The sequence below is a fragment of the Malaya genurostris genome, chromosome 2 (genome assembly GCF_030247185.1).
Source record: "Malaya genurostris strain Urasoe2022 chromosome 2, Malgen_1.1, whole genome shotgun sequence".
Taxonomy (NCBI): Eukaryota; Metazoa; Arthropoda; class Insecta; order Diptera; family Culicidae; genus Malaya; species Malaya genurostris.
Genome location: NC_080571.1, coordinates 13,072,325 through 14,165,061, shown reverse-complemented (window position 1 = coordinate 14,165,061; position 1,092,737 = coordinate 13,072,325). Strand labels below are relative to the sequence as shown.

Genomic DNA, 1,092,737 nt, shown 5'->3' with positions numbered 1-1,092,737 from the left:
TAGTTTTCTTTATAGCTGGACAAAATTTATTCGGCAATTAGGTTCTAACCTTGTTTGGAAATAATAAATAATCAAGTAAAACATACAACATAAATTTCAACATCATGCGAAGCTCATGCACAGAAAAGTGAACATCAGACGGAGAAGAAAAAAAAAACAACACAAACCACCACCAGAGCGATCGAAGCATGCAGTGCGTTCTGAAACCAAAATCCCCCAAAAACACTTACTGCTTTTTGAGCGCAGTCATCGGACAGAAGTTGTTTGCTTTGCCATTATGGGTAATTTTTCGCAACCCATCCACCCAAATCTGTATGGAATGAGAAAAAAAAAACAAATATTTAGCGAAAAAATGCATTGAAGTATGATGGTTGAAGTTCAGTTTTTTCCAATCGCGAAATATTTCTGCGTTTTGTCTTCCATTAAGTTTCGCGATTTCCACCAACAGATTTACACCATTGCACAGTGGTTCAAAAGCTCAATTTCACGCTCTTAATTGATAACTCATTAAAACGTGGTTTCCGAGGTACAGTATCTTCAGCAAAGTTGCTCAGAATGATAGACGCCATCTTTTGACAAATTTTATTTATGTGATTAATCACCCTAAAAGTGAGATAAAAATTTTATTTCAGCTCAGGGCCAACATAGGGGCTAAGTTACTTCGACAAAGTTGTGCAAAAAGTTATTTCAAACAAGTTTGCTAAGAGTACTATTCCCGTTACTTGAGTATAATTCATGATATAATGTATTTTCTGAAAAGAATGTCCAAAAATAAGTTTTTGTGAGATAACATATATACTTTCAATTTATATGAGTTTTTCATGTTATACAAAGTTGTTCATCTTTAAAAACTACACAACTTTCTCAAACATACTATGCTGCTATCATTTCAGTTTAATGAAATAGAGCAATTTTTCATATTTTTTTAAATAAAATTCTAACTTGTCTATTATCAAAAGGCGCAGGAGGGTGCAGATGAGACTACTTATATATTAAACTACTTCCGAGGAACTTTCATACCGTGGTTGAATTACTTGTCTACGATCGTCTGCAGACGAGATATGTTTTTTTCAAATATCCTTGTCCTTGACATTTGCAATGATAAGGTTCATTGTATATCAGATCAGATTTCAGTATATATTCATTACTATGGTACTTGTCACAAAATATGATTTTTTTTTTGTACATTGAACTATATAAATTGATTAGTTTAGTTACTGTTTTGACACGATTTCTAAAAAAGCCATCATCAAATCGAATTAAGTTAAGTCATCTTCCGGTAGAGAAAAGTATTATCAAAACTCATTTTTTAATTATTTGTATTTATTTTATGATAGCTGATAATGTTCCTAACCATCTAAAAGACTCTTAGCATCGTTCGACAGATTCTTCTTGGACTGTTTTGGCCATTCACGAATATTTGTAACCAAAGGATCCAATGAAACTAATTACCAATTCATGGGATCCCGATTTGTAAATGATCTAGATTGCTCGCGTGTATAATACTCCCGACATTTGTATAAAGGAAACTTCTTAATTATTATGAACAGTACAATATAGCAAGCGTTTATCGATCTCCACTTTAATTGATGAATAGAGGACAATCATCCGCAGAGCTTTTTTTTATAGAAAAAAACTTACCAAAAAATGACATAACGTAATTCGACATGATGATTGCCATTTTTCAAAAATCGTCGGACAGTTACTTTCCAAAACCGTCTGTAATTATTACTAAACTTTTCTATTTGTAGACTTCGATGTCCATAAAAATCTTTTATTGTGAGAGTTTCCATGGTAGCGAATATATACTGAAATCTGATCTGATATACAATGAACCTTATCATTGCAAATGTCAAGGACAAGGATATTTAAAAAAAACATATCTCGCCTGCAGACGATCGTAAACGAGTAATTCAACTACGGTATGAAAGTTCCTCGGAAGTAGTTTAATATATAAGTAGTCTCATCTGCACCTTCCTGCGCCTTTTGATAATAGACAAGTTAGAATTTTATTTAAAAATACATGAAAAATTGCTCTATTTCATTCAACTGAAATGATAGCAGCATAGTATATTCGAGAAAGTTGTATAGTTTTTAAAGATGAACAACTTTGTATAACATGTAAAACTCATATAAATTGAAAGTATATGTGTTTTCGTACAAAAACTGGTTTCAGGACACCCTTCTCAGAAAATACATTATATCATGAATTACACTCAAGTTACGGGAATAGTACTTTCAGCAAACTTGTTTGAAATAACTTTCTGCACAACTTTGTCGAAGTAACTTAGCCCCTATGTTGGCCCTGAGCTGAAATAAAATTTTTATCTCTTTTTAGGGGGATCAATCACATAAATAAAATTTGTCAAAAGATGGCGTCTATCATTCTGAGCAACTTTGCTGAAGATACTGTACCTCAAAAACCACGATCCTATGAGTTATCAATTAAGAGCGTGAAATTGCGCTTTTGAACCACTGTGCATTGGAAAACGGTTAAACGTTCTAAAAATCCCCATCACTTTCGTCACTGACGCAATGTCACAAGCTACTTCAGAAGTGCCGAAGCAGTGGAAAAAACAACGTCTCTTCAATTGAATCTGATAGCAATCCATAAAATTAGTCAGACTCTCGATTGTGAGCAAAAATGCATCATCAGTGATGAAGCATTCGGAATTGGATATCGCAGCAGGCGATGCGATGTTTGGATTAGAATCACATTGAAAGTAAAAGTTGATGGTTTGCTTGTGGCACTGCCAGACTGAACGCGATCTGCGAAGCGTCAACACGCGCGTGTGAGATTGCTCTATTCAATCAAAGCCTAAAAGCTGTGCAACCTCATCGCATCGAAACGCTTCGCATCACTTCGCAAATCGCGTCCTCTCTGACCGTAGACAAATGAAATCTGTACGAAATGTTCATTACGAACTAAGTAACAAAAGCACTATCCGTACACAATAATTGCTCATTAATTTTATCGACAATTATGAAGTCTAGCTTGTGTTTATTATGCTTTCAGATCTAATATTAGTACCAAGCAGAAGTATAACACAGAAAAAATATGAATTTTACATGTGGCATAAACCTTTAAACGATATAATTCATAACTACTTGATTTTTCAAATGACGCAATATTCCACGCGCACAAAATTCTACACGCTCCGACTGGAATTTGCACTCGGCTACCAATTACCGCAGTATGCATTTATGTGTATCAATTATTCAACAAGCACATATGTGCCTCTGTGGTTCAGTCGAGTAATCAATGTGCTTTGTGATCTAATCCTAGAAGGTTCAAGTCCCGCTGTTGTTATCGATCTTTTGTTTTTTTTTCATTCGAGTTCAAGCCATGTATTTTTCAAATCACACAATTTTACATGTTCTTGAATATAAATTTGTGTGAAATACGACACTCCAGTTATAAGATGTAAAATCACAAGATTATTTCGAACTGTGAATTTATAAGCAAATGTACCATTTACTGAATTTACTAAATGGCTCTAGGAAACCAACCCTCAATAACTTATTTGCAATTGGTATTACGCGAATTCTTTGCACTAAAAATACGAAACTGAAACACAATTCAATTTTGTTTTTTGCCTTTCTCATACAGAAAGGTTATGCAATCATTTGAAAAACCTACTAGTGAAAATTGTGTCATACCATTCGACTCAGTTCATCGAGCTGAGCAATGTCTGTGTGTGTGTGTGTGTGTGTGTGTGTGTGTGTGTGTGTGTGTGTGTGTGTGTGTGTGTGTGTGTGTGTGTGTGTGTGTGTGTGTGTGTGTGTGTGTGTGTGTGTGTGTGTGTGTGTGTGTGTGTGTGTGTGTGTGTGTGTGTGTGTGTGTGTGTGTGTGTCGCTAGGTTTTCTCGGAGATGGTTGAACCGATTTTGACAAACTTAGAATCAAATGAAAGGTCTCGTGGTCCCATACGGAATTTCTGAATTTCATCCGGATCCGACTTCCGGTTCCGGAATTATAGGGTAAAGTGTGTTCAATATTGTACACCGTCACCTAAAATATTTTCGGATGCAACAAACATGTTATACACAAACAATCTCTTGGTTTCTTTCAAAAATCGAAGAGAAAAATTTTGAATAGAATACCACAATATTATATGTACATGAGAATGGCTAAGGCACTAAGTGGATTAAAACAGGTTTTTTTCTACAGTGGAGTTCAAAAGCCAAACCTCTAGATTGTGCTCCAGCACATCAATGTTTTAAAAATGGGTTAACGAAATCACATCTTGAACTAGTAGTTCCAGCTGAATGCATTCCTTAAAGGGAACAATGTTTACGTCAGTTTAGCTGCTCCGGAGAAAGGATCAGGTCATACATTTAGAACAATGCGATCTGTATTTCTGATATTTTTCACCAGTTTTTTTTTAAATTTTCAGAATATTTGCGTGCGAGCGAAATTTATCGTCATTTTATATCCAATAGACTATGTAATTTATTAGTTTTCAGTACCAAAATACATTATTAAGATTCTTCATAGAACTTAGTAACAATTACATGAAAAAACCTGTTTTAATCCATCTAGTAATGCAATGATGCCTTTCTCATATCAATCATACTATCATATATAATACTGCGATTCTTGAAAGAATAACCGAAATCGGTTTGTTTGACCGTCTACTGATAAAAACTATCAATTGGAAAAGATTTGAGGTCAATTTAGAAAATTATTTAAGGTTTTTCCCCATTTTCAGTGATGGTATACAATTTTAACCCACTTTAGTCTATATTTCCGGATCCGGAAGTCGGATCCAAATAATATTCAGGAATTTTGTATGGGACCACAGGACCTTTCATTTGAACCTAAGTTTGTGAAAATCGGTCGCGTCATCTATGAGAAAAGTTAGAACACATATTTTATTTTTTTGCACATTTTACCCCATAACTCCCGAACCGGAAGTCGGATCCAAATAATATTCAGGAATTTTTTATGGGACCTCAAGACCTTTCATTTGAATCTAAGTTTATGAAAATCGATTCAGCCATCTCTGAGAAAAGTTAGTGCACTTATTTTCACAATTTTTTGCACATTTTACCCCATAATTCCGGAACCGGAAGTCGGATCCAAATAATATTCAGGAATTTTGTATGGGACCACGAGACCTTTCATTTGTGGAAATCGGTTCAGCCATCTTCGAGAAAAGTTAGTGCAAAAAAACGTTACATACACACACACACACACACAAACACACACACACACACACACACACAGACATTTTGCGTACTCGACGAACTGAGTCGAATGGTATATGACACTCGGCCCTCCGAGCCTCGGTTCAAAAGTCGGTTTTCACAGTGATTGCATAACCTTTCTATATGAGAAAGGCAAAAATGTGACTATTAAGTAAAATTCTGGTAAAAAGTAAGTTCAGAGGAAATTAATTTTACAGTACAATTTAAATGAACTTCGTATAAATTTCACAAAACTATTCTATAGAATCTCCGAAAAAAGTCACGTAGATATTACGTGATACAAATGTGGACTAAGAGTTCATGAGTTCATTCTGTGCTATCTATACTTCACATAAGTACTACAAGAAAAGTTCGCTGGATAAAAATCACATACGTTTTCACGTAGCATTGAAGTGAGGATTTTTCTGAGTGTAGTTATCACTAACCTTTTCGAGCAAAACTGGCTTGCACACAAGTGCGAGTAACAAAACGGCAAATGGACACTGAGACTTTCGCAAAATGACTTATCAGAGGTAAAACTACTGATGTGTCAAGTCAACCACAAAAAAACGACCTATCACACTGTTCAATGTATACAGTCAAATAACAAAACGACTTAAGTATCGTTTTTGCCTAAAAGTTATTTTTGTGCCTTAAAATCGTGAATTAGTCACTATGATACGTTGCGCGCAAACAAATTGAAAGATATAGTGAAGAGAAGTTGTTTCAACTACTAATTTTCAAATAGGATTTAAAATTGCACTGAACTCTTACAGTAAGTAGTCGCTTCACTCATACAACTCATTATCTTGTCGCTACAGCACTAATCTGCAATTCACTGGACAGTCCAGCGCAGCGAAGATTCCGAGCGATGTCAGTTGAAGTGTCATTTTCTATTCATCAATTAATAGAACCATGTTACATCATACATTTTTTGTTGTCTTTATTATGAACCAGGTGCTTTTACAGAAATGAATAAATTGTCTTGCCTCCACTATTGGAGGTAAGCTCATAACAAAAAAATATTTCGTTCTGTACGCGCTTTAAGTTGATAATGCACGTATAGAAATCAATGGATTTGTGTTTAAATGTTTCAAGGTAGTGAAATTTCGTATAAATATCGCATGGCAGTCTACATAACATTTATGTACAGTGAACTGAATGCTGGAGAAACATAACCAGGCGAGCGAGACGTCGCTGCGGATTTTGTTCTGCAAGCACAATATTTTGCTGGAAAACAAATCAGTTGTTTTTCGAAGAAGGGCGACTCTAACATTGACAGCAAAAGGGGAAAAATTGTCGTTTTGCGTAACACTTGCCCTCTGGCAGCAATCCTAGAATACAGGACATTTGTAAGATCAGTTCTATGATCTTATTGAATACTAAATTCTAATAGTACCTTATTTTCCGTGCTAATGACCCAGGCTTACCTAAAGCATTATTTAGTTTTAAAGGTAAAGAAAACATCAAGAAAACAAGGTATTGAAATATTTACAAACTATGGAACAAGGTGCGCTTTTATGTCATAAAGATACAATACGAATAATACTCATGGATTTTTTTGTCAAATCCATGCGAAACGAATGTTACATTAATCAAAAGAATTTCAGGCATTTTACGATAACGATATTCTGTGTTTTTTTTCAAATATTATTAGGATCGCTGTTCAAAGTGATATTTAACGCAGAGGTGAAAATAAGCCCATTTTGCGCATGAAAATGTGAATCAAGATTTCCGATTGTGAATCAAAAAACCGAACACCGTGAATTAAAAAATTGGGTAACAAAACTAAAATTGCGATTATGTTTTTACATTGTGGGAAATGAAATTGAAGACCTTTTAAAATTCTAAGTAAAACCAAAATTTATCTTATCAAAAATTATTCATTTCAAAATTCATTATAATATATACAATAAATTTGTGACATGAATAAATAATACTGACTATTTTTATTTACTGCACAGTTCGAAAAAACCTTGTAATTTTACATCTTATAAAATGCACATAAATGAAGCGTCGTATTTCACACAAATTTCTATTCAAGAACATGTAAAATTGTGTGATTTGAAAATTACATGACTTGATTTCGATCGAAATAAAAAACAAAAGATCGTAAGCAGCACCGCGGCTTGAACCGAGAAACATTAGATCACAACGCACTTCGATTACTCGGCTGAACCGCAGAGCTCATATCATAAGCGTCAACACGCGCGTTTGAGATTGTTCCATTTAAGCATCGCATAAAACGTTCCGCATCGCTTCGCAAATCGCGTTCTCTCTGACAGCAGAAAAATAAAGTCTATGTTAGGTTGCTGCCAGAGTGCAAGCGTCAGGTAAAGCGTCAAGATGCGCGTGTGAACTAACAGCTGTCGTGGTTGACAGCTTTGCTTCGCCCAGCCGGCCGGTGAGCGTTCAGCGCTCACTCTGGCTGCACCCATACAGTAAATAGTCGCTTCGCAACGCATCGTGTTTATTCTGATATACAAGTCATTACTTTTTGCAGGAATCAAATGAACCGTGCGATCTGTCAATATTTGCTTCGCGTCGCGTGTCGTTATTACTCTGGTTTCGCCCTTATGTTACTTTAAGAATACAAGCGCTAGATACGGATAAAAAACCGAAAACAAGTCCAAGACGGCTCTATAGTATGCGTCAGAAAATTTTGAGACTCTCACTAATACTACCCTACAGCTCAAGTCACTTAACCTAGTTTTACAAAATTTGGCTCCAGGTGGCAGTTATTGTTTAGAAACAGATTAGTATTTTTTTTAAGGTACGACAAGGATGCCATCCTTAGATTACTCCACGCTCAGAAGTCAGTTTCATATATCATGCTCTTGTAAAATGTTCAAGGGCTACTGTATTTCGTGTCAAAGCGTCAGTTAGACTCACAACAGTACCAAGAAAACCTGGAAGTGGTCGGAAGCGATTTGTGAGAACGCCTGGGTTGACACAATTCATTAAGATGAAAGTTACTCGTAATCCCGTTCGGAGTATGAAAAAAATGGCAAAGCAGGCTAATGTATCAGAAGCAACGGTAAGAAGGGTTGTGAAATATGACTTAAAAGGAAAATCTTCCGGCGAACGACCGCAACTTGGTTAAAGCCGGGTATAAATAAACGATATAAAAAAAAGGAAAATCTAGAGCTCGAGTAATAAAAAAAATATGATTACTGACAGAATTAAAGCAGCTAGAGCGAAGCAAGAAACTGCTTAGTAATCCAAAGAAGAGCATGCAAGCTGTTTACTGATACGGATGAGAAGCTGTTTACTGTCGACAGCGTGTCCAACAGTCGCACCAACCGGTGTATAAGTTCAAAAAAAGCATCTGATGTACCTAATAACATCAAATTCACGTTTCGAACCAAGCATCCATCAGGGGTGATGGTGTTTGGATTGGTTGCTTTCGATGACAAAAAAATGGAAGCCGTTTTTATCCTAAGCTTAATCTTTTACAAACATTTTATGTTAATACTGGTTATGTTTGAAATTGATAATAAAGATACTAAGCACCAATGAAATTGAAAATGTTTGAGTGTCATTATTTTCTTTAGCTGATAGTATACAAACAAATTACACAGAAGTTATTTTACCAAAATATCGTATACTGTTAATTATATAAAAATGGTTTATTTGTTTCATTAGCTATTTTAACCATATTATCATTGATCACAAATTACGTCCGAATCGATAGAGTCACAGAAGCACACATTTGCTTGGCATGTAAATAGTACATAGAAGTTTATACAGTTCCACTTCCTAACCGATTGCTAGATAAGGGAAAACTACATTGGCAATGTTATGAAATTCAATAAATTCAAATATATTAAAGTTCGTCGACAGAAAAATTAGTTTAATTTGCTGCTTGGCGAATTATTGGGATATAACTATTGAACGGGGAATTATGTTCAATAGAGATTACGTCCGTCATAATTGATATTCAATTATTTTTACTGTGTAGAATATGGTTTGACCATATCGACCTTACTTTTAGACGCAGCCGTTCTCGCCATATTTGGACATGAAATTAAAAGAACTCAGATTTTTGTAGAATTGTACAGTTTTATGGGTCATTTCGTCGAAAACCATATCGTCGAAAGCCATTTCACCAGAAGGATCATTTAATAGAAAGGGAAATTCACCGAACGCCAGTTCGCCGATAGGGTGAAAGAATCGTACAATTGTTTTAATATCGTAATTGGAATTGATTTACAATAAAGACAAATGAAAGATGATAGTGTTTACATCCGTTTTGTTGACCTACAATCGTACTTCTGAAATATATTTATATATCTGAATATACGGATCGATTCATTTCCCCTCGTTTACACTCTTGAATATATTTTTAGAATTTTTGCGGTATTTTCGGTGCAAATGAAAAAATATCTAATGCAAATTCACCATATCGTTTATGTTCATGTGCTGTCCGACGTCGCTTCCGCTCCTAACTAACCTAACTAAAGCAAAACAAAAAAAACTAGCTTTGAGTAGACCGGGAAAATGAGGCGATTACAGGTTCAGGTTCATATTTGGAGGAATATCCGGAACTTGTAGTTTTTCAATTTAGAATGTGATATATTCGAAGTTTCCCTTTCTCCGAAATGACCCTTTCGGCGAAATGGCATTCGGTGAAACTACTTTCGGCAAAATGATCCGCAGAGATTGTCCAATCAAATTCCTACAACCTCTTTTTTGACACCATTTTTATACAATTAATAGTTTCCGAGTTGCAACTTTATATAGAAAATGCATGCAAAAATTAATCCGCCCATGTAAAAATCAGTCTAACTGGGATTGATCTCTCCATTGCACAATGGGAAAAAAATCTATGAAAACCCGCAAAGAATTCTGTAGCTCATGAACTAATTGAGATAGGTCAACAAACTAAAGCGTTTCTTATGTAAAAAGGTCCAAGGAATTCAATAGAATGGTTTACAATGGCTGTACGAATCGCAATCCTGCTCGTTTTACCCTAAATATACAGCAGGTTTAGGGTTTCCTATAGCATTCGCTCTGTAACTTGAAAAGAAGTCGAGTGCGGTATTCTGGACTAGTCTACTTTCATGTAAAAAGTCTGGAGAATCAAATAGAAAAACCCACACTGGCCGCTCGAAAATTTTTGGTGGCTATTTTACCCCAAATCTTACCCCAATCTTATTGTAAATCTTCCTTAAATCTTGGTAAAACTCAAGTTTACTAAATCTAGCTTATCTTATGTAAAAAAGTCTGTAGAACCGAATGGAAGAATCTACACTGGCCGCATGAAACGCTTTGATGACTATTTTACCCCATTTCCTCCATTTTATGGTATTATATTGTAAAATCGGTCTTAAATCATGGAAAAACTTTTTGGAAGTTTACTAAATCCAGCTCATCTTATGTAAAAAACTCTGTTGAACCGAATGGAAGAACCTACAACCTATTTTACCGAGATTTAAGGACGATTTACAATAAGATATCATGAAATGGAGAAATGGGGTAAAATAGTCACCAGAACGTTTCGTGCGGCCAGTGTAGATTCTTTCATTCGGTTCTACAGACTTTTTTCTATAAAATATGCTAGATTTAGTAAACTTTCAATAAGTTTTACCGAGATTTAAGGACGATTTACGGCAAGGATCTCATGAAATGGAGGAATTGGGGTAAAATAGCCACCAAAACGTTTCACGCGGCCAGTTTACACTCTTCCATTCGATTCTCCAGACATTTTTACATAAAAATCAAGCTATTTCAGTAGACCGAACTGGATTTCTTTTCAAGTTACAGAACAAATACTACAGAAAACCCTGTAACTGTTGGGCATTTGGGGTAAAACGAGCAGGATGGCGATTCGTGCGGCCATTAAAAATCATTCCATTGAATTTCTTGGATTTTTTTACATAAGAAGCACTCTTGTTTGTTGCCTTTTCTCATGGTTCCCGCTTCTTTGCGGGTTTCCTGTTTTTTTTTCCCGCACATTGGTGCAAAACAAATGGTTTACCATACTGAAAACATGAGAAAAGTTTGAGTAGGAGGATGTGAAGTTTATTGTTTTTTGCTTACCATTTCTGGATTTGCTCAATTGTTTAAACTTCTAGTTAAAATTTGAAAGTTCAGTAAATACTACATCGCTAAAATTGAGGTCTCCTTCGAAAGCATGGTTATTTTTGACAAATCTATAGTTATATTCACAGCACACTTGAAAAACAATTAAACAATATGTTTAAGAGATATAGTAATTTTTGTGTGATGATAATAACGTAATAAATGTAATCTTAGAGGAGTATGACACGAAATTAAAAGTAAATGTATATTCATTTAGGGGTTAGCCAAATTTTGTGCTAGGGCACATAACCGTTTTTATTATTTTTACGTTTCGTCTTTGACTCATCAGTGCAGAGCAATTCAAATTGAACTGGTTAGTGCTAAACTCTAACCTCTAAAGTTTATCACTAAGCAGTTCAATTTGAACTGCTCTGCACTGATGAGTCAAAGACGAAACGTAAAAATAATAAATGTATATTGCTCAAAGAATCAAACATTTATCGAGATTTTGCTTTAATGCAACTGTCTCATTTCTTGGCGATTTAGACCAATTTAGTCCAATCCAAATAATTATTCATTTGTCATATTTTAGAATGGTCCGCTATCAAAAGGTAAATTTTAACTACAAGTTGCAATAATTTGCGAAATGGTTCCCTGCTTTAGGGTGATGTCATCGTTATCGATATTTGTTAAAGATTACGATGCAATGTACTTTTAGTGCGTTACGTTCACTCTGACATGCTTCTTGAGTAGAAGTGATTTGCAAACCAATAGCAAATTTTATTATCAAAACCGAACATCTTAATGGTGGAAATTAACATTATTTAGCTTGAAATAAGAGTTAAAAAATCAAAATTCATAACTAAGTCTGCATGAGAAAAATATTCTGTCATTGTAATATCAAAGTAAGAGCAAAATATTGATGAATTTTTCGGTTTTATGGTACTGTAGCACTCAGAATAGAATAATATCATAGGCATTTATCTCTTCTTATTATGATGCAGTTTATTCAATAGTATTTTTTTTTGAAGATAGAACTACTGGATCAATTGAACTTGATGAAACTGGAATAACTCATCAATAACGAAATAAGCTATAATAACAAATTTTAAAGCAAAACAGATATTGTACAACTTCTTGATTCCTTCGATAAAGTATCAAGGAATATCTAGCATCGGTATTACAGCACAGAAACATCAAGACAAGATATGATGGTAACATTTGTTATTATTTTAATCTTTGTTTGTTATTTCTATCTACCCGGGTTGCTTGGATGAAATGTCACAAACTTACAGGCGCGTGTTGTCGTTTTGCGTGACACTTGCCCTCTGGCAGCAACCTTAGAATACAGGACATTTGTAAGATGAGTTCTACGATCTTGTTGACTCTAACAATTCTACCAGTACCTTATCTTCCGTACTAATGACCACGGATTTCCTAAAGCATTATTTAGTTTTAAAGGTAAAGAAAGCATCAAGAAAACAAGGCATTGAAAGATTTACAAACTACGGAACAAGGTGCGCTTTTATGTCATAAAGATACAATATGAATAACAGTCTTGGAATGTTTTGTCAAAATCCATGCGAACCGAATGTTACATTAATCGAAAGAATTTCAGGCATTTTACGATAACGATATTCTGTGTTTTGTTTCAAATATGATTAGGATTGCTGTTCAAAGTGGTGTTTAACGCAGAGGTGGAAATTTTGCGCATGAAAATGTGAATCAAGATTTCTGATTGTGAATCAAAAAACCGAATACCGTGAATTAAAAAATTGGGCAACAAAACTAAAATTGCGATTATGTTTTTAAATTGTGGGAAATGAAATTGAAGACCTTTTTAAATTCTAAGTAAAACCAAAATTTATCTTATCAAAAATTATTCATTTCGAAAATTCCTTTTAATATCTACAATAAATTTGTTATATGAAAAAATAATACTGACTATTTTTATTTACTGCACAGTTCGAAAAAATCTTGTAATTTTACATCTTTTAAGATGCACATAAATGGAGCGTCGTATTTCACACAAATTTTTATTCAAGAACATGTAAAATTGTGTGATTTGAAAATTACATGGCTTGATTTCGAACGAAATAAAAAACAAAATATCGTAAGCAGCACCGCGGCTTGAACCGAGAAACATTAGATCGCAACGCACATCGATTACTCGGCTGAATCGCAGAGCTCATATCTATTCATTGAAGAATCGATACGTATAAAACCATAAAGCGGGACTTGGTAGCCGAGTGCAAATTACATTCGGAGCGTGTAAAATTCTGTGCGAGTATTGCGTCATTTGAAAAATTAAGTAGTTGTGAATTGTATCGTGTGTAGAATTCTGTCACCTGTAAAATTCATATTTTTTTCTGTGTGTGAATCTTATTTCCACCCCTGGTTTAACGATCAAATGTCACCAATTCTTTTTTTTTAGCTTGAATACTGAGCACTTGCACTGAGATTACTTCATACTAAATCACGTGGGGATTTCTCAATTATTGTAGCGCATCATGTTTTAGCGTGTTCTTTCTAGCACATATGTTGAAAAATACACGTCATTCATCAATTTGAACTCCGTAGAATTCATTGCAAGTCAAATTAGAACACACCTTTATCGAAAATCATCGTCCGACATATCAATTTAAAGATGAATTTTCAACCAATGGAAAATGAACGCAGCTTAAAGGCTTCAAAAATAAGAACACATCTTTAGTAAATGGAGACTTAGTAAATAAGCTTTCCTGTTATTTTTTTAAATTTTTCTCTACACACAGAAATTATCTATCAATCATAGAAAATGCAAATATGTTACATTCTAATCTAGTTATTATTTTCGATTCTACACACATTATTTCATATGAAAGAAACAGTATTCCGGCCTTCTTTCAAAAGACATATAAAACTTTGATACACTGATGATGACTGTAAATGCAAACAGTCGGGAAACGTATATATCTTGTAATCTTTGTTATACTTAGATTTGTAGCGACGTGACACAGTGAAATAGTTAAAATAAATGGTGACTAAAAAGTGTAATGGTGAATTTCCAAATGCTATTTTTTTAAACAAAAATCGAAGAGTTAAATTAATTGGGTATGATATCATTCGAAGGGAATCGATTCTACTAAATATTATGAAATTTTAAAAGAATTCTACACACTTCGAAAAAAAACCCTGTGATTTTACATCTTATTAGATGCACTTAAATGGAGCGTCGCAGTTAACTCGAATTTACGTGGAAGAACATTTAATATGGTGTCTAAAATTCCATGACTTGAAATAAAAAAAAAAATGAATAATGATAGCAACCGCCGGGACTTGATCCGAAAATCATTGGATTGCGGAGAGTATGTCTTTTAATCGCCTGAGCCACAGAAGCACACAACTGCTTGGCTGGTAAAAGGTGCATTTAAATTCAGTCGCTTCTGCTAGCAGAATGCAATTTACAGTCGAAACTAGTGAAATGTGAAAGTAATTGCCTTGAGACAGGATTTCTTCAACTTATAAAATTTCAAATATTTCTATACCAAAGCTGTTTGGACTAATTTACACATATGTATAAAGTAAAATAGTAATGCGCAACTGTTAATGGTTAATAAATAAAATAAAAATATTCTTACTTGCTTATAAAATAGATAAAAAGGGTATCAATCACTCTCAATGGCTCCAATCAAGCCTTTGTTTGGGACATGGCACCACACTTAGTACAGTTGCGGTTAATGATTCAAAAATAAATTTATGTTTATTGAAATGAAATTTAAACTAAACAAATTTCCGTCTCAGTGACAGTTTTCCTGTGTGTGTTCTACAAATCACAACATGACATCATCGCTTACTGAGATCTGTTCTGAAAGAACTGTGAGAACTGGGCGGCATAAGAACTCTAAACTACCGTGTCGGAAGTGAAAACAATAAAACTATAAAGTGTATCATGATAGCAATGGCATACTGTTCAACAGATAACCGAACAGATAATAACGATGTTTGTTTTTTTTTTAAAGGATACTTATCTGGAAATGTGTTTCTCAGAATCAAGCAGAACATCAGAGTTTTGCCAAGCCAAAGCAGCAAATGATAGACCATGTTATTTGATGACAATGCAAATAATTTTCTATTATATAATGTGATCTTAGCAAGCGACGACGATAATCTTCGTCACATGCAAAGTCGTTGCTTCAATCGTTGGGTATTGTCTTCAAAATGCCACTCACACACTTTGTTAGTTTTTTTGTATGGGAATTCTATAGGTAACAATTATGTACATTTAAAATTTTTCAAACCTATCAAAGATTTGTTACACATTTGAAAATCCGAAGATTCTATTAAACCCATAACATAATCAAACCAAATAATTTACAGTCTTTATGAAAATAAAACCACCAACAGCAAAAAAAAACGCTCCACCTTCTCGGTAAAGTAATAAAAATGGTGCTCTTATACCGGCAACAAGGGTTTGCAATTAAATTACTTGATATATTGGATCCAGTGATTCACCAAGAGCAAAAAAAAACTCTATAAGTGGTCTCGTTGTACGGTTTTTGTTCCTTCACCGGAAATCCGATTATCATCTTCCCCAGACCGGTGGTTGCCATTTTCTTCGTCGCTGAAACAGTTTTGCAATGTTAAAAGTTAAAACCTACCTTCGCTGTGGCAGCATCCGGACAGACCACGTGCTGCATGTTGATGTTGATGTAGTCTGTGCCGGAGCAGATGGTCAGTGATTTTTCCTCCACCGCGTCTCCGTGTTTGTTGATTAACTGATTGCATAGCTTCGTGTCCTGCCGAAGTAAGGTTGAATAAATGAGAAACAAGAAACAAAAGAAATATATTTTATACAATAGCTCTTTACTTGTTTAATTTTGTTTTATTTTTTTCTTGTGGCATTGAGTAACAATTGCCGATTCGTTCTTCTTTCTTTTCTCGTGCTGAACTATGCCTAGCCTTCTAGAATAGCAGAACAATAAACAGTTTGTTCCAAATTTAACTCGTTGAGATTGCCATGAGAATGTTTTATTTTTGTTGCAAGCCTCGCCATCATGAGGCTGGGCCTAAACCTTTAGAGCAGTTTTTACAATTATGTTCTATCAGTGGAACACCGCACCACGTTTGAACTTTGTCGTTGCAGGCGAACAATGGAACGGGAAATAAGTCGGATGAGGAATGAACAATTAAGCTGCTTTTTGCTGGGAAAAAGTTTGCATACCTTCAATTCTCGAGAACAATTCCTCCATGAAAAAGGTTCCGATTGCGGCTCAGTAAAGCATAATAGGAACGTGGTTCAAGTGATATACTTAGCTGGATCGGAAAGGAAGCGAGTTTTTCTTTCATTTGTTTTCTCACACAACAACAAGCGGAAGGCAAACTCGAATCTATTTCGGGTTCCCTGGATGAATTTAAGAATAGGTCTGAAGTTGGAACAGCATTGTCTTCATAGTTGATTTCATCAGGGAATGAGACTAGCAACATTGTATTGTATATTGGTTTTCACGATAGAGGTTGAAAAATGCTGATACGACTGGACGCATCGCGGCTGGTTATGATTTATTGTCTATGGAATACCGGAGAAGCTGTTTCCAGGTTTCCAACATTCAATAGTATTAGCAGTAAACAAGCATTTTATTGGTACTACAAGTTTTTAGCGCTGCATTCTGATGAAAAATTTGATTCAGTGCCTTATCCTCTGAGTCATTCTTATTAAGAAATCTTTAAAAAAAACAGTTTTGCTTCCTCCACTTGACAATAGATGTCTCTAGGAGTAAGAACAGATCTGGACTTCTGTTAATATTATCACATCAAGCAATCTAGGGTCAAGACTGTTCGCACTGGTTCACGATATGTCAATTTTTATGGCTGCGTTTTGTTGTTTACACTCTTCTCTAACCACTTGTGCAGTTGTTTATTCGTTTTCATTAGTTTGTTTCGGAATGTGAAAGCAGAACAACGCCGAAAAATTGTGTACAAATGGTGCACAGAACGCGGACTGTCACTGATAGCAAAATTGGAAGGGGTAAGTGAAAAAGCCGTGCGAAATGCAATCAGGAAGTTCGGTGAGGATAACACCTTTGAGGATAAACCGAAAACGGGTCGAAAAAAGGTCCTGCTAATCCTCAGTTGGATAAACGTATACTGAAGGCGTTGTCCCGGGTTGGCGGTTCAACGCATAGGACGCTGGTCTTACAAGCCAGTTGTCGTATGTTCGAGCCCCGACCTGGAAGGGTTCTTAGTGTCAGTAGGATCCATAGTACTAGCCATGCAATGATTCTGTACACTATAAGAATCGGCTGCGAAGTCTGTTGAAACAGAAAGGCCAAATTCCACAAAAGGAATGTAATGCCAAGACTTTGACTTGATACTGAAGGCGTTCGAGCAAAAGAAGGATGTGTCAGTTCGGGATGTGGCCAAAAAAGTGGGCACTTCGAAGTCAAATGTTCTTCGTGCTAAAGAACGTTTGAATCTTCGAACCTAGAGGAAGTAGAAACAACCAAAACGTAGTCCGAAACAAGAAGCATCGATCAGGCCGAGGGTTCGAAAGCTGTACAATACGATTCTTGCTGGAAATTTGAACTGCACTAAAGACTAAAGCTACGTGAACCTCGATTACAAATCCTTGCCGGGACCACAATATTATACGGTGCGAAAAGGGCAAATGTTAAACCAGTCCGAGACTTCGATTGAAGCCGAAAAATTTGGTAAGAAAGCTATGGTCTGGCAAGCAATTTGTAGCTGCGGTAAGATTTCGAAACCCTTCATCACCACTGCTTCAATGAACAGCGAAATATACATCAAGGAATGTTTACAGAAACGACTTCTACCCATGATTCGAAGCCACAAGGATCCTGTTGTCTTCTGGTCAGATCTTGCTTCTTGCCACTACTCGAAATCAACGGTAGAACGGTATACTACCAAAAATGTCACTTTCGTCCCAAATAACATGAATCCATCAAATTGCCCACAACTTTGACCAATTGAGGAATTTTGGGCATTAACGAAGGCACATCTTAGGAAACATGTCTCGGCAGCCGAAACCATTCAACAGTTCGGAAAAGATTGGAAAAAAGTGTCAAAACTTGTCGCCAAGAAGTCTGTCCGGAATTTAATGAGGAACGTTCGCAAGAAGGTGCGCCAGCTAGTCCACAATGGCTAAGTAGCAAATGTTGAGAATAATATTCTGTTGTAGTCTAATATTATTGAATATCTAACACTTGGGAATTATTTACAACGAAATCAAAGTGCGTCCATACTTTCTGGGACAGTCTTTATCTGATTGCATTATAGATTTACTCTCGGTTTTCGACTGTAGGGAGTTTTACTATACTTTTTTTAAATTGAAACGAATGGTAAATTTAACATCGAAAAACGGCACCTATGGAAAAAAATAAAATTTGTTTCATACGACTTGAAAGCGACTCATATCAAAAGGCAAAGGCACCATGGCAAACTCCATACATGAAGTTCATTGAAATAAAAAAAAAGAATACTGAGAGCAACCGTCGCTACTTGAACCGAGAATCATTGGATCGCAAGTACGCCTGTTAATCGAATGAGCTACAGAAGCATGCATCTGCTTGGCTGGTAAAAGGTGCATTTCTGTATAAAATGTTCAAAACGACGTATGTAACAATGAGTGATTCTCTTTATTTACTTTCTCTTTCGATTATTGCGAAATATTCCTGCTTTTTTCGGTAATTTCTCCAGAGCAGATTAAAAGATGATAGCTTTAGTTATTATTATCGGTAAATAATTGGAGAGAAGGATTGCTAAGAGTGCCGTAATAATCAAAAGAGAAAGTAAACAAAGAGAATCTCTCATTATTACATACGTCGTTTTGAACATTTTATACAGATTTAAATTCATACATCTAACATTAAGTGATTACAAATGAGATTTTCCGTCATTTGACAAATTAGGTCTTTATGAATTACATCGTATGAGGGATTAAGTCACCAGTAAAATTCAAATTTTTTTGGTGTGTGGAATTTGGCCTTTCTGCTTCAACAGACTTCGAAGCCGATTCTTAGCGTACAGAATCATTGCATGGCTAGTACTATGGATCCTATTGACACTAAGAATCCTTCCAGGTCGGGACTCGATCATACGACAACTGGTTTGTAAGACCAGTGCCCTTTACTTTGAACCGCCAACCGGCTTTTTGAATACCACTCATCATATTTTGGACACTCTTCATTTCTGTCATATCCAGAGTCTCTTGGTCAACTTCTGTTTGAAAACTGCACAATATTGCATAATTGGGCTGAATTGAGAATCGCTTGCTTAATCAAGCAGTAGACGCTTGTCACGAAAACCTGTTTTTTTGTCCGCTACTGCAAATGCCTTGCCAGATCATAAGCTTAACTTGTTACTTTTTCTACCAATAAGAATTTTAACGTACTATGGACATCACGTGCGTTTAATCGTTCATCAGGACGCCTTCTTCGTATTTCGTAAGAATATTACGCCGTTCAATGTCCTTCGGTTGAGTAGCTTACCAGCCCGAAAAAAAAGGAAAAACCTTCTCGCAGACAAATTCATCTGACGATTTATTGTCCAGTAATAAGTTTCTGGGTGAAGTCATGATAACACCATCAAATACAGTTTCCGATTCATAGTTTCGCAACGACGCACAGTGGTTCGAATCAATAAAAACGTGGACATAAATCAGTAGCTGCCAAACCGTTCTTTTAATGCATATAGTTGCTTTTAAGAAATTCATGTTCATGGCCTACTTTGACAAAAAATATAACCATAACATTTTTTTTGAAGAGATAGAAATTTTTTTTCTTCTACAAAGTTTTAGAGCTATTGAAAATAATTTACTTTGTCAAATGTACCGAAAGTGTAGGTCGCACCGTTTCGGATATACGAAGCGTTTTTATGGCAACCCCCTTAAAATCAGTTTTTTTTATTTATAACTTGTTTCGAGTTATTTTTTATGCATACTTTGTTCGGAATAATTGAAGATAATAAAAAATCCCATATTTTTGTTGAAGGTAGTGCATAGGTTTGTTGTTTCCTGGCAAAGTTATACAACATTTTACCTTTTTTACCTATGATAAAACCTCACACCAAAGCGAAATATGCAATTTTATGCAGCTGATTTTTACAAAAAATTTATAGGAAAAGATATGCCCGATACTAAAAAAAAATCTAAGTGGAACTCGATGGAACTTTTTTTTAATGCCATTCCAAAGTTAGTTTTAGTTATTGAATTATGACAACCCCCTTAAAACTAGTTTTCTAATCATAACTAGTTTCAAGTTATTTTTTTATACATACTTTGTTTGGAATAATTGTAGAAAATATAAAATCCTATAATTTTGTAGAAGGTAATGCATAGGTTTATTCTTTTCTGGAAAAGTTATACATCATTTTACTTATTTTTACCTAAAAAACCTTGTACCGAAGCGAAATATGCAACTTAATGCAGCAAACTTTTTTAATACTTATAGGAAAATATATTCCTAATCCAATTTATTTTCAAATGAGAATATCCTGAGTACTATTCGTGTGATTCATTTTCACTATGGCCATGCTGAAACCATGAATGGGTTAAGAAACGGAGGACGTCACGCGTCTGCTATTTCTGTAACTCACTTTTGCAGTGAGCGTAGAGATGGGCAATTCGCTACTGAGCTATTCCAGTGAATCGAATCTTTAAAGTGAGCTGATATTAATCTTCTGTGTTTTACAGATTTTATGTGTTTTACAGATTTTCAACCTTTTGCACAGATTTAAAAAATGGCACAGATTTTCACAGATTTCTGAAATCGATCACAGATTTTTGAAATTGATCACAGTTTAGCATCAAAAATTACAGAGCGGTAGGAAATAGTGAGACCTTTTTTTTGCTTACTAAAATGATTCAAATCAGCTATTATGGAAACGAGGAAACGTGCACAGATTTTGCACAGACAGGTTTTTGGCTTGATCACAAATTTTTGAAAAAATGACCTGGCATCCCTCCTGGTAAGGTGGAAACAAGCTACAAGCTGAACGGATTTTCGGCTCTTGAAGAGCGAGTTATAAATGAGAAGAATGTGTGTGCATGAGCTTTTATTCGTTTTTCCAAATGTGTATTTATCCTTCTTTAACAGATTGAATGAGCCATTGTCAATAAGAAATCTTATCTCTCACTCAGTAGGCTAAGGTACATTCAGGGATGCCGCTTTTGCAGATATTCTCAAATGTGACATAATAATAATTCGCAGACAAGTTAGTTCGCATAGCATTGTTCTTTGCGCATCAATGATTTCGATCATGGATATGAAAGAAAAACGGAGTAAGAAAAACGGCACTCAAAACAAACCTTCAGTTCAATCTAAATGAGCTGATACATTGAATCGATACCCCTCAGTGAGCTGATCGGTTCGGGAACTGCTCACCGGTATGAGCTGTTTCGCACATCTCTAAGTGAGCGTCGCACGATCAACATATCGTCTTAAAAAAACGTGTTGCTTTACAATAACTCAATTTATTTACACGTTTAAGAATGAAATCTCTTCGTAAGGGTATATTCAGTACTGTTCTAGTTCTAGATGCATAATTTATGTCAGTTAGAAAATTTAAATCTGAATTTTATAACAAGAGGCAGCCCCAGCAGTGTTTTACTCCTGTTTCAAATATACAAAAAATAGAACGGCATCGTAGACCAGTTTTAAATTTGACAGAAGAACTGGTGGAATAAATAAAACTAGAACGGCTTGCTGGGGATACGTTTGTTCCAGTTTCTGCTCTATTATATATATCTTCCATTTAGAACTTCTAGCTGCTGAATTTGCTCTAAAGGTTTGTACGTTTACAATACTTTTTCATATTTTGTTTGAAAAACATATGTGTTGAACTTTTGATAATTTTTCGGATTTTCAATATTTAAAACTAACTTTGGAAAGGCCTAAAAAATGCATCGAGTTCCGCTTAGATTTTTTCTAATATTGTTAATTGTCAAAAAGTAAACAAAACAAAAATTTACTTAAGTTGCGCGTGCAAGCATGAGCTTGCTTGTTTTTGCGTGTTTACGCGCACTTTGTAGTAGATCTTTAGGTAATAGAGTAATAATAAATAAATAAAAAAAATGTTTTTAAAATAAAGTGAATATATCTTAAAAAAATAATTTTTTTACATTATTTATATCTTCAGCAAAAATATTTCAAATGTTTTTTTCTTCCAAATGAGACATAAAACAACCATTTTTTTGTGAAAAAAAAATTATTTTTATTCGAAATTGGTACTACCCCCTTAACAAAAATTAAGGTGCCACTTTCAAAAGAAGCGTAATATAATCTTGTGAAACTTCTTCGAAGACACGTTAGCTCTTAAAAATCAAGGAAAGTCAGTACAGACTTTTGACCGTCTTTTTCCAGTTTTGGACCACTGTGCGACGACCTGGTCACGAGGTATTACGCTAACGCCACTGTTGAGTCGTAGCAAGATGCTAAATCGTGCCAAAACAGGGTGTTTGGTGAAGAAGTGGCAATAAACGGCGTTGAACGTACTCTTTTATGTAGTTTTCACTGTTAGTATTCCTGGTTGAGGTGAGTGAAAAGCTGATTTTACCGCACGTACAAATATCTTCCCAAATGAGATATTATTTCGCTAATTCTTATATCTTCTGCTCTGTAAATTTAATTTAGATGCGATTAGTCCATAAAAACATATATGTTGTCGCGATAAAAATGAAGTGAATGTTATTTTTGTGAAGGTAAGTCGATTTCTAAACACGCGCCATTGTTTCTGCTCCAGTTTCCTGGTAGCGTAACGAAAAAATAGTGAGAAATAAAATCAGCTCAGAAAGGCTTGTATGGCAACAAGCGGTAGCTTTATTGAATTTTATGTGATGTAGTCAAACTAGTAACCGAAAATATCAAAACTTTCTTGACCACCCGGCCCATCGAGAGTTATTTTGCACATTTGCGAGCATGGAGAGCATGGAGAGAAATGTAATACGCAGAGCAAGCCACGTGGGTATACGCGACCTACTGTCCTCAGTCCTTGATGTTCTGCGTAAGGCTTATTCGTGGCAAAATCTGAACATCCTTAATTTCGTACATCGTATATAGATTGATGTATGTATATTTGTTTATTGTGAAAAAACAATTTTTTTATAGTGCTACAAGCTTTTTTTAGATCGAAGATGGCGTTGAATAAAGAGCACATGCGAAATGCGATGAAAATGTCTGGATCTGTCAGTAAGAAAACTTGCAAAAAAGTTTGGTTTTCTGCAAGCAATTTCCATAACGTTCTTGAATCGTTCGATACACATTTGGCAACTGCCAGGAAGGCTGGGAGCGGAACATAAACGGAACCACCAGAAGGACGCGAAGGTTAGTGAATATTGTAAAAAAAGAGCAGGTCTTTCGGTGCGAACTGTGGCTAGAAAAATAAAAAATGTCTCCAACTTTCGTGCATAGTCTCAAGCACCGGCAAGGCATAAAGTCGTTCAAGGTGAAAATTGTACCGAATGGTAGTGAAAAAAAAAATGTGACAGCTAAAACTCGGACTCGCAAGCTTTATCGCGAATATTTGACGAAGTTTTCCTGCGTGATAATTGACGATAAAGCTTAAGTGCTGGAAGACTTTAAACAGCTTCCAACGAAAGACGAAGAAAAAGGCCTAGTTCCCAAAAAAAAAATGGTTTGCCAGGCAATATGCAGCTGTGGTCGAGCCAACCAAAGCTTCATCGCTAAACAGCTAAACTACTACTTAAATGCCCTTTGAAGGTTACTTTACTGTCAGTAATAATGTTCAATTCCACGCAGATAGGATGCAAAAAGCCATGCAGCCAAGAATAGAGTCCCCAATATCTATAGACAAACAGTCGATGGGCGATTTGCTTCCCAGCAACTGAGTGGAACTATAACTGTATAACACATTTCAATGAAACGTTTGCTTCCTATTATCCTGGAAGGATAATATATCAGAGCTATAACAGTAGCAGTTGTTGATTTTGATGAACAAACTAGATTCTGTTAGCTTCGATACTAATCGAGTAATGGATGTTCTATTCATTATGCTAGATCAATGTTAGAAACCACACATTAAATGTTGCTTTCGGACTAATTCATAATCAAATACATTCAAACGAAACCCGAACTGACTGCCAGGGACGATACGAGGATGATTTTTGCGGCTGTTCAAAAGGTGCACTTCATCGTCAGCTAATCGGCTTCCTTTGAATTGATACAGAAATAATAAACCACCGACGAGGAAGTTGTTTTCAACAATTCAAATTGTGGGATTTTGCGGGGGAACGTCGCGGAAGGTGTTGAAAGTGACGTTCAGTTGTGCATCACAGTGATGCTACGACCTGCTTCTGGATATGTCATTAGCATATCACTTTTCACCGTTTATGAGTTTGAATTTGTATTCCCATTTAGCATTGTTTCCTTCGAAAGTAACGATATCTGTCAGTGACAGCCTGGCTTCCGCACCGCAGGCAGCATTTATCTCACCCAATTGCTCATAGCCATTCATTCAGTCTGGAATGGATATCTTTCACGCAGATGAACGAATAGGGTTGGGAATCATTTCTCCTGGCGAAGCCTCCTGGTGAAGTGAAATATTCAACCCTATTTCGATTGACATAGTTGCAACCAAAGAGATTCAATTTCAAAAGAATTATGAACAATGTCCTTTTATTCCTCCTTCTGACGTGGATCTTCGGACGACGACGAGAGCCGTTGTGCACAAAAAAAAAAACACCGCAGAAGTGAAGTTCTCAGTAGGGATTTTCCTTATTCAAGCGATTGTTTGAGTAGGCAGGCTATCGTCATATCGCTATGTCGGCCGTCAATAGGAAAGTTCCTGCCAGGTCCTGCGGCAACCGCAATGCTAAGTGCTTTCGAGATAGCTGTTGATTTACTTAGTATCATAAATGTACGGGTCTATTCGAGAAAAGTGTCTAAAAAGTATTCAATGCTCGCACGAGTTTGTCACGCGCTGTTTACTGCCGAGAAACTAAAGTAAATAAATATCTATTTTAGGAAATGTTTAAAACTATCTGTGGTTTACAAATGCGGAAAAAACGTCTCCGCTCTCCTCAGGCATTCGATTATTGGCATTCGATTCGGGTAGTGTCGGTTTGATTAGCAGGTAAAAATCGTTTTCTACTGTCTTTAAATAGACAAAATAAAATCATTCAATCGAAAGAAGAACGAACCACTGTCTGATGATCAAGTTCGACGAGACAAATCTCACTTACCTTTGGCATTCCGCCGGCTCGGATGTCGCTGACTTGACAAAGTTCGATGACGTCCCCTTCCTGCAAGAAGTAAACATTGTTCATCCGGACATACGCGAGAAGAAAGAGAAGAAATTGGTGTTATCGACTCACCTTGCCTTCACTTTTCCAGTACACAAAGAACCCATACTCGTCAACTTTGAAGGTGCACGCCGGTTCGAACTCATTGTTGTCCTTTTCCTCGGTCCAGCGATCGAAGACGCATCCGGTTTGTAGCGCCTCTGGGACCGGGATTTGCCAGTTGAATTCAAACTTTTTGGTCATGGCTTATATTAATACTATGTGAGATCTGTGAAAGAGAATAACAACAACAGAAAACTAATTAATAATCAAGAGAAAGAGAGAGAGACAGACAGACAGTTGAATCTGAGGATACACGTGCGTTTGTTGCTAGTCATTTTCCAGTCCTATCACATATCCAAACCAAACCACAGAATTTCCGCTTCCATCGTTCGTCTGTTTTTTTTTTCGAATACGATCCCCGCTTAGTATGTGCAATAGCGAAACAAGGTCAACCGACAGCCAGGTGAGCTCGTACAAGTGCTAGTGTTTCACTTGTTTGAAGATACGTAATTAAATAAATCAAACATCGACACGAGCTTATTAAATTAAGCGTTGCAGTGAACGGTTGTCACGTTTCGTACTAGTAGTTTGTTGTGCATGAAAATGTGCGCTTCGCAACGATTATAGGCAACGGGTGGACAAAAACTGTTAACGAGCTCAGCGAAACGAGTCTCTGATATTACCCATCCATTTTATTTTTCATTATCGTCTCAAAAATATTTCGTGAAATACGTGTTCGTCTTTATTCACGAACAAGACGAGGTAAGTAGGTAAAGATATGCAAATGGAAATTGTTCTGAGACGATAAGATAAAAGGCGGGTGGGTAATATCAAAGACATAGCATGGTATAAAGGAGTATTAATAAAACTGGTTTCATACTTCCGAATATGGAATCTTATACACTGAGGTTTTTTTAAACGCGTTTTTTTTCCCAGACAGAACTTTAAATGGTGTTCTTATATAAAACTTACAATCACAAATTACAATCGGGGCCCCTGATGTCTATTTTCAGACTGACCTATACTGCTCATACTTGCATATAAGTCCGGTTTAGCGAGAAAAAAACGATCAAAATTTTATTTCCGAATTTTTTTGATTTATTGTGTAACCTAATGCTAAATTATGGTATTATTACATGAAATATCGGTAATACACTTTTGCTATTTCAATATTGCAAAAAATGAAATTATTGAAATTTACTCTGACAATGCGGGTACTTTGCACACACATGAGTTGATATTTTTTTCACATTTTCACCTCTTATTGCAATTTCTGAGAGTATATTGACGATAGATTTCATTCCTCAAGCTAACTCAAAATTGGCGAAAATCGATATGGGACTGATATGAGAGTATGGACAGTATAGCGATTGTGAATCATCTATTTTCAGACAGACGTATTCTACTTAATAGAGCAAATTCTAAGCCCACAGAATGATCTAAGATAGAATAAAAATTATTGTGATTATTTTTTCCTTTCTCATATAAAAAGGTTATGCAATCACTTGAAAACCGACTAGTAAAAATTGTTCATCGAGCTGAGTAATGTGTGTGTGTGTGTTCCTGAATTTCATCCGTTTCCAACTTTTGGTTCGGGAGTTATAGGGTAAAGTGTGTTAAAAATTGTACACCGGCAAAACAAAACCCGTCAAAAAATTTTTAAACTGGACTCAAAACCGTCCTAATCTTAGGGTCAAACGAAAGGTCCTACCAAAAATTACTGCATATTTTCGGATACAACAAAAATTTGAATCGTCGTTCAGAGTACAATGGCGAAATAGTAGAAAATCTTCAAAATTTGAATGAAAACTAGTAGAGTTGTTACGTCATGTTAGTTGATAGCTATACGAAAGGACATCGATTATACCGGTTCTTGGGTTCCGGTGCTGGAAGTACATGTGATAGTTCGTTTTCTATTGGATGGCTTAACCGATCAGAGAACTATTTTATTCTCTATGTTATACTAGTTAATACACAAACAATCCCTTGATTTCTTTCAAAAATCGAAGAGAAACATTTTGAATAGAATACCACAGTATTGTATATGAGAAAGGCATCATTACACCACTAGGTGGATTAAAACAGGTCTTTTTAAAATCAATTTACTGATAATTTGAAGGAGGAAAATATTTTTTTGCCCCAAAATTTTCGCTTGGTTGTTGCACATAACCATTTTTTGTTAATAAAAAAATCAGTTTATATAATATAGGGGAAGATGTTCGGTTGCCGGCAGCAAACCGTAAATTTTGACAGAAAACAGATAGCATTATTCCGACAAATATCATGTGTGTGTAATAGCAGCACGTTCTTTTTGTACCGAATACCGAAGCAAACAGACGCTTGTACTTTTTGCTGCGCTCAAAACAAATTTTAATTGCGTGAAAATCAACACAAAAGTTTTTTATAGTATTATAAATTGAAAAGCATCAATCGAAAAGGTGAGTGGATTGAATATTTATGATGTGAAATCGATTTACTTCGTGATTTAATACCGGATGCTATCAAAATTTTCGCAACCAATGTTTTTTTTAGTAAATTTCAAATTTCACAAAATTCATATTGCCATTGTGACAGAAACTTTTCTTAAACCAAATGTAAAATTGAAAAGTAATCCACATTATGTGGTTCATCGATTTGACAGGTTTACTGGAATGGGTGGTGGAGTTGCCTTTTTTGTCCAACGGCAAATTAAACATCGAATTTTACCTTCTTTCAATACTAAAGTTATTGAAAGCTTGGGAATCGAAGTTGAAACCATGCATGGAATTTATTTCATCGCTGGAGCATATTTGCCATTCCAATGCACCGGCGAACAATTAAATTTCTTTAAAGGCGATTTGCAAAAACTCACAAGATATCGACCGAAATTTTTCGTAATAGGGGACTTAAATGCTAAGCATGTCCAGTGGAATTGTAGGCAAAATAACAGTAATGGTAAAATACTTCATAATCAACTCTCAGCTGGTTACTTCACAGTTCTTCATCCCCGTAATCCGACTTGTTTCTCTTCCGTGAAAACCCGTCTACAATTGATCTGGTTCTAACGGATCAAAGTCACATTTGTAGTGAACCGATTACACATGCTGACTTTGACTCAGATCATCTTCCAGTAACATTCAGACTTTCCAACGGAGCTATAATTAATCCAATTAGTTCTATATTCAACTATCATAGAGCTAATTGGTTGGATTACAGATCTCACATTGAAAATCATGTGGATCATGAAACTATTTTAGAAAATTCTGCGGACATCGACACAGCAATTGATATTTTGAATCATTATATTATCGAAGCTAGAAACTTTCAGTTCCCAAAGCTCAAACTAAATTAAATTCTCCTATCATCGATGACAATCTTCAACGGCTCATTCGGTTGAAGAATGTTCGTCGACGACAATATCAACGTTCTCGTGATCCTGCTATGAAAAACATACTTAAGGAATTACAAAAAGAAATTAAACATAGATTTACTCTTTTGCGAAATTAAAATTTCGCTAAAGAAGTTGAACAAATTAAGCCATATTCTAAACCTTTCTGGAAACTTTCTAAGGTTTTTAAGAAACCTCAGAAACCAATTCCTGCTCTCAAGGAAGGAAATCAAATACTTCTTACATATGGCGAAAAAGCTCATAAACTTGCTCAGCAGTTCGAGAGTGTACACAATTTTAATTTGAACGTTGTGAGTCCTTTTGAAAATGAAGTCTCACTGAAATATGATCATATTTCAACCCAAGTGCTATCACAAGATGATATTATTGAGACGAATTTTGATGAAATTAAATCAATTATTAGGAAACTTAAAAACATGAAGGCTCCTGGTAATGATGCAATTTTTAATATTCTTATTAACAACACACATCTCACACTCTTAGTTAGAAGGTGACATATGTGTCCAAGTTGGAGAAATTTAAGTACATTCAAACCTTTCCCGATTTGAGAGTTTATTTACACCCGATCAATCAGCCTCGCTGTCATTGCAACTTGTAAACATTACCGACACCGAACCGGATCGGAAAGGGTTAAAAGTTGCTAAACGGTTCATAAGATATCAATTTACTCCTATTCCTGATAACAATAGTCCTCCTTTTTGAATTAAATTCACCAGTCCAGGACGATTATTATATATTAATATTCATCCCAACTAGATCAAGATAATTCAAATTGGTGACCAACTCCAGGCATAAGAATGCTCGAAACCACCTAATGACCTATTGTCAATTTCAAGCAGTATTAGTCCTGTCCACTCCGAGATCGATCCAGATAACATAACAATTTTCTTTTTACTTTTATAAGCGAACGATCGATCGATCTCGGTATGGTCCGACTTTGTCAATACGAAGTATAAATTGACTCCCACCCCCATCCGCCAAAGGGGGGTACGCACCCTGTAGCTCATCATCCAAAGCCTAGGGAAGTTTTGATAATCGTTATGGATGAACACAAAATCAAAGTCCGATTGAACTGGAAGTGCTTTTATGATCGTATGCGAAAATCTGGGCATGAAAAAAATCTTTTCCAAATAGGTGCCTCGTTCGCTCACAATCTATCAAAAGCAACAACGCATCAACAATCCAGAGAGCTGGTCGGCACTGTTTAGTCGCAATAAAAAGGATTTCTTGCGTTGGTATGAAACAGTGGACGAAACATGGATCTATCTTTATTCTCCGGACTTGCTTCAACATTTAGACGGGGAAAACGCAACAGGTAGCTGCAACAAGTATGGCGTCCGTTTTTAGATGCTCGAGGTATAATTAACGTCGACTATCTTGAAAAGGAAGTACCAACAAAAGTTTTTAGTTATTAATGCGTTAGGAGTTATTAATGCGTTTGAAGTATGGAATCGTAAAAAACGGCCTTATATGAAGCAGAAAAAATCATTTTTAACCAAGACAATGCACCGTGCCACAAGTCAATAAAAATAATGGCCAAATTGAACGTATTGGGCACCGATCTGTTTCTTCACCCACCATATTCTCAATAACCTAGCCCCCAGCAAATACTTGTCATTCGATGATCTGAGAGACTGAAGCCTATTTCAAGGCCATGTACAAATCATTCTATAAGTATGATATAAAAAATTTAGATAATAAATAAAGAAATTTTGCTCAAGAAATGTTGTTTTCCTAGTTAGTTCCTGAGCTTTTTGGACGATGTGAAAGCAACCTTCTCTACGGCAGTATCGAACCGCACAGAGTGCAAGGCGATTCGACACTGAACTTGGTTTTCTGTGAGTAATTTTTTCAAATGCGAACGCACTCATTGAAGAGCAGAAATCATATGGAAACCGTGAACTTATGTATACGAAACCGTCATATCAATTAGAGGAATGACAATGGTTTGAAAAACAGGGAGAGTTACACATTGTTCGTGTTTGAGTTGTAGATGTTCAAAACCTAACCACTGTCCAGAGATGGCATTTCACCAGAGTGATACACGCTAGAGTCAGATTTTTGCCACACCGAGGATGAAAAAAACGAAGCACCGCACAAAGAGGAAAGCGCACTTCTTCTCAGTGTCGAATAGACAGCATTTGAGTGTGTGCTTGTGGTTAAAGCAGCTGGCGCGAGTGAAACACATTCTCTTCGCATGAATCGCTCACACGCGCTCTCGTCTAAATACACCCAGGTGACCACTGGCGCGTGATGGTGAGCGAACACTTCTGTGAACTTCAATTAATAGAGAGTAGATCTGGCCTTGCTATGAAAAATTTGCAAGGAAAACCGAAAATTTTACGATAAATTGTTTTATTTTGCTGATTTTGCGTGTCCACGCTTCATCTACGAAAACCATACAGCAGAGTGCTCACCGGCGTGTACACCTCTGTGAAAGTATCTGCATCCACCTCGGAGAATTTATTAGCTAATGCTCTAGCACTTTGGTGCGATTCAGTGGAAGAGGTAAAAGGAAATAAACAAACGCACTCATGATGCGTGCACACTTTATACAACAGTGGTGTATAAATGTGAAAGAGAAGAGCTCTCGTTGAAGTTGTCAGTGCGAGGGGAGAAATTTTGCTTGCTCTTCGTCACACAGAGGAGATAGACATCTCTGCCACTGTCTATATGGTTTTACTTCTATGTTATTTTTTTTCAAAGATATATTTTATTAAGGCACAATCTGTTAAAGTTTATGATGCCAAGGGCTTGTCCCTGTGGATCCTCAGGAAACACTCTCGAGTCTTTGAAGATCCGGCGTGTGTCCCTCATCGATGGGAGTGATTCTTCGTGGCGGTGGTGATGAAAACATGGGAATAATTCTCGTGACATGGAAACATTTCAAAGGCTGCCGCATTCTTTTGTGGGTCCGCGGGAAACACCCCCGAGTTACGAGAACCCGGCGGATGGCCCGCATGTTGACTGGGGCGGCTTTCCGTGGGCGATGATAATGATGTTGCCGAAGAGAATGAAAAAAAAACATGGAAATGTTGTGGAAAACGGAGTGGAAAAGAGGGTATGAGAACGAATGACTAAAAACGACAAAGATCTAATTAGTTTACATCGAGATGGTGAAGAGACGGGGGAAGGGGTATGCGAAAAAGTTAGTGACAGCAAGAAGATCTTGTTAGTTTAGATAGAGATGGTAGACAGGCAGGGGATCGGGAGAATCGGGCGGATGTTAGTGCCGAACCTGTAGGTGAAGATTATTCTTAACCTCGCCAAGGAAAGGAGAACTTTCTATGCCAGATGCAACGGATCACACTTGTATATTTATGTGTTTAAGGTACTTGTATATGAGCATCATATATGAAATATCCCGATTTGCCAACACATCTCGAACAGGTACATCAGGTGGTCTACCTCGGGCCCTGAGGGAGTCCTTCAATAAAGACCTTGCGTCAGTATACTCCACGCACGTCCACACGATATGCTCGATGTCCTGATAATCGTTACCACAAGCGCAGAGACCGCTCTCTGCGAGCCCAATACGCCGGAGATGCGCGTTGAATGTGTAGTGATTGGACATGAGCCGAGACATCACGTGAATGAAATCGCGACTCACGTTCATCCCCCTGAACCATGGTTTCGTCGATACCCTAGGGATATACTTCTATGTTATGAATTTGTACCCCGGTATAGAAAACAAATCCTACGTCAAAAGATTTTGAGTGATTTCATTTATGTGAAGATAAAGAATGGAAAGGCGAGATGAGACAAGGTTGATTTTAGTAAACTGAAATCTTTTACTAACTTAACTTTCGCAAGAGGAGTTGAACTTACACAATTAATTCTTCACTATCTCTGATAGTGAAAAAGTAAAAATAGCATGATGGGTTTCCATCAGGTAGCGGTGAGTGCAGCGCTACTGAATACCGCTTACAACCTAGGCTAAACAGCCAGCACGCTGTGACTCTGGGGGCATAAGCAGTAGTTCGAACAAACCTTTCATTCTGATGTTCAACTAGCTGTATAGCGATTGAGAAGAATATCCATACAGTGAAGAACTCAATGTGTATAAGAATGCTGTCGCAAGTAGAAACTGACAGCTTCTGGTAACTTTTCTTTTACCGGTTCGTATAGTAAATGGTAGACCTTTTTCGGTACTTTCCGGCATACCAGAGACTCGAGTGATTTGCACGAATGAGATGCTTAATCTCGACCCCTTTGGTTAGAGGTAAAAGTTAAGTCACTAAAAAAATTCTTCTTGCTCAAATGACCATTGCCACGCTTCACCTTTTTGTTGTATATCTTCACATCCTTGCTCTGCCTTGAGGACTAGCATTTTATAATTCTGATTTTATTTATTATTCTCAGTTACAATAAAACTATTTTTATTGTTATAAATGATACTAATATTACTATTATTTTTCGTTAGAAATTTCAGGTGGTTAATTACCCACCTTTGGAATTTTCGGGTGGGTAGTACTACCCACCGTACCCACCTCTTTCACCGGCCCTGGCATGCAGAGCAAGCCTCCAGCTAGGATGGTGGCTACCTACATACATACATACAAACATACATACATACGAAGATAAAAATATTTTGTATACGATTTCTTCACAGTTCTTTTTTTATATATTTTGGAAGCAGAACTAAGCGTTACTTTCAAAATATTCATCACATTCATTTAAAATTTAAAAGTCGATGCATTCCATATTATTTTACATCGATGTTTGTTTTCAATGAAATTTTCGACTTAACTGATATCTATGTCATATTATTGGGAGTACAAATTGATTTCAAATTGCTCTAGCTGTTATGAATATTGAACAATAACAACCAATGCCGATAGTTTCAAGAGGTTAGATATCTGTCCCTAATATTCAGTTCATATTGCTTCGAATTTTTTTTCAAACCATGTTTTTCACTGTATTTATTATGAGCAATTTTGTGTTAACCGAGCAGTATTTGCGGGAAGTTTAAGTTTTCTGTTTCAATTGGAGGAAAGGTGCAACTGATGCGCATCAAATGCTTGTGAATTTTTATGGTGATAATGCTTCAACTGATAAATCATGTAGGGCATGGTTTCGACGTTTTAAGAATGGAGATTTCAGTTTTGAAGACAGGCCTCGCTCTGGAAAAATCGAAGACAACAGTTGGAGGCATTATTTAATGAAGATCAGAGTCAAACTCAAGATAAGCTTGCAAAATCATTGCAAGTGGCTTTACAAGTAGTTTCTGCACGATGAAAAACCATGGGAATTGTTCCAAAGTAAGTCAGCTAGGTGCTTTATGAACTGAAACCGAGAGACATTGAAGGGCGACTTTTCACTTGCGAGCAGCTCATTCAACGGCAACAAAGAAAGGGTTTCGAATTGTTACTGGGGATGAAAAATGGATATTCTATGATAACCTTACGAATAAAAAATAGTACGCTATACCCTGTCAATTATTGCAATCGACCTCAACATAAACACCAAAGCCCAATATTCATGGTTCGAAGGTCATGTTGTGCATCTGGGGGGACCAACATAATATACTACTATAACGGGCGATCAGTATGATAAAGTTGTTATCCTGTATGACAACGCTCGGCCTCATGTCGCAAAAGTAAGACATTTTGCCGCACCCACCCCATTCTCCTGACATTGCTCCTTCTGATTATTGATTGTTCCGACGGATGCGACACGATATGGCAGATCATCGGTTTAATTCTTTCACAGCAATCGAAAATTGGGTTCAAACTGGGATCCCCTCAAAAGCAGAGACATTTTCACGAGACGGAATTCTAAAATTGTCTGAGAAGTGGGAAAAAGTAGTGACTACTGATGGACGAAACTTTGATTAATCTTTAAATTCTTTTCATTTTGAAATAAATGCATTTGTGACCCCAAAAAAAAAAACGGACCGAATGCATTTGTACTCCCAATATTATACGAAGCATTGCATACCTATATCTGATGATGAGCTGTCTGGAGTTCTACAGGTTTCAAAAATCACAATTAGTCCTAATCAATAACGTAGTAGCAACCCATATACTAAGGCTAATGCTAATTTCAATAATTGTAGGGGTAGTAGGTTGACTCCCGATGCAAAACGTAAATATTGAAAAGATTGTTGCGTCATAATCATAGTTGGAGAAACAAATTATTTCTACAGAATTTTAATACTATTATTACCGTTCAACCAATGAATAATAAAAACCCCTTCAAAATCGAACCAAAAGATGTCAAACTAGTTGACGAGCAGATTCATTTCCACTTGGATGTTTCCAATTACAGCATAACATAGTTAGTCTATTGTAGTGTAACTTGTCATTGCCATTATAGCGAGTACCGATCGGGAACCGATTTGTCTCCTGATAGGTTTCTGCTGTATAAACCAGTAAAATAATCCGATGATAACTTATTCTACGAACTGCACGAGCAACCCCTCCATTGAAGTTTAATGTTTTGCCAGGATCCGGTGATACCGATCCTACAGCAAATAAGTTGGGTCTTGTATGTTGCTGCAACGTGTCGAGACTCGTAGGAAGCTACCGCATGTAAATCTCACATCCGCCGTTAATAAACTTTGTATATGCATGAACGGCGGACCGGAGCTTTGAATATGCCGGGAACCGTCATGACATGCTTACGCTTCCTCGGAAAATGAGAAAAGTTTCAACAATTTTCCTTAACGCTGATTTCCTGCCTGTGGCGTTTGTCTTCGAGATGAAAGCCGACAGGTTCGTCTTCTGCCGTCGACTCAAATCTCACTCAAAATATGAATTTGCACTGTCATGCGAGCGTTCGCTTCGGATATGGGAAAGTGCAATAACGGAAGATTTGTAAATTTGTATAGCTAGGAGCCAACTGGTCGGATGGATTTCAAGTGACTGCCGAAGTTTTCGCCATTCAGCACGTGGAAAACATTTCGAACGGTTTTTGCTGATTCGGTAGTATTTTTCTCTCTTGGCTTTTATTTTGCTTGCAGTGAAAATCATGATATATGTAGTTGCGAACGCAGGACTGCAATTACTTCATCGTTGCAATCGTCTGCTGCTCGACTGAAAGTCCTCGTAAGGTATTACAGAATGATATACGAGCGCCAGATTGGCACTTTCAAGTGCGATTTTCGGATTTAATTAGTCTGCAGTCTGGTCACAATGTTATTGCTGTACTTACCGGCTCATGATGAACGGGCTTCGCCATATTGGCACAAAACAAGTCGCCGGTGCCTAAGGCGATTTGATTAATTACCAGATGTACCGCATAAACAAATAGTGCTTTAATTAGCTGTTTCTAAAATAGGAAGTACTGTATCGGAGTCGGGCATCGATGTGCTGTCGGACTGTGGAAGGTATTCCGGTGCCCTCTCGTTTATGACGTAAATCGTTCATAATAGAGCCAACCGTCAATCAAACCCCACATACAGGAAAGCTCATTTTATAACACATAAGCGATAAGGAATGATGAAAAAGGTATTAAGCCCAGATAACGCCATTGATTTTGCTATTTTGCTGTTTGTGTTCGGTACATATTCGTACTATTTCTAATTGTCCAATAGCCGACCGGGCTAGCCAACACGTGGCAGCATCAGTGATGGAAAATAATAAAACTTCTGAAAACAACCCTCATCAAGTGATCGGACAGCTGTTACTGCATCTAACAGCAGCATATGTGAAGGATGAAAAAAATCTCTGTCCGTCAGATATGGGACATTGGTGCTAGTTTCTGGCAGGTTGATTTTTTCCCCTCTGCTTCATTTAGTTCCATCGAATAAAATTAGCACCATCGTGTATCGTCATTAGTTTTGTTTTCATCAGACTTTGAGGCTGGGTTGCCCTCGGCACTCGTTCCATTGTCCAGTTGTCCGATATGAATAGTGACTATTTTCGGAGCCCTTTTCTGACTGAATGTCAATGAGCTTTAATACTAGAAGTTATAGAATAGTTTGAATTTTTGGGAAAATTTTTATAGAATAGCATTTGGAATAAATTTCTGGTTATCACTTTACTATAAGAATTTTGATCCCAATTCTAGTCAGTTTAGACTTTTCATTGAAAAAATGATTTAATGAGCTAAATTTTGTTTGTTTTCGGGGACAGAGATCATTATTCGCACCGGTCTAATGCTGCTGTTTGTGACGTCATTCATAGTTCAGAAAAGGTATTCTATTATGCAACAGTGTGCCTAACTATTCGCTCTGTTTCCAAGTGCTATTGGCGTGTGTGTGTGCGTTAAATTACTTCTTCTTGTTGTTTCCAATGCCATAGCTTCTGATATTCTTGCAAGTTTAATCATCGGATACTACCATTAAAGCTTGCTTCATTTAGAATTGGAACAAACTTTTGCTCATATTGTGGCGCTCCTGGTGGACGGATTTGGAAGTTCTTGACGCCCACGTGTCGGGAGTTTTGTCAGCTTCACGTATGATTTTGGACATTCCGCAAATCGACTGTACTTTGTAAACAATCAACATAGAAGCCGAAATAAAGGAAAAAATTGTGCACAGTTATTTGGAAAATTTAATTTTCGAGCACCGAACAGAACCCTGCGGAATGGCACTCTACTTCAGCAAAGATTTCATAGAACTAGTTTTGGATGTAATGAACCGATAACCGCTGCCATTCGATCATTCACTGCTGTAGAAGATCTTTTTGAGTTTGGCGAATCATCCAGCCGCTTCGCTAGTAAAGTCAAACGGTCTTCTGTGTTTTGATATTTTTTCTAGTCTTTAATTTTTGTTTTTAATTAAATTTATGTGTATTTTGTTTTCAATAATGTTATGTGACTATTAGTTTTAGATGTATTGTGATAATTATTATGTGTTGTTTTTTAAATAATGGTGGTTTTTGCGCCCGTTTGAGAATGACATATTTTATGTTCAACTCAAATGGGTTTTTCTCCACCCATATCCATGTAGATTTCGTATCCGATGGATATTACAATAATAAATAAATAAATAAATAAATAAATAAAATCCATTGTGCTCTGCATCTAGGCTAGCTAAGCAGCTGAAATTGCCCAGAAATACCGTATCGCGAGTTATCAAACGGTATAAGGAAACATTGACGACGATTCGGAAGCCTTAAGTCAGTCGTCGGAGTGGAACTGTCGACCGGAAACTGCGTGGTAAGATTTTGAAGACGATTAAGAGGAATCCTAATCTGTCGGACCGTGATTTGGCCAGAAAATTCGATGCTGCCCATAGTACCGTGAGGAGAACTCGACTCCGGGAAAGAATCAAGTCGTATCGAACTAGCAAACAGCCAAATCGGACCATAAAACAGAATTTTGCCGTTCATTCGATCTAACGACCATCCCGTAATGTTTTGACCAGATTTGGCAAGCTGTCATTACAGCCAAGTCGTTCAAGAATGGTATGCAGAGAAAGGGGTCCAGTTTATTCCGAAAAACCTTAACCCACCCAACTACCCCCAGTTCCGCCCTATTCAGAAATACTGGGCAATCATGAAGAGGAGACTCAAGGCAAAGGGAAAGGTTGTCAAAGACATCAATCAGATGACGAACTGGTGGAATAAGATAGCTAAAACGATGGATGCAGAAGGTGTGCGCCGCCTACTGAGCCGTGTTACAGGAAAAATTCGAGAATTCCTTCGAAACCGTGACGAATAATTTTATCCGTATTTTTTCTTAAGAGTATGAAGAAAACGCTACATTTGTATAAAAAAAGATCTTGAATTCAATAATAAATAACTGAAATACAGGCAATTGTCTTTGTTCCAATTCTATCTGAAGCAAGCTTTAGTGTAACAGAGGTATTTTGGTCCACTTTAGGGTTGATTTTATTTTGGCCACTTTGTAAAAATATCCACCAAATGTTGTGATATCTTTGAAACCCCCTTCCGCAATAGGCAATTTAATGTGATTAGCTTCAAACTGATGCAACATGGGGTACTTAACATCGAAAGAATCCGATTAAATCGATGAAGCTTGTTAGGTGGACCAAAATATATATAGATTCCCAAAATACCTCTGTTACCCTATATGTATCGAAATACAGAAATAATTGATTCAAATAAAGCTGGTTTGGTCTTATACAGTTTGTCCTTTGCATTCCTGATGAATGCCAAACGGACAAATAGAGCTTTTTGGAGCAGTGAATGTTACCGGTAATGATTTTTTTGGTCGAATCATTCATTCATATAGTCTGCGTTGCACAAGAATAGAAGCGTTATTTTCATAGCAGAGTTGGAAATATTTCAGCTTATTTTTCTTTGTGAAGTCACATGCTCTGTACATGCGAAGCGCTTTTAGGTTGTCTTTCTGTGCATCGCATTCTGTGGCAGCTAAACTTCTCAGAAACACGAAAATATGATTCCGAAAATTTTTGGTTTTATTGCAGGCGCAAAACCTGTGAAAAAATGCCAAAAAGCTGGAAACCGCTGCTTAGTACAATCCAGATGTGAAAAATCCTTTCTCATCCACCTAGTGGTGTAATGATGCCTTTCTCACATTACTTATATTTTCAAAAACATCATTAGAAGATTCTGTCAAGTTTCTTTTTTTGAAACTTGAATACAATCAAAAACTTTCTTCGATATAAACTACCATCACCTTTTCAATTTGTAAACAGTTATGTCATGTTAATAAAGATTTAAATGTGGCAACCCTGCACGCTATACAAAATTGAACAAAGCACGCTGTGTGCTAGGCGGGGGCGTTTTTTTCTTCTTCCGTACCAGCACGTACCGATTTTGCATCATTTTGTATGACAGTTTGAAAGTTTTGATACTTATTGCCCTATAATTTCGGAACCGGAAGTCGGATCTGGATGGAATTGCACAGTATCTTTTAAGACAATGAGAGCTTTAATTTGAATCATGATTTGTGAAAATCGGTTTAGCGGAAACCGGACACTAATAGTCCCAAAGTAGATTTATATATCCACCAACTAACAAGGTCTGTTAACTAGATGAATTTACCAGTAAATTTTATAAAAAATGCGCATCTCATTTCGCCATCGCTTATGAAAAAATCCTCATGAAATTGAAAATTTTTACTAATCTCACTGTGATACCGAAACCGGAAATCGGATCTGGATCAACTTTTCGAGAACTTTCTGAAGAATCTCAAGACATTTCATTTGCAACTTAGTTTGTAACAATCGGTTCAGAAATTTTCGAGAAAATTGAATGAGCATTTTCTCATAGATTTGCATATATTGCCTCGTAATTCCGGAACCGGAAATCGGATAAAGATAGAATTCATTCGTTTGAATCTAAGTTTGTGAAAATCGGTTGAGCCATCTCTGAGAAAAGTGAGTGACATTTATTTTCATTTTTTTAATGCATATCACCCTGTAATTCCGGAACCGGAAGTCGGATCGGAATAAAATTCAATAGCGATCTATGGAACCATAAGACCTTTCATTTGAATCTGAGATTGTAAAAATCGGTTCAGCCATCTCTGAGAAAATCGAGTGACATTATTTGTCACATACACACATACACACACAGACATTTTGCGATCTCGACGAACTGAGTCGAATGGTATATGACACTCTGCCCTCCGGGCCTCGGTTCAAAAGTCGGTTTTCACAGTGATTGTATAGTCTTTCTATATGAGAAAGGCAAAAAACCTTTCTCATCCACCTAGTGGTGCGATAATGGCTTTCTCTTTCCATTTAAATAGTACCATTAAAACATTTGTAAGATTCTATCCTCGGTCAATAGCAAATATGGCTTTTATCCTATCAAAGAACGCTCACTAACAACTCTTCACACGATTCAATCAGTGCCATCAAAGAGAGACGGATATCATCGCAGCAAAAAAGCCGGCATTTAACATAAAATGGACACCAGTGCGAGATCGAATTTCTCTCGATGACCTTTCTGAGAATCAAAGGTTAGCTCGCTTCTGTGGGGATTCTCTCTGAAGCAACAAATGGTCGCTTATTCTCGTTTCGCGATCTTATTCTGTATGGGAAGTGGATAATTGCGATAGAATCATTTTCCTATTGCCGCTTATTCTAACTATGTGCATATAATCTTTCTATAAGTTGTGTCTATAAGCTCCACACAAGGGTTTTGAAATATTGCAACCTAGTATGAGAATCATCAAGTCGAATCATCGATTCGATTTTCTGCGATAATTGTCAACTTGCGATTGTTTCTTGGTAAATTCCACACAGCGCCGATCATTATCAAACTGTAAATTTTTTTAAGGGCCGTGGAGCGAAGAAATGTAGAAAAACCGTGAGAGACACGGTTCATGCATTGAGAGACTCGAGTTCTTCTACCGGATTGAAAATTTTGTATACAATATTGATAAATATCGAGCGGCTTCTGTCAAATTTTCGGCAATCACCAACACTGGTCAGAAGTATTGTGAGCTTATCAAATAACCGAAATTGATTCTTTCATTTCCAAGAAGTTTTGTTGTATTGTAAAACACTGGGATTTGTCGGTTACGTCACTTATATCACTATATCTCCAGAACCGGATGTGACAGCCATTTGATCTTCGACCAATAGTCCAATAGTAGATTTCAAACGAGCTTAAGAATGAATGAAAGGTCTTCTAATCCCATACAAAGTTCCATAATTCTATTTGGATCCAACTTCCGGTTCCGGAACTACACGGTGATATGCACAAAAAATAATGAAATAATGCATTAAAAATGTGAAAAAAAAAGGTCACTCACTTTTCTCGGAGATGGCTTAACCAATTTTCACAAGCTTAGATTCAAGTGAAAAGCCTCTTCCTGAATTTCATTTGGAGCCCACTTCCGGCTCCGGGACTACATGGTGATATGCACCAAAATTGTGAAAGAATGTCATTCGCTTTTCTCGGAGATGGCTAAACCGATTTTCACAAACTTAGATTCAAATTAATGGTCTTATGATCTCATACAAAGTTCCACAATTTCATTTGGATCCAACTTCCGGTTCCGGAATTACAGGGTGATATGCACCAAAAATGTGAAAATTGTGCATTAAAAATGTGAAAAGATTCGTCACTCACTTTCCTCGGAGATGGCTTAACCGATTTTCACAATCTCAGATTCAAATAAAAGGTCTTATGGTCCCATAGATCGCTATTGAATTTTATCCCGACCCGACTTCCGGTTCCGGAACTACAGGGTGACATGCATTAAAAAAATGAAAATAAATGTCACTCACTTTTCTCAGAGATGGCTCAATGCAGCAAGCCCTGCGATCTGTTGAACAATGGTGTTGTCAGGTTGGAATATCTGTAAATCCGGGCAAAACATCAATGGTGCTTTTCACTCATCGTAGGATAATCACAGGAGCTCGTCCGTTACGGTTCTTCGGTTCAGAGGTTACTGTGGTCGATCAAGTTAAATACGTCGGGGTTATTCTTGACTCAAAACTGAATTGGTCTGCTCACATTGACTTCAGGATTGAAAGAGCTTGCATGGCTTTCGGCCAATGCAGACGAGCTTTTGGAAAATCATGGGGACTCAAACCCAGATATATTCATTGGATCTACACAACTATTGTTAGACCAATTTTAGCATATGGATGTCTTGTATGGTGGCAGAAAGGAGAAGTCACGACAGTTCAGTCAAAGCTAAATCATCTCCAAAGGATGGTCCTAATGGCGATGACAGGAGCATTCACGACAACTTCTACTGCTGCTGTAGAGGCGCTACTGTGCATTAAACCATTACATGCCGTCTTAAGGTTACAGGGCTTTGGAACAGTAACCCATTAGATTATGCTACCAGCCATACTCGCTTGTGGTCTCAAATGGTTACGTGGGATGAGTATTTACTCGCTCCTAGTGACCTAACTCTCACATGCAGTTTTCCTTTTAAAACATTCAATGTGAGCTATCCTCTTCGTTAGGAATGGTTGTCTGGTTGTCTGGAACGACAACTTGATGAACACATAGTTTGTTTTACGGACGGTTCTCTGTTGAATGGTCGTGCTGGTGCTGGTGTCTACTGTCGTGAAATGAGGCTGGAGCAGTCTCATTCACTTGGTAGATACTGTACTGTGTTCCAAGCAGAAATCTACGCAATTCTGTGTGGAGTACAATCGGCACTTCAGCAGAGGATCTGTGGTAAACGAATTTATTTTTGTTCCGACAGTCAGGCAGCCTTAAAAGCACTCAGTTCGAATGACTCACGGTCGAATCTAGTGATCGCATGTCGAACTCAAATTGAAGACCTCAGCATTTCAAATGCTGTTTACTTCTTATGGGTACCCGGCCATTCTGGTATTACTGGAAATGAATGGGCTGATGAGTTGGCTAGAGCTGGTGCAACGAATGATTTCGTTGGTCCTGAACCAGCTTTACCACTTTCAACTAGTTGGATAAAGCACAAGATACGTTCTTGGGCTGCCTCCAAACATGCCAGCTACTGGCGCAGCTTGCAAACTTGCGCTCAGACAAAAGCATTTCTACCAGATTTAAATCTGAAAATGTCAAAGTGTCTACATCATTTCTCCAAGTATCATTGAAGTATTTTGGTCAGAGCTCTGACTGGACATTGCAAACTCAATTATCACATGGCTACTATTCAACGTGCTGAGTATTATTCGTGTGATTTGTGTAAATGCGATTATGGTACTTCATATCATCTGATATGTAACTGTCCCGCATTGACGCAGCTACGTATACGGGTTTTTGGTTCTCCATACATGGTTGTGTCTGTGTATGCGAAGCTAAAATTGAAGGATATTCTCTCGTTTCTCACCCAATGTGGTAAGGAGCTATAGTCAGAAGGGTTCATCGTTCTTCCTGGAGTGAATGAATCCCTTCTGTATTCACCTTAAATAGGGTTTAGCAGATTGTTTGGCATCCTTTGGGGGGTACCGAATTTACTTCTGCTCGTACATACTGCGAGTCGTTCTGCATTCTTCCGGAAGTGCAGAATGGTGTCGCTTTTGTAAGATCTCTAAATCCTCTCGGGGGTTGGAGGTTTTATTAACAGCAGACTGTTCGGGACCTCGTAGAGGTTCAGAATTTCCTTCTGCTTCCACTAAATGTGATCCTCAGCAAATTGTTCAGCATCCCTTAGGGGTACAGAATTTACTTCTGCTTTTATGTGTTTTTGTGTCGTCAATTTTTCCCATCCTCCTAGTCCAACCCTTACCATTTCCTTTCAATCCTTCCCTCCTATATATCCGGAAAACGATGCTAAAAACAAATTGATGGCAAGGCACAAATCTCCAAATATCAAGGGGAACGTGCCATTTGAGCCAATTTGTTCTGATTCCTGATTCCCATAGATCGCTATTGAATTTTATCCTGACCCGACTTCCGGTTCCGGAACTACAGGGTGACATGCATTAAAAAAATGAAAATTAATGTCACTCACTTTTCTCAGAGATGGCTCAACCGATTTTCACAAAATTAGATTCAAACGAATGAATTCTATCTTTATCCGATTTCCGGTTCCGGAATTACGAGGCAATATATGCAAATCTATGAGGAAATGCTCATTCAATTTTCTCGAAAATTTCTGAACCGATTGTTACAAACTAAGATGCGAATGAAATGTCTTGAGATTCTTCAAAAAGTCCTCGAAAAGTTGATCCATATCTGATTTCCGGTTTCGGTATTACAGTGAGATTAGTAAAAAAATTCAATTTCATGAGGATTTTTTCACAAGCGATGGCGAAATGGCGCATTTTTTATAAAATTTACTGGTAAGTTCATCTAATTGACAGACCTTGTTAGTTGGTGGATATATAAATCTACTTTGGGACTATTAGTGTCCGGTTTCCGCTAAACCGATTTTCGCAAATCATGTCTTAAAAGATACTGTGCAATTCCATCTAGATCCGACTTTCGGTTCCGAAATTATAGGGCAATAAGTATCAAAACTTTCAAACTGTCATACAAAATGATGCAAAATCGGTACGTGCTGGTACGGAAGAAGAAAAAAACGCCCCCGCCTAGCACACAGCGTGCTTTGTTCAATTTTGTATAGCGTGCAGGGTTGCCACATTTAAATCTTTATTAACATGACATAACTGTTTACAAATTGAAAAGGTGATGGTAGTTTATATCGAAGAAAGTTTTTGATTGTATTCAAGTTTCAAAAAAAGAAACTTGACAGAATCTTCTAATGATGTTTTTGAAAATATAAGTAATGTGAGAAAGGCATCATTACACCACTAGGTGGATGAGAAAGGATTTTTCACATCTGGATTGTACTAAGCAGCGGTTTCCAGCTTTTTGGCATTTTTTCACAGGTTTTGCGCCTGCGATAAAACCAAAAATTTTCGGAATCATATTTTCGTGTTTCTGAGAAGTTTAGCTGCCACAGAATGCGATGCACAGAAAGACAACCTAAAAGCGCTTCGCATGTACAGAGCATGTGACTTCACAAAGAAAAATAAGCTGAAATATTTCCAACTCTGCTATGAAAATAACGCTTCTATTCTTGTGCAACGCAGACTATATGAATGAATGATTCGATCAAAAAAAATCATTACCGGTAACATTCACTGCTCCAAAAAGCTCTATTTGTCCGTTTGGCATTCATCAGGAATGCAAAGGACAAACTGTATAAGACCAAACCAGCTTTATTTGAATCAATTATTTCTGTATTTCGATACATATAGGGTAACAGAGGTATTTTGGGAATCTATATATTTTGGTCCACCTAACAAGCTTCATCGATTCAATCGGATTTTATCGATGTTAAGTACCCCATGTTGCATCAGTTTGAAGCTAATCACATTAAATTGCCTATTGCGGAAGGGGTTTTCAAAGATATCACAACATTTGGTGGATATTTTTACAAAGTGGGCTAAAATAAAATCAATCCAAAAGTAGGCCAAAATACCTCTGTTACCCTATCGGTAGTATCCGATGATTAAAATTCCAAGAATATCAGAAGCTATGGCATTGGGAACAACAAGAAAAAGTAATTTAATGCACAAACACTCGCCAATTCAGCTCATTACTCACTTTTTTTTCTCGGAGATGGTTGAACCGATTTTCACAAACTCAGATTCAAATTAAAGGTCTTATGATCTCGAACAAAGTTCCACAATTTCATTTGGATCCAACTTCCGGTTCCGGAATTACAGGGTGATATGCACCGAAAATGTGAAAATTGTGCATTAAAAATGTGAAAAGATTCGTCACTCACTTTTCTCGGAGATGGCTGAACCGAATTTAAAAAATTGATATTCAAATGAAGATCCTTACTTACCCATACAAAGTTACGGACTTTCATTTTAATCCGATTTCTGATTACAGAATTACAGGGTGATATGCACCGAAACTGTGAAAATAATTTCACTCATTTTGCTCGGAGAAGGCATTACCGAATTTCACAAACTTATATTCAATTGAAACGTCCAATGGTTCCATACAAAGTTCCTGAATTTTATTTGGATCCGACTTCCGGCTCCGGAATTACAGAGTGATATGCATCAAATATGTGAAAATAATATCATTCACTTTTTTCGAAAATGACTGAACCGAATCTGACAAACTTAGATTCAAATGAAAGGTCCTAAGATACCGTAAGAATATTCCAATTTTCATTCGGCTTAAACCTCTGCTTCCGGAGGTGTAAAAATGTCAGTTTCAAGAATTTTTGATTTCATAAGCTACCTCTTTATATTTGCTAGTTAATTTTTCTAGTTTGCCGACCATGAGAGTCTGATAATTTGATAATCCCATAAAAGATCTGCTGAATTTTATTCAAGTCCGACTACCGGTACATTTTTTTTCAAATCTTCATAGAGAATCGTAAATAAATTTGTAGGTCATATTAGTGTATGGTTGAATGAACCGAATGTCACTATGCCGATATCCAGCTTTTGGTTGCGGAAGTACCAACAATAGTAATAAAATGTAATAGAGTAACAGGTATTTTGACCACTTCATATATTTTGGCCCACCTAACAAACTTTATGGATTTAATCGATGTTAGGTAACCCATGTTGCATCAATTTGAAGCTAATCACATTAAATCACCTATTGCGAAAGGGTTTTTCGAACAATATTTGATAGATATTTTACAAAGTGGGCCAAATACCTCTGTTACTCTAAAATGTAGCTCACTTCATTTTCTCAAATATGATTGAATCGTTTTTCACTAACTTAAATTCAAAAGAAGTATATTAATGTAGCTGTATTATGCAACAGAAATGGATCAGAACGATATGCGGAGGTTTTATGCAACTGTCAATGGCGCGCGGCACAAGACTGCACCAGTGCCCGCCATGTGCAACGACCGCGAGGGAAATTTGCGGACAGACAAGACAATGGTGGCAGCTAGGTGGAATGAGCACTACAAAGATTTGTTGAACGGTGAAGATGTAGGCGTATCAAGAAGCAGAATAGATGTAAAGACTGTTCCAGAAAGTATGGACGCAACCAAAAACCGCTGCCATTTCGCAATGGTTCAGAATCTGTCAATTTTTTTGTGCTGCATCAATTCGGCCGAGGGTTCGAAAGCTTGCTGGAAATTTGAACTGCATAATCATGGACGACGAAACCTACGTGAAACTCGATTACAAATCCTTGTCGGGACCACAATATTATACGGTGCGAGAAGGGCAAGTATTAAACCAGGCCGAGACATCGATTGAAGTCGAAAAATTTGGTTAGAAAGCTATGGTCTGGCAAGCAATTTGTAGCTGCGGTAAGATTTCGAAACACTTCATAACAAAAAAAATTCGTTTACAAAAACGACTTCTACCCATGATTCGAAGCCACAAGGATCCTGTTGTCTTCTGGCCAGATCTTGCTTTTTGCCACTACTCGAAATCAACGGTAGAATGGTATACTACCAAAAATGTCACTTTCGTCCCAAAAGACATGAATCCACCAAATTGCCCACAACTTCGACCAATTGAGGGGGGAAGGATGAGATCCCGGTCGAACTTCTCAAACACGGAAGTGAGCAGCTGCACCAATCGATTCACCATATCCTCATAAGAATATGGGAGGATGAAGAATGAAGAATTACTGTCGCGCATCCTGTTTAACAGACTGAGACCGCTTGAGGAGTCCTTTGTCGGTGAATACCAAGCTGGTTTCGCGAGGGCCGATCAACGACGGATCAGATGTTTAGCCTGCGGACGATCCTAGATAAGTTCCGGGAGTACAACTTGCAGACTCACCATCTGTTTATTGATTTCAAGGCAGCGTACGACTCAGTAAAAAGAAATGAACTGTGGCAGATAATGCTCGAACATGGTTTTCCGGAGAAACTAATTAGGCTGATACGTGCAACGCTGGACGGCTCGAAATCAAGTGTACGGATACGGATTGTGACCTTAGATGGATTAAAGCAGGATGATGCGCTGTCAAATTTACTGTGGCGTGCAGAGGAATGGCACTATCATCACACGGTCGCATATGCTTCTTGGCTTTGCGGACGATATTGATATCATCGGCATCGATCGTAGAGCAGTGGAGGAGGCTTTTGTTCCTCTGAAGAAGGATACGGTAAAGATAGGCTTGACCATTAACTCTACCAACACGAAGTACATGATGGGGGGTAAAGACAGAGGTAGGTCTAATGGTGTTGGTGCTGAGGTAGTGATTGATGGGGATATATTTGAAGCTGTCGAAGAATTCGTTTACCTTGGAACACTTGTGACATGTGACAATGATGTTTCCCGTGAAGTGAAAAGACGTCTTGCTGCGAATAGGGCCTTTTATGGACTTTTTATGGACACTGCTCCTTCCGGTGGCTCTATACGGACACGAAGCGTGGACGTTACGAGAGATAGACCGGAACGCTTTCGGAGTTTTCGAGCGCAAAGTGCTGCGGACAATACTCGGTGGGAAACAAGAAAATGGTGTGTGGCGCAGACGCATGAATCACGAGTTGTATCAAGTATATAGAGAAGCGAATATTAAATATTAAATTAAATGCGGCAGACTTCAGTGGGCTGGTCACTTAGAGCGAACGCCGGAAGAAAGACTTGCGAAAATAGTATTCAGTACAGAACCAGGTAGAGGTCGGCGACTTCGTGGAAGGCCACGAACGCGCTGGTTGTATGCAGTGGAAGAGGACATGGGATCCCTAAACGTTCGGACGAACTGGAGAAACATCGCCCAAGATCGACGAAGATGGAGCTCTACAATACGCCCGGCACTGGCGTGAAGGCACGCTGTAGCCATCCAGGTATCCAGGTAGGTATTAGCAAGATTTCGATAAGAAACATATTATAAATAAAAATGATTCAGATTATTTTATTTAAATTATTATTTTGACGAAATTGATTTTGTGCTATTCTTTTTATTTGTTATTTGAAAATATTTAAAACATTAGATAAAGTTAAAAAATTCCAAAATTCAAGGAATCACACGCAAATTACGTGCATTAATCATAAAATTACATTTTAGTTTTTGCCTTTCTCGTATAGAAAGGTTATGCAAACACTGTGAAAACCGACTTTTGAACCGAGTCCCAAAGGGCCGAGTGTTATATACCATTCGACTCAGTTCGTCGAGTACGCAAAATGTCTGTGTGTATATGTGCATATGTGTGTATGTAACGTTTTTAACGTTTTAACTTTTCTCAGAGATTGCTGAACCGATTTTCACAAACTTAGATTCAAATGAAAGGTCTTGAGGTCCCATAAAAAATTCCTGAATATTATTTGGATCCGACTTCCGGTTCGGGAGTTATGGGGTAAAATGTGCAAAAAAAATGAAAAAATGTGTTCTAACCTTCCTCATAGATGGCGCGACCGATTTTCACAAATTTAGGTTCAAATGAAAGGTCCTGTGGTCCCATGCGTAATTCCTGAATTTCATGCGGATCCGACTTCCGGATCCGAAAATATAGGGTAAAGTGTGTTAAAAATTGTATACCATCACTGAAAATGAGGAAAAACCTTAAAAAAATTCTAAATCGACCTCAAATCTTTTCCAATTAATAGTTTATATCAGTAGACGGTCAAACAAACCGATTTCGGTTATTCTTTTTAGGAATCGAAGAAAATTATTTTGAAGAATACCACAGTATTATATATGATAGTATGATTGATATGAGAAAGGCATCATTACACCACTAGGTGGATTAAAACAGGTTTTTTAATATCTTTTCAGATTCTAAGACATAACGCTCGAACGTATGCTGCAAAGATGCAGAAATACGTCTGAAGTCGAAATAAGTCTATATAGTTCATGATCCGAGTCCATATAGTTCATGATCATAACATGAAATTACTATCTTTTTGAAAAATCATGACTCATTTTTCTATGTAGGATCCGAGTATTTCCCGTGTACTAGAGATCTATCAAGCAGATAATCTTCAGATGAACTAGGCATGCGCTTGAAGAAGGCTATACCTTCTTATGTGACTTTCGGCCAGGATACAAGAATCCCGTGCAAATCACTTGTTACCTATGACAATCAGATGGCCACATGTCAATATTGCCAAAAAGCTGTTCACTACCGTAAACCATGTGATAAACTGGACAAGGAGACAACTACACCAAAGGACAACGGTGCTTCCTTCACACCAACCCCAAGCAACCCCAGTACATCTGTGACAGCCACCAACAACAGTGAAGTATCCCCTTCAACAAAACCATCCAACGTAACTCCTATAGAACAAAGTACACCAGCTGCAGTTAACAACTTACCCTCCAACCAACCAACAACTGCAAACAATGTACAACAAGGCACATCTACAGCAACTAGCAACGAAATCAACAGCAATACGACGACAGTGGATGACGAGACGAACCACGAACAAACTGCCACTCAATCCTCGCAGGAGGGAAATGGAAGCTCCTCTCCCCCTAGAAAAAGGGTGACAACGAGATCCAATGCAAAAAATTTTTTAGCTAAAAACTCAGCTCAATCGGCCACGTAAAGCTTGTACGCAAATAGACCTGAATAAAAATATCATTTATAAAAAAAAACAGATAATCTATCTGTATTGGGTAATATATTTTTGACCATATATCTCAGTAGCGTTACAAGGAACGTCATATACTGAAGCAAATCGTACAGCATTGTGCTAATGCTGGAACTGTATAAACATCGAGCAAATAGGTTTGTTTAATGGAATTGCGCCTTCATGTGCACAGCTAGATGCACTCACTGTTTAAATGAAACTTCAATTTTATTCACCGTAGGTCTAAAATAAAAGTTCTAGATGCAATGAATGATTGAATTTGATCCCGAAACCACTGATGACTTTTGCCAGATAGTCCATATGGTTTGGTTGTCCAAATACTGTCTTGTCTTCTGGGCTTAAAGACTGTCCCAGAAAGTATGGACGCACTTTGATTTCGCTGTAAATAATTCACAAGTGTTAGATATTCAAATTTTATTCGATATACTGATAATATTAGACAACAACAACAGAATATTATTCTCAACATTTGCTACTTAGCCATTGTAGACTAGCTGGCGCACCTTCTTGCGAACGTTCCTCATTAAATTCCGTACAGACTTCTTGGCGACAAGTTTTGACACTTTTTTCCAATCTTTTTCGAACTGTTGAATGATTTCGGCTGCCGAGATATGTTTCCTAAGATGTGCCTTCGTTAATGCCCAAAATTCCTCAATTGGTCGAAGTTGTGGGCAATTTGGTGGATTAATGTCGTTTGGGACGAAAGTGACATTTTTGGTAGTATACCATTCTACTGTTGATTTCGAGTAGTGGCAAGAAGCAAGATCCAGCCAGAAGACAACAGGATCCTTGGTTTATCCTCAAAGGTGTTATCCTCACCGAACTTCCTGATTGCATTTCGCACGGCCTTTTCACTTACTCCTTCCATTTTAGCTATCTTTCTCAGTGACAGTCCGCGTTCTGTGCACCATTTGTACACAATTTTTCTACGTTGTTCTGCTGAAAGTCCACACATTTCGAAACAAACTAATGGAAACGAAAAAACAACTGCACAAGTGGTTAGAGAAGAGTGTAAACAACAGGGCGCAGCCATAAAAATTGACAGATTCTGAATCATTGCGAAATGGCAGCGGTTTTTGGTTGCGTCAATACTTTCTGGGACAGTCTTTAAGATGACTAATGATTGTATTGTACAATATACGAAAGCGAACTGATATGATCTCAGTTTCCATCATATTCTGTTCTCAAACACTACATATGAGACATTGTACAATCTACCTCGTAGCTAAGGTAACATTTATCTTGAACTAGATACAGTAAATAATTACAGAGATTTCCGTTTAAGCTATCATAGAGATTAATTCTACGTTCACAGCCCAAAATTAAAGGGACAGGATACCTTTCATCCATTTTTTTACTCTTGATACTGCATTTGAAATCGAACACCTCACTCAAATAGATATCCAAAAATCAGTTCGAACTTCACACCAGTGGATTCAGTTTTCACTTTAAATTACGATGCTCTTTGGTTCAAAGTTCCACTATAGTTTGCTCGTTGATATCTAGAAAATCACCGTAGAACCACAGTCTAAATATAATTATCCATTCTATTGTACCGAGAGCAAACGTTGAGATTCCCCAAGAGAACGGTCATCTAGCTCAAGTTTTGCTTAGAATAGACTATGTAACATTATTATGCAAACTTTCCTAGCACATTACGATGGCAATCGGTCCCGTCGGGCAGAGGCAGCAGCACCACCTCCCGGCAGCCGTTCGACAGGACAAAGTTCACAAAGGACCAATAAATGAAACTAATGATCGATTCATGTCTCGGTTGGCTAATAAATTTTCATCAAGCTCGGTGTTCGGTCAACTATGAAACTCTAGTTATGTGAATTAGAGTTGTGACATTGGAACACAATTACATTTACCTTTGGCTTTACCACGAATGACACCGGTCGTAATCCAGCTCGGAATTTATGATCTCCGCTGACGTCTTACAGAGCCGACACAATCCAATCGATGGACGACGGTATTTCCGACGGCTCGGGAAGTACTCAAAATCACGCAAAGTTTTTTCACCGCACACACCGGATACCGTAAATTGCTGAAGAAAAGCCCAAGGGGTTTCTCCTGGGTCTTCGATTGCCGAATAAACAGTAGCAGTAATAACGATAATAATAATAATAATAATAATAATAAGAGTAACAATAATACGCACACTGCTTTGGTCCCTTTTTCTTTTCGCGACACCACCACAAATACGACAAACGAAGGACTACTCTGCAAAGGGCGTCCACGGTAGGCCACGGTCTGCCACGGAATGAGGGACTGTCACTTACTTTTGTCAATAAAATTCACCCCACTGTTTTTCCGCTCCACCTTTTTCCGACAGCCTGGAGCGACGTAACGAACATTACGTTAGTTGTTTTGGGCTAGTTTTGTTTCTGAAGCGTCGTTTTTCCCCGGAATTCGAATTTGCCTTTTCGACCTCGACCGGTGAATGTTCGGCATTAGGGAAATCATGGAACCGCATGGTAGATCGTAGGTGGCACATCTTGCCGGTCTTTTTTACCGACTACCGATCCGTTAACATAAGGCTTCATCATAGTCCTACGCGAATGCTTTTCAATGTGAGGTAGCTGCAGCTTTAAAATCCTGTGCACTGTTTCCTCCATGTGTTTTGTGACTTTTTCCAGCTGTGTTGAAAGGTTTCCCTCTCACATGGCCGGCTCTCGGGTTGACCAGCGAAAAGTTCAACTTTAAGTCATCTGACACCCACATGTCACAGCCTTAAGCGGTTGTTTGTTGGATTGTATAATTGCCTTGCGATTCGAACAACGTGTTTCACGTGGTGGATTTGGATTGGATTGTCAAGGGGTGAAGTCTAGGCTTTTATTTGCGCACTGTGTTGGAATCTATGGACACATGAAAAACAGAACGGAAGTCTAAAAATGCAAAGCTTTGACGGTTATTTTTAGCCGAAAATAACCTAGTAATGCTTAATGAGCGTAAATAATTTGGAGGCAATGGGATAAAAAACAACCAAACAGTATGTTTTTACTTCCTCAAAACAGACATGGCCAAATATAGGTCGGCAAAAAAATAAAAAACACACCCAAGTAATTTAAGCAGAAAGTGTAATCTCGATAAATTAGTCAATTGTCAGCAGTTCATTTGGAAAAGTGATATCCATCGTAGTTAGTCCCGCGTCCGGGTCTATGCGTGTAGCGACAATTCAACTAAATTGAATATATCAATGGTTAATTTCCCTGTGGAATTCTGAGTTGGTTTTATTGCTGGTACGATTATACAAGACTTTGCGATTGCGTCGATGTTTGTTCCATTTTTCGTGAACCGATGCGAAGTCATTTCATAATTACAGTTAGGAAAAGGAAAGAGATGAAATCCGGTGAATTGAAGATTAAATATAGGCGTAATAAGAAAAACGTACGATAGCTTGTGAACGGAAAGTTTGCTGGGAAGGACGGAATCTTGAATAAACGTAAAAAAAGTCCACGTAATCGGAAAGAGACTTTGGACTGTCCGGAATCATTCTCATATGCCCTATTTACAAACACTTATTTGTGAAAATTATCGAGGCGTAACACTTCTGAATACTACTTACAAAGTACTGTACAGACTGCAACGTGCCACTTGAGCCTATTAGTTCTGATTCCTGAACATAACCTAAGAAATACAACGGTTTTGCATCGTTACTCTATATGACGATTTGAAACTTTTAACATACTTTACTCTGTAATTTCAGAACCGGAAGTTTTTTCCGAATGAAATTCAAAAACAGCAAAGACCATTCATTTGAGGCTAAGTTTGTGAAAATCGGTTCAACTATCTATGAGAATGTGAAGTGAGTTCCATTTCAATATTTTTGGTCACTAATTCCAGAACTTCCGGAACCGGAAACTAGGACCATAAACAACCGAGGTCGATTCGTTTGGCCGGCAGATACCATAACCTAAAAAAACGAAACAGTTATGGACTGAGGAATATTCATCGGAATTTTAAACACACTTTACCCTGTAATCCCGGAATCGGAAGATAAAATGGTAACCTATGAAACCAGGACCTTTCATTTGATTCTAAGCTTGTGAAAATTGGTTAATCCATTTCTGGAAAATGGAAGTGAGTTCCATTTGAGAGTTTTTCCAATATTATATCCGGTGCTTTCGGAACCGGGAACTAAGATCCGAATTAAATTTGTTGGTCATCAACTAGCCAGACCTGATCAATTCTAGAATTATATTGTTAGATGAAAGGATTTTGCTCGTTTTGTCAGAGCCATGTATCAGTTCGGCTGAAAAGTTCGTATCGTTTAATAGAAACACACATTTTTTTGCCAAAATTCGTTTGTATTATTCAACATAATTGCCATCAGAGGCGATACAGCGATTATAGCGATCTTCCAACTTTTCGATACCATTTTTGTAGTACGATTTGTCCTTTGCCTCAAAATAGGCCTCAGTTTCAGCGGTTACCTCTTCATTGCTTCTTAATTTTTTTTTATCAGCGAGCATTTTCTTGAGGTCTGAGAACAGAAAAAAGTCACTGGGGGCCAAATCTGGAGAATACGGTGGATGAGGGAGCAATTCGAAGCCCAATTCGTTCAATTTCAGCATGGTTTTCAATCATCAATTCGTTGTTGTTTTTGATCGATTGTGAGCTCACGCGGCACCCATTTTGCACAAAGCTTTCTCATATCCAAATATTGGTGAATAATATGTCCAACACGTTCCTTTGATATCTTTAGGGTGTCAGCTATCTCGATCAACTTCACTTTACGGTCATTGAAAATCATTTTGTGGATTTTTTCACGTTTTCATCGGTAACAGCCTCTTTTGGACGTCCACTGCGTTCATCGTCTTGGGTGCTCATATGACCAGTACGAAATTTTGCAAACCACTTACGAATTGTTGCTTCGCCCGGTGCAGAGTCTGGATAACACTCATCAAACCATTTTTTGGTATCGGCGGCACTTTTTTTCATCAAACACACGAAATTCCTTTTTTCCATTTTTTTCACAATAACAAAAGTAGCTTCACTCAAAATGCAATATCTCACAAACTAATAATCAGACAGCTGTCAAATTTATACACGTATCTTTTGAAGGTTGGTACTAACTGAAAATGGTATGGATTTATTTTTGGGGGCGCCCTCTCATAGAAACGATACGAACTTTTCAACCGATCTGTTATATACTGAGATCTCTTTTTACGCGGGGGATACGTACCGCGTAACTATGTAGATCCGCGTGAGAAAAACCTCAGAATGGAAGATTTTTTTGTGTGATGCCAAATGTCTTAGGAATGCATGAAACGTCCAGATCTGTTGTAATTTCAAAGAAACTTTTTTTGTCAAAACCGATTTAGGAACTTAGAAAAAATTTGAGATTTCCGAAATCGAACATTTTTTTAAGCCAATTTTCTTAAAAATGCATGAAAAGTCGAGATCTGGTGTAATCAGAAATTTTCTTTTACATCGAAAATTTTCTAAGTGTCGAGATAACACCAGATCTCGACGTTTCATGCATTTCTAAGACAAAGTAAGAAAACCGCGTTACTTCGGAAATCCGCTCAAAAAACGCGTAACTTTGAAAATCCGCGCAAAAAAGCATAGTAAAAAACCATTTGCTGTTACCTCTGAAATTCCTCGAGGAAGTCACCTTGGATCGTTTATATATTTATTGTATCGCAACGATCCAAATTTTTCTATCAATTGTTCTAGTGACTCAGAGTTCCTATAAAAACAGTTGGATAATTTAACTAATTGGTGTAACATCTACAACATGGGTTTTAAGGGATTACCGCATTTGGCTTAAAGTCGTTTGGCATAATACCGTCTGGCATAACGCCGTTTTACATAATGGTTATTTGGCATGATGGTTATTTGGCATAATGGTCATTTGGCATAACAGACATTTGGCATAACAGATGAACAAGCTGTTTAATAGAAATTGTTCTAATTTACTGCAATTTTGAAAAGTCTAATGCGGCTCGCTGCCGCTCGTTCGGACTTAACTGAGGGATAGCACTTAGCTTTGGGTAATCCGGGCAAACGCCCGCAACTAAACAGAGGTGATTCCGACGGCGGGTCGCCGGCGCACCTCGACCTGAATCATCTATGACGAACAGAATATTGTGCTAGCACTAAGTGAGTTGCTTATATGAAATGATAGTGTACTATTTTATACTGAATTTTAAAAATAAAAAATAATGATGCTATTTCACTTAATATTCTCGAAATATTTGGCCGAATATAAAATTCATATATTTCGTTCGAGTTTTCTTAGCACAACATCACTCGATCGAAACACAAACGAAAATTTACATTAGATTAAAATATTGCAAATCTACACACTTAAATTTTTTAGCTGAGTCTCGGCAAAAAAATGCCGAGATTCGCACAGCCGAGTAATCAGCAATCATCTCGGCAAAAATAAAATTACTGAGCGTCTCGGCACCCTCAAATTTGACAAACGTCAAATATTGCCGAAATTGTCAGCACAAGATTTACTGTTTGCTCAGTGAAACGTTCACTGAATATTCGGCAATCCAATAAAACGAAAAATGAAAAAATAAATTACCGAATCATCAGTAATTAAAAATCTAGTCAATTAATTTTGTTTGTAATTTCTCAACATTATAAACACGCCATTCAGGATCAAAAATTCATTTTAATAACACTTAAAGGAGGCTTACAAATTTGTTGCCAGTTGTGTTTAAAGCCTTTACCTGAAAACATGTAGCATAAAAAAGCGGCGTTTCCAGATGCGACCACCTTGAGTCGAGCTGGAAATATGAAAATAAAAATATATATTGATTTTTGCCTTACAAAAATGTTCAATATTTAATTATGCATATACGGTATTGTTCAAAAAATAAACTTACTTTGATCTATTGAATTATTCCATGCATTGGGTTATTTTTTCGCATATCCTCCAAAGTTTTGTCTCGAGGACGCTTTGAGCCCCGTGTTGGGTGTTTTTCCCTTATAATCGCGAGTGCTCTGATAAAGCGAAACATATCACTATATTTATTCAATATTTTTACTTGTAAGTGGTTCCACGCTTCTTCGACGATTATCCATTTTTTCACTCGAGAATTTCATCAAAAAATAATCGCACAATGCGAAGCGAAAATGTAACGCGGCAATAAATGACAGCTGTCGTGCTGAATCTCGGCAACAGCTAGCGCATATTCCGAAATCTCGGCAAACGTCTCTGCTGATGTCGGCATATCTGTTGTTTACTGATAAATTCAGCAAGCAATTATGCCAAATTTCGGCAAAGTGAAGCATTTTACCGAAATATCAGTGAACGCATTTAACGAAGTTCAGAAACATGCGTATTGATTACTGAGCAATCAGCAAATTTACGTGTTGCTGATCAGTTTCGGCATTTTATTATGCCGAGCTCAAGAAATGGTTTTAAGTGTGTAATTATTATTATGACAAATGGCATTATGCTTAATGACCATTATGCCAAACAGCGTTATACCAAATGGTATTATGCCAAAAGACCTTATGCCAAACGGACCGCCCCTGGTTTTGAATGCCACTAAATGCTTCGTCATCTCTTTTAGTCGCAAAAATTCTGTATTCAAGTTCGACTATAATATCCCACAAACTGCTCTCGAACGCGCATCCTCTGTTAAGGACCTGGGTGTTCTTCTGGATTCCAAGTTAAATTTTACGGAGCACATAGAATTTACTATCTTCGAGGCCTCGAAGCTATTAGGATTTATTTTCCGCGTTAATAAAAAATTCTTTGATGTACATTGCTTGAAGGCTCTATATTGCGCTTTAGTTAGCTCAACTCTCGAATATGCTGCTGTCATCTGGTCACCTTATTACCAAAACGATATCCAAAGCATTGAAGCGATTCATGGCAAATTTGTCCGATTCGCTCTTCGACGTCTTCCATTAAAATATCCTTTAAACTTACCGAGTTACCATGACCGCTGAAAACTGATTGGTCTCGATTCTGTCCTTCGCGATGTTTGTAAGGCTAGTTTTGTGGCAGACCTACTTCAGTCGCGAATCGATTGCTCCGAGCTATTGTTACAATAAGACATTTGACGTCATAATCCTCGATCCTATTTTTTCTTCGGATTTCCTATGCTAGAACTAATTTTAGATAGAACGAGTCCATTATTAGCATGTATCGCATATTTAACAAATGTTTCAGTTATTTCGGCTTTCATTTATCACGTAATGTTTTCGAAAAATCGTTCCACATGTTATTGTCTCATTAGATTTCTTTTTTATAGAAGCACTAGATTAAGGAAATGTATAATTTGGATAATTGTAATATGTTGATGCAAAAGATGAAGGGGTTTTATGCCTACTGGAGAGCAAGTTTGACGGAAACCAACTCCAGTGGGTTTTTCCTAGCTCCAAATAGAAAAATCTAAGAAATTATAAAGATTAAATCAGATCATTTTGATGTGGTCTACCTTAAAATTCTTCTTACCGAGAAGGAAAAGTTAGACGAGCAAAAAGATCTTGAAACAAAAAAAAATGAAATCTCGTTAACTTCTTTTAAAAAAACTTATGCAGAGTTTTAGATTATATTCAAGTGGATTTTTAAGTTCTGCGGAACATAACAACTGTATTTTTATGGTGTAAATGCTTCGCTCGAATATCGCGCGTTTTAGTTTACAACTTTGCGCGGATTTCACGCGTTTTAGTAGTCGACTTCGCGCGGATCTCGCGCGTTTTGATTTCGAAATTTTTCGTAACAACCCTGAATTTAGTAACTAGTTTTAGTCCGAGACACCAGTATAAAACCCTCCGAAAGGTCAATAAAGACTGTCCCATGAAGTATGGACGCAACCAAAAACCGCTGCCATTTCGCAATACAACGTATACTGAAGGCATTCGAGCAAAAGAAAAAGGTTTCAGTTCGGGATGTGGCCAAAAAGTGGGCATTTCGAAGTCAAATGGTCTTTGTGCTAAAGATCGTTTGAATCTTCGAACCTATAAGAAGCAGAAACAACCAAAACGTAGTCCGAAACAAGAAGCATCGATCAGGCCGAGGGTTCGAAAGCTGTACAATACGATTCTTGCTGGAAATTAGAACTGCATAATCATGGACGACGAAACCTACGTGAAACTCGGTTACAAATCCTTGCCGGGACCACAATATTATACGGTTCGGGAAGGGCAAGTGTTAAACCAGTCCGAGACAACGATCGAAGTCGAAAAATTTGGTATGAAAACTATGGTCTGGCAAGCAATTTGTAGTTGCGGTAAGATTTCGAAACCCTTCATCACCACTGCTTCAATGAACAGCGAAATATACATCAAGGAATGTTTACAAAAACGACTTCTACCCATGATTCGAAGCCACAAGGATCCTGTTGTCTTCTGGCCAGATCTTGCATCTTGCCACTACTCGAAATCAACGGTAGAATGGTATACTACCAAAAATGTCACTTTCGTCCCAGAATTTTGTGCCAAGAACCAAGAGCCAAAGCCCTGTGGTCATAATGGACAAAATCAACTTAGAAAACTTCTGGAACCTACAAGAAAGCAAACTGGGTTCGAAAAAAACTGAAGTTTTTGGAATTGCAGAAGCAATTTAGCCGACCCGCAAGTTGTTACTCGCTTTTCGTCTACTCGAGCCATCGGAAGTATTATAATGAAAACGGTCCTTATAAAAAACTAAAATGTGTGAAGAAGTAAGTTCAAGCTTCAGTATAAAAATGTGGTTATTTGATTATTTAGGAAAGACTCAATCTCCTGGAAAACAAGGAAAAACTGTGCAATCACTGTGAAAGGCGACTTTTGAACCAAGGCCCGGAGAGCCGAATGCCATATACCATTCGACTCAGCTTGACGAAATGAGCACATGTCTGGGTGTATGTGTGTATATGTATGCATGTATGTGTGCACGGAACGACCGAAATTAGCTCTGCGCCTAATTCGTATTACTGTTTTTGAATTAGTTGATTTTAACAACAAAATTTCAAAATAACTATAAAATTAGTTAAAATTGAGAATTTACTTTGCTGAAAAAAACTCTTATTTTTAGAGAATGTGTTTAGTTGGTGAATATTTTGGACACAAACCAGCAATATTTAAATCCAACACGAAATTCTCATTGACAACTAATTTTGTTATTAAAATCAGAATTGTTTCTATTTATCTATCACCATCATTACTGAAGGACAGCACAAAAAAAAAAACAAAAATGAAATTGGTTTTATTAACAAGTTTATTAGTCAAAAACTCATGAGAAGTGTCAAAGCAAAACAATCCATTAAAAAGCTAAAAGGGACAGTCTTGTTGAAACTGCTTGCAAATTGTTTAGATGTTTTTCGCATGTGTTACGATATATCCATATATAAATTTCTAAACCGATATGTAAAAATGACGTAAACTGTTAGTGGAAAGAGTGCTCAAAGTTTTCAGTGCGAGTGTCGATTTGTCTCGATAATAATCTAGAACATTGCCGACGATACCTATACAGTCGGACCAATCGTTTATGAGACATATAATTTGGAAAATTTTCCTGAAATTTCTACTCATTCGCTTCTCAAATGTCATGCTACGATCAAAATGGTGTATTGATTATGCAAAATGTCTTTATGGCCACAAAATCAATCTTATGGTAAATATGAGCCAAATCAGAAATTTATTATAAAGAAATCGTCATTTTTTTATGGAATCGTTGTATTCCGAAAGTGGAAGGCAGAGCCAGATAAATTACCCACAATAAAATAGGATTGTTTATGTAATCATATGTATGTATGTATGTATGTAATAAATTTATGTTGCAGTAGTCGCATCGTTTGCTTAGAACGAGTCCAAGATGTTATACCAATCATAGGTTTCTATGTTCGGCTCTGGTGAGTCATCAGCCTTCTGTTAAGTAAATGAGGTGTCAACATTTTCTTTGTAACTAATCTTGCATCCTTCGCTGTCAACGACAAACGTGCTGTTGAAAACGTTCACTTTGAGTTAGAACGGTATCGATTCGAGAATATTTTCCTCTAGGCTACTATTATAAACTAATTGACAGGAAACATGATGGAATCAATAAGCATTCCGGTAAGACCACCGTTCCGACGCATCGCAACGCACTGCTGATAAAAGGCACCGGATGACATATGCCACAACCATCATTGATATGACCTAATTGAAAACTCATTTCATTGCGTTTCACTTAACATGTCACCTACACTAAACGTTTGGATGTCGGAGGTGATTTCCTATTCATAATGCAATAGTCTCTCTCTTCTCGTACGGTTTGAACAGTGTGTTACAGCGGTTCACCGGATGCACCACCCGCAAGGAGTCTGTGCATCTATCCCCATTTCCTGTTCCCGTCCAAAGATAATGGCAGGCTCCTGCTAGCTGCTAAAGGCAAGTATGTGAAGGTGGATGTTTTTCCATTCTTTTTTTTTCGTCTTCTGCACTACTTATACTCTTACATTCCGTCACTTGCACAGAATGCAAACGAGTTTTTTGCCCGAAAGGGTCTTACCATGGCACTGAACCGTACACCTGACGAAGTAACGACGTGGACGCATAGTCAACCTTGGCATCGTTTTTTTTTAAATCATCTGATATGGAGGAAGCATGAAACTTGCGCAGATAAACGACGGAAGTTGGTCTCAGGATATGGCCTACATCGGAAGCTGACAGTGTAGGGATGAAAGCTGGGGTGGTTCCATTTATTCGATGGCAAGAAACGTATATAAACCGAATATGAGCTGCCATGTTTGGGAGCAAAGATTTCGAGATGTTCGCTAATAGGTTCGGCAGCAGTGGCATTAAGGTTGATGCTCCCGTTTTGACTGACATGAGGCAAACATAATGGCTAGGCGGATCCAGCATTGGAAAATGTTATGACAAAACATGCTAGCACTGTACTTCGGGATGGAAGGCGGGAGGAACCGAAGCTGGCGATATTTGTCTCGTATCCCTGTGTTCAACCCTGCCCATCTATTAGCAGTAAGACGCACCTTCTAGCACAGTAGGGGGGGGGGATTTCAAAAATACAACGTTGCTTACAAATATGGCGTTTCCTTTCGCCTAAATCCACGCCACGTGGCAGTCAATCCACTCAATCATCTTGTCCTCCTGGCAAACAGCCGTTCAGTTCAGTTCGCTTCTGAGGCATTTGATTTTCCACTTCCATCAGGAAGCCAGGGTTCTGGTAGTGAGTTGATTGATGATAACGATTGGGATGCGCTCGATCAAGATAGCTCGAATAGGGGGAAAGATTCCGATACTTCATGAGTTCATGGTTTGTTCATCGAGCTTGACGTTAAGTTTTCAACTACCGCTAGACTCTTTTACTCTTTCAGCAAAATAGTAAGCTTTTTCCGACACTTTACAACTTTGATCGAAAACCGGTACACATCATTAACGGCATTCTCACATCTTATGCCAAATTTAATAGCGATGATAGCTCTTCTATGACGCGGACGTTTCCACTATACCCTTCGGAAGTCCTAAATTCCGATAAAGTTCAGAGAAGTGAAACATCAAGACAGAAGCAATTACGACGTGATAGGATATTCCTGCTAACTTTTTCATGGGACGTCATAGGATACAAAAAAAGTAGAAGCAAAATTGCTCCCATCCCTTGCCGCTCGGTAGCAGCTGGTAGCAGCTCGTGCTGATGGTGGTAAAATTACGCTATACTAAATTTAGCTTTTAAAGTGTAATTATCACAAAAGGTCCTGCAGGCAGCCGGGCTAGTTTCCCACTGATTTCGCTCAGTTCTCTGTGCAGGTTCTCCATAAAATGTACAAGCACAGTTCGATACCGACGTTCGGTTAGCAGGTAGAGCATAAGTTTTTACACGGATCGTGTGCCACTAACGCGTGTGCCAATGGCAAGCTTCAAAAAAAAGTTGTACCACCGTAAAGTGATTAATTTCGTTTGTTGTTTGTCTTCTTCTGTTGGTTTGATTTTACGAGCAATGAACGGATGCCTATCTATTCGATAAATGAATTTCTTCTGGCTGCGAAATTTTCATTTGATCTTTTCGCATTTAAAGTAGGTCAGACAGCTAAATTTGTTTGCGTTCTCACAACGAGCCTCCAAGTTTTGTTCAAGTAGATTAATTGGTAAACCACATGCATTAAACGATGTGATGCAGAGTGTTAGGCTCAAACGCATCAGTTGAAGTTTGTAGTGACACACCTGGGAACAGATCATGATGATGATGATGAAATAAATGATGATAGTTCACAAATATTAACTCTTGGTCAATAGAACGGCGACGACTGAATGCTATCGGCTTCTACGATAGTAGCAGAATGAGAGGGTGCGAATTAGTGTATATGAAATTGGTTCTAATTTATCCATACTATTCATCAATTTTGATTTGTTTTTATAAAAACCGTCGATAAATTTCATAGTATTTTCAATGAAGTTCCGACAAGTGAACATTTAGAGGATTTTTTAATACAAAGTAACCGGTTTGTGCGAAAAGAACATATTTATTTTAATTTTCTTCGCGTGTCGCCTTCGGTTCATCAATGCTTATAGCAGTTCAAATTGAATTGCTAAGCAAAGATGGCAGTTCATTTTGAACTGCTTTCAACACTGAAGGCGAAACGTGAAGAAAAAAATTCCGACAAGTGTTTTTGATCTAATCCTTACAGAGTTCAACATCTGTTGAAACTATAAAATGCGTCTTATCCCTAAATACGCATGGAAATACTTCAAGCAACTGTGTCTGGCGTACATGCGTATAAACAGATGACACATACATCTGTTTTATACGCATGTACGCGGTTGAAATTCTACGTTTTCAAAATGTCGCGTATTGAAAAGGAAGTGAAAATTAACGTTCTGGACACCTGGCTAAGTGAGAAGGGTATTACTATGCGAAAATTGGCCAAGCGGTTTGGAATTCATCATGCCAGTGTTAAAACCATCATTATAAGGTCGGAATGATCCAGCGTATCAAGAGGCGAAATCACTTGAAGACCTAAAAGAAGCAGAAAATCTCGAAACAAAGTGTAGAACAGAAGAAGCGAGCAGCAACAAGGACCCGGAAATTGTATTCGCGTCTTTTGAAGTGTCCGGATGCATGCGTTTTGAAGGACGATGAGACTTATGAAAAGGAGGACTCAAAAAACCCTTCCAGGTCCACAATACTTTATGTCTCCAGAAGAGATTGCTGCCTTTATATAAGAAGCATAGTACACCTCCACTATTTTGGCCGGATTTAGCGTCGGCTCACTATGCCAAAACCACTCTCAATTGGCTTGCGGAAAAGGGTATAAATTTCATTGAGAAAAATATCAATCCACCAAATTTCCCTCAGCTTCGACCCATTGAACGTTACTGGGCAATCGTGAAAAGGGTCTTAAAGAAGACTGGTAAGGCAGCTGGGAACATGCAGAAGTTCAAAACAATTTGGGCTCAAGCGTCGATCAAAAGTTCGAACATTTATGAAGAAATAACTTAAATTTCATTCGGTTTTCTTATGCTCAAGATTAACCTCGTACAATTCTTGGTTTGAATAAAATATCGTTTTTTATCATAATTTGAAAGAAAACTTTGTGGATAGCTTATTTTCGATACACTCCTTATCCGGATCTGTCAGTAAGAAAACTTGAAAAAAAGTACGGGTGTGTAATGTCAGAGACATAACTGGATGTCGTGAATACGAATAAAACTGACACAATTTCTTTCTACTTTCGAATTCGATTATTATGGTTCTAAAAAGAACCGATTTAAAGAATTCTGAAATTAGGAACTGGATCTGAGTTCAAGAACTAAATTCAGAACTTAGAACAGACTCAGAACTCAGTTGGATTTTAGTTCTAGAACTACAATTTCGAAACTGAAATCAGTTCCGGAATCATTTTCCAGAATCCAGTTCAGTACGCAGACTCTGAATTCTAAACCCACATTCCGGAACTAAGCTCTGAAAGTTGAAAACGATTGCATAGAGTACAGTAACGTAAATTCCGCATAATTCTTTAGGATTATTATTATGGTTCTAAAAAGAACCGAATAGAAGAAGTCTGGAATAAAGAACAGGACCCTGAGTTCCAGAACTAAATTTAGAACCAATAACACTCAGAATCCAGTTTCAATTCTAGAACTGCAATTTCTTTTTTTTTCCCTTTATAGGCTGCTCTGGCCGAGGGGGGTGATTACAACGATCCACACTTTCCATACCAGACGAACTAGGCTATGGTGCCCAAATGAACACTAGTAACGAAGGAGGAAATCCTCCAGCATGTAACCCAAGCGACAGATTCCTTTTCGGTTATCAATTTGCAATGAAAGATACGAATATCTTCTATTGCAAGTTCACCAGAGAATTTGTCACTTGGGAAGGAAGTATGTGCTTCACCCTGTAACCAGTCAATCATTGAGTCGTGCGTCTGTATCGTATTGGTATTTTGTCATCCTACCAGCTGCTTCTGTGTCTTAAATGTCCTCGTCGATGAAGCTTTGCAAAATTTCGCACTGTATCCGCTTCGGTCTTGGCCCTGCTTTCCTATATAGTCTTTTATGTCTGAAGCGGTACAAACGATTATTACTTTAAAGTTCCTAAATCAATGTAGATATGTTTGGTCTACTAACACTATCCATTCTCATCTGCTCTGATTATTTCTATCTTTGTCGAAGTTACGTTACATTACCTTTTCCCATTGCATCGCTTTTTTGACTATGCTGACTATGAAACCTGTTAATATCTCAATGTGATAATTTATCAAGAATAAAGAAATAATAATAATTACTATAACAATAATAATTTCAATAAGAAATAATTTGGTGTACTATTGAAGCGAATATACAGTGATCATCTCCAGGTATTTTTTAATTAACATTACTCCTCATAATAATAATAATAATAATAATAATAATAATAATTATAATAATAATAATAAAAATGATTAAAAAAAAAGTGTTGCACTCACCTTTCTCCTTCATCACACCACTACTTACCAAGAGTTAGGTTGTTACCTAACATATTCATCCTTCATCACTATCGTGCTACATTCTGGGGGTTTTCCTTCTCACATCTTCCTGGTCTTGAATCCTCGATGATAATCCTCTGCTTCATCAATCTCATTTAATTTATTTTTTCATGATGCACATAGAATAAAATAAAATCAGATGTTAGTGCTTTCGTTAAATTATAAAATGTAAGGGTGCGCATTTAACACTAGATTGCCCATGAAAGTCACAATATGTAAACAATGGAAGGATTGCTTAGAATTTTGTGATCTTTATTTAACTCTTAATTTAACGTTATAAGCACTCAGGCACTCTGCACTAGCTTTTAGTTAGTCTGTCAGTGACTTTCTTTCTTTCAATCATTTTGACTGCTTTTGATCAATTTAGGTCCATACTAAGTTTTGGGCCTTCTAGTGTTGAGCACGCATCCAGGAAACAAGAACTACATGTATTTCGTGAAGAAATACTAGGTGTGACTGTATGAAATGGTCCACGTGAACCGTTCTCTTCCAGAAACACAGATCTCACACTCTTAGTCAGAAGGTGACATCTGTGTCCAAGTTGGAGAAATCTAAGTACATTCAAACCTTTCCCGATTTGAGAGTGTATTTACACCTGATCAATTAGTTTCGCCGTCATTGCAATTTGTAAACATTACCGATACCGAACCGGATCGGAAAGGTTTGAAAGTTCCTAAACGGTTCATAAGATGTCAATTTACTCCTATTCCTGATAACACTAGTCCTCCTTTTCGAATTAAATTCACCAAGTTCAGGACGAATATGATATATTAACATTAATCCCAACTGGATCAAGATAATTCAAATTGGTGACCAAATCCAGGCATAAGAATGCTCGAAACCACCTAATGACCTATTGTCAATTTCAAGCACTATTAGTCCTGTCCACTCCGTGATCGATCCAGACAACATAATAATTTTCATTTTTTTTACATTTATAAGCGAACGATAGATCTCGGTATGGGCCGACTTTGTCAATACGCGAAGTGTAAATTGACTCCCACCCCCATCCGCCAAGCGGGGGTACGCACCCTGTAGCTCATCATCCAAAGCCCAGGGAGTTTCAATTCTAGAACTGCAATTTCGAAACTTAAATCAGTTCCGGAATACAGTTCCAGAATCCAGTTTCAGCACGCAGGTTCTGAATTCTAAACCTATACTAAACTCAGAAATTTAAACTTCTTGTTAGGACTACCGATAAGCAAATGAGAGTTGCGATCTGATGGCCAGCAAGCGAATGAGAGTTGCGACCTGAGCGTTTGAGGTTTTAACCACGCAGAAGGTGCATTCTCTGTCGCTGCTGGTTGAAGGTTTAACTTCTCTCGCCTTGACGGCCAGCAAGCGAATGAGAGATGCGACCTGAGCGTTTGAGGTTTTAACCACGCAGAAGGTGCATTCTCTGTCGCTGCTGGTTGAAGGTTTAACTCCTCTCGCCTTGACGGCCAGCAAGCGAATGAGAGATGCGACCTGAGCGTTTGAGGTTTTAACCACGCAGAAGGTGCATTCTCTGTCGCTGCTGGTTGAAGGTTTAACTTCTCTCGCCTTGACGGCCAGCAAGCGAATGAGAGATGCGACCTGAGCGTTTGAGGTTTTAACCACGCAGAAGGTGCATTCTCTGTCGCTGCTGGTTGAAGGTTTAACTCCTCTCGCCTTGACGGCCAGCAAGCGAATGAGAGATGCGACCTGAGCGTTTGAGGTTTTAACCACGCAGAAGGTGCATTCTCTGTCGCTGCTGGTTAACTCCCGCTGCTGCTGCTGATTAAGTCCTCTCGCCTGGATGGCCAGCAAGCGAATGAGAGATGCGATCTGAGCGTTTGAGGTTTTAACCACGCAGAAGGTGCATTCTCCGTCGCTGCTGGTTAACTCCCGCTGGTTGAAGGTTTAACTCCTCTCGCCTCGATGGCCAGCAAGCGAATGAGAGATGCGACCTGAGCGTTTGAGGTTTTAACCACGCAGAAGGTGCATTCTCTGTCGCTGCTGGTTGAAGGTTTAACTCCTCTCGCCTTGACGGCCAGCAAGCGAATGAGAGATGCGATCTGAGCGTTTGAGGTTTTAACCACGCAGAAGGTGCATTCTCCGTCGCTGCTGGTTAACTCCCGCTGGTTGAAGGTTTAACTCCTCTCGCTTCGATGGCCAGCAAGCGAATGAGAGTTGCGACCTGAGCGTTTGAGGTTTTAACCACGCAGAAGGTGCACTCTCCGTCGCTGCTGGTGGATAATTATTTCGGACCCTCGACGACAGTCTTCTTGCTCAGATGGCCAGCAAGCGAATGAGAGATGCGACCTGAGCGTTTGAGGTTTTAACCACGCAGAAGGTGCATTCTCTGTCGCTGCTGGTTGAAGGTTTAACTCCTCTCGCCTTGACGGCCAGCAAGCGAATGAGAGATGCGACCTGAGCGTTTGAGGTTTCAACCACGCAGAAGGTGCATTCTCTGTCGCTGCTGGTTAACTCCCGCTGCTGCTGCTGATTAAGTCCTCTCGCCTGGATGGCCAGCAAGCGAATGAGAGATACGATCTGAGCGTTTGAGGTTTTAACCACGCAGAAGGTGTATTCTCCGTCGCTGATGGTTGATGATTCCACTTCCACGACGTCTGCTTCCACTGAACGCACGAAAAGAAATGATCGATTTTCGACCACGGTTCCCCTTTTATACGCATTCAGTTGAAGATATGTGCCTGACTACCTCAAAATCGTCTTCCTTGCGCGAAAAACCCAAGCGAAAGTGAAGAGTTTTCCGGGTTGTTTTCAAATTTTAAGAAAACCTAATTTTTGAGTTGTTTGTGGTTATCGCACACTGTTGAAAATATTATCCTGAATTCCTGATCATATTTTTGATGAAATGGTGAAAGAATTATGTTGCTACCATTAATACAAGTCGAGATATTTACGATTAAGTTCTGCCCATTCTTCCATATGGCTAATTTTGAAAAGGCGCCCCATAGTAAAGTAAGTCGTATTCACGACAAAAGTTTGGTTTTCCTGCAAGCACTGTCCAATCCATCTTTTAATATACGTTTGACAACGAATGCTAAGAGTTGATGAAAATGTATGTCATGCACCACCAAAAGGAGATGAAGGCGAAGCAGACATTTCAGGAAATACCAAATCTTTCGGTACGTACTGTGGCTAAGAATAAACCAGTTTTAATCCACCTAGATTACATCACTAGGATGCCTTTCTCATATCAATCATACTGTGTTATTCTTCAAAATAATTATCTTCAATTCTTGGAGGAATAATCGGAATCGCTTTGTTTGACCGTCTGCTGATAATGACTACCGATTGAAGCAGTTTTGATGTTGATTTAGTTTTTTTTTAAGTTTTTTGTTTCGCCCCTTTGAAGCGATGGTATAAAATTTTAAACACACTGCACCGTATAATTCCGGAACCGGAAGTCGGATCCGGATAAAATTCAGGAATTCCGTATGGGACCACAGGACCTTTCATTTGAATCTAAGTTTGTCGGTTCAAATCGGTCAAACCATCGCTGAGAAAAGTGAGTGAGATCCACTTGGGAAAATATGACCACTATTCCCGGTGCCTCCGGAATCGCAAACCGGGATCCATAATAGCCGGAATGAGTTTTGATACCAGTTTAGACCATTTTTCAAGGTTTTGTTTTGCCCATTTAAGTGATGGTATGAAATTTTTAACAAACTTTACCCTATTATACCGGGTCCTCGTAGCCTGGGGGTGTTTTCTGCGGACCCACAGAAGAATGCGGCAACCTTTGAAACGTTTCCACGCCATTAATATTATTATTATTATTATTATTATTATTACTAGCTGAATTACCCGGCGTTGCTCGGAAATGTTTCGTGAAGGGAAGGTCGAAAAAAAAACTCTCGAAGTTGTCCTGCTTAGTGAAATACTCCGACTGTAGTGAAACATAACTTAGACGGCAACCCGATTCAACAATACTCCGTTCATGTTCAAAATACCTTCTTAGTAACCTCCGAGTTTCATATGTATATGTGCTTGTAACGTACTTCCGTACTTCCTCATCACATTAGAGCTACAATACCTTTGGCTTCCATGGCTAGAAACACTTGCTACTGCCTCCTCTTTATAAAAAATTCATGACATCATGAATTGTTCAAAATTTTCCATCTGATAATGATTATTTTATAACGAAAGGTTGTTTAACATCATAACTACATTCGTACTATAGAATGACGTTTTTATATAATTTATTTTACCAAGGTTTTAACCATTTTGGTAGTTCATCGGAGAGGAAAACCTATAGAATAATGATTCAGTTAATACAAATGTTGTTGAAATCCTATTTCCATCACCTTGAGTCGACAGTTTTCTCAATTTACATAATAAAATGCACATTGATTGTATGATTTCGTCAATTCAGATCAATGTTGAGAATACTTTCCCCTTCCTCTTGAGAATATTTTTGTGAACCTCACTCAGTTGCTAGAAATATACTGTACTCGTAAAGAAGTACCAATTTTTCTTAAAACCCGATCAATTTTCCCTTACACTTTCCATGTTCGGGGCACTTGCTACTCTCGCTCACCCTCAAAATAACCTTATAATCTATTTTGATTTAACTTCCTTTTTGTCAGTGAACTTACTACAGATCTTCTCCATGATTACCCTGTGTAGTGTATCTATCGATTCCCACCTTTGGTACATGAGCCAAACTTGGTGGCGATTCGTTTAGTTGTTTCGTAGTTATGCTGAAACTTAAATACACTCGCGTTCATAGACAGATAAAGATTATTTTCCCTTGGCTCTTTGAATTCCCCGGCAAAATGGAACCAGATCCTTTGAAATTATTAAAAGAAAAATACGACCTTGAAATTCTAGTCTAAATGTCGATTCTATTCAAATTTCGTCATTGACTCTCTCCCTCCTATGTTAAGGACACTTTCTACACACTTTTCCCCCTGAAAATGTCCTAATGATCATTTCTGAAGAGCAAGAAGTATCTGTGCCAAATTTGATAGCAATCCGTTCAGTATTTCCGGAGTTGCGCCGTTACAAACATTACATCCCCTTTTTAGAGGGACGTACTACATCCACCCCACACGAATACCCTAAGTTGCACAAAAAGTGCAACAGCTCCGGAGTTATGCCGTTACAAACATTGCACTCCTTTTTTAGAGGCACTTAATACACCCTCTCCTAACAGAATATCCTTATAATCTTATCTAAGTTTAGCATTAGCATTAGCATTAGAGACCGCCCGTGTGTTGCTACTCCGTTATTGATCTGGACCAATTGAGATTGCAAAATGATTTTTTGAAGCAACATGTTTGGGAATAACACATTGTTTCACACTGTGCAAACTGTATTGAACCATGCATGCTGATCAATACCGACGCCGGCCACGTCCGAATGCAGATCTACTTGGGAGGGAAAGGATTGTTAGTTCGATGCATGTTGGTACTAGGAACCGAGGAATCCTCTGCATTCCCACATGCATCACAGGAGAGGATACTTTGTTAGTAAATGTTTTAATAATGTTATCATGTGTTTATTGCTCTGGGTAGCCGGCTACCAAGAATGTTTTAAAGTATTATGGTTTTATGTGTTACTTTGTGCTGGCAATATAATGCACGAAACAGTCAATCTCCGAAATTGACAAAACTCCGGACAGCCGACTGTCGAGTATGCAGTCACTCGTTTATGCATCTACCTTTCGCGTTTTTTTTAGTCATGCAAAAAAAAACACATGCGGATTGATAAAAAAAGGTATCATCTCACTGCTAGGTGGATTAAGCACGTTTTTATAAATGAAACTACGTGATACAAAACAAACGAGCGAATAGGATTTAGACAAAAAAGCCGATTCACTACATTGAAATATTCTAAACAGTTATCATAAAATCATTTCAAATCACCAAACAAAGGTCAACAGATTTCACACGCGTCTTGATTCTTTATTATTTCCGCTTTATTATTTAATTATTTATTAAAATTATTAATTGGTTATATTAGTTGATCTGGGCAGCCGGCTACCGAGAAAAATATTAATTTACTGTTTGAAATATTAATATCAAGTGTTTTTTACTATGTATTCAATATACCGATATATGTTATCTCTGTTATTAACTTTGTAATATAAACGGATTTGCGCAATGGTTTATTTTTATCATTCATTTTATAATCCTGAAAGACAATCAATAACATGGAAGAAGAAATCATTCCTAATGAAACTTTTCTCCGAAGCTAGACGGAAATTGATAGATTGAATAAAGAGATGATTTAGTAAAATAGAGTAATCAGAAGTAAAACATTGAAAATATCTGATAACTGAAAGGAAAAAGAAACTCCTGCAATTGTCGCCTTTTACGACATGGAAGCAGGAACCCAGTGGATCTATTCTTGGTTCATTTTTTTCCGCCGGATTCCACACGGCATCTAGGCTGGTACAGTCCGGAGAGAGCTAATAGGTACTATCAATCTCCTAGTGGACCCCAGCCCCTTATCCTTATAATCTTATCTAAGTTGTGCAAAAAGTGTCTTCAAAAAGTACCGATTCTCGTCAAATTAGATAATAATTTTAATGACCACCTTTGTTAAGAACACTTGCTACGCTCCCTCCCCCCTCCCTTTAATCATATCTAATATATGCAAAATGTTTCTATGGTCTTAAAAAAGTATCGATTCTCGTCAAATTAGACAAATTATTTCATGAGCTCCCCCTGTTAAGAACACTTACTACGCTCCCTCCCCCCATAGAAATACGCGTATGATTATCTCAGAAGAGCAAGAAGTATCTGTGCCAAGTTTGGTGGCAATCTGTTCAGTCGTTTCGGAATTATGGCGTTTTAAACATTACACCCCCCTATTTAAAGGCACTTGCTACATCCACCCCCCATATAGTCATATCTAAGGTATGCAAAATGGTTCTACGGTCTTCAAATCGTATCGATTCTTGTCAAGTTATATGAACTTTTCCTTAACCCCCCCTTGTTTATGGCACTTGCTACGCTCCCTCCCATATAAATATACTCCCTAAACCATCTCTGCAATATAAGAAGTACCTGTGCCAAGTTTGGTGGCAATCCGTTCAGTAGTTTCGAAGTTATCGCGTTACAAACATACAAACTTACATCCATTTTTATATATATAGATTATTATTATTATTATTATTATTACTATTATTATTAATATTATTACTATTATTATAATTATTATTATTATTATTTAAAATGAAATATCATATTTCCTGCAATACTGCGACGAAAGAAGAGCATAACTTACACTGCAGTAACTGTTATACATTGTATCATATCATATTATTTCATAGTTTATCTTCCGTTATGTTATATTATGTTGTATGGTATTATACTGCATTGCATTATAACATATTATATTGTATTATATTATATTATATTGTATTATGCTCAAGTATATCGACAAAGGGGAAGGGGCAGGGAGTAGATCAGGGTATCTTACAATGACTTTATTATGACTGGATGATGGAGTGGATTGCCAACCTGAGCCACGCGGGGGAAGCTTTGTATTTCTCCCTGAAGGTCTGAAATGAGTAAGACGCACCCTTCTAACAAACAAACCATCTTTATTATATGACCGGATGTTCTTGCTGGAGGGCGCCGGGTCCTCAAAACCCATTTTGGTCTTCTTAACAACAATTATATGAAAGCTGAACTGAATGGTGGCTTCACACATACATACATACATACATACATACATACATCTGGCATGTGTTGAGTATTTAAATTGGTAGATTGATTAGTTTTCGATGAACAAAACGATCAGATCGTTTGAATGGTAGCTAATATTGAAAACATTTGTAGAGCAAAATTGCGCGCAATAATTCACTCGATAAATCTTCGGAAGACGATCGCTCGTAAAACTGTTCAAAAAGATGATGTTTTGAGAGCCACCATAATTTTACTCCGAAAAATTTATGTAATTAGATCAAATGAAGAGGTAGGAAGATGGCTTCTTCAGCAAAATGGGCGGTGAACTCAATTCATCTGCGTCCCTAATCATAAACTTTTTATTAGGCAATTCTGATTTGTTTACGTGACTTTTGATCACGGGTACCAACTGATTGCTATTAATATGGTAAACCCTGCGCTAAAACTGCGAGAAAGTTGGCTTTAACCCAACACAAGGACAACTGCTCGTTCTTTACTTGTATGGAAGTTTTACATACTGTCGCCCTCATTAACGTGTAACGCTCCCATCGGAACTTGGATTCGACTGAAATACTATAACAGTAATTGCATATCACACACGTAGGAACGGACTTAGAGTGATGATCGAGTTGATGTCTTTCATGCAGGCTGTCTGAGTTAGATTCGCTCAAAGTGTCAGAAAGTTTCTTCAGAAAGTCGAGTGGCGAACGACCGCAGGCCTAAAATTTCTATAACAAAAAAAACAGAAATTCGAAACTAACCACACTTCAAGCAAAATAATTGACAAATTATTTTCTGTTCACACATCTAATGAGTTTTCTATACATATAGCTTAACTTAAACTTCTAAAACAATTTTTAATCATCGACTTGGCAGTGAAAGAACTCGGCTGGTATCAAACACAATCAACATGAAAATTGTTACCAATCAGTTTGCCTTTTCCCCTTGATTTTGCGGTGGCTACTGCTGCTGTTGACGTTGGTAAAGTCATAAATCTATTTTGAGGTTTATTTCCAGTGGCTTGGACGTCCTTGTCAGCAAACAGAAAATGCGTGTAGACACAAGCCTAGAGCTAACCCAGTGCAGCCGTATCACCCGAATCAAGGTGCCAAGGTGAAAAAGATGGTCAGAAGGGCAATTGGTGTGGACCATCACCAGAGTGTCATCTCGGCCAAAACGCTCATCACACTTTACAGTGCAAACAGCCCAGTGAAAAGCCACACGAAACCACACGAAAAAGCTGTACATACGTCACTTACTGTCAGGGTTGAGCGTCGCGACGCGCTGCACTAAACCATACAGGTGCTACTGGTCTTTGTTGTGGCGTATGCAAAAAGTGCTATGTTTGCTTCCGTAATTTTTTTGCTCCCGCCCCCACAACGACGCTGTTTGAAATCGAAAAAAAAAAATAAACCAAAGAAGGTGGTTGAGATAGGAGACTCCGCCATTGCACTAGATATCCGTTTGCCTCCAGCCAGAATGGAAACTGAAGCTTTACGTGAGGAAAACTACACAAATGGATTTCAAAAATAGCACCTTTTTCAGTACACATAATGGAAGACAAACAAAGAGACGATAACAACTAAACTGCGGTCCTGCACGGGAAGGCCTCCTGTGCACTTGGGAAAACTCGAACTGAAGCCTCTGGTAAACAATGAGATAAGCTGGCGTTGCGAAGATATATCGCATATCGTACCGCATATATATGTTGAACTTTTTTTTATTTCTACCCGGACAGGGAGAAGGCAGGTGCGAACGACGGTGGTTTGTCCGTATTCACTCTGGTTGGTGGTCAAATGAAACTTTTGGCTTGCTGCCACCAGTTGCACATTCTCCATTGTATGCTAGATAGCGATAGTTTGGACAAGGCCCAAATTCAACAATTGTGACACAATTGTGCTTGTTGATTGGCCGGAGGTGTCGCGAGTACACGACGGCATACACAATGTTGCTTTCGGTGGGGGGAGGGGGCAGAGTTTGGCAACTGCACTTTAAACGGATATCCAGTTGTAGCACGAAAGCCATATGAAAACAGAATGTATGGCTCGATATCTCGGGAACTTTTTGTTTTGGTAAGCTTTGCATGAAGTACATGGAATCTTTTCATCAAATAAATAATATAAGGCCACAACATTTTTTTCATTACCTCTGATATATAATAGAGCAACAGAAGAGCCAACTTAGAAATGCGGACAGTAAAATCTGTCATAAAAAAACCTCGTAGTATACCATTATTTATTTGGATTTTTGAAATCTGAAAAATATCGTCCTCAATGAACTGTTTGCAAGCCCTTCTCCACTTCTCAGCGAAATGTGTCTCATCATATGCATGTCCTTTCGATTTCAATAACTTTCTATTAGACGAAGTTTCGGGGGGTGTACAGACAGTGTTTTACTGTTTTTGAATTAGTTGTTTTTAACAACAAAATTGGCAAAATAACTAATAAATCAGTTAAAATTCAAAGTTTACTTTGGTAAAAAAATCTTTTGTTTTTAACATAGTGAATGTGATTAGTTGCAAATATTCTGGATACAAACCACCAAACTTTCAATCCAACAGAAAATTTTCATTAACAGCTAATTTAGTGGGTGAAATCATAAAAATTGATGCTGTCTAACTGTTAAACTGTCATAACTGTTTAAAGATAGCACGAAGAAAACAAAAATGAAATTGGTTTTATTAAAAAGTTTATTAGTCAAAAACTCATGAGAAGTGTCAAAGTATCACAATTCATTGAAAAGCTAAAAAGTATAGTCTAGCTGAAACTGCTTGCAAATTGTGTTGATGTTTTTTACATGTGCTAAGATATATTCATATTTAAATTTTTAAACCGATATTTAAAAATGACGTGAACTTTTAGTGGAAAGTGTTGTTTGTGCCGAATTTGTGCACAATTGATATGATTGTAAATAACAATGTTTCTCACGTGGAACAGCAGAATGCGGCATCGAAACAAGAAGAAATGTATGTTTTCTTCTGTTCACAACATAGTTTTGGATCTAGATAATAAGATCCATGAAGAAAATGATGATTTTGAATAAAAATAGTTACGCTGATAGCAGAATGCCTGGTTTTCATTTTTGTTTATGTTTTTTCCCAGGGTGGCAATTAGCGATTAGCGAAACATATCTGGCCAACGGTTATGAAAGTGATCAGTTTTGCATTTCACTAAGGAATGAAGCATCAAAATTCTTGCAATTTTCTCAAAACATCAACACATTTTATTTAAACTTCTTGTTTTTTCCAATAATGCTCTTAATTGCAATTTTCTCAAAACATCAACACATTTTATTTAAACTTCTTGCTTTTTCCAATAATGCTCTTAATTGCAGCTTTCACATCATATTCGATTAATGGTGGTGTTTTGTAGTTTTCCAGAATTATCATCAGTCATTTTAAAGCCTAATGATGAAGAATTAAAGTCTTACAATTAAAATTAAAATACTTATTTTTCGAACTATTCAATCTGAATCAGTCTTTTTAAGGCTATCTGGAAAATCAGTCCTTCCTAAAACTTATGCAAGTTAGGGGTGTATTCTAGAAATGGGCAAAACCGTTCATTTCAAAGAACTGTTGAAAACTAAATAGTTGTACCGAAAGAATTAGTTCTACTGAACCGTTCTTTCGTTTTTCTGAAACTTTGCATGTTTCTTCGAAAATAATAATGAGTGCTTTTTGCATGTGTTCTACCAATAATAATTTTCTATATGTATATTCTAATGTATATTCAAATTCGCGAACTTCTACCAGATTTCTCAAGATAGCAAACGTTCCGAAAGAAGTAACGTATTTGTATACATACTCGCAGAACTCGATCACTTTCCTTTCTATTGAGAAGAGTAGAGAGCTATCATTCTTCAATAAAGAACTCCAGTTCACTCAATCTTCGAGGAGAACTAGTTCTTTTGGACCGTTCGCGGACTGATCATCTCTAGTGTGTTCCAATACTATTTTAGCCTTGTATAGTCTGGAAAAAAATTAAAAATTAAAATTTAAAAATTAAAAATGAATGAACTAAAGAACAACACTCCTCCCCGATTCCTTCTAACAACCAGTCGCGTGTCGTGACAAAATTTACGGGTTGTGCACTGCTTATATGGTATGATATCAGAACCGTTTCGACGTTGCAACTGAGACAGCAATTTGTTTTCAACTGCTATAAGCATAAGCCATCGAAGCCTCTCCCGAATGTGTGCATACAAGTTCTCATAGAGCCTATTTGTCCAGTTGTGCAGTGCACGAGGTGCACATGAGGACGAGACATCACTGCTAACAACATATACGATATTCTTTCAGAGTTGGGTTTTGGCGAGAGAACAAAATTCTTCTAGAATTCTTGAAATGTACGCTTGTCACTTTGGAAAAACAACAACAATCTATGCCTCTAGTGACTAAGATGATCTAAATTTGATTCGCCTATCACCGACAATCTTCGACTGCTCCTTCGTCGACATAAGTATCCTCATCATAGCTGATAATATTCGAAAACAATTAAACAGAGATTCACTGAACAGGCTCTTACGAACTCTGAAAAACTCGTTAAAGAAGGAAATCAAATACTCCTTGCAAACGTGAAAGTCGACAGCTTTGTCGATTTTGTGAATCCTACTGAAGTCAATACTAAGATTACTAAACAAGTATTGTCACAATTGGACATTACTGAGACAAATTTTGGTGAAATTAAGGGAATCATTAGCTGGCAACTAAAAACACGGCTCCTAAGAATTCTCAAAAAAATTATCAAACATGTTACCTGATGTTACTTTTACCATTATGCATACTTATTCTGAAATTTGAAGACAAACACTACTCTTTACTCCTTCTTCTGATTATTACGGTCCTGTCGGCAATTCTTCTATCCTACACTTTGCATAGAATAACGACTGAAACTATCAACTTTCGATCTGCTGTTGAAAATATATTGGAAAATACAGGAATAAACCGTAATAATTGAAAGAGAAAATAAACAAAGAGAAACTGTCATTCGCATTTGGAACCTTTTCTAATATTTGTCGAGATTTAATAGAAATCCAGCAGAAGCATCCAAATTATCCTTATTTTTTCATTATGAGCATTCATTGTGCTGTAATTGATGACAACTAAGAAAGCCCTTATTGATTTAAAATTACTGTCCCATACAAAAACCCTCGAGACATGAGGTGTTGGCCCCATTTCCAATGGATTGTGCACCGTTGAACCTGTGTGGGACAATAAAATGTTTCAAAACTTGTACTGAAGTTCAAACACAAAATTGCCTCCATCTTTTCATTTATTATATCAGGAAAATCATGATTCTGAAAATCGTTACTATGTTTAGGACTAGTAAATTTTTTCCCGGATTTGCACTAAAATTCCCGACTTTTTCCCGATTTTGCCTGGTAAAAGCAAATTCCCATTTTTTTCTCGGTTTTCCCGATTTTACCGGTCACTTGCCACCCTGTTTCCGTAAATACAGCACGGGAAGTCGCTATTGTATTTATACCTGTAATTTTTTTTTCAGAAATAGTGTGCCTTCTAGTGGTTAGTAGTCATTACAGTATGAACAATGTTTCGGTGACAACAGCAGATGGCAGAATCTAATGTTGGCTGTTATAACCGAATAAAAATTGGACAGTTCTCCAATTTCACCATCCACCGATAAAACCGGTAGTCTGCAAGTATAATATATTATACTTCATTATATTATTAACAAAAAAAACAAAGTTATATAAAAATAACCAAGTGATAATCCCTTGTACAATATATGGCTATGGATAAGTGTTTTCATTTAAACATGTTTTTTTTGTAATTTGGAGATATACTGAGAAATTTTGTCAGCGTTGCTAGAAATTATAATTGATTTCTAATACCTAGTGGAAATAGAGCAAAATTACACGAATTATTAAATGTGGTGTCTAAGATCAATATTTGAATTTAGCTAATATCAGTTTTAATCAGTTGCAATCACTGAAACTAACACTAAAATCAACAAATATTATTGCCAAAATCAACTAATAATATCAATTGAAATCTACAGAATATTATTGAAATTACCTTCTGTTAAATTCAACCATTCATATTTGTTAAAAACATTGTTTTTTGTTAAGTCAAGTACAAAATTAGTTGAATGAAAATGGAGTGTGTCTTAGCAAAGAAATGACAGCCCGTTGAATTGGTGAATTTAACTAAAAAATTTGCCATTTCAGCTATGGTTCTAGCATTTTTAAAGGAATAAGAGTTAACAATTCCAAATTATCAACATTAAGAGATTTTTAGTTGTCCTAAAAAATAATTAACTAAAATCAGTAAATCAACTAATTTTTTCGCCAAGTGCAGACTTCGGTCTTTGCGTGCAGTATACAGATTTTGCTCTTCAAACCCCATCTTCAAATAGCTGGTTAAACCATGTGATACTTTTTAGGAAACTTCGAAAAAGGTTTTGTATTTTTTAAATTGATTTAGTGAAGCAGTATGCGGGACCTATAATTGGAATGTGAATAAAAGTAAAAATAAGTTGTTTGCAAATTTCGTTAAATTTCAAACTGAAAAAGACATAATGCGATGAATTTTTCTGCGTGTTGGAAAAAGTAGTTAGGAAAAGTTGTAAAAAAGTGCTGTGACATACTTTTGCGTAAGCTATGAGTAATTTTTGATATATATTTGATATCTCTATTAAAACTTATCCTGATGAATCGTTTTCGCAACGAAATACCATTAATTTGTGCTGTTGTATTTCGTTGATGACAGGAGCAATAAATTTCAATTACTGGTTAAAGTGGCTGATTCCATTCAAAACGGTCTCATATAATAATAGACAATCAATTGGTTATTGATCAAACATCATTACGAAAAGTGTTGCTGTCCATCGAGGATGGTCAGCACCAATTTTGTTGCAGTTTCACTGTTGTACCAAGACAAATGCCAACTCCGGTCTCGCTTGGAAAACGTAATACTGCTAAAAGGCATCTCCCCAGGCCAGGGTCAATTCCAACATCTGTTACAATTCTGATTCCAACCACGTAGCAATCAACAACATTTAATGGGCAATAGCCATCTGCATACAGATCTGCATACCGTGCAATAGCCATCTGCATACAGATTGCCTCTGCTAATCGTGGTTTCGATTGCGATGGAATGGAACCAAGTTTGATTTTTAAGAGAGTGACACATTGCATCTGCACTGAGCTTTCAAAATGAACTAGAATGTTGTATTACTTACGAGAATTTGCGTTTATTTAATTGCAGATGGAAAACGTCCACCTCCTTTCCAGCTAACGACAAACTGAGGATTGTTATAGAATTTCCCCCTTCCCTCAAGCCTAGCTTTGTGTTTGTTATTTGATACAATAATAAAGCAATATTTTTTCTACGCATAATTACGGATGACTCGGCAAATATTTATTCATTCTGTCGAACTAACAGTAAATATTTTGATTACTGTTTCGCCAATAATTGAGCATTAGAATTTCCGAGATTCTTCGAAATGATACAATTTTCCGAAACGGTTACTGAGCATTAGGGTGGGACAAGGTTGTATGGAATGGGAAAAAGATGAAAAGGTTTATTGTCTCGCTTTACCAAACATCTCGTGTTGCTTTTAGGTCCCATAAGAACTATGCAAAATTTTAGCTCAATCGGTGAAACTATATTTAGTATGGAGAAATGGACTTTTTACAAAAAAATTGACAGGAGGTTCTCCCTAAAAATCAGTGCATGTGTTATTCAACGAGGAAGAAAGACCGCAAAACAATCCGACATGTGTAGAAAATGCTATTAAAAGAAAACCGACACAAGGTCCGAACAATGGCTGATTCCATAATATATCTGGCACCACTGCTGCTAGCAGACGAGATTTGACATACTTTTATTATGCTCTAATGGTTGATCTGAGTTGTTTGATGTCTTCACGATAGTTTAAAAAAAAATATTCAGGCCTATTTGGTTAAAAGCTTCACGTAGCCGATTGAGCCGATTTTTTAATAGAACTGTTATTTTTAATACTGGATCTCGTAGTAACCTTTTTTCTCGGGGGAGAGGAGTTTCCATTTTCATCCAACGAGGATTGAGGAGAACTTTTTTCGTGGCTCGTCTTTTCGTTACATAGTCGCATCGTCGGTATTGGTGTTGTCAAACGTGTTTTCCGTTTTTTTCTCGCTGTTTTTCGTAGTCTTATGCTCGTTGCTAGTTGCTGTAGATGCGCCTTGTACATTGATTGCAGTTGATTGCTGGTTTGATGCTGGAAGCGATTTTGAAGTAGAAGTACTTCGCTCACTAGTTTCCGTTGTTGAGCGGTTGACCTTGTTTCTGTTTGAAGATGTCCTTTTCGCAGTTTCAGTGCAAGATTTACCATAGTGTGCAGGTTGTTCACAAAACTGACATGTAACCAGCTGATTTTCATAGGTAATCAGTGTTTTACACGGATATGTCCCACCTTGACCACAAGTGATGTAAGATGGAATTGCCTTACCTACTCGCACGCCATTCCGGATGCCAGGGAAAAAAATCCGCCATACTTCCCTTTCGATGGAAAGGATTTCACCGAACTGCGACATATTCCCCCGAGCGAACTTATCGCTGGCCTGCGGGGGAAGGTCATTCACGCGTACTTCTATGGCATTGCCCACCATATACACAGGGATTTTGTATTTAATGTTGTCGCACTCAACGCTGTGTACCTCATTGTTAACCGAAGCGAATACAACTGCATCTCTTTCACGTTTAAACATAATGTACAAATAGTTACATTATTAGCGTCTAGATGCATTTGTTCTTTAAGTAAGATTTCCATTTCGTTTGTTGCTGGTCTAACTTTGCAGCGCTTGAAATCAATACAAATGGAATTTGATCTTATAGGTCAAGTTTCAGGCTTTGTTAAATCGTATTTGCCTATTTCGTACACTATATTATTCACTACACTGTGTTGTCTTCTCGATAATTACTCAGCTTAGTATGAAGATTTTTTTAAGTGACAAACCGTGTTTCAAACCTCACTGTAAAGGCGCAAAAAAGTATAATTTTTTAATTTGAATAAACAGGTTTTTGATGTGTTCGACAATTTTTTAGATAAACTGAAATCCAATAACTTTGTCGAAGACATAAATTTTTTTATATAGTTTAGAAGATATGGACAATGCTATTTTATGCAAACATAAAAGTAATTCACATGACTATTTTGTGTCTTTACAGTAAATTTGACATTTCTAGTAGATTTTACAAATAAGTGACTCTTCAATATGTTGAAATTGGGATGCCAAAACTCTTGTAACGCTTTTAAACACCTATAACTCACAAAAAATAACACATAAAACGCTTCCTAACAAACAAAACTTACTAAAGAGTAACGGATGTAACACCTCGTAACTCTTGTACCTTCTGAAAAAGTAACACATGTAACGTTTTGTAATACCTAAAACTTATGAAAAAAAAGTTACGCATGTAACGATTTGTAGCGCCTATAACTTACAAAAGAGTAACGCATGTAATGCTTCGTATCGCCTAAAATTTATTAAAAGTAACGAATGTAACGCTTCGTAACACCTCTAACTTACAAAAAAGTAACGCGTGTAACACTTCGTTACGTCTGTAATTTATAGAAAAGTAACACACGCAACGCCTACAACTCTAAAAAACTAACGCATGTCACGCTTCGTAATACCTATAACTTACTAAAAAATAACGCATATAACGCTTCGAAACGTTTATAAGTTACTAAAAAGAAACGCATGTAACGCTTCGTAACACCTATAAGTTACAAAAAAGCGACATATATAACACTTCGTAAAACTTCGTTTACCGCAAGAATCTAACTCTTATAACGCACACTAATGTCGTTTTCGCTTGATGCCAAACCTATCCCAGGTTCCACCCTAACTGGTGTCAAACCGTTTGTTTGAAGCTAGTTTCGAACCTAGTTTTAACGTTGTTGAACTGAAAATCGAGTCAGTTTCGAACCTGGTTGTTATATCAGGTTTCCTCAAACCCCCGTTGCTAAGTGCGAAATCAACACAGTTTCGTGAAAAGTGTTTGTTTGATGAAACTACTCTGGGTCAGTTTCAGTTTTCTCAAGCGAAAACGACATAAGATTCGATTCCGTTGTTCGGTAATTTTTTTTGACGAAAACTCTCGGTAATCAATACAAATTACCGATATTTCAGTACATGAACTTCATTTTACAACAATTATGCAAATTTTTATCGGACGATCAGTTTTACGTAAGTTTTCATTTCAGAATTCTGAATATTCGCCGGTAAAAACCATACCGTCCGTACGGTAAAATAATCTTCCAACCGAATCGAACTTCTGTAAATACTGATTGTCGTGAAAACTAACTGTCAAACAGTTATTAAAATGTTCAGTAAGTGTCTTTTTACTAACCAAAGGAAAAAAATATCTTGAAGGGTCGTCGAATGGAATGAGGTACAAGTGCACAAGTTTTTTAAAAATTAGAACTACTTAAAACTTTTTGTTTACTTGCAGACAATACATTTCGTTCGAGAGTTATTTCTGGTGGATTGACGGGTTGTTCAATGCTCCGAAAGACGCTCATAATTCCGGTCAACCGGGAAATGAAGTTACATTTTTTTAATACATTTTTTATGTTTTTTTCGTGGATATATAATGCACCGTAGTCCCGACTGGTGCGAATTTTCTTCACTCGTTTCTGAGAAAATTCCATCATTGGTGGTAGGCTACGGGTTTCATCAGGAAAGCCACTTGGGACCTTTTATATTTTATTTCATATTAAATTATTCAAATTTCTCGTTCCCATGTGTGGAACCTACAATTGTTCGATTATTTTGAGCTATTCCATCTCATCAAGGATCCTAAAGCTTTCTTACAGTTACAGGTAGGTGTTTTGTATAACTGGTGCCTCAAAATGCTATCCTTTTCTTGTAAATCAATAACGTATGATTACATTTTTTCTCAAACGGTACTAAAACGGGAATCATCAATCGAGGATTTCGCAGCGGTATTGGATTCAAAACCTAATTTCGTAGAACTCAAAGAATATACGCATTCTACGCACTTTCGACAACATATATTGCTTTGAAAGTGTTGTATTGAGCTCTAGTTCGCTCAAACCTATAGATGTTGTTGGAGTAAGCTGCGCAGTTTTTACGTTTTGCTTGACGTCGCCTACCATGCAGAGAAGCAACGAATCTTCCAAGCTACGAAGATCGATGTAGCCTCATCCTCCTCGATTTGCTATCTGTTCGCCGAGATACATTCAAAGCTGTTTTCGTTGCGGATTTCATCCAATCTCGAATTCATTGTGTAGATCTTCTACAACAGCCAAATTTTTATACCCATCGAAGTAATTTGCGACGCAGTCTTTTTCTTAGACTTCTTCGTACAAGAATTAACTACGGAATCAATGAACCTTCGTCCAGTATGTGTCGCGTATTAAATATTTACTCTAACGAGTTCGATATCCATTTATCTCGTAATACTATTAATTACCTTTTTATCAGATTATTTTCCCGCTGGTTTAATTAATTCGAATTAGTCTATATAACTCGTAGATAGATAGCATTATAATCGCTTTAAGATGTGGTTATGTATTTTTCGAACATACGTAATCTGTTGATACTAAAGATGGGAAGGTTTCATGGCTATTAGAGGAGAAGAATGGAAAACCTGAGTTCCAGTGGGCTTTTTATTTGCTTCTAAATTAACGAATGAATAAATAAATAATTTTAGCAAAAGTCTACCGAAAGATCAATATCTTTAATAGAAAAGGAAAAAACGTAGCATGTAATTTCAAGTTCATTTCTTGACACCAGTTTTTTTTCCCTAATATAACTATTCGTTACAAATCAATAGGACGGGAGGAGCTAAGTTGAACATTCTACCGCAAGCATGTAGACGTTTTTGTCTGTGAATAGCCCTATTCTAGTGAGCCAGGATACACGATACGATAAACATCGCATCTCCATTAATATTCATGACAGTTCATATCGTACTGCCACAATATGTCAAACACGAAGACTTTTTTTGTCGATCTCTCATTAGAACACAACCAAACAGAAACTGAGGCGTTAGGCATTCAAATCGACATTCAGCCGGCAGTGCAGTGTACTTTTATTCTGTACCTACTTGCTAGCGAATCACTGTTTCGGTGTGTATCCGAACCGAGTTGTTTATAAATTAATTACCCATCGGAAACCTTCCTTCCAGCGGCCGCTTTATCTCATGTATCACTCGAGCTCATTTTACTGCACCGTCTACCGTCTAAGTAAGTGACAGAAACCGAACCGAGAATTAACGAGTAGATACAGAAACTATACACTCTGAATGCGAATAAATACTTTACAGTGCTGGGAAAGGGGTGGTGGTGGTGGTGGTGATGGAGATTGTGGTGAGGTTAGAAGGCACCGTTGAAATAAATACCCAACTCACCCGTTAACGATGTACAACCAAAAAAGTGAGTGCAAACAGGGGCGCCAAAAGTTGCGCTCCGTAGGTGGGGGCATCCCAGTTCTAGTCCCAGTGTTTCGACACTTTCGAGTAGAAATCTTCTCACATTTGCATGCTGGAGCCAAGTCGCACCTCGAAACCCCCCTTACCTTATACAACCACCCATCCCCCCAACCACACTTTATTCGATACCCATGTCAACATTAGCAGAACGACTTTCTGTATTTTTCACCCACCCTCGAGGTCGTCAGAACACTCAAGCCAGTGGGAAAATTCGATAAACGAGAACGTGTTACTTTTAATGCATTTTCCGAAACGAGAGAAGCGTTAAAAAATTAAATACCACGAATGTGGCGAAAAACATATGATTGATGGAAGATCGATTTACAAGAATTTCGACTCGGAAAACAGCTCTTCGCACCTTAAGCTCTTAGGCACGCTCGGATGGAAAATAAACTGATGAGTCTACTTTCCGCTTCATGCGGTACGTACTTTGCTAACATGACGGGCTTAATTTCGTCGAAGACAGGCAAACTCAAAATAACCACCAACAAAAGATTTGCGCTTATAGGTATATAAACTGAGGGAACATACTTTTCCATGGTTTCCAGGATGATGTGAATAAACCAAATTACAGCCACCGCCTACTGAGAAGAACATAATGCCTAAGCGCGATGAAACGCGATGCCCGACGGTTGAAGAAACTGATTCTTACGGTTACCATCAATGGAGCCAACAACAGCAAAAAAAGTTCTGAACGAAGTGAAATGATTTATTTATTCTGTTCTTTTCCACCCGATGTAGGACATCTTTCACGAAAATAGCCCTTTAATTCACGCGATCCCCAAGAAGGTATTTTGTTTAGTCGGCTGCTGTCCGATAGTCGCTGGAATAATATGATTTATTCCCACATCACAGTACCGTATCGCGATATCAGCTCGACGGGGAGAGTGTAGTTGTTTTTCCCTCCAATCGGATTACAGGGAACTGAGGAGCCCTTCTTGTTTTGACAGTTCAATGTTCGATGGAACTGGGAAAATCCAATTTTACTGTTGACCTCGGTATTTTTAGGTTAGCACTGGAGGTTGTATTGTCGTATTCTCCTCGTTGGAAACCATAATTAACGGTCTTTATTAGAGTCTTGGATGTTGTACAATATTTCATCGATGATATTCGAATTTTTAACAATTTTTTTTGCACCGAAACTAGCATTCAATTAGCTTGTACGTAGAAGCTTTTTTTCAAAGACTGATTTTTTTTTGTCATTTGAGATACATATGAGAGATACAACGGGAGTGGGTCATTTCGCCGAATACTATTTCACCGAAAGTCGTTTCGCCGAATAGGTCATTTCGCCGAAAGGGTCATTTCTCTTGTATGTTATGTCTCCTGTATAACTAATGTGGCGCAGCCACATAACCGAAGCTAAGGTGGCTCGGCGGCACAACCGACCCGCCGTCGGAAGCGGCGGTCTCTTGCATTCAAACCTGTAACCGCCTCGATTGCCCGTTCTACTCAAAGCTAGTTTTTTTTGTTGCTTTAGTTAGGTCCAAACGAGCGGTAGCGAGGTCGGACAGCGTATGATCCAAAACGATGTGGCGTATCCGCATTAGATATTTTATTCATTTTCGCCTAATAAACGGAAAATATCACATACATTTGCCTGGTAGAAACAAATATGCAATTGCTTTGATAGCTAATAGTTAACAAATTTTCTTGGGAACTCCGTTCTGAAGTTCATGAATCAATCTTTATTTAAGAGTACAAGAATTAATATTTATTCAAGAAGTACAATTGTAGGCCAACAAAACGGGTGTTAACGCTATCATCTTCCATTTGTCTTCATTTTAAATCAATTCCAATTACGATTTTAGGACGATTTCAGAATTCGGCGAAATGATCCTTTCGGCGAAATGACCCTGATCCGGTACAACGCCCCTTGAAAATTGCTTTAAATTCTGATTCAGATCTGAGTTTGGGTTAATCTGAATCGACATGAACTAAAATTTGGTACACGTAAAAACCGCAAATCGAAAACAACTTCAGGGTGGTAACTCAATTACTGTTTACAATAACCCTGTTTTTTCGTGTTTCGAGGAAAAAAAATCGGGTTTTTAGAACAAATTAACATTTGAATATAAAGAACATATCACTTGACTTTTTTTTACTTTAATGGTGCACATCCCGTCTTCGGAACATGACCGAACGAATTGTAGATTTCCAAGATACTCGATCTTGAGCCATCGTTTTCCAGTCGCTCTGTACTCCCGCTGCGCGTGCACCCTCTTCGATTGCGCACAACCAGCGAGTGCGAGGTCTACCCCGTAGTCGACTACCTCTCCCAGGTTCTCTGCTGAACATCACGTAGGCCAGTCTCTCTTCTGGCAGTCTTGCTAATTGTCCAGCCCACTGTAGTCTGCCGTGTTTTATAAGCCTTCCAATGTCCGCATCTTTGTATACTTGGTACAGCTCATGGTTCATGCGTATCTCCATTCTCTTCTTTGCCGCCGAGTATTGAGCACAGGATTTTTCTTTCAAAGACGCCGAATACTCTAACTTCAAAAGCCTCTAACCTCAAAAGCCTCTTCCACAGCTCTATGATCCACACCAAAAATATTAATGTTGTCCGCAAAATCAAGCAGCATGTGAGACTTATTGATGATGGTACCGTTTCTTTGCACGCCGGATCTTCGTATGGCACCTTCGAACGCTATATTGAACAACAGATTTGAGAGCGCGTCGCCCTGCTTCAATCCATCTAACGTCACGAAAGCATCGGGTGTCGCACCAGCTATCTTGACGCTTGATTACGATCCATCGTACTCCACAAACCCAAATCAAATGAAACGTCTTATGGTCTCACAGACTTTAATTGAATTTTAACCTGATCCGAATTCCGGTTCCGGAATTATAGGGTGATATGCACCGATATTTATCTATATTGTATACAACATTTTCAATCCGGTAGAAAATGCTACAAGAACTCGAGTCTCTCAATGCATGAAGCACGAGAGAATTTTTCTTCGCTCCACTTCATACTCTGAGTATTTCACGGCCCTTAAAAAAATTATAGTTTGAAAATGATTGGTGCTGTGTGGAATTATCGCAGAAAATCGAATCGATGGTTCGACTTGATGATTCTCATACTAGGTTGCAATATTTCAAAACCCTTGTGTGGAGCATTTACATACATTTCCATAGACACAACTTATACAATGGTTATATGCACATAGTTAGAATAAGCGGCAACTTATAACATTGATTCTATCGTAATTATCCACTGCCCGTATAGAATCGGATTGCGAAATGAGAATAAGCTACCGTTTGTTGCTTCAGAGAGAATCCCCACAGCAGCGTGCTAACTCGTGATGCTCAGACAGGTCATCAAGAGAAGTTCACTCTCGCACTGGTGTCTATTGTATGTTAAGGGGCGGGTAGGGTCTAACACTTTTGAAAAATCATTTATTATTTTCTTTATATTTTCTTATAGTAAAACATTCTAAGAATATTCTGTGAAATTTTCAAGCCTAGTGGAACGAAACTCTGGAAGTTATGGACCTTTATCTATGGCTATCTTATTCTGCGAAGAAGCAAGAGCTCGGCGCACAGACAATAGATTTCTACTTCGATTGACTTCAAAACATTCTGGAAATGTGTCATTAAAATAAATTATAAAAGAAAAACTATGATTTTTTGAAAGTGTTAGGTCCTACGGGCTCTCTGGAGTAATAAATTGTTTCCATTGATTTTATAGACAAAAAACTTTAAACGCGTTTTTCTCGAAAGCAGGTTTTGGAAGTCCGTGTCCATCGTCATTAAAAAACTACTGCACCAATTTTGTTTCAAATTTTGCACACACTTTTTACATATAAAAAACCAGACCCCATCGTTTCCCTTTTCGTTTTTTGTTACATTGGGGAGGTTTTACAGCTAGAAAATGGCGGATATTTTCGTGAAAAATCGTAGTTTTCACTTTGAACGTCCACCAAAAATTTAGAATATTAAAAAAAAAATAAAACAGAAACTTTGGGGTCTAGAAAAACTTCTGCTCTAACTATGCTGCGTTCATTTGTTCACTTCTGATTAGTTTGTGCTGAGATACAGTGGACACTGCAAATCATGATTTTTAAGAAGCGTCTTCCTCTCCACTGATTTGTACAACAACTCTAGTTAAATGTTTATTTTGGATAGCGAACGCGTTATTATGAAGAATCATTTCTATTGTTTCCTATAGTTTCGTTGTGTGTTTTAATATTTGATATTGGACTTATTATATATCTTTTATTTAATCTTAATTTTAACTTGTGCACAGTTTGAGGTTCAGTGAGCCAATGTTATTCGTATTCACGTCAATCGGGTTATGTCACTGATATTACCCACTTGCCTTTTTTAGATTCAGATAATGACGAGATTATTTAAGTCTTGATAAAACCTGAAATAATACAATTTTTGAATTAAATTTATACTAATAAAAATAGATACAGATATTAATCGGAAAGAAATAATCTCATTCTTGAAATCAAAAAGAGCTATAATTTTGTTTGATAAAATAAGCATAAGTGGAAATAGCAATCATTATCAATTGTTATATTATCATTCGTTTCAATAATCAAATTCAAAAATTCAAAGCACTACAAATATCGGCTTTATCCAAGGTTCGTTCATTTTAGACTGATTTATCAAGTTGAATTTACCATGAAATTGTTTTTTCAAATTTAAACAAGAACACACAAGCAAGATATTTGTTATTTTTTCCAAAATGCATTGGTACAAAGTCGTATTCGTACACTTCTATATTTTTGGATAAACAATGTTTGTCGTCTACATATTTTAGATGACCATGTACATTTCGTTCTTGTGATCTTTGCAATGTGAAACGCCCACTAATTCAAACAAATGTCAATTTTTTGCCAATCACATGATAATATATCTCGTAAACGAACAGTTTCAGCGGTAAAATCGTATTCGTACATCGAGTTGAAGACCTAGTTTTTGCAAGTTTAGCTAAAATTAAAGTAAACGAGTATGTCTGGTATTTAAGATGATTTATATATTACTCCACCTGTTGTAGCATCGAAAGCTTCAAAATCGTTGAGAGGCAAAGAAGCAAACTTACTCACTATAAACATGGAAAATCATTAGGAGAGATTTCAGATGTTTTGCAAAAACCGTGATCCACTGCACAGTACGTGATCAAAAGGTTTGTTGTAGAAAGGCGAATTGCAAATGCCCCAAGAAACAAACAAACAACCGCAAAATACTAACAACACCGCATGATGAATATGAACTTAGCGAGGCACCTCTCGCCGATGATAACGCAAATAGGTGAATAATTTGTTGCTTATTAGTTACGGTAATTTTGAATTTGTTGCTCAATTTTTTTTAATAAATTTCTAGTACTTCGCTAAGTTCATATGAAGTTAACGAAGCACCCTTCAAAATAAGCTTGAGAACAAATCGAAACCCAGTGGATAGTTTGTTGCTAATTAGCTGCTAATTAGTTACAGTAATTTTTAATTTGTTGTTCAATTTTTTTTCGGGTACCTCACCTGGGTATAAGTAAAAAAAATGGACCAACAAATTTTAACTACCGTAACCAACTAGCAACTAATAAGCAACAAATTATCCACTGGGTTTCGATTTGTTTTCAAGCTTATTTAGGAGAAGGAGGACTGCTTCGTTCATTTCAAATAAACTTTGCGAAGCACTAAAAAAATTTCAAAAAATGATCAAAAATTCAAAACTGCTCTAACTAATTAGCAACTAAATAGCAACAAATTATTCACCTATTTTCGTTATTTTCGGCGAAAGGTGCCTCGCTAAGTTCAAGTTCATCACCGCATGATAATTTGTTTTTAGAAAAAAAATGGAGAAATTCTTCAAACTAGTACAGTGGAGATAACTAAAGAACAGAAAAACCGAAATAAAATAAATAACCTTTTTAGCCGAAACGATAAGAAATGTATTGAGAAAGAACAACTTCAATGATTGTACTCAAAGGAACAAGCCGTTTAACAGTGCAAAGAACAAAGCGACATGGAAAAATTTTGCTACACAGTTTTTAATCTTCCAGCAAATGAATGGTACGATGTTATTCTTGTAGTACAACCTGTTCTAATCCACCTAGTGGTGTAATGATGCCTTTCTCATATTACTTATATTTCCAAAAATACCACTAGAAGATTCTGTGGAGAATTTTATTTTCAATCTTGAATAAAATAAGAACCTTTCTTTGGGTATAAACTAACATAACCTTTTCAATTTGTAAACAGTTATGTCAAAGTTGATAAGAATTCTTTTATTTTGCATTGTGGCAATAAATGATTGAACACACTTTACCCTATAGTTCTGGAACCGGAAGTCGGATTCGGATGAAGTTAAACAGCAGCCTAGGAGACTATAGAAACTGTTATTTGAGCCTGTTTGTGGAAATCGATCAAATTATTTCTGAGAAAATTGAGTGAGTCTCGTTTTAAACTTTTTGACTAATATTTCTGCTACTTCTGGAACCGAGAACTTTAAACCAGTATAGCAGAAGTCGGTTCGTTTAGTAAGTAACTAATACAACCTACAAATTGAATCAGTTTCAAGCAAAATATAGAAGAATTTTACCCTTGTTTGCATCGTCCCTCTAAATGACGGTGCAAAATTCAATTGCAACCTATGGGACTTCGAGATTTTTTATTTTATGAGTGACATTATTTGACACATACTCACACACATACACACACGGACACATACATTGCTCAGCTCGATGAACTGTGTCGAATGATATAGAACACTTAGCCCTCTGGGCCAATTCTCTAGTCAATTTTTCAAGTGATAAATTAAAAGCACAAACTTTCTATATGAGAAAAGTAATAAGTGTACTCTTATAAAAAAGCATCGTTATCATGATCTTGTAATAACACTAACAAGTAGATACAAATTGAATGAAAGAATTAGAAATTTACATTTTGTTCATCTGAGAAATATCAATTTTAATTTAAGCACGCTGCGAACGGAGCAAAGCCGCACGTACTAACGCGTACCAGTTTTGCACTGTCATTTTGAATGACGATTTGAATGTTTTGACACTCATCGCCCTATAACTTCGGAACCGGAAGTCGGGTCAGGATGAAATTGCACAGAATATTTAAAGACAATGAGAGGTTTAATTTGAATCATGATTCGTGAAAATCGGCTTAACCGTAGTAGTTTTATATATTCACTAATTAACAAGATCTGCCAACTAGATGAATTTAGCAGTAAGTTCAGGGACTTTTTAAAGAATCTTAAAAACTTTTATTTGCTTCTTAGTTTGTGAAAATCGGTTGAGAAATTTCCAAGAAAATTGAGTGCGCATTTTTCAATAAATTTGCACATATATCCTTGTAACTCCGGAACCGGAAGTCGGATCCCAATGAAATTCAAGATAATTGTATGAGGCCACAAGACCTTACATTTGAATCTAAGTTTGTGAAAATCAGTCACGCCATCTCTGAGAAACGTGTGTGAATATTTTTTGCATTTTTTGGTACATATCACCCTGTAATTCCGGAACCGGAAGTCGGATCCAAATGAATATCAGGAACTTTTCATTTGAATCTAAGTTTGTGAAAATCGGTTCAGCCATATCTGAGAAAATATGACATTATTTGTCACATACACACATACATACATACACACACTGACATTTTGTGATCTCGACGAACTGAGTCGAATGGTATATGACACTCGGCCCTCCGGACCTCGGTTGTAAAGTCGGTTTTTACATCGATTGCATAGCCTTTCTATATGAGAAAGGCAAAAATGTTCATACTATTACAAATTGATTACGAAGTTAACACATGGATCAATAAGTCCCGAGACTAAAGCAGAGATGGCGCTCGTAGTAAACCAGTAACCACGTCTTTCTAGAGTACTAACCTTTGCTTGAAACGGGTCAAAATTTTAAGTCGATCCGACCAGAAACAGCTGAGTTATCGAGGTTGGAGTAAAGTCGTTTTGTAGTTTGTTTAAAAAATGTAAAAAAAACCGAGTTTCGTGTTTTGATAAAACATTGTTTTTTAATGGGTAAAAACACCGTGCAAGCGAAACAATGGATTGAAAAATGTTATCCGGACTTTTGTCCATCAAAAGCAACGATTTATCGGTGGTTCGCCGAGTTTAAACGTGGTCGTGCCGACACAAATGACGCGGAACGCTCGGGTAGACCTATGGAAGCCGTTACACCGGAAAATGTGAGTGAAGTGACAAAAATTATAATGAAAGATCGTAAAGTGAAGCTCCGTGAGATTGCTGAGATGACACAGATATCATATGGAAGTGTATTTACTATCCTTCATGAAAAATTGAGCATGAATAAGGTTTTTTCCAAGTGGGTGCCGCGATTGCTGCAATGCACCCTGCCACAAGTCGATGAAAACAATGGCGAAATTGAACGAATTGGGCTTTGATCTGCTTCCCCACCCCCCATACTCGCCAGATTTAGCCCCCAGTGACTACTGGCTCTTTGTTGATCTTAAAAAAATGCTCCAGGGAAAAGATTTGGTTCAAATGAGGAGGTCATCGCTGAAACTGAAGCTTATTTTGAAGCGAAAGAAATTTTTTTTATAAACATGGTATTGAAAAATTGGAAAAACGTTGGAACCATTGTATCACCCTAAAAGGTGATTATGTTGATGAATAAAAAAAGAATTGCAAAAAAAAGTTTTTTCCATTGTTAGTCTCGGGACTTATTGATCCATGTGTTATACACGCAAGGTACCACTGTATTTATTGAAAGAAACCAATCCACTAAGAAAGAATAATTCTGTATAAAATGTTCAAAACGATGAATGTAACAATAGGAGATTCCTTTTGTTTACTTTCTCTTTCGATTATTACGGTACTATTAGCAATCCTTCACTCCAATTATTTACCGATAATAATAACTAAAGCTATTATCTTTTAATCTGCACTGAAGAAATTATCGAGAAAAGCAGTAATATTTCGCAATAATCGAAAGAGAGAGTAAACAAAGAGAATCTCTAATTGTTACATTCGTTGTTTTGAACATTTTATACAGAAATATCTAGGTTCTTAGTTTCAAGCAAATATTCACAATATCAAATCAGATTTTCTGTTGTCACTATTTCAATCAAATAAATCGTGGTGTGAAACTAAAATTTAATTATATATATACAATTTTGTTCTCTGCGTGTACAAGTGTCAAAAAATACAGTGCTGCCAAAATATTAAAACTAGCTTTACTCATATGATATTATCGAGAAATCCTATTCACGAAGTGAGTGAAGAAATAGTATCGATTTTTAGATAACTAATCTGACCATAAGTACTAACTTTTCATGATTTACGTCTTGGCCATTGTAGTTAGCTCAATGAAATTCCTTGAATGCCCAGAGATATCCGTCAAAATGAAAATAATACAACATATAATGCGTTTCCCCGGTCCAATGTATGATTTATTCTGTCCAGTACTGCAAGCTTCTTCACAAGTATACAAATACCTACGAAGAGTGCATTCGTCATGAACATCAATCGGCATTTCAAACAAAAAAGTTTTCGTTGATCTGATCTTGTTTCGTTTCTTCATTGAAATGTAAGATTATTATCATCACTGTCATTGTTACATTTACAAGCACTGATGTTTGTTGTTCATCAATTTCAATATACTATTTTGTGTAATCTCCGGCCCTTTCAAATCATTCTAACCAGTTCTCTAGAGCCCAAATCAATTGTTCAAAATAAAGCAAGGAAATACAACAAAAAAAAACCCTTTCGCGGAGATGTTTGCGCTAACTTCACGAGGCTGCTAAAAATAAATTGATACGCATGGCTTAAGCCCATCGCACATGCAATCACGTTCGAAGTTCTACTAATCTTGCATTGCAATCGCTTTCGAGGAAAGCTACCTTTTAATCAGCGCTCGCTCGCATTCCTCTGTTTGCTTCGTTTGTTTGTCCCAAAGAATCCCCGCGATCCAGTGCTGGTTGTTGGTGGCGCACGCGGCGGTGTCCGGAGATAGTCCTCGCGGTTTATCGAGAAAAACAGACAGAGGAAACCGGCACATTTGTTTACTTTCCTCTTTTTTCTGCTTGGCTTGGTTTGGCAGTTTGTTGTTTTTTATTATTATTATTTTGCTCCGTTCAGCTGCACCAGCTTACTTGGATGAAATTGTCGGGGGAACGGAACTGACGAGAGTAAATATTTGTAAACTTACCTTGAAATAGCTCGACTAGTGCGCGCGAGAGAGGTTACTCTAGATTCAGCAGAACCGGCTGATCGAACGACGATGTTGGAAGGCTATCGAATCTTCTGAATGTGAGTTTTCACACGTTGATCTTTCCACTGATGTGATGGTGGGTGGTGGGTTGGTGTTCCCAGTTTTGACTAGCAATAATAACAATAATGAATCACTTTTCAATTAACTTCAACCCCCAAATTGTATCCTCTTCTCGCGAGATTTCTCCCTCTCACACTCTGGCTGTTGGGGGAATTTTCACTTCCACTTGCATACGCTACTGCTGTGAAAACGAACACCGAGAAAAAAAACACACTTCTTTATATTGAATTTTCCTCCGATTTCCCGCACGCACTTGGAAGAATGTCACACTTACACAGACACACACTTGTTTGGGGCAAGTTTGGAGCTCCTCTTACTTCTGGCGCTGACAGACTAAGGAATACTCACACTCCCTGAAACGAATTTTCGCGATTTGGAAAATACACCCCCTTTCTCTCTTTTTCCTACTGCTTGCTAGGATTGCAAAATTTTCCTTTCCAGATATTGATAATAAATATTGCCCACTGTACACTTTCGGGCAAGTAGTTGGCCCCTTGGAATTCCAGCAACTTCAAGCTCGGTCCGAACAAAATTGGCTGGAAGTTTGCTTGCTTTGCAGCACAAACATTTTCTTCCTTTGGCCTAGCTGAACGGGTAACTAACCTTTTCTGATATGATCGAAAAACTTGCCCACACTTTCGTACAGTTCAGTCACTTCTGGGTGGGTTGGCCCCACGAAGCACAACTGGAACCGAAGAAGAGCACTATTCTAGAAATGGATCACCGGACGGTCGCAGTTTAGTTGGTTTCTGACAAGGCTTTTTCCACTCCACTTCAGCAGCAATCGCTAGAGCCCTGGACCAGGCTGGCTTGATTTTGCTTAGACGGACACTAACCGACCGATAGCTGCTTCAACGAAGCTCAACCAAATAGAGTAGACCGAGAAGACACACTGAACTCCTCTCAGACGGCAACCGTGACTACTACAACGACTGGCTTGAAAACATCTGTCAAGTTTTCGCACATCGGTGAGCGCGCTGAGAACGACGTCGGAACCGCGTCGATATGCTGACGACCACCCATGGCCGAGAGAAATAGCGAGATGGAGAGAGATAGAGAGAGCGAATCGACTACCAGCACTTCAGTGGCGGCGTGTTGTCACGGGAGCTGCTTGTTTCGTGGTAAAATCATTTGATATCCTGCATGGCAATGTGTGTGCCGATGCCGCCGATGCCGATCCCATCCGGTTGATATGGGAGAGAAAGAGTAACGCATTTTTTTCCAGGAGAGTTTTTTACTCGTCAATGCAGTTCGCCCTGATGTATCCACTTAGTTGGGTGGGTTACTAAAAATAGTGTATTTCGTTATCAAATAATAATAAACTATGCACCTTCTCCTTGAGGTGAAATATTTTCTGAAAATTACACCACTTTCTCGTATTAGCAGCAAGAAACATAAAAGTTGGCAAAACTCACACTCCATAATATGGGGCCTAGGCTCTCGACCTTTATGACACGCGTTAGCATTTTGCGGTGGAGAGCACCAGTGTATTTTATCTACTGGTTCTGAGCAAGGTGAGTGTAACGATTAGCGCCCGTCGTACAGGTAATGTCTTGAATTATGACGCATCGGATGATCGGTAAACCTTGCTGGTAATGCTGTTTCCCGAGTACAAAGTTTCCGTAACGAATGCGCTATTTTCAGTTTTATGAGACAGTAAGTTAAGGGTAATCTAAAGGGTGCTACTATTGAAAATTGGCAATGAAGAATACTACCTCCCATGTACTGTGTACTGTTTTTTACTCTGAGTACTGTAAGGCTTGTTCACAACAACATCGGGTCAGATTCAATTTGGAATAAAACAAATTGGCAGTTAGTTCAATCTAAGATGCATGCGCTGATTTAGCTGGTTTTGTCCAAGATTTTCGAAATTGTTCTATACTTGTAGCTTCACGAGAGCCCAATACCGCTCGATAGGTCGATAGGACTTCATTTGTTTTATACTATTTCAAAACATCTTTGGCGTAATGACAAGACGCCAAATCAGACCAGATTAGCGATGGTTGCGTAGGAATGCCTTTCTTTAGGCATTCTTCACGATATATTTCCTTGTTTAGCGTTCCGGTGGTGAAACAAGCTTTGGGTTGCTCGACCAAATATTTTTTTGAGAAACTTTCTTTGTTCTGAAATGCTCCTCGTGCCGTTCCGTTTCATGGCAGTATAAAAAGACATTCCAGGAAGCTGCTTAAAGTCTTACAGCACATAAGTTTCATTATCCATTATCACGCAGGAAACTGCGCGGTAGTATTCGCGTGTGACCTAGTATGTTCTGGTTTCAAGATGCTCGGATGCACCACTAAACTCTTATACGTGGAAACTGAAGGAAAATTTGAAATACTATCGCGTAACGAATAAAAACTTCCCTATTTACCTTTTTTTATATACATAAAAAATAGGTATAGAACTCGCTCAAACTTTAGAAAATTTTTCCGAGGCCCAGAGGGCCGAATGACATATACCAATCGATTCAGTTCGACGAACTGAACAAATGTGTGTGTGTGTGTGTATGTGTGTGTCTGTATGTGTGTTGTCAACTAAGAGGTCGAGATCTCAGAGATGGCTGGACCGATTTTGATCAAACTAGTCGCAAATGAAAGGTCTCTTCGTCACCCAGAACGCTATTCAATGGTTTTGAGATCGGATGTTTACTTTTTGAGTTATACGAAGTTTTATGTCAAAATTTTCAGTTTTTTGACAGTATCTGTCACAATTGACCTTGACCAATTGACAGAATATGTTTGCAGACTTAGATTCCGCACGATAATAGCAATCCAACAAGCCGGCCATTTTTAACGGAGATATCGAAATTTTTGTGTAAACGACTTTTCCCCCTATTCCAGTAGTAGAAGTTTTGAGCGCTATATGATAAAGAAATGCTTGGGAGCAACGAAAAGCACGATTTTTCATACTGTTACATACAATTGTTTCTAAGTACCAAAAAGACCGTGTACAGCATCCTTTTTCATGACATTTAGCCTCGGACCGATTTTAGCACGGCTCGTTTTTGGCCACATAATCGTTCGAATATGACATATATAAACCAGATAACGGCAGAATTTTTTTAATTTTATTGTTTTAAACTACTTACAGCACTAAATGCTGGAAAAACATAACATCCATAAACCATTCGAATCAGTTCGTCGAGATCAGCAAATGCATGTGTGACAAATAATTTCACTCATTTTTTTGGAGATGACTCAACCGTTTTCTACAAACTCAGATTCATATGAAAAGTCGTATACTCCCAAACAAAGTTCCTGAATTATGTTTGGTTCCGACCTCTGGTTCCGGAACTACAGGATGATATGTGAAACGAAATCAAAATTGTGTAACTCGTTTTTCTCGTAGATGACTGAACCAATCTAAGATTCAAATGAAATCTAAGAATCATCTTAGATTCAAATGAAAAGTTTTAAGATTCTATAAAACATCTTGTTTTCCAGTCAGATCCAACTTCCGGTTTCGGAGATACAGGGTGATTAGTATAAAAATGTCTATTTCACATAAATAAATCACGTTTATCGGGGTTTTTTTTCTTCATAAATACGTTTATTTCTTAAGGCAGTTTACATAAGTTTTTCTTCGCCGTAGCATCACTTTTACATAATATTCTTATCCTAATTTAATTCTAACATAGTCACAACGTTTTGAATTTATTAAAACATATTCTCTTATAGCTTAAATATCATCTTAGGTAACTCGTCATTAATTATGATTATTATTATTATTATTAATTATTATTTGAACCAAACGATTACCTTCTATAAATTATAAAATAAGCTGTTTTTTTTTTGACATTTTGTTGATAATTTCATAAACTGTTTCGAGTTTGTTTGTATCATTACATAATTTTTATTCTAATTTAGCTATTGGTTGAACTCATGGACGCAGCTGGGATCAGAGCTAAGTCTTAAAAGGGGCCTTTATTAAATTGAAACTCCAATTTTCTTTATGAAATGATAAATAAGTTTCATGTATGAAAGGTCACGACAAGCAAGAATGTCTCGAACTGGGATATTGGATAGTCTACCTTGGGTACGCAAAGAATTTATTAGTTGAGATCTGACATCACGATACTCCACGCATGTCCAAACGACATGATCAATATCCCGATAACCTTCTCCGCAAGCACAATGATTAGTCTCGGAGAGCCCAATTCGAAGGAGATGTGCATCTAACGTGTAGTGATTGGACATGAGTCTGGACATCACACGAATGAAATCCCTACTCACATCCAGTCCCCTGAACCATGCCTTTGTCGATATTTTCGGAATAATTGAGTGCATCCACCGATACAGATCATCTCTATCCCAAGAAGCTTGCCAGCTGGCAAGTGTTCTTTGGCGAGATGAGCTATAGAATTCGTTGAAAGCAATCGGTCGCTCATAAATTTCACCCTCAATAGCACCACGTTTGGCTAAAATATCGGCTCTTTCATTGCCAGGAATGGAGCAATGAGCCGGGACCCAGACTATAGTGATTAGATAATTATTGTTCAATATGTCGTTCAGGCACTGTTCTATTTTGCCCAGGAAAAACGGTTCAGTCTTGCCAGTCATGTTTGAGCGAATGGCTTCAATTGCACTCAGACTATCTGTGAAGAGGAAATAATGGTTTGGAGATAATGTGACGATTACACTCAAACTATAATGAACTGCTGCTAGCTCTGCTATATAAACAGATGCAGGTTCTTGAAGCCTAAATGAGGCCGAAACACTATTGTTGAACATACCAAACCCTGTCGCTTCTTCAATTCGCGATCCGTCCGTGTAAAACATTTTCTCAGAGTCAATATGCCTGAACTTACTTGAAAATATTTTTGGGATTCCCGTCGAGCGTAGGTGATCCGGGATTCCACGCACTTCGCGCTGCATGGATGTGTCGAAAAATAAAGTTGAGTCAGGGACATTTAGGAGGCTGACATGGATAGGAATATATCTTGAAGGGTTGATTTCCTGTGACATATGGTTAAAATATACTGTCATGAATTTTGTTTGAGATCGAAGCTCGACTAGTCGTTCGAAATTATTAATTACCATGGGATTCAGCACCTCACATCTTATTAGCAGGCGTGATGAAAGCTCCCAAAATCGATCTTTTAATGGAAGAACTCCCGCCAGAACTTCAAGACTCATTGTATGTGATGAATGCATGCAGCCTAAGGCAATTCGCAAACAACGGTACTGAATTCGCTCAAGTTTGATAAAATGAGAGTTTGCAGCGGAACGAAAACAAACGCATCCATATTCCATCACTGAAAGTATCGTTGTTTGATACAATTTTATTAGATCTTGCGGATGAGCACCCCACCAAGATCCTGTTATTGTTCGAAGAAAATTTACTCTTTGTTGGCATTTCGTTATCAGATACCTAATGTGTATCTGATTGCATTTGGAATCGAACCACACCCCGAGGTATTTAAAAGTTAAAACCTGTTGGATCATTCTTCCCGTCATATGGAGCTGAAGCTGCGCGGGATCATGCTTTCTTGAAAAGACGACTAACTCTGTTTTCTCCGCAGAGAATTCGATACCAAGATGAACAGCCCAAACGGACAAGTTATCTAAGGTATCTTGCAATGGTTTATGCAGATCAATAGCTTTGGGTCCAGTAACTGAAACCACGCCATCATCTGCCAATTGTCTTAGTGTACATGGGGTTACAAGACAGCTGTCAATGTCATTCACGTAAAAATTATAAAGGAGCGGACTGAGGCATGAGCCTTGCGGTAGACCCATGTAGCTAATTCTGAATGTTGTCAAATCGCCATATGAAAAATGCATGTGTTTCTCTGACAAAAGGTTGTGCAAATAATTATTTATAACCGCTGGGAGTCCATGTTGGTGGAGCTTGTAAGTTTATCGGGTTAGCAGATTTGGACCAAATAATTTTTTTTCCAGTTTTAGTGGTATTCAGTTTTCGATTCAGAAGGCACCTAAAATTTAATTCGTGCTATGATTTCTTAAAGATGGCTATTCAGGTGAATTTATCTGACTTCGGTCATACCAATTTTAGAATTCCGGTTCCAGTATCAAATAGTTTCTCAAAGCTCAATCGTTTTCTCAAAAAAGCCAAATCGAATTTCAGAAACAAAAATTCAAATTAAAATAAACTTATAGTCCCATACAAAATTAATTAATTTTATCCAATTATGGCTTCCGATTCTCGAATTACATGATGATGAATTTTTAAAATTCAAACCGATATAGAAGATGACAATCCCGTTAAGCTTCGAAGTTGGACTCAAAACTGTTGTAATTTATTGGTCATATGGCCATACGAATCGGTTTGGGGTATGCTGGTTCCTGAATACCGGCTCTGGAAGTACCTTAAATAACCGTAAACTCTAAAGTGGAACTTACTTCGACATATCAAGGCATGTTTAATCGATTATCACACTATTAGATTCAAATTCGATCCGATTTGCAGTTTCGACATTACACAGTAATGAGTGATTAAAATCTCAAATTGTCGCTTAAAACTACGGTCATTAAAATAATGTCATGAAAACTTAAACACCGAAGAATATTCATGCAAAAACACACGGATTGATAAAAAAAGGTATCATCTCACTGCTAGGTGGATTAAACGCGTTTTTTTTTAAATGGAAATACCTGCCACAAAATAAACGAATGAATAGGATTGAGACAAAACAGTTGATTCATTGTAGTGACATATTCTAAAAATTGTTATAAAATCATTTTAAATCACCAAACAAAGATCAACAGATTTCACGCGCGACTCGATTACTTATTATTTCCGCTTTATTATTTTAAATATTTATTAAAATTATTAATTGGTTACATTGGTTGATCTGGGCAGCCGGCTACCGAGAGAGAATTATTAATTTATCAAACAAACAAGTATTTTTTTCTAATCATTCTATATACCGATATACGTTATCTCTGTTATTAGCTTTGTAATATTAACGAATTTGCGCAATAGTCGATTTTCATCATTCAATTTATAATCTTGAAAGACAAGCAATAACATAGAAAAAGAAAACATATCAAATGAAACTTCTATCCAAAGCTAGTCGCAAATTGATAAGTTGATTGAAGAGATAATTTAGTAAAATAGAGTAATCAGAAGTGAAACGTTGAAAATATCTAATAACTGAAAGAAAAACGGAACTCCTGCAATTGCCGCCTATTACGACATGGAAGCAGGAACCCAGTGGATCTATTATTGACTCATTTTTTTTCCTCCGGATTCCACACGGCATCTAGGCTGGTACTGTCCGGAGAAAGATAATAGGTGCTATCAATCTCCTTGTTTGTTTGCGAATGTTCGCGATATCTAATCGATCGAAAATAAAACGACATTAATTCTTCGTTAAACAAGCGTGAGACAAACTATAACAGTGAGGATTTATTTTCTTATTAAAAACGGAAGTGAGTTGTTACTGGTAACAATGAATTCATTTGATTTTTTTCTTGACTGTAGAATTATCTTGTAGATGACGACAAAATTCGCCACGTAGACGAGGAACAGTTCACATATTACGATCCGTAAACACGCTCCCGACCTTGAGGCGCTAGCCTCAATTTCTTGGCAAAACCACTAGCTTGTGTATGGGTCGCTGGTACTCCGTTTGGCCTTTGCTGAGAGTGACATTGCGAACGATGCCATTTCGATCGGGATGGACTGCTATAACTCTGGCGAGCTCCCAATACGCTGGAGGAGTGTTGTCATTTTTAACTATAACCAAATCACCAATCTTCAAGTTTGCTTGCACACCTCTCCATTTACTTCTTGGTTGAAGTGTCGCTAGAAACTCGCCTTTCCATCGATCCCAAAATTCTTCGACATATCGACAAAGCCTTTGATAACGATCAAGACGATTTTCAGTTATATTCAATACGGTAGGTTCAGGTATTAGATTCAGGGCCTGACCAATGGTGAAATGCTCAGGAGTTAATGCTTCACAAGCATCAACCGATGTTGATAGGGCGCAAAGCGGACGTGAATTAAGGCATGCTTCGATTTGAGCCAGAATAGTTGATAAAGCTTCGTTCGTGAGTATCTCATTTCCAAGGACGACTCGAAGATGTTTCTTCATACTTTTTACAGCTGCTTCCCACAGCCCTCCCATGTGAGGTGCATTGGGTGTGATAAATGTCCATTTGATTCCTAAGTTGTTGAGATACTGGCTAACACTAGCGTCAAAACTCTCAGATTTCAAACTCTCACGAAGTTGCCGATCTGCACCAACAAAATTAGTACCGTTGTCAGAATATATTTGACATGGCACACCACGACGAGCACAAAAACGCTTCAAGGCACAAATAAATGCATTTGTTGAGAGCTCCGTAACAGCCTCTAAATGGATAGCTTTAGAAGCTAAACATATGAAAACTGCAATATAACCTTTAATAGTTTTAGACGACCTCAAGGAGCTGGCACGAAGAATAAGTGGCCCGGCGTAGTCAATTCCAACATGTTGAAATGCTCTTCCTTCACACGTTCGGACCGAGGGCAAGCTTCCCATGAGTTGTTTAGCTGTTTTAGCTTTCCACCGAATACATTTAACGCAATTATTAACTACAGTAGTAACTGCTGCGTGACAGCCCAAAATCCAAAATCGTTGATTAAGGGATGCGATTAACAATGTAGGGCCTGCGTGAAGATTTTGCACATGTAAATATGAAATCAACAAATGTGTATATCGGTGGGACTTGGGTAAAATTATTGGATGACGCCTATCGTAAGATAATTGCGAATTCTGCAACCGTCCCAGAACTCGGGCTATGCCGTTGCCATCTAAAAATGGGTTAATTGATTTTAGTTGCTTGTCTAAGAGTTCCAATCCCTTATGTATACGATCGAGGTCACCATTGAATTGGTCATGTTGTGCACAACGTATTAACTGGGTGTCCGCTTCCTGAATTTCTACCAACTTCAAATTTCCATTTGATACAGACAATCCTGTCAGCTTCGCTGACGCATTATTCTTGAATCGATTTATCCAAGCCAGGACTCGCTTTATGAACAGCAAAGATGAAGAACGATTCAGGAGGTACTTTTCTACGTTGAAGTTCGACACCTTTAGGGTGGTTGTTGATGAACAAATGACTGTACTATCTTGTTTACATACATTGAACGCTGTAATAACGGATTCTTGATTCCACATTTCATTTTTGTTGTACAAAACTGTTGGGCCGGTCCACCACAGCACATGATCAATTAGATCTGCGGGAAGTAGGCCACGCGAAGCACAATCCGCCGGATTATCTGCAGATGGTATGTGATTCCACGAGCTACGAGGTAACAGATCCAATATCATTGATGTTCGGTTGGCGATGTATGTTTTCCATTTCCTAGGATGGGATGACAACCACTCGAGTACGATCATAGAATCAGTCCAGGCATAAACACGAATCTCCAGATGATCGAAAGCCTCAAGTATTCGTTTTAAAAGCTCAGTTAATAAAACTGCTGCATTTAGTTCTAATCTCGGCAATGATACTTGCTGAATTGGGGCAACCTTAGTTTTGCTTGCTATTAGTGACACGTTTACTATTCCGTTGCTATCAATCGATCTAGCATAAACAACTGCTGCGTACGCAACCTCCGACGCATCTGCAAAACCGTGTAGCTCAATTCGACCATCATGGTTTGCTATCCACCGTGGAATATGTATGCCTTCAATCAGATGGAGGGTAGATTTAATTCTATTCCATTCGTCGTCAATGGCTACTGGTAGAGGATCGTCCCATGACAAGTCAGTGAGCCATAGTGATTGGAATAATATTTTGATTCGAACGATGACGGGTGATATCCATCCTAGAGGATCAAATAATCGGGCTGAGTCCGATAACAACTTACGCTTGGTATTTTGGTTATGGATGTTTAGTTTTAAACGGTAACTAAATGAATCGTCCAATGGAGACCAATGAATACCCAGTGCTTTAACATATTCTGTTTCTGGTGACAATTTAAGAGGTATGGACTGTTCTGGAATTGTATTCGGTTGTGAAATGTTTGATGACCATTTCCGGAGGTTGAAACCTGCAGCCGATGTGATTTTAATGATTTCATTTTGTAACCTAATCGCCTCCTCGAGTGTATTAGCCCCTGACAAAAGGTCATCAACATAGAAGTTTTTCCTTATTCTCTCTGACGCGATGGGCGATTCATTCTGACTGTCTTTAGCTGCTTGTCGTAATGATTCCATAGCAAGGTACGCAGCACAGGAAGTCCCGTAGGTGACGGTTAATAGTCGATAATGCTCGATTGGTTGAGTTGGATCGAATCTCCATACGATTCGCTGGAAATCAGTATCGTCTTTATGTACGTTCACTTGACGATACATTTTTTCTGCATCTGCGGTGAATGCGACGGCATAACTCCGAAACCGAGTGAGTACGACAAAAAGTTCTTCGTTTACGTTAGGTCCGACCAGCAGCTTCTCATTTAGGGAAACACCCGTTGAGGTCCTACATGAGCCGTCGAAAACAACGCGTAGTTTAGATGTGGAGCTATCCTCCTTTAAAACGGCATGATGGGGGAGATAGTATCGTTTGTCTGGCGCGATATTGATTTCATCTGTCGGTACACGTTCCATATGACCGAGCCTCAGGTATTCGGTCATAAATTCACTATATAGGTTTTTGAAGTTTGGATCCGAACTAAACCTTCTCTCCATTGCCTTCAAGCGTTGAATTGCCGCTGGCAATGACTCTCCAAGCGTTAATGAAGAATCATTCATTGGTAAGCGAACTGTAAACCTTCCTGCATCATCACGTTGATGTGTTGATTGAAATATTTCGACAGTCTTTTTTTCTTCCACAGTGAGATGCTTAGGTTTCACGATTTCTTCGATCTCCCAAAACTGACGTAAAGTGCGGTCAACATCGATGTCGGTGTAAAGATTCATGACAGCAGTACTGCATTGAATAGTAAACGAATTACCGATTTGACCGGCAACCAACCAGCCGAACAGTGAGTTTACCGCTACTGGCATTCCGAAATCATCTTTAACCTTTCCTTCGTCTAGAATTGAAAGAAACACATCAACGCTAAGAATAAGATCGATCTTACTTGGTGTATCATATCCAGGATCAGCTAACGGCAATGATTCCAAGCACTTCAAACTGGTAGTATCGATTTTCTGCTGTGGTAAATTACGAGTGAGCTTGTTCAATACGTAAGCTCTTGTGTTGATAATAGGGTTGAAGTTGAAACGCGAAGAGATTTCTAAGTTCACCACACCTCTTGTGGTTTCCGATGCACAGTTAGTAACGCCAGTGATTAAAATGTTGCCATTGGCTCGATGTAATCCAAGACGTGTAACACAACTTTCTGTAATTAACGAAGCTTGCGAACCGCAATCGATCATGGCGCGCATCTCGTAGTATTTATCCTTTCCTTTAATTCGTACAATAGCTGTGGGTAATGTTCCTACAACATACTTTGGACTATTGGTTTTAAGACTGGTCGAGTATGAGTGCATTTGCTGAATATTATTATCTTCTGTTTTTATTTCCATCAGGGACTTTTCACTTTGATTGGATGTTGCGTTTGATTCCATTTGACACAGTAGTGTGTGGTGCCTTTGTTTACAGTCCGGATTTCGACACACTGACTTTGATTGACACGTTTTTGCAAAATGATTCGATCTTAAACAATTGAAGCACAATTTTGCCTTTTGAACTAAATCTCGTCGTTCTTGAACACTTGCTTCCTTGAAGTTATTGCACTGATAAATTGTGTGATCCTCAGTACACATCGGGCATGGAACATTTTGAACCACTGTTAAGCTTCGAACTTCCTTCTTTGGAATCTGACTTACCCGCTCGTCTTTCCATATATCACGCTTCATGTAATCAATACTCTTTGTACCAAAAGCAGCGCAAGTCTCCAATGCATCACATTTTCGCTTGAGGAACCGCAACAATTCGTTGAACGTCGGATAATCATTGTCTACAATGTGCTGAGCCCACTGGGATCGCAGGCTATCGTCAAGTTTCTTGAGTAATAGATGGATGAGCCAAGGGTCTCGTGTTTCGTATTGTTCCCCCATTGCGTGTAACTGGCGTATTACCTCGTCTGATGTAGATACGAGTCTTCGAAGGTTAGCAAGGGTTGGAGTTTTGATCAAAGGTTGATCGCAGAATTCTTGCACAAGTGACGATACGGCGAATTTAGGCTTGTCGTAGTTTTCAACTAGAGTATCCCAAACTTGCTTGTAATTTGCATCAGTAATAGCGTAGTTACTTACAAGGCTCTTCGCTTCACCTTCCAAGTGTGTAATTAAAATTTGCAATTTTAGCGCGTTTGTAAGATTTTTACGGTCGACACTGGTGGAAAACAAATCTTTGAATGAAGCCCATTGCTTCCTATCACCTCTAAATATCGGTAGAGTATATGACGGCAATTGAGTATCCATTGGTTCGGTTGCGTTTCCTCGGAGCTGGACAGCTAACTCCTCTATGGACGTTGAAGCTGCAGCTTGTCTGGTGAGCAAAGCTGTTTGCGTTTCAAGAAGTACACGGATTGCTTGTTTTAAATCATTACCGGGATCAGCAATTGTTACGTCACTGGCTGCGTCATCTCTTCCCGTCGTCAATAATGCATTGTAAAAATTTTTTGTTGCATAAAATAGCCTTTCGAAATCTGTCCTAATATTCAAAGCCGATGACAAATCGTCTGGCAATGATGCTTCTTCGATTTCTGTTTGGATCCTTTCGAAATGTTCCTCCAGGTCTGATAATTTCCGAAGCCGATCATGAATTTCAAACCCGGGTGGTTCCTGTTCACAAAGTTGTTTCGCGCTAGCGTGTTCTCTTCGAAGCCTCTCGAAAGTGATGTTTCTTTTATTTAACAGTACATCCATGATGACGGTTCTTTAGTATCCGGATCAGAAGGACCAATGTTTGTTTGCGAATGTTCGCGATATCTAATCGATCGAAAATAAAACGACATTAATTCTTCGTTAAACAAGCGTGAGACAAACTATAACAGTGAGGATTTTTTTTCTTATTAAAAACGGAAGTGAGTTGTTACTGGTAACAATGAATTCATTTGATTTTTTTCTTGACTGTAGAATTATCTTGTAGATGACGACAAAATTCGCCACGTAGACGAGGAACAGTTCACATATTACGATCCGTAAACACTCCTAGTGGACTAAAATAGTATGTACACCCAGAGAAAAAAAAAAGTGAAATTTACCACAATTTTTTCATTGAAATTGGAAAGAAAAACTTGTTTGATATAGCAAACATTTCTGCTTGAAACTTCAAAACATGATGATTAATTTTTCTCAGTGGATTAATTTCTTCCAAACGATATTTTAATAAAAATAACAAATATTTTTCTTAATTTCACAGTAAATACAATTTGAAAAATTAGTTTTAAATGAACGAACTTTAGATAAAGTCAATAATTGTAGCGCTTTAAATACACAATCTTACTGGTTGAAATAAACGAACTTATATCCAGTTATTTCGACTAACGGTTTTGTTTGTTGAAATCGTTCATTTTTTTTTTGTTTTTAGGAATAAAATGATTTCTTAAATTTTTTTCGAAAGGTAATATTTGATCATTTTATTTCGATAAATATTCGTTTTCAAATGCCTAAAAATCAAGTTTTTGTTTGAATTTTGGAAATCATTAAAACATTTAGCATTTTTGTCGCGAGCTGATCGAACTTACATACCACAATCAAGTCCTGGCATTTGGATGCTATAATCCAAAGGTTCCCCATCAGTCCGGACAATGTAGAGATCCAGCATCAATTATTTTTTCTTAAAGAAAATGTGTTACGTAATGTAATTATTGATAATATTCAAAATTATGAACACATACGCTTGAATTGTTGAAAACCCTCTGGCAAATGAAAGAAACAGATAAAACTTTGCATGTAAAACCCGTACAAACTTTATCCTTGGAAGAAAAATTGGTCTGGTTTATTAGAGGGAAAAAATTGCTCTGATACATATGAAATAAAACTAATACGGTTCATTTAAACAGTAAATTTAGTTGTATCATTACACAAATAAGATCATTGATAAATTTTACCTTTTTTTCTTGAAATAAAGGTATAGCAGGATAGAATTCTCAAAAATATTTCCGATAACATTATCTTAACTTCGGTTGATATGTAATATATAATTAGTTTATTTCAACAAATATATTGTTTTTTTAGCCGACATTTCAGTCAAACGTGGTGCTATTGAGGGTGAAATTTATGAGAGATCGATTGCTTTCAACGAATTCTATAGCGCGTCTCACCAAAGAACACTTGTCAGCTGGCAAGCTTCTTGGGATAAAGATGACCTGGGTCGGTGGATGCACTCAATTATTCCTAAAATATCGACAAAGGCATGGTTCAGGGGACTGGATGTGAGTAGGGACTTCATTTGTGTGATGTCCAGACTCATGTCCAATCACTACACGTTAGATGCACATCTCCTTCGAATTGGACTTTCCGAGACTAATCATTGTGCGTGTGGCGAAGATTATCGCGATATTGATCATGTCGTTTGGACATGCGTGGAGTATCGTAATGTCAGATCTCAACTGTTAAATTCCTTGCGTTCTTAAGGTAGACTATCCAATGTTCTAGTTCGCAACATTCTTGCTTGTCGTAGCCTTCCTTACATGAAATTTCTTTATCATTTCATTAAGTCCATAGGAGTTCTAGTTTAAATTTTATTTTATGTTAGACCCCTTTCTCTTCCATGAGTTCAACCAATAGCCAGCTATCTTATATTGGATAAAAGTGATGAAATGATACAAACAAACTTGAAATATTTATAAGATCATGTACAAAATAAATGTATTTTATTTAATGTAATTTATAATAGCAAATCGCTTGATGAAAACAGTGTTTAGATTAACTAATGAATACCAACATACTAATATGATATTCGAAATGTATTAGGTTTAAGGTACTATGTATTGTGGATGCCACGGCGAAGAAAAACTTATGTATATTGCCTATGAAATAAACGTATTTATGAAAAAAAAACTTTTTTTTCGTTTGGTTTAACCAAATTTTTACTTGAAATCATACAGAGATTATTGTTGATGTTGAAAAGAGAAATTGGTTAGAAACAATCTAATTGATAGTTCCACGACAAAAGGACCGAACTGCAAATGAGAGACTCTCTTTGTTTGCTTTTTTCTTTCACAAATGTATGCATCTCCTAGCTTAAGGACTGAGGCCAGTGTGTTTTAGGCTTCAAATCTGATTTTCTCATAAACGGTGACGAATATCAAAAAACCCAACTGACAATCTCTTAGAAAATTAGTTTAGATTATGCTGTGAAAATTTCAGAATGATTCATTGACTTTAGCGGTCAGGAAAGTCTTTTTTCTGAAGGAAGAATTGCATAGCTGAAAACGCCGTCTTTCAACTTGTTCATTGTAGATCTCACCTTCAAAGGCATGCATCAAAAATCTATCCTGACAATGTCTAGATAATTTAATTTAGATGCGATTAGTGCATAAAAACATATATGTAGTCGCGATAAAAATTAAGTGAATGTTATTTTTGTGTGAGGGTAAGTCGATTTCTAAGCACACGCCATAGTTTCTGCTCCAGTTTCCTGGTAACGTAACGAAAAATGAGAGAGGAATAAAATCGGCTCAGAATGACTGCCAAACAAGCGGTAGCTTTATTGGATTTTATGTGATGTAGTCAAACTTGTAGCCGAAAATATCAAAACTTTCTTGGCCACTCGGCCCATCGAGAGTCATTTTGCACATATGCGAGAGAGTATGGAGAGAAATATAATACGCAGAGCAAGCCACGTGGTTATAAGCGACCTACTGGCCTCAGCGCCTAATCGAATGTACACGGAGAACTCGCAGATCACAAAATTATTTCTTTTTTTTGCGATATTCTTCTAACCAGAGATCATTTTTTTGTAGAAACAGACAACGAAAATTATAGAATGATAGTACTCAAGGGAGAGCAAGGATGTGAAAATATAGACGTGACAGAGGGTCATTTAAGCAAGCAGAAATCTTCTATTAACTTAACTTTTACCTTCTACCAGAGTAGTTGGGCTTAGGCATCTGAACAATGCGAATCACCCAAGTCTCTGGTATGTCGGAAAGTAGTGATAAAGGTCTTTTACCATTTACTATCCGAACCGGCAAAAGAAAAGTTACCAGAAGTTGTCCTTTTCTACTTGCGACGGCATTCTCACACACAATGAGTTCTTCACTGCATGGATATTTTTTCCTTTTATCTCTATACGGCTAGTTGAATATCGGAATGGAAGGTTTGTGCGAACTATTGCTTATCACAGCGTGTTGGCTGTTTAGCCTAGGTTGTAAGCGGCGTTCAGTAGCGCTCCATTCATCGCTACCCCGATGGAAACCCATCATGTTTGTAGCAATCGACCATTAGACGTTTTACACGGTTAAAATGTTTGTTTAGTTGAAGCAAAACCTTACATCAAAAAGCTGTTTAATGGTATTTTCTTTTTTTCATACTTTCCAGCAAACGACAACTGCCAAACTTGCATATCAGAAAGATCTTACGAAAAGGTAGTATTAGTGATAAAACTTTTGTTTAGAAAAGTCTTGAATACTTAAAAAAGGCAAAGCAAAGCCTTGGTATTTGGTATAGTGGAATTTGACGTTCTGTTTCAACAGACTTCGCAGCCGATTCAGAGTGTACAGAACCATTGCATGGCTGGAGCTACGATTCTACGACACTACGAATCCTTCCAGGTCGGGGGTCGAACATACGACAACTGGTTTGTAAGACCAGCGCCCTATGCATTGAACCGCCAACCCAGGCCCAACTTAAAAAAGGAAGAGGGACATTTTGACCAGTAGGGGCTAGCTTTATAATACTTTCCCATATATAACCAAATTAATCTAATAAAATTGTAATTATCGCTGTCCATAATCCATGTCGAGTACTACTACAACTAAAAGTATGCAAATAAATCGTGTGTTGCGAAATATCTTGTCATAGCAAAGTACATAATTTACGTCTAACGTTAAAAGAATGTTACTCGACGCATCGCTACACACTTAATTTTCTTTACCGAACTCAGTAATATTTTTACTGACTTTTACTCAGCTGAACGTATCGCAATCAGTTCAGTGATTTATTTATTGACGAACGTTTCGTAAAACAGAAGTTTTTTCGAGCTGTCATTTTTCACTATACTGATCAGTAATTTGTGATGAGGGTTCGGTAATATTATACTGTTTAGTCAGCACGGGAAATATTCTCAAAAACAACCAATTAGTTCAGTTATTCGAACAGATCAGTACAGTATGAAATCAATATTGAATATTTACTTTAATGTTTGCAATTTCGGAAAACACACACCAAAACAATTGAAATTCAAATGGATTTTATTATTTATTTAATATATAAATATTTTCCTATTAAATTAAATTAAAATTTCGTCGAAAACTCTCAACATTTGTTTTAAGCGTTCCGATTCCAAACAGTTTATCTGCAGGGTTGCTTTTACAGTTACACACTACAAAGCACTGGCACAACAATCCGAAGTAATACAGAATGTCGTCCTTTACTGGAATTAGGCGATCGCACCAACAAATAGCTCCACCATCAGTTTTATAAATTACATTTAAAATTCTGGATTTATCTCGGTAAACGGATCATCAACCTGAAATAACACAGATTTAATATAAATTAAAATATAATTTATATGTTTAAATTAATAGTGATTGCGGATGTGTACAGAGACATGTCGTCCAAGCATTTCTACATAACCGAAAAGTGCCTTCCGACAACTGTGAAATGTTGTAGAAAGAATTATATTACTTACTGAATAATTCGAATAACGAAGCATCCAGACATTGAACTTCGTTCAAAATTGGCTCCAGTTTACTCACTTTGCTAAAATTCAACTAAAATACAAAATTGGATTCGGAAATTTTTACCGAACGATTCGTTAAAAGTTGATCAGCAGGATCGTTCCGTACTATTTCTGTCAAATTTACCGAATTATTTTAAAGTGCAAACTGTTTGGTACAAAATTACTAAGTTTTCGGTACATGTATTTTAGACAACCAAATTTCGGGAAAAAATAATGTGGTATACGTCGGTTATTTAGATGAAAGTGATGATTTATTCCTCAAAACCAATACGTTTAATTGCATACCTTCTTATCTAAAATTAAAACAAAATTTGATGAGTATTGACTTGTTTCAACTAACACGTTTTAACCCATTATAACCTAAATTTGAACCAAATGAGCAGATACCATCAAATTTTATGTTGAAGATGTTGGGAAATACCAAATCACTATTAAAAATCTTTTCCAAACGTAATTATCCTATGTATGACATATCATACGCTGGGACAATACAGTAGCAAAAAAATATGAGATACGTCTAAATTTTGAAAGTGGTATTTATATATCAGGTGTACAACTTTGCTTCCGCCTTTTTCCGATAGGTGACTGTATCGGCTGAGGCTGGTTAAAATACATAGATGATAGTGCCTTTAAAGTGAGTGTGTACAGTGCCTAACGAATTGTCATCGCCGTTTCAGTGACAGTTGTTCCTAATTTCGTATTATTCACGCTCGAAAATGTCTGTTTATGTGCCCAATTCTCGCCATTTGCGGGAAGTTTTACGTTTCTGTTACAATTCGAAAAAAAATGCAACTGAAGCGCATCGAATGCTTTCAGAAACTTACGGTGATGCTGCTCTGAGTGAAAGAACGTGTCGGGAGTGGTTTCAACGTTTTAAAAATGGTGATTTCGATGTCGAAGACAAACATGATGATGGAAGAGAAAAAACCTTCAAAGATGAATAACAATTTACTACGAGCTCTTAAAACCATTACAGGAGATCGCTACAAAGATGAATAACAATTTACTACGAGCTCTTAAAACCATCACAGGAGATCGCTACCGAACGCAACTGATGCGCTTTAGTCGCGCGCTAAAAAAAAGCGGCCACAGTATCAAGAGCAAAATGGCAAAGTCATTCTCCAACACGATAATACTCGGCCTCACGTTGCAAAAGTGGTCAAAAAGTACCTGGGAACGCTGAAATGGGAAGTCTTGCCCCACCCGCCGTATTCCCCAGAGGTCGCCCCTTCTGACTTCCACCTATTCCGTTCGTCGGCACACGGCCTGGCAGATCAACATTTTCAATCCTTCTAAGAGTTGGAAAAATGGATTGCTTCATGGATAGCGTCAAAAAAGGACTCCTTTTTTCGAGCCGGGATCCGAAAATTTCCGGAAAAAATGGGACGGACGGACAATACTTTGAATAATACATCTGTAAGCACTTTTTCGCAATAAAGCTTTAAATTTTGGAGAAAAACGGCGGAAGCAAAGTTGTACACCTAATATACGATTCAATGTCTTTCAAATAGTACTGGTAGAAGTACTATCCGAGATAAAGACACAAAATAAAACGAAATATTTGGTGCATTTCGTCCAAAATATACCTTCGCTTCGTGTTATATTATGTATGGAGTAGGCCCCTCGATCGCCGTACGCAGTGATGTCGGAGTAATCGTGTCGGAGAAATCGTGTCGGAGAAATCGTGTCGGAGAAATCGTGTCACTAGTGGACTGACAGCAGGACATCCAACGTCATAACCGGAGATATATTCACGTGCGAAGATCGGATAAGTTAACCTTATTGGATAAGTTAACTTGATTTATCACCGTTGAGATTCATTACCGTTATCATCGTACACAATTCATTTTTCTATTTATAAATTACGTTTACCGTAGAAGTAGGCCCGAGCTAAATGAAGTAACTTTACCAGGTATGAAGAGAATTGTCATTAACAGTGAACTTAACTTATACAGGTAACCTTAACTATAGCTCGATAGGAATACCAGTAACCGTACAAATTGCCAAGTTGAGAACTCAGTAGCCAACGAGCACTCGGTTAGATACTAATTGTAAGTAAGCTAAAATTATGTGAAATCCCGAAATAACATTCCAATAAATTTTAGTTCGAGTTCTTGCCATTTAAACAAAACTGCGAAATTTCTAACACTTCGGTTGTTAGCGGATTGATATTGATAATATAATTATTTGTATATATTGTATTGTAAGCTGCAATAAATAACTGAATTTGCCGAAACCTTTTATTAAGCCTACCTGGGTTCGATTCCCACCCCCGCACACAGGGTTAGAATGTTTTTCTGGTCCGAAGTAGTGAATGACTTTAAGGTTAAAACCTGTGTAATCGAAAATAAAAAAATAATTTCATTTGTTTCCATTTCTTCATTTTTAGAAAAATGGATTGCCTATTTGTATTTGTATGATATTTGAGATATATGTACGATTTGTTGGGAGTATCGTAAGCTCATTTGATAGTTTTTCCAATGTTTAATAGGTTTTAGAGGTATTCATACTTCCTTTTCCAAGTTGGCGCTCTACTCCATGTTCACGTGTTTGCCAAATCCTAAAGGGTCTCTATCCTTATCACTATTTTTTGCAGCCATGTTTTTGAATATTCCACATTTCGAAGACATAACAAAATGGATTTGATTTGCTGAACTAATCAGAAAATTTTTATCCTCGAGTTTATCGGCTAACGATATGCTTTGGAAAAATATACTGCTGTACTATCCCACCGTATGATATATCATACGTACAAACAACAACAATTTTTTATCGTTAAACATACAGTTTTGGAATTTCGCTGCAGAAATAACTAATTTGAATCTTTGGCAATGGTTTAATGAAAGATGGAAGTATTACCTTTTGGTTTCAAACATAAGATTCACACGAATATGTTGCTTAGTTTTCTGTGGTGATTTGTGTGTACTTTGGAAGGTTGTAATACAAATAAAACGTTGACACATGAAAACAATTTTAATATACAAAGAAATTAGAAGTGTAAACTATCAACTATTGCTATAGTAATGCTGTTTGTTATTAAACTTCTAAAGTAAACATGTATTAAAATGTAGGAAGTTTTGCGTATGATATATCATACGCTTGGACATAATGGGTTAATACGTGTTGGCTACGATGTTGCACGACATAAAAATGCGCTTCAGCTTGTTGCGCAACATTTTATGTTTGGTTTGTTGGAGCAATCAGATGTTTTTGACGTTTCTCGTAGTACGTTCTGTTCACATTGTTCAGCGTCGCAGTGAATTCATTTTCACTTCCGGTGAAACTCTCAACGGGTGAGCACGTTGCATCGTGTTAGTCCGGGGAAAATTCGAGTATTTCGCAAGAAAGAAAGGATTTTCAGCCGTACTTTGACGATTCGACGCAGCCACACAGCGAGATTTTCGCTTGTAGTCAAGTGAAAAGAAAGTCCACTGGACTATAAACGAAAATTAACTGGCAATATAGCCTTAGTTGCTGTGCCATCAATTCGGCGTCATCTCAAATGAGTTGACGCCAACCAGAAAGGAAGAAGAAGAAGAAGAAGTGAATTCATTTTTAGTATAAGTTTAGTGATAATAGTCATGAACACACGAATAGCAAATGTTTTATTTCAACAACTTCGCAGCTATAGTTATAAAACAGTGAAGCGCGTTACGCTACCGCCAGCCAGCAAGTTAGAAATACCGGAATCAAATGGCACGAAAAATTTCTCGCTCCAGAATGAACTGAAGGCCCGTATTGTGGCGAGTGGCCCTATTCCGGTGGCATCCTATATGAGACATGTGTTGACCAATCCTTCGGCAGGGTACTACATGACCAACGATGATGTGTTTGGCAGTAAGGGTGATTTTATTACCTCCCCGGAGATTGGACAAATCTTTGGCGAAATGGTGGCTGTCTGGTGCCTTAACGAGTTGTACAAATTCGGTGGCCCCGTTCCTTTTCAGCTGGTTGAATTAGGACCGGGTAGAGGAACAATGATGAGTGATATCTTGAGAGTGTTCGGCAGTCTAAAGGCCACTGCTGGATTGACGGTTCATCTGGTGGAGATTAGTGACCATTTGAGCAAAGTTCAAGCGGATCTGCTGTGTCGAAGCTCTACGGAACATAATGACAAACCCTTCTATCGGTCGGGCTTTACTGGGAACGGCATTAAAGTGCACTGGTATCGCCACTTGGAGGATGTCCCACAAGTATTTTCTATCGTGTTGGCTCACGAATTCTTCGATGCTTTGCCGATCCACAAATTTCAAAAAGAAGGTGACTGCTGGAAAGAGGTTTTGATTGACATCGATCCTCACGACAAGAAAAAATTTCGATTCGTTGTTTCTAAATCTGAAACACCGATGTTACGGTTGTTCCTGAACAATTATCCCGAAATAGCAACCGATCGAAATCACGTGGAAATTTCGTTCGAATCCGAAGCACTGATTCGACAGATCGCCGAACGGTTCCACGCGAATGGTGGTCTTGGGTTAATCGTTGACTATGGCCACCTAGGTGAGAAGAACGATACGTTTCGAGCGTTCAAGAACCACAAACTACATGATCCTTTGGTCGATCCGGGTTGTGCCGATCTAACGGCGGATGTGGATTTCTCAATTCTGAATCACTTTTGCGAACGGACGTCGCAAGTTTTCACGATAGGGCCAACCACGCAACGGAGTTTTCTGGAGATGGCAGGAGCTAAGGATCGGCTGGAAGTATTGCTCACCCGAGCCAAAAGCGAAGAAGAGAAGCATCGGTTGACCGAAGGGTTCCGGATGCTAACGGAGGAAAATCAGATGGGCAGTAGGTTTAAGTTTTTGGGACTGTATCCGAGTGAGCTGAGGCAGTTCTTTACGAAGCAAGATTAATAGACTGAAGTCGGTTTTAGACCTGTACAGTAGATTGAAGTTTGGATTTTAAATGGAATATCACACTCCGATAAGACTTTCTTTCAAATCAGTGAATAGTGCGCGGCCGATAAACAATTATCAATGTCTGCCTTTATTTTCTCACTTGTTTTGTTGTAATAATTTCCGACCTGTTTTACTCTTTATTGAATACACGGTATTTCAATACGTTTGCGTATTTTGGTTTTGGTATCAACACACTAGAGGCGGTTATACAGAATTAAGAATACCTACTACACACACACAGCTTCACTTCATCCCCCCTGTTACTAGCTTTCTCTTATTATACGTGTCACGATTACATGTTTTTAACACAAGAGAAATGAATTTGGTTATAGGTTTTCTTCGTTAATCAGATTCGAGTAAATGTTTTCAGATTTTTGCAATAATTTTCCGGTTTTAGTTGTTTTTTTTTCTATTCTAGTACAATCGTATCTGGTTCGTCAGTTTCTTGCAATGTTGTTTAACTATAGATTGCGTAAAAATCACATTAGTTTCCTAATTATTTCCGCTTGAGTTCGTTTTGTCTACTCATTGATGCTAGTACCTGTCATTGTTTATTTTATTTTTTCACACAAACACGATACTACTCGCTCTCTCGGTTTAACTTAGTTGGGCTTGCAATGCAATGATCATCATTAAAAAAAAATAAAACAAAAGTATTAGAATAGTTGCCCCTAATTTCTATGACAAAATCTAAATGTTCATTAGTTTTGGTTAAAGCTCATACAAACTAATTTTGTAAGCCTAAATACTAAATCAAATATTAGCAAAAAAAATATCAATAAAATATGCACTGATCGATTAGCGCATGTTCACACGAAAAAGTACGGAGTATGAGTACCGAAATCTGGTAATCGCTTATTTACAGAAATTAAAACTCAAACAAAAAAAAATCAATAACTTAAAGTCTAAACAATTTGGTTATATTTACGAACTTAAATCTAGAAGTTTCTTCCCAAACTTTTTTGCGGTCGTCAAATAAATGCTTAATAAAACTTGTTCAGATCGATTTGAAATATCCCGAGATTAAATCGCACTTAAACGAAAACAAAAAAAAACTTTTCAATGCAATAGAAAAATTGAAATCTCAAGCAAACATTTTTGTTTTTCCTTTTAGTCGTCCTAGTGTTGTTATTGTTTGTGCGCTATTTGCGGATGGCCCCATGTCACGCGTAGTTCGGCCCCCTTTAGCGCCGTTGATGATCCGGTGTGCTCTTAAGGATGTCGGGCTGTCCGTGCGAGCTGAGCGTGTGACTGACGTGCGAATTGAGCGTATGCGAGTGGGACGTGAGTGTGTTGTGGGCGTGGGTGGTGTTGGCATGCGACGAATTCAGCGTGTTGTGGGCGGGCGTTCCGGTGGCCGAGCCGGGATGGGCACGGGATCTGCTTGCCGATCAGCGTGGATGGTTGATGGAGAAGATATGAAAAGGAAAGAAGCAAAGCAAAACTAACAATTAGCTCTCAATTAAATTAGCAATGCGATGCAAGTATTTTAGCAAACGTGCTTCGATGGGGCAATAGTAGGCCATGTAATGTACTGTCAAAAACGGGACGACGGTGCAATCTTATGGCGTTTTCGCTTGACGCTATATCCAACACAGTTTCGACCCTAACTACAGTCACAAATGTATGGTTTTTACAGCAGTTCGTGTCAAAAGTGGGTTAGTTTCGTGTTTGAGCGCAAACGACTTAAGTCCATTGTATAAGGGCGTACTCCCAGTACTGTTTTTAAACATAAGAGAACTTTATGCTTTTCTACTTGTTCGAAGAATTTTCGAGTAAGTCGCCATCGATGTAGTTGGGACATGTATCTTTCTACTCGAATGATCAAAATCGATTAATTGAAAAATAAATCGAGTACTTTTATGTAATTAGTGCCAGAAATTTCACGGTAGTCAAAAAGATTTTGTTCTAACTAATTCTGAGTATATTGAAGCATTTCTCTGTTTTATTTTTTAATTAATTGTTGTAATAGACAATGAGTCCTTTTCTATGATGGCATTATTTCCTTAGAAATGAGTCGTAGTCCTTCCGTAAAGTAGGAGAATCGTCATCATTTCTTCTCCTCCTTATTCTTTATCGTTTAGTGTTGGAATGGAGTCTTTTTCATAAAACCAAACCCTAAGAAACTCTTATTACTGATTTAGATTTGTATTGTTGAAAACACAAATATAATAGAGTTTGTATATGGAATGGAAGCTACGCGTTCATTCATTAAACTTTTTCCAGTCTTTTCTATTGCTGTGTACCAATAAACGTTAATTCTTATTAGTCAGTCAACAGAAAAATTTGCAGATTATTGATACTAATTTCGGAAATAGGAGACCGGTATACTGCCCATACTTGCATATCAGTCCCATATTGAAAACTGACAAGTTGAGAAAAAGATAGATACATATTTCGGTGAAAATTCGCTTTTTTTCGCTACTGTGATGATTCACCCGTGATACTATTGAATCACATACATGGATTACATTATAAACTTTTCATCTGGAATGGAATATTGCATTTTTTGCGAGTACTTTTGGTAATGAACGAATAGATACTCGCTCACCGGTCTCATCTTAGCGTGCTATGCTTCTCTGGCACGTGGAAAAATTGCATGTTTGATTTTCCGTTCGTTTGAAACCTTCAATCGTCCGATATAATTAAGTTTGAAATATCATGTCAGGTCCATGATGCAATTAAATTGTATGGTGGAGACTCTTCCACGAAAGACAACTCAAACAGTGACTTTGTAGGTTTCAATGCCACCAACATCCGAGAGAAATATTCTGAAATCTCTCGTTCAGTTCGCATATGCCTACATCTGATTTTGATCAAAGTTATGGCAAAAGAGCTGAATCTTTTCCTAAAGTTGTTGCTTCGGAGGATGAAATTGTGAGTATAAATGGAAGCAATACGTTTGATTCTGAAGGAAACTTTTTTAGCGATGAACTGAGATCGAAACACAAAATACATAGGAAGAATTATCGTACGCGCCTATATTCAAAGATCGGTTCAAAATATAGTTTATCTTCTTATATTATCTAAACTTTTGCATGCAATGTCAGCGTTAATTACAATGAAGTCTTTTTTATGCGAATTTACGTACCGCATAAAAAACCGCATAACTCTGAAGCTTCGTATAAAAAAAACCGCATAACTCTGGAACTTCGTATAAAAAAAAACCGCATAACTCTAAAAATTCGCATAAAAAAAGTCGCGAAAAATAAAACCGCATAAAAAAAGACCTAGTAAAAAGTATATTGGCAAAGTTGCCAGAAAAAAAATTAATGCAACCTGTACATTTTTTAGTTATGCAAAACGTGATTTTTAATGCGTAATATAGATATGCGAGTACTTTTCATATGAGACAGAGCCGACTTGATAAGAAAAAACCCTTCTTAATCCACCTAGTGGTGTGATAATGCCTTTCTCTCCTTTCTTAACAGTCTCATGAAAATATGTTTCATACTTTTATTAAATAATTTTGGATACTAATTTTGACACCAATTGATTCAGATTGATTCGAGTAGTTCACTAAAATTTTTTTTTTGAGATGACACTAAATTTGGATGTTTCATGCAGTTTTAAGAGTTTCGGCATTAAAAAAAATTTTCGATTTTGGAAATTTCATGTACTCCCCCCTATGGTGCTTTTTCAAGATCGAAAATTGTCAAACCTTTACCACCGGGCAGCACCCCTTAAGCATGTCCGATTTAGCTCAAATTTAGCATGAAGGCTTTTTTCGAGGTGCTTAAACTTTAGAGCACTAGAGCTTAACAAAAATAGAGGTGATCCCAAAATTTTGGCACCCTTATATTTATAAGAGCGGTAAAAATCAACGTGTTTTGTCGGTTACGTCACTTATACCATCATATATCTGAAACCAAAAGTCACAATCATTTGATCTTCGAACTTGATCAATGGCCCGACAGTAGCTTTCAAACGAGCCCAAGTTTGTTAAAATCGGTTCAGCCATCTCTGAGAAAATTGAGCTCGTTCAAATATATTCAAAAAGTGCACACACACACACATACACACACACAGACATTTTCCGATCTCGTCGAACTGAGTCGAATGGTATATAACATATATGGGTCTCCGAGGCTCCGTTCGAAAGTCGGTTTTTCCAGCAATTCTAATACCTTTCTATAGAGTAAGGCAAAAAAATTTCCTGAAAGTAACGTAAAAATAGACGTTATTCGTATGGATAACTCAAAAGTGGCCATATTCCATATGGGACTGATATGCGAGTATTGGCAGTATAGCCGAAATAAGATTTTTTTGTGTTTCGAGTATAGAAGTTTTAACTTTAAGATCATTCGCCTCTTCAGACCAGAAGAACTTTCTTACCCTATGTGCGAGTGGGTAATGCCAGGAGACATCACCGGATTGACGAGAATACGAATAATTTCCTTTAATACAAAGCAGATCTACTGACCATTGAAGTATTTGATCCTACTTGCATATCCTGAAGTCAACAAAACGCAAAAAAATTATGGCACATAATGATTTTTTCTTGAACGCAAAGCAGTTGTATGTACGATTTATTAATTTTTAGTTTGACGTAAAGCCGCCATGACTAAGTTCAGTTTTTACAATGACTGAGCGAAAATATATATTGGACAAGCCAAGTGAAAGAAAAACTAACAGAAGAAAAGAATTTTTGGAAAAAGATACGCTCAGAGACAGGATTCGAACCTGCGTTCTTATGCATTCCGTGCATACGCGCTACCATTTCGCCACTCTGATCTTGTTTTAGCCACTCTAAAACTCGAAACAGACATAGTAGCAACGTACATCGAACATGGTCTACATTCTGGCCGTCACCCGACCGATACCTTACATCCAAACATCCTCTCTGTCCATCAAACACTAGTCCTCTCGCATTATACCTATTTCTCCGATCAAGTATTGAGTAGGAGAGTGTATTTATAATCGACATAGTCAGCGACAGACCCCTATGAAGGTTGTATTGATTGTCTGCGCTTTCCTACCAGAAGCAGATTGTTACGGAAAATCAAACCACAATTGTTTTTAACGATTTATTAATTTTTAGTTTGACGTAAAGCCGCCATGACTAAGTTCAGTTTTTGCAATGACTGAGCGGAAATATACATTGGAGATGCCAAGTGAAAGAAAAACTAACAGAAAAGATGAATTTTTGGGAAAAGATACGCTCAGAGACAGGACTTGTATGTAGGTTTTATTCGCAATCGTTTGATGCGAAACTCGCACTGCGAACGGTTCACCAAACTGATTGTTTCCACTTCCGATTTGCATATTTCAACAGTTGAATAATTTTTATAGCTCGTTCGCAAACTTTACAGCTTAAAAAGGCTGATTTGAAGATTTTTTTCCGTCGTTGTTCACTTTTAGGTGTATTTTGCTCCAATTCAAATCACCACCAGATGTAATTGCCTTTGGCTGTGAACAGCGAACGGCGTATAAATCCAATATGCAAAATGTCTATTTGCTAACACCAAAGGAAAAAAAATCGTAATAATTAGTGGAGACTCTGAAAAGAACCGATATTCAAGAATATTCTGTAAAATTTTCAAGCCTATCGGAGAAAAACTCGGCAAGTTATGGGCCTTTATCTTTGCTTACCTCATACTGCGAAGAAGTAAAAGCTCGGCACCCAGGTCCAAGATTTCTGCTTCGATCGACTTAAAAACTGGACAAAACATTCTTGAAATGTTTCATTATAAAAGAATACAAAAGAAAAAATATGATTTTGTGAAAATGTTAGACCCTTGAGTAATAAATTGTATCCATTGATTTTATAGACAAAAAACTTTGAACGCGTTTTTCTCGAAAGAAGGTTTTGAAAGTCCGTGTCCATCGTCATTCAAAAACTACTGAGCCATTTTTTTTTCAAATTTTGAGCACACTTTTTACATATAAAAAACCAGACCCCAACGTTTTTCTTTTCCTTGTTTGTTATTTTGGGGAGGTTTTACAGCTACAAAATGGCGAATTTTTTCGTGAAAAATCGTAGTTTTCACTTTGAACAACCACCAAAAATTTAAAAAAAAAATTAAAAAATCAAACAGAAACGTTGGGGTCTAGAAAAACATCTACTCTAACTATGCTGCGTTCATTGATTCACTTCTGATTAGTCTGCGCTGAGATACAGTGGACACCGCAAATCATGATTTTTAAGAAGCGTTCTCAAAAATACCTCTGCACCGACTTATTTCTCAATATTTTTCCACGAAAAAATTACAAAATGTTGTACGAATGAATGTTCTTTATCATGCAAAAAAATTGAATTTATTTTGTTGCACGATAACTCTAAAAAAATTCTCAAAAATGATGATATTTTTCATCATTTAGACCCTACCCGCCTTAAGTTACTTCGATGCTCCACAATATTTATTAATTTATTTAGGAGCAAGGGAAAAGCCCTTTGGAGCTAAGATTCTACCATCCTCCTTCTCCAACAGGCATAAAATCTTCTCATCTTATCTTATCATTATCTAAAACTTTAATGCTAACGCTAGTCATCTCTATTAATCAAGCTACTAAAATAGTAAAATTGATAAAGTAACAATATTGATGTTATTGCCCTCAAAGGCAGAACGCAGGAACAGCAAAATACTTCTCCTCTATTTGTAAATGTAACCATATTTAAGAACTGAATTTTTAATACTGAAACTATCATTCAAGAGGAAAATATTCAATTCGCTTTCACATCTCATCCAAGTCAGTCGATAAAACAAAACCGCTTACGTTCGGTACGGAAGAAACCAAGTACAGTATTGTGTAGTGAACAATAGAACGATCTCGAAATGAGTGAACCAAACGAACAAAAGCTACCGCCGCCACTACGAAAGAATACAATTATTGTTGAATTCAGGCAGTGCAAAATTCGACCATCGATACTAGAACTTGAAGGTTTGCTTAAGGAGCAAATGCATCTGGATATTAAAGGGGGGGCATTTACTTCAAGGCAATAAGACAAATAATGTTGTTTACATCCAGTTTTTTAAAGAGTGGGATGCAATTTATTTCGCTAAAGACAATAACAATGTGCACTACGTGGAGCATGAATACATCAAGTACAACATACCAGTATATATGGAAGATAGTGCTATAGAAACTATGTCCCAATACGGAGAGATTCTCTCTACCGGAAAATAAAATCAATCCCAACAAGAGAAAACAATATAGAACAAATTTCTTCTATTGCACAGTCACGCACATTTCTCCCCTAGGAGACTCACTCTCCTGGTCAATGCCAGGTTGTTGAAAGAATGGTCCAGAAAAAAATTACCATTGTTGTTCTGTGTCAATTTAAGCCGAATGTCATTTTTATTTAAGTAAGTAATGTTTTCGTGATGTTTACATCCCTTTACTATAAACCAGTTATTATTTTCATTTCAAAAAAATACAATTTACCAATAAATCAATACCTCCTCGGTTAAGTCATAATGTAAGTACTTCATCCTTTTGTTATAATTTTATTTTATACAGCTAGTACATAGATACTATTAGGGTAACAGAGGTATTTTGGCCACTTCATATATTTTGGCCCACCTAACAAACTTTATCGATTTCATCGGATTTTATCGATGTTAAGTAACTCATTTTGCATCAATTTGAAGCTAATCACATTAAATTTCCTATTGCGGAAGGGGTTTTTAAAGATATTACAACATTTGGTGGATATTTTTATAAAGTGGGCCAAAATAAAATCAATCCTAAAGTGGGCCAAAATACCTCTGTTACCCTAGTAGTAAATTGAATAAATTCATAAATTTCATCATATTACCCAGTCGAGTGCCAATCGAATCTCGTTACACTCTTTTATTTGCCTAATATGAACATTAATTGAAATTAATTTTTGCGTCAGTTCAATAGGTTATTTTAGAATGTGAATGAAATGGTATAAAAGAGAAATCCATTGTTTTCAGCAGCTATTTTTCAAAACGCACTTTAAATATTGATACGATAACTGTAGCCGCTTTTTTAATAGCAACATATTTAGGTAACTATTTGAGTAAAAACTTTACTCGTGTTAATAGATTTTTATTGAGATTGATTTAAATATTTTGACTATATCAAATACAGGGTTGTTACGAAAAATTTTAAAATCAAAACGCGCGAAAACCGCGCGAAGTCGAAAACTAAAACGCGCGAAGCTTCGACATCTTTTTGCTCAGCAAACATTTCCTTCTTGGTAAGAAGAATTTTAAGGTAGACCATATCAGGATGATCTGATTCACTCTTTTTAATTTCAGTTTCAATTATAATAACGCCTTCATTTGTTGTCAGATTTTACTCTGAATGTCATTCTTTTCCTCCTCATCTTTTATTCTTTTATTTTGATCAGGGAAAAGCCCACTGGAATTAGTTTCTGTCAAACTTGTTCTCCAGCAGGCATAAAACCTTCTCATCTTTTGCATCAATACATCAAAATCATCCAAATGATACGTTTCCTTAAATCTAGTGCTTCTATAAAGACTGTCCCAGAAAGTATGGACGCAACCGAAAACCGCTGCCATTTCACAATGGTTCAGAATCTGTCAATTTTTATGGCTGCGTCCTGTTGTTTACACTCTTCTCTAACCACTTGTGCAGTTGTTTATTCGTTTTCATTAGTTTGTTCCGAAATGCGTGGACTTTCAGCAGAACAACGTCGAAAAATTGTGTACAAATGATGCACAGAATGCGGACTGTCACTGAGAAAGATAGCAAAAATGGAAGGAGTAAGTGAAAAAGCCGTGTGAAATGCAATCAAGAAGTTCGGTGAGGATAACACCTTTGAGGATAAACCGAAAACGGGTCGAAAAAAAGGTCCTGCTATCCCTCAGTTGTGTAAACGTATACTGAAGGCGTTCGAGCAAAAGAAGGAGGTTTCAGTTCGGGATGTGGCCAAAAAAGTGGGCACTTCGAAGTCAAATGTTCTTCGTGCTAAAGAACGTTTGAATCTTCGAACCTATGAGAAGCAGAAACAACCAAAACGTAGTCCGAAACAAGAAGCATCGATCAGGCCGAGGGTTCGAAAGCTGTACAATACGATTCTTGCTGGAAATTTGAACTGCATAATCATGGACGACGAAACATACGTGAAACTCGATTACAAATCTTTGCCGGGACCACAATATTACACGGTGCGAGAAGAGCAAGTGTTAAACCAGTCCGAGACATCGATTGAAGTCGAAAAATTTGGTAAGAAAGCTATGGTCTGGCAAGCAATTTGTAGCTGCGGTTAGATTTCGATACCCTTCATCACCAATGCTTCAATGAACAGCGAAATATACATCAAGGAATGTTTACAAAAACGACTTCTACCCATGATTCGAAGCCACAAGAATCCTGTTGTCTTCTGGCAAGATCTTGCTTCTTGCCACTACTCGAAATCAACGGTAGAATGGTATACTACCAAAAATGTCACTTTCGTCCCAAAAGAAAAATTGGAAAAAGTGTCAAAACTTGTCGCCAAGAAGTCTGTACTGAATTTAATGAGGAACGTTCGCAAGAAGGTGCTCCAGCTAGTCTACAATGGCCTACAAAGTCTAATATTATCAGTATATCCAATAAAATTTGAATATCTAACACTTGTGAATTATTTACAGCGAAATCAAAGTGCGTCCATACTTTCTGAGACAGTCTTTAGTCACTAAATCCAATGAGACAGTTACATAAGAAACGATTTCTTGATAACATTATGAGATAAATGAAAGTCGAAAGAATTGAAACATTTGTTAAATATGCGGCACATGCTAGCAATGGGCTCGTTATATCCATAATTAGTTCTAACATAGGGAATCCGAAGAAAAAAATAGGAAAACTACGACGTCGAATGTCAACAATTGGAAGCTCTATGTGCTCTTTAAAAAATTAACTTGGTTTCCAGAACACTCAGGTCCTTAACAGACGATGCGCGTTCGAGAACAGTTTGTGGCATATTATAGTCGAACTTGAATACAGACTTTTTGCTACTAAAAGAGATGAAGGAGCATTTAGTGGCATTTAAACCATTTTGAAATATGAAAGTTATCGGCGAACGATAGTTTTATACACTTGATCGAAAAATTTAGATCGTTGAGATACAATAAAATTATGAACGGTCCAAGGTGACTTCCTTGAGGAACTCCAGATGTAACAGCACATGGTGAGGTTGTACTATTTTCACATCATTTCATTACCAGTTAGATATGATCGAAGCCAAATAAAAAATTATCCGTTTAATCCCAGACTCTTTAACTTGGAGATCGTTATGTGATGATTGATTTCGTCGAACGCAGCAGGGGAAGTTGAAAGCTTTGACATGGATCCATGCTGAGTCTCTGATATGTAGTCAGAGCAACTATGTGTTATTAAATCCAGTACTATAATTTCAAACAGCTTCGATGCAGCGCACAAAGCAACAATTCTACGGTAGTGTAGAAGAATTGAAAATGTTGGATAGTGGAACCAACTAACTATTAGAACACTTTCTTATCACCACGGATGGAATCCCAGAACTTCTTCGTTTCTTTTATTGTCAGACTTCGCTTCGCAAGCATATCGTGTAAATTTTGCTTTAAGAATGCGATCTTTACCATACACAAAATTTCTTACCATATTATTGAAGAATCGCATTCCATTTATTACGTTCTTAGCAATATTGAATGTATTATCACTGAGACGATATCTTCCACCTCACATCAATATCCTTGAGTGCAAAATCTTGAAATAGCAACTTGTATCACTCGAGATCGAAAAGCATAAAATCGAAATTTTGTCCACTGAAGAAAACATTGGCTAGAACCGCCTGCTAGTAAATTTTAGTTTTATAAGGTGAAAATTCGGCCCTCTCGACCAATTGCTGAAACGTTCGCCCATTATTAATTTTTTAGGGTTTCATAAAACTCACAAGCATCAAAAATTGGAAAGAATTTTGTGGAATGATGTTTTTTGAAATTCGCGCGAAATCCGCGCCATAGCATCAAAATATTAGCAGAAACCGCGCCAAATCCGCGAAAACCGCGAAATCCGCGCGACCGTAACAACCCTGCTATATCAAATATGGAATGTAGAGGTTTATAACAAATTAGCATTAGTATTATTCGATTGATGTTTGTTACGCATGCGCTTGAAGAAGGCTATACCTTCTTATGTGACTTTCGGCCAGGACACAAGAATCCCGTGCAAATCACTTGTTACCTATGACAATCAGATGGCCACATGTCAATATTGCCAAAAAGCTGTTCACTACGGTAAACCATGTGATAAACTGGACAAGGAGACAACTACACAAAAGGACAACGGTGCTTCCTTCACACCAACCCCAAGCCACCCCAGTTCAACGAAACCATCAGTATTCCCTATAGAACAAAGTACACCAGCTGCAGTTAACAACTTACCCTCCAACATCCAAGCAACTGCAACCAATGTACAACAAGGCGCATCTACAGCAACTAGCAACGAACTCAAGACGGAAATCAACAACAATACCACCGATGCGGCGATGGATGACGAGACGAGTCATGAACAAAGTGCCCCTCAATCCTCGCAGGAGGGAAATGGAAGCTCCTCTCCCCCTAGAAAAAGGGTGACAACGAGATCCAACACAAAGAAAAAATTTTTATTTAAAAAATCGGCTCAATCGGTCACGTAAAGCTTGTACGCAAATAGGCCTGAATAATCTAAAATCTATGCCTCCAGTGATTGAGATGATCTTTAATTTCAAAGCGTTTCACACTGAAGCTTTTATCGCTCCATCCAAAAGTGAAAGTAGAAATTTTAGCTCGATGGGAAAATTATAAACGGCATGATGGCACTGCGAAACTTACACACAAGTTACCAATATTTTCTAAAATGCCTGTTAAATAACAAACGACAGGTGCATCCATCATGTCATCCCATTTTTAAAATGCAGCTGATGAGTAAATAAATCTTTTCAAATGTGATTTGCAAAAACGCACAGTTCTAAATGCTAAGCAGCTCTCAAGGAGTAACCAGAAATATACTCAGAAAGTACGACTTTTCCAAAAGCTCAAACTAAATTGAATTCAGCTATCATCGACAATCATCGACTGCTACTTCGTCTTCGAGTAGTTCAATATTCACATTCCAGCGATCCTACCATGAAATCCATATTTGAGGACATTCAAAAGGAAATTAAACATAGATTCACTGAACAAATCAAACCATCTTCTAAACCTTTCTAAGGTTCTTTACAACCCCTCATAAATCAATTTCAGCTATCAAAGAAGGAAACCAAATATTTCTTGCAAATGATGAATACGGTCAAAGTCGACAACTTTCTCAATTTGGTTGGGTATTGCTTTCTACTTACTGAATATAAAAAAAAAATATGATGCTGAAAACCATTACTAAGATTTGGGTTAGTAATATTTTTACGGGGTTTGCCAATTGTCTACTTTTTACCGGTTTTCCTGATTTTCCCGGTCACTTGCTACCCTGTACGACGGAGCGTAGAGACGACGTATGAATCACGAATTGCAACAGCTGCGAAAGTCCAGTGAACATTGTTCTTGATTCTAATCCGACTGGGACAAGAAGAAGAGGAGCGCAGAGAGAGTGGTTGGTGACGAGCAGCCATGGACCGAGTTATGTGGAGACGTATACTTGAAACAGCAAAGGACTCCCCAGGACCATAGCTGCTAGGTAAGGTGAGTAAGACTTGAGTGGTGTCATACTAGATTTTCATTAAACGTGGGAGTGGAGACTTGATATCGAATCGATTATTATTCAAATGTGAGCTTTCTGTCTGCTTTGATGACAAATTCAGTTGAATTAGTTATGGAATAACTGACATGAGCTATTTTTACATCTGTTGGGATGTAAGTTTAGATCACTTGTGACGTTCCTTTTATGTCCATCTATCGAGACGTAAATTTACATGATTTTTTCGTATCGTGTACAATTGAGAATCCTAGCGAGATGAGTTGCAGAACAATTACTGACCATAGTTGCAGAATCATGAGCTTGTTGTACAACATACAAGAAAAAGTGAGCTTTTCCAATGACAATATTACTCGGTTTCTTCTTTCTGGACCAATAAATCGATTCAAAAGAATTAGGGGTAGGATTATAAATTCGGGTAAGCAAAGAAATTAAAGCTAATATAATTTACAAACGCAATAATCTTATAAAATTATCAATATTTGGAAGTGTGAAGAAAATTATACAGCTTCATTCGTATTCACGTCAACTCGGTTATGTCTCTGACATTATACAATCGAAGTTTTTTATGAAAAAATACCAGATATATTAAATCAAACGAAGTTTTCCGGTTAATTGATCTATACAAAATCGTTAAGACAAATAAATAAACAACCAAGAGGAATCGAGTCAAAGTAGTCTAGAAATCCACATTCAAAATGTTCGCTTCCGGAAAATAGAAGAGATCTTTAGCATAGAATCCTTACAAAGTTCCAGTTCTGTCTGTAATTGATGTTTAATGTCTAATATAGAATAATCTTGATGTCACGTTTATACTGCGACTAATAGAAGAATATTGTGAATATTGGAATTATTAATTTTGTGGTAACTAAGAGGACTGAAAATCCAGATCATGTTCGGTATTATTATGTTCTGTCCATTACAAAATATTCAGTTACGCATTGTATCTAGTGTAGGATTCAAAAAACTTATTCTAGGTTCGATGGCTTGGTACAGAACCGACTGTTGCTGACGTTTCCCAAAATGTTCAATTACCTGATGCTCCGGTGACTCCCGTTCCGTGTCAGCGTATTCATCTGTGGCGTTCCGGGCAGTGTGTGACCCAAAGCATTCATGTAGTCCGCAATTAGCAATGTGATTTCTAGAATCTTCGGTTTACTCATGGCAAACAGCAGTTTCTGTTCGGGACTACCGGCCAGAGTATCCTCGGCGCTGACCACCAGCATAAAATCATCCTGACAGCCACCGAAGGTCATCACCGAGCTGTAGGGATAGCGAGCGATTGAAGCCATCGAAGATAGCTCCAAAACACTGAGGGCATCTTCGGAAACGGCTAACCAGGCCATGGCTTGATCGGAATGTCTGGGTTTTGCTTGGAACAGGGCCGCACCGAAGAAGGGCCATTTTCGAGCACAGGTCAAATAGATCCGCACGCAGTCCACAACGGAGCGACCTTTCAGCAGAGACCACTTGCCCGCCAGCAGTTCCTGCAGTTCTTTCAAGCCGTCTGTACTAAGAGCGTCCCGATAGCGATAAGGATAGAATTTATCCAATGCCTGCAGTGAACTGGTTTTGGATTTGTCAATCGCAAAATCACCCATGTCGATCTGAGCCATCAGAGAGGCCAGCTCGAGAGCCAAATCGCGTGACAAAGGAAAACGTCCTTGGACCACTGAAAAAATAAAACGAAAATTATAGGAGTGATCGATTGATAAATGTTCAACCTTTTCCTACCTTGCTGATTTATTTGATAGCAGAGAAGAAGTCGCTCCTTCTCGGTTTCCAACTTGGCCGCGTGTTTCCAGTAGAGTCGATTTTTGTACGTCAACTGAATGACACGAGAGTTTTCAAATTTACCGGATCCCTTTTCGCGAAGTGCCGTTTCCCATTTTGAAATGACGTCACAAAGCTGAAAACAAACATATACTGTTATCATTCTAGCAGTGGAATACGACCGAAACTAACCTTCGCTTGAGGATCCAAATAATGCTCCAAATCCTTCTCGATCGGATCATCACTGAACAGCGTAAATCCGTTGGTGCCATCGCGACATCCGATCTCCTGTGCCAGCGTGGAATGGAACTCCTCGATTGTGGAGGATCCATCGAAGGACACCACCTGATAGGTACCGTTCATCATGTGCACGGGAATCGCATGCGGCAACGAATGGTGATATGGATTCTTCAGCAGAATCGACAGCACCTCCATGCGGGAAGGTTTCGTTTCGCGACCGCCATTTTGCATGGTTCGTTCCAATGCTCGTTCGCAGTAGGCCGCATATTTACCGCAATCGGTTTTGGAGTCTGCATTCCGCGACAGGTGCAGCTTGAGATACCACAGCAGGCTGTGATTGTTGAGAATGTTTAGTGTTTAGTGAAAACTGTCAAACCCTGGACGGGAGAAATCAAACTTACCGGCTATTTTTTGGCACAAACAGTGAAACGGCCAGCGACAGAAGCTGCCAACCCTGGATGAATGTGTAGGCCGGCGGATTCGATTTGCAATCGATGATCGGAGCAACTGAGGGGGCCTGGGAGGCGTATTTATCGGGAAAAATGTTTAATTATAGCATTTCACAGGTGTTCAAAAAAAAAATGGAATGAAGCCTTTCAAAAAGTAAATGAATGGATAGCGTAGGTTATTGTTTTTACAGCAGGTAATTCCAATCAAACAAACCAAACACGTGTTAGTTGAAAAAAATCCACGACGCTACGATGTTAAGCGGTAATTCAAGCAAAAACAGTTAAAATGTAAATAGAAAACTCGAAATTTTTCGGTTAGCAGCAGTTGCCCTAACTAAATACAAACCAAAAAATATATTAAAAATAAAACCTATATCCGATTGTACCAAACGATCGAAAACGGGGAAATCAAAATTCAAAACAACAAGAAAAAAAAACTCAAAACAGATACAAATTAGATAATAATTATCCTACCTGAATGGAAGTTGGTGAGCTCCCATTCGCTTGAGTTGTATTGCCTTGTTGCGTATCGCAAGTGAACAAACTCTGGGTGGCACATAGCAGCAATTGCTGCATTACGAGGGGAGGCATTTGCGTTTTGCAATTGGAGATGTTTAAATGGTTTTTTGTTTTTTTTGTGTGTTGGTTCGGGATTAGTCGACGAGGGATGAAGAGAAAAAAGAGAGAGAGAGAAAGAAACAAAAAGACGGTTCGAAAAAATGGGACGCATTAATGAAAAAAATCATTGACTGTCTGTCTGTCGGCTCCGGTTGCAGCAAAATTAGTTCGCCTACTGCAATCAGGACTACTACTCTAGAGTAACAACAATTGCTATGGAAACGAACTGCGACTGATCTATTGAATGGTTTTTGTGTGGTTTTTGGATTGCTTTGGTTTTTCTAGCTTGACATGACTCTATTGCATATAGAAATGATAGGTTTGCTTGATACACGGCATCTACAACTAGTTGTAAGGAAACAACAACCGATAAAGTGTAAAGAAGAAGAAATCATGGTACTAAAGGAACCTAAGGTATACATAATCATGCTTACAATTTATAAAATAATAAAAAAAAACAAAACTGAGTAGGTTTCAAAACTTGAAGAAAGATGTATATGAACAAACTTTTAAAGAAAAAAATATTGGGACATCTTCTTTGGAAAATGCTTATTAACCAATCATGAAACATATCATTCCGAAATCATGACTACGATTTATGATCTCATAGTGAAAGTTATGTTTGTTATGAGCAGTAACTCACTGCACATGAATATTTGTTTTGATCGTTGCGGAATTTACTTCTTGGTTGTCACTTTCAACTATCGGATATAGAAAATGAAAAGTGGACAACGATGGGGAACATTATACAAAATCAACCGTTCTAATGACTGTAAATGCTATTCAAAGAATCGTTAAGAGCTGAGGCCAGTAGGTCGCTTATTACCACGTGGCTAGCTGTGCGTATTACATTTCTCTCCATGCTCTCTTGCAAATGTGCAAAATGACTCTCGATGTGGTCGGGTGACCAAGAAAGTTTTGATATTTTCGGTTACAAGTTTGAATACAATAAAGCTACCGCTTGTTTGGCAGCCTTGCTGAACCGATTTTATTTCTCTCTCATGTTTCGTTACGTTACCAGGAAACAAGAGCAGAAAACAATGGCGCCGCCATAGAAATCGACTTACCTTCAGGAAAATAACATTCACTTCATGTTTATCGCGACAACACCTTTGTTTTTAAGCACTAATCGCATCTAAATTAAATTACCTAGACATTGTAAGGATAGATTTTTGATCCATGCTTTTGAAGGCGAGATATTCAATGAACAAGTTGAAAGACGGCGTTTATCAGCTATGCAATTCTTCCTTCAGAAAAAAGACGTTCCCGACCGCTAAAGTCAATGAATCATTCTGAAATTTTCACAGAATAATCTTAACTAATGTTCTAAGAGATTGTCAGTTGGGGTTTTTTTTATATTCGTCACCGTTTCTGAGAAAATCAGATTTGAAGCGGAAAAATAGCCCTCTGAAACGCCCTAAAACACACTGGCCTCCGCCCTTAAGATTACTTTTTTGCAAATTAAAGGTAAAAATCATCAGCTTAGTGCAAATCTGAAATAATTTGATTAGCTTTGTGCACTTTTCGCTGTAGAAATCGCACCAAACGTGCGGAAATAAAGCTAGCATTTGGCTGCATCGCCTTCGAGAAAAATGTTCCGAACAGTGTTTAATATTGTAGAGAATTCCACAATTTTACTCAAATATTGAGCTGTTTTGAAATATTGATATATATGAACGACTGTACGACTTGTGTTACGATTATATTTACGTAATGATTTTTCGAGGTCAAGACTCAAACTTACAAATGACTTGGAATGGCGGCGCCATACTTCCATGGATTAAAAACGTAATCATCCGTAACCCAATAGTCTTTTCCAGAGCTTCAAAGCCACTAACGGTCCTTTTCAGGGGCCCAAAAGTAACGTAGATTCACTTCAAATAAATATTTTTTAAAATTTTTACTTGCATGATATTATACATCATATTTTAAGATATAACATTTATTAAAACTATGAATTTGTGATCGAATTCTACCCTATTCTTTTTTTCTTTTCACGGAACAGTTTTGTCAATTGGAACAATTATACATTCGATTATGATAGTTGATGATAGTTGTGACCGCCTTGGAGTGTGCCTTTGGCCAAATGTCAAAAAGTTTTCTAGTTCAATTAGTATTTAGAAATTATAAAAGGTATCTATCTGTTCACAAAAAATTCTAATAAAGGGAAGGAGGTATACTGCAATGCCAGAGTGCGAAATGTTTGAATACCTTTCATTTACAGTTATAGTGACTGGCAATTTCTTTCTGGCAAAATTGGAAAAAATGATTAAAAACAATGAAACATGTCTATTAAATATTTAAATCATCATTTCTAGTTTTAATATTGAACGTCTTCATACGAACGAATGCTTTCAACTGAGAAAAACATGAAATACGTACGTGATGTTAAATATTTTCATTCCGTCACCATTTTGAATTTCTTCACCAGCATCGCTTGCCAGCATGAAATTTAGAACGTTCAGAAATGTTCATGCTGGCAACAACCAGCAGCTGGCAAGCGTTTACATTATGCTGGTAGCATGCTGGCAGCCAGCAGAAGTGTAAACGGGGCATTAACCTACACTCAAATAAAAATTCACGTTCCATTTACTTGAAAAATCACGTAACAGATCGGTTGAAAAGTTCGTATCGTTTCTATGAGAGGGCACCACTAGAATTAAATCCATACCATTTTCAGTTAGTACCAACCTTCAAAAGATACGTGTATAAATTTGACAGCTGTCTGATTATTAGTTTGTGAGATATTGCATTTTGAGTGAAGCTACTTTTGTTATTGTGAAAAAAATGGAAAAAAAAGGAATTTCGTGTGTTGATGAAACACTACTTTTTGATAAAAAAAAGTGCCGCCGATACCAAAAAATGGCTTGATGAGTGTTATCCAGACTCTGCACCGGGCGAAGCAACATTTCGTAAGTGGTTTGCAAAATTTCGTACTGGTCATATGAGCACCGAAGATGATGAACGCAGTGGACGTCCAAAAGAGGCTGTTACCGATGAAAACGTGAAAAAAATCCACAAAATGATTTTCAATGACCGTAAAGTGAAGTTGATCGAGATAGCTGACACCCTAAAGATATCAAAGGAACGTGTTGGACATATTATTCACGAATATTTGGATATGAGAAAGCTTTGTGCCAAATGGGTGCCGCGTGAGCTCACAATCGATCAAAAACGACAACGAATTGATGATTCTGAGCAGTGTTTGGAGCAGTTATATCGAAATAAAAACCGATTTTTTTCGTCGATATATAACAATGGACGAAACATGGCTCCATCACTTCACTCCGGAGTCCAATCGACAGTCAGCTGAGTGGACTGCACGCGATGAACCGAACCCAAAGCGTGGAAAGACTCAACAATCGGCCGGTAAGGTTATGGCGTCTGTATTTTGGGATTCGCATGGTATAATTTCCATCGACTACCTTGAAAAGGGAAAAACCATCAACAGTGACTATGATATAGCGTTATTAGAGCGTTTGAAGGACGAAATTTAAAAAAAACGGCCTCATTTGAAAAAGAAAAAAATTTTGTTTCATCAAGACAATGCACCGTGTCACAAGTCGATAAAAACCATGCTGAAATTGAACGAATTGGGCTTCGAATTGCTCCCTCATCCACCGTATTCTCCAGATTTGGCCCCCAGTGACTTTTTCCTGTTCTCAGACCTCAAGAGAATGCTCGCTGGTAAAAAATTTAGAAGCAATGAAGAGGTAATCGCTGAAACTGAGGCCTATTTTGAGGCAAAGGACAAATCGTACTACAAAAATGGTATCGAAAAGTTGGAAGATCGCTATAATCGCTGTATCGCCTCTGATGGCAATTATGTTGAATAATAAAAACGAATTTTGGCAAAAAAATGTGTGTTTTTTTAAACAAAACGAACTTTTCAGCCGAACTGTTAGAATGATTTCAAATTTCAATTTGAATATTTTACGTGACGAAAATGAATGTTATACGAACATCCCATAAAATTAATAGAGTCACCACAACAGGTTTACGTGAATTGACCAAACGTCAAACAATCTAAAGACAGTCCCAGAAAGTATGGACGTAACCGAAAACCGCTGACATTTCGCAATGGTTCAGAATCTGTCAATTTTTATGGCTGCGTCCTGTTGTTTACACTCTTCTCTAACCACTTGTGCAGTTTTTTATTCGTTTTCATTAGTTTGTTTCGAAATGCGTGGACTTTCAGCAGAACAAAGTCGAAAAATTGTGTACAAATGGTGCACAAAACGCGGACTGTCACTGAGAAAGATAGCAAAAATGGAAGGAGTAAGTGAAAAAGCCGTGCGAAATGCAATCAGGAAGTTCGGTGAGGATAACACCTTTGAGGATAAACCGAGAACGAGTCGAAAAAAGTTTCTGCTAACCCTCAGTTGGATAAACGTATACTGAAGGCGTTCGAGCAAAAGAAAGAGGTTTCAGTTCGCGATGTGGCCAAAAAAGTGGGCACTTCGAAGTCAAATGTTCTTCGTGCTAAAGAACGTTTGAATCTTCGAGCCTATAAGAAGCAGAAACAACCAAAACGTAGTCCGAAACAAGAAGCATCGATGAGGCTGAGGGTTCGAAAGCTGTACAATACGATTCTTGCTGGAAATTTGAACTGCATAATCATGGACGACGAAACCTACGTGAAACTCGATTATAAACCCTTGCTGGGACCACAATATTATACGGTGCGAGAAGGGCAAGTGTTATACCAGTCCGAGACATCGATTGAAGTCGAAAATTTAGTAAGAAAGCTATGGTCTGGCAAGCAATTTGTAGCTGCGGTAAGATTTCGAAACCCTTCATCACCACTGTTTCAATGAACAGCTAAATATACATACAATGTTTACTAAAACGACTTCTACCCATGATTCGAAGCCACAAGGATCCTGTTGTCTTCTGGCCAGATCTTGCTTCTTGCCACTACTCGAAATCAACGGTAGAATGGTATACTACCAAAAATGTCAGTTTCGTCCCAAAAGACATGAATCCACCAAATTGACCACAACTTCGACCAATTGAGGAATTTTGGGCATTAACGAAGGCACATTATAGGATACATGTCTCGGCAGCCGAAACCATTCAACAGTTCGAAAAAGATTGGAAAAAAGTGTCAAAACTTGTCGCCAAGAAGTCTGTACGGAATTTAATGAGGAACGTTCGCAAGAAGGTGCGCCAGCTAGTCTACAAAGGCTAAGTAGCAAATGTTGAGAATAATATTCTGTTGTTGTAGTCTAATATTATCAATATATCGAATAAAATTTGAATATCTAACACTTGAGAATTATTTACAGCGAAATCAAAGTGCGTTCATACTTTCTGGGACAGTCTCTATGTATGAATCTAGAGACACTGGACCCATGTAGTGCGACCTCAATCTGCATTGGTTGTGTAGTGGGAGTTCTCGGATCTCGACTTCTGCTTCGGTTGGATGGCAGTGACGCATCCAGGGAAATGTCAAATTTGTTTGTGCCAAAATGCCCAAAATGCTCACCCATACATTTGACATGATATGTTCAATGTGGCGCAGCTGAACTGAATACTGATTCCTTTCTAAGCTGACAGGGTTTGATTTGTGCCAACTTTTACAATTTTTTTTTGAAATTGAGAAAAATAATAAAACTAATTTTTCTTCTTATTTGAAGCAAAATTTACATACAGAATAGGAGATTTATTTCGCTTTTAGCAGTACATGGTTGGCAAAGAGAACATTTCAATGTTACATCGACTCTTTCCGGCAGTTTTTTACAACACAATAAACTAATAAAATATTGATTTTGAGCTTTCTTGAAAGGATTGGTGGTATATTTCTCAAACAACATTGTCAAGCTTCCCACGAAACAATTGTTTGCTCACTAACTGACTGACGGGAGCAGTTTTATCCGAAAAAAAAGTAATAAAAACCCAAAAACGAAATTAGACATTCAAATCGAAATCGAACTTGTAAATTGTCAAAGCGTTGAAAGCGGGACAGACACAGATAAAAGAAGAAAAACAAAATGAATCGTCAAACATGTGCCGGATGTTAAGTTTTGCTAGGTTAGAATCTAGAATCATGCAGGTGCGATGTGTTAAAGTCGGACTCAAGCAAAACGCCTTCTTGGATCAAACGGTTGGACACCTTCTCGTGTAGTCTTGGTCTAGAATCGTTCACTTTTTTTGTTTTTTTTTATTTCGATTCGTTTGCTTTGGTTGCAGGAGGGGAATCGCAACATTTTGTTTTCAATCTTGCGGTTGAAATAATTAACAAACTAAACTTACAAATAATTTACTGGGAAGCTTTGCGGTTTAGGGGAAGGGAAGTGATTTTGACTAGACTGATCCGTCCGATCGATGATGTCCTATGCATCATAGACCGTTTTTTCGGGCGTTATTATTTTTTATAGTAACTATTCTATTTTGGATAAAATGTGAGTTTGAAAACTATTGCCAATGGAAAACAGTTCTAGGGTTCATGCCAATCGTTTGCTAACTTAAGGATGAGGTTGATTAAACAAACTAATGAACAAAATAATCACTAGAATTGAAAAAAAAAAAAGAAACTTATTAGTTATGACAATCCGATGGTTAAACTATAACGGGGGACTAAGTCACTAATGTGATTGTACTAATTAGTAAAAACCAAATGTTAAGATAATTTTAAATAAGAAGAAGCACGTAGAGAAGCGCGCGTTCCCCTCTTCTTCTTCTTTTGCTACAACTTACACGAGCCGGTATGCCCAGTTTCTTGTTTACCTGGACACCTACACCTAGCTTCTGGCCAGTATGACGGGACGTTTGCTTGATCAGGGTGCAGATCAGTTCGGATTGTAGCTCCGGCATGTCCAGACATTGCTGGAGGGCATTCTGCGCCAGAACCACGTGGTAGTCAATACCGGGTTGATTGACAGCCACCGAAAGGAACAACTGGCAACTCTGGTGATGGAACAAATATTAAACGTTTTTTTTTCGTTTCACTGCACTCGAGCATCACTTACCTTAAATAATTTGACGGCTTCCGCTTGTAGCGTTTCGGAATGTAGTGAAGTTAGGGGTGAGGTTATGTTGTCCTTGGTATGTAAAAGTATCGGATGTCGCCACAGGACACAATCTGGAAAAAGGGCAAGTTTGGTTTTTTAGTAATAGATACGATGAATACGATCGAACGAAACTTACTAGGATCTCCGTCGGTTTCCATCAACTTTTGAATCAGTTGTTCGTACTGAGTGCCAGCATTTGGACCGCCGCCGGAAACTACGGTCAGATGGTACAGCCAGTTGTCCCGTTCTTGTTTGCCCGGTAAGATGAGGTATGTGGGGCCCTAAGGGAAAAGAAACAAATATGTATTAGAAATGTATTCATATTATATTCCGAGATTTTCATTCATGAAACAAGCATCCATAAAACTTTGAACCTCGAAGTTCATAAGTGATTTTTTGTGTCAACGAAACTTGATGACGAATTTTCACTCAAAGAAATATCGCTAAAGATCGCTAATCCAAAAAGGGAAAAGAGTCTCCGATGATATTTCGATGCTAAATTTCCACTACGCTTCAAGTCGACACCGAAGTGATTCGTGCAAGATTTAATGTATATTCCAAATAGTGATTATAGTAACGAAAGGCTGTTTTAATTCCAGCTGGCTGATTTAGATTAAACCCAATAAAATGCTAAATGCTATTTAGCATGAATTCGATTCATCAAAGTAACAGGAGCGCAGCATTGTCAGCAAGTCTCGAACACACAGTAGGTGCAGTGTTTGAATGGCGTACTTCTGCGTACGTTATTCAATCTAGAATGTAGAATGTTCGCTGGTAATTTTTCCACAACTGTTTTTTTGCCATGCGAAATCAGTTTTCTGATCGATGATTTTTTTTTGTCTAAAAAGCACTTGTGAAAAATTTTCCAAAAAAATCATTTTTTGGCTTCTTCAATTTTGCGGCGGCAAGTAGTCAGTCGTCACTCGTTTTTGGCCGAGACGTCAGATAGGATATGACACTTAGTGTAATATACTTAAAGGACCACATAAATTGTGTGAAGCTGGCGGTTCAATTTGAACTGCTTTAAGCACTGATGAACCGAATGTGACACGCGTAGAAATCGAAACGAAATATGTACTTTTGGTACAAAAAAAACCAATCAAACCAACCCTGAATTCTCAAATCGAGCACAGTTATGGCACTTAATGGACGAGTATGGTTCCACTGGGTATTAGTCATACTAAGTTGGTAGTTTTTGAATACAAATTAATTGACTCGAATTAATGAATTGAATTGAATAATCAATAAAAAACCAAACAAGCAATAGATTAAATCTGTTTAATATTTTCATTGCCTGTGCTCAAATGAAGGGCAGCTAAGAATTTTCCTGCCATCATTGATCCTTAATTCCATATTTATCTTTCGGCAGACGGTTGCCTAGACAATCGACTGCCATTATAAGATAAAGGATTTTTCGTTATCAATTCACAGATGAGTTTTCCATTTTGATTAAAGTATTTTATTGGACAGTATGCTGTAATTCTTCTTGACATTGCGGATTGAGGTTTGATAGGAGATTCTAATATTTTGAACTTCGTCATAAATTGATGATTTACTTTTGATGCGGGTGCCACCAATTAATGTTGTTTCAAATTAAAAGATGGCTTTTTTTGGTGAATTTGTTTCTCGTCAAAACATTTCATTTTTTTCGTTAACGGCCAACGTTCCGAAGGTTATACCTTCATCTTCAGAGTAAAACGACTACTTGACGAACCAGTCGTTTTGCCCTGATGAAGAAGGTATAACCTTCGAAACGTTGGCCGTTAACGAAAAATAAATGTTTTCACTAGAGACCAATTTACCAAAAAGCCATCTTCTGATTTGATGGTTTGCTGATTTGACGGGTTGTCAACTAAGTTTGGCTATTGTTCACTCAATTATGACATTTGACGGTCTTCGCAGCTTGCGTAGCTTGAATACAGTCGATTTCATGATAATGTTTCAAAACAGAGGAATTATCATAACTTGCAATGGACATATGGTAAGATTTGGAATTTCCATGAACGCACCTTTAAGAATCAAGAGTGAACCAAGTTAACTTGTGTTGGTAATTTGTGTTGTGTTGAGTTTCAAGCAATCTTTTTTAGCAATAATTTATTCTCAAATGAATGGTAAGCATGACTTTTTGGATAAAATATCAGTTTTGATCAATTTTTCACCAACGTTTGATGAAAAATTGCTTACATTTTATGAATGTAGATTTATATTCCCTAATAAAAAAGTTAGCAACACTGATTCAATGCATTTATATTAGATTGCGCCACGCAAAATAAACAAAACTAAATGTTTTCTGTTACAAAAGCAGTTTTCTGGAAAAATAAATAGTTCTACGAAAACCTTCCATATACATTGACTTTTGCGTGTTAAATTAAAGGTTCCTATTTTGCGGGATAGCTAAAAGAAGGTACGTAAATCTTTATACCGCAATATTCTCTGCAAGAGGAAATCCATATGAAAATTTGTGCATTGCTAATCAAATGTGTTAGTGGAAGTAAGCTGAAACTGAAATCATTTTTCTCGAGCAGTTTTGAGGAAAACGGAAGAGTTTTAAGCTAAGATTTTCGCTTCTCTTGAATTGCAATTTTAAGCAGAATGAACTGATTGGTTTATTTTTCAACTATATGTAGGGTTTATTGATTAAAATCAGAAAAAGAAACGCCGGAGTTTGTTTTTAACACACACATTGTTGACATTACTCATACGCTTGCAAAGAGTCTTGCTCCTTAACGCAATGAAAAAATGAACTATAACAAAACAATTTTCAAAGGGGCACCATGAAAAGCTACCTATCGCATGTATATTGATATTTTGCAACAGTAGATTTACCAAGGGTTTCCAACAGCTTGAATTACTTACCAGTCTCGAAATGGATTACTTCGATTATTTACATTATTTCCCTGATTACTTCTGGATTACTCGATTACCTTAAAAATTATCTAATTACTCTGAATTGATCCGAATTACTCTGGATTACTCGTGATTACTTCTTGTTTATGGTATTATTTCTTCTGAATTACTGGATTACTTTCAATATACAATATTTCAGAAAAGAATTTTTCCAAGAAGCTCATCAAACAAAATTTATCATTTTCGTATGGCCCGATTGTTTCTATTTTGTCCGGCGTTACAACCCAGTGAGAACCACAAAAAAAATTACTGTTAGAATCGCCCAACATCGGTTCCGTCCAGGTGCCATACAGAACGATTTATTCAATATAGGGTCGAAACAATCCAACATGAACGAGTTTGCAAACCTTGAGAGAGGCCATGTGTTCAGCATTACAGATTTACATACATATTTCATTTAAACGTTTCGACATTCTTCAGTCTTTTGAATTTCACAAACTATTCCAATAATTCTTATATAGAATGGCTTAGTAATCACTGTGAAAATCTACGCGTCACATATACCATTCGAGTCAATTCGTCGATTACGCAAAATGTCTGTCTGTGTACTCGTATGTATGTAACGTTTTATTGCACTAACTTGTTTCGGAGATAACCGATTTTCATAAACTTAGATTTCTGGTCCCATACAAAGTTCTTGAATTTTATCCAGATCCTGCTTCCGTAATAATTGTGATAAGTGAAAATAAATTCAATTTCGAATTATTTATTCACTTTCCTCAGAGCAATTTGAAACAATTCGTGGACTAAATTTCATTCTCTCACGTATCCTGATCCGATTGCTGGTTGCAGAATTACTGGATGAAGAGAAACTTCAAACAGTTATATGGAGCGGAGATGCAAAACACGGAATAAATTTTGAATTATTTTCGTTTCTCTTATCTTTTCTATTTTATTTGGACCAGAACTCAAATCAATTCTAATCAATAGCCCCCCGACTCCGGCTATATTGGACCACCGGTTTCCGCTTCCGAAAGCATTGCAAATAGTGGTCAAAACTTTAAAACAATATATGTATACTTTCCTCAACCATAGCTTGAACTATTTTCACAAACTTAGGTTTAAATGAAAGATTTCATGGTCTCATACGAAATTCCTCAATTTCATCCAAATAAGAGCTCCGGCAGCGGAATTACGAGGTGATGAGTCAAACCATCATATAAAGCGCACATGTACGAACATGTTTTCGTGTGGATGAAGAGAACACAACACCGCTTTTTCGAACAATGCACCCAGCAAGCCGTGATCGATTTTGTGAACGCGGTAAAACGAAACCGAAGCTCGGATTCGAAACCACAACCGAGTTCATTGGCATCGAGCATGCATGTACATGTGTTTCCAACCGTATTAATAAAAACCCTTCTTAATCCACCTAGTGGTGTGATAATGCCTTTCTCTTCTTTCATAACAGTCTCATGAAAATGTATTTCATAATTTTATTAAATAATTTCGGATACTAATTTCGAAACTAATTGATTCAGATTGATTCGAGTACTTCACAAAAGCATGCTTCAGTGTTTATGTCACACAGTCAGCATCATTTTTCCAAATTAGTGCTTGACATTTGCGTTGCCTATTTGTAATCAGTGATGCTAATCTAAAATATCTTCGAAAAGTGCACACACATACACACACACACACACACACACACACACACACACAGACATTTTCCGATCTCGACGAACTGAGTCGAATGGTATATAACACTATGGGTCTCCGAGGCTCCGTTCGAAAGTCGGTTTTTCCAGCAATTCTAATACCTTTAGAGAAAGGCAAAAAGCCTTCTTAGTCCACTTAGTGAAATTTTCATATATCTTGAAAAACTCCCCCCTATGGTGATTTGAAATTTTCGAAATCGAAAAAAAATTTTTGATGCCAAAAGGCTTAGAATTGCATGAAACGTCGAGATTTAGTGTCATCTCGAAAAAAAAATTTTTTGAAAAAATCGACTTTTTGGGACTTAGAAAAAATATGAAAATTTTTCCCAGAAAGTTGATTTTTTCAAAAAAATTGTTTTTTGAGATGACACTAAATTTCGATGTTTTATGCAGTTTTAAGAGTTTTGGCATCAAAAAAAAAAATTCGATTTTGGAGATTTCATGTACTCCCCCCTATGGTGCTTTTTCAAGATCGAAAATTGTCAAACCTTTACCACCGGGCAGCACCCCTTAAGCATGTCCGATTTAGGTCAAATTTTGCATGAAGGCTTTTTTCGAGGTGTTTAAACTTTTGAGCACTAGAACTTTACGAAAATAGAGTTGATCCCAAAATTTTGGCACCCTTATATATATAAGAGCGGTAAAAATCAACGTGTTTTGTCGGTTACGTCACTTATACCATCATATATCTGGAACCAAAAGTCACAACCATTTGATCTTCGAACCTGATCAACGGCCCGACAGTAGCTTTCGAACGAGCCCAAGTTTGTTAAAATCGGATCAGCCATCTCTGAGAAAATTGAGCGCGTTCAAATACAACGCTTTTTGTCGGTTACGTCACTTATACCATCATATATCTGGAACCAAAAGTCACAACCATTTGATCTTCGAACATGATCAATGGTCCGACAGTAGCTTTCAAACGAGCCCGAGTTTGTTAAAATCGGTTCAGCCATCTCTGAGAAAATTGAGCGCGTTCAAATACAACGCTTTTTGTCGGTTACGTCACTTATACAATCATATCTCCGGAACCAAAAGTCACAGCCATTTGATCTTTGAACTTGATCAATGGCCCGACAGTAGCTTTCAAACGAGCCCAAGTTTGTTAAAATCGGTTCAGCCATCTCTGAGAAAATTGAGCGCGTTCAAATACAACGCTTTTTGTCGGTTACGTCACTTATACAATCATATCTCCGGAACCAAAAGTCACAGCCATTTGATCTTTGAACTTGATCAATGGCCCGACAGTAGCTTTCAAACGAGCCCAAGTTTGTTAAAATCGGTTCAGCCATCTCTGAGAAAATTGAGCGCGTTCAAATATCTTCGAAAAGTGCACATACATACACACACACACATACACACACACACACACACACACACACACACACAGACATTTTCCGATCTCGACGAACTGAGTCGAATGGTGTTTAACACTATGGGTCTCCGAGGCTCCGTTCGAAAGTTGGTTTTTCCAGCAATTCTAATACCTTTCTATAGAGAAAGGCAAAACAGATTTACGGTGCAAGTACGAATGATTGTTACCGGTGAGTAATTTTGGTTGAACACGGTATTGTGGATAAGAAAAATCCGGGAATTACGAGAGGTGAGTCCGAAAAGGATTTCAATGGATTGGAATTTATATAAAATGACGTGCATCGGGATTTCATGCATCGCGATGTAGGGGAATGGTGGGTCACTAGTCTCCCGTAGTTTTTCATAAAATAGCTTTTTTTGTAGTACGTTGTAATTGTACATTATTCTAATATTTCTGATTTTCAACACTTCGCACTGTCACTTTCAAATGTCAAGTTGAAAAACTCACTTCATATTCTACGAAACGTCTGAACTGATTTTCATAAACTTTTACTCAAATGAAAGGTCTCACGGTCTCTCAATCTGCTGCTAAATTTTGTTTAGGGTTAAGCGTGTTTGAGAATGTTTAAATTAGAAGATAATCAGTTGGTACACTCTATCGTATAAAAACCAGTGGTCATCGAAAAATATGCGGATCACATTAGGCCACCAGTAAAAACATCCGGTAAAATTTATATTAACAACTTTTCACAAACTTTCATTAAAGACATGTTGAATCAAAACTTTAATAACACTTCTTAATCCATCTAGTGTGTTCTCTTGTAATTCAAAGTATCATTATTCTGAGATTATATCTCCGGAATCGGAAGTGACAGCAATTTACTTTCCAAATTTGAGCAATGAGTTGAAATCTGCTCTGCCATCTCCGAGAAAAGTGAGGGTATAGAAAATCGATGAAAAGAAGCACATACGTACACACACACATGCATGTTCTGAAAAAGGCAAAACGGATTACTTTATGATTACTGGATTATTTTGAGATTTTTCCTGATTACTAGGATTTTTATTTAATAAGCGACTACCTGGATTACTTAGAATTACTAATGATTACTTTTGGATTTTCAATGTAATACAGCGATTACTGGATTACTTACAAAAAAAAACTACAAGGATCAGCCCCATGGGGTTGTTCGAGCCATTGATGTGGAACAAGGCAACCAAAATTTCTAATGATCTACAATCAAACAGTTCAATCAATCGTCACACTTTTGAATCCGCAATTGCACGAGAGTTTGCTTAGATTGATCTTGATTAGGAATCAACACCGAACATTGTTTGTTTTATAGTCGACGAAATTACACCAATATCCCAAATGTATGCAATTATATCTTTGTACATACTTGCGATACGATTTTGATATGTAAGCTTCTCTTCGCCAAGCTTGTGTTCAAGTTTTGTATGCAAGCAATTATTGTTATAGCGTTAAGTTTCTCTACCATTCTGCGATTAACTTTTTCTCATTATCAATCGAGTTCATCTTATAAAAATTAGTAATTAATTTTAAGCACTCAAAATTTACCCTGGAAAGTTGTCAATTTCTCAGGTGAAACGACATAACATGGAATTTCATCCGAGCTTGCATGACACAAGATCAGAGCATACCAATTAAGGGCTGAGGACAGAGGGTCGCGTGTAGAGTTTTAAATCGACTACGTGGCTCACTCAATTCCCTTTGCGCATCGTATTCCTCTTGTACTCTCTCGTATATGAGCAAACTGTACCGAGTTGCCAACATACATTTTATTATTTTGATGAGAAGTTTTATCACATTAATTTATCGTATGACATTACATGGATTCCAATGAACAATGAAAACATATTCAACTTTCACAAAGATTGAATGTCTGTGTGTTTGGCAGCCTTATCGAGCCAATTTTATTTCTCTCTCCTTTTTCAGAATGCTATTAGAAAACCAAAACGCAAAAAATGGCGGATGCATTGAAACTGACTTTGTTTCACAGAAAAATACAAGACTTCATTTTTATCGCGATAACATATATGTTTTTATGTACTAATCGCATCTAAACTAAATTATCTAGACTTTGTCACGGTAGATTTATGAAACAAGCATTCGAAGCCGAGATATTCGATGAACAAGTAGAGGTATGCATTTCCGAGCGTTCCAATTTTCAGCAGTTCTTCAGTCAGAAGAAAAAAACAACACGACCGCTAAACTCAATGAATCATTCTGAAAATTTCACAGAATATTCTCAACTAAATTTCGAAGACATTGTCAGGTGGGTTTTTCTATATTCTGCACCGTTTCCAAGAAAATTTAATTTGAAACGGGAAAATAGCAAAAACATACCACTTCACGGTACTGTCCTCAGCCCTTAAAGCTTGAAATCGTTTTATGGCACTTTTTGTCTTGCTGTCTAGCAATAACCTACCTCTAGCATGCTACGCGTAGGACTGAAACGTTAGCTATAAATTTGCTACTATTTATAGATGCGCGTGCTTCCAACAGCTTCGCTTTTGCATCGATTGACCAATCAGAGCGATGCTTTCCCTTCGATATATCGCTTACCCCTTCAAAACCGTCGTCTATGGCAGGGAAATCCGATATGCCGGAGATTTTTAACAGACAAAATAGAGCACTGCTCGCTACTAATCAAAATTTCAATCATTTATAATTGAAAATACGTAGCTTGATACATTCAAATCGAATCTTAGAAATATTTCCAATCAAATAATGAAATAATATTAATAATTGGTACAAAATATACTGAGCTGTAAGTGTTTAAAACCTGACCACATTTGTTCCACATCAAAATGTAATTCTTGATTGCTTGGCACCTTTGTGGCTTGTTGGAAACCATTGGAATTTACGTTTAGATAAATACGGAATTGTTCAAATATTTTATGGGGTGTTTTATGAGAGTAGGGCTCTTTATACTGCTCTCCCATAATGTTCTATATTTTTAACCGCTTTCATTAATGTTTTGTTTACGACTTCAAGCTTTGCAACTTTTGCAACGAAATCTTGAAAAAAATTTACTGCGCCGATCGTAAGGCTCATAACTGTTCAGCAAAGAAAAATGGCTGTAAAATTGCGCTCTACTCACCACTCCTTGATGCTGCGGATAAATGGCCACCGTCAGTCGGGCTTGGCTTTGGGCAGGATCCTCTCGTTCTTCCGAGTCGGAATCGGACACGTGTTCAACTTCTTCCACGCGAGCATCGCGCATGTTGATCTGTCCCAACGTGTTCTGAAATCGAAGACCGGAAATCAAAATCAGAAATCCCTAATCAAAATAATTCTAAGATATTGCTTACCGTTTCTCCCGGTGCCTTGAAGTACAGAAACATCTTGCCCAGCAGCACACACCAGCACTTCTTGGCGTGACCATTTTTGACCTTGGTAACCCAACCCTGCACCGTTGGCTTCTGATCATCCCGACTGAGTAGCAATTTCGTAGCATTCCTTCGCTGGACATTTTGCAACACCCGAATCCAGTCGTCCATCGTCGCGTTAGAATCCGCCGTCAGGTAGTACACCTTTTTCCCGGTATCAATCTCGAACGTGGACGCCCCTTCGGCCCGGTTAATCCGGCACGCTTCGTCCAGCGCTATCATTCCCTGGGGTTTCCGGGCCACATCGTGCTGACTCTTCCAGTAGGTGAGTTGACCGTTCTTTAGCACAAACCATCGTTTGCGCCATGTTTTCAGCTTTCCGCCGAGCTTGGCCAGATGACCGACCTGTCATGGAATCGAGTTGGTTTATTCAATGCTAACTACGAGCTAGAATCCGGCTTACCTTTTCCAGTGTTTCGATCTTCTTGGGCGAATCTGCGTAGGAGGTCCGCATCAACAGCGACGGCATTGATGCATCCATGCAGGAAGTGTCCACCGTCGACACGGCATCCGGTGGTATCGCGTAGTCATCGGACAGCCCTGATTCAAAGGACATTTCTGAAATTACTACATTGGTGGGCGACGGTGACGATAAACAGCAGAGCAGGTGTTGTTGATCGTGTGCGGGTGTACGGGAAATTTTTGCGGTGCATTTCGCAGAGCGGAATGGTGGGACGATGTTTTAGTGTTCCGGGAAGCGGATTGGATTTGGATGACGAGGAATTTCATAGAGAAAAATACAAATATAAATTAATCGTTTGGCATCGGAGGATTTGCGGTATGATTTCGCAAATGAAAAACTAGTGGATCCCAGCGGCAAACCAAGTTTGTTAGAAAATCAGAAGGAAATGTTATGTTAGCAGATAGCATTCATTCAGCGGTTTTGATGCGAGCCCATGCATACTAGAACCAAATTACCTTTGTGAGGGTTGGTCGGAAGGCGAATTTAGAGTGTGTGTGTATTGGACAAAAATGTATGTGTTTTTATTTTTTTGAAAGCTTACGAAGCGAACCGAACCGAACCGAACCGTCGTGCAACGGTCAACTTACCTCGTGTTTTGTTCTTTGGACTTTCGGACCCGCTTCGTTTGGCCGGGCTTAGACTAGAGGAAGTTTTGAGGCTTTTCGAAGGACTAGAGGCACTACCCGAGGTGCTCGTTTCGGTATTGTCCGTGCTGGTTGAGTTGTGCGAGTTGTGTGTGGACGTGGCACAGGTCATGATGGCACCATGTTCTTCACCGTCGCTACTGTCATCACTGGAATCGCCGGTAAATGGCATCGACCGGATCTGGGAGGCACGCTGGAAAACAAAGTTACGTTTGTTAGTAACAATTCTACTGCATTTATTGAATGAGATGGTGAAGGATTTACCCCTTTAACGGTGGCGTAAACCGGTACACTAATATCACAGTATCCTCCGGAAACGGTCTGCGAACGGGAGTTCATTCCGACGCTTGACGTCATCCCGGACCCGGATTCTTGGTCCTGGGATTCATTCTCATCTCCGGCTAGGCCATCGTTGGCCACCTATTGAAGATTAACGATGGTAAAAACTCGATGCTAGATTGCCGTTTCGGTTTACTTACCTGGTAAATTTTAGCTTCCCAGCTAGGAAAGCGATGGAGTGGAGGGGTCGGTGGCCTCGGTGGTCCCAACTCAGCAACCGAATCGGAAGTGGTTGTGCTCGAACCTCCACTCGGTAGGCCCTTCAACCACGTGGGAGCTTTTTCCCGGGACGGTGTGTAGATTTCTGCGTAGTCATGGGCCGCTTCCATGTCGGAGTTGGGACTGGGCTGTTGACCAGGATTTAGGGGTATCAAATGCAGACCATCAACGGCGGCCGCTAAGTCTCTAGCTAGTTCCTGAGGTTCCATCGAAAGGTTACGCCGATGATGGTGAACCGTGGAGGACGTCAGCAGGGAGCGATGTTCCGGCGGATCCAACGATTCGCTTCGCCGTCGACCGCTCCGACGTTTAAAATCCTGCACGTCTAAGCTTAAACTAGATCTAACAGGTTGCTGTATACTATGTCTACTGCTTTGGGTGGCAATGTGGTTTCTTAATAGTTCTAACTGTTGATTGCACTTGATGTTCTGCTCGCGCAGCAGCTGATTCTGCTCTTCCAGCTCACGGAGTTTGTTCGTGACCCACTCCTTGATTTTGGCCGCTTTCGCACCGACCTGACGGGCGTCCTGGAGGCGCAACTGTTTCTGCTCTTCGACGGCTGTTTCGAGCTGCGAGATTTTCACCGGATCGGTCGACGAACCGCCGGACGGTTTGGCGTTGTTTTTCGCTGCTCCGCCGCTGCTGTTACTGCTTCCGGCTGGCCCAGTTATGCTCTGAGACTTGGGCCAGTCACACAGCCGCTGCTCCATGGCCCGGACCTGGAATGGAACGCAAAACATAAAGAGTGATCATTAGTGAATGCGAGTAGGCAGCGATATCAAATACACTATTTTAATTCAGTATTCCAGAAAAGATCAACCCGTTTTGCGGTAAAAGTCGACGAAATAGCTCTCTTCAGTGGAAAAAGTTACTTCCGCGGGCGTAGAAACTTTCTGCCCGTCCATGTTCAAGCTCATCCCGAGTACGTACATTGGTTTGAGTTTCCGTGCGCGTACATCGTGTTCGTACACCGGGCATTTGTTCAAAAAGTCTACTATTTTGAGCATCCCAAGAGTAGAATATTTTTCTACATGCATTAATGACACCTGGTCGAAAAAACTAAACGAAAGATTGAACAACATCTTAACTAATGGAAGTTTGAAATTTTAGCATTATTTGTTTATTTATTTATTTATTTGGAGCAGGGAAAAGCCCACTGGAGTTAATACTTATTAAGAATCTCTCTCCAGTAGGCATAAAACCTCCTCATCTTTTGTACCAACAGATAATCACATCCAAATGATACATTAATTAGTTATAATAAAATACAAGGTACACTTACAAACTAACATAATATACTTAGAACTCACAAACTTGAATACAAATATACGAATTATAAGTAATGTCATACTTAGGTAAAGTTCTTAAAAAATACTATAAATGAGCGTATGAGAGTAGTACGAGACAGATTAGAATCGAAAATAGTATAACAACGATTAAATATACGAATCATGGTTGATACAGGTTCGTTCTTCGCATAATTCATTCTACCAAACTGGGGGAGAGTTCTACGTCTGATATTTATATCGAGTTGTCCGATAAGGCTAGAGCAGTCGATGTTTCCCAGAATTAAATCGGTAACAAACATTGCTTTCGAAACATTGCGACGATCACTAAGCAACTCAAGTCCAATGAGATTACATCTAAGATCGTATCTGGGAAGGTTGTGGGGGTCTCTCCAAGGCAGCTGACGTAAGGCAAAGCGGACGAATTTATGCTGCACAGCTTCAATGCGTTGTACCCCGTTGTGGTAATAAGGTGATCACACAACTGCAAAAAACTCGAGAACAGAGCGAACCAGGGCAATATATAATGCTTTCAAGCAGTGTATGTTACTGAATGATTTCGTCATTCGGAAGATGAATCCGAGTTGTTTGGATGCCTTAGAAACGATATATGACATATGATCGCAAAAAGTTAATTTGCTATCAAGTAGGACTCCTAGATCTTTATTGCAAGTTACTCTATTTAGCTTGGTCCCAAGAAGCGAATAGTTGAAAATGATCGGTTTTCTTTTGCGACTGAACGTTAGGATAGAATACTTTGAAGCATTTAGTACCATCCTGTTGACCTGACACCAATTACCGAAAATATCAAGTTGTTGTTGGAGAAATTTAGCATCGCTTTGGCTATCAATTTTTAAAAACAGTTTAAAGTCGTCTGCATACGAAAGCTTCAAGCACTTCAGGGAAAGATAAACGTCGTTGATGTAAAGCAGGAACAGAAGAGGACCAAGGTGACTACCTTGTGGCACACCAGAGGTAATGGAAAACGAATTAGAAACAGTGTCACCAATTTTTACAGACATTTGGCGGTAATCGAAATAGCAGCTGATAAATCGGTATAGATAGAGTCAGTTTGATTACCCTTCTCCATCTCAGTAATGATGTGCAATGTATAACAAACGAGACTTGTATTTATTGAACGCTTGGGAACGAATCCATGTTGGTCGGTAGATATGTACTGTGAGCTACAACGGTGCATGAAATCCATGACAATCAGATCAAATAATTTAGAAGGTGCACTTAATGACGCAATACCACGATAGTTAGAGATTATATGTTTATCACCTTTCTTGTGAACGGGGAATAATAGCGAGGTTTTTCAGATGTCTGGAAATATGCCTGACGACAGCGAGCTATTGAAAACGCTGGCCAATGGAGTTGCGATACTGGGAGCACATTTTTTAGCACAATTGACGGGATACCATCAGGGCCAGGATTCGATGAGCATTTAAAACGTTTGCACGCCTCGATCACATCACCAATCGATATAGTGTTCGGAGAGCCGACAGATGGAAAGCAAGGTACATTATTAGCGGCTTCAGCAATGGTATCGATGTCGAGTTTCTCGTCGCAGAAAACGCTGCTGAAGTGATCGCGGAAAATACTACAAATACTATCAGTCGATTTTGCTTCAATATCACCGTTTACCATAGTTTTCGGCAGCCCACTTTCTTTGGATAACACAAATGTTTGACAAATTGTTTCAAATTTTGTATAAAATCCATACAAATATGTATCAAATGTGTATCAATTTCCCGAAGAATTTGTATAAAGCTTGTAGAAGATTTGGCGCGATTTTTTTTTAAATTTGTGTAAAATGTGAGTACAAGTTGTATAAAGTTTGTATCAATTTATACTAGACTTTGATGAAATTTATTTAAAGCTCGAATTAAATTTATATTCATGTCGAATTTTAATAATATTTGTTTTGCATAATTTCGAACAAAATTTGAGTAATTTTTTTTTTAAATTATTTAAAGTTTGTACAAATCTAAACAAAATGTACATAAAATCATTTTAAATGTATAAAATTTCTAAAATAATTGCATAAAGTGTAATAAAATTATATTTATACCAAATTTTAATCAATTTTGTTTCAAGTTAAACAAATAGTATAAGATGTGTGTAGTTGAATAAAGTTGTAATAAATTTTGTATAAATTAGTTATAAATTATATTGAATTTTACATAAAACTAGCATATTTCAATTTTTACCAAAATTCATAAAATTAAAGTTTTCTTTTTAAATTTGTGTGAAATTTATGAAAACTTGAAATGAAATTGGTATAATTGGTTGAATTGTTTACAGAATCCATGAACAAAAAAGTGTAAAACGTAAATTGAATTACAAATGTTTATAAAGTACAAAATTAGTTAAAAATTCTCACAAAACTTATAAAAAAAAACAATCCGAATTAAAATTTGTATAAAATTGAACTAAATTTTTAAAAAAATTTCATCAAATTGAAATTGTACAAAATTTGAATTAAATTTGAATTTTGGGCAAAATGTTTATAAAATATGCATATTTCTTCTGAAAATAATGTACAAAGTTTGCATTAAATAGATACCAAATGTGTACCAAATTTCTAAACAATTTGTATAACATTACCATAAAATTTGTTCAAAAGTTAGAATAAAAATGTATAGAATTTGTATAAATTTTGTGTGAAATTTGTATTTAATTTTGATAAAATTTGTAAAGAAATTCGAACAAAACTTTTGGAAAATTTTCATCAAATTGCAATTGTACTGAATTTGAATAAAATTTGAATTTTGTGCAAAATTTTTATAAAATATGAATATTTTTTATGAAAATAATGTTCAAAGTTCACATTCAGTAGATACAAAATGTGTAAACAATTTTTAAACAATTTGTATAAAATTACCATAAAATTTGTTCAAAAGTTAGAAAAAAAATGTATAGAATTTATATTAAGTTTGTGTGAAATTTGCTGAAAATTTACAACCTGTATAAATTTTACTAAGTATTTTAATAAAATCTGTACAAAATTTTGAAAAAATTTTCATGAAAATTTGAATCAAATTGTCATAGCATTTGTATAAAATTTGTATAAAATTTCATAATTTTTTGACTGTTTAAAACTTATAAGTAGTCCATATAAAAAGCAAATAAATATCTCTTCTGAGTCCCAAAAGCACTTGTATGAAGTTTGTATGAATTCGTATAAAATTTGTTCATTTTTTTTAAATTGTGTATTTTAAATTTTAATGAAAATTTTGTATAATTTGTTTAAATTTATAAAAAATTTAATAAATATTTAATTTGTGCATAATTTAACTTAATTTGTTATAAAAATTCGAATAAAATTTGTACAACATTGGTATAAAATAAAATAAATTTGCATGGGTATAAGATTTGTATAGAACATGGGACAAATTTATTCTATAAAATTTGCGTATTTTTTGACAAACTGCTCAAATTCTATTCACAATTCTCAAAGGATTTTTTATAAAGATTATATAAAATTCATTTGAAATTTATTCAAACATTGTTTTGAATTTTGTGTAGTAGTTGTATTAAATTTTTATAAAATTTCTATACAATTTGTATAAAGTATTTCAATAAAATTTGTACAGAATATTAATGAAATTTGTTGGAATTTTTTTGTAAGATTTGTATAAAATTTGCATAAGTTCTTAATAAACTGTTCAAAACTTGAAAAAATCTATATAAAATACAAATAAAAATATGTTCAAAATTAAAAAAAATGTATTAAATTTATTTGAAATTTGCTCAAATTTGTTTAAATTTTGTGTAGAAAGTGTATTGAAGTTTAATAAAAAATTCTATACAATTTGTATAAAATTTACTATATTATAGTTTTTCTATAAAATTTTGTACAAAATATAAACAAAATTACACAAATTCGAACAAAATTACACAAATTCGAATAAAACATTGTTTTTTAATGGGTAAAAACACCGTGCAAGCGAAACAATGGATTGAAGAATGTTATCCGGACTCTTGTCCATCAAAAGCAACGATTTGTCGGTGGTTCGCCGAGTTTAAACGTGGTCGTACCGACACAAATGACGCGGAACGCTCGGGTAGATCTGTGGAAGCTGTTACACCGGAAAATGTGAGTGAAGTGACAAAAATTATAATGAAAGATCGTAAAGTGAAGCTCCGTGAGATTGCTGAGATGACACAGATATCATATGGAAGCGTATTTACTATCCTTCATGAAGAATTGAGCATAAAAAAATGTTTTTTCCAAGTGAGTGCCGCGATTGCTTTCGATGGAACAAAAACAGCAACAATGCACCCTGCCACAAGTCGATGAAAACAACAGCGAAATTGAACGAATTGGGCTTTGATCTGCTTCCCCACCCCCCATACTCACCAGATTTAGCCCCCAGTGACTACTGGCTCTTTGCTGATCTTAAAAAAATGCTCCAGGGAAAAAGATTTGGCTCAAATGAGGAGGTCATCGCTGAAACTGAAGCTTATTTTGAAGCGAAAGATAATTTTTTTTATAAACATGGTATTGAAAAATTGGAAAAACGTTGGAACTATTGTATCACTCTAAAAGGTGATTATTTTTTTTTTTTTTCCTAAATACGTTTATTTCATAGGCAATATACATAAGTTTTTCTTCGCCGTGGCATCTACAATACATAGTACTTTAAACCTAATACATTTCGAATATCCTATTAGTATGTTGGTATTCATTAGTTAATCTAAACACTGTTTTTATCAAGCGAGTTGCTATTATAAATTACATTAAATGAAATACATTTATTTTGTACATGATCTTATAACTATTTCAGGTTTGTTTGTATCAGTTCATCACTTTTATTTAATATAAGATAGCTGGCTATTGGTTGAACTCATGGAAGAGAAAACAATCTAACATAAAATAAAATTTAAATTGGAACTCCAATGGACTTAATGAAATAATAAAGAAGTTTCATGTAAGGAACGTCACGACAAGCAAGAATGTCGCGAACTGGGACATTGGATAGTCTACCTTGGGTACGCAAGGAATTTATTAGTTGAGATCTGACATCACGATACTCCACGCATGTCCAAACAACATGGTCAATATCGCGGTAACCTTCGCCACAAGCACAATGATTAGTCTCGGAAAGTCCAATTCGAAGGAGATGTGCATCTAACGTGTAGTGATTGGACATGAGTCTGGACATCACACGAATGAAATCTCTACTCACATCCAGAAAAGGTGATTATGTTGACGAATAAAAAAAAAAAATTTGCAAAAAAAATGTTTTGTTTCCATTGTTAGTCTCGGGACTTATTGATCCATGTGTTAGACTCTGGAACTGAAGTTCAAAAATTGAATTCTGAATCTAGATTGTTGAACTGATCACTGAAGCTAAGATCTGTAACTGAATTCGAGACAATTTTCAAAATCGGATCTAGAATTTAGCTTCGAAACTGAGTTCTATAATCCGGATCCGGATTTGACGAGAAACCAATTGACCAAAAAAACATCTCTTTATTTGAAACAACATTAATTGGGCGCTCCCGTATCAAATAAGTTGATTGCATAGTTGGATAAGATGGGGAATCCGCGAGGTGGCATTGACAGTCCATCGGAAGCTGCTAATGCACTGATGAGCCGAAGGCGAAACGTTAAACAATTAAACACCGTCATGCGCTCTGTACCAAAACCTAAATGATTTTTTAAATGTTTTTCGATCAGATTTTATGAAAGAACGCAACATAATAAATAGAAAAATTGTTGAACAAAACTTTACTTTCCGAGATGGACGATTTACTAGAAAGTCTTCTTTCGGCCGTTTTCAAATGTTTAAAACTGAATACTCTTATTTCAGAATAGTTATTCAGAGCCTTAAAAGGTTTTTTGATACGATGTAGTTTATTACACTCTAAGAATAAGATAGAAATAGTAGTATTCGCTTAAAATCTTCGCACCTCAAACAAAAAAGTAGTATGACACATTTTTCACACTAATTTTGCTGACAGAAGGTTTTTCTGGGGTCGAAGCAATTGGTACAAGAGCAAAATACCCGGCTGTTGGAAAAAAGCCATCCAAAATATTGAAATATTTCGTTAGTGCAACTCATTAGATGTCATTGAAATACAGAAAGAATATCAATAATCACAAGTAACTTCTTGGAGGTTCCGTCTATAAGAAGCTAAATTCGGGTGCTTGGCAACGTCAATTTGACACAAGTATAGTTCGGTTTATTATTAAATCAAGATTTTTGGGATAGTTTGTAAAATGAATATAAAATTATTTTGAATACTTTGTTTCGTTGCACATCTGGCCATGCAACCCAAAAACGTGCTCGACTGCAGCTCGCGAAAAAAAAATCATAATTTGATTACACTACATTGCATAACCAAAATACGGCCTTGTGCCGACAGAATGTGATTGATAGATGTTGCTTTGCCTAGGTCACGATGCTGCAGTCGGAATGAAATTACATCTACAATCTTCACACACACACATACGCCAAACAAATCTGCAGCATCAACCTGTCAGCTTTCGCATCCTCGAACGACCCTTCCGTGATGCATTCTATTGAATTGCCCTTCTCTTCCGGTCCCCGGAGGACTAATCTGTGCGCTTTTTACTAAAGTGAAAAACCCATTCGCAACAATATTGTACACTGATCTGACACAGAGCAGACAGAGCACATGGACCGGAAAGCGATGGCCATTCGGTTGCTGCCGAGGGTATCCGCATTTTCCACTGCACGGAAGCCAAACACCGGTGAAATGCGGTGCGGTCGAGTCGGGTCTGATGGGGCACTAGAATGTAAAATGTTTTTCGACTGCATCCGATCAGTAGCGGAGCGGCTTCCGGGAACCCGGTTGTCTGACAATCGCTTATGTGTGTGTGTGTGTGTGGCGTGATATCATATCTCATACGGGTACCGTTTTGCGGCACTGGCCGGAGATAAAAGACCGGGTAATGGAAGGTACTGATAAAAGTGGTTATTTCCGCGTGAATTGATGTGCAATCGTCACACTGGGAGTTGAATCCAAGAGAAGGACTCGCTTTAATGTGAATGTTCATTTCATAGCAGAGTTGCTATTTCCGCCGGGCATATTTAAATATGATTGCGGGAAATAATGCACGGAAACAAAGAGAATCAAACCTGATGGCTGGTCAGCAACCTGCACTCCAATTAACGTGAAAGTGCCCCCAAGAGGAACGGTTAGTCTCAAACTAAGCTAATTAAATTAAACATTCAGGAGCTTCTCACCTTTGTTCTAAAGTTTGAATGGGCAAAAAAAAACGAAAGCACCTCCAATTTCAATTACCATTGGGGCGAATGCAGCCAGTGTTTGGACTTTCCCGCAGCTCAGAACAAAACCATTAATGGGTGGACCTCATCAGCATTTTACTCACCCTCCGCCGTTCTAAGATTTTCAAGTTTTCTTCTTAGTGTGACCAGACCAGACCAGACAACTGGCACCACCAGCAGCTTGGCGCCATCAGCAAAATGAACACAGCTGCGGTGATGACGACAGACGTCCAACAGCCACTATCTTGGAAAAAACATTTAATTGAATCAGATATAATTTCCAGTTTGCTGAATTCCTCACGAGAAAGGATAATTTCCGCGTCGGAAACAAGAAGAAACTGCTTTCTGTTGGGTGGTTTATTATGCAACAGTTTTAGCATAATTTGATTTGTTTGCTTATCACTTCTAAAGAAACTATTTAACTCAATATAAATGACACTGAAGTTGTTTTAACGAAGCGTTGTTGAGAAGACTACAGTATAGTGTTTTCGTAATACGGAAAGATTTTTTTCGTCGAAAAATATACATGCGCTAGATTTTATGAGCAGTCAGATGCGTACGTGCCTAACAAACGTTGTTCCTTCATACGTCGTTCTGAGTTGAGCCCCCTTGTAAATCGCTGACAACGTACGAAGAATAGCTGAATATATGATATTTCTATCATACAATTGTTCTCACGTAGTAAGTACTAAACCCCATCAAAGAAAGTCAACGGAAAGGAAGCATTAATAATTGTTCTACAAATAGCATTAACGTGTATTTATTATTAAACTGCTAATGTTTTGATGAGTCAAAGACGAAACATAAAAATTTGAAAACAATTGAATCGTGACAAAATTTTCAGCACTGAAAGAGGATCCTTTTCAAAACAAACCGCTGTCAAAACATTCCAGATCTGGCATCAAGGAGCGCTACGGTAAAAAAAACAGTGTGTTCCGATATTAAATGACTCAAAATTTACCAAACGAGTGCAATATTTATAGAAAAATCCGTTGTATTTTAGGTAATATTTGTATTTTAGGTAATATTCATAGATAAATTCGATGCAGTTTTGTTAACTTGAAGAAGGAATGAAAATGGTTATTCGACCAAGCTTCTCTACAGATAGTTTTCTAGCTTTATCTTGTAGTAGAAAGGCAAAAGAAGTTTTCCTTAATTTTATTTCTGTTACACTAATAAACTGTTTGCTGATGGTCGTCAAAAGGTGAGATAACTGAGTGCTCACAAGTTCCTATGTCATGTCTCCTCGTGTGTCTTTGATGACATTTGGTCAATAGAACGATGTCGACTGGGTGATATTGCCTTCTGCGTCAGTAGCAGAATGAGAGGGTGCGAATTTGTTTGTGTGTAATACTTCATTTGAAACGCGAAAAATATTGAAAATCCTTCAAATAGGTCAAGTATTACGCCTTGACGGCTAAGGCCAGTAGTTTGCATATAAGCTTCAATCGACCACGTGTCTCGCTTTGCGTATTACAATTCTCTCCATGCTCTCTCGCATATGTGCAAAATGACTCTCGATGGGCCGGGTGGCCAGAAAAGTTCCGATATTTTTGGTTACAAGTTTGGCTATATCACATAAAATCCAATAAAGCTACCGTTTGTTTTGGCGGCCTTTCTGAGCCGATTTAATTTCTCTCTCATTTTTCGTAACGTTACCAGGAAACTGACGCGCAAAGCAAAATACGTCTTATAAGTAAGAGCAACTTTTTGGGTATAAATAATAATTCTATTTTTATTAGTAGTGCTTTATGCAGGAGCGTCTATAGAAAAAATATTCCGAAGTATGTCTTGGTAAGATTAGAAAATTTTAATTATTCATACAAAACCGAGGGACATAAACTATGGAACGGTGACCCCGGAACATGATCAGCTCTGTATACGAAATAGGTCATCTGACTTCGATTGAGTCATTACATCTTGGAGTCCTGGACTAGAGCTATTTGCATGTATAAACAAAACTCATGGAAAAATCTTTTTTCTGTAAACCGCTGTCAGACAGTGAGACTTGGAATAAGTTAAACACACACCCACACACACACTATTCAACTGATTCTTGAAATCGGTCAAAACATCCATGGATCGCTTGTCAAATATGAAACTTTTCGTACAGTTTCTCCTTCCGGACACTCGTAGGATCGGCTGTGTTTTGGTACACGAAAACGCAAAACAACATAATTTCAAGTACATTACACCCATTTTAGGAGCTCAGTAACCTAATTTTAGGTAAAGTGGCTCTAAGTAGTTTCTATAAGGTGCACGTGCCTATACTTAAAAATGAGTTATATTTACTCAATGGTAAGTTATATTTAATCTACAGTTAAGTCGTATTGACTCAATTTCAGGTTGATACGGTTTACTTAATTTCAGCTTATTTAACGAAACTCTCGCTGGTGGGTGGTTTTGATCTTTGTATTTTGACAACAATGGAAGGAGCGAATGAAAGAAAAGATTCAAAAGAACTCAAAATTAAGTAAAAAGAAGTCAAATAATAAGTAGTTTTTATTTTCCGTGTAGCTTTGTTATACTTCTCTTCGTCCATAACTGTTAATTTGGGATATGTGATCCAGTGTCGGTATTTTTTTTGTTTGGTGCTAGTTTTGACCACCTTGTTCTGTTTTTCACTTCGGTTTGGTGCCAGACATACAGACATCTATCGCGTTCCGAACCAAAAATTGAGAAATCGTTCAACAACAATTTACGATTTGTTGTTAAAAAAATAATTGGTTTTAATTTACAGACTAAATCAGGGCTTATGATTTGTTTCACGGATAATTCAGTTTATGACATCGGCAACCATTCTGATTCGCAAAATTTCTTAGTGTTTTTACTAGAAAACGGAAACTTGCTTTGGAGTTCATATTCTTACATTATATTTTTAGTTGATTCTTTTTCCCTTTCTATGAACACATTCCTTTGTGAAGAATTATTGATTGAAATCCATTTAAGAGGGTACTCAAGGTTTACTTTAACTAATGAAGTGTGTTATAAGTACTTTAAAAGACGAATCTGGTTGTTTAACATGTTAGGCAGGAAAAAAATGGGAAGCTAATGTAAGAGACATAACTGGATGATCATAGGTTAATATATTATCTGAATAGTTTGACATATTATGTAAATTGTTCACGGTTTCATTTTTTTACTTCCAGAATTGTTACGGTGCACCTATACTAAAGTGCGACGCAGTCACGGACCACTTATTCTAACACAAAAAATATTATAAGACAGGGGAACAAGAGAATAAAAACTGTTCGCCTGCAGAAGTACACACGGCACAAATTACAATAATTCGAAAATAAAATATCGAAAAGTCTTTCAATGATTAATTTATTGATATTAGCAATCAACTGCGCAGGCTAGATTGAATAAAACTGGTCAATTTTTACATTTAATACCTACCCAGTTGGTAACGCGAGACTGCATCAAAAGCGTCGTCCGAGTAAGGGAAAGACAAAGAAGCGTCATGAGTTTTTTTTCTTTAATACTCATTGAAACCAAACGTTTTAGAAAATTATAATTTTGAGTTATTTGTGGTTGTTTTACATTACTGACAATTTTATCATGAATTGCTGATCATATTTTCTACAGTATGGAGAAAAAAATATCTTGTTGGGTTAAGTACAGCAAAAGATATTCACAGGGTAAATTTTTAAATGGCACCCCTTAGTAAAGTAAGTGGTATTCATGACAAAAAAAAAATCTTACAATAGAATTTCGCATTTCATGATCTGTCAGATAGAGGAGAAATTTGATTGGTGATCAACTATGACTCGGTCGGTGCTTGCGTTCAACAAAAGATCATAAAAGGTAAAATTGAATTTATAGCCATGCCCCGACTGTGCAAAGTCTGAACACGAGTGTTCAAGCGGGTTGCCTTCTGAGTGGGAATTCATCACATCTAGCGTTTACGTCCAAGACGTCAGAAATGATATTACACCTCGGTACAATATTCATCAATTGTGACATGAACAATGCTAACTTTTCTTCTGCTTAGTAGTTTAAATTGAACTGCTAGGGGAAGATGGCATTTCAATTTGCATCGAAATCGAGATAAAATATGTGATTTTTGCACGATTTCTCTGGATTTGAAGAAAATTTCGGGTTCGAGTCATTTCGGTAGAGTGGATTGTCACCCAAAGTTTCCATTTTCGCTATTTTTTCATCTATCATTTTCCAAGGTTTTTTTCTGATAAAGGGTGTTAAAATTCGCACACAAAAAACTCATTCTCAAAATTCGAGTTTTTATCTGATTATCAACGAGTTTTCCGGGAGCAAAAAGAAAGAATTACATTCAGGGGTTTTTGGTTTGTACAAAAAGTACACCCAAACATCCATTTACGTAATAATCGGGGGGGTGTAAATCGAATTATGACGTAAAAAATTTGGAGTTTTCAACATAAACGAATTTTACGTTACTTGGAATTTTCAACGTAAAAAAAGTTTTTCTTATGTATATGTATTATTGAATACGTATAAAATATTGGATAGTTATGGAACGAATATTATCAATATTTGCAGGAAAAAATGTTCTAAGTAGCATCAATTTCCAAGATGGCAACTTGAGGTTCATCGATATTCGTTACGAACCATCAGAATATAAGTATTTTCGGATCGATGTTTAAGGTTCCAAATTCCAAGATGGCGACTTCCGGTTTATTGATATTCCTTGAAAACCCTTACAATATTGGTATTTCTAGAACGGGTTTGATGTCGAAAAACGATGTTTGAGGTGGTTCTGAATTCCAAGATGGCGACTTCCGGTTTATTAATTTTTCTTGAAACCCCTTACAATATGGGTATTTTCGGATCGGGTTTGATGAGCGCATGTCGGAAAACGTTGTTTGAAGTGGCTCTGAATTCCAAGAATACGACTTCCGGTTTATTGATATTCTTTGAAAACCCTTACAATATTGGAATTTTTGGAACAGGTTTGATGAGCACATGTCGGAAAACCATGTTTAGGTGGTTCTGAATTCCAAGATGGCGACTTGCGGTATACTGATATTCCTTGAAAACCCTATACAATATGGGTATTTTCGGATCGGGTTTGATGAGTAGATGTCGGAAAACGATGTTTGAGGTTCTGAATTCCAAGATGGCGACTTCCGGTTTATTGATATTCCTTGAAAACCCTTACAATATTGGTATTTTTGGAAAGGGTTTGATGAGCACATGTCGGAAAACGATGTTTGGGGTCGTTCCGAAACCCAAAATGGTGGCTTTCGGCTATTCCTTGAAAACCCTCACAATTTGTTTCAATATTACTCGAATTTCTCGAATACCTTCACAGTATGCATATTTTCGGAACAGTTTTTTAGTTAGTAAGCCGTAATTATAGCCGGATTTAGTAAAAAAAAACTAAAATACAAGTCAAATCAGTTTCAGATTATCAAGACTGTTGAAGTTGCTGAAACCTGAAAATAGGGGAATCCTGTATAAAAAGAGCTGGAGCAGATGGTAATGCCATCTTGGAATTTAGAACCACCTCGAACATTGTGTTTTGACATCAAACCAGTTATTGTAGGGAATTCTACTCATCAAACCAGTTATTGTAGGGAATTCGAGGAATATCAATAAACCGGAAGTCGCCATCTTGGAACTCAGAACCACCTCAAACATCGTATTCCAACATGTACTCATTAAACCCGTTTCGAAAATACCCATATTGTAGTAATTTCCATGGAATGAACCGGACATGATTTTCATTGTATGCAAAAACCTCTTTTTACGAAGTAGACTCGTAAAAAAAGATTACGTTTATTGGGATTTTGTTCGTAAGAAGAGGTAACGTAAAAACAGTTTACGTAAACGGAGGTTTGGATGTACATATTTCGATTCCTTTTTTTCGCATTTCGCCTTCGGCTCATCAGTGCTTAAAGCAGTTCAAATTGAACCGCCATCTCCGCTTAACAGTTCAATTCGAACCGCTAAGGAAACGTAAAGTTCACACAATTTATGTGACCCTTCAACGATATTACATTAAGTGTCCTATCCTATCTATTGACAGCAAATTGGAAAATTTAGGAGTTTTTGGTTTGCACAAAAAGTACATATTTAATTTGAATTGTTTTAAGTACTGATGATCCGAAGGCGAAACGCAAAGAAATCGAATTGAAGTTAGTTTTGGAATCGTTTATTCAATTTATTTTGCCACCACAGCCATGCTTTCTTTATTTTTTCTACATTCTTCACCATTTTAGATAGTTTCAGAAGGTACTTCTTCATAATGGCCCAGTATTTTTCTAGTGAGTGCAGTTCCGGGGTTTTTGTTAGGTTCAGATCTTTCGGTAGGTAATCGACGCCATTCAGGCTTGTAACATTCTAGCACGTCCTCCGTTCAGTGGCATGATGCCAAATTCGACAAGACGGAAGATCGTCGGACCGTCGTAAGCCTTCAGGAGAGGAAGAAGCCGCATTTTGAAAAAATCGCCCTTTTTCTGAATAATGTTGTATTTCATTTGTATTCGCTGTATTAGCTAGGATTCGATCGAACCACATTCGATCGAAAAATCAATACGTTCAATGACTCTTCAAAATAACACTGCTTATTATTGATGCTTGCGGCAACGAAAGATACACTCCACTGTCCGCAAGTACAAATCGCTTGCCATAATAAGAACTTATTGGCGAACTTCAACATATTCTGTGTTCGGAGGTTCTCGGGAACAGGTTTCCTGGAAACTGGTTGAAGTCCACCATTCGTTTCGCAGCAGTTAGTTTCTGGTTAGCTTCTGGTCGTACAACTTCCGGACTCGGTTTTCTCGACCGTACGAGGGCATTTTTGCCACTGTGAAGATGGTACCTCAAAAACATGGTTTTCAAATGCTTTAATAGTAAAAAAAATCATTGGGTGCCAAGTCAGGACTGTATGGTGGATGACCCATCAATTCGACGTTCTGGCCGGTCAAAAAGGCACTGGTTTGAGCTGATGTGTGAGAGGTAATGCATAGTCATGATGATTTGTCTTCTCTTGTTAGTTTTGCGGATTTCTACAAAGACTTCAGGCAAACAAATGGTTGTGTACCATTCATAATTGACCGTCTTACGTTACTCCAGCGGCACAGTTGCCACATGACAAACAGGTGAACATTTAATTCGAAGTGCTTCGTGCGAGAGCAATTTTTGTTGGATTTGGCTCGTCTTGGAACACCCACACAGTCGATTGCTGTTTTGTTTCCGACTCATACGTATATTCTATATTCTTATCAAAATACTCGTGCAATACTTTTTTCGCATACGCCCTGTTCGTTCGTGGTCATTTTGCGAATTTTAAACGGTAGATCCATTAAAAAAAAGTTCACGATCATTTTACGTCATAACAAAAACAAAAAAACTCGAATTAAATTCGGATAAACGAATTCACCTACATCCTGCAAGCAGCAAATGTCATGAAAAGTCGAAACACTGCATAATTTGACATTTTTCGACCCATCGACTCGGATACCAGCTGATGGGAGAACAAACGCCAATACAAAAAAAAAACAAAATTTCGACGTCATTTAGTCGACAAACAGCGACTGGAAGCAAAAATTGACGATCCGAAACCTTCTGAACGCATCTGAGAGAGCATGTAGCAGATGAAAAATTGCAGAATGCAAACAGTGAGTTATAACTGTTTTGGGTTGGGACACTCCTCTTTTCATTCCGCGGGGTTGTGTTGGATGGAATTGAAATTGAGCTTATTGAATTTCATTGTTTGTTTCACTGTGAACTCTTTGTTTGCATACCATTTACGTGTCATTGCAATCGGTCCGTCATAGTGTTTCGACCTTTCTGCAGCACTCACTCTGTGATCAATTCGTTTTGGTGAAAATTATCGTCGTGATAAATATCAAATGATAGGATATTTTACATACAAATGGCTCGGACAGAGGTCACGCTAGCACTTAAATCACCGAAAATTTCGCATGTTTATATCTCTCGTGCAAACACGAAATCGTTTGGCAAAAAACGATAATTTCGTTTAGGATTAAATACCTTCTTTTAGTTGGCCAAAAATTCCTATGAATATTCATTGCACGGCATGTGACCTCTGAGGATTTATTGTCGAAATATCAACGGAGTACGGCAAACTAACTAACTGTGGACCTTGGAAACCCTTTTGCCAAAATGAAACGACAAAAAAAAACAGAAAACAGCAATACCGAGTATAATTTGCATACCACTGTAACCAAATGGCGCCACCAGTGTCGAATGGAAAGGAGACAAACATCGATGGCATGTCGCCCGCGTTGTTTCCGGTCGTCACAGCCTGCTGTGTTTTTCCCATATCAAAGTTCAAACCGGCCAGCATGTCATGACGAAAACAAGCTTTCAGCACGTTTCTCATCCTCATCAGGTTGGCATTGGCAGCACCCGGGCGGGCGGTGGGTGGTTCGGTGCTCCGATGGTTCGTACAAAATCATCAAACTGTCGAGCAAACTATGAGGGAGTTTTTGTTTGGTTTCTTCTGCCACCAGAAGAACGCGGAGTGTCGGGTTTGATAACATTCCGAGCAAAGTAAAGAGCAACGAACGACTCTGTGTTTTGAAGTTTTTCAGTTGAATGTCAGCGAAACATGATTACTATTTTTTTTTGTGTGAAAATAATCAGTAATAGAAACGCCTAGATATGTCGTTTCTAAAACTACTCATCCAAGTCAGCTGACCAATGTTCCAATGGCAAACGACTAGAATGATATCTGATCCCGAAACCTGTCAAATCCAAGACGTTGAAATAAGAAATAAGCTGCCGAAACCTTATAAACAATGCCGGAATGTGCTGTAGTCAATAATAATAATAATAAAATAAACAATCATTCGTAACTTATATTTACTGCATGTTGTCTGTCTGGTAGATTTTCATTCGTTCGTTTGAAGTATTCTCTTACACAGACGGCGTGTTCTATCATTCTGTCAGATCTGTCCCTGCTACCCACTTGAGACAGTAGAACAAAACCGCATCAACGCACACGCATCGTATCTTTCGAAAGAGAAATTGCTGGATCCTTTTTAATGCTTGGTTTCTGTTGGACTTTTTTTTTCTCATTAGATTAGGTTGTTTAATTAGTTAACTGCTAATTTAATATATTTAATGAAAATTTAAAATTCATCAACCATCGAATTCAGAGCAATCGGTTCATCGATCAGCCTCGGTTCAATGCGACATTTGCATCAAATGGTTTCAAGCGGCGTTTGATTCAATAGAGGCAGCATAGAAAAAATCAACATATTAGGTGTATAACTTTGCTTTCGCCGTTTTTCTTTTTCAAAATTTAAAGCTTTATTGCGAAATAGTGCTTACAGATGTATTATTCAAAGTATTGTCCGTCGCTAGCGACAACTTTCTCCCATCTTTCCGAAAATTTTCAGATCCCGGCTCGAAAAAAGGAGTTCTTTTTTTACGCTATCCATGAAGCAATTCATTTTTCCAACTCTTCGAAGGATTGAAAATGTTGATCTGCCAGGCCGTGTGCCATCGAACGGAATAGGTGGAAGTCAGAAGGGGCGACGTCTGGGAAATACGGCGGGTGGGGCAAGACTTCCCATTTCAGCGTTTCCAGGTGCTTTTTGACCACTTTTGCAACGTGAGGCCGAGCATTGTCGTGTTGGAAGATGACTTTGTCATGTCGCTCTTGATACTGTGGCCGCTTTTCTTTTAGCGCGCGACTAAGGCGCATCTGTTGCGTTCGGTAGCGATCTCCTGTGATGGTTTCACCCGGTTTTAAGAGCTCGTAGTAAATTGTTATTCATTTTTGAAGGTTTTTTCTCTTCCACCATCATGTTTATCTTCGACATCGAAATCGCCATTTTTAAAACGTTCAAACCACTCCCGACACGTTCTTTTACTCAGAGCAGCATCACCGTAAGTTTCTGAAAGCATTCGATGCACTTCAGTTGCAGTTTTTCGAATTGTAACAGAAAAGCAAAACTTCCCGCAAATGGCGAGAATTGGGCACATAGACAGACATTTTCGAGCGTGAATAATACGAAAACAAGAACAACTGTCACTGAAACGGCGATGACAATTCGTTAGGCACTGTACACACTCACTTTAGAGGCATTATCATCTATGTATTTTAACCAGCCTCAGCCGGTACAGCCACCTATCGGAAAACGGCGGTAGCAAAGTTGTACACCCGATATTTTCGGTTGATTTATATTAAAAAAAACCAGCAGCGCAAAAACGATGGATCACCTGTTCAAATTTACAAGTATAAAAAGCCTGTCCGCGTTAAATTTCTAACACCAAAATTATAGCGTTACCGACAAACTTTGGACACCCCTAAATACGTATATCTCTGGAAATACTTCATCAACGCGTGAAACATTTCGAAGACGTCTTATCATTGTGTGAAATCATTGCGTGAAATAAATTTTTCGTGATACTACAAGATCGAAGATGGCATCGAAAGAAGAGCAAAGTGCGAAAAGCAATTGTGTGTGGTCGCAATGAAAATCCGTATCTGTCAGTAAGGAAACTTGCAGAAAAACTTTTAACCAATAGCGTTCTTGAACCTTAATTTTATTCGATACACGTTTGACAACAGCCAAGAAGGCTGGGAGTGGAACAAAAACGGATCTCAGAAACCACTAGAAGATCGCAAAGGTGAAGTAAATATGACAAAAGAAACCAGATTTCGGAAAAATAAAAACGTCTCCAACTTTCGTGCATACTTGCAAGCACCGGCAAGGTACGGATTCGTTCAAGGTGAAAACTGTACCGAACCGTAATGATAAATAGAATGTGACGGCTAAAACCAGGGCTCGCAAGTTCTTTCCGCGAAGCTTCTCGGAATGTGTTTCTTTACTGTCATGCAACGGAACGGCGGAGACGTGTCGGGGATTTTGTCAGCTTCACGTATGATTTTTGACATTTCACAAATCGACTGTACACTGAAGTCTTTTTTTATGCGAGTGGTACGTAAAATTTGCATAAAAAAGCCGCAAAAAAACCGCATAACTCTGAAACTTCGCATAAAAAAACCGCATAACTTTGAAAATTCGCATAAAAAAGTCACATAAAAAACCGCATAAAAAGACCGCATAAAAAAGACCTTAGTGTACTTTGTAAACAATCAGCATGGAAGCCGAAAGAAGGGAATAATTGTGCACAGTTATTTGGAAAATCCATCCAGGCTAGCTAAACAGCTGAAATTGCCCAGAAATACCGTATGGCGCGTTATCAAACGGTATAAGGAAACATTGACGACGATTCGGAAGCTTCAAGCCAATCCACAGTGGTCCAAAACGGCAATTTCATGCCTTTAATTATTTTTCAGCAAAACCGTAGACTTTTCATCATTGGTGTCTTATGAAAAGTTGCACGGGTTGTTACTGCGGTTTTATGTACATGGACGGCCATGTTCCAGTACACGTGTAAAGACAGATAAAAAAATTTACTTTTTACTGGAAGCAGCTAGAGAATTTCCGTCTTCGACAATATTGTAGAAAATTAAATTTCGAGTAACTTTACTTAAGAAAATTTTTTTTCTAACTCTAGCCGTTAATTAATTTTAGGTGGTTTAAATAATAAAGTTTTAAAAATCAGTTTTTTTGTTCTAACAAGTTTTATATTCTTCTGAGAGTAATGAATTTTTCTACAAAACTAGATTTTGTGCAAATACTTACCAGTCTATAACATTTCAAAGTGCTATGATAAATTTCAAAAGAGTTATGAATATTTTTATGTAAAATACAGTCGAAATTCAAACTTATATATCGCAGAAGAGTGCGAAAAGTAGCAGATCAAACAGTTTAGGTTGGATAATAATTTCGATTTAGAACAAAACCGCGAAGGAATGGTTTGTATCCGATTGTACCCAAGGATTTCATCAATAAATATAACTGAAAAATTGGAAGCCGCTGTAATATGAATCGAATATAATAATAGTAATAATAATAAAAATAATAACAATAAGAATAATAATAACGATAATAATAATAATAATAAGAATAATAATAATAAGAATAATAAGAATAATAACAATAAGAATAATAATAACGATAATAATAATCTTGAATTTCTCCCCCAGCATCGTTTGCCAGCATGAAATTTAGAACGATCAAAAATTTTCATGCTGGATCTTAGGCGTTATCGTAGAGATCATACCAGAAAATCAGCGAGAGTGTTAACCAACAAAGATCTATTCATGCGGCTTCTTTTATCTTCTGATCCCGTAGTAACAAGTCTACGGAAATTACCTCAAAAATTCATGAAATCTCTTTCATCAGAAGCGAGAAGCTTGTTAAATTTTAACGAAGAGGATCAGCAATCAGCATACACCTCTTCAGAAGATGAAATGTAATATCAGAACTATTTCATTATGTTGATTTTGTTTTTATTATTCTTGCGCATAAAAATATATAAAAAATTTATAAAAACCTCACGCCAGACATATATTCGCCCATATAATCCTTGGATACAATCGGATACAAACCATTCCTTCGAGGTTTTGTTCTAAATCGAAATTATTATCCAACCTAAACTGTTTGATCTGCTACTTTTTGCACTCTTCTGCGATATATAAGTTTGATTTTCGACTGTATTTTACATAAAAATATTCATAACTCTTTTGAAATTTATCATAGCACTTTGAAATGTTATAGACTGTTAAGTATTTGCACAAAATCTAGTTTTGTAGAAAAATTCATTACTCTCAGAAGAATATAAAACTTGTTAGAACAAAAAAACTGATTTTTAAAACTTTATTATTTAAACCACCTAAAATTAATTAACGGCTAGAGTTAGAAAAAAAATTTTCTTAAGTAAAGTTACTCGAAATTTAATTTTCTACAATATTGTCGAAGACGGAAATTCTCTAGCTGCTTCCAGTAAAAAGTAAATTTTTTTATCTGTCTTTACACGTGTACTGGAACATGGCCGTCCATGTACATAAAACCGCAGTAACAACCCGTGCAACTTTTCATAAGACACCAATGATGAAAAGTCTACGGTTTTGCTGAAAAACAATTAAAGGCATGCAATTGCCGTTTTGGACCACTGTGCAATCGTCGGACTGGAACTGTCGACCGGAAACTGCGTGGAAGACGATTAAGAGGAATCCTAATCTGTCGGACCATGATTTGGCCAGAAAATTCGGTGCTGCCCATAGTACCGTGAGGAGAACTCGACTTCGGGAAGGAATCAAGTCGTATCGAGCTAGCACACAGCCAAATCGGACCATAAAACAGAGTAGTGTGGTCAAAATTCGTGCTCGGAAACTATATGACCAGGTGCTGACCAAGTTCGACGGGTGTCTTCTGATGGAAGATGAAACCTATGTCAAGGCTGGCTTTATTTATTTAAATACTTTATTTATTTAAATACTTTATTTGAATTTATGATTTGGCTATGAAGGCATCCAGAGATGTGACTGAGAATACTGCATATGCAGATTAGGAGCCCGAATAGTAATATTTTGATTCTTTTCTTTACGTTTCGTCTCAGACTCGTCAGTGCAGAGTAGTTCAAATTGAACTGCTAATTGCAAACTTAAACAGTTCAACTTGAACCGCTAAGCAGACGTAAAGTTAATGCTATTTGCAAAACACTTATATATTTGGTACCGAAGTACCACGTCTTTCCTGACGTGCCGAACGAAAACGTTGTTTTCGGCTTTGCACTGCTCTGCACTGACGAGTCTAAGACGAAACGTAAAGAAAAGTAAAAACGGTTATGTGCCCTAAGCACAAACATAGGCTAACCCCTAAATGAATATTTTGTCAATGCGTTGTCATATAACTTTTTGTGACGATAATTTTTTTTCGGATTGAGAAACAAATAGAAATGTTACACTGAGAGTTTTATTTTCGTTCAGAAAAACTTTCTGACCCCATGTACGTGGTTCGGAATCGAACCCAGCTGGGCTGCGTGAAAGGCATTGCATTACCCATGAAGCTATCTATATTCGTCCCCCATACAGCGAATTTTTTTTCTATATTGTTTATTTATAAACGGCTTCAACCGATTGTGGTGGTTTGCCGGGTTACTGTGAGTTTTCTTTGGTTAGATTTTTGTGTGTGCATACCTTACAAAAGGCTCTTTTCTGCTTGTCAGATTAAAATTAGATTTTAACACATTGGCCCAGATTTGATTAAAAAAAATTAAAAATTGCCCCAAAATAAGGAGTGTATCGAAAATAAACTTTTTTCACAAATTTTTCTTTCAAATTTTGATAAAAAACGATATTTTATTCAAACTAAAAATTGATCCTTTATTGTACGAGGGTTAATTTGAGCATAATGAAAACCGGATGATATTTAATTATTCCTTCACGAATTTTCGAACTATTGATCGAACGCTCTTCATCAAGTTCCGGACAAGTTTCGCATTTTTTGGACGCTTGAGTCCAAATGTTTTTAGGCTTCTGCATGTTCCCAGCTACCTTACAGCCTTCTTGAAGACCCTCTTCGCGACTGCCCAGTAACGTTCGATGGGTCGAAGCTGAGGGCAATTTGGTGGATTGATATTTTTCTCAACGAAATTTATACTAAATTTCTGTTTGAGCTGTTAGTAGACTGTTCTCACTAATAGTACTGTTGTTATACCGTTGAATTCCACTATGTCACGTCATTACAGTCAAAAGGCATGTTCTGCTACTTTTGACTTGAAGTGATGTGGTAGTCCCTTTTCCAATTCTTTGGATGCTTTCGCTATTTCTGAAATATGTTCCTTGAAACGAATGTCTAGTGTTCTCTTTGTTTGTCCGATGTATATTTTATCGCAATGTGGACACGAGATTTTGTATACTTTTTCAAATTCTCTGTAGGATCTTTTGTATAACCTAGTAAAGTTTTCAATTGGTAGTTCATACTGCTGAACACTAAATCTAAACCAATTTTTTTTAGTTTTGATTTTAATGGGTGTGAAATATTTCACCGATATTCTTTTAAAATTTTCAGAAGGGGCGGTCAAAGTTGTAAGTGATTGTTTTTTCAACAGGCCTAATTTTTTATCGAAGATGGTTGAATTGTATTGTCCATTGAACTTTCCAATTTTGAAAATAAAGTTTTTCTCTTTTATCGCAGCATCTTTCCTAAGGAGTAAGGATAGCATTCTGTGAATCATATGGTGGAGTGCTGCCATTTTGTGTTGATGGGAATGATTAGAAGTTAAGGATTTTGCCTCCCGGGCAATAAGAATATCCAAGAAAGGTAAACTGTTGTCTTCCTCTTCCTCATAGGTAAATTTGATATTTTTATGTAAATTATTAATTATTTCTAAGAAGTTTGATAAATCGTTTCGTTTGATGATGCAAAATACATCATCTACGTATCTCCACCAGCGATTAGGTAATAATCCCTGCTTATTTATAAGTTCTTCAAGGTTTGCCATGAATAATTCACATAAAAACGGGGAGAGTGGATTACCCATTGGTGCCCCTTGTAATTGTTTATAAAATTCCCCTCTGAATTTGAAATAATTTACATCCATGCAAAGCCGGGTTAGAGTAAGATAAGACCGTACTTTGCATTTCCATAAACTACTACTACTTTGTCCTTCACTGGGACACTTGGGAATAAGGCGGTTACATCGAAAGATACCATCATTTCGTCATCTTCGATTTCGCCTGAATTCTGAAGTTGAGTAGCGAATACCTGTGTGTTAGGAACTGATTTACTGAAGAATTTTTTTGGCATAAATCGGAATTCTGTGCATTAAACCACTTCATGTGTTCCCATAACAAGAAGCATTATCTTGTGCATACCGTCTTAAGATTACAGGGCTTTGGAACAGTAACCCATTAGATTATGCTACCAGCCACACTCGCTTGTGGTCTCAAATGGTTACGTGGGATGAGTATTTACTCGCTCCTAGTGACCTCACTCTCACATGCAGTTTTCCTTTCAAAACATTCAATGTGAGCTATCCTCTTCGTGAGGAATGGTTGTCTGGTTGTCTGGAACGACAACTTGATGAACACATCGTTTGTTATACGGACGGTTCTCTGTTGAATGGTCGTGCTGGTGCTGGTGTCTACTGTCGTGAAATGAGGCTGGAGCTGTCTCTTTCACTTGGTAGATACTGTACTGTGTTCCAAGCAGAAATCTACGCAATTCTGTGTGGAGTACAATCGGCACTTCAGTAGAGGATCTGTGGTAAACGTATTTATTTTTGTTCCGACAGTCAGGCAGCCTTAAAAGCACTCAGTTCGAATGACTCACGGTCGAATCTAGTGATCGCATGTCGAACTCAAATTGAAGACCTCAGCATTTCAAATGCTGTTTACTTCTTCTGGGTACCCGGTCATTCTGGTATTACTGGAAATGAATGGGCTGATGAGTTGGCTAGAGCTGGTGCAACGAATGATTTCGTTGGTCCTGAACCAGCTTTACCACTTTCAACTAGTTGGATAAAGAACAAGATTCGTTCTTGGGCTGCATCCAAACATGCCAGCTACTGGTGCAGCTTGCAAACTTGCGCTCAGACAAAAGCATTTCTACCAGATTTAAATCTGAAAATGTCAAAGTGTCTACTGTATTTCTCCAAGCATCATTGCAGTATTCTGGTCAGAGCTCTGACTGGACAATGCAAACTCAATTATCACATGGCTACTATTCAACGTGCTGAGTATTATTCGTGTGATTTGTGTGAATGCGATTATGGTACTTCACGGGTTTTTGGTTCTCCATACATGGTTGAATCTGTGTATGCGGAGCTAAAATTGAAGGATAATCTCTCGTTTCTTACCCAATGTGGTAAGGAGCTATAGTCAGAAGGGTTCATCGTTCTTCTTGGAGTGAATGAATCCCTTCTGTATTCACCTTAAATACGGTTTAGCAGATTGTTTGGCATCTATTAGGGAGTACCGAATTTACTTCTGCTCGTACATACTGCGAATCGTTCTGCATTCTTCCGGGAGTGCAGAATTGTGTCGCTTTTGTAAGATCTCTAAATCCTCTCGGGGGTTGGAGGTTTTATTAATAGCAGACTGTTCGGGACCTCGTAGAGGTCCAGAAATTACTTCTGCTTCCACTAAATGTGATCCTCAGCAGATTGTTCAGCATCCCTTAGGGGTGCAGAATTTACTTCTGCTTTTATGTGTTTTTGTGTCGTCAATTTTTCCCATCCTCCTAGTCCAACCATTACCATTTCCTTTCAATCCTTCCCTCTTATATATCGGTGAAATGATGCTAAAAACAAATTGATGGCAAGGCACAAATCTCCAAATATCAAGGGGAACGTGACATTTGAGCCAATTTGTTCTGATTCCTGATACTAGCCATTTGGAGATTTTTTGAGTTGGGGCCCCTACTGAAGAAATGATTTCCCTTATTTCGTTACCAGGTTTAAGAACCTTTGGTAGTCCTTTTATTTTGGATAAAGAGGGGTTAGAAACTTTGAGACTACTGAGATTGATATCGTTTTATCTACTTTTTTAATAATATCTGATAGGGGGTCGGCTCTTTGTTCCCTATAAGGGCCGTCATTGATTTTTTGGGTTATCGGATTGTCATAATCTTCTTTGTCCATAATTACCACTTTGTTTCCCTTATCAGCCTTAACATAAAATACAGGTTTTTCCCGCAATTGTTCCACTAGTTCTTTATCACCCATATTTTGTTGATTTTTCTATGAAGTATTTTTAATGATATCATCTACAATAGTTCTGGCATCATTAATTTGAGAAAAAGAATGATTACAGTAATTTAGGGCTGTTTCTACGTCTATAATAACTTGTTCGAGGTTTACTTTAGAAGAAATTGCATAATTTAACCCTAGATTGAGAAGTTTTGTTTGTACGTCTTCGTTAGGAAGTCTTCTAAAAACTGTATCGGAGGTTTTGGGGGTCGGCGTGTGGAATTTTTGAAAGATAAATATTCGAATTTTTTGTGAAGAAAAATTCGTTTGCGCTCCAATTCGCAATGTTCTGCAAATTTAATTTTGCTTAGGAAAATTCCGAAACCTTGAGGATATTGTTTCGCTAATTTTAAATGAAGATTATTACATTCCAAAGTTTTCACGTTCAGAATGCTAAACAATTTTTTAGTTTTCTCAGAATCAGAATTTCGTGTTGAATTTTATTTTGAATATATTTAGAAAAAGATCTCCCACCCTTTACCGTGCAGCACGTGGGAGTTAATCCCAATCTACTGCATTTTTTCAAAAATAAACCTATTAGGAGTGTAATGTGTAATGACGTGACATAGTAAAATTCAACGGTACAACAACAGTACTATTAGTGAAATTTATACCCTTTTCCGCAAGCCAATTGAGAGTGGTTTTGGCATAGTGAGCCGACGCTAATTTCGGCCAAAACAGTGGAGGTGTACTGTGCTTCTTATATAAAGGCAGCAATCTCTTCTGGAGACACTCAGATCGATAGATTTCTGCATTTATAGTTCCGGTAGTGTAAAAAATGGTTGACTTCAAACCACAGGAACATATTGCTTGCCATACCAGTACCTTTCGACCGAATTTCTCCACTTGAATCGACCTGTCCGCATCGCTCACATCCTTCCCAACGACGACAGTAAAGTATTGTGGACCTGGAAGGGTTTTTTGAGTCCTCCTTTACATAAGTCTCATCGTCCATCAAAACGCATGGATTCGGACACTGCAAAAGACGCGAATACAATTTCTTCTGTTCTACACTTTGTTTCGAGATTTTCTGCTTCTTGTAGGTCTTCAGGTGATTTCGCCTCTTGGTACACTAGATCATTCCGACAATCGTTCCTGCTTTTTTGGCCAAATCACGTATTGACATTGATTTGTTCTTCATTATTAGAGATACATCTTTCTGGTCCTGTTTCGGGTTGGAAGAACCGGGTTTTCTGCCTCTTTCTGGTAGCTCATCCAAAGAATAGTGTTCCCCAAACTTATTAATGATGGTTTAAACACTGCCATAATGAATTCCAAACCGCTTCGCCAATTTTCGCATAGTAATACCCTTCTCGCTTAGCCATGTTTCCAGAACCTTAATTTTCACTTCCTTTTCAATACGCGACATTTTGAAAATGCAGAATTTTAACCGCTCAAACAAGTAAACAAACGAAAGCTGACAGCCAAACGCACAGTATGCTGGGATCTGAGCATAAAAATCCATCACAAATACATGCGTTCAACACAAATTTTCGATACACTCCTTACATTGTTTCTCATGTGATTCACGTTGAACTAGCGATTCAATTCAGAACAGTCTAGACTATTCAAAGGTATGCGAAGAAAATAAAAATATAGCAGCCAACTTTTTCGACATCGTAGTTCCATAATAAGACAACAATCTACTGATTATTTCATGGAAAAGAATTTCGTACATAAACAGAATTGAATTAGACAACTGAATTTACTATTGTCTGAAAACTATCTCATTGCTGCAGATAAAACATGACTTGAGGGGTAGAGTTTTAAACATAAAAAGGAAAGTTTTTCAGATTCAGTTAAATTTAATATAAGCAGTACTTTAAACTTTCTAATGTGATAGACCGGCGAAAACCGTGTTCAACTTTTCTAGAACAAAAATCGTGCAGTCCGACTGTTTGGATTTGACCCACTTGGGTTGTCTTTCTCTCTCTCTTTCTTCCTATCCATCTACTAGTGAATAACCGGAGATGTATCAAAAAACTTAGTTGGGCATTACTTTTTAATGCCGACAACCGCTCGGAAGTGAAACAAAGACAAAAAACACACGCCAGTGGGACTGGAAGAAGATAAATGACCACCACCAAGCCGATTCCAACCCAGCGACGCGTCAGTGTCACGAGGGAAATGGGAAATGAACGAATCCAGACTCACATGCTCGGGATAAAGCTTTTTCTGCGGCAGACAGATAAATGGGCCGCCGCGAGAAACTTCCATTAGGCAAAGAAAGTTTCGTTAATTCGGCCGCATGGGAAGAAAAAGGCAGACGAAAAGCGCACAAACAAATTGTGGAATTAGATTTTATTGCTTAATTTAGAAAATAATTGCAAGGTGCGTGCCGGGAAAGTTAACCGCAAACTCGGAAACTATCTTGAGCTCAGATGGGGACGACATCGCATCTGTTTTTTTGGCATTAAAAATGCCTTACTCTTCACTATATGGGGTCGGGTGTCAATTAAAAGTTTCGAAAATAGTCGCGTAACCTTTTTGTGTCATAATTTTGAACGTTAATAGCTCGGTCATTTGTTGATGGATTGTTATAATTTAAAAACCAATCGATTCGGAAACTTTTAACTTAAACATGTATGACGACGTCGTTTCAGTATTTCAATAGTAAACTATTGAAAAAATGGTTGGAATCGACCTATGTTTTCATCCACCAATCCCTGTTGTACAAAATGACGTCAACTTTTTGTTCAGCATAGGAGGCTTTGCGTCATGCATAAAAAACACCGTATCGTTATGCGTAGTATGAAGAGAAATCTATAAATATAGGCTGCAAAATATTTCTTTGCCTAGTCGACGATTGACTGTGAATGAAACAAGTAGCTCGTCCAGTGAGCTGATGACTGGATTGTATATGCGTTCACTTGATGGATTGTCGCTTTTGCTTTATGTGTTGGTGAAATTTCCTGTTGTCTGCGCAACACCGTGTTCGCTTGAGTATCTTATATATCATCTAGCTATTGAAGAACCGAATCAGCGTGGTAACCGATTCTTTTGAAATATCCCATGTATTTAGCAAATTTTTGGTCGATTTTGCCATTAAAAATGCCTTACACTTCGCTTCCCGAGGCTGGGTGTCAATTTAAAACATGCAAAACTTATCGCGTAACATTCTTCTGTCATAATTTTGAACGCTTTTAACTCAGTCATTTGTTGATGGATTTATTTAATTAAACAACTAATCGATTTGGAAACATTAAACTTAAACTTATGAGATAACGTCGTTTGAATATTTCAATTGCATACCATTGAAAAATTGGTTTGAATTGAGTATTTTATTTTGGTTCTCTGGTAACTATCAGGCCAAATTAGAATTATTGGCGATAGATTTTTCGGATCTAATTTGCAGCGCTTGTTCCTCGATAATTTGTTAATGGATTTTCCTAATTTAAATGATTCCAAAGCTTCAATACTGTAAGCTTAAAAATGTTTTACTTTGTCAACGGATCGGTTTGCTTACTTAAATCTTCATTCCCATACGAACAAAACGTGACAATGTGACTGAACAAGCTGTTGTCCAACCAGGAACTAAACGCTTTAAAAGATTCAAAATTACATTCTGAAATTTATCTAGAAGCGGCCTCCTCGATTTAGTAGTATAAATGAGTTCCACAGTTGTATTTATTATGTATTTATTATGAAGACACTAGAAACGATCCATTTTTAATGTTATTGTGCTCGGTCGTGTCTTGAATACAACCCTCTAATTTTTTCTTTCTCAGAACCGATTCATTCGAGGTGACATCAGCTGTCAATTGACAATAGTACTAACAAATTAAGCTACCTAGAAAACAGCAGTTCTCGAGCTTAACACGTTCAACAAAGAAGATGACTTTAATCTAATTAAATTAAAAAAAACTTCCATTAGATACATACACATCCTGTCCATGCTGCCGCATATCTTCATTACGCTTCTTCTGGTTCTGTTGTTTTTCACTTAAATCGGCCATATCCTGTGGCTACTGCCGGTACTATTCCTTGATTATCGCACTGTGGACGAAAACGTGAGCTGTTCTGCTGGCTCCTCTTCGTTTTTGTTTTCAAGAACTCACTTTTCCACTTCCACTGACAAAGCACCACTATTTTTCACTAGCGAATTTCTAAAAGAGCAGCAGCAGCAGCAGTGTTTGGTGAATTAATCATAAACTTCACTAGAGCGAACATTAAGGGAAAAAAAGAACTAGAAAGAAAACAAACGACGCACAGTTGACATTAATGTTACTGTTGGTGATGATGACTATGTTCGGGGTCCGCCTGCTTTGTTATGTTGTTTTAATAAAAAAAAATGCACCGCCACTAAACCATTCGCTGTCTCGTTCGTTGTCACAGATAGTCGCCAGGCAGAGTAGAGCAGAGCAGAGCAGCACGCCGGGAAAGGGTGACTTGAAATTTATGATGATCCTGCTTTGCACTTTCTATTCGCACACAGTGCCAACTCGATTGCAGTCAGTTGTGTACCGTTCGAGGGGGTGTCATTGATCTGCGGTCAAAAATTGCATAACCACGAAAGCAAAGAAAATGTTTTGTTTGTAATATTATTTTGCATTTCCGTAAGGTGCTTGACCGTATCAATTCGCCCAAGGGCACCCCACGGCACTGTATCCGGGAATGAGTTGCGTTAGTACATGGGAAATGCGTTTCGGGACTGAATTGCATCGTCCGCTCGCTAGTTTTACACAAAAGAATAAGAATGAAAAAAAGCAACGCTTGCAAACGTGGAGGAGAAATTTATTGCTTTGGTATTAGTTTAAGTCCGTGTGAGCTACGCGTTCGGGAGTTCCGACACGGTAAACTTTGCTGTGGAGTTTTTTGTTTGTTTGCTTGTTCGGATCTGGGAAGTGTGAAGTGCACTCCCGAATGACATCGCGTTAGGTGATTTGTGTTGCGTGCCGCAAAGGGTTAACAAATTCTTGAGTTGTTTTATTTTGTCGCAAAATGAAAAATGTTCACCATTTTTGAACAGATGGGTGTTGTTCTAGCGTCGACGTATCGACTCCGGCAGTTGGTCTTCTTGAAGGGAGGTAAACAAAAATTAAAACAATTGCTTTTGACTTATATCTTTCTCTCGCTTAAGATTCAGACCATCATTCATATCCAAACCGAGGAAATCAGGATGTCAATAGTTGGTGTCCTACAGATGGTCGAATGACCAATTGATAAAAAACCTTTTCAGGCAAATATACAAATTTCAGAGAAGGAATATAATTCCCAAGCCATCCGTTGATTCCCTAAAATAATTGATTGTAAGTTTATGTAACCCCGACTTTAACCATTCCCAAGAATAATTTTAACTTAGTGAATTTACTTTCAAGAGTGCGTAATTACACAAATTACCTCTAAAAGGATTAAAAACATTCAACGCTATTCCGAAAAAAATATGATCTTAATTTTAACTTAGTGAATTTACTTTCAAGAGTGCGTAATTACACAAATTATTTTAGTGCAGATCGAACAAGGACGCTTTACAAAATTTTTATCCATCTATGGTATAATGTTCTAGTTCCCAATTCTCAGTGTTTTGGCCGTATGCTGAGGTTTTATGTGGCGTTTAGCTTCTAACGTGGATGACAGTAGAGAAACATTGGATACACACTTTTAATTTTAAGTACCATTCCTCGAAGACTGGTACTCGTTCCCATTCTGAATGCAGTTTAATCTTAACCAAACAACTGCAAAATTTCGAGTCGATTTCGGATTTCCTCGACTGAAGTGAATACCGAAATATGCATAAACAAATGGAGCTGGATTTCCCATTATTGTCCGAAAAATTACAAACATGAACTTAGCAAAGCGCCTCTTAACGATGATAAGGGGACGGGTATAGCGTGATGGGTAAGTCGATGCCTTTCACGCAGCCCGCCTGGGTTCGATTCCCAACCCCGCACATAGGGTCAGAAAGTTTTTCTGGCCCGAAGAGGCGAATGACATTAATGTTAAAGCCTCTACAATTGAAACAAAAAAAAAAAAAAAAACAACGATGATAACGCAAATAGGTGAATAATTTGTTGCTAATTAGTTACGGTAATTTTGAAATTTTTGCTCAATTTTTTATTATTTTTTTTAGTACTTCGCTAAGTTTATTTGAAGTGAACGTAGCACCTCTCCCAAATAAGCTTGAAAACAAATCGAAACCCAGTGGCAATGTTCATTTTTTGAAATATTTTTCAGTATTTCGCTTAGTTCATATGAAATTAACGAAGCACCTTTCTCAAATAAGCTAACAAATAACAAATCGGTTGCAGCAAAGTATTCGAAAAAATTGAACATCAAAATAAAAACTACCTCAACTGATTGACAAATTTATCCACTGGGTTTCGATTTGTTCCCAAGATTCTGTTAGAAAGTTAACTTAATGAGAACTTAGTTCTTAACTTCATATGAACATTGCGAAGTACTAAAAAAAATTTAGCGACGAATTCAAAATACCTGTAATTAATTGAAAAATTATTCCCTTAATTTCGAGTTGTTTTCGAGCTCGTTCACGAGGGCTGCTTCATCAACTTTATATGAACTTAGCGAAAAATAAGAAAAAATAAAATATATAAATAAAGCAACAAATTCAAAACTACCCTAACCAATTAGACACTAATAAGCAACAAATTATCCACTGGGTTTCGAATTGTTTTCAAGCTAATTTTTTCAACTTTATTTTGAGTACTTTGCTAAGTTCATATGAAGTTAACAAAGCACCAACTTCATATAAACTTTGCATAGTACTCAGAAAAATTGAGCAACAACACTGGGTTTCGATTTGTTTTCAAGCTTATTTTTAGGAGGGTGCTTCGTTAACTTCATATGAACGAAGTACTACAAAAAAATGAGTGGCTCAATTCTAACTAATTAGCAACAAATTATTAATCTATTTGTATTATCATCGGTGATAGATGCTTCGTTAAGCTCATGTTCATCAAACATTTTTTGATCAATGTCAGCGGATATGGCCGAGCGTTGTCGTGACGGAAAAGTATTCAATTCTTGTTTCATATTGAAACCAATTTTTGTTCCAAAACTGGATTTTGATCAATTAGAATTATTTTCAACATAGAAAGAAATACTCATTTGTATTTTTGAATTTTTACGAAACTTTCTTAATTGTAATGTACTCAAAGGAGATACTAATTGGTTCTATACTTTATGTTTCGTCTTCGACTCGTCAGTACATAACATGTTGAACTGTTATGTAACCTAGCAGCTCAACATAAACCGCTAGGCAGACATAGAGTTTCTGCTACTTACAGAACACTTTTTTTAATTTGCACCGAAGTGCAACGTCTTTACTGTCGTGTCGAACGTAAACGAGTTTCGACTTAAACTGGCCGATTCAGGTGATGGTCATTTAGGGGTTATCCTATTTTGTGCATCGGGCACATAACCGATTTACTCTTTGTACAAACCAAAAACCCCTAAATGTACCCTAAATGTACCTACTACCTTCCAAGTGCAATAATTATCTGTACTTAGAAATCTGTTGGATCGATCCTATGTTATGCTGGATCATATGAACGCTTATTTTTGTGGACCAAGAAACGCAAAACACACATTGTATCACATTAGCAAAACATATGTGTAAACGTTTTTCATTAAAAGGGGCCAGAAATCATTCACAATCAAGTTCAAGTGAGGCAATTATTGTAGCGGCTTTTGGTGACGTTAAAGGATTCTGTCGAAAAGTTTTTGTGAAGGAATTGGTGAAAATAGAGTCTAAACCAAAAACGCCAGCCAAAATATTAGTTACTTATTATAAAAAAATAATTTGAAGTAGGGACTTGTATCTATTTGATACAAAGAACCGATTCAATTGGAACCGGCCATTACTTTTCGAATATGTCTCGCTTTAATTAGGTTGAGAAAGAATTTCATTTAGAGAAACTCAATGTCACTTGAACTATAATTTTACTTCGGTTAGTTCGTAGTTTGTTCGACAACATTCTCGAAACCGAAAGTATCAGCAATAATACATTTAGACTTGGTCATTGGTTACTTTTTGAAAAAAAAGTGCGAATAGAAAAAAAAAAGGCGGGTGGGTAATGTCACAGACATAACTGGAGGACGTGAATACGAATAAAACTGACATTCTTCTTTCACACTTCCGAATATGGATAATCGTTCGTATAAGTTGATTGTGTAAATTTTGCAACTTTTAGTGCTTCGCTTCCGGAATTGAAATGGTGCATCTATTGACGACAAACATACGCGACTATACAATTAAAAAATACGGAAAAAACGAGAGTATTTTTATACTTAGTAGGGTTGATTTTCGCATAATCGTTTGGAACTAATTTATCTGATGTTTAGAACATTTGAGCACTTTTTGCCATCATTTATTTATCTACAAGAGAACCAAAATTGTGGAATAGGGATTCAGAAATTTAAACTGAATTCAAGAACTTCGAAATATGGAACAAAATCCAGAATTCCGTTGTAAAATTCTGGCTCGGTATACAAATGAAGAATTTAGTTCTAGATTTATGAAACTGAAATCATTTTTAGACCCTGGTCGGGAATTAAGTTCTAAAACTGAATTCTGAACTTGAATTCCGAACCTGAATAGAGGAACTGAATTCAGATCTAAAATCTTATTCCAGAATTCAAGTTCCAGCATGCACGCTCTGAATTCTGGAAATGAGTTCTGAAACTCAATTTTGGAATGTAGGAATTGAATTCTGGTTCAGTCACTTTCAAATTTTAGGTTTGGAGTTTAGATCTAGTATTTAGTTCCAGAAATCAGATCTTAATTTCGTATCGTGAAATTCTAAGTTAAAATTCCAAATAAAATTTCTGGATTCGAATTCCGAATATAAATTTACGGGACTACATTCATAACAAAGATCTAGTCAAGAAACCAGTTCCAGAATCTAGAAATTTGTTCCAGAGTCATAGTTTCAATTTTGAACCTGTAATCTAGAACTAAAGTCGGAAACTAAATAATAAACCTGAAATTAACCAGATTGTCATAGCAAGGCCATCGTTACCTTTTATAAATTTAAAAATTATCACAGAAGTGTTCGCTCACTAGCACGCACCAGTGATCACTTGGGTGTGTTTAGGCGAGAACGCATGAGAGCGATTCATGCGAAGAGAATGTATTTCACTCGCACCAGCTGCTTCAACCACAAGCACACACTCAAATTTTGTCTATTCGCCACTGAGAAGAAGTGCGCTTTCTTTTTTGTGTGATGTTCGCTTCTTGCATCCTCTGTGTAGACATAAATCTCACACCAGCGTGAAATGTCATCACTGCTTATACCATTATAACTCCTGAACCGAAAGCGACTGCCAATTGATCTTCGAACTCGATCCGCAACCCAATAGTAGCTTTCAAATGAGACTAAGCTTGTTAAGATCGGTTCAACCATCTCCGAGAAAATTGAGCGTATAGAATAAATCTTTGAAAGTGAACACACATACCTTTTCCAATCTCGTCGAGCTGAGTCGAATGGTATATAGTTGTAGGGGTCTCCGGAGCTTCGATCAAAAGACAGTTTCTTCAGTAATTATATTTCCGGTCTATAAAGAATGACGAAACTCAGGCTTTTTGACTATTTCAAAGCAATTCGAAGTAACAGTAGGATCAAAACAAGAAATAATGAAATGTCTGACCAATGGATATGATTTTTGGAATTGGAATTTACCACATCGAGTTGATTCGTGTACTGTCCGACCTCGCTATCGTTCGTTCGGACCTAACTTAAGCGAAGAAACCTAGCTTTGAGTAGACCAGGCAAACGAGGCGGTTACAGATTTGTATGCAAGAGGTCCGTCTTCGACTCATCAGTGCATCAGAAGATTACGTTGAACTGCTGACGCAAACCCACGGATCAACATAATCCGCTAAGCAGACGTCGAAGACGAAACGTAAACAATTAAACATGTAAAATGATTTAGTGCGCCTAGATTAAAATTTGGGGGTAAAAAAAACTTTTACCCCTTCAAATTATCCAAAGCAACCTGAGCGTTTGAAGCGTTTTTACTTCACAGAAGGTCTGTTTTGGCTGCTGCCGATTAAAGTACTACTCACTTCGCCTGAGACGGGAGCGGGGCATTTCGCCGAAAGGGTCATTTCGCTGAAAGGGTCATTTCGCCGAAAGGAACATTTCACCGAAAGGGTCATTTCGCCGAAAGGAACATTTCACCGAAAGGGTCATTTCGCCGAAAGGAACATTTCACCGAAAGGGTCATTTCGCCGAAAGGAACATTTCACCGAAAGGGTCATTTCGAATACATCATATTATTATTTTTTTGTGTTATTATGCCTCCTGTATAACTGCTGTGGCGCAGCCACATAACCGAAGCCAAGATGGCTCGGTGGCAATTGCAGGAATTGGCGAAATGACCCTTTCGGCAAAATGGCTTTCGGCGAAATGACCCATTCCGCGAAACGGCTTTCGGCGAAATGACCCGGATCCGTCTGAGACTACTTCAAAACCGTCGTCCCAGTGCAAAAAAGGCAAGCAAGCGTAATGAATTTTTCTCATTGTTCCCCAAAATTTGAGAAAAACTATGTTTTTGAGTTATCAATGGTTTTCTCACACTGTTGAAAATTTAATCATAAATAACTGATATTATTTCTGATATCATTGAGAAAGGTTTATGTTGGCGTTTGGTTCAACTCGAAATATTTAAGTTCTACCCATTCTTTTAAAGGGCAAATTTTGAAAAGGCACCTCGTACTAAAATAATATGTATTGACGTCAAAAGTGAAAAAGTGACGTGAAATTTCGCATCGTTCTTTGGGAATATTATTAATAGTTCTAGAAAGAACCGATTTGAAGAATTCAGGAATTAGGAACTGGATCGAAGGTCAAAAACTAAATTCACAACTTAGAACAGATACAGAATTTAGTGGCAATTTAGTTATAGAACTATAATTTCAGTTTCGAAATCTAGTTCCAGCATGCAGGCTGTGAATTCTAAACTTGTATTCTGGAACTAAGTTTTGAAACTGAATTTTGGAACTAAATTCTAAACCTGAAATGAAGTTCAGAATTCAATCCAAAATTCAGTTCCCGAATCCAGAATAAGTACTAAGAAACCAAATGTAATTATTAACTATCTGTTGTTTGCTGTGAGTTGAAGACGACTGCTCTTCCTGACGATCGATGTCCAAATGAGAGCACGACCTGAATGTTTCAAGCAATATATCAGGTTTGTTGTTACTGAGATAAATTATGATGAAATTAGGGCAATCATGCTGAAAATTGTTACTCAGATTTGAGCTGGTAATATTTTTCTCGGTTTGGCACGCGAATTTCCGATGTTTCCCGTTTTTGTCGTGAATACGACTTACTTTACTATGGGGCGCCTTTTCAAAATTGTACAAGAATGGGCAGAATTTTAACACGAATATTTCTTGATGTACCTAACCCAACAACATAATTTTGTCTACAAGCTATCGGAAATATGATCTGGGATTTGTGATTAAATTTTTAACAGCGTGAGAAAACCATAAATAATTGAAAAACAAAGTTTTTTAAAACGTTTGGAAATAATGAGGAAAATTCATCACGCTTGCTTGCCTTTTTCGCACCCGGACGAAGGTTTTGAAGTAGTCGAGCACATATCAGTTCTGATTATCTACTGGACTAACTTTGATTGAAAATCGTTCATTTCTTCTAGTGCTTCAGACGGAACTGGATGTCGAGGTGAGGTTCTCCCACCAACATCAGTAAGAATAAAACAAGCATAAAGCGTGAAACGCTCAGGTCGTGCTTTCATTTGGACTTCGATCGTCGGGAGCAGCAGTCGCCAGTAATGAGAGCAGACCTTTAGCGTGGTACAAAACCTCAAACGTTTAGGTCGTTCGGACTTCGATCGTCGGGAGGAGAATTTAGTTTCAAAATTATGCTTCAGGAACTTAGTTCCAAAACACGGGTTTAGAGTTCCGAACCTGCATGTTGGAACTGGATTCCGGAACTGAATTCAGTTTTGAAACTAGTTCAAAAACTAAATTGCAATTGAATTCTGAGCCTTTTCTATGTCCTGAATTTAGTTCTTGAACTTAGGTCCAGTCCCTCATTCCTGAATTCTTCGAGTCGGTTCTCTTTAGAACCATTAACATATTCCCAAAGAACTATGCGAAATTTTACTTTACTGTACTATATACGGTGCTTTTTTCAACCAGTTGAAGTTCGTAGTTGTTGTCGGAACTTTCTATTAATTTGCTATATAAAATGCTTTGCACCGACTCAGTTTAGGTGCCTCGTTTCAAATTCTTGTAGTGAAAAGGAGGAAAGCTGGCATAATTAATACAAATGATCAACTAATTGATATTCGAAAGTAAGAAGAAAGCGTTTCAGTTATATTCGTATTCACGATATCCAGTTATGTCTGTGACATTACACACCCGTACTTTTTTCCCGATGATTTTCCCGGTCATTTGCCACCCAGAACCATCCTTTATTGATCCAGTTTTTGCATTATCCTTACAAGTTAACATCATTACAGGTTTGTTTCCGTTTTGATATACATTCTATACGAAATTGGTGAACTGCCGGATCGATTAAACATCTGACGCAATAGAACCCGTAACGTCGAGTAGATCAAATGGCAACAACTAGGTTGAAGTGCCCGTATATCAAATTTCGAACAGAAACCGTTCGATTTTTACCGGGCAGAACAATAAATGTCCAATTCGTTGGGACTCTGCTCGTTTCGGTGAAAGAAAACGAAATCCGTGAATTTACCGACTTCATTTTCAGCCGTCCATCGTCTGGTGGAACCGTGCTTGTTTGACTATGTTCAGTATGCTAAAACTGTCATTTCCAGTAATCCAAACATAGAATGTTCGCGCTTGTTCTCAACAACGGCAATAATGACGACGACGCTGATGATGTCGAGGGAATTACGAACGAAAATCGGAAGCATAAATATCATTCTGTGTCACCGCATAAAATGGACTGTTATAACGATCGTTTATTTTTTTTATGCATTCTCCTTCCCTCCTTCGTTCCCCACATCGCCGTAGTCACCGCACAATCGTCAACGGTTTTTTTTGCTGTTGGCGTTTGTTGTTATTATTTTTGTGATTATGCTTTCGACGGATCGAATGGTTGTGCGTTTTAATAAATATCAGAAAAAATACATCATTTTGTCGTACTCTCCTCTCATACGTGCGTTCTCTCTTTCTCTCTTTCTCTGTCTGCCTCTGTCCCCGTCTGATTTCTCCCTATCAAATTTGGTTTCTTTTGTTCTTTGTCGGTCACGCAGGAAAGTGCAGAAGCTAAATAAACACAGAGCAATTTGATACACTTCACACAAATACGCGTTTCTCGTGTCGATTTCGGTTTTTCGTTTGTATGAATCATCAGCAGAGGGACGACTGTGAGCGGTGTTCAATTTGTGCATGTGCTATCGCTAGAATATTGAACCACTGAACCTCTTGATCCGAGATTCATAGACCGGCGGTGGAAGCATATCAATTTGTCTATAGATCGACGCGATCCGTGTTCTCAACATTTGTCAACCTAAAAATTAATTTTCATGCGAAGCGACGATTATAACGACACGGCGATTATTCAATTAAATTTTAATCAAACAGCTGCGGCCGTTGCACTTGTACTTCGACCTCCCCCTCCCTTCCCCTTTCCTTTCATCGGTATTAGTACCAAGACATATCTGCTGCTGGTGCTGGTTCTGGTGCTGCTGAATCACACTGTCATCGATTCTTCCTTCCATCGCTGAGTTTCGCACCGTATGGCATTTAATTCAATTTCCTGTTCTGCTCGCGAACGTTGTGCAGAGCACAGCCCTCCTACCGAACGGAAGACTACAATCGTATCATTACAGTGAAACACCCAACCGACTAGACACTTAATTTTCCTCAACGCATCTCCACCATTTCTCCTCTAGGAAGCGGCGTCAGCAACAACTCCCATTTGCACTTCCTTCACTGCGCCCGATGAAGTATGTATGGATTTCCCTAACAACACTCCCAAGTGGGTCGTAGCATGCTGTGCCAAGATGGGATTTCTTTTTTCATTGATTTCACACCACTGCACTTTGATTTTGGAGCGCGGGTTCTTCCGACCCACAAAAAAAATCACTGCATCTTCATCATATTTGCTTGCACAATTTCCACTTCTTGTCCGTGTTATTTTTTTACGACCAGGGATCCCCACGGGATGCAGTTTTTCTCTGTACGATGTTCTTTTGCCTTCTGCTGTATCATACACTGCCGTTTATTGCATCGAAGGGTAAAACAAGCAAACCGACCGGCGGCACAGCTAACTTCCAACGAATCCGAACCGAACCGAACCGAACCGGACGGGAGCGAAACTAGAACTGACGAACGGGAAACGGATCGTCAAATCGAAAACGGAAAAACTTCACCTCGGTTCCGTCGTGCTGCATGCGTCGTCTTCGTTCTACCAGCCTACTCGGTTCTCGGTTGCTCTGTGTTTGTTTGTCGTGCCGGGTGAAGACACTCGGTCACTCACTGCAGCACTGGGTGATAGTTTTTTTTCCCTCCGAACAGAATCTGCCGAATCGAAATGAGTTACTGGTGGGTGAGTGCGATGCGTGCAATATTGCACTGTTTCCTTTCCAACTAATCGACGGTAATGTTCTTGGTGAATTATGATGGGGTAATAATTTCAAGTGGTACAACAGTGTGCCGGTCGGTTTTAGGGAGACGATACGATGTGCCGCTACCTTTGTTCTAGGATATGCTCTGGAAGTACTTCATAACTCGTAAACCTCATTAAACAAGAAACTAAACTAACATTTTGATGTATATTGGCATCCTAGTTTTAGAGACTGAAAAGTTTTGCATATCATCAGCTTTCTACATTTAGCATTGTATTTTATATAGGATAAAGTGGAACAAAATGTGTTACAGAACAAACTCTTGCAAACATTCGCTGAACTGATAGTTTCTGTGCAGCATACAAAACCAAAGAATATTTACATAGACAATTATAATTCAGTGGAAAATTGTTACCAATGTGTGAAATTTTATTACATTTCGGTTAGTCAGAAAAAAGTGATAGAGAAGTTACTTTTATCATTTTCAAAATAATGGAATCAAAACATGTGTTAATTCATTGTTGCTTCTTGATGAAAAAAAACTGTACAAGCAATGGCTGCAAAAGTGTTATCCGGACTCTGCTCCAACTAAAAGAGCCATTTGTTATTGGTTTGTTGAATTTAAACGTGGTCGTACAGTCATCGATGGTTACAAATTTGTTATATACAATAGGAAATAAAATTACGTGATATAGCTTGGATCGTAAAGATATCAGAAGGTAGTGTGTTTACAATTATGGATGAACATTTTATTTGAATTCGCAGACGATCAAAAACAACAACAACGTGTTGATGATTCAGAGCCGTGTTTAGCCTTATTTACAAGTAATGAATCAGATTTTTTTTGCTTCAACATGTAACAATGGATGAAACATGGATATACATGATACAGGTAACATGCAAAATAATTGATTTTTTATGCAAAATAATTGCCTTAAACGTTGAGGTAACACCAGATCTCGACATTTTATGCAATTCTAAGACATTCGGCAGAAAAAAACGAAAAAATTAGAGATACGACCGAGCGCAATAGCATTAAAAATGGAACGTTTCTAGGGTCTTCATAATTAATACAAAAATAAAGATGATAATGATGATGATACACTAAACTGAAAACTTATTCAATTGACTAATTACAAACTTGGTCTAGTTTAGGCGCTTATATTGTTGGCGAATGATAAAATTGACAATTAGATTCTTCTTTGATAATTGATTCTATTCAATTTTAATCCCTTTCCACAAATTTTTACATTGTTAAGTTTTTGAATAACGTCCTTTAACTAGAAGTCAATTATGATGAATTCAAAGTTACTTGAAAGCTCAATTTTAGATACAAACAACCTAAAGATTTAACAATATTGAAGCTTTGGAATCATTTCAATTAGGAAAATCCATTACCAGAGAACCAAAATGAAATACTCAATTCAAACCAATTTTTCAATGGTATGCATTTGAAATATTCAAATGACGTTATCTCATAAGTTTAAGTTAAATGTTTCCGAATCGATTGGTTGAAGAATTATATAAATCCATCAACAAATGACTGAGTTATAAGCGTTCAAAATTATGACAAAAAATGTTACGCGATTAGTTTTGCGTGTTTTACATTGACACCCAGCCTCGGGAAGCGAAGTGTAAGGCATTTTTAATGGCAAAATCGACCAAAAATTTGCTAAATACATGGGATATACCAAAAGAATCGCTATATACCACGCTGATTCGGTTCTTCAATAGCTAGATGATATATAAGATACTCAAGCGAAAACGGTGTTGCGCAGACAACAGGAAATTTCACCAACACATAATGCAAAAGCGACAATCCAGCGAGCGAACGCATATACAATCCAGTCATCAGCTCACTGGACGAGCTACTTGTTTCATACACAGTCAAGCATCGACTAGGTAAAGAAACATTTTGCAACATATACCTATTTATAGATTTCTCTTCATACTACGCATAACGATGCGGTGTTTTTTATGCATGACGCAAAGCCTCCTATGCCGAACAAGTAGTTGACATCATTTTGTACAACAGGGATTGGTGTATGGAAACATAGGTCGATTCCAACCATTTTTTCAATAGTATGCTATTGAATTACTGAAACGACGTCGTCATACATGTTTAAGTTAAAAGTTTCCAAATCGATTGGTTGTTAAATTATAACAATCCATCAACAAATGACCGAGTTATTAACGTTCAAAATTATGACACAAGAAGGTTACGCGACTATTTTTGAAGCTTTTAATTGACACCCGGCCCCATATAGTGAAGAGTAAGGCATTTTTAATGCCAAAAATCGATTTCGGAATTCCAGAATCGATTCTTTCCAAAAATTAATCCACACTTCGTACATGTTCACTGGGCTCAAAACAATCGAAGGGTTTCGTCGAACTTGCAATGTTTTAGTCCTTATAAATATCGAGTGATTTTCATATCTCGACAGCGGGGGCAACGTTTTTGGGAATTGCGTTATTTTACTCTGGTTCGCCTTTCCAGAATAAGTCAAAATTGGTTAATATAATCATTTTAATTCTATACCATCGAAAATATGTTTAGCTTTTTTCGATCAAATTTTCAGTAGTATGAGGATCGTAAATAACAAAATAAATCTAAACTTTTTGGTCCTGGTTCAGATTTCAGCTTCGAAACCCAGAATTTTGGTTTGGAACCTAGATTCCAGATTTCATTCTCAGAACCCATGTTCAGATTCAAGATGCAGAATTCAGGTTCATAATGCACGTCCTAAATTCATATCCAAAATCCTAGTATTGGTCGAAAATCTAGAATTCCTGTCCAAAATCCAGATCTATTATTCAGGTCCAGAACCCAGGTCCCGAATGCTGATCCAGATTCCAGGTTAAAAATCCAAGTCCAGAAATCAGATGCATAATTCAGGTTCTGAATTAAAGTTCATAAGTCTAGTCCAGAACTCCGGATTCTAGAACCAGAATCCAAGTTCACAATCCAGTTCCTAATTCAGAATCCATGTCCAAAATTGGTTTATAAAATCCAATTCTAGAACAGATTTAGAGTTTATGTCCAGAGTTCAGATACAGAATCCAGTTGTAGAATTCTGGTCTAGAATCCAGGTAACGAAACCAGATCCAGATTTATTTTTAAGATCTAGAATTCAAGTTCTGAATTCATAATTCTGGTCCAAAATCCATCTCCAGAGTCCAGGTCCAGAATCAAGATTCAGGATCCAGGATCAGGGTTCTACTCCGAAGTTTAGTTAAGAATATTGGCCCAGTGTACGTGTAGAATTAAGACTCAAAAATCAAACCTAAAGTTAATGTTCAAAATTGAGATCAACAATTCATTTAGGGGCTGGGGTCCACTAGGAAATTGATAGTACCTATTAGCTCTCTCCGGACTGTACCAGGCTAGATGCCGTGTGGAATCCGGCGGAAAAAAATGAACCAAGAATAGATCCACTGGGTTCCTGCTTCCATGTCGTAAAAGGCGACAATTGCAGGAGTTTCTTTTTCCTTTCAGTTATCAGATATTTTCAATGTTTTACTTCTGATTACTCTATTTTACTAAATCATCTCTTTATTCAACCTATCATTTTCCGTCTAGCTTCGGAGAAAAGTTTTATTAGGAATGATTTTTTCTTCCAAGTTATTGATTGTCTTTCAGGATTATAAAATGAACGATAAAAATCAACCATTGCTCAAATCCGTTTATATTACAAAGTTAATAACAGAGATAACATATATCGGTATATTGAATACATAGTAAAAAACACTGGATATTAATATTTCAAACAGTAAATGAATATTTTTCTCGGTAGCCGGTTGCCCAGATCAACTAATATAACCAATTGATAATTTTAATAATTAAAATAATAAAGAATCAAGACGCGTGTGAAATCTATTGACCTTTGTTTGGTGATTTAAAATGATTTTATAACAACTGTTTAGAATATTTCAATGCAATGAATCAACTTTTTTGTCTAAATTCTATTCGCTCGCTTCGCTTCGTTTTGTATCACGTAGTTTCATTTATAAAAACGTGCTTAATCCACCTAGCAGTGAGATGATACCTTTTTTTATCAATCCGCATGTGTTTTTTTTTGCATGACTAAAAAAACGCGAAAGGTAGATGCATAAACGAGTGACTGCATACTCGACATACATTGCATTATATTGCCAGCACAAAGTAACACATAAAACGATAATACTTTAAAACATTCTTGGTAGCCGGCTACCCAGAGCAATAAACACATGATAACATTATTAAAACATTTACTAACAAAGTATCCTCTCCTGTGATGCATGTGGGAATGCAGAGGATTCCTCGGTTCTTAGTAGCAACATGCATCGAACTAACAATCCTTTCCCTCCCAAGTAGATCTGCATTCGGACGTGGCCGGCGTCGGTATTGATCAGCATGCATGGTTCAATACAGTTTGCACAGTGTGAAACAATGTGTTATTCCCAAACATGTTACTTCAAAAAATCATTTTGCAATCTCAATTGGTCCAGATCAATAACGGAGTAGCAACACACGGGCGGTCTCTAATGCTAATGCTAATGCTAATGCTAAAATTGAGATCAACAATTCATTTCTAGAATTCTAGAGCAGAGTCCAATTTCATAATTCAGGTTCAAAATACATTTCCAGAATCCAAGTACTGGTGCAGAATCTAAAATTCGTGTCCAAAATTCAGCACCTGAGTCCTTGTCCAGAATCCAGTTTAACAATATTTTTCCAAAACCCAGGTCTCCATTACAGGTCCCGAAGTCAGATGCAGAACCCAGGTTCTGAATTCATTTCCAGTCGCTAGACCCAGAATAAAAGCTCAGAACAAAGGTTCAGAATTCATTCCCAGAACCAGAATACAAATTTATAATTCAGATACAGAATCAAATTCTGTATTTCTAGTGCGGAATCTAAAATTTAGGTCCAAAACTCATTTCCAGAATCAAGATTCAGAATTCTGTTTCGAAGTTCAGTTTAAAACTCAGATCCAGAATCCAAGCCCCAAATCCAAGTCCAGAATCCAGGAGTAAGTCGAGTGTTCAAAATTAGGGCTCAGGTTCATAATTCATTTCCAGAATTCCGCTTTCAAAATTCAGACCGATAATTCAATTCCAGAATTCATTTCCAGGATCCAGGCCCTAAATCCAAATTAAGAATACGTGTCCATCGTGAAGTATTTTGGGAAGGTTACGCAATCACTGTGAAAACTGACTTTTTAACCGAGATCATAGGGTGCTATTGAATTTTACCCGGATCGGACATCCGGTTTGGGAGAAACAGGTGCACTCGATTTTGCTCAGAGACAGCTCAACCGATTCTCTTCAACAAAGATTCAAATTAAAGGTCTTTTGGTCTCATGGTATGGTTGCTATTGAATTTCATCTGGACCCGACTTTCGGTTCGGGAGTTACGGGGTAAAATGTGCAAAATGAATTAAAAACGGGCAATCGATTTTCCTCGAAATCGTTTATTCAATTTTCACAAACGTAGGTTCAAATGAAAGGTCTTCTAACCCCATATAATCCTACCAAATTTCATCCGAATACTACTTCCGGTTCCGGAATTACAAACTGATAGGTATATAAATTTCATTTTCAGAGGCAGGTTTTGTATACATGACACGGAAACATTCAATCAAATACATTCAAACAGCCGTAGAATTCTTGAATTGGGTTTGATTTTGGGCACACCGAATCTTCATTTCAGATTCCGGAAGCATCGAAAGAAAGTTATCGTGTAATCCAAACCAGAAATCACTCCAATTTCTTAGAAGCGGATGAACCGATTTTTACAAACTCAGATTAAAACGAAAGGTCTTGCAGTCCCATACCAAACTCCTGAATATTATTTGGATCTGACATCCGATTACGGAAATATGGGGTAAAATGTGCAAAAAATTGTTAAAATAAGTGCACCAACTTTTCTCATCTCTGATTTGCAACGCTGCAACGATTTTCACAAAATTAAATTCAAATGAAAAATTTTGTTTGGATAGGTCTTCCGGTTCCGGAGTTTAGGGTGTAATGAGCAAAAAAATGAAAATATGTGTACTAATTTTTCTCTAAGATGGAGTGCCTGAATTTTACAAACTTAGATTTAAATTAGAGGTCTTATGATTGTATACAAAACTTCTGAATTGTATCAGGATCCGACTTCCGATTTCGGAATTATAGGGTAAAGTTTGTTAAAAAAAATTTACCATCGCTTAAATGGGCGAAAAAACAGGCCTCAAATCTACTCTGTTCGATAGGCATTATCAGTAGACGGTCAAAAAAACGGATTTCGGCTATCATTGTTCCCGGTTTCCGATGGTGGAGGCACCAGAAATAGTCGTCATATTTTCCCAAATGGATCTCACTCACTTTTCTCAGCAATAGTTTGACCGATTTTCACAAACTTATGCTCAAATTAAAGGTCCTGAGTCTCATACTAAATTCCTGAAATTCATCCGGATCCGACTTCCGGTTCTGGAATCATAGGGTGAAGTGCGATTAAAAATTTTTACCATCACTTGTAAAAAAAAAATCTAGTCATTACCAGTAGACGGCCAAACAAAGCGATTCCGATTATTCCTTCAAGAATCGAAAATAATCATTTTGAAGAAAACCACAGTATGGTTGATATGAGAAAGGCATCATTACACCACTAGGTGGATTAAAACAGGTTTTTTGCGTGGATTTCCGTACGTATCCCCTGCGTAAAAAGAGTCTTTAGTGTATAAGATGAAAGGAAGTTTTGGAACTACTGGTAGATCCATTGATAGGATGTGTATTAAACACTGTTAAATTTTTCATATATTGGATTGATAGTATCAATTATTTTTCTCCTGACAGGATCTACCTAGATGCCGTGTGGAATCCAGCAGGAAGAAAAATCTACCAAGAATAGTTCCACTGAGTTCCTGCTTCCATGTCGTGAAAGGCGACAATTGCAGGAGTTCCTCTTTTACTTCTTTCAGTTACAGATTGTTTGAATGTTTCACATCACATTTACTAAATTATATCTTCATTCAACAAACAGTTCTTTCAAAAATGTTTGCGCATAATTTTCAACCGAATTATTTATTATCCGATTATATCCAGTATTTGAGAATACTTTTATTTCGTAATAATTTTCTTGTTCCATGTTATTTATTGTCTTTCAAGATAGTTTTGGAAACGAAGATGAATCTTGAGGTTACACATCACACTCCAAATTTAAACTACATAAATTAAAGACTCTTTCTCGGTAGCTGGCTGCCCAGATGAACCATTACTCAGGTAACCAATAAGCACATACTAATGCCGCATTATGACAGCACATAATCGCTAACTGACATTTCAATTGCTCATAAGACTGAATTAGGGCTGAATTAGGCAAAATATACGGCTATTAGACTATAATGTGAATTTATGGCTAGTGTGCATTGAGAAAGTTGAATTTTGATTGATTTACAACAGATTGCGTACGTATCGATATAGAGATATAGAGCTAGAAGAATTTTGGTACTCATTAAATGCTATTTTACAGCCCTTATTAGTACTTTTTGTTTGGCTGCAACCAATCAACCGTTTTTCTTTGGTAAATAGTAAAAATACAGTAGAAAAAAATATACAATCAAGGCGCGCGTAAATTCTGCTGATCTTCGCTCAATGATGCTTAAAATGATTTAATATAATTTAAAAAATTAATACACGTACTTTTTATGTTAAATATATTTTTCGGATGAAAATTTAACATGTCACTATGAAAAACTACACCATACTTGAAAAATATTTGTAGTCGTTTTGCCCTGAAGAAGAAGGCCTTTAACGAAAAATAAATGTTTTGACGAGAAACAAATTGACCAAAAAGCCATCTCTTTATATGAAAAAAAATTAACAATTTTACATAAATTCAATTCACTAGTAGTTTCTACCGTAGAAGTCAATTACATTCAGAAATGTTTCGGGAATTATCAGTTCGTTCCACAATAGCATTTGAAATTCTCCTTTTAATCTTCATTTAGTAATTGTAAATTCAGTTTCGACAAAAAGAGCAGTGAATGAAGACTTTCCCGGATTTCGCATATCCAATATTGTTGAAACGTTCATTCGGGAAGTCCATGAGTTTTTATAAACCCGATCTCTTTCTCTCTCTCTCTCTCTCTCTCTCTCTCTCTCTCTCTCTCTCTCTCTGTGCGTGCGTGCGTGCGTGTGTGAGTGTGTGTCTGTATATATGTGTGTGTGTGTGTGTGTGTGTGTGTGTGTGTGTGTGTGTGTGTGTGTGTGTGTGTGTGTGTGTGTGTGTGTGTGTGTGTGTGTGTGTGTGTGTGTGTGTGTGTGTGTGTGTGTGTGTGTGTGTGTGTGTGGTGTGTGTGTGTGTGTGTGTGTGTGTGTATGTGAGAGTGTGTGTTTGTGTTTGTGTATGTGACAAATAATGTTACTCGATTTTCTCTGAGATTGCTGAACCGATTATCACAAACTCTGATTCAAATGAATGGTCTTACGGTCCCATAGATCGCTATTGAATGTTATTCTGTTCCGACTTCCGGTTCCGGAATTACAAGGCAAAATGTGCAAATATATGAGGAAAAGCGCACTCAATTTTCTCGGAAAGTTTTTAACTGATGTTTACAAACTAAGATTCAAATGAAAGGTCTTGAAATTCTTTGAAAAGTCTCCGAAAAGTTGATCCAGATCCGACTTCCGGTTCCGGTATTACGGTTAGTAAAAATTTTCAATTTCGTGACTATTTTTTCACAAGTGATGGCGATACGAGGTGCAATATATAAAACTACTTTGGGACTACTAGTCCCTGCTTTCCGCTTCAAAAAGCTTCAAAAACTCAACTCACTTCGATTCCCCAGCAACGGGTAAACCGATTTTCACAAATCATGATTCAAATTAAAGCTCTTATTGTCCTATAATGTTTGGTGCAATTTCATCTAGATCCGACATCCGGTTCCGAAGTTATAGGGCAATGAGTATCAAAACTTTCAAACTGTCATTCAAAATGATGCAAAATAGGCGCGCATCGGTACGTGCTGGTACGGAAGAAGAAGTAAACGCACTCGCTTAACACACAGCGTGCTTTGTTCAATTTTGTATAGCGTGCAGGGTTACCATATTTAAATCTGCGTTAACTTGGCATAGCTGTTTACAAATTGAAAAGGTGATGGTAGTTTATACCGAAGAAAGTTTTTGATTTTATTCAAGTTTGAAAAATAAAATCTTGACAGAGTCTTCTATTGATCAAAAACAGAAGTAATATGAGAAAGGCATCATTACACTACTAGGTGGCTTGAAAAAGGTTTTTGTTCTGTATTCCATGTAAACATATTTGACACTTTTTTCGAAAATATTTCTTTGAGAATTGTGGGATGTCCTCGAATGTGAATAAGCAGCGGAGTTTCGATGAAAAGTGAACGGCGCACAAAACAAATCCAATGGATGGACGGTCATGTTCAATTAAACATTTCCATAATTCAGTAGCAATTGTGGATCCGTCCAAGTCTAATATCTTTTTTTTAGAATTTGATTGCAGCTTTGATAAGTTTCACCATTCTTGATAGTTCGCCTCTCGGATAAGGCAAAAACTGCGGCAGTAAGAATCGAATTCAGATCGACTGTGTGAAAAACGATAGCCTTATCCATCCTGCTTTATGTCTTGAAGCAAACGATTCTTCCAAAATATTGAAAAAATATCTGAGTACTTTCATGATGATGACAATCGATAAATTGTCTAATTTATCACTTTTCGCTAGAAGCAGTGAGCGATAAGTTATGCTAGCTAGCAACTATAGCAAATGTATGTCGTGTGTTTTTTTTTTGTCTGTGCCATAACCCGTCTTCCCGGGATGCTGGATTATGTCCCATTCTAGAGATAGCGACGATGAAATAAAGACCGATTCTATCATAAAGCAGTTTTATCGTGCTGCTGACTTGGCTGCTGGTTCGGCCACAACTGGCATATCGATTTCTCGGGAGCTGTCATAATTTTTTCTTCCCGGTTTTTACCATAGCGTAAAAGTTTTTCTTCTTACTCACTCCTTCCAACCCATCGTAGCAGGCTGTGCTGTGCTGTGCTGTGCTGAGCGTTACCATCTATTATCATATTTCCTGTGGATATTCAGCTGCATTATAACCGCCACAGTATGCAAAGCTAACCTCCAAATGAGCTTATTCGAAAGGATTTTCAGTTGGAAGGCGGTACCGGAGTAAACTTACAGCTAGTGGAGTAGAGTTGAAAAAATGAAATAAACTATACCGAAAAGTTTCTCCACTTGGCACTAATCCCGTTGGAAGACAGTCACATTTCGCTATCCGTCGTTGTTCTGTTCCGACGCCAACCGAAAACGGCGTCCTCGCGATTTATTTTCTTCGTCGGTTTTTCCGGTTGAATAAGCGGATGAGTGTGGTTTTTCGTTTTTTTTTTCATTACACATGTGTGAAGAATAACAACCGAAGCGGGACACATGACACAGGAGATTTCCTCCGATTGTGTCCGGCTTTGCTAACAAATGTGAGCTCGTCTGTTCGTTTTTGATTAAACACTTGCTCGTGGTGTTCATTCAAAAGTAAACAAACTCAGCGAATGTCTTGTAGCTGTCATCTGCCAATCAGCCTACTTAATGAGGGTAAAACAAATTGAGATTAATTTCCACCCTGTTTCCGAACTGCCCAGCGACCGACCGAAACATGCTTTCAAATTCGGTTAGTTTGGCCGGCCAGAGAACCCATTTCCACGGTGACCACGTCACGCACATCTACCCGGCAGACACATTTCGGACCGAAAAATTATCGGCTGACTGACGACTGGCAGTGTCGGTAGCGAAAATTCAAACCAAATTAACCGTCTCACGCTTTCGTCCCATCACGTACCGTTTTTGCTCGGACTAATGGGAACGGTTTGCGTTCCTCTGCTCCCTCGGACACACATCTAATCGCTTAATACTTCCACTTGTTTTGGCTACCACATTTCAGGAAGCCGACAAACAAATATGAAAACCGAGCACACGTCATTTGTCTGTGTCTGTCTACTTTTGTATACAAATACCACTAACGCCTATGGTGCAAAAAATAGTACCTACCTCCGACCGGTGGGACGATTTTCCCGGTCAGGCGACAGTGACAGTGACAGTGAAGGGTAGTGCGTTCATGGGCCTACCCGAAGCGAACTGTCTGTAAGTAGAATCGGAGCCATGCAACAAAACAAAACAACAACAAAAAAGTAAAAGAGATCCCGACCGGTTGGAGCCAAAACTGTCATCAGAAAGTTATGAATGAATTCACAATAAGCGACTCGGCGGCTCCATCGAAGCGCATCTCGGCGGAGTTGAGCCGTTTTCCGTTGTCATGACGATTCATGACTACTTTCCACCGAGTCCCAGTTGGTCAAATTTTGGTCACACTTCAACGTAATGAATTCATTCGAATTCCTAACCCAGTAGGCATGTAATCGATTCAATGGAGATTCCTTCGTGTGCTGGCAAACGAATGGGGAGAACTGAAGAACGAACAAGAATTTCAATCGACTGAAGTGAAGTAAAGGCTACCGGAGGCAAGCGGTGAGAAGTAATACTCAATTCAAGAGCATCGTGAATAAATTCAAATTTCAAGTGGCCGACGACCGGAGCACAGGTTTGTTTGCCGAGCGCTTCTCGGATTGCGGTCGAGTGTGATTTTTCCACTTTCGTCATCATCGAAGGAAGCGCACTCGGCGGGATTTTCCTCCGGCTGTCGGTGACGAGAGACGTTTCGAGACGTTTCAGAAGAACAGCAGGGCAGTTTGATAAACACAATTTGTCTGGCAAGCAAGCACTCGGCGTCACGACGAGTCACGACGCCCGGCCGGCTGATGACGACGACGGTGAGTAGTGTTTAATGTTCGATTCGTGCCAAATGCATAAACCAAACATTTTCACCAGGAAACCAACTCCGCCGCCGAATGACCGCCGATTCGAGTGGTTTACTGAAGTGAGGCAAATTGAACTCATTACCGATATATGGGAGTTTTACTTTTCGGTTCGACCGATTTCACTCGATTTGGTTTGGCAGACGGGGGCAGACGATGTTTTACGGTTATGTGGATGGACATAATTTTTCGATCAACTTAATGCCCCGGTTAAATTGAACCATTTTCAGTTGCAGAGTTGGCTGATGTTCAATCACCAGTCATTTGAATTTTTCTTCAGGAATAATTAGTGTCTAATAACTTAAGCTTATTAACATTTTAATAAAACCACTGGCCAAACTATTACTATTAGATAACGTATGTCGAACTTATTTTCGAATAATGCGTAAAATCAGTTCAAAACCAATTTCTAAAGTCATTTCATCAACTTGCAAACAGTAAAAGAACGTTCATACTTTATTAACGATGTTATATCTGCACAGATTTAATCAAAAATATATTTTTCACAGCCATAAATTTATACTCCTAATAAGCGCCAATAAATGTAATTTTCTTGGACGCAAAATAGGCAAAAATGACGAAAAATAAATGTCACTCTCAGCTCCGTTTGCAAATTATGAGAACGCGATCCAGATCCAGTCAAAACGACAAAAGTCGAACAATAATTTCAAAATTGTATTCTTTTTTTACCCCCTGTCATTTATGTTCGGTTTTCAGTGAAGATTGTATGCTAGACTACAAGTTTGCCAGGCCATTTTTTTTTCAAAAATCCGTGCTGTATAAAAAAAACGGTCTATGCCAAATCTGTGTCTACTTCCCATAAAAACATTGCATATCGGGATCATTTTTGTGAGTCAAAAAGGTCTCGGCACTGTCAAACGCTCTGTCGGAAATATATTTTCCCTTACAATTCGAAGACTTTTAGGAGCTCTTTGGTAGTTTGTGATCGATTTCGGAAATCTTAAGTTAGGGTGCTATTTAAAAAAAAAAAGTTTTTTTTCGATAACTTTTTCATTTGAATTTTCTCAATAAGGTTATTTTAATTCAGGAGCCTAAAAAGGCGCAACTTTCAGTGGAAGTTTTTTTATATACTGCCTGGTTCAATAGGAATGAAACATTGTAACAATAAAATAAGCCTTTTTTTAAATTACGGTATATAACTTCGTTTGTACTTTTTTAAATATATTTTGAGAAAAAAATGTTATTTTTCTATCTCATTTAAATCAAAAATTCGTGCAAGTATTTTTCTACGTTATCATAAAACAATAGACAAAGTAGTATATTGTAATTAGTAATATACTAAGGAATGTGAGAGAAAGGAATTGAGAGTGTATTTCCATAACAGATATTTACAATCTATTACTTGGACATTTGTTGAACGTATAGTAAGATGTATATATTTTTTATCTTTCTCATGAAAAAAAGGTTATACAATCACTGTGAAAACCGAACTGAACCGAGGTCCGGAGAACCGAATATCATATACCAATCATAAGCCACATTTTTGTGCACGTATTTTTTGTAGATGATTTAACCGATGTTTTCAAACTCAATTTCAAAGGGAATTCCAGATTCGTTTATACGCAATCACATGATGAAAAGCGCCAACCAATCAATTTTCTAGTATTTCCTATAAGTGTCGTCCCCCTCGGAGAAATCGGTATACCTGGTAACGTTGGTAAGAACTGTTTTAATTGGCGATCTAACGTTGTGTTTCACAACTAGAGCGGTACGTGTACGAGGATGATGATTGCAAGTTTATCTTTCAAAACGCAACAGAAAACAAATTTCCACTTGTAAAATCATTTATACATTATTTACAACGATATTTACTAATGTGAGAAGTTATTTTTTTATGTGGAAAAAATCATTTTTACCTCTGTTATTTTTTCAGAACCGAAGGTTTTTTTTTCAAAAAATTTTCAGTTCTGTTTTCAACATGTGAGATCATTTTCAAATGATTTCATTCGTTCTGTAAATTATGAAATGTCACTTGAAGGACCGTACAGATGCGTAACATATATGATATTATGATGCAAAATTGCATTTTACCGCCTTTCGATTGATTACTCTAGCGTTCAAAAACCCTCAACTGAACCGAAACAAATTCCGGATCTTAAAATTGATCAACATATCTAATAAAATCCAGCATTCCGAATGTAAAGAAAATAGAATTATTTTCAAACGAGATATTGAAATAAATTAGTTGAAATGCCAATTGGAAGAAATCGATGTTTTTTCTCCAATTCCAACAGAATATTCTTCGATTATTCGAAACTCAACCACAAATAAATAACGATCGGCTGAAAAGTTCGTATCGTTTTTATGAGAGGACGCCACTAGAATTAAATCCATACCATTTTCAGTTAGTACCAACCTTCAAAAGATACGTGTATAAATTTGACAGCTGTCTGATTATTAGTTTGTGAGATATTGCATTTTGAGTGAAGCTACTTTTGTTATTGTGAAAAAAAAAATGGAAAAAAAGGAATTTCGTGTGTTGATGAAACACTACTTTTTGATGAAAAAAAGTGCCGCCGATACCAAAAAATGATTGATGAGTGTTATCCAGACTCTGCACCGGGCGAAGCAACAATTCGTAAGTGGTTTGCAAAATTTCGTACTGGTCATATGAGCACCGAAGACGATGAACGCAGAGGACGTCCAAAAGAGGCTGTTACCGATGAAAACGTGAAAAAAATCCACAAAATGATTTTCAATGACCGTAAAGTGAAGTTGATCGAGATAGCTGACACCCTAAAGATATCAAAGGAACGTGTTGGACATATTATTCACGAATATTTGGATATGAGAAAGCTTTGTGCAAAATGGGTGCCGCGTGAGCTCACAATCGATCAAAAACAACAACGAATTGATGATTCTGAGCAGTGTTTGGAGCTGTTATATCGAAATTAAACCGATTTTGTTCGTCGATATATAACAATGGACGAAACATGGCTCCATCACTTCACTCCGGAGTCCAATCGACAGTCAGCTGAGTGGACTGCACGCGATGAACCGAACCCAAAGCGTGGAAAGACTCAACAATCGGCCGGTAAGGTTATGGCGTCTGTATTTTGGGATTCGCATGGTATAATTTTCATCGACTACCTTGAAAAGGGAAAAACCATCAACAGTGACTATTATATAGCGTTATTAGAGCGTTTGAAGGACGAAATTTCAAAAAACGGCCTCATTTGAAGAAGAAAAAAGTTTTGTTTCATCAAGACAATGCACCGTGTCACAAGTCGATGAAAACCATGCTGAAATTGAACATATTAGGCTTCGAATTGCTCCCTCATTCACCGTATTCTCCAGATTTGGCCCCCAGTGACTTTTTTCTGTTCTCAGACCTCAAGAGAATGCTCGCTGGTAAAAATTTTAGAAGCAATGAAGAGGTAATCGCTGAAACTGAGGCCTATTTTGAGGCAAAGGACAAATCGTACTACAAAAATGGTATCGAAAAGTTGGAAGATCGCTATAATCGCTGTATCGCCTCTGATGGCAATTATGTTGAATAATAAAAACGAATTTTGGCAAAAAAATGTGTGTTTCTATTAAACGATACGAACTTTTCAGCCGAACTGTTAAATTCACTGGAGAATATATATTCCTATGTATTTTGACAGCTTCATTAGAAAATATCATCGTTTGAACAACAACGCAATCTACATATCGCCATATGCCGTTAGAAGGCCAATATTTTAATGCTGAGTGACATGGCTTTTGAGAGATGCGGTTCTTTTGACGTAGAGCCGTCTTGAGCTAGTTTTAAATATGAGAGGTATCTAACAGGGAAAACAGATTGGAAAATTTACATGTGAAATTATGTAATTAAAATCGCGAGAATGTTCCCGCAGAGACGGGACTCGAACTCGAAGCTAACTATTAACCAGGGAAATTGTTTTATCAATTAAAATATCCTACATATGAAAACACATGAAGAGAAAGTTCAAGCATGCTTCGCTGTACTTGGTCACTACGGTATTAACTTTATAGTCCTATATCTACGGAAACAAATTCAACAGAAACATGTTTGTGTGTGTGTCAAATTATCTCACTAGGTTTTCTCGGAGAATAATCGAAACATATGAAAATATCTTTTTGCCATTCTCATATAGAAAGGCTATGCAATCACTGTGAAAACCGACCTTTTAACCGAGGACCGGAGGGCAGAATGTCGTATACCATTCGACTCAGTTCGACGAATTGAGCAAATGTCCGTAAAGTATGCACTCACTTTTCTCTGAAATGGCTGAACCTATTTTCACAAACTAAGATTCAATAGAAAGATCTAATGGTCCCATATCCTGCTATTGAATTTCATTTGGATCTGACTTCCGGTTCCTGAGTTACATGGTAATATGTGAAAATTAGACAAAAAGTGTGCATTCAATTTTCTCTGCAACAGCTCAACCGATTTTCACAAACTTACGATTCAAATGAAAGGTCTTATAGTTTCTTAAAAATTTCTAGAACATTTTATCCAGATCCGACTTCCGGTTACGGAACTAAATCGTGATAAGTGGAAATTTACCAACTTCATTAGTCACACAAACGATGGTCAAAAACAGGTACAAATCCCATAAAACTGTCTGATAAATTCTTCTAGTTTGCAGAGCATGTTAGTTTGTGGGCATAACGGCCTAAATCGGCTCTACTGGTGCCCCCTTTTCCTATTCCGGAAGCACCGAAAGTGGCGAAGAAAAACGACAAAAGTAAAACTCACTTCGATTTCTCAGCGATGCTTGAACCGATTTTCACAAATCTTGATTTGAATTAAAGCTCTTTAATATTATCTTTAAAGCTACTGTGAAATGTCATCCGGATCCGAATTCCGGTTCCGCAGTTACAGGGCGATGAGTGTCAAAGTTTTCAGATCGCCACATAGAATGACAATATGTACCACACCGAAAGAAGAAGAAAACACAAAACAAACGAAGCGTGCTTTGTTCTAATTTGTACACGCTATGAAGGAATCGAAACGGTTACGGATGTCTGCTACTGGTGTGTGATATTGGTAACTTCCTGTTCTGGCGATATAATCGTATTAGAGACGTAACCGACAAATCGCGTTTATAATGTTCCCAATGAATTTCAATGTGGGAAATGAAACGTACTTTTTCTAAAGTTTTCAAATTGTTTACATCACTTCGATTGAAGTGTATTAGGTAAAGTTCATGGGAAATTCCAGAGCGTGGTTCAGAAGTACCATTCACTCTTTTTTTTTCATTTACTTGGGAAGGGGCAAAACCAAGCAGTTCTTTTAGTTCATTTTTAATTTCATCAGTACTTTGATCATTTGATAAGCCTTTCAAGACAGCCTTGAAGGGTCTGTCTGATTTTATATCATATGAATAAAATTTATGAAGTTTCTCGGACAAATATCGAATAAGACGTTCGTAATCTTCCAATCCATCAACCAAGACTCGACATTCTCTTCTTCGTCCGATTTGAAATGAGACTTTTACTTCCGGGAGAAAAGTAGAAAGCTCAGTACGGAATGCTTTGAAGTCGGAAATCATCACCGTCACTGGTGGCATAGATTGTTGTTTCTTCCCAGAACGACAAGCGTCCATTTTGGGAATTTTTGAAGAATTGTCTTCTATGTCGCTACAATCGGATTCAGGAAGAATCTCGTAAATATTGTTAGACGGCATAGAACTAACGGAAGGGAAATCCGTCCGTTGTCTTTTATTTTTACATTCAGATTCTATAAGATCGTGAATGTTATTAGAAAAATGTTGAATAACGGATTGTGATTTATTCCGTATTGAATTATTTTTAGCCTTAGGCTTGTTGCCTTTCCGGTTGGACGCAGGCTTTTTGAAATGACTGAAATCTGAAATTAAAATAACTAGGCTACATTAGTCTTCGATTAGACTCCTAGTTTGGAAAATTTTTGATAAAGACTGATTTTGTGGTAGTCTTAATAAAGACTGATTAGTTCGAAGAATAGTTCTTTGAATAGTTAGCCTTAAAAAGGCTGATTAATTTTTTAGTCTCGAGAAAGACTGATTATATTAGAATATTACTCTTTGTAAAGCCTCGAGAAAGGCTGACTAATTGTTAGTCTTTAAAAAGACTGTAATTGATACAGGTAGCCTTGAAAAAGACTGAAGCCTTGAATCAATGAAACTCTAGGTAGCCAGAAAAAATTTCCAGGAGCCAAAAGCTATACGCGGGTGGTGCGAACGACTGTTCAACACCGACTGCCAAACGACCTCTTAATATCGGATTGCCATAGCCAATACGCTGCGCTGGAACTCTGAACTACACCCTTCTCATATACATCTAGTTTGAAATTTCTAGTATTTCTTGTATCAGTGATTCAGTGGCTGATGCTTATGGTAGTTGAAAACAAATTGCTGTCTCAGTTATTGACAAATTCGCTCGACGGGCAGAGTACCAAATTCTTCTATTGTATCGATGATCCGAGATAATTTTAATAATAAATGTCCATACCGATGTCATACCGCACAGGCAGTGCAAAACCCGTAAATTTGGTCACGAGACGCCACTGAACATGTCATTCTATTTTGCAGATTTAGTTATACGTATGAACGAAATTGATTTTATTCATCAAATATACATTCATGTTCTTATAAATTACCTCTTTTACGGATAAAAATATCTACATTTATCGATATTATCAGACTGCGAAATATCAATATTATCGATAACCAATTTTAGTCGATATATTCCATCTCTTCTTATGACTTGCTACCTATTTTCGGAATTGATGTTTTTCTTTTTCTGATATTAATTCAATTAATTACTAGCATTTCAGAATAACGTATTCTATCACCCGCCTGGCCGACATTTGAAAAGTGTCACCTGCTGTAGCTGGGTGGAAATATCCCTACTGAATTTCTCTGAACACAGCCGCCCGTTGCAACGGTAGGATGTATCGCTGCAGCACTGCAAATTCAAGCATAATAGAAGCAAAAGTCTGAAGCGTGGCGCAAGAAAAATTGATTTCCTTCGTAGTAGGCGAGAAGCCAAAGGAAAGATCAAAGTGTGCGTCTTTCCACCTTCCAAACGAGCGTCGTTTGGCAACGGTCCATCAACTTTGGTGTCGTGCGCGGTTGGACGCTGAGTGTTTGTCGAAAACATCAAGTCGTTTAAATCCATTTGGATCGCATCCAATCTTAGCAAGGTGCCACAAACAGAAGCTAATTGACATCAACCGGTTTGAGTTGCAGACTGGCAACCAGACAGTCGAAACTGTCGAAATCCGGTCGATGATTCATTTCAACTTACCCGATACACTTCAAATCGGATATCGACCAGAAAAAAAAAATTCATCCAGATGACATCTTTTCCCAGTAGCATTTCCATTCCAGAATGCATTTAGTACCTATCGTTGTCGTTAAAATTTATGCAATATGTGAAACTATTCCCTGTGAAACTTCTGCCGCACACACAGCTCCGGATCGAAAACCGTGTAGAAAACGCAATCGCAATCTCGATCACCGATTATTGTTTTCTCCTTCACTGCACAACACAGCCGAGCGAGCAGCAATTTTCAATTTTCGCAAAAAGATTATAGCCACATTCATGTAGATCGTCGGTAGAAGCAAACGACAAAAGAAACAACTACCACCGATGCATGACGATGTTTTCCGTCGGCTACGACTGAATTCCGACGCGTCGACCACCCACCGGAAGAAGCATGGCGACACAACCCGGGAATGACACATCGGATTTTCTCAATCCTTGCCGGCGGAATTGCTGCGGAAACACGTGAACCGTGCCGAGCTTCTCATGGCACTACTGGCAAAACCGGCATGGAGCAGATTCTGGCTGCCAGCCAGACCAGACCGTCAGAGACTGTGCGGATCGGTTACGGTCATTCCGTCGCCAATGCCGTCTGCAGTCTGATGGGTTTCGGTCACAGAAGGTGGTGAGATTTGCCACGGTATGATGATGCATGAATCACCTGCCTCTGCGATGTTGACGGTGCTCAGGCGTTTCGGTTTTTTTTTATATATATGTGATTTCAATTTTAATTATCTTCTATTTATCGTGCATGAGATAATTTACAGTGATTTGTCATCAAAACTAAAGCTTTGTTTAGGAAACCTAGTTACATATATACTTTATGTTTCGTCTTCGACTCGTCAGTGCTTAGCAAGTTATGTTGAAATGTTGTGCCACTCAGCAGTTCAGCACAAAAAGTAAGCAGTTAATATTAATATAAAGTATACAAAACGGGTAATTGTATATTAATTTATTCGGACCAACAATTTTTTAAGGGCTCGATCTAACTCATGACTTCCCTAGTTTTAAGTTTATTGTATTCCGATAAGAGCGCTCTGTATCGATCAATCGTGCCAAGGTTAGACTACTAGACGAATGAAGTAGAATATCCCATCAAACCCCAAAAAAGGATGGTGACAGGAAATTAGATGACACATGTCTTCTCACAGATACTCATTTCCTGAAATATCAAGAAAACTGGATATAGAGATTATCCAGTCAAGTGCAAAAATGATAGTAAAAATTTCAGAATAATTCCAAATTTCGTTAACACTATTTTATATTCGAAATCCAAATGAACCTATATTTCTCCTAAATTATACTTTTTCTACATAAAACCTATCCGTAGAAACAAAATATTTGATGCGTCTAGAAGGATTTTGAGTGTCAGTAGTATCGTAATACTAGCCATTCAATAATTCTGTACGCTAAAAATCGGCTGCAAAATCTCTTGAAACAGAAAGGTCAAATTCCACAAAAGGAATGTAATGCCAGATTTGAAGGTGATCAGTTATTCTATGTGCTGGAACACAACACCCTTTAAAGTCATACAAATCATTTAAAGAGTTTCCGAATTCGCATAGAAAATAATTTGAAATTTAAGCAGTGGCGTCAACCGGTCAAATTGAAGAAATGAACATCCCTATTGGCATTCAATATTTTTTTTTTATATGATCTATTTATTCGATGAAAGCATATCGGATGGTACTGAATATGAAATAATGATCAGTTTTGTCCACAACACAATATGTACAAATTTTTCCTAAGCTGCTCGCTTCAGGAGAGGTTTCAGTGGCTTATGCTTATGGCAGTTGCAAACAAATTGCTGTTTCTGTTACAACGTCGAAGCGGTTTTATTGATGAAGTTATCCATAAGGGAATCTTTAGTTTCCACTTACAACGAACTGTTATATCTGATATCATACCACATAATCAGTACACAACCCGTAAATTTCGTCACGAGACGCCACTGAATTTAAGTAAACAGTCATTTACATTTTGGATGGGACAATAAGAAACTAAAACGATAAGTTCTATGTGTCAAAGGTGAGATATCGATTTTTACGGTTTTCATATAGTCTCACATTCCAAATTCGACTTCTGGTTCCGGAATTACTGAGTGATGGCCGTAAAAACTTTAATTTAAAGAGTGTGTTTTCATGAGTGAGGATGTAAGAAGTAGCAAATACTTTGAAACTATTCAGTAAGCTCTTTCATTTGCAAATTTTGTTGACTATTTGTCGAGAAAATTTAATCCAATATAGCGAACAAATTTAATCCAATATACTTTAACAAACTTATACTCAAATTAAGTTTCTTATAATCCCATATGTGTTTGTTGACGATAGTAATTCCAATATACTGTACACTAATGCGATGTAAACATTCAAGAGACAACACACATCGTTGAAATCTTGAGTGCTGCGTTTTCTGACTACATAAATTTTTCCAGTACAAAAAAAACTGTATGCCGTTACGATCACATTTGTACACATGATTGTAAAGGAAAGCATATTTTTTATCTTCCTATAGCCTAGTTTAATATACCTTATGATAAAAAAAGAACCGGAATTTTATTAAAAAACGTAAAATTTCAATTTTTAATAAATTTCTTTGCTATCGCCTTCAAAGTACTCTCCTCCTGCGGCAATACATGCATGCCAACGCTTGATCCAATTTTCCATACAAGTTTTATAGGCCGCCGAAGGTATGGCCTTTAGTTCACGCAGCGAATTCTCTTTTATGGTCTCTATGGTCTCAAAACGCGTTCCCCGCAATGGCAATTTGAGTCTGAGGAAGAGGAAAAAATCACACGGGGCCATATCTGGAGAGTACGGTGCTTGGTTGATGATATTGGTTGAGTTTTTGGCCAAAAACTGCGACACAACCAACGCTGTGTGAGCCGGCGCATTATCGTGAAATTCAGCTTTTTGGCACCAGCCGAGAAGCGACACGTTTCAAACCCAAAACATCAGTTAAAATGTGTTCGGCTGATCCATAAGAGATGCCCAAAAACACATCAATCTCTCTAATCGGTACAGAACGATTTTGCAACACGATTTGCTTCGCCGATTCAATGTTTTCTTCAGTAACAGATGTTGTTGGGCGGCCAGGGATCTCATCATGATCCAAGCTTGTACGACCACCTTTGAAGCGTTTATACCACTCTTATGCCTGTGTTTTTCCTAGACACGATTCACCAAAGGCCTTTTCTAACATTTTCAACGTTTCGGAACACTTAAATCCATTTGCAACACAAAATTTGATGCACGCACGTTGTTCTAAATTTTCATCCATTATAAAAATCGCCACACGAAAATTTTTCAAACTTCTTTGTACAGACGCCAAACAAAAACTAATCGTACGATATGCGTCAAAATTTGACAAAATGCGTATAAAAGTGTTGCCAACGTTGAGAGAATAAAAGTTGACCGATTGGACAAGCGCGGGAATATTAAAATGAAAATTCCGGTTCTTTTTTGATCATAAGGTACCTCTTGCTCATTTAATTATTCACTTGTAGTAGGAATAAGTGAACTGGAAATAGTTTCTCTTTCGAACTTTTTCTCCAACAGGCATAAAATCTAAATAAATTTTTTGACCGTCTCGAGGCCATAGTCAAGGCAAAAGGTGGTCATATCGAGCAAAAGTGAATTGATTCTGAATTTTGTATTATTTTTACACATTTTGTACTTTGAATTAAGTAAAAGTAATTTTCCAAACTGAATTTATGGCCTTTTTAATTGGTTACACTTCGAGTGCCGGACCCTGTAGTTTCTGTTTCGAACTTTTTCTCCAACAGGCATAAAACCTCGTTAACCTTATCCACATATGACTTAATTCATGAGAACGTAATTGTCTGTTGTCGAATGACTGAATTTTACTCGAATGGTAAAATTTTTTTTAAGAATAACTCACTTTTCAACCAGGCGTGTAAACTTACATGTCGCAGCCTTGAAAAAACATGTCAGAATGCATGAAACATGTGTTAGATAAACCATTAAACTTAATTAGTTCTTGATGCTGGATGGCAATGAGTGACAATTTGTAATGTTCTACATTCTCTTCAGTGAACATTCTCTGGATCATGTAATATGTTGTGGATTAAGATTAGTGTTTGCTTATCGCTGATGCCTTGATTGGACAAGATTTTATGAGGGAGATCTGTATAAAGGTGAACTGAAGGAAATAGAAAGGTTAGATTGAATATTACTCTGGTGCATCGGTTTTGCAAGAATTGCAATTTCTTCAGCTTCAACTCACAGGCTATACCCCATGCAATAATTAAACATATCGAGCGAGAATGAATGTGGGCGAAACAGAACATAAATAGGGTCTTCGGTGATGAAAAATGACTCGCACGTTTTAAAATTCCACACGATAATAAGATTATTTTTTTGAATGCGAAGGAACATTTTGAATATCAAAGACAACGTAGAATCCAGATAGATGCTCAAGTTATTAAAAACTTCCACTCTTTCTATAACATTGTCTTCTATAATTAAGTTGGGAAGATTTAGAAGTACTTTACTTGGTGATCGGAACATCACATATTTAGTTATTTTTGGTAGATTCAAAGAAAGCAGGTTTTTAGAGAAATATTTTTGTCGAATTAGCAATTCGTTATTCTTGTTTGTTATAACAGAATTTGTAAGGCATTAGGATAAAATACTACCGTATTATCAGCCAAATAACCTTGAAATACCAGAGAGATGATTCTTGCATATATCGTTAATATATAGCAAGAACAGTACGAGCCCAGTGTTACTTCCCTGTGGCACGCCAAAAAGGTATAAAAATCTAACGTTCCGTTCATTCTAGCCATCGCAGTTGACTGAGCAGGAAGTTAAGCATGTGCATCATTTCGATTGGTTCAGATCCAGAGCTCAGTTTCTGGTTCAGAATTCAGTTCCAGATACAGCATCAAACACTCATTTCTGCTGCGAGCCGGATTTGTTTTGTGCACCGTGAGTTTCGTTTCAAACAAGGGCAATTATATCAGCATTCAGCTGCTACGACCGTGAAGGTTCTACAAATCAGCCCTTTTAAATGTTTACAAAAGAACTATTAGAATTACTTATCTGTTTAAATATGCAAATAGTAAACGAGAATAAACATTTTTACGCCTTACTTCGTTATTGGGGCGTCTTTTCAAAATTTCCTCTGTACATGAATGGATAGAACATAATCGTGATTAAGTTGTGCTTATCGCAGTAACATAATTTTTTCCACATCTTTTCCACCCGCATATAGGGTTAGAAAGTTTTTCTGGCCCAAAGAGACGAATGACCTTAAGGTCAAAAAAATATTTTATATTTTTGAATTCATGTATCTCTGGGATTTGTTGATGGATTCATATAATTCAACTACCGATCTATTTGGGAAAATTTAACTTCACATAAAAAATTAGAATATGACTTCATATCAATGTCCAGCTTCAAATATGTACATGAAATTGAAATTAAATTCACAAAACGTTATCTGTGTGTAAAAAAGCCTTGGTTACAAACAAATATTTTATCAAAAAATGTGATTAATCCACCTAGCAGTGAGATGATACTTTTTTTTTATCAATCCGCATGTGTTTTTTGCATGGATATTCTTCGGTGTTTTAGTTCTCATGACATTATTTCAATTATCGTCGTTTTAAACGGCAATTTGAGATTTTAATCACTCATTACCCCATTATGTCGAAACTGCAAATCGTATCCAATTTCAATATTAACGTGCGACAATCGATTGAACATTCCATGAGATGTCGAAGTAAGTTCCACTTTAGAGTTTTTCGTCCTTATTTATGGTACTTCCAGGGCCGGTATTAGGGAACTGGCAAAACCCAAAATGATTCGTATGGCCATAAATTAGTACGCCAAACAGTTTACATCTTCTATATCTGTATGAGTTTAAAAAACTCATCATCCCGTTATTCCAGAATCGGATAAAATTAGCCAATTTTGTATGGGACTAAAAGTCCTTTAATTTGAATTATTGTGTTTCACAATTTTTCCTGTGGTTTCGCAATCAGAAGTCGAATCCAAACGTAATTCAGGAACCTTGTTTGGGAGTATACTACTTTTCATATGAATCTGAGTTTGTAGAAAACGGTTTAGTCATCTCCGAGGAAATTGAGTGAAATTATTTGTCACACACGCATTTGCTGATCTCGACGAACTGAGCCGAATGGTATATGGGAGTTATGTTCTTCTAGCATTTATTACTGTAAGTAATTCAAATCAAAATAATTATGATATTACTTTCAACTTGAAAATACTGCCATCATCTAGTTTACATGTCATACTCGAACGATTATGTTGCCCTCTTGTAACGGGAAAAGTCCTGGAGCGGATGGAGTACGGATGGAGTACATCAAGTATGCTAATGAGGAGACAAAGGAACAGCTGCATGGTATATGGAGACGAATGTTGATGGAGAACGTAATGCCGAAGGATATGACAGAGTCAATCCAAATTCCAATTCCTAAAGTAAGCAATCCAAGGAAGGTTGATCAGTTCAGAAGAATCAGCCTTTGCAATGTAGGTTATAAACCTTATGCAAAATGGGTGAAGAATAGGTTGAAGGATTTCACTGGAGAGTTGGATCTATACCAGGCAGCATTCACAGAGGGGAGATCTACTGACGATCAAATATTCCTTGCCAAGCGTGTAATGGAAGAATACTGGAATGCAGGGAAGAAGTTGTTTGCCGCTGCGTTGGACATCAGAAAGGCTTTTGACAATATAGACTTGGAACAGCTAAAAGAAGTGTTGTTACGTTTGGAGGTACCTTCACACATAATCGACAGAGTGCTGAGCTGCGTGAACAATGATAGAGCAAGAGTACGTTGGCAAAACCAGTTGTCTGAAGAAATAAGCAGAGGCAAGGGTATAAAACAAGGATGTCCTTTGTCACCATATCTATTCAATCTCATAATGCAGAACGTTCTACGAAAAGTTTCGGCGCTTGTGCCAGAGCTAAAAATGATAAAGGAAGGTTCATTCAAATTACCGTGTATACTAGCGTTTGCGGATGACTTGCTTATACTAGTCGAGAAACTGGAGGATTTGGAGAGGATTATAGCAGCTATCAAGACATGCTTAGCAGAAGTTGGATTGGAAATTAACAATGATAAGAGTCACATTCTCATAAGATCTCCAAACCACTCAGGTACCATGCCAGAAACCATAATTCTGAATGGTAAGGAATTCAATGTGTGCGATGCAATAAAATACTTGGGTATTAATTTGACACAAACACTGAATCGTCCTGCTACGGTGAGGCAAAGATGTAAGAACGCAGTTAGATCAACAAAGTTGATCGTGGAATTTTGTAAAAAATTCCAACCAGCATGGGATATTGGAAGAATGATATACAACACGGTGGTTGCTCCTACCATGCTGTACGGCACGAAAGTATCAACATTAACAAAAAGAAACAGGAGACAACTTGCGAGATTTGAAAAGCTGATCTTGAAAGACATTTGGAACAATTGCAGGAAAGAGGGAAGTAGAAAATTCAACGCACAAAAAGAACTCAATGGCAAAACCATCAATAGGAAAGTGAGAGTTGGAAGACTAAAATATTATGGGCACATTATGAGAAGAGAAAACAAACATCCTCTAAAAATAGCGTACAATATGAAATTCAAGAAAAAAAAGGAAGGACGGCCGAGTTTCACGTGGAAAGACTCACTGGAACAGGATTTCAATAGATTCCAAGATATGGAATTGAGTAGCTGGGAAGAGATAGCAAGGGATAAAATCAAACTGAAGCAAAAAGTAGAGGAAATTTAAAAAAATATAGAAAGCGAGTTCTCGGATAGTGATGAGGAGAGATCGGACACCAATTAGTATGAGTTGGAATGAGTGCGTGTAGGTGTAGGTAGATAAGAAACAAACAGATTGCTACACACAATAGTAAAAACAAGATAGCTAGGTAAGAAGTAAAATTGGTACAGATCTCAGTAAGGAAACTTAATTGACTACACGATATCGCAACGTAAATTAGTAATTCACGTTAGTTTAAGTGACTTGAAGCTGGCCAATCCGATAATTAACAGTTAACATAATAGTAGTGGCAAAAGCAAAAAAGGCATAACTAATTACCACGACAAACAGGATAAAATGTAGTACCGAAATAAATACATTAAACGAACATAATAAAGATAATAATAATAATAATAATAATAATAATAATAATAATAATAATAATAATAATAATAATAATAATAATAATAATAATAATAATAATAATAATAAAAATAATAATAAAAATAATAATAATAATAATAATAATAATAGTAAAAATGGCAGTAGTAGTTGTTGTATCAGTGACATTGGCAAGAAATTTAGTTATTGTTTTTTTTTTAATGTCATTACTATTACTGCATGTAACATGTCGCAAGATAAGAAATTCAACGCCGCTAACTATCCAGTAACAAACAAAAATGTTAATTTCTAATTATTTAATGAAAAATGCAAAAAAAAAAAATAAAACAACCAAACTGAAAAAAAACAACAAAAACAAAAACAAAACATATGTAGAGATGAGACCAAAATACGTCGTGCATAAGTATTCAATATTCAATACTTAACTTCCAACGTAGGTAAGTAATAAGCTGTGACTTCGTTGGCAACCAGGAATGCAAATTATGGAATATATGTGGTAAGTTGGGCCCATTTAGAAGCATAATGTATTGTAGTGTTGTATTACGTTGTATTGTATTATGTCATATTATATTATATTGTGTTATATTATATTATGTTATATTATATTGTATTATATTATATTATATTATATTGTATTATATTATATTATATTATATTATATTGTATTATATTATATTATATTGTATTATATTACATTGTATTATATTATATCATATTCTATTATATTTAGTCAATGGACTGTTGATTTACATTACAATTAAACATGTAGTGGTAGGCAGTGGTATACGGGTTGGTTACGTACGTAATAATATCATTGAACTTCAGGATCTTACACATGTTTTAACTTCAAATTGCATTTGATTACCTTAAACTGCTTCATAAATTATATTACTTTTTGATAGACGCCTTGAATGGTCATACAACAATGATTGCTGACTCATCTATTAATACATTATATTATAATATTTTACATTTAGCATTTGGGCTGCAAGGGGAGGGAGCATCAGGGCATCATACGAATTGAGGACTGGACGAGGGAACGTGGATAGCCAGCCCGAGTCACTCGAAGGAATTTGTTCCTTCTAAAGGTCTGACATGAGTTTGACGCGCCCTTCTAAAACAAACCATCAGGTGGGTTCAAGCACGTATAGCGATATTGTTGATCGATTAGTTGGATGTTATTGTTGGAAGGGAGTCTCGCATTCCCGTGGTACAAACATAAGCTCTTCGGCTTACGAATCCACCCAACCCTTTTTGTTTTCCCTTCAGTAACAACAATAATGTGAAGACTACTCGGTGAATGATATCGGGGCTACGGTAAGTCTACCCGCATTCCTTGGGAAATCCTTGAACTGATGGTGGCTACTCATACATACATACATACACATACTCGAACGATTATGTTGCCAAAAACGAACCGTGCTAAAATCGGTCCGAGGCTAAATGCCATGAAAAAAGATGCTGTACAGTCTTTTTCGTACTTAGAAACAATTGTATGTAACAGTATAAAAAATCGTGTTTCATTTGGCTCCGAAACAGCGCTTTATCATCAAACGCGTAAAACTGCTACTACTGGAATAAGGCGATAAGTCGTTTACACAAAAATATCGATATCTTCGTTAAAAATGGACGGATCTTGACAATCTATGGCTACTACAACATACGTAAGATTATCGATATTCAGAAGTGTTCACTATTCACTTAGGCCAGTTATGTCTCTGACATTATCCATCCACCTTTTTTATCGTTAAACAAAAGAGCTAGTAGACGCTATATGACAACCGCCACAAATAGTGTTGCCAATGTAGTGAAGAAAGAGAACTTAGTTCCTAATCTAGTGTTCATCGAGAATCTGGTTCTGTAAGATCTCCGTATCAGTTATGAATTTGATGACATAAAATAGTTTGAAGTAATCGGCAGAAAATAATTCCATAAACTTATACAAAGAACTAGCGTTGAACTAGGGCAAAACATGAACGGTCCGAGATGACTTCCTTGCGAATGGTGACTGTGTCTCTTATTTCACCTTTGTCTCGTGAGAAATGATTGAAGCCAATTCAAAAAGGATCTGTTAAATCTCAGTCTAGTAGGTATGCAAGGGACATTTTGCCTCGCAATTTGTTTTCAAATTTTAGGTATAAATTTAAAAAAAATAGTGAATCTTATATTTGGAAAGTAAACTGTAATCAACTATAATTTTAATGAATCCACTCAACTAATCAACTCAATTACGTGTGAACCTTTTCTCGTAGCTCCAAAGTACAAGTGGAATTTTTGGCAACTTGAAAGTACAGAATAATGTGTTCCAGAAGCTGCTCCAAAGTTGGTTTGCATTATTCAAAGAAAGCTTTGTAATTAAATGAAACATTAGTGATTGAAGCTAATCATGCATGCATTTTTTGTACGATTATTTTTCTTGTTGAAATATAGCGATGCAGGAACGCATTTACTAGCCCCCATCCCCTCTTCCTTCTTTGCACTACGGACGATGTGACGATTGTTGCAGTTGTCAATTGGGCGATTCTTATATCATTAGCTGGCTCGAGTCTATGATATTATTTCCTAAAATCACACCTGATTTGAATTTCACGAAAAATATTCTATTGACAACAATTTTTCTATCACATTGATAGAACAGTAAACTTATTCATTTCACTGTAGTACCAGCGCCGTATACCCTGGACACAAAATAACAACTATCCGAAGAAACCAACCCAGCTCAACGAGCGTTGTTTACACGTGCTCGAGATTGACATTTCAAAACGAAAAATCTAACCTCACATTTACCTGCTGACGAACGACGATGCAAGTACAGATTCTTGCACCGCCGAAATCAAAGCCGCCGTTCGAAAAACGAGCCAAGCAGAAAAAAATCATAACCAATCAACAACAAAAAGGGGGAAACGACGACGACGACGACGAACACCCGCTTGCTGTGACAGAAAATCGATACTTCCTTCGGTCGGTTTTCTTAAACCTGCCTGTCTGCTAATTGGAATTCGATCTCGTTGCCTGCGCGTGTTCTGCAATCTAGGTTCGGAATCGGAAACCATTGGAGGACGTGTGCTGCCGTGTGTGTGTGTGTGTGGCATTAGGAACCATTAGGACCAATCTGCGTGGTGTTTCGTGTTTCGAAGCAGGGTGGGTCAGCTGATTTCCTTTGTAGTCATTGTTCTCGGAAAGTTACAGAAGGGTAGAAACATCACACATCACGTCCATTAAAAACAGACGACTGCGATTCGAGTCCCTTTTTCCCGTTTTGTGAGGTTATGTAAGAAACTTTTATCGGTCGTTGACAACGCTGGAGTTCCGTAGGATGTGAGACCTGTGAATATGGTTATTGTTATGGTATCTGTCCGGAAAGTTTTGCTTCTGTTGACACTTTCGACTGTCTGCTGCACACCAAAGCGCAGAGGTGTCCGATTTCACCCCGTCCATGGGACATGGGGTTACGAACTATATCGATTTTGCTCGAGTGGTTTGCGTACGCCAGTTTGCAGGAACACTGGCAGGATGAACCCACGAGTGTTTCCTTTTTAGGTCAAGGTTAATGAAGATTTATTAGCATACTCTCCATTGGATGCCCGTTTGGTTAACTATCATATCAGAAAAACTACAAAGCTCTCATATTTTACCTTCGCTATCCTATCAATTATGGGTCATTGTTGACACGGGATTCTCAAATAAAAGTGGATATTCCTTGAAAACACAGTCGTCTCCTATGCTCGGGATACCATCAGCTGGCCGTCACTGATTCTTTGCACATCTTCACACACGATAACACAAGTTTCAGATTGAAAGGAACGAAAAGCACTTCGCAATTAAACACACTTCGGATTATACAATTTCCACAACAAACACTAAAAAAAACCACAAATGTTTCCTATCAAAGCTTAGTTCCGTTCCTTCTTCTGTCACACACGAAAACACCCCCCACACACACTCAGTAGGCTGGTGGGTGGTGCTGGGAGGGTTTTGGGTCCTACGAGTCGCTTGCCCAATATTTGCCACTCGTCAACGAATTACGACTAAAATTTCGCTTATTCCGCAAACAAGAAGCTGAATCCTGAACGAGGTGAAAAAACTATAGAGCCCGAAGGGGGATGATTCGATAATTTACACACCCGTCAACGAGAAAATCTTGTCCTCGCAAATAAAAGGGAAATTGTGCACAGTTCGCGTAACACACCACTGTCTCTCCGTCGTCGATGAGAACGCGTTATTCTCCTTCTTTTTTTTTTTTAGAAAGGAGTTTGTGAGTGTGGTGATCATAGTGCGATTAGCATGAGTCGTATCGCGACTTGTGTGTCACCGCCATCATCACTGTACCCACACAAACGAGGGTTGCACAAGGGAAAAGGATATCACACGCACACACATGCAGACTGCTGAGTCCTCAGACATTGGCTCACACACCGCGAGTGAGTGCGGAGATGAGTAGCCGTATACTTTTCCAAGATGGCGTTCACACGGTGTTTGTAAAGTTTGACACAACGGTGTTTTCCAGCCGCACATGCGTCGTTATTTTCGGTGAGTGCCGGAGTTACGCTCTGTGTCTTGGCAGGTCGAAAGCCAGCGATTTCACTCGGAACAGGGGGTGCTACCAGCAGGCAGGACGATTCAGTCAGACATTCAGGATGGATGTAGAAGGAAATCGATTTTTTAGAAGATGCTTTATGAGATAATACTGACGACATTGTTTACCATGCGGTGTAATCTTCAGGGGTGCGGTGCAACAGTTTTCAGGGATGGGCAAAGCTTCCTCACAGGAAAGTTAACAGATTAAATTAATTTATTTTCAGTCGGAGTTTCATGGCCACATTAGCCTTGCAAAACGGAGTAGACAATTATTGAATTGCTGTTTCTATCTAAATATCTAAAAAAAAACTCTTTTTAACATTGGCAGTTATTTTGTTTATCTCGTATCATACAATTTTTGAGCTGTAATTCAACTGGGACACAGTTCGAACCTGCAGATCTGTTCCAATCAGTGGAATTGTTCTACCAATGTAACTATCGTAGAGATCAAGCACATCTCGAAAAGAAACCCGATTGAACAATGCACAGTGCATGTACACTGTTCACGCTAGAGATGGTCGAGTAAGCATTTTTACTAACCCGAACCCGACCTGTAACCGATCGAAAATATAAAAAAAAACTTTTACCCGAACCCGAGATTAATTTTTCTTCTAAACCCGAAACCGACCCATACTCGATAAAAAAGTAAAAATCTTAACCCGTACCCGACCCGAACCCGAATCCATCAAAAATAAAAAAAACTTTTACCTGTACTCGACCCGAACCCGAGATCAACTTTTCTTCCAAACCGGAACCCGACCCGGTCCCGGAAAAAAGGTAAAAATTTCTATCCGTGCCGGATCCGAACCCGAAATCCGAAGAAGAAAACCCGAAACCCGACCAATTTTTTTAGTCAAGTCTAGTCAAGTCAAAGCCTAGTCAAAGCCTAGTCAAAGCCTAGTCAAAGCCTAGTCAAAGCCTAGTCAAAGCCTAGTCAAAGCCTAGTCAAAGCCTAGTAAAAGCCTAGTCAAAGCCTAGTCAAAGCCTAGTCAAAGCCTAGTCAAAGCCTAGTCAAAGCCTAGTCAAAGCCTAGTCAAAGCCTAGTCAAAGCCTAGTCAAAGCCTAGTCAAAGCCTAGTCAAAGCCTAGTCAAAGCCTAGTCAAAGCCTAGTCAAAGCCTAGTCAAAGCCTAGTCAAAGCCTAGTCAAAGCCTAGTCAAAGCCTAGTCAAAGCCTAGTCAAAGCCTAGTCAAAGCCTAGTCAAAGCCTAGTCAAAGCCTAGTCAAAGCCTAGTCAAAGCCTAGTCAAAGCCTAGTCAAAGCCTAGTCAAAGCCTAGTCAAAGCCTAGTCAAAGCCTAGTCAAAGCCTAGTCAAAGCCTAGTCAAAGCCTAGTCAAAGCCTAGTCAAAGCCTAGTCAAAGCCTAGTCAAAGCCTAGTCAAAGCCTAGTCAAAGCCTAGTCAAAGCCTAGTCAAAGCCTAGTCAAAGCCTAGTCAAAGCCTAGTCAAAGCCTAGTCAAAACCTAGTCAAAGCCTAGTCAAAGCCTAGTCAAAGCCTAGTCAAAGCCTAGTCAAAGCCTAGTCAAAGCCTAGTCAAAGCCTAGTCAAAGCCTAGTCAAAGCCTAGTCAAAGCCTAGTCAAAGCCTAGTCAAAGCCTAGTCAAAGCCTAGTCAAAGCCTAGTCAAAGCCTAGTCAAAGCCTAGTCAAAGCCTAGTCAAAGCCTAGTCAAAGCCTAGTCAAAGCCTAGTCAAAGCCTAGTCAAAGCCTAGTCAAAGCCTAGTCAAAGCCTAGTCAAAGCCTAGTCAAAGCCTAGTCAAAGCCTAGTCAAAGCCTAGTCAAAGCCTAGTCAAAGCCTAGTCAAGTCTAGTCAAGTCTAGTCAAGTCTAGTCAAGTCTAGTCAAGTCTAGTCAAGTCTAGTCAAGTCTAGTCAAGTCTAGTCAAGTCTAGTCAAGTCTAGTCAAGTCTAGTCAAGTCTAGTCAAGTCTAGTCAAGTCTAGTCAAGTCTAGTCAAGTCTAGTCAAGTCTAGTCAAGTCTAGTCAAGTCTAGTCAAGTCTAGTCAAGTCTAGTCAAGTCTAGTCAAGTCTAGTCAAGTCTAGTCAAGTCTAGTCAAGTCTAGTCAAGTCTAGTCAAGTCTAGTCAAGTCTAGTCAAGTCTAGTCAAGTCTAGTCAAGTCTAGTCAAGTCTAGTCAAGTCTAGTCAAGTCTAGTCAAGTCTAGTCAAGTCTAGTCAAGTCTAGTCAAGTCTAGTCAAGTCTAGTCAAGTCTAGTCAAGTCTAGTCAAGTCTAGTCAAGTCTAGTCAAGTCTAGTCAAGTCTAGTCAAGTCTAGTCAAGTCTAGTCAAGTCTAGTCAAGTCTAGTCAAGTCTAGTCAAGTCTAGTCAAGTCTAGTCAAGTCTAGTCAAGTCTAGTCAAGTCTAGTCAAGTCTAGTCAAGTCTAGTCAAGTCTAGTCAAGTCTAGTCAAGTCTAGTCAAGTCTAGTCAAGTCTGGGCAAGTCCGGTCAAGTCAAATACAGTCAAAATTGAATGAACTCCAAGTCCAAGCTAAAATCCAAATTCTAGATCAAGTCCAAGCTAAAATATAAAGGTTCAAGGTCCAAGGTCCAAGGTCCAAGGTCCAAGGTCCAAGGTCCAAGGTCCAAGGTCCAAGGTCCAAGGTCCAAGGTCCAAGGTCCAAGGTCCAAGGTCCAAGGTCCAAGGTCCAAGGTCCAAGGTCCAAGGTCCAAGGTCCAAGGTCCAAGGTCCAAGGTCCAAGATCCAAGGTCCAAGGTCCAAGGTCCAAGGTCCAAGGTCCAAGGTCCAAGGTCCAAGGTCCAAGGTCCAAGGTCCAAGGTCCAAGGTCCAAGGTCCAAGGTCCAAGGTCCAAGGTCCAAGGTCCAAGGTCCAAGGTCCAAGGTCCAAGGTCCAAGGTCCAAGGTCCAAGGTCCAAGGTCCAAGGTCCAAGGTCCAAGGTCCAAGGTCCAAGGTCCAAGGTCCAAGGTCCAAGGTCCAAGGTCCAAGGTCCAAGGTCCAAGGTCCAAGGTCCAAGGTCCAAGGTCCAAGGTCCAAGGTCCAAGGTCCAAGGTCCAAGGTACAAGGTCCAAGGTCCAAGGTCCAAGGTCCAAGGTCCAAGGTCCAAGGTCCAAGGTCCAAGGTCCAAGGTAAAGAAAACCTTTAAAACAATCTTGAAACAATGTTTAATGGATTTTGTCACCATTTTGTAGTTTTTGTGATCATTTCCAGTAAAATTTTTTAAATTGTCCAAATTATGCCGAGTTTAAAATAACTTTTGACAATTTCAAAAACGTTTCGGGCAATTTTGCGATTCGTTTGAGATAATTTTGAGAGATAATTCCGGAACAGTTTTGTAACCGTAGTCAGGAAGTTAAGAAAGAAATTCGATTGTTTTTTGATAGAATTTTCAAACAGTTTTAAGAGAGTTTGAAAATATTTGCTTGCTTATTTTGAGACAACTTTGAAACTGTTCTGAAATAACTATCGTAGAGAAGTGAAATGCAGAGAAGCAAAATGTTTTGGTGTGAATTGAAGCGATAAAGTGAACGACAGTGAAGGGAAATAAAAAGAAGAGATATCCAGTAAAATGAAGTAAAGTATAGAAAAATAATGTGAAATGAAATGAAAAAGTAAAAAATTGATGTGAATGGAATCAAACTAAAGAGAAATGTATTAAAGTGAATCCAAATAAAGTTAAGTAAATGAAATGAAGTTCATTTCACTTCGATATTTTTACAAAGTGAAAAAAATTGAAGTTAACTGAAAAGAAATGAAACGCAATATAGTAAAAAGTTGACGTTAAGTTAAATAGGTTGAAATGAAGTGTAATAATATGGATATACTAGAAGCGAAGCGTCCCGTAGAAAACTGAAGAAAAAATTAGGTGAAATAGAAGTAAAGTGAATAGAAAACAAACGATATCATACGAAATGATTCAAGCTGTGTAGTAGCAGAATAAAGGGAAGTAAACCGTAGTGAAATGTAGTGAAATCAAGCGAATTCAATAAATTAAGAGAAGCAAAATCGGATGTAGTAAAGTGAACAGGAATGAAGTGAAATTAGATGAAGTGAAATAAAACAAAATGATTTGAGACGAAATAAGCTGATGTGAAAACAAATTATGTAAAGTTAAATGATGTGAACTGAAGTGAAATGAAATGAAAAAAAAGTGAAAGCAAGATAAAGTAAAGTAAAATAAGGCAAAAAAATCATATAAAATGACGTGAAATGAAAATAAGTGAATAATCCGAACTGTAAAGTAAAGTGAAAGGAAGCGGAAGAAAAAGTGAAATGAAGGCGAAATAAGCTGATTTGAAATCAAATTGAGTACAGTTAAATAGTGAAATGAATTAAAAAAAGTAAGTAAAACAAAGGGTAAAACAAAGTAAAGGAAAATGAAGTAAAATTTTATAAAAGGATAAAGACTACTAGAAACGAATCCAAGTAAATTAATGAGACGTGAAATAAAACGAACTGTGCTGAAATAAAATAAAGCGAAATAAACTGAAGTGAAATGGAGTCAAACCAAGGGAATTTAATAGAAATGGATTGAATTAAGGTAAAGTGAAGTTTTGTGATGAGAGAATACAGACAGAATGAGTTGATCTGAAACGAAATGGAGTGTTATGTAAAAAATGAAATGAAGTGTGGTAATAAAATGAGAAATTTCTGGAAAATGTCATTTTCGGACTTATACCGATATCAAATTAATCCTATACAATTTTATAAAGGTTTTTGGACAATTCTGCGACATTTTTGAGAGACAATTTCGGAACAATTTCGTTATAATATTTAAACAGTTTGGAAACAAATTCGAAATGATTTAGAAAAATTTACTTACAATAACTATCAAAGAGATGTAAAATGCCGTGGAATGAATCGAAGCAAAGTGAATTGAAGTGAAAGGAAATTAAAAAGAAAATATAAAGTAAAGTAAAGTAAAGTAAAGTAAAGTAAAGTAAAGTAAAGTAAAGTAAAGTAAAGTAAAGTAAAGTAAAGTAAAGTAAAGTAAAGTAAAGTAAAGTAAAGTAAAGTAAAGTAAAGTAAAGTAAAGTAAAGTAAAGTAAAGTAAAGTAAAGTAAAGTAAAGTAAAGTAAAGTAAAGTAAAGTAAAGTAAAGTAAAGTAAAGTAAAGTAAAGTAAAGTAAAGTAAAGTAAAGTAAAGTAAAGTAAAGTAAAGTAAAGTAAAGTAAAGTAAAGTAAAGTAAAGTAAAGTAAAGTAAAGTAAAGTAAAGTAAAGTAAAGTAAAGTAAAGTAAAGTAAAGTAAAGTAAAGTAAAGTAAAGTAAAGTAAAGTAAAGTAAAGTAAAGTAAAGTAAAGTAAAGTAAAGTAAAGTAAAGTAAAGTAAAGTAAAGTAAAGTAAAGTAAAGTAAAGTAAAGTAAAGTAAAGTAAAGTAAAGTAAAGTAAAGTAAAGTAAAGTAAAGTAAAGTAAAGTAAAGTAAAGTAAAGTAAAGTAAAGTAAAGTAAAGTAAAGTAAAGTAAAGTAAAGTAAAGTAAAGTAAAGTAAAGTAAAGTAAAGTAAAGTAAAGTAAAGTAAAGTAAAGTAAAGTAAAGTAAAGTAAAGTAAAGTAAAGTAAAGTAAAGTAAAGTAAAGTAAAGTAAAGTAAAGTAAAGTAAAGTAAAGTAAAGTAAAGTAAAGTAAAGTAAAGTAAAGTAAAGTAAAGTAAAGTAAAGTAAAGTAAAGTAAAGTAAAGTAAAGTAGAGTAAAGTAAAGTAAAGTAAAGTAAAGTAAAGTAAAGTAAAGTAAAGTTTAGTAAAGTAAAGTAAAGTAAAGTAAAGTAATTAATCTGATGTGAAATATAGTAAAGTGAAGTCGAGCAAAGTGAAATTGAATGAAAATGAATAAAGTGAATTCAAATGAAGAGAAACAAAATAAATAAAAGAAAACTGAAGTGTAGTTAAAAAGAGAGAGGAAAAATTTAGTAAAATAAACAAAATTCTGAATTAAATAATGCTCATTTGCAATGCAGTGAAGTAAAACAAAGAGGATTGATAGAAAATAAAATGAAATTATGTCAAGCAAAGGAAAGTGGAACGAAATGAAATGAATTGAAATGAAGTGAAGTGAAATAAAATAAAATGACTTGAAAATAAATTAAGTGAATTTTCATAAAGTGAAATGAAGCAAACTGTTCTTGAGTAAACTGAAGATACGTAAAATTGACTGAGAGCAAGTAAAGTTAGATAAAAAATTGACGTAATATTATGTAATATGAAATGAAACGAAGTGAAACGAGAAGATGTAAGTTGAATTGAAGTAAAAAGGTGATAAGTAACGTTTAGTGAAATTAAATTAAATGAAGTGAATTGAGACATACAGAAAGAACGTGAAGTGAAACTTAATGAAAATAAACGACTTGAAATAAAATGAAATAAAATTGAGTGTGGTGATAAAAAATGAAGTGAAATAAAATAAGGTTAAATCAAATAGTGGCGTTAAATGAAATGTAATAATGCGAAGAGAAGTGAAAGGATAGAAATAAACGAGAATGTGCTGAAGTGAAGTACCATGGACATAAATGATACAAAATTAGCTAATTGAACTCTAGCAGCAAATAAGGCTGCGGTTATCGATTCGGAACAAAAAAATGAATCTTGTTTTTTTGTAAATTGATTTAAAATTAGTAACTACAACATAATTTGTTGCTTGGATATTGTGAAACGAAAAGAATAAAGTTAAATCATATTGATAACAGTAGTGAAGGGTAAAAAGCCAAGTAAAGGTGTTATATTACAATGCAGAATTTGGCCTTCTATTTCAACAGAGGCAGAGTCTAAAAATGCATCCAAGTCGGGGCTTAAATATAAAAATATAAAGCTGACTTGCGAGACCAAGGACTTACAGTATTTTTTTACAATTTTCCCTTAGGTTTAGTTGTATCAGCAATTCAAGAACATACTTAGGCTTGAAATCTCTGATATGCGTGTATTTGAACTGTTTAGAACACTTCAAACACTTTGAAATATTAAAAATCAAAACATTTTTAATTCGATACGGTTTTAAAACTTGTTTTGTAGATACTGTTTGATTGTTCTATTGCCAATAATCAACATTTTTAACATCAATAAATTAATCGAAAACTTTCGTACAAAACCACAACCGTTTCAGTTTTTCTAGAAGATATGTAAATAAACGAAGTGGGAAAATTCCCTAATAATTTATTCGTACTTCAAAACGTGAGCAGTTTGTCATCATGAATAAGCATGAATGACATTTCTCCAGTCACAATGAGCTTCCCACTCATTCCATGTTTGTTCATCACAGCAACCCTTGCCTTTAACAAAAATCAATACCGTCAAGAAAACGGCTAGAAGTGGTTCTCTGCCTTGCTTTCGCAAATTCCCTTCGGGGTTTTAAAGTTTCTGGGACATGAATTTTTGATTGATTACCGCAGCAAACGGTAGTTGAATATTCCGTACCGTAGTAGCACGGAGGGCTACTCAATTATTCCTAATGGTGCTCATTTATTTAAAGCTACTTTCTAGCAAACCAAGGTCCAGTTTACCCCTCGTCAGCCTCGTGTTGGTTTGTTTTTTCATTCAAACCCTGAATGATTGTAGTTTGACTCGCAAACAAATTTATTCCCTTTGAAATGGAAAATCTCTACCCTCATTCAAAAAAAAAAAAATCCCCGATCCCGATCCGAGTGGATGGTTTCGCGTCGTATGTGAAACGATGGAGTACGCAAAAGTATTGTTCTTTTCACCCGAAACGTTGCCAGGTACCGACGACAGGACAGACACTCGACAATCTGTGATGGTAATATGATGGTTTGCCGTTTGCCCTGATCTCATCATCGAGCATCAGCAGCAGCATCGGCAACGGCAGCAACAAGCGCGAGGATATTTTTCATTCAAATCGTAGCAACCCGGCTTACCTTGTCCTCAGCTTCATCGGCCCGTTCCTCAGCTTCGATGACCCTTTGTTCGAGCTCGGATAGCTGGAAAGGAGAAACAAAAACGAAAGGAAGGGAGACACGTGAGAGACTGATTGAAATTGTTATGTTCGTGAGCATATATACGGGGTGGGTGATGTGATTATGTATGAAGGGTGAAATGAATAAAAAAAACATCGCACGACGGATATTCAACATAGGATGCGATGTGAATTTAATTTTGTTAGAACAAAAAGTCATTAAATTCCTATTAGTTAGACAAACATTTCAACAGTTATTCTAGTTCTTTGTTATTTTTAAGAGATTCCGTAAATGTTTTTCACGCGTTGAATAAAAACCTAAACCCACCAACAGCTCGCTAACACCTTTCTGTTTTCGATGTTTTCTATCCGATGCACCAACCCACGATGCTGCTACTGAACACTAGGTGGCGATTGCAAAATGTGTATGATTTTCCCCCACGTATTTTTATACTAACAAAAAGCTATGAAACGGGGCTGTGCGAACACATAAATTCTTCCTTGGTTCTGCTTGGAGGAGCCTTAGCAAGGGGTGAATGAGCGTACTGCTGCGTACTAGCTAGCTTTCGATGATTCTTCAATTCAGAGGATTAGGACATTGAGCTGAGATTCTTTTTTTATCCCTTCGGGGTCATTCAATAAGAATTTTATAGCGCGAGTCTGCGGATGATGGTGAAATTTATTATCCAAACTCTATTTTAGCGATGATAGAAGATCGTCCCAACCGTTGGCTTGTGATCACCGCCGGATCTCGTTGTTTAACCCATAATCAATCAGTGAACTATAGGTGAAATGGTTTATCGATTGAATTCCGCTTCATCGCAGCAACCCGAGGGTTGCCTGCGTCGAAACTGGCGGCCATGGAAACGATTTCACAGCAACAATTTTTTTTGCTCAAAACACACGGACTATGGATTTACGACGAACAAAAATGAGCAAATCCGGGAGGAAATCTGAGAAGCTCCCGTCCACCCTTCTGGTGATGAGTGCAGCAATTAATGCTAATTGAAATTTCGTTCTCATTAGCTTTTGCTGTACGACACGACACCGTCCTGTTCCTGTCCTGTCCAGAGAAGAAGCGGTAGGCGAGGGAATGTGAATCCAGCAATTTAACCTCTTTTGTCCTGTTGTCATCATTGTTGTTGTTGTTGATGTTGGCACAGCTCGCTGCTGTCAACCGGTGCTTGGTTCGGTCTTAATCGGTGACGCCAATAAAGCGCAGTAGGCGTTGGTGGATCCAGTTCCGGTAATCTGAAACCGTTAAGGGTCCGAGATTAGAGCAAATGATTTAATAAAGTTGCGTCCGTACCCGTTGAGAGTTGGCGGCTGCGAGTATTAAGACGGAGTGTGTTTTCTATGGAGGACATTTATTTGATGAAATGACGCCAGCACGGAGAAAATAACTCACGGAGCGGTTACAAATTAAAGTGATGATAGCCGATAGCAGTAGTCAAGCCGGAGACAGTCGATAATCGTAAAAGAAGAGTAATTTTGAGTATGTTTAGCGCAACCTAAAAAAATACTATCTAATAACATTTTAAAACCTTTAAAAGCTACAATTGCTAATATCATCAAATTTAAACTTGTCAGTATTTGATAAGTTTAAATTTAACGATCCTGTGACAATTTTGAGGATCAGGGTCATTTCACCGAAAGCCGTTTCGCCGAAAGGGTCATTCTGCCGAAAGTCATTTTGCCTAATCATTTTGAATTGATTCATGATCATCACAACGACCTTTCAAAGAAAACTTGTTGACTTTATTGGTTACCAAGCATCAAATCATTTGCTTTAAGGAGTGTATCAAAAATAAGCTATCCACAAATTTTTCTTTCAAATTATGATAAAAAACGATATTTTATTCAAACTAAAAATTGATCCTTTATTGTACGAGGTTAAACTTGATCATAAAGAAAACCGGATGTAATTTGAGTTATTCCTTCACGAATTTTCGAACTTTTGATCGAACGCTCTTCATCAAGTTCCGGACAAATGTTGCATCGCATTTTTGGGACGCTTGAGCCCAAATTTTTTTGAACTCCTGCTTGTTACCAGCTGCCTTACCAGTCTTCTTGAAGACCCTCTTCACGATTGCCCAGTAACGTTCGATGGGTCGAAGCTGAAGGCAATTTAATGGATTGGTATTTTTCTCAACGAAATTTCTACCTTTTTCCGCAAGCCAATTGAGAGTGATTTTGACATAGTGAGCCGACGCTAAATCCCGCCAAAACAGTGGAGGTGTATGATGCTTCCAATATAAAGGCAGGAATCTCTTCTGGAGACACTCAAATCTATAGGTTTCTGCATTTATAGATCCAGTAGTGTAAAAAATGGTTGACCTCAAACCACAGGAACATATTGCTTGCCATACCAGTACCTTTCGATCGAATTTCTCCACTTGAATCGACCTGTCCGCATCGCTCACATCCTACCCAACGACGACAATAAAGTATTGTGGACCTGGAAGGGTTTTTGAGTCCTCCTTTACATAAGTCTCATCCTCCATCAAAACGCATGTATCCGGACATTGCAAACGACGCGAATACAATTTCCGGGCCCTTCTTGCTGCTCGCTTCTTCTGTTCTACACTTTGTTTCGAGATTTTCTGCTTCTTGTAGGTCTTCAAGTGATTTCGCCTCATGATATGCTGGATCATTTCGACACTCGTTCCTGCTTTTTTGGCCAAATAACGTATTGACATTGATTTGTTCTTCATGATTAGAGATAACACTTTATGGTCCAGTTACGGGTTGGAAGAACCCGGTTTTCTGCCTCTTCATGGTAGCTCATCCAAAGAATAGTATTCCACAAACTTATTACTGATGGTTTTAACACTGGAATCATGAATTCCAAACCGCTTCGCCAATTTTCGTATAGTAATATCCTTAGCCATGTGTCCAGAACCTTAATTCTCACTTCCTTTTCAATACACAACATTTTGAAAACGCAGAAGTTCAACCGCACAAACAAGTGAACAAACGAAAGCTGACAGCCAAACGCACAGCGTGCTGTGATCTGAGCTTTAAAAAACCATCACAAATACATGTGTACAACACAAATGTATATGGATAGCTTATTTTCGATACACTCCTTAGTTGATCTGCCAGGCAAATGTTTGCGGTATTTTCCGATAACTGAGTGCAAATGACAAAATATCTAATGCGGCTTCTCCACATCATTTTGTTCGTGTGCTGTCCGACCTCGCTACCGCTTGTTCGGACCTAACTGAAGCAAAGAAACCTAGCTTTTGGTAGATCAGGCCAACGAGGCGGTTACAGTTTTGTATGCGAAACGAATTGTAGACGAATCAGCTGTCGTCGCCTCTGCGCCATCTTGGCTTCGGTTATGTGAAAATAGACATAAAATCAATTAGACAGTTTTGAAGAATAGCCAGAATTTAAAGTTTTCTAACTAATTAGAAAAGTGATTTACTTGAAATTACCCTTTCGACGAAATGACCTTTTCGGCGAAATGACCCGCTCCCGTTTTAAAAGCTACAGTTGCTAATATAATTAAATTTAAATTTCGATTTCGAAAATTTTAGAGACAACTATGAGCGAATTGTGAGGACAATTTTAAAAACATTTGAAATCAATTTCGAGACAATGTTGGTCTGTTTTTAGACAGTAGTGAGACAATTAAGAAATAAATTTATATGAATTTGGGACCAACTCAAACAATTTTTGCATTAAGTCATAATGTTGGTAAGTTTGAGAGGTAAAGAGCTTTTACCCCCTAATTTATGCTAGGTGCATATAACCAATTTCACTCGATTTGGAGTCGTATCAATTTAGAGTTAACTAGTTAATTAAGTTAATAAATTAGTTACTAGTTAGTTAAGTTAATAAATTAACTCAGACGCTTCTTAAACATTTTTACGCTATTTAGAAACGGTTTCGAAATGATTTTGAAACAATTTTGAAAAAAAAATCAAAGGGTATTTAAATAATCTTGTAGAATAGTTGGAAAGGGAACATAGGTGCTTGCTTCAGATAAAATTGGAACAAAGACAATTGCCTGTATTTCAGTTATTTATTATTGAATTCAAAATGTTTTTTTTTATACAAATGTAGCGTTTTCTTCATACTTTTAAGAAAAAATACGGATAAAATTTTTCGTCGCGGTTTCGAAGGAATTCTCAAATTTTTCCTGTAACGCGGCTCATTAGGCGGCGCACACCTTCTTCGTACATCGTTTTAGCTATCTTATTCCACCAGGTCATCATCTGATTGATGTCTTTGACAACCTTTGCCTTTGCCTTGAGTCTCCTCTTCATGATTGCCCAGTATTTATCAGTAGGGCGGAACTGAGGGCGGTTGGGTGGGTTAAGATTTTTCGGAACAAACTGGACCCCTTTCTCTCCACACCATTCTTTAACGACTTTGCTGTAATGACAGCTTGCCAAATCTGGCCAAAACATTACGGGATGGTCGTGGGATCGAATGAAGGGCAAAATTCGTTTTTGGAGACACTCTTTTTGGTATAGTTTCGATGTCATGATCTCATTTGTAACGAAAACTTTCGTTTTTTTGCCACAGCTTCAAATGCCCTGTCAAATCATAAATTTTCTAGCAAATTTGTCGGCAAAAACAAATTTAAATTTGGCTCGAACATCTCCCCGAGCCGTTGCCACGTAAAATTTTTGACCTGGGATTTGACCGAAGTCAGCCTTGACATAGGTTTCATCGTCCATCAGAAGACACCCGTCGAACTTGGTCAGCACCAGGTCATATAGTTTCCGAGCACGAATTTTGACCACACTATTCTGTTTCATGGTCCGATTTGGCTGTTTGCTAGTTCGATACGACTTGATTCTTTCCCGGAGTCGAGTTCTCCTCACGGTACTATGAGCAGCACCGAATTTTATGACCATACCACGGTCCGACAGATTAGGATTCCTCTTAAAAGTCTTCAAAATCTTACCACGCAGTTTCCGGTCGACAGTTCCACTCCGACGATTGGCTTGAGGCTTCCGAATCGTCGTCAATGTTTCCTTATACCATTTGATAACGCGCCATACGGTATTTCTGATCAATTTCAGCTGTTTAGCTAGCCTAGATGCAGACCACAATGGATTTTCCAAATAACTGTGCACAATTTTTTCCCTTTTTTTGGATTCCATGTTGATTGTTTACAAAGTACAGTCGATTTGCGGAATGTCAAAAATCATACGTGAAGCTAACAAAACACGTTGGCGCCAAGAACTTCCAAATCCGTCCACCAGGAACACCACAATATGAGCAAAAGTTTGTTCCAATTCTTAATGAAGCAAGCTTAAGAATGAAGCTTAAATAGTTTTGAGACAATTTAAAAGCAATTTTCAATGTTGGAGGGGATTTTAAGATAGCTTCTTTTTAACTTCGAGAAAATTTACGAAATGATTTTCAGGCAATTCTGAGGAAATGTGAGACAACTTTGGGATAACTTCGAGACAATTCTGAAGCAATTTACAGTTGATTTTGTGATAACTTTTAAGCAATACAAATTTGAGAACATTTTTAGCACAGTTCATGAGGTTTTTTTTTTTTTTAAAAAACTTGCTATTTAATCAAGTTTGGTGTTGAAAAGGGGGGTGTTGAAAATTTTAAGACAAATTTGAAAACGAAAAATTGAGATACATTTGTGACAATTTCTAGAAAAATTTGACACAATTTGAAAACGATTTAACAAAGAAGATTTTAAAATGATTTCGAAAATTTTACCAAAAAATGGCTGATGACGACCAGAGTTTCGTCACTCGTTTTCGCTCGGCACGTGAGCGAAGGCATTTTATGTCCCTGCAATATGCAATTGTTTTGCAAATAGTATTAGTTTTATAACTGCTTAGCGGTTTATGTAGAACCACGCGGTGACATTAGTAGCTCAACATAAACTGGTAAAGCACATATGAGTCGAAGACGAAATGTAAAAATAAGGATGTTTCAATCAGTTTTGAAACAATTTTTAAAGAGACATAGACTATTTTAAGTGAATTTCCGAAATCGAAATTATTTTTTCGATGCCAAATTTTTGAGTAAAACATGAAACGCCAAAATCTGGTATTATTTCGAAAAAAAAAGATATTTACCTGATGGTATTAATTTCGAGACAACTCTAGATCTCGACATTTTGTGCATTTCGGAGACGAAACAAGACAGCCCCATGATATTGATAATTCGCATAAAAAACTGAGTAACTTCGAAAGTTCGAATAAAAAAACCGCAAACAAAAAACGTATAACAAACAACATAAAAAATGATTTGAGTTTATTTTGAAAAGAATTTCAAATTTAGATTACTTTTGAGAAATTTTTCTGACTATTTTGACATGAATCAGTTTGGATTTAAATTTTAAAATGTTGAACAACGTCGAGAAAATTGTGAAACAAATTTGAGACCATCTTGAGATTTCAGATTTACATCAAAAGTGTGGAAAAACATCAAGCACTGTTCAGTTGGTGCTTCGCGTTCAAGAAAAAATATCATCAACAGCGTTGGACCACAGAGACTATCTACAAATTGGGCCACCGAGAAGAATATTCCGTAAATCAGCACACTTTTGATGTAGATGGAGGTCTTCACAGGTTATATTTATAGGTTCAATGGGTTTTTATGTTTTGTGTGTGGACCAATTTTTGCACTATTGAAACAACTTTTACGTAATAAACGTGATATTGGCAACAATTTTACTTCTTCTTCCATTCGTTTAGTTAAAGAATCGTAGAAAACACTCAAACAGGGAAACAATTACTCGGAAATCTTATCTTGAAATTTTTTTTTTGAAAATACACCCAAGTGAGTATTAAAAAGAAAGATGTCTCAAAAATGTACCATATCTGTTTAAAAATAACCTTTGAACGGATTAAAAACTGTTTCGGAACTGTTCAAAAATTGTTCAGAAGTTGCTTGTGCATCGTTATTTTTACAGACAAGCTGATTGTTATTTTTACAGACAAGCTGGTCGTTTGCTCTCGAGAAAATTGCACCGAAAAGTGAACAACAGCAACGGAAAAAATTTCACAAATCGGCTCTTTTAAGGGCTATAAATGTTTACTAAAAAACTTTTAAGAGTACTTTGCTGCAAATCGGAAGTAAAAATACTCAGTTTAGTGCAAATTTAAGATAAATTGATTAGTTTTTTCGCAGTGTCAAGTCTGTGTACTATCCAAACGAGTGTCAATAAAACCAACATTCAGTTGCTTCGTGTTCGAGAAAAATGCACCGGACAGTGTTCAACATCGTAGAGAATTCCATAATTCGACCCCTCTGAAAACCTGAAGTGATTTTGACACAGCATTATGATAGTTTCTTTCAATGAAAAATTAATTATTAATTAGATCTACATGCCGATTCTAACACCGTCGTGAGCTCACTTTCGTTTACCACCCCACCCCCTCACCAACCCTTATATAACAATTACCTACCCACATATTTCCTCTCTCTCAGCTTTTATGCAAGACCGCTCTTTCTGCCCTGTAATGCTTGGTGTCATCAACTAGTTATAGGATTATAGATTTAGTTTTAATTGTTAGTGTTAAGTCCAAATGTATCTGTTGGATCATTGTAATCTGTTGATTCAAATGATGAGGAGGTTTTATGCCTGCTGGAGAGAGAGAGATTGCCAAATTTCATCTTCATCGGGCTTTTTGCTGCTCCAAAATAAATAAATAAATAAAAAGGCAAATCCGAAATTAAGTAATCAATCACATCGTTCTAAAAGTTTGCTATTTTTGTGGTCGTTAGGACCGACCATTTTGCAAACAACAATTTTTCACCACGAAAATTGCTTCAGTATTGAATGAATTGACACTGAGAGCAGTTCTGCTGCGGGACGAAAACAAGAACGATTACATCATCATCATCATCATCAAGATGCTAGTCGTTTGCATTCAATGTTCTCCGATGATGACGTGTTCACATGGATCTTTTGATTCATTACAAAACTTTACATTTTTCGCACCAGATTCGTAAACTGAACTCGTTCATTTGGTTTCATAGACTTTGCTGCTGATATTCAGATCCATCGTATGCCTATTGTTACGATCAGTGTTGAGAAAAACTTTGACTGAAACTGATCTCACATGGCAAAAAATCATTTGTTAAAACTCCACTAGCAAACATTTTCCTCGGTGATATTTAGGAAAAAAGTTCGCACATTGAATATATCTGATATGATTCTCGAACAGAAGATTTTTTTTGGGAATGAGTTCATAGTCGTATCATACCCTTTTCAGAATACATGATGAATGAATTCGACGATGAACTCCCAATCATATGCACATAACAAAATCATTACACAAGTGTATCAACAGTTGATATGTATAACAATTTGTGTTATTTTGAGATAATAACCAAATGAAAACAGTTGAAAGCCAAAACTTATGTTTTCAATATAATAAATAAATCAGTTATAATGTTTTATTTTCATTTGTAAGAGTCATAATAATTATTTAATTGACAAAATGAGTTGTTCCGTTACTTTATATCGAGATATAGTTATTAGAACTTCAAAAAAACTAAAAGAAAAAACCAGATCAATAAACAAATTATTCATTTGATAAAAAAAAACATTTAACAATTTATGGTTGGAACAATACTAAAAATTGGCTGTGATATAGTTTTCTAAAACTTATTTCTAATTTATACATTAATTAACAATATCAATCATAAAAATGACATTATTCAGGACTATTCGTTATTCTATCTAATTTATTACAACTATTGTTATAAATTTCTACTTTCGGACTCCTGTATTTATATCAAATTCAAAAATAATTGTGATACAAACGTTTCAAAATCTGTTACGATTTTGTTCCCGCTAGAGTCTTTTTTGTTATGATTTTTGTTATTTTTACTAGCTTTACAGCCAAAAATATTTCAAAATTTGTTACAACATATTTTTGAAATAAATTACTCCAGTTGTTATAATTCAATTATTACCATCTGATCGGGCTGTCGAAAAATTTTCGTTGGGCGTAGGGTGCTTGAAATGAAAAAAAAAAAAAATGCTAAATTTTACCTCTAGCAATTTGATGCTCTTTTGATAAGTTGATCAATAGTGGTATTAAAAATTAATTCAGCAATACCGTGATGGTGGAGTAATATCATCAATAAAATCAGCAAGTACTGTGCTTAGTAATAGTTATAATGATAATAAAAACAATCACAAAGTATGTTATGCAGCTGATAAAAAAATATTACCCAATTTAGTAGTCTGAATATCATAGCAGAAGTAACAGGAGCGCAAGCAATCGCTACGCCAATTCAAACGCTGCACCTGCTGTGTGTTCGAGACAAGCAAAATGCTGCGCTCCTGTTTCTTCAATAAATCAAATTCATGCTAAATAGCGTTTCATTGGATTTAATCTAAAGAGTGCATAAGTGCAAATCAACCAGCTGCAATTAGAACAGTTTTTCGCCGCTATAACCACTATTTAAAACGTGGAAGAATACTGTTGTTCATATTGACCACCCTACGTGCATCGGAAATATCGCAGTCATTATTTCTCGGTTGCGATGCAATTGAGAGTTTATTCAGTACAAATTTTTTAATTGATGAAAATAACATTAAATTTTGCACGAATCACTCGAACTAAAGCGTAATGAAAATTCAGCTTCAAAATATCATTGTAAACTCTTATCTCTGTCGATTATCTCTATAGCGATATTTCTGTGGGTGAAGATTCGTCATCACGTTTTGCTGACACAAAAAATCACTTTTTCAATATGGTGTCTCTTCCTTGGAAACCAATCGTCAGAAAGCGAAAAGCAAACCAGTTTCATTTTTTGTTTTGGAATACAAGTGACACACAGTGGAAAAAACATGGTATTAAGAAAAAGTCGACCAAAGTTTTTATTCGTGACTAATCGTTCCTGGGCGCGCATCATCTCCCTTTTTTATATAAACTTTTCGTGTTCCTTCGCGACTAATTTTATATCATTTCTAAGAGTATTTTCTAGCAATTTATGGACAATTTTATTTTCTTGATATTTTGAAAATTGTTTGGAAGAACCTGGCCTTAATTGGCAAACGGATAAAGGCTGGTGACGGATTCGAGTCCCATCGCTGCGGTAGCTTTTTCGCGGGTTTCATTACATAGTTGTATTCGCATGTCATTTTTCCTATCTCTTTTTCTCGTTAGATACTAATCAAATTTATTGGCTTTTGTTGTTCATTCACTATTTTTAGTCAAAATGCGTACTGCAAAAAGTACTGTTTTTTGTAAAAATAGTATACGAGCGTTACTCATGGATGAAGGTTTTTTTCTCTTAGATTGATAATCAAAGCATTTACATTCTTTTTGTTAAATTTGGCCTTTCTGTTTCAACAGACTTCGTAACGGATACTTATCGTACACTACGATCCTACTGACACTAAAAATCCTTCCAGGTCGGGACTCGAACATACGACGACTGGCTTGTGAGACCAGCACCGTATGGAATAATGAATAATATTTATACAATGGCTTTTTCTACGACAAGGCTCCAACATAACAATCAGAGCTTAAAATTGTCACACATTCTCAATGAAAGAATCCTTTCCAACAGCCTCATTTTCAATATTTTACTGTCTCATTCGTAAATGACCGACACCAGAACAAACGAAGAGAGACGAAGCATTTTCGTTTCTCATTGAAAAAATGAGAGAGAATAATTGCCAACGTCACTCTTTCTTCTATGACAAGACGAAACCAAACTAACGTCTTCAGGGAGCATCAGCAGAATCTCAATTCTTATTCTTTCATCGATGTATTGAAAATCGGTGACGCTTGGCTATAAATAGTGACTAAAATATGACAAATCGAAGTAATTACATCCCAGAACCTCTTTGGAAAACAAAACTACTACAAATTCGAGCACCAACAGGTAAAAGTCATTGTGAAACCATTTTCTGTCATTCTCGATTCTCAAAGTTTCGGTTGAATACCGACACTGCGTACTATGGTATTTTCACTGAAAACAGCAAATGACTGAAAGGGCAAATGAAAGAAAGGACGCAATTTTGAAACTACTGGTCCGCCTATGTCATTGACTGGACATGGATTTCGTTCTCATAGTTTGCAAGCGAAGCTGAGAGTGACAGTAATGTCTCGTCGTCATTTTCGTCTATTTTGAGTCAATGAAAATGACTTTTATTAGCTCTGATAACAATAACTGCAATACAAACGTAATCATCCGTAACTGAATTGCCCTTTTCAGTACTACAAAATCTTAAGTGGTCCTTTTCAGGACCGACAGAGAACTTATTCAGAAAGTCAAAGTTCAGAGTCTCGATTACTATCAAGTCACTTAGTATTTATACACAACTCGAATGCAGTCCTACGTCAATCTCGCGGTTATGTCGATTATGTCTGTGTTGTAAAACATCAAACGATCTGCCACCAATTAAGCGTTAATTTGAATGAACACAATGTTCGAAGGAGATATAGAACCTTTCAATTAGTTCAAAAAACGTCAATGGATTTTATGATGGCATGAACGGTTTTGTTAAGTCGATCAATGCTCGCTCAAATTCCTATGTTAGAAATTCCTGTATTAGAAAAAAAAAACATGTCAAAAAGACTTTCATTCGACAATTTTAATAAATTTGAAGACCATCGCCATAATTTTGGTTACACTCAAATGACGTGCTGTAGTTATTTCACGATGATTCGGGAAATAATCGCACTCGACAGTCGTCTCTCTAGGAGTTAAACACCAAAATAAGAATAACTTTTTTGCTTTCTTTGAAGGTTTTTCTTCGGTACTAGAAGTTTGGAGAAACATTTAACATGTTGTCCTTCTAAAGCATCAACTCCACAACATCTAAAAAAAACCTTCTAATGAGTCGTCGTCTTTCCGTAAAGCAGATGAAGCATCAAAATTTTCTTCCATATCAAATCATGACCGGTAATCGAGGCTATCAAACCGTTGAGATGTTTGATCTGAGTTGAAATGGTATCAAGTTGCAGGATTAAATCAAATGTGTCAGATTTTTCGCGATGATTCTGACGCGTTGAAAATCAAGTTGTCAGAGAAAAAAAAATAGATTCAATTTACTCTCACGTCTAGTGACCATTTGTTAGCGAGATAACCATGGAAACAAGAAACAACAGTAGTTTTTCTCAGTGTACGTGAAAAATAAACAAACCCTACATCGCTTTCCCTCCTTCACCCTGCGGAGGAAAGAGGAAACGGGAAGGATATAATTCCGTTCTAATGTATGCGAAGGTATAAATAAGAAACTTGCTGCGTTCCCAACGCAACAGCAGCACTTGAGCTAGACAATCGTGAAACGGATGGAATAAAGGTTGCGCCATCGTTTGCCTAGCTTACTTTTGTTTCCCTCCCCCCCAACCCCAGGTCACTTTCCGCGCTACCTTTCAAGGAGGACCCCAACAAAAGCACGAAATTGAATGCCGACGAAAAAAATTACTCCCTTATTAATCAGAGCCGTCTTCGGTTTGTTCGTGGTTGCCTCCATTGTTGTGTTCGGTGAGTCCCAGGTTGAAGCTCCAAGGGGTGCACAACCACTTCCGGTGTGAACTGAGCCTGACTGGTGGTGGTGGTGGTGATGATGGAACAGAAAAAGCATAAGCCGCACTCGATTGACGCAATTCAAAAAAATTGGACAAAACTTTTCATCATCCGCCGCTGTTGGACTTGGGGATTTTTTTTGGGTCGAGTGCCTCCTCTTCGATTAGGCATATTTTAAATGCAGCCCCCCGAGTGGGCCAGTTGAAATGAGTACGAAAAATGGCCTCGTTGTGCTTCATAATAGATGTGATGGAGCAGAGCTGGCTGAGTTGTGAATCGACAAATTATTCATTCTGGCTGAGGACGTTCCCCTGGCGGGACGAGAAACAGTGGGATTCCCTTTAATCTAAACAAATGTGTTTTGTTTCGCGCGTGCTTCCGTGTGTTTATTTTTTCTATGCTAGTTTGATGTTTTCCTAGTGGTTCGGACAATTGGAGCAAGGCCTACTGTTCCTGTCGGAGGCATTCGAATTTCGGTGTCAGCGAGTGAGAATCCGAACACTTGTTCGTTCGCATAGTTTTACATATTCAATGAATTTCGATTAAAACATTTATGTATCAATCGTTTACCGAAGAGTTGCTTACTGGTCCGTACAATTGCTATGCCATTGAGCAGCTCAGGAGATGTTGTGATCCAAACCGCTTCTATTAAAGCCACAAAAATTCTCGCTTAAAATGCAAGTAAGAGTAATAACTCTAGTTCACCTTTTTTCTATGATTCGCCGGGTAAAGATATGTCACGTTGGATACGAAAATTCATCAAAACAATTCCAAATATTCAATACTTTTCCAGCAAAAAGATCAATGTGTTTATCCAGTAGGTACTAGCATCTAGCATCTTCAAACAAGCCCCATTGGCTAATCTCTCCGATAATGGGAAGCTGAAGCCGTCACCCAGTTGCTCTTGCGTCGTTCTTTTCCAGTTTTTTTTTCACCCGACGGGCACAGTGCTATCATCATCATCAGTTCATTTTTCCCTTCTGGTGGGGTACACATTTCGGGTACATCATTATTTTGGCCCGTTTTGACGATGACAAACCAAGCCCCGGCGCGGTTTTCTGGGTGGGATCAAAAAAAGGAAACAAGCCCACAGGCAGTGTTTATCTTTTGTTATCTGGAGCAGCGATGCGGTACAATGATATCAATTTGCATATTCTCCGATAGAAAAGAGGTCGAAGCAGAGGCAGCAGCAGCAGCAGCAGCAGCACAGGAACGTTCCTTCCATATCGTGGTGATGCTGCCTATTGTCGTGAAGTTATCCTTCGAGTGGATCAAACAGATACGACTCAACTATGCCGTGGGTGAAAAGCTAAACGGATAGGATATTCTATTAAGGGAAGTTTCGCAACAGGATGGATGGATTGTCGTGTCGGTTCGGTTGGTTTGGCCCAATCAGTCTCGTTACTTCGTCCCGGTGATGGAGCAGGAAAGGGAAGTCATTGATCAGGAATATTTTCGAAATTGAACAAGGGTTGTGGTGTTTATCGAAAAGTCAATATGGAAGAATTTCAATTCCGGATAAGATGATGATTACATTTGTCAGTGGTAAACAGAACAAATTAATTTGATCCTTGGAGACACCCTTGAGGGATGCCAGACAAAGGCTTTAGAAAGTTTCAATGTGCAAGGAGAACCTTCAGAACTAAGCGATTGCCACGAATGACATCATAGTTATATTAGATTTTTTTAATTTTGATTTTCATTTTCATGTTTCGTCTTTCATTTACCAGTGCGTTAGCAGTTCATATGAGCAGTACTGCCAATGCGACTAAGCAGTTAAGCTCGAACGAAAATACAAACATTACATAAATTTTTTTATATTGCTCCAAAGTGCCATTTTCAAACTGATGCCTCCCGCTTCTATTCACATTGGAAATAATTAAGACTAAGAAAAAAGTTTGTAAGCAAATATTCTTACTATATTTTAATTTGTGTGTAGTTCTGGGCAGCCGGCTACCGAAAATTCTTTAGGGTTTTATCGAGCGATGTATTGATTTGAACTTCTGCTGTGATAACGTCTTTACCTTGTTATTCAAACAGTCTCATTGTAGTCGAAATCGCTTAAGAAAAAAAAAAAGAATTCCATTTAATTCCACCGAAAAATCTTTACTATTTCGCCCCATATATTACGAGATAGTAACAGACGCAGATACTAGTATTTCGGTGTGCTATTTGCCACCTTCATCAGTGTATCAGTTCTTATGTTAGTTTGTTGGAAGAGAAGTGCTGTGCTGTCTCTTTTGTACTAGATCAGGTAAATCATCTACTCTTTTATAAGTCATTTTGCTAGGTTACTTATAGGTTAAAACTTGAAGTACCTATATTTCCTATGTTTGTTCGTTATTCGTATTTGAGTCGTAGCTTGAGAAGCAAGGAGAATATTTTCCCTTGGTAAACAATTTAAGTTATTGATCCAGTCACTTGGAAATTTTGTAGATGAGAGCTCCAACTGAAGAAATAATTTCCCTCATTTCATTTTTTTAATATAATAAAATTAAATGCAATTTATTTATGTCTACTAACGGCTCAAAAAATATTTTTGTTGGTATCGCTTCAGCCATCTCCGAGAAAATTGAAAGAGAGAATGTAAACGACGTTTTGACGATTAAATCAGTAATACCTTTATATCTCTGGAACTAGAACTTGATTCATAGTTTAAAGGAAAATTTTCGAAAGAATCGAAGTTTGTAGAAATTAGTACAGCCGTCTTTAATAAAATGGAGTTAAGATAAAAAATGCGTTTTGTCGGTTACGTCACTTATACCATTACATTTCCGGAAACGAAGGTGACAGTCGTTGATTTTTCAAACTTGATGCATAGCTCAAAAATAACTTCTAAACAAGCATAAGTTTGGTCAAATCGATTCAGCTATCTTCGCGAAAATTGAGCGGCGGGACAAGTGTTATTTGGCGTTTACGTCACTTCTACGATTACCTACACACTTAAAAAATGTTACATCTTTATAGATGCACAAAAAACGAGCGTCGCGATTTACTCACATTCACAATACAAAGCACTTAAAGATAAGTCATATCATTAACTTCACAGTTGTTTTAGCTGAAACTCACATCGATACAGACGCAAAATTTATGTTTACATGTTAGTAGATGTAATATTGTGTCATCACCGAAGAAATTACGGCATACTTGAATTTACGTCAAGCGTAAATTTCATTTTTTCTAAGAGTGTATCAAATCGGAAATATCAGCCATATGATCTTCGACTTTGATTCACAGCCCAACAGTAACTTTCTGATATTTAACGCAGAGGTGGAAATGAGCCTATTTTGCGCACGAGAATGTGAATCAAAAAATCGAACACCGCGAATTAAAAAATTGGGTAACAAAACTAAAAATGAGATTATTTTTTTTTCAATTGTGCGCATTGTACACACTTAAAAAAAAACCCTGTGATTTTACATCTTATTGAATGCACATAAATGGAGCGTCGCAGTTCACGCAAATTTACGTCGAAGAACATTTAATATTGTGTCTAAGATTCCATGACATGAAATTCATTGGAATAAAAAAAAAGAATATTGATAGCAACCGCCGCGACTTGAACCGAGAATCATTGAATCGCAAGTACGTCTTTTAATCGACTGAGCCACAGAAGCATACATCTGCTTGGTTGGTAAAAGGTACAATTAAATTCATACAGTCGCACCTGCTAGCAGAATGCAAGTTACAGTCGAAACCAGTCAAATTCAAGCTATTCTAACATTAAGTCATTACAAATAAAATTTGCCGTCATTTGACAAATTAGGTCTTTATGAATTACATCGTATGAGAAATTAAGTCACCTGTAAAATTCAAATTTTTTTAGAGTGTATATTATACAGAGTAGCAGCAGACCTTATGCGCTCTTTTTATTGCGCTGAGACAAATTTGTTCTCATTCTGAGAAGACAACCATGCGCAGGCGAAGAGCTTTAGCTGCTCTCACAAAAACTCGTTCGCGCATTTATGTACCGCGGCAGAAATGAATATAGAACGCTTCGTTCGCTCTTGGCGCATTTAGCCAAGAGCGAGGTACGAGTGGTCCAGTTTAATAACATTTATACAATTTTGTAAGAATATTAAACCCTACATTTTTGGCAGTGTTTTCTGAGACTTGTCTAATTACTTTCCTTGGCGAACGGCACAATTGTTAATTGTTAGGTTTTCAAAAGCGGGTAAAAGTATCTGTGACTATTCAATCATTCTAAAGCTTTTCTATCTACTTCTTGAAAATCCTTGTGCGATCTTGCTCAACATCACCTTGAGATTTATTTAAAGTTGTTTGCGTGGTCATACATAAAAACATGTAGGTTAAATAGTGGGTTGCAAGCTCGTACGTTTCATGAATACAGCAAACAATTTTGAATCTGTTAGATAAAATACATAACATACAAAATGTGGAATGAATCCCGCAGCCGAGGAAAACACGTATAAAGTTTCCTTGCAAAAATCAACACATTTGCTCTGAAAGCACCGGCTAAGATTTGATCCGGTTATTCCAGTCAAATTTTTGTTTACCGGTTGTTGCACTAAAAATGACTTTTAACGAATCTGCTATGTTTCAAGCAGTACCACACACAGGGATTTTTTGATAAAAAGCTTTAGAAATAAACGTTTCATTCATATCTGTTCATGTTAACTTGAATATGTGTATTAGGCCGCAGACAACTTTTTTGTTGTTGTCGCTCATTTGAATCACGACATTTAAAATTATAGTGGTCTATACCTCCAAAATGGAACTAGTATTCGAACGATTTTCACGAACTTAGATTCAAAATTTGAATGGTGCGTTTGAATTGGTGCAGCCAAATCCTGCACTCCTGTTACTTCTGTGTATGATATTCAAGCTAAATAGGGTAATATTAATCAGCTGCACAGCACGTACAAAGGTTGGACATGTTTTTCTTATTATTATAATTATTATTCTTCGCAGCATGTATTAGCTGTTTTTATTGATGATATTACTACGGTATTGCTGAATAAATTCTGGTGTTCTCAAGTGTCTGGAACTCTTTCGAATATCGGTAACAAGAAATGCACTCTCATGTCTATTGTTTAATATTGCTTAGGAAAGTGTGATTCGAAGAGCGAGTATTGATAAAAGTGGTACGATATTTTGAAAGTCTGTACAGCCTCTTTGTTTCGCTGACGATGCTGATATTGTGACACGTAGCTTTGAGATGATGATGGAAACATACATCGGACTGACAGCCCAACCTAAGCGGATCGGATCGGATATAAATGCGTCAAAAACAAATCACGTACATCAAAAATATGCGCTAGGCATATCATTAGAACATCGGAAAACAACCCAGTGAAAGTGGTTCTTGAATTTGATCCAATTGGAACAAAAGCGATGCTTCGGAGCGAAGTAAAACACGATTGTCAATACTGGTTTATGAAATTATTTAGTAGCCCCTAAAGGACTATGCACAGCACCCTTTTTCATGACGTTTCGATTTTAGCAAGGATCGTTTTTAGCAACATAGTCGTTCGAACATGACATATGTATTAGAAAGATGGCAGTGTTTTCAAATTCAAAACAATTTCATATTTATATGGATTTATACTGCTTGCAGGCGCGTACACAGGGGGGGGTTTTAGGGGTTCAAACCCCCCCCCCCCCGAAACAAAAAATTATAACCCATGGGAAACATTGTGATATAAATTGTACATGTGTTGATTTATCACCATGTTCTAAAACCCCCCCCCGAAAATTTTCTCTGGCTACGCGCCTGACTGCTTGCAATAACAATTGCTGGAATAACACAACTTCCTACACCCTTATACAATTCGAAAAAGTTCGTCGAGATAAGCAAATTTGTGTTTGAAGAATAATTACATTAATTTTTCTCGAAGATGGCTTAAATGATTTCTACAAACTTAGACAAATATGAACATTCCTATGCTCCCATAAAAGGTTTCTGAATTTCACTTGGATCGGACTTGTGGTTCCGGGGTTCCAGAATTATATATGTAATGAAATTAAAATAATGTAACTAGTTTTGTTCGTAGATGGCTGAACCGATTTCGTCCATCTAACATTCAAATGAAAGGTCTTAAGGTTCCTTAAAAACTGCTTGTTTTTTAATCAGATCCGACTTCCAATTCAGGAGATACAGGGTAATTAGTGCAAAAATTTAACATAAATTTATCGGGTTTATCGGGTTCACAGATTTTGAGAGTCGACGACCAAATAAACTTTTTTCAGTTTTTCCGGTATTCGCTTTTCGATCCCTGAAGGTATCCAAATTTTTTTTTTGTGAAACGCGTTACGAATTCTCTAAGATGGCTACACTGATTTTCAAAAAAAAATCGAATGGTTAACAATCCATTAGGCGAATTCAATTGACTTCGGCTACACCGATTTCCTGATTCCGTGTCGGAAAGTATCGGGAATAGAGAAGCTAAAAGAAGGCCAAAAACGAATGAATTTTATCCGATTCCGACTTTCAATTTTGAAATTACAGGGTGATGAGTTTTCAAAATTCAAACCGTCATAGAAGATGACTATACCAAAACATGTTCAAAGTTGGGCCCAAAACTATATCAATCTATTCGTTATACTAATTTTTGGACATACGAACTATTTTGGGTTATGCTGGTCTCTGAATACCGTTTCTGAAAGTACCATAAATAATGGCAAAAACTTTAAAGAGAAACTCACTTTTACATCGCATGGAAAGCTGAATCGATTGTCACACTGAAAAGATTAGATTAAAAGGAATAATTTTAAGGTTTCATACAATTTCTATCTTCGATTCGTCTTGCAGTTATAAAATTACAAGGTAATGAGTGATTGAAATTTCAAACTGTCATTTAAAACGAAGGTCATTAAAATAAGAGGCATCTTAGAGCTTAAGCAGTATGCCTTAAAACCTATATTATTATTTAAAAAAAATGAATATTCATGCAAAAAAAACACATGCCGATACTATCTCACTGCTAGATGGATTAAGCACGCTTTTTTGCACATTTTTTTTATAATCTCTGTGGATTATTGTCATATCTCTATGGCAAACCTTTCATATTATCTTTAAAGCTACTGGGAAATTTCATCCGGATCCGACTTCTTGTTCCGCAGTTACAGGGCGATGAGTGTCAAAGTTTTCAAATCGCCATATAGAATGACAATATGTACCACACCGAAAGAAGGAGAAAACACAAAACAAACGATGCGTGCTTTGTACTAATTCGTACACGCTCTAAAGAAAACGAAACGGTTACGGATGTCTGCTACTAGTGTGTGATATTGGTAAAAGACGGTGCTGCGGTTGATGAAAATTATAACTATTGTATGATCAGTGCGACCGAAAGAATACATAAACGAATGTCAATGAATACAAATTTATTTGAAAAAATATGAAATTTTCACATCCGGCAGTGCAGTAATACCGTGCCGGTGGTGTAATATTTTTGATGTTATGAGTAATATAAGAAAAGCATCAATACACCACTAGGTGGATAGAAACATTTACATTCCACAAAAGGAATGTAATGCCAAGACTTTGCTTTGCTTAGAGGCAGAACTCGATCCATCACTTTCTACAAACCTTCTTCAATCCATGAAACTGAAACCAGAAGATGATTCTCGATGTGGCTGGGTGGCCAAGAAAGTTTTGATATTATCGGTTACAAGTTTGACTACATCACATGAAATCCAATAAAGCTGCCGCTTGTTTGGCAGCCTTTTTGAGCCGATTTTATTTCTATCTCATGTTTCGTTACGTAACCAGAGAACTGGAGCAGAAAAAATGGCGCGGCCATAGAAATCGACTTACCTTCACAAAAATAACATTCACTTCATTTTAATCGCGACAACATATATGTTTTTATGCACTAATCGCATCTAAATTAAATTATCTAGACATTGTCAGGATAGATTTTTGACCATGCTTTTGAAGGCGAGATTCAATGAACAAGTTGAAAAACTTTCCTTCAGAAAAAGACTTTCCCGACTGCCAAAGTCAATGAATCATTCTGAAATTTTCACAGAATAATCTCAACTAATTTTCTAAGAGATTATCAGTTGGGTTTTTTTTAAATTCGGCACCCTCTGAAACACCCTAAAACACACTGGTCTCAGACCTTAAATCGACAAACAACAAAATGTTATCGCCCTCCTAAAATGATTTTTTTTGGTCATGAAACAAAATAAAGTTCTACTTGATGAATAATCTTTCTGATCTTGCTAAATACGATTGAAGAAACTATCCTGAACCAATTTTAATAGCCAGTTTATTCTCGATTGATCATTCCTTGATGTACACAGACTCTCTATTTATTTGCTTCGGTTAACTCCTCCATCAGTAGACATTAGAGAAGCTATACATCGTGCGGAAACAGTAATTGTCCGGCTTGATCTTGTTGTTGTTGTTGTCGTCATTTCGAAAGCTTTCTCACTTCACCTTTGTCCGCCCGCTGCCATGTCCCCATCACGTGCCGGTAGCACAAAATTGGCAGCTTTCTTTTGACATATGTCTGTTTCACTTTTTCTCACCCCCCTCACCGGGTTATGTTGGCTGATGTGTATCTTGTCGGATTGTTTACCTTCGGAAAATTGGGTATTTCGCTTCACTTGTCAGCCATGGAAAACTCGGGATTTGTTTTCTTTTGATTGTTGTGTGTTTTTCCAAGTATGTATGTGTGTGTGTTTGTGAGGGACTTCATCCATCATCGTCAGCAGAAACACTTCCTTGGGGAAAAAGGTAGGCTAAAGTGGTTACGTGTACGAAGTAAAGTGACGGAGCAGAATCCGTCGCCGCCTACTACTACTCCTTCTTCACTCGTATGCCACCAAACGAAGGGAGAAAAAGGTTGCGCTTTCTCATCTCATGAGGCCTTTACCCGTTCTACTCGTTCTCCTCTTCCTCAAGCGTGGGTGTTCTTTTCAATTCCAGCCGTCAAAAACATTCATCATAATAGATTTCCTGCTTCTTTGCTTTCGCACAGTTCTGGGAAGCCTTTTTTTCTACTCGGCCCATCGAGAAGAGGAGTAACAACACAGGAACGAACCGAACGCAGACTCTGTAGACACTGTAGCACTTTCAAGAAAATATTCTTCGTTCATATTCATGTAAGATAGAGGGCGTCGAGGAGGGGAGGGAAGGGGAATCCGTAATAATTCCAGCTGATGCTGAACCATGTGGAAAATGACTCTTCCAGATCAGCGTGTCCTCCGATGGGGACCTTTCGGGACCGGTTTGCTTCGGCTTTCAACAGAAGGCTATAAATTGCAGACGTCTTTCCTGCGTCGCCACGGACGCAAAATCAGAAGCCAAATTGTTGTTGTTTACTTGCGGTTATTTCTGCTGTTGTCACCGCCTGGAAAATCTTGTTTCGCTAACTTTTCCGATTCAATTTCTGAGCTGAGCGCGTTTGAGGTTTCTGCTCGAAACTCGAATTGGATTAGAAGCTTATTAAGTTAGTGTCGAAGCGAGGTTAGACCATGATTATCCTTCGGCTAGGGTTCAATTTTTTTTCCTTTCGGTTTCATTCGGTCTAAATTTGCTGAAATTGTGTTGATCATTTTCATTCTAAAGGGGCGAATATAACCTACAGCATCAGTTGTTCTTTGATCGTTCGGAGCTCATTTTCAATTGGTTTTTAAAGTCTCTTGTCAATATTGAAATCAGCGAAACATACGTTAGAAGTTCATGAAAGATCAATATTCCATTCAACGTCAATCTATTCAAAAAAAGAGTTCCACTCGGGGCAAAGTTTTTTTTTTGCGGGGCAAAGTTTCCCCATACAGTGTAGGGTAGTTTGCCCAATTTTTGATAGGAACTGCAATGACGGGGAAAAAATGAGACAAACTCCACCCTAACGAACGTTTTGCCGGAGCCGCCAAACTTTCGCTCGCTTGTCATTCAACCTACTTGAAGGAATTGTCAGCGTTGATACCTGGGCTCTTGGTCTGTTTGTCTACTTCAACTTTGACGGAACAAAAAAAGACGAGAACCTTCCAAATTTGCAAACGACCAACGACGACATCGACGACGACGACGACGACGACGACGATGATGATGGAGATAAAGTCTTGAATGGGGAAAAGTTTAGACTTTCCCCATCGAATTCTGGAGTACGGTAAGGACGTCGTTCGGTTCCGATAGCCGTGAAGTATCGTCGAAGTTGTCATGATGGAAACGAAACGTGCGTAGTGCGGGCATACGACGAGACCTTTTCCTATCGCAAGCGTCGTCGTCGATGTGTGTCACGTGGGGTCCCACACGGGGCGTGAGCACATTCCCGTGCAATATTGGCTGCTGGAATGTCGGGGTTCGCATAATCGGATGGTGCATGAGAAACCAGGGAAAGGGGAACGGTGGGTGGGGTAACTCGATTCCTCGTTGCTGCGCGCCACGTCTGGATCTGGGGATCTGAAGAATGAATGATGTTTGCTTGTTTGATTACTGTTCGGTCGGGCAATGGCTTTACGTGTACCATGGCCGCGGGGGCTGGGGGGCTGAACTCTTTTTCAACGTGAGTAGGTACTATGAAAGTATGACGAAATTGAATTCCCCTTCACAAGAGCGGAGTTGTTGCAGTTTTGTTGTGTGTTAGAATCGAACTGGCTCGGTATTCAGTTTCAACAAAGGACAGGATCTGGTCGATGCGTATGTTTTACTCACTGAGAATAGGATAATGTTTCACGTTGTTTACCTGGAACGGAAGAGAAAGAGGAATACGTTAGTATAGGAATCAAATGCCAGATATGGAAAATTTTAGTATATTTCAAATGGTATGTATTGTTATTTAGAGAGATACGAGGAAAATTTCTTTAAACAAATTCCTAAACACTGAACATATTGTGATTGAGAAAAATTCAAATTCTCCGGACGAATTTCGCACCAAAGCGTATTCGGAGTTGGCATCGCTTTCTCAAATTTGAATGAAACTCTCTGGACGTGAAGACTTTGTCACAAAAAGTCAGTTTACACCCAAATTCATGAATAAAAGACATTCGAATCCTACATTAAAAAAAACGATTCCCAAAATTTGAGATCGATTTGAAAAAAAAAAATTTTAATTTTGAAGAAATCTTGTCCGAAATTACACTAAACTGGAGGTCATAATCGTCCAAGAATCCAATGGAACTCAATTTGTGAGGAGATTTCACAGCATACTCTATCCCTAGTGGCCCGGAATTTTCGAAAAGTACTGATAAGGAAAAAGTCTTAGTTAGAAAATAATTTTTGAAACAGGGTCATTTCGTCGAAAGCCGTTTTGCCGAAAACCGTTTCGTCAAAGGGTCATTTCGCCGAATTCTTCAATAGTCTTCATATCGTGATTGGAATTAATTTGAAATAAAAGTACGTGAAAATGATAATGTTTACTTGATGCGGGTGCGACCAATTAATCTTGTTTCAAATAAAGAGATGGCTTTTGGTCTGTTTTTTTTGGAAGATAGTTTTATTCAGGCCTATATGCGTACAAGCCTTACGTGGGCGATTGAGCCGATTTTTCAAATAAAAGATTTTTTTTTGTATTGGATCTCGTTGTCATTCTTTTTCTAGGGGGAGAGCAGCTTCCATTTTCCTCCTGCGAGGATTGTGGGGCACTTTGTTCGTGGCTCGTCTCGTCATCCATTGCCTCATCGGTGGTATTGTTCGCAGGCTTGAGTGCGTTGCTAGTTGCTGTAGATGCGCCTTGTTGTACATTGGTTGCAGTTGCTGGTTGGTTGGAGGTTAAGTTGTTAAGGGGCGGGTAGGGTCTAACACTTTTGAAAAATCATTTATTATTTTCTTTAAATTTTCAAGCCTATTGGAACGAGACTCTGGAAGTTATAGACCTTTATCTATGGCTATCTCATTCTGTGCAGAAGCAAAAGCTCGGCGCACATGCCCAAGATTTCTTCTTCGATTAACCTCAAAACTAGACAAAACATGCTTGAAATGTTTCAAGCATGATTTTTTGAAAATGTTAGACCCTACGGGCTCCCTGGAGTAATTAATTGTTTCCATTGGTTTTATAGACAAAATACTTTAAACACGTTTTCCTCGAAAGCAGGTTTTGAAAGTCCGTGTTTATCGTCATTCAAAAACTACTGCCCCAATTTTGTTCAAATTTTACACATACTTTTTGCATATAAAAACCATACCCCAACGTATTCCTTTTGGTTGTTTTTGGCATTAAAAATGCCTTACTCTTCACTATACGGGGCCGGGGGTCAATTTAAAGTTTCAAAAATAGCCGCGTAACATTTTTGCGTCATAGTTTTGAACGTTAATAACTCAGTCATTTGTTGATGGATTGACATAATTTAACAACCAATCGATTAGGAAACTTTTAACTTAAACATGTATGACAACGTTGTTTCAGTATTTCAATAGCATACTATTTAAAATAATTGTTAGAATTGACATATGTTTTCATCCACCAATCCCAGCTGACCAAATCGACGTCATTTTCATGTTCGGTATAGGAGGCTTCGCGTCATGCATAAAAATTTAAAACCTAAAATTTAAAAAAATGCAAAACTAACCGCGTAACCTTTTTCTGTCATAATTTAGAACGCTTATAATTCAGTCATTTGTTGATGAATTTATATAATTTAACTACCAATCGATTCGCAAACATTTAACTTAAACTTATGCGGTTGAAATACTCAATTGACATTGTATTTCAATTGCATACCATTGAAAAATTGGATTGCGTTGACCTATGTTTTCACGAGCCAATGACAGTCTCAGTGAATGATGTTAAACTCTCGTCCGATTTGCACAGTATGAACTATAGCACAAAAGGGAATCTATAAAGATATGCCCGAACACATTTCTGCTTTAGTTTACCCATGGCTCATCTTGATTCTCCGGCAACGAGCAGGCCAGCTTAGAACTATCGGCGATAGATTTTTCGAACATAATTTGAAGCGCTTGTATCTCGGCGATTTGTTGATGGATTTTTCTCATTTAACTTGATTTGAAAAAGTTTAAAAATGTTTTAATTTGTCAACGGGTAGTGTGCATACAGAAATCTCCATTTACATACGAACAATGTGGTGGCGCGCAAATAGATTCAGTATAAAGTTGAGTTATGATGATAAACATAGGTACTTGTTTTTCATTAAATATTCCTAAACACAATGAACTATCTCTCAGCATAATTCCATAAACCCTATTATTGAACTAAACAATAATCGTGTAACCTAATTGCATGGTTAGAAATTGTTTTAGAATCTTATAGAAGAGATCCAGACTTAGTGCAAACAATGCAATGCAATGCAAATCATTATGCATCGATTTGAACAAGCTGTTATCCCACCATGAAACGCTTCAAAAGATTTATAACTTAGTACAAATAAGTTGCACAGACTCACATATATAAAATTATCAGATGCAATGAAATGTAGTATTAAAGATAAACTCAAGATAAGCTGATCTGCGATTTTACTTGTATCATTTGAATCCTCACTAAACTCGGGTCACCGCCAGTTTCAGTTAAATTATCATTTACATCAAAACAACAAGTGTCTTATCATAAAATATATAAAATCTTCTCTAATCGCTGTTTATAAAATGAATAACTTTATACGTTCTCTGTATTGAAAATTATTCCGATATAAAATCGTTTCTTTTGTCCAGATTTATATCTTGAGGTTGTTCGTATCCAAAATTGGTCTTTTAAGTAACTTTTTTAAAATGAAAAATTAGAGTAAGTTTGTAATTTGTCGCTGTTTAGTGCATCCACCATCATCTTTATTTATGTATTCATTATTGATACCTTATAATTATTTAATTTTTAATGTAATCGTGCTCGGTCGTGTCTTTCATACAACCCTTTAATTTTTTACTTTGGGGAAGTTCCACTGCTTACAAAAGGCTACTTTTCACTTTGAACAACCACCAAAAATAAAAAAAAAATAAAAAATCAAACGTTGAGGTCTAGAAAACTTCTTCTCTAACTGTGCTGCTTTGATTTGTTCACTTCTGATTAGTCTGAGCTGAGATACAGTGGACCCCGCAAATCATGATTTTTAAGAAGCGTCCTCAAAAATACCTCTTCACTGATTTATTTATCAATATTTTTTCACGAAAAAAATACAAAATGTTGTTGGAATGATGCTTTTTTATACAAAATATTTGAATTTATTATGTTGAACGATAGTTCTGAAAAAAATTCGCAAACATAATTTTTTTTTATTCTTTTCAGGTAAAACTATAATAGAGAATTAAGAAAAAAGAGTTCAAACACTTTTGTCGATCATGTTTTTGACTTTCACTCCGAAAAATGCTATACTTCAATAAAAGGTAGTAACAAACATTTTTTCGAATTTCGCATACCTCAGCTCCAAAATTCGTATCGATTTATCTTTAGTTCTTGCTGTACTTTATACTATGTTGATCTGATGATTTCTTACGTAGTTCTAAATAAAAAAACTTTGTTAATGTTACATTGAAAAATGGTGGCACTGATGATATCATCATGGCCAAAAGCAAACTGAAGTAATATCGAATCATTTTCACAATTTTTGGATCCAAAATCAGTAAAATCGTAGTGAGTTGGTTAGGTCATCAATTAATAAGATCTACAAATTGCAGATATCGCATTTTGCCCGTTGTCATCTATATCATTGCATGAACATTTTTACATTCATGTATCAGACAAAAACGATTTATCGCACCTTCGATTTGAAAAGTTCAATCTGTCCATATCTGATAAGTTTATGATAGTCTCATTTCCTAGTATTTTGATTGCTTTCAATCCGGAACCATGAGCAGCGATTCGAAATTTGCAATGTAGAGTTTAAAGCAAAAAACCCGAATTATGAGACTTTCCATTTGAATCATTTTTCTGTGAGTCAATCTAGGTAGATATCAAACAATCAAACTGAAATATCGCAAACTAATGTGACTAATAGGCAATTGGTTGATCATCAATCATTAAAACTTGCTATTCGAATCGATGTTATGTTATATACACTTCTTCTGATTTTTCACTGTCTTTCAAACGAATTTTTATTCTAATCAAAATTTACGAAAATCGATTCAGCCATCTCCGAGAAAATTAAGTGGACATTTTTATTTGAAATGTCGGGGAAAAAAATTTAAACGCTCGTTCGCTTCGACAACAAGTCAAATCAACGACCTTAAATTTACAGAACATACCTGAAAATCAAAAAACCGTTACAATTGCCACGCCTAATTTTTCTAAGGCCCTTTCTTCGAATTTAAAACAAAAAACAGGTACGCCTTCCAATTCGTCTTCTAACGAAAACAATTTATTGACAGGTAGATCGACCTCGTCATCATCTTCTTCTAATGTCAGTTATGCTAGTATAGCAGGTAGAAATCTACCACCTATTTCTTCTAATGTAAATAATCAAAACACAGGACCGCCTTGCAGTTCATCTTCTAACGAAAACAATTTATTAATAGGTAGATCGGCCATATCATCTTCTTATAATGGCAGTCTACCTACAAATATTCCTTCAATGCCATTCGCTTCTTTAAATGAACTTGATTTAGGCGATATAACTGAAAATAAAATGATCTACCTACAAGATCAACTTTTTCAAATGATCATCCGAATGAATTCGATTTCATCTCTTTTTGAAGCATTTCAAATCGGATGGCAATTTGCAAATAATATTATAATGAATTTAAAATTTAACAGTGATGTTAAATAATTGTTTGAATATTTTAAATTGGAATGCTCGATCTTTGAAATCGAGTGAAGATGAATATTATAATTTTCTCAAAGTTGACAAAATTCATAATGCCATTGTGACAGAAACTTTTTTAAACCAAATGTCAAATTTGGTTTAAAAAAACGCACTTTCCAGGTTCGCTATCAGAATTATAAATCTGAATTGCTACCCGTACGAGCAGGTATTCCTCGAGGTTCAAGCGTAGCTCCAATCTTGTATAATGTTTTCACATCTGATCTTGCAAATCTATAAAACTATTTTAAATTACCAAACAAAGGTCAACAGCTTTCACGCGCGGTTTGATTGTTTATTATTTCTGCTTTATTATTTCAATTATTTATTAAAATTATTAATTTGTTATATTGGTTGATCTGGGCAGCCGGCACCCGAAAATATTAATTTATCAAACAAACAAGTATTTCTTTTACTATTTAATCAATATACTGATATATGTTATCTCTGTTAATAATTTTGTAATATTAATGGATTTGCGCATTAGTTGATTTTTATCAATCAATTTATAATCATAATCATGAAAGACAAGCAATAGCATGGAAGAAGAAATAAACCAATCAGTAATCAGAAGTGAAACGTTGAAAATATCTGAGAACTGAAAGGAAAAAGACTCTCCTGCAATTGTCGCCTTTTACGACATGGAAGCAGGAACTTTGCTTCCGCCGTTTTTTTTCCAAAATTGAAAGCTTTATTGCGGAAAAGTGCTTACAGATGTATTATTCAAAGTATTGTCCGTCGCTAGCGACAACTTTGTCCCATATTTCCGGCAATTTTCGGATCCCGGCTCGAAAAAAGTAGTCCTCTTTTGACGCTATTCATGAAGCAATCCATTTTTCCAACTCTTCGAAGGATTGAAAATGTTGATCTGCTAGGCCGTGTGCCATCGAACGGAATAGGTGGAAGACAGAAGAGGCGACATTTGGGGAATACGGCGGGTGGGGCAAGACTTCCCGTTTCAGCGTTTCCAGGTACTTTTTGACCACTTTTGCGACGTGAGGCCGAGCATTGTCGTGTTGGAGGATGACTTTGTCATGTCCCTCTTGATATTGTGGCCGCTTTTCTTTTATCGCGCGACTAAGACGCATCAGTTGCGTTCAGTAGCGATCTCCTGTGATGGTTTAACCCGGTTTTAAGAGCTCGTAGTAAATCACACCGAGCTGATCCCACTAAATACAAATCATAACCTTGGCGCCGTGAATATTCGGTTTTGCATCCGACGAAGTAGCGTGCCCGGGCTTTCCCCATGATTTTCTGCGTTTAGGATTATCGTATCGAAACCACTTTTCATCACCGGTTACGATTCGATGTAAAAACCCCTTTCGATTTTGTCTTTGAAGCAGTTGCTCACATACAAATAGACGGCGCTCGATGTCCCTCGGTTTCAACTCGTACGGCACCCAGTTTCCTTCTTTCCGAATCATGCCCAGGGCCTTGAGATGTGGCTTGCTGACTCACTCCCAACGATTCAGCAAGCGCGATGACAATTCGTACACACTCACTTTAAAGGCATCATCATCTATGTATTTTGACCAGCCTCAAACGGTACAGCCACCTATCGGAAAACGGCGGAAGCAAAGTTGTACACCTGATAAAGTTTGAGAAAATTTAACTTTTGAGTTATTTATGATTATCTTACACTGTTGAGAAATTAATCATAAATTGCTGACCATATTTCTGATGGTATGGAGAGAGATTTATGTAGATTCGATAAGATATATTGACGATTAAGTTCTACCAATTCTTCCACAGACGAATTTCGAAAAAGAAGCCCCGTAGAAAAGTAAGACGTGTTCACGTCAAAAGAAAAAAAAATCCGTGTTTATACAAACCCAACTAGTAATGAAATAAACGAGCAATAAATGATCTCCCATTTTCAATCAAACCCCCCCATGCTTCCATTGTGTCGACCCAGATTGCGTTTCGAAAGACCATTAGGTAACATTTTAATTAATCTCGTTGTGTGCCACTAAGGAAAGCCGTTTTCTTGACCCCGCCCTTACAACCTCAAACGAACAAGCAAACGAACGAACGAATGGCGAAGCGAAACCGTTCACAATCCATTAAAACCGGGATGAAGTCCTTCTCCGGTTCGGTCCGGGAATGCGTCCATCATCCATCACCATTAACCCCCTCTGACATTCCGGTTCAGAATCTTGGCACCTGCCGGCACCAGGTTGGTCGATTCTGCACGCATTTTTCATAGTCCCTGCCTCGAAACAAAGTTGTGGCCTGTCCACAGTATCGTAGGTGAAGCGTGATTTCCCGCACTTTGATCTTTCGTTTTGTAATAGAATTTTGATTTCGGGGGGGGGGGGGGGGCGGCGAACATTGCATGACACCAACAAACCAGGGTAATAATGCTCCATTCTTGTTCTTTTCTCACCAGGTTCAATTATATTTTAAGGCACAATAAATTTCCCAAGAATTGGGTTAGTTTTCTTATGGATCGCTTTAATAAAATTTCACTCATTTTCCCAAGCACAAAAACCGGAAACCACCTTCTTAAAGACTACCGGTAAATCCCCGTGGCATTCTACGACTAATTATTTACTGGTTGGCGGAAACGACCATCGTCAGTACCGTCATCAAGTCGAGTCTTAGGGAGAAAAAAGAAAACGAAAAGATGCAAGCAGAAAGAAAAGAGCAAATCCACCCACCCTCCTTTGCTGTGCTTACCGCAACCGAGTCAGCCATCGATGGCACCTCGTGATAGTGCGTAAATGAGTTTCCCCCTTTCTTCCCATTTTTTCCGATGCTGGCCGGGGTCGACGGTGAAGAGGAAAATTCATGATCTTTTGATTGTGCACTAAGCGCTTTAGATGCTCGTAAAAAATGGTAGCTAAGCATCGCTGGTTAGGACCAGGAAACAATTTGGTCTCTATTTTCAGGTGAATTCAGCTAGGCTTCTTATGATAGTAGATTGTTCCCGAACGAGTGGGAGGTCATTAGGCGCCGAGTTGGTGGTCTGACGAGAGACGCTTAACCTCGAAGCGGGTGTACTTTATGACATCCTTTAATTCCGCGAATAACACTCGGAATCCGGCGTTGAGCGAAACTACCGAAGCGTGAAGAGTAATTACTTATTTCACTGCGGGTTACAGTCGCAGGTACAGGTTCTTTGTTAGCAATTATTTCTTCATGTAGTGCTTCAACTGCAAATCGCAGAGAATTTTCGTCTTTGTTCCATTTGTCAGAGTGGCAGTTGATTTGCTTTGATGTGAAGTCGTTTTGGTTGAGACTAATTATTACCAGAAATTAATTATTTCTGGAAAAGAGCAGCTACAGTTGAACGCCTGCCGGTGATAGTTCCAAGGAAATCCGTCGAGTTTCACCACTGGTTTCGCATCTAGAAAAGTTTTAATTGGATTGAATCTTTTTTAATGAACCTTTTTTGAAGACGCAAGGCAGCTACTTCTTATTAATTAGGCATTATAGAAAAGCGATCAATTCAATACTAATAAATTCCGCATGGTAGATTGAAATCGCAAGCTGGAATAACACATCATTTGACTAACTAAGAAAACACATTTCTTCGAAAACAATACAATCATTACAACGTTTCCTCGATGCTGTGCTTGTGGAAGAATTTTTCATTTAGCTCAAAATATGCTTCACATTCGGTAATTGCTTCTTTATTCGAGTTGAATTTCTTACCGGCGAGCATTTTTCTGTTGAGATCATCGAATAGCCACTGAGGGCCAGATCTGGACTATACGGTGGATGAGGAAGCAATTCGTTGAATTTAACCATCGTTGTCTTCGACTTGTGAATCGGTGCATTTTCTTGGTGAAACAGTGGTTATTGATCCGACATATATGAGGACGTTTTTATTTACTTTACTTCAATAGCTTTTTATTACTTAAATAATCATGAAAGTAGGTATAACGAAATAAAATTAAACAATAACGAAAATAAAACCGAAAAACGGAGTATAGGATGGATCAATCGGGCAACCGAAACGGCATCGTTTAAAGGAAGCCGATTGGAAATCGGTACTTGGAACGTCAGAACCCTGTTGGATTCGGCAAGAGTTAACCGTTTTGCTTGAGAGCTGCAAAAGTCAAGACCGTAAAGCGCTACAGCTTTCAAAAGGTTTGGTGTTGAAGCATTTTATGTTGGGCTCAAATGAAAGAGATACAGTTTTGAATGAAAAAGCTATTAAACACCGTAGGGTTGTCAAAAGGTGAGATAACTAAGTGCTCACAAGTTTCTATCTCATGCTTCCCCGTGTGTCTATGATGACATTTGGTCAATAGAACGGCGTCGACTGGGTGCCATCACCTTCTGCGTTAGTAGCAGAATGAGAGGGTGCGAATTGGTTTGTGTGTAATAACTCCTATGAAATGCAAAAATTATTTTAAACCCTTCAAATGAATCAACTATTTCGGCTTGACGTCCTGTTGCTGATGTGTATTTGATCACCCTAATGTCGTTTTGGAATGACGTTAATTTATCTAGTCTTTTTGTCGTGAATACGACTTACTTTACTATGGGGTGCCTTTTCAAAATTAGCCATATGGAAGAATGGGCAGAACTTAATCGTGAATATCTCGACTTGTATCAACGGCAGCAACATAATTCTTTCACCATTTCATCAAAAATATGATCAGGAATTTAGGATAATATTTTGAACAGTGTGAGATAACCACAAACAACTCAAATATGAGATTTTCTCAAATTTTGAAAACAACGCGGAAAACTCTTCACTTTTGCTTGGCTTTTTCGCGCAAGGACGACGATTTTGAGGTAGTCAGGCACATATCTTCAACTGACTGCGTATAAAAGGGGAACCGTGGTCGAAATTCGATCATTTCTTCTTGTGCGTTGGATGCAAGCAGACGTTGTGGAACCAGCAGCTTCGGAGAGTGCATCTTCTGCGTGGTTAAAAACCTCAAACGCTCAGGTCGCAACTCTCATTTGGACTTCAGTCATCAGGTGGAGCAGTCGGCAATGAAAGCAGACTTTTTGCGTGGTATAAAGCCTCAAACGCTTAGGTCGTGCTTTCATTTGGACTTCAATCGTCGGGAGCAGCGGTCGTCAATAATGAGAGCAAACCTTTAGCGTGGTGCCAAACCTCAAACGCTCAGGTCGTGCTCTCATTTGGACTTCAATCGTCAGGTGGAGCAGTCGTCAATGAAAGCAGAACTTCTGTTCTTGGTTCTAAATTTAGTTCTTGAACTCAGGTCCAATTCGTTATTCTACAATTCTATTCGGTTCTTTTTAGAACCATAATAATACTCTCAAAGAATTATGCGAAATTTTGCTTTACTGTACTCTATACGGCGCATTTTTATTATAAAGAACTATCTAGTTATTTCATTATATTTAATTGCGTTTCAGAATGATTAATGTAACTAATCTGTAATTTAGTCTAGGCGCATCGTTTGAAATTCTAGTAGTGAGAAAGGGGAAAGTTGCACAATTCACACAATCGATCAACTACCAATTCGAATTCGGAAGTATAAAGAAAGTGTGTCAGTTTTATTCGTATTCACGACATCCAGTTATGTCTCTGACATTACACACCCGTACTTTTTTCAACTTGATTGTATAAAAACCGTGTATTTTATATAATATTTTTCTCAACGAAATTTATACCCTTTTCCGCAAGCCAATTGAGAGTCGTTTTGGCATAGTGAGCCGACGCTAAATCCGGCCAAAACAGTGGAGGTGTACTATGCTTCTTTTATAAAGGCAGCAATCTCTTCTGGAGACACTCAGATCGATAGATTTCTGCATTTATAGTTCCCGTAATGTGAAATAAGGTTGACTTTAAACCGCAGAAACATATTGCTTGCCATACCAATACCTTTCGAACGACTTTCTCCACTTGAATCTACCTATCCGCATCGCTCACATCCTCCCCAACGACGACAGTAAAGTATTTTGAACCTGGAAGGGTTTTTTGAGTATTCCTTTACATAAGTCTCATCGTTCATCAAAACGCATGCATCCGGACGTTGCGACGCGAATACAATTTGATTTTCTGGCCGAATCACGTATTGACATTGATTTGTTCTTCATGATTAGAGATACCGTTTTCTGCCTCTTCCTGGTAGCTCATCCAAAGAATAGTGTTCCCCAAACTTATTAATGATGGTTTCAACACTGGCATGATTAATTCCAAACCGCATAGTAATACCCTTCTAACTTAGCCATGTGTCCAGAACCTTAATTTTCACTTCCTTTTCAATACGCGACATTTTGAAAACGCAGAATTTCAACCGCACAAACAAGTAAACAAACGAAAGCTGACAGCCAAACGCACAGCATGCTGTGACCAGAGCATAAAAAACCATCACAAATACATGCGCACAACACAAATGTATGAGGAATTTTAGAATTGACTTCTGAACCAGAATTTAATTCCTGAATTCTGCGATGGATGCCGCATATGATCAAAATTTGATTTGTTCGCCTACATGTTTTTGACGCGCTAAAAAAAATTGATTGAAATAACTTTGAAAGATCTAAACCGATCCCGAAGAAACAGGACATGAATTAGAAGTACCACTAGGTCCCAGGTTTTGAACGAGTGGGTCGATATTATGACCGGTAAACTAGGACTGCTGTGATATTTCATTTCAATAAAGGGGGGTAGGGTCTAAACGATGATAAAAATCATAATCATCAAAAAATTCAAATATTTTGGATAACAAAAAGCATCATTCGAACAACATTTTGTAATTATTTCGTGGAAAAGTATTGAGAAATAAGTCGGTGAAGAGTTATTTTTGAGAACGCTTCTTAAAAATCATGATTTGCGGTGTCCACTGTATCTCAGCGCAGACTAATCAGAAGCGAACAAATGAAGTTTTTCTAGACCCCAACGTTTCTGTTTGATTTTTTTAATTATATAATTTTTGGTGGTTGTTCAAGTGAAAACTACGATTTTTCTCGAAAAAAACCCGCCATTTTGTAGCTGTTAAACCTCCCCAAAGTAACAAATAACAAAAAGGAAAAATCTGAGGTCCGGCTTTTTATATGTAGAAAGTGTGTGCAAAATTTGAAAAAAAATGTTGAAGTAGTTTTTGAATGACGATGGACACGAACTTTCAGAACCTGCTTTCGAGGAAAACGCTTTTTGTCTATAAAATCTATGGAAACAATTAATTACTCCAGGGAGCCCGAAGGGTCTAAAAATTTCAAAAATTTTATTTTGTCTCTTATAATTTATTATAATGAAACATTTCAAGCATCATTTAGGGGTTAGCCAAATTTTGTGCTAGGGCACATAACCGTTTTTATTATTTTACGTTTCGTATTTGACTCATCAGTGCAGAGCAGTTCAAATTGAACTGCTTAGTGCTAAACTCGGCAGTTCAATTTGAACCGCTAAGCAGACGTGAAGTTTCTGCTTTTTTGTTTGCACTTTTGGTTTTGCAACGGAGTGCAATGTCTTTTCTGACGTGCCGAACGAAAACGTGTTTTCGACTATTTCTGGCCGATGCAGGTTAGGTCATTTAGGGGTTAGCCAAATTTTGTGGTAGGGCAATAACCTGCATCGGCAAGAAATAGTCGAAAACACGTTTTCGTTCGGCACGTCAGAAAAGACATTGCACTCCGTTGCAAAACAAAAAGTGTTCTGTAAGTAGCAGAAATTTTACGTCTGCTTAGCGGTTCAAATTGAACTGCCGAGTTTAGCACTAAGCAGTTCAATTTGAACTGCTCTGCACTGATGAGTCAAAGACGAAACGTAAAACTAATAATTTCAAGCATGTTTTGTCAAGTTTTGAGGTCAATCGAAGTATAAACCTTGGGCATGTGCACCGAGCTCTTGCTTCTTCGCATAATGAGATAGCCATAGATAAAGGTCAATAACTTCCAGAGTTTCGTTCCAATAGGCTTGAAAATTGCACAGAAAATTCTTCAAAGGTTTTACTATAGGAAAACATAAAGAAAATAATAAGTGATTTTTCAAAAGTGTTAGACCCTACCCGCCCCTTAATAATCACGAAACTAGGTATACCAAAAAAAAAAAAGAAAGAATAACGAAAATAAAAACGAAAAACGGAATACACGATGGATCAATCGGCAACGTTTGAACTGCAAGACGAACCAAAAACAGAGATTGTATGAAACCTTAAAATTATTCCTTTTAATCTAATCTTTTTAATGTGGCACTCGCTTAAGCATTCCATGAGATGTAGAAGTGAGTTCCTCTTTGAAGTTTGTGTCATTATTTATGGTACGTCCAAAAACGGTATTCAGAGACCAGCATAATCCAAAATAGTTCGTATATCCATGAATTAGTATGACGGATAAATTGAAATAGTTTTGAGCCCAACTTTGAAGAGGTTTTGGTATCGTCATCTTAAATAACGATCATCAACCAGCGACTGGCACAATAGAGCAGCAGCAGAGATTATAAATATACTCTCCTACCCAGTGCTTGAGCGGAAGAAAAGCTATAGAGCGAGAAGACTAGTGTTTGTTATCTGATGAGCAGAAAAGGATGTTTGGATATATGATACCGGTCGTGAGGCGGCTAGGATTTAGACCATGTTCGATATACGCTTTACGAACCCCAGTAAGGAGTGTATCGAAAAAAAGCTATACACATACATGTGTGTTGTACGCCTGTATTTGTTATGGTTTTTTATGCTCAGATCATAGTATGCGGTGCGTTTGGCTGTCAGCTTTCGTTTGCTTACTTGTTTGTGCGGATGAAATTCTGCATTTTCAAAATGTCGCTTATTGAAAAGGAAGTGAAAATTAAGGTTCTGAACACATGGCTAAGTGAGAAGGGTATTACTATGCGAAAATTGGCGAAGCGGTTTGGAATTCATCATGTCAGTGTTTAAACCTGTATGTGTGTGTATGTGTGTGTGTATGTGTGTATGTGTGTGTGTATGTGTGTATGTGCGTATGTGTGTATGTAAAGTTTTTTGCATTAACTTTTCTCGGAGATGGCTGAACCGATTTTCACAAACTCAGATTCAAATGAAAGGTCTCGTGATCCCATACAAAATTCCTGAATATTATTTGCATCCGACTTTTAAGAATCGAAGAAAAATAATTTTGAAGAATACCACAGTATTATATATGATAGTATGATTGATATGAGAAAGGCATCATTACACCACTAGGTGGATTAAAACAGGTTTTTTGGGTGATTTTTCAAGATCTATGAAAATTCCACTAAGTGGACTGAGAAGGCTTTTTTTTTGATTAGCATCACTCTTCTCATACAAATAGGAAACGCAAATGTCAAGCACTAGTTTGGAAAAATGATGCTGACTGTGTGACATAAACACTGAAGCATGCTTTTGTGAACTACTCGAATCAACCTGAATCAATTGGTGTCAAAATTAGTGTACGAAATTATTTAATAAAAGTATGAAATATATTTTCATGAAACTGTTACGAAAGAAGAGAAAGCCATTATCACACCACTAGGTGGATTGAGAAGGGTTTTATCTTTTGTTTTGAGGTTTTTTTACGCGGATTTCCGAGGTTACGCAGTTATTTTATTGCGCGGTTTTTTACGTGGTGCATATCCCCTGCGTAAAAAGAGACCTCAGTGTATTGCACTTTACCGATCGCGAGTAATCGTGACCACGCTCTTATGTAACAGACTGTATGTTATCTCTGTTATTAATGTTGTCATATTAATGGATCTGCGCAATAGTTGAATTTTATCATTCAAATTATTATCTATAAAGACAAGCAATAAAATGGAAGAAGAAAAAATACAAAATAAAACTTTTTTTTCCGAAGCTATCCCGAAATTGATAAGTTGAGTGAAGTGGAATGAAGAGATAATTTAGTAAAATAGAATAATCAGATGTGAGTGGGTCTATATAATGGTCGCTGAACTAAGCATTTTATTTGTCATAACTAACTATTTTGAAAACATTTTCTAATATCGATTAAATAATATTAAATATCAAGATTATTTTATTACCGTTTCACGAACGGATATGCAATATGTAGTTGTATATTGTATATTTTCTGTAAGGGTTGAATATTTATTGAGCAAATCGTAGAGTCATAACCTCAAAAAAACATCAAATGTACATCCAATAGAAGAATCTAAACTCAGTAATCTGCTCTTAAATAGACTACCGAAATCGTTTCGATGAAATCACGCACCGCTTCATGGTTGTACCGTTTAATGTAATAGCCATTATAGAGACAAAGAAAGCATATTTCCATAAGAAGCAACCGACACCGGTTCTGAGCTCTCCTTCGTTGCACGTCCCCCCACCCCGTCCCTTCCTCTCCCCTTGATCGACTATCACAGCAATCCACTCAACTCAAATACGTCCCCGGAAGAAGTGTGACAATAGAAAACATAATACACCAGCAGAGCACAAAATATTTATCACGAGAAAAACCACGACGACGATGACGGCGGCGATGGTGATGGCGACGTCTGCCACTTTCGTAGCTTTTCCAGCAGAACACAACACAAAACACAACACAGAACAGAACACAGGTCCCACATAAATCGTGTTCCGGTAGCATTTTACTACCCTGTAACAGCACAGCATAACCATCAGCCAGGATGAGAACAGGCAAACATTTCATCTTATATATATTCCACTTGTGAGTGGCAGCAGCATCCCCCTCCTTGCCGACGCTCGACGGTTGTTGTTTTTGTTCCTGGTTTTCCTGAGTTTTCGATAGCGCGCGCGACGGTGGCGGCAAAACGGAAACGGAATCGCCGCTTCGTCGTCATTGCCCCGTCGTCGTTGATGGTTAGTTATTGCTTGTGAAACAATCGAAACGAACTCGTACCCGGGGACTGCCACCGAAACCCACTTCCCCACTCTCCTGGCAACGACGCAACGACCAAGACGATGCTGATCTGTATCCGGACATCCCCAACCGGTGGATGTATCCTTAGTTTCATTTGATAAAATATGCATGAGCTACTCATCGTTTACTGGCTGTTGTTGTTGTTGCTATTGCTGTTGGTATTGTTGTTTGCAGTGAGAACTTGACTGAACGCGAAAACTGGAACACCGTCCAATAGCCGTCGATTTCGGTTCAAAGCAGCGTCCCGACCCTGACCTCGAGTGGGTGGGTGGGGGATGTAAAAAAAAGTACCAAGCAACCAAAGAACTTACGTTCAAACGATACGCTTGGTAAGGTCCAAAATTATTTTATTGTTTCAACAATCTTTGGCCGGCTTTGATCGCATCGGAGGTGCGCTAGGTGGGGAGCAGTAAATCGATAAAAGGTTGTTTCAGGGGTGCTACCGGTTTCTAACTGGTCGATTGTTCATGTATCACCGATTCGAATGGAAATTGATGTGGTTTCCAAATGGACTTTAGAAGCTTGACCTCGTACTGCAGCAGGACTGTGCAGGAATTCATTAGTAGATGCATTCGATTTCGATCGGAATTCTGATGTTGGATTGAGTCGGTTGTGGGTACTGAAATATAAATGCTGTTCACAATTGAATCAAAATGATCGTCCCGATTGCTATTCCATATGTGACCATTCAATTAAATGCTCAACGGAAGTATTGGGCTTAGTTCAAACACGGGTTTTGGTCTTAGAAGAATGCTTAATTGCTAGTTGAACTAAGATTGTGTCCGATTTTGAGTCAAGAATATCAATTGCATTCAGTGGATAAAATGCAAATCCGGATCCGAACTAGAGGTAAGAAAGTAGGATGATTTTGTAAGAGAACAGTAGGACAGTGATGCAATAGCCAACATATGTGTAGCAAGCACTTTTTGACGTAGGACCACGTCTCTTCTGAATAATACTAATTTGGTTGTAATTCTAAATTATCACAGAGTAAATCCGCTGTGCATACTAATAATCACAGTCAATTTCTCTCGATTCTACTAACTGTTGATTCAACAGAAAAAGAAAGCTTAATTTTTAGAAATTTCAAAACACACAAAAAAAAATATTTTACTACCGATCTAAACCATTTCGACCGGTTTTGATGATTCGACTTCGGATGTCGAGAATTCCATTAAAAATCGTAATGAAGCTCGTAATTATTTACAACCGAGCAAACTAAGAGTGGTCATGACGTTCTCACTGCTTCGCTTCCAGAGTTGTAACGGTGCATCTATAATAAAGTACGGCTTTGTCGGTGTTGAACAGTCGTTCGCACCGCACGCGTATAGCTCTTGGCTCCTGGAAAATTTTTCTGGTTACCTATAGTTTCATTGATTCAAGGCTTCAGTCTTGAATCACTAACAGTCTTTTTAAAGACTAACAATTAGTCAGCCTTTCTCAAGGCTATACAATGAGTGATATTCTAATATAATCAGCCTTTTTCAAGACTAAGAAATTAATCAGTCTACCACATAATCAGTCTTTATCAAGACTTTTCCAAACTAGGAGTCTAATCGAAGACTAATTTAGCCTAGTAAATTTAATTTAAAATTTCATTCATTTCAAAAATGCCTGCGTCCAACCGGAAAGGCAATAAGCCTAAGGCTAAAAATAATTCAATACGAAATGAATCACAATCCGTTAGTCCAATCTTATAGAATCTGAATGTAAAAATAAAAGACAACGGACGGATTTCCCTTCCGTTGATTCTATGCCGTCTAACAATATTTACGAGATTCTTCCTGAATCCGATTGTAGCGACATAGAAGAAAATTCTTCAAAAATTCCCAAAATGGACGCTTGTCGTTCTGGGAAGAAACAACACTCTATGCCACCAGTGACGGTGACGATTTACGACTTCAAAGCATTCCGTACTGAGTTTTCTACTTTTCTAATCCGATATTTGTCCGAGAAACTTCATAACTTTTATTCATATGATATAAAATCAGACAGACCCTTCAAGGCTGTCTTGAAAGGCTTATCAAATGATCAAAGTACTGATGAAATTAAAAACGAACTTAAAGAATTGCTTGGTTTTGCCCCTTCCCAAGTAATACTTATGAAAAAAAAGAGCGAATGGTACTTCTAAACCACGCTCTGGAATTTTTCATGAACTTTACCTAATAAACTTCAATCGAAGTGACGTAAACAATTTGAAAGCAATAGAAAAAGTACGTTTCATTTCATTAAAATTCATTGGAAATATTATAAACGGCATAACCGCATTGCAAACTTAACGCAGTTTGAAATGTACTGTCAGGAAAAAAATTGAAACGCTCGTTCGCTTAGACAACAAGTCAAATCAACGACCTTAAATTTACAGAACATATTTGAAAATCGATAAACCGGCACTTATTTCTTCGAATTCAAAACAAAAAAACAGGTACGCCTTCAAATTCGTCTTCTAACGAAAACAATTTATTGACAGGTAGATCGACCTCGTCATCATCTTCTTCTAATGGCAGTTACACTAGTGTAACAGGTAGACATCTACCTACCAACATTCCTTTAATGCCATTCGCTTCTTTAAACGAACTCGATTTAGGCGATATAACGAAAAAAATATGATCTACAAGATCAACTTTTCAAATGATCATCCGAATGGATTCGACGTCATCACTTTTTGAAGCATTTCAAATCGGATGACAATTTGCAAATAATATTGTAATGAATTTAAAATTTAACAGTGATGTTAAATAATTATTTGAATATTGCGAATTGGAATGCTCGATCTTTAAAATCGAGTGAAGATGAATTTTATAATTTTCTCAAAGTTCACAAAATTAATATTGCCATTGTGACAGAAACATTTCTTTAACCAAATGTCAAATTGAAAACAATCCACATTATGTGGTTCGTCGTTTTGACAGGTTTACTGGAATGGGTGGTGAAGTTGCCATTTTTGTCCAACGGCAAATTAAACATCGAATTTTACCTTCTTTCAATACTAAAGTTATTGAAAGCTTGGGAATCGAAGTTGAAACCATTCATGGAATTTATTTCATCGCTGGAGCATATTTGCCATTCCAATGCACCGGCGAACAATTAAATTTCTTTAAAGGCGATTTGCAAAAACTTACAAGATATCGATCGAAATTTTTCGTAATAGGGGACTTAAAAAGCTAAGCATGTCCAGTGGAATTGTAGGCAAAATAACAGTAATGGTAAAATACTTCATAATCAACTCTCAGCTGGTTACTTCTCAGTTCTTCATCCCAGTAATCCGACATGTTTCTCTTCCGTGAAAAACCCGTCTACAATTGATCTGGTTCTAAGTGATCCTGCTATGAAAAACATAGTTAAGGATTTACAAAAAGAAATTAAACATAGAAAATGAAATGAAATGAAAATTTCGCTAAAGAAGTTGAACAAATTAAACCATATTCTAAACTTTTCTGGAAACTTTCTAAGGTTTTTGAGAAACCTCAGAAACCAATTCCTGTTCTCAAGGAAGGAAATCAAATACTTCTTACAAATGGCGAAAAGGCTCAAAAACTTGCTCAGCAGTTCGAGAGTGTACACAATTTTAATTTGAATGTTGTGAGTCCTATTGAAAATGAAGTCTCACTGAAATATGAGCATATTTCAACCCAAGTGTTATCACAAGATGACATTATTAAGACGAATTTTGATGAAATTAAATCAATTATTAGGAAACTTAAAATCATGAAGGCTCCTGGTAATGATGGAATTTTTAATATTCTTATTAAAAATCTTCCCGATGTTGCCTTGAGTCTCCTGGTTAAAAATTTCAACAAGTGTTTTTCATTAGCTTACTTCCCAAAAAGATGAAAAAACGCTAAAGCAATTCCAATCCTCAAACCTGATAAAAATCCAGCAGAAACATCAAGTTATCGACCAATTAGTTTACTTTCTTCTATTAGTAAACTTTTTGCAAAAATTATCTTGTTGAGAATGATATCTCATATAAATGAGAATTCAATTTTTTTATCAGAGCAGTTTGGATTTCGTCATGAACATTCAACTACTCATCAACTTGTAAGAGTTACGAACATAATAAAATCAAATAAATTTTCTGGGTTATCCACTGGATCCACTCTTCTAGACATAGAAAAAGCATTCGACAGTGTTTGGCACAAAGGTTTGATAGCAAAAATGTCTGATTTCCAGTTTCCCATTTATTTGATCAAAATGATTCAAAATTATTTCACTGATCGTACTCTTCAGGTTAGCTATCAGAATTGTAAATCTGAATCTGAAAACCCGTACGAGCCGGTGTTCCGCAGGGTTCGAGCGTAGCTCCAATCTTGTATAATATTTTCACTTCTGATCTTCCAAATCTACCCGTTGGTTGTCAGAAATCGCTATTCTGTGACGACACAAGTCTGTTAGTCCCAGGTAGAAATCTAAGAGTGATCTGCAGTCGCCTACAAAGAAGTTTAAATATTTTCAGTGATTATCTGTCAAAATGGAAAATTAAACCAAATGCAGCAAAAACGCAATTAATTATCTTGTCAGCAAACGAGCAAAACGATGTGGAGAAGCTGCATTCGATATTTTGTTTCATTTGCAAATAATTGCGTGACAGAAACTCTAATAAAGTCAACAAGTTTTCTTGGGAATTCGGGTTCTGAAGATTGTGAAATAAAAAGAAAATAAAAAAATCGTTCTAGGCTTTCTGGATTATTTCCGAAGTATGATTGTTGTTTTACATGACGGGAGTAAACATTATCAATTTTCATTTATCTTTATTTCAAATCAATTCCAATCACGTTTTGAAATTCGGCGAAATGACCCTTCCGGTGAAATGGCTTTCGACGAAATGGCTTTCGGTGAAATGGCTTTCGGTCTTTAGGCGAGTTTTTTTTTTATTAATTTGGAATTGCAAATGTGAAAGTTTATCCATAGCTGACGATCTCTTCCACGGTCTTTACTGTGCACCGCGTAGGCTATCCTCTTTTCCGGTATTCTTGTTACATGTCCAGCCCACTATAATCTGGTGCTTTATATTGCGATGTTGGCGGAGTTTTGTATACGTCCTGATGGCGTTAGCCAGCTCACCCAAAAATGATCAATTCTTCTGACATGGCACATCTTTACCAGTATATGACATTTCCATATTGTGTTCGTAGCGTTTGTTGTGTAGTATCAATCACGTCGTTTTAGCAGGGAGTTCTGTTTTGAAAGTCGTAAAAGCATTCTTGGAAACGATACCCCATCCGCCATATTCATACGACATTGCTCCATGCGATTACCATTTGCTCCGATCCATGGCGCATGGTTTGTCCGAGCAGTGCTTCGAAGACTTCAAAAGGACCAAAAATTGGTTCGATCCATTCTTCGAATCGAATCCACACAAAAAAAAATTTCTAATGCGATATCCGAGTTTTACCAGAAAGAGGACAACTAGTGAATAACGATGGATAATACTTTGAATAACAATAATTCGTGGTGGTGGTAAAAAGTTTCTTTGTTGAAATTTATTTGTCCGTTTAGGCCTTTTTTCACAACAAGCCCTTCCGTAAAAGACAAGTCCGCTCACCGGTCAAAGGATTAAGAAAGTTTCATTGTTCCACTTTTTGTTTCGAACTAGAAAGAAGCATCAGCTGTTATAAAATTGCTCATTAAATTAATTGCTTGAAAGGTGAATTTTGCACTTAAAGCGACAGCTCTCAACTGTAAAGACTCAAATTGTTGCTCAGTGCTAACTTTTAACGTTAATACTGGGATAAAATCTTTCATTCAAACTACTTCTGCAAACAGAAACAAAACAAAGACTACGAGCGAAAATAAATAGTCCAAATTTCAAAGTAAATTGAATAACCGTTTTTTTGCATCGTTTATTCAACCAACCAACCAACCCCCCCCCCCCCCCCCCAGGTAGGCAATGTCCATAATAGAGGCACTTAAGTTGATTTCTCCCGAGTTTGTGCCGGCCGGTAGTCCAGCGTCGGAAAGTTCCTATCCCGTTTGGGCACTTTATTTTCATTAAAGCTCTTTATGCCTTCCGTTTTCCTTGCGAATCCGCCGAACCGAGAAGTGAGAAACAACGAGGCCGACTGACGAAGATTAAGCAGCTCGAAATTCTACGCCGCCGAGAACACGAACACGAACGAACAAGGACGATATGAAAAATGACCACCGGAGCAAAATTGATGATCGGATTCGAGGCGTTCGAGTGGAGTTCCTGCTGAGAACTAAGTAGAATATACCCACAACAATTGCTAGCTAAGACCACGCTCTGCATTCAACCGAAACCAGCAAGCGGACCAATTAGAAACGCACCAACAAAAAAGTGCAAACATGTGCAACCCAGCAGTACAGGCGGTCGGTCGGTGCGGCACGGCGAGGGGTAATTCATTATCCCCGAAGAGTGTGCAGCTCAGGAAAACTGGAAACACATGCTACGAGATGGGTCCCAGAAGCGCCGTGTCGGAAGGGATTTAGAAAACTGACCCCAATCTGTTCGGGAGTCAAGTCAAGCTAGTCGAGAGCAGCAGGAAGGCAGAAAAGAAATATTATCCTGCATCATTCACTTCCGGCTAAACCCTTTTCCGACTGAGAACAAGTGAAAGAATCACGTGCCGCAATTGCGCTTTTTATTCCCCGTGCTCCCCCCGCTCCCCAGCCGAGACCAGGAATGGCAGCGGAGCCGCAGTAAACGACGGCGGCATCGTCGTTGTCGTCGTCGTCGTCGTCGTCGTCGCAGAAAGCATCTCGGTGTGTTTTCCGGAAGCTGAGCAACAATCACGAAATGGTAATTCATTTATTATTTCTGAGCGGGATTCTTCGGCTGGAGGTTTTGGTGTCCGGGAACGGAGGGCTAGGGGAAGAAACAGCTGCGCGGAATGGATAACGGCTGGATTCCGCACTTTCAGGCACGTATCCTTGCACGTACCCCACGGTGCAAGCTAGTCCGGAATGAAGACGAAGAGTGTGAGAGAGCGAGAGATTGAGGCACACGGGCTCACAAACAATTTGTAACGATGCAAAATTGAAATGTGCTCAACGCCAAGAAGGGGGACGGAAGGCAAGGGAAGGAAAGGGAAACAAAATCAGGAAGGTTGAGGAAAAACTTTTCTTTTCGGTTTGTTTGTGCGCCCCTCAACGCGATGACCTGTTTCCCGGTGGAGAGTTTTGCGGCAGCACAAGACACAGGCAGGTACCACTATCCGGGGCGGGGCGCGCAGACGGAGATGGGCGACGCGTGCCGGTCACGCGTCTGGCATCGATGTTACAACGATGTGAATATGAGGTGCTAAGTTTAATAAAAAAACACATTTGTAATGTGGAACGGATGCTGCCGGCTTCGGAAAGGTGACTAATGGTAACCGAACGGTGTTTATTTTCGTTCCAGCAGCCTGGAAGTTTCTGGTACATAAGCTTTGACTCAGATTAAAATTTATTTAAAAATGTGCGTTAATTATTGTTTGTATGTGAATAAACCCAGTACCTTCTAATGTCTCGTTAGATATAAGCAGGTATCTCGAGTTACCTGTGTAGAGTACAGTGCTGAAAGCTTCATTCAATTCAATTGAAATCGAATATGTGCACATACTGACAATCACTGTACTGCAGTGAGCTTCACATTCTAACACACAACCTTCGCTGTCGCACCGAATGGGCATCATCCCGTTCTTCATTCGTTTCTCTTTCTACCGAAGCTCAGTTCAACCACCGTCAACTTATCGCTTGAAGTAACAAAATATCTCTTACAATTAAATGAGGGAGCGGCATTCGAGTAAGGTTCATGTAAACATTCGAATTGGTTCAAGATAATTGATGAAACCAGTCATCTATTAAGACATAAATATAAATTAATTGTTTCCTCTTCCAGTTTTCATTTTTAATATTTCGAAACACATCTCAACACTTTTCGAACAGTCGAAAATGATCGATTTTAACTTGCTGTTGATAAATGAAAATTCAAATGAGAACCGCCAGCCTCTATTTATCATTATGGTCGGACAGAGTTTTGTGTTATCGAGTTAATGTTTATGCCTATTCATTCGCATTTGCTCACTACCCACAGTGAAGATAATGAAACAGGTAGACTACTTGGCAAAGCAAAACTTCTGTTGACTAGGTACGGTTATTCAATTGACGATGAATTCTGGGAGCTTCGACGACAAAAGTAAAATGAATGAGAAGGGATATGCTGACAGTCATAAATTTCATTTTCATCTAATAAAAATAAAGCTTTACCGCACTGCACAGTGGTCCGAAACGGGAAATTAACGTGACAAAAATATGCTATTAAATATTAGTTTTTGTTGACATACTTTACTATGGGGCGCCTTTTCAAAATTAGCCATATGGAAGAATGGACAGACCTTAATCGTGAATATCTCGATTTGTATTAATGGCCACAACATAATTCTTTCACTATTTCATCAAAAATATGATCAGGAATTTAGGATAATATTTTGAACAGTGTGAGATAACCACAAACAACTCAAAAATTAGGTTTTCTGAAATTTTTAAAACAACGAGGAAAACTCTTCACTTTTACTTGGGTTTTTCGCGCAAGGACGACTATTTTGTAGTCAGGCACATATCTTCAACTGAACGTTACTTGGGTTTTTCGCGCAAGGACGACTATTTTGTAGTCAGGCACATATCTTCAACTGAACGTTATAAAAGGGGAACCGTGGTCGAAAATCGATCATTTCTTCTTGTGCTGTATTGGATGGAAGCAGACGTCGGGGCGAGAAGACGCATTCAAACAGCGGCATCGGAGAGCGCACCTTCTGCGTGGTTAAAAACCTCAAACGCTCACGTCGTCATTTGCCTTCCGGTCGTTAAGGCGAGAAGAAGGCGCATTAAACCAGTTTCGCATCATTTGTCACTGCGAGCGGATTTGTTGCGGTTCATTCGCAAAGGCAATTTCAATTCAAACGAGGGCGATTGCATCATGCAACAGAGCTTCTGGTCGTTTGCATTGGAGAGAAAGAAAACAAGAAACGAAAAGTGGACAACATTATATAAAATCAGCCGTTCTAATGGCTCTAAATGTTATCTAAAGAACTATTAAGATTACTTCTTTGCAAATCGAAGATAGAAATCATCAGTTTAGTGAAAATCCAAAATAATTTGATTTGATTCGTGCACTTTTCGTTGTGCGAAAATCGTTCGAGAAAAATGTTCCGAACTGTGCTAAATATCGTAGAGAATTCCACAATTTGGCCCTTCTAAAAGGCAGAAATGAATCCTCTACAGCACCTTGATAGTTTCTTTTAATGAAATATGCAAATCCGAAATGAGATAATCGACGTCAAAAATCGTTTAAAATTTCAGTAGTGAAAAGGGGGAAAGTTTCGCAATTCACACAATCGATCAACTATCAATTCGAATTCGAAAGTGTAAAGAAATCGTGTCAGTTTTATTCGTATTCACGACATCCAGTTATGTCTCTGACATTACACACCCGTACTTCTTGTAGTTGGTGTCTTCACAAAAGTTGTTTGTAATCAAATGGCGTTCCTTTTGATGAAAATGTTGCTAGGGTGGTCCTCATTTAGATTGAAACCTGAAATCTAACTTTCTTAATTGAACTCAAAAATGTTTTTGTTGTACAATAAAGTTGTAGGAAATTTTATTTTGAGCAACTTTGGTGAAAAAGGCGGATGGGTAATGTCAGAGACATAACTGGATGTAGTGAATACGAAAAGAACTGACATGTTCCTTAACACTTCCGAATATCAATTGTATGAATTATGCAAGCATTCCCCTTTTCCACATTTTACGCAAAAACAAAGAAGGCTTCACTTGATCAAAATTACTGTGAATTTCACACAGCGAAAAGTGCAAAAATCTAATCAAACTGTTCTAGATTTGCACTAAACTGAGGATATTTCCTGCGAACAACAAATCCTAATAGTGCTTTAGAAAACTTTTTGAGCCCTTAGAACGGCTGATTTTGTGTGATGCTCTCCACCGTTGTCCCCTTTTCGTTGTTTTTTCACCAATGCAAATGACTGGCAGCTGTGACGTAATCGCTCTTGTCGGAAGCGAAACTAGCTTTGCAAACGACACAAAATACATCTGCTCGCAGTGGCGATAGAATCCAAACTGATCCAATTTTTGTTAAGAGGTTTCTTTTTACGTGATTTCATTTGTAGCTTTCTCACTAATGAGTGGTCCTAACGGCTATAAAATTAGCAGCATATAGAATTTAAATTTCGATTATTTCATTTCGGATTTGCATTTCATTGAAAGAAACTATCACGATGCTGTACGGGATTCATTCCTGCCTTTTAGAAAGACCAAATTGTGGAACTCACTGCGATATTAAGCACTGTTCGGAACATTCTTCTCGAACGATTTGTTGTACAGCAGCAGATATTTTGTTTCTCTTCCTCAGAACGCGTTCTGATTGGCTGATGTTGACATGGGTCAAATGAGACAGGTTAAGTTGAAAAATTTCGATTCTATTGGTAGTTAGATTATATAAATCCTTTCACAAATCACTGAGCTATGAGCTTTAAAAATACGAGAAAGGCAAACGCGCCTTATGAATTATCCTCTTTGATACTCGTTTATATCCAAGATTTCAGAGAAGTTTAATATTGAATTATTTGAGATTATGTCACACAACTGAATATTTTATAATAAAATTGTGATCATATTTCCGATGGCATGTAGCAAAAATTATGTTGATTCGTTAGATACAACAAGAGATATTCACGATCAAAAACTTATCACTCTCTCAGAGGGTAAATTTTGAAAAGGCGCCCTATAGTAAAGTAAGTCGTATTCACGACAAAAAAAGCACCTCTCTAGCTTTTCATTTGATTGAGTTACATTACATTTTCATTTTTTCAATTGTAGAGGGTTTTTTTCACGGAAGAGAAACAAGTCGGATTACTGGATTGAAGAACTGTGAAGTAACCAGCTGAGAGCTGAAGTATTTTTCCATTACGGTTATTTTGCCTACAATTCCACTGGACATGCTTAGCATTTAAGTCCCCTATTACGAAAAATTTCGATCGATATCTTGTGAGTTTTTTGTAAATCGCCTTTAAAGAAATTTAATTGTTCGCCGGTGCATTGGAATGGCAAATATGCTCCAGCGATGAAATAAATTCCATGAACGGTTTCAACTTCGATTCGCAAGCTTTCAATAACTTTAATATTGAAAGAAGGTAAAATTCGATGTTTTATTTGCCGTTGGACAAAAATGGCAACTCCACCACCCATTCCAGTAAACCTGTCAAATCGATGAACCACATAATGTGGATTGCTTTTCAATTTGACATTTGGTTTAAGAAATGCTTCTGTCACAATGGCAATATGAATTTTGTGAACTTCGAGAAAATTTTAAAATTCATCTTCACTCGATTTTAAAGATCGAGCATTCCAATTTAAAATATTCGAATGATTATTTAACATCACTGTTAAATTTTAAATTCATTACAATATTATTTGCAAATTTCCATCCGATTTGAAATGCTTCAAAAAGTGATGAAGTCGAATTCATTCGGATGATCATTTGAAAAAATTGATCTTGTACGTAGACCATTTTATTTTGAGTTATATCGCCTAAATCAACTTCATTTAAAGAAGTGAATGGCATTGAAGGAATATTTGTAGGTAGACTGCCATTAGAAAAAGATGATATGGCCGATCTACCTATTAATAAATTGTTTTCGTTAGAAGATGAACTGCAAGGCGGTCCTGTGTTTTGAAGTGGTAGATTTCTACCTGCTATACTAGCATAACTGACATTAGCTGACGAGGTCGATCTACCTGTCAATGAATTGTTTTCGTTAGAAGACGAATTGGCAGGCGTACCTGTTTTTTGTTAAGGCGTGGCATTTGTAACGGTTTTTTGATTTTCAGGTATGTTCTGTGAATTTAAGATCGTTGATTTGACTTGTTGTCTAAGCAAACGAGAGTTTAAATTTTTTTCCCTGACAGGACATTTCAAATAATTGAATTTATGATTTCCATCGCAATTTGAATATGGAAATTTATCAGTGGTTTCATTCATTGAACAAACGTCTTTCGAATGCGATTTACCACAATTCAAACACCGTATATCCATATGACAATTTTTGGTTCCATGGCCGAAGCCTTGGCAACGACTACATTGCGTTAAGTTTGCAATACGATTATGCCGTTTATAATGTTCCCAATGAATTGTAATGTGGGAAATGAAACGTAATTTTTCTAAAGCTTTCAAATTGTTTACGTCACTTCGATTGAAGTGTATCAGGTGAAGTTCATGGGAAATTCCAGAGCGTGGTTTAGAAGTACCATTCGCTCTTTTTTTCGTAAGTATTACTTGGGAAGGGGCAAAACCAAGCAATTCTTTTAGTTCATTTTTAATTTCATCAGTACTTTGATCATTTGATAAGCCTTTCAAGACAGCCTTGAAGGGTCTGTCTGATTTTTTATCATATGAATAAAATTTATGAAGTTTCTCGAACAAATATCGGATTAGACGTTCGCAATCTTCCAATCCATCAACCAAGGCTCGACATTCTCCTCCTCGTCCGATTCGAAATGAGACTTTTACTTCCGGGAGAAAAGTAGAAAACTCAGTACGGAATGCTTTGAAGTCGGAAATCATCACCGTCACTGGTGGAATGGATTGTTGTTTCTTCCCAGAACGACAAGCGTCCATTTTGGGAATTTTCGAAGAATTTTCTTCTATGTTTAGCGACATTCGGATTCAGGAAGAATCTCGTAAATATTGTTAGACGGCATAGAATCAACGGAAGGGAAATCCGTCCGTTGTCTTTTATTTTTACATTCAGATTCTATAAGATCGTGAATGTTATTAGAAAAATGTTGAATAACGGATTGTGATTTATTCCGTATTGAATTATTTTTAGCCTTAGGCTTATTACCTTTCCGGTTGGACGCAGGCATTTTTGAAAAATATAAATTAACTAGGCTAAATTAACACATGGATCAATAAGTCCCGAGACTAACAATGGAAACATTTTTTTTTATTCATCAACATAATCACCTTTTAGGGTGATACAATGGTTCCAACGTTTTTCCAATTTTTCAACACCATGTTTATAAAAAAAATTTATCTTTCGCTTCAAAATAAGCTTCAGTTTCAGCGATGACCTCCTCATTTGAGCCAAATCATTTTCCCTGGAGCATTTTTCTAAGATCAGCAAAGAGCCAGTAGTCACAGGGGGCTAAATCTGGCGAGTATGGGGGGGTGGGGAAGCAAATCAAAGCCTAATTCGTTCAGTTTCGCCATTGTTTTCATCGACTTGTGGCAGGGTGTTTTTGTTCCATCGAAAGCAATCGCGGCACCCACAAAAACCTTTTTCATGCTCAATTTTTCATGAAGAATAGTAAATACACTTCCATATGATATCTGTGTCATCTCAGCAATCTCACGGAGCTTCACTTTACGATCTTTCATTATAATTTTTGTCACTTTACTCACATTTCCCGGTGTAACGGCTTCCACAGGTCTACCCGAGCGTTCCGCGTCATTTGTGTCGGTACGACCACGTTTAAACTCGGCGAACCACCGACAAATCGTTGCTTTTGATGGACAAGAGTCCGGATAACATTTTTCAATCCATTGTTTCGCTTGCACGGTGTTTTTACCCATTAAAAAACAATGTTTTATCAAAACACGAAACTCGTTTTTTTTTTTTCATTTTTTAATCAAACTACAAAACGACTTTACTCCAACCTCGATAACTCAGCTGTTTCTGGTCGAATCGTCTTAAAATTTTGACCCGTTTCAAGCAAAGGTTAGTACTCTAGAAAGACGTGGTTACTGGTTTACTACGAGCGCCATCTCTGCTTTAGTCTCGGGACTTATTGATCCATGTGTTAGTCTTCGATTAGACTCCAAGTTTGGAAAAGTCTTGATAAAGACTGATTTTGTGGTAGTCTTAATAAAGACTGATTAGTTCGAAGAAAAATTCTTTGAATGGCTAGCCTTAAAAAAGGCTGATTACTTTCTTAGTCTTGAAAAAGACTGATTATATTATAATATCACTCTTTGTATAGCCTTGAGAAAGACTGACTAATTGTTAGTCTTTAAAAAGACTGTTAGTGATTCAGGTAGCCTTGAAAAAGACTGAAGCCTTGAATCAATGAAATTCTAGGTAGCCAGAAAAAATTTCCAAGAAGACTGATAAAATAATACTAAATTGATAACGGATTTTACGTCCTGACGCAAAACGTTAATAAGAATAGTTAAACTTTTTATGCAAACATTATTTGAAGTGTGGGTTTGATTGGCATGATCATTTCGTTATCAGTTTTGCGTTAAGAAAATTTTAACCTTCAAATTGTGTTATCATCAAGAGCCAATCATTATTCACTATTATAATAAACGACAGGCCCGTTAGTGGAGAGCCGTGTATGGTTTGCCCTTGTCATTTCTGGGTTTGACGAAGATCACTTCCGTTTCGTATCAGCTATAATTGAGACTATTATCATTGCCACAGGTGAATTATAAATACAACACTTCCGGTCCATTCATTTGTGGCAGCGTCGTTTCCAGCACCGGATACAAATCCTTAGCCTTACATCCCTGTTTGCAGAACTTACTGATTCACTGATAGCGCTGTGATTTATCTTCCGACCGGGAAAAATGACAAATGGCATTTATCTCCGGCTTAAGCTTCTGCGGGGTTTTCCGGTATTACACAATACTCTCCCGCTGTCGGTTGGTTAGCAAAGCGACCGAAGAAGGACACTTATTTCATTTGCCACACCTGCTGGGACGAACGAGGAATGGGTGGTTTTACCTAGCTGTCTTGTAATTGTCTTTTCATCCTGTTTTACCAGCTCAGAAGAAACTTGCTTGGATGGCAAAAGCCCTCGGTAAGATCAACCGGAAAGTGGTTGCGATTCGGTTTGTTGCTTTCAGTTTGACAAAAAGCAAAAAAGACACAAATCGCATAAAGTTGAACTCACAGAATAATAACTCTAATGGGTTTTAAAGCTTAATCTTCTTAGACATAAACTTCACACAAGTCCGGACCGGGAATTTCAAACGACGAAGAACTTCTTTCGACAAATGCGCCAATAAGAAATAGAATCGAAATCGTGTGTGTTGTGTCAGGCAAAAGAAAAGTAGGCGCTGCGAGGGGAGGAATGAGAATCCAAATTATGAAAAGGCTACTGGCAGTTTGCTGCCAGCATTAAGGGGTTCGAGGAAGATGCTCGCAGCTGCTGACATCTTTTATGCGAGAGCGACCAAAGACGGAACCGGGAAAGCGAAGAAAAAAAAGGAAAAGAGCATTCACTGACTTTTAAGTATGGTATTTTTCGAACATAAATGGATGTGGGGGCGGGAAGGAGTGGAAACACAGACGCAATGGCAAATGGCGAAGGCGAATTTATAATGCATGCACACTCTACTTAAACGCGCCACTCGACGTCGACGAGTTATGGGAAAGTCATCAAACACAAATAAAGGAGTCTCCGGTTGGCAGCCGTGAAGGAACCGCCGACGACGTTTCCTCCCGTGTGCTCGACGGAAGTGCTTTGCGAAGGATTTTGGGAAGCGGTTCCGGTTGACTGGTTTCTAACGGGGGGGAGGCCTGTTTGAGGCCCGGAAAGAGGATTTTGATGGGATCACTGAATTAATGCCAATTTAGGGAAGTTTAAATAAGAAAAGATTTCCCCCGTATGGGCAGCTTTTATACGACGGAAATTCGTTTATAGATTCTATTCAGCTAATTTCACTTTCAAAACTTTGTTAAGAACCGGAAGATGTATTTTGCATATGAAATTTCTATTACCGACTGATTGCGGTAATAAAACTTCTTTAAAACTTTAAAACGGCGGACAAAACAAACAGCCATCTAAGCAATCGGAGTTGAAGTGTGCACGAAAGTAGAACAGCGACAGACGTCAGGTGTTTTTCTGGCTGACACGGTGACATATTTTCATCTGAACAAACGCCACTTCGCCTACTGTGATGGGCGATTCGTTTTACTGTCCCAACCTTCGGCAGGTAACCTTTGTCCACACGTTTTCGGTCCCTGTTTTCTTTTTTTTTGACAAAGTCAGCCGGTATTTCACGACGGATGGTTTATTACATTGTCTTACGCTTTTTACGATTCCATATGTTTCTGTCAAAGGGTCGTTTCCTTAAAGTGATGTCACTTTTAATAAATAGCGAAAATGATACGGAACCCGGTCAGAAGGTGTTTGTGTGCGGGTTGCTTTTGTTCGGACGGTTGTATTATATCATCTCTGTGACACTACCGAAGGAAAATCGGTAACAAAAAAAAACAGCCTACCGACCTATGTTTTAATGGGATTTGGACCCGTTGTGGTTCCAGCGGGGGAAAAGCAAATAATCTGATTTTTCGAACGTAAAAACGAACTCACGTAAACCGTTTCTGTTTTTTTTTGTGGTGAGGGGAATGGGGTTCAGGAGTGGGTTTATTTGCACGGGACACCAAAACAACCAACTGGTCAAACAGTGACTTCGTATCTGCTTCACCGCATCGGGGTCCTTTGTTATTTTGGGAGGTGTAATTTCCCGGGGTTTTATGTTTAAAATTACTGGAAACAATGTGGGACCTGTTCCGGTATGCATGGTTTCACTGTGGGTTGATATGTGATATTGTTAGTTTGCAAAAAAAATCTCATCGTGAACGGGATGAATACGCAAATAAAGATAAATCACAATGCAGTGTGGCAAAATATTGCATCTATGATGGAAATTTTGTTGTGCTCGCATTCAAATTTGGAGAAATTCCAATTCCCCGTATCCTTTGTGGCGGAATTTATTGAGCGGACAGAAAAAGATTTTTAATATAGTCTGACAATACTTGAGAACCATTATAGCTTACTAGTACACGGCATGCTGGTTGATAAGAACTGTTGATCACTTCTTTTTTTCGTCAGTATGCCATGATCCGTAATTAGCTTGCTGCGAACTAATTTCTAAACTGTTACTCATTGGAGTATAGTTTGTAAAAAAGTAAGTAATTTCCCAAATATTTCACTCTTAGATAAAAATGCATAGATTTTTTAATGAACAAGACTGTTTATTTAAAAAAATCGTTTTTAAAGTATACTGAAAAACTTTCCATTCTTTTGCCTGTTCCAAATATATGCATGAAAATTGATGTAAATTTACAAAATATTTTTATCTGCGTAACCTGCCATGAAAACGAGTTATCGTTTTAACAAATGGTTTTAATCTTTACATTTTCGTGGTTTTTTATTACATAGTTGCATTCGCATTCCATCTTCCAGCATGTTTTCCCCGTTCGATACTGATCAAACTAGCTAAAGACGGCTTTACGTCAAACACTCCTAATACCAAGCCTCAAAAAAAGTTGGAACGGTAACTTTGAGCTATCATAGCTCAGTTGTTACTTGACCAATTTCGATAAATTTTTCACCCTCGAATTTTGTGAAGTTTGTAGATTATTTTAAGTATATCATTATTGATGATCTTTTAGAAAAAATTAATGAAAATCTGATTTTTCTCGTTCCAAGTTTTTTTTTTCAAGCTCAAAATATGCCCTATCTGCATTCATGCGGCACCTGCATCGCGAATAGGATATTGAGAACTTCAACTTTGTTGTTAGTCAACCGATCTTCAAAATTTGTTCACCATTGGAAAGGTACTACTTCCAGAAATAAAATGCACTGAAAAAACGAAAAATAGGGTTGTCTACCAAAAGTTATAATGAAAACTGTAGATAGATGACTTCCGAAAAGGTGAGACTTTTTACAATGATCGTAAATATCTCGAAATTCAAAACGATGACCTATATATTTTTACACATCATTCGATTGCTAGTGATACCAGCTACAATTTTCGCCCAACTACCATTCCTGCACTATCAAAAAAAAAACCTTTAAAAATGGATGAATTTATAAATATACATGAATATTTCTTTTTTTTTCACACGTTTGCATATAACTCAAAAATTGAAGCGATGACATGTACATTTTTCTGCTCCGAAATATTGTAATCATTACCAGAAACAATGATGAACAAAATTATATATCCGTTCAAAGAATCTCTAGAAAATGTTTCCAAACAAAATCAAAACAAAACTATTGAAATATATGACTTTTTTTTACATTATTTTAGTTGGAAATTTATTATGAACAAAATTTACAAGAAAGCTGAAACTTGGATTTCACTGACAATCCTAAAAATTTTGGTAAATATACCTAAACTCTGAAAATAATTATTTTTTTGTATTGAAAAAAAAAATTAAACAATCCCAAAGGCAATTGATAACTACTAAAATTCGGATTTTATTTTAGGTTTTCCGTAGAATCTCCAAAAAAAAAAAATCGGTAGAAGATCAGAAATTTTAAAATTTCCTAGTTATATTGCATTGCACAGAGGTCCGGATCCACAATTTAGGGGGACAATAACATTTGTGGCTTAACCTTATACTTTAGAGCTATGATGTCTTCAAAACAAATGATCAGTGAAGATAAGCCATATGTCGATGTACATGGTATTAGGGTGGTTCTTATTATTAAGGTGATCCAAAACTTATTTTCCGGATGTATTGAGATAGAGGACTGCATCCTTCGGCAAAATTGTAGATAAATTTATATCGAGCAGCTTTGCTGAAGACACCATTGTGGTATTTGCAACGATTTTAGTGTTACAGTTGTTTATTTGTTTGTTTATTTGTTTATTTATTTATTTGTTTGGAGCCGGGAAAAGCCCGCTGGAGCTGAGGTTCTTTAAACCTCTTTCTCCAACAGGCATAAAACCTTCTCATCTTTTGCATCTACAGATTATAAATATCCAACAGATACATTTTTTGGCTTAAAAATACTACTATCACTAATCTTTATCTCAACATAACAAATTAAAAAAAAAATAAATAAATAAAGTAACATGAAAACTCTAACTGTGCCTGTCTCTGAGATCGTAGATAGAATTAAAGCTAACTAGAGAGAGTATTCCGGAAACGTTGCGTTGGATAGATTCAATACGCTGGATGCCGTTTTGATAGTACGGTGCTCAAACAACGGCAGCGTACTCGAGAGTAGATCGGACCAAAGTGCAATACAGCGCTTTTAAACAGTATATATCAGTGAAGTGCTTAGTTACGCGGAATACGAATCCAAGCATTTTAGAAGTTTTTGAGATAATGTATTCCATGTGTTCTTTGAAACTTAGTTTACAATCCAAGAGAACGCCTAGGTCTTTGACTACGGATTCCCGCTTAATAACTGTTTGAGCGATGGTATAGTTGGATATAATTGTTGAGCGTTTACGAGAGAATGAGATAACGACGCATTTGGTTGCGTTCAATAACATCCTATTCACGTCACACCACATAGTAAAATTATCCAACTCTCTCTGCAAGAATACAGTGTCTTCAGAATCTCTGATGAGCTGGAACAGTTTAAAATCGTCGGCGAAAGACAGTTTTAGGCACTTCAGCGATAAGTTTAGATCGTTCAAATAAAGTAGAAATATGAAGGGTCCGAGATGACTGCCTTGAGGTACACCGGAGCTCACTTGGAAAGGCGTGGTAATACAGGTACCAATTTTTACTGCCATGTCACGATTTGTTAGGTAAGACTGAAACCAGGCCAAAAGGGCGTCATTGAATTCAAGCCTTGCTAATTTAGCAACGGCTATTTGATGATTTATTTTGTCAAAAGTAGCTGAGAAATCCGTGTATATAGCGTCGACCTGTAGTCGCGCTTGTAATGACTGGATGATAAATGATGTGTAAGACACTAGATTTGAAGATGTAGATCGTTTAGGCATAAAACCGTGCTGAGTTGAAGAAATGTAGTTAGAGCAGTTATAAGTGATGAAGTCGAGAACGATTATTTCGAATAACTTAGAAACTGCACACAGCGCAGCTATGCCTCTGTAGTTGGATATTTGTCGCTTGTCGCCTTTTTTGAGCACAGGAAAGATGAATGATTTTTTCCACGGATCGGGGAATACTCCGCTACGTAGAGAGGCATTGAACATTATTGATAATGGCACGAGAAGGCTCTCGGAGCATTTTTTTAGCACTAGGGAAGCTATACCATCAGGTCCGGCACTATATGATGATTTTAATTGAGCACATGCGGATTTTATGATTGTGGTAGTTATAATAGGATGTGAACCAATAGAAGGACGTATAGGTACGTTGCTTGCTGCTTCAAGAACCTGATGGCTACTCAAAATTTCTGCGGAAAAGACACTGCTGAAGTGTTTGCGAAATAGTTCACAAATGAGTTAGTTGTTCTTAAAAAACAGATATTTTGCTCTAACATTTTTATTTTTCACATTTCGTATTAGGTATCTTTGAACATCTTTTAGAGTTTGTTAAAACCAATTCTTCAATGACTGGCGCATTCAGATAGCGTTTTCTGAACCGTTCAAAAACAGGTTATTTTTGAACTGCTATATCTAACATTGAGGCAAATGAAATTTGACATAAAATATTTTCTAGCATGTTTATAAAAAAAGCGGAGGAGATATTTTTTAAATTTTTTAAATTGTGTTCAAACTTTTGGTTTTTTCATTGAAAAATACTCCATCATGTAAGGCATTTATTAGCTATATATGAAAATAAGGTATTTTTGTCTTCTAGAGTGTTAAAACTAATTCAGGTGCATATTCGGGAAGATGAAGTTGACTCACGTTGGTTGTTACTCTATTTGATAATGCTATCACAGAGATTGTCTGACGTTAAAAGCAATCGTTTGAAAACCTTCTCCAGATTCACTAAACGATTGAATTTCCCTATACTTGTGTGTTTATTAATTTCGACTTTCTACAATTTCCTCACGTTGAAATCATGAGTCGTCTCGAATTTTTTTGAAAAATTTCGACTCTCTGGGAATTGACTTTTGAGATTTTTTATATGCATTGAGATGTATTCCAAAATGTCAGAAATGAAGATTGGAGTAAAACGCAATAAATTTAAGTACATTCTGTGTTTGACCGTGTTTATAATTCAATTATTATCTTGAACCAACTGAATATTCACCAGGAGTTCATTTAATGAAGAGTCTCTCAGTCAATTACATTTTACACGAACATGACATAACCTCACGGAATGAACAGAATTAACTTTTTTCGACAGCCGCCGGTGGTTTGTTTACAGTTTAAAAGTTCAGAGTTTCATCGTTTGAATTTAAAAATTGCAAGGCGCCTCACACTAAACAGATTTATACAAATATCGCTCCTTGATGCTGGAAACGCATACAGGGCAAGTTTTTGATACTTTTCACTGTGGAACACGATTTTAACAGGCCCTTTTCCGTCATTTTTCACTTTTTAATTTGCAGTCGCAAAACAAAACAAACCACCGGCAGCTATCAAAGATGAACTTGATTCATCGGCAGTTCATTTGTGTCGTAATCGTGTAGGACAAGATACGCTCAGAGACAGGACTCTAACCTACGTTCTTATGCATTCCGTGCATACGCGCTACCATTTCGCCACCCTAAGCCTTGTAATAGACACAGTGGAATCTAACACACGACTAGGCATGGTACAGCGTACATCAAACATGGTCTACATCCTAGCCGCCTCACGACGGTATCCCATATCCAAACATCTTCTCTGTTCATCAGACAACAAACACTAGTCTTCTCGCTCTATGCCTATTCTTCCGCTCAAGCACTGGATAGGAAAAAAAAAATTTTTAATGTTAACTTTGCAAGAAAGCTTATGATCTAACAAGGTATTTGCAACTGCGGATAACCGGTGCTTTTTGTAATAAACAAGATAATAGATTCCTGAATGTACAGGCAGGAATGCCTGGAAAAAGCATATTTTCCTGTTATTATAGCTTATTACGAACCTGTGATTTTTTTTATCTTATTTGGAAAAATGACACTTTAGTGCACGGGTAAAAATCTATTGCCGGTGCCATGATTTTTTAATCATGAAATCATGAACCATGTCTTCTCGTGAAATTTCATGAGCAAAATGTTTGATATCATGAAAACTTTCATGAAGCATGCGATAGACATGATTCATGATTTTTAATCATGGTTCCGGCAATAGATTTTTATCCGTGCATAGAAGAGTGCTACTGTGGTATCGAGATAACTCTGTGGATTTTTCCGAACAGGACATCAATCCATCCAACTGCTTTAAATTCTGTACAATTGAGAAATATCGGGTAAATGTCAAACATAAGATTGGAAAAGTGACATAAGATACATAAGATTGCGACAGAGATGAAGAGATAGTGGAACAAAATTGGCACTTAATATAGCCAACAAAGTGTCCTTCAAAGTGAAAGTTAACCCAACTTCATTTCAAGTACTCAACAGTGATACTTCATGAACATGGATCACTGATAAATAAGTTTTCTTTTGTCCAGGATTTAAATGACTCTAGCCGGTTACCATTTTTACGCGGAGTAGTGTGAGCTTTGGTGAGGTCATAACCAAGAGTTAATTTGTAAGTGTAAACTGAAACATAAACTTCCTTAAATTGTTTGTTTACCCGGTATGGAATTCAATTTTATAAAGTTCTTGCAAAACTTGGTGTGAATTTGAAAAGGAGTGTATCGATAAGTAGTTAGCAACATTCAAACAGTTATTACTCTTAAATGGCTTAATTTTTTGCAGCGTGTTTTGCGGTGACATGTTTGTTTACATGTCAATAACAGCTGCACAATCGATTGGTTTCGGTACGGTTTATCGTTTCAATGATGAGTCGAATTGATCCGGAAATGCGAATGAAAATTCCGCACACTTGGTGCTCAGAAAGTCGTGTCACGTACAACGAAATTGCAAAACGGGTGAAAGTGCACCACACCAGTGTCAAAAATACTATCGAGAAGTTCGGTAAGACTCTTTCCATGAAGGATTTGCCCCGATCCGGTAGGAAAACGGGTCCCAGCCAGCCCGGCCGGGACTTAAAAGTGGTTGAGTACATCAGGAAAAACCCATCGGCGTCGACGCGGGATTTGTCCAAGCAGTTCAACACCAGCATCGGGATGATTAAACTAATCAAAGTTCGGAACTCCCTGAAAACGTACACGAAACAGAAGGTGCCGAAAAAGTCCCTGATACAGCAAGTTCAGGCCAAAACAAGATCGCGAAAACTGTATAACCGGATTCTACAGAATAAAGACGGATGCATCCTGATCGACGACGAAACCTACGCCAAGGAAGACTCTCGAGCGCTGCCCGGACCACAATATTATACGAAATCGGTGTACCAGGACCTGAACGACGCTGACACCACGGTGGCGATGGAAAAGTTTGGGCAGAAGGTGTTGGTCTGGCAGGCAATTTGTACCTGTGGTTTGCGGACGTCGATTTTGTTCACGAAGGGCACAATTAACGCCAAGGTGTACGAGAAAGAATGTTTGAAGAAGAGAATGCTGCCACTGTACAGAAAGCATAAGGCTCCTCCTCTCTTCTGGCCGGTTTTGGCTTCAGCCCACTACGCCAACTCCGTTCTACAGTGGTTGTCAAGCGGCACTTTCGGAAGGAAGGTACAGTGTCCCAAAACATGCAGGAGTTAAAAAAAACTGGACAGCTGCCACCAGGAAAGTCACAAAAATAACTGTGCAGAATTTAATGAAGAATGTCAAGTCCAAAGTGCATCAGTGAAATGCATAAAAATGTAATTTTTCTACAATATATCGAAAACTGATGTCAAAATATGTTTTTTTTCGCTGTTTTATTCAATAATCAATTTTGCTAACTACTTTTCGATACACTCCTTAAATCAACAATTCTCATAACAAAAAAAAGATCGAACTGCATGTGGATCTAATTTCTCCTAAACCTACGATCAGTATCATTTCGAGTACAACGTAGAGCATCGCATAAACTAACACGTTGAAACAGATTGTTTATCACTCATTAAAAAGTTCGCAGAGTTATTGCACTCATAATTCAGAAAAGCAACGGCAAAAAGCTTAATTCAATTTGTTTCCAACGGCAAAACACGTAGCTTGCATGAATAACCCAATGTCTGGGACACGGGCAAAGCCCAGTAATGTAACGTCCGGACCTTGCCTGTGTCCCAATAAACACACCATCCCGTGGATTAAACGACTTTACACGCGGTAGTAGTTCGCCGGCAAGAAACCAAATGTTGCACCGAAACCGACCGCACACTGAACTTAACTCGTTGTTTTTCTTTTTTTTGCTATTGTTGTTGTTGTTGTTTCTCCCAAACCCAAAGTTATGCCATAACACCTGGTGTGTCACCTCCTTGTTTCACACGACGAAGCACAACTTTGTCCCGTTAAAAATATAGATCACTATGGTCCTCGAAGTAAACACCACAAACCAAACCACCATCATCCAATCCAACCCACCCACTTCTGCTGCCTCATATACATAAACATAAAACTGTTTTAAAGCGGGGGGGTTGGCGTGGAGCAAGCGCCGAATCGAATTCTTCAAAAAGTGTTGTGGAGGAAAAAAAAACCATAGCCAGCGCAAGAAGAGCCGGTAAACCTCGACGAAGCGGCAGTTTTATTAAAACACAATTTATTTACGAGAGCAGGAAAGAATTAATGTTACCTTGCCAACCACAGACAAATAGACCGACCGTTGGCGACTGGGAAAAGCGCTCCGATTCGCTGCCCGGCAACGGGAAATTTATATTTCCCAACTTTATTTCCACTCTGTTTTCCCAAAATTAACTGATTTTATCCATCTGTTTTTCGCTGAATCTTTGAAAAATACATTTCCCGGACAGCAACAGAGAAGAAAAAAAAACGGAAAAATCACGAGACTACTTTTCGGTTTCTTGAACTGTGCTTAACCCGTTTTTCCATAGGCAGTTCCAGCAGCAGAACACCTGACATACTGACGGGGACCCATTCCAATGCCATAAACGACCCATGTTTACACAGTACTTCCAGGGAAGAGTGCAAAAATGAAAGAGAAATATTTACTCACTAGTGCTTTTCTGCCTCGGTAACGACCCTCACTAACACTAGCAAACGGCACACATGACGCCTGCTTGGACGAGGTACACTTCGGTAGCACCTTTGCGTTAGGGTGTCTCTTAGTGGGTTTCCCGGGGCCTGTCGGTATCGGTGCTCATTTACGGAGTTCTCGGAATGACCCAACCATCATCGGCTGTCTCCGTCAATTCAAAGCCAGCAGCAGGCACAGACGTAATTTGCTTATATCGTTATTAATTTTTCATGCCAACCAAAGGAAACGGAAAACTCAAAGCTCCGAACGACCTCCGGTGTTTGCCGAAAAACGAGAGAGAGAGAAAAAAAAATCCAACCAACCTGACTGTGGTACCGTTGATGATGATGGTGATTACTTCAGCCAGTTTCAAGATCCTGGAGGGCTTTTTATTCCCACGGTCGCGCACTCCCTCTTGGCCTGGGGAACCTGGGCCAGGAAGTGGGGGCCAGCGAACAAATGAATAAAGTTACATCAACAACAGACGTAAAAATTTTAACAAATTGTGTATATCTTTTTTTTTATCTGAATTCGTTTTATTTTGCCTACCCCCGCCCACTCGTTCTTTAGATTGCCTCCCCTCGTCAGGAGCAGGAAGGTGAGCGAATCTTTCGGTTTTCGTTTTCCGTGTGCTTCCGCCCGTTCTTCTGTTATTATTAATTCAAGTACAACTTTACTGCAGTTTTTGTTTATTTTTTTCGACGAGCTCCGATTACGACAGTTCGTTCTGTTGTCGGTTGGTAGTTTTACACAATAAAAGTTAATAAAGGCACATTTAGTACGCATTCAGCGGAAAGTTTTTTTCTTGCGAGATGAACTCGAGCCCAGTCGTAATCACCGTTGAAATTTGGTGGTTGAAGTATTGATAATTGTTTTTCTGACGAGAATTGGTCTTACTTTTAGTATGAGGCGCCTTTTCAAAATTTGCCCTCTAGGAGTGGGATAAGTTTTTTGATCGGAAGTTTTTGCCTCTCTCATATAGAAAGGTTATGCAATCACTTGAAAACAGTAGTGAAATGTACTGATGATATTGATAAGCATGGGTTGAAGGCAATGGAAACAAATCGTGGTTTGAAATATCTGTGCCATGGTTGTCGGAAGCACCAATCAGGTCACAACGAAATTTTGGCAAAATGTAACGACATTTTTGCAAAAATGAATGAGAATTTTGAGTTGTGGAAAAATGTTTTTAATGAGAATATTAAACTACTGGAGCACGATATTGGCATACAAGTAGAGAAAGCAGTAGAAAGTTTAAAACATGAACTGTCCCGAAAATCATCTGGTAATACAAATAAAAAATCGTTTGCTGATGTACTAAAAAATGATAACGGAAAAAATATTACCCCGAGTGGTCCTAGCCGAAATCTTAGATCTAGAAAGCGACCTAGAATTGACGATAATGATACGTTATCCCCGACTAACAATACCAGTGACAACCCGCTCTCATCGGTTAGTGTTCCACAGTCTCACAAAAATGATTGCGTCATCGTTGTTCGCCCAAAAGAAACAAAGCAAAGTGCCAAAAAAACTAAGTGTGACCTAAGCAATCATATTGATCGTGTTTTGCATAAGATTCAAACAGTTCGTGAAGGGAACAGTGGATCAATTATTCTTGGCGTCAAATGTGCTGATGCTGTAGAACCCGCGGTTGCCGATGTTAGAAAAAAGCTTGGTGAAAATTACGAGCTGTCAGTCCCAAAACCAATCAAACCGAGACTGAAGATTGTAGGTGTTGCCGGTATGCTTTCTGAAAGTGAACTTATGGAATGTGTGAAGAATCAGAATGAATCAGTCAACTTGACTGAGTTGAAATTAATCACTTGCTTCAAATCAGTGCGCAACGACATTACGGTATACAATTTTATAGTCAAAGTGAATAATGATGCGAACAAAGCTATGTTAAAGTTGGGTCGTGTGAACATTGGCTGGGATATATGTAGAGTGTTTGTCTCAAGTATGCTCAAAATGTGCTGGTGACCATTCCACGGCTGTTTGTGTCTCAGAAATACTGTGTTGTGCTAATTGTGCTCAGATGAACAGAAACCGAAAATTGAATCTAGACACAAAACACGAAGCGTACAGTTTGGAATGCCCTGTGTATAAAAAGCTCGTTGAGAAGAAACGTCAGCATATTCTTCGTGCTGGATAGCAATTACTTGGATTTGAATCAACTGATGGACTACTGTCGTCTGCCATCGCAGATACTGACGCTGCCAAGCATCTTTCTCCAGATCCTGATGTCGCCATGATTTTTTCTCCAGGTAAAGCTTGGGAGGGTATATATCCTCTCGAAGCTAGACTCGATACTGCACCTCCTCAAAAGAAACTCCTGTTTTCAGCCAATGACTGAGAATGACGTCTGCAATCCCGATTCCGTCACTCGCCTGCTGACTGACATCGCAGATCCGGATCCTGATGCTACTACTGTACAACTAAAAATATACTATCAATACGTGCGAGTTTTGCGCACCAAAATCGACGACTTCTTTGTTACTGTTTATGATGCGGAATTTGATGTGATTGTACTATCGGAGACATGGCTGAACGACGACATCTCCTCGCTGCAGTTGTTTGGTCCTGGTTACACAGTCAACCGGAATGATCGTGACTCAAGTGGACTCGATCCTTCTACTTCTCATCTGCTATTTGGAGATTTCAATCAACCTGGTCTTGTATGGAAGAATACTTCCTACGGTTATGCTACCATCGATCCGTCATCTTCCTCTCTTTCGGGAGCAAATTGCACTCTAATAGACGGGATGTCTCTTTTAAATATGTTCCAAATTAGTATGGTGACAAACAGATTGAATCATACTCTAAATCTTCTGTTCATAAATGAGGAAGCATTAGCGAATTGTCACGTGCGTCAAGCTGTCGAGCCTCTCGTTGGGATTGATCCTCATCATCCACCTCTTCTGACTGAATTGACATGCTACTAAAAAGTTTGCTTCAACAATACTGTCGAAGACTCGAAATTCAACTTCTCGAAAACCGATTTCACCGGATTGAATAGCTCATTAGAATCAATCGATTGGGCATCTCTTTTGGATAATGTAACTGATGTCAATGTAGCGGTAGAAAAGCTTACACATGTGCTGAAATATTTGTTTAATCTACATGTACCAGCGTCACGACCTCGCCCAAAACCACCTTGGTCAAATCGGCACCTTCGTGCACTGAAACGCGTAAGAGCAGCTGCACTTCGGCATTATACAAATCGACGCAACCCTATAACTAAGCACGAATTCACTCTCGCTAGTAACAACTGAGTAAAAATTTCTGAAGTGGCCCCCCCATTTTTCACGAGGTAACCGATTTTATTGTTATTGTTTTGTAGTATTAGTATCTACGAACATGTTCGTGAAATATCTCGTCGATATTCGAATTTTTTATACTATTTTTAGTTACATTAACATTTATATACCTTTTCATTGTAATGCTTCCTGAAACTCAAGTTCTCTTTCGAATTATACGAAACTTTGCAACTGGATAAACAACTATTTTTGGCATAGAATGAAGAAAAAATTGTTTAAAAATGTTCAATTTTACTAAACTTTCTACTTAAATTTTCCAAAGAAATCGATATTAAAGTACCTTCTTCACGCGATTTTTGTCTCTGTTAAATGCTAAAATGTTGCATATGTTATTGGTTTTCATAATCAACAAAAAATTTTTTGTGCTCAAATAGGGTTTTTGAAATATTTGATTTTTTGTATACGCGCGCTGTATGCAAAGTGCACCGCGCGAGCGAATCGGTATGGTGCGGCAGGGTTCGGTAGGGTGCGATGTCGTCGGTGTGATTGAAGCGAGCTGCGACAGGTTTGGACAAGTAGGCATAGAAAATGATTTTTTGCCGTTCTCATCTAAATTTTTTAAATTGTAGTATTTCGATGAATTTTTGCTATAATATATAAGAGAAATTGAATAATATGAAAAGGGCATCATTACAGTACTAGGTACATTCAAACAGGTTCTCCATTAAATGTACGTCAGGTAATTTATTAATTACATCTTATTTCACAAGTTCGACTCTAGATTATTCTAATTTTCTGATGGTTTGAACTGAACATTTACTACAAATTCTTCGTTGTCGGAAACAATCTTACATTCGCGTGTAGTTTTAATCGTCATTACGTTTTTAAATCGATGTTGCTATTGTCTATCCTGAATGTCTGGTTCGTTTATCATGCAAAAATCAAAGTTTATATTTTTGAATGAATCCTTTACTAAATTGAATAGATTATGCGCAGTTGGAATTCGATTGGTTTTGATTTGATGCAAATTAACTTTATACGCGTGTCTTTTCACGGTTCCTTCAAAGATAACTTTTTTCCCATGTGAGGCTGCGAAAGAATTCCACTCGGTCCTAATTTTATAATCTTTCTCGTGAAGTGCAGTAAATGCACTGAACTTGTACCGTTAATCTTTTTTCCGGAATGATCACAAATTTTTGTGTTTTCCTTGACTATTTTCGCATCCAAACCACACGAAAAAATGAAAAAAAATGTAAAATAATATGTGATCAATAAATTACCTGACGTACATTTAATGGAGAAACCTGTTTAAATGTACCTAGTACTGTAATGATGCCCTTTTCATATTATCCATTTTCTCTTATATATTATAGCAAAAATTCATCGAAATACTACAATTTAAAAAAATTTAGATGAGAAAGGCAAAAAATCATTTTCTATGCCTACTTGTCTAAACCTGTCGCAGCTCGCTTCAATCACACCGACGACATCGCACCATACCGATTCGCTCGCGCGGGGCACTTTGCATACAGCGCGCGTATACAAAATATCAAATATTACAAAAACCCTATTTGAGCACAAAATTTTTTGGCAATAAAAATGCCTTACTCTTCACTATATGGGGCCGGGTGTCAATTAAAAGTTTCAAAAATAGTCGCGTAACCTTTTTGTGTCATAATTTTGCACGTTAATAACTCGGTCATTTGTTGATGGATTGTTATAATTTAACAACCAATCGATTCGGAAACTTTTAACTTAAACATGTATGATGACATCGTTTCAGTATTTCAATAGTATACTATTGAAAAAATGGTTGGAATCGACCTATGTTTTCATCCACCAATCCCTGTTGTGCAAAATGACGTCAACTTCTTGTTCGGCATAGGAGGCTTTGCGTCATGCATAAAAAACACCGTATCGTTATGCGTAGTATGAAGAGAAATCTATAAATATAGGCTGCACAATTTTTCTTTGCCTAGTTGATGTTTGACTGTGAATGAAACAAGTAGCTTGTCCAGTGAGCTGATGACTGGATTGTATATGCGTTCACTTGCTGGATTGTCGCTTTTGCATTATTTGTTGGTGAAATTTCCTGTTGTCTGCGCAACACCGTGTTCGCTTGAGTATCTAATATCTAAAATCATCTAGCTATTGAAGAACCGAATCAGCGTGGTTACCGATTCTTTTGAATTATCCCATGTATTTAGCAAATTTTTGGTCGATTCGGAAACATTTAACTTAAACTTATAAGATAACGTCATTTGAATATTTCAATACCATTGAAAAATTGGTTTGAATTGATTATTTTATGTTGGTTCTCTGGTAACTATCAGGCCAATTTAGAATTATCGGCGATAGATTTTTCGGATCTAATTTGCAGCGCTTGTTCCTCGATGATTTGTTAATGGATTTTCCTCATTTAAATGATTCCAAAGCTTCAATATTGCAAGCTTAAAAATGCTTTAGTTTGTCAACGGATCGGTTTGCATACTTAAATCTCCATTCCCATACGAACAAATCCCTTGAAACGTTCCATTTTTAATGTTATTGTGCTCGGTCGTGTCTTGAATACAACCCTCTAATTTTTTTGTTGATTATGAAAACCAATAACATATGCAACATTTTAGCATTTAACAGAGACAAAAATCGCGTGAAGGAGGTACTTTAAAATCGATTTCTTTGGAAAATTTAAGTAGAAAGTTTAGTAAAATTGAACATTTTTAAGCAATTTTTTCTTCATTCTATGCCAAAAATAGTTGTTTATCCAGTTGCAAAGTTTCGTATAATTCGAAAGAGAACTTGAGTTTCAGGAAGCATTACAATGAAAAGGTATATAAATGTTAATGTAACTAAAAATAGTATAAAAAATTCGAATATCGACGAAATATTTCACGAACATGTTCGTAGATACTAATACTACAAAACAATAACACTTATTGTAAAATCGGTTACCTCGTGAAAAATGGGGGGGCCACTTCGGAAATTTTTACTCAACTACAAGGTCTATAACCGCATGCTTTATTCTAGGCATGTTTTACAAACACAAGCCGATCTTAAACAACATCCAAAACGTTTCTGGTCTTTCGTGAATAGTAAACGCAAGGAGGTAGGCCTCCCTTCTACTATGACTCTTGGAAATGAATGTTCAAATTCATCTACTGGAATTTGCAACTTGTTCGCTAAACATTTCTTAAGTGTCTTCGAAACAATTTCATTTGATCCTGCTCAGATGGAATTCGGGCTCAGAGATGTTCCTTGCGATATTATAAGTCTTGGTAATATTCAATTCACATGCGAAGAAATCATTTTTGCGTTGAAAAAACTGAAGTCATCAACATCGACTGGCCCAAATGGCATTCCTGCCATCATACTCAAACGATGCGCGAATGCACTGTGTGTTCCTCTAAAGGTAATCTTCAATAAGTCTCTGTCGCAAGGAATATTTCCACAATGCTGGAAAAAGAGTTTTTTCCCCGGTAGATCAACAGCTACGAATTTAGCTCAGTTTACGTCACATTGCAGATGGAGCACAGGTTGATACAGTTTATACAGCCCCTAAAGCAGCGTTCGATCGTGTTGACCATACTCTGCTACTTGCGAAAATTCGAAAACTAGGTGCATCGGAAACATTCACCGATTGGCTCAAATCGCATCTTGTTGGCCGTTCACTTTCTGTTAAGCTCGGAAATTGTGAATCAAATAGCTTCTCGAATCTGTCGGGTGTGCCTCAAGGTAGCAATCTCGGACCTATGATATTTTCTTTGTTCTACAACGACATCCGTTTTGCCTTGCCACCAGGGTGTAGGCTTGTTTATGCAGACGATCTCAAGCTATTTCATATCATTAGATCTGAAGAAGACTGCGTGGCTTTACAACGACAAGTTGATGTCTTTAGCGACTGGTGTACGCGTAACCGATTGACGCTTAGTATATCGAAATGCTCCGTTATTTCATTCACACACAAGAAAGAACCTATTCTCTGGAGATACACTATTTTTGGAGAATTCCTTGAGAGAGTATCAATTGTAAGGGACTTAGGTGTAGTACTTGACGCTCAGCTGTCGTTCAGAGACCACTACTCCCATATCATTGCACAAGCTAACCGAAATCTTGGATTTATCTTCAAAATAGCAAAAGAATTCAGTGACCCTTACTGTCTCAGATCATTGTATTTCACCCTTGTTCGATCTGTTCTTGAAGCTTCATCGGTAATATGGTGTCTTTACGCGGACGTTTGGATTAACTGAATTGAATCAATACAAGCTAAATTCCTCCGCTACGCCCTCAGATCTTTACCTTGGCGCATCCCGACAGAATTACCACCTTATACTGATCGTTGTCGATTACTGGGTATGGACACACTTTTAAAAAGGAGAAATATTTCCAGAGCTGTATTTATAGCGAAACTATTGATGGGACAAAATGACGCTCCTAATATCCTTTCTCAAGTAAATATCAATGTACCACCTAGAACTTTAAGATCGCGGAACTTTTTAAGACTTGACTATCAACGTACTGACTATGGACAAAACGAACCCATTAGGGGAATGTGTAATAGTTTTAATAGTGCCTATGAATGTTTTGATTTTTCCATTTCATGTGATGTTTTTAAAGATAGACTAAGAAGATTATTGTAATGTATAAGTGTAAGCTCAAAATGTAATATGAAAATGTTTGTATAATTGTATTATTGTCAACCGTCAGAAAAGATGAAGGGGTTTTTACGCCCAATTGGACGATTGAATTATCCTCAATTGGGCATTTCCCCTTCCAATGCTTCATGGAGACTATAACAGTTCTCGGGTTCCGGTGCCGGAAGTGCATATAATAGTGAACCCACTTCGTTTTCCTAAGGATGAACTACGCGAGCAAAGCACTGGTTCATTCTGTATGTTATACTAGTTAATGAACAAACAATCTCTTGGTTTATTTCAAAAATCGAAGAGAAAATTTTTGAATAGAATACCACACTATTATCATTACACCACTAGGTGGATTGAAGCAGGTTTTTCTTATATAACAATACTAATTTTACTTCATGCCGTCCGAAATATGTTCATGACATTTTAAAATCCTTGATACTTTTTTACGTTTCGTCTTGGACTCATCAGTGTAGATCAGTTTAAATTGAACTGCGTAGTGCTAAACTGGGCAGTTCAATTTGAACCGCTAAGCAGACGTAAAGTTTCTGCTATTTGCAGAACACTTATATTTTGCAACAGATAATGTGTCTTGACTGGCGTGCCGAACGAAAACGTGGTTTCGACTTTTTCGGGCCGATGCAGGTTTGGTCATAGCCGTTTTTAACATATTTTACGTTTCGTCTTTGACTTATCAGTGCGCTATTCGGTACTTCGCTAACGCTATATAATATTCAATGTTGTTCACATTCCAAAATACCGAAGCCATAACCTTTCCAGTTGCTGTCCACTCAGATAACGATCGTTTCGATTCCGGAGTGAAGTGATGAATCCATGTTTCATCCATTGTCGCATATCGACGCAAAAATTCCGGTTTGTTACGTTTAAACATTGCCAAACACTGTTCAGAATTATCAACACGTTCTCGTGCAGTATAAATCAAACACGTTCTTTTTTTTAATAACTATTTATTGGAATATGAGTAAAAATTAAATAATTTAGATTTAAATTGGGTGTTCAGCCACAACTGGTGACTTTTCAGCCTTATTGAAAAAAACAACACGTTCTTTTGATATCCATTTCCACCCATGACCATTTTCGTCTCGGTCTCCCCTACTGTAAGATGTTTCATTTGAAAAGTTTGTAGGGTCTAAATGATGAAAAATATCATCATTTTCGAGGGTTTTTTTTTCAGAGTTATCGTGCAACAAAATAAATTCAATTTTATTGCATGATGAAGAGCATCATTCGGACAACATTTTGTAATTTTTTCGTGGAAAAATATTGAGAAATAAGTCGATGAAGAGGTATTTTTGAGAACGCTTCTTAAAAATCATGATTTGCGGTGTCCACTGTCTCTCAGCGCAGACTGATAAGAAGTCAACAAATCATAGCAGCATACCTTATGATAAAAAAAAAGAACCGGAATTTTCATTTTAAAATTCCCGCGCTTGTCCAATCGGTAAACTTTTATTCTCTCAACGTTGGCAACACTTTTATACACATTCTGTCAAATTTTGACGCATATCGTACGATTAGTTTTTGTTTGGCGTCTATACAAAGAAGTTGAAAAATTTTCGTGTGGCGATTTTTATAATGGATGGTTTCGGCTCGCCTTCGAAGCGCCATTCGGTCGATTATTGTGCGGTTTCGACGTCATATTCATAGATCCAGTTCACCAGTTATGATGCATTCGATGAATGTGGGGTCATCATCTGCGTTGGAAATCATCTCTTTGGCCACATCAACACGACGCTGTTTTTGGATGAAATTCAGCTTTTTTGGCACCAGCCGAGAAGCGACGCGTTTCAAACCCAAAACATCTGTTAAAATGTGTTCGGCTGATCCATAAGAGATGCCCAACAACACAGCAATCTCTCTAATCGGTACAGAACGATTTTGCAACACGATTTGCTTCGCAGATTCAATGTTTTCACCAGTAACAGATGTTGTTGGGCGGCCAGGGATCTCATCATGATCCAAGCTTGTACGACCACCCTTGAAGCGTTTTTACCACTCGTATGCCTGTGTTTTTCCTAGACACGATTCACCAAAGGCCTTTTCTAACATTTTCAACGTTTCGGAACACTTAAATCCATTTGCAACACAAAATTTGATGCACGCACGTTGTTCTAAATTTTCATCCATTATAAAAATCGCCACACGAAAATTTTTCAACTTCTTTGTATAGACGCCATACCAAAACTAATCGTACGATATGCGTCAAAATTTGACAGAATGTGTATAAAAGTGTTGCCAACGTTGAGAGAATAAAAGTGTACCAATTGGACAAGCGCGGGAATTTTAAAATGAAAATTCCGGTTCTTTTTTGATCATAAGGTAGATAGAGTAGATATTTTTCTAGACCCCAACGTTTCTGTTTGATCTTTTCTTAATTTTTTTAATTTTTGGTGGTTGTTCAAAGTGAAAGCTACGATTTTTCACGAAAAAATGCGCCATTTTGTAGCTGTAAAACCTCCCCAAAGTAGCAAACAATGAAAAGGAAAACGTTGGGATTCTGGATGTTATATGTCGAAAGTGTGTGCAAAATTTGAAAAAAAATTGGTTCAGTAGTTTTTGAATGACGATGGACACGGACTTTCAAAACCTGCTTTCGAGAAAAACGCGTTCAAAGTTTTTTGTGTATAAAGTCAACGGAAACAATTTGTTACTCAAGGGAGCCCGTAAGGACTAACATTTTCACAAAATCATATTTTTTCTCTTGTATTCTTTTATAATGAAACATTTCAAGAATGTTTTGTAAAGTTTTTAAGTCGATCGAAGCAGAAATCTTGGACCTGTGTGCCGAGCTCCTACTTCTTCGCAGTATGAGATAAGCAAAGATAAAGGCCCATAACTGGCCGAGTTTTTCACCTATAGGCTTGAAAATTTCACAGAATATTCTTGAAATGTTTTACTATGAGAAAATAAAAAGAAAATAATAAATGATTTTTCAAAAGTGTTAGACCCTACCCGCACCTTAATACATAAAAATATTGGTGAAGTAAAAGTGTATAAATATGGGGCATTCCACGCAAAATCAGCCACCCAAAAATTTTTTTTTCATCTAACAATTTTTTTTCGGTAAAGAACTCGAAAATATTCGACACGTATTTTTTATTTCAATGTAGTACGTGGAATATTTGAGATATGATATTTTGAAGTTTCGCGTTTACAAAAATGAGTCTTTTTCCAACAGCCTATACTGTAAAATCTAATAAAGATACAAAAATTCGTCTAAGACATGAAATGTGCGTCTTTTCTTTAACTTTCAAATAAGCGATTCCATTAAACAACCTTTAAAGTTAATTTAATGAGAAAAGTTAAAAATTTATAAACAAATAAAAAAAAATTCAAACTTGGGCCTAATTTTTATTTCTTTTTATAGTTGAAAAAAAAAGCCTTAGGGGCTTAACTCAATCTTGGCAAAGATTCAGAATGGAAAGATTAATACTTTCGGAGCAATGAATTTTTCAATCACGACCCGCGCGTGCGGAGTGTACCGCAGTGCAACTCGCGCCACTGATTGATTCCTAACTTTGACGGATTATTGTTGGCTACGTTTCAGTTTAGATCGCTGTGTAAAAATGAATTCAAAAATCAGAAACAATCGTTGCGTCGAATTTGTTTCTTCCCTTCTTGAGAAAGGGAAAAAAGGAATGTAGTGAAAGCACATTGCTTTTTTTAAATATTTTATTTTAAAAGATGTTTAAAGTACACTTGAGTAAAACTGACGTTTATTTATTATATTAATTTAAAAACTGTTCTAAAATCGTTTAGAAATGATCTCAATAATTTTTAAAAATATTCCCAAATTTGTTTCAAAATGTATTGTATAGGCACAAAATCATTTTGAAAGTGACTCCAAGATGTTTCAACTTTGTTTCCTGATTAGCTCTGATTTTGCTCAAAATTGTTACCACATTCTAATTTTTTTTCTAAATTGTCGTCCAAAATTATTTTGCGGTTTTTCAAATTGTCCGCAAGCTATCACGAAATTGTCTCAAAGTTGTCTTGAAATTGTTTCATAATTGACTAACACATGGATCAATAAGTCCCGAGACTAAAGCAGAGCTGGCGCTCGTAGTAAACCAGTAACCACGTCTTTCTAGAGTACTAACCTTTACTTGAAACGGGTCAAAATTTTAAGTCGATCCGACTAGAAAAACCAAGTTTCGTGTTTTGATAAAACATTGTTTTTTAATGGGTAAAAACACCGTGCAAGCGAAACAATGGATTGAAAAATGTTATCCGGACTCTTGTCCATCAAAAGCAACGATTTGTCGGTGATTCGCCGAGTTTAAACGTGGTCGTACCGACACAAATGACGCGGAACGCTCGGGTAGACCTGTGGAAGCCGTTACACCGAATAAATGTGAGTGAAGTGACAAAAATTATAATGAAAGATCGTAAAGTGAAGCTCCGTGAGATTGCTGAGATGACACAGATATCATATGGAAGTGTATTTACTATCCTTCATGAAAAATTTAGCATGAAAAAGATTTTTTCCAAGTGGGTGTTCCGGGTTCAAGACAATGCACCCTGCCACAAGTCGATGAAAACAATGGCGAAATTGAACGAATTGGGCTTTGATCTGCTTCCCCACCCCCATACTCGCCAGATTTAGCCCCCAGTGACTACTGGCTCTTTGCTGATCTTAAAAAAATGCTCCAGGAAAAAAGATTTGGCTCAAATGAAGAGGTAATCACTGAAACTGAAGCTTATTTTGAAGCGAAAGATAAATTTTTTTATAAACATAGTATTGAAAATTAGGAAAAACGTTGGGACCATTGTATCACCCTAAAAGGTTGATGAATAAAAAAAATTTTGCAAAAAAAATGTTGTTTCCATTGTTAGTCTCGGGACTTATTGATCCATGTGTTAGAAAAGCTTTTAAAATTGTCGCAAAGCTGTCTCGAAATTGTTTGAAAACTTTCTCAAAATTGTTTCGAATTTTTCTAGAAATACTCCCGAAATTGTTTCAAAACTGTATCGGTATTAGTTGAATGTAGTTTAAAAATTAATCTGGAAACGCTTTAGAAAATAATCACTAAACTTTCTCGAAATCGTTTAGGGGTTTGGCTAGAAACCGTTTTGTGCTTTGAGCACATAACCGATTTCACTATTCCTTATGTTTCGTCTTCGACTCGGCAGTGCACAGCTGTTCAAATTGAACTGCTTAGTGCAAAAACTTAGAAAATTCAATTTGAACCGCTAAGCAGCTATTTGCGAAACACTTCTTTATATTGCGCCGAAGCGTAATGTTTTTTCTGACGTCCCGAAGGAAACAAATAAGTGACTGAACTGGCCGACCACAAATTTTGGTTATTTAGGGGCTTGGCTAAAAGCAATTTTGTGTTTTGGGGACGTAAAAAATAGTGCAGTCGGTTATGTTTTTTGCACTAAGTAGTTAAATTTGAACTGCTCTGCACTGACGAGTCGAAGACGACACGTAAAGAATACTTTCTCGAAATTGTTTTAGAATTTTTTCGATAAATTTATTGTTCATGATTGACTGAATGAATAAAATAAAATAGACATGAGTAGAACTGACGATGTGTTACTTCGAAATGGATTCGTGAGTTACACTGTCTGGAAAGATACAAGGCGATCTAAATCTGACGCATAAAAATGATCACGTCTGCTTCGACGCACAGACCAGAGCTTAAAATTGTCACGCATTCTCAATGAAAGAAACCATTCCGACAGTCTCATTTTCAATGTTTTACTGTCTCATTCGTAAATGACCGACACCAGAACAAACAAAGAGAGACGAAGCATTTTCGTTTCTCATCGAAAAAATGAGAGAGCATAATTTCCAATGTCACTCTTTCCTCTGTGATAAGGCGAAACCAAACTAACGTTTTCAGGGAGCATCAGCAGAATTTTAATTTTCATTCTTTCATCGATGTATTGAAAATCTGTGACGCTTGGCTATAAAAAGTGACTAAAATATGGCAAACCGAAGTAATTACATCCCAGAACTTCTTTGGAAACCAAAACTACTACAAATTCGAGCACCAACAGTTAAAACTTATTGTGAAACCTTTTTCTGTTGTTTTCAATTCTCACAGCTTTGGTTGAATATCGACACTGCATACTATGGGATTTTCACTGAAAACTGCAAATGACTGAAAGGGCAAATGAAAGAAAAATCTTAATTTTGAAACTACTGTCCCGCTTATGTCATGGACTGGACATGGATTTCACAGTAATAGACAGTAATTTCTTGTCATTTTCGTCTATTTTTCAGTCAATGAAAATGACTTTTATTAGCTCTGGCACAGACTATTCTTTTCTATTCTGTAAAGAAAATCAAACTAAATTCGTTCTAAATCGTAGGTTACTTTGACTAGCAAATTTTGTGTTGACCGTCAAATCGTTGACGCTCAACTGAAGTCCCATTGGTGACTCAGATTGAAAATCTCAGAGATGGTCAATTGCAATTTGCACAAACTTTAGCTCGAAAATTGCTGCAACCGTGCTGTCGCGGACGAAAAACTGGTTCCGTTATACTTAAAAACTAAATCACTTGCCACATATGCAATGAACACAAACCTCTACAACATGGTAGCAAAATGTCAAACTAGGAAAAAAAAAACGAACCGGAATGGTACCAATTACTGTAACCATCTTCCGGGGAATCCTTCATCCACCCATTCACCGAGCGATAACAATCTGCCACTTGCATGTGGAACCGGGACACGAATCCCGTCATGTTTACGTTGAATGCGCCCAGACACACAACAGGCACACAATAGATAGGAAAAGGATGAGGAGGAGGAAAGAAAAAAGGACCACGCAGCATGTTCTTCCACACTGCGAGAGTGCCGCAGGAAAACGGGAACACACGTGCAACGAAGCCATTTACCGAACGAACGAACGGCACCGGCATGGCCATCGAGACAACTGGCAGTTTACTGCAAAACTCAGTAAAGTAGCAAATTTATTTGCCGAGATTAAAAATGATTTTAGCTCTTATTCCAGCTTTATCATTAACTTACCCCCCCTCCCGCTTCGCTCCCCATCAAGCAATGGCGGCGCCTCTAGCAGCGGATGGTACATTTTCATATTTTCCCTTTTTGCCCTTATATCCCTTGTCTTGTCATGGGGCTGTAGCAGCACAAACGCTATGCGGGATTCTTTTGTTTAGAGGTCAGAGGTGCTGCCACGTGATCCTGATCCGGAAAACTGTGTTTAGTACTTACTGTGCTGGGCAGTATAAGCTTACTAAGCACGTTTCTAATTGATTACATATCCGAATTCGGCTCGTTCAACGGAACAGAGCTAAATGCTAATTAGTCGTGCAAAGTAGAAATTATGAAAGGATTATAAAAATAAACATTTTATCATCATTTCCATTCCTGGCCTCGCCCGATTCAACATTGACTGACCGAGGGACCACCCGACCCCCTGAAACTCGCCTTCTCCGGGAGGGCATTTTCCACTTCATCAGAGTTAGGCAAACTTTTTTTTTCGTTTCTCGCCGTGTACGAACCAAACCAGTTTTGACATATGGTAGGAATTTCAGTGCAGAGTCCAGTCTCTTTTTTTTTGTTACTTTCGACGGACGCATAATTGTTTGGCAGAAAAGAAGAAAAAAATCCATCCTAGTTGGGAAATTAAATTTCCTTGGAGACCACGACCAGGACGACAGAACTGCAACCGGTCCGGTAACGATAGCTCAGAAAGCAAACAAAAATCTTCACCCGTCTGTTGGTTATGGATTTTACAGTTTTTTTTTTGTTCACTTTCTCTCCCTCTCTCAGCTCACAGTTAACGTCCAAACCAAGTGTGCGATAAATGATTCTCATTTCCTATCACTTCTGCGTGGTGAGTTTTTCCAGGCGGCCACGGCCTACTGAGTTTTGACTCACTGAAAAATGGAATCACTTTCAACCGTTCAGCACGGGGGATTCATCAAGTTCCGGTCCGGCCCGAAGTTCATCAATTGTCCGGTTATGGGTTTCGATTAATTTTCCCCGCACGGTCTGCGCTCACAGTGGAGAGAGAGAGGGATGCTATAGTGGAATTGGGAAAATATTGATGATTCCATTCAAATTGGTGAAAAAATAAACAGAATTGATATAGATAGGTTTTTTCCTCTTGGGTGTTCCCATGGAACTATTAGGTTAGTTATTTTTTGTTTTTGTTATGGATGGGCGAATTTATTTGCTAGTGACTAACGAAATCAATGAATCACTGAGGATCGAAAACTTTGTATTCATAGCCAAGATTTTTTTTTGCAAAAAAATCTGTACTGAACTTTTGTCGACTTATTTCACTATGGGGCGCCTTTTCAAAAAGTACCCTCTTAGAGAGTGATAAGTTTTTGATCGTGAATATCTCTTGTTGTATCTAACGAATCAATATAATTTTTGCTACATGCCATCGGAAATATGATCACAATTTTATGATAAAATTTTCAGTTGTGTGACATAATCTCAAACAATTCAAAATTAAACTTTTCTGAAATGTTGGATATAAACGAGTATCAAAGAGGATAATTCAAAAGGCGCGTTTGCCTTTCTCGTATTTTTAAAACTCATAACTCAGTGATCTGTGAAAGGATTTTTATAATCTAACTACCAAATGTAGATTTGTTTATCGGCTATGCAGTCAATAATGGATTAAAACGATTATTTTTGTTTTAACACCCAACGTTTCGACGCTACTGGTTTGCGTCTTCTTCAGGGGAGCTGTATTTAAAAATAGCCGTTACAAACTATGTTCGACTAATCACAATTTTGAAAAGACTTACAAAAACAGGTTATCGTTCCTCGTCAAAAACACTCTTGTAGGTGTCAATAGTCATACGGTAGAGATTCAGCTTCTGGTATAACTACAAAAACACATATAACAAATATTCACAAGAAATGTACAAACAGGGCTATTTACAAGAATTACAATAAAATTTACTTTAGAAATTTGTCTAGAAACACAAATTAAAAACTTTGGCTATGGTCACTATCTTTTGTTTTGGCGGATTTTTTTTCCTCTCTCTGATTTCTATCTATGGCACATAATGAAATATTTCGTTGCTTGGATTATTTCTGGTGAAACAATTCCTAATTGTACGCAATATTGCTGCGTATACCACACTAAGACCATCTGTGTCTGTACGATTGTTAACAGTACGTGATGTATTGGTTATATGACACATTTCTAGATATGGGAGAGCTGAGGAACGAAAAGTGCGATCTACTACTGTGGTCTTATCTATTGCGAATCTGTGTTCGTGATCAATGCAATGTTCTATTAGCGCAGTTTGTGCTCGAAGAGATGTGATCTGGTTATCTGTGTGAGTATGATCTAATGTTCTAATTTGTTTACATTTGATTTATGCCCTGCTAACCTGACTTTTAGAGAATTTTTGGTCATGCCGATATAGCAACTTTCGCAGTTGTTACATGGTATTTTGTATATAACATTATGTTGTTGCATTATAGGTACGGGATCTTTAACTTTAACTTTTATGGTTGTATATGCAGTAAAACAAAAACGGGCAAGAGGTTCATTTTTTCCCGATAAACCTTCGAAACCAACCAGGTAGTTTTGAATAATATTGGATATTCTGCACCTATTTTGATTTTGTATGGTTTTGTCTGAAATTGTGTGTAATATTGATTCAACATCAGCGATGAGGTGGTACACGGGAATTCGGGATACTGAGCATATAGGTAATGCATATTTTGGTCCAAGGCTTAGTAGTGTCATGCTGTCTTTTGGAAGTTGTACTGTCGTTGTGTTTAGAATTGCTTTCTCATTTATGGATGGTTGTGTGTTATTTTCGTGTATAGATAATGCTATTATTTTGCGATATTCTTGATCTGTTTTTCGGTTCCGATTGTTCAATTGGCGTATGCAACTGTTTTCTTGTGTATTTTTAAACCTTAATATTGTTGTTTCGCTAGTTAATTTGGCTATTGTTATTAACAGATTGTTCCGATGTTTCTGTACTGATGGTGTGAAAAGTTTGCCTGATCTCCAAATTCAGAACTGATTTTTTTAACCTAATCAAGGTGTTGTTTGCTTTGTTGAGAATGGGTTCGTTTTCAGTCAACAATTGATATATGCATTTAAACGATTGTATTATATGATTTGGAAACACACCTGATTTTCTACACTTCACTAAGAAAGATTTTCGTGCTAACATATTACCAAGTTTCTTGTTGCACTGAGCATAGTCTTTCATTACTCTGACTGCTCTGGGTCCATAGCTAGCGTCAATATACCGGAAGAAGCTGTTTTGTGCCAAACTCTAGGGTTAATTTGGGACACTTTCGACTGGATTCTATTTGAATGTAGATTTGTTTATCGGCTATGCAGTCAATAAGGGATTAAAACGATTATTTTTGTTTTAACACCCAACGTTTCGACGCTACTGGTTTGCGTCTTCTTCAGGGGAACTGTATTGAATCGAAATTTTTCAACTTAAACGTGTATAGCAACAGCATTAAAGTATTTCAATAGTACACTATTGAAAAACCTGTCTCATTGGACCCATGTCAACACCAGCCAATCAGAACGCGTTCTGAGAAAGAGAACAAAATATCTGCTGCTGTACAACAAATCGAAAAAAATGTCCCGAACAGTGCTTAATATAGTAGTGAGTTCCACAATTTGGTCCTTCTGAAAGGCAGGAATGAATCTCGTACAGCACCCTGGAAGTTTCTTTCAATGAAATGCAAATCCGAAATGAAATAATCGACATTAAAATTCTGTATGCTGCTATTTTTATAGCCGTTAGAACTGCACATTTGTGAAAAAGCTACAAACGAAATCACGTAGAAAGAAACCTCTCAACAAAAATTGGATCAGTTTGGATTCCTTTACTATTGCGAGCAGATGTATTGTGTGTCGTTTGCAAAGCTAGTTTCGCTTCCGACAAGAGCGATTACGTCACAGCTGCTAGTCGTTTGCATTGGTGAAAAAACAACGAAAAGAGGACAACGGTGGGGAGCATCACACAAAATCAGCCGTTCTAATGGCTCAATTTCTGTTTTCTAAAGAACTATTAGGATTTTTTGCTTGCAAATCGAAGGTAAATATCCTCAGTTTAGTGCAAACCTAGGACAGTTTGATTAGATTTGTGCACTTTTCGCTGTGTGAATTTCGCCATTCGAGATCAAGTGAAGCCTTCTTTGTTTTTGCGAAAAATGTAAAATAGGGGTATGCTTGCATAATTCATACAATTAATCAACTAATTGATATTCGGAAGTGTTAAGGAACATGTCAGTTGTTTTCGTATTCACGACATCCAGTTATGTCTCTGACATTACCCACCCGCCTTTTTTGCCGTGGAATTTCTGAAAAATTTCAAATTTTAACTCTCCCTAAACACTGATGTACTAAAAATACTCACATTTCACGAAGAATTATGTTACGTCCTCAACAGAGTAAGTTAGTCGAAGGCGTAACGGGAAACTAATAAACTTTATCGATTGTAACCATTCCAGAATAAATACGAATCGAAAAATAAACGACTGAAACCCTGCAAGTTAGCGTCGTCCCAAGCCGTGTCCCGGGGTTTCGATGTGTCTTTACTCTGGTGCACGTTTGAAATGAGGCAATTTAAAAGTTCCAATTAAAAAGAACATATTACCGTTTCGTTTCATATCGCATTTGTTCCAGTAAAAGTTAACCCGCTGCATATGGCAAAACGACGGTTAACTACCGAATCGAATCCTGGTCATTGCCGGATCTGCTTCAGGGTGTTAATGCTTCTGTTTTACAACCGAACATAAGATTTCTCATTAAAATTGATCCTAAGAGCGAACATTTTATCTCATAACCGTGAAACGGAAAGGTTACAGCACCACCGTCAGGTCATCAATTTTAACACCAAGTGCAGCATTAAACCTGAAACCGTACTGTGCTCATACCGGCCAGAAGAGTAATAATTTTACCGTGTATCGACCGCCAAAGACAAAGGAATCCGGGATTGAAACGATTGAAGGGAGTTGGATTTCAATGAGAATAAAACTTCCGACAAAGTCAGTCCACAGTTTGATTCGATCAAGTTGGTTACTGGTGACGTTGTTGCAAGACGATAAAAATCGCTCGTAAAAACAGAAGACAATGTGGTCGCTTTGTGCTACTAGAACGAATGACCGCGCGTCTCCGTTTTTGCGAACGAAAGAAACCAAACAAAAAAAAAACAGTCCTAATTCGATCGAGGAAATTAAAGTGTGACCATTCAGACGGAAACCGAGAGATTAGAACCGTTGGTTGGCCCATTAATGGTCGATGAATGAGGTCCATAAAATCTATTTGCTTCTCCGGGGGCGGGTGGCAATCATCATTCGGAATCGAGGTTGGGGGGAGTGAAGTCGAAATGAAATTGAAACATTTGCATACTTTTACCCGTGGCAATAAAAATCCCCTGGTGGAACCGGGTGGGAAGAAATTAGAACGATTCTTTGAGGAGCAGTTTTCCAATTAGGATCCGTCCCGGGTTTTTTTTGCGGGTGGTTCGGTGGGGAGAGAAGAACAAAACGATAATGATGATGTCTTTATTTCTTACAAATGAGAATTTTCTTTTGTTTGCATCAAGAGTGAACTTCTTTTTTTTTTGGTACGGAAACCCATATGCAGTTTGTTTCCATTTGGGAAAGAAAAGGCGGGACTCACTTCCGAGAGTCCTTCAAAGGCCGTCGTCGTCGTCGGAAGGAAGGAAGAATGGGGGAGGGCCAAACAAGCGCCAGTGAATAGTGCGCGCGGTACAACACGGTGCCAAAGGTGCAAAAGTAACATAAGGCACTCTGCCGACGTCGTGATGATCCAAGTTTTCTTTTCTTCGCCGCACAATAGCCCTTCTGTGCGTCCTCCGGTTTTATGGGAAGGAAGCCCATATATTTCGTGGAATTCCGCTGCCGGAATAGTTCCTTTTGTACAGGTTGAACGGATGGGGGATGGTGGGTTGGTGACGCGTTCCCCAGCTACTAAACTTTGTAGCAGTCAGTAGTCAGTAGCCTGCGCGTTAATGCACCATAAATATTTGTCTGTTTAAATTCAGGTTAAGTTGTGAGTTATGCTCCTTCGAACTTGTAACCCGGCCAGTTCCTTTGCTTACTGCTGCTGGTGCTTGGATGGGAGGAGAGACTAATCACGTGATAGCGCATTCCTTCCATTCGACTTCCGTTCGTTGGCTCGCTGGTTGGTTGGCTGAATGTCGTGATACTCCTGCTCTACGCGGTACAAGTGATTATTTATTCCCAGAGCGGCCAAAGCGGCAATCAAGTTGAACTTCGAACTCATAAATCTCGGCTCAGTATTTTCGGATTTTACGCTGTAGGAAGGGGGGGGGGGCGTAATTTTTTATATACAATAATGGGACACGATACCGGCAAACAGGAAATCGTTCATTTGCTTGCATTCCCGCCGTGTGGTGGCTGCAACCGGCGAACGACATTATCCCCGTCAGCGAAGGGATGAAATTTACATCTCGCTAAATACATGCTTTTTTCTTTCGAACCGACGCGCGACGTGGGTACTTATAAAACATGCAAATGCTTTTCACAAAGAGCGAGTCCAATGTGGCACATTTCCCACGGTTACCTCACGCTGAATGAATGTCCTCGCACTCGCAATGTATGTAGTTCGAAATACAAAGAGAACCGAAAGTTCAGCCCAGCTTAGCTCGGTTTGCAGCGTTTTGATCACGTCACGTCACTTCACGGTTGGTGTGTTATGTGTTTTGTTTTTGTCTGTTGTTTGTCACATGGCATTCCAATGAAACCCTCCAGTGCATTGTTTGATCGCACGTGAATCTGATCCATTAGTGTGCAATGTGTGTTTGTGCGTTTCGATGCAATAATCCTAGTTCAGGGAGACGAATGGCTTCGACGGGTTGCGAAATTCAATCAGGGATAAAATGTTTCGTCACGGAATGTGTTACACGCAACGGGTTTTTTCTTCATGTTTGCGTCTTTGTGCACTTTACATCGCATTTCGTTCAAGGTTGAACGGAACGGGTGTCATTTCAATGTTACACTTTGTAAATTTGTCTTACTTTAAAATGGAGCGCCTTTTCCAAAATTCACGCTGTAAAAGATTCGCCAATATATTTTGTTGTATTTAACACATCAACAAAATTTTTTCTCCATATCATCGGAAATATGTTCAGCAAATAATGATCAGATTTTCAGTAGTATGAGATAACCACAATTGACTCCAAATTGAAGTTTTCTAAAATGTTTGGTATGCACGAGCATTACGGTGAAATTCAGTCCCAAAATTGGACGCCATTAATCTCAACCGCACGAACTGAACGAATCATCGCACAAAGCGTATCGTGCAAAACTGACACATAGAAATACGGAATGCTTTCAGTGATTGAGTGCAGTGGGTTTACGACTTGTTTTGTTCACTAGTAAAACAGGCACTAACTTTGTACGGTTATAAACCGTGAGTATTTTGTCGTGAATACGACTTATTTTACTATGGGGTCCCTTTTCAAAATTAGCCATATGGAAGAATGGGCAGAACTTAATCGTGAATATCTCGACTCGTATCAACGGCAGCAACATAATTCTTTCACCATTTCATCAAAAATATGATCAGGAATTTAGGATAATATTTTGAACAGTGTGAGATAACCACAAACAACTCAAAAATGAAGTTTTATAAAACTTTGAAAACAACGCGGAAAACTCTTTACTTTTGCTTGGCTTTTTCGCGCAAGGACGACGATTTTGAGGTAGTCAGGCACACATCTTCATCTGAATGCGTATAAAAGGGGAACCGTGGTCGAAAATCGATCACAGTCAGTGAGTACAGAGTCAGTCAGTGGTTTTGCTGTGTGTATAGCAGATCGGACGCGTTTTTTAGTAGTTGTTAGTTTTTCATTCGCTCTATTCCGTCAATGGGTAAACGGAAGAAATCTGGTTCCAGTCCCAAAATGCGACACAGGAAATCTGCTAACGTTTCAGCCAGTACAGTCAAGTCTGCTAATGTTACTGTTAGTACCCCCGGTGTCCCGGCAAAGAAAATTCGAACGAACGATGAAGCTTCGCTGCTGTCTGCAAATAGATTCAGTGTTCTCAGTGAAAATGGTACAGCCATTAATGGCAGTGAATTGGACGGATTCGGTCAAGAGGAAGAAGTAGAAAACCCCCCTGTCGTCGTAGTCACAAAACTACCACCGCTGATAGTGAAGTCGATTCCCCTGATGGAATTGCAGCTGGATCTCCAGTCGAAAGGCATCAATGCGCAGTTTAAACTTACCAGAGTTGGTATAAAAGTGATGCTACAGTCAAAGGGCGAATATGTGAAAACTAAATCATTTCTGAATGAACAAAAAGCACAGTATTTCCGTAAGGGAACAGTAACCCTTGGTGCTTTAAAAGCCATGAAAGTGATCTGCAACGTCGTTATTTCATGGGAACCGTACCGTGGAATGCATCGTGATGTTACGCAACCTGAGGCCAAGGTGTAATATTTGTGCTTCTGATCACGAAACCAGCGCTTGTCCAGCCAAAGAAGCTACTCAGTTTATGTGTGCCAACTGCAGTGAGCAACAGTGTGCTACCGATCGAACGTGCGGGGCACGTGAAACGTACAAACGCATCCGTAAGGAAGCATCCACGAAAAACAAGCCAGGACGTCGACCAAACAAACTTCTAGCGTTTACACAGGAAAATTTTCCAGAGCTACCGCCAGGTAGGCCGGATAATGGCACTCAAGGGCCCGAGTCTCCCAATCCGCTTCCTCCAGGATTCCAAGGAGGTAATGGTTCTCCCTCTGCTTGGCGTATTCCTGGACAAACAAATTCAAACCCTCAAGAAGGTAACCATTCTACCCCCAAATATACCGCTGCAGAGCTCCTGCCTATATTTACCGCTATGTGGACCCAGCTACAGCAATGCAACACGCGTGCTGAGCAAATATTGGTATTGGGAGAATTCGTGCACTTGTTGCTTCCTGGCGATGACAAACACTGCTAGAGGATTTAATTTGTATTTTTCCTCCAGCTCGGCCTTGATGTCGGCTGTTTGCATTATTGGTAAACCTCTCAACACTGCTTTAAACGGTTTTTCCGACGGCTTGTCGTGGGTAAAATACTGTGCTTTTTGTTCATTCAGAAATGATTTAGTTTTCACCTTTGAAAATTCTGCTGTGGAACGCCCATGCCATCAAGCCCAAGTGCATGGAACTGCTCGAATTATGCTCGCGTGAAGATGCTGACATCATTGCGATTACGGAAACATTTCTAAAATCGGATATCAACATTCATCTACCTGGATCTAGTTTGATACGGCTTGATCGCACGCACTCCCAAGGGGGTGGGGTTGCCATCGCGATTAAAAAGCCAATCAAATTTACCGTTCAACCGCATTACAAAACCTCAGTCATCGAAGCACTAGGTGTGGAGATCTCTACAAACAACGGTGCCCTACTGGTGATAGCAGCGTACTGTCCTCATCAATGCTACAATGGCAACGGAATGGCCAGGAAGTTCCGAAACGATATGATTAAATTAACACGTCACCGCAGGAAGTTCATAGTCGCCTGTGACCTCAACGCTCGGCATGATTTGTGGGGCAATCACATCCGCAATCAAAATGGCCGTATGATCTTCGACGAAGCGCAGCTTGAATACTTAATCGTCAACGCTCCCGAACGTCCCACCTACCTATCACCAGCTGGAGTGCCCTCCACTCTTGATGTGTTCCTGACCAACATGGATCTACCGAAGCCTGTAACCTTCCAAGCAGGGTTGCTGAAATTCGCCTCACGCAACTCATTAACGTTCATCGCCTGCGAACGATTCAAGAACGGAGACAGCAAAGCATGTAATGCCGGACGAGGCAAAAGCTATGCTCAATATGTGACTGCCTGAGCGACTCGCAAGAGAGAAGAGATCTTGCTTCTTCATGCTGGTTGCTATTCCGCCGTGAGCCATTCTCTACAATTTCAAGAGCAGGTATCATCAGGCACGAGTAGCGCTTACATTGAGTCAATTTTTGACTCACTGTGAGTCAAAATGCCAGCAATCATGAATGCAAGTGTACGAAAAAAATTGAAGACAAAAATTAGCGATGCGATGGAAGCAATTTTTTATTTTGCTTAGTTTAATTGTCTCGTAGATATTGCCCTGATAAAAAGTGTGCGTTGAACATCACAAATTAGCTTGGAAAACTTTAAACGTAATATCATTACTTATTATTGGAAGATGGCGAAACGATTGGGTTGGATAAAAATTAAACTGATAAATAAAACTAATAGTCCACTTCAAAACGTCGTTTAAAATCGTATACTAATGTACATATAATGTACTTCCTACTGCAATAAAACTAATGAAACAGTTGATTCAGATTTCACCGAATACTATTCTCACGTTCGTACTCCGTGCTGTTGAAATTTTGCGGCAAGTAATGGCAGATAGATTTTAAAAAAGCTGGAGTTGAATCACCTGAGGACAATCACTTTTGTAAAGTGAAAATTTTGCAGTTTATATGGCTTATATAAGAAATAAAATAAAAGGAATTATTTTCCACATATAACTGTAGCAACACTTTTGATTCTCTTTCGGGTTGGTTTGATATTTATTTTATTTATGATTTTGAAAATGGACTGAAATATCTACAGTGATATTTTTTAAAATCACATATGATTATGAATGATCAAGTCCAATACGCAATATCAATATGCAATGCAAATAGAGTGACAAAAATATATTCTGAATATTGATTATAGAGGCAAGTCTAATCTTTTAATTCCAGGGATGATTTATTTTCTCATGTTTTTATTATATTAAACACAATTTAACGCTTCTTCGCATAGATTTGATTTATAGAAGTAATAGGAGTGCAGGGTTTTCCACAACGTTTGAACCTACTGAGACGCCATGTAACTGCTTGCTCTGCAAAAATCAAAGCAATTAAGAAGAATGGCTAACAAAGAAATAGTCATTACTAACTAAATACTCATTCAGCATCTTTTACCATACATCTACACAAATTATCGATTAGAATAACTGTACTACGATCAGGAAATTAAGACTTTTAAATTGAGAATCACGGTTGTGGTTCCGGCCAACTGCCACAGGATGTCGAAGCATTTTGTAAAACGCAACATAAAATTGGAGGAATAGATGTTCCATTGAAATTTACTTTAGCATTTTTGTATCGCCTTATTAACTTAGTCCTATTTTAATGCATTCATTAAATTTTTGCATTTAATATTATCATTTTTGAAGTTTCACAAAACTATTGCCTCGTAAGTTTTTCTTCCAAAAGCAAACAGCAAAATAATAACGTAATGTGATATCAGTTGAGAAATTGATGAGCTGAAATCAAATTAAGATTACAATCTGATATTGCTGTCAAAAATGTATTGAAAATAAAATGTTCTACAATTGACTCCCGAAGTGATCGGTTTAGCTTTTTTTTAAAAAAGAACATCCGCTAGAAGAAATTGTAAATTCAATTTCATAACATTTTACAATATTCATATTACAGAGGAAACGATTTCAATTTGAAAAATAACACAATCCGCGTGGTTTATCGATTTGTCAGATAGTGCGATTTAGAATTTTTGTTACTCATATCACACATTCAGTTTTGAAACTACTCATTGTATTATTTACCTTAAAACTGTGTTGAGCAAAAAAAAATTTACGTGAATACTTCAAGGATCACATACAAAGAGTCCAAATGAAATATAATTCTGTTATCACAGAATCAGGAGATAGTAGGAGAATATAGGATCAAGAAAAAAAATATGCATTTAATTCCACTTTATTTAACGTCACTAATGTCACGAGACAGATAATTTTGTTGTGTTTGATTGTATGATACTTGATTTTTAGATATTTATTTCGTTATTGGAAACTGCGGAAGGTCTTCATTGCACGATTATCCATGGCACAGTTTCCAACAAGTAACTGTAGAGAGTTTGTTTGTTTTTGATAATAATAGAAATATCATTCTTCAGTAAAATCTTATGTTGGCCTCCAAATTAGTGCCTTATATAAAATTATAGAAGTTCTATTTCGGTTTTAGTTTCTATTATATTGTAGCTCTAACGCCCTGTATATTGAATGTGACGGAATTATTTGGTGTTTATGGTTCTTCTAGTATTTGTACGAACTGATGGTGTTTATCATCAAAGTTGGTCTCAACTTTTTTGGTAGTTGACTTGGTTCGACACAACTTGTCTCGAAGTCAATACAAATACTATTAGTTTATTATGAATGAAATTAAAAGCAATTATTAGTGTCATCACATATGTTTATAATTATTAAGTTAACGATCGTCGAATGGCTTTGTAATCGGTATATAAATAGTTTCACGATCATGAGAAACAATAATAATTGACAAAAACTTGGGACTATTACTTCTCAGGCATAATAAACAACCCTACATTCGACCGAATGAAAAATACCAATTTGGCATTTCGAATGAGGTACAATTTGTTTAGAAAAGTCGAACTCGATCGAAACACAAAATGAATTTATTATAGAACTACGGAATAGGAGTGAAAGTTACATATTTACGACACACAAAAACGCTCCATTAATAACCCTTTACAGTTTGATGATTAATCAATAACATATTCTGGCAGGTATCAAAGTTGTCCCTAATGCTACAAATCACGATTGAAGTATAGCAAACACCGAAGAAATGTGCAGTGAAGACAATTCAAAAAGATTCGACATCTTTCTTATAAGCTTTATACAGGAATAAAATTTTATCCTGGGCGGTCATTCAGTTGTACCACCATACGTCGCAGAGAACGAATCACCGTGAGTAGAAAATTCGACTCAACGCGAGTCATCATCACCACCGAATAGCTTTCTACCTAAATGCTTCGAAACGAACTCACTGCGAGCGAACAGAGTGCATATATGATGCTTGCTTGCTTTGCCAAGCGGTTCAATTCTCTGAGTGGAAGGAAAGAATGAATAAAGCAGACACGGAATATATACAAACTGCTCGCCGCACGGAGAGCATCGCCGGTGAAGAGAATAGTTCACGAGTAATGTTTCATTGATAGTTAGCGCTCAATCTCCGAGTCAAGCAGACGCATTTGCTCTCGCTGGTCATCGGAAGTCAAGCACGGGCTTTTTCTAAGTTATATTTGGAAGTTAAATCGCTGGGCATCGTAAGCCCTACCGTCTTAATCTCTCGTCTCCGAGTGTTTCAGTAACAACATGAGACGTCGAGAGAACACGTTTCGAATTGATTACTCGCATCTACCGCGAAAACCATCGTATGATGACCTTCACAGTTTCATCAGCTCAGTTCTCGAACTAGAAAAAAAGCACGTTGTCCGCATGCAAACAAGTCGTAGCCTCGGTTGTGTGTTTGTTAAGGTCGATGAACTTGAAATAGCGCAAAGAATCGTACAAGAGCATGACAATGTGCACGAGACAGAAATCGATGGTAAAACTTATAAAATACGGATTACAATGGAAGATGGTGCAGTGGAGGTGAAGCTGTTCGATCTTTCTGAAGATGTGTCCGATGATAAAATTTACGAATTTCTCCAAGAATACGGGGATGTGTTCGGCATACAAGAACTAGCGTGGGACGCAAAATACGCGTTCGGCGGTATCTCGTCAGGAATACGAGTGGCTAAGATGATCGTAAAAACGAATATTCCATCCTTTGTTACAATAGATGGTGAAACAACAGCTCTGTCGTATTACGGCCAACAACAAACATGCCGTCACTGTAACGAGTCGTCACACAGCGGAATATCTTGTATTCAAACAAAAAGCTGTTAGTCCAAAAGCTCGATGCTGATTACAGCAACACATCGTATGCGAAGGTTCTCAAGCAAAACGTTCACCCGAAGCCGGTTCAGACGAAACCTCATCAGGTAAAGCCAGCTACACTGACCACAATCACGAAAGACGCTCAATTAAAACAATCCGTAAGCGGACTCACTCCTCCCATCGAAAATACGAACAAACCACTTTTACGTTCTAGACTAGATCTAGCTTCCACCCAGCAATCAGCTGCCACCGCAACAAACATATTCAAAATCCCGAGTCAACAATCCGTTAGTGGAGATCCACCTCGCAAACAAACATCTGCCGAACGAAGAAACGACGACGATTCCGATACCTCTTCGGCTTCAACAGCCAGCCGACGTTCCACACGTGTACCACCGAACAAGAAAAAATGCCAGGTTGTTGGCGACGCGTCGCCAGAACATATGTCTACTTAGAGATGGAACATACTAGCTATAACGTAGCCACAATCAATATTAACACAATAACAAGCACAACTAAAATAAATGCCCTACGCTCTTTCGTTCGTACTCTCGAATTAGACATCGTATTCCTACAAGAGATTGAAAACGAGCAACTGTCTCTGGCCGGCTTTAACGTGATTTTTAATGTAGACCACATGAAGAGAGGAACTGCAATAGCTCTAAAAGACCACATCCGTTTCTCAAACGTCGAGAGAAGTCTTGATGGCCGTCTGATCGCTCTCCAAATACAGAACACAACGCTTTGCAATGTTTACGCACCATCTGGATCAGCTGCAAGAGCCGAACGAGAAAGGTTCTTCAACAATACCATCGCCTACTACCTCAGACATAGAACGAAGCACCTAATCATGGCAGGCGACTTCAACTGTGTGATACGACAATGCGACGCTACGGGACAAAATATGAGCCCAGCTCTCCAAGCCACCGTCCAGCAATTGCAGTTACACGATGCATGGGTGAAACTGCACCCTCAAACCATGGGCCACACATACATAACACATAATTCTATGTCGAGGTTGGATCGCTTATACGTCGACACGGAACTTGTTCATCAGCTCAGAACGGCGGACACCCATGTGTGTTCGTTTACAAATCATAAAGCCTTAACAATTCGAATATGTCTTCCTCACCTAGGTCGTCCTCCCGGCCGCGGGTTTTGGTCCCTTCGTCCGCATCTCCTGACAGACGAAAACATCGAAGATCTTAAGTTTCGTTGGCAGTATTGGACTCGCCAATGTAACAATTTTCGGTCGTGGATGTGTTGGTGGTTAAATTATGCTAAATCCAAAATCAAATCATTCTTTCGGTGGAAATCTAAATTGGCATTCGACAGTTTTCACCGGAAATACCAAGGACTATACTCCCAACTTCGTCTTGCGTACGATAATTACTACCGTGACGCTACAATGTTAACATCCATCAACCGTCTCAAAGGAGAAATGCTGAAATTACAACGCGAATTCACGCACATGTTTGTACATATAAACGAAACCTACATCGCCGGTGAACCTTTATCCACGTTTCAGCTAGGTGAGCGAAGACGAAAGCGAACAACCATCACGAAGCTACGGACCGAGAGAAACGAGTTACTCGATCACTCAGATGCTATCGAACAACACATGTTGGAGTACTACCGGGACCTATATGCCGAAAATGAACCAGAACGAGAACGGGACAACGATTTCACCTGCGACAGAGTAATACCCGAGGATGACGAAACGAATAACCAATGCATGGACGAAATAACGACAGCCGAAATCTTAGCAGCGATCAAAACAAGTGCACCAAGAAAATCTCCAGGCTCCGACGGAATCCCGAGAGAATTCTATCTACGAGCATTCGACGTGATACATCGGGAAATCAACCTCGTGTTGAACGAGGCACTACACGCGAACTTCCCCTCCGGTTTCGTAGATAGTGTTTTCGTACTAGTGAAGAAGAAAGATGTTGGAGACACCGCTCACTCGTATAGACCTATCTCATTAATAAACTACGACTATAAACTCCTGTCTCGTATACTAAAGAGCAGACTAGAAAAATTGGTAAGTGCTCATCATATTTTGGGAGACATACAGAAGTGTTCCAATCCCGATCGAAACATTTTTCAAGCCACTCTCACTCTCAAGGATAGAATCGCTCAGTTGAACGCGCACAAACGCAAAGCAAAACTAATTTCTTTCGATCTAGACCATGCGTTCGATCGTGTTAATAGAAAATTTCTATTCGTGACCATGTGCTCCCTCGGCATAAATCCCGAATTGGTTGAGTTACTTTCCAGATTAGCCGAAAGAGCTTCGTCGCGATTACTGGTCAACGGACATTTATCGGCTCCCTTTCCTATACAACGCTCGGTAGCCCAAGGAAATCCTATCAGCAGTCTCTGTTTCGCTATATATCTAACCCCACTCCTGCAACAGCTTAAGAATGTGTGCGGAAACGATTTGATAGTCGCCTATGCAGACGATATCAGTGTAATCGCTACCACGACCGAAACGATTGAACAAATCCGCTGTATATTCTATCGCTTTGGATGTGTGTCAGGGGCGAAGCTCAACCTACTGAAAACGGTAGCCATCAATGTTGGCTTCATTGATGAAAATCCTCTATGCGTGCAGTGGCTGCAGACAGCGGAAACAGTAAAAATTCTCGGAGTAACCTATACAAACTCGATCAGAGCAATGATCAGGTTAAACTGGGAGGCAACAGTGAAAAAATTCACCCAACTTGTATGGTTACATTCAAAGCGATCATTGACGTTGCTGCAAAAAGTTACCCTTATGAACACTTTCATCACATCTAGAATCTGGTATCTGTCATCGATCATACCTCCTTCAAGTGTCCACATAGCAAAGCTAACATCGACTATGGGTACGTTTCTGTGGCGTGGAATACCGGCACGGGTGCCAATGCAACAGTTAGCTCGAAACCTAGAAATGGGGGGCTTAAAATTGCAATTACCTGCACTAAAGTGCAAATCATTACTGCTTCATCGTCACATCAAAGAAATCGACTCTATGCCTTTCTACAAATCATTCTTGGATCAAGATATCCACAATCAACCTGTTTCCCCAGCAGATTGCATCTGCCTCAAACTATTATGTCAGCAAATACCACTCTTACCTCAGTTACAGCAGTCTCCTTCTGCCAGCAGTATACATCGGTCCTACATAGATAACACGGATGAACCAAAAGTTGAACGCGACAATCCGAACGCAAAGTGGAGTCAAATTTGGTCGAACGTACATCGAGCTAAAAAACTATCATCTTCTCAAAAAAGCGACCTGTTTTTGATAGTCAACAGGAAAATAGATCACAGACGGTTATTGTTCATTCAACACCGGGCAGACGGAGAAAACTGTGAACATTGTAACAACGCGGTCGAAACATTAGAACATAAATTTTGTGAGTGTCCTAGGGTACGAGACGCATGGTTTCTATTGCAACGAAAACTTCTGTTACTACTGCACGGATGGCGAAGTCTGAATTTTGCGGATCTTATTCGACCTTCCCTAGATGGAATACCAGAAACAACGAAGGCAAACATCCTCAAGGTTTTCATTCGATACATAAATTACATAAATCAATGTACCACAGTTAATCAAAACGAATTAAAGTTCATTTTAGAAAATGATTTGTAAATAACACCATATTTTATAAATAAACTAATCATACAAAAAAAAAAAAAAAATTGATAGGATCAGCAACCTTGCTTCCAAGAATTAAGTTCCGACCACTACCCGGTCATCCATCAAATCCACGAAACGGCGACTCGTGGCCCCGTTCAAACTCGAAAGGACTACCATCGAGTGAACTGGGTTGAGTTTCGTCGCAGAGTGGATCGCAGGATTGATTTCGACGCTCCACTCAATTCTACGGAAGACATCGACAGATCAATACAACAAATCCAACTCGCCATCCAAACGGCAGAAGAGGAGTGTATTCGCAAAGTTTCTGTTCATGGTAAGCTACTACAATTAGATCAACTTACACAAAGTATTATTAGGGCGAGGAACGTTTTTAGACGTCAATTTCAACGATCCGGTGATTTATCTAAAAAATATGCTTCACAATATCTAACTAAACTTATAGCATTTCATATACAAAAGCTCAAAAATGATAAATTTAGTTCCGATATCTCAAAATTAGATCCTCACTCTAAACCATTTTGGAAAGTGTCCAAAATATTAAAAGCTAAACCTAAGCAGATACCTCCCTTGAAAGTAGGAAATACAGTTCTAGTAACATCCGAGGAAAAAGCTAGCGCCATAGGTTACCACATAATAAGCTCTCACAACTTAGGAAACTCGATCAATAGTCCAATGGAAAATATTGTCCAAGATACAATTGATACACTAGATAGAACTGCTTGCTATGTCCCAGCCAACAAGAAATTAACAACCGAACAAATTATGATTGCCATAAAACGCTGTAAAAACATGAAGGCCCCAGGTTTTGATGGTATATTTAACCTCGTTTTGAAAAAATTAAGCACCGAAGCGTACTCCCATATTACAAAATTATTCAACCGTTGTCTCGATTTTCTGTACTTTCCTACATGCTGGAAGTCAGCAAAAGTTGTGTCGTTACCTAAACCAGGCAAAGATCCCTCGATTCCGACTTCCTACCGGCCAATCAGCTTACTATCTGCTATAAGCAAGCTCTTCGAAAGAATGCTACTCGATAGAATTCTCGATCACACCAACTCGAATAATATAATTCCCCCTGTCCAGTTTGGATTCAGAGCCGGACACTCCACTACTCAACAGCTGTATAGAGTAATGAAAATTATTCGCTCAAATAAGACAGGGTCCAAGTCTACGGCGATGGTCTTATTAGACATCGAGAAAGCTTTTGACAATGTCTGGCACAAAGGACTAATCTACAAGCTCTACCGTTATAACTTTCCCATTTACTTAGTTAAAATGATACAAAATTACCTCTCAGAACGATCATTCAAAATCTCACTAAATGAAACATACTCTGAAGAATTTCGAATTCCAGCAGGCGTCCCTCAGGGGAGCTTACTGGGTCCAGTGTTATACAACATCTACACTGCAGATATCCCTCAGATGCCCAACGACTGCTACCTCTCAGTCTTCGCAGACGACACTGCCATCCTTTGTAAGGGAAGAATTACTCGTTACATTACTAAAAAGCTTCAGAACTGTCTAGATAATTACTGTATCGCCCATCCCCTAGGCTTATTCCCCAAGACAATTGTAAAATCATACTTCACGGCACATCCATCGAATGGTCAAATGAAGCAGTCTATTTAGGTCTAACAACTGATTCAAAACTTTTATTTAGAAGTCACACAGAAAAGATCTTGAATAAATGTTCACTTTTAATTAAAAAATTGTACCCGCTAATAAATAGGCAATCTAAACTGAATGAACAAAACAAGGTAGCTATCTATAAACAAATTATCGCTCAGGTAATATATTATGCTATGTATACCAATCTGGTCCACTTGTGCAAAAAGCCATAAAAATAAATTGCAAATTTTACAAAACAGATGATTGAAGATGATTTTAAATTTAAACTGGCGTACCAGCACAGTGTATGCCCATAGATTAGCAAATGACGAGACAATCGAAGAGAAAATAAGAAACACTTGCGAAAAATTCGTTACAAAATGCCAAAACTCAGAATATGAAACAATTCAAAATTTAATTTAATTAATTAAATTAGGTAAAAATAGGTTAAGTTAGTATTAGGTCATAAAAACAAACCATGCAGTGAAAGCTGAAAACTATCAATTAGTCAATGCGAAAATGTGACCAAAACAAAAAAGTTTGTAAGAAAGATGCAAAAATGTACTATTTGAATCACTTAAATTGTAAACCACACAGCAATGTAACAAAAAGTAACAATAAAACTTGAATGGAAAAAATGAAAATCGATCATTTCTTCTTGTGTGTTGGATGGAAGCAGACGTCAATCCACCAGCAGCGACGGAGAGTGCACCTTCTGCGTGGTTAAAACCTCAAACGCACAGGTAGCAACTCTCATTCGCATCCTGAAACTGGATTCTGGAACTATATTCCGAAACTGATTCCAGTTTCGAAATTGTAGTTCTAGAGTTGCAACTGAACTCTGCGTCTGCTCTTAGTTCTAAATTTAGCTCTTGAACTCAGGTCCAGTTCTTATTCCAGAATCCTTCTGCTCGGTTCTTTTTAGAATCATAATAATACTCCCAAAGAATTATGTGATATTTTACTGTACTCTATGCAACCCATTTTGGTAGTCGTGGCGATAAATCGTCTTCAAACTTCAGAGCTTAGTTCCGGAATATGGGTTTAGAATTCAGAGCCGGCGTGCTGAACTGGATTCTGGAAAAGGATTCCGGAACTGATTTCAGTTTCGAAATTGTAGTCTACTAAAATCCAACTGAATTCTGAGTCTGTTCTAAGTTCTGAATCTAGTTCTTGAGCTCAGGTCCAGTTCCTAATTCCAGAATCCTTCAAATCGGTTCTTTTGTCCTGAATACGACTTACTTTACTATGGGGCGCCTTTTCAAAATTTACCCTGTACAAGAATGGGCAGAATTTGTCTTATTGCTACAGACGAAACTGGACGTCGAGGTGAGGTTCTCCCACAAACATCAGTAAGAACAAACCAAGTAACAGATCGGCTGAAAAGTTCGTATCGTTTCTATGAGAGGGCGCCACTAGAATTAAATCCATACCATTTTCAGTTAGTATCAACCTTCAAAAGATACGTGTATAAATTTGACAGCTGTCTGATTATTAGTTTGTGAGATATTGCATTTTGAGTGAAGCTACTTTTGTTATTGTGAAAAAAATGGAAAAAAGGAATTTCGTGTGTTGATGAAACACTACTTTTTGATGAAAAAAAGTGCCGTCGATACCAAAAAATGGCTTGATGAGTGTTATCCAGACTCTGCACCGGGCGAAGCAACAATTCCTAAGTGGTTTGCAAAATTTCGTACTGGTCATATGAGCACCGAAGACGATGAACGCAGTGGACGTCCAAAAGAGGCTGTTACCGATGAAAACGTGAAAAAAGCCCACAAAATGATTTTCAATGACCGTAAAGTGAAGTTGATCGAGATAGCTGACACCCTAAAGATATCAAAGGAACGTGTTGGACATATTATTCACGAATATTTGGATATGAGAAAGCTTTGTGCAAAATGGGTGCCGCGTGAGCTCACAATCGATCAAAAACAACAACGAAAAACCATGCTGAAATTGAACGAATTGGGCTTCGAATTGCTTCCTCATCCACCGTATTCTCCAGATTTGGCCCCCAGTGACTTTTTCCTGTTCTCAGACCTCAAGAGAATGCTCGCTGGTAAAAAATTTAGAAGCAATGAAGAGGTAATCGCTGAAACTGAGGCCTGTTTTGAGGCAAAGGACAAATCGTACTACAAAAATGGTATCGAAAAGTTGGAAGATCGCTATAATCGCTGTATCGCCTCTGATGGCAATTATGTTGAATAATAAAAACGAATTTTGGCAAAAAAATGTGTGTTTCTATTAAACGATACGAACTTTTCAGCCGAACTGTTATAAAGCGTGAAACACTCAGGTCGTTTTCTCATTTGGACTTCGGTCGTCAGGAGGAGCAGTCGGCAATGAAAGTAGACGTTTTGCGTGGTGTAAAGCCTCAAACGCTCAGGTCACAGAGCCAGTTTCCAGGATAATTTGATTAGCTTTGTGCAATTTTCGCACTGCAAAACTCGCAACAGTGTTTAATATGTTAGAGAATTACACAATTTGGCCCTTTCTGAATGCCAGATATTTATCTCGTGCGGCATTTTGATAACTTTTTTCACTCAAATATTTATATCGGAAACGAAATAATTGACACCAAAATTCCGTATATTTCTATTTAGAACAATAATTGTACACCCAAAGAATTATGCGAAATTTTCTTCACTATACTGTATACGGCCCATTTTTCAACCACTAGTAGTTTGTAAGTAGAACATTCTGCTGATTTGCCATATAAAATGCATAGCACCGACTTAGAAGCCATTAATGAAAGGTTCCTTTCAGAACTACCATTATTTTATCATAAAGAACTATACTGGTTATTTCGTAATATTTAATTGTGTGTCAGAATGTTTAATGTAACTAATCTGTACTTTAGTTCAGGAGTATCGTTTCAAATTCTAGTAGTGAAAAAGAGGAAAGCTTACACAATTCACACAATCGATCAACTAATTGAAAGTATAAAGAAAGAGTGTCAGTTTTATTCGTATTCACGACATCCTGTTATGTCTCTGACATTACACACCCGTACTTTTTTTAATTGACTAATAGAAGGGAGACACATGTGTGCGTGTTGTTTGAAACTGTCAATATAGTGATTAAGGTCTGAGGACAGAGGGTCGCGTGTTGAGTTTTAAATCGACCACGTGGTTCGCTCAATTCCCTTTGCGCATCGTATTTCTCTTGTACTCTCTCGTATATGAGCAAACTGTACCGGGTTGCCAGCATACATTTTAGTATTTTGATGAGAAGTTTTATCACATTTTATTTGGCAGCCTTGTCGAGCCAATTTTATTTCTCTCTCCTTTTTCAGAATGCTATCAGGAAACCAAAGCGAAAAAAATGGCGGATGCATTGAAACTGACTTTGTTTAACAGAAAAATACAAGACTTTATTTTTATCGCGATAACATATATGTTTTCATGTACTAATCGCATCTAAACTAAATTATCTGAACTTTGTCACGGTGGATTTATGATACAAGCCTTCAAAGCCGAGATATTCGATGTACAATGCATACCTCTGCATTTCCGAGCGTTCGAATTTTCAGCAGTTCTTCAGTCAGAAAAAAATACTACACGACCGCTAAACTAAATGAATCATTCTGAAAATTTCACAGAATATTCTTAACTAAATTTCGAAGACATTGTCAGGTGAGTTTTTCTATATTCTGCACCGTTTCCAAGAAAATTTAATTTGAAACGGGAAAATAGCAAAAAACCTACCACTTTACGGTACTGTCCACTTTACGGTACTGTCCTGGCCAGTGTTTTTTAGGGTGTGTTAGATTGCTATTTTCACGCTTCAAATCTGATTTTCTAAGAAACGGTGACGAATATCAAAAAACCCAACTGACAACCTCTTGGAAAATTAGTTTAGAAGTCTTTTTCTGAAGAAAGAATTGCATAGCTGAAAACGGCAACTTTCAACTTGTTCATTGAATATCTCGCTTTCAAAAGCATGGATCAAAAATCTATTCTGACCATGTCTAGATAGTTTAATTTAGATGCGATTAGTGCATAAAAACATAGGTGTTGTCGCGATAAAAATGAAGTGAAAGTTATTTTTGTGAAGGTAAGTCGATTTCTATGACGGCGCCATTTTTTCTTCCCCAGTTTCCTGCTAATGTAACGAAACATGAGAGAGAAATAAAATCGGCTCAGCAAGGCTGCCAAACAAGCGGTAGCTTTATTGGATTTTATGTGATGTAGTCAAACTTGTAACCGAAAATATCAAAACTTTCTTGGCCACCCGGCCACATCGAGAGTCATTTTGCACATTTGCGAGAGAGCATGAAGAGAAATGTAATACGCACAGCGAGTCACGTGGTTTTACGCGACCTACTGGCCTCAGCCCATAAGTCTGCTTCTAAGCGATTTTTTAGCGCATTTTTAACGTTTTACGGTTATTTAACGAATTTTTAAAACTATACTATTTTATGCACATTTTGGAAGTTAGGCGTTTTGAAGGCTATGTAATCAGTGTAAAAATCGACGTTTGAACTTAGGCCCGGAGGGCCGAGTTTCATGTACCATTCAACTCAGTTCGTCGAGTACGCAAACTGTGTGGGTGTATAAGTGTATGTAACAAAGATGTGCACTAGATTTTCTCGGAGGTTTTTGGACCGATTATCACAAACTATGATACAAATGAAAGGTATTATGTTCCCAAAAGTAAGTGTAGAACTTTGTCCGGACCCGACTTCCGGTTCCTGAAATACAGGATAGTAATCCCACCGCAAATGACAGATTTTTGTTTTTGAAATTTCGTATTCGTTTTGTTTTTATTTGGCTCAAATTTTGCAAAAGCGTTATTTATGGCCAAACAAAACAATTTGCATCATCAGTTTGCCATTTTAGCGCTAGTCTTACTTTTGAGAAGGGACTAAAAAAAATCCTTGGAAATTTTCAATACGATGTATCCCAGAAGCGGTGGGTCCGATTGATACCATCTGCAATGTTTTAGATAATTATAAGGACTATGTAAAAAACGTGATTAATCCACCCAGCAGTGCGATGATACCTTTTTTTATCAATCCGCATGTGTTTTTTGCATGAATATTCCTCGGTGTTTTAGTTCTCATGACATTATTTTAATTATCGTCGTTTTAAACGGCAAAGGGGTAATGAGTGATTAAACGGATTTTAATCACTCATTACCCTGTAATGTCGAAACTGCAAATCGTATCGAATTTCAATCTTAACGTGTGACAATCGATTGAACATTCCATGAGATGTCGAAGTAAGTTTCACTTTAGAGTTTTTCATCATTATTTACGGTACTACCAGACCCGGTATTCAGGAACTAGCATAACCCAAACCTATCTTCTATATCGGTATGAATTTTAAAAACACATCACCCTGTAATTCCAAAATCGGATAAAATTCACCAATTTTGTATGGGACCACAAATCCTTTAATTTGAATTTTTGTTTTTAAAGTTCAATTTGGACTTTTTGAGAAAATGATTGAGCTTTGAGAAACGATTCGATACTGGAACCGGAATTCTAAAATCGGTGTAGCCGAAATCAGTTTAATTCACCAGAGGAGTATGTAGACATCTTTGAGAAATTGTAGTGCGAATTAAATTTTTGGGTACCTTCCGAATCGAAAACTGAATACCGCTTAGCACGAAATAAATTTATTTGGTAATAAACCAGATTTTTTTTTCTGTGAAATGGATATTTTTATACTAATCACCCTGTATCTCCTAACCTGGAAGTCGGATTTGACTAAAAGATAAGATTTTTCATAGGGTTCACAAACCTCTCATTTGAATTATGGATGGTTCTTAGATTTCATTTGAATCTTAGATCGGATCAGCCATCAACGAGAAAAGTGAGTTGCATTATTTTAATTTCGTTTCACATATCATCCTGTGGTTCCAGAACCAGAAGTCGAATCCAAACGTAATTCAGGAACCTTGTTTGAGAGTATACTACTTTTCATATGAGTTTGTAGAAAACGGTTTAGCCATCTTCGAGAAAATTGAATGAAATTATTTGTCACTCACGCATTTGCTGATCTCGACGAACTGAATCGAATGGTATATGAGAGTTATGTTCTTCTAGCATTTATTACTGTAAGTAGTTTAAATCAAAATAATTATGAAATTGCATACAACTAGAAAATGCTACCATCAGCTGGTTTACATATGTCATATTCGAACGATTATGTTGCCAAAAACGAACCGTGCTAAAATCGGTCCGAGCAAAATGCCATGAAAAAAGATGCTGTACACAGCCTTTTTGGTACTTAGAAACAATTGTATGAAACAATTTTATTTTACTTCGGCTCATTCGCTCTTCGGCTTTACGTGGCCGTTTAACAAACTGGTGTAGTTTGAGATTGGTGTGGAGAAAGCGCCGTTGTCCTTTGGTGCAGATGTTTTCTTGTTCAGTTTATCACATGGCTTACAGTAGCGAACAGCTTTTTGGCAATATTGGCATGTAGCCATCTGATTGTCATAGGTAACAAGTGATTTGCACGGAATACTTGTATCTTGGCCGAAATTCACATAAGAAGGTATAGCCTTCTACAAGCGCATTCGTAACAAACGTACGCGATTTAGAATATCGGGAAAAAAGTTCTTCCACTTTTTTTTTTTCGATAGAGAGAATCTCTTCGTATTAGGACATAGTTTTGAGAATATATCTTCCATATATACTGGAATGTTGTATTTAATGTTCTCGTGCTCAACAGTGGCCATTGTTATTGTCTTTTGCGAATTGAATTGCATCCAACTCTTTATAAAACTGAATGTAAACAACATTATTCGTCTTAATGCATTGAAGTAAATGCACACGTTTAATGCCAAGATGCATTTGCTCCTTAAGCAAACCTTCAAGTTCTCGTATCGAAGGACGAATTTTGCACTGCCTGAAGTCAAAAACAATTGTATTTTTTCGTGTCGGCGGAAGCTTTTGTTTGTTTGGTTCATTCATTGTGAGATCACTACACAATACTGTACTTGGTTTCTTTTGTCCCGAACGTAAGCGGTTTTGTTTTATCGACTGACTTGGATGAAATGTGAAAGCGAACTGAGTCTACTTAAAAAAAAAATAATTTGCAGGAAAGAGAATTTTTAGCTAACACCTGGATCAATATGTCCCGAGACTAACAATGGAAACAACATTTTTTTTGCAAAATTTTTTTTTATTCATCAACATAATCATCTTTTATGGGTGATACAATGGTTCCAACGTTTTTCCAATTTTTCAATACCATGTTTATAAAAAAATTTATCTTTCGCTTCAAAATAAGCTTCAGTTTCAGCGATGACCTCCTCATTTGAGCCAAATCTTTTTCCCTGGAGCATTTTTTTAAGATCAGCAAAGAGCCAGTAGTCACTGGGGGCTAAATCTGGCGAGTATGGGGGGTGGGGAAGCCAATTCGTTCAATTTCGCGATTGTTTTCATCGACTTGTGGCAGAGTGACTCGTTGCTGTTTTTGTTTCATCGAAAGCAATCGCGGCACCCACTTGGAAAAAACCTTTTTCATGCTCAATTTTTCATGAAGGATAGTAAAAACACTTCCATATGATATCTGTGTCATCTCAGCAATCTTACGAAGCTTCACTTTACGATCTTTCATTATAATTTTTGTCACTTCACTCACATTTTCCGGTGTAACGGCTTCCACAGGTCTACCCGAGCGTTCCGCGTCATTTGTGTCGGTACGACCACGTTTAAACTCGGCGAACCACCGACAAATCGTTGCTTTTGATGGACAAGAGTCCGGATAACATTCTTCAATCCATTGTTTCGCTTGCACGGTGTTTTTACCCATTTAAAAACAATGTTTCATCAAAACACGAAACTCGGTTTTCCATTTTTTAAACAAACTACAAAACGATGAAGTTCAAAGTCACCACTGGAATGCGCAACAAGCCACTATTCCTCCATTTGCGTTTTATTTGAAGCGAAACGACATGCTCAATCATTAAAATTTTGTAGTTATTTCCGAAAATGATTGATATATATTTATTTCATAAAATTTTGTTAAAGAATATAAAATAAAATGTTCTGTCATTGTTCTACTCTGGAGATGCGAGAAATCACTTTCAGAGGTAATTTGATGAAACAGCGTGTCGTACTGGTACACTGTAATATTTTCAATCTAGTTACTCCAAGTTCTTACTTCACACGAACCAATCACGGGTAGAGATAATTGAGATTTGTTTGGTCAAATGATGAAATGATGAAAACCTTCGGAGGTCGTTAACGGATATTGATTTCGTAAGTTTTGGTAGCTATGAATTTCTCATCAACTTACCGAAGAGGAGTGCCGGGTGGCCAAATAACAAGATAACATACCTGAAAAGAAAAAAAAAAAAAGAAGAAAAAGCAATTGTTATTTAGGACATTCCACAATCTCACATCGACAGCACTCGACTTCTTTTTTTGCAAATTGCACAATCGATAACGAATCAAAAATTCTTTCTCTCATTGATTGTGCCGTATCAAAAGAAACCCAATTGAATCCGATTGCGGAGAGATACAATCCACTTAACACCTGACATTTCTCTTCACTTTCTGCCCTTTCAATGAACAACCGCAAGTCTGAACGAAACCGAGCCCGGAAATGGGTGTGAACGACAGAATTTATCTTCAATACATGATGCTTGAATTAGTATTTTGATTAATAAAATGATTTATGCGATTCCGAAACTGCACTCGCCGGTGGGCTGTGGGAGGGAGCGAGGGAGGCAGGAAAGGGAAGGTTGTTGAATTCCGTTTCTTTGCTTGCCTTTCTCTTGCTGGAAAGACACCCAATCGTTTCGATTTGACTGAACGGGCTGCTGCCAGGATGATAACGAAGAAAATCAATTCTCTTCGGTCTGTGTCCGAAAAGGACGTTCCGATGTTCAGTGATGGAGGAATGGGCCTGCCTGGAAACGGGATGCATCTTAAGTTTCGTTCCGTTTCCCTCCGCTGTGCAGTTCCTCTCTTGTTATTTATTACCCAATTTAGATTCAATTATAGTTGTGTTGAAAATCGAGCTCTGGCAACGAAGCCGAGATGAACAAAGTCAATTCTCAATTCACAGACCCTGGGACCTGTGGGTTTGTTTTCCGTTCACTGGACTGCTTCGAACTGCCCTTTCGGACTGGTGGCAATTGGACCCAGCTGTTGTGAAATCATTTTCCATTCCCGTACTGTGGCTGTGGTGATATCTTCCTGAGAACGACAAAAGCTTCAAGATCCGAAGCTGCATCAAAACTATCTCGAGAAAAGGAGACACATGGTGCTTGGTGATTCCTTCCCAGAACCGGCAACCAGACATCATTCGTAACCAGATGCACGCTGAAAAACCACAAATCACAACCGAATGAATCTCAGCGTCCTTAACGAACGGAACGCTGGAAACTACGGCAACGGTAATTAATTACTTTCACCCTCTCGAAAGTACAGAGTTTGTTTACTGGGAAACTGGAGCCCGCAAAAATTCCATCCCCTTTTTCCCCTTTCCCCGGCGAAAATGAGCAAGACTAATTTGATACGGTTTCCAGTTGCAGAATCTAAGCTTAAACGGACCGAACCGCCTGAGCTGGAAAGCTTTCGTAGATTTAAAGCAAGGAACCGTTTTTTTTACGTAGCTAATCTCGTCCCGCCGTTCGCAACTCCTCGCGCGTAATGGATGAAATCCTCGATTCAAATTCCGGAATGCTGGTTTTGCTTTGCTTACGAATGTGACTGGTTTTTCTCGCTGACGCCATTCCGTTCCCAGCTAAACTCATTTTGATTAAACTGATAATCGCATTTCCGGCGCGCCGACAGACGGACGGACGCACGATCGGATCCCGGGACCAGATCTTTTCTCCGGGCTACCATTCACCATTCGGGTCGGTCGGTCGGTCGGTCGTCGAATTAATGAGAAGGAAGATAAGTAAATAGATTTCTAATTGAATTATCGAACCGCTGCTTGCTGGCGTCAACGGAATCGGAAGCTCACCCGGGGAAAGCGTTCCGACCGTTCTCCCGGTTGCTGCCATTCTGTGAAGGAAGATGCTTTTGCTATTGCTGCTGCCACTGATCAATTCAATCAATTAAGCACGGAAACTGACTGGTTCATTGAAACGGAAGACTGACGATGTAAGGATTTGCTAAATGAGCTTCACTATTTGCTTTGTATTGTGCCAGAGCAGACAAACCAATGGAAAAGTGAAATCTACTAAATAGATTAAAAAAAGTGGTTGAAAATGAAAAACTGATGAAACCAGATTCATTACAAAAGGAGAACATTAAAAAAATCATATAAACTGAGAAGATTTTAGAAGTTGAGAACATAAAAATAGAAATGAATTGAAAAAAATTAGAAATATTTAGCTTTTCCAAAGAAAAAACATTCTGATGAAGTGGAAAAATTGTAATTATTCTGAAAACAGGTAGAGAATATAGAATTTAAGCAAAAGTAGAGAACCTAATTAGTTTAAGAATGAAGAAAGAAAGAAAGCAGAAGCCAAAAATAAAAACAAATCTGAAGATTCTTGAGAAGCTAATGGAAGGAAAAGAAGTGAAACTATGATAGCTGAATAAATTAAAACAAAAAAAAAACAAGAGAGTTGAGAAGCCTAAAAATAAAAAAAGAACTGGAGTAACAGCAGCAAAAGAGACAAAAACAAAACCTCAAATCAGTGTCTGGCGGCAAAGCAGAAAGTGAAGATATAGACTTGTGACGTGCTGTGTGTTTTTTTTTTCGTCGGATGTGTTTCCATAGAGATAGAACTATAATTGAACGCTTTGGCGGTCAAGTAAAGCGAAGCATGCTTGGTTCTTCTAGTCAATTAGACTGTCTCTTCAAGTGTTTTCATATGCAAGGTAGTTTAATTGGCAAAGCAATTTCCTCGATTAGAAGCAAGCTACGGGTTCGAGTCCAGTCTCTGCGGTAACATTTTCGCGGTTTTCATTACATAATCGCATTCGTTTGTCATTTTATCAATCTGTTTTCCCTGTTAGATACTGATCAAATTAAAAAAAATTAATTACAACTATGTACAAACTAAACATGCAAAAAAAACCTGAAAATACTAAAGTTGATAACGGAACGTATCAGAAAGGTGAAAAAGATTCTGAGTTTGAAAATGCGAAAGACACGGAAACAGCTAATTCTCGTGCAATGCAAGGAAACTTGGAATTTTCAAGAACGCCAAGATTCAAACGAATTATTCAAAGATTCAAAATTAAATTACTTCTACACTTAAGGGCTGAGGCCAGTAGGTCGCGTGTAACCACGTGTCTCGCTCTGCGTATCACATTTCTCTCCATGCTCTCTCGCAAATGTGCAAAATGACTCTCGATGTGGCCGGGTGGCCAAGAAAGTTTTGATATTTTCGGTTACAAGTTTGACTACATCACATAAAATCCAATAAAGCTACCGCTTGTTTGGCTGCCTTGCTGAGCCGATTTTATTTCTCTCTCATGTTTCGTTACTTTACCAGGATACAAGAGCAGAAACAAATGGTGCCGCCATAGAAATCGACTTACCTTCACAAAACTAACTTTCACTGTCAGGATAGATTTTTGATGCATGCCTTAGAAATCTGATTTTGTCAGAAACTGTGACGAACATAAAAAAAACCCAACTGGCAATCTCTTAGAAAATTAGTTTAGATTATTCTGTCAAAATTTCAGGATGATTCATTGACCTTAGCGGTCAGGAAAGTATTTTTTCTGAAGTAAGAATTCCATAGCTGAAAACGCCGTCTTTCAACTTGTTCATTGAATATCTCGCCTTCAAAACCATGCATCAAAAATCTATCCTGACAATGTCTAGATAATTTGATTTAGATGCGATTAGTGCATAAAAACATATGTGTTGTCACGATAAAAATGAAGTGAATGTTATTTTTGTGAAGGTAAGTCGATTTCAATGCACGCGTTTTTTTTCTGCTTCAGTATCCTGGTAACGTAACGAAAAATGAGAGAGAAATAAAATAGGCTCAGAAAGACTGCCAAACAAGCGGTAGCTTTATTGGATTTTATGTGACGTAGTCAAACTTGTAACCGAAAATATCGAAACTTTCTTGGCCACCCGGCCCACCTAGAGTCATTTTGCACATATGCCAGAGAGCATGGAGAGAAATGTAATACGCAGAGCGAGACACGTGGTTATACGCGACCTACTGGCCTCAGCGCTTAAGGTGAAATTTAGCGGAGTGTGCGCGTTGCGATTTTGATCAATTATTCAAAAACTACACAGAATTTCGAGAAATCTGAAGCAGATTTTGCAATTAGATTTTTCACAACTGAGTGTTCATAGAATTTTGAAATTTTGCTTTGCTACGCCATAATTGGTTTTTGAAATTTATACACGAATACTGTGCCGACAACTCACAATTATAGAGCTTTAGCTGAAACAACCAAAATTTGAAAAAGTTTCAAGTGAATTTCATAAACTTTTCATCATGTTCTATATTGCTTGCGCTCTGCTGTTTCGCATGGTGGTGGTGTGAGAAATGCACAGTGGGCTTGGTGACGTTATTGTATATAAAAAATTATATATAAAAAAATGACACGAATTTATACATTGTTTTGTGTTGAAATACCAACGAGATGAATACAATACCATTGGTATTATGAGAAACCATTATTTTTCTAAGATAACTCGTTGTCTAGTGAATGTCAAGTAATATATTATATCAACAGTTTTTTAATCGATGAAAAATTAATGAAATTCGACCGCGCTATCTCATGGGATGAATTACTTTCTGGTACTGGCAAAGATAACAAAAATACTTGAATATTTTCTAGTTTTCAATCGTTCTTTAGAAAAAGAAGCTATGATTCCTACTAAACTCAGGCATACACATTGTTAACATGTTAGCCAATACATGCACTTATCACATCCTGTTAGTCAATTATAAGAGATTGAATTAGGATATATTCAAATTGTGAAATATTCACAAATCCATTACGAATCGATAAGAGTCTCGTTTTTATAAGCCAACAAAACGTGTGGTAAGCCCACTGCGCCCAATCGCTGAAACTATTCCTGGTTTCTATGTGTCGGTTTTGCCTGTTACGCTTTGTGCGACGATTCGTTCAACTCAAGCGGTTACTTGGGGTTCTTCATGTTTTCTTATTTCCTTAGTAATCATGCACCAGTTATTAAAAAAATTATTGAATTCTTTATTATCGTTAGCTGCATCAGCTGTTGAAACTTCTCATCAAGTTTCATTAATTTCTTTGGTATCCTTTTTATATATTACTATTCATAAGCTTCTTTCGCTTCGACACTCTTTTCAGTGTCTTTGTGGTTTTAGTCTTCCAGTTATGTCTCCGATAAGTTAAAAACAAAAAAAAACAAATAATGTAAACTAATTCAATGCCTACTGAATAAAAAGACGCTAACAGAATAAAAAAAGAAAAATAGAAAAAGGCCATTAAAACCAATGAAACAGAAATAATTAAAGCAGAGATTATAAAACTTAAACTAAGATACAAAAGTATTAAGATAAAACAAACGAAACAAGCGAACATGTCATGACGTCTGATAACACTCACGAAGCGAAAGAAGCTAATGAATCACAATATAAAAAAACCTAAATCAGTTGAAGAAACTTGAGGAATTGCATCAGCCGATGGAGCTAAAGACACTAAAGAAGCTAATAAACGTTGTTTGCAAGATTACTGAGCAAAGCAAAAATCTAAAGAATCTGAAGTAGCAATTGTATGGATTTGAAGTATTAAATAGAGAAAAACAACTAGTTCATAAAGCATAACGCATGGAGAAAAAATTAACGCATGGGGAGCTGATTTTGTTCATTTTTTATTGTTCTTAAAATCAAGAAAAAAATTGATATTGTGAAATTAATAAAGTATTTAATACAAGTTACGCTAAACAAACCACAGATTTTGATTTTATAAAGATAGATAAAAATAAATTAGTTATTAAGTTAACAAATATATAAGTGAAACAATGGAAAAGAGTGACATAAGAGAAGCTAATTAAACGAACTAGCTAGCGAAACCAGTAATGTCATTGAAGCTAAAAAGCAAAGTCTTGGCATTACATTCCTTTTGTGGAATTTAGTCTTTCTCGTTCAACTGACTTCGCATCCGATTCTTAGCGTACAAATCGTTACATGGTTTTTTTTTCCATAAATACGTTTATTTCTTTAGGCAGTTTACATAAGTTTTTCTTCGCCGTAGCATCACTTTTACATAATATTCTTATCCTAATTTAATTCTAACATAGTCACAACGTTTTGAATTTATTAAAACATATTCTCTTATAGCTTAAATATCATCTTAGGTAACTCGTCATTAATTATGAAATCTACTCGGAAATATTATTTGAACCAAACGATTAACTTCTATAAATTATAAAATAGGCTGTTATTTTCAGACATTTTGTTGATAATTTCATAAACTGTTTCGAGTTTGTTTGTATCATTACATAATTTTTATTCTAATTTAGCTATTGGTTGAACTCATGGACGCAGCTGGGATCAGAACTAAGTCTTAAAAGGGGCCTTTATTAAATTGAAACTCCAATTTTCTTTATGAAATGATAAATAAGTTTCATGTATGAAAGGTCACGACAAGCAAGAATGTCTCGAACTGGGATATTGGATAGTTTACTTTGGGTACGCAAAGAATTTATTAGTTGAGATCTGACATCACGATACTCCACGCATGTCCAAACGACATGATCAATATCCCGATAACCTTCTCCGCAAGCACAATGATTAGTCTCGGAGAGCCCAATTCGAAGGAGATGTGCATCTAACGTGTAGTGATTGGACATGAGTCTGGACATCACACGAATGAAATCCCTACTCACATCCAGTCCCCTGAACCATGCCTTTGTCGATATTTTCGGAATAATTGAGTGCATCCACCGACCCAGATCATCTCTATCCCAAGATGCTTGCCAGCTGGCAAGTGTTCTTTGGCGAGACGAACTATAGAATTCGTTGAAAGCAATCGGTCGCTCATAAATTTCACCCTCAATAGCACCACGTTTGGCTAAATTATCGGCTCTTTCATTGCCTGGAATGGAGCAATGAGCCGGGACCCAGACTATAGTGATTAGATAATTATTATTCAATATGTCGTTCAGACACTGTTTTATTTTACCCAAGGAAAACGGTTCATTTTTGCCAGCAGCGATTGAGCGAATGGCTTCAATTGCACTCAGACTATCTGTGAAGAGGAAATAATGGTTTGGAGATAATGTGACGATTACACTCAAACTATAATGAACTGCTGCTAGCTCTGCTATATAAACAGATGCAGGTTCTTGAAGCCTAAATGAGGCCGAAACATTATTGTTGAACATACCAAACCCTGTCGCTTCTTCAATTCGCGATCCGTCCGTGTAAAACATTTTCTCAGAGTCAATATGCCTGAACTTACTTGAAAATATTTTTGGGATTTCCGTCGAGCGTAGATGATCCGGGATTCCACGCACTTCACGCTGCATGGATGTATCGAAAAATAAAGTTGAGTCAGGGGCACTTAGGATGCTGACACGGATAGGAATATATCTTGAAGGGTTGATTTCCTGTGACATATGGTTAAAATATACTGTCATAAATTTTGTTTGAGATCGAAGCTCGACTAGTCGTTCGAAATTATTAATTACCATGGGATTCAGCACCTCACATCTTATTAGCAGGCGTGATGAAAGCTCCCAAAATCGATCTTTTAATGGAAGAACTCCCGCCAGAACTTCAAGACTCATTGTATGTGTCGAGTGCATGCAGCCTAAGGCAATTCGCAAACAACGGTACTGAATTCGCTCAAGTTTGATAAAATGAGAGTTTGCAGCGGAACGAAAACAAACGCATCCATATTCCATCACTGAAAGTATCGTTGTTTGATACAATTTTATTAGATCTTGCGGATGAGAACCCCACCAAGATCCTGTTATTGTTCGAAGAAAATTTACTCTTTGTTGGCATTTCGTTATCAGATACCTAATGTGTCCTCCCCACGTGCATTTGGAATCGAACCACACCCCGAGGTATTTAAAAGTTAAAACCTGTTGGATCATTCTTCCCATCATATGGAGCTGAAGCTGCGCGGAATCATGCTTTCTTGAAAAGACGACTAACTCTGTTTTCTCCGCAGAGAATTCGATACCAAGATGAACAGCCCAAACGGACAAGTTATCTAAGGTATCTTGCAATGGTTTATGCAGATCAATAGCTTTGGGCCCAGTAACTGAAACCACGCCATCATCTGCCAATTGTTTTAGTGTGCATGGGGATACTAGACAGCTATCAATGTCATTCACGTAAAAATTATAGAGAAGTGGACTGAGGTATGAGCCTTGCGGGAGACCCATGTAGCTAGTTCTGAATGTTACCAAATCGCCATGTGAAAAATACATGCACTTCTCTGACAAAAGGTTGTGCAAATAATTATTTATAACCGCTGGAAGTCCATGTTGGTGGAGCTTGTCTGAAAGAACATCAATGGAAACTGAATCAAATGCTCCTTTAATGTCTAAAAATACAGATGCCATTTGTTGCTTTTGAGCGAAGGCAATTTGGATGTCAGACGAAAGTAATGCAAGGCAATCATTCGTCCCTTTATTTCTACGGAAGCCAAACTGAGTATCTGACAACAAACCGTTCGTCTCGACCCAAGTGTCGAGACGTCGTAGAATAATTTTTTCGAACAATTTTCTGATGCAGGACAACATCGCAATGGGTCTATATGAGTTGTGATTGGAAGCTGGTTTCCCCGGCTTTTGAATGGCGATAACTTTCACTTGTCTCCAGTCAGGCGGAACAATATTTTGCTCAAGAAACTTGTTGAACAATTCCAACAAACGTCTTTTTGCGAGGTCGGGCAGATTCTTCACCAAGTTGAATTTAATTCTGTCCAAACCAGGGGCGTTATTGTTACAAGACAAGAGTGCTATAGAAAATTCCATCATTGAAAATGGATTATTAATAAAACCATTATTTGGAGGAGATTCCCGTATAATGCTTTGCGTAGGAACAGAATCTGGGCAAACTTTCCTAGCAAAGTCAAATATCCATCGGTTCGAGTATTCATCACTCTCATTGCCCACGTTACGATTCCTCATTCGTCTGGCCGTATTCCAAAGAGTGCTCATTGAGGTTTCTCTTGACAAACCTTCGACAAAATGTCTCCAATAGCTACATTTTTTGGCTCGAAGTATGCTCTTGTACTTGGTTTCTAAAACCATAAGTTTTTCAAAATTCTGAGGAGTTCCTCCTCCCCGTTTTAGAAACGTCTTGCAAGCATTTTGTTTTGCGAGTTTAGCCTCTGAGCACTCTTTGTCCCACCAGGGGTTGGGAGGCCTTCTGTTAGTCGTTGGCCCAGGAAAGCGTTTAGTTTGGGATTGTTCTGCTGCCTCCAGAATCGAACAAATGAGGAAGTCATATTCTTCAAGTGGAGGGAGCTCTTCCATTGAATTCAAAATACTAGAGATTCTACTTTGGTATTTAATCCAGTCGATATTTTTTGTCAAATCATATGGAATACTAGCTGAATTAGCAATACATTTGTTACAGCTAATTGAGATGATGATTGGTAAATGATCGCTACCGTGTAAATCAGGCAATATTTTCCAGGTGCAATCTAGTCGAATTGATGTTGAGCAAAGAGATAGATCTAATGCACTTGGGCGTGCAGGAGGTCTTGGGATCCGTGTCATGCTACCCATATTTAATACCGTCATGCTAAAATTGTCACAAATGTTTTGTATTAAAGATGATCTGCTATCATTGTAAACGGAACCCCACATCATTCCGTGCGATTTTAAATCCCCCAGAATCAATCGTGGAGCAGGAAGGGCTTCAACCATTTCATTAAGCTGTCGCTGTCCAACTTGTGCTTTTGGAGGAATATAAACCGAAGCTATGCAAATATCTTTGCCTTTAATGTTTATTTGGCAAGCAACAACTTCTATACTAGAAGTTGAAGGGATGTTTAATCTATAAAAGGAACAGCATTTCTTAATTCCCAAAAGCACTCCACCATACGGAGAGTCTCTATCGAGACGTATAATGTTAAAATCATTGAAATTTAAAGCTATGTTTGAAGTAAGCCATGTTTCGCATAAAGCAAATACATCACATTTTTGACTATGCAATAAAATTTTAAATGAATCAAGTTTTGGCATGATGCTTCGACAATTCCACTGCAGGACAGTGATTGTATCATTTGCGGCGGGTGATAAATTATCCATCAAAAGATACAAAACCTGAGACAATTGGCCATTGAGCTGATAACTGCTTCCAAAAATTTCTAGCTATTGGAAGGAATGCCATTATGAGGGTCTTTAAGGGTTCAGATATATTGAATGCTGAGAAAATCCATTCAACAATTTCCGAAAACTTCAGTAATCCTGTTGGTGGCTGTGAAATGGAGCCCACAGGATTATTACCTTTTTCTGTGCTAGATCCTGGATTGGTTTGTGAATTTGACAAACCAGGAGGCACAGTCTTTGGTTTTGACTTTTTTTGTTTAACACGGGGATCTTTTTTTGAAGATTAAACTTTAGGTCTTTAGGGTCTTTTTTGGTAATTTGGAAGAAGACTTCTTTCTCTTAACTGACCCTTGGGTAGTGATAAACGAATTACCTTCACTATTTTCGTCAGAGTCAGAGTCCTCTGTTTCCTCTAGATTTGAAAACCCGTTTTCGGTTTCCAAAGGGGGGACATCAATGACCGTTTTAAGCATTTCTGCATATGTGCGCTTAGACCGTGCTTTTAAAGAAAGCTTAATTTTGTCTTTGTGCACTTTAAATGCAGTGCATACTGAAATATCATCATGAGGACTATTCCCACAATAAATACATTTTTCAATTTCCTTGTTGCAATCATTATCTTTATGAGGCCCTTCACACTAAATACATTTTGGTTTATTACTACAGTAAGTAGCTGTGTGTCCGAATTTTTTGCAGTTCGTACAATTCATTACATTTGGAACAAAAAGCCGAACAGGGAGGCGAATTTTATCGACATAGACATGGGACGGCAACGCAGATCCGGCAAATGTCACTCGAAACGAGTCTGATGGGCGATAAACTTTTTTTTCCTCTTCATAAACTACTGAGTACAGTTGTTTGCACTCCAGTATTTTCACACCCTCAAGCATAGAGTTCTTGAAACGACCAACACCATGCTTGAGTAAATCATCTACCGAAAGACTCGCTTCGGTAACAACACCGTCAATTTCGACATCTTTGGAGGGTATGTAAACTTTATACTCTTTAATGAAATGTTCCGAAGAGACAATATCATTCGCGTGTTTCAAATTATTTACCACAACACGAATTTTATCGTTATTTACTTTTATGATCTCTTTGATTGAAGAGTATCGTGATGTCAAACCTTTAGAAATTTGGTAAATGTTTAATGGCTTTGATATACGTCTAAAAAAGACTATCCAAGGCCCAGAAGAGCTCTCCTGATATTTTTTCGTTCGTGGGGGTATAGGATTCATGCTAGGATTTACGTCCATGGATTCATCCATCACATTAAAATTTTTAATCAAACTTTAAAATAAAAAATGAAACCAACACTACACAGTACTCAATCAAAAGGAAAAGAAAAAACTTCTACCTTGAAATTGTTGTCTATCTCCGTTGCACTGCCGTGTAGATCCTCGTTGCTCTAGATGTTCTTGTTGGATGCTGATTGTTGGATGTGATGCTACTGCTACCTGACATCCAGCACCACTCGATTTCCGATTTACTTTTGTCTTCGCCAGCTGCAACCAGCGCAGGTCACCGGTGTATACCTGCGTGTTGTATGGCAGTGGAAAGACCGAGTTGTCTTGTCTCCTTCTTCCTTGTGCTCCGCACCGATATGCTTCTGCACCGAAGTGCCTTCGCACCGGTGTGCTTTTGCACTCTCCTGCTTCTGTGTGCCTTTGCACTCTCCTTCTTCGATGTGCCTTTGCACTCTCCTGCTCAGTCCTTGTGGCTGTATATTGTGGCCTAGGTAGAGCTTGGGAAACGCCCTTTGTTGTTTCCTTCACCAGCTTGGCCCAGCACTAGGGCTCTCTTATGCAGCACGATTTTACGTTTTAACGGCTGCTGCCAACAGGTCTCTACCTGTAGTTCAACCGTTGTCGTACTTAACGCGTGTAAACCAACCAGCGTTACCAAACTGTACGCTTCTATACACAACCTTCTCGGTTGAACGGCTATTACTGAATCGTTACATGGTTAGTACTACAATCCTACTGACACTGAGAATCTCTCCAGGTCGGGAAATCGAAAATACAACTGAGGCTTCAGTATGGCAAACCATAAGTTTTGAAGCGATGGAGAGGTCAATCCGACTCACGACTGATTTTTAAAAAGGGCGTATGTTTTTTTGCATTTCACCAAAATTGCCTTTTTCAAATCGTTGTAACTCGGAAACCGTTAATTGTACAAAAATGACGTCCAGGAAGAAGTTGTAGGGAATCAATAGGGCACTCTAAAAAAATATACACTGAATCAACGTGTCTCCGATATCAACGAAGAAAACCCGAAATGTTAATTATCCTTCAGAAAAATATTTGGATGTTTCAAGAGGTATAAGAAAGCAAATATTCGGGTTTCCGGCGGATGAAGAAGATCCAGAATTACTCAAAACGAAAGCAGCAGAGTTTAATGAAGTGATTACTAAAATGATAGAGCAGTTTGCTAAGCCTGATTGCACTAGGAATGAAAAAGTGCGTTTGTTTTCAGTCTTGCCAAACTTGTGGTCAAAGGAGAAAATGCCACCCAATTCAAGGCGAACAAATAAATTGTGTCGGAGGCTAGAGAATCAACGGACAAAAAAAAAAGCCAAGAAACAAACCGGACGCAGCGGGAACGAAACAATAGAAAACGAGGTGCTTCAATACTTCAACAGCGATGACGTCAGCAGAGTAATGCCGGGATCAAGAGATTGCGTCACAGTCAAAATGAATGGCAAGTGTGAACGCAAACAAAAACGATTGCATTATTCATCATTGAAAGAAATTTAACTTGAAATTTCGAATATATCTGAAAATTGTTTTAGCTATAACTTCTTCATTTTTCAAAAGTCACGGATGGGATAGCCATCAATCTGTAGGTTTCAATAACAGCTTTAAAATAAAAACCATCAAAAAATAAATTAAAACCCTGATTTTTTTTATTTAATTTTTTTTTGGTTTATTTTGAAATTATTGAGAAAAAAATCAAAAATTTTCTTTCGGAGTATATTTTTTTAGAGTGCCCAATCGATTCCCTACAACTTCTTCCTGAACGCCATTTTTGAACAATTAAATGTTTCCGAGTTACAACGATTTGAAAAAGGCAATTTTTGTGAAATGCAAAAATACATACGCCCTTTTTAAAAATCAGTCGTGAGTCGGATTGACCTCTCCATCGGTTCAAAACTTATGGTTTGCCATACTGAAGCCATGTTCAAAGATTCATCCAAATCGGAGAAGGTCGAGTCTGATGATCTGCTAAGCATTTCTGGAATTGCTCAACTGTCTCGTAAGACCAGCGCCCTATGCATTGAACCGCCAACCCGTGTATTAAAACTAGTGAAGTCAGTGAAGCTGGTGAGGCTGGTGAAGCTACGGAAGTTAGTGAAGCTGGTGAAGCTAAGGAAGGTAAAGAAGTTGGTAAAGCTAGTGAAGCTGATGAAGCTAGTGAAGCTAGGAAAGCTTATAACGACGCTAGTGGAGTATGTACAACAAGCAGAGCAACTAAAACACATAAACGAGTAAAGTGAATAAAGCAAATAGAACAAATAAAAAAAAAATAGAGCGACTAGAGCAAATAGAGCGAGTAAAGTAAGTAGAGCAAATAGAGAAAATATAGCAAATTGAGCTAATAGGGCAAGTAGAGCAAGTAGAGCAAGTACCCGATAACACATGCACATAACAAAATCATAACAGAAGTATATCAACAGTTGATATGTATAACAATTTGTGTTATTTTGAGAAATTTAACAAATGAAAACAGTTGAAAGTTAAAACTTATGATAACAATATAATAACAGAACCAGTTATGATGTTTTATTTTCATTTGCAAGACTCGTGATGAAGTTCATTATTTGAAAAAAAATGAGTTCTTCCGTTGCTTTATATCGAAATATAATGATCAAAATTTCAAAAAACTAGAAGAAGAAATCAGATCACTAAATAAATTATTCAAAAAAGATCATTTAACAATTTTGGATTGAAACGATGCTAAAAGTTAGATGTGATATAGTTTTTCTGTGTTAAGTTTGCTGTCTAATTTTTTACAACTATTGTTATAAATTTCTACTTTCGGACTTCTGTAGTTATATCATATTCAATAATAATTGTGATACAAACGTTCCAAAATTTGTTCCCGCTAGAGTCGTTTTTGTTATGATTTTTGTTATTTTAACAGCTTACCAGCTAAAAATATTTCAGAATTTGTTACAAAATGTTTCTGAAATAAATTACTCCGGTTGTTATAATTCTGTTATTACCATCTGATCGGGTAGAGCAAGTAGAGCAATTAGAGCAAATAGAGCAAATAGAACGAGTAGAGCAAGAAGAGCTGAACGAACTGATGCGAATAGCTGCCGACGTCTAATTTTCTAGTTTATTAGCGTATTTTTATTGCTACCGCTTCTACTGGTTTTCTATTGCTTCACTTGAACGTGAGGTTCCTTGATTGTACTTTCCTGATTTCCATTGTTTTTATATTAAATCTATTTTTCCTACAAAGCTATTATAGTAAAAAAAATCTGCAAGCAAAAAACTATTGTTAAATTGAGCTAAATAAATATTTCTCATCTGAACGTTGAAAGCAGTGCTGCGTAAACTTGCAACAAGAATTCTATTTTATTGTTTCATGTTTTATTACATTTAATACTAGAAGTCATTACAAAAATCACGTAATTGTGAAAATTGAATCGATCATAAACAAATTTGAAGTTTTGAAGTGTTTTTTATTAGCTGCCATATTCATAAATTTGACAAAAGCTAAGGTTGTTGGGTTTGGTTGGGTTTAGGTTCAAGTAAAAACGCCACAAGGGAAAACCAATTAAAACGCCGTATGTCGTGAAATCTTCTCGTGGATGAACTTTTTGCCTTGGTCTCAGAGGCGAGTTGCAAATTGACATTAACAGGCCACTTTCTCACTTTCATTTCGACAACTGTTTTGAAGAGATAATTCAGAGAGTGGTTTGAACGAGAATTCCTCTGGATGTACTGATCAGTGCAGTAAAACTCAATTGAAACCAAATGTGAAACAAACAGACGATCTCTCCATTGCAGTAAGCTTCACACTCTGACACACACACACAACGTTCGCTGACGTATTGGACGAGCAGCATTCGGTTCTTCAATCGATTCTCTTCAAATCAAAGCTCAGTTTAACCACCGTGAAGCAACAAAACATCTCTTTCAATAGTGTGAGAGTGGCCTTCAAATGAGGTTCATGTAAACATTCGAATTGGTTTGAGATAATAGATGAAAGACAAACCAGGTAGCTGAAATATCATTTACAGAATACACATAAATTAATAGTTTCCTCATTTTTAATACTTTATTCCATTTATACATTTCTATTAATTCGAACTTGCTCACTACCAAGCGCGAAAACAATGACGGAGCTAGACTACTTGGCACTTGAAACTGAGCAAATAAAACTTCAAATGACTAGGTACGATTATTCAGCTCGCGATGAATTCTGGGAGCTTCACTTGAAAATGGCAGCTAATGTCAAATGAATTTGTATCGATATACAGACGGTCAGAGACCATCAATTTCATTTTCATCTGATATAATTCGATCGAAAATGAAATTTTACCGCATACTAAAAACGATATAAAACTTACGAATCTGTCAAGATTATATGTTTTGAGTTCTTGTGCAAATATTACGGATGAAATGTCATCACTCTACTTACAGGCACTCTCCCAGTAAATCCGAACATCGGACGCATCGTGCAAGAAAACTTTTGATTGCGTTTCGAGTTTGCATAGTGTATCGGTAGAACAAAAGAGTGAAGATATACCAAAGCAGAGAGCGGATGTCTGATTACTCAGGTGATGAGATATATCGGGGTTGGATTTCCAACCTCGAACATAGGGTCAGAGTTTTTCTGACCCTAAGAGGCGAATGACCTAAAGGTTAAAGCCTCTATGATCGAAACAAAAGAATGTTTAACACTCTTTCACACCCTATCGGGAAGATGTCGGCTCGAAAATGCCTTGTTTGATATTCCTTCGCTCTGTTTCTCTAGCGATGCATAATGTAAACATAAAGCTTTTTTTATGTCGACGCGGTTGATGCAAATGGTGCAGAATTGTCCGATGACGGGCCGATTGAAGCGCTACGATCGGCCCTATATCGTGCTCAATCGGTCCGATAATCGGACCGATGATCGGACTTATGCGGGTCTACAAATTTCACTGGGCTAGTTTGAACTGTTGTCGCTTCAAATTTCGGATGCATTGCCACAGGCCTGCTTTGATTGAATTTCGCTTCTCTATTTTGACGTTTCATATAAAACTAAAGTTTCAGTTTCTGCCGTTGGCACGAACAGATGCGCATTGGCAATGAGTTCACCATCGATATGGGACGAGTTCAACATCGAACCGGCCGCCGATTGTATCGTCGCGGATCTTCGACATGTGCAGTGTCCAACCGTGAAGGAAATCACGCGCAGTATAAATGCACTTCATGACAATGAACCTTACTACAGGGCTTACATTAGAAGGTGAGTGTCGGAATTGTTTGTTGAATTTCCAATATGTCAATCGATAAATGCACTCGGTTTTCAGGGAAATACGAAATAACCAGCTGCGATTAGTCGGGAAAACCGTGCTGTTGGTCGTAGGTTCCATTTTTCTTTATAATATACTTTTTGGATCGTTCACCAGTGGCTGCTGCTTCGAAGAACCGAGTTGGATTGCCGTTGCAATCGGGAAGCTTTTCGGTATCAAGGATCAAATATTCTACTGATGCAGTAGGGCTAAGTATAACCGAATTCGATGTTCGATTTGGGAACGGAAAAACGGGTTTTCAACTTCGATTACTAACTGAAACTAGTCTTAAAGTTAATGTGCAAATAAAAGTACAGCTCTACGATAGAATTAAATCAACAGGAACGAATCCCAAATTGTTTTAGTCGATTCTATCTACAATCTACTGTCGATTTTTTACGCCCAGTGGAAAAATTTTTATCACCGAGCTTCGTTAAAACCATCATCATCATCGGCTGTCATCGGCGTCATTTCTTACACGGATCTGCATTAGCCGAACCGGAAGCGGAATACTACTCCAGTCAATAAACTTTCATTAGGCTGGAAATTTTATGTGGCGCAGGATATTCCTTCTTCTTTCCCTTCCTCATCATCACCATCATCCGGTTTATTCCATTTTATTTCCGAAGGACCATCAGTGATTGCAGGCAGGCAGGTGCAACCAATAGCCAAAACAGCGGTACAAAAATGGCGGCACGCAGTTTCGAGTCAACGAGAAGCGCAAAAGCTCGTAAATAATAAATTTTAATGGAGATTGTGTGTGTGGAACTTTTGCAACCGATTTTTCCATTCACGAAACCCCGTCACAATGGGGACGACGAAACAATGATTAACTGGAAACAATGTCCGATTGAAGCTGAAAATAATTACATGGTTTTCCGAACAAGCCATAAAATATTAAAATTAAGGCACAATGATTGTAATTTTAAACTCGTTTGTGCAGGCAGGACTGTCGGCATCTGCAGTGAGAAGCAAAAAAAAAAAGAGCAGAAACGTAATAAACCTCCACGACAGGCACTTTTCCAGCTGGAGGAACAAAAATAAAATAAAAATGTGCAATGTAACGTTGTGATAAACTGTTCTTTTCCGTATTTTTCTTCTCCGCCACAACCGGATCTGCCGGCCAGGAGAGACTGCCTTTTAGTTTTCGGTACGGAGGCTGCTGTGGATGTTATTACTACAATAGCACTTTGCGCAACCGGAATCCAGTCGATGTGACAGCTTTAAATATGCTGCCATGAGGTAGTAGACTACCACTGTAACCATTGGTAGCAGGTGAGATTGTGGTGGTGCAGGTGGGGAATGTGTTTGTAATTTAAAAAAATGAAATTTTTATTACACCGCAAATCGCACTGCTGTGCATGTTGCCATTTTAAACAACCGAGTGTGCCATGAGTTTTACATTGAGCACAGAAAAACATGTAAATTGACGCACACACACACACAGATAGATGTAACTAAACCACGTGACAGCGGCAATGTAAATTTTTAAAAGTTTGTAGTTTGAAAATGTTTTGGATTCTGCCGGAGTCTAGTTTTGCTATTGAGGATGTTTGTTTTGTAATTTTATGATTACACCGAAACCTCCATTTACGAACTAAACGGGGGTTCGTAAAAAAAGTTTACGTTATTTGGAATTTACTTCGTCAAAAAAGTTTTGTGTAATGAATGTGGAAACCGCCCATCATATGGCTGTTTTCGGAACGGATGTGAAGAGTAAGTGCAAGCAAATGAAGTTTGGTCTCGTTCCAAAATCCAAGATGGCGGCTTCCGGTTTCTTGATATTCCTTGAAAATTCTTAGAATATGGGTATTTTCGAAAAGAATTGGTGGAAAGGTGCCGAAAAACAATGTTCAGGGTCGGCATTACATTTCTGGTGTCACGAAGCATTACATGCGTTATTTTTTGTAAGTTATGTGTTACGAAGCGTTATAAGCGTTACTTTTTAATACGTTATAGGTGTTACGAAGCAATAAATGCGTTACTTTTCAATATGTTATAGGTGTTACGTATCGTTACATGTGTTTTTGTGTGTTATAGGTGTTACGTAGCGTTACTTTTTTATAAGAGGATGTTACGAAGCGTTTCATGTGTTACTTTTGTTTTTTTGTCATAAGTGTTACGTAGCGTTTCATGCGTTCCTTTTTGTAAGTTACGTAGTGTTACATGCATTACTTTTTTGTAAGTTATAAGTGTTACGTAGCGTTACATGCGTTACTTTTTTGTGTGCTGAATTCGCTCAAGTTTAATGATATGAGAGTTTGCAGCGGAACGAAAGCAAACGCTTTCATATTCCAACACTGAAAGTATCGTTGTCTGATACAATTTTATTAGATCTTCCGGATGAGCACCCTACCAAGATCCTGTTATTGTTCGAAGAAAATTTACTCTTTGTTGGCATTTTGTTATCAGATTGTGTCCTCCCCACGAGGATTTGGAATCAAACCACACCCCGAGGTATTTGAAAGTCAAAACCTGTTGGATCATTCTTCCCATCATATGAAGCTGAAGAGAAAAAGACGAACAACTCTGTTTTCTCCGCAGAGAATTCGATTCCCAGATGAACAGCCCAAACGGACAAGTTATCTAAGGTATCTTGCAATGGTTTATGCAGATCAATAGCTTTGGATCCAGTAACTGAAACCACGCCATCATCTGCCAATTGTTTTAGTGTGCATGGGGATACTAGACAGCTATCAATGTCATTCACGTAAAAATTATAGAGAAGTGGACTGAGGTATGAGCCTTGCGGGAGACCCATGTAGCTAGTTCTGAATGTTGCCAAATCGCCATGTGAACAATACAAGCATTTCTTTGACAAAAGGTTGTGCAAATAGTTATTTATAATCGCTGGAAGTCTATGTTGGTGGAGCTTATCTGAAAGAACATCAATGAAAACTGAATCAAATGCTCTTTAATGTCTAACAATACAGATGCCATTTGTTGTTTTTGAGCGAAGGCAATTTGGATGTCAGACGAAAGTAATGCAAGGCCATTCATCCCTTTATTTCTACGGAAGCCAAACTGAGTATCTGACAACAAACCGTTCGTCTCGACCCAAGTGTTGAGACGTCGAAGAATAATTTTTTCGAACAATTTTCTGATGCAGGACAACATTGCAATGGGTCTATATGAGTTGTGATTGGAAGCTGGTTTCCCCGGCTTTTGAATGGCGATAACTTTCACTTGCTTCCAGTCAATATTTTGCTCAAGAAACTTGTTGAACAATTCCAACAAACGTCTTTTCGCAAGGTCGGGCAGATTCTTCACCAAGTTGAATTTAATTCTGTCCAACCCAGGAGCGTTATTGTTACAAGACATGAGTGCTATGGAAAATTTCATCATTGAAAAGGGGCTATCAATGGAGCCATCATTTGGAGAAGACTCCCTAATAATGCTACGCGTAGGAACAGAATCTGGACAAACTTTCCTCGCAAAGTCAAATATCCATCGGTTCGAGTATTCCTTAGTCTCATTTCCTATGTTACGATTCCTCATTCGTCTGGCCGTATTCCAAAGAGTGCTCGTTGAGGTTTCTATTGACAAAACTTCGACAAAATGTCTCCAATAGCTACATTTCTTGGCCCGAAGTATGCTCTTATACTTGGTTTCTAAAGTTAAGAATTTTTCAAAATTCTGAGAAGTTCTTCCTCCTCTTTTTGAAAACGTCTTGAAAGCATTTTGTTTCGCGTGTTTAGCTTCTAAACACTCTTTGTCTTACTAAGGGTTTGGAAGCCTTCTGTTAGACGATGGGCCAATCGTTTGGTTTGGGCTTGTTCTGCGGCCTCCAGAATCGAACAAACGAGGAAATCATATTCTTCAAGTGGGGGAAGCTCTTCCATTGAGTTCAAGGTACTTGAGATACTACTAAATCAGGAAATACTTTCCAGGTGCAATCTAGTCGAATTGAAGTCGAGCAAAGAGATAAATCTTAGGCACTTGGACGATAATCAATTGTCTAAAAGATACAAAGTGTCAGTTTGTAATACTATAATGTACTCACAACTTCCTTCCAGGAAAGCTACCGAAATGTCCAATTTATTTGAAAATGAACTATTTTTCCTCAACGCGTTTCAAAACAAAATTCTTCCTTGTATACAGAGATGCCAGGTAAAAATTTCAAATATCTTCAGACAGGGTTGCAAAAGTCTATTTATCCGAAAAAAAATCTGCAGTTATCCTCACGGGCTGCATACGGAATACTGACAATAAACGAGATATTTTAACGAAAATAATTTCGCCATCAAGCCTCCTGATTTTAACAAAGTTTGTTTTACAGTTACTGTTTCTTTACCGTATTCTTGAGCGCAGTCTTTCAGGTCAACATCAAAATCAGCATAAGGGAGAAGATCTTTGATGTCAACAACCATTTCGTCGGTTATACTTTCTTTACAAGCTGCCTGCATATACGAGGCGTCGTTGTCAGGTTCTAATGTAGTACGTATTCCATCGACTAGTTTCGTTGGTTTGATTTTACATTTTGAATTTGATTTGCAATGTACTCCAACATCATTTAATGGCTTCTAATTTAGCTGATTCGATGTTGTATTACAGGGCATTGATTCAGGAACATACACATTGCTAGGTCTGGCATCTGTATTCTGCGTATCTTTCAGTATAGTTTTAGATTCAGATAGAAAATCCACTTGTTTCACACAGTAAAGAGATTACACCACCGAAAAATTCACTATCGTTGAGTACGTCGAACTCATTGATCTGAGTTTTCTAATAAAGCTCTTGATGCATTGATTGTTTTGAAACGGGGGTAAGAATATCTCGGGACAGTTATTCTGACGACAATACATTATAATTTTAATCATTCCACGTCCATTTGATTCGATGCAGAAATATAAATTGTTTGTGACGAAAAAATCGGTAACGGTCAAACTCATATCTACTAGTCATACCAAAACCTGAGGCAATATATGGAATACCACATACGAAATATTCTTTCATCAGCTGTTGGATGAAAATGGTTGAATGAAGATAAAGTGTATCGTAGTACTTTCAGGAATAAAACAGTGCCCTCACTTTGATAAATATGTTTTTTCAACGCCCCGAACACTTTTGGATGGATTTGCTTGTAAACTATTTTGAAATTCATACGATCCATATCCGTAATTGGGCAGATTAGAGTCAAACTTGGAAGATTTTTTCTGTTTTTTTTTTGTAGCTTCTCTCTAAATGCCGACATGAAGCCAAATATGCCTAACCCTGTAAATCCAGAACAGGAAGTCGGATCCGGACAAAATTCATTAACAGATTAAGAGACTATAAGACTTTTCATTTGAGTAAAAGTTTGTGAAAATTCAGTTGTTTCTTAGAATATGAAGTGAGTTTTTTTTACTAGACATTCGAAAACTTACAGTGAGATCAGCGCATTGCGATGTGTTGGGAATTATAAATGTTTGAATAATGTGTATCGTGAATGTTCTAGAAAAAAGTTTTTTTTTGTGAAAAACTACGGGAGATGTGCATTGCGAAGTATGGAATTCCGATACATGCCATTTCAAATGAAGTTCAATCCGTTGAAATCCTTTCATTTTTCATTCATAATTACACATCGGTAGCAAAAATTCGTATCTGCACCGTGCATTTGGTTGTAAACACGTGCGCATGTGGGCTCTGATACCAATGAACTCGCTTGTAGTTTCAATCTCGAGCTTAAGTTTTCGTTTTTTTTACCCCGTGCACGGCCTTTCATGTACATGTTTTTTTTTATTCATTAATATAATATAATTTTGAGGCACACTGCTTAAGCTCCAAAATGCCAAGGGTATTTTCTAATCTTAATTAACCACTAACTTAAAACTAGAATAATATCATTAGGTAATGGCGTATCGGGGTCGCGGATTCTTGAAAATCCAGCTGGCGATCTGCAGTGGCCGGTTAATTGAATATAGCAAGTCAATCAGATGGTGTTGGAGAATATTTATGTTGTCCGCATCCTTCGGTCCGTGTAGGTCCGCGGGAAACCGAGGGTACGGCGGGTGGCCCGCATGCTGGTCATCGACTGGAGCGGTCTTCCGTGGGCGGTGATGGTTATGTTACGGAAGAAAATGAGAAAAAATAGTAAACATTGTGGAAACGGGGTAAAAAGGGGATGTGGGAACAAAATGTATGAAAACACAGAGATCTAATTAGTTGCCATCGAGATGGTGAAGAGACAGGGAAGGGGGAACGAAAAAGATAGTGACAAAAAATGATCTTGTTAGTTCTAATGAAGACGGGGGACAGGGACGGAGATCGAGAGAATCGGACGGATGTTAGTGTCGAACTTGTAGGTGGAGGTTATACTTTCTGAGCAAGATATAACAGATTATACTTGTATATTAATGTGTTTTAGGTAATGGTAAATAAGAAGCGTATATAAAGTATCCCGACTCGCCAACACACCCCGAACAAGGAACCTCAGGTGGTCTACATCGGGTCCTAAGGGATTCCAATAGCTTCGCCCTGGCGTCGCGATACTCCACGCACGACCACAAGACATGCTCGATGTCCTGATAACCGTCGCCAACACGCCGGAGATGTGCGTTGAAAGTGTAGTGATTTGACATGAGCCGCGACATAACACGAATGAAATCGCGATTCACGTTCATCCCACTGAATCAAGGTTTCGCGAAACCCTAGAGATAATGGAATGTAGCCATCGTCCCAGTTCGCCATTGCTCTATGAAGTTTGCCAATTTTCGAGAGTTTTCTGACGAGAGATACTGAAAAATTCATTGAAGCAGATTGGTCCTTCATAAATACCTCCTTTTAATGCGCTCACCTTAGCCAATGAGTCTGCCTTTTCAATTCCCGGAATGGAACAATGCGAAGAAACCCAGATTAACGATATTGTATAAGACCGTTCAGATAAAGTTCTCAAATGTTCCCGTATTTTCCCCAGGAAGTAAGGAGGATATTTTCCTGGCTTTATTGCCCGGAGAGCTTCTATTGAGCTTGGACTGTCCGTGACAATAAAGTAATGGTCTTTGTGCAAGGCTTCAATGATCTCGAGGGTGTACTGAATAGCATCTAATTCTGCGACGTAAACTGACGACGGATCACTGAGTTTGTAAGAAGCGGTGATGTTCTATGTGCATGTGCTGTGTTTTGTTTATCCGTACGACCACATGTGCATATGCTAGTTCAGTTTGAATATTTTGACACTCATCTCCTTTTAATCCTGCTGCCGGAAGTCTTATTCGGATGAAATAAAGGAATTTGGTATGAACTTCCATTTAAACCTAAATATGTGAAAGTAATTCAAGCTATGGCTGCGAAAAGTTTCCGATGTTTCCCATGCTTCCGGAATCGAAAGCTTGGAAATAATATAGCCGAAGTCGGTTTGTTTGGACTTCAACTGACAAGGCCTGTCGATTAGAATTGATTTAAGCCATGTTTTATTTTTTTCCGTGTTGTGCATCGCTGCTCCACACAACAGTTCACCATTATTCGGGAAGTAGGATCCGGACAACAATTCAGGAGCTTTGTATGGGTTCAGAAGACATTTCATTTGAATCTAAGTTAGTGAAAATCGTCCATCTCCGAGAATAGTCAAACGTTACTTACACATATACAAAAATAGACATTGTACGTACTCGAAGAACTGAGTCGACTCAAATGCAGGTTTTCACAGTGATTACTAAGCCTTTCTCTATGATTGAAATTGTTGGAATAATTTGTGAAATTCAATAAGTCGGTGAATGTTAATACTGTTTCAAAGTTCTGCCAAAGAAGAGCAGGAATCAGAAATCATACGCTCAAGTGTCTCGTTTTCCTGTACAAAGTCCAACCAAAGAGGTTTCAAAATCGTTCAAATTGGATTGTTGCAACGAATAAATGGTTCTACGTGGGACCTGCACGGAACCGATGTTCTGAAACAAGTTTTTTGTTGTTTCCACAGGGTTGTGGGAATTTTTCATACAACAAACAAAAATGGAAATAATCGGAAAATGTGAAAAAGTTATTTTTCGTGTTTTGAGCTTTTTAGAAAAAATGTATATTAGAAGGACGCATATAGCTTGATGGGTTAGTCGACGCCTTTCACGCAACCCTCCTGAGTTCGATTCCCAACCCCACTTTTCTGACCCGGAGAGGTGAATGGCCTTAAGGTTAAAACCACTATAATTGAAACAAAAAAGTATATTGACGTAATCCTCCTTTGAAATATTGTATATTGAAAATAATGCAGTAAGTCCAGAAGAAATATTACCATAAACAAGAAGTAATCACGAGTAATCAGATTTTAAAAGTAATCGAGTAATCCAGAAATAATCAGAGTAATCATGTAAGTAATCGAAGTAATCCACTTCAAGACTGACAAGTAATTCAAGCTGTTGGAAACCCTTGGTTTGATTTAACCAATATTTTATTTTGAACCACCAATATTTGTTTGGTACATTCATGCTCTAGTTTAAGACAAGCGCAACACGGTTAGGGACAATCCTGTTTTTTTGTTGTTGTTATAAAAAACGGGATTTTTTCTGTGTGTCAACAGCTTACAAGCTGCCCAACGAAGATGTCAGGTGAACTAGTTAATCTGTGCTACACAATACGATTTCAATGTGCTGCACAGATCTGAAAAAAATGATACAGATCTCAAAAAACGATCATAGACTTAGTCTTCGAAATTCTTCAATTGGCTAGGGAAAACGGAGTGATGATGCATATTTTAGACTGATTTTTGAGTCGAATACAGATTCTTGAAAAAAAAAGACTGGGCATCCCTGACTACAGAAGTAAACCAGCGGTTTTTCAAAGATGGGCGAAATTTACACAAATAAACAAATCGAATTTCTCTTTCCTACGAATAAATACTGAAAACGGAAAGAAGGAAAACAGAAAAAAAACGACCATACCTTTCAGATATACACTAACAATTAACCGATTTATCAAAAATTGATCTAAAATCTACGATAATTTCTAAACAGAAATTGAAACCAATGTCGGAACATTCATCGATGTTTTTTCTTTATTTACTGTCAATGTTAGTTTCGCCCTCATTTGGAAAACAGCAGAAATGACAAGTTTAATTTGTTTACGCTCTCTCGATTATCTCTGCCTTATGCATAGACGTGTTGAATAATTATGGAGTATTTACTGCAAACTGAACATCTTTTATGTCATCTAACACAAACATTTAGGAAGTTAACGAAAACAGGAATGAGTTATCAACAGAAGAAGAAGTTTTGCCTTTGTGGTGTTCATTCAGACGACTCAGACCTCTCACGGTCCATCTTAACACAGAAGAAGTTAACATAAAGTGTATAGCAAATCGTGGAGCACCAACTAGAACGACAACCAATCGACTCCGTACTGTTGTTTTGTTGCATAATTGGTAATGCATCTAAGCTCTTAACAATGATATCATGTAAAGTTATTGCATATTGGCCTCATGTAATCATGAATCACCAACACTGCTTGCAATACACTTATATTTAGCACCGGAAGTGCTAAGTCCTCTCTGGCGTGCCGAACGAAAACAAACCAAAGTCCAATCATTATTGTTTCCATAGTGTAACGAAGATTTCTTTAAACAAACGTCATTCATTGTCAAGATAGTGCAAGAAATCCTACTTAATAAAGTTAACAGTGCAATATGCATACAATTCTTTGCCCAGCAAGATTTTTAGCAACGGACACCACCGTTATTTTTTCTGAGAGAAGATTTGCAATAGACAGCGTGTTTTTTTTTTCAACAGGAAAAACGGAATCAAATTAAGTAAATTGTTTGTTAACGATGCATGGAAAACAGTTTCACTCCCTTTTTGCTATTAATTCAACGAGATTTATTGCAGTCTTCGAACGCTGCTGAATTGCATTCCGTTTCTGGCTCTGCTCACATATTCCAATCAATCGTCATACAATGTATGGTTGGCTGCTGTTCGGATTCCGTCCGGGTAAAAATTGCTTCGATTCCGATTTGGTTGCCAGAACGAGAAGGTTTACTGACATTCAACATTTTTTTCTTTCGTGGGCAATTCATTCCGACATTCCATCAATCAATAATTAGAAAACAATACAATTGAGTGACAAAAATATCAAAACCAACGGAGATCTGGCAACTGGGATCAAAACAGGAAGCAAACCCCACTCGTAGTATAAAATCCATTCAGAAGTTACTTTCATTCCGAAGCACTGGAATCGTGCAAAATCAATTCCTTCGTTTCGTCGTTCCAAATAGAATGTTGAAGAGTTGAAGAAAAGTACTGAAAAGCGGAGATGAGTCTTCCGGTGTACGGGAGAGAGAGAGAGAGAGAGAGAGAGGAAGGGAAAAAACACCGATCGGAAAGTGTATCGTATGCACCCCCCTCCCCCACAGTACTCCTGTCGGCACATCGGTGATCTTCTTCCCTGTGGCGGAGCCTGCGGTTGGCGGGAGGGGATCGAGGTATTATTGAGATCGATTTAAACTCCGAAATGAACTAGTATCGTGCTACTTTTCAAAATAAAAATGAGGAAAACTTTCCAGTCCTTATTCGCACGCGGATTCGCATGTGCTCTGTTGTTTGGAAGTGCGGTAGGAAGGAAGGAAGGAGTCCGGGACACGATCCTGAAGCATGCAGCGAATCAGCAATGCTTCACAGCTTCACCAAACGGACAATGGCGGGTTAAGCAGCCACATATACTAGTGGGAAGGGAAGGGAAGGGGGCACCAGTGTGTGGGAAAAGTTTTTCCTACTGGCACTGGGTGAGTGTGTTGTTTGTACGTACAAAACACTGCTTTCTATTTTTCGCGCTTCTCCTGCTTTCGTAGATTTTCTTTGATTTTTATGTATTTTATTTATTTTTTTTTACGGTGTAAGCTGCAGCCCAAAGCCTACTTGGATAGACACGAGCGAGTTGATTTTCGGTTCTCCGATAAGCCCTTGGAAACAAACAGGAAAATACATTTCGAACCCCGACTTCTCTCTGGTGCCTAACGATTGTTTGCCGAACCAAGTGGTTCCTTTTATCCTGGCTGCTTACACTTTCGGAATTTGTTCTTCTTTCTCTTTCGCGCTCTGTCTATTTCTTTCTCAGTCTAGTTGTTCTCGATTTCTTTTGAAGAGGATTATTTCATCAAAAAGTTTAAATCACTTGTTCGTTACGTCAGTCCGTTGTGTCGGTCCGGAAAATATAAAGTGGTTGACGCGGAACAGGAAACGCGGCATCGAACGGGTGGCGGCGGCGGAGAACGGTGAACGAACTGTGATGAAAAAGAAGTGAGGAGGGCTTCCGGTGCTGATAAGCTGTAAAATTGATTTTCTACGTGATATTTTGAAAGTTACCGGAAGTTGAATTCAAGCTGTTACAACAATTTACTGCCGCGGGATGCATTCGGGTATGCGAGCGCGAGTGTGTGTGTTAATTTGTCTTTACTGTCGTAATCTGCTGGTGAGTTATTTGTCGATCTGACATATGTCTGCCTACTGCGATTGGTTGACTTCTCAGCTGGCGTCATCTACATTGTAGGAGATACAGTTCTTACTTGCTATTTAAAAAAAAACTTTTTTAATCAACCTAGTGGTGTAATGATGCCTTTCTCATATTACTTATATTATCAAAAATATCACTAGAAGATTCTGTGAAGAATTTTTTTTTCAATCTTGAATACAAACTTGGTATAAACTAACATAACCTTTTCAATTTGTAAACAGTTAAGTCAGGTTTATAAGAATTTTCCTTTATTTGGCATCGTCGCACTAAATAAGTAAACACCTTTTTACTCTAGTTTTGGAACCGGGAGTCGGATTCGGATGAAATTAAACAGCAACCTTTGAGACTACACAGAAAGAAATGATGAAACTTACACGGCATGTAAACCGATAGTACTATGAAATAGACGTCAGTTGAAACGAAAATCTGTTTTAAAACCATGATTGATGTAAAATTACATTAAAATTCATTAGTTTTCCATTGAACAAGACTGTATATTTACAAACCGCTTAGTTTTGTAATGTAATTTTCCATTCAATTGTCTGCTCCAAATATGTGCATGAAAATTTCAATTTTCACTAGTCAATTTTTCAAGAGATTGCATAAACTTTCTATATGGGAAAATCAATAAGTGTACTTTTATAGAAAAGCATGGTTATCATGATCTTGTAAAAATACTAACAAGTAGGTACACATTCAATAAAGTAATTAGAAAGTTACATTTTTTTCACCTGAAAAATATAGATTTAAATATGGCAACCCTGCACGCTATACGAAATTGAACAAAGCACGCTGCGAACAAAGCAAAACTGCACGTACCGATCAGGATGAAATTGCACAGTATTTCTTAAGACAATGAGAACTTTAATTTGAATCATGATTCGTGAAAATCGGCTTAACCGTTGCTGAGCAATCGAAGTGACAAGTGAGTTCCGTTTTTTGAGATTTTCTTCACTATCATCGGTAGTTTTAGGTTGTTTTAAGAATTCACTAAGGAACAAGATCAGATTCGAATGAAATTAACAGTAAGTTCTATAAAAATGTATAATTGGTTGGTAAACGACTGGACAATGCGCAATTCAGGCCCCGATGTGGTTCTTAGCCTCTTATCCAGTAACTCCTATCCCTACCTCCCCGCGATGCCGGCTGGGGTGCGAATAACCATAGGAAAAATCGGGTAACCAACCCCGGTGGGACCTTGGTCGTATGCTGACAGGGAAGGGGGGGCTTGCCTTCTCTTCACAGAGAGCGAGCCTACCCGAGCGTCTGTTCCCCATGTTGGGGCGGCTCGAAACAGCGTCTGTTCTCCATGTTAGGAGCGGCTGATTACCGTCCTTGTGTCAGTGTGGGACTCTAAACAGTGCTGACACGATGGCCCTCCGGCGAGACAGGAGATTGGTGCAGGCCTAACAAGCCGCCCGGAAAACACTTGTTACGAATAATCAGGATATAAGTACGACTCCGAATAATCGGCAAAGACCTACGCGACCATAGGAAAGATCGGGTAACCAACCCCGGTGGGACCTTGGTCGTATGCTGACAGAGGGGGAGTGCGTCTCGCCTTCTCTTTACAGAGAGCGAGTCTCGGAATAATCGGCAAAGACCTACGCGACGAAATAAGGACTACGATTGGAAGCTTGGCACATGGAACTGCAAATCGCTTGGCTTCCCAGGATACGACCGAATGCTGCATGATGAGCTTCAAATCCGCGGCTTCGATGTCGTAGCACTGCAGGAACTTTGGTGGACGGGACAGAAGGTGTGGAAAAGTGGGCATCGAGCGGCTACCTTCTACCAGAGCTGCGGCACAACCAACGTTCTAGGACGGGCCAATCAGTGATAGAATGTGCGTATTGAAGATCAAGGGCCGTTTCTTCAATTACAGCATTATCAACGTGCACTGCCCACATGAGACGGGACCCGATGACGAGAAGGAAGCATTCTACGCGCAGCTGGAACGAACCTACGACAGCTGTCTACGAGTGGATGTAAAACTCGTCATCGGTGACATGAATGCTCAGGTAGGCCGGGAGGCAATGTACAGGCCCGTGATCGGGCTGGAGAGCCTGCACGCGGTAACAAACGACAACGGCCAACGATGCGTAAACTTTGCAGCCTCCCGAGGAATGGTAGTTCGAAGCACCTTCTTCCCCCGCAAAGATATCCACAAAGCCACCTGAAGATCACCTGATCAACATACGGAAAATCAAATCGACCACGTTCTCATCGACGGGTGATTCTTCTCCAACGTCATCAATGTCCGCACTTACCGCAGTGCCAATATTGATTCTGACCACTACCTTGTCGCGGTTTGTATGCGCTCAAAACTATCGACGGTGCACAATACTCGTCGCACAGGAACGCCGGGACTCAATCTCAAGCAGCTACGTAGCATTCGTACTGCAGAGGAATACGCGCATCAACTGGAGCTAGTGCTACCAACGGAAGAGCAGCTTGGCGCGGCGACTCTTGAAGACGGCTGGAGGAACATAAGGTCCGCCGTGAGTAGCACTGCTGCAACCCTTCTAGGTACGAGGTTATCGAATCGAGGAAATGACTGACCATATTCGCGATAAGACAAGTACTCCAGAAGTGTCGTGAATACAACGTACCCACGCATCACCTATTCATTGACTTCAAAGCAGCATACGACACAATAGATCGAGAACAGCTATGGCAGATAATGCACGAATACGGTTTCCCGGATAAACTGACGCGATTGGTAAAAGCAACGATGGATAGAGTGATGTGCTACGTCCGAGTATCTGGGACGCTCTCGAGTCCTTTCGAATCTCTGAGAGAGCTACGGCGAGGTGATGGACTCTCTTGTATCTTGTTCAATATTGCCTTGGAAGGTGTGATTCGAAGAGCGAGGATCGACACGAGTGGTACGATCTTCCGAAAGTCCGTACAACTTTTTGGCTTCGCTGACGATATTGATATTGTGACACGTAACCTTGAGAAGATGACGGAAACCTACATCGGACTGAAAGCTGAAGCTAGGCGTATCGGACTGGCCATAAATGCGTCGAAAACAAAATACATGAGAGGAAGAGGCTCTAGAGAAGAAACACTACGCCTCCCACCACGAATATTGATAGACGGTGACGATATCGAGGTGGTTGACGAATTCGTGTATTTGGGCTCACTGGTAACCGCCGATAATGACACCAGCAGAGAAATTCATAGACGTATTTTGGCAGGGAATCGTGCGTACTTTGGACTTAGAAAAATCCTTCGATCAAGAAAAGTACGCCACCGCGTGAAATTGACCATCTACAAAACGCTCATTAGACAGGTTGTTCTATGGCCACGAGACCTGGACTATGTTGACAGAGGACTAACGCGCCCTTAGTGTTTTCTAAAAAAATGTAATGAGGACCATCTATGGCGGAGTGCAGATGGAAAACGGAACGTGGAGACGGCGTATGAATCATGAATTGCAACAGCTGCTAGGAGAATCACCTATCGTACGGACAGCTAAAATCGGACGTCTACGATGGGCGGGGCATGTCATAAGGATGTCGGACGACAGCCCAGTGAAAATGGTTCTTGAATCTAATCCGACTGGTACAAGAAGAAGAGGAGCGCAGCGATCAAGGTGGAGCGATCAAGTGGAGGGTGATCTCAGAAGCATCCGTGCCTTGAGTGGCTGGCGACGAGCAGCCATCGACCGAGTTACTGTGAAAAGTATAATTTCAAAAAATTGTTTAAACAATGTTTTAAAAATACACGATTTTTGTAGGAACCTCAACACTCAAAATACCAAGCCTAAGAAAAAAGTTGGAACGATAACGACAACGACTTGATCATAGCGGGATGTCGTAGGTCTGAGACCGCAAAACCACCGGTAAGAGCTGTTTCAACCAGAACCTCTAACTCTCCGTCCGAGATTTCGCTAGCAAACGGAAAATGTCATTTACAACGTTTCATCGAACTGAAAATAAACAAGATTATCAAGAATTACAAGAACGCGGTGACTCTGAATCAAAACGATAAGAAAAACAAGGCAACCAAAGCAAAAGATGGTGGCAGCTGTGTTTGAAGATGCCGACAAAGTTTGATTGTGCGATCAAATCTAGGTCAATACAGGCTTTAAACAGACTTTTCGATAGGAATGTTTTACAAACGGTAAGAAACTAGAAAAGGATAACTGGCAGTGTCAGTAGCCTTTCTTCAAGCAACACAAGGATTGTTTCGCTCTTTTTTGGCTGGATTCGGCATATTACCATTGCGGAAAAAAGATCATAGTAACCAATCTAGCGGATTGGTTAGCGGATTTAAAAAAAGAATCATTTATAGTAAAGCAATTGATCGAAAAAATTATTTTGACTGCTAGTGCAGCTGTGGCGAGTGTGTGTTGATAGGTGAAAGGTGTTAAAAGTGTTATTTTTTTTTTAATATTACTGATTCGCGAAACTAAAAAACGTTCCAACCGACGGAAACTGCGAACTTACCGCCCAAAATTTAACGACGTCAACCGATCCAAGCGCCATCCATCTATCCTTGTCGGTGTTATCAAATTTATGTTATCAGATTTATATGGAATGTGTGAAAGTTTACGATTGACTTGTGTGATTCAAGCTGAAAATCTAAAATTGCTCCGCGATCAGATGGTAATAACAGAATTATAACCACTGAAGTAATTTATTTTAGAAATAGTTTGTAACAAATTTTGAAATATTCTTGGCTGGTAAGCTGTTAAAATAACAAAAAACATAACAAAAAGGACTCTAGCGGGAACAAAATCGTAACAGATTTTGAAACGTTTTTATCACAATTACTATTGGATTTGATATAACTACAGAAGTCCAAAAGTAGACATTTATAACAATAGTTGTAAAAATTTAGATAGCAAATTTAACAAAAACTATATCACAGCTAACTTTTAGCATCGATTCAATCCAAAATTGTTGAATGATTTTTTTTTATTAAATTAATAATTTATTTAGTGATCTGATTTTTTCTTTTAGTTTTTTGAAATTCTGATAATGATCGGAATTTCAAAAAACTAAAATTTCGATATTAAGCAACGGAAAAACTCATTTTTTAAATTAATTAACTTCATCATGAGAATTGCAAATGAAAATAATACATCATAACTGATTTTGTTATTATATTGTTATCATAAGTTTTAACTTTCAACTGTTTTCATTTGTGAAACATCTCAAAATAACACAAATTGTTATACATATCAACTGTTGATATACTTGTGTTATGATGTTGTTATGTGCATCTGATCGGGTCTTTAGCAAACCCATCCGCGAGTGTTCATTTTATTCTATTTTCTCGATAGTGGTGTGTCATCTCACGTTGTTCACAGCAATGCGAGTAGGGGAAGCAGAATACTGTTGAGATCGTTCCTTAGTGATATTTCACATTTTTCCTATTTATAATCTTATTATATTTCTCCTTTCAAAAAATCGGGCTTATTATTGTTAATATAATTCATTTTACCCCGGCTAAAAAAAAATCGGGCTGGAATAAATTACGTCGATTATTCAGGGATCCATTTTTGTTCGGGTTGAACGCTGAGTTTAAGACTAGTTTAGACTACGAGGAGGATCCATTTGGTATTTTATTATTTTTTTTTTTGGGAGTAGATATCGACATTACTCCGTTTCCCGTAAGGCGTTGTTGTTCGATTGATTATAATCGAGTGATATCTTGCCAGTATTACGGTAGTTCATTGAACAAAAACAGAACACAATGAATTAAAATTATGAATTGATATCGAACCTCCCGACAGGCGACTGTCCGGAGTTTTACGAATTTCGGAAATAATTTCATATTTTCGTAGGAAGCACATAACAATACAAAACGTGATAAAATTGCAACGTATTCTCGGTAGTCGGCTACCCAGAGCAATAAACACATGATAATATTATTCAAAAATTTACTAACAAAAAACACCTTCCTGTGATGCATTTCCACATGGAGGATTCCTCGGTTTATAGTAGCATTGAACTAACAATCCTTCCTTCCCAAGAAGATCTGCATTAGGACGTGGCCGGCGTCGGTATTGATCGGCATGTAGGGTAGCAACACCCGGGCGGTCTCTAATGCTAATGCTAATGGATAAGTAAACTCGATCGAGGTGTGATTACGACCGGACGGGGCAACATGTCACATGTCTGATGTCTGATGTCTGGCAACATGTCTGATGATAAAAAAATCTCGCCTTTCAGGTTTTGGCCGCCAAGATCATGTAATTCGAAACCATTTTGCTAGTTTTGTTTGTGGGATATATTAAATCTATTGTTTAAAGATTCTAACTTGTCTTCTCTTAGGCGGTTGTATGCATCTTTTCTACAAAAAAACATCTTTGGGTTATCGTCCGGCATCCTGATGACATGTCCAGTCTATCGCAGTGGTTCAACTTTCCCGATCAGATGGTAATAACAGAATTATAACCACTGAAGTAATTTATTTCAGAAATAGTTTGTAACGAATTTTGAAATATTTTTGGCTGGTAAGCTGTTAAAATAACAAAAACGTGTTTAATCCACCTAGCAGTGAGATGATACCTATTTTTATCAATCCGCATGTGTTTTTTGCATGAATATTCTTCGGTGTTTAAGTTTTCATGACATTATTTTAATGACCCTCGTTTTAAGCGACAATTTGAGATTTTAATCACTCATTACTCTGTAATGTCGAAACTGCAAATCGGATCGAATTTGAATCTAGAAGTGTGATAATCGATTAAACATGCCATGATATGTAAGTTCCACTCTAGAGTTTACGGTAATTTAAGGTACTTCCAGAGCCGGTATTCAGGAACCAGCATAACCCAAACCGATTCGTATGGCCATATGACGAATAAATTACAACAGTTTTGAGTTCAACTTTGAAGCTTTTCGGGATTGTCATCTTCTATATCGGTTTGAATTTTAAAAATTCATCATCATGTAATTCGAGAACCGGAAGTCATAATTGGATAAAATAATTAATTTTTGTATATAAGTTTGTTTTAATTAAAATTTTTGTTTCTGAAATTTGATTAGGCTTTTTTTGAGAAAACGATTGAGCTTTGAGAAACGATTTTATACTGGAACCGGAATTCTAAAATCGGTATGGCCGAAGTCAGATAAATTCACCTGAGTAGCTGTACACTTTACATTTGTTTCAAAACATTTGAAAATCAGTTAAGACATCTTTGAGAGATCATAGCACGAATTAAATTTTTAGGTGCCTTCTGATCGACAACTGAATACCACTAAAACTGAAAAAAGTTAATTTTTTTATCGACTATCCAAATCTGCTAACCCGATAAACCTGATTAAATTATGTGGAATAGACATTTTTATACAATCCCCGAAACCGGAAGTTGGATCTGACTGAAAAGCAAGATGTTTTATAGAACTTTGAAACTTTTCATTTGAATCTTAGATGATTCTTAGATTTCATTTGCATCTTAGATCGGTTCAGCCATCTTCAAGAAAAATGAGTTACACAATTTTGATTTCGTTTCACATATCATCCTGTAGTTCCGAAACCAGAGGTCGGAACCAAACATAATGCAGGAACTTTGTTTGGGAGCATACGACTTTTCGTATGAATCTGAATTTGTAGAAAAGAAATTTTCCGAGAAAATTAATTGAAGTTATTTGTCACACACGCATTTGCTGATCTCGACGAACTGATTCGAATGGTATATGGATGTTATGTTGTTCCAGCATTTATTGCTGTAAGTAGTTTAAAACAAAATAATTAAAAAAAATTCTGCCATCATCTGGTTTATATATGTCATATTCGAACGATTATGTTGCCAAAAACGAGCCGTGCCAAAATCGGTCCGAGGCTAAATGTCATGAAAAAGAATGCTGTACACAATCCTTTTGGTTCTTAGAAACAATTGTATGTAACAGTATAAAAAATCGTGTTTTCCGTTGCTCCCAAGCATTTCTTTGTCATACAGCGCTCAAAACTCCTACTGCTGGAATAGGGGGAAAAGTCGCTTACAGAAAAATTTCGATATCTCCGTTAAAAATAGACGGATTTTAACAATCTATGGCTTGTTGGATAGGTATTACCGTGCGGAATCTAAGTCTGAAAACATATTCTGTTTTCAAGGTCAATTGTGACAGATACTGTCAAAAAACTGAAAATTTTGACATAAAACTTTGTATAACTCAAAAAGTAAACATCCGATCTCAAAACCATTCAATAGCGTTTTGGGTGACGGGGAGACCTTTCATTTGCGACTAGTTTGATGAAAATCGGTCCAGCCATCTCTGAGATCTCGACCTCTTAGTTGACAACACACATACGGACACACACACATACACACACACACACACAGACATTTGCTCAGTTCGTCGAGCTGAATCGATTGGTATATGTCATTCGGCCCTCCGGGCCTCGGAAAAATTTTCGAAAGTTTGAGCGAATTCTATACCTATTTTTTATATATATAAAAATAGGTAAAAACATAACAAAAAGGACTCTAGCGGGAACAAAATCGTAACAGATTTTGAAACGTTTTTATCACAATTACTATTGGATTTGATATAACTACAGAAGTCCAAAAGTAGACATTTATAACAATAGTTGTAAAAATTTAGATAGCAAATTTAACAAAAACTATATCACAGCTAACTTTTAGCATCGTTTCAATCCAAAATTGTTGAATGATTTTTTTTTATTAAATTAATAATTTATTTAGTGATCTGATTTTTTCTTTTAGTTTTTTGAAATTCTGATAATGATCAGAATTTCAAAAAACTAAAATTTCGATATTAAGCAACGGAAAAACTCATTTTTTTAATTAATTAACTTCATCATGAGAATTGCAAATGAAAATAATACATCATAACTGATTTTGTTATTATATTGTTATCATAAGTTTTAACTTTCAACTGTTTTCATTTGTTAAATATTTCAGAATAACACAAATTGTCATACATGTCAACTGTTAATATACTTGTGTTATGATTTTGTTATGTGCATCTGATCGGGTTAGCTGTAAGTACGATAGGTGATTTTCCAATCATCCAATGAACACTCCATATATTTCCAAAATTACAGGGTGATGAATGTTAAATATTTCAACCCGTCTTAGGTGCACAGCACGAAAAAAATCGAGTAAATTTACGTCTCGATAGATGCACATATTAGGAGCGTTGTGATTGATCTAAATTTACATCCCAAAAGATGTAAAAATATGTCATGTCAGTAATTCCATAGCTAATTTAACTAAATTTGACATCAAAGCAGACAGAAAGTGCACATTTGAATGTTTATCGATGTGATGTCAAATCTTCAATTCCAGCAATATGGCATGCTTTGTCTTACGTAATGTGCAACTTTCAATTTTTTTAGAGTGTGGCGCTCAAAAAAATACACCACGTGGAACTCATATTAATAACTTATTTATGTTCACGTTAATGAGAATAACATCATTATCAGCCGGTTTCTTATTATAATTTCTGTCGCTACTCGTCGGACAGAAGGTTTTATTAAACGATGTTAAACGTGAAACTTCATCACAACCAATCGATTACAGAATTATAGCTAATTAGAGAAAATAAGATTTCCTTAGTGTTCATGAGTTTTTCTACTCTTGAGATAATTGAATACTTTTGAAGCTAGCGGATCAACTTTTTAAATACCCAGGCAGCTTTGCTTCCTTACAATCTATTCAAAAAAAACTTTCAAACTAGCAAAGCATTTTGAAATCATGCAATTCTAAGCAGAATGGAGTATTTTCAAGCGATCCAATTTGCTAGTGAGCTCGGCAAGGCACGACTTATTCCATTAATTATAAAGATAAAACTAGTTAGCGAAAATTTCGTTAAACGCGAGAAACAAAAACGAGTTAAAACTTAAAAGTTTTTTAGTACTGTTTTTTTCTCTTGCTCTTCGCTTGAGAATCTAATATTGCAAACAACATTTAAAGCGAAGCTTCGACTCAAGCTAAGCCCCCTCCCCCCCCCCTTCCATCTCGGGCGGTTAGTCTCAGTATCCCTACAGTAATGAAGCCAGTGAGACAAACAAAATTAAAAGCACTGACTGACTGCAGCAGCCAACACCCGAAGCCCGACAGTAGCTTGGCCAATGAACGACAAGCCAAAGGAAAAAAATCCCAGTATGCCATGTTAATCGAGTAAGTATGGTACAGTTCTATCGTTTGAGAAGTCCAGCAAAAACAAAATAACAAACCCAAAAAAAAAAACGAGAGAAGCAAACCATTTTTCGGTCGGTTGAAAGGTCACAACACAAAACCTCACATATTAATATGGAAACAACCACATAAAAAAATGAACCAGCTTCTGGCAGAAAGTGTGCACCAAAACATGCATGTCAGCTGCGGTATTCCCTTCCTGCCGAATTTCGGCCCAACCGACGGAACGATCGTGAATGGACCGGCCGTGTTTCGTCGGAACTTAGCCGGGGCCGGACCGCGGTTGCGGCTTATTGCTATCGGATGTCGTGTTTGTAGTAAATGGTCAGCTGGATTCGTTTGTGTGTGGGTGTTTTTTTTTTGGCAGTGTTTGCTGTTGCCGTTACACTCGGCGTGCCTTCTTTCGGGCGCACTATTTCCGGATTCCGATTTTCACTGCACCACAACACCGGGAATGCCGCTGGCATCTACCGTGAATGAAACCGGTGGTTTTTCATAGGCGAGTTTTTCTTCCACTCGCACCGGAAAGTACGGACCAGCACCGTTCTGCCGGTGTATGAATAGTTAAAGAATTAACCACTTGGGATGAAAGAAATTGACCAAGAGTGAAGCCATCGATGCAGGTCGGTTACTAGTGCCTTTTATTTTTTTCTCCACTCGTATGAATATTCACGGATCTCATGGTCAGAATACAGTGATTGGTTGGATGTTGAGCAACTCCGATCAACATGTCATAAGGCTAGTTGTTAGAAAATTTTGTTATCTCAACTGCCAACAAGACCAGACTTATATCAGCACTTGTAACTAAAATTGCTTTTTGTTATAAACTCGTTACTGCTTGCTGATCGGGACAACATAATAATTTTTCGATCAAATCCAAGTTCGCTTTGGTTTTGCTGGTGTTAATAATGGCGTTTTTCATCGAAAAACATTTATGCCGAGGATGGCTTTGATTGCTCCTTACCGTGGAGATGGTAGGGATGGTACTTGGAAGGCAATGTATCGAAGTATCGTAGTCGATACAAGGTATCAAAAGGCAATTAAGTATCGATACCAGTAAAAAAATAAAACAAATGAATGAATTCGCGACTTTTGGTCCATGTCAAAGATTATCCGCACGTCACTTTGTGTTGGAGCCATGATGATTTCACATTTCACATATTTTCTCAAAAATTTTCATGACATAACCTTTATGTCGATACAGGAATACTACACTAAAAGCTAATCCCTATTGCCATTACGACGGTACCGAGGACGGACTGAACGGTAGCACCAGGCTCGCGCATGTATTGGTATGACGTGGACTAGCCGTCGTTGAAATTCGTTCTCGACAATTTCGCGTCACCCCACTGGCGCACTGAAAGAGAGTGCAAGTATGGCCTTTATGTGCGTGTTTTCTCTCATTGCACTACTCTCTTTCAGGGCACCTGTGGGACGAAGCGAGATTGTCGAGAACGAATTTCACCGACGGCTAGTCCACGTCACACCAATACATGCGCGAGTCTGGCGCTTCATCGAAGTCGAAGAAAAAAAAGAGAGGTGGGTTATGTCAGAAACATACCCGGATGACAGATTACGAATAAAATTAATTCTGGACCTAAATTCTGAAACTCAATTTTTATGCTAGACACTGGAACTGAATTCTGAAACTAAGTTCAAGAATTGAATTCTGAATCTAGATTGTTGAAGCTGCGATCAGTAACTGAATTCGAGACAATTTTCAAAATCAGATCCAGAATTTAGCTTCGAAACTGAGTTGTATAATCCAGATCCGGAATATAGTTCAGAAATCTTCAGAATCTAGTCTCTGAATTGTAAAGGTGAGTTTTGGATCCTAATTCTAGACCAGCATTCTCTAACTGAAACCTGGTTCTGGAAAGCATTTCAGAAAAGAATTCTGGAAATAAAGCTGAGTTTTAGAACTGTATTTGATCCAGATTTTTTTTCCAGCTGCAGTTCCAGAACTTAAGGTTCAGAGCTCAATTTCCGAATTCTGAAGTTGAATTATAAGTCTGAATTCCGGGTAGGAGTTTTGCAATTATATTCTGGTCTGAACGTCAATTTCAAATTCAGAATTCTATTTCAAAATTCATATTCATGCCCAAAAATTTCTTTTTCAACTTTTAGCTCCAGAGTCTAGGTCTAGAACCAAGATCCTGATCTTAGTTCCAGATTTCGGGTCCATAAACCAGGCTTAGAATAAAATTCTTAAATTTGGTACAAGTTCCAGAATTCTAGATTTCAATTCTGACCCTGGATTCCGGACGAGGAACTGAATATTAGATCTGGATTATAAAAACGAAAAATAAAATCTGGTCTTGGATTTTGAAACCAAATTTCAGAACTGAAATCTAGAATTGGATTTTTGACCTGGATTCCGATCTGAACTGAATGAAACAAATACGCTGGTTAGAATAAAAGAAGCATCAAATTTTTACCTTTCTCACTTATCAAATATGAAATTTTAATTTCGAGTTATTTGTGGTTATATTACTGAAAATTTTATCACAAATTGCTGATCATATCTCCGATGACGTGTAAAAAAAATTATGATGATACGTTGAATAATACACGGAAATATTCACGATAAAAACCACTCTTCCAGAGGGTACACTTTGAAAAGGCGCCCCATAGTAAAGTAAGACGTATTCACGTAAAAAAATGTTCCATCGGTGACGGGCGTGATGGGTTAGTCGATGCCTTTTACTCAGCCCACCTGGGTTCGGACTTAAATCTGTTGCGACACTGTATGTATCGAGACCTAAAGTATCGATACTAACAGTATGGCTCTGATGTTATATCGATACCAAAAATACCCGATTCTCGAAAGAAAGTATCGATACCTCAAAGTATCGACTCGGTATCGGACATCCCTAGGAGATGGTTTATCAACTAAGCTACTCTGGTATATGCGGTAACACGTTCCAGAAGGTAACATGATTAGGTAGTGCGAAACACCGAGCATGAGACTTCGCACGACCCAGTCAAAGTCTTTCCTGTGTTATTATCTGTAATTTTTTTTTTCTTTGACAGACATTTCTCACACGCTTCATGATTTTTTTTGGTGTTCCTCAGCAGAGAAGTCTCAACGTAATGGTAATATTTGTAAATATCTACTGACAATCTTTAAAGTCTTCGAAATCTTAAAAAATTGCTTCAAGTGTTTTGAAGAGTATAATAAACGGAATCGATTTAGTGTGCAATAAAATACACAAAACTCAAAGTCTACGGCTGTTTGATAAGTTTGAATTTTTTTTTTGAAAGACTGTTAGCAAAACCAACAAAAATTCCCAAAATTGCTGCTCAAATTGTCAAAAATGAACAGAATTGAAAACTTTTTTCAAAATGTTAAGAATCATAGAAATATTATTGAAAGTGAGTGCAATAAAGTGCACAGAGTTTTACATATGACCTAATTCCACGTACGATGCAATTCATAAAAGCCTAACTTGAGACAAATGAAATTCCATTTGTAATGATCTCATGTCGCATCTGAAAAAATTTACAGACTCCGACTGAAACCAGCACTGGGCTAGCAACTATTTGAATATTAATCTGTCAAATATCTGTCAAGTCGATATGTGCTTCTGTGGCTCAGTCGACTAACGGGCGTACTTTGGGATCTAAAGGTTCTCGCTTGAAATCGCGATTGCATCCGAATTTTTGATTTTTATTCAACAAAATTTCAAGCCATATAATTTTCAAATTTACGTATGCTTGCATGTAAATTCTCATGGACTGCGACGCTTCATTTATGTACATCGTTTAAAAAGTAAAATCGTGAGATACTTTCCATCTGTGCCGATCAATCTTGTACGAGGAATCGTAGTGAAACAATTCATTTTGATGGGATAATGAGCATATTTTACTTTCTGAGAAAAGCCAATAAAAAAGGCGGGTGGGTAATGTCAGAGACATAACTGGATGTCGTAATACGAAAACAACTAACATGTTCCTTAACACTTCAGAATATCAATTAGTTGATCAATTGTATGAATTATGCAAGCATTCCTCTTTTTCACATGCGAAAAGTGCACAAATCTAATCACACTGTTCTAGATTTGCACTAAACTGAGGATATTTACCTTCGATTTGCGAAGAAGAAATCCTAATAGTTCTTTAGAAAACTTTTACAGCCATTAGAACGGCTGATTTTGTGTGATGCTCTCCACCGTTGTCCCCTATTCGTTGTTTTTTCACCAATGCAAACGACTAGCAGCTGTAATCGCTCTTGTCGGGAGCGAAACTAGCTTTGCAGACGACACACAATACTTTCACCTTTTCACTAATAGGCCGCCTTTTTCACTAATGGGCGATCCTAACGGCTTTAAAAATAGCATATAGAATTTTATCAGGATGCTCTACGGGATTCATTCCTGCCTTTCAGAAGGACTAAATTATGGGACTCACTACGATATTAAACACTGTTCGGAACATTTTTCTCGTACGATTTGTTGTACAGCAGCCGATATTTTGTTCTCTTCCTCGGAACGCGTTCTGATTGGCTGGTGTTGACATGGGTCAAATGAGACAGGTTTTTCAATAGTGTACTATTGAAATACTTCAATGCTTTTTCTATACACGCTTAAGTTGAAAAATTTCGATTCTATTGGTAGTTAGATTATATAAATCCTTTCACAGATCACTGAGCTATGAGCTTTAAAAATACGAGAAAGGCAAACGCGCCTTATGAATACTCGTTTATACCAAACATTTCAGAAAAGTTTAATTTTGAATTATTTGAGATTATGTCACACAACTGAAAATTTTATCATAAAATTGTGGTCATATTTCTGATGGCATATAGCAAAAATTATGTTGATTCGTTAGATACAACAAGAGATATTCACGATCAAAAAATCTCTACCATAGTAAAGTAAGTCGTATTCACGACAAACATCTTTTTTTTATCCAACCTTGTCGTGTAATGATACCTTTCTCATATTACTTATATTTTCACAAACTTCACTAGAAGATTCTGTTTTTTTTCTTTTCAAACTTGAATAAAGTCAAAAACTTTGTTTGAGGATAAACTACCATAACCTTTTCAAGATGTGAACAGTTATGTCAAATTATTACTTTACAAAATTGAACAAAGCACGCCTTTTTGCTAGGCGGTGGTGTTTTCTCCTTCCGTTCCAGCACGAACCGATGTGTACCAGTTTCGCATCATTTTGTACAGTTTGAAAGTTTTGACACTCATCGCTTTATAATTTCGGAACCGAAAGTTGGATCTGGATAAAATTGCACAGTATCTTTTAAGATAATGAGGGCTTTAATTTGAATCATGATTTGTGAAAAAAGGTTTAACCGTTGTTGATAAATCGAAGTGAGTTCTGTTTTTGGAGCTTTTTGTCACTATTACCGGTGCTTTCGGAAGCGGAAACCGGGGATTAGTAATTCCTATATATTCACTAACTGGCAAGGTCTGCCAATTAGATGAATTAACCAGTGAGTTTTATGGAAATTTGCACATCGTTTCGCCATCACTTTTGAAAAAATACTCATGAAATGAAAATTTGTCACTTATCGCGCTTTAGTACCGGAACCGTAAGTCGGATCCGGATCCATAAATTTCAAGATTTGCAACTTAGTTAGTGAAAATCGGTCAAGAAATTTGCGAGAAAATTGAATGCGCATTTTCTCATAGATTTGCTCATATTACCATATAATTTCGGACCCGGAAGTCGGATCGGGATAAAACTCTATAGCAATCTATCGGACCGTAAGATCCTTTCATTTGAATCTGTGTTTGTGAAAATCGGTTCAGCCATCTCTGAGATAATCGAGTGACATTACGAGTCACATACACACAGACATTTTGTGATCTCGACAAACTGAGTCGGGCCTTCGTTTAAGAGTCGGTTTTCACAGTTATTGCATATTCTTTCTATATGAAAAAGGCAAAAAGTAAGTAATTTGCACTTAAATTAAAGTTAAAGTTTGTTGCGGAATTGAAAAACATATGACTCAATTTTGGGTACTCACAAGCAAGCGTGCATATCACAAAATAGTTGTAATAGAAACACAACTTCTGCCAAAGTTTTTTCGTAAGAAGTTCATAAATCGATGAGTGATGAAATTTTTCTTTGAGAAATTTTATATTTCGAATTAGGAATTTTTGTTCTCTTCGCTTATTCTAGTTACCTTGAACTCGAAGTCTAAATAACCCCTGGATATTGGAATAATATTCTACGGTTGAACGGCTTGCTGCGAAGTAAATTCGAGACTTTAGAATTTTCGAAAACACCAATTACGCGATATCTATGGTATAGTCTGATGGGTCATTGTCCTTCCGTAAAGTAGATGAAGCACCAACCTTTACCACTCTTGCCAAATCCTTTCATGCTTCTTTCCGAAAAATGGAGATAGGATTTACCAACGCCATTTCACTAAATCCTTTAATTAAAAAAGTGGGTGGGTAATGTCAGAGACCGGCTTATGTGAATACGAAAACAAGGTTCGTTCAAATTTTTTCGACGAGAAATACGATTAAGTGCAGGTCCAGGTTAGGCCGAAATTTAGATCCCTGGACTGGACCTATTCTCACCATGTTACGGACAATCTGTAACGACGATACCCCTCGGAGCTAATACCAAAATATTGAGCCAACGTGATGACAAATGAACGTCAGTCGATCGGGAAACGAAACGAACAGTAGTAGCCATGTTAGATACGTATGTGAATTGGAAGTGAGTTTCATCAAGTAAGAGATTTATTGAATTATTGAAATATTATTAATTTAAGTCTGAAATTCATTTATAAAAATATAGATTAGGCTTTCTTTGATCAAGAAGATCATTTTGTTACGCGACAGATATTATAGTAGGAGACTAAAATGTGAGTAAGAAATTTCTTAAGTAGCTGTAAAATTGTTAAGAAAATATAATTTCAGCTTTGAGCTATAACATCTATACAAATAGGGTTTTGCTACAAGAACTCCGAATACCGTCGCTAACAAAAACTCAAAGATTTTACGTTCGACATCATGCACAAGTCGATTATTCGCCAGACTCGTTCTATGACTAAAGCAGCACGTGAGGCACCTAACCTTCAACCTCAGACTACCTCCGATAATGCAGCATCGTCATTCGATATATCTACCATCGAGACCGAGCGAGGCAATAGAAACGATTGCGCAGGATGCGAAAGGCCAAATGATGCAGAGTTGTATATGATTAGTTGCACGAAATGCGAGTTATATTATCATTTTTCTTGTGCGAACGTTACTACTGCAACCGCACACAAAAAGCCTTTTATGTGTCGAACTTGTACGCCCTTAAAACCTAAATCCGTTCATTCTGGTGGATCGCATGTGAGCAGTACCCGTTCAATACGAATCGCCCTTGAATTGCAACAAATGGACGAAGAACACCAGCTACAAGATGAAATCGCACAGGAAAGAATGAAACTCGAACAATTGGAAAGGAAAAGGTTGTATCTTTCTAAAAAGTACGAACTTCTCCATCAGCAGGATGATATCGATGAGAAACTGAGTGTCCGAAGCAGTAACAGCCAACAAACACCCAACATGGTTGAGAACTGGGTCAAGTCGCAAATACAGACTGAGAGTGCCAGTCTAGGCATCCATATAGGTATGGCCGAACGCGCTGATCATGTCCAACCCTTGAGTGAAAATACGGTCGAGCTAGTGAGCACAAATTTTACATCTACTCCCATAGCAAAAGCTAAAATATCATCTATTGTTTCTGAGCAAACGAATCAGGAACCAGTGATAAATTCAACTCCTATACAGACAATATCAACGTCTGAAGCCACAATAAATGAGATTGCCTCTATTGCGACCGTTGTAGAGAACTCCAGTAGTTTCAAAGGCTCTGTTGTTTCACCTGTTTGTGTCGATTCTATTCTCAACATGATGAAGATATCGTTACCAAAGATTGATAACAGCAAACCGAAAATTCATAAAGTATCTGCATCAGCGTTCGATGAATGGCGAAGTAAATTGAAGCGGGGCGAGCTGGAGGTCATTCCGCACGAAGAAAAGGAGAGTAAGAAGCGGGAACTAAACCATCTGGCACTTGTGAAGCAACTCGAAGATCAACACGGTAAGGAGAGACAATTACAACATCAACGCGAAGAGCAGCTAAATCGTCAACTGCAGCAACAACAACGCGAGCAGGCGAAGCGGAATAGTGAATGGCAACGCAAACTTCAGCTGCAGCACGAAATCCAAGAAAAGCAGATGAATGAACTAGAGCGTTTATGGAAGTTGGAGCAGCAGATAGCCAACCGATCTGGCACGACACGGTGTATGAATAAAAATTTAGAAACGCAATCTCGTGCAGAGAATCAATTAGCAGATTACGACAATAATAAAACAAAATTTACAATTTCTTTTGATCGGCATTCGGTAAGTCCATCTGGAGCCAATCAGTTAAGCGATGAGATGAATGATAACCCCTCACAGTACCACGATTTACATTCCTCTACCACCGTTGAAAGTCCGGTAGGAGGTCGTACCCGATTTTCATCCTCTTTGAATTCACCATTAGTTGCTTCTTCGGCAGTGCCGAAATTTGAAAATGTTCATCCATCCGAAGCGTGTCCCCCCGCTGTGATTCTACCGTCGTTAGGTCCCACTTCTCAACAAATAGCATCCCGACACGTCGTGTGCAAGGAATTACCAATATTTGCAGGTGACCCGGCTGATTGGCCACTTTTTATAAGCAGCTACAACCACTCGACATTAACGTGCGGTTATTCCGACTTCGAAAACCTACTGCGACTGCAGCGATCGCTTAAAGGAAGTGCCAAGGAAGCAGTAAGCAGCCTATTACTTCATCCATCCACTGTGCCACAAGTATTGTCGTCATTGAAGTTGTTGTACGGACGACCGGAACAAATAATTCATACGATGATCGCCAAAGTTAGAGCGGCCTCCTCCCCTAAAGCAGATAAGTTAGATTCATTGGTGACTTTTGGTATGGTGGTTCAAAATCTTTGTGGGCACTTAAAAGCAGTAGGAATGGAGAAGCATTTAGCAAACCCTATCCTACTACACGAACTTGTGGATAAACTTCCAGCAAACGTAAAATTCAATTGGGCGCTCTATCAGCAACAATTTACAGAAGTTGACCTTAGTGTGTTCGGTGACTATATGGCGCAAATTGCATCTGCCACCAGTGGTGTAACAATGTTTGCAACACCTAGTTCAAAGGTATCAAAAGAAGACCCCCGAAATAAGCTGAAAGAAAAGGGTTTCGTGAACACGCACTTAACCGTAGATCGAGAAACTTCCAAGAAACAGGATAAGAATAAAAAGAAGAACGTTGATCAATTTAGCAATAATATCAAACCATGTTCGATATGCTCCGTCGATAATCATATAGCCGGTGATTGTCCTAAGTTCAACAGCCTAGGGCTAGACGATCGCTGGAATATTGTGAAGGAGAAAAAATTGTGTAGGCGTTGTTTGATTCCACACACTCGTTGGCCTTGTAAGAGCGAACCTTGCGGAGTGAAGGGATGCCAGAAGAGACATCATCGTTTACTTCATTATGAACTTCCTCAAATGAATCCAACAACAAACGAGTCTACACCAAATGTTGTGTTCAATTTGCATCGTCAACATGCCACCTCGGTGCTATTTCGAATAGTTCCAGTCGTCTTATACGGTAAAAATGGAAAAGTGGATACGTTCGCCTTTCTCGACGATGGGTCGTCGGTGACGCTTATAGAAAGTACGATAGCAATGGCCCTGGGGTTGGAAGGAAAGAAAACGTCTCTCTGTATTCACTGGACGACGGGTGTTACAAAAAATATCGCGGAATCTCTGGAAGTAGGTCTAGAAATCTCTGGTATTAATCGTTCGCAACGTTTTATGGCTTCAAACGTATTCACAGTGGATGGACTTGGATTGCCAAAGCAAACGATGAATATCACGGAAATGATAAACAAATACGATCATCTGAGAAAGCTTCCAATCCAGAGCTTCCAATCGGGAGTACCTGGGATACTAATTGGTTTAAGCAACGTTCATTTACTAGCAACATTGAAGCTGAGAGAAGGACGGGTAGGAGAACCAATTGCTACAAAAACGCGCCTTGGTTGGGCCGTTTACGGTAACATGAAAGAGAGACTACTTTCACTTCCACACAGGCAGTTACATATATCTGAAAGCTCAACTGAAAATGATCTCCATGAGTATGTTAAAACCTTTTTCGCGGTGGAAAGTCTTGGCGTTGTCACTTCACCTAGTAAGGAAAGCATTGACGAACAACGAGCAAACTCTATTCTTTTCGAAACCACCAGACGACTAGAGAATGGAAGGTTTGAAACCGGACTACTCTGGAAACAAGACTATGTTGAATTTCCGGATAGCAGGCCAATGGCAGAAAGAAGGATGAGATGTTTAGAAAAACGCTTAGCGCGAAACCCGCTGCTATATGAGCAAGTTCGGAAACAAATCGTCGATTTTCAGACAAAGGGATACGCGCACAAAGCGACTGCGGAAGAGCTCGATAGATTTGATCCTCGCAGAACTTGGTACTTACCACTCGGTGTGGTCATAAATCCAAAAAAACCAAATAAAATACGGCTTATATGGGACGCTGCGGCTAAGGTCGACGGCATATCTTTGAATACCATGCTGCTGAAAGGACCTGATTTGTTAACACCATTGTTGTCTGTTCTGTTCCAGTTTAGAGAGAGACAAGTGGCAATTTGTGGGGACATCGAAGCCATGTTCCATCAAGTAATGATAAGAGAAGCCGATCGCAGTGCACAATTGTTTTACTGGAGAGATTCACCGGAGAAACCTCTTGATACGATGGTAACTGATGTTGCTATCTTTGGCGCGACATGTTCCCCTGTTCATTCGCAATACGTTAAAAATCTCAACGCAACCCTATTCGAAGCAGATCATCCCAAGGTAGCTAATGCAATCCGTAATAAACATTATGTCGATGACTACCTTGATAGCGTCGATACGGTAAACGAAGCGGTTGAAATGGCCCTAGGAGTAGCAGAAGTCCACGCGAAAGCCGGATTCCACATTCGGAACTGGATTTCGAATGAACGATCGGTGTTAAACAGAATTGGAGCTGTTAAACCTACGACTGTGAAAAATTTCGTTGTGGAAAAAGAAAATGGAATGGAACGATTGCTTGGAATGGTGTGGTTGCCGGAAGAGGACGTGTTCTCATTCTCTTTAACCCTTCGCGAGGACCACATGCCGCTGTTGGCGGGAGAAATAGTCCCGACTAAGAGACAATTATTGAGCGTGGTTATGAGTATATACGATCCAAACGGATTAGTCGCTGCGTTTGTCATCCACGGAAAGATATTAATTCAGGATGTGTGGCGATCAGGTATTGACTGGAACGACTCGATACCCGTCGAGCTCTTATGTCGCTGGAAACGGTGGGTTGCAGTTTTACAGAAGATAGAGAGCGTCAAGGTCCCACGCTGTTATTTCAAGAATTATCATCCGGAAAATTTGAAAAACTTAGAGCTTCATATCTTCGTTGACGCTAGTGAAAAAGCGTACTCTGCTGTGTCTTATTTTCGTATCGTTGAACAGGAACACGTTCGGTGTGCACTGGTAGCATGCAAAACGAAAGTCGCTCCATTACAACCACTTTCTATTCCACGTCTCGAGCTTCAGGCAGCTGTCATTGGATCTCGTTTGCGTGAAACTATCACTAAAGGCCACTCTCTCCCAATTTGGCGAGTCGTATTTTGGACAGATTCTAAAACGACCCTCCAATGGATTAGATCAAAGGACCTTCGCCGGTATCGACCCTATGTTGCTTTCCGTGTAAACGAAATTCTAACATTGTCAAAGGCAGTAGAATGGAGATATTGCCCATCGCGCTTAAACGTTGCAGACGAAGCTACGAAATGGATTAAGAAAGGACCATCATTCGAACCGAACGCTCAGTTCTACATGTGCCATAAGTTTCTGTACCACCATGAAGATAAATGGCCCCAAGATTGCATTGCAATTGTGGATCAAGCTGCCGAAGAGACACGGTCAGCGTTTGTGTTTGGTCACTTTATTATGAAACCAGTGATACATCTAGAACGGTTTTCCAAATGGGAAAGGTTACTACGAGCCACTGCTTATGTTTATCGTTTTATATCTCGCACGTTGCACCGTGAGCAACGACCGTGGCCAGAAAACTTAACACGTGCGGAATTGCAAACAGCGGAACAGGGTTTGTGGCGTAGGGCACAATCAGATGTTTATCCCGACGAGGTTGCTACATTCATAAAGAACTGCCAGCTACCAGTCGAAGATCGAAAGCCCATAGAAAATTCAAGCAGCATATTGAAACTCTGCCCGACACTTGACGAAAGCAAAGTTCTTAGAGCCAGGAGCCGAACAGAATCCGCAGAGTTTGCCACGTTCGATTCCAAATATCCAGTCATTCTACCTAGATACCATCGCGTGACGGAGTTACTTGTGAACTTCTATCATCGTCAGTTCCATCATGCAAATAACGAGACAGTGGTCAATGAAATAAGACAAAGATTCAACATTCCGAGATTACGAGTTTTAGTACGATTAGCTTCAAAGAATTGTCAATGGTGCCGTGTATACAAAGCTGTTCCTGTTGCTCCTATGATGGCTCCTCTGCCCAAGGCTCGCTTATCTCCCTTTGTGCGCCCATTTACGTATACAGGCGTTGATATATTTGGGCCCTATTTGATTCGAATTGGACGCAGTACTGCGAAGCGCTGGGTAGCCCTTTTTACCTGCTTGACCATACGGGCTGTACATTTGGAAATTGTTGCAACTCTTTCAACCGATTCTTGCAAGAAGGCAATTCGCAGGTTCATCGCACGCAGAGGTGCACCGCAAGAAATTTATTCGGACAAAGGAACGAATTTTCAGGGTGCTAGTAGAGAACTGTCACAGGAATCGATAAAAATTATGAACAACGAGCTTAGCAGCACCTTTACAGATGAACACACGCAATGGCGATTCAATCCCCCGGCAACTCCACATATGGGTGGCTGCTGGGAAAGGATGGTTAGATCAGTGAAGACTGCATTGGGTACGATTCCGGTAGAACGCAAGTTAGATGAGGAGTCATTGAACACACTACTGGCTGAGGCTGAGCATATGGTGAATTCACGTCCTCTCACGTTCGTTCCGTTAGACAGTGCAGATAGTGAGGCGTTGACTCCTAACCACTTTTTGATGTTGGGTTCACGCGGTGTGAAGCAGCAGGTGAAAGATCCAGTTGAGGAAAACACTGCGATTAGATGTAGCTGGAACCGCATTCAGCATACGCTAGATGGATTCTGGCGCCGTTGGGTGAAGGAGTATCTACCCACAATTTCCAGAAGAACGAAGTGGTTCCAAGATGTGAGACCAATCAAAGAGGGTGACCTTGTATTGATAGTAGATGAAGGCATTCGTAATCGCTGGCTTCGAGGACTAGTGCTGAAGGCATACCCTGGTAAGGATGGTAGAGTTCGTAGGGTGGATGTGCAAACTAAAAATGGTATCTTGCGTGAACGAGCAGTCGTTAAGCTAGCCCTGTTGGATGTAGTTGATGACACCGTTGCAAGCCATCCGGCGACACGTGGGGGAGAATGTTACGGACAATCTGTAACGACGATACCCCTCGGAGCTAATACCAAAATATTGAGCCAACGTGATGACAAATGAACGTCAGTCGATCGGGAAACGAAACGAACAGTAGTAGCCATGTTAGATACGTATGTGAATTGGAAGTGAGTTTCATCAAGTAAGAGATTTATTGAATTATTGAAATATTATTAATTTAAGTCTGAAATTCATTTATAAAAATATAGATTAGGCTTTCTTTGATCAAGAAGATCATTTTGTTACGCGACAGATATTATAGTAGGAGACTAAAATGTGAGTAAGAAATTTCTTAAGTAGCTGTAAAATTGTTAAGAAAATATAATTTCAGCTTTGAGCTATAACATCTATACAAATAGGGTTTTGCTACAAGAACTCCGAATACCGTCGCTAACACACCATATTACTAGTACAGATCCTGATGCGGGTCAAATCCGAGGTTTATATCCTGGAACTATCAGGCTTCTGAAAGTGGATGATCTGACTGCCAGATCTGGCCCAAAATTCAGGATTCTGGGTCTGCATTCAGGGTCTCAATACTAGACCAGTATTTTGAATCTGGACCAGAACTGAGCCCTGGTTCTATATTGCGGACCTGGACCTGGATTCTGGGTCGGCATTCCAAACCTGAGTTCAAGACCAGTATTTTGGATTTGGATTCTAGAACATAATTATGAACCTGGACTCAAAGGTATTTAAGGCTGGATGTGGCAACTAAGTATTTAACCTGCATTCTGGATTAAAATTCTGAATCACGATTTTGGACCAGGACCATACAAAACAAAATATCCGGAAAAATACCTTACTCCACTAAAAAAAAATATCAAAACCATACTTTTAAAGGTGTTGACGAAAATCAGTTTGTTTACGTCTGCCAAAGCTAACAAGATATCGTTGAAAAATATTGTGAAAAATAAAGATCCCGAATGACTTCTGATTCGATTAAAAGTTTAAAAATGTTTCGGAAAATTTTCCGAGTCTTATTAAAAAATAGCTCTGAAAAATGAGTGTTTTTTGTGATCTGGATCTATCGTATTCACGTAGGCCGGTAACTCATTTTTTCAGAGCTATTTTTGATAAGACTCGAAAAATCCTCCGATTTTTCAGCCATTTTTGCCCTGCAGATAGATAAAAGCTTTTCAAATGTCTGTAGGTTTTTGGTTATAGAAAATTGTTCAAAATTTCCATCGAAAATTTCCTAAAACCACCCGCACGCATGATACTTGGACGATGGCCTTAAAACGAGCCTGACTTGGGTTGTTTTATTTATAATCATCTCACTCGTAAAGTCACCTTACTATTATTTTGCCGAGTAGTCGTGAAAAAAGTCGATTCGAATCGTGAAAAAATCGCATACAATATCTTCGCTTCGGAAATAATTCGAAAATTGTTCAATACTGCTGTTATTACGACGAGGAAACTCGAAGCGAATGCATCTATTTTCATCTTGCCCTTAAGGTTAATATCAATTAGGTCATTTATACCATTTTTTAATATATTCAGAACAGGAATCCATTGATTTGTGTCTGCAATGAGTCTAAGATTCTCCAAATCGGTTGCAATGCAATCTCTTAGCAAATTGTACGGAAAAAATAGCGATTTGTCGGTTACGCCACTTATACGATTATATCTTCAGAATCGAAAGGGCTGACCATGAGTCATTTTAACTTATCGAATATCCGAATAAGAATTATATAACGAGTCCAAACATGATCATAGGTTTCATTCTAGTTTTCAAATAAGTCAGTTTTTCGAAATCTTTTGAGCCATTTCCAAGAAAATTGGGCGAATGCATTTTATCAGTTACGCCACTTATACGATTATTTCTCTGGAACCCGAAGTATTCACCTTGACTCTTCCAAACTTGACCAATGACTTGACAACGAGTTTAAAATCGTCGAGAACGGGTTTTCATCTGCGAAAAAAAAATTTATCAATAGAAGAAAGAGTGCGATTTGTTCATTACATCATTATTTCAGAAGCGGAAGTATCTGTCACTGTTTTTTTTCGAACACGATCAGTGACATAATTTTAGCTTTAAAAATAGTTTAAAAATGTTGAAATCATTACAACCATCTTCGATTAAAAAAAAATAGAAAACACTTGTCACGACCGTAGCTTGGTTAAAGCAGAGTAATTTTTATCAATCATATAATTATTTAGGCACACTGCTTCAGCTCTAAGATGCCGAATAAAAAAAAATCAATATAAACATAACTCTCCCCGGCCGCAACGTTTTTGGGATGGGGAGGGGATGGGGGTTGAGTGGCTGCAATCCTTGAGACCTTTTTTGCACGTCCAAGCGATCTCTCCGGAGAAGGAGTTCAGCCTTGTTTTGCTCACTGAAACCAACGATGAGGGCGGCAAATCTTTTCTTGTCCCGGGCGCCGAATTTCCTCGATACGCCACTGAACAAGTATTTTGTGAGTATGGAATGCTTTCAAATCAATTTGGAAATATCGATACTATACCAGCAGGGACTTACGTTCCATTGAACCGTACCTGGTTGGGAAACAGTACCGATTCCGTTAATCGCACTGTTAAATGTCCAGGTGGAAGCTCAGACCATTTTCAATTGTGGCGGTGACCACACGCGTCAGTTTGCGAACGGCCTTGGACGAACAACTACAAATGAATATTGTGGAAAGCATGTGTGTGGCTTCACGCGAAAATAAACATAGAAAAGACATACGTGATTGAAGACACAAGAATCAGAACTTGGCTAGATACCGGGCAAAGCACCTTTCCCCCAGTTCGCTTTCACATCTCATCCAAGTCAGTCGATAAAACAAAACCGCTTACGTTCGGAACAGAAGAAACCAAGTACAGTATTGTGTAGTGAACAATAGAACGACCTCGAAATGAGTGAACCAAACGAACAAAAGCTACCGCCGCTACGAAAGAATACAATTATTGTTGACTTCAAGCAGTGCAAAATTCGACCACCTTCGATACGAGAACTTGAAGGTTTGCTTAAGGATCAAATGCATCTTGACATTAAACGTGTGCATTTACTTCAATGCAATAAGACAAATAATGTTGTTTACATTCAGTTTTATAAAGAGTTGGATGCATTTCAACTCGCAAAAGACAATAATACTGTGCGTTATGTGGAGCACGAGAACATTAAGTACAACATTCCAGTATATATAGAAGATAGTGCTATAGAAGTGCGTGAGCATGGTCTTCCCTCAAAGCGTCACCGATTCATATATTCGCAAAACTATGCCCCAATACGGAGAGATTCTCTCTATCGAAAAAGAAAACTGGAAGAATTTTCCCCCCGGTATTCTAAATGGCGTACGTTTATTACGCATACACTTGAAGAAGGCTGTACCTTCTTATGTGATTTTCGGTCAAGATACAAGAATTCCATGCAAATCACTTGTTACCTATGACAATCAGATGGCCACATGTCAATATTGCCAAAAAGCTGTTCACTACGGTAAGCCATGTAATAAACTGGACAAGGAGACAACTACACCAAAGGACAACGGTGCTTACTTTACACCAACCCCAAGCAACCCTAGTACACCTGTGACAGTCACCAACAACAGTGAAATATCCTCTTCAACGAAACCATTCTACGTATCCCCTATAGAACAAAGTACACCAGCTGCAGTTAACAACTTACCCTCCAACCAACCAGCAACTGCAGCCAATGTACAACAAGGTGCATCTACAGCAACTAGCAACGAAAAGAAGACGGAAATCGACAACAATACCATCGATGCGGCAATGGATGACGAGATGAACCACGAACGAAGTGCCCCTCAATCCTCGCAGGAGGGAAATGGAAGCTCCTCTCCCCCTAGAAAAAGGGTGACAACGAGATACAACACTCAAAAAAAAATTTATTTAAAAAATCGGCTCAATCGGCCACGTAAAGCTTGTACGCAAATGGCCTGAATAAAAATATTATTTAAATAAAACAAAAAAGTACCTTTCCTACCAAGAACCTGATATTTCGAAGATGGCATCGATTATTTTTTGTCTGTGATCAGGTTGAAAACGTCACTAGTTTGTAGTTGATTACGTACAAACCACGGGGTTCAATTTCAATCAGTTTTTGAGCGATTTCCAAAGCCAACCGAATATCGTTAACAAATAGTATAAAAAGCAAGGGTTTCATATTACTGCCTTCTGTTAGCCACCATTTGTTCGAGAATTATTATGATATTCAGCTTCGTTGGCAGAAATTTGCTTGCAATATAATTTCGGTGCAATTGTCTTTTTCAAATGCAATCGACTACGAAGTTAGTCGAAACGGAAAATTAAGATCTCTAACGAAAGGTAGCAGTTTGCTATGTTGTTTCACGAGCGTCAATTATTTCTTTTATCCTCAACAGTAAGCTTTTTGTTGATCTCATTCCCATCAACGTAATATTCCGTTTTTTTTCTTCATTCAATGAACTATCTCGTTTCAAATGAAAGCAAGAGCAATCATCTCAGTGAATTCAATCAACTTAGCTCCACATTCCGAAAATTTGCTCAAGTATTTCAAACCGACGGACGCAACGACATTGGCAAAAGTATTCCATTAGCATAAATACCGTCCAACAACGGATGGAGTTGGTTCGTCGATTTGTCAGTGGAAAGCAGGAAAAAAAAATCCGAAACCGATCCATCCATCAAAATCATCGCCGAAGGTAGAGAGATTCAATTGCACCGGTGGGAATCCCCGCAGTTTTACCATTAGATGTCAATGCGCTCGAGTTGCTCAATTCCTCGAGGAGAGGGGGTTTGAGCCATTCGCCTTTTTCTGTGCCAGTGCGTTTCTGGTGACTCTTTAGAATGACGAATGAACTCTGCTTGGAAAAGGAATTTTCCACTATTCTCCAAGGGAGAAAAAGAAATTTTCATTTTCCTATTAAAAAAAAGTAATGTCCAATGGAGACGCTTGTTCCATTGTGTTTTTGTTTTTGAATGTTTTGTTGCCAAAACGGATGCTCAATTTATTCAATCATTCCATTGTTCGGTTGAAGTAAGCTTCACAAAAGGCTCAACAATGGATTATTCTATTGTAACGTTCCATTAAATCTCGCTTCGGAAATACCCCAGACAAAAAACGAATCAATTAACCTTTATACAAAGCGCTAATTCATCTCCAGTTCCCTTTCATCTCGTGGCAACTCAAAAAAAAACTGCTCTCGTGACACATCAGATTTCAACTTCATCAGTTTCCCAAAAGCAACAAACAAACCATGAACGGAAAAAAATAACGAACAAAAAAAAGCCTGGGATCCAACGGTCCAAATTGAAAAATTATCTCTTCTCCTCCCACGGACCGGTAGGTAGGTCGGTATGGAAATTGAATCAAATAATCTCCCGTTTACGAACCGTGAAACCGTGAAAATTCAGCGCCTTCCAGAAGCTTCCCAATCAAGCCGAAAGCTGCCTCCGATACGCGGGAAAACCGATATTCACCGGATTCAATCAATCATAAAAAGAAGCGGCCCCGAACGCGTTAGTAGCGGATGCTGGGTACACAATTGAAAAGATTTATCCTGCTGTTTCCTCTCGTTCCACTGCACTCAGCAACCGTCGCCGGCAGACATTATCTGCTTCAACAGCGACGACGTCAAACAAGATGAAAAACAAAAATTGGAAAGGCGCTTCTCGGAAGCCCGGGGAAAATCCTACTTCCACGGAACATGCGTCCGTTGGTTTGTTGTGCGTCAGAGACGAATTCTGGAAAATTTCGGAATCTGTAACTTTGGTTTAGGATTATTAAGAGATTGTCAAAAAAAAAACGATTTATCATACCTAGCGGCGAAATGAGAGCTTGGATTTGTCTCGAATGAAACAGAAAAAAAAACAGTGCCTTTCGTCGTTCTGGTTTCGGAATGGACGCACAGACTTTGCTCGTATAAGTCATAACAGCTGTCGTCAAAATTCGTGAAACATTGATCATCATCCGTCATGGAATATCGATCCAGGGAATCAGAAGATTGATAATGAAAAATGAAAAAGTCGCCCATACTTGGATGTGGGCGGAATCCTCGCTTGTCATGGAATCAATTTTGGTATCTTCTTATGAAATCGTGGATATCATTTCTCATGAAATCATTGATAGTCGATGAAAAAAAATTCTATGGGCATCCCAAAATACTAAGCCCATAATTATATCGGTCCATGTTTGCGTTTTTGTTCGCTTTGGTAGTTATCATCGACTGCAATCTACTCGACAGACGCTTCGCTTCGGCTTTGAGGTGTAGTGATGGATCCAGAACTCGTCCATTGTCACATATCGACGCAAAAAAATCGGTTTATTTCGAAGAAACAGCTCCAAACAGTGCTGGGAACTAATGTCACTATGTCGTTTTTGGTCCACAGTGAGCAAATGCAGCACCTTCTTCGACAACAACTTTCTCATAGACAAATATCCATGTTTAATAACTTGATAACTTTAAGAGGTTAGCAACGTTACGAAATTTTTATTTACCGGATTTGATGGACTTTTTTCAAGGTTTCCGGAGTAATTTTGCTCATTTGGCCGGCCGGAGCATTCATCATTTTCAGTGTCAATATGAGCAGGTATAAACTCAGCATCAGTGCAGTAAAACTTCATTCAATTCAATTGAAACCGAATGTGAAACACACTGATGATCTCTCTACTACAGTAAACTTCTCACTCTGACACACACACAACGTTCGTTGACCTACCGAACGGGTAGCATTCAGTTCTTTAATCGATTCTCTTCAAAACAAAGTTTAGTTTACCCACCGTCAGTTGATCTCTAGAAGTTACAAAATATCTCTTTCAATAGTGTAAGAGCGGCCTTCAAATGAGGCTCATGTAAACATTCGAATTTTTTCAAGATACTGGATGAAAAACAAACCAGGTAGCTGAAATATCATCTACAATATACACATGAAAATAATAGTTTCCTCTTTCACTTTTCATTTTTAAAACTTTACTCCATTTGTAACTCTATTCATCCGAACTTGCTCACTACCAACAGCGAAGACAATGAAGCAGTTAGACTACTTAGTACTTGAAACTGAGCAAACAAAACTTCAAATTATACTATGGTACGATTATTCAACTGACGATGAAGCTTCACTTGAAAATGGCAGCAAAAGTCAAATGAACTTGTATCGATATACTGACGGTCAGTGACTTTAAATTTAATTTTCATCTGATGTTCGATTGAAACTGAAATTTTACCGCACTGCTCAGCATACTACCGAAAAAAATTATTGCTTTGAATTAAGTAGAGTTCCTGTAGCAATTTACAAGCCATTGCAGAGCTTGCACTGTGTTTTTTCATTGAAAAAAAAATAAATCAGCACACAAAACTGTTTCGAATCCATTGTTTTGAGAATATCAAGTCTGGCGTCACTTAAATCACTAGTGAACCAAATATAAGAATGTCATGAAACTTTCACAGGATGAAAAATAATGCGGAAATTTTGTTTGCAGCATCATCTATGTACAAGTCCCGGAACTTATTGATCCACGTGTTACGTGCAGTGAATCTAACACGTAACTCAAGTTATGGTAACTATTAGTCTAAAATAACAGTTTGTCGGTCTGGATGTCGGCCAATTTCAAACATTTTTCAAATGATTTCTTTTTGACATTTCAAGTGACTGAGCGGAGGTAAAATTTGTGGTACGGTTTTCAAAAGCGAGTGGCAAGTTGTGTCGTCGGTAGAATTTTGAGCCAGGACATATACAAAATGTGCAATAAATAGACCCGTTTCATTCAAATACTATTTTCAACTCAAAACCACAAATTTGTCAACCACCTCAAAATCATGGTGAAAGCAGTAGTTCTTCTTCAAAAGTTTTTTCTGTAACGTATTTCGTCGTATGCAAGGAGAAACCGACTAAAACATGATTGTTGAATGATGTAACAGAAAAGAAAATTCTGCCTAGCGATACCGTCAGTCCGATGCATGTCTCCATCATCCCAATGTTACGTATCACAATAGCAGTGTCATCACAAGAATTTTCGAAACCGAAAAAAAATTTTTTATGCCAAAAGTCTTAGAATTGCATGAAACGTCGAGATACGTTTGACATAAAAAAAAATTTCAATTTCGGAAATCTCATGTACTCCCCCCCTATGGTGCTTCTTCACGATCAAAAATTTTCAATCCTTAACTGCTGGGTAGCACCCCTTACCTATGTCCGATGTAGTTCAAATTTTGCCTGGAGACTTTTTTCGAGGTACTTAAACTTTTAATAAAAACAGCGCTTAACTAAATTAGAGGTGATCCTGAAATATTGGCACCCTTATATACATTAGAGCGATAAAAATCGTGTTTTGTCGGTTACGTCACTTATACCATCATATCTCCGGAACCGAGAGTCACAGCCATTTGATATTTGAACTTGATCAATGGTCCGATGGTAGCTTTTAAACGAGCCTAAGATTGTTAAAATCGAAAATTGAGTGATAAAAACTATCTTCGCAAAGTGCACACACAGACATTTTCCGATCTTGTCGAGCTGAGTCGAATGGTATATAACACTATGGGTCTCCAAGGCTCCGTTCGAAAGCCGGGTTTTTCAGCAACTCTACTACATTTCTATAGCGGAAGGCAAAAAGAATTATGTCGGATTAAAGCGTATTGAAATTTAAATGAAACACCGTCGAGAAAATTTAAAAAAAATTTCTCGCAAATTTTCCATAGAGAACTCAAAAATGATAAAAAAACATGTGATATTGATTGCTCCAGAATCAATTCCTAAGGCTCTACAATGTTTACCTGTGCAAAAATAACATGTCCCACTTTGAGATTCCATATCTCAGGAACAACTCGATAGTTTTACAAAAAAATTAAACTGTACCACGGCCGCTTTTACAGAGGGGCAGTGGGAGCACGTGCTTCTGGGCCATCGGTCTTGGAGGCACATAAATATTTACTTATTAATTTATTATTTCGTCAAGCATTATATCTACGACAAAGCTGAGATTATATTTGATTTTTTGACATAGTAAGGTCAAGATGTTCGCAGTATTGATTGTAATAGCGCATTATTCGATTGACTGTACTGTATTTTGCATAATTTGTTCCAGTATGTCTTTCTAAAAATAATTTCCTGGAACGTAGTTGACGGCTAGGTACATAAAAATTTAATTGCGATAATAATGGAGTTGATTCAATGCGTTGAGAAATAATGTCGCTGATGAAATAAAGCTGATGGCGCTCACCACACGATTATGATGAGGCTCATCTGAACCCTACGTTGTGTTTAAATTGTACGGAAATATGAAGTCTGGGACGGCTTCCAACTTAAGCCTGGGACGGCTTTCGTGCAGATTGGGACACTGCGTACACTTCGAATACATTAAGCCATGGTACGGCTTTCGCACGGATGGGGACACCGCGGAACACTTCGGATGTGATGTAATAAACTGGTACGCGTTTATTCTTGATTAACTGACTAGTATATTAAAATGACTATGACAAACAATTACTATGACTACGACAATCACGACGAATATAAAAACTTAATATACTATCGAAGTACCGTAGTACTGTAGTACCGTAATACCACAGTACCGTAATACCGTAATAGGTATCGTATTACCGTATTAGAACAGTATCGTGCCTGATCTGATCTGCACTGCCCTTATATAGTTTGCGTACATTATTATATGAACAAAGTTTGTCTCTACCGGAAAGCATATTACGTGGAATATGCCGGAAAGCCTATAACGCAGACGAATGTAATCGCAAACTCTCTCAACTACTAATAAAACTGATCGAATAATAACGTTGATCGATTTCTACTTCATGTACAGTGAAGCTCACTTAACTTGTCTTCTGACATATGCTATTGTGCATCAACAAAAGCATTGCAAAGTCGCGGCTTTCTTTAAGTGTTTGTATATTGATGAGCATGCAGCGTGCTTCATATGATGGTAGAGGAAATGCTGTCCAGTTTAATTTTCGAAGTGCATATAAAAAAAATATTTTTGTATCGTATCAATGCGTTCTTCGCGAATAATGTTATATGGATCCCACACTAGGTTGCAATATTCCAAGATGGGTCTGACATATGTATTATATAGCAATTTTATAGTTTATGGGTCTTGGAAATTGTGACTGAAGCGTTTGATAAAGCCCAGCATACTGTTTGCTTTATTGATTATTGTGTTATAATGTTCCACAAATGTTAGTTTGGAGTCCATGATTGCACCTAAATCTCGAACAATTTTACTTTTTTCTACTATTTGATTTCCTAAACATATGACTACAGAATGGGTTTCGTTTTTTCTACTGAAAGTTATTGTGTTGCATTTTTTTACATTGAGTTGGAGTAGACTTTTGCAGCACCAAATGTGGAATAGATTCATGAAGAGTTTCTTGTCGTCGGCATATATAAGTACATTTAGATTTTTTAGTATGAAGGAAATGTCGTTTATATGAAAAATGAAAAGAAGAGGCCCTAGGTGAGAGCCCTGAGGTACGATGTTACATTAATTGGTTCAGAGTTTATGTTTTGGAATCGAACTACTTGATTCGTTAAGTATGATTCAAGCCACTCCAGAAGGCTATGTTCTATGCCATATTTTTATATTTTTTTTATAAAAGTAATGGTGTGTCAGTACGGTCGGAAGCTTTACTAAAGTCGGTATAAAGAGTTTCTACGTGGTTGCCAGCGTCCATTGCGTTTAAAGTGAATGTCACAAATTCAAGGAGATTTGTTCTAGTTGAGCGGCCTTTGAAAGAGCCATGCTGCTTGTTAGTTATTACATTCTTCAGTTGTTGAAAAAGTTTTTCGTTTACAATTTTTTCAAATAATTTTGGAATGCAAGAGATTTTGGGCTATTCCACGGTAGTTCCGAATGTTAGATTTTGAATTAGATTTGAATATTGGTACAAGAAAAGAGGATTTCCATGCTTCAGGAAAAGTATGTTTATTAAGGTGAAATGTAACGGAAAGCGCGAATCGCGTTTTTGATCAATTATTCAAAAACTGGACCGATTTTCGAAAAACCAAAAACACTTAAGTTTTCGAAATCAAATTTATCACAACTAAGTATTCTTAGAATTTTGAAATTCTGCTTTGCCGAGCCGTAATTGGTTTTTGAAATGTATAAACTGTTACTGTTCCGTTCCACGGGTATGGTTTTAGAACTGAAAGATAGTGTTTGTAGCAGAATTTCATAAAGAATCTGAAAATGCAACTCAAAATTATAAAATTTTAGTCAAAACAACCGGAATTCGAAAAAGTTTACATAAACTTTTCCGCATTTTTTTTATTGCTTGCGCGCGGATGTTTCGTATTGAGGTGGTGTGAGAAATGCACGGTGGGGACGGTGGCATTATATCGTGAGCAAAAATTACATATAAAATAATGACGCGAATTGGGTTTGGTGTTGAAATGAAGAAAATGCGTATTGTAAGCAATCGTTTATTTTCTAAGTAACTGTCATTTATGATGCTAAAAATGTACAACTCTGTTGAGCTCAATGCAATGAATTATTGCTGAAGCAATAAAGATTGGCTGTGTAATATCATATAATAGGTATTATTTTAGATTGTAGCATTTTTATACCAAAAAAAAACTACAACCTTGACAGGCTATTAAATGAAATGAATATAAGCCAAATATTATCGTTCATGTGGCCTGGTGAACTACTGGCAAAGATAGCGAAAATACTTTAATGTTCTCTTGTCTTCAATCATTCTTTTGAAGAAGAATCCATGCTTGCTACTAAACTCAGGCATATAACAACATGGTTAGCAAGTTAGGCAATACAAATACATATAATCTCATGTTAGTCATTCATAACTACTCGTGATTCATAGCTCTAGTGTAAGAGTAATCACTAACAATAACGATTGAATTAGCATATATTCAAAGTGTGAATAATTCAAAAATTCATTACGTCCAGTCTTTTTTACAAGCCAACATAACGAGAGGTAAGCCCATTGCGCTCAATCAATAAAAACAGTTCGGTTTTTCTTGTTATGCTTTGTGCGACGGTTCGTTCAACTGAAGCGGATAAAATTTTGGGCGCATTTTTTGACACTACATTTCACCTTAAGTGATAATAGGGGCTGGGGTCCACTAGGAGATTGATAGTACCTATTAGCTCCCTCCGGACTGTACCAGCCTAGATGCCGTGTGGAATCCGGCGGAAAAAAATGAACCAAGAATAGATCCACTGGGTTGCTGCTTCCATGTCGTAAAAGGCGACAATTGCAGGAGTTTCTTTTTCCTTTCAGTTATCAGATATTTTCAATGTTTCACTCCTGATTACTCTATTTTACTAAGTTATCTCTTCATTCAACCTATCAATTTCCGTCTAGCTTCGGAGAAAAGTTTTATTTAGAATGTTTTCTTTTTCTATGTTATTCATTGTCTTTCAGGATTATAAATTGAATTATAAAAATCAACTATTGCACAAATCCGTTGATTTTACAAAGTTAAGAGATAACATATATCGGTATATTGAATACATAGTTAAAACACTTGAAATTAATATTTCAAACAATAAATTAATATTTTTCTCGGTAGCCGGCTGCCCAGATCAACCAATATAACCATTTGATGATTTTAATAAATAATTAAATAATAAAGCGGAAATAATACAGAATCAAGACGCGCGTGAAATCTGTTGACCTTTATTTGATGATTTAAATTGATTTCATAACAATTGTTTAGAATATGTCAAAGCAATGAATCAACTATTTTGTCTAAATCCTATTCACTCGTTTATTTTGTATCACGTAATTTCATTCATAAAAAATAGGGAAGTTTTTATTCCTTACGCGATAGTGTTGTAAATTTTTCTTCAGTTTCCTCGAATAAGAACTGTGAATCAAAACTTCCCTGGACTTCAATATATGATATTGTTGAAACGTTCACTCGGGAAATCAGAGAGTTTAGTGGTGCATCCGAGCATCTTGAAACCGGAACATACTGAGTCGCGCGCGAATAATACCAATACTGAAATTTTTACTAACAAATATCCTTCTCCCGTGACACTTGTGGAGTGCGCAGTAGTATATACGGCCTCTAGTAACAACAAGTGTTGGACTTACATCCCTTCCCATTCCTTAGACGATCTACGTTCGGGCCTGGCCGGCGCCGGTACTGATCGATGAATTCTGGGATTACCAGAAGATGTACATTGAAGGATGATTTACCAGTCCCAGGTCGGATCATCTAGAAACTCCCTGTACAATTTCAGCTAATCCCGATCAGTAACGGAGTAGCAACCAGGGGTGGTCGCTCAAGCTACATTTCACCTTAAGTGATAAGTTAGAAAGTAGTTGTAGTGGTAGTGTGAGTTCTTCAGCAAGATTTTTTACTGTCAGGTCCAGGCCCTTTTGAGGCGTCTAAGTTTTTCAGTGCTGTCGAAATGTCATGTTCTGATAGATAGTTTACAGAGATGGAGTTGAAAATGCAGGTATGAAAGAAAAGTATTCAAGGTCACGGCGTTTATATTCTTCATGTGCTGCATTTATGGCCGTTTTGAGCTGATTGCAGAGGTCTATGTAACTTTGGAGATAAGTGTCACTTCTTTCTTGTTTGTAAATTTTGTGTGCTTTTTGTTTTCTATTTTTATAAATCTTGTACCAGGGCCCGTTAATACGTAAAAATGGCGCCGAACTGTACACAAGTCTCGAAGCTTTTCTTAAACCATTTTTGACGCTAATATTTTCCAGTACGATGTTTTGGTAAAAATCACTTGGTTTTTTTAAAGTTTGAAAACGGCGCTACCGATTCCACATCTTGTTCATACGCAGTAAAAGCCGTTCTGATCCGCGATTCGGGACCCAGGAGGTAAATAACCATAAGGCTAAGATCACTTTAATAGAAACAAGGGAATGGAAAACTTTCGCGCCCATTTCCGATTGTGGAACATAAGCTCCTGTTTTCCAGTGCTTGTCGCAAACGATTCTTGGTGTACAGGAATTTTTGACAATTCTACGGGCACAAAGGCTGTTAATCATTTCGCGATTAATTTTAACATTTGGTTGAAATCTGACACTTGGGCGGTTATATTGTATTGAGTAGTTAAATTCAACTAAAAAGTTATTTGGGTTTATTTTGCACTGGAAATAATTTAAAAAAAAATTGAAATTGGATTTTTCATTGCAAGATTTTTTTCAGCGTCGGAAAATAACCATCGATCTGTCAAAAATAACTATGCTTAAGAACAAGGGTTTTGTTTGGACAACATCAAAATAACCGCTCGAGTGTCAGCTTTCAACAAAAAGTTAAAATTAACAGCAAAATGGTTCACAGCCTAAGAATCCGAACTTATCACAACTGATTTTCCAAATCGTAGAATCAGTATTCGACGTGTTTTAGTTTTAACTAACCAAGCACATTCATTTAGGTACCGGGCAATTTTTGATGCACAATTATTGATAGTTACAGTAAGGCCAAATCCAAATATTACAAAACAAAACCATAGTTGAACTTTTGTTAGGAAATTCTTTTTTTCTGTATCTTAATTTTCCGACTCTTTTTTAACATCACATTCATTGAAAATATTGACTTCCAGTTCACTACCAATAAATCATCACTCACACAGTCTTTCCCGAGTTTGAAACACGCTTCTAGATGAGTTTTCAATTACAGGGTTGTTACGAAAAATTTCAAAATTAAAACGCGCGAAATCCGCGCGAAGTCGAAAACTAAAACGCGCGATATTTGAGCGAAGCGTTTGAAACAACTATTTTTGTGCAGGCGATGCTTACCGCAGAACTAACAGTGAAAATTAAATTGCTTACAATTTTGTGATTTTGAAAGAAGTTAAACCGATTTCAGCAAGGACAATTATTTGTTTCGACATCTTCTTGCTCGGTAAGCTTTTCCTTCTCGGAAAGAATAATTTTAGGTTAGACCACATCAGGATGATCTGATTTAATCTTTCTAATGACAGTTTCAATACAATTTATCGCTTCCTGTTCAGCTGTCGTTTTCTGAGGCAGTGCCTTTTCCTGTTGTCGGATTTTACTCTGAATGTCTTTCTTTTCCTCCTCATATTTTATTCTTCTATTTGGAGCAGGGAAACGCCCACTGGAGTTAGTTTCTGTCAAACTTGCTCTCCGGCAGGCGTAAAACCTCGTCATCTCTTACATCAATAGATTGCAATCATCCAAATGATACATTTCCTTAAATCCAGTGCTTCTACAGCAACTAAATCTAATGAGACAATAACATGAGGAACGATTTCTTGATAACATTACGTAATAAATGGAAGTCAGAAGAATTGAAACATTTTTTAAATATACGACACATGCTAGCAATGGGCTCGTTTCATCCATAATTAGTTAAAACAAAAGGAATCCGCAGAAAAAATAGGATCAAAGATTACGACGTCGAATGTCTAGTTATAGTAGCTCGGAGCAATCGATTCGGGACTGAAGTAGGTCTGCCACAAAACTAGCCTTACAAACATCGCGACGGATGGATAATAAATCGAGACGAATCAGTTTGCAGCGGTCATGGCCACTCGGTAAGTTCAAATGATATCTCCATGGAAGACGTCGGAGAACGAATCGGACGAATTTGCGTTAAATCGCTTCAATGCGTTGGATATCGATGAGGTGACCGGATAACAGCAGCATATTCGAGAGTTGAGCGAACGCAATACGGAGCTTCAAGCAATGTACATCAGAGAATTCTTCAGTAACTCGGAAAATAGATCCTAACAGCTTAGAGGCTTTGAAAATAGTAAAATCTATGTGCTCTTTGAAATTTACTTTGGAATTCAGAAGAACACCCAGGTCCTTAACAGACGATGCGCGTTCGAGGACAGTTTATGAAATATTATAGTCGAACTTGAATACAAACTTTTTGCGACTAAAAGAGATGACGCAGTATTTTGAGGCATTTAAAACCATTTTGCTGATTTTACACCAATTAGTTAAATTATCTAACAGTTCTTGTAGGTACTCTGAGTCGGCTACAGATTTGATTATATGAAATATTTGAAGGTCATCGACGAACGATAGTTTCACACACTTGATCGAAAAATTTAGATCGTTGATATAGAGTAAAAATATAAACGGTCCAATGCGACTTCCTTGAGGAACTCCTGAGGTTACAGTAACTGGTGATGTTGTACAGTCTCTTATTTTCACTATCATTTCACGACCATTTAGATATGATCGAAGCCAATTCAAATATGATCCATTTAATCCAAGTCTATTTAACTTGTAGATCGTCATGTTATGATGGATTTTTTCGAACAATCGGCAGAGAGATCGGTGTTTATAAAATTACTTGTAGACGTGCTTGTAATGAACATATGATTAAGGAAGTTTAGGTTACTAAATTTGTGGAAGTTGAACGCTTTGGCATGAATCCATGCTGAGTCTCAGATATGCAATCAGAGCAACTATGTGTTATTAAATTCAGAACTATAATTTCAAACAACTTTGATACAGCGCAGAAAGCAGCAATTCCACGATGGTTAGATACTATACCCTTGTTACTTATTTTGTCGTGAATACGACTTACTTTACTATGGGGGGCCTTTTCTAAATTTACACTGAACTAGAATAGATAGAACTTAATCATGAATATCTCTTGTTGCACTAAACCCAACAACATTTTTTTCTTCATGCTATAAAAAATATCATATCAAATCAATATCAAATTTTCAGTAGCATTAAATAACCACAAATAACTCAAAATCATAGTTTTCTAAAATGTTTGGTATCAACGAGTATCAAAGTGAAAAACTCTTGAGGCTTGTTTGTCTTTCTCGTGTTCGGACGACGGTTTTGATGCAGTGAACGACATTGCATTCTCGTGGTACCTCTTAGTAAATTATATATTTAATTAGTAAAGAACTTTTTGATACTTTTTCCATAGAAATTCTTGCTCTGGAAATTAAGAAAGTATGCAAAATTCACACAATATATCACCTTCCATTTCAGATATCAAAAAGTGTGGAGAGACACCATGTCAACTTTTGTAAACCGGAAACACATGGGATTTCTTCCATATTAAAGAAAAAAAATCCAGAACGCAAAGAGCAATTGAAAATGTTGGATGGTGGAACCAACAAACTTTTAGAACAATTTCTTATCACCACGGATGGAATCCTGTCGGGTCCAGCACTAGATGAACGTTTCAACTTTTTCTTCTCCGCTTCTTTTCTTGTCCAACTTCGCTTCGTACGCCTGTCGTGCAAATTTTGCTTTAAGAATGAGATTTTCATCACAAACAAAATTTGTGATAATATTATCGAAAAATAGCATTCCATTAATAAAGTTATTTGCATTATTGAATGTGTTTTCACTGAGACGATATCTTCCATCAGACATCAATATCTTTGAGTGCGAAAAGCTTCTTTCGAGTTCCGCTTTAGAATGGGACAACGCAAGTACATATATCGAAAAGTTTTTTGTAGTTCCTGGTAACAGCTATGCTTAAATAGCGATATGTACAACTCGAGATTGGAGAGTATAAAATCGAAATTTTGTCCACTAAAGAAAATATTTGCTAGAGCCGGATCCTCGTAAACTTTGGTTTTATCAAATTCACAGTTTCGGTCAGTTCGACCTGCTGGCTCGATTGCTGAAACGTTCCCCATCTTTAATTTTTTGGGGTTTCATAAAACTCACAAGCTTCAAAAATATGTAAGAAACCGTTTATTCTCGAACAAATACCTCACAAGTCTGAAATAATGTTTCTTGCAATTCACGCGAAATCCGACCAAAAACCGCGCAAAATTCGCGAAAATCGCGAAATCCGCGCGACCGTAACAACCCTGCAATTAGAACACGAAAATTGTTCGATTGCTTAAGTTCCAGTTGTATTTTACTTCTCCTCTGTAAAATATCGAGCTTCTAAAAATGGCTATTGAAATATTGGAAAACAAGTAGCATGGATATTTTTACACAATATTTCAAAATTTCACCGAAGTTATTCCAATGTTTTCCAGAACAACACAAACTGTTGAGGATCCTACACAGCAAAAAATTATGTAATTTACAGGTGACACAAATCCACATATGACACAATTCATAAGAACATAAACGGTTGAATTTTACAAGAATGATATAAATATACGTCAAACAAACCTAGCCTTTCAAGCAAACATGTTTTATCACTTAGTAATATGTCAGTATGCATTGAATATAAGTCAGATTTACTGTTAAATTGAGTCATTTTGACGCTCATATATGTCGGTCTCAGAGGATTTAAATTTACAGGATTTTTTCTAGGTGCGTACAACATTCTACATTTAGTCGAGAAACTCACTATTTTCTAGAACTTCTTAGACCCGCACTAAAAGTTACTTCGTATCAACTCCGAACCGCACTCACTTGAAAAGTCCCCTCGGAAGCGAATATTTGGATTACAATGTGCAAAACGGTTTTCGAACTAACTGCTTACGATAAACGTTCGCGATGAGGAATATAGCTGGCGTCGATTTTTTCCGATAGCTAATTCGCAGTGTCACCTTAGATTCCAACAAGTAAAGATTTCACTAACAAGCGAAGAATTACAACTTAGCTGCACTTTCGAACGATTCATCTGTATTCTGACAAATAACGATTTTAATCTCTCTGTGAGGCACTTGTTCTAGGACCCAAACCAAACTAAAACATGACCCAAACTTGGCCAGAATTTCGCCTACGCGAAAATCTTTTGAACATAGTAGACCAAAACCCACCCGTAGTAGGCGGTTTAGCGAGCAAGTTCAAGGTCACCATCGCCGATCGATGGGAATCGTCCTACAAATCCCACTCCTTCCGACATACAGTCCACCTACCTTCTTCAGCATGTCGTCCAGGGATTCCATGTCGAGATTGCAGTACAGATTGTTGTTCAGCATCGGATTGGAACAGTAGTACTGGCGGGACTTGAGCTGCTGCCGATTCTTCCGTTCCAGCTGCAGCAACCCGTGGTGCTGGTGCTGGTTGTGGTGACTCGGTTGGTACACCTTCCGGCCGGCAATCGGTGTGTTCCGGGCGGACTGGTGCAGCTGGTTCACCAGTAGCGAGTGGCCTCCTTTCGGTGGTGGCGTCTCCAACAGCAACAGTATCGTAGACAGGTCCATTATAGTGACAAAATGCGAACAAGCGACGGCGGCGATGATGGCGAAACTAAAACACTCGAAGCGAAGCGATTTGCAACGATTGACACTGCTGAGTTACACATTAAATCCCGGAGGGGGCGGGGACTCAAGGCTCCGATAAACTAAGACGAGTTCGCTTATCTGCGGGTCTGGTCTTCACCTCCGTCCACCTTTTCTCGTCGTCTTACACCTTACACTTTAATTTTCCTCTCGTCGAAATTCCACGATGATACGGACTAAGCACTTATTCGATATTGCACTTTGACTCGATTGAAAACCCAATTCCTCAGCACTTCAACAAAGTATCACGGAGCAACCGAACTGAAGCAAATTGGGCAACTCTTCGCTGAACCAACGACCAGACCTCTCGGTACGCGATGCAATCTGTCTCCCTCTTGGGGGGAGGAAAGCCCACAAGCGAAGCAGCGGAAGCAACAACAAAAAAAAATGCAAAGCGGAAAAATGCGACACTGTTTCAACACTCGACTTTTTTCCTGTTTGTTTTTTTTTCTCTTCTCTTCTTCTGTTCTGAAAACGAATCCCGGAATCCAAGCAACCAGCAGCCGGAACTGCTGTACCTGTCCCTGGTACCCGAATCTTCGACAAAAGTTTCAATTTTCCCCGCGCGGAAAATCACAACGACAAGGACGATGAGGACGACACGGACACTGTGAGGCGACGACGAAAGCTACGATGCATCCGACACGTTCGACGGCTAACCCATAACTGGCGGTCTACGGACTGGCTGGCTGGCTGGCTGGCTGGCACACTGCCAATCCTAGTTGGCTGTTACTTTCGGCTGTCGGGAAGGATAACGGGATATCTCCCTTCTCTCTGTCTATCTATTTTTCCCGCTCTCACGGAGTGGGTGAGAATTTTCCAGCTCTGGCACTGATGGTGAAATATAAACAAAACGATTCCCTCTCGTCACTTCGGCCCCGAACAACGTTTGGAAGAGCGCGATCGGGATAAAATTATCCTGTGTCGGAATGTTTGCGAGAAAAGGGAAATTTCCTGGAGGGAAATTTCACATTCGAACACGGCCAGGAACGATTAAGGGTTCACTTTGGTTTTGGCCGTTGAAGGATCATCAACTAGCCGCGGGAAGCAGAGAGTTATGTTTTCGATGAACGAAGCGCGTTCGACATCGGCGAGTGACATAGCAGGCGACGTTTGATTTGGTTGCGATGGGAACGCTGGGAGGGAGGTGGCACCGGTTCACAAGACGGCGGCTAGAAATTCTGCACCCAAACCAGGCACACTTTGAGGCGATGTTTCGATGGAATGGAAAACGTTATACAAACGTTTAGCTTGACTGTTATTTTTTAATTAGTATTTCCTCTTGCTTGCTGCTTGGTGCTTCATTAAAAGTGTTTGTGTGCGGTTTATGCCACAGGATCTGCTGGAAATTTCCTAGCAATTCTGTTAGTTTGCGGTTATGCATATAGTGACGAAAGTTCTTACGCTTTTCAATTGATAAAGTTCTTGCTATACGAGATTATAATAGATTCTCGGAACATTTCTCTAAACTTCCTTTTATTCTAATCTCCATCGAATACGAATTTTCAAGCTGGATTTATTCAAATTTTTCAAATCGTTCTTATTCTTTAAAATTATTTTTAGGATCTGAGGTTCAATTGATTGACAGTAGCTATTATCTCTCTCTGGACAGGACCAGCCTAGGAGCCGTGTGGAACTCGGCGGCAAAAAATAAATGTAGTCGAGCGTAGATACACTGGGTTCCCTCTTCCATGGCGTAAAAAGCCTCAATTGCAGGAGTTTCTCTTTTCCTACTTTCAGTTAATAAAACACTTCTTTACTAAACTATCATTTCGTTTAACAAAGTGTTTTTATTTGTTCTTAATTTTCGTTGTTGTTTAATTTTCGTTCTTTCGTGTTATTTCTCGTTCTTCAGCACTATAGGTTATTGTGAGCTCAATTCATACGCGTTTCTCATCGCTTATTCTCATGTGGTAATTCGTTAGCAGAGCTTTTATCGAAAGTGTTCCGCTTAGTTTGTTGTGGTTTTTTTTTATTTAACGCGCTTATTTCGCTTATTAACTTAAATTTTGAATTTAGTTTTCTGATGTTTATTCTAAGCCGTCTAGATAATGGTGAGCCCAATTCGTCCGTGTCCGTCTTTTTTTTTTTCGAGTATGGCGATTTGCCAGCAATAAAATTGTTTCATTAGAATAATCGATCTAGCTCATTTATCTTCTAACTAGATATACCGTTTTAATACTTTGTTTCAGTATTTGTATGACCAACTGGTCGGACAAAATACGAATTGTATAGTCAAGTCTTAATTCTTCTTGGTACAAACGTCTTGGTTGTCTTCGATAATTTTAAGTTGAAATTTTTGATAATTTGTCACGGAACTTTAAAGATGAGAGTAGCTACCGAGCAACAAGTTTTTCTTTGTGGGGCAAACCGAGAATCACTAAACTAGAACGATAGTTGTTTGGGAGAATCGTTTCATTCGAATATGAATAAAACATAAATACAAATAAGACGAATTTCACGCTAAATCGTATTCAGGGTTGGCTGCACCCTTTTCAGATTTTAAAGACACATAAATACAAATAAGACGAATTTCACGCTAAATCGTATTCAGGGTTGGCTGCACCCTTTTCAGATTTTAAAGACACTTACATAAATACAAAGACTTTGTCACAAAAAAAAAACGCTTTGCATACTTCGGTTTTTCAGAAATGATCTAGACTGTCTGTTGAAATAGGGCCAAACTTTTTTTACCATTTTTTTCAAATGGTTGTAGTCGAGAAGTGAATTAAAATAAAAACGAATGAAAGATGTTTTGTAGACTTACAAACGTACTGAAATATCGGATAAATTCATTTCCTCACGTTTATTTCGGAATCGATCTTGATTAAATTTGTCAGATTGATTCGTGACTCTTAGAAAATGAATCGTAGAAAAGTTGTTGACTTCAAGTTTGATCCGTGTCGTATCCGCATTTGATATGTTTTCATTTTCTCTTAATAAACGGAAAATACCACATACATTTGCCTGGTAGATACACCTATGCAATTGCTTTGATGCTTAGTGGCTAATAGTCAACAAGTTTTCTTTGGAACTCCGTTCTGAGGTTCACGAAAGAATCTTTATTCAAGAAGTACAATTGTAGGTCAACAAAACGGGCGTTAACGCTATCAACTGTCGTTTCAATAGTTGCACTATTTATGACCCATTTAATTCCAATATTTCACTGTCACGTTATTACACTTTCACAAAGTCACTACACTTTAATGAAGCATAACAAACGTTACAATACAGATACGCGTATTTCGGAATGTTATTTACATCCTTCTTCAGTGTATTGGTGTTATAAGTTTGTTTGCTTATAACTTATAAAACCGATACACTGAAGAAGGATGTAAATAACATTCCGAAATACGCGTATCTGTATTGTAACGTTTGTTATGCTTCATTAAGGTGTAGTGACTTTGTGAAAGTGTAATAACGTGACAGTGAAATAGTGGAATTAAATAGTACATAAATAGTGCAACTATTTATATATTTTCCGCTAACAGCTCCAGGTACAAATAGGAACTTTCATTTGTCTTTATTTTAAATGAATTCCAATTACGATTTTAAGACGATTTTAGGATTCGGCGAAATGACCCTTTCGGCGAAATGGCATTCGACGAAGTGGCCCATTCGCCGAAATGTCATTCGACAAAATAACCCTTTCTGCGAAATGGCTTTCGGCGAAACGACATTCGGCGAAACGATATTCGGCGAAATGACCCTGATCCATTGTATAGGTGACATGAAAACAAGTAAATATTTTTTGGTGAATAGCCAGAATTTGAAGTTTTTTTTAATTAGCAATGTGATGTATTCGGAATTATCCTTTCGGTACTAACGAAACGACGGCGAAATGACAATCGAAAAACCACTTTCGGTGAAATGTTTAAAATTTCGAACCGTTATTTAGAGCGGCAATACAAAAAAACGAAGAATTCGTTTAAACCTGTCTCAAAACTGTTCATGTATTGAAAATGTGATGCTAGTTTATGTCCAATCGAACTTTTTTGTTCGTAATCAAAGCGAAGTGTTTTTAAGAATCCATTAGTGTTATGAAAATATATGTTATATCAGAAAGGCATTATTCCACCATTAGATAGATGAAAGTAGATTTTTTCTATCTGTTTTACTCATTGTTAGATTTTGTTAAAAACCTATAACATAACATAGCATATAGGATTCAAATTTCCTGGAAAGAATAAATTTTCCAAAGAATTATCGAATACACTCACATTACTTCAAAAAATTGCATAAAAACCTACTCGAGATTCAGTAGTGGCACTAGCTTTTGTAAAACACCGGATACGTGCTTGTACTAAATAGTTTTTCCATGTTCATCTTATTCCATTTCAAAACCATAGCCAAATGCACGAACCTTCTTTTTAAGGATGGCAAACGGTGGAAAATGTAGTGTATTTTTTCTCTTACGAAATAAAAAGGATTCGTGTCGATTGGATCAGTAGTTTAACAAATTTTTCGATTGAAACAATAAATGAAAAATCGATTGTTCATAGAGTGCCCCTTTTAAGACAAACCATTCCCTTTCGTTTAACTTCAGTTTACCTGACTAATTACCCGATGCAAATCGTAAATATGTCAGGAAGAGAAAACGTGGCACGTTACAACCTTTATATATATATATATATATATATATATATATATATATATATATATATATATATATATATATATATATATATATATATATATATATATATATATATATATATATATATATATATATATATATATATATATATATAATGCTTTTGCCAAAAAGAAAAGACGGAAACTGGTTCATTCACTCCACATGTTCGCTTCGCTATGACAAAAGTATTAAACATTTTTCAATTAATTTTTGTTGTTGTTAATTCTCAGGATCGAACTAGAATTGATATGATTATTAAACATATTAATAGTGTTCACGTACAAGTTAATCGACACTATTTCTACAAAAATTGTCATATGAACTTTTGTGGATCAAAGAATTTCTCATTTTATCGCTAAATTTTTAATCGAAAATTGATTCTGTCGTTGTCATGCCACGCACATTCATCAAACACCAGAAAAAACCCGGACCCGGTTGGATTTTTTTATACGAGACGTATTCGAAAAGTAGTGTGTGTCAAGTGTTGTTTGGATTCAGCAGTCATTTGTCTTTCGACGCGTACAGTAAACAATGTCCACCAGCTGTATGGATTGCATCGATAAGTAATTAGTAACATGCGATTGTTATTACTAGTTGAAATTATTTTTTTTTTTCGTTTTCTGTTTATTATTACTCAGCACGTGTTCAAGCAATATTGATGCTTAAATGAATCAAATTAAACCTTCGTTTATTAAATTCTTCACAGTTGCGTTTGAGTATTTCTTGAATGACGCTGTATAGTTTTGCTTGCGTTTTGTCATGTTTCGGGAGACCTTTCTCTCCTCCAGTTTTCTTCAAAATTTATCTGTATCTTCTAAAAAAGTTTGGGCTTCGGACAGTTGGTTTTACGTGACGGGTCACCTATTCAAAATTCACTCTGTACAAGAATGGGTAGAACTTAATATCTCTTGTTCAACGCAGAAACAAATTTTTTTCTCCATACTATTGAAAATATGGTCAGCGATTTATGATAAAATTTTCAGCAGTATGAGATGACCACAAATAATTTAAAATTGAAATTTTCTTAAATGTTTGGTATGAATGAGCATTAGGGTGAAATTTGGTTTCGAAATAAGGCGCGTAAAATTTCCAATCACATGAATTGAACGAAACATCGCACAAGGCGTATCGTGCAAAACCGACACAAAGAAATACGGAATGTACTCAGTGATTGAGCGCAGTAAGCTTACGACACGTTTTGTTGGCTAGTAAAATATGCACTATGTATGGTTAAAAACCATGTATTTTTATTTGATTAATATGAGGGACCTACATTAGTTGTTTAAGACGGTCAATTTGATCTTTCAATTCATAACCAAACTGCTCTTATAATTGATATTCTCGCATATGGCGTAATTGGTCAGTCTTTGTTACAGAGCTGATTCCCAAAAAGCAAAGTCTTGGCATTACATTCCTGTAGTGGAATTTGGTCTTTCTGTTTCAACAGACTTCGCAGCCGATTCTTAGTGTACAGAATCATTGCATGGCTAGTGCTATGGATCCTACTGACACTAAGATTCCTTCCAGGTCGGGGCTCGAACATACGACAGCTGGCTTGTAAGATCAGCGTCCTGTGCATTGAACCGCCAACCGGGGAGCTGATTCCCACTATGCATAATTTTATGAGAGAACTGAATACTATTCAAGCAAAATCTTTTTTATATAGTATTACAACTGGTTTGTAAGAAGTTTACTTTGAATTTCTGACTTGTGAAGTGCATATCATATTAATTAATATCAGTGAATAATATAATAATAATATTTTACCAATTCTCATGAGATTTTGAAGGAGTTAAAGATGCTTTTTGTCCTCACGTGGCGAGTGGATATTAATATTTTATAGTTTTAAAATTCGTAAAATCGAAGATGACAGCTTTCGGCTTATGAATATTCTTTAGAATCGCTATACAAGTTAGATTTTCGAGACGGGTTTGACAAGTAAATTTTGAAAATCATTGCCATATTAATTCCTTACTTAAATATAGAAATCCCTGATGGCTAAAAACGAGTTGTTCTGGATTTTTCAATTTATGAATGAAATTTAGCATTCCATTTTTAATCAAATCGGTCCTGTCTCCTACACAACCTCGTATTTTATTGTTCTCACGTGTTTCACCTTACAATTGTACCGTTGCAGATATGCAAGAGAAGTATTGTAAGTTTGCAAAATTGCCACAATCAATCAACTAGTACGTGCGTTTATCGACATTCGGATTTGTGGAAAAAGCATGTTAGTTTTATTCATATTCACGTCATCCAGTTGTGTCTCTGACATTACCCTTCCGCCTTTTTTTCAACATGGCTGTTTTTGGGTTATTATTTTTTTGTGGACCTTTTAACCGACTGGTCATTTGGGTCCGTATTTTTTTGGGTTAAAATCATTGTAGAACTATATTAACGTAATTTACCGCTGGCGATTCATGGTGATCGTAAAGTAACAGCAATCTTTTTTTTCCAAAAATTCCTCTTTGTAAGTTTGTGCGTTCATTGTACCTTTGGTGAAGAAGATAGACAACCGTAATCCACAGGGGCAAATAGCTTGCCAAATCTGCAGCTTCCAGCGCAAAAAAAAATCCAGCGCAACTGAACATTACACGTCTACTATTTATCGTTTTCGTACAACACTGTGGCCCTGAAAGTGTTCTTGAATCCGGCTTTAGGTAGGTTTCATCAGGTCATGCACTTGCCGAAGTTTTCCAGAATTCGCTCATACAGTTTTCGAGCCCTTGTTTTGGTTTAAAATTTTTGCTCCCAAAATTTCAAAGGCACTCTTCGCTTTTCGTATGTTTTCATAGAATTTCTCGCCCTGATTCTTTGCATCATTCCAATGCGGTGTTGATATCGACTGGTTTCACTTGCTATAGTACCACTACTTTGATTTTTAAAAAGGTTGGCTTTATCCCAGATCTAGGAAAATCCATCACGAAAATTTCTAGAATGAATGAAAGTTTATTTTTACTCTCGATTTCGATTTATACCATTGTATCAACACATAATAGATCGGCTGAAAAGTTCGTATCGTTTCTATGAGAGGGCGCCACTAGAATTAAATCCATACCATATTCAGTTAGTACCAACCTTCAAAAGATACGTGTATAAATTTGACAGCTGTCTGATTATTAGTTTGTGGGATATTGCATTTTGAGTGAAGCTACTTTTGTTATTGTGAAAAAAAATGGAAAAAAAGGAATTTCGTGTGTTGATGAAACACTACTTTTTGATGAAAAAAAAAGTGCCGCCGATACCAAAAAATGGCTTGATGAGTGTTATCCAGACTCTGCACCGGGCGAAGCAACAATTCGTAAGTGGTTTGCAAAATTTCGTACTGGTCATATGAGCACCGAAGACGATGAACGCAGTGGACGTCCAAAAGAGGCTGTTACCGATGAAAACGTGAAAAAAATCCACAAAATGATTTTCAATGACTGTAAAGTGAAGTTGATCGAGATAGCTGACACCCTAAAGATATCAAAGGAACGTGTTGGACATATTATTCACGAATATTTGGATATGAGAAAGCTTTGTGCAAAATGGGTGCCGCGTGAGCTCACAATCACAATGTCACAAGTCGATGAAAACCATGCTGAAATTGAACGAATTGAGCTTCGAATTGCTCCCTCATCCACCGTATTCTCCAGATTTGGCCCCCAGTGACTTTTTCCTGTTCTCAGACCTCAAGAGAATGCTCGCTGGTAAAAAATTTAGAAGCAATGAAGAGGTAATCGCTGAAACTGAGGCCTATTTTGAGGCAAAGGACAAATCGTACTACAAAAATGGTATCGAAAAGTTGGAATAACGCTATAATCGCTGTATTGCCTCTGATGGCAATTATGTTGAATAATAAAAACGAATTTTGGCAAAAAAATTTGTGTTTATATTAAACGATACGAACTTTTCAGCCGAACTGTTAGAGCTATATTAGCGTAATTTACCGCTGGCGATTCATGGCGATCGTAAAGTAACAGCAATCCTTTTTTCCAAAAATTCCTTTTTGTAAGTTTTTGCGTTCATTGTACCTTTTGTGAAGAAGATAGACAACCGTAATCCATAGGCGCAAATAGCTTGCCAAATTTGCAGTTTCTGTTAAAAAAAATTCCAGCGCAACTGAACATTCCACGTCTACTATTTATCGTTTTCGTACAATACTGTGGCCCTGTAAATGTTCTTGAATCCGGCTTTAGGTAGGTTTCATCAGTTCATGCACTTGCCGGGGTTTTCCAGAATTCGCTCATAGAGTTTTCGTGCTTTTGTTTTGCCTCGAAATTGTTGCTCCTAAAAATTTATCGGCACTCTTCGCTGTTTAAATGTTTTCTTAGAGTTCCACTCCATGATTCTTTGGATCATGAAATAATTCTAAGGTATCCATAATAAATACAAAAATAAAGATGATGGCGGATGCACTAAACAGCGACAAATTACAAACTTACAATTTTGGATATGAACAACCTCAAGATATAAATCTGGACAAAAGTAACGATTTTATACCAGAATAATTTTTAAGACAGAGAACGTACAAACTTATTCATTTTATAAACAGCGATTAGAGAAGATTTTATATATTTTATGATAAGACACTTGTTGTTTTGGTGTAAATGATAATTTAACGGACACTGGCGGTGACCCGAGTTTAGTGAGGATTCAAATGATACACGTAAAATCGCAGATCAGCTTATCTTAAGTTTATCTCTAATACTACATTTTATTGCATCTGATAATTTTATATAAGTGAGTCTGTGCAACTTATTTGTACTAAGCTCCGAATCTTTTGAAGCGTTTTATTCCTGGTGGGACAACAGCTTGTTCAAATCGATACTGGATAACGATTTGCATTGTATTATTTTTGATACACTTAGTCTGGATCCCTTTTATAAGATTCTTGGTAGCAAGATTAGACCAAAATATTATGCTTTATACGACTAAATCAATTTCTAACTATTCAATTAGGTTACACGATTATTGTTTGGTTTAATAATAGGGTCTGAGGGATTATGCTGAGAGATAGTTCTTTGTATTTAGCCACATTTAATGAAAAATTATTATCTATAATTATCATCATAACACAACTTTATACTGAATCTACTTGCGCGCCGATGCGTTGTTCGTATGTAAAAGAAGATTTCAGAATGAAAACTACCCATTGACAAATTAAAACATTTTTAAACTTTTTCAAATCAAGTTAAATGAGGAAAATTTATCGATAAATCACAGAGATACAAGTGCTTCAAATTAGGTTCGAAAAATCTATCGCCGATAACTCTACGTTGGCCTGCTAGTTACCGGAGAATCATGATTAGCCATGGGTAAACTAGAGCAGAAATATAGTCGGGCATATATTTATAGATTCCCTTTTGTGCTACAGTTCATACTGCGCAAATTGAACGAGAGTTTGACATCATTCACTGAGACTGTCATTGGCTCGTGAAAACATAGGTCAATTCAATCCAATATTTCAATGGTATGCAATTGAAATGCTTAAATCACGTTACCGCATAAGTTTAAGTTTAATGTTTCCGAATCGATTGGCAGTTAAATTATATAAATTCATCAACAAATGACTGAGTTCTAAGCGTTCAAAATTATGACAGAAAAAGGTTACGCGGTTATTTTTGCATTTTTTTTTAACTGACACCCAGCCACGTACAGTGAAGAGTTACCAAAAGCGACAATCCAACAAGCGAACGCATATACAATCTAGTCATCACCTCACTGGACGAGCTACTTGTTTCATTCGCAGTCAAGCATCAACGCAGAATGATGCGGTGTTTTTGTGCATGACGCAAAGCCTCCTATGCCGAACAACAAAATGACGTCAATTTGGTCAGCTGGGATTGGTGGATGAAAACATAGGTCAATTCTAACAATTTTATCAATAGTATGCTATTGAAATACTGAAACGACATTGTGATACATGTTTGAGTTAAAAGTTTCCTAATCGATTGGATGTTAAATTATGTCAGTCCATCAACAAATGACTGAGCTATTAACGTTCAAAACTATGACGCAAAAATGTTACGCGACTATTTTTGAAACTTTTAATTGACCCCCGGCCTCGTATAGTGGAGAGTAAGGCATTTTGACGTAAATTTAGGCATGCCGTAATTTCTTCGGTGATGACACAATATTACTTCTATTAAAATGTAAAAATAAATTTTGCGTCTGTATCGAACTGTAACTTTGAAGTTAATGATATGACTTATCTTTACATGCTTTGAATTGTGCATGTAAGTAAATCGCGAAGCTCCTTTAATGTGCATCTATCCAGATGTAAATTTTTCCAAGTGTGTAGTTTACGGACCTATAGTAATAAGGGCAGAAAGGCGAACCGATGAAATTGTTTCTCTTGTGGATCAAAAACTGAAATCTAGACATCGAATGAGAATTATACCAGTATGGATCTGAGCGGAGCGGTTAAGAAAGTTGACCCGATCAGATGGTAATAACAGAATTATAACAACTGGAGTAATTTATTTCAGAAATATTTTGTAACAAATTTTGAAATATTTTTGGTTGGTAAGCTGTTAAAATAACAAAAATCATAACAAAAAAGACTCTAGCCGGAACAAAATCGTAACAGATTTTGAAACGTTCGTATCACAAATATTATTGAAATTGATATAACTACAGTCTGAAAGCAGAAATTTATAACAATAGTTGTAAAAAAATAGATAGCAAATTTAACACAGAAAAATTATATCACAGCTAACTTTTAGCATGGTTTCAATCCAAAATTGTTGAATGATTTTTTTTAATTAAATGAATAATTTATTTAGTGATCTGGTTTCTTCTTTTAGTTCTTTGATATGAAGCAACGGAAGCACTCATTTTTTTCAATTAATGAACTTTATCATGAGTCTTGCAAATGAAAATAAAACATCATAACTGATTTTGTTATTATTTTGTTATCATAAGTTTTAGCTTTCAACTGTGCTCATTTGTTAAATATCTCAAAATAACACAAATTGTTATACATATCAATTGTTAATATACTTGAGCAATTCCAGGAATGAGTAGACGAAAAAGTGACAAAATCGGAATCGACCTTCTCCGATTTGGATGAAACTTTGCACATGGCTTCAGTATGGCAAACCATAAGTTTTGAACCGATGGAGAGGTCAATCCTACTCACGACTGATTTTTAAAAAGGGCGTATTTAATTTCGAATATATCTGTAAATTGTTTTAGCTATAACTTCTTCATTTTTCAAAAGGCACGGATGGGATAGCCATCAATCTGTAGGTTTTAATAACAGCTTTAAAAAAAATTTTCAAAAAATATTAAAACCCTGATTTTTTTTCATTTAACTTTTTCGGATTATTTTGTAATTATTGCGGAAAAATAAAAAGTTTCGTTCAGTGTATATTTTTTTTAGAGTGCCCTATCGATTCCCTACAACTTCTTCCTGAACGCCATCTCTGTACAATTAACGGTTTCCGAGTTACAACTGAAAAGGGCAATTTTTTTGAAATGCAAAAATACATACGCCCTTTTTAAAAATCAGTCGTAAGTCGGATTGACCTCTCCATCGGTTCAAAACTTATGGTTTACCATACTGAAGCCATGTGCAAAGTTACATCCAAATCGGAGAAGGTCGAGTCTGGTGATCTGCTAAGCATTTCTGGAATTGCTCACTTGTGTTATGATTTTGTTATGTGCATCTGATCGGGGATGAAGAGGTACGTAAAATGCTCAGAAATGATCGGTGGTTCTGTGGAAATGTGAAGTAGATTTGTAGGGGCCTAAATGTGCTATTCAAACCCATTCCGTATGACTATAATATTTCTGTTGTTTATTTGCCCTTTTCGAATATACCCCGTAAGCTCATGATTTGACAAGGTATCTGCAGTTGCAGATGAGAAGTAAAGGATTCCTTTTCTGTACTAGAGAGACCATGAATGAGTAACTTCTTGAGAAGATATTTATCGAAAGCTACGCGAGCACTCTTACTTTTAACGTACTAAATCAAGAATATCGTAATTTTTGGAGCCAAGACAGAATATTATATCGGTAAACATGTAAGATTAAATTCTTTTTATGTTTCGAAGTCAATTTCAACTGTATTTGCGGAGATGTTGCCAATTTCAAATTTAAGTGAATTTCGACCCTTTTTTTCTTTTCATTTCTAGAGATTTAAATCTTAACTTAACCAAACGAGAATCCTATGAATTTTAACTCACTTTGCAAGCTTGTCACTGTCAAGGAAGCCACCGAGTTTATCTTTTTATCCAAAGAAAAACTTACCCTAGAAAGCGCCAAAATAATTCAATCAATCAGTCACATACCTGAAAACGAAAAAAAAAACAAATATTATTATCCTAAGCTACAATAATGGCCACCGTATCTAAGTTAGCTCGAGTTGTCAGTGTTCGTTATCAAGTCGTAAACAGTTTAGCGAAAATCTCTGATGGATCCATTTGATGCCCCAACGGGAGTCAATCAAGATCGTAAAAAAATAACAGACTCATTGCGGGAGAGAGGCAGAGGCTGCTAAGCATCGCAAGAAAATCCTATTTTTCAATCAACGCCTACTTCGACTCCTTGTATGATGTTCCCAGTTGGCCATGCATTGCCTGCTGTACGGTAAATTAAGCCTTATCGTAAAATTTAGAGAATGTGAGGTTTCTTGTTTTTTTTTCGGCTAAAATTTTTCAGCTTCTTGCTCTACGACACCCCCACTGACGATTCTTCATTAAATACCGTCGCTACCGATATCGGTAGCCAATGGATGAGGAATTGCCGTGGTAGCGCCGACGATGAATCCAGGGTAACGTCCAGGGATCAGAAACAAAAAAAAGAAACGCTGAGTGGGGGGCGTTAAACTGGAAACTGGGACTAATAAAACTGGACATTTTATGATGGGTGCAACTTTTCCGACCATCGGAACTGGGTCACCGATGGAATGGGGGAAGTGCGTGCGCGTCAAAATCGCTAGCGACGAGGTAGGCGGCGAGGTTTTTATTTTCTGGAACGTGGCAAGTTGATGATTCTAATCTGGGAATTTATTTACGCATGGGCACCGTATAAAACCGAGCTTTATTGGTGGAAGTGTTGTAAAAGATTGAAGCGAGTATAAAAATTTGCTACTTTGTGATGAGATTTTTCTTTGTAGAACTGTTTTGTAGCTTTGAATATGAAGTCAATTATGAACAACAACAAAAGCAGGAAAATACCATCCAAATGGACATCTTCGGAATGCCGAGCAGCAAAACCCGGTCTCAACGATCAATCTGCCTAATGGACTCTCGAGTGCGGGAGCCAACTTTTTTTTCCAGACAAGCCACTCGAAATAAACGACTTCTATTATCGGCGAATCAGAGATGGAGGGGGGCTGTTGCATCGACACACACACCAGGAACGAAGGAACACGACACGAGACAGGCAAATTCATAACCATCAGCATCCGTCACATTCGACTGGCACCATTTTTCCGAACAGGAGGAGTAAGGGGAAAGTAAGCGAGCGAAAATTCGACCATTCTCTGGCAAACGACGATTTGGAAGCTCATATTTTGCCCGGTTCCCCGGCTATCCTTCTTCGTAATTCGACTCCGATGCTCCGGTGAAAGACGATAGCCTTGTATTGGAAGCGTACATTTCTTGTTAACTTATTCCCTGGGAAGGAACGGCATCTGCGACTGTTGTTCGCCTTGTAGTCGCGGACTCTTTGGTTTCGGTCCGTGCCGGATTGCGTCATGGAACGGTTGATTCTACTAACCAGGGAGGGGTTGGGGATGGAAACCGAGAATCCCATAAATAAAACGACAATCCATCACCGTGAAGAGTTTGGTTACATATTTATAACCAGTTTTGAAATATATAATTTTTGTTTTGAATACAAAATGAAAAATGTTGGTTCGGTGCTGTAACGGAAGAAAGTAAAGAAAGTCCCTTCTCAACCCGGAAGTAGTCTACTTGTAGGGGAAGGAGAGGTCGAAAATCTGAACACTCTCTGATAGGTTCATAAAATTAGTAGCTCGTCACGGTTTCCTTCATCGACATCGAGGCAACTCATAAAAACTCCACCCAAACGACCGCAAATAACCGTTCACTCGCTTCATCGCTCGCCATAAACACTTGAGATGACAAACTGTGACCCCCCATATCCGGTAGATGGCACCGCTAACGCTCGGGGGAAGTGATAGTAGATAGCTAGTAGGAACCGGCGGCTATCCCACATGAGCTAAGCTCACATCACGACGAATTATTACCGATCCAGCCGAAGGAAAACAGGAAGGGGTCATAATGAAAGGTTTATTCTTTCCAGTTCCTGTGAATTCGTGCTGCAGGCTTCTTCTCTCTGGACGGAATGGCGATTTTTTTCTGCTTCGGTCATCCTTTGCTGCGCAGAAAGCATTCCATTTATCGTGGCCCGAAGCTTTTCAGCGGTTGCGGCATACTGAGTTAAGAAGCTTAGCGGAAATGTCGTCTCAGCAGGCTTAGATTCTGGGGGAGTGAGTTGCGACCACGCTGGTAAGTAGGATAGAAACTTTTTTTTGTCTTACGTGACAGTTTTATACGGTGTTGGTTTTTTATTTCCTTTTGCGACGTTTCGGCTCAGACTCTATTTATCGTTTTCAGGGTTGTAATTGAATAAAATAAAACGAACAATTGATATTGAATCTAAACAAACTGCCCAAATAATCACAAAAAGCTGACGTCTTCTGGGACATTCAAAACAAAAAAAAATGTATAAAACATTTATTAGTGCCGATTTTGTGCGAATTAATTTTAACAAAACATTTACATTTGTACCTGGATTGTTCCATGTTCCACCGTAAAATGGCATTTGGCATGACTAATTTAACACGAAAGCTAGCGTTTCATAAGATCGGATATATTTGAAACCTGAAACTGAACTTGGTTTCTGGAAATGAAATCTGAAATTGAATTTTTAAACCGGATTCAGTAAAAGAATTCCGAATTTAATCCAGCACCTGAGTTTTTGAAACTGAATTCTGGAACGGCATTCTTGAATTGTATTTTTAACCTGGATTCTAGAGAAATAGTCTGGAGAAAAATCTAAATCACATCTAATTCTACTGTATTAAAAAAAAAATCCTGTTACTAAGGAGTGTATCGAAAATAAGCCATCCACAAATTTTTCTTTCAAATTATGATAAAAAACGATATTTTATTCAAACTAAAAATTGATCCTTTATTGTGCGAGGTTAAACTTGAACATAATGAAAACCGGATGAAATTTAAGTTATTCCTTCACGAATTTTCGATCTTTTGATCGAACGTTCTTCATCAAATTCCGGACAAGTGTTGCATCGCATTTTTTGGACGCTTGAGCCCAAAGTTTTTTGAACTCCCGCATGTTCCCAGCTGCCTTACCAGTCTTCTTGAAGACCCTCTTCCCGATTGCCCAGTAACTTTCGATGTGTCGAAGCAAAGGGCAATTTGGTGGATTGATATTTTTCACAACGAAATTTATACCCTTTTCCGCAAGCCAATTGAGAGTAGTTTTGGCATAGTGAGCCGACGCTAAATCCGACCAAAACAGTGAAGGTGTACTATGCTTCTTATACAGAGGCAACAATCTCTTCTGGAAACACTCAAATCGATAGATTTCGCATAGTAATAGCCTTCTGACTTAGCCATGTGTCCAGAACCTTAACTTTCACTTCCTTTTCAATACGCGACATTTTGAAAACGCAGAATTTCAACCGCACAAACAAGTGAACAAACGAAAGCTGACAGCCAAACGCACAGCATGCTGTGATCTGAGCATAAAAATCTATCACAAATACATGCGTACCACACAAATGTATGTGGATAGCTTATTTTCGATACACTCCTTATTTCACGACCTTAAGGGCGAAATAGTGCAAATTTTTTTTTAATACAGCGTAATTACATGTAATTTAGATTTTCTTCCAGAATCTTTCTGTAGAATCCAGATAAAAAATACAATTTAAGAATACAGATTCATAATTCAGAAATGGAATTTATTTCCTTTCAAAATAATTCAGATAACTTCACTAACCGCTCAAATTTTTCTGAAAATGGATTTTCAAAATTGAAATTGACCTGGAAGTTCTGGTCCAGGTTTCGTGAGCAGAATTTTGAGCCCGGAATTCTAACAATCAGTGGCGTCTCGTTCTCATGTGCACCTCGTGCACTGCACAACCGTCAAATTGGAGGATTTGACTGCATCTCCAGCCGCATTCGATTATTTTTTAGATTCTCTATTTATTCGATGAAAGCAGGTTGGATTGTACCAATATAAAATAAGGAGCGACTTTTTCTTTTCATATCGCATTGTCGTAACCAATACGTTGCCCTCTGAACTGAAGCACTTTTATTTTATTTAAAACATATTTTATTCGGGCCTATTTGCGTACAAGCTTTACGTGGCCGATTGAGCTGAGATTTTAGATAAATTTTTTTTTGTATTGGATCTCGTTGTCACTCTTTTTCTAGGGGGAGAGGTCTCCATTTTCCTCCTGCGAGGATTGAGGGACAGTTTGTTCGCGGTTCGTCTCGTCATTCATTGCTGTAGATGCACCTTGTTGTACATTGGTTGCAATTGCTGGTTGGTTGGAGGGTAAGTTGTTAACTGCAGCTGGTGTACTTTGTTCTATGTGGGAATGGTGATGGGTTCGTTGAAGGGGATGCTTCATTGTTGTTGGTGGCTGTTACAGGTGTACTGGGGTTGCTTGGGGTTGGTGTGAAGGAAGCACCGTTGTCCTTTGGTGTAGTTGTCTCCTTGTCCAGTTTATCACATGGCTTACCGTAGTGAACAGCTTTTTGGCAATATTGAAATGTGGCCATCTGATTGTCATAGGTAACAAGTGATTTGCACGGAATTCTTGTATCCTGACCGAATGTCACATAAGAAGGTATAGGTCTCCTCAAGCGCATGCGTAACAAACGTACGCCATTTAGAATACCGGGGAAAAAATTCTTCCACTTTTCTTTTTCGATAGAGAGAATCTCTCCGTATTGGTACATAGTTTTGCGAATATAAGGATCGATGACGCTTGGGGGAAGATCTGGGATACGCACTTCTATAGCACTATCTTCCATATAAACTGGAATGTTGTACTTAATGTCCTCGTGCTCCACATAGTGCACATTGTTATTGTCTTTTGCGAATTGAATTGCATCCAACTCTTTAAAAAACTGAATTTAAACAATATTATTTATCTTATTGCATTGAAGTAAATGCACACGTTTAATGTCAAGATGCATTTGATCATTAAGCAAACCTTCAAGTTCTCGTATCGAAGGTCGAATTTTGCACTATCTGAAGTCAACAACAATTGTATTCTTTCGTGTCGGTGGTAGCTTTTGTTCGTTTGGTTCACGAGGTCGTTCTATTGATCACTACACAATACTGCACTTGGTTTCTTCTGTCCCGAACGTAAGCGGTTTTGTTTTATCGACTGACTTGGATGAGATGAGAAAGCGAACTGAACTGGAGCACTTTGTCTTGTGCACCGAAATTGCGTGTATTTACACACATCTCGTAGACATCCAACTAAAAATGTGAAGTATCTTTTGTTGCCGTCTTTTCACTGCACAGAATTTACTCAGCTCACTTTTGAGATTTGTTGTTCCCTGTTACGTTTGGCTCTCTGAGAATTTGAATGTAAACCTTCAGGCTTATGCTTATGGCAATTAAAAACAAATTGCTGTCCCAGTTGCAAAGTCGAAGTGAAATTATTGACAGATTTACTCGACGTGCAGAACGCCGAATTGTTCTATTGTATCGAGGACACAAAAGAAATTAAAGAAAAATTTTCCATTTCGTTATTTCACTGTTTCAAAAAAACCATTCCACAATATTTAGTTTTAAACTGTTACATTTGATATAATACTACATAAGAAGTGGACAACCCGTAAATTTTGTCACGAGACGCCACTGCCAACTATACAATAGCATAACTATATTCTGGACCTAGAATTTTGAAATGAGTTTTGGAATTGGATTTCAGAAATGAATTCTGGAATTTAAATCTAGATCAAAATTGAAATTTTTAAACAGGACTCTGCAAAATAATTCAGAATTCAATCCAGAACCTGAATTTTAGAAAATTATTCTGGAATCTACATTCTGGACCTGAATTCTTGAATTGAGTTTCTAACATGGATTCTTTGAAGCGATTTACGAGAAAAGTCGGTTTAATAGAAAATAAATTAACAGATCGGCTGAAAAGTTCGTATCGTTTCTATGAGAGGGCGCCACTAAAATTACATCCATACCATTTTCAGTTAGTACCAACCTTCAAAAGATACGTGTATAAATTTGACAGCTGTCTGATTATTAGTTTGTGAGATATTGCATTTTGAGTAAAGCTTTATTTTGTTATTGTGAAAAAATGGAAAAAAATGAATTTCGTGTGTTGATGAAACACTACTTTTTGATGAAAAAAAGTGCCGCCGATACCAAAAAATGGCTTGATGAGTGTTATCCAGACTCTGCACCGGGCGAAGCAACAATTCGTAAGTGGTTTGCAAAATTTCGTACTGGTCATATGAGCACCGAAGACGATGAACGCAGTGGACGTCCAAAAGAGGCTGTTACCGATGAAAACGTGAAAAAAATCGACAAAATGATTTTCAATGACCGTAAAGTGAAGTTGATCGAGATAGCTGACACCCTAAAGATATCAAAGGAACGTGTTGGACATATTATTCACGAATATTTGGATATGAGAAAGCTTTGTGCAAAATGGGTGCCGCGTGAGCTCACAATCGATCAAAAACAACAACGAATTGATGATTCTGAGCAGTGTTTGGAGCTGTTATATCGAAATAAAACCGATTTTTTTCGTCGATATATAACAATGGACGAAACATGGCTCCATCACTTCACTCCGGAGTCCAATCGACAGTCAGCTGAGTGGACTGCACACGATGAACCGAACCCAAAGCGTAGAAAGACTCAACAATCGGCCGGTAAGATTATGGCGTCTGTATTTTGGGATTCGCATGGTATAATTTTCATCGACTACCTTGAAAAAGGGAAAAACCATCAACAGTGACTATTATATAGCGTTATTAAAGCGTTTGAAGGACGAAATTTAAAAAAAAAAACGGCCTCATTTGAAGAAGAAAAAAGTTTTGTTTCATCAAGACAATGCACCGTGTCACAAGTCGATGAAAACCATGCTGAAATTGAACGAATTGGACTTCGAATTGCTCCCTCATCCACCGTATTCTCCAGATTTGGCCCCCAGTGACTTTTTCCTGTTCTCAGACCTCAAGAGAATGCTCGCTGGTGAAAAATTTAGAAACAATGAAGAGGTAATCGCTGAAACTGAGGCCTATTTTGAGGCAAAAGACAAATCGTACTATAAAAATGGTATCGAAAAGTTGGAAAATCGCTATAATCGCTGTATTGCCTCTGATGGCAATTATGTTGAATAATAAAAACGAATTTTGGCAAAAAAATGTGTGTTTCTATTAAACGATACGAACTTTTCAGCCGAACTGTTACATCTAATTCTACTGTATAAAAAAAAATTCCTGTTACTAAGAAGTGTATCGAAAATAAGCCATCCACGAATTTTTCTTTCAAATTATGATAACAAACGATATTTTATTAAAAAACTAAAAATTGATCCTTTATTGTGCGAGGTTAAACTTGAGCATAATGAAAACCGGATGAAATTTAAGTTATTCCTTCACGAATTTTCGATCTTTTGATCGAACGTTCTTCATCAAGTTCCGGACAAGTGTTGCATCGCATTTTTTGGAAGCTTGAGCCCAAATTTTTTTGAACTCCTGCATGTTCCCAGCTGCCTTACCAGTCTTCTTGAAGACCCTCTTCCCGATTGCCCAGTAACTTTCGATGGGTCGAAGCTAAGGGCAATTTGGTGGATTGATATTTTTCTCAACGAAATTTATACCCTTTTCCGCAAGCCAATTGAGAGTGGTTTTTTTCGTAGTGAGCCGACGCTAAACCCGACCAAAACAGTGGAGGTGTACTATGCTTCTTATACAGAGGCAACAATCTCTTCTGGAGACACTCAGATCGATAGATTTCGCATAGTAATAGCCTTCTCACTTAGCCATGTGTCATGCATGCTGTGATCTGAGCATAAAAATCTATCACAAATACATGCGTACCACACAATTGTATGTGGATAGCCTTATTTCATGACCTAAAGGGCGAAACAGTGCAGATTTTTTTTAATACAGTGGAATTAAATGTAATTCAGATTTTTCTCCAGAATCTTTCTGTAGAATCGAAGTTAAAAATACAACTTAAGATTACAGGTCCAGAATTCAGTGATGGAATTTACTTTCTTTCAAAATGATTCAGTTAACTTCACTAACTGCTAAAATTTTTGGAAATGGATTCTGAAATTGAATTCTGTACCAGGATTCAGGAACAGAATTTGGAACCCGGAATCAGGATTCTACTGTACGGAACTATATTCTAAACCTGGATTTTTCAAATGAATTTTGGAATTGGATTCCAGAAATGAATCCCGGATTTGAAATCTGGATCTAAATTCTGACCCTGGATTCAAGAACTGAATTTTGGAACTGGACTCAGGAATTGGTATCTAGAAATGAATTCCGGGCCTGAGTTTTGGAAATGAATTCTGGAACAAAAATGTGCACCTGAATTTTAGAAATAAAATGTGGAACTAAATTCTGGATCTGGATTCTGGAAATCAATTTTCGATTTAGATTTCAGAAATTAATTCTGGAAATAATATCTTAAAATAAACGTTGATACTGGGTTGGTTATCTGGAAATGAATTCTGGAATTGAATTCTGGAATTGAATTGTGGAATTGAATTCTGGAATTGGATTCCGGACCTGGAAATTCTGGATCTGTATTCAATAACTGAATTTTGAGTGAATTTTGAACCTAAATATGAGAGAAGTATCCTGGATCTGACCTTAAACAGAATCCAGGAACTAGATTCTAGATCGGGACTTTAGACATGAGTTCTGGAAATGGAATCTAGAGCAAAATTCTGAATCTTGATTCTGATCAGAGCCTAAAAATGTCACGCATTCGCAATGAAAGAATCCATTCCAACAGCCTCATTTTCAATATTTTTTTGTTTCATTCGTAGAGAGACGAAGCATTTTCGTTTCTCATCGGAAAAATGAGAGAGAATAATTGACAACGTCACTCTTTCCTCTATGACAAGACGAAACCAAACTAACGTCTTCAGGGAACATATGCAGAATTTCAATTCTCTTTCTTTCATCGAAGGTTCATGCATTGAAAATCTGTGCGCTTGGCTATAAAAAGTGACTAAAGTATGGCAAATCGAAGTAATTACATCCCAGAACCTCTTTGGAAACCAAAAATACTACAAATTCAAGCACCAACAGGTAAAAGTCATTGTGAAACCTTTTTCTGTCATTTTCGATTCTCAAAGCTTCGGTCGAATACCGACACTGCATATGACTGCACTGCACTGCACTGAAACCGCAAATGACTGAACGGGCAAATGAAAGAAAGAAACACAATTTTGAAAGTACTGTCCCGCTTATGTCATTGACTGGACATGGATTTCGTTCTCATAGTTTGCAAGCAAAGCTGAGAGTGACAGTAATTTCTTGTCGTTTTCGTCTATTTTTAGTCAATGAAAATGACTTCTATAAGCTCTGATTCTGATACTAAATTTCAGAAGTAAATTCTGGAAATAAAATCTGGACCTGGACTCCGAAATTTGGATCTGGAAATGAATTCTGAAATTTAATTCTGAGCCTAGACTCAGGAACTGAATTTTTAAATGTGGTTTCTAGAACTGGATTATTGAAATGGACTATGGGATTCAATTCTGGACCTGAATTCAGGAACTGAATGTTGAGTCTGGAATTTGTAACTAAATTCTTATCCCGGATTTTAAACATTCTTGAGCTGTTTTTTTGGAAATAGAAACTAGAGCTAAATTCTATTCCCGAAATGAATTATGGATTCTGGAATTTAAATCTGGAACGAAATTTTGGAAATGACTTCTGAAGCTAAATTCTGTACCTGGATTCTGGAAATGAATTAAGAACTTTGATGTCAGAAATTAATTTTGAAACTGAGTTCTGGATCTGGAAACTGGATTTCGGATATTGCTATCTGGAAATAAACTCTGGAATTAAGTTTGGGGGCTGGACATTCAGGACCTGGATTTAGGAAATGAATTTTGAGTCTAGATTTCGAAATTGGGATCTGGAAATAGATTTTGGACCTGGATTCTAGAGATGGATTCTGAAGCTGGATTCCGGAATGAATTCTGGAACTGAATTTTTGACCTGGATCTCAGAAAATGATCAGAGCTGTATTCTGTACTATTAGATTTTTTTAACTGAATTCTGGAACTGAATTTATTTTAGACCTGGATTCAGGAACTGAATTTTTAAACTTGGTTTCTAGAGTTGAGTGCTAGGAACGGATTCTGGGCTTGAATTTATGACTTGAAAATTCTGGACCTGGATTCAGGAAATGAATTTTGAGTCTGAATTCTCTAACTGATCTGAAAATAGATTCTGGAATTGAATTTCGAACTTTGATTCGTGAGATGTATCCTGGACCTGTTTTCCAAAAATTAAGTCAGAAACTAAATTCTAAGCCTGGATTTCAAAATGAATTCTGGAGCTGAATTTTGGAAATGGAAACTAGAGCTTAATTCTGAACCTGGATTCTGGGACCAAATTTCAGAAATTAATTCTGGAATGGATTTTTGGAACTAAATTTTTGAAATGAATTCTGAAAGGATTCTGGGAATGAATTATGAACTTTGATGGCAAAAATTAATTTTGAGATTGAGTTCTGAATTCTGGATCTTGAAACTGGAACTGAATTCCGGGTATTGAACTTTGGAATTGAACTTTGCAACTGAAAATTCTGGACCTGGAGATTACGGACCTGAAAATTCCGGACCTGGATCCAGGAATGGAATTTTGAATCTGGATTCTGGTACTGCATTTAGGGATTTAGATCTGGAGATGGATTCTGAAATTGAATTCTGGACCTGGATTCTCGAGATGGATTCTGAATCTGGATTCCGGAATGAATTCTGGAACTGAATTTTTGACCTGGATTTCAGAAAATGAAATCTAGAGCTATATTCTGGACCAATTTAGAATTTTGAAACTTAACTCTGGAACTGCATTTCGGAATTGGATTCTGAAAATATATTCTGAAATTGAACCTGGATTCAGGAACTGAAGTGTTAAACCTACACCTCCAAAAATAGAATTTTACAGGTAACTTAATCCCTCATACGATGTAATACATAGAGATCTGGTTTATCAAATGACGGAAAATTTAATTTGTAATAACATAACTTTAGATTAGCATGAATTCAACTGCTTTCGGCTGTAACTTGCATTCTGTTAGCTGGTGCGACTGGATGAATTGAATGCACCTTTTACCAGCAAAGCAGATGTGTGCTTCTGTGGTTCAATCGATTAACGGGGTTACTTTGTGATCGAATGATTCTCGGTTCAAGTCTCTATCAGTATTCATTTTTTATTTTAATGAATTTCATGTCATGGAATTTTAGACACAATATTGAATGTTCTTCCACGTAAATTTGAGTAAACTGCGACGCTCCATTTATGTGCGTCTAACAAACTGTAAAATCACAGGGTTTTTTCGAAGTGCGTAGTTTCTAGGGCTGGATTCTGGAAATGGATGCTTGACCTGGATTCAGGAACTGAATTTTGAGTCTAGATTCTGGAACTGAATTTCGTAATTGGAATTCGGAATCAAATTCTGGAATTGAATTTTGGACCTGAATTCTAGAGATGGATTCTGGAACTGGATCCCGGAATGTGTTCTGGAACTGAATTTTGGAAATAAATTCTAGTGCTATTTTCGGGACAAGGATCCTGCGACTAAATTTCAACAAATAATTAGTGACCTTAATTCTGCAATTGAAATCTAAAGCTGAATCCTAAACCTGAATTGCACACCTGGATTCCGGGATTTAATTAAAAAAATTTAGCTTTTGACTAGAATTCTGGATTTTATTCAGAAACTGAATTCTGGGAACAAGGTCTGAAACTACATTCTGAACCTGAATATTAGAAATAAATTTTGGACTTGGGCTTCAATGATTAATTCTAGAACTGAATTCTGGAATTAAAATCTGGATTCTAGAACTGAATTTTGAAGCTTGATTCTGGAGTCGTTTTCTGGTCCTGGAAATCTGGGACTAAATTCTGGTCCTGGAATTTGGGAATGATTTCTGAAACTGCATTTTGGAAATTGATTTTGGACTTTGATGTAAGAAATTAATTCTGAAGCTGATTTCTGAACCTGGAAACTAGAACTGAATTATGAGTCCGTATTCTGAAACTGAATTTCTGTCTGGATTCTGGAACTGGGATTTAGAAACAGATTCTGGAATTGTTAATTGAACATGGATTACCGAAATGGATTTTGAAACTTTATCTCGGAATTGAATTTTGGAAATGAATTCTTGAAATGAGTTCTGGAATTCAATGAGTGTGCCTGGATTTCAGAAATTAATTCTGGAAATAAAACTTGAGCTATAATCTGGAATTGAAATCTGAAACTGAATCCTAAACCTGAATTTCACACCTGGATTCCGGAATTTAAATCAAAAATTCAACTTTTGACCAGGGTTCTGGATTTAATTCAAAACCTGAATTCTGGAAATGAAATCTGAAATTAAATTCTGGACCTGAATTTTGGAGAGGACTTTGGACTTAATCCACAAATCGAATGTTAGTTTAAATGAATTGCCGCCGTTCCATCGACACGCTCGACTTCAATGAAATGTTTGCATCAAATTTTACTTTCCTTTTAATTACCAATTCATGTTTGATTCCAGCATGTGTCTTGTGCCTTTCTCATTAATAGTATCTAAAAGCCTAAGTTTCTGAAGCCGTCAATTTCTAAATGAACGTAGTGAAATAACAAAGAGACCTGCATTTTTTGACAACTGTCACGGGAAAAGGTGCTCCAACCATCATTGCTTTTTGAATTTCCGATTTGGCAAGCACTTTGCAGCTGCGGACAAAAAAACTCAATTTTCTTCTATAAAAAGAATAGTGCCTGAATAACCGGTCTCTAGCCCTAGTGAAAAACAGTCTCTCTAGTCCTAGTGGATAGGTTTTCTGTCGATTGGTTCCGCACAGTCCCGTACCCAGGATTTCGTTTCGGGAGGGGCCCTCAGATAAACAAAATTATGTTACTGAAGATAGCTTAAATAGATAATTTACGGTGCGCCTTTTACCGGCGTTTTTAACAGACACCTTAAACTTTTACACTGGAACTGTCATTAAATAAAATGTGTGGCTGTGACCGAGAGAATCAGGAATCAGAACAAATTGGCTCAAATGGCACGTTCCCCTTGATATTTGGAGATTTCCGGAAGTAGCGGTCTAAAATTTCCAAAACGAAACTCACATCGACTCCTCATAGATGAGGGAACAGATGAGGGAACAGTTCGAGGCGGCCAAATCAGGGGAACAAGGTGGATGGGCAAGTAATTGGAGCACTAAACCGTTGGTTTTCACTATGGTAGCGAGTACTCCAAAAGTATACTATGACAATTCCAGAAAAACAGCGTTTATTGTCCGGTAATCATTTATTTCTCTAGCGTATAATAATGAATCCAGCCAAACATGTACTCGAAGTGCACTTGCGTTCGTCTTTTTAGTCATAAATAAGAATGTATTTGCAGAATCTTGCCCAACTATGGTAAGCATTTTCTCTTCTCAGTCATCCTGTAAAATTTAGTGTCTTATTATTATTTTCGTTTATTTTGCCCCGTATTGAATTTCTATAATTTCCATAAAATTTTTCGTTTTCTGATTTCGGCTCCCCCTCTGGGTAAGTGCCTGGTTCCGCATCAAAACATTTATTTTGAGTCAATAGCCAACGTTTCGAAAATTTTTCCTTCATTCTCAGGGCAACACGAATGAATAACCTTCATAACGTTGGCGGTGAATGCAGAATACATGTTTTGACTAGAATTCAACTGGCCAAAAAGCTACAGCTACAGAGACACTTGTCAGAAACCTGTTTGAAACAAAAGTGTGTCCTTTTGTTTTTAATACAAAGACACTTTTCCAGATTTATTACTCAATATTACACTAGTTGGAAACAGGTAAAATTGAGTAATAAAGCTGGAAAAGTGTCTTTGGATATAAAACAAAAGAACACACTTTTGTTTCGAACAGGTTTCTGATAAATGTTTCGGAAAAAATGGAAAAGTGCTTTAATTCTATTAATGTCCACAGTCCTTTCAAGATTCGTTACAATTTTGTGAAAGAAAGAACTAGCAATTGACTGGACGTGTAGCAAGAATGCCGGAAAAAAGATGCCGAAAGAAAACTGAACAAGTGTTTTTTTCTCAGTTTGTAGATTTTTTTAAGTTCCCAACTTTTTTCGACAAAAAATTACCAACCATTAACTGTATCCGTGCTACAACGATTTGAAGAAATTTTCACGCTAAAATATCAGATGTACAACTTTGCTTCCGCCGTTTTCCGATAGGTGGCGGTACCGGCTTAGGCTGGTCAAAATCCATAGATGATAATGCCTTTAAAGTGAGTGTGTACAGTGTCTAATGAATTGTCATCACCGTTTCAGTGACAGTTGTTCTTGTTTTCGTATTATTCACGCTCGAAAATGTCTGTTTATGTGCCCAATTCTCGCCATTTGCGGGAAGTTTTACTTTTCTGTTACAATTCGAAAAAAAGCAGCTGAAGTGCATCGAATGCTCTCAGAAACATACGACGATGCTGCTCTGAGTGAAAGAACGTGTCGGGAGTGGTTTCAACGTTTCAAAAATGGTGATTCCGATATCGAAAGCAAACATGGTGGTTGAAGAGAAAAAACCTTCAAAGATGAACAAACCCAAGAAGAGCTTGCCGAATCGTTGGAAGTGAGTCAGCAAGCCATTTCAAAACGTCTCAAGGCCCTGGGCATGATTCAGAAAGAAGGAAGCTGGGTGCCGTACGAGTTGAAACCGAGGGACATCGAGCGCCATCTTTTTGTATGTGAGCAACTGCTTCAAAGACAAAATCGTAAGAGGTTTTTACATCGAATCGTAGCCGGTAATGAAAAGTGGGTTCGATACGATAATCCTAAACGCAGAAAATCATGGGGAAAGCCCGGGCATGCTACTTCGTCGTAGGCAAAACCGAATATTCACGGCGCCAAGTTTATGATTTGTATTTGGTGGGATCATCTCGGTGTGATTTACTACGAGCTCTTAAAACCGGGGAAACCATCACAGGAGATCGCTACCGAACGCAACTGATGCGCCTTAGTCACGCGCTAAAAGAAAAGCGGCCACAATATCAAGAGCGACATGACAAAGTCATCCTCCAACATGACAATGCTCGGCCTCACGTCGTAAAAAGTGGTCAAAAAGTACCTGGAAACGCTGAAATGGGAGTTCTTGTCCCACCCGCCGTTTTCCCCAGATGTCGCCTCTTCTGACTTCCACCTATTCCGTTCGATGGCACACGGCCTGGCAGATCAACATTTTCAATCCTTTGAAGAGTTGGAAAAATGGATTGCTTCAGGGATAGCGTCAATAGAGGACTCCTTTTTTCGAGCCGGGATTCGAAAATTGCCGGAAAGATGGGAGAAAGTTGTCACTAGCAACGGACAATGATTCATCATGCTGACGATGTGTGCGAATTTTCATCCAAATCGGAGTGAGTCGATCCTGATTTTGCTACCTTTTCTGCTGTTGAATTCTGCAATTGTTTAATTGCAACTAGTTTTATGGTATTAAGTATTATCCATGATAAATCGACGGCATTAGATTGTTTCGCCCACAAATTTTCCGTTTTTTTCTGTAGCCTACTACGATCAACATCCATTCATTCCCTTACCAAACTTAGCAGGCCAGTAACGTGCCGTTTATCAGTGTAATGTTATTCATCACCAGTAAGCGCACCGAACGACGACGGGACTACGGGTCGGTCCCGTGATCTCTCATTACGATCCTTTGTTCCGGAGTGGTACCGAGCGTCGATAAAACATCCACAATTTGACGCCCCATATGGGACAATAACGAACAGAACATCCCAGATGCCTTATCTCACACTCACCAAAGCCATCGTCGCCCTGCGCTTTCTGTTTTGCATAATTTGCCGAAATAAATCCCCACAGCAGAAAAGACCCTTCGGATTGGCCCTGGCCCGAGATGAGAAGAGAACCGTATGAAGAAGAAGAAAGAAAAAAATTTACTCGCCTATTGAATGTGACATCATCGACAATCACCCCCGTGCTCTGTGCTGTGGAGGAATTTGCCGGAAAAATTGTGATGCGGTCGTTATATCCTTTCGTTTCATCTTTCCGGACTCGCACAATCCAACACACACACACGCACAGTCACACTCTGGCACGCATTGTCTGGAATGATGCGAAATTTGTTCCAGTCCGAAGGAACAGATAAACACTGATGAAATATTTGTCCCCGACATACAGTTAATCAAAAGCAGATTTCGGTAGCTGAGCTGAGCTGGGTGAGAGTCCGTTTTCCGTTCAAAATAGCACAGCGCACCCCGTCTGGGCTCGGGACGACTGAAATTGACAACTTGTTATTGCCAGAAACATAAGCGATCTTATCGGGCAGTGTCCCCTTCCGCGTGAGGAACTGAAACGAATTCGATACAAATCAGACTTCGGTGTAGAAAACGGGATCCCAAATTGTTTTTACGATTCCAATCCGAGATATTTTCATACTGATGGGTTGCGATAATCGACCATCGGGACTTCTGGGGGAACATCCGGCTCCGGCTCCGGCCAAGAAACCAGAAATGAATGATATCCCTTTCCCAGTTCGTAGGACTAGGATTTTTTCCGGGTTGGTTCCGGGAAAGCCAAATGGCATCACGAAGATTCGGAAGGGTCGGATGAAACGCATTATTATCCTTTCAACTTTTTTTTTTAGGTTTACTTGATTATTCGTCTGTTTGGTTTGGTACTGGGGGGATGCTGCCTGGCAAACGGCTAGTAGAAGAAAAGGGTTTATTTAACTTGCGAAAAGAATACTTCCTGAAAGGCATAATCGCAGAAAGATCAAATCGTCGTATGGAATGAAAATGATAGGCTTCAATGGAAGCTAGATGTGCGATTTTGAGGAGAATTTATGTTGGATGTTTTTGTATACTGATCCTCAATAAATTGCTATATGTTGACTACTCGACCTACAAAGTTTCCTTTGAGGCCCTCAGCTATAGTGAAAAATTTTCTGGCGATTACAAACATTTACACAGTCGGAGAATTGTTGGTTTCATTCAAAGGCTCCACAAGACAAGTCTTAAAAAAGATTTATTTTCTGTTCCGTTCGTTTGCTTGGTCAAGACATTTGAAAAAATCGATAAAAACTGCGTTTCTAATTCTAATTCTCGAAAAAGCTTTCTTCTTTTTCAGTGTATAAGCTTTTAAGAGTGCCAAATCCATTTCCATCCAAATTACAGATTTCAATCTGTGCAAAATAAATGATTTGCCAGACTGAAGACGTGTGCAAACTTCCATCGAAACGGGAGCACATGGAGTCTGATGACTTGGTGAGAGAAAATAAAAGAATAATAGAAAAATGGACAGCAAATTGGAAAAAGAAAATAGGTGGACAGAAAGATGAGAACTAAGGGCTGAGGACAATACGTTTAAGACGTGTTTTTAAATATTCGCGTTTCAAATCAAATTTTATTTAAAACGATGATCAATATCAAACAATCCACCTGACATGTCCTCGAAATTTAGTTGAAAATATTCTATGAAATTTTCAGAATAATACCAATAATAAAACAAATAATACCAATAATAGATAAGAACAAAAGAAAATAAACGAAATGAGAAAATTGAGAAGACGAATAAAACGATAAAATTTAAAAAAAGAAGAGTGATGGAAATATAAACTAACAAGACATACGGATAAAGAAAAAAACAGGAAAAAGAAGAGCGACAAAATAATAAAATTAAAATAATAGAAATCAAATCAGTAAAAGAAGAAAAAGAAAAGCATACGCAGATATGAGGAAAAGGAAAAAGAGGAGAGGTAAGAAGTTGAAGAAACAGAATAGCAAAAAGGACATAACATTCAGAAAAAACAGAAAGAAAGGCAAATGTAAACACCAAGGAAAAAAGAAAATCAGAACACAAAATATTGGGAAATGGAAGAATAGACACAGGAGAGAAGAAAAAGAAGCGAAACTGAGAAAAAAAACGCTAATGAAATATGAAAAAAGGATAAAAGAAAACGAAAAATAATGTAAGAGAAATAATGATAAAAAGAGAAATGTGAAAAAACATTCAGATAGAATATTACACAAACAGAAAAAAAATAATAAAAAAAAAACCTACAAAACAAATAAGGAGAAGGTGAAACAGATAAAAGCAAAAAAAGAAGAGCGAAGCAAAAAAGAAAACATATTTAAGAAAGGCGAAAGAAAAGCATTTATAAAAAACTCTTTTTCTGATAAAACTAAAGGAGACAAATCAGAGAAGGTAATGGTGAACAATAAAAAAATGATATCAATATAAGAGAAAAGCAAAAAGTTACAGCTAGAAAAGAAAAAAATATGTTTAAAAAGAATATTAAAATATCAGAAAAAATAAATAAATACCTAAAAAATAAATAAGGAGACGGTCATAGACAGAACATCATAGTTATGAAAAGCGAAAGAAAAGGCACAATGAAACACTCTTTTCTGGTGAAAACGAAAGCAGCCAAAACAGAAAAATGAGAACAAAAAAAGAAACGAGCAAAAGAGCAACTACAAGACATACGGAAAAGGAAAAATGAACAGGAAAAGAAAAGCGAAATAAAAAAGAATAATTAATATATAAAAATTAAGGCAGTAAAGGAAGAAACAGAAAAGTATAGGCAGATATTGCAAAAAGGAACAAAAATAAAACAAATCTATAACCTTTCTATAGAGAAAGACAAGAAAGAAAAGGACAGCAAACAGAATTACAGGAAGGGTAGAATATTGATAAATATAGAAGGAAAAAGAAAGATAAAAAAAATAAAATCAGGAGGCAAAATATTGCAAAAAAGGAAAACAAAAGAATAGACAACAGGAGAAAAGAAGAAGAAGCGCATTTGAGAAAATAAAATGGCAGAAACACAAAAAGAAATAGAAAACAGAAAAAAGGGAAACGAAAAACAATGGAAAAAATATAATAAATAAAGTATGGAAAGAGAAATGCAAAAAAAAACAGAAAGAATAGAAGGAATAGACAAAAACACTTTCAAAATAAATAATGAGATGGTTAATAGATAACAAAAATAAAAGAAAGAAAAGATTAGCGAGGAGAAGAAACCACGAAATGAAAAAATCATACTTGTGAAAAACGAAAGAAATCTTGATCAAACACTCTTTTTTGATAGACAGAAAGCAGACAAATCAGAGAAATGTGATGAAAAAGAGAAGAGCAAGAAGCTACAGGTAGAAATGCAAAATACATGAATAATATTAGAAAAACAGAAAAAAAATTAAACACCTACAAAATAAGCAAAGAGACGGCTAATAGATAACAAAAATAAAAGAAGGAAATGGGTAAAGAAAAGAAGAAAACACGAAGCAAAAGAGAAATCATAACTATGAAAAGCGAAAGATAAGTCATAATGAAACACTCTTTTTTTTAATAAAAGTAAAACAGGCCAAACAGAGATAGTGATGATGCACGATAAGAAAAATGTGTTCAAAACAAGAGAAGAACAAAAAGGTAGATATGCAAACAAAAATATATGTAGAAAATATATTAGATAAACAGAAAAAATAATAAAACACCTACAAAATAAATAAGGATCGATAAACCAATATAAATAAAAGAAAAAGAAGACTAAGGAAAAGAAGAAAACACGAAACAAAAGAGATATCATATAAATGAAAAACTAAAGAAAATACATTATGAAACATTCTTTTTCTGTTAAAAGGAAAACAGACAAAATAGAGAAGATAAAGGTGTACGATACGAAAAATGTGATCCAAAAAAGAGAAGAGCAAAAAAGTTACGGGCAGGAATGCAAAAAATATGTTCAGAAAAATATTGAAAAAACAGTAAAAAACAATTCAACGCCTACAGAATAAGTAAGGAAACGGTAAATAGATAACAACATTAAAAGAAGGAAAATGATCAAGAAAAGAAGAAAACACGCAAAAATGAAATCATATTTATGAAAAATGAAAGAAAAGCTACAATGAAACACTTTTTCTGTAAAAAGAAAGCGGATAAACCGATAAGATAATGGTTAACAAAAAGAAAAAGGTTATCGCAAAAATGAAAAGAGCAAAAAGTTGCAGGTATAAATGCAAAAATATACTTAGAAAGGATATTAGAAAAACAAGAAAAATAATTAAACACCCACAAAATAAGTAAGGAGACGGTAAATAGGTAACAAAATTAATAGAAGAAAAAGGATAAAGAAAAGGAGAAAACACAAAGCAAAAAAGAAATCATATTTATTTATATCATTTCTGATAAAAAGGAAAGGAGACAAAACAGAGAAGGTGATTATGAACGATTAAAAAAATGTTATCAAAAAAGAGAAGAGCAAAAAGTTACAGGTTGAAGAAAAGAAAAATAAACAAAAATAAACATATGTATAGTTAAACCGTGATAGAACGTAGAAAACCGTCACAAAGAAAATTCACAAGGAACAAAGAAGAAGGAGCAAGGGAAATTACGAAGCGAAGGAAAAAACAGAAAACCAAAGGGGAAACTAAGAGAGGTTTCAAAAAAGGAAAACAAAAAAAATCTGCCAGAGAAAAAAGTGAAATAAAACTCAAGAGAGAGGAAAATAAATGGAACGGAAATGAAAAGATAAAACTGGAAAAATTGAAATAGAATAAAAAACAGCAAAAAGAAATAGTAATAAAATAATACCTTAATAAGGGAAAAGAGAAATACTACAAAAAATCTCCTCCTAATCCACCTAGTGGTGTGATAATGCCTTTTGCTTGTCATTCAAACAGTCTCATTCAAACACATGTTTTCGTTAAGACAATCTTAGCCAAAATGGCTGATTTTATGACTCAAATTTATTCTGATTGATTTGGATAGTAAACTAAAGCGTATTTCAGCGCTTACGTCACTCTTCCGAAACCCAAAGTAGCAAAACAATGAAACATTTAAGTTTGGATTTGTCGGTTATGTCACTTCTACAACCATATCTCCGTATAGTATAGAAAAAAAACATGAAATGAAGACACACACACACGCGCACAGACACACACATAAATTTTCCGATCTCGTCGAACTGAATCGAATGGTATAAAACACAATGGTCTCCGGAACTCCGCATAAAAGTCGGCAACAATAGAGAAAGGCAAAACGTCAAGCGAAAACGATAGGTTAAGTAACATGAAAAATATAAATGAAAGATAAGGAAATATATGAAAAGTATAACGGAAACTGGAAATAGGAAATAATATACCTTGAAAACGAAAAATCGAAAAAGGAAACTAATACTAGAGAAAGGAAAAAATGAAAGAACGCCAAATGGTAAATTCTGAAATAGATAAATGAAAAACCTAGAGGGAGCAAAATGTAAAAAAAGAACAAAACAATATGGTAAAAGAAAAGGAAAAGAAAAACGAAAAAAGTTTTGAAAAATAGAAGTTGTGAAAACACAAGTAAGTGATAGTGGAGAAAAGTCAAGAGAAAAATGAAAAACGTAGAAACGAACAAAAATTAGAAACAATATTGAAGAAAAGGAAGAACAGGAACAAAAAGAAAGAAGAAAAAAGGTAAAAAGAAAGAGTATGTTTTATTAGTAAGAAAAAATAATGGAGTGAAAAAAGTTGGAAATAATGATCTTTTGCACAGCTAACATAGCATGTATTAATAAATGAACTAACTGAAAAAGACTAAAACAAGTTCTAAGGACATAGTAGAGAAGAAAATGTTTTTTTTAAATGACAATGATAAAAATGAGAACAATAACCGAATTTTTTTTTATGAAAATGAAAAATTAAACAAAGTACACCTCTACAAAGGCACTCAATCCTGCAATTTGTGGAACTGCTCTGCAAATTGCACTACTATGAAAATGTGATAAATAACATCCGATACTACAATACTGGTCGAAATTAGTCTAATTCGATTGGGATGTAAGTAAGGATGTCGAATTACACGATTATACTATAATTAATTATAATTTTCAAACTGATCGATTATATTTTTCATGACTATTTATTTGTTTATTTATTTCGTTAAGCAAATGTCGACTACAAATAAATAATCAGAGCTCTTAATAGAAAACTAGATTATTTGAAGTATTATTATATTTGTAGTTTTCTATCATTATTTGATTGCTTTAATAATCGAATATTATTTTCAATTCAATCGATTAAATTTCAGTCAGATATGGGTTTGTTATTCGATTACACGATTAATCGATCGATATTCCGATAAGGTTATTCAGCGATCTTTTTTATTTTCTAACAATCGCAAAGTACAGACAGTTGAGATTTGTTGTTGGCCAGCTACTTCGTTCGCTTAGATTGAGGAACTTTTGAAATGAACAATTTCAATTGAACGAAAGAATACATCTCGAGTGAGCTATAAGTAAAAGTTTTCATATTTTGTAGAGGATACATAAACGGTAACAATTCTTGGCAGTACCCGAATTTTTTTCTTTTACGGTTTCAATGATTGGAAGTCTCGAAGATGTGCTCTAAAATTTTGATGGTAAACAATAATTTACTGCCAACAGCTGTTGTAAGAAAGCATTATTTTGATTTTGAACTGAACAAGTAAAAGTTCAAATGAATATCGAATGCGAAAAAAGATGAACAATTCAATTTTTGTAGAATAGTATCCCATGATAAGGGTAAATCGATTATTCCTAAATCTGACCATTTGATTAGCGACTGCTGGCAACCAAAATTCGTCCATTTACGTAACAAATTTCGACCCTCCAGCGTCATCCATCATGGAGCGAGGATTTTATTTACCAGCCATCATCACAGGAACAACAACAACAACAACAACGACAAAAAAAAAGTGGCAGAAACATCTTATTTTTTGCCCCCTTGAACACGTATGCTCGCGTGTCTCGGAAACTACTCGAAAGTCCACCATTATCACCTCCACATGAGCGCCGTAGTCATAAATTGCTCTGCCGGAGGCTATTAAGGGTTTCCATAACTATATCCGGCCAGACTCACTCGGCACGGAAAGGACATTCAAGCGCTTCTGCTGGTACTCGGAACCCCAGAACGACCCCGCCAGTGCCAGTGCTTATTTCTTCTTCAGAAGGCCAATCTTTATTACCCGTCATAATTCAAAAAGGGCAACAAAAAATCCAAACGGCAAAAAAAAAAAATAGAAAACCGGAAAAGAATAGAACAGTCACTCGCGGATAACTGCGGGGCCGCAACCGCATCAAGATGAAATATGATGGGATAAAAACAATTACATATTCGCTTCATTTTCGGTCTACGAAGAGATCGTCGTCGTCGTCGTCGTCGTTCTCGCCGTCGACGTCGTAATCGTTCAAAGGTATAAAACCGGACCGACCAGATTAGCCGCAAGTGGCGACCTCCTCCCCGGACCGATGATCATTAAATCTGTTTTATGGGCCAATACTGCCGAAGAACTGGTCTTCCGGGTCGGTTATTCTTTTCCACACACACACACACACACATGCACATGACAATCGTATCAACGTAAGATATGACCAAAGATATAATCCACTTCTGGGTGGCACTTTCCCAGGATATGATTTTTCTATTCCCTCGCAGAAGAAAAGGCAGCACGTAAAAAAGTTAGCTTTTGGCTAATCTGATTCATGTTTTTTATTGTAGCTGGATGGAGCAAAAAAAAAAATAAAGACTCACTAAAATATTGCCTCGATGATCAGATGAAGTGTACTTAATAAAATTTCTTTTTTTCTTCTTCTTCATCTCTGCAAATACATTAAAGCTTGGAATTGACAGAATCTGATCCGGCATGTCATCGACATCAAAGCAAGCCACTTGACAGCGCGGCGCTCTAATCAACTGAAACGTGGCGTCGCGACTTCGTTTCGGAAAAGCACTCTACGGTGACTAGATCCGGGCACAGCAATCAAGAAAAGCCCACTCAAAACGTGCCATGCTAATTTCGCTAATTTCGTCTGCTCGCACATCAACATCTTCATCGTCATCATCGTCACCGTCATCGCCGACGAGGGCTGTGATAATACTCGGAGAACTCGGCAATCAATAATGGCATCATCTAAGGGTACTCCCGTGTGTGGGCTCCGCTAGGCTGAATGAACCCAACGTCAGGTCCAGAGGGTCTACACGGAATCAAAAATGTGTCCGATAATTAGCTAATTTTTATCAAACCCATCGGATATTTTTCTTTCATTAGTCATTTACTATGTTGGTACAACAATTAGAGTTAAATCTGAAATTCAGAAAGTAAAACTTATCATTTCAGTAGATTCTTACGTGAGTTCAAAGGAAATTGAAGAAAACAGCACTCAAAATTAGGCATTTTTTTGGTTCCGTGCAACCTTCATTGGACCCACCGCCGTTCCGGCATGACGGCAACTGAAATGTTGACACTTATCGAAACGCCGATTCCACTGGACAGCCGAGACATGCATGGTGATGCAACAAACAGAAAGCACTAGCAACACTGGTGATGCGATCCGATCCAGCAATTCAATTATAAATTCATCGCCGTCAAAGGCCATGTCAAAGCGGAAGTTGATTTTGCCGGGCCTACTTGTTGTGTTACTACTTGCCTTACCAAAACTTTATCTCGAGTGCCCAACAAACACAAAACAATGCCGTTTTGTAAGTGAAAACGCAACAAACCGTGGGATCCGGTTTGTTTGACATTTTCACCGGCGAAAGGGATCACAGTAATCCAGGCGATAGTTGTTAATGATTTTTCTGCCTTGCCAACTGTACCGAAAATTGAGTATCAAGTAGCCTAAACTCATTTTGCCTTTTGTTTTAAGAAAGGTAATACAATTGCTGAAAACCCCGATTTTTGATAGGAGCTCCAAAAAAATTTCATTTTCATGATTATTTTCAATTTCACGAGCATTTTTTCACCAGTAATGGCGAAACGAGGTGAAAATTTCTATAAAACTCACTAGTAAATTCATCTAGTTGGCATATCTTGCCAACTAGATGAATTTACTAGCCATGTCTTAGTGAATATGTAAGCCTGCTGTGGGACTACTATTCTCCACTTTCCGGTTCCGAAAGCACCGATAATAGGCGGGTGGGTAATGTCAGAGACATAACTGGATGTCGTGAATACGAAAAAACTGCCACGATCCCATCACTTTTCCGTATATCAGTTAGTTGATTGATTGTATGAATTGTGCAAGCTTTCCCCTTTTTCACTAATAGAGTTTGAAGCGATGCACCTACATTAAAGTACAGATTAGTTACATTAAACAGCTACTATTCTACAACTATATATTCCAAACTTGAAACAATTCCTTTTTAATTTGCTAATATAGGAGGCTAGGTACGACAAATTTGTATAATAATAATAATAATAATAATAATAATAACAATAATAATAATAATAATAATAATAATAATAATAATAATAATAATATAGAATAATCTGTATATATGTATGTATAAATAAAATAAAGATTAATCTGTATATATGGCAACCCAAGTAGCACACGTTATTACACTTCAATGACAGTAACTTATATGACACAAATTCATGGAACAAGTTGAAGACTTTGCAACGTGCATTATAACTGCTATGTAACCTGAAAAGCGTAAGAGGCGAAGCTCGTGCGACTTACCAAGGGTTGCCAAACAACTTCTCAGTAAAGAATATTTGATTTGATTCAGCGCGCACATCAGTCACAATGAAACAGAAAAGATAAGTTTGTGCCAAGTAACAATTTGTTGATGCTTTTCCCATTCCACATTTACGACCAAATATTGGCATCCGATAATCAGAGCTAAAATATAGAATTCAATATTCTTTGAACTCACTATATCTACTCAAAATCTAAGTGCTATTCTATATTTATGGTGAAGTTAATCAATGTACTTATCAAAAACGTGCGCGCCTTCGATATTTTGGGTTTCAGAACATCGACATACAAAATGATATTTATATTTTTATTCCCATCATATGAAATTTACAACTAAAAAGTCGAATGAATAATATTAGTTTTCCATATACCAATGTGGAAAAAGTTCACTAATCGCGATAATTAAAAATTACATTTTTTTTCAAATTTAATGAATATTTCATTCCCTGGTCATAATGGTAGTCAATTGCATAAATTTTTCCATGCATACATAGCCGTGACAAATTGTAGAAATATCTGGTAGTGAGAATGTACTTCCCAAAACGAAACAAGTTTGCTTCGCACATGTACCGGCAAAAAATTTGAGTATAAGCGTAGATTTAACGTAGAATTTTCTACTTATTCTACTTATTGATTTAATATTATTGTCCGGAAGCTTTCAACCGATACTGTAATAGTATTTCTTTGATGCATCACAACGAATACGGTAACCGATATGAAATCATTACTTAACTTTGTCTTGTAGTGTGTCACTTTTTCATTGTCAAATTTTGTTACGGTGACCAGTTGGCGACTAAAAACAGTTAATGCGAGCACGTTGTAAGAGTTAGATTACCGAAAAGTTACGTTGGAACTTATTGTAACTTAGTATGATGAGATGTCAATTCCTAACATTATTTTGACTCCATTGTCACCATCATAATACGACTTGTTTCGTCGTGTTTGTCATGCAGCATCTGTTTTGTTTCTATTTTTTATTAACAAGTTACATGTGCTACTTGGGAACCTTGTTTCGCATGGCATATTTTCACACGACCCCATACTAGTATAAAGATGTGTTCAACATCATCACTTCCACTTTCGCATTGCCGTTCGTAATTGAATGTGTTCAGAACAAATTGGCTCAAATGGCAAATATTGAAAGTTTAATTAACTCTTGATGATTATTATTATGATTATATTGAAAGTTTAATTAACTTTTAAAGATTATCTGTGGCACTAAAAAGTGCCTTGAATTGTCACAATCAACAAGATCTGCATTTAGATCTAAGATGGTTCTCGTGTGTGTCTTGTTCCAGCAACAGTTGCTCAGAAAATGATAGGAAAGCGACAAAATTCAACTAGCTCTTTATGATGATCTTTAGCACTGAAAAGTGCTTTGAATGGGACTTGCTGGACTTTTTGGCTGCCTTTCTACCGGTTTTCGGTGCCATCGTGCTGACGGTGTCTCGTACGTTCAGAGTAGCTGCTTTAACTTAAATGACGCTATTTCTCACATCACATTTCATTTTATACCTGCTACTGGCAGCGGTGTACGGACAGCCCCTTTGCCAAAATTCCTTTTCTTGTTCGCAGAACGGGAAACAGTGAGACGACAGGTCTTGGATGTTGCTCTCGTGTGTCTTGTTTCGGGAACAGTTGCTCAGCAAATGGAAGGAAAAATGAATCACTCAACTTTTATATGGATGCTTTTGTATCGATGCAAAAATCTAGCGTTCTGATTGGCTGGTGCTGTCATCAGGTTTTTCAATAGTGTACTATTGAAAAACTTCAATGTTATTGCAATACACGTTCAAGTTGAAAATTTTCGATTCTATTGGTAGTTAGATTATATAAATCCTTCCACAGATCTCTGAGCTATGAGCTTTCAAAATACGAGAAAGGAAAACGCGCTTTATGAATTATCCTCTTTGATACTCGTTTATACCAAACATTTCAGAAAAGTTTAATTTTGAACTATTTGAGATTATGTTACACAACTGAAAATTTTATCATAAAATTGTGATCATATTTCCGATGGCATGTCGCAAGAATTATGTTGATTCATTAGATACAGCAGGAGATATTCACGATCAAAAATTTATCACTCTCTCAGAGGGTAAATTTTGAACATGCTCCCCATAGTAAAGTAAGTCGTATTCACGACAAAAAAATCCAAAAACAGAACCCACTTCAATTTCTCAGCAACGGTTCACAAACCTTGATTCAAATTGAAGCTCTCATTGTCTTGAAAGATAATGTGCAATTTTAGCCAGATTCGACTTCCGGTTCCGAAATTATAGGGTGATGGGTGTCAAAACTTTCAAACCGTTGTTCAAAATGACGATGCAAAACCAGTACGCATCGATACGTGCTGCTACGGAAAAAGAAAACACCACCGCCATTGTGAACGAAGCACACACACAGCGTGCTTTGTTCAATTTCGTATAGTGTGTACGGGAGAATGAAAACTTACAACGTTTTCAAAACACAACCGAATTCATCGGCTGTGATTACTTTGATAATAATAACAAAAATTAAAATCCCATCGCAAAGCATGTTTCACTATGCTGCTTGAAAAGTTCTACTACCCAAGTTAACTTGAATTTCTTATACAGCAGTAACAGGAGCACAGGTTTTCGTTTGGTTTCATTTTCGTTTAATTTACTCAATCTAAATAGTGCATGAGAGGTGGATCAACTAGTTTCAATTCAAGCAATAGTTTTTCACTGAATTCATTATACACTGAGGTCTTTTTTACGCGGATTTATGCGGTTTTACCTTTTTTTATATATATAAAAAATAGGTATAGAATTCGCTCAAACTTTCGAAAAATTTTCCGAGGTCCGGAGGGCCGAATGACATATACCAATGGATTCAGCTCGACGAACTGAGCAAATGTCTGTGTGTGTGTGTGTGTGTGTGTGTGTGTGTGTGTGTGTGTGTGTGTGTGTGTGTGTGTATGTGTGTGTGTGTCTGTATGTGTGTTGTCAACTAAGAGGTCGAGATCTCAGAGATGGCTGGACCGATTTTGATCAAACTAGTCGCAAATGAAAGGTCTCCCCGTCACCCAGAACGCTATTGAATGGTTTTGAGATCGGATGTTTACTTTTTGAGTTATTCGAAGTTTTATGTCAAAATGTTCAGTTTTTTGACAGTATCTGTCACAATTGACCTTGAAAACAGAATATGTTTTCAGACTTAGATTCCGCACGGTAATACCTATCCAACAAGCCATAGATTGTTAAAATCCGTCCATTTTTAACGGAGATATCGAAATTTTTGTGTAAGCGACTTTTCCCCCTATTCCAGCAGTAGAAGTTTTGAGCGCTGTCTGGCAAAGAAATGCTTGGGAGGAAAACACGATTTTTTATACTGTTACATACAATTGTTTCTAAGTACCAAAAAGACTGTGTACAGCATCCCTTTTCATGACATTTAGCCTCGGACCGATTTTAGCACGGTTCGTTTTTGGCAACACAATCGTTCGAATATGACATATATAAACCAGATGATGGCAGATTTTTTTTAAATTATATTGTTTTAAACTACTTACAGCAATAAATGCTGGAAGAACATAACATCCATATACCATTCGAATCAGTTCGTCGAGATCAGCAAATGCGTGTGTGACAAATAATTTCACTCAATTTTTCCTGAAAATTTTTTTTCTACAAATTCAGATTCATACGAAAATTCGTATGCTCCCAAACAAAGTTCCTGAATTATGTTTGGTTCCGACCTCTGGTTCCGGAACTACAGGATGATATATGAAACGAAATCAAAATTGTGTAACTCATTCTTCTCGTAGATGGCTGAACCGATCTAAGATTCAAATGAAATCTAAGAATCATCTAAGATGCAAATGAAAAGTTTCAAGATTCTTTAAAACATCTTGCTCTTCAGTCAAATCCAACTTCCGGTTTCGGGGATACAGGGTGATTAGTATAAAAATGTCTATTCCACATGAATTAATCAGGTTTATCGGGTTAGCAGATTTGGATAGTCGATAAAAAAAATTAACTTTTTTCAGTTTTAGTGGTATTCAGTTGTCGATTCAGAAGGCACCTAAAAATTTAATTCGTGCTATAATTTCTCAAAGATGTCTTCACTGATTTTCAAATATTTTGAAACAAATGTAAACTATACAGCTATTCAGGTGAATTTATCTGACTTCCGCCATACCGATTTTAGAATTCCGGTTCCAGTATAAAATCGTTTCTCAAAGCTCAACCGTTTTCTCTAAAAAAGCCTAATCAAATTTCAGAAACAAAAATTCAAATTAAAATAAACTTATATACAAAATTAATTAATTTTATAAATACATACAAAAATTAATGAATTTTATCCAATTAAGCTTCAAAGTTGTACTCAAAACTGTAATTTATTCGTCATATGGCCTTACGAATCGGTTTGGGTTATGCTGGTTCCTGAATACCGGCTCTTGAAGTACCTTAAATTACCGTAAACTCTAAAGTGGAACTTACATATCATGGCATGTTTAATCGATTATCACACTTCTAGATTTAAATTCGATTGTATTTGCAGTTTCGACATTACATAGTAATGAGTGATTAAAATCTCAAATTGTCGCTTAAAACGACGGTCATTAAAATAATGTAACTGAAACCGAAGAATATTCATGCAAAGAACACATGCGGATTGATAAAAAAAGGTATCATCTCACTGCTAGGTGGATTAATCACGTTTTCTTATCTGGTCTTAGAAATGCATGAAATGCATCGAGATTAAGTCAACTTTTTGACACATGGAAAATTTTCCTTTTTTTTTAAATATAAAATCAGATTTTTTTTTGATCGGGAACACATTTTTATTTTCTATATAGGGGTGCAAATCAGAAACTCAAGGAAAAATACACGTAGAAATGTGGTCAGTCATAGTCAGCTCAGTCTATTTTGTATAAATTATTAATATTATTTCATCATTTTATTGGAAATATTTCTAAGTTTCGATTTGAATGTATCAAGCCACGTATTTTCAATTATAAATGATTGAAATTTTGATTAGTAGCGAGCAGTGTCCTATTTTGTCTGCTAAAAATCTCCGGCATACCGGATTTCCCTGCCATAGACGACGATTTTGTAGGAGTAAGCGATATATCAAAGGGAAAGCATCGCTCTGATTGGTTAATCGATGCAAAAGCGAAACTGTTGGAAGCACGCGAAGCTATAAATATAAGCAAAATTATAGCTAAAGTTTTCAAAGATATAATTGCTTACATTTGGGACATTGGTGTAATTTCGTCGGCTATAAAACAAATACAATATGGCTCGAACAACCCCATGGGTGTTCCTAGTAGTTTTTAAAAATAACAATTTTTTTTAGATTACACTAGATTTTGACGTTTAATGTATTTCAAAGACATTTGTTTATTTATTTTATTCTAGATTACACCAAATTAGGACTTTTCATGCATTTCTAAGACATTTGGTATAAAAAAAAATCAATTTCAATTTTTTTTCGCAATTTAGCTTTTTTTTCCACGCGGATTTAGTCACCAATGAGTAGTTTTTTTTAGATTAGACTATATCTCAACGTTTCATGCATTTGTAAGTCGTTTGACAGCAAAAAAAAATTGATTTCGGAAATCTCAGTGTATGTTGATCGAAATGTCTAACCGTCATAAAATTTACGAAACAGATAAGGACGAAATTTTCAAGCAGATTTTATACTTATAGTAATTAAATTTGTAGGCTAGGCTTGCATCGATTTCTAATGAAATATTAATGAGAAAGGTATGATTAAACCACTATAAATAGGTTTTTCAGAAAGCATTCAATGATCAAGTTCAAATGTATTATTACTGATACTTTTAGTTTCGAAAATGCAAACGGAAGCGCCAAAGCTCGCTTCTGTGAACATACCAAATCAATTTGAATGTTTCATTTTGTCTGACTCTTTACAGAAATTATCTGAATGAAAAAAGTATGTTATAATGAGATTGTTTCAATGCCAAGAGAAAGGCATTATTACACCACTAGGTGGATTGGGAAGAAGTTTTATTTCTTTTATCTATTTATTCATTCAGAGCAAAGAAAAGCCAACTGGCGTTGATGCTTACTAAGTCTCCCTCTCTAGCAGGCATGTAACCTCTTATTTTCTGTACCAACAGATTATTCGCAATTAAATGGTACATTAATTAACTATAAATAAATACAAGATACACTTCCAAACTTAAATACAAGTAACATAACGATTATAAATAATATCAATTTTAGGTCAGGCTTCCCGAAAATACAACAAATGAACGTTAGTGAGCAGTATTAGATAGATTAAAATTAAATAATATAAAACATCGATGAAATATACGGATCATGCATCGGATCGTTCTTCGCGTAATTCGTTCTAGCAAACTGAGGGACAAAAAAAGGGTTGTTCCGGAGGGTTCTGCGTCTGATATTTATATCGAATTATCCGAGATGGCTAAACCAGTCGATGTTTCCCAGAATTAAATTGGAAACATACATTGCGTCGAGCATTAAGGTCTGAGGACAGAGGGTCGCGTGTTGAGTTTTAAATCGACCACGTGGCTCGTTTAATTCCCTTTGTGCATCGTATTTCTCTTGTACTCTCTCTCTCGTATATGAGCAAACTGTACCGGGTTGCCAGCATACATTTTATTATTTTGATGAGAAGTTTTATCACATAAATCTATCGTATGGGTTGAACATTACATGGATTCCAATGAACAAAAAAAAATTAACTTTCACAAAGATTGAATGTCTGTGTGTTTTGCAGCCTTGTCGAGCCGATTTTATTTCTCTCTCTTTTTTCAGAATGCTATCAGGAAACCAAAGCGAAAAAAAATGGTGAATGCATTGAAACTGACTTTGTTTCACAGAAAAATCCAAGACTTTATTTTTATCGTGATGACATATATGTTTTTATGTACTAATTGCATCTAAACTAAATTATCTAGACTTTGTCACGGTAGATCTATGATACAAGCCTTCAAAGCCTAGATATTCAATGAACAAGTAGCGGTATGCATTCCCGAGCGTTCCAATTTCCAGCAGTTCTTTAGTCAGAAAAAAATACAACACGACCGCTAAACTCAATCAATTATTCTGAAAATTTCACGGATATTCTCAACTAAATTTCGAAGACATTGTCGGGTGGGTTTTTCTATATTTTGCACCGTTTCCAATAAAATATAATTTGAAACGGGACAATAGCAAAAAACCTACCACTGTACAGTACTGTCCAGTGTGTTTTAGGGCGTTTTAAATGGCTATTTTCACGCTTCAAATCTGATTTTCTCAGAAACGGTGACGAATATAAAAAAACCCAACAATCTCTTAGAAAATTAGTTTAGCTTATTCTGTGAAAATTTCAGAAAGATTGTTTGACTTTAGTGGTCGGGAAAGTCTTTTTTCTGAAGGAAGAATTGCATAGCTGAAAACGGCAACTTTTAACTTGTTCACTGAATATCTAGGCTTCGAAAACATGGATCAAAATCTAACCTGAAAATGTCTAGATAATTTAATTTCGAAGCGATTAGTGCATAGAAACATAGGTGTTGTCGCGATAAAAATGAAGTGAAAGTTATTTTTGTGAAGGTAAATTGATTTCTATGGCGGCGCCATTTTAGTTCCCTGGTAACGTAACGAAACATGAGATAGAAATAAAATCGGCTCAAAAAGGCTGCCAAACAAGCGGTAGCTTTCTTGGATTTTATGTGATGTAGTCAAACTTGTAACCGAAAATATCAAAACCTTCTTGGCCACCCGGCCACATCGTGAGTCATTTTGCACATTTACGAGAGAGCATGAAGAGAAATGTGATACGCACAGCGAGCCACGTGGTTTTACGCGACCTACTGGCCTCAGCCCTTAAGAAACCTAAGTATATGTATCATGGACAGAATTTGGATTTCGATTATTTCATTTCGAATTTGCATATTTTAGAGAAAATAACAATCAAAACACTATACGGGATTCATTTCTGGCATTCGGAAGAGCCAAATTGTGGAATTCTCTATATTAAACACTGTTCGAAGCATTTTTCTCGAACGCGAAGCAGTCAAATGCTAGCTTTATTCGCACTCATTTGGTGCGAATTTTTGCACTGCAAGAAGTGTATAAAGCTAAATCAATTATTCTAGATTTGCACTAAATTGATGATTGTTATCTTCGATTCACAAAGAAACAATCATTATAGTTCTTTGGATATCATTTGGAGTCATCAGAAGGGCTGTTTTTGCATGTTCTCCGTCGTTGTCCACTTTTCGTTGTACTTTGCTCCAATGTAAACGACCAGTAGCAGGATGACGCAATCGATCTTCTTCGAAAAAAAAGTGACTCTGCGAACATCCCGCGATTGATTCAATACTGCATTTGCTTTACTTCCTGCTCAGTCAACTGCACATATCCAGGTACGAGAAAGGTGTCATGAGCTTTCTTCTTTGATACTCGTTGATATCAAACATTTCAGAAAATTATTAGTTATTATCTTGTACAGCTGAAAGTGTTACCATAATTTGATGATCATATTTCCAATGACAATTATCACTTTCTTGGAGGGTAAGTTTTGAAAACGCACCCCATAATAAAGTAAGTCGTGTTCACGCCAAAATGTTTGATGAATAATTCGTGATTTTTGTTTTAGTTCTTATTGAACTATTGAACTAAGGCATTTAACAAAGGAATTAAAAAAATTCCATGAAATTACATGAGCAAAATGATTGATGTCATGAAAATTTTCTATTTGTTATGCCAAACATTGAAATCTGGGGTAATCAAATTTTATTTTTGGAAAAATATCGAAATTTTCTACCAGATCGGATAATTTTGAAAATTCGCGTAAAAACCGCCTAACTTCGGAAAAGCCGTGTAAATCGCATCAAAAACGTTTAAAAAAAATTACAGGGGGGTGTGCGAGACACGACCGAACATAATGACATTAAAAATGCAATTTTGAAACTCTCTCATCAACTGATTTATATTTGAAAAATAGACAAATAATTGTGAAACACTAACGTTACGAATATATCATCGTCAACTGCGTTCAAGAAGTATTTATATTTATTCTTTGCTTTTTTGGCGAAATTCGGCTTCTTTTCGTAAAAAAAAATTTCCGTTTACGACCAGCGCAGCCGCAACCCAATCGAATGATTATCAAGAAATAATGTAATTCCATCGTCAAATCATCAAGTGAGAAGCGTTTAAAACAACGGTAATTCGTTTTCTGCAATCCAACGAACACACATTTTACATACAGCGCCGCACTGCACACATGTTATGTGTGACAAATCCATCAACAAATTACCGAGATACAAACGCTTCAAATTAGGTCCAAAAAATCAATCGCCGTAAGTTCAGAATTGGCCTGCTAGTTCCCGTGGAATCATTAATTCATTCATTCAGCTAATACATTCAATATACTCAAGCGAACACGACGACGAACCATAAAAACCAAGCATTCAATGAGCGACAAGCTAGCTGCTCCGCTAGCGACAGCTGCCGATTGAAGTTAAAAACATGTTACATGGCATATATTTAAAGATTTCTTTTTGTGTGAACGTTCGTGCAATGCAGAAGAAAACGACGAAGACCAACGATCGAAACCGTCGGCCGTGCACGAAAAATCAACAAGATGACATCATTTGCTCTTCTGTGATTGGGTAATGAAAACATAGGTCGATTCTAACCAATTTTTCAATAGTACAATAGCTATTGAAATATTGAAACGGCTTTGCCATACATGTTTAAGTTGAAAGTAGACAGCAGGAAATAGCACCAACACACAATGCAAAAGCGACAATCCAGTCATCACCTCACTGGGCGAGCTACTTGCTTCATTCATAGGCAAGCATAGACAGAAAAATGTTTTGCAGCATATATTCATAGATTTCTCTGCATACTGCGCAGAACGATGCAGTGTTTTTATGCATGACACAAAGCCTCCTATGCCGAACAAGAAAATGACATCATTTTGGTCAGCTGGGATTGGTGGATGAAAACATATTGAAATACTGAAACGCCGTTGCCATACATGTTTAAGATAAAAGTTTCCGAATCGATTGGTTGTTAAATTATATCAATCCATCAGCAAAGGACGTTCACAATTATGATAGCAAAGGTTACGCGGCTATTTTTGAAACTTTTTATTGACACCCGGCCCGGCTATACAGTGAAGAGTAGGGCATTTAATATGCCAAAAGACCTCAGTGAACTTTTTTAAGTTTTGTTTAAATATTTTCGTGAGATTTACTAGTGGTTCCATATTTTAAGTTCAGTTTTTTTTAAATTTCGAACGAATCTCAGCATCAGCATCTGATCCTTTCCTCATAAAAGCTAATCAACTCCTAGGAAAATATAGCTTCGACCGGATGTACAGAATTGGTGGAAAAATTCAGCCGACCGGAAAAGTTGAACAAGTGACCTACACTTGTCTGTACTAAATAAGGCCAAATGAAAATTTCATCATCACGTAGTCAATCGTTCGTGTGTGTGTGTGTGGGCGCCTACATGTGACTATGTGAGCGTACGTGCGCACGTCGTCACACTCGAGCACGTTTTCAAAACAGGGTGCAAAATTGCTCCTTCGCCTTCGGGGCGTGAAAACATCGCGCAGCCTACTGGGTCGTGTCTGCCTCGCATCTGTAATAATTGTGAATAATTATTGATGAATGAATGAACGAGCGGCGGCTCCTTTTTCCCCCATGAAGAACTGCCAGGTGGTGAGAATGTCACTGGAAACGTTGGTTGCTGCGATCGGCTTCAGACGACCGGGGTTGTTATGTCAATTATTTTCGCACAACAAGTCCGGTGTTCCGAAGTTGTACTTGAAGTCAGAGGAGGGAACGCACGGAGCGCGGTTCCCGATTTTGATTGAATTTGAGTGCACTTTTCGCCGGACGGACGGTCTTTTTCTCTCGGTCTCGGTCACCGCCGCCGTATCAAAACCGTCGGCGCGGTCGTATTTGCGTTGATTGAAATTTATGAGATTGAGTTTGACGAACAGCGGTTTATGCGACTCAGCCGGATTGGAGTCTAGTCTCCGCAAACGCGAAAGGCAACGGGGTAATTGAATTCGAGTTCGAGCATATAGTGAGGATTGATTAATATTTTGTCAGTTTGCTCCAGGACGAATATATGGAAAATATTGACTTGCATCAGCATTGGACTATATTTCGTGATCCAGCTGAAAGCGGATTAGGTTAGCCATTCACATCAGTTTTTGCATGGAAAAGCTGCAAAAAAAAAGATATTGAGATATTGACATTTTTTTAATAAAAATGCTTCTAAAAGATGCCAGAAACCTTCCCAACAAATCAATTGATCAGTTCATAACAGTAAAATCTTTTAGCTCCGAGATTCGGCAGAATCTTGGACCGCCCTGTTCTTATTTACGATAACGACAATCAGCATTCTTATCCTCCCACTTGGATCGAAAATTATCGCTTAATTCCACCGTCGTCGTCGTCATTGTCGTCCGGTGCCTACATAAAGGCGAAAGAGCTTTCAGCCAGGTAATTCTCGTTTTCACCTCTTCATAGACGGACACGCCGCCGCCGCTGCCGCTGCTGAAACCCCTTTTCGGGCGTCGCAGACAGTGGGGTTCTCTCTATCTTCCCTTTCGACAGCCTACGTATGAAGTCCTTACTCGGCCGGACTGCTTTGATGAAGTTTTAGCATCTTGCTTCGGTGTGTGTGGTATGAAGTGATATAATCATCGCAGCATCCTTTGCGCCAACCCCACAACCAAACGACGACCATCGGTTGCAAGCTTTTACCGTTAACTTGAAGCGCAGTAGTTAGCTTACTTTCATTTCCTGTCGAGGATCCTCCCTCGCCAACCGTTTTTCAGTGTCTGCTGCGGAAACTGCCGGAAATGAAACTTCCAGACCGGCTTGCGGGATAAACACCACCCGGACTGGGGTCATGTGGGAAGGCGGAAAGGCAAGGCAGAAAGATAGTTGCATGCTGTATTTTTTTTTTTGCTTCTTTATCCTCGTTTTACTTCCCATGTCCATTCACTTTCCGTTTATGTTTCAGTTCGAAGAATACGGAGAAGGAAGGTTCGTACAATTTATGTGATGATGATGATGATGATGATGGCGATGATGCTGATGTTGATGAGAACTAGCCTTGGTCGCTCGCTACGCCTCCGGTTGTGACTGGTCTCTGGACTGATTTCTGATGGGAAACTGACAGTGAAAGCTTTCTTTTTTATATTTTGCTTCACCGGCGCAAGGATCTGAGTGAGAAGTGCTATGTTAAAAATGAAGTGCTTCATAAAGAGGTGTGTGATATTCAAGCAGTCTTTTTAAAATCTGCTTTCTTTCTGCGCTTCACAGAGAATTGGATTTTCTTTTTCATCAAAGTTATTGTAAGCTTCGAGGTTTGTAGGACGGCGCCGACTGAAATCAGGTTACGAAAAGCTGATTTAGGACTCTTGCTTTTGGTGCATTCCATTGCTTCGCAGCAGGCTCTTTGTGTCAAGTAGGGCGTTAAGAGCTCTCAAGGTTGTTTCTGTCAGCTGCGAATTATGTGATGGAACTCGAATAATAGGTTCAGAAACTGCGAGTACAATTCCCGTACCGTTTCGAGCTGAATGAATGCGAGGCAAAGGAACATTTTAGCACAGGTACCACAAAAAGATGCTACAACTCAATTTCAATCCTTCAAATGAATAATTTAAATCTCAAACAGAATGCGGAATTCTGTTTGCTTTGAAAACAAAAAGCAACCGAACTTTACTGTATCATCATCATCATCAGCCACTCCTTGTTGTACTTGTTTTTTTTCCATGAGCGAATGTTGTTTGCTCAGTAACTTTTCATTTCGACAAAAATAGATACAGCAAATCTAGCAACAGCAGAAGCAGACAAAACGTCGCTTCTGTCTGACACAGTCCAGTGTTTCTTACATTTTACAAACCCTCGAGTAGAGCTGGTTCCAGGGGCAAAGGTAAGGATTCAACGAGACAAATGATTGCTAGAACGAAAAACTGCCAACCATTGGAAGGACATTGTTTGGCCATGGCAGGACAGCGTAATCTGCTGCATACCTTTCTAGTCGAGGAAATGTTGAATCGTACATTCAAAAACTGAAATTTTGGCACAAAAAAAACCTCCTAACAGGATCTTCGTTCATAAGGAACTCTTGTTTGACACGGAAAAGGTGATAAGTAAATCAAAACAAAGAACAGCAGAAACAGAAAACAGAATTCAAAGTTGAATAGTACGAAGTTATGATGGAAAAATGGTTCCAAGCTATAGAAAACTGAAAATCATAAAGAAAACTTTTGAAAAGAATTTGAATACGTTGTAAACAAAATTTTGAAAAGTTGAAAAGGAACAAACGAAGATCGTCTATTCCGGGAACTGAATTGAATAAATGTAAAAGAGATAAAAGTAAACAAACAAAGGTGGGTGGGTAGTGTCAGAGACATAACTGGAGGACGTGAATATGAAGTAAACTGACATGCTTATCTCACACCTCCGAATATCAATCATATTATTCGATTGATTGTTTGAATTTTATAACTTTTACTGCTTCGCTTCTAGAATTGTAACACAGCATCCATATTAAAGTATGACTGGTTCCGAATCCAGTTGCCAAAATAAGGTTCGGAATCCAGATCAACAATTTAGATTATTAATATAGTTTTAGAATACTGGAACTGAATTCATTTTCAGTTTTCATGATCCGACCTTAAATTCAAGTTCAGAAGTCTGCTTCAAAATTCTGGTTCAGATCTAAAATTTCGTTCCAAAATCTAGACCTACAATCTTAAATTTTGTTTCGGAATTCCAGATTTGTGTTGTACGCATGTATTTGTAATTGTTTTTATGCTCAGATCACAGCATGCTGTTCGTTTGGCTATCAGCTTTCGTTTGTTTTTCTTGTTTGGGCGGTTGAATTTCTGCATTTTCAAAATGTCGCGTATTGAAAAGGAAGTTAAAATTAAGGTTCTGGACACATGGCTAAGTGAGAAGGGTATTACTATGCGAAAATCGGCGAAGCGGTTTGGAATTCATCATGTTAGTGTTAAAACCATCATTAATAAGTTTGGTGAACACTATTCTTTAGATAAGCTACCAGAAAGATGCAGGAAATCCGGTTCTTCCAACCCGAAACTGGACCAAAAAGTGGTATCTTTAATCACGAAGAACAAATCAATGTCAATACGTGATTTGGCAAAAAAAAGCAGGAACGAGTGTCGGAATTATCCAGCGTATCAAGAGGCGAAATCACCTGAAGCCCTACAAGAAACAGAAAATCTCGAAACAAAGTGTAGAACAGAAGAAGCGAGCAGCAACAAGGACCCGGAAATTGTATTCGCGTCGTTTGCAGTATCCGGATGCATGCGTTTGGATGGACGATGAGACTTATGTAAAAGAGGACTCAAAAACCCTTTCAGGTCCACATTACTCTACTGTCGTCATTGAGGAGGATGTGAGCGATGCGGACAGGTCGAGTCAAGCGGAGAAATTCGGTCGAAAGGTAGTGGTATGGCAAGCAATATGTTCCTGTGGTTTGAAGTCAACCATTTTTTATACTACCGGAACTATAAATGCAGAAATCTATCGATTTGAGTGTCTCCAGAAGAGATTGCTGCCTTTATATAAGAAGCATGTGTACACCTCCACTGTTTTGGCGGGGTTTTGCGTCGGCTCACTATGTAAAAATCACTCTCAATTGGCTTGCGGAAAAAGGTAGAAATTTCGTTGAGAAAAATATCAATCCATTAAATTGCCTTCAGCTTCGACCCATCGAACGTTACTGGGCAATCGTGTAGAGGGTCTTCAAGAAGACTGGTTAGGCAGCTGGGAACATGCAGGAGTTCAAAAAAATTTGGGCTCAAGCGTCCAAAAAATGCGATGAAACATTTGTCCGGAACTTGATGAAGAGCGTTCGATCAAAAGTTCGAAAATTCGTGAAGGAATAACTTAAATTTCACCCGGTTTTCATTATGCTCAAGTTTAACTTCGTACAATAACGGATCAATTTTTAGTTTTAAAAAAAATCGTTTTTTTAGCATAATTTGAAAGAAAAATTTGTGGATAGCTTATTTTCGATACACTCCTTAAGGTACTAAATTCAATTCCTAAATCTAATTAAGGAACCAGTCCCAATAATCTAGCCCCAGAATCTAGAACTAGGATTCAGTTTCTGAGTCTTACTTTTAACCTTTAAACCTGTTTTCTGGAACTGAATTCCAAAACTGAAAATGTCCAATGTCCGAAGTCTAAATGAGCGCACGACCTGAGCGTTTAAGGGTTTTATACCAGGTTTGTTGTTACTGATGTTGGTTGAACAATCTCACCATAACATCCAGTTCCGTCTAGCACATAAGAAGAAATAAATGAGTTTACCATTCACACTCAGCTAGTAGCACATTGGGACTGATATGTGCTTGACTACCTGAAAACCTTCGTCCGAGTGCGAAAAAAAAATGCAAGCAAACGTGATGAGTTTTCTTCATTGTTTCCAAAAGTTTGAGAAAACTGTGTTTTTGAGTTATTTACGGTTATCTCACACTGTAGAAAATTTAATCACAAATTCCTGATCATATTTCCGATAGCTTGTAGAAAAAATTGTGTTGTTGGGTTAAGTACAGCAAGAGATTTTCACGATTGATTTCTACCCATTCTTGAACAGGATAAATTTTGAAATGGCGCCCCATAGAAAAGTAAGTCACATTCACGACAAAATGAAAGACAAGAATTATAAAATTGAATAAAAGACATTTGAAATTCAAGAATCATTAGAACAGTAAAACAAAAAATTAAAAAAGTATGGAACATAATTCATGAAACGCTTCAGATATAAAAACAATTCAGAGATGGCATGAACAATAAAGATAAATTAGAAATGATAAGAAGAAATGTTTATATGAGAACGGAAAATTTGTAAGCAGGAAAAATACATTCGAATGAGATTGAGGAAATCAACGACATGAAAAATATAATAACTTTTTAAAACATTAGGAAATTAGCCATACATGCAGAACTTGTCAAAAATAGGAAGAAAAATAGGAAAATGAGATTCACACGTATTCAAACACACAGACATTTTTCGATCTCGTCAAGTTGAGCCGTATGGTAAATAACACTAGGGGTCACCGAAGCTCACATCAGAAGCCGGGTTTACCAATCGAAAGATGGCTTTTTGGTCAATTGGTTTTCGTCAAAACATTCAATTTTTGTTAACGGCCGCTAACGGGGAAAGATGTTTTGACGAGAAACTTATTGACTAAAAAAGCCATCGGTGGGTTTTTTCAGCAGTAACAATAGATAAAGGTAAAAAGTAAAAGTAAAAGGAATATATGAAAACTAAAACGAAAAATGTATAAATGAAATGATGAAAATTGAACGTAATAAAACATGGAGAACAGAACTAAGACTTGTGATGAATGAAAAGAAATAAATGAGATAAGTGAAGAGAAATCAGAAGAGTTGAATCACAAGTAAAAAAACTAAAAGAAAAAAAAATTAAACTCACAGAAAAAAAGACGATTAGAAATGAGGTTAGAAAATTAGGAATAACAAAACTGGTAATTGTAAAATACAAAAAAAGAAGGTTAAAAAAAACAAATAAAATCAAAAACTGAATAGTATATTTTAAAACTGAAACCTAGATACTGGGAGTTCAAGTGCAAAATTTAGAGCGTAATTAGCAGGCCATCCAATACAAGTCTTACAGTTGAAATTGGTACTGGAATTATAATCATAACATTTTGAAGATTAGAACCGTTGACAAAGCAGACAAATCAATAAGTAATAAGAAGAATAGTTATGGCAAAAGTTACGAAGAAATACATAAAAACATAAAATTGTGAGGCGAAGTAAGAAAAAGTAAGAAGATAGACAGTTAACAGATTTACAAAATAAATTTAATTAGAAAAATTGAGAAAACAGCAACTTAGATGCAAAACAAGTATAAGACTTATAAAAGGAGAAACCAAATTCCTGTAGGATAAGAAAAAAAGAAATTATGCAAAATGAAACGAAAAACATAAAAAAAATATAAAATAAAAAAGCGAGTAAATAAACTACAAATGCAAAGAGTAAAAGTTTTATTGCAAATAGTAAAAAATAAAACGCAAAAAAGTAACTATGTAAAAGTAAACTGAAAATTTTGAAAACGTGGAAAAAGTAAAGCTAAACAAAAGACAAGAAGAAATGAAACGGCTAATACACTTAACTGAAATATCTGAGAAGAAAATTAATAAAGCTATTGAGTTGGAAACCATGAAGAATAGTAATAAAAATGTGACAAATAAAAAGAAAACATGAAACAACTAATAAAACCGTGATTTACAGAACGAGAAGTGTGAAAAAGTTATACAATGATGAACAAGCAAAATAAAAATCAAAAGACAAATGGATTATATCAAACGTGAATTGAAACGTACGAAAAAAACGGTCAAAATCAGAAATAAAAAAAAAACACGTAGACCATACTCAACTAAGTGATGAATAAAAAAACGTGATAAGTGTATAGGAAAGAAGAAAGAGATGGATCACATGTAAATATTAAAACAAGATGAATGTCATTTACATATCTGAATGACGTGAATACGAAAAAAAGAAAAATTAAAAAAAAATAAAAAATTTGAATAGAAAGAAAACTTGAATAGAAAATGGAAAAGTGATGTTTTATATAAACGAATGTACAGAATAAACAGTAAAATCTGACGATAAAAAAACACGGATGGAAGAAAGGAAGAAGTAAAAAATGAATAGTAAAAAGATAAATGTCAAAGCTAAATACAGAAAAAATTAACTAAATTGAGAATATTAAACACTGTAATAGGATTGATGAAAACTGAAGTAAAGTATGAAAAGAAAAACGTACAAAGCAACAAGTACAAAATTTAGATCTCAGAGATTGAACTGGAATATGAAAATATAGAGCAATTGTCCCAATAGTCATCTCATTAGTAGAGCCGAACAGAGGCAGAATATGACAAACAAAAATAAAACTCCAGCGGGTGTTTCCCGCGGACCCACACAGACAGAAGAATGCGGCCACCATCGACTGTCGACTATCATCTCGAGGTAGGGTAGGTAGTAAAACGTATCACTAAAACTGCAACTAAAATGGAGAGAGCGAAAAGAAAATTCGTAAGAGTGATGAATAAAAACCAAAGAACTATTTGATGGAACAAGAACAAAACTAGAATAAAATAAGGAAAAAGTGATGTATTATAAATAAAGGGAAAGAACAAATAGTGAAAATTAAAAGACAAATAGGGCAACGGCTCCCTATTTCATCTGAGCTTCTATTTCCATCTCATCTCTTCACCTCACAACTTTGAACATGAATAATATTTTACAACCTACCGGAAGCAAACTGTGAAATGTTTTAAAATGATTTGAAAAGCTATTGTCACACTTTCCTATTGAAAGAAATGGTTTTAAATTCTTCGGTGATAGTTTTTTTCATATAAAATACTCACTTTTCAATTTAGGACACATTTTCGTCTCAAGATTTACAGTTCGTCATGTTTCTGAATATCTACTAATCGATTCGTCTCAAAACATGATCACTATCTCGCATAATTACACTGCCATTGAATACTGGATGACTTCATAATTAGTAATGTTCACTTGCCACTTGTTTAGTTAACGATTAAAAACTTCAAAAATTTCCCGACAAGCAATAAAAGTGTTCAAAAATATGAGATGAAAGTTTTTCACTTCGTTCACTTGATTGCGCTTTGTTTTCATCTCATTTGGTTTCGCAAAGTTGCCAAGTTATCTCATAATGTTACAAAACAAAAATTGTTTATCTTCTTCAAATTATCATAAAAAAGTATGTTTTTGGTATCCGTGACATTAGTTTAATTATATTATTGATATTATTATTTCAATAAAACTGTTTCTGCTTCGAATATTACCAGAAAGAACGTGTTAAATACTAATGAAATAACCATTGTGGCAAATCTAGTAGCACTGGTTTCATTCCGCTATACGCCAACATAACGCTGTGAAGTGTGTGTGTGTGTTTCATCGTCTGTGCACAGAGATGCCAGGTATTTTCATAGAAAATATGTATTACTTTGCATAGAAAGTCTATATCTGTTCTATCTGTTTTCACTAATAAAATGATGTTAAAAGATAGTTCTTTAGATCTCCGTAAGCCATTGCCCCATTAATTAGATAATTCAACAAGTAAATTTTTTATCAATAATAATAATGTGGAAAAATCCTGGTGGGTACGGTTGTATCGTTTGAGTTTTATATCTGGCAGCGGTGAGGCAGTCGGTCACCAGAATGTCTGCCCAGCCATATTTTTCCAGCTGGCAGCGTTTAGTCAGCCATCTGGCAGCCATGCGTATGCGGGTGAGAGTGTAATAGTGGAATATTTTGTTTTGATTGCTGTCGCCATTGCTAATTTATGGGATGAATAAAAGATCAACGATAGGATGGATCAAAATCCATTGAGATGAAATTAGGAGCAGAGTAGTGAAAACATCATTAGTGTTTTTAGCTGGTTTATAAATATTAGTTGAATTTTCAAGAAATGTGAATCAATTCTCAACGTGGAACAAAGCGAATGAAGTAGTAATATGAAATAGTTACAGTGATTTTAGTGGCTAAATCGGGGTTTGAAGGCGACGTCCTTACAAATGAGATGAAATAGGGAGCCCTTACCCTATCAGCAGTAAAAAATTAAATCAAATATTAAATATTGAAATATGTCAATTTATTAATATGTAAATCAGTGACAAGTATAATGAAATGAAAAAATATAATACACTTAAATGGAATACCTGAAAAGAAAATCAATAAAGCAATTGAGAAGTAGGTGGTAAGCCATAGATAAAAGTAATAGAAAACGTAGAAGAACTGATAAAAGAGCGAAAATCAGAGTTTAAAAATACACAGACCAAATTTAACTATGTGATGGATGAAATAAAATACATGTGATAAGTGGAGAGAAATAGGACTATAAATAGAAAGAGAGTAAAACTAGTAAATAAATCAAATATGAATAATACCCAATCAGATAACTATATCAGAAGTTTATTAAAACTGTAGCTCGTTCTTATAAAAAAAACATAATTAAGATGCACAGTTTTCCAGTCCAACGATAATTCCATTTGAATTTGTACCAAAATTTGATGTGTTATTAGTGGCTTCTATTTATATATATATGAAATTCATAAAATTTTGTGTTTTGAGCTTTGTAATGAAATTACAATTATTTTGAAAGAAAAGACGAAATAAAATATTCTATACACAAATTAAAACTAATTAAGATACAACATAATTAATAATATTTTTTACCATAAAAATAAAGATAATCGATACAAATGTTTGATATGAAATCGAGGTGTTTTACCAACCAATCATAGTGAATTTACGTGAAATTCAGATAGGTTTTGTGTTATTTATAATATCAAAATGCAATACAATTTTGGTAATCACATCTAATCGGGTAAGAAAAAAAATTTCACAGAAAAATCGACTTGGAAAGCGGTAGAAAAATCAAGACTAATAAAAGTTGTACACGTAGAGTACAGCAGTAGAAAGTGGAAAGTGAAAAAAATGAATGGTATAATCTGAAACCTGAAACGTAAGCAGTGACATACAAAGTTGAAAAACCCCAAAGCAGAACTGAAAAATGCAATATGAAATCTGATGAATTGAAGTTCAAATTGGAAATAGAAATTGAGAAGTGTATAATAAAAAAAATTAAAAATATAAGTAAAAAACCAATATTATAAATTGAAGGTTAAACAAATTAGGCTCAAAATCTAAAACACATTGACCAAACATCATGAACAAGTCCTAACAGAGAAAAATTAATACCGTAAATGTTTGCATAAAATGGTGACGAAAACAATAATGACGACCGATTTATAAGTAATAAGAAAAAGGGGTGAGACGAAATCTGAAGTTATTAATAAAACCTGTTTTATTCCACCTAGTGGTGTAATGATGCCTTTCTCATATCAATCACACTATCATATATTATACTGTGGTATTCTTCAAAATAATTCTCTGCGATTCTTGAAAGAATAACCGAAATCGGTTTGTTTGACCGCCTACTGATAAAAACTATCAATTGGAAAAGATTTGAGATCGATTTAGAAATTTTTTCAAGGTTTTTCCCCACTTTCAGTGATGGTATACAATTTTTAACACACTTTACCCTATATTTTCGGATCCGAAAGTCGGTTCCGCATGAAATTCAGGGATTACGCATGAGACCACACCCTTCATTTGAATCTAAGTTTGTGAAAATCGGTCGCGCCATCTATGAGAAAAGTTAAAACACATATTTTCTTTTTTGCACATTTTACCCCATAGCTCCCGAAACGGAAGTCGGATCCAAACAATATTCAGGAATTTTTTATGGGACCTCAAGATCTTTCATTTGAACCTAAGTTTGTAAAAATCGGTTCAGCCATCTCTGGGAAAAGTTAGTGCACTTATTTTCACAAATTTTTGCACATTTTACCCCATAACTCCCGAACCGTAAGTCGGATCCAAATAATATTCAGAAATTTTTTATGGAACCTTAAGACCTTTCATTTGAATCTAAGTTTGTGAAAATCGGTCGCGCCATCTATGAGAAAAGTTAGAACACATATTTTCTTTTTTGCTCATTTTACCCCATAGCTCCCGAAACGGAAGTCGGATCCAAATAATATTCAGGAATTTTGTATGGGACCACAAGACCTTTCATTTGAATCTAAGTTTGCGAAAATCGGTTCAGCCATCTCCGAGAAAAGTTAGTGCAAAAAAACGTTACATACACACATACGCACATACACACACACACACACACACATACACACACAGACATTTTGCGTACTCGACGAACTGAGTCGAATGGTATATGACACTTGGCCCTCCGGGCCACGGTTCAAAAGTCGGTTTTCACAGTGATTGCATAACCTTTCTATATGAGAAAGGCAAAACACATAAATTGAGTAGCAAAGACTGAAAAGGCTTTTACTAAAAATGTACTAATACATTCAAGATAAAGACTGAAAACTAATAAGTAAGAATAGTAATCAGAAATCTGATCATCGTTAAAAGTAAACGGTGAGTAATGTGAGTAAATGCTAAAACCCCAAAGTTGAAAGATAAGAGAGTAGATATTAAAAAATATATTTAAAAAACTTTTTGTTTTTTTATTGTCTTATCTTATCTGTAGAATAAAACATGATGTGAACTGATTCATACAAAATAATAATTGAAAACCGTAAAAAGATATCTGGATGTACCAAATTGGAAAGAGGACAATAAAACAGAATGAGTTAAACAGATAATTGAAAATAATAAAGAAGAAAGTATATCGCTGAAGGGTAAAAGTTTAAGCTGACCAGAAATAAAAGAAAAACAGACATAGGCAGAAAAAAAACATTGCAAACTTTTGAACAATATCATACAAAAATGAAACTAAATATGAAAAGTACAGAGTAAAGCTGAAAAAATGTCAAAAGTATGAAGATAAGAAGTAAGAAGTTAAACTTGGAAAGTGAAAAGTAAATCATTAAAACGGATTAATGACAAGTGAAAATTAAAAAAAAATGGGATTATTAGATCCGAAAAATCGGATGTGAATGTAAGTTCTTAAGCCGAACGATAACATCTGAACAGTATACAACAAAAACGGTAGATTGTGAATTGAAATTGTGGATAGAAACATAAAAAAAGGAAGCAAAAACTTGGAAAAGTATCTAGCATCAGACGAAGCAGTCAACAGTATCTCAAAAGCATTATTAGAAAAAAGAAAACTTGAATAGAAAATGGAAAAGTGATGTTTTATAGAAATGAATGTACAGAATAAACAGTAAAACCTGACGATAAAAAAACACGAATTGAAAGAAGGAAGAAGTAAAAAATGAATAGTACAAAGATAAATGTCAGTAACTGAGAGTATACAGAAAAAATGACTAAATTGAGAATATTAAAAACTGGAATAGGAGTGATGAAAACTGAAGTAAAATATGAAAAGGAAAACGTACAAAGCAACAAGTACAAAATTTAGATCACAGAGATAAAACTGGAATAACAAAAAGAGAGAATTTGTACCAATAGTCATCTTATAAGTAGAGTTGTCAATCTATCGAACAGAGGCAGCAGATCTCGCTCTTACTAATGGTTTTCGTATTTGATATGACTACTGAAGCCGTTACCCTATTTAGTAGAATAAACATTCAAAGCTGTATAGCAAAATCTAAAAGTTTAGATGAGAAGAGGAAAATTAGAAGAGCGAAAATCAGAACATGACAAACAAAAATAAAGCACCCGGGGGTGTTTCCCGCGGACTCACAAGGACAGAAGGATGTGGCCACCAGCCACTGCCGACTACCATCTGGAGGTAAGCTAGGTAGTAGAACGTATTACTAAAACTGCAACTAAAATGGAGAAAGCGAAAAACGGAAACGAAAGTTTCGTAAGAGTAAAGGGTAAAAACTAATGAACTATTTGAGAGATGGAACAAGAACAAAACTGGAATAAAATAAAGAAAAAGTGATGTATTATAAACAAAGTGAAGGAACAAATAGTAAAAATTGAAAGACAAATATCAGCAGTAAAATTTAAATGAGATATTAAATAGTGAAATATGTCAAAAGAACAGAAAGTGAGCATTGAAGTAGAAAAACCTAATCGGCAAAAAAGCGAAACGTGAAAACAAAGAACTTGAAAGTGTAAACTAAAGAACTATTTGAGAGATGGAACAAGAACAAAACTGGAATAAAATAAGGAAAGAGTGATGTATTATAAATTAAGTGAAACAACAAATAGTGAAAATTGAGAGACAAATATCAGCAGTAAAATTTAAATGAGATATTAAACAGTGATATATGTCAAAAGAATAGAAAGTGAGCTTTGAAATAAAACAACCTGATCAGCAAAAAAGAAAAACGTGAAAACAAAGAACTCAAAAATGTAAAATAAAGAACTATTTGAAAGGTGGAACAAGAACAAAACTGGAATAAAATAAAGAAACAGTGATGTGTTATAAAAAAGGGAAGGAACAAATGTTGAAAATAGAAAACAAATATCAGCAGTAAAAAATAAATGAAATATTAATTAGTAAAATCTGTCATAATTTAAAAGTAACACCAGCAAAACCTGAAGAATAAAAAGCGAACATTGAAATAACAAAAAAAAACTGATCAGCGAAAAAGCGAATCGTGAAAACAAAGAACTTAAAAGTGTAAAAAAACACAAAAGTTGAGAAGTAACAATCAAAAACTAGAAAAGAAATTGTGAAAGTTGAAAAGTTGAGTAAATTATTTGAAAGAAATGGGGTTCGTGATAGATGACCCGATCAGGTTTACATAACAAAATCATAACACAAGTATATCAACAGTTGATATGTAGAACAATTTGTGTTATTTTGAGATATTTAACAAATGAAAACAGTTGAAAGTTAAAACTTATGATAACAATGTTATAACAAAATCAGTTATGATTTTTTTTTTCATTTGCAATTCTCATGATGAAGTTCATTAATTAAAAAAATGAGTTTTTCCGTTGCTTAATCTCGAAATTTTAGTTTTTTGTAATTCTGATCATTATCAGAATTTAAAAAAACTAAAAGAAAAAATCAGATCACTAAATAAATTATTCATTTAATAAAACAAATCATTCAACAATTTTGGATTGGAACGATGCTAAATGTTAGCTGTGATATAGTTTTTCTGTGTTAAATTTGCTATATAATTTATTACAACTTTTGTTATAAATTCCTGTTTTCGGACCCCTGTAGTTATATCAAATTCAATAATAATTGTGATACAAACGTTTCAAAATCTGTTACGATTTTGTTTCCGCTAGAGTATTTTTTGTTATGATTTGTGTTATTTTAACAGCTTACCAGCCAAAAATATTTCAAAATTTGTTACAAAATATTTCTGAAATAAATTACTACAGTTGTTATAATTTTGTTATTACCATCTGATCGGGAAGGGAGGTCATAGGGTCAAAAACTTTTCTAGTCATAGGGTCAAAAACGCTTTCTGGCCGAACAGGCAAATAACCTCAAGGTTAGAGGTTTTAGGTACAGAGGTTTTATAATTGGAACGAAACAAAAATGAAAAAATTGGAAAGAAAAAGAATAGAATTAAGAATGCAAACTAAATAAGATGTGAAGAGTAAAAACTGAAAACGAAACCCGCCAATTGATTGACAAAATGAATCCAATTAAACACTGAAAGCTGATAGGTGAAAGATAAGAAACGAAAGTTCATACCGAAAAATAGAAACAGATACGTTAAAATTAGTAACAGAAAAGAAACTACCAAAAGTTAAGAACAAAAATTACAAATTGAAACTGAAAAGTTCTTAACAAAAAGTAGAAAACAATAAGTTGAAAAGCGAAACGTGAAACTAAGTAGCGGAATTGAAAAAAAATAGAGGATTGGTAAAAGTAAATCGATAAAATTTAGAACTAAAATATGAGAAGGAAAAATTGAGCAACCAACACAAACTGAAGCAAAAACTGAAAAATAAAAGAACCTTAAAACCAAAGAGTAAAAAAAACCCTTCTTAATCCACCTAGTGGTGTGATAATGCCTTTCTCTTCTTTCATAACAGTCTCATGAAAATATGTTTCATACATTTATTAAATAATTTTAGACGCCAATTGATTCAGCATGAAACGTCAAGATTTAGTGTCATCTCGAAAAAAAAATTTTTTGAAAAAATCGACTTTTTGGGACTTAGAAAAAATATCAATCCCAGAAAGTTGATTTTTTCAAAAAAAAATTTTTTTGAGATGGCACTAAATTTCGATGTTTTATGCAGTTTTAAGAGTTTTGGCATCAAAAAAAATTGTCGATTTTGGAAATTTCATGTACTCCCCCCTATGGTGCTTTTTCAAGATCGAAAATTGCCAAACCTTTACCACCGGGCAGCACCCCTTAAGCATGTCCGATTTAGGTCAAATTTTGCATGAAGGCTTTTTTCGAGGTGCTTAAACTTTTGAGCACTAGAACTTTACGAAAATAGAGTTGATCCCAAAATTTTGGCACCCTTATATATATAAAAGCGGTAAAAATCAACGTGTTTTGTCGGTTACGTCACTTATACCATCATATATCTGGAACCAAAAGTCACAACCATTTGATCTTCGAACTTGATCAACGGCCCGACAGTAGCTTTCAAACGAGCCCAAGTTTGTTAAAATCGGATCAGCCATCTCTGAGAAAATTGAGCGCGTTTTAATACAACGCTTTTTGTCGGTTACGTCACTTATACAATCATATCTCCGGAACCAAAAGTCACAGCCATTTGATCTTCGAACTTGATCAATGGTCCGACAGTAGCTTTCAAACGAGCCCAAGTTTGTTAAAATCGGTTAAGCCATCTCTGAGAAAATTGAGCGCGTTCAAATAGCACGATTTTTGTCGGTTACGTCACTTATACAATCATATCTCCGGAACCAAAAGTCACAGCCATTTGATCTTCGAACTTGATCAATGGCCCGACAGTAGCTTTCAAACGAGCCCAAGTTTGTTAAAATCGGTTGAGCCATCTCTGAGAAAATTGAGCGCGTTCAAATATCTTCGAAAAGTGCACACACATACACACACACACACATACATACACACAAACAGACATTTTCCGATCTCGTCGAGCTGAGTCGAATGGTATATAACACTATGGGTCTCCGAGGCTCCGTTCGAAAGTCGGTTTTTTCAGCAATTCTAATACCTTTCTATAGAGAAAGGCAATAGTAAACGACGCACAGTGGTTCGAATCAAGAAAAACCCTTCTTAATCCACCTAGTGGTGTGATAATGCCTTTCTCTTTTATCATAAAAGTCTCATGAAAATATATTTCATACTTATATTAAATAATTTCGGATACTAATTTTGACACCAATTGATTCAGATTGATTCGAGTAGTTCACAAAAGCATGCTTCAGTGTTTATGTCACACAGTCAGCATCATTTTTCCAAACCAGTGCTTGACATTTGCGTTGCCTATTTGTAATCAGTTATGCTAATCTGAAAAAACCCTTCTTAGTCCACTTAGTGGAATTTTCATATATCTTGAAAAATCACCATAGGAGGGAGTACATGAAATTTTCGAAATCGAAAAAAAATTTTTGATGCCAAAAGGCTTAGAATTGCATGAAACGTCGAGATTTAGTGTCATCTCTAAAAAAATTTTTTTGAAAAAATCGGCTTTTTGGGACTTAGAAAAAATATGAAAATTTTTCCCAGAAAGTTGATTTAAAAAAAAAAATTTTTTTTCGAGATAACACTAAATTTCGATGTTTCATGCAGTTTTAAGAGTTTCGGCATCAAAAAAAATTTCGATTTTGGAAATTTCATGTACTCCCCCCTATTGTGCTTTTTCAAGATCGAAAATTGTCAAACCTTTACCACCGGGCAGCACCCCTTAAGCATGTCCGATTTAGGTCAAATTTTGCATGAAGGCTTTTTTCGAGGTGCTTAAACTTTTGAGCACTAGAACTTTACGAAAATAGAGTTGATCCCAAAATTTTGGCACCCTTATATATATAAGAGCGGTAAAAATCAACGTGTTTTGTCGGCTACGTCACTTATACCATCATATATCTGGAACCAAAAGTCACAACCATTTGATCTTCGAACTTGATCAATGGTCCGCCAGTAGCTTTCAAACGAGCCCAAGTTTGTTAAAATCGGTTCAGCCATCTCTGAGAAAATTGAGCGCGTTCAAATACAACGCTTTTTGTCGGTTACGTCACTTATACAATCATATCTCCGGAACCAAAAGTCACAGCCATTTGATCTTCGAACCTGATCAATGGCCCGATAGTACCTTTCAAACGAGCCCAAGTTTGTTAAAATCGGTTCAGTTATCTCTGAGAAAATTGAGCGCGTTCAAATACAACGCTTTTTGTCGGTTACGTCACTTATACAATCATATCTCCGGAACCAATAGTCACAGCCATTTGATCTTCGAACTTGATCAATGGCCCGATAGTACCTTTCAAACGAGCCCAAGTTTGTTAAAATCGGTTCAGCCATCTCTGAGAAAATTGAGCGCGTTCAAATTCAACGCCTTTTGTCGGTTACGTCACTTATACAATCATATCTCCGGAACCAAAAGTCACAGCCATTTGATCTTCGACCTTGATCAATGGCCCGATAGTACCTTTCAAACGAGCCCAAGTTTGTTAAAATCGGTTCAGTTATCTCTGAGAAAATTGAGCGCGTTCAAATACAACGCTTTTTGTCGGTTACGTCACTTATACAATCATATCTCCGGAACCAATAGTCACAGCCATTTGATCTTCGAACTTGATCAATGGCCCGATAGTACCTTTCAAACGAGCCCAAGTTTGTTAAAATCGGTTCAGCCATCTCTGAGAAAATTGAGCGCGTTCAAATTCAACGCCTTTTGTCGGTTACGTCACTTATACAATCATATCTCCGAAACCAAAAGTCACAGCCATTTGATCTTCGAACATGATCAATGGCCCGACAGTAGCTTTCAAACGAGCCCAAGTTTGTTAAAATCGGTTCAGCCATCTCTGAGAAAATTGAGCGCGTTCAAATACAACGCTTTTTGTCGGTTACGTCACTTATACAATCATATCTCCGGAACCAAAAGTCACAGCCATTTGATCTTCGAACTTGATCAATGGCCCGATAGTACCTTTCAAACGAGCCCAAGTTTGTTAAAATCGGTTCAGTTATCTCTGAGAAAATTGAGCGCGTTCAAATACAACGCTTTTTGTCGGTTACGTCACTTATACAATCATATCTCCGGAACCAATAGTCACAGCCATTTGATCTTCGAACTTGATCAATGGCCCGATAGTACCTTTCAAACGAGCCCAAGTTTGTTAAAATCGGTTCAGCCATCTCTGAGAAAATTGAGCGCGTTCAAATTCAACGCCTTTTGTCGGTTACGTCACTTATACAATCATATCTCCGAAACCAAAAGTCACAGCCATTTGATCTTCGAACTTGATCAATGGCCCGACAGTAGCTTTCAAACGAGCCCAAGTTTGTTAAAATCGGTTCAGCCATCTCTGAGAAAATTGAGCGCGTTCAAATACAACGCTTTTTGTCGGTTACGTCACTTATACCATCATATATCTGGAACCAAAAGTCACAACCATTTGATCTTCGAACTTGATCAATGGCCCGACAGTAGCTTTCAAACGAGCCCAAGTTTGTTAAAATCGGTTCAGTTATCTCTGAGAAAATTGAGCGCGTTCAAATACAACGCTTTTTGTCGGTTACGTCACTTATACAATCATATCTCCGGAACCAAAAGTCACAGCCATTTGATCTTCGAACTTGATCAATGGCCCGATAGTACCTTTCAAACGAGCCCAAGTTTGTTAAAATCGGTTCAGCCATCTCTGAGAAAATTGAGCGCGTTCAAATTCAACGCCTTTTGTCGGTTACGTCACTTATACAATCATATCTCCGAAACCAAAAGTCACAGCCATTTGATCTTCGAACTTGATCAATGGCCCGACAGTAGCTTTCAAACGAGCCCAAGTTTGTTAAAATCGGTTCAGCCATCTCTGAGAAAATTGAGCGCGTTCAAATATCTTCTAAAAGTGCACACACACACATACACACACACACATACATACACACAGACATTTTCCGATCTCGTCGAACTGAGTCGAATGGTATATAACACTATGGGTCTCCGAGGCTCCGTTCGAAAGTCGGTTTTTCCAGCAATTCTAATACCTTTCTATAGAGAAAGGCAAAACGTGGACATAAGTCAGTAGCTGCCAAACCGTTCTTTTAATGCGTATAGTTGCTTTTAAGAAATTATTTACAAATATATACCGCGTAATTTGATTCTATCCCTTATTGTTCATGGCCTACTTTGACAAAAAATATAACCATAACTTTGTTTTTCTGTCGAGATAGAAGTATTTTTCCTTCTACAAAGTTTTAGAACTATTAATCCATATATACTATACAAAGCGTTTTTATGGCAACCCCCTTAAAATCAGTTTTTTTTATTCATAACTTGTTTCGAGTTTTTTTATGCATACTTTGTTCGGAATAATTGAAGAAAATAAAAAATCCCATATTTTTGTTGAATGTAGTGCATATGTTCGTTGTTTCCTGGCAAAGTTATACAACATTTTACCTTTTTTACCTATGAAAAAACCTTACACTGAAGCGAAATATGCAACTTTATGCAGCTGATTTTTGCAAAATTTATAGGAAAAGATATGCTCACTTCTATAATAAAAATCTAAGTGGAACTCGATGGGACTTTTTTCAAGCCTTTTCAAAGTTAGTTTTAGTTATTGAATTATGACAACACCCTTAAAACTAGTTTTCTAATCATAACTTGTTTCGAGTTATTTTTTTATGCATACTTTGTTTGGAATAATTGTAGAAAATATAAAATCCCATAATTTTGTAGAAGGTAATGCATAAGTTTATACGTTTTTGGAAAAGTTATACATCATTTTACCTTTTTTACATAGGAAACCTTGTACTGAAGTGAAATATGCAATTTAATGCAGCAAACTTTTACAATACTTATAGGAAAATATATTCATAATCCAATTTATTTTCCAATGAGAATATCTTGAGTACTATTCGTGTGACTCATTTTCACTATAGCCATGCTGAAACCATGAACGCGTAAGAAACGGAGGGCGTCAAAAATTACAGAAACGGTAGGAAAAAAATTATTTTATTCGAAATTGGTACTACCCCCTTAACCAAAATTTAGGTGCCACTTTCAAAAGAAGCGTAGTATAATCTTGTAAAACTTCTTCGAAGACACGTGAGCTCTTAAAAATCAGTGAATGTCAGTAAAGGCTTTTGACCGTCTTTTTCCAGTTTTGGACCACTGTGCGACGGGTGGGTAATGTCAGAAACATAACCGGATGAGGTCAAAACGAATCAAACGGATGGTTCAGTTTAGTTGATGTTGAAGAATCGGAATTCTAGAACGGAATTTCGGAGCCGAATGCTTGAGCTGAATTCTGGATCTGAGTTCTTAAAATAAATTTTGATGCTGGATCCTAAAGCTGAATTCTGAACCTGAGTTCGGAAACTGAATTCTAAAATTGAAACTGAATTCTGGATTTGGACTGTTGAACTGATCACTGAACCTGTGTTCTCGAACCGAGTTTTGGAACCGTATTCGAAACAAGGCTTAATGATCGAAACTAAATTCTGAACCTGGGTTTAGGAATCAAATTCTAGACCAACATTATGGAACAGAACTCTGAACCTGGATTTTAGAAACTGAATTCTGGAACTGAATTTTGGATCTGAATTCTGGTACTGGATTTCGGTCTGAAGTTCCAGCACTTCGTTCTAAATCAGAATTCCGGACAGAAATTTTAGAACTGAATTCTGGACTGAACCCCAAATTTCGATTTCAGAGTTCTGTGTAAAAATTCAGATCGAAGTTCGGATCCTGATTCCAGATTTCAATTCCAAAATTCAGGCTTAGTATCAAGTTTTGAATTAGATTTCCGTTGCAGAATTTTGGAATTTCATTCTGGTCCTGGATTTTGAACGAGGAAATACAATTTAGATTGGGATTCTGGAAACGTAAATCAAATCTGGACTTGGATTCTGAAACTTAATTTTGGGACGGAACTCTTGAATTGGATTCAGGATCTGGATTCTAGTTTGAACTGAACGAGTCTCTCTCAGTGAAGACGTGAATAGTTTCGAACCGTGTATATTTTTTGGTTGAGAGCAAGCCTCTAGATGGCCCAATACCAAATTCCACTAGTGTTTGAATAACAGCCGATCGTGTCAAACGAATTCTAGTTTTCATCAAGCTATGGAAAGAGACGAGTTTCGTGTCCTGATCAAACAAGCAACGATGAAATTGAATGATTTGCGGAACAGATTGCTCCACCGTTCCCCGTATTCTCCAGATCTGGCTCCCAGCGACTATTATCTATTTCCAACCCCTGAAATTTTTTTTCCAAAGAAAGAAATTTTCGTCGAATGCTGAGGTCATTGTGGTCGAATGCGGAAGCCTATTTTGAAGGCCTGGATCAATTTTTTTTCAAAGGGCATCAAAATGTTGCAGAATCGATGGGTCAAGTGGAGAGCTCTAGATAATAGTAATAATTCTATGAAGGTAATTAACCGACTAGGAAATTCGTGCTAAAGTTCTAGTATATTACAACAGGCTGTGGACGGCACTCGAAATCTTCATAATGCACATCCGAAACCATTTTCCTTCCAGTGAAGCCACACAATCTGGGTCAATATTTTGCCAAGTAACTGTAATGTAAACGTCCAAATCTGGAATATTCTCAACAATACCGTTTCTATGTTCTGTTGGCAGTTCCGTGTGTGTGTGTGTTCGAGAATGTATTTGCTCTAACAACCAATGCACAACGAGGATACTGGCTCAAAGTTTATGTCTGGGATTAATCCACAGTTTCTTCTAGTTGCTTTCCTGCAACCAGAACATGAATGCTGGAAAAGGGCGGCAGGTGGTTGAACCGAGAGTAGTCTGTTTCCAGTTTCCAACATTCGAAGGCCGACCACCGGACCAACAGACACCGGACGGAATACACACGGGAAAGTGCTAAAGCAGCTCAGTGCCACTACAAATTAAGCAGCAGTTGCCAAAGTACCGACTGCTGTAATCTTTTGATTTGCACTGATGGCGAGGTAGGAAGAAGATGAGATGAGATGATGTTTCTTTTCGTGGTTCGAGGAAGCGGTTCCCTGGTCTGGCAAGTACTGCATTAGTCGGGTGTCATTCCATTAAGAGCTTCCGGGGTTTTTTTTTCTCGTTGCTCACAATAAACTCGCTAATGTCGTTCGTTGTGGCGATCTCGGAAGTGCTTCATGTTTTTTTATGGGATGATCTAAAACCGTATGAATAATAATGCGTCTCCATCGGCGAAGCTTAGTCATTGAATTTAAATCGTTATCCCATCTAAAACTAACGACTTTACTAATTAGTGTTTCATTCTGTAGCATGTTTTCGAAGTTTATCGATTTTGTGCAGAGAATCGAAAGACACTTTTAGTTTTAATCGATGTAACGCAATCACAACTTTTTTCTTTTTTTGCTATGGCACAAACAGTTCGAATCCGTGCTCGTAACGAAAAAAATAATTGCTATTTAATCATAATTTGTGCAATGTTGAACAGAAAGCAATTAAGGTCGCGGGTGGGTGAAGGGCAAACGTACAATTGATTATGGTAATTAGCATAAATTTCAGTTCGCATTTCTCTGCGAGGAGTAGCACTTCGCCTTAACAAAATTTTATACTTTAGTTGTGTCAATTTCCGGTAAATCTAGAACATTCGTTTAAGATTGTACGAACGAGATTAGATCTTAAATAAAACACGAACATAAAATCTTCCATCTGAAACGAACACATCAAGGTTAAAAGTGTTGACTGCAACTGACAGGATTCCGGTCGAGAACAGCAGCAGCAGCAGCAACATCAGAAGTTGAAGTCTCGATTTTTCTCCCTTCCTGTCCATCGGTTTGTGGACGACATGTTGCCATCTCCGCCATCGCTCTGGACAACACACGACCGCCAGCCAGACACGAAGCCAGACGGGAAACGGAATGCATGAATGGCATTACGCTTCGGGGACTTTGGCGAATGATAATGGTTTTCCACTGGCACCGAGCGAGAGCGAGAGAGGTAGCCGTTTCCGTTATCCGTTTTTTCTTTGTTTGCGAGCTATTGTTTAAGATCACGGAATCGCATGGTAGCGAAACCGAGAGCGATACTGAGACAAACAGTACGCGTGAAAAAACACCACTCGCTAGAGGCAAAATAAAACCTCCACGGAAGTGTGAATTTCTAGCTTGTCAAATTCTATATGTTGTATTATGTACTTCATACAGAGCGGTTCGATCGGAAATTACGAAATTTAGCTTTTGTATTTTTTTGATTTTGCTAAAATTTGTTCATGCATGGCCAAAAAGGACTGTTTGCATAATGAGTTCACAATTTCGACTCTATCACTACTTTTGAGAAGCGCCTAGTGCTTCAAAAACAATTCTCAAAAAAAAAAGTTTTAATTTTATTTTATGATACGTTGTAGCTGATAAAAGAATAAGTTTATTGCACTTTAGCTCAAGATGGAGCAACAGCGGACACGAAAGTTAAAATCTTCTAAAATGAAGTGCGTTTCTAAAAATTGTTTTTCACCCAATTTTGTGAAAGTCAGTATTTAAGGCACAGTACGAAGTACGAAGCGCATGAAAATTTTTGCACTCACTTGAACATCCGCCACCCATATTTAAACTTGTACACGCTAAATCGTACTCAAGTTTGTATACAAGCGCAGTGTACAATGCACAGTGGTCCGAAACGTCAGTTTACAGCATCATCTCAAGTGAAATAAGAAGTGTATCAAAAATCAGCTATTCAAAAAATTTTCTTTCAAATTGTGATAAAAAGCGATATTCTATTCTAACTAAAAATTGATCCTTTATTGTGCGAGGTTAAACTTGAGCATAATTAAACCCGGATGAAGACCCTCTTCACGATTGCCCAGTAACGTTCGATGGGTCGAAGCTGAGGGCAATTTGGTGGATTGATATTTTTCTCAACGAAATTTCTACCTTTTTCCGCAAGCCAATTGAGAGTGGTTTTGACATAGTGAGCCGACGCTTAATCCGGCCAAAACAGTGGAGGTGTACTATGCTTCTTATATAAAGGCAGAAATCTCTTCTGGAGACACTCAGCTCGATAGATTTCTGCATTTATAGTTCCGGTAGTGTAAACAATGGTAGACTTCAATCCACAGGAACATATTGCTTGCCATACCAGTAGCTTTCGGCCGAATTTCTACACTTGAATCGATCTGTCCGCATCGTTCACATCCTCCCCAACGACGACAGTAAAGTATTTTGTACCTGGAAGGGTTTTTGAGTCCTTCATTACATAAGTCTCATCGTCCATCAAAACGCATGCATCCGGACACTGTAAAAGACGCGAATACAATTTCCGGGCCCTTGTTGCTGCTCGCTTCTTCTGTTCTACACTTTGTTTCGAGATTTTCTGCTTCTTGAATGTCTTCAGGTGATTTCGCCTCTTGATACGCTGGATCATTCCGACATTCTTTCCTGCTTTTTTGGCCAAATAACGTATTGACATTGATTTGTTCTTCATGATTAGAGATACCACTTTCTAGTCCAGTTTCGGGTTGAAAGAACCGGGGTTTCTGCCTCTTCCTGGTAGCTCATCCAAAGAATAGTGTTCCCCAAACTTAATAATGATGGTTTTAACACTGGCATGATGAATTCCAAACCGCTTCGCCGATTTTCGCATAGTAAAACCCTTCTCACTTAGCCACGTGTCCAGAACCTTAATTTTCACTTCCTTTCCAATACGCGACATTTTGAAAACGCAGAATTTCAACCGCACAAACAAGTAAACAAACGCACAGCATGCCGTGCTCTGAGCATAAAAAACCATCACGAATACATGCGTACAACACAAATGTATGTGGATAACTTATTTTCAATACACTCCTTATCCAGTACTCGATGATCGAGATCATTTTGCATTTTCTCGAATTTCGAAAAAAAAACAGCCGAATTTCGATAGAAATGGGTCTCGTGCATCGAACGGCGCACAAAACAAATCCATAAACGATCCATTAAAAACAAAGATTTGTGGTATTCTGATTTTAAACGAGTCTAAATGAAGCAGTCATCATGCAAAAAATAACCAAGTTTTGATAATCGTGAACGTTAACTTAAAAGCATGTGAGATTAGATGTACTGAGATGATTAGCAAATCAACTGGAAGTGCTTCTACGATCATACGCAAAAATCTGGGCATGAAAAAGATCTTTTCCAAATGGGTGCTGCGTTCGATTCGAACAAAACCAACAACGGATCAACGATCCAGATTCGGCTGTTCGGCACTGTTTTGTAGCAATTAAAAAGGTTTTCTTGCGTTGGTATGAAGCAGTGGACGAAACATGGATCTACTATTTTTCTTCAGAGTCATATCAGCATTTTCAGATAGGGAAAGCCATCCGAAAAATCTTTTTTCTTATGCTCGAGGTATAGGAAACATCGACTATCTTGGAAAGGGAACCATCATCAAAAGTGATTATTGCATTGAGTTATTGATGCGTTTGAAGTGCGAAATCTGAAAAACGGAGCAAAAAAACTGTAAATGATAAAAGACCATTATCGGTTGTTTCCGGCATACCGGAGACTCGAGTGATTTGCATTGATGAGTTGCTTAAGCTCGACTCCTCCGGTAGAAGATAAAAGTTAAGTTACTAAAAGATTTCTGCTTGCTCAAATGAACATTGTCACGTCTCACATCCTTGCTCTTCCCTGTGTACTAGTATTCTAAAATTTTGATTTTATTTCTTATTCCGAGTTACAATAAAGATATTCTTTTTTATATAAATAATACTAATATTACCACTGTTTTTCGATCGAAATTTCAGGTAGGTTTTTCGGATCGGTAGTACTACCCACCTATTTCACCGGCCCTGGGCTCGAGCTAAATAAACAGTCATTTAGGGGTTAGCCGAATTTTGTGCTAGGGCACATAACCGTTTTTATTATTTTTACGTTTCGTATTTGACTCATCAGTGCTAAAATTGAACTGCTTAGTGCTAAAAAGACATTGCACTTCGTTTCAAAACAAAAAGTGTTCTGTAAATAGCAGAAACTTTACGTCTGCTTATCGGTTCAAATTGAACTGCCGAGTTTAGCACTAAGCAGTTCAATTTGAACTGCTCTGCACTGATGAGTCAAAGACGAAACGTAAAAATAATAAATAAACTGTGCTTTTTTCGACGTATGGCTACGTCTTTTCCTACTGTACTGAGCAGGATGTGATGTCGCAAAAACTGTTTCCAGATTTGATTTCCTAATAATTTTTTTCCCGTCAATTGCTGTAGTTGTTTTTCTTACCAAAACGGAAATGTTATAAAATAGTTGTCAACTCCACGTTTATTATGTAAATATTGTCAAAAAATTTAAAAACCTTTTTCGGTGAAATAATTTTTTTGACCTTAATGTGCTAATAATATTTGTTTGTTTTTGACTCAATTTCTCAAGCGAGTGTTTGAGTTTGTTTCCATAGAAGAATGAGCCCCGGTCACGCGTTATCCGCAGTTTTCCGACCGAGCTGACTGCTGGCTGTCTAAATTCTCATAGACACACATCGTCGTTAGAATGAGATCCACAATTTCGGTTTATGGCGGCAATCGTAGGGTCGGTGGGTGTTTGGCCCAGCATCATTTTCACCGCCCCGAAAAACCCCGTGGCGAATGCCAGGGGAGAAATTCTTTTTTTTTTGTGTGCAATAACAACCGACCCGCCTGCCGTGAACTACACCCATAATTCTCGGTAGTAATCTGCACCAACTCGCGAGGACACATTTTTCTTTCCACAATTTTCCCATTTCCCTTGCCTAAAATTGCATCATCCGCGTTTCCTCATACACAATTATTTTTATTTGTTCTTGCCGTTCAAGTTGCCATCCCGCTGTGGGATCCTTCTCTGGCCGGTGCTGTTTGGGAAGAATGTCTCCGCTCTGGGGCCATCCCGGACCAGACACCAGATTCTGTGTGCGGAATCGAGTCGACTTGGCAATGAAACCAACGACGATTGCATTGCTCCATTTACCACCCGGTGAGCCAAGAAGAACCGACCGCCCTTCGAGGAAATGCATTCCACCACTTAATAAGAATCAAATGGTGGAACCGGAACCGGTTGGCTGTGCGGGGGTTCGGGCGAAGATAAAGGTGCCCGTAAATTCTTGGTATTACAACAGCGACAAGACCGGAGCAGTAAAATGCTGGTGGGGCGCTGGAGGGCGAAGGCGGCAAACTGGGCAGTGATATCTCTCCAGTGTCAGGCTTTCACGGGCCATTTTCCAGCTTGATTCCGTTTCATTGAGCCGGTTGTCACTTGAGGGGATTGCTCTTGTTGTCGCTCGCCCGCATTGGTTGATGGAAGGTGATGCTCGAAAAAAAGAAAATCGGTACGACAAGCACAGTCATCAGCACAGTCTCATGACAAATTGAAACGAACCGTGCAATATTAATCAGTGCAAACGTTCAACTGGTGGTGCCTGGAATCGAATGGGAGTCTGTTGTTCCGTTGGTGAGCTGTGACGGAGTCAAAGGCAAATTTGAATTAACTATTCATCGATGGAAAACTGGCCACAAAGCCAGACAATGGTTTCAGAGTGAGTATCGATTTTAAACCTGTTACAGCCTGTTGTAATTGGACAGAGGCCTACCTTGAAGATTTGATTGGGGTCCGACGTTGAACCTGGCTTACCTGAAATGATAAGAGAAAATTTGTGTTAAAATTCATGCCAAAACCGGTCGTGCTGGTGGTGGACGATTGGTTGAAAATCTACCCCCCATCGGTGACGGAAAGCACATTTTAGATTTCCATTAACTATGAAGCCCCTGGGGGCATGTTCGGGAGCGCCTCCGCCTTTCACCACCAACGACACCCGCGTGGGTAACCCCTTTTTCCGACTGTCGGTAGCGAGCCGTCGTCCTGCCGAAATACGAAAACCCATAAAATACGTAGCCGGCAAAATTAGTCTCGCCTTTTAGGCACAAATATGAACAAACAGCAGAAGAAGAAAAAAGCCCCGATTCCAATTGGCCTTCCATTTGCAGCCCGGGAAGCATCCGGTTCGGGGTTCGGGACTAACCAGGAAAACATCAAAAACATGTTCCGTATTATTAGATATCAGTCTCCAGAGGCCGTACATGTCGGGACCGTTTATCATTACGAACAGTAGAAGCAGCAGCAGCAGCAGCGGCAGCAGCAGCAAAAGATAAAGAAGAACCTGAGGCTGATGGCGGTGGTAATTGAAGGACACGCTCTACATCACAACCGGGGCGCATTCATAATACAGGAAACCAAACGCACGTTGGAGTCGTAATTTGGAATTTGACGACGGTCAACTGGGGGGGGTTGTTCTCCCGTATCCTGTGCTTTCTCTGGTTCTGGGGGGAAGAAGATAGTTCAGCTGGGAGTAGTCGAGTCGTGTCCGTAGAATGTCCCAAAAACGGCGTATCGATTGAAAGAGAATGTGTGTCCTGTCCTCTTGTTGTTGGTTGGACGAAGTAATCGCAGCAATCGGAATTGATTCGTATTAAAAAGTCCGTTGAACAGTCTGTTGATGGCGGATTTTTTTTTTCAATTGAAATATCACAGAATTTTTCCAACGGTTGGAACTCGATCGCGCTTGTTTGCGCAGCATTTGCGGTATGTTCGAAATGAAACAAGTGTGTGTTTGTGTGTGGAAAATACAGTCCAGTAGCCTGTGGCGGTTGATTGGAATTTTAATTAAAATCCTGCGGTTGCTGGGATGCGCGCCATGTGGTTTCGGGAGCGTTTTTCAATTATCATTGGTGGATAAGAGAGTAGAAGAGAGAAAAAAAAACCCACCCGCTTGCTAAGATTTAGTTTCATCTACAATAAAAACAGACTAGCGTCAGTCTGTTCCATCTGCTTGCCAGCTGATTATGAGCTTGGTCGTTTACTTTCAATTTGTTGTTACATCGAGCACCGTGCTTTCACTTAACCCTTTCATGCCCTGTTTTTGAACTTCCAATTCGGATCCGGAATATCATACACCATACGATTCAGTTCGTTAAAATTAGGAGATTCTGAATATATGCACTTTTGCGTGTGTGTTTCGGAGTGTGACTGTCATTAATTTTTAGTACAATCGTACGCACGGATCAAAAGGGAGATATTTTATGCTGTTTTGTTTTCAATGCTTATTGTTCTGATAGTTACTATGATTCATGATATGGGGAGTGGGTCATTTCGACGAAAGTCGTTTCGCCGAAAGTCGTTTCGCCGAATGCCATTTCACCGAAAGTCATTTCGCCGAATAGGTCATTTCGCCGCATTAGATATTTTTCATTTTCACTTAATAAACGAAGAATACCACATACATTTGCCTGGTAGATACACTTATGCAATTGCTTTGATGCTTAGTAGCTAATAGTCAACAAGTTTTCTTGGGAACTCCGTTCTGAGGATCATGAATCAATCTTTATTCAAGAGCACAAGAATCAATCTTTATTGAAGAAGTACAATTGAAGGTCAACAAAACGGGCGTTATCTCTATCATCTTTCATTTGTCTTTATTTTAAATCAATTCTAATTACGATTTTAAGACGATTTCAGAATTCGGCGAAATGACCCTTTCGGCGAAATAACCCTTTCGGATAAATGTCTTTCGGCGAAACGGCTTTCGGCGAATTGGCTTTCGGCGAAATGACCCTGATCCCGTGACATGTGAGCTCAACCAAAAGAGCCAAAACCAAAACCAGAACCAAAACCTGAAAATAATTGAGATTTAAAACGAAATCTATTGGATTGTCTCGTAATTTTGACGAATAGATCCAAATAGATTATACATCACTATTACAAATTCCGTGCAAATCGAAAAACTACAATAGTATGCCCCATGGGGTTGTAGAAGTTATTGATGTGGAACAAGACAAAAACAATTTGCATTGATCGTGATAATACTTTTTTTTCATTTTTTTTAATAACTATTTATTGGAATATGAGTTAAAATTAAATTATTAAGATTTAAATTGGGTGTTCAGCCACAAGTGGTGACTTTTCAGCCCTGTTATATATATATGATTTGGTTATTACCATGAAGACATCATTTGCTTCCGCAATTCTGAGATTTTTGTGTAGGGAAAATTCTAAACCTACTTATATTGTGTAATGGGGAAAAGGAACTTATATACTAACTTACTAACTAATACAGAGAGCGAATCGATTCAATTGAAGATTGCATCGATTTTTGTCGGAATTTGCTTATAATATTATGTGACATTACATCTAATGGTTCTATATTTGTGAGTCTGTGTAACTCATTTGTACTAAACCAGGGAGGACGCTTCAAAATCATTTTCAGATTTTTATTATGAATCCTTTGAAACGTTTGCTTCCTGATGGAACAATAGCTTGACCAAATTGGTACCGCATAAAGCATGGCTGGTCTGAAAATTTGTTTATAAATTAACAATTTGTTTTTTAGACAGAGCTTAGAATTTCTGTTTATAAGAGGATATAAACATTTAATATATTTATTACACTTTGCCTGGATTCCTTCAATGTGATCCTTGAAAGTGAGTTTTTTGTCATACGTTAAACCTAAATATTTAGCTTGATCAGACCATGTCAATTCCAAGCCATTCAATTTGAGAATGTGATTATTGTTTGGTTTTAGAAAAGAAGCTCTTGGCTTGTGAGGAAAGATAATTAATTGCGTTTTTGCTGCATTTGGTTTAATTTTCCATTTTGACAGATAATCACTGAAAATATTTAAACTTCTTTGTAGGCGACTGCAGATCACTCTTAGATTTCTACCCGTGGCTAACAGACTTGTGTCGTCACAGAATAGCGATTTCTGACAACCAACGGGTAGATTTGGAAGATCAGAAGTGAAAATATTATACAAGATTGGAGCTACACTCGAACCCTGCGGAACACCGGCTCGTACGGGTAGCAATTCAGATTTACAATTCTGATAGCTAACCTGAAGAGTACGATCAGTTAAATAATTTTGAATCATTTTGATCAAATAAATAGGAAACTGGAAATCAGACATTTTTGCTATTAAACCTTTGTGCCAAACACTGTCGAATGCTTTTTCTATGTCTAGAAAAGCAACTCCAGTGGATAACCCAGAAGATTTATTTGATTTTATCATGTTCGTTACTCTGACAAGTTGATGAGTAGTTGAATGTTCATGACGAAATCCAAACTGCTCTGGTAAAAAAATTGAATTCTCATTTAATATGAGTCATCATTCTTAACAAGATAATTTTTTCAAAAAGTTTACTGATAGAAGAAAGTAAACTAATTGGGCGATAACTTGATGTTTCTGCTGGGTTTTTATCAGGTTTTAGGATAGGAATTACTTTAGCGTTTTTCCATCTTTTTGGGAAGTAAGCTAATGAAAAACACTTGTTGAAAATTTTAACCAGGAGTCTCAAGGCAACATCGGGAAGATTTTTAATAAGAATATTAAAAATTCCATCATTACCAGGAGCCTTCATGTTTTTGAGTTTCCTAATAATTGATTTAATTTCATCAAAATTCGTCTCAATAATGTCATCGTGTGATAACACTTGGGTTGAAATATGATCATACTTCAGTGAGACTTCATTTTCAATAGGACTCACAACGTTTAAATTAAAATTGTGGACACTCTCGAACTGCTGAGCTAGCTTTTGAGCTTTTTCACCATTTGTAAGAAGTATTTGATTTCCTTCCTTGAGAGCAGGAATTGGTTTCTGAGGTTTCTTAAGAACCTTAGAAAGTTTCCAGAAAGGTTTAGAATATGGTTTAATTTGTTCAACTTCTTTAGCGAAATTTTCATTTCGCAAAAGAGTAAATCTATGTTTAATTTCTTTTTGTAAATCCTTAACTATGTTTTTCATAGCAGGATCACGAGAACGTTGATATTGTCGTCGACGAACATTCTTCAACCGAATGAGCAGTTGAAGATTGTCATCGATGATAGGAGAATTTAATTTAGTTTGAGCTTTGGGAACTGAAAGATTTCTAGCTTCGATAATATAATGATTCAAATTATCAATTGCTGTGTCGATGTCCGCAGAATTTTCTAAAATAGTTTCATGATCCACATGATTTTCAATGTGAGATCTGTAATCCAACCAATTAGCTCTATGATAGTTGAAAATAGAACTAATTGGATTAATTATAGCTTCGTTGGAAAGTCTGAATGTTACAGGAAGATGATCTGAGTCAAAATCAGCATGAGTAATCGGTTCACTACAAATGTGACTTTGATCTGTTAGAACCAGATCAATTGTAGACGGGTTTTTCACGGAAGAGAAACAAGTAGGATTACTGGGATGAAGAACTGTGAAGTAATCAGCTGAGAGTTGATTATGAAGTATTTTACCATTACTGTTATTTTGCCTACAATTCCACTGGACATGCTTAGCATTTAAGTCCCCTATTACGAAAAATTTCGATCGATATCTTGTAAGTTTTTGCAAATCGCCTTTAAAGAAATTTAATTGTTCGCCGGTGCATTGGAATGGCAAATATGCTCCAGCGATGAAATAAATTCCATGAATGGTTTCAACTTCGATTCCCAAGCTTTCAATAACTTTAGTATTGAAAGAAGGTAAAATTCGATGTTTAATTTGCCGTTGGACAAAAATGGCAACTCCACCACCAATTCCAGTAAACCTGTCAAATCGATGAACCACATAATGTGGATTACTTTTCAATTTTACATTTGGTTTAAGAAAAGTTTCTGTCACAATGGCAATATGAATTTTGTGAACTTTGAAAAAATTATAAAATTCATCTTCACTCGATTTCAAAGATCGAGCATTCCAATTTAAAATATTCAAATAATTATTTAACATCACTGTTAAATTTTAAATTCATTATAATATTATTTGCAAATTTCCATCCGATTTGAAATGCTTCAAAAAGTGATGAAGTCGAATTCATTTGGATGATCATTTGAAAAAGTTGATCTTGTAGGTAGATCATTTTATTTTCAGTTATATCGCCTAAATCGACTTCATTTAAAGAAGCGAATGGCATTGAAGGAATATTTGTAGGTAGACTGCCATTAGAAGAAGATGATTTGGCCGGTCTACCTATTAATAAATTGTTTTCGTTAGAAGAAGAACTGCAAGGCGGTCCTGTGTTTTGATTATTTACATTAGAAGAAATAGGAGATAGATTTCTACCTAATATACCAGCATAACTGACATTAGAAGAAGATGATGACGAGGTCGATCTACCTGTCAATAAATTGTTTTCGTTAGAAGACGAATTGGCAGGTGCCTTAGAAGAATTTTCAGGTATATTCTGTAAATTTAAGGTCGTTGATTTGACTTGTTGTCTAAGCGAACGAGCGTTTAAAATTTTTTCCCTGACAGGACATTCCAAATAATTGGATTTATGATTTCCATTGCAATTTGAACATGAAAATTTATCAGTGGTTTCATTCATTGGACAAACGTCTTTCGAATGCGATTTACCACAATTCAAACACCGTATATCCATATGACAATTTTTGGTTCCATGACCGAAGCCTTGGCAACGACGACATTGCGTTAAGTTAGCAATACGATTATGCCGTTTATAATGTTCCCAATGAATTTTAATGTGGGAAATGAAACGTACTTTTTCTAAAGTTTTCAAATTGTTTACATCACTTCGATTGAAGTGTATTAGGTAAAGTTCATGGGAAATTCCAGAGCGTGGTTTAGAAGTACCATTCGCTCTTTTTTTCATAAGTATTACTTGGGAAGGGGCAAAACCAAGCAATTCTTTTAGTTCATTTTTAATTCCATCAATACTTTGATCATTTGATAATCCTTTCAAGACAGCCTTGAAGGGTCTGTCTGATTTTATATCATATGAATAAAATTTATGAAGTTTTTCGGACAAATATCGAATAAGACGTTCGTAATCTTCCAATCCATCCACCAAGACTCGACATTCTCCTCTTCGTCCGATTTGAAATGAGACTTTTACTTCCGGGAGAAAAGTAGAAAGCTCAGTACGGAATGCTTTGAAGTCGGAAATCATCACCGTCACTGGTGGCATAGATTGATGTTTCTTCACAGAACGACAAGCGTCCATTTTGGGAATTTTTGAAGAATTTTCTTCTATGTCGCTACAATCGGATTCAGGAAGAATCTCGTAAATATTGTTAGACGGCATAGGATCAACGGAAGGGAAATCCGTCCGTTGTCTTTTATTTTTACATTCAGATTCTATAAGATCGTGAATGTTATTAGAAAAATGTTGAATAGCGGATTGTGATTTATTCCGTATTGAATTATTTTTAGCCTTAGGCTTGTTGCCTTTCCGGTTGGACGCAGGCATTTTTGAAATTAATGAAATTTTAAATTAAATTAACTAGGCTAAATTAGTCTTCGATTAGACTCCTAGCTAGCCTTAAAAAAGGCTGATTAATTTCTTAGTCACTCTAATATCACTCTTTGTATCACTTAGTCACTCTAATATCACTCTTTGTATCACTTAGTCACTTAGTTAGTGATTCAGGTAGCCTTGAAAAAGACTGAAGCCTTGAATCAATGAAACTCTAGGTAGCCAGAAAAAAATTCCAGGAGCCAAGAGCTATACGCGTGCGGTGCGAACGACTGTTCAACACCGACTGAGATAATACTTTATTATTAATGTACGAGCGCTATCCTTTGATCGATCCTTATTCACAACCCATAGCATTTAGTTTTCGGGCAAAGATTCGAATAACATCAAGCCCGCGAACCAAGAACATAGACGCTGTTCGCCTTGGTTTGTATTTTTCTTGCATCCGACTTGTAATTTGCGTTCAATATGTGCTTGCATGCAAATATATTTAGGGGAAAAGGGAGTAAATTCGACACCCTAGGAATTTGTTTTTTTTTTAATCTCAGAGTTCTGGAATTACAGTTTCATCATTTATATAATATAATATACTTTGGGAACAGATTTAAGGTACCACAAAACGATGTTTGCTGTGATTCCAAAATCCAAGATGGCGACTTCCGGTATATTGACATTCCTTGAAATCTCTTACAATGTGAGTATTTTCGGAACAGATTGAATGTCAGAAAACCATGTTTGAGCTCGTTTCGAAATTCAACATGGCGACTTCCGGTATATCTACATTTCTTGAAAACCTTTACTCATATTGTAAGGGTTTTCAAGGATTATAAATAAACCAGAAGTCACCATCTTGGAGTTCAGAACCACCTTAAACATCGTTTTCCGTTATCCATTCATCAAATCCGTTCCAGAAATACATTGGAAAGGTTTTCGAGGAATATTAATGAATCGGAAGTCAAATCCGTTCCGAAAATACGCATATTGTAGGGGAGAGTGTTTGGTTACCGGCACCCTTTTCTTTTAAGCGCACTACTTCTGACGAAGTGCACATTATGCGGACATATAATGATGATTTGACTTTGATGATTTGTTTCGAGTCTCCAAAGTCTGTAAAAAGTCTTAAGACGAAAAAAGGTGTTAACTAAGAAATTTAATAACGTACAGACAAATTTGCAGACTTGGTATCTCTGCATATCACTAGCAGAATCTAGAAAATCGATAGACATTTTGAAAAAAAAACTTTGATTGCGAAAATTTCGATAGCATCTGGTATTAAATCAAGAAAAAGATCGATTTCACCTCATAAATATTCAATCCACTCACCTATTCGATGGATGCTTTTCAATTTATGATGCTATAAAAAAGTCAAAAAACTTTTGTGTTGAGTTTCACGCAATTAAAGTTTGTTTTGAGCGCAGCAAAAACTACAAACGTCTGTTAGCTTTGGTATTCGTCATAAAAAGAACGTGCTGCTATTACACACACACACACACATGACATTTGTCGGAATGACGCTATCTATTTTCTGTCAAAAGTTACGGTGGGGTGCCGGCAACCGAACATTTTCCCCTACTGTTGTTGAACCTGTAAAAACCGTGCAAAATTTGAGCTAAATCGGACATGGGTAAGGGGTGTTGGAAAATTTTTTATGCCAGAGGAGCATTTCACGAAACGTCGAGATTTTCCTGTTTTACGTAAAAAACAACCTGTTTTAATCCACCTAGTGGTGTAATAATGCCTTTCTCATATCTCACATTTTCTCATATATAAATTTGAGGTATTCTTCAAATTTTTTTTATTCCTAAAAAACTAAAAAGGTTTGTCCATAAACTAGTATAACATACAGAGTGAAACAGCACTCTGGTCGGTTAGGTCATCTCTGTAGAACGAAAAGAGGTACTTCCGAAACCGGAATCTGGGAACCGGTATAATCAAAGTTGGTTAGAGAAAAGTGACTGGGATCCATTTTTGAGTCCATGGCTACAATTTTCGGTCATTCATCGAAAACCCAAGAACAAGAAAAGCCAAATTAATGTTTAGCCGTCTACTGACAATGACTACCGATTGGAATAGTTTCGAGGCAAGTTTGGAAATTAGTTTACATTTTGTTTCCGGTGTCAACCGGAATCAGAAACCGAGAACCATTATAGCCGGAATCGGGTTGTTTGGTTGTCTACTGACAATGGCTATCGATTGCAATAGTTTCGAGGTGAGTTTAGAATATTTTTTACGTGTTTTGTTTCGCCGCTTCAAATGACGGTATCCAATTTTTAACACACTTCATCCTATAATTCCGTAGCGGAAGTCGGATCCGGATGAAATTTGGAAGTTTTGTATGAGACCATAAGACCTTTCATTTGAATCTAAGTTTATTGAAATCGGACACGCCATCTTGGAGAAAAGTGAGGAAGTAACTTGAAGTAGGATTTTTTCACTAATCACACTGTACGAGGTCTGTTCAAAAAGTACCCGGAATTCTCATTTTTCTAAAAAAATATTTATTTATTCGTCTACATCTATATGGTCCCCTTCAAAGTAATCCCCCCTAGATATAATACACCTATGCCAGCGTTTTTTCCAGTCTTCGAAACACCCCTGATAGTCACTTTTTGTAATGCTCTGTAGCACTCTCAGCGATGCCTTTATCTCTTCAATCGATGAAAAACGTTGTCCTTTCATGGATCTCTTCAACTTTGGGAATAGGAAAAAATCACACGGAGCGATATCTGGTGAATAAGGAGGTTGGGGCATGATTAAAGTCTTGTTTTTAGCCAAAAAATCACGAATAAGCAACGATGAATGAGCAGGTTTTGGAACGAATTTCACTGCCACTCGTTTCATGCCCAAAACATTTGAAAAAATATAATGGCATGAGCCAACTGATATGCCAACTTCATCAGCAACTTCTCTAATAGTGATTCGTCGATCATCCATAATCATTTTTTCCACTTTTCCCACATTTTCATCGATTATTGACGTGCTGGGTCGACCGGAGCGCTCGTCGTCTTCAACGTCTTCGCGGACATCTTGGAAACGCTTATACCACTCGTAAATACTTGTTTTATTCATACCAGACTCACCGTAGGCTCTCTGTAACATTTCGCACACTTGGTTACACTTTATTTCATTTTTCACGCAAAATTTAATACAAATTCTTCAATTCTTCCATTGTTTAAACTAACAAAAATCGCCGAGCTCAAAAAAACACGTCTTCACCAGCCGCTACAAGACAGAATGTAAACAATGAATACAATGAAATATGTACCAACACAATAAAAAAAAAATTGACCACCGGACTCTCCAGACGCGCGCAATTAAAAAATTCCGGGAACTTTTTGAACAGACCTCGTAATTCCGGAACCGGAAGTCGGATCAAAATAAAACTTGTAAAGCACAATTGTACCTTTCATTTGAATCTAAGTTTGTAAGAATGGGTTCAGCCGTCTCTGAGAAAAGTATGTGCACTTATTTTTATTTTTGTGCACATATCACCCTGTAATTACGGAACCAAAAGTCGGATTCGAATAAAATTCAGGAACTTTATGTGGGGTTACAAGAACTTTCATTTAAATTTAAGTTCATGAAAATCGGTTCAGCCATCTCCGATAAAAGTGAGTGCAAAAAAAAATGTTACATACATGCATACATAGATACACACACACATACAGACATTTTGCGTACTCGACGAACTGAGTGGAATAGTATATGACACTCGGCTCTCCGGGCCACGGTTCAAAAGTCGGTTTTCACAGTGAAGCATAATCTTTCTATAAGGCAAAAATATACGAGCGTTATGCATGCTTCACACAGCATTTTCTGTAAATATTCTTATTGTTCCGGAGTTAAATTGGTATAAGAGACACACAAAATGCACTTTTATCTTTCCGCTCAATTTTCTCAAAAATGGTATCAGGTGTACAACTTTGCTTCCGCCGTTTTTTTTTTCAAAATTAAAAGCTTTATGGCGAAGAAGTGCTTACAGATGTATTATTCAAAGTAGTAGAACTACTTAGCTTGCAATTTTCGGATCACGGCTCGTAAAAAGGAGTCCTCTTTTGACGCTATCCATGAAGCAATCCATTTTTCCAACTCTTCGAAGGATTGAAAAAGTTGATCTGCCAGGCCGTGTGCCATCGAACGGAATAGGTGGAAGTAAGAAGGGGCGACATCTGGGGAATACGACGGGTGGGGAAAGACTGCTCGTTTCAGGTTTCCAGCGTACTTTTTGATCACTTTTGCGAAGTGAGGCCGAGCATTGTCGTGTTGGAGGATGACTTTGTCATGTCGCTCTTGATATTGTGGCCGCTTTTCTTTTAGCGCGCGACTAAGGCACATCAGTTGCGTTCGGTAGCGATCTACTGTGATGGTTTCACCCGGTTTTAAGAGCTCGTAGTAAATCACACCGAGCTGATCCCACCAAATACAAATCATAACCTTGGCGCCGTGAATATTCGGTTTTGCCCGAACTTTCCCCATGATTTTCTGCGTTTAGGATTATCGTATCGAACCCACTTTTCATCACCGGTTACGATTCGATGTAAAAAACCCCTTACAAATTTGTCTTTGAATCCGTTGCTCACATACAAATAGACGGCGCTCGATGTCCCTCGATTTCAATTCGTACGGCACCCAGTTTCCTTCTTTCTGAATCATGCCCAGGGCCTTGAGACGTTTTGAAATGGCTTGCTGACTCACTCCCAAAGATTCGGCAAGCTCTTCTTGGGTTTGGCACGAATCTTCATCAAGCAATGCTTCTAGTTGTTCATCTTTTAAGGTTTTCTCTCTTCCACCACCATGTTTGTCTTCGACATCGAAATCACCATTTTTAAAACGTTGATACCATGTCAACATTTATCATTTTATTTGAGAAACTGGTCGTTCTGTTTGTTCTGAAAATGGTCATATTGTGTTACTTAACGTAAGGTAATTAAAGATGTTCTCAAATAATGGGCCCATTATTGAGCAACTTTAACAGAATATTTTGAATGGTAAAGGTTTGTCCAAGTGTTTCATTCTAGAAACTAAATGATTTGAAATTTCAATGTTTTAGTTCTTAGAAATAATTTCAGCAATTACTAAATTTGTGATACTCGTGCTGCAATTTTAACTTCGTAGTTGAACTACTTAACTGCACTGGCAGTGTAATTCTAGCTGCTTTGCACTGCTTAAAGTCTGCAAGAAATTTGCTTCTAGTGCCCACAACTCATGGCACGAAAAGGAACAAGTCCAGACCATCTGCGTCCCGTTCGCCCACCCGCCCTTTGCCTGCATCAGTGCAAACTTTTTTTTTATAATGATTTGTACACACTTTTTATGCCATTTTTATGCCCTTGTCACAGTCGTAAAAAATAATGGAAAACTAGGAAAATATGTTAAATTTACGTCTCGTAGCGGATATCTCCGAGGGCTCCACTGGCCGGGGAAAAAGGACGAAAGTCAATCCAACGCCTTAGCCGGAACGCACTTCTCTAAACGGTTCTGGTGGTAGAGAGGCGGAAGAGAAGACAAAAACCAAGCAGGAAGAAGTCAGTCCTGTCCTGTTGATAGGTTCAGCACTGTTTACGACCTGGTCCTTTCCTTTTTCCATGATGCCCCCTCACGACACAGCACAGCCATAGGCCAAGTGTAGTAAAACGAAAGGAAGAATTGATTTAACATAGCTTGTAAAGGCGCGGGGGTGGCGGATGGCAGCAGAATCAAATTTACATGAAACGAAGAATCCCACCAATAAACACATTCCGGTGACGACGGCAGTGACGAGGGCGACAATTAATAAAAACCAATGTCTTATGACTTGGCCCGCTGGCAGCTGCCGGCAGCCGAAATCGGTGGCGCGGTGACAATAAATTGGGAGAAATTATCTCCCGAATTGATACCCCCGTTCCGTTTGCCGCCCCGTTTGCTGACTGAGTTATTTCCGGCCGCGAATATTTGGCGTCGAAAGATTGTTTGTATGTCGGTTGCGTACACACGGCAGAGGAAATTTATGACCACCGGAACAACAAAACAATGTCATCAATGAAAATGCGACATTCCGAGCTGATAGCTGAACGGTGGTGGCGTCGGCGGTGGTGGCAGAGAGAGCGAGAGAGCGAGAGAGAGAGAGAGAGACAGTGAGAGATTGTTTGCTGCTGGCATCGAGGATAGGCGATAAACTGTGATTAAATTATTGCCAGGTACCCGACCCCGACGCTGATTGTCAACCATAAACCCAACGGTAACGTGGGAATGAAACGGGGAAGAGGGAGGGGGGGGGGTTCGTTTTGATTTAATTGATATACGTGGCACATACCGGAATGGGCGGGGAAATCTGCGCAATGCAGATCGTTAAAGTTTTAATTCGTGTTTTACATGGCAGTTTTGTTGGGTGCAATTAAATCGAATTATGTCCTTGCCTGAACTTTCCTGGTTCCACCATCGTACAAAAGGTTGCTTTGATTGGCAGGCATCATCGGTGGTGCACAGAAGCACGTGTTCAATATTTTATTTTCACGTTGCACCAGCTTGCTAGGATCACAGGAAAGGTCTCAGAACTCCAGCGAAGAAAACTTGCTTTCTCTGCGTAAACCTCATTATTTTATGGTTATTCATACGCACACAAACACGGATCGACTACTATCTGTGGAACTTTCCTACACGTTTATGAGGAGAACATTTCACCAAGCCATTCTTACCCTTTTTTCAGGGCACCCTTCCCCTGGCTTCCCTGCTCAAATGGATGGGCACACAACCCTCCGGGTGATAAAATATTTTAGCAAACACACTCACATACACGGTAAAGCCTCCTGCTTCCACCACCGGTATGTGCCTTATCTCGATATTAGATTTAATTTACTATATTTCATTTCGCCAAGGGAATAATCGCTTTTTTTTTCGTCTCCCCACTCTTTCAACTGACGCATTGAAGAAGAAACATCGAATAAAATGGTCGCAAAGCACACCACAAATGCAACAGGCCGCCGAGGGTAGAGGTCTGTTCGGATGGATGATTGTGATTGAGAGGATGATAATCCCCCCACCTCGAGCACTTCGCATCGGTTTAATGAAGTCCATATTCAACAAAGCAGCGACGCATTATCCCGATCCCGGATGGCTGCATCCGCCGTCTGAAAACCAGTGGAAAACAAAAACGTTCCAAATCTTCCTAATTAATTCATGCTCACGAACCAAGATCTGCCCGCAACAGGGGCTCAGGCGAGGTGGGGGGTAGGAAGGTTTGTTTTGCGGGAAGTATGCCGATTTTACTGAATATCGCACCCGATGAGTCATTCCGTCCCTTGAGCGGTGCTCTGCATAACGATGAACCGGATAGTTTTGCGATTTTCAAAGAATCTATTATCGAAAAAACAAACAAAGCACAAAGTCGCATTCAGGTAAGGGAAATTTCCATGCTCGGATTTTTTGTCGATTCTTGCGCAAATTTGCTTTCTTGCGATATTACATGTGGATAATCAATTAATTGAAAAATCGACACGCGTGATATGAGGAGGAAGGGACAATAAATTTGCTTTGAATTTGGCCAGGAGCGCAAATTTAAAATGTCCTTTTGTTGTCAACAGATAGTGCTTAAGCACAACCATCGACATCGAGTGCAAAACCGTGTCATTTTGACAAAAAGGCAAGGCTCTGTTTGTGACGATATCAGAAGGAAATAGTTTACCACGAGTTTCTTAAACCCAGCGAAACAGTTAATATAGTCAACAAATGATCAATTTGAACAAGATATTAATCTATCGTAAAACGGCCAGCCATGGGAAAGTCATTCTGTAGCATGAAAGCACTTCTCCACGTTCAGCTAGAGTGATAAAAGAAACACTTTCTTCGCTAGGTTTGGTACATTTACTGCACCCGCTATATTCGTCAGATTTGGTACCTTCTAATTATCACCTTTTTTCATCGTTAGGGTACGCACTGAGTGAGCAACACTTCCAAACGAAAATTGCTCTAAGAATGGATTTTAATGAAAGGTGAAGATTTTTTTTCTGAGAAAGTGTCCATCAATTGTCAAAGAGATGGACAAAATGTGTGGGTAGCGAGAGCCAACGCAATTTCGTCATCGGTTTTGAAGACTCTATTTTTATTATGCGTACGTGTTGTAAATCTCTTCGACGTTTAAATAACAATTTTCTTAGTCTTTAAAATCTGACATACTGACTTTTTTTTCGCAAAAGTTTCGTATACGAATCGGTTAGAATAAAAAGGCAATATTAGAACAAATTCAGCAGCTGCAAGATTCATATGAGTGGTTTATAATGTAAATGAAACTGAAACAAACGTATCCCCAGCAATCAGTTTTAGTTTTATCTATTCGACCAGTTCTTCTGTCAAATTTAAAACTAGTATACACTTTTTCTATATTTGAAACGTTCTATTTTTTCTATATTTGGAACACAGATAAAACGCTGCTGGGGCTGCCAGTTTATTTTGCTATAATTTGTAGATTTAAATTTCAATACTGACATAAATTATGCATCTAGAATTAGAACACTCCTGAATATGCCCTTAGTGGTGTAATAATTTAATTTCACTTCACTAAACAGTCTCTCAAGTTTTAACAGTACAATAGGTATATTTTGTATGATAAATAAACCGCTCTACTGAAAGCTGTTTACTGTAAAAATCTGACACAACGAAACAAAATTACATCAGAAAATCGCATGAATTGCGACAGAAACAATGAACAGTTTAAATATCAGCCAAAAGTCCACAAAATCCCAACACTTCAAACAGTCGAAGAAATCAATAGAACCAAATCAAAGAGCAAGAAGAGTCATACAAAAAAAAATGACAAAGAAATCAAAAGATTCAAAAAATTCAAAAGATTTGGAAGAATTCAAACCGTCAAAAGAATCAAAAAAGTCAAAATAAAAAGTCAAAAGAATAAAAAATGAGGATATTTAAGCAAGTCAGAAGAGACAAAATAGTCAAAAACCTAAAAAGGTTAAAGTAGTCAAAAATTAAAATGTCATGCAAGTCAGAAGTCAAAAACAATCAAGTGGCCAAAGGAATCAAGAGATTTTAAGATTTCAAAACATCAAAAGAATCAAACAAGTCAAAAGAATTAAAACAATAGTTAGGATATTTAAGCGAGTCAGAACAGTCAAAACAGTGAAAAGCGTAAAAATGTTAAAGAAGTCAAAAAATTAATAAATCATGAGATTCAGAAGAGTAAAAAAAGTCAAAGTGGCCAATGGATTCAAAGAACTCAAAACAATTAAAAAAAACAAAGAAATGTTAAGAAAACCAGAGGAATCGAAAAAGTCAAAAATTTAAAAAAGTAAAATAAGCAAACACTGTCAAAAGAGTCAGATGAACCAGAAATTAACTTTTAACTTTTTCTCTTGGCTCAAGAAAGCCGAGAGAGCTCAAAAAGTTAAAGTTTAAAGAGTCAGAAGGGTTGATAGAATCAGAAGAAACAGAAGAGTTAAAAAGTTGAAAGTGCATGAGAAGTCAAAAAATAATCTAAGAATCCATAGAATCCAAGTAGTCCACAAAATCTAAATAGCCGAAGAATCAAATTGGACTGTTTTGATTTTTCGGTTATTTAGATAATGCCAAAAGTTCAAACAATTCAAATAGTCAACAGAGTTGCAAGATCAAAACGAATCAAAATAGTCCAAAGAGTAAAACAAAACAAAAAAAGTTAAAGAAGTCAAAAAGATCAAAAGAAACAAAAGAGCGAAAACAGTGGGAAGAGATCGAAAAGTCAAGAGAGTCAGAAGCATCGAAAGAGCCAAATGATTCAAGAGAATTAAAAGATTCCAAAAAATCGAAAGAGCCAAAGAAGTCAAACTGAAAAGTGAAAAGAATAAAAAAGATCAGATATTGCAGTGAGTCAGAAGAGTCAACAAAGTTAAGATATTTGAGCAAGTCAGAGATTGGAAAAGTCAAAAGCATAAAAAAATTAAAAAGTCAAAAAATTAAATAGTCATGAGAGTCAGAAGAGTAAAAAAACCAAAGCGACCAAAGAATTCAAAGAATTCAGAACAATTAAAATAAGGCTGTGAAAAGACAAGAAAGCCAAAGGGTTCGAAGAAGTAATAAAATTGAAAACTGTCAAAAGAGTCTGAAAACCCAACAGAGTCAAATGAGCTAAAAAAGACCTTTTCACTTTTTCTCTTGGATCAAGAAAGCCGTAAGAGTTTAAAAAAATAGTCTAGAGAATTTAAAGAGTCAGAATGGTTGATGAAATCAGAAGAATCAGAAGAGTTAAATAGTTGGAAGTGTATAAAAAGTCCTAAAAATTCAAAGACTCCATAGAATGCAAGGAGTCCACAAAATCTAAGTAGCCGAAGAATCCAAACAGTCCAAATAATGCCAAAAGTTCACAAAATTCGAATAGTCAGAAGAGACGGAAGATTAGAATGAAACAAAATAGTCGAAAAAGTCAAACAAATCAAAAAGATCAAAACAAACAAAATAGCGAAAAATCAAGAGAGTAAGAAGCGTCAAAAGAACCAAATGATTCAAGAGAATTAAAAGATTTCAAAAAATCAAGAGAGCCAAAGAAGTCAAAATCAAAAGTGAAAGGAAGAAAAATAAATCAAGATATTTAAGCAAGTCAGAAGAGTAAAAAAAGTCAAAAGCGTAATAAAATTAAAAAGGCATGAAAGTCAGAAGAGTAAGAAAACAAAGCGACCAAAAGATTCAAAGAATTAAAATCAATTTAATAAAGACTCTGAAAAGTCAAGAAAACCAAAAGAGTCGAAGTCAAAATATAAAAAAAAAGTCAAAAGAGCGAAAATTGTCAAAAGAGTCTGAAAAACCAAGAGAGTCAGATGAGCCAAAAAAGAAATTTTAGCTTTTTCTCTTGGCTCAAGAGAGTCAAAAGAGTTGAAAAAATCCAGAGTCTAACGAATTTTAAGAGTCAAAATAGTTAGTAACGTCAGAAGAACCAGAATAGTTAAAATAGTTGAAAGTGTTAAAAGAGTCCACAAAGTGCAAACAATCAAAAGAATCCTTAGAATGCCAAGAGTCCACAAAATCCAAATAGTCGAAGAATGCAAACAGTCAAAATAATGCCAAAAGTTCACAAAAATTGAAATAGTCGAAAGAGTAAAACGAATCAAAATAGTCGGAAGAGTCAAACAAGTCAAAAAGAGTCGAAGTAAAGAAAATTAAAAGGGTCAAAAGAGACAAAAGAGCGAAAACTGTCGGAAGAGTCTGAAAAGTCAAGAAAGTCAGAAGCATCAACAGAGCCAAAACAGTGAAGTTAAAAGAGCCAAAACAGTGAAGTTAAAATTGTTAGGATAGTCAAAACAGTGAAGAGAGTTAAAGATTCCCAGAAATCCAGAGAATCTAAAGATATCAAAGAGTCAAAAGGGTTATTGAAGTCAGAAGAATCAGAAGAGTGAGAAAAAAGTTCACAAAATCCAAAAAGTCAAAAGTATTCAAAGAATGCAAAACGTCCATAAAAGCCGCCAAACAGAACCAAAAAACCAAACAGTCCAAATAATACCAAAAATTCGCACAACCCAAGGAGTTTAAAAAGTCAAAAGAATAAAAATAATTCAAAGATTTTAAAGATCCAAAAGAGTTTAAAGAATCAGAATTGTGAAAAAAGTCAAAGTAGTCAAAAAATTATAAGTCAAAAGTTTGACATATCAAGAGCTTCAGGAGAATCAAAAAAGTCTAAAAGAGTCAAACGAATCCAAAAAATCCAAACAATTAAAAAACTAAAAGAATCTGAAAAGTCAGCAGAGTTAAAAAAGTCAAAAGTTAAAAGCAAAGTCAAAAAGTCAAGAAAGTCTAAAAGTTAAGAAAGTCTAAAGACGGAAAACTGTTAAAAGAGTCTGAGAAGTAAAGTAAGTCAGAAGAGTAAAAAAGTCAAAACAGTAAGCACTGTTAAGAGTCTGAAAAGTTAGAAGTGTAGAAAAATCAAGAGTCAACATAAAAACGAAAGGAGTCAGCGAAGTCAAAACAATTAAAAACGACAAAAGAGTCTGAAAAGTCGAGAAGCTGAAGATTCAAAAAAAGTCAAAAGAGTTAAAGAAGTTAAAACAAATCAAAATGTCAAACGAGCTTCAAGAATCAAAAAAGTCACAAGTGTCAAAGAGTTAAATAAAATAAGTCAAGCAAGTAAATAAAAATCAAAAAGTAAAAATAGCGAAAACTGTCAAATGAGCTTAGAAAGTCTAGAGACTCGTAAGAGCCAAAAGTGTCAGATAGTCAAAGAATCAGAAGAGTCAAAATTCCAAACAGTCCCAATAATGCCAACTCAACAATATCCAAATAGTTAAAACAGCCCAAAAAACCCAAAAAAAAAATAAATTAGTTTAAAGACTTGAAAGAGTTAAAAGATTCAGAAGAATAAAAAAAGTCAATAGAATAAAAACTGTCGATAGAGCCTGAAAAGTCAAAAGAGTCGAAAGACCAAAAAAGTCAAGTCAAAAGAGTAAAAAAAGCCTAAATTATTTGGAATACAAAAGCGACCAAAGAATCCAAAGATACAGAAAAGTCAAAGAAGTGAAAAAAATCAAAAGGGTCAGCAGAAACAGTCAAAGTTTCAAACAAGAGGAAACAGGTGAAACGCCGAAACAATCAAAAATTTTAAGAATCCTAAAATTTTAAATTGGCTTGCAACGTTCAAGAACTCTTAGATGGCTTCAACGTTCCACGACTTTTTGCGTTTTTTACATTCAAAGAATTCTCTCGTATCTGAAAGAATTCTTGTGTGCCTGAAAAAAAAACCCTATACGCTAGCTTATTATGAAGGGTTTACGAATCGAAGAGTTTTTACGTAAATTACTAAAATCCTAAGACCCCAAGGTTTTATAGAAAACTTGATTGTCTCCGAGAGCTCGAAAAATCCCGTGTTTTTCCAAAGGTCCAAATCGAGTTCAAAAACTGTTATTAAAGAGCTCCTAATTCGAAATGTTTTCGCCTCAATTTGTCTCAATTCCCACGGATTCATACGGCTTCTTGAATGTATAATAGCAATGATTTTACGTCTGCTTAGAGGATTATGTTGATTCGCGAGGTGGCATCAGCAGTCCTTCATTCTCTGCTAAAGCATTGATGAGTCGAAGGCGAAAAGTGAAACAATTAAATACTTACTTGATTACAAGAATTGATAACATTCTGAGTTCCTAAAATTTTAAGACAATTTAATTGTCTAAAAGTGGCCGAGAATTTAAAAATTCTCGAAAGAATCAAGGGTTCTTACGTTTTTACTAGCATTCAAGATTTCTTGCGTATCTCAAAGAATCAAGAAATTTGACTTATCCCATTAGAGTTCAATAATCGAAGAGTTTAATTTCAAGACATCTCAAAGAACTCGAAAATTCTTGCGTAGTTCCAAGTGTTCTAGAGTTATTGCATATCCACTAACACATGGGCTGAAAAGTCCCTGGCCTAAGAAAGAAAACACGATTTTTTTTGGTTCAAAATAAACTTTCTATCATCGACGTAACCTCTATTAAAAGCAACGCAATCATTCCAACGCCGCTCGATCATTTCAATACCACTTTTGTAGAACGATTCATCTTTTGTCTCAAAATAGGCCTCAGTTTCAGCGATACCCTCTTCATTCGGGCAAAAACGAGCATTTTTTCGGGTCTGCGATAAGCCAGTAGTCACTGCGAGCCAATTCTGAAGAATACGGTCGATGTGGGAGCAAAATTCGGTGCGTTGTCTTAATGAAACCAAATTTTTTTCTTTGTTATATGCGGTCGTTTCTTTGCAATTTCAGTTCACTGTTAATGGTATTTCCTTTCTCGAGATAGTCGATAAATATTACACCACGAACATCCCAAAACACCGAGGCCGATTGCTGTGCTTTTGGGCGCTTTGGACGAGGTTCACCAGTGGCTGTCCACTCAGATGACGATCGTTTTGATTCCGGAGTGAAGTTCCATGAATCCATGTTTCATCCATTGTCACATATCGACGCAAAAATTCCGGTTTGTTACGTTGTTAAATATGGCCAAACATTGCTCAGAATCATCAACACGTTCTCGTTTTTGGTCACCAGATGAGCAAACGCGGCACCCATTTTGAACAGAGCTTTCGCATAGTCAAATGCTCATGCAATATAAAAACTGTCCAAGAAAGTATGGACGCACTATGGTTTCGCTGTAAATAATTCACAAGTGTTGCATATTCAAATTTTATTCGATATACTGATAATATTAGACTACAACAACAGAATATTATTCTCAATATTTTCTACTTAGCCATTGTAGACTAGCTGGTGCACCTTCTTGCGAACGTTCCTCATTAAATTCCGTACAGACTTCTTGGCGACAAGTTTTGACACTTTTTTCCAATCTTTTTCGAACTGTTGAATGGTTTCGGCTACCGAGACATGTTTCCAAAGATGTGACTTCGTTAATGCCCAAAAATCCTCAATTGGTCGAAGTTGTGGGCAATTTGGTGGATTCATGTCATGAAAGTGACATTTTTGGTAGTATACCATTCTACCGTTGATTTCGAGTAGTGGCAAGAAGCAAGATCTAGCCAGACGACAACAGGATCCTTGTGGCTTCGAATCATGGGTAGAAGTCGATTTTGTAAACATTCCTTGATGTATATTTCGTTGTTCATTGAAGCAGTGGTGATGAAGGGTTTCGAAATCTTACCGCAGCTATAAATTGCTTGCCAGACCATAGCTCTCCTACTAAATTTTTCGATGTCTCGGACTGGTTTAACACTTGCCCTTCTCGTACCGTATAATATTGTGGTCCCGGCAAGGATTTGTAATCGAGTTTCATGTAGGTTTCGTCGTCCATGATTATGCAGTTCTGCCCACTTTTTTGGCCACATCCCGAACTGAAACCTCCTTCTTTGGCTCGAACTCCTTCAGTATACGTTTATCCAACTGAGGGTTAGCAGGGCCTTTTTTCGACCCGTTTTCGGTTTATCCTCAAAGGTGTTATCCTCACCGAACTCCCTGATTGCATTTCGCACGACTTTTTCACTTATTCCTTTCATTTTTGCCATCTTTCTCAGTGACAGTCCGCGTTCGGTGCACCATTTGTACAGAATTTTTCGACGTTGTTCTGCTGAAAGTCCACGCATTTCGAAACAAACTAATGGAAACGAATAAACAACTGCACAAGTGGTTAGAGAAGAGTGTAAACAACAGGACGCAGCCCTAAAAATTGACAGATTCTGAACCATTGCGAAATGGCAGCGGTTTTTGGTTGCGTCCATACTTTCTGGGACAGTCTTTAGTGATGAGTCATGAGCATTTGACTATGCGGAAGCTCTGTTCAAAGTGGGTGCCACGTTTGCTCACTGTTGACCAAAAACGAGAACGTGTTGATGATTCTGAGCAGTGTTTGGTCATGTTAAAAAACGTAACAAACCGGAATTTTTGCGTCGATATGCGACAATGGATGAAACATGGATTTATCACGTTCTTTTGATATCTCTACGATGTCAACTAACTCACGCAGTTTCACTTTTCGATCGTTCAACGCAATTTTGAGAATCGGTTGGTCGCCGAACCAACGTTTTATTGTTGTTTCTGATGGAGCGGAGTCTCCATAACACTTTTCAAGCCATAGCTTCGCTTGAATGGTATTTTTTCCACTAAAGAAACAGTGTAAAATTAAAATACGACATTGTTTTTCATCCATTGCTCTGGAAATAACAAAAGTAGCGTCACTCTTAGCATAAAGGTTAAAGGTTAGTGTTGACTGAAAAAAAAGGTGACTGCAATCAAACTAGCACCATCTATGTGTTAGGCCTGGAACTTTTCAGTCCGGACTTTATAAGCGTCCAAAGGTTTGTTCCAAGAGCTCGAATTTTGAAGAATAGAATAGAAGAATCTTGAAGAAAAAAAGGAATTTCGTGTGTTGATGAAACACTACTTTTTGATGAAAAAAAGTGCCGCCGATACCAAAAAATGGCTTGATGAGTGTTATCCAGACTCTGCACCGGGCGAAGCAACAATTCGTAAGTGGTTTGCAAAATTTCGTACTGGTCATATGAGCACCGAAGACGATGAACGCAGTGGACGTTCAAAAGAGGCTGTTACCGATGAAAACGTGAAAAAAATCCACAAAATGATTTTCAATGACCGTAAAGTGAAGTTGATCGAGATGGCTGACACCCTAAAGATATCAAAGGAACGTGTTGGACATATTATTCACGAATATTTGGATATGAGAAAGCTTTGTGCAAAATGGGTGCCGCGTGAGCTCACTATCGATCAAAAACAACAACGAATTGATGATTCTGAGTAGTGTTTGGAGCTGTTATATCGAAAAAAAACCGATTTTTTTCGTCAATATATAACAATGGACGAAACATGGTTCCATCACTTCACTCCGGAGTCCAATCGACAGTCAGCTGAGTGGACTGCACGGGATGAACCGAACCCAAAGCGTGGAAAGACTCAACAATCGGCCGGTAAGGTTATGGCGTCTGTATTTTGGGATTCGCATGGTATAATTTTCATCGACTACCTTGAAAAGGGAAAAACCATCAACAGTGACTATTATGTAGCGTTATTACAGCGTTTGAAAGAAGAAATTTAAAAAAAAACGGCCTCATTTGAAGAAGAAAAAAGTTTTGTTTCATCAAGACAATGCACCGTGTCACAAGTCGATGAAAACCATGCTGAAATTGAACGAATTGGGCTTCGAATTGCTCCCTCATCCACCGTATTCTCCAGATTTGGCCTCCAGTGACTTTTTTCTGTTCTCAGACCTAAAGAGAATGCTCGCTGGTAAAAAATTTAGAAGCAATGAAGAGGTAATCGCTGAAACTGAGGCCTATTATGAGGCAAAGGACAAATCGTACTACAAAAATGGTATCGAAAAGTTGGAAGATCGCTATAATCGCTGTATCGCCTCTGATGGCAATTATGTTGAATAATAAACACGAATTTTGGCAAAAAATGTGTGTTTCTATTAAACGATACGATCTTTTTTTCAGCCGAACTGTTAATAGTTTTAGTATGTTGGCAAGAACGCAAATACCATTTGCAAACTCTCATTTTGCTACTATCACGCCAAGCTGTAGTTCCAAGTCGACAGTTCTAAGGACAGCATATCAGCTTGGACTGAAAAACCAATGTTGAAGGGTTAGCAGCATGGAAGTTATTTTAATTGCTTGAAAAAATATTCTTACAGGAAACAACAAATGACTACGTTTGTTTTGCTTCGTCGGATCGGAAAAATATGTCTAGAAACACAAGACAAATTTCATCTCTCTGGCAAACAGATCTTAAAACACACAAACAGGCTCCAGGGCATACCCCATAGAACTTTGCTCGCGGTTCGTTGAACCGTACAACCACTAACTTGTCAGGCTTCAGTTAACCGTACCGCCACACGATTGCACCATCTTTAAGATTTAGAGTGAAACTGATGACAATATATTTTCTACGCTTCTGGAAACACTACCGCACCGCATCTTCTCCTGTTCTGTGTAGATTTGCCTCCTGGTGATATCCTGCAGGCTGCTACGGCTACGGCTGTCAAAACGAACCGAAGTGGAACGAAAATCAATAACATGCAGCATCACGACTCAGGTTCCGCTGTTCGTTCCGGCAGCTCGTTGCTCATCGCCTGGAATCAGATTCCAGATGCATCTCCCGATGCCGGAACTTGACATCCAGTGAGCAGGGGAAATATGAGCAAAATTCCTCTCGACGTCGAATGTTTACGTTTTTTTTTATTTTTCTTTGCTTTTATTCTCCGAAACAGCAGTTTCAGTAACATCATCGCCTTTGTTATAGAAGCAGCAGCAGAAGTAGCAGAATAATGGCAGCCCTGGGTTCGAGTGGATGTAAAACCGAAACCAGGAGAGCTTTGCGTCGACGTCGAGCCAAAAGTGCGGAGGATGCTTTATTAGTTTACCGCGCTCCATTCAGCTGTATAGCTCTAGCAGCGAGTACACAAAAGCTACTTGCCCTGGCAAACTATTATCGCACGACCAGGACCGGACCCCCCAATTGGAGTGACTGCCGCAATCGATTTACTTCCTAATGGACTGTACATACTTTATCCTGTTACAGTAAATCCTGGCAACTGCTGCTCCAACCACGGAAGTTTGGGTTCGGGAGGGGCCATCGGTTGCAGCAAAATGCAGCGGCACGACCGTCCCTCGCACAAAATGATTCACAATATGTTGCATCCTGGTCCCACCACCAGTCTCGGGTTCTCCGGTTCCGAATGATGTCCAGACGAACGATCTCATCGCCTCCAACGGGTTTTGATGTCGATGTTCGTCGTCGTTGTCGTTGCCGTTCGAATGATGGTCCAGAGAGGGGTGTGTTTTCTGTAATTGAGCTTTCGGTCGATGGCGATTTCAGTCGATGACTATCCCGTGTCCGTTGTGCTGTGTTACGCTGGGCAAGGATTCCACGATGGTGTGTACGCATTCGATGTTGAAACTCGCCGGCCGGGCTACTCTACACCGCCCCCGCAACCAAGGTTCAGATGACCGTTTGTTTATTCTAGGCGACACGCCAGTGTCAAGTTGAGTGTTGCAGAATGGACACGCTGTATAGTGCAGCAGTTGGCGGTTTGATGGTTCCTTCGTGCAGATGCACATCAAACCAAACAGACCGGATGTTCTTTTCCAGGAAAAATTCACGTCGTGAAAAAGTGCCTTCTTTCGTCGTTCGAATCCATAAAGCTGAGTCAGGCTAAAACTTTCGAAAGTCACACGAAATAGGTTCTTCCTAATGCACCTAGTGGTGAGAAAATGCCTTTCTCTTGCAGTTCAAATAGTCTCATTAAACAAAATTGTCGCTTTTCAGTAATAATACATTAGAACTTGATCATTTAGGGAGATAGAAAAAGTGCGACTTGGCGGTTACGCCATTTATACCATTATATCTCCGGAACCGGATATTACAGCCATTTTTTTAAAACTACTTTATTGACACATACACACAAACATTTTCCGAGCCCGTCGAGCTGAGTCGAAAGGTATATAACCCAAGAGATATCCGGTGCTCCAATCAAGTCTTTTTTGGCATTAAAAATGCCTTACTCTTCACTATATGGGGCCGGGTGTCAATTAAAAGTTTCAAAAATAGTCGCGTAACCTTTTTGTGTCATAATTTTGAACGTTAATAACTCGGTCATTTGTTGATGGATTGTTATAATTTAACAACCAATCGATTCGGAAACTTTTAACTTAAACATGTATGACGACGTCTCCCCAGTATTTCAATAGCATACTATTGAAAAAATGGTTAGAATTGACCTATGTTTTCATCTAAGTTCTAAAAATAACGTCAGATCCAGTCATTGAAAGTCTACAGAAGTTTATTCCTCTTTCTAACGGAACAGTGGTGTATTTGAGACTAATTTCGTGTATTCTGTCATCGTTCATGGACCCATCGATGATGCCGCTCCAGCCAATTTACAATGTGCGGTTAGTGAACGCATTTCTTTCTAGACGGCAGTTACTTGAGTTCCATATTATGCGTTCATGAAACTCTTTCACAAACTAGAAAAACTTTAACAAAATACTAAAATAAATTTTTCAATCCCACAGGAAAGCTCTCTTTTTTGTAAGGTGCTGGCGCAATTGGTGCATTTAAAAAAAAAACAACGAATGCCTACTGGGGACTGGAAATAAATGCACACACATTGATAAATTTTGTCATTCTATGCAGAACAACTAATCTGGAATTCGCTATAACATTACTGCAAAGCTAAACCTGCGAAGGAATCTTCAGAGACGCTCGTTCTTTCACGTCCTCAAAATCTACTGTAGTGCAAGGGTTTGAAGCTCGTCTCAATAAAATACATACTAAAAGAGAGATCACGGTAAGACAACAGAAATATCTTGCGTTTCCACGATTAAAGGTCTCTTCAGATATCACTTACGAGAACAGACTTCCTAATAACGATGAAATTGTTACTACTGTAGAAAAAGCTCGGCAAGCAGCTTTACAATTAGCGCTTGAAATAGGATTTGATTCTGGTGATATTTCCTTCGAGGAAAGCATCGTTTTAAGACAGCCGAAACAAAAATCAGAATACGAGTTTGAGTTCGTCACTGTGCCAGATGAACTGAGAACTTATAATGAAGATGAAGTATATGACTCGACTGAACTGTTTCCCAACATTGGAGAAAGTATGAATTTCGTGTTTTCAAAGTGAGAAATAGAAATGGAAAAATAGTGCATGCAAAGAAGACAACCTTTGTTTGGATGATCACATCTGGATTACAAAAATGTTCGACGGACCGACTGTATCGATTTCACGATTCAATTTCAGGATCTACCACGATTCAAATAGTACGAGATTCAAATGAAGTATGTTCAGAAATTCCAGTAGGAGAGTTCGTTTTGTTAAGATTCAAAAACCGTTTCCTTGTTTGTAAGGTTTACGGATTCAGATATCTCAACAGGAAAAAAAGTTCGTGCTCATTAGCTACGATTCCAGTAAAAGCTCCTGAGGGTGCACGATCTAAAGGCGTTGAATTACTGGGGAGTCTTTTTGAAATTGTGCAGTTTGATAATGACCTCAATTTAGATTTATTTAGCATTAGTAAATCTGTTGATATACAAAATTATGTATCGCATTTAATACAAATTCGATAAACTCCGCTTTACTGTATTATTCAGGAGTAAGTGTTTCATATATTCAAAATATAAAAAATTAGAAAATGTGTTCTGTTGAGTTCTTATTTCTCTTAAAATAATAGATAACCACTGAGCAAACCGCTGTTCAAAATTTTCACTATTAAGCTGTTTGTGAAATGATATATCTGCTTCATTTCGGTGTGATATGATTTGTGTCTTGTATATTTTATTTTTGGAATCATTTTCATGTTTCGTTCCAGAGCAGCGAAAAAGATTTTCCGATAACTAATTCGTTCGCCGGGAGCATAGCTCATCTAATTTTATTTGCTATTTTGTTGATCATTCGCCAAAATAATAATTTTAAAAAAAGAGTGATAATCTATGCTAAGTCTTTTCTCATTTGTATTTTGTTATCTTGTAATTGTTGAAACTTTGCGTCATAATTAGTTGTAATGTTATCAGATTGTAAATAAAAATAGTGTTGACATTTGTGTAATTCTAGATTTATTTATTATAGAAACATTGACTGCTTTGATGTGTATATGTGTATAATAAGAAGTATAGATCGTGAATAGTAGCGTATAAACAATGCATGAACAAGTATTCGAACCTGGTAATTTGTATAGAAGGTGCTTCGATCGTATATATGAATTTTTATGCAATTTTGCATTGAAAGCTATGATGATTCAGATGTGTCGTTCCCCTCGGTTATTTCTGTGATTTTTTTCTCCACATGTAATGCTGTACGTTCTCACGGTTCTTGATTTTTGTTTTTTTTTGTGCTTTGCTTCTTAATTTTTGTTATGTTAGATTTTAGATAATCGCGTTTTTTCATTTTTCTTTTTGTTCTCTGCTTTTTACTTTTCGCTTCGTTTTGTGCTTTCTGCTTCTTTTTTGAGTTATAATTTTTAATTTTCGATTTTCGCATTTTGTTTTAGTATTTAATTAGCAATAAGTTTCTAGAATTTAGTTTTTTACTTTCAGATTTTAGATTTTTGCTTTTTGATTTGTGCATTTTGCTATTTGCATTCTGGTTTTGGCTTCTTGATTATTTTTATTTTTGAATTATGATGTTTGATTTTCGAGTTTCGACTTTCGCTTTTAGTTTTGCGTTTTTTGAGTTTTACATTTTGCTTTTTTTCTTTTCGCTTGCTGCTATTTGCTTCTTTTCTTGCTTTTTACCTTTTCCATTTTGCTTCTAGATTTTTGAGTAATGATTTTGGATTATCGATTTTCGGCTTTTGATTTTTGCTTTTGTCTTTAGTTTTTCGCTTACAGCTTTTAAATTTTTTGCTTTGTGATTTGTGTTTTTCGATTTGTTATTTTTTGCCTTTCTCATAAAGAGAGGTTATGCAATCGCAGTGAAAACCGACTTTACAACCGAGGCCCGGAGTGTGTGTGTAACAAATAATGTCACTCAATTTCTCAGAGATGGTTGAACCGATTTTCACAAAACTTAGATTCAAATGGTTCCATACAAAATTCTTGAATATTATTCGACTACGACTTCCGGTTCCGGAATTATGGGGTAAAATGTGCAAAAAATTATGAAAGTAAGTTCACCAACTGTTTTCGGAGATGGCTGAACCGATTTTCACAATTTTTTAGGTCCCATACAAAATTCCTGAATTTCATTTTGAGCTGAGTTCCGGTTCCGGATTTATGCGGTAAAATGTGTGCAAAAATGAAAATATATTTTCTAGCTTTTCTCAGACCGATTTTCATAAACTTAGGTTCAAATGGAAGGTCCTGTGGTCCCCTACGAAATTCCTGAATTTCATCAGGATCCGACTTTCGGATTCAAATATATAGGGTAAAGTGTGTTAAAAATTGTTTAACATCACTGAAAAGGGCGAAAACCGTAAAAAAATTTCAACATCGACCTCAAATCTTCTCCAATTGATAGTTTCTATCAGTAGACGGTCAAACAAACCGATTTCGGTTATTATTTCAAGAATCGAAGAACATTATTTTGAAGAATACCACAGCATTATATATGATAGTACGATTGATATGAGAAAGGCATCATTACACCACTAGGTGGATTAAAACAGGTTTTTATGTACGATTTTAGATTTTTGCTTTTTCCATTTTACTTCTTGCTTTTTACTTTTCACTGCTTTTTACCTTTCTCTTTATACATTTCACTTTTTATTTTTTGGTTTTTGCTTTCTGTTATTCGTTTTGCGCTTTTTTCTATTTGTTTTCTGCTTCTTTTTTTCTTTTCTTTATGATTTTTTTACTTCCAGAGTTTTTAGCTTGTGATTTTTGGTTCTTTCGTTTCTGGGGTTCGGTTTTTTAGATTTTTGCTTTTAGCTTTTAGTTTTTACGTTTTGCTATTTGCATTTTAGTTCGTGCGTTTTTCTATTTGCATTTTGCTTCTTGATTTCTGTTTCTTGAGTTTTGAGTTGTGATTTTAGATATTGGCTTGTCGCTTTTTGACTTTTGCTTTTTCGTTCTGATTGTTGCTATTTTCTTTTTTCTATGCTTTTCACCTTTTCTTTTCGTTTCGTTTCTGTTTTGTTGAGACATAGAATACCATACCCATCTTGAGTTAGTTTTAAATCTGCTCACTATCTAACAAGGAAAAAATCTAGAAGCAGAAAGCAAAAAGAAAAGTTTTAAATTTGATCGCTATCTGACGAGGAAAACAAATTGAAAAAATGACAAGCGTTAGTTAAACTGTTTAAGCTCCAAGTAAAACTGCATTTAATTTACAAGGTTCCAACTCTTGAATCTCAATCATGTATCTCATTGTCACCCCGTTCTCTATGATTTTTGGTTTTCGACTTTTGCCTTTTGCTTTTAGTTTTAAGTTTTCACCTTTTGAGTTTTAAGTTTCTAGCATTTAGCTTTCAATATTTTAGCTCTCAGCTATCAGATTTTTTCATTCTACTTTTAACTCTTTGATATGTTCTTATAGCTATTTACGTTAAGTTTTTTTTTTTTAATTCCTTTAAATTAATTTTTGGGTTATGATTTTCGAGTTTTTTATTCGCTCTCCACTTTTTGAAAAGATTTTTACTTTTTGCTGTTTTCTTTGCTTCTAGATTTTTGAGATATGATTGTTGGTTTTTGCTTTTAGCTTATAACTTATAGTTTTTAGCTTTTTGATTTTTGATTTATACTTTCTGCTTTTTGAATTGTGCTTTTCGGTTTGTTAATTTTGCTATTTGCATTCTGCATCATGCCTCTAAATGTTCGAGTTTGGCCTTTTGCTTTTAGCTTATAGTTTTTAGTTTTATGTTTTTTGCTATTTGCATTCTGCTTTTGTCTTCTTGATTTTTGTTTTTTGATTTTTGAATTATGATTTAAGATTTTCGAATTTCGTTTTTTGATTTCTATTTTGTTCTTTTTGCTTGTTGTTTACTTTGCTTTTCAACCTATCTTTTCGCCTTTTGCTTCTAGATTTTTCACAGCATATAGTGTTTAGCTTTTAGCTTCTGGCTTTGCTTTTTGTTTTCTGCTTTCTGCTCTTTGTTTTTTACTTTTTGCTTCTTGATATTTGAATTATGATTTTTGATTTTCGAGTTTCGATTTTCTCTTTCAATTTTCGATTTTTGCTTTTAACCTTTTATTTTAAGCCTAGTTTTTAGATTTAATTTTATTCTTTCTACAATTCGTGTTCTAGTCTGATGTAGAGCCGTCTCGAGCTAGTTTAAAATATGATCAGTATCTCACGGGGAAAACAGATTGGAAAATTGACATGCGAATGCAATTATTTATGTAATGAAAATCGCGAAAATATTACCGCATAGACGGGACTCGAACCAGTAGCGTTTTACCAATAAAATTACCCTGCATATGAAAGCATATGTTGAGATAGTCCTATTGATTAGATGAACCAAGCATGCTTCACAATATTTGGTCATCTACGTCACCATATCTACGGAAACAAATTCAACAGAAGAAACATATTGATCACAAGTCTATTTTTGCCTCTCTACTTTGCCGCCGACACTGATTCTTCTTTCTGCTATTTGAATTGTGCGTTTTGCTATTTGCATTCTGCTTTTTACATTGTTCGATTTTCGCTTCTTGTTGTACGATGTTCACTTTTTAGTTTTGCTAGGTGCTATTATTTTGTTTTACTTTTTATCTGCTCTTTTTGCTTCTAGAATTTTGAGTTAGGATTTTTGATTTTCATTTTTTTTGTTTATTGATTTTGGCTTTTTGCCTTTTGATTTTACCTTTTTGAATTTTGCTTTAAGCTTTTGACCTACAGTATTTAGTTTATAGGTTTAAGCTATAAACCACTTGCGTTTATTTTTTAGCTATTTGCTGATTGATTTGTGATTTTTGCTGTCTGCTACGTTTTTGCTTTTAGCTTCTTGATTTCAGTTTTTTGAGTTTCAAATAATGATTTTTTATTCTCCATTTTCTCTTGAAATTTTTAATTTTTGCTTTTTTGTTTTAAACTTTTCGCAATTTGCTTTATGTTTCCTGCTTTTCTTGATTTGCGAGTTATGATGTTCGATTTTTGCTTTTACTTTTTGCATTTTGGTTCTGGTTTTCGGCATTTGCTTCGAGCTTTTTGGGGCTCTGTTTTATGCTTTTTGGTTTTTGCTTTTTTACTTATCTCTCTTTTGTTATGATTGTTGAGTTATGATTTTTGAATTTCGATTATCGATTTTCTATTTTAGCATTTTGTTTTGTGCTTTTTCTTGTGTTTTCGCTATCTGCTTGTTTCTGGATTTTGAGTAATTAATTTTGGTTTTCGAGTTTAGATATCCGATATTCGAACTTTTCATGGTGCTTTTAGTTTTTTTTCTTTTTGTTTTCTGGTTTTTGCTTCTTGATTTATGTTTTTTTATTATTGAGTTATTGAGTTGAGCCTTTCGTTTTTCTTTTCTTTCGGATTGTTTTTATGTGCATTTTTTTAATTTTTAATATCAGCCCGGGCTGGCAGTTCAATGCATAGGACACTGGTCTTTCAAGCCAGTTGTCGTATTTTAGAGCCCCGACCTTGAAGAATTCTCAGTGTCAGTAGGATCGTAGCATTAGCCATGTCATGATTCTGTACACTATGAATCGGCTGTGAAGTTTGTTGAAACAGAAAGGCCAAATTCCAAATGTACAGCCAAGATTTTTTTGATTTTAGTTTTGATTTTGGATTTTTGTTTATTGATGTTTCATTTTTGACTATTGATTTTTGATATTAAACGTTAGACTATTAATTATTTATTTTCGATTTCGGATTGTTTTGATTTGTGTTTTTAAATGTCAGATTTTGGATTTTCGCTTATGGATTTTAGGTTTCTGATTTCTGGTTTCTGGTTTCTGGTTCATGGTTCATGGTTTATGGTTTATGGTTTATGGTTTATGGTTTATGGTTTATGGTTTATGGTTTATGGTTTATGGTTTATGATTTATGGTTTATGGTTTATGGTTTATGGTTTATGGGTTATGGTTTATGGTTTATGGTTTATGGTTTATGGTTTATGGTTTATGGTTTATGGTTTATGGTTTCTTGTTTCTTGTTTCCTGTTTCCTGTTTCCTGTTTCTTGTTTCTTGTTTCTTGTTTCTTGTTTCTTTTGATTGTTATTAGGGTTTATAAGTTATTGCGTGTAGCAAATGCAGCAAGTGCTTATAATCATCACAATATAATTATGAAAGCAACCATTCGTAAATATAGAATCAAAAGTTTCTCGATTGCCTAAAGCTTCCAAATCACAGATTTCTCATAAATTATACTTTGTTTTGTTTTTCGCTCAAACCACTCCGATTTGAGGGCACCACTAAATTATAGAAAGTACCCGATAGAAGCTTAAAACATCATTCGATTTCTAAATACTTTCCAATCGGGAAAGTCAACGAACGGGGGGGCCAAATTTTTCATCCAATTTTCACTCGAGCAAAACGATTCATTATGGCATTAATTAGAAAGCTAAATTCAAAGGAATCGCGTTTCTCCCTTCGGCCTGGGGGCGTATTTGCATAACAAGAGCGAAGACCACACGGCTGAACTCACCGCCGCCCGCGAGACTTGCTAAGCATTATCACAATAAAGGCTAATTAAACCGCTCAGACGTTGAAAAGTGCCACCTTCATCCTTGTGCCCGTTTACTGGAGGCACTCATTTAGCAGGGCCCCACCCATTTTGGAGAATGGCTGAAGAGGTATTGTGAAAAGCAAGGCGTGCGTTTTCCGTAATTAGTTTTCAATTTGCAGCTTTGCTGTCAATGTTCTGGGCTCAGAAAGTGAGGAACGCTTTTCTCTGATTGCCGCTTACTATTGACGACGGTCCACATTAATTTGCAATCTAGAAGGTCATGACTTTCGATGCGCTGCTTGTTAACGGGTGAACTTGAATTTATCAATCGAAGTAGTCTTCTCATGAGCAGCAAACACCGTTAAATTCACCATTTTGCCACTTCACTGCAAACATTTTCGAATCAACGAAAAAGGGATTCAGATCGAACCCGGACTGCAAAACTATAATCAAATCTTGTCTCAATCTAAATTGAACATCGATTGACACCCTGAAATGGTCAATCGCCCGGCAGCCACTATCGGTGCCTCGATTCATTTATCGCCGGAAATGAAGGGTCCCATCGTAAAAAAAAGAAATCCGACTAAACGGTGCTGATGTCCCCTCGGCATCCATGCTGACAATCAAAAGAACGAAAAAGGAAATTACAGTCGCCTGTTTGGGGCCCGGAATCTGTCCGAAGGTTGGGCGTGGTGATTTTACTAAAACAACCGAACGCCATTAAATGGCGTAGAATTACACGCTCGAGGTTAGTGTTTCTAATGGCATTTGAGTGTAATTAACTCATTTCGGCACTCTCGCACCGATAGGTCGTCGCTTACAACAGCCCCCCGGGGAGCCCGGTTCGAATAATTCACATCACAACCAGACCCGGGAATCCAACTAACACCTCTAATCTCATCATATCATCTTCGTGCCCTGTCGAACCGTCACGGGGCGTAATCCACCGGCAAAGAAAACCGAATGATTCCCAATGCATTCTATCATCATATCACTTATCCTGCAATAATCCTTACCACGGAATGGAACTCCGGCTCTCCGGCGGGCGAACGCTGATGGGAAAACAACTGCATTAATATTCCACGCTGATTTCAGGATTTTCCACCCGTTTTCGTTGGGTATGCCAGGACCGAAGGCAACCGAAACCGTACCGAACAAAACCAGAAAGAAAAACATCAGCAGTAACTGACAGGTCCGTGCAGTGAAATGATGGTAGATTAATATTTAATTAAACACCTCTTGACGGTCGGTTTCCACGGATGGACGGACGGACGGACAGACGAAAAAAACGAGCAAGAAATAAAACAAAGCAAGCCGGTGCCAACAGCTGTCAGGCCCTCGGGTGAGCATTTTTCGGGTGGCTGGTTAACAAATAATGGCTGGTATGATGGTGGATTTTTATTTTCACTATAAGAAAGAAACCATTTCAGGTGAGAGATCAAAACCGATAATTTTTTGGGTTAGGATTTTTCTGCACTTTTGATTCGTGTTAGCGATATTCAAGCGCACACAAACAAAATGGAAATTGAGTGTCAGTCAAACTTTCGATAGTAAACGAGAAGAGATCTCCATAAATTTTCCGAACGTGAACAAGCAGCACGATATGATCTCAGAGAATAAAAAGGGCGGGTAAGTAATGTCAAAGACATAACCGAGTGACGTGAAAACGAATACGAAGAATTGTTTACATTCGCTGTTGAGTTCAAAAATTCTTTGGTTTGTGGAATTAACCAGGGTGGCAAGTGAATTAGCGATTTCAATTTCCCGGTGCGCGAGCTTGAGCTTGAGCTTGAGCTTGAGCGACCACCCCTGGTTGCAACTCCGTTACTGATCGGGAATAGCTGAAATTGTACAGGGAGTTTCTAGATGATCCGACCTGGGACTGGTAAATCATCCTTCAATGTACATCTTCTGGTAATCCCAGAATTCATCGATCAGTACCGGCGCCGGCCAGGCCCGAACGTAGATCGTCTAAGGAATGGGAAAGGTTGTTAGTCCAACACTTGTTGTTACTAGAGGCCGTATATACTACTGCGCACTCCACAAGTGTCACGGGAGAAGGATATTTGTTAGTAAAAATTTCAGTATTGGTATTATTCGCGCGCGACTCAGTATGTTCCGGTTTCAAGATGCTCGGATGCACCACAAAACTCACTGGCTTTCCGAATGAACGTTTCAACAATATCCTATAGTGAAGTCCCGAGAAGTCTTGATTCACAGCTCTTATTCGAGGAAACTAAAGAAAAATTTGCAATACTATCGCGTAAAGAATAAAAACTTCCCTATTTTTATAAATGCAATTACGTGATACAAATTAAAAAAGTGAATAGGATTTAGACAAAATTATTTAAATTATTTATTAAAATTATTAATTGGTTATATTGGTTGATCTGGGCAGCCGGCTACCGAGAAAAATATTAATTTATTGCTTGAAATATTAATATCAAGTGTTTTTTACTATGTATTCAATATACTGACATATGATATCTCTGTTATTAACTTTGTAATATCAACGAATTTGCGCAATGGTTGATTTTTAACTTTCAATTTATAATCTTGAAAGACAATCAATAACATGGAAGAAGAAAACATTCCAAATAAAACTTTTCTTCGTAGCTAGATGGAAATTGATAGGTTGAATGAAGAGATAATTTAGTAAAACAGAGTAATCAGAAGTGAAATGTTGAAAATATCTGATAACTGAAAGGAAAAAGAAACTCCTGCAATTGTCGCCTTTTACGACATGGAAGCAGGAACCCAGTGGATCTATTCTTTGTTAATTTTTTTCCGCCGGATTCCACACGGCATCTAGGCAGGTACTGTCCGGAGAGAGCTAATAGGTACTATCAATCTCCTAGTGGACCCCAGCCCCTTTCCCGGTTTTTTCCCGGTGCGCGAGACTAAAAAATCTCATTTTTTTTACATGTCCAAAAAACATCGAGAGTTGAGAGATACGTATTTTTCGGGTATCTCCTTGGAACTACGATTAAAACTCTCATATACAGTTTGTCCAAACGTTTATCTTCTGAACTAACAGCACCATCCAGCCCAATGTATTCCATATTTATTTTGTATTTTACGTCGCCAGTAACTTCGATTGAACAATAGGATTAAAACAAAAAACCCTTCTTAATCCACCTAGTGGTGTGATAATGCCTTTCTCTTCTTTCATAACAGTCTCATGAAAATATGTTTCATACATTTATTAAATAATTTTAGACACCAATTGATTCAGATTGATTCGAGTAGTTCACAAAAGCATTCTTCATGTCATGTGTTTATGTCACACAGTCAGCATCATTTTTCCAAACTAGTGCTTGACATTTGCGTTGCCTATTTGTATGAGAACAGTGATGCTAATCTAAAAAAAAGCCTTCTTAGTCCACTTAGTGATGTTTTCATATATCTTGAAAAATCACCATAGGGGGGAGTACATGAAATTTTCGAAATCGAAAAAAAATTTTTGATGCCAAAAGGCTTAGAATTGCATGAAACGTCGAGATTTAGTGTCATCTCGAAAAAAAAGTCCCAGAAAGTTGATTTTTTCAAAAAAAAATTTTTTTGAGATGGCACTAAATTTCGATGTTTTATGCAGTTTTAAGAGTTTTGGCATCAAAAAAAATTTTCCATTTTGGAAATTTCATGTACTCCCTATGGTGCTTTTTCAAGATCGAAAATTGCCAAACCTTTACCACCGGGCAGCACCCCTTAAGCATGTCCGATTTAGGTCAAATTTTGCATGAAGGCTTTTTTCGAGGTGCTTAAACTTTTGAGCACTAGAACTTTACGAAAATAGAGTTGATCCCAAAATTTTGGCACCCTTATATATATAAGAGCGGTAAAAATCAACGTGTTTTGTCGGTTACGTCACTTATACCATCATATATCTGGAACCAAAAGTCACAACCATTTGATCTTCGAACTTGATCAACGGCCCGACAGTAGCTTTCAAACGAGCCCAAGTTTGTTAAAATCGGATCAGCCATCTCTGAGAAAATTGAGCGCGTTTTAATACAACGCTTTTTGTCGGTTACGTCACTTATACAATCATATCTCCGGAACTAAAAGTCACAGCCATTTGATCTTCGAACTTGATCAATGGCCCGACAGTAGCTTTCAAACAAGCCCAAGTTTGTTAAAATCGGTTCAGCCATCTCTGAGAAAATTGAGCGCGTTCAAATACAACGCTTTTTGTCGGTTACGTCACTTATACAATCATATCTACGGAACTAAAAGTCACAGCCATTTTATCTTCGAACTTGATCAATGGCCCGACTGTAGCTTTCAAACGAGCCCAAGTTTGTTAAAATCGGTTGAGCCATCTCTGAGAAAATTGAGCGCGTTCAAATATCTTCGAAAAGTGCACACACATACACACATACACACACACATACACACACACACACATACATACACACACACACACACACACATACATACACACACACACACACACAGACATTTTCCGATCTCGTCGAGCTGAGTCGAATGGTATATAACACTATGGGTCTCCGAGGCTCCGTTCGAAAGTCGGTTTTTCCAGCAATTCTAATACCTTTCTATAGAGAAAGGCAAAACATATCCGGCCAACGGTGATGAAAGTGATCAGTCTTGCATTTCACGAAGGAATGAAGCGTTAAAATTATTGCAATTTTCTTGAAGAATCAACACAATTTATTTAAACTTCTTGATTTTTCCAATAATGCTCTTAAGCGCAGCTTTCACATTATATTTGACGATTATTGGTGGTGTTTTGTAGTTTTCCAGAAATATCATCTATTATTTGAAAACCTAATGATGAAAAATTAAATTTAAAGTCATACAATTAAAAAAAAATAATTTTTCGAACTATTCAATCTTTTTCAAGACTACCTCTGAATTAGTCTTTTAAGGTCTGAGGACAGAAGGCCACGTATTGAGTTTTAAATCGACCACGTGGCTCGCTCAATTACCTTTGCGCATCGTATTTCTCTTGTACTCTCTCGTATATGAGCAAACTGTACCAGGTTGCCAACATACATTTTATTATTTTGATGAGAAGTTTTATCACATTAATTTATCGTATGGGTTGGACATTACATGGATTCCAATGAACAATGAAAACATATTCAACTTTCACAAAGATTGAATGTCTGTGTGTTTGGCAGCCTTGTCGAGCCAATTTTATTTCTCTCTCCTTTTTCATAATGCTATCAGAAAACCAAAGCGAAAAAAATGGCGGATGCATTGAAAATGACTTTGTGTCACGGAAAAATACAAGACTTTATTTATATCGCGATAACATGAATGTTTTTATGTACTAATCGCATCTAAACTAAATTATCTAGACTTTGTCACGGTAGATTTATGATACAAGCCTTCAAAGCCGAGATATTCGATGAACAAGTAGAGGTATGCATTTCCGAGCGTTCCAATTTTCAGCAGTTCTTCAGTCAGAAAAAAAATACAACACGACCGCTGAACTCAATGAATCATTCTGAAAATTTCACAGAATAATCTCAACTAAATTTCGAATGATCCCCACGGTAGCGATCATCTGCCTATCGTGATTTCAATCGCCTATGGATTAAGACCATCGGAGACAATCAATGTTTCGTATGACCTCACACGAAATATTGATTGGAAATGCTACACAAATTCGATATCTGAGAAACTAGAAACAACACAAGAACTTCCTCCGGAGGAAGAGTACACGTTTTTGGCTGGCTTGATTCTCGACACCGCGATTCAAGCTCAGACGAAACGTGTACCCGGCGCGAAAACTAACATCCGTCCTCCCAACCCGTGGTGGGACAAAGAGTGCTCGGAATTAAACGCGGAGAGAACTTCATCATTTATCGAGTTTAGGAAAAACGGAACACCTGATAATTTTAGAAACTACGCGGCATTAGACGCTAAGATGAAAAGCTTGATTAAAGCGAAGAAAAGCGGTTATTGGCGTCGATTCGTAGACGGATTATCGAGAGAAACATCAATGAGTACTCTTTGGAACACAGCCCGACGAATGCGCAACAAAAACACCACGAACGAAAGCGAGGAATATTCTAACCGCTGGATATTCGATTTCGCTAAAAAAGTATGTCCTGACTCTGCTCCGGAACAGACGATCATGCGCGTCGTCTCATCTAACAGAAACGAAACACCTTTTTCGATGGTCGAGTTCTCACTTGCGCTTTTATCGTGTAACAATAAAGCTCCGGGGTTAGACAAAATCAAATTCAACTTGTTGAAAAATTTGCCTGACTGCCAAAAGGCGCTTATTGAATTTATTCAATAGGCTTCTTGAGGATAATATTGTCCCACATGACTGGAGACAAGTAAGAGTTATCGCCATTCAAAAACCAGGGAAACCAGCCTCCGATCACAATTCGTATCGGCCGATTGCTATGCTTTCCTGTATCCGGAAATTGTTCGAAAAAATGATTCTGTTTCGTCTAGACAATTGGGTCGAGACTAATGGCTTACTTTCAGATACACAATTCGGCTTCCGCAGGGGCAAAGGAACGAACGATTGTCTTGCGTTGCTCTCAACCGAAATTCAAATGGCATTTGCTCGTAAAGAACAAATGGCGTCAGTTTTCCTAGACATCAAGGGGGCTTTTGATTCAGTTTCCATAAACATCCTATCTGAGAAGCTGCATCAGCAAGGTCTTTCACCAATTTTGAATAACTTTTTGTATAATCTGTTGTCCGAGAAATACATGTATTTCGCGCATGGTGATTTGTCGACAATACGATTCAGTTACATGGGTCTTCCTCAGGGCTCATGCTTAAGCCCCCTTTTATACAACTTTTACGTAAACAACATTGATGAATGTATCAACACATCTTGCACGCTAAGACAACTTGCCGACGACAGCGTTGTGTCTAATCTAGGACCCAAAGCTGCCGATCTCCAAGGACCATTGCAAGATACCCTCGACAACTTGTCGACATGGGCTCTTCAAATGGGTATCGAGTTCTCTACGGAGAAAACTGAGCTGGTTGTATTTTCAAGGAAGCGAGAACCAGCACAACTACAGCTTCAACTAAGGGGTGAAACCATAGCTCAGGTCTTCACATTTAAATATCTCGGGGTCTGGTTCGATTCCAAACCCAAGTAACAATTTTTGTTACGCTAGCTTGTTTGTGACTAGTTTGCAACCAGATATTTGAGTGATTGTTACTAACATCTAACCACTTGCATGACTCAAAAAGCGCAGTTTCAACTAGTTGTTAAGCAGGCTGAAAATGAGTTGTCGTTACGTTGTAATGCCTTACTGAAATAACTTATTTTTTCATAACTTGAAAATAACTTGTTTGCAAGTAAACTAGTTGAAACTTAGTCACCATCGACATTATAAACATTGAATGAATCCAGAATACTTTTCTATCATCAATAAAAAGGCAGTAGAGTACTTTAAATCACAAACTTGATACAAGGTACAAATTTCACAACGATTTCAAAACTGTCGAGCGGAATTCAATTTTACTTAACTGTTTTTCATGCGCCTTCAATCAAAATCTCTTTATAAAGATATAAAAAATAAACAACAAAATAACCCTATGTTCAGAATGCTCAAAATTATTCCAAGTAGCGTGATTCCTCATCATTTTCAATTCATATATCATGAGAATTATAATATTATCACATTCGATGTTCAATCCCTATATTATTTTCTTCGTGTTTATGACAGTGCATAGAACAAAAATGACTATTTTGCCTTTCACTATTTTCGGCAAAAAGTAGTTTTGAAAAAAGTAATATCCTGGTTTTATTTACGTTTCATACACTTTTTGAGACTCCATATTGTGTTCGCCATATTCAATCCAATAAAGGTTGTTTTGTTTGCATTTTCGTTATCATAACGTTGGTAAAACTTACCGATAACTATCTGAATCAATGAAAAAATTATATGTTATAATCTTATAATATCTAAGTTATTGCTATATCAATTCACAGTAACGATTCACATATAAGCTAAGGTATTTATAATGGTTTCACAACGGAAAATAAACCTTTTTTCAACAAGTAGCTAAAAGCATAGCTGTGATTAAAGATATGTTAGAATCAAGTAACGATAACTTACAAATGATAGTTAGTTTAATGTTTACGTTATAAAGAAACACTGCTGTCACCTTGTTTTAACCAGTATAACATAAAAACATGTTCGTGCTCTTGTTGCAACACAGTTGGGTTAAGTGGTATCAAAACTAGTTATGGGTTGCTACTATTGAAGTCAAATAAACTTACTTTCAACTAGTGGCTAGAAACATTTTTGTGACTAAAGATATGTTTGGATTAAGTAACGATAGCTTATAAATTATATTTAATTCAATATGACACAAAGATGTTATGATTGGAAACCAAAATATCTATTTCGTAACTAGTTATGTTATGATGAAACATTGCTGTCACCATGTTTTAACCAGTATAACATAAAAAACATATTCGTGCTCTTGTTGCAACATAGTTTGGACTTTGTCGTATCAGAACTAGTTGCGGATTGCTACTTGGGAAGGCAACTGGGGATGTCACATTAGGTATCTGAAACAAAAATGCCAGCAGAGAATCAATTTTCTTCGCATAATAACCGGAACTTTGTGGGGTGCCCACCCAGGAGACCTGATCAGGCTTTACCAAACAACGATATTGTCCGTAATGGAATATGGATGCTTCTGCTTCCGATCCGCCGCGAACACCCATTTCATTAAACTGGAAAGAATTCAGTATCGTTGTTTGCGTATTGCCTTAGGTTGCATGCAGTCGACTCATACGATGAGTCTCGAAGTGCTCGCGGGCGTATTACCGTTGAAAAATCGATTCTGGGATCTCTCATATCGATTGCTTATCCGATGCGATATCTTGAATCCGATGGTGATTGAAAACTTCGAAAGGCTTGTCGAGCTCAATTCTCAGACCCGTTTTATGTCCTTGTATTTTGATTACATGGCTCAGAATATTAATCCTTCTTCGTTTGTTTCCAACCGTGCTCATTTCTTGGATACTTCTGATTCTACTGTGTTTTTCGACACATCCATGAGAGAAGAAATTCGTGGAATTCCGGCTCACGTGCGCCCTCAAGTGGCCCCAAATATTTTTTATAATAAATTTAGAACAGTCAACTGTGAAAAGGTGTTTCACACTGACGGATCAAACATCAACAGGTCCACTGGCTTTGGAATCTTCAATCAGAACATCACCGCTTCTTACAAACTCAGTGATCCGGCTTTAGTTTACGTCGCAGAATTAGCTGCTATTCAGTACACCCTCGAGATCATTGAAACGTTGCCCAAAGACCATTACTTCATTGTCACGGACAGTCTAAGCTCAATAGAAGCTCTCCGGGCAATGAAGCCAGGAAAGTATCCCCCATATTTCCAGGGGAAAATACGGGAACATTTGAGAACTTTATCTGAACGGTCTTATTTAATATCGTTAGTCTGGGTCCCTTCGCATTGTTCCATTCCAGGCAATGAAAAGGCAGACTCATTGGCTAAGGTGGGCGCATTAGAAGGTGATATTTATGAAAGACCAATCTGCTTCAATGAATTTTTCAGTATCTCTCGTCAGAAAACTCTCGAAAGTTGGCAAACTTCATGGAGCAATGGCGAACTGGGACGATGGCTACATTCCATTATCCCTAGGGTATCGACGAAACCTTGGTTCAGGGGGATGAACGTGAGTCGCGATTTCATTCGTGTTATGTCGCGGCTCATGTCAAATCACTACACTTTCCGGCGTGTTGGACTTGCGGAGAGCGGTCTCTGCACCTGTGGCGACGGTTATCAGGACATCGAGCATGTCGTGTGGTCGTGCGTAGAGTATCGTGACGCCAGGTCGAAGCTACTGGAATCCCTTAGGGCCCGAGGTAGACCGCCTGAGGTTCCGGTTCGGGATGTGTTGGCGAGTCGGGATAGTTCATATTTGCTTCTCATATACCAGTACCTTAAACACATTGATATACAAGTGTAATGTGTTTATCCTCGTTCAGAAAGTATAAACTCCACCTACAGGTTCGACACTAACATCCGCCCGATTCTCTCGATCCCCGTCCCTGTCCACCATCTTCATTGGAACTAACAAGATCTTTTTTTTGTCACTAACTTTTTCGTTCCCCCTTCCCTGTCTCTTCACCATCTCGATGGCAACTAATTAGATCTCTATCGTTTTCAGACATTTTGTCCCCACATCCCCTGTTTTACCCCGTTTCCACAATATTTACTTTTTTTTTTCTTCATCTCTTCCGTAACATCACCATCATCGTCCAGGGAAGACCGCTCCAGTCGAAAACCAGCATGCGGGCCACCCGCCAGGCCTTCGTAGCCTGGGGGTGTTTCCCGCGGACCCACACGGACCGAAGGATGCGGCCAACATGGATATTTGCAAACGCCATATGGAAGACCCTCATGCAATATCCAATTCACCGGCATTACATAATGATACTATTCTAGTTTTAATATAGTCGTAATTAAGATTAGTAAATATCCTTGGCATCTTAGAGCTTAAGCAGTGTGCCTTAAAATTATATTATAATATTGAATAAAAAAAAAACTAAATTTCGAAGACATTGTCAGGTGAGTTTTTCTATATTCTGCACCGTTTCCAAGAAAATTTAGTTTGAAACGGGAAAATAGCAAAAAACCTACCACTTTACGGTACTGTCCTCAGCCCTTAAAGGCTATCCGGAAAACTTATGCAAGTTAGAAGTGTATTCTAGAAATGGGCAAAACCGTTCATTTCAAAGAACTGTTGATAACTTGATAGTTGTACCGAAAGAACTAGTTCTACTGAACCGTTCTTTCGTTTTTCTGAAACTTTGTATATTTCTTCGAAAATAATATGAGAGCTATAAATTACATTTTGTAGTCAATCTCTTTTGTATATATTTTCAAAGTTCGCGAACTTCTACCAGATTCCTCAAACCTGCAAACGTTTCGAAAGACTATTCTATTGAGAAGAATAGAGAGCTATCGTTCTTCAATAAAGAACTCCAGTACACTCAATTTTCGAGGAAAACTAGTTCTTTTGGACCGTACGCGTACTGACCATCTCTAGTATATATGAATGAACTAAAGCACAACACTCCTCCCTCAAACCCAATTACTTCTTACAACCAGTGGCGTCTCGTGACAAAATTTACGGGTTGTGCACTGCTTATATGGTATGATATCAGTACCGTTTCGACGTTGCAACTGAGACAGCAATTTGTTTTCAACTGCCATAAGCATAAGCCACTGAAGCCTCTCCTGAATGTGTGCATACAAGTTCTCACATAGCCTATTTGGCCAGTTGTGCAGTGTACGAGGTGCACATGAGGACGAGAGGCCATTGCTAACAACATATACGATATTCTTTCAGAGTTGAGTTTTGGCGAGAGAACAAAATCCTTCTAGAATCCTTAAAATGTACGATTGTCACTTTGGAAAAACAACAACAATCTATGCCTCTAGTGACTGAGATGATCTAAATTTGACTCTCCTATCATCGACACTGAACAAGCTCTTACAAACTCTGAAAATCCAATTTCAGCTGTCAAAGAAGGAAATCAAATGTTCCCTGCAAACGATGGATAAACTGAAAGTCGACAGCTATGTCGATTTTGCGAATCCTATTGAAATCAATACCAAGATAACTAAACAAGTATTGTCACAATTGGACATTACTGAGACAAATTTTGGTGAAATTAGGGAAATCATTGGCTGGCAAATGAAAACACGGCCCCTAAGAATTCTTAAAAAAAATTATCAAACATGTTACCTGATATTACTTCTACCATTATGCGTACTTATTAATAGATATCCAGCAGAAGAATCCAAATTATCCTTATTTTTCATTATGAGCATTGATTATGCTGTTATTGATGACAACCAAATTCCCGACTTTTTCCCGGTTTTCCCGGTATTTCCATTCAATTCCACTATAAAATTTTTACTATTTCACCATCAATGTCACGAGATAGTAATAGATATAGATACTAGTTTTTCGGTGTTCTATTTGCAATTTTTATCAGTGAATTAGTTCCGTTGAGTTAATTTACTTCGCATGCGAAAGAGTAGTCGAATCTGGACTTACCATATTACCGGTCTGAATTCTTAAACTGAATTCTAGACGAATTTCATTTAAAAATCCAGTTCTGGAATTTTACATTTCATTCTGAAAACGAACACTGGACCTGTATTTTAGAGCTGAAATCTGGATTCGAGTTCTGGACTCGCACTCCGGATTCTTGAACTCATTTTTGGTACTAATTTCTGGACCTGAGTTCAAGGCTTGGATTCCGAACCTGAACTATGGAATCGAATTCTGGACCTGGATTCCCTGGAACTTAAGCCTAAGGCCTAAGTTTTGGTACAGGTATCTGAAAATCAATTTTGAATCTAAATACTGGATCTGTTTTCTGAATTCTTAACCCGGCTTCTGGAACTCAATTTCGGTACTTACTTCAGGAACTGAGATTTGTGCCTGGATTCTGTAGCTGAAAGCTGGAATCGAGTTCCAAGCCAGCATCCAGGATCCTAATTCTAGGATAGAACAAGAACCTGGATTCTGGGGTCTAATTTGGCGCTGATTTTTGGAGCCTGGATTCTGAACCAGAAAATAGGACTTGGATCTAGTTTCTGAAATTGAATTCTGAATCCGGATTCTGGGTCTAGATTCGGTAGCTGAACTTTGAACCTGAATTCTTGCCTTGGTTTCTGCAACAATGTTCTGCAACTGGACTGAAATTCTGGATCTGAATTCGGAAACTAAATTCTTGAACTGTTATATAAATTCGAGTTGTGGACCTGCATTTCAGAATCGAATACAGTGGCCCTTATTACCGGTATCCTTTCACGGTGAAAATCGAGTGAAGTGAATTTAGGTCCTTATTACGGACGCCGCTTCAGAGACAAAATCTGGATTCTGGATCTCATTTCGGTACTTAATTCTGTAATTGAGTCAAGGACCAGGATTCTGATCCAGAATTATGCAACCAAAATCTGGAGCTGGATTCCGGAACTTAATTTTAAAACATAATAAATCTAGTTTAGTCCTAAAATCTGGAACTGGATTCAGAAACTGCACTTTGGAGATGAATTAAGGAACTCAATTCTGTGCGTGGACTCTGTAGCTGAAAGCTGGAATCGAGTTCTAAGCAAACATCCAGGATTCTGATTCTGAGACCCTGGAAATATGAACCTGGATTCTGGAACTCAATTTTCTACTAAATTATGGAGTGGGATTCTGGGCCTGGGTTCTGAACCAGAATATAGTGTCCGAAACTGAACTCTGTTACTGATTTCTAAAACTGAATTCGGGATCTGACACTTCAAAGCATCGACACCAATACAGTTTTAAGTTTTATTTTTCTCAAATTTATATATTTAAAAAATATATCATTTCTGTGTCTGTTGAACATAATTCCACAGTAATGTCCTTTTCTATAATTAGAATGAAGCAATGATATTTCTGTGTACCTTGAATCATTTTTGTTTGTTGATAAATATCTTTCCATTCTACAGTACCATCGTCATATTTTTCATGTGGTATATAACAAAACGACAATGTGGTGAATTTTAAATTTAAAGAGAATCACGACTTTTTTTCCTATTTTTATATTGAGAAGCTTCTCAGCTCAATCCAAAATTGCCTTCTTTATGTTCATTTGTTGTTTTATAAACGTTATGATTTGGAAACGCAAACTTGGGCAGCAATTGTGCCATCCTTCAGGACTTTTGATATTTTAACGAAACTCAAATTTGTAATCGTACCTGATTCTTTATAATATATTACAAATGAATGACTTGTTGCTTTATCATTGTTCCAATAATTACTTTGAACAGCATCTTTTAGAACGAATGAATAATTCTCGGAAAAATCACAAATTATTAGTACTTCTCCCTCAGTTGATGAAGATTTTGTGTCTTTCAAAACTTGAGATCGTTGTTTTTTATATAGTCATGAGTTACAAATTTTTCTGTTAAATATGCTCAACTGGTTGTGCTAAGAAATCTAGGTCTGATTGTTAAATGTCAACTTCTTCGGTAAGCTACTCCTTATGTAAGCTTTACTCTACCATAAAATTCGTACTTCCAACGCCAATAAGATTGCTACTACATGGGCTACAAGCGACTTTAGTACTTTCAAGGCATAATACAGTTGCTAATGCAAATACCGGAGAAAAGTAAGTTTTCAACTACAACAGTTCAACAAGTAAGACATTTCGGTTACAACTAACACCAGTAAGAATGAACAGAGACGATAAGAAGACAGATAAATCCGACAACGACAGAAACGATGAAGATGCGCTCTGTGAACCAAATATACCTCAACCATTGCTGAGTGGGTATCAATTATTTCCAGTAGTCTGCATTGATTCCAATTACAACTAATGTGTTATGATAAGTATCGAAATTGGTGCATATCTGTAAGTGCACTACTCGTGCTGCTATTTCAGATGATGATTTGATTCTGTAACCATTTGCCTATCTGTGCATACTGCAAACAATGTCCGTGACAATTCCACCCATATGTTCGGCCGATTCAAGGATCGTGTTCAAACCGCTCGAATTTGCCAAAAATGATATCCGTGAAATGCCAGAAAGATGGGAAAAAGTAGTGGCATAATACTTAAAATATTGAATTTGTAGCCATTTTTTGTCAATAAAATTTCAAATTCAGAAAAAATGACAATATTAGTCAAGCCTCTTGTATTATTCAAAGAAATAATAATAAAAACATTCCAGTCACGGCGTAAAACCTAAATTTGTAAGCTGACTTTCTTAGACTCTCCGTCTGAACTTGAATGATTTTTCTTGAGCACCCTCCGGCACCACTCAGCACAATACTAAGTCGTAGAGATCTAATGTAACGTATGCATTTAAAGAAAACGTGCTTAATCCACCTATCAGTGAGATGAAACCTTTTTTTATCAATCCGCATGTGTTTTTTTCATGAATATTCTTCGGTTTTCATGACATTATTTTAATGACCGTCGTTTTAAGCTGCAATTTGACATTTTAATCACTCATTACTCTATCTAAAAAGGTTACAATCGATTAAACTTTTCATGATATGTCGAAGTGAGTTCCACTTTAGAATTTACGGTAATTTAAGGTACTTCCAGAGCCGGTATTCAGGAACCAGCATAAACCAAACCGATTCGTATGGCCATATGACGAATAAATTGCAATAGTTTTGAGTCCAACTTTCAAGCTTTTCGGGATTATCATCTTCTATATCGGTTTGAATTTTAAAACATCATCCTCCTGTAATTCCAGAATCGAAAGTCAGCATTGAATAAAATTAATTAATTTTGTGTGGGACTATAAGTTTATTTTAATTTGAATTTTTTTCTGAAATTCGATTTGGCTTTATTTGAGAAAACGATTGAGCTTTGAGAAACGATTCGATACTGGAGCCGGAATTCGAAAATCGGTGTAGCCGAAGTCAGACAAATTCACCTGATTAGTTTACATTTGTTTCAATATGTTTAACCAATTTTAATTTCGTTTCACATATCATCCTGTAGTTCCGGAACCGGAAGTCGGATTCAAACATATTTCAGGAACCTTGTTTAGGAGCGTACGAATTTTCATATGAATCTGAGTTTGTAGAAAACGGTTGAGTAATCTTCGAAAATAAGGTAAAAAATTGAGTGAAATTATTTGTCACATACGCATTTGCTGATCTCGACGAACTGATTCAAATGGTATATGGGTGTTTTGCTCTTCCAGCATTTATTGCTGTAAACAGTTTAAATCAATATAATTATGAAATTGTTCAGAATTCGGAAGTACTGCCATCTTTCCAATATGTCATATTCGAACGATTATGTTGCCAAAAACGAACCGTGCTAAAATTGGTTCGAGGCAAAATGTCATGAAAAATAATGCTGTTCACAGTCTTTTTGGTACTTAGAAACTATTGTATGTAACAGTATAAAAAATCGTGTTTTACGTTGCTCCCAAGCCTTTCTTTGCCATACAGCGCTCAGAACTTCTACTGCTGGAATATGGGGGAAAAGTCGCTTACACAAAAAATTCGATATCTCCGTTAAAAATGGACGGATTTTAACAATCTATGGCTTGTTGGATAGCTATTACCGTGCGGAATCTAAGTCTGAAAACATATTCTGTTTTCAAGGTCAATTGTGACAGATACTGACAGATACTGAAAATTTTAACATAAAACTTCGTATAACTCAAAAAGTAAACATCCGATCTCAAAACCATTCAATAGCGTTCTGGGTGACGGGGAGACCTTTTATTTGCGACTAGTTTGATCAAAATCGGTCCAGCCATCTCTGAGATCTCGACCTCTTAGTTGACAACACACATACAGACACACACACATACACACACACACACACACACACAGACATTTGCTCAGTTTGTCGAGCTGAATCGATTGGTATATGACATTCGGCCCTCCGGGCCTCGGAAATTTTTTCGAAAGTTTGAGCGAATTCTATACCTATTTTTTATATATATAAAAAAAGGTTAAAATGGACAAAAATTGCCGATTTTTCATAGGTTTACCTTCACCCGCACTAACGAAACTTTCCATGCAGCCTTAATCATAGTAACCCATGCGTCAGCAGACAAAATTTGACAGCTGCATCAGACGAACTTTAACCGTGATGGCAAAAACAGTGAAACAACTCCTTTCAAGAGTGAGCGCGTTCAAAGAACGGCACCACGTCGTACTTTGTGAACGCCGGGTATACCCGTTTCGGCATCTACAACAACTTGGCACTATTGTAGGCCACAATCAGAGCATCGAAAGAAAGCCCCGTTTCCGGACGGCCGGTGAAGCTCCAGAGGAAGATCCGTATATAATAATATTACAGTATTGATCACTTACTGACTTTTTAAAAACAATTTTGGACACCACCAGAAATTCGAGCTAGCATTTTAATAATTTAAAATAATATTTAGACTAAATTTTATATACTAGTGGAAACTTTTAAGATTATTGTTTGTCCTGTAATCAGTTGACTAAATCCCTAATTAGAAATGGAATTGGATTCATTAGCGATTGACAGATTCGAACAAATCGAACCAGCGGAATCTCGGAAATGAAATTACGATGGCAGTCCGGAAATTCCACTAATCAAACCGCTTCACATCGGTCATTTAATGTGCTGGATTGCTGGTGCCGCCGTAAGCCCCCTCCCCCCCCCCCCCCCTCCGATCCGATAATGTTGCAATGCATGTTCGAGCAAATCTGCTACGTAACCGTAAATTACTCACTTACCTTTTCACGCAGCATATCCCGCACCCGGCCGGCCTGATTCCGCGAACGATGCAATTCGAGCTGCAGTTCCAGGCAACGCTCCTGCCAATTAATCTGCAATAGGAAAACCAGGAGCTGAATTAAGCTGAATCATCCGTAAATCACACTGTCTTCCCCCCTCCCCCTTACCTCCGGAAGCCCCTGGTTGTAGTTGTTAACCTGATGTACGTCGAGACTGTCGGTAAGGCTGCTGAAAGCCGGCCACGGAGCGTCCGAATCCAGGGCAACGAGGGAAGGATTTGCAATCATCGCAGCGTTTGGCACCCGGGGAGGAACCATCGGCGGTCGGTTGCTACCCACCGGACCACCGGAACCGGAGCCACCCGTTCCTCGACGCGCCGCCAACCGTGGACTGTTGGGGGTTGACCGTGATCCCATCACTATTCGGGTCAGACCCGGCGGAGGTCCCCCCACGTAGCTGCTGGTCGAACTGCTCGAGCTCAGCTTGGCACTTTGATTCGAGGCCGATGATAGTGATGTCGACGAGGATGCCGTGTTGTTGTAACTGCTGTATCCACCGGATTGTCGCTGCTGCAACTGACTGCTGGTTCCCTGGGCATATTTGTAAAGATTTTGTTGTGGCTGATGCTGGCTTTGGTTCTGGTGCTGCTGCTGCTGTTGCTGCTGAAGAAGTTGCTGGTGCTGCTGAATTTGCTGCTGGATCTGCTCGAGATCGCTCAAACTCGTCAGAGGATCAAATATTTGCGACAGCCGACGGGGAGGACTTTCATCAGTCATTGCTTGGAGTCCTCCTGGTGGGGGGCGGTTGAGCGCGGCATTTCTGGGAAACATGGAAGAGTAGAGAAAAAAAGGCGAATATAAGATTGATTTTTATTGCAATAATATGCTAACGATAGAAATACAATCCGAACGAAATAAACGCGAAATCGATGACATTTATTGGAATATTATTCAGATTTCAACGTACGGCAAAACATGAACTAATTCGGTCGATCATAGTAGGCTTGTGAAGCGTTGGAATTTTCTTTTTTGCTAGCTGTGAGCAACTGTCTTTTCGCTTTTCGTAATTTTGTTCGTTTCTTCTAGCGTTGAGACAGTTTCACTGCCGGTTGACACACCATTTCGCAAAGCCTGCTAGATTTTTCCAATATCGAGTAGGCAACAACAACAAAAAAACGGCATTGCGTGGTGCCAATCGTCTGACAACCAATTCATGGAAACATTGATATTGACGTGCGAGTAGTAGCAAAAACAGTATAGATGGCTTTGGAAAACCTTAGCTTTCCCAGCACTGATTCCGGCCCCGTCTGCACCAGAAGACCCAAGAGTTAGCATATGTTTCTTCGATCGAAACTCAAAACCGACCACAGCGTTTACATGAATGTGATGCTCGGGTTAAATTATGTATGAAACGGTTTTAGCACGGCTACACACAGCACGGGGCCATGTCTGAATGCCACATACGGTGGTGACACATGCGTGAATAGCGCAAACAATCGCCTCACCCCTCCCCCGCAGGACACGTGGTACGGCTCTGGCGAAAACATTTAAACCACAATCGAAGCAGGCTTGAATTGCTTCATTTGAATTGGAAGACGATAAATTTATAATTTAGGACCGCTGGTGATAGGAAATGTGGGTGCACGGCATTGTTTAGGCGTCTCCCGGGAGCGCGATTTGGGCTTTTGGGAAGCTGCAGAAATGGAATTGATTGGATATTGACAAAATATTTCATTCGCATTATGTGTGAATCGTTTTCTGGATTCAGATTCAGGAGGGGAGCATTTCTGGTTATATTTGAACGATTGGATTGGCTGATTGTTAAAAATAAAAGCATAAAAGGGCCGTAAATTGATGTAAATTTAAGGTAACAATTGAAAACGATCTTAATGATTATATTCATGGTTATTTTTATATAGGTGTATAAAGCAGTTAGAATCAATTGTATTGCAATTTTCATATTCGCATATTTTTAAGGTGCAACTGATTTGGTTCATATTTCTCAAGGTATGCAGTAAAAAATTTTTTCAGAGTCATTACTACACTACAAGTAGTGTTGTGGTTTATATACGGAACAAAAGTCATATTCGCTGTCTGTACCATCAATAAAAAAGTACCGTTTTAAAATATGCATGCACGAAGCATTTCGCGGGTATTAGCCATGCCAGTTTTATTGATAGCAGCATACCCTATTAATCACAAGCATTAGGCGACGACAGAACTGAACTGGTTCGAAATCAACACTAATAGAACATAAATGTCGTATTGTAATCTCTTAACATGGCGTTTAAGCTATACAGGGATATTGTACCTATAGTCATCTCATTACTAGATTCACCATGTTATTTTACTGATGACTCGAGTTTCAATCAATGAATCGTGTTAAAATCGAATACAATATCATGTTTTTGGCTCTAAAAATCAATACCGCAGAAAAAGTAGTTCGAAAATTGTAGGATAGAGTGTTCGGTTACCGGCACCCTTTTATTTTAGGCTTATAACTTCTGACTAAGTGCACATTATGCGGACATATATAAATCAATTGAAAGCTAATGTCCCTAGCTAGCCACTGATTGAGAAACTAAGTTGATTAATTTGATTGAAAAAACTTTATTGTCAATTTAGTAAAGTGATAATTTTTGGCCATTTCAAAAAAAGGTGTTCGGGTACCGGGACCCCAAGAAATTTCGCTAAAAAAGAAAAAATATAAGTAAAGACTGCAGCTATTCCAAGAAAAAACAGAATTTATTCTTTTTGGTAGCGTTTTTGACAAAAATCTTCATTGTGTGATGGTGATTTCGCATTGGTTTTCTTGACCGATGATTTGGATGATGACACCTTTGGTGTAGATTTGGCCGGTATTCCACGTTTTTTCTTAGTCGGAGCATTTGCTGTATGAGCAGCTAGATGTTTGGCCAAAACTTTGGCTTGCTTTGTCTCGACAGCAGCCTGCATATCACTAACAATTTCACACGGTTTGTCGAAAAAAATGGGGTTCCGGTAACCGAAATCGGTAGACATTTTGAAAATGACAAAACAAATCTTTGGTTGCGAAAATTTTGATAGCATTCGGTATTAACTCACGAAATAGACCGATTTCACCTCAAAAAATATTCAATCCACTCACCGTTCCGATTGATGCTCGTCAATTTTTAAAACTATAAAAAAGTCAGAAAAAACTTTTGGGTTGACTTTCACACAATTAAAATTTGTTTTGAGCACAGCAAAAAATACAAGCGTCTGTTTGCTTTGGTATTCGGCACAAAAAGAACGTGCTGTTATTACACACACACATGAGATTTGTCGGAATGACGCTATCGACGAAAGAATATCTGAAATGGAAGTTTCGAAATGATGATTTCATTTCTCTTGTTTATTCAGCTATTTATACTCCAAGAACAGCTCATTGCAAATTGAATATATTTAAAAAACTAACAATCACAAATTTCGACTAGAAAATAATGCTTATGAAAATTTCCTGAACAAGATCACAATGAGGTTTAAACTGGATATGTTTCGCTGAACTTATTCATACGCGGTATAGTTAAAATAAAAGAAACCGGCACTTCAACAGAGAACGATAAAGGAAGGTGTTTCAAGGATCGAGGCTCATCGAAGGTAAAACTTTTTCTTTTTTATTTCCAAATCTCTACATGTATAGTTTATCAATAATAAAAGAGAAATTAAATCGGGTGAATGTTTTTTTTGACAACAAACCTAGTACCAGTTCGGTTTCACATCTCATCCAAGTCAGTCAATAAACCAAAACCGCTTACGTTCGGGACAGAAGAAACCAAGTACAGTATTGTGTAGTGAACAATAGAACGACCTCGAAATGAGTGAACCAAACGAACAAAAGCTACTGCCGCCACTACGAAAGAATACAATTATTGTTGATCTCAAACAGTGCAAAATTCGACCTTCGATACGTGAACCTAAAGGTTTGCTTAAGGAGCAAATGCATCATGACATTAAACGTGTGCATTTACTTCAATGCAATAAGACCAATAATGTTGTTTATATCCAGTTCTATAAAGAGTTAGATGCAATTCAATTTGCTAAAGACAATAATAATGTGCACTATGTGGAGCATGGAAATATCAAGTACAACATTCCAGTATATATGGAAGATAGTGCTATAGAAGTGCGTGTGCATGATCTTCCCTCAAGCGTCATCGATCCTTATATTCGCAAAACCATGTCCCAATACGGAGAGATTCTCTCTATCGAAAAAGAAAAGTGGAAGAATTTTTTCCCCGGTATTCTAAATGGCGTACGTTTGTTACGCATGCGCTAGAGGAGGCCTATACCTTCTTATGTGACATTCGGTCAGGATACAAGAATACCGTGCAAATCACTTGTTACCTATGACAATCAGATGGCCACATGTCAATATTGCCAAAAAGCTGTTCATTATGGTAAGCCATGTGATAAACCGGACAAGGAGACAACTATACCAAAGGACAACGGTGCTTCCTTCACACCAACCCGAAGCAACCCCAGTACACCTGTGACAGTTGCAATTAACAGCTTACCATCTAACCAATCAGCAACTGCAAACAATGTACAACAAGGCGCATCTACAGCAACTAGCACCGAAATCAACAACAATACCACGGCAATGGATGACGAGACGAATCACGAACAGACTGCCCCTCAATCATCGCAGGAGGAAAATGGAAGCTCCTCTCCCCCTAGAAAAAGGGTGACAACGAGATCCAAAACAAAAAAAAAATTATCTAAAAACTCAGCTAAATCGGCCACGTAAAGCTTGTACGCAAATAGGCCGGAATAAAATATCTTTTAAATAAAAAAAACTAATATGTTTAACAGCATTAGCAAAGCTATTTTAGGTCTTTCCATTTTGACATTTGTAAAAAAGTTCAATCATTACATTATTAGTGCAGAAGTCAAGCAATCAATCTCTGCATTTTTACATCTGAATATTTCGCCTTTGGTTGTTTTATATCAGCTTTATAGTAACATGTAGGACTGATGAGTTTTAATGGTAATTTTATATATTTGTATGCAGCAAAAATACGAAATCGTTTTGATGCTTATTGCTTACTTGAGTAAACAGGATTTTAAAATTCCTGGACATTCCAATTTCCTACAAGGAAATATGAGCTACTGCTGGAACGTTTCACGAAACTGAAGATATACAAATTTTGTTGTTAATGCTAACAAACATACGTCGAAAGCTTCTGAATTCTTCCACTTGGAACGCAATAACAGATTAAATGAAGTGAGCCGCCCGAAGTTACACTTTGTGATTGACTGAATGAGTCAAAACAACACATGGGCTGAAAAGTCGCGGGCCTAAGAAAGAAAACACGATTTTTTTGGTTCAAAATAACCTTTATTCATCAATGGAATCGCCATCAAGAGCAACGTAATCATTCCTGCGTCGCTCTAACATTTCAATACCACTTTTGTAGAACGATTTATCTTTTGCCTCAAAATAGGGCTCAGATTCAGCGATAACCGATTCATGTGAAATTTCTTACCGGTGAGCATTTTTTTTCAGGTCTGCGAACAGCCAGTAGTCGCTGAGAGTCAAATCTGGTGAATACGGTGGATGTGGGAGCAATTCGAAGTTCAATTCATGTAGTTTTGTCATTGTTTCGATTGACTGGTGCGTTATCTTGAAAAAACAAAGTTTTTTTCTTTGCCATTTCAGCATTTAAACCAGGGGTCCCCAAAGTGGTCGATATATACCACTTGGGATCGACATCCTTTTTGCGAGGGTCGACGTAAACGAAAACTGACTATGGGGGTCGACGAGGTCTAGAAGTCGACCTCCTATTGTTAGATATAAGTTGTTATTTGAAATATTTACGCTAAAAAAGTTGTGTTTATTTGACCATCCGCAGAAATTGGTAAGTATTTTACATCGATATTAAAAAAGCAAGAACTTGAATTTACAAAGGAATTTGTTGATGGGGGTCTGAGGCCTTAGTTAATATTAGTAAAGGGGTCTATAACCCAAAGTAGTTTGATATTCACTGTTAATGGTATATTCTTTCTCAAGATAGTCGATAAATATTACACCACGAACATCCCAAAATACCGAGGCCATAACCTTTCCAGCCGATTGTTGTGCTTTCGGACGATTTGAACGAAGTTCACCAGTTGCTGTCCACTCAGATGACGATTGTTTTGATTCCGGAGTGAAGTTCCATGAATCCATGTTTCATCCATTGACACATATCGACGCAAAAAATCCGGTTTGTTACGTTTAAACGTGGCCAAACACTGCTCAGAATCATCAACACGTGCTCGTTTTTGATCAACAGTGAGCAAACGAGGCACACACTTTGAACTTTCTCATAGTCAAATATTCGTTCCAAACGTTCTTTGACATCTTTACGATGTCAGCTAACTCACGCAACTTCACTTTTCGATCACTCAAAACGATGTTGTGGATTTTTTGTAATGTTTTCTAGTGTTAACGCCTCATTTGGACGTCCACTACGTTCTGCATCCTCGGTGTCTCTACGGCCACGTTTAAAGTCAGCAAACCAACGTTTTATTCTTGTTTCTGACAGAGCGATGTCTCTATAAAACTTTTCAAGCCATTGCTTGGCATAAACGGTATTTTTTCCATCAAGAACAAGTGTAAAATTAAAACACGAAATAACTCACAAACTAATGAAATTTTAACTTAGTATTAACTGAAAAAACGTTAGTATTAACCTAAAAAAAAGATGACTGCAAAAAAAACTTGCGCCATCTATGTGTTAAGTCCAGGAATTTTCAGCCCACAATGATCAAGAAAATGATGCTTGGGAGAAGCAAGTCATTTTCACTGTTCATATCCACTCATTCAAAACTTTTCACTAAATGGTCAAGTGACGCTGATCACGATTTTCTTCGGAGGAACCGAAGGAACGGTCAGATACTCGTTGTTTCTAGAGAGCGAGGGTATTAGTAGAGAAAATCATTTAACTCGCCAAACAATACGATCTCAACAGAAAGTTCTCTTGACAGCCGGCTGCCGCGAGATCTTTTGCAGGATATATTTATTCATTGTCTTCATTATTATTCAAAATAGATATCTATTGAAACATTAGTAGAACAAAAGCTGTCCTCCTGGGTTTAATTCTCAGCTTCGCACATAAGGTCGGGAAGTTTTTCTGGTCCGAAGAATGACCTTAAAATTAATACTTCTATAATCGAAACAAGCAGAACAAAAGATTAAAGTCTAGCACGATCTGAACCTGTATCGAAACCCGCTTCTATCCCAATATCTTCAAATACAAAACGGTTAGTCATGACAATCTGAATGATATTTATCCACAAACCGCAAACAACTAAAATCTTGTTCTAAGATTGTCATCAGATAAATCAGATAAAGCCAAGCAATACTAGTGAACCAATGAATTTATCTATTCTATTGATCCTAATATTGATTAGGAAACTGTTATTTATTTGTTATTAAAAAATTATTAGCCTGAAAATATACGCTCATGGAACAAACTAGCCACACCTCTGAACCGAACATAATTTCTAACATGTTATGTTCGGATCCACTCAGACTAAATGATGCGTGTTTTCTTGCATGATAAACTCTCTACTGGATTAGTTCCCATTTGGTCATATAAACTCTAGATAGAGAATCAATACAATATGTTGATCGGTCATTAGTTGTTATTGTGGGATTTTTAAATAACCTAATAGTAGCTTTCAAACGACTCCCAGTCTTTTGAAATCGATTCTTTCATCTCCGAGAGATTTTGTTACATTGAAAAACACTGGGATTCGTCGGTTAGGTCTCTAGAACCGGAAATATTCACCACAACCCTTCCAAATTTGATTACCATTGTTAACTTTCCAAAAAGTTTTTCGAAATTCGTTGAGCCATTTTGGAGAAAATTCAGCCGTTGAAAAAAATACGGTTAGTCGGTTACGTCACTTATACTATTATATCTTCAGAACTGGACGTGACAACCATTTGATTTTCGAACCTTATCTAAAATAGTAACTTTCAAACGAGTCTTGAGTTTCGAGAAAATTGAGCGGTGAAAAAAACCTTTGAAAAGTGCACACACAGACATTTTCCGATCTCGCCGAGCGGAGTCGAACGATATACTATGAGCCTTCCAGGTTTCATTCGGAAGTCGACTTTTTCGCTCTCTCCGCTCAATTTTCTCGGATATGATTGAACCGTTTTCAACAAGCTTACACTCATTAGAAAGCTACTCTGGTTTTATGAATCAAATTCGTAGATCGAATGAGTGTTGTTTCTGATTCCGAAAAAAACCAATGGTATAAGTGACGTAACCGGCAAAACATTCTTTTTTCCGCTCTATTTTCTATATGAATAAACCGCTTTCAAATCTGTTTTTTTTTCAGTTTGTGACCAATGATCCAGCTTGAATATGATCGAATATTGTTGCTGTTTCTTTCGGTTTTAGGATGTTTTCATACTTCAAATAGAGAATGTAATTGCTTTGTACACCTTATAAAATTGAATGCATAAAGCACTATTAGTTTTATTCTGTTGAAACAAATGAACTTTCTTCAAACTAAAGTTAGCTTCGATTTTATCCACAGCCTCTTTGATTGAATATTATTTGCTGTTCCTTTCGGTTTTGGGAATAGGGCCGAACATGCGAGTAAGCACTGAAGCATGCTTCCGTGAACTATCCGAATATAGATCAGTAATATTTTGTCAAAAGTCTACTAAAATTCGTATCATGAGTTTTCTCAATTAAAATATATTATTTATGAGATTGCTTGAATGGCAAAGGAAAAGCATTATCGCATCACTATTCCCAAAATAGTCTTCAAAAACGCCCGTCACACTAGCTGACTGACCCCCGTAATATGTCACGCAGTAGAATTATTATTTGGACCACATTGTGCACTCGATGTTTTCATGCTTCAAATAGAGAATTCAATTGCTTTGTACACCTTATAGAATTGAATGCATACAGCACTATTAGTTTTATTCAGTTGAAACAAATGAACTTTCTTCAAACTGATATTTCGTGGCTCATATGATCGAAAGCTTATTCGCAGTGAATGAATATTAAAAAGAGGGACTCTTGGGGTTCATTGACATGCTACAGGATGATAACAGGAGCGTAATGATGTGGACAACAAATGACATTCTGCAGCTGTACAATAACATGATACCTCACCAATCAAGCAGATTTTTTGGAAACATATATAACATTCGAAAAAACTGCATACTCAATACCCTGCGATGAAGCTTCGGAATTGACGTGGTTTAAGTTCCGCATCTTTGGCGAAACATGCCAAGATATTGATTGAATGTCAAACCTAGAAGAAATTGTTCAAAGTGCTCGAACCAACGTTTAAGCTGATCATTCGAGTCGATGAGTAATTGTACTGTCGCGTCTTTCACTAGGCTTTTCGGATTGTTCCTTGCTCTACTAAAGAGTCATAAGATATCGTAGAGTAGATGAATTCCCTTGGTCCTACGTTCGTTTGTTCGTTATGCAGCAACGTTTGACTTCTAGAACCGAATTCCGTTGACAGCTTATAATGGAAAAGTAACTATCATTCAACAAACAAAGAATTCGTTGGAATTCCGCTTCAAAAATAAATTGAAGCTCACTTATTTTAATATAGACAAATTCAAGCTTCAATTTTATCATGAAATTCGTTTGTCCTTCAGGAGTCGATATGTTTCGTCTACGAACAGCTCTAACACACGACTGGGCATGGTAAAGCGTACATCGAACATGGTCTACATCCTAACCGTCTCACGACCGGTACCACATATCCAAACATTGAGCTGTGTCTATCATAAGGCTTAGGGTGGCGAAATGGTAGAACGTATGCACGGAAGTGTTTCTTTCAATTAATAAATCGTGAAACGGTATCATTTAATTTGGATTTGAACGTAGGTACTGAGTGACAATTTCAATTATAGCGTCTAAAAAGTATGTGTAAGTTGTATAAATATGCACAGAGTTAGTTTAGTACCTTTGAACTAACGTAATATGATGTGCAATGAAGCCACTCTCCCCAAGTAACAAGTACTGTAGCAAAAACGTTTTTAAAATAGGTTTACAACAAAAAATACTCGTCTTTTTTATGGCAATCTGAATATTGCAACATAATTCCCTAACCAGAGATAGGTGGACCTATAAGCAGAAACACTTACACGCATTTCGCGATACTCATGCTCATACGATAATCCAATTCATATTACAATGTCTTGCAGTTTTTACGGTTTTTCCAAGAAGGCCAAGATGATGGATGGTATCGATTTTTAAAAGTGATACAAGTCAAAATAAACGATATAAATAAATAAAATTTAGTACCTCTGCGAATAGCAGTCACTGATGATTGGCATCGAAAGTCTCTCTGAGCGATTTAATAACCAGAATCATCAATAACATTGTTCAAGATGATCATCAAAATGGTTCAAATTCTTCACAAAAAAGTATTACAACTATATTAAAAAACTATAAACCGATATGTGAAACGAAATAGTTTTTCTTCTCGTCTAAAGAAGAAAGCTGGATTGGTAAAAACGTTTTACTCGAACCAATTCAATTACCAAATTTGTTTACCACGTAATGGTTATACTTGTCAAAAGGGCAACACAAATAGCGGATTGAAAACGCTACGAGTTCCATATCAGCCCGCTAAGTTGACAGTGATGACGGGGGCATCCCGTTTCCATGTAATCAGAAACCCTCTCACACAGTCGTATTCACCACTGTCGACAGACAGACAGACAGACAGTCAAACAGACAGACCGACCGACGAGAGCCAAGCAGTACATCTTCATTCAACTGAGTTGTGGTGGCTTGGCTTGGTTGGCGGCATTTTTTTTTCCTCCAGTTGACTTACCCGATACCGACGCAAAGGAGAGACGTCCTGTCACCACGCGCAATCGTACGGTATAGCGACGGCTTTTTCTCCGTCACCGCCTACTGCGACATACGTGGTAGCTCCAAGTACGTCTTTCATCATAATTTGTTACCGTCATCAAAATCCTCTTTGCAAACGACACTCCTCCGGCTGTCGGATAGGAAAATCGGGTGGGATGCTCGAAAAAAACTTTTTTCAACTGGGATCCCATCTGCAACGCAGCCCCACGCGCCGATCGCATTTACGAATGTACGTGTACCCTTTCTAACTCCCCCGTCCGACTCCTTCCCAATGGCATTGCCTTACACTGGAACTGGTGGTGATCAGTGCGATAATGTATGACAGGAAGACGCACGGCGTACCAAGTTTTGTCTGCTCCTATCAGCCACTTCCACGTTTCTCCAGCAACAACTCAACGCGAAATATCAGGAAAATCCGATAACGGCCTACTGAGACTGGGTTCGTACAGGCGTTGATTGTAAACAAACAAATGTTTTCTCTGGGGCTCCGGTGGCGACGATAAGCGCGATTATACAGTGAGGGAGGGGGGGGGGGGGGGGGTAGGGGAGGGGCGAGGTTTTGACGTACCCGATTTAAATCAACCATTTTCGGGGTGATCGGAATCGATTGATTGTGCTGTGGTTCGGGATATGCTCTGGAGCTGACAGCACTTGTCAGTTGCCGTTTCGCACCGAAACAACGGTGGATGAATTGTGAATTGTCAGGTGGATACACGGTGCTAGGTTATTCCGAAAATGATCCTAAAGTGAAACGGATTTTTGTTTTATTGCGATAAGCGCTTTATAATGGATGAATTCATCAACTTTGTGAATGAGTATTTGGTTTGGTGGTAATTTGTTGAAAGCTATTTGAGTGTTTTTTTTTTTTTGTTCGGTTCTGTTTGAGTCAATTGAAACAATATGATATTTATCAGACAGAAAGAAATATCGTCCGATTTTAACGAATTTCTTGACTTCCGCGTTTTCTGGACATGATAGATCAATGTCAAATGTCTAGAAAATCTTATCAATGTAGAGCAGTCAAATTGCCCAGAAGATGAAAGAGGGTTAAACATTTGAAACGCTTCCCGGCACTTCTAAAACGAAACCAACATACGAGCGGGCCGAAAAATATGGGTGGAATTGTCACGAACATTATTTGCAGTATGCACAGATAGGCAAATGGCTAGAGAATCAAAATAACTGCACTTACAGATAGGTACCAGTTGCGATACTTATCATAACACATTAGTAGTAATTGGAATCAATGCAGACTACTGGAAATAATTGATACTCGTTCAGCAATGCTTGAGGTATATTTGGTTCACAGAGCGCATCTTCATCGTTTCTGTCGTTGTCGGGCATTTATGTCTTCCTATCGTCTCAGTTACCGTTCTTACTTAGGTTAGTTATAACAGAAGTATCTTACTTGTTGAACTGTTGTAGTTGAAAACTAACTTTTCTCCGGTATTTTCATTAGCAACTGTGTTATGACTTGAAAGTACTAAGGTCACTTGTAGCTCATGTAGAAGCAATTTTGTTGGCGTTGGAAGTACGAGTATTTTGGTAGAGTAAAGCTTACCATAAGGAGTAGCTTGCCGACGAAATTATCGTTCAACAATCAGACCTAGATATCTTAGCGAAACCAGTTGATGATTTTGTAGCATTTTTAACAGAATAATTTATAACTCATGACTACAAGAAAAAACAACAATCTCCATTTTTGAAAGACACAAAATCTTCATTAACTGAAGGAGAAGTAGTTATAATTTGTGATTACTCGGAGAATTATTCATTTTTTCTTCAAGATGCTGTTCAAAGTAATCATTGGAACAATGATAAAGCAACAATTCATTCATTTGTAATATATTATAAAGAATCAGGTACGATAAAAAAATTGAGTTTCGTCATAATATCAAAAGTCCTGAAGAATGACACAATTGCTGCGCAAGCTTTCGTTTCCAAATTCATAACGTTTATGAAACAACGGAATAATATAAAGAAGGTAATTTTTGTATCAAACTGAGAATCTTCTCAATATAAAAATAGAAAAAAAAAAGTGATCCTCTGTAAATCTAAAATTCACAACATTCTCATTTTTGTTATATACCACAAGATATATATGACGATGGTACTGTAGAATGGATAGATATTTATCAACAAACAAAAATGATTCAAGGTACACAGAAATATCATTGCTTCATTCCAATTATAGAAAAGAACATTGCTGTGGAATTATTTTCAACATACACAGAAATGATATATCATATTACATACAAATTTGCGAAAAATAAAACTTAAAGGTTAGTTAAAGTTTAAAAAAAAACTATATAATTACTAAGCTATTCAAAAATGGAAATATATAACTGTATTGGTGCCGATGAGAAATAATAAAGTTGGTTTGCTAAACCACAATTGCCTTATTATTTTTCGTAAATTACATCTTCAATATTGTACATTGAGACTTGAATACAGTCCACCTTATTATTGATTACGAAAAACCGCACTTAATTTATAAAAAAATGTGCATTTTTACAAACCAGTGATATTTCTTTGATTTCGTTTTTAAAATATCTCGAAATAAGCTGTTCTCATTGTCTTGACGTCATAATGACGACGAATAATATACTCCAAATTCCATGAGGATTACAAAAACAATCAGTTTGGCGATGAAGAAGTCAGAATTTACAAAAAAAGCGTATTCTCATGCCATATCCATTTTCTCGATTTCGTTTCTCATATATCTGGAGAATGGCTGCATTTGGGAGCGGGTCATGTTGCCGAAAGCCATTTCGCTGAAAGTCGTTTCGCCGAAAGTCGTTTTGTCGGATGCCATTTCGCCGAAAGTCGTTTCGCCGAAAGGGTAATTTCGAATACATGATATTATTATTTTTCGTGTTCTGAGGTTCATGAATCAATCTTTATTCAAGATTACAAGAATCAATCTTATTCAAGAAGTACAACAGTAGATCAACAAAACGGGCGTTTACGTATTCATTTGTTTTTATTTTCCAATTATAATATTAAAACAATTGCAAGAATCAACTAAATGACCCTTTCGGCGAAATGGCTTTCTGCGAAATGTAATTTGTCGAAATGACACATTCGGCGAAATTACTTTCGACGAAACGGCTTTCGGCGACATGACCTGATCCGCTTCTTTTAGTTAGTAGCTCTCTATGAACTATTTCATTGAGCGTAGCTTGGAGAATAATATTTCATTGCTCAGACACATAAAAACATCGTTTTTCGAAAACCGTTAAAAAGTTTTTCTTCAGAAAACTTTTTTATCGTTCTTCAATTTTTTTTTTAAACATCCTTTAGTTTTCTTGTAACTCGACATTTTGGAATAACTTCGAATTTTGAAAAAAAAAATTATTTTAATTTTTTTTAAATATCGAAGATTTTTTTCAGTGCAAGGGGGTCGTACCAACAGCAAGCGGATTCCGCATGGGATTGCTCTGTATCGAACGAAACACGATAGCGAACTAATGGAGTCATACTTAGAAAAATAGTATGACAAAAGACAAATCAGGACGAAATTGGCAATATTTTGCGCGATCTTTAGAATTCAGTAGAATCAATTTTATGGACTTTTAATTTCAAAGAAATGCCGTTAACTAAGCTATGACTTTCCTTACAAAAAATATCGGCTTTACGCACAGTACAACGCCTGACACTCAGAAGCGTGTGTCAATGAGAAATGTTTAATGAAGAAGATAAAGTTATTCAGTCTTTCATTGCGTAAGTTTATAACTAAAATTTTTGTCAGTACTTAAATGGAAAGTATTTAAATATTCTCTTCTTCGACTCATCAGTGCATTAGCCGATAATGTTGAATTTCTAATGCCACCTCGCGGTTCAAAATAAACCATAAATGTGATGTGATGTGATGTGATGTGAAGTGAAGCCACTATCAGTTCAAGGACTTGCCAGTGGATGCGGGTAGACTTACAGTAGCCCCGATATGACTCATCCATTCACTTTCTTTATTTATTTATTTATTTTTTTTAATTATAGAGGTTTTAACACCTTAAGGTCATTCGCCTCTTCGGACCAGAAAATCTTTCTGACCCTATGTGCGGGGTTGGGAATCGAACCCAGGTGGGCTGCGTGATAGGCTTCACTTTCTTACTATAGCTGTTACCGAAAAGCGAACAAAAAGGGTTGGTCGGATATGTAAGTAGAGTTAAAGTAAGTAGAGTAGAGTAAAAGATGCTCTTCCAACCATAATATCCAGTGCATGGATGAAGCATATCGCTATACATGCTTGAACCCGCCTGATGGTTTGTTTGAGAAGGGCGCGTCAGACTCATTTCAAACCTTCAGAAGGAAACAAGTTTCCTTCAAGTGACTTGGGCTGGCTATCCACAATCCCTCGTCCAGTCGTCAATTCGTCCGATGCCCTGATGCTCTCTACCCTTTACGACCCCGTGCAAAATGTTTTATATTGAAAAATACAATGAAACATAGTGTAATGAAATTAATATAACATGAAAAGATATAATAGATTACAAAATAATACAATATAACATAATATAATATAATATATTTCAATTTAATATAATATAATACAATGTCATACAATATAATATAATATATCATAAAACAATATATAAAATAACATTTAGTGTAGAGTGTCAGTTATGCTCTTCTATCTTCGCAATACTGCAGGAAGTAGAATATTTCTCTTCTAATAACAATAATAATATCCACATCTATAAAAATAATATATGTTATTATTATTGATGACAAATTAATAATAATAACAGTAAATATAATAATGAAAATAATAATAAAAAACGAATCTAATATAGTACAATGAATTATATAATAAATAATAGAATGAATAAAATGATATGTTGCGATATGCTATGATATTATATTACTTGAATTTATATGTCATTTCTCATCCTCTCATTCTGCCATCAACGCATTCCATCGACCAATTGTCACCACAGACACACGTGTAGGCATGAAACAGGAACCAGTGAGGACCAATCTCACCTTGTGACGACCTTGATAGTTAGTTAAAAGATTACTTTGAAAATGATAACTTATAAGGAAAACAAATTTATATTTTGCGCAGAGGTACGTAATACTACTCATAATAAACCCTATAATATAATATAATATAATATAATATAATATAATATAATATAATAAAGGGTGATTTTTTAAGAGCTTGAGAACTTTTTTAAACAATAAAACGCATAAAATTTGCAAAATCTCATCGGTTCTTTATTTTAAACGTTAGATTGGTACATGACATTTACTTTTTGAAGATAATTTCATTTAAATGTTGACCGCGGCTGCGTCTTAGGTGGTCCATTCGGAAAATCCGCTTTTTTATCGACAAATTTTGTTCAGCGATGAGGCTCATTTCTGGTTGAATGGCTACGTAAATAAGCAAAATTGCCGCATTTGGAGTGAAGAGCAACCAGAAGCCGTTCAAGAACTGCCCATACATCCCGAAAAATGCACTGTTTGGTGTGGTTTGTACGCTGGTGGAATCATTGGACCGTATTTTTTCAAAGATGCTGTTGGACGCAACGTTACAGTGAATGGCGATCGCTATCGTTCGATGCTAACAAACTTTTTGTTGCCAAAAATGGAAGAACTGAACTTGGTTGACATGTGGTTTCAACAAGATGGCGCTACATGCCACACAGCTCGCGATTCTATGGCCATTTTGAGGGAAAACTTCGGAGAACAATTCATCTCAAGAAATGGACCGGTAAGTTGGCCACCAAGATCATGCGATTTGACGCCTTTAGACTATTTTTTGTGGGGCTACGTCAAGTCTAAAGTCTACAGAAATAAGCCAGTAACTATTCCAGCTTTGGAAGACAACATTTCCGAAGAAATTCGGGCTATTCCGGCCGAAATGCTCGAAAAAGTTGCCCAAAATTGGACTTTCCGAATGGACCACCTAAGACGCAGCCGCGGTCAACATTTAAATGAAATTATCTTCAAAAAGTAAATGTCATGTACCAATCTAACGTTTAAAATAAAGAACCGATGAGATTTTGCAAATTTTATGCGTTTTATTGTTTAAAAAAGTTCTCAAGCTCTTAAAAAATCACCCTTTATAATACAACATAATGCAATACAATATAACATAATATAGTAGAATACAATATAATATAATATAATAAAATATAATATAATTATATAATATAATATGCTATGATGCAATGCAGTATAATACCATAATAACATAAAATAGTGTAGGACGATAATATATGAAACAATATGCTATGATATAATATAACAGTAATGTCGCAGTGTAAGTTACGCTCTTCTCATAATAAAAATAATACTAATAATACATGATGTAATAAACGACAGAATTATATGTTACAATATACTATGATAAACATTGCACTTTAGGATGGGCTTCAACCTACAAGCCATTTCGCACCCTCTCATTCTGCTACTAACGCAGAAGGCGATAGCACCCAGTCGACGCCGTTCTTTTGACCAAATGTCATCATAGACGCTCGGGGAGGCATGAGATAGGGACTTGTGAGGACTTAGTTATCTCACCATTTGACGACCGGTTCAAAATAAACCATAAATGTAAACGTAAAGTGAATTCTGTTTGCAAAACACCTACTGATGTCTTTCTCCGGCTGCTCGGCCATCCATGGAAGTTGACCATCAATGTCAACTTCCCTCTCTGAGCAGCCTAGATAGCCGTGTAGTGTCGGTAGCGGTTTCCCAACTGGCTAAGAATAACGCTACGGTCCACCTGTACCGGTGGTATAAGTCCACCAAACAGGTAAGCCGTGTGGCATCCGGCGGAATTATTTTTTACCAAGAATTGATCCACTGGTTTCCTGTTCCATGTCGTAAAAGGCCACAAAAATAGGAACTCCTAAGTCAAGGTGTATTTCCGTGCCGATGGCTGAATGGCTGCAGGAGGTTAAACAATGCAGTCGTGAACGGAATATCTTGGGATTTTCCCTTACTGTATTAAGCGAAGCTCTGGCACAGTGGACGACTTCTTTCTTCGCAACTCGTGGGATTTAAATGATTAAAACATTTAAAAAATCCTTACATGGTTCGCTATAGGCGATTATAAGCCAATATATTTGGTTTCTTGTAGTTGTTGTACGATAAGTGCTGAAGGTGGAATGTTCGTTACTCTGATTGATAATGGTTAGAGTGGCACAAATCAATCTTCAGCATAAACGTACAGCAACTATGAATCTATCCAGACTTCTTCAAGAAGGTAAAGCTTCTATAGCTTTGGTTCAAGAACCATATTTCCAAAAGGGAAACTTCTACGTTGGAAAATTGTTAAACCCAGTCTTTGTTGCCTTCAACAAGAGCGGTATGACTAATCCACGTGAAATGCCTCGAGCATGCATACTTGCAAATAGTGCTCTCGATGTTTCTCGCATATCGGAGCTCACAACTCGGGATATTTGTGCTGTCACAGTTGGTATGACTGTTGATGGCATAGACAGGAAATATGTCTATTGTTCGGCATATTTACCGCATAACCAACCTTCGCCAAGCGATGACTTCAAAAAGGTTGTATCATACTGCTGCAAGAGTGATTTACCGCTTGTAATCGGCAGTGACATAAATGCTCACCATATCATATGGGGCAGCACAGATATAAATTCGAGAGGCTCTGATATGATGGAATTTGTGAGCAGTACAAACCTGCACATAGTCAATGCAGGAAACCGTCCAACTTTTGCGAGATCTGGAAGAGAGGAGGTTTTGGACGTAACTCTCTGCTCTGATAGAATTGCGCATGAGTTGGTGAATTGGCTCGTCTCCGATGAGCTCGAACCTTCGTTGTCTGATCATAAGTACATCTTCTTTGATCATTCAAACGTTAAATTTGATATTATCACATATCGTAATCCCAAATCTACAAACTGGGACCTCTATGAAGAGGGCTTGGCGACTAGATTTTACGGGTACCAACCAACAATTGAAACCCCAATTGATTTGGAAAATGTTGTCGACGAGACAAACTCACTCATAGTTCCAGCATATGAAGAGGCTTGTCCACTTCGGATTGTGCGAGCTACTAGAGGAACTCCTTGGTGGAATGCTGAACTTGCTAGACTAAGGAAACTATGCAGAAGAGCTTGGAACCACCGACGCAGAGATGGGTCGGAGGCATTCGTGTCGGCTCGAAGGGCTTACAAAAATGCTCTTCGATCGTCTGAGCGAAGTGGTTGGAAAAGCCTCTGCACAAATGTCTCTAGTCTCAACGAGGCTAGCAGATTAAATAAGTTACTTTCGAAGTCTAAGGACTTTAATGTCAGTTTCTTAAGAACTTCAGATGGTGAACACTTGTCTGATGAAGGTGATGTACTTCACTATCTTTTTAACACTCACTTTCCAGGATGTATGGATCCATCACCGACAGCTCTTCCCGAGACTTTTTCAGGTAGTTACGATTCTTGGGCCCTTGCTCGAAGCGTTGTGACGATTGAATCGGTCAAATGGGCAGTTGAGAGTTTTGCTCCGTACAAGTCTCCTGGAAAGGATGGAGTTTTCCCAGTGTTACTGCAGAAAGGGTATGAACATTTCAAACATGTTTTGAAGAAAATACTTACTTTTAGTCTTGCGACTGGATATATTCCAAGAGCCTGGCAGGAAATAATTGTCAAATTTATTCCCAAAGGCGGTCGCGACACTTATGAGGAAGCGAAGAGTTTCAGGCCTATCAGTCTTAGCTCATTTCTTCTTAAAACAGTGGAACGCATAGTCGATCACTATATCAGGAATGTTAGTTTGGGCGTGCATCCGCTACATGGAATGCAACATGCTTACCAGCGTGGAAAGTCCACTACAACCCTGTTACATGATGTTGTGTACAATATTGAAAAAGCTTTCTCACAAAAGCAATCTTGCTTGGGAGTTTTCCTAGATATTGAAGGTGCCTTTGATAACGTGTCTTTCAATTCAATTCTGGAAGCAGCCCGTGGTCATGGCATACCTTCAAGTATCACAAATTGGATACACGCAATGCTTAGCAATCGACTTCTTTGTTCATCGCTTCGGCAAGCAGAGATTAGAAAACTGAGTGTCTGTGGGTGTCCTCAAGGTGGTGTACTATCCCCACTTTTATGGAACCTAGTCGCTGATGGTTTGTTGAGGAAACTTAATAACCTTGGATTTCCGACTTATGGTTTTGCCGACGATTATCATATATTGATGACCGGTATAAGCATTAACACTCTCTTTGATTTAATGCAGCAAGCCCTTCGATCTGTTGAACAATGGTGTTGTCAGGTTGGATTATCTGTAAATCCGGGCAAAACATCAATGGTGCTTTTCACTCATCGTAGGATAATCACAGGAGCTCGTCCGTTGCAGTTCTTTGGTTCAGAGGTCACTGTGGTCGATCAAGTTAAATACGTCGGGGTTATTCTTGACTCAAAACTGAATTGGTCTGCTCACATTGACTTCAGGATTAAAAGAGCTTGCATGGCTTTCGGCCAATGCAGACGAGCTTTTGGAAAATCATGGGGACTCAAACCCAGATATATTCATTGGATCTACACAACTATTGTTAGACCAATTTTAGCATACGGATGTCTTGTATGGTGGCAGAAAGGAGAAGTCGCGACAGTTCAGTCAAAGCTAAATCATCTCCAAAGGATGGTCCTAATGGCGATGACAGGAGCATTCACGACAACTCCTACTGCTGCTCTAGAGGCGCTACTGTGTATTAAACCACTACATGTGTTCCTAAAACAAGAAGCATTATCTTGTGCATACCGTCTTAGGGTTACAGGGCTTTGGAACAGTAACCCATTAGATTATGCTACCAGCCACACTCGCTTGTGGTCTCAAATGGTTACGTGGGATGAGTATTTACTCGCTCCTAGTGACCTAACTCTCACATGCAGTTTTCCTTTCAAAACATTCAATGTGAGCTATCCTCTTCGTGAGGAATGGTTGTCCGGTTGTCTGGAACGACAACTTGATGAACACATAGTTTGTTATACGGACGGTTCTCTGTTGAATGGTCGTGCTGGTGCTGGTGTCTACTGTCGTGAAATGAGGCTGGAGCAGTCTCATTCACTTGGTAGATACTGTACTGTGTTCCAAGCAGAAATCTACGCGATTCTGTGTGGAGTACAATCGGCACTTCAGCAGAGGATCTGTGGTAAACGTATTTATTTTTGTTCCGACAGTCAGGCAGCCTTAAAAGCACTCAGTTCGAATGACTCACGGTCTAATCTAGTGATCGCATGTCGAACTCAAATCGAGGACCTCAGTATTTCAAATGCTGTTTACTTCTTATGGGTACCCGGCCATTCTGGTATTACTGGAAATGAATGGGCTGATGAGTTGGCTAGAGCTGGTGCAACGAATGATTTCGTTGGTCCTGAACCAGCTTTACCACTTTCAACTAGTTGGATAAAGCACAAGATTCGTTCTTGGGCTGCATCCAAACATGCCAGCTACTGGCGCAGCTTGCAAACTTGCGCTCAGACAAAAGCATTTCTACCAGATTTAAATCTGAAAATGTCAAAGTGTCTACTGCATTTCTCCAAGCATCATTGCAGTATTCTGGTCAGAGCTCTGACTGGACATTGCAAACTCAATTATCACATGGCTACTATTCAACGTGCTGAGTATTATTCGTGTGATTTGTGTGAATGCGATTACGGTACTTCATATCATCTGATATGTAACTGCCCCGCATTGACGCAGCTTCGTATCCGGGTTTTTGGTTCTCCATACATGGTTGAGTCTGTGTATGCGGAGCTAAAATTGAAGGATATTCTCTCGTTTCTCACCCAATGTGGTAAGGAGCTATAGTCAGAAGGATTCATCGTTCTTCATGGAGTGAATGAATCCCTTCTGTATTCACCTTAAATAGGGTTTAGCAGATTGTTTGGCATCCTTTAGGGGGTACCGAATTTACTTCTGCTCGTACATACTGCGAATCGTTCTGCATTCTTCCGGGAGTGCAGAATGGTGTCGCTTTTGTAAGATCTCTAAATCCTCTCGGGGGTTGGAGGTTTTATTAACAGCAGACTGTTCGGGACCTCTTAGAGGTTCAGAATTTACTTCTGCTTCCACCAGATGTGATCCCCAGCAGATTGTTCGGCATCCCTTAGGGGTACAGAATTTACTTCTGCTTTTATGTGTTTTTGTGTCGTCATTTTTTCCCATCCTCCTAGTCCAACCCTTACCATTTCCTTTCAATCCTTCCCTCTTATATATCGGGAAAATGATGCTAAAAACAAATTGATGGCAAGGCACAAATCTCCAAATATCAAGGGGAACGTGCCATTTGAGCCAATTTGTTCTGATTCCTGATACGCTCTTCTCATAATAAAAATAATACTAATAATACATGATGTAATAAACGACAGAATTATATGTTACAATATACTATGATAAACATTGCACTTTAGGATGGGCTTCAACCTACAAGCCATTTCGCACCCTCTCATTCTGCTACTAACGCAGAAGGCGATAGCACCCAGTCGACGCCGTTCTTTTGACCAAATGTCATCATAGACGCTCGGGGAGGCATGAGATAGGGACTTGTGAGGACTTAGTTATCTCACCATTTGACGACCGGTTCAAAATAAACCATAAATGTAAACGTAAAGTGAATTCTGTTTGCAAAACACCTACTGATGTCTATCCTGAGCGAACAAAAAAATGAAACAAAAAATATGTGAACACTTTCTGGTGGTCATCAAATTGTAGACATTTAGGGGTTTTGGTTCCTCGAAGGTGACCAGTTTGTGTCAAGTGCACATGACTAAAGTTATATTTTCACGTTTCATTTACGATTCATCATTGTCGGTTCATTTTTCGCATTTGCAAAGCAGCTTATTAATTATTTACGTTTCGCATTCAGCTCATCAGTGCATTAGCAGATTATGTTGATCTACTAATGCCACCTCGCGGATCCGCTTAGCAGACGTAAAGCCACTGCTATTTTTTTATGTATTAACATATTTTAAGGCACACTGCGTTAAGCTATGAGATGCTGAGAGTGAGCCATTGCTATTTGCAACGCACTTGTTTTACACTAAAAGTGCAAATAGCAATGATTTTACGTTTGCTAAGCTGTTCATCCGCGAGGTGGCACTAGTAGATCAGCACAATCTGTTAATACACTGATGCATTGAATGCGAAACATAAATGATTATATAATAGTCATGTGCACTTTAGTACAAACCGGAACCCTAGAGGTTCCAAACCCCCAAATGATAGCAGTTTATTTTGAACCGCAAGATTGCAGTAGCAGTTCAACATAAACTGCTAATGCACAGATGAGCTGAAGAGTTCACATAATAATAATATATTAAATATTTATTAATATTAAATTAGTCATGTGCACTTTGCACAAACTGGTAATCCATGAGGTACCAAAAGACCGTACATGAAACATTTCCGGTTTTAAACATTTTTCTAGAAAAATCTAATCTCAAAAGTATTAGTATTGGGAGAACCGAATGATTGTAGTTTATCGGAAGATATACGAACTGCACAGTCAAATTCACATTGATAAACGATAAACGAAAAAGACCTTCGAATTCAACATTCAAGAGACAAATTTCGTATCCTTTACTTCCTTTATCATACGTTGGGTACAATCGCTATTACAAGTGGATTCTATCTACACCGATTTCTCCGCTGCGTTCGACAAGATTACTCAAGTTAAATAGACTAGGGTTTAACGGGTCATTTCAGAATTGGCTTCACTCGTATCTTACTGGTCGCGAAATGATAGTGAAAATAGGAGACTGTACAACCCTACCATTCGCTGTTACCTCTGGAGTTCCTCAAGGAAGTCACCTTGGACCATTTATATTATTATTTTATCTCAACGGTCTAAATTTTTTCGATCAAGTGCATGAAACTATCGTTCGCCGATGACTTCAAATTATGCCATGTCATCAGTTCCACAGCTGCCGCAAAGTTCCTCCAAGAGCAGTTGAATAATTTGACTAACTGGTGTAATTAACTTCACCGGGCTTTTCTCTGCTCCAAATAAACAAATAAACAAATAAACATCGTTAAAGAGGCCAAAAACGACCCAAACTTTTTGTATTCGATTGTAACTGGTCACGAAACATGGTGCTTTAAATATGAGCCCGAAACCAAGAGACGAAAAGCAAGTGTAATTTCTCCTATCTCATTGATGTTGTCAAATGAGAGCTCTTCTCTTTCACACATATACAACATTATATTATATAGAGTGCATACATCATGAGAGCGCGAGTTTATTCTCTTTCGCCTCTAGCACTGGATCATATCAAAGTGCTAGTGCAGAGCTCTCAACTTCTGTACGGTTCGCATGAGAGAAGGGTGGGTTACGCATATTCAGCAATTTATCTTAAAAATTTCGCTTTTCCATGCTGCAAAAAATTTTTTCATAGCAAGGCCAGCGCTATCTTCTAAAAATTTATAAAAAAAACAAATCACAGAAGTGTTCTCTCACTAGCACGCACTAGTGATCGGTTGGGTGTATTTATGGTTCACTCGCACCAGCTTCTTTAAACACAATCATTTACTGCATCCCCAGTGTAGGCATAAGTCTTACTCCAGCGTGTATCACTCTAGTGAAATACCGTCACTGGTCTCAAGAACAACTTTTCTAATTTATGTTAGATGTACGCAAAAATGGTGTGTTTGCAAAAAAATACTGATGTAAATTGCCTTGATAAATATACGTGTACGAAAAGAAAACAATTCTTTTAAGTCATTTAACCTCTAAATTGGTACCTTTTGGGTTAACAGTTTGTGTCCACTAATTTCACTTTTATGTAAGAGTCGTCTTGACTCATCACTGCATTAGCATTTTTGTTAAACTGCCACCCCTAAATGACTACTATTTGATGACCGGAAAGTCATCACATGGTTTTTCGTTTGGCTCGTCAGGAAAGACCATAATTAGTGTTTTGCAAATAGCATTACTTTTACGTCAGCATAGTGGTTTACATTGAACCACAAGGTGGCATTAGCAGTTTAGCACAAACTGCTAAAGGGTGATTTTTTAAGAGCTTGAGAACTTTTTTAAACAATAAAACGCATAAAATTTGCAAAATCTCATCGGTTCTTTATTTTAAACGTTAGATTGGTACATGACATTTACTTTTTGAAGATAATTTCATTTAAATGTTGACCGCGGCTGCGTCTTAGGTGGTCCATTCGGAAAGTCCAATTTTGGGCAACTTTTTCGAGCATTTCGGCCGGAATAGCCCGAATTTCTTCGGAAATGTTGTCTTCCAAAGCTGGAATAGTTACTGGCTTATTTCTGTAGACTTTAGACTTGACGTAGCCCCACAAAAAATAGTCTAAAGGCGTCAAATCGCATGATCTTGGTGGCCAACTTCCCGGTCCATTTCTTGAGATGAATTGTTCTCCGAAGTTTTCCCTCAAAATGGCCATAGAATCGCGAGCTGTGTGGCATGTAGCGCCATCTTGTTGAAACCACATGTCAACCAAGTTCAGTTCTTCCATTTTTGGCAACAAAAAGTTTGTTAGCATCGAACGATAGCGATCGCCATTCACTGTAACGTTGCGTCCAACAGCATCTTTGAAAAAATACGGTCCAATGATTCCACCAGCGTACAAACCACACCAAACAGTGCATTTTTCGGGATGCATGGGCAGTTCTTGAACGGCTTCTGGTTGCTCTTCACTCCAAATGCGGCAATTTTGCTTATTTACGTAGCCATTCAACCAGAAATGAGCCTCATCGCTGAACAAAATTTGTCGATAAAAAAGCGGATTTTCCGAATGGACCACCTAAGACGCAGCCGCGGTCAACATTTAAATGAAATTATCTTCAAAAAGTAAATGTCATGTACCAATCTAACGTTTAAAATAAAGAACCGATGAGATTTTGCAAATTTTATGCGTTTTATTGTTTAAAAAAGTTCTCAAGCTCTTAAAAAATCACCCTGTAATACTCCGATGAGTCGAAAACGAAATAGAAATTTCTTAGAGAAATCTCTCAACTTTTGGGCTGTTTTTGATATTTTTTTAAAGAAAATACAACATGGAAGTACAACTCCCGGGCCTGAGAAAGAAAAAGTCTATTTTTTACAGTGATTTTTTTTTTATTTTTCAATATAATCAATATAATTTTTCAATATAATTCAATATAATTCAATATAATCTCTATCTAGAGCGATACACTTGACGCATCGGTCCTCCAACATTTTGATGCTCTTTGAAGAAAAAAAAAAAGATTTGTCAAGGCGTACAAAATAGGCTTCCGTTTCTGCAATGACCCAATGAATTTCTTTCCCTGGAGAAACTTTTTCAGGGGTTGGGAATAGATAATAGTCGCTGGGGGCCCGGTCTGCATAATACGGGGGATGGTGAACCAATCCGTACCGTAAATCATTAAATTTCACCGTTGCTTTTATGTATGAATGCGCTGGTGCATTTTTTTTCCATAGCTTGATGAAAACTAGAACTCGCCTGACACGATCAGCTGTTATTCAAACACTAGTGTATAGATTGTAATAAAATTTGGTACACTGGGGTCTTTTTTACGCGGTTCTTTTTTATACGTTTTCTTTTTACGCGGCTTTTTTACGTGGATTTCCCAAGCTATGCGGTTTTCTTGTTTTGTTTTAGAAATGCAATAAACTTCGAGATCTGGTGTTATCCCGAAATATTTTTTAAGTCACCTCTTTGACACTTAGAAAATTTCCGATTTTTTTCAAATAAAAATGCTCATATTACACCAGATCTCAACGTTTAATGCATTTCTAAGACATGCGGCATCAAAAAAAAATTTTTTTTTCGATTTTGGAAGTCTCAAAATTTTAAGTTTCACAGTCGATTTTCACAAAAAAAAATTTTTTTCTGCTTACACCAGATCTGGACGTTTCGTGCACTTCTAAGACATTTGGCATTAAAAAAAGGCGGATGGGTAATGTCATGAGACATAACCGTATTACCTGAATACGAATAAAATGGACAAATCAGTTTCTTCGATTTTAAAGAACCTGAATTCTAGATCCGGAATTCAGGAACCGAATTTTGGAGCCGAATGCTAGAACTGAATTCTGAAACCTAATTTTGATGCTAAATTCTGGAGCTAAGCTCTAAACCTGAACTCGGGAATTGAATTCTAAAACTGATTGATGAACCGATCACTGAACCTGTGTTCTGGAACTGAATCCGGTTCGACGCTGAATTCAATTAACCTAAATTATAGCAAAGAACTATGGTATGGTATGCAGCTGAATTTTAGCTTCAAAATTACGGTCCAGGATTCCGTCTTCAAATTCGGATCCAGAATTCAGCTCTGAAATTCAGTTCTACAATCCAGAATGCGGAATAGATGTGAGTTTTGATACAAAACTCTGAATTCAGAACCTGGACAACAGAATTTTGGATCTAAATTGTGGTGCTGTATTTCGGTCTTAAGTTCCAGAACTGAAACTGAATTCCGGATAGCAATTTTGGAACTGAGTTGCTGACCCCAATTTCAGTACCAGGATTCAGTTTCAATATTCAGATTCTAGTTCAGGTTCCAAAATCCAGACATAGACTCAATTTTTGGAATTTGGTTTCAGCTCCAGAACACTGGAACTCGAATCTGGCCTTGGATTCTGGATGAATTCTGAAACCAACAAACGCATTAAAACCAATACACAAAAAATTCAAGCAAAGTTTTCTAATTCAAGTCTATCATACTGCAAACCTTCACTTAACTTATTATTTTCACTTCCAATTTACTGACTGATTTGTGGATGGCCGTTGTTCACTTGTCGAGGTATTTTGCTCCAATGTAAAGGACCAGCAGTTGGATGACGCAATCGCTTGTTGTTTGAAGTGAAACTCGCACTGCGAACGACCCGCAGCAGAACTGCTTTCTGTGCGGATTGATTCAATACTGAAGCAATTTTTGTGAAGGCAGTGCAGCACGGAACCCACATCTGGCGGTGCACTAAAATGCTTATTTTCATTTCCGATTCGCATATTCCAACAGATAAGTAAGATTTTGATATTTTTTGTAAACATTTATCGCCCTTAAAAGAGCTGAGTTGTAAAATTGTCACGGTTGTTGTTTACTTTTCGGTATGTTTTGCTCCAATGCAAAGGATCAACAGCTAAATGATGAAAAATATCATCATTTTTTTCAGAATTATTGTTCAACAAAATAAATTCAAATGTTTTGCATGATTGAGGACGCTTCTTTAAAATCATGATTTGCGGTGTCCACTGTATCTCAGCGCAGACTAATCAGAAGTGAACAAATCAAATCAGCGTAGTTAGTTTAATTTTCGGTGGCGTAGTTTTTTTAATTTTCGGTGGTTGTTCAAAGTGAAAAGTACGATTTTCCATGAAAAATGCTTTACTATAAGAAAATACAAAGAAAAAAAATAATTTTTCAAAAGTGCTAGACTCTACCTGCCCTTTAAAACGAAATTCACATCAACTACATCGAAACCGTCGTCTCGGGTAGAAGAAAAGCGTCAAGAATTTTCTTCTTTGATACCGAACATATCAGAAAACTTAAATTTTAAGTTATTTGTGATTATGTCATATAACTGAAAATATTATCATAAATTGATGATCATATTTCGAATGATATGTATCGAAAATTATGTTGATACGTTAGATATAACAAGAGATATTCACGATCGAAAACTTATCACATTCCTAGAGGGTTAATTTTGAAAGGGCACCCCATAGTAAAGTAAGTCGTATTCACGACAAAAAATTCCTTCCATTGTGCGGATTTCCGAAGTCACGCGGTCTCATATTCTCTGAGTCCCAAAGTCCATTTTTACATCAAAAAACCTTTTTCTAGATTACACCAGATCTGGACGTTTCATGCATTTCTAAGACCTTTGACATCAACAAAAAATTTGTTCTCTAGTTTTGAGGTTTTTTCTACGCGGAAGTACGAAGTTACGCGGACGAGACTCAGTGTATTGGACCATCGAGAGGCTTGTTCTCAACAAAAATATGATCGGTTCGAAATTATTTACGTCTTTTCTGTGAGAGGCCCGAGAGTTTTCATTCCATATAGTGTATACTCTCCACAAAAAAAAATTGTTTATTTATATCTTCGGAATTCAATAAATCAAGGTAAAAATTCCTTGTTAGCCCATCGAAGTATTCATACAAATTGAAACAATCCAACTATGCCAAATGTCGACTACTGAGCAAGATATTATCGTTTTGAAATCTATGCACGTTTACCGTGCTGATGTTGGTGAAAATTCCCTCGATACTCCAAGCGTTTCAGCACTGTTAATTTATAGCATCATGAGAACCTTGATTTGTCCCGGGTTGGCGATTCAATGCATAGGACCGCTGGTCTTACAAGCCAGTTGTCGTATGGTCGAGCCCCGACCTGGAAGGATTCTTAGTGTCAGTAGGATCCATAGTACTAGCCATGCAATGATTCTGTACACTAAGAATCGGTTGCGAAGTCTGTTGAAACAGAAAGGCCAAATTCCACAAAAGGAATGTAATGCCAATATTTTGCTTAGAACCTTGATTTACGAGGTATAGTATTCTCAGCAAAGTAGCTGAGAATGATGCCATCTTTTGAATATTTACTGTCGATGATATATTTCCTTTGAATTCAAAAATTTAGATATTCTGGAAAAAATTTCACGGAGTTCTTACAGAAGATGAGTATTTTCATCAAAATTGTATAGAAATTAATGTTTAAGCACTATAGCTGTAACCTAAATATAATTCAAGAGAGAGAAATACCGTGCAAGAATATGAAAAATACCTCTATTTCACTAAATTGAAATTATATGTATGTCATCAGGAAAGTTTTCGTATAAAACTGATTTCAGAAACCTCTTTCCAAAAAATACGTCGCGGTTTTACTGTTTTTGCTAATTTGTTTGAAATTACTTTCAGCACGATTTTTTAGACATTCAAGCTTTACATTAACTCGATGGAAAAATAATTTATTATCATACTATTGAAGAGATCAAATATCCATGACGCCGAACATTCTCATTAATTTGGCTGAAGATACTATAGAATCCCGAAACAGTGATTTTATTTTGCTTGGAGCATAAAACATTAATTGTTTCATGTTTAATAATCAGACTCCTGATGAAATATGATGGTTTTCCTTCTTCGAGCTTCGGCATTGCAAATTTTCAATCTAAGCAAGCTGTTCCGATGGCTGTTATTGAAAAGTTGGCATGTTTTAAAATGACCCTTCCACAGTAGGCTTCGAGTGATTTCAAACATCAAAAAGCATATGAGTTCGACTGGATTCTCTTTCCAATACCCAAAAACCCAAATTTATTGCCACTACGAAAATGTCGCACCCTAGCGCAAAAATTTGCTCTCAATTAGTTCGTGTTCAGGATCCATAATCCTACCGCAGGATTTAATCTTTACGGTATTTCTCCCCTCTCAACCGCCCCAAACGTTCTAGTCTTCTTCCCTTCAAGATGTACCTTTTTCTCTGACAGGGCCAGTTAAGAAGCATCTATTCCTGAGCGTTTCTACGTTTAATGAACCAGTACGAATGGAGCTGCTGTCCTATTTCCAATCGGAAGTACACGACATCGACATCGAATGGCACTGCAGTGTTCCATTCCGTTGTTTTGTTCCGGTAAACCATCCGAGGCAGATGTATCGAAAGCGAAACTGTTTGAATCGTCTAATTTGTAAATCCGGGAAAGGTAGGATGGGATGCCAGCCGTCGCTTCACGCAGTCATAACCGGTGACAATTTGGAAATAATTAACGTTTTTACTCTGGGACCGACCGCACCGGCAAACAACCGGAACAAACCGGCGCAATGCAAAACCCTCCAGCCTCCGGTGTTGGTTTAACTTTTTCGCTCAGCCTCCAGACAAAGCCGACGTTTTATTGTTTTACTTCTGTGCGGCTGCGGTGGTTCCGGTTTTTTGGGGCGGTTTGTTTTCCCCCTTTTTGGAGCGAGCGAGAGAAAAGGCAGCGATGATGGTCCGAAAGTGGGACGAACTTTTTTTTGCCAATATTTGATGCAGGATTTAGACCAGGAGAAGAAGGAGGAACGGATGCCGGGTTCGGGAGCTAAACACGGAACTAGTAGAACATGGAAGTGCTAATAATTACTTTTTGAGGTTTGGCAACTTTTGAAAACGGGCCAGTCGTATTTACAGAACACGACGACGACGACGCAGGGGTGCTAAATAGGTTCGAGGTATCGTTAATTTTCGGTTTTTGGGTTTTTATTGTAAGGGGAGCACACAGAAAGAACAGGAGCTGCACTCAAGACCGGAAACTGAAACTGGCTCGATTCGACTTTAATGTTGATTTTCCTTACTACATTCATTTTTGGAATCGATTTTCAATTGATACTTCTAAGTGGAGGTCAAATAATGGAAAATAACGTTTTTCAAGCTAAAGCTTTCTTCAGATAGAATTGGAACAAAGACAATTGTCTGTATTTCAGTTATTTATTATTGAATTCTAGATCTTTTTTATACAAATGTAGCGTTTTCTTCATACTTTTAAGAATAAATACGGATAAAATTATTCGTCACGGTTTCGAAGGAATTCTCAAATTTTTCCTGTAACATGGCTCAGTAGGCGGCGCACACCTTCTTCGTCCATCGTTTTAGCTATCTTATTCCACCAGGTCGTCATCTGATTGATGTCTTTAACAACTTTTCCCTTTGCCTTGAGTCTCCTCTTCATGATTGTCCAGTATTTCTCAATAGGGCGGAACTGGGGGCAGGGCCGGTAAAACATGTTAAACCCAGGTGGATAATTTTTCAGAACGACCCACTATTTCGAAGTATTTCTTCATTCTAATGGAAATGATATTTATCCCTAAAAAGTGCAGCCGTTTATTTAATATAATATTAATTCTATAAAACTTTTCATGAAACGCGTAAATTAGAAGTTTGAAGAGTTTTCGGTACTAAGTTTTAAAACAAAATTTCGCATCTAAGGTTTAACCTGGTATCGAAATCACTGCCAATATTTGTTTTCAATTCAAAGTACCAACCTTCGAAGAACATTTAACATCAATAGCACCACGAATCTATCGAAATATAAGTGACGTTACTAATTCATTTATGAAAAATAGAAATAACGAATTCCGTGTGTTGCTAAAACATTGCTTTTTGAAGGAAAAAACGCGCAAGCCCAGCTATAGCTTGTGAAGTGTTTTCCCCACTAGGATCCATTAAAAATGAAGGTTTATTGTATTCTGATTTGAACGTGGCTAAATGAAGCAGTCAACCGGAAAAAATTAAGGAATTTTTGATAATCGTGATGTATGAACGCAAAATCAAAGCTCGTGAGATTAGATATGCTGAGATCGTTAGCATATGAACTGGAAGTTCTTTTACGATCTTGTACAAAAATCTGAGCATAAAAAAATCGCCCCCAAACGGAGCTCGAACACGGCCGCTCATAATCAAAAAAAATCTGCCGCAATAAAATGGAATGCGTTGGTATGGAACAGTGGACGAAACATGGATCCACTATTTTTATCCGGTGTCATACCCGCATTCAGACTGAAAACTTAACAGGTAGCTGGAAAAATCATGGCATAAGTTTTTTAGATGTTCGAGGTATAATTAACATCGACTATCTTGAACAGGAAAGTACCATCAAAAGTGATTCACCGTCAACCAAGACAATGCCCCGTGCCATAAGTCAATGAAAACAATGAAAAAATTAAACGAATTAGGCTGCGGTCTGTTTTCTCATCCACCTTGTTTACAATAACCTAGCTCCAGCTAATGCTTGTCCTTTGCGGATCAGAAAAAGACACACCAGCGAAATTTTTTTGGCTCGAATAAGACAGTCATCGCCGCAAAGGAAGCCGATGTTTAGACCAGTGATAAATCATTCTATAAGGATGGTATTGAAAAATTATGAAAAGTGCTAGAACGATTGTATGTCATTTGAAGATGATGATGTTGATGAATAAAAAATATGCCTGCACACGAAATTATGTTTTTTTCTGGTTAGTTCCTGGACTGCTTGAACGATGTGTTAGCAACTTTTACTTCTTTTCTGAACTACACAGAGTTCCAGTTTATTCGATACAGAATCTTGGTTTGTATGAGTGATTTTCTTAAAAGCGAACACACTCATTGAAACGCAGAAATTTAATGGAAACCGTGAACTTGTATGTATTTGTTAGAAAAAACCATGACCAAAACTTTCGTTACTAACTGATGTTTCGATCACCAATTATCTGAAATATGATTTTATAGATATAGATTCATCTACTCCAATCGAAGTGTAGAAATATTTTTAATGCAGTTTATGTAATGATATGGAAAATTAATTAAAAATGATTGAGATATAGATGTTCAAAACCTGAGCACAGTTTGCACGGTTTTCAGTATTTTGAATTTGCACACCGGTATAGAAAGCAAAAACGTAGTCATCCGCCCGATTCTCTGGATCCCCGTCCCTGTCTACCATTATTGAAACTAACAAGATCTTTTTTTTGTCACTAACTTTTTTCGTTCTCCTTTCCTCCGTCTCTTCCCCATCTCGATGGCAACTAATTAGATATCTATCGTATTTAGACATGCTGTTCCCATATCCTCTTTTTACCTCGTTTTACACAATATTTCAGTAACATCATCATCACCGACAACGGAGAACCGCTCCAGTCGATGACCAGGCTGCGGGTCACCCGCCGAGTCTTCGTAGCCTGATGATTTTTCCCACGGACCCCCACGGACTGAATGATGCGGTCAACATAGATATTTACCAACGCCATCTGGAAGACTCTCATGCTATATTCAATTTACCGGCCACTGCTCATCGCCACAAGAAAGTTGAATTTTCGAGAATCCGCGACCCCGATACGACATTACCTAATGAAACTATTCTAGTTCTAAGTTAGTCGTTAATTAAGATTAGAAAATACCCTTGGCATCTTAAAGCTTAAGCAGTGTGCCTTGAAATTATATTTTATTATTGAATAAAAAAAAGCGTATTCCTACGTCAAAAGATTTTGAGTAATTTTCTTTGTTCGCAGATCAGCTCAAAACTACACTTATATAGTCTTCTCTAAATTATTATATATTTATTTTTTTTTTCATAAATACGTTTATTTCATAGGCAATATACATAAGTTTTTCTTCGCCGTGGCATCTACAATACATAGTACTTTAAACCTAATACATTTCGAATATCCTATTAGTATGTTGGTATTCATTAGTTAATCTAAACACTGTTTTTATCAAGCGAGTTGCTATTATAAATTACATTAAATGAAATACATTTATTTTGTGCATGATCTTATAACTATTTCAGGTTTGTTTGTATCAGTTCATCACTTTTATTTAATATAAGATAGCTGGCTATTGGTTGAGCTCATGGAAGAGAAAACAATCTAACATAAAATAAAATTTAAATTGGAACTCCAATGGACTTAATGAAATAATAAAGAAGTTTCATGTAAGGAACGTCACGACAAGCAAGAATGTCGCGAACTGGGACATTGGATAGTCTACCTTGGGTACGCAAGGAATTTATTAGTTGAGATCTGACATCACGATACTCCACGCATGTCCAAACAACATGGTCAATATCGCGGTAACCTTCGCCACAAGCACAATGATTAGTCTCGGAAAGTCCAATTCGAAGGAGATGTGCATCTAACGTGTAGTGATTGGACATGAGTCTGGACATCACACGAATGAAATCTCTACTCACATCCAGTCCCCTGAACCATGCCTTTGTCGATATTTTAGGAATAATTGAGTGCATCCACCGACCCAGATCATCTTTATCCCAAGAAGCTTGCCAGCTGGCAAGTGTTCTTTGGCGAGACGCGCTATAGAATTCGTTGAAAGCAATCGGTCTCTCATAAATTTCACCCTCAATAGCACCACGTTTGGCTAAAATATCGGCTCTTTTATTGCCTGGAATGGAGCAATGAGCCGGAACCCAAACTATTGTGATTTGATAATTATTATTCAATATGACGTTCAGGCACTGTTTTATTTTGCCCAAGAAAAAAGGTTCATTTTTGCCAGCAGCCTTTGAGCGAATGGCTTCAATTGCACTCAGACTATCTGTGAAAAGAAAATAATGGTTTGGAGATAATGTGACGATTATACTCAAACTATAATGAACTGCTGCTAACTCTGCTATATAAACAGATGCAGGTTCTTGAAGCCTAAAGGAGACCGAAACATTATTGTTGAACATACCAAACCCTGTCGCTTCTTCAATTCGCGATCCGTCCGTGTAAAACATTTTCTCAGAGTCGATATGCCTGAACTTACTTGTAAATATTTTTGGGATTTCCAACGAGCGTAGGTGTTCCGGAATTCCACGCACTTCGCGCTGCATGGATGTGTCGAAAAATAAAGTTGAGTCAGGGACATTTAGGAGGCTGACACGGATAGGAATATATCTTGAAGGGTTGATTTCCTGTGACATATGGTTAAAATATACAGTCATGAATCTTGTTTGAGATTGAAGCTCAACTAGCCTTTCGAAGTTATTAATAACTAGGGGATTCAGTACCTCGCATCTTATTAGCAGTCGCGACGAAAGCTCCCAAAAACGATCCTTCAATGGAAGAACTCCCGCCAGAACTTCAAGACTCATTGTATGTGTCGAATGCATGCAGCCTAAAGCAATTCGCAAACAACGATATTGAATTCGCTCTAATTTGATAATATGAGAGTTTGCAGCGGAACGAAAGCAAACGCATCCATATTCCATCACTGAAATTATATATTTATTGTTAGTATTATTATTATTATTATTATTATTATTTTTTGAACATTTCTACCATTAGTACTAAAACATTAAAGCTTGATAAGTAAGATTATATATGAGAGCGAACGAACGAAAGCGAAGAGTGATAGCTTATAAGAATGTAATTGCTGTGTGATCAGTAGCCACCCGTTAGCGGTCAGATAAGGATTGGAGCAATAAACGTTTGATTTTCGTTAAATAGAGGGAAGAAATAAAGGCTGTAATTTCTTTGCATAATATTCGGAGGTTTGTTTGAATTTGCAACCGGTTATAATCATTTATGCTGTGCAACGTAGTCAACGGTTCTACAAATTGCTCAACCTACGAACCAGCTGAAACATTGGTGCCGTGACCAGGATGGACGGTTGAGCGTCACTTCTTTTGTGTAATCATCAATTGTTCTGGATAAAAGGAATTATTCTCAACAACATCGACATTTTGCTGGCACTTCAATTAAAACTGGAGCAGATCACCCTGAAATATTTCAACGGATGCTGTGACCAACCAGACTATATCTTAAATGCGCGAATAGTCCACGATAGGAGAAACCTGATTATTGTTTCAAGGCCCATAGTATTGAGCCACAGGTGAGTGGCTTTCCATCAATCCTTTATCGTCGGTATGGTGCTACTTGGATTGTTTTGTTTCTCTTTTATTTTTTCGGAACTGATTACAACTATGAGCAATATACTTGCATGCAATATCACCTGTCTTTCGCTGACAGGCATCATATTGAATTAAGCGGTGTTCAAGGTGATTACAGGACAACTTCGCCCAATACATCAGCCGAATTGGAGATATTATACTTACATACTTTAGCAATACAAGGCATATTTGGTACAGGCCTCAGGTGAGTACCTGTCCAAAGCATACAACTTCTTGTTGACGATACTTCCGGTTTTCGTTTGGATTTTTATTTCTCTTTTCTCGGTACTCTGAACCGTGTTTATTGTTACCGGATTAGTAGTGGGTATGGCAGAACGGTTGGCTAAGGAAAAAATCAAAAAGCGGGAGCGCATGTTTGCGTCGTTGAAGCGGCATGTTCAATTTTTGGAATCGTATAATGCGGAAACACAGAGCGGGCAGGTTCAGAGCAGGTTGGAAAAATTGGAAAAGAAGTTAGTCGAATTTGAAGAGCTTCAGGAAGAGATAGCCGAATTGGATTAAGATGGAGAATACGAAGAAGAAAATAACCGAGTGTATGATCGATTCGAAAACCAATATTATGAGATTCGCGCAGAATTATTAGAGAAACTGGCATCATCTCATGTACAGCTCTCAGCGAACTTGGATAGCACTATAATACGGAACAACAATTCCTTTGGTTTACATACTAGTGTTCGTTTGCCGCAAATCTCATTGCCGGATTTCGATGGAGACTACCGGGGATGGTTATCGTTTAAATCTACTTATGAATCCCTTATCCATGAATCTGTTGAGCTCAACAACGTTCAGAAGTTTCATTATTTAAAATCGGCATTAAGAGGGGAAGCTGCTAATCTCATTGAATCTTTGACGATCACGAGTGAGAATTACGACATTGCTTGGAACACAATTACTAAGAGATACTCGAACGAATATTTGCTCAAGAAACGGCATCTTCAAGCATTGATGGAATATCCGAAGATCGAAAAAGAATCCGCGGTTGCAATTCATGGTCTAGTCGATGAATTCGAACAGCGATTAAAAATACTAAAGCAGTTAGGTGAAACTACAGACAGCTGGGGTGCTCTAATAATTCATTGGATGTGTTCAAAATTAGATGGTCATTCTTTACAACTTTGGGAAGATTATGCAGCATCAGTTGATATTCCTACTTTCGAGATTTTAGTGGCCTTTTTAAAAAAACGAACACGCGTCTTAGATGCTGTCTCAGCTAACGCTTTTGAAACCAGTAATTCTTCGTCCAAGTCATTGTTAAAACGAAACAAGTTAGCTATTAACGCTGCCACTGGCAATGAGAGAGCCAATACGAAGTGTGTTTGCTGTGGTGTTAGTCATTACTTGGCGAGATGTGCGAAATTTCTTAGCTTGAGTCAAAAGGAAAAATTAGATTTTGTTAATAGTAAACGGCTATGCAGTAATTGCCTTCGAGAAGGACATTGGGTACGGGAATGCAACTCAACTTTCTTCTGTAGAACCTGTGGTAAGAAACACCATTCTCTCATCCATCCTGGTTTTCCGCTGAGTAGCAGAGCAATAAATAATACGACAGATATGCAGCTATCCAGAGGACCAGACGTGCAGTCGTCATCCAATTTAGTTACTAGTGAACTGGAGACTGAGCAACTGGAAATAACGGAAGCTGATGCAATTGGAATATATAATGCTGGTCTAAACAGTGGCGTTACAAGTGTGTTTTTGTCCACGGTTGTTTTGCAAGTGCGAGATAAAAATGGGAATAAACAACTAGCAAGGGCGCTTCTCGATAATGGATCTCAAGCCAATATGATGAGTGAGCGACTATGTCAAATGTTGGGGTTGAAACGTCGCTCTGTTAATGTTCCGATTTGCGGGGTTGGACAGTCTGAATTACGATCTAAGCATGCAGTTAGCACGGTTATTAGCTCTCGAGTAACGAAATTCTCTACAAAAGTAGATTTTTTGATTTTGAAACGGGTCACTTCTGAGTTACCGACCTATACAGTAGCAGTGGATCATTGGAAAATACCAGAACACCTTCAGATGGCCGATCCAGACTTTAATACGAGCAGTAGGATTGATTTATTGATTGGGGCGGAACATTTCTATCAATTTATGTATGATCGCGAAGGCCGACATATCGCTTTAGGCCCGGATTGTCCTGTACTAGTAGACACTGTTTTTGGTTGGATTGTATCGGGAAGAGGTACAAGTAGGAATGAACAACCAATCCAATGCTATCTGGCCACTGCACCAGAGAAGCTTGAGAATATTCTAGAAAGGTTTTGGAAGGTAGAAAGCACTGAAGATAAACCCACATGGACTAAGGAGGAGCAGGATTGTGAGGCGCACTTTGTCAACACACATGGACGTTTAAGTGATGGTAGATACTTTGTACGTTTACCGAAGCATTTAAATTTTAGCAGAATGTTGGGCGAATCTAAAGCCGCTGCACTTGTAAGGTTTTCTAAATTGGAAAAACGATTGCAGCTGAACCCTGAGATGAAATGTCAATATCACGCATTTATGCAGGAATACTTGGACTTGGGACACATGAAAAAACTAGCCGTTCCGGTGACTGATGCCGTGAACGATATTCAGCCGAATGCATATTATTTACCCCATCATGCCGTGGTGAAGGAATCGAGCACTACAACAAAAATGCGCGTCGTCTTCGATGGGTCGGCGCGCACAGACAGCGGATTTGCATTGAATGATGTTCTTCTTAAGGGACCGTTGATTCAAGATGATCTATTAAGTCTCCTTGTGCGGTTTCGTAAGCATGAGGTGGCGCTTGTTGGTGATATTGAGAAGATGTATAGACAAGTAAGCTTACATCAGGACGATACGCATTTTCAACGGATTTTATGGAGATTTTCGCCTAACGAACCCATTGGAATCTATGAGCTGTTAACTGTGACCTATGGATTAACACCATCATCCTTCTTAGCAATTAGATCACTACACCAACTTGCAAATGATGAGGGCTCTCTCTATCCCCTAGCGAGTGTCGCTTTGGTTTATGATTTTTATGTAGACGACTACATAGGGGGAGCAGCTACTGTGTCTGAAGCCATTCAATTACGGATGGAGTTGGATGTGCTTCTGTCGAAGGGAGGTTTCACTCTAAGGAAATGGTGTTCGAATCGTTCGGAAGTTCTGGCTGATGTACCCAAAGAGCAACTTGGAACGAGCTTATCAATCTCATTTGAGCCATTTCTGAATGAAGAAGTTAAGGCCTTGGGGATTACTTGGGAGCCTAAAACGGATGATTTACGATTCGTTTACAACATTGGAAATCAGAGTAATAAATGGACTAGGAGGAATATTCTATCCACCATTGCTAAACTTTTTGATCCCCTTGGTTTGATTTCACCAATTGTTATTGTGGCAAAAATTTTGATGCAAGAAATCTCCTTGTTGCAGTCTAGCTGGGACGCTCCTGTACCAACATTACTAGAAAAGAGATGGTTGAGTTTTTATACTCAGCTGAAGGGATTGGCAGAGCTTCGAATCAGCAGATTTGCATTCATCCCAAGTTGGACTAACGTTCAATTTCATTGTTTCGCAGATGCCTCGGAATCAGCCTATGGATCCTGTTTCTATGTACGCTCAGAAGATAAAGCAGGCAACATTCGCATTGAGTTGATATCATCTAAATCTCGCGTTGCTCCACTAAAAAGACTGACCCTTCCCCGTTTAGAGCTATGTGCAGCAAAGGAAGCAGCTTGCTTGTATGCAAAGGTGGCCAAAGCGCTCCATTTAACTGAGATTAGATGTACCTTTTGGTCAGATTCCACTATAGTATTACATTGGTTAAATGCCCCGCCGAATACATGGAAGACCTTCGTGGCTAATCGAGTTTCCTCGATTCAAACCATTACTCATGGTCATCGTTGGCAGCATATCTCTGGTAAAGAAAACCCTGCTGATTTAGTATCTCGCGGAATGTCAGTTAGTGAATTTGTGGAGAGCTCTCTTTGGAAAAGTGGACCCCCATGGTTGAAAGCTTATGAGGAGACCTATTCGTCACAAACTCCCGACGTAAGCGGAAGTCATTCTGAGGAAGAATTGGAAGTTCGTGTACTGACACATTCTGTCGTTTCCCAAAGGGAGCCCAACGTATTGTTTTTGTTGCGATCTTCATTAGAACCGTTTTTACGCATAGTGGCATATTGCATCCGTTTTTGTCGTAACTGTCGAAATTCAAAGCAACGTAATCTTACCCCTTTTTTGACAGTTGAGGAAATTTCAGAGGCAAAATTGGCAATGATTAAACTAGCTCAAACTGAATGTTTCCCAGAAGAACTTAAGCATCTACGTAAACATCGATTGGTCCAAAAGGGATCTACGCTCAGGCTACTTCATCCGTTTCTGGACGATAACGGGGTTATCAGAGTTGGTGGTCGTTTGCGCAATTCCGAATATGAATATGAAGCCAAACATATAGCGATCATACCCAGTGCACATCCGTTCACGAGTTTGCTTGTAGACTATTTTCATCGTATAACTGTCCACGGAGGACGTCAATTAACGTTAGCAGTAATGCGACAGGAATTTTGGCCTATACATGGCAAGCGAGTAGTTAATTCAGAACTTCGGAACTGTTATCGCTGTTTTCGTTCCAACCCAGTACCCATTCAGCAACCCATGGGCCAGCTTCCAGGTTTAAGAGTTCGTCCAAGCAGACCATTTACAATTGTAGGTGTTGACTACTGTGGCCCTTTCTATTTGAAACCTGCGCATCGTCGTGCTTCGCATGCAGCTTCGAAAGCATATATCGCTGTTTTCGTCTGTTTTACTACAAAGGCAATACATTTGGAAATTGTTAGCGATTTATCGACGGTTGGATTTATTTCTGCTTTTCGTCGCTTCATTGGACACCATGGAGTACCAACTGAGATTCATTCGGACAACGCAAAAAATTTCTCTGGTGCGCACCACGAACTAAACGAACTATATGGTATTTTGAATAACGAGGCAAGCCGAAACTGCATAGGTCGCAACTTTTCTCAACAAGGAATTTTATGGAAATTTATCCAACCCAGAGCTCCCAATTTTGGTGGACTATGGGAGGCAGCGGTTCGTTCTGTGAAAACATCATTGAAAAAGGAAATCGGTACTAATCAGCTCAGCCTTGAAAATTTCTCCACGCTTCTAGTACAAATAGCTGCTGCATTGAACTCCAGACCACTTGCCCCGCTATCTGATGATCCATCAGATTTAGAGGCTCTCACCCCCGCACATTTCCTAATAGGCTCTGCTATGAAAGCCTTACCTAAAACAGATCTTCGTAGCATTCCCACAAACCGTTTAGCCCACTACCAGCAACGACAACAAATGTTTCAACATTTCTGGCAACGTTGGAGCAGAGAGTATCTCACAGAGCTTCAAACCGCTAATAAAAATCATCAGTCAACTTCAATTCGTGTTGGTGACGTCGTGGTGCTACGAGAGGACAATCTGTCACCTCTATGCTGGCCTTTGGCTAGGATCATCGCAGTTCATCCCGGCTCTGATGGCGTAGTAAGAGTGGTAACCGTGAAAACCATCAATGGAATATACAAACGGCCCGTATCCCGAATTTGTCCTTTGCCATCTGCAGAAGTTTTAAACGATCCACCAGGAACGTTAGGCGAGAAGCAGAATGATAATTAGTTTTAGTTTTTTTTTTTTTTTTTTTTTGAATTGATTGTTGTTGCTTTGTTAGTAATGTTGTTTTATCGATGTATATTGTTGAAGCTAGTTCAAGGGGGGCAGTAATGTTCGCAGATCAGCTCAAAACTACACTTATATAGTCTTCTCTAAATTATTATATATTTATTGTTAGTATTATTATTATTATTATTATTATTATTTTTTGAACATTTCTACCATTAGTACTAAAACATTAAAGCTTGATAAGTAAGATTATATATGAGAGCGAACGAACGAAAGCGAAGAGTGATAGCTTATAAGAATGTAATTGCTGTGTGATCAGTAGCCACCCGTTAGCGGTCAGATAAGGATTGGAGCAATAAACGTTTGATTTTCGTTAAATAGAGGGAAGAAATAAAGGCTGTAATTTCTTTGCATAATATTCGGAGGTTTGTTTGAATTTGCAACCGGTTATAATCATTTATGCTGTGCAACGTAGTCAACGGTTCTACAAATTGCTCAACCTACGAACCAGCTGAAACATTCTTCATGTGAAGATATAGAATATGAGATGTGACACGGTTCATTTCATCATGCAGAAATCTTTTAGTAACTTAACTTTCACTTTTTACAAGAGGAGTCGACCTTGAACATCTGCCGGAAAATTCCGATGAAGGTCTTCTACTATTTACTATTCCGGCAAAGCTATCAAAAGTTGTTACTTTCTACTTGCTACTGCATTCTACTTTTGCCGGTTCGGAGTGTAAAGAGTAAAAGAACTTTATCGGTATTTTCCGGTATCTCAGAGACCCGAGTGATTCGCATTGATAAGATGCTTAAGCTCAGCTCCTTTGCTGTAAGGGAAAAGTTAAGTTACTAAAAGATTTCTGCCTGCTCAAATGACCCTTGTCACGTCTCACATTTCTGCGGTATATCTTCACATCCTTGCTCTACCTTGAGAACTAGCATTCTTTAATTTAGATTTTATGTACTATTCCGAATTACAATAAAAATATTCTTATTATTATGAATAATGCTAATATTTCCATTGTTATTTGCTCGAAATTTCTGGTGGGTAATTACCCACCTTTGGAATTTTCGGGTGGGTAGTGCTACCCACCGTACCCACCTCTTTCACCGGCCCTGACTGGGGGCAGTTTGGTGGGTTAAGGTTTTTCAGAACAAACTGAACCCCTTTCTCTGCATACCATTCTTGAACGACTTTGCTGTAATGACAGCTTGCCAAATCTGGCCAAAACATAACGGGATGGTCGTGGGATCGAATGAACGGCAAAGATCGTTTTTGAAGACACTCGTTTTGGTATAGTTCCGATGTCATTGTCTTATTTGTTTTTAAAGGAGGCAAACATTTCCATTGGGATTCTTTTTCTGCACTTGATAAAAATAGCATCTGCATCGTAGCTGCTGGTCGTGTGCACTCGAATAAAATTGACCGAAAAGTGAACAACGGAGAATATTCGTTGAATCGGTCCTTTTCACATTCTCACATAGCGCTATAATATTTATTCTTCCGTTGAAATATGCAAATCAAAAATCAAATAATTAATGTAGTACAAATCAGTTACAGAATAAAATCAGTACAGTGCACCGTTCGCAATGCATTGAACAAAATTGCTTGAAACAAGAGTGATGATAGCTGTTCCCTTGGAAGACACATATTTGACAGTTTTACACAATACAAGTAGGTTTAGAATTTTCCCTACACAAAAATCTCAGAATTGCGGAAGCAAAAGATGTCCTCATGGTAATAACCAAATCATATATATAATAGGGCTGAAAAGTCACCACTTGTGGCTGAACACACAATTTGAATCTTAATAATTTAATTTTAACTCATATTCCAATAAATAGTTTTAAAAAAAAAATTTGACAGTATCGTTTTGAACAAATAAACGACCAGACAAAAACAATATAAAGCTAACAAAACTGGAAGAAATATGAATAAAATGTTTTGAGTTGTTTCCAACATTACGGATCAAATATCGCCAATCTGATTTGAAGCACTCTCCCTTGCACAAGTGCAAATAAAGCCAACTAACAGATCGGCTGAAAAGTTCATATCGGGGTGAGTTAGTTCATATGAGAGGGTGCCACTAGAATTAAATCCATACCATTTTCAGTTAGTACCAACCTTCAAAAGATACGTGTGTAAATTTGACAGCTGTCTGATTATTAGTTTGTGAGATATTGCATTTTGAGTGAAGCTACTTTTGTTATTGTGAAAAAAATGGAAAAAAACGTGCCTAATCCACCTATCAGTGAGATGATACCTTTTTTTATCAATCCGCATGTGTTTTTTTCATGAATATTCTTCGGTTTTCATGACATTATTTTAATGACCGTCGTTTTAAGCTGCAATTTGACATTTTAATCACTCATTACTCTATCTAAAAAGGTTACAATCGATTAAACTTTTCATGATATGTCGAAGTGAGTTCCACTTTAGAATTTACGGTAATTTAAGGTACTTCCAGAGCCGGTATTCAGGAACCAGCATAAACCAAACCGATTCGTATGGCCATATGACGAATAAATTGCAATAGTTTTGAGTCCAACTTTCAAGCTTTTCGGGATTATCATCTTCTATATCGGTTTGAATTTTAAAACATCATCCTCCTGTAATTCCAGAATCGAAAGTCAGCATTGAATAAAATTAATTAATTTTGTGTGGGACTATAAGTTTATTTTAATTTGAATTTTTTTCTGAAATTCGATTTGGCTTTATTTGAGAAAACGATTGAGCTTTGAGAAACGATTCGATACTGGAGCCGGAATTCGAAAATCGGTGTAGCCGAAGTCAGACAAATTCACCTGATTAGTTTACATTTGTTTCAATATGTTTAAAACTCAGTATAGACATCTTTGAGAAATCGTAGTACGAGTTAAATTGTTGGGTGCCTTCCGAATCGAAAACTGAATACCACTAAAACTGAAATAAGTTTATTTGGTTGTCGACTATTCAAATCAGCAAATCTTAGATGATTCTTAGATATCATTTGAATTTTAGATCGGTTCAGCCATCTACGAGGAAAATAAGTTACACAATTTTAATTTCGTTTCACATATCATCCTGTAGTTCCGGAACCAGAAGTCGGATCCAAACATAATTCAGGAACCTTGTTTAGGAGCATATGAATTTTCATATGAATCTGAGTTTGTAGAAAACGGTTGAGTCATCTTCGAAGGTAAAAAATTGAGTGAAATTATTTGTCACATACGCATTTGCTGATCTCGACGAACTGATTCAAATGGTATATGGGTGTTTTGTTCTTCCAGCATTTATTGCTGTAAGCAGTTTAAATCAATATAATTATGAAATTGTTCAGAATTCGGAAGTACTGCCATCTTTCCAATATGTCATATTCGAACGATTATGTTGCCAAAAACGAACCGTGCTAAAATTGGTCCGAGGCAAAATGTCATGAAAAATAATGCTGTTCACAGTCTTTTTGGTACTTAGAAACTATTGTATGTAACAGTATAAAAAATCGTGTTTTACGTTGCTCCCAAGCCTTTCTTTGCCATACAGCGCTCAGAACTTCTACTGCTGGAATATGGGGGAAAAGTCGTTTACACAAAAAATTCGATATCTCCGTTAAAAATGGACGGATTTTAACAATCTTCGGCTTGTTGGATAGCTATTACCGTGCGGAATCTAAGTCTGAAAACATATTCTGTTTTCAAGGTCAACTGTGACAGATACTGTCAAAAAACTGAAAATTTTGACATAAAACTTCGTATAACTCAAAAACTAAACATCCGATCTCAAAACCATTCAATAGCGTTCTGGGTGACGGGTAGACCTTTCATTTGCGACTAGTTTGATCAAAATCGGTCCAGCCATCTCTGAGATCTCGACCTCTTAGTTGACAACACACATACAGACACACACACACACACACACACACACACACACACACACACACACACACACACACACACACACACACACACACACAGACATTTGCTCAGTTCGTCGAGCTGAATCGATTGATATATGACATTCGGCCCTCCGGGCCTCGGAAAATTTTTCGAAAGTTTGAGCGAATTCTATACCTATTTTTTATATATATAAAAAAAGGTAAAAAGGAATTTCGTGTGTTGATGAAACACTACTTTTTGATGAAAAAAAAGTGCCGCCGATACCAAAAAATGGCTTGATGAGTGTTATCCAGACTCTGCACCGGGCGAAGCAACAATTCGTAAGTGGTTTGCCAAATTTCGTACTGGTCATATGAGCACCGAAGACGATGAACGCAGTGGACGTCCAAAAGAGGCTGTTATCGATGAAAACGTGAAAAAAATCCACAAAATGATTTTCAATGACCGTAAAGTGAATTTGATCGAGATAGATATATCAATATATCTATATATATTATATAGATCAATATATAGAAGATATCAAAGGAACGTGTTGGACATATTATTCACGAATATTTGGATATGAGAAAGCTTTGTGCAAAATGGGTGCCGCGTGAGCTCACAATCGATCAAAAACAAAAACGAATTGATGATTCTGAGCAGTGTTTGGAGCTGTTATATCGAAATAAAACCAATTTTTTTCGTCGATATATAACAATGGACGAAACATGGCTCCATCACTTCACTCCGGAGTCCAATCGATAGTCAGCTGAGTGGACTGCACGCGATGAACCGTACCCACAGCGTGGAAAGACTCAACAATCTGCCGGTAAGGTTATGGCGTCTGTATTTTGGGATTCGCATGGTATAATTTTCATCGACTACCTTGAAAAAGGAAAAACCATCAACAGTGACTATTATATAGCGTTATTAGAGCGTTTGAAGGACGAAATTTCGAAAAAAAGGCCTCATTTGAAGAAGAAAATAGTTTTGTTTCATCAAGACAATGCACCGTGTCACAAGTCGATGAAAACCATGCTGGAATTGAACGAATAGGGCTTCGAATTGCTCCCTCATCCACCGTATTTTCCAGATTTGGCCCTCAGTGACCTTTTCCTGTTCTCAGACCTCAAGAGAATGCTCGCTGGTAAAAAAATTAGAAGCAATGAAGAGGTAATCGCTGAAACTGAGACCTATTTTGAGGCAAAGGACAAATCGTACTACAAAAATGGTATCGAAAAGTTGGAAGATCGCTATAATCGCTGTATCGCCTCTGATGGCAATTATGTTGAATAATAAAAACGAGTTTTGGCAAAAAAATGTGTGTTTCTATTAAACGATACGAACTTTTCAGCCGAACTGTTATAAGGGGCTATGCGTTCGAACAAAATGATACGAACAGTGTTCAATGTCGGAGAAAATTCATCAATTCTCTTCATCCGAGGGCCAGAGTTTCAGTGGCGACACGCTCGTATCGGAATGGATCGAAATAATACACAATGCCTTCGAGCGGTGTAGGTTGATTTTATTAATCCAAAAAATGAAGTTTGTAATTTTTGAGGTTTTCAAAATTGTGTAACCAATGCGATTTTTTAAGCTAAATTTGAGATCCAGATTAATTTCTTGATCATTCACAATCAGAAGTGGTCATTAAATTCTGTGCGTGTAATATACTTTGATCCGGTGAAGCATGTTTTTGGACGTGGGTTCGATTGATGCATGCCTGGTTGGGAAACAATACTATTTTTGTTCAGTGCACTGTCCAACATCCGGCAATGTAAAAGGGATGATGTTTCTCAGAATGGTTAATTGGTTGTTGGAGATTTTTCAGGCAAACGTTAAATGCAGGGGAAACGGTTTCAAATGTACATACAACGCCTTGTGAAGTCGATCGAGAAAATGTTTGGATCATTTAGCGAAACATGAATGCCACAAGACAAGGCAACGATTCAAAGCCGTCTTTGTTGCGTCTGGAAAACGGAAATCTACCGACCAATTCTATCGGCAATCGTGAGGATAAAACTAGTAGAAAAGTTCGTTCACAATTCTAAGCGACTATATCGGGTAATTCAGAAGTAAGAGGGCATGCAGTGCTCCTAAATAAGTAAGGAGGCATACAACGCTCCTATGTTTATTATGGTAATTTATTTATTTTTCCCACACTTTAGGGTTACATTTGACAAGTGGTATTGCAATCCGCTTACCAAAAATTCACTTTAACTGTGATTTATGGTTTAAATAAAAATTTGAGCCGGATTTTTTAAAACATTGTCACATGTAGAAGCATCCGATTCGATAAACGACTGCGAAAATAAACTAAAATTTTAAAAGGTGATGCCAAATGTGTCGATTTTAAAGATTATTTTTGGCAAACATCAACTGAGGGAAGCGAAAGATATGAAATTGACTGATGGAATGGTATTCTAGATAAGCGAAAACTGAGAACATCTTAAAATCGATTATTCCGTGAAACCCACTGTCAATGAAATTCAAAAAGAACTATGTGACAATAGCAAAAATTCCATTTCGCCTATCATGCCTCATCTGGATCTGTTTCCCAAATTGAAATCATTGATCAAGAATCAATTTCTACTTGAACAAAATTCACAATAGTACTTCAAATTCAACTCCCAAACACCGACAACAAAAGAATGCCCATCTTCTATTTCAGTCAGACATCATTCCACAGTGATCTTTGTTTCCACCGCCTGCTCCAGTCATCAACACACTCAACCTATTGGCGCTATCAATGGTCCCGGCCCTTCCGAAACAGGAGGCTTTGAATTTATTGGCCTTTGTTCTCGACTGACACCACTTCGGAGCCGGTGCTGACACCAACGCATCGACCATCGACGGTCCTCATCAAGTTGGCTCTGACTTTCAAGTTGATGAATTTTTCTGACATCGGATAGACTCGTGATGCAAAAATATGAGCTCCTGTGTTCGTTTAGCTCTTCGTTCGAGCTTATCGGAATGGATGGTGGATGGCGCTGTGCTGTTTGCTGGAATCGTCCGAAAAGATAAATAATTAGGTTATGCAGCGTGGCTTTGGAAGACGAGCGAAAAACTCCTCCAGTAATTATAAGACAATGTTCCTGACGTCAAAACTGGTGTTCCGTCATCGTCCAGCCAAGTAGAAAGTAACGAGATAAAATACTTCCGGTGACACTAATTCTGTAAAATGATGGAACGTGGAGCAGTTTGACAACTCTCGGAAGCCATCCGAACCGAAAAACAGAAAACTTCCTACGCCCCGCGTCAGCGTCGAACAAAGTGTGCGAGGTAATTTGTTTTGCTCACTATGCAGGCTTAATTGAATTGTCCTTGATGAAGCAAAAGCACGAACGACTGTCATTTGCATAAATGGAGCTAAATGCAGTCAATTTCTTCGGATTGACCTTCTCGTCGTGGGACTACTACTGTCTGCCAAGAGCCGCCGGTATGGAATTGTACGCATTGCTACGATTGCTGCATTTTCGGCCTTTGGAATACATCATCGGTGATAGACTGCAGTGTAGGAGTGCTGCCAGCAGTAATCAGTAATGAAGAAGGCCACACACACACATACGTGATTCAGAGGTCGGTGACATATGAACTAACGCTAGGGAGTGTATTTTGCGGCTCTTCGGATGGAACACATTAAAATAATCTGCGTCGATAAATCTTTCGTTTCTGCAATACAACTCACACACTCACAGGCACGCAGGACCCACCAACAAGCGGCATCAATAATTCAGATTTAATTACATTCATTTTAATTATTACTTCGAATTATAAAGCTTCTTTTGTGGAAGCGAGTCTCAGAGTGAAGTGTTTAGCGTATGTGTTAAACGAAATACGTAAATTAGGAGTTGTGCGATAGAACGGTCATGAAACTTGTTTCGAAACCCGTCGAACGATTATGAATTTATCTTTATTTGAAAATATTGTTTACTGATAGTCGTTATTAGCATGCTTGACATTTATTCACATACCTAATACTCTCTTAGAATAAATAAAATTCACACTGAATGTAAAATTCGATTTGGTGTCTTCTGCAATGTTTAAGGTAATTATTAGGACTATGTAAAAAGAATTTAACACTGTTTAAAAACATTTTTTGTTTGATTTTTATTTAAAAAACGCTTAAAATTCAAATATTTCAAAAAATTTATTTTCATTTTTTTTTATTTTTTGACATGTTGTATCATAAGTTCAAGGTAAAGCAAAGCAAAGTCTTGGTATTACATTCCTGTGGTGGAATGGCAACTCCACCACCCATTCCAGTAGACCTATCAAATCGATGAACCACATAATGTGGATTACTTTTCAATTTGACATTTGATTTGAGAAAAATTTCTGTCACAATGGCAATATGAATTTTGTGAACTTGAGAAAATGATACAATTCACCTTCACTCGACTTTAAAGATCGAGCATTCCAATTTAAAATATTCAAATAATTATTTAACATCACTGTTAAATTTTAAATTCATTATAATATTATTTGCAAAGTGCCATCCGATTTGAAATGCTTCAAAAAATGATGAAGTCGAATTCATTCGGATGATCATTTGAAAAAGTTGATCTTGTAGATAGATCATTTCATTTTCAGTTATATCGCCTAAATCGACTTCATTTAAAGAAGCGAATGGCATTGAAGGAATATTGGTAGGTATACTGCCATTAGAACTGCCATAAGAAGAAGATGTTATGGCCGATCTGCCTATCAATAAATTGTTTTCATTAGAAGATGAACTGCACGGCGGTCCTGTGTTTTGATTATTTACATTAGAAGAATTAAGTGGTAGATTTCTACCTGTCACACTAGCGTAACTGACATTAGAAGAAGATGATGACGAGGTCGATCTACCTGTCAATAAATTGTTTTCGTTAGAAGACGAATTGACAGGCGTACCTGTTTTTTGTTTTAGATTCGAAGAAATAAGTGCCTTAGAAGAATTAGGCGTGGCATTTGTAACGGTTTTTTGATTTTCAGGTATGTTCTGTAAATTTAAGGTCGTTGATTTGACTAGTTGTCTAAGCGAACGAGCGTTTAAAAAATTTTCCCTGACAGGACATTTCAAATAATTGGATTTATGATTTCCATCGCAATTTGAACATGAAAATTTATCCGTGGTTTCATTCATTGGACAAACGTCTTTCAAATGCGATTTACCACAATTCAAGCACCGTATATCCATATGACAATTTTTGGTTCCATGACCGAAGCCTTGGCAACGACGACATTGCGTTAAGTTTGCAATACGATTATGCCGTTTATAATGTTCCTAATGAATTTTAATGTGGTTCCCACAAACGTACTTTTTCTAAAGTTTTCAAATTGTTTACATCACTTCGATTGAAGTGTATTAAGTAAAGTTCATGGGAAATTCCAGAGCATGGTTTAAAAGTACCATTCACTCTTGTTTTTCATAAGTATTACTTGGGAAGGGGCAAAACAAAGCAATTCTTTTAGTTCATTTTTAATTTCATCAGTACTTTGATCATTTGATAAGCCTTTCGAGACAGCCTTGAAGTATCTGTCTGATTTTATATCATATGAATAAAATTTATGAAGTTTCTCGGACAAATATCGGATAAGACGTTCATAATCTTCCAATCCATCAACCAAGACTCGATATTCTCCTCTTCGTCCGATTCGAAATGATACTTTTGCTTCCGGGAGAAAAGTAGAAAGCACAATACGGAAAGCTTTGAAGTCGGAAATCATCACCGTCACTGGAGGCACAGATTGTTGTTTCTTCCCAGAACGACATTTTTGGGAATTTTTGAAGAATTTTCTTCTATGTCGCTACAATCGAATTCAGGAAGAATCTCATAAATATTGTTAGACTGCATAGGATCAACGGAAGGGAAGTCCGTCCGTTGTCTTTTATTTTTACATTCAGATTCTATAAGATCGTGAATGTTATTAGAAAAATGTTGAATAACGGATTGTAATTTATTTTGTATTGAATTATTTTTAGCCTTAGGCTTGTTGCCTTTTCGGTTGGACGCAGGCATTTTTGAAATGAATGAAATTTGAAATTTAATTAACTAGGCTAAATTAGTCTTCGATTAGACTCCTAGTTTGGAAAAGTTTTGATAAAGACTAATTTTGTGGTAGTCTCAATAAGGACTGATTAGTTCGAAGAATAGTTCTTTGAATAGCTGGCCTTAAAAAAGGCTGATTAATTTCTTAGTCTTGAAAAAGACTGATTATATTAGAATATCACTCTTTGTATAGCTTTGAGAAAGGCTGACTAATTTTTAGTCTTCAAAAAGACTGTTAGTGATTCAGGTAGCCTTGAAAAAGACTGAAGCCTTGAATCAATGAAACTCTAGGTAGGCAGGAAAAAATTCCAGGAGCCAAGAGCTATACGCGTGCGGTGCGAACGACTGTTCAACACATGTATTCCATCTTTATTTTGTCTTTTACTTCGCCAGTCACTTTGATGTAGCAATAGGATTAAAATAAGAAACATATCTGGCCAACGGTGATGAAAGTTATCAGTCTTGCATTTCACAAAGGAATGAAGCATCAAAATTCTTGCAATTCTCTTGAAAAATCACCACATTTTATTTAGACTTCTTGCTTTTATCTAATAATGCTCTTAAGCGCAGCTTTCACATCAAATTCGATTATTGGTGGTGTTTTGTAGTTTACCAGAAATATCATCAGGTATTTTAAAGTCTAATGATGAATAATTAAATTCAGTCTTCCAATTAAAATTGCTATAATTATTTTTCGAACTAGTAAATCATTTGCAAGACTACCACTGAATCAGTCTTTTTAAGGTTATCTGGAAAATCAGTTCTCCCTAAAAGTTATTCAAATTAAGAGTGTATTCTAGAGGTGGGCAAAATTGTTGATTTCCAAGAACTGTTGAAAACTCAATACTTAATAGGTGTACCGGAAGAATAAGTTATATTGAATCGTTTCTTCGTTACTCTAAAACTTGGTATGTTTCTTCAAAAATTATATGCGAGCTGCAAATTATTTTTTGTATTAAACAGAATCAATAATAGTAAGTGCTTTTGTCGTGAATACGACTTACTTTACTATGGGGCGCCTTTTCAAAATTTACCCTCTGGGAGAGTGATAAGTTTTTGATCGTGAACATCTCTTGTTATACTTAATGCAACAACATAATTTTTCCTCCATGCTATCAGAAATATAATCAGGAATTTGTGATTAAATTGTCAACAGTGTAAAATAACCATACATAACTCAAAATCTATGTTTTCTCAAACTTTTGGAAACAACAAGGAAAACTCATCACGTTTGCTTGCCTTTTTCGCACCAGGACGACGGTTTTGAGGTAGTCAGGCACATATCAGTTCCGATGTTCTACTGGCCGAGTGTAATAGGTAAATCTTAACCGAGAATTGTTCATTTTTTCTAGTACGTTAGATGGAACTGGATATCGTGCTGATGTTTTTCCACCAACATCAGTAATAATGAGGTGGTAAAAACCTCAAATGCTCAGGTGGAATCAATGTAGCTCTTCTTCGCATTCGGACGTCGTGGCTAGCAGTAAACCAGCAGTAGCAGAGAACTGAATGTTTAGTTAAATTCAAGAACTAATCTCAGAAACTAGATTCTGGTCCGCCTGAATTCTGAAGTAAATTTTAAGTTCATACTTCTATTTAAAAATTTAGTTCCAGATTATAGGTTGAGAATTTAAAACTATGAATCTAAAACTGAATCCTATTTCTGGATTTGGAAAATAGTTTCAAATTTAGTTCCTTATTCAGGGACTTGAATCCAGAGATATGATTTAGAATTTTTCAGAATTCATGAACAAAATTCAGGATATGAATTTAAGATTTGGATTCTGAAACTAAATATTAGGTCTGAACATCGAACCTTGATTTAAAAACTGAATTGAAAATTGCTAAAAATAACTTCAGTTCCTTACTTCTAGAATTAAATTTATGACCTGAGTTTTTGATCTAGATTCCGAAAATTTGCAGCGGAAATCGGAGCGTGTCCCAGATTTATATATAAGTTCTTTAATTTTAACAGTTATAACCATTTAACAAATTACGCAAAGCGGTTTTTTAGAACCACTAAAATTTTTCCAAAGGATTTTGAGAAGTTTATTTCTACTAGTATCTAAATCTACAAAACTGTATTTGTTCCGTGTTATTTATTTGTATGGTAGATTAGGTAAATTAGTCAATTAGTCGTACTGTAGTATAGATGCATCGTTAAAATTCTGGAAGCGAAGCAATGGAAGTTGAAAAATATACACAATCTAATACGAATGATGATCTTTATCCAGAAGTGAGAAAGAAACATGTCAGTTTTATTCGTATTCACGTCCTCCAGTTATGTCTGTGACATTACCCACCCACCTTTTTTCAAGTGTTCTACCAATAATCTTTCTCTTCTGACACTAATTTTGGCTCATTTTTAACATCAAATAATTCAGATTGATTAGAGTAGTTCACAAAAGTATTCTTCATGTCATGTGTTTATGTCACACAGTCAGCATCATTTTTCCAAACTAGTGCTTGACATTTGCGTTGCCTATTTGTATGAGAAGAGTGATGCTAATCTAAAACACCCTTCTTAGTCCACTTGGAATTAGTCCACGTGGAATTTTCATAGATCTTGAAAAATCACCATAGGGTAGGGGAGGGAGGTGTAGGGTCAAGAATCAGAACAAATTGGCTCAAATGACACATCTTGAAAATAATTTTTTTTAAATTTTAAAGTCCCAGAAAATCGATTTTTTAAAAAACAAAATTTGTTTGAGGTGGCACTAAATCTCGACGCTTGACATCAAAAATTTATATTCTATATTTCGGAAATCTCATCCCCCCTATGGTGATTTTTCTAGATCGAAAATTAACCGCCGGGTAGCACTCCTTACCCATGTCCGATTTAGCTCAAATTTTGCATGAGAACTTTTTTCGATATGCTTAAACTTCTGAAAAATAGCGCTTTACCGAAATTAGAGGTGATCCCAAAATATTGGCATCCTTATATACATTGGAGCGGTAAAAAACAACGTGTTTTGTCGGTTACGTCACTTATACCATCATATCTCCGGAACCAAAAGTCACAGCCATTTGGTCTTCGAACTTGATCAATGGTCCGATAGTAACTTTCAAACGAGCATAAGTTTGTTGAAGTCGGTTCAGCCTTCTTTGAGAAAATTGAGCGCGTAAAAATACAACGCTTTTCGTCGGTTACGTCACTTATACAATCATATCTCCGGAACCAAAAGTCACAGCCATTTGATCTTTGAACTTGATCAATGGCCCGACAGCCATCTCTGAGAAAATTGAGTGCGTAAAAATATGAAAAGAGAAACTGTCATTTGCACTTGGGACCGTTTCTATATTTATCGAAATTTAATTGAAATTCAACAGAAACATTCAAATTATCCTTAATTTTTATAATGAGCATTCATTGTACGATTATTGATGACAACTAAGAAAGCTCTAAATGATTTGTAATTGCTATCAAACCCATACAAGTTTAAACACCAAATTGAGTATTGCCTCCAACTTTTAATCTGTTGTATCAGGAAAATCTGGATGCTAAAAATCGTAACTAAGATTAGGGCCAGCAAATTTTTTCCCGGATTTGCACTAAAGTTTCCAACTTTTTCCCGGTTTTTCCGATTTTTCCGGTCAGTTGCCATCCTGTATATTACCGTTCTCGACATACAGCGGTTTGGCATGTAATTTATATTATAAGAGATAAAAAAATGTTCATGATTTTGAAAAATTTACATTATTTTTCAAATAAATAACTATTTCAAATATTATTTCTCCATTCTAGATTTTTTTTAGTATTTTACTGAAGTCCAGTCAGCTACAATATATCAAAAAATAAAAAAAAAAAACAAGCATCCCTTTCTTGAGACATTCGAATTTTAAGTATTCTTTTTAAAATAAAAAATAAACAAAATTCTTTTTTCAAATATACTAGATTTTTTACATAGTCCTTATAATTACCTGAAATATTGCAGAAGACGCCAAATCGATCGGACCAACCGTTTTTGAAACATATATTATTGAACATTTTTAAGGAATCTTCGCTTAGTCCCTTTTCAAAAGTAAGGCTAAGGTAAATATGACAAGCTTCTGATGCAAATTGTCTCTTTTGATCATAAAAAAAGCATATACAAAATTTGAGCCAAATAAAAAAATACAAGAAAAAATCGACCTTCGATTTCGTATGGAGACTGAATACACAGTGAAAATGTTGTTTTAGTTTTGTTCTGGAAATAAACTTTCTTATTTTCAGTTTTTGCAATGACTGAGCGGAAACATATATTGGAGAAGCCAAATAATTTAAAAACTAACAGAAACGATGATTTATTGGAAAAAGATACGCTCAGAGACAGGACTCGAACCTGCGTTCTTATGCATTCCGTGCATACGCGCTACCATTTCGCCACTCTGGATCTTGTTTTAGTCACTCTAAAACGCCAACTTAGTCTAAAAACTGAACTTAATTATGGCGGCATTACGTCAAACCAACTAAAATTAATAAATCGTTTTCTATTTTATTTTACTAAATGCTAACGTGTTCAAGATACAGCGAATTTAAATTAATAATTACACTGAGGTCTCTTTTTACGCGGGGGATACGTAATGCCTAAAAAAATACCTCGAAAAATAAAGAATCGCGTAACTTCGGAAATCCGCGTGAAAAATCCTCGAAACTTAAGAAAAAAATTGTCAGCGCCGAACATCTTAGAAATGCATGAAACACCCAGATCGGGTGTAATCTCAAAAAAAAATTTTTATGCGAATCAACTTAGAGAATTTGAGTCCGCGTAACTTCGGAAATCCGCGTAGAAAAAAACCGCAAAATGCAAAACCAAAAGATTGTTTGATGCCAAATGTCTTAGAAATGCATGAAATGTCCAGATCTGGTGTAATCTGAACATTTTATTTTTGAAAAAAATCGAAAATTTTCTAAGTGTCAAAGATTTGATTTCAAAATAAATTTCGCTATAACACCAGATCTCGAAGTATCATGCATTTCTAAGACAAAACAAGAAATCCGCGTAACTTCGGAAATCGGTGTAAAAAACCGCATTGAAAACCCATGTAAAAAAAGACCCCAGTGTACTGGAAAGCTATAACTTTCGGTCGTATTCGAATGTGTTTCGGGTCTTGTTAATTTAGAAGACATTTTTTAAGAGAGTAGATAATTTTTTATTTCTATGTTTGTAATATTGGGAGTACAAATTATTCGGTTCGTTTTTTTTAGGGTCAAAAATGCATTTATTTCAAAATAAGAATTTAAAGATTAATCAAAGTATCCTCCATCGCTAGGGCCTACTGTTTTCCACCTTTCAGACAATTTTTGAATCCCATCTCGAAAAAATGTCTCGTCTTTTCAAGCCAATTTTCGATTTCGCCAGATCGTGCTGCATCCATCGGAACAATCAGTAATCAGAAGGAGCAATGTCAGGAGAATACAGCGGGTGCGGCAAAATGTTCCACTTGAGTGTTTCCAAATATTTTTTCACGACTTTTGCGACATGAGGCTGAGCGTGGTCATGCAGGAGAATAACTTTAACATGTCTTTGCTTGTATTCCGTAATGCATTCTTGTCGTAATGCACGGCTCAAACGCATCAATTACAGTATATACCGATAGCCCGTAATAGTATCGCCTAGTTGTAGCAGCTCATAGTACATAGCACCCCTCTATGGTCCCACCAGATACACAGCATGACCTTCGAACAGGTCCGTGTGCAGGAGGGGATTTTGGGGGGTTGAAACAGTCCCATTTTTCAACATTAAGTAACATGAACAATGGAGTACTTATTACATAAAAGTGCAAATAACTTGACAATTCATACTTCGTTCTCAGAATTTTGGCACAAAGTAGATGACGCAGTTATCTTTCAAATTTTTACGCCGAAAGTCGTTTCGCTGAAAGTCGCGTCGCCGAATGCCTTTTCGCCGAAAGTCGGCCGAATTTCATTTCGTTAAAAGTCGTTTCACCGCATGGGCCATTTCTCCGAAATGGTAATTTTTAATACATCACAATAATATTTAGAAATAATTGGATAATTGAGCCACATAACCGTTCGATGTCCCTTGATTTCAATTCATACGGCACCAAATTTCCTACCTTTCAGATCATTCTCATTGCTTTTAAACGTTGATTGAGTTACTTCGAGTGATTTTGCAAGTTGCTCTTGCGTTTGTGACGGGTCTTGATCGAGCAAGTCCTATAATTCTTCGTCTTCTAAATCAAAATTGCCACTTTTTAACCGTGCAAACCTCTTCTGACAATTTCGTTCAGTTAGACCATGCTCACCATACACTTTCACTAAAACATTATGACTTTCGGCGGCTGTTTTATTCATATTCAAAACACTTTATTCGCCACAAAATTCGACATTTTCAAAATAAAAAGAATTAAATGACACATACTGAAACTGTATGGTATTAGCTTTCCATCACATATTTGGAAAAGTAAAAAAAACTAAAATAAAAATCAAGAAAATGGCACGAACTATTTCAGTCTGTGTTTCGATCGAGTCCGGATGTTTCGACAAAGTGTGAGTTTTGTATGTTTTATTTCGGTTCAATTCCGAATTTTTCATGCAGAATGGAAGTTTCGTATTCTGTGGTTTTCAAGGCGACTCTGTATGTTTCGAACCGATCAAGATACAGAGTCGACATGAAATCCACACAAAAATACTGTCCAATTATTAATTCATAATTCATTCAATTTTTTACAACAGATGATACCGAAGGAACTCAATATACACCCGAATCTCCATTTACGCAGTCTTTTTCAACGAAGCATTCGATTCAAGTAACTCTTCTTACGAACCCAATCCCGAATAAAGTTTGCTTCAGATATAATTGGAACAACGACAATTGCCTGTATTTCAGTTATTTATTATTGAATTCAAGATCTTTTTTATATAAATGTAGCGTTTCCTTCACACTTTTAAGAAAAAAAATACGGATAAAATTATTCGTCATGGTTTCGAAGGAATTTTCGAATTTTTCCTGTAACACAGCTGAGTAGGCGGCGCACACCTTCTTCGTCCATCGTTTTAGCTATCTTATACCAGCATGACAGCTTGACAATTCTGGCCAAAACATTACGGGATGGTCGTGGGATCGAATGAATGGCAAAATTCGTTTTTGGAGACACTCTTTTTGGTATAGTTCCGATGTCATTGTCTTATTTGTAACGAAAACTTTCGTTTTTTTGCCACAACTGCAAATGCCCTGCCAAATCATAAATTTTCTTGCAAGTTTTTCGGCAAAAACAAATTTAAATTTGGCAGGAACATCCTCCCGAGCCGTTGCCAAGTAAAATTTTTGACCTGGGATTTGCCCGAAGTCAGCCTTGACATAGGTTTCATCGTCCATCAGAAGACACCCGTCGAATTTACTCAGCACCTGGTCATATAGTTTTCGAGCACGAATTTTGACCATACTATTCTGTTTTATGGTCCGATTTGGCTGTTTGCTAGCTCGATACGACTTGATTCCTTCCCGGAGTCGAGTTCTCCTCACGGTACTATGGGCAGCACCAATTTTTCTGGCCAAATCACGGTCCAACAGGTTAGGATTCCTCTTAATCGTCTTCAAAATCTTATCACGCAGTTTCCGGTCGACAGTTCCAATCCGACGATTGGCTTGAGGCTTCCGAATCGTCGTCAATGTTTCCTCATACCGTTTTCTGGGTATTTGTGGGCAATTTCAGCTAAACGCTAGCCTGGATGCAGACCACAATGGATTTTCCAAATAACTTTTAAAACTGATGTGACGAATAGTCGCAATGTAGGAAAATGTTTTTACTCGATTCACAATCGAAGGCGACTTCCAGTTGATTGATATTTCTTGAATACCTTCACGATATGGGTATTTTCGAAACAGACGTGATGAGTAGATGTCAGAAAACGACATTTGAGTTGGTTCTGAAATCCAAGATGGTGACTTATTTAATACTCTGAAGCCGAATTTCAACATTTTTAATAATTTATTTCAAACCATGACATAATTTCAAGAAAATAGATGGAGAGGCCAAAAATCGACTCCATCTGACTTGATCTTCGATCAGAAATTAAGATACATTAAGAATCAATCGCGGGTTGGATTTGATTGGAGGTACTTGAAATAGATGATTCGTGATTCGGTGGTTTCAAGTTGTTTGTTTTATTAGCGAATTGATTATCAATTCGAACTTATTTATTTATTTATTTATTAAACAAAATCCATCGGACTGAAGTCTAAATGGACTAACAGAGTGGGAAAAATCCCATCTGAGTTGAAAAATGTATATCATTCTAAGATAGGCATAAAAACCACTATCTTTTAAAACAATCACAAAAATTACATGACAACTACACAACTACTTAAAAGCTATTACAAACAACTTATAACAAATTAAATTATCCATAGTCAGATTTTTCAACGAAGCGACGGGAAGGCTCTCCAAACTCAAACAACTCTTCTACTGTAGTGAATGTTCTTATGCATGCAGTAATTGGCTCGTTGTATCCGAATACAGTCCTATGGAATCTGTTCTGAAGCAGGTTTGTGTTACGCAGTGATCTATTCGGTATTCGAAAATTAAGGTCATAAAGCAGTTCAGGAGCATCAATCTCTCCGTTGATCAACTTAGCAATTATCAACGCCTGTTGAGTTTTTCTACGTCGCTGTAACGTGTCGATTCCTAACAATTGGCATCTGTCTGAATATGGTGGCAAGATTACTGGATCTCTCCACGGTAAATTTCGTAATGCCATACGAACAAATCTTTTCTGCACTCGTTCAATTCTAAGGCTCCACGATACTTGATACGGAGTCCAGATTACCGACGCGTTTTCGAGAATTGGGCGAACGAATGAGCTATACAAAGCCTTAAGGCAATGCGGGTCTTTAAAGTCATTTGCAATCTTAGCGATGAAACCCAATTGACGTGTTGCTTTCGAAACGATGTGAGTGAGTGTGATACAGTTTTAAATCATCTGCGTAGACTAATTTACATCCAGCTCCCAAAAGCAACGCCATATCGTTGAAGAATAATACGAACAACAGGGGTCCTAAGTTACTACCTTGTGGGACATCTGATTTATTCGAAAACTCGGATGATGTGCTATGGTCTATTTTCACGCGTAATTTCCTATCGGAAAGATATGAGTCCAACCAAGGCGAGAATTGATACGGTTTGGATAAATCTCAAAGTAGCGCGTTCGCCCTGAACTGGTTAAATTTGTTCAAAAAGGTAATTCATTACAACTCACGAGGGCCACATTATCCAAACACTACATATTCACCTAGTAGTTTGTTTGCATGATCAATGAAGTTTTCTCTTAATATTTCTATTCATTCCAATTATGAAATTTATCGCTTAGATTCCATACTGGAGGGACTTTAACCACCATTTCTATGATGGCCTCGATTTCTATCTGCGTTACTAATGTTCACGTGGGCGACGTAGCCTACTGCGTCCGGTATGGAATGTGTGAAACCACCCTCGGCTAGAGTAGCCTATAAAGGGCAAAGTAACTTCTTCATACCTACCTTTCAAATCGAACGAATTCCTCAACTGAAAAAGTTAGCTTTCCGGTGCAAGGATATTCAAGGTTCAAAATTCCCTCAATCATCCGGATCGCCAATAAAAACATCCATCAAACCAACCGAAGCGGACCAATTCCGAAGATGTAATATATTTCTCGCATCGATCAATTTCACATCTAGGTCAAAAGTTGGTCTGTCCTGTGACCGGCCCACCAGGCGGCAGGAATTAAAAGGAAATCACTGTTCGGCTGCTCAAAAACCGAAAGTTGCTCGCAGTTTTTTTTCCACTTCCATCCGGCATTGCGGCAAACGACGCAGTATCGCACGCATTTTGCTGTGATTTATTGGATAATGAATTTTTCTATCACTCCTGTGATGGCTGTCACTTGCTCCGGAGTTGTTCTTCTTCTTCGTCGTCGTCGTCGTCGTCGATCGCAAGCAGACTTGAATGTTTGCGACAAAATGGCAAGGTTTTTTTTCTCTTCGCTTCCCACGACTTTATGGAAGGAAACTTTCGGAATTTTTTTTCACTCTGCTCTGCCTGGCACACAAAAATAGTAACTCTACTTCCGGTGCGGTGTGTCTCTGCGCCAAGTAAGTCCGTCCTTCTGCTTCGTCCTGCCGTCGTCCGCTGCTTGCTGCGGGTTGATTTATGCGTTTATAGAGCAGCTGTTTTCGATAACTTTTGCCATAAATCAAATTGATACAAAAGTTGCAGAGAATCAAATTTGTGTTAATGGATTTATTGGCCTGGCCAAGTGAAACGGGAATTGCTCTGCACTTGCCGGTCGTTTGACCCGGTTAAAGACTGCCGATTGTGGCCGTGATTGATTGACCGTGGCTGGGAGAGAGGCGGCTGTCGGAATTTGACTTTTACTGAGATCAGTTCTTCGTTAATGATTGCTATGTTCCCTGGAGCGATGGAGCTCTTTTTTTGTCCATTTCGAACCCGGATAAATTGGATGGTGCTCGAAGCCCCATAAACTAAATTAAATTCAGCGGAAAAATCAAATCAACCGAATTGAGTGAAATCAGCTGCAAAATACGATACCCGCTCTTCACAGAAATCTGATCCCGAAAAGACCGACCGGAACTATGAATATTTAATCAATTACCCAAACTAAATGTCCGTCCGCCGGATCAACCGGTAAAACCGGTAGGGGTCTAGCAAAATCGGAACCGAACCAAAAAAAACAGACTCATCCATGAGAATCCGCAACCGGCTACTGATGTACCAGACGTGACATATAAACTTCACACTAATCGCACATTAAGTTCACCTTCCGGCCGGAGAAAAACCAAGCGATGAAAGCCAACAACGGCATCCCTCCTTGCACTAAAGTCCACTAAATTATTTAAATATTTCGCTACTACCGGGATCCATTCTTCTGCTCCGCTCGGATGCTGCTGCTCCTCTCGAGGCAGTATCGAGCCAGATTTTTTATGATCTGCTTCAATGTGCACCTTGGAGTGGTGGGTGGTGGGAAGGATCATGAAATGCTGTCGAGCCTTCCAGCTACTGCCGTCCTTCCGTGTTTTTCCTGGGACCTGGGACGGCACGACACGGGACTGACTGACTGCCTGCCTGACTGAGACGAGTTGGCAAAGATTGGGCTGGGATAGCCGGGCAACTTTTCGTCAGATTTTTACCTCAGATAGACAGCTTCTGGCGTTCGGTCGAAGGGGGAAGGATATGTGAGGTGATGACATCGTACAGAAATGAAGATATGAGAGTCGCTTTCGGTTTGATGGCACTGTTTGAATTCTGCTCCCTGCCGGAGGCGGTTCACTGGGTTGGATATAAATTTGTACCGGTAGATTATTAAAAGGATCACACATTCACAAAGATAGGACTCTTTGTTCACACACCGAAAGATTGATACCGGGTAATGTCTCCTGGGATATTAGTTTTAAAATTTGATCGACGTTGTATTTAGACGTAGGGATCACGGGTCAGGATAGAAATCTCATCGGAGTTCAAAAGATAAACGAACCGAAAACAGTGCTTTGATTCAAATGTAATTTCCCGATAGACCTGAAACCTTATCACAGTCGACTGGTTTGACTTACATAACTACTCAGTCGCATTTAAAATTCCCATACATAAAACATAATCATATAGGTTCATATTCCTTATTCAAGAATGTAGAATGTAGAACCAATCATCTGTCTTCTATCATTTGATAAAGTGTGTTGAGAGCCGAAGATGTTCAACATTTTCAGCTATTTAAAATATGAAATCTTTTGACTTATGAATGGCGGAAAAAGAAGTGTTACAATAGTATTTTTCATAAATTGAGAACTTAATAATGACTTTTGAGAAGGGAGAATGATTTTTTGTACGCACTTCTTTTTCATATCGCTGTAGCTCGGAAACTCTTGGTTGGTAAAAAAATATGACAAGGAAGAAGTTCTAGGAAATGGATTGAGCACTCTGGTGACACCACTTTCTGAGCACCAAATGTGCAGAATTTTCTTTCGCGTTTCCGGATCAATTCGACACATCATTGAAACGGTAAACCGTACCGAAACCAATCGATTGCGCAGCTGTTATTGACATGTAAACAAACATGTCACCGCAAAACACGCTGCAAAAAATTAAGCCATTTCAGAGTAATAACTGTTTGAATGTTGTTAACTACTTATCGATACACTCCTTACTCACTCGAATGCATTGTGTGCGGTATGTCGATATAATTTTCTGTGTGCTCGCTTGAGTATATTGAGTATCAGTTAGCTGTTGATTCTCCGGACAATTTAGAAAGTTTGTTGATGGATTTGCTCTCGGTGATTTGTTGATGTATTTACCACATTTCACTAGATTCGAAAGCATCACTTCAAAATCATACGCAAAAAACCCTTCTTAATCCACCTAGTGGTGTGATAATGCCTTTCTCTTCTTTCATAACAGTCTCATGAAAATATGTTTCATACTTTTATTAAATAATTTTGGATACTAATTTTGACACCAATTGATTCAGATTGATTCGAGTAGTTCACAAAAGCATGCTTCAGTGTTTATGTCACACAGTCAGCATCATTTTTCCAAACTAGTGCTTGACATTTGCGTTGCCTATTTGTAATCAGTGATGCTAATCTAAAAAAGCCTTCTTAGTCCACTTAGTGGAATTTTCATATATCTTGAAAAATCACCATAGGGTGGAGTACATGAAATTTTCGAAATCGAAAAAAAAATTTTGATGCCAGAAGGCTTAGAATTGCATGAAACGTCGAGATTTAGTGTCATCTCGAAAAAAAATTTTTTTGAAAAAGTCGACTTTTTGGGACTTAGAAAAAATATGAAAATTTTTCTAAGTCCCAGAAAGTTGATTTTTTCAAAAAAAATTTTTTTTTGAGGGGACACTAAATTTCGATGTTTCATGCAGTTTTAAGAGTTTCGGCATCAAAAAAAATGTTCGATTTTGGAAATTTCATGTACTCCCCCCTATGGTGCTTTTTCAAGATCGAAAATTGTCAAACCTTTCACACCGGGCAGCACCCCTTAAGCATGTCCGATTTAGGTCAAATTTTGCATGAAGACTTTTTGCGAGGTGCTTAAACTTTTAAGCACTAGAACTTAACGAAAATAGAGTTGATCCCAAAATTTTGGCACCCTTATATATAAGAGCGGTAAAAATCAACGTGTTTTGTCGGTTACGTCACTTATACAATCACATCTCCGGAACCAAAAGTCACAGCCATTTGATCTTCGAACTTGATCAATGGCCCGACAGTAGCTTTCAAACGAGCCCAAGTTTGTTCAAATCGGTTCAGCCATCTCTGAGAAAATTGAGCGCGTTCAAATATCTTCGAAAAGTGCACACACATACACACACACAGACATTTTCCGATCTCGACGAACTGAGTCGAATGGTATATAACACTATGGGTCTCCGAGGCTCCGTTCGATAGTCGGTTTTTCAAGCAATTCTAATACCTTTCTATAGAGAAAGGCAAAAATGGATTGATTTGTCGGGTCGTGTGCAGACTGGAATTATACTGCACTGCAACGCTGTTCTCGTTTGTGTGAGTGTGTCCTGAACTGTAATTCGCTATACTAACAGCGTAGACTCAGAATAAACGACCATTCGAAACGCGTCTATTAAGGTGATCATTGATGAGGTTCTAAATGCAAATGACAGATTCTCTTTGTTTACTTTCTCTTTCAATTCAATTCAGTTCAATTATTACGGTACTCTTAGCAATCTATCTCTTTAACTATTTGCAGAGAACAATGACTATCTTCTTCAAATCTGCTTTGAAGAAATTGCCGAAAAATACAGAAATATTTCATGATAATTGAAAGAGAAAGTTCTTTTAACTGTCAGCGTGATCTTTCACGCAGCTTGCCTGGATTCGATTCCCAACCCCGCACATAGTATCAGAAAGTTTTTCGAGCCCAAAAAGGCGAGTGACCTCATGGTTGAAACTTCTTTAATCAAAAATTCTAAATGTGACTCAAAACTGGTTGATCATATTAGTTAAAAGCCATAAAAACTTTTGCTATATCAACTCGCGGTTTCAGGATCCGGAAGTGGTTGTCAATGACTTCAAAACGAAACTCACATCGACTTGAGGTTTGTGAGCAGATAATAATTAGAAGCAGCCAATCCAGATGAGATGGATGGGGAAGCAATTTGAACCCCAAATCGTGCGCGCGATTTTTCCTTTTTCGAGGTAGTCCACGAAAAATTCAGCATGGTAATCCTAGAAAACCAACATTATGGACCTCCCTAGGCCGTTTTAGAGTACTATCGTCGGGTAATCAGTCTATTATTTGATGTATAATAATGTGTTTATGTTTCATGAAAAGTTACTAACCGACACCAAAAGTCCAACCGAATCTGCATCAACAGAGCCAAACACGCTTCCGAAGTGCGCTTGCGTTCACTTCGCCCAAATAGATATTTGTTTTTGTTTCAATTAACAGATGTTTTAATGTCAAGTTCATTCACCTCTTCGGACCATAAAAACTTTCTGACCCTATGTGCGAGGTTGGGAATCAAACCCAGGTGTGCTGCGTGAAACGAATCGATTTATCCATCACGCTATACCCGTCCTCCAAACAAACAAACATGTTTTGGCACCCAGCAACAGGAAATTCCCAACCTGCAAAATCTTCTCTTCACTTTCCGGTCATCTAGAACCATTTTATGTAGTTCTAACTTTTTTCCAATGTAACCGCATCGTAGGGTCTTCCTTTGCGGTAATAATTATAATAGGTAATAGGTGTATAAATATGTTCGTGTTGACAGAAGAGTAGACAACAATATGTTTTAACCTCTCTCAAATAGAAAGGTTATCAAATCGCTGTAAAAATTGACTTTTCAACCGATTCCCGGATGTCCGAATGTCATATGCCATTCGATAGAGCTCGACGAACTGAGCAAATGGCTGTGTGTCACTTAATTTTCTCAGAGATTGTCAAAAATTAGCAGAAGAAAAATTATTCCATTTAATTCCACTATATTTACTCATGAATGTAGTGGAATAAAATGATTTTTTTTCTCATTTTTAATTAATTCAGAGATTTTTTTTTAATTCTTTAAAAAGCTTCAAATTCGATCCTAATCCGGAACTCATTTCGATTTAATAAAATCGTGATTAAAATTAGAGCTTACATTGTTTCAAAAGCTATTGTGAAATTTTATCCCGATCCGACTCCAGGTTCCGCAATCGACGATGCAGAACCGGTATGAACCGGTACGTATTGCCACGGAAGAAACAAACACAACGCCACCTTTGAGAACGATGTACACAGCGTGCGAAATAAAAAACACTTCTACACCTATACAAGAATTAAAACATTAATCCGAGAAATCAAATTAAGAATACGTCTTTTCAAATTATTTTTATATAATCTTTATATATAATCTTTAATTTTAATTATTTATATAATTTTTATACAATATAATATATATATATATATATATATATATATATATATATATATATATATATATATATATATATATATATATATATATATATATATATATATATATATATATATAAATGGATGTAAGTTTGTATGTTTGCAACGCCATAACTTCGGAACTACTAAACGGATTGCGACCAAACTTGGCACGGGTACTTCTTGCATTTCAGAGATGGTTTAAGGAGTATTTTGATAGGGGAGAGAGCGTAGCAAGTGTCATAAACAAGGAGAGGTCATGAGAAAATTCATATAACTTGACGAGAATCGATACGTTTTGCACATGTGCTTCTTGCTCTTCTTGATGGTTATAAGAATATTTCCATTGGGGGGAAAGAGCGTAGCAAGTGTCTTCAAAAGGGAGGGTTGAACAAATAATTCATATAACTTGAACCTGGCACATATACTTCTTGCTCTTCAGAGTTAGTTATAAGAATATTTTTATGAGGGAGGGAGCTTAGCAAGTGTTATCAACAGGGGTGTTATGAAAAAATTCATATAACTTGACGAAAATCGATATTTTTTAAAGACCTTAGAAGCATTTCGCATACCTTATATATGATTATATGGGGGATGGATGTAGCAAGTGTCTTTAAAAAGGGGGTGTATTGTTTGAAATGGCATAACTCCGACATTATTTAACGGATTGCTATCACATGTTCTTCTGGCTCTTTAGAGTTGGTTATAATTTTTTTTTAAACTTTGATTCATTTAGAATTGGAACAAACTTTTCCAGCTTATATTGCGGCGCTCCTGGTGGACGGATTTGGAAGTTCTTGGCGCCCACGTGTCGGGAATTTTGTCAGCTTCACGTATGATTTTTGACATTCCGCAAATCGATTGTACTTTGTAAACAATCAACATGGAAGCCGAAAGAAGGGAAAAAATGGTGCACAGTTATTTGGAAAATCCATTGTCTGCATCTAGGCTAGCTAAACAACTGAAATTGCCCAGAAATACCGTATGGCGCGTTACCAAACGGTATAAGAAAACATTGACGAACTGTCGACCGGAAACTGCGTGATAAGATTTTGAAGACGATTAAGAGGAATCCTAATCTGTCGGACCGAGATTTGGCTAGAAAATTCGGTGCTGCCCATAGTATTGTGAGGAGAACTCGACTCCGGGAAGGAATCAAGTCGTATCGAGCTAGCAACCAGCCAAATCGGAACCTTAAAACAGAATAGTGTGGCCAAAATTTGTGCTAGGAAACTATATGACCAGGTGCTGACCAATCTGATGGAAGATGAAACCTATGTCAAGGCTGACTTCGGACAAATCCCAGGTCAAAAATTTTACTTGACAACGGCTCGGGGGATGTTCCAGGCAAATTTAAATTTGTTTTGCCGACAAATTTGCAAGAAAATTTATGATTTGGCAGGGCATTCGCAGCTGTGGCAAAAAACGAAAGGTTTTGTTACAAATAAGACAATGACATCGGAACTATACCAAAAAGAGTGTCTCCAAAAACGAATTTTACCGTTCATTCGATCCCACGACCATCCCGTAATGTTTTGGCCAGATTTGGCAAGCTGTCATTACAGGAAAATCGTTCAAGAATGGTATGCAGAGAAAGGGGTCCAGTTTGTTCCGAAAAACCTTAACCCACCCAACTGCTCCCAGTTCCGCCCTATTGAGAAATATTGGGCAATCATGAAGAGAAGATTCAAGGCAAAGGGAAAGATTGTCAAAGACATCAATCAAATGACGACCTGGTGGAATAAGATAGTTAAAACGATGGACGAAGAAGGTGTGCACCGCCTACTGAGCCGTGTTACAGGAAAAATTCGAGAATTCCTTCGAAACCGTGACGAATAATTTTATCGGTATTTTTTCTTAAAAGTATGAAGAAAACGCTACGATTGTAAAAAACAAGATCTTGAATTCAATAATAAATAACTGAAATACAGGCAATTGTCTTCGTTCCAATTCTATCTGAAGCAAGCTTTAGGAGGAAGGGAGCGTAGCAAGTGTCCTTAACAAAGGGGGTTATTTAAAACATTATCTAATTTGACGAGAATCGGTGCTTTTTGAAGACCATAGATACTTTTTGCACAACTTATATATCATTATGAGGATATTCGAGGGGGGGGGGGAAGGTGTAGTAAATTCTCAAAAAAGGAGTGTAATGTTTTTAACGGCATAACTCCAGAACTACTACCTCTGCCTCTAAAAAGAGAGTGTAATGTTTGTAACGGTCTAACACCGAAACTACTGAACATATTGCTACCAAATTTGGCACAGATACTTTTTGCTCTCCAGAGATATAAATACACTGTGAAGCATGAATAGATTTCCAATGTCTTGGGTATTTCATACTCATTTACAAATGTCAACAAAAGGGAGTAATATCTACTCAAATTTTTGAGAAGCATATTTACCCAAAATGTATTCAATTTTGGGAGGTATGGTTTTTACGAAATAGTGCGACTTTTGATCCAATTCTTTAGAACCACAAGTAAGCGTGCTCATTATCTTGACACACAAATAAAAATTCACATTCGAATCACTTGAAAAATCACGTAAAATGGTTCCAAATGTCAAATTGAATATTATACGTGACGAAAATGAATGTTATGCGAACAACCCCTAAAATGAATAGAGTATCATCAGTTCGTTTACGTGAATCGACCTAACATCAAACAAGGTACGTGTATTCCCGGTGTGAAAAATTCAATTTTGAAAATGGTGAACAGTGAGTCCTTCAAGTGTAAGTAGTTTGAACATTCGTGAGAAATTTTTTTTGGTTGCCATTTTTTACTACAAAGCAAAAGGAAGAATCAAACTACTCGCACGTCCAGCTGGCGAAATGATCTTTAAATATTGAAAGTGTTCGGAATCGAGTGATAACCAACAAAAACGTAAAAAAGTGGCCTACGTTTTCTTGAGAAACCCAAACCTCCCCGTTCGAGATGTCGCGAGCAATATGCGAGTGCCATCTACAACGAGAGCGGGTCATTTCGCAGAAAGCCATTTCGCCGAAAGTCGTTTCGCCGAATGCCATTTCGCCGAAAGTCGTTTCGCCGAAAGAGTCATTTCGCCGAAAGAGCCATTTTGCCGAAAGAGTCATTTCGCCGAAAGGGCCATTTCGCCGAAATGGTCATGTCTCCTGTATGTTATGTCTCCTGTATAACTGATGTGGCGCAGCCACATAACCGAAGCCAAAATGGCTCGGAGGCACAAAGCCGCCGAGCCGACGCCAGCTGAGTCGGCCGCCGACCCGCCGTCGGCCTCTTGCATAGAAACCTGTAACCGCCTCGTTTGCCCGGTTTACTCAAAACTAGGTTTCTTTGCTATAGTTAGGTCCGAACGAGCGGTAGCGAGGTCGGATAGCACATGAACCAAAACGATGTGGCGTAGCCGCATTAGATATTTTTTTCATTTTCACTTAATGAACCGAAAATACCACATACATTTGCCTGGTAGATACACCTATGCAATTGTTTTGATGTTTAGTTGCTAATAGTCAACAAGTTTTCTTGGAAACTCCGTTCTGAGGTTCATGAATCACTCTTTATTCAAGAGTACAACAATCAATTTTTATTCAAGAAGTACAATCGTAGGTCAACAAAACGGGCGTTAACGCTATCATCTTTCATTTGTCTTTATTTTAAACCAATTTTAATTACGATTTTAAGACGATTTCAGGATTCGGCGAAATGACCCATTCGGTGAAATGGCTTTCGGCGAAATTTCATTCGGCGAAGTGGTCCATTTGGCGAAATGTCATTCGGCGAAATGTCATTCGGCGAAATGTCTTTCGGCGAAACGGCTTTCGGCGAAATGACCCTGATCCATCTACAACCATGCATCGCACTAAGAAGCAAGTCGGACAGTTGACTGACAGACAATACATTGATGAATCCAAATCGTAACGATAAGCAAAATAAGTTGGTTAAAGCACGATCTCAGAAGCCGACGAATTTAGGTACAGGATGATGACAGGCATGTTATATGGCAACTGGCGAGAGAAATACGGTAGAGATCTTCAAATACGTGGAGGTTCTATGTTCCTGGAGCTTGTCATCGAGGTCGAGACCATCAACCAGGAAATTAACGTGCAGAAGTGGCCGAAAAAAAACGTATGTTGCCTTTACTTTAACAACATTACTTATTTGAGCAGATTCGGCATCTTGCCATTACGAAAAAGGTCACAGTTTTTCATGAACGGTGGTGTCTAGGAGGTGCCCAAATACATGAACTCTCCCAAGACGCCAATAGAAAAATAATGACTCATCGCCATACGGAAGCTAAAGAGAAAATTCAAAGAAAAATTGCGTTTTGCAGTGGGGAAAGTGATCAGGAGGGAGGCTGTGCAAAATTACATTAAAGGAATCAAACAATAGGCCCCGCAATTCACATTCGCTTAAGAGGAATTTTACAGGGAATATTTTTTCATTTAATGGTTTTTTATCATTTGGTGGTTTAACATATTTATACTTTTACCGTTATTTTGATTTCAGGAAGGGGAGTGGGGGTTATGTGTAAGGGATAAACAGTTTGAGAAAATCGTTGTTTTTCACATTTTCTTGTAGTTTAACGTTTCAAAAATATGGTGTCAAAATTTCAAATCAATTGGAACAAAACTGTCAAAATATTTTTTAAGAAAAAAAAATTAAACGCGATTTTATGAAAACCATTTTTTCGAAGTACGTGAACACGATACTTTCTTGGTATAAAATGTCTACGTTTTGTAAATTTTTCCATTTTCATATTATGATACTTTTTCACCTTAAAAATAGCGGAAAATTTATCATAAGATCGCGTTTTTTGCTTAAATATGCCATTAACTGTTGAAAATCAAAATAATAACTTGAGAACGACTGAGGGGAGGGGAAAAATAACTCATACTTTATGTAAATTCAAGGACACTTTTGATTTCAGATAATTCTACACCGATTTATCGTGTTCACCGCGCAACGTGAATCCCATCGATCGCTATTGAATTTTATCTTCATTCGACTTCCGGTTCCGGAATTACAAGGCAATATGTGCAAATCTATGAGAAAATGCGCATTCAATTTTCTCGGAAATTTTTCAACCGATTTTTACAAACTATTGATCCAGATCCGCTTTTCCGTTTCGGTATCACAGTGAGATAAGTGAAAATTTTCAATTTCATGAGAATATTTTCACAAGCGATAACGAAACAATTTTTTTTAAATTTACTGGTAAATGCATCTAGTTGACAGATCTTGTTGATTGGTGGAATATATAAATCTACTTTGGCACTACTGGTGCCCGGTTTCCGCTTCCGAACGCACCGGTAACAGTGAAGAAAAGCTCCAAAAACGGAACTCACTTCGATTTCTCAGCAACGGGTCAGCTGATTTTCACGAATCATGATTCAAATTAAAGTTCTCATTGTCTTTGAACACACTGTGCAATTTTATCAAGATCAAGACTTTCGGTTCTTTCTTGGGCAAAATAAAACAGTTCCTGAACGACATATTGAACAATAATTATCTAGTCATTATAGTCTGGGTCCCGGCTCATTGCTCCATTCCTGGCAATGAAAGAGCTGATATTTTAGCCAAATGTGGTACATGAAACTTATTTATCATTTCTTAAGAAAATTGGAGTTTTAATTTAATAAAGGCCCCTTTTAAGAATTTGTTTTGATTCCAGCTGCGTCCATGAGTCCAACCAATAGCTAAATTAGAATAGAAATTATGTAATGATACAAACAAACTCGAAATAGTTTATGAAATTATCAACAAAATGTCTGAAAATAACAGCTTATTTTATAATTTATAGAAGTTAATCGTTTGATTCAAATAATATCTCCGAGTAGATTTCATAATTAATGACGAATTACCTAAGATGATATTTAAGTAATAAGAGGAATATGTTTTAATAAATTCAAATCGTTGTGACTATTTTAGAATTAAATTAGGATAATTCTTTTAAGTGATGCTACGGCGAAGAAAGACTTGTGTAAACTGCCTTAAGAAATAAACGTATTTATGGAAAAAAAAGACTTTCGGTTCCGAAATTATAGGGCGATGAGTGTCAAAACATTCAATTCGTCATTCAAAATGACGATGCAAAACTAGTACGCGACGGTACGTGCGGCATTGCTCGGTTCGCAGCGTGCTTTGTTCAATTTCGTGCAGCGTGCAGGGTTGCCACATTTAGGTCTTTATTAACTTGACATAACTGTTTACAAATTGAAAAGGTTATGAGAGTTTATACCCGAAGAAAGTTTTTGATTTTATTCAAATTTCAAAAAAGAAACTTGACATAATCTTGTAGTTGTGGGATTCATCAGCCTTTGATCGTCATCTAGCCGTTTAAATTGGTCTCGCATGGTCGCACTCAAGGACCGCTATTATCCGGGCTGTATCTCAATGATCTCGGCTCTCTTTTGCTGACAATTTCAAGATTTGTCACATAATATAAAAAAAAAAATCGATAATTCGATAAATATCTTCATAATTCTTTGACTAAAAATTGAAAAGAAAACTTATTTTCCAAAAATCGCCTACAGTTTCTATACAGCAAACGATCGATTCGGTCTCGGATCCTTCTATGAATTCACGCTCCAACAACACTGGTGAGGAACAATCAATCATTCTTTTCCATTCGCGAAGCGAAAACTCAAATGCCATTCAGTTCCATCACCTGCAACGAATGCAAACCCCGGTTCGACACCGTTTGGGATTGTGAGCCGGAGAGAGCAACGACCACAACCGGAGGATTGGTTCCAGGGAAGCGCTCGAACCTGAAGGAGGACGGTCAGCTCAACGGGTCGGTCGCCATAGACTGGACAATCCCCGATAATGCCAATGAGTGGCAGTCGGTTCGAGTGTCGGAATTCAGTCGGAAATTACATTCATTCACTCGGAGATACAGCAGGACACACACACGGCTTGGATAGAGCTCTCTCTCGATAAGCTGCCCGCACATGGACAGGACATTTCAGATCAACGAATCTCGACGGTACTTAAATAATGAAGTATGGACAGGGGGCTTTCGTAGAGGCCTACTCTGTACTCAAATACACACACACACACACACAAACCGGAAGCAGATAGAGCCGTTTGTGTACCGAAACGGAAACCAACAACGCGCCACTGCTGGCCTCGTGTCGCTTCGTGTCCCGCCCGTCCCGTCGAACTGTTGTTGCAGTGAAAAGAGTATCCTTTTGTGGGGCTCGGAATTGGTGACTAGTGGAACTGGGGACGGGGAGGGAAAAAAGAGGATTAAAACTAGAACACTTCACATGTGCCATGGACGGGGCAATAGTGCAGTGTTTTTCCTAGTGTCAGGTGTTGTTGGTAGAGGACGGCTGGACGGTTGTGTACTGTTTGAGAGTGCCAAGGCGCACTACTGGCCCACAGTAGAATCAGTTCTGGTTGAGAGAGAGAGAGACAAAAAAAAGCGAAAGCAGTTGAAATTTGTGCCCTAAGCCCTCGTCGTCCGGTCGGGAGCAGGCAAAAGAAGGGGAGACCGACTTTTGAGGGGGGAAATTTATTACTGCACCAAAATTCTATGACCGTATAGAATTAAATTCTCAATTTGAATTTATTCCTACTGTCGGTTTGCTACGGCTTATTCCCGTACGGTTGGCTTGTTCGAGTGGTTTGCAAGCCTATTTGCGACGCAGCTGAGGACAGAAGGAAACACATTTTATAGCGTAAATCGATCGTGAAATGTATGTTTTAGGTGAGAATTTTATCACGCCAAGGTTCATTTGTATGGGGTTACGTTCGCAAAAGGTCTAGAAATTATTCAATGTCATTTTCAGATAGATAGAACGATTAGAGGAACGATGCTTGCTCATTTTAGCAGTAGGTCGTTTTAGAATTTTTACCGGCTCAATCACAGTTCAACTTCACATTTAGCTTACTAATTAGTTCATTTCACTATCTTTGTTTCCGATCGTCAAGCGCAGTGCATGAAAAACTAAAATCACGGGCATTATAAGCTATGAAGGCCCGGTTGGAAAATGACGGCGATAAATGCTCGGCCATTGACGTGTCTATCGTGGAAATGCCATCGTTTGGGTTGAGCACCGTAATACCGAAGAAGTCTGTATTATCCTACGTAATTGAATCCACCCAGTAGAAAAACTAAGCGAAACGATTCACTGATTTGTTTAAAGAGTAAAGCCACAAATTTTTTTTTGTGGATTAAACTCTGGGCAGCCGACTGCCGAGAGCAAACGGTTGACTATTCAACTAATGTCTAGTATGACTTATTTACTGTTTATACACCATTCGAAAAAGTGGATGATCTAATAACGTCATCGCATTTGTTAACATTGAAAACCATTACTAACAATATTTATCGTAGAAAATCGTAGGAAATGGCTTCGCTGGTCAATTATTCAGCAAGCATTATTAAGCATTCCGAATATTCGGTTTGTAGTTAAATCTATTGATTTTTTCTGATACATACGAGTACTCAACGATTTATATTGGTTTAACAGTTCGGCTGAAAAGTTCGTATCGTTTAATAGAAACACACATTTTTTTGCCAAAATTCCTTTTTATTATTCAACATAATTGCCATCAGAGGCGATACAGCGATTATAGCGATCTTCCAACTTTTCGATACCATTTTTGTAGTACGATTTGTCCTTTGCCTCAAAATAGGCCTCAGTTTCAGCGATTACCTCTTCATTGCTTCTAAATTTTTTACCAGCGAGCATTCTCTTGAGGTCTGAGAACAGGAAAAAGTCACTGGGGGCCAAATCTGGAGAATACGGTGGATGAGGGAGCAATTCGAAGCCCAATTCGTCCAATTTCAGCATGGTTTTCATCGACTTGTGACACGGTGCATTGTCTTGATGAAACAAAACTTTTTTCTTCTTCAAATGAGGCCGTTTTTTTTAGAAATTTCGACCTTCAAACGCTCTAATAACGCTATATGGTTGATGGTTTTTCCCTTTTCAAGGTAGCCGATGAAAATTATACCATGCGAATCCCAAAATACAGACACCATAACCTTACCGGCCGATTGTTGAGTCTTTCCACGCTTTGGGTTCGGTTCATCCCGTGCAGTCCACTCAGCTGACTATCGATTGGACTCCGGAGTGAAGTGATGGAGCCATGTTTCGTCCATTGTTATATATTGACGAAAAAAATCGGTTTTTTTTCGATATAACAGCTCCAAACACTACTCAGAATCATCAATTCGTTGTTGTTTTTGATCGATAGTGAGCTCACGCGGCACCCATTTTGCACAAAGCTTTCTCATATCCAAATATTCGTGAATAATATGTCCAACACGTTCCTTTGATATCTTTAGGGTGTCAGCCATCTCGATCAACTTCACTTTACGGTCATTGAAAATCATTTTGTGGATTTTTTTCACGTTTTCATCGGTAACAGCCTCTTTTGGACGTCCACTGCGTTCATCGTCTTCGGTGCTCATATGACCAGTACGAAATTTTGCAAACCACTTACGAATTGTTACTTTGCCCGGTGCAGAGTCTGGATAACACTCATCAAGCCATTTTTTGGTATCGGCGGCACTTTTTATCATCAAAAAGTAGTGTTTCATCAACACACGAAATTCCCTTTTTCCATTTTTTTCACAATAACAAAAGTAGCTTCACTCAAAATGCAATATCTCACAAACTAATAATCAGACAGCTGTCAAATTTATACACGTATCTTTTGAAGGTTGGTACTAACTGAAAATGGTATAGATTTAATTCTAGTGGCGCCCTCTCATAGAAACGATACGAACTTTTCAGCCGATCTGTTATGTTATTAATTGCTCAGTTTTTACTTTTTGTCGCTGCCTACAAGAAACAAACCGAGAGGGAAGATAAAATAATCAAAATTCGCGAACAAAGAAAATTAGCCTTACGGAAGAGCAAGAGAAATGACACGACGGATATTTGAAACAGTCCAAGCAATATTTGTGTATGTAGAAACTTTAACTGGCGCATACAATGCATGATGTACGTGTTTCGCGCTATTGAATAAGGTTGCCTTCTGAAAAGAGTTCCCACGCGTACCAGAGTTACTTAGCTCGTATAGAATTTCTTGCGATTTTTCCCTCAAACTTTCATATTTCCGCAGTTTGATTCCTCTATCTTCCTTCTCGGTTTGTTTCTCGTTAGCAGTAGAGATGGTCGGGGTTCGGGTATTTGTACCCGAAACTCGACCCGAACCCGAACCCGACGAGTATGGGTTGGATTAGCAATAAAATATATTTGTCGGGCTTGGGTTGGGTGATGATTTTTTTCATTTTTAACGGGTACGGGTCGGGTTCGGGAACAAAAATGTTATCGGGTTTGATTTTTTATGAAACCTACAGCAAAATTTTCGTCAAATGTGAAGAAGTGATATATTTTTTCCATTTTGTGAATGATGTTCCATAAGGAATATTATACACAAAATATGAAGACTAGGAAACCTATAGTGTTTTCAGGCCACGCTCAAAATGAAGCAATAAAGAATAAAAAAGACAAAAATTGAGAATGAAAAAGAAAACATTACAAAGTAAAAAGTAAAGAGCAATGATTAGCGTACGGAGAGTTAAAAGTACCAGTCAAAAGCAAAGAGCGGAAAATTTACTAAGAAGTAAAACGAGGTGGAGGAAGGAAAAAGCAAACAAAAAAAAATATTGAAAAACGAAGCAAAGATTGAAAAGTAAAGCAACAGAACGTAGATTTCGGGATTAAACATAAAAAACGTGGTTTGAAGAGTTGGAAACAAAGATTGAAGTGAAAAAAACAGGTTGAAAATTAAGAATAATAATTAAAGCTATAAAAAAGGGTGAAGAATGAGGAATGTGAAATTAATGACGAATGAAGAGTGAAAAATAAAGATTGTTTTAGATTAATGAATAATTTCTTCTTCATTTCAATATATGTGTGCTTCTTTCACAACAATTTGCCTGTAAAAGGAAAATTTTCCACTTGGAGTCCGCTTTACTGTTAGTAATAAGTTGCACATCAAGCATGCATAAAAATATGCGTCTACTCCCAGGGGCTTCTAATTGAAGCTTATTGGAAATTTGTACAGCAGAAACGATAACGAGGGAACAGTATTGATTTGGCTTTTAAAGTAATGAGTGAAAAATAAAGAGTCAGACCAAATGATGATGAGTAGAAAATAAATAATGAAAAATATACCCAAAATAGTAAAAATGAAAAAGTTAAGAGAAAAGACTACGGAATTTGGAGACGAATAACGATAAGAGAAGAATAAAGAATAACTAATAAAGAATGAAGATCACAAAGTGTGAAACAAAGAATGAAAAGTAAAAAGAACGGAATGAAGAGTGAAGAGCAAAAATTTTAGAGTACAGATTAACAACCGAAAGTAAAGACTTAAGAATGAGTAGTGAAGAATAGGCAAACGAGAATTTAAATTAAGAGTGAAAAAGAATACTAACAGTAAATAGTAAATAATGAGAAGTGAGATTAAAGAATGAAAAGAAAAGAGTAGAGAAGAACGAAGAGCGATTTATTCACTAATATGAAAAAAAGGACGAGGAAATAGAAAAGAGAAGGTTATTAGCAAAGAGTAAAGACAACAAAAAGCAATGAATAGCATAGCATAGGATAGCAATCTAAACCTATGAAATGAAGAAGTCCCGTCTCTGCGTTGTTTTCATTTAATAATTGCATTCGCATGTCATTTTTCCAATCTGTTTTCCTCGTTAGATACTGATTTTAACTAGCTCAAGGTGGCTCTATGTCTTAACAAGTCTAAAATTAATCGTTGAAAGATTGAAGGGTAAATCAAAACAAAGCTTAAAGAATAAGAAACGAGACTCCAAAAGTAAGGAACAAAGATCAAAGAGTAAAAAAAAGAGTTTGAAAAATAAAGTTAATTAAAAAGTGAATAACAAATACTGCAGAGTAGAGATTGAGGATGGTGGAGTGAAAAGAAAAATGACAATTTGAAAGTAAAGAGCAAATACGAAAAGAGATAATGATAAATAAAAAATGAAGAGTAAAGAGAAAACAATGAAGAGTAAAAGATGAAATCATATTACAGAATAATAAGTGAAATATAAAGAATCAACAGTAACAAATGAGCAAATAATAAAAAGGGAGAAAAAAGAATAAGTAATGCATAGTTAAGAATAAATTGTGATTTTTTTAGAATGAAATAAATCATGAAGCGTGGAAAATGAGATGTAAAAAAAATGTAAATTGTTAAGGATGAATATTGGAAAGTATTGAAAATGAACTAAGAGTAATGAGTGAAGAATAAAGATTAAATATTTAAAATGGAGATTAAAAAGTGAGAGATAAAGAAGGGAGACCTGAGAAACAAGTCAATATAAAATCTTTCGAAGCATCCTTCACGACAAACGACATAGCGGATGTGATAAAAGAAGTGATAATCCAAACGAGATTTGTGGAATGAGTCTGCCGGCAGTATCAGCTTCAACCGGTTCGTACAAAGTGTCATGCACGCGCTCAGCTCTATTCAATCGAGTATTTTCTGGATTGTGCTCCAACATAGTAGCTTGGTTGCTAGAGAGCATTTCTACGGCAGGGAAAAGGTTGTGAATCATTTTTTTTGTTGTTTCATCCACTTATCCTTATCCTTAGTATATTACTTGTCGGAAGTGAAGGAGAGTAAAAAAAAAGGAAAGTAAATAATAAAGAATGAAAAGCAAGAAGTGAGAAATGAATAGTGAGTGATGGAAAATAAAAAATAATGGGTAATACATGAGAAGTGTTAGTGAAGAGTGAAGAATGACATATGATGAGTAGAGAATGAAAAGCAAAGAATATAGAGAAAAGAATAAAAAATAAAGAGTAAACAATGAATGCTAAAGAAAAACCAATATGTAATAAAATATAAGTAAAACGTTATAAGTACGAAATAATGAGTAAAGAGCAAAAAATATACGATTAAAGCGTGGGGCTTAGAGTCATTTTTAAAGATTGAATAACCAGGAGCAAAATACGTCAAGATTGAAGAGTAAAAAGCAAAAATAAAATAATAACATGCTGGTATTAAATCGATTCAAACACTGCATTTAAAAGTCCACTATTTCGCCACTAATGTCATGAGATAGTAACAGACACAAATACCAGTATTTCGGTGTGCTATTTGCAGCCTTGTTCAGTGTATCAGTTTTCAGTTCTACGAGCTAATAGGGACAAGGAAAGAGAAAATATTGGAGAGCAGAAGTAAACGGTTAGAAATAATAATTGAAGAATAAGAAGCAAATAATGAAGAATAAAGTTAGTAAACAATTTATAAACGAAATAAGAGCTAATGATAAATTAATTATCAAACTAAGCAATAAAGTTTATTTTTGGATTCTATCGAGTAACAAAAACTAAATGAAATTCGAAAAATAGATTGGACTAGATCAAAAACCAAACTAGTCAAAATACTAAACTACACTCCACACACTGACTTAATCCCTCATACGAAGAAATTCATAAAGACCTAATATGTCAAAAGAGGGAAAATTTCTTCATTTTGCTAGCAGGTTCGACTGTATGCATTTAAATGCACCTTTCACCAGCCAAGCAGATGTGAGCTACTGTGAGCTCAGTCGATTAATAGACGCACTTTGGTCTTGAAATTATTTAAAAAATCTCTGAAAAATTGATCCGACTTCCGGTTCCGGTATCACAGTGCGATTAGTAAAAATTTTCAATTCCTGAGTATTTTTGCACAAGCGATGGCGATACGAGGTATAAATTTTTATAAAATTCACTAGTAGTTCATCTAGTTGGCAGATATTGTTAATTAGTGGATATATAAATCTACTTTGGAACTACTAGTGCCCGGTTTCCGCTTCCCAACGCACCGGTAATAGTAAAGAAAAGCTCCAAAAACGGAACTCACTTCGATTTCTCAGCAACGGTTGAACCGATTTCCACAAATCATAATTCAAATCAAAGCTCTCAGTGTCTTCAAAGATACTGTCCAATTCCATCTAGATCCGACATCCGGTTCCGAAATTATAGGGCGATGAGTATCAAAACATTCAAATCGTCATTCAAAATGACGATGCAAAACTAGTACGCGACGGTACGTGCGGTATTGCTCCGTTCGCAGCGTGCTTTGTTCAATTTCGTACAGCGTGCAGGGTTTCCACATTTAAATCTATATTAACTTGACACAACTGTTTACAAATTGAAAAGATGATGGTGGTTCACATCAAAGAAATTTTTCGATTTTATTCAAGTTTGAAAAATAAAATCTTGACAGAATCTTCCATTGATAAAAAACATAAGTAATATGAAAAAGGCATCATTACACCACTAGGTGGATTAAAAAAGGTTTTTTTGGCTAAGATCACTTGTGATGAAATCAGTAGTGACTGTGGGAATTTTTTCTTGATCTGACTTCCGGTTCCGGAGTTACAGGGTGATTAGCGAAAAAAAATCTTTTTTTGAAATTACTGCCTCATTTTCCTCTGAGATATCGTGACCGATTTCAACAAACTTAGATTCAAATGTTAAAAATTGGATACCGTCACTAGAAGCGGACAAAACACATAAAAATTCTATAACTCGCCTCAAAACTATTCCAATCGGTAGTCATTGTCAGTAGATGGCCAAACATTATTTTGGCTTTCTTGTTTGTTCTTGGGTTTTTGATGAACAACCGAAGATTGTAGCCATGGACTTAAAAATGGACTTTTCTCGAACCAACTTCGATTATACCGGTTCCTAGATTCCAATCTCTGAAGCATCGCTTTCCGTTCGTTTTCTCAGAGATGGCCTAACCGACCTGAGTACTGTTTCACACTGTGTTAGGTTATACTAGTTTATGGACAAATCTTTTTGCTTTTAAGGATCAAAGAAAATTATTTTGAAGAATAAAGACTGTTCCAGAAAGTATGGACGCAACCAAAAACCGCTGCCATTTCGCAATGGTTCAGAATCTGTCAATTTTTATGCCTGCGTCCTGTTGTTTACACTCTTCTCTAACCACTTGTGCAGTTGTTTATTCGTTTTCATTAGTTTGTTTCGAAATGCGTGGACTTTCAGCAGAACAACGTCGAAAAACTGTGTACAAATGGTGCACAGCATGCGGACTGTCACTGAGAAAGATAGCAAAAATGGAAGGAGTAAGTGAAAAAGTCGTGCGAAATGCAATCAGGAAGTTCGGTGAGGATAACCCAAAACGGGTCGAAAAAAAGGTCCTGCTAACCATCAGTTGGATAAATGAATACTGAAGGCGTTCGAGCAAAAGAAGAAGGTTTCAGTTCGGGATGTGGCCAAAAAAGTGGGCACTTTGAAGTCAAATGTTCTTCGTGCTAAAGAACGTTTGAATCTTCGAACCTATAAGAAGCAGAAACAACCAAAACGTAGTCCGAAACAAGGAGCATCGATCAGGCCGAGGATTCGAGAGCTGTACAATACGATTCTTGCTGGAAATTTGAACTGCATAATCATGGAGGACAAAACCTACGTGAAACTCGATTACAAATACTTGCCGGGACCACAATATTAAACGGTGCGAGAAGGGCAAGTGTTAAACGATTCCGAGACATCGATTGAAGTCGAAAAATTTGGTAAAAAAGCTATGGTCTGGCAAGCAATTTGTAGCTGCGGTAAGATTTTGAAACCCTTCATCACCACTGCTTCAATGAACAGCGAAATATACATCAAGGAATGTTTACAAAAACGACTTCTATCCATGATTCGAAGCCACAACTGTCCTTTTGTCTTCTGACCAGATCTTGCTTTTTGCCACTACTCGAAATCAATGGTAGAATGGTATACTACCAAAAATGTCACTTTCGTCCCAAAAGACATGAATCCACCAAATTGCCCACAACTTCGACCAATTGAGGAATTTTGGGCATTAACGAAGGCACATCTTAGGAAACATGTCTCGGCAGCCGAAACCATTCAACAGTTCGAAAAAGATTGGAAAAAGTGTCAAAACTTGTCGCCAAGAAGTCTGTACGGAATTTAATTACGAACGTTCGCAAGAAGGTGCGCAAGCTAGTCCACAATGGCTAAGTAGCAAATGTTGAGAATAATAATCTGTTGTTGTAGTCTAATATTATCAGTATATCGAATAAAATTTGAATATCTAACAATTGTGAATTATTTACAGCGAAATCAAAGTGCGTCCATACTTTCTGGGACAGTCTTTACCGCACACTTATCTATGAGAATATGTGAGATATGAGAAAGGCATCATTACACCATTAGGTGGATTAAAACATTTTTTTTTGTTTTGTCCGCAGCTGCAAACACCTTGCCAGATTGTTAGCTTTCTTACAAAATTTTCATCATTAACGAACTTGAATTTGCTAGGGACATCTTTTCGATCAATGGGTTCAACAAGAATTTTGTCCGACAAGCTGACCACGTTTTCGTCCATGAGGATGCATTCTTCGTGTTTTGTAAGAACCTCATTGATAAAAGCATACTTCCTATATGATTCTAACCCATTTCCTACTGCACTCGAATCAGAAGCGTAATCCGCCGGTTTAGCTCTAGCAAAGTATGTGTGTGATTTCAATGGAAGATTTCGAGGCAAAAAAAAAACGAAAACCAAACAAATGCATATATCACTGCTGGCTCTTACGCGGGACTCGGGACTCGGAGTGCTTTCATTCGCAGTTCACCGGGCTCACAGAGCCCGGAAGTAGTGGAGTAGAAATGTTTGAAAACGTGCCTGAAGTTATGGCTTGCAATTCAACGATTTTGATTCAATCGCTGTTTTCTGTTGAATAGCTTGAGGGGGGAAAAAATACGAGAGTGAATCTAAGGGGAATCATGAGTGGCAACTTGTTTTGAGTAGTGTTATTATGAGATTGGGAAGAAATGGGGAAAAATAAAGCTTATGATGCGGAAAAATATATAAACGTTCCCACGCAGCGTGACTCCGACGACTGCTAGTAATTTAGTAATTTGAAAACTTTGCAGATGATGAAAATGATCTCCGACCGAGAACTAGCAGTAATCAAGCAACCACCACCACGGTGGCAACAGGAACGGAAAACTACAAACCGTAATGTTTTCAAAAGTTTCTCAACTCAATTAGAATTACCGACACATTTACTTAATACCCACCCCCCGTCCAAAGTTACTACCTGATACGTGGGGGGGCTGGCATCAACTATATTCTCCTAGTGCCGGGACTTAAAGCGGCATTGACACAGCGGAAGTTATGAGCGCAAAGCCGGGTCGACAAAGTTTTCCTTCTTTAATCAAATATTTACGACAACCTAAGCTGTTGAGTAGGTTTTGCGGTCATAATTCAGCGAAGATTGTCTTCGCTCTGCGTCAACCACCGGCATCGGCACCGGCATTGGCAGCAAGCGGTGCCGTAGATGTCCTTAACGGCAGTTGGGAAATTTCATTTTCCTGCTCTTTCCTGCCTGCCAACGGACCCAAGGTGCGAGACTCAACCAATCGAACCAGGCCACCGCCAACCCACCAACTCATTTGCTTCGCTTCGCAGCACGATTAATCTTCGTTTTGGTAGGTTGAAACAAACCAACAAACAGCCGGAAAGTTGCTTCTCCTCCGATCCCATCCCCACAATGCCAGGAGACAAAACTTTCTATCCCCAATCCGTTTACAGATTTTCGGGCACGTTCCACCGGGTTTAGCGCCCGGATGATGGTGCCGTCAAGCAACGCATCGCATCGGATAAAAAAAAAAGTGGCCAGGCTAGAAGTGTACCGAACTATTGGGGCAATTAATCTTAACGACAGACGTCTCAAACGATCGGTAAATCCGACCGACCGACCGACCGGTCGAAGTTGGTCCACTCAATAACGGACTAATGCGGGCAGCTTGAAGAGGAATTAATTTCGGGGGACCGTTTATCTTCGGGGTCGCAAAAGTTTGGCCATATTCTTAGATTTGATTCTGATTCTGGGGCAATTCGTTGGGTTGGTTTGGACTCCGACATCAATCAGGTATTGACATTTCGTGACCTGTTACTTGAAAATGTGGAAATTGCCGGAGCCGGCGCTCGATTGCTGCGGGATACGGTCCAATTACGTCCGACTATCTAACGTGCTGTACTCAACTTAGCCTTAGACCGGATGCCATTAGGAAAGTAAACGAAGGGCAAGTCAATCTTTCAATCACGAGCACCTCTCCTCCAGCAGCTAGTTAAAACTTTTCACTCCATTAGTATGTTAGTATTTTCTTCGACCCAGAATTCCGGACACGCGTCCTCACCTGCAGCGCGTTTATCACCGACCCATTCATTCGAAACCTACCCGAATCCGTACTCGGTTGAGGCTTCGCCTTCGCCCCATCCAAAACAAAACACGAAAATCGCGTGCACGGTCCAAAGCAGGAATTCAATTTCAAAACACGTATCCTTCATTATTTCCACCTTTAATTTCATTAAATTTATCATCAATTTACTTTGCTACAAAACGAAACATTTGCTCGATGCTTTGAAACCCTTTTCTCCCGGTTCTTCTGTCCCTGTTTTCCTGTCGCTTACAACGTCCCGGCAGGGTCCGAAAAGTACCCAAACGAGGCGCAAAGAGGGGAAATTTTAGTATTCGTGAAACAACAAAACGAGGATGCCCTTCGCTTGCTCGGTGCGTCGACGCCCGTTCCTCCACAGTGGCATTTCTATTCCAGTTCTTCTCTGCGAAGAGTTCCACACTTTTCATTGAATTGAATTCAAACGTTGGATTACAGCACCAATGAAAAAAGAAATGAAAAAAGAGCGCAGCCGATCAAGGAAGACGAACAGCAAAAAAAGTAGCGTTGCTGCTTAAAATGAAATATTTAATTCATTTAACAGGTGCTCACGCCCTAAACCGACACAAAAAAATATGGGCGAAATAAATTCCCACGGCAATCCTGGGGCACAACCACCGAAAATGAAATGTGTCCCTGTTAATACATCTGGTTGTCGGTGTGCGCGAGGAGCACATTCGGTTCTTTTGTAGGGTGGATTTTAAGAAGAAATAACGCAGTTCCGTTTTTTTCACGTTTTATCCTCGACTCGTCAAAAGCAAAGCTGCTTAAATTGGACAACTAGTAAAGCTTTAAAAAAACTCTTTATTACATGCACCGATGTTTTCTCTGGCACCCTGAAAAAAGACCAGTTTTCTCCGAAAAGTTATTGTTGCCAATATTAGACATATAGTAAAAGAAATTTGAAACCTAATGTTGAAATGTAATACCACCTAGTACACCTCTTCACACGATTCCATCAGTGCCATCAAAGAGAGACGGATATCATCGCAGCAACAAAAAAACCGTCATGGTTCATTTAACATAGAATGGACACCAGTTCTCTCGATGACCTGTCTGAGCATCACGAGTTAGCACGCTGCTGTGGGCAACCTAGTATGAGAATCATCGATTCGATTTTCTGCGATAATTGTCAACTTGCGATTCGCTCTTGGTAAATTTCACGCAGCACCGATCACCACCAGACTGTAAATTTTTTTAAATGCCGTGAAATACTCAGAGTATGAAGTGGACTGAAGAAATGTAGAAACATTTTCTCACGGTTCATGCATTGAGAGACACCAGCTCTTGTAGCATCTTCTACCGGATCGAAAATGTTGTATACAATGTAGAGAAATATCGAGCAGCTTCTGTCAAATTATCGGCAATCACCAACACTGCTAGCAGTTCAATATAAACCGGTAGGCGAATGTAAAGTTCGACGAACCTAGGAAAATGTGTTTTGTTTGTGACTTTCTCATATTTTGAATAAAAACATTGAAAAAAATCCAAAAATCCAAACACTGAAAAAACTCGAGCTTGAGAATAAGCGACCACCCCTGGTTGCTACTCCGTTACTGATCGGGATTAGCTGAAATTGTACAGGGAATTTCTAGATGATCCAACCCGGGACTGGTAAATTATCCTTCAATGTACATTTTCTGGTAATCCCAGAATTCATTGATCACTACAGGCCCGAACGTAGATCGTCTAAGGAATGGGAAGGGATGTTAGTCCATTACTTGTTGTTACTAGAGGCCGTAGCCAACACTGAAAAAACTCGATTTTACAAATTAAGAGTCAATTTATAAGAAAATATCTTTTTTGATGTCGATGAAAATTATGTTGCGTACCAACCATTCATACATATAAGCAAGATAAGCATTATCAAGCAAAAAAAAAATTCTTGCAAAAACTTTTACCACAAACAAATCTAAACTGAAGGTTATAATCTGCTTGTTTAATGTTTAATAATATTTTTTATTGATTTTGTGAACAAAACTAGCACAACAAACTTTTGTCTTTCTCATATAGAAATGCTATGCAATCACTATGAAAACCGATTTTTGAAATCGAGTGTCATATACCATTCGACTCAGTTCGTCGAGATCACAAAACTAATGACACTCGATTTTCTCACAGATGGCTAAACCGATTTTACAAACTTATATTCAAATAAAATTCTTATTATCTCATATACTAGTATTTAATTTTATCCCGATCCGACTTCCGGTTCCGGAATTATAGGGTAATATGCACAAAAAAATTTAAAAAAATAACACTCACTTTCTCAGAGATGGCTGAACCGATTTTTTACAAACTCAGATTCAAATAAAAGGTCTAATGGTCCCATAGGTCGCTCTTTAATTTCATCTTAATCCGACTTCCGGTTCCAGAATTACAAGGTCATATGTGCAAATCTATGAGGAAATGCGCACTAATTTTTTTTCGGAAAATTCTCAACCGATTTTCGCAAACTAAGATGCAAATGAAAGGTCTTGAAATTCTTTAAAAAATCCCCGGAAAGTTGATCCAGATCCGACTTCCAGTTCCGGAATTACAGAGCGATTAGTGAAAATTTTCAATTTCATGAGTATATTTTTACAAGCGATGGCAAAACGAAATGCACATTTTTATAAAATTTAGTGGTAATTTCTTCTAGTTGGCAGATCTTGTTAGTTTGTGAATATAAAAATCTACTTTGGGACTACTAGTCTTCGGCTTCCGCTTCCGAAAGCACCGGTAATAGTGAAGAAAAGCTCGAAAAAACGGAACTCACTTCGATTTCTCAGCAACGATTAAACCTATAATCACAAATCATGATTCAAATTACAATTTTCATTATCTTAAGTGATATTGCCCAATTTCATCCAGATCCGACTTCCGGTTCCGAAATTATAGGGCGATAAGTTTCAAAACTTTAAAATTGTCATACGAAATTATGCAAACCCGGTACGCATCGGTACGTGCTGGTACGGAAGAAAAAAACACCACCGCCTTGCAAACAACGTGCTTTTTTCAATTTTATATAGCATTCAGGGTTGGCCACATTTAAATTTAATTTAACTCAACATAACTGTTTAAAAATGGAAACTCTAAAACTCAAAAATTCTGAAACTAAAACTCCAAAACTTTGAAACTCTGCAACGATAAAACTCCAAAAATCTAAAACTCAAAAACTCTTAAACTCAACAACTCTAAAACTTAAAAACTAAAAAACTCTAAAAGTCAAAAACTCAAAAACTCTAAGACTCTAAAACTCTAAAACTCCAAAACTCCAAAACTCTAAAACTCAAAAACTCAAAAACTCAAAAACTTTAAAACTCTAAAACTCTAAAACTCTAAAACTCTAAAACTCTAAAACTCTAAAACTCTAAAACTCTAAAACTCTAAAACTCTAAAACTCTAAAACTCTAAAACTCTAAAACTCTAAAACTCTAAAACTCTAACACTCTAAAACACTAAAACTCTAAAACTCTAAAATTCTAAAACTCAAAAACACTAAAACTCTAAAACTCTGAAACTCTGAAACTCTAAAACTCTAAAACTCTGAAACTCTGAAACTCTGAAACTCTAAAACTCTAAAACTCTAAAACTCTAAAACTCTAAAACGCTAAAACTCTAAAACTCTAAAACTCTAAAACTCTAAAACTCTAAAACTCTAAAACTCTAAAACTCTAAAACTCTAAAACTCTAAAACTCTAAAACTCTAAAACTCTAAAACTCTAAAACTCTAAAACTCTAAAACTCTAAAACTCTAAAACTCTAAAACTCTAAAACTCTAAAACTCTAAAACTCTAAAACTCTAAAACTCTAAAACTCTAAAACTCTAAAACTCTAAAACTCTAAAACTCTAAAACTCTAAAACTCTAAAACTCTAAAACTCTAAAACTCTAAAACTCTAAAACTCTAAAACTCTAAAACTCTAAAACTCTAAAACTCTAAAACTCTGAAACTCTAAAGCTCTTAAAGTCAGTCAAAAAGTCAAAAAGTCAAAAAGTTAGAAAGTTACAAAATTAAAAAGTTAAAAAGTCAAAAAGTCGAAAAGTCAACAAGTCAACAGTCAACAAGTCTACAAGTCTACAAGTCTACGAGTCTACAAGTCTACGAGTCTATAAGTCTACAAGTCTACGAGTCTACAAGTCTACAAGTCTACGAGTCTACAAGTCTACAAGTCTACGAGTCTACGAGTCTACAAGTCTACAAGTCTACAAGTCTACAAGTCTACAAGTCTACAAGTCTACAAGTCTACAAGTCTACGAGTCTACAAGTCTACGAGTCTACAAGTCTACAAGTCTACGAGTCTACGAGTCTACAAGTCTACGAGTCTACAAGTCTACAAGTCTACGAGTCTACAAGTCTACAAGTCTACGAGTCTACAAGTCTACAAGTCTACGAGTCTACAAGTCTACAAGTCTACGAGTCTACAAGTCTACAAGTCTACATGTCTACGAGTCTACAAGTCTACAAGTCTACGAGTCTACGAGTCTACAAGTCTACAAGTCTACAAGTCTACAAGTCTACAAGTCTACAAGTCTACAAGTCTACGAGTCTACGAGTCTACAAGTCTACAAGTCTACGAGTCTACAAGTCTACAAGTCTACGAGTCTACGAGTCTACAAGTCTACAAGTCTACAAGTCTACAAGTCTACAAGTCTACAAGTCTACAAGTCTACGAGTCTACGAGTCTACAAGTCTACAAGTCTACGAGTCTACAAGTCTACAAGTCTACGAGTCTACGAGTCTACAAGTCTACAAGTCTACAAGTCTACAAGTCTACAAGTCTACAAGTCTACAAGTCTACAAGTCTACAAGTCTACAAGTCTACAAGTCATAAGTCTAAAAGTCTAAAAGTATTAAATTTGAAAACTTCAAAACTCTGAATGTCTAAAACTCTAAGCTTCTAGACTCCTAGACTATGGGACTTTGAGACGCTCGAACTCTTAACTCAAAAACGAAAATCTTTGGACTCGAAACTAAAATCGTAGGCGAATAAACAAATTGGAACTACGATAATTCAGAACATGAAACTAAGAGAATGAACTCAGAAACTAAAACTACGAACCTGACAACTAGCACTGCTTGTTAAAACTATAAAATATAACTATCAACATTGAGTCGTAAATAGTAATCCAAACTTTGTTTTTTTCAACAATATATTTATTAAAGTTAGCTCTAAAATGTCGAGGGAAATTCTTACATTAAAAAAAAAATTAAATTAGGATAATTTCTTGAATTACAACCTGGTTGTAATCCAAATTGTATTGAACGATTGTAGCTGATTAGCACCAAACAAGTAACAATATCAAAAGTTATGTCAATGTTCACCATCCAAAGAAAATGCACAGAAGTCCAATATTTTGGCCCTTTCTAGGACCAAAATAACAGTTCTAAAAAACTGTTCACGTTATTTTTTTTCCTTATACATTATCAAATCTTCGGTGTGTTCTCGCTTTCGCTAGCTCCGCCTTGTTGAATGCTAGCTTGTTAAGACGCGAGTATTTAAAAAGAGCGCTTCCACACAGTTAGCGTCAGTATTGAATCAATTAGCATCGTAAGCAGCTCTTATTGTCTTGCAGAAAACTGACAGAAGGACTTGAATTTGTCATACACCAAAGAGCGGGCTGAAAACTCAACGATATTCACCAGCAGACGAAATGCTTTCAGCGACGTTGTTTGAAAGCGTCGAAAATGGATAATTTGTTCCTTTATAGGACCACCAAATCAATGCTAAAAAACTTTTCACAGTAATTTCAACGGGAAAAATGCTTACTTTTTTACCCCCAAATTTATGCTAGGTGCACATACCCATTTTCAAAAATGTTTTATGTTTTTTTTGTTCGTCTTTGACTCTTCAGTGCGTAGCAGTTTATGTCGCGCCAGGTTGCACTAGCAGTTCAACATAAAACAAATTTGAAAATTTTTCACAGTATGTTTTCACATTGTAACAAAAGAATCTACAGTAAAATGGGAAGCGTCAGTAATGTCTGACATTACCAACCCGTCAGCTATTCACGGATAATCCACATAAAACAGGATTTGAGTTCAAAACGCCGCGGTGTCTCACATGTCTCGTTCCTGAAACGACACGCCGAAATTTCTGCTGGCAGTAGGATGTTTTTGGTGCGGCTGTCTGACTGTTTATTATTTCCCGTTTTATGGCGGTTCGTTCGTGCATTTTCCATCGTCGTCCTTAATTTGCTTAGTTTCGATGGTTTAATTTGAATGCAATGGTGAATTTCGTACAATTTAAGTTAAATTAAATCAATCCGGCGTTGTGTTGACACTGCCCTCAAAATGTTACCATTTTCCCATCACTCGAAAATCACAACGAAAATCTACATATTAAATTACGGAACGCCCTCCCAATTGACACATGCTGTGGAGGAGAAAATCGGTCGGTCGTCACTTCCGATGCAAGTCAGTTATCGCATCAGCTAAATGGAACAGAACAAAAAAAATATCAAACAAACAACAGTCGATTATATTAACGACCAAATTAATATTAACGATAATAACAGCAATGACGCTGCACCCGGACTGGAACTCGCCATGCACGGCGGCTTTGCTCCAGCCCTGATTCATCATCATCATCATCGCCATCGTCCACATCTCTACTTCTTCTGTGCTAATTACGAATAAATGATACTAATTATAAATGCATGCTCGGGCAATAAATATAAACGAGGAAAAGTGGCGTCTCGCTTACCGACCATAAACCGGCTCCCGTTACGTTTCGTTTTTGAGAAGAGTGCAGGAGATTTCTTCCTTCGCCTGCTGCCATAAACGAGACGGCAAACCAATGGATAGAAACGGATAGATAAGAACAGTGGCAGAGAATAATCCCCCGGACGGTGATTATCGGCCGAGTTATACAAAATAGATACTAACAAACGACTATCTGACATTGCGGACGCGGGGATTATTGTTGGGCATTGTTTGTTTGAAAACACACACACACATGTTGGACGGAGGTTGGGAATCGAACGGGTTTTGATGAATGGTGCAAGTTGTATAATTGTCTGTTCGATTGGCTTCAATTCAGTATCAATTGATTTATTGCATAATCAGATCTAAGTTCATCGTGGCACGGCTGACTAATTAATATTGAATTCTAATTTGCTGTGCTTGTACGATTTCTAATATTTATGCTAAACATGAGTGGTGCGATCTTTCGACGGTTCGTTTAGCTTTATCGCTTCGCCACCGACGCGAATATTGTGACCAGTGACTTTGAGGTGATGAAGGAAACATACGTCGGACTGAAGATAAAAGGTTGACGGTTCGGACTGGCGAGAGGAAGACAAGTTACATCACTGAGTGTGAAAAGAAGTTATTTCGTTTTTTTTTAGATTTATTTATTTAAGTGAATCGATTGTAAATGTCTCATTTTAAGAATTAAGTCATTTACCAGGTATGAGACACTATTTAAACATTCCAATAAATGGCGTTATGGCGTTGCTTTGCACCACTAGAAATACGTGTTTATTCACTTGAACTATTAAAAATAATATCTGGATTATATAATTATGATAAAAAAATTAATAATAAAAATAAGGGGACGAGTATAGTCGATGTCTTTCACGTAGCCTGCCTGGATTCGATTCCCAACCTCGCACATAGGGTTAGAAAGTTTTTCTAATTCGAAGAGGCAAATGGCCTTAAAGTTAGAGCCTGTATAAAAACGAAACAAAAAAAAACTACACCACTCACATTCATTCATTACACAAAATGTCAAATCAAATACAAAATTCTTTTCTACCGGAACGTCTTCTGAGCTGTGTTTCATCACATCCATAGTAGTTCAGTTGGCAGAACGATTTCCCCGGATTGGAGAATGTTGCGGATTTATTTACTCTCTCTCTCAGAGAACTTGTGACACCAGTTTTTGGTTCATTGGGTAAAGGAGAAAAGTTCTGTGTTAGGTGTGTTTTCTTGTGGCATATGTGGAGAGCACTGTGAATTTCTTTTGCGTCATTTCTGGTTTTGGTTTTACTTCTTGCGTGAAAGACACAAATATTTGAGATCAAACAGTTTATTTGAAGTCAAACAGTTCATCTGCAATTCACAGTCTTCCGAAGAGAAAATTATGAGTATAATTTTGATTGTGTATATTGCTTTTGTTAGTATGTAACTCAATGATTGTTAGATAAATTCGCAACTCAGTAATAGTTAAAAGAATTTCCCATTGTGGTAACCAAAATGCATTGCACCTTTCTTCGGCAGGATATGAAGAAGGAATCGGCGAAATGAAGGCTTTCGAAGAAAATTTTAAACGGGCACAGTATTCTTTTACCTGTCGTTAGGTGAGATACGGGGAATTTGTGAACTTTTTGCATCTCTCATTGTGTTTAAACTGAGCAATTCCAGGAATGAGTAGACGAAAAAGTGACAAAATCAGAATCGACCCTCTCCGATTTGGATAAAACTTTGCACATGGCTTCAGTATGGCAAACCATAAGTTTTGAACCGATGGAGAGGTCAATCCGACGGACGATTGATTTTTAAAAAGGGTGTATGTATTTTTGCATTTCACAAAAATTACCTTTTTCAAATCGTTGTAACTCGGAAACCGTTAATTGTACAAAAATGACGTTCAGGAAGAAGTTGTAGGGAATCGATTGGGCACTCTAAAAAAAATATACACTGAAAAAAATTTTCGATTTTTTTTCTCAATAATTACAAAATAATCCGAAAAAGTTAAATAAAAAAAAATCAGGGTTTTAATTTTTTTGTCGTGAATACGACTTACTTTACTATGGGGTGCCTTTTCAAAATTTACCCTCTGAGAGAGTGATAAGTTTTTGATCGTGAATATCTATTGTTGTATCTAACGAATCAACACAATTTTTGCTACATACCATCGGAAATATGATCACAATTTTATGATAAAATTTTCAGTTGTGTGACATAATCTCAAATAATTCAAAATTAAACCTTTTCTGAAATGTTTGGTATAAACGAGTATCAAAGAGTATAATTCATAAGGCGCGTTTGATTTCTCGTATTTTAAAGCTCATAGCTCAGTGATCTGTGAACGGATTTATATAATCTAACTACCAATAGAATCGAAACTTTTCAACTTAAACGTGTATAGCAACAGCATTGAAGTATTTCAATAGTACACTATTGAAAACCCTGTCTCATTTGACCCTTGTCAACACCAGCCAATCAGAACGCGTTCTTAGGAAGAGAACAAAATATCTGCTTGTTCGAGCTAAATGTTCCGAACAGTGCTTAATATCGTAGTGAGTTCCACAATTCTGAAAGGCAGGAATGAATCCCGTACAGCATCCTAATAGTTTCTTTCAATGAAATGCAAATCCGAAATGAAATAATCGACATTAAAATTCTGTGTGCGGCTATTTTTATAACCGTTAGGACCGCCCATTAGTGAAAAAGCTACAAACGAAATCACGTAAAAAAAGCCTCTTAACAAAAATTGGATCATTATGGATTCTATCGCCACTGCGAGCAAATGTATTGTGTGTCATTTGCAAAGCTAGTTTTGCTTCCGACAAGAGCGATTACGTCACAGCTGCTAGTCGTTTGCATTGGTGAAAAAACAACGAAAAGAGGTTAACGGTGCAGAGCATCACACAAAATCAGCGGTTCTAATGGCTCTAAAAGTTTTCTTAAGAACTATTAGGATTTCTTCTTCGCAAATCGAAGATAAATATCCTAAGTTTAGTGCAAATCTAGAACAGTTTGATTAGATTTGTGCACTTTTCGCTGTGTGAAATTCACAGTAATCGAGATCAAGTGAAGCCTTCTTTGTTTTTGTGAAAAATGTGAAAAAGGGGAATGCTTGCATAATTCATACAATTTATCAACTAATTGATATTCGGAAGTGTTATGGAACATGTCAGTTGTTTTCGTATTCACGACATCCAGTTATGTCTATGACATTACCCACCCGCCTTTTTTGGTAATTTTTATTTTAAAGCTCTTATTAAAACCTACAGATTGATGGCTATTCCATCCGTGCCTTTTGAAAAATGAAGAAGTTACAGCTAAAACAATTTACAGATATATTCGAAATTTCAAGTTCTCGTTGAAAGATAATCATTTAAACAGTAGAATATTATTCTACAGGTTAAAGGCAATGAATTTGTTCGATATCCGTTCTTCTAAAAGTTGCTGTTCTTGAGATACTTGGATATTTAATTATAACACCATTGTTTATATTTCCATCAATTGTTTATTTGCTTGATACATCTACAATTATTACATGCACATGAAAAATTCCTTATTATTTGTTTATTTGTTTATTTGTTGCTATATAATCCATCTGACAATAGGTGTCTTAATGAATAAAGTAAACTAAACTAAAAATCATTCAACTTAGGCTAAATTATCATGAAACACAACACGAAAAAGGTCAAGTAGCTTACGATAAAACAAATTGGACGACAAATTAAAATCAAAAAACTCAGCGAACTCGTTGAATTGTCGACATATGGATCTAAATGGCTCATGCTGTCCGTATACAGTATACTGTGTTTCAAGGAGCAAGAAATTACGCTGTCGAAGAGATCTTTCTGGAGCATACATATTCAGACGTTCGAGTAATGCGGGACAATCAACAGCACCAAGAAGCAATTTCGCTGCGAATGTAGCTTGAGCATATGTCCTTCTTAATTCCAGGGGTTCAATGCTTAAGAGACGGCAACGATCCACATATGACGGTAGCTGTATGGGGTCGTTCCAGGGTAAAAGTCTCAATGCGTATCTCACAAATTTGCGTTGCACTGCTTCAATCCTCAATATCCAATTTGAATGATATGGACACCAGACAATCGCGTTCGACTCAAGCACTGACCGTACCAGCGAGCAGTATAATGATCGTATGCACAAAGGATCGCGAAACTCGGAGGAAATTTTGAATATGAATCCCAATTGCCGATTTGCTTTGCAAATAATATTTTCATAGTGAAGTTTGAAGGTTATTTCGCGATCAAGAATCACACCGAGATCTTTCACATGTTCTGTTCGCGTTAGCGTGTGTCCAGCGATTTTGTAATCGAATACTATTGATGCACTTTTTCGATGAAAAGATATAACACTGCATTTTTCGATACTCAATTTCAAAAAATTCTTGGTACACCAAATTTGAAATGTATCAAGCATTTTTTGCAACTCCAGGCAATTTAACAGACTTTCAATAATTTTGAAAAGTTTCGTGTCGTCAGCATAGAACAAACGGCATTCCGGCGGTAACAGCGTTGATACATCATTAATGAAGATAGAGAACAGTAACGGACCAAGGATACTACCTTGAGGCACTCCCGAAAGATTCGTGAAGGTCTCCGAAGTCGAAGATCCAATTTTAATCCGAACAAAGCGATTCGTCAAGTAAGACTTAAACCATGCAACTCCTCGTGTAGAGATTCCAAGTACCTCTAATTTTTTTAGAAGAATTCCGTGATCAACCCGGTCAAATGCCGCTTTAAGGTCAATATAAACCGCATCAGTCTGCAGGCCACGGTCCATGTTCCGTATACAGTTCGAAGTGAACTGTAAGAGATTCGTCGACACGGAACGATTAGGGAAAAATCCGTGCTGCTGGGTGTCAATGTAATTTCTGCAGCAGACGAACAAGATGTCGTTGACAATGATCTCAAACAGTTTTGAACATGCGCACAAGCAGGTAATTCCTCGGTAATTAGCAACATTGCACTTGTCGCCTTTTTTGTGAACCGGAAACATAAAGGACGACTTCCAACACGTGGGAAACTCACTTTGTTGAACCGAAAGATTGAATAGCATTGCTAACGGGTAACTCAAGACGAATGAACAGCGCTTAAGCACAGACGAAGGAATTCCATCGGGACCAGCAGCAAATGATAGCTTTAGTTTGTTCAAGGCTGCAATAACCATATCCTGCGTTATGTATGGCAATATTATTTTTGTATTATATTTAAGGTTTTAAGTTTTTGAAAATTGTATGAGTACTACGTGCATCGTCATTCGAATACAGTCTTGTGACGATTGTGGTTTCTGAGATCGGAACGAAAAAATGGTATTTCTGTGTACCTGGAATCATTTTGGTATCCTTATAACCACTACTCCACTCGGTCAAACCCCGTTCATATTCTTCTTGGGACATGTAACAAAAAGACATGAATGCATCTCGACGTCTCTGCTCTGCCCATTCATATAATTGTTTTGCAGTTGTGATTGGGTGCTCATGTAGTTTAGCAAAGCTTTCACGTCGTGCCATTCGCCATTAAATTACCCCCGAGTGCATCACATGGTCCATTATCATGAGAAGTTGCAAAAAAATGACACTCAGCATCAATGTTATACATTGATTTAAATTTATAGAGACTTGCAATTTTTTTTCTGTTTTTGTACTGCGAGGCAGCTCCGTTAGTGTCCAATCGATTCCCTACATTTAGAATTTAGACCGCACTTAAAGTACTATAAGATCATTCATTTGAATTTAAGTTTGTAAACATCGGTTTAACCATATCCGAGAAATTGTGGTGAGTTCCATTTAAGAATTTTTGACCATTAAGAGTCGTGTGAAGACAAGACCTGTAAAATAGAGGAATTTATGAACAATTTTGAAGGAAATGTCAGGCGTATTTGCACAGGGTGGTAAACATATTTCTCCGAAAGAAAAAGCTCTAAACAGTACATTACTTTTTTTTTCGTTCAAATTATAAATGACAATGAGAGTTTTGTTCCACAAAACAAAGCGCGTGACAAATACACTCAAGTCTTTTTTATGCGAGTTTACGTACCGCATAAAAAAAACCGCAAAACTCTGAAATTCGCATAAAAAACGCATAACTCTGAAGCTTCGCATAAAAAAAGTCGCATAAAAAAACCTTAGTGTATTGTTATTCGGAAGAAAATATTGTAGAGAAACAAATGTTCAAAAACGTGGCCGTATTTGCCCTAGTCTCCCCTTTTTAATCTCATTTAAGTTCGAAGATGTTATGATATGAAATAATGTACAGAACAAAATCCTGCATAGAAAGCCAAATTTGCTCTTCTGCTTAAAAATCTGAATCGATGCTTCAGATTTGTTCAAAGTGATGACAGAATATGTAATCGTTTAAAAACCTGTCAATAGCCAACGAGAGAGCTAGGGAAACTACATTTCAGAGGCAACCCGATAAAGTAAACTACGCGTTCAAGTGTGTTAGTTATTTCCACATATTACCAGTTCTAAAATTTTAACGCATTTAAACCGTCCACTAGTCGTATTAATTTGCAAAAAAGTTATGGTTGTTGATTTGTAGAATTCAGCATTTATTACGAGATAGTAACAGACACAGATACAAGTATTTCGGAGTAAAATGTGCAGCCTTCATCATTGCATAATTTCAAAGTTTGTTGGAAGTACGATACTTTTTCTTTTGTACTAGTTCAGGTAAATTGTTCACTGTTTTATTACAGGTAGATCGTTTTACTAAGTTACTTATAGACGAATTTCGCGATAAATCGTATTCAGTGTTGGCAGCACCCTCTCAATTTTCAATGTAAGTTTCTGTACATGAAGAACTTGTCACAACGAACCACTTTGCATACTTTGTTTTTTTTTTTCAAAAATGATCTAGACTGTTTTTTGGAAAGGGCCAAAATTTTTTTAAACAAAACTCGAAAACTAACAAATCCCATAAAAAAGTGTTGTATGAGTGGTTTTCACAACATTAGTCAAGTTTTTAAATGGAATTATAGAAGAAAATCCTAATCACTGGAAAAAAAAATAAATTCCTATACACTGGAAAAAAATCGATTTTGAAAATTTGAAATCGATTAGCAAAAAATATATATATTCTTGTAAATTTTTTTTTACGTTCGTACTACGTTTACATACTTCATTTTAAACTTTTTTGTTGTCTTAAAAGCTCTCAACTTGAATTTTTAACTGTAGAAAGCAAACATAAAAAAACAAAATTTCATCCAAATCAGAAAAGGTTTTTTTTTGCAAATCGACTATAAATTTTCATAAGCATATTTTCATCAGTGTAGACTGCTACACTTAGGATTTTTTCCATGCTTTTATTCGAAAACATGACAAAAAATAACTCATACAACTCGAATAATATAAGATGAAAATGAAATTTATGGCCACTGACCGTCAGCATATTCCTACTGATTCATTTGACATTTGCTGCCATTTTCAAGTGAAGCTCCCAGAATTCATCGTCAGTTGAATAATCGTGCCTAGTCATTTGAAGTTTTGTTTGCTCAGTTTCAAGTGCCAAGTAGTCTAGCTGCTCCATTGTCTTCGCTGTTGGTATTGAGTAAGTTCGAATGAATGGAATTATAAATGGAGTAAAGTAATAAAAATGAAAACTGAAGGAGGAAACGGTCGTGATTGGCTGTGCGTCGTTTGGCCCTCGGCTAAAAACACGTCAATTGTAAAATCAGAGAGCTCGCTAGAACCGAACTCACTGGGTGTCCTTGGTTGATGCTAATCGTCACGGCGTCCTCAGAAGTTAGTGCTGGTTTTGCTGCTACCTGTCGTCACGGTGACCGAAATACGAATGAGCTGGTTGAGATTGCGCTGCTTTAATAAGAGGGCTCTCTCTTCCAGAACTCGCTTCGTTTTCCTTGTGGCTGCTACCTGCTTCTGATCGTCACGGCGTCCGAATATCGAATGAGCTGGTTGAGGTTGCCCTTCTAGTTTTATAGGAAGGTTATCAGAACGCTCGCTCTGTCATTTGTTGTTCTTTGCTGCTAGAAATGCCACGAGTGATGAGCCGTAATATGCCGTAATAATGATAATCAAATAGCGTATTGTGATTTAAATTAGGATTTGTTAATATTTTATTTACAATTATCATTTATTTTATAATTTGTGCAAATTTTAGTTATTATTTCGTATCTCTTCTACAGAAACTTTTAATTTATGTAAATTCTGTAAATGACATTTCGGTTATCTAATTTGCCTTTCATCTATTATCTTCAACCAATTCGAATGGTTACATGAACCTCATTTGAAGGCCGCTCTCACACTATTGAAAGAGTTATTCTGTTACTTCAGGAGATCAACTGACGGTGGTAAAACTGAGCTTCGATTGCAAGAGAAACAAGTGAAGAACTGAATGCTGCACTTTCGGTACGTCAGCGAACGTTTTGTGTGCCAGAGTGTGAAGTTTACTGCAGTAGAGAGATCGTCAATGTGCTGCACATTCAGTTTCAATTGAATTGAATGAAGTTTCACAGCACTGCATACAACACTTTTTTGTAGGTTTTGTCAATTTTCGATTACAGCCATTTGAAGGAAAAAAAACGTTAAAAAAGTTTGGCCCTTTTCAAAAGACAGTCTGGATCATTTTTGGAAAAAAAAGTATGCAAAGTGTTTTTTTTTGTGACAAAGTGTTCATGTACAGCAAGTTTCATTAAAATCTGAAAAGGTGCTGCCAACATTTGTTGGAGTTAGCGTTAGAAATTCGTCTATCGGTAGTAACTTGGAATGTTAATATACTTTCTATGTTTGTTCTTTTTCATATTTAGTTAGCCTTATACATAAAAAGCCACGGTAATCTGTTTCCTTGGTTATGGTTTAAAAAGAGTTTGAATTATTTTTACATATTACTAAACTTCCAGCTAAGTCTAGTTTTCATAGGTTAGAAATTTATCTTAAAATTTGTGTGCCATTCATCGTAAGTTTGTGATCTTTAATAAAGGCATGTTCAGCAACTGTGAACTTCAAATATAGTGAAATTAAATGGAATATACAAAGTAATTTGCTACGTTGTTGTTATTCTCTCCCTTGCAGATTAAATAATTATTATTTATTCTACCCGGTGAACGACCGCAACTAGGTTAAAACCGGGTATAAATGAACGATATAAAAAAATGATCAAAGCCATTCGATTTACCTCACACCACTTTAAAAACGGGATTCTCGTTGCTTCAAACTATTAGAAATAGCTTGAGATCGTAGGCGAAAGAGGATCAGGGTCATTTCGCCGGAAGTCATTTCGTCGGAAGCCATTTCGCCGAATGACATTTCGCCGATTGACATTTCGACGAAAGCCATTTCGCCGAAAGGTTCATTTCGTCGAAATCGTCCTAAAATCGTAATTAGAAATGGTTAAAAAAAAGACAAATGAAATTTGTTGTTGACCTACAATTGTACTTTTTGAATAAAGGTTGATTCATGAACCTCAGAACGGAGTTCCCAAGAAAACTTGTTGACTATTAGCTACTAAGCATCAAAGTAATTGCATAGGTGTATCTACTAGGCAAATGTATGTGGTATTTTACGTTTAGTAAATGAAAATGAAAAAAATATCTAATGCGGTTACGCCACATCGTTTTGGTTCATGTACTGTCCGACCTCGCTACCGCTCGTTCGGACCTAACTAAAGCAAAGAAACCTAGCTTCGAGTAGACCGGGCAAACGAGGCGGTTACAGGTTTGTATGCAAGAGGCCGCCGCTTCCAACGGCGGGTTGGCGGTCGATTCAGCTGCCGCCGAGCCATCTTGGATTCGGTTATGTGGCCGCGCCACATCAGTTATACAGGAGACATAACATACAGGAGACATGATCCTTTCGGCAAAATGACCCTTTCGGCGAAATGGCATTCGGCGAAACGACTTTCGGTGAAATGGCTTTCGACGAAATGACTCGCTCCCGGCGAAAGATAGCCGATAGACATTCCAAAGAAAGATTCACATCGTTGTAGTACAGGACGAAGATCAAAGGTCCAAGATGACTACCTTGTGGAATCCCAGATGAAACGATAAACTCTTTGGAAACAGCGTCATTTATGTCTTGATTGTTAATCTGTGATTATTGAGATATTAATAAAACCAACGCAGTATGTTATAACCAAAGTCTGATCTGTCTAACTAAGTGGGATTATTTGCTGAAACACAGTTCTTTCACATCGAATAGATAATTAAAACCTGTTTTAATCCACCTAGGCATCTCTTCGATTAAGGAGTGTATCAAAAACACATTTTTCTTTCAAATTATAATAAAAAACGATATTTTATTCAAACTAAAAATTGAAGACCCTCTTCACGATTGCCTAATAACGTTCAATGGGTCGAAGCAATTTGTTGGATTGATATTTTTCTCAACGAAATTTATACCCTCTTCCGCAAGCCAATTGAGAGTGGTTTTGGCATAGTGAGCCGACGCCAAATCTAGCCAAAACAGTGAAGGTGTACTATGCTTCTTATATAAAGGCAGCAATCTCTTCTGGAGACACTCAGATCGATAAATTTCTGCATTTATAGTTCCGGTAGTGTAAAAAATGGTTCACTTCAAACCACAGGAACATATTGCTTGTCATACCAGTACCTTTCAACCGAATTTCTCCACTTGAATGGACCTGTCCGCATCGCTCACATCCTCCCCCACGACGACAGTAAAGTATTGTGGACCTGGAAGAGTTTTTGAGTCCTCCTTTACATAAGTCTCATCGTCCATTAAAACGCATGCATCCGGACACTACAAAAGACGCGAATAAAATTTTCGGGTCCTTGTTGCTGCTCGCTTCTTCTGTTCTACACTTTGTTTCGAGATTTTCTGCTTCTTATAGGTCCTCAGGTGATTTCGCCTCTTGATTCGCTGGATCATTCCGACACTTGTTCCTGCTTTTTTGGCCAAATCACGTATTGACATTGATTTGTTCTTCATGATTAGAGATACCACTTTCTGATCCAGTTTCGGGTTGGAAGAGCCGGGTTTTCTGCCTCTTTCTGTTAGCTCATCCAAAGAATAGTGTTCCCCAAACTTGTTAATGATAGTTTTAACACTGGCATGATGAATTCCAAACCGCTTTGCCAATTTTCGCAAAGTAATACCCTTTTCACTTAGCCATGTGTCCAGAACCTTAGTTTTCACTTCCTTTTCAATACGCGACATTTTGAAAACGCAGAATTTCAAACGCACAAACAAGTAAACAAACGAAAGCTGACAGCCAAACGCACAGCATGCTGTGATCGGAGTATAAAAACCCATCACAAATACATGCGTACAACACAAATGTATGTGGATAGCTTATTTTCGATACACTCCTTATTAATGTTTACCTATATATTACAGAAAAAATTCATCGAAGTACTACAATTAAAAAAAAAAATAGGAAAGAGTTTTAAAGATTTCTGTTGCACAATACTACTACATTGATATACAACATTTAAATTTAAGCTAGTGAAAATCTATTCAATCATATGTAAGAATGTGATTTTATTTTTTATTATATTTTATTAGATATATTAGATATATCGAGATATTAGATTAGCTGAATATCGGCAAAGTGACATTCGGTTCATTTAATCATAAACTAATATGACCTACAATTTTTCTGCGATTTTCTATGACCACAAAATTCATAAAATCATTTATGGAACTATCAATGGTATACTTGGTTAAATACTCTCATGGTATGCATTAGCCAATATAAAAAGGTAGGTTATGAAGCAAAATACCATTGATATGGACATTTTTGCTCTAAGTGCCGTATCTCCGGAACCAGTGATTTGATCCGAATGAAAATTTGGATATTCTAATGACATCTTAAGGTGAAATGTAGTCTGAAAAAAGGCGCGCAAAATTTTAACCGCTTGAGTTGACCGAATCTTCGCACAAAGCATAACAAGAAAAACCTACAACACATAGGAACCAGCAATATTTTCAGTCATTGAGCGCAGTGGGCTTATCACTCGTGTTGTTGACTAGTAAAAATGATTCGTAATGAATTTTTGAATCTTTCACACTTTGAATATATGCTAATTCAATCGTTATTGTTAGTGATTACTCTTACACTAGAGCTATAAATCATGAGTAATTATGGATGACTAACATGAGGTTAAAAATATTATACAAGAAAATATTCAAGTATTTTCGGTATCTTTGACAGTAGTTTACCAGACCCTTAACGCCGATAAGATGAAATTTACTGACACTTGACACGCATGACACTTGACACGCATGATAGAGCGCGGTCAAATTTTCTTATCGAATAAAACACTGTTAAAATAAATTACTGGACTGGAATTACTGCCAATATATTCCATTATAATTTACTTTCATTGTCATCTTCGAATAAGTAGAAAGTGGTTATATTGTTATTCTTCTTCGTGTCACTAGCTATGTAATCGTAATCGTAATAATTTTCGCTTATGTTACGATAAAATGCCACCGTGCCCACCGTGCTTTTCTCATACCATCTCAATACGAAACAGCAGCGCGCAAGCAGTGTAAAAAAGGCGGAAAAGTTTATGTAAACTTTTACAAATATCGGTTGGTTTGGGCTAAAATTTTATAATTTTGAGTTGCATTTTCAGATTCTTTGTGAAATTCTGCTACAAACACTACTTTTCAGTTCTAAAACCATCCCCGTAGAACGGAACAGTAACCGTTTATACATTTCAAAAACCAATTACTTGGCTTGGCAAAGCAAAATTTCGAAATTCTAAGAATACTTAGTTTTGATAAATTTATTTGCGAAAACTTAAAAGATTTTAGTTTTTCGAAAATCGATCTAGTTTTTGAACAATTGATCGAAAACGCGAAAAGTGCATTCCACTACATTTCACCTTAAGGTCTTTCATTTGAATCTAAGTTTGTGAAAATCGGTTCAGCCATCTCCGTGAAAAGTGAGTGACAATATTCGTCACACTCACAGACATTTGCTCAGTTCGTTCGATGTTGATAATCAGTGACTTCTCGTAATTTAAAATGTCTAGTTTACAGTTTTTTTACGATAGGACGTTTTGTCCATATATACAGTGTAACAGTTCGGCTGAAAAGTTCGTATCGTGTAATAGAAACACACACTTTTTTGCCAAAATTCGTTTTTATTATTCAACATAATTGCCATCAGGGGCGATACAGCGATTATAGCGATCTTCCAACTTTTCGATACCATTTTTGTAGTACGATTTGTCCTTTGCCTCAAAATAGGCCTCAGTTTCAGCGATTACCTCTTCATTGCTTCTAAATTTTTTACCAGCGAGCATTCTCTTGAGGTCTGAGAACAGGAAAAAGTCACTGGGGGCCAAATCTGGAGAATACGGTGGATGAGGGAGCCATTCGAAGCACAATTCGTTCAATTTCAGCATGGTTTTCATCGACTTGTGACACGGTGCTTTGTCTTGATGAAACAAAACTTTTTTCTTCTTCAAATGATAACTAATAACGCTATATAATAGTCACTGTTGATGGGTTTTCCCTTTTCAATGTAGACGATGAAAATTATACCATGCGAATCCCAAAATACAGACGCCATAACCTTACCGGCCGATTGTTGAGTCTTTCCACGCTTTGGGTTCGGTTCATCGCGTGCAGTCCACTCAGCTGACTGTCGATTGGACTCCGAAGTGAAGTGATGGAGCCATGTTTCGTCCATTGTTATATATCGACGAAAAAAATCGGTTTTATTTCGATATAACAGCTCCAAACACTGCTCACAATCATCAATTCGTTGTTGTTTTTGATCGATTGTGAGCTCACGCGGCACCCATTTTTCACAAAGCTTTCTCATATCCAAATATTCGTGAATAATATGTCCAACACGTTCCTTTGATATCTTTAGGGTGTCAGCCATCTCGATCAACTTAACTTTACGGTCATTGAAAATCATTTTGTGGATTTTTTTCACGTTTTCATCGGTAACAGCCTCTTTTGGACGTCCACTGCGTTCATCGTCTTCGGTGCTCATATGACCAGTACGAAATTTTGCAAACCACTTACGAATTGTTGCTTCGCCCAGTGCAGAGTCTGGATAACACTCATCAAGCCATGTTTTGGTATCGGCGGCACTTTTTTTCATCAAAAAGTAGTGTTTCATCAACACACGAAATTCCTTTTTTTTCCATTTTTTTCACAATAACAAAAGTAGCTTCACTCAAAATGCAATATCTCACAAACTAATAATCAGACAGCTGTCAAATTTATACACGTATCTTTTGAAGGTTGGTACTAACTGAAAACGGTATGGATTTAATTCTAGTGGCACCCTCTCATAGAAACGATACGAACTTTTCAGTCGATCTGTTATATCTGATCCCTTTTTGGGAATTTTGCATTGTATTTGACGGCATTCCGGGCGTAATAGCAACAAATTCCGAGGTGATATTAAAAATTTAACGATACAATTAATGTTCATGAGAGAACGCTTGATTTTAGGATTTTATATTCCTAACTACAGTAACGGATTTCTTCTTCGCAACTGATGAGGTTTAAACTTATGTTGAACCGGCATTTGAATCTATGCTCAAGTACAGGGTTGTTACGAAAAAATTCGAAAACAAAACGCGCGATATTCGAGCGAAGTGTTGTTTACACCACTATTTTTATGCGGGTGATACTTAACACAGAACTTGAAAATCCACTTGATAATTTAAAAATCTGCATAAGTTTGTCATACAAACACAATAAATCGTTCGGCACGCCCGGAAAGACATTGCACTCCGTTGCAAACCAAAAAGTGTTCTGTAAATAGCAGAAACTTTACGTCCGCTTAGCGGTTCAAATCGAACTGCCGAGTTTAGCACTAGGCAGTTCAATTTGAACTGCTCTGCACTGATGAGTCAAAGACGAAACGTAAAAATAATAAAAAAATAATACAATAAATAAGTCCCCATACAACACGTCACTTTCAGAAACCCCATGAAAACGATTTCATTGTTATTTTCCATATTTCTCGATGCCCTTGTAATACTTACTGCCCTAATAATTTTTTACTCTCTGATGTACGGTAAATGTTAAATAGGGGCTGGGGTCCACTAGGCGATTGATAGTACCTATTAGCTCTCTCCGGACAGTACCAGCCTAGATGCCGTGTGGTATCCGGCGGAAAAAAATGAACCAAGAATAGATCCACTGGGTTCCTGCTTCCATGTCGTAAAAGGCGACAATTGCAGGAGTTTCTTTTTCCTTTCAGTTATCAGATATTTTCAATGTTTCACTTCTGATTACTCTATTTTACTAAATTATCTCTTCATTCAACCTATCAATTTCCGTCTAGCTTCGGAGAAAAGTTTTATTTGGAATATTTTTTGTTCTTCCATGTTATTGATTGTCTTTCAGGATTATAAAATGAATTAAAAAATCAACCATTATGCAAATCCGTTTATATTACAAAGTTAACAGAGATAACATATATCGGTATATTGAATACAGTAAAAAACACTTGATATTAATATTTCAAAGAGTAAATTAATATTTTTCTCGGTAGCCGGCTGCCCAGATCAACCAATATAACCAATTAATAATTTTATTAATAATAAAAAAAATAATGCGGAAATAATAAAGAATCAAGACTCGCGTGAAACATTTTGACCTTTATTGGGTGATTTAAAATGATTTTATAAAAACTGTTTAGAATATTTCAATGCAATGAATCAACTTTTTTGTTTAAATCCTATTCGCTCATTTATTTTGTATCACGTAGTTTCATTTATACAAAATAGGGAAGTTTTTATTCTTTACGCGATAGTATTGCCATTTTTTCTTCAGTTTCCTCGAATAAGAGCTGTGAATCAAGACTTCCCGGGACTTCAAAATAGGATATTGTTGAAACGTTCACTCGGGAAGTCAGTGAGTTTAGTGGTGCATCCGAGCATCTTGAAACCGGAACATACTGAGTCGGGCGCAAATAATGCCAATACTGAAATTTTTACTAACAAATATCCTTCTCCCGTGACACTTGTGGAGTGCGCAGTAGTATATACGGCCTCTAGTAACAACAAGTGTTGGACTAACATCTCTTCCCATTCCTTAGACGATCTACGTTCAGGCCTTACCGGCACCGGTACTGATAAATGAATTCTGGGATTACCAGAAGATGTACATTGAAGGATGATTTACCAGTCCCAGGTCGGATCATCTAGAAACTCCCTGTACAATTTCAGTTATTCCCGATCAGTAACGGAGTTGCAACCAGGGGTGGTCGCTCAAGCTCAAGCTCAAGCTCAAGCTCTGATATACGGTAAATGTTAAAGTAAAAATAAAATTGCTTACGATTTTGTGATTTTGGAAGAAGTTAAACAGAAGTTTTGTTTTGTTTCAATATCTTCTTGCTCGGCAAGCTTTTCCTTCTCGATAAAAATAATTTTAAGGTAGACTCCATCAGCATAATCTGATTTTATCTTTTTTCTTTTATGTTTCAATTATTTATCGCCTCCTGTTTAGCTTCTGTTTTCTGAGACAGAAGGCGCTGTCTCAGAAAACAAAAGCTAAACAGAAGGCGATAAATAAATAAATGTTGTCGGATTTTACTCTGAATGTCTTCCTTTTCCTCCTTATCTTTTATTGTTTATTTGAAGCAGGGAAACGGCTACTGGAGTTAGTTTCTGCCAAACTTGCTCTCCAGGAGGCGTAAAACCTCCTCATCTTTAGCATCAACAGGTTACAATCATCCAAATGATAACTTTTCATAAATCTAGTGCAACTAAATCTAATGAGACTACAACACGATTTACGATTTCTTGATAACATTAGTTGATAAATGGAAGTCGAAAGAATTGAAAGAACGTCTACCACAAAACTAGCCTTACAAACAGATAATAAATCGAGACCAATCAGTTTGTAGCGGTCATGGTAAGCCGTTAAGTTTATTCAGATAACAGCAGCATATTCGAGAGTTGAGGGAACTAAAGCACAATACCAGTGGCGTCTCGTCCTCATCTGCATCTCGTGCACTACACAACTGGTCAAATCGAAAGAAATCACTGCATCCTCTTCCGCATTCAATTATCTCTTATACATCCAATGTAAAATTTCAAATATCATGAGTTTCTGCACAGATTCCAGAAGAAAAAGAATCACTCAGTTCAGCTCTGAGATTTGTTGTTCTTTCTGGCACGTTTGGCTCTGTGAAAACTTGTATGAACACCTTCAGGAGAGGCAGCAGTGGCTTATGCTTATGGCAGATAAAAACAAAATGCTGTCTCAGTTCTAACGTCGAAGCGGTTTTATTTATGTAGTTATTGACAGATTTGTTCGACGGAGAGAACCGAGTTCTTCTATTAGATTTATGATACGAAAAGTTTAATAACAAAAAATCCCATTCGAAAGTATATCGTTATTTCGTTGTATTGAAAACCACAAGCGAATATCCATTCCTCAATCTTTTTTTTTCAATTATAGAGGTTCTAACCTTAAAATCATTCACCTCTTCGGGTCAGAAAAGCTTTCTGACCCTATGTGCGGGGTTGGAGACCGAACTCAGGTGGGCAGCGTGAAAGGCATCGACTAACCCATTACGCTATACCCGTCCCCCGATCAATCCTTAGTTTTCACTTAAATCAATTGTTACATCTGATATCATACCACAAAAGTAGTGCACAACCCAAAAATTTTGTCACGAGACGCCACTGCGTAATACAGAGCTTACAATCAATGTATATCAGAGAATTTTTTAGTAACGCGGAAAATAAATCCTAATAGCTTCGAGGCTTTGGAGATGAATGCGTTTTCTTTGAGACTCTATCTTCCATCAGACTTCAATAACTTTGAGTGTGAAAATTAGAATGGGAAATTGCTTGTACATTTTTCGAAATGTTTTCGTAATTCCTGTTAAAAAAGCAGTTGAAAAAGCAGTTTGTACAACTCGGGATCGGTCATTCAGTAATAGCCGTTCAACCGAGAAGGTTGTGTATAGAAGCGTACAGTTTAATAACGCTGGTTAGTTTACACGCGTTAAATACGACAACGGTTGAACTACAGGTAGAGACCTGTTGGCAGCAGCCGTTAAAACGTAAAATCGTGCTGCATAAGAGAGCCCTAGTGCTGGGCCAAGCTGGTGAAGGAAACAACAAAGGGCGTTTCCCAAGCTCTACCCAGGCCACAATATACAGCCACAAGTGCTGAGCAGAAGAGTGCAAAGGCACACAGAAGCAGGAGAGTGCAAAGGCACACCGGTGCGAAGGCACTTCGGTGCAGAAGCATATCGGTGCGGAGCACAAGGAAGAAGGAGACAAGACAACTCGGTCTTTCCACTGCCATACAACACGCAGGTATACACCGGTGACCTGCGCTGGTTGCAGCTGGCGAAGACAAAAGTAAATCGGAAATCGAGTGGTGCTTGATGTCAGGTAGCAGTAGCATCACATCCAACAATCAGCATCCAACAAGAACATCTAGAGCAACGAGGATCTACACGGCAGTGCAACGGAGATAGACAACAATTTCAAGGTAGAAGTTTTTTCTTTTCCTTTTGATTGAGTACTGTGTAGTGTTGGTTTCATTTTTTACTTTAAAGTTTGATTAAAAATTTTAATGTGATGGATGAATCCATGGACGTAAATCCTAGCATGAATCCTATACCCCCACGAACGAAAAAATATCAGGAGAGCTCTTCTGGGCCTTGGATAGTCTTTTTTAGACGTATATCAAAGCCATTAAACATTTACCAAATTTCTAAAGGTTTGACATCACGATTCTCTTCAATCAAAGAGATCATAAAAGTAAATAACGATAAAATTCGTGTTGTGGTAAATAATTTGAAACACGCGAATGATATTGTCTCTTCGGAACATTTCAATAAAGAGTATAAAGTTTACATACCCTCCAAAGATGTCGAAATTGACGGTGTTGTTACCGAAGCGAGTCTTTCGGTAGATGATTTACTCAAGCATGGTGTTGGTCGTTTCAAGAACTCTATGCTTGAGGGTGTGAAAATACTGGAGTGCAAACAACTGTACTCAGTAGTTTATGAAGAGGGAAAAAAAGTTTATCGCCCATCAGACTCGTTTCGAGTGACATTTGCCGGATCTGCGTTGCCGTCCCATGTCTATGTCGATAAAATTCGCCTCCCTGTTCGGCTTTTTGTTCCAAATGTAATGAATTGTACGAACTGCAAAAAATTCGGACACACAGCTACTTACTGTAGCAATAAACCAAAATGTATTAAGTGTGAAGGACCTCATAAAGATAATGATTGCAACAAGGAAATTGAAAAATGTATTTATTGTGGGGAAAGTCCTCATGAGGATATTTCAGTATGCACTGCATTTAAAGTGCACAAAGACAAAATTAAGCTTTCTTTAAAAGCACGGTCTAAGCGCACATATGCAGAAATGCTTAAAACGGTCATTGATGTCCCCCCTTTGGAAACCGAAAACGGGTTTTCAAATCTAGAGGAAACAGAGGACTCTGACTCTGACGAAAATAGTGAAGGTAATTCGTTTATCACTACCCAAGGGTCAGTTAAGAGAAAGAAGTCTTCTTCCAAATTACCAAAAAAGACACCTAAAGTTTCATCTTCAAAAAAAGATCCCCGTGTTAAACAAAAAAAGTCAAAACCAAAGACTGTGCCTCCTGGTTTGTCAAATTCACAAACCAATCCAGGATCTAGCACAGAAAAAGGTAATAATCCTGTGGGCTCCATTTCACAGCCACCAACAGGATTACTGAAGTTTTCGGAAATTGTTGAATGGATTTTCTCAGCATTCAATATATCTGAACCCTTAAAGACCCTCATAATGGCATTCCTTCCAATAGCTAGAAATTTTTTGAAGCAGTTATCAGCTCAATGGCCAATTGTCTCAGGTTTTGTATCTTTTGATGGATAATTTATCACCCGCCGCAAATGATACAATCACTGTCCTGCAGTGGAATTGTCGAAGCATCATGCCAAAACTTGATTCATTTAAAATTTTATTGCATAGTCAAAAATGTGATGTATTTGCTTTATGCGAAACATGGCTTACTTCAAACATAGCTTTAAATTTTAATGATTTTAACATTATACGTCTCGATAGAGACTCTCCGTATGGTGGAGTGCTTTTGGGAATTAAGAAATGCTGTTCCTTTTATAGATTAAACATCCCTTCAACTTCTAGTATAGAAGTTGTTGCTTGCCAAATAAACATTAAAGGCAAAGATATTTGCATAGCTTCGGTTTATATTCCTCCAAAAGCACAAGTTGGACAGCGACAGCTTAATGAAATGGTTGAAGCCCTTCCTGCTCCACGATTGATTCTGGGGGATTTAAATTCGCACGGCATGATGTGGGGTTCCGTTTACAATGATAGCAGATCATCTTTAATACAAAACATTTGTGACAATTTTAGCATGACGGTATTAAATATGGGTAGCATGACACGGATCCCAAGACCTCCGGCACGCCCAAGTGCATTAGATCTATCTCTTTGCTCAACATCAATTCGACTAGATTGCACCTGGAAAATATTGCCTGATTTACACGGTAGCGATCATTTACCAATCATCATCTCAATTAGCTGTAACAAATGTATTGCTAATTCAGCTAGTATTCCATATGATTTGACAAAAAATATCGACTGGATTAAATACCAAAGTAGAATCTCTAGTATTTTGAATTCAATGGAAGAGCTCCCTCCACTTGAAGAATATGACTTCCTCGTTTGTTCGATTCTGGAGGCCGCAGAACAATCCCAAACTAAACGCTTTCCTGGGCCAACGACTAACAGAAGGCCTCCCAACCCCTGGTGGGACAAAGAGTGCTCAGAGGCTAAACTCGCAAAACAAAATGCTTGCAAGACGTTTCTAAAACGGGGAGGAGGAACTCCTCAGAATTTTGAAAAACTTATGGTTTTAGAAACCAAGTACAAGAGCATACTTCGAGCCAAAAAATGTAGCTATTGGAGACATTTTGTCGAAGGTTTGTCAAGAGAAACCTCAATGAGCACTCTTTGGAATACGGCCAGACGAATGAGGAATCGTAACGTGGGCAATGAGAGTGATGAATACTCGAACCGATGGATATTTGACTTTGCTAGGAAAGTTTGCCCAGATTCTGTTCCTACGCAGAGCATTATACGGGAATCTCCTCCAAATAATGGTTTTATTAATAACCCATTTTCAATGATGGAATTTTCTATAGCACTCTTGTCTTGTAACAATAACGCCCCTGGGTTGGACAGAATTAAATTCAACTTGGTGAAGAATCTGCCCGACCTCGCAAAAAGACGTTTGTTGGAATTGTTCAACAAGTTTCTTGAGCAAAATATTGTTCCACCTGACTGGAGACAAGTGAAAGTTATCGCCATTCAAAAGCCGGGGAAACCAGCTTCCAATCACAACTCATATAGACCCATTGCGATGTTGTCCTGCATCAGAAAATTGTTCGAAAAAATTATTCTACGACGTCTCGACACTTGGGTCGAGACGAACGGTTTGTTGTCAGATACTCAGTTTGGCTTCCGTAGAAATAAAGGGACGAATGATTGCCTTGCATTACTTTCGTCTGACATCCAAATTGCCTTCGCTCAAAAGCAACAAATGGCATCTGTATTTTTAGACATTAAAGGAGCATTTGATTCAGTTTCCATTGATGTTCTTTCAGACAAGCTCCACCAACATGGACTTCCAGCGGTTATAAATAATTATTTGCACAACCTTTTGTCAGAGAAGTGCTTGTATTTTTCACATGGCGATTTGGCAACATTCAGAATTAGCTACATGGGTCTCCCGCAAGGCTCATGCCTCAGTCCGCTCCTCTATAATTTTTACGTGAATGACATTGACAGCTGTCTAGTAACCCCATGTACACTAAGACAATTGGCAGATGATGGCGTGGTTTCAGTTACTGGGCCCAAAGCTATTGATCTGCATAAACCATTGCAAGATACCTTAGATAACTTGTCCGTTTGGGCTGTTCATCTTGGTATCGAATTCTCTGCGGAGAAAACAGAGTTAGTCGTCTTTTCAAGAAAGCATGATCCCGCGCAGCTTCAGCTCCATATGATGGGAAGAATGATCCAACAGGTTTTAACTTTTAAATACCTCGGGGTGTGGTTTGATTCCAAATGCACGTGGGGAGGACACATTAGGTATCTGATAACGAAATGCCAACAAAGAGTAAATTTTCTTCGAACAATAACAGGATCTTGGTGGGGTGCTCATCCGCAAGATCTAATAAAATTGTATCAAACAACGATACTTTCAGTGATGGAATATGGATGCGTTTGTTTTCGTTCCGCTGCAAACTCTCATATTATCAAACTTGAGCGAATTCAGTACCGTTGTTGCGAATTGCCTTAGGCTGCATGCATTCGACACATACAATGAGTCTTGAAGTTCTGGCGGGAGTTCTTCCATTAAAAGATCGATTTTGGGAGCTTTCATCACGCCTGCTAATAAGATGTGAGGTGCTGAATCCCATGGTAATTAATAATTTCGAACGACTAGTCGAGCTTCGATCTCAAACAAAATTTATGACAGTATATTTTAACCATATGTCACAGGAAATCAACCCTTCAAGATATATTCCTATCCGTGTCAGCATCCTAAGTGCCCCTGACTCAACTTTATTTTTCGATACATCCATGCAGCGTGAAGTGCGTGGAATCCCGGATCATCTACGCTCGACGGAAATCCCAAAAATATTTTCAAGTAAGTTCAGGCATATTGACTCTGAGAAAATGTTTTATACGGACGGATCGCGAATTGAAGAAGCGACAGGGTTTGGTATGTTCAACAATAATGTTTCGGCCTCATTTAGGCTTCAAGAACCTGCATCTGTTTATATAGCAGAGCTAGCAGCAGTTCATTATAGTTTGAGTGTAACCGTCACATTATCTCCAAACCATTATTTCCTCTTCACAGATAGTCTGAGTGCAATTGAAGCCATTCGCTCAAACGCTGCTGGCAAAAATGAACCGTTTTTCCTGGGCAAAATAAAACAGTGCCTGAACGACATATTGAACAATAATTATCTAATCACTATAGTCTGGGTCCCGGCTCATTGCTCCATTCCTGGCAATGAAAGAGCCGATATTTTAGCCAAACGTGGTGCTATTGAGGGTGAAATTTATGAGCGACCGATTGCTTTCAACGAATTCTATAGCTCGTCTCGCCAAAGAACACTTGCCAGCTGGCAAGCATCTTGGGATAGAGATGATCTGGGTCGGTGGATGCACTCAATTATTCCGAAAATATCGACAAAGGCATGGTTCAGGGGACTGGATGTGAGTAGGGATTTCATTCGTGTGATGTCCAGACTCATGTCCAATCACTACACGTTAGATGCACATCTCCTTCGAATTGGGCTCTCCGAGACTAATCATTGTGCTTGCGGAGAAGGTTATCGGGATATTGATCATGTCGTTTGGACATGCGTGGAGTATCGTGATGTCAGATCTCAACTAATAAATTCTTTGCGTACCCAAGGTGGACTATCCAATATCCCAGTTCGAGACATTCTTGCTTGTCGTGACCTTTCATACATGAAACTTATTTATCATTTCATAAAGAAAATTGGAGTTTCAATTTAATAAAGGCCCCTTTTAAGACTTATTTCTCAGCTCTCTCTTCCCAGCTGCGTCCATGAGTTCAACCAATAGCTAAATTAGAATAAAAATTATGTAATGATACAAACAAACTCGAAACAGTTTATGAAATTATCAACAAAATGTCTGAAAATAACAGCTTATTTTATAATTTATAGAAGTTAATCGTTTGGTTCAAATAATATTTCCGAGTAGATTTCATATTTAATGACGAGTTACCTAAGATGATATTTAAGCTATAAGAGAATATGTTGTAATAAATTTAAAACGTTGTGACTATGTTAGAATTAAATTAGGATAAGAATATTATGTAAAAGTGATGCTACGGCGAAGAAAAACTTATGTAAACTGCCTTAAGAAATAAACGTATTTATGAAAAAAAAAAAAAAAACTCGGGATCGGAGCTAAATCAAAGTTTTGTCCACTGAAGAAAACATTTGCTAGAGCCGCCTTTTCGTAAACTTTGATTTTATCAAAGTGAAAATTCACCAATTCGACCAATTGCTGAAACGTTCGCCCATATTTAATTTTTTGGGGTTTCATAAAACTTACTTAAGCCAAATAAGCTTAAAAAATTTCTCGAGAACTTTTTTTCTCAAACAAATGATTCACAAATCTGAAAGATTTTTCTTGAAATTTGCGTGAAATCTGCGCCATCGTTACAACTCTGCATTTATTATTATTTCAAAATTTTGTAATTTCGTATCATCTATTTATCTACAGGTCGGTAAATTTAATTTCCGGAACCATAATCATTGTTGATTCATAGGAAGGGAAAAAATCGCGACAATCGAAGATTACTCGAAGCCCGCCGAGTGCCGCTCTGTCAAGCAGCGGAATCGGAAGCGGAAGCATCCGCTAGAAACCAGTACATCTAACAAATTGCGTAATCGGGTGTCTCAGTTCTACCAAACCAAACAAAACCAAACCAACAAAGAAGAGTGCCAGCATTTTTCGCGACGCCGATCCGCCCAACAACCAACGAAAGCAAACCGAGCGCCGTTTGGCCGCTAAGCAGCGAACGGGGATAGATTTCATGGTATTTTAAAACTCATCTAAATGCAATAAAATTTAATGAGACTTTGACTCGATCCTCGGAGATGGTTGGAAGCTTCTTTGCCTCGTTCCGGTTAGTTCCGGTCCAGAGCAAACCGAAGTTCCGTACGTTCCGCAGGACTCCGCTTCGTCACTTTATTACTCCGAAAGGACTAAGTACTGCTTTGCGATGTGATAATAATATTCGTTCGTCTTCCAGAGACTGCCGCCAGTATACGCGTCGTCCCAGCCACTACTGGCACTGGGAGCTCATCTGCCATTCCGAGAGAGCTTCGGGAAAGTAATTTCTTCGAATGAAAATATTTTGATTGCTGCTCCGCTCGCTCGTAAGCTGCTCGGAAGCAACCGTGGAATGTTCAATCTTTGCTAGTTGCGACGACAGCAGAAAAGCTTCATGACGATACATTTCCGTTTCATCGTCGTCGTCGTCGTCGTCGTCGTTAGTTTGCCGAAAAGTCGCCGGCAAGAGGCGCAAGCTTTTAATTAATTGTTCCACGCTTGGCCGGGCAGCCAATGGCTTGTCGTACGCAGCAGCCTCGGGCATGACTCTCATCTTTGATAGCACAGAGGATAATGATTTTGATTTCGGGCCCAAGATATGAGTATACATACAACCGTTTTCGACCGAAGCTGGCTCGCTCCGAAATTGCCGGTTCATTTTCACGCTTCGAAACAATGGCACAAAAAAAACCGTACTCGCAAATTACCTACTTTGCTTGACTGGGCTTGGCAGTTAACTCGCTGTCATTCGGTTCGAGACTTACCTGGAAAGTAAATAAAAAAAACGAATGATGATTAATTATAAAGTATTATCAAGGTGACAGTTAAAATACAGAGTTTGGAAATTATTAATCACCAACAGTTTAAAATTTAGTTCGTTTGGAAATGATATGCTTGAAGAAAAGTCTAATTGGTGAAAAGAGTTGCAAACTGACCGAGTGTAAAAACATCTTCAGCTTAAAAAAAATTCCAATAACCACCCTAAGCAGGTGCATACATAATTCCGCTAAGACCTTAATAGCTGGCGTTGATTACTTTCGTCCAGTATCTTCGAAATGGCAGACCATGCTCATCAGTTTGGTAAGAAGATGTGACACCCACACACCGACACACAAACTGCACCGGATGACAGAAGATGACTCCTGATGCTCGACTGGTATTGGGGCAATAAAGAAAGCAGGTCATCGAAACGTCTTAGCCTGATGACACGGTATTAGCATCGAATGGGGTCATTCCGGGATAATGTCCTCAATCCACCCGTTCCTTGCTTGCTCGTTTGCTACTCGCCAATATGGGAAGTTAATTGAATAGCGCTCCAGTAGAACGGGTGTGTGTGTGTGTGCGTGTGTTTCCTTTTTCCTATGCTGAGATGGTATTTGATGAAAATTGTTATCACTGCTGTTTCGATTGGCGGCAAACTTGTTGGGCTAGGAAATGATGGCACGGCTGTTATTGCGGCTTATAAGCCGTAGATAAAATCACTAAACGGCAACAATAGTTTAGGCGACAACCGCCTACTGCGTCGTCGACTGTCGTCGTTTGTGGATCGTTCGGTTCACTTACCGCACTAGTGATTTGTTTTTCGATCACCGAAACATTCGCAACCAAATCAAAAGAATAATTTGGACGTAGCGGTACGAATGAGTGTTCGTAATTTTCCATCTCAACAACGCTCGGCCATATTTTGCGGTTTTGAATCATAAGGGAATGTGGAAAATTTCGTATCATTAGACGTATATGTCATCATCAGACATCGCTCCCTACTGGCATCGTATTGTTTCAGCTTCATCCTATTTTTGACGTAGGACTACATCTTTGTTTTTCTAAACAAATTACCGAGCGAATCCAAAACATGAAAAGTAATACCGTACAAACTATATTTTATTTTACTGGGAGCAGATGAATTCCTTCTAGAGAAGAAATTTTCAAACTCTTTCCCTGATAGGCATAAAATTTTCTGCCCTTTTATACCAACAGAAATGGATGTTAACGAAGGCTACGGCGGTGAATGTCGAAGTTGACTAACCGTAGCAATCTACACAGAACAGTCGATTCGCGACTGTATCAAATTCGCTAGGAAAATAGTCTTCTAAACATTCTTTCGAACAGACCGCAGATCCAAGTCTAATTGACTTGGATCTGCTGTCTGTTCGAAGGAATGTTTGCCAGCAGTGATCCTCGTCTCGGATCTCTCCGGGGAATGCGGTTTCTTTTTACGCGAATTTCCGAAGTTACGCAGTTTTTTATATGGATTTTCGAAGTTACGCTGCTTTTAACGCGGATTCCCGAAGCTACGCGGTTTATCTTACGCGAATTTCCGAATTTACAAAGTTTTACGCGGATTTTCGAGCTTACGCGTTTTTTTTTCTACGCGGATTTTCGAAATTACGCGGTTTTTCACCCGGATTTCCGTTTTGTTTTCGAAATTACGCGGTTTTCTTCAACGAATTTTCAAAATTACGTGGTATTTTTTTACGTGGATTTCCGAAGTTACGTGGTTTTTTGTTACGCAAATTTCTGAAGTTACAGTTGCACGGATTTCGAAATTACGCGGTGGTTTTTTACGCGGATTTCCGAGTTACCAGGTTTTTTCACTTGGATTTCCGAGATCACGCATTTTTTTTCGAAGTTTTCTTAAACGGATTTTCAAAATTATGTGGTATTTTTCTACGCGAATTTCCGGAGTTACTAAGTTTTTCCTACGCGAATTCCCAAAATTACGCGAATTTTGTTTTAACGCGGACATCCGAAGTTACGCGGTTTTTCTACGTGGATTATCGAAATCAAACAATTTTTCCACACGGATTTTCGTAGATATGCGGATTTTCGCGATTTTACTACGTGAAGTTCCGAAATTATGCGTTTTTTAAGCGGATATCCAAAATAACAGGTTTCTTTTCTACGCGGATTTTCGAAGTTACCCTGCTTTTAACACGGATGCCCGAAGCTACGCGGTTTATCTTACGCGAATTTCCGAAATTACAAAGTTTTACGCGGATTTTCGAAGTTACGCGGTTTTTCACCCGGATTTCCGTTTCGTTTTCGAAATTACGCGGTTTGCTTCAACGAATTTTCAAAATTACGTGGTATTTTTTTACGTGGATTTCCGAAGTTACGTGGTTTTTTCTTACGCAAATTTCTGAAGTTACAAATTTTTTTTGCACGGATTTCGAAATTACGCGGTTGTTTTTTACGCGGATTTCCGAGTTACCAGGTTTTTACACCTGGATTTCCAAAATTACGCGTTTATTTTTTCGAAGTTTTCTTAAATGGGTTTTCAAAATTATGCGGCAGATTTCCGAAGTTGCGCGGTTTTCATTAACGGATTTTCAAAATTATGTGGTATTTTTCTACGCGAATTTCCGGAGTTACTAAGTTTTTCCTACGCGAGTTCCCAAAATTACGCGAATTTTGTTTTAACGCGGACTTCCGAAGTTACGCGGTTTTTCTACGTGGATTCTCGAAATCAAACAATTTTTTCACACGGATTTTCGTAGATATGCGGATTTTCGCGATTTTGCTACGTGGATTTCCGAAATTTCACGCAGTTTTTTCACGCGGATTTCCGAAATTATTTTTCTACACAGATTTCCGAAGTTACGCGGTTTTCTTTAACGAATTTTAAAAATTACGTGGATTTTTAACACGGATTCCCGAAGCTACGCGGTTTATCTTACGCGAATTTCCGAAATTACACAGTTTTACGCTGATTTCCGAAGTTATGCGGGAGGGGGAGCCTGTTGGAAACACGCGAAGCTATAAATATCAGCAAAATTATAGCTAACGTTTCAGTCCTACGTGTAGCATGCTAGAGGTAGGTTGTTGCTAGACAGCAAGACAAAAAGTGCCATAAAACGATTTGAAGCTTTAATTGGTATGCTTTGATCTTGTGTCATGCAAAATTGGATGAAATCCCATTTTATGTCGTTTCGCCTGAGAAATTGACAACTTTCCCAGGGTAAATTTTAAGTGCATAAGATTAATTTCTCATTTATATAAGATGAACTCGATTGATAATGAAAAATAGTTTATCGCTTCAACCGAAATCGCAGCATGGTAGTAATTGTACAGAAACGCTATAAAAATAACTGCTTGCATACAAAACTTGAACAAATGCTTGGCGAAGAGAAGCTTAAATATCGATATCCGTAACGCAATCATGTACAAACATATAGTTGCATACATTTGGGCTATTGATGTAATTTTGTCGGTACAAAACAAATACAAATTAAGACAAATAGTCTATATTCTGGGTTCGCATGTTCGGTTTTGGTTCCTAATAAAGATCAATCTGAGCAGATTCTCGTGCATTTGCGTATTCAAAAGTGTGACGATTAATTGAAAATGATGATCATTAGAAATTTTGGTTGCCTTGTTCCACATCAATGGCTCGAACAACCCCATGGGGCTGATCCTTGTAGTTTTTACCTTTTTTTTATATATATAAAAAATAGGTATAGAATTCGCTCAAACTTTCGAAAAATTTTCCGAGGCCCGGAGGGCCGAATGTCATATACCAATCGATTCAGCTCGACGAACTGAGCAAATGTCTGTGTGTGTGTGTGTATGTGTGTGTGTCTGTATGTGTGTTGTCAACTAAGAGGTCGAGATCTCAGAAATGGCTGGACCGATTTTGATCAAACTAGTCGCAAATGAAAGGTCTCCCCGTCACCCAAAACGCTATTGAATGGTTTTGAGATCGGATGTTTACTTTTTGAGTTATTCGAAGTTTTATGTCAAAATTTTCAGTTTTTTGACAGTATCTGTCACAATTGACCTTGAAAACAGAATATGTTTTCAGACTTAGATTCCATATGATAATACCTATTCAACAAGCCATAGATTGTTAAAATCCGTCCATTTTTAACGGAGATATCGAAATTTTTGTGTAAACCACCTTTTCCCCTATTCCAGCAGTAGGAGTTTTGAGCGATGTATGACAAAGCAATGCTTGGGAGCAACGGAAAACACGATTTTTTATTCTGTTACATACAATTGTTTCTAAGTACCAAAAAGACTGTGTACAGCATCCTTTTTCATGACAATTTGCCTCGGACCGATTTTAGCACGGCTCGTTTTTGGCAACATAATGGTTCGAATATGACATATATAAACCAGATGATGGCAGATTTTTTTTAATTATATTGTTTTAAACTACTTACAGCAATAAATGCTGAAAGAACATAACATCCATATACCATTCGAATCAGTTCGTCGAGATCAGCAAATGCGTGTGTGACAAATAATTTCACTCAATTTTCTCTGAAAATTTCTTTTCTACAAATTCAGATTCATACGAAAATTCGTGTGCTCCCAAACAAAGTTCCTGAATTATGTTTGGTTCCGACCTCTGGTTCCGGAACTACAGGATGATATGTGAAACGAAATCAAAATTGTGTAACTAATTTTTCTCGTAGATGGCTGAACCGATCTAAGATTCAAATGAAATCTAAGAATCATCTAAGATGCAAATGAAAAGTTTCAAGATTCTATAAAACATCTTGCTTTTCAGTCAGATCCAACTTCCGGTTTCGGGGATAGTATAAAAATGTCTATTCCACATAAATTAATCAGGTTTATCGGGTTAGCAGATTTGGATAGTCGATAAAAGAAAATAACTTTTTTCAGTTTTAGTGGTATTCAGTTGTCGATTCAGAAGGCACCTAAAAATTCAATTCGTGCTATGATTTGTCAGAGATGTCTTCACTGATTTTCAAATATTTTGAAACAAATGTAAACTATACAGCTATTCAGGTGAATTTATCTGACTCTGGCCATACCGATTTTAGAATTCCGGTTCCAGTATAAAATCGTTTCTCAAAGCTCAATCGTTTTCTCAAAAAAGCCTAATCAAATTTCAGAAACAAAAATTCAAATTGAATTAAACTTATATACAAAATTAATTAGTTTTATGCATACATACAAAAATTAATGAATTTTATCCAATTAAGCTTCAAAGTTGTACTCAAAACTGTTGTAATTTATTCGTCATATGGCTATACGAATCGGTTTGGGTTATGCTGGTTCCTGAATACTGGCTCTGGAAGTACCTTAAATTACCGTAAACTCTAAAGTGGAACTTACATATCATGGCATGTTTAATCGATTATCACATTTCTAGATTTAAATTCGATTGTATTTGCAGTTTCGACATTACAGAGTAATGAGTGATTACAATCTCAAATTGTCGCTTAAAACGACGGTCATTAAAATAATGTAATGAAAACTTAAACACCGAAGAATATTCATGCAAAAAACACATGCGGATTGATAAAAAAAAAAAGGTATCATCTCACTGCTAGGTGGATTAATCACGTTTTTGTCTATAAAATCATATTTTTTCTTTTGTATTCTTTTACAACAAAACATTTCAAGAATGTTTTGTCAAGTTTTCAAGTCGATCGAAGCAGAAATCTTGGTCCTGTGTGCCGAGCTCTTACTTCTTCGCAGTATGAGATTCGGGTGAATTGCGAGCATTTTTGTTTTTGGCATGTCTTCAGGTAATTATACTCCTTGGCGAATTCGACCATTCCAATAAACGTTTGCCCTCAATTTGGGAAATGTCAGAATGATACCAGTTCTTTGCCTCGAAACACATTGCAAATTTGTTAATCCAAGTTTTGCTAAGATGCGCCATCTTTTTAACCATGTCCAGGTAAATGATTCAATGTGTTATGTATACAAAATCGTTGCATGTCATGTTTCGCTAGTTTTATTAGCAAAATTTTTCGCTCTTTATTGTTGGTCTGGTTAAGTAACAAAAAGCAACTAAACAGCTGACAAAATAAGACTTTCTCGCACAGAGCCTTGAAAGGGGCAATTCTAGTAAGCAAAATTTGATTCATTCCATAAAAGCGACTACTTATAAAATCAAGATATTTACATGTAAAAATTTCACTCTCATCACTCGTTGAAACTCATTAGCAAATATTGCGACATGCAATTTTTGCAACAACAAATCTCCACTCACAACAGTAAACAGTCGTTTCTTTCAGAGCATTTCACAAATGCACCAGATAGATAGCAGTGGAATCGCCTGCAGGGAAAACTTTAGTAGTTATATCAAGAGTTACATTCTAATTAGCACTATCACAAACAGCACCTGTCCGGATGTCAGGGAAGGGTGGAGAACCTGTGTTCGGTGAATTCGAAAGACGTCGGGTAAACAAACACATGCCAACGATTTAGTTAGAACAAAGTGAGCTCTCAGCTTTGTCGTATAGAATTAAACTTCCACCGAATAAGCAAATACCGATTTTCGTCGCTTCCCCATGGAAATGTTCACGTCATGTATTTTGCCATTCCACTCCGAATAGTAGGCTGTGCCACTCCGGATACGTGGCAACAAATATGAATCAGATTATCGAGCAGTCATAAGTATTCGCCACGGCAAAAGGCACAGCCAGCCTACTACTACTATTCGGTGACGCGAACGTTCTTCCACCGTGCTTACAGTCGAGGCTGTAATTCCTCTTAAAACAAACCCGGAAGACAACTTTCGGCGGAACTTTGGTCTCGCCATTTCTCCGACCGGCGGCGATGGTTGGATGGCGGTAGAGTTTTCTCTTCCGAAGGCGTTCGAACAAGTCATCACCGCCGGGAAAAGTTCTACTGCTGCTTCTGCTGCAACGAACAAGCAGTCAGTCACACAGACAGACAGACAGACACAGCGGGAAGGGCCATCCGTTTGAGACCGTCAGCAAAGAGTTCTCACATGGGATATAGTTTTCTGCACCCTGGGGGGAGACCAGGAGTCCAGAAGACATACATTTCGGATGCGGGCGCACATCGAAAAGTTATGCCGAATCCGGCGAACCAGCTGATGCAGCAGATATGTTTCACTTTCCGGCCGGTGTGGGTGAAAGGGGTAGAATGGGGGCGTAAAACTTTGGTCGATCGATTTTCGACGCTCTTTCTGTGGAACAGAGGATTCTCCTTCCCCCGCGCTACGACGCTGCCGGAAGTCGACGCTAGCAACTTGACGACGATGACTTGTTGTTGCGAGTTGCAGCATTCAACCGGAATCAGAAGACGAAATCCGATTGAAATGTGTGTTTGGCAAACAGCTCAAGCGGGGAAAAGTTAAAGAGGACTTCGATGTGGTTTCATGCAAAGTGAAAACTTTATCACTGTGCGAAGGAGTTTATTGGCTAGTTTTGTTTGCGGATGAAGTACGTAAACTTGCGCCACGGATAATCGTAGAATGGGGCTATGAAGCTGCAATAGTTGTTTTTTCATGTTTAAATCTCATAAGTTTTGATTTATTGTTTGTTACAGACTATGGAGCTATTAATATCGTAGCTTACCATGCAACAGTCTGGCTTGAATAAGCGCTTTAGCAAACCGTAATTCTACCAGTTGTTGCCACTGACTAGATTCTCTTAAAGTTCGATAGTCTCTAGTACTTTAACAGACTTAAATTGAAATTACTATATTAGTACTGGTCAACCGTTGCAATATGGACAAAGTGGCTCCACTGTATCTCTTAGGTAGCTCAATAGCAGAGCAATCCCTTTTTTAAGAAAACTATTTGAAAAATTTGATTTTTACCATTTATGCCATTCTCATAAAAGAAGGCTTTGCCATCTCTTCTCAGGCAGAAATTTGGCTCCATGAGTGTTAGAATTTTCGGTGGAAATACCAGCAGCCTTTTAGTAAAAATTTTTCAGAAACGGTGATATTATGAAACTATCACTGCAAATTTCAGCAATTCAAATAAATTAGTTTCTTTAAATTCGGTGACACTTAACATTCAGTCATTGTCCGATTTAGGTTTCGTTTATATTTATTGTGTTATATTAGGAAATACATCATCGGTAAAATTTCAAATTTTTTGGAGTGTTTTGTTTTATATGCTATGCTTTCGATTAGCAAAATTTCTTGCAAAGATTATTTTGAATCAACTGATCTGAATCTTTTAAATAGTTGGAATATTATGGCGAACGACGTTCAAAATACAGTTTCTATAACCAACTTTTCCTTTATTGCTCCGGGAGTGCTTTCATATTGCTGTATCCATACGAATCGCATGAAAAAATATTCAAATCAAACTTCATAAAAGCAAATTTCATGCCAAATGGTTGCAATTTTTATTCGTTTCGAACCGTTTTCTCATCTAAACATTGAGTTTGTGTTAACGACCAACGTTTCGATGATTATTCTTGCATCTTCAGGAATTGTCCTTGCCCTGAAAATGCAGGGATATCGTTCGAAACAATGGCCATTAACGCAAAATAAATGTTTTCATAGGGAACTAATAAACCAAAAAAAACAACTTTCACTTTTAAACAACACAAAAAAAACCGTACCCGTTTTTAAATGAAATTTACTCAAATGTATTTATACACTCAAGTCACTTTTTGTGCGAATTTTTACGCGGTACGTTAAGATTTGGTGTTATCTCGAAAAAGAAATTTTTAAGTCGACTCTCGGGACTTAAGACACCTGGTGGCGAAAATTTTCATCCATAGTTTGTATTTGAATATTCGAAGTTATTCGTTTTTTTTATGGAGTACGTATTCCTCGCATTAAAAAGACGTATCCCCCGCATACAAGCAACTAATTTCCAATTATCAAATAGATCTTTCTCAGTCCAAGTAAACGTTACACCATTCGACTAAGTTTGTCGGGATCGCAAAATGTCTCAGTTCACATACAGGTAGATGCCAGTTTACCGGCCTAAAGATTCATCGGGAGCGGGTTATTTCGCCGAAGAGGTCATTTCACCGAAAGCATTATTTCGTTTATATCACATAATGAATTAGGAAACTTCAAATCTTGCTTATTCATCAATATTATCTGTTTGTTTTTATGTCTCCTGGATAATGTGACACAGCCACATAACCGAAGCCAAGATGGCGGCGCCAACTGAGTTGGCCGCTGACTCGCCGTCGGAAGAGGCGGCCTCTTGCATACAAACCTGTAACCGCCTCGTTTGCCCGGTCTAACATTCAAGGCTAGTTAGGTCTTTACTTCAGTTAGGTCCGAACGAGCGGTAACGAGGTCATATAGCACACGATCAAATCAATCAGGATATGAAGACTATTGAAGAATTCGGCGAAATGGCTTTCGGTTAAATGATCCTGATCCCTATTCATACATCTGTCTGTCAAATTGACGATTTAATGTGTGATTCAATTCTCAATTTTACCTCTGATATGTGTGATTTTTTATTGTTTCTTTTGAAACAGTTGGATTTGGTTGAGTCTGAACATGTACGCAGGTCCTGTTCAATGAGGTTGAGGTTTTAAGTTGTACTAAATATTCACACTTGATTTTTTGATCATTTTTCTTTAAATTTCTTGTTTTGTTATTTTATTCATTCACCAGTCTGTTTGCTTGTACCGTATCTTTAAAATTATATAGGTAGGGTGCAAAATAACTTACTTGGAATAAAATAAAAGCACGACTTACTTTACTATGGGACACCTTTTCGTAAGTTACCCTGTGAAAGAATGAGTGGAACCTAACCGTAAATATCTCAAGTTGTGATAAACCCAACAGCATAATTTTTGCTGCATGCTATCGAAAATATAATCAGCAACTTATGATAAAATATTCAGTATTATAAAATAAGCATAAATAACTCAAAACTATAGTTTTTTTATGTTTGGTATCAACGAGTATAAAAGAGAAAAACTTTTGATTATCCTTCTCTTGTTCACACGACGGCTTTGGTGCAAAAGGGCGACATTGCATTCTCGCTTTGCTTACTGGGTAGATGTAAAATGTAAAAAAATCGCACGTGTAATTCATTCTAGCCTACGCAGTTGACTTTGAAATATTAGTAAATTGCTTTTTGAAGAACTTTTTTATATCTTCCATTGAAATTATTGTAATTCGTACCATGTGCACTTAAAAAAGCAAAGCCTTGGTATTACATTCCTGTAGTGGAATTTGACCTTCTGTTTCAACAGACTTCGTAGCCGATTCAGAGTGTACAGAACCATTGCATGGCTGGTGCTACGATCCTACTGACACTACGAATCCTTTCAGGTTAGGGCTCGAACATACGACAACTGGTTTGTAAGACCAGTGCCCTATGCATTCAACCACCAACCCGGGACAAATGTGCACTTCTACAGGTAAACAATTTTTTACTCACATTTGCCCTGACTCATTAATTTATGTCTTAGAATAAATGTGTCATCAATTCGCCCTATTTTAGTATGGGGGCACCATTACAATTCTGGAAGTAAAAAAAAATGTAACCTTGAACAATTCACACGGTCCATCAACTTATGAGAACGATTTTAGATATTCTGAAGTGTGAAGAAACGTGATAGTTTTAATTCGTATTCACGTCATCCAGTTATGTCTCTGATACTACCCATCCACTTTTTTTATTCTTTGTAGTCGAACAATTTCAGAATTTTCAGTTCGCTTTCACATCTCATCCAAGTCAGTCGATTTAACAAAACCGCTTACGTTCGAGACGGAAGAAACCAAGTACAGTATTGTGTAGTGAACAATAGAATGACCTCGAAATGAGTGAACCAAACGAACAAAAGCTACCGCCGACACGGAAGAATACAATTGTTGTTGACTTCAGGCAGTGCAAAATTCGCCCTTCGATACGAGAACTTGAAGGTTTGCTTAAGGAGCAAATGCATCTTGACATTAATCGTGTGCATTTACTTCAATGCAATAAGACGAATAATGTTGTTTACATCCAGTTTTATAAAGAGTTGGATGCATTTCAATTCGCAAAAGACAATAACAATGTGCATTATGTGGAGCACGAGAACATTAAGTACAACATTCCAGTATATATGGATGATAGTGCTATAGAAGTGCGGGTGCATGATCTTCCCTCAAACGTCACCGATTCTTATATTCGCAAAACTATTTCCCAAAACGGAGAGATTCTCACTATCGAAAAAGAAAAGTGGAAGAACTTTTTCCCCGGTATTCTAAATGGCGTACGTTTGTTACGCATGCGTTTAAAGAGGCCTATACCTTCTTATGTGACTTTCGGTCAGGATACAAGAATCCCGTGCAAATCACTTGTTACTTATGACAATCAGATGGCCACATGTCAATATTGCCAAAAAGTTGTTCACTACGGTTAGCCATGTGATAAACTGGACAAGGAGACAACCACACCAAAGGACAACGGTGCTTCCTTCACACCAACCCCAAGCAACCCCAGTACATCTGTGACAGCCACCAACAGCAATGAAGCAACCCCTTCAACGAAACCATCAGTATCCCCTATAGAACCAAGTACACCAGCTACAGTTAACAACTTACCCTCCAACCAACCAGCAACTGCAACCAATGTACAACAAGGCGCATCTAAAGCAACTCACAACGAGCCCAAGACTACGATCAACAAGGAAAACGAAAAGAAAACGGAAATCACACACAACACCGACGATGAGGCCAGAATAAAAATTTTATTATATAAAAATTTCACAATTTAACAGCAGAGAAAGTGGCAAAATCAGAACCGTTTTTTGTTCGACTCGTATGGAACTTTGTGCACGACATCAGTATTAATCATCATTAGTAATGGATAGAGGGACAGTTTCGACTCAAGACTGATTTTTGGAAGATGCGAATGTATTTTTGGCACACTCTCTTCAAAATGTGGCAAAAAAACTGTAGGAAACCAGATAAAACCGTTCTTGAGATTTTAAATATGGAATTTAAAAAAAAACGTTCAGGTTTTCGTTGGATTGCGCCAATTACAGAAACTCGTAAACCATCAGCTACCTAGAAATTGTATCCAACAAGAAGTTGTATGAAATCAAATGGACACTCTTAAAAAATAAACAAAGATAAACAAAGTTGAATGTTTTTTCAAGAATCTAAAACTTTTTTGGCAATTTTTTTAATTATGTGTGGGCTCTGAAAAATACGAAATACAAAAGTTGTAATACTTCAAATGTTTGATAATAATAAAATTTAGTTTTATATCTCAAGAACAATAAATTTGCTCATAGCAACCATTCGCGTAGAAGTAGCCGTTCCCAAAATATTTAGACATGACTAACATTCAGCGTTTTTTCAGTGTAAAATATTTTTTAGAAAAACCTATTGATTTCCTACAATTTCTTCTTGAGCACCATTTTCGTTCCAGTGGCAGTTGTTTAGTGAAAAAAATATTTCCCCTAATGGTAAGTCAATTTCTTGTCGAATTGGTTTCTCAGGGCGTGCTATTCTGAAGACGTGTGCCAAGTTTCAAGCCTAATTCGGGGTGTGTGAAGTCTGGTGACTTGCTACCGATTTCTGAAATTACTTTGTTCATTTTTGCATTTCTCATATACAAAGGCTATCCGACTTTTCAACCGACGGAGAACGGAGGACCGAATGTCACTGAGTTTTTGTGTGGTGACAGATATCGTCATTCAATTTGATCGGAGATGACTAAACCAATTTTCACAAACTTAGATTCATAAGACCTTTCACCTTTCAATCTACTGGTCTCATACTAAGTTCCTAAATTTCCGATTGGTATATGACATTCGGCCCTCCGGGCCTCGGAAAATTTTTCGAAAGTTTGAACGAATTCTATACCTATTTTTTATATATATAAAAAAAGGTAAAAATGCTAAGATCGAATTCTAACCAATAGTTAGCTGATTTATTCTCGCATTGCATGAAGGACAATACTGACCGTGCGAAAAAAAATCGTGTGAAAAGAGATCTTAGTGTATTTTATATTTTAATCTTTAGGTAACTGAAAAATGATGATTCGATTGCCGGAGAATTTTAATAATTTTTTTTTCTATCTGGTGGGCAGTAGAACGAATTTTCTATTAAAAATGAGCATTCGACCAGTAAAGTTTGGGAACCACTGATCTATAAACTAATATTACCTACAGAGTGAAACAGTACTCAGATCGGTTAGGCCATCTCTGAGAAAACGCAGTGAGTCCCACTATTGCAGATACTTCCGAACCCGGAATCTGGGAACTGGTATAATCGAAGTCGGTTCGAGAAAAGGGACTGGGGTCCATTTTTTAGTCTATGGCCACAATTTTCGGTTATTAATCGAAAACCGGGAACCAGGAAAGTCGAAAATTAATCTGTTTGGCCGTCTACTGACAATGACTACCGATTGGAATAGTTTTGAGGCAAGTTTAGAAATTATTTTACGTTTTTTACTTTGCCGCTTTTAGTGTCGGTATGAATAACTGAACAATCTTCACCTTGTAATTCGACTTCCAGTTCCAGAATAACAGGGTGGTATGCTCAAAATAGATAAAAAAAAATGTCAGTAACATTTTCCGAAGATGGTTTTACCGATTTTTACCATCTTAGATTCAACGGGGAGGTCTTTCATAAGAATATCCCTAATTTTATTCAGAACCAACTTCCGGTTTCGGAGATAGGGTGCTTAGAGTAAAAATATCAATTTCAAGAGAATTTTTGTCATAAGAAACCATGAACAGAATTCTTAAAATTGGTTGATAAATTCATCTAGTTTGCAAATCAAGAGAGTCCAGGGCCGAATAAACTCATATTAGATTTTCATCAAATCAAACTCACATTAACAGTTCTGATAGTTCCATAAAAGTATCCAAGTCCAACTCCCGGTTCTAACGTTACAAGGTGATAATTTGTAGGTCATGTCAGCCGGAAATTCCTTTTTCTGGTAATACCGGATGTCGTCATTTATTTCAAACCGCCATAGAAAATTTCGGAAATTCTTTAAAATTGGGCTTAAAATTGTTTCAGTTTGTAGTTCATTTTATCTGATGGTTTAATGATCCGAATTTTACAATACCGGTATCCAGTTTTCAGTTCCAAAAATTCCGGAAATAGTGGTCTGAACCCATTAAAATTGAACTCATTTCATTTACTCAAATATGATTTAATCGATTTTCACTACCTTAAATTCAAATGTAGTAGTCTTAAGCTTTTTCAATTTGTAGCATTTTGATCAATCTTACTGTATCAATTATTTCGTTAGTTGTTTTTAACGACCAGTTCTGCTGTATTTAAAACAAACTTACTTAGAATAACAACAAGTTTTAGATATCAAATTTTAACTACACGAATTCAGAAAAACAACCATTATTTCAGTTGTAATACGATTGCAGATGGTTTCGTGCAATTCTGGTTTTGAATGCGAAATTGAAACTGTTTCTTGGCCTTAAATTCTTCGATTTTTAATGTAACCCTTCGCCTTTTTCAACTATTTTTTTTTTCGGTGAAGAACTCGAAAATATTCGACACGTATTTTTTTATTTCAATATGGTACGTGGAATTTTCGATATATGATTTTTTGAAATTTCGCGTTTCCACTTCCATTCATGTGATATCGTACAAAGTTAAATTCTGATACATCCAAATGATGTATTAAATTGACTAGGAGACTTGTCTGAAGCGGGTGAACATAAATAACTATTTGAATGTTGAGTATTTAGCAACATATAAATATATAAACGTTTAACCTAGAAAAATGGGGTTTTATTTTAAACCAATATTGGGGTAAGCAAAACACTTTAGTGTTCGTAAAATAAATTTTACTTCATCAGGAACACGTATTTGGCTTTTCGTCATACAACTCGATCTAGTTTTCATTGTTTATTTATCCTTCATGTACGACGATGTACTATTGTAGATGTTTTGGTTTTCAACACTAGCAAATCGTGTGCTCTGATCCGCCTGTTGTTATTCCTCATTGGGAGCCATCGAAGATGCAGTAAATTTTTTCACAAACACAAACCATACCAGTAACATTGATAAATGCTTTTAATTTTGTTTTGATGCCTGTTATTATTTTTTTTCTATCTAATGTTCGACTCAATGTAGATCTCTTCTAGGACTTTAACTATACTATTTAATATTGAGAATTGACTGAATGGCTCCAAAAAACAAGATTCTTGCAACGGAACTTTTGATTGAAAAAATTAATAGTATAAGCTTTGAAATGGTTGGGTATTGAAATATTTTATAACTAAGAATTATATGATTTCATGATTCGAATCGAATAAATTAGTTAGAAAATATGAATCGAGCACAAAAGATCTTGATCCCTTGATAAGTGTATCCAAGGAACAGAAGTGCCGTGACAACTTTCTCCACCGACAGAGACTCAGAAATCACACACTGATTTACTACTTAAGTGACCACACCTTTCCATCACGAAGCCATGCAAACGGACCGGTCAAAGTTCCGATGTATGAATAGAACCCAGTTAGTCACGGGTCGGGTCTCGCTCAAGGACAGCAACCCCCACAACACGCTACAAATTACAACTGTCGCGGTACCAATTTGTGAAACGGGACAGAATTACTCACATTTATGGTTCTCGACGCAATCGAACTGGAGTAGCCTTCCGAACCGCCGATCGTTTTGCGGGTCGCAAGCAGCAGGCCGGAATCCCGTCGTCCGATGGCGCACACCATGTTTAGAGACCAAACTCAAATATAACCAACCAATTTCCAATTTGGATGATTTATCGGTGGTCATTTACAGCTGCCGGTTTCGTGCCCGGAGAGGAGGTCCTCGAGTTGCCTTGGAAAGCCCCCGCGTTTCGATTCGGTAGTTGAAGCGTCATTAATTCACGGACGATTTATCGACTGGCGGGTGCGATCGTTTATTTCCGATATATAAAATCACGGACTCTTGCGCCATCATCGAATCATCGATTGCTGTTGCATCTGCTGGCTGCTCCGATGCGAACGGTGGTGGTCTTCCCGTTTGTCCCTTCGGGCAACGATGGGGTCGTAATGGTGTTCCGGCTACACAATGATTCATGTCCAGTTCGGGCCAGAACCTACCACCGCGGTGTCACATTCTGTGTGTGTGTGTTCCCGGACCAAACCCGTAAAAGGGGGGACGCAGGACAGGAGACAGACGTCGCACAATGGGATGGATGGTGGACAATTAGTAGCATGAATGAACCGCATTTATCACCTCGTTTTTCTAAATTAAATTCGTTTCAAACCCTGTCGTCCCCTTCGGGATCAGTTATTTGCGAAAGAGGCTCATATTAGTGTGGATTTGATGAGCCATCGCCGGTAGAGTAATTTCGACTACAACAACAACTATTTCCCAAAACTGTATCACAAATTGGGTAATCCCTCAGTTATTCGTAGTTGTAAAAATTGACATATCTAGCCAATAAATTATTATTTTATGATCCTCAATTACCGATTGAGAGGTTACAATCACAGATATAGTTTGCAGCGTCGTCAAAACAGAATAAATTCTTCTTGTTACGTTTCCAACTGAACTTTTAGTGCAAATTTGAACTGCCAAACAAACGTAACATTTATTTACTTAAGTATCATTTGTCAACGAAAAGAAGAAAGAAGCTTTTCACAAATTCTGCAAAAAGTTAAAAAATATTCAATAAAAATTCATAAAAGAATTACTCCAATTTCAAACAATTTATTCCCAAAATTGCTCGCTAATAAATTTTATCTTTATCCGACTTCCGATTCCAGATTTAAAAGTCTTGTAATTCTTTAAAAGTCTCCGAAAAGTTGATCCAGATCCGACTTTTGGTTCCGGTATTACAGGGCGATAAGTGGAAAATTTTCTATTTCATGAGGATTTTTTCAAAAGTGATGGCGAAACGAGGTGCAATTTTTTATAATTCACTGGTAAATTCATCTAGTTGGCAGACCTTGTTAGTTAGTGGAAATACAAATCTACTTTGGGACTACTAGTCTCCGGGTTTCGCTTCCGAACGCACCGGTTATAGTGAAGAAAAGTTCGAAAACCGGAACTCACTTCGATTTCTCAGCAACGATTTCACAAATCATCATTAAATCAAATTGAATCTCTCATTGTCTTAAAATATACTGTGCAATTTCAATCAGATCCGATTTCCGATTCCGAAATTATAGGGCAATCAGTAAAACTTTCAAACTGTCATTCAAAATGATGCAAAATCGGTAAGTGCTGGTACGGAAGATGAAAACGCTACCGCCTAGCAAACATCGTGCTTTGTTCAATTTTGTATAGAGTGCAGAGTTGCCACATTTAAATCTCTATTAACTTGACATAACTGTTTACAAATTGAAAAGGTGATTACCATCACCTTACCTTATGATCAAAACACAACCGGAATTTTATTAAAAAACGCAAAATGTCAATTTTTGATAAATTTCTTTATTATCGCCTTCAAAGTACTCTCCTCCTGCGGCAATAGCCAACGCTTGATCCAATTTTCCATACAAGTTTTATAGGCCGCCGAAGGTATGGCCTTTAGTTCACGCAGCGAATTCTCTTTTATGGTCTCAAAACGCGTTCCCCGCAATGGCAATTTGAGTCTGGGGAAGAGGAAAAAGTCACACGGGGCCATATCTGGAGAGTACGGTACTTGGTTGATGATATTGGTTGAGGTTTTGGCCAAAAACTGCGACACGACCAACGCTGTGTGAGCCGGCGCATTATCGTGAAATTCATCTATTTTGGCACCAGCCGCGAAGCGACGCGTTTCAAACCCAAAACATCAGTTAAAATGTGTTCGGCTGATCCATAAGAGATGCCCAACAACACATCAATCTCTCTAATCGGTACAGAACGATTTTGCAACACGATTTGCTTCGCCAATTCAATGTTTTCTTCAGTAGCAGATGTTGTTGGGCGGCCAGGGATCTCATCATGATCCAAGCTTGTACGACCACCTTTGAAGCGCTTTTACCACTCGTTTTTCCTAGACACGATTCCCCAAAGGCCTTTTCTAACATTTTCAACGTTTCGGAACACTTGAATCCATTTGCAACACAAAATTTGATGCACGCACGTTGTTCTAAATTTTCATCAATTATAAAAATCGCCACATGAAAATTTTTCAACTTCTTTGTATAGACGCCAAACAAAAACTAATCGTACGATATGCGTCAAAATTTGACAGAATGTGTATAAAAGTGTTGCCAACGTTGAGAGAATAAAAGTTTACCGATTGGACAAGCGCGGGAATTTTAAAATGAAAATTCCGGTTCTTTTTTGATCATAAGGTATATCAAAAAAAGTTTTCGATTTTATTCAAGTTTGAAAAAAAATCGTGACAGAATCTTCTAATTAAATTTTTGAAATAATAAGTAAAATGAGAAAGACATTATTACACCACTAGGTGGATTGAAAAAGGTTTGATCAACTTTGGAACTTGGGAAAATTTTAAGATATCCGAAATCGATTTTTTTGATATCATATGTCTTAGGTTGCTGCCAGAGTAAAAGCGTCACTCGAAGCGTCGAGGTGCGCGTGCGAGCTAGTTGCAATTGATCAAAGCAAACCTGTCACAGTGAATGCAATGTGAAAACAGTACATCGCATTGAATTGCTTCGCTTCGGTCCGCGTTCCGCGCTCACTCTAACATCAATCTTAGAAATGCATGAAACGTCAAGATCTGGTGTAACCTCAAAAACTAAATTGTTTTTAATTTTTCCAGATGTCAGAGTGTTGACTTGGGATTTGGGATAATACCAGATCTCGATGTTTCATAATTTCTAAGACAAAACAAGAAACTCGCATAACTTCGGTAATCTGTGTCATTTCTGAAATCCGCCTTAAAAAACGCGTAACTAAAAAAATCCGCGCAAAAAAACCGCATAAAAAGACCTCAGTATACAGTTTTACATGAATTCTACAAAAAAAACAAGAATTTTGTAAGGATTCCTCCTAAATTTCACACAAACCCGTACCTGACTTCAATTTTTCTTAAAATTATTATTTCAATTAATTGTTTTTGAATGAAACTCAGTTCGTCGAGTACGCAAAATGTCTGTGTGTATGTATGTGGGTATGTAACAAAAATTTACACTCGATTTTCTCGGAGATGGCTGGGCCGATTTTCACAAAGCTTAGATTCAAATGAAAGATCTCTTGGTCCCATACAGTGGCGTACCGAGAAAATCTGGCGCCCGGGGCAAAACAAGAGATTTACCACCCCCATCGTTGGTTTAATGAGCAAAAAAAAACAAAGCTGAACTCCGGAAAGATGATTGGGCGAGCAAAAAAAAAGAAGATCCCTAAAATTGTTGCGCCCGGGGCGAATTTTATTCGGATCGAGCTTCCGGTTCGCGAGTAACGGGATGAAATGTGCAAAAATATGAAGAAAAACTTTCTCAGAGACCGCTAAACCGAACTAGTTCAACTTAGTTTCAAATTAAAGGCCTTATTTTATACGACTTCGGGAATTACAGGCTCATAAGCGTACAAATTTGAATTTCAGAATCATGTTTTTAGACATGGCATGGAAAAATCGAGCCCAATACCTTCAATTAAATGAAGAAATGAATAACCTGAAAAACCGAACAAATTAGACTAAACATATTAAAACTGACACAGTGAATAAATTGAAGGGGTGAATAATTTGAATAAGTCAATCAACAGAAAATGTTAATAAACTGAAGATATGTAAAAAATGGAAAAGAAAGTAAACTGTAAAGTGAATTGACTTATACAATGAATAAACTGAAACAGAAATGAAACTGAAAAATGAAAAAAAAATTAACATGTGAATAACCTGCAAAATGAATAAACAACAAGTGAATGAATAGGGCTTGGCAATGACTCAAGATCCGCTTAGCGGATCATGTTGATCCGCGAGGTGACATTAGCAGTCCAGCACAATCTGCCACCGCTCTAATGAACCAAAGGCAAAACGTAAAACAATTGGAAACATTCATGTGCACTATAGCACAAACCGGTACCCATGAGGTACCAAAATTTACAGGACAGAAAAGAAACTGAAAAAGCTGAGAAACTAAAAAAGTAGAGATACTGTAAAAGTTAAAAAAAAAAACAAAAAATTTAAAGAATTCGGAATTTGAAAACTTTACGAATCTACAAGCGTTGGGACACTAAAAAAGCAAAACAACTGAAAAATGTTGGGGAGCTGAAAAATATCGATAAATTAAAATAAATAGGCCCCATAATATTGAAGGAACTAGAAAATATGAGATGTTCGATAACTAAAAAAAACTAATTAGGTTGAGAAATTGAAAATGCTAAATAAAAGAGGAAATCAAAAAAGTTTTAAATAAAAAAAATTGGAAGAAACTGGAAAAGTTGCGAAATTATAGAACTGAAGATAATAAAAAAAATTAAAAGAGTTAAAAAAATCTAACAGAATCAGGAATTTTAAAGTGGAAAAACGCAAATAGTATGGGAACTGAAAATGTTGAGAAACTGAAAAAAAATTTTCCTTGTTGAAAACTAAAACGGGTTATGAAATTATAGAAATTAAGAAAATTTCAATGTGATGAACTAACAAAGTGAAAAGAACTTTAAAATCAAACTATTTATAAGTCCGAAAAGACAATACAGACGAAGGAACTGTCAAAAGGGAAGAAACCACCGAATTGAATAAACTGTAAGTGAAGTGAAGTATAAAAGTCAAGAAGCTGCATTAGTGAAAAAACTAAAGAAACTTAAAATGGGAATAATTCATAAATATGAAAAGCAAAAAGAGTGAAAAATTTGTAAAAGCGTAAAAATACAAGGTAAAAATATTATAAAAGTTAAGGAACTGTAAATATAAAGAAGAGACTACAAGAGACTGATTCCGGAAGTACCGGAAGAGCGCTCGTATGCACCAAACAGGACATCATTCTAATATCTAAGAAGCGGCCAGACCGATCTTTGCAAACTCAGATTTAAATGAAAAGTGTTTGTGATTTCATAAATTGATGTAGAATTTTATCCAGATCTGGCTTTCTATTCCTCAAATACAGAGTTGCAATCTGTCATATAATGCAAAAAAAAACGTAAAAATTCAAAACTGTTTCAATCTATAGGTTATGCTATACCGGTTCCCAGCTCCCGGCACCGGAAGTACCGGAGATAGTGGTCGAAAACTTAAAAACGAAACTTCGTTCTCTCAGAAATAGCTGGGTTATTTGGGGGGGACGGGTATAGTGTGATGGGTAAGTTCATGCCTTTCACGCAGCCCGCCTGGGTTCGATTCCCAACCCCGCACATAGGGTTAGAAAGTTTTTCAGATCCGAAGAGGCGAATGACCTCAAGATTAAAACCTCTATAATCGAAAAAAAATAGCTGGTCGACTTTTACAAACTTACACTCAAATAAAAGGTTTAGCGTCTATGAAAATAGGCTACTTTTGACTTTTGTTCGGATCTCGCCTCCGGTTCTGAAACATCAGGGTGAGAAGTATTTAATATTTTAAACCGCCATTTCGAGCGAAAATGCAACAAAAAACGAATAATTTTCATTAACTTGGGTCAAAACAGTTATGAATTGAAAAGGTTATGCTAATGCCCAAACAAACTCATTTGCTCCTATTCAATATTTCGAGAATTTTTTTTTAAGAATCTCTTAGTAATATTATTGAAAACATGAGATAGGTGATGCCACCATTAGGAGGAATAAAACAGATTTTTACAATTATTTTGAGAAGATTTAGTGAAGATTATCTAAGATTCACTGTCACTCAATTTTCTCAAATATGGCTAAACTGATTCTCACAAACTCAGATTCAAATGGAAGGTCTTATGGTCTCATAATTTTTTCCTGAATTTCATTTGGATCCGACTTCCGGTTCCGGAATTACAAGACAATATGTGCAAATTTTAGAAAAAATGCGCACCCAAGTTCTCTAACATTTCTTAACCGATTTTCACAAACTAAGCAGCATATAAAAGGTCTTGAAATTCTTTGAAAAGTCCCCGAAAAGTTGATCCAGATCCGACTTCCGGTTCCGTTATTACAGTGCGATTAGTGAAAATTTTCAATTTCATGAGTATTTTTTCACAAGCGATGGCGAAACACGGTGCACATTTTTAAAAAAACATACTTCTAAATTCATTTAGTTGGCAGATCTTATTAGTTAATAAATATATAACACTACTTTGAGACTACTAGTCCACGATTTCCGACCATACAAAAGGTTTATGAAAGCTTCAAAAACGACACTATTCTATTATTTGTAAAAAGAGGAATTGATTACAGTTGTCTTGAAGCCGTAGGAGTGGGTTCATGAAATTTCCGAAAACGAAATTATTTTGTTGATGCAAAATGTCATAGAATTGCCAGAAATTTCGAGAACAACAATTTCAAGATATACATTTTTAATCGAATCTGGAACTTAGAAAAATTTAGAGATTTCCCAAAAGAACTTTTTTTTATACCAAATGTCTTATAGTTAAAAAAAATTGTTTAAATCAAGATCTAAAATTTCAAAATTTATGTTTTAAAAAAAACTCGACTCTGAGACTCTAGAAATTTTGAGATTTCCGAAATCGAAAAAAATATTTTAATGCCGAATGCAATAGAGTTGCATGAAACGAAAACATGTTGTGTCATATTGGGGAAAAATTATTTCTAAAAGCTACTTGAATTGTAACTTGAAAAATTTTTGAGATTTCCGAAATCGAAATTTTTTTTTTATGCCAAATGTCTTCAGTATTGCCAGAAACTTCGAGATCTAGGGTTACCTCAAAAATTGTTTTTGTGGAAAAAACAACTCTGGAACTCCGAAATTTAAAAAAATATGCCAAATTTCCTAGAATTTCATAAAACGTCGAGATCTGGTCTTATCTCGACGTTTAAATCAATTCATATATATATATATATATATATATATATATATATATATATATATATATATATATATATATATATATATATATATATATATATATATATATATATATATATATATATATATATATATATATATATATATATATAACGGCGCATAAAAATTCACAGAAGTAAATGCTACCATAAACTAATTGTATAAATTTTTTTACCGATTCATGTTTTGGCGCCCGGGGCAGTCGCGTCATCATCACTACGGCACTGCTCTCATTGTCCTAAAATATTCTGTGCAATTTCATCCAGATCCAACTTCCGGTTCCGAAATTATAGGGTGATGAGTTTCAAAGCATCTAAATCGTCATTCAAAATGACGATGCCAAACTGGTACGCGTCGGTACGTGCGGCTTTGCTCCGTTCGCAGCGTGCTTAGTTCAATTTCGTATAGCGTACAGAGTTGTAATATTTAAATCTATATTTTTCAGGTGAAAAATATGTGAATATATGGGTAAAATTCTTCTAGATTTAAATCAAAACTGATTCAATTTGTAGGCTATACTAGTTACTTACAAAATGAACCGACTCCGGTTCCAAGTTCCCGGTTCCAGAAGTACTAGTCTTGTTGTGAAAAGTAGAAACTGCTGGATCGTCATCCCTTAGTTTAAAAGCAACTAAGCTTGCCTTTCGTTTTCCAGTCAAATCAAACAGATAAACGAACTGCCATTTCGGTATGGAGTCGAGCTCGATAAAAATCCCACTGTTCGCTACCGTTCAAAGCACTGCCGAACCTGTAATAAACGTTACTTTTTCTTCGCCCCCATCGCATCATCGCAATTGCAATTATAAGTTAGTACATCCAACATACAGAGACGATGACGACGATGACGACGACGACGGCGACGATCGTTGACTTGCTGTAACGAGGATCAGAAGCTCGGTCTTGGCACGATATGTGTGTAACGTAATAAGTTATTGCGTTCGAATGCACTCGCAAAATCGCGACGACGGCCGGTCTCCTCTGTCTGCTGGCTTGGAAGATTAAATTTCAGACATTCTCGTTGACGACGTTGCGACCGGGTGTAATATGTTTCATGAAATAAAAGTACTTGTTCGGACATGCCATTTAACGATGTGGAGATTTTTATTACTTTTTTTTCTCTAATTTCAAGGCAATCCAAATTCCGATTTGTTAGAGCGAGAACGGGGAGGGAGGACTCGAGCGTTAGTTAATTTGTAATTTGACACCAACTCCGGCGAGTGACAGAAGACATAAAATAATCAGTGCGAAGATTTGTGTGACATATACTCTAGGCGACATCACGTCGCTTGCATCATCATCATCATCATCCACGGCAGAGTAGGCTGCGCTTCACGAGGAACCGCGCTGGTCAACCACCCGGCCTACCTAGCAAGCAAGGTGTCAAGGGCCTCAAGTGTTTAAAAATATCTTAAGGCACGTTTACGTTCGACACTACATATTGGCGGATTTTTTTCGTCCCACGCGGCTGCGGTTATTAGTGCGGTGCGGCTTCAGGTGTGTGTGTGTGTGTTTGCGACTTCGAAAAGCTCACGTCGAGCGAGTGTTAAAAAACCCACGCACGAAACAGGAAGCTTCGATTGCCTGCGGTCTGGCGATAAACAACCCCTGTAAGTAAATGAGCTGGGCTAGGCTGACCCGAAAAATTGATCAATTTTTTGCATTTCGCTTTCCGCTCCTCCAATCCTGCCAGTTGTCAACCAGCAGAAGATATCGCGTGTGTGTGTGGGTGTATGTAGCAGCTTATGCGAGCTTTACTCCGTCACCAAGCCGGCCGGGTGTCCACGGTTACTTGGATGGTAGCAGCGCCTCCTCCCCGTCGCCGATGCAAGCAGCGACATAAATAGTGCGAATGTGTGTTAATTATCATTTTATACCCATAAAATGTGAAATTTATTATAATAGTTCGTTGACACGGGATCGTTGCTTTATGAATTATTTATTATGCGCGAGACTGTGAGAGTAGGAGAGACAGAAGGATTTTACCTCTTGTAGGCACATTCTATGAAGCATATGCACAGCCCAAAAGGTAATGGCATGGGCCGGAATGGGGGTGGGCTCAAGTGAGACCACGGCAGAAACCGTCATGTGTTCTAGCATGTCTAGAATTACCTATGAGCGATTCGGCATATGCCACATGACGAAGCAAAGGCGATCCAAAGTGTTAGAATACTGAAAAGATTTCTGTGTTGCTTTAAAAATTAGAGCTTTGAATTGTTGGTATATCTCGGCTCGAACATACCGACAACTGGCTTGTAAAACCAGGGCCCTATGCATTAAACCGACACTTCGCACAAAAACAAAAATCCATTGCGACACATTTTTATTTATTTATTCATTTCGTCAAGCAAATGTAAACTAAATATAAAAATTTTCAATGTTTACGTGAGTAATACTATATGGATTCCATACTAGATTACAATATTCCAAATTAGGTCTAACATGTGTTCTATATAATAATTTGATTGTGTATGGGTCCTTGAAATTACTACTGGAACGTTTAATAAACCCCAGTATACTATTTGCTTTATTGATTATGGTATTGTAGTGTTCCACAAAAGTGAGTTTTGAGTCTAAAGGTGAAGCCAGAGTGGGCGCGACACGCGACGCGAAGCGATGCGAACATTAAAAGATCTGAATTTTGTTCGTTTGTTTCCAGCAAAAAATTAACATGTATTCCACAGTAAACACGAGGCGTTGCATAGTGACAAGCGATTTTCGGAGCGACAAACAACGAAGTAGTGCGTGCTCAGTTTTTCATGTGACTAACGAGCGAACAAAGGTTTCCCAAATTATTTTTCGTCATGTCGGAAGAAGATAATTTGATTGGTATCAAAGCTCTAATTGAAGTAATTTTTCAACGGAATGCGCAGTGAACAAGTGTTGGAAAGAGGTTCCGAAAACATTAGAAATTACTGGAAAGTATAATAAATGAAAGTACATTGAATGAGTTTTGAGAATATTTCGGATTATCTCGATGAAAAAAGTTTATACTTTTTTTACAAATGTTTCCATGTTGATCTAAAATGCTAAGAAATCTCCTCAAGCTAGCTTTATTTCAACAGGCATTTTTCAAATAAAAATCACTTTGACTCTGACTACTATCTGTCATTGGAAATCTTTCGCGTTACGCATCGCATCGCGTGTCGCGCCCACTCTGACTTCACCCTAAGACTATACACCTAATTCTCGTACAATTTTACATTTTTCTACACATTGGTTTCCTAGAATGGTATGTCTATAGAAATAGTTTTACTAAATGATTTTGAGTTACATTTTTTAACATTGAGTTTGAGTAGACTTTTGCAGCACCAATTGTGGAATAGATTGGTTTCGTTCTGGAATATTGCGGCGTCGCTGGTGTTTCTAATTTCCATAAAGAGTTTCATGTCGTCCGCATATATAAGCACTTTTAGATATTTGAGTATGTAGGAAATGTCATTTAAATACAGTATGAAAAGAAGGGGCCCTAGATGACAGCCCTGAGGTACACCCGATGTTACATCAACTGGTTCAGACAGAATGGTTTGAAAGCGAACTCCTTGTACACGTTTCGTTAAACATGATTCGAGCCACTGAAGTAGAATGTGTTCTATGCCATATTTCTGCAGTTGTCGTATTTTCGAACCCCGACCTGGAAGGATTCGTAGTGTCAGTAGAATCGTAGCACCAGCCATGCAACGGTTCTGTACACTCTGAATCGGCTGCGAAGTCTGTTGAAACAGAAGGTCAAATTCCACTACAGGAATGTAATACCTTATGTCGATACGGTCGAAAGCTTTACTAAAGTCGGTGTGTAGAGTTTCTTCTAATAGCTTTATTGTGGTTGAACGACCTTCAAAAAAAATCCATGCTGTTTGTTTGTTATTACATTTTTCAGTTGTTGGTAAAGTTTTTCGTTTATATTTTTTTCAAATAATTCGTGAAATGCTTGAAATAATGGCTATTCCACGGTAGTTACGGATATCAAATTTCGAGCCTGATTTTAATATTGGTACAAGAGAAGATGATTTCCATGTTTTAGGAAAAATACATATTTTAGTGATAAATTGAAAAATTGTATAAGTGGTTTTGAGAGTTCTTCTGCAAGATTTTTTTTGGGAATATTCCATCGGGTCCGGGGTCTTTTGAAGCGTCTAGGTTTTTCAGAGCAGCCAAGGTCAGAGATGCATTTGAGATGGAAGATTGTTGCTTTTTAGGTTCGTGTTAGTGTAGTTGAAAAAGTTTTTTGGACATGATTTTATTTCGTTTTCAATTTTACAGTTATATTGTTCCTGTGCCTCGTTAATGGAAATTTTAAGTTGATTGCAAAGATCCAATTAATTCTGAAGGTTAGGCTCATATTTCTCTTGTTTATAATCATGTCAATCATACCTTATTATTCATGATTTCATAAGCAAAATAATTCTTATCATGCACAATTACTCATTTCCCATAAAAATATTCATGGTCATCAATCACGTTGCTCATGAAATTTCATGAGAAGACATGTTTCATGTTTTCATGATTTTTAATCATGGTACCGACAATGTATTTTTGTATTTTCAGGGTCATTTCGCCGGAAGCCGTTTCACTGAAAGCCGTCTCGCCGAAAGCCACTTCGCCGAATGCCATTTCGCTGAATGTCATTTCGCCGGAAGGGTCATTTCGCCGAAAGGGTCATTTCGCCAAGATATGCAAGAGGCCGCAAGAAAACACAGTACATCGACTTCGAAAAAAAACAGTACATTTTACAGTACGCATTTTTTCTAAAAAGAGTGAATAAAAAACAAAAGCAAATAAATTTTATCAGCATCTTACGAGGAAAACAAATTGAAAAATAGATATGCGAATACAACAATGAAAACCACGAAAAAGCCACCGTAGAAACGGAACTCAAACACGTAGTTAGCTCCTATCCGGGTAAATCGTTTTGTCAATTAAACTATCCTGCATGTGAAACCAAAATGAGTTTTGAATTCTAAGTAATTTTTGGCCATTGTTTATGGTACTTTCGGAGACGAAAACCGTGGTCCGATATAGTCAAAATCATTTCGTTTGGCCATAAACTAACAAGACTCACATATTTGAAGGCTTTTATCACGGTTTAACTGAACTGATTCGTTCTCTGTATCGTCGTCACCTGAATGGCGGTTGAAATTTTTCTACATTCTTCACCTGATAAGTCCGTAACCGAAAGTCGGATCTGAATAAAGTCTCGTAACAGTCTATGGGATCATAATTTAAATTTAAGTGGGCAAAAATCGGTCAAATAGTCTACCAATAAATTGAACTAAATTCCATTTTGGAACTTTTAATCATTATTTTCGGTACGCCCGGAACTGGAAAGCGTCTGTTGTCTGAATGAGTTTGTATGGTCATTAACTAACAAGATCTGAAAACAAGAATATTTTGGTTTTTGCAATGGCTGAGTGGAAACATATATTGTAGAAACCAAATGAATGAAAAACTGATGATTTTTTGGGAAATAGATACGCTCAGAGACAGGACTCGAACCTGCGTTCTTATGCATTTCGTGCATACGCGCTACCATTTCGCCACCCTGAGCCTCGTGATAGACATAGCTCTAAAACACAACTAGGCATGATAGAACGTGCATCGAACATGGTCTACATCCTGATTGTCTCACGACCGGCACCATACATCCAAACATCTTCTCTATTCATCAAACACTAATCTTCTCGCTCTATACCTTTTTTTCCGCTCAAGCACTGAGTAGGAGAGTGTATTTATAATCGCTGCTCACCTTCTCTACTGGTGGCAGTCGCTGGCTGGATATCGAAGAATATTTTGCACACCCAATTTTGAAGAATCCGCTTTTCTCGCATGACTACTCATAAACTTATAAAAAAATCGAAATTAAAATGTTTACACTTATCACACTGTAACTCCGATACCACGGAAGTTGGATTCGAATAAACTTAAGGAACTTTGTAAGGAATCACAATACCTTTTATATGACACTCGGTACTCCGGGCCTCGATTGAAAAGTCACTTTTCACAGTGATTGCGAAGGCTTTCTAAAAAATTGACCGACTTAAAACTCAAAGGATGGCGTGTATCACTTCAAAGAGTTCCAAAAATGTGACAAATTGAAATTTCGAGGAGTCCTGCAAGCGTTACCCAAATTAAAAACATTGTAGCAATGCCATACGTTTCATTGTTACAAAACCATCCAAATCCTCGCAATGACTATAGGAATACATATTACCAATATAATGTTCTATACTATTCAGTGAGGTTATTGAGGTTGTTGAGTATCCCGTAAAAATATAAACCATTGATTTTACAGCATAATTAATTGGGTCACAATACATTTTATTGTATCTTGACAAAAATGAATTTCATTTCCAACGATTCAATATATTGTTTCTACGATTCACAATTGAATTTTCTTGTACACGTGGAAGAAAACATGTAGGAGAAAATTTTATGATTTGAATTGTTACGATACTTAACAACCTATACAACCTATACCTATTGTAAAAAGCATGTTCACAATTAATTGAATAGTGTATAACAATACATACATTTTTTTTTCAATGATCAAAGCAAAATTGTGGAAGGGTTTGTAACAACAAATCCTATTGTTTTTCAACAGTATTTTTTATTCGCGCTGGAAAAATTGAGTTTTTTTTTGTTGTTATGATACTTTACAACTCATACATTTTATTGTAAATAGATTGTTTACAATTCATCAAATGGTTTATAACAGTAACAGTTCGGCTGAAAAGTTCGTATCGTTTAATAGAAACACACATTTTTTTGCCATAATTCGTTTTTATTATTCAACATAATTGCCATCAGAGGCGATACAGCGATTATAGCGATCTTCCAACTTTTCGATACCATTTTTGTAGTACGATTTGTCCTTTGCCTCAAAATAGGCCTCAGTTTCAGCGATTACCTCTTCATTGCTTCTAAAAATTTTACCAGCGAGCATTCTCTTGAGGTCTGAGAACAGGAAAAAGTCACTGGGGGCCAAATCTGGAGAATACGGTGGATGAGGGAGCAATTCGAAGCCCAATTCGTTCAATTTTAGCATGATTTTCTTCGACTTGTGACACGGTGCATTGTCTTGATGAAACAAAACTTTTTTCTTATTCAAATGAGGCCGTTTTTTTTTAATTTCGTCCTTCAAACGCTCTAATAACGCTATATAATAGTCACTGTTGATGGTTTTTCCCTTTTCAAGGTAGTCGATGAAAATTATACCATGCGAATCCCAAAATACAGACGCCATAACCTTACCGGCCGATTGTTGAGTCTTTCCACGCTTTGGGTTCGGTTCATCGCGTGCAGTCCACTCAGCTGACTGTCGATTGGACTCCGGAGTGAAGTGATGGAGCCATGTTTCGTCCATTGTTATATATCGACGAAAAAAATCGGTTTTATTTTGATATATCAGCACCAAACACTGTTCAGAATCATCAATTCGTTGTTGTTTTTGATCGATTGTGAGCTCACGCGGCACCCATTTTGCACAAAGCTTTCTCATATCCAAATATTCGTGAATAATATGTCCAACACGTTCCTTTGATATCTTTAGGGTGTCAGCTATCTCGATCAACTTCACTTTACGGTCATTGAAAATCATTTTGTGGATTTTTTTTCACGTTTTCATCGGTAACAGCCTCTTTTGGACGTCCACTGCGTTCATCATCTTCGGTGCTCATATGACCAGTTCGAAATTTTGCAAACCACTTACGAATTGTTGCTTCGCCCGGTGCAGAGTCTGGATAACACTTATCAAGCCATTTTTTGGTATCAGCGGCACTTTTTTCATCAAAAAGTAGTGTTTCATCAACACACGAAATTCCTTTTTTTCCATTTTTTTCACAATAACAAAAGTAGCTTCACTCAAAATGCAATATCTCACAAACTAATAATCAGACAGCTGTCAAATTTATGCACGTATCTTTTGAAGGTTGGTACTAACTGAAATTGGTATGGATTTAATTCTAGTGGCGCCCTCTCATAGAAACGATACGAACTTTTCAGCCGATCTGTTATATTGAAAGGTGAAAGGTATGGTCACTGTAAATTTTTGAACGGTAACAGTAACAACTAATCGTATTGTTTTTCTACGGTAATTTGAAGCGGGTATTCTTTGTCATCGCCCCATGAGTTAGTGTTTCTTAGTGAAAATTTCCAATAATATTCTTCGAATGTTATACTTTGCTATGCCTCATGAAACTGGAACGTGGAGACGCTGATTATTTTCAGAAATTAACTTAAGAAATCAAAGGATGGTATATGATATCAACCACTATTTGGGAGATTTTAAAATTATATCTAAAAACCGGAAATCACTATCTTGGTTTTTAGAATGCTCTTGAACTTGACAAATCCAGAAAGACGCCTCATTGGATTTGAAAATTTTTTAAAACACTCCTTTTTGCCCTCTATTCGCCATAGCCATTCTGAAAATAGCAATATTGTATGAATTTCAAACAATCTCGATAAAGTATAAACTATCTTAAGTTTAAGCATTCTCGCATTGGTTTCACCTTTTTTTATAAATATAAAAAATAGGTATAGAATTCGCTCAAACTTTAGACAAATTTTTCCGAGGCCCGGAAGGCCGAATGTCATATATCAATCGATTCAGCTCGACGAACTGAGCAAATGTCCGTGTGTGTGTGTGTGTATGTGTGTGTGTCTGTATGTGTGTTGTCAACTAAGAGGTCGAGATCTCAGAGATGGCTGGACCGATTTTGATCAAACTAGTCGCAAATGAAAGGTCTCCCCGTCACCCAAAACGCTATTGAATGGTTTTGAGATCGGATGTTTACTTTTTGAGTTATTCGAAGTTTTATGTCAAAATATGTCAAAGTATCTGTCACAATTGACCTTGAAAACAAAATATATTTTCAGACTTAGATTCCGCACGATAATGCCTATCCAACAAGCCATAGATTGTTAAAATCCGTCTATTTTAAACGAAGATATCGAAATTTTTGTGCAAGCGACTTTTTCCCCTATTCCAGCAGTAGAGGTTTTGAGCGTTGTCTGGCAAAGAAATGCCTGGGAGCAACATAAAATACTATTTTTTGTACTGTTACATACATTTGTTTCTAAGTACCCAAAATACTGTGTACAGCATGATATTTTGCCTCGGACCGATTTTAGCACGGTTCGTTTTTGGCAACATAATCATTCGAATATGCCATATGTAAACCAGATAATGACAGAATTTTCGAGTTGAAAGCAATTTCATAATTATATTGATTTAAAATACTTACAGCAATAAATGCTGGAAGAACATAACAGCCATATACCATTCGAATCAGTTCGTCGAGATCAGCAGATGCGCGTGACAAATAATTTCACTCAATTTTTTTCGGTTTTCTCCCAAACAAGGTTCCTGAATTATGTTTGGTTCCGACCTCTGGTTCCGGAACTACAGGATGATATGTGAAACGAAATTAAAACTGTGTAACTCATTTTTATCTTAGAATCGGTCTAAGATTCAAATGAAATCTAAGAATCATCTAAGATTCAAATGAAAAGTTTTAAGATTCTATAAAACATCTTGTTTTTCAGTCAGATCCAACTTCCGGTTTCAGAGATACAGGGTGATTAGTATAAAAATGTCTATTTCACATAAATTATTCAGGTTTATCGGGTTAGCAGATTTGAATAGTCGATAACCAAATAAACTTATTTCATTTTTGGTTGTATTCAGTTTTCGTTTCGGAAGGCACCCAAAAATTTAATTCGCACTACGATTTTTCGAAGATGTTTAACATTTTGAAACAAATGTAAACTAAACAGCTACTCAGGTGAAATTATCTGACTTCGGCTACACCGATTTTCGAATTCCGGTTCCAGTATCGAATCGTTTGTCAAAGCTCAATCGTTTTCTCAAAAAAGCCAAATCGAATTTCAGAAACAAAAGTTCAAATAAAATAAATCTAATTTTATCCAATTCTGACTTCCAATCCTGGAATTGTAGGATGATGAATTTTTAAAATTCAAAGCGATGTAGAAGATGACAATCCCGAAAAGCTTTAAAGTTGGACCCAAAAATATTGCAATTTATTCGTCATATGGCCATACGAAACGGTTTGGGTTATGCTGGTTCCTGAATACCGGCTCTGGAAGTACCTTAAATAACCCTAAACTCTAAAGTGGAAATTACTTCGACATATCATGGAACGTTTAATCGATTGTTACACTTTTAGATTCAAATTCGATCCAATTTGCAGTTTCGACATTACAGAGTTCACGGACATTACGGACATTAGAATAATCTCATGAAAACTGAAACACTGAAGAATATTCATGCAAAAAACACATGCGAATTGATAAAAAAAGGTATCATCTCACTGCTAGGTGGATTAAGTACGTTTTTAAATTACGGGTTCTATTCTTTCAATGCTCGGACAAAACGCGTGAATTAAAGTTTTCGGGCAGAGCCGTAAAATTTGGTCTTGGGAACTCCAAAATTTGGTCTTGGGAACTTGGTCTTGGGAACTCCAAACTTAATCAAATCTGCACTACTATTCAGTGTACTAGTATCGCACATTTTGACGTAGGACTACGTCCTTGTTTTCTATATAGTAATGCGAAATCAAAATACGGAAGCTAAAACCGTGTAAAGAGTTAGGCAGCATCGATTTGAGTAGATAAAACTATATCAAAGAGATAATTGTTGGTCGAAACTTCAATTAATAACGAACAATTTAAACTGAGCCTCTTCATACAATCAAAATTAACATTGAACCGCGTTGCACTCTGTGCGGTTCGTTTGTGCAGTGGAAAACGGATTCCCTGCTTATCAACATTTTTCTGTGGATTTTTATGTGGATTTTTATGCGCCGTTCGCCTTGCATGAGAGGCAACGATTTTTGTCGGAGTGCTGCTGATTTTTCGCACTGGAGGTGCTGAACGACTCGACGATCATCGAGAGTTGGTTGATTCTGATCCGGGGTGACATTATGCATCCAAGTCAAATCGAATTGCCCGACTTTCAGACCCAGTACCTCTCATCACCAACATAAATGAGTAAGCGGTACTTTTCAGGGAATTCAATTGAAGATATATTTCGTTATGTTAAAAACATAAATTAACAGCAATTTTGAGAACATATGTGTAGTCCTACTTCAACAGTTCGAACAAACAAACAAACCCGTATCCTTTGCTATGTACATTTTATCATATATCCAAGTAACAATTTGAATACCTTTAAGTTTTAATTGAAATTCGTAAGGGTTTTGTAGTTAATTCTGCAATGACTAATCAATTCTTCTTCTGACAAGCAATATAATAGTTTTTAGGTCATTTTCGACGCATCTATAAAGTCTTTTTTTATACTGTTTTCCAGCAGGCTATTTGTGCAGTTTACAGTTTTAATGCGAGATTTGTGTTCGTCTTCATGGTGTTTGTTACAAAATTAGCGGTGGCGAATATTCCACAAATTAGTTCCGAGAATAGATTTTATTATATTTCACGCCCAAATTCGACCTATATCGAAAACCTCTCGATCCGTACTGTTCCCGGCCAACAGGGGGTTGTGGTTGGCAGAACTTTACACGGCACAAATGACGCAGAAAAACAAACCGAAAACCACTACTTGCTTGCATGCTTTTATGGGCATCGATTGGCAGGCAGGCAGTACCGAGGGGGGGTTGGGGGAGCCGCACGAAATAACACCCGTCCACCTCCGTTCGATCCGGCACTTTATCAAAGACGAAGGAACTTCAACAAATTCTACACCGAGAACACTCTAGCATCAACCGACCCTAGGCTAAACCAGTCAGTCAGTCAGGCAGGCAGGCAAGCAGCTATCGAGTGCCCGGAAAGTGAGTGGAGCTATTTGCAATTGGCAATTTATGCGCTGAATATGAAATACCCGTCCGCTGCTGCTGTTGCTGCTATTGCTGTTGCTTCCATCGTCACCTACGCCAAGGAAGCCTAACCTGAAGGGACGCCAATTCCCGACACTCAGTACTTCGCAGTATACGACGACGGTCCAAGATGACGAGAGCCGGTTCGGTTGAGGAGTTGGAACTCGCTCGTTGAGGCAGATGAATGGATTGAATATGGAAATGAGTAATCGTGAACGAAAGAAGGAGGAAGAACGAGGAGGATGAGGCTAGTCGAAACGCAAGTGCGGCTGTTCCAAACGAGGGACGTTTTTTTGTTTTTCGTCAGTTTGCGCGTTTTATCGCATTACCGGCTTCTGTATTGCGGTCCGGTTTGGGCCGAGTGGTGATGGTAGGAATTTGATTTAATCTAATCGTGTTTCGTGATGTCCGGCGGTATGTTCCAAGAACTGGGACAGTTCTGGATATGGATGGATGACGACGGTCGGTTTCGGTCGTCGTCGACGTAGGAGGACGGGAACGGAAATGTCAGACAATTTATTCAATTACACCAGGGTCGTGTGAGGTTAATGACAGAATATGAATTAAGAACGGAGAAACGTGATTCGTGCAGTGGTTTGATGGTTTGCGGTGACGGAAAAAACACAATTTTAACTCTCACGTATTGACGATCCGCTCCGCATCATCTTCGGGTTGTAAACTTTTTCACCCAGAAGAGATCAGCGAAAAGAAGAAAAAAAATCAAAGTCAAACAGGAAGACTTTATTTCATCGTAAAACTAAGTTTAATGCAGCAAAAGTTATCAAAATCTAATCAACTATTGCCGATGTATTCAACCCACTCTGCCGATGGCACACCTTCATAAAAATCCGCAACGGACTCACGATATTCTGTTCCACCTTAGTTCGGCCTCTCCGGTTAAACAACACATCGGAGAAAAGCCTGGCTGATGCCTCCTACACCGATAAGCTGTAATATTCAACATCACATCAGTCGAGAGAAGATCACACCGCGGCCGACGGCTGCAGCACCCGCATCACCGCCATCATCATCATCATCATCATCGTCGAGGGGTGGGAAAAGGTGCAAAAACCTATACCTCTCCGTCATCACGTTTTCGATATTAAACTTTTACTTTCAATTTCGATCTCTCGCGAAAAAGAACCGGTCCCGCAGTGTGTCTGCGTGTGTGTGTGTTTGTCTGCTCCCGCCAAAAGTGAAGCGGATCGATCATTCGCCGGTGGCAAGACGAATCGTGCCAAAAAGAAGGAAAATCGATTTTCCTCCTCCGATTGCGATTCAACTGATTGCGGTAATTTTTGCCGGCAACAGTAGCCTCCTCCGTCTCAGTAGGCAGACACAATTTAGGAGTTACGATAGTGATATAACGTGACGCCTTGACGACCGTCGTGTGGGGTGGTTGGTTTTTATTTTTGATTTTGAAGAAAAGAAAAAGATGCGGATCCGTAGATTAAAGACTATGAAAATGTTAAATTTTCTACGAAAATCAATGGATAAAACTATCAATTCGATTCAGTTAAATTAAGTGAATGGAATATAATAATATCAAGTATCTGTTGTCGCTGTGTTAGTGTCTTTTCCGTGCACATGAGCTAGACAATTTTGTCACGAGACGCCACTGCTAGAGACTTGACACACGCTCAAGTGAGAATTTGAGTAGAAATAAATTATGAACGAAGGTTTTCAAAATCAAAATTTGAACAAGATAACCGAAATATGGTTCTTCAAGAGTACTACATGGAATGAGAAGTCCCGGTCTTCACAAAGAAAAAGTCGATTTTTTACAGTGATAGCTTTTTTTTATTCAGTATAATTTCCATTTAGAGCGATACACTTGATCCATCGGTCCTCCAACATTTTTATGCCCTTTGGAGAAAAAAAAAAAGATTTGTCAAGACCTTCAAAATAGGCTTTCGGTTCTGCAATGACCTCAGCATTCGACGAAAATTTATTTCCCAGGAGAGACCATTTCTGGTTTGGAAATAGATAATAGTCGCTGGGGGCCAGGTCTGGCGAATACCTGGGATGGTGGATCATTCAATTCCACTGTCACTTTTTTATTAGGACACGAAACTCATCCTTTTCCATAGCTTGATGAAAACTAGAACTCGTTTGAGTTCGTCTCAGTTGTTACTCAAACACTAGTGGATAGATTGTCATGATATTTGGTTTCCGGCCATTTAGAGGCTTGTTCTCGACAAAAATATATACGGTTCGAAACTATTCACGTCTTTTCTGTGAGAGGCCCGGGACTATTCATTCTATGTAGTACGATGATTCGAAGTGTTGAAGAAGCTTTTGTTGATTTTCTGGATTAAAAGATGGCATTTTAGTCATTTGTTGCTTTCGAGATATTTATTTCACGTTAACGACCGACGTTTCGAAGGTTTTAGTGCTTTATTTTCAGGAAAAAACGACTACACGAAAATTATGTGTATCAGTTCTAAATCTGTCTACACTAACATAAACTGATGAACGTTACAAATAGCAAGTCGATTCTGCCCACTCTCCTTGACGTAAACTGCATACGTTAGATTCATCTCTTCAAAACCACAACTACAATTCGCCTGCTGGACCATATGCTTTTTGAAATAACTGACAAATTTTCCTTGTTTTTATACGATCATCGACCTTTGCACGTTGTAATGCGATATAAGACTCAAAAGCAGTTTCATTATCCAAAGCCATTCAAATAAATTTTCTATTCTAGGTTGAACTAAAACAGACCAAGGAATCTAGTCGTTCGGTTACTATTATTCTACAAAAGCCACCGGAATTACGGAGTGATTTGTGAAAAAAAATAGAATATGTGACAACTTTTTTCGGCGATCACTAAGTAGATTTTTACAAATTTGAATTACATTAAACGTGAAAACTTTTCGAAACTATACTGACAACTTTTCCAATTTTTAGATCTCACTGGGTATTGTGGTCCTATATAAAGCATCAGAATTATGTTCGGATCCTACTTCCGGTTCCGGAACTATAGGGTGATGAGTGCTTTGACTTTCGAACCGTTGTTTAGAGCGAAGGTGCAAGAAAAAAAATTTTGTTTTCAAGTTTGAAAAAGTGCAGAAACCAGATGTGAAGATTTTTTTTTGCATAATACTACTACAAATATATATCACATTTGAATTTAAGCCATTGAAAATCAATCATATATGAGAAAACGAAATGAGCTCCATTTTAAGGATTTTGACCACAATTTCGGGAACCGAAAACTGGATACCGATATAGTGAAATTTGGATCATTGAACCATCAGATAATATGAACTACAAAGGGAAACAGTTTCGAGCCAAATTTAAAAGTTTCCAAATTTTCAGCAACCACCGACGATCTGGAATAAATGACGGGTTCAGCATAATCTGAAACAGCTTGTATGGCCATAAACTAATATGACTTACAAATGGGAACAGTTTCGAGCATAACTTGGAAGATATTTGACGATTTTCTATGACGGTTTGAAATTTTCAACACCTATAACCTTGCAATGTTAGAACCGGACTTGAATAATGTTCACTAATTCTTTAATTTGAGTTTGGTTTTATGAAAATCTGATATGTTTTTTTTTTTAAGACTATCTTACCCTACAAACTAGAAAATTTTTCTAGACAAGTTAAAGTATTGGCTACTGATCACATTATTCTTTTCCGAAAAAGAAAACTTTTAAAATTGACATTTTAGGCACCCTATCTCCGGAACCAGAAGTTGGATCTGACTAAAAATCGGGATCTTCTTATGGTATCTGAAGACCTCTCAGTTGAATCTAAAATTGTAAAAATCGTTTGAGTCATCTTCGAAAAAAGCTACTTTCATTATTTTCATTTTTTTCTGCCCATATGACCCCGTCATTCTGGAACCGGAATTCAGATCCAATTCAGGAACTTTATATCATACCATAAGACCTTTAATTTGAATGTTCGTTTGTGAAATGCGGTTTAGCCATCTCCAAGAAAATGGAGTGACAATACATTCTGCATTGGGCTTGATGCTAGTGCAATTAGTAAAATATGTAAGTTGGTCGCTTACGTACGAACTCCGACTTCGGCTAATCCTGTCCTCGGATTCCGGTTACGGAAGTGATCAAATCATCAATATGGAACGCATTTCGATATCTAGGATTTAGCTTAACTAATTTTCACGAACTTAGAATCAAATGAAAGGTCTCTTGCAGTGGCGTCTCATCCTCATGTGTATCTCGTGCACTGAACAACCGGTGAAGTTCAATGATTTTACTGCATTCAATTTTTTCAGGTTCTCTATTCAATGGATGCAGCTCTGAGATTGGTTGTTCTCTGTCACGTTTGGCTCTGTGAGAACTTGTGTGCACACCTTCAAGAGAGACTTCAGTGACTTCCTGCTTATGGCAGTTGAAAACAAAATGCTGTATGAGTTGCAAATTAATATTTATTTTGGTAGAAGGTGCAAATCAATACACAAAAAATAAGTCATAGTTTTAAATAAGCAGAAGAAGAATGCCTCAGTATTTCGCTAAAAATCCATTGTTTTTCTGTACTGCTTCATCACGTTTTTGCATAGAATCTACGAACTTTTCATACATCTCTTTTGGAATTGCATATCAAGCTTTCTGATGTGGAACTCATCTTTGTTTTCTATATAAGGATGCAAATTAAATATTCGAGAGTAAACACGCGTAGGAATGTGGTCAGGTTTTGAACACTTACAGCTCAGTCAATTTTGTATCAATTTTTAATATTATTTCACCTTTTGATAGTAAATATTTCCAAGTTTCGATTTGAATGTATCATGGTACATAATTTCAATTCTATATGTTTGAAATTTCGATGAATAGCGAGTAGTGTCCTCTAAAACACTATGCTGGCTTACTGGATTTCCCTAATGGAGATAATGGTTTTGCAGGAGTAAGCGATTTATCAGCTGGGAAGCATCGCTCTGATTGATTAGTCAATGCAAATGCAAAACCGTGGAAGCACGCGAATCTATAAACATAAGCAAAATTATTTCTATAGCTGCTGAGGATCACATTTAGTGGAAGCAGAAGTAAATTCTGAACCTCTACGAGGTCCCGCACAGTCTGCTGTTAATAAAACCTCCAACCCCCGAGAGGATTTAGAGAACGATTCGCAGTATGAACGAGCAGAAGTAAATTCGGTACCCCCTAAAGGATGCCAAACAATCTGCCTATTTTTAACTGAATACAAAAAGGGTTCATTCACTCCAGGAAGAACGATGAACCCTTCTGACTATAGCTCCTTACCACATTGGGTGAGAAACGAGAGAATATCCTTTAATTGTAGCTCCGCATACACAGACTCAACCATGTATGGAGAACCAAAAACCCGGATACGAAGCTGCGTCAATGCGGGACAGTTACATATCAGATGATATGAAGTACCATAATCGCATTCACACATGTCATACGAATAATACTTAGCACGTTGAATAGTAGCCATGTGATAATTGAGTTTGCAATATCGAGTCAGAGCTCTGACCAGAATACTTCAATGATGCTTGGAGAAATGCAGTAGACACTTTGACATTTTCAGATTTAAATCTGGTAGAAATGCTTTTGTCTGAGCGCAAGTTTTCAAGCTGCGCCAGTAGCTGGCATGTTTGGATGCAGCCCAAGAACGAATCTTGTGCTTTATCCAACTAGTTGAAAGTGGTAAAGCTGGTTCAGGACCAACGAAATCATTCGTTGCACCAGCTCTAGCCAACTCATCAGCCCATTCATTTCCAGTAATACTAGAATGGCCGGGTGCCCATAAGAATTAAACAGCATTTGAATTGCTGAGGTCTTCAATTTGAGTTCGACATGCGATCACTAGATTCGACCGTGAGTCATTCGAACTGAGTGCTTTAAAGGCTGCCTGAATGCCGGAACAAAAATAAATTCGTTTACCACAGATTCTGATCCTGAAGTGCTGATTGTTTTCCACACAGAATCGCGTAGATTTCTGCTTGGAACACAGTACAGTATCTACCAAGTGAATGAGACTGCTCCAGCCTCATTTCACGACAGTAGACACCAGCACCAGCACGACCATTCAACAGAGAACCGTCCGTATATCAAACTATGTGTTCATCAAGTTGTCGTTCCAGACAACCAGACAACCATTCCTCACGAAGAGGATAGCTCACATTGAATGTTTTGAAAGAAAAACTGCATGTGAGAGTTAGGTCACTAGGAGCGAGTAAATACTCATCCCACGTAACCATTTGAGACCACAAGCGAGTGTGGCTAGTAGCATAATCTAAAGGGTTACTGTTCCAAAGCCCTGTAACCTTAAGACGGTATGCACAAGATAATGCTCCTTGTTTTAGAAACACATGTAGTGGTTTAATGCACAGTAACGCCTCTAGAGTAGCAGTAGGATTTGTCGTGAATGCTCCTGTCATCGCCATTAGGATCATCCTTTCGATTTAGCTTTGACTGAACTGTCGCGACTTCTCCTTTCTGACACTATACAAGACATCCATATGCTAAAATTTGTCTAACAATAGTTGTGTAGATCCAATGAATGTATCTGGGTTTGAGTCCCCATGATTTTTCAAAAGCTCATTTGAATTGGCCGAAAGCCATGCAAGCTCTTTTAATCCTGAAGTCAATGAGAGCAGACCAATTCAGTTTTGAATCAAGAATAACCCCGACGTATTTAACTTGATCGACCACAGTGACCTCTGAACCGAAGAACTGTAACGGACGAGATCCTGTGATTATCCTACGATGAGTGAAAAGCACCATTGATGTTTTGCCCGGATTTACAGATAATCCAACCTGACAACACCATTGTTCAACAGATCGCAGGGCTTGCTGCATTAAATCAAAGAGAGCTGGTGAATTTGCTCTTAACTGGTTTGTTTTGATCTTAAGTGCCATGCGAGTTTGGATGGAATGTCGTTTCGTCTTAAAAAATTTGCAACTAATCCAGGGTAAATTTTGAGTACTTAAGATTATTTTCTGATTTAAATAAGATAAACTCAATTAGTAATGAGAAAAAGTTTTTCGTTTCAACCGAAACCGCAGAAAATCGCTTTTACACATTCACAGAAAAATAATTAACGCCATAAAAATAACTGCTTACATAGATACATACATATACAGATATAATTGCATATATTTGGGCTATTGATATAAGTTCATCGGATTCAAGACAAATACAAATCAAGGCAAACAGAGTCTATGTTCTGGGTTCGCGTGTTAGATGTTGGTTTTTAATAGAGTCAGAACTCGTAAAATCATTTAAAAAAATAATATATTTTAATTTTTTTTTCAGGTGTTGATAATTTGGTTCTATTTCATCATTAAAATGATTTTTTGAAAGAAACGTTGAATATATTTTTTGTAAAATGAAATGTTTCGTCCAATGTCAACAAAGTCATGCCATTCCCTGACAAATCAACATATTTTTATGAAACTTTCACAGATCGTAGATAATACAATAAACTTAAACTTATTGTATACATATTTCGAAAAAAACTTTTCATATTTAGACGTGAATACGTCTTACTTTACTATGGGGCGCCTTTTCGAAATTTACCGAGTAAGCGAGTGATAAGTTTTTGATCGTGGATATTTCTTATTGTATACTCTGACATAACTTGTCGCAAATAATTACTATGCTATTTCCCTTCTTTTGATATTACTAAATTGGCATTTTGTATATAGCCTTGTGCTCGCTCTGGGGCTGGAGTAAATTACGGCGAGCTTTATTTTGTGCGCCGTTCGCAGTTTGAGTTTTGCTTCAAACAAGGAAAACTACATCAGTATTCAGCTGCTGGTCGTTTGCACGGGAGCAAAATACACAAAATATAAAAAAAGACAGAAAAATTCTACAAATAAGCCCATGTAAGGGCTATAAATGTTTAAAAAAAAACGAGTACAAATAACACCAACATTCAGCTGCTTCGCGTTCGAGAAAAATGAATTGTGTTTGAATGCTTTTTGGTGACTTCGGGATAGGTCAGTGGTGTCAGATATATTATTATTGATTACATTTACATTAAATTAGAGGCAAAAGTTGTATTCGCGTCAATCCAGTAATGTCTCTAACATTACCCACCCGCCTTTTTTCAAATCAATTTTTAAAATCAAATGATTTTTTTAATGTTCTGTACTTTTAAAAAATTGAGAAAATATGTCATGATAAAATAGAATATCGTAGAAACCGTGGAAAAAATTGTGGGCCAAAAATTAATTCAAAAGTATGACTTCCGGCATGATGTTTACATACTGAGTCAAATTTAATTTTAATTTTGCTCAAAACCGACTCAAAATAAATTCAGATTAAATTAAAATTTACTAAAAATTTGTTTAAAATGCACTCCAAATTCAGTCGAAATTGGTTTTATATTTTTTTTAGAATTGATTCAAAAATAACTCAAAATTAACTTAAAATTGACCCAAAATGGATTTAAACTTGCTTCAAGATTAGCTTAAAATTGATTCTAAACTTATTTACTGATTTTACAATCGACTTTAAATACCCTTGGAATTGTCCCAAAAATGACTCGAAATTGGCATACAAATCACTCAAAATGGATTTGAATTTAACTCAAAATTTTTACAAAAATTAACTCCAAATTAAATCGAACTTGATTCAAGTTTGATATGAATTTAATTTAAAAAACAACTCAAAATGGACTCCAAATTTAGTGGTCTTAAAATTTACCCAAAATTTACTCAAGACTTATTTAACGGATGTTTTTTTCTAGGAGGTTTATTTTTTCAATAGGGTTTTACTTTATTGTCTGAAAGTTGTTTTGACAGTGTGAAGTGGCTACAAAATTTGCTCAAAATTGACTCCAAATTAGTTTGGATTTGGATTCTAAATTGATGAATGCAAATTGTTTAAAAATTGACTCAATGTAAAAACAAAAATTAGCCAAATATTTACTCTAAAATGACTTAAAATAAATCAAAAGTTAACTTCAAATTCACACTAAAATGACTTCAAATTGACTGCGCATTGTTTCAAAATGATCTGGAAACGAAAAAGATTGAAGATTGTTTCTAATTTGTCTTAAAATTGGCACAAAATTGACTCTAAATTATCAGAAACTTTCAAATTGTCAGAGTAGGTCAGAATTGTACAAATTGACGGAATTGTCAATTTGTTCTAATTATTATTTCATTTTTAGTAAGAAGAGTTTTTCTGACCCTATGGAATTTCAGATTTCTTATAGACTATTCAACCGACTTCCACGAACGTAGGTAAGAAATTCGCACGAGTCGCTATCGAATTTGTTCCGAATGTGAACTCCGGTTCAGGAGTGATAGGTTCTTGTTTCTAATAACATAGTTTTTTAAGCTTGGTTTTAATCTTTTTAGTCGTTTGCAGTTCGGATTTTATTTTGTCGGAATTGCACGAAACAAGACGTAAAAGGTTGAAGCAAAGTAATAACTACAGGGTGATTTTTTAAGAGCTTGAGAACTTTTTTAAACAATAAAACGCATAAAATTTGCAAAATCTCATCGGTTCTTTATTTTAAACGTTAGATTGGTACATGACATTTACTTTTTGAAGATAATTTCATTTAAATGTTGACCGCGGCTGCGTCTTAGGTGGTCCATTCGGAAAATCCGCTTTTTTATCGACAAATTTTGTTCAGCGATGAGGCTCATTTCTGGTTGAATGGCTACGTAAATAAGCAAAATTGCCGCATTTGGAGTGAAGAGCAACCAGAAGCCGTTCAAGAACTGCCCATGCATCCCGAAAAATGCACTGTTTGGTGTGGTTTGTACGCTGGTGGAATCATTGGACCGTATTTTTTCAAAGATGCTGTTGGACGCAACGTTACAGTGAATGGCGATCGCTATCGTTCGATGCTAACAAACTTTTTGTTGCCAAAAATGGAAGAACTGAACTTGGTTGACATGTGGTTTCAACAAGATGGCGCTACATGCCACACAGCTCGCGATTCTATGGCCATTTTGAGGGAAAACTTCGGAGAACAATTCATCTCAAGAAATGGACCGGTAAGTTGGCCACCAAGATCATGCGATTTGACGCCTTTAGACTATTTTTTGTGGGGCTACGTCAAGTCTAAAGTCTACAGAAATAAGCCAGTAACTATTCCAGCTTTGGAAGACAACATTTCCGAAGAAATTCGGGCTATTCCGGCCGAAATGCTCGAAAAAGTTGCCCAAAATTGGACTTTCCGAATGGACCACCTAAGACGCAGCCGCGGTCAACATTTAAATGAAATTATCTTCAAAAAGTAAATGTCATGTACCAATCTAACGTTTAAAATAAAGAACCGATGAGATTTTGCAAATTTTATGCGTTTTATTGTTTAAAAAAGTTCTCAAGCTCTTAAAAAATCACCCTTTAGTAAGTTTCCAATCATTTATGGCAATAGTCATCATCTGTTGCACGCGGTACTGCCAAGTTCAGTGCAGTACTCGAGTCAATTTTCCCGTTCCCGTTTCAAGACTCCAGCAGCTTCAATTTGTCGCCGAGTGTCAATCAAACTAGTGCAGCTGCAGTTCAGTTAAAACACACAACCGCCACGGAGTGAGGAAAATTCTCATTAAAGCTATTAGCTGTCACAATCGACAACTCCTTTTCTGTCCTTCTGCCTTGTGGCGGGTTGGGGGGAGGGGGGGGGGGCATACTCCAAAGCACCGAGAAGCGACATCCAATCAGCCGGAGTTGCAAGTGCCTGACACGATGTGCGACGGATCCACCGATGTGCGAAATGTGCGACAAAGTGACTTCGTTGTAACTTTTGCTGGCAGCCTTGGGAAGACAGCACAAGCCACCGACACGGATTGAGTGCCACAAAAGGTAGTGACGGTTCGGTTCGGTTCGGTTCGGTTCGGTTAGGTTAGGTTCGGTCCGTCCGCCGGGGGAACAAATATCCATAAATTTTGTTCTACTTTTGCAGTGCAGTTAACAAGCAAAGTTTCGCAAGACGAACGGCCTGCGATCTTCGAGTGTGTGATGGTGTGTGTGTATGTTTGTGTGAGGACAGCGCCAGTGCAATCTTCTCCGGTCGTCAGTGTTGAAGGGCGATAGACACAGACACAGTCGCTGGATTGGAAAAGATAAAGTGCAATAATGTCTCCAGTGACCCGCATATTGTGGAACACGACTGCTGAAGCCCAGCCCAGCCCAGCCTGAACAGGGTTCGCATGCCAGCTCCTGCTTCGGGGACCAAGCGAAGTATAAATAATTCAGGTTCTGATGGTGTTTACCTGGCACCGGGGCACGGTTGGATAGCGTGGCTGAAAGTGAAACCGGCTCATGTTGACCAAGTTCCACATACGTTCCGAATGAACCAATATTTGCTCGGTAGGGGTAGCACCCTGCCTGTCTGGATTTGGACACTGACCTGGGAAAGTCAACGTTGATTAAAAAACCGCGACCCAGTGGTCGGTCGATGTGTGGACTGTTGAATTCGAACGGAATAACAACAAAACAATGCTTCTCTATTTCTCAACCAGGACAATCACATGAAAAATTGCTTAGAGCAATCCATCACGTGACAGTCCATTTTAGAACGTTCAAAATTAACTTCAGATTATTTTTATAGAATTCATAAATACGAGGTCTGTTCAAAAAGTTCCCGGAATTTTTTAATTGCGCGCGTCTGGAGAGTCCGGTGGTAAAAAAATTTTTTTTTATTGTGTTGGTACATATGTCCCTAATGTATGGTGAAATTTTCAGATGTATTCATTGTTTACATTCTGTCTTGTAGCGGCTGGTGTAGACGTATTTTTTTGAGCTCGACGATTTTTGTTAGTTTAAACAATGGAAGAATTGAAGAGTCAAAGAATTTGTATTAAATTTTGCGTGAAAAATGAAATAAAGTGTAACCAAGTGTGCGAAATGTTACATAGAGCCTACGGTGAGTCTGCTATGAAAAAAACAAGTGTTTACGAGTGGTATAAGCGTTTCCAAGATGGCCGTGAAGACGTTGAAGACGACGAACGCTCCGGTCGACCCAGCACGTCAATAATCGATGAAAATGTGGGAAGAGTGGAAAAAATGATTATGGATGATCGCCGAATCACTATTAGAGAAGTTGCTGATGAAGTTGGCATATCAGTTGGCTCATGCCATCATATTTTTTCAAATGTTTTGGGCATGAAACGAGTGGCAGCAAAATTCGTTGCTCATTCATCGTTGCTTATTCGTGATTTTTTGGCTAAAAACAAGACTTTAATCATGCCCCAACCTCCTTATTCACCAGATATCGCTCCGTGTGATTTTTTCCTGTTCTCAAAGTTGAGGAGACCCATGAAAGGACAGCGTTTTTCATCGATTGAAGAGATAAAGGCAGAATCGCTGAGAGTGCTACAGATCATTACAAAAAGTGACTATCAGGGGTGTTTCGAAGACTGGAAAAAACGCTGGCATAAATGTATTATATCTAGGGGGGATTACTTTGAAGGGGACCATATAGATGTAGACGAATAAATAAATATTTTTTTAGAAAAATGAGAATTCCGGGTACTTTTTGAACAGACCTCGTATAACTCCTTTTTGCAGACATTTTGGTTTATTGGTTGGCATTCTCCTAAAGTCAAGTCTAAACGACGTGGGTTGAGTTGCAAGTCGCCTGAAGTGCTACCAAAACTACTTGCGTCATATCAGTATTGTAATCCAGAATGACCCAAAGCAAGTGATTGTATACGACTCGGACTGGAGGAGAGACAGCCCCAACTTTGTAAACGACTTCGAAACAGTTCCAAGACACTTTTGAAACAAAACTCAAAATTGATACAAAACTGTTTCAAAACAATCTCCAAATTGTTGCAAATTTATAGAGAAATCATTCTCTATAAATTTGCAACAATTTGGAGATAGTTTGTTGCTCCTTTTTTTTTAGTACTTCATATGATATTGATGAAGCGCCTCTCCCAAATAAACTCGAAACAAAATCGAAACTCAGTTGAGAGTTTGTTGCGAATAGGTTGTTAATTAGTTACGGTATTATAGGGGTTAGCCAAATTTTGTGCTAGGGCACTTATGAAAAAAAAGAGAATGGTACTTCTAAACCACGCTCTGGAATTTCCCATAAACTTTACTTAATACACTTCAATCGAAGTGATGTAAACAGTTTGAAAACTTTAGAAAAAGTACGTTTCATTTCCCACATTAAAATTCATTGGGAACATTATAAACGGCATAATCGTATTGCAAATTTAACGCAATGTCGTCGTTACCAAGGATTCGGTCATGGAACCAAAAATTGTCATATGGATATACGGTGTTTGAATTGTGGTAAATCGCATTCGAAAGACGTTTGTCCAATGAATGAAACCATTGATAAATTTTCATGTTCAAATTGCGATGGAAATCATAAATCCAACTATTTGAAATGTCCTGTTAGGGAAAAAAATTTAAACGCTCGTTCGCTTAGACAGCAAGTCAAATCAACGTCGACCTTAAATTTACAGAACATACCTGAAAATCAAAAAACCGTTACAAATGCCACGCCTAATTCTTCTAAGGCACCTATTTCTTCGAATTTAAAACAAAAAACAGATACGCCTGCCAATTCGTCTTCTAACGAAAACAATTTATTGACAGGTAGATCGACCTTGTCATCATCTTCTTCTAATGTCAGTTATGCTAGTATAACAAGTAGAAATCTTCCACTTAATTCTTCTAACGTAAATAATCAAAACACAGGACCGCCTTGCAGTTCATCTTCTAACGAAAACAATTTATTAATAGGTAGATCGGCCATATCATCTTTTTCTAATGGCAGTTCTAATGGCAGTTTACCTACCAATATTCCTTCAATACCATTCGCTTCTTTAAATGATCTACCTACAAGAAAATTTAACAGTGATGTTGAATAATTATTTGAATATTTTAAATCTGAATGCTCGATCTTTGAAATCGAGTGAAGAAGAATTTTATAATTTTCTCAAAGTTCACAAAATTCATATTGCCATTGTGACAGAAACTTTTCTTAAACCAAATGTCAAATTGAAAAGTAATCCAGATTATGTGGTTCAACGATTTGACAGGTTTACTGGAATGGGTGGTTGTGTTGCCATTTTTGTCCAACGGCAAATTAAACATCGAATTTTACCTTCTTTCAATACTAAAGTTATTGAAAGCTTGGGAATCGAAGTTGAAACCATTCATGGAATTTATTTCAATCGCTGGAGCATATTTGCCATTCCAATGCACCGGCGAACAATTAAATTTCTTTAAAGGCGATTTGCAAAAACTCACAAGATATCGATCGAAATTTTTCGTAATAGGGGACTTAAATGCTAAGTATGTCCAGTGGAATTGTAGGCAAAATAACAGTAATGGTAAAATACTTCATAATCAACTCTCAGCTGGTTACTTCACAGTTTTTCATCCCAGTAATCCTACTTGTTTCTCTTCCGTGAAAAACCTGTCTACAATTGATCTGGTTCTAACGGATCAAAGTCACATTTGTAGTGAACCGATTACACATGCTGACTTTGACTCAGATCATCTTCCTGTAACATTCAGACTTTCCAACGAAGCTATAATTAATCCAATAAGTTCTATATTCAACTATCATAGAGCTAATTGGTTGGATTACAGATCTCACATTGAAAATCATGTGGATCATGAAACAATTTTAGAAAATTCTGCGGACATCGACACAGCAAATGATAATTTGAATCATTACATTATCGAAGCTAGAAATCTTTCAGTTCCCAAAGCTCAAACTAAATTAAATTCTCCTATCATCGATGACAATCTTCAACTGCTCATTCGGTTGAAGAATGTTCGTCGACGACAATTTCAACGTTCTCGTGATCCTGCTATGAAAAACATGGTTAAGGATTTACAAAAAGAAATTAAACATAGACTTACTCTTGTGCGAAATGAAAATTTCGCTAAAGAAGTTAAATAAATTAAACCATATTCTAAACCTTTCTGGAAACTTTCTAAGGTTCCTAAGAAACCTCAGAAACCAATTCCTGCTCTCAAGGAAGGAAATCAAATACTTCTTACAAATAGCGCAAAAGCTCAAAAACTTGCTCAGCAGTTCGAAAGTGTACACAATTTTAATTTGAACGTTGTGAGTCCTATTGAAAATGAAGTCTCACTGAAATATGATCATATTTCAACCCAAGTGTTATTACAAGATGACATTATTGAGACGAATTTTGATTGAAAGGCTCCTGGTAATGATGGAATTTTTAATATTCTTATTAAAAATCTTCGCGATGTTACCTTGAGACTCCTGGTTAAAATTTTCAACAAGTGTTTTTCATTAGCTTACTTCCCAAAAAGATGGAAACACGCTAAAGTAATTCCTATCCTCAAACCTGATAAAAACCCAGCAGAAACATCAAGTTATCGACCAATTCGCTTACTTTTTTCTATCAGTAAACTTTTTGAAAAAATTATCTTGTTGAGAATGATGTCTCATAAAAATGAGAATTCAATTTTTTTACCAGAGCAGTTTGGATTTCGTCATGCACATTCAACTACTCATCAACTTGTCAAAGTAACGAACATGATAAAAGCAAATAAATCTTCTGGGTTATCCACTGGAGTTGCTCTTCTAGACATAGATAAAGCATTCGACAGTGTTTGGCACAAAGGTTTAATAGCAAAAATGTCTGATTTTTAGTTTCCTATTTATTTGTTCAAAATTATTCAAAATTATTAAATTGATCGTACTCTTCAGGTTAGCTATCAGAATTGTTAATCTGAATTGCTACCCGTACGAGCCGGTGTTCCGCAGGGTTCGAACGTAGCTCCAATCTTGTATAATATTTTCACTTCTGATCTTCCAAATCTACCCCGCAGCAAAAACGCAATTAATTATCTTTCCTCATAAGTCAAGAGCTTCTTTTCTTAATCCAAACAATAAACACATTCTCAAATTGAATGGCTTGGAATTGACATGGTCTGATCAAGCAAAATACTTAGGTTTAACGTATGACAAAAAACTCACTTTCAAGGATCACATTGAAGGAATCCAGGCAAAGTGTAATAAATATATTAAATGTTTATATCCTCTTATAAACAGAAATCCTAAGCTCTGTCTAAAAAACAAATTGTTAATTTATAAACAAATTTTCAGACCAGCCATGCTTTATGCAGTACCAATTTGGTCAAGTTGTTGTTCCACCAGGAAGAAAACGCTTCAAAGGATTCAGAATAAAATACTGAAAATGATTTTGAAGCGTCCTCCCTGGTTTAGTACAAATGAGTTACACAGACTCACAAATATAGAACCATTAGATGTAATGTCACATAATATTGTAAGCAAATTCCAACAAAAATCGATGCAATCTTCAATTGAATCGATTCGCTCTCTGTATTAGTTAGTAAGTAAGTATTTAAGTTCCTTTTCCCCAACTCTGCCGAAATGAAATTTAAATGAACATGCTTTTTTCGATACTGGCCTAGATAGGCCAACAGTACGAAAAAATGATCCCAAAAATCAGCATCCCCTGCGTGAACGATTAGCTCCGAAATGATTTCAGTATGCTAAACCGGCCTTCTGCGAAAAGCGGACATCGTTATAATAATGAATAAAAGATTTTTCGCTGTTTCGATATCAAATTCCAAGCGTTATTTTCACAGACTGGCACCTATAGGTACTAATGTTTCGCCGTGCCATTAGGATGCAATGCTTGACATTGATAATCGTAACTTGCCACAGGAGGACACACTCTTCCAGATGCTGCTTTTCCACACTAAATTCTGTCAAATAAATAATTCAGCAGAAGACTGGAAATTACCCACCATCGCAACGTGCCACGGTCGGGTAGTATATTTTTTTCATCCCGCGAGAGTGTTGAAATGCACTCGAAGAATGAAGCACAAAACCTTAGCCCGGAATAGAAGGACTATGAGATGCTTCCGTGCTTTTTATTTTTTTTTTTACCGAAAGCTCTTCGGACCGGTTGTGGTGCGGGTGTGCGGAAAAGAGAAAACTGTACAACCTAGATAATTCGCACCAAAAACACAGCTAAAATGTCATCGCAATAAAATAAATCGTACGAAATGGTGCCATGGCAGCAGTGTCGTCACCAACCCGAAGGAGGGAAGGCTTAGTAGAATCAGGGAACTACGAAGGGTAGTGGACGCCAATTCGAGGGCTCGGTTTTTGGCACTAGTTTAAGCGTTGCTTGGACCGAAACATTGTCAGGTACCCTTCTGTTACTGAAAATGGTGAAATATTTGAAGAAGGAACAAAAAATGTCAAATAATTTTTCGCTTCAGCCGTTGCTAAAGTCGTTACTGTTTCAGTTGACATTGGAGGTATCTTCCAAGGAATAGACATTTAAGTTGTTTTTGTTTTGTTACTGACCTGAAAATCAGAGGACAAGAGGAGCTTGTACATCTCATTCGTCCGCTACGGGACAGACGCTATTTTGAGCCTCCCTTAACATGGGGTACCGATACTCGTTTGCGTCTTCTCCGGTGTCAGTTGCCCAATCGCTAAATTGTTGACGAAAATAAAGAAACCCAAACTGTCGTGCATCGAAGGTTTCACTCAAAGTGTCAGATTCGAAGGTTTCGACCAAGCACCAGTGGTGAATTTAATCCACCCCATGGCAACCGTAGTCGACTGTGGCTCAACTTGGATCACCATAGCAGCCTATGAACTCGGATCACGAAGACGCATCAAAGCTTGCGGTGCGGTTTCGTCAGCTGCACGCGAGAGCTTTTCTCACCTTTTTATTTGCCCGTGGTTCCTCGTCGTCGTCGTTGTCATTGTCATCATCATAGCCCTTGTCAACGGGTCCGAAAAAAAAATATATTGGACATATGGAAAATCATGGCAAGCTGCTGCAACTCGACTCCGGGGAAAAAAAAAGAAAGAAAACGCAAAAACGCAGAAGCGAAAATTTTTCCGCCGCTTGATATTTACATAATTTTTTCATGGAACTTTATGACGAAGCATAAAATTTATGACTTGTGAGACCGATAAAAGTGCGACTGGTGTCTCTCGCTGTTTGCGACGGGGATTCCGGATAAGCGCCGCGACCAGGTGGAAACGCCTTGGTGGATGTACGTACCTTCGCCGTGTCCGGGTTTGGATTTTATGAGTTGCTTACTTGCTTGGTTGGTCTTCCCTTCCACCTGAAGGAACCGAGCAAAACTCGTACGGAAGCTTGAGTGTCCTGGAGTGCTGTGTGCGTATTTCGTGGGGTTTAAGGGAAGGGGGGCAAGTAAATATTCACGTGCACTACTGGGGCCCAAGAGAGGCAGGACGTAAATGGCAGGCAGTTTAATTTTGCTGGTCCTGGTCGGATTTTTTTCGGAGCTCCTTCACACTTGAGATAATTTTTATTGACGACGTGGGATTCTTCTTCTTTCCTTTCTTGTGGGGGTAGGCCCCGTGATTTGTCTCTCGGTTTTATGATTTGGAAAATCGATTCTAGCTGCTGAGCGAAAAAGTTGCCGCGAAGGTTTCGATGCTGTTTAGGTTGCTAAAAGCACTTGGAAATGCAAACCAATTTCAGCAAACTTTTGAAGAATCGTTGAAATGATTTAGAAAAAGTATTCGCTTACAATTATTCTCTACTAGCGGAATTACCCGGCGTTGCTCGGAAATGTTTCGTGAAGGCAAGGCCGAACAAAATTCTAGAAATTGTCCTCCCCATTGATACTCTGACTGTAATGAAACACAACTTAGACGACAACCCGATTGAACAATACTCCGTTCATGTTCAGATTCCGAATGATCAGTATCCCATCTCAGATCTCACAATAATCATAATTTTCATGGTATTCTCGAAAAATTGGGTCGGTTTTCTATTTGAAAACTTTTGTGAGAAACATTTAAAACATTTTTCTCTCTATAAATACCTTCTCAGTAATATCCGAGTTTCATGTTATAAAAATTCTTATGACATCATCATTTCCACGTAATCGCACAAAATTTTACATCTGATAATGATTATTTTATAACGAAAGGCTGTTTATCATCATAACTACATTCGTACTACAAAATAACTTTATTAAACCATTTATTTGTTGGTCGTTCATCGGGGAGGAAAACCTATAGAATAACGATTCAGTTAATACAAATGTTGTTGTAAACTTATTTCCACCACCTTGGGTCGACAGATTATTCTTGAGAACCTCACTTAGTTGCTAGAAATATGCTGTACTCGTAAAAAAGTACCAATTTTTCGTAAAACCCAATCAAATTTCACTTATACCGTCCATGTTCGGGGCACTTGCTACACTCCCTCACCCTCAAAATAACCTTATTATCTATTTTGATGTGAAAGTAGTTTCTGTATTAGTCATGAAGCATCGTTTCTCATCGAACAAACTTTACATTGAAGTTCCCTTTTGTTAGTGAACTTACTACAGATTTCCTCCATGATTACCCTGAGTAGTGTAGAAAGTATCTGTGCGTTTCAAAAATATCTATTCCCACCTTTGGTACATGTGCCAAACTTAATGGTGATTCGTTTAGTTGTTTCGTAGTTATGCTGAGACTTAAATACACTCGCGGCAGAAAAAGATTATTTTTCTTTAGTTCTTTGAATTCCCCGGCAAAATGGAACCAGATTTTCTGAAATTATTTAACCAAAATTGCGTTGTATTCAAATTAACAACAGCAATACTATCTACTACGACCTTGAAGTTCTTGCCACTCTCTTGTTTTACAAAAAATGGGAGATGAAAATTTATTTTCAAAAACCCCTCCTAGTCTAAATGTCGATTCTCTTCAGATTATATAAATTTCATTATTAACTCCCTCCCCACCCTGTTAAGGACACTTGCTATACGCTTTCCCCCTGAAAATGTACTAATGATCATCTCTGAAGAGCAAAAAGTATCTGTGTGAAATTTGATAGCAATCCGTTCAGTAGTTCTGGAGGTCTGCCGTTATAAACATTACATCCCGTTTTTTGCGGCACGTACTACATCCACTCCACACGAATATCCTTATAATCATATCTAAGTTGCGCAAAAAGTATCTATGGTCTTTTGAAAAGTATCGATTCTCGTCAAATTGAATAATTTTTTTCATGGCCCCTGTTAAGGATATTTGCTACGCTCCATCCCCCCGTGGAAATATTCTTATAACCATCTCTGAAGAGCAAGAAGCACATGTGCCAAGTTTGATAGCAATCCGTTAAGTAGATTCGAAGTTATGCCATTACAAACAATAAGCCCCCGCTTTTTGAAAGCACCTGCTACATCCACCCCCCATATAATCATATCTAATATACGCAAAATGTTTCTATGGTCTTAAAAATGTATCGATTCTTGTCAAGTTATATGAATTTTTCCTTCGCCCCCCCTCCCCCCTTGTTTATGACAATTGCTAAGCTCCCTCTTCTATAACAATACTCCATAAACCATCTCTGAAGTGCAAGAAATACCCTTGCCAAGTTTGGTGGCAATCCGTTCAGTAGTTCCGAAGTTATGGCGTTACAAACATAAAAACTTACATCCATTTTTATATATATATCCTAAAGATTATCACAAAATTTCGACGGAATTACCAAAATATTGCCACCAATTCGTGACTCACTATACTTACACGCAATTAAACTATCAAAATATGTTGAAAATTTGTCATCAACTTGTAAGAAAATTGTCACTGAATTGTATCGAATTTGCCACAAAATCTTCACAAATTTGTCTCGAAGTCGAAATTAGACTGTCCCAGAAAGTATGGACGCACTTTGATTTCGCTGTAAATAATTCACTAGTGTTAGATATTCTAATTTTATTCGATATACTGATAATATTAGACTACAACAACAGAATATTATTCTCAACATTTGCTACTTAGCCATTGAAGACTAGCTGGCGCACCTTCTTGCGAACGTTCCTCATTAAATTCCGTACAGACTTCTTGGCGACAAGTTTTGACACTTTTTTCCAATCTTTTTCGAACTGTTGGATGGTTTCGGCTGCCGAGACATGTTTCCTAAGATGTGTCTTCGTTAATGCCCAAAATTCCTCAATTGATCGAAATTGTGAGCAATTTGGTGGATTCATGTCTTTTGGGACGAAAGTAGCCGTCCTACCGTTGATTTCGAGTAGTGGCAAGAAGCAAGTTCTGGCCAGAAGACAACAGGATCCTTGTGGCTTCGAATCATGGATAGAAGTCGTTTTTGTAAACATTCCTTGATGTATATTTCGCTGTTCATTGAAGCAGTGGTGATGAAGGGTTTCGAAATCTTACCGCAGCTACAAATTGCTTGCCAGACCATAGCTTTCTTACCAAATTTTTCGACTTCAATCGATGTCTCGGACTGGTTTAACACTCGCCCTTGCCGGAACCACAATATCATACGGTGCGACCGTATGATATTGTGGTCAGTGTTGGTGATTGCCGAAAATTTGACAGAAGCTGCTATATTGCTATCTATATTGTATACAACATTTTCAATCCGGTAGAAGATGCTACAAGAACTCGAGTCGCTCAATACATGAACCGTGAGAGAATTTTGCTACATTTCTTCGCTCCACTTCATACTCTGAGTATTTCACGCCCTTAAAAAAATGACAGTCTGATAATGATCGTTGCTGTGTGGACTTTCCCAAGAGAGAATCGCAAGTTGACAATTATCGCAGAAAATCGAATCGATGATTCGACTTGATGATTCTCGTACTAGGTTGCAATATTTCACAACCCTTGTGTGGAGCATTCATATACAGACACAACTTATACAAAGGTTATATGCACATAGTTAGAATAAGTGGCAACAGTAAAATGATCAACTGTCCGTATAGAATGGGATCGCGAAACGAGAATAAGCGACCGTTTGTTGCTTTAGAGAGGATCCCCACAGCAGAGATGTCTATCTCCTCTGTGTGACGAAGAGCAAGCAAAATTTCTCCCCTCGCGCTGACAACTTCAACGAGAGCTTATCTCTTTCACATTTATACACCACTGTTGTATAAAGTGTGCACGCATCATGAGTGCGTTTGTTTATTTCCTTTCACTTCTTCCACTGAATCGCACCAAGTGCTAGAGCATTAGCTAATAAATTCTCTGAGGTGGATGCAGATACTTTCACAGAGGTGTACACGCCGGTGAGCACTCTGCTGTATGGTTTGCGTAGAAGAAACGTGGACACGCAAAATCAGCAAAATATAACAATTCATCGTAAAATTTTCGGTTTTCCTTGCAAATTTTTCATAGCAAGGCCAGATCTACTCTCTATTAATTCTTTAACCACAAGCACACACTCAAATGCTGTCTATTCGACACTGAGAAGAAGTGCGCTTTCCTCTTTGTGCGGTGCTTCGTTTTTTTCATCCTCGGTGTGGACAAGAATCTGACTCCAGCGTATATCACTCTGGTGAAATGCCATTTCTGCCCCACAGCAGCCTGCTAACCTTTGATTCTCAGAAACAGGGGTGCGAAAATTTGACATTTTTTTATACTGTTGCCAAGCATAAGACAGTCACTGCCAACGATATGCGCAGCTGCTACGTTCAACAGTAGCCAACTCGCAATGACACGAGAGCTTGGCGCAATCACGAGAGCCACGACACACGACAGCAACATTGAGAGCAGTTAATTTTGTCGCACTCTCTCACAGCAGTCAAAGCCACAGCGTTCGCTTTGTGGTAGTGTAGGTACATACTGGAAAAGTAGCTGCTTTGTTCATTTTTGGTCACGGGTTTCGAGAATGTCACGAGCTCAAAATGTCATGACATTTTCATAACGGGACTGTTATATCCGCTGTGATTGATCTGTGGCGATAAATTTAATGCGAACGGCGGTGTTTTTATTATCGGTTCAATTTCAGTTTTGAAAAAATTCAATCACAAAGCTTGTTCATGCAGATGTTTCAAAAATATTACAATTATTTACATAAATTTCATACACGAAGTATCAGGAGCGCAGCTTTTGCCTTTCTAATATGACGCAAAGGCAAGAAATCTTACAGCAGAGAGAATAAGTTTTGCGCTCCTATTACTTCTACAATTCTTGTTCATGCTAAACGGGTTTCAATTGTTTGGTCGAAAAAGTGCATTCAAATTCTGGAAGTCAAAGCATTTACTTTGCTTTTCTCACTGAACCGCTTCCTTCCAACGGGAGTGCAGAGAAACAAAACACGTAAGGATACACAAAAAACCGTCTGCATTGGGAAGCAAGACTTTCTTGTGCATGTCCCCCTACACCTCATGAGAATCGACATAAAACGAATTTAAAAGTTAAGCCTTGTTGGCGACTGCCTCTCGAAAGTTGTTGAATTTGGAAGGAGCTACTGTTTATTGTGGCTAGCCATTCTCAGATTGAAAAGATTAGAACAGCTATCGATGAGAGCAAACGTCTACATTCACGAGAAAAAATGTCATAAGATCTATGACATTTTTCATCTCCTGCAGTCGTGGCAAAGTACAATCGGCGACTGCTGTCATTTGCGCAGTTTGAATGTCTGCTGTTTCGTGTCATTCTCCAGTACCGTTTGCAACCCTGCTCAGAAATGTCATCGAGAGAAATTCGCTCTCGCACTGGTGTCGATTCTATGTTAAATGAGTCATGCCAGGTTTTTGTAGTTGCGATTATTTCCGCCAGTGAACGTTCTTTGATACGATAAAAATCATCCTTGATTGTGGTCCCGGCAATGATTTGTAATCGAGTTTCACGTAGGTTTCGTCGTCCATGATTATGCAGTTCAAATTTCCAACAAGAACCGTATTGTACAGCTTTCGAACCCTCAGCCTGATCAATGCTTCTTGTTTCGGACTACGTTTTGGTTGTTTCTGCTTCTTATAGGTTAGAAGATTCAAACGTTCTTTAGCACGAAGAACATTTGACTTCGAAGTGCCCACTTTTTTGGCCACATCCCAAACTGAAACCTCCTTCTTTTGCTCGAACGCCTTCAGTATACGTTTATCCATCTGAGGGTTAGCAGGACCTTTTATTCGACCCGTTTTCGGTTTATCGTCAAAGGTGTTATCCTCACCGAACTTCCTGATTGCATTTCTCACGGCCTTTTCACTTACTCCTTCCATTTTTGCTATCTTTCTCAGTGACAGTCCGCGTTCTGTGCACCATTTGTACACAATTTTTCGACGTTGTTCTGCTGAAAAAGCAAAGTCTTGGCATTACATTCCTTTCGTGGAATTTGGCCTTTCTGTTTCAACAGACTTCGCAGCCGATTCTTAGTGTACAGAATCATTGCATGGCTAGTACTATGGATCCTACTGACACTAAGAATCCTTCCAGCTCGGGGCTCGAACATACAACAACTGGTTTGTAAGACCAGCGTCCTATGCATTGAACCGCCAACCCGGGAAGCTGAAAGTCCACGCATTTCGAAACAAACTAATGGAAACGAATAAACAACTGCACAAGTGGTTGGAGAAGAGGGTAAACAACAGGACGCAGCCATAAAAATTGACAGATTCTGAACCATTGCGAAATGGCAGCGGTTTTTGGTTGCGTCCATACTTTCTGGGACAGTCTTCAAGTTTTCAAAATTATTCGAATCTTCAAAAAATTGCCACAAACTCAGCACATATTATGACATATTTGTCACGAGATGGACACGAAAGCATTATGAAGTTATTACAAATATATCATTGAATTGATACCCCGAGTAAAGTCTAACATCAAAATGAGAACAAATTGAAATCTGATTATGATAGCAACTTCAGATTGAAATCCTAATATGATATCGACTCATCAAATTTTCAATTAATATCACATTATGTTATCATTTTGCCGTTTAAAGGCAAAAGTTTTGTGAAATTCAAAAAATGAAAATATTAAAATCAACAGCTTAGTGAATCCATTGAAATTGATCAAATTTCAAATGGAAGCACAAAAATACAAAGGTAAGTTTCAACAATGGAAGAATTATTCCTTCAATCCTTGTCTTTTACAAAAATGCTTTGACATCCTGCCGAGATCCTGCAGTTGACCTCAACTATAACCGCGAAGAAACTATTTTTTTTAACATTTTTTCAACTTTTACGCAAATATGCTCTTTCTTTTCAACCATGAGAATATTGGTGTCAAATCACACGTCTGTGAGGCATTAGATAAATTGGCGATCATCGGTACCACGTTTGTCTGAAGCAGGTCAATCTGAATAGTGGCTTTGGCATTCCCATCTCGCTGATCGTCTGCCGAAGAAGGAGCTTATTTCAGAATTTGATATGAGAAATATATTTGACGTCATCGATTTCCTTCTAGATACGTTAAGTATCCGGTCCTGTAACAATTTCTGCGTTCAGTTTTAAAAAAATGTTTCGATGTTTGTAATCATACGACGTCGCGAAGTTCATTCCAAAGTTTTCAGACCATTATTTCCAGTGCATCCGGAAATCGGCGAAAATAATCTACTCGCCAAACTCGTTCTAAAAATATCCATAATTTTATATCCAACAGTATGGAAAATTCATAGTTTACGAAGTTCGAACATCGAACATTGAATGTCTCAGTTTTCAGAACCTGGAGCTAATTCTTAATAATTCTTTAGTGGCTTAGAGGAGCCACCAAGAAAATATATGTTTAATTTGTATATTCCTAAGTAGTCCACAAACTGTGTCGAGGACACTCTTCAATACAATTCTCATTCTTAGTTATAAATGCTTAGAACGTCATATACTCACTAACGCTAGATACTATGAGAAGTATTTTATCAATCATCTAATAGATCTTAGAACTTTAATACATTCTATCTGTGGTCAGAAGCCAGATAATCGCTCATTGTCCCGATTAGTCGAAATAACAAATGATTTGGGATAACTTATTGCCGGATTCCTAATTCACATTCCCTGTGTTGTAGGAGACTTCACTGTAAAACATTCGGTCTTCAGAGCCTCTAAATTCGTATTTCAAAGTGATTACATGTGCGAGTTGTGTAAGATCAAGTAGATAACTCAATTTAATGTTATAATGTTTGAATGCTACAGCTTTGGATATTGGAAGGACAAAGAGAACTCTTTTATACTTTTATTTAAAGCCATGATCGATGTAAAACTAAATTGAAGTGCATTCATTTTTAGAAGAATAAGACCTTATATTTAAAAACTACAAGGATCAGCCCCATGGGGTTGTTCGAGCCATTGATGTGGAACAAGGCAACCAAAATTTGATCTACAATCAAAAAGTTCAATTAATCCGAACCAACACCGAACATCATTTGTCTTGATTTGCATTTGTTTTATAACCGACAAAATTACACCATTATCCCAATATATGCAATTATAGCTTTGTACATACTTGCGATTTCGATAATTAAGCCTCTCTTCGCCAAGCTTGTGTTCAAGTTTTTTATGCAAGCAGATTTTTTAGCGTTAAGTTTCTCTACCTTTCTGCGATTTCGGTTGAAGCGATAAACTATTTCTCATTATCAATCGAGATCTTCTAATATAAATTAGAAATTAATCTTAAGCATTCATAATTTATCCAGGGGTAGTTGTCAATTTCTCATGGGGAAACGACATAACATGGAATTCCGAGCTTGCATGACACAAGATCAGAGCATACCAATTAAGGGCTGAGGCCAGTGTGTTTTAGAGCGTTTTAAAGAGCTATTTTCACGCTTCAAATCTGATTTTCTCAGAAACGGTGATGAATATCAAAAAACCCAACTGACAATCTCGTAGAAGATTAGTTTAGATTATTCTGTGAAAATTTCAGAATGATTGTTTGACTTTAGCGGTCGGGAAAGTCTTTTTTTCTAAAGGAAGAATTGCACAGCTGAAAACGCTGTCTTTCAATTTGTTCACTGAATATCTCGCCTTCAAAAGCATGGATAAAAAATCTATCCCGACAATGTCTAGATAATTTCATTTAGATGCGATTAGTGCATAAAAACATATATGTTGTCGCGATAAAAGTGAAGGGAAAGTTTTTTTGGTAAGAGTAAGTCGATTTCTATGGTGGCGCCATTTTAGTTCCCTGGTAACGTAACAAAACATGAGAGAGGCATAAAATCGGCTCAGCAAGGCTGCCAAACAAGCGGTTGCTTTATTGGATTTTATAAGATGTAATCAAACTTGTAACCGTAAATATCAAAACTTTCTTGGCCACCCGGCCACATCGTGAGTCTTTTTACACATTTACGAGAGAGCATGGAGAGAAATGTAACACGCACAGCGAGCTTTTAAAGCTTCAAATCGTTTTATGGCGTTGGCTGAAACGTTAGCTTTAATTTCGCTTCTATTTATAGATTCGCGTGCTTCCAGCAGCTTCGCTTTTGCATCGATTGACCAATCAGTGCGATGCTCTCTCTTTGATACATCGCTTACTTCTTCAAAACCGTCGTCTATGGCAGGGAAATCCGGTATGCCAAAGATTTTTAGCAGCCAAATAAGACACTGCTCGCTACTAATCAAAATTTCAATCATGTATAACTGAAAATACGTGGCTTGATACATTCAAATCGAAACGTAGAAATATTTCCTATCAAATGATGAAATAATAATCATAATTGATACAAAATAGACTGAGCTGTAAGTGTTAAAAACCTGACCACATTTCTACGTGTAGTTTTTCTTGAGTTTCTGATTCTATATAGGGGTGCAATATAGAAAATAAAGATGTGTTCCACATAAAAAAAATGCTTAATTTTACTTTGAAAGTATAATTAAAAATGAAGAACTATAAAGTAACTTTTCATTCAATTGCCTATTCCAAAAATGTGCATGAAAATTGATGTAAAACAAAATATTTTCATCTGTTTGTAACGAAATTGTTTTGAATTTGCCACGAAGTTGTTACGAATTTATCAAGAAAGAGTCCCGAAATTGACAATTTCGTGACAATCTCGGTATTGTGTTCAAATTATTGCCAAAACGTCACGAGTTTGTCTCTGATCTTCACAGAATTGTAAAAATTATTCGTACTGTCACGAAACCGGCAGCACGGGCAAAATTTAACGTAAACGAATTTGTTACGGAGGAATCAAGAAAATGACATAAAATTTTCACGAAGTGGCCCACTCTCACGTCGCGATTTTGTCACTAAATTGTCTCAATGTTATCTCGAGCTTGTCAAGGAATTGTCCCAAAACGAGATTATTACGAAACTGTCACCAAAACGGTCACGGATTTGTAATAATTTTGTATCGAATTTGTCACGAGTTTGCAAGCAAATTCTTTCGTAACAATTTGTTAGTCACGAGATTTCCACAAATTTGTCACAAATTCGTCACGAAATTGTCAATGCTATCCAAATTCTCACGAAATTGGGAGCATTGGCCTAACTGTCAAAATTATCACGACATTGACACAATCCGCTACACTGTATACGATGACATGAATCGGGGCGAACATCAACCGTTCACAGTATACATGTACGGTTCGCATTATTCAATCGAAACAATATAGAGCGGCTCAATGATGGAGCAGATTCACGACTACAATTGCTAAGAAAATACATTTCTTTTCAGACTCAACAAGCAAACATCAAACTATGCACTATATTGGTCACATTATATAGGCGAAAGAAGATCCACAAGCAGGTGAATACATTGACGACCATTCCGGTGAACGAAGATTAAGATTCTGTCGATCAGCCGTTTATTTACCGCTCGGAACGATTTAAATTTATTGATTTTTCCTGTTCCGAGTCCGGATACGAGTCTTCCGGAGGATGCGAAACAACCATTTTTCTTCGTGTTCCGGATTCCGTTTAAATTTACCGCTCGGATAGCTTTTGATGGGAAAATTCCCGAAGCAAACGATGGAGACAGACGAAAAAAAATGAATGCCACCTTCCGGTCCTGTGGGTTGTACTGACCCACAGATGTCCGTTTTGCTGCCGCTGATTAATGGACGCTGATTCTTCCCGGAACGAGAGTTTAGTCAGCGATATCATCGGCTATTCATCAAACTCCTCGTCCGGCGAAAACACGGACAAAGTTTATTTTTATTTTTATGTGCCTTCTCCAGATGGGATTGTCGTTTCGCATTGAAATTCTGTAGTGACAAGGCAGAAAGCACAATTCCAATCATCCCGGTGACCTTTGCCTTTGCGATTCGGTTTCCGTACTTGATTACCATAAACCAGTTTCCAATCAGTGTTGCTGCCAAAACACAGCGAAAATCTCGCAAATCAAGTCTTTTGTGTTCCCGGCATTACGCGTGTATTTGTTAGTTCGTTCGTTCGAAGCGCGTAGCCCAAAAACAAACCTTATCTCAACGCTATCACCGTTTCGCTTTCTGTGTTCTATCACCGAGAGCCAGACCAGGCGTCGTCTAAACAGCATTTCGCAACATTGAAAATGGCAGCAAACCCAGGACTAACATCAGCACCGGCTCGCAGTCTCAGCCCAATTTGCAACGGATTGCAATTCATCATTTTCTCAAGCTCATAAATCATATCGTTCTGCACCGTCCACCCCTCCACCTCCGGTGGAGACACATTCCGCGGTTGCTGTCAGTCAAAGGTGCCGGGAAAATACACCGGGAGACCCCTCGATCTCTGTATTGTTTACAGAAATAATAAAAAAAAGAAAAAACAACAAACAAGCCAACGATGTTTTGCTGGTTTCGTACAGCGCCTCGGTTTTATGATGTTTGCTTTTTTGATAACCCTGTTTTAGGTGATGCGCAAAATGAGATTTATCTAGTGTCGTCGGAACTTACAATTGATTTAGTCGACTATAGTAGAATTGTTCATTATTTGTTATAGATCGAAATCTTTGGCATAATGACAATACTTCACTTCAACCGGTATTCGCCGGTTCCCAAAAAGAAGTAATTGAAGTAGATTAGGTAATTGGTGAAGAAAACTGGTATGCAATATATTTGTTTGTTTTAGGTGAATAATATTGTACCATTTCTTATAAATTGTTGAAGGAATTATAGATACTTTTTATTCACGCTCGATAAATACTACAACAATATTTTAGAGAATTCTTAAAATCCAAGATGCCGGTTTTAGGTTTCCGATCGCGTTATAATTTGTATTTTCGAGACGCATTTAGAAAATAATTTATTGAAATTACTGTTTCATGAATTCCAAGGTTACATTAACATGTGTAACAAACCATTTGTTGTGAATTTTCTTTAATTTAAATGAATTTATGAATTAATTACACTGAGGTCAGTTTTTATGCGGGAGATACGCACCGCGCAAAAAATCGCACATGAAAAAACGCGTAACTATGGTAATCTGAAAGAATTTTTTCATGCCAAATATCTTAGAAATGCATAAAACGGCATAAACGGCACATTTACAATTCTGCAAATTAAGCACTGAAAGCTAGCAAAATCCACACATTCTATCAACTAGTCGGTACGACTATCAATATTCGGAAGATTGATCGACTCGTACACTGAAAAAAATCGATTCTAAAAATTTAGAGTCGATTGAAAAAAATATTTCTGTTTGGATGAAATTTTGTTTCAAGATAGGTAATTAGGTTATAAGTAATGTCCTATAATTAATGTCTGAAATTCAAGTTGGGCATTGCTTATAAAAAAAAGTTATTTGAAAAAAAAACTTTTTGTCGTGAATACGACTTACGTTACTATGGGTCGCTTTTTCAAAAGGGTCAATTTTGAAAAAGTGACCCATAGTAACGTAAGTCGTATTCACGACAAAAAAAAAATTTTTTCAAATAACTTTTTTTATAGGTAAGAGAATGGGCAGAACTTAATCGTGAATATCTCGTGTTGTATTTAACGCAGCAACCTAATTTTTTCTCTATTATATCGGAAATATGATCAACAATTTATGATATAATTTTCAGCAGTATGAGATAACCACAACTAACTTAAAATTTGTACTTTTTTTTGTACCGTCTCTTTGTACAGTCCTTATTGTCATTTTTGTACAGTCTTTTTTGTCCTGTCTTTTGTCGTGAATACGACTTACTTTACTATGGAGCGCCTTTTCAAAATCAGCCATATGGAAGAATGGGTAGAACTTAATCGTGAATATCTCGACTTGTATTAATGGCAGCAACATAATTCTTTCACTATTTCATCAAAAATGTGATCAGGAATTTAAGGTAATATTTTGAACAGTGTGAGATAACCACAAACAATTCAAAAATTAAGTTTGCTCAAAATTTGAAAACAACGCGGAAAACTCTTTACTTTCGCTTGGGGTTTTAGCTTGGGAAGCAGTCGTCCGGGCGAGAAGACGCATTCAAGTAGCGGCATCGGAGAGCGTGGTTAAAAACCTCAAACGCTCAGGCCGTAGTTCTCATTTGCCTTCCGGTCATCAAGGCGAGAAGGCGCATTAAACCAGTTTCGCATCATTTGGCACCAGAGTTGCCAGGTTATTTGTTCAAAAATCTGTCAAAACTCAAAAATTTATCTGGATTTGTTGGGTCTACTATATATACTAGGAAATTTTTCCCGGGCTCCCCACGTATCGAGATATGACAAAATCTAGAAAAATTTGGAAAATCTGGCAAAAGATCTGGCTAGTTTGAGTGTCTGGCGAAGCGAGAACAATCTGGCATTTGCCAGACAAATCTGGCAACCTGGCAACGCTGTTTGGCTTGGCGAGCGGATGTGTTGCGGTTTGTACGCAAAGCTAGTTTCAACTCAAACAAGAGCGATTGCAGCATACAACAGAGCTGCTGGTTGTTTGCATTGGAGAGAAAGAAAACGAAAAGTGGACAACATTATATAAAATCAGCCGTTCCAATGGCTCTAAATGTTATCTATCTCTAAATGTTAACTATTAAGGCTGTGAACCATTTCACGGTTAATTTTAACTTTAGGGTAAAATCTGACACTCAAGTGATTAATTTGATGTTGTCAAAAATAACCCTGCTCGAGAGCATGGTAAATTTTGACAGATCGATGGTAATTTTCCAATACTGAAAAAAATCTTGCAATGAAAATACTGATATTAATTCTTTAGTTGAAATTGTTTTCAAATAACTTTTCGTCCGTTAAATTTTGAAATGGGCCGCAGTTTTAGTTAAATTTAACTACTCGACACAAAAAATCACTCAAGTGTCAGATTCCAAGTAAAAAATTAAAAATTAAAAAGTTAAAATTAACCGCGAAATGGCTCACAGCCTAAGATTACTTCTTTGCAAATCGAAGGTAACAATCATCAGCTCCGAACTGTGCTGAATATCGTAGAGAATTCCACAATTTGGTCCTTCTAAAAGGCAGAAATGAATCCTGTACAGCTTCTTGATAGTTTTTTTTCAATGAAATATGCAAATCCGAAATGAGATAATCGACGTCAAAAATCGTTCAAAATTCTAGTAGTAAAAAGGGGGAAAGTTTCACAATTCACACAATCGATCAACTATCAATTCGAATTCGAAAGTATAAAGAAATCGTGTCAGTTTTATTCGTATTCACGACATCCAGTTATGTCTCTGACATTACACACCCGTACTTTTTTGTTCTGTCATTTTTGTACTGCCTGTTTTGTACCGTCTTTTTGTACTGTTTTTTTGTAATGTCTTTTTTGTACCATCCTTTTTGTACTGTCTTTTTTATACTGTCTATTTTGTACAGTTTTTTTGAACTGTCTTTTTGTACTGTCTTTTTGTTGAGTCCTTATTGTCTTTTTTGTACTGTTTTTTTTTGTTCTGTCATTTTTGTACTGCCTTTTTGTACCGTCTTTTTGTATTGTTTTTTTGTTGTAATGTTTTTTTTTGAGCCATCCTTTTTGTACTGTCCTTTTTATACTGCACAAAAACTGTCTGTTTTATTTTTTACTGTTTTTTTTTGTACCGTCTATTTGTTCAGTCCTTATTGTCATTTTTGTACTGTCTGTTTTGTTCTGTCATTTTTGTACTGCCTTTTTTGTTCCGTCTTTTTGTATTGTTTTTTTTGTTGTAATGTTTTTTTTTTGTACCATCCTATTTGTACTGTCTTTTTTATACTGTCTATTTTGTACTATTTTTTTGTACCGTCTTTTTGTTCAGTCCTTATTGTCTTTTTTGTACTGTTTTTTTTTGTTCTGTCATTTTTGTACCGTCTTTTTGTATTGTTTTTTTGTTGCAATGTTTTTTTTGTACTATCCTTTTTGTACTGTCTTTTTTATACTGTCTATTTTATACTGTTTTTTTTTGTACAGTCCTTATTGTCATTTTTGTACTGTCTTATTGTCATTTTTGTACTGTCTTTTTTGTAATGTCTTTTTTGTTCTGTCATTTTTGTACTGCTATTTTTGTACCGTCTTTTTGCACTGTTTTTATTGTAATGTCTTTTTTGTACCATCCTTTTTGTACAGTCTTTTTTATACTGTCTATTTTGTACTGTTTTTTTTTCTGTACCGTCTTTTTGTTCAGTCCTTATTGTTATTTTTGTACTGTCTGTTTTGTTCTGTCATTTTTGTACTTCTTTTTTTGTACCGTCTTTTTGTATTGTGTTTTTGTTGTGATGTTTTTTTTTGTATCATCCTTTTTATACTGTCTTTTTTGTACCGTCTTTTTGTTCAGTCCTTATTGTCTTTTTTGTACTGTTTTTTTTTTGTTCTGCCAATGTCTTTTTTGTTCTATCCTTTTTGTACTGTCTTTTTAATACAGTCATTTTGTACTGTTTTTTTTTTGTACCGTCGTTTTGTACAGTCCTTATTGTCATTATTGTACTGTCTTATTGTCGTTTTTGTACTGTCTTTTTTGTTCTGTGATTTTTGTACTGCCTTTTTTGTACTGTCTTTTTGTACTGTTTTCTTTGTAATGTCTTTTTTGTTCTATCCTTTTTGTACTGTCTTTTTAATACTGTATATTTAGTATTTTTTTTGTACTGTTTTTTTGTTCAGTCCTTATTGTCTTTTTTGTACTGTTTTTTTTTGTTCTGTCATTTTTGTACTGCCTTTTTTATACTGTACAAAAACTGTCTTTTTTATTTTTTACTGTTTTTTTTTTGTACCGTCTTTTTATTCAGTCCTTATTGTCCTTTTTGTACTGTCTGTTTTATTCTGTCATTTTTGTACTGCCTTTTTTGTACCGTCTTTTTGTATTGTTTTTTTGTTGTAATGTTTTTTTGTATCATCCTTTTTATACTGTCTATTTTGTACTGTTTTTTTTGTACCGTCTTTTTGTTCAGTCCTTATTGTCTTTTTTGTACCGTCTTTTTGTATTGTTTTTTCGTTGTAATGTTTTTTTGTATTATCCTTTTTGTACTGTCTTTTTTATACTGTAAAAAAACTGTCTTTTTTATTTTTTGCTGTTTTTTGTACCGTCTTTTTGTTCAGTCCTTATTGTCATTATTGTACTGTCTAATTGTCGTTTTTGTACTGTCTTTTTTGTTCTGTGATTTTTGTACTGCCTTTTTTGTACCGTCTTTTTGTACTGGTTTTTGTAATGTCTTTTTTGTTCTATCCATTTTGTACTGTCATTTTAATACTGTATATTTAGTATTTTTTTTTTGTACTGTTTTTTTGTTTAGTCCTTATTGCATTTTTTGTTCTGTGATTTTTGTACTGCCTATTTGTATCATCTTTTTGTATTGGTTTTTTGTTGTAATGTTTTATTTTGTACTATCCTTTTTGTACTGTCTTTTTTATTTTTTACTGTTTTTTTTGTACCGTCTTTTTGTTCCGTCCTTATTGTCATTTTTGTACTGTCTGTTTTGTTCTGTCATTTTTGTACTTCCTTTTTTGTACCGTCTTTTTGTATTCTGTTTTTGTTGTGATGTTTTTTTTTGTATCATCCTTTTTATACTGTCTATTTTGTACTGTTTTTTGTACCGTCTTTTTGTTCAGTCCTTATTGTCTTTTTTGAACTGTTTTTTTTTGTTCTGTCATTTTTGTATTCTTTTTGTTGTTGTAATGTTTTTTTTTGTACTATCCTTTTTGTACTGTCTTTTTTATACTGTCTATTTTGTACTGTTTTTTTTTGTACCGTCCTTTTGTATAGTCCTTATTGTCATTATTGTACTGTCTTATTGTCATTTTTGTACTGTCTTTTTTGTTCTGTGATTTTTGTACTGCCTTTTTTGTACCGTCTTTTTGTACTGTTTTTTTTGTAATGTCTTTTTTGTTCTATCCTTTTTGTACTGTCTTTTTAATACTGTCTATTTTGTACTGTTTTTTTGTACCGTCGTTTTGTACAGTCTTTATCGTCATTTTTGTACTTGCTTATTGTCATTTTTGTACTGTCTTTTTCGTTCTGCCTTTTTTGTACACAGTAGAAAAATGTCTTTTTTGTATTGTCGTACTGTTTTATGTACTGCTTTTTTTTACTCTTTTTTGTTTCAATTATAGAGGTATATGTGAAAATATGTGAATATGGGACTCCAGTAATGTGAAGTGTTTTAATGATCTTTTACTTGTTTCAACAAAATAATTAAAACATATTTTGCAATTTTTCGGTATAATTTTTTTAAGAATAATCTACTCTGGAAAAATTATTTTTCTTCTTTCATTGTATTTCTTGTTCTTCGTACTCTATTGGTTCTGGTGAGCTCAAATCTTACGCGTTTCACGTCGCTTATTCTCATGGCGTGATTCGATAGCTGTGCTTCGATTGAAAGTGTTCTGCTTCAGAAGTGTTTGTAGTTTTATACGCCTCTTCTATTAACTTAAATTAAAATACGAATTTAATTTTCCAATCCTTTTTTTTAGCCGTCTTAATGGTGGTGAGCCCAACTTATCCGCTTCACTATATCGAATATTACAATTCGTCAGCAATGGCGAACCTGTTGGCGGCCAGCATTGCCGTCAATTGGTTTCGTTACTTTCGGCACGTCAGAATAGACATTGCACATTTAGTGTACAATAAGTGCGTTGTAAATAGCAATGACTTTACGTCTGCTTAGCGAATTATGTTGATCCGCAAGGTGGCATTAATAGATCAACATAATCTGCTAATGCACTGATGAGCTGAATGCGAAACGTAAATAATTCAATTTAGTCATGTGCACTTTAGCACAAACTGGAACCCAAGAGATTCCAAACCCCCAAATGAGCCTGGATATGTCTCGGATATCTCGAATGGTTAACTCTAAATTCTTTGTTTGCATCAGACGTCCTGGTCGTCTAAGATAGTTCTTGTTGAAATAGTAGAAGTGCCGGTGTCGGTGATTACTTTGATAGTTATGTGTCATGCTAAAAATTTGTCTTGGAATTGTTCGGATGAACATTAAGTTTCATTGTGAGATAAACCGAAGATCACCAAACTAGACAAGAATCGGTTCATTCGAAAATTAATAAATAATCAAATATAAACTCAAATATGCTAACCATCATAGCACTTCAGTTAGAACTCATTGGGCGTCAATTAAAATAGCTTCATATTTCTCTCTCGGTAACCGGCTGCCTAGAGATTAAAGAACAAAACCTATAAATTTAAAAACCAACATTGCGTTAGAAATCTTCCAAAGAATATCGGTTGTTCTGAATCAGTCGCCTATTATGAATAAGTTGTCAAATTGAAAATAATTGATATTGCGTTTCGAGATACGATTTGGGATTCGGTTGGTTTCAAATCGATTGACTACCGTCCAGAGAATTTGAACTGTACTGGATGCTAGTCACTTCTAAATGGAAATATAACTCTTATCTCTTATCCTTATCCTTATTCCGAATTTTGGCTCCAACTTGCTTGCATTTTGATTTAATAGAGATATTAGTTCAATTTTTCACTATTTTCAAACTTTTTTTTTCACAGATCAAGAGTTTTAAGAATTAGTTCGACTACTAGCTAAACATCCCTGGACACATACGAGAAGTTATTGTTGTCAAATTTGCGAGTTCATCGGTGGTGATTGGAAAAGTAATTTTGTAGGGGCTGCCCGGAGTTTCAGATACTGCACTTTCTTCTTTGAGATCGTATTGTTTACCAAGACATATCCGGATCTTCTTCCTTTCCCACTAATACAATTCCTCTCCCGTCATACTCGTGGAGATGCAGTGATACCCGCGGTCTCTCGAAACAACGAGTATCAGACTAACATTGCTTCCCTTCCGCTGACCATTTTATGTAAAGTTTTGAATCAGTGGGTATGCACAGTGAGAATGATTCGCCTCTCCGAAGCATCGTTTTGTTGGTTCATTGTGCATTTTCACTCATTCGGTCAATCACGAAGTGCAACTACGGACAGTCTACTTCAGCTCAGCTCAGCTTAGCTCTTTACTACAAGGACAGTCCACCTATTAAAATTCTCAGTTCGAGGTTTTTTTTAAGAAATCTTCTCCGAAAAAAAACAAACTGTATTGAAACCGTGTAGCAATCAAAAATGTTTACTTCTATTCGACATTCTTCCTAGCTGGAATATCTCAGCAAGCGAACATTGTGCATAACATCCTTCCCTTGACGATGCCACTTCATCATAGCAACCGCTGACCGGCTGCAGCTTTAAATGACTCTCCTGACTGGGCAGACTGAGCAGACTGGGCTATGCGCTATTCAGAGACCAGACCAGACTAAACCACATCAAAATATATGTATTAAAAAAAACATAATACACAACTCGGTGCACAGTAAAAAATCGAAACCGCCTGTCAGCGGCTGCTGCACACAACCATGACAATAACAACAACAACCGCACTGCCAGAAGAATGAATGAAAGATCTCCGGAGTCCGTGGGTATCGCATTTTACCGCTGCTCGACCGATTGGGACCTACCTCGAACGACCTCGGAGCTGCAGCGGAGCAGCTGATTTGTGTAACATCATGATTATCGTTGATGGTGGGCTGGTTCATTACAGGAAAAAAGGGCCCGGGAAGCGATGAACTTTCGAATCAGAAGAAGCAGAAGAAGAACAATGCACAAACTCATGGAAATGCGCATCCGAGTAGGCCTGGTTACGATGGGTTACGACTGTTTTGGGAGCGACCGAAAACAGGCGGTTTGTGGTAATTGCGTAATACCTGGGAAGCTGATAAACGCGTGCCATTGTTCGTCTGCGCAATAACGGAGTGTGGTTTTCTCTCTCTCTCTCCAGTCGATCTACTTACGGTGCCTTTGCTTCAACCAATTAGCGCTTGAGTGTCAAATTGAAGATGTCAGATGATGCGCCACGATAGAACAAGCGGCAGATGTTGACGTCATGCAAGGGGTAGATATAAACTATCTGTTTGATTTCCAATTCAAATCGACAACGATCGACTGTTGCCAGTGTATAAGCGGAAAACTGTTGCCATTCAACTGGGCCCATAAAACGAGATGTTGATGTGGCTTTTCATCCTTTTCCGGTCGTTTCCAGATCGTAGTAGGTCATACGTGTGGCAAAAAAAAGCGAAGAAACGTGTCGATGAGTTCGCCACCAAAACCTTACGCACCATGCCCTCAGCAGTCGGCTGGGAAATTCTGGGAACGGCAAAACAATTTATGACAAACGACCGACCGGAGAGACAAGGTGGCAACACTTGTGAGCTGTTTAAGGTTTCTGGTTTCTGGGCTCGAACTGCTAGCGAATATACTATAGGTGTTGGTTCGTTGGTGGTGCCTCCGAGATATGTATGTTTATATGGTCTGTTTCGAAGTGATACCGGTTTCGAGTCACGTTCCGTCCGCTTCCAGCCGGGCGTTTGCTATCTAGCTTGTGCCTTTGCTTGCTCAGGTTTTAAATTGTTTTCGATGTTTGGTCGTTTCCGTGGTGGCAGTCGCAGAATCAGAATTGAAATGGAGTCGATGATGGAAGGAACTTCGACTGAGAAACTTGCTTCTTTTCATATCGAAAGGCGATTAGACACAACAGCAAAATTTTACTACCGTGTTTTATCAGTCACTTTATAAATTTGCAACTAATGGATGGATCTAATGATCTTCTCACTACGCTTGATGGGCAAGGGAGATATTACTCAACTGACGTGAATAAGCTTAAAACACGGAAATTCATACATTTTGACACCAATCAATGCCCACAGATTAATTTAAGGTATTAGACAGTACAAATCTGGCCAAAGTGACAAAATTAAAAAATCTACTTTGATTAAGATTCGTTGACCAATTCCCAGTACTGCTCAAATAGGAGAAACTATTATTACGATCGATGATCTGAGTGTCGCGTATGCTAATTCTGGACTAAAAACAACAAACGCAAGCGCACTTCGGTGGCATGTTTGGTCATGCGGGTGCGGAATTCGGAGGACTTTTGGTGTCAATTGGTAACTGTTGATGGAAGAGCACTGGAGCCTTTCTTTCACTTCTTGTAGTAACAATAATAAAAATCTCTGAGGCATAGGCCAGTAGGTCGCGTGTAACACCGTGGCTCGCTCTGCGTGTTACATTTTTCTCCATGCTCTCTCGCAAATGTGCAAAATGACTCTCGATGTGGCCGGGTGGCCAAGAAAGTTTTGATATTTTCGGATACAAGTTTGACTACAAATCCAATAAAGCTACCGCTTGTTTGGCAGCCTTTCTAAGCCAATTTTATTTCTATCTCATGTTTCGTTACGTTACTAACAAACAAGAGCAGAAAAAATGGCGCGTCTATAGATATCGACTTACCTTCACAAAAATAACATTCACTTAATTTTTATCGCGACAACATATATGTTTTTATGCACTTATCGCATCTAAATTAAATTATCTAGACATTGTCAGGATAGATTTTTAATGCATGCTTTTGAAGGCGAGATATTCAATGAACAAGTTGAAAGACGGCGTTTTCAGCTATGCAATTCTTCCTTCAGAAAAAAGACTTTCCCGACTGCTAAAGTCAATGAATCATTTTGAAATTTTCACAGAATAATCTTAACTAATTTTCTAAGAGATTGTCAGTAGGATTTTTTGATAATCGTCACCGTTTCTGAAAGCCCTCTAAAACGCTCTAAAACACACTGGCCTTAACCCTTAATGTTATTTCTTATGAACGTTTATACGTGACACGTCCAGAAAGTAAAGACTATCCCAAAAAGTATGAACGCACTTTGATTTCGCTGTAAATAATTCACAAGTGTTAGATATTCAAATTTTATTCGATATACTGATAATATTAGACTACAACAACAGAATATTATTCTCAACATTTGCTACTGGTGCTCCAGCTAGTCTACAATGGCTAGTAGACTAGCTGGAGCACCTTCTTGCGAACGTTCCTCATTAAATTCCGTACAGACTTCTTGGCGACAAGTTTTAACACTTTTTTCCAATCGTTTTCGAACTGTTGAATGGTTTCGACTGCCGAGACATGTTTCCTAAGATGTGCCTTCGCTAATGCCCAAAATTCTTCAATTGGTCAAAGTTGTGGGCAATTTGGTGGTCTTTTGCGACGAAAGTGACATTTTTGGTAGTATACCATTCTACCGATGATTTCGAGTAGTGGCAAGAAGCAAGATCTAGACAGAAGACAACAGGATCCTTGTGGCTTCGAATCATGGTCAGAAGTCGTTTTTGTAAACATTCCTTGATGTATATTTCGCTGTTCATTGAAACAGTGGTGATGAAGAATTTCGAAATCTTACCGCAGCTACAAATTGCGTGCCAGACCATAGTTTTCTTACCGAATTTTTCGACTTCAATCGATGCCTCGGACTGGTTTAACACTTGCCCTTCTCGCACCGTATAATATTGTGCTCCCGGCAAGGATTTGTAATCGAGTTTCACGTAAGTTTCGTCGTCCATGATTGTGCAGTTCAAATTTCCAGCAAGAATCGAATTGTACAGCTTTCGAACCCTCGGCCTGATCGATGCTTCTTGTTTCGGACTACGTTTTGGTTGTTTCTGCTTCTTATAGGTTCAAGAATTTAAACGTTCTTTAGCACGAAGAACATTTGATTTCGAAGTGCCCACTTTTTTGGCCACATCCCGAACTGAAACCTCCTTCTTTTGCCCGAACGCCTTCAGAATCCGTTTATCCAACTGAGGGTTAGCAGGACCTTTTTTCGACCCGTTTTCGGTTTATCCTCAGAGGTGTTATCCTCACCGAACTTCCTGATTGCATGGCCAAACATGTCCCCGAAGTGCACTTGCGTTTGTTATTTTTAGTCCAGAATTGGCATACGCGACACTCAGATCATCGATCATAATAATAGTTTCTCCTAATTGAGGGGGAATTGGTCAACGAATCTTCATCAAAGAAGATTTTTTAATTTAGTCACTTTGGCCAGATTTTCACTGTTTAATACCTTAAATTAATCTGTGGGCATTGATTGGTGTCAAAATGTATGAATTTCCGTGTTTTAATCTTTCGGTTTTTTCACTTACTCCTTCCATTTTTTGCTATCTTTCTCAGTGACAGTCCGCGTTCTGTGCACCATTTGTATACAATTTTTCAACGTTGTTCTACTGAAAGTCCACGCATTTCGAAACAAACTAATGAAAACGAATAAACAACTGCACAAGTGGTTCGAGAAGAGTGTAAACAACAGGACGCAGCCATAAAAATTGACAGATTTTGAACCATTGCGAAATGGTAGCGGTTTTTGGTTGCGTCCATACTTTCTGGGACAGTCTTCAGGTGCACTCAATTTATGAAGGGTTGAAAGAATTCCTCAAAATTAAAAAATACTTGGCTACACTGAATGGTTTTTTTTCTAGAAAGTTTGTTTTTTTTTAATAGGAAAACAGTATTGTTCGCAAGCTGTTTTGACAATGTATAGTGTTGTGTTCAATTAACGCCAAATTCTCTTCAGTGATGAGGCGCATTTTTGGTTGAATGTATAAGTCAACAGGCAAAATTGCCGCATTTGGAGCAAAGATAATCCACACGCCAAGAATGTGCAATAATTTTCGATGCATCCCGATAAATGTACTGTTTCGGACCTTATTTCTTTACAAACGAGGAAGGACGTAAAAGAAAATCGATGCAGAACCATGATCAATGAATTTTTGTTGTCAAATCTTCAAGATATGGTTGTGGACGAAATGTGGTTTCAACAGGACGGTGCCACATGTCATACTGCGGCTAAAACAATCGACTTATCGAGAGAACATTTCAACTACAACTTTATTCCGAGACATGGACTGGTGAACTGGACTCTGCGTCCGTGTGATTTGACGCCACTTGATTATTTTTTTGCGGTGATACATTAACTAGTTGGTTTATGTGGATGAACCAGTAACGATTGATGCTTTGGAAAAGCAATATTCAACGTGTCATTGCTGAAATACGCCTTCAAATGCTTGAAAAAGTGATCGAAAATTGGACCTCCAGAATGACAGAATTGTCTAAAGGATGAAAACAATCATCATTTTTGAGATTTTTTTAGAATTATCGTGCAACAAAATAAATTCAAATGTTTTGCATGATAAAAAGCATCATTCGAACACCATTTTGTATTTTTTTTCGTGAGAAATAAGTCGGTGAAGAGGTATTTTTGAGAACGCTTAAAAATCATGATTTGGGGTGTCCACTGTATCTCAGCGCAGACTAATCAGAAGTGAACAAATCAAAGCAGCTTAGTTAGAGTAGAAGTTTTTCTAGACCCCAACGTTTCCTTTTGATTTTTTTAAATTTTTGGTTATTGTTCAAAGTGAAAACTACGATTTTTCACGAAAAATGTATGTACTTTGTGTGTAAAATTTAAACAAAATTAGTTCAGTAGTTTTTGAATGACGATGGACACGAACTTTCAAAACCCGCTTTCGAGAAAAACGCGTTTAAAACTTTTTGTCTATAAAATCAATGGAAACAATTTATTACTGCAGGGAGCCCGTAGGGTCCAACACTTTCAAAAAATCATATTTTTTCTATTATAATTTGTTATAATGAAACATTTCAAGAATTTTTGTCAAATTTTTAAGTTGATCGAAGCAGAAATCTTGGGCCTGTGTGCCGAGCTCTTACTTCTTCGCAGTATGAGGTAAGCACAGATAAAGGCCCATAACTTGCTGAGTTTGGTTCCGATAGGCTTGAAAATTTCACAAAATATTCTTTAAATGTATTACTATCAGAAAATAGAAAGAAAATAATAAAAGATTTTTCGAAAGTCTTAGACCCTACCCGCCCCTTAAGGGAATTGAAGAGATGGAAATCGGAAGGGGCTAGATCAGGGGAATACGGGGGGGTGGTTGAAAACGTCCCATACAAAAGAGTCTAGTAGTTTCTTCGTGGCCTTGCCCATGAGAGGTCTGGGATTGTCGTGCAGCAGACAGATCCATGTCCTTCGTCATCATGCCCTTTCTTTTAACCTGAATCGCCCTTTTCAAATTTTTTAAGCGTCTCACAGGAGCTTTTTTCTTCGCAACGAGGTAGCGAATAACGGCGCCGAAATTTTTCGCATGAGATGCTAAGCGTCAAGAGTTTTCAATACAGTAACCTCAAATTGGTTTCGTTTTGAAGGCAATGAGTCAAAAACCAAAGTGAGTTTGTTAGGTCATCTGTTAATTTGACTCATTATAAGACCAGTTTGGATATATTATCCAGTGATTCCGGGACCAGATATCGGATCTAGATAAAATTCAATAGCCGACTATGAAATTATAAAATCTTTAAATTAAATCTTCGCCACTTTACCGCGGTCTTACCAGCCAGCTGTAGTATGTTCGAGCCCCGGCCCGAAAGGATTCTTAGTGCCAGCAGGGTCGTAGCACCAGCTATGCATTGGTTTTGTAGGCTAAGAATCGGCTACAAAGTCTGTTGAAACAGAAGGTCAAATTTCACAAATGGTATGCAATACCAATGTATTACTTGAATTCACCTTTATTTCCGGAACCGAAAGTCATATCCGGATTGAGTTCAATAACGGCCTTTCAATAATGGCCTTGAAAATAACCATCACCTCGATTATACCAACGCAGTCAAAACGGCGATAACACGCTTAACGCGAAAAACAGCTCCTGGATTGGAATTCTTCAAAACACAACTAAACCAGGGTCGCTAGCTCCTTGCTAAGAAGTGCTCTAGGAAGCGCCACTCGAATGTGAAATCGTGGACAGTTTCCCGCAATAAATTCTATATGGCAGTGGGTGATTTCACCGAAAGTCTTTTAGCCGAAAGCCATTTCGTTAAAAGCCGTTTCAACGATTTTCTTATGATTTTATAAACTCTTTCGTTGCAGAGCATCTATATCGAAATTTGAAGAAAAAAATAAATTGTGGCTCTTCATCGAACACCTCTAGAGTATTTAACTTTGCATACAATGGCCCTGTAATCGTCTCGTTTACCCTATCTATCCCGAACTGGACTTTTACATTTATGCTAGGACCAACCGAGTGGCAGCGAGGTCAGACAGCACACGTGTGGAAGCGATGTGACGAAGCCGCATTAGCCAACTTTTCACTTGCGCTCAGTTAACAAACAATTATCACAAACATTGATCTCGATTCATGAACTCAACTAGCATCCCTGGAAATTCCAATCTGTGGATGGTATACCAATCTGGGAAGTCCAATCAAGAAAATACTCTTTCTTATATAATGGGAATTGGTTTTGAAGGGTGTATTCGAAAAAAAAATTGGCAATCAGAACACCTTCTGCAACTTTTTAAAAAGCAGCGTGAGTAAATCTAGTAAATCGTAAGTTTGAGTAAATCAAGTGTTTTGCTCACACCTGTCTAGTTTCATAAGTAGTTCCAGTCATTTCGTCGAAATAAGATTTGTAACAAATGAAAAACAAATATACACCCAAACCTTCATTTATGAACTAAGACATGGGTTCGCGAATTGAACCAGTTCGTAAAAACAATTGGCGTTATTTAGAATTTATTTCGTATTGGAATTTTGTTCCTAAAAAAAACTTTTGTAATGAATGCTGTAAAAACTAATCATATAGGTATTTTCTGAACGGAATTGATGAATAGATATCAGAGAACAAAGTTTCGAAATCCAATATGGCAACTTTTGATTTATCTACAATTTTTGAAAACCCTTACAATAGGGGTATTTGCAGATCGGATTTGATGATTAGTTGCCGGAAAATAATGTTTAAATGCCTTTCTAAAACCAATATGGTTCAGGTCAATCGATATTCCTTGAAGACCATTACGATATGATTATATAACATTTAAAAAGTAGATATGTTTCAGAAAATGGTGATTGCAACCGGATTTCTACTCTAGATGGAGACCTCCAGTCCATCGATATTGTTTGAATATTTTACTATACGAATATTTTCGAAACGACCATAACAAGTAGAAGTCTAAAAAGGTTGTTTGAATCCCTTGCATTATGATTTTTTATTCTTACATTCATATTGTATGATTTCAATTTTTGCCTTTCTCTTCCTTTTGTATAGCGTGAAGGGCTATGCAATCACGGAGTGTCATATACCATTCGACTCAGTTCGTCAAGATCACAAAATGTCTGTGTATGTATGTGATGAACTATTGCACTCAATTTTCTCAGAGATGGCTGAACCAATTTTCACAAACTCATATTCAAATGAAAGGTCTTATGGTGCCATAGCTTGCTATTGAATTTTATCTTTATTCGACTTCCGGTTCCGGAACTACAAGGTAATATATGCAGATCTTTGAGAAAATACGCACTCAATTTACTCGGAAATTTCTCAACTGATTTTTACAAACTAAGATGCAGTTAGAGGTCTTGAAATTCTTTAAAAGATTCCCGAAATGTTGATCCAGTTCCGTTGATATACATGATTCCGCTTCCGGAAGCACAAGTATTATTTTTAATGAAGCTGATAAATGATATTACCTTCCATCTATCGGTATGATAAAACCTTTCTCAGCCCTTGCTTTATATTGAATATATATTAAACATTTTCAATTTAATCACTTTGTTCATACAATTTTTGTACATGACTTGAAGATAACATGATTCTCATTCATTAACATGCATTTCACGATGGAAAATCAAGTTGATTTTAAGACCAAAATTCAAACGCATACACTTCACTGGGTTCTAGTTTTGGTAAAACAAGTTTTGTTAATTGCAATATCTCTAACGGCTATCAGTTCTGTGCATAGCACTTTTATATCAATCGTTTTTTCTTGTAACACCAGAGCAGTAGAAATGTAGATAATTTATCATCACATTAATATTCTGACAACTAGTATTACGATAAACATTAATTTACTATCATTCAAAAGTTACTCTTCACGAGTTTTACAAACGTATAATAAGCGAATTTCGTTTGCATGAAAATGTTTAAGAAACGCGCTTGAATTTCAACTAAGTAATGGTTGATTTTCCATTTTTTTTTGCTTTGTGCTGTTTTTGACATTAGACAGTATGAAAAACAACATATTTTTCAACTACTTCAATATGTGCAAATCAAATAGCAAATTGGTTGAATCAACTAATTATTAGTTAAAGCAACAACTGCAAGAATAAAAAATGGCGAGATCGTAATTTTTTTTTATTGGAGTGTTTTCCGTGTACTATCAATCGCCAGTCCCTAGAGTCGGAAATCGTTTTCACTTTATGCAGAAACCTCTTTTAACGAAGTAGGCTTGTAAGAAAAGTATACGTTACTTATACCGTTTTCGTTTTTGAACCTAGACGCAGGCTACTCTGACTCCGAGTAAAACGAACACGTGGTACGCGCCCTAAACAACAACTCATGAAAAAAAGAAAAAATGAACAAACTCGGCTGGATGCGTGGTGTGACCCGAGAAAATTTTCAGAGCGAAACTACGCGATTGGAGTCCGATCTAGAGCGACATCAGGTTGCTAAAACAAACATATCAAACGTTGTTTTGGCGACTCTGGGTCAGCTTTCGGGCTGCTCTGATCAATAAACGAAAACGGTATTAGGATTTGGTTCGTAAAAACAGTTACGTAAACATAAACGGAGATTTGGGTTTAGAATAATTTCCAATAAATAAAATTACAAAACAGTACATAATGTGTAGATAAAACAAGCGCACATTGCCTAAAGAGCTCAAATGCAAGTATTTATCGTAATAAACTTCAAAGCATTGTGAAACATAAAACTAAACAAGGTATCCGCTGAAAAGAAGGTAAACAAAGAGAACGGTCATTGGCGTAAACTTAATGCTATTTGCAAAACACTTTGCACGTTTGTACCGGAGTGTAATATCTATTCTGACGTATTGACGTACTTCAATTTCGCATATGCACTATCAACTAAAAGTTGATGGTCTAATTTGTCTCTAAATTTCTCGTTTTTGGCATCAAAACGGAATCGCATTTCGAAGTGACTGAATAACGTACTCGCTGTTCGTGAGCTGCGATCGGTGAGCGAAAACGTCAAACCAAACGGCGAGAAATAAACTTACCAACACCACGGCATGCTGCGATGTAAACACGCACCCACCAGCAGCGACTATTTCGCTGAAATAAACAAACAGGAAAACAACAACAAAACCACTATCCAGCAGCACAGAGCCGAAGAGAGCGAGTATCAGACAGAAAAAAATATAACGGAGAGAGAGAGAAGAAACAAGTGTGATTCCGACATCGATTATAAGCAGCAGCAGTGGCTATCGTCGTCAAGGGAAATAACCGCTTCGGTTGCAGCAGGCAGAATGGAATGCATAGGAATTCCATTCCACTACACGCCACTCGGACGGACATTCCTGTGCAGAGTCTAGAGTCCAGCCGGCTTGACGGGTAACGGCTGCCCGCTAACTAAGGATAACAGGGGATAGTTGCTAACACAGTTCCCAACTATTCCGCTCCGGCCGTTCGTCTGGTTTATGATTTAATTAAATTTGACAATATTGCGCCTTAGCCGGTTTGGCCATGTTCTCTGACCGAATTCCAATTCGCAGGTGGGTTGGGTCACATTCCAATGTCGGTTTGTCGATAGTTGGTTTACTTACATTTTATAGAACTCCACGTGAAACCGCTGTCTCTCTCTCGCGCTAATCCATATGGATAGACATCAGGACACACTCCGAGATCGATAATCCGCAAAAAAAAGAACGGTTTCTGTCTCAACGAGAACACACGAACTTCGCACTCTTTTTCACGAACACACGACAAACTTCTCCCGGTGGCTCTCCTCAGCAGGCGGCCAGATCAATAATTCTTTGCTAACCACGGGACTTCAGCAACTCGGGTCACACACAGAAAAGGACTACACTACACCGAACAAAAAATAAATCGTTTCATTCGACACCGCAATCACAATTTAACACCTGGATCCTGCACCTCACTCCGGGACATTCCCCCACAGATGGACAGTAAATCAAACGAATGTTGAATGTGCAAAGAAATACATCACAGAAAACTTGCCAAACGTCGTGAACCGTTCCGGAACGACCGATAATTCTTCTACTCGAAGGCCTGGCAGGCTGGGCAACACCAACGCACACAGAACAACACACAAGATTTGCCTATTTTTTTCTTTCTTTTTTTTTTGCACTGCCTGCCTCTCCTGACCAGGGAGAAAAATGTGTTCACCTCGCTGACGAGTGACGGTTCACGTTGTTTCTCACGCTCTCCGGCTCTCTGTTGAATTTCTCTCACTCGGCTGGCGAATGTCGTACACAATAAAATCACGCAACTTTGGCTTTCTTCACTAGCAGCCTAGGGAAAGCGTCAAACTGTGACGGATTTTTTTTCCAACCGACTTCCTGTGGCAGTAGCACTCCCACAGCCACTTGAACGATCATCCGAACGGAGCAACGCCTTCCCAACATCCATGGTAAACTTTTCAGTCAACGTGTAGGGCACATTTCTTTTTCCCCAATACAATTTCTTCGTCAAAAAAAAAAACAAACACCGCTGCTTGAAAGACAACCACTGCGGACGATAACGAGAGCGTGATATTTCTAACGTCAAATTCACCGAACCGTGACAATCGGCATTTGTAATCACCGAAGCAACTCACGACGACTACCATCCAATTAGGTTTGGTGAGCAGCAGCACAACACAATCACGAAATGAGCCACGAATTAACACGATCACTCTCACCTGCTCTCCGGTTTTTTTTTTATTTTTTGTTCTTCTTGTATTTGCAATCGAAACGCACGTGAGCACACGAGTATGACAAACTCACACAACTGCTGCTGATGCTGTTTCTTCTAGGGTTTTTCGAGAGACGACCACCCTCAAAACCGAAAAGCACAAAACGCGCTCGCTCACACTATCATCAGCTATCAGCCTGCTGGTCTCTTCCACCGAAGTCGCGACGTCACCGTTTTAAAAGCACGCGAAACACAACCACTGCGCGCAACTGGAAAACAAGCACTGAAGAAGTGCGGCCTATCGGCACGGCTTGCTGGAATCTCTCACCGCGAACCAGCAGAGCGTGAGAGCAGCAGCATTTTGACGTTTTGTTTCCAACATTCCGGTACTATCAACGATCGTCGACCAACCAACCGTCGTTTGTTGAAATCGGTGCGGTGTGGAGCCGTGCCGGGTGGGTCGGAACACTTTTTTTCCTGGTTGCTACTGAGTGGGGTATCATCTGCGGGAGCTTTCAGAGAGGAGAGAAAGGGAGTCAGACTTGCACACAGCTGATTGGTGAAAAGTGCCACTTGGGTTTCGCGTTGGTCACCAAACCGGCAACGAATGTTTCGAGGGTGGTGCGTGTGTGACTATGGATTATTGTTTTTTTGATGAACTGAAATTTCTCGTTACCAGTGTATGCATCTCACTTTGTAATGGAACAAGAATGGTTATCTTTCTCAAAATGTGTTTTGAAAAGTTGTAATACTTTAATAAAACGATAATTAGTAACCCTGTTATATTTTCTAGAATTCTCTCTCAATGTTTCAATGTAATTGTCCAGATTGGCTATTACCCTGACTGCCTCAAAGTGACTAAAGTTATTCCTGTTTACAAGTCTGGTGATCGTTATGATTGTAATAATTATTGTCCTATATCGACTCTGTCTGTCTTCAACAAAATCTTCGAAAAACTATTGGTTAATAGACTTCTCGAATTTTTAAACAAACATAGTGTCCTTTATACATATCAGTATGGCTTTAGACAAGGTTCTAGCACACATCTATCATACACTGAAATGAAAATCTTACTTATATTCATCAGATTTGTCATATGAATCGTATGCAGAATATAATTTATAGAGGTTATATGAAAACTTATAATCTTTATTTAAATTGTATTGAATGGCGAACATGGTAACTTGTGCGTCTTTAGTGCTGAGTCAAATTGTGATAAATTTTGTGTAAAATAGGTGGCTTTTTGCGAAAATTTTTTCGACTAAGCAAGTGACTAATTGTGCTTTAAACAGATAAGTAGAAAGTGTTTTGTAAATACTTCTATTTTGTGCTGTAAATTGTGTCAGTAATCGCCGTGCGGCGGTCGCTCAAACAAAGCGGCGTCGTACCGTGGTATATTGAATGCATTGTCTATTGTTTTTGCATGGTTCACTTTGCTTTAATTTCTCCCCCAGCTGTGTGTCGGGCCGGTTTGGTTTGTGCATGAATGATGGGTGAATGTGTGAAGTGTAAGGAAAAAATAACCATATCAGATATTAGAATAACATGTTCAGTTTGTGAGAATGGCTATCACCAGCGCTGTACTGGGCTTACGAGAGCCATGGCCGGTTGGGTTTCAGATACACCGGCGCTTTTGTTTAAATGTGCTGATTGTTTGGAAGGTGCCGCGGTGTCTAATATGATGCCAAAGGATGATGTTCTTTCGCTCATTAGTAATATGAAGAAGGAGATGGAGAAATTCAAATCCATCACTGATTCGTTTGCTGCTGTGCGGGAGAGTATCGAGGCACATATTAATATCGCGATAGAGAGTGGAATCGAGAGACTGATCAGATCTTCCAATGATGCTCTGGAGAGCAAAATGGCCTGTTTAGAAAACAGTGTGGCCAAAAAGTTGGAAGATTTGAAAAGTTTCGTGATTAAGAATAATCAGCGCAATGATAATGAATTGGTCGTAATGAAGAGAAAGAAAATTGTTGCAGATAGAAAGACTCATTCGGAGTCAGATGGAAATCCCAGACGCAAAAGAAAAATTATGTCTAATACTGATGATGAACCACATGATAAAAATGTTGATAATGATAGTAATGACGAAGTTTTTGATAAAAATAATAAAAAATCATACGCGGATGTTCTTTCTGGTAAATTAGCTAGAAATAGAACGAAAAGTAACAGAAAACGTGAGACTCGCTCGGTTATTATGATTAAACCTATTGAGTCTTCGCAAACAAGTGATGACACGAGACAATTTCTGAAGGGTAGGTTGGATCCAAGAACACATAAAATTAGTAATTTCAAAAATGGTAAAGATGGCTCGATTATTGTTGAGTGTGCAGCAGGAGAGGATATTCAGTCAGTGAAAGAAAACATTGAAAGCAATTTAGGTACTGAATACAATGCTGTTATACCCAAGCCCGGGAAACCTAAACTGAAAATAGTTGGGATGAGTGATCGATATTCCTCTGATGTATTTATTGACCTATTGAAAAGTCAAAATCAGGAAATTTCGATTGAAGATGTAAAAGTTGTTGCTGACTTTGAGAATCCACGCTTCAAATATAACAAATTCAGTGTTATAATTGAGGTTGATAAAAATACTTATTCTAGTTTGATGGCCGCCGGTAAGGTTTGCGTCGGCTGGGATAGGTGTTCGGTTTTCGAGTCGTTCAACGTATTGCGCTGTTTCAAGTGTGGTGAGTTTGGTCACAAGAGCACCGAATGTTTAAACAGTGAAAATTGTTCCAAATGTAATTCCGCACATAGAACATCTGAGTGTTCTTCAACTGAATTCAAATGCGTTAATTGTCTGAAAATGAACAAAGAAAGGAAATTGAATTTAGACATTCACCATCCAGCATTTAGTAAGCAGTGTCCTGTATATCTGAGGTTGCTTGAAACGAAAAAGAACAACATTATGTCAATGGAATAGCAACTAATCGATGGGAGGCATTCAGATATTTTGTATTTGAACATAGCCGGTTTGTCTTCTAATTATGTCGCAATGCGTCATCTTATAGAGGATAGACATCCTTCATTAGTTTTGCTCTCAGAGACACATATTGTTGATTCTGACGCTTTCGATCAGTTCAGTGTTCCGGGTTACACTGTTGCTTTTTGTTTGTCCCATTCCAGGCACACGGGTGGAGTTGCAATTTACGCCAGAGAATGAATTAAATTCAGCATTCAATCAAACGAAGCAGTTGGAAATAATTGGTTCTTGGGTATATCAGTTGAAAGAGGCATGCAGATGGGAAATTATGGAGTCGTTTACCACTCTCCAAGTTCAAGCGACCGCCAGTTTCTGGAAATTCTAGAAAACTGGTGGGAGAATTTCGTCGATTTTGGTAAACTAAATATTATTACTGGAGATTTTAATATTGATTGGCTCAGTGATCAAGGTTCGAATCAATTGAAACAGTTAGCAGAATTCTTCAATTTGAGGCAAACTGTGAATGAATTTACAAGAATTTCGAGATACAGTAAAACATTGATAGATCACGTGTATTCCAATTTCGACGGTGTTTATTCAAATGCGGAATCCGATTGCAAGATTTCAGATCATGAAACAATTGCAATTTCCGTAACGAGTAGCTCTAGAAATGAGGAAGATACGGTGAAAATCAAGAGTTGGAAAAACTATTCAAAGCAAACCATATCTCGACTTGTATCAAGAAGCTTGGGTTGTACACAGTTGACTGGAAATTTGGATCACAGGGCATCTATTCTTACTGACATACTGAAAAAGTGTACTAATGAATTAGTAATTGAAAAGTATGTTAGTTTGAACAGCTCGAGTAGTTGGTACTCAATAGACCTCTTACGGTTAAAACGGGAGAGGGATAAACAGTACAAGAGATTCTGTAGAACTAACAATGATAGTCACTGGAGTAGATATACACAAGCACGAAATATTTATTCACGGGCACTGAAGAAGACTAGATATGAATACATACAGAGGAGAATCGATCAAAATCAACAAAACAGTAGAGAGTTATGGAAAATTCTCAAACAGCTTATCAAGCCTACACATAGTGCATCGAAAAGTATAACTTTTGACGGTATAGAAGAACACACAGAACAAATTATATCTGAAAAGTTCAACAGTTATTTCATAAATAGTGTTCAGCAGATCAATCAAAGTATTGAATTGGTAGGTGAACCTGTTGAAATAACACAGCCGATGAATAACTATTGTAGACTTGATGAATTTCAACCAATCGCTTTTGAACAACTGAAAAATATTTGTTTTAATTTGGGAAAATCGACGGGTATTGACAATGTAAACTCAAAAGTGATACAGGATTGCTTTCATGTTATCGCACACGATCTACTGGATCTGGTAAATGAATCGTTGTACACGGGGCACGTGCCAAAAGTGTGGAAAGAATCTCTGGTTGTTCCTATCCCCAAGGTTACTGGAACGGATAAAGCCGAGGAGTACCGTCCCATTAACATGCTGCACACGCTGGAAAAAATTTTGGAACTTGTTGTTAAAGATCAGCTGATTAACTATTTGAACTCTAACAGTTTGCTAATACCGGAACAATCGGGATATCGTAAGGGTCACTCTTGTGAAACCGCTTTGAACCTAGTATTGGCAAAATGGAAGGAGAAAATCGAAGCCAAAGAGAGTATTTTTGCTGTGTTCTTGGATCTGAAGAGAGCCTTTGAAACAATTTCAAGACCTTTATTGTTGCAGACATTGCGGCGTTTTGGCATCGGGGGAATGGCACATGAATGGTTTGAAAACTATTTATGTGGTAGATCTCAAAAGACTGTTTTTAACGATGTAATGTCTAGTTCCCTCGGCAATTCACTTGGTGTGCCTCAGGGAAGTGTGTTAGGTCCTATTCTATTTATCATGTATATTAATGATATGAAGCGAGTCTTACGTTTCTGTGATATAAATTTGTTTGCTGATGATACTGTTCTGTTCATTACGGCTAGAGATTTCAATGAAGCTGTTGCACATTTAAACGAGGATCTAAGTTCGCTGGTTCGATGGTTAAAATTTAAGCAACTGAAACTAAACGTCGCGAAAACTAAATATATGGTTATTTCTTCTGTCAGCACCGGTCATGACGCCAATGTGGAAATTGATGGTGAAATTATTGATCGCGTTAGAGAAATGAAGTATCTTGGAGTCATAATTGATGAAAAGTTAACATTCAAATCTCATATCAATAACGTCATCAAGAAGATTGCCAAAAAATATGGTGTATTATGTCGTTTGAAAAATGACTTAACGACCCATAGTAAGATTCTTTTGTATAAAACAGTCATTTCACCACACATTGACTTTTGCCCATCCATTCTGTTTCTTGCTAATAACACACAAATCTTGAGATTACAGCGACTGCAAAATAAGATCATGCGATTAATTCTAAAATGTAGTAGATATACCTCCTCAGATTTTCTACTGAACGCATTACAATGGCTTTCAGTGAAACAGAGAATTTACTACTTAACCATGGTATTTATTTTCAAGATATTAAATGGCATGCTGCCTCGATATTTGTGTGATCGAGTTGAAAGAGGAACTGATTTGCATAGGTACAATACTAGAAACGCGTCTGATGCTAGAACACCAAGCTTTTTGTTAGCCAGATCGCAAAACTCATTGTTGTACAAGGGAATAAGTTTTTTCAATTCGATGCCAAGAGAGATCAAACGCGCGGCCTCATTGGTGGAGTTCAAAAAGTTATGTATTTCACACATAAAGTCCGCTTTGTAAGCAAATATTTAGTTAGTTAGTTCAATTTTTTTAGATTTTTTATTTTTTTACGTATTACGAAGATTGTATTTTTTTTTTGTTTATATATATTATTGTGAGACGTATTAAGTTACTATGTTCGGTATGATGATGATGGATTTTTAGTTTGTTTGAGAGTTAAAAATAATGAGCAGTCTACAAACGTTTGAGCCTCGCGCGCGAAGCAGGTAGTGACTATTTGGAAAGCGAACAGGACTGGCCGAAGAGCCTTAGCATTCAGTGTGTTAAGTTTGCTCTTGACCTTGATCGCAAGGTTGGATAATTATTTAAGGAATAGATTCGGGAAACTAATTGGGATCGACAGTTGTTGATGGAATTGGGCTTGGCTCTGCTCATCCGCAGTCTCGTTACTCCATCGTAGCTGATGTGTGTAGCGATGAACTGGTCCGGCGGGAAGGGCCAGATGAATTACTGTCTGATACTGGTAAAGATATCGGGTTCGATTCCTGATGTGATCAAGGATCTTCCCGGGTTGGAAATTTTCTTGATTAACCCTGGATAGTAAATCCGAGATATTTGAATGTTATTTTGTGGTCAGTCGTTCTTTTGAAGAAGAATCTATACCTGCTAGATTAATCAGATCGTTTTCTTTTGTTTACTGGTTAAGATATGTGCAAAAATATTAATTATCATTTAGATAACTCGTTCTGCTCACACCTTTGTAGGGGTATGAGGTGGGACCATCATCATCATCAAGTGTATGTTAAATCTAAATAGACGTTACCATAATGAAAGTTATAAGAATATTTCATATAATGTATATTAAAGTCCGATGAAACCTAACTCGTTACATAATTTATATTCATTGGATGTGTCTTATGAATCGTACGCAGATGGTATTTCAACTGGAACTCTACATAAAATCTAAATGATGTTCAATAAATTTTATATCTTCATAATATGTATGTATAATATGTATGCTCATGACAGTTTTTTAGGAAGTTCTGTTATTTGAAATCGCTGACAAGACAACTTCGTTCAAGGATATGCCCCTGAAATAAATATCCGGTACGTTTCATTACTCTGTCTGTCTAGTATGAGGATTTAAATTTTTCATTTATAGTTTCTGGATCCCAAGTCTCCTCCGCAAATATCAGGAGGTACTCCCTTACGGAACGGATGACTAGTTTAGCTTGAATCCTTGAAAAAAGAAAGTAGTTTCCGATTATCAGCTTTTCGGAGTGCATCTGATTCGTCTGATAACAGTAAATATCCGATGAAATCAGCCAGTCCCAAATAAGTAAATGTAGTTGAAATATTAAAATAATATTTTATTATGAAATTCTTCATATACGAAAAATATAACAATAAGTTTTTGATAAGACAATTGTTTTTATTGTTGTTTTTGATTCCCTTAAGCACCACAATCCCAGTTTTTTTTAATGTAAATCTTATATGTACCACTTTTTCAATCAAATAGCAATCATTTTATCTTAATAGAACTGGGATGACCTCCATTAAAAGTTATATATAAATTTTATAAAACTAGTCATATGGTATAGATAAACCTATCTGTATTAATTCGAAATGAATATAATATGCGCTTCATAAATTGTTTCAATGTATGTTGTATGGATATCTAGTAATGGTTATAGGGCGTGCCAATTAATTTGACTCAGACTGGAAATTTCATTTGTTATATGAAAATCTAGTAAAAATAACGTTACGAAGAGTTTTATGTTTCATAAGATTATCTTATATTTTTGACATGATGTTTAATACACTTTGTAGCTATCATTGGAAATGCTAATAGTGAAAAATCATTAGAATATCATATAATGTGAAAATGATAATTAAGCTAAGTGTAGAATTAGTAGACAATATACGAGATTGACCAAAAAAACATGATGGATGCCTTATTTTTAGATCTCAAAAAAGCCTTTGACACTTTGGATCACAGTATTCTCTTAAACAAACTTCAGTGCTACGGCATCAGGGGCATCGCGAACTCTATTATCAGTAGCTACTTGACAAACAGAAAACAATTCGTGTCCATCGAGGGCGACTGTAGCAATCTTACTGCCATAAACATTGGAGTGCCACAGGGTAGCAATATAGGACCACTATTATTTCTTTTGTATATTAATGATATAGGTAACCTGCAACTCACAGGGACTCCGCGGTTATTTGCCGACGACACAGCTCTATTTTATCCTAACAATGACATCAATACTATTATAAACTCAATGGAGAGCGATTTAAGTATTTTAGATCAATATTTTAGTGCAAATTTATTGTCCTTAAATCTTATAAAAACTAAATATATGATTTTCCGGTCCATAAGGAAAAAAATACCAATCCATCGTCATCCTAAATTGGGACATTATATTATTGAAAAAGTGGACTGTTTCAAATATTTGGGTGTTTTTTTTTTGACCCCACGTCAACCTGGATTCACCATATAAAATCTATTGAAAAACATGTGGCATCCTACTGTGGTATTTTGTGGAGGGTCAAGTCATATGTTCCTAAGCGTGCACTTCTAAACTTTTATTTTGCTTACATCCATTCACAGCTCATTTATTTGGTATCGGTGTGGGGTCGCGTCGCTAGCTCTCATCTAAGAAAAAAATCATCTTCTATAAACCTCTACTGTTTTCGAGCTTATTGTCATACTCCGATAATACCCATAACATCTCACCTCTAGCATACTTATGTGATGTTCAAACATTACTGTTCGTTCATGATATCCTACACAACACCTCAACTCACCATAATTTACAGTTTCCAACTTTAACTCACTCTCGAACTACACGTCGTAGTAACAACCTGCATCGCGTTCGAGCAGTCACAAACATTGGTCAAAGAAGGATTCTTTTTGTTGATCCAATAAAATATAACGAGCTTCCACTTGACATTCAAAGAACATCCAGCCGTACAATAATCGGGACTAGTCTGAAGGATCATTTTAAGCATAGACTGAGCGAGATATTTAATTAATGTAGTTCCTTAATGTATTAATGTATTCCTTGTTTTACAAACTGTCAACAGTAATTAATTCTTGTATAATTTTTTTTAGTTAGTCTGTATCATTGTGGATCCCTTAAAAGAAAACCAATTCCAATGGGATTCCGCAATATTTAATAATAATGTTCAATTAAACATCATGAAAATACAAACATGTCAGCGTATTGCACCGTAAGAGTTTCTTATAGTAGTATTTTGCCAGATTATTTTGTTTTTGAGCTGAGATTAGTTTGCGTCCACTACCAGGGTGCTTCACAAATTGAAGCTCTTTGATGTGGGGGAGTGTGGTGGGCAAAAAATAGAATTGACAGAATTTTCTAGTAAAATATCAAGTAATAAACTTACCTCGATAAAAATAGAAATCCAACTATTTGACATATTCTTTTTTTAGGACACAAAAGTAAATGACAGTTCCCATTTCTTTACTATTCTTCTGATTGGTTCCGCACGAATATGAAAATGTTCGTTGACCACCTAAAATTATTTCAAATAGAAATTTTACACAAACAATGAGAAAGTAATCGTGAAAAATAACGAGTTATTATCCGAAGAGAGAGTGAACAAAGAATAAAACCATATCGAAATAACTTGCGAGAAAAAAAATAAATCATCGTAAGACACGAACTCGATTACATTATAAATGCCGTTATTCATATGAACCAAACGTGTGAGTAGAAGTATGAATATAATATCTGATAAAATAAAATGTTTTAGCCTTTTTAAAAAACCAACGAGGAAAAAGACTTATGTATTCCTGATGATTTCCGAAGTTACGCGGGTTTTTTTGCGCGGTTTTTTACGCGGTTCGTATCCCCAGCGTAAAAAGAGACCTCAGTAGATAATGTAAATAAGGAGTGTATCGAAAAGTAGTTAACAACATTGATTATTGAATATTGTAGAAAAATTACATTTTTATGCATTTCACTGATTATATTGAAGAAAATCCTAGTTTCTGTGAAACGCTCGCACTTTGGACTTGACATTCTTCATTAAATTCTGCACAGTTACTTTTTTGACTTTGCTGGTGGCAGCTGTCCAGTTTTTTTTTAACTCCTGCATCTTTTGCGACACTGTACCTTCCTTCCGAAAGTGCCGCTTGACAATTGCCCAATACCTTTCAATTGGCCGAAGATTCGGGCAGTTCAGCGGGTTGATGTCCTTCTCCACGAATTGTACATTATTTTTTGACAACCACTGTAGAACGGAGTTGACGTAGTGGGCTGAAGCCAAATACGGCCAGAAGAGAAAAGAAGCCTTATGCTTTCTGTACAGTGGCAGCATTCTCTTCTTCAAACATTCTTTCTCGTACACCTTGGCGTTAATTGTGCCTTTCGTGAAGAAAATCGACGACCGCAAACCACAGGTACAAATTGCTTGCCAGACCAACACCTTCTGCCCAAACTCTTCCATCGCCACCGTGGTGTCAGCGTCGTCCAGGTCCTGGTACACCGGTTTCGTATAATATTGCGGTCCGGGCAACGCTCGAGAGTCTTCCTTGGCGTAGGTTTCGTCGTCGATCAGGATGCATCCGTCTTTATTCTGTAGAATCCGGTTATACAGTTTTCGCGCTCTTGTTTTGGCCTGAACTTGCTGTACCAGGGGCTTTTTCGGCACCTTCTGTTTCTTGTACGTTTTCAGGGAGTTCCGAACTTTGATTCGTTGAATCATCCCGATGCTGGTGTTGAACTGCTTGGCCAAATCCCGCGTCGACGCCGATGGGTTTTTCCTGATGTACTCAACCACTTTTAGTCCCGGCCGGGCTGGCTGGGACCCGTTTTCCTACCGGATCGGGGCAAATTCTTCATGGAAAGGGTCTTACCGAATTTCTCGATAATATTTTTGACACTGGTGTGGTGCACTTTCATCCGTTTTGTAATTTCGTTGTACGTGACACCACTTTCTGAGCACCAAGTGTGCAGAATTTTCTTTCGCGTTTCCGGATCAATTCGGCTCATCATTGAAACGATAAACCGTACCGAAACCAATCGATTGGGCAGCTGTTACTGACATGTAAACAAACATGTCACCGCAAAATACGCTGCAGAAAATTAAGCCATTTCAGAGTAATAACTGTTTGAATGTTGCTAACTACTTATCGATACACTCCTTATGTGAAGTTAAATCTCGATGGTAGGATACGGAACATGATCTAACAGCTTTTCCTAACCGGGGAAATCGCTTTGAATGTGACGAAAGTGTGACGGCAGTCCCGGCAGCCAGTTGTCCAGATTTTTACCATTTTCGCCAAATAATAATATAATGTTTCGTATCTTAGTTGGAAGTTTTTTTTTTATATCGTTTATTTATACCCGACTTTAACCCAATTTTGGTCGTTCGCCGGGTTAGTTGGAAGTATAAAGTAATACTAAACACGATAAAATCTCAACGCGTTCTCGGTTGCCGGCAAGCCAGAGAAATAAACACATTTGCATGAAATTTCCTTTGCATGTGTGTTCGGTATAGCAAATAAATTTTTTTGCGTTGATTTTGAAATTTTTTTCACTCAAGACTATTTTTTAAAAAGAGCGAATGTGTTTCAAGCCACATTATTTTTAAATAACTATAACTCGAAATCTATAGCTTCTACGGAAATTGTGTCTAAAAAGAAAAATTTCGAACGGTTTTTCTTGAGCCAAATGAATGAAAAACTACAAGGATCAGCCCCATGGGGTTGTTCGAGCCATTGATGTGGAACAAGGCAACCAAAATTTCTAATGATCTACAATTAAATAGTTCAATCAATCGTCACACTTTTGAATTCGCAAATGCACGAGAGTCTGCTTAGATTGATCTTTATTAGGAACTAAAACCGAACACGCGAATCCAGAATATAAACTCTATTTTTCATGATTTGTAGGGTAAGGGCTCCCTATTTCATCTCATTTGTAAGGACGTCGCCTTCAAACCCCGATTTAGCCACTAAAATCACTATAACTATTTCATATTACTGCTTCATTCGCCTTGCTCCACATTGAGAATTGATTCACATTTCTTGAAAATTTAACTAACATTCATAAAACAGCTAAAAACACTTATGATGTATTCACTACTCTGCTTCTAATTCCATCTCAATGGATTTTTATCCATCCTATCGTTGATCCTTTATTCATCCTATAAATTAGCAATGGCGACAGGAATCAAAACAAAATATTCCACTATTACACTCTCAGGTTCAAAATGTCAGAATTCTTCTTGAAAACGGCCTAATGCAAACTATGAGACACAACACACAATATTTTTAGAACCAGTTTGAAATCATTTCAACGTCTAAAAATTGTTCGATTGTTTCCGTTACCTTTCGCTTTGAATTTGAAACTTTACTGTAAAGTTAATTTAGTGAACTTTAAATAAAAACCAAAATGTAATTGTTACTATTTATTCATTAGCCCTTCTTAAAACAAAGTGTAGAGCCAGAGATGCCATTTATTATTTCTATTGTATAGATTTTTGCGTTCGCATACTGATTTAAATCAAAGTACAGATTTTATACAGATTTCCTAAATTTAATACAGATTTGTACAGGTTCATAGAAAGTGAGAAGTAAAAAATTAGACTTTTCTCTATGAGTATCTATTAGTATTTGATTGCAGTGATTATTTAAAAGCTTATTAACCAACGGACAAATCACATGTTGAAGTGGAAATCTTTTACGTAGATAATTGATTATGAATAATCACAAACTTGTATATATTAACTCGTTGAATATTCTCGTGAGCGGGGCAATGACTTACGGAGATATAAAGAACTATCTGTTAACATCTTTTCATTAGTGAAAACATATAGAGCAGATGTCGACTTTCTATGCAACGGAATACATATTTTCTATGAAAATATCTGGCATCTCTGTGCACAGCCGATGAAACACACACACACTTTACAGCGTTATGTTGACGTATAGTGGAAAGAAACCAGTGCTACTAGATTTGCCACAATGGTTATTTCATTAGTATTTAACACGCTCTTTCTGGTAATATTCGAAGCAAAAACAGTTTTATTGAAGTATTAATATCAATAATATAATTAAACTAATGTCACGGATACCAAAAACATACTTTTTGGTAATAATTTGAAGAAGATAAACAATTTATTTTTTGTAACATTTTGAGATAACTTGGCAACTTTGCGAAACAAAATGAGACAAAAACAAAGTTCAATCAAGTGAACTAAGTGAAAAACTTTCATCTCATATTTTTAAGGACTTTTACTGTTTGTCGGGTAGTTTTTGAAGTTTTAAATCGTTAATTAAACAAGTGGCAAGTGAACATTACTAATTATGAAGTCATCCAGCATTCAATGGTAGTGCAATTGTGCGAAAAAGTGATCATGTTTTGAGACGAATCGATTAGTAGATAATCAGAAACATGACGAACTGTAAATCTTGAGACGAAAATGTGTCCTAAATTGAAAAGTGAGTTTATTTTCAATGAATAAAACGATAAACGAAGAACTTAAAACGAATTCTTTCAATAGGAAAGCGTGACAATAGCTTTTATAATCATTTTAAAACATTTCACAGTTTGGTTCAGGTAGGTTGTAAAATATTATTAATGTTCAAAGTAACGAGGTGAAGGGATGAGATGGAAATAGGAGTGCAGATGAAATAGGGAGCCGTTACCCTATTTGTTTTATAGCCGACGAAATTACATCAATAGCCCAAATGTATGCAATTATATGTTTGTACACGCTTGCGATACGGATATCGATATTTAAGCTTCTCTTCGCCAAGCTTGTGTTGAAGTTTTGTATGCAACCAGTTATTTTTATAGTGTTTCTCTACTATTACTACCATTCTGCGATTTCGATTAAAGCGATAAACTTTTTCTCATTATCAATCGAGTTCATCTTATATAAATTAGAAATTAATTTATGCACTCCAAATTTACCTTGGAGTAGTTGTCAATTTCTCAGGCGAAACGACATAACATTGAATTTCATCCGATCTTGCATGACACAAGATCAGAGCATACTAATTAAAGCTTCAAATCGTTTTATGGCACTTTTTGTCTTGCTGTCTAGCAACAACCTACCTCTAGCATGCTACGCGTAGGACTGAAACATTAGCTTCTAATTTCGCTTCTGTTTATAGATTCGAGTGCTTCCAACAGTTTCGCGTTTGCATCGATTGACCAATCAGGGCGATGCTTTCCTTTTGATATATCGCTTACTCCTTCAAAACCGTCGACTATGGCAGGGAAAACCGGTATGCCGCAAATTTTTTGCAGACAAAATAGGACACTGCAAGCTATTAATCAACATTTCAATGATATACAATTAAAAATACATGGTTATGAACATTCAAATCAATACGTAGAAATATTTCCAATCAAATGGTGACATAATATTAATAATTTATACAAAATTGACTGAACTGTAATTGCTCAAAACCTGACCACATTTCTACGTGTATTTTTCTTAAGTTTCTAATTTGCACCCCTGTATAGAAAACAAAAATGTGTTCCACATTAAAACTTACCAGAAAAGATGATTTATTGGAAAACGATACGCTTAGAGACAGGAACCTGTGTTCTTATGCATTCCGTGCATACGCGCTACCATTTTGTCACTCTGAACCTTGTGTAATATGAGCCTTCAAGACTAAATCTCCTCACATACCCCAGACCACACGCACTTAACAAAAACCCGTAAAAGCGCCCTTCCACGAAAACCTAGAAACTTACATAAAATGAAAGCATTACCTACATGAAGCCAACTAAAATGTCAGCACTTGCACTTTCCGGTGACCCGGTCATAAAATTCGACTACAGAAACAAGGAAGCATCAAGTTTCAAATCGTTATGTCATCAAAAAAAGAGAACACAAAAACATAACAGCCTGTGTCGCTTCCACCTTCTGCACGTCCCTCATGGCCCACAATCGATACCAGTCAACACGACCTAGAATAACAGTAACTCAGGAGCACACACTAATTCAAACCGACACTCACGAGAATAACCCAACATGCTGTCGCCCTCTCCTCTCCGTATCACACCCGCTCACGCTCATCAAGAAGCTTTACTCACTCTCTTACCCACAAAATATACAATGGCCGATACGATACAACGAGTCCCATTGGTTAAACACGATTTTCATTGCGCGTTCTAACTTCTCCTTCCGGATTCTCAGAGATCCTAATTGTAAGAACTAATTAGCTATGCTAGGAGAGAATAGGCTATATAAGTAAACGAATTTATAAAAATAAAGTTAATCTTGATCTTGGAAGTAACATCAACCCATGTTTTAATCAATTCTCACTTGTTATAGACACAGCTCTAAAACACGGTTAGACATGGTAGAACGTACATCGAACATGGTCTACATCCTGGCCGTCACCAGACCGGTACCATACATCCAAACATCTTATCTGTCCATCAAATACTTGTCTTCTCGCTCTATTACCTATTTTCCGCTCAAGCACTGAGTAGGAGAGTGTATTTATAATCGCTCTGTCACCTTCTCTACTGGTGCCGGTCGCTGGCTGGACATCGGAAACAATAATTTAGAAGAAATACCACAAGCGGCTCAGCTCGTGACAGCATCCCCCCAACGCAGTGATCTAGCGAATGATCTGAGGAATCAAAATGTTGGGGTATTCAATAAAGGTATTTCTGGAATTAATGTATCTCCTATAGCAGCTAGAGAGCTCAGATCTGACATCTATCGTCAAGAAAAGTATTCCAAAATCGTTAAAGGCATCAGGAAACAACTATTTGAATTTGAAGACAGTGAAAACTGAACTTTTTTTATGGTATAACATAAGAAAAATCGTGCGGTGGAATAACTAAGAATTTTGAAAAATAAATTTTACTTTTTAATACCAGTGCAAAATACTTTATTTGCCATACCGACCACACATGAAAAGTTTCATGCAAGGGGAATTTTACCATTTCTGGACGATTTGGAGTAGAATTGCTCTAAGCTAATCGAGAAGCATTTTTTTTCTTAGGAACGGTTTTACTGGTCTGTGTTATTAGTTTTATAGAGAAAATATTTCTTTAAATTTGTTATTTGGAACTTTTCAGGATTTCTGAACATCGTAACGAGAATCTCAGAAAAGTCAGATAGCTGCCAAGGTCGGCCCAGGGATTCCGCTTGGATGATGGAGTAGGCAAAAATCTGTAAATAATAAGGGGATCATGTTACTTGAGCTAATTGGTTCCGATATATCGCGATCTACTCAGTCTAATCCCGGTGGCGGACCTGGAATTAACTCCAACAGAAGAAGTCATTCTGCAGCCAAAGACGTTCTCCCTGGTCTGAGATTTCAATAGTAAAAAACCTACTGGTGTAATGATGCCTTTCTTATTTTAATTTTCTCCTGTATATTGCAGCAGAAATTTCCCAAAATACTACAATTTGAAAAAGTTCAGAAAATAGTTTTGAAGATTTCTGTTGCATAATACTACTACATTGATACACTACATTTGAATTTAAGTTAGTGAAAATCTGTTCAATCATATGTGAGAAAGTGAAGTGAGCTCCGTTTTATCATATTTGATTATTATTGTCGGTACTTCCGGAACCGAAAGTAGGATATCTGCATAGTGACATTCGGTTCTTTCAACCATGCACTAATATGACCTATACATTTTTTTTTACGATTCTCTATGACGATTTGAATTTTGGAAAAAAGGTACCGGTAGTCGGACTTGAATAAAAATCAACAAATCATTTGTGGAACTATCAATGGTTTATTTCGTACCTTTCATTTGAATTTAAGTTTGTGAAAATCGGTTCAGCCATCTTCGAGAAAAGTGAGTGATTTGTGACAGACATTTGCTCAGTTCGTCGAGCTGAGACGAATGGTATATGACATTTGGTCCTCCAGGCCTCGGTTTAAAAGTCGGTATAGCCTTTCTCTATGAGAAAGGCAAAAATGCGGGTGGGTAATATCAGAGACATAATCGGACGTGACGTGAATACGAATTGCATTGGCTCGCTGATTGTACAACGTAGAAGTAGTAAAATATTAATAATTTTTATTGATAACGCCAGAGCGAGCACTGCGAGAACTACGAACGGCACTCAAAGCCAGTATGCAAAATGCCGATTATAGCCGATAATAGCAATATCGTAGTAATTCTTTGCACAACATGGATTAGGCTCTGAAGAGCAGAGATTAGCTAAGTCACTTCGATGCTCCATAATGTAGATGCCGTTTCCCACAAATAGTAGAACGTTTTTCCTTCTAATATTCAGGAACTGAATTCTTGATACGAGAACTATAACTGAACTATAGACCTGAGCCACCCGAAAGAACGAAATATATCAAATGGTATCTTTTTATACCTACCCAGTAGGTAACACAGAAAACTGGAATGCCGCTTACTGACTCAAAACTGTCGTCGCGGGTCCGAAAAAGGAAAACACGTGTCATTAGTTTTCCTCTTTGAAACCATATATTTTAGAAAACTTGAATTTCGAATTATTTGTGATTATTTCATACAACTGAAAATTTTATCATAATATTGTTGATCACATTTCCGATGGAAAGTAGAAAAAAAATTGTTATTAAGATACATACAACATGATACATTCACTATCAAAAACTGATCACTCTCTCAGAGGGTAACTTTTGAAAAGGTGTCCGATTTTAAAGTAACTGTTGGCTGGTTCCGAGAGTTTAGTTTCCTATTCAGCGGCACTCTAATTTCTACACCATAATCACTGAAACAGAATTCTTTAACTCGTTTAACATTTTATGATATAGGGTGATTTTTTAAGAGCTTGAGAACTTTTTTAAACAATAAAACGCATAAAATTTGCAAAATCTCATCGGTTCTTTATTTTAAACGTTAGATTGGTACATGACATTTACTTTTTGAAGATAATTTCATTTAAATGTTGACCGCGGCTGCGTCTTAGGTAGTCCATTCGGAAAGTCCAATTTTGGGCAACTTTTTCGAGCATTTCGGCCGGAATAGCCCGAATTTCTTCGGAAATGTTGTCTTCCAAAGCTGGAATAGTTACTGGCTTATTTCTGTAGACTTTAGACTTGACGTAGCCCCACAAAAAATAGTCTAAAGGCGTCAAATCGCATGATCTTGGTGGCCAACTTACCGGTCCATTTCTTGAGATGAATTGTTCTCCGAAGTTTTCCCTCAAAATGGCCATAGAATCGCGAGCTGTATGGCATGTAGCGCCATCTTGTTGAAACCACATGTCAACCAAGTTCAGTTCTTCCATTTTTGGCAACAAAAAGTTTGTTAGCATCGAACGATAGCGATCGCCATTCACTGTAACGTTGCGTCCAACAGCATCTTTGAAAAAATACGGTCCAATGATTCCACCAGCGTACAAACCACACCAAACAGTGCATTTTTCGGGATGCATGGGCAGTTCTTGAACGGCTTCTGGTTGCTCTTCACTCCAAATGCGGCAATTTTGCTTATTTACGTAGCCATTCAACCAGAAATGAGCCTCATCGCTGAACAAAATTTGTCGATAAAAAAGCGGATTTTCCGAATGTACCACCTAAGACGCAGCCGCGGTCAACATTTAAATGAAATTATCTTCAAAAAGTAAATGTCATGTACCAATCTAACGTTTAAAATAAAGAACCGATGAGATTTTGCAAATTTTATGCGTTTTATTGTTTAAAAAAGTTCTCAAGCTCTTAAAAAATCACCCTGTACAATTCTAGTGGAGTATTCTTGAATTAATCTTTAATTACCGATCATTAAAAAAGTTGCTTTGGTCCTTTCGAATGGAAGTGTAATTTTTTTGGACATAAAACAGCAAGACAATGTCGAAGCTCCCAAAAAACAGTCAAAACTTTCGAAGATAACTCTGCACAATCCTCACAAATCATAATAAAACTTTCAATTCAAACTTTTGCTCGGTGACTCCGTGGAAAATCGTTCCCAAAGCCAACGGGTCAACGCTGTACGGAGTCCGTCCCAAATTGATATGCACAAATCAGCGGGATCAGCAAAAGTTTTTGCATTTTAACACTAGCTGATAATAAATGAAATGGATGGGAAGTTTGTGTCACGAAACGCCAAACCACCTCTTTGGTTTGGCCGAAAGGGGGGCGAAAATTTCGGTCGTCGGACTAAGCCGCATAAAACATTTTTCCAGCTCATTGACGGTGAGCATCCCGCTCTTCCTGGAGTCCCACCCGTACAATAAGAGTAGAAAAAATGTTTCCGGTTTTTATGTCCGTCCAGGGAGCGACCAACGAGCGCAAATCTGAGTAGACGCCTGGTGACTAGTGGTTTATAAATTATTCAAAACTATATTGCTCTGTTGCTGCTGCTGTTGCGATTGGTTGCCGCCGAAAGGGATGCCGAATTAGTTCCTTTTTTTCCTGATATTTTTCTCGGTTTCTCGTTTTCAGTACTCGGATTTGCCAGAATTCCCTTGGTTCTGTCCGGCAATATGCTAATAGAAGTTAGCCAATTTATCAACTGAATTATTAGGATCTTTAATAATGTTCGTTTGGGTTTTGCAATCGAATTATATGAATTAATGTTCGTTCTAAAATTGACCAGTTCAAAGTTTTCAGATCTGATAAAAGTGGTCCAGAGTATTCTAAAGAAAGGACCATCGATTTCAATTAGCCATTTTAACAGGACCCTCACGTAAACCACTTGGAATTTTTCAAAGTTTAACCCTTTTTTAAATTGAAACATTATCTCCAACATTATAAATTTATCTGATAGCGAAAGAAAATACCCTATATCGTGAGAGAGAAAAAAAAGAGGTGAGTGTTTTCGATTTCGACGCCGAACTGTTGGGGAGCTACAATAAATTGGGTATTAATACGAAAATCCGATTCAATATACAAAACCCTCACAACGGAAACGGTAATAAATATCCACACTTGGCTTGCTAGCGAACAGTAATCTCATTAATGCCATGAGTTAAACAAGTTTTCAAAATGTAACTGACTGGTGTTTTACCTTTCTCTATAGAAAGAAGATGGAATTGTTAGAAAACTCGACTTACGAACGAAGCCTCGGAGACTTCTACAGCGAATAAATTGTGTGTTAGAAAAATCGTGTCGTTAATTCTTAAGTATAGGTACAATTCCGGAGTAAAGAAATAAAACCTTGCACAATGAACACAATTTTTCAACTTATGAGAACGTTTTTAGATATTCAAAAGTGAGATGAAATGTGTTAGTTTTATTCGTATTCATGTCATCCAGTTATGACTCTGACATTACCCACCCCCTTTTTTCCGATCAATTTTATCAGAGATGGCCGATATCAACAAACTTAGGCTTGTTCGAAAGCTTTTATTCAAAATCAAAATTGTGTTCCAAGATCAAACGACTATGATTCCTGGTTCCGGAGATATAATGGCATAAGTGAGGTAGCCGACAAAACGCGATGTTTTTTACCGCTCAATTTTCTCAGAAAAGGAAAAAATTTTTACAAACTTAAGCTCGTTTGAAAGCTTTTATGTGAATTTGATCTAGTGTAATGACCAAACTGTGATCACTTCTCATACCGGAGATATAATATTATAAGTAACGTAAACGACAAAACGCCTTTTTCGCTCGTTATTTCTCCGATGGCTAATCCGATTTTAACAAGTTTCGGCTCGTTTGGAAACTACTGTTAGTTCATTAAACAGATTTAAAGTTCATGGCTCATTAAATAGATTTAAAATGCACATTAAACTACCTTCTTTAGAGGCACTCATTATATCCATCCCCCACAAATACCATTAAGATCATATTTGAGTTTTGAAAAAAGTATGTATAGTTTTATAGTTTTCAAAAAGTATCGATTCCTGTCAAATTTTGCAGAGACAAATGTCCTTAAAAGAAGATCAATGACGTCATCCTGCAGCTGGTCGTTTGCATTGAAGCAAAATACACCGAAAACCAGCACTTGACGGCTTCGCGTTCGAAAAATGCTCCAAACATTGTTTAATATCTTAGAGAATTCCAGAATTTGACCCGTCTGAATGCCAGAAATTCTGTCCCGTACAGCATTTAGTCAATTTCTTTCCCTGAAAACCCTTAAAATATGGGTATTTTCGGAACGGGATTGATAAGCAGATGTCGGAAAACGATGTGGGAGGTGGTTCTGAAATTCGAATTTTAATTTTGATTATTTCATTTCGGATTTGCATTTCATTGAAAGAAACTATCAGGATGCTGTACGGATTCATTCCTACCTTTCAGAAGGGCCAAATTGTGGAGCTCACTACGATATTAAACACTGTTCGGAACATTTTTTTCCAACGATTTGTTGTACAGCAGCAGATATTTTGTTTTCTTCCTCAGAACGCGTTCTGATTGGCTGGTGTTGACATGGGTCAAATGAGACAGGTTTTTCAATAGTGTACTATTCAAATATTTCAATGCTTTTTCTTTACACGATTAAGTTGAAAAATTTCGATTCTATTGGTAGTTAGATTATATAAATCCTTTCACAGATCACTGAGTTATGAGCTTTAAAAATAGGAGAAAGGCAAACGCGCCTGATGAATTATCCTTTTTGATGCTCGTTTATACCAAACTTTTCAGAAAAGTTTAATTTTGAATTATTTTAGATTCTGTCACACAACTGAAGATTTTATCATAAAATTGTGATAATATTTCTGATGGCATGTAGCAAAAGTTATGTTGATTCGTTAGATACAACAAGAGATATTCACGATCAAAAACTTATCACTCTATCAGAGGGTAAATTTTGAAAAGGCACCCCATAGTAAAGTAAGTCGTATTGACGACAAAAGTTTACGTAAACGGAGGTTTGAGTGTACATGTACTGGTATGACGTGGACTAGTCGTCGTTGAAACTCGTTCCCGACAATCTCGCTTCGTCCCACGAGTGCACTGAAAGAGAGTTCGATGAGAGAAAACCATCAACAAAACACGCACATAAAGGCCATACGCTCAGAGGATTCAATAATACACTGAGATCTCTTTTCACGCGGGGATACGTACCGCGAAAAAAAAAACGCTCAAAAAAACCGCGTAACTTCGGAAATCCGCGTAAAAAAACCTTCAAACTGAAGAAAAAAAATTTCCGCGTAAAAAAATCTGCTTAAAAAAGCCGCGTAAAAAGAAACCGTATTTAAAAAAAACCGCGTATCATTTTTCACACTCAGCACTTTCTCTCAGTGCACCTGTGGGACGACGCGAGATTGTCGAGAACGAATATCAACGACGACTAGTCCACGTCATACCAATACATGCACGAGCCTAGTGCTTCCGTTCCGTCCGTCTGGTGACACAACAAATTTATGGAAAAAACCTTTCTGTACATCACAAAATAACGCCACAGTCGACAATTTTATTTTATTTCGAAATGATTGCTGCTCAAGTATCAATTGATACCTTCAGGTATCGATACTTTATTGCCTTTTGATACCTTGTATGGATACCCAAAATTTCGGTATCCCGATTCCCTAGGTATCGATACCTTGCTTTCCGAGTACCATCTCTAATTCTGTCTAGTCAAAAATTTTAACAGATAAACGAATATTGATGCAGCAAACATGTGAATCGATAAAATGGTATCATCTCACTGTTAGGTGGATTAAGCAGGTTTTTTGCAGTTTTCACTAGCAGTTTATGCTGAACCACGGGTTTTTATTAGCAGTTTAACATGAGAGTTGCAAAACGAGACGTAAAACAAAAGAACAGTTTATAATGGTTAATGAATTTATTTTTTATCACCAGATTAGTCCTTCGGAAATAGTCAACTGAAAACAAACTCACTGCATAGTCCGGAATATGATTAACAAAACTAGCATCGACTGCCGGATTTACGTATTTTCTCAACTTCCCGGGTTGGATTGGCTAAGTAGCTGTCCATGGACGTGCACCTAATGCGTCCTAATTTCCTACGTCTTCTACGTCACCATGCGACGACATGAGGCTGCACTAAGCGAATAAATAAAACGATCACGCGTTTCCTTTTGCTCATTTGACTGCCATGCGAACCAGAAGAAAAACGGAAACGTAATCAACCTGTCCTCTCCATCGCAACTCCAAGCTCATTTCGGTTGGTCATTGCTGTCAGTGTGGCCCCGACCCGGTCGCTGATCGTCGTGAACGTGATCTGAATTACAAACAACCAGCCGTCCTCAGCAGCATGTGGTAGATTTTACCGAGGGAAAGAAACAATTATAGTCCACTGTTACTCACGGATCCGGACCGCAGTTGCATTTTTTGAGTTAGGTGCCTGTGCGGTGTGTGGGTCAACAGGATCAAACCGTCACATCTGGATTCTGGAGACGCTGGCTTACCCGTACCTACATCACTATCAATTTGCAGTCGGGATGGAAGTGGAAACAGGTCCCCAGTATTTGTGACTTTTTCACACGCCATTCGATGACGTTTCTGGGGTGACACAAGTAGGCGAGGAGTTTACAATGGAGCAACTGAAGAGCAGTTTTTTTGTAGTTCGCTGACGCTTTTCCGGTCTAGCAGCTGTCTTTTCTCTAATTAATTCAATGGTCTTTGATTTAATTTTTATAATTGCCATGAAACATGTTTTTATGAAAAAAAAGTATGCTTCAAATTTCTCCATAAAAGTCAGAATTGATTGAATTGTTCCTGGGAACGGCAGACATAAACGGTCTGACTATACAATATAAAACGAGAGAGCACTAGCAGCGTAATGTTCCTTTCCTTCTTAGTTGAAAAAAAATCCAACAAGAAAAACGCATAAAGAAGTCACTTGTCGCTTCTAATACTTTTATTTAATTAAACGGCTATTAAGTTATAAATTCACTTTTGCCTGTGCGACAGAAACATCGACCGTACTGTCGTTGTTTCATTCGTTTTATTTTTTCTTTGTGTCATTTTTTCAACGGGTACCGGGGAAAGTGCACTGAAACTCTCGCTCGTTCCGGAGCTCAACAGAGTTTGAAAAATATGTTCGGAAACTTTCGTTCGCTGCCAGATGCGAACTCTTTGTTTTTCTTTTTTCTTTTCATTTTTGTCCTAGACATTCTACGACAAGAATGTGCATAGAAATTAACCAGACAAGGTAGATTACACTGTTGGTAGATATGTAGCACAATTTGTTTTGTCGTTGCCGGGCAACCACCAATCCCAAGCCGGGCTCTTACTTCGGTCCTTCTTTCCAGATTCGGATCTTCGCATCATCATCATCAAAGTGCCAGGACGACAGTTTGTGCCTGTGCAGAATAATCATAACAGAATTGATATTTTGCTATTTTCATTGCTGCAACCTGTTTGCAATTATATTTTGCTGACCCCGCTCCCTCTTTTCTTCAATTAACTATCGTTCGGTCTCTGTGTGTGACTTTCCGCTTCGACAGATTACATCGAACTCTCGGTTTAGGTGGATCATTTCAAGACCGCTGTTTTCTTTCTATGGCCCTCTGTTCGAACTGTTGTTGTTCGAACACCGGCGCTTTAAAGAAGTTGAGTGTAAATTATAGAAAGACACCCACCTTGTTGCTCGTCGGGTTAGTCAAAGAGAATAAAGCTAGAGCTAGAGAAGTCATTTGAGTTGATAATTAAATTTAAATGTATGCTTCGCAATGCTCTTCGGTACGGCCATTGAAGTTGTAGATTGTTCATTGCGCTATGAAAATTGTGTATTTTCTTTTCATCGGTAACTAGCGATACACTTTCTATAAGAAGACACTTTTGAGCGCTCCCGTTTACAGGATGATGATGATTGCTAAAAATGTTGAATCTTCATGCAAGCGACAAAGAACAGTTTATAATAATTTTTCAAAATTCGATGTGAGCACTTCAAAATGGCCTTAAAGCCAATGACAGATTTTTTGTCTCTTCTTTGATAAAGTTCAATTTGCCAATCAGCACTAAGGAGTGTATCGAAAATAAAATATCCACATACATTTGTGTTGTACGCATGTATCTGTGATGCGTCTTTTGCAGTGTCCGGATGAATGCGTTTTGATGGACGATGAGACTTATGTATAGGGGAACTCAAAAATCCATCCAGGTCCACAATACTTTACTGTCGTCGTTGGGGATGATGTGAGCGATGCGGACAGGTCGATTCAAGTGGAGAAATTCGGTCGAAAGGTACTGGTATGGCAAGCAATATGTTCCTGTGGTTTGAAGTCAATCATTTTTCACACTACCGGAACTATAAATGCAAAAATCTATCGATCTGAGTGTCTCCAGAAAAGATGGCTGCCTTTATATAAGAAGCATAGTTCACCTCCACTGTTTTGGCCGGATTTAGCGTCAGCTCACTATGCCAAAACCACTCTCAATTGGCTTGCAGAAAAGGGTATAAATTTCGTTGAGAAAAATATCAATCCACCAAATTGCCCTCAGCTTCGACCCATCGATCGTTACTAAGCAATCCTGAAGAGGGTCTTCAAGAAGACTGGTAAGGCAGCTGGGAACATGCAGTAGTTCAAAAAAATTTGGGCTAAAGCGTCCAAAAAATGCGATGCAACACTTGTCCGAAACTTGATTAAGAGCGTTTGATCAAAAGTTCGAAAATTCGTGAAGGAATAACTTAAATTTCATCCGGTTTTCATTATGCTCAGATTTAACCTCGTACAATAAAGGATCAATTTTTAGTTTGAATGAAATATCGTTTTTTATCATAATTTGAAAGAAAAATTTGTGGATAGCTTATTTTCGATACACTCCTTATGGTACGGATGTTGATTTGTTGTATGTCAAGAGGAAGTGTATTAAATTTCGTAGGATCAACAAACAGAATACGCCGTTGGCTCAGAGTTGTGGTTTTTCGAATGCGTTGCAAGTTGCCATTACGGCGCGTCGCGTGCAAATGATTTGGAGTTGAGAACTGTATGTTACGATGTGTCGTGGCATGTAAGGTGTCATGAACGAACAACAAGGTTTGCATGTTACATAAGTGAGCTATTGGTAGAGCATTATGAGCTTGGTCGGAGTACAATGAAAACGTAGAGAACAGCAGAGGTCTATTAAATATGGTTTTAAGGCACCTATTCTGAAGAGTTTGTATTTTTTTCAGATGAGAGCTCTAGCTGCACGGCCCCAGACCGATACAAGATAATTAAGTTGTGAGTGAATATAAGCATAGTACATATCTTTTCAAAATTATAAGGCCACCCTCGAATTTCAAGTTTTCGCGTGATTTTGATGGGACCACCCTAACTCAACGATGGCAATCGATGAAGATTGACACATATACAAGCAAAACATTTTCGTATCGCATATTTGTTGACAAACAAAGCCGAAGTAGCTGAAGTTATTATTTTGTTTGTGTTGTCTTATCGACAGGCTAAGACCATAATTGATCCATCTCGTCCAGCTGAAGTTAGCAATTATCCCTTTTCAAAATTATAAGGCCTTATATGTTTGTCAGTTTGTGTTGAATATAGTGATTATAAATATCATTTTTATTCATTTAACAGCGTTATGTGACTATGGGTAAGCGAAAGAGACTAAATCAACAAGAACAAGGAACATCTTCGAATTCTACCTTGAGTTGTTCACAAATCCGCACTGAACTTAAGTTGGAAGCTTCAGTTTCGACGGTTTGGAGGGCATTAAAACTTTCACCCAACATAGTTCGAGCAAAAATGAACAGTGCTCCTCGTTTACTACCTCACCACAAGGAAGCTGGACTGGAATTTGCACGTCGGAACATGCCCCAAGATTGGAAAAAGTTCTGCAATATTAACAAAAAACAAACACATTTAAACTATTTATTAACAAATGTGTTAAACTATTACAGGTGATATTCTCGGATAAAAAAAAAGTTTAACCTAGACGGACCAGACAGATTCAACGGTTATTGGCGCGATCTACGTAAGGAACCACTATATTTCTTAAAGAAAAATGTTGGCGGTGGATCTCTAATGGTTTGGGGTGCGTTCTGTGCAACCGGCAGGCTGGAACTTCAATTTGTATCGCACAAAATGATAAGTTCCGATTACACAAATGTCCTCAAAGCTAGTCTGCTGCCAGTAACTAAAAGAAGACGCAAGTCAAAGCTCATTTTCCAGCAGGATAACGCCAGTATTCATAAAAGTGCTGAAACAATGAAGTGACTAAAGTCCGAGAAAATTGATATTTTGAACTGGCCAACTTACTCACCGGATTTAAATCCAATTGACAATCTCTGAGGTATTAGGGTACGACAAATTTATGCCGATAATCGTCAATTTTCATCATTACAAAAAGTGCTATTCTTCAGTCCTGGAACGCTATTGAACTGGCAACACTGCAGAAATTGGTGCAAAGTAAGCCAAATCGTATTTTTCAGACAATAAATCGTTCCGGTGGAGCAACGGATCATTAGAAGCTTTTTGTTGCTTATTTTAATCATCCGAACCTCAATAAACTGCAAGTGGCCTTATAATTTTGAAAAGCCGTTTTCCCTTAAAAACGTTCTATCACAAAAGTTTTTCAGCGAAATCAATCAACTCTTGGACTCACATTCGTGTTTTGCAATCTAATTTCATGTTCCATCGAAAAAAAATCGTAAAACTATTCCTTTTTTTGTATCTTGAAATCTATGGGTGGCCTTATAATTTTGAAAAGGTCTGTAGTAGCTCAAAAGTGCACGCCGAGGAACATATGATCGCATTCTCCACATGATACCACAGGAAGATACGCGATACGCTTTTCAACAAAACTTATATGATGACTACAAGATAACGTAGGGTCTAGATGTATGCCCAGGTATTCAAAGCATTTTACATCAATGACAATAAATTAGCGTTAAAATATTTGTCAAGAACATCTAGGTCACTGTTCATCGAGCTTATAATGGTACTGATATTATGATGGAGATAAAATAAGGCTGTATCACCGACAAAGAGTTTTGGAGTACCGTTAAGATTAAAGTTGCCTAAATCATGTATGTATAAGAGAAATAATAAAGGTCCTTTATTACTACCTTGTGGTACACCAATTTTCATAGGAGCGAGCTTTCTACGTTCTCCGTCAATGGATACAAATTGTTTACTATTTGTCAAGTAACTACGAATAACTCTGTTGGCAATGCCTCTGATACCATAACATTCGAGCTTTTCGAGTAAAATCGTGTGGTTTAACGTGTCAAAAGCTTTTTTAAGGTCAAGAAATAAGGCTCCGACAATATTCTTACGATCTATTTCACTCATTATCTTTGTGTGCCAGAACCTTGTCTGAAACCGTACTGAAATTGGTAGAAGACGCTATGTTCATTTAAAAATTCAAGCAATCTTATGACTAATTATTTTTCAAAAAATTTGTTAAAGACGGATAATGTAGACATGGGACGATAATTATTACAATCAAACGATTACCGAACTTTAATATAGGAATGACTTTAGAGATTTTTAGACAATCGGGATAATAACCGGAACGAATAATTTCATTAAAACATTTAGAGAGAATTGTAAGCTGTGTGTCAGCAATATAACTTCGGCAATTGACGAGAGACGTAAAAATAACACTAACATAACGAACATTGCTTATAGGATTAATGCTTGTATTAGCTGGAATATTATTTGCTAATTTTTGTCCAATGCTAGAGAAATAGTCATTAAAGGTCTGACATACTTCTTTACCATTTTCTATGAGGTTTATCGTATCGTTTTTCTTGGTTAAGCCGAATGAATTTTTCAAATTTTTCCAAAATTTTGAGTGAGGTGTATTGGTAAGCAAGTTTTCGTAAAACAATCATTTACTCTATTTTTTCATGGTATCAATTTTTAACTTCATGGTATCAACTTTTGACGCGCTGGATATAATTACTCTTTATTTTTATCAGAGTCCAAATATCAAAAGACATCCAAGGACAGTAAGAACCCTTCACTTTGATAGTTTTTGTCACTGTTTTGTTATAACGCTCAAGTAAGTGATTGTATGTATATATTATTGATTGAAGTATAGATTCTGCATTTTCATTGATATCAATACTGTTAATAAAACTGGAAAATTCGCGATTAATTTGATGACGATTAATGAACTTTTTTGTCAGTAACATCGGATCTGTTGATAATGATCACTAAGATTATTAAAAATAATATCATTTCGTCCTCGATTTATGTCGTCAAGTTTAGTAAACGAACATTTGTAGAATAACTCAGAAATCATAGCCACAAAGTGAAACTGTTATTGGCCAATTTGAAATATTTTTAACGTCGAATTGACCTTAAAGCAATTTCCCAATCCCCCACTGGGAAGCCATGTTGCTGTGAAAGACAATAAAAACATGAATAATGCGTGATTTTTTTGCTGGCATCTTTTTGGCAACACTGTTTTTGACAGATCATGCGTGAATCGTGTCTTGTGTCATTGTCAAACTTGTTCAGTTTGGTCTATAATTTAATCATGACAGTTGACAAAATTGGAAAAGAACCTCTTTTTATCGAAAAATTGTGTTCAGCGACGAAGCTCATTTCTGGTTGAATGGATACGTCAACAAGCAAAATTTTCGTATCTGGAATGAAGACCAGCCAGAGGTTTGGTGTGGATTATGGCATCATCGGGCCGTATTTCTTCAAAGGGGACGATGAGCGGAATGTTACTGTGAATAGCGAACGCTACGTTGTGAAGATTTCTTTTTACCCAAAATGGAAGAATTGGACATGCCTGACATGTGGTTTCAACAAGACGGTGTCACATCCCACACGGCACGCGAAACAATGACCAAATAGAGAGCCGCCATTGGTGAACAGCATTTAACGCCTTTGGACTATTTCTTGTGGGGCCATGTTAAACTCATATCTACAAGGATAAACCAACAAGAAGATTGACGCTCTGGAAGCCAATATTGAAGCATTTATTCGTGAAACTCCGGTCGATATATTGAAGGGAGTTTTCCAAAATTGGATCTGGCGCATGAGAGCCGCGGCCAATATATGCATGAAATCATTTTCAAATTATATAAATAAAATTATATTGATCATTATATCGATTCCAACAAAGATGCCATCAATTTCCTCATTTTTTTGGATTTTGCCTTTCTCATATAGAAAGGTTATGCAATCACTGTGAAAACCGACTTTTTAACCGAGGCCCGGAGGGCCGAATGTCATAAACCATTTGACTTAGCTCGACGAACTGAGCAAATGTCTGTGTGTGTATGTATGTATGTATGTATGTGACTAACAATTTTCTGAGAGATAGCTGAACCGATTTTCCCAAATTTAGATTCAAATGAAAGGTCTTAAGGTTCCATACAAAGTTCCTGAGTTTCATTTGGATCCGACTTCCGGTTCCGGAATTACAGGGAAATATGTGCAACTGAATATTCTCGGAACTTTCTCAACCAATTTCTACAAACGAAGAAGCAAATAAAAGGTTTTAAAATTCTTTAAAAAGTCCTTGAAAAAATGATCCAGATCCGACTTCCGGTTCCGGTATTACAGTGCGATTAGTGAAAATTTTCAATTTCATGAGTATTTTTCCACAAGCGATGGCGAAACGAGGTGCATATTTATAAAAAAAAACTTACTGCTAAATTCATCTAACATAGTTGGTGAATATATAAAACTACTTTGGGACTACTAGGCGAAGAGTGTCAAAACATTCAAATCGTTATTCAAAATGACGATGCAAAACTTCTTCTTCGTCTTGTTTCGATTATAGAGGTTTTAACCTTAAGGTCATTCGCCTCTTCGGGCCAGAAAAACTTTCTGACCCTATGTGCGGGGTTGGGAATCGAACCCAGGCGGGCTGCGTGAAAGGCATCGACTTACCCATCACACTATACCCGTTCCCCTCGCGATGCAAAACTAGTAGGCGACGGTACGTGCAGCTTTGCTCCGTTCGCAGCATCCTTTGTTGAATTTCGTATAGCGTGCAGGGCTGCCGCATTAAAAATTAAATTTTTCATTGCTCAAAAAGTTTAAAACGAGACTTACTCAATTTTTTCTGAGAGGCTCAAATAAAAGTTCCTATAGTCTCATAGGTTGCTGTTTAATATCATCCGAATCCGACCTCGCGTTCCAGAACTATAAAGTGAAGTGTGTTTAATCATTTAGTACAACGATGCAAAAAAAAGTAAAATTCTTACTAATTTGACATACCTGTTTACAAATTGAAAAGGTTATGTTAGTTTATACCCGAAGAAAGTTTCTTTTTTTATTCAAATTGAAAAATAAAATCTTCACATAATATAAATGATATGAGAAAGGCATCATTACACCACTAGGTGGATTAAAGAAGGTTTTTTAAATTCGAAATCTGTTGGGGCACTTGCTAGTCTCCCTCTTCCTTAAAATAACTGGTTATCTTCTCTGAGGTAAAATCTGTATTATCTGTATTTGTAAAGAAGCATCGTTTGTCGTCGAATAAATTTCACATTGAACTCCCCTTTTATTAGTAAACTTACTACAGCTCTCTTCCATGATTACCCTTATGATTACCCTCTGAGTAGTGTAGAAAGTATCTGTGCTCTTCAAAAAATATCGATTTCCACTTTTGGTATATCTGCCAAACTTGGTGGCGATTTGTTTGGTTGTTTCGTAGTTATGTTATGAAAATTACATACACTCGCGTTAAAAGGCAGATAAATTTAATATTAAATAATATTTCCTTAGTTCTTTGAATTCCCTGGCGGAATATAACCAGATTTTTCGAAATTATTAGAAAAAAATTTGCGTTGCATTTGAATTAACAATAGCAATATTATCTAGAACGACTTTGGAATTATTGCCCCTCTCTTGTTTAAAAAAATGGGACAAAAATTTATTTTCAAAACTTCCTCTTTCTAGTCCAAATCTCTCCTCTTGTTTGATGATAAATAAGATAAATTTTTCAATGAGCACCCCTTTTTAGAGGCACTTGCTTCAAACTCTACCCTCTTGATCATTTCTGTAATGAACATCTAAGCTCGTCGAGAAAAATCTGATCCTCTGAATTCGATTTTCGCAAAATTCGAAACATTTTGCTTCAAATTCCCCCTGTTAGCAAACACTTACTACAGGGTGATTTTTTAAGAGCTTGAGAACTTTTTTAAACAATAAAACGCATAAAATTTGCAAAATCTCATCGGTTCTTTATTTTAAACGTTAGATTGGTACATGACATTTACTTTTTGAAGATAATTTCATTTAAATGTTGACCGCGGCTGCGTCTTAGGTGGTCCATTCGGAAAGTCCGCTTTTTTATCGACAAATTTTGTTCAGCGATGAGGCTCATTTCTGGTTGAATGGCTACGTAAATAAGCAAAATTGCCGCATTTGGAGTGAAGAGCAACCAGAAGCCGTTCAAGAACTGCCCATGCATCCCGAAAAATGCACTGTTTGGTGTGGTTTGTACGCTGGTGGAATCATTGGACCGTATTTTTTCAAAGATGCTGTTGGACGCAACGTTACAGTGAATGGCGATCGCTATCGTTCGATGCTAACAAACTTTTTGTTGCCAAAAATGGAAGAACTGAACTTGGTTGACATGTGGTTTCAACAAGATGGCGCTACATGCCACACAGCTCGCGATTCTATGGCCATTTTGAGGGAAAACTTCGGAGAACAATTCATCTCAAGAAATGGACCGGTAAGTTGGCCACCAAGATCATGCGATTTGACGCCTTTAGACTATTTTTTGTGGGGCTACGTCAAGTCTAAAGTCTACAAAAATAAGCCAGTAACTATTCCAGCTTTGGAAGACAACATTTCCGAAGAAATTCGGGCTATTCCGGCCGAAATGCTCGAAAAAGTTGCCCAAAATTGGACTTTCCGAATGGACCACCTAAGACGCAGCCGCGGTCAACATTTAAATGAAATTATCTTCAAAAAGTAAATGTCATGTACCAATCTAACGTTTAAAATGAAGAACCGATGAGATTTTGCAAATTTTATGCGTTTTATTGTTTAAAAAAGTTCTCAAGCTCTTAAAAAATCACCCTGTATATCCCCCCTTAAAATATCCCTATTGCAACCTATGAACATCAACAGTAACTTGTGCCAAGTTAGGTGTTGTTTCGTAGCTATGTTCGATCATTTAAATAATTTGAGCATTGCACCCCCTCGAATAAGACCTTTATTTTATTCTCTCCCCCTCTAAAAATACTCTTAGGATCATCTGAAGTGCAAATAATATTTGTACTTAGCAATAAGTATTCGTATCGTATCGTATCGTATTAAATTTCCTTTTTTCAGAGGCACTCATTATATCCACAAATACCTTTAGGGCCAGGGTTTTTCAAAAAATATGTATGGTTTTCAAAAAGTGTCGACCCACCGCCATGTTCAGAAAACTTGCCATACACCCCTGGAAATGATCATTTCTGAAGAGCAAGAAGTATCTGTGTCAAGTTTAATAGCAATCCGTTCAGTAGTTCAGTAGTTATGCCATTACGAACATTACACCCCTTTTTTAGAGGCACTTACTACATCCACCTGGGGGGTGATTATATGGGGTATATTCATACCTACGGTATGCAAAATATTTCTACGTTCTTCCCCCATATAATCAAATCTAATATAAACAAAATGTTTCTATGGTCTTAAAAAAGTATCGATTCTAATTAGACAAATTTTTTCATGACCCCTGGAATTCCAGTTAAGGACACTTACTACGCTCCCTCCTCCATTAAAAACCTCAGGACCACCTCAGAAAAACATAAAGTATCTGTGCCAAGTTTGGTGGCAATCCGTTCAGTAGTTTCGGAATTATGCCGTTTTAAACATTTTTAAAGGCACTTGCTACATCCAAGTCCCATATGGTCATATCTAAGGTATGCAAAATGTTTCTATAGTCTTCAAAACGTATCGATTCATGTCAAGTTGTATGATTTTTTTCATGACTCTCCCTTGTTAATGACACTTGCTACCCTCCCTCCCCTATAAAAATACTCCCTAAACCATGTCTGAATTGCAAGAAACACCTGTGCCAAGTTTGGTGGCAATCCGTTCCGTAGTTCCAAGGTTATGGCGTTACAAACATACAAACTTACATACATTTTTATAGCTTAAAAAAAAATTTCTTCACATTATATAAATAATATGAGAAAGGCATCATTACACCACTGAGTGGATAAAAAAAGGTTTTTTAAATTCTAAATTCGAAATCTGCTGTTGTTGTTGTTGTTGTTGTTGTTGTTGTTGTTGTTGTTGTTGTTGTTGTTGTTGTTGTTGTTGTTGTTGTTGTTGTTGTTGTTGTTGTTGTTGTTGTTGTTGTTGTTGTTGTTGTTGTTGTTGTTGTTGTTGTTGTTGTTGTTGTTGTTGTTGTTGTTGTTGTTGTTGTTGTTGTTGTTGTTGTTGTTGTTGTTGTTGTTGTTGTTGTTGTTGTTGTTGTTGTTGTTGTTGTTGTTGTTGTTGTTGTTGTTGTTGTTGTTGTTGTTGTTGTTGTTGTTGTTGTTGTTGTTGTTGTTGTTGTTGTTGTTGTTGTTGTTGTTGTTGTTGTTGTTGTTGTTGTTGTTGTTGTTGTTGTTGTTGTTGTTGTTGTTGTTGTTGTTGTTGTTGTTGTTGTTGTTGTTGTTGTTGTTGTTGTTGTTGTTGTTGTTGTTGTTGTTGTTGTTGTTGTTGTTGTTGTTGTTGTTGTTGTTGTTGTTGTTGTTGTTGTTGTTGTTGTTGTTGTTGTTGTTGTTGTTGTTGTTGTTGTTGTTGTTGTTGTTGTTGTTGTTGTTGTTGTTGTTGTTGTTGTTGTTGTTGTTGTTGTTGTTGTTGTTGTTGTTGTTGTTGTTGTTGTTGTTGTTGTTGTTGTTGTTGTTGTTGTTGTTGTTGTTGTTGTTGTTGTTGTTGTTGTTGTTGTTGTTGTTGTTGTTGTTGTTGTTGTTGTTGTTGTTGTTGTTGTTGTTGTTGTTGTTGTTGTTGTTGTTGTTGTTGTTGTTGTTGTTGTTGTTGTTGTTGTTGTTGTTGTTGTTGTTGTTGTTGTTGTTGTTGTTGTTGTTGTTGTTGTTGTTGTTGTTGTTGTTGTTGTTGTTGTTGTTGTTGTTGTTGTTGTTGTTGTTGTTGTTGTTGTTGTTGTTGTTGTTGTTGTTGTTGTTGTTGTTGTTGTTGTTGTTGTTGTTGTTGTTGTTGTTGTTGTTGTTGTTGTTGTTGTTGTTGTTGTTGTTGTTGTTGTTGTTGTTGTTGTTGTTGTTGTTGTTGTTGTTGTTGTTGTTGTTGTTGTTGTTGTTGTTGTTGTTGTTGTTGTTGTTGTTGTTGTTGTTGTTGTTGTTGTTGTTGTTGTTGTTGTTGTTGTTGTTGTTGTTGTTGTTGTTGTTGTTGTTGTTGTTGTTGTTGTTGTTGTTGTTGTTGTTGTTGTTGTTGTTGTTGTTGTTGTTGTTGTTGTTGTTGTTGTTGTTGTTGTTGTTGTTGTTGTTGTTGTTGTTGTTGTTGTTGTTGTTGTTGTTGTTGTTGTTGTTGTTGTTGTTGTTGTTGTTGTTGTTGTTGTTGTTGTTGTTGTTGTTGTTGTTGTTGTTGTTGTTGTTGTTGTTGTTGTTGTTGTTGTTGTTGTTGTTGTTGTTGTTGTTGTTGTTGTTGTTGTTGTTGTTGTTGTTGTTGTTGTTGTTGTTGTTGTTGTTGTTGTTGTTGTTGTTGTTGTTGTTGTTGTTGTTGTTGTTGTTGTTGTTGTTGTTGTTGTTGTTGTTGTTGTTGTTGTTGTTGTTGTTGTTGTTGTTGTTGTTGTTGTTGTTGTTGTTGTTGTTGTTGTTGTTGTTGTTGTTGTTGTTGTTGTTGTTGTTGTTGTTGTTGTTGTTGTTGTTGTTGTTGTTGTTGTTGTTGTTGTTGTTGTTGTTGTTGTTGTTGTTGTTGTTGTTGTTGTTGTTGTTGTTGTTGTTGTTGTTGTTGTTGTTGTTGTTGTTGTTGTTGTTGTTGTTGTTGTTGTTGTTGTTGTTGTTGTTGTTGTTGTTGTTGTTGTTGTTGTTGTTGTTGTTGTTGTTGTTGTTGTTGTTGTTGTTGTTGTTGTTGTTGTTGTTGTTGTTGTTGTTGTTGTTGTTGTTGTTGTTGTTGTTGTTGTTGTTGTTGTTGTTGTTGTTGTTGTTGTTGTTGTTGTTGTTGTTGTTGTTGTTGTTGTTGTTGTTGTTGTTGTTGTTGTTGTTGTTGTTGTTGTTGTTGTTGTTGTTGTTGTTGTTGTTGTTGTTGTTGTTGTTGTTGTTGTTGTTGTTGTTGTTGTTGTTGTTGTTGTTGTTGTTGTTGTTGTTGTTGTTGTTGTTGTTGTTGTTGTTGTTGTTGTTGTTGTTGTTGTTGTTGTTGTTGTTGTTGTTGTTGTTGTTGTTGTTGTTGTTGTTGTTGTTGTTGTTGTTGTTGTTGTTGTTGGAATTATAGAGCCATAGTACACTAATGAAAGAGCAAGTAGATGGCAAACGACCTTTGCCTTTACTTTCTGACATATAAGAGACTCGGATGATTCGTATCGCTGAGATGCCTAAATTCGACTTCTCTGGTAGAAGGTAAAAGTTTAGATACGAGAAGCTTACTTAAACGACCCTTGTCACACCTCACTTTTCCGCACTTTATCCTCACATCCTTGCTCTTCCCTGAGTACTATGGCTCTATTATGTCATATTCTTTCCCCTCTCATAATCTCTAGCTGGTTTGATATCGTTAAAAACCGTAAAAAGTAAAAATAACTGACTGAACAGAAGTCATAAATAAAAAAAGTAAAAAAAAAAACATTTATGTTTGGATTTTTGGTGCGACTAGGCATGTTTAAACGTTCGATTTTGTTGGGTGAGCATTTCAAGTGAAATAAACCTTCCCCTAAAAGCTTATTTAGAAATTGTCGACTAAACCAACAAATCCAGAATCACACAGATCTAATTGGTGATGCTCAAACAAGCCAGGAGTGTGATAATATTGAAATACACTTATCTTCTTCCCTTTCGTGCTCCGTATTAGAATATTAGGAAAATCAAGAGAAGAGTGTTAGTATTACTTTACTTCATTTATTCCTTAAACAATCGAACAAATTATTCTTTACCGATGTATTAATTTTAGTTAGTTTAGCAACTACTGTGCACAAGCCTACTATGATTACTTCAAAGCGATGCTTTCATCTGAAAATAATCTACTTATATTTTTCGTCTTTGATCGAATCAATATCTGGTCGTGTCCCTAGCATTATTTCCACAATGAAGTGAAACTGCCAATAAAATGAAGCTTTGTTTGCTTACTGTTTATGAAAAGACATTTCATCCCATCGGTCATTGGTCATAAACCCACAATTCACTTGAACAAACCTCAGTTTTCAAATCAGATAAATCCACAATCCATTATTTCCACAACCACACACACAGACACACAGAAACTCACACTCGTCGCATATCAAAGGATAAGAACAAATCAAGACCGTGATTTTACTCCATTGTCTCACTCCTTGGCTCATATGATCCATAAAACATGTTTGCCTTTGTTGAGTTCCCCTCAGCAGTTCGTTTCGACACCGACGAGCTTGCCAAAAGCGCCCGTGAAGAAGGCCTCAGGACGGTCATGCATCCAAAGCTATGCCGTACCAAGAAAATCTAGGGGAAAGAACCGATGAACACTTGTGATTAAAGAAAAGCGTAATAAATCAACTGCTTTTTTCCCGCAGCTTGCTTTGCTCCTTTTGTTGAGATTTTCCAACCAATCTTCCGTGTACGGTTTCCGTACTGCTCAAGCATGCCATATTCCTTCAAATCATATCGTTTCGGGGAGGCCAAAGACTAAAACAGAGCAAGCATCTGAGCTTCGAAGTGATATCACTAACGGTACAGATGAATTTGTGGGCGTTTGATATCTGTTTCAAGTAGAGCCAACACCTGCCGCTTGATTTATCCTGACTAATCACAATAAAACGATTCAACCTCACTCCAACTCAATTTCCGTTTTCATTTTTTTTGTTTGCATCCCAATTCCACCTCATGTGTGCTGGAAGCTGCATCACGATGGAACCGCAGCTGACAACATGATTTACGACTCCGGCGTTGATTGGGTGTCATTTTTGTACTTCCAGGGTGTTCCGTTGCAGCCGAGAGATGATTCCGACCATGTCCAAACAGCACTTCCAATTTGCAAAAACAAATCAACCCATTCAAGGCTGGGTAGTGAATACCGAACTGCTCTGGCAGGACACAAAAGAACCGTCGCCGCCGCCGCCAACGACGCTTCCGCATTCGCCGCTGATGGGGGTGGGTGGCGTTGAAAGCACTTTGTGCTTCACCGATCGTGGCATTGAATTTGTTTATCCACATGCCAACAGCCAACCAGGAAGAATATTATTTATGACACTTATGTGATTTGGGATTTGGATTTTCAACTGTTCAAAAGGGCCTTTGTTTCGCAGTGACAAACCGACCAAACCGGTATGAGTCCGGAAATACGCACGCTAGTGCGGATGACTTTGCTATCATCCGCCTAAAGCTTTAACGGGGTGACGTTGTGTGGGGGAGTAGGGGAGTGAAATATGAAGCAAAGATGAGTTATTCAGTAGATTCGATACAATTATACAAGCATCAGTTTGGATACGACACATGAGAACCGAACGAAGAACAAACCTGATGTAATGTTTGAAATCATGCTGCACAGAAGAATATCTGAAATAGTTAATGAATTACGCCTGGAGTTATACACTTAAATGTAACGTACAGGGTGGGCCATTTAGATTGGTAGCATCGGGCAACCCAATAACTTTTGACAGAATTGTCAGATCGACTAATAACATACCGCGTTGGAAGTGTCATTTCAAGACAATTTTGTCGTGAATACGACTTACTTTACTATGGGGTGCCTTTTCAAAGTTTACCCTCTGACAGAGTGATAAGTTTTTGATCGTGAATATCTATTGTTGTATCTAACGAATCAACGTAATTTTTGCTACATGCCATCGGAAATATGATCACAATTTTATGATAAAATATTCAGTTGTATGACATAATCTCAAATGGTTCAAAGTTAGACATTTCTGAAATGTTTGGTATAAACGAGTATCAAAGAGCATAATTCATATGGCGCGTTTGCCTTTATCGTATTTTGAAAGCTCATAGCTCAGTGATCTGTAGAAGGATTTATATAATCTAACTACCAATAGAATCGAAATTTTTCAACTTAAGCGTGTATAGAAAAAGCATTGAAATTTTTCAATAGTACACTATTGAAAAACCTGTCTCATTTGACCCATGTCAACACCAGTCAATCAGAACGCGTTCTGAGGAAGAGAACAAAATATCTGCTGCTGTACAACAAATCGTTCGAGAAAATGTTCCGAACAGTGTTTAATATCGTAGTGAGCTCGACAATTTGGTCCTTCTGAAAGGCAGGAATGAATCCTGTACAGCTTCCGGACAGTTTCTTTCAATGAAATGCAAATGCGAAAAGAAATAATCGACATTAAGATTCTGTATGCGGCTATTTTTATAGCCGTTAGGACCGCCCATTAGTGAAAAAGCTACAAACGAAATCAGGTAAAAACAAACCTCTCAACAAAAATTGGATCAGTTTGGATTCTATCGCCACTGCGAGCAGATGTATTTTGTGTCGTTTGCAAAGCTAGTTTCGCTTCCGACAAGAGCGATTACGTCACAGCTGCTAGTCGTTTGCATTGGTGAAAAAACAACGGTGGAAAGCATTACACAAAATCAGCCGTTCTAATGGTTCTAAAAGTTTTCTAAAGAACTATTAGGATTTCTTGCTCGCAAATCGAAGGTAAATATTCCAGTTTAGTGCAAATCTAGAACTGTTTGATTCGATTTTTGCACTTTTCGCTGTGTGAAATTCACAGTAATCTAGATCAAGTGAAGCCTTTTTGCGAAAAATGTGGAAAAGGGGAATGCTTGCATAATTCATACAATTGATCAACTAATTGATATTCGGAAGTGTTAAGGCACATGTCAGTTGTTTTCGTATTCACGACATCCAGTTATGTCTCTGACATTACCCACCCGCCTTTTTACCATGGAACATTACACACCAGAAAAACGCGTCGAAATTGTTCAGCTTTACATTCGAAACGAGACAAGCTTTTGACGAAAAATCATTATGTCAGACGAGACACATTTCATATTGAATGGATGTGTTAATAAGCAAAATTGTCGGTTCTTCTCTCAATTGATTGAGGAACAGCCTCTATACGACTAAAAAGTTATAGTTTGTTGTGGTGTTTGTGCGAAGATGGTGATTGGTCCCTATTTTTTTTAAGACAATGATGGAGCAACGAAAACTATTAATGGCGATCGTTATCGAGCCATGATCAATGATTTTGTGATGCCCATTGTTCGTTCGTTCGCCCATTGGGTTGAAAAGCTGGATTCAACAGGATGGTGCAACATACCATACAGCTCGACTAACCATCGATTTGTTACGACCGTTGTTCCTCTGACGTGTCATACCTAAAAACGGTGATTCTAACCATACCCGATCAGATGCACATAACAAAGTCATAACACAAATATATTAACAGTGGACATGTATAACAATTTGTGTTATTCTGAAATATTTAACAAATGAAAACAGTTGAAAGTTAAAACTTATGATATCAATATAAGAACAAAATCAGTTCTGATGTTTTATTTTCATTTGCATGACTCATAATTAAGTTCATTAATTGGAAAAATGAGTTCTTCCGTTGCTTTATATCGAGATGTAGTGATCAGAATTTCAAAAAACTAAAAGAAGAAATCAGATCACTAAATAAATTATTCATTTAATAAAAAAAATCATTCAACAATTTTGGATTGAAACGATGCTAAAAGTCGGCTGTGATATAGTTTTCCGTTGTTATAAATTTCTGCTTTCGGACTTCTGTAGTTATATCAAATTCAATAATAATTGTGATACAAACGTTTCAAAATCTGTTACGATTTTGTTCCCGCTAGAGTCTTTTTTGTTAAGATGTTTGTTATTTTAACGGTAAGCCAAAAACATTTCAAAATTAGTTACAACATATTTTTAAAATAAATTACTGCAGTTGTAATTCACAAGGGTTAGATATTAAAATTTTATTCGATATACTGGTAATATTAGACTACAACAACAGAATATTATTCTCAACATTTGCTACTTAGCCATTGTAGACTAGCTGGCGCAACCACGAACGTTTCTCATTAAATTCCGTACAGACTTCTTGGCGACAAGTTTTGACACTTTTTTCCAATCTTTTTCGAACTGTTGAATTATTTCGGCTGCCGAGACATGTTTCCTAAGATGTGCCTTCGTTAATTCCCAAAATTCCTCAATTGGTCGAAGCTGTGGGCAATTTGGTGGATTCATGTCTTTTGGGACGAAAGTGACATTTTTGGCAGTATACCATTCTACCGTCGATTTCGAGTAGTGGCAAGAAGCAAGATCTAGCCAGGAGACATTTTTGTCGTTTTTGTAAACATTCCTTGATGTATATTTCGCTGTTCATTGAAGCAGTGGTGATGAAGGGTTTCGAAATTTTACCGCAGCTACAAATTGCTTGCCAGACCATAGCTTTCTTACCAAATTTTTCGACTTCAATCGATGTCTCGAACTGGTTCAACACTTGCCCTTCTCGCACCGTATAATATTGTGGTCGAGATTTACATAGGTTTCGTCTTCCATGATTACGCAGTTTAAATTTCCAGCAAGAATCGTATTGTATAGCTTTCGAACCCTCGGCGTGATCGATGCTTCTTGTTTCGGACTACGTTTTGGTTGTTTCTGCTTCTTATAGGTTCGAAGATTGAAACGTTCTTTAGCACGAAGGACATTTGACTTCGAAGTGCCCACTTTTTTGGCCACATCCCAAACTGAAACCTCCTTCTTTTGCTCGAACACCTTCGGTATACGTTTTTCCAACTGAAAGTTAGCAGGACCTTTTTTTCGACCCGTTTTCGGTTTATCCTCAAAGGTGTTATCCTCACCGAACTTCCTGATTGCATTTCGCACGGCTTTTTCACTTACTACTTCCATTTTTGCTATCTTTCTCATTGACAGTTCGCGTTCTGTGCACCATTTGTACACACCATTTGTTTTCGACGTTGTTCTGCTGAAAGTCCACGCATTTCGAAACAAAGTAATGAAAACGAATAAACAACTGCACAAGTGGTTGAAGAAGAGTGTAAACAACAGGACGCAGCCAGAAATATTGACAGATTCTGAACCATTGCGAAATTGCATGCGTCCATACTTTCTGGGACAGTTTTTATGATATTCACGATTTACATGGGTGGTTATTAGTCAAGTAATCCAACCCAATGGAATGATTTGGCTTAAGTAGCTTACAAATGTCATGAATAACACATGGGTCAATAAGTCCCGAGACTAAAGCAGAGGTGGCCCTCGTAGTAAACCAGTAACCACGTCTTTCTAGAGTACTAACCTTTGCTTGAAACGGGTCAAAACAATGGAATTGATAAATGTTATCCGGACTCTTGTCCATCAAAAGCAACGATTTGTCGGTGGTTCGCCGAGTTTAAAGGTGGTCGTACGGACACAAATGACGCGGAACGCTCGGGTAGACCTGTGGAAGCCGTTACACCGGAAAATGTGAGTGAAGTGACAAAAATTATAATGAAAGATCGTAAAGTGAAGCTCCGTGAGATTGCTGAGATGACACAGATATCATATGGAAGTGTATTTACTATCCTTCATGAAAAATAGAGCATGAAAAAGGTTTTTTCCAAGTGGGTGCCGCGATTGCTTTCGATGGAACAAAAACAGCAACGAGTCGATGATTCAGAAAGCAGTTTATCGCTATTTACTCGCAACAAAAAAGATTTCTTGCGTCGTTACGTGACCATGGACGAAACATGGATACATCACTACACTCCAGAGTCGAAGCGGCAGTCATCTGAGTGGCGCACAGCTGGCGAAAGCCGTCCAAAGCCTCCGAAAACGCAGCAGTCAGTTGCCAAAGTCATGGCGTCAGTTTTTTGGGATACGCATGGCGTGATCTTCATTGACTACCTCGAAAAAGGTAAATCGATCAACAGTGATTATTATATTGACTTACTGGTGCGTTTGAAGGAGGAAATCGCAAAAAAACGACCGCACATGCAGAGAAAAAAAAATCCTTTTTCATCAAGACAATGCACCCTGCCACAAGTCGATGAAAACAATGGCGAAATTGAACGAACTGGGCTTTGATCTGCTTCCCCACCCCCCATACTCGCCAGATTTAGCTCCCAGGCACTACTGGCTCTTTGCTGATCTTAAAAAAATGCTCCAGGGAAAAATATTTGGCTTGTATGAGGAGGTCATCGCTGAAACTGAAGCTTATTTTGAAGCGAAAGATAAATTTTTTTATAAACATGGTATTGAAAAATTGGAAAAACGTTGGAACCATTGTATCACCCTAAAAGGTGATTATGTTGATGAATAAAACAAAATGTTGCAAAAAAAATGTTGTTTCCATTGTTAGTCTCGGGACTTATTGATCCATGTGTTAGCATCCTAATAAAGTTGTTTTCAAGTAATCCATCCTAGAAAATTTACCCGAAGCGACTGAACGAGCTTTAGCATGCTAAATGCTAAAAAATTTCCTCAAAAATTTTGACCTCATTATTTCAACAGCAGAATCCTATCATTGATTGGTATAATAAATCGTTCTATAATTTGATTTGTTCAACTTAAGCCCACGATGGTGAACATTATTCATCTAACTGATTACATTGCATACAACGAATCTACTGGTAAACGATATAAGAACTTTTTATCCTGCTTATCCGATCAGACGGCAATAACAGAATTATAACAACTGAAGTAATTTCACAGTTCGCTTTCACATCTTATTCCAAGTCAGTCGATAAAACAAAACTGCTTACGTTCGGGACGAAAGAAAACCAAGTACAGTATTGTGTAGTGAAGAATAGACCTCAAAAATGAGTGAACCATACGAACAAACGCTACGAAAGAATACATTTAATGTTGACTCCAGGCAAAGCAAAATTCGACCTTCGATACGAGAACTTGAAGGTTTGCTTAAGGAGCAGATGCATCTTGACATTAAACGCGTGCATTTACTTCAATGCAATAGGACAAATAATGTTGTTTACATCCAGTTTTATAAATTCATTATGCAATTCAATTCGCAAAAGACAATAACAATGTGCACTATGTGGAGCACGAGAACATTAAGTACAACATTCCAGTATATATGGAAGATAGTGATATAGAAGTGCGTGTGCATGATCTTGAAGACTTTTGATGACGCCATATATTCTGAGATCATTTACATTCCTACACACTTCGAAAAAAGCCTGTAATTTTACATTTTATAAGATGCACATAAATGGACATGGAAGAACATTTAGTATTGTGTCTAAAATTCCATGACATGAAGTTAATTGAAATAAAAAAAAAAGGAATTTCTGATCTGAACTCTTGATAGCGACCACCGCGACTGATCCACAGAAGCACACATTTACTTGGATGGTTAAAGGTGCACCTGCCAGCAGAACGCAAGTTACAGTCGAAACCAGTAAAATTCAAGTTAATCTAACCTTAAGCCATTACAAATGAAATTTCCGGTCATTTCACAAATTAAGTCTTTATGAATTACATCGTACGAAGGATTAAGTCATCTGCCAAATTCAATTTTTTTTGGTGTGTTATTTAAATGACGACAATTCACTACATAGAAAAGAAGCACAGCCGATTCGTGGAGAACGGAAAACATGTCCTAAACTTATAGATAATATTAGTAGATGGTCATACAAAATTACTTTGGCTGTACTGGTTTCGGATTCAGGTTCCGGAAGTAGTGGTCTGAAATTCTAAAACGAAACTAACATGAATTTCTCAGAGATAAATTAACGTTTGAGTACAGATAGTAGTACGAGGAAGCCAAATCAGGTGAACGAGGGTGATGCCCAAGTAATTGAAATCTAAACCGTTTACTTTAGGCATGGTATCGATGCTCATGTGCTTCATATTAGGCCATTTACCAGCGATTTCGGTCTTCAATCGCTCCATTAATGCACGCTAATGCTAGCTTTTTTTTCTGATTTGAGGTAGTCCTCAAAAAGTATACTATGGCGACCCCAGAAAACCATCACGTAACTCTCAAAACCTCTCCCGGTGTAATCTACAGGATCAACAGCCCCATAATATTACTCAAACTTATTTTTCATTTCTGTTTCTGATTTCGCAAAACTTACCGGATTGTAACGCCTCGTAAAGCTTGTACCTTTTAAAAATGTCACACGTGTAACGTTTTGTAACACCTATACCTTACAAAACTGTAACGCATGTAACGCTTCGTAACACCTGTAACTTACTAAAAGTAACGCATGGAACGCTTCGTAACGCCTGTAATTTACTAAAAGTAACGCATGTAATTCTTCGTAACGCCTATAACTTACAAAACTGTAACGCTTCGTAATGCCTGTAACTTACTCAAAATTAACGCATGTAACGCTTCGTAACGCCTCTGATTCACAAAGAAGTAACGCATGTAATGCTTCGAAACACCTGTAACTTACTAAAAATAACGCATGTAATTCTTTGTAACGCCTATGATTTACAAGAAGGTAACGTATGTAACGCTTCGTAACACCTATAACTTACAAAACTGTAACGCATGTAACGCTCCGTAACGCCTAAGACTTACTAAAAATTAACGCATGTAACGCTTTGAAACGCCTATGATTTACAAAAAAGTAACGCTTCGTAACACCTATAACGCATGTGACGCTACGTAACGTCTATAACTTACTAAAAAGTAACCCGTATAACGCTTGGTAATGCCTATAACTTACAAAATAAGTAACGCATGTAACACTTCAAATACCTATAACTTACAAAAAAGTACCGCATGTAACGCTTCGTAACACCTATACCTTGGAAAAGAGTGACGTATATAACGCTTCGTAACAACTATAACTTTTTTTAAAGTGACGCATCGTAACTCGTTTACCGCGAGAATCTAACCCTTATAACGGTTTATAACATTCATAATTTCCACAAAATAAAGACTGTCCCAGAAAGTATGGACGCAACCAAAAACCGGTGCCATTTTGCAATGGTTCAGAATCTGTCAATTTTTATGGCTGCGTCCTGTTGTTTACACTCTTCTCTAACCACTTGTGCAGTTGTTTATTCGTTTTCATTAGTTTGTTCCGAAATGCGTGGACTTTCAGCAGAACAACGTCGAAAAATTGTGTACAAATGGTGCACAGAACGCAAACTGTCACTGAGAAAGATAGCAAAAATGGAAGGAGTAAGTGAAAAAGCTGTGCGAAATGCAATCAGGAAGTTCGGTGAGGATAACACCTTTGAGGATAAACCGAAAATGGGTCGAAAAAAAGGTCCTGCTAACCCTCAGTTGGATAAACGTATACTGAAGGCGTTCGAGCAAAAAAAGAAGGTTTTAGTTCGGGATGTGGCCAAAAAAGTGGGCACTTCGAAGTCTAGCTAAAGCTAAAGAACGTTTGAATCTTCGAACCCATAAGAAGAAGAAACCACCAAACCGTAGTCCGAAACAAGAAGCATCGATCAGGTTGAGGGTTCGAAAGCTGTACAATACGATTCTTGCTGGAAATTTGACCTACATAATCATGGACGACGAAACCTACGTGAAACTCGATTACAAAACCTTGCCGGGACCATAATATTATACGGTGCGAGAAGGGCAAGTGTTAAACCAGTCCGAGACATCGATTGAAATTAAAAAAAATTAGTAAAAAAGTTAGTCTGGCAAGAAATTTATAGCTGCGGTAAGATTTCGAAACCCTTCATCACCACTGCTTCAATGAACAGCGAAATATACATCAATGAATGTTTACAAAAACGACTTCTACCCATGATTCGAAGCCACAAGGATCCTGTTGTCTTCTGGCCAGATCTTGCTTCTTGCCACTACTCGAAATCAACGGTAGAATGGTATACTACCAAAAATGTCACTTTCGTCCCAAAAGACATGAATCCACCAAATAGACCACAACTTCGACCAATTGAGGAATTTTGGGCATTAACGAAGGCACATCTTAGGAAACATGTCTCGGCAGCCGAAACCATTCAACAGTTCGAAAAAGATTGGAAAAAAGTGTCAAAACTTGTCGCCAAGAAGTCTGTACGGAATTTAATGAGGAACGTTCGAAAGAAGGTGCGCCAGCTAGTCCACAATGGCTAAGTAGCAAATGTTGTGAATTATTTACAGCGAAATCAAAGTACGTCCATACTTTCTGGGACAGTTTTCAAGTCATGAGATTTAAGAAAATTGTCGTATGCAACGCTTTCTAGCTTCTTTAACTTACGTAACGCTTCCCATCTCACAACAATATCGAGTGAAACACTTCATTAAATGGACCATTTTTCAGTATTACGGACGGGTAGACCGTAATGGATAAATCGATGCCTTTCACGCAACAAGCCTAGGTTCGATTCACAACCCTGCACATAGGGTCCGACAGTTTTTCTATCCCGAAGAGGCAAAAAAAAATTTCCATAGTACCTTTACTCAGGTGTTGACTCAGATAGGCCTCGAAAAACGTCGTAACGTATAAAGCCTCAAAAATTAATTTACTATTCTATGTATTATTATTATTATTATTTATTTTATCCCGGTCCCCATTCTCCATTTTATGAGGTTTTGACTCTGGCCTGCTTCGTTGGGCCTGCCGATACGTGCTTTACCGGTAGGGAGTTTTGACCATCACGTAACTCTCAAAACCTCAATCTCTCGGTGTAATCTACAAGATCAACATATCCATAATATTTCTCAACGTTTTGTTTTGTTTCTGATTTCAGAAGGGGCCAGGGCCTCACGAACCCCCCTTTAGGTACGTGACTGGCGGAAGCTGAGATGAATGGGGGTACCGTTACCTTATTTAAAGCACACAACTATTTTTTTGGTAAATACCTAATGTTTCGTCTTCGACTCGTAAATGCATTACAGATCGTATTGGATTTCTATGGCACATGACAGTTCCGCAAAGCAGATGTAAAGCTTAAACTCTCCATGGACAGAGACCGAAACTAACACGTACGTACTTCGAACTGTGTATTAACTCTAAATGTTACAAAACAATAAATATTAATCAAATTTTCTGTACTTGGGATCATGGCGGGCCAAAAGATACACTTCCGTAAATTTCATTTGGACACTTTCAAACTATACCGAAGAAGAACAATTGTTTTCACTAAGCTTCTAAAGAATACTCATTTCAAAACATCACTTATTCTCGCCAATTTAAATTTATTCATTTCCTCTCCGAGTAGCTTCTATTCACTTCGAGGCAAATAAATAGACGCAATGGCTTTTTTCACTTTATAAAAAGTTCAACTTAAAAAGGCACAAGAACGCTACCGTCATAACCGTGATTTTTCCGGCACTTTAACCGATGGGGTAGGCGTTAAATTTAATTACTGTGAGAATTTTCTACGAGATGTTTCATACCCCACTTACTTACTTGCTGATGATGATGTACCCCTCCTGAAGCGGTGGTGCGGTTCGGTGACAAGTTTCCCGGCCGTGACAGCCGCTCGGGACGGGACGAGAGAGGGTAAAGCATTAACCCATGACGACCTTTGCTCTTTCAAGCGGGGCGGCACTTCGGATGCTGATGATTTTCTAGCGAGAAGGATATGTCATAAAATCTGGGCCAATTGAAATGACACTTCAAAGATCGGGTGAGATTTGACAGAAAAGCGAAAAGGTTTGTCATAGTAGGCGATGCCATTAGTGAAGGAACTAGAGAGCGACAAAGCGGCTAGGTGGATTTCTTCCGAATGTTTTAGTCGTGGAAACAGAAGAAGTGCTGAATAATCTATCAAAGGATATTCTAATGTTTTTTTTGTGTCTCCCCTTGTATGCGTGCGTAGATTTATTTTGGTACAGTGACAAATATGATTGCATAAACAAGAGCTACGAGAAGCTTTGAAATGGTAAGTAGAGTCGTAACTTTCGAAGCATTCAGGTTGAGTAATCCATCTGTATGTCTTGTCACGTCATAAACCATCCTACGAAACACGTGGCTATTTTTCTTTTCCTTCCTAGGATGGGGTGATAATGACGAATACTCTCAATTATGATAAAAGCATCCTGCCGTCTGATGGCACATCAAATATTCAATTGTAGCAAACAACCGGAGGGACAGCGCCCGAATGCGAAGAAAGTTATCGCATACTTTGATGCAATTGCCCCTCTCGAAACTATCGGTTGCATTTTACCCCTCACACTGGGAACCCTATCCTACTGAAGCTGCTCGATTCCGCCTTCCGATTACAACTCAATTTGTTTCAATTTATCCTTCATTCCTCCACTGCTCAATCGAAGGCGCGTTAATGTTATTTATTACACGTTCATGAAATCCTGCCGGGCTGAAGCGAAATTAGAAAGCACTTTCGGAAAATTATCCCTTCACCGATGATGGTAACGTGTGCCGTTTCTTTTTAGGGTGGGGGGGGGGGGGGAGTAAATATTTGTCCCTGTTTGTCGAGGTGGGTGTTTGCGAAGGATTCCCACCCAACGGGGCAGATTCGTTTCTTGTCTTGTCGCGGCTCGGATGTGGTTTATCACCACAACAAACGATTTATGGGTCTGCGTGGGACGCAGGTTGCGTGGAGAGATCCGGTTAAGATTGTATGCGGCCGCAGAATGTGAATAACGAGCCTGTATTTGCCTTCCGGGACGACGAGAACCTTTGCCGCACAATTTGGGTTGTTGGTGGTTTAGCGATGCCGAGCCCCGTTTGCCAGAAGGAAGCTTTGCAGGCAGATGAAATTGGTTGCAGAAGATTGATGGGAAAATGAAAGCGATTTATAACTCTCGGCGGCAGGCGGAGTGTGCCGCAAAAGTTCTGGGGTAGCAGATTGGTTTTTTGCATTTTTTTAAATGGCTTTCATTTCCATATGGGTACGTAAGCTCCACTTGCAGTACCACACAGTCATACATTACAATGTTACTTCTATTCTTCCTAGTAATCGTGGTACTACAATATTTTATTGCTTCTTGGTTTATAACTGACGGATTACTTTTGATCGATTACAAAATCGATCTTCTTCTACAATGACTGAGCGGAAATATATATTGGAGAAGCCAAGTGAAAGAAAAACTAACAGAAAAGATGATTTTTTTGGAAAAAGATACGCTCAGAGACAGGACTCGAACCTGCGTTCTTATGCATTCCGTGCACGTATGTATTCATCTTTTCTGTTAGTTTTTCTTTCACTTGGCTTCTCCAATATATATTTCCGCTCAGTCATTGCAAAAACTGAACTTAGTCATGGCGGCTTTACGTCAAACTAAAATTAATAACCATTTGACAATTCACCCTGTGTAAGAATGGGTAGAACTTAATAGTGAATATTTCGAGTTGTACTGAACGCAACTACATAATTCTTTCTGCATGCCACCTGAAATATGATCAGCAATTTATGATTAAATTTTCAATAGTGTCGGAGAAGCAAAAATAAATCAAACATTCGTTTTCTTCAAATTCATGAAACACTGAGCCTTTTTCGCACCCTGGACGACGAAATTTAGATTTCTGAACCAAAATTCATGATATGAATTGTAGATATGAATTCTGGATCAAAATTTTAGATCTGAACTCCGAACCAGAATTTCCAATTCTGTAACTGAGCTTTATTTCTGAGATCAGTTTGAGAATTTTCTTTCTGAATTCAGTTTCAGAATTTAGTTCCCAAATGTAGTTTTCAAGTTCATTTTCAGAATTCAAATTAAATATGCTGGAACTTGGATTCTGGAATTAGTTTTGATGTGGAACATATCTTTATTTTCTATATAGGGGTGGAAATTAGAAACTCAAGGAAAAATACCCGTAGAAATGTGATCAGATTTTAAACACTTTCAGCTCAGTATATTTTGTATCAATTATTTATATTGTTTCATTATTTGATTGGAAATATTTCTACGATTCGATTTGACTGTATAAAGCCACGTGTTTTCAATTATAAAGGATTGAAATTTTGATTAGTAGCGAGCAGTGTCGTGTTTCGTCTGCTAAAAATCTCCGGCATATCGGATTTCCCTGCCATAGACGACGGTTTTGAAGGAGTGAGCGATATATCAAAGGGAAAGCATCGCTCTGATTGGTCAATCGATGCAAATGCGGAGCTGTTGGAAGCACGCGAATCGATAAGTAGAAGCGAAATTATAGCTAACATTTCAGTCCTACGCGTAGCATGCTAGAGGTAGGTTGTTACTAGACAGCAGGGCAAAAAGTGCCATAAAACGATTTGAAGCTTTAATTGGTATGCTCTGATCTTGTGTCATGCAAGCTCGGGTGAAATTCCATGTTATGTCGTTTCGCCTGAGAAATTGACAAATACCGCAGGGTACATTTTGAGTGCGTAAGATTAATTTCTAATTTATATAAGATGAACTCGATTGATAATGAGAAATAGTTTATCGCTTTAACCGAAATCGCAGAATGGTAAAGAAACTTAACGCTATAGAAATCACTGCTTGCATACAAAACTTGAACACAAGCTTGACGAAGAGAAGCTTTAATATCAAAATCCGTATCGCAAGTATGTACAAAGATTACAAGTATGTACATAATTACATACATTTGGGATATTGGTGTAATTTTGTCGGCTATAAAACAAACAATGTTCGGTGTTGGTTCCTAATCGACATAAATCTAGGCAGACTCTCGTGCAATAGCGGATTCAAAAGTGTGACGATTGATTGAACTGTTTGATTGTAGATCATTAGAAATTTTGGTTACCTTGTTCCGTATCAATGGCTCGAACAACCACATGGGGCTCATGCTTGTAGTTTTTGGAACTGAACTCTGTGTCTTAATTAAGGTCGAACTTTTTTCGGAGCCTGGATACAGCAGAAGTTGCACAATTCAAACAATTAGTCAACTAGTGAGAACGAATATTGATATTCGGAAGTGTGAAAGAAGCATGTCAGATTTGCTCGTATTCACGCTCTTCTGTTTTGACTCTGACATTACACACCCGCGTATTTATTAAAATAGTTGACGAAAACTGACAAAGCCTACAACAAAGTATTACACTATTGATTTTCACAAAATCTGTCAAATGTTTTTAATAAAAATACTGAAAAATTTCCATATCGAATCCTACACTGAAACAAATTGACTTTAAAAGATTTCCCAGAATACTAGCTGCTCGATATTTCCAAAAAGTATCAGTAATGGACAAGAAAAGTTTTAGTTAGAAACACAGGATTCGAATAGATGAATTTCGCGCAAAATCGTATTCGAAGTTGGCAGCTTATAGACTTTATCACAAAAAGCCACTTTGTTGTAGTTTTTTTTTCAAAATTTGTTCTAGACTATTTTTTGAAAAGGACAATGTTTTCAATTAATGAAACTAGAAAAATGCCAAACCCCACATAAAATTGTTGTGCTTTGACCCTAAAAATTTTAAGTCAAATTACAAAAAACGCCATTCTTCATTTGAAAGAAATTTTGTCCCAACATAGATAATTATGTTAGCGATGCAATTTCTTTGACACTTAGTAGCTAATAGTCGACAAGTTTTCTTGGGAACTCTGTTCTGAGGTTCATGAATCAATCTTTATTCAAGAATCAATCTGAAATGGCATTCGGCGAAATGTCATTCGGTGAAATAAACCTTTCGGTGAAATGGCTTTCGACGGAACGGCTTTCGGCGAAATGACCCATTATGTTCCCTGTAAACCTTCCATATGTTGTAAGCTGGTCGTTTAAGAAGGGACAAAAGTTTTTCCATAAACATAAACCTTTTCTTATCCATCACTAATACTTCCTGCAAATATTGGGCAACTAGCAAAATGATATTCGGTGAAATTTTCTTAAAAATTGAGATTTATTGTAAGTTTTGTTTTCAATAAATAGACACTGGATGAAAAACTCAGGTTGGACAAGAAATAGTTTTTTTTTTAATGTTTATTTTTTGCAATGAATGATCGGTTGGTAGAGAACTTAAACACCTATCTTGACACAAAATTTTATCAAAATCAATAGTGTTGTTTTGTTTCATCAATCGATTTTAAAATTTCAAAATCAATTTTTTTCAATGTAGGACTCGATAAGGATTTTTTCAGTATTTTTATTGGAAAAATTGACTGATTTTGTGCAAATCACTAGTATAACCCTTTTTTGTAGGATTTATCATTTTCGACAATAGCTCTTTGAAGAAAAATCTCGAGACGTTAGTGACGAAATAGTAATGAGTTTTGAATATAGTTGTTTAGTTCTTTTCAGAAGACAGATTGAATCAATTTTGGAAAAACAAAGTATGCCAAGTGACTTAAGTTTCATTCAAATCAAAGAGGGTGCTGCCAACATTTGTCCGAGTTGGCGCGAAATTCGTCATAAAAAACCTCCCCCTTCCCCTTACTATAGGTGAACACATGATTACCCCCTAAGACACCCGATCGAATGAAAAAACGGTTTGAATTTTAGTGGTTGACGATAACTGCAAGAACTTAACCAAGTTGAACTAAAGGCTGGCCAAAAGGAACTTGATGCGCACAAAATGATCTGTAAATATAAAATAAGTCCATTAATAGTTGTTTTACAGTACTTTTATTAAAACTTCAAAGTTACAGCATTAGATGGTTACATTTCTCTTTCGAAAGAAATTTCTAATCATTTTCTCAATGGAGCCACACAGGGCCCGCACAGAATCAGGGCTTTTTTTTAATCATTTTACTTGTATTTATTGCATGTCCTTGACAGTCCCGCTGCTATGAAAATTACCAGTATTTCTCGATTGGTCGAAATGCCGACCATACTACTCCCGAACCACCAGGCAGGTGGCCAAATCGTATCAAAAGTTTTCTTTGTGCCTATGCTTGCGAATGAACGCTTGTTGCCTCACGCTTGTTGCCTCACTCAAATGAAGCTCCCAAATTTATCGTCAATTGAAAAATCGTACCTAGCCATTTGAAGTTTTGCTATTTCAGTTTCAACTGCCGAATAGTCTACTTCCTTCATCGTCTTCGCTGTTGGTAGTGAGCAATTTCGAATGAACATCAACTCGACAATCGCAATTCTCATCAGTTGAGTTTCCGATTATCACCAGCATGTTTGAATCGATAATTTTGTCGTGAATACGACTTACTTTAATATGGGGTGCCTTTTCAAAATTTACCCTCTGAGAGAGTGATAAGTTTTTGATCGTGAATATCTATTGTTGTATCTAACGAATCAACATAATTTTTGCTACATGCCATCGGAAATATGATCACAATTTTATGATAAAATTTTCAGTTTTGTGACATAATCTCAAATAAATCAAAATTAAACCTTTCTGAAATGTTTGCTATAAACGAGTATCAAAGAGAATAATTCATAAGGCGCGTTTGCCTTTCTCGTATTTTGAAAGCTCATAGCTCAGTGATCTGTGAAAGGATTTATATAATCTAACTACCAATAGAATCGAAATTTTTCAACTTAAACGTGTATAGCAAAAGCATTGAAGTATTTTAATAGTTGGTTTAAACAATTTGGTCCTTCTGAAAGGCAGGAATGAATCCCGTACACCACCCTGATAGTTTCTTTCAATGAAATGCAAATTCGAAATGAAATAATTGACATTAAAATTCTGTATGCGGCTATTTTTATAGCTGTTAGGACCGTCCATTAGTGACAAAGCTACTAACGGAACCACATAAAAAGAAACCTCTTAACAAAAATTGAATCAGTTTGGATTATATCGCCACTGCGAGCAGAAGTGTTTTGTGTCCAGCGATGTCAGATCTACGGAAATCTCCGTAGATCTACGGATCTACGGATCGGTAGACAAAATCTACGGAAATTGGATTTTTTCTACGGAAATTTTAATTTATCAACGGAGAACTACGGAAACTAGTTTTGTCTGACGAGCAAAAAAAAAAGCTTTTCCGAGCAAAATGCTATTCTACGGAAATGACACTACTACTATCTGGCATCGCTGTTTGTGTCGTCTGCACAGTTAGTTTCGCTTTCGACAAGAGCGATTACGTCACAGCTGCCAGTCATTAGCATTGGTGAAAAAACAACGGTGGAGAGCATTACACAAAATCAGCCGTTCTAAGAGCTCAAAAGCTTTCTAAAGAACTATTCGGATTTGTTGTTCGCAAATCGACGGTAAATATCCTCAGTTTAGTGAAAATCTAGAACAGTTTGGTTAGATTTGTGCACTTTTCGCTGCGTGAAATTCACAGTAATCGAGATCAAGTGAAGCCTTCTTTGTTTTTGCGAAAAATGGGAAAAAGGGGAATGCTTGCATAATTCATACAATTGATCAACTAATTGATATTCGGAATTGTTAAGGATCATGTCAGTTGTTTTCGTATTCACGACATCCAGTTATGTCTCTGACATTACCCCCCCCCCCCCCCCCCCCCGCCTTTTTTACTATTTTGAATGTATTGAGATGTGCTCTAAAGCATTAAAAATGAAATCTGAAATTGGTATTTCAGTTATCATAACATCATCATTACCTTTCATTCATTATTTTGAACCAATTCGAATGTTTACAATAACCTCATTTGAAGGGCGGATTCGAATGAAGGGAATGTTCTGTTATTTCAAGAGGTCAACTGACGGTGGTTAAGCTGAGCTTCGATTGAAAGAGAAACGAATGAAAAACTGAATGCTGTCCATTCGGTACGTCAGCGAAGGTTGTGTGTTTGCTACATTCTGTTTCAATTGAATAGAATGAACTTTTACTGCACTGATACTGGCTTCGTAGAACTTGTAACAGATCGGCTGAAACGTGAAAAAAATCCACAAAATGATTTTCAATGACCGTAAAGTGAAGTTGATCGAGATAGCTGACACCCTAAAGATATCAAAGGAACGTGTTGGACATATTAGTCACGAATATTTGGATATGAGAAAGCTTTGTGCAAAACGGGTGCCGCGTGAGCTCACAATCGATCAAAAACAACAACGCATTGATGATTCTGAGCAGTGTTTGGAGCTGTTATATCGAAATAAAACCGATTTTTTTCGTCGATATATAACAGTGGACGAAACATGGCTCCATCACTTCACTCCGGAATTCAATCGACAGTCAGCTGAGTGGACTGCACGCGATGAACCGAACCCAAAGCGTGGAAAGACTCAACAATCGGCCGGTAAGGTTATGGCGTCTGTATTTTGGGATTCGCATGGTATAATTTTCATCGACTACCTTGAAAAGGGAAAAACCATCAACAGTGACTATTATATAGCTTTATAAGAGCGTTTGAAGGACGAAATTTCAAAAAAACGGCCTCATTTGAAGAAGAAAAAAGTTTTGTTTCATCAAGACAATGCACCGTGTCACAAGTCGATGAAAACCATGCTGAAATTGAACGAATTGGGCTTCGAATTGCTCCCTCATCCACCGTATTCTCCAGATTTGGCCCCCAGTGACTTTTTCCTGTTCTCAGACCTCAAGAGAATGCTCGCTGGTAAAAAATTTAGAAGCAATGAAGAGGTAATCGCTGAAACTGAGGCCTATTTTGAGGCAAAGGACAAATCGTACTACAAAAATGGTATCGAAAAGTTGGAAGATCGCTATAATCGCTGTATCGCCTCTGATGGCAATTACGTTGAATAATAAAAACGAATTTTGGCAAAAAAATGTGTGTTTCTATTAAACGATACGAACTTTTCAGCCGAACTGTTATCCTATCATGGGCACATGAAATTTCCAAAATCGAAATAAAATTTTCGATGTCAAGAATCTTAGAATTACATAAAACGTGAAGAACTGGTGTTATCTCGAAAACATTTTATGCAAATTCAAAGTCCCAGAGAGTCTTTTAGATTTATAAAACATTACCGCTCAACGAAACTAGAGAGGACCCCAAAATATTGGAACCCTAGTATGTATGTATCTTTGGTACATCTATGTAACATTGTTGTGCACTCACTTTCTCGGAGATGGTTTAACCGATTTCCACAAACTTGCATTCAAATGTAAGGTATAAGAGTGTCATAATCAATTACCGAAGTTTGTTGGAATCCGTCTTCCGGTTTCGGAATTACAGGATGATAAATAGACAAAAAATCATTTCAATTTTCCTACTTACTTTCCGCGTATCTTCGAAAATCCACATTGAAAAAACGTAAAACTAAAGGATTTTTTATGTTCAATGTCTTAGAAATGCATGAAACAGTTCAACCAACACCGAACATTGTTTGTTTTATAGCCGACGAAATTACACCAATATCCTAAATGTATGCAATTATATCTTTGTCATACTTGCGTTACGGATTGCGATATTTATAGCCTGTTCGCATTACACCGGGACGACCGGGACGGGACCGTCCGGGACTATCCGGGACGTTTTTTTTCCTCATCGGCGATGACTGAGCTGCCGGCGTGTGTATGTATTGGAATCCCGGATCCGGGATTTGGTTGCCGCCGATATTCCTCGCCGAGTTTTTAGCACCGTCGGCGCTGGAAAAAAACTCGGCGAGGAATATCGGTGGCATGCACACGCCGGCAGCTCAGTCATCGCCGATGAGGAAAAAAAAACTCCCGGATAGTCACGGACGGTCCCGTTTCGGTCGTCCCGGTGTAGTGCGAACAGGCTATTAAGCTTCTCTTCGTCAAGCTTGTGTTCAAGTTTTGTACGCAAGCAGTTATTTTTATAGCGTTAAGTTTCTCTACCATTCCGCGATTTCGGTTGAAGCGATAAACTTTTTCTTATCATCAATCGAGTTCATCTTATATAAATTAGAAATTAATCTTGGGCACTCAAAATTTACCCTGGGGTAGTTGCAAATTTCTCAGGCGAAAACGACATAACATGGAATTTCATCCGAGCTTGCATGACACAAGATCAGAGCATACCAATTAAAGCTTCAAATCGTTTTATGGCACTTTTTGTCTTGCCGTCTAGCAACAACCTACCTAACTGAAACATAAGTTATAATTTCGCTTCTATTTATAGAATCGCGTGCTTTCAACAGCTTCGCTTTTGCATCGATTGACCAATCAGAGCGATGCTTTCCCTTTGATATATCGCTTACTCCTTCAAAACCGTCGTTTATGGCAGGGAAATCCGGTATTTCGGAGATTTTTACAGACAAAATAGGACACTGCTTGTTACTAATCAAAATTTCAATTTTCAAAAATGTTCTGTCCCGTTTAGATTATGTTACAAGGTTAGGTAAGTTAGGTTACAAAATTTGTGCTTTGAATCTCCCCGCTTTACCCCTCCCAGCTTTGTCACAAATGCGCGGTGGCAAACAAAATTAATTTCATTTAATTCCACTATAAATTTTTTACTATTTCGCCACTAATGTGACGAGATAGTAACAGACACAGATACTACTATTTCGCTGTGCTATTTGCATCCTTCATCAGTGTATCAGTTCTATGTCTTCGGGGAAACCAGATTGAAAAATGAAACACAACTATGAAATCAAAACCACGAAAAGCTACCGCAGAGACTGGACTTGAACCCGTAACTAGCTATCCTATCCGGAGAAATCGTTTTGCCAATTACACGGAAAGAAGTCCGTTACTGCTGTCATGATTAGAAAATCATGAAACCAATCATTTTAACTTCTCATGAAACCATGAGCAATAACTCTTCTCCCATGAAAATTAATCATGGTCCGAAAATGCGTTACTTGAGAAACGTATTTCTTTCAAAGATCGATGTGATAGATTGCTTAATAGATTAATGGTAAAGCAAAAAGCAGACATTTAAAACCAAGAACTACTGAAAATATTTACTTAGTCCTGAAGCATATTCATTTAATAATCGTGTTGTTCGTGTTACATTTTGTTTCAATGTATTCCTCCATATTTGATGTGATCGTTTGATTGTTGTTAGATTAATATTCCGAGCAGAGCTAATAAAAGACATTGCCATTGATTCAAAATAGACGAATATGAAGAGAAATTAATGTCACTATCAGCTTCGCTTGCAACCTGTTTTCAGTGAAAATCTCATAGTATGCAGTGTCGGTATTCAACCGAAGCTTTGAGAATCGAAAATGACAGAAAAAGGTTTCGCAATGACTTTTGCCTGTTGGTGATCGAATTGGTAGTAGTTTTTATTTTCAAAGAGGTTCTAGGATGTAATTACTTCGATTTGTCATATTTGAGTCACTCTTTATAGCCAAGCGTTACAGGTTTTCAATACATCGATGAAAGAATGAGAATTGAAATTCTGCTGATGCTCCCTGCAGACATTAGTTTGGTTTCGTATTGTCACAGAGGAAAGAGTGACGTTGGCAGTTATACTCTCTCATTTTTTCAATGAAAAACGAAAATGTTCCGTCTCTCTTCGTATGTTCTGGTGTCGGTCATTTACGAATAAGACAGTAAAATATTGAAAATAAGGTTGTTGGAATGGTTTCTTTCATTGAGAATACGTGACAATTTTAAGCTCTGATTCCGAGAGCTCTAGCGTAAACCAAAAAATAAATTGAACTGTGAACTTGGAACGCCAACTAACGAAAATCAGAAAATTTTTTCTTCAACCACTTTGATAAATTTGTTTCATAGAAATAACAACACAAGCTGTATTGATTCACCGAAATATTTTCAATAAGACTATTTTGCAAACGATGTTGTGAAAACATAAAAGGCGGGTGAGTAATGTCAGAGACATAACTGGATGTCGTGAATACGAAAAAACTGACACGCTCCCATCACTTTTCCGAATATCAGTTAGTTGATTGATTGTATGAATTGTGCAAGCTTTCCTCTTTTTCACTAATAGAATTTGAAGCGATACACCTACATTAAAGTACAGATTAGTTACATTAAACAGCTACTATTCTACAACTATATGTTCCAAACTTGAAACAATTCCTTTTTAATTTGCTAATATAGGAAGCTAGGTACGACAAATTTGTAGTTTATTTTTATTGAAGCTATGAAGTTCGAAGATATCTGATTCTTCTCGAAATTTCAGTACGAGACAATTGCAATGGCCTGGTCTGAAATGTATCTACGATCTTCGGTATGCAAGAGTGATTCTAATAATAATAATGATAGTAATAATAATAATACAGATTAACCTGTATATATGGCAACCCTGTTTCGCATGGCATATTTTCACACGACCCCATACTAGTATAAAGATGTGTTCAACATCATCACTTTCGCTTTCGCATTGCCGTTCGTAATTGAATGTGTTAGTGACGGTACAAATCTGCTTTTCTACCTGTTTCGGAGCCATCGTTCTGACGGTGTCTCGTACGTACAGAGTAGCTGCTTTAACTTAAATGACGCTATTTCTCACATCACATTTCCTTTTATACCTGCTAGTGGTAGCACGGTAGGACGTCCCCTTTGTTAGAATTCCTTTCCTATACGCAGAACGGGAAACAGTGAAACGATATAAAAGAGAGAGTTAGCAGAGCGGCAGCCAGTAATACTGAATGGGTCGTCGAGCTGTTAACAGCATATTGTGGAGGAACAATTAAGGACAAGGTAAAGTCCCGCTCAAACCGTGCTGGTCTGAAGTGCCCAGTTGGCGGCAGAATCCATCGCTTGCCTCGGAAGGGGAACTACGCCGAGCGTGTCAGTGCTGGTGCATCGGTCTATCTGGCGGCAGTGATGGAGTACTTGGTTGCCGAAGTGTTGGAGTTGACCGGTAACGCTGCCCATGACAACGAAAACGAAAATCATCCCTCGCCATCTGCAGCTGGCCATCCGTTGAAAACCCCGTCCTTTTCAGGATGACCACATCACTGTGATAAAGAAATATTTAGAATTGCTTTAAGTTTAGCCAGTTCTGATACGCCTGGAAAGTAGAATGCGCAAATCAAGTGGAAACATTTGTTCTAACAATTTTTGTTTTCGGCCGCATACTAAAGTACTCGCGACAAAAATACATATTGATCTGTGGCAACTCTGTTTCGCACGGCATATTTGTAAACTAGTATAAAGATGTGTTCAAAATCATCACTTTCGCTTTCGCATTTCCGTTCGTAATTGAATGTGTTAGTGACGGTGCAAATTATTTTAACTCCCATCTTGATGAATCTTTTGGTAGGAAATATTGAGATCTGAGATGGTTCTCGTGTGTGTCTTGTTTCGGCAATGGGCCTTGCTGGACTTTTTGGCTGCCTTTTTCGGTGTCATTGTGCTGACGGTGTCTCGTGCATTCATATCGGGAAACAATGAGACGACAGGTCCTCGATGTTGCTGTCGTGTGTCTTGTTTCGGGAAGAGTTGCTCAGCAAATGATAGGAAAAGTGAACCATTCAACTTTTATATGGATGCTCTTGTATAGATACAGACATCTCGCTTTCTGATTGGCTGGTGCTGTCATGGGTTAAATCAAACAGGTTTTTCAATAGTGTACTATTGAAAAACTTCAATATTGTTGTAATACACGTTCAAGTTGAAGATTTTCGATTCTATTGGTAGTTAGATTATATAAATCCTTCTACAGATCACTGAGCTATGAGCTTTCAAAATACGAGAAAGGCAAACGCGCCATATGAATTATCCTCTTTGATACTCGTTTATACCAAACATTTCAGAAAAGTTTAATTGTGAACTATTTAAGAATATGTCACACAACTGAAAGTTTTATCATAAAATTATGATCATATTTCCGATGGCATGTAGCAAGAATTATGTTGATTCGTTAGATATAACAGGAGATATTCACGATCAAAAACTTATCACTCTCTCAGAGGGTAAATTTTGAAAAGGCGCCCCATAGTAAAGTAAGTCGTATTCACGACAAAAGGAAAAATCAATCCGTGGTAATTGCAAGAATTCGACTTAGGGCTTCTTTTTGAGAGGTTTGATTCGCCCGTGTTTTTTCATGCAGTTCCTTTGAGTGCTTAAATTCTGAAACACAAAATCAAAACTGGAGCAATGAACGCAAGTAAACACGTTATTTTAGGTGTTGTCGTTATTCAAAAACATAATATTTTAATTGTTAATGATTCTGATTAAAAGAAGTTCGTCGTGCTTTTCACTGTTTGAGATATTAGCTAAAATCGCGTAAAAAATACGATCATCACACCATTCCATTTAATTCATATTTGAAATCTTCATATTGTAAAACAGAACGAACATGAATTTGTGTTGCAAAAATTACCATCGTAGCAGAAACACGCCTGAAGTTATACCCAACAACGTCAAGTGCGTTACGCTTAAATTTCAGCGAAATAAGTCCAAATGGATCATGATCCGAGAAGTTTTAATGATGGTGTAGTATCATAATATGAAAATATATTATTTTCCCCAAATCATGACTTGTTTTGCTCATTTCTAGAATCGGAATTTTTCCTATGCATGTGAACACACGAACCGAGCATGTTCAGCTGTGCTCGGGCGCCACGCAGTTCAATTACAGTCATATCTCTATGGCAACCCCTCCACCTGCAAACGCCATACGTCGCAGCGACGCTGATTTCAAAATTTTGTTTGCTGCCCATAGGATACATCAATATCTAGAATATCAAGTTTGTATATCATTGACGATGTTATCACCGAAGCGAATTTGTCCGTTCACGACTGAAGTAACAGGTCTAAGTGTGGGAAATTTGAAGTGACCTTTCAGCATGCGTTTCATATAAATTACGCAAAGACAATTTTGAGCCTTCTTTGAGTGAAAAATTCTATGTGCACATACCCACGAATGCTCTGAAAATTCAATACTGATTTTCCTATCGAGGTTCTGAAAAATATGACTCTGACAAAAATAGCGCTATCACATCATTCATCATTTTTCAAGTGTCAATAGAAAGAAAGAAATCGTTCCCCAAAATACCCTACAAGAGTTGTAACAGCACAACAGAATAAAACATTAATCCAAAATATTACGATTATCTCGGTGAAAAAAATACATAATAAAGGCGGGTGGGTAATGCCAGATACATAACCAGGTGACGCGAATACGAATAAAATGAATAGTTTGAGTGCATTTAGTTCTCATACGAAACAAATAATTCATCTGGATATACCATATTACTGGTCCAAGTTCAGATCAAGTTTCTGGAACTGGTTTCATCATATTACTGGACGTGGACTAGTGATTGTTCTAGGATTTGGAACGATAATTTGGTACTATTCCAGGCTTACGATTTAGATCAGTATTATAGTAGGTCCTCCAGAACGAGAATCTGCAGCTGAACTCAAGACCTGGATTCTGCAACAAATTTTTCGAGCCTAATTCTGGTACTGAATTCTTGATCTGTATTCTGTTATGAACCTTAATTTCAGCCCAGAATCCAGCTCCGGAATTCAGTTCTAGAATCCTACATTTTGAAACTGAATTCTAGTCTAGAATTTTAGTCCTGAATTTCGGTCCGGAAATCAGACTCAGAATTAAATTCCAGTTCTAAAGATTAGTTCTTGTGTTCAGTAACTGAATCTTTTAACAGGAATTGATTTCTGAAGTTGAACTCAAGATATGTATTCTAGTTCAAACTTATACTTAAGTTCCATAATTCAGTTTCTAAATCCAAATCCAGTGTTTTGGAGGCGGGAACTGAATTCTGGAACTGTTTTCTGGACCCTGAACCTACATTTCAGTTTCGAATCCAGTACGCAGATCCAGAATATTCAGATCCGGGATTAAGTTCCAGTTTCAGAATCCATTGCCAGAATACAGATCCAGGATGCAATGAGGTTTCCGAGAAGAACGGTCAATGACCGACCAGAAGTTCAACTTGTCACGAATCCTCAATTATTCTGGAAATATCAATTCACTTTTTTGAAGATTCAGAAGCAGTGTTAAATTTAATTAAACGAAACGAATTGTGGCAAAATATGCTAGAACAATGCTTTCTGATCAAACTGATTAGACCATGCGATGTTCGATGGATCTAAATCAAGCGTCAAGATAGTAGCTGGCATGATATCCGAAGCATTTGTGACGTTATTTGGATACGATACGAATATCCGGCGGGCAGAGAACGATATGTCTCACATGCTTCTTGATTTGGTAGAAGACATTAACATTATTGCTGTTGATCGTAGAGCCATGGAAGAGACTTTTGTAGCTACGTTAGAGTGCTATTTAATAACGATGTTATTCGCGAGATAAACAGACGTGCTGGGATCCCACAACTTGCCAACTCACACAAAACTTGCATTATATTTTATCCTGTTCTATATGACCATGGGACATGATCATTTAACAAGATAGATTTTTGAGTACTCGAAGTGATTGACAGAAAAATTCTGCACTCAATACTCGGTGGTGGCATAAGAGAATGAAGCCGGGCGAGGTAGAATGAATTACGAGTTGTAGTTGGAAGGCTAATAAAACACGAAAGGTTACAAAGGGCTGGGCATGTAGTAAGAATGCCAGAAGAGAAGACAGTCGACGTGATGCTGAATAAAGATTCTGGTAGATATCGTCATCTGCAGGGTTGACCTCACTAATCGAGATGAATGCGTGGCGGTGGAAACAGAGAAAAACTAGAAAAGGGTTGAACTTAATTGAAACAGTGCAAACTGTACTTGTGCACTGTGTAAGCAAATAACAATAGAACTAAAAAGATATATCGATAATTTCGTTTAAACGATCAAAGCCAATATATAGTCAATGCAAACGATGTGATATAGTAAATACATTCCTAAACTATTTGAACGGTACAGTAGAACAATTCTGAACGCTAATAAACGTCCAAAAGATTGGCTATGGAAGGGTTAGAGGATTGTTTTAGTTGCTGTCGTATTCTTAGCGCTGATTTGAACAGTTAAAGGCATGGCTAGGGAATCGTCAAAACGTCAACCGGGAATCTAAAATAGGATTTCTTTTGTTTACATGAATGAATGAAACACAACGTTCACAATGTTCATAGTAGCATATACTTATTATTCGGCAGATTTAATGTAAATCGAAATAATAAGTCACCTAATACTAGCTCACGTAGTCTCACTCTTACTCAGTGTTAGGTTAAGATCACTTTCAGGTTATGCATCGGTGTCCGAACCCTCGCTCAGACACATTTTGTCGCGTTCTCTCAACATACTGTTATCGCTCTCTCAATCTACTACCATCAATAGTAATTAGCATTACTAATTTAGTGTACCTAAGAGCTACCGAAAACGCAACAACTATATCGCGTTAAATAAATTAACTATTAATTACGAATTTAATAAGGTGCAGTTTGTGTGAAACTGGAGTTTGTAGCTGTTACAGAAGTCCCCAAAGAGTGTGTGTTTCCTTTCGAAGCCGACCGTATCGCATCCGGAGTAGCACGTCCTGTTCAACGAGTCAGCCTCGACCTGCCCCAACACTCAGTATTCACTCATTACGCATCCTCGTCTTCTTCTTCTTCTCCATCAACCTCATCACCTTCGTCTTCCTCATCTGCAAAAAGAGATGCAAAAATAAAGAAGTTTCATTAAGAATCATGTGAACATTAGCGACGCTTACGCTACAAACATTGACAACTAACCTTCCGCTTCGATATCCTCCTCATCGCCATAGGGAACATCGTACTCCTCGTCCTCTCCTTCCGCTTCCTCACCCTCCTCATCTACGTCCTCTTCTTCTTCTTCACCCGCGCCATTTTCGTCCTTCTTCACTTTCTTGGATTCGGGGGATTTTTCCTAACAAACGAAATGGAAAATAAATTAATTAGTGTTATTCATATATTGCAAGCATATCAAAACTTTGAAAGTGTTCGTTCCAACGAGCTCCGCTTCGGTGATTTCGCATGGAACGCGGTGGAGGGCTGCCATCGTGTTTTAAATCTAGCCATTTTTAATGGGCTATTTTTCTTTTATGTGTGAGTGCTGTTGTAGGTGTCGAAATTATTGAAAAACGGAAAATAGCAAAAATTTCGACAATTCCGCTGAGTATCTCATGTATAGTATCAAAACTGTTGATCAACAACACTTGCACAGATGAGTTTGAAGATTTAGCACCTGCTGTGCGATGGCAACTGCCGCCATCATTCGGTGGTGGCGGCTTTGGCGGCACATTGCAACAAGCCGGCCCACATTTTTTCTTTTCGGGCAAATCGATTGGCTTTCGTTCGTAGTAAAATATTTGTATTTCTAAAACAACCGAACCGGAAGGACGCTACTACTTACTTCGGCGGGCCGCTTGACTCCTTTCAGTTCCTTGTCGACCTCGACTGACTCTTCGGTGGCGGCTACCTTCTCCACTTCAACTTCACTTGGTTTGTTTTCGGGACTCATTTTGAATAAAATTTCTTATGTTCGGAAATATCCGTACAAACAGTTAAAGCTACTTGTAATTGTACAGTAACTAGTCTGAACGAATAGAAGAAAAAACTAGCTCAGTAGGCTTCACTTGACTACTGCTTAGAAGCGAATATGTAACCACAACGAACTTCAAACTACGACTGTGCTGCTGCTTTAGCTTGACACAGTGAGGGAGCAACAATGTGGAGGATTCGTTCGAGGCGTCGCTTATATTGGGACGCCAGGTAAATACTGGTTTTTGAACAAATTTTTGTAGGTAGTATATATTTCAGTATTACAGTAATTTTTCTGAATTCAAAATCAGTTTGTTTGCCATTTTCGGGTAGTTTTTCTATTGAAAATAGGCACTTGTTTACCGAAAAGGAGGGCTGCATGAGTATACAATTGTTCCGTTTTGTTTTGCCGTCATGAGTATTGGCGGTAGCGTCGCATGTGCTTCAGCTTACCATGCTGCTGCTGCTGCCTTCATGCCGTGCTGATACCAAGCTGATGATGAGCACGCCTCAGCAAATTTTTGTACGTATGAGTCGCCGGTTTTCGATGAGTTTGGTGATAATCATTAGTTTATTTTTCGGGGAGTTTTTTTTTCTTTCAAGTATGGCTTATTGTGGCAGCCGGACGGACTGTTACTTTTCTATCGAAGGGAAGGAAGAGTATAGGATTTTGAAAAAAGCTGGTCGATGGTGTTATTTGTTAGTCCAATCGAAATAGGGAATGAATTCATGTTTTTTGCCGTCATGAATGAATTCATGTTTTTTTTGTTTGATACAACAGATTCTTCTAATTGAGATAGCTAAGTAACAAACTACTCATCTGTTTAATTATTGTGGAATGTAGATGTTTCATATTTCTATTACTTAAGCAATAAATATCACATTAGTGAAAAGCTTTTCTGAATGAAATATCTGGGTGTGAATAACATGTTATTTCCGAAGCATCTTAACTCAAGAATAACAATAGATTAGTTTATCAAGCAGATGTTTTTAGAAATGTGATTTGGTTCATTGTTAATTATTTAGACCATCGATTCCGATCGTGAAAAAAATGTACTCTTTTGTTAAATAAACAACAAATTTCCTTTAAAAAATTATAATTTTTAAGTTTTCTTTAGTTGCAAAACAGAAGAAAGCTGACAGGGCAAGAAAAACTTACCTATTTGTCATCGAAACTGATCAAACATTTTGTCAAATCGTTACTGACAACCGGCATGTCAAATCATAGTTGACGTTTATCAGCCATGAATGGATATTTCTGACAGAATCAAGTAAAGTTGTAGGTACCTGAATTTGCCACCCTAACTGTTAAGAATAATGACAAACTAACTCAAACTAACAAATTTGTTATTGATAATTTATGCACTCATCGCGCTTTTGAATTAGGCAGTGTCATGTGTAGCTCGCGTAATTTAAAATTTTACGAGTTGTACGGTTTGGTTATGAATTTGAACAGAGAATTCTGATAAAACCGGTACAATCCTATAGGAACGTAACTAAACTCCCTAAATGTGAAAAAAAAACAAGCTATAATTTGAAAATACTTCACTCAGCATTTTCAAGTATATGTAAATTAGTAACAAAATTTTATGTAAAAATGCTTGTAAAATACCAAGCATTCTAAACAAACAATTCAATGACTTGGTTAATCAATTTTCCAAACTGTAAAATTTATTCTATAAACATCCAATTTACGTTAAAAACCGTTTCCATTTTCAAGTGGTCATGAAAACGCTTATCCAGTGAAGCTAAATAAACATCAACCACGCGATGACAGCAACCGCCAGAAACCGCCGCGCACAGTGGCGCCTCTATCGGTCACACGTCGATAAATAAATAAATAAATGTTCAAACCGACCGTTACCCCCCGCAGAGCTCAGAATGCTCCAACAGCTGATTTGATATGACCAAACTACTTTTTGGCAAAAAAAAACCAGATCTTATTTCTCGGTACTTACATCTGCGGGCCGCTTGACTCCTTTCAGTTCCTTAGCCTCTGCCTTCTCATCGACGGCGACGATCTCCTCAACTTCACTTGGTTTGTTTTCTGAACTCATTTTGATTGTATAAATGCTATGCACCACGAAACCGACCGGAATTTGTTAAAGCACAGTAGTTTAAGTTTTAAATTTAGTTTTTGGAAGAAATGGCTCGAGTGGACTATTCTCGTATTCTTGCTTCAGAGCAAAGATGTAATCACAAGGAACTCTAAACAACGACTGTGCTACTACTTTAGCTTGACACGGACAGGCGGTTACAACATGGGGGAACAGTGGGAAGTTTTGCTTATATGAGGACACCAGGTAAACAAATGCTTTTGGGCTGATCTACTAGGTAGTTAATTTGTTTCTTTCCTCTGTTGCTTTTCATAATTCGAACCCTACATTTGGACAGTTTTTGCCTGTATTTTCTATTGAAACAATGAAATTGTTTACCCAAAAAGAGGGCTGCATGAGAATATCAGCGTACGGTTTTGTTTTGCCGTCATGAGTATCGACGATTGGTCGCATGTGTTTCGGTCAAACCGATACAAAGCGGATGAGTTCACATCAGCTTGTCGCGATGGATGAGTCACCGCCGTTGGATGAGTATGCCGAAAGCATTGGTCATCACTTTGTGCTCATTCCTTCTGCCTATGAATATAACCGAAAGGGAAGAAAAATTGTGCGTTGAAATGGTGGTGATACTTGCTGGGTTCGAACGAAGCAAAAAAAACCACTTCAATGAAGCGAAGTGACTATTCATCAGGGCATGGATGAATTTTACCGGCGGTGTGAAATGTACGACACGTAATTTTTCGTTACGCTTTTTGGCGGCAAGCAAGGCTTGCTTCGTTTCGATGAACACACGGTTTGGCCTGGTTGGCATAGTAACAGCTTGCATCATTGCATCAATAGTAAAACTGACCTGACATAATGGAAACGCGAATGAGCGTGGCGTGCGCATAGTTTTAAGAATGAAAATTTTTCTGCCGCAGCCGATCCTGCCGGGAAACGAGTTTGTTTGAACCGGTATAATATTTCTGAATATGGCGTTGGTGTATTTAAATACGTGGCGTTTACAGAGAACGATTGGTTCATATGAAAAGGATTTGCAAGTCCTAACTTTAGCGGTAGCGCAATTTTAGCTGCTTTGCATTGCTGGGTCGAAGACGAAACTTTACACTAACATTGTGTATCAGAAGGTGATGTTTGAGATCAGCAGAGTCTTTCACCTCGTAACATTTTACAGTTCAATATGAACACTTGCTAAACCAATCAACTGATTTTTTTTTCTGTTCGGTTTTGAGTGCTTTGTTTTTTATCCTTCGACTTTCGTGAAAGATTTTACGCAAGAATCTTGGTTTGAAGCAGTTACAGCTTGCTCAAGGAATGAAGCCGAGGGATTTGCCACAGCGTCGTCTTTTCGGTGAATGATCCGAATTTTAATTGAAAACTTGTTTTCTTGTTACGATTTTGGCTGAGCAGATACCTCAATAGGACGAATTGCCATATTTGGTGCGATGAGCCATGAAGTATACAAGAGCTGCCAATGCATCCGGAAAAATGCATTGTTTGATGCGGTCCAAAGATAACGTTGAGAATGGCGTTACCATTTCGTCGATTTTGGTAAACTAAATATTATTACTAGAGATTTTAATATCGATTGGCTCAGTGATCAAGGTTCGACTCAATTGAAACAGTTAGCAGAATTCTTCAATTTGAAGCAAACTGCAATTTCGAGATACAGTAAAACATTGATAGATCACGTGTATTCCAATTTCGACGGTGTTTATTCAAATGTGGAATCCGATTGCAAGATGTTTTGATCATGAAACAATTGCAATTTTCGTAACGAGTAGCTCTAGAAATGAGGAAGATACGGTGAAAATCAACTGTTGGAAAAACTATTCAAAGCAAACCCTATCTCGACTTGTATCAAGAAGCTTGGGTTGTACACAGTTGACTGGAAATTTGGATCACAGGGCATCTATTCTTACTGACATACTGAAAAAGTGTACTAATGAATTAGTAATTGAAAAGTATGTTAGTTTGAACAGCTCGAGTAGTTGGTACTCAGTAGACCTCTTACGGTTAAAATGGGAGAGGGATAAACAGTACAACAGATTCTGTAGAACTAACAATGATAGTCACTGGAGTAGATATACACAAGCACGAAATATTTATTCACGGGCCCTGAAGAAGACTAGATATGAATACATACAGAGGAGAATCGATCAAAATCAACAAAACAGTAGAGAGTTATGGAAAATTCTCAAACAGCTTATCAAGCCTACACATAGTGCATCGAAAAGTATAACTTTTGACGGTATAGAAGAACACACAGAACAAATTATATCTGAAAAGTTCAACAGTTATTTCATAAATAGTGTTCAGCAGATCAATCAAAGTATTGAATTGGTAGGTGAACCTGTTGAAATAACACAGCCGATGAATAACTATTGTAGACTTGATGAATTTCAACCAATCACTTTTGAACAATTGAAAAATATTTGTTTTAATTTGGGAAAATCGACGGGTATTGACAATGTAAACTCAAAAGTGATACAGGATTGCTTTCATGTTATCGGACACGATCTACTGGATTTGGTAAATGAATCGTTGTACACGGGGCACGTGCCAAAAGTGTGGAAAGAATCTCTGGTGGTTCCTATCCCCAAGGTTACTGGAACGGATAAAGCCGAGGAGTACCGTCCCATTAACATGCTGCACACACTGGAAAAAATTCTGGAACTTGTTGTTAAAGATCAGCTGATTAACTATTTGAACTCTAACAGTTTGCTAATACCGGAACAATCGGGATATCGTAAGGGTCACTCTTGTGAAACCGCTTTGAACCTAGTATTGGCAAAATGGAAGGAGAAAATCGAAGCCAAAGAGAGTATCTTTGCTGTGTTCTTGGATCTGAAGAGAGCCTTTGAAACAATTTCAAGACCTTTATTGTTGCAGACATTACAGCGTTTTGGCATCGGGGGAATGGCACATGAATGGTTTGAACTCAAAAGACTGTTTTTGACGATGTAGTGTCTAGTTCCCTCGGTAATTCACTTGGTGTGCCTCAGGGAAGTGTGTTTGGTCCTATTCTATTTATTATGTATATTAACAGTTCGGCTGAAAAGTTCGTATCGTTTAATAGAAACACACATTTTTTTGCCAAAATTCTTGCCAAAATAATTGCCATCAGAGGCGATACAGCGATTATAGCGATCTTCCAACTTTTCGATACCATTTTTGTAGTACGATTTGTCCTTTGCCTCAAAATAGGCCTCAGTTTCAGCGATTACTTCTTCATTGCTTCTAAATTTTTTACCAGCGAGCATTCTCTTGAGGTCTGAGAACAGGAAAAAGTCACTGGGGACCAAATCTGGAGAATACGGTGGATGAGGGAGCAATTCGAAGCCCAATTCGTTCAATTTCAGACTGGTTTTCATCGACTTGTGTACTTTTTTCTTCTTCAAATGAGGCCGTTTTTTTGAAATTTCGTTCTTCAAACGCTCTAATAACGCTATATAATAGTCACTGTTGATGGTTTTTCCCTTTTCAAGGTAGTCGATGAAAATTATACCATGCGTATCCCACAATACAGACGCCATAACCTTACCGGCCGATTGTTGAGTCTTTCCACGCTTTGGGTTCGGTTCATCGCGTGCAGTCCACTCAGCTGACTGTCGATTGGACTCCGGAGTGAAGTGATGGAGCCATGTTTCGTCCATTGTTATATATCGACGAAAAAAATCGGTTTTATTTCGATATAACAGCTCCAAACACAGCTCAGAATCATCAATTCGTTGTTGTTTTTGATCGATTGTGAGCTCACGTGGCACTAACGTGGCATAACTAAGGATTACAAAAGTTCAATCTGAGTAATGTGAATAGTTAAACTGTATGCTCAGAATTGATTCTAAAAACGCTATTGCTTACAGAACTCGCAAACTAAAACCATCCCCACTAAAGTGGATGATTAGGAAAATGTTAAAACCAGAAGATTTTTATAATGAATTAGTTGGATGATCTATAAAATCCTGAAGTGCTTAGAATGCTGATTCTACTTATCATAACATTTTTAATTAACTTCAATCCTAATCTAGAGATCGTTAATTTTATTTTATTATTTATAATGTGGAACACATTTTTGTTTTCTATATAGCGGTGCAAACTAGAAACTCAAGAAAAATACACGTAGAAATGTGGTCAGGTTTTGAACAATTACAGCTCAGTCAATTTTGTTTCAATTATTAATATTATGTCACCATTTGATTGGAAATATTTCTACGTATCGATTTGAATGTTTATAGCCATGTATTTTTAATTTTATATCATTGAAATGTTTATTAATAGCTAGCAGTGTCCTATTTTGGCTGCAAAAAATCTCCGGTATACCGGATTTCCCTGCCATAGTCGACGGTTTTGAAGGAGTAAGCGATATATCAAAGGGAAAGCAGCGCTCTGATTGGTCAATTGAAGCAAAAGCAAAACTGTTGGAAGTACGCGAATCTACAAATAGAAGCGAAATTATAGCTAACGTTTCAGTCTTATGCGTAGCTTGCTAGAGGTAGGTTGTTGCTAGACAGCAATACAAAAAGTGCCATAAAACGATTTGAAGCTTTAATTGATATGCCCTGATCTTGTGTCATGCAAGATTGGATGAAATCCCATGTTATGTCGTTTCACCTGAGAAATTGACAACTACCCCAGGGTAAATTTTGAGTGCATAAGACTAATTTCTAATTTATATAAAATGAACTCGATTGATAATGAGAAATATTTTATCGCTTCAGCCGAAATAGCAAAATGGTAGTAATGGTACAGAAACGCTATAAAAATAACTGCTTGCATACAAAACTTGACCACAAGCTTGGTGAAGAGAAGCTTAAATATCGATATCCGTATCGCAAGTTTAAATATCGATATCCGTATCGTCGTGTACAAACATATAATTGCATACATTTGGGCTATTGGTGTAATTTCGTCGGCTACAAACCAAATACAAATCTAATAAAGTTCAATCTAAGCAGACTCTCGTGCATTTGCGAATTCAAAAGTGTGACGATTGATTGAACTGTTTGATTGTAGATTACTAGAAATTTTGGTTTCCTTGTTCCACATCAATGGCTCGAACAACCCCATGGGGCTGATCCTTGTAGTTTTTTTTATTATTTGGGAACAGGGAACAACCCGGTTGTCCACGAAGGAGTAAAAATTGAAGGGATTTTCAATGTATTATGCATGGTGACCCAAGTAGCAATTAAAACTTGTTATAATTGGTATGTTTCACAATTACTTCCTATCGGTTATTTTTGTTAGATATGTTAGACAATTTTTTGTACGAGATGTAAAATTCATTACTGCTTGTGAAATCAACTCAGAAACCTGAATGGATCCGGTTTTTCAACTTCATTTGAGCAGTTTCAATTCCGGTTTTCACTTAGCAAATATTACTTACATATGAAACAAGAAACTTGATGCACATCATACAAGAAAAGTGCCCTTTTCCAATCGCAGAATCGTTGCGAGAAGAGTTTATAAATTCAGTACTAGAACAATGTTTGCTGCTTGGGGATTTGTTTCGATTTTGAGAGGTCGTCAGGTTTCTTTAATTCGTAACTGCAGTAAAGACTTCTGTGAAAAAAGTACGTGCCATTTAGTGGTGTTAACAACTCAACATAAACTGCTAGAGCACTGATGAATCGACGACGAACTGTAAAAATAATGATGATGCTTGGGCGGTTTGGTCCAAAAATTTTTTGGACGGTCTCGGTTGGACATTTATTTCCTTCGTGTGACCACGGGTAAACATAACAGTTCGGCTGAAAAGTTCGTATCGTTTAATAGAAACACACATTTTTTTGCCAAAATTCGTTTTTATTATTCAACATAATTGCCATCACAGGCGATACAGCGATTATAGCGATCTTCCAACTTTTCGATACCATTTTTGTAGTACGATTTGTCCTTTGCCTCAAAATAGGCCTCAGTTTCAGCGATTACCTCTTCATTGCTTCTAATTTTTTTACCAGCGAGCATTCTCTTGAGGTCTGAGAACAGGAAAAAGTCACGGGGGCCAAATCTGGAGAATACGGTGGATGAGAGAGCAATTCGAAGCCCAATTCGTTCAATTTCAGCATGGTTTTTCGTTGTTTTTTTTTTTTTTTCATAAATACGTTTATTTCATAGGCAATATACATAAGTTTTTCTTCGCCGTGGCATCTACAATACATAGTACTTTAAACCTAATACATTTCGAATATCCTATTAGTATGTTGGTATTCATTAGTTAATCTAAACACTGTTTTTATCAAGCGAGTTGCTATTATAAATTACATTAAATGAAATACATTTATTTTGAACATGATCTTATAACTATTTCAAGTTTGTTTGTATCAGTTCATCACTTTTATTTAATATAAGATAGCTGGCTATTGGTTGAACTCATGGAAGAGAAAACAATCTAACATAAAATAAAATTTAAATTGGAACTCCAATGGACTTAATGAAATAATAAAGAAGTTTCATGTAAGGAACGTCACGACAAGCAAGAATGTCGCGAACTGGGACATTGGATAGTCTCCCTTGGGTACGCAAGGAATTTATTAGTTGAGATCTGACATCACGATACTCCACGCATGTCCAAACAACATGGTCAATATCGCGGTAACCTTCGCCACAAGCACAATGATTAGTCTCGGAAAGTCCAATTCGAAGGAGATGTGCATCTAACGTGTAGTGATTGGACATGAGTCTGGACATCACACGAATGAAATCTCTACTCACATCCAATCCCCTGAACCATGCCTTTGTCGATATTTTAGGAATAATTGAGTGCATCCACCGACCCAGATCATCTTTATCCCAAGAAGCTTGCCAGCTGGCAAGTGTTCTTTGGCGAGACGCGCTATAGAATTCATTGAAAGCAATTGGTCTCTCATAAATTTCACCCTCAATAGCACCACGTTTGGCTAAAATATCGGCTCTTTCATTGCCTGGAATGGAGCAATGAGCCGGGACCCAAAGTATTGTGATTTGATAATTATTATTCAATATGACGTTCAGGCACTGTTTTATTTTGCCCAAGAAAAAAGGTTCATTTTTGCCAGCAGCCTTTGAGCGAATGGCTTCAATTGCACTCAGACTATCTGTGAAAAGAAAATAATGGTTTGGAGATAATGTGACGATTACACTCAAACTAAAAGGTGATTTTTTTGAGGTTAGGATTTTCATGCATTATTATTTGCTCAGTATGCTCTGACATTTCATCATGAATAGACTTACTAACGAGCAACGCTTGCAAATCATTGAATTTTATTACCAAAATCAGTGTTCGGTTCGAAATGTGTTTCGCGCTTTACGCCCGATTTATGGTCTACATAATTCTGGTTGAATGGCTACGTAAATAAGCAAAATTGCCGCATTTGGAGTGAAGAGCAACCAGAAGCCGTTCAAGAACTGCCCATGCATCCCGAAAAATGCACTGTTTGGTGTGGTTTGTACGCTGGTGGAATCATTGGACCGTATTTTTTCAAAGATGCTGTTGGGCGCAACGTTACAGTGAATGGCGATCGCTATCGTTCGATGCTAACAAACTTTTTGTTGCCAAAAATGGAAGAACTGAACTTGGTTGACATGTGGTTTCAACAAGATGGCGCTACATGCCACACAGCTCGCGATTCTATGGCCATTTTGAGGGAAAACTTCGGAGAACAATTCATCTCAAGAAATGGACCGGTAAGTTGGCCACCAAGATCATGCGATTTGACGCCTTTAGACTATTTTTTGTGGGGCTACGTCAAGTCTAAAGTCTACAGAAATAAGCCAGTAACTATTCCAGCTTTGGAAGACAACATTTCCGAAGAAATTCGGGCTATTCCGGCCGAAATGCTCGAAAAAGTTGCCCAAAATTGGACTTTCCGAATGGACCACCTAAGACGCAGCCGCGGTCAACATTTAAATGAAATTATCTTCAAAAAGTAAATGTCATGTACCAATCTAACGTTTAAAATAAAGAACCGATGAGATTTTGCAAATTTTATGCGTTTTATTGTTTAAAAAAGTTCTCAAGCTCTTAAAAAATCACCCTGTATAATGAACTGCTGCTAACTCTGCTATATAAACAGATGCAGGTTCTTGAAGACTAAAGGAGACCGAAACATTATTGTTGAACATACCAAACCCTGTCGCTTCTTCAATTCGCGATCCGTCCGTGTAAAACATTTTCTCAGAGTCAATATGCCTGAACTTACTTATAAATATTTTTGGGATTTCCAACGAGCGTAGGTGTTCCGGAGTTCCACGCACTTCGCGCTGCATGGATGTGTCGAAAAATAAAGTTGAGTCAGGGACATTTAGGAGGCTGACACGGATAGGAATATATCTTGAAGGGTTGATTTCCTGTGACATATGGTTAAAATATACAGTCATGAATCTTGTTTGAGATTGAAGCTCAACTAGCCTTTCGAAGTTATTAATAACTAGGGGATTCAGTACCTCGCATCTTATTAGCAGTCGCGACGAGAGCTCCCAAAAACGATCCTTCAATGGAAGAACTCCCGCCAGAACTTCAAGACTCATTGTATGTGTCGAATGCATGCACCCTAAAGCAATTCGCAAACAACGATATTGAATTCGCTCTAATTTGATAATATGAGAGTTTGCAGCGGAACGAAAGCAAACGCATCCATATTCCATCACTGAAAGTATCGTTGTCTGATACAATTTTATTAGATCTTCCGGATGAGCACCCCACCAAGATCCGGTTATTGTTCGAAGAAAATTTACTCTTTGTTGGCATTTTGTTATCAGAAACCTAATGTGTCCTCCCCACGTGCATTTGGAATCAAACCACACCCCGAGGTATTTGAAAGTCAAAACCTGTTGGATCATTCTTCCCATCATATGAAGCTGAAGCTGCGCGGGATCATGCTTTCTTGAAAAGACGACCAGCTCTGTTTTCTCCGCAGAGAATTCGATACCCAGATGGACAGCCCAAACGGACAAGTTATCTAAGGTATCTTGCAATGGTTTTTGCAGATCAATAGCTTTGGGTCCAGTAACTGAAACTACGCAATCATCTGCCAATTGTCTTAGTGTACATGGGGTTACAAGACAGCTGTCAATGTCATTCACGTAAAAATTATAAAGGAGCGGACTGAGGCAAGAGCCTTGCGGTAGACCCATGTAGCTAATTCTGAATGTTACCAAATCGCCATGTGAAAAATGCATGCGTTTCTCTGACAAAAGGTTGTGCAAATAATTATTTATAACCGCTGGGAGTCCATGTTGGTGAAGCTTGTCTGAAAGAACATCAATGGAAACTGAATCAAATGCTCCTTTAATGTCTAAAAATACAGATGCCATTTGTTGCTTTTGAGCGAAGGCAATTTGGATGTCAGACGAAAGTAATGCAAGGCAATCATTCGTCCCTTTATTTCTACGGAAGCCAAACTGAGTATCGGACAACAAACCGTTCGTCTCGACCCAAGTGTCGAGACGTCGTAGAATAATTTTTTCGAACAATTTTCTGATGCAGGACAACATCGCGATGGGTCTATATGAGTTGTGGTTGGAAGCTGGTTTCCCCGGCTTTTGAATGGCGATAACTTTCACTTGCCTCCAGTCAGGTGGAACAATATTTTGCTCAAGAAGCTTGTTGAACAATTCCAACAAACGTCTTTTTGCGAGGTCGGGCAGATTCTTCACCAAGTTGAATTTAATTCTGTCCAACCCAGGAGCGTTATTGTTACAAGACATGAGTGCTATGGAAAATTCCATCATTGAAAAGGGGCTATCAATGGAATCATTATTTGAAAAGGATTCCCTAATAATGCTACGCGTAGGAACAGAATCTGGACAAACTTTCCTCGCAAAATCAAATATCCATCGGTTCGAGTATTCCTCACTCTCATTTCCTACGTTACGATTCCTCATTCGTCTGGCCGTATTCCAAAGAGTGCTCATTGAGGTTTCTCTTGACAAACCTTCGACAAAATGTCTCCAATAGCTACATTTCTTGGCCCGAAGTATGCTCTTGTACTTGGTTTCTAAAGTCAAGAATGTTTCAAAATTCTGAGGAGTTCCTCCTCCTCGTTTTAAAAACGTCTTGAAGGCATTTTGTTTCGCGTGCTTAGCATCTGAGCACTCTTTGTCCCACCAAGGGTTTGGAGGCCTTCTTTTAGACGATGGACCAAGAAATCGTTTGGTTTGGGCTTGTTCTGCGGCCTCCAGAATCGAACAAACGAGGAAGTCATATTCTTCAAGTGGGGGGAGCTCTTCCATTGAAGTTAAGGCACTTGAAATATTACTTTGGTATTTAATCCAATCAATATTTTTTGTCAAATCATATGGAATATTAACTGAATTAGCAATGCCTTTGTTACTGCTAATTGAGATGATGATTGGTAAATGATCGCTACCGTGTAAATCAGGAAATACTTTCCAGGTGCAATCTAGTCGAATTGAAGTCGAGCAAAGAGATAAGTCTAATGCACTTGGACGTGCAGGAGGTCTTGGGATCCGTGTCATGCTACCCATATTTAGTACCGTCATGCTAAAATTGTCGCAAATATTATATATTAAGGATGATCTGCTATCATTGTAAACGGAACCCCACATCATTCCGTGCGAATTGAAATCTCCTAAAATCAAACGTGGAGCAGGAAGGGCTTCGACAATTTCATTAAGCTGTCGTTGTCCAACTTGAGCTCTTGGAGGAATATATACTGAAGCAATGCAAATGTCCTTTCCTTTAATGTTTATTTGACAAGCAACAACTTCTATACTAGAAGTCGAAGGAATATTTAATCTATAAAAGGAATAACATTTCTTAATTCCTAAAAGCACTCCACCATACGGAGAGTCTCTATCGAGACGTATAATGTTAAAGTCATTAAAATTTAAGGCTGTGTTTGATGTAAGCCATGTTTCGCATAAAGCAAATACATCACATTTTTGACTATGCAACAAAACTTTAAATGAATCAAGTTTTGGCATGATGCTTCGACAATTCCACTGCAGAACAGTGATTGAATCATTTGCGGCGGATGATAAATTATCCATCAAATGATACAAAACCTGAAAGAACTGGCCATTGAGCTGATAACTGTTTCAAAAAAGTTCTAGCTATTGGAAGGAATGCCGTTATGATAGTCTTTAGAGGTTCAGAAATATTGAATGCTGCGAAAATCCATTCTACAATTTCCGAAAACTTAAGTAATCCTGTTGGTGAATATGAAACGGAGCCCACTGGATTATTGTCTTTTCTTGAGCTAGTTCCTGGATTGGTTTGTGAATTTGACAAACCAGGAGGCACAGTTTTTGGTTTTAAATTTGGCTTTTTAGCTTTAACACGGGGATCTTTTTTTGAAGATGTAATTTTAGGTGTCTTTTTAGGTATTTTGTGGTTTGTTAATCTCCTCTTAACAGACCCTTGAGGAGTGACAAACGAGGTATCTTCACTATTTCCGTCGGAGTCAGATTCCTCTGGCTCCATAAGATTTGAAAAACCGTTTTCGGTTTCCAAGGGGGAGACATGTATGACCGTTTTAAGCATTTCTGCATATGTACGCTTAGACCGTGCTTTTAAAGAAAGCTTCATTTTGTCTTTACGCAACTTAAATGCAGCGCATACTGAAAGATCATCATGAGGTCTCTCCCCACAATAAACACATTTTTCAACATCTTTATCGCAAAGATTATCCTTATGAGGCCCTTGACATTTGATACATTTGGACTTATTACTACAGTAAGTAGCTGTATGCCCGAATTTTTTACAGTTCGTGCAATTCATAACATGCGGTACGAAAAGCCGAACAGGAAGACGAATTTTATCGATATAGACATGGCTAGGCAACGCAGATCCGGCAAATGTTACACGAAACGAATCTGAGGGACGATACGACTTTTTTCCATCGACAATAGATGCTGAGTACAATTGCTTGCACTCGAGTATCTTAACTCCCTCAAGCATGGAGTTTTTAAAACGACCAACTCCATTTTTAAGTAAATCATCGGCCGTCAGACTTGCTTCAGTCACAACACCGTCAATTTCCACCTCCTTCGATGGAATGTAAACTCGATATTCAACAGAAAATAATTTACAGGTTACAATTTCGTTCGCCTGTTTCAAGTCGTTGATAACAACTCGAATTTTATCTCTATTAACTTTACATATTTCTTTAACTTCAGAGAAATGTGATGTCAAATCCTTGGTAATTTGCTTCAAATTTAAAATCTTTTCTTTTTTTCGAAGATAGACTATCCATGGCCCAGTGGTACCCTGTGGATAATGTTTAGCCCTCGGAGTATTTAAACTCTTACTAGTATCCGGAATCGGATTCGGATGATCTTCCATGAGATCATCCATTACATTAAATTTTTTTGTAAATTAATAATACCAAAATAAAAACTTATTTTTAGTAAAATTTCAGATATAAGAAATAAAAAATAAATTAAATTAAATCTACCTTGTAGCTGTCTCTGTTCCTTTATCGTGAAGAACGACGTGAAGCTCTTCCAACGGTTTCCAATTGGCAGTCTTCTGCTGTTTCCAATTGGCAGTCTTCTGTCGTTTACTGCTATCTCAGTTGCTCTGCCGTCGTTGTGAACACCACTGCACTTGCTGTGCTGCCTGTACCTGACCCCAGGTACAGTGCTTTTGCTCTTGGTGGCGATCAAATGCGATGCTTGCAGTGTAGCACCTCGCGATATATGCCGTCTCTTTTGATCCTACGCAGCGTACAAATTCTGGTACCTGGTAGATCAGCACTGGGTTGCTTTAGCACCTTTGTGCCTTTGCACCCCTTCGTCTTCGCACCTTTATGCGATGGCACCTCTGTGACTCGTCACTTCTATGCTCTCGCACCTCTGTGTTTCTACACCTCTGTGCGTATGAACGGGATGGCCTTCGTTGCTAGCTTTCCAGTCGGGAAACGCCCCGAATATTGCGTTTGCTATGGGCAGTTTAACTACCTGAAGCTTAGAATTGTCTCGGTAGCAGCCGTTAACTCACGAGCCAGTACAATCGAAACACAACCTCTTCGCTTGAATGGTTTTTACTGAATGTGAGGTTTTTCGTTGTTGTTTTTGATCGATTGTGAGCTCACGCCGCACCCATTTTGCACAAAGCTTTCTCATATCCAAATATTCGTGAATAATATGTCCAACACGTTCCTTTGATATCTTTAGGGTGTCAGCTATCTCGATCAACTTCACTTTACGGTCATTGAAAATCATTTTGTGGATTTTTTTCACGTTTTCATCGGTAACAGCCTCTTTTCGACGTCCACTGCGTTCATCGTCTTCGGTGCTCATATGACCAGTACGAAATCTTGCAAACCACTTACGAATTGTTGCTTCGCCCGGTGCAGAGTCTGGATAACACTCATCAAGCCATTTTTTGGTATCGGCGGCACTTTTTTCATCAAAAAGTAGTGTTTCATCAACACACGAAATTCCTTTTTTTCATTTTTTTCACAATAACAAAAGTAGCTTCACTCAAAATGCAATATCTCATAAACTAATAATCAGACAGCTTTTGAAGGTTGGTACTAACTGAAAATGGTATGAATTTAATTCTAGTGGCGCCCTCTCATAGAAACGATACGAACTTTTCAGCCGATCTGTTACGCGATATGGAATCTTCGGTAAATGGTTTGTAGTAGACGAATTCTACGGGTACCCAATATTTCCTTATGAATTTGCTACCAGCACTTTCAATAATTGTTGAACAACGAGGAAATACATATCTTTTACTTTTATACAAAATTTTTAACAACTCTGAACATTTTAGAAATCGGTGGATTGAAGTTTGAAATGTGAATAATAAGCGCAACGAGAAATTAATCAAAGAATAGGAAAACATTATGCACTGAGTGAGCTATTTCTTACGCGTTTTAGCCTTTCTCATATAGAAAGGCTAGGCATTCGCTTTGAAAACCGACTTTACAACCGAGCAGGCCTTCCGAATGCTCATGCGTGCACAAATGCGACAGCGAGAGCGCACCGAAAATGTGTGTGTCGCATATATATCCTGTGAGCGTGAGCGCCGACTAAAAGAGCAAACCAAAAGCATGTACGAGACGCGTAGCGAGCACATAGAAACGGGATGTGCTGCTTGAGATTTCAGAGCATCGCATTTTCTTCTGCGCGCGACTCGTGCGCTTTGGTCTCACGAGACAGCGCACGAGATTTTTATGAGCGCAGCGTATTTGCGATGTGAGCCAGAGTAAAAGTTGCTGTTATAATTTTTTTTCGTGCCTAGAGCGGTTCGTGCGACTTGTGTCGCACGGTACAAGTTGTTGGACAGAGTTGGCAATCGGTTTTAAAATTAAATTAAAAAATTATGGTTACAATGTATATGCTGAAATGGTGCTATGCGTTTACATTAAATTGTATGGAATGTCAAGTGATATGGCACGTCATTTCCTCGGATATCAAGTAAATCCGAATATTATATGATATCAGCGGTTATTTGAAAATACTATAAAATGCGAGGCGAAGATATTGCAAATCATTGAACATTAATCTGTTGATAAGCAAAATGTTGTGGTGGCTAGAAAAGATTAATATTGGTATAATTGTCCAATATTGAATAATTCTTATTATTATGCTATGCTGGAGTCTGTAGAAACTTTTGAGCATTTTCAATACAATTGAATCAGAGTAGCAGATTTGAATTTACAGATAAATGACCATGAACGGCATGTGCAACGATACCTCTTTATATCAAAGTCAACATAAACCCCCATTTTTTCATATTAACCCTTATGCACTCGAATGGGTACCCGGGTACCTTTTCGAATTTCAAAATAAGAAATTTCTGAGTTAGGTTTAAACTAAGATTCTGCAATTCGGTCAATTCCAAGAACTAGTTGGACCATAACTTCTCATGCTTTGACTTTTCATTTTACAGTAAGGGGGGTCGAATGGGGGGGCTCAAATTTTTTTTATTACGTAAACACCCGAATGGGTACCCGGGTACCCACAAATAAAAATGCTTGTAACTAAGGCAAATTCCATCCGATTTGAATTTTTTCAGTACGGGTAAATTCAGAAATTTATCCACTTTTCGATGGCCGTGTATATTGCTGTAGTAGGTTCTTCTGGTTCCCGTTAATCCGGATTTCCGTAGAATGTTCCGACACTTGTGTTTTCCACCATAAATGTCATTTACTAATTTGAAACTTTTCCAAACCAGCTATTTGAGAAAGGCCGTACCAAAATGAACCTTTTGTAGAAAAATGACGTCATCTAAAGGGTAGTTGGCCTATTCTGGACTTACTCTCATAGAACGAAAAAAAGGAAATATAAATGAGAACGAAACTGTTTGGGAAGTAACTTCGTGATGTTTCGAAATGTTTGTTGCCAGAATTAAAAATTGTATTGCGTGCTCCTCGCAATAGGCCTGAAGTACATAATAATTTTCAAACTGAAGATAAGAAAGTGAAGTATATAAGGGAACATACATAAAGTACGTCACGCGTTTAGGGGGGAGAGGTTTCAAAAATACGTGACAATACATGGTGAAAAGATTGAGAAATGCTCGACAAAGGGGGAAAGGAGTGGTAGAAAAATTCAAAATTTTATGTTACGTACATAACGGATGCCCCCTGAAATATATAAACATAACAACTCAGCATAGCACTTGATTTCATATAGCAATTCTTAGATAAGATTACAAAAATACGTGAAATCCGTGTATAAATGCCTCGATGTCGGAACTCATTTAGGATATCCGGGTTCCTGGGAACCAGGAGCACCATGTCCATCTTTATGGGTACCAATCCCAAAGAGCTTAAGTTCCTGAATCCAACAGTGCTAAAATTACTTCAATCGGTTGAAAAATGCTCAACTTACAGCGATTTAAAAAAATGGGTACCCATTCGGGTGGTTAAAGGTGTTTTTTTTTTCGAGTGCACAACGGTTAAAAAACTACGATGCACCCAAAAGTAATATAGTTTCTTTCTTATACTACTATTTTTGTCATAACATAACATTATATATAGAATTATGTTCACGCAGCCAGCCTGGGTCGATTCCCAACTCCGCACATAGGGTCAGAATCTTTTTCTAGGCCAAAGGGGTGAATGACCTTAAGGTTAAAACCTCCATATTAAAAACAAAAAAAGGAATTATGTTTACTGCAAGCATTGTACGTTTTTAAACTTCTTTGAGGTGTTGAAAAGTGATTTAACGCAACTCATAGAGTTAAGCTTTGTCAGCACGTAAAATATTTTAATCTAATGTCTTCCAATTTTAACTTTTATACGTTTCTCAGTAATAGTGAAACAGATTTTCATAAATCCTGATACTATGAGAACCTTGCACGTGTTTTATAAAAAAGTAAGGTAAATTATGTACATTTCTAAAACTTTGAATAACATTTTGATGATTCGGTAATTATGTTCAAAAATGATCACGATATTTGTCACGATCACAAAGAAGACTTAATATATTATATTCCCTGTAATCGATTAATAGAAATACAGGTGACGAGAAATGACAATGTCATTGAGACCGCAGCATTTTTCCAAAACTTTCATTTTCTCTCCCCAACAAAACCGAATAGCAACGAAAGTTTAGTTTTGGAAGTGTATATTACAATTTGTAGGTATAACTATTCATAATCACAATTCATTTTGTTGTTCGACTGTTTAGGATAATGGCTTTATTAACACTCGTATAGCGATTGTGAGAATCAGTCTAAATATGCAACAGCAAATGTATGATTAGGGATGTCGTAATATCGATCGATTAATCGAGTATTCGATTAATAACCCAGATAATCTAGTAATATTTAATCGAATAGCTTGAAACTAATATTCGATTATTGAGCTAATCGAATAATTAAAAAAATCCCATAGTAATGATCGAATGAATAATCGAGTAATCGATTACTAACCCAGATAATTGAATAAATTTCAATCGATTAGTTTCAAAATTATACTCGATTATTGAATAATCGAGTAATTCAAAATTTCCGACATCCCTATGTATGATCAATCTCAAAATTGAAAAATTTGTAGGAACGACGGTTTGGTGTTTGAAAGGGCCATTTCTAGTTACATATCACGAGCGATTGATAATAAGAATACTCTTCAAGTTTCAGTTCAGGAAGTATGTGAATACTCTTTTGGAAGTATGTGAATGTTAATTTGTCAATCTAGCAGATCCTCATTTATTCTTCAGAAAGAAACTTTCAGTTCTTCGCCCTAACCGAAGGAGAGTTGATTCATAAGTTCATTACGAGACTTAGCTTTAGTATAAATGAACAGCTTTCTAACCAAACAGTGTGTATGTTTCAAAAGTAAAGGGTGATTTTTTAAGAGCTTGAGAACTTTTTTAAACAATAAAACGCATAAAATTTGCAAAATCTCATCGGTTCTTTATTTTAAACGTTAGATTGGTACATGACATTTACTTTTTGAAGATAATTTCATTTAAATGTTGACCGCGGCTGCGTCTTAGGTGGTCCATTCGGAAAATCCGCTTTTTTATCGACAAATTTTGTTCAGCGATGAGGCTCATTTCTGGTTGAATGGCTACGTAAATAAGCAAAATTGCCGCATTTGGAGTGAAGAGCAACCAGAAGCCGTTCAAGAACTGCCCATGCATCCCGAAAAATGCACTGTTTGGTGTGGTTTGTACGCTGGTGGAATCATTGGACCGTATTTTTTCAAAGATGCTGTTGGACGCAACGTTACAGTGAATGGCGATAGCTATCGTTCGATGCTAACAAACTTTTTGTTGCCAAAAATCGAAGAACTGAACTTGGTTGACATGTGGTTTCAACAAGATGGCGCTACATGCCACACAGCTCGCGATTCTATGGCCATTTTGAGGGAAAACTTCGGAGAACAATTCATCTCAAGAAATGGACCGGTAAGTTGGCCACCAAGATCATGCGATTTGACGCCTTTAGACTATTTTTTGTGGGGCTACGTCAAGTCTAAAGTCTACAGAAATAAGCCAGTAACTATTCCAGCTTTGGAAAACAACATTTCCGAAGAAATTCGGGCTATTTCGGCCGAAATGCTCGAAAAAGTTGCCCAAAATTGGACTTTCCGAATGGACCACCTAAGACGCAGCCGCGGTCAACATTTAAATGAAATTATCTTCAAAAAGTAAATGTCATGTACCAATCTAACGTTTAAAATAAAGAACCGATGAGATTTTGCAAATTTTATGCGTTTTATTGTTTAAAAAAGTTCTCAAGCTCTTAAAAAATCACCCTTTATATAGCAGAAAAAAAACCAGTGATTGCAACATCTACATTTCCAAAATTGGATTGAGCCTGGAAAAAGAAGGCATGATCAAGAGACGTTTCGAAATTTGAATTAATCCTTTTTTCAGCTGTTAAATAAATTTGAGCAACAGTTTCTATTATACTGAAACCAAATATTTGTTGCAGACGACTGGTCTTTGCTTCTGTGACAATTTGTGACAAAGGGGGGATGGGGAGTCAAAAATCGTCAAAAAAAGCGTGACGTCTTTTATGGACAGCCCCTAAGACAAGTACTCCAGAAGTGTCGTGAATACAACGTACCCACGCATCACCTATTCATTGACTTCAAAGCGGCATACGACACAATCGATCGAGAACAGCTATTGCAGATCATGCACGAATACGGTTTCCCGTATAAACTGACGCGATTGGTCAAAGCAACGATGGATAGAGTGATGTGCTACGTCCGAGTATCTGGGACGCTCTCGAGTCCCTTCGAATCTCTGAGAGGGCTACGGCGAGGTGATGGACTCTCTTGTATCTTGTTCAATATTGCCTTGGAAGGTGTGATTCGAAGAGCGAGGATCGACACGAGTGGTACGATCTTCCGAAAGTCCGTACAACTTTTTGGCTTCGCTGACGATATTGATATTGTGACACGTAACCTTGAGAAGATGACGGAAATCTACACCGGACTGAAAGCTGAAGCTAGGCGTATCGGACTGGCCATAAATGCGTCGAAAACAAAATACATTATAGTAAGAGGCTCCAGAGAAGAAACACTACGCCTCCCACCACGAATATTGATAGACGGTGACGATATCGAGGTGGTTGACGAGTTCGTGTATTTGGGCTCACTGGTGACCGCCGACAATGACACCAGCAGAGAAATACAGAGACGTATTTTGGCAGGGAATCGTGCGTACTTTGGACTCAGAAAAACCCTTCGATCGAGTAAAGATCGTACGGACAGCTAAAATCGGACGTCTACGATGGGCTGGGCATGTCATAAGGATGTCGGACGACAGCCCAGTGAAAATGGTTCTTGAATCTAATCCGACTGGTACAAGAAGAAGAGGAACGCAGCGAGCAAGGTGGATCGATCAAGTGGAAGGTGATCTCAGAAGCATCCGTGCCTTGAGTGGCTGGCGACGAGCAGCCATGGACCGAGTTATGTGGAGACGAATGCTTGATACAGCAAAGGACTCCCCAGGCCTATAGCTGTTAGGTAAGGTAAGAGACTAATCATTGTGCTTGTGGAGAAGGTTATCGGGATATTGATCATGTCGTTTGGACATGCGTGGAGTATCGTGATGTCAGATCTCAACTAATATATTCTTTGCGTACCCAAGGTAGACTATCCAATGTCCCAGTTCGAGACATTCTTGCTTGTCGTGACTTTCCATACATGAAACTTATTTATCATTTCATAAAGAAAAGTGGAGTTTCAATTCAATATAGGCCCCTTTTGAGACTTAGTTCCGACTCCAGCTGCGTCCATGAGTTCAACCAATAGCTAAATTAGAATAGAAATTATGTAATGATACAAACAAACTCGAAATAGTTTATAAAATTATCAACAAAATGTCTGTAAATAACAGCTTATTTTACAATTTTTAGAAGTTAATCGTTTGGTTCAAATAATATTTCCGAGTAGATTTCATAATTAATGACGAATTACCTTAAATGATATTTAAGTAATAAGAGGAATATGTTTTAATAAATTCAAATCGTTGTGACTATTTTAGAATTAAATTAGGATAAGAATTTTATGTAAAAGTGATACTACGGTGAAGAAAAACTTATGTAAACTGCCTTAAGAAATAAACGTATTTATGAAAAAAAATTAGCACAGGTAAGATTCTTTTAGTTGTCCCAAAAAATAACTAATTAAAATCATAAAATCAACTAATGTTTTCGCCAAAATGCTGATTTCGGTCTTTCAGTGCGGAGTCTGAAAATCAGTCTGTGTTTACAATTTTCGGTTGTAAATCGAAAACCGGGATCCAGGAAAGCCGAAATATTTGATTGGCCGTTTACTGACAATGACAACCGATTGGAATAGTTTTGACGCGAGCTTAGAAATAATTTAACGTTTTTAGGGTACGTAGCCGCGTTTAGGGGCGGTATAAATATTTCAACAATTTTCACTCTGTAATTCCGGAACCGAAAGTCCGGAACGAAATTCAGGAATTCAATACGGGACTATAAAAGTCTATTCGCACTATTCCGGGTCGGCCGGGACGGGACCATCCGGGACGATCCGGGACGTTTTTCTTTTCGCCGAGTTTTTCCCGGTGCCGATGGTGCGTGAAAACTCGGTGAGGAATATTGGCGGCAACCATATAGACTTTATGCCGGATCCGGCATTCCAATACATGTACACGCCGGCAGCTCAGTCATAGTGCAAATAGACTTTAAGATCTTCTACTTTAATTTTTTGTGTAAATCGGTCAAGCCATCGCTGAGAAAGGGAGTGAGATCCATTTTGGAACATATGACCACTATTTCCGGTGCTTACGGAATCGAAAAACTGGAACGCTGATAGCCGAAATCGGTTTATTTGGTTGTCTACTGATAATAACTAACAATTTAAGTTGTTTCGAAGCCAGATTAGAAATAGATTTACGTGCTTTGTTTCGCCGATTTAAGTGACAGTACCAAATTTTTAACACATTTTACCCTATAATTCCGGAACCGGAAGGTAGGTCCTGATGAAGTTTAGGAGTTTTGTTTGGGACTATTTGACATTTCATTAGAATCTACGATTGTTAAAATCGGTCTCGACATTTCTGAGAAAAGTGAGGAGGTATGTTTGAAATAGAATTTTTTTCAATTATCACCCTGTAATTCCGAAACCGGTAGTCGAATCCAAATGAAATTCAGGAACTTTGTATGGGGAAGTTATACCTTTAATTTGAATCTAAGCTTATGAAAATCGGTTTAGCCATCTGCGAGAAAAGTGAGTGCAAAAAAATGTTACATATATACATACACACACATACAGACATTTAGCATACTCGACGAACTGAGTCGAATGGTATATGAGACTCGGCCTTCCGGGCCTCGGTTCGAAAATCGGTTTTTACAGTGATAGCATAACCTTTCCATATTAGAAAGTCAAATAATATTGTATTGTAATATTGCAATTTTGTGATTGAGTGGCTCTCCGTGTGAGTTCATAAATTGTAATCACCAATAAATGTTTCTTGAAACTATGCAAAGTTCACAGCTCGGATCACGAGCCAGTCAACCAACAACTGAGTGTCGAATCATCGAAGTCCGTACAAAAAAAACTGCTAGGGGTGAACAATTGCATTCATCTCTCTAGGGTTACAATCGTCCCATCGCATCGAACCAGGTGAGCACCAAGCCATCTGCGATTGCGTTTAGTTGTACAGTGCGTTCGCAGATGATACTGCAATACATATATATGACGCCTTATGACGTTCCTCCCTCTCGCAGTGAAGCATTGAACAGAGCAGGCTGTTGTGCGATAAACTCGATTATGCTAACGCGTTTACTGCTGCTTCTGATTCAAAATTGGCGCGAAATTTAGACTTGATGAAAATGAACTGGCAACCGGCTCACGCAAGTCGCCATAATAATTTTATTTTCCGTGCGGGTGCGGGGTAAGATAAGGGACTAAGCTTTGGTTATGTGTAGATAGAAATAATAAAAACAAACGAGAAAATGAATTATTCGCTGCACTATTCATACTTATTTAGCATTTCAGTGCCACCCAAGCGTGCAGTTCGAAATAGTAGCCCCGAAGATACTCGAGAGGTTTGTTTTCAAATCAAAACGAAAAGCATAAAGCATGTGCCAATATGTGCAACATAAGTAGTAACCGTATTATGCAATCTCCCTTTACTCTGATAACAGTTTCCAGTTCCGTATGATTCAAGTTGGATTAAACCAATATCGATATGCCGCCTTTCGATTTTCATCAATGCAGTTTTAGTAAATTAATCCTCTTTCATTTTAATCGTTCTTCACATGTTATGAAAACTGTGCGTGAACTGTCAGAAAAATAAACATCCAAGCCGGGCAGCTAAAACATAACCTCTCAGAAACGTATTTAGCCATTTGAACCTTTTATACCAGATTGGAATGATTGTTCAACAATGCGTCGAAGTAGGTTAGTTCAATTACAGTTGTACATGATTGTTTTGATTTCTTATAATAGATAGGTAGAACAAAAGGCATTTTAGAACTTTTATGAACCAACAGTTAGTGTCCTACAGGTAGCTAGAACATTTCCTAAACTTTGCTTCCATTTTTAGCATTCTCCTAATAAGTGCATTGTTTACCTGATCATAAAACATCATTTGGCATTCAGAGAAACAAAACCCCAACAAGCCAAAACTGGGGAAAGCCTTTGTGATACAAATTATGGTCAGTTATTCCATGATGGGAACAAACCAAACTAATTCTGAGGCCATCCCCTTATATATTTTTGCTGCACGACAATAAATGATCTGTCGGCAGTTTTCTTAATTCCTTCATTCACCTAAAAGTATGGTTGCATGAGTACATATGAACGCGTTTCTCTTTTGCTTTGCCGTCATGAGTATCGGACTGTGTAGGCCTGCGTCTACTTCGTTCGTTCCCACTGACGCTCAGAGATGCCAGGTCTGTATATTTGTCTGCAAATCTGCAGATTTCTTCTAAAGTGCTACAGAATTTTCAAAATCGTGTTTTTCACATACTTTCGTCAAAATTTACAGACCTTTGAAATGGTTGCGCAGTTTTCTGTTATAAAGAAATGAAAGCCCGAAGCCATTTTTTCCGATTCACAAACTTTTACAAGCCTACCTGAAGGTATTAGAATTTATTTACCTGGCATCTCTGCTGAACGAGTCGTTAGCGTTCTTGATCATCATATTTTTCTCGTTATTCTAAGCAGATCACCATCATACACACTAAGATTTGATTCCGTTGTTCGGTAATTTTTTTTTGACGAAAACTTTCGGTAATCAATAGAAATCACCAATATTTCGGTACATGAATTTCATTTTACAACAATTATGCAAATTTTTACCGGACGATCATACGATTTTACGCAAGTTTTCATTACAAAATTCGGTAAATAGATATACAATTCATACGGTAACTCTGAATAGTCGCCGAGTACGGTAAAAACCATACCGTCCGTATGGTAAAATTGTCTTCCAATAACCGAATACTGCAAATACTGATAGTTTTTGAAATTTTCAGTAAGTGTCTTAATTAACCAAACGAATAAAATCATGAAGGGTTCGTCGAATATAATGAGGTACACGTGTACAAGTTTTTAAAATATTAGAACTTTTCAAAGCTATTTGTTTACTTATAGGCAGAAAATAATTTCATATCACTATGTCCACTTGCTGCCAACCTATTTCGTTCGAGAGTAATTTCTGGTGGACTTGACGGGTTGTGCAATGCTCCAAAAAGCGCTCGTAATGCCGGTTAACCAGGAAATGAAGTAACATTTTTTATATTTTTTCGTGGATATATAGTGCACCGTAGCTCTGAATTTTCTTCACTCGTTTCGAAGAAAAATATCCAAATCCGAGAAACCTAATCGTAAGTTTAGAATGTATGTTGTTTTATGAAATCTGAAAATCCATTCAAAGTCAGAATTTTAACCAAAAGTAAACAAACACAACAAAATTAACGAACCATTCGTTAGATCCACTTCGTTTACAGTTTACGGTAGGTGTTTGACAATTCAGCAATAGCCGAACGATCGGTAATCAATTCAATTACCGAACTGATTACCGAACGTTCAGCTGTTGAAAATTCGGTTAAAAATTACCGAATTCTGCGAAATTTTCTAAGTGTGTAAAGTTTGACATTTTTAACCATTACCATCTTCAGAACATTCCGTCATTTGTGCTCTGTTGGTTTTAGTAAGTTGAAATTGTTACCTCAGCGAAAAAATGAAATGGAATTGAATCGTGAAAATTTTCGTTCAATGTTTTTGCTGGATGTCATTGTGAAACTGTCAGAACGATGAATAAAAAATGACACTACAGTTAAAATAATTATCGTTTGGTTGTACTAAATTCTAACCAATCAAATTCTGAAAAATAACTAACATTTTAGTTGTTTTGCGATCGGTGGCTTTTCCGTGCGCATACAACTTTATCCTGTTTTACCCCACATATCTTGTAGCAAAATTATTTGTGGAAAAATGTTCTACAAATGGGTATTTGGGCCAACATATTTCACCAAAACGAAACTTCGATTAGTAACCCCACAAAATAAAGCGACGAATTATTCTCGGGTTCGGGTCGAGTACGGGTAAATTTTTTTTACTTCCGATCGGGTAAGAGTCGGGTTCGGGCTTTTTGAAATTGAAGTGCTAGACTACCCAAGTAATATTTTTAATATTAATAAATACTTGTAGCTATCTTCAATGTTACATAATAAATCTTGCATTAAAACTTTAAACTCCACGAAAGCCTTCTGAATATCTCTCTAAGAGCATGCGCTTTGCCAAGTGGACCATTCTTCATAAGGTTTATAAAGCAAAGTGAAGAATCAGCATAAAGCTGCATTAAAACTTCAAATTCAAGGAAATTTTGAAACCAACTTTACGATCAACATTAAATTTATGTGGATGGAATGAATTCCGCTATGAATAAACTGTCGTGTTGATAATATTTTTCTTAACTATGTTGTGTCATGTCTGCTTTGCATGCAACCAGTAAGAATTTGTTAGATTTTATTTACAAGTTTGAGGCTTTTACCGAACGTAAAAACTTTATGAACTTTTATTTTTATCGTGAATGTATGCACGGAACCACCCGCGATCCCATTTCAACCAGAATATTAGTTGATTTTCTGAATTCGATTGGTTAAAATTTGGTACAACTAATCGATTGTTGTTTTAACTAAACTGTCATTTTTGTTTTTCGATTAGCAGAAACGATGGTTGAAACAACTAATTCAACTGTTTGAACAAAAATGCTGTCAATTAGTGAGGACACATACCTTTCAATTTCAACAAATATTTTAGTTGAAATGACTGGTGTTGTTATTGAAACAAAATTCTGTTAGTTGAAAAATAAATCGGTTTTATTTGTTGGTTTGTTTTGAGATCAGTAAAGATCTAAATTCTAAAAAAAATACTTCTGATTCGATCGGAAATGATTGATGTAGAAAAACGTTTTTAATCAGCAAAAGTGCCCGGAGGGGCGAATAAATTAGCGAAATTATTAAATTTACCTAAAATGATGCCTTCAAACGGTTGAACTAAAGTTATGCACTGATAATTTTAGTCAATTTATATGAGCTTGGGTGCATCAACCGCTGGGAATTGGAATTTTGCGACGGCAATTCAAACGTGCCATTCAATCGCAGCGCGTTCTGTGCGTTTGAAACCCTTCGCTCCTGTTACTTTTATAAATTAAATTCATGTCAAAAAGCGTTTTATTGCTAATGTAGAACATCATCATCGGTAACAAACAGCTGGAAGTAAAATAGTCTGCTGGAAGTAAATAGTGATCGAATTTGAAGCATAAAATTTTTGCGCAAACCTGAAAGATTGCGAGACGATCATTTATTAACATTTTCTAATTTGCCACCAAATCTTTTTCATCTCAAACGAGGTTAACTTTATCACAACACCGCTGTTAGATAAACACTTGTTATCATAAAATTCTCAAATCGAATGAACACAATTTCACCAAACGCTTTAACCATCGATGTTGTTTTCATTGACATTTTGAAGCGACGCGAACAGATTTCAACTAGAAAAGTTGCTGATTTTGCATTGTGATTATTGTTTTGCTTTCAACTGTCTCCGGCATTTGACAGCATTCAAAACAACATATTTTTCAACTACTTGAATATATGCAAATCAAAAACCATTTTGGTTGAATCAAAAAGAAATTAGTTAAATCAATTATCGCAAAAATCAAAAACTGCGATATCGCAATTTTATGATCGAAGGGTTCTCCGTGTGGATAAAAATAAGAATTATAACTAATCGCCTTGAAATAAATACGGTTTTGCGAATGTCTCTATGATTTATGAAAATTATTTTCTGTGATTCATCGTCTTTTTTGTATAAAACTATTTCGTGGCGATAAAACTTGTGCATACGTTCTGAAAATGAATCATAAAAGTCCATCATACTTCCTCGTTTTTGCATTTCGAAGTTTATTTGATGTCAATAAAGGCTACGGCAAAGAGCATCGTGATGGCGGCCATGAAATTTTCTTTAATGCAAATTACACTTAATCTGAGAAGCAATAAATCAAATAGCCCACAAAAAGAGTGTCCTAAATGTACTTTAGAGCCCTCAAATTAGCTCTAAGTGAAACTGTCATTAAATGAACACGCACACACACAAAACTAGATTTATGACAGAATTTAACTGACTATAATGTTTTAAAGAAATTTTTTAAAACAATACATTAAGAGCGTTTGCAAGGTTTTATTCTAGTACAAATTGATTTATTTTTAGTCCAGTTGTTAGTCTAGGTAAAAGGTTTTATAGAACCTTTAAAAAGTATAATATTACTTGTCAAAAGCAACACTTATTATAGTTGTTATAAAACAAGTAGTGATTCAACAAGCAATTACAAAACTCCTATAAATTATAATCAAAACCATAAGGCATTCGAATTGTTACTTGGGTAAGCAATTCAACATAGATCGCTAAGCAGATTCAGACAATCTGTACGAAGGCGATTTTGCCGAAGGCCATTTTGCCAAATGTCAACTTGCTGAAGGCCATTTTGCCGAACTTAACTATTTGTCATTCCTCACACACATGGATTTTGCCGCCGCCGCCTAACAGCTATAGGCCTCGGGTGTCCTTTGCTGTATTAAGAATACGTCTCCACATAACTCGATCCATGGTTGCTCGTCGCCAGCCACTCAAGGCACGGACGCTTCTGAGATCACCCTCCACTTGATCGATCCACCTTGCTCGCTGCGCTCCTCTTCTTCTTGTACCAGTCGGATTAGATTCTAGAACCATTTTCACTGGGCTTATGATATGCCCAGCCCATCGTAGACGTCCGATTTTAGCTGTCCGTACGATGGGTCCGTATTCCATCTGCACTCCGCCATAGATGGTCCTCAGTACCTTTCTTTCGAAAACACTAAGGGCGCGTTAGTCCTCTGCCAACATAGTCCAGGTCTCGTGGCCATAGAGAACAACCGGTCTAATGAGTGTTTTGTAGATGGTCAATTTCGTGCGGTTGCGTACTTTTCTCGATCGGAGGGTTTTTCTGAGTCCAAAGTACGCACGATTCCCTGCCAAAATACGTCTATGAATTTCTCTGCTGGTGTCATTATCGGCGGTCACCAGTGAGCCCAAATACACGAACTCGTCAACCACCTCGATATCGTCACCGTCTATCAATATTCGTGGTGGGAGGCGTAGTGTTTCTTCTCTGGAGCCTCTTCCTCTCATGTATTTTGTTTTTGACGCATTTATGGCCAGTCCGATACGCCTAACTTCAGCTTTCAGTCCGATGTAGGTTTCCGTCATCTTCTCAAGGTTACGTGTCACAATATCAATATCGTCAGCGAAGCCAAAAACTTGTACGGACTTTCGGAAGATCGTGCCACTCGTGTCGATCCTCGCTCTTCGAATCACACCTTCCAGGGCAATATTGAACAAGATACAAGAAAGTCCATCACCTTGACGTAGCCCTCTCCGAGATTCGAAGGGACTCGAGAGCTCCCCAGATACTCGTACGTAGCACATCATTCTATCCATCGTTGCTTCGACCAATTGCGTCAGTTTATCCGAGAAAACGTATTCGTGCATTATCTGCCATAGCTGTTCTCGATCGATTGTGTCGTATGCCGCTTTGAAGTCAATGAATAGGTGATGCGTGGGTACGTTGTATTCACGACACTTCTGGAGTACTTGTCTTATCGCGAATATGTGATCCGTAGTGGCGCGGGCTCCAGTAAATCCCGCTTGGTACGGCCCTACGAATTCCTTAGCTATTGGTGATAGACGACGGCAAAGGATTTGGGAGAGTACCTTGTAGGCGGCGTTGAGCAATGTGTTTGCGCGGTAAATTCAACAATATAGCTTATCGCCCTTTTTGTGGACGGGACATACCACTCCCTCCGTCCATTTCTGAGGTAGAATCTCCTCCTCCCAAATCTTAGAAATCATCCAGTGCAGCGCTCTAGCCAGTGCCTCTCCTCCATGTTTGAGCAGCTCGCCTGGTAACTGGACATTGCCAGCGGCTTTGTTGTTCCTCAGCTTACCGATCTCCTCACTTATCTCCGACAGATCAGGGACTGGGAATCTGTCGTCGGCTGAGCGTGCACCCAGATTGATTCCTGTGTTGTTCTCTGTATCTTGTGCTTCGCCATTCAGATGCTCGTCATAGTACTGCTTCCACCTGTCGATCACCTCACGTTCGTTCGTGAGAAGGTTACCACTGGTATCTCTGCACATTTCGGCCTGTGGTGTGAAGCCTCTACGTTAGCGGTTCACCTTTTTATAGAATTTCCGTGTATCATTTGCGCGGTACAGCTGTTCCATCGCTGCGCGATCTTGGTCTTCCTGATGGCGCATTTTCCTCCGGAAAACCGTGTTCTGTCTGTTCCGCGCCTGTCTGTATCGTTCCTCGTTCGCTCTAGTGCGGTGTTGCAGCATCCTCGCCCTTGTTGCATTCTTCTCTTCGACCAACTGCTGACATTCGCCGTCAAATCAGTCATTTACTCGATTCGACAACCTCGTACCTAGTATGGTTGAAACAGTGCTACTCACGGCGGATCTTATATTCCTCCAGCCGTCTTCAAGAGTCGCCGCGACAAGCTGCGCTTCCGTTGGTAGCACTTGCTCCAGCTGTTGCGCGTATTCCTCTGCAGTACGAACGCTACGTAGCTGCTCGAGATTGAATCCCTTCCCTGTCAGCATACGACCAAGATCCCACCGGGGTTGGTTACCCGATCTTTCCTATGGTTACTCGCACCCCAGCCGGCACCGCGGGGAGATAGGGATAGGAGTTACTGGACAAGAGGCTATGAACCACATTGGGACCTGAATTGCGCATTGTCCAGTCGTTTGCCAACCAAAATGGATTTTGACTTACTGTAAATTACATATTTCTAGGACTACTTCCAGGTCGAAGCTTAAACTTACGGCATCTAACTTTTGATATCAGTGCTTTTCTTTAGGAAAATTATTCCATGCGACGGACGGAATAAAAAAACATTGATATTGTACAAGATTATTATCTATTACTACTTTGAAATTTGATGTGTGCCATTATTAGTCGTCGCTACAACAGCATTATTGAACTATTACCGAACTATTTTTTCTGCAATATTGCTTCTTAGAACCGAAGCAAGCAAATTGTATCCGATTTTATCACAATCCGTTGACTGAAAGTAGAGTAATCGGTAAAATAATACGGTGAATCTAATAATGAGATAACTATTGGTATAACCCAAGCAACCATATGCATTATATCATTGCACATTTACAACTTTAGTATAGTATTCAATAAATTGAATTGCTACATCAAATCAATGTATTAGAATTGAAAAAAGTAGAAAAATTGTACAACTTAAAGCTAAACAAAATTCAACTTTGTTTACAAATAATAGTTGTCGACAAAACAAAAGTAAAAATGTGTAAAGTTAAATGTTCAATTCCAAAAAATACTAAAAATGTGTAATGGAAAAAAATGTGCCGCTTCATTTTTTAAAAAAATTCGCATCACATATTTTATTTCACAAATTCCAAATTGTTTTTCAAGTTTTTCAATTAATTGCTGATGTTTCATAACATCTTAAGTTACAGGTTCTACATACATTACGTAAACAAATATAAGGCAGACATACGACTTAGTGGTTTTATTTCTGTGATGCGTGCATTCGCAGTGTATGTAAAAGGTTTGATTGCTTTTCGGGATGCAATGATTAAATCTATAACGAAGAATTATATACTGTATTTCAGCATTATAAATGCAATTAACATGCTATAGACATTTAATCTTAATCTCGCTATAGACAATTAGTCGTATAATTGCCCATTTCCACTTTATATTTACATTATAAAAGTTATTAATGTTTTATGGCATTTATAGAGAGTCGCAGTGAATTTAAGCTGGAATTAATGTAAGAATATGATGCGTTGTAGAACTGAAAAAACAAAATCATACATCTAACCACTTTAAAACGGACACTAACTGGGATCTAAGCAGGCGTTGCTGTCGACAGTTGTTTTTTTCGGCACTTTCGGAGTTTCACATGATTCGGTTCAATTTATGTAATCCCTTCGAAGCGATAGATTTGCCTTCCCAGTGCAATTTCGGGGCGACGACAAATTTAGAAGTTGACCATAAAAGTGCATCTAGCAAGGACCCAGATCATCGGCAGATTAAACTTTATAGTCTCTGGTAGACCGAAAGCGGAACATGGCTCGAATCACATGTCTTCTTTCTATCTTTCTCATCCGGCGGAGCAAAAAAAAATATAACAGTAAGTATCGGGTTGAGCTGCTACCGGGACAGTGTCGCAAACGACGACGACGAGAAGCACTTTCTCATTTATGTATAGGTTCGAAGGATTACCGTTTTATGGGCTCGAGCTGTATAGGTACGGAAACGACGGTTTCGTCTCACACGGAACCAGATTCCGACGTGACCGGCTAGACTACTATCACTTTGGCTAACAAGCTTCTTTCCCTTCTTTCGACGGCCATCGCCTCCGTGATAAAGGGGGCAAATAATTGCACTTTATTGAAGTTTATATGTACAATGTAGTGGATTTTGAGCAGTGATTTATTTGCCCGCCTGTCAGCTTCAGCTCCGTTTAATGGGTTTCCGCATGAATCGGAAGGGGTTTACTTCTTTGCAATAAAAACCATTGATCTGCTGTCCGGAGCAACGGCATGTGGAAACTCGAAGAACTGGAAAATGCGATTTTCGTTAGAAAATAAATCGAAGGGTTTTTATCAGAACTTTTTCGGTTCGGGTGATGAAAATTGCTAAGCTATTTTTCATATCTATTTGAATGTAATATTAAATAGACAACATAACTCTAACAAGTGTCTCTCGAGTGTCTTTAATAAACAAACGTCGAAAAAATCAGCATTTTGATGGAATACGTATCCGGCAAATATGAAATGAGAAATAGTTTTAGGAATTTCGCTCAACAATTCTCGGTTCAAAACGCGAAACTAAGCATGCCACGTAGAGTTGATGAAAAACCATTAAAATAATGAATCTCGAAGATTCATTCGACTGTAAACTTCTCGACGACGAAGAGCAACATTCAACTTCTCGAAAGAAAAGTCGTTTCTCAACCGTTGCTGCAAAGTTTTCTTCAACTGCGTAGAAACTTCAACGAAATACAGAGGAACAAAAAAAAAAAGCAAATACCAGAACGGGTGAACACGAAACTGTTTCCATCAATCCTGTTGATGATTTTCTGCAGGTGTAGGTGCTCTAATGGGGCAGTTTCTCGTATTTGACCTGTCATTTCAGCTTTAAACTATTCGCAGAAATTTCTTGTTAAGACCATCAATAATGTATCGTAATATTCTTTCCACTTTGAGAAACAAGCTACAGTTAAAGACTGCGCTACTATTAATTACCACCGTGATGAAGTTGAACGATTTATTTTCATCGTTATTAGAAACAGAGCTAATAAAAGTCATTTTCATTGACTCGAAATAAACGAAAATGATGAGAATTTAATGTCACTCTCAGCTTCGCTTGCAAACTGTGAGAACGAAATCCATGTCCAGTCAATGACATAAGCGGAACAGTTGCGTCCTTTCTTTCACTTGTCCTTTTAGTCATTTGCTGTTTTCAATGTAAATCCCATAGTATGCAGTATGGGTATTCAACCGAAGCTTTGAGTATCGAAAATGACAGAAAAAGGTTTCACAATGACTTTTACCTGTTAGTGCTCGAATTTGTAGTAGTTTGGTTCAGGGTTGTAATTACTTCGATTTATCATATTTTAGTTACGCTTTATAGCCAAGCGTCACAGATTTTCAATACATCGATGAATGAATGAGATTCTGTTGATGCTCCCTGCAGACGTTAGTTTGGTTTCGTATTGTCATAGAGGGAAGAGTGACTTTGGCAATTATACTCTCTCATTTTTCCAATGAGAAACGAATTTCTCTCTTCGTTTGTTCTGGTGTCGGTCATTTACGAATGAGATAGTAAAATATTGAAAAAGAGGTTGTTGGAATGGTTTCTTTTATTTAGAATGCGTGACAATTTAAGCTCTGATTAAGACTACCGAGAGTGGGAGCGGGAGTAATTAAGACAAGACTACTTATATTATTGAAAGAATATTCTTACCGTTTTAATTTTTGGCAGTATAAAAGATGAATTAAAGCCCATCCAGGTTAAATTGTTACTGCTCTTGAAAACCGTATTGGGCTTGGACTAGGCCTTGATCTGAAAACAGAGATCAACACTCAAAATTCAAATCATAAAACGAAAAACTCAAAACACGAATATCGAAATTCTAAACCCTAAAAATTTACAGAGCTCTGAGACTCAAGAATTCTAAACCTCAAATACTCAAACTTTTCAAACCTTTTGTAATGTAATCACTCGACTAATCGGTTGTTCAAAAAAATGCTCACGTAACTGTCCGAAAATCATAAAAAACTGCACGAAAAAATTCTAAAATATTACTCGAAAAATTTTAGATTAAAAATTTCTGACGGCTACTCGACTGACCGACTACTCGCTTACTCGACAACTTGACTTTTCGAACTGCTCGACTACTCGATTATTCAACTATTCGAACACTAAAATTCGGAAACATTCAACTATTCAACTGCGCGTCTCCTCGACAATTCCACATCTCGATTCCTCGAATACTCGAATGTTCGATTCCTTGAAATACTCGAATGTTCGACTGCTCTACTCTCCAAATATTTGACTACTCAAACACTCAAATACTTAAATACTCGAATATTCAACTGCTCGTTTATTCAAAATATGCACTTAAATAATGAAAAACTCGAAAGTTCGACTTCTCGACTACTCGACTGCTCGATTACTTCACTGTTTGACTACTCAAATATTCGACTACTCGACTGTTTGACTACTGAACAGTTCGATGATTCGAAATCTAAACTATTCGACTTCACTACTCCTTGGCTTTTCAACTGACTACTCGACTATTACTCGAATGGTCGATTTTAACTCGACTAATCGACTTCTTGACTTATCAACTATCCGAATAATCGTCTACTCGAATAACTTTTCGATTATAATACTCAAAAATACTACTCGTCAACGATGCTCGAAAAACTGATGAAAAAACAGATAAAAAAACTACTCGAAAACATTACCACGAAAGTTCATCGAAAAAATTTCATAAACTGTTCGAAAAAACTGATAACAAACTGATCAATAAACTTCTCAATAATGTGAAACAAAATCTGCTCGAAAACTATTTGAAAAATTGTTCGAAAGAATTCGGGCGTTACGAAAAATATTTTCTCGAAGAATTGTTCAAAACAGCTGGTCGAGAAAGCATCTCAAAAAATCACTCGAAAAAACTGAAGAACAAACTGCGCGATGAAAGTGCCCGAAAAACTGATCGAAAAATGTATGTATAATTTTTGACGTTCGACAAATTATCTACTCGCATAAACTGCAAGAAAAAATGCTCGAACAATTGTTTAATAAACTACTCGAGAGACTGGTCTGAAGAACTGCTCAAAAACTCTCGAACAACCTGCTCTAAAAATATCAGATGTAAAGTTTTTGACTAAAATTTTTTTTGCTAAATTTTCTGAAATAAAACTTCTGCCGCTAGACATACTGACTGAAAAACACGACAAACTGTCTAAACACTCTAATACTCGAATACTCGAATATTCGAATACTCGAATACTCGAATACTCGAATACTCGAATACTCGAATACTCGAATACTCGAATACTCGAATACTCGAATACTCGAAAACTCGAATACTCGAATACTCGAATACTGGAATACTGGAATACTCGAATACTCGAATACTCGAATACTCGAATACTCGAATACTCGAATACTCGAATACTCGAATACTCGAATACTCGAAAACTCGAATACTCGAATACTCGAATACTCGAATACTGGAATACTGGAATACTGGAATACTGGAATACTCGAATACTCGAATACTCGAATTTTCGAATACTCGAATACTGGAATACTCGAATACTCGAATACTCGAATACTCGAATACTCGAATACTCGAATACTCGAATACTGGAATACTCGAATACTCGAATACTCGAATACTCGAATACTGGAATACTCGAATACTCGAATACTCGAATACTCGAATACTCGAATACTCGAATACTCGAATACTCGAATACTCGAATACTCGAATACTCGAATACTCGAATACTCGAATACTCGAATACTCGAATACTCGAATACTCGAATACTCGAATACTCGAATACTCGAATACTCGAATACTCGAATACTCGAATACTCGAATACTCGAATACTCGAATACTCGAATACTCGAATACTCGAATACTCGAATACTCGAATACTCGAATACTCGAATACTCGAATACTCGAATACTCGAATACTCGAATACTCGAATACTCGAATACTCGAATACTCGAATACTCGAATACTCGAATACTCGAATACTCGAATACTCGAATACTCGAATACTCGAATACTCGAATACTCGAATACTCGAATACTCGAATACTCGAATACTGGAATACTCGAATACTCGAATACTCGAATACTCGAATACTCGAATACTCGAATACTCGAATACTCGAATACTCGAATACTCGAATACTCGAATACTCGAATACTCGAATACTCGAATACTCGAATACTCGAATACTCGAATACTCGAATACTCGAATACTGGAATACTCGAATACTCGAATACTCGAATACTCGAATACTCGAATACTCGAATACTCGAATACTCGAATACTCGAATACTCGAATACTCAAATACTCGAATACTCGAATACTCGAATACTCGAATACTCGAATACTCGAATACTCGAATACTCGAATACTCGAATACTCTAATACTCGAATACTCGAATAATCGAATACTCGAATACTCTAATACTCGAATACTCGAATACTCGAATACTCGAATACTCGAATACTCGAATACTCGAATACTCGAATACTCGAATACTCGAATACTCGAATACTCGAATACTCGAATAATCGAATACTCGAATACTCGAATACTCGAATACTCGAATACTCGAATACTCGAATACTCGAATACTCGAATACTCGAATACTCGAATACTCGAATACTCGAATACTCGAATACTCGAATACTCGAATACTTGAATACTCGATTGCTCGATTGCTCGATTACTCGAATACTTGAATACTCGAATACTCGAATACTCGAATACTCGAACACTAGAATACTCGAATACTCGAATACTCTAATAACAATAGGCAATAAACAAGTCGAATTTAATGCTCACAAGTACTGCTTGAAAACCTGCATGAAAAGACTGCTTGAAAACCTAAATGAGAACATTACTAAAAAAGCTCATTCAAAAATTTCGAAAACTGCTCGTAAACACTCCTCAAAGAAACAGCTAGTAAACTCATCGAAACCCGTTAAAAAACTTCGAAAATTTTTCGTGAAAATTTCTCGAAAAAATCAGGTATTGCGTCAAAAAAATTGATCGAAGAACGCTCTCAAAAACTGCTCGAGAAGCTGCTCCAAATGAGGTGAGTAAAAAATTCTCATGCTAAACTTTCTCACGTAAAACTTTTGACATTCAAGAAACTGTCTGAAAACAACAACTCAGAAAATTACTGCCAAAGAAACTACTTTCAAAACTACTCGCAAAACTGCTCGAGAAGCTGCTCAAAAAGCTGCCAAAAAAAAACTTAAAAAAAACTTCAAAAAATCAGAAGATAACTTTTGACAATATAGAAACTGATTGAATAAAAAATTGAGAAACTACACTAAAAAACCACACAAGAAACTGATTGAAAAAGTGTCCGAAGACTGCTCTATAAAAATTTTCAATCGAAAAAGTAGTTTTATAGCAAAGCTTTTAAAAACGATTCGAAAAACTGGTAGAAACGCTTTCGACATAAAATTTCAGACGTAAGACTTTTAATGTTCGAGAAACGGGAAAAAACACCTCGAAATATTACTCGAAAAAAAACTGTTTAAGAAATACCTTGAAAACCTGTTAAAAAACTGTTTAATGAATCAAAAAGCCGCTCTAAAAAACTGCTCGAGAAACTGCTCCAAATTAAGTGAATAAAAAAATAAGATAGCTTTTGACAATAGAGAAACTGATTGAATAAAAAATTGAAAAACTACACAAAAAAAATACACAAGAAACTTATTGAAAAAGTGTCCGAAGACTGCTCTAAAAAACTGTTCAATAAATCAATCGAAAAACTAGTTTTATAGCAAAGCTTGGAAAAACGATTCGAAAAACTGATAGAAGAACTTCCGACACAAAATTTCTTTTGCAAAAATTTCGGACGTAAGACTTTTAACTTTCGACAAACTAAAAAAAACACCTTGAAAAACTACTCAAAAAAAAAACTACTTAAGAAACAACTTGATAGACTGCTCAAAAACTGTTTAATAAACCAATCAAAAAGCCGTTCTAAAATACTGCTCGGGAAGCTGCTCTAAATGAGCTGAATTAAAGATCTCTTTCAACATTTTCTGACGTAAAACTTTTGACATTCGAGAAACTGTCTGAAAACAACAACTCAGAAAATTACTGCTAAAAAACTACTTAAAAAACTACTCGAAAAACTGCTAGATGAGCTCTGGTTAAAAAAAATCAATAAAACTGTTCAAAAATATTCTAAAAATTACTTTTAACTGTCGAGAAATTGTTTGAATAATAAATTGAAAAACTACACGAAAAAACCGCACAAGAAACTGATTGAAAGTATTCAAAAAGTACTCGAAAAAACTGATAGAAAAAAGGGCTTAAAAATCGACTCGAATAAATTGCCCGAAAATTTTTTAACGTAAAAGTTCTGTTACGAAAATTTCTGACGTAAAACTTTTATGTTCGAGAAACTGTCTGAAAAAAAACAACTAAGAAAATTACTCGTAAAAGCTGCTTATCAAACTGCTCAATATAAAACTCGAAAAGTACTCGAAAAAAATGTTCTATATACTAATTGAAAAGTCGCTCTGAAAAAACCTACTGGAAAAACTGCTAATGAAAGTGGTCAAAAAGTTGTTCAAATGAGTACTCAAAAATTTTCCGACATGGAATTATTCTTCTTCAAAATTTAAAATTCTAAAAACTGTCTGAAAATACTGCTCAAAAACTGTTTAATAAATAAAAAAGCTGCTCCAAAGATCTGCTCGAGAAACTGCTCCAAACTAACAAAATAAGAATTTTGCTTGCTAAACTTTCTGACGTAAGACGTCTAAAAACAACAACGCAGAAAATTATCGCTAAGGAAACTGCTTAAAAACTACTCGAAAAACTGCTCGAGAAAAACGAGAAAAAAACTAATAAAAAACTTGCAAAAAATTCAGAAGATAACTTTTGACATTCGAGAAACTAATTGAAAAACTACACGAAGGAAAACGCATAAGAAACTGATTGAAAAAGTGTCCGAAGACTGCTCAAGTAGCTGTTAGAAAAACAGTGCTCAAAAATCGACTCGAATAAATTGCTCGAAATTTTTTAACGTAAAAGTTCTGTTGCGAAAATCTCTGATGTGAAACTGTCATGTTTGAGAAACTGTCTGAAAATAAAACAACTAAGCAAATTACTCGTAAAAACTGCTTATGAAACTGTTTGATAAAAAACTCTAAAACTGCTCGAAATGTTCAATATGTTGAGTTGAAAAGTTCAATAAACTAATTGAAAAGTCACTCTGAAAAAACTGCTGAAGAAACTACTTATGGAAGTGCTCGAAAAGCTATTCAAATAATGACTCAAAAATTTTCTGACATGGTATTATTCTTCATCAGAATTTAAAATTCGAGAAACTGTCTGAATAAAAACAGCTCGAAAACACTACTCAAAAAACTGTCTGAATATTTTTTTTGCAAAATTTATGACATTCGAGAAACTGTAAAATTTCTCGAAAAACTACTTAAAAAACTGTTTGACAAAGTACTCGAAATAATTGTTTAGAAAGTGGATAATTGTAAGGGGGGGAAATATTTTACCCCTAAATATGTGCTAATTTCTAAATATGACGAGAAATATTTATGACGCAACATTTTTGACACATAAATTTCTGATTCCGCTGCTCGAATACTCGAATTTTAATAAATTTGATTACTTGAAAACTGGAATACTCGAATACTCTAATACTAAAAAAATTGAATTCATAATCTCGTGCTCGAAACCTAATACTTTTTGTTCGAGTTTTAAAAACGTCGGATCTGATGGAGTATGACTGCAATAACACTAACGAATACTAACTACGAATGAAATAGCTTCAGGCTCTATTTTCAATATGACCAACAGCGTTTGATCGCTGCCTGCTTTATTATGATACGAAACATCCAGGATTAATTATTGACAAAGGACCCCGTTGCTATACCGTGACACACTCAACCGGTTCGGCTCCCTTTTGCATCACTGAAAGTTAATCAAATTTGTTTTCTAACGGAACCCATCCGTAACCCAGGCTTTCCAGGACCAAAGCGACTGGAACGTGAAAGTTATGAGGTGCTTTCGATAATTACCTAACAAATTCCGAAAGCTCAACGAAACTTCATCAGACAGAAACAAAACCCGTACGGTTTTGCCGATTCGGTTCGGGGCATTTCCATCTGCCGCAGCTCAGCTTTCACCACCGGACCAATGTTGACAGTGGAACCTTTCATTCGGTTACTCATACTCGATAAAATTGGGGTTCAGTTTCGACACAAACCAGTTACGGAGGTTGTTTGTTCTACGATTATTAGGGTGTCTCTAGGTTTTAATCTTTCTCAACCCGTGTCATTTACGATTTACGGTTAGGCTCTGAAAAACACGAATGGGGAAAGTTTTATTCCAAGTATAAGGAACAACAACACAGTTCACTAAATTAGGACGCAGTATGAGATTTATGTCAGTCAAACGAAAAACCATCGTCTGAGCTTATACTGATTCAAAGGTTAAACAACTTTCAACAAAGAATATAAAGAAAAGGAATTCGTCAAATAAGGATCTTGATACTGTTTCTGTTATTAAGATTGGGTGTAGTTGTGCATACTGATATAGTTTCACCCAAAAAGGATCGCAATGCTTTCACAACATTTATTGCATTGTCTTAACAACTTTTCATGGCTCTCAACAACCCAAAGTTCCTGCTCCAGTCGGTTCTGTTGGACGCAATCGAGTGCAAAATCAGATGATAAAATGGCTTTCATCACGTCAGAACAAATAAATCAATTCGATTACAACGCCCCCTCCCACTCCTGATTCGAACCTCCCTCATCGGGCGGATGGAAAGCTAGTGTACCTACCCTAAATAAATCCTTGGGCATCACATCCAAAGCACGTTCACTTGGCTCTGATCAGATGCAGCAGAGCGGCAGTTTGCTATGGTAAAAGCACAAAGGACTACTGAGATACGTGGTGAGCTCAGTTCCAGGCCAACACAGGCAGTGGTCGACCTGGACGAAGTTTGAATCAAATCGCCCGGCCACCTTCGATTCGGCAGAACAAACATTATGCTTGTGATATCAATGGAAATGAACCTGCCTCAGGGCCATATCAAACGAATGTCACTCAAGTGACTGCCACAGGCGGATTGCAGTACAATGAGTGTGCTTTCCAATACAAATGGGAGCGGTTCTAACCGAGCATAATGTTTATTGCATGGATTGCTGTGGTTTTCAACAAGTTCCAATTGGACTCGTTTTAGAAAAACGATTTGATCACTTTTTGACATCCTTTTTGATGAAACCTTCTGTTCAATGGTTTTTCAACTTGCCAAGAGGAATGATAATAGAGTTTTGATTCATAGCGCTGATCTTACAAGCCAGTTGTCGTATGCTCGAGGCCCGACCTGGAAGGATTCTTAGTGGCACTAGCCTTGCAATGGCTCTGTACGCTAAGAATCGGCTGCAAGGTCGATTGAAACAGGTCAATTTCCACAAAAGGAATGTAATACCAAGGCTTTACTTCGAAAATGGACATCATTTTCGAGTATTAGTTTAGACGCTAATAATGTCTGTTAAAAACAAAAAGTAAGCTTGTAAATAACTCGAGAGTCCAACAAATAAAATATACAATTATGACTATCCATCACTACCAACGAAAAACCGACCGAGGCGGAAGACAGATGATTGAAAAAGCTAAAAATGGATATTTGCGAAAAAGAATCCTCAGAAATGGCAGTGATGATAAGTAAAATCCAGGGTTTGGGACAGCTTTCAGTGTCTTGTCACAAAACATAAAATAAAGCGTTTAAACCAACATCACCTTGGTAAGAGGAAGGTTACAGGTTCGAGTCTTGCCTCTGGCAAAATTTAGTTTTTTTTTTTGCATCTTCAAGCTCGGTTTGTTTCTCGTTGTTAGTGATAAAAAGATGAAACTGAGTTCAAGACAGCTTCTAGTGTACTAACGCAAAACCCAAAATAAATCGCAAAAAAAAAGTTTAAATATCTGGAAAGCCTTAAAAGCATTCAGTTCGCATGATTCACGGTCGAATCTAGTGATCGCATGTCGAACTCAAATTGAAGACCTCAGCATTTCAAATGCTGTTTACTTCTTATGGGTACCCGGCCATTCTGGTATTACTGGAAATGAATGGGCTGATGAGTTGGCTAGAGCTGGTGCAACGAATGATTTCGTTGGTCCTGAACCAGCTTTACCACTTTCAACTAGTTGGATAAAGCACAAGATTCGTTCTTGGGCTGCATCCAAACATGCCAGCTACTGGCGCAGCTTGCAAACTTGCGCTCAGACAAAAGCATTTCTACCAGATTTAAATCTGAAAATGTCAAAGTGTCTACTGCATTTCTCCAAGCATCATTGCAGTATTCTGGTCAGAGCTCTGGCTGGACATTGCAAACTCAATTATCACATGGCTACTATTCAACGTGCTGAGTATTATTCGTGTGATTTGTGTGAATGCGATTATGGTACTTCATATCATCTGATATGTAACTGTCCCGCATTGACGCAGCTACGTATCCGGGTTTTTGGTTCTCCATACATGGTTGAGTCTGTGTATGCGGAGCTAAAATTGAAGGATATTCTCTCGTTTCTCACCCAATGTGGTAAGGAGCTATAGTCAGAAGGGTTCATCGTTCTACCTGGAGTGAATGAATCCTTTCTGTATTCACCTTATATAGGGTTTAGAAGATTGTTCAGCATCCCTTAGGGGTGCAAAATTCATTTCTGCTTTTTTGTGTTTTTGTGTCATCAATTTTCCCCATCCTCTTAGTCCAAACCTTACCATTTCCCTTCAATCCTTCCCTCTTATATATCGGAAAAATTATGCTAAGAAGAAATTGATGACAAGGCACAAATCTCCAATTATCAAGGGGAATGTGCCATTTGAGCCAATTTGTTCTGATTCCTGATTCCATGCCTCTGGCAAAATTTCTTTTTTTTTGCATCTTCAAGCTCGGGTTGTTTCTCGTTGTTAGTGATAAAAAGATGAAACTGATCTTCTAGTGTACTAACGCAAACCCCAAAATAAATCGCAAAAAAATTAAGTTTAAATATCTGGATGAGTCTAAATGCTCCGAATTTGAAGGCAAAAATATTGCAACACTAATCTATTGAATCTTGGTCTTGAGGGCTTCTGGAGATTTTGAGGTGGTTGCACTTATCTTACTCATAATATTTCCGCTTTTGAGGTTTTCAATCTTTTAATCTTTAGGGCTTCATGCTCTGACTTTAGACTTTGGGAGTTTGAGACTTTGAGACTTTGAGACTTTGAGACTTTGAGAGTTTGAGACTTTGAGACTTTGAGACTTTGAGACTTTGAGACTTTGAGACTTTGAGACTTTGAGACTTTGAGACTTTGAGACTTTGAGACTTTGAGATCTTGAGACCTTGAGACCTTGAGATCTTGAGACTTTGAGACTTTGAGGCTTTGAGACTTTGAGACTTTGAGACTTTGAGACTTTGAGACTTCAAAGACGTTTTTGGACTTTTGGACTTTTGGACTTTTAGACTATTTGACTTTTGGACTTTTGGACTTTCGGACTTTTTGACTTTTTTTGACTTTTTGACTTTTTTTTTACTTTTTTTGACTGTTTTTTACTTTTTCTGACTTTTTTTGACTTTTTTGTCTTTTTTTGACTTTGAGTTTTTGACTTTTTTTGACTTTTTGACATTTTTGGCTTTTTGATTTTTTTGACTTTTTTTTTGACTTGTTTTTTTGACTTTTGTTATTTTTTTTTACTTTTTAGACTTTTTTTGACTGTTTGACTTTTTTTTACTTATTTTGTTCTTTTTGATTTTTTTTTACTTTTTCTGACGTTTTTTTGACTTCTTTTGATTTTTTTTGACTTGTTTTGACTTTTTGAGGTTTTGACTTTTTGACTTTTTTTTGGCTTTTTGACTTATTTGTTTTATTTTGACTTTTTTTGACTGTTCGACTTTTTTTGACTTTTTTGACTCTTTCACTTATTTTGACTTTTTGACTTTTTGACTTTTTGACTTTTTGACTTTTTTTGACTTTTTTTGACTCTTTTTGACTTTTTTTTGACTTTTTTTGGCTTTTTTTGACTTTTTTTTGACTTTTTTTTGACTTTTTTTGACTTTTTTGACTTATTTTGACTTTTTCAGACTTTTTTACTTTTTTTACTTTTTTGACTTTTTGACTTGTTTTGACTTTTGGACTTTTGGACTTTTGGACTTTTGGACTTTTGGACTTTTGGACTTTTGGACTTTTGGACTTTTGGACTTTTGGACTTTTGGACTTTTGGACTTTTGGACTTTTGGACTTTTGGACTTTTGGACTTTTGGACTTTTGGACTTTTGGACTTTTGGACTTTTGGACTTTTGGACTTTTGGACTTTTGGACTTTTGGACTTTTGGATTTTTGGACTTTTGGACTTTTGGACTTTTGGACTTTTGGACTTTTGGACTTTTGGACTTTTGGACTTTTGGACTTTTGGACTTTTGGACTTTTGGACTTTTGGACTTTTGGACTTTTGGACTTTTGGACTTTTGGACTTTTGGACTTTTGGACTTTTGGACTTTTGGACTTTTGGACTTTAGTCTTTAGTCTTTAGTCTTAAATTCCTTAATTCTTCTACTTTAAATCATTCGAGACTTTTGAATTTGGTGATTTTGCACTTTTACTTTGAAATTTTAGACCTTAATTATTTTTAGGCCTTGAGAAATTGGAATTAATGGATCCTGAAATTCAATAGACTGTAAGGTTTTCGAGATGAATCAGAAACTGTTGAATGTTGGGACTTTCGATCTTTGTAGATTTAGAATTATGACATTTTGAGGAACTGGGGTTATCATAATCTGGCGTTTAAAGACGATGGAATTCTGCAATAAACGGTTATTACATGTATGGATTTTATTTTAGTTAAGGCCTTTAGGAAATTGTGATGCTTGAATTTTTGGATTCTAGTGTCTCTAAAATTGGATTTTTACTTGTTTAATTTTGGATCTTTGAAACCTTCTGAGAGTTGGGCTCAAAACCTTGGGAATGCGAAACTTTTTCTTTACCGTTCCAAAGTTTTGAAGTTTTGAAATCTGTATTATATTTAGAAAATCTGTAATCTGGTTTAAATCAGTATGCGAAGGAAAAAATCTATACAATACAGTTAAAGCTGTATAAGTGGCATCTCTGGCTCTGAATTTTGTTTTTAGAAGGGCTAAATTTTTTTTAAGTTCTCCAAATTAGATGCAAATTTAAACCTCGAAATGATTCCAAACTGGGTCTAAAAATATCGTGTGTTGTCTCATAGTTGGCACTAGGCCGTTTTTAAGGAAAATTCTGACATTTTGAACCTGAGAGTGTAATAGTGCAATATTTTGGTTTTAATTGCTGTCGCCATTGCTAATTTATGGGGTGAATAAAGAACAAACAATAGGATGAATATAAAACCTTTGAGATGAAATTAGGAGCACAGTAGTGAACATATCAGCTGATTTTTAAATATTATTCCAATTTCCGAGGAATGTGAATCAATTCCCAATATGGAGCAAGGCGAATTAAGAAAAAATGTGAGAAAATCGTAGTGATTTTAGTGGCTAAATCAGGTTTTTTATAGGTAACGTCCTTACAAATGTGACAAAATAGGAAGCCCTTACCTTATGTATTGCTCTTGAGCATTAAATCATATTTTGTTGTTTAATTTGTTGACTTTTTATCAAGAAATGGAAGTTTTCCAATTGAATGAATATTGTTTTAGCTTTAACTTCTTCGTGAAATTTACGTCAAATGTTGGTTTGTTATCACAAAATGGACATAAAAATATTGCAAAAAGCAAACTTAGAGTTACAACTAATGGAAGAAAGTACATGCAAAAAATGTATTCACTTTTTATACGAAAAAAAATTGAGTGAAATAGATCTTTTTAGTCTAGGAAAATTAATACTTTGCTATACTTTAAACCTCTTGGATGTCATCGAATTAAGATTGACTTAACTTAGAACCCCGAATTGAATCATGAATCATAAGAATCTGCTTTTTTTTAGTTAACTCTACCTTTTATATCTAGCCTCTCTCCTAAGCCTGTTCTAACTTATTCTCTAGTTTACATATTTGGTAGGGGAAGTAATAGTACCTAAGGATTAACCAATCACGTTGCTTCGTTTAATCTGTTCTAAAGAGCGAGTGAGTGTCTTGTCGTGAGTCGTACTTGACCTGAATCGGTGAGTTACTGTCTTACGGTACATGTTTTGTTACGCTTAGGGCAGCATTTCTTGGTTGACACCCGAAACCGTTATATCTGTTTTATGTCCGTATTTATTTTGTGGCGTTTTATGTCTGTATTTATTTAATATGTCAAGAAGGTTGTTTATAAGTGGTAAGTGGTACATGCTCACAAGGCCGATATTTCATAAGGTTCGTAACAAAAATCCACAACCCATCATTTTCAATTGCCGAAATTCATCAACCTTCTTTCAAATCGTAACAACAACCAATAAAGTTCCCATAGACCGCTTTAACACAAGCAAAACATTGCCAATCTCTAACATGAGGCGTCCGTGGGCAATTCGGTTGAATAGGAATACTCACTCCCCTGACTCCTCCGACAGAAGCTTGCTTGCACCCTCGAGCAGGGCTCCGTTTTTGGTCCGGTCTGTGTTTTCTCCGTTTCCACATCCGGACTGCATCGTAGCATTTCATTGCCAATATACACAATGAAAATTTGATTCGTACACATCAGGAAACGATTATTGACACTCGAACAAAGGAACAAGTGCCCGGAACCGGAACTGCTATTGATCGAAACCAATTCCACGTTGATGATGATGATGATGATGATGATGATAATGAATATTGGTGCCAATGGGAATTGAACCAATGCAGGAAATCTTTTGAAGCGTTTTATTCTACAGGAATAAAAAATTATTGCCAAAAGAAGCGATAAAGCTCAGGAGAAAAAAAACCCGTAATCCAGTTCAAGCTGGGGCATTACAGTTTGCCAAGGCGAATATTAACTAAACGGTTTAGAGCCATTTACGGCAGTGCATTGTTGGTAGCAGCACAACGAAAACGAGTTAAAACAATCAAATTTACCACCAGACACGTAATTCCCATAATTCCAGGTTTATTTTCTATTATTGCACTTTATATCAGAAACTCCACGCGTGAGCCCCCATTGTGGGGATAACTTCCATAGCAGTTTAGTTCATTCGGAATCTCGAGTCAGGTTTTCGCGGGTACCTATCTGGGATGTTTACGTTTGTTCTCTGTTTCGAGTGGGTGGGAACAATGCCATCCTCCCGAAAGGTTGGGGTGCAACGGCAAACACCCTCCGAATAAGCTGGTAGAGTGTAGCAAGCGTCGGGACTCGTTTTATCCTTCTAGCACTTTTCAACTTTATTAGTAACAACCATGTTTAACAGAACAGACAACGGAATATGGACGTGTTTCGCCTACATCTTGTATTGAGGGAACAGGTCTCAATTTGTTTCAATCGAAGCAGCAGATTTTGAACTAGGAGATGAGTTACAAAAAGCTCTAACTACAAGTATCTTCGTGTTTAGCTTTTCAAAGAGAAATTTCTCTATTAAATCTCTTTTTTTCGAGTCTCTTGAATATGCAAACGACTAATTCATCCTCCTTGTCGTGGTAGTCCCCTTGTCAATCTAAACAACGAAAGAGTCCTTCAATCTAACTTTCAATTCTACTATCCCATATGTCACATTCAGGGATTTAATCCTTCCCCTTCTTTTGTTTTCATTAGGTTCCCTTCGAACGAACGGGAATTTTCGGATCAATCACGGCGAAATTGCTGTGGTTTTTTCGTTTTGGGATTAACTTGTCAGATTAGCGTTGAGATGTTCAACCGATGATTGGTAAAATTCATCCGGTATCCTTCCGGTCTGACTCATTGGTTGTGTTGTTTCCGAAATGGCCGGTTGCCGGAGAGAAATTTCACATCAATCATTCGATCGGACGGTACGCCAACGATGAGACTTTGAATGGAAACGATTAGTTAATTAGTTTTGGTGACAAATAAAAATGAAAGAGCTGTTTTATTTTGTTCTCTTTAAGCCCTATTTTCAATGTTCTTCTTTCCATCACCTAATGTCTATCAATTACTTTTCTACGCTTCTACGCTTCTACTTTGCTGCTTTTTTCAAATTTTCTACTCTTCTTTTCTTCCACTTTATTATTTTTCGACTCTTATATAACTATACTTGTCGTCTACTACTCGTCTTCTCGTCGTTTACTCGTCGTTTACTCATCATTTACTCGTCGTCCACTCGTCTACTCGTCGTCTACTCGTCGTCTACTCGTCGTCTACTCGTCTACTCGTCGTCTACTCGTCTACTCGTCTACTCGTCGTCCACTCGTCTACTCGTCGTCTACTCGCTACTCGTCGTCTACTCGTCTACTCGTCGTCTACTCGTCTACTCGTCGTCCACTCGTCTACTCGTCGTCTACTCGTCTACTCGTTGTCTACTCGTCTACTCGTTGTCTACTCGTCTACTCGTCGTCTACTCGTTTACTCGTCGTCTACTCGTCTACTCGTCTACTCGTCGTCTACTCGTCTACTCGTCTACTCGTCGTCCACTCGTCTACTCGTCGTCTACTCGTCTACTCGTCGTCTACTCGTCTACTCGTCGTCTACTCGTCTACTCGTCGTCCACTCGTCTACTCGTCGTCTACTCGTCTACTCGTTGTCTACTCGTCTGCTCGTTGTCTACTCGTCTACTCGTCGTCTACTCGTCTACTCGTCGTCTACTCGTCATCTACTCATCTACTCGTCTACTCGTCGTCTACTCGTCTACTCGTTGTCTACTCGTCTACTCGTTGTCTACTCGTCTACTCGTTGTCTACTCGTCTACTCGTCGTCTTCTCGTCTACTCGTCGTCTACTCGTCGTCTACTCGTCTACTCGTCGTCTACTCGTCTACTTGTCGTCTACTCGTCATCTACTCATCTACTCGTCTACTCGTCGTCTACTCGTCTACTCGTCGTCTACTCGTCTACTCGTCTACTCGTCGTCTACTCGTCGTCTACTCGTCGTCTACTCGTCGTCTACTCGTCGTCTACTCGTCTACTCGTCGTCTACTCGTCGTCTACTCGTCTACTCGTCGTCTACTCGTCTACTCGTCTACTCGTCGTCTACTCGTCTACTCGTCGTCTACTCGTCTACTCGTCATCTACTCGTCATCTACTCATCTACTCGTCTACTCGTCTACTCGTCGTCTACTCGTCTACTCGTCGTCTACTCGTCTACTCGTCATCTACTCGTCATCTACTCATCTACTCGTCTACTCGTCTACTCGTCGTCTACTCGTCTACTCGTCGTCTACTCGTCTACTCGTCGTCTACTCGTCTACTCGTCATCTACTCGTCGTCTACTCATCTACTCGTCGTCTACTCGTCTACTCGTGAAAAAAAACGAAGATGTGAAAATTAATCAAACGGAAATATCTGGTGATCCAAAGGTATCAGATGAAACAAAAAACAGAACAATCAAAGGAATCAGATGAACCGTAGTTCAAGAAGAACCATATAATCCATTTTATCCAAAAGAATTAGAAGAGCCAAAAAACCACAAGAAACAAAAAAATCAATCAGAACTTGAACAACCAGAAGCTCTGAATGAACCAGAAGAAACAAAAGAATCAAAAGAACCAGACGAGCTGAACGAACCAGAGGACACCGAAGAATCAGGAGAAATAAAAAGACAAACAAAACCAAAATAAAACAGTCAAAATAACAGATAAAAAAGCAATGAAACAGGAGGACCAGAGAGCCCTAAATAACAAGAAGAAACAAAATAACCTAATGAGCCGAAAGAGCTAAAGATCGAGAACCACAAAAACCAAGAAAACAGAAGAAGCGACTAAACAAATGAACCAGGAAAAACCCGAAAAAACGAAAAAATAGGAACGAGAAGAACCAGAAGAAACACAGTACGACAAGAGAAGGAACGGAAAACACAAAGAATCAGAATAAACTTTTGAGTCCCATGTATAATTCCTGAATTTCATGCGGATCCGACTTCCGGATCCGGAAATATAGGGTAAAGTGTGTTAAAAATTGTATACCATCACTGAAAATGGGGATAAACCTTAAAAAAAATTCTAAATCGACCTCAAATCTTTTCAATTGATAGTTTTTTTCAGTAGATGGTCAAACAAACCGATTTCGGTTATTCTTTTAAGAATCGAAGAAAATTATTTTGAAGAATGCCACAGTATTATATATGATAGTATGATTGATGTGAGAAAGGCATCATTACACCACTAGGTGGATTAAAACAGGTTTTTTTGTGTGTCCCTGGTTCTTCTGATTTAATTGACTTTACTGGTTCTTATGTTATTTTTGTTTCAGTCTTCTTTGAAGTTTTGGTTCATTTGATAAAATTGTTTTGTCATTTTCTTGTATTTCTGGTGATTCTTCTGGTTTGTGTCTCTCTCCTGGATCTTTTGAATATTTAGCTTTTACGGCTCTCAGTTCCTTTTTTTAATAGCGTTTATTTAAACCCGGTTTTAACCATGCAAGGTCGTTCGCCGGGGGCTCTCAGTTCCTATTTAACTGCTGATGCCATCTCGAAGTCCAACAGCTAAATAGACGTAAAGTTTATGTTTATTGCAAACACTAGTGTGCATCTGAGTACAATGTCTATACTGTTGATGTTCTAAAGAGTCGAAAACGAAACATAAAACAAATTGAAATAACCATGTACGCTTGAGGTACCAAACCCCGTAATTGACTCCTTCAATCAGTTCTTACCGAGCGTCAAAGCTGACGGCGTATGAACCAAACTAAAAAAACAAGAAAAATGATTATAATTAAAACACTGCTCAACACTTTTGTCAGAAAACAAACATCGTGTACAATTAAGTGAAAATCAGCTACTTTTCTGGTTCGGAATAATGGGAAAGGTTTCAAACCATCTGACAGCGCATTCACTAACTTGCAGCCTACCTCGATGATTTTCAAACCCGAAAGCAACTTATGGCGTTTTCGTTTTTAATTTGCACTACACCGGTGCAGTGCTACACTGAGGCATGAATAAACGAACAAAAATGACGAAAACAAACAGTAACCATTGACTACAATAAACGATTCCATTGCACAGAGCTACACCAAACTTTTGATGAGTGCTACACCAGTGGTATCGGTGCAGAAAAAGTGTAGCTCTGGTGTAGTGCAATTGGTAAAAACGAACGGTTTCAGTGCAGCTTTCGCTACACCAGTGTAGTGCAATTTAAAAACGAAAACGACATTAGCTAGATGCAAACGTTTGGTGACACACATACGATAAGCGGTGAATAGGTGAATGTAAACTTTTCCTGACGATGTTGGCTTGTAGGTTAACGATTTCAGTTACGTTATCTTGTCCTGCAAACAAACAAACAAAAGAAATGCGACAGCATTCCAATGCTGCCGAAGTCATTCCAATCTTTTTGCGCTACCCACAAACTCTGCCACATTTTCGATTACAAACTTCCAAACTTCGTCGATTAGGGAAAACACCGATGAAAACAAAAAAAAAATTGCAAACGATTTGAATAACAGTTCCAACCTCACAAAGTCACATATTTTCCTTACACCGGAGCCCTGTGATGGTTGCACAGAAAAAACTGCTTACAAGGAAAAGACCCGGTAAAGTTTCTCGACCAGTCGCGAAATGCGAAAGCCATCCTCCTCTGTTGCATTTTTCCACTTTTGTCAGTGGAAAAGAAAGTGGGAGCGAAATCTTACCATGAATTAAAAGAAAGTTTTAGAAGCACAACAATCAGCATAAAAGATTCATTCCTATTAATTTCACTCTGACGGCATTCAAAGAACTGCCAACAAAAAGTTCGAAGGAAAAAAGGTTTTCCCATTATTTAAGCGAATCTCAAACCCCCCGAAAAATGGGACCTGTCGAGATCCCGGCCGAGTTCGCTGTTGCAAACGATTTTGGATCTATCACGGGTGTGCAAGGATACGTCGGCAAAAGGAAATGAAACGTCCAAAGCAGTGAGCGAGATAAATATATCAATTCCAGTGGCAACAGCGCCAGCATCGTCAGAAACAAGTTGAATGTGCGTCCAGACGAATTTTACAGACGGTTGGATTCAGCCGGAAAAGTTGCGATAAACGATCCCGCTTCGATGCTCTTCCCCATGTCGTCTTCTGCACCGAGCAAGGAGGGTAGAGAAGGAAGTACACTTTGTTTTTGTTTTTACAAACTTTTGCCATCGCATTTCAAAACAATGAAGTCTGATTCTGGTAGCTGCCAGAAGAACTGCCCATTAAAAATACAAAGCAAACGTCATCTCAAAAACCGGCCGCACATCAAGGGAGCCGGGGATTTTCACTGTAATTCCAAGTTTTGGAAAGTTTGTGGAGAGGTAAATTTGAAAAATTGACGGCCTTAGGGTCAGCGAGTAAATTATGCATTTTTCCTCATTTAGTTTCGGTAATAACAAATTTGGTCTTCAAACCGACGGGGTTAGATGAAAAATTTGGTGGATTTTGCTTGGAAAATATAAGCCATGTTTGTTAGACAAGACAAGACAGGACAGGACAGGACAGGACAGGACAGGACAGGACAGGACAGGACAGGACAGGACAGGACAGGACAGGACAGGACAGGACAGGACAGGACAGGACAGGACAGGACAGGACAGGACAGGACAGGACAGGACAGGACAGGACAGGACAGGACAGGACAGGACAGGACAGGACAGGACAGGACAGGACAGGACAGGACAGGACAGGACAGGACAGGACAGGACAGGACAGGACAGGACAGGACAGGACAGGACAGGACAGGACAGGACAGGACAGGACAGGACAGGACAGGACAGGACAGGACAGGACAGGACAGGACAGGACAGGACAGGACAGGACAGGACAGGACAGGACAGGACAGGACAGGACAGGACAGGACAGGACAGGACAGGACAGGACAGGACAGGACAGGACAGGACAGGACAGGACAGGACAGGACAGGACAGGACAGGACAGGACAGGACAGGACAGGACAGGACAGGACAGGACAGGACAGGACAGGACAGGACAGGACAGGACAGGACAGGACAGGACAGGACAGGACAGGACAGGACAGGACAGGACAGGACAGGACAGGACAGGACAGGACAGGACAGGACAGGACAGGACAGGACAGGACAGGACAGGACAGGACAGGACAGGACAGGACAGGACAGGACAGGACAGGACAGGACAGGACAGGACAGGACAGGACAGGACAGGACAGGACAGGACAGGACAGGACAGGACAGGACAGGACAGGACAGGACAGGACAGGACAGGACAGGACAGGACAGGACAGGACAGGACAGGACAGGACAGGACAGGACAGGACAGGACAGGACAGGACAGGACAGGACAGGACAGGACAGGACAGGACAGGACAGGACAGGACAGGACAGGACAGGACAGGACAGGACAGGACAGGACAGGACAGGACAGGACAGGACAGGACAGGACAGGACAGGACAGGACAGGACAGGACAGGACAGGACAGGACAGGACAGGACAGGACAGGACAGGACAGGACAGGACAGGACAGGACAGGACAGGACAGGACAGGACAGGACAGGACAGGACAGGACAGGACAGGACAGGACAGGACAGGACAGGACAGGACAGGACAGGACAGGACAGGACAGGACAGGACAGGACAGGACAGGACAGGACAGGACAGGACAGGACAGGACAGGACAGGACAGGACAGGACAGGACAGGACAGGACAGGACAGGACAGGACAGGACAGGACAGGACAGGACAGGACAGGACAGGACAGGACAGGACAGGACAGGACAGGACAGGACAGGACAGGACAGGACAGGACAGGACAGGACAGGACAGGACAGGACAGGACAGGACAGGACAGGACAGGACAGGACAGGACAGGACAGGACAGGACAGGACAGGACAGGACAGGACAGGACAGGACAGGACAGGACAGGACAGGACAGGACAGGACAGGACAGGACAGGACAGGACAGGACAGGACAGGACAGGACAGGACAGGACAGGACAGGACAGGACAGCGTCCAAAAAATGCGATGAGACACTTGTCCGGAACTTGATGAAGAGCGTTCGATCAAAATAATTGAAGGAATAACTTAAATTTCATTCGGTTTTCATTTTGCTCAAGTTTAACCTCGTACAATGCAGGATCAATTTTTAGTTTAATTAAAATATCGTTTTTTATCATAATTTGAAAGAAAAATTTGAGGATAGTCATTCTCAAGCCATTCCAAATGGCTCAAATTTCCTCAATCATCCTTTAGGTTTTTTTTTTAAAGTGATGCAAGGTAAATCGAATGGCTTTGAATAATCACAAATGCTCAATTATCACGTTCACATCCAAAAATAGTTCCTATGAAATTCAACTACTGATTTGGTGGAGCAGTGATCAACAGAGCCGCATGTGTAAAGGATCACGGTATAATTCTAGACAAACAATTGTCTCTCTGGCCCGTAACAGTGGATCCAGATGTCATCAACTGGCATCGAAAGCCCACCCGATTCCACTTCCGCATAGTCAAACGCGCTTCCGAAGTGCGCTCGCGTTCGTGTTTTTTTCTATCCAGAGTCAGCATACGCGGCACTCAGTGGCCGAATATTGATTTCAACAGCAGAATCTCGCTTCGAATATTGCGTATGCACTGTATACTAATCCTTGTGGCATTAGCTAGTTTATGAACCTTTATTTTCTGTTCCTTGTACATCATTTCATTTTTGTTGCCATTTTGGAATTGGATTTACGGTGTAGTCTGGAGATGCAAATTCTTCAGAAGTCCTCTCCAAAGTGAATGTTGGCCGCAATAAATAATACGCAACATACAATTGATTATTTTCAGGTTTTTGGTTTCCTTCTCCGTTTCGCGGCTCAAAAAACGATACAAAAAAAAAGTTCCATGAATAACTTTATTTTCACATTTGGCAGGGTTCCACATAAGCATTGAAATTGGCCATGTCCTCCTAAATATGAATGGACTAAAGCGGGTTCGGAAGTATTTGTCACGAACAAATTTTGTCACGTCAGTGGTCTGATCCAACGTGAGAATTTCTTTCAGTGTATGATTTATCTATCACCGTCGCAATGTCAATGTGCAAATTGTTTGCTTTGAGTTTGAAATTTCAAGTGATAAAAATAGTGAGTCGAGTCTTGTTCTACTCAAGTGGTTATAAAATCCTAATCATTTACAGTAAACAATCGCGTACTCGGTAGGAGTGACGCAACAAGCAGTGTAGAATGAGTGGTGAAAGCATACAAGAGAAAATCTAACATGTCAGTTAGAGATGTTGCTAAACAAGTGAATGTTACTAAATCAACTGCACATGATATTAATGTGAGATATAGACTGAGGTCATTGAAAGCCCAGAAGAAAGAAATCTGCTTTCAAAGAACAGAAGATAAAAAAGTCATGAAAAAGTACCTTGTTTTGCAAGTCACGTGTAAGTGCGAAAAAATCAGCTAGTCATTCATCTCATCCGGGAATATAAACAGGGAAATATACTTCAAACAATGGTTCCAGGAATGCCTGTGTCCTCTTTTCAAGTAGTAATCAAAAATTGCTTGGATTGGGTGCGATTTGGCATCTTGCCACAACTTAACTGGCTTCATTCGGGTGCTCGGTACATTGAAATGTCAAAAGTGGCTGTTACACAAGGAAAAGTTTAGAAACCACTGCATTGGAATTCAGTTAGATGGCGTTTCTTTCTTTTTAGCACCCAAAATTTGCATTCAATTTTTTCCCACCGTGTCTGCTCTGAGAGACCCAATCCCAACCGTATCCGGCTATTTGTTTGCATATGTATCAAACGCGGAATTTCTTACACGACAGATAACTATGTCAATGCAACAATGGAAGAGATATTACAACATTTCCTTCCGCGGTATTGAAGTCCGTACAACCGTGAGCTGAATCGTACCCTTCAACTATTTGGCGAGGCGTCGATTCGGAACGGGGATGACAATTCCCCAGAGAGACATATATTACGGTTATGCAGGGAACTGCTACTGATTATCGGGTGGTGAAACTTCACGGAACGAAACGAGGACATGTATGTCGGTTCCGGTATCCTTTCCATATCTTTTGTGTACTTTTCACCGATTCCAGAACGTATGCGAGCCAACATGCAAATTACAAGACACATCCGTTCACCTTTCCTCCCACACCAAGGGATAGATGAAATCCCCGCTGAAGCTCGGAGACGGTTTGAAGTGTTTCGGAAAACAAATTGTAGTACCGGAGGGGAAGAATTGATGCAGGAAATTAAATGTTTCTTTTTATTTTTTGGTTGAAAACGGTTGATGAGCCGCCGAAAGAAGTATGGAGGCTCGTTCGAGGAAAGGACTTTCTCACTTTAACGGTTCATTTCAATCTTGGGGAATTCCCATACAAGTTACTTCCCATTTTTTTTTTGTTTCGCCGTCTAGTTGCGAGCAACTCTTTGCCACCCACCCAGTACAATAAAACGATTCGGGCGATTACGGACTGGGATTATGTGCAATAATCGTTACTCAGCTAGCTGGCTTCCTAAGGTGGGACTAAGGGGCTAAGAAGGTTTGTGCGTTCCAACGAACGGTTGGCTCGTTCCGGTGCGGGTTTGGAAAAAATAGGTGAATGGAAATTAAATAATTCCACGTAATCTCATTAACTAGAATGAGTACGGCATGGCTGCGAAAGGGGACCCATTTGTATGTTCTTTTCCTTTCGTTTTTTTGTCTTTTGCTAAAACATGGACAGGAAACCAATTTTCGGGTTGGAATGAAACATGGAACATTTTTATGGTCTTGATGATAATTATGAATTTTTGAATGTCGGAATATCATATAACGAAACTTCGAATAAGTATTCCATGTGTTTTGAAAAACAACTTTAATCAAACAATTTTTATGTTGTGATTCTTGGAAGGTAAAATTTTATGGAGATTTTTGAAAACAATTAACGTTTGTTTCGACGCCTTGCAGTAGTGTTACGGAATGAGATTTTTCTTTGCCTAAAATGTTTCTTTTCAGAGTTAATAATAATTTAGCAATTCGAAATTCAACAACGTTTTGATTTGAAACAGTGTTGTTTGTTTGAAAATAGAATGTTTATTATTATGATTAGTAGTGAGCGCACTTACTATAGTTTAAGTAAGACTCAGCAGAGAAAAACATATCCTGTCGCTGGATGTCCTGGATACTCAGGACTAAAAAGACAAACGCGAGCGCACTTTGGAAGTATGTTTAGCTATGCTGATGCAGATTCAATTGGACTTTTTTTTATTCAATAATATAATATAATATTAAGGCACACTGCTTAAGCTCTAAGATGCCATGCAACAGCCCTAATTTTATCATAGATCAAGATCAGGCCGAAATCATTGAAAGAAATCGAAATAAACCTAGCGGAAAGTGACGAATGCAATGGAGATATTTAACAATATAAAAACAAAATCAGTTACGATGTTTTATTTTCATTTGCAAGACTCATGATAATGTTCATTAATTGAAATGTTGCTTCATATCGAAACATAATGATCAGAATTTCAAAGAACTAAAAGAAGAAACCAGATCACTAAATAAGTTATTCATTTTCAGTGATATGGTTTTTCTATGTTATCTAATCTATCTTATTTATTACAACTATTGTTATCAATTTCTGCTTTCGGACTTCTGTAGTTATATCAAATTCAAACGTCTCAAAATCTATTACGATTTTATTCCCGCTAGAGTCTTTTTTGTTATGATTTTTGTTATTTTAACAGCTTACCAGCCCAAAAATATTTCAAAATTTGTTACAAAATATTTCTGAAATAAATTACTCCAGTTGTTATAATTCTGTTATTACCATCTGATCGGGAATGGTCTAATAATGCGCAGAGAAATCTGTTCATGACGAGGCCTCCATTGTCCTTTAAACTTTTTTTGAAAATAATGTCGTTCCAGTATGAAACCGATTGCTCAAAACTCAGTCCTCTTCGCATAGGTTTCAATTGTAAAATCTTGTAAAAGGTACAAATTCTTCTACACCATCTACATTTTAATGACTACAAACCCTTGTTTCACGCCACTTGAGCGAGACCATCCTGATCCGGCTCATTACTACAGCAGCAGCATTAATTCAAGCATTTATACCCTCAAGCATCGGTCTCATCATGTTCATGCTCGAGTAGTGAGAGTCTGAACTAATTAGACACTCCAAGTTCAAAGCTCCGTGTGTGTGTGTATTTGGTGCTTATTGCAAAACTGTGTCCCATCACGTTAGCCATGGGAAGTATGTCAACACGTGTTTTCCTTTTCCCTACCTTGTTTTTTCCCAGTAGAACCCATCAAAGTATGTCAGTATGCTTCAGTTCTCGGTCGGTACGTGAGACATACATAACTACGAAAACAATCTTTTACTTCACGAGTGCTACTACCGTTTCTTGGCTACAGGATGCCACCAACATCAGGAAAAGTGTTATTGGCGAGCGGAACTTCCACTTCCAGAAGCAGAGAGTGGCAAGTGAGTGGTTACGGTGGATGACTACTCTCCGGTGCAGCAATTTATTCATAAATGGCATTTTGCAACTTTCAGCGCAGTTTCCGGTCGCATTGTAGTTTTTCATTGTTGCACTTGGGGGCAACTGCAGTCAAGTTTTCGAGAAACTTTTGTTTGTAAATTTTTAATGAAAATCGTTCACTATTATCGCCTGCTTTCTTTCGGAGTGAAAAAGTTTCCCAAGAATGATAGAACTTTTACCCTCCTGTTTGGGATGAAAAATGAATATTCCTGTTTACAGTTGTCAACGTAATGCCTTCACGCTACATTAAACGGGATTTTATCGAATGTATTCGGTAGAGAAGGGAAAATTTGCTGACTCCATATCAGACGGGGAAATTTATTAATATTTCCTCAAACATTGAACCTGGTCGGTGAAGGAAAGGAAAAAAAGTGCTGACGGTTACAGGGAATAAATATCTTCCGAATCAGACAGCATCTGGCAGCATCCGGGCAAAGGTGAGTAGAAAGTCACGATATTTGCATGCTGTGCTCGGTGCAAATATTGGGAAACGAAGTTATTGAGTTTGCCTGGAATCTTTCCTGCACCAGTCAGCAGAACATGAATGCCTTCCAAGCCCCGTCGGCAGGTTTTTTGACGAGTTGCATTTTTCGGTTCCCGCTACCAGTGCAACGAATTTGATTGCAATATATTTTTTGTTTTGTTTATTCAACAACTGAGTAATTCAGGTGTCATTGAAAAAAAATGTTCTGAATACCTAAAAACGAAATAAATTTAATTTTAACCAAACATATTAGTAACATATTTCCTGGTACTGCGTTTCATCGAAAACTGAAACCACTCATTAGTGGCTCATTTCCAGTATAGTATAGTGTGATTTCATAAATCAATACTTCCTAAATGACCATTATTTTATCTGTGAAGTTTATGATAAATATTTGCCCCCTTCCGTTCAAAACGCAAAACTGGCGCAACCACGGCGGTAATCAACAGCTAACCGTCGCTTACTTTGATTCATGGTGACAGGCCTGACAGGACTCTCTTTGCTCGCAGAACATGAAATAATCGTCGCTCACAAATCACCACGCGTTTTGTGGCCAAATTGTGTAGCGTATGTAAATAGTTCTGTGAGCAGTCACCGCGTGGTCAGCCTTTAATTATGCACCCGAAGAGGAAGGGGAGGGTGGGGGATTAGGGAAACATAGAACGTGTCACTCCCTGCCCGATGCCAAATTGATATCCCGCGTGCTGGTCGTCGGATGTCGGTTCAAGTTCAATCGATAGGAAATTTTATCACCCCCATAAATTTCGGTGTCATTTCGAGCTCCAGTGACTGTGCAGGAGTTGCAGCAGCAGACGTGGAAAATCGATACACAGATTTTCCGGCTAGCTCGGAAAGAGCAATGTGTTGAGGGTGGTTTTATTTAATTTAAATTTTAGAGTGGCAAAAACCATAATTGATAGATATGAAGCCGTCAGCCAACACACAACCAGTGGTGTGCGCTTTGCATAGTCTGCAAGTAGGCTCTCGAGTGGGAGGAGAATAGGAAGATAAAACTAATGGCGACAGGACCTTCCATTCGGCCCAACTACACACTGGCAGGACACGACCAGGACAACGGATCCCGTGTATTCATAGATTATCCCGGGGAAGTGACATTGTACTCCCAGCTGCCAGTTGGTTGAGCCTCGGGCAGACGATAATTCGCTGGTGAATTTGGATATACATACAATTTTCCGTGAAGTGGTCCCTTGAGAACATCGTGCAAGCTATTCCGGGAGGATGTATGCGCTTTGGCCTTCCGGTGCGCTCATTGCCATCCCGTCGTGTCGTGGCTTTAGTTTCACGTCCGTTGAGCATTCGTGTTTATCTATCTATAGCAATTCAATAAATTATGGTGAATAATAGGTGACAAAATGGATGCATCCGGCCACGGATTGTACGCTGCATGTTTAACCGCTAGTCGAAATCGAACGGTGATGTCGACGTTGAGAAGGACTTTGAGTATCCATTGAGAACGATGGTCTAGAATGGGATGCCGGAAAAAAAACGATAACAAAAAATGAAGAATTAAATTTGAACGTTCAGTTTTTCAAGGTTCGCGTTAGAGTTGCCAAGATTTTAGCTAAGTGCTTTTATGGGATTGTTATTTGCAACCTTCCGATCTGTTCATATTGTCATTCTACTAGGAAGAAAAATCCAGGATGGATTTAGGATGAAAATGAAGGAACTAGATGAAAGTGAAACTATTTAAAATGAACGATTATCAACAAAATGCCAAAAGTTAATAAAGATTTAAATGTGGCAACTCTGCACGCTATACAAAATTGAAGAAAGGCGGTGGTGTTTTCTTCTTCCGTACCAGCATGTACCGATGCGTACCGGTTTTGCATCATTTTGTATGCCAGTTTCAAAGTTTTGACACTAATTGCCCTATAATTTCGGAACCGGAAGTCGGATCTGGATGAAATTGCACAGTATCTTTTAACACACTAAGAGCTTTCATTGAATCATGATTTGTGAAAATCGGATTAACCGTTGCTGAGAAATCGAAGTGAGTTCCGTTTTTGAAGCTTTTCTCCACTATTACCGGTGAGTTCGGAAGCGGAAGCCGGGCACTAGTAGTCCCAAGGCAGATTTATATATATAAATTTAATAAATATGTACGCCTTGTTTCGTCATCGCTTGTAAAAAAATCCTCATGACATTGAAAATTTTTACTATTCTCACTGTGATACCGGAAATGTTTACTATGGCTATACTGAAAAAGAAGAGATGGTTGAGGTTCGAAATCAATGATATCATTTTTTTTTAAATATATAAGGGAGAATGTTCGCACCCTTTTATTTCAAGCTCATAACGTCTGACTTAGTGAACATTATGCGGACATCTAATGGAATCAATGGAAAGCTAAAGTCCCTACACGAAACCACCCGCGATCCCATTTCAACCAGAATATTAGTTGATTTTCTGAATTCGATTGATTAAAATTTGGTACAACTAATCGATTGTTGTTTCAACTAAACTGTCATTTTTGTTTTTCGATTAGCAGAAACGATGGTTGAAACAACTAATTTAACTGTTTGAAAAAAACAATGCTGTCAATTAGTGAGGACACATCCCGAGTAGAGTGTGAGATTAAAAAGAAAATTCAATTTGATGTTGTGCTGTTCGTATATATCGATTACTTAATTTGCTATCGTTTTGGTCGTTTTAACGGTTAAAAGATCAAAACAGAAAGCAAAAAAAAAATGCTGTATGACATCAAACTGGAAACTAGTTTTTTCTCTCAGTGAAAGCACATTGGAAACTTAATATGATGTAGATTTTCTCGAAATGACACGTCGTGAGCATAATCTAAAAATAGAACAGCCTAAAAAGATTCGGGATAGTATACATTTAGGCGATATTACTTGCAAGCAAGAAAAAAGATTCTATGCAATCTCCATATTAGTCGCAAGCAAGAAAAAAGATTTCATGCAACTTCACACTACCGCGGAGAGAATCCGGTTTCGAACTTAGGTGTTTTGGAATGCGAACTTTTGTCGATTACTATGGACTGTAAGTGCTAGCTGTCAAGAGATGGAAAATGTTCGGTTATATGACAAGCAGTGTTGTTTCAGAAAATTGTATGCAGATAGTTTCTGTCAGTGCACACTCGTTTCGTCGCTTCCATCCCGCATCCACTGTGAATAGTAGTGTGGCTATTTGAGCACAGTATGAAAATATTCTCTTTGTCCTTCTCATATCCAAAAATGTAGCATTCAAACATTATAACATTAAATTGAGTTATCTACTTGATCGCACACAACTCGCACATGCAATCACTTTGAAAAACGAATTTAGAGCCTCTGAAGACCGTTGAAATTTGCTCTATTTTAATGGATTCACTAAGTTGTTGATTTTAATATTTTAATTTTTTGAGTTTCACAAAGCTATTGCCTTTAAACAGCAAAATGATAACACAATGTGATATTAATTGAAAATTTGATGAGTCGATATCATATTAGGATTTCAATCTGATATTGCTATCATAATCAAATATCAATTTGTTCTAATTTTGATGTTAGACTTTACTCGGGATACCTTTCAATTTCAACAAATATTTTAGTTGAAATAACTGGTGTTGTTATTGAACCAAAATTCTGTTAGTTGAAAAATAAATCGGTTTTATTTGTTTTAGACATTGCAAATAGTTGAATCAACTCGAACGATGTTATTGATTGGCGAAAATAATCAAAATATACTTACTGGTATACGTCATGATCTATTTGAAATAAGTTCGGTATGTTGAGATTCAAAAAAGAAATATCGTTGTTGAAATATAAACAGTATTTTATATTGACAATAATTGGGAAAAACACCGATCACTACTGAATTTAAGTGATCTTAACCAAGGAATAAATTATCATTACGAAATCAGAACTGATCTGATCTCTAAGAGATTTTCATTTTTGTATGATCATGATCATGTCAAGTCGAGATCAGTAAGGATCTAAATTCTAAAAAAAATACTTCTGATTCGATCGGAAATGATTGATGTAGAAAAACGTTTTTAATCAGCAAAAATTCACAAAGGGCGAGTAAATTAGCGAAATTATTAAATTTACCTAAAATGAGTATTGAAAGATGATGCCTTCAAACGGGTGCACTGATAATTTTAGTCAATATTATATGAGCTTGGGTGCATTAACCGCTGGGAATTGGAATTTTGCGACGGCAATTCAAACGCGCCATTCAAACGCAGTGCGTTCTGTGTGTTTGAAACCCTTCGCTCCTGTTACTTTTATAAATTAAATTCATGTCAAAAAGCGTTTTATTGCTAATGCATGAACATCATCATCGGTATCAAACAGCTGGAAGTAAATCAATGATCGAATTTAAAGCACATAATTTTAGCGCATACCTGAAAGATTACGAGATGATCATTCATTAACATTTTCTAATTTATCACCAAATCTTTTTCATCTTAAACAAGGTTAACTTTATCACATCACCACTGTGAGATAAACACTTGTTATGGAATCATAAAATCAAATCAAATCAAATCAAATGAACACAATTTCACCAAACGCTTTAACCATTGACAATTTGAAGCGACGCGAACAGATTTCAACTAAAAAAGTTGTTGATTTCGCATTGCGATTATTGTTTTGCTTTCAACTGTCTCCGGCATTTGACAGCATCCAAAACAACATATTTTTCAACTACTTGAATATATGCAAATCAAAAATAATATTGGTTGAATCAAAAAGAAATTAGTTAAATCAACTATCACAAAAATCAAAAACTGCGATATCGCAATTTTATGATCGAAGGGTTCTCCGTGTAGCTGATGAAGAAACTAAGTTGATTCATTTGATTGAAAAAAATTTATTATCAATTTAGTAAAGTGATAAATTTTGGCCATTTCAGAAAAGGTGTTCGGTTACCGGCACCTCAAGAAATTTAGACAAAATATAAGTAAAGAATGCAATTATTCAAAGGAAAACCGGAATTTATTCGTTTTGGAGGCGTTTTGGACAAAAGTCTTCATTGTCTGATGCTGACTTAGCCTTGGCTCTCTTGGCCGATGATTTGGATGGTGGCACCTTTGATATTGATTTGGCCGGTCTTCCACGTTTTTGTCTGGGTCGGAGCATCTGCTGTATGATTATTAGTTTGATTATTGATGGAAAGTTTGATTATTAGTTGAACTACCAAACTAACGATATGTAAATGAAAGAAAGAAAGCCTCAACGAGAACAGCAGCTAGATGTTTGATCAAAACTTTGGCTTGCTTTATCTCGACAGCAGCCTGCATATCAGTATTTTTTACGATTTGTTGGAAAAATTGGGGTGCCGGTAACCGAACTCGGTAGACATTTTGAAAATGGCAAAACAAATCTTCGGTTGCGAGAATTTTGATAGCATCCGGTATTAAATCACGAAATATTTCACGATTATATCGATTTCACCTCATATATATTCAATCCACTCACCTTTTCGATTGATGCTCTTCAATTTATGAAACAGAACAAACTTTTTTGTTGATTTTCACGCAATTAAAATTTGTTTTGAACCCTGTAAAAAGTACAAGCGTCTGTTTGCTTCGGTATTCGGCACAAAAAGAACGTGTTGCTATTACACACACATGACATTTGTCGGAATGACGCTATCGGTTTTCTGTCAAAAGTTACGGTGGGGTGACGGCAACCGAACACCTTCTTCTATGAATTAATCTCTTTCTTTTCCTAGTGTCAAAATCATGGAATTTTAAACTTACTTTGAAATGCATACATTTGTAGAAATGTATCAGGTTAACCACTTTGCTTCCGCCGTTTTTTTTCCTAAAATTAAAAGCTATCTATGAAGCACTCAATTATTCCAACTCTTCGAAGGATTGAAAATATTGATCTGCCAGGCCGTGTGCCATCGAACGGAATAGGTGGAAGTCAGAAGGGGCGACATCTGGGGAATACGGTGGGTGGGGCAAGACTCCCCTTTTCAGGTACTTTTTGACCACTTTTGCGACGTGAGGCCGAGCATTGTCGTATTGAAGGATGACTTTGTCATGTCGTTCTTGATATTGTGGCCGCTTTTCTTTTAGCGCGAGACTAAGGCGCACCAGTTGCGTTCGGTAGCGATCTCCTGTGATGGTTTTACCCGGTCTTAAGAGCTCGTAGTAAATCACACCGAGCTGATCCAACCGAATACAAATCATAACCTTGGCGCCATGAATATTCGGTTTTGCCCGAACTTTCTCCATGATTTTCCGAGGATTTTCGTATCGAACCCACTTTTCATCGCCGGTTAGATTCGATGTAAAAGCCCCTTACGATTTTGTCTTTGAAGCAGTTGCTCACATACAAATAGACGGCGCTCGATGTCCCTCGGTCTCAACTCGTATGGCACCCAGTTTCCTTCTTTCTGAATCATGCCTCGAGACGTTTTGAAATGGCTTTCTGACTCACTCCCAACGATTCGGCAAGCTCTTCTTGGGTTTGGTACGAATCTTCATCAAGCCGTGCATCTAGTTGTTCATCTTTGAAGGTTTTTTCTCTTCCACCACCATGTTTGTCTTCGACATCGAAATCACCATTTTTAAAACGTTGAAACCACTCCCGACACGTTGTTTTACTCAGAGCAGCATCACCGTAAGTTTCTGAGAGCATTCGATGCGCTTCAGCTGCATTTTTTTCGAATTGTAACAGAAAAGTTGAACTTCCCGCAAATGAAGAGAATTGAGCACATAAACAGACATTTTTGAACGTGAATAATACGAAAACCAGAACAACTATCACTGAAACGGCGGAAGCAAAGTTGTAAACCTGATAAAGCTTTTGGCAGCTTCTTAAAACTTCTAATCCAATGAAACAAAACGCTTCTTACTCTCTTGTCTTGAATAATAGCACAACGAACACTTTACAAACCGCAATTTTCAGTAGCCCCTGTAGCATTCCAATTTTCGAAATTTATCATTTTTAATGGTCTATCTTTCATTTTCAAACCAAAAAAGCTTCCAAACCGAATCCATGGCAAAGGACCTCTTAGTAATCGGAATACTTGGCATCGTTTCGTTTCCGATGCCCGCTGGTACAAATATTATTCCTGCTGCACTCAAAACACCCCACGGTCGCCTATTGTGTGACTATAATTTATGGATATATTTTGATGAATGGTTCATGCGTGCAATTTAGTAGTTGTCCTGAAATGTCCCCTCTGGGAAATAACTGTGCGATTTCTTGTGTTCCTTTTCCAGTAGCAGCAGCAGCAGCAGCAGCAGCAGCAGCGACTCCTTTTTCAAACGGCAGAATTTGAACTTCACTGTCATCCTTTCAAATATCCCATTAAACTTTGATCAACACCAAGGAACTCACCCACTTTCAGCTTAATTAGTTTGAACTTTCTCGCAGCCCTAGCCATAAATAATTCATCCCTTCGAGCGGCAAACACATTGGAAAGTTGAGCTACAGCACAAGAAAGTGAAACTTACTCCATGCGTGCGAGAAATGTCCCGGCAACCCCCCCTGGTCCCGAGTATCCGAGACTGACCCGAGTTTTCCGATAGGATCTCCAGCCGAATACAACAGGAAAGTTCGAGGCTTGAAGGAAACTTTGCGGTAATTAATATTAGTAAGGAAAGTGAATTTACCGCATCAGGAAATCAATTAATGCGTAAACTCTTTCCTTTGGCGAGTTGTCGGAATGTTGGTAAAGTCTTTGATAATAATTTATTGCATTGAGTTCGTTAGATGATAAATGCTCCAAAATACATGTGTTGGAAAAAAATGGGATGCTTTAATAAATTTCATGTTTTAATCAATTATTTCAGGTTTTTAACCACTGCCTATTATTTTTCGATCAAGTAGATGCCTGCCTGTTATTTTTCGATCAAGTAGATAAATTCACTAAAACAGCGACTCATTTTGGAATTTAACATATGGCGGGTAATTTCAATTTAATCGCACTGGAAGAAAAAAAAAATAGTAGCACCTACAATAATTGAAATATAAAGAGCGAAAGGAAAGTTTCAAGAAAAATTTACTTAGGTTAACAAAATATTCTTACTTCATGTTTGAGTGATCTCTTATGCGTATAATGTGAAAACAGTTTATACAGAATTAATATTTAAAAGATCTAAATTTAAACTTTAAGAATTTTTTCAATGTTAATCGTACTGTCAAAAACAATCATACTGTCGAGCAGAATCAACTCGTTTTTTCCTACACACTAGAGAGGGCGATTCTTTCGCGAACGGTTCAAAAGAACTAGTTCTTTTGAATGAATGAATGAATGAACAATAGTTCTTTTTTCAAGAACGGTAGTTCCTCAGCTCAAAGTCGAGTGACCTCAACTCTTTTTCGTGAACGGTTGTTCTCATATAAGAAAGCTTCATCAATTCTCTAATTTGTGGATTTTTTTTTGCTCGCTTAACCTAACAAAACTAAGTTCTCGTTTAGTATTTGAAAAAACAAACCAACATTAAAAAGAACGAGCGAACGGCTCTGGAGAACTAGTTCTTTCAATAGAACTCTGAATCACTAAACGGTTTTTTGAAATTTACTGTTTGCCCATTTCTACTACACCCTGAAAAAATGTTGAACATTTTTTTCCAAAAATTCAAAAATTAACCGACGAAATGAAATTATAAAAAAACGTATCCGAAATTTTTGCTCGATTCTTTTTAAATTTTAAACATTTAATTGGAACCAACACTTTGACACGTTAATGCGGTTCATTCCTTTGGGAAAAATAAATAGTAGCAGCTAAACGATTTACTTCAATTCGACTAGATTGCACCTGGGGTGGAATCATGTAAGGTGATAAGTGACTATCACCTTCTGGTGATAAAGAGGTGATCACCAGAATGTTTGGAATCACCGAAGGTGATCACTTTTACTATCACCGTCACCGGTGATTGAGCCAACTTCACTCCATTTATCACCTGTCAAGAAACGTCAATTTTTCTGGAGTAAAATATAAATGTGACGTATACCGTTGATATTAGGAGGAGTAACATATGAAAGTGGCGTATACCCAAATAATATTTTAAAATCTAAATTTTTATTCCTATAGTTTTCAATCATTTTCATTAATTCGAGTCATGTTTATCAATGATCATTTGTATGGATCGAAGAGTAACGTTGAAAAAAGTTGCCTCGCGAGTATGACTAACTGTGCAATTCACTTGTTGGTTTAATTTAGTGCCGATTTTTATTTTTCAATGGAAATCAATGTCACAGTCAGTTCTTTGGGATAAATTTGCTAGTTTTGAAATGACACGAATTGTTAGATCTTCTTGATGTTTCACAACTGATGGCATTCCTCTCGAATGAGATAGATCCGTTAAATAATTTTGTGTATAGTTTTCATTCACTTTACGATTATGGCATTTCACAGAGCATTCGAATGCTAGTTCCATTTTAGAAATTTTACCCACCGGCACTACAAATATCCACTATGATTAGCAGCAACTAATTGTCCAAAAATATTGATTCAACTCACAAGAAGAAAATTAAGAACGCAATTTAATCTTTTTTACTCGTTCAGTTGAACGAGACTGATATGTCGCTCACTAAGTCACGACCATCTAATTCTACTGAAAATGTTAGCAGATTTTTTATGTTGTTACGTTATGTGCAACAGGAGATGTCTACATTCATAAACTTATCACTTTTCCAGAAAGCAATTTATCTTTGACTCTACGAATACCCCAATAATAGTTACAACATAAATGAATTGATTTAATTTATAAATACTACCGTTCATACTATGAATTCTTTAAACTATACAAACTAAGTTACATTTTGGTATTTAATTTTGACACAATATCAGTACGAATTTTATTAAAAAATTATACTCTCCGACCAATTTTGGTAGGTTAGTGGCTTAAAATTCACCTAACGGACAATAATTTATAAAGCCACTTCTCAAAAAATCAAATCACTACTAAAAGTGATAACTAAATTGCTATCACCTCCATTATGACATGAAGGTGATTAAATCGTGGTGACTATCACCTTACGTAATTCCAACATTTGATAGTGATGTTAGCCTTTCAGCAGTGGTGACAGAACTTGGAGATTATCACCTTACATGATTCCAAATTTTCAAAAGTGATAATCACTTGGTGATAATCACCTTACATGATTCCACCCCTGGAAAGTATTTACTGATTTACACGGTAGTGATCATTTACCAATCATCATCTCAATTAGCAGTAACAAAGGCATTGCTAATTCAGTTAATATTCCATATGATTTGACAAAAAATGTTGACTGGATGAAATACCAAAGTAGTATCTCAAGTACTTTGAACTCAATAGAAGAGCTCCCCCCCACTTGAAGAATATGAGTTTCATTGATAGCCCCTTTTCAATGATGAAATTTTCCATAGCACTCATGTATTGTAACAATAACGCTCCTGGGTTGGACAGAATTAAATTCAACTTAGTGAAGAATCTGTCCGACCTTGCAAAAAGACGTTTGTTGGAATTGTTCAACAAGTTTCTTGAGTAAAATATTGTTCCATATGACTGGAAGCAAGTGAAAGTTATCGCCATTCAAAAGCCGGGGCAACCAGCTTCCAATCACAACTCATATAGACCCATTGCAATGTTGTCCTGCATCAGAAAATTGTTCGAAAAAATTATTCTTCGACGTCTCGACTCTTGGGTCGAGTCGAACGATTTCTTGTCAGATACTCAGTTTGGCTTCCGGATCACGAATTGAATTGAAGGCATGGTTCAGGGGACTGGATGTGAGTAGGGACTTCATTCGTGTGATGTCCAGACTCATGTCCAATCACTACACGTTAGAAGCACATCTCCTTCGAATTGGACTTTCCGAGACTAATCATTGTGCTTGTGGCGAAGGTTATCGCGATATTGATCATGTCGTTTGGACATGCGTGGAGTATCGTGATGTCAGATCTCAACTAATAACTAAGAAATTTATATGAGTTCCATTTTGGAGTTTTTGACCGCTACTAAGTAGATTTTTCTGTTGTTGCATCGTCACTCCCAATGACGGATTTAAATTTTTATACTCATCACCCTGTATAACCAGACCAGAGATGCGAAGTAAATATTTTAAACATATTCATGCAGGGTTGAAGAAGTCTGAAAACTCGAAAAAAAAGTCTGCGGACTCCAAGTTTTCTTCAAAGAATGATGTAAGGAATTGGTATAGTGAACAAAAAAAAAGACCGCGGCAATTTCAAAAGTCTGTACGTCTACAAAAAACGTGATTTTCAAAAGCCTACAAAAAAGTCTGCAGCTTATTTTATAAATCTGTTGATTTACAAACAAATTTGCAGGTCTGGCATCTCTGATCCAGACACGGAAGATGACTCGATGAAATTAAATAGTTATAAATGTGGGATTATAATGCACTTCATTAAAATATAAATTTATTAAAATCTGCTCGACCATCAACTCTCGACAAATAATCAACAAATTTTGCAAACTAGAAGAGCTTGAATAGTTTCAAAATATTCGCTCCTTTTTACATTGTGAACACATAAGAACATCCTTTTTACATAAGAACACACCCTTAAAATTAAAGGTAAAAAATCGATCCCTTCCCTTTGACACATATAACTGCTTGCTTCAATCCCTCATTGTCAAATCCAAAATATGTGATTTAAGTAAATTGCTATTTACTTGCCCTCACTCTTCAAAAAATAAAAACAAAAAATACTGAAGACACAAGAATCATCAGTTAGATGCATTATTTCTTATTTCATTAGTTAGTCGATAGAAAGTTTTTGAATAATTCCACGGTAATGTCGGCTAATGAAAAAAGCATAATTATACAATTATTATAACATGAATTAAAACAAGTATTAGTTTAGCAGAGCATTTAGTTTCGTGTAGCTTCATTAAAGTCACGCCTGATAGCATTTGCCAAAATATCGGTTTCCGTATTCGAGTAAAAATCATCTGATTTTGCAGTTTTATTTCACATGCCTTCTGACTGATCTTTGTTTATACACTCTCAAGCCGCGACCGTTTGTTGTGTTGCGAATCAGTGTAGGTTCAATCGTCCAGCGACGATCACGCAGCCATCGAATAAATATTATTCTTCAAACACTTCGACGGCTTCCTATTATTATTAGTCTGACGAATGAGAAATGGGGAATTCCATGAGCAGAAAAGAACAGCGAGCAGCGGACATTCGAACATCGTTACTATCCTACTCGAAACGACGAGATCCATGGGGACCCGAGTACCGTGCTTCGGCCGTATATCGTGGTGTTAATCGAAACAATCGTCGCCGGTCTGGTGGTGGTGGTGGATGCTGTAGATTCCTTGGCAAATTAATCTTCCTGTTAGCCCTCGGTGGTGCCATTTGGTACATGTGGGTGTTGGTGAAACAATACAGCCAAGATTGTTTGCCGAAATTCGAGATGAACTGTCTGAATGAATCCGTATTTGTGCACTACGCGAACTGTACGATCAACTACTGCATGTCACTGTCGCAAAGTTTGACGCAACTGTGGAATAAAACAGTTTCCAGTATTCAACTCATGACCGATTTTAAGAACTAGAAATGTGTACTTGTATATAAATGTGTTCATGAACAAGAGTGTTTCGATAAAATTGAAGGAAAATATAACTCCTCTATATCTCTCTAAACAACATTAATGTTTTTTTATGGAATGCATTCACAGTAAAATTTGGATATTTAAAAATTCCGGTGTGGAACTTGATCGCTCACCAAGTTTAGAACTCTTATCACAATCACCAATTTGAAAAAGACAAAAAAAATCGTGTGTATTGCACCGCATTCTTCTAGTTTGTTGTATCGAGCTTCCTATGCGCATGGGTAAATCGTTTCGGATTTGTGATTGTAAATTAGTTGATAATATTCGTTCGTTTTTTCATCAATGATTAAATCATTCGACAAAACTATGACATTTGCACGTTACTAACTATTTATGAAATACATAAAGTAAATAATTTTACTATGCATAGATAACAATAATGGGGATCTTATGACTTTTTTATGAAAATCTCTTACCATTTATTTCGGCTTGGTTCATAAGTACAGTTGTTCCCAATCACTGATTGTGCATCGTCTTTGCCTTCATCGGAAATGGAAATTGTTCTTCAATGTCAGCCACTCCTTCTGAGCAGCCTAGATAGCCGTGTAGTGTCGGTAGCGGTTAAGAATAACACTACGGTTCATCTGTCCCGATGGTATAAGTCCACCAAACAGGTAAGCCGTGTGGCATCCGGCGGAATTATTTCAACCAAGAATTGATCCACTGATTTTCTGTTCCATGTCGTAAAAGGCCACTAAAACGGGAACTCGCAAGTCAAGGTGTGATTCCGTACCGATGACTGAATGACTGAAGGTGAATGACTAAAAAAGGCAGTTGTAAACGTGTAAACTCCGTGTCACAGTTAGGCTGACTAGTTGAAGGCATAAATATAAAATGTCTATTTTTCGGCATATTTGCCGTATAACCGGTCTTCGCAGAGTGATGACTTCATATTCTTCATATCGTATGAATTCCAGTGGAGTAAAGGCCATCAACATTAAAATCATTTCTATTTATTTGCTCTCATACAATACATAGTTGATCATAATGTTAGTGTGGCATCCCTTTTTTCGTCATTTCGGGGTTTGGTACTGTAGAGGATGAGCGATTATGCAGAAACAGTAATCTGTATATAAGTTAAACTGAAAATATTGCAAATAATAAAGTTTTGTGGATTTTGACCTTATTATTCTTTTCCGTGTACTTTGCATAGCTGAGCAACCCTGCTTTGTGTTAATACATGTGCACGAGATGTAGAAAGAGCTAAGCATAACAAAATGCGAGACAAGTAGATCCCTACTTGATGTCCTTGTCACTCGTTCAATAAGATAGCATTGTACCATGGATTTGCGCTTCAGTTTTTAGACGAATATAGATGAGAACGGACGCGAATTTCTCTGGATCCTGTCGAGTCACGACAATGGCGCAAGAAACGCTCCCGATCGGAAAGAGTTTAGTAAGTTTATTTTGCGAATAATAACCAGATGGATATTTATTTGCGGCCTTGAGAGGTCAGGTTTTGCAAAGTTGTAGCTAGTAGTTCAGAGTGGCTGCAATAATCTCTTGAGCGAGATATTTTTGCTCCGAGTGGCAATGCTTTGTTTCTTTGTGCGGAAAAATTGTGCGAAGTCTCGAGTTTGCTCCGAGTGGCAATGCTTTGTTTCTTTGTGCGGAAAAATTGTGCGAAGTCTCGAGTGACTAGTTGTATAAACTCTGTTTGCTCTGAGAGGCAATATTTTATATTCTTGTGTGAAAATTTTGCGTAGACTCGAGAGGCTATATGTATATGTATTTTCATACATTATATAACGAATTTATTTGTCCTGAACGACAACATTGCGTTGTAATATTTTCATGATATATGAAATATTTTAGCCCCGGTATAACAGCATAAAACAAAACAAGAAATCAAAGCTACAAGATTGACGAGCAAAATTACCAGATTGGCGATCGTAAAGTGAAGAATCCGGATCAAAGGTTGAATATTGAAGGGCGACAATTGACGATAGAGTATTGACAAGTGAAAACTAGATCAAAGATTGAAGGTCGACAACTAAAGATTTAAGAGTGAAGGATAAAGTTTGATGAACGAATGTTGTGTATTGCCAAGTAAAGCTTAGTAGACTAGTAAACATTGAACATTGATGATTAAAAAATTAAGATTGATGAGTAAATTATAACAACTGATGAGTTTATATTGATGATAAAGTTTGTAGATTCATGAATTAGAATAGAAGATGGAGAAAATTCGATGATAGATGAGTAAATATTGTATAATGATAGATTAGAGTTGAATAGAGATGCGTGATAATTGAAAATTGAAAAGTAGAATATAAACATTAATGAGTGATGAATGAATATTGAAGAGTAAAAATTGAATATCAAGGAATACATTGTGAATTTATGATGATTGAACATTAAACATTGAAGTTTCATAAATATGAAGTCCGTTAAATGAATGAATATTGATGAGTCGATAATGAAGAATAATTAATCAAAATTAAATTTTGAGTTGAGACTAACGAATTGAAAACTAAATAATGGTGTGTAAAGATTAAAATTTCTATAAATTTTGAATTTGATAAACAAATATAGTTTAAGGATTGATAAGCAAATATTAAATATTGATAAATAAAGATTGAATATTAATGAGTAATTTTTGATGAACAAGAATTGAAAATGGATGAATATATATTGCTGATTCATGAAGCAGGATTGATGTGATAAGATTAGTTATATAAAGTTCATGTGTAAGGACTAAAAGTATTGAGTAAGGCATGAAGGTTGATGATTATGAATTCGAGGTTGATGAGAAAATATTGCAAAATAATGAGCAAATTATGAATGGACGGCGATGAGTGAAGTTTATGGATTGATGAACGAAAACAGAAGAAGAAAAATTGAATATTGATAAATAGATATCAAAGATTGAGAAAAAAAGGATTAAATATTAAAGCGTAACAATTGATGATACAACATTTAAAAGTAACAACTGAAGAGCAGACATTGAAGATCGACCATTAACAATGATAAGTAAGAATTGAAGACTGTTTTGAAATGAGTTAGGAATATATATTGAAAAACAATAGAGTTAAATAAACACTAGAACGTACTGAATAGTGAATGGACTTTAAACTGTTAAGAGAGTAGAACTATTTTTTTTAAGGTATAGAATACGGAGTGTAGTTTATATGTAGAAGCAAAAAGTCAGTTTCCGCATGCTTGATATCATGCGGCTCCATTATTATATGAAACGTATATTAAGCTACATATTCCACAGAGTAGGGGAGAAGGAGAATGTAGAGGATGAGCGATTATGCAGAAACAGTAAGCTGTATATAAGTTAAACTGAAAATATTGCAAATAATAAAGTTTTGTGGATTTTGACCTTATTATTCTTTTCCGTATACTTTGCATAGCTGAGCAACCCTGCTTTGTGTTCATACATGTGCACGAGATGTAGAAAAAGCATAACAAAATGCGAGACAAGTAGATCCCTACTTGATGTCCTTGTCACACGTTCAATGAGATAGCATTGTACCATGGATTTGCGCTTCAGTTTTTAGACGAATACAGATGAGAACGGACGCGTATTTGTCTGGATCCTGTCGAGTCACGACAGGTACCTTGTGGGTAACCAGTTTGTGCGAAGTGCACATGACTTATTTCATATTTTACTTTTTTATATATATAAAAAAATAGGAATAGTATGTATGTGTGTGTCTGTATGTGTGTTGTCAACTAAGAGGTCGAGATCTCAGAGATGGCTGGGCCGATTTTGATCAAACTAGTCGCAAATGAAAGGTCTCCCCGTCACCCAGAATGCTATTGAATGGTTTTGAGATCGGATGTTTACTTTTTGAGTTATACGAAGTTTTATGTCAAAATTTTCAGTTTTTTGACAGTATCTGTCACAATTGACCTTGAAAACAGAATATGTTTTCAGACTTAGATTCCGCACGGTAATACCTATCCAAAAAGCCATGTTGTTGTTGAAATCCGTCCATTTTTAACGGAGATATCGAAATTTTTGTGTAAACGACTTTTTCCCCTATTCCAGCAGTAGGAATTTCGAGCGCTGTATGATAAAGCAATAATTGGGAGCAACGTGAAACCCAATTTTTCTACTGTTACATACAATTGTTTCTAAGTACCACTAAGACAGTGTACAGTATCCTTTTTCATGACATTTTGCCTCGGACCGATTTTAGCACGGTTCGTTTTTGGCAACATAATCGTTCGAATATTATTTTCTAGTTGAATGCAATTTCGTAATTGTTTTGATTTAAACTACTTACAGTAATAAATGCTGGAAGAACATAACTCCCATATACCATTGGAATCAGTTCGTCGAGATCAGCAAATGCGTGTGTGACAAATAATTTCTCTCAATTTTTTCAGAGATGGCTCAACCGTTTTTTACACACTCAGATTCATACAAAAACTGGTATACTAAGCAAGGTTCCTGAATTTAAATTTGATCCGACTTCTGGTTCCGGAACTACAGGATGATATATGAAACGAACTTAAAATCTCATCTTTTCTCGACGAAGGCTGAACCGATCTATGATGCAAATGAAAAATCTTAAAACCTTATAAAACATCTTGCTTTTTAGATCCAACTTCCGGTTTAGAAAATGCAGAGTGATAGTATACAAATGTCCATTTCACACAAATTAATCAGGTTTATCGGGTTTGCAGATTTGGATAGTCGATAACCAAGTAAATTAATCTCAGTTTTAGTGGAATTCAATTTTCGATTCGGAAGGTACCCAAAAAATTTATTCGCACTACGATGTCTACACTGATTTTCAAACATTTTGAATCAAATATAAACTATACAGCTGCTCAAGTGAATTTATCTGACTTCGGCTACACCGATTTTCGGATTCCGGTTCCAATATTGAATCGTTTCTCAAGGCTCGATCGTTTTCTCAAAAAAGGCCAAATCGAATTAAAAAAATTCTGACTTTCGATTCTGGAATTACAGGGTGATGAGTTTTTAAAATTCTAACTTACTTCGACATGTCATGAAATGTTCAATCGATTGTCACACGTTTAGATTCAAATTCAATTCGATTAGCAGTTTCGACCTGACAGGGTTGTGAGTGATTAAAATCTCAAACTGCCGCTTGAAACGACGGTCATTGAAATAATGTCATGAGAACAAAACACCGAAGAATATTCGTGCAAAAAAACACAAAATGCGGATTAATAAAAAAAATAGGTATCACCTCACTGCTAGGTGGATTAAGCAAGTTTTTACGTTTCGTTTTCGAGTGTGACATTCTTCATAATCTTTCTTAACGATCTTGAACACTAACGATTACGGGTCGTTTGTTGATTCTGCAAAGCAAAAAGTTTTTGGTAAGGCTTGTTGAGATGACTACGTAATTCACTCAAGTATCTGAGTTTCATAAGCGGGATGATGCAACTATCGCATCTTCATCCTACGAGACAGGACCTCATAAGATGGATAATGCAGTTAGGATTTAGGATGTCAGTCATCAACTAACACATGGGCTGTTTTTAGTCATGTTTAAACGTAACAAACCGGGATTTTTACGTCGATATGTGACAATGGATGAAACAAGAATTCATTCCTTTATTCTGGAATCAAAACTAGAATCGTCATCTGAGTGGACAACAACTGATGAACCTCGTTCAAAGCGCTCGAAAGCACAACAAACGGCTGGAAAGATTTTGGCCTCATTATTTTAGGATGTGCGTGGTGTAATATTCATCAACTATCTCGAGAAAGGAAATACCATTAACAGTGAATATTATAGAGTGTTATTGGAGCGTTTCAAGAGATAAAAATGCGAAGAAATGACCGCATATGGCTACGAAAACATTTTTCTTTAATCAAGACGGTGCGTTGTCACAAGTCAATCAAAACAATGGCAAAACTATACGAATTGAACTTCGAATTCCTCACACATCCACCGTGTTCTCCAGATTTGGCTCCCAGCAACTACTGGCTGTTCGCAGACCTGAAAAAATGCTCGCCGGTAAGAAATTTCGCACGAATGAAGAGGGTATCGCTGAAACTGAGGCCTATTCGGGAGGCAAAAGATAAATCGTTCTACGAAAGTTGTATTGAAATGTTAGTGTTGCGCTTGACTGATTGCGTTGCTCTTGGTGGCGATTACGTTGATGAATAAAGTTAATTTTAGACCAAAAAATCGTGTTCTCTTTATTACGCCATGTGTTATCTCTGACAAATTTACTAGAGCTGATACCACGAATGAAAGATGCAGCTTTATCACTGTCAACTAGTTGGATAAAGCACAGGATTCTTCTAGGGCTGTATCCAAACATGCTAGCTACTGGCACAGCTTGCAATGTTATGTAACTATCCCGCATTGACGAAATTACGTATCCGAGTTTTTGGTTCTCCATACATGTCACCAAGGATGGTTTTTATCGTATCAAAGAACGCTCACTCGCAACTCTTCACACGATTAAATCAGTGCCATCAAAGAGAGACGGATATCATAGAAACAACAAAAAAACCGGCATGGTTCATTTAACATAGAATAGACACCAGTGCGAGAGCGAATTTCTCTCGATGACATTTCTGAGAATCAAAGGTTAGCACGCTGCTGTGGGGATCCTCTCTGAAACAACAAACGGTCGCTTATTCTCGTTTTGCGATCCGATTCTATACAGGCAGTGGATAATTGCGATAGAATCATTTTACTTTTGCCGCTTATTCTAACTATGTGCATATAATCTTTGTATAAGTTGTATCTATGTAAATAGCTGTAAATGCTCCACACAAGGGTTTTGAAACATTGCAACCTAGTATGAAAATCATCAAGTTGAATCATCGATTCGATTTTCTGCGATAATTGTCAACTTGCGATTCTCTCTTGGGAAATTCCACACAACAACGATCATTATCAGACTGTAAATTTTTTTTAAGGGCTGTGAAATACTCAGAGTATGAAGTGGAGCGAAGGAATGTAGCGAATTTCTCTCATGGTTCATGCACTCGAGTTCTTGTAGCATCTTCTACCGGATTGAAAATGTTGTATACAATATAGATAGCAATATTGCAGCTTCTGTCAAATTTTCAGCAATCATCAACACTGCATGTCACTTTTGATGGACCAATAATGAAAAATTTATTCTCAACAAATTTAGTACTTCATGGTGAAATCATTTTTTCATTATTTATAACATATTAGAACAACCTCATCGACTACACCACCAGTTCACTCCAAACATCAACTTGACACACAACAGGTCGGCACAGATAAAGAGATTCCATGAACCAGACTAATTGAATACACTCCAGTCTCTTTTCATGCGACTTTTTTCATGCGAACTTTCAAAATTGTGCGGTTTTTATACAAATGAAAGTTATGCGCTTTCTTTTGTGATTTTTTATGCGGTACGTATCCACCACATACAAAAAAAAGACTACAGCCACCATAGGTTTTGTAATTTTATCTTCGAATCATGCGTCTTCATACGAAAATTAAATAAAAATTCACTTCCATTTAGCGTATAATCATCGCATAAACACTATCATAAAGACTAAATATGTAATAAATGAATATTTGCTGCTGTAAAAACGTGATTAATCCACCTAGCAGTGGGATGATAACTTTTTTCAATTCCAATGTGTTTTTTGTTCAATGATTGTTTGAAATTTCAATCAATCCTGTAATTTAGAAACTGCAAGTCGGATCGAAAGGACAAATTGAAATCGACTAAGCATTCCATAAGATGTCGAGGTGAGATCTACTTCATTGACGGTAGCTCCAGAACCGGTGTTTAGGGACCGGCATAACCGTAAACGGCTCATGAGGCCATGAATTAGTATGATGAATAAGCCCAATTTTGAAGGTTTTTTGGTGTCGTCATCTTCTCATCCTCCATATTTCCATCCCAAAATTTACTTAATTTGCAAGTTACAATCTATGCGAAATAGGAATTTTTTCTATTTGTTTGGTAAATTTGAATCTGCACTCTCGCTTTCATAAATGATAAATGATAAAGGTTAAACCCGTAGGTTTGGCATCGCTTATTGCCTAGAGTCTTTTTCGAAATAATCCGAAACGAGCAACGGCTAATGTAGAAGCAACATTTGCAAGAATGAATATATTTAATTTATGTTTGTGGATGGAATCCTTGTCCTGCATTTGAATTTCTCAACTCTTGCTAAAAATCTTAATTTCACGATTGACCTTTCAAAAACTCAGTTTTTCTAGAAATCTATGATTTTACAGTCGCACGATATAAAATAATTGTATTGAATATATTTTAATCCAAACCAATTTCACTGAAGGCTGTATAAAAGAGATTCTGTCTTTAAAATATACATCCACTCCTCTGTTGGGTAGTATGGTTCCCAGTTTCTATCCGTTCAACTTTTCCTTCAATTTCTGCTCCATTAGACTCATCGAACCCTTGTTCATTTTCAAATATGTTGGCTTTCTTGTGATCAACTTCCGTCCGGTGGGTGGTTGTTTGGGCCTGGCCGTCGTTGTACCCTTACCAAGCAAAGGCTCCGCTGGAGTCCACCGATCTGGAACGGGTAACGGATCCTGTGGTTCCTTTGCTCCGCAGTACATGATATTTATCAGCAAAGCATCATACTTTGTCAGAGTTTCACCCTGACCGAAGGCACTGAACCAGGGAACTTTGGGGCGCATGGTTTCCAGTTTGCTCGGTCTGACCGAAAACGCGTACTGAGAGTAGTGCATAATGCTGCCGATGTCATATGGAATGCTGAAATTGGTCACATCGTGCTCTTCCGGTAGCTGAAAATTGTAGTAGATCGACGGATCCGGGATCATGTGATCGTAGATGACGTCAATGTAATCGTCCCGATCGAGCCGGTTGTGCTCATGGTAGAACCCTAAGGCATGCATCAACTCATGAACCGGAGTCGTCAACGCATTCGCACAGCCCTGCTGAAGATTAACCAACGTCTTGCCGGTCCCACGGCCAACATCCGCCCAGCAACCGTAATCACGGTTATCGATCGAAGCGTATGCCTTCTCATTGACGCGCTTCCGGAACCGTACACAGGTGTACTTTTCGAATTCGCGCATTGCTCCAAGAATGAAGGATCGTTCCGTCGCATCTGCATTGCAAAAAAGTTCGGTAAACAAGCTAATAACCAGAAGAAAAATAAATGGTAAACTCACTGAAATTTTTGCTAAGTTTATAGATCACTGTGGCGTTAGGCCAACGGAAGAATGCCGTCGAGTTACCGGCCAAACCATTCCGTAGCTTCGGCAACGGAAGACGCATATCGCTTTCAACTAGATTTCCGAGTTCCCATGGTTGCACACCAGTCGAGCGATCCAGGTTTCTGATCAACTTATCTGCAATTGACACGTCGCCAAGAAAAGATCGTAGGATAAGATGTGCCATGAAGTACCCCAATTCGATTAAAATTACCTACACCTGGATCAATGGTACGGTAGAGCGACGTTCCGTAGTGGGCTAGTAGGTTAACCGAGGCCAATTTGGATGCGACCTGGCCGATCAAAATCCATAACAGAATCGATGCGTACATGATCATTGAACAAACTGATCGCAATTGATTGGAAGGAAACAACCTGTAGTCGGTGGAATTTTTCAAGGCTCTAAACCGATCAATGGCAGCCATTGTTCGATCAACAGATAAAACAAGTACTTCAGACGCAGTAAAGAAAATTTATTCCAATGATGTCAAGTGTACTAAGTTGATTACGCTGGCCTATTGTTTCAGCTGGGATGTAGCTTTTGCGAGGCATTATAGTGGGAAGACGATTCGGATCCCGGCTGTACATTGCTGGTGTGTAGTGCATTATGCTCTCGAAGTCGTACGGCAGTGGAAAGGCTAGTCCAGTCCAAGGATCAATGATCTCGAAATTGAACAAGATTTCCGGCCGCTGAATGATATTCTCGTACAGGACCGACACATACTGGTCGCGATCCGGACGGGTGTGCTGATGTAGGAATCCCAGGGAGTGCATCAACTCATGCAACGGTGTACCAACGGAGGAGAAGCACTCGGGACCTAGATTTAGTTGCTGGAAGAAAAAAGCAATTACAATCCGTCTTCGACAAGAATAGACTGAATTCTGGTTACTGTTATCGGAGATTGACGTCCCGTATCGGACCAACATCCACTGAGTTCGGAAGTGATTTGGATAAAGTCAACTTGATTTGACGTTTTCAACCGAAAGCGAACGCACGAAACTGATGAAATCATGTTCATGGCCTGCTTGATATGGTGGATTGCCCTGTTGGCTGTCAAATTATAAGGGTTAACTTATTAATATGTCACCAATTACATTTACATACTAAACGCTCCCTCAAACTGGTAATAAACAGTTGCATTGGGCCATTTGTAGTTTGCAGATAAAAAGTTACGAATGACGTTTCCGTATTTCAGTGATTTTGACTTTATTCCTTCATCGATCATAAATCCTAAACGTGACGATAAATATGTTTATTTTATTTTCGACTATTATCTGTGAAACTAAATTTACCATAATCAAATTCAGTATTCATGTGAAGAAGTAAAAAAACTGCAATAATAACGGAGTAAAATTTCATCATACAGGATAGTCGATTTAAAACGATGGGCAAAACTTTTCCTGATGCACATATCAAAAGTCAAAAGTCACACCATTGCACATTACACAAAATAACAAATCCAATCAATTCATCGAGCAAAACTTTGAAAACTTCGTCTGCATCCGCCGGACCAGTGCCAGAGTTAGCTAGTTTCGTAGTTTGGCGCTGTTTAGAAATCAAACTCCTAACCGGGTCTGTGTTGCTGCTGAAGGAAAATGAAAAACTGAAAATGTGGTGAAATGAAAGACGCATGAATGAAACACATTTAATCAACAGACATTTCATAGAATTTGTAGTTTCAGTTTGAACCCCGCAGGTGCGACATTGAAGTACCGATGCTTTCGCAGGGAGAAGTTTTGAGACTATATTTGTGCTATTATATTCTAAATTTCGAAAACTCCACCTCGAAGTTGAACTGCTAAGTAGCACTAACAGTACGTTTTGAAATGCGGTGCACTGATGAGTCAACGTTAAATTTTACTAAAACTGCAGCCCGTTTTAAAGTTTGACGGATTTAAAGTTATTTGGGTTTATTTTGCACTGGTAATAATTTTAACTAGAGAATTGATATTAGAATTTTCTTTGCAAGATTTTTTTCAGCGTGGCAAATAATCCATCGATCTGTAAAAAATAACCATGCTTTCGAGCAGAGTTATTTTTGACAACACCAAAATAACCACTCGAGTGTCAGATTTCAACAAAGCGTTAAATTAACCGCGAAATAGTTCACAGCCTTATTTGAAAATATTAAATCTCTTTGACTTTTCTCTTCGTATCACGTTCCGGAGGTAAAACTTTACTACAAGTATACAGAAAATGAATGTAATAAAGTGAATTCATACGCACATCAATCATTGATTGGCGTCAGATATCCTCCCAGTATCCCAAAAGCATCCAGTTGAACTAATTTCAAGCTTTGTTGATACATTTCCAGTACGGGAACTTTACCTACAGGTGGCTGTTCCACGTATGAGTAAATTAGTAATGTGCAGTAGTCAGGTGATAGAATTTAACAATGAATTTTAACGTGTGTCGATGGTATTTATTCGGCAGTAAACAACTTTCCTGAGTGGAAAGAAGTTATGAGAAAGGTTATGAACTGTGCGTAAAATTTGCTCATTCAGCGTGACGAATACTTGTAGATGTCACCACGATCGACACGAGGTGCCACGATTTGGGTGCCGCTTTCGCATGAGTCATTATTTTGGGTACTACATTCACTTCACGCTAGATTTTTGTTTTGCTGTTGGTAAAATGACAAGTTAATTTTTTTTTCTAGTCGAGTTCTCGTGTGATTTACGCGACATGAAAATAAAGTTGTCTTGAACACAAACCGTGTGATAAGTGTTCAAATTATTGTAATTGAAATATTTCTATAACAGGCAGGAGGATTTTGTTATTGTTCCGTAACGTAGTGTAACGTTTCGAAAGATTGCGGTGAATAGTCGAGTAGGTGGCAATAGTGTTTCCAACATATAGCAAATTTGAAAATTACACAGGATTTAAAAATTTTTTAACTATTTATTAAAAAACTATTATTTCCTTAAAGAATTTATACCCAACGGTGCGGCGAAAATTGCTCTAGTAATTATCAAAAGTTCAGTCGTTTCCAAGAGCTGCTTAGAGCAAGTTTAGCATATGGAAATGTTAAATAAGAGAAGTTCAATAGAACTGGAACAGAAGCTAACCTATCTTGAGCAATCCCTCTTTAGTTTAGTCGTTTCGCAGAATGGGTCATTTCGCCGAAAGTCGTTTTACCGAAAAGGTCATTTCGCCGAAAGGTAATTTTGAATACATATCACATAAACTGCAATTCTGATTAGTTTTTTTCATAATAAAATTTTTATTTGGCTCATTTGCTTTAGCTATACGTGGCCGATTGTCTTGTTGTTAAAGGAGAAGAAGGGACACCTTATTAAGGTGGCGGCATACTCCCCTAGAGTTAGTAAAGGAATTTACAAAATATTGATTTTGAATTAAAATACATCATTCGTTTGTGGCACAAATGTTTCAGAGTTTTCTGGATCTCCACCTTCTTCAGATTGTAACGAGAGATTATCCTTGGCTGGGATGCTTTGTTGGTGTGCTCTGACGTTGATGTGGCGGTTTTAAGTAGTTTTCAGCAACTCAGTCAGTTCAAGGCAGGTGCACGCTCCGAAGCATCGTTTATACAGGTCATATTTTCAGTATCGTAAAGAAAAGTACGATAGAGCTGTAGACGAGAGAGAGAGATAGGGAGAGCACTAAATTTGGGCATTGATAGTTTTGAGAGCAAGGATGGCTTTTATCGTATCAAAGAACGCTCACTGGCAACTCTTCATACGATTGAATTAGTGCCATCAAAGAGAGATGGATATCATCGCAGCAACAAAAAACCGGCATGGTTCATTTAACATAGAATCGACACCAGTGCGAGAGCGAATTTCTCTCGATGACATTTCTGAGAATCAAAGGTTAGCACGCTGCTGTGGGGATCTCTGAAGCAACAAACGGTCGCTTATTCTCGTTTCGCGATCCGATTCTATACAGGCAGTTGATAAATGCGATAGAATCATTTTACTATTGCCGCTTATTCTAACTATGTGCACATAACCTTTGTATAAGTTGTGTCTATGAAACTGTCTGTGAAGGCTCCACACAAGGGTTTTGTAAAATTGCAACCTAGTATGAGAATCATCAAGTTGAATCATCGATTCGATTTTCTGCGATAATTGTCAACTTGCGATAATGATTAGACATACATTGACATTACACGAATAAAGTCTCGGCTCACGTTCTGACGACAGCAACTGAAAAATTCATTGAAGCAGATTGGTCTTTCATAGATATCACCTTCTAGTGCCCCCACCTTGGCTAACGAGTCCGCCCTCTGATTGCCCCGTATGGAACAATGTGAGGGGACCCAAGCCAAGGTAATCTGGTATGATTTTGCAGATAAGCACTCAATTGTTCCCATATTTTCCCCAAGAAATACGGTGAGTGCTTTCCAGGCTTCACTGAACAGAGAGCCCCAATGGAGCTGGTCCGATACAATGAAGTAGTGATCTGTGGGCAGAGTGTCAGTGATCTCAAGAGTATACTGAATTGCAGCTAGTTCTGCGACATAAACTGAAGCTGGATCACTGAGTCGAGATGTGATCCGTCAGTGTAAAACATTTTATTACAGTCGACTTCTTTAAACTTATTATAAATTTTTTTGGGATCTCTTGAGGGCGTACAGGATCCGGGATTAATTATATTTTATTTATCCTGTGACCTGTTATTCTCTGGTCACAATGTAGTTCCTTTGGTCACTGAGTCCAGCTTGTATATATTTTTCAAATATTGTATATTTTTGTTTATTTCATTGTCAGTAAATGTCTAAGTAGAATTTAAACGTCAATCGCGTTCATACTCCGTGTTTACATGTTTGAGTCACGTTTAAGTTCTGCTCAATAGCAAAGGTTGGTGTCAAAAGTAGGGTCTTGTTTAATTATTTATTCTATTTATTTATTTATTTATTCATTTATATATTTATTTATTTATTCATTTATTTATTCAAAATTTATTTATTTACATTTATTTACTAAATATTTATTATTAAATTATATATTATTTATTCAAAAATATTCATTTATTTATATTAATCAATTTATATATATCTTTGTTATTGTTCAATACCATTCATACATCAAATTATATTACATATTTATATAATAAAAGGAAACAAGTGTAGTAGGTACAAACACTAACCAAGACACCAACCAGAAAAAAAACGATAAATCATTGTAACCGTCATCTGTCTACACACTGCCATCATCGTCATCATCGCAGCATAAAATGCGGGGTGGCCTGCTTTGAAGGTGGCGGTGGGATTGGGATGGAAAATGGACAGCAAGCCGATAAAACCGCGGGAAAACCCTTGAGCGGGGACTAGTAGATTCTGACCCAGTGAAGTGAAGACAGCAGCAGCGTGTCACCCGCCAAAAGTGACAATCCGTTTCTTTGAACCACAGTCCAAATCGATCCCAAAAGGGATCTCCGTAGTTATCCGTGTCGAAGATCCGCACGAACGTTTGTTTCGATCACGGTAATCGAGTGGAGCAAGTGCGGTAGGATCGTTTTTTTATTCCCCGGTTTTACTAAAAATAGTGCTAGCACGACGTGAGTGCATTCCCGGTCAGTGAAGGGCAAGAAAAATTGTGTTTGGCAGGCGTTGAGGACGCCACCGTAGTGAAAAACCGGGAAAAGCCCAAAGACCAATAAGTTAAATTTCCCACTCGATCATACGTCAGACACTCGCGATCGGTTAATAGTGCACAGTACCACTCACTGGGTCTTCCTCACGCGAAACGGAGGCCTCCGATACAGATAGGCCGAGTTGCTGCTTCATCTGGAGACGAGTTGCTGTTCCACCGCCCCGAAGTCCGTGCCACCCCGTCCGTCGTCGTCAGCAGAGTTCACCAAGTCGACCAACGAGCATCACGGCCGCAACGGAGCGTCGAAGCTAAGTTTTCTACAAAATAAAAGCGCAAGTAAAAAGTGAACCATTTTGTCTTTATGTCGTGCGCTAAAAATATATAGTTAAAAAAATTAAATTGTGCGGTCTTTCTTTATACAAGCTGTGTCGTCCATTTTGTTTAGTTTTTTTTTATGTAATTCTGTTTCCGCCGAATAAACGATTTACTCAGTGACCATAGGTTGGGAAGAAAAGTCCGCCCTAAAAATAGTGAAGTGAAGATTCTCCAGGAGACCAACAAGATAAACGACCCTGAACTGGTGGTCCGGTGCTGAAAAGCAGCCACCAGTAGTGTGATACAAAACGACATGTAACAATCCTTATTTTCAATCAATCCCAAACACGATATTAAGACTAATGAAGAATTCGGCGAAATGGCTTTCAGTGAAATGACATTCGGTGAAATGACCCTGATCCCTTGGGATTGTGCGAGCTACTAGAGGAACTCCTTGGTGGAATGCTGAACTTGCTAGATTAAGGAAACTATGCAGAAGAGCTTGAAACCACCGACGCAGAGATGGGTCGGAGACATTCGTGTCGAGTCGAAAGGCTTACAAAAATGCTCTTCGATCGTCTGAGCGAAGTGGTTGAAAAAGCCTTAGATTTCTTTCTTAAGAACTTCAGATGGTGAGTACTTGTTTGATGGAGGTGATGTACATCACTATCTTTTTAACACTCACTTTCCAGGATGTATGGAGCCATCACCGAGAGCTGTTCCTGAAACCTTTTCGGGTAGTTACGATTCTTGGATCCTTGCTCGAAGAGTTGTGACGATTGAATCTATCAAACGGGCAGTTGAGAGTTTTGCTAAAGACTGTCCCAAAAACCGCTGCCATTTCGCAATGGTTCAGAATCTGTCAATTTTCATGGCTGCGTCATGTTTTTTACACTCTTCTCTAACCACTTGTGCAGTTGTTTATTCGTTTTCATTAGTTTGTTTCGAAATGCGTGGACCTTCAGCAGAACAACGTCGAAAAATTGTGTACAAATGGTGCATAGAACGTGGACTGTCACTGAGAAAGATAGCAATAATGAAAGGAGTAAGTGAAAAAGCCGTGCGAAATGCAATCAGGAAGTTCGGTGAGGATAACACCTTTGAGAATAAACCGAAAACGGGTCGAAAAAAAGGTCCTGCTAACCCTCAGTTGGATAAACGTATACTGAAGGCGTTCGAGCAAAAGAAGTAGGTTTCAGTTCGGGATGTGGCCAAAAAAGTAAACACTTCGAAGTCAAATGTTCTTCATGCTAAAGAACGTTTGAATCTTCGAACCTATAAGAAGTAGAAACAACCAAAACGTAGTCCGAAACAAGAAGCATCGATCAGGCCGAGGGTTCGAAAGCTGTTCAATACGATTCTTGCTGGAAATTTGAACTGCATAATCATGGACGACGAAACCTACGTGAAACTCGATTACAAATCCTTGCCGGGACCACAATATTATACGGTGCGAGAAGGGCAGGTGTTAAACCAGTCCGAGACATCGATTGAAGTCGAAAAATTTGGTAAGAAAGCTATGGTCTGGCAAGCAATTTGTAGCTGCGGTAATATTTCGAAACCCTTCATCACCACTGCTTCAATGAACAGCGTATATTTCGGAATGTTTACAAAAACGACTTCTATCCATGATTCGAAGCCACAAGGATACTGTTGTCTTCTGGCAAGATCTTGCTTCTTGCCACTACTTGAACTAGGAAGAATGGTATACTAACAAAAATGTCACTTTCGTCCCAAAAGACATGAATCCACCAAATTGCCCACAACTTCGACCAATTGAGGAATTTTGGGCATTAACGAAGGCACATCTTAGGAAACATGTCTCGGCAGCCGAAACCATTAAACAATTCGAAAAAGATTAGAAAAAAGTGTCAAAGCTTGTCGCCAAGAAGTCTGTACAGAATTTAATGAGGAAAATTCGCAAGAAGATGCCCCAAGTAACAATTTTTGTTACGCTAGCTTGTTTGTGACTAGTTTGCAACTAGATATTTGAGTGATTGTTACTAACATCTAACCACTTGCATGACTCAAAAAGCGCAGTTTCTAATAGTTGTTAAGTCGGCTAAAAATATGTTGTCGTTACGTTGAAATGCCATACTGAAATAACTTATCTTTTCATAACTTGAAAATAACTTGTTTCCAAGTAAACTAGTTGAAACTTAGTCACCATCGACATTATAAACATTGAATGAATCCAAAATACTTTTCTATCATAAATAAAAAAGCAGAAGAGTACTTTAAATCACAAACTTGATACAAGGTACAAGTTTCACAACGATCCAAAAACTGCCGAGCGGAATTCAATTTTACTTCACTGTTTTTTATGCGCCTTCAATTCAAATCTGTTTATAAAGATATAAAAACTAAACAACAAAATAACCCTATGTTCAGAATGCTCAAAATTATTCCAAGTAGAGTGATTTCTCATCAAATTAAAATTCATATATCATGAAAACTATAATATTATCACAATCGATGTTCAATCCCTATATTATTTTCTTCGTGATTATGACAGTGCATAGAACAAAAATGACTTTTCTGCCTTTCACTATTTTCTGCAAAAAGTAGTTTTGAAAAAAGTAATATCCTGGTTTTATTTACGTTCCATACACTTCTTGAGACTCCATATTGTGTTCGCCATATTCAAGCCAACAAAGGTTGTTTTGTTTGCATTTTAGTTATCATAACGTAGGGAAAACTTACCGATAACTGTCTGAAGTAATGAAGAAATTATATGTTATAATCTTATAATATCTAAGTTATTGCTATATCAATTCACAGTAACGATTCACATATACGTTAACGTATTTATAATGGTTTCGCAACGGAAAATAAATCTTTTTTCAACTAGTAGCTAAAAACATAGCTGTGATTAAAGATATGTTAGAATCAAGTAACGATAACTTACAAATGATAGTTAGTTCAATGTTTACGTTATAAATAAACACTGCTGTCACCTTGTTTTAACCAGTATAACATAAAAAAACATGTTCGTGCTCTTGTTGCAACACAGTTGGGTTGAGTGGTATCAAAACTAGTTACGGGTTGCTACTATTGAAGTCAAATAAACTTATTTTCAACTAGTAGCTAGAAGCATTGTTGTGATTAAAGATATGTTTGGATTAAGTAACGATAGCTTATTAATTATATTTAATTCAATATAACACAAAGATGTTATGATTGGAAACCAAAATAACTATTTCGTAACTAGTTATGTTATGATGAAACATTGCTGTCACCATGTTTTAACCAGTATAACATAAAACACATATTCGTGCTCTTTTTGCAACATAGTTTGGACTTGGTCGTATCAGAACTAGTTGCGGATTGCTACTTGGGGCGCCAGCTAATCTACAATGGTTGAGTAGCAAATGTTGAGAATAATATTCTGTTGTTGTAGTCTAATATTATCAGTATATCGAATAAAATTTGAATATCTAACACTTGTGAACTATTTACAGCGAAATCAAAGTGCGTTCTGGGACAGTCTTTACGTACAATTCTCCTGGAAAGGATAGAATTTTCCCAGTGTAACTGCAAAAAGGGTATGAACATTTCAAACATGTTTTGAAGAAAATACTTACTTTTAGTCTTGCGACAGGATATATTCCAATTCCAGTGGCGTACCGAGGAAATTTGGCGCCCGGGGCAAAATAAGAGATTTGCCGCCCCCATCATTGGTTTAGTGAGCAAAAAAAACAATGCTGAACTCCATCTCCGGAAAGCTGACTTGGGCACAGCAAAAACGAAAAAAAGGTCCCAAGGATTACCAACACCCCCCCCCCCCCCCCTAATTCCAAAAGCTTGGCAAGAAATAATAGTCAAAATTATTCCCAAATGCGGTCGCGACACTTATGAGGAAGCGAAGAATTTCAGGCCTATCAGTCTTAACTCATGTCTTCTTAAAACAGTGGAACGCATAGTCGATCACTATATCAGGAATGTTAGTTTGGGCGTGCATCCGCTACATGGAATGCAACATGCTTACCAGCGTGGAAAGTCCACTACAACCCTGTTAACACATGGATCAATAAGTCCCGAGACTAAAGCAGAGATGGCGCTCGTAGTAAACCAGTAACCACGTCTTTCTAGAGTACTAACCTTTGCTTGAAACGGGTTAAAATTTTAAGTCGATCCGACCAGAAACAGCTGAGTTATCGAGGTTGGAGTAAAGTCGTTTTGTAGTTTGTTTAAAAAATGGAAAAAACCGAGTTTCGTGTTTTGATAAAACATTGTTTTTTATTGGGTAAAACACCGTGCAAGCGAAACAATGGATTGAAAAATGTTATCCGAACTCTTGTCCATCAAAAGCAACGATTTGTCGGTGGTTCGCCGAGTTTAAACGTGGTCGTACCGACACAAATGACGCGGAACGCTCGGGTAGACCTGTGGAAGCCGTTACACCGGAAAATGTGAGTGAAGTGACAAAAATTATTATAATCGTAAAGTGAAGCTCCGTGAGATTGCTGAGATGACACAGATATCATATGGAAGTGTATTTACTATCCTTCATGAAAAATTGAGCATGAAAAAGGTTTTTTCCAAGTGGGTGCCGCGATTGCTTTCGATGGAAAAAAAAACAGAAACGAGTCGATGATTCAGAAATTGAACGGCTTTGATCTGCTTCCCCAAAAAGATTTGGCTCAAATGAGGAGGTCATCGCTGAAACTGAAGCTTATTTTGAAGCGAAAGATAATTTTTTTATAAACATGGTATTGAAAAATTGGAAAAACGTTGGAACCATTGTATCACCCTAAAAGATGATTATGTTGATGAATAAAAAAAAATTTTGCTAAAAAAATGTTGTTTCCATTGTTAGTCTCGGGACTTATTGATCCATGTGTTACATGATGTTGTGTACAACATTGAAAAAGCTTTCTCAAAAAAGCAATCTTGCTTGGGAGTTTTCCTATATATTGAAGGTGCCTTTGACAACGTGTCTTTCAATTCAATTCTGGTAGCAGCCCGTGGTCATGGCATACCTTCAAGTATCACAAATTGGATACACGCAATGCTTAGCGATCGACTTCTTTGTTCATCGCTTCGGCAAGCAGAGATCAGAAAGCTGAGTGTCTGTGAGTGTCCTCCAGGTACTATACTATCTCCACTTCTATGGAACCTAGTCGCTGATGGTTTGTTAAGGAAACTTAATAACCTTGGATTTCCGACTTATGGTTTTGCCGACGATTATCATATATTGATGACCGGTATAAGCATTAACACTCTCTTTGATTTTATGCAGCAAGCCCTGTGATCTGTTGAACAATGGTGTTGTCAGGTTGGATTATCTGTTAATCCGGGCAAAACATCAATGGTGCTTTTCAATCATCGTAGGATAATCACAGGAGCTCGTCTGTTACAGTTCTTCGCTTCAGAGGTCACTGTGGTCGATCAAGTTTAATACGTCGGGGTTATTCTTGATTCAAAACTGAATTGGTCTGCTCACATTGACTTCAGGATTAAGAGAGCTTGCATGGCTTTCGGCCAATGCAGACGAGCTTTTGGTAAATCATGGGGACTCAAACGCAGTTACATTCCAGCAACGATGTTCCATGTCAACGATGCAAGGGGGTTACGCATTGATTTACCTAAGTGGGCTGATTTTGCTCTTAACAACTCTTTTTAGCCGATTGAAAATCTACCGGGTACTGAAATCAGGGACTCTTGCATTGTTGGATCTGATTTCCAATTGGCACCAAAGCTCTACATAATTTGCTTGTGTAAGTGATCCTGCTTATAGTGTTTAAACTTTAACCGAATATTAGCGCTTTTTATAACCATATAAGTCAATAAAAGCAAACAGGTTTATTTCAACATATCTTTGAAAACAAAATTTTTTGATCAATTTGCACTTCTATCTTATCCGAAGACAATGCAGTTTGGAGAACAAACAGGCGCTGTTGAACTGAGCAAATCCGATAAACGAAAGCTGAATTTCGCCTCGTTCACAAAATTCAATCTGTATTGATATCAAGCGCTGATACTCAAATTGAAGAATTTATTGGCAATGCAATTCAATAAAACTTGTAGTGCTGTCTATTTCCAATTTCAACGTGAATGTGATGCAGTAACATTTGCTTCGTTTAACAAATACGTGCATAATTTCAAATATGATGAAGTTGAATACAAATTTCCTGTGTACGTAAATGACAGCAGTTCCGTAGAACCGCATGTACAAGATATTCCCCACGGGTTTCTGATTATTGACAGGCACGTAACCAGAGTGGCCCCTCCCTAAATCAGACAATATCATCTATTGTTTTCATTCAGGGGTTATTCGAGACTTTGGAGATCTGGATAGGGTTATCTATTACATCAATTAAAAATATTGTTATATTGTCATTATTTCTCCGGTGCTTAACACCGTTCAGTGAATTTCCCTCAAATTAAAAGATCAGAGGCTGAAAGTCGGCGTAAAAATTACTCCTCAACAGTGCAGATTAATTCAAAAATGAAGCGATGCTTCCTGGAATTGTAGCTTTCTTTTCATTCTAATTGAAATAGCCAAAAATCCTTCCACTCTGGGTTGATGATCACGCAAGTAAAAAACGGCAGGGAATTCGGATATGTCGGCCGTTCGGTTTTTTTCTGATTGAAGGTTCAACCGATTTTGTGTAATGAAGTTTCATACAAACAACCACGTACTTGGTTTTTTTTTATTGACATACCTGCACAAACCAAAAGTGCTATTTCTGTTATAATATTGTTGAATGAATGAAAAGTACTGATCGAACTTTGGAAAAATTAAACGCTCTCTACGAATCCATGTTATACCATGTCAGTTTTTGCGGATCTACTCGCCAATAATGCTAGTTTTGCTCATCAATGTGAGATCGTTTAGCTTTTGTTATCTCGATTTTCTGCTACCACCCACCGAGATGGAGTGAATTAATTTCAAGAGTGAAAGTAATCTGGTTTAATGTATATATTTTTTTTCTTGTTTTTTTTTGTATAGACTATTTTAGTTTCATCCGTTATGTCAACCAAACAAATGCTCGATTATGGATAAAAACGCTCACTGTTGTCAACTTCATTGTTTTTTTTCTTAATTTGCGTGTCGTTAAATATTTTATATGTATATACGATTCACTTTATTACATCAAGTTTTAATTCATATCTTGCTTAGTTAGGTTAAAAATAGTTATTTTCCATTTATTTCATATAATTAGTATATATTTATTATTAGTTTTGTCATATGATTCTTATTCAAGACAGAGAATACATTGATATACTTAATCAAAATATGCTCAATGATTATTATTTGTTTGTTCGAATATTATAGAGTATTCAACGATGGCCTTTCTCGTGATTCCCAAAAACAAAACGATCAGTAGCTCTACAAATAATAGACTTCCTACCGTTATTCTTACCTCTTCCTGTGTTGTATCTTTTTCTCTAAATGTAAGTGTAATTTGTATTGTATTTTTTTTCTTATACTGTTTTTATTTCTCATCATCTCTATGTCTGTGTAGATCGTTTTCTTTTTATTATTATTTATAGTTAATAAGGCAATGTCAAATTAAAAGATAATTTTCCTTGTTCAATTTTTTCACCATTCGGTTAATTTAGTTTTAATTCTTTTGTTATGTTCTCTTTCATTTCCGGTTTTTTTTTAATATAACGCTTACACAGTCTAATGTAACAATTTACAGTTTTGCTGATGCAATCATAGGGCTATCCAAGACTAGTTCATAGTTAAGAACATACGCAGATACGTAAAAAAAATGAAACCTAGTAGATTCGGACTTAACTTTAAAGAAATGATTTCACTTCGTCGGGACGCACTTTGAATGGCACAGTAATGCAACAACGGTGACAATTCTTCCAGTGATCAAAACTCTTAGCAGGTTGTTGGTGGGTGTAGAATTTTGGTTTTTTTGTTTTCCATGTATAGACTAATGTATTGAGAAGTACTTATTTTCAAGATTAGATAAATCACTATTCTATCCACTTTTTTTTGTCGCTGTTCTCGACTCACTCGGTTCTGACTTACGGACAAAATGTTTACCATACTAAGCTTAATTTAGATTGTTATGTGTTTTTTTTCTTCTTTTGTTTAAATACTCTTGCTCTAGACTTACATCACATCTTCATTTGTCAGGGGGGGTTCCGTCTGTAAATCTAAGTAAAAGTATCCATCTTGACTAATAGAGAGTTCGAAAATAAACTTTGCAAGTGTTGAACGTAGCTTATTAAATTCTTCGCAAATTTATTACCTTAATCATTTCTCAACAATAGAGTCTAGTAAGGATGGGTAAGTATAAAATGATTTTCTCTTACGTGCGATTCTCCTTATACAACGAGGGGCTGTCTGGCTGTCGATTTATTACTCAACAAAAAACAGCAGGCCTTGACCGCAGCAGTGCGGGAGTCTTCCTCTTGACTGTCAAAAGGGGTCACCCCAAAAATGACTTACGAATATCACTTATTCCGAAAGATGTAGAAAAAGCCTCAACACAAACCGTACTCGCTAGTTATTTTACCTTATCCTGTTATTTTACTCTTAGTGATTTTATTTCGTACAACTTCTTAATGCAATTGTTTGATAGTAACCAGTCTTTTCATTTTCCCTATTTTCATACTAAAGTGTTTTTTAATGTCTCAGCTCTATTTATGTTTCGATAAGAATATAGTTTGTTCGTCCTCGCTTCTGTTGGTTTTATTTTTTCGGCTGCAAGTATTATCATATATGCGAAACGTAACAAAACTTGCTATGACGATTCGATCTGCTTACTTCATTAAATTTAAATGTAGATTTTCTCTTACTCGTTTACTTTTTTAAAGAATTTTAGCACTTTCATGTTCGATTCGTGCCTGAAGAAGGAGGTGTTGTTGTTAAAGGTCTAGGAAAATATTACGACTACGGAGGTGAAACGTTATTCCAATAGAATTTGATTGTTGCTCGATTCAGAGTTTCGATCCTAGTATCAAGCTTGCTTGAAAACCCGTCCAATTTGATGCCCTGGAAGAATTGTTTCGGTATTTATAGAGGGTTGTCGAAAAACTGCGAAAAAATATCTATCAGAATTAACTTCTACACAAACAGAAAAGAAACTTAGCAGGCGTCGAAAATCTCATTATTTATTAACTATCTGGCAATAAACTTGCACGGATCGAAAAAATGATGTTATTTTGATAGCATTCCATACAATGTCAAGAGTCTATTCAACAGATTTATTTTAGGTAAAGGGACTCATATCCAGTAAAAACAGCCGGAATTTTTGACTCAGATGTAACAAACGATTGGTTAGTAAAGGCTGGGTAACGCGCAACACAGACCCCATTGAGGTCATCAGCCTCTTCCCAATAACTCCTATCCCTACCTCCCCGCGAAACCGGCTGTGCTGCGAGCAACCTTAGGGAAGATCGGGTAACCAACCCCGGTGGGAAATTTGGTCGTAGGCTGACAGGGAAAGGGGGGTTTGCTTCTGCAAGCCTGAGCGTCTGTTCCCCATGTTAGGGGCGGCTGATCGACGTCCGAGTGCCAGTGAAGGACTCTAAGCTCAACTGTGCACTATGGCCCTCCGGAAATTTAGGGGGTTGGTGTCCGGCCCTGCGATCCAGCCGTAAAAAACTATTGCAACGGAAAATCAGCAAGAGAGTAATACGAATCGAGACCAATGGCAACGACCCCTGCGACGAAAAAGGACTTGCGATTGGAAGCTCGGTACGTGGAACTGCTGATCTCTCAACTTCATCGGGAGCACCCGCATACTCGCCGATCTACTGAAGGACCGCGGGTTCGGCATCGTAGCACTGCAGGAGGTGTGTTGGACAGGATCTATGGTGACCATACCATCTACCAGAGCCGCGGCAATACACGCGAGCTGGGAACAGCTTTCATCGTGATGGGTGATATGCAGAGGCGCGTGATCGGTTGGTGGCCGATCGACGAAAGAATGTGCAGGTTGAGAATCAAGGGCCGTTTCTTCAACTTTAGCATAATCAACGTGCACAGCCCTCACTCCGGAAGCACTGATGATGACAAGGACGCATTTTACGCGCAGCTCGAACGTGAGTACGACTGTCAAGATCATCATAGGAGATCTAAACGGTTGGCCAGGAGGAGGAGTTCAGACCGACGATTGGAAAGTTCAGCGCCCACCAGCTGACAAACGAAAACGGCTTACGACTCATCGATTTTTTTTTGCCGCCTCCAAGAACATGGCCATTCGTAGCACCTTCTTCCAACATAGCCTCCCTTATCGTTACACCTGGAGATCACCACAGCAGACGGAATCGCAAATCGACCACGTTCTGATTGATGGAAGGCACTTCTCTGACATTATCGACGTCAGGACCTATCGTGGCGCTAACGTCGACTCTGACCACTATCTGGTAATGGTGAAACTGCGCCCAAAACTCTCGAGGCAGCGTTGCCAGACGAGGGCGAGCTCGATGTGGCTCCCCTAGAAAACTGCTGGAGTACAGTAAAAGCAGCCATAAGCAACGCAGCCGAGTGCACCGTCGGGTACGTGGAACGGAGTCGACGGAACGAAAGGTTCGACGAAGAGTGCAGAGTGATTTTGGAGGAGAAGATGCTGCAGCATGTAACCCGGCAGAACGTGGAACGATACAAACAGAAGCGGAAGGAGCAGACCCGCATCTTTCGGGAGAAAAAACGCCACCTGGAAGAAGCGGAGTGCGAGGAAATGGAACTCCTGTACCGCTCTCAAGAAACACGGAAATTCTACAAGAAGCTCAACAAATCCCGCAACGGCCCTGTGCCGCGAGCCGAAATGTCCAGGGATAAGGACGGGAGCCTCTTAACGGATGGAGGTGATTAAAAGGTGAAAGCAGCACTTCGATGAGCACCTGAACGGCGCGGAGAACGTAGGCATGGGGGTTCAAGATGACGGGAGAAACGACTACGTCAGTGCAGCAGAAGACGGAAATGATCCAGCTCCCACACTGAGGGAAGTTAAGGATGCCATGCACCTGCTCAAAACCAACAAAGGTAAAGATGGCATCGTAGCTGAACTCATCAAGATAGGTCTAGAAAAGTTGGACACATGTTTGCACCGATTAATAGTCAGGATCTGGGAAACCGAACAGCTACCGGAGGAGTGGAAGGAAGGGGTAATTTCTTTGGTTATTCAGAATTTCAAGAACGATTAAAACGATGCTGGTGCCAGAGCTGCTAAATGTCACTATCAACGAGCAACTTTGCACGACGAAGATTGGTTGTCTTCAACGAGCTCTCTTCCGATTACTTTCCAGTAATATTGACGTTGGGAATATGTTTCTTCACCAGAAACAGACGGTTCCAGTACAACATATGCCGAGTTCCTCTCTTCAAATTGACAGTGTCACCAAGAAACTCATCCGACTTCGAAATATCTACCGGAGGTAGTATCAACGAACTGGCATCCTAGATAGGAAGACTTCTTATAACAACTTAACTAGGATAATCCAGGAAAGGATATCTGAGCTTCGCAACAGGAACTTCCAGCAAAAGCTTCGAGAAATTCTCCCACATTCAAAGCCCTTCTGGTCCTTAACGAAGGTGCTTAAACCGAAGCCTATTCCTCCTCTGATGTCACCCCAGGACGCAGCTGAAGGAATACCTTTAGTCACACCAGTAGAGAAGGCAAATGCGCTAGGTCAGCAGTTTGTGTGCTCTCGCAATTCAGGACTCAACATTGTTAGTCCACATGAAAGAACCGGTGCTGATAGCGTAGCTGAGATTGACCAATCAGACAGCTTGGTTCCGGAGGAAAGTAGAGTCACTGCGAATGAGCTGATGGCTATTGTGAAAAAATCCAAATATATGAAGGCCCCCGGCCTGGGGTTGGCTGAAATCATCCCAGTTTTGAAACCGGGGAAAGATCCTTCCTTTTCCAAGAGCTATCGGCCCATCAGCTTACTCTCTGCCCTATCCAAGCTGTTTGAAAAGTCAATGCAAAGGAGAATTCTTGCTTTCGAATTCCTGCTGGTGTACCCCAAGGAAGTATCCTAAGTCCCATCCTATACAACATTTTTACATCAGACATCCCACCTCTTCCGTTCTGTCACAATTTGCTGATGATACTGCCATTCTTTACAAAAGTCGTGTCATTAATGCTCTGAAGAATAAACTACAGACGCAGGCCTGGACGCTCTAACTGAATATTTTACAAGCAAAAACTCAGGTCATCTTGTTTCCACATTCAAGATCTCCAAAACTTGTTCCATCAGACGAATGTCGAATACGATTCGGTGATGAGGTCATCCGATGGTCCGACGAAGTTATCTATCTAGGACTCACCTTTGACAGACATCTGATATTCAGGTCACATGTTGACAAAATCGTTCAAAAATGCAGCATACTCATTAGGTCTCTAATTCCGCGAACAACAGTGATGAATGGCCAAAGGGTCAAAACACTTGTACTGTAAAACGTTTATGTAATACACAAAAACAAGGTTAATAAACAGATATTTATGCAGAAAACACCAACGACAAACGATAAAAATTGGAAACGCTTATCCAGGTTTTTTGCATAACATCTATGGACCGGCCATTCCTGCAAAACTCGCGCAGTATGTCAAGTCCATTGTTTCATTTCGAGATAGACAACGCACTTTATTGACGTGTTCAACATTGATGACCAGAGTGGGAGAAATCTGAAACGACGAATACGGAGGTAACACAGAATCCGATTTGGACCGTTCAAACCAAACTTCAATGTGGCATATAACACAATCGATCGTAAACAAGTATGGCAGATTATGCACGAATACGGTTTTCCGGACAACCTGACGCGATTGGTCAAAGCAACGATGGATAAAGTGATGTGGTACGTCCGAGGATTTGGGACGCTCTCGAGTCCCTTCGAATCTCGGAAAGGGATACGGTAATGTGATTGTCTCTTGTCTTGTCTTGTCTCCTGTTTCATATTGTTTTGAAAGGTGCGAGAATTGACATTGAATACGCAGTCCCTGTTTGGCGGGGCTGTACACGAACACACAAACTTAGGCTTCAGCGCATTCAAAGTAAGATCTTAAAGATGATTCTAAATCTGCCCCCTTGGACAAGGACCAGTGAAGTACATGAGATGGCCTCCCTGGATATACTAGAACAAGAATTCGAACAATACTGCACGAAATTTGAAGAGAGGTGCTCAATCTCTGAAATACAAATAATTCAAAATTTGTACGTATTAGGTTAGGGATAGTTATAAGTAGGTAGATATTTTAATAATAAATAAAATAAATATTATGATTAAACATTAGTATGTAAAACAAGAGTAACTAAGACACCTATTATTAATAACGAATCGTATGAACAACAAAAATGAAAGGCCAAAGGGTCAAAACACTTGTACTGTAAAATGTTGATGTAATACACAAAAAATAGGATTAATAAACAGATATTTATGCAAAAAAAAATTTATACGAGAATTGACACAAGTGGTACAAGTGGTAGTCTTCCGAAAGCTTGTACAGCTTTTCAACTTCACTGAAGACGTTGATATTGTGACACGTAACTTCGAGAAGATGATAGAAACATACATCGGACTGAATGACAAAGCTAGGCGTATCGAACAGGCTATAGCGGCGTCGAAAACAACATACATGAGAGGATAGGGTTACCACCATGTTAACTCTTCTCGCCCGGCAAGCAAAAACAACTGGCACGTGCGCGGGTGTCAAAGTAACGTCTTAATGCAACATGGAAATTCGAGTTGTGCTTGAATTACATAACTATTTCTGGTTTGTCACTTGTCAAACGAATGATATGCGTGCGGTTCTTCAGAATTTCGCTAGGCCCGGCAGCCCGACAAGCTCCAGGCCCGACACTGTCGGGCGAGACTCGTGCAGGTGGTAGAGATGGGCAATTCGCTCTTGAGCTGTTCCAGTGAATCGAATCTTTAAAATGAGCTGACAGTTCACAGCTCTTTTTAAAAGAACCGCAACTCACCAGCTCATCGCACCGATAAGGTGGAAACAAGCTACGAGCTGAACTGATCTTCGGCTCTTGAGAAGCGAGTTCTAAATAGAGATGTCGTAATATCGATCGATCAATCGAGTATTCGATTAATAACTCAGATAATCGAGTAGCTTAAAACTAATATTCGATTATTGAGCTAATCGAATAATTAAAAAAATCCCATGGTAATAATCGAGTAATCGAATAACAACTCAGATAATCGAATAAATTTCAATCGATTAGTTTCAAAATTATACTCGATTATTGAATAATCGAGTAACTCGAAATTTCCGACATCGCTAGTTCTAAATAAGATGAAATGTGTACATGAGCTTTCGTTCTTTAACAGATTGAATGAGCCATTGTCAATTAGAAATATTACCTCTCACTCAGTAGGCTAAGGACCACTTTTGCAGATATTCTACAAAGTGACATAATAATGATTCGCAGACAAGTGAGTTCGCATAGCATTTTGTTCTTTGTGCATCAATGATTTCGATCATGCATATGAAAGAAAAATGACGCAAGGAAAACGACGCTCAAAACTAACCTTCAGTTCAATCTAAATGAGCTGATACATTGAATCGATTCACTTTAGTGAGCTGATCGAAGCTGCTCACCGGTATGAGCTGTTTCGCACACTTCTAGCCAAGGGTGACAAAAATTCGCTCATAAGATTCGATTTTTTTTTTCTATTCATCAGCTCACCTCATGATTTACGATGCAATCCGTAAAATGATGGTAAAGATGAAACTCATCGCTGATCGCTTAAACCACAGAGCTGCCAACACAACCCAGATTTTCGGTTTGGTTTTTGCTGATACTCAAAACGAGCACGAGCATTAATGTACGAAAACAAAGTCGAACCGCATCGTGATTTATACCGCAAGCGATTGAATTTCATGTCTCGAGCTAAACATAACTGGCTACTGAACCGAATGCGTTTTGCAGCATATGAGAACATGTTTTGAGAATTGGATTGAAATGGCATCGATTCAAACGTTGGCCGCCCCCATGGCAACTCTGGTGGATGGGAAATACAAGCGAGACAATGTCATAAGAATCTGATTCAATGTGTTGATGCACAAACACATTAAATCACAACTCAAAAATCGTCTCTCAGTGGGCTCTAATATTTGACGTGCACTCAGCGCTCGACCGAGTAAAGTACGCCACCGCACAATATTGACCATCTACAAAACGCTCGTTAAACCGGTTGTTCCCTATGGTCACAAGACCAGCTCTAAGTTGGCGGATGACCAATGCGCTCTTAGTGTTTTCGAAAGAAAAGTGCGGCAAATTGCAACAGCTGCTAGGAGAACCACCCTTCGTACGGGCAGCTAAAATCGAGCGGGCTGATGTCCACACGATCGTACACTTGATCCAGTATTTTCCTCATCTAATAATTGAGATGCAGTTATCGAACGCCACCGCACTGCCCTAAATTTTGTAATTCATAAACATAATCTAAAAAATGTAAATTTAATAACTATAAAACAAAGCAAGCATAGAAAACTAAATTTCTCAAACAAATAAAAACAAAACAAAACTATTTTTCTCATTTTATTTGACCTTCTTTTACTTCGAATTGAACAGGAATAAAAGAATCAGCATAATTATGTTTACGAAAAAAAAAATAATTAGATTATCTTCACCACTGCTTCTGCTATACTAGACAAAATATAATGTTTTTTTTTTCTTCAATTTATTTTATTTTTATTCAGTTGTATTATTTAAGACGACGAAAATGAAAAAAAAAAAGTAAAACGAAAAATAATGATTACAAAGGAAACCATACTCAAACCCAAAATATATACGGAAAAACTTGACACCATCGGACCGAAAGCGGTCTTCTCCACACTCACTCAGCAGGGACTCAATCCTGCTGAACGGAATCTGCGGAACACAGTGAAAATGTATGTTCGCTGATCTGTTCGGTGGCCACGGTTCGTTACTCCACTTAGGCGGCTTAGGCGTAGAATGTAGAACAAACTAACACGACAAATTAAAAAGAATGACGGACACCGAGAAATAGATGTCTGGTGACAAAACAGGAAAGAAAACCGAAGACACTTATCCCTTAGAGTACGCATCAAAGTGCTAAATAGTTTGTTTGTTATAAAACGCTTGTAGTTTGTTTGTTTGTTTACTTTTTTTTTGTTTTTGTACAAGTCCCGACGAAGAATATCTAAACACACAAAAGGAACGAGCGGCACTGCCTGTGTAGGCTCACGGCAGGCGCACTTCATTGTTCAATCGTTCTTCTCCTTAATTTATCAATGAATTCAGTAGTTGAATGAGCTTAGTAGTGATTTTTGTTTGTTTGTTTGTTTGTTTTGTTGTTGTTGGTTGTTTGATTCTTGCTTTGAATGTGGATCTCTCAGGTTCAGAATCATTAGAAGTAACTTATTTCTTTTTCTAGCTTTACCATCTTTTAACCATATGTAAATGTTTCGTAGGAATACAGAAAAAAATCTCAAGTCGGATGCCTGCTGTTTTCGGGTGTCTAATGCTTGAATTACTAATCAGGTGAAACGTTTTATTCTTCTTATTCTGCTTTCTTCTTCTTCTTCTTTATCATTGCTAAGAGGTTACCTTTAAACTTGTAGTTTATCTTTGTCCTTACGAAATGAAAGAAAAACGAGAAGACGGTGCTTCCCGGTGACCTTTCGCTTCTCTAATTTGTTGGTTTTCGCTTATGTTGTATCAAACTTACCCATAATAATTATTCTCTAGACTGCTTTCTTTCTCTTCTGGCTCATCAGGTTTCGCTTAAATCTCTCATCTAGTTTATCGTTAGTGTTTAAAAAAACAAATCATTACCTCAGTTTCCATTGTATGTCTCTTCTCCTAAAGTTAAGCTTAATACGATTGATCAAAAGGAGGTTTTCCATACGTTTATCAATACCGTTTCGAAAACAAAAACGTTACTTTATTTATTCATCTTTTAGCTTGCTCATCTCTAAGATTACAAGAGTAATATTCTCTATTTAGTTGCTTCCTTAATCTGTGTTCACTTATAGAAGAGGGGGGGGGGGGGATGGGTTCGTGATCAACTTCACCTTTTTTTAAAAAAAAATGTACCTCTAAGAGTTTTAAACTTTAAAAAACGCGCCTGCTTTCGGGGAAGGGGGGGAAGAGGTTGTTTCTCTTACTTTTGCTTCTATCCCGATAAAGATTAGATCCTTACAACGAACGACGACAAACTTAAAAAGTAATCATTTAAAAAACAGGCTTCAGGCTCTAAGTCTCTTCATTTTATTGTGTTTTTTCCTTAGGGAGTAAGCTTAATCAAAAAGTTAAAAAAAATGAACTGAAAATCACATGAACGAAAACAAAACAAAACGATAAATCAATCACTTGCTCTTTAAAGTCCTACTTAGAAAACAAAAAAAAACAGAATCAGACGCGCACCGCTTCTATTCTCTCTTATCTCTTTCGCTCTCTCGTTCGGTTTGGATAGTGTTTTCATCTATTTAACCTCTCATCTTTTTTTTATAGTTTTTTTTTTCGTTTATTATTATGGGTACCTGATTAAGTATAGTAATGTATATCCTTATCGTTTCGTTATAGACAAAAAAAAGTTTTGTGTTTGAGGGGATTTTGCTGTTTTTTTTTGTTTGTTTCTTGTTTTGTTTTCTCATCTTACACCATGCAGTAGTTTGTATTCGGTATATTTTTTGGTGGACGGGGCAGGGGGAACACAGGAAAGGGACTTCCTTTAACGACGGGGTGGAGGAGCAACGAGGCTTCCGTTTTGAAAGAAAAACCAATGCTTCTTTGCGTTTGTGTTGTTGTTGGGTGCAGAAAAAGAAATAAATTTTGCTTGAGTTTTACTTGTTTCACTCAGTGGTGACACATTTTTTTTACAATTTTTTTGCCATCATTTTCGTGTTTTTTCTTATTTTGATTTTGTTTAAATCTGGTTGTTTTTTCTTCTAATAACGAGGGACTAACACTTAAGACTGAACTAAGAAGAGTTTTGTTTGTTGTTTGCGAAATTTGCCCCACCTTTCGACAGAACGAACGAATTTCACTTGAAACGTTCCACTCCGAAAACGTCATCTAAAAATACGACTGTGTTTTTGAATTACCTCTTAAGTTGTTTGTGTGGGTGTGTCTGTGTGAAAGTGAATGAGAAAAGTTCGTTTTTTTGTTTGTTATTGTTTAACTGCTACCGGAGTGTGTTTATGCTTCTTCTTTTTTGCTTTATTATTTACTGATGTGGCTTCGTAAACGTTTGAAACGGGATTTTACTCTTATTTCCAAAGGTTTTACTTCTGGTTTTTATTCATCATTTTAATAATCAATAGTTTGAACAATTTCTTCTGATTTCTCCGCTTTCATCTTTCATCTGCTTCGCTCCTAAGCCTAGTCAATAAAGTTATATTAGATGTGTATTTCTGCTTACGCTTGTATGTTTTTTCTTTGCCTTCTTTCCAATTGTGTGTTTTGCATTTTAATTTAAACTTCTCTCTGTCTGCGTTTTATTCCTTCTGTTTGATAATATATGTATAATTGTTCTCTCCTTTCTCCGTACTTCCCTCTTCAACTTCATCTTTCAATATAATATATGTATAATTAGTGTTTGCTTCAAGTTTAAAAATATAAGAAATAATTCTTTTCATTTTATGATTTCGTTCCAATCATGCTTCGATCGAAGGAGGTTGCAGCCGCCGTTGCCGCTGCCGTCATTGTGGACACCGTGACGGGCAGTTGCTGGTGTTGGTGCTGGGCAAAATGCATCGGCTGGGACTGCGGCGGTTGCATCCTGCTCGTCGTCGTCGTCATCTCTCAAAATGCTGGATAAGGTGGCTGCGACGTGGCATCGTTGCCGCCACCGTAGGCCGACCTCGGCCGGTTGTTGTAGGCGGCCGCGGTATTCTGTTCGTTCTGATAGTAGCCACCGTAACCACCGGCAGCCCCGGAACCGTACGCCGAACCACCACCATACTCGGAACCCGGTTTCGAAGGTCCACCCGCCGTTGGGCCAGCCGAACCAGCAGGACCAGCCGTCGGACCGGACTGTGGCCGTGAGTACATATCGGCCGATCCGGTAGATCCCGTGTTCGGTGGCATGTTCCATGAGTTCCAGTTGCCCGAACCGTAGCCGCCGGCACTACCGGCACCGGAACTGTTGTACATGTCATACCCACCGTAACCTTGCGTTTGCTGCGGCGTTGCATTGTAGTTGCCCCACTGCTGTGGTGGTGGGGCACCCCAACCTTGATATGCATTGGCGGCTCCAGCCGATGCTCCGTAACCACCGTAACCTTGCTGCGGCTGAGAGGCACCCCAACCTTGATAACCTTGCATCATGTTGGACTGCATATTGATCGGTGGGCCTCCCATCTGGCCATTGCCCATCGGTGGAGCTTGCGGTGATCCCCACTGGTAGGAATCGGCATTCATACTGTTATTGTTACCACTGCCATCGCGCGGTTCGGCCTTCTTAATTTCCACCTGTTTGCCACTGATATTCACGAAATGCTCCGCTGTCGCACGTTCGACGGCCGCCTCGTTTTCGAATGACAGAAAACCAAATCCGCGGCTTTTCTTTTTCTCCTGGTCGTACATAATTACCACCTCCATCACGTTACCATATCGGCAGAAAAAACTTCGCAGATCCGTTTCGGTTATGTTTGGGGGCAGGCCACCCAGAAAGACTTTCGGGTAGCCACCGGTACGTTTCGGTTTATGCAGAGACCTCGGATTGCACGGTTTCGGATCTATGGTGCGGCCATCCAGCGTGTGCGGTCCGTTATCCAGTGCTCGCTCGACGTTATCCGGATCGGCAAATGTCACAAAGCCGAACCCGCGGGAGCGGCCCGTCTCGTTGTTTTTCATAACCACGCAGTCAATGACCTCACCGTAGCGGCCGAAGTAACGCTGCAAATTCTCCTGAGTCGTCTCCCAGGACAGACCGCCAACAAACAGCTTGCCCTTCTCATGATCATCAAGTTCCGCCGCGTTCATTTTCTTCGACGGATGCATTCCGTATGTACTAATTTTGGCCAAATGAACGTGTAACGCACCTTCGAGCCGAGCTTCTTCTTCTTCTTTTTCGCTTTACTTAGCTTCACTGTCGGCACGCGCGGATTCCCGTACAACTTGATTATTCTTCTTCTTCTTCTTCCTATTTGCTCACCAAATCACTCCAAGCGAAAATTTTCTCTACGAAAAAATGGTGCTTCACGATCGAAACGCACTTTTGCCCCGAATTATTCTGTTTTACGATAAAACTAACTTACTTACAGTCTATATTTTATCGGTATCTGCTTCTTTACGTTTCAATTATTAAAATAATTATACTTAAATCTCTGCTTTAACCTTAATAATGCCTTAAATACTAATTAGAAAACTAAAAAAGATTAAACTTCTTAGAAATCTAAATAACATGTAGGTAGGCTATGATGAGTGGCGAGGCGAACATCATCGTGCTGTGAAAGGGGAAATTTTATTTTTAGGTTAGAACGAAAACTGCACGAAAATGACAAGATGGCTGACCGCTTGCCTTTTCCGTACGGCGAGGGAAATTTTCAAATGTTTCGTTCCCAGTTTTACTGCAATTTGCCGTAGTGAAAGCTTTTCGTCTTTTTAAAATATTGTTATTGCTGCCGTTTCCTTATAATGCACTTTTTGCCTATCTCTATCAACCCATACACAACCTGACAGAAATGAGCCTATTTCATATATGTTCCACTGAATTCAGGACGGCGCTAGTGTACATGCGTATTTTGTAATTTTTATTTCTTTTAATCCACTCTGCCTAACGTTTTCTCTTTTTTCTGAAAAGAAAACTATTAGTAGTAATTGATAGAGTTAGAAATTAAGTTTTTTTTTAAATGTGGTGTATGACTAACAGGGCTTGCAAATTGAAGCAACGAATATTAACAAAAGGGTTTCACCATCTGTGCTATTCACACACATTCGTACTTCAGGTAGAATTCACAGCGCAACCCAAGCCAGGAGAGCTGCTTCGTTCGTTCATTAGTTCATGAATATGCCCGCTTGCTGAGACCTATGCTTCACGAGGTTAGCATTTGATGAATGGTTCTCATATTGAAGATGTCTATGAAGAAACTAGATTCATAACTTTTAGTTCCGATGAATATTAATTTAAAGAACATTACTTTTAATGTTTCTAGGATATGTACACAGTGTAAACTCCCAAGAAACAAATTGATCGTTCTGGAAATGGGTTCAAATGCAAAATTTCTCCTATAAAATGTTTAAAGTATGTTTGAAATGTGATCAAATTTGGTCTTAGAATGCGAACATTACGTTCAAAAATGATTTCTGTAAATCTACACTGTGAAAACACCGTAAACATTGCCTATTTGACTTTGCTTCGGGTCATGTAGCACGCCGTGAAGTAAGGCCTTTTTTCTCATACAATACTATCGAGAGCGAATCCTACATTTCATTACATTGCCATGGATTGCTTAGTTCATGTGTTAACTGAGACTGAGAGCACAGGCAATTTACTATAGGCAAGGGAATTGATCTGCTCAGTAGCATATACTCTCACGCATTCAGTTTCTCTCTAATATAGGTCTCTCATTTAGCTATGTCATGCAACGTGTACACATCAGATGTTTTTTTGTTGCTTCGTTTGTTTGAGGATTCACAATACAAGCCCTGGTGACTAAAGAGTACCTAAGGGCATATTCAGGAGTGTTCTTGTTCTAGATGCATAATTTATGTCAGTTTTAAAATTTAAATCTAGAAATTATAACAAAATAAACTGGCAGCCCCAGCACCGTTTTATCAGTGTTTCAAATATAGAAAAAATAGAACGGCAGCGTATACCAGTTTTAAATTTGACAGTAGAACTGTTCGAAGAAATAAAACCAAAACAGCTTGCTGGGGATACATTTGTTTCAGTTTCAGTTTTATTATAGACCACCCATATGAACTTTGCAGCTGCTGAATTTTCTCTAACGTATTTAGTCGTATCAATAAACACGCAAAGAATTAGTAGCCATTTGTCGGAGTATTTGTTATCATTGGATGATTTTCTAACGACTCGGATAAAGGGTATTTCATAAATTTAATCTTGGTTTGTCAATTATTAATATTGTTCTTCAAGATTCAGTAGAATAAATTACTTCAGGTTCATTGTTCATTTTATAATAATAATTTTTTTTATTCTGGCCTTTATGCGTAAAAGCTTTACGTAGCCGATTGGCTTACATTTTTGTTAACAAAAAAAAAATTTTTTTCGCTATTGGATCTCGTTGTCACCCTTTTTCTAGGAGGAAATGAGTTTCCATTTCCATCCAACGAGGATCGGGGGTCACTTCGTCCGCGGCTTATCTCATCATCCATTGCTTCATCGTCGGTGTTGTGTGTGATTTCCGTTTTCTTTTCGTTTTCCTTGTTGATCGTAGTCTTGGGCTCGTTGAGAGTTTCTGTAGATGCGCCTTGTTGTACATTGGTTGTTGCTGGTTGGTTGGTTTAGTTGAAGGGAATGCTTCATTGTTGTTGGTGGCTGCCACAGATGTACTGGGGTTGGTGTGAAGGAAGCACCGTTGTCCTTTGGTGTAGTTGTCTCCTTGTCCAGTTTATCACATGGCTTACCGTAGTGAACAGCTTTTTGGCAATATTGACATGTGGCCATCTGATTGTCATAGGTAACAAGTGATTTGCACGGAATTCTTATATCTTGACCGAAAATCACATAATAAGGTATAGGCTTCTTCAAGTGTATGCATAATAAACGTACGCCATTTAGAATACCGAGGAAAAAATTCTTCCTTTTTTCTTTTTCGATAGAGAGAATTTTTCCGTATTGGGACATAGTTTTGCAAATATAAGAATCGGTGACGCTTGAGGGAAGATCATGCACACGCACTTCGAAGGTCGAATTTTGCACTGACTGAAGTCAACAACAATTGTATTCTTTCGTGTCGGTGGTAGCTTTTGTTCGTTTGGTTCACTCATTTCGAGGTCGTTCTATTGCTCACTACACAATACTGTACTTGGATTCTTCCGTCCCGAACGTAAGCGGTTTTGTTATATCGACTGACTTGGATGAGATATGAGAGCGAACAGTTAATTGTTCATTGAAATGTGATGAACTACTTTTAAACCTTCTATTGGATGAAAAGAGAAAAATTATACTTATACTAAACCATAGTAACTTATCATCATAATTATTTTATTAATGTCAAGAAATACAAGCAAAATTTATTTTACTTATTTAAATATAAAAACTTAAACCGCAGATTGTCGAAAAACAGATACGTTATTTCCAAATGTTTTTCCATTTACGACGCCATTGTGGAACCAGAGAACCAAAACTTTTACTTATATTCTCGATGTATGGGAGCTGTCAAGTTGTCCACGGGTTGGACGACACATCCATGCAGCACGAAGTGCGTGGAATCCCGGAACACTTACGCTCGATTTTACAATTAAGTTCAGGCATATTGACTCTGAGAAAATATTTTAAACGGACGGATCACGAATTGAAGGGCTACAGGGTTTTTGATATTCAACAATAATGTTTCGGGTTCATTTAGGCTTAAAGAATCTGCATCTGTTTATATAGTAGAGTTAGCAGCAGTTCATCATAGTTTGAGTGTAATCGTCACATTATCTCCAAGCCATTATTTTCTCTTCACAGATAGTCTGAGTGCAATTCGATCAAACGCTGCTGGCAAAAATGAACCGTTTTTCTTGGGCAAAATAAAACAGTGCCTGAACGTCATATTGAATAATATTTATCAAATCACAATAGTTTGGGTCCCGGCTCATTTCTCCATTCCAGGCAATGAAAAAGCCGATGGTTAAGCCAAACGTGGTGCTAATTCTATAGCACGTCCCGCCAAAGAACACTTGCCAGCTATCGGTTATCGCGATATTGATCATGTCGTTTGGACATGCGTGGAGAATCGTGATGTCAGATCTCAACGAATAAATTCTTTGCGTACCCAAGGTAGACTAAGTCGTGACCTTCCTTACATGAAACTTCTTTATCATTTCATTAAGCCCATTGGAGTTCCAATTAAATTTTTTTATGTTAGACTGTTTTCTCTTCCATGAGTTCAACCTATAGCCAACTATATGATATTGCATAAAAGTGATGAACTGATACAACCAAACCTGAAATAATTATATTATCATGTACAAATTTGCTTTTCTAAATTTAATGTAATCAATAAAAGCAAATCGCTTGATAAAAACAGTGTTTAGAGTAACTAATGAATACCAACATTCTAATATGATATTCGAAATGTATTAGGTTTAATGTACTATGATTGTGGATGCCACGGCGAAGAAAAGCTTATGTATATTGCCTATGAAATAAACGTATTCATGAAAAAAAGTGACTGAAACTTTCAAAGCGCTTTCGGGAATTCTCCGAGACAATTTGAGCAATCCCGAATTAATTTGTGTTCGTTTAGTTTGATAATTTGCGATAAAAATTATGCATAATGAGACTGTTTGAATGATAGAAGAAATGCATTATCACACCACTAGGTTTATTAGGAAGAGGTTTTTGCCTTTCTTTATAGTAAGATAATACAATCAAAGATAAACTCTCGATAGGATGGTCTTCGATTTCATTTGAATAAAACTCCTCGATGAGCTCGGTTCACTGTCAGTTTTAGTCTTTTGAAGAAAAACAACAAGCGTCTGATTACTCGATGTGTTGTAACTATGACAATGATTGTTTATGTTTGAAACAATATCAAATTACATTATGAACGATATTGAGCGATTATGCTTCATATCCAGTGATTCTTCAAATAAGTAAGTAAAAACTACTAGAATTTATTTATTTCGTTATTACCTAATTCCACGAAGCATTGAAGTCAGTTGAAGCAATGAATCATGTGTGTGTTTGCACTTTTCGAAGATATTTTTATCGTTCAGTTTTCTCAGAGATGGCTTAACTGATTTTAACAAACTTAGGCTTGTTTGAAACCCTACTACTACTATTTAGCAATTGATTAAGTTCGAAGATCAAACGCTGTCACTTTCGTTCCCCTTAAATGTACAAAACAAGTTACGGATCTTTCTCGCTGTATAGAAGTTCTAGAAGCAGTTTAGAAGTCCGGTCGGTTGCGTCGCGTGAACTTTCAAATGTGGATAATTACTTTTTTCATGTGTTTTTTTCGTTCTATTGTCATTTATTAGATTTTTTTGAGACGTCTCAAATGAATTCGAGTTGGTAAAATAAAAAAAAATTCATTTATCATGTTTTGAACATCGTCCATCGAATGCTCGAGATGTTGACTATGGTGAGACTTTTGTCAGCTTGATGCGACTCAACGCGTGAGCTGATTACCCCAGTAACAGTTTTAATGTTAATAAATACTTGTGGCTGTCTTCAATGGTACATAATAAATCTCGCATTAAAACTTCAAACTCTATTGAACACTCTATTGTCTATTGAAAACCTTTATAAGAGAATGTTCCTGCCAATTGGACCATTTTTCATAAGGTTTATAAAACAAATTGAAGAGTCAGCATGAACCTGCGTTAAAACTCCAATTTTGAAAGTAGCTTCACGATCAACATTGAACGCTATGAAAAAACTGTCGTTTTGATAATATTTTTCTTGACTATGTGTGTGTCATGGCTGCTTTGAATGCAATCAGTAAGAATATGTTAGATTTTATTTACAAGTTTGAGGCTTTTTCCGAACGTAAAAACTTCATGCGCTTTTATTTTTATCGTGAATGTATGGATAAAAATAAGAAATACAACTAATCGCCTTGCAATAAATGCGGTTTTTGCAAGAGTCTTCATGATTTATGAAAATTATTTTCTGTAATTCATCGTCATTTTTATATAAAACTATTTCGTGGCGTTAAAACTTGTGCATACGTTCTGGAAACGAATCATGAAAGCCCATCATATTCCCTCGTTTTTGCATTTCGAAGTTTATTTGATGTCAATAAATGCTACGGTATAGAATGATAATATAATGGCGGCCATGAATAGCCCACAACAAATGTGTCATAAATGTACTTTAGAACCACACACACAAAACTATATTTATGAAAAAATTTAACTGACAATAATTTTTCAAAGAAAATGTTTGACAGCAATATTAAGAGTGTTTGCATGGTTTTATTCTAGTACAAATTGATTTATTTTTAGTCCAGTTGTTAGTCTAGGTAAAGGGTTTTATAGAAGCGTTATAACCTATGATATTACTTGTCAAAAGAGACACTTGTTATAGTTGTCATAAACAGGTAGTAATTGTTCAATAAATTACAAAGCTCCAATGAATTATAATCAAAACAATAAGGCATTCGAATTATTAGTTGGGTATCTTGGTAATATGATTTCGTGTCTCAATTCAAATGGGACTTTCTAAATTTTAAAAATATTGAACATTATTGTATAGTATAAGTTAGAGTGCCTATAACCAGAGTGACGACATCTCATCCGTAATGTTGGCAACAATTCAAAACATTCCATTAGCCTTACACTCAGGCAAAAAATATATGGAATTTCATAATGATTTCGTATGATTTTTAGCCACAAGAATATCGTAAGCGAATCATAAGACCGCCTTATGAAATCCCGAAAATAGGAATTCCAATAAAACGCCTTATGAAATTCAAACGAAATTTATAGGAACATTGTGCGAAATTTATATGACAAACATAACTTCTCTCATTAATTGTGAAGTTCATAAGTTGTTCGTATGAAAACTATAATAGTGATAGATGAGATGTATATTGAAGAGGTATATTTTTCATATTTATCTTATGAAATTATGATTTTGATGATTTTTGATGCATCATAAGATTTGCCTTATGATTTTCACTACTCAATTTGCTTGAGTGTACATTGAATTGACAGGTCGTTTGCTCGTTTGGAACTGGTAGCTGTCATTCCAAACGAACAGCTGTCGCCACTCTGATTATAGTCACTCTAGTATAAGTGAATGAAATGTTCTCTGCCATCGGACTAGGAATAACCAACTCTGCTATTGGTAGTTTCTGATGCGAGAGCTATTTTGCGGTGCGGTTTTTGTGGTAGAAAACAGTTTACTTATGTTAGTGCTACCGCATGAAAAAGATATGAACATTTTTTAAACACTGCATCTGTATGCGAACCAAAAAAAAGTTAAAAAGTTCAGTTTAAGCCAATTGAATGCATTGTGCCACCGATGGAATATGAAGTATTTATATGCCACTGATATTAACCACTTTCTGGCACCTCTGCAGTTCCGGTCGATTTGAATTGTCAAAATACTACACGAAAAATCTGCTCAGACAAACTGAATTGTGTTGCCAGCAGCGAATAAAAAGGGAAATTCTACTATCAAATGACACTTTTTGTCGTTTGCTTGAAGCGACATCTAAGCATCAAAAATAGAATACAATCGTAATGAAAATGGAACTGTTTGAATAATTTTCTGATGCAATTATCGAATCAATTAGTAAAAAGTTTGAATTCCTCTGAAAATGTTCATAGCACGACGATGTCCGACATTCATTTATTTTTGAATAATTGGTTTAAAAATGAAAGATTTAAAGTTATATTGAGATGCAGATGTCATACTGTTCTGTGGAAGAAAATTTGAATATGTGTACGTGTTTGGCGCCAAAACAAAATATACGTCAGTTGTGGATTCGTGGATTGCGCTTGAAGTGATTTCGGTGATAATTCGAAAGCATTTCTTTAATTTAATGAATAATTGCGAACGTTTTGTGTTACAATCATGAGTGAATCGCCCAGTAAGTGTATCGTATGGTGGTTTGCATAAAAAACTCAAAGGAGCTCAATATTTTTCCAATTTAGGTTCGGATCAAAGGAGCAAACGTCGCCGAATCGATAAACATGGTCGCTTTGCGGCCTTGGAACGGCTCAAGAATCTAAAAGCGGCCGGTGTTAAAAACAAGTACGAGGTTGACGAAATAAAGAATGTTTACGACGAGGTTGATGAGAATGAATACGCCAGGATTGTGAACGAACGGGCTCGGGATGACATCGTTGAGGATGGTAAGTGTTACGGATTGTTGTCGAAATGAGATTCCGTCTGATCGGTATTGTTTCAGATGGATCCGGTTACGGATACGTCGAAAATGGTCTCGAAGTGTTCGACGAAGATGAACTGGAAGCGGAGAGTTCCAGTCGAATGAAGGATAAAAGCAAGAAGGGCAAGAAACGAGCTCGCGAAGAATCCGCCCCGGTTGCCGGTCGTAAGTCACTGAAGAACTATTTCAACAAAGAACGTGAAACGAAGGTTAAAATCTCCGACGACGATGTGTTGGCGGATATTCTGGGAGAGATAAAATCCGATGTGCAAGGAAATGAGAATGGTGTTGAGTACGTTAAAGAAATTCGACCGATGAAAATGGTCCCGAAAGCGAAACCCTTGGACAAGGAAGAAGAAATACGGAAGTATATGGAAAATTTTAGTAAGAATATTAAAAAAACGGAAAAAGTGGAGGAACATGACAGCGATGAAGAAATGCTGGATCGAGTTTTGAAACAGAGCTCCACGGATAATAAGCAGAAAGCTAAGCCTAAACCGGTGGTGCCTAAACAAGATGCACCGGAAAAGATCAATCGAGAGCCGCTTAAGTCAGAAGCAGTAACAGAAATTAAAACCGAACCTCCACCCGTCGAAACGGATATGTCACAGATAAACGAAGATTTTCTAGATGATGATTTCGATCTGACCGGTGTTTGTAGCCAAAGTCAACCTACGCAGAAGCGTTCCATGAGTCCAGTACCCGAGCCGGTAAAATCGGAGTCAGAAAAGCTTCTGAGCGGCTGGGGAAACATTTGCGTCGCGGAACTGGAAGACGAAATGGTGTCCGAACTGGATAAAAGTGTTACGGAAGGATCACTCACCGCGGAAGAAGATGATAAAACGATGCGATTTTGGTTCTGGGATGCTTGGACGGATCCTACCAAATGTCTGGGGGAGATTTACATCTTTGGCAAGATCGCAACCGGCAGAAAAGCGAACGAATTCCAGTCGGTTTGCATCCACGTGCAGAATGTGGACCGTTGTATGTACATGCTGGCGCGAGAGAAAGAGTTTGACGTTCGGAGTGGAACTGAAACGGAAAAATGTGTCAGCATGTTGGATGTGTACAACGAGTTTTGCGATGACATTAGTTCCCGACTGAAAGTGAGCAAGTATAAAACGAGAGTAGTCACGAAAAACTTTGCCTACACGAGTGGAATGAGTGAGCTGCAAGTTCCGAGCCAGTGCGAATATCTGGAAGTTCGCTATAGCTCGAAACTGCCAGCACCACCTTTGGACCGGAAATACAGAACCATTGCGCATATTTTCGGCACCAACACCAACGTCGTTGAACAGTTTCTTCTGGAACGTAAGGTGAAAGGTCCTTGCTGGATGGAGTTGAAAAATTTTAAGAGGAATAACAGTCCGCTAAGTTATTGCAAGGCAGAATTCATCGTACCGGACATTAGTTGTGTGGGTGTGGTCCAGGATACGACATCGGTCACCGTTGCAGTCCCTCCGCCGTTGGTCGTTGCGGCCGTGAATGTGCGAAGTATACTCAATAAAGGGGCAAACGAAATATCGATGATTTCCGTTCTTGTTCACGATCGATTCCCGTTGAACAAACCTCCACCAAATCCACCGTTCAATCGACACTTTTGCGGAGTCACTCGGCCCAGTAGCACCAGCTGGCCGTACGATTTCAATCCGAACGATCCGAAGATGAGCACAAAGGTGACTAAATGTGAGAACGAGCGGACACTGCTGAACTGGTTTCTGTCGATCTACGGAAATATTGACCCGGATTTAGTTGTAACGCACGATACGAATGACTTCCAACTGGATCTGATCTGTCATCGGTTGATGGCAATCAAGATTCAACAGTGGGCTCGAATCGGCCGGTTGAAGATGAAGTCTCCCTCCAGTCGCCGGGTGGACGATTTCTTCATTGGGCGAATGATTTGTGACGTGAAGACTTCGGCGGAGGAACTGGTCAAATCCCGAAGCTATGATCTGAACACGCTGTGCACGGAAGTGCTCAAGATTCAGGACGGCGAACGGAAGGATGTTCTGCTGGATGACATACCGGGCATGTTCGAGACTTCGGTCGGTCTGAAACAACTGATCGGACTGACCATGCAGGACAACTTCTACACGATGCGGTTGATGTGCGAGCTGAACGTGCTTCCGCTGGCACTGCAGATCACGCAGATTGCTGGAAATCTGATGAATCGAACCCTGCACGGCGGTCGAGCCGAGCGAAATGAATTTCTTCTGTTGCACGCGTTCAATGAGAAAGATTACATCCTGCCGGACAAGGCGGCACGGGCCGGACCAGGTAAGTGACTGATTGATCAAGAAATCGAATAACAATTCTGGTAACGAATTTAATTCAATCGATTAGTTTGAAAATTATAATCGAATAATTTCGATCGATTAATCGATTAATAACCTTGATAATCAACCTAAATTTAATCGATTATTGAATAATCGAATAATCCGAAAAAAATACTTTCCTTCGTTTCCGGCAGGTGGTCCGACTCAGGAGAGCACAAACGAAACGGCAGCGGATCGGCGCAAACCGAAAAACAAAGCGGCCTATTCCGGCGGTTTGGTGCTGGAACCGATCAAAGGTTTCTACGATAAGTTCATTCTGCTGATGGATTTCAATTCGCTCTATCCAAGCATCATGCAGGAGTACAACATCTGCTTCACGACGGTGCTACCGCCGGCCGCCGACGAGGAGAAAGGAAGTGCTGTCGTGTTGCAAACCGATGAGATGGGCATTCTGCCGCGGCAGATCCGTAAACTGGTCGAAAGCCGTAAGGCAGTAAAACAACTGATGAAAGCACCCGGGCTGGGACCGGAAATGAAAATGCAGTACGACATCCGTCAGAAGGCACTGAAGTTGACGGCCAATTCGCTGTACGGTTGTTTAGGTTATGTACGATCGCGGTTCTATGCTCAGCACATGGCGGCGCTGATCACGCAGAAAGGTCGGGAAATTTTGATGAACACCAAGAGCATCGTCGAGAAGATGAACTATCAGGTTATCTACGGTGACACGGACAGTATCATGATCAACACCAACAGCGTCGATTACGATCAGGTGTTCAAAATCGGGGCCAACATCAAACAGATCGTGAACAAAACGTACAAATGCTTGGAACTGGACGTTGACGGAATTTACAAGTATCTGCTGTTGTTGAAGAAGAAAAAGTACGCCGCCGTCTCGATCGCCAAGGTTGGGGACGAATTCAAGTGTACCCAAGAGTTGAAAGGTTTGGACATTGTTCGGCGAGATTGGTCCAAACTGGCGGTGATTGCGGGTAATTTCATTGTGAACGAAATTCTTTCCGATAAACCGGTAGACCAACGGATCGAAAACATTCACATGAAGCTGGAAAAGGTGAAGGAGGACTTGCTGAGTGGGGCAACGTTTCCTTCGTTGCTGGAAATCACAAAGCAGCTGACGAGAGCGTTGAATGAATATTCGGACACCTCCCAGCTTCCACATGTGGCAGTGGCAATGCGGATGAACAAGGAGCGAAACAGGAATTTCAAACGGGGCGATGTTGTTGGATATATCATTTGCGAGGATGGAACTTCGTCTGCACCCATGAAACGAGCTTACCACATCGATGAATTGAAGGATCCCGCGAACAAGGACAAACTGAAGCCGGATGTTGACTACTATCTTTCACAGCAGGTGCATCCGGTAGCGTACCGTATCTGCGAGCCACTGGAAGGGACTGACGCTTGCCGGTTGGCAATTTGTCTCGGTTTGGATCCCAAACGTTTTCACAGCTTGAGTGCGGCAAGGGACGGAGAAAGTGGCCACGCGGATGGCGAAACTATACAGAAAACCGTTACCCAAAAGTATCGCCTCTGCCATCGGTTCAATTTTACTTGTGTCACCTGTAGTGTAAAAAATCCTGTAGCCAGTGGATTTCGGCGCGATGGCGGCCGTCTCAAATCCGTGTTTGAAAAGTGCTGTAACGAAAGTTGTACTGTGCTACCCATGCAGTATCTACCGGCGATCGTGAATGAACTAATCTTGGCTATCCGTCAAGATGTGAAGCGATTCTATCAACGATGGATGGTTTGCGATAGTCCCATCTGCAATCAAAACACCAGACTGTACTCTCAGGTAAACTGAAATCTTCATTCTGCATTGGAGAAAATATCAACCGTTCTCTTTAATTTAGGTGGCTTCCAAAAACAACCCGATTTGCCTTCATTGCCAGAAAGGTTTGCTGGTTCAATCGTACTCCGAGTCGGATCTATATCTTCAGCTGAATTACTACAGCTACATGTTCGATTTGAACCAATATGAAAGCAAAAGTAAGTAGTTACTTATTGTTCATCTGCAAAAATTTCTGATTTACGCTTTTATTTCTGATTTACAGCAACGAAACTTCTGTCCAACGAACTGCGCAACATTTACACGACCTTGAAGGCAACCGTTGACCGGTTCCTGTCCCGTTCAAAATACGCCACCGTTAAGCTATCGACGTTGTATCTCAATTACGCCATCAATCCAAATTCGCGACTATCGAAAATCTATCCGGTGAAGGAACTGGCCGAGACAATCGGATCGGAAAAATCGCTTGTACCGGTGACAGGTCCAAAGATTCAATGGGAGCACTTTCTCAATTACGAGTGAATACTTTGTTCTCTGCGTTTTACTGCTATGTACTGTAACTATCTTTCAAACTACCGGAATTTTTCTAATTTACTAAAGCCAATTACAATCGATGATCCGAAACTCCGTCATTCTACGAACACTACTAAATTCTTGAAGCATTTAGACTGTCATTTCGAATCATCACTGTCAACACTTCATCAAACCACAGATTTTTCGAAAACTTGTGTAAATTTTAAATTTGCCGTGCGTTGGAAGTAAGGGGCTCACTATTGCCACCTATACTCAACTGGTCGCCTTGATCTTTTAAATCGTTCCGCTTCATTCCGGAACGATAACAAAGTTCTGTTGTCTATTACAGTAATTTTCCAATTACAACACAATTCAATTACGAATGTGAAACCCGTATTTTATTCCCATGTCATTTAAATTAAATTAGAATTGGCACATTGCCGCGAAACTGAATTACCGGTAACGACACCTGCCAATGAAAAATGGAACCAAGAAAGGGAGGGTTCTCCCGAAAATTTTTACATCGGTGTTAGTGATTTTCAACGATATTTTTGTTTATGCAATGGTACAAACAGATATCAGCAACAAAAGTAAACTCAGCAGTAGAAGAAAATTGATTTCAAAGTGATTACTACTACTTTATTTTAGTGTAAACTACGATTAAAAATGTAAAATCTTCAGAAATCGGATTGGGTTAGATTTTTTTCGAACCAACATTTATTTAAACAGAAACAGTACTAGAATGTTTAGCTATCGAGTATCATTTATTTCGGATAATTCGGCTGTTGTGATTTGTCACGATTTTCTCATTTATCCAATCCAATAATAAAAAATAAATATCAGCAATAAAAGTAAACTCGGAGGTGAAGAAAATCGATTTAAAAGTTATTACTACCTTTTTTGTAGTGCGAATTACGATCACAGACAAACAGACAGGATACTCAAATTGAATTCTTTATTCATTTTAACACTCCGAATACCAAGGGGATAAAAAAGTGGGAACGCTAATTTTGACCGATTCCAATTTTTTTTTACCATTAGAGAGATAAATTCATTCGGAGTAAAACCCATTCGAAACGATGGAAAACCGAATATTCTACTCAAAGTTATTATAAAAAGTTCCAACTAAAGCCTGTTGAAAAAAAGTGGGAACGCTTACTTTGGCTGGCCATATCTCAGCTATTAGAAGTCCGATTTTGATAATTTGTTTATCATTAGACAGATACGTCAAACTTTTCAATTACACTTTGTTAATGAATGTTATGATCAAAAAGGTAACCAAAAGTCCAAGCATAAGTTATCCAAAACTTCGTATTTTCGACATATCGATAGTCCCACGACAAAAGGGCCTAACTGCAAATGAGAGCCTCTCTTTGTTTACTTTTCCTTTCACGATTTACCGAACTGATTTTATATTTGACGCTTTACTCTACGCAAAACTTTCAAGGTAAAACTACAAGCTTTCGATGTGTATTGGAAACTTTAGAAAATTTGCAATAATTCAAAGCGAAGACATATGGATTTCTATATACCAATAGATTGCATTTGACATCAGCTATATGTTTTAGAAGATATGATTTTTAACTTTACTGAAAATGTCTCAAAAAATTCGATACTTTCACAGAAATTTCAGAATATTAAAAGTATTCGAAGAATACTAAATACAGCTGAGCATTTTTGTACACCAAACGATTGAATTTGATTTCAGCTATAATGAACGGGGAAAAATAGTTTGAAATTTACTAAAGAAAATCCAAAAATTAGATATTCCACAAAATTAAAATAAAATTAAACCTACTTGACACCAGACCCTGTCAGCTTGAAGCGATCTCAATCTTCAGTTCAGCAACGCCATCGCACGGCATCCCATTCAACATATCATGTCAAGTGTATGAGTGCGCAGTGCTGCTGTTTTGGCGCGCACGAATTTGACATTTCTCTCCCCTATTTCTATGTACGAGATTCGATGCGGGCACCATGCACTCAAAAAAGGATGTTGCCAATGATTTGTTCGGGAAATGTGAGAGCTGGATATCTTGTTAATATGATGTCTTTGTTGACACTTAGCATGAAATTCATATCGAACATTTAGGCATTGTTGATCACCAATCGATTGAATATTGCTTCAATGAAAAATGTTAACAGAAAATTCTATCATATTTACTAAAAATCTCAAGAAATTTTGTATTTTTACAGAAATGTTTGAATCTTAAGGACTATTCACACATATCCGGTCCGGCTCAGTACCGGCATGACACTGTGCACGGATACTGATATTATTTCATTCGTTTTCTATACGCGCATTCATACCTATCCGGTACCGTGCCGTTTCAGTGCGGCTCGCCGTCAGTGTAGCGTCCGTCCGGCAAACTCAAATTCGTCGTCGCCGATATTTTTTTATTTCCACTGAAGTCGGTATATCCCTGCCTTGCTGTGCCGGAACGGAAGAAGCACGGAAACGGAACGGAAGGGTTCCGACAAAAAAAGAACACTGACGGCGTACTGAAGGCACTTCCACTGAACCGTCACGGAACTGAAATGTGTGAATAGTCCGTTAGAGTTTTTTGTGACTTAGCTAAACACGCATTCAAGAATTTTCGTGTACCAATCGACTAAATTTACTTTCAGCTAAAATTTCAAGAGTGAAATAGTAGATATATATTATACTAGCTGAATTACCCGGCGTTGCTTGAAAATGTTTCGTGAAGGCAAGCCCGAAAAAATTTCTAGAAATTGTCATGTCCATTGAAATACTCTGATTGTAATGAAACACAAATTAAAATCTATTCGCACTATGCCGGGACGGCCGATCCGGGACGTTTTTTCCTCATCAGCGATGACTGAGCTGCCGGCGTGTGCATGTATTGGAATGCCGGATCCATACATAAAATCCATTTGGTTGCAACCGATATTCCTCGCCGAGTTTTTCGCACGGTCGGCACGGGAACTAAATTGCAACTGAATTCTGAGCCTATTCTAAGCTCTGAATTTAGTTCTTGTGTTCAGGTCCAGTTACTAAATCCTGAATTCTTCGAATCTATTCTTTTTAGAACCACTACCATATTCCCAAAGAACTATGCGAAATTCTACTTCACTATAACAACAAGCTATAAGCCATTTTTTCAACCAGTTGTAGTTCGTAGTTGTTGTTGAAACTTTCTGTTGATTTGCTATATAAAATTCATAGTACCGACTCTGTTTAGGCGCATCGGTTCAAATTTTCATAGTGAGGAAGGGGAAGCTAGCACAATTCACACAATCGATCAACTAATTGTTATTCAAATGTAAGAAGAAAGCGTTTCGATTTCATTCGTATTCACGACATCTAGTTATGTCTCTGACATTAAACACCCGTACTTTTTCTACAAGAAAACGAAATTATTTCACTCTACAGATCTTACAAGTTTCGAAGTTCATTCGAATTCAATAAAATTTTTACAAATTCTAGCTAACACCAAATTCAATCTACATAAAAGATCATAAATGTTTGTTTTACATTTTCCAATATATTAAATTAACGAAAACTTCCACGAAAATGTCGATTTTTTTTGATTTTGATGTAAATATAAGATTTTACTCCTAAAATTTCACGTTTGCTAAGTTAATTGAGTTGGTAATCAAAATAATAAGGCAAAAAATAATAATGATATGTTTACGTTTCGTCTTTGACTCATCAGTGCATAGCAGTTCAAATTGAACTGCTTTATGCAAAACTCGGCAGTTCAATTTGAACCGCTAAACATATCAAAATCGGTTATGTGCCCTAGCACAAAATTTGGCTAACCACTGAATGAAAAAATAAAAAGCTTAATTGTGAACTTTTTTGTAAAAAATATTTTCTGCTGAGTCCGCATAGTTTTGGCCTCGGTTTTGGCTGCTTCATGGATTTTTAAGTCAGTGTGTACGGTTTTAGAAAAACAATGATATAAAATTAAAAACATGCAAAAAAGTTCATCTGTTCGAAATTAACGCAAAACTAGCAGACATGATAATATAATCATAAAAGTTGCAGAGATACAGCATTACATACGCAATGAAAAACCAAATCAATCAGATAATTTGTATTCGTTTTTCATCTCGCGAAAAAAATCAGACCTGGCATTGCTTTAATTCATCTAGAAAATTTAAACTGATAAAAAACAAAACGTAGAGCATATGTTCTCGAAATATTAACAATTTAATGTTTTCTGTTGTTCAGCTAATATAAGAGATTACGTTGCGTGAACCATTTTCTATTCAACTTACTGTTACTATCAATGCCATATTGGAAAATATTCAAGTAAAATTCATTTCGAGATTTTTCAGGTTTAATAAAACATTAGTTTGAAAAAAAATCGTCTGAAAATTTAAAGAATGTTTGAATACACATATTTTAAACACCATTCCGATGATTCTCATTAAAAATAACAGGCTGTCATTTTCACAGAAATTGATGTTTCATCATAAAAATGCAGTTCGTTGACGATTTTTCATTTACAAAAACACAAAAGATCAATTCTACATTATAATTTTTCATGTGCAGATTATTTTACAAGATTAATGTTTGTGTTAAGAGCAGTTGTATTGAAAATCAAATGTGAAACTTATTCATTAGAAAGTAAGTTAATGTTTTTGTAAACGTCATTCCATTTCATTGCGTAGTAGTTTTCACAATTGTTCTGCCTTTCTCATATAGAAAGGTTATTCAATCACTGTGAGAACCGACTTTTTAACCGTCTGTTTGTGTATGTGTGTTTGTGTGAGTATGTGCGTATGTGTGTATGTAACGTTTTTTTGCACTAACTTTTCGGAGATGGCTGAACCGGTTTTCACAAACTTAGATTCAAATGAACGGTCTTGTGGTCTCATACAACATTCTTGAATATTATTTGGATTATTATGGGGTAAAATGTGCAAAAAATTGTGAAAATAAGTGCACTAACTTTTCTCAGAGATGGCTGAACCGATTTTCACAAACTTAGATTCAAATGAAAGGTCTTGTGGTCCCATAAAAAATCCTGAATATCATTTGGATCCGACTTCCGGTTCCGTAGTTATGGGGTAAAATGTACAAAGAAATGAAAATATGTGTTCTAACTTTTCTCATAGATGGCGCGACTGTTTTTACAAACTTAGGGCATATTCAGTGGTGTTTTAGTTCTAGATGCATAATTTATGCCAGTTACAAAATTTAAATCTTTATTTTATAACAAGAAAAACTGGCAGCACCAGCAGTGTTTTATTCGTGTTTCAAATATACAAAAAATAGAACGGCATCGTAGACCAGTTTTAAATTTGACAGAAGAACTGGTCGAATAAATAAAACTAGAACGGCTTTCTGGGGATACGTTTGTTCCAGTTTCTGTTCTATTTTAGATCTTCCATATAGAACTTCTAGCTGCTGAATTTGCTCTTAGGTTCAAATGAAAGGTCCTGTTGTCCCATACGTAATTGCTGAATTTCATCCGGATCCGGAAATATAGGGTAAAGTGTGTTAAAAATTGTATACCATCACTGAAAAGGGCGAAAAACCGTAAAAAGTTTTCTAAATCGACTTCAAATCTTCTCCAATTGGTACTTTTTATCAGTAGACGGTCAAACAAACCGATTTCGGTTATTCTTTTAAGAATCGAAGAAAATAATTTTGAAGAATACCACAGTATTATATATGACAGTATGATTGATATGAGAAAGGCATTTTTACACCACAAGGTGGATTTGGACAGATTTTTTCGTTGATTTTATTACTGCTTTTGTGATGGGATCGACGCATGAGCTTTTGTATCAGTTGCACAATCGTTGTGAATAAATATTCGTAACAACGGAATAACTTATGGCGTTTTCGTTTTTAATTTGCACTACACCCGTGCAGTGCTACACTGAGGCATGAATAAACGAACAAAAATGACGAAAACATAAACAGTAACCATTGACTACAATTAACGATTCCATTGCACAGAGCTACACCAAACTTTTGATGAGTGCTACACCAGTGGTATCGGTGCAGAAAAAGTGTAGCACTGGTGTAGTGCAATTGGTAAAAACGAACGGTTTAGGTGCAGCTTTCGCTACACCGGTGTAGTGCAATTTAAAAACGAAAACGACATTAAAGATATGTTGCACAACACAAAAAATAATGAGTTTCATACCCCTCCGATGCCGTCGTTCACATTTCCAAAGAAATTATTATTTTCCGTGTGCTACTGCTGTATCAAAACGTCATCCGCGATGTGTCAACAATGCCGCGCGCCGGTTGCGAAATGACACCGGGTGCTCTCGCTTTCGCTTGCGTGAATTCCGATACGGTTGTTTCTTCCTGACGGATCGTTGTTTGCAAAAAAAAGGGAAAAACGTCTGCTACTGCTTTGGTAGAACTGGTTGCTCTTCTTTTGTGTTCTCGCCATTCGGAAGTGTGCACATACGCGTTTTTCGCTGCTACTCCCGCGACCCAGAGCGAGACGAGTCTCGTGTTGTTTCCTGGCCAAAAGGAGTTCCCTGCGACCGAGTTCCCTGTTTGCCATCCGGAGGTGTGAAGCCAGCTATCGGTCCGGCACTTCCGTCCGCGGTGATAGAAGGTTTTTGTGACATTTTTGCGACCGCCGCAGGTAAGACGCAAAATGGAGATTCACATGTGCTTTTTCTTTTAGTGGGTTTTCATGATTGTGGCGAGACTGGAGTGGATAGTTGAAAGCCTTGTTTTTTTTGCTTTGTCCGGTCGAAGTTGGATTTTAATTTGTGTTATTATGTTTCACCATATCCTGTTACTAAACTATTAAATAACTCGCTAGAGGTTGGTTGGTGTTCGTACGTCAGGTCAGGAGAACGAGAACATAACCTTGCTTTGATTGTTTTTCCATGGCCAGCTTGCCATCTTGTAGGGATAGAAAATGCGTCATTTCTACTCTCGTGTTTTGTTATGCATGAAACATGTTGCAATTTATCTGATTATCGATCAAAGTAACCGTTCTTTTTTAATTTCGACAGCATTGTTCCTAATCACAACGACATTTTTGTCAGCAGTAGAATAAATACATAATGACTGGAACCGAGAGTAACGCAGTAAAAGCCGTAGAGTCGGCATCCGATGGAGAAGATCAAATGCCCGATTTCCTGGACGATCCGGCCTACATGAGTTCGGCTTCGCGCCGGATGATGATGAAGGAGGTTATTAAGGCGCTACCGGACAAAGTTCAGCACAGAATTAACGCCCTGAAGCATCTGCAGCAAAAATATCTCAAATTGGAGGCGAAATTTTTTGAGGAAGTTTATGCGCTGGAGTGTAAGTACCAGGAGCTGTATCAACCGTTGGTTGATCGTAGAAAAGCAGTCATCACGGGGGAATCGGAATTGGAAGCAGGTGAAGCGGAATGGGAGGATGAGAGTGATGATGAGGATAACGAAGTTGATGCGGAAGTCACGGAACGTTTCAAGAAAATGGCATTGAATTATAAAAATCAACATTCGAAAATTCTAAAAGAGGCCCAGGGTATTCCGGCCTTTTGGTTGACTGTGTTCAAGAATACCCAAACGATGGCCGATATGATTCAGCCCCACGACGAACCGGTGCTGGCGCATTTAACAAACGTTAACATCGTGTACAAGACTGACCCGATGAGCTACGTGCTGGAGTTTCACTTTTCGACCAACCCATACTTCAAGGACGCGGTGCTGACCAAGCAGTACTTCATGCGGTGCCAGGTTGACCAGGAGGAACCGTTCAGTTTCGAGGGTGAGTGAACCGCGTTGAAATGGCAAACCATTGATGGTTCAATTTCCCCAATACCCAATAGTACCAACCAACGATAACATGTTTTTTTTTTATAGGTCCCGAGATTTACAAGTGTACTGGCTGCACGATCCAGTGGAACCCAAGCAAGAACGTGACCGTGAAAACTATCAAGAAACAGCAGAAGCACAAGCAGCGGGGAGTTATTCGCACCCTGACCAAGACACTTCCGAACGATTCTTTCTTCAACTTTTTCAATCCGCCACAGGTGCAGGACGACGAGAAGAACGTTGACGACGAAACGCAGATGCTGTTGGCTTCGGACTTCGAGATTGGTCACTTCCTGCGGGCTCGCATCATCCCGAAGGCCATCTTGTATTACACCGGTGAGGTGATGGACGAGGACGATGATGGCGAAGAGGAAGAGGAAGAAGAGGAGGAAGAGGATGAGGAAGACATGGAAGAGGAAGAAGGCGAAGAGGAAGAGGATGAGGAAGAAGAGCGACCGCCAGCAGCTAAAACTCGGAAAGAGCGCGGAGGTCGTGGTGGTGGTGGCGGCGGCGGTGGAAAGAAAAAGGAAGGTCAAAATCAAGCTGAATGTCAGCAGCAGTAGTGGAATCAATATCCTTATCATTTGCGTTTCAGTCTATATTTTGAAGATGATTTTAGTCGTGTTCTATAACTACACACAGATACACACACACACTCATAAAACTCAAGCACGCTCCCGTTCGCATATATATAAAAATGAATGCATATTATATTGATATATAAAATGATGTTGATCCTGCCGCTAGTTCGGCAAGGAAGTAACAAAAACTATCAGCTGAATCCGTCGCAAATTGATTCCTAACATTACAAGCTTGCTTGACTTTGCCGTTGCAATCTCGAAGTTAGTCCTCCCCGTGGCGTAACATCATTGCATGGTGGTGCCTGCCTGCCTGCCTGCTTCCAGCCAGTCAGACAAACTACAGAACTAATGCATCTTCTTGTTTTCTACGTTGACATCTCATTTCGAATTCCAAGAATTGATCAAATGAGCAGTTTACTGTATTTCTTAGGATTATTATAATTTTCTAATAAAAAAAATGTCATTGGAAAAAAATTCTTTTGATTTTGTTTAAAATTGTTTTCATCTTTTACTTCGTTTAACTTTTGGGACATTTTACAAAGTTCGCATGTCCTTCCGAAGATAGTCTAAAAACAAAACAATAATTAAGGAAAACATGATTCAAAGCGCTTTGTTGTTGAAAACAAACAATTAGGTTAAAAGTACATTTATTGGACAAACACGTATTAATAAAAAACAATGAAAGTTTATCTTGGGATTCATTTACGTAACGTTTTGTGAAAGAAACACCCTGACTCTTTTGAAACCCAAAGCGCGTAATCCGCAATTAAAAGAAGAAGGAGGAACTAATTCAAATAGAATTGTAGCAATAAACACTTCCATCTACTTTACTGTGCAATCATTGACATAATTAAGCCCGGGCCTAGTTTGCAAGCAAACAATTCAAACTTTCTGTGGACCCTTTGTTTGCTAGACAATCAATTGTGTGAACGGTTATAACTTTCCAGATTCTCATAACGAGTTCTCCGGCGTCCTGTGACACCTTGATAAACTAGACAAAAGGACATAAAAAAAACAACAACCGAATGAAAAAAAACTTGAACGATTCATCAATGCTCTTCCCTCCGATTCACAACTTCTCGGGAGATAATTATTTCGTTTCAGTTGGATTTCTTTTTCTCGTCCGATAGAAAATTTTTTTTCCTTCTTTTTATTTTCAATTAATTCTAATACGATTCCGTCGCGCTCGACTGTCCCTGGTCGAAGATGGAAAAAAAGTTGTGCTCCAAGTATTTTGCAGCAGCATTTTTTGAGACTCGTTTTTGTTCTCGTTGTCCCCGCGGAATCCCCGGTTTGTTGTGATACGGATTGAATTGGATTTGCTGTCCGTTTAAGCGTTTCTAGGGGGAGGGTGTTCGGAGTTTTGCCGAAGACTTCCGTTCCGTTTCAATAGGTTATTTTAATGAGCAGTTTTCATGCGGCGAAGTCTTTTTCCCCCCATGCTAGCACTAACCAAGGAAGTTTTTGAGTTGTTTTTTTCTCGTTGTGCTCCGAATAAAACCAATTTAACAACTTACTGCTGCTAATGATTGTTCCAATTTTGATTTTATTGAACCCCACATTTCTGCTACAGGCAAGAAGTTCAAGATTTGTTAGGTGATTGGAAAGTATGGTTACTTGTCTAAATTTGTCATATGGCGCATTAAAACGAGCAATTCTAAAATCAATCGGTTCGACTTTGCTTGGGATCCCTAAAGCTAATAGATGTTATGTAACAACGGAATTATTCATGGTACTGGGTCTCTTCGATACCTTTTTCCTTGTGGGGGAGGCAGCCTCTGTACCATTCGGTGAGGTTTGGGGGCTAAAGGCTCACTATTTGCACCTTCGTCCATTGATTCGTCGTCGATTGGTGAAAGCAGGATCTGGAAGGTGCATTATATAAATAACCAATAATAATTTGTAATTATTATACTTACTGAATAAATAGTACAATCTCACGTTTTCCTTTTGGACTTATTCTATTCTGTCTAATGACCACTGGAAAATTTCTTCCAGTATGTAAAAGTTCCTATATTTCAATACGTGTTCACTTTAGAAGTTTAATACCTAACAGCTGTAGTAGAGCACTAGTTGAAAATTTCTTCATTCGTTTTTGTGAATATGTGTAGTTTTCTAAAATCCGAAAATAAAAGAATTTTAACCAAAGGAAAATAAAAAAACAAAACATTACCGACCAATCAGTTAGATCCATTTGGTTTACAGTTTACGGTAGTTGTTTGACAGTTCAGAAATTACCGAACGATCGGTAATCAATTTAATTACCGAACTGATTACAGTTCAGCTCAGCCCGGTGGCAACAATAAGGCGCTCCAGCTAGTGCTATCGTAACCAACATCTCAGTCCTTCGGGGCCATCAAAGCTAGCAAGTCAGTGAGAGCAAAGTAAACAAAATGAAGTAAAATACAACACTTCATTGATTGTGAAAGTCAGTATTACAATTTGGCAGCGCACGTTTCATAACTATATCACATTTATAATCAAACATAAAAAAATCAACTTTCACAGCTAAATATCACAGATATTTAGCAACAACGAACTTATATACTTCTTCGTTGTTTTCGTCTTTGCGGAAAAGATGATGGTCACGAAAACATGGCGGCCTAGCAGGAACTTGGTTCAGCTGTTGAAAATTCGGTAAAAAATTACCGAGTTCTGAGAATTTTTCTAAGTGTGTATGTTCGAGACTATAGGTAATACTTCCATTTCTTGACAATCCATTGTCAAAGGTTCAAATTAGTTATTTCAGTAGCGAAATTCCAAAAATATAAGTTAAACAATAAAAAATTGTTGTTAACATTTAAACGTATGATATATAATACGGTGGGACAATACAGCAGTATTTTTTCCAAAGCATTTCGTTAGCCGATAAACTCGTGCATCATAATTTTCCGATTAATAGAAGTCTTTCGAAAATCTCTTTTGTTTTATCTCCGAAATGTGAAATATTCAAAGGTTATGGGAGAAGAGTTCGCATCACTGGGAGTGCGATGCGGTGTTCTGGTGCTACTCTCAAAAAGTATAATTTCAATATTTGATAGGTTTTTTTTATTCAATATTATAATATAATTTTAAGGCACACTGCTTAAGCTCTAAGATGCCAAGGGTATTTACTAATCTCAATTACGACTAACTTAAAACCAGAATAGTATCATTATGTAATGTAGTATCGGGGTAGCGGAGATTCTTTTTGTTTACTTTCTCTTTCGATTAGTGCAAAATATTCCTGTTTATTTTGGTATTTTTTGCAGTGCGGATACGAAGATGATAGCTTTAGTTATTATTACCAGTTAAAAATAGGAGATAAGGATTGCTAAGAGTACCGTAATACTAATCGAAAGAGAAAGTAAACAAAAAGAATATCTCATTGTTATTTAGGTCGAAATGAATATTTTATACAGTATTAATGTATCATAAAGCAAGCAAAACTCTGAGAAAATGTGAAACGTTCAGGTCGGGCTCTTATTCGCTAATCGGATGTCGTGTCGAGCTTGTCTTCTCAACCAGCAGCAACAAATTATCAGTAATCGCATACAGCTTCTGAATGCTGAATCTGTATCAGGAAAACCGATTTTTTTTTATTGGGTTATGGTACAAAATTAGAAACTGCATTCAGAACCTTGATTCTAGTCCACTTGAATTCAGAGCTTAATTTCTGGTTTAAAGTTTTGTTTCAAAATCCAGTTTCAGAATTAAGGTCCAGATTACAGGTTCATAAATTTATACTAACATATATGACTCTTGCTTAATTTTCTTGGTTCATTGTATATTTCCACTCATTCGGACAATCACGAAGTGCAACTACGGGCGATCTACTTCAGCTCAGCTCAGCTCAGCTCTTCGAAATGTGAAATATTCAAAAACATGGCTGCAAAAAATAGTGATAAGGATAGGGACCCTTAAGGATTTGACGAACACGTGAATATAAACTAGAACGCTAACTTAGAAAAGGAAGTATGAATACCTCCAGAACTTATTGAACACAAATCGTTCAAATATTTAAAATACCATACAAATATGGCGCCGCGTTACTCTATCAAAAGCATCTAGTCTGTCATCTAGACTGTGTTTATAGTTGGCATTCAGAATGCAGAATTATCTGTAATGTACTGATTTGTATACGTTCATGGGAATTTCATGTAGGATATGATTTGCCAGGGGCGGCAAATTCCATGAAATATTGTGAGGGGGAGGGGGCGCTGAGAGAAAAGGACGTGTTTCGTCAGTTATGTCACTTATACCATTATATCGATCTTCGAACTTGATTCACAACCCAATAGTAGCTTTTCAACGAACCTAAGCTAGTTGAAATCGGTTCAGCCAACTTCGGAAATAAAAATAAACGAAGTGAAAAATATTCATTTGGTCAGTTAAGTCAGTTATACCATTATATCTCCGTAACCGGAAGTGATACCCAATTGATATTCGAAATTGGTACACAACCCAATAGTAACTTTCCGACGCGTCTAAGCTTGTTGAAATCGGTTCAGCCATCACTGAGAAGAATTGAGCGTATAGAGTAGACTCGAAAGGTACACACACAGACATTTTCCGATCTCGTCGTGCTGAGTCGAATGGTATATAACACTAGGGATCTCCGAGGCTCCGATCGAAGCTCGGGTTTTTGAGCAATTCTATTACCTTACTGTAGAGAAAGGCAAAAATGTTAGCAGGGTTCGGGTCAAGGACGGGTGACGATTTTTTCCAGTTTGGTCGGGTTTCCGAACCCTAATACTCGATCTGTTTAAGGTTCGGGTCGGGTACGTTTGAAGATTCTTTTTTTTTACCTTTACGAGTCGGATGCGGGTTAGGAAGAAAAATTGTTTTCGGTCGGGTACGAATGAAAATTTTTTAATTTTTGATCGGTTCGGTTGAAAAAATTGCATTCCCGACTATCCTTACTGTGTGTGTATGGGGCACATAATGTAACTTAATTTTCTCGTAGTTGGCAGGACCGATTTCCGCTAACAGATTCAAATGAAAACTCTGTTGGTCCCATAGGTTGTTATTAAATTTTATCCGGATCCGATTTCCGATTCAAGAATCCGATTCTAATACAACTTAGATTCAAATGAAATGTCCCATTAATGGCTTTCTGACTTTCGGTTCTGGAATAACAAGGCGAAGAGTTTCTAATATTTCAAACTGCCAATAAAAGAGAAGTTGTAAAATACGTAAACTGTTTTCTAAATTTGACTCAATACTGTTTCAAAATAATAATTATGTGGCTGTATGTTGTTAGTTGATTTTGTTATGGTCATTTATGGCTGAATGAACAACCGACTTCAGTTATACCGGTCCTGAGTTACTGGTTCCGAAATTGGAAATAAGAGTCAAAAATTTGTTTTGACAGCATTGGCATGTGGTTTGTTGACCTTCGTGGGTTATTAACGATTTTAATTGAAATGTTTTGCTCCCAAAAAGGAAGCAAGAAGGAATAGATCTTCTAAACGCATACGTCAAAGACGAATGTCATTGCTTACGTCATGGAGAACATTTTTTCACATTTCCCTCTTGATGGAAAGCATCTCACCGTACTGCGCCACTCGTTTCTGAACAGAACAATCTTTAAAGTATAAGCAGACCCTGTCAGCTTGAAGCGCAATCAATCTTCAATTCAGCAACGGTATCGCATTCAACATATCATGTCAATTGTATGGATGCGCAGTGCTGCTATTTTAGCGCGCACGAATTTGACAGTTCTCTCCTCTTCTTTTATGTACGAGATTCGATGCGGACTCGCCTGAGGGCGCCATGCTAGCAAAAAAGGATGTTGCCAATGATTTGTTCGGGAATTGTGAGAGCTTGATATCTTGTTAATATGATATCTTTGCTTTACGAGACTTGTTCAATAGCAGCTCGTGTACCTTTTTAATGTCGAGGTGCATTTTTTTCTTCAGCAAGGTTCCAATTCCGTGTACTGAAAGACGAATACTACTCTTTATGAAGTCAACGGCCCTTATTACAGATATCACTTTACGGTGAAAACGACGACACGACCTGCCACTCGACTATCAAAACTGTATCGCAAATTTAACTACCCCTCAGTAACTGGTAATGTCAAAACGGATTTGCTTGAAAAAATGTTGGAACTGGCAACACAAGTTGGTAAGTTATTGATTTTGAAAAACAGTTACCAGTAGCCTTGGTAACTACTTATGGAATGTAAACAAAAACAAGAGATTCTCACTTGAAACGAAACCACTGAGTGTAGTTGGCCGCTGGCAGGTATTAAATTTATTCTTTCAGAGAGTTTTAAGTCATTTTGTTTTAATTTGTATCTTTTTCTAGCCAGTCAGATACCTCTAGCTTCGGCTATCAGCTCGATGTTTCTTTCCATGATCTTCTCAAAGTCACGGTCACAATATCAACATCGTCGGCGAAGCCAAAGAGCTGTACGTACTTTCGGAAGATCGTGTTGATCCGCGCTCTTCGAAGCAATATTGAACAAGAGACAAAAGAATCCAAAACCTTGCCGTAGCCCTCTCTGAGACTTGGAACGACTCGAGAGCGTCCCAGATACTTGGACGTAGCACATTACTGTATCCATCGTTGCTTCGACCAATCACGTCAAATTATACGGAAATCCGCATTCGTGCATAATCTGCCATAGCTGCATAATCTGCCATAGCGATTGTGTCGTATGTCGCTTTGAAGTCAATGGCGCGTTGTATTCTCGACACTTCTGGAGTACTTGTCTCATAACGAATATGTAATTCGTAGTGGCGTACCGTACCGGCAACGAATATTATTGACTAACAAAAATTTGATTTCGGTTGTTTAAGGCAATAAAAACTTCTCGTGTGTTATCTTCAGAGGGAATATATTCATCTAACTAAGCATTTATCACTTTCATAATGTTCCCAGAATTACATTCCTCGTTTAAAGTTTTGCTCGAGCTTCCTGGTTTAAAACTAGTCCACCAAGCCGATTGAATGTAGACTTTTTGATAACTCCAGGTGACCACAGTGTTTCTATAAACTTGGTGGACATATCAGCATTGTTTAAGGTTGTCAAAAATTTTGAACGTGCCTGTTCAACGTCACTACCCAGTAAATCCGAACATCGGACGCATCGTGCAAGAGAGCTTTTGATTGCGTTTCGAGCTTGCATAGTGTATCGGTAGAACAAAAGAGTGAAGATATACCAAAGCAGAGAGCGGATGTCTGATTACTCAGGTGATGAGATATATCGGGGTTGGATTTCCAACCTCGAACATAGGGTCAGAGTTTTTCTGGCCCTAAGAGGCGAATGACCTAAAGGTTAAAGCCTCTATGATCGAAACAAAAGAATGTTTAACACTCTTTCACACCCTATCGGGAAGATGTCGGCTCGAAAATGCTTTGTTTGATATCCCTTCGCTCTGTTTCTCTAGCGATGCATAATGTAAACATAAAGCTTTTTTTTATGTCGACGCGGTTGATGCAAATGGTGCAGAATTGTCCGATGACGGGCCGATTGAAGCGCTACGATCGGCCCTATATCGTGCTCAATCGGTCCGATAATCGGACCGATGATCGGACTTATGCGGGTCTACAAATTTCACTGGGTAGTTTGTAATTGCCCTTGCTGGACTGAACTTTGAAGTGCCGATTGGGCTAGATCTATGTAACCGGTAACCAGATTTCTGAGGTGATTTCAAAGCATTTATGAAGTCTTGTTCCAAGCAACTAGCAGCGTTATTAACAATAGCACACACTCCGTCTAGTGATTGCGTTCCATTCGAACGTCGAGTGCACTTCCGAATAATGAAAAATTGTAAAATATTTTTAATAATGAAATGTGGAATAATTCCATAACTATTTCAAACTGTTTGTTTATTTATTCTGGTGCTCCTCGGTAACTAGTTCATAGCAACTGAAACAGTGTTGCTCGAATAGTTAGTTTTTTGTCATTTTCAAGGGGTCGCTATATTTATGGTAACTGGTGGCAGACCCTGTCAGCTTGGAGCGAAGTCAATCTTCAGTTCAGCAACGCCATCGCACGGCATCACATTCAACATATCATGTCAATTGTATGGGTGCGCAACCCTGCTATTTTGGCGCTCACGAATTTGACATTTTTCTCCTCTACTTCTATGTATAAGATTTGATGCGGGCTCGTCTGGGGGCGACATGCTCGCAAAAAAGGATGTTGCCAATGATTTGTTCGGGAAATGTGAGAGCTGGATATCTTGTTAATATGATGTCTTTGCTGGTGGTAAATCGCTCACGAACACTTTTTATTCCAATTTTTCTTCGGAGCGTCTGGTCGTGTCGTCGGTGAAAACCAAGTGAAGTGAATGCAGGTCTTTATCACGAAAGTCACTACAGAGAAAAAAGTAATTACTTAGATGAGCTTGTTGTTATTACAGTCGTGATTTTCGGTTGAAGGTTGACTGCGTAGCTGTTGATCCGCCATACTGACACTGAACTGGAGACTCGCGACTGCCGTTGCCAAGGTAACTGTGGCCTACTGCCCACAGAAAATTTCGTTTTCAGAGCAGAAGATTTTGCTACTGAAGTGTATGTACGTCCGTTGAGCCGTTCGTTAATGGAATGAATCGTATGTGCGAGCCACTAGTAGTTTTATAGCGTATTGATGTTTGATGAAAGCTCCACCCGACAAGTTTGACGATTGGTTTAAGCCACACCTCCCATAGTAAACTTGTTAAACTTGCAGTTTACATTGAACAGGCATCGTTCAGGCATTTCAAGCCCAATTATTATGCTTCGAGGATAGTGTTTTATAACAGAAGTATTCATAATGGTTTTTCTTTTGATGTTTGAATAAAATATGTTCTGTATTAATAACGATTTGATTTATTAATTTATTTTTCTGTTATATGTTATTGTTGTTGCTTCTTTGATGCTTACTTCTACAATTACGAACATCAAATCACCAAAAATGTGGATGGAATTTTCACTACAGTGATTATTACTTCACTGAGCGTGATACTGAAGGTATACTGGTAATAGGTAAAATCAAGGGAAGTGAAGGTGGAAGTGAAGTGAGAACGATAATAAGGGCCAACAACTAATAGCTTTTGCCATTCTGAATGGCAAAATTGCTGGAGAACCCGACTTCTGATCGAAAACTTTTAGTGTTATATACCATTCGGCTCAGGCTGGAAAGATTCTGCATCAGCATGGCTAAACACGCTTCCGAAGTGTGCTCGCGCTCGAGATTTTTGGTCCGGAGCCACCATGCCTGCGACATTGATTTAATTTTATCTGGTAGTCCAATTGTCGGCCCTTATGTTATTACCGGTATCACTACACGGCGAGTGAAGTGAAGTGATTGTGACCCTTATTATAGGTATGACTACATGGTAGAATGAATGAGATCCTTAAATACTGTGCCAGAATATATGGACGCACTTTGATTTCGCTGTAAATAATTCATATTCAAATTTTATTCGATATCTTACCGCAGCTACAAATTGCTTGTCAGACCATAGCTTTCTTACCAAATTTTTCGACTTCAATCGATGTCTCGGACTGGTTTACCACTTGCCCTTCTCGCACCGTATAATATTGTGGTCCCGGCAAGGATTTGAAAGCGAGTTTCACGTAGGTTTCGTGGTCCATGATTATGCAGTTCAAATTTCCAGCAAGAATCGTATTGTACAGCTTTTGAACTCTCGGCCTGATCGATGCTTCTTGTTTCGGACTACGTTTTGGTTGTTTCTGCTTCTTATAGGTTCAAGAATTTAAACGTTCTTTAGCACGAAGAACATTTGATTTCGAAGTGCCCACTTTTTTGGCCACATCCCGAACTGAAACCTCCTTCTTTTGCCCGAACGCCTTCAGAATCCGTTTATCCAACTGAGGGTTAGCAGGACCTTTTTTCGACCCGTTTTCGGTTTATCCTCAAAGGTGTTATCCTCACCGAAGTTCCTGATTGCATTTCGCACGGCTTTTTCACTTACTCCTTCCATTTTTGCTATCTTTCTCAGTGACAGTCAGCGTTCTGTGCACCATTTGTACACAATTTTCGACGTTGTTCTGCTGAAAGTCCACGCATTTCGGAACAAACTAATGAAAACGAACAAACAACTGCACAAGTGGTTACAGAAGAGTGTAAATAACAGGACGCAGCCATAAAAATTAACAGATTCTGAACCATTGCGAAATGGCAGCGGTTTTTGGTTGCGTCCATATCTTTCTGGCACAGTCTTTATAACGGAAGTCGCTTCAGAGAAAACATTAATTACTTAGATGAGCTTGGCGTTATATTACGAACACCACATCACCAAGATGATTTTTTTCACTACAGAGATTACTTCACTGTGCGTGATACTGGTAATAGGGAAAATCAAGTGAAGTGACATGTAAGCGAAGTGAATGCGAAATTGGAAGTGAGAACGTCATTTTCGGATACATTTTAAAGTATCGAGGTAAAGTTGTCTGTAACGTTTTTACACGTTTCGTAAACAGATTTCCATTGAACGAAAAAGTGCTTAGGAGAGCTTTTCAACTTTTACTTATTGACGGTAATTGCTTTTTCATCAAACTACCGGTTCGATTTGCCTGACCGATTTCCGGAAGGACATCGGAAAGTCTTTCTATTGATTAGTTCTTTTTATTTCAAGCGATTAGTTCTAAATTTCCACACACACCCACACACGGTACCTCCCAAAACTCGAACTGAGAGAAACGAAACGAGCAAAAAGCTTATAATTGAGAAACAACACAATTTTCAAGTTTTAATTAAATTTATTCATTGGAACATCACGGAACACCGACAACCAGACACCAAAAGGCGTCTCGCTCCTCCAGAGTTCGAATAAAACTGTTCCGACAATGGCCAGCAACTACACACTCAAGGGCTACTTTGGACCGATTTGGGTTGAATATAAATTAGGAAAGTGACTAACGCCGTACTTCGTTCGCTCTATCCTCTGACGAAGGTCTAACGGGGAGGGTGGGGGGTCTCCCTTCAGCTATCATCCGCTCATTTCCTATCGGCATTTTTGGACAGCGCTGCACTGCTACGCTACGGTCCAGTGTCGGGACCGGTTTTATTCGTAGGTCGGGATACTTACAGCAGTAAGCTGAATTTTCCAGATCAACTATCCTTAACTCCATCCGGCTAATAACGAAAATTGCTGGAAAGCTGCATCACAAAGCTCGTCGGACGAGTCAGAAGGATCAAAATTTTCCACCTGTTATCGCAACTATTGTAATTATTATTCTCTTCCTCGTCGTGGTCATGGCCTGCTATGGGAAACGAGTGCTACCAACTTCAACTGCGATGGAGAAGTTTTGCATTTCGCCAGCATTAAGCCTGCTTCACACGTTTCGTTAGGCATTCGACAATAAACTGCGCTGTATGTATGCATAAATTAAGGAGACGTTCACAATCATCGTCAACGTCATGCACTGAGCTGCCAAACGATGGCGTTTCGTTTTGTATGACAGTTTGAGTTGTTCTTTTCGGGAGAATAAATTAATAAATAAATCATAAAATCTGATATATTCTGCCAAGAAAAAGTTGAATTATTTAACTTTGGACAAATACCGTAATCTGCGATGCGAAATCAACTCGGAATGCCACAGATGGAAATTTTCTACGTTTTGTTGGCGAGCTGCGGCGTGTGGTTATGCAAAGTTTCAAGTTAAATCTGTTTAATGCACGTCGATCCGGTTGCATCTATAACCAACCATAATCCGCTCATATGCATATGCAGTTCTGACCGACCGACCCTCCGAATGCATTTTTGCTCTATTTTTGTATTTCAATGTGACATTCAGCGAGTTTTTGGGCGTGTGCTATGTTTTTGCTTCGTGGGATCATGTGGCTGGTAGAAACCTATAATTTAGTGTTGTAGTACGGGTAATAGATACTGGGAAAAACATTATAAATTGATATTAATACGCTCCAACATTGCGCCACGGCTCAGTGATGATGATCAAACGATTTGTATTTATTACTAGCTTTCATTGAAAGGCACACAACCATGAATAACGAATCAATTTTTGATGATTATAGAAAAAAAAAGAAACCAGCGGAACGAGTACAACGAATGCTTTGATGTAGTATGTCAGAGATCGACAAGCGAACAGCTGATCCCAAATAACAAATAATTAATGTCGTGTAGTGTAATCAATAGGACTGAAAAGTTTCCATTTGCGATTGATTACCCAATTTGGAATTGAATATTTGAGCACAATTTATCCATAACTCAGACCCTCATAAACGAAACGTTTTAAAATTTCTACCTCTATCAGACCCGTACCCAGGATTTCGCTTCGGGAGGGGCCCACAGTTAGAAATAAAATATCTTACTGATGATTCTGTATGTATCAAGTTTTAGGTGCGGTGAACGACTGCAATTAGACTAAAACCGGAGATGAAAATAAATAATCATAAATAAATAAAATCAAAAACAAAAACAAAAATGATTTTTTTTTGATACGAAGCGAACAGTGTCAAAACTAAATAAAGTTTATATAAATTCGGGGGAAAATAAACGACATAAATAATAAAATTATGCTGGATGACCGGTAAGAGAAGGTGCAGGAGCTTGTCATAGTTGGGCAAGATTCTGCAGAAGAGAAATATATGCTGCCCGCTGGATCCCGCACATACTTATTAACAACTAAAAAGATAAACGCAAGCGCACTTCGAGAACATGTTTTGCTGGATCCATTATTGAACGGCAGAGAACAGAATTATCACTCGACAATGGAGTGAAGTCGTACTTCGAAGCGGCACGAGTTTTCTGGGACTGTCATAGTGTACTTTTGGAGTATACCTCGATGCACGTATTAGCGTGCATTAATAAAGCGATTACAGACCGAAATCGCCATGAAAGAGCATTACATGAATTCCCATGAGTTCGCAAACCTGAAGTCATCTCTGAGAAACCGATGTGAGTTTCATTTGGAAATTTTTAACCGCTACTTTCGGAGCCTGAAACGGAAACAAGTATAGCCAAAGTAAGTTGGTATGGCCTACAATACAATTAATATGACCTGCAAATTTAGAAGATGTTTTCTGTTCTTCACGAATCGAAGTAAGGGAGCTATCTCGGCCCAATTCCCAAAATCTATCACATCATCACAAGTCTTGTGGATTGTTGTGCCCTAGAAATTAGACGTTTAGAAGGTGTTAGGCATGTGCGACAGAAATGTTAAGAAATGTAATACAATAACCTCCCCTCGGTTACAGTTTCAAATTTTATTTGAATATTAAATGATGATAGTTCCAGTAGAAAAGTTAAAAGTCTCTGGTAAAAACGCCGGTAAAAGGCGCACCGAAAATTGTGCACATAAAAATATTCAGTAACATTTTTTTTTATCTGAGGGCCCCTCCCGAAACGAAATGTTGGGTACGTGCCTTAGCGTGATGAATGCTAAAATCTTCAATTTCCAGAGTTCATTTTAATAGGTAACGATGCATAAAGAAGCACTTTAAAACTATTCAGAAAGCGCTTCTAGTTTGCAAATTTTGATGATTATTTTACGAACATATTTACTTCAAAAATAGCGGTTCTAAAAGTGATCAAATATTTCTGAGCAGAACTCACATCATTTTCTCCCAAACGAGACTATGCCATTTCACCAAATGGGTCATTTCACCGAAAGCAGTTTTGCCGAAAGGGTAAATGGATCGAAATGATTCTTCAACTGAAAATATTGTACAGAGTATTAATATCGCTCAATTATTTTATGTGGTAGAACGACCGTAAATGAAATACAGTATTGCATCTCTGATTCTAGCGATTGTTTGAATAAGAACGGCTGTTTTACTGCCCGACGCTACGACTGCTGCTTTTGCTTCTAACAGATCGTAAAAGTTTTTTTCTTATAGCATAACGAAATCAATATTATTGGCCAAAGTAAAATCTTGGCGTTACGTTCCTTTTGTGGAATTTGGCCTTTCTGTTTCAACAGACTTCGCAGCCGAAAGGATCATTGCATGGCTAGTACTTCGATCCTACTGACACTAAGAATCCTTCCAGGTCGGGACTCGAACATATGACCACTCCATTGTTGGGTAATCATTATATTCTCTGGCGTATTCTCTCCGTTAACAGTAACCAAGCGACACTAAAAGGTCAACCTAGTCTGCATCAGTAAAACCAAACATGATTCCGAAGTGTGCTCGCGTTCGTCATTTGAATCCTCAGTATGCATGTGCGGCAGTCAGCAACAGGATATCTTTATCATCTCTAGAATCCTGCTTCAACTTGATTGGCAGTTGAGTTTTAGATCACCACGAAACTCTGGAAACCAATATTTCGCGATATGTTACTTAAAGGAGCACTAGCATCATAATGATGAATTTTGAATCCCAAAACTGTTATTAAATGAACCATAATCTTTTTTCTAAACTCTCATAATATCTATGAAAACTGAATGTGTAAATAGTATGTGTGGTAACCTCTAGTTATGTGGGCGAAATACTATATGCCACTTTAGTAAGACACAACCAATCTGTCTGGTATCCGGAAGTAGACTGCCAACACCACGGAGCTACTATGCATTTACACGCTAACACTAAAATATACTTGTAGGTGTAATTGAAAACGAGTATCACAGTATGCACCATAACAATCGAAGAAAGTACTTGATTTCGGGAGGGGCCAGGGCCCCTTGGGCCACACCTCTGGTTACGTGCCTAACCTCTATTATTTCATTTTCTCTATAAAAAATTGAAGCATTTATTTAATCAACCAACTCACCTGTTTTCGTTAAAAAATGTGCAGCTAAATCGAAATCAAAATGTGCCGCTAAAGTTGTATGTAAAAAATGCGCGGAGTACTAGATGACGGGTGAAAATTTTATGTCATCTTATACCGTTTTCGTTTTAGAACCTACACGCGGGCAACTCTGAATCCGAGTAAAACGAACACGTGTTACGCGCCCTAGACAACAACTCATACAAAAAGAAAAAATAAACACACTCGTATGGATGCGTGGTGCGACCCGAGAAAATTTTCAGAGCGAAACTACGCGATTGGAGTCCGATCTAGAGCGACACCAGGTTGCTAAAACAAACTCATCAAAAGTTGTTTTGGCGACTCTGGGTCAGCTCTCGGGCTGCTCTGATCAATAAACGAAAACGGTATTAGTATTGACAACCGTCATTGAATCGGTCCTGGCAGCCATTTAATCTATGGTGATAATTATAAAATTTGGCTTAAAGATTTAGAAAATTAAATCTTTGATTATTATTTATGGAGAAATCGTCAAATTCATTCATAATTTATTAAATTCGAATAAGTGAGGTTGGCACAGTTTTCACATCTGGGAAATTCTTAGTTTTCATGGTTGGATTTAGAGATTAATTGATGAATCATGGTCGAAATAATTTGATTCGTCTATTTGCTAATGTTTTATTAGTTAAATCAAACCTGAATGTGAATTGATAACTTCAAATTTCATCCGAGATTTTCAAGCAAATAAGGCAGTTTTGAATCATATGCTAGATGGCAACACGAGAATAAGCTCTTTTTTTCTAATATTGGTAAACTATCACCATCTGCTTTCATCCATAGGTTTTCTTTGCACTCAAATAAATTCAAAAAATCGTCAAAAAATTTATTCAAATACATGGGATATGTCAAAAGAATCATTATCACGCTATCTCTCGCTGACCACGCGGATTGCATTCTTCAATAGAAAAAAAGCACGGGTTTTTAATGTCAGAGACATAACTAGATAACGTTAATACGAATAAAAAGAGGCGAAGAGAGCAAAAAATCAAGAAAACATTTTATAGTAAGCTGAAAGTCATTTTCTATGCTTTGGCCACATAACCGATTTCACTATTCTTTACGTTTCGGCTTCGACTCGTCAGTGCAGAGCACTTCGAATTGAATTGCTTAGTGCAAACTTTATTCTAAGCAGTTCAATTCGAGCTGCTCTGTACTGACGAGTCGAAGGCGTAAAGTAAAGAATAGTGAAACTTATAGTTGTTTTATTTATGTACTCCAGAACCTAAATTCTGGACCAGGATTCAGGAAATGGAGCTGAATTCAAGAACTGAATTCGGAACATGGGACAGGCTTGAAATTCAGTTGCAAAATTCAGGTTCGGAATCCAGATGAAGAATTCATTCATTTTGAACTCATTTTCGGAAACCAGATCAGTGTTGGTGAGTAGTAAATTGATTCTATCTCTATTATACACTGCCCACACAGAATCGGATCGCGAAACGATAATAAGCGACCGTTTGTTGCTTCAGAGAGAATCCCCACAGCAGTGAGCTAACCTTTGATTCTCAGAAAGGTCATCGAGAGAAATACGCTCTCGCTCTGTTGTCCATTCTACGATAAATGAACCTTGTCGGTTTTTTGTTGCTGCGATGATATCCGTCTCTCTTTGATGGCACCGATGATCGAGGATAGAATCTTACAAATGTTTTAACTATACAATCACCGTGAAAACCGACTTTTGAACCAAAACCGGAGGGCCGAATGGTATTCCATTCGACTCAGCTCGACGAACTGAGCAAATTTCTCTCTGTGTGTGTGTGTGTGTGTGTGTGTGTGTGTGTGTGTGTGTGTGTGTGTGTGTGTGTGTGTGTGTGTGTGTGTGTGTGTGTGTGTGTGTGTGTGTGTGTGTGTGTATGTGTGTGTGTGTGTGTGTGTGTGTGTGTGTGTGTGTGTGTGTGTGTGTGTGTGTGTGACAAATGATGTCACTCGATTTTCTCAGAGATGGCTAAACCGATTTTCACAATCTCAGATTCCAATGACAGGTCTTATGGTCCCATAGATCGCTATTGAATTTTATCCCAATGCGACTTCCGGTTCCGGAATTACAGGGTGATATGCACCATAAAAATGAAAATAAATGTCACTCACTTTTCTCACTCTCTTTTTTTACACGGGAGTTTCGTACGGTGGTAAGTGCGAAAATCGTTTAAAAATCTTGCATTAATCCACCCAGTGGTGTGATAATGCCATTCGCATGTGACTCGTATTCTCAGCAATTGTGGTATTCCTGAAAAAATGCAGAAGTTTCTAAGTTCTTCTCTGAGACCGTGTTGATTGCGAAAAGCGCGGTAATTCTGAAAACTGTGTAAAAAACTGTATAAAAAGAAACTTTAGAGTACCGCAAAAATTTTTCTGATAGCTGCACTAAAGTAGATGCGTTGATCAGTGTTGGTGATTGCCGATAATTTGACTGAAGCTGCTCGATATTTATCTATATTGCATACAACATTTTCAATCCGGTAGAAGATGCTACAAGAACTCGAACCTCTCAATGCATGAACCGTGATTGAATTTTGCTACATTTCTTCGCTCCACTTCATACTCTGAGTATTTCACGTCCTTAAAAAAAAATTACAGTCTGATAATGATCGTTGCTGTGTGGAATTTCTCAAGAGAGAATCGCAAGTTGACAATTATCGCAGCAAATCGAATCGATGATTCAACTTGATGAATCTCATACTAGGTTGCAATATTTCAAAACCCTTGTGTGGAGCATTCACAGACAGTTTCATAGACTACATAGACTTATACAAAGGTTATATGGACATAGTTAGAATAAGCGGCAATAGTAAAATGATTCTATCGCAATTATCAACTGCCCGTGTAGAATCGGATCGCGAAACGATAATAAGCGACCGTTTGTTGCTTCAGAGAGAATCCCCACAGTAGCGAGCTAACCTTCGATTCTCAGACAGGTCATCGAAAGAAATTCGCTCTCGCACTGGTGTCCATTCTATGTTAAATGAACCATGTCGGTTTTTTGTTGCTGCGATGATATCCGTCTCACTTTGATGTCACTGATTGAACCCAGTTTCTTGACTTGAACTACTGACGTATATTATGAGTCTAAATCTGGAGCAGGATTCTGGACCTGGATTCAGGATTTTAAACAAGATTTTTTACTCTGATAATTTGACATGCACCGGAATCGTGAACCTGGAACCTGATCCTGATTTTGGATTCTGAACCTGAACCTGGATTCAGGAACAGAACTCTGGGCTTTGATTCTAGGTCCAAACTTTGTAGCTGCATTCTGGATAAAGATTCTGACCCTGAACCAGTATTCTCTGCTTGGACCTGAATGGAGTAACTTAACCTAACAGTAGACTTTTTTTTAATGCAGGGTGTGTAGGTTTTTTAAATACACGCTGAAAAAAAATCGTCAAGTTGAAGTTACTCATTTTCCATCGTAGCACGCTTTTTGTACGGTTAAATGTATTTGCTTTAAACAATAGTAATTATTGATATTCGTTCAAATATTTATACTTTAGTGGGACTTGAGATGTTGCCATTCGAGGTAATTTGGGGATAATGATTTTGCATTTCGATAAAAAAAATCAATTTTAGAAGAAAATTATTCGACAGTGAGAGCTTTAAGTGGTATGTTACTTCACATGAAAAGCCTTAGCAATACTTTGAATTAATAAAATTAAAAAGGGGACGGTTAGGCGTGATGGGTAAGTCGATACCTTTCGCGCAACCCGCCTGGGTTCGATTTCCAACCCAAAAGTTCTTCTGGCCCGAAGAGACGAATGACCTCATGGTTAAAACCTCAATTAAAAAAATTAAAATAAGAAATGGAGAAGCTTCACAAATTCATGCCAGTTCAATGCCAAACATATTACTACTAAACGAAACGAAAAATTTCTTAGCTACTTCGGGTTGTTCTATCTGTTTTAAATATAAAAGCAATGACAGAATAGTGCATTCCGTTGCGGAATCTGGTCTTCTGTGTCAACAAAATTATAAATTTATCAATTTATGAAAAATTCAGCTTTTGGTTTCATGCTCGACAAAAAAAAACGCTGTACCACAAAACCGATTGAAAATTCACAGCATCCTTCTGAATCGAGCGATACGAAGCTGGTTAAAACTGAAGATGACAAGTCCAACTTGTTCCGGTGTGGTCCATCGTCTGTTTTTATGTTGGTTTTTAGCCACGCACAACTGCTTTGTGTAAATGACCACAACCGGAACAAAATACCAGAATAACTGGCGGGGCTGTGCCATTTATCAATTCAACTGTATCGAATGGAAATATGTCTGTAGCAGAAGCCAGTGCCCCTTCCGAACCGAACCGAGAATCTTATTTCCAACCGACTGGATCACGTTTACCAGTCTGACGTGCGCAAGTCGGACTGTACGCAATAAGCGGTCTGAAAGTAATTTTATTATTTATCTCTTGCCCCAAACAAGTCCAGCAGGGCATCACCAGCTTTTCCGAGCAGTGTGCTCCGGTGTAGAACAGCAGGTAACATATAGCCGGGCAGTGAGTATAGACAGAATGAGCCGCAACCCCATTCCGACCGGTGGCAAATCGGGCCACAATCTTGCACTGGTCAGATGTTCGGATGATAGCACCACGACCTACCCAAGTGGTATCGTTTCTTATTTTCGGTCCCAATATGAATGGAAATCGAAACGGAGCCAAACGGAACACGGACATCGTCCTATTTGTATCATCAGTGTACGAAACAACGTATGTTCGACAATCGGTCGGAACAGAGAATTAGATCACTGGTGTGCGACAAGGGATAAGCTACCAAAGCCGGCAGAAGGTTACTGGATGACCCGAAAAGGAGGAAATTGTCACATAATTTATTCAGTTCCATATGCTCTTCGATATGTGTTACTTGCTAGGACTACTGGGAGGGCACTGATTCGGGACCAACCGGAACCAGCAACAGCGGCATGGAGCAACGAATTTACATCGGATAGTTTTTCTACCAGTAACTGAAATTTTGGGAAGGAAGGGTGTTAGAATTTATTTACTTTTTTTTTTGGAAAACGGCAAATATATGGTAAAAGAATCCATGTAGAAGTTGAACTTGTGCTCTTATGAAAAATAATAGCTGATAAAACCGGTTGGGCCGGTTCCTATGGTGATCATTGTCTCGAAGTCGAGAGTAGACTTTTTCACCAACGTATAAATGTGAAATTTCTATCTAGTGTAATTAATATAACTGTGTCGCATAAATGTTTATCTGTACACAAATAATCCGAGAAAAATGAAAAATACGCAATATTTAAAACCGAATACTCCAGCGATGGGACTCCGAAATATTTTCCTATCAGTGGAAATTTTTCTGTCAAATGAACTACTTCGAATGTGCAGAAACCAAGGATGGCTTCTATCGTATCAAAGAACGCTCACTAGCAACTCTTCACACGATTCAATCAGTGCCATCGAAGAGAGACAGATATCATCGCACCAACAAAAAACCGGTATGGCTCATTTAACATAGAGTAGACACATGTGCGAGAGCGAATTTCTCTCGATGACCTGTCTGAGAATCAAAGGTTAGCTCGCTGCTGTGGGGATTCTCTTTGAAGCAACCACCGGTCGCTTATTCGCTTATTATTATTTCGCGATCCGATTCTACATGGCCAGTTGATAATTGCGATAGAATCGTTTTACTATTGCCGCTTATTCTAACCATGTGCATATAACCTTTGTATAAGTTGTGTCTATGAAAACATATGTGAATGCTCCACACAAGGGTTTTGAAATATTGCAACCTAGTATGAGAATCATCAAGTCAAATCATCGATTCGATTTTCAGAGATTGTTGTCAACTTGCGATTCTCTCTTAGTAAATTCCACACAACACCAATCATTATTAGACTTTTTTTAAAGGGCCGTGAAACACTCAGAGTATGAAGTGGAGCGAAGAAATGTAGAAAAACTCTCTCGCGGTTCATGCTTTGAGAGACTCGAGTTCTTGTAGCATCTTCTACCGGATTGAAAATGTTGTATACAATATTGATTAATATCGAGCAGCTTCTGTCAAATTTTCGGCAATCACCAACACTGGCAGAAACACAATTCAGGAAACAACCCAACTGGGCAGAGCTTCGTGCATGATCAGACTTTACACAGCAGGTGCGAACGTGTGGAGTATGCCCAAAGCGATCCAATATCCGTCATGTCTCCAAGTAACTAAATAGTTTTCATTCGGAAGTCTTCTACCTATATCCAGACATCCAAGTAGAGATCTCAACGTACGTAAGAAATTCAACGATTATTTGGCAAAGTGATCACCATGTAGCAATTCGCCTATGGAGGCGAAATGACCTTTGTCAAACTGGACTTTGGTTTAAAAGTTTTCGGCTGAATGTTCTTTGACTGAATAGGCTGCTTAGAAATAGCATTCTTTAAAATTGTCTTCGAGATCTGGATTTTGTCAAAATGACTCCAAAAAAAAATTGCCTTAAAAAAAAAGTTCTATTAATTGTCCATCGGTAAAAAGACCTTCATCAAAATGCAGATTGACAAAGTGATCCTTCCATGGAATTGATTTCGACAAAGATGCCTTTGTAAAAATAGACAAAACTGCCTTTATAAAATAGACAAAGTGACCTTCGACAAAATAACTTTTCACAAAATATCTTTCGGCTAAATGACTTTCAACAAAACAGCTTTTAGTAAAATAGCTTTCTTTAAAATAGACTTCTTAAAACATACCTACGATAAAATTGTTTTGGTCATAATAATTTTTTGCTTTACGATTTTAGATAATACAGTGAAATGGCTATCGTTCAAATGACCTTCGACAAACGTGCTCAGGAAAAATAGCTCTTCAACTGATTATCCTTCAACAACATTTTTTAGGTGTAATGTTAATTGAAAAAGGCGCGTGGTTAATGTCATAGACATAACTACACATTTAGAACAATTTACACCTTAATAGATGCACATAAAAGGAGCGTCGTGATTCACTTACTTACATTCACAATTCAAAACATGTAAAGATAAGTGATATATTTAGTTTCACAGTTAATTTAGCTGAAGCTTACATCGATATTGTGTCATCGCCGAAGAAATTACGGTATGCTTGAATTTACGTCAAGGGTAAATCTCATTTATTCTAAGAGTGTAGAGGACAAGAACACAAATAAAACAGACATGCTTCTTTTACAAATATAGTTTTTTTTTGTAGATTTGGATTCTCAGTAGAGGTAAACTAAAAGAGACTAGAAAAACATTATTTGAAACAGAGCCGATTTGCGGAATTTATCAAATGTTTACAAATGTTGAGATTTTTGCCATTCATCTACTCCAGAGCAGAAATTTTAGACAAGGATTGAATTCTGGAACTGGATTCAAGAACTAAGTTTTTAATCCAGGACAAGCTCAGAACTCAGTTGCAAAATTCAGGTTCGGAATCCAGATCAATAAATCAGGTCATAAATTTAGTCCTAGAATTATGGAACTGAACTCATTGTGAGAATTCATGTTCCGAATTTAATTCCATCATGCAGGTTCTGAGTTCTGAAACTTAATTGATTAATTAAATTTATAAACTGAATTCAGGAATTAAATTCTCGTCCAAAAGTCAGTTCTAAAATTTAGGTTCAGAGTAATTCCAGATTTAAAATTCTTATTCTGAATTTTGTTCAAAACCCTGGTATTGAAGTCTTAAATCAGAATTTTGGATTCGCATCCTGAACTTAAATTAAGGAACTAAATTCAGTTCCAAAGTCTCGACAAGAAACTAGTTCCTGAATCCAGAATTAGGATTCAGTTCCAGAGTCATAGTTTTTCTATCTCTGAATATGTTAATCTGCAACTAAATTTGAAAACTAAATTCCAAACCTGAAATTAGGTTCATAACTCAGGTGGACCACAATCCAGGTTCTTATTTCAGAAATCAGTTCTAGAATCGATTCCAAAATGCAGTTCCTTTTTGCTGCTGGATAGTCGCCTTCATCGCCACGACGTCCGAAACGTCGAAGACGAAACGTGAAGAATAGTGAAATTTAAAAAGAGTGATATTTTAAGAGGTATGGGATTTGGTTTAAAAAAATAATGAAAACTTTATTGGAAATTTTCATGATTTCATGCAAATGTTGGCCACGGCTCCACTTTAGATGGCAAGGTTCAAAGAAGTGAGATAAACTGTTCACCAAAGGCGGCTCTCAATTTGGTCATTGTTTCTCGTGTCGTGTGGGATGTGGTACCGTCTTGTTGAAACCACATGTCACCGAACATAATCCACACCAAACAGTGACTTTTTTTGGGATGCATTAGTAGCTCTTGCAATGCTTCCAGCTGGTCTTCACTCCTGATGCGGCAATTTTTCTTCGTATCCATTCCAGAAGCCATTCCAGAACCAGAAATGAGTATCCATTCCAGAACCAGAAATGAGTTGTCGAACACAATTTTTCAACACAATTTTCGATACAAAACGAATCTACCTCCAACTTTGCCAGCGTCCATTGAATTTTAAATTATAGTCCAAACGACGATGTACGATTAAATTATAGACCAAACTGAACAAGTTTGACAATGACACAAGGCACGCTTCACACATGATCTGTCAAAAACAATGTAGCCGAAAAGAAGTCAGCAAGAAATCACCCTTTAGTTGTTTTTTTAGACTGCTCAGTATTTTTAGCGATCTTTTATATGTCTACTTCAGAATCTAAATTCTGGATCAGAATTCAGGTACTTGAATCGAGTTCAGTAATTAAATTTAGAACTACAGTTTCAAAATTCAGATCAAGAATTCTTTCATTCTGAACTCATTTTCAGGTTCCGAATTCAGTTCGAAAACTGAATTCTGAACTTGAATTCCGATCGTGAATTATGAAATTGAATTCAGTTCCGAAATCTAGTTCCAGAATCCAAGTTCCGTATTTAGTTCTAGCAAAACAGATTTTTAATTCTGGAAGGCAAGTTGAACTGCTGTAGGAATTGAATTTTGAAAACAAAATTTGGAAAGAAATTTTGAAGCTCAATTCAAAAATGAAATTTTGGAAGAATTCCAAAATTCATGTTTGGAGTTCAGATCTGAAATTTACCTTATTTTTTTTTCCAGTTGAAGTTGAATTCCTTAATCAAAATCCTAGTTTCCGATTCTGAACCAAAATTAGGTAACGAAATTGAGTCAAGAAATAAGTTCCAAAAATCCAGATTTCTAGATTTGGTTCTAGTGACTTAGTTTAAAATTCTGAACCTGTATGCTCGAAGAAAATTCGTCAACTGAAATTATGTTCAGGATTTAGGTTCTGATTTCTAACATTCAGTTCCAGAAACCAATGCAAAATTCTGTTCCCAAATCATGATCGAGTATTCAGAAACTGGATGCGATTACTGATAATTTGTTGTTTCTGCGGTTCGCCACGACGTCCGAATGAAGATGCCAGATAAAAATTTTAAATATCTTCAAGCTGGGTTGAGAAAGTCTGTAAACTTCTGCGGAGTGAAGTTCTCTATAAAGAATGGAGTACGAAATTGGTAATTGAGTAAAATAAGATAAAGGCAGCGAAGTTTTCAAAAGTCGGTAAATGTCTGCGAAAATCTTGATTTTTAAAAATTTGCAGTTTATTTTAAAAATCTGCAGATTTGCAAAAAAATCATGGTTTACTTTTTATGCTCGTCCAGTTGAACGTCGGAACTGATATGTGCCTGATCACCTCAAGCCGTCGTCCAGAAGCGAAAAAGAGAAGGAAGCGTGATAAGTTTTCCTCATTGTTTCCAAAAGGTTGAATAAATTCATTTTTTGAATAATTTATAAAATAATTTAACACGACGCTGTTTCCATTTTTTATTTTCTGCACGCGTTGCTGGTTAGCAATAGAATGCCGGTCTGACTGCTTAGTGCTTTTTCCCGATCAAGCTACACTTTTTTCCAAGCTCTCACACACACTCTCTCGGTCGGAAATAGAATCACAGAATAGTGTAATGGCATTACCAGGGATGCCAGATTTTTCATAAGAAATCTGTATTACTCTGTATAAAAAATCTGTATTATCTGTATTCACTAATAAAATTAAATATCAACAATAAAATGATGTTCAAAGATGTTAGTCCAACACATTATGGCTATAGAATTGTAGACTCTGTGAGCAATAATTCTTTCCATCTGTCTGTTGGAACAGAAAGGTCAAATTCCAAAAAAGGAATGTAATGCCAAGACTTTGCTTCTTGTCACTGCATTCAAATACTAATAGATTGCTCATACGAAAAATCTTTTTTTTCTTCTTATGAAATCCGTATTAAATTTAGAAAATCTGTACCAAATCTGTATTTTGTATGCGTATGTAAAAATCTGTATAACACAGATAAATCTGTATAAATGGCATCTCTGGGCGTTACGTTGGTTGGTTCAGTGCGGCCAGATCTATCTGTCTTGTTTTGTTTTTAAAGTTCAATAAAAAGACTACAAATTTATGATTATCTCACACTGTTGAAATTCAATCATAAGTTGTTGATTTGATCATATTTCTGATGACATGGAGAAAGAGTTATGCTGTTGCATTTAGTACTACTCGAGATATTCACGATTAAATTCTACCCATTCTTCCACAGGGTGAGTTTTGAAAAGGTACATCCATAGTAAAGTAAGACGTATTCACATCAAATCTAAAAGGTTACAGTTGAAAGAATAATTGTAAATTTTTCCAACTTTAGGTTTCTTATGAAGCAAGTAAGAAAACCATCACTCTGAGAAATACTCTCAAATATAAGCTTTTATTGGATGTTTGACAGTGCGCTGAACGATATCGGCATTGTTTCCCAACCAGACACGCTACATTAGGCTACACGCTCAAAACGATGCTTCGCCCGTGGAAATCGTTTCCGATCAGTTGCGTGTGGTGCTAAGTGTTCTGGAAAATTTAAACTTGACTACACGCCGGCTTAGAGTAGCGTTAGAGCTAAATTAGTTAATTTGGGTATTTTTATTTGTACTATCAACGTTATCGCCATTCGAAGGTTATCGTCTAGGTTAGATGGTGGAACTTTGCAAAACACTGAACCGCACTGAAGTCTTGGTTTATTAAAATCCAAAGTGATCGATTGTAGGAAGCAAGCTACCATGAACTTCTGCTTTTGCCTGCGATGACAATCTGGGACAAAACAAACAATTCCAAGCATTTCGAAATGTAAACTTTCTCTAAATGTTTATGCAGGATGCCTAGCATCGAAATCAGTTTTCCGCCATCCGCACGGATGCCACACGACGTTCCGCTTCAAAACAATGCATGAAAAGTCCTTTCCGAGTGAGCAGCAGGAATGTAATTTTATGTATTCATCAAACTGGCTGTCCACCCTGGTTCCCTGACGACTATCTTGACACTTGGCCCGTTTGCCAAAGAATTTCAATTTATATTGCCAACTATTTTGCTCCCTAATGCCAAACTGCCTCTTCCTCTGTTCTAGTGCCGGCCGATGGTTTTTGCAACCGGGCTTTGTTCGTGGGTTTGTTCGTTGCAGTTCACACACACGTTATCTATTGGTTCGGTCGACGGAGAGGTCGACCGGAATTTCGGGAACGCACATGAAGAATTGAAAAGTAATCTCAACAATCCGATACATATGCCGGTGTGACACATGTCCAATATGTATTTCTCTCGGTTCCGTTGGGAAATTTCCAGCCGGCTGAGGGCCAACAGGAGGAGCCGAACAAACAGAGGAAAGTTTTCATTCTGTTGGCTTCCACCCACATTAGTATGCCGCATCTGATCGGTGCCATTTCAAGCCGGGGAAACTTATTCAAAGTTTAATTGAAAACTGGCTTGCATAAACATATGCGTACGGTGCGTATGACTTGGTCTTTGGCATGTTAATAGTCTGGCAGTAATCTCGAGACAAATGTAGAAAGGAAGCAGATTGATTCGCCCATACGACGTGATCTGAGTGCACCTTAAATTGCAATAAAGCTGAATGGAAGCATTGAACAAACTCACCTGATGTGATATTCAAGCCGGTTCAGTAATTGGACCGAGAGTAGTTTATCCTTTGCATTCATGATCTCGTTGATCTCGATTCACATATCAGGAGGTGTTCAGTTTTATTACAATGCACTCTTGTGGTGGCTCGTACCGGAACCGATTCACTGTTTCCTTCAGGTGCGGCTTTGCATCTGGTGCACCGGAACAGTACGTGCAATCAGAATGAACTCATCTCGACCTAATTGCCATATAACTTTAGTCTCACCAACACACACACAGTCAGATTCTGTTTCAATCATATCGATTGCTGGCATCGGAAATAAATAATTACATTCAATTGCCAGGATCTGGGCTCTCTGTTTGGGATTCTCTGCACTGACGTACGTATGTCTTGTGTCCTCTTCAGTCATCACAGCATGCTGTGTCGTTTCCTTTTTAAGTAAACTTCAAAGCGTATTTCGGTACAAATTTCATCTTGTTGCATCCTGCTTCTAAGAATCTGCCGGTTTTCATCGCCAACGTCTCGTCCGCAGGACGTCCCTCTGCTACCGAAAGGACGCACAATACAATGCACAAACGAATATCCGTCTGGTTTGTGTTTGCTAAATAATAGACGGACGAGATAGTTTCGTAACATCTGTGCTTCCGTTGGCCGGGACTGGGCGGTGGTGGATGATTGTTGCATAATGAATTGTTGCCGGGAGCACTGTGGCACTGGAATAGGAGGACATCGTTCAGAAAATTGGTGACTTCTTCCCTTTTACAGTGTACCAGGTGGCTCCATCGGATGCACAGTGCAATGCTACACGTGCGGAACAAACCCGGTCCTGGATCCGTAGTAAGTGTATTTACTTTTCACTACTTCAGAACTGTAGCCTTGGGCTTTGCTGAGGCTGTATACGTGTTTAAAATGTAATCAGATAAACTAATCCTAAAGCCAATATGGAACTGCATCATGAAATGCATGTTAAGGGATTTCACATCCGACTTGTAGGTAGATTGATCTAGGGAATTACCTTTTGATTTTCTTTGATTTTTGATCCCAGATAATTCATTGGCTTCAATTTCGTTATTGTTGCATGCATTCATTTCGAATTAAAATTTTCTAGTCTAGTATTTCTATTCCATTGAGAATGGTCGTAAATTCGAAGGCAACACTAATTTTGAACAGTTTTGGTGAAAAACGTTTTCTCCAAAACGAAAACCGTGTTATGTTAGAAGCTGTGAAAAAAAAAATTATTTTACAAGTTTGCTTGAAATAGAACAGATTCATTCTAACCAGTTTTGCTTCGCGCGGTTTGTATTCCTCGTGTTGAAAAAACAAAGTTTACACAGAAATTGCAAATGGCGGTAGGGCGTCAAACAATTGTACTCATTTGTTACAAGTTTATGTCGTGTAGCTTAAAAATTCTTAAATAACATGTTTTAACTCTATAGTACAGGGTTGCGCAAAGAAATCTGACACTTTTTGTTTTCCGGTAACACTGGAGCCAAACAAGGGAGGGAGAATCCGAACACGGCATCAGAAAGTAGAAGAATGAAGGTTTAATTTCGTCTAGTTCCATCATGGAGCACTGAAGTGTCGCTCACTGCGTTTTTATTTATAACTCGTTTTTGTAGAATCAGTCTTACGGTACAACATTTCGCGAGTTCAAAAAACATTTTAAATTAAAGGTTCTGTGATCAAAATGAAACCTCCAGGCAATGTCTGGACTGGACAGAGAATGTTGAACGAGTTCGATCCGCACTCGCATTTAGGTAAGAAACATGAGGCTTCAAATTTCTCGTCATTCTTTCCAACGAGTGATCAACGAAGATTTGTCGTTTCATTCATATAAGATCGTCAAAGGAAAATAACATAGAACAGTGAAGGTTTATTTTCGTCTAGTAATTTTCCATTATTGAGATCTGGAGTGTCGGTCATCGCGTTTTTTATTTATAACTCATTTTTGAAGAATCAGTTCGAATCAGGATTGAGCAAAGGAATCTGGCACATTTTGTTCTCCGGTAACACTGGAACCAAACAAGGAAAGGAAGTAGAAGAAAATTTTTTTTCGTCTAGTAATTTTCCATCATGAAGCGCTGAAGTGTCACTCACCGCGTTTATTTTTAAAACTCGGCGGATTGTGGAGCTCGTTTATCGTCCCAGCAGTTGAAAACGGCGAATTATGAGCTCGTTTATCGTTTGCGACCAAGAGGTTCGTAATGCTAGGCAGTAGTGAGATTTCTCTAAGCGACATTGTGATGAGCAACGAAGCCCACTGCCAACTGGAAGGCTCGGTAAACAAGCAAAATAGTCGTCACGAATCCGATACAGGTTGAGGAGAAGCCCCACCGTTAATTTAAAATGTTTTTCAAACTCACGAGCTGATTCTTGAAAAACGAGTTTTAAACATAAACGTGGTGAGCGACACTTCAGGAAAATTCCTAGACGAAAAAATATTGCCTTCTACTTTCCTTCCTTGTTTGGTTCCAGTGTTACCGGAGAACAAAATGTGCCAGATTCCTTTGCTCAATCCTGATTCAAGCTGATTCTTCAAAAATGAGCTATGTATAAAAACGCGGTGAGCGACATTCCAGATCTCAAGACGGAAAATTACTAGACGAAAATAAACCTTCACTGTTCTACTTTCCTCCCTTGTTTGATTCCAATGTTACCGGAGAACAATGCCGAATCCTATATAATTCCTGCATAAAGATGCGCAATTCTGTATTATGATTTGAAACGGCCCCATGTTTCAATTCGTCTTTGAACACTTAAACCCAATTATCAAGCTGGGTATAACGAAATACCGTTTACCGAAATATGCCATTTTTAGTAAGATCGGATAATATACAAAACATTTAAAAGCAAAATATTTAGATATTTCGCGAAAAGAACTATTCAATAAGTGAAAATTAAAAATGAGTATCTAGTTTTCGTGAATTACTTTTATTCACTTCCAGGTAGAGGCGTTGAAGAGTACTGAAAACAAATGCTTTCAGTCGATCTATTTTTTGTGTGTGTTCCTTTGCCTTTCTCATATAGAAAGGTTATGCAATCACTGTGAAAACCAGGCTTTCCAAATAAACACCGAACAAGTTCTCCTGGAAGTTCTGTTTTTAATGTCGAACACATTTTTGTTTTCTATATAGGGGTGCAAACTAGAAACTCAAGAAAAATACACGTAAAAATGTGGTCAGGTTTTGAACAATTACAGCTCAGTCAATTTTGTATCAATTATTAATATCATGTCACCATTTGATTGGAAATATTTCTACGTATCGATTTGAATGTTCATGGCCATGTATTTTTAATTGTATATCATTGAAATGTTGATTAATAGCTAGCAGTGTCCTGTTTGTCTGCAAAAATTCTCCGGCATACCGGATTTCCCTGCCATAGTCGACGGTTTTGAAGGAGTAAGCGATATATCAAAGGGAAAGCGCACTCTGATTGGTCAATCGATGCAAAAGCGAAGCTGTTGGAAGCACGCGAAGCTATAAATATAAGCAAAATTATAGCAAACGTTTCAGTCCTACATGTAGCTTGCTAGAGGTGTAGGGATGGGTATCGAGAGGTAAAGTATCGATACTTGGTATCGCGATACCGTTTTGTCTTTTCAAGTATCGGTAGCGATACTATAGGAAAAAGTATCGATACTTGGTATCGGTATCGGAATCGATCGAAAATACAAGGTAGGTCGATTTTGGTTAAAACAGTCTCAATTAAAGGACCTCCCCAAGGAGCCAAAACGCTGTTGATTTGTTTTAAGATACTTTGTTCACCTTTCGAGCTACAGACAATTTCAGTTATTTGAAAATATCATTTGCAATTTATCAAGAACATTTTTTTTTAAATATTTAAATACCTCGCGAAAATACCTTTCCAGCAAGTTTGCGTAAAAAACGGTATTATCTCACTTCTTGGTTGACTAGGTCTGTTTCTTCTATGAAAACCAAAATTCGTTTTTTTTTTTCATAAATACGTTTATTTCTTAAGGCAGTTTACATAAGTTTTTCTTCGCCGTAGCATCACTTTTACATAATATTCTTATCCTAATTTAATTCTAACATAGTCACAACGTTTTGAATTTATTAAAACATATTCTCTTATTACTTAAATATCATCTTAGGTAACTCGTCATTAATTATGAAATCTACTCGGAAATATTATTTGAACCAAACGATTAACTTCTATAAATTATAAAATAAGCTGTTATTTTCAGACATTTTGTTAATAATTTCATAAACTGTTTCGAGTTTGTTTGTATCATTACATTATTTTTATTCTAATTTAGCTATTGGTTGAACTCATGGACGCAGCTGGGATCAGAACTAAGTCTTGAAAGGGGCCTTTATTAAATTGAAACTCCAGTTTTCTTTATGAAATGATAAATAAGTTTCATGTATGAAAGGTCACGACAAGCAAGAATGTCTCGAACTGGGATATTGGATAGTCTACCTTGGGTACGCAAAGAATTTATTAGTTGAGATCTGACATCACGATACTCCACGCATGTCCAAACGACATGATCAATATCTCGATAACCTTCGCCACAAGCACAATGATTAGTCTCGGAGAGCCCAATTCGAAGGAGATGTGCATCTAACGTGTAGTGATTGGATATGAGTCTGGACATCACACGAATGAAATCTCTACTCACATCCAGTCCCCTGAACCATGCCTTTGTCGATATTTTCGGAATAATTGAGTGCATCCACCGACCCAGATCATCTTTATCCCAAGAAGCTTGCCAGCTGGCAAGTGTTCTTTGGCGAGACGAGCTATAGAATTCGTTGAAAGCAATTGGTCTCTCATAAATTTCACCCTCAATAGCACCACGTTTGGCTAAAATATCGGCTCTTTCATTGCCAGGAATGGAGCAATGAGCCGGGACCCAGACTATAGTGATTAGATAATTATTGTTCAATATGTCGTTCAGGCACTGTTTTATTTTGCCCAGGAAAAACGGTTCAGTCTTGCCAGTCATGTTTGAGCGAATGGCTTCAATTGCACTCAGACTATCTGTGAAGAGGAAATAATGGTTTGGAATTAATGTGACGATTACACTCAAACTATAATGAACTGCTGCTAGCTCTGCTATATAAACAGATGCAGGTTCTTGAAGCCTAAATGAGGCCGAAACATTATTGTTGAACATACCAAACCCTGTCGCTTCTTCAATTCGCGATCCGTCCGTGTAAAACATTTTCTCAGAGTCAATATGCCTGAACTTACTTGAAAATATTTTTGGGATTTCCGTCGAACGTAGATGATCCGGGATTCCACGCACTTCGCGCTGCATGGATGTATCGAAAAATAAGGTTGAGTCAGGGGCATTTAGGAGGCTGACACGGATAGGAATATATCTTGAAGGGTTGATTTCCTGTGACATATGGTTAAAATATACTGTCATGAATTTTGTTTGAGATCGAAGCTCGACTAGTCGTTCGAAATTATTAATTACCATGGGATTCAGCACCTCACATCTTATTAGCAGGCGTGATGAAAGCTCCCAAAATCGATCTTTTAATGGAAGAACTCCCGCCAGAACTTCAAGACTCATTGTATGTGTCGAATGCATGCAGCCTAAGGCAATTCGCAAACAACGGTACTGAATTCGCTCAAGTTTGATAAAATGAGAGTTTGCAGCGGAACGAAAACAAACGCATCCATATTCCATCACTGAAAGTATCGTTGTTTGATACAATTTTATTAGATCTTGCGGATGAGCACCCCACCAAGATCCTGATATTGTTCGAAGAAAATTTACTCTTTGTTGGCATTTCGTTATCAGATACCTAATGTGTCCTCCCCACGTGCATTTGGAATCGAACCACACCCCGAGGTATTTAAAAGTTACAACCTGTTGGATCATTCTTCCCATCATATGGAGCTGAAGCTGCGCGGGATCATGCTTTCTTGAAAAGACGACTAACTCTGTTTTCTCCGCAGAGAATTCGATACCAAGATGAACAGCCCAATCGGACAAGTTATCTAAGGTATCTTGCAATGGTTTATGCAGATCAATAGCTTTGGGTCCAGTAATTGAAACCACGCCATCATCTGCCAATTGTCTTAGTGTACATGGGGTTACTAGACAGCTGTCAATGTCATTTACGTAAAAATTATAGAGGAGCGGACTGAGGCATGAGCCTTGCGGGAGACCCATGTAACTATTTCTGAGTGTTGCCAAATCGCCATGTGAAAAATGCATGCGTTTCTCTGACAAAAGGTTGTGCAAATAATTATTTATAACCGCTGGGAGTCCATTTTGGTGGAGCTTGTCTGAAAGAACATCAATGGAAACTGAATCAAATGCTCCTTTAATGTCTAAAAATACAGATGCCATTTGTTGCTTTTGAGCGAAGGCAATTTGGATGTCAGACGAAAGTAATGCAAGGCAATCATTCGTCCCTTTATTTCTACGGAAGCCAAACTGAGTATCTGCCAACAAACCGTTCGTCTCGACCCAAGTGTCGAGACGTCGTAGAATAATTTTTTCGAACAATTTTCTGATGCAGGACAACATCGCAATGGGTCTATATGAGTTGTGATTGGAAGCTGGTTTCCCCGGTTTTTGAATGGCGATAACTTTCACTTGTCTCCAGTCAGGTGGAACAATATTTTGCTCAAGAAACTTGTTGAACAGTTCCAACAAACGTCTTTTTGCGAGGTTGGGCAGATTCACCAAGTTGAATTTAATTCTGTCCAACCCTGGAGCGTTATTGTTACAAGACAAGAGTGCTATAGAAAATTCCATCATTGAAAATGGGTTATTAATAAAACCATTATTTGGAGGAGATTCCCGTATAATGCTCTGCGTAGGAACAGAATCTGGGCAAACTTTCCTAGCAAAGTCAAATATCCATCGGTTCGAGTATTCATCACTCTCATTGCCCACGTTACGATTCCTCATTCGTCTGGCCGTGTTCCAAAGAGTGCTCATTGAGGTATCTCTTGACAAACCTTCGACAAAATGTCTCCAATAGCTACATTTTTTGGCTCGAAGTATGCTCTTGTACTCCCCGTTTTAGAAACGTCTTGCAAGCATTTTGTTTTGCGAGTTTAGCCTCTGAGCACTCTTTGTCCCATCAGGGGTTGGGAGGCCTTCTGTTAGTCGTTGGCCCAGGAAAGCGTTTAGTTTGGGATTGTTCTGCTGCCTCCAGAATCGAACAAACGAGGAAGTCATATTCTTCAAGTGGAGGGAGCTCTTCCATTGAATTCAAAATACTAGAGATTCTACTTTGGTATTTAATCCAGTCGATATTTTTTGTCAAATCATATGGAATACTAGCTGAATTAGCAATACATTTGTTACAGCTAATTGAGATGATGATTGGTAAATGATCGCTACCGTGTAAATCAGGCAATATTTTCCAGGTGCAATCTAGTCGAATTGATGTTGAGCAAAGAGATAGATCTAATGCACTTGGGCGTGCAGGAGGTCTTGGGATCCGTGTCATGCTACCCATATTTAATACCGTCATGCTAAAATTGTCACAAATGTTTTGTATTAAAGATGATCTGCTATCATTGTAAACGGAACCCCACATAATACCGTGCGAATTTAAATCCCCCAGAATCAATCGTGGTGCAGGAAGGGCTTCAACCATTTCATTAAGCTGTTGCTGTCCAACTTGTGCTTTTGGAGGAATATAAACCGAAGCTATGCAAATATCTTTGCCTTTAATGTTTATTTGGCAAGCAACAACTTCTATACTAGAAGTTGAAGGGATGTTTAATCTATAAAAGGAATAGCATTTCTTAATTCCCAAAAGCACTCCACCATACGGAGAGTCTCTATCGAGACGTATAATGTTAAAATCATTAAAATTTAAAGCTATGTTTGAAGTAAGCCATGTTTCGCATAAAGCAAATACATCACATTTTTGACTATGCAATAATATTTTAAATGAATCAAGTTTTGGCATGATGCTTCGACAATTCCACTGCAGGACAGTGATTGTATCATTTGCGACGGGTGATAAATTATCCATCAAAATATACAAAACCTGAGACAATTGGCCATTGAGCTGATAACTGCTTCAAAAAGGTTCTAGCTATTGGAAGGAATGCCATTATGAGGGTCTTTAAGGGTTCAGATATATTGAATGCTGAGAAAATCCATTCAACAATTTCCGAAAACTTCAGTAATCCTGTTGGTGGCTGTGAAATGGAGCCCACTGGATTATTATCTTTTTCTGTACTAGATCCTGGATTGGTTTGTGAATTTGACAAACCAGGAGGCACAGTCTTTGGTTTTGACTTTTTTTGTTTAACACGGGGATCTTTTTTTGAAGATGAAATTTTAGGTGTCTTTTTTGGTAATTTGGAGGAAGACTTCTTTCTCTTAACTGACCCTTGGGTAGTGATAAACGAATTACCTTCACTATTTTCGTCAGAGTCAGAGTCCTCTGGTTCCTCTAGATTTGAAAACCCGTTTTCGGTTTCCAAAGGGGGGACATCAATGACCGTTTTAAGCATTTCTGCATATGTGCGCTTAGACCGTGCTTTTAAAGAAAGCTTAATTTTGTCTTTGTGCACTTTAAATGCAGTGCATACTGAAATATCATCATGAGGACTATTCCCACAATAAATACATTTTTCAATTTCCTTGTTGCAATCATTATCTTTATGAGGCCCTTCACACTTAATACATTTTGGTTTATTACTACAGTAAGTAGCTGTGTGGCCGAATTTTTTGCAGTTCGTACAATTCATTACATTTGGAACAAAAAGCCGAACAGGGAGGCGAATTTTATCGACATAGACATGGGACGGCAACGCAGATCCGGCAAATGTCACTCGAAACGAGTCTGATGGGCGATAAACTTTCTTTCCCTCTTCATGAACTACTGAGTACAGTTGTTTGCACTCCAGTATTTTCACACCCTCAAGCATAGAGTTCTTGAAACGACCAACACCATGCTTGAGTAAATCATCTACCGAAAGACTCGCTTCGGTAACAACACCGTCAATTTCGACATCTTTGGAGGGTATGTAAACTTTATACTCTTTATTGAAATGTTCCGAAGAGACAATATCATTCGCGTGTTTCAAATTATTTACCACAACACGAATTTTATCGTTATTTACTTTTATGATCTCTTTGATTGAAGAGTATCGTGATGTCAAACCTTTATTAATTTGAAAAATGTTTAATGGCTTTGATATACGTCTAAAAAAGACTATCCAAGGCCCAGAAGAGCTCTCCTGATATTTTTTCGTTCGTGGGGGTATCGGATTCATGCTAGGATTTACGTCCATGGATTCATCCATTACATAAAAATTTTTAACCAAACTTTAAAATAAAATTTGAAACCAACACTACACAGTACTCAATCAAAAGGAAAAGAAAAAACTTCTACCTTGAAATTGTTGTCTATCTCCGTTGCACTGCCGTGTAGATCCTCGTTGCTCTAGATGTTCTTGTTGGATGTATCTGGACGTTGATACAATGCTGAAGCTCACTGTAGCGATAGAATATGATGTGATGCTACTGCTACCTGACATCCAGCACCACTCGAATTCCGATTTGCTTTCGTCTTCGCCAGCTGTAACCAGCGCAGGTCACCGGTGTATACCTGCGTGTTGTATGGCAGTGGAAAGACCGAGTTGTCTTGTCTCCTTCTTCCTAGTGCTCCGCACCGATATGCTTCTGCACCGAAGTGCCTTCGCACCGGTGTGCCTTTGCACTCTCCTGCTCAGCACTTGTGGCTGTATATTGCGGCCTGGGTAGAGTTTGGGAAACGCCCTTTGTTGTTTCCTTCACCAGCTTGGCCCAGCACTAGGGCTCTCTTATGCAGCACGACTATACGTTTTAACGGCTGCTGCCAACAGGTCTCTACCTGTAGTTCAACCGTTGTCGTATTTAACGCGTGTAAACTAACCAGCGTTGTTAAACTGTACGCTTCTATACACAACCTTCTCGGTTGAACGGCTATTACTGAATGAACCAAAATTCGTTATCCAAACTGGTTGTTGTTGAAAACGTTCAGACGTTAGACGCCAACTTTCGTCGCACATTATCCTACTATCCTACATTATGAAGGAACTGATGGCAAATCGATTCTCATGTGTGCAGAGGGTTGCAAGTTCATGGTACCGGGTTTCTATTGAAAAAGCCTTTATTTCAGAGCAAGTTTCGTTTGAAAAGACGTCGTTCGGATTTTCATCGGTCGCTGATTCCGTCGCATCTCCGTTAAGGAACGAACTCGACGTATTCATAACCGCAGCCATGTTGGTTTCTTGTTTCAAAATGTTTACAAGTTCTGCTTAAATCAATCACTTTGAAAATGCGGCCCTATAAACCTGGGATCCAGTAGTGTAACTAAAGCGCACTCCATTTTGTCTCTAAATCGTCGAATCGTCGATTCATTTTAGAAATTTTTTTCCTCTCCTCATCTGTTGTGCTAGATATATAAGGGAGGTAGGTGTTTTGTAATTTCCTGAACAGATTGAATAAGTTTTGATAGTTAGATAGATTATTTTATATTATATGCTCTTACAGAACTTCGACACATACTTACATCAGAAAGCATTCGAACAATGGGAATGATCTTACTGTGAGTTGCATTCTTTTCTTTGGACATTTCTTTGGTTGCCAGATAGAATGGGCGTATTTGGTGTCGCTGGCTGCTCTTTGATTGCCCATTAGAGTGGGCTCTAGATAATGTTTCCCACTTAGAAAAAAACGTTCAATGGTGGTTCTTCATTGGTCCAATACGTTGGATCATTGGTCCAATGAAAGTCCAATCAATCGTTCAACGGGAGTCCAACACGGGACCTTCGTTTGCCGATTTTGAAACAGACCGTTGAACCGAATGCCATTTTTTTCGTTCAACAAACCAGGGCTTGCAAATTGAAGCAACGAATATGAACGAAAGGGTTTCACCCAGCCACCTGCTATGACGTCATGAAACTGTGGCTAGCATCATTCTGCAAAAACCAAAACAATGAAGAAGAATGGCTAACAAAAAATTTGATATTACAAACTACTTGGTTATTCATTACCCTTTACCGCACTTCCCCACAAATTATTGATCAGAATATCATCATTACAATAAGAAAATTAAGATTTAACTCGATTTGAAATGCTCGAATGTTTGTTTACCATACTCTGAGCGCTCTGATTGCCCACCAAATGCCCCAGATGTTGGCTACGGTAGCACTTGCTGCAGCGTCCTATCCTTGCCACCGGGCTGGTTTCACCATCTGTGCTATTCACACACATTCGTATGTCAGGTAGAATTCACAGCGCAACCCAAGCCAGGAGAGCTGCTTGGACTTCCGGTGAAACCCTCAACGAGTGAACACGTCGTATCGTGTTAGTGCGGTGAAAATTCGAGTATTTCGCGAGAAAGAAAGGATTTTCATCCGTACTTCGGTGACTCCACGTTGTCACATAGCGAGGGTTTCACTTGTAGTCCAGTGAAAAGAAAGTCCATTGGACTATAAACGAAAGCTAACTGGCAATATAGCTAAATCGCTGTGCCATCAATCGGCGTCATCTCAAGTGAGGTGACGCCACCAGAAGTGAAGAAGAAGAAGAAGAAGGAGAGCTGCTTCGTTCGTTCATTAGTTCATGAATATGCCCGCTTGCTGAGACCTATGCTTCATGAGGTTAGCATTTGATGAATGGTTCTCCTATTGAAGATGCCTATGAGGAAACTAGTTTCATAACTTTTAGTTCCGATGAATATTAATTTAAAGAACATTGCTTTTAGTGTTTCTAGGATATATACACAGTGTAAACTGCCAAGAAACAAATTGATCGTTTTGAAAATGGGCTCAAATGCAAAACTTCTGCTATAAAATGTTTAAAGTATGTTCGAAATGTGATCAAATTTGGTCTTGGAATGCGAACATTATGTTAAAAATGATTTCTGTAAACCTACTTTTCAAAAATAAACCGTAAACATTGCCTATATGACTTTGCTTCGCGTCTTGTAGCACACCGTGAGGCAAGGTCTTCTTTCTCGTACAATACTAACGAGAGCGAACCCTTCATTTCATTACATTGTCATGGATTGCTTAGTTCATGTGTTAACTGAGACTGAGAGCACAGACAGTTTACTTGGCAAGGGGAATTGGTCTGCTCAGTAGCATATACTCTCACGCATCCAGTATCTCTCTAATATAGGTCTCTCATTCAGCTATGTCAAGCAAAGTGTTCACAGCAGATATTTTTTGTTGCTTCGTTCGTTTGAGGATTCACAATACAAGCCCTGCAACAAACCCGGCAGACAGAGGTCCAATGTTGAGCCATTTTTAACATGAGGAGTTGGAGCCCCGTTGGGCTAGTTTTACTGCAGAATTTCTGAAGTTTTTTCCACTTATTTGTTTAAATCAACACTACATACCTGCACAATACTTCTACTTCACGTAGAATAACAACAAAGTTACTTTCTATATAAAGGTAACACTTAATTTTCACACTATTTTTGCAAGAGAAAAAACAACAACAAACCGTTCCAGCAAATTGAACGAATATTTTGTGCAATATGTCGTTCCAGAAGCGCTCGAAAACCAACAAAATTGAACGGTCTCCTGAGAGGGTTACTTTAAGCTAGTATCGACAGGTATCGACCATGAAAATATCGATATCACGCGATACCACTTTGCACGGTATCGATCCTAAAAAATCGATACTTTAGGCTGAAGTATCGATACCTTGAAGTATCGCAGTATCGATATCCATCCCTATAGAGGTGGGTTGTTGCTAGACAGCAAGACAAAAAGTGACATGAAACGATTTGAAGCTTCAATTGCTATGCCCTGATCTTGTGTCATGAAAGATTGGATGAAATCCCATGTTATGTCGTTTCGTCTGAGAAATTGACAACTACCCCAGGGTAAATTTTGAGTGCATAAGGTTAATTTTTTATTTATATAAGATGAACTCGATTGATAATGAGAAAAAGTTTATCGTTTCAACCGAAATCGCAGAATGGTAGTAATGGTAGAGAAACGCTATAAAAATAACTGCTTGCATATAAAACTTGAACACGAGCTTGGCGAAGAGAAGCTTAAATATCGATATCCGTATCGCAAGCTTAAATATCGATATCCGTATCGTGTACAAACATATAATTGCATACATTTGGGCTATTGGTGTAATTTCGTCGGTTGCAAAGCAAATACAAATCACGACAAATAGAGTCTATATTCTGTGTTCCTGTGTTCGGTTTTGGTTCCTAATAAATTTCAATCTAAGCAGACTCTCGTGCATTTGCGAATTCAAAAGTGTGAAGATTGATTGATAGAAATTTTGGTTGCCTTGTTCCACATCAATGGCTCGAACAACCTCATGGGGCTGATCCTTGTAGTTTTATACCGAACTCTCAAGCCACGTTCAAACCAAAACTCATACATTTGAAGGCAAACACTAGAAAAGGTCCTAAGTGCAAATGACAGTTTCTCTTTGTTTACTCTCTCTCTTTCGATTATTACGGCTCTATCGCAATCCCTCTCTCTAACGCTTTACATAGAATAATGACTGAAACCATCAATTTTTGATCTGGACTTATGAATTTGTTCAAAAATACAGGAGTATACCGTAATAATTGAAAGAGAAAGTAAACAAAGAGAAACTGTCATTTGCACTTGGGACCTTTTCTAATGTTTATCGAGATTTGTACACGAGCGCGTGCACTTGTGCAATGGTACTATCAAACACCATGTACGTACATTGTGTACGGAATCGGTGTTCGCCTACTACAGAACAGTGATTCCAGATTATCACAATGTCCATTCCGGAAATTATTATCAGGCAAGTATATCAGAAATATCTACAAATGAGTTTTTAGGTTATAAAATGAAAAATGTCATTTCAGAATCGATATTCACTTCACTTGCTACCGTTTGAATGTATTTTATATGAGTTACTGAATAAATAAGGCACATCAAACGTTAATTGCATTCAAGGGCTTAAATGATCACTAAAATTAATGCTTCGAATATAATCTTTATTTTATTGAACGATTTATTGGATGTTGTTCCGCATTAGTCAAACCTTAACCTTTTAGCCTTATTCTTGGTTTGATGATTGCATTGTAGTTAATCAAAAATAAAATTAATCATGTTGTCATAAAACAATGCCCACAAACACATAGTCAAAGTTTTATAAACCTTATTCACTTTGCTGGAACATGGCCATATAATGATTTTTAGTCGGTTATGGAGTTTGTAGTTTTCAGACTAGTATTACGAAAAAAATTTTCAAACTGCTAAGAGCTTGATCCAAAACTGAAATTGTTACTTGGGTAGACTGCTATTGACTTTTGTGCGGATGTAAGTTCCGGTTCCGGAACAACAGGGTGAAGTTTGTTTCAAATTCATACCGTCGCGTGAAAATGCAAAAGAAAACGAAGAATTACCTTAAACTTGACTCAAAACTTCTTATAAAATGGAAAGGTTAGAGCTAGTGTATGCTCTAACAAACTTTTTTGTTCAGATTCAAGAGTCAAATAAAAGTTTTTCGAAGAATCCCTTAGTGATATTTATAGAAACATGAGTTATATGAGAAAGGCATCAGTACACTACGGGGTGGATTGAAACATCGATTTATTCATTTTTAATTGGTTTGACGTTGAGTTGCCATAATTAAGTTCAGTTTTGCAATGACTGAGTGGAAACATATATTGGAGAAGCCGAATGAAGGAGAAATTCACAGAGAAGATGATTTTGACGTAGGACTACCACTTTCTTTACTATGCTCGTCTGGGTGCATTTTCAAAATTTCACGAGACGAAAGTGTAACGAAATTATTCCAGATTTTATTTCTTAATAACTTTTTCCCTGATTAAGTATTTTCTCCAATTCTTCCACGATTCGAATGCAAAAAGATGTAAGATTGTTGTTAATACCACATTTATTACGAAAACATTGAAAAAATAGGTCCAAACACGAAACATCAAAACCAACCGAATCTATAAATAGACCCTGTTGCACGCTTGCTAGCTTCAGTCTGTGATAATCCATGAACGGAGACACATCGGGTGCGCAGGATGCCATTTACGCCATGACAGTGGAACTACACCCGGAATTATTCAATTGGTACTTCAGTCTTTGGCGAATATGAGGTTCCGTTCCTCAAGCTTAAACGCAGAACAAACAACAACAAGTTCTTCTGTGAACATATCTACTGTTGGACATTCGCAGTGTGAGTTTCGCTTCAAACAAAAGTGATTGCATCATCCTGCTGGTGGTCGTTTGCATTGGAGAAAAAGAAAACGAAAAGTGGACAACGATGGGGAACATTATACAAAATCAGCCGTTCTAATGGCTCTAAATGTTATTTAAAGAACTATTGATATTGCTTCTTTGCAAATCGAAAGCAAAAACCATCAGTATAGTGCAAATCTTAAATAATTTGAATAGCCTTGGCACCAAACGAGCATTAACTATAATTTTACTGCATCGCGTTCGAGGAAAATGTCCCGAACAGTGTTTAAACTCGTAGAGAATTCTACAATTTGGTCCTACTGAATGCCAGAAATGAATCCCGTACAGCATTTTGATAGTTTCCTTGACTGAAATATTTAGATAAATGCAATATTGAAATATATGAGCGATTGCACAGAACAGAAAAATCGATGATTCGGCCACTCTAAGGGTTTCCCAAAGGACTATTAGAATTATTTTTCTTGAAAATGTGCACATTGGAAGTAAAAATAATTCTTAAAAAAAATTAATTAAATAATCAGTATAGTTAACCGTTCGCAATGCGGACTGCGCATTAAACGAATGCAAATAAAACTAACATTCAGTTGCTTTAGGCTCAAGAAAAATGCACCGAACAGTGTTTAATATGGGAAAAAAAAATCCTCATTATGGCTCCTATAGGAACTAGAAATGAATCCCAAATAACATTATGACAGTTTCATTTTCGGAAATCTGTCACGAAGGAACTTTCCAAATGCTTTAGTTTTGAAAAACTAATAAAACCTAAAAGAAGTGTAGCCAATCGTTTAGATTTATCTTTGTGAAAGATTGATGAGAGCTTGAACATGTCTCAATACATGCAGTCAAAATACGACTCGGCATAGGCTAAAAGAAAGCGCGATAACGAAAGTTCGCATGTCAATTGCGGAGCGCGTTAGGCGTCACAGAGAAAATGAAATACAAACACAATCTTTTAAAACCGTATGGTCCTTTTCAATGTTATCTATACACATCTCGAATGTAGTCCTACGTCAATCTTGCGGTTATGTCTCTGGGATTACTTACTCCAAGTTTTTTTTTTTGGAAAAAGATACGGTTGTGGTAGATGTGCATTGAACCAAAGGTCTAAATCCTAGTCGTCTCACGACCGGTACCAAACATTTTTTCTGTTCATCAGATAACAAACACTAGAATTTTCGTTCTGTACCAATTTTCTGCTGAAGCATTGGGTAAGAGCGAGTATTTATAATCGCTTGTTGCCTTCTCTACTGTGTCAGTCGCTGCCTGGCTATCGTCAGAGACAGACCCTGTTAAGGATTGTTCGATGTACGCTTACCAATCCAGTTTTGTGATAGAACTGTGTCTACCACAGCTCAGGGTGGCGTAAATGGTAAACGTCAGTAATTGCAAAACTTGATGTAAACTAGTTTTTACACTTTGAAAATTGAAATGAAGATAAGTAAAATGCTCTCATTCATCACCCCTAACTTTTGTGTTTATAATTTTATATAATAATAAAGCCAAATCTTTTTGCGCTCAGTTACCGATGACTCCAAGATTTACTGAAAATTTCGGTTAACAAGTTTTCAAAAGTCGAAATAATTATGTCCGTAAGTGCATATTTTCATCAGCTCGCAAAAAAACAATAAGTTTATATTTTCATTACAACTGATTGAGAATAAGTTTCTGCAACAAAATGTATCAAAATGTGCTACTAGGTTTGCCGAGACGATTAAAGAACACCCGGAGGTGCCAAATCTTTGGCGATATTTTTGCCTAGACTGAACAATAAAATGTAAGTGTGTGTCAAGTTGTAAAATTTACGATCTACCAAGAGGGCTATTTTCACGCTTCAAACGAACGGTAACGTAATGAAAAATGAGAGAGAAACAAAATCGGCTCAGCAAGGCTGCCAAACAAGCGGTAGCGTATTTGGATTTTATCTGATGAAGTCAAACTTGTAACCGAAAATATCAAAACTTTATTGGCCACCCACCCCATCGAAAGTCATTTTGCACATAAGCGAGAGAGCATGGAGAGAAATGTAATACGCAGACCAAGACACGTGGTTATACGCGCCCTACTGGCTTCTGCCCTTAAGCAGCGAGAAAGTTCACGCGGAGCTTGTTCTGTACTTCGTACTGTCAAAAATTGTCACGTGTTTTCTTAAGCAGCTAGAAAGTTCACGCGAACTTGTTTCTGAACCTTCAAGTTCTCAAAAGTTCCGCGTATACTTTTAAGCAGCCAGAAAGTGGATGTTTTAAGTAATTGTGGAACTTCTGGTTGCTTGGGTATGAGAGTCACCGACCAGATTTGAGGGAGCACAACTCTATGACGCATCTTCACACAATGCCATCGTTATCTGTGAACATTTGGCTGAAAATGAAACGAATACCCTTCGGCAACCACCGAATTCACCTGATTTGGCTCCCTGCGACTTTTTTCTATTCGGTCGACTCAAAGAACCGCTCCGTGGAACGCGTCTCATCACTCGAGATGAGATTATGGTCTGTTTTTTCTCTCCTTAATGTCATCAGTTTTATTTTGTAAACTCGTTTTCTGTTTACTAATTTGATTACTGATTTCTGATTTGTTGTTCTGTTCTCAATTCAGTTTTCTTCTGCTCTGTTCAATTTTCTTTCTTCGAATCCGATTTCAGTTTTCATTGTGTTCACTTTTCGTGTTATCTTTTTTCTGTTGCTTTTCGTCTTAAATTCATTTTTATTTTCTATTCTGGCTCTATTAACAGTTCCATTAGAAGTGTCGTTAGAACCACTCAAAAATCGGTTTCCGAGTATGTGAATTGACAGCAGATCGGCATCCGTTATCGTCGTTCACCAGACAACCGTAACTTAAGGAGTGTATCGAAAATAAGCCATCCACAAATGTTTCTTTCAAATTAGGAAAAAACGATATTTCATTCAAACTAAAAATTGACCCTTTATTGTACGAGGTTAAACTTGAGCATAATGAAAACCGGATAAAATTTCAGTTATTCCTTCACAAATTTTCGAACTTTTGATCGAACGCTCTTCATCAAGTTCCGGACAAGTGTTGCATCGCATTTTTTGGACGCTTGAGCCCAATTTTTTTTTGAACTCCTGCATGTTCTCAGTTGCCTTACCAGTCTTTTTGACAATTCTCTTCACGATTGCTTAATAACGTTCGATGGGTCGAAGCTGAGGGCAATTGGGTGGATTGATATTTTTTTCAACGAAATTTATACCCTTTTCCGCAAGCCAATTGAGAGTTGTTTTGGCATAGTGAGCCGACGCTAAATCTGGCCAAAACAGTGGAGGTGTACTATGATTCTTATATAATGGCAGCAATCTCTTCTGGAAACACTCAGATCGATAGATTTATGCATTTACAGGTCCGGTAGTGTAAAAAATGGTTGACTTCAAACCACAGGAACATATTGCTTGCCATACCATTACCTTTCGACCGAATTTCTCTACTTGAATAGACTTGTCCGCATCGCTCACATCCTCCACAACGACGACAGTAAAGTATTGTGGACCAGGAAGAGTTTTTGAGTCATCCTTTACACAAGTCTCATCATCCATCAAAACGCATGCATCCGGACACTGCAAACGACGCGAACACAATTTCCGGGCCCTTGTTGCTGCTCGCTTCTTCTGTTCTAGACTTTGTTTCGAGATGTTCTGCTTCTTGTAGGTCTTCAGGTGATTTCGGCTTTTGATACGCTGGGTCATTCCGACATTCGTTCCTGCCTTTTTTTGGTCAAATCACGTATTGACATTGATCTGTTCTTCATGGTTAGAGATACCACTTTCGGGTTGGAAGAAGTTGGGTTGGTTTTCTGCCTCTTCCTGGTAACTCATCCAAAGAATAATGTTCCACAAATTTGTTAATGATGGTTTTAACACTGGAATGATGAATTCCAAACCACTTCGCCAATTTTCGCATAGTAATACCCTTCTCACTTAGACATGTGTCTAAACCTTTAATTCTCAATTCCTTTTCAATACGACATTTTGAAAACGCAGAATGTCAACCGCACAAACAAGTAAACAAACGAAAGCTGACAGCCAAACGCACAGCATGCTGTGATCTGAGTATAAAGAACCATCACAAATACATGCGTACAACACAAATGTATGTGGATAGCTTATTTTCGCTACACTCATTATAATAAAAGAACAAATAATCTGAGGAAAAATTTTGCTACAACCTCAGTGAAATTTTCAATACTTTTCTTTTGGCAAGATAAAATTGTTATGCAGAAAACTAAGCGTTTCGCATTCACTCTGCTGGAGCATCGTAAAACTTATGCAATTATTAATTTCATGACTGCAAACAGACCTTGAACTGTCCGGAAGTTGCGCACCGCCGGCTGCATCGCTTGGATGCCGCACCGAGGAGTTTTCCGTAGAGCAGTTTTTCCTGCCCGAGCGCCTCTCGTTAAGGGGCGGTGCTCAATGGAACATTTGTTACTTTTCAATTACAGTTGCTCGAGAAGGGCCACACCATGATGGGAAAGAGAGGAAAAAAAAATTCCGATGAACTCGTCTCCCAACGCCTGAACTACTAACGGAGCAACTTTGGTTCTATGGTTTGCCCGCCATTGTTTTCGCTTTGGTTACACAGCAGGCTTTGGCAGTTAGAAAAGGGAAAGAAAAAATGTAAAAGCTTCGAGTGGGACAGTCAGTAACTGTTATCCCACAGTACCGATTTTCTTTGGAACGAAATGCGGGTGGAAAGTTTTCTTACTTCTTGTTCTTCTTCTTCTTCTTGTTGTTGGTTTTCTTCCTCTTCCGTTTCGATGCCGATAAAAGCGTTCAAGATGACACATTCTCCCACATATAAAACACCGAACAATATAACAATAATGAATGAAGTGCATAAACAGAGATTTTCTCGCCCGATTTGGGCTGTGCTGCTTGGGGTAAGCAGGATCAATTCTATGCGGAAGGGTCAACGGCGGGGGAAATTGAATTGGAAAAGTTTTCTGGAAGGCCATTTTCTGAGCTTGTATTCTTCACTGGTTTGTGCTGCACGCGGCGAGGACGTACGACGGGAACGGCGAAGAACCCTGGGAAAAGTTTCCTAGGGAAGCACGATAATTTATGAATGGATCATTGGGTTTTCGGGGCCAGCAGCTCTGGCAGCAGAAGCAGCAGCAGCAGCAGCAGCAGCCACCACAGAAAACTTGTCCGGCATCTTCATCATACGGCTGTCGATGTAATTTGTTGGAGTAACTTTACGTTAAGTAAATTATTGGATTTATGGAGCAGCTGGCATACCATTGGCTTTGCACATCGTCTCCGGATGTTGATGGACTTACTTATAGTGAATCGACAAACTTGACGGATGATTAGGCTTTCAGAGTTGGAACTACTTTCCGGTGAGTCTATCGTATAAAGGGCTTAACGTAATTTCCTGCTACAATAGCCGTACAGCTTACCGATAGTTGTCACGAGAACCGAACGCGTGACGAACAAGTTTAGTAGCTCTATTACTTTAGTACGACAATCGAAACTTGCGATGCATCCTTCCTGAGTTAAGGGCGAAGGAACGTGGAAGCATCTAGTTTAGGGGGAAAAAACAACTTTTCAATTCTTCTGTCAATCGAATTCGATACGCCAAACCGGTGCTGATTGTAATCGGATATTAGGGTGATGCAATTATGCAACACTGTGCCAAATGACATTTCAGTCGAAAACGTCAGGTGATTTGCTTCGCATTTAAGTCAAATTTTTCCGTATGAAATTTTCATTTTTCAAACTTAGATTTTTTTGATTTTTCTACTGTGCCACGGGCAGTAGATTGAGACTGCGAGGAATGTCGGCAAGTGCATCAAGTGGATTACTAGGATTGAGCAAAGGTCATGATGGTAACGAACATCGAAAGCGGAAAAGACGACTGCACTACGACCATTGATGATAGCCAATTCTAAACTAACAATTTCTTACTTCGATTCTTTCTCGAGCGCGCGCGTGTGTGTGTGTGTGTGAATGGCCAACAACAATCACTCGAAGTAACCGTACTGCATGCCGGTTTGCAGCAGAGTTCTTATATTTTCCGACCATGCTTCGATAGCTCGTTTAAGGATTCCAGGGGGGAAAAACTTTTCCACCGACAGATTATAAGCTCAATTTTGTGTCAGTTTGCTGTCATGAATGGAGAATGCCCCATCTTCGATGTTTGCATTGTTGTCCGAAGAGTCGGACCGGGTGGTATTTAAAAAGTTTTTTTTTTCTACGTGCACTACAGCTGCTCGTTTTCTGAAATGATCGGTGACTATTGTGAAAATTGAGAACATCATGCAATGGCATCGATGGCAGATTTCGGACGTGTTGCCATTGACGTTAAAGTTACCATTGAATAGCGTACAAAATAGAATAGTTGTGTGATTCACATGAATTTCAACTGTACTCTCCGCACATAACAATACAATATTCTCTGTTTCCATCGAACGTAAGAATGCGGGTCCTGTCCACCAAAGCTCACAATTTATCAATTGTCCAGGGAATACTCCACGAGATATGAGATCAGCTGGGCTCATCTTCGAAGGTACATAATTCCATTCAGCACCATTTGTCATCTCACATATCCTTGTAACTCGATTTCGTACAAATATCGGAGTATCAGGCTTTAAATTGTCTATCCAGGATAAAACAATTTGCGAATCGGACCAAAGCACGACTCGAGATATATCCATCTGCAAAGCATGTCTCACCTTTGTGACTTGTTCTGTCAACAATTTCGCTGCACATAACTCCAATCGCGGGATTGTCAAATCTGCAGGGTTTGATTCATCCGTAGGCTTACGTTTGGATTCCTTTACTGGAGCTACCCGGGATTTTCCACACAGTAGAAATAGTTCCGCAGTTCCATCATATTTCAGATTTCTCAAGTAAACACAACAACCATAAGCTTTCATCGATGCATCTGCAAATCCATGTAACTCAAATCGGCTGGCCTCTTCGACAACCACTAATCTTGGAAATTTTTCTCGTAGCAATATTCGGTAGCTCATCACGAAACCTTTTCCAAGCATCTGACAAATTCTCCGGTAAATCATCATCCCATTCTAATGTACTGTTCCACAAATCCTGCATTATCAACTTGGCAATAACAATAACAGGCCCAAGCACACCTAGGGGATCAAATAATCTTCCAATCTCTGACATTACTTGTCTTTTCGTGATTCGTAAGCTCTCGTCAAATGGCTTCACATGAAACGCAAAATTGACGTCAACTGAGTCCCACAAGAGGCCAAGAGTCTTTATCGTTTCAATCCCTTCACGGTCCTCAAAATTCAACTGTTTTTCGCGAAACTTGACAGGAATGTCGTTCAACAGAGCAGCGTCGTTTGCACACCATTTATGTAGTTTAAACCCACCTCTATCGAGTAGAGCTATCAAATCTTTTTGCAACCTTTTCGCGTCCTCTAACGTTGCTGCCCCTGTCAGAACATCATCCACGTAAAAACTTTTTAGCACCACATTACTAGCATTAGGGAAGTTTTTACTTTCGTCTTTTGCTAACTGGTTCAGCACACGTGTTGCTAAAAATGGAGCTGCAGCAGTTCCGTAGGTCACAGTCTTCAACTCCAGTACCTTCAAAGGTTGAGATCTATCATCGCGCCAAAGAATCCTCTGGAACCTTACATCATCCTCGTGTATTGTAACCATACGGTACATCTTTTGTACGTCTGCTGTGAAAACGTAACGATAAAAACGAAATCGCAGAACTATACTAAAAATCGTTTCCTGTTCTGGTGCCCTGTTCATCAATAAATCGTTTAAAGATCTTCCAGTAGAGCTTTTCGACGATGCATCAAAAACAACTCTAAGTTTAGTTGTAGAGCTTTCAGGTCGAAGCACACAATGATGTGGCATGTAATACGAATCACATCATCACTTGTGGGCTCAGACAGAACTCGACAATGATTCATATCCATATATTCTTTGATAAAATTTGAATAAAGCTTCTTTAAATCTGGGTTCTTGACCAATCTTTGTTCGAGTTGGTAAAATCGTTTCTCGCTATTTGTCTGGACTCTCCGAGCTCTGCAGCATCATTTTTTTTAATAACTATTTATTAGAATATGAGTTAAAATTAAATTATAAAGATTTAAATTGGGTGTTCAGCCACAAGTGGTGACTTTTCAGTCCTATTATATATATGATTTGGTTATTACCATGAGGACATTATTTGCTTCCGCAATTCTGAGATTTTTGTGTAGGGAAAATTCTAAACCTACTTGTATTGTGTAATGGGGAAAAGAAACTTATATACTTATTTACTAACTAATACAGAGAGCGAATCGATTCAATTGAAGATTGCATCGATTTTTGTCGGAATTTGCTTATAATATTATGTGACATTACTTCTAATGGTTCTATATTTGTGAGGCTGTGTAACTCATTTGTACTAAACCAGGGAGGACGCTTCAAAATCATTTTCAGAATTATCAAATTGATACTGTATAAAGCATGGCTGGTCTGAAAATTTGTTCATAAATCAATAATTTGTTTCTTAGACAGAGCTTATAATTTCTGTTTATAAGAGGATATAAACATTTAATATATTTATTACACTTTGCCTGGATTCCTTCAATGTGATCCTTGAAACTGAGTTTTTTGTCATACGTTAAACCTAAATATTTAGCTTGATCAGACCATGTCAATTCCAAGTCATTCAATTTGAAAATGTGATTATTGTTTGGTTTAAGAAAAGAAGCCCTTGGCTTGTGAGGAAAGATAACTAATTGCGTTTTTGCTGCATTTGGTTTAATTTTCCATTTTGACAGATAATCACTGAAAATATTTAAACTTCTTTGTAGGCGACTGCAGATCACTCTTAGATTTCTACCTGTGGCTAACAGACTTGTGTCGTCACAGAATAGCGATTTCTGACAACCAACGGGTAGATTTGGAAGATCAGAAGTGAAAATATTATACAAGATTGGAGCTACGCTCGAACCCTGAGGAACACCGGCTCGTACGGATTTTCAGATTCAGATTTACAATTCTGATAGCTAACCTGAAGAGTACGATCAGTTAAATAATTTTGAATCATTTTGATCAAATAAATAGGAAACTGGAAATCAGACATTTTTGCTATTAAACCTTTGTGCCAAGCACTGTCGAATGCTTTTTCTATGTCTAGAAGAGCAACTCCAGTGAATAACCCAGAAGATTTATTTGCTTTTATCATGTTCGTAACTCTTACGAGTTGATGAGTAGTTGAATGTTCATGACGAAATCTAAACTGCTCTGGTAAAAAAATTGAATTCTCATTTATATGAGACATCATTCTCAACAAGATAATTTTTTCAAAAAGTTTACTGATAGAAGAAAGTAAGCTAATTGGTCGATAACTTGATGTTTCTGCTGGATTTTTATCAGGTTTCAGGATAGGATTTACTTTAGCGTTTTTCCACCTTTTTGTGAAGTAAGCTAATGAAAAACACTTGTTGAAAATTTTAACCAGGAGTCTCAAGGTAACATCGCGAAGATTTTTAATAAGAATATTAAAAATTCCATCATTACCAGGAGCCTTCATGTTTTTAAGTTTCCTAATAATTGATTTAATTTCATCAAAATTCGTCTCAATAATGTCATTTTGTGATAACACTTGGGTTGAAATATGCTCATATTTCAGTGAGTCTTCATTTTCAATAGGACTCACAACGTTCAAATTAAAATTGTGTACACTCTCGAACTGCTGAGCAAGTTTATGAGCTTTCTCGCCATTTGTAAGAAGTAGGTTTCTTAAGAACCTAAGAAAGTTTCCAGAAAGGTTTAGAATATGGTTTAATTTGTTCAACTTCATTAGCGAATCGTTCATTTCGCAAAAGAGGAAATCTATGTTTAATTTCTTTTTGTAAATCCTTAACTATGTTTTTCATAGCAGGATCACGAGAACGTTGATATTGTCGTCGACGAGCATTCTTCAACCGAATGAGCAGTTGAAGGTTGTCATCGAAGATAGGAGAATTTAATTTAGTTTGAGCTTTGGGAACTGAAAGATTTCTAGCTTCGATAATATAATGATTCAAATTATCAATTGCTGTGTCGATGACCGCAGAATTTTCTAAAATAGTTTCATGATCCACATGATTTTCAATGTGAGATCTGTAATCCAACCAATTAGCTCTATGATAGTTGAAAATAGAACTAATTGGATTAATTAAAGCTTCGTTGGAAAGTCTGAATGTTACAGGAAGATGATCTGAGTCACAGTCAGCATGTGTAATCGGTTCACTACAAATGTGACTTTGATCCGTTAGAACCAGATCAATTGTAGACGGGTTTTTCACGGAAGAGAAACAAGTAGGATTACTGGGATGAAGAACTGTGAAGTAATCAGCTGAGAATTGATTATGAAGTATTTTACCATTACTGTTATTTTGCCTACAATTCCACCGGACATGCTTTGCATTTAAGTCCCCTATTACGAAAAATTTCGATCGATATCTTGTAAGTTTTTGCAAATCGCCTTTAAAGAAATTTAATTGTTCGCCGGTGCATTGGAATGGCAAATATGCTCCAGCGATGAAATAAATTCCATGAATGGTTTCAACTTCGATTCCCAAGCTTTCAATAACTTTAGTATTGAAAGAAGGTAAAATTCGATGTTTAATTTGCCGTTGGACAAAAATGGCAACTCCACCACCCATTCCAGTAAACCTGTCAAATCGATGAACCACATAATGTGGATTACTTTTCAATTTGACATTTGGTTTAAGAAAAGTTTCTGTCACAATGGCAATATGGATTTTGTGAACTTTGAGAAAATTATAAAACTCATCTTCACTCGATTTCAAAGATCGAGCATTCCAATTTAAAATATTCAAATAATTATTTAACATCACTGTTAAATTTTAAATTCATTATAATATTATTTGCAAATTGCCATCCGATTTGAAATGCTTCAAAAAGTGATGAAGTAAAATTCATCTGGATGATCATTTGAAAAAGTTGTTTTCAGTTATATCGCCTAAATCGACTTCATTTAAAGAAGCGAATGGCATTGAAGGAATATTTGTAGGTAGACTGCCATTAGAAGAAGATGATTTGGCCGGTCTACCTATTAATAAATTGTTTTCGTTAGAATTATTTACATTAGAAGAAATAGGTGGTAGATTTCTACCTAATATACCAGCATAACTGACATTAGAAGAAGATGATGACGAGGTCGATCTACCTGTCAATAAATTGTTTTCGTTAGGAGACGAATCGGCAGGCGTACCTGTTTTTTGTTTTAAATTCGAAGAAATCAGTGCCTTAGAAGAATTAGGCGTGGCATTTGTAACGGTTTTTTGATTTTCAAGTATGTTCTGTAAAATTAAGCTCGTTGATTTGACTTGTTGTCTAAGCGAACGAGCGTTTAAATTTTTTTCCCTGACAGGACATTTCAAATAATTGGATTTATGATTTCCATCGCAATTAGAACATGAAAATTTTTCAGTGGTTTCGTTCATTGGACAAATGTCTTTCGAATGCGATTTACCACAATTCAAACACCGTATATCCAGATGACAATTTTTGGTTCCATGGCCGAAGCCTTGGCAACGACGACATTGCGTTAAGTTTGCAATACGATTATGCCGTTTATAATGTTCCCAATGAATTTTAATGTGGGAAATGAAACGTACTTTTTCTAAAGTTTTCAAATTGTTTACATCACTTCGATTGAAGTGTATTAAGTAAAGTTCATGGGAAATTCCAGAGCGTGGTTTAGAAGTACCATTCGCTCTTTTTTTCATAAGTATCACTTGGGAAGGGGCAAAACCAAGCAATTCTTTCAGTTCATTTTTAATTTCATCAATACTTTGATTTGCCCTCGGCATCTTATAGCTTAACGCAGTGTGCCTTAATATATGTTATTGAATAAAAAAAAATACTTTGATCATTTGATAAACCTTTCAAGACAGCCTTGAAGGGTCTGTCGGATTTTATATTATATGAATAAAATTTATGAAGTTTCTCGGACAAATATCGAATAAGACGTTCGTAATCTTCCAATCCATCAACCAAGACTCGACATTCTCCTCTTCGTCCGATTTGAAATGAGACTTTTACTTCCGGGAGAAAAGTAGAAAGCTCAATCCGGAACGCTTAGAAGTCGGAAATCATCACCGTCACTGGAGGCATAGATTGATGTTTCTTCCCAGAACGACAAGCGTCCATTTTGGGAATTTTTGAAGAATTTTCTTCTATGTCGCTACAATCGGATTCAGGAAGAATCTCGTAAATATTGTTAGACGGCATAGGGTCAACGGAAGGGAAATCCGTCCGTTGTCTTTTATTTTTACTTTCAGATTCTATAAGATCGTGAATGTTATTAGGAAAATGTTGAATAACGGATTGTGATTTATTCCGTATTGAATTATTTTTAGCCTTAGGCTTGTTGCCTTTCCGGTTGGACGCAGGCATTTTTGAAATGAATGAAATTTTAAATTAAATTAACTAGGCTAAATTAGTCTTCGATTAGACTCCTAGCTAGCCTTAAAAAAAGCTGATTAATTTCTTAGTCACTCTAATATCACTCTTTGTATCACTTAGTTAGTGATTCAGGTAGCCTTGAAAAAGACTGAAGCCTTGAATCAATGAAACTATAGGTAGCCAGAAAAAAATTCCAGGAGCCAAGAGCTATACGCGTGCGGTGCGAACGACTGTTCAACACTGACTGATGCAGCATCATTTCGAAACGGCAATCGCACGACATATCGTCCGTCTTTCATTCGAGTGTATGTTTCTAAAAAATGACGTTCGCAAATATCTTCATCCTGTTGTGGTTTGCTTTGATCGTCAACTGACCAAAACTGCCTCAGAATACTAGATAAATCAGCGTCACTTTCACATCCACTTTTAGTCTGACAGGATTGTACTGTCAAAGTCTTCACTGATGCGCTCACTGGTCCGGATGCTACCCATCCTAGAACGCTCTCTTGTAATACAGGAAGATTTGATGACAATTTGACTTTTCCCGGAAGTAGAAGATCAAAGAAAGCCTCTGCACCAAGTAACATATCGACACGAGAAGGTTCATAGAATTTTGGGTCAGCCAAAAGCATTCCTTGAGGTAACAACCAGTTTTCCACATCTAATTTCACTGTCGGCAATGGACCAGTTACGCGTGGTACAACCAAATAATCCAATACTAATTGATGTTCAGAATACCTCGACTGCATCCTACAACTAACCTTGAATTTCACTGCTGTCTTCATACCATTCACTCCGGTTATGGGAACATTCACAAAAATCTTCGTCAACCGTAAAAGATGTACCATTCGTTGAGAAACAAAATTTGTCATAGCACCAGAATCCAAAAGCACACGACACATATACTGGTCGCCGTTTGTATCAAACACATTCACCACAGCAGTAGCTAACAGCACTTGCTTCGGAAATTCCATAAGTTCGTTAGGCACCAAACAGCTTGCAACCGTATTTTTTCCTACGGGTTTGGAGCTAGACTCACCAGTATCATCCTTAGATTGTACTGCTTTTACTTCTTCTGCTGGCTTCTGCTCCTCAAAGTGCAACATCGGATGATGACGCTTTGAACACATCGAACACTTATTGTTAGATCGGCAATTTATTGTACGATGTCCTTTTTTTAAACACGCAAAGCACAGCCCGATTTGCTTTGATTTGTCGTATCGTGTATTTACAGAAAGTGTTTTTAATGGTTCGCACCTATCTGCTGCAGGCGTTCCAGAGCAAACAGGACATTCTTCCTTCTTGAGGGTCGTAGTCATATGCGTTTTTAATGCTGGTGTTTGATTCACTCTAGTCAACGGATTGGAATTACGCGTCTTCGATACAGTTTTAAAGCTTTCACATCGTTCCAAAACATGCAGCTGTTTTCGAAGTACCACAATCATATTTTTGTATACTGGCAGTTTTCCATGGGTCACATTCGATTCCCAAATTTTCCGTGTATCTGCATCAAGTTTCGTGGAAATAAGTGTAGTCACAATTGCTTCAGAAAGCTTATCCATTTTCAAGTCATGGAATTCTAACGAACTCACACACCTTTCCACTTCGTCGGTTAGTATTTTCAACTGTTGATATGATTCAGTTGTCATTGATTTCAAGTTCAACAGTTTCATAATAGTATCACTGATAAGTGCAGGAAGATTTTCAAATTGGCTGTCAGACTTTTCCATGCGCCTTCATAATCATTGTCTCGAATAATTTGCGGATCTATAGCACCTTGTGCTTTACCTACCAATGCTTTGTCCAAATAGTATAATTTGGTTGCAGGCGAATCATCAGTGCACTTGTCTGCAATATCTCGGAACATCTGTTTGAATTTGAACCAATGTTCATATCGACCATCAAAATTAGGCAATGCAGCTTGTTGCAACACTATAGTGGGTGGTAATCTGATGGATTGATTGATACCACTACCACTCGCTTGACAGTTGCCTTCTTGCCATCCTATTGCAGGCACCTTCTGTGTCTGTTCAAAAGCCTCTATCATTTCGCAGAGTGCAATCCTGGTGAATTCAAAAAGCTCTTCGAATTCCACGAATTTCGGTTCAAATTCTTCCTTTCTAGATGGATCGGCCAAATAAATTTTGTTTTGAAAGTCGTTGTATTCATCATATGCTGCATCTACCGTTTCCATATATAATTTTAACGCATGTATGCTGAATTTCTGATAATCAAGCCTAGCAGTCTCAATAGCATTTCTTACTCTATTGACCTTACCTTTGGTTGTCTTGCAACACCGGCTCAAAGCATCAATATTAGCTGCCATTATATTTTTCGTCTTCTGCAACTCTTGCTCCGCACGTTGCTCACCAATTGACATAACCGGCGTTGTAGACGTCGTCTCCTTTTCGTTCGAAAAATTCAGAAATGGTGCACCGTCTGTTTATACCTTCCTTTTTTCATTCACCAATTCTCTTTTGTTTCACTTTAGATGATTCTTCGCAAATCGCTGTCACCTTTTTTCAAAATCACTTCAAATGACTTTTGTTTGAACAGTATCCCTTATATCGTCACATTTATCTTTAAAAAGCTTTTCGATCGATCTTCCACTACGGTGGATCACCCACGGTTTTCCAAAAAATGCATCTGGAAATCACTTTTTATCTCATACGCACTAGATCATTCAATGCTCGTTTTTTTTTGTTGAATCACAACACAACAAAAAATCATTTTTTAACTGGACACACCAATTAAATCTATTTTTCGACTCGTTTGCACGAGCCGAATCACTTTTTCTTTTCAATACGTTAACCGTATACCGGAACCATTCTCCGACGCACAGCTTACGAACCGAAATCAATTACGTCACGACTGTTTCTCTGCACGTATCCGGCTCGAAGGACCATTTTGTTCGGGATAACTCAGTAGAGAAATAAAACATTCAGCGGACTGTAACATGGGAATTAATTTTCTTTCGTGCGTAGTAAAAACACATGATCACTTTTTCAACATTTGGTATCTTCTTCTTTTTTCTCGTACAGGAAACGAATGTATTTGACATATGCAATGCTGCCAAACTAGCTTATTTCAATTTTACACTGTCAACAAATAATAATCCAAATTATTGTTCATATTTTAAAGTTTATTTTTGTTGCTAACTATAGTTGATATAAATTTTAGGAACTAAATTACTTCATCCAATCGAATCGTTTCTACATGAACTAAACCAAAACGTCATCCTAGCCGACCCCCGTATGTTCACCCGCTATTGTATTAATTTACACCCAAACAGCTGTCATGGCATCCAAGCAACCTACCTACGGATCGAACGGACGGAGGAAATCGAAACTGCTCGAAAGTGATGATGAATGGTCTGAGGGAAATTTCCATTCAAGAAGAAACTACTATGAGCGCATACGATATTGAGCACGGTTTCATGGGTTGCTGTGAGATTATGCGGTTCAATATGGTGACGTGCACATGATGCATCACATGTGTTCTGCGGCGTGTTTAATAATGACAACAATGGAACATCTCGTAGGACAGCAGATTACTTACGTGCTTACGTGCAGTACCTACATGATATTAATGTCTGCTCGTAACCGGAAACAGAAGGGGTGGTCAAATTTAGCTCCTTGCTACGAAGAATTACACTCTCTGAGGAAGCTAACGATGATGATATACGGTAACCGGTCCCAGTTCTGATGGAATTCTGCTATACTATAGTTCACTAATCAGGAAGCAACAGAATTGTGTGGTATTTTAACGAATTGAATATAGGAGCAACTACTCTATCCTTTAGCTACAATGTGATGTTCTCAATAGATTACTGTTACGTTTATCGAAGGTTATCTTGATACTATCGTAGTATGATTTTAAGTTGAACGTCATGTGGTAAACATGTATTATTGATAGTGTAAATTTATGTTTTCTGCAAACACCTTATTCGTGAGCCAAAAGTTACATAAATGACTTTTGATTCAGAGCATGGTTCATGCTTTTGAAAGTAATTGTGTCTTGTATGAGGACAGGTATAGCGTAATGGGTTAGTCGATGCGCTTCAATTTTACTCGGATCGAACTTCCGGTTCGGGAGTAACGGGGTAAAATGAGCAAAAAAAAAAGTTTACTCGATTTTCTTAGAGACCGCTTAACCGATTTTCTTCAACTCAGATTCGATTATAAGGCCTTACAGTCCCATGGCCTGCTACCATAAATCAAATAAACATAGATTTCCCACTATACGGTGACACTAACAGCACATCTAGTGAGAAACGGGTGTACTTTTTTCCATTAGCTACTGTGGTTGTGTTAAATGCGCAGGCAATTTTATGCCTGCATTTTAGGAGCATTTACGCATCCACTCTCCACCAGACGGCGCTTTTGGTGTCACGGGTTGCTCACCTACATTACTATTACACTGGGAAATCTATGTTTATTTGATTTATGCTGCTACCATAAATCGAATAAACATAGATTTCCCAGTGTAATAGTAATGTAGTTGAGCAACCCGTGACACCAAAAGCGTCGTCTGGTGTAAAATGGGTGCATAAATGTGCCCGCAAATATTGTTTAACATTTAGAGCATTCACTGCTCTTTTTAATTGCAATTGGCATTGTCATTGACACAGGTATGATTTGTTTTGTTTCTCTTCAGAATGTAAACACGAATGGAACGATTGATCAAAGAATGGTAACCGCGGTCTCAGTGCTAAGCTTGTAATTATTCCTCTACACACTTAAATTGTTTAGCTGAGTCTCGGCAAAAAAATGCCGAGATTCGCACAGCTGAGGAATCAGTAATCATCTCGGCAAAAATTAAAATTACTGAACTTCTCGGCACTCTCAAATTTGACAAACGTCAAATATTGCTGAAATCGTCAGCAGAAGATTTACTGTTTGCTCAGTTAAACCCTCACTGAGTATTCAGTAACGCAATGAAAAAAAAAAGAAATACGAAAAAATAAATTACTGAATTATCAGTAATTAAAAAGTTAACCGATTAATTTAGTTCGTGATTTGTCAAAACTATAAACAGGCCGTTTGGGATCAAAAATTCATTTTTTTTACACTTAAAGAAGAATTACAAATTTGTTGCCGGTAGTGCTAAAAGGCCTCTACCTGTAAACAAGTGGCATAAAATATTTTTAAAAAAATTGTCGGAAGGCATGCAAAGACCATTAAATGTTGACAGTATTCCCGGTCCCGCGGGAATTACTACATCTTTCCAAATTAGATAGCAGTCTCCTTCGCCAAATTCCTCAGACATCACTACTAATAGCGACGCTTCCGGATGCGGCCACTTTGAGTCGAGCTGGAAATATGAAAATAAAAATAGGTTTTTATATATTGAGTTACTTCCAAAAATTCCATGATAACTTCACGACAATAGAAATAAGCAATAGAAGTTGCTTTCTATATAAAAAAGAATAACTGTTGCAATCGTACTTACTGAATAGATCGTAGATTCTTACGTCTTCCTTACTAACAATTTTTCACTAGAAAAATTCACCAGAAAATAACCGCGCAATGCGTAGCGAAAATGTAACGCGGCAAGAAATGACAGCTGGCGTGCTGAATTTCGGCAAAAGCTAGCGCATATCTAGAAATCTCGGCAAACGTAACTGCTGATGTCGGCATATCTGTTGTTTACTGATAAATTTAGCAAGCAATTATGCCAAATTTCGGCAAAATGAAGCATTTTACCGAAGTATCAGTGAATGCATTTAACGAAGTTCAGAAACATGCGTATTGATTACTGAGTAATCAGCAAATTAGGTGTTGCCGATCAGTTTCGGCATTTTATTATGCCGAGCTCAAGAAATGGTTTTAAGTGTGTACGCTTGTGGAGAGGGAAAGTAATCGGCTCTGAAATACAATTACAATTTAAACTAAAAAAGATATGAAATGATATTAATTGCAATACCATAGAGAACTTTTCGAAAAGATTTTACTTGATCTAATTGAAAAGCCCTCTTCTCAATAAGTTCAAGGTACAACATATCGTAGTTTAATTATTCTTCTGTATTGACAGCCAAACAAAATGTTTAGATGTTATAAGCCAGTTATTGTATTTCAATGTCGTATGCTTCGTGATTATATTGCACTTCAAACCAATTCTCAATCATCTATCATCTATATATATATATAAATGCAGAGATCATTCTTTGTAATCGCATCACGTAAGAACGGATGGACGGATTGAGATGATTTTTTATTCGTTTGATCAGTTTTTACCCCCACCGGGTTCGTACATCAAAATAATTGAGAAAACTTACCGGAAAAGTGGGAAAAATCCATAAAGTTGTTTTGTATGGAGAATGGAATTTTCCGTTGAAAAAGTCGCGTATGTTTACTAGATCATCGATAGGTGTTTAGCGCACAAAGAGTTCCAACGAGTGTTTGGCCGCCGAAGAAAAGAATACTAGATCGTTGAAAAAATCGTTTGGCGCGCTACGAGTTGTTTTGTGTGAAGATTTCACATGCATATATGATGTGATGTAATTCGTTATTACGTCGAACCACGAGCTTAATTGGGTATCAAAATTGTTGCTTTCCAAATGACTTAATGACGGAATGCTATGTCATATGCAAGGGTGGCAAAAACTCGCTCATAAGATTTGATTTTTTCTATTCATCAGCTCATCACATGATTTACGATGCAATCCGAAAAATGATGGTAAAGATGAAAATCATCGCTGATTTAAACAAACACACTCACCTATACAGAGCACCGCTGACATCAAATTATGATGGTATTGATGGTTCTCAGTTTTGATTTCATAGCATTTAACTCTCATTCCTAGTTTTAAAAAGTGAGTACTGAGTTTGGCATCACTTTACCGAGCTACACCGGTGAGTGTATTCTTAAACCACAGAGCTGCCAACACAACCCAGATTTTCGGTTTTGTTTTTGCTGGTACTCAAAACGAACACGAGCATTAATGTACGAAAACAAATGTCGAACCGTAGTGTGATGTATACCATAAACGATTGACTTTCATGTCTCGAGCTAAACACAACTGGCTACTAAAACGAATGCGTTCTCCAGCATGCGAGAACATGTCTTGAGAAATGGATTGAAATGGCATCGATTCGAACATTGGCCGCCCATGGCAACTCTGGTGGGTGGGGAATACAAGCGAGACAGTTTCATAAGAATCTGATTTAATGTGTTGATGTGCAAACCCATCAAATCACAACTCACAAATCGTGTCTCAGTGGGTTCTAATATTTGATGAGCAGTCAGCGCTCATCTGCTGATTGCTTGACACTACGATGTTGAGACGATGTTTTCTCTATACGAATGGTTACCCAGTTACTCAACTCGTTCAGTGATGCTTTTGAAACCGATTTGCAGGTGAGCTGAACTCGGTGATGATGAAGTACTGAGTTGATTATTGCCAGCCCTGGTCATATGTTGTAGAAAACCGCTGTAGGCAGGAGAAAAAGTTCTGATATCATTCACCAGTTGATGAATTGGGTGTTCAATGGAGTCAGATAAATAGTATTGGTCATTGCGAGGGCAAGATTAACAAATCAGAAATTTTTTTAATGAATCAATGAAAAGATTGTACTGTAGAAGAGCTAAGGTCAAACTAAGAGATTTTCCTTACCTATTTTTCTTTCTAATGATTTAGATTAGTCTATGCGCACACAGTAAGTGACTATTAGATATCAATGTTCAAGATGATTACGATAAACAATATTGAGACTGTCATTTCATATTGCATATTTTGTGAAGAATGATCGAACTGATAAGATCAATAGGAAATAAAAATTTAAGCGTCGTCTCCAAGCAATCAAAAGTTCCGCAGAACCAGAAAATATCCACTAAATATTAGCGCTCTAAAGTACGCATGGTACGCTTTTTGATAACTTGAACGTACAGAACCGATTCTGAGAAAACTTTCTCGCTGCTTAAAAACACTTCAGCACACCCCATTATTTTTTTTACGGATGTCGGTACTGTTTTACTGACTTTCGAACAGCTGAACACATTCGTTAATCCATTCAGTAAAAGTTTTATTTGCTGAATGAGGGAGTAGAGTTCCACTGAACTTCGATCTGTCATAATTCTACTGACTTCTTCATCATTCAATACCAACGTTCTGCGAAATTTACAAAACAATCCTAACTCCTATGTAAATGTCTTGACCCGTAAAGTATTACTTTTTTTGGTAAATACAGTTTTGTAGATCCGTGAAAGGAAGAAGCAGTTTTGTTTTCAAAACATATTTTCATCCGAATAATTAATTTATTTGCGTGTCAATTCATTCATCGAATTACATTTGCTCTCCAGAAACAATTTATACAAATAAAACGAATCAAATATCTTTCGGATGCTCAATGCATGTATGATGTCACCCATCATATTTTTAGAATCCGGAAATAAAAAAGTTGAAGAAGGCTTTTTGAATATATTCACTCAATGAAAACTTACCGCCAGGAATCAGTATTATCCTATTTTGTGCACAGCAATCCATTTGCACCATATTTTATGTTCTACAAATCTAGAAATGTTCACATATTTACGTCCGAAATTGATGTTATTTGACAGATCTGTATTTCTGCTGATTATTTTAGTGATGACCACTGAAATTCTTCATTATTTTTTATTAATTTTCCGAATATTAGTAAAACGTCGTCAACTGAGTTCGTCAAGAGAAATGACATTTCACACAGTTCACCGTGTCAGTAAATTGTATCGTAACTTTTACATAGGATTTTCCGATATTCAGTAGTTCCGTAGTTAGATGACCGTAAGTTGGATAAATTTTACGTATCTTTCAGTAAAAATAATATTTTACAGATCGTTGCCGCAAAAATTATTACCGAACACAAAAATAGATTTTTTTTTGTGTATAAGAAACTGCTTCAAAGTTTGTTGTTCTGTCGGGTGAACAATCACGTATGAGTACCTGTTCCTAAAGAAAACGGTCTGTTCAGAATAGAAATCTGAGAATTGGTTCAATTTTTCCTTAACAGAAGAATTTCACACTAATTTTTTGTGATATTTCCTGTTCTGGGCTAAAGCGAATGTGTGCCGAATTTCGTTGATAGTAGGTTAAGTAATTAGAAAAATAATGGAGAAAAACGTTAACCACATAGTCATAGGTTGACAATTCTGCTATCCAAAACCATAAATTCGAACAATTAATTTTTGGACGAGACGAAGTTCGACGGGTCAGCTAGTTTGTTATAAGTTATTAGAAGATTTATAATTCTATTTTCTGTCTGATTTTGAAAAAAACATCACAAGTAACAAAATTCTAGCCTCAGTTCGTGCTCGCATTTTATCCGACACAGTCGAAAATTTCTTACGGTCGAGACGACAGAAACAAATACAATACAGTGCAAGTGTACGAAATGGGCAAATACGATTTAACAAAGCCTGAAACTTGGCCTACAAGGCCCAATTCAATTTGTTTTGATTTCAAGCGCTGCAAAGTTAGACCAGCAGCAATTGAAATTGAAATCTTGCTTAAGGAACGAATGCATCTAAACGTTAATGATGTAAGTGAGATTCAATTCAACAAGGCGTCTAACTGTGAGTACATTATGTTCAAACGTGAAAGAGGTGCAATTGCGTTTGCTTCGCTTAATAACGGAGTGCACAGTGTTGATCATGACAATGTTAAATTTAAAATCCCTGTGTACATGGTGGACAATGCCATAGAAGTACGCATGCATGACTTTCCCCGGCAGACCAGCGATGGGTTCGTTCGGGAAACTATGTCGCAATACGGTGAAGGTCTTTCCATCGAAAGAGAAGTATGGCGGATTTTTTCCCCGGGTATCCGGAATGGCGTACGAGTGGTACGTATGCAACTACGTGAAGCAATTCCATCTTACATCATTTGTGATCAAGACGGGATACATCCGTGTAAAACGCTGATTACGTATGAAAATCAATTGGTTACATGTCAGTTTCGGTGACAACCTTCACACTACGGCAAATCTTGCACTGGAACTGCGAAAACAAACAAAAACAAGGACAACCGCTTAACAACGGAAACTAGTGAATGCAGTGCTCCTGTTTCAAAAACACCTTCACCATCTAACCAACTATTAACTGCAATCAATGTACAACGTGCATCTACAGCAACTACCAATAAACCCAAGACTGCGATCAACAATGAAAACAAGGAAACGGAAACCACTCACAACTCCAACGATGTAGCAATGGATGATATGAGCCACGGACAAAATGACCTCCAATCTTCGCTAGAAGGAAATGGAAGCTCCTCTCCCCCTAGAAGAAGGGTGACAACGAGATCCAACAATAAAAAAATAATATTGTGTAACAAAAACATAGGTAAATCGGCCACGTAAAAGCTTATGTATACGCACATTGGCCTGAATAAAAATTGTTATAACAAAAAAAAAATCCTAGCCTAATAAAAACATTGTTATAACAGCTTTTTTAAATTTACGAGGGTGTGAAAATTTATCCAAGGGAAGTTAATTCATAAAAAAATCGTGTTTAATCCACCTACCAGTGAGATGATACCTTTTTTTTATCAATCCGCATAAGTTTTTTGCATGAATATTCTTCGGTGTTTTAGTTCTCATGACATTATTTTAAATACCCTGTAATGTCGAAGCTGCAAATCGGATCGAATTTGAATCTAAACGTGTGACAATCGATTGAACATTCCATGAGAAGTCGAAGAAAGTTTCATTTTAGAGTTTACGGTTATTTATGGTACTTCCAGAGCCGGTATTCAGGCCCCAGCATAACCCAAAACGATTCGTATAACCAAAAAATAAATATGACGAAATTGCAATAGTTTTCAGTCCAACTTTGAAGCTTTTTAGAATTGTAATCTTCTATATCGGCTTGAATTTTGAAAACTCATCACCTCATCAGGAGTTGTATAGTTTACATTTGATTCAAAATGTTCGAAAATCAGTGCAGAGTGACTAAAAAGCAAGATGTTTTATAGAATCTTAAGACCTTTCATTTGAGTCTTAGATCGGTTCAGCCATCTATGAGAAAAATGAGTTACACTCAAGGGGAGAGTCGCTTAACACGAACTATATTGTGCCTCTATAAAAACACGTGATATACTGTGCCCCATGAAACAGCTACTTGTCAAAACTGAGTCCTTTGTGTGCTGCAACAGTGTAACTGTATGAAAACGGAAGTGCCAATATTGATAAATGCACCAACGAATTGTGCTAATGTGTGATTGGCACATTGTTCTAAGCGTCCTCCCCTTGGTTACACTGTTTTAATTTCGTTTGACATATCATCCTGTAGCTCAGGAACCAGAAGTCGGATCCAGACGTAATTCAGGAACTTTGTTTGGAAGCGCTTTTCGTATGAATCTGAGTTTGTAGAAAATGATTTAGTCATCTCCGAGAAAATTGAGTGAAATTATTTTCCGCACAAGTGCTGATCTCGACGAACTGATACGAATGGTATATGGGTGTTATGTTCTTCCAGCATTCATTACTGTCAGTAGTTTACATCAATATAATTATGCAATTGTTTTGAACTCGAAAATGCTGCCATCTTGGCCATCATCTGATTTACATATGTCGTATTCGAACGATTATGTTGCCAAAAACGAACCGTGCTAAAATCGGTCCGAGGCAAACTTTCATGAAAAAGGATGTTCTACACAGTCTTAGTGGTACTTAGAAACAATTGTATGTAACAGTATAAAAACCATGTTTTACTTTGCTCCCAAGCATTGCATTATCATATAGCGCTCAAAATTCCTCACGGGCAAAATTCCGATTCTAGAAATGAGCAAAACGAGTCATGATTTGAGGAAAATAATATATTTTCATGTTATGATAATACACCATGATTAAAACTACTCGGATCATGATCCATTTGGATTTATTTCGCTAAAATTTAAACGTAACGCACTTGACGTTGTTAGGTATAACTTCAGGCGTGTTTCTGCTATGATGGTAATTTTTGCAACATAAACTCAGGCGTTATGTTTTGAAATATGAAGATCTCGAATATGAAATAAATGGAATGGTGTGAAAGTGTGTGGCGTATTGTTTAAACGATTTCAACTAATGTCTCAAATAATGTACATTTGAATAGCAAAACAGTGAAAAGCACAACGAATTTCTTTTAATCTGAAGCATCAACAATTTAAATATGTTTTTGAACAACCACGACACCTGAAATAACGTGTTTACTTGCGTTCATTGTTCCAGATTTGATTTTTTGTTTCAGTATTTGGAAATCATAAACGAACTGCATGAAAATGCACGTGTGAATCAAACCTCTTAAAAAATACTCTATGTTGAATTCTTTGCAAATACCGCGGGTCGATTTTTCCTTTTTTGTTTTCAAAACATCGTTTGCAAAATCGTTTTATTTGAAATATTTAGGTGAATCAATACAGCTTGTGTTCTTATATCTATGAAACAAATTAATCAAACTGGTTGAACAAAAAAATCTAATTTTCGTTAGATGGTGCTCCTAATTTACAGTCGAAATTATTTTTCGGTTTACGTTATCTCTCGGAATATAATTTTAACAACAACAGTCACAACGAATATGTAAGAATACATTCAGATTTATTCATACAAAATGTAAAACTTATACTGTCAAATTTTCGGTTCATCATCTTTATGTTATCAATTCTCTGTCAGCCGGTGGGTAAACCAACACAGTTATAAAATGAATATGCCTCAGTATCAAGTAAACATTTTCAGTAGTTCATGCTTTTCAATGTCTGCTTTTTGTCTTACCATTAACCTATTAAACAATCCATCACATCACTTGAGGCAGAGGGTTCAAAGCGATATCCGGATAGAAAATTGGAGTTTCGAGCTTTCAAAGAAATACATTCCTCAAGTAACACACTTTCGGACCATGATTAATTTTCATGGGAGGGGCTTTTTGCTTATGGTTTCATGAGAAGTTAAAATGATTGGTTTCATGATTTTCTGATCATGACAGCAGTAACGGATTTCTTTCCGTGTACTGCTGATATAGGGGGAAAAGTCGCTTTCACAAAAATATCGATATCTCCGTTAATACAGGGTCCGGCACTCGAAGTGTAACCAATTAAAAAGGCCATAAATTCAGTTTGGAAAATTACCTTTACTTAATTCAAAGTACAAAATGTGTAAAAATAATACAAAATTCAGAATCAATTCACTTTTGCTCGATATTACCACCTTTGGCCTTGACTATGGCCTTGAGACGGTCAAAAAACGAATCGCAAGTTGCCGAATGTGACTTGCAGGTATTTAGGCCCACTCGCGGACAATAACTTTTTCCAGCGCCTCGAGACTGGTGTATCTTTTAGTTCGGACTTTGCTCTCCAAAATGGCCCAAAGAGAATAATCCATTGGATTCGCATCTGGTGAATTCCAGAGCCATTGTGTGGACGTGATGAAGTTCGGAACGTTGTTTTTCAGCCATTCTTGGTTCACTCGGTGCCGAGTCCTGCTGAAACGTCCATGGTCTGCCACCGAAATGTTTGTCTGCCCACGGCTTCAAAGCAACCTCCAGAATACTTTCCCGATAATATGTCGCATTTACCTTGACGCCAGGCTCGATGAAAACGATTGGAGAGCGCCCATCTGCGGTTACAGCGGTCCAAACCATTATCTGTTGCGGGTGCTTCCTCCTGGTGGCCAATCGATGACTCAAATTCTCGTATGAACGGTCGGTCAAGTAAACCCTATCGTTTTGAGAGTTTACGAATTGCTCAATCGGAAAAATTTTCTCGTCAGAAAATAGAATGTTCGGAAATTGACCGCTTTCGGCCAAACGAAGAACTCCTTCGCTCTCTCAAGTCAAGATTTTTTTTTCGCGTTCACTTTTGGCAAAATGCTTTCTTGCGCTTGTAAACAATACAACTCCGAACTGTCATTTAGAAAATTTCTAGAGAGCTGATGCCCGTGCGTCAGCTGCGCGAGCGGTCTGAAGTTGGTTACACTTCGAGTGCCGGACCCTGTAATAGACATATTTCAACAATCTATGGCTTGTTGGATAGCTATTACTGTGTGAAATCTAAGTCTAAAAACATATTCTGTTTTCAAGGTCAATTGTGACAGATATTGCCAGAAAACTGAAAATTTTGACATGAAACTTCGTATAACTCAAAAAGTAAACATCCGATCTCAAAACCATTCAATAGCGTTCTGGGTGACGGGAAGAACTTTCATTTTCGACTAGTTTGATCAAAATCGGTCCAGCCATCTCTGAGATCTCGACCTCTTAGTGACTAATACTATTATTTTATAACTGTTTTAGGATATGCTTTTCGCACGGTCAACAAATATGCATGGCAAGAAGTAATCTGCAATTGTTTTAAGAAATGCCCATATAAATAGTGTAATATGTAAACGTACCTTTTTAAAGAACATCCATAATTTTAGGTATCGCTCATGTTCATTTCATCCAGTTCATCTAATATAGAGTTCGACACTTCTACAGTTGGAAACTTCAACATGACGTGTATAATATCCATCAGTTCCTCTTTAATCCCAGTAGTGCTCCAGGCAAGCAATCCTTCAAAATTGTGCTCAAATATTGTACTCACGACTTGAAAATAATTCGCCGCCAAAGAGAGACGGATATCTTTGCAGCCACAAAAACCCGGCATGGCTCATTTAACATAGAATAGACATCAGTGCGAGAGCGAATTTCTCTCGATGACCTGTCTGAGAATCAAAGGTTAGCTCGCTGCTGTGGGGAATCTCTTTGAAGCAACAAACGGTCGCTTATTCTCGTTTCGCGATCCGATTCTGTATGGGCAGTGGATAATTGCGATAGAATCATATAACCTTTGTATAAGTTGTGTCTATGAAAATGTATGTTAATGCTCCACACATTGAAATATTGCAACCTAGTATGAGAATCAACAATTCGAATCATCGATTTGATTTTCTGCGATAATTTTCAACTTGCGATCCTCTCTTGGTAAATTCCACACAGCACCAATCATTATCAGACTGTAATTTTTTTAAGGGCCGTGAAATACTCAGAGTATGAAGTGGAGCGAAGAAATGTAGAACAATTCTCTCACGGTTCATGCATTGAGAGACTCGAGTTCTTGTAACATCTTCTACAGGATTAAAAATGTTGTATACAATATAGATAAATATCGAGCAGCTTTTGTCAAATTATCGGCGATCACCAACACTGGTTACAATTGTTTTTCCCTTTCTCATATAGAAAGGTTATGCAATCACTGTGAAAACCGACTTTTGAATCGAGGCCCAGAAGGCTAAATGCCATATACCATTCGACTCAGTTCGTCGAGATCACAAAATGTCGGTGTGTGCATGCATGTGTGTGTGTGACAAATAATGTCGTTCAGTTTTCTCAGAGATGGCTGAACCGATTTGGATTGGCTGAACAAATTTGGATTCAAATGAAAGGTCTTGAGATCCCATACGAAGTTCCTGAGTTTCATATGGATCTGACTTCCGGTTCCGGAATTACAGGGTGATATGCACCAAAAAAATGAAAAAAATTGTCACACACGTTTCTCAAAGATGACTGAACCGATTTTCACAAACTTAGATTTCAATAACAGATCTTTTAGCTTTATACAATTTTCCTGAGTTTTATTTGGATCCCACTTCCGGTTCCGGAATTACAAGGAAATATGTGAAAATTTATGAAAAAATATGCAATCAATTTTCTCGGAAATTTCTTGACCAATTTTCACAAACTAAGAAGCAAATAAAAGGTCTTGAAATTTTTCAAAAAGTCCCCCAAAAGTTGATCCAGATCCGACTTCCGGTTCCGGTATTACAGTGCGATAGGTGAAAATTTTCAATTTCATGAGTATTTTTTCACAAGCGATGGCGCAACGAGGTGCACATTATTATAAAACTTACTGCTATATTGATCTAGTTGACGGATCTTATCAGTCAGTGATTATATCAAACTACTTTGGGACAACTAGTCCCCGGTTTCCGCTTCCGAAAGCACCGGTAATAGTGAAGAAAATCTCCAAAAACGAAACTCCCGTCGATTTCTCAGCAACGGTTAAGCCGTTTTTTACGATTTATGATTCAAATTAGAGCTCTCATTATCTTTAAATATACTGTGCAATTTCATCTTGATCCGACTTCCGGTTCCGAAATTATAGGACGATGAGTGTCAAAACATTCAAATTCAAAATGATGATGCAGGAGAACGGGTATAGCGTGATGGGTAAGTCGATGCCTTTCACGTTGCCCACCTGGGTTCGATTCCCAACCCCGCACATAGGGTCAGAAAACTTTTCTGGTCCGAAGAGGTGAATGATAACAATGTTAAAACCTCCATAATAAAAATAATGACGATACAAAACTGGTACGCGACGGTACGTGCGGCTTTGCTCCGTTCGCAGCGTGCTTTGTTCAATTTCATATAGCGTGCAGGGTTGCCACATTAAAATTTATATATTTCAGGTGAAAAATATGTAAATTCCTAATCCTTTCATTCATTTTGTACTTACTTGTTAATGTTATTACAAGATCATGATAAAGATGCTTTTCAATAAAAGTGCACTTATTACCTTTCTCATAAAGAAAGTTTATACAATCACTTGAAAAATTGACCAGTGGAAATTTACCCGAAGAGCTAAGTGTTCTATATAATTCGACACAGCTCATCGAGCTGAACAATGTATGTGGCTATGTGTGAGTATGTGTCAAAAAATGTCACTCATAAAAAAAAATTTCGTAATCTTGTAGATTGCTATTGAATTTCACACCATCGTTTAGAGCGAGGAAGGGTAAAATTCTTCTAGATTTGGCTTAAAACTGATTCAATTTGTAGGCTATATTAGTTACTTACTAAACGAACCGACTTTGGTTATACTGGTTCCAAGTTCCTGGTTCCAGAAGTACCAGAAGTAGTAGTCAAAAAGTTTAAAACGAGACTCATTCAATTTTCACAGAGATGATTTGATCGATTTCCACAAATCCACAAACAGGCTCAAATAAAAGTTCCTACAGTCTTATAGGTTGCTGTTTAATTTCAACCGGGTTCGATTTCCGGTTCCAGAGCTATAGGGTAATCATTTAGTGCGACGATGCAAAATAAAGAAAAATTCTTATCCACTTAACACAACTGTTTACAATTTGAAAAGGTTATGTTAGTTTATACCCAAAGAAAGTTTCTTATTTTATTCAAGATTTTAAAAATTTGTTACGGGACGAAGGACAGTTCGGAAACTTCTTTTTAGCAAACTCGAAATTGATGGTTGGAGTAAGCTTCAAGCTAGAAATTTAATGTTGATTTATAAATTCATTCCTTCTTTTACATTTTAGTTTACTTACAATATAAGTCTTCTTCGTGTACAATTCGTCCTACTGTAACAGTCCAATATTCATTTTATATTTTAGCTGCCTGTAATATCCTAGGTTTTAATCGTTTCAATTTGAAGATTTAATTTTACTTACGATCTATATTTAAGTTTATTTTTTAATCAGGAAATACATTTTAACGAGGCACTTGTTTCTTATCGTGTGTGACACTAGTTTATATTTGACATTTCTACCTGTATCGACCTTTCAAAGTGGCTTATCGTGTCTTCTCTTTGACGCAGCATGATCGCTGATCTGTGTTGCCAAGAAAATTTCACAATATCTTCTGGTGATATTTCTGAAAATATTAGTAATATGAGAAAGGCATCATTACACCACTAGGTGGATTAAAACAGTTTTTTTTTAAAGATTTACCACACAGTAGTAGCTTCGCTTAGTGCTCTTGTAATATTTTAATGGTTCTGAAAAGAACCGATTTATGAAAATTATCCGCTGTTTACAGCTGTTGAGTACTTTTTGCTGCCATTTATTAATCTACACCTGGACTGAGTTCTGGACATTCAGGAACTGGAACTGTATTAAAGGACTGAACTTGGAACCTGGGACTTCGAACTCAGTTGCAAAATTCAAATTCGGAATCTAGAACTCAGCTCATGAATTTAGTGCTTTAATTCTGGAACTGAACTTATTTTCCGGACTTAATACTGAACTTGAATTTCGAACCTAAATGAAGGCACTGAAGTCAGTTCCAAAAATCTAGTTACAGAATCTAGAATTAGACTTCAGTTCAAGTAACTTAGTTTTAACTTTTATTTTGGAACTAAATTCTGAAACAAAATTTAAAATTCAGGTGGATCATAATCCATGTTCTGAACTCAGTTCCAGAATTCAATCCAAATGAGGCTTTACACGCAGAAGGTCTGTTTTTTATGCTGTTGATGAATGGTCCTCTTCACGACGCCCAATCCCGTCTAACGCACAAAAAATATTATCGATTTTCGACCACAGTTGACATGTCAGGTTTATTCGTATTCACGTCCACCAGTTATGTCTCTGACGTTACCCACCCACCTTTTTTGCCAATACATTTTAAACAGTTTCCAGAAGCTTTTCGTTCTTTAGCCATCAATTTCGCTATAGAAAATATTAACCTACATTACTACTCTACAAAATTAAAAAAAGGATCTTCGTTTTAGGTACGTCTCCCCTACAGCATCATGGCAAATGATGCAGGTTGTTGTTATTGTTTGGTCTCGGAAGCTGGCTTCCTGCTTGTGAATATTATGCATGCAATTTACTGTGATCGAATTTCCGGGAACTCTTTGCCTGATTGCAGTGCTTTGCATTCAATAAAACAAGCTACTAAAATTATGTCTTGGGTATCGCTAAGCTTTAACATTTCAGTGTTTAGTTTTTCTTTCTTCACTGCACCGTGTGCTTGTTAGTGTGCACCGAACGTTTGCTTTACCCACGTAATGAGCTTTTATGACTTTATAGGTACCACAAACACAGGAAATTTGACGTTGATCCTGATTTTATACCGTAGATAGAACGTACTTTATTAATAATAAATATGCTTCATGGATGTTCATCCACAGGCAAACAGATGCAGTAATCCGATTTACACAAGAGTTCACAGGAAAATCGTGTACTAGTGGTGTGCGTGAGCTCCAGCTCCAGACGCAAGTTACACGGTAAACTGTTAATAAACAGAACAGGAAATGCGGCAATCTGTTTGTAGGTGATTCATTTTTATGATCAAAACTTTCGATTTTTTCGTTTTTCCTTCTAACCACGGCCGGCTTTATTAATTTTAAATTATTTCCTTAAATTTGAAATCTCCTTCCTACACGAACTACACGACGGTTGAAAAACAACGTAGCGAGAAAAAAAGACAGGTCCACCGGGAAAAGTCAAACTTGTTTGCCGCTTCGTTGGCCATCTCCAGATCACGGAGAAAAGCTTCCTCGGTCGAAATGTTTTTTTCCGACATCGAAAGAAATTATTGATGCTCGAAGTAAAAGTTTCCAGTTTTCCCTCCGGTTTTAGCAGACGAGTTGGAAATTTTTCTAAGAGGTATAATTATTATACGTTCCTCCAGTGTTTGACATTGTGTTTGGTGAACAACATTACGACGACGACGACAACGACGACGATGACGATGGGAAAGCCAGATGCTGGTAATTTGAGCTTTCGCTCAGCTAAGCAAATATGATTATGTTGAAAAGTCGGTGTTTGTTTCTTGGATGAATTCGAAAAGTTTAGACATGAGTCAACAACAAGTGCTGTTTGTGTATTCATCGTGACATACACGCATCCGAAACAATAACAAACACGTGCTTCCGTGAATCCCGCATGCTGCGCTAACCCTTTGCCGGAGGTAAATCACACATTAGCTTTTCGGAAAACTTACCGAAAGAAGTCACGGCCTACTCGTTCTGTCTGTTCGTTTGATGCTTTCCTTCGACACCAGTGACAGCACAGTTGCTTAAATCGGTCGTTAAATACAATCCAATTTTCACATTCGGGTAAAAATTAAACTTCCAACTTTCACGCTTCATGCCACTGGAGGCACGCTAAAGCACGTGATTTCATGCAGCTCTAAAATCTCCCTGTTTATGGAAATCGGTTTACCCCCAACCAATTCAAAGCAAAAGAAAATGTTTTGGATTCCTTCACCTCGTTGCCGATGCGTCGGGGGCCCTCCCCGTTGGCCTGCGTTGGCAGTTGGACTTCCGAAATGTTTCCGATTCCAACAGTGCACCGAGTGCCGAGATTTGCTGTGTGCTCCGGGTAGGAAAAGGCAATCGACCTAACAGTAAGCGAACGATGTAATTTCCATTTTTCACTTGGAACTGCGTTGCATGATAGAACCCAGAACACAGATCCCAGATCAACATAAAAAAAACGGAAAATATTCGCAAATAGTTTCGCGAGCTTTTAGTCTTATCTTGTGCCGTGCTGGGTTCATTTCGCCGAGGAATCCGAACCAGCCGACCTGACGGCCGGAAGAAAATTAATTCTCACTCGGAAGCAATAAATTATGAACGTCACTGCCGTTGGCACGTGCGGACAGTCTACCGTTCGAGCGGGTTTCCACAATGCAGGAACACGATTCGGATGATTTGTCCAAATACGAAACCCCGGTGGTTGGGTGCTCTGGCCAGAAATACATCGAAGTCACCGCAGCACGTTTCTGCTAGGAAGGTTCTAGTTGGGGGGAAAAAAAGTTCCTGGTCGGAGTTGTGTTTGCAAATGATTTTTGGGTGCAATGTGAGAGCGTACACTTCGCTGCCGGTTAGCAAGTAGCACATGTTTATGAGACGAGTGGTTCACGAAAAAGTAAGAACTCACGTACGATCACTGTTTACAATCACCGTCTAGCGTAAGTGACCATTGGGTCAGAAACATGGTTTATGATAGTCACAATTTTGCCGTGCTCAGCACATCAGGAATCAGCACAAAAAATCTCAATCTCGCCGGTTGCCGATCTAAATTGTTGCTGTCGGCAAAAAAAAAATAGCAGCCGGAAAATGCTGGCGGATCAAATGGAGTTGGTTCAAAAATTTGCCCAAATTATTTGTCAAGCTCATTCGAAAAACAAAATTCCCTATAATGTTTTCACTAGTTGTGGCCTACTGGGTGGAAAATGCTATTACCCTACCCTACAAGTTGTAATTAATAGCGCTTTTGATGTGGAACGAGAAAATCCTAAACAGTAAACATCAATCAAAGCGGGCAGTATTGAATTGGCAAATTTTGTTAAAGCTTGCTCACGAGTTGTAACCGTTCGCGATGAAATTTGCACTTACCCGACCGGCCCGAGAGACGAACGGCTTTAAGGTTGGAATCTCATTTCCTGGTCTGGAGTGTGGATAATTTTTAAGCATGTAGCGAGACAGGAGTAGTGCTGAGTTGATGCCGTAACACTGCGAATCTCTCATCGATAATCAATACATAATGGGCTGTCCATAAAAGACGTCACGCCGCAAGGGGGAGGGGGTTTTTTCATAAAACGTGACCTTTTGTGACAGGGGGAAGGGGGGGAGGTTTTTGGAATGTGACGTCCTATATTTTCAATGAGCGCATTTTTGAAATACCTAATTATATTACTGCTTTGCCCTATTTCCTGAAAAAATCTCCACAATAAACGTTTACATTCTATAGCAAAACATGTATTTGTTGATGTAAAAGCTTCTTCTTGTAAATTCGGAAATGAATGATGCAGGAAATCATTTCTGTTGTGATCAGCAAAAGTGCACGGAGGAGCGAGTAAATTAGCGAAATTAATAAATAAAAGGTAGGTAGGTAAAGCGAGGTACTAAAACCAAAATGACTAAAATATGTTTGCGGCCATGAAGTCGTAAATTCGTTTTCGCCTGGGACGTCAGGATAGACATAGCACTTCGGTGTAAATAAGTGCATTGTAAATAGTAATGACTTTACGTCTGCTTAGCGGATTATGTTGATCCGCGAGGTGGCATTAGCAGTCAACATAATCTGCTAATGAACTGATGAGCTCAATGCGAAACGTAAAATAATCAAAACAGTCATGTGCACTTCTGCACAAATCGGTACCCACGGGGTACCAAAACCAAAATGACTAATAAATTTTGCCTAATATGAGTAAAAAAGAAAAAGATGCCTTCAAACGGTTTAACTTAAGTTATGCACTGACAATTTTTTCAGTAATTTGATTTTCTAGCATTGATAATAGTATATCATAAAAAGTTCTCTTATCTGATTCCGATGCAGTTTATTCAATTGTACTCCATTTGAAAAAGGGCGGGAGAACAACGATTTCAAAAGTAGATCATGTCATGTCTTATCTTGATCATATGTGATTTTCCTCCACAAACATCAAAGCTTATCGAATCATCCAATGATTGAACCTACATAAATCAAGAATCATTTTAACTCAAAATCACTACTCATTGTGTGACGGAAGATCAGTACCGATATTGATCGATGTGATTTAAAATTCACTGATCAACTGATCATAAAAAGATTCTCCGGCAGTGATCTCGTTTTGATGAGGTTTTGGTCTTTATTTTCTCAGCCCTGTATGCTACACTAAGGAAATATTATTCTTTACCTAAAACAATAATATATCTGTGTACCCCTAGGAGGAATAAAACAGATGATTTAAATGTTTCATCAATTCCAACCAAATACTTTTGTTATTCATATAATTGATATTACCTGCTATCTATTTCGAAGGCACTTCAGTAGCGTTTTCTCCAATGAAGTTCTTAGGAGCGACGAAGTATCAGAGCAACGTCGTAAACGTCCCTCTCTGTTCTTCTGTTGGAGCTCATCCTCCTGTTACCTCGACCATGATAATTACGGCGTGCTCGAAACTAAACAGCTCTACTAACGCAGGACCCGATGCCATTCCTTCGATAGTCCAAAAAAATGCTTGAATTCACTCCTAACACCACTGACTATATTGTTCAACGATTCCCTTAATGCGGGGACTTTCCCAGATCCCTGGAAGAAATCATATTTTTTTCCGGTTTTTAAGAAAGGTAACAAATCTGATATTACTAACTACCGTGGAAAAGCTTCACTATGTGCTGTGTCCAAGTTATTTGAAATAACAATTCTCGATTTCATAACTCACAAATGCAAGGACTACATATCTGAAACTCACCACGGTTTCATGCCTAAGAGGTCAACATCTACAAACCTTGTAGCTTACACATCTTTTATCATCCGATCTCTACAATCGCATCTACAGGTTGATGCTATCTACACAGATTTTTCAGCGGCATTCGATAAAATAAATTATCAAATAACAATTGCTAAACTCGACAGACTGGGCTTTAGTGGCGCTTCACTGGATTGGATGCGTTCATATCTTACTGGTCGCGAGATGTCGGTGAAAATAGGAAACTTCCCAACAGTTCCTTTTACTGTTAGTTCTGGAGTACCTCAAGGAAGCCAATTAGGACCATTTATATTTTTACTCTACCTCAATGATCTCAACTTCTCCGTGAAATGTTTCAAACTATCATTTGCTGACGATTTCAAACTATATCATCCTATAAAGGAACTAGAAGATGCACGTTTTCTGCTAGCTCAGTTTGACACATTCGCCAAAAGGTGCCACAATAACAGGATGGTACTAAACGCTTCCAAATGCTCCATTATATCTTTTTCCCGAAAACGCTCAAAAATTACATATGACTATCATCTCTTGCAAAGTGTCCTCAAACGTGAAGCCTCGGTTAAGGACTTAGGTGTTATTCTCGAACACAAATTGGATTTCAAGAATCATGTCGATTATTGTTCGGGATACCACGAATGTTGCGCATATTGAATTTTGTAACACCCTATACTCACATCCTACCTTTTATATTTATCTTATGTTAAAAACACACACACCCTATATTTACATCCAATCTTTTATATGCACACTGTGCTAAAGCAGAACACTTACACTCACACAGAAACACAAACGTCAACTGAATTACTCGTATTAAAAGTATTGAAGCTATCATACGCGTTTATAATTCGTTCCTGCTGTTCACCGAAAGCCGTGATATTCTTCAAGGAAGAATCATTCACCGTCGCCGCTTAAAACAAAATTCCACTGTGAATCCATCACCGACGGATAAACGTTCCGATCGTCGTCTCAAACAATTATGTAATTTCGAAAGCTTCTAAACTCTTAGGCTTCATTTTTCGGATCACTAAGAACTTTACCAATATACACTGCCTGAAAACTCTTTATTGTGCGCTAGTTCGATCTACATTGGAGGGACCTATTCAACCTTCTTAGTTACAAAGATCGTTGTCGGCTTATTGAGCTAGATCCGCTGTCTGTACGTAGGAACGTTTGCAAGGCTGTCTTTATTGCTGATCCAATTCAATCACGTGTTGACAGTCCTGATCTCCTACAATTGATCAATTTTGACATTCAACGTCGAAGTCTTCGTTCTCATCCATTTATGCGAATTCCCCATGCTGGAATCAATTACTGATATAATGAACACTTTTCCAGTATGTGCCGTTTATTCAATAGTTGCTCACAGGAATTTGATTTTAATCTCTCTCGTAATGCGATACAATGATTATTCCATGATTCTTTATTTTTGCAGTTATAATACTAATGTTAATTCTTTCCGCTCGACCACCCCTTCGTCTCTCCACCATCTCCATTGAAAACTAATTATTTCGCTCGTTGTAACTAATCCTATTGTATCTCCTCTTCTCCGCTCTTCATCGTTCTTCTCCTATCTTTTCGAACACTAATTAGATCTATATGTCGGTTCTAACCACGTTTGTTCGCCCTCTTTTTTTATCCGTCTTCCACCATCTTTTTCGACCACTAATTAGATCTATATGCCGAAGCTAACCCCGTTTCGATCGTCAACTCTCATTCACCACTTCCTCCTTCTACCTCCCATTTTAAAACATATTTCTTTTCTTCTCTAGTTTTAATGCAAAATCACCATCGTTTACCCGATGGGTTTAGTGTCATCTAATTACTATAGAGTTAGTTAGCTAGGGTTAGTTTTAATTGATAATATTAAGTACATACATGTATCTGTTGTATTGTTGTAATCTGTTGATATGAACGATGAGGAGGTTTTATGCCTGCTGGAGTGAGAGATTAATATTTCAGCTCCATTGGGGTTTTTCCTGCTCCAAATAAATAAATAAGTAAATAAATGAATTTAAGTAGAGCCCATTGCACAGTCGTTTGAATCGACAAAAACGTGAAATTAATTCTCTAGCTGCTAAACCGTTGATCCGATATGCATTGTTCCTTTGGAGAAATCATTCACAAAAATATACCTCGTGATTTGATCACGGTGAAAAATGTGCAAAGCCTGCTACGATAAAAGTTCATTTCAACAACTTTTTTCCCTTAAGAGATAGAAAAACAATGTCTTCTACAAAGTTTTAGAACTTCAAACGAGAAAAAACTTTGCCGAAGAAGCTATAGGTCTAACGCAAAAAGTTTCGGATATATGAAGCATTTTTGTTTGAAACCATTTAAAATCATTTAGGGGTTATCCTATGTTTGTGCTTTGGGCACATAACCGTTTTTACTTTTCTTTACGTTTCGTCTTAGACTCGTCAGTGCAGAGCAGTTCAAATTGAACTGCTTAGTGCAAACTTAAACAGTTCAATTTGAACCGCTAAGCAGACGTAAAGTTAATGCTACTTGCAAAACACTTTTTCAATTGGCACCGAAGTGCCATGTCTTTTCTGACGTGCCTACCGAAAACGTCTTTTTCGACTAATACTGGCCGATTCAGGTATGGTCATTTAGGGGTTATCCTATGTTTGTGCTTTGGGCACATAACCGTTTTTACTTTTCTTTACGCGGTTCAAATTGAACTGTTTAAGTTTGCACTAAGCAATTCAATTTGAACTGCTCTGCACTGACGAGTCTAAGACGAAACGTAAAGAAAAGCATTTAAAATCAATTTTTTGTACATAACTTTTTTCGCGATTATTTTCAGTGTCTACTGTGTTCGAGACAATTACTAAAAACGTAAAGTTACACATTTTTGTTGAAGACTATGCACGGTTTGGCCTTTTTCGTAAAAAGTTATTTAAAATTTAATCTTTTATATACACTAACTTTAACTACTGATAGGAAGCAGGGTCGCAGACCAAAAGGCACATACATATACTTTTTGAAAAGCTTTAATAAATAATAAAGTAATATAAAGTTACGAAGTGTGTAGCGTGGCCTTTTTAAATAGCGTGAATGAGACAACAAAATATAGAGTGCTCTTTTGCCATTTTCTTAGGAAAAACGTACATTAATAAAATTGTTTATCTTCATATCTCGCGTTATTTGTGATATCGACCGATAAGTTACCTTTAGGCAAAAACTTTTGCAAGAAATTGCAGTCCAGGTATAAAAAATAGAGCATTCGCTTTAACACCAGACGAAAGAGAAGACTTTTCACTATAGCTTACTATTATGACTTACTCTCAGCGAGTACCGAGTTTTTCGGAATTCCTCTTCAAAGTGAATGTTGATAGGTGTTTTATTGACCGTTATCACAAAAAAATCGCGAGATATTACCGACTTCAGTAGGAAACGTAATAGAATTACAGTAAGACAACAGATTAGTTACAAATTCCCTAAAACCAAACAAACTTTTTTTTGTTAATTATTATTCTTTATTCTTAGTCTGTGCATACTCGAGTTCAAGCATTTCTCATTTAAAAAATGTCTAAACTCATAATTTACATAATTTGATTTGATACTTTACCGTGTACACCTGTATGTAACGTTGAACCACTCACGCATTTTAATTTAATATTATCATCGACCAAATGCTCCAGCATTTGTATTATCAACCAACTCTTTTGTGTTCTTAAAAATAATATGCAGCGCTGCTCTCACCAACACCAGCAGAGCATATTTGGAGCACGAAATTGAATATAACGTTACTTCACTATGCTTCATTTTTCAATATACTTTAAAAATAAAACTAAGCGTCAATATAAATAAACAGTCATATTCATTGAAATTAATGTATTCCAATTTAGTTTTACATCGAGGATGGTTTTGAATAGAATGTTTTGTTCAACTGATGTCCATTTCATAGTACTATTTATTTAGAAACAGTGTGAATTTCATTATTTTTTTCAGTGTATGGTTAATTCATAAGAACGTATTTGTTTTTAGGAGTACTGGTAATGGTGTAAGATATCATCCTTAAAATGAATTGGATTGGAATTAAAAGAACGGATGAGGAATATTCAATTATAAGAATAAGTAAAACTTGTCGAAATTTAATGAGCACGTTAACATGCTTCTTAAGTTTGAACAATTGCATACAAGAATGCATCATGAAATTATATTCAATCATTACCCCATTGCACCAAAGCTACACTAACGACCGATTCCAAATTTTGAACATTTCCTACAAAGCTCTTTTAATATACCAAAAATAGTCGTTTCAGTAAATGTTTTTGCTAAGAAAATTGTCAAAAAAGCACTCCATATTTGGTTGTCTTATTTACACAATTTAAAAGGGCCACGTTACGCACTTCGTATCTTTATATTACTTGATTTAAGCTTTCCAAAAAGTATATGTGCATTTTGGTTTGCGACCCTGCTTCCTATTAGTAGTTAAAGTTAGTTTTTACGAATTAGTCTCATTCGTCACAATCATTTTTAGACAGAATGACTACTAGAAAGCAGGTGAAAAGGTAAAACGATAGTAATTACGACCTTTTAGATTGATTTGTAAATTTAGATATAAAAAATAATGCTGGAAAAAGTTTGTGTAGCGAGGTGCGAAGGTTTTGGGCTATATAGAAAGTGAAGACAATATAGAATTGTTTGGTATGGAAATGAAATTTTCACACCCAATGCATGCTAGATCTTCGATAACAGCTTGGCGCGAATCGAGTTGTGCAAAGCTTGATTTTCACAGATTTCTGAAACAGATTTTCACAGATTCTGAAAATAATCACATATTTTTGAAATCGACCACAGTTTAGCACCAATTGAGTAAAAAGGTACAGAGCGGTGTTGGTAGTGAGACCTTGTTTTGTTTTTGCTCACCAAAATGATTCCGATCATCTTTTTTTGTTCACCAAATTGATTCCGATCTGCTATTATGATAGTACGGGACGCGTGCACAGATTTTCACAGATAGGTTTTTGACTTTGTCACAGAATTTTGAAAAAATGACCTGGCATCCCTGAGCCTACTTGATCCATGTGCTTCACTATTTCGAACCACATGTTTTATGAGCATAATATGTGTATAACATCATACCCGATGTTGCTAGAAAGCGATAGTTCCTTTCAAATATTGTTTCATTGGATCGACTATTAATAGCAAATCCATTCACCTTCAGTGTCAGCCCATTTTCCTTACCTACGACCTAGGACTGCTTTGGACGAGATTTTGTGCGTATTTCTCTCAGAGCGACCTCAACATTTTAAGAATTGTTTCAAATTGCTCGGTTATTCATTTGAACCCAAATGTCTTCAATTGGCCCAGACTTTATATCAACACATTCGAGATGTTTTTGGGCATAAGGAGTGTATTGAAAATAAGCTATCCATATTATTTTATTTCATATAATGATAAAAGACGATGTTATATACAAACTAAAAATTACTCCTTTATTGTAGGAGGTTAAACTTGAGCGTAATGAAAACCGGATGAAATTTAAGTTATTCCTTTACGAATTTTCGTACTTTTGATCGAACGCTCTTCATCATGTTCCGGACAAGTGTTGCATCACATTTTTTGGACGCTTAAGCCCAAATTTTTTTGAACTCCTGCATGTTCCCAGCTGCCTTACCAGTCTTCTTGAAGACCCTCTTCACGATTGCCCAGTAACGTTCGATGGGTCGAAGATGAGGGCAATTCGGTGGATTGACATTTTTCTCAACGAAATTCATACCCTTTCCGCAAGCCAATTGAGAGTGGTTTTAGCATAGTGAGCTGACGCCTGATCCGGCCTAAACAGAGGAGGTGTACTATGCTTCTTATATAAATGCAGCAATCTCTTCTGGAGACACTCATATCGATAGATTGCTGCATTTATAGTTCCGGTAGTGTAAAAAGTGGTTGACTTCAAACCACAGGAACATATTACTTCCCATACCAATATCTTTCGACCGAATTTCTCCACTTGAATCGACCTGTCAGCATCGCTCACATCCTCCCCAACGACGACAGTATAATTTTGTGGACCTGGAAGGATTTTTGAATCCTCTTTTACACAAGTCTCATTGTCCATCAAAACGCATGCATCCGGACACTGCAAAAGACGCGAATACAATTTCCGGGCCCTTGTTGCTGCTCGCTTTTTCTGTTCTTCTTTGTTTCGAGATTTTCTGCTTCTTGTAGATCTTCAGGTGATTTCGGCTTTTGATACGCTGGATCATTCCGACACTCCTTCCTGCTTTTTCCTTTTAAACTTTAAACATTTTTATATTTTTTTATGTACATATCTCGCCTGCAGACGAGTAGTTCAACCACGGTATGAAAGCTCTTCTGAAGTAGTTTAATATGTAAGTAGTCTTATCTGCACCTTTCTGCGCCTTTTGATGACAGACAAATTGAAAATTTTGTAAAAAAAACGTGATTAATCCACCTAGCAGTGAGATGATACCTTTTTTAAATCAATACGCATGTGTTTTTGCATGGATATTCTTAGGTGTTTTAGTTCTCATGACATTATTTTAATTATCGTCGTTTTAAACGGCAAATTGAGATTTTAATCACTCATTACCCTGTAATGTCGAAACTGCAAAACATATCGAATTTCAATCTTAGCGTGCGACAATCGATTGAACATTCCATGAGATGTCGAAGTAAGTTCCACTTTAGAGTTTTTCGTCATTATTTATGGTACTTCCAGAGCCGGTATTCAGGAATTAGCCAAGCCCAAAATGATTCGAATGGCCATAAATTATTACGCCAAACAATTCACATGAAATTTATAAACTCATCATCTGTAATTCCAGAATCGAATAAAATTCACCAATTTTGTATGGGACCTTAAGTCCTGTAATATTTGTTTTTGAAGTTCGATTTGGTCTTTTTTGAGAAAATGATTGAGCTTTGAGAATCGATTCGATACTGGAACCGGAATTCTAAAATCGGTGTAGCCGAAATCAGTTAAATTCACCTGAGCAGTGTGTAGACATCTTTGAGAAATTGTAGTGCGAATTAAAATTTGGGGGTACATTCCGAATCCAAAAACGAATACCGCTCAAACTGAAATAAATTTATTTGGTAATCGACTATCCAAATCTGTAAACCCGATAAACCTGATTAATTTATGTGAAATGGACATTTTTATACTAATCACCCTGCATTTTCTAAACCAGAAATCGGATCTGACTAAAAAGTAATAGGTTCTATAGGATTTTAAGACCTCTCATTTGAATCATAGATGATTCTTAGATTTCATTTGAATCTTAGATCGGTTCAGCCATCTACGAGAAAAATTAATTGCATTATTTTAATTTCGTTTCACATATCATCCTGTGGTTCCGCAATCAGAAGTCGGATCCAAACGTAATTCAGGAACCTTGTTTGGGAGTATACGACTTTTCATATGAATCTGAGTTTGTAGAAAACGGTTTAACCATCTCCGAGAAAATTGAGTGAAATTATTTGTCACACACGCATTTGCTGATCTCGACGAACTGAGTCGTATGGTATATGGAAGTCATGTTCTTCCAGCATTTATTGCTGTAAATAGTTTAAATCAATATAATTATGGAATTACTTCCAACTCGATAATGCCGGTATCATCTGGTTTACATATGCCATATTCGAAAGATTATGTTGCCAAAAATGAACCGTGCTAAAATTAGTCCGAGGCAAATTGTCATAAAAAAGGATGCTGTACACAGTCTTTTTGGTACTTAGAAACAATTATATGTAACAGTATAAAAAATCGTGTTTCATGTTGCTCCCAAGCATTGCTTTTTCATACAGCGCTCAAAATTCCTTCTACTGGAATAAGGGTTACACAAAAATATCGATATCTCCGTTAAAAATGGACGGATTTTAACAATCTATGGCTTGTTGAATAAGTATTATCGTGCGGAATCTATGTCTGAAAACATATTCTGTTTTCAAGGTCAATTGTGACAGATACGGTCAAAAAACTGAAAATTTTGACATAAAACTTCGAATAACTCAAAAAGTAAACATCCGATCTCAAAACCATTCAATAGCGTTCTGGGTGACGGGGAGACCTTTCATTTGCGACTAGTTTGATCAAAATCGGTCCAGCCATCTCTGAGATCTCGACCTCTTAGTTGACAACACACACACACACACACACACACACACACACATACAGACATTTGCTCAGTTCGTCGAGCTGAATCGATTGGTATATGACATTCGGCCCTCCGGGCCTCGGAAAATTTTTCGAAAGTTTGAGCGAATTCTATACCTATTTTTTATATATATAAAAAAAGGTAAAACATGAGAAATGGCTCCATGTCTTTAAATTGAAATGATAGCAGCATAGTATGCTTGAGAAAGTTGTGTAGTTTTTAATGATGAAAAACTTTGTGAAACATGAAAAACTCATATAAATTGAAAATATACATGTTTTATAACAAAAACTGGTTTTAGGACACCCTTTTTAGAAAATACATTATATCATGAATTACACTCAAATTACGGGAATAGAACCCTCTGCAAATTTGTCTGAAATGACTGTCTGCACAATTTTGTCGAAGTAACTTAGCCCCTATGTTGGCTCTGAACTAAAAAAATAATCCTACTAATCCTACTAATAACTAAAATCCTACTTTTAGGGGGATTAATCACATAAATAAAATTTACCAAAAGATGGCGTCTATCATTCTGAGCAACATTGCTAAAGACATTGTACCTCAAAAACCACGTTCCTATCAGTTATCAATTAAGAGCGTGAAATTGGGCTTTTTAACCACTGTGGGCGGCCCGTTTGCCAGAAGGTCATTTGGCATAATACCATTTGGCATAATGACGTTTGGCATAAGAATCTACGAATAGTTGAGGTATAATTTTTTCAAAGCTTTCGCATCTAATTAGAAAGAGATACCCATATGTAAAAGATCCTGCAGTTGAATTCTCGAACTTTACAGGCAGTGAAACTGTTAACTTCGAAGATACTCTTGAATCATGTCTGGATAAATCAAGATAAAAAATCATCAAATCATAATCACTTGCGAAGATGATCGCTTGTGATCTTTGCTAATGAAGATGCACTAATTAGGTAAAACTTAATAAAACGCTATTTGACATGAATTTGATTTATGGAAGTAACAAGAGCGCAGCATTTGGCGCAGCGTTTGAATGGTGTGTTGGTGCGTTTGAATTGACATAGTAAAATCCTGCACTTCTGTTACTTCGGTGTATGATATTCAAGCTTCAAGCGCTTTGTGGCATTTGGCATAATAGTCATTTGGCATAATGCCATTTGTCATAATAATAATTGGATTCGCCATATTTTAATCTAATGTGAATTTTCGTTTATTTTTCGATCGAGTGATGTTTTGCAAGGGAAACTCAAACAAAATATGTGAATTTTATATTCGGTCCGAATATATCGATAATATTACGTGAAATACCATTATTATTTTTTATTTTTAAAATTATGTAGTAAATGTCACACTGTCATTTTATATAAGTAACTGACTTAGTGCTAGCACAATCTTCTGTTCGTCATAGATGATTCAGGTCGAGACGGCCGAAGGCCGCGAGTGTGCCGGCGACCCACCGTCGGAAGCGCCGGCCACTGCGGGGGGCCGGTCTCTGTCTAGTTGTGGGCGTTTGCCCGGATTATCCAAAGCTAGGAGCTATTCTTCAGTTAGGTTCGAACGAGCGGCAGCGAGGTCGGACAGCAGGTCATTAAAAACGATGAGGCGTAGCCGCATTAGACCTTACAAAATTTCAGTACATAAAAACAATTTCCATTAAGGAGCATGTTCATCTGTTATGCCAAATGACCATTATACCAAATGATCATTATGCCAAATAACTATTATGCCAAACGTGGTAGCCCCACTTTTTATTGACCCCCGGCCTCGTATAGTGGAGAGTAAGGCATTTTTAATGCCAAAATATACTATGGCTTCATGGCTCACTGTGATATCTAAACCGAAAGCACGATTCTGTCATCTTTAACATTTCGGTAGTGGCTAAACTAAGCTATAAAGTCTACAGAAATGAATCCAGCATATTCGAATATTCCATTTATGTCGCTAGTTTAGTCCGTGGTACATACTAGTCGTCATATGCTCTGTAGCGTGCCATTAGTATTGCATTCAACTGCACTCCCTTAGGGTGTGCACAGTTTTTGCACAGAACTGACCGCCTCGCAAATTTATCCATGCGTTTTTATTTTGCACAGTACATTGATGAAAAACCAAGATCCTGAATGAAATGCCCAGAGGGGCCCGAAATCAGTGCACCCAGCTCATCACGTTTCAATAAATTTTATGTTTGTTTCAAAAAAATTTTCGGAATGGAATTAATTTTCCTGACACATCACGACCGATCCGTTAGGGATTTCACGCACCAAATTGTGAGCACCACAAGCCGAAAGCACACACACAACTTCGATTGGTACTTTCGACCGAAGGACTGCCTCCGGAAATGGTATCTCAATCAAAATGTGTTTGCTTGCCGGCAAACTCTTTGGGATGTTGCCATCAGTTTGCGTCGTCGTCGTCGGCGTCGTCCTTGTCCTTGTCGTTGGTTCGTACGTTGTCGGGTCAGCCTTGGACCGGAAATTCGCTACGTCACAGCCGTTACGGTCGATTCTTTTTTGTCTGTTTTGCCATTTTTCCGCTTTTATTCTCTGGTCAGAAAATGCAGGAAGGAAAAAAAATCAACATTCGAAGACCGTAAAAGAACCATCACTCAAAGTGATTCCACTGAATGGTTTGTGTACAATCCAATCACTGCCGCAATTCTTTGGTACTTGGTTCTGCACTCTAACAAATCGACAGCCAGTTGAGTATTTTTTTTTACACTCGGTGTCGCGTGCGTTTTTCTAATTGGAGCAACTTCTTTTTGTTCGATGTCAAGATGGCCAACGAGATTTTCGTTTGATTCGATAAGTTCAAATGTCACACCTGAGCCCTATAAAGCTATCACCTTTCATCCGGCAGAATCAGGAACCCATTCAGCCGAGATAAAAGTGAAAGAATGTGGGAATATGATTTGAGTCGTTCCGACGATCGGAGTACCTTCCTCAAATTTCATCTGACTGAAAGCCGGGTGACCCTTTTTCTTCGCCCCTGCTAGTTTCGATTGAATGCGACTGTCTCGACAAAAATGTTCCAATCGATTCACGGGTTGGGATTGGGAGGCCAGGTGCGAGCCTGGGAGTTCCGTATTAGCCGGAGTGATTTCTTCATTTGAAAGCAGACATTGGGACGATGTTTATTTTTTGTTTGAAGACATAAGCCAGGGAAAACGTTTTGAAAGCTTTAAGCAGACAGTTCGGTTCGTAATGGAACCAAAAGTATAATCCAAGAGGATGGGAAATCATCTTCCCTTTTATTTTTGGATCGCTTCTTGATGGAATGAGCTTCTGTCGGAATCAAATATTTATACTGATGGTAAAATAACGGTTGAGGTTGATGGCTGTGAAATCGGAGTTATCAAAATTGATGAATTTGTCAACTTCAGTGAACCGCAATGTTAATTCGAATATGGAAGGACGAAAATCGTAGAGTTTTGTCAAGAAAAGTACAAATGAATATTGAAAGTAATTTTGACATTTTTCGAAGGGATTTTCTGTCTCATTTTCACTTAATATTGTATTCCAGTCTAATATCATGCATTTCAGTATGAAATTGGTGTTTTTTCCATGGTGATTTGAACTTTGTACAACGTAAATTACCAGATATATTTATTATTTTAGTTTCCGAACTGTTTATCAAATGCCGGCTAGTACTGACATTGTTTATGCACAGTCTGAACATGTTTGAGAGTGTTGTTTAATTGAGTAGCCTTCTGAGCAGTGTTTAATCACGTCCAGAGTAGTTCAAGTTACAGAACGATTTCCGCGGATTCAAGTAAAGTGCGAATTTTATCTGTAAGCTTTCATTTTTAACCGCCTTTCTCAAGACTACCTGAAACTGTTATTCTTTTTACTAGTAATTAATCAGACCAAGACTAGACCAAACTAAAAGTCTAGTTAATTTATATACTTTTTTACAGTATGGTTTAGAAAGGCAGTATATCTGAGCTATACGGAAGGACTTCCCTCCCATGAAACCAATTCCTCATAACAACATTTGCAATATTGTTTCAGAATCAAAATCGGATTGTTGTGACATACAAAAAAATCTAAATTTCCTGGAATGGATGCTTGTCGTTCTGATACATACACAAATATATGTGTTGCAGTGCTACATTTGAAACGAAAAAAAAAATAAACATTTTCTTGTTGCAACTGTTATGTTATGTGTTCTGAATCTCCGGCTTTCAAGATGTGAAGGTGGATAAACGACTTCTTATGAGATTGCAAACGAGTTCAATCTGAGAAGCATTATAATTTTGTTCGTATGCTGCAGAATTCAAGAGACCTTTCAAGGATGTCCTGAATGGTTTTACGAACGACGAACGTACATATAAATTACCTATGAATTAACGAAATTATCAGCATTTACCCCATTCCAAGCAATTGTTGAAAGACAAGAAAAAGTGTATGTCATTCATAAGCCACGCTCTGGAATCTCCAGGGAACTTTAATTAACACTTTATAATTGATTTATTTTAACTAACTAACTTAATTACAAAGTGTTCAAAGCCAAACTACGGATACTTTCAAAGATATAGGGCAATGGCTCCAGTAGTCATCTCATCTCAATTACTCATCTCATATACAAAAATCTGTTATAATCTTTATTTTTACCTTTTTATATATATAAAAAATAGGTATAGAATTCGCTCAAACTTTAGAAAAATTTTCCGAGGCCCGGAGGGCCGAGTGTCATATACTAATCGATTCAGCTCGACGAACTGAGCAAATGTCCGTGTGTGTGTGTGTTTTTTTTTATTCAATAGTAACATATTTGAAGGCACACTGCTTAAGCTCTTAGATGCCAAGGGCATTTTCTTATTTTAAATTAAAACTAACTTAAAACTAGGGTATTATCATTAGGGTAGTGGCGAATTCCGGTCGCAATGGTCGATTCTGTAGATTCAGTCTGCAGCTGGCGATCGGCAATGGTCGGTGGATTAAATATGGCATTAGTTTCTTCCAGATGACGATTATACGTTTCAATGGGTCCGCGGGAAACACCCCCAGGTCACAGAGACCCAGCGGGTGGCCCGCATGTTGTTCATCGATTGAAGCAGTTTTCCCGTGGGCGATGCCTTTGCCTAAGAGAATGAAAGAAGTATAGAGAAGTAATTTTGTGGAAAACGGGATGAAAAAGGGGGTATGAGAACGAATGACCAAACACGATAAAGATCTAATTAGTTGACATCGAGATGGTGGAGAAACGGAGAAAGGGGGAACGAAGAAGTTAGTGACAGCAAAAAGATCTTGTTATTTTATACAGAGATGGTGGACAGGCGAGGGATTTGGAGAATCGGGCGAATGTTAGTCTCGAACCTGTAGGTAAAGATTATTCTTAGCCTCGACAAGAGAGAGGAAACTACGGATTACACTTGTATATTAATGTGTTTAAGGTACTGGTATATGAGAAGCATATATAAACTAACCCGACTCGCCAACACATCCCGAACCGGAACATTGGACGGTCTACCTCGGGCCCTAAGGGATTCCAGTAGCTCCGACCTGACGTCGCGATACTCTACGCACGACCACACGACATGCTCGATGTCCTGATTACCGTCGCCACAGGTGCAGAGACCGCTCTCCGCAAGCCCAACACGCCGGAGATGTGCGTTGAAGGTGTAGTGATTTGACATGAGCCGCGACATAACACGAATGAAATCGCGACTCACGTTCATCCCCCTGAACCAAGGTTTCGTCGATACCTTAGGGATAATGGAGTGTAGCCATCGTCCCAGTTCGTCATTGCTCCATGAAGTTTGCCAACTTTCGAGAGTTTTCTGACGAGAGATTCTGAAAAATTCATTGAAGCATATTGGTCTTTCATAAATATCACCTTCTAATGCGCCCACTTTAGCCAATGAGTCTGCCTGTTCATTGCCTGGAATGGAACAATGCGATGGGACCCAGACTAAGGATATTAAATAAGACCGTCCAGATAAAGCTCTCAAGTGTTCCCATATTTTCCCCAGAAAATAGGGGGGATACTTTCCTGGCTTCATTGCCCGGAGAGCTTCTATTGAACTTAGACTGTCCGTGACAATGAAGTAATGATCTTTGGGCAAGGTTTCAATGATCTCAAGAGTGTACTGAATGGCAGCTAGTTCTGCGACGTAAACTGAAGCTGGATCACTGAGTTTGTAAGAAGCGGTGATGTTTTGATTGAAGATGCCGAAGCCTGTGGACTCGTTGATGTTTGATCCGTCAGTGTAAAACACCTTTTCACAGTTGACTGTTCTAAATTTATTATAAAAAATATTTGGGGCCACTTGAGGGCGCACGTGATCCGGAATTCCACGAATTTCTTCTCTCATGGATGTGTCGAAAAATACAGTGGAATCAGAAGTATCCAAGAATAGGACACGGTTGGGCACAAACGAAGAAGGGTTAATATTCTGAGCCATGTAATCAAAATACAAGGACATAAAACGGGTCTGAGAATTGAGCTCGACAAGCCTTTCGAAGTTTTCAATCACCTTCGGATTCAAGATTTCGCATCGGATTAGCAATCGATATGAGAGATCCCAGAATCGGTTTTTCAACGGTAAGACGCCCGCCAACACTTCGAGACTCATCGTATGAGTCGACTGCATGCAACCTAAGGAAATACGCAAGCAACGATACTGGATTCTTTCCAGCTTGATGAAATGAGTGTTCGCCGCGGATCGGAAGCAAAAGCATCCATATTCCATAACGGACAATATCGTTGTTTGGTACAACCTGATCAGGTCTCCTGGATGGGCACCCCACCACGATCCGGTTATCGTACGAAGAAAGTTGATTCTCCGTTGGCATTTTTGTTTCAGATATCTAATGTGACATCCCCAGGTGCCTTTGGAGTCGAACCAGACCCCGAGATATTTAAATGTGAAGACCTGAGCTATGGTTTCACCCCCTAGTTGAAGCTGTAATTGTGCTGGTTCTCGCTTCCTTGAAAATACAACTAGCTCAGTTTTCTCCGTAGAGAAATCGATACCCATTTGAAGAGCCCATGTCGACAAGTTGTCGAGGGTATCTTGTAATGGTCCTTGGAGATCGGCAGCTTTGCGTCCTATAATAGACACAACGCTGTCGTCGGCAAGTTGTCTTAGCGTGCAAGATGTGTTGATACATTCATCAATATTGCTTACGTAAAATTGTATAAAAGGGGGCTTAAACATGAGCCCTGAGGAAGACCCATGTAACTGAATCGTATTGTCGACAAATCACCATGCGCGAAATACATGTGTTTCTCGGACAATAGATTATACAAAAAGTTATTCAAAATTGGTGAAAGACCATGCTGATGCAACTTCTCAGATAGGATGTTCATGGAAACTGAGTCAAAGGCCCCCTTGATGTCGAGGAAAACTGACGCCATTTGTTCTTTACGAGCAAATGCCATTTGAATTTCTGTTGAGAGCAACGCAAGACAATCGTTCGTTCCTTTGCCCCTGCGGAAACCAAATTGTGTATCTGAAAGCAAGCCATTAGTCTCCACCCAATTGTCAAGACGAAAGAGAATCATTTTTTCGAACAATTTCCGGATGCAGGAAAGCATACCAATCGGCCGATACGAATTGTGATCGGAGGCTGGTTTTCCTGGTTTTTGGATGGCGATCACTCGCACTTGTCTCCAGTCGTGTGGGACAATATTACCCGTAAGAAACTTGTTAAATAAATTCAACAAGCGCCTTTTCGCAGGGTCAGGGAGATTTTTCAACAAGTTGAATTTAATTCTGTCTAGCCCCGGGGCTTTATTGTTACACGACAAGAGTGCGAGTGAGAACTCTACCATCGAAAACGGTGTTTCGTTTGTATTTGATGTCGCGGCGCGGGTGGTCTTCTGTTCCGGAACAGAGTCTGGGCATACTTTTTTAGCGAAATCGAATATCCAGCGGTTGGAATATTCCTCGCTTTCATTCGTGGCGTTTTGGTTGCGCATTCGTCGGGCTGTGTTCCAAAGAGTGCTCATTGATGTTTCTTTTGATAATCCTTCAACAAACCGTCGCCAATAACCAAGTTTCTTTGCTTTGACTAAGTTCTTCATTTGCTTGTCTAACGCCGCGTAATTCCGATAATTATCGGGTGTTCCATTTTTTCTGAACTTCTTGAACGCTAAATATCTTTCCGCGCTTAGTGATGAGCACTCTTTGTCCCACCACAGGTTAGGAGGACGGATGTTGGTTTTCGCGCCAGGTACACGTTTCGTCTGAGCTTGAGTCGCGGTGTCGAGAATCAAGCCAGCCAACAACGTGTACTCTTCCTCCGGAGGAAGTTCTTGTGTTGATTCTAGTTTCTCAGATATCGAATTTGCGTAGTATTTCCAATCAATATTTCGTGTGAGGTCATACGAAACATTGATTGTCTCCGATGGTCCTAATCCGTAGGCGATTGAAATTACGATAGGTAGATGGTCGCTACCGTGGGGATCGGGGATCACCTTCCACGTGCAATCCAACCGTAGCGAGGTCGAGCATAAGGATAAATCCAGCGCGCTTGGTCTTGCTGGTGGTGCGGGAATCCGTGTCATTTCTCCGGTATTCAAAATAGTCATATTGAAGTTATCGCAAAGATCATAGATCGCGGTTGATCTGTTGTCATCATGAAGACAACCCCATCCCGCACCGTGAGAGTTAAAGTCTCCTAAAACTAACGTCGGTGCGGGAAGAAGTTGCATGATACTGCTGAGCCAGTGGTACCCAACTGAGGCTCTAGGGGGAATGTAGATGGAAGCAATGCAAAGGTCCTTGCCTTTCATTGTGACATGACATGCGACAACTTCAATACCTGGTATCGATGGGAGGTTAATTCGATAGAAGGAATAGCACTTTTTGATCCCCAAAAGTACTCCTCCGTAGGGATCGTCTCGATCCAGGCGAATAATGTTAAAATCGTGGAAGTTCAGGGAAACATCAGAAGTTAGCCAAGTTTCGCACAATACAAATGCGTCACATTTCAGATTATTCACAAGAATTTTAAAAGAATCTATTTTTGGGATGATACTTCTACAATTCCACTGTAAAACAGTGATTGAATCCGTGACCTCGGTGGATGAGTTAGCCATTGAAGGATACGATCGCTGAAAGAAGGGGCCATTTTGCAGTCAACTGCTTCAAAAAAGTTCTAACTGTAGGTATCAAAGCCATAAACAGGCTTTTAAGAGGATCAGAAATATTTAAGGTGTTAAAAATCCAGTCCACAACATCAGAGAATTTTATGAGCCCAGCACCCAGCTGGTTCTCTGTTGGGTTTTCAGGGGCACTTGGGGATTTTGGTGTCCCGGGAAGTGGTGGGAATTCCTTCTCAGAATTGAGTTTTCCGAGACCAGGAACTGTTTGCTTCGGAGCTTTGTCTCCACTACTTCTAAACATAAATGTTGGAGGCCCATTGGAAGACAACTTCGTACCCTTACTAGGGAGCTTAGGAGAGGATTTGTTTACTCTTTTCCTATAGCTATGAGGGGCCGCTGAAGATGTACCTTCTAATGGGTCGTCAAACTCGCTCTCGTCAGCTGACAAGCAGGTATAGATGTTCGTTGATTGCTTAGGGGGGGGGTGGCACTCTTGAGCATGTCAGCAAAGGAACGCTTGGAGTGTTCCTTCAGGGAACGTTTCAAACCATCCTTGCGCACTTTGTACGCGGGACATGCCATCAGGTCATGCGAACCCTCCTTACAGTAAAGACACTTTGCAGTATCCTTACCGCAGGAGCCATCCGCATGAGCCTCCCCACAATTAGCACAACGGGGCTTATTGCTGCAATGGGACGCTGTGTGTCCCAGTTGCTTGCAGTTGGTGCAGTTCATGATACGTGGAACATAGAGACGAACAGGGAGGCGAACTCGGTCCAGGAGGACGTAGTTAGGTAAAGCCGAGCCAGCGAATGTCACCCGATACGAGTCTGATTGGGGGTATGATTTGGTACCATCCCCCGCGATCGACACTGAATGCAATCGCTTGCAATCCAGTATCTTTACGTTCTTAAGTAGGGGGTTTTTAAAGCAACCCATCCCGTACTTAAGAACGTCATCGCAAGTCAAACTGGCATCGGTGACAACGCCGTCAATTTCGACTTCACGAGCTGGGATGTACACACGGTATTCCCGCGTAAAAAGCTCACCCTGAACGATCTCGTTAGCCTGTTTTGAGCTGGTTAACGAGACCCTAAGCTTGTCCGGGCGTACTTTGTCAATACTCTTGACAGTAGAGTATCGTTTCGTCAGCTCTCGCGATATATGGAGACAATTTAATTTTTTTCCATTTAATTTGGGCCGGAAATAAACCGTGTACGGTCCGGCCGGGAGTGCAAGTCCGTCGGGATAGCTCTTAATGCGAGTTTTGCTATCGACAGTTGTCTCCATTTTATCATCTGGTGGGTCAGGGTTTTGTTTCACAGGGTTTGTCATGGCACGGAATTGTATCCGCACGGGTTAGAAATCTGGGATACCACCAGATAATTTCAAGGACAGAAAAAAAGGGAAAGAGAATGATACTTAGCTTAATAATGGATAGCCACCAATGCCTGGCCTTGGCTAATCGGTGTGCTACAAAACTCGGCCGCTGGGGCCACGCGTTGGTTGAATTGTTGTTGTATCTGTGTGCCAAAAACCTCTAAGAGGAAAAAAAGCACACAGCACCGGGTCACGACACTACTCCAAATGTTCACTATTCAAAGTCTATACACTGCACTATTGTATTATGTATGAAAACCTCTCAGCGGAACGAGCACCATTGTCTATTATACAATAACGGTACAATGTCGATTGTCCGATCGCTTTATCACACACGGCACTGGTTTTCAGCGTTTCGCAGTTAACAAAAGCACGTCTGTTCGCTCGGAAGGTTGAAACGGCAATGAACGAGTGTGTGTGTGTTTGTTGTTAACTAAGAGGTCGAGATCTCAGAGATGGCTGGACCGATATTGATCAAACTAGTCACAAATGAAAGGTCTCCCCGTCACCCAGAACGCTATTGAATGGTTTTGAGATTGGATGTTTACTTTTTGAGTTATACGAAGTTTTAGGTCAAAATTTTCAGTTTTTTGACAGTATCTGTCCCATTTGACCTTGAAAACAGAATATGTTTCCAGACTTAGATTTCGCACGCTAATACCTATCCAACAAGCCATAGATTGTTGAAATCCGTCCATTTTTAACGGAGATATCGAAATTTTTGTGCAAGTGACTTTTCCCTTATTTCAGCAGTAGAAGTTCTGATCCCTGTATGGCAAAGAAAGGCTTGGAAGTAACGTAAAACACGACTTTGTTACTGTTACATACAATTGTTTTTAAGTACCAAAAAGACTGTCTGCATCGTTTTTCATGACATTTTGCTTCGGACCGATTTTAGCACGGTTCGTTTTTGGCAACATAATCGTTCGAATATGACATATTTCAAAATGGCAGTACTTCCGAATTCACAACATTTTCATAATTATATTGATTTAAACTGCTTACAGCAATAAATGCTGGAAGAACATAACACCCATATACCATTCGAATCAGTTCGTCGAGATCAGCAAATGCGTATGTGACAAATAATTTCACTCAATTTTTTACCTTTTTTTCGAAGATGAGTCAACCGTTTTCTACAAACTCAGACTCATATGAAAATTCGTATGCTCCTAAACAAGGTTCCTGAATTATGTTTGGATCCGACTTCTGGTTCCGGAACTACAGGATGATATGTGAAACGATATTAAAATTGTGTAACTCATTTTCCTCGTAGATGGCTGAACCGATCTAAGATTCAAATGAAATCTAAGAATCATCTAAGATTTGCTGACTAGAATAGTCGACAACCAAATAAACGTATTTCAGTTTTAGTTGTATTCAGTTTCCGATTCGGAAGGCACCCAACAATTTAACTCGTACTACGATTTCTCAAAGATGTCTATACTGATTTTTAAACATTTTGAAACAAATGTAAACTACTCAGGTGAATTTGTCTGACTTCGGCTACACCGATTTTAGAATTCCGGCTCCAGTATCGAATCGTTTCTCAAAGCTCAATCGTTTTCTCAAATGAAGCCAAATCGAATTTCAGAAACAAAAATTCAAATTAAAATAAACTTATAGTCCCACACAAAATTAATTAATTTTATCCAATGCTGACATCCGATTCTGGAATTACAGGAGGATGAATTTTTAAAATTCAAACCGATATAGAAGATGATAATCCCGAAAAGCTTGAAAGTTGAACACAAAATTATTGCAATTTATTCGTCATATGGCCATACGAATCGGTTTGGGTTATGCTGGTTCCTGAATACCGGCTCTGGAAGTACCTTAAATTACCGTAAACTCTAAAGTGGAACTTACTTCGACATCTCACTGCTAGGTGGAGTTTGTTTGAGCATATATTAGCATAACGTTTTTAATTTTTAACAGTTTTAACCCATGTTAATATAAATTGTTCGTTTTTTTTTTGCATTTTTTCTCTAGATGACGGTTAAAAACACATTTCACCCTGTTGTTCGACAACCGGAGGTCAGATCCGAACAAAAGCCAAAAGCAGTCTTGTTTCATAGACGTAGACTCTTTAACTTTAGTCTAAGTTTGTGAAAATCGATTCTACTTTCTCTGAAAAAATGAAGAGAATTTCGTTTTTAAGTGTTTGACCACTATTTCCGGTACTTCCGGAACCGGGAGCTGGAAGCCGGCATAGCTGAAATCGGTTCGTTTGGCCAGCAACTAGAATAACTTATAAATTGAAACAGCTTTTAACCAGATTAAAAAAAAAATTTCCGTTTTTTTTTGCATAATTGTTCTATTTGACAGGTTTCAATTTCATGCACACTACCCTGTTTTCCCGGAACCGGAAGCCGGATATGAATAAAATGCTGGTGAAATGTAGCGTCATAAAATGCGCGCAAAATTTTATCCGCTTCAGTTGAACGAACCGTCGCACAAAGCGTACCAAGAAAAACGGACACATAGAAACAAGAATTTTTTCAATGATTTAGCGCAGTGGGTTTACCTCTCGTTATATTGGCTTGTAAAGAAGATGGACGTAATGGATTTTTGAATTCTTCACACTTTGAATATATGCTAATTCAATCATTATTGTTAGTGATTAGTTGAAATTATTTAGTGTATCTTTTCTCAAGCACATATTTGGGCCACGAAATTGAATATAAAGTTATTTCGTAGTTCCTTATTATTCAATCGATTTTGAAAGCAAAATCAAGCGTTGATTCATTGTATTCATAATAATTGAAAAACCAAAGAATGACTCCAATGTTTATCACTTTGTTTGTATATTAGGTTAATGAACGATGTTGAAGTTTTAGTTTTGCTATAAAAATTGCTACAATCTAAAATAATACCTGTTTTACGATATTACATAGCCAAGCATTATTGCTTCAGCAACATCAATGCATTAAAACTCAACAGAGTTGGACATTTTTAGCATTATAAATGACAGTTACTTAGAAAATAAACGATTGCTTACAACACTCATTTTATTGTATTCAACTCGTTTTTATTTCCTCACAAAACCCAATACTGCATGAATTCGCGTCATTATTTGATATGTAATTTTTGCTCACGATATAATGCCACCGTACCCACCGTGCATTTCTCATACCACCTCAATACGAAACAGCAGCGCGCAAGCAATAATAAAAATGCAGAAAAGTTTATGTAAACTTTTTCAATTTTCGGTTGTTTTAGCTAAAATTTTATAATTTTGAGTTGCATTTTCAGATTTTTTGTGAAATTCTGCTACAAACACTACTTTTCAGTTCTAAAATCATCCCCGTGGGACGGAACAGTGACCGTTTATACATTTCAAAAACCAATTACGGCTCGGCAAAGCAAAATATCAAAATTCTAAGAATACTTAGTTATGATAAATTTGATTTCGAAAACTTAAGTGTTTTTGGTTTTTCGAAAATCGGTCTAGTTTTTGAATAATTGATCAAAAACGCGATTTTCGCATTCCGCTACATTTCACCTTAAGTTATGGAAACATAATACTTTTCATTAGAATATGAGTTTGCGATGATCTGTTTCTGAGAAAATTGAAGTGATTTCCGATTTGGAGTACACGAGCACTTTTCCAGTACTTCCGGAACCAGTATCGATGATCTGGTAAACTCAAAGTCAACGTTTTTATTTATTTTTATTTAGGAGTAAGGGAAAAGCCCACTGGAACTGAGATTCTTTCATTCTCCTTCACCAACAGGTATAAAACCTTCTCGCCTTTTGTATCAACAGATTACATACATCCAGATAATACATAACAAAAATCTTATCTTATCTTCTCATTATCCTAATCTAAAACTAGCTTCATGCACTTCAACGAAAAATTCAAATCATTGAGATATATTCGAACTATGAACGGCCCCAGATGGCTTCCTTGTGGAACTCCAGAGCTTGCGATGAATGATGAAGTAACATAGTATGGTTCAAGCCAATTAAAGGAATGATCCTATCAAGCTTGGAAACTGTTATCTGGTGATTAATAGCTTTTACTTGGTGTTGTGCTTGCAATGAGCGAATGATGTAAGACGTATGTGGCACGAGATTTGTGGGCGTAGATTCTTTGTGGCATAAACCCATGTTGAGTATCACATATAAAATTAGAGCAGTTGTGAACTATAACACATGGATCAATAAGTCCCGAGACTAAAGCAGAGATGGCGCTCGTAGTAAACCAGTAACCACGTCTTTCTAGAGTACTAACCTTTGCTTGAAACGGGTCAAAATTTTAAGTCGATCCGACCAGAAACAGCTGAGTTATCGAGGTTGGAGTAAAGTCGTTTTGTAGTTTGTTTAAAAAATGGAAAAAACCGAGTTTCGGGTTTTGATAAAACATTGTTTTTAATGGATAAAAACACCGTGCAAGCGAAACAATGGATTGAAAAATGTTATCCGGACTCTTGTCCATCAAAAGCAACGATTTGTCGGTGGTTCGCCGAGTTTAAACGTGGTCGTACCGACACAAATGACGCGGAACGCTCGGGTAGACCTGTGGAAGCCGTTACACCGGAAAATGTGAGTGAAGTGACAAAAATTATAATGAAAGATCGTAAAGTGAAGCTCCGTGAGATTGCTGAGATGACACAGATATCATATGGAAGTGTATTTACTATCCTTCATGAAAAATTGAGCATGAAAAAGGTTTTTTTTTCAAGTGGGTGCCGCGATTGCTTTCGATGGAACGAAAACAGCAACGAGTCGATGATTCAGAAAGCAGTTTAAATTGAACGAATTGGGCTTTGATCTGCTTCCCCACCCCCCATACTCGCCAGATTTATCCCCCAGTGACTACTGGCTCTTTGCTGATCTTAATAAAATGCTCCAGGGAAAAAGATTTGGCTCAAATGAGGAGGTCATCGCTGAAACTGAAGCTTATTTTGAAGCGAAAGATAAATTTTTTTATAAACATGGTATTGAAAAATTGGAAAAACGTTGGAACCATTGTATCACCCCTAAAAGGTGATTATGTTGATGAATAAAAAAAATTTTGCAAAAAAAATGTTATTTCCATTGTTAGTCTCGGGACTTATTGATCCATGTGTTAAAATCCAGGACTATTATTTCGAATAGTTTTGATACGGCACATAAAGCGACAATTCCTCGATAGTTTGAAATATGGGATGATAGTTTGAAATGTCGGGTTTTGCTCATAAACTAACTATATCTGTTCAATTGAAGAATTATACGGCTTGTTGGACCCTATCGCGTCATGTCTTAACAATCCCAGCTGCGATGTGCGGCATTCATCATCTTTATGCGACAGTAGAATTAAAGAGCAGCATGTAACTCACGAAACTGCTCTGTACGATTCTGAACTTCATAAAACGAAATATTTCGGGAACCAGTGAAATAAGAATCGGAATTATGATGGAAGTCACCCTTAACCGAAAAACTTTATTAGGATAGCGTTCTCTTATAGCACAACGGTCCGTTCGCGGCGCTGGTTTATTTCAATTGAATTCTTTCGCTACCTTTCATCTGACATTTCTGCTAACTAGCTTTACTAAGTCTACCTACACATGCCTACTTGGGGTTCGGGCTTCTTCGGTAGAAAGCAAAAAACGTCGAATTCAAACATCGCCCCCACCTTGAAATACAATATTTCAAAATCTGTACTACCTAGTATAGCGTATTAACTACTGCCTTACCAATACTTATATCTATCATAGTAAATTCTTACACATATTTCGCTACATTCTCTGGACAAATGACAAATCGTAAACAATGAACATTATTCATCTCGCTCAATTATGCTTCGGGTTTCCTGTGTGAATTCGTTTTCCAGTACCGCTCTGGACTAAATTGGTGGCTCTACTTCGGCTATCGGATCAGTATTGCTCAAAGGTAATAGGCAGATTTTTGTTACCGGCCGTTTGATGATCCCACGGTTTGTTTTAAGTGAAACAACGCGAATGAGGTTATCGCCTCCTGGATGCACACAAATTATTCTCGCCAAAGGCCACTTAACCGGTATTTGGAATTCGTCTACGATAACCGCCAACCGCCCGGGTTGGATATCGGTGTTTGGATTGCAGATCCTTGTTGCCCGTTGCAGCTCCTGTAGGTATTCCGTACGCCAACAATGCCAAAACTGTTGATTTAATCTTTGCAGGTACTGATAATGGTCCAGCTTTCCTATGGGAATCTGATTGGTATCAAGTTCCGGAAGTGCATTCAGGCTCGATCCAATTAAAAAATGAGCTGGTGTCAAACAGGAAAAATCATTTGGATCCTCTGTCATTGGCACTAAAGGGCGTGAATTCATACTAGCTTCAATTTGAGTCAGCAATGTTGTCATATCTTCGAAACTCAGTCGTGTGTTCCCGAGTTGACGATACATTTGCTTTTTTGCCACCTTTACCGCTGCCTCCCATAAACCACCAAAATGTGGGGCCTTTGGAGGATTTAAATGCCAGGTGATAAATTCGTTAGTGCAAGCCTCTTGAATAGTATTCTGATTATCGAGCAAAATACGACGTATATCATCCAGTTCATTTTTCGCGCCTTCGAAGTTTTTTCCGTTGTCGGAGTAAATATGGGACGGCCGTCCACGACGGGCGATGAATCGGCGAAGGGCAGATAGAAATGCTTGAGTCGAGAGGTCACTGACTAATTCTATGTGCACAGCCTTTGTGCAAAAGCATATAAAGATGCAAATGTATGCCTTTACAGAAGCGGCGCGTTTATGGATTGGTTTTAAATATAATGGACCGGCAAAGTCAATTCCGGTTGCTGCGAATGGTTTATTAGCGGTGACTCGAAGTGCGGGTAACTGTCCCATCTGCTGGGTGACGGGAATAGGGCTAGCTCGAGCGCATTGGTAACAACTTCGCATTACGCTTCTGATTAATCTTCTCCCATTAACAGGCCAGTAGAATTCTCTCATAGAGGAAAGCGTTGAGCGGACACCACCGTGTATCAACATAAGGTGATAATGCTTGGCTATCAGTCGAGCATATGGATGGAAGTGTGGTAGGAGAGCAGGATGTTTGAATAGATATGGCTGTTCAGATAACTTTAGTCTCCCTCCCACTCGGATGGTACCTTCCGGATCAATGAATGGAACAAGGGAGCGAATATGGGACCGTTTTGAAAGGGTTTTGCCAGAACTCAAATCCTTTAACTCTTCCGTGAATGAATCCGCTTGGGCTAATTGCACCAAACGAGTGTTGGCTGCTGATATTTCCTGTACTGTCAACAGTTGGCTAGGTGATTCTCTAATCGCAGAACCTGATCGCGATCTAGTCTTAACTCGTACGTTTTGGATGAACCGAAGGCAATATGCAACTATTCGACCAAGACGAAGATAAGATGAACACAGATTGAATATAGGGTTGTGTGTAGGGCGTGAATTTAGTACCGCCACCACTTGCTCTCTTCGGCGTTCATTTCCTGCTTCTGGATATTCGGGGATGACTGAAACCGGCCACTGGTTCTCGGGTAACACGAGCCAATCAGGTCCATTGGTCCATAACTTATTTGATAGAAAATCATCAACTTCAACTCCTCTCGATACTAAGTCAGCTGGGTTCTGTTTGCCTGCCACATGATGCCATGAGGAACCCTGCGTAAGAGATTGAATTTCTGATACTCGGTTGGCGACAAAGGTTTTCCATGTGCTAGGTTCGGATTTTAGCCATTGTAGTGTTACCATTGAGTCCGACCAAAAGTCAGATGATGTCACATTCAAGCTAAGAGCGTGGACTACACAGTTATGTAGCTTAGCAGCTAGATCTGCTGCACACAGTTCCAGGCGGGGGAGTGTCACACGCTTTAAAGGCGCCACGCGTGATTTGGATGTTAACAATTGAACTCGAATATTGCCTTGTTCATCGATTGATCGTGCATAGACGCAACAACCGTAAGCCTTTTCCGAAGCATCTGCGAAGGTATGCAATTGCAATTTTGAATTTGGTAATAAAGCATAGCGAGCTATGCGGAATTCGGAAAGCTTTCGTAACTGTAGCATATAATTTTGCCATTTATCTTTTACCGGATTTGGAACTTTGTCATCCCAGCCACCAGATAGCGACCAAAGCTGTTGCATTAATATTTTAGCGCGAATTATCACCGGTGAAACTAGTCCTAAGGGGTCAAACAATTGGGATATGGCGGAGAGAATTGATCGCTTTGTTGGATGAACAGATTTCTGCTGTACTTCAGAGTCGAAACGAAGAGTGTCTCTTTGTGGCTCCCAACATACGCCTAGAGTTTTAACCGTTCCGTCCCTATCAAATCGGCGTTCAATAGGTGCAGCTACTTGGCTTGAAGTTAGACCATTCAGCACTCGTTGGTCGTTTGATACCCATTTTCGTAAACAGCACCCTCCTTTTGCGAGAAGTTCAATGAGTTCGTCCCGCACACTTATTGCTTCTGCAGTCGTCGCCGCTCCTCCGATGAAGTCGTCGACGTAAAAACCCTTTTGCAAAGCGTTGGACCCGAGCGGGTAAGCAAGTCCCTCATCCTTAGTAAGTTGCTGAAGTGTCCGCGTGGCCAAGAAGGAAGAGGGTGCCATTCCGTACGTTACGGTTAGCAATTCACATGTTTTAATCGGCTGGTTCGCTTGAAACCTCCAAAAAATACGTTGTAATGCGGTGTCTTCAATTCTTGCAATTCAAACCGTTTTTTGGCCGTTTCTTTCGAACTACCTAGCATCATGTTGAAATTAGAATGTCGTGGCAGTCGAACTATATACCGTCCGTTCGGCATTCGAGAGACTGTTCGAGAGTAGAATTTTTCGCATTCCTTCTCCTGTGGCGAATAATCGGATCTAACTAACAATTCTTCCATCTTCCAGAATCTTTCCAGCTTTTCCTCGAGCGATTCCACTGACGTGGCGAGTACGTTGCACGAAAGCACTTTACTTGGAACCTCACTGGCATTCACGGGACCCGACACGACCCATCCGAAAACGCTATCGACCAAAGGTGGCAACGACTCGGAAAGTTGTAATCTGGCAGCGGACGTGAAAAACGTGAAGAAATGTTCATTACTTATCAGTAGATCGATTGTGCTGCTTCTGTTGAATTCGGGATCAGCTAGGAATAAATCCTTCGGAATTTTCCAGTGGTCAATGGAAAAGCTTTGACCGGGTAACTTCGGAATAATTTTCTCCATGACAATAAAATTTATGTTGGTTACGAAGTGTTTCTTTCTGGAACGGATTTCTGTAGTGACAGACTCTGTTACCAGCTTGGTATTATTCCCAACCCCGCTCACAATCATGTTTGTTTTAGTGCGCCGAAGTCGTAAAAGTTGAGCCATATTTTCAGTTATCAAATTGGCTTGCGACGCGGAGTCGAGAATCGCCCGCGCGAAATGCTCTTTTCCATAACAATCAACGATTATTACTATCGCAGTGGGTAAAACTATATTCGTCGCACGTTTCTTTACTGGATAGCAACATATTTTATCGATTTGGTTGGTAGTAGTAGCAGCAGTTAAAACCGGATCCTCAGTGTCTTGTTCACATTGAGTAGCATGTACATAGGCCTGATTCGCCTGTTCCGACCTATATGACCTTGGGTCTTGGGCAACTCGGTAGTAGTTTTCATCATAAGCCGGATGAATCATGGTATGGTGACGCCTTCCACAGACGCGACAATTGTCTGGCGAAGGACAGTCTCTGGCATAATGAGTGCTACGGAAGCAGTTCAAGCACAATCGTTTTGAGTTAATGACGTTTAATCGCTCGTCAATTGACATTTTACCGAATTTGAAACATTTCAAAAGAGGATGTCGTTGATCGCAAGCATGGCATTTAAGCATTGAGCTACTGTGAGTGGAATTGGGCCGATTTCCTTGACCTACAGGTTTTGACGTTGACACCTGAGAGCATACAAGTGAGGTTGGTGGTGTCTGTTGATGATTTACTGAGATGGACTCTAGAACACGATTTCTTCTGTGCAGGAAATCGACGAGATTTTTGTATGTCGGTTGGTTAATTGTTGACGCATGATCTTCCCAAGCTTTAAGAGTGTCATCGTGGAGCCGCGTGCATAATAAATGCTCCAAAATTGTGCTCCATGCCTCAGTCGGTTCTCCCATTTGGTTCAATCCTTTGACATGCCTCTCGAAAACGTCTACAATCGCGTGAAGATCTGCTGCGGTTTCCCGTTCCATGCGGGGTATATCAAACAATGCTTGTAGACGTCTCTTCTTCATTAGATATTCGTTTGAGTAGCGATTTACTAAGGTGTCCCACGTACTGGCATAATCAGCGGCACTGATATCAACGGATTCGATTAATTGAGCTGCTTCACCCTTCACTGCTGCTCTAAGATAATGGAACTTCTGAATGTCTGGAAGATCCGGGTTAGTGTGAATTAATGCATAGAATGTGTCGTAGAATACACGCCAGTCTTTATAATCTCCGGAAAATTCTGGCAATGATATTGACGGCAATTTGAGACCCCTGATTGCGGAAGGACCCCGAGGGAGTGTATTTTGCGAATCAATAGGAACGCCAGGGAAGGGTAATTTGGATAATAGGCCAGCCTTTATTTTGAAAAACTGCCTCTCGAATAAGGATCTTTGCTCTTGATGAATAGCCATACCTTCTTCGCTCATTTCCATCTCTTCTAGCGTGCATTGTACCTCTTCCAATTGTCGTCGAAGCTCGTTGAGATCCTCTAAACGTAGTGATACCTCAAGCCCGTCTTGCTCTTCGTTGAAATTATCCAAAAACTCCATCGCTCGATTTAATGATGCTATCAGGGTCATTCTGCGTACTGTAGCACGATGCCTTTTCGCGTGGTCCTCCATTTCAGTAACTCGGTTGGGACGAGCAAACAGAAGAGCTCGTCACAAAGTGTTCTTAGTAAAGGCTAACTATGCCTTGTATGACGTGAATAAGTAGGTTTAATTTCTCGATCAATAAAATCTCTGGCAGCTAGATGGTATTTCAGCTCCACCGGACGAACGGGATTTCGCTTAGCAGAACATCTAAACGTTGTGGATGAAGTGCTTACGCCTATCTATTATAGGCATTGTATTCTGGTTGTGCTCCAATGGCTGACAACAATGGCGCCGAGAGTGGCTTGGTCTTCCCAAACGGCAATGGCGTCCTAGGTCTCAAAGTCAAGATACCTTTGTAAGTCTCGTCTAGTGAGTACGACTAATAAACCTCAAATAAGTCGGCTGCACAATCCTGGTCACGGCACCAAAACTATGTTGGACCCTATCGCGTCATGTCTTAACAATCCCAGCTGCGATGTGCGGCATTCATCATCTTTATGCGACAGTAGAATTAAAGAGCAGCATGTAACTCACGAAACTGCTCTGTACGATTCTGAACTTCATAAAACGAAATATTTCGGGAACCAGTGAAATAAGAATCGGAATTATGATGGAAGTCACCCTTAACCGAAAAACTTTATTAGGATAGCGTTCTCTTATAGCACAACGGTCCGTTCGCGGCGCTGGTTTATTTCAATTGAATTCTTTCGCTACCTTTCATCTGACATTTCTGCTAACTAGCTTTACTAAGTCTACCTACACATGCCTACTTGGGGTTCGGGCTTCTTCGGTAGAAAGCAAAAAACGTCGAATTCAAACACGGCTATTTGAATGTATTTGGGTTGATTTTTCCGTATCGTGTATAGAAACACGCTCCTGAAAATGCAATTTTTAATCTTATCAGCCTGTTGTTCCGGATCCGGAAATCATATTCGGATGAAATTTGGTAGAGTTATATGGGGTGCGTAAATCTCTAATATGAATAAAAATTTTTTTCATATTTTATTTTTATTAAAAACAACAAGAAAAAAAAATTCACATTCTTCTAGCAGCTAAGGTTAAAACAATTGAGACAAGTCTTATAATCAATTTAATATGTCATTTGGATGTATCAGAGTTCAACTTCCGACGGTATAGAGCAGTGCAGTAAAACTTTATTCAATTCTACTGAAACTGAATGTGGAACACATTGACGATCTCTCTACTGCAGTAAACTTCACTCTCCTACAGACACAATGTTTGCTGACGGCCCGAACGGGCAGCATTCAGTTCATCACTCGTTTCACTTCAATCGAGGCTCAGTTTAACCACCATCAGTTGATCTCTTGAAGTAACAAAATATCTCTTTCAATAGTGTGAGAGCGGTCTTCAAATGAGGTTCATGTAATATATGTTCTAATATGTTCTAGAAAGTAGATGAAAGACAACCAGATAGCTGAAATATCAATCACAGAATACACATAAATTATTTGTTTCCTCCTTCAGTTTTCATTTTTAATACATTTTCAATACTTTACTTTTACTTTACTCCATACTATTCGTTCGAACTTACTTACTACCAAGAGCGAAGGCAATGAAGCAGGTAGACTACTTGGCACTTGAAACTGAGCAAGCAAAACTTCAAATGACTAGGTACGATTATTCAACTGACGATGAATCCTGAGAGGTTAACTTGAAAATGGCAGCAAAAGTCAAATGAAATAGTAGGGATATGCTGATGGTCGGCGGCCATAAATTTCATTATCATCTTATATTATTTGATTGAAAATGAAATTTTACCGCACTGGTATAGAGTGAACGAGAAGGCGGGTTTTAGGTCAGCCTCAGAAGACGCTTAATACGGCCGTGAGTTTTTCATATTTATAAACATGTAGGAATTTGGCGTTTCTCTTTCAGCAGACTTCGCAGCTTTCTTCCTACGGATGCTCGAAACGCAATATTCCTAAATCTTTCTGATTGTGTACGATCAAATAAAGAGAATTAATCAATCATTTTATATAAAATATCCTAATCGAAATGAAGTAATCATTTAAAAACATTATAAAACGTACGTAGTTTGGTGCAAAAATTATAAATTTATATACGGCATAATGACATTGGGAAACGAACACAATGTAGCCAGTATTCGAATGGAAAAATTGTCGTTTGGATGTTTGCTGCTTGAATTGTGGTTATTCGTAATAAAAAGACGTTTGTCCAATGAATGAAACCACAGATATTTATATATACAAAATTATATAATAATAATATAATTGACCTGAATTTTTCGTAATTTTGGGGATCTAAATGCTATGAATATTTCGTGGCCTATACAGCAAAATACCGGAATGGACGAGTAATACTTTCTGCATAATTAACTCTATGCTAGATACTTTTTTTTTTTTCATAAATACGTTTATTTCATAGGCAATATACATAAGTTTTTCTTCGCCGTGGCATCTACAATACATAGTACTTTAAACCTAATACATTTCGAATATCCTATTAGTATGTTGGTATTCATTAGTTAATCTAAACACTGTTTTTATCAAGCGAGTTGCTATTATAAATTACATTAAATGAAATACATTTATTTTGTACATGATCTTATAACTATTTCAGGTTTGTTTGTATCAGTTCATCACTTTTATTTAATATAAGATAGCTGGCTATTGGTTGAGCTCATGGAAGAGAAAACAATCTAACATAAAATAAAATTTAAATTGGAACTCCAATGGACTTAATGAAATAATAAAGAAGTTTCATGTAAGGAACGTCACGACAAGCAAGAATGTCGCGAACTGGGACATTGGATAGTCTACCTTGGGTACGCAAGGAATTTATTAGTTGAGATCTGACATCACGATACTCCACGCATGTCCAAACAACATGGTCAATATCGCGGTAACCTTCGCCACAAGCACAATGATTAGTCTCGGAAAGTCCAATTCGAAGGAGATGTGCATCTAACGTGTAGTGATTGGACATGAGTCTGGACATCACACGAATGAAATCTCTACTCACATCCAGTCCCCTGAACCATGCCTTTGTCGATATTTTAGGAATAATTGAGTGCATCCACCGACCCAGATCATCTTTATCCCAAGAAGCTTGCCAGCTGGCAAGTGTTCTTTGGCGAGACGCGCTATAGAATTCATTGAAAGCAATTGGTCTCTCATAAATTTCACCCTCAATAGCACCACGTTTGGCTAAAATATCGGCTCTTTCATTGCCTGGAATGGAGCAATGAGCCGGAACCCAAACTATTGTGATTTGATAATTATTATTCAATATGACGTTCAGGCACTGTTTTATTTTGCCCAAGAAAAAAGGTTCATTTTTGCCAGCAGCCTTTGAGCGAATGGCTTCAATTGCACTCAGACTATCTGTGAAAAGAAAATAATGGTTTGGAGATAATGTGACGATTATACTCAAACTATAATGAACTGCTGCTAACTCTGCTATATAAACAGATGCAGGTTCTTGAAGCCTAAAGGAGACCGAAACATTATTGTTGAACATACCAAACCCTGTCGCTTCTTCAATTCGCGATCCGTCCGTGTAAAACATTTTCTCAGAGTCGATATGCCTGAACTTACTTGTAAATATTTTTGGGATTTCCAACGAGCGTAGGTGTTCCGGAATTCCACGCACTTCGCGCTGCATGGATGTGTCGAAAAATAAAGTTGAGTCAGGGACATTTAGGAGGCTGACACGGATAGGAATATATCTTGAAGGGTTGATTTCCTGTGACATATGGTTAAAATATACAGTCATGAATCTTGTTTGAGATTGAAGCTCAACTAGCCTTTCGAAGTTATTAATAACTAGGGGATTCAGTACCTCGCATCTTATTAGCAGTCGCGACGAAAGCTCCCAAAAACGATCCTTCAATGGAAGAACTCCCGCCAGAACTTCAAGACTCATTGTATGTGTCGAATGCATGCAGCCTAAAGCAATTCGCCATCAACGATATTGAATTCGCTCTAATTTGATAATATGAGAGTTTGCAGCGGAACGAAAGCAAACGCATCCATATTCCATCACTGAAAGTATCGTTGTCTGATACAATTTTATTAGATCTTCCGGATGAGCACCCCACCAAGATCCGGTTATTGTTCGAAGAAAATTTACTCTTTGTTGGCATTTTGTTATCAGAAACCTAATGTGTCCTCCCCACGTGCATTTGGAATCAAACCACACCCCGAGGTATTTGAAAGTCAAAACCTGTTGGATCATTCTTCCCATCATATGGAGCTGAAGCTGCGCGGGATCATGCTTTCTTGAAAAGACGACTAACTCTGTTTTCTCCGCAGAGAATTCGATACCAAGATGAACAGCCCAATCGGACAAGTTATCTAAGGTATCTTGCAATGGTTTATGCAGATCAATAGCTTTGGGTCCAGTAACTGAAACTACGCCATCATCTGCCAATTGTCTTAGTGTACATGGGGATACTAGACAGCTGTCAATGTCATTTACGTAAAAATTATAGAGGAGCGGACTGAGGCAAGAGCCTTGCGGTAGACCCATGTAGCTAATTCTGAATGTTACCAAATCGCCATGTGAAAAATGCATGCGTTTCTCTGACAAAAGGTTGTGCAAATAATTATTTATAACCGCTGGGAGTCCATGTTGGTGAAGCTTGTCTGAAAGAACATCAATGGAAACTGAATCAAATGCTCCTTTAATGTCTAAAAATACAGATGCCATTTGTTGCTTTTGAGCGAAGGCAATTTGGATGTCAGACGAAAGTAATGCAAGGCAATCATTCGTCCCTTTATTTCTACGGAAGCCAAACTGAGTATCTGACAACAAACCGTTCGTCTCGACCCAAGTGTCGAGACGTCGTAGAATAATTTTTTCGAACAATTTTCTGATGCAGGACAACATCGCGATGGGTCTATATGAGTTGTGATTGGAAGCTGGTTTCCCCGGCTTTTGAATGGCGATAACTTTCACTTGCCTCCAGTCAGGTGGAACAATATTTTGCTCAAGAAGCTTGTTGAACAATTCCAACAAACGTCTTTTTGCGAGGTCGGGCAGATTCTTCACCAAGTTGAATTTAATTCTGTCCAACCCAGGAGCGTTATTGTTACAAGACATGAGTGCTATGGAAAATTCCATCATAGAAAAGGGGCTATCAATGGAACCATTATTTGAAAAAGATTCCCTAATAATGCTATGCGTAGGAACAGAATCTGGACAAACTTTCCTCGCAAAATCAAATATCCATCGGTTCGAGTATTCCTCACTCTCATTTCCTACCTTACGATTCCTCATTCGTCTGGCCGTATTCCAAAGAGTGCTCATTGAGGTTTCTCTTGACAAACCTTCGACAAAATGTCTCCAATAGCTACATTTCTTGGCCCGAAGTATGCTCTTGTACTTGGTTTCTAAAGTCAAGAATTTTTCAAAATTCTGAGGAGTTCCTCCTCCTCGTTTTAAAAACATCTTGAAGGCATTTTGTTTCGCGTGCTTAGCATCTGAGCACTCTTTGTCCCACCAAGGGTTTGGAGGCCTTCTGTTAGACGATGGACCAAGAAATCGTTTGGTTTGGGCTTGTTCTGCGGCCTCCAGAATCGAACAAACGAGGAAGTCATATTCTTCAAGTGGGGGGAGCTCTTCCATTGAAGTTAAGGCAATTGAAATATTACTTTGGTATTTAATCCAGTCAATATTTTTTGTCAAATCATATGGAATATTAACTGAATTAGCAATGCCTTTGTTACTGCTAATTGAGATGATGATTGGTAAATGATCGCTACCGTGTAAATCAGGAAATACTTTCCAGGTGCAATCTAGTCGAATTGAAGTCGAGCAAAGAGATAAATCTAATGCACTTGGACGTGCAGGAGGTCTTGGGATCCGTGTCATGCTACCCATATTTAGTACCGTCATGCTAAAATTGTCGCAAATATTATATATTAAGGATGATCTGCTATCATTGTAAACGGAACCCCACATCATTCCGTGCGAATTGAAATCTCCTAAAATCAAACGTGGAGCAGGAAGGGCTTTGACAATTTCATTAAGCTGTCGTTGTCCAACTTGAGCTCTTGGAGGAATATATACTGAAGCAATGCAAATGTCCTTTCCTTTAATGTTTATTTGACAAGCAACAACTTCTATACTAGAAGTCGAAGGAATATTTAATCTATAAAAGGAATAACATTTCTTAATTCCTAAAAGCACTCCACCATACGGAGAGTCTCTATCGAGACGTATAATGTTAAAGTCATTAAAACTTAAGGCTATGTTTGATGTAAGCCATGTTTCGCACAAAGTAAATACATCACATTTTTGACTATGCAACAAAACTTTAAATGAATCAAGTTTTGGCATGATGCTTCGACAATTCCACTGCAGGACAGTGATTGAATCATTTGCGGCGGATGATAAATTATCCATCAAATGATACAAAACCTGAAAGAACTGGCCATTGAGCTGATAACTGTTTCAAAAAAGTTCTAGCTATTGGAAGGAATGCCGTTATGATAGTCTTTAGAGGTTCAGAAATATTGAATGCTGCGAAAATCCATTCTACAATTTCCGAAAACTTAAGTAATCCTGTTGGTGAATGTGAAACGGAGCCCACTGGATTATTGTCTTTCCTTGAGCTAGTTTCTGGATTGGTTTGTGAATTTGACAAACCAGGAGGCACAGTTTTTGGTTTTAAATTTGGCTTTTTAGCTTTAACACGGGGATCTTTTTTTGAAGATGTAATTTTAGGTGTCTTTTTAGGTATTTTGTGGTTTGTTAATCTCCTCTTAACAGACCCTTGAGGAGTGACAAACGAGGTATCTTCACTATTTCCGTCGGAGTCAGATTCCTCTGGCTCCATAAGATTTGAAAAACCGTTTTCGGTTTCCAAGGGGGAGACATGTATGACCGTTTTAAGCATTTCTGCATATGTGCGCTTAGACCGTGCTTTTAAAGAAAGCTTCATTTTGTCTTTACGCAACTTAAATGCAGCGCATACTGAAAGATCATCATGAGGTCTCTCCCCACAATAAACACATTTTTCAACATTTTTATCGCAAAGATTATCCTTATGAGGCCCTTGACATTTGATACATTTGGACTTATTACTACAGTAAGTAGCTGTATGCCCGAATTTTTTACAGTTCGTGCAATTCATAACATGCGGTACGAAAAGCCGAACAGGAAGACGAATTTTATCGATATAGACATGGCTAGGCAACGCAGATCCGGCAAATGTTACACGAAACGAATCTGAGGGACGATACGACTTTTTTCCATCGACAATAGATGCTGAGTACAATTGCTTGCACTCGAGTATCTTAACTCCCTCAAGCATGGAGTTTTTAAAACGACCAACTCCATTTTTAAATAAATCATCGGCCGTCAGACTTGCTTCAGTCACGACACCGTCAATTTCCACCTCCTTCGATGGAATGTAAACTCGATATTCAACAGAAAATAATTTACAGGTTACAATTTCGTTCGCCTGTTTCAAGTCATTGACAACAACTCGAATTTTATCTCTATTAACTTTACATATTTCTTTAACTTCAGAGAAATGTGATGTCAAATCCTTGGTAATTTGCATCAAATTTAAAATCTTTTCTTTTTTTCGAAGATAGACTATCCATGGCCCAGTGGTACCCTGTGGATAATGTTTAGCCCTCGGAGTATTTAAACTCTTACTAGTATCCGGAATCGGATTCGGATGATCTTCCATAAGATCATCCATTACATTAAATTTTTTTGTAAATTAATAATACCAAAATAAAAACTTATGTTTAGTAAAATTTCAGATATAAGAAATAAAAAATAAATTAAATTAAATCTACCTTGTAGCTGATGTCTCTGTTCCTTTATCGTGAAGAACGACGTGAAGCTCTTCCAACGATTTCCAATTGGCAGTCTTCTGCTGTTTCCAATTGGCAGTCTTCTGTCGTTTACTGCTATCTCAGTTGCTCTGCCGTCGTTGTGAACACCACTGCACTTGCTGTGCTGCCTGTACCTGACCCCAGGTACAGTGCTTTTGCTCTTGGTGGCGATCAAATGCGATGCTTGCAGTGTAGCACCTCGCGATATATGCCGTCTCTTTTGATCCTACGCAGCGTACAAATTCTGGTACCTGGTAGATCAGCACTGGGTTGCTTTAGCACCTTTGTGCCTTTGCACCCCTTCGTCTTCGCACCTTTATGCGATGGCACCTCTGTGTTTCTACACCTCTGTGCGTATGAACGGGATGGCCTTCGTTGCTAGCTTTCCAGTCGGGAAACGCCCCGAATATTACGTTTGCTATGGGCAGTTTAACTACCTGAAGCTTAGAATTGTCTCGGTATCAGCCGTTAACTCACGAGCCAGTACAATCGAAACACAACCTCTTCGCTTGAATGGTTTTTACTGAATGTATGCTAGATACTGATTAGTATCACTTCTAAATAGTCCAACTTGTTTCTCTCCTATGGAAATGTTTCTAGGCCATATGCCACATGTCTTACCTGCATGTTTGGTGAACTCATTCCATCAGGAATAAAAACAACTATTGAGTGCTACCAGTGGCAGAATGAGAGGATGCGAATTTGATTGTTATTTATAATCCATCTGATAGTAGGAAATCAAATAAAATTCCGTTAAAATCGTGATGTTATCGATTAAGATGTAATGTAGCGGAGTGCGCGCGTTGTGTTTTTGATCAATTATCCAAAAACTAGAATTTCGAAAAACCAAAAAACAAAGTTTTTGCAATTAAATTTATCACAACTAAGTATTCTTAGAATTTTGAAATTTTGCGTTGCCGAGCCGTAATTGGTTTTTGATACGTATAAACAGTTACGGTTCAGTTCCACGGGAATGATTTTTGAAACTGAAAAATATTGTTTGAAGCAAAGTGTTTCGAACTATACAAAAAGATAACTCAAAATTATTAAACTTTAGTTGAAATAGCCGCTATTGTTTCATAGGGTAGTGGTGTGAGAAATGCACAGTGGGTTCAGTGGCGTTATATCGTGAGCAAAAATTACATATAAAAACTAAAACACGAATTTGTGCATTGGGTTTGGTGTTGGAATAACAACGAGTGGAATACAATAAAATGGGTATTATAAGAAATCGTTCTAGTTTTAAGGTGCTGACGTTCAACTCTGTTTAGCTCAATGCATTGATGTTGTTTCGTTGTGTAATATCCCAAGTAGCAAATGTAACTTATTGAAATTTCAAGAGGTTCTACAATTGTTTTAGAATTGTTTTTGTTTATGTTAAATATGTTCAGAATGATTTTTAAGTATATTAAAATCGGTTGTGCAATTTATATCTGTTGAGTTTTACAATACTACCGAAAAAATCATTATAGAACAATTTAAAGTACATCTAAAACAATTGTGCAGCAAATCATTAAATTGCCCATGTTGCACTAGGTATAGAAGCTCTGAAAAATTTTCATATCGTCATGTAGAAACGAAGAAACTAAAACAATTGTTCAACTTGTCAAAAATTTTCCAAAAGGCTGTCATAATTGTATCGGACTAAATATATGCCGAAAGGGCTTGTGAAGAAAAAAATAGTGATATTCTGCTTTCCGCAAGGCAAAAACTGATAAGCCGAAATGAAAACCTCGCAGTAAAAACTATTTTGCTGTCGAGTCCGCATAGTCTTGGCTGCCTCATGAAATTTTAGGTCAGTGTGTGCAGTTTTCTTCATTTTTAGAGAAACAATTCGAAATTTGCAAATAATTTGTACCAGATTCATCTCCTTGAAATGAACGCAAAACTTGCCGACTTGAGAGTATTATCATAAAAGTTTCAGAAATACAGCATTACATACGCAATGAAAACCAAAATCAATCAGATAATTTGAATTCGGTTTTCATCTCGCGAAAAGAATGAGCAGACCTGACATCACCTTTTAAAGATATTGAGCGAAAAGTTAAGTTCATCATAGTTACTCTCATTATTATATATTACCGCTTGAGCAACTTGTTTTTGCAACTCCAGCACATGGGCTTACCAAAATCTACAGTGCGTATCACAAAAGTCGAGCCAGCTAAGATGAATGACTATACTGTATTGTTGTTTAATTCAACTAGAAGATTTAAAACGTAGAGCATTTCTTTCCGAAACATTAACATATTAATGTTTCCTGTTGTTTAGATAATGTAAGTCATTACATTGCGCGAACCATTTTCTATTCAACTCGCTGTTACGATCGATGCCATATTGGAAAATATTCAAGAAAAATTCATTTTTCAGGTTCAATAAAATATGAGTTAGATCAAAATCGTCTGAAAATTGTATGAATGTTTGAATATACGTATTTTAAACACCATTCCGATGATTCTCATTAAAAAATAACAGACTGTTATTTTCAGAAAAATTGGTGTATAATCATCAAAACACAGTTTTGCAATGACTGAGCGGAAACATATATTGGAGAAGCCAAATGAATGAATAACTAACAAAAAAGATGATATATTGGAAAAAGATACGCTCAGAGACAGGACTCGAACCTGCGTTCTTATGCATTCCGTGCATACGCGCTACCATTTCGCCACTCTGATCTCGTTTTAGCCACTCCAAAACTCGAAACAGACATAGTAGCAACGTACATCGAACATGGTCTACATCCTGGCCGTCACCCAACCGATACCTTATATCCAAACATCTTCTCTGTCCATCAAACACTAGTCTTCTTGCTTTATACCTATTTCTCCGATCAAGCATTGAGTAGGAGAGTGTATTTATAATCGCTTGTCACCTTCTTTAATGGTGCCAGTCGCTGGATGGACATCGGACATCGGCTTCTCCAATATATGTTTCCGCTCAGTCATTGCAAAACTGAACTTAGTTATGGCGGCTTTACGTCAAACCAACTAAAAATTAATAAATCGTCATCAAAACACGTTTATTCAAAGGCGCTTAGAAATTTTGGGCGTACGAATAAATGTTTCATCATAAAAATGCAGTTCGTTGTCAATTTTTCATTTACAAAAACACAAAAGATTAATTCTACAACATGTAGCATTATTATTTTTCATGTGCAGGTCATTTTATAAGAACCATGTTTGTGTTAAGAGCAGTTGTATTGAAAATCAAATGTGAAACTCATTAATTAGAAAGCAAGTTTGTTATGTTTTTTTTAAACGTACTTCCATTTCTTGTTTACAATACTTAGTACACAGTTCGAAAAAATCTTGTGAATTTACATCTTATAAGATGCACATAAATGGAGCGTCGTATTTCATACAAATTTATATTCAAGAACATGTAAAATTGTGTTATTTGAAAATTACATGTCTTGAATTCGAATGAAATAAAAAACCAAAGATCGATAGGAGCAGCGCGACTTGAACCGAGAAACATTAGATCACAAGCACATCAGTTACTCGAATGAACCGCAGAGCTCATAACTGTTCAATGAATTATTGATAAATATAAATCCACACACTTAAAAAAAACCCTATGATTTTACATTTTATTAGATGCACATAAATAGAGCGTCGCAGTTCACGCAAATTTACGTGGAAGAACATTTAATATTGTGTCTAAAACTCCATGACATGAAATTCATTGAAATAAAAAAAAATCTGATAGCAACTGCCGCGACTTGAACCGAGAATCATTGGATCGCAAGTACTTCTGTTAATCGACTGAGCCATAGAAGCATGCATCTGCTTGGCTGGAAAAAGGTGCATTTGAATTCATACAGTCGCACCTGCTAGCAGAACGCAAGTTACAGTCGAAACCAGGTCTTATAGGTCTTTATAAATTACATCGTATGAGGGATTAAGTCACCTGTAAAATTCAATTTTTTTTGGAGTGCATACAGTGGCACTTGGAAGCCGAGTACAAATTACACTCGGAGCATGTAAAGTTCTGTGCAAGTGGAATATTGCGTCATTTGAAAAATTAAGTAGTTGTGAATTGTATCGTTTGTAGAATTCTGTCTCCTGTAAAATTTTTTTCTGTGTAGTTTTCACGAGTTTCACAATTGTTTTTTCGCTGATTTTCTTACTACCTTTATGATGGGATCGACGCATGAGTTTCGCCATTTTCGCCCCGGTCTCCCCTACTTGACACGAATCTCCAAATAACTAGGGGAATGTGCCACTTGAGCCAATTAGTTCTGATACTGATTTCAACAGAAATAAGAACAGCTATCGACACTACTGGGTTTTCTTCACTGCTCAGAAAGACAAGTTGATATACAAAATCCATGTTAGCCAAGCCCACACACCTAGTATAAATCGTGTAAATTTACGTTTTCTGAGATGTACATATTCGAGCATCAATATGTGAGTTTACACGTCTACTTGAAAAGTGGGGTATGTATGACATAATCTAAATCATTATTGTAAAATTCAGTCATTTTACGAATTACGTTCTTATGAATTGGGTCGTATAATGATTTAAGTCATCTGTAAATTTGATATTTTTTTGCTGTGCAGTGAGAAAACTGCGTATTGTTTCATATTTCATGCCTCCCGGTGTATCTATGATGACATTTTCCTAATAGAAATATTTCGACTGGGTGATATCTGTAGCAGAATCAGAGGATGCAAATTTGATTGTTAATTATAACCCATCTGAGTGTAGGAAATCAAATAAAATTCCGTCAGAATCGTCATGTTATCGATTGGTCGTATTTAAGCGGATGTTATCGACTAAGGGTTGGAGTTATTTCGCCCAAAGGGTGATTTCGCTAAATTGACCTTTATATCTTTATATCGTGTTGAAATTGATTTAAAATAAATTAAAAAAATTGAAAATGAAAGTTTTACGCTCGTTTTGTTAACCTGCATTCGTACATCTCTTGTTGAATTTCTCATACTCTCTTGATTGAATAACTAGCTGATTTTATGAACTACCAAACATCAACGCCAAGGATGGCTTCTATCGTATCGAAGAACGCTCACTACTCTTCACACGATTGAATCCGTGCCATCAAAGAGAGACGGATATCATCGCAGCAACAAAAAACCGATATGGTTCATTTAACATAGAATAGACGCCTGTGCGAGAGCGAATTTCTCTCGTTGACCTGTCTGAGAATTAAAAGTTAGCTCGCTGCTGTGGGGATTTCCTTTGAAGCAACAAACCGTCGCTTATTCTCGTTTCGCGATCCGATTCTACATGGGCAGTGGATAATTGCGATAGAATCATTTTACTATTGCCGCTTATTCTTGCTATGTGCATATAACCTTTGTATAAGTTGTGTCTATGAAATTGTATGCATATGCTCCACACAAGGGTTTTGAAATATTACAACCTAGTATGAGAATCATCAAGTCGAATCATTTTCTGCGATAATTGTCAACTTGCGATTCTCTCTTGGTAAATTCCATACAGCACCGATCATTATCAGACTGTACATTTTTTCAAGGGCCGTGAAATACTCAGAGTATTAAGTGGAGCGAAGAAATGTAGAAAAATTCTCTCGCGGTTCATGCATTGAGAGACACGAGTTCTTGTAGCATCTTCTACCGGATTGAAAATGTTGTATACAATATAGATAAATATCGAGCAGCTTCTGTCAAATTATCGGCAATCACCAACACTGATCAACGCATCTACTTTAGTGCAGCTATCAGAAAAATTTTTGCGGTACTCTAAAGTTTCTTTTTATACAGTTTTTTACACTGTTTTCAGAATTAACACGCTTTTCGCAATCAACGCGGTCTCAGAGAAGAACTTAGAAACTTCTGCATTTTTCAAGAATACCACAATTGCTGAGAATACGAGTCACATGCGAATGGCATTATCACACCACTGGGTAGATTAATGCAAGATTTTTAAACGATTTTCGCAATCACCACGGTACGAAACTCCCGTGTAGAAAACCTTAGTGTACTTATTCATTAACTGCACGTAAACGAAAAAATGTCGTTTTTTATCGTGTGCAGTAAAACTTTTCTACCGCTCGTTCTAACCTAACTAAGCCAAACAAATCTAGTTTACTACATTGCATTTACGGTCGTTTTATCATATATAAAAATTAAGCGATATTTGTAGTGGAAAAATCCTTAGCCGGTTTGCCTAGGTTGCACACTGAATCTCCATGAGATCGGAAGTTTCTCCATAATGTTTGAATCCATTTGATACAAACATTGCATTAAGACGGGGCTGGTCATTGGTACGATGATTTCAGAATACGATTTGCTCTTATATTTATTCATTCATTCGACGTCGGTATTAACCGTATGGTTATTCGTCGAGGTAAGCGATTTGTTCGTTGTACGGCATTGGAATACGATTGAGCTAACACCTATCTTAGTCCGGATTCAAAATTTTTCTTTGCGTGTGTAAGCAGACCACTTGGAATCAATATGGAATATTCAAACAGAGCCAGTTACTCAAACTATAGCCATAAACCATCTCCAAATCTGCAAAGATGTATTTACCAGTGCATAGACTTTTAGCCCAAAGCTCACTAAAAAACAGCAAACATTCGGCAATAATCCTGCATCAATCTTTAAAATACCCATCAATCACCAGTTGAATAACGACTACAAGCTTCAAAACTGCTTCTGCATACCAAAATCCAGGTCAAAACCTCCTTCTGCTCAATCCTTCAACACGGCTAAAGCACATGCTATCTTCATTCCCCGGAGATGTAGTTCCAGCGCAAACAAAATTAAAGATGATCCGTAAATTTGCACTGCTCACTAATCTATTTAACGTTGCAATTAGTGTTGATTCGGTTTGCTGACATGGTGAAGGCATAAAGAAGAAAACAAAACCACTAACCGACCAAACCCGCTAACAAACCCCGACACGGCCACACGGCAGTCCAACAACGACGACGACAACGACGACGGCCGTTGCCGGTGGATTCGTGGATTGTTTTTTCTACACAAACAGAGCCTCTCCTGTTCCTGCTGCGGTTTTCTGCTGTCGAGAGGAATGCCGGTCATGTTTTCCTCGTACAAATGGAATGGGGCACCACTGTTATAGCAAGGGGGAGGGGCATTCCAAAAAAAAAAAAAATTATCCACTACCTCGGCTACCACTACTACTCAGCAGAGCATCCGATTCACCATAAACGAGCGATCGTAAGCGAAATTCGAGAATAATCTAATATTCAATTATTTTCTCGTTTATGTGCAAATAAAAAATCTGAACATTCCACGCTGAGCGGAACTAACCGTAAAGTATCACAGCCGGGTCGTCGATGGAACTAGGGTAGACTGCGAAGAATGCTGACAGGCTGCTGTGACTAATGCATCCGATTGTGGCCGACCATTATGAGAATCTGACTGTACCCGACTAGGAGCGAAAAGTATGTTTGTGATTTTTCGCTTTTGAATTGCTGATTCTTGCAAACAGGTCGGAAAAAATAATGATTTGGCGTAATATTTACTGTTTCAATTTGTTCACGGGCCATGATAGCAGTTTTTGAGGTTGGCATTGTGGTCGAATTTGAATCCTCGTTACTGATATCCAAACGACATCATCGGCAAACTTAACATAAAAGGAAGTGAGTGATACTCTGTTGACATCAAACTACAGTGCGTTTCCATTGATATGTATGTTGTGACTGTGCTCTCTAGTATTTTTATACTGATCGTGCAACATGTCAACTGAGTTTATATTACTCTGCTGGTAATGATTATGAGCTGTTTTAATTCACGTGAAGTCAAATTGTTTTTAACCATCTAGTAGTGTGATGATGCTTTTCTAATAAGGAGTGTATCGATAAGTAGTTAGCAACATTCAAACAGTTATTACTCTGAAATGGCTTAATTTTTTGTAGCGTATTTTGCTGTGACACGTTTGTTTACAGCTGCGCAATCGATTGGTTTCGGTACGATTTATCGTTTCGATGATGAGTCGAATTGATCCGGAAACGTGAAAGAAAATTCTGCACACTTGGTGCTCAGAAAGTGGTGTCACGTACAACGAAATTGAAAAACGGGTGAAAGTGCACCACACCAGCGTCAAAAATACTATCGAGAAGTTTCCGATCCGGTAGGAAAACGGGTCCCAGCCAGCCTGGCCGGGACTTAAAAGTGGTTGAGTACATCAGGAAAAACCCATCGGCGTCGACGCGGGATTCGGCCAAGCAGTTCAACACCAGCATCGGGGTGATTCAACGAATCAAAGTTCGGAACTCCCTGAAAACGTACAAGAAACAGAAGGTGCCGAAAAAGTCTCTGGTACAACAAGTTCAGGCCAACACAAGACCGCGAAAACTGTATAACCGGATTCTACAAAATAAAGACAGATGCATTCTGATCGACGACGAAACCTACGCCAAGGAAGACTTGAGCGCTGCCCGGACCGCAATATTATGCGAAATCGGTGTACCAGGACCTGGACGACGCTGACACCACGGTGGTGATGGAAAAGTTTGGGCAGAAGGTGTTGGTCTGGCAAGCAATTTGTACCTGTGGTTTGCGGTCGTCGATTTTCTTCACGAAGGGCACAATTAACGCCAAGGTGCACGAGGAAGAATGTTTGAAGAAGAGAATGTTTTTTTTCGATTTTTTATTCAATAATCAATGTTGCTAACTACTTTTCGATACACTCCTTATAACACGTGTTTTCATAAATATTACTAAGGGATTTTCCAAAACATTTTCCTTTGAATCAAGTCAGCACGTTGTTTATTTAACTCTCAGTTTGCACTGAAATGGATGACCCGATTTCAACGAATTGCGGTTCGTTAAGCCATTGATTAAGTTTGAAGATCAAATCTCTGTTACTTCTGGTTCCGGAGATATGATGGTACAAGTGACGTGACCGACAAAACGCATTTTATTTTTAAGCGCTCCATTTTCGCGAAGATGGTCAAAGCGATTTTAACAAATTTAGGCTTGTTTTAATGCTACTATGTGTTCATTAAACAGGTTTGAAGTTCAAACGTAAACGTCGAACCTCATTTTCTCTGATATAGGTTAACTGATGTTGAAAAATTTAGGCTCGTTAGTTTGCTAAATACGGCCTCGATTCAGTCCCGATACAAACATTTTTGAAGCAGATTTCCTGGGTCAGTTCTAGGTTTGTCAGTTTCAATTTCAGTTTCAATAGAAATATTTAAAATGATACAGATCGATTGGGAGTCTAGGTTTACCTGATGCTCAAAAGAGCCTGAGTTTATGGTAAACACAGACAATGAACAATCGAAATGGAAATAACGAAATGGAAATATGTACTAAAAGAGATAGCTAAACAATTAAAGAGTAAAAGTATAATTTCGTAGTACAATATCACTAAACGTTAGCTTTATGTTCACATTTCCTTATCCGTTGAACCATTCTGAGTGGCAAAACATACATAATTTAAATAAAGTCCACTAACCCTTGACCTTTCCATTACACTTACTTTCATAACCCATCAACGATGAGGGGAACAAACGGGATGAAGCAGGAGCGCTTAAAAAAACAAGTACACAGGAGAAAAAAAGAGGATGAACATAATTATTCTGTACAATCAAAAACACTTTACAATCTATATCTTAGGAATAGCAGGACCTAAACAGGAAAGAAAACCACTTAAGGTATGGATTATAACCATCTATATGATGGGTTCAACAGTGCTGGTAAGTTATATTGAAATAATTAACATATTTGGTAAATATTTCAGCAACACATATCCTAATTTAGGAATGGGGAAAGGATCAATGCACAATTCCGGGCTAACGCCAGTGTTCAGTTGGTCAACATAGACTAGTGCGTCAGGCGTGGAATTGATATTGCACGGAACGACCGAAATTAGCTCTGCGCCTAATTCGTCTTACTGTTTTTGAATTGATTGTTGTTGATTTCAACAACAAAATTTCCTATAAAATTAGTTAAAATTGAGAATTTACTTAGCTAAAAAAACTCTTATTTTTAGAGAATGTGCTTAGTTGGCGAATATTCTGGACACAAACCAGCAATATTTCAATCCAACGTGAAATTCTCATTGACAACTAATTTTGTTATTTAAATCAGAAAATTTGTTTCTATTTATCTATCACCATCATTACTGAAGGATAGCACAAAGAAAACAAAAATGAAATTGGTATTATTAGCAAGTTTATTAGCCAAAAACTCATGAGAAGTGTCAAAGCAAAACAATCCATTAAAAAGCTAAAAAGGACAGTCTTGTTGAAACTGCTTGCAAATTGTTTAGATGTTTTTCGCATGTGTTACGATATATCCATACATAAATTTCTAAACTGATATGTAAAAATGACATAAACTCTTAGTGGAAAGTGTATTTATTCAGAATTTGTGCGCATTTGAAGCGATTTGAGTTTCGAATGTTGCACTCTATGTGTATATGTCAAATGATGTTTTTTGTAGCTTCCAACCGTCCGGGCTACGCCGTCCGGTGTACTACTTATATTCGGTTTTTGTTTTCCGAGTGCTCAAAGTTTTCAGTGAGAGAGTCGATTTCGTGAAGTCGAATGAAGAAAGCAGCGATTCAGAAGAAAAATTTTCGAAAAGAAGTTTATGTTTCGCTTATGTCTTTTTCTCCAATACAACATCGTATTTATACCTGCCAATATAGAAAAGACAACCGCGACTGAATTTTTTTTCGGTGGTAGTGTGCCATCTAGTGGCTAGTAGTCATTACGGTGTTAACGTTTTTTCGGTGACAGAGCGCCATATAGCTGCAAATTGCAGAAGCCAATTCAACCATTCATGTTGGTTGAAAACAACGTTTTATTTCTCTGATTCAACTAAAAAATTAGTTGAATGGAAATGAAGTGTGCCTTAGCTAAGAAATGACAGCACGTTTGATTGGTGAATTCAACTAAAAAAATAGCCATTTCAACAATTTTTTTTTATTATTAAGGGAATTAGAATTAAGAAATCTAAATTAGCAAAAGTAAGATTTTTTTAGTTGTCTCAAAAAATAACTAACTAAAAGCAGAAAACCAACTAATTTTTTCGCCAAAATACTGATTTCGGTCTTTCCGTGTGTATATCCTGGATCCATAAATGGGCCCGGTTCAGAATTTGCGCTATTCAGCTGCCCGACCGGTAAACCCACAAAAAATAAGAAGTATATTTACTATTATTATTTATTTGAAATTACGAGCAAATAAACAATCAAAATAAACATTAATTTCTCCGAATCATCCATTAGAGTTTACAACGTTTACCTGACTATTTTGTTGTATTTCACACATCCACAAAAATCAAATGCTTTGTAATTAATTCAGTTTTCGAACTGATGAAAAAACGAAAGCTGTAGGAATTTCTGTAAACAATTGCAAGTGAGCAAACTTTTGGCAACCATTCGCCAATCTCTAATGTAGGGTGGTTGAAGCCATTGTCTTCAAGAATTGTATTCAAGCCATTCAAGCACAGAGCGAATCGTTTCAACATTGTACGTTATTGTGAAGGAGGAGGTGTGAATCTTGAGTCTCCATTTTTTGAAAGAATTCTTTAAAAAGATGATAACCACCTCTGTTTTTAACCGGAAATAAATACATTGACAACGCGTGTCACGGAGGAGGGGTTCATGGTTGAGGAGGGAAAAGATGTCTATACCTCTTTAAAAGATTTTGATCGATGTTTAAGTGTTTTTTTAATGAAATTAAAGAAAATATGAGCAAAAGAGCCGCATTTGAATCGCGTTCCGCAGATTACCGACCCCTGGGCTAGTGTTGAAAGTATTTTGCTCGAATTTTCGCAGTCAAATACAAAAATATCATCTTCAAATTTAAATTTGTATACTTATCAGCTTGTAATACTGGAACCGGAAGTCGTATCCGGTTGAAATTCGATAGATTTCTATGAGTTTGTAAGACTTTTCATTTGAACATAAGTTTGTATAAATTGGTTCAGAGGCCTACGAGGAAATCGAGGGTGTCTTTTTGCCTCTCATTCAAATTTAAGTTATAGAAAATCTACATTGCACTTCTTATCATTTTTTTGCTCATTTTATTGTTACTCCTGTTACTCCCGAATCAGAAGTTTGATCCGGATAAAATTCAGTAAATAAAAAATAAAAAAAATAAATATAAATAAATTAATTGATCTCCAACACAAAGTAGATTCCCAAATTTCGATACCTCGTTGTAATACTACATGGAATGATAAGTTCCGGGCGTAACAAAGAAAAAGTCCAGTTTTTACCGTGAACATTTTTTTCATTCTTCAGTATAATCTTCATCTGGAGTGATACACTAGGCCCATCGGTCCTCTAACATTTTGATGCTCTTTGAAAAAAAAAAAAGATTTGTCAAGCCCTTCAAAATAGGCTTTCGTTTCTGCAATAACCTTACATGGAACGACCGAAATTAGCTCTGCGCCTAATTTGTATTACTGTTTTTGAATTAGTTGATTTTAACAACAAAATTTCCAAAATAATTATTAAATTAGTTAAAATTTTTTAAAAAGAAGTTTATGTTTCGTTTGTGTCTTTTTATCCAATACCTCATCGTATTATACCTTCCAATATAGAAAAGACAACCGCGACTGAAAAATTCTTTTCGGCAGAAGTGTGCCATCTAGTGGCTAGTAGTCATTACGGTGTTGACGTTTTTTCGGTGACAGTGCGCCGTATAGCCGCAAATTGCAGAAGCCAATTCAACCATTTATGTTGGTTGAAAACAACGTTTTATTTCTCTAATTCAACTAAAAAATTAGTAGAATGGAAATAAAGTGTGCCTAAGCTAAGAAATGACAGTACGTTTAATTGGTGAGTTCAACTAAAAAAATAGCCATTTCAACAAATATTTTCCATTATTAAGGGAATGAGAATTAAAAAATCTAAATTAGCAAAAGTAAGATTTTTTTATTTGTCTTTAAAAATAACTAACTAAAATCAGAAAATCAACTAATTTTTACGCCAAAATGCTGATTTCAGTCTTTCCGTGTAGCTTTCGACGAAAATTTCTTTCCCTGGAGAAACTTTTTCTGTTGCTTTTATGCATGAATGCGCTGGTTCGTCTTTTTCCATAGCTTGATGAAAACTAGAACTCGTCTGACCCTAGAAGCCGTATTTCAAACACAAGTGAATAGATTGTCTTGAAATTTGGTATTGGGTCATCTAGAGGCTTGTTCTTAACAAAAAATATACACGGCTCGAAACTATTCACGTCTTTTCTGTGAGAGGCCCGGGACTATTTTCAACAGAGATAACATATTGCATTTTTGTGAAAGTCACTTTTCCTCTTTTTCCCAGTAGAAAGTGTTTAGTATGCAAAGTCCTATTCTTCAAGGTTCCCGATTTTCATTTGGATCCGACTTCTGGTTTGGAAACTACAGAATGATATATATAACGAAATTAAAATAATGACACTCAGTTTTGGCTGAACCGAATTCCTCCATCTAATATTCAAATGAAAGATAAAAAAAAACTTCCTGTTTTTTAATCAGGTCTAACTTCCGGTTCAGGAGATACAGGGTGATTAGTGTGAAAATGTCAATTTCACATAAATTATTCGGGTTTGTTGAGTTGTTGATTTCGATAGTCGATGACCAAGCAAACTTATTTCAGTTTTAAAGGAGTTCGGTTTTCGATCCTGGAAGGGCGGAAAGTTGGCATCACTGGGAGTGCGATGCGGTGTGCTGGTGCTGCTCTCAACAAAGTATAATTTCAATGTGTTGTTTGATACGTATAGTTAAAAATTTGGTTGAAACAGTTATTTTGAGTGATAGTGCAGGTGTGGCAAGTGTGTGTTTAGTACCCAAGTAACATTTTTAATATTATTAAATACTTGTAGCTGTCTTCAATGCTACATAATAAATCTTGCAATAAAACTTTAAACTCCACGAAAGCCTACTGAAAACCTCTATAAGAGCATGTTCCTGCAAAGTGGACCATTCTTCATAAGGTTTATAAATCAAAATGAAGAATTAGCATGAACCTGCTTTAGAACTCCAAATTCAAGAAAATTTTGAAACCAGCTTTACGATCAACATGAAATTTCTTTGGATGGAATAAATTCCACTATGAATCAACTGTCGTTTTGATGATATTTTTCTTGACTATTTGTGTCATGTCTACTTTGAATGCAATCAGTAAGAATATATTATATTTTAATTACGAGTTTGAGACCTTTTCCGAACGTAAAAACTTCATGCGCTTTTATTTTTATCGTGAATGTAAGGATAAAAATAAGAATTATAACTAATCGCCTTGAAATAAATGCGGTTTTTGCGAAAATCTCCATGATTTATGAAAATTATTTTTTGTGATTCATCGTCATTTTTGTATAAAACTATTCTGTGGCGATAAAACTTATGCATACGATCTGAAAATGAATCATGAAAGTCCAACATATTTCCTCGTTTTTGCATTTCGAAGTTTATTTGATGTCAATAAATGCTACGGTATAGAACATCATAATGGCGGACATGAAATTTCTTTTAATGCAAATTACACTTAACCTAAGAAGCAATAAATCAAATAGCCTACAACTAATGTGTCATAAATGTACTTTAGAACCCTCAAATTTACTCTGAGTGAAATTGTCATAGAATTAACACGCACACACACAAAACTAGAATTATGAAAGAATTTAACTGACAATAATGTTTTAAATAAAATGTTTGAAAGCAATATTAAGAGTGTTTGCATGGTTTTATTATAGTACAAATTGTGTTATTTTAATTTTATTTTTAGTGTAGGTAAAGGGTTTTATAGAAGCTTTGAACACTATGATATTACTGGTTAAAAGAGACACTTATTATAGTTGTCATAAAACAGGTAGTGATTGAAAAATCAATTACAAAACTCCTATAAATTATAATCAAAACCATAAGGCATTCGAATTGTTACTTGGGTAGTGAGAGTGCTATTTATTGAATAATGTTGATCGGCGAATCTAAAAATGCTCAAGCGGCGGAAACTGAGAATTTACCGTCCCAAAATTCAACGATGTTAACCTGTTAACCGATCGAAGCGCCGTCTGCATGTTATTGTCGGTGTTGTCGGATTTCTACGAATGTGTGAAAGTTTACAAGTCGATCGTGTCCTTGGATATATTTTATATTTTTCTTACTTATTATATTTCTCCTGAGTATCGAAAATTAGGTTTTGTTGAGATCATATTGTTTACCAAAACATATCCGGATCTCTTCCCCTCCCAACTAACAAATCTCCTATCCCGTGATGCTCGTGGAGATACAGTGGTACCCCCGGTCTCTAGAAACAACGAGTATCGGACTAACATTCCTTCCTTTCCCTCAGTAGCGCACAGCCTTTGGTCGCAGTCAGCTTCGTTATTGATCATGTAATAAAAAGTTAGGAGTGAGTGGGTATGTACAGTGAAAATGATTTGCTTCTCCCAAGCTTCATTTGCTTGGTTCATTGTACATTTCCACTCATTCGGTCAATCACGAAGTGCAACTACGGGCGATCTACTTCAGCTCAGTTTGGTTTTCGATCCTGGAAGGAGCCCAAAAATTTAATGGCAACACTAATTTTCAAAAATTTTGAATCAAATGAAATGGTTTACAATAACTTAGGTGAATCTAACTGATTTCGTCTGCAAAGATTTTCGGTTCCGAAAGTATTGGGAATAGAGGAGCTCAATGTTTTTTTTTTCAAATTCCTTAAGGAATTACAGGGTGTTGAGTTTTAAAAATTCAAGCCGTCATAGAAGATGACGATACCCAAAAAATTTTGAAAGAGAGCTCAAAACTATTCAAATTTATTCGTCATAATAATTCATCACCATACGAGCCGTTTTGGGTTATGATGGTCTCTGAATACCGGGTTTGAAAGTACCGTGTCCGTGATTAATGATCAAAAACTCTAACTCATGGAATGCTCAATCGATTGTCACACGTTTATGTCGTTTTCGCTTGATGCCAAACCTAACCCAGTTTCCTTCCTAACTGCTATCAAACTGTTTGTTTGAAGCTAATTTCGAACCAAGTTTCAACGTTGTTGAACTAAAAATCGAGTTAGTTTCGAACCTGGTTTTTATATTAGGTTTGCTCAAACCCTCGTTGCGAAGTGCGAACCCAACACAGTTTCGTGAAAAGTGTTTGTTTGATGAAGCTACCCTGGGTCAGTTTCAGTTTTCTCAAGCGAAAACGAAATTAGATTCAAAGGAATAATTTTATGGTTTCATATAATTGCAGTTCTGAAGTTACTGCGACCATCGTTTTAGGTGACTAAAATAATTTCATGAAAACCAAAATCATCGAAGAATATTTGTGCATGCAAGCTTATAGAACAGGGTCTCACTGCTAAGTGAATTAAGACCGTTTTGTTACACATGTTTTATAGCCCAAGTAGCTGTGATGGCATTTCACTAGAGTGGTACACTGGTGCGTAAGTGTCATGCCTGCAATAGGGCTGCATCCGTCGAACACCACACAAAAAGGAAATCGCACTTGTGCTTGTAGCTGAACGCCAATGAAACTAAAGAAAACGCACTGGTTCACGAACAGTTCAATGATTTTTGATCATAAAGAAGAAGTTGTCAGAGTGTGGGAAGAAATTCTACTTGCTCTTTGGAACACAGGGGAGACGGACATCTCTGCCAAGTGGCAATTCGCAATTAGCTCTGATACGACTAAGTTCAACCTATGTTGAAAAAAAAAGCACAAACAAGGTTTGTATGTTATACTGGTTGAAACAAAGTGGTAGCCACGTTTCGTCATAACGTTATTCGATACTGACATGTGATTAGGCATATCGTGCGATAGGCCCTTTCAAAAGTTACGAAAAATAATACTGATTATTCGATTTTCAAGCATGGAATTCAAGCATATTTTGCATGATTTTGTAGATTGAGCTTCCATCTACGAGATTATATCGAATATTGTGTATATGAAAGTTATAGAGCCGAGCAATGAGCAATATATTTTGGAACATTCGCAAGGACCTATCGTACGATATGCACCTGTTAGTACCGAATTGGTTGCCCAACAGTTGTTTAGGTTTCCAAGCACAGAGCATATAAATCTGATAACACCGACAATGATATGCAGATGGCGCTTTGATCGGTTGACATAGTTTAATTTTGGGCAGAAAATTCGCAGCATCTGTCGCTTGAACATTTATTTGTTTCGTTTGTTAAGTTGCTAGTGTTTCGGGTCAATTGATAGCTATTTCATAAGGTAAGCTTAGCTAAGTTTTTGCACAGCGTTTTTATAACATTTATTTGAGCACCAAGGATGGTAAAATGCTGCAGAAATAAACAGTATTCCCTAAATGGTTTCTATTTCGATTCCTAATACCTGGATTTCAAGTTTTCGTCCAAGAATTTCCAGATAAAAATAAACTATATTAGAATATATTTGAATTCTTAGTTCCTATCTTAAGATTACATTACTTATTAGGAATTTGACTTTCTATTTTAACAGACTTCGCAGCCGATTCAGAGTGTACAGAACCATTGCATGGCTGGTGCTACGATCCTTCTGACACTAAGAATTCTTCCACATCGAGGCTCGAACATACGTCAACTGGAGTGTATGACCAACGCCGTATGCATTGAATAGCCAACCCGAAACAGTATTTTCCAACAATAATGATTTTAAATAATTCCATAGATACTTTTAGCAACATGTAGAAAACATGAACGACAATCATTTGCCTATCTAGACAGAATAAGGTCACCGAGAGACCAAGTTCGAGCAATGCTTTCTACCATCGGCACTAGATGTTGGTCACATTATCACTCAACCGCATCACGTCTCGAATTGTCCTTAGCCGCCGAAACTAACTGCCTGGTTTCGATGGTTCACTCGTTGCGAGTTCGTCAAAAGCTCATCGTACAACTTTTCCATGGCCTACTCGTTGTGAGTTCGCCATCAGCGTTCGAATATTACCCGGATATTCCCTTGCATCCAACGACGATCCAACATACACAGCCACACGTACACAGAAGCACCATCCCGAACTGTAGACAACTTTTCTGGGCACCACTGCAAACGATTCTATCCACTTCCGAAAAACCGCACAAAAGCAGCCGTTTTGGACGCCGCCGGTTGCATCCGATCCGACTCTCGTCGTTTTTATCCAGTGGCGGGGATGAATTGCAAATCACAACCGAACGGAACTCGTTCTGTGGGGGTATTCATTGTGGGACCACTTTAAAAGCTGGTCCTTATCATAGTAAATTTCGCTGAAATCATCTGCCTCGTTTCCCATACCGAATCTCCGGATATCCAAATCCCAGGTAAATGGCTTTTCGAAAGTTAAACTGTTCTTCCTGGCGCTCATTCGAGGCAAGTGAAGTTGCTGCAGACCACGCGGTTTTTGCACGAAGGGAAGTGTTAATATTGTAGTATAGTTAACTGAAGGGTACCTCGGAGGCATCGTTATCTTCTATGGCCTTCTAAAACGATTACAAAATTGGTTTTGTACCGCAACTCGTTACCGATCGCCTTCGGATGATCATCAAAAAATGCTCCTTTGTGTGATTTGATGGGCTCCTTTACGATTGCTCTGAATCGGCTGCAATCAGCGCTTTTTGGAATTTTCTCCTTTCGGTGTTGAATTTTGTAGCTGAAACCTACGGAAATTGTTTAATCAGAACCAACAAAACCTTTCACGACGGTAATTTTCTAGTTGTTACTGGCATAGCCTACTGTGATCAATGCGCCGCTGCTTACTGATTGAACGTTGTTATGTCAGAATTATGTCAATGCGGACAGTTACAAATGGCTGTATTGGTTTCGTAAAGTGAACAATATTGGATCGGTTGCGAAATTTGCATGTCATTGGCAAACATTAAAAGCGATTTTCTTGCATTTACTAGTGTGGTATGCAGTGCAAGCTGCTGTTACTGAATTCCAGCTGCCGCTGTCAACAAGTGCTTTTCCTTTCACGTAGGCAGCCGTTGTCTGTTGTGCGATGAAAAATGAATTGAAAATATGTTTATTTGTGGACAGGAACTGCGTGAGGAAGGGAGTCAAACTCCGGCATGCTTTTGCGGCATCAGCTAGATAGATGTGTCACACTTCCACAACGGTGAGCAACCAACCTGCAGAACGAGCTGATTAGAAAGCCTACGTTACCACAGAGAACAATATTTATGACTTTCCGGGCAGCCTACGGCTCTTCGAATGGGAGAAACCCTACCTCGACCGAAGCCGCATTCAGTACAGCAGCATTGTCATAAAAGAACAGGTGCCGGATGGGGGGCTAGGATTTTGCCGCACCATGAGTAGAACCGAGACGAGCCGAGCCGAACCGGAGACAGGTCGGGACAATCAGAACAAGTGTCGAGTGGCATTTGCGTTACTGGTTAGCGACCAGAGGGTTGTCAGGCGAGGATTTACGAGTAGCAACCTGTGAATCAGGATAAAAAGCTGAAAATTCTGACAACTTGAAGACAAATACTGAATTCAGTAGTTTGGAAACGGAAAGAGAAATTCAGAGACTCATAGGGGTTTTGTTCTTATTTTATGTTCCCTATATCGGTTTGACGATTTTCAAACCTTGAACTTCGAATTTGATATTTTTACGGAGCATTTTTTTAAATTTTTGGCGCGAATAAAATTTTAGTTTTTTATGGAGTCATTTTTGAACAGATTCCATCCCATACCATAAACCAATGACCATTGTTTTCTATAGTTTGTATTGACTAGGCATATATTTTCTTCGGCTTTCGTTGAAAATGGTCACTCTAAAGGTCGACACATCGGACAGTAAGCAACATTTTTTGGAACTATGGCATAAAAGGAGACATCTGAAATTTATTCCAACGATGGAATAGTCGTGATTCGATTTGCTCGAGAACTACAAAATAACTGGAAAACTGGGATTCCAATGTTAGATTCCAGCATTTGACAATAAAATTGTATTTCTTTTTGTGCAAAATTTGTTACTTATTGTTTCGTCATTTCATAACACTCAGTCGATAAATGAAAGTAAAATACACTTATTCTACAAGCCAGATAGCGTATGTTCGAGCCCCGATCATTAAGAAAACACTAGTTCTTGCCTTTTTCATATAGAAAGGCTCACTGTGAAAACCGACTTTTTATCCCAGGCCCGGAGGGCCGAATGTCATATACTATTCGACTCAGCTCGATGAACTGAGCAGATGTCTATGTGTTTGTGTTATTTCAGACCTTTCATTTGAATATGAGTTTGTGAAAATCGGTTAAGCCATGGCTGAGAAAAGTGAGTGAGATCCATTTTGGAATATTTGACCACTATTTCCGGTGCTTCCGAAACCGGAACCCGGGAACCAGGATAGACGGAATCAGTTCGCTTAGCTGCGTACCAATGATGGCTATCGATTTGTGTAGTTTTGAGACTAGTTTAGAATTTCTTTTTACGTTTTTTGTTTCGCCGGTTTAAGTGACGGTGTGCAATATTTAACACCCCTTCTCCTTTAACTCTGGACCCGGATGGATGCATTTTAGGAATTTCGTTTTGGAACCACAAGATCTTTCATTTGAATCTAAGTTCGTGAAAATTGGTTTAGCCATCTAAAAGAAAATCTAGTGAGATTATTTGAATGATCGTATAGCGCGAAATAACACGGAACGACCGAAATTAGCTCTGCGCCTAATTCGTATTACTGTTTTTGAATTAGTTGATTTTAACAACAGAATTTCCAAAATAACTATAAAATTAGTTAAAATTTAGAATTTACTGTGCTGAAAAAAACTCTTATTTTTAGAGAATGTGTTTAGTTGGCGAATATTCTGGACACAAACCAGCAATATTTCAATCCAACACGAAATTCTCATTGACAACTAATTTCGTTAATAAAATCAGAAAATTTGATTCTATTTATCTTTCACCGTCATTACTGAAGGATAGCACAAAGAAAACAAAAATGAAATTGGTATTATTAGCAAGTTTATTAGCCCAAAACTCATGAGAAGTGTCAAAGCAAAACAATCCATTAAAAGCTAAAAAGGACAGTCATGTGAAACTGCTTGCAAATTGTTTAGATGTTTTTCGCATGTGTTACGAAATATTCATATATAAATTTCTAAACCGATATGTAAAAATGACATAAACTGTCAGTGGAAAGTGTATTTATTAAGAATTTGAGCGCATTTGAAGCAATTGTGGGTAATAATGTTTTTACGCGAAACAGTGAAGTGAATTTCGAATGTTGCACTCTAATTGTACACGTCAAATGATGTTTTTTGTATCTTCTAACATTCCGGGCTACACCGTTCGGTGTACTGCTTGTGTTCGGTTTTTGTTTTCCGAGTGCTCAAAGTTTTCAGTGAGAGAGTCGATTTCGCGAAGTCGAATGAAGAAAACAGCGATTTAGAAGTAAAATTTTCAAAAAGAAGTTTATGTTTAGCTTATGTCTTTTTCTCCAATACAACATCGTATTTATACCTGCCAATATAGAAAAGATAACCGTGACTGGAATTTTTTTCGGTAGTAGTGTGCCATCTAGTGGCTAGTAGTCATTACGGTGACAGAGCGCCATATAGCTGCAAATTGCAGAAACCAATTCAACCATTTATGTTGGTTGAAAACAACGTTTCATTTCTCTAATTCAACTAAAAAATTAGTTGAATGGATATGAAGTGTTCCTTAGCTAAGAAATGACAGCACGTTTAATTGGTGAATTCAACTAAAAAAATAGCCATTTCAACAAATATTTTATTATTATTAAGGGAACTAGAATCAAAAATCTAAATTAGCAAAAGTAAGATTTTTTTAGTTGTCTCAAAAAATAACTAACCAAAATCAAGAAAATCAACTAATTTTTTCGCCAAAATGCCAATTTCGGTCTTTCCTTGAATAACTTTGAATAAAAGTCTATGTCTACTTAGCGGTTCAAATTGAACTGCAGAGTTTTTCATTAGGCAGTTCAATTTGAACTGCTCTGCACTAACGAGTCAAAGACGAAACGTAAAGAAAATTTCAAAACTGTTATGTTCCCGTAGCACAAACAGGATAACAAACAAAACTTTTCAAATTAATGATCAAACAAATCGAATCCGTCTACTTCAGTTCCCTTATTCCGGTTTCGGAAGTATAAGAAATTGTGAGAAAAAACAGTTACCAATTTTGCAAAACAAGGTTGAAATGAAAGATTGTATAGTCTGATAGTTTCTTATTGAATTTTATCTGGATTCGTCCTCTGGTTCCAAATTTACAGATGGATGCAACAAAAATTAAACTTCTCAAATAAGGGATTTTTAAATTTACAGTTTTTGTTAGTTGGTGAGCAAACAAATTACTGTAATTATGCTCGAAAACACCGTAAGCAGAGGTTGAACTTTAAAATGAAAATGAAATCGCCTTACGTCAATGAGAAAGGCAACATTTCACCACTAGGTGGATTAAAATCCGTCCATTTTTAAAGGAGATATCAATATTCTACGCGCTTGATGATAAATATTTTCAGTACTGTTTTATGCAATTGTTTCTTGGTACCTAAAAGACCATGCACAGCACCCTCATTCATGACGTTTCAATTTTAGCACGGTTCGTTTTTGGCAACATGATCGTTCGAATATGACATATGTATTAGAAAGAAGATAGTATTTTCAAATTCAAAACAACATTCAATATTTAACAGTTCGGCTGAAAAGTTCGTATCATTTAATAGAAACACACATTTTTTTGCCAAAATTTGTTTTTATTATTCAACATAATTGCCATCAGAGGCGATACAGCGATTATAGCGATCTTCCAACTTTTCGATACCATTTTTGTAGTACGATTTGTCCTTTGCCTCAAAATAGGCCTCAGTTTCAGTGATTACCTCTTCATTGCTTCTAAATTTTTTAACAGCGAGCATTCTCTTGAGGTCTGATAACAGGAAAAAGTCACTGGGGGCCAAATCTGGAGAATACGGTGGATGAGGGAGCAATTCGAAGCCCAATTCGTTCAATTTCAGCATGGTTTTCATCGACTTGTGACACGGTGCATTGTCTTGATGAAACAAAACTTTTTTCTTCTTCAAATGAGGCCGTTTTTTTTAATTTTCGTCCTTCAAACGCTCTAATAACGCTATATAATAGTCACTGTTGATGGTTTTTTCCTTTTCAAGGTAGTCGATGAAAATTATACCATGCGAATCCCAAAATACAAACGCCATAACCTTACCAGCCGATTGTTGAGTCTTTCCACGCTTTGGGTTCGGTTCATCGCGTGCAGTCCACTCAGCTGACTGTCGGTTGGACTCCGGAGTGAGGTGATGGAGCCATGTTTCGTCCATTGTTATATATCGACGAAAAAAATCGGTTTTATTTCGATATAACAGCTCCAAACACTGCTCAGAATCATCAATTCGTTGTTGTTTTTGATCGATTGTGAGCTCACGCGGCACCCATTTTGCACAAAGCTTTCTCATATCCAAATATTCGTGAATAATATGTCCAACACGTTCCTTTGATATCTTTAGGGTGTCAGCTATCTCGATCAACTTCACGTTACGGTCATTGAAAGTCATTTTGTGGATTTTTTTCACGTTTTCATCGGTAACAGCCTCTTTTGGACGTCCACTGCGTTCATCGTCTTCGGTGCTCATATGACCAGTACGAAATCTTGCAAACCACTTACGAATTGTTGCTTCGCCCGGTGCAGAGTCTGAATAACACTCATCAAGCCATTTTTTGGTATCGGCGGCACTTTTTTCCATCAAAAAGTAGTGTTTCATCAACACACGAAATTCCTTTTTTTCCATTTTTTCACAATAACAAAAGTAGCTTCACTCAAAATGCAATATCTCACAAACTAATAATCAGACAGCTGTCAAATTTATACACGTATCTTTTGAAGGTTGGTACTAACTGAAAATGGTATGGATTTAATTCTAGTGGCGCCCTCTCATAGAAACGATACGAACTTTTCAGCCGATCTGTTATATTGATTTTTACTGCTTGCAACAATCATTGCTGGAAGAACACAACTTCTTACAGCCTTTTACCATTCGAAGAAGTTCGTTGAGAGAAGCAAATTTGTGTGTGGAAAATAATTTCATAAATTTTTCTCGGAGTACATGTAGACTCATGTGAACAGTCCTATGCTCCCATATAATATATCTGAATTTCATTTGAATCCGACCTCTGGTTCCGGAAACACAGAATGATATATGTAATGAAATTAAAATTATGTCGCTTATTTTGCTAGTAGATGGCTGGACCGATTTAGTCCGTCTAACACTCAAATGAAAGGTCTTAAAGTCCCATTAAAACTGCTTGTTTTTTTTAATCAGATACGACTTCCGGTTCAGAAGATACAGGGTGATTAGTGTAAAAATTTCACATAAATTTATCGGGTTTATCGGGTTCACAGATTTTGAGAGTCGACGACCAAATAAATTTATGTAGAACACACTACGATTTCTCTAAGATGGCTACATTGGTTTTCAAAAATTTCGAATCTAATGAAAGGCGAATTTAACTGACTTTGGCTACACCGATTTCCGAATCCGTAAGTATACGAAAGTATCGGGAATAGAGAAGCTAAAAGAAGGCCAAAACGAATTTAATAAACAAGTTCAAATTAAAATATCCGAATGAATTTTATCCGATTCCGACATTCTATTTTGAAATTACAGGGTTAAGGGTTTTTAAAATTCAAACCGTCATAGAAGATGACGATATTAAAAAATCTTCAAAGTTGGGCTCAAAAGTATTTCAGTTTAATCGTCATACCAATTCATGAACATACGAGCTATTTGTGCTCTGCAAACACTTTAAAGAGTAACTTCTACAACTCATGGAACGCTTAATCGATTGTCACATTCGATTCGTGTTGCAGTTCGAAAATTTTAATAACAATTCATTTAAAACGACGGTCAATAAATTAATTTCATTAGAACCAAACATAACGAAGAATATTCACACGAAAAACACATGCTGATTGATAAAGGTAAAGCTTGCTTCAGATAGAACTGGAACAAAGACAATTGCCTGTATTTCAGTTATTCATTATTGAATTCAAGATCTTTTTTTTATACAAATGTAGCGTTTTCTTCATACTTTAAGAAAAAATACGGATAAAATTATTCGTCACGGTTTCGAAGGAATTCTCGATTTTTTCCTGTAACACGGCTCATTAGACGGCGCACACCTTCTTCGTCCATCGTTTTAGCTATCTTATTCCCCCAGGTCGTCATCTGATTAATGTCTTTAAGAACCTTTTCCCTTTGCCTTGAGTCTCCTCTTCATGATTGCCCATTATTTCTCAATAGGGCGTAACTGCGAGCAGTTGGGTGGGTTAAGGTTTTTCGGAACGAACTGGACCCCTTTCTCTGCATACCATTCTTGAACGACTTTGCTGTATTGACCGCTTGCCAAATCTGACCAAAACATTACGGGATGGTCGTGGGATCGAATGAACGGCAAAATTCATTTTTGGAGACACTCTTTTTTGGTATAGTTCCGATGTCATTGTCTTATTTGTAACGAAAACTTTCGTTTTTTTTTGCACAGCTGCAACTGCCCTGCCAAATCATAAATTTTCGTGCAAATTTGTCGTCTAAAAACAAATTTAAATTTGGCTGGAACATCCCCTCGAGCCGTTTGCAAGTAAAATTTTTGACCTGGGATTTGACATAGGTTTCATCGTCCATCAGAAAACATCCGTCGAACTTGGTTTCCGAGCACGAATTTTGACTACACTATTCTGTTTTATGGTCCGATTTGGCTGTTTGCTAGCTCGATACGACTTGATTCCTTCCCGGAGTCGAGTTCTCCTCACGGTACTATGGACAGCACCGAATTTTCTGGCCAAATCACGGTCCGACAGATTAGGATTCCTTTTAATCGTCTTCACTGCTAGGTGGATTATCGTTTTTATAAAACGAGCTGAATTTCGACTCGTAAAGACCAAAATCATTTCATTGAATTCCTGTAAATTAAAAAAATAACCTTTCCAGGAATTCTCGAGATAAAGTTCTTTCAAAATCTTAAGGATTGTGATTTTGATATCGAAGACCGTCATGAAAGGGATAATGATTTCGAAGGGGTAAAAATTAGTATTTTTTATTTTATAATAATTATTTCTTCTACTAGATTCAACACGATGCAAAGGGTTCCGGTTGCATTGAACACCTCGTTCGCGCTGAATACCTGTCATGTGTTATAAGCAATTGATGTATGTTTGAAGTCTTTCCCCAGTGCATAGTTTCCTACCTTCAACTGGTGCCCGAAAGAAGCTTCGTCTCCTGTTGGCGACACCGTAATTCCACAAACAAGAAGTTGATACGGTTTAGCTTCGTGTTGCACCATGAGCGATCACAAACGAACGAACGAACGAACGAACGACGTTTGCCATAGGAGGATTTCATTTTCCAATTTCCCAAAGAGCATCCCCCCGGACAGGATCGCAAACGACGAAGCACAGCAAAAAGGGTTCCGTGCCGTATATTTCAAACAGGTTCACGGTATTTCGCGCATTTGACACATATGACAGTTTGTGCACTGAGGCAAGGTCCCTAAAACTCCCGCCGGGAGACGGCAACGATGAAATGATATGATTACACAACAAATTTTCCAACCCTACACCCCTTCTTTTGGAACCTTCGCAGTTTAAAATATTCACATCACTTTTCCAATTCTTCCGATAAGCACCATCGGCGCGATTTTTAACCCACACAGCTTGGTGGGTGACGGTGGATTCACCCGAAAAAAAGAAAAATCTTTTCGCGACCGGATCCAACCGGTGTCCTTTTAGAAGAAGAGACTACTACGCTGTCGCGAATTGAAAGCAATGATGCTGCTCGAGAACAGTAGAATGGAAGCATAGTCGCATGAATGCCCTAAGGTGAGCGCTGAATGGTTGATTTGCAAAGTTTAGAAGCTAAAAACTGTGTTGCGCTGAAAAGTTATTGATGTTGGGTGAATGAAAGGGTAATTCGCAATGCAAGGTACTTTCACTGTCGAGACGATTTTTCAATCTAAACCAGGGAGTTGATGTACGGCAAGTGTATGAAAGCAGCTACATCTGTTACAGTTTTTATGGAACTACCAGGTGAACAAATATCTTTCTAAAAATTTAGTGTAAATGCTTTAAAAATCTTGTTTGCTTAGTTCAACGTCATTTGTCAAAGAGATTTTGATATCGAATTACATTTTGACTCGAGGAATGGCGTTTTAGATAAGATCTATGAACTATGTTCCACGTTTAAAAACACATTTATTGTGAATTTTATTATGCTGCTCAGTTGCGAGACTTATCAAAACTCGCGTGAGACTTATCAAAACTCATTTATGAAACAGACAGAAGTATTGATATCGTTTCGATGACAAGTAAATATGTATATAGTTCGGCATTTCGTATGTTCACTAGCGCCACTTCCGCTTGATATCGAACCTAACCCAAGCTGCTATCAAACAGTTTGATTGAAACTCTTTCCGAACCTAGTTTCAACAACATTAAACTGAAATTTGGATCAAATTACAATTTATATAGACACAAAAACATATAGGAACCAGTTTTCTGATAGTCAACTTCTTTATTCTCCGAAAACTGAAGGAAAAATGGAGGATGGGTAATGTCAGAGACAAAACTGGACGACGCGAATACGAATAAAACTGGCACGCTTCCTTCACACTTTCGAATAACAATTAGTTGATCGATTGAGTAAATTGGACAAGATTTCCCCTTCTGTACTACTTGAATTCGACATGATACACCTACACTAAAGTACGGATTAGTTACATCAAACATTCTGAGATACAACTAAATATTACGATATAATTTGTATAATGCTTTATAATAAAAAAGGAAGACATACATATCATTCCACAACTAATTTTCCAACTATTACCTTAGTTTGAAAAAAAAAACATCACTAGAAGATTCTGTCAAGAATTTAAATTGATGTATCCACTAGCTAACAAGGTCTGCCAACTAGATGAATGGCAGGTAGTTTAATGAAAATTTGCACCTCGTTTCGCTTCGTTACTCATGAGAATGAAAATTTTTCATTTGTTGCGCTGTATTACCGGAACCGGTAGTCGTATCTGGATCAACTTTTTAAAAAATTTCATGACCTTTGATTTGCATCTTAGTTTGTGAAAAGTAGAAATTTACGAGAAACTTGAGTGGGCATTTTCTAATAAATTTTCACATATTGCTGTGTAGTTTCGGAACCGGAAGTCGGATCAGGATAAAATTCAATTGGGAGCTATGGGACCATAAGGCCTTTCTTTTAATCAATGTTTATAAAAATCGGTCACGCTATCTCTGAGAAAAGTGAGTGGCAATGTTTTTCATTTTTTTGGTGAAATTACCCTGTAATTCCGAAACCGGAAGTCGGATCGGGATAAACTTCAAGAGCAGTCTATGGGACTATAAGACCTTTCATTTTGGATCTGAGTTTGTAAAAATCGATTCAGTCATCTTTGGCCGAACTATTAGAATCTATTGGACTGTAAATCTTAACTAAACTGATAATATTCACTTCCAATATGCAGATTTAAACAGATAAGTAACTCTAATAGTTCTATAGATAACATTTGGAGCCATTAGAAGGGTTGATTTTGCATAATGCTCCCTATCGTTATCCACTTTCCGTTGTATTTTTCTCCAATGCCAACGACCAGCAGCAGGATGACGCAATCGATCTTCTTTGAAGAGAAAGTGGCTCGACGAACACACGTGATTGATTCAATACTGAACTGAATTCTACGAGAAAAGCGTCATCAGTATTCTTCTTTGATACTCGTTGATACTAATCATTTCAGAAAACTTTAATTTTGAGTTTTTGCAATGACTGAGCGGAAATATATATTGGAGAAGCCAAGTGAAAGAAAACTAACAGAAAAGATGATTTTTTTGGAAAAAGATACGCTCAGAGACAGGACTCGAACCTGCGTTCTTATGAATTCCGTGCATACGGGCTACCATACACAATCTGCTTCTGGTAGGAAAGGGCAGACAATCAATACAACCTTCATAGGGGTCTGTCGCTGACGATGTCCAGCCAGCGACTGGCACCATTAAAGAAGGTGACAAGCGATTATAAATACACTCTCCTACTCAATGCTTGATCGGAGAAATAGGTATAAAGCGAGAGGACTAGTGTTTGATGGACAGAGAGGATGTTTGGATGTAAGGTATCGGTCGGGTGACGGCCAGGATGTAGACCATGTTCGATGTACGTTGCTACTATGTCTGTTTCGAGTTTTACAGTGGCTAAAACAAGATCAGAGTGGCGAAATGGTAGCGCGTATGCACGGAATGCATAAGAACGCAGGTTCGAGTCCTGTCTCTGAGCGTATCTTTTTCCAAAAAAATCATCTTTTCTGTTAGTTTTCTTTCACTTGGCTTCTCCAATATATATTTTCGCTCAGTCATTGCAAAAACTGAACTTAGTTATGGCGGCTTTACGTCAAACTAAAATTAATAAATCGTTTAATTTTGAATTATTTATCATTTGAGGTCATCTATCTACAGTTTTAACTCTAGGTAGAAGACTTAGTTAGCGTTTGTTTCAGTGCTTTTAATTTCTGGAAGTAGTGCCTTTCCAAATGTGTTAATATCCGGCAACTAGTTGTAGAGTATTATCTAAAAGCTCTTCACAAACTGAGTTTCATTTTAAATTTAATTTAAATTTCGATAAAAAGACAAAATTTCATCCTGATAAAAAATGGTGTATTTTTGCCTTTCAGATATAAAAAGGTTACGCAATCACTGTGAAACCCTAACTTTTGAATCGAGGCCCGGAGGGCCGAGTGTTATACCTATGTGTATGTAACGTTTTTTTGCACTAACTTTTCTCGGAGAGAACTGAGCCGATAAAAAATCCTGAATTTTGTTTGAATTTGACTGCCGGTTCCGGAGTTATTAGGTAAAATGCCCAAAAAAATGATTATATGCGCACTAATGTTTCTCAAAGATAAATTCAAATGATGGTCTTATGGTACTTTATAAAATTTCTGAATTTCACTTGAATCCGACTTCTGGTTACGGAATTATAGGGTGATTAGTGTAAAAATTACAATTTAAAATTACTTACTCACTCTCAGAGATGGGGTGACCGATTTTTACAAACTTAGATTGAAATGAATGATCTTATGGTTCTATACAAAACTTCTGAATTTCATCTGAATCCGACTTGCGGTTCCGGAAGTATGGGGTGAAGTGTGTTAAACGTTTTATACCATCACTTAAAGGGCGAAACAAAACACGTAACAAAATTTCTAAATTGGCATTAAAACTACTTCAATCGGTAGTCATTATCAGTAGACGGCTAAACAAACCGATATCGGCTTTCCTGGTTCTCTTTTTCCGCTTTCGGAGACACCGAAAACAGTAGTCATAATTTCCCAAATTAATCTTACTCACTTTTCTCCGCGATAGTTTGACCGATTTTCACAAATTTGGATTCAAATGAACGGTGCTGTTGTCCCATTCGGAATCCGTGCGTTTTATTCGGATCCGACTTTCGGTTCAAAAATTATATGGTAAAGTGCGTTAACATTTTTATACCATTACTTAAAAGGGTAAACCTGGAAGGATTCTTAGCGTCAGTAGGATCGTAGCACTAGCCATGCAATGATTCTGTACGCTATGAATCGGCTGCGAAGTCTGTTGAAACAGAAAGGCCAAATTCCAAAAAAGGAATGTAATGCCAGGACTTTGCTCTGCTAAAGGGGTGAAACAAAAATCGTAAAAAAATTTCTAAATTCGCTTAAAAATGACTCCAATCAAAATTATTCCGATCAAAATTGACCCGGACTGAATAATATGTTTTACCTTTTTATATATATATAAAAAATAGGTATAGAATTCGCTCAAACTTTAGAAAATTTTTCCGAGGACCGGAGGGCCGAATGACATATACCAATCGATTTAGCTCGACGAACTGAGCAAATGTCCGTGTGTGTGTGTCTGTATGTGTGTTGTCAACTAAGAGGTCGAGATCTCAGAGATGGCTGAACCGATTTTGATCAAACTAGTCGCAAATGAAAGGTCTCCCCGTCACCCAAAACGCTATTGAATGGTTTTGAGATCGGATGTTTACTTTTTGAGTTATACGAAGTTTTATGTCAAAATTTTCAGTTTTTTGTCAGTATCTGTCACATTTGACCTTGAAAACAGAATATATTTTCAGAATTAGATTCCGCACGGTAATAGCTATCCAACAAGCCATAGATTGTTAAAATCCGTCCATTTTTAACGGAGATATCGAAATTTTTGTGTAAACGACTTTTCCCCCTATTCCAGCAGTAGGAGTTTTGAGCGCTGTATGACAAAGAAATGCTTGGAAGCAGAGTTATAAATATTCATTTTCAATCACTGATGGCGTTTTCGTTTTCAATTTGCACTACACCAGTGCAGTGCTACACTGAGGCATGAATAAACGAACAAAAATGACAAAAACATAAACAGTAACCATTGACTACAATAAGCGATTCCATTGCACAGAGCTACACCAAACTTTTGATGAGTGCTACACCAGTGGTATCGGTGCAGAAAAAGTGTAGCACTGGTGTAGTGCAATTGGTAAAAACGAACGGTTTAAGTGCAGCTTTCGCTACACCGGTGTAGTGCAATTTTAAAAACGAAAACGACATGAATAATTTGCACCTTCAGTTAAATATTACTGAGCATCACTTCTATGCAAGTCGCTGGATTACTATGATGAATATTTTAATTTTGAAAGGGATCCGAAGTACATTCGGCTGGGATTTATTCATATTCACTATGAAATGAATACACTGTTCAACTCATCAATGAAGAATTGATATTCGAAACAGTGCACTGTTGCTAGATTTGAATTTGTACTAGTGATCATTTTTTTCCATCTGTGCTGACTTTCTAGAGAGGTTACATTAACATACGTCAATGTGTAAGAAAGTAATATGAGAATGATACATCATTTTCGTTTCCGGTAGAAGGCAATAGTTGATTAATTTGATGTGTAGAGCATTTATTTATTTACTCTTCATTGTCTCAATACATTACCGTTAAGTGGGAAGCTACTTTTTTCGATTGATCGGTTATCTTCAATTTTGTAACGTACGGGGTAGATTTCCTTTCGAGCTGCAAATATTTCTAGAACATTACACATTTCCATATGTACGTAGACGTTCTTAGAACAGAATTAAACACACCTTTGCATTACAATGGGTTGCGTTCGTGTATTTTTGTGAGAAAATTTTTTGAAATATTCACCTGGTTGCGATTTTCTTGTATGACAAATAACCGAGATGAGAAAACAAATACAAAAATTGCAAACGTCCAATGATTTTAATTATATGATTGTGTCACCTTACTTTCAACTTGAAAACAATTTCAGATAGTCATCATCAACTCAACCAATTGAATGAATAAATTGACAATATTATGAAGTAAAATGAAAAATTGAAAATTTCTTATGATCTTTATGGAAAAATATTCTGAAAAAAAAACTTGAATAGATGGAGTTAATATAGCGAGATGAGTATGGGTCAAGTTCTCCATACTTGAGAACCAAATGAGTGTAAGATTTGAACCTTCATAATCGAAATAAAAAATTAGAGGGTTGTATTCAAGACACGACCGAGCACAATAACATTAAAAATGGAACGTTTCTAAGGTCTTCATAATATATACAAAAATAAAGAGATGATGATACACTAAACTAAAAACTTTTTCAATTGACTAATTACAAACTTGCTCTAGTTTAAGCGCTTAGATTGTTGGCGAATGATAAAATTGACAATTAGATTTTTTCTTGATAATTAATTATATTCAATTTTGATCCCTTTCCACAATTTTTTACATTGTTAAGATTTTGAATAACGTCCTTTAACTAGAATTCAAAGTTACTTGAAAGCTCAATTTTAGATACAAACAACCTAAAGATTTAATCCTGAACAAATTAAACTGTTTTATTTTATGACAATAATCTTCGAGAAACATACAAACTTATTAATTTTATAAACAGTTAATCGATCCAAGAGAAGATTTTATTTATTTTAACGAAAAATGTTGTACCAGTAAGCTCAGTAATAGTGTAATTTTATTAATCCTTCTTCAAAATCGTCGATAATCTTCGGAAAGTGTCGGTAAATAATATGGCAACAATACGAGGAAGAAAAATGTGAAACAGTCCGCATAAAATATTTAGTTACTTACATTGATTTTCGCTTTGGCATATTAGGAATATACGAAATGGATACGCAACAAAATTCAGAAATTTTGTTCATATTGTAACTTGATGTTATTAACACATGAGCGAACATTGTCATAGTTACAACGCGTGTAGCCATCAGACGCTTATTGTTTTGAAGCAAATAATAATTGAACTGAAACTGGCGGTTAACCAAATTTTACGAGGGTTCCTATTCAAACGATACATGTAAAATCGCAGGTAAACTTACCTTGAGTTTATCTTTGATACTATATGATATTGCATCTAATTGTACTGTATATGTGAGCCTGTGGAACTCATTTATACTACTAAACCGAGGAGGCCGCTTTTAGACAAGTTTCAGAATTTAATTTTGAATCTTTTGAAGCGTTTAATTCATGGCGGGACAACAACTTGTTCAGTCACATATAATGAAGAAGAAGTATCTATGATTATCATCATAACACAACTTTATACTGAATCCATTTTCGCGCCACCGTATTGTTCGTATGGGAATGGAGATTTAAGTATGCAAACCGATCCGTTGACAAATTAAAACATTTTTAAGCTTACAATACTGAAGCTTTGGAATTATTTAAATTAGGAAAATCCATTAACAAATCATCGAGAAACAATTCAAACCAATTTTTCAATGGAATGCAATTGAAATATTCAAATGACGTTGTCTCATAAGTTGAAGTTGAATGTTTCCGAATCGATTGTTTGTTGAATTATATGAATCCATCACCAAATGACTGAGTCATAAGCGTTCAAAATTATGACAGAAAAATGTTACGCGATTAGTTTTGCATGTTTTAAATTGACACCCAGCCTCGGGAAGCGAAGTGTAAGGCATTTTTAATGGCAAAATCTACCAACAATTTGCTAAGTACATGGGATATTTTAAAAGAACCGATAACCACGCTGATTCGGTTCTTCAATAGCTAGATGATATATAAGATATTCAAGCGAACACGAAGCGGTGTTGTGCAGACAGCAGGAAGTTTCACCAACACATAATGCAAAAGCGACAATCCAGCAAGTGAACGCATATACAATCCAGTCATCAGCTCACTGGACGAGCTACTTGTTTCATTCGCAGTCAAACATCAACTAGGCAAAGAAATATTGTGCAGCCTATATTTATAGATTTCCTTTCATACTACGCATAACGATACGGTGTTTTTTATGCATGACGCAAAGCCTCCTATGCCGAACAAAAAGTTGACGTCATTTTGTAAAACAGGGATTGGTGGATGAAAACATAGGTCGATTCCAACCATTTTTTCAATAGTATGCTATTGAAATACTGAAACGACGTCGTCATACATGTTTAAGTTAAAAGTTTCCGAATCGATTGGTTGTTAAATTATAACAATCCATCAACAAATGACCGAGTTATTCACGTTCAAAATTATGACACAAAAAGGTTACGCGGCTATTTTTGAAACTTTTAATTGACACCCGGCCCCGTATATTGAAGAGTAAGGCATTTTTAATGCCAAAAAGCATAGGTGCGTTTCGGAATACACTCATTTTTAGACAATTGTTGAAGAAAACTGACGGAAAGCTTATCTTTTCGAGACAATTTTATTTGACTTACTGGGGTGACATTATTGTGTCAAAAAGACTTCTGTTCAACTTTACAAGAAGAATGTTTCTCAAATTTTCTTCGCTGATTCCCGAGCGACGATCGGTCATGATCAACGGCAATGCGCTAAATGACCTTTCCACTGACACTTGGTTTGAAGGTGTAGCTAGAACAACCGAGGCTACGGCAGAGAGTTCAGGGTGTGTGAGATGTCCATCCATCCAGTTCTTCCACACATTGTATGCATGATGTTGTCTAGGTTCTACATCAAGAGCTTTGAGTTACTGTAAGAATTGTGTTCTTTCCGTTGTTCCCGAGGAGGTAGCACATTCGCCGAACATTGCTGTGATGAATGAATCGAAATCATCTTTCCTTGTGGACGCTGATATCTCCAAAGCTGTTAACGGAGTACTCTTTTTGTACGAACGAATCTTGTTGTACGTTTCAATCACGTAACTCTTAAAATTGAATGGATTATAAAAAATATATGTATGACTTAAGCACGAATTTCTTTATCTTCAATATAAAAAAATTCGTGCTTAAGTCATATATATACATGAAACATGAATTTTTCTAATCCTACCTGTATCTGCTCTTTTTCTTCTGCTTTAAATAAATTTGATCCCATATAATTCAATCGAGGATCCAAATAAAGGGCCATTTTGAAAACTCGTGAATGGTATAGATTTTTCAACCGAATCGTTAGTGCTTCTGTCAATGGTGTCGAGAAAGGATTATTTAGTTTCGATACTTCCATTATAGCCCCAAATTGGAGGATATGTTGCATTCGACAAAACAAAATTTGGCTTGTATTTCATATGCCTAATTTTTTTTGCAATTTCAGTAACTGCTTTCACTGAAGAATTCGATTTGTCAACTACATCAGTATAGCTAACTGTAGGGTATGAACAGTACAACGAACCAGATTTAAATTTTCTTGCAGTTCATTGCTTAAAGCAGATGTGAAGTTATGTAATTTTTTATCTTCTTCTTCAGTATCGTAATCATCATTTGAACAAGCGGTCATTAGTTCTACTTCTTCCTTCAGGTGACGTACCGTTGCCAACATGTTGGGCCCATTATCACACGTGATAGAAAATATTGGATCAATTCCTACTCCGAAGTTTTGAATTATCTCCAAAATTTTAGTTTTTACAAAACGCGCTGTCTGACGTTCTTGAACTTCTATCATATCTGGAATAAATTTTCCTTGTATTTGTGATTTAATAATTTATTTGCTCATTTTTGTGAAAACTTACCCAGGGTACGGATTACTATCACGTCATTGATGGCATACTGGGCATTTACGCCTACGATATGACGATTTTGCCGAGACGCAGAATCAATTTTAAGGCTGAATAATTTGTTTTGCAGCTCTGAACTGATTTCAGCGCGAATTCTTTGTGAAATTTCTTTTAGAAAAGCTATCATGTTGCCAGTATTTATGGTAACACCAACAGCAGACGCCAATGGATCAATAATTTGCTTGAAACCATCCCATTGGAAACATCGCAGCGGAAGATTGTGAAATGCTATCATTTTCAACAATGAATCCATCAAAAGCTGCTTGTCGATAGCCACCATTCGCTTAGCAATAACTCTCTGCTTCTTCATTGACACCTCTTGATCTCTAATTAATCCGTTTGTCTTTGCCAATTCAAAGTGTCGGGTTCGGAAATGACGGATGAAGTTCTGGATGTCAATTTTTTCCTGCGCATTCTGACAGTTGTTTTCTCCTTATTTCGTTTCTGTCCTCTATTTGAAACAGGTAAAGCCGTTGAAGTTTCATCCAATGTGCACATTTTTTCGACAGGCTCAAACATCTTCGAATATAACACCGTTTATATACAGGGTGATTTTTTAAGAGCTTGAGAACTTTTTAAACAATAAAACGCATAAAATTTGCAAAATCTCATCGGTTCTTTATTTTAAACGTTAGATTGGTACATGACATTTACTTTTTGAAGATAATTTCATTTAAATGTTGACCGCGGCTGCGTCTTAGGTGGTCCATTCGGAAAGTCCAATTTTGGGCAACTTTTTCGAGCATTTCGGCCGGAATAGCCCGAATTTCTTCGGAAATGTTGTCTTCCAAAGCTGGAATAGTTACTGGCTTATTTCTGTAGACTTTAGACTTGACGTAGCCCCACAAAAAATAGTCTAAAGGCGTCAAATCGCATGATCTTGGTGGCCAACTTACCGGTCCATTTCTCCCTCAAAATGGCCATAGAATCGCGAGCTGTGTGGCATGTAGCGCCATCTTGTTGAAACCACATGTCAACCAAGTTCAGTTCTTCCATTTTTGGCAACAAAAAGTTTGTTAGCATCGAACGATAGCGATCGCCATTCACTGTAACGTTGCGTCCAACAGCATCTTTGAAAAAATACGGTCCAATGATTCCACCAGCGTACAAACCACACCAAACAGTGCATTTTTCGGGATGCATGGGCAGTTCTTGAACGGCTTCTGGTTGCTCTTCACTCCAAATGCGGCAATTTTGCTTATTTACGTAGCCATTCAACCAGAAATGAGCCTCATCGCTGAACAAAATTTGTCGATAAAAAAGCGGATTTTCCGAATGGACCACCTAAGACGCAGTCGCGGTCAACATTTAAATGAAATTATCTTCAAAAAGTAAATGTCATGTACCAATCTAACGTTTAAAATAAAGAACCGATGAGATTTTGCAAATTTTATGCGTTTTATTGTTTAAAAAAGTTCTCAAGCTCTTAAAAATCACCCTGTAGAATCAAAATTTTCACTGAAAGAAACTTATTTTATTTAGATGACGTTCTTCAGTTAAAATATTCAGCGTGAACTATGATTGAAACCCGCATATGAAGAGCATATGAATGCATTTCTCGATGCCTGGTCTAAGTATCATTATTTAACTGTTTCAAATCAAAGCAGTCTCTGTATTTTCGCTTGCTGAAAATGCTTGAGCAATGCATGAACGAAAATCAATCAATTTCGTTATTCATTGATAGTGTTCGAAAATTGTTGACACTGCTTGGGAGCAACGGAAAACACGATTTTTTATACTGTTACATACAATTGTTTCTAAGTACCAAAAAGGCTGTGTACAGCATCCTTTTTCATGACATTTAGCTTCGGACCGATTTTAGCACGGCTCGTTTTTGGCAACATAATCGTTCGAATATGACATATATAAACCAGGTGACGGCAGAATTTTTTTAATTATATAGTTTTAAACTACTTACAGCACTAAATGCTGGAAGAACATAACATCCATATACCATTCGAATCAGTTCGTCGAGATCGGCAAATGCGTGTGTGACAAACAATTTCACTTAATTTTCTCGGAAAATTTCTTTTCTACAAATTCAGATTCATACGAAAAGTCGTATGCTCCCAAACAAAGTTGGTTCCGACCTCTGGTTCCGGAACTACAGGATGATATGTGAAACGAAATCAAAATTGTGTAACTCATTTTTCTCGTAGATGGCTGAACCGATCTAAGATTCAAATGAAATCTAAGAATCATCTAAAATTCAAATGAAAAGTTTCAAGATTCTATAAAACATCTTCCTTCTCAGCCAGATCCACCTTCCCGTTTCAGTGATACAGGGTGATTAGTATAAAAATTTCTATTCCACATAAATTAATCAGGTTTATCTAGTTAGCAGATTTGGATAGTCGATAACCAAATAAACTATTTTCAGTTTTAGTGGTATTCAGTTTTCGATTCAAAAGGCACCTAAAAATTTAATTCATGCTATGATTTCTCAAAGATGTCTACACTTATTTTCAAACATTTTAAAACAAATGTAAACTATACAGCTACTCAGGTGAATTTATCTGACTTCGGCCATACCAATTTTAGAATTCCGGTTCCAGTATCAAATCATTTCTCAAAGCTCAATCGTTTTCTCAAAAAAAGCCTAATCGAATTTCATTTCATGGGCATAAGAATCAGTTTTTGTTATGCTTGTTCCTGAATACCGGCTCTGGAAGAACCTTAAATTACTGTAAACTCTAAAGTGAAACTTACATATCATGGCATGTTTAATCGATTATCACACTTTTAGATTCAAATTCGATCCGATTTGCAGTTTCGACATTACAGAGTAATGAGTGATTAAAATCTCACATTGTCGCTTAAAACGACGGTCATTAAAATAATGCCATGAAAACTTAAACACCGAAGAATATTCATGCAAAAAACACTTGCGGATTGATAAAAAAAACCTGTTTTAATCCACCTAGTGGTGTAATGATGCCTTTCTCATGTACATATAATATTGTGGTATTCTATTTGTACTTCCGGAACCGGATACCGGGAACCAGGATAGCCGGAATCGGTTTGGTTAGTTGCCTTCTGATAATTACTATCGATTTGTGTAGTTTTGAGACCAGTTTAGAAATTTTTTTACGTGTTTTGTTTCGCCGGTTTAAGTGACGGTGTACAATATTGAACACACTTTACCCTATAACTCCGGAACCGGAAGTCCGATCCGGATGAAATTCAGGAATTCCGTATGGGACCACGAGACCTTTCATTTGAATCTAAGTTTGTGGAAATCGGTCAAACCATCGCTGAGAAAAGTGAGTGAGATCCATTTTGGTATATATGACCACTATTTCCGGTACTTCCGGAACCGGGTACCGGGAAACAGGATAGCCGGAATCGGTTTGTTTAGTTGCCTACTGATAATGACTATCGATTTGTGTAGTTTTGAGACCAGTTTAGGATTTTTTTTACGTGTTTTGTTTCGCCGGTTTAAGTGACGGTGTACAATATTGAACACACTTTACCCTATAACTCCGGAACCGGAAGTCGGATCCGGATGAAATTCAGGAATTCCGTATGGGACCACGAGACCTTTCATTTGAATCTAAGTTTGTCAAAATCGGTTCAGCCATCTCCGAGAAAACCTAGTGAGATTATTTGACACATACACACACACATACATACACACACACACACACACACACACACACACACACACACACACACACACAGACATTGCTCAGCTCGATGAACTGAGTCGAATGGTATATGACACTTGGCCCTCCGGGCCAATTTTCACTAGTCGGTTTTTCAAGTGATTGCATAACCTTTCTGTATGAGAAAGGCAAAAAGGTATCATCTCACTGCTAGGTGGATTAAACACGTTTTTTTTAGATTTTAGTACATTTCTTTATTATCGCCTTCAAAATAGGCTCCTTTTGAACCAATACCAATACCAAATGTCCATACATTTGCTATAGGCCTCGACCGGGATGGCCTTCAGTTCCTTCAGCGAATTAACGCGTTCCCCGGAGTGGATATTTAAGGTTCAAAAATAGGAAAAAGTTACAGAGGGCCATATGTGGCGAGTACGGTGGCTGAACGATGACTTTCGTTTCGTGTTTGGTCAACCATTCAGTCACAATCATGCTGGAATGTGACGGCGCGTTATCGTGGTGTGAAATACATAAATTGTATACCAACAAATCTGGCCGTTTCCGACGAATTACTTCACGTAGACGCCTCAACGAATTCATGGTAAACAATACCGCGGTAATCGTCGTTAACAGAGGTGGACAGGCGAACAGCATGAGGCAAATTTTCTACGATATCACGACCCTCACTGAATGCTTTATGTCACTCGAACACTTGCGTTTTCGTTAGAGTCGACTCCTCAAAACACTTCTGCAACATTTTCAATGATTCCGCTGCCGAAATTCTATTTGGAACACATAGTTTCAAGCAAACTCGTTGTTCAATTTTTTTCCATTGTAAAAATAGCCACACAAATGTTCCGTGTCATAAACAAACAGTTGCCAAACACACACTAATTGCCATATCCCGCTCGAACACGAATGTCAAAGAAGGTTGTATCAATTGTAGGACAAAAAAATTCATTACATCATTACATCATTAGGTGGATTAAAACAGGTTTTGTAAATTGATTTTTAATCTAAAAATCGATTTTTTCAGTGTGGGAATTTGTGGTCAATTCCAAAATTTGACTAGTACAACACTTTTTAGTTTTTTTTTTTTTCATAAATACGTTTATTTCTTAAGGTAGTTTACATAAGTTTTTCTTCGCCGTAGCATCACTTTTACATAATATTCTTATCCTAATTTAATTCTAACATAGTCACAACGTTTTGCATTTATTAAAACATATTCTCTTATTACTTAAATATCATCTTAGGTAACTCGTCATTAATTATGAAATCTACTCGGAAATATTATTTGAACCAAACGATTAACTTCTATAAATTATAAAATAAGCTGTTATTTTCAGACATTTTGTTAATAATTTCATAAACTGTTTCGAGTTTGTTTGTATCATTACATTATTTTTATTCTAATTTAGCTATTGGTTGAACTCATGGACGCAGCTGGGATCAGAACTAAGTCTTGAAAGGGGCCTTTATTAAATTGAAACTCCAGTTTTCTTTATGAAATGATAAATAAGTTTCATGTATGAAAGGTCACGACAAGCAAGAATGTCTCGAACTGGGATATTGGATAGTCTACCTTGGGTACGCAAAGAATTTATTAGTTGAGATCTGACATCACGATACTCCACGCATGTCCAAACGACATGATCAATATCTCGATAACCTTCGCCACAAGCACAATGATTAGTCTCGGAGAGCCCAATTCGAAGGAGATGTGCATCTAACGTGTAGTGATTGGACATGAGTCTAGACATCACACGAATGAAATCTCTACTCACATCCAGTCCCCTGAACCATGCCTTTGTCGATATTTTCGGAATAATTGAGTGCATCCACCGACCCAGATCATCTTTATCCCAAGAAGCTTGCCAGCTGGCAAGTGTTCTTTGGCGAGACGAGCTATAGAATTCGTTGAAAGCAATTGGTCTCTCATAAATTTCACCCTCAATAGCACCACGTTTGGCTAAAATATCGGCTCTTTCATTGCCAGGAATGGAGCAATGAGCCGGGACCCAGACTATAGTGATTAGATAATTATTGTTCAATATGTCGTTCAGGCACTATTTTATTTTGCCCAGGAAAAACGGTTCAGTCTTGCCAGTCATGTTTGAGCGAATGGCTTCAATTGCACTCAGACTATCTGTGAAGAGGAAATAATGGTTTGGAATTAATGTGACGATTACACTCAAACTATATTGAACTGCTGCTAGCTCTGCTATATAAACAGATGCAGGTTCTTGAAGCCTAAATGAGGCCGAAACATTATTGTTGAACATACCAAACCCTGTCGCTTCTTCAATTCGCGATCCGTCCGTGTAAAACATTTTCTCAGAGTCAATATGCCTGAACTTACTTGAAAATATTTTTGGGATTTCCGTCGAACGTAGATGATCCGGGATTCCACGCACTTCGCGCTGCATGGATGTATCGAAAAATAAAGTTGAGTCAGGGACATTTAGGAGGCTGACACGGATAGGAATATATCTTGAAGGGTTGATTTCCTGTGACATATGGTTAAAATATACTGTCATGAATTTTGTTTGAGATCGAAGCTCGACTAGTCGTTCGAAATTATTAATTACCATGGGATTCAGCACCTCACATCTTATTAGCAGGCGTGATGAAAGCTCCCAAAATCGATCTTTTAATGGAAGAACTCCCGCCAGAACTTCAAGACTCATTGTATGTGTCGAATGCATGCACCCTAAAGCAATTCGCAAACAACGATACTGAATTCGCTCCAGTTTGATAATATGAGAGTTTGCAGCGGAACGAAAGCAAACGCATCCATATTCCATCACTGAAAGTATCGTTGTCTGATACAATTTTATTAGATCTTCCGGATGAGCACCCCACCAAGATCCTGTTATTGTTCGAAGAAAATTTACTCTTTGTTGGCATTTTGTTATCAGAAACCTAATGTGTCCTCCCCACGTGCATTTGGAATCGAACCACACCCCGAGGTATTTAAAAGTTAAAACCTGTTGGATCATTCTTCCCATCATATGGAGCTGAAGCTGCGCGGGATCATGCTTTCTTGAAAAGACGACTAACTCTGTTTTCTCCGCAGAGAATTCGATACCAAGATGAACAGCCCAATCGGACAAGTTATCTAGGGTATCTTGCAATGGTTTATGCAGATCAATAGCTTTGGGTCCAGTAACTGAAACCACGCCATCATCTGCCAATTGTCTTAGTGTACATGGGGTTACTAGACAGCTGTCAATGTCATTTACGTAAAAATTATAGAGGAGCGGACTGAGGCATGAGCCTTGCGGGAGACCCATGTAACTATTTCTGAGTGTTGCCAAATCGCCATGTGAAAAATGCATGTGTTTCTCTGACAAAAGGTTGTGCAAATAATTATTTATAACCGCTGGGAGTCCATTTTGGTGAAGCTTGTCTGAAAGAACATCAATGGAAACTGAATCAAATGCTCCTTTAATGTCTAAAAATACAGATGCCATTTGTTGCTTTTGAGCGAAGGCAATTTGGATGTCAGACGAAAGTAATGCAAGGCAATCATTCGTCCCTTTATTTCTACGGAAGCCAAACTGAGTATCTGACAACAAACCGTTCGTCTCGACCCAAGTGTCGAGACGTCGTAGAATAATTTTTTCGAACAATTTTCTGATGCAGGACAACATCGCAATGGGTCTATATGAGTTGTGATTGGAAGCTGGTTTCCCCGGTTTTTGAATGGCGATAACTTTCACTTGTCTCCAGTCAGGTGGAACAATATTTTGCTCAAGAAACTTGTTGAACAATTCCAACAAACGTCTTTTTGCGAGGTTGGGCAGATTCTTCACCAAGTTGAATTTAATTCTGTCCAACCCTGGAGCGTTATTGTTACAAGACAAGAGTGCTATAGAAAATTCCATCATTGAAAATGGGTTATTAATAAAACCGTTATTTGGAGGAGATTCCCGTATAATGCTCTGCGTAGGAACAGAATCTGGGCAAACTTTCCTAGCAAAGTCAAATATCCATCGGTTCGAGTATTCATCACTCTCATTGCCCACGTTACGATTCCTCATTCGTCTGGCCGTATTCCAAAGAGTGCTCATTGAGGTTTCTCTTGACAAACCTTCGACAAAATGTCTCCAATAGCTACATTTTTTGGCTCGAAGTATGCTCTTGTACTTGGTTTCTAAAACCATAAGTTTTTCAAAATTCTGAGGAGTTCCTCCTCTCCGTTTTAGAAACGTCTTGCAAGCATTTTGTTTTGCGAGTTTAGCCTCTGAGCACTCTTTGTCCCACCAGGGGTTGGGAGGCCTTCTGTTAGTCGTTGGCCCAGGAAAGCGTTTAGTTTGGGATTGTTCTGCTGCCTCCAGAATCGAACAAACGAGGAAGTCATATTCTTCAAGTGGAGGGAGCTCTTCCATTGAATTCAAAATACTAGAGAAACTACTTTGGTATTTAATCCAGTCGATATTTTTTGTCAAATCATATGGGATACTAGCTGAAGTAGCAATGCAATTGCTACTGCTAATTGAGATGATGATTGGTAAATGATCGCTACCGTGTAAATCAGGCAGTATTTTCCAGGTGCAATCTAGTCGAATTGATGTTGAGCAAAGAGATAGATCTAATGCACTTGGGCGTGCCGGAGGTCTTGGGAACACTTTTTAGTAGAACTTGTCATTTTTCGAATAAAACCGTTTGAAAAAAAAGTTTTGCCCTTTTCGAAGGACTACAAAATATGCAAACTAGCTTCTTGTGACAAAGTCTACATGTTCAGAAAAAATCATCAGAATCAAAGAAGGGGCAGTCAACGTTTGTTTGATTTGGCACGAAATTCGTCATTTGGTTGTGTGCTTTAGCACAAAAATAAACTGACCCCTAAATGACCACTATCTGAATCGGCCAGTATAAGCCGAAATTTGTTTTCGTTCGGCACGTCAGCAAATACTTTGCACTTCGGTGCAAACAGTAAAAGCGTATTGCATCGAGCAAAAACTTTACGTCTGCTTAGCGGTTTATAGTGAACTGCTAGGTGGCATAACAGTTTAACATTAACTCCTATGTACTGATGAGTCTAAGATGAAACGTAAAACTAATATTTCTGGTTATTTGTTGTGGAAAAAAACAAACTTTCTTGTTTTCATTGAAGAATCAAAGAAAGTATTCTGAAGAAAATTCATTACAGCTTGCGTCGTTTCGAAAACGAAAAATCAAGAAAATATATTTATTTTTGGAAAATTAAGTACCATGAACTAGGAGCATTATTTTATCAATATCTGAACTTGCTTTTTAACATGCGACTCTGCCTACTATAAGGTGTCAAACTTAGAGTAAAAACGTGCTTAATCCACCTATCAGTGAGATGATACCTTTTTTTATCAAACGCATGTGTTTTTTTCATGAATATTCTTCGGTTTTCATGACATTATTTTAATGGCCGTCGTTTTAAGCTGCAATTTGACATTTTAATCACTCATTACTCTATCTAATAAGGTTACAATCGATTAAACTTTTCATGATATGTCGAAGTGAGTTCCACTTTAGAATTTACGGTAATTTAAGGTACTTCCAGAGCCGGTATTCAGGAACCAGCATAAACCAAACCGATTCGTATGGCCATATGACGAATAAATTGCAATAGTTTTGAGTCCAACTTTCAAGCTTTTCGGGATTATCATCTTCTATATCGGTTTGAATTTTAAAAATTCATCCTCCTGTAATTCCAGAATCGGAAGTCAGCATTGAATAAAATTAATTAATTTTGTGTGGGACTATAAGTTTATTTTAATTTGAATTTTTTTCTGAAATTCGATTTGGCTTTATTTGAGAAAACGATTGAGCTTTGAGAAACGATTCGATACTGGAGCCGGAATTCGAAAATCGGTGTAGCCGAAGTCAGACAAATTCACCTGATTAGTTTACATTTGTTTCAATATGTTTAAAAATCAGTATAGACATCTTTGAGAAATCGTAGTACGAGTTAAATTGTTGGGTGCCTTCCGAATCGAAAACTGAATACCACTAAAACTGAAATAAGTTTATTTGGTTGTCGACTATTCAAATCAGCAAATCTTAGATATTATTTGAATCTTAGATCGGTTCAGCCATCTACGAGGAAAATAAGTTACACAATTTTAATTTCGTTTCACATATCATCCTGTAGTTCCGGAACCAGAAGTCGGATCCAAACATAATTCAGGAACCTTGTTTAGGAGCATACGAATGTTCATATGAATCTGAGTTTGTAGAAAACGGTTTAGTCATCTTCGAAAATAAGGTAAAAAATTGAGTGAAATTATTTGTCACACACGCATTTGCTGATCTCGACGAACTGATTCGAATGGTATATGGATGTTATGTTCTTCCAGCATTTATTGCTGTAAGTAGTTTAAAACAATATAATTAAAAAAAATCTGCAATCATCTGGTTTATATATGTCATATTCGAACCATTATGTTGCCAAAAACGAACCGTGCTAAAATTGGTCCGAGGCAAAATGTCATGAAAAATAATGCTGTTCACAGTCTTTTTGGTACTTAGAAACAATTGTATGTAACGGTATAAAAAATCGTGTTTTCCGTTGCTCCCAAGCATTTCTTTATCATATAGCGCTCAAAACTTCTACTGCTGGAATATGGGGGAAAAGTCGCTTACACAAAAAATTCGATATCTCCGTTAAAAATGGACGGATTTTAACAATCTATAGCTTGTTGGATAGCTATTACCGTGCGGAATCTAAGTCTGAAAACATATTCTGTTTTCAAGGTCAATTGTGACAGATACTGTCAAAAAACTGAAAATTTTGACATAAAACTTCGTATAACTCAAAAAGTAAACATCCGATCTCAAAACCATTCAATAGCGTTCTGGGTGACGGGGAGACCTTTCATTTGCGACTAGTTTGATCAAAATCGGTCCAGCCATCTCTGAGATCTCGACCTCTTAGTTGACAACACACATACAGACACACACACATACACACACACACACATACATTTGCTCAGTTCGTCGAGCTGAATCGATTGGTATATGACATTCGGCCCTCCGGGCCTCGGAAAATTTTTCGAAAGTTTGAGCGAATTCTATAGCTATTTTTTATATATATAAAAAAAGGTAAAAACGTGTTTAATCCACCTAGCAGTGAGATGATACCTTTTTTTACCAATCTGCATGTGTTTTTTGCATGAATATTCTTCGGTGTTTAAGTTTTCATGACATTATTTTAATGACCGTCGTTTTAAGCGACAATTTGAGATTATAATTTTTCTGAATCGACAAAAAGTTAATTTTTTTTATCGGCTATCCAAATCTGCTAACCCGATAAACCTGAATAATTTATGTGGAATAGACATTTTTATACCAATCCCCGAAACCGGATGTTGGATCTGGCTGAAGAGCAAAATGTTTTATAAAATCTTGAAACTTTTCATTTGAAGCTTAGATGATTCTTAGAATTCATTTGAATCTTAGATCGGTTCAGCCATCTACGAGTAGAATGAGTTACACAATTTTGATTTCGTTTCACATATCATCCTGTAGTTCCGGAACCAGAGGTCGGAACCAAACATAATTCAGGAACTTTGTTTAGGAGCATACGAATTTTCATATGAGTCTGAGTTTGTAGAAAACGGTTGACTCATCTTCGAAAAAAAGGTAAAAAATTGAGTGAAATTATTTGTCACATACGCATTTGCTGATCTCGACGAACTGATTCGAATGGTATATGGGT

General features: G+C 37.7%; 12 protein-coding genes and 2 long non-coding RNA genes across 33 annotated transcripts in view; 5 read left to right on the top strand and 9 right to left on the bottom strand.

Annotated features, from left to right (window-relative positions):
* LOC131428309 (1-phosphatidylinositol 4,5-bisphosphate phosphodiesterase) overlaps positions 1-97,913 on the bottom strand; it is a 165,752-nt gene extending 67,839 nt beyond the window's left edge. Inside the window, exons 1-5 of one of the 6 annotated variants that reach the window (XM_058592163.1) lie at positions 52,876-53,007; positions 52,586-52,793; positions 25,540-25,735; positions 25,408-25,467; positions 15,854-15,991 (exon numbers count right to left, since the gene is read on the bottom strand). In XM_058592163.1, coding sequence (XP_058448146.1) covers positions 15,854-15,991; positions 25,408-25,467; positions 25,540-25,710 — 369 coding nt within the window. In that variant the 5' untranslated portion in view covers positions 25,711-25,735; positions 52,586-52,793; positions 52,876-53,007. Of the gene's footprint in view, positions 1-230; positions 311-15,853; positions 15,992-25,407; positions 25,468-25,539; positions 25,736-25,804; positions 25,825-52,585; positions 53,008-96,863 lie in introns of those variants that run through there. The other 5 variants (XM_058592162.1, XM_058592164.1, XM_058592161.1 and 2 more) reach the window with 5 other exon arrangements.
* A 6,616-nt stretch (positions 97,914-104,529) lies between these two features.
* LOC131426960 (uncharacterized) lies at positions 104,530-109,011 on the bottom strand. Its single transcript, XM_058589776.1, has 2 exons — positions 105,810-109,011; positions 104,530-105,191 (listed from the first exon to the last, which is right to left on the bottom strand). The coding sequence occupies exons 1-2, from the start codon at positions 109,009-109,011 to the stop codon at positions 104,530-104,532; spliced, it is 3,864 nt and encodes a 1,287-aa protein (XP_058445759.1).
* Positions 109,012-118,092: 9,081 nt separating this feature from the next.
* On the top strand, positions 118,093-119,696 carry LOC131426956 (protein arginine methyltransferase NDUFAF7 homolog, mitochondrial). The gene has a single exon (XM_058589769.1). It carries the CDS (start codon positions 118,390-118,392, stop codon positions 119,662-119,664), a length of 1,275 nt encoding a protein of 424 aa, XP_058445752.1. The 5' UTR covers positions 118,093-118,389; the 3' UTR covers positions 119,665-119,696.
* Positions 119,697-119,774: 78 nt separating this feature from the next.
* On the bottom strand, positions 119,775-737,782 carry LOC131426954 (uncharacterized protein CG43867). Of its 14 annotated transcripts, none has more exons than XM_058589754.1 (19): positions 736,434-737,782; positions 537,294-537,945; positions 537,126-537,239; positions 233,695-233,757; positions 153,306-154,103; positions 153,091-153,246; positions 152,770-153,019; positions 152,123-152,286; positions 151,642-152,064; positions 151,431-151,574; positions 142,563-142,707; positions 142,385-142,497; positions 142,113-142,322; positions 135,270-135,365; positions 134,748-134,863; positions 134,299-134,677; positions 134,068-134,242; positions 133,369-134,005; positions 119,775-121,089 (listed from the first exon to the last, which is right to left on the bottom strand). In XM_058589754.1, exons 2-19 carry the CDS (start codon positions 537,900-537,902, stop codon positions 120,894-120,896), a joined length of 4,788 nt encoding a protein of 1,595 aa, XP_058445737.1. In that variant the 5' UTR covers positions 537,903-537,945; positions 736,434-737,782; the 3' UTR covers positions 119,775-120,893. The 14 variants fall into 14 exon arrangements, with proteins under 14 accessions (XP_058445737.1, XP_058445741.1, XP_058445742.1 ...); XM_058589758.1 differs by having other exon boundaries at positions 142,143-142,322; XM_058589759.1 differs by having other exon boundaries at positions 142,155-142,322.
* Positions 737,783-801,665: 63,883 nt separating this feature from the next.
* On the bottom strand, positions 801,666-805,278 carry LOC131430456 (bacchus-like). 2 transcript variants are annotated; one of them, XM_058595469.1, is made up of 3 exons: positions 805,008-805,278; positions 802,282-802,435; positions 801,666-802,193 (listed from the first exon to the last, which is right to left on the bottom strand). In XM_058595469.1, the coding sequence occupies exons 1-3, from the start codon at positions 805,104-805,106 to the stop codon at positions 802,135-802,137; spliced, it is 312 nt and encodes a 103-aa protein (XP_058451452.1). In that variant the 5' UTR covers positions 805,107-805,278; the 3' UTR covers positions 801,666-802,134. The 2 variants fall into 2 exon arrangements, with proteins under 2 accessions (XP_058451452.1, XP_058451451.1); XM_058595468.1 differs by lacking the exon at positions 805,008-805,278 and adding an exon at positions 802,922-803,211.
* Positions 805,279-862,235: 56,957 nt separating this feature from the next.
* LOC131431422 (uncharacterized) lies at positions 862,236-870,647 on the top strand. The gene is made up of 3 exons (XR_009229673.1): positions 862,236-862,305; positions 862,378-862,800; positions 870,046-870,647. It is a non-coding gene; the product is annotated as an uncharacterized LOC131431422 (long non-coding RNA).
* A 4,129-nt stretch (positions 870,648-874,776) lies between these two features.
* Positions 874,777-875,429, top strand: LOC131430473 (uncharacterized). Its single transcript, XM_058595489.1, has one exon. It carries the CDS (start codon positions 874,920-874,922, stop codon positions 875,334-875,336), a length of 417 nt encoding a protein of 138 aa, XP_058451472.1. The 5' UTR covers positions 874,777-874,919; the 3' UTR covers positions 875,337-875,429.
* Positions 875,430-883,578: 8,149 nt separating this feature from the next.
* On the bottom strand, positions 883,579-884,880 carry LOC131432390 (hatching enzyme 1.2-like). Its single transcript, XM_058598623.1, has 3 exons — positions 884,754-884,880; positions 884,498-884,677; positions 883,579-884,433 (listed from the first exon to the last, which is right to left on the bottom strand). Exons 1-3 carry the CDS (start codon positions 884,875-884,877, stop codon positions 883,703-883,705), a joined length of 1,035 nt encoding a protein of 344 aa, XP_058454606.1. The 5' UTR covers positions 884,878-884,880; the 3' UTR covers positions 883,579-883,702.
* A 112-nt stretch (positions 884,881-884,992) lies between these two features.
* On the bottom strand, positions 884,993-885,558 carry LOC131426948 (zinc metalloproteinase nas-14-like). Its single transcript, XM_058589748.1, has 2 exons — positions 885,430-885,558; positions 884,993-885,370 (listed from the first exon to the last, which is right to left on the bottom strand). The coding sequence occupies exons 1-2, from the start codon at positions 885,556-885,558 to the stop codon at positions 884,993-884,995; spliced, it is 507 nt and encodes a 168-aa protein (XP_058445731.1).
* An 11,463-nt stretch (positions 885,559-897,021) lies between these two features.
* On the bottom strand, positions 897,022-910,760 carry LOC131432689 (heterogeneous nuclear ribonucleoprotein 27C). Its single transcript, XM_058599123.1, has one exon. It carries the CDS (start codon positions 910,316-910,318, stop codon positions 909,119-909,121), a length of 1,200 nt encoding a protein of 399 aa, XP_058455106.1. The 5' UTR covers positions 910,319-910,760; the 3' UTR covers positions 897,022-909,118.
* A 7,155-nt stretch (positions 910,761-917,915) lies between these two features.
* Positions 917,916-922,992, top strand: LOC131431374 (DNA polymerase alpha catalytic subunit). The gene is made up of 6 exons (XM_058597052.1): positions 917,916-918,033; positions 918,098-918,298; positions 918,355-920,613; positions 920,807-922,425; positions 922,484-922,619; positions 922,685-922,992. The coding sequence occupies exons 1-6, from the start codon at positions 918,018-918,020 to the stop codon at positions 922,939-922,941; spliced, it is 4,488 nt and encodes a 1,495-aa protein (XP_058453035.1). The 5' UTR covers positions 917,916-918,017; the 3' UTR covers positions 922,942-922,992.
* Positions 922,993-929,277: 6,285 nt separating this feature from the next.
* LOC131429472 (nucleosome assembly protein 1-like 4) lies at positions 929,278-931,957 on the top strand. The gene is made up of 3 exons (XM_058593612.1): positions 929,278-929,516; positions 929,896-930,640; positions 930,736-931,957. Exons 2-3 carry the CDS (start codon positions 929,947-929,949, stop codon positions 931,248-931,250), a joined length of 1,209 nt encoding a protein of 402 aa, XP_058449595.1. The 5' UTR covers positions 929,278-929,516; positions 929,896-929,946; the 3' UTR covers positions 931,251-931,957.
* Positions 931,958-932,082: 125 nt separating this feature from the next.
* LOC131429473 (uncharacterized) lies at positions 932,083-933,519 on the bottom strand. Its single transcript, XR_009229433.1, has 3 exons — positions 933,446-933,519; positions 933,188-933,383; positions 932,083-933,133 (listed from the first exon to the last, which is right to left on the bottom strand). It is a non-coding gene; the product is annotated as an uncharacterized LOC131429473 (long non-coding RNA).
* Positions 933,520-1,080,916: 147,397 nt separating this feature from the next.
* LOC131432031 (uncharacterized) lies at positions 1,080,917-1,081,678 on the bottom strand. Its single transcript, XM_058598074.1, has 2 exons — positions 1,081,386-1,081,678; positions 1,080,917-1,081,320 (listed from the first exon to the last, which is right to left on the bottom strand). Exons 1-2 carry the CDS (start codon positions 1,081,663-1,081,665, stop codon positions 1,081,004-1,081,006), a joined length of 597 nt encoding a protein of 198 aa, XP_058454057.1. The 5' UTR covers positions 1,081,666-1,081,678; the 3' UTR covers positions 1,080,917-1,081,003.
* Between the last annotated feature and the right edge of the window lie 11,059 nt (positions 1,081,679-1,092,737).

Excerpts from the sequence above, each read along its gene's own strand:
- LOC131426960 (XM_058589776.1), bottom strand. The coding sequence starts at position 109,011 with ATGGGGGAACAATACGAAACACGAGACCCTTGGCTCATCCATCTATTA. Across the intron at positions 105,192-105,809 it reads ATTCAATGGTGACCTCGATC|ATCGGCAACTTCGTGAGAGT; the intron begins GTATACATAAGG and ends TTGTTGGTGCAG.
- LOC131426956 (XM_058589769.1), top strand. The coding sequence starts at position 118,390 with ATGAACACACGAATAGCAAATGTTTTATTTCAACAACTTCGCAGCTAT.
- LOC131426954 (XM_058589754.1), bottom strand. The coding sequence starts at position 537,902 with ATGACTGATGAAAGTCCTCCCCGTCGGCTGTCGCAAATATTTGATCCT. Across the intron at positions 153,247-153,305 it reads GGGAAGCTAAAATTTACCAG|GTGGCCAACGATGGCCTAGC; the intron begins GTAAGTAAACCG and ends AATCTTCAATAG. Across the intron at positions 152,287-152,769 it reads TCCAAAGAACAAAACACGAG|TAATTTCAGAAATGTCCTTT; the intron begins GTAAGTTGACCG and ends CCACCAATGTAG.
- LOC131430456 (XM_058595468.1), bottom strand. The coding sequence starts at position 803,029 with ATGAGTCCCGAAAACAAACCAAGTGAAGTTGAAGTGGAGAAGGTAGCC. Across the intron at positions 802,436-802,921 it reads GAGTCAAGCGGCCCGCCGAA|GAAAAATCCCCCGAATCCAA; the intron begins GTAAGTAGTAGC and ends TTCGTTTGTTAG. Across the intron at positions 802,194-802,281 it reads GGAGGATATCGAAGCGGAAG|ATGAGGAAGACGAAGGTGAT; the intron begins GTTAGTTGTCAA and ends CTCTTTTTGCAG.
- LOC131430473 (XM_058595489.1), top strand. The coding sequence starts at position 874,920 with ATGGGGAATTCCATGAGCAGAAAAGAACAGCGAGCAGCGGACATTCGA.
- LOC131432390 (XM_058598623.1), bottom strand. The coding sequence starts at position 884,877 with ATGATCATGTACGCATCGATTCTGTTATGGATTTTGATCGGCCAGGTC. Across the intron at positions 884,678-884,753 it reads TACCATTGATCCAGGTGTAG|ATAAGTTGATCAGAAACCTG; the intron begins GTAATTTTAATC and ends TGTCAATTGCAG. Across the intron at positions 884,434-884,497 it reads TAAACTTAGCAAAAATTTCA|ATGCGACGGAACGATCCTTC; the intron begins GTGAGTTTACCA and ends TTTGCAATGCAG.
- LOC131426948 (XM_058589748.1), bottom strand. The coding sequence starts at position 885,558 with ATGAACATGATTTCATCAGTTTCGTGCGTTCGCTTTCGGTTGAAAACG. Across the intron at positions 885,371-885,429 it reads GACGTCAATCTCCGATAACA|CAACTAAATCTAGGTCCCGA; the intron begins GTAACCAGAATT and ends TTTTTCTTCCAG.
- LOC131432689 (XM_058599123.1), bottom strand. The coding sequence starts at position 910,318 with ATGCATCCGTCGAAGAAAATGAACGCGGCGGAACTTGATGATCATGAG.
- LOC131431374 (XM_058597052.1), top strand. Across the intron at positions 920,614-920,806 it reads GGCGGCACGGGCCGGACCAG|GTGGTCCGACTCAGGAGAGC; the intron begins GTAAGTGACTGA and ends CGTTTCCGGCAG. Across the intron at positions 922,426-922,483 it reads ACACCAGACTGTACTCTCAG|GTGGCTTCCAAAAACAACCC; the intron begins GTAAACTGAAAT and ends TCTTTAATTTAG.
- LOC131429472 (XM_058593612.1), top strand. The coding sequence starts at position 929,947 with ATGACTGGAACCGAGAGTAACGCAGTAAAAGCCGTAGAGTCGGCATCC. Across the intron at positions 930,641-930,735 it reads GGAACCGTTCAGTTTCGAGG|GTCCCGAGATTTACAAGTGT; the intron begins GTGAGTGAACCG and ends TTTTTTTTATAG.
- LOC131432031 (XM_058598074.1), bottom strand. The coding sequence starts at position 1,081,665 with ATGATAGCATTTCACAATCTTCCGCTGCGATGTTTCCAATGGGATGGT. Across the intron at positions 1,081,321-1,081,385 it reads GATAGTAATCCGTACCCTGG|ATATGATAGAAGTTCAAGAA; the intron begins GTAAGTTTTCAC and ends AATTTATTCCAG.